Source organism: Macaca nemestrina, chromosome 17 (genome assembly GCF_043159975.1).
Source record: "Macaca nemestrina isolate mMacNem1 chromosome 17, mMacNem.hap1, whole genome shotgun sequence".
Classification (NCBI taxonomy): Eukaryota; Metazoa; Chordata; class Mammalia; order Primates; family Cercopithecidae; genus Macaca; species Macaca nemestrina.
Genome location: NC_092141.1, coordinates 47518373 through 48570318, shown reverse-complemented (window position 1 = coordinate 48570318; position 1051946 = coordinate 47518373). Strand labels below are relative to the sequence as shown.

Sequence of the window (1051946 nt, the reverse complement as noted above, 5' to 3'; positions counted from 1 at the left end):
GGGCAACAGAGCAAGACTCTGTCTCAAATAAAATAAAATAAAATAAAATAACATAACATATGATATGATACGTGATATCCTTGTCTAACTGCTTCCATACTTTATGAAGAAATGCTTATTTATATAAGTAACAATTCTTGAACTCCAATGGATCCAAGGTATTTTAGGAACATGAGTGAAACAGATTCCTTTTGAGTTGTTCACATTGGATCATCGGTAGAAAAGCAATGGAACCGAACTCCTAAGTCTCCTGTGGCCCAATTTTATCATATTCCCAGTGTTTGGAGATCAAAGCAAATTAATTTAAAACCATCCTAAAAAATTAAACACATGCAACCCATGAAAAAGTTTAGTCTATTTTTTCATAACTGATCAGACAAGTCAGCTGTTGCAAAGGTAGCCTTTGTATAATGGGGATTTTGTGGGTTTTTTAGGGGGATTCATGTTAACACATTTGATAAACTTTTATCTTAATGCGCCTTTCTGGAATACCAGTCTGACCTCAATCTGAACAAAGCCTTAGTTGATGATGTTTGCAGGAGGTAGCTTGGTCATTTTCTCAGCCTGTATGTTTATTATTGAATGTTAATCAGATTCATCATTAAAGATTTCATCTGCCACACAAATGCATAATTGGCTATGTCTGAGTGGCTACCTTTTGTCTTGAGCAGATTGCTAAAACTGCATTAAGCATCATTAGACCAAAATGATGACCTTATTAATTTGCCCTTTACTTGTTTTCCAACAGATTGGGCCTTATTATTATGCAAACACACTGTAAAAAACAGTCTTAGAAAAAGCTCATGAATTTCTCTTAATTCATAACAGGCTTTTATGCCTGAAGTAAGCGTGAAATGATTGCCAATCAGGTTTATTAAGCTGTTTTTTGGGTGTCTATTATAGAGCACCATTCAGAAGCTGTGACTTAAAACTAGTACAAAAGTGAGAAAATTATAAATTAAGAATTGCTCTTCTACCTTGATTTATTTTATCATCCACTCTTGTTAATAAAATGGTGCAGAGGAAATAAAGACTAAATACACTATTTAAACTTGCATGTTAGTTTTAAAAAAAATGAATCAATGACATAAACAGAAAATAATCGTGAAAGTATAATTTTTAAGCAATATATATATTACATCCACATTTTTACTACAACATATTTTTTCTTAAACTCACATTTGTTGAACTTCTCGGTATGTGACTCACAGAATGTTATTTGTAAAATATCCATCTACGTTTAAATATTCCAAAAGAATGATATGTAATAACATCTTTCGTGTTCTACTATTATTGTTATGATTAGGTGAACTTGATGGAAACGAAATGCATGAAATTGGCTGTCAGCTGCAATCTGACAATTTCAGCATAATTGGTTTAAGCAGGATGTGCTTCATACTGATCTCCAGAATGTCTTTGGTAATCTGTCTGCTCTTGGACCTGAGACTTGGCCACAAATGAAGTTATTGCAGCCTTAGAATGAAATCCTCACCCATTAAGGGTTCAGGTGGACTTAGCTTTGTAATCTAAGGTTGAAAAGTTTTGAGTAGATATATTTAGATGGTTACCTTTCATATTTCCTGACCAGTGAGTTTTAGAGAAGGATATTTATGATTTTACATTTTATTAGGAACTGGAGCCTCTCAAATTCATACATTACACATTAATTTAGGGATAAGTTATTGTTAAGCATTTTATAAATGCTTATAATAGATTGTAAAAACTATTTCTATAGTATCTATTTAAGTGGGAAAATATTTGCCCTTTAATGGAAATATTTACGGTATCTGAACCAAATTTTTATACAGCACTATAAAACAGACTGGCTGTTTAGGTGAGTGATATAGGTGAGTGATAGTCTAAGTGGACTTAGTTACTATAGTGCCAAAATAATTCTTATGAGTTGACAAATGGCACAATATAAATTTAATGAAATATCATTCATTTATAAAAGACAGCAAATATTAGTCAATATAGCTTAAGTAAAACACTGCTTTAATAAAGATGATCAGTTGGTCAGTTTTGTTTCGATGTTAGATTTTTTTGCAGAAGTTGTTCCTTGATCCTAAAACACTTCTTTCCATCATTTTGACTATCTTGCCTTTCCTGTTTAGGACTCATCTCCATTGTGAAGCCTTCTCTTAACCTTGTGGCCACAGGAATCCCTCACTTTTCTGATAATGCTTCCTGTCTCTTGTACACATTTAACCACTGAATCATAAATAGCTTTTGACGTCTGACTAGTGTAGATCTTCTATTCCCCTTGAGACGTGTTCTTCACAAACAGCAACTCTAACCAGGAAGCAAGGAGGGAAGGGAGGGAGGAGGAAGGGAGGGGAAAGAAAGGAAAGGAAAGGAAAAGAAAGAGAAAAGAAAGAGAAAAGGAAGAAAGGAAGGAAAAGAGAGAGAGACAGGGAAAGAAAGATGCTCAGTAAATGTTTGTCAAAGTGAACAATATTTTTCTTCAACATCTCTAAGTTAGTTACACTTCTAGTCATTCCTCTCATTCCTGGTCTTACTACTTTTTTCTGCTTTTTAAAATAATTTGTCTAATTATAAATACATATCAGGTGTAGGTGGGAATGTGTATATACTATGTATACAGTGTATTCATACAATTTGAATTGGTCCTAACAATAGTGTAATTTTGTCAAAAGGCAAAGACTCCTTATATAACATTTAGCAGACAATTGGTAGGTGTTAAGAGAGTCCGATTTTTTTTTTCTTTTTTTGGTGCAGACAGGATATCAGCCCATCATGTTATTTTCATCATTGGTGTAGTGATTATTTTTTACCTCATCATCTAAATCTTCTTAGAACTCAGTGGATCTTAACTCCTGGCCTGTATGTACTTGTACGGCTGAGTTAATACTCCGTTTGGGCATTAGAAAGAATACTGGATTAGGAATTTTAAAACCTGAGTACTAGTCTTAGCTTTACCTCTGTAATTCCCTTAAAATCCAAATAAGAACAGCATGTGAAAGATTAATTCCTTTACCCAAGATTTCTGTGGATCTGGATGGTGGGATTGGTATGTTTTCTTCTTTACCAAGAAGTTCAAGCTTATGCTTTTGTTGATTTTATTCAGATACAAATTATTTCTTCTTTCTCCATATGCTGTCCCTGTCTCACACTGTGCTAACCCAGATATGGAATTGAATAAATATTCTTTTTTAAAAAAAGAGAAGGAGAAAGAGAGAGAAAAAGGAAAAGGAAGGAAGAAGGAGAAGAAAAAGAATGAATAAAAAGATAGAAACTTACTTGAATTTATGTCTGTAAATACATAAACTACAAGGTTGACTGCACATTTGGAAAGAGGGAGATTTAAATGGGAAGAATTACACATCACAGTGTATATTACCTACTCCTATTCTTTTTTTTTTTTTTTTTTTTTTGAGGCGGAGTCTTCACTCTGTCGCCCAGGCTGGAGTGCAGTGGCACCATCTCGGCTCACTGCAAGCTCCGCCTCCCGGGTTCACGCCATTCTCCTGCCTCAGCCTCCCGAGTAGCTGGGACTACAGGCGCCCGCCACCGTGCCTGGCTAATTTTTTGTATTTTAGTAGAGACAGGTTTTCACCGTGTTAGCCAGGATGGTCTCGATCTCCTGACCTCGTGATCCGCCCGCCTCGGCCTCCCAAAGTGCAGGGATTACAGGCGTGAGCCACCGCGCCCGGCCCTCCTATTCTTTTTTTTTTTTTTTTTGAGACAGGGTCTCGCTCTGTTACCCAGGCTGGAGTGCAGTGGCATTATCTCAGTTCACTATAGCCTCAACCTCCAAGTCTCAAGCGATTCTCCCACCTTAGTGTGCTGAGTAGCTGGGACCACAGGAATGTGCTACCACGTCCAGCTTATCTTTTATTTTTGTGCAGAGATGAAATTTTGCCATGTTACATAGGCTGGTCTCAAACTCCTGGGCTCAAGGGATCCTCCCGCCTTGGCCTCTCAAAGTGCTGGGATTACAGGCATGAGCCACTACACCTAGCCAAATACTCCTCCCGTTCTTTAAAGGTACTTCGGTGACCCCAAAGATTGCTAACCATCCTTTTCCTTCCTCACTCTGTTCTATTTTTAATTCTACACTATGCTAATGCCCCAATTCCCACTCATTTCGAATGTGGAGCAGTTTACCTAGCTCTTATTTCCTGTCTCCAGGTGTCCATGTTCTCAGAATCTCACTTTTTATACCCCCGGGCCACATCAAAGTGTTTTTCTAAGCAAAATATGTTTCTGTTACCTCCCTAATAGAAAATAAATTCTTCTGATAACAGTAAAGACAATGATTTTGCTACAACAGGATGAATTTAGGCAAACTGCTGATACTCTCTAAACCTTAATTTTGTCATCTGTAATTGGAGGTGTTCTCTCTGCTCTTCCTGTGGCTCAAAGTAATAACTATCTATCTATCTATCTATCTATCTATCTATCTATCTACCTACCTATCTACCTACACACACACAGACACACACATAAAGTGTTATGTGAACTGTAAAGTTTGATGCACATTTAAGAGCAATCATGTGGGAGAAAGTATGGTGTAAGTAACACTGAATTTCAATTGGAAAGGATATATGCTTACTCTATACATTATTGAATTTATTCCTGACAATAGTGAATAATCATTACCAAAGTTATTACAAAATTAAGACATGTGAAGAAACTGAGACACAGAAATGCCAAGTAATTTGCCACTGTCAAATAGTTATTGAGTAGGAGAGCTAGGATTCAAATCCAAGTCTAATTGCTTACAAAGCCTGTGGACCTGTTTGTTTGTTTTTCATTACGTCTTACTGATGAATTTCAGTTACTACATGTACACTCTTTGAAATGGTCTATATTTTTGTTTTGCCTTTTAGGAAGCTCAAAGCTTTTCCAGATTTAGAGAAGGATGTCTCTCACTATATAGGTAACATCAACAGAAACTTAAAGGATTGGAAATCATTGATAGAGCAAATGCTTACAATCATGAATGATATACATCGTACATTCCAAACATCAATGGTATATTTTAATCAACATTCTAAATTCTAACAAGGTTTTTTAATATTAAATCAATTCTGATGATATGTTACCAATTTGTTTGAGATTTGTAGGTAAGCAGATGAGCATTAAATTTTATAAACATAAATGTATGTGCAATTTTTCTTTGGTTATATTCTGACTTAAGAAATTTACAAGAGTGTGCATATATTTTTTATTAGCTAATTGATACATAGTTGTATTTTGTGCTACTGGTGGGCTTCAGCCATCATAAATTCATTTATAAATAAATTTTCTGTAAACTGTATGAAAATAAAGATGATAAATTTTGCCATACAATAATATTTTTTAATTGTTTTTTTTTTTTTTAATTTTTGGAGGTGGGGTCTTGCTCTGCTGCCCAGGCTGGAGTGCAGTGGCATGATCATAGCTCACTGCAGCCTCAAACTCCTGGGCTCACGTGGTCCTCTTGCCTCAGCCTCCCAAGTTAGCTAGGACTACAGACATGCACCACCGTGCCTGGCTATACCTACTTTAGTTAAGGTACGATGCAATTTTTAAGGAAAAAACTCATTTAGTTTTGAAAATTTGTCACGTGAGATTTGAAGGTTGCATGCATACTGCAAGAGTGCCCTAAAAGTTTTTTCTGCATACTGTCATTTTGTAAATGAATGTGTCTCTGCCTTCCTGAATTGAAACTTTAAGGTTGTATAGTCCTAAGCAGGAAATCAGAAGACAGCAAGAACAGCTTGAACAGTAAAAATAGGAATTAAAGATTGGATGTTGCATATTGTAATAGAGTCATTAAAGTAGGATTGTATTTTATGCTGATTGTGCTGCCACTGACCCTTCTTTTAGGAGTCACCAAACATAAATCACTTCTTTGTTACTGGCATGTTATTTGACTTTATAGGAGTGAATTCAAAACATCAATCAAAAAAGAGAAAAGATTATTGTACAATAATCTTTATTGTACAATATTGTACAACTTTTATAAATGATATAATTTAGTTGTTTGATTTCTCTGTGATCAGTTTTTCAAATATCAGTGGCATTAAATAAGCTTTTAGAAATTTTTAAGTTGCAGATAGATTTGTCCCAAGAATGTTAGTTATAGAGTATATCAGATAAATGAATAGCTTTAACAATAATTTGATTTACTAAATAAAACTCAATGTGTAAACAAATAATAATATATTAAGAAAATTATAAAGTTATATGAAACTTGCTGACTTTTTAAAACTTTAAAATACTTTAATGACTTTTAAGTTCCTCCTTTAAGGTGGGCTGAGCATTTTCTAAGTAGTTGTATATGAGCACATCATCATTTTATCTCCTTTAAAGGAGAGTGTATTAGTTTGTTCTTGCATTGCTATAAAGAAATACCTGAGGCTGAGTAATTTATAAAGAAAAGAGGTCTAATTGGCTCACAGTTCTGTAGGTTGTACAGGAAGCACGATGCTGGCATCTGCTTGGCTTCTAGAAAGGCCTCAGGAAACTGACGATCATGGTAAAAGGCGAAGGGGGAGCTGAACATCACATGAACAAGAGCGAGAGGTGCAGGGAGATGCCACACGCTTTTAAACAACCACATCTCATGAGAACTCACTTACAAACTTAAGGACAGTACCAAGCAGACAGCACTAAACCACTCATGAGAAATCCACCCCCATGATCCAATCATCTCCCACCAGGCCCCACCTCCAACATTGGGGATCACAAACGAACATGAGATTTGGATGGGAACACAGATCCAAACCGTATCTGTGGATTTAGAGCTTTTATTCTTTTTTCAAACCTGTATCTTTAAAAAATGTTTTTCTGTGGGTACATAGTAGATGTATACATATGTATGTATGTGTGTGTGTGTGTGTGTGTATGGATGGATGGATGGATGGATAGATAGATAGATAGATAGATAGATAGATAGATAGATAGATAGACAGACAGACAGACAGACAGATAGATAGATAGATAAATGTTTTTGAGATGGAGTCTCACTCTTGTCGCCCAGGCTGGAGTGGAATAACATGATCTTGGCTCACTGTAACCTCTGCCTCCCGGGTTCAAGCGATTCTCCTGCCTCAGCCTCCTGAGTAGCTGGGATTACAGGTGTGCACCACTACTCCTAGCTAATTTTTGTATTTTTAGTAGAGATGGGGTTTCACCGTGTTGGCCAGGCTGATCACGAACTCCTGACCTCAGGTGATCCACCCGTCTCAGCCTCCCAAAGTACTGGGATTACAGGTGTGAGCCACCGCACCCAGCCATTAGATGCATGTATTTACAGGGTACATGAGATATTCTGCTACAGGCATACACTGCATAATAACCACATCAGGGTAAATGGGGTATCCGTCACCTTAAGCATTTATCCTTTGTGTTACAAACAATCTAATTACACTCATTTTAAATGTAAAATAAATTATTGTTGACTGCAGTCACCCTGTTGTAACGATCAAATACTACACTTTATTCATTCTATCTAATTATATTTTTGTACCCATTAGACCATCCTAACTCCCCTCTGCCCTCCCCTCCAACCCCCTCTACCCTTCCCAGCCTCTGGTAATCATCTACTCTATATCTCTAGGACTTCAATTGTTTAATTTTTTTTTTTTAGCTCTCATAAATAGAACATGAGACGTTTGTCTTTCTCTGTTTGACTTATTTTCACCTAACATAAAGACCTCCAGTTCCATCCATGTTGTCGCAAATGACAAGATCTCATCCTTTTTTATAACTGAATAGTACTCCATTGTGTATATGTACCACATTTTCTTGATCCATTAGTCTGTTGTTGGACACTTAGGTTGCTTCCAAATCTTGGCTCCAGTGAATAGTGCTGCAATAAACATGGCACTGCAGATGTCTCTTTGGTATATTAATTACCTTTCTTTTGGGCATATATTTAGCAGCAGGGTTGCTGGATCATATGGCAGTTCTATTTTTAGTTTGTTGAGGAACCTCCAAACTGTTCCTTATAGTGGTTGTACTAATTTACATTCCCACCAACAGTGTATGAGTGTTCCCTTTTCTCCACATCCTTACCAGGATTTGTTACTGCCTGTCTTTTGGATATGTCATTTTAACTGGGGTAAGATGATACCTCATTGTAGTTTTGATTTGTATTTATCTGATGATCAGTGATGTTGAGCCCCTTTTCATATACCTGTTTGCCATTTGTATGTCTTCTTTTAAAAAATGTCTATTCAGGTCTTTTGCCTATTTTTAAATTCAATTATTAGATATTTTTCCTATTGAGTTGTTTGAGCTGCTTATATATTCTGGTTTCTAATCCCATGTCAGATGGGTAGTCTGCAAATATTTTCTCCATTCTGCGGGTTGTCTCTTCACTTTGCTGACTGTTTTCTTTGCTGTGCAGAAAGTTTTTAACTCGGTATGATCCCATTAGTCCATTTTTGCTTTGGTTGCCTGTGCTTGTGCAATATTACTCAGGAAATCTTTGCCCAGTCCAATGTCCTACAGAGTTTCCCCAATGTTTTATTGTAGTAGTTTCATAGTTTGAGGTCATAGATTAAAGCCTTTGATGCCTTTTGATTTGATTTTTCTATATGGCAAGAGATAAAAGTCTAGTTTCATTCTTAAGCATATGGATATCCAGTTTTCCCAGCATCACTTATTGAAGAAACTATCCTTTCCCCAGTATATATTCTTAGCACTTTTGTCAAATATGAGTTCACTGTAGGTGTATGGATTTATTTCTGGGTTCTCTGTTCTGTTCCATTGGTCTATGTGTCCATTTTTATGTCAGTACCATGCTGTTTTGGTTACTATAGTTCTGTAGTATAATTTGAAGTCAAGTAATGTGATTCCTCCAGTTTGTTCATTTTGCTCAGGATAGCTTGGGCTATCCTGGATATTTTGTGGTTCCAAATAAATTTTAGGATTGTTTTTTCTGTTTCTGTGAAGAATGTCACTGGTATTTTTATAAAGATTGCACTGAATCTGTAGATTGCTTTGGGTAATACAAACATTTTAACAATATTGATTCTTCCAATCCATGAACCTGGAATATCTTTCCTTTTTTTTTTTTTGAGTCGGAGTCTCGCTCTGTCGCCCAGCTGGAGTGCAGTAGCGCGATCTCGGCTCACTGCAAGCTCCGCCTCCCGGGTTCCCGCCATTCTCCTGGCTCAGCCTCCTGAGTAGCTGGGACTACAGGTGCCCACAACCGCACCCGGCTTATCTTTCCATTTTTTATGTGCCCTCCTCAATTTCTTTCATCAATGTTTTACAGTTTTCATTGTAAAGATTTTTCACATTTTTGGTTAAGTTTATTCCTAGGTATTTGATTTTATTTGTAGCTATTATAAATGGTATTACTTTCCTGATTTTTTAGATTGTTTATTGTTGGCATACAGATTTTTACATTGATTTTGTATCCTGAAACTGTACTACATTTATTAGTTCTAATAGCTTTTTTGTGGAGTCTTTATGCTTTTCCAAATATAAGATCATATCATCATCTGCAAACAGGGATTTCCTTCCTTCCTTCTTTCCTTCTTCCCTTCTTCCCTTCCCTTCCCTTCCCTTTCTTTCTTCCCCCCCCCTTTTTTTTTTGAGACGGAGTCTCGCTCTGTCGCCCAGGCTGGAGTGCAGTGGCCGGATCTCAGCTCACTGCAAGCTCCGCCTCCTGGGTTCACGCCATTCTCCTGCCTCAGCCTCCCAAGTAGCTGGGACTACAGGTGCCCGCCACCTCGCCCGGCTAGTTTTTTGTATTTTTTAGTAGAGACGGGGTTTCACCATGTTAGCCAGGATGGTCTCGATCTCCTGACCTCGTGATCCACCCATCTCGGCCTCCCAAAGTGCTGGGATTGTAGGCTTGAGCCACCGTGCCCAGCCTCTTTCCCCTTTTTCTCTCTCTTGTCTGATTTCTCTGGCTAGGATTTCCAGTACTATGTTGAACAACAGTGGTAAACCTGGGTATCCTTGTCTTGTTTCAGATCTTAGAGAAAAGGCTTTCAGTTTTTCCCCATTCAGTATGATACTAGTTGTAGATCAGCCATATATGGCTTTTATTGTGTTGAAGTATCTTCCTTCTATACCCAGTTTTTTGAGGGTTTCTATTATGAAGGGATGTTGAAGTTTGTCAAGTGCTTTTTCACCATCAATTGAAATGACCATATGATTTTTGTCCTTCATTCTGTTAATATGATGTATCACACTGACTGATTTGCGTCTGTTGAACTATCTGTGCATCTTTTGAATGAATTCCCCTTGATCATGGCTAATGATCTTTTTAGTCTGTTTTTGAATTTGGTTTGCCGATATTTTGTTGAGGAGTTTTGCATCAATGTTCATCCGGGATATTGGCCTATAGTTCTCTTTTTTTAAATTTGCCTTTGTCTGGTTTTGGTATCAGAGTAATACTGGCCTCATAGAATAAGTTTGAAAGTATTCTCTCTTCCTCTGTTTTTTGGAATAGTTTCAGTAGGATTGATATTAGTTCTTCTTTAAATGTTTGGTAAAATTCAGCAGTGAAGCCATTGGGCCCTGAGCTTTTCTTTGCTGGGAGACTTTTTAATACAGCTTTGATCTCATTACTTGTTTTTCAGTTTGTTTGTTTTTGAGACAGAGTCTCACCCTGTCACTCAGGCTGGAGTGCAGTGGCGTGATCTCAGCTCACTTCAAACTCCACCTCCTGGATTCAAGCAATCCTTGTGCCTCAGCCTCCCAAGTAGCTGGGACTACAGGCATGTGCTACCACACCAGGGTGATTTTGGTATTTTTAGTAGAAGTGGGGTTTCACCATGTTGGCCAGGCTGGTCTCAGACTCGTGACCTCAAGTGATCCACCCGCTTGGCCTCTCAAAGTGCTGGGAATACAGGTGTGAGTCACCGTACCTGGCCTGATCTCATTACTTGTTATGGGTCGGTTCAGGTTTTGGATTTCTTTATGGTTGAATCTTAGTAGGCTGTACGTGTCTAGGAATTTATCCATTTCTTCTGAGTTTTCCAATTTATTAGCATATAGTTTCTCATAGTAGTCTCTAATGACCCTTTGAATTTCTGCAGTATCAGTTGTAATGTTTCCTTTTTCGTCTCTTGATTTATTTATTTGGATCTTCTCTCTTTTTTTCTTGGGCTAAAGGTCTTTCTATTTTGCTTATCTTTTTAGAAAAACAAATTTTTGTTTCATTGGTCTTTTGTATTTTTTTCATGTAGATTTTATTTATGCTCTGATTTTTATTATTTTATTCTACTAATTTTGGCTTGTTCGTTCTTGCTTTTCTGGTTCTTTAAGACGCATTGTTATGCTGTTTATTTGAAGTTTTTATACTTCTTTGATATAGGAGCTTATTGCTATAAACTTTCCTCTTATTACTACTTTTGTTGTATCCCATAGGTTTTGGTATGTTGTGTTTTCATTTCCATTTGTGCAACTTGCTAATTTTTAAATTAATTAATTCAACAAATAGTTTTTAAGTATACATTCTATAGTAAGGGCTGTACTGGGTCCTGGAAATACAAGGGAGAACAAAGCCAGATACTAAAGATCATAGTCCAATGAAAGGAGCAGACAAATTTTTAAATTATGCAAATGGTTAATTAAATAAGTAATAAATGTAATCAAGGAAATGAAATATCTGTACATTGAAAACTATTAAACATTGATGAAAGAAACTGAAGAAGCCACAAATAAATGAAAAGAAATCTTATGTTCATGGATTGGAAGAATTAATATTGTTAAAACATTCATACTAGCCAAAGAATCTACAGATTCAATGCAATCCCTATTAAAAATTCAATGACTTTTTTCACAGGACTAGAAAAAAACAATACTAAACTTTGGGACCACAGAAGACCCATAACGGCCAAAGCAATTTTGAAAAAGGAGAACAAACTGAAGACATCACATCCCCTGATTTTTAAACTATGTTACAAAGCTATAGTAATTCAAACATTATGAAATGGCATTAAAAACACATCTACTAATGGAACAGAAAAGAGAGCAAAAAAAAAAAAAAAAAATCAATGCATTTATGGTTAACAGACTTTGGGCAAAGATGCCAGTAATACAAAATGAGGAAAAGACAGTCCCTTCAATAATTGATGCTGGAAAAGTTGTATTTCGACGTGTGGAAAAACAAAATTAGAATAATGAACGTTTGTGACAGTCAAGACAACCCTGAGCTTAAGGCGCCATCTAGTGCTGAAAATGAGGCAGCAATCTAGGAGTAAAGGGATTCAACAAACTGTAAAGAACTTCTTAGGAAACATAACCTAGAAAGACCAAAACAAGAGATCCAGTGAAGATTGGTATAAGTAACTAATCCTCAAAGCATAGTAACTAATCCTATGAAGCCATAGATGTACATCCACAAGAAACAACAGCAAACAGAACTGTGACCTCCCCAAGTGAACAAAGCAAGGAGCCAGTGATCAACCCTATCATAATGGCAGTGTGTGAGCTCCCAAGTCAAGCATTAAAAATAGCAGTTTTAAAGAAACTCAGAAAACTGCAGGGTAACATGAAAAAGCAATTCAGAAATTTATCAGAAAAATATAACAGAGATTGAACTAATAAAAACAATCAAATGGAGATCCTGGAACTGATAAATACATTTGCTGAGTTGAAAAAATACAATAGAGGCTCTCAACAGCAGAATGAATTGAGCCAAAAAAAAGTGTCAGTAAGCTTAAAGATAGACTATTTGAAAATACACAGTCAGAGGAGAAAAAAGAAAAAAGAGTAAAAAAGAATGATGAATACCTACAGGATATACAGAATAACCTCAAAAGAGCAAATCTAGGAGTTGTTGGTGTTCAAGAGGGAGTTGAGAAAAAGCAAGGTGTAGAAAGCATATTCAAAGTAATAATAATAACAGAAAACTTTCCAAACCTAGATAAGGATACAAATATCCAGGTACAAGAAGTTCAGCGATCACCAAACAGATTCAATCCAAATAAGACTATCCCAAGGCATATAACAATCAAACTCTCAAAGATCAAGGACAAAGAGAAGATCCTAAAAGCAGCAAGAGAAAAGAAGCAAATAACACACAAAGGAGCTCTGATTCATCTAGCAACAGATTTCTCAGTGGAAACCATACAAGTCAGGAGGGAGTGGATGACATATTCAATGTGCTAAAGAAAAAACCCATCAACTGAGAGCACTGTACCCCACAAAGCTTTCCTTCAAACATAAAGATGAAAGTCTTTCCTAGATAAGCAAAAGCTGAGGGAATTTATCACCACTAGACCTATCTTACAAGAAGTGCTCAAAGGAGTTTTCAATATAACAGAAAGTGATGCTAATATGCAAAAAGAAAACATTTAAAGGTATAAAATTCACTGGTAAAAGTCAGTATATAGACAAATTTGGGATACTCTAATATTGTTAGAGTTGAAAGAGCTGAAAAAAAGATATGCTATGCAAATGGAAACCATAAAAGAGCAGAAGTAGCTAAGCAGAAGTAGCTATACTTATATTAGTTAAAATAGATTTCAAGTCAAAGACAGTAAAATAAACAGGGTATATATAATGGTAAAAGGATCAGTTCAGCAAGAGGATTCAGTAAAATATATGTACCCAACACAGGAGCACCCAAATATATAAAACAAACATTAATAGATCTAAAGGGAGAGATAAAACTATAATACAGTAATAGTAGGGGACTTCAACACCTCACTCTCAGGAACGAACAGATCATCCATACAGAATATCAAAAAAGAAACACTGGAGTTTCTACATTCTAGACTAAATAGACCTAACTGACATTTACAGAACATTTAATCTAACTGCTACAGAATACACATTCTTCTCATCAGCACATGGAATATTCTCTAGAATAGGCCATCTATGAGGCCACAAAACAAGTCTTAACAAATTCAAAAGAATTAAAATCATATCAAGTATTTTTTCTGATCCCAGTGGAATAAAACTAGAACTCAGTAACAAGAGAAACTGTGGAAAATATACAAACACATGGAAATTAACCAACATGATTTCATGAAGAAATTAAGAAGGAAATTTAAAAATTTCTTGAAACAAATGCAAATGGAAATGCAACATATCAAAATCTATGGGATACAACAAATGCAGTACTAAGAGGAAAGTTTACAGCAACAAACACCTGCATCAAAAGGGTAGAAAGCTTTCAAATAAACAGCTGAATGATGCACCTCAAGAAACAAGAAAAGCAAGAACAAACCAAACACAAAATTAGCAGAAGGAAGAAAATATTAAAAATCAGAGTAGAAATAAAATTGAGACTAAAAAATATTACAAAAACTCAACAAAACAAGAAGCTGTTTTTTTGAAAAAGATAAACAAAATAGACAAAGCCTTTGCTAAATAGAAAAAAGAGAAAATACAAATAAATAAAATCAGAAACAAGAAAGACATAAAAATTGATGCCACGGAAATACAAAGAATCATTAGAGACAATCATGAATGACTATGCCAACAAATTGAAAAACTCAGAAGAAATGGATAAATTACTGGACACCTACAAACAACCAAGATTGAACTATGAAGAAATAGAAAACCTAAATAGACCAATAATGAGTAACAAGATCAAAGCAGTAAGAACAATTTTCCCATCAGAGAAAAGCCTGGGCCCAGATAGCTTCACTGCTGAATTCTACCTAACATTTAAAGAAGAACCAATACTAATTCTGCTCCAACTATTCCAAAACATTAAAGAGGAGGGAGTACTTCCAAACTCATTCTATGAAGCCAGTGTTACACTGATACCAAAACTAGATAGGTAAGAGCAAAACTAAAAAAAGAAATCTGCAGGCCAATATCCCTGATAAAAATAGATGCAAAAATCCTCAACAAAATAACAGAATACAACAACAATTTAAAAAGATCATCCACCATGATCAAGTGAGGTTCATCCCAGGATTGCAAGGATGGTTCAACATATGTCAATCAATAAATGCGATACATCACATTTAGAGGATAAAGAACAAAAACCATATGATCATTTAAATAGATGCTGAAAAAACAAGCAGCAAAATTCAACATCCCTTTATGATTAAAAAAAAAAAAAAAAACTCTCAACAAACTGGATTTAGAAGGATTATACCTCAAAACAATAAAGGCCACACATGACAAAGCCACAGCTAACATTGTGCTAAATGAAGAAAAATGGAAAGTCCTTTAAGATATGGAACAAGACAAGAAAGCCCACTTTCACCACTTTTATTCAACACAGTGCTGGAAATCCTAGCCTGAGAAATTAGCAAGAGAAAGAAGAGCCGGGTGCAGTGGCTCACGCCTGTAATCCTAGCACTTTGGGAGGCCGAGGCAGGCAGATCACGAGGTCAGGAGATGGAGACCATCCTGGCTAACATGGTGAAACCCCATCTCTACTAAAAATACAAAAAATAAGCTGGGCGTGGTGGCGGGTGTCTGTAGTCCCAGCTACTCAGTAGGCTGAGGCAGGAGAATGGCGTGAACCCGGGAGGCGGAGCTTGCAGTGAGCTGAGATCATACCACTGCACTCCAGCCTGGGCTACAGAGTGAGACTCTGTCTCAAAAAAAAAAAAAAAAAAAAAAAAAATGAAAGAAGTAAAGAACATTCAGTTGGAAAGGAAGAAGTCACATTTCTTGTTTGCAGATTACATAATAGTACATTTGGAAAACCCTAAAGACTCCATACAAAAAAAAGTTTAGATTTGATAAATGAATTCAATAAAGTTACTGGATAGGAAATCAACATACAAAAATTAGTAGCATTTATGTATGCCAACAAAGAACAATATGAAAAAGAAGTCAACAAAACAATCCCATTTACAATAACTACAAAAAAAAAATCTATTATTTAACTAAAGAAATAAAAAATCTCCATAAGGAAAACTGTAAAACATTGATGAGGCCATGCATGGTGGCTCATGCCTATAATCCCAGCACTTTGGGAGGCCAAGGATTGCTTACAGCCAAGAGTTCAAGACCAGCCTGATCAACATGGTTAGATACTGTCTCTACAAATAATAATAATAACAACAAAAATAAATTAACCAAGCATGGTGGTTCATGCCTGTAGTCCCAGCAACTTGGGAGGCTTAAGAAGGAGGATCACTTGAGCCCAGGTGTTTGAGGCTGCAGTGACCTATGATCATGCCACTACATTCCAGCTTGGGTGACAGAACAGGATCCCATCTTAAAAACAAACAAATAAAAAACACTGTTGAAAGAAACTGAACAGGACACAAAAAATGGAAAGATACCCCATGCTCATGAGTTGGAAGAATCAATATTGGTAAAATGTCAATATTCCCCAAACTAATCTACAGATTCAATGTAATCTCTATCAAAATACCAACAGCATTCTTCACAGAAAGAAAAAAGAACCCTAAAATATGTATGAAACCACAAAAGACTTCAAGTAGCCAAAGCAATCTTGAGCAAAAAGAATAAAGCTGGAGGCATCACACTAACAAACTTTAAAATATACTACAAAGCCATAGTAACCAAAACAGCTTGGTACAAGTGTAAAATAAACACATGAGTCAATGGAACAGAGTAGAGAACCCAGAAATAAAATTGTGCATTTATGGCCAATCCATTTTCAATTGAGGCACTAAGAGCAGACATTGGGAAAAGGTATCTCTTCAATAAATGGTGCTGGAAAAACTGGATAATCATATGCAGAAAAATTAAACTAGATCGCTGTCTCTCAGCACATACAAAGTCAAATCAAAATGCACCAAAGACTTAAATCTAAGACCTGAAACTATGAAACTAGTAGAAGAAAAACATGGAGGAAAAGCTTCAGGACATTGGTCTGGCAAAGATTTTTTTGTTTAGGACAGCAAAAACACATGCAACAAAAGCAAAAATAGACAAACGGCATTACATCAAGCTAAAAACTTCTGCACAGCCAAGGAAACAATCAGCAAAGTGAAGAGATGACCTGCAGAATGGAGAAAATATTTGCAAACTATCCAGTTGACAAGGGACAATATATAAGGAACTCAACAGCAAGAACAAAACAAAATTGGAAAAAACTCTAAAACTCCCAAATAATCCAATTAAAAAATGGGGAAAAGATCTGGGTAGACATTTTTCAAAAGAAGGCATACAAATGGCCTATAGGTATAGAAAAAAATGCTCAACAGCACTGATCATCAGGAAAATGTGAATCAAAGCCACATTGAGATATTGTCTCACTCCAGTTAAAAAGACTTTTATCAGAAAGATTAAAAATAACAAATGCTGGTGAGCATAAAGAGAAAGCTGAACACTTGTACAATGTTGGTGGGAATGTAAATTAGTATAGCCATGCAAGACAGTATGGAGGTTCCTCAAAAACTAAAACTAGAAATACTATATGATCCAGCAATCCCACTGCTGGGTATACATGCAAAAGAAAGAGAATTAGTATGTTGAAGAGATATCTGCACTCCCATTTTTATTTCAACACTATTCACAATAGCCAAGATATATAATCAACTTAAGTGTCTATCAATGGATGAATGGATAAAGAAAATGTGATGCAAATATACAATGGAATATTATTTGGCCATAAAAATGAAATCCTGTCATCTGTAGTAACACAGATGGAACTGGAGGTCATTATATTAAGTGAAATAAACCAGGTACAGAAACACAAATAGTCCATGCTCTCACTCATATGTGGGAGCTAAAATGGCGGATCTCATGGAGGTAGAGAGATGACTGGTGGTTACCAGAAACTGGAAAATGTTGGAGGAGGTGGGATGTAAAGAGAGGGTGGTCAGTGTGTACAACAAACAGCTAGAAGCAATAAGATCTAGTGTTTGGTAGCACAGTAGGTTGACTATAGTTCACAATAATTTGTTTTATAGTTCCAAATAGCTGGAGGAGAGGAACTGGAATGTTCCCAACATAAAGAAGCGGTGAATGTTTGCGGTGATAGATATCCCAATAGCTCTGATTTGATCTTTACAATTATATGCATGAATCACAATACCACATGTATTACTAAAATACATACAACTATTATGTAGCTATTAAAAATTGTAAAAAAATAAGTAGGAAGTAGAAAAATATACCATGTTTTGCTTGAGATAAGAAAAACCCCTTTTTTAAAATCTTACCCTCATCACAATACAGAAAATTTCTGTGATCAAAATATGTGGGGATTTCTCCCCACAGCAAACAATTCTTCAGCAGACATTAACTGGGTGCCCCACAATTCAATTTACTTCTGACACCATCTACCTGCAGTTAGAGTCAGACCCAACAGGCTCATGGTTCAGTTCCACAAGCCTGCTCCTCACTTCAAATAGCAATTGCAAGTAGTCGGTTGTCATCTATACTTCTGACTGACTAGCTATAAGCTGCAGTTCCCAAAACTCCCTCCTCAGATCTGATTAATTTGCTAAAATGGCTCACAGACCTCAGAAAAACACATTTACCAGTTTATTTTATTACTAAGAGATATGATAAAGGATACAGATGAACAGCCAGATGAAGAGATATATAGGGAAAATTCTAGAAGGGTTCCTAGTGCAGGAGCTTCTGTCCCCATGGAGTTGGGGTGCCCCACCCCTCCTGGTGCATGGATGTGTTCACAAATGGGAAGCCCCTTGAACCCTGTAGTTCAGGGATTTTTATGGTGGCTTCATCATGTAGACATGACTGATTATTAACTCAATCTCCAGCCTTTCTCCTATCCTAGGGAATGGGGGCTGAAAGTTCCAAGCTTCTAATCATGGCTTGGTCTTTTAGGCATCTGCCCCCATCCAGCAGCCCACCAAGAGTCGCCTCATTAGAACAAAAGATGCTCCTGTCATCTGGGCAATGACAAGAGTTCTAGGAACTCTGTGTCAGGAACTAGGGACAAATATGAAAATATGTATTTTCTTATTATAAATCACAATATAAAACTTGCTAATAATAACCAAACAAACCTGAAATGTTATATTAATTCTAAATGAAGTAGATATCAGAGCAAAGGATATTACCATTGATAAATATGGTATTTTCATAATAATAGAGGGATCAATTCATCAAGAAGATGTAATAATGCTAAATGTTTCTACTCCTAGTAACAAAGGTTTCAAAATACATAAAGCAGAAACTGAAAGAACTTCAAGCAGAAATGGACAAGTTCACAATTATATTTGAAAATTTCAATACCTCATTTTCATTGATTTCTAGAACAACTGGACAAAAAAACAAGCAAGATTTTAGAAGACTTGACTAATACTATCAGCCAACTTGACGTAGTTTAATTTATTTTAAAAACTCTAAGCTTTAGACAAAGGCGCACAACAATTAATTGGAAAAGAACAGTATTTTCAACAAGTGGTGCCATGACAACTGAGTTTCTGAATTTTGGTTGGACCCCTACTTCATACTGTGTGGAAAACATAATTCAAAATGGTTTGTACACCTAAATATAAAAGATTAAATTATAAAACTCTTAGAATAAAGTTATGGAGTTAATTTTCATAGCTTTGGATTAGGCAACAACTTCGTAAGTACACCACCAAAAGCATAAGCAACATGAGAAAAGTAAGTTGGTCTACATCACAATGAAAAACGTTGGTGCTGGCCGGGCACGGTGACTCACGCCTGTAATTCCAGCACTTTGGGAGGCCAAGGCAGGTGGATCACATGAGGTCAGGAGTTTGAGACCAGCCTGGTCAACATGGTGAAACCCCGTCTCTACTAAAAATACAAAAATTAGCTGGGTGTGGGTGGGCGCCTATAATCTCAGCTATGTGGGAAGCTGAGGCAGGAGAATTACTTGAACAGGCTGGGTGCAGTGGCTCATGCCTGTAATCCCAGCACTTTGGGAGGCCGAGGTGGGTAGATCACAAGGTCAGGAGGTCAAGACCAGCCTGGACAAGATGGTGAAACCCCATCTCTACTAAAAATACAAAAATTAGCTGGGCGTGGTGGTGGGCGCCTGTAATCCCAGCTACTCAGGAGGTTGAGGCAGAGAATTGCTTAAACCCGGGAGGTGGAGGCTGCAGTGAGCTGAAATCGCACTACAGCACTGCAGCCTGGGCAACAAAGCGCGAATCCGTCTCGGAAAAACAAACAAACAAAAAACAAAAAAGAAAAAAGAAAAGAAAAAGAAATAAAAACACAACCCACTTTTGTGCTACAAATGGCTGGGCACAGTGGCTCACAACTGTAATCTCAGCACTTTAAGAGGCCAAGGCAGGCGGATCACTTGAGGTCAGGAGTTTGAGACCAGCCTGTCCAACATGATGAAATCTTGTCTCTACTAAAAATATAAAACTTAGCCAGGCGTGGTGGCACATGCCTATAATCCCAGCTACTTGGGAGGTCGAGGCAGAAGAATCACTTGAGCTTGGGAAGCAGAGGCTGCAGTGAGCCAAGATCACACCGCTACACTCCAGCCTGGGTGACAGAGCGAGACTCCATCTCAAAAACAAAAAACAAATCCAAACTTTTGTGCTGCATACGGTATTATCATGAAATTTTAAAAGGCAACCCACAGAATACAATCAAATATTTGCTAATATCTATCTATTAAGAAATTCATATTCTGAATGTATAAAGAATTCTTACAATGTAATAATAAAAAAACAACAACCCAATTTTAAATGGGTTACATGATCCAAATGGACAGTTCTCCAGAGGAAATGTAAAAGTAGCCAATAAGCACATGGGAAGATACTAACATTACTATTTATTAGGGAAATGCAAAACCACAATGAGATAACACTTCACACCCACTGGGATGGCTGTAACTAAAAAGACAAGCAAGTGTTGGTGAGGACGCAGAGTGATTGGAAACCTCCTACATTGTTGGTGGGAATGTAAACGGTGCAGCTGCTGTGGACACAGTTCGGCAGTTCTCAAAAAAGTTAAACACAGAGTCCCTATATGACTCAGCAATTCTATTCCTAGGTCAATACTCAGAAGACATAAAAACATGTCCACACAAAAACTTGTACATAAATGTTTGTAGCAATATTATGCATAATAGCAAAAATGGAAACAACTTAAATCTCCATCAACTAAAGAATATATAAATAAAATGTATATCAAAGTAATGGAATATTACTCAGCAATAAAAGGAAATAAAGTATTGATACGTGCTACAACACAGATGTTCCTTAAAAACATTATGCTAAGTGAAAAAGCCAGTTACAAAAGACCACACATTGTATTTCATTTATATGAAATGTCCGAAATAGGCAAATCCATAAAAACAAAAAGTAGTGATTGCCCAGGGCTGGGAGGATGAGAAGGAAATGGGAAGTGGTGGCAAGTGGCTATGGGGTTTCTTTGGGGTGATGAAAATATTCTGAAATTAGATAGTGGTGACAGTTGCACCACCTTATGAATATACTAAAAACCACCAAATTGTACACTTTCAATGGGTAAATTTTGTTTTTGCATAATATGTGAATTATATGTCAATTTTTAAACTGCAGAAACAGAAGTTAAAATAGTGGTTGCTTAGGACTGGGATAGCCAAGGGAATTGGATGATAATGGGTATGGGATGTTGTTTAGACGGGAATGAAAATATTCTAAAAATTAAATTGTTGTGATGGTTACACAACTCTGTGAATATAAACATTAGACTCTAAATGTGTGATTTCTATTGTTTATGACTATACCTTAATAAAGGTATTTTAAAAAAACACTCACCAAGCAACAGCAGGATACACTTTTTTTTTTCTTTTTCAATTTCACATGGAATATTCACCACAGTCTAGACCATATTCTGGGCCATAAACAAATCTCAATAAATTTAAGATTTCAAATAATAAGTTTGTGCTTTGACTATAATGGAATTCTATTAGAAATTATTTTAAAAGATACTTTTATAATTCCCAGATGAAACACCTTACTGAAAATGTATTCTAAAAAATAATGGCTGAAGAATTTCCAAATTTAGCAAAAGACATACACATTCATATTCAAGAAACAGTAACCCTCAAGCAGGATAAACCAAAGATGCATGAAGACATCATGGTAAAACTTCTGAAAACTAAAGAAAAAAAAAAGAATGAAATGTGTAAGAAATTATGCTTACTCCATAAGAAAAGCAATTCAAGTGAGGACAGATTTCTCATCAGAAATTACAGAGGCTAGAAGAAAGCGGAACAATATTTTTCAAGTACTGAAAGAAAAGAACTGTTGATTCAGAATTCTATATCCAGGACAATATTATTCAGAAAAGAAGGATAGCAGAAAAAATATAGCAATGTGCTATCAGACAAAGTAGACTTTAGAGTAAATGAAATTACCAGGAAAAAAGAGGGAAATTACACAATAATAAAAGGGTCAGCCCACCAAGAAGACAGAGCAATTCTAAATGTGTATGCACAAAGCTATAGAAGGGCAAAATATGTGAAGACAAAACTGATAGAACTAAAAGGAAAAACAGACTCACAGTTACTGGTGATTTCAACATTACACTCAGCAGTTGACAGAATACCTAGACAGAAAATCAGCAAGGATATAGAAAAGCTAAAAAAAACATGAACCAGCAGGATAAGCATTTGCGGCAGAGAATGCATTTTCTTTTTCTTTTTTTTTTTTTTTTTCATGAGATGATACTCTATGGTAAACTTTATGTACTTAGGAATTAATACCAACTCATTATTAGCAAAAAATAAACATCTTTACATCGAGTAGTTTTTCCTTTAATAAAAAAAGGTGCAATGTGTATAATGGACAAGGGATAATCAAAATTTGCCAAATGAGACTAGTCAGACAATCCCAACAATTCACAATCATTATTCACTGGTCCATTAATCACAGGACAATACATACAAATGAAACTTACCTGGCCAGGCGCAGTGGCTCATGCCTGTAATCCCAGCACTTTGGGAGGCCGAGGCGGGCAAATCATGAGGTCAGGAGTTCAAGACCAGCCTAGCCAACATGGCAAAACCCTGTCTCTACCAAAAACACAAAGAATCAGCTGGACGTAGTGGCGGGTGCCTGCAGTCCCAGCCACTTGGGAGGCCGAGGCAGGAGAACCGCCTAAACCCAGGAGGTGGAGGCCGCAGTGAGCCGAGACTGCACCACTGCACTCCAGCCCGGGCAACAGAGCGAGACTCCATCTCAAAAAAAAAAAAATAATGAAATAAAAATATTACCTACATATTAGAAAAACATCAAAATTCAACCATAAATCCAGCACATTATCAAATGAATAGACAAAAATTCTACCAACAAACTTAAGAAAATATCATTATCTATGAAATTCAAGTACTACTGCTTAAAGAGCATTTACAGAACTCTCACCTCAAGGTTTCCCTGCAAAACAAGGTGAAATGCATACTCAAGACTCTTTAAGAATGAGCCACTGATAAAAACAATATACTTGTAACTTGTGTAACATTTCATACATTTTTTTCAAGCACTGCAGGATAATTAATTTGCATCAGGCTTTCCAAATTAGAAAAGTTTCACTGATACAACTTCTTTCCAGTGGGAGTTTTCATGACTTTTCAAGTAAATGTTAAAACTGAAAATATCCTTGCAGTTTCTAAACCATTAGAGTTTTAATCCTGTGTACGTTCTCGTATTTACAAGGTCCAGCCAGCTACAGTGTGCATTTTCATATGTACTTGAGTGGGTACGAGAGAAATGAAACATTCCACATTCTGGACATTCATAGGGTTTTTCTCAGGAATGAGCTGATGTCTTCAAATGGAACACAACTGAAGGCCTTAACCACAAATTTAAATTCAAAAGGCTTTTCTCTACTCTGAGTCCTCCCAAATCTTCAAAAACAGGAAAATCTGAAGGCTTGACCACCTTTCCTGCATTCTTAAGGTTTCTCTGCAGTGTGAGCTCTTTCATGTTTATGAGGGAATGGGAAAGAGTAAATGTTTTACCACATTTCTCACATTCAAGGGGCTTTATTTATTTATTTATTTTTTTGAGATGGAGTCTCACTGTCGCCAGGCTGGAGTGCAGTGGCACAATCTCGGCCCACTGCAACCTCCACCTCCTGGGTTCAAGCGACCCTCCCGCCCCAGCCTCCCGAGCAGCCAGGACCACAAGCATGTGCCACCACACCCAGCTAATTTCTGTATTTTTAGCAGAGACAAGGCTTCACCATGTTGGCCAGGTTGGTCTCAATCTCCTGACCTCGTGATCCACATGCACAGGGCTTCCCCCCAACCCCCCGTGGCTTTTTATGTCCTTGAAAAAGAACTAAGACAACTGAAATGTGCCACCATGCCCAGCTAATTATTTTCTTTTTTTTTTTTTTGAGACGGAGTCTCGCTCTGTCACCCAGGCTGGAGTGCAGTGGTGCGATCTCAGCTCACTGCAAGCTCCGCCTCCTGGGTTCACACCATTCCCCTACCTCAGCCTCCTGAGCAGCTGGCGTGAGCCACCGCGCCTGGCATTATTTTATTTTTTGTAGAGACAGGGTTTCACCATGTTGCCCAGGTTGTTTCACATTGTTTTAATCCAGGCTGGCTATGAACTCCTGGGCTCAAGCAATACACACACCTTGGCCTCCCAAAGTGCTGGGACCACAGGCTGAGTCACTACACCCAGCCTCTATATCATGACTTCTTTCATGGCAAGTAAGGTGACTGGAATGAGTGTAGGCTTTACCGCATCTCTTACATTCATAGGGTTTTTCTCCAGTATGAATTCTTTCGTGGAGTTGAAGGGAACTGAGACGACTGAAGGTGTGGTCACATTGTTTACATTCATAGGGTTTCTCTCCAGTATGAGTACTTGTATGGTTACAAAGGGAACTCAAACGACTCAAGGCTTTGCCACATTGTTTACATTCATAGGGTCTCTCTCCAGTATGAATGCTTCCATGACAACGAAGGGAAGTGGAACAGCTGAAGGCTTTATCACATTTGGTACATTTATAGGGTCTTTCTCCAGTGTGAGTCCTTTCATGCATCTTAAAAGAACAAGAAAATCTGAATGTTTTCCCACATTTCTTACATTCGTAGGGTTTCTCTCCAGTGTGAGTTTGTTCGTGTATTAGACAAGAACCGGAAACAGTGAACGCTTTACCACATTGTTTACATTTATAGGGTTTTTCTCCTGTGTGAGTTCTCTGATGTCTTTCAACTGAATTGAGAAAATAAAAAGCTTTCCCACATATTGTACATTTATAAGCTGGATTTCCACTGTGCATTATCATGTGTCTTCTAACACCTGGAACAGAAATGAAGAATTTCCCACACTGTTCACATTTATATTGCTTCTCTCCATATGGTTTGTATCCTGAGTGAGCCAGGATGTGCCTATTAAGGAGGGAATGACGTACAAAGACTTTTCCACAAATACTGCATTCCCATTGTTTTAATCCAGTAGAAATGTCCTCGTTCAGATCAAGATTTAGAATTTGGCTGACAACTTGTCCATACTGACTACCTTCTTTGCTTTCACACAGTCTCTGTACCATATGATTTCTACAGAAGCCAGATTCCTGCAGGTTTCCTGCATCACTTCTCCGTAGAGATTCTTCTGAGAAGAATCTAGCAAAGCCCATTCCTCCTGGGTAAAGTTCACAGCCACATCCTCAAAAGCCACGGAGTCCGTTCCTCGGCTTCCCGGGTGTCCTGGCGTCAGCTAGGGATGTCCCAATACCCACAGGTCACAGGGTGGCAGAGGCTGCTGCAGAGCCACCTGGGCCTCCCAGAGCCAAGAAGTAGCAGTGGAGATTAACAGGAAGAGCCTACTCTTTTTTTTTTTTTTTTTAATTAAAAAAAATTTTTTTGAGATGGAGTTTCACTCTTGTTGCCCAGGCTGGAGTGCAGTGGTGTGATCTTGGCTCACTGCAACCTCTGCCTCCTGGGTTCAAGCGATTCTCCTGCCTCAGCCTCCCAACTAGCTGGGATTACAGGCACCCGCCACCAGGTCTGGCTAATTTTTTTGTATTTTTAGTAGAGTTGGGGTTTCACCATGTTGGCCAGGCTGGTCTCGAATGCCTGACCTCAGATGATCCACCTGCCTCGGCCTCCCAAAGTGCTGGGATTACAGGTGTGAGCCACCGTGCCTGGCCTATACATTCTTTTCAAGCAGCCACAGACCATATACCAAGATAGACTATATCCTGGACTATTTTTAAAAGTCAATAAATTTAAAAGAATTGAAACCACATGATGACTGACCAAAATGGAATCAAACTAGAAACCAATAGCAATAAATAGCAGAAAGAGAAAGAAAATAACAGGGTAATCTTTAAGCACTGGAAACTAAGCAACAGACTCTAAACACTATAATCTGTGGGTCAATGAGGAAGGCTCAATGGAAATACTGAATGAACATGATGAAAATTAAAATACAATATAACATAATTTATAGGACTCAACTAAAGCAGCTCTGAAAGGGAAATTTATAGCACTTAATGTTTACATCAGAAAAGAAGTCTCAAATCAGTAATCAAACTTCCCACCTCAGGAAACTATAAAAGGAGGAAAAAAATAAACCAAAAGCAAGCATAAGAAAATGTATAATAAACACAAGAAATCAATGAAATTTTAAAAAATAGCTGGGTGGATATTACCATGGCTCATGCCTATGATCCCAGCACTTCGGGAGTCCGAGATGGGAGAATTGCTTGAGCCAAGGAGTTCAAGACCAGCCTAGGCAATATAGTAAGCCTGCCTCTCTACAAAAGAATTAAAAATTAGCTGGGTGTAGTGGCATGCACCTGAAATTCCTGCTACCTGGGAGGTTGAGGAATTTCAACCTCCAAGGTTGAAATTCCTCAATTGCACTCCAGCCTGCACAACAGAGCGAGACTCTGTCTCAAAAAAAAAGAAGAAAAAAAAAAAGAAAAAAGAAAAAAAATCAATGAAGGAAAGTTTTTAAAGAAAGATCAATAAAACTGACAAAACTCTGGCACGACTGACAGAGAAAGAGAAGACACAGGTTACGAATGTCAATAATGAAACAGAGATACCACTACAGAGCCTGCAGGTGAAAATAAGAGAATACTAAAAACAACTCTACATATAAATTTGACAGATTGAAGGGACCAATTCTTTGAAAGGCACAAATTACTGCAACTCATCTAATATGGAATAAATAATTTGAATAGCTTTGTAAATATTAAGGAAATGGAATTTACAATTATAAGACTCCAGAAAAAGAAATCTTCAGGCCCAGATGGTTTCACTGGAGAGTTTTGCCAAATGTTTCAAGAACTAACATCAATTCTACATAATCTTTTCCATAAAATAAAAGAGAAATGAACACTTCTCAATTCATTTTATAGAGTTAATATACCCACTACCAAAACCACACAAAGTCCATAAAAAAAAACAGAAAATGACACATTAATATCTCTTATAAATATAGATGCAAAAATACTCAACAAAATATCAGTAAGTCAAATCTAACAATATGTAAAAAGTGTTAACACCATAACTATGCAAGCCCGGTTCAACATTTGAAAATCAGTGTAATCCACAATATCAACAATCTAAAGAAGAAAAATCATAGAGTCATGTTAACTGGTGCATAAAAAAGATTTGATAAAATTTTATGCACATTCCATGATAAAAACTCTCTATAAACTCCTCAACTTGATAAAGAACATCTAGAAAAAAACTCTTCAGCTAATATCATACCTCATAATGAGAAACTAGATACTTTTTCTCTGAAGACTGGAAGAAAGGTAAGGACATCTTCTCTTGCCATTTTATTCAAGTTCATACTGGACATTCTAGCTCTATAATAAGATAAGAAAAGGAAATAAAATCAACCTGCATACCTTTTATTAGAAAGGAAAAAACAAAACTGTCTTTATTAGCTAATGACATGAATGTATAGCTATGTAGAAAATCCCAAGAATTGAAAAACATCTGCTGGAACTGATAAGTGAATATAGCAAAGTTGAAGGATTCAAAGTTAATGTACAATAGTTGATTGCTTTCCTATATGCTAGCAATGTACAATTGGAATTTGAAATTTTAAAAACCATTTATAATTGTGTCAATATAATGAATTACACAAGGATAAGTCTAACAAAGTATGTATAAAATCTAAATGTGGAAAACAACAGAACTCTGATAAAAGAAATTAAAAATCTAAATAAATAGAGAGTTAGTCCATGTTCATGGATTGAAAGAGTCATACTGTTAAGATGTCAGATCTTCCCAGCATAATCTATAGATTAAGATGAAATCCCGGTCAATATCTCAGCAGGTATTTTGTGGTAACCAACAAACTGATTCTACAGTTTGTGTGGAAAATACAATACCATTTAAAATCACTTTAACAATGAAATACCTAGATGCAAATTTAATAAAACATGTATAGGACTTGTATGTCAAAAACTACAAAATACCGATGAAATAAATCAAAGAAGATCTACATAAATGGTGAGACACATGTTCACAAGATAGGAAGACTAACCATAGTAAAGACGTCAGTTCTCCTCAAATTGATATATAAATTTACTGTGAATCCAGCAAGAGTTGTCATAGATATAGACAAAATTCTTCAAAAAGGCAACAGACTAGTAGCTTGACAAGAGAATAAAATGGGAAGAATCACTTTACCATACATTAAGACCTATTATATTAACAATAATAAGACAAGACAATATCTCTCAGCAAGACAGAGAGATATTGCTGGAGGGATAGACACATAGATCAATAAAATGGAATGGAGAATTCAAAAATATATCCACAGAAATACATTTAACTGATTTTTGACAAAAGTGTTAGAGCAATTCAATGGAGGAAAGATAATCTCTTCAACAAACGATGCTGGAGCAATTGAACATCTTTAGGTAAAAATATAAACCTTGACCTAAATCTCATACAAAAATTGTACAAAATTAACTCAGAGTGAATCATGAACTTAAATGTAAAATAAAAAGCTACAAAACTTTAATGAAAAAACATAGGAGAAAACTTGGGATCTAGAGCTAGACAAAGAATTATTGGACACCAAAAGCAAAATCCATAATTAAAAAATCAATAAATTGTTTCTCTAAATTTGATTTCAATTAAAATAAGACTTTTGTTCTTTGAAAGCTCACATGAAGAGGATGGAAGAATTCGCTACAGCATACGGGGTTGGGGGATATTTGCAAACCATGTGTCTTTTAGAGGACAGGTATCTAGAATAAATAAAGAATTCTCAAAACTCAACAGTTAAAAAAAATTGAACAACCCAATTAAAAAATGTGAAAAAGACATGAAGAGACATGTCCCCAAAGAAGATATACAGATGGCAAATAAGCACATGAAAAGCTGTTCACCATCATGAGGAATTAGGGAAATGCAAATTAAACCACAATGAGATATCACTACACACCCATCAAAATGACTACAGTAAAAAATAATGACAATATCAAATGCTAGCAAGAATGCAGGGAAACTGAATCTATTATACATTGATGGAGAGGATGTAAAATGTTACAGCTACTTTGGCAAATATTTTGGCAATTTCTTAATAAAGCAAACATGTACTTACCATGCAGCCCAACAATTGCACTCCTGAGACTTATCTCAGAAAAATGATAACCTATGTCCACACAAAAACGTATACACGATTGTCCATAACAGCTTTGTTTGTAATAGCCAGAAACTAGAAGCAGCCAAAATGTTCTACAATAGGTAAATGGTTAAACAATGTGTGCTACCTACATACCATGGAATACTACTCAACAATAAAAAGGAATGAACTATTGATACATACCCAATTTGGATGGATCTCAATGGCATATGCTGAGTGAAGCCAATGTCAAAAGGTTACATACTTTGATGATTAATTTTGAGTGTCAACTTAACTGGATTAAGGGATACCCAGATAGCTGGTAAAGCATTATTTATTCTCAGTGCTTCAGTAGGCACTGAGCCCATCTCTCTTCTGCAGAAAGGGAAACTAGGTGGTTTCGCTTTTAATTAGAATGATTGGGCTTATCCAAGTGTGTGTGTGAGATGTTTCCAAAAGAGACTGGCATGTGAGCTGATGAACTGACTGAGAAAGATCTGCCCTTACTGTGGGCGGGCATAATTCAATCAGCTGGAGGCCGAGATGGAACAAAAAGGTGGAGGATTTCAGCAAATTTCCACTCTCTCTTCTGGAGCCAAGATTCCCTTTTTCTCCTGCACTTGGACATCAGAACTCCAGGTTGTCTGGCTGTTGGACTCTGAGATTCACACCAGTGCCTCCCCCAGGCTCTTGGGCCTTTGGCCTTGGACCGAGAGTTACACTATTGGCTTATTTTGTTCTGAGGCTTTTAGACCTGGGCTGAGCTGTACTACTAGCTTTCCTGCTTCTTCAGCTTGCAAAGAGCGTATTGTGGGATTTCTCTGCCTCCATAGTCAAGCAAGCCAATACCCTTAATAAATTTCTTTTCATCTCTCTCTCTTTATATCCTATCACTTCTCTCTCTCTGGAGAACACATACTATGTGATGCCATTATATAACACTCTTCAAATGACAAAATTATAAAGATGAAAAACAATCAGTGGTCTCCAGAGGTGAGAAATGGTGGCAGGGAGGGAAATGCATATAAAGAGGTAGCATGAGGAAGATCTTTATAGTGATGGAATTGGAATCATTCTGTATCTTTATTGCAGTGGTGGTTACATGAATCTACATATGTTATAAAATGGCATAGAACTATACATACACTTCATGTCGATGTCAGTGTTCTGGTTTGGGTATTTTACTATAATTACATAAGATGTAACTGGGAATCAGTTTGTTGGTAACCACAAAATAGCTGCTGAGATACTGACTGGTATTTCATCTTAATCTATAGATTATGCTAGGAAGATCTGACATCTTAAGAGTATGACTTGTTCAATCCATGAACATGGACTATCTCTCCATTTATTTAGAACTTTGATTTCTTTTATCAGATTTCTGTGGTTTTCCACATTTCATATTACAGATGAAACTGTAATAGAGGAATGTGGGATGTACAAGACCTCTGTGTATTATCTTTGCAACTTTCTGTGAATCTATCAGTTTTAAAAAATAATCTATGATTATTTAAAAACTAATCAATGTAATCATCCCATTAAATAGTCTAAAAAAGAAAAATCATGCATCTATCTCAATAGATGCAGAAAAAGCACTCAGGCCAGGTGCAGTGGCTCACGCCCGTAATCCCAGCACTTTGGGAGGCCGAGGCAGGCAGATCATGAGGTCAGGAGATCAAGACCAACCTGGTTAACACAGTGAAACCCCATCTCTACTAAAAATACAAAAAATTAGCCAGGCGTGGTGGCAGGTACCTGTAGTCCCAGCTACTCAGGAGGCTGAGGCAGGAGAATGGCATGAACCTGGGAGGCAGAGCTTGCAGTGATCTGAGATCACACCACTGCACTCCAGCCTGGGCAACAGAGCGAGACTCTGTCTCAAAAAAAAAGAAAAAAAGAAAGAAAAAAAAAGCACTTGGAAAATTCACCATCCATTTACTTTCAATAAACGAGCTGAAAAGGGGATTTATGAAAATCCTATAGCCACTAGCATGCTTAATTATGGTGAAAGATTAAATGCTTTCCCCTTATATCAGAAACAAAGTAAGATATCTGCCATCATCACTTCTATTTAACATTGTAGTGGAAACCATAGCCAGTGCAACAAAGGAAGGGAAAAAAAGTCATACAGATTGGAAAGCAGTAAGTAAAACTGTTTTTATTCATAGACAACATGATCACCTAGGTCAAAAATCCTAAGGAATCTGCCAAAAAGCTACTAGAACTAATCAGTGGGTTTAATAAGGGTTCATGATACACAGTCAATGTACAAAAATAAATTATGTTTTTTATATAGTATTTATTTTAGTGTTGGACTGCTGGTAATCAATTCTTCCAGTGTTTAATTGTCTGAAAATATTCTTTCACATTCATTTTTGAAATATATTTTCACTGAGGATAGAATTCTAGGTTGGAGTTATTGTTAAGCACTTTGAAAATAACAATCTATTGTCTTCTGACTTCCATTGTTTACCTTGAAATGTCATGTGTCCTTTCTTCTGACTACTTTTAGGATTTTCTCTTTGTCTTTGATTTTTAACACTTTACTATGATTTTACTAGAGTATCATTTTTTATGTTTATTGTTCCTGGGGTATGTAGCAGTTCCTGATTATGTGGCTTGATATATTTTCTGAGTTTCTAAAATTCTCAGGCATTGTTTCTTCAAACATTGTTTAGGCCCATTCTTCTTCTCCTCTCCTTCTGGGACTCCAAAATGAGTCTGCAAATCTGTGTACCTGACTTATTCTTGTTCACTGGAAGAAACTGACTCCAAATACCCTTATCTCTCTATATTAATATTTTGTAGACCTTTATGCCATAAATGTGCTATATATCATAAAGAAAATAACTCCTTTCTTGAGGTTGGGCACTAAAGTTTCTGAATAGCTTTCAAGAACAAGTATAACATTTCTTTATTTGATTTTTACCTTCTTGTGAATTAAACAAATGCTTTTGCTTTAAAAGAAAAAGCATCAATCTCAAATACTGTTTTGGTACTTAAACTGTATTTTATAAGCATTAACTTCCATTCACCCACACTTATGGAAAAAGTCTGTATCCTTCATTTATTACTAACAGCCAGAGATATATGGTTGTGGATGCATATTTCTGTTTCAACTTTTGTTTGAGCAGCTTCCAAAACATCATCCTATAGGTTTCTGGAATCTGTGCCAAGTTCAGTTCAGATTAAGTTTCTTTGTTAGAATTGCTTTTTAAAGCATCTGGATCAGAAATCATATACTTCTGCTGCATAGCAAAGAAACATTTGGAAATCATCAGGGACATTATAATAGAGGATGAATAGCATTGTATGTTTTTTCTCAGGATAGGTAAAGGCTACAAGAAAAAATAATTTTACTAAGAATTTAGAAAATGCTAGGTTGATATTGTTAAAATATTTTAAGCATCTAATAGCTTGCTTTCAAACTAATATTGTACATATTAATTTTCCTAAAGCTACTATGGCATATTTCTGAGTAAAGGTAGTAATTTCTTCCTTTTACCTATTTTCAGTGCTACAGACACACACAGAAAGAGAGAGAGAGCCAGAGAGAGAGAGAGAGAGAGATTAAGAAGGTATATGCAGGTTAAACATTTTTAGCTTAACATCATATTTGCTTTTTTGTTTTTCTCGAAATTTGAAGCAGAGACCTAAATGATTCTTTATATCATTTCAACAAACAGCAGTTGTTTGAGTAAAGAGGTTGTCTTGGGTTTGGTTTATACTTCGCTGGACAATAATCTATTTCTCTAAATAGAAAGACCTATCTTAAAAAAAATCTCCAAGAGAAATCTTCAGTTTCTAAAATAGTAGTACATTGTGTCATATTCCTAAGTGGGCCAGAATTTCAAAATGAATCTCAGAACTGCTGTACTTACGAAATAAATCTGAATATATGGTTTTTAGGCTCTCTAATAGTTTCTAAAATGATTGATAGGTTTTGGAAGGATCATTTGATTATGCCATAGATAGCCATGAGAAGATACGTTTAGGTTGTTGTCTAGAAACCCAAATGATTTAGTAAGCTCCAGACTGTAGAACTAGAAGAAAATATTTCTTTTTCTGATTGGAGGGTAACCTTTGTCATACTCCTTTCTGTGTTATTCTTAAGTTTAGAAATAACTTTCTACTCCATGTTCACCTCAAAAGGTGAGCCTATGAAATCATCATGGTACAACACAACCTAAATGTACCTTCTCTTGCCTATACGTGGGATAATAAAATGATCTTTCCAAATTTCATCAATCATAAAATCATACATTAACCATCTGGGTGCTAATTAAAATATTTGTAGCTTTCATAAACCAGATCCTTCATATTGGTAGAGCTGTTTTTCCAAAATCTCTAATATATATTTATTTCTCTTTATCTCGCTAGCAAGAAGATATTAAACGAATGGTGGACAGATTCTTTGAGGGGTAGGTAAGAAAATGCACTTTTGCTTCTTTATAGCCTATCTTATCTGCACGTTAAAGACAGAGCTAAAACGTGGTGTCTGAAATATATGTAGCAATGAAGTTTTTATTGATTGATATAAATATGTATGGCTTTGTGCAGCTGAATACTGCTGGTAGGAGTTACTGGCGTATGTAATACATTATCTTATTACACTCATTTTATGGAAGCTGATCTTGATGGGACAGTGGAAGGAGAGCTTACTCTGGCTTTCTGGAAAAGCAATTAATCCTACTGCTTATGTAGTAACCATGTCTTGGATCGCACTGGTGTGCTGGCACCCTTTCTCCTTTTATTAAAACAAAAATGCAGCTGCTGACCAGAAGTGCAGCTCTACAAGTGGGGCTTTCATCATGTTGGTAAGAGATTCATATCCAGGGTTGACATCATTTCAGTTATGGCCTTTTCATTATTAAAGTTTGGAATTTCAAGTTTGTTTATTAAAGATTTAAAGCTATAGGTTAAATCACCAAATTGAAATCCACTTATTTTCCTATACTATGATAAGTGGATAAGGTGTGCTGGAAAATATATTTTTCAGATTTTACCACCAGATGAATTATTTGAATTGTGAAATGCATTGTATCAGAAAGGAACTGACCTTTATTTTTTCCTGAATCTTCAGCATTTCTTCTTTATAAGTAACTTTCACATCCCTCAGTTTCTAGTAAGTGCATTTAGCAAATGTTTTAGAACTGCTGACTATTAAGTGTTAGTAAAAATAGTGGTGAGGACTTTTACTTAGTCCTTGTGGCAACTTTACTGTACATTTCATCTGTTTCTCATCCATCTTTAAAATTGATAATTATTTGAGACACGTGGAATTCACCAATGTTTATGATGATTTTTAACTCTCAGTACAGTCTTATGCTCAAGGGCTCTCTTAATTCATAATCCGAACTTTTTCATGCTGGCACTGCATCTTTTATTGAAAAAACAAAAATTAGCAGAAGGCTTTTTATCTAGGTGTCATGTAAATTCTATTTTAAATAGCAGAATTCACATTGTATAGTTGACAAAGACGATTTTATAAAGACATTCATGAAACAGAAAGTTCATATTCTAAAATTTCTAGTGTTTTGAGTTTTTGGCATTTTAGCTCTTGCTTTCCCATTAAATCATAGTCTGTTTGGTTTCACTTTTGACCTCTATAAAAATTATTGTAATAAAGACCTTTGAATAGGTACACGATGGCTTTTATTTTCATGCCCTGTGCATTCTGCATATGTATTATTAGTAGGTAATAATTCGGGTTTTTAAACATTTGTTTTGTTAAAATGAAAGTAACTTTAGAAAAAGCAGTTGGCATAATGGCTGTGACATCACTGACATCTTTTCTTTAAAAACTATTTAAATTATTTAGTTACACATTACAGGAAGCAGAGTAGAAATAAATCCAAAAGCTTACAATTCTTGAAATAAAAGTGTTTGTTGCTGTGTTTCCACACCCAGTTACCTGATGTCAACCAGGTGTCCTCCAGTTCAATTCAATTCTAACACCAACTACCCAGAGTCACCATCAGACACCACAGGCTAAGGACAAAGTCCTTCACCACCTCCACTTCAGGTTCCAGTCATAAGTTTTGGGTGTTACCAAACCTCCCACACTTCTGCCCAGCTGAGGCTTTCCACAGGTCCCTTGTGTTTTGTGGTTTGCCAGAATGACTCACAGAACTCAGGAGATCACTGTATTTGAAATAATTGTTTTATTATAAAGGATCTAAATGAACAGTTAGATGAAGAGATACCTAGAATAAGGTATGGAAGGATCCCAGGCACAGGAGCCTCTGTCTCTGTGAAGTCAGGGTGTGCCACTAGTATATGGATATGTTCACCAGCCAGGAAGCTCCCCTGAGCCGTGGTGTCCTTACATAGGCAAGACTGATTAAATCAGTCACCCGATTGAACTCTCCAGCCTCCTCCCCTCTCTGAAAGTTGGGCTGGTCCAATGCTCCAATCTTTTAATCATGATGTTATTCCTTCTGATGACCAGCCCTCATCTTGAAACTAGGCGCTTTGCCCAGTCATTTCATTAGCATAATAAAGACACTCCTATCACTCAGGAAATTCCATGGGTTTTTGTCTGTGCCAGGAATCCAGGACAAAGGTCAGATATACATTTTTTATTATATCACAGTTGCCTGTTATAATGGTTACAGTGACAAATACTTGTCATTGGGGAAAAAAACCAAAGAGATAGTTAGACAATTCTGATGGAATTTCACACACAGTGGTAATCAGTAGATTAATGACAGTCACTCTGGATAAATCTCATCAGGGAGTTACTTTTTTTTTTTCTTTCTGCACCTACCTTTAAGGTAAGTTTAAAGATTCATAATAACTAGTTACTTATTTGATACAGAATCATGGAAAGAATGTTCTGGGCTATTCTGGGCACACTGCCTACAGGGTAGTCCTACTCCGCAAGGAGCAGTTAATAAAAAAAAAACAAAAAACCAAAAAAACAAAAAAAACAATAAAAGATAATGTTCTGGGCCCAGCATGGTGGCTCACACCTGTATTACCACTACTTTGGGAGGCTGAGGCAGGAGGACGGCTTGACTTCAGGAGTTTGGGACCAGCCTGGGCAGCATGGTGAAACCCTGTCTCTAGAAAAAACACAAAAATTCGCCTGGTGTGATGGTGCGTGCCTGTGGTGCCAGCTACTCAGGAGGCTGAGGTGGGAGAATCTCTGGAGCCCAGGAGGTTGAGGCTGCAGTGAGCTGTGATCACACCACTGCACTTCAGCCTGGGTGACAGAGCGAGACCCTGTCTCAAAAGTAATAAATAATAATAATAATAGTAATAATATTCTGATTCCAGTTTAGATTTTTTTAAAACCTTGTATTTCACAAAGGCAATAAACACCATTCAGGGTACTTGACATAGGCAGTTTTTACCCATAGAAAACTATTACCATTAACCAACTTGTATTTAAAATACCTATGTTACTGCAATTTACTAACACAGAGATTAATTTATTTCTTCAGCCACACATTGTTAATGCCAAAATCTCAAATTTGAATATTGACTTTCCATAAGCCTTTGCTCAAAGTACCTATCCATAGTATAGTTCAAATTACAGAATAAAATTTTCTCTGAAATATTTGATGTTCAAATGGTAGTATAATAATTGCATTACATATATCATATTACTATATTTTATTTACCTTTTGTTAATATAACTCTAACTGGCACAATAAATTTCTTTATGAATAATGAATGAATGACACAGTTCAAATCTTACAGATATGGAAACTGAACCACCATTCTGTTTTTATTATGAGGGTAGGAATTGAATTTAGGTTTCCTACTAAGTTCTATACGTAGTATCAATTACTATCCTAGATGTACTTCTCTGTGTATCAATTATTATAGTAGATGTATTTCTCCCAAAATAATCAGAAATCTCAAAGCTTTATAACCTAGGAATGGCTGAGCATTGAGTGGAGATAGGATTGCTAACGCCACTATAAGAAATCAAGAATGATTTTTAAAAATCCTCTTTTGTCAGTAACAACCACTTTCTTCCAACGGAACTGGCAAATGCTGCAAAATACAGTTTTCAAGAAATTAGTAAAATTAAATATTTTAAGTAGAGAATGTGATACTTGATTGAAATTATTGCTGTATTTTGGGATAATGTAGACAAAGCATTAGAAGAAAGGATCAGTTATTTTAGGGAGAAAAATCAATTTAAGATAACCTAAAAAATCTTTATTTAGTTTTCTAGTATTCTTTTTCTTTCTTTTTTTTGAGACAGGGTCTCACCCTGTTGCCCAGGTTGGAGTACAGTTGCGCGATCTTGGCTTACTGCACCCTCGACTTCCTGGGTTCAAGCAATCCTCCCACCTCAGCCTCCTGAGTAGCTGGGATTATAGGTGTGCACCACCGCCCACAGACTAATTTTTATATTTTTAGTAGAGACAGGATTTCACCATGTTGGCCAGGCTGGTTTCTAACTCCTGACCTCAAATGATCCACCCTCCTCGGCCTCCCAAAGAGATGGGATTACAGGCGTGAGCCACTGCACCCAGCCTGTTTTCTAGCTTTCTTTTAAACCAATAAGATAGGAACAAAGTATACTTATCGTTTATATATAAAACTCTAAATTATTAATATATAAAATTATATTACATAATTTTTTAAAGTACGTTGCATATTTACGATTGTGTGTGTACATATATGTACTCATATATATGTACTTGGAAAACTACATGTACTTGGATATACATATGTGTATGTGTGCGCACGTGTGTGTGTGTGCATATGTGTGTGTGTGTATATATATGTACTTGGATATACGTATGTGTATGTGTGCGCGCGTGTGTGTGTGTGCATATGTGTGTGTGTATATATATATGTACTTGGACAGATAGTATCTCCTGGGAGTGGGAAGAGAGAAAAAGAGAAGTTCAGGGTGGTGGGGTGAGTAACAGATAAAACGAAGGAAAAATGAGACTCACAATAAGTCATAAACAGAAAAGGCAGACAGACAGCTAATAAAATTGGACAATGAGGGTAAAACAAATACAGCTAGATTTTGCTAGATTTTTTTTTTTCTTTTTGAGATGGAATATTTGCTCTTGTCCTCCAGGTTGGAGTGCAATGGCATGATCTTGACTCACTGCGACCTCTGCCTCTCGGGTTCAAGCGATTCTCCTGCCTCAGCCTTCCGAGTAGCTGGGACCACACTCTCCTGCCACCATGCCCAACTAATTTTTGTATTTTCAGTAGAGACGGGGTTTCACCATGTTGGCCAGGCTGGTCTCGAACTCCGAACCTCAGGTGATCCACCTGCCTCGGCCTCCCAAAGTGCTGGGATTATGGGCGTGAGCCACCACGACCAGCCCAATACAGCTAGATTTTTAAAAACAGATAAACATTGCTAGAATTTCACAATCAGGTATTTACTGAGTACACACTATTTGCTTAGCATTATGCTAATAAGGGAATAAAGAGGAAGTTTAAGCTATGGCCCCTGGTTTCAAGGAATATAAAATCCAGTTGGGATGACCAAATTAACATACATAAAAAACCTGGAGAAATAAGTTATATGGTTTTGGTGTGGAATGAGTTTGCTCTTCAAAGGAAGTAGAATTCACAGGTTTTAAACAAAAAGCATGTAAATTCCTTCCTAAAGTTTCATACAATCATTCCTGAAATCAGGTCTTTTGTGTTTCCACTAGGAAATTGTAACTTATTTGCTAAAAAGTATATAAGAAGCAGGTCAATGTAATGTTATAACATCACTGTTTTATTTTTTTCTAGAATGTAGCTACTAAAGATTTAAAGCCACAATTTTGCGACCCTTCCAGTTACTGCTCTAAGAGCCAGATAAAGTTAAGCTGCTGTTTTGACTCAAACCCTGATATCAGGCTGGAAGTTTTCTTTCTTCTTTTGTTCCTACCCTTTATGCACTATGTAAAGAAAAAAATATTAACAGAAATGACCTACAGAATCCCTTAACTTATCAGTGAGGATAAATTTGCAAGACATAATTTTCTCATGTTATTTCAATACTATTAAAATTATTTCATCAAAATTTGATAAAGAATTTCAACTAAAATGAACCTCCATTTGGTAAATGGTGTTGTTACTAGCATTGTGTAGAGCAAGATTTTTTTTACAATAGAGAAGTCCTTTGTGGTCAGTGGGGTATAAAATATGGCTTTAAATGCCAAAGTGTAATGAAATTAAATTTATGTCACTCTATTTTTGCTTTCTTTTCTGTGAACTAATCATGAATCTACTGTGTCACTTGAGTTTGCTTAACAGCTGGTGTTGATGAAAAGATACTGGTCTTAATATATAGTAAGGATGGCTATAATAAACCCAGTACAATATGCTGAAAATTTTTATGAGTCAATTCATAACGTACATGCGAACTTGTCAGAAAAAATCAATACCTTGGTGAACAATAAAGTCGGGGGGGGTATTGTGAGATCAGAGTTTTTAGACTATTTACCATTTAAGTTTGTAAAAGGTAGCTATTTTAAAATTATATGTGAATTGCATTTGCATATTTTAGCTAGTTATTTTGCCCCCAAAACAAATCAAAGATTTGTTTACTAATTTTTTTCCAATTTGATAGCTTCTGTTAGGAAAAACTGGATATGATGATATTAATTTGCTGTTAACTAATGTTGTACAACATTGCTAAATGACAGTCCATCTGTCAAATTAACGTCATGACATCCCACTTGTTATTTTAATATGTTATGAAGATGAAATGTGTTTTTTAGATATGTTTTACATTTGTACTAAGTAATGGAAAGTACGATATATTATGTGCCTGTGCCCTGAGGAAAGTTTTGAACAAAAATAATTGAAGGTAATAAATCTTACCCCCTTTCCCTCCTTGTTGCCCCTTTCCTGGTATACCTGCTGTATGACTGACTGTATCTCCTGTGTGTAGCAAGTCTTCTAGATAGCGGCAAAGACTGAGACCTATTGTGTGCATTATATAACAAAACCCAGCCTACTTCCCAAAAGTTTGCTTTGCCCTGGAACATAGACTTAATAAACATTCTCTATGATCAGTTTCATGACTGGATTCCCTTTCCTAAGATTGAACTGTGCTCTTGAATGATGTTGCTATTGAACGTCAGACAAGTTTTTCGAATAATTAGGAACATCTACAAGCTAATAAATCTCTCCTACAGTTTTAATTTGATTGTATACTTGGTAGATGTTTTTGCTTAAGAGGGTGTGTAGGGGGGTGCATGATTTATAATGTGTTTGGGTTTTTTGTTTAAATTGTCATAGGCAGCTGTGTGGTAAAAGTTGGTGCAGAGAAATGATGCCGTTCACATTTGATATGTAACTTATTATTATCTTTAATAATGCCTTGATCTTGCCAACATTCCCCAGTGTGAATTTTTACAATTTGAAGATGATTCACCTTGAGACACATCACTCTAACAACTAGCATTCCTAAGAGTGCTTTGTTTTCATGTGTAAACATACAGCACAATTATTATACAGTATCCTTTCAAAAATGATTACAGTTTCACAACTTTTGTGTAACATTATCCAGAGTATGTTCGGTGTATATTTAAATATGACAATATCTCATGAAAGCAAATTTTTAAACTATTTAAATGGAATACTTTTCAACAAGAAATAATGATGTGAATATAAACTAATCCAATATATATGAATGTAGCCCAGGCTTGCAATATTGGTTTATCCATTAATTTTCTTAGCCCAGGTGTTTGTTTAGTGGGAAGTCATCTCACGAAGTGATGATAGATGTATTTTACTCAGAGCTGGTTATAGAAGCTCTTGTACTTTTCATGCTCAAAACTGTTTGGTTAGGAACCATTGCCTAGAAAGCGGGGAAAAAAATCACCATTCAGGAAAATTATTCCTGACCTTTCAATAGAAGCAGCACTTTCTAAAAGCTTTAATGAACAAATTAGAACATTAAAAAACCCAGGTAGAAACGAATTTTATTACAAAATTCTTTTTTTTTTTGAGATGAAGTTTCACTCTTGTTGCCCAGTCTGGAGTGCAGTGGTGCGATCTCGGCTCACTGCCTCCTCCTTCTCCTGAGTTCAAGCGATTCTCCTGCCTTAGCCTCCCAAGTAGCTGGGAGTACAGGCATGCGCCACCACACCTGGCTAATTTTTGTATTTCTAGTAGAGACAGGGTTTCACCACGTTGGTCAGGCTATTCTCAAACTCCTCACCTCAGGTGATTGACCTGCCTCGGCCTCCCAAAGTGCTGGGATTACAGTTGTGAGCCACCACGCCTGGCCATAAAATTCTTATTGAATAATTTTAGATCAGATTTTTTTTTTCTCTAAAATGGGGATCTTTTACTATGCAGACTATTTTTTTTTTTTTTTTTTTTTGAGATGTGGTCTCCTTCTGTCACCCAGGCTGGAGTACAGTAGAGTGATCTAGGCTTTGGGCTTACTGCAACCTCCTCCTCCTGGGTTCAAGAGATTCTCCTGCCTCAGCCTCCTAAGTAGCTGGGATTACAGGTGGCTGGACCACGCTCAGCTAATTTTTAGTAAAGATGGGGTTTTGCCACGTTGGCCAGGCTGGTCTCAAACTCCTAAGCTCAAGTGATCCGCCCGCCTTGGCCTCCCAAAGTGCTGGGATTATAGGCATGAGCCACCAGACCCGGAGAAAACCATTGTTATTAATAACACTCTGTGGTACATCCTTCCAGGATATTTTTTACAAACTACTTTTTAAATTTAGTTATACTTACCCATAGTACTTTGCAAACCACCTTTTTTCACTTAATAGATATCTTTCCAGGTCAATAATACAGCTCTTCATAATTTTTAATGATGACATGGCATTCTGGTCATAGTGAAACAACACAGAAGTAAACATGACAGTTGTTTCCAATTTGGAGTGATTATAAACAAAATGTTTGGTGATTTTTTTTTTGGAGTAAATTCCTAAAAATTGAAATTATTGGATTTAAGTGTTGAGATATTTGATAATTTTATGTATCTTGCCAAATTGCTGTGAGAGTAATACGAATCAGTATGCAAATTTCCATGGCTACCAACAGTGTGCAAGAGTCCTCCACACTTTCACCTGTTCTGTGGACAATCTGTTTCCAATATTTGCCAGTTAGATAAAATACAAATTCTATTTTATTGTTGTAAGTTAAATATCTTATGCCAGGTGTGGTGGCTCATGCCCGTAATTCCAGCAGTTTGGGAAGACGAGATGGGTGGATCACCTGAGGTTAGGAGTTTGAGACTAGCCTGACCAATATGGTGAGACCCCATCTCTACTAAAAATAACAAAAATTAGCCGGGTGTGGTGGTGAGCGCCTGTAATCCCAGCTACTTGGGAGGCTGAGGCAGGAGAATTGCTTGAACCCAGGGGGTGGAGGTTGCAGTGAGTTGAGATCGTGCCACTGCACTCCAGCCTGGGTGACAGAGCGAGACTCTGTCCAAACAAACAAACAAACAAACAAACTTCTATTACTGATGGAGTAACACATCTTATACATTTAGTGACAACTGTAATTTTCTTCATTTGTGAATTACTAGGAAATGTATGCCTTTTCCCTGTTTTTCTATTTAAGTATTCATCTTTTAAAAATTAATTTGTAAGAGCCCTTTATATAGTGAAGATATTAGCCTTTTGCATATCATATGTTGAAGTTTATTCTTTTTTTTTTTTTTAAGATGGAGTCTCACTCACTCTGTCTCCCAGGTTGGAGTTCAGTGGCGCAATCTCAGCTCACTGCAACCTTCGCCTCCTGGGTTCAAGTGATTCTTCTGCCTCAGCCTCCAGAGTAGCTGGGATTACAGATGTGTGCCACCAAGCCTGGCTAATTTTTGTATTTTTAATACAGACGGGGTCTCATCATGTTGGCCAGGCTGGTCTCTATCTCCTGACCTCAAGTGATCTGCCCGCCTTGGCCTCTCAAAGTTCTGGCCTTGAAGTTTATCTTTTAACTTAGTTTATGTTATGTGGTAGATTTGTGGTCAATTATGTGGTGAATTATATTAGCCTTTTTACTGAGTTTCTAGCTTTAGTGAGTGCTAAGAAAGGTCATCTTCACCCAAGAATATGAAATAATATCTTTTCTTTTCTTTTTTTCTTTTTTTTTTTTTGAGAGGGAGTCTCGCTCTGTCACCCAGGCTGGAGTGCAGTGGCGTGATCTCAGCTCACTGCAAGCTCTGCCTCCCTAGTTCACACCATTCTCCTGCCTCAGCCTCCCTAGTAGCTGGGACTACAGGTGGCTGCCACCACACCCAGCTAATTTTTTTTTTTTTTTTTTGTATTTTTAGTAGAGACGGGGTTTCACCATGTTAGCCAGGATGGTCTCGATCTCCTGACCTCGTGATCTGCCCGCCTCGGCCTCCCAAAGTGCTGGGATTACAGGCCCGAGCCACTGCACCCAGCCATCTTTTATTTTCTTCTAGTGCTTCAATAGTTTTGTTCCATTTATTTTTTATATCATTTTAATTGATAAATAATTAAAAAATTTTTTTTGAGACAGAGTCTTGCTCTGTTGCCCAGGCTGGAGTGTAGTGGCATGATCTCGGCTCGCTGCAATCTCTACCTCCTGGGTTCAAGCGATTCTCCTGCTTCAGCCTCCTGAGTAGCTGGGACTATAGGTGCACACCACCATGCCCGGTTAAATTTTGTATTTTTAGTAGATATGGGGTTTCACCGTGTTGGCCAGGCTGGTCTTGAACTCCTGGCCTCAAGTGATCTGCCCATCTCGGCCTCCCAAAGTGCTGGGATTACAGGCATGAGCCACTGCACCCAGCCTGATATATAACTAACATACATTAAATTGTACATATTTAAACTATATAATTTGACAAGTTTTGACGTATTTGTAACCCATGAGGCCATTCATCATCTCAAAAAGTTGTCTCATGCCTCTTCATAGATCCCCCTCCCAACTCTTTTTCTGCAACCCCTTACCCCTCGGTCCCCAAACAACCACTGATCAGCTTTCTGTCACCATAGATTAGCTTGCATATTCTAGGATTTTGTATGAATGGAGTCATACAGGCATACAGTATGTATTCTTTTTTGTCTGGTTTCTTTCACTCAGCATAATTATTTTGAAATTTCATGTTGCACATAACAATAGTTTACTTTCTTTTATTGCTCAGTACCATTCCATTGTACGGATATGCAAAATTTGTTTATTTGTTCACAGGTTCATGGACATTTGGGCAATTTCCAGTTATTTGTTATAACAAATAAAGCTGCTATGAACGATCATGTACAAATCTTTGCATGGATGGATCCTTTCATTTCCCTTGGGTAAATACCTAGGAGTGAAATGGCTGAATCATATGGTAGGCGTATGTTTGACCCTTTTAGAAACTGTCAAACTGTTTTCCAAAGTGATTGTACCATTTTACATTCCTGTCAGCAAGATATAAAAGTTTAAGTTCCTCCACATTTTTGTCGACACTTGGTATGCACAGTGTTTTTGATTTTAGCCATTCTAGTGGGTATGCAGTAACATTTTATTGTGATTTTAATTTGCATTTCTCTAATGACTAATGATATCGAGCATCTTTTCATGTGTTTATAGGTCATCCATAGATCTTATTTGGTGGGTCTGTTCAAATCTTGTGCTCATTTAAAAAACTGGTTTGTTTGTTGTTGAGTTTTAAGAGTTCTTTATATATTCTGGATTCAAGTTCTTTATCAGATATATGCCTTGCACGTATTTCCTTCCAGTTTGTGACCTTTCATTCTATTAACAATGGCTTTCAAAGAACAGAAGCTTTTAAGTTTGATGAATCAAATTTGTCAATATGGATCATACTTTTGGTATCATATCTAAGACATTTTTCCTTCACTCTAGGTTACAGAGATTTTTCTCCTGTATTTTTCTCCTGTAATTTCCTTTAAATTAAATGTAATTTAAAGTCTGTGATGCACTTTGGGGTAATTTTTGCATGTGATATATGAGGTATGAGTCCAATTTTATTTTATTTTTGAATCCAATTATTCCAGCAACATTTGTTGAAATTAGTATCTTTTCTCCACTGGATTGCTTTTGTGCCTTTGTCAAGAATAAGTTGTCCAGGCTAGGCATGGTGGCTCATGCCTTTAATCCCAGCACTTTGGGAGGCTGAGGCGGGAGCATCGCTTGAGCCTAGGAGTTTGAGAACAGCCTGAGCAACATGGTGAAACTCTGTCTCTACAAAAAGTACAAAAAGTTAGCCAGGTATGGTGGTGTGTGCCTGTAGTCCTAGCTACTCGGTAAGCTGAGGTGGGACAGTTACCTGAGCTCAGGAGGTCAAGGCTGCAGAGTGAGACCCTGTCTCAAGATTAAAAAAAAGGTTGTCCATATATGTGTGGGTCTATTTCTGACTCTATATGCTGTTCCACTTACTTGTCTGCACTTACAATACCGCACTATCTTGACTATTATATCTTTTTAAGTCTTGAAATCAGATAAGTGTTAATCCTCCAACTTTGTTCTTCTTTATAAAAACTGCATTGACCATTCTAGGTCCTTGACATTTCCTTATGAATTTTAGAATTTGTTTATCTATTAATACTAAAACGCTCATGGTAATTTTGAGTAAGATAACGTTGGGAAGATTGATATCTTTAAAATATTGGGTCATCCAATGTATGAACAAAGTATATCTCTCCATTATTTGGGTCTTAATTTCTGTCAGCAACGTTTATTTTTATTTTTATTTTTTTGAGACAGGGGCTCACTCTGTTGCCCAGGCTGGAGTGCAGTGGCATGAACACGGCTCACTGCAGCCTCCATCTCCCAGGCTCAAGCAATCCTCCCACTTCAGCCTCCCAAGTAGCTGGGACTACGGGTATGCACACAACACCTGGCTAGTTTTTTTTTTTTTTTTTTTTAATTCTTAGTAGAGACGAGGTCTTGCTATGTTGTCCAAGCTGGTCTTGAGTTTCTGGGCTCAAGCAATCCTCCCAGCTTAGCCTCCCAAAGTGCTGGGATTACAGGTGTGAGCCACTGCACCCAGCCCTCTCAGTAATATTTTATACTTTTAATAGTATAGGCCTTGTACATTTTTGTATACCTTTTGTCACATTTATTCTTAAATGTTCCATATTTTTATAAATATGCTGTATTTGTGTTACAAATATGTTGTTTTTCATCACAATTTCTGATTGTTATTAGTATATAGAAATATGGATTTTTGTATATTGCTTTTGTGTCCTGTCACCTTTCTAGACTCACGTTAGTTCCAGTAAAGCTGTGTATATTGCATTGGATATTCTACATGGATGGTCATATCATCTGTGAACTTCCTTTCTAACTGGATGCTTTTTATTTCCTTTTCTTGTTTATTGCACTAGCTAAAACCACTAGTACAAATGTTAAATAGGCATGGTGAGAGGAGACAAACTTGTCTGGTTTTTAATTCTAGGGAGAAAGCATTCCATCATTCCTCATTAAGTATGATGTTAGAAGGATATTTTTTGTAAATGCCTCTTACCAAATTGAAGAAATTTTCTTCTATTCTCATTTGCTGAGAGTTTTTTTTGTTTTGTTTTGTTTTTAAAGCAGGAATGTGTGTTGGATTTTGTCAATTGCTTTTTCTGTGTCTATGAGATGATCTATGGTTCTTTTTCAGTTTGTTAATATGATGATTCACATCGATTTATTTTTTAATATTGAACCATTCTTGCATTGCTGGGATAAACCCAACTTTATTGTGATGTATTCTTCTTACATTGATGGACTTGACTTCCTAATACTTTGTTTAGAATTTTTACAACTTTGTTCATGAGGAATATTGATCTGTAGTTTTCTTGTGATTCTTTGATGGTTTTCATATCAAGGTAACACTAGCTTCATAGAATGAGTTGGGAAATATTCCCACTCTTCACTTTCCTGAAGGAGTATGTATAGAATTGATATTATTTCTTCCTTAAGTGTTAAGTAGTATTTGCACTGGAGTTTTCATTATGAAATTATTTTTAACAGCTTCAGTTTTGTGGATAGATATAGGGCTATTTAGATTATCTATTTCTTCTTGAATGAGCTTTTATAGTGTGAGTCTTTCAAGGGATTTTTTCACTTAATTTAAGCTGTAAAATTTATGGGCATAAAATTGCTCATAATAGTCTCTTATTATTCTTCCAATGTCTGTAGGATCTTTAGTAATATATTCTCTTTTATTCCTGATTTTGGCAGTTTGTATCTTTTATTTTCTTGATTAGAGTGGCTACAGGTTAATCAATCATATTGATTTTCATAAAGTACAAGCTTTTGGTTTTATGGATTTTCTTCATTACTCTCTTTCATTTTATAGATTTCTATTCTCTTATTGTTTCCTGTCTTCTTCTTCCTTTGAGTTTAATCTGATCTTACTTTTCCAGTTTCTTAAGGTATGAGCTGAAGTCAATATTTTGAGATCTTTTTCCATTCCTATCATAGGCTATTAGTCCTAAAAATTTCTCTCTAGTCAAAATAATTTCTAATTTCCTTTGTGATTTCTTCTTTGATTCACTGATTATTTAGAACAATATTGTATAATTTCCAAGTACCTAGGCATTTTAAATACCTTTTTCTATTACTGACTTCTAATTAAATTGCATTGTGGTCAGAAAACTTACCTTGTATGACTTAAATAATTTAAAATTAATTGAGACTTGTTTTATGGGTCAGAATATGGTCTCTCTTGATAAATGTTTCATGAGCACTTGAAAAGAATATTTATCCTGCTGGTGTTAGTCGGACTGTCCAAGTTGGTTGACAATGTTATTTCAGTCTTGAGTGCCTTTTCTGCTTTTCTGTCAACTTGTCATATTGGTTACTGATAGAAGGGTTTTGAAATATCTTATATAATTGTGCGTTTGTTTATTTCTCTTTTCAGTTTTATCAGGTTTTGGTTCATGTATTTTGAAGCTCTGTTACTAAAGGTATAAATTTTTAAGATTTTTATGTCTTCTTGATGAATGGAAATAATCTGGGCCTTGAAGAGTAAGAAGTCAGATAAGCAGGAGAAATCATGGGCTCACTGAGGTTAGGTTTATTCAGACACATTTGTTTTCCCCTCTACTTCATTCCAAAAAGATTTAAGATGGGTAGTTATTTAGCTCCTTCTATATTCTAGATATTAGAATAATGTTCTTCAGAAAATAAACTTTTACTAGTAATCTTATGGCAAAAATACATTGTACATAGGGACCTAGTGCATACGCTTATTTATATATATTTTATATATGTATGTGCATATAAAAAAGTTTCAGGCCAGACACAGTGGCTCACACCTATAATCCCAGCACTTTGGGAGGCTGAGGTGGGTGGATCACTTGAGTTCAGAAGTTTGAGACCAGCCTGACCAACATGGTGAAACCCTGTCTCTACTAAAAATACAAAATTAGCCAAACCTGGTGGTGCATGTCTGTAAACCCAGCTACTCGGAAGGCTGAGGCAGGAGAATAGCTTGAACCTGGGAGGCAGAGGTTGCAGTGAGCCGAGATCGTGCCATTGCACTCCAGCCTGGGAGACAAGAACGAAACTCCTTCTCGAAAAAGAAAAAAAAGTTTCACACATACACACCCACAAACACACACACACACACACACACAAAAAAAAAAAATTACCCTTACTATATGTGGTATAGTCTGAGACTTTCTCTTCTCTTCCACATAATTTTTAAAAACTAATACTAGCCATAACCCACTAATTTGATTTAATGACCAATGACTAGATTGCAACTTGCAGGTTGAAAAAGGCCCTATAAGGATAATAGAAATATGAATAACGCATAGTTCATGTCCTCAAGGAACTTTCATTGTAATGACAGAGGCAGACACATAAACAGATACAGTTCAGCACAACATAATAAACTGTGCTAGGACACGGGGCGCCGTGGGATGTTAGAGTTGGTGAGGTGAAGAACAGTGTCACTCGTGTCCTAGGCCAAGGGAACCACAAGGGAAAAGAAAAAGAGCTTCAAGTTAAAAGTAGAGAGTAGTGGGGGAAAGAAGCTACAGATATATAGAGAACTAAGTCACTTAGGGGTTTGTATGAGGAATTTGGCCTTCATTCTGCAGGTGATGAGAAGCTATCAAAGCACTGTAAGTAAAGAGGTGATACAATCAGATTCGTGATTTCAGGAGATCACTCCAGCTGCAGTGTGAAACGTAAGAGAAGGATAAGACTGGGGACAAGAGGACTAGTTAGGAAGTTATTGCAAAGGCCCAGGGGAGAAATGATAAGAGTCTGAACTAAACTGTAGCAGTGATAAGAGAGGCATATTTTAGAGACTGAATGAAAGACTTGCTGATTGAGTAACTGATTTAGTATAGGAAGTAATGGTAAGGGTAGGAGAAGAAATTACGATGTGATGACTCCCATCCATTCATTCAGTCATCTGAATTGAGATGCTTCTTAAAGAACTTTTATAAGTCAGGCACTCTACTGGGTGCTAGCAATCCACCCAGTATGGAGTGGTGAGCAAAGCAGATGTGATTCCCATTCTTTTGAAGCTAACAAGCATTAGGACATTATCTGTACCTTGTCATGTACAAGGACAGACATTATCTGAATAATTTTAAAAATAGGTATGTAAAAATTATAACTATTCTGAAGGAAAAGAGTAGTGTTTAGATTAGGAGATAAGAAAAGGCCTCTCTTTTTTTTTTCTTTTGAGATGGAGTCTCGCTCTGTCACCCAGGCTGGAGTGCAGTGGCTCAATCTTGGCTCACTGCAACTTCTGCCTTCCTGGTTCAAGTGATTCTCCTGCCACAGCCCCCCAAGTAACTGGGACTACAGTGCCTGCCAGCACACCCAGCTAATTTTTGTATTTTTAGTAGAGATGGGGTTTTGCCATGTTGGCCAGGCTGGTCTCCAACTCTTGACCTCAAGTGATTTGCCTGCCTCAGCCTCCCAACGTGCCGAGATTACAGGCATGAGCCACCATGCCAGGCCAAAAAGGCCTCCCTTAGCGACACTGTAGGTGAGACGGGAAGAGTAGACAGGCAGGCAGATAATTGACAGGGTAGAAGTAGCCTGGGTGGAGGGAGTTGCATTTTTGAGGCCCCGAGATAAGAAAAAGCTTAGTGTGTTCAAGAAATGAAAAGGGGCCAGGCACGGTGGCTCATGCCTGTAATCCCAGCACTTTGAGAGGCCGAGGTGGATGGATCACAAGGTCAGGAGTTCGAGACCAGCCTGACCAACATGGTGAAACTCTGTCTCTACTAAAAATACAAAAATTAGCCAGGCATGGTGGCACGTGCCTGTAATCCCAGCTACTCAGGAGGCTGAGGCAGGAGAATCGCTTGAACCCAGGAGGTGGAGGTTGCAGTGAGCCGAGATCGTGCAACCGCACTCCAGCCTGGGCGACAGAGCGAGACTGTCTCAAAAAAAAAAAAAAAAAAAAAAGAGAGAGAGAGAGAGAATGAAATGAAAAGGAGGCCAGAGTTGCTGGAGCTCAGTGAGCAGGCAGGGAGAATATAGTAAAACAAGGCTGGAGGGATGACAAGGGCCAGATTATGAAATTTGTTACAGGCCTTCTTAAGGATTTTTAATTTTCTTCTAAAAGCAGTGGGAAGCAAGAGTTTTAGACTGAAGAATATCATGATTAGATTTGAATTTTAAAAGATTGATGTGCTTGCAATATGGAAAATGGGTTAGATTTGAGGATGACAACAGTGGAAGCATGAACACTCTTGCAGTGGTCTAGGTAAGAAAAGATTGCATATTAAAAAAAAGCTTGGCCAGGTGCAATGGCTCATGCCTGTTGTAACCCAGCACTTTGAGAAGCTGAGGTGTGAGGATTGCTTGAGCCCAGGAGTTTAAGACCAGCTTGGACAACACAGTGAGACCCCGTATCTAAAACAAAACAAAACAAGAAACAAAAAACTAGTCGGGTTTGGTGACGCATGCCTATGGTCCCAGCTGCTTGAGAGGTTGAAGCGGGAAGATCACTTGAGCCCAGGAGCTGGAGGGTGCAGTGAGCTATAATTGTGCCACTGCACTCCAGGACCAGAACGAGACCTTGTCTCAGAAAAAAAAAAAAAAAAGCTTGGCTTAGAGGTGATGTCAAAGTAGCTGTATACAAAGTAAATAGAGTCAAGCTCTGTTCTGGATTAAAATACACAGGACTGAGTGAGGAGGAAAATGTGTGGGAAAAGGGATATTGAATTAGAGTTCTTTGGTTGCCAATAATAAAAATCAAATCTGACTGACTTAAACAAAAAGGGAATTTTAAAAATAAGGGTATTGGACAACTAAAAAAACGGGGTTAGTAGGCTTAGTAATGACAGGGGCCAAGTCAGTAGTAGCTAATTGACAGTTTCACTGGGCTACTGCCACTGGAATGAAATAGGTCCTACTGATTTTTCCTGTCTCACTGCACTTGTGACTCGAGTGGGAGGAAGGAAGAACCTTGTGTAGGAAGGAAAGAAGTTTAATATTGAGTTTGATGGGGCAGAAAACAGGAAACTACTGTCTAGACTTAGAGGTGGCTGGGAAGCTGAAGTCAATTGCTTTGATAATAGGAGAACTAAAGAGAAGTCCCAGAAAAGGCACTCCCAGCTAGCTGAGTTTAAGCCATACGGTTGGCTTTTGATAACCAAGACAGTAAGAGTTACAGATCTTATGGAAGGAGCATATAATTGCATCTGAGAGCCCCATCAGCTTTCATAGAGCAAGGACAAGGTATCTTGATTTATAGTACTCAAAATTTAGTAAAGAAAATCCTCACCCCCCAAATGTTAAGGTGATGTTAGGGAGGAAGATTGAATTTGGGATAGCCAAAGAAACATCAGATGCCCAGTATAGAGGGGGAAGTCTAGGATGACTCCCTTTTTTTTATTTTTAATTTTTATTTATTTATTTGTTTGTTTGTTTGTTTGGAGATGGAGTCTCGCTCTGTCGCCCAGACTGGAGTGCAGTGGCACGATGTTGGCTCACTGCAAGCTCCGCCCCCCGGGTTCCCGCCATCCTCCTGCCTCAGTCTCCTGAGTAGCTGGGACTACAGGCGCCCGCCGCCACACCCGGCTAATTTTTTGTATATTTAGTAGAGACGGGGTTTCATTGTGTTAGCCAGGATGGTCTCGATCTCCTGACCTCGTGATCCGCCCACCTCAGCCTCCCAAAGTGCTGTAGGATGACTCCCTTTCTCAGACAATAGAGCTCTTGGACTTTACAAACACAAATATCTGGTTAACCCTCTTTAACAGTTAAGAGTCCGAATGACAGAAACATAAAAAACATCTTTACTCAAGGACCTGAGCTCTTGGCAGACTTTCTAGCTGAAAACAATTCAGCTATTGGGGGCTGCCCTTCTACAAATGAAAAATCAATTTTGGGACAAGATAAAGTACGGTTCCAAGTGCATACTAATGGGTTGGCGGCCAAGTACGTCTAACCTTCTGCACTTAGAGCCCTATTTAACTCTCTTAAAGACTGAAATACATCTTCTTTAGTTCTATGATCAAAACTATTAAATTCAGCTTCTCAGCGACCTCTAAGTCTAGATAGCATTTCCCTGTTTGTTGTCTGCTCCACCAAACTCATTATTAAACTTCTTTCCTTTCTACACAGTGTCCTCCTTCTCTCCCTTCCTTTTCTTCCTTCTCTGATCCAAGTAAGCAGTACTGTAGAAGTTGAGGTCTGAAGCATGTGGTATTGCATAGTGGTACACCATTGAGAGGGATAACTTTTAGACTTAAGGACCTGCCATCTGCAACCAAATAACATCTAGAGAGTTGTGCATCTAATGTTCCACTTAGTGAGCATTAAGGGCGAATGCTATTGGTACCGTGGTCAAAAGCCCAACCATTAGGAGTTCCAGAGAACAAATTCAATGTGGAAAATCCTGTAGTATTTAGAAAATTGGAATTGGTTCTCTAATTAAGTGATGATTAAATCTGTGATCCTTTTTGAAGACATAGCACTACTATCTTGACACAGCTCTGGAAGTTGAAGATTTGTGAAGATGAGCCTGGATACATGGGAATTATTCTAATAAGCTGAGATCTTTAAACAAACATCTTGGGACAAAACGAACGTGGAAAGACTTATCCTTCCTAGTTAAGAGACTATGATCTTTTGATCTCCGATCCCACAGTCACCTGTCAGTGCAACACTTAGAAGCCATTTCAGATACCTTCTTAAGATTGCAGCTATCTGTGGATGGGGTCTGAACCATGCTTCAGCTTGCCCTATTCCCTTACCTTGTATTGATCTTGTCCCTAATTTTGTGCCCCAGTCTGCCTGCTGCTTTAGTGAGTTCCAATCTAAATTAATTCCATTGTTTGTACATTTTTTGATTTTGCTGTTTTGCAATTACCTTTTTTCTGGTCCCTGCCATTTGACCATGCCCCTTGCTTAATTTTATCACAACCCCAATTTATCTACACCATAGAGAAACTAATTTAATGTCTCTTAGTATTTGTAGGCAGGTCTAAGAGCGAAGCCTACACTGGTTAATAACTTCCCACCGGTTTTGAAGATCATCAGTGCAATTAAACCAATGAACACTTTTTAAAGGATGTAATGCCTGAAAGTAATATAACTGGCATTGAAGCGGAAGACAATACAAAGAAAAGCCATGGTTCTTGCCTTCAGATAGCTTACTGTCTAGTGAGGGAGACAGCAATAGAAGCAATTAAATACAATGTAAGTTTAAATTGGAAAACAAGTCCAAGAAGCACCTGGTTATACAGAGAGAGGAGTACCCAGATGAGAATAGGGAAGACTTCATAAAGCAGTTGGAATGGGAGGCCAAGGCAGGAGGATTTTTTGAAGCCAGGAGTTCAAGACCAGCCTGGGCAATACAGTGAGACCCAGTTTCTTAAAACAAACAAACTCAAAATAAGAGCAAATGTTTATATAGTATCATATACCAGGTACAGGTACTGCTCTGAATGCTTTACATATATTAACTCATTCTAAACTATTTTAATATATAACTATAGATGGAAGAGCATAAGTCAAACACAAAAGCCTAACTCATAAATTCTTTCTCATCTGTAAAAGGGGTTAGACAAATATTATTATCTCCTTCTCAGAACTGATCAGAAAACTATCTAGAGTAGACTGATTGGAGAAGTAAGCCAGGTGGCCGAACAGAGATACCCAGAAACAAGATCTTTTACTATGTTTATTCTCTGTACTACAAAAAGTTAGATTATGGAGCCACTTTACCTACCTATAATTGTGCACTTACATTATTTTACTTATAAATCTCAACAAGTAATACAGGATTTGTTTCCCATTCAAACACGATAAGTATTTGAGAGTGTGTTGCTATAGACACAAGGAAAGTATAAGAGAAAGAAAGGGCTACTTTCCCCAGCCACAAGCACAGGAAAAAGCCCTAAGCCCTTGGGTAGAGGCAACAAAAGCAGGAGTTTAGTATTTCATCACAGAATCCAAGAGAATAATCTCCAATTATACAGGTAGGGAAGACAAGACACTTAGACCATTTGTCTAATGCTATGGAAGGAGCTGGTATTGAGCAATGGATTAAATCTAATTCAGCTAATATATTTGATCAGATGCAGTTAGAATAACTTCTCAGGTTTAGACTGAGGAACTCAGGTTGCTACATAAGCAGGAGGTAGAACGCTTGGCTCTGATAATTGTGGTTAATTTTGAACTACTGTATCCTGCCTATAACCAAGCAAGCTGTCATTTTGAAACCAGGGCCAGCCCTTCATTTCCATTCACAATGCTGTGAACCCCTGAGGCATACAAATTAAAGCTGGCCACTTATGGAGATCTCTTTGGGACCACTTATATGAAATGACGAACAGGGTTAAATTCTAAAAAATTAAATCCAAAGAGATTTCCCAGAAGTTATGCATAAACCGTCATTAGGTACATTTTCCATTTTGAATACTTGTGGATAGGAGCCAATAGGATGGTGAGGCCAGCATCGCATACTGCAATATGCTCGGCACTTAAATGCTTTGTATTTGAATCTTTCATATTTTTGGCTGGGCATAAAGCAGCATCTTTCAAGCCAAGTAAGAATAATACTGAAAGAGAGAAAACTTAGGTTAAAAAAATACCTATTTTATTTTTTATTATTTATTTATTTTTAGTAAAATCTTTAATTTTAAATTAGAGAAATTTTCTAGACAACATGAAGGTTTAGCAATTTTCTAATGAAAATCAGAAATTCATTTGGGATAACTGAAACTTTAAAAAAATTCACCTAATTTGAGGATGGTGAAATACGACAATTTCAAATAAAACAATTCTCTCTCTTATGCTACATGCCAATGAGCCAGTTCTATGGAAGTCTGCTTGTTGGACTTTATTTTGTTAAAAGTTAGTTAGAACCTTCCTCTGATTGTAGTTCTAAACAATTTTTAACATAATTATCTGAAATTGAGTAAGGCAGAGAGCTTTTGAGATCTTTTTTTTTTCCCTGATGTTGCTGAATCTTAACAGATTATAAAACATTTTCAAAAAAAGTTTAAACAAAATAATCAAAGCAGAATACTCCTATCAACCAAGTCAGTAGCCTTTGCCACCAGCTTTAAGTGTGTGTCTCTTCTTCCAGGTAGACATAGCTGGCATTGAGAATGAAGAGAAACACTACTGTCTATTCATGGAACTCCTGGGATCTAGAAAAATACCAATTTTAACAAGACACTAGAATCATGTGATGCTTTGACACCTATCCCCAAGATTTTATTGCTTGAGAAGAAAACATATGTATCTTCTGCTTTGGAAGAAATATATATATTCCTATGCTTCAGACCTAAGCAGTTTTGCAAAGAGAGATGATATGAATACATACTTGCAATAGCTTAAAAGCCAGTTGAGAAAGTAATATAAATTGGAAGGGATGGAAGGGTGATGTGCCTTCTTTCTATGTTGCTTTGTTGTTGCTCACTCTGAGAAAGCGAGACCTACGTAACGTCCTTGGAAGGGTGATGAATTGAGAAAACTGTCTTCTGGTAGATTTCTGAATTTCAGTGTAATCACGCTGGGGTGGCGGGGAAGCTTTCCATCAGCAGTCACTTTACAGACCCAGTGTGTTATCAGGACACAGACTCTGGCATCTCCTTAGACAGACATCCAGGAAACAAACAAGGGATAAAGAAAAGCTCGCAAGCAAGCACTTCGGATGCCAGCCGCCCCGGTCCAGCCCTCATTCTATTCCTCCTCACTGGTTATGTTAAAGGAAAAATCGGATACCATTGAAAAACAAAATCCTCATGACCTTCATACATTCAGACTTTATAAACGGAGGTGGGGATTTCAGAGCAATGACAGGAGTTTTAATAAAGGAAAACATAATACCAAACTAGGAATTTTAAAATCGAGGAAATGCTCAGTGTTGATGAAAGGTACGGCTGTGGAGATTTAAGGAACTGGAGGGAACTGATTTCCCATGGAGGGTCCTCGAGCCTCTGGAAGCATTCTTTCCCTGGCATCGATGTTGAACACGATCCCATTCTTTTTTTCCTTTCTTGAAATTCCTGGCAGAATTTCTGATTTGGCAATTGGGACTAATTACATTCTCTTGTTCATTGCAATTCAAAAACTGCGTTTCATTTTAAAACACAAAACTTATGCCTATCCAGAATTACTGTATTCCCACTATGAATCAATTTGCTGTCATTAGGTTTAAATCAAAAGATATCTGAGTCTCATAATTTTAGTTCAAATAGAAATTAAATGACTAAAGTTTAATTTCTCAAAAGATGATGATGCCAATCAGTTCTCAGCTCCTGGAATTCAAGAGACAGAAAATTTACTCGGCCTGGCTACAGCTCACTGGAAAACGCACTGGGATTTTGATTCGTTTTGTTTTCTTTACTTTCACATTTGCCCAGGTCAAGTTAGGCAACATGGGGTAGGAAGAAGAGAAAACAGGGAGTCAGGGAAATGTGGGCTTTCTTCCAAAGTTTCCAAAGTTTGTCACTTACTTAGCCAAGTGACATTGGACAAATTATCTAACCTTACTGAGCCTCAGTTTTGAAGTTCATATAATGGAGATAATAATACCTATTCTACATTCTTCATAGGCTAATTGTGAGATCAAAACAAATCATGTGATGGAAAGTTCTATATAAAGAATAAAGAAGAGTCAGGCTGGGCGTAGTAGCTCATGCCTGTATTCCCAGCAGTTTGGAAAGCCAAGTCAGGAGGATCACTTGAGCTCGAGAGTTTGAGAACAGTCTGGGCAGCAAAGTGAGACCTCCTAGCTACTTAAAAAAAAAAAAAAAAAAAATTAGCTGTGCATGGTGGCTTGTGCCTCTAGTCCCAGCTTCTCAGGAGGCTGGGGAAGGAGGATTGCTTGAACCTAGGAGATTGAGGCTGCCATGGGCCAAAATCAGTCCACTGTACTAAGGCCTGGGTAACAGAGTGAGACTCTGTCTCAAAAAGGAAAGAAAAAAAAAAAGAGAATAACGAAGAGTCCAGGTAAAAAGTCTACTCCCAGACACAAAGGTAGAGATGGCTATTAAATAATCACTGCCAGGAAAACAATCTGTTAGTGCTGTTTCTTTACTTATTAATTTCCAATGACTTCTTTTTGACTAGAGGGTAAGTTGGAAACACTTTATCATGGCATAAAAAATCTTCAATAAATTTTATGGCTTATCTTTCACCTTTTTCACCTTCTCCTACACAGACATTCGTCAACCTTCTTAATCTTCTGCAAGCAAACCACACTCATTCATGTTGCCAACTCTTTGCTCATGCCATTCCTTCTGCCTGCCAGGTATATTTTTACTGTCTGTGAAGACTCAGATGGAAGACTGGGTAAGAAAAGATGGCATTTTAAAAAGCCTGGCCAGGCACAGTGGTTCATGCTTGTAACCCCAGCACTTTAGGAGGCCAAAGCAGGAGGATCGCTTGAGCCCAGGCACTCAAGACCAGCCTGGGCAACACAGTGGGACCCCATCGCTACAAAACCAAAATACAAAACATTAATTGGGCATGGTGGCAAGGGCTGGTAGTCCTAGCTACTTGAGAGGCTGAGGTGAGAGGATTGCTTGAGCTCGAGAAGTCAAGGCTGCAGTGGGTCATAATGGCACCGCTGCACTCCAGCCTGGGTGACAGAGTGAGAGTCTGTCTCCAAAAAGAAAAAACAAACAGACTCAAACGGAAGGCCATAGAGAGTAGTGGCTCCGCGTGGTTGGAGTAAACTAGAGGTATATCAAATTTCTGATCTGTTTGTTGTTAGATTGCACAAGTTCATTTATTTATCTGGACTTCAGTTTCTTTATCTGAAAAACTGGAAGTATAATGTCTAGCTCATAGGATTGTTGTAAAAATTATATGAAATGATGTAAGTAAAGAGCATATTATAATGTCCCATACATAGTAAGTGGTCAATAAATGGTAGCTATTTTTATTATTATATTGAAATGTCTCCTTTTCTATGAAAACTTTCCTGATGCCCCAGGCAGAGTTGTCTCTTTAGCTTCATAGCACTTTTTAAAAACATACTCTAATAACACTATGGGAACATATCATATATGGCCCTTGAAATGCCATGCCTGTTCTTTTATTGATTGATTGACAGTCTTTTTATGAATTATAATAACTTCAGAAAAATGCTGAACTGTAAATGTACATTATCACAGATAATTATGAAGTGAAACTCATGAGACCACCTGTGCTGGATCATTTTATTTCAAACTGATTAACCTGGGAACTGTGTTTCCCAGAGTCCCCTTCCAGGCATGGCCACAAGAGCAGCTTGTGTGAGATTTGGGAGGCAGAGGTGAAGCAGCAGCCCTTCTCTCTGCAAGTTGCTGTGGTGGGTGTGGACACAGACAGACGCACAGGTCTCACAGGGTCCAGGTGTCCTTGCTCTTCTCTGTGCCACACACAACTCTTCTTCCCAACAGCAGTCCCAGGCTCATGACCAGATGTTTGGCTGCAGACCCACAGAAGCAGCAGCTGCCCACAGACTCCTTCGCTAGCCAAAGGAGTCTGTGCAATCTCATTTCGGCAGCTGGATGCACTTGGTTTCTCAGTTGGATCAATTGGTGACTCCACTGGTCCTTCAACTTCCTCTTGAGGTGTTACTTCCCCCAGCTCCTCCCACAGTGGTGTAAGGTCTAATTCCTATAATAAATCCCTTATCCTATGACCCAAAGAGGTTCTGCTTCCCTGATTGAGCTGCAACTAAATACACCATTATCCAGGTCAAAAACTAGAACATCACTGGCACCCCAAAAGTCCCCTTTATGTCCCTTTCTGATCACACTCCTCTCTTTTCTCCTAGAGGTAATCATGATCTGACTTTTATGATAATCATTCTCAATTTTTCTTTCCTTCTTTCTTTCTTTTTTTTTTTTTTTAAGACAGAGTCTTGCTCTGTCACCCAGGCTGCAGTGCAGTGGTGTGATCTCAGCTCACTGCAACCTCTACCTCCCGGGTTCAAGCAATTCTCCTGCCTTAGCCTCTTGAGCAGCTGGGATTATAGGCATGCCACCACACCCAGCTGATTTTTGTTTTTTTTTTAGTAGAGGTGAGGTTTCACCATGTTGGTCAAGCTGGTCTTGAATTCCTGACCTCGTGATCCTCCTGCCCTGGCCTCTCAAAGTGCTGGGATTACAGGCGTGAGCCACCACACCTGACCAACAATAAGTTTTTTAAGATTTATTAATGTGGCTGTGTGCAACCTAGTTTACTAATTTTCACAGTATGCCACAATTTATATCTTCTATTCTTTTTAAATGGTTTGTTTATATGTCTCTGTTTCTCATTTGATGAACAGAAACTGTGTCTTACCTATCTTTGCATGTTCCTCCCATTTAACATGTTCAACCCAGCATATAGCACGGGATTTGCCTATCTCAGCTAGGACTTCAACACTGAATTACAACTCTATTGTGTTTCTTTAGTGATCATTTTCTTCCTTCTATGCAGCACCTATTCCAAATCTTTTCCATCATACATAAACCTTTAACTCTCTTGCCTTCCCCTCACTCTCAGCAGACAGCTTCTCTAACCTCTTAGAAAAAAATAAATGTCACCAGATAGGAACTCCTTTGACTTTGTGCTACCAAACCTAAAAACCTACCTGCACCCAAATCCATATTTTTCTTCTTTCCTCCTATTACAATGAAAAGGATGTCTTTCTTGCTATTCAAGATTAATCGTTCTATATGTGCCATGGATTTCATTCTTGCCTCCTTGGAACCTTCACTGATCAACTTCGCTCTTTCATTTGTATTTAACTACTCCTTCTAGAATTTAAACATGCTCAGGTCTCTTCTTAGGAAGAATATGTGTTTACCTATCTGCCGACTATAATTATGTCTTCAGCTACTGCACTGTCTCCTCCCGCACAGTTAAACTTCTTGTAAGAGTACTCTGATTTAATCCAATCTTTCCATTTCTTCAATTCCTACTTCTCAGCTCACTGCAATCTAACTGCCTTCTGAACCATCCCCTGTAACTGAAGCAAAAACTCTCTTAACGTATATTTAGCTAACATAATACAAATTGACTGATACTGTCTGTTGCCTTTATAAAACATATAGGCAGTAGCACTATAGCTAACGTGCTACTGCCTAGTACATACATGGATTTTTGTTTTTTGGTTTTCTTTTCTATGGATTTTTGTTTTCTCTATGTAGTTATAGGCTTACCAAGAATCAGTTGTGTTTATTTAACCTATTTATGCCGGGCATTCTTATTACTATAATTATGTAATTTAACTGATTATTACATATACTCATTATATAACTGTTATATGAAATGTAAATAGAAAAAATAGTTGTTTCTGTGCAAATTAAATTGAGTGGTTTGGAAAGATTTACAATTTTCCACTTAATTGGGGTGAGCAAGAAAAGATCGAGGGAACATAAATATCTAGGATTCTGCATTCAGACTGCTTCATAAGCACCTTTGAGTTCTTGGCTAAAACAGGGAATGAGAGACACTACCTTTATGGATATGATTTATGTGAGAAAACCGAGGCTGAATTCCAATAAACAGATCATACTCAAAGAAAGGTTTAGGGCTCCTATCAAAAGATTGGCAAATAAAGGTACAGTGATATGTTTTCAGTTAAAATAGCATGTTAAATAATGTAAATTTTAAAAAATGATTCCCCAATTTAGTCACTTTTTCAATGAACTGACCAATAAACAATTCCCAAGTGCCACTCACACCACACCACTCAGACCATGTAACTTACAGTTTCTAAATCCAATAGATCCTTTTCCATTCCAACTTGATTTGACCTCTTGGCAATATGTAACACCGTCGACAAATGTCTTTTTAAATGCTCTCTTTTTGCTTGCCTCTGCCACAGGCGCGCCTCACGCTCTTGCTGTCTCTCTCTCTCTCTCTGCCGCCATCTTGCTTCCGCGTTCCCTGCACAAAATGCCCGGCGAAGTCACCGAAACCGTCCCTGCTACAGAGCAGGAGTTGCCGCAGCCCCAGGCTGAGACAGGGTCTGGAACAGCATCTGACAGTGGTGAATCAGTACCAGGGCTTGAAGAACAGGATTCCACCCAGACCACCACACAAAAAGCCCAGCTGGAGGGAGCAGCTGAAATTGATGAAGAACCAGTCAGTAAAGCAAAACAGAGTCGGAGTGAAAAGAAGGCACGGAAGCTATGTCCAAACGGGTCTTCTACAGGTTACAGGAGTGACTAGAATCACTATCCGGAAATCTAAGAATATCCTCTTTGTCATCACAAAACCAGATGCCAACAAGAGCCCTGCTTCTGATACCTACATAGTTTTTGGGGAAGCCAAGATCCAAGATTTATCTCAGCAAGCACAACTAGCAGCTGCTGAGAAATTCAGAGTTCAAGGTGAAGCTGTCTCAAACATTCAAGAAAACACACAGACTCCAACTGTACAAGAGGAGAGTGAAGAGGAAGAGGTCGATGAAACAGGTGTAGAAGTTAAGGACATAGAATTGGTCATGTCACAAGCAAATGTGTCGAGAGCAAAGGCAGTCCAAGCTCTGAAGAACAACAGTAATGATATTGTAAATGCAATTATGGAATTAACAATGTAACCATCTGAAAGCAACTTTTTTTGTTGTCTCAAAGGAGTAACTGCAGCTTGGTTTGAAATTTGTGCTGTTTCTGTCATAAAGTTACGACTTCTTACTGGAAAAGAAAAGAAAAGAAAAGAAATGCTCTCTTTTTTTTGGTCTCCAAGCACCGTACTCTCCGGATCTACCTTCTTCCCTAGCTTATTCTTCAGTTTCCCTTGTGGTCATCTTTTCTCCTACCCAGTTTTTAAATATTAGTGCATCTCAGGGGTCTTTCCGAGGCCTTGTGTTCTTTTCACTCTGCACACCCAACATAGGTGATCAGATTCATTCCTCTTGCTGATGATCCTCAAATGGTTTCAGTCCCATCTTTGTCCCAAGACACAGACTTGGATATCCAGCCACCTACATACCATCTTTCCTTGGATACTCTCCCAGCACCTCAATCACAGCATAGCCAAAAGTATACTCATCATCTCTCCTCCGCTGGATAACTAGAGCTCCTTCTGCAATGTCCCCAGCTCAGTGAAAACCACCATCATACCCTTCATTCCCAAACCAGCTCCTCAATATTCCTCCTTAACTCTTCCCTAACCTTTAAAATCTCTGACATCCAATAAATCTTCAAGTCCTATTACTACTACCTCCTGAGCATTTCTCAGATTCATGCACTTCTCTGTATCTCTACTGCCATCATCCTCTCCCAGATTTTCCTAATAACCTTCTAAACCATCTCTCTACCTCCAGTCTCTCTTCTCTCTGATCCAATTTGCAGCCAGAATTGCATATCCCTTGTTTAGTGTATGAGCAACTGAAATAGTCTGAACTCTTCATGTGGCTTATTAGATCTCGTATGGTCTGGCCTCTGCCAGTCCTCTGCTATTCCCCTAAATGCTCTGGTCATACTGAACGTCTTTCAGTTTCTGCAACATCATGCTCCCTTGCCCTCAAGCGTTTACACATGTTGTTCCCTCTACCTGGAACATTCCTAGTCATCTTTCAAATCTTGGCTTCAAAATCATTTCCTCAGGAAAGTTTACCCTAATCCCTAGACTAGGTTAGGTCTCTCTGAAATATGTTCTCATTATGCCTCTCTTTGCTGCAATTACTTGTTTAGTATTTGTCTTCTTAATTGGATGAAGTCTCTACGAGAATAGTGGCCATGTCTTTCCTATTCACTGCTGGATTCCTAGCCCAGTTCCTATCGAGTAATAGGGACTCAATAATTGTTGAGCAAATGAATGAAAGAACAAATCGACAATAGCTAGCCCTCAATAATTGTTTGTTGGATAAATAGTCTTAAAAACAAATATACTATTAAATATAACCTGCTGTCCAGAGGAGAGTTGCCCTCAGCAAACTCACTGCCATGAGATATGTTATGCCAGAATCTGAAATTCTAGAGTTCTTTTTGGAATTGCCTTTATAACATGTGATATGTTCTCCTAAATACTCTAGATAGTGGCAAATATTCACACTTTGAGATTGGATTTTATTTTGGAAGCAGCAAAATCATTCAGAGCCAAAATGGGTGATCAAGCTGGGTAACTCCACCAGAGGTGAAAAATTAATTATGTGTGACTATAAATTAATGAGTCTGAGTTTTCTATATGGCTCATAAACTAGGTCATAAGGCAATTCCAATAGAGAAGTTCCCAAAGTGTTTTGATCTAATGCAGGATTGTTACAATGTTTGTACAGCTTCCTAAGGGAACTCCTTTGTAGGGGGTATTGCTCATTTGATGTATACAGTCAGACATTTTTCAAAAATCTTGTTTCTTTTAGACACACTTTTATGTACATATGAGCTTTCTCCAAGCTTCAGCAAAAGCATAATATGGTAGAGCCCATAAATTAGAAGCAAATGTTACTTATCATCCTCATTATTGTGAATACTTACAATAATACGCAAATTATTGATCATCAAAATTTGGCCACAGGTCACCACAAAACAAAGTTACTTTAGCCCACCTCCTTCAAATACCTGCAACAAAATGTTATGAAATGTAGATAGTCCTGTGCCAACTAAGATAGTTCTCCAGGGTACCAACCACTGTGAGATTGGGTTGGCACTGTTCACTGAAGTTAATGAGTGAGTCCAAGGTTCACGGCACTGATGGTGCCTTCACACTCTGGTCAGAAGCCTCGAAATATGTATTAATGGTCATAAAGGAAATCATGAGCAAGAACAGAACTAGAGAAATCTACTAAAAGCAGCAATAATAGATCTCATTTAGATCCCCCACTATGAGCGAGAAATTATGCTAAGCTAAGCACTTAATATGCAGGTGTTATTTTTCATTTTAGAACACAAAGCTAAGAGAGGTTGATGATACTCATTATCATACATCTCTCAATTAGAAGAGCTAGACTGAGAACCCATGGTCTACATGATTCCAAAGCCCATGTTCTTTCCACTTCACTCAAATTATGTAATGAACTGGAACGAGGCCACTCTCATATGCAAAAATGGTACATTTTTAGATCCCACCTCTATCACTGTAATTCTTTTTGTGCCCATTTTTTCAGCAGTGTCTCAGTCTTCTGGCAGCTTTACCGTCTTCAAAATGAGCATCAAAGTTTTCTGTTGGGTACCTTTTCCTCAACTTTTTACTATAATGTTGAGCATTTTCTGGCCATGTTCTTGACTTTCCTTGAAGAGCTATGCCAACCTTCTAACTTCATTGCCCCCAAAGTTGTTACTCCCCATCCTTCTCAGATGATCTTCCCCATGGAAACTGATTTTCCATGATCTTTACTTCTTGTAGAATGGCAGGCACATTCTTGAAGGAAGGCACCAAGCCTTCCCTATGGGGAATTTTTCTTGCCACTTAATAATTGAGTCTGTTATGGGGAAGGGTAGGGTGGGGATGAGGGTCGATGGAATATTTCTAGTTACTAAATCTGATATCTGTATCTTGTTCAAGTACAGACTCCAATGTGGATCTGGACCTTGCTACTGGACTCTGTCAGTCTCTAGGGAAGGCATCAGCTGCCATAACATTTTTATCATTTCTCTGTCTTGATTATGCCATTATGTAGATGGAACCAAATTCAGTTACCACTTTTAACTAGGTGCCCTCGATGAGGTTCTTGGAGAGAAACATGATTCGTCTTGTGTAGGTAGGCTGGCACATTATCTCTGTTTTCCGGCCTAATAGTAGCAAAAAACTATGATGCAAGAGTCTTCAGTGCCCAGTGATAGGGAAGCATCCAGCTAAAGAAATTAGTAAGACCTTGTGTCATGAAACTCTGTGAATCCATTTTTTCTACCTGTTGACAAGTTAGCATGCTTTAACCTCATCTCCTTGTGCGTTGGACTTCATAGAGTTTATTTTAAGGTCCGTAGAGTCTGTTTCTAGCTCATCATTAATTTTAATCCTTCGTCTATCCCTTGCCATTCATTGTGATTTATTTAATTATGTATTATAAGCATCTCTTGAGTCACCTCTGCTCATACAGATCTTTTTTGGGCCCAAAAAATAATATAGAATTTTACAAGCCATCCTCTATTCTCAAAGATCCTCTTATATTGTAATGAGGAGGGTAAACACATGAAAAAAAAAAAAACGTACCTAAGATAAATATTTCAAAGGATATAAGAAATAATTAGAAAGAAAACATCCAGGTGTGGTGGCTCACACCTCTAATCCCAGCTCTTTGAGAGGCTAGGTGGGAGGATCAGTTGAGCCCAGGAGTTTGAGACAAGCCTGGGCAGCATGGCAAAAACCCATCTCTACAAAAAATATGAAAGTTAGCTGGGGGTAGTGGCATGCACCTGTAGTCTCAGCTACTCGGGAGGCTGAAATGGGAGGACTCCTTGAGCCTGGGAGGTCAAGGCTGCAGTGAGCTGTGATTCAGCTGCACTCCAACCTGGGTTAAAAAAAAATAATAAAATAAAGTAAAAATAAAAATAAAGAAAACATGCAAATAAGAGAATTATTAGGAGCCTCAAATTGTTATTTTAGCAGACCTCTTTTTATCCATGTATTTATCTAACATTTTGCTCAGAGCAGCTTACACTATTGTTAGTCTACTAGTACTAATTTTCCAAGGTTTCTGCAAAGTGATTTAGTAGCAGGAATAATTATTCTCATTAAATACACAAGGGAAATAATCAGAACAGGATTTGTACAAGGTCTCATGACAATTATAGAAAAGATATTTAGATGTCTTGACTCCTAGCAATTTACTAAAAATAAATAGATTTCTAGGGAGATTTGGCCACATGTTTCTTCATTATCTGTTAGTCTACACATTTCTTCTTTACATCTGTAAAGCTTTAAGTGTGGAAAACAAATTCCAGGATGTGATAATTAGTGATAAAAGGGCTAAGGATTATCAAGAAAGAAACCCAAGAAGAGAAACATGCACAAAATGTTGAAAAAAACTAGCAATGATTTTTATACTTGTTTTACTCTAAATCATCATTTTTTGAACTTTTAACCATGACTCACATTAATAAATACATTTGATCTTAAGACTCAAAGTTGCTGTCTTCACTGTGTGAAATGTACCTTTGCCGTTATGTCTATTTCAATTTTTAAAATTCTGGTCAGGACCCAATAAATGGGTCAAAATCCATAGATTGAAAATTCTTGCTTTAAATTGTCCACAGCTAAAAAAAAAAAAAAAAATGTATGAGTTAAATGACAATATAGGTTAGTCCAAGCCAACTTTAGTAACTTGACATGATCATTTCTTTTCCTCACTGACAAATATATACTTTAAAAAACAGAGAAACCTAGTGTGCTTGAATTATTTTTTTCTTTTTTCTTTCTTTCTTTTTTTTTTTTTTTTGAAACGGAGTTTCACTCTTGTTGCCCAAGCTGGAGTGCAATGGTGTGATCTTGGCTCACCACAACCTCTGCCTCCTGGGTTCAAGTGATACTCCTGCCTCAGCCTCCCGAGTAGCTGGGATTACAGGCATGCACCACCACACCTGGCTAATTTTGTATTTTTAGTAGAGACGGGGTTGCTCCATATTGGTGAGGCTGGTCTTGAACTCCTGACCTCAGGTGATCTGCCTGCCTTGGCCTCCCAACGTGCTGGGATTACAGGCATGAGTCACCGTGCCTGGTGTAATATTTTCTTATAAGACTCATCTGGGAATGTAGAACATTTTGTTTGTCTTCTATGAATCATTACAAGAAATGCTTTTACTGAATTTTGCACCCATTTTTTAAATAAAGGAAATGATACAAATGGTATTCTAATTCCATTTTAAAAACTTTCTTTTTTTTTTTTTTTTTTTTTTTGAGACGGAGTCTCGCTCTGTCACCCAGGCTGGAGTGCAGTGGCCGGATCTCAGCTCACTGCAAGCTCCGCCTCCCGGGTTCACGCCATTCTCCTGCCTCAGCCTCCCGAGTAGCTGGGACTACAGGCGCCCGCCACCTCGCCCGGCTAGTTTTTTGTATTTTTTAGTAGAGACGGGGTTTCACCGTGTTAACCAGGATGGTCTCGATCTCCCGACCTCGTGATCCGCCCGTCTCGGCCTCCCAAAGTGCTGGGATTACAGGCTTGAGCCACCGCGCCCGGCCTAAAAACTTTCAAAAGAAGGAAGTTATTAATAAATGTGTTCAACATTACATATTTTTAGGATATTGATGAGTTTTTGCTTAGGTTGCCTGTTCTTATTTTAATGTAATAGTCCAAAAAGAATAGACGGATGTATTTGTTGTTTTTGTTTTAAATCAACTAGTGTGAACTTTCAACAGCAGATTTCTGCATTCTCAAATAAATCATTTATATCAGATTCATCTGTTCCTTTTCATATGGTTTATCACAAGTGGGTTGCAGCTGGCAGCCTCACAAACTGGAATTTGGGTTCTATTAACAGCTCCAGTGAACAATTTCTCTCTGGTATCTGGGCTTCTTCATTGCTACACACGCTGAAGATGGCTTTAGCACAATTACTTAAAGCTCTCTCAATTAGAAATTGCAAGATAGCTGTCATCAAACTCATGTAACGTGGACCAGCCAAGTGTCTGGCAGAATTCATGTGTGCAACAGATTAAATACCTACATTGTGTTCTCATCTTGAAGCAAATACATTGCTTTTATAGCTAATGGAAAAATCAGAAGTGTTTCCGTTATCTTAGTTTTAAAAATATATATACAACAAAGCAAATCTCAAAGTAAAATGCATGTTTTTAAAATATCACATTTAGGAAGTGGATAAAATAGCTTTCTTTTTCATCAGAGTGAAACTTTAGCATCAATTTTAAGATGTGAAATGTAAAAATAATGAGAGATTGGTAGCTTTTGAGTAAGTAGCATAGTTGCTAAACACAATGAATTTTACTGTCTGGAAAGTTCATTTAAAATTCACTCTACTTCTAAGCAATATTGTATCATACAGTAGAAAATGCATGAGGCTGTACAGAAGGCCTGGGATCTGGGCTTAACCATTTACTGATAGTGTAATTTTAGATCATTTGCTTAACCTTTCTAGGCCTCAATTTCCTAATTTTAAAAATGAAGGTGTTGAACCACATGATTTCTAAACTCTATAGTATCTTGGGAATAGTTAGGGTTGAGTTATGTATTTAGTATATGAACATTAACAGACAAGAATTACGACTCTTTTCTTTCCACATTAATTAGTTGGTACCTAACATCACACATGTAGGAAGTAAAACAGTGTCTTTGTTTGAATGCCGTAAAGTTTAATAAACATTAAAAAAAAAAATCTCTGACCCCTCTTGGAAACTAATAGAAAAGAGTTTTCTAAAAGTCTATTCTGGGTCATGCACAGTGGCTCAAGCCTGTGATCCTAGCACTTTGGGAGGCCGAGGTGGGAGGATCACTTGAGGCCAGGAGTTCAAGAGCAGCCTGGGCAACATAGCGAGACCCCATTGTTACAAAAAATAAAAATAAAAAAATTATCTGGGTGACGTGGTTTGGATGTTTGTCCCTGCCAAATCTCATGTTGAAATGTATTCCCCATTGTTGGAGATGGGGACTGGTAGCACGTGCCTGTAGTCCCAGCTACTTGGGAGACTTTGGCAGGAGGATCACTTGAGCCCAGGAGTTCAAGGTTGCAATGAGCTGTGAACATGTCACTGCACTCCAGCCTGGGCAACAGAGCAAGAGCCTGTCTCTCTCTAAAAAAAATTTAAAAGCCCATTCTTCTTATCTAGGCAAAGCTAGTGATTACTATCCTAAAACAATAAATTCTATAGAAAACCCATTAACGAAGGCTGAGAGAGTAATAAAACAGTGTGCTCATCCACTCATATCAGTGAAGAAAGGCAGTGTGTTTTCATACAATTGAATTCAACAAAAATTATACTTACTTATGAATACCAGGGTTACCAGAGACGGGGAATGGTGACCATCTGGAGCTAAGAAGTTTCTTCTTCATGTAATCACAGTAATGACATCATTCATACGTGGCAGAACATTGTAAAGCATTTATCTTTCATTTGACAAGGTGGTGTGTTTTCTGTTTAAACTAGTTGGGTGTAGTATTTGTATTCTGAATCTAATGATGTGCTTTTCAAACCGTTTTCTTATTTTTGCCTTGTTTGTAGTACATCATTTAGAATCTTGCCTCTGGGTCTAACAAATTGCCCGATGTCAATGCAGATATGTATAGTTGTTCCTGAATGGATAACATATGCCAATATTTTCTGCATTGCCCTCAATAAACACACTTCTGGGTATATTCTTGACCCTGATCCCAATGGGAAGTCCAAATGTATTCTCTCGCAGCAAGATCAGCTTCTCCTGTGTTTTTTTCCCCTGTGGCTGTGATTTCAAAAATTAAATACACTTTAGAGAAATAATATGATCCTTTACCTGTAAATATTATTTGCATAAATATAGACCTGAATGAAGTTTGTGAAATAATATTAGAAGTTATTCAGAACAAAAAGTTAGGGATTATTGGCAATAAAGTCCACCAACTTTAAACTCTCTAAGGATCTACTTAGGGACATCCAAAAACCTGGGATTCTGCCTTTTTCTGTCTTCCACAATAACTTCTTCAACTGAGCCTGCTCTCAAATACTTACTCTGAAATGAATTCTAAGGTTAGTTTCAAGGAATCCAGGTTAAAGATGTTTGATTTCTGATTATTTGTTTGCCTTCTAGATATTTGTTTCAAATACATCTGTAAACTGAACATCAGTGGTAAGCAAATGTTGGCCATTTAGCCATTCATTCATTTATTCTCTCGCTCATTTGTTAAATATTTATTGAGTGCCTTCATTGTTGTAGGCATTGTGTTAAGCATTGAGGATGCAAAAATGGAATGAACTCTCCCCTAAGAGTAATATTAATGATATCATTAAAGCTAATATTCAGCAAAGTAAATGAAATTTAATAACTTTTTATTTAAAAAATAATCCTTTATTTCAAGTGATTTTCTCTATTGTTTTCTATTATTGATTTGAAGTTATTATTTCACTTATTTGTTGCTTTCTTGTCTTCAAAACAGTTTAGGCTAAGAGTTATTTATGGCTTTAACACCACATCTTGCCAGAAAAAAAAAAAAAAGATCAGTAAATGCATTTAAACATGTTATGAATTTTAGCGGGCTTCTAATTATTATTTGATTCTAATTTTTGCTTTAAAACAAATTTATATTTTCATTATATGCTTGGGTCCTGGAATGTTAGAAAAATGGCGGGAAATCTCTCCCAGCAGGTCTTTGGGGAATGGATCTCGAAGGTTATGTATTTAGAGAGGATTATAATAGGTCTGAGCTCAGAGATCAGGAGCCAGTACACACCACAAAAGCAAATATAATTATTAATAGGACACATAATGGAAAGTTTAACTGTGTATAAGAGAAATCAATAGTCTCTTTCCACTCTAGGAGGGGCTGACTGTCATGTTAAAGAGTGTCCTGGTTCAAATGCAAAACAAAACTCGTGATCAAATGCCTTCCCAAAATAGAGGATAAGTTCAGGTGTTTACCTTTAATAGTCTTTCTGCTCAGGGCATTAAAAATGGTGGATTAAAATGAAAAACATTCTGTATATGGAGAGAAAAAAATACTGCTAAATGGTAAGGTAATTCTTATTCAAACTAAAAACATCTCTTTTTCTTTCACTCAAATTGAGTCATCAGAATGTGTAGTATTATGCTTAAGCCAATAAAAGGAAGAAAGAATAAAATACTCAGAAGTAAAACATGTCCATACGTACACAGTTTCAAGTTAGAAGTGGTTGGCTAATTATCTTACTAGGTTGCTCTCCAACTACAATGCTTGGGGCTTGTGAATCTCTGAAGTGCTGCGTAAATATTAATGAATTGAATTCTTACAACACTTTTTAAAATGTGTGTGTTATCATTGAGATTTCTAAGACAAAGAGAGAAATTTCAAGTCATTTCAGTGAGGGTACACTGGGCTGGAAGGACTGTGGCAAGTTTAAGATATCATTAAATAAGTTAGTCCTGTTCCAGAGGCAAGAGAGGTACTTCTGGAAAAATTAGGAAAGAATTCAAGATTGGACGTGATTACAGGCCAAAATAAACAATAATTGCTACAGATCAGAGTAGAGAGGTAAAAAGCCAGATCAATCTTAGAGCAATGGGCTATTTTGCTTCTTAAGAAACGGGAGGCCTTAAGAGACTATGATTTCATCTTACATCCATACGACTTCAGCACTGTAGCTGGTTTGAGATGAGGGGAGGAGTTGCTCTTCCTCAGCTAACTCTGAACGCATATGTAACATTAACTATCCCTACACTCAAAGGCCGTTTCGTCAGCATCTAAGATGAGTGCAATCTTGCTTGTCAAATATTCCCAAAACAAGAGACAATAAAAACCAGGCATTCTCCAGGAGCAAATCTTAGAGAATGACCAGGAATGCGGAGGGTGGGCAAACATGATGCACTTTTCTCCATGAGTTCTCTCTACCCTGCCTTTTTTTTTTTCCCCCAATAAATGAGCTAATTCATGAGATTTCCAAATGCATTCTTTTGACATATGGTAAGAGTGTAAACATACTGAATTTATTTCAGAGGAAGAAGTAACCTGATTGATTCAAACAGTACCTCGGAATGTATTCAGTAATGTCAAAAGTCACAACTTCTTTTTATCACTTTGGATTCACAAAATTGCATCAGAGGAAGATATATGCTTGAGTGTGATTGCTCCCAGACATGCATTTTTCTTCCATTGAGGATCTGAAATAATACTAAAAGACCAGCTTGCACTCATGTGGGTCTTGGTGGCACCCCTCCAGCATGACTTCCCCCGAACACTATGCCAAAACCTGTAAAACCGTGAGGTTATATCCTGACACCAGTCATTTTCTCTCTGGCATTTAAATTGGGACTCTTCTGTTGATATAACTGTACTCCAGGTTTAACTAGCTATCTTGTATTGCTTTTTTGAGGGGAGGGCAGGAGTGATGAGCGGGCCAGTATGGGAGTGAACACGTGAAACATCAAAAGGATGTGAGAAGTTGCTAAATAATAGAAGAGCTCTAAAACTAGAGATAATGATATTCTTACACTTAGAAATGAGCAATGTGAAACTCAAAGCCCATTTTAATTGAATGTAGAGAAAGCACACACTGGAATGAAGTCAAGTCTGGCGGAGGATTAAGTCTTCATTCCTTTTCAGGAGGGAGAGCCCCTCCTACGCACGCGTGTCACCACGCTAACAGGCGGCAGGAGACACTGTTGCACTGTGCTCTCTTCCTCAAGCGAGAGGCCTGGGGATGAAATCAGAGATCACTCGCTTGTGAATATGGGGGAAAGAACCCATTTTTACCGCAAGGATTTAATGTGATGTTGATGGTAAGTGACATGATCACTGAAAACAGATGCCATATGGAGTCTTATTGATTGATGTGCAGATCTCTGACAGCAGAAGCACAGGTTGTCAGTTTGCCTTCATGGTTGTCTTCCTGAAATCTAGTCAGGAAAGGCTCATCTTCGTTTCAAATGCTGGAACGTGAATCACGCTGACAGAGGAAGACAGGGTTCTTCTAGCTGGCCTTTTTATTTCCAAGTGTAAGCAACAGGCGGAAATTTCTCTAAAGGTGAGACTGGAATTTTGAAATCCCCAGGAATTTTGAAATCCCCCTTCACAAAGTCTCATCTTTAAATGAAAATTTCCTCTTAATAGTTCACTAGGACCTGTTGTTTTCTTTTTGTTTTGTTTTGTTTTGCTCAAAACAATGTTTTATTATCCTTTTAGACAGTTGCTATTATCTTTAAAGAGTTGCCATCTTTCCAGATCTATGTGTGACAACTTTGGTTAACTTGGGGTTTTGTGGAATGAGGGATTACAGCCCCTTGTGCTTTTGTGTGAGTTTAGATGATTACATAGTCCAAAGAGATAACGCAGCTTCACCATGTGTAGTAAAACAGGGACTTAAATTAGGAAACCTCGCAGGAGGCAGCTAGAAGAGCCCCTTCCCCTGAACTAAGTTGGGGAGACATATGCAGTTTGCTTTTAATGGGTGTGGTCTGATCAAGCAAACCAATTGAATGAAATATTTATAAGCTCTAGAGTGAATGATATTCTTTAGAATCTCAAAGAATGATATATATGTTGTTAGCTACTAATTGTATGTGATTCTGTAAAAAAAAAAAAAAAAGCACTTGGCAACAACATCGGAAATTATGGCATTGGATAACATGATGCAGAGTTAAGGCATCGGAAGCCAAAGCCCTTACATACTTTATTCCAATGATAGATTCTAATTATATTTTCTGGATTTGTTTTTGATCAATTAGCTCATATTATGTTTGTTTTAACAATATGTATCATTTTAAATAATATTTATTAGATATTTTTCTACTATAAAAGCATACATATTTTTCATTAAATGCATGGATAATATAACAAAAACCACCCATATTTTTACACCCCAAAGACAACCAACAAATTTTTCTGTGCATGGGTTTTTATATTTTTAAAAAACATACCACATATACAATTCTACATTCTGCTTTTTAAACTTCACACTGTCACATAAAAAATGTTTTGTGTTAAATTCTTCTCAATTTCCTTTTGTTAGCCTACAGTGGTAATTATCAAACGAATATATTGTGGTATTGTTAGCTATTCCCTCGTTGATGTTTATCACTTTATCATGAGTACTATTGCAATGACCATTTCTTGGCAAACTTATATCTCTGCATCTTGGTTTACGTTTATATAATTGGCTACCAGACGTAGAATTATTAGATTATTTTATAAGAACATTTTAAAGGCTTTTGATAGAAATTGTGCATTTTCCAGGACGATTGTTTCAGTTTACACTCTCTAACAGAGCACGATCGTGTTCATTTCATGGCTCAATCACATGGCTGATTTTTGAAACTCTCTTGAGATTTCATGAGGTACAGTGGAATTTGGAAGGAGATGTGGCTGCTGTTTGACCTTTTCCATAACTCCCCTTAACCCTTCCCTGTCCAATTTTCTTCATTATGAGATTAATTACAAAATATCTCGCAAAACTGTTGTGTAAAAAAACCCAGTAAAAATAGATGGAAGATCATTCACAATTTAAAAATACTTCTTAAGCACCTGCTGTATGTGGGATTATGAAGAATACAATTTTTTTTTGATTGGGGACACCTAACAAATTTTAATTTTCCCCAAATGATAGTTGTCTAGGGAATGAGAGGATGAAAAGTTTTGGTTAGGGAATTAGGAGACGTATTCTCAATCTGGCTCTTTCACTAACTTGCTGTGTGACCTTGGGTAAATTACTTAACTTCTTTGGGTCTCTATTACTTCATCAAGGACAGCATTGGATTTAACCAGAGTATCACTAAAGTGCTTCTGACTCTAAGATTCTTTGATACGATCGGAACCATTTTTCCAGAAAAGAATGAATCTTCTAACTACTCCTTCTTTCAAAATCCAAATGGAGAGTGCATACAATGTTTATTTCTGAAAATTTTCGGTGAGTGCAAATCTGTATTGCTGTACTGGGGTACCTTTCATGTTTCTATCCAGACTTTTTTTTAAAGAAATATCATGACCTTCGCCCAATCTTTTTGTCAGTTAAACAAAAACAGATGAACGTTATAACAAAGAATCCTTTAAAAATACAAATATACTGCCGAAAGTGCCAAATTATACCCTAAGCTATGTAGTGTAATGGTCACTGGTTTCAGTGGGAATTTCACACAAATCATTGAAATCAGAATTTGAGGCTTGTAAATACAGCACAAAAGATATCCTACTCTGAACAGATAGCATCACTTTATCTGGGCTGCAATGAACACTTTGTTTATTTCACTTTTGTGTCTACTCTAAAATACGGTGCTAGCAAGGAAAAAAATCATGTATTATTTCCTACAGAATATTTAGCTAGATGTGTTCTTTAAAATAAGTTTTGTGACTGAGTACAGTGACTCACGCCTGTAATCCCAACACTTTGGGAGACTAAGGCGGGCAGATCACGAGGTCAGGAGGTCAAGACCATCCTGGCTAACACGGTGAAACCCTGTGTCTACTAAAAATACAAAAAATTAGCCAGGCATGGTGATGGACACCTGTAGTCCCAGCTACTTGGGAGGCTGAGGCAGGAGAATTACTTGAACCCAGAAAGTGGAGATTTCAGTGAGCCCAGATCACGCCACTGCACTCCAGCCTGGGTAACAGAGCGAGACTCTGTCTCAAAAATAAATAAATAAATAAATAAATAAATAAATAAATAAATAAAATAAGTTTTATTGAGATATTATTCATATACCAAAAAAGGTATACAATTCAGTGGTTTTTAGCATGTTCAGAGATTATTACTGAATATCTCTACCACCATTACTAGAGATATGTGTTAAATACATAAAATGAAAATATCTGGACAGTTTAACTAGTGCTTGTTTCTGTTTTTGGATCTGGTATTACGTATAGGTCCCTTTTTTCTATTCAAGACCTTGTTTGATTGTAAACATTTAAACCATTCAGAGCTAATAAAACAATTGGATATATGTTATGGGCAGAGTTTTTATTTAATTTGAAATCTACCATCTACCAAATCCTACTTGGAAATATTTTGTTTACACGACAAAAATAATTTAAAAATGTGTGTTTGGTGGTTTTATAATACAGTGAAAAGATAAGTAAGATGCTTGCAAAAGTTTATATGTTTCTGAATGTATTTTAAGTATTTAGAGTTCTTTGAAATTTACGCTTCCCTCTATACACATAATTCTAATGGATGATTAAAAATATCATGCCTAGAGAAAAATACCTGAAGGTGATAGAAGGATAATAGTTGTCTATTCTTTTCAAAGCAAGGAAAAAAACCTGCTTATATCTTGAGAATGCATAGGTTTGATTCAAAGCAATAAGTAATAATCATTAAGATATTTCTGTTTTATCCTGAGTATTTCAAATGATTGATTATGAGTTAACCAGATTTTTCTACTTAACCTTTTGCTTTGCAATAAAATTGCTACCAATTTTTTCTTAACTATTTTATAAACAAGCTGAATAACTTGCTTCTGTACTGAATGACTTTCTAGTAATATGTACCACCAAAGCTACAAAAACATAAAGCTACCATTTTAAATTTAGATTTTCTCCTTAACGCTAAATAAGCTTTCCAATTTGACATCTCATTTTTCTTCTCTAGTCCATCTCTTAGGAGCTAAATGGGTTGTCACAAATTATTCTCCTACTATTCAATTTGAGAAATTGAGACCCATTTTACAGATGAAAAATTTGAAGTACACCTCTCACTAGAGAGGTAAAAAGAGGAGACTAATGTTCTTGCAAGGACCTCAGTACAGATCTGAACAATAAGAATCTCTAAGTGTCTGCACAGATTACTTGAGATGATTTCGAATAAGTCACTTAACCCTTACATACCTTATTTTTCTCATCTGCCAAATGAGAGAAAAGAGTGGTTTAGTTATATGGCTTATGATGACTGAAAGTTGTTGTATAACATCAAGTAATTGTGTATGTTTGTTGCTGGGAAGGATATCAACATACTAATAGTTTTAATATAACCTATACATTTTCTGTGGTATTTTTATTCACATTTGGGAAACTAGTCAAACTCATTGTAAAATACACTGAGATGCTATGAAGGTATAAATAAGATAATTCAGATGATGATATTTTAAGGAGATTATGAACATTGATTTTTATTATTTTGTTCTTTGATGAGCATTGAGATATAGGAGGAGCAAACTTACCTTGCAGAACATAAGACGACTCATAATGAGACAAGAAACATTTTTTTTTAAATGTGGGACAGAAGAGATTAGATACTTAGCTGAAAGAAAACACATTTGGAAACAAGTTAAAGATGGAAATGGTAGGCATGAGTTTCATTTTTGTAAAATTGGTTGGTTATTTCTGGAAGTGTTGCGTGTTTTATAAATGCAGTTTATATATTAGTTGGATGCTAATTGTCCAACTGGAAAAAAAATTGTCTTCTAGAAAAAAGATCGATGCCCTCTGGTGTTATCTTATTTCCTTCTGCCTCTGTCAGAACAGAGGGAAAGGGCAAAACCCAAGGCAAAGTGGTCAGGGGGCAATCCTGTGAGTGACATTTGGAGCCAGCACCCCCAGGGGCTGAATTACCTGCGTATGAATGACTGTGCCACAGCTTCACCCAACCGCCCTCTGAAGTGAGTGCGTAGCATCATCCAAGTACATGAACATCATTCTTCTGAAAAAGTTCCTGTAGTAATACCATGTTATGGAAATGCGTGCCATGGAACCTCGGGAAAACTCATATCAAGTGGAAGCAGCTTCTGTATGAAATTCCTCTTGAAGTGAAACGAAAATGGGTTCCTTTGGTAACTGGGAGAAATGTCTGCCAAAAATTCTTTTGGAGCTAATGAGTACGTCCATCCTCAGGGAAGCAACTTGAAAGACCATTTAAAACGTATGCTAGCCGGCCGGGCCTGGATCAGTATTTGTTCATGTTATCAAAGCATATGGAAAGTCCTGGCTGCAGATGGCAGCATCACACTAATGCATCCTTTCCAAAGCCTCCCAGGGCTGAGTCATGAGAAAGAGCTATAAAAGCTCTTTGGTGCCCGGAGGACTACAGTTCACTCACTTTAAAAAATAGCCAGAATTTTTCTTTGTTGGGAGTAAAAACTTTCCTCGACTCTGCAAGCATCCATTTCTAAAGTCACTGTGATCAGACTTATTTGTGGGGCTTGGGAGACAGACACGATGAATGTGTATTTTATTAGAGCTTCTGAAAATACCAATTGTAGGGCCCTTGAAAACACAGATTTGTCAGCGTTTCACATTAATAGGCTTTTTATTTGTTTGTTTTTCTTCCTGATTTATAGACAGCACCCCATTATAGAGGCAATATATCTTCATTTAAATAACTTTCAAGTTATTTATGACTGGCAAGGACTTTGAGGCTGGGGTGTTTTACTTTGTTTTATTTTTATTAAGAAGTTCATTCTGGTTCTAGGGATAACAGTAGAAATAAAAGCGATTTAACAGAGTTCCCTGGATGATTGGAATAGTCTGAGTTAATTGCATGACAGATCCAAATTTTTCAAGAGAATGTTTTCATTTCCAGCTATATTCTAACTTAAATTTATAATGAAAGTGATATGTAATCAATAAATTATGAAAAGTCATTATGTGACAGATACTATGTAAGATTACATTATGTCCTATTTCATTTAACTCTTGCTACAGATCCATAATTATTCTCACTTTGCATCTGAGGAAGCAAAGGTAAAGAGAATCAATGACTTGCCCAAGATCTCACATCTCGTGATGGTGGAGCCAGGCTGAAACTCAGGAGTTTTCATGATAAGATCAGTTCCTTCAGAGCCATGCCAGCTTCTTCTCTGAGGAGAAAGACAGGCTAGTAAGTAGGGCAGGAGAGCTTCAAGACGGGAAAGTGGATGTGACTTGTAAGCACTTGAAATGGGTGGTGGGTGATTTTTAAAATTTGTTTCCTTATTCAACAGATTTATCAAATGTTTTGTATGTACCAGGCCCAGGATAGGAATGGAAGAAACACCAAGATCATCTGTAATACACAGTTCTTGATCCTTTGTCATCCACAAGGGGAACCCAGCACACATACAGATCACTGAAATACGGTGCACTCTGTCACTGCATTTAGTACATTGTATTATACAACAACATGAGGACCCAGAGAAGGCAGACCTTACCTGGGGTAGAGGAGAAAAGAGGCTTCCTAAAGGAGATGAGGCTTCAGTTGAGCCTGGTGAGCTAACCTGGCCTATTGGAAGGGATGGAGTAAGAGCATTCCAAACAGAGGGGCAACAGAAACCAAAGACAGCAAGGCATGCACCTTAAATGTCAACCAGCTGCCACACTAAAGTGCACAATATAGAAAATAATTGTGTCAAGTTCAAAGGGAAGCATCAGAGTCACTATTCTCATCAACCCCTTAATTAACCTAAAAACTGTTATAATAATGCTAAATCTCAAGGTCATAATTACACGGCACCCTCAACCACCAAAAGTATAGTGAAGAATCTGGGAGGGGGAGAAAAATACAAAAACTAAAATTTATTGAATACCATTCATATTATCTCAATCACTGATTCCCATTAACCCTGTGATCTTAATATTAATGTACTTTGGCCGGGTGCTGTGGCTTGCGCCTGAAATCCCAGCACTTTGCAAGGCTGAAATGGGCGATCACTTGAGGTCAGGAGTTCGAGATCAGCCTGGCCAAAATGGTGAAAGCCCGTCTCTACTAAAAATACAAAAATTAGCTGGGGGTGGTGGCACACACCTGTAATCCCAGCTACTCAGGAGGATGTTAGGGAGGAGAACTGCATGAATCTAGGAGACGGAAGTTGCAATGTACTTGTTCTATGATAGGTCTTTACAATGCTAAGGAACTTGCTCACAGTTGAGAAACTAAGAAATGGCAGGATCAGGGTTGAGACCCTGGTGACTCTAAAGCCCATACTCTTTTAATGGTTTCTTTCCTCATAGGACCCCCCAAGATGAACATCTCAAAATCTGTGTACCATGACTTTCTTATGCACTTTACGCATCAGAAAGTGCCTCAAACTCTAACTCAGGTGCTTTACTTTTATAAATCACAAACCTATTCCCATTGCCGAGTACTCATCATCTCACATATTGATTAAAAATCAACCTCCCAGCTGGATGTAGTGGAAGTGGCTCATGCCTATAATCCCAGCACTTTGGGAGGCCCAGGCAGGCGGATCACTTGAACCCAGGAGTTCAAGACCAACATTGTAGAAACCCCGTCTCTACAAAAAACACAAAAATGAGCCAGGCGTGGTGGCGCGTGCCTGTGATCCCAGCTACTTGGGAGGCTGAGGTGGGAGGATTGGGAGCCAGTGGGAGGATTGCTGGAGCCTGGGAAATTGAGGCTGCAGTAATCTGTGATCACACCACTGCACTCCAGCCTGGGTGACAGAGTGAGACCCTGTCTCAAAACAAGAAAAAAACCATTAACCTTTCAACTCCCTCTGGCCTCAGTCTCACCACTACCAGTTCAGTTTTTTCCTAAAATAGAACTAATCACATCATTTTTCCAAATAAAAATCTTTACTGACTTCCAGTTGCCTTCATAATAAAGCTCAAACTTCTTAGCATAGTACTGTGCTCAAGGCTGTTTTCTTAACCCTGAGCTCATCTGTCTGTCTGTCTCTCTCCTTTTTATTTTTTATTTTTTTATTTGTTGAGACTGAGTCTCGCTCTGTCACTCAGGCAGTGCAGTGGTGCAATCTTGGCTAGTTGCAACCTCCGCCTCCCAGGTTCAAGTGATTCTCCTGCCTCAGCTTCCTGAGTAGCTGGGATTATAGACGTGTGCCGCCAGGCCCGGCTAATTTTTGTATTTTTAGTAGAGACGGGGTTTCACCATGTTGGCCAGGCTGGTCTGGAACTCCTGAGCTCAAGCGATCCACCCACTTCGGCCTCCCAAAGTACTGGGATGATAGGCTGAGCCGCAATGCCTGTTTATCCCACTGCCTTTTATTATGACTGTAGTGACACTAGGCTACTTACTGTTGCCTGAATTACCATGACTGTGGTGACACTGGACTACTTACTGTTGCCTGAATACGGTATGTTCGCTTTCCCTAAAATGTACTTTCCATCCTTCTTAACCTGACAGGATCCGACAAAATCCAATTAATCTTTCAAGGCCTAGTTTAAATTTCACATCCTCTATGAAACCTTCTCCTATCTCTTTGCGTTAAATGAATGCTTCCTTCTTTATACTCCCATGACATGATTCCCATCTTTATTAGTGTATTTATCATTTTGTTTTACAATGAGCTGTGTACATGTACACCTGTTGAATTGAGAGTGCTGTCATACTCACCATCCCGTATGAAAGTCACTTGCAATTCCTCATAAGCCAAAATAGTAGACACTCAAAGTGCTTATTGAATGAATAAAATTCAGTTATCTGAATTCACAGAGGCATTAAAGATAATGAATTAGGAAGGGAAAAATGAGATTGCAAGTATGACAGGCATGCTGATTGTAGGGCAACATACAACTCTCAGCAAGAGAAAGACAGCCACATAAAACATAATCAAACTCTATACCAGTTTGGTATTATTTGCTTTGAAGTTAAATAACCCATTTATTTTGGTAGACCCTGAGGTGGCATTATTACTGCACAATACAATTGATACTAACAGTAATGACCCAGTATCACTATGAAAGCATTTACAATTTGTTGTACAGGGTGTGTACATCCTTATTCATGGTGGCATGAGGATTATAGCTCAATGTAATAAAATTTAGAGTACAGAAATAAACCCATGTGTCTATAGTCAATGGACTTTTGAAAAAGGTGCCAAGAACACTCTAATGGGGAAAGAATAATCTTTTCAACAAATGGTGCTGGGACAACTGGATATCCACATGCAAGGGAGGTTGGGTCCCTACCTCACACCATATATTGAAACAAACTCAAAATTGATCAAAGGCCTAATTGTAGGATCTAAAACTATAAAACTCTTAGAAGAAAACTTAGGAGTCAATATTTATGACTTTGGATTTGGCAATGGATTCTTAGATATGACACCAAAAGCACAAGCAACAAACAAACAAAAAATAGATAAATTGGGCTTTATCAAAATTCAAAAACTTTGTACATCAAAGGACACAATTAAGAAAGTGAAAAGTCTGGGCATAGCGGCTTATGCTTGTAATCCCAACACTTTGGGAGACCACAACCTGGGCAACATAGGGAGCCCCCATTTCTACAAAAACTAAGAAATAAATTAGCTGGGTGTTGTGGTAACACATGCCTGCAGTTCTAGCTACTTGGGAGGCTGAGGCAGGAGGATCACTTGAGCCAGGTAGGTCAAGGCTGCAGTGAGCCATGATCACACCACTGCATTCCAGCCTGAGCAACAGAGCAAGACCTTGTCTCTCACACACAAAACGACAACAACAACAACAAAAGGAGAGAAAAAAGAAAGAAAAAAAGAAAAAAAGTGAAAAGGCAACCTAAAGAATGAAAGGAAATATTCGCAAATCATGTATCTGATAAGGATCTAGTATTTAGAATATATATTTTTAAAAGTCTTAACACTCAACAACAACAATAAACCCAATTTAAAAACAGGCAAAGGACTTGAATAGGCAGTAGCCAATAAGCACATGAAAAATACTCAGCATCACTTGTCACTATGGAAACGCAAAGCAAAACCACAAGGAGGTACCACTTCACAGGTATGATTTTTAAAAAACAGAGAATACAAGGGCTAGTGAGGGTGTGGAGAAGTTGGAACTCTTGTGTATTGCTGCTGGGAATATAAAACGGTGCAGCCACTGGGGAAAGCAGTTTGGCATTTCCTCAGAAAGTTATAGAACTTCCATGTGATCCAGCAATTCTGCTCCTAAGTACCTACCCAAAAGAATTGAAAATATGTAATCAAACAAAAAAATTGTACACAGAAGTTCATAGCAACATTATTCATAATAGCCAAAAGGTGAAAACAACTCAAATGTCAATCAACCAATGAGTGGATTTTACAGATGTTAACATTTGAGTATACTGGCTTCAGCAAATTTGGTGTGTATGAATCTGTCCCGTTTATTTTTATATATTTATAATATGTTTGAATTTATAAAAAATATTTAATATTGCTTTACATAATTTTAAAATTTTTGACTGAGTGCAGTGGCTCATGCCTGTAATCCCAGCACTTTGGCAGACCGAGGCAGGCTGATCACCTGAGGTCAGGAGTTTGAGACCAGACTGGGCAACATGGTGAAACTCCGTCTTTACAAAAAATACAAAAATTAGCCAGGTGTGGTGGCTTGTTCCTGTGATCCTGGTTACTCAGGAGGCTGAGGTGGGAGGATCACTGGAGCCCAGGAAGTCAAGGATGCAGTGGGCATGATTGCACCACTGCATTCCAGACTGGGTGATAGAGCAAGACCCTGTCTCAAACAAACAAACAAACAAAATTGTATGAAAGACATCATACCTATCTCACTATCTCACTGTATTTTGCTTTCTTCCCTCAATATTTTACATATATTGTAAAATTGTTATGTAATTATAAGCCATCAAAAGACTTTCACAAATGTCTCCTAACTTGGTCTCCCTCTCTTGATTGCCCTGCCATCTCCTGTTTAACTGTTTGAGCAGTTGAAAATTCTAATAATCAAGATCGTATATGGCATAGTTAAAAAACATAGTCATAATGCCTTCTACATGTTTTTCTGTTACAACTAGGATTACAGAATTTAAGCTGTAAGACACAAAGCATTAAAAAGTATGGGCAGGATCATAAACATATTTAGTATGTACACACTAAATCTGTAGATATTTAGTATCATTAGGTCAGAACTTACAACAGTTGTATTCTCAGACCGGTCCTTAGCCTTCAACAATATTTGCTTGAGAATCTAATTTTATCAAGGGTAAGAGTAGGTGTTTGACAGTTTTATATATCCTTCGGGTACCCCCATTCCCCACCCCAGTATAGCTACTTTTCATAACCTGTGGACTTCACAAAGGCAACCTCTCTTTTGATGCAGGATGGACATTTGTTCTGTCCTCGAGCATGATGCATATCCCTGATCCTCTCCCTTCCTACATTCCCACTTTTAGTGCTCGACATTGTCATTTACAAGGCCTCAAGATGGATTTGAGGTCTGGCTTCAATTAGTATTTGCTGGCACCTGAGCCATTAGGTTAGCAATTCGTTTATGCATCTTTCAGGCTAAATGCGCCTCATGACCTCACTCGTAACAGTATTTCCCTGGGTGGTATTTCTGTTGTTGATCTTTATGCTTAAATATGGATTATTATTTTTCTCTGTGAATCACTATGTCCACATAGGTGTGGTTAGTTAGGTAAACACAGAGGAGATACATGATCTGAAGCTGAACCTGTAGAAACATTCTATTTTCAGTGGTTGCAGTAATGACTTGCACATTTGTGATATCTCTTTCTGGCATCTTTTTGTGGTGGGTATTGAGTATGGAAGAAAAAAAAATGGAGATAGTTGGAGGTTGGTGAGGAACACTTCCCACCAACAGATCAAGTCATCTAAAGGCCTGGCATGGTGGGTGAACCCTGTCTTCCTAGCTCTTTGGGAGGTCCAGGCAGGAAGATTGCTTGAGCCTAGGAGTTCGAGACCAGCCTGGGCATCATAGTGAGACCCCCCATCTCTACCAAAAAATAAATAAATTAATTAACGGGGTATAGTGGCATGTGCCTGTAGTCCCAGCTACTTGAGAGGCTGGGGTAGGAGGATAGCTTGAGCCCAGGAGTTGAAGGCTGCAGTGAGCGGTGATAGTACCACTGCACTCCAGCCTGGACAACAGAACCAGACCCTGTCTTGAAAAAAAAAAAAGAAAAAAAGACATCTCAAGTATAGATTTGCTTTTGAGTAACAAAAATGCACATGAAACACTTAAAAGAAAACAAAGTTACCCTCAAAGATAGTTCTCAGGTAGATTAGCAACCGTAACTTTGTAATACCTTCCAAAATGTGTTTCTTCTTTGAACTTCTAATTGAAATGAAACCTGACTTAATTAGTGTGTGGCTTCTTGTGTCAGAGATCAACACGTTTAAAAACCAGGTAGAGGAGTCAATTTCAATGTTAATCTAGGGTGTTTGAAATTCTTTTTAGCTTTAAAATGCTTCAAAGTATCCAACCTATCAGATCTATAGAGAAACAGATGTTTGTTAAGGAACTTTTCAGCTTGTTTGCACTTCATTTTCATTTTTAGTTTGCATAGACAAAATAGTTCCTAGTAACAATTGTTTCCAGTGAAAAGAAGTTCAAGGCAAATTGAAAATATTTTTTGAATGAGCTCAAGTGATTTACAATTTATATAGAATGCAGTATTGTTCATTCTGTACTCTTACTCATAAGTGATGTTGTTTGATCATTGTTTACATGTTAGGTATTAGATCAATGATTTTTGCTTGATAATACCTTGTACTTAAAAGTGTTTTTAGTGTTTATTTATCATCTGGTTTTAATGTGGTGGAGTCACAATACATAAAAGAGAATATTCACTAGACCCATCTTTTGGGTTACACCCATTAACACAAAAGTTGTAATGTTTTCTAAAATGCCTTCATTTAATTGCCAGCTATGCTGAGCTTTTCACAAGTTGCATCAATAGTGAGTCACTTAAATAAAAATTCACCAGTGTGTACAATAGAACGAAAGAAAGACACAAAAGAAGTTTCAGCCTCTAGACAGATGTAGAATTTTCAAAAGGCACAAAGAGATAACTTTTTGTCAACTTCTCATCCTATAGAAGAGCTGTAAGAAAAATACTAAAGAGTCTAATACCGTGCAAACATGAATAGAAAACTAATATTTCAGCAGGTGTGCGTGTTGCTTTTAAAACTGAACACAGTAATCCTTTGATCATGTCTCTGAAAAGATTTTCTTTCCCAGAAATGTTGCAGCAACTTTTCTTAAAGGTATAGCTTCACTTTCTGGAAATTTCTTAATATCTTTGTTAGTTTTTGCTGTTTAAAAAATTCCATAAAAGTAATTTGGAAAGTAATTATTTGCCACTGTGAGAATAATTGTTTTGCTTTTAGAATTTCTCCTGTTTAGATACATTTACTAACATCTGTTATTAACTATATCATACACTAAGATTAAGCTTTATTATAGTCAGAATTATACTTTTTCTTATAAGATATTAATATAATAATTAAGCTTCACTAATCAACAAATATTTATAGTATGCCTATTACATACTCAAGACTGGGCCATGTACTGTGTTACATAAATATAAGAAAAGGTACTGCCTTCAAGGAGCTTACAGTTGATTTGAGTTAATATTTGCATCTATTAATATAGTATTAGGATTATATATGTGCTTGATGCCAAAATAATAGCCAGGTAAATTGTCTACAATTGAAAAAGTTAGTTTTTAAAAAAGCTATTAAATTGGTGATATATTACTGTGTATTATCATTGCAAACTGTGTGTGTGTGTGTGTGTGTGTGTGTGTATTTTTTTTTTAAATTTTACTTTAGGTTCCGGGACACACGTGCAGAATGTGCAGGTTTGTTACATAGGTATACATGTGCCATGGTGGTTTGCTGCACCTATTGACCCGTCATCTAGGTTTTAAGCCTTGCATGCATTAGGTATTTGTCCTGATGCTCTCCCTCCCCTCTCCCCCTACAGCCTGACAGGCCCTGGTGTGTGATGTTCCCCTCCCTGTATCCATATATTCTCATTGTTCAACTCCCACTTATGAGTGAGAACATGCAGTGTTTGGTTTTCTGTTCCTGTGTTAGTTTGCTGAGAATGATGGCTTCCAGCTTCATCCATGTCCCTGCAAAGGACATGCCACACATATACACCATGGAATACTATGCAAACTGTTTTTAACAGTTTCACTTTTCACCAGGTTTCAATGCCCTGTAGACATAGCCTAAGGGCCAACCTCACCATCCCTACTACTAATGCTAATTCAAACGTGCATTCTAGTCTGCCTCCCAGCTGGGCTTCCTGCTGGTCTCTAACCTTGCCTTCTCTTACCTCTGTTACCCACAGTGTCCCAGAAAACAATCTGCCTAACACTTCCTGCTAAAAAGTCTTGGTGGCTTGTCATTACTAACTGAATAAAGTCCAAGCTCCTTAATGTGCATGTAAGAGCTCTTCCCCTCCCACTCCAGCGCCTTGCTCAATCTTATCTTCTGCATCTCTCCATCTGCTATAGAATTTGATGCTCTAGCAATATTGGATTTTTTAAAAAAAGATTGTAACATACCCACAACATGCTGTTTCATACCTTTGGTGTCTTTTTTCCTCATGTGTTCCCTCTGCCAGTGTGGCCTTCCCATCTTTGCCTGGCTAATTCTTCCTCATTCTTTAAGACCAATTCAGGCATCATTTTCTCTAGAGGTTCTAGGTTGAAGTTAAAAGTCCCGGCCAGGCGCGGTGGCTCATGCCTGTAATCCCAGCCCTTTGGGAGGCCGAGGCAGGTGGATCGCTTGAGGTCAGGAGTTGGAGACCAGCCCCACCAACATGATGAAACCCTGTATCTACTAACAATACAAAAAATTAGCCGGGCGTGGTGGCGGGCGTCTGTAATCCCAGCTACTCAGGAGGATGAGGCAGGAGAATCACTTGAATCTGGGAAGGCAGAGGTTGCAGTGAGCCAAGATCATGCCATTGCACTCCAGCCTGGGCAACAAGAGTGAGACTCTGTCTCCAAAAAAACTCTCTATTGAGATTATGCATGTGTAAATAGAGGACATATCTTCATTTTTGTATCATTAGTGGAACTGAACAGAAAGCGTGCATTGGTAGGTATTTTTGAGTAAACATATATAGTTCGGTAGGTATATTTTCCTGTTTACAACTTTACTACTTTTTAGTGGAGAGCCATTGGGCAAATCTTTGAAACCGTTTCTTAAATCTTTTTTTTTTGAGACAGAGTCTTGCTCTGCTGCCCAGGCTGGAATCTGGAGTGCAGTGGTGCAATCTTGGCTCGCTGCAACTTCTGCCTCCCAGGTTCAAGGGATTCTCCTGCCTCAGCCTCTCAAGTAGCTGGGATTACAGGCACCCGCCACCATGACCGGCTAATTTTTGTATTTTAGTAGAGATTGGGTTTCACCATGTTGGCCAGGCTGGTTTTGAACTCCTGACCTCAGGTGATCTGCCCGCCTTGGCCTCCCAAAGTGCTGGGATTACAGGCGTGAGCCACTACGCCTGGTCTTTTTTCATCTTTAAAATGAAGGTAAAGGCACTTTGGGAGGTCAAGGTGGGTGGATCACCTGAGGTCAGGAGTTTGAGACCAGCCTGACCAACATGGTGAAACCCCGTCTCTACTAAAAATACAAAATTAGCCGGGCGTGGTAGCGCATGCCTCTAATCCCAGCTACACGGGAGGTTGAGGCAGGAAAATTGCTTGAACCCAGGAAGTGAAGGTTGCAGTGAGCCGAGATTGTGCCATTGCACTACAGCCTGGGTAACAAGCAAAACTCCATTTCAAAAAAATAATAATAATAAAATAAAGGTAATAATAATATCTAACATTCATTAGTTAGAATACTATAGCAGTAAAGTATTCTTCTAAGTACTTTGCACGTGCACGCAACAATGCTCTGAATGTTTATAGGAGCATTATTCATAAGTGCCAAAAATTGAAAGTAAGCAAGACTTTCAATGGGGGAATGGATAAACTGGGACATCCACAGAGAGGAATATTATTCAGCAATTACTGAAAAAGAACAAGGAGATATATGTATCTTCCACTCAATCTTACTGTGAAACTAAAACTACTGTAAAAAACAAACTCTGTTAAAAAAAAAAAAAAAGAAAGAAAGAAAAGAAAAGAGCTATCAAGCCACCAAAAGACTTGGGGGTATCTTAAATGCGTATTGCTAAGTGCAGGAAGCCAGCTGAACGTGTGATTCAGCCAGCTGTATGACTTCCCACTATATCACATCTGGGAAGGCAAAACTGTAAGATGGTAAAAAGATCATTGGCTTCAGTTGAGGGAGGAAGGGGTTCACAGATGGAACACAGAGGATGTTTAGGTTAGTGAAACTATTGTGTGTGATACTGTAATGGTAAATGCATGACACTACGTATTTGTCAAAACCCAGAGAACTGTACAACAGAAAGAGTGAGCCCTAATGCAAACTATGAATTTTGGTAATAATGGTCAATATTTATTCATCAGTTTTAACAATGTACCACACTGGGTGCAAAATGTTAATAATAGGAGAAGCTTTGTGCACCTGAGGCAAGGGGTGGGTGGTGGTGGTATACGGGACTCTGCACAGTTTTTCTATAAACCACGATGCTATGCTGCCTCTCAAATATTATTATACATATTGTGGCCGGGCACAGTGGTTCATGCCTGTAATCCCAGCACTTTGAGAGGCCGAGGTGGGCTGATCGCGAGGTCAAGAGTTCGAGACCAGCCTGGCCAACATGATGAAACCCTGTCTTTACTAAAAACACAAAAATTAGCTGGGCATGGTGGTGGGTGCCTGTAATCCCAGCTACTCAGGAGGCTGAGGCAGGAGAATCCCTTGAACTTGGCAGGCAGAAATTGCAGTGAGCCGAGAGCCTGGGTGACAGAGCAAGACTCCGTCTCAAAACAAACAAAAAAATATTGTTTCTGTGTCCTCGCTAGAGGTGAATTTTGTCACAACAACCTTCCCACTTACATCATTTGTGTCTGAAACTGTATTTGGCTTAGTCAAAGTGGGTTTGTTGGCTGGGCACTGTGGCTCACACCTGTAATCCCAGCACTTTGGGAGGCCGAGGAAGGAGGATCACTTGACACCAGAAGTTCAAGAACAGCCTGGACAACATAGGGAGACCCCATTTTTACAAAAAGTAAAAATCAGCTGGGCATGGTGATATGTGCCTGTGGTCCCAGCTACTCAGCAGTCTGAGGTAGAAAGGCTCACTTGAGGCTGGGAGAATGAGGCTGCAGTAACTTATGATTGCACCCGTGTACTTCAGCCTGGGCAACACAGCAAGACCTGGCTCAAAAAGAGAGAGAGAAGGAGAGGGCAACAACTCCTCCCACCACAAAAACAAACAAACAAACAAACAAACAAAGTGGGTTTATTCCAGTTGGAACCAAAGGAAAGTGTTACAAAGCAAAATATACCTGTCATGCAAGTGAGGATGTTCAGGATTGGCACCTATAAATAACCTGGTAGCCTCCTCAATATGCATGTGTTTAACAATAGAAGCACACACATATACTGAGGGTACATGTGTACGTACATGAATGCTGTAAGCAGTATAAGACACCAATGAAAAAATTGATTGTGATTTAGAAGTTGAAGCATCCAGTTTCTTATTAATTCATTACTTTTTAAAATAAGAAACCCCAGAATTACATCCTCTTCTGAAGAATTACGGCATGTGAATTACAGCCAGAGATATTTTTTAAAATCTTAAACTGGGAACCACAGCTTAGCGGAAATAGAGAGATATGAGTTCCAAACACCCTGACTGTGGTGAGGTTAGGTGAGAAAATAGAGTGATTTCATTTTAGTGCTGGTTTGTAACATTTCATTTCCTTTTATAAAAGTAGTTTGACCTTTGTGGAACACGGGAAACGTAAAGGGATTGAAAAAAAGACCCAGGGGTTCTTTCCCACCCTTCCAGAACCATCTTCTCCAAAGGTCCTTAGAGCAGACCACCTGTTTTAGTATTACTCAGATGGATGGGCTTATATCTTCTAACAGCAAAAATGCTAAATGAGGGAACTGCAGGATAATTGTGTCCTTAGCGGCTATGTACTTGGCATAATCTGGCATGTTTACCTAACAGCTTGCTGTGTGCTCAATATGTGAAGTTCCTTTTCATGACTGTTTGTTTCTGTTGGACTGCCTGTGTTAAAAATAATATAAGGTCAAATTCCATAGGAAAGCATGGTTCTGATTGAATTTCCAGTCCCCAAATCTGGACCTAAGCCAGTAGGATCTGGGAATGTGGCAAGGATGGTATGCCTTACATTGCAGCGCTCAAAAGTGACTACTTAGGGTGATTAACTAGCGGCGAGGATAGGTTTGGAGAGGGTATTTCAACCAGACTGATTAGAAAATGGTCAGATGGGAGAGGAGCATGGGTAAAATACCTGCCCCCTCTCTGGAAGGGAGCTAAAAGAATGCCCTGAAAAAAGATGAAAAAATAAATCAATACGTGTTCTTAAAAGTTATCTGAGTTAAAAAGTCCAAGCCTTAAATGTAAGTATTTAGTCATATAATTTGGGGGCAATTTATATAGGTAATGTTGCCTTTAAGCCCATTTTTGACTACCAACTAAGAATTAAAATCTGTTTTTTTTTATTTTTTTATTTTTTTTAAAAAAAGCCCTATGATGTCCCTAATACTACATTAGTCTAAATTTAAGCTCTGAAAAGATCAGTTTTGTATCTTTTAAATTTCCTTTGTAAAATACCCCACAAAACACATGTCTGCATGCTGACACTTTTGTAATTAGTTATTATATAAACAATCTGTCCAAGTATATCACTCTTAAAAAATACATTGTGATTGTTAATGTGATTGTGAAGACGGTGGTTTCTCAAACAATCAAGATTTCAACGATTGCTCGGTCACCCTCCTACTCAATTTTTATCTATGGGATTTTGGTTCTCACTTTTATTTCTATTCTCAAACACTTTCTTTCAGTGTTCTGCCTGGAGCTTTTCTTGCCTTTTGAGCTTAATGAAATCTTATTCATCTTTTAAGGTATAGCTTACAAAAGATCTCCCACCGAAAATCTCCATTCTCCATCCTCCATTCTTCCCAAGCAAAATTATTCCCCCTATTTCATGGTTCTATAGGACCTAGTACTGTATCTACTAACCATACTTGTCACATTATATCATGGTTAGCATGTTTTTATGATTCTTTCAAATTAATTGTAAGCTTCTTAAGTACAAGAATTGTCTTCTTTTTCCTGGAACACCTACTCCCCATGCTCAAGAAACCAGCATAAAGGCTGAGTACAGTGGCTCATGCCTGTAATCCCAGCATTTTGGGAGGCCAAGGAGGGCAAATCACTTGAGGCCAGGAGTTCAAGACCAGCCTGACCAGCATGGCAAAACCCTGTCTCTCCAAAAATATACAAAAATTAGCTGGGCGTGGTGGTGCGTGCCTGTAGTAGTCTTAGCTACTCTGGTGGCTGAGGTGGGAGGATCGCTTGAACCTGGGAGGTGGAGGTTTCAGTGAGCCAAGATCGTGCCTCTGCACTCCAGCCTCGGTGACAGAGACAGACCCTGGCTCAAAACAAACAAACAAACAAAAAAGAAAAAAAGAAAAAAGAAATTAACCTAAAGTCTTACACATGGTTGGCACTTAAATTTTTTTTTTTTTTTGAAACCAAAGAATCAAAAATAGAAATTTTTCTCTGAGGGGAAGAAGCATTTTTCCACACATTCTCTTGCTCTGTTATTGAACTGGGCTTCCTATTTGCCCATGTTCCCCAACAATGTGGATATGAGCTTCACCCCTTTATATCTGCAAATCTGTTTATCAGTTTTCTCATCGTGGAATTGGATATGTTCCTTTGAATCCATTTACTTATTTAAGAAGTATGTGTTGACCATCTACTATGGCGTGCTGAATTTTCATTAACTCTTCGTTTTCTAAAAATGTTGATAAATAATAATATCTACTACTACCATCAATTGCACAGCATTTTATAGCTTATAAAACACTTTCAGCCAGGCGTGGTGGCTCATACATGTAATCCCAGAACTTTGGGAAGCTGAGGTGGGCCGATCTCTTGAGTTCAGGAGTTCAAGACCAGCCTGGGCAACATGGCGAAACCCTGTCTTTACTAAAAATGTACAAAAATGAGCCAGGTATGGTGGCGTGTGCCTGTAGTCCCAGTTACTTGGGAGGCTGAGGTGGGAGGATCACTTAAGCCTGGGAGGCCGAGGCTGCTATGAGCTGTGATCTTTCCACTGCACTCCAGCCTGGGTGATAGAGTGAGACCCTGTCTCAAAAACACAAAACAACAAAACCACTTTCACAGCCATCATTTCATCAAATCTTTTCAATATGTGTGAAGTGGATATTATTATTATGTCAACTTTTAAGGCATTTCTTAGATTATCAGCTAACTTTACTGAAAAATGCTTTCATTTTACCATGTTGAATCATAAAATATAAGATCTCTAAGGGACCTTAAAGATCACTGAGTCCTATGCCTTCCTTTTACAGATAAATAAACAGAGACAGTCTCACCTTAACAGATGACTAAAAAGAGATCTGGACTGGCGAAGTGACTTAAGCTGTGACATATTCTTAATAAATGTCAGAGTTTAAGTTGTAATAGAATCTGCCTTCTGAGTCCTAGTTTGATATTCTAGCCACTACCTGTAGTGCCTCTAGGACAAAAAGTGTGAGTAACCATCACCCTCATTTTTGAGGAATTCTATTTATTCACTTTCCAGAAGGGTCAGTTCTGACACCATTTTGCACATCTCTTGTTCTTGTCATTGTCTTCTTCCTGATTTGTATTCTTGTTTTCTCCTTTGCCTTCACTATCTGTAGTAAAACTTACGCATACCTACACCATGCACACAACTTTTACCATGTAATTTTTTCTTTCTGGAAGATTTCATCTATCTAGCTCACTAACCTTCATTTTTTCTAATTTCTTAACCTTTACTTCTTGTTTTGAATATTCAGATAGTTATTGGATAGTTTAATAACATTTACCCAGAGGTCTAATGAGAGTCCTGAGTAACATGATCATGTGAGCTTTGTCATCCAGTACACCTCCTTTCCCAAGGATTCAGAGAATTTTAAACTGGAATGAATTCTTGAAGATACATGGTCTAATTCCATTGTCTGACAGATGAGGAAAATGATTTCCAGGGAAAAGAAACTTGCCTAAAGTGACTTGGATTCTTGATCAAAATCCAGGATTCTAACCACGGTCTTTCCACCACATTGTACTGCTTCTTGCCTGGAAATAAGATCTCTGGACAAGGGCAAGGGCATTGGCTGAGTACAGAAAAGGGAAGCCAAAGCATTTAACTTGATATCATAATAATATCCACTTCATACATATTGAGAAGATTTGATGAAATGATGGCTGTGAAAGTGGTTTTGTTGTTGTTGTTGTTGTTGTTGTTGTTTTGAGATGGAGTCTCGCTCTGTCACCCAGGTTAGAGAGCAGTGGCACACTGCAACCTTTGCCTCCCAGGTTCAAGCAATTCTGCCTCAGCCTCCCAAGTAGCTGGGATTTCAGGTGCATGCCATATCGCCCAGCTAATTTTTGTATTTTTAGTAGAGATGGGGTTTCACCATGTTGGCCAGACTGGTCTCGAACTCCTGACTTCAGGTGATGTACCCGCCTCAGCCTCCACAGTGCTGGGATTATAGGCATGGGCCACTGTGCCCTGCCTGTTTTGTTTTTATGAGACAGAGTCTCACTCTGTCACCCAGACTGGAGTGCAGTGATGAGGTCCCCAAATCAGACACTCCTAAACTGGTCAAAACTTTAAATAATTTGAAATTTCTGTTTATAAAAATTGACCTTAATTTGTAGCTAAACCTGGAGGAGTCTTCTGAGCAGCCTGGGAAACCTTATCTCCCTATTCCAATTTATCAAACTATTAGAAATACATATTATATCTGAATGAAAAGTGATCATTATGTGACCATTTTCTAGCCCTCTATGCTATTCTATCTCTAAATGTAAGCCCTATTATTCATTTCTTTGTACATTATAGGGAAATAATGATAGCGCCTCAGCTGAAACTACCTGAACTTAAAACATAGTATGTGAACCCTTTATAATTTATTAACGAGATTTGAGCATAGAGCCTGATTTTTGTAAAATTCGGTCCTGTGAAACAGAGTCTTTTGCGTTGATTTAAGATATCTAGATTCAGACTGAAACTTTCCAGACTTGAGAGTGTTCACATTTTCGTAGCTCAATTGTAAATCATCTTTCATTTAGAAGATTTAAAGACAGACTCAAGATCTAAATCTTTTCAGTCACCTTCCTAACTAGGAACAGCCTCTAGATGAGCCTTATTATGGTTTTTCCTAATGGATTAGAACAAACAGTTTGATAACGTTCAAATAGAACAAATACTATCACAAGGAAAACAACATTTTCCTCCAAGAGTTAAATGTAAAATTAGGTGTCATTATAGGGCATTTGGAAGATGTTTGAAAGCGCCCAGCCCGAGCAGGCCAAACCACTCCAATGTCGTGGGCAGCAAATCAAAACCAGAGTGGTAGGCTTGTTGTTCCTGTATTTGTTTTGCTTCATCCTGCTTGATTATTTTGGCAAAGCCAAGCTGAAACGGCAATGCTCTGAAGTTCTGTACATTTAAGCTTTTAATTAGGTAAAAGATTCTTTTGCAGCTCTTGTTGGGTGCTCATTTTGTGCTTGGAATGCTTTATTCTCCATACGTTGCTATGTTTTGCAAAGAGTTGTGGTGCTCCGAGCTGACTCGCTCCAAAAGCCATGAAAACCCTCCTCCACAGAGCGTCCCTGAGTTTCACCCGCTTGGAGGTTGCTCTTGTAGGTGCCTGATGCATTTGAACATCTCTGGAATTTTCTGTATAGTTGCGCTGTGAAAGCGAAACTCAACCCTGTTCCTTTGCTTAAAGTTAAATCTGATGAAAAGTTTTCTATTTAAAAATTATTTTAAAATGAAAAAATGTTTTAAAATTAGCATTACCTGTAAATAGTAGGTTTTTCCCAGAAGAGCGTCTTTTCTTCTTTCCTTTTTCACTAACATTTTCTCAAATGTTTAACTGATTTGCACATGTTTTTCTATCTGTGGTTGTAACTAAATAGAACAGAGGAGAAAAATAGTTATCAAATGATGGAACAAGACTGTGGCTACATTTCTTTTTCTTCTAAGCAAAGCCAATTTTATAGTCTTTAAGTTGATATTTTTCATTTAGATAAAAAAAATCTTGAAATAATATTCTCACATACTAGGATTTTTTAAAGGTTAGAATCTGCCTTACAAACTATTCATTTAAACAATGTAGGTACAGTCCAAGTAATATAGAAATTAAAAAAATTTTAAAAACCAATATACGGTTTGAGAGGGAAACCTTGATTAGAATCAAATTAGACAAGTGTGTGTAAGGAAATATATGTCATTTTTAGCATTTTGGGGTAGAGTTAAAGGAAATTCCTAAGCCAGTTTCTTTCTGAAGAGTAAATGTATTGTGTATAATTAGTAACCACAGTTAGAGGATACTCTATTTGTTTTCAATTAGAATTGGGTCTGCTTTTTATCTGGAATATAACATTCATCTACCTTATACAAAAAGCAGCCACTTTTATGAAAATGAATCCTAAAGTACGTGTGTCAATATTCAACTATTAAGGATGTCCACATGTTTTTCTATCTGTGTTTTTAACTAAAAAATGGAACAGGGAGAAAAACAGTTATCAAGTGATGGTACAGAAAAAAAAATTGCCACCCACAGATGATCTTATCGCACTGATTCTTGCGAAACAGGTGTCTGAACTGATTTGGGAGCTTTGGTTTTATTTTTGTCAGTATTTAATTTCCTGCCATGCAGCTGCAGTTGGTGTTATGAGATTTATGCGATTAAGTGTGCAAAATGACAAACAAGGCTGTCTGGTGCTCGTCTTCCCTCTTTAGTCAACTAATCACCTTTGGATTCTGGGCTCTGTCAATGAGTGAGTCCCTCACATCAGTAAGCCGCATTTATCAATCTAAACATTTGATCTGCACTGACCGCATTAGTTGGAGGAGAGGTCTAAGATAAAAGTTGCAGTTTGGATTTAGGTAGGCGTTTTACAATCCCAGGTTGGAAGTAGTTTCCTTGGTTAAAGTAAGCATCTTTCTTTCTGATTACATTGACCCCACAGTCCTGCACATGCGCTTCGGCTTTGGTGGGAATCATAGCAGTGCTGGCAAGATTTAAGGCCTCAAGAGTGGTAAACTGGTCAAGACCATCTCATCTTGCAGTAATGAGGTTACTTGGAATTCAGAATCATTTATGCTTGGAAGCAAAATGTTCACAGTGAAGGCTCAAGGCTTACACAAAATCACTCTGAGGTGGTTTGGGGGCAGTGGATCACACTTGTAATCCCAGCACTTGGAGAGAGCAAGGCAGGTGGATGGCTTGAGGTTGGGAGGAGTTCGAGACCAGTCTTGCCAACATGATGAAACTCCGTCTCTACAAAAACTACTGGGTGTGGTGGCATGCGTCTGTAATCTCAACTACTTGGGAGGCTGAGGTGGGACCTGGGAGGATTGCTTGAACCCAGGAGGCAGAGGTTGCAGTAAACTGAGATTGCACCACCACACTCCAGCCTGGGGGATAGAGTGAGACTCCGTCTCAAACACACACACACACACACACACACACACACTGGGGGATAGAGCGAGACTCCATCTCAAACACACACACACACAACACACACACACAAAACCACCATGACACCAGTACTATAGTTTGCATATCTTTCCCTTGCCCTTTACTTGACACACTTGAGGGATTTGAGGTGATTAACAGCTCTCTGTGTTCAAGGTGATGCCTGCCTTCCTGCAGGTACTATCATCTTAGTGTATTAGTGTAGTAATGACTGGGATTTAGGTAGCACTGTCTTAAGGAAGATTGCTATGCTTATTATCTCCTCCCCTTGAAGCACAAGCCAGGATTGTACTTTAGAGCATTCTGGTGGGGAAACTGAAACACTATTTCGAGGAGAGGACTTCACCTCTGTCCCACAGATACACGGCGGGAGGTATTTTGGGTCTCTGATCTCCCAATTGCTAACCTGCTATTTCTTCAACCCGATTATCATTTCCTCTTCTTTCTTCACAGTGAATAGGAGTCATTAGCTCTTACATTTCACTCCAAGATTTTGTTTTTTGCAACAACAAAATCTCTGGACAGTGGGAAAATGCATTTATGTGTACCGGCTTGCATTTGTATCATAGCATATGGGTCTCTGCATATGGTTTGACTTTATTTTATTTATTTATTTATTTTTTTGTGACAGAGTCTTGCTGTGTCACCCAGGCTGGAGTGAGGTGGCACGATCTTGGCTCACTGCAACCTCCACCTCCCAGGTTCAAGCGATTCTCCTGCATCAGCCTCTAGAGTAGCTTGGATTACAGGCGCCCAAAACCAGGCCCTACTAATTTTTATATTTTTAGTAGAGATTGGGTTTCACCATGTTGTCCAGGTTGGTCTTGAACTCCTGACCTCAAGTGATCCACTCGCCTCAGCATTCCAAAGTGCTGGGATTATAGGCGCGGGCCACTGCTCCTAGCCAGTTTGGCATATCTTTTTAACAAAACGGCGTGTGACAGGATGGCCTCACTCTGAGTCTTGGAAGGTAAGGCACAGGAGCTGCTGAATTTTCTTCGTATGGAAGCCCAAATGCACAATGCTGCTATGTTGCGAATGTGACTGGATAGTGTAGAGATGATGTGAGCCTTCTTTACAGTCAGGGCTTCGCTTTCTCTCGTTGTCAACTTTCATAGAATCCTTTCCTTCACTTGTCCCTGCACCAAACCTCACAACTCACATATGACTGTGGGAGTTGACTAAACTCTTCGTAATTCTTTAGAATTCCTTATGCAAAGCAGATTACGGCTTTGGCGCTTTGTGTACGACCAAGCCCTCTAACACCCAATTCCTTTTGTCAGCTTAAACCCTAATTTGAGAACCTTTCTTGTGGTAAAAACACAATCGGATGAAGACACCAATTTGGTCTGATTCACATTTGGCTTGGAAACATGTTGTTGATAAAGGATCCGCCTGAAGTGTATTTTTAAACGCAGATATTTCTCACTCTGAATTGATTTTTTATAAAGCGAAGGGAAAGGGAGAGAAGGGACATTAGGAACATTGAGCATTCATTTTTGTATCCGTCTCTGTCTTACATGTTTTCACAAATCTAACTTGTTCAAACATTAAAAAGAAAAAAAAGTTATTTCTCCCATTTGAACAGAGGAGAAAATTGAGTGAGAGGTCAAGTAACTTGAACAAGTTCCTTGGTAATAAACTAATAAATAGCAGGACCTAAATTCAAGTCCTAGCATGCGGGACAGTTACTGGCCAAACCACACGGGAGAGGTCCTTGGGTCAATTTAAACACTGATAATGAGTGTCATGGAAATACAGGAATTAAATCTCACTTAAGGATCAAGTGCACTACATACACAGCCATGGCCATCCAGATACTAAATATAAACAAAAAAGAAATCTCTTCCAATCCTATAGCTTGTGGCATTTCAGATTACATCTATAATCCCAGCATTTTGGGAGGCTGAGGTGGGCAGATCATGAGGTCAGGAGATTGAGACCATCCTGGCCAACACGGTGAAATCCCATCTTTACTAAAAATACAAAAATCAGCTGGGCTTGGTGGTGGGCGCCTGTAATCCCATCTACTCAGGAGGCTGAGGCAGGAGAATCGCTTGAACCCGGGAGGTAGAGGCTGCAGTGAGCCAGGATCGGGTTACTGCACTCCAGCCTGGCGAGAGAGCAAGACTCCGTCAAAAAAAAAAAAAAAAAGCCAGGCACGGTGGCTCATGCCTGTAATCCCAGTACTTTGGGAGGCCAAGGTGGGCAGATCACGAGGTCAAGAGATCAAGACCAACCTGGCCAACATGGTGAAACCCTCTCTCTACTAAAAATTAAAAAAATTAGCTGGGCATGGTGATACAAACCAGTAGTCCCAGCTACTCAGGAGGCTGGGGCAAGAGAATGGCTCGAATCCGGGAGGCAGCGGTTGCACTGAGCCGAGGTCACACCACTGCATTCCAGCCTGGTGACACAGAGAGATTCTGTCTCAAAAAAAAAAAAAAAAAAAGATGGGAGAGAGGGAGGGAAGGAGAAAGAAAGAAAAAGAAAAGAAAGAAAGAAAGAAAGAAAGAAAGAAAGAAAGAAAGAAAGAAAGAAAGGAAAGAAGGAAAGAAAGAAAGAAGGAAGGAAGGAAGGAAGGAAAGAAAGAAAGAAAGAGAAAGAAAGAAAGAAAAAGAAGGAAGAAAGACAGAAAAAAGAGAGAGGGAAAGAAAGAAAGAAGGAAGAAGGAAGGAAAAGAAAAGAAAGAAAAGAAAAAAGAACAGAACAAGAACAAGAAAAACCTGTAGTAATCAGGCCCAACACAGACTCAAGCCAGAAGACAGGGCTGGACCCTGGGCACACGGAGGTGGAAAAGTCCAGAAGGTGAGAGGAGACCTAAATTCTACCTCATAGGCATTCCTGCGTAGGTTCCAGTGACACAACTATCCATGTGCCTCTGAAAATAGTGTACTTTGGGCAGGCTATAGATTGCCTATGCCTGGTTGATGTTTATTCTGAAAATTTAATCCTAGCAGTGGAGCCATTCATATTCTCAACAGTAGAGGTCCTCAGTACCATAGTTCTTCAGCAAAGAGGCTGAAAAAAATTCTCCAACCTTGAATTATTTGGCATTTATGGTTGCTTATGGAACTTAAGTCATTTTATGGATACAATTGTCTATTTTTTATGTCATTAATAAACAAAAAATGTAGTCCTCATGGTCTGATCTTGGCTTAAAATTTCCCAGTCTTCTGTAACAACTGAAATCATGCGTCAAAAATGAGTTGACTCAACAAGTGAAATAATTGGAAAAAAAATACATAAAGCATTCTCTTAAAGTTTTGGGATAAAAAGACCATGAGAAAATGTTTGAAGAAGATGTTAAAATTTATCGTGATGAAAGAAAACAATGATTTTTGGGGAAGGATGGGGGTGTTGGTTCTGTTTTTCTAAAAACTGTCAATTTATGTCTTGTCTATTGTGTCTAGAACTATAGAGCTATAAGATACTTAGGGTGTTTTGTTTGTTTTCTTCGTTTTTTGTTTTTGTCCCAGGGATTTTTATTTGAATTTTCTACCTGTAAACACAATTCACTAAGAACAGCTCCATTTACCCTTTCTTTTCACCAAAATTTGACATTGTCTTTAATCTTCCCAATTCTTTATTCTCCATATAACAATCAGGAAATCTTACCAGTTCTACCTCCTATATATTGCGTGTCCCATTTTCCATCTCTCTGGCCCCCATTGCCCTAGTTTGGGTCCTTAACTTGGTTGTTATAATTCTCTTCTATCCAGTCTTCCTATTTCTAGTTTCATATCTTTTTAAACCATTCATTGCATATTTATAAAACTGCCTTTCTAAAATGCCATTTCCCTGCTTAACAGTTCCAGTGGTTTTCCATCACTACTGAACAAAGCACAAATTTCCTAGCATAGCCTGCCAGTTCCTTTATAACCTTGTCCCTAACTACCTCTCCAGCTTTATTGTTTCCTTCCCTTTTTACCATAGCCCTCAAATCTATGTTCCAACCACACACTGAACTACTAAGAGTTTCTCAGATGCATCAAACTGTTTCAACCTTTCTGTCTTCGCATGCTGTTTTTCTCCTGAATATTACCATTCTTTCTTCTCTCATTCCTTGTTTACCTGACCAATACCTAACTCTTCCTTTAAGATCCACGCCAAGTATCTTTTGCATTGTAAAACATTTCCTGAACCTCAGGCTGGGTTAACAGTTACCTTCTTTGTACCAACATTCTGTATACTCTTCCACTCCCATAGACCCAGTAGTATACTAGCTATTTCTCCTGCTAAACCAATGATTCTCAGTGGTGACAGAGAGTGTGTTGGGGCCAGTGCAATTTTGCCCATCAGAGGACATTTGGCAATTACTGGTTCTATTTTTTATTATAACAGCAATGGGGTGGTGGTGGTGCTACTGGCATCTATTGGGTAGAGGCCAGAGATGCTGCTAAACATCTTCTAATGGCCAGGACAACCTCCCACAACAAAGAATTATCTAGTCAAATGTGAGTAGTACCAAGGTTGAGAAACTCTGTGTCAGACTATAAATTTGCATCTTTAGAAAAAACTTTGAATCTTTAGAACCTAGAACAATGCCAAGCAAAAATTAGGCACTAAATAAATATTGGTTGAAGGAGTAAAAACTTCCATAGGGTTATCTAAAGGGAATCCATTCAAGGATTTAAAAATATATATTATTTGGAAAAATAACGAGAGCCCAAATTCAATCACATTCAAAAGTATAATTTGACATTTATCTTAAAATTTCCTTAATAATGCATAGAAACACTAGATTAAAATTTTGATCTGATTATATGCCTGCTCCTCCCAAAAATGTCATAAAATGTCAAAAAACAAGAAAAAGTCCATCAGATTAGATATTTTGAAGAACTCCTGAAAGAGACCATAGCTGATGGAAGGGAGGAAATAATCAAAGAAATAATAGAAGAAAATTTCCCAGGTCTAAAGGAAGATTAAAAGGGCCTGCATCATGTGCTTATATCAAAATACCAAGAATAAAGAGAGGAAAAACCATCTACAAAAGGATAGATATCACATTGGCATTTCATGTCTAATTACTGGGACTAGATACCAAAATTATATTGAGATGAAATAATATCTCAATATAATGAGGGAACATTATTTTAAAACTAAAATCTTATTCCTAGTTAATTAATATTTACATACTGGGACAAAAATTAAGACATGTTCAGACACAGTAAGACTTAGAAGTTTATCACCCACAAATTTTCTCTTTAGAGAATTACTAAAAGACATAACCCACCCCAAAACCTGTCAAAAAAGGAATTCAGAGGAATATAAGAGATATCAGAAACAAATGATAAGCAAAGAAGTAAAACCTAAAATAAGTATGATGATATTCATGTATAATGAAAAATAGTTAACAACAACCTGGAACTAAGGTCATAATGACAAATAGTTAACAACAACCTGGAACAAAGGTACCAGATGACTTCAATGTGTGAGGTAGAAAAAGAAAGACAAAAGTACAAGAAAGAAAATGAATGTTTGCTAAGACTCATGTTAGGGCCAAGAGGTGTCTGGATATATACACAAATGATTTTAAAAGAGAAAAATTAGAAAACTTAATGTTAAAATGTAAAAGAATCCATTAAGAAAATGGAATATATAGTTTCCAAAACAATAAATAAAGGGAAAAAGAAGAAATAAATCAATCCAACAAAAGGCAATAAAAAAAGAAATAATAGTTAATAGAAAACATAAAGTGAGATAGCAAGATTAAGTCAAAATATACCAGTATTCTTAATAAATGTAAGCCGGTTAAATTTTCCAATGAAAAGATAGAATATCCAATTAGGTTTTTAAAAAATCTTGTCTATGTTATTTGCAAGAGACATATATAATATAAAATGATGAAGAAAAGTTTAAAGTGAAGAAATTGGAAAAATCTATCCCAGATAAATGTTAAAATAAGGAAGCAGATATAGCAATATTAATTTCAGACAAAACACTAGTTTTAGTGTAAAACATTAAAAACGACAAAAGGGACAAAGATTTTTCATTTTGATAAAAATACAATCCATCAAGAAGAAATAAGAATTTTGAACTTTTATGAACTAGAACATAGCTTTAAAATATACATTATTCAGTAACAACTGATAGAAATACAAAAAGAAATTAACAAATCCACAATTAAAGTGGAAGAGTCTAACAACTCTGAGAAATCAGATGCTCATGTATACAGACAAAGTAAAGACATAATGGATTTAAACTAACAATCAAACAAACAAACAAATCTAAACGATACACATAGAATATTATACCGAAGAAAAGCACAATACGTTTATCTTCAAACATCCATGGAAGATTCTGAAAATTCAGCCACATATTAAATTATAAGGGAAATTTTAACAAATATCAGAAAAACAGAAATCTTATGTGACATGAATTTCCAATCACAATTCAATAAAATTAGTGATTAGTAATTAATAAAGGATATTTCCCCAAAAATCTCTCTATTAGAAAAAAATTAAACTTCTATCAAATTACAAGCTATTTGGAAATGAAAATCAAGAAAAGCACAATATACCAAAATCTACTGGATGCAAACAAAGTGATATTTGGAGGATACTTTTAGAGTACTAATAGAATCTAGAAAGATTCAAATGAATTAATTAAGCATTTGACTCAAATAATTAGGGGAAAAAACAATAAAATAAGCCCCCCAAGGAGTAATGAATTAATCAAGATGAAAGCAGAAACTAATGCAAAACTCAAACTATTTGAACCAATGAATAAAACAAAAAATTGCAGTTAAAACAATCAGTAAAATATACAAAGTTCTTGCAAATCTGATTAAGAACAAAGAAAGCACAAATAAATACATTTAAACTTTATCTACGTACCAATAAATTTTAAAATCTAAATAAAATGGAAGACCTTCTAGAAAAATATAACTTAACAAAATCTACAAAATCTCAAGGAATAATTGTTTCTTTTACTAGATAAAATGTTCTAGAACACAGTGAGCTAAAACTTTCTATCTCAGCCTCATAGGTAGAAACCAAATCTAGACAAGGGCAGACTACACTTAGATATAGACTAATGTCATTTATGAAAGATCAAAAATTTAAATAATATATTCACAAATCAAGTCCAGTGATATATTAAATAAATGTATTATATCAAACTAGGATATATGTCAGAAATGCAAAGATGATTTAATAGTCTATAAATTATTTAATTAACAGAGAAAAAAGATAATCTCAATAGCCTCCACGTTTTAAAAAATTTAATAAAACTCAGCACCCATTCCTTATTAAATAAACAGACAACCATTTTTAGTAAATTAGAGATAAAGGTAAACTTCCTTAACTTGACAAAGTTTATCTATTAGAAATCTATAGCAAATATATAAGCATTTCTTTAAAAATCTGGAACCAGATAGGATGTCCTTTATAACCACTGTTTAATGTTATACTGAAAGCCAATGCAATGTGGAAAGGAAAGTAAATGAGAATAATAAATATTAGAAACAGACAAAAGTATCATTGTTTGCAAACCATGTGCTAGTCTAATTAGAAAAATCAACAGCTCTAAGAACTTGTAAGAGAATGTTGCAAAGTAACTAACTAAAGATCAGTGTAGAAACATCAAGAGATTTCTTATATCCCAGCAATTACAGGAAATAAATAAATTACTAGGAATAAACTTAACAAGAAATGTGTATGAACTACATAAAATAAACTATTGAACCTCAGTGCAAGTTATAAAAGAAGAATCAATGGAGATAAATACCATGTTATTGGATTGGAAGACCCAATATTGTAAAGATGACAATTCTCCTCAAATTATTCATAAATTTAATGCAATCTCAAACAAAATCCTGATAAGTATTTTCATGGAACTTGACAAGCTGATTCTCAATTATTTACTAGAAAGAAACTGAATAAAACCGTAACAGAACTACTTAATAAAGAACAATGATGGAGCAATTACCTTACCATCTCCAAAAACTTGCTATAAAGATATAATAATTAAAGTATTGTTTAAAAGAATAGAAACCATGCAATGTCTGCTCTAAGACTTCAACAGAATTAAACAAGAAATCAGTAACAGAAAGATAGCTGGAAAATACAAAAATACTTGGAGATTAAACTATACACTTCTAAATAACATATATGTCAAAGAAGATATCTCAAGAGAAAATTTAAAATATTTTTGAATTAAATAAAAATAAAAATACAACTTATTAAAATTTGTGGAATGTGGCAAAACCAGTGCTTAGAGGAAAATCTATAACACTGTATGCATATATTGGAAAACAAAGATTTAAAATCAGTCATCTAAGTTTCCACTTTAGGAAGTCAGAAGAAGAAGAGCAACTTAAATCTGAAGTAAGTAGAAGAAAAGAAATAATAAAATCTGGAACAGAAATCAGTGAAATTGAAAATAAGTTATCAATAAAGAAAAATCAATGAAACCAAAAGCTGGTTCTTTGAAAAGATCAATAAAATTGATAAGTCCCTGGCCAAGCTAACCAAGAAAAAAGAGAAAGGACACAAATTACTAATATCAGAAATGAAAGAGGAAACATCACTACAGACCCTACGGACATTACAAAGATAATATAGGAATACTATAAACTATTTTCTGCCCACAAATTTGATAACTTAGATGGAATGGACCAACTCCTTGAAAGATGCAATCTGCCAAAAGTCACATAAGAAGAAATGCTCTTGCCTATATCTATTAAAGAAATTGAATTAGTAATGAATGACTTTACAAAATAGAAAGCACCAAGCCCAAATGGGTTCATAGGTGAATTCTACCATATTTACTTTCAGAAGATAAAAGCATTACCCTAATGTCAATGCCAGACAAAGACATTACAAAGAAAGAAAACTACAGACCAATATTGTTTATGAACACAGATATAAAAATCTTGAACAAAGTATTAGCAAATTGAATCCAAGAATGTATAAAAAATTCTACACCATTACCAAGTGAGATTTATCTCAGGCATGCAAAGTTGATTTGTAATTTAAAAATCAATTAATGTAATTCATCACATCAAAAGAAGGCTAAAGAAGAAAAATCACTTTATTGTATCAATAAATGCAGAAAACAGTATTTGACAAAAGATAATGTCCATTAATGATAAAAATTCTCAGTAAATTAGACACAGAGGGGAGCTCTGTCACCCAGGCTGGAGTGCAGGGGCTCACGCCTGTAATCCCAGCACTGGGAGGCCGAGGCGGGCGGACCATGAGGTAAAGAGATGGAGAGCATCCTGGCCAATGTCGTGAAATCCTGTCTCTATTAAAAATATAAAAATTAGCTGGGTGTGATGGTGGGTGCCTGTAGTCCCAGCTACTCGGGAGTCTGAGGCAGGAGAATTGCTTGAACCCGGGAGGCGGAGGTTGCAGTGAGCCAAGATCACGCCATTGCACTCCAGCCTGGGTGACAGAGTGAGACACTGTCTCAAAAACAAAACAAAACAACACAAAACAATGTACACACCTTAATTAAAAATATTTTATTGCTGGCTAGGTGCAGTGGCTCATGCTTGTAATCCCAGCAGTTTGGGACACTGAGGTGGGCGGATCACTTGAGGCCAGGAGTTTGAGACCAGCCTGTCCAACATGGTGAAACCCTGTCTCTACAAAAATTACTTGTGGTCCCAGCCACTTGGGAGGCTGAGACGTGAGAATCGCTTGAGCCCAGGAGGCAGAGGTTGCATGAGCTGAGATCAAGCCATCGCACTCCAGCCTGGGTGACAGAGGAAGACTCCATCTCAGAAAAAAAAAAAAAAAACCCAAAAACTTTAATGCTAAAAGTGCTAATAATCATCCAAGACTTCAGCAAGTCATCCAGTGAGGGTTGAAATTAACTTCTTCCAAACTCCTGTTAATATTGATGTTTTTATTTCCTCACATGAACCACAAATATGATTGCATCTAGAAGGGTGGGTCCTCTCCAGAAAGTTTTCAACGTGCTGTGCTCAGATCCATCACAGAAATCGCTGTCTATAGCAGCCATAGACTTACAAAATTTACTTCATAAAAAATGACTTGAAAGTTGAAATTATTCCTTGATCCATGAAGTATAGAATGGATGTTGTTTTAGCAGGCATAAAAATAACAATAATCTCCTTGTACATCTCTATCAGAGTTCTTGACACCTAGGTTAATTGTCAATGAGCAGGAACATTTTGAAAGGAACTTTTTTTAATGAGCAGTAGGTCTCAACAGTGGGCTTAAAACATTCAATAAACCATGTATAAAAGTGAGTAACATTTCTATACACCAATAACATTCAAGCTGAGAGCCAAATCAAGAATGCAATCCCATTTACAATAGGCACACACACACACAAACACCCAGGAATACATCAAAACAAAGAGATGAAAGATTTCTACAAGAAGAACCACAAAACACTGCTGAAAGAAATCAAAGATGACACAAACAAACAGAAAAACATTTTATGCTCATGGATTAGAAGAATCGATATTGTTAAAATGGCCAAACTGCCCAAAGCAATCCACAGATTCGACTCTATTCCTATTAAACTACCTATGTCATTTTTCAGAGAGTTAGAAAAAACTATTCTAAATTTCACATGGAACCAAAAAAGAAACTGAATAACCAACACAATCCTAAGCAAAAAGAACAAAGCTAAACGCATCACATTACCTGTCTTCAAACTATACTGTAAAGCTATAGTAACCAAAACAGCATGGTACTGGTGCAAAAAGAGACACATAGACGAATGGATCAGAATAGAGAACCCAGTGTATAGTCACACACCTACAACCGTCATATCTTTGATAAAGCTGTCAAAAATAACCAATGGGGAAAGGACTCCCTAGTCAATAAATGGTGCTGGGGTAACTGGCTAGCTATGTGTGGAAGAATAAAACTGAACCCCTACCTTTTATCATATACAAAAATTAACTCAAGATGGATTAAAGATATAAGTGTAAGACCTCAAACTCTAAAAATCCTAGAAGAAAACCCAGGAAGTAGCATTTTAGACATCAGCCTTGCCAAAGAATTCATGACTAAGTCCTCAAAAGCAATGACAACGAAAATCGACAAGTGGGACCTAATTAAACTAGAGAGCTCCTGCACAGCAAAATAAACTATCAACAGAGCAAACAGACAGCCTACAGAATGGGAGAAAATATTTGCAAACTATGCATTCAACAAAGGTCTAATATCCAGAATATGTAAGGAACTTAAAACAATTCAACAAGCAAAAAACCAAATAGCCCCATTAACAAGTGAACAAAGGACAGACACTTCTCAAAAGAAGACATACATGCAGCCAACAAGCGTATGAAAAAATGCTCAACATCACTAATCATCAGGGAAATGCAAATCAAAAACACAATAAGATACCTATCTCACAGCAGTCAGAATGGCTATTATTAAAAAGTCAAAAATAACAAATGCTGGCAAGGCTACAAAGAAAAGGGAACATTTATACACTATTGGTGGGAATATAAATTAGTGCAGCCACTGTGGAAAACAGTTTGGAGATTTCTCAAAGAACTTAAAACAGAACTACCATTCAACCCAGCAATCCCATTACTGGGCAAAGGAAAATATCCAAAGGAAAATAAATCATTCTACCAAAAAGACACATGCACTTGTATGTTCATCACAGCCTATTCACAATAGCAAAGATGTGGAATCAATCTAGATGCTCATCAACAGTGGACTGAATAAAGAAAATGTGTTACATAAACATCATGGAATACTATGCAGCCGTAAAAAAGAATGAAATCAGGTCCTTTGCATCAACATGGATGGAGGCTATTATCCTAAGTGAATTAATGCAAGAACAGAAAACCAAATACCACCACATGTTCTCATTTTTAAGTGGGGGCTAAATACTGGGTCCACATGGATATAAAGATGGGAACAACAGATGCTGGGGACTACTGGTCGGGGAGAGAGTTGAGAGGAAAGGGTTGAAAAACTACCTATTGGGTACTATGCTCACTACCTGGGTGATGGGATCATTCATACCCCAAACCTGTGTTATGCAACATACCCATGTAACAAACCTGCACATGTATGTACCCTCAAATCTACAATAAAAGTTGAAATTATTAAAACAAACAAAACAAAACAAAACAAAACAAAACAATTCGGCCAGGCAAAGTGGCTCACGCCTGTATTCCCAGCACTTTGGGAGGCCAAGGCGGGTGGATCACCTGAGGTCAGGAGTTTGAGGCCAGCCTGGCCAACATGGCGAAACCCTGTCTCTACTAAAAATGCAAAATTAGCCCAGTGTGGTGGCGCATGCTTGTAATCCCAGCTACTCGGGAGGCTGAAGCAGGAGAATCGCTTGAACCCGGGAGGTGGAAGTTGCAGTGAGCCGAGATCATGCCACTGCACTCCAGCCTGGGCAACAAGAGTGAAATTCTGTCTCAATAAAAAAAAAGAAATTCACTAAACAATCTAAACAATGTTGTAAATAGATGTGCGCTTAATTATTCCACCTATAGTACACAGGCAGGGTCGATTAAACACAGTTCTTAAGGGCCCCAGGATTTCCAGAATGGTAAAAGAGCATTGGCCTCAACTTAAAATCACCAGCGGGCGGGGCGCGGTGGCTCACGCCTAAAATCCCAGCACTTTGGGAGGCCGAGGTGAGTGGATCACCTGAGGTCAGGAGTTCAAGACCAGCCTGACTAACATGGTGAAACCCTGTCTCTACTAAAAATACAAAAATTAGCTGGGCATAGTGGCGGGCGCCTGTAATCCCAGCTACTCGGGAGGCTGAAGCAGGAGAATGGCTTGAACCCGGAGCGGAGGTTGCAGTGAGCCAGTCGTGCCACTGCACTCCAGCCAGGGCGACAGAGCGAGACTCCTTCTAAAAAAAAAAAAAAAAAAAAAAAAAAAGGTCAACAGTGACATTAGCCTGTAACAAGAGAGTCAGCCTGTCCTGTGAAGCTGTAGTGCAGTCATTGACTTCTTCTCTCTAGCCATGAAAGTCTCAGATGGCATCTTCTTCCAACAGAAGGCTGTTTTGTCTACAGTGAAAATCGGTTGTAGTGTAGCCACTTTCATCAATGATCTTAGCTCGACTTCCAGATAACTTGCTGTAGCCTCTACATCAGCACTTGCTGCTTCACTTGCACTTTTATGTTATAGAGACTTCTCTCTTGAAACTTCACGAACCAACCTCCTATAGCTTCAAACTTCTCTTCTGCAGCTTCCTCACCTCCTTCAGCCTTCATAAAAGAGAATTAGGGCTTTGCTCTGGATTAGGCTTTGGCTTAAAGGAATGTTGTGGCTGGTTTGATCTTCTGTCCAGACCATTAAAACTCTCCATATCAGCAATAAGGGTGCTTTGCTTTCTTCTTTTAATTTTTTTTTTTTTTTTTTTTTTTTTTTTTGAGGCAGAGTCTCACTCTGTCACCCAGGCTGGAGTGCAGTGGCGCAATCTTGGCTCACTGCAACCTCTGCCTCCCGGGTTCAAGCGATTCTCCTGCCTCAGCCTCTTGAGTAGCTGGGATTACAGGCCCCCGCCACCATGCCCAGCTAATTTTTGTATTTTTAGTAGAGAAGGGGTTTCACTATGTTGGCCAGGCTGGTCTCGAACTCCTGACCTCAGGTGATCCACTCACCTTGGCCTCCCACTTTCTTATTATTCATACATTTTCAGGAGTAGCACTTTTAATTATCTTCAAAAACTTTTCCTTTGCCTGAGGAGAAGGAGAGAGACGGGAATGACTGGTCAGTGGAGCAATCAGAACACATACAACATTTATTGATTAAATTTGCTCTATTAAATGGGTATGGTTTTGGTTCCCCAAAACAATTACAATAGTAACATCAAAGAACACTGATCACAGATCACCATAACTGATACAATAATAATGGGAAAGTTAGAAATATTGTGAGAATTACCAAAATGTGACCCAGAGACATGAAGCGAGCACAAGCTGCTGGAAAAATGGTGCCGATAGACTTATGTGATGCAGAGTTGCCACAAACCTTCCATTTCTAAAAACCGCAATCTTGGTGAAGTGTAACTAAAAGAAGTATGCCTGTATATGATTTTAATCATACGACATTCCGGAAAAGGCAAAACTATGGAGAGAGTAAATCGATAAGTTGTTGCCAGGAGTGGAGGGGGAGGGAAGAACAAATAGGTGGAGCACAGGGGAATTTGGGGGCAGGGAAACTACTCTGTATGGTACTATAATGGTGGATACATGTCCTTATGTTTGTCCAGATGCATAGAACGCACAACACCAAGAGTGAACACTAATGTAAACTATGGACTCTAGGCGTATTGATGTGTCACTGTGGGCTCATCAGTTATAATAGATGTGCCATGCAGGCAGGGGATGTTAAAAGACTTTTTGAAAGGCAATTCGAAACACCCACTCTCATCAGCCTATTACTTAAGTTTCTCGGGTTTTATCCTAGATAAATACTTACACCTGTATACACTGACATACATATGAAGATGTTTAGTCCATCATTGTTTATAATAGCAAAAAAAAAAAGAGAGATAAATAACATAAATATTCATGGAGCTAAGTAGACTATCATTCTATGGATTAAACAACATTTTAAAATCAAAATGGAAATATATTTATGTGTACATATATATACACACACAAAATATATAGAAAAATTATCAGAAAGGATAAACCAAACTATTAATAGCAGTCACATCTTGGAAAGGGTGTGGAATTGGGAATAGAGATGGGAAGGAAGTACTTTCAATATTTATGCTCCCTACTTAGATATTTTTTAAAACTTGGAGAATATATTTCTTGTATGAATAATTCAAAATTGCACAAGTATTTGACATCATACCCTTATTATGAAAGCAAAACATGTTTATTTTAGAAAATTTAGAAAATTAAGAGATGAAAATATGAAAATAAACATTAGCCTATAACCCAGAAATAGCCTCTATTAGCATTTTGATGTACAGATGGTCCCTGACTTATAACAGCTAGACTTTTGATATTTCACCTTTATGATGGTGCAAAAGCAATATCCATTCAGTAGAAACCATAGTTCGAATTTTGAATTTGGATCTTTCCCCAGGATAGGGATATGTAGTATGACACTCTCTCATGATGCTGGGCAGCGGCGGTGAAAGTGAACAACCAACACACCCACTCTAGCTTTCACTTTCAGTACAGTATTCAGTAAATTGCATGAGATATTCAGCACTTTATTAGAACATAGGCTTTGCGTTAGATTATTTTTCCCAACAATAGGCTAGTGTCAATGTTCTGAGCATGTTTAAGATAGGCTAAGGCTAAGCTATGATGTTCATAAATCTAGGAGTATCTGTATAGCCTACCAATTTTTCTCCACATCTTTGCATTTTAAAAATAAAAATAGTGGCCGGGAGCAGTGGCTCACTCCTGTACTATCCCAGCACTTTGAGAGGGGGAGGTAGGTGGATCACTTGAGGTCATGAGTTCGAGACCAGTCCGGCCAATATTGTGAAACCCCATCGCTACTAAAAATGCAAAAATTAGCCAGGCATGGTGGCGGGTGTCTGTAATCCCAGCTGCTCAGGAGGCTGAGGCAGGAGAATCGCTTGAACCAGGGAGGCAGAGGTTGCGGTGAGCTGAGATCGCGCCACTACCCTCCAACCTGGGTGACAGAGCAAGACTCCATCTCAAAAATAAATAAATAAATAAATAAATAAATAAATAAATAATTTTTTAAAAATGGTATTATATATTAAGACCATTTTCCCTAACACGTTTGATTATGAGTAAAGTTTAAATTAGGGATATTAACCCATTGACAATATGTTTCAAATATACATAACACGATATTTGTGTACACCATCCTTTTAAAAGGGATATAGATATTCCTTTATTTGTTCAATAGGTATGAGGGATACAATTGTGAGTACAAGTACAGTGTATATAACCAATCCTTTGTTGAGGTACTTTTAGTTTTTTTCCCAATATTTCACTGTTAGAATCAGTGTTGAAGTATCTCCATAACTAAATCCTTACTATGATTGTTTCCTGAGACTAGACTCCTAAATTGCTAGAACTGTTATTGCTGGATCAGAGATAACGTGCCTTTTCTAGGCTTTTGATATATCTTTCCAAAAGCCCTTCAGAGGACTAGTATTTAATACCCACCGGCAGTGCATGAGAGTACCAGTTTCCCAGTGCCCTGAACAATATTAGATATTAGAATTTTTTAAAGTTTGAATTTGATAAGTAAAACCTGGCATTTTGCTTTTATTTCTATTTATCAATTCTTAGATTCTAAATAAAGTTTAAATGAGGGATTTTAACCCTTTGACAATATGTTTCAAATATCTGTAAACTTCTTAGCCCCCAAACCATAAACTGAGATTACATTTGATTGTCTTTAGAGGTCTTGGTTACTTAGTTGCTTAGACATGATATTAAGCACATAGTTTATATGTTGTGTGTGTGTCTGAAAAGCATCACACTACATACCAAAAATAACATTACGATTTTGGCTTGTGATAGACTCTCATATTTCCTTACAGAAAAATAAATTTATTTTCAATCAATTAATGATGTTTTAAAAATTAAAATGTTTTCTGGAAATCTCCATTCTTTGAGAGAAAGCTTTCTTTATGCAAGATTAAAATCTGTTTTAGAGTTTTATGTGGATTAAGTTTTAAATTAACATAGAAGAATAACAATATGAATCAATTTGATCAAAGAAAAAGTGTCACTAATTATTTAAACAAGACACTTACAACGGGGATTTAAAGGCAAAGAAGCGGATTTCCCTTGCATGTGGATCAAATCAGAAGTATCCCATAATTGACTCTTTACAAGACCCTGCTTTAGTGTAATGGACTAGATATTAAAGCTCTAAGTATTTAAAGCTAGTTTCCGTCTTTCTCTAAATGGAGGCCCGCCACTAAGAGCTATTTTACAAGTCTGACACATTAGTTGCATCACGAGGAAAGATCCTGGTTCTGCTCCTATGGTCCGGAATTTCAAGTGCTTTCAATAGTTAAATGGTGTGAAATGGGTAACATTGAACCTGTGAGAAGCAATGAGCGTCTTAAAAAATAAATTCCAGATGGGAAGGGATATACATACTGTAATGGTTCTTTTCAATGAATTAATTCCAAAAAGAGCTCATACATCTTTTGAATTTTTAGCCAACTTATTTGTGAGTAACTTTGGGGGGAAAATGACCATTATTTAACATTCTCTGGGAACAAAGGGGGTTTTGTAAACTTCTACTGTCAGATTAAACACAGTAGTAGAAGAAGAGGAGTCAGATACTGAATGTTTTATAACTTTCTTACAGCAGTATAGTCAAAAGGGTCAGGTCAAGACCATGGATCTTCCTTAAAGTGCTATATTACACTAAATAACCTTTTCGTATTTTAGTATTCCCACTACAAAATGGAGTTCTGGTACTTACCACTATACAGTACATCATTCAGAGAGACATAATGTGTTTTAACATACTCAAATGTTTTGATTTCACAGCATCTTCAGTAGTTCACATGCAAAATAACTCTGAAAAAGCATTACAGTGTATTGAAAAGGAGTTTATTGTTTGACTAGATGTGGACTCAAGTCCCAAATCTGCCACTTAGTAAAAGTGTGACTTGAATCAGGTTACTAAATCTCTCAGGGCCTCAGTTTCCTCATTTATAAAACAAGGATAATAGTGATATCTTTAGGAATATTAAGAGGATTACCAATTCAATGTCTGAAAAGTCCTTGGCAGAAGGCTAACTTGTAATGCCTCAAAAATCATGGTTATCATTATTATTATTCATAGTGAATGCTTGTTGAATTAAATTTCTTGTAATTTTTCTTCCCCATAATCAAAATATAGTACTAGACTAACACTGGCCATTCTTTCTTTTGTATGGAATACAGACCATTGAAAAATATGTGTCTGCTCCTACCATCCAATATAACACATGGAATAGGGCCAAAGCGATACCCTCAGAGTGGGCCTCTGAAGTTCTAGCTTCATATCTTCCCACCACAACTGCACCAACCAGCCACTCCCAGGCACTACAGCGTCCCATTAGAGTGAGAGTCACATCAGCCCATATGAATGGGGACTCACTCTGCAACTTGCCAGTGCTCCGTTTGGCAGTAACTTCTTGTAAGTAGAAGGTGCTGGAAGAGACAGAATGGCAATCTGGCCCTGACTCTAGTAAAAGTTCTCCGTGTTTTCATTACCAACTCCATTTTTATGGTTTAGGTCTTGGCTATAGTAAACTCCAGATTGAATAGATGCCTCAAATATACATCTGAGACCAGCATTTTGCCTTAAATAGCAGTCGAGTTGCCTGCAGATGCATTGTTTTTTGAAATGGAGCATAGAAAGGGTTTAAAAAAAAATGTCAGGCGTCAAGCGGCCTCACAAATCATTTTTATGTGGCTTCCTGGACCTTTGTTTTTAACAAATCCCTTAACGGGGGATTGACTCATTTGTGTATTTCTTCAAAGGAAGGATTTTGCAGGTAGCTCTTCATGAGGCCTGCTGCCTTCTAGGATTTGGGAGAAAGAGTTTTAAAAGAGCAGATATGTTTATTTTTGAGAGGTCATTGTTTGGTACCTGCAGCCATTAGCTTGGTGACTAAAGCACTGGCAATCTCTGGGGTAAACGGATCTGTGTACTCCTGTAACTCAGCACCACAGGCCTGAGATCCCAGGGCCGACCTGGAGGCCAAACTGTGATGTTTCAGGATCTCATTAGCACAATGAATAAATAGACTTGATTGTATGCTAACCTAAGAACTGATTGGGTCTTATTTTATAAATAGAAATTCTATCATAGGATGTCTGTTTTTGAAGGCAAAACCACTTAAACATTATAAAATTGTTTTTTGTCCCTTTGTATTGTGCTTTTGAAATGAAAATAAATATGTAGTTTAGATGGCGTGTGCCTCTAACTAAGTTAAAACATAAGCAAATCTACTTAGCCAAAAAACCAAATTTATTCTCATTTTATTAGGCAGGTGGTGTACATATTAGATGATTTCCCTCTCGGGTTTTACATTTATTTCATGTGTTTTTCTCCAAAGAACAGGAGTTATTCTGTCAAAAGTGGGGAGGTGAAACCTCGGTTAAGGGGATACTGCAAATTCTGCCCTTTCAGCAGAAGTAATTTATAGTTTCATAATATTCCAGAGTTTCTCTTTGTCTTTTACATGACAATTTATGACCAAGGTATTTTCATGTTTCCCTTACTCCTTGCTACAAGCCTGAACAAATAAACTGCGGGCATACAGGGCCTGTTTCTCCATGCTATTTTCCAGATATGGTTATTTCTTTTTTCTTCCCTTGACCCCATGTGACATAAGCTAAATTCTGCACTGCATTATTTTAATCCAGAAGGCATATACTGTGAAACTTAACTGGCGAGAATGAGTTTTTCTGTTATTTTGTCTGAAACTCTGCCTTAAAGTAATCCAACTGATAAAAAAAACAATATTCTGATAAAAAACCAATAGAAGAAAAAGGTTTGGCTGCCCAGAGAAGATATATATCCTTGAGATGCCTAAAAAAATATTTTTTAGACATTTGCCCTTAGGTTTAAAAAACATTATGTTGTAAAAAAAAAAAAATGTAAAAAAGAGTGTGGCAAACACCTCTCTACCCACAGCCTAACTTAGGAAATTAAACATTAGCAATAAAATTGAAGCTGTCTGTGAGTACCATTCCCTAGCTACAGCTTCCTTCCAATCCACTAGATGAGGGAATCTAGCATTTTATCATTTCCAGGCACTTTTGTATATTTTACTATATATATATTATATCTTTAAACAATATATAGTATTAATATCTATTTTTAAACACTTTATAGAAATGTTATTATCTATGTGTATGCTTACGAAAATTGCTTTTTTTCTGTCAACATTTTGTGCGATCCACACTGATGCCTGGAGCTCTCACTCACTAATTTTCACTCCTCCACGTTATTGTATTGCATGGTTATACCACCATCTACTTACTGAATTTCCTGTGAATGGACATTTAGCCTACCTATTATTTTTGACTATTATTAACATTGCTAGTACGAACTTTTTTTTTTTTTTTTTTTTGAGACAGAGTCTCGCTCTGTTGTCCAGGCTGAAGTGCAGTGGCACGATCTCGACTCACTGCAACCTCCGCCTCCCGGGTTCACGTCATTCTCCTGCCGAGTAGCTGGGACTACAGGCGCCCGCCACAACACCCGGCTAATTTTTTGTGTGTTTGGTAGAGACGGGGTTTCACCGTGTTAGTCAGGATGGTCTCGATCTCCTGACCTCATGATCCGCCTGCCTCGGCCTCCCAAAGTGCTGGGATTACAGGTGTGAGCCACCGCACCTGGCCTTGTGTGAACATTCTTGTGTGTATCTTTTTGTGCACATGAATAAGAACTTCTCTAGAGCATATCCCCAAAGTGGAACTGGTGAGTCGTGGCATGAATGCATAATCGCTTCTTCTATTTATTATCAATTTATTTTCCAAAATCATTGAGTCAAATGACATTCCAACCAGCAGGTTCTGTTTCATTATCTTCCCAACACTTAGCATTAAAAGACTTTAATTTTTGTTAATCTGATGGATGGGAAATATCTCATTTCTCTGCCTACTTAGAGAGGTTTGATATCTATTTATTTACCACCCATGCATGTTTCAGCTTCTGTGAAATATAATTTTCTATCTTTTATCCCTTTTTGAGGGATTATTTGTCTTTTTCATACAGATTTGTTGAAATATTTTGTGTATCCTGGGCACTTATCCTTTGTGGGTTCTCTAGATTTCAAATATCTTTTTCTAGCCTATGTCTTGTCTTTCATTTTTTCTATGGTACACCATTTGGTAAACTTAAGTTTTAACTTCCAAAATAGTCAAATTCACCAATCTTTTTCTTTTTAGTTTATGATTTTTGTTTCTTAAGTACTATAACTTTACAGTATCAAATGTCAAAATGTTAGATTTCTTTTGCCAGGCACCGTGGCTCACACCTGTAATCCCAGTACTTGGGGAGGCCAAGGCAGGAGGATCACTTGAGCCCAGGAGTTCGAGACCAGCCTGGGAAATATAGTGAAACTCCTGTCTCTGCAAAAAAAAAAAAAAAAAAAAGAAAAAGAAAAAATTTAATCAGCACGTGTGTGTGGTGGCACGTGCCTGTAGTCCAAGCTACTTGGGAGGCTGAGGTGGGAGGTTTACCTGAGCCCAGGAGGCAGAGATTGCAGTGAGCTGAGATTGTGCCACTGCACTACACTCTGGGTGACAGAGTGAGACCCTGTCTCAAAAAACAAAACAATTAGATTTTTGGTGGGACAAAGTTCCCCACCTTGTTTTATTTTGTTTTTCAAAATTATGCCCTGTATGCTTACTCTTCTTTTCTAATAGTATGACTTTGAATATCAATTTCTAGCCATCTGATGATTTCCACAAATGGGCTGACTATCTTTTCAGAGCTTATACCATCACAGCCTCCTCACCCCTCTCTCTGCTCCTCCCCAACCCATCTCTGTCGTAGCTTCTCTTCAGCCCTCTCTGATTTGCAGAGAAGTGTAAAAAATTATGGTTATCAATCTCGATATAGATTGCTGAATAATTGGTCAGCATCTCAATAAAGAGCCAAGAATCATAAACTCTTAAAATTTTAATGTGCCAAAAGGAATCAGAGATCATTGACCTAAACCCCTTTATAAATATGAAGATAAGAGATATTGTAACTAAATCAAATTTCCCTAAGCAATAGAAAACAAACCCATGATTGAGTACAAAGAGCTTTAGATTCAAACAGTTCTTCTTACTACCTACATTTTTCACCCTCTCTAAACTATAAAATTAATTTGTGCAGTTTTTGTAAGCATTAAATGTTAAGTATCCAGCATGATGCCTGAAATACAGTAGGCACTTAATGTTATTCTCCTCTCCCTGCTCTACTAACCCCTGCCCATGAAGATAAGCACAATGCAATGGGAATTTAGTCTTAGGGGATTTGAGAATGCTTCCCAGAAGAATGCATAGAATTAGGACTAGGAGATGGCCAAGGGACATTCTAGGCCCAGGAACAACATACATTCGGGAGCAGTTCACAGAATCTAGGTTATTCTATTGTAGGCCACAGATATCTCTTCATAATTAATAAAGAAAAAGGCTTCCTTGCAGGTTTATACTGTGGTGTTGAGTTGGAATGAGAGAGTTATCCCTCTTAATGAGTTTTAGGTTGGAGTTTCTTGTTAAGCATTTCAGCTGGTTCTGAGGGTGTTAGAGCAAAGGTGCTATAGAGCAGCGGATCTTAAAGTGGGGTCCACAGACTCCTGAGAGTTCCCAAATCCTTTCAGGGGGTCCAAAGGGCAAAACTATCTTCTTAATAATCCTAAGGCATAATTTGTTTTTTGCACTATGTTGACAATTGCGCTGATGGTTGAAAAGTAATGTTGGTGAAACTGCTATCACCAAACTGTACTAGTTAGTAGTCACTGCATTCTTCATCACAATGCACTCACATTAAAAACAGAAACAAAACAACGAGTAAAAATAGCCAGTTTCAGGCCGGGTGTGGTGGGATTACAAAGTGTTTGTAATCTCAGCACTTCAGTAGGCCAAGGCAGGTGGATCACAAGGTCACTAGTTGGAGACCAGTTGGCCAACATGGTGAAACCCCCGCCTCTACTAAACATACAAAAATTAGCTGGGTGTGGTGGGCACCTGTAATCACAGCGTGAACCTGGGAGGTGGAGGTTGCAGTGAGCCGAGATCGCGCCACAGGACTCCAGCCTGGGCCACAGAGTGACACTCCGTCTTGGAAAAAAAGATAAAAAGAAAAGCCAGTTTCATTTGAAAATATCCTTGATGAAGCAACATTTATTTTTCTAAATCTCAACTCTTGGTACAGGACTTTTTAAGGGTCACTGTGGCAACATGAGAAGCATACATAGGCACTTTTGCTGCATACCGAAGGACAATGACCATTTCAAGGAAAACTATCTTGTAATCGTTTGAGTGGCAAACTGAGTTTGCTGCTTTTTTCGTGGCACCTTATTTTTACTTGAAAAATGACTGACAGACAAGTTTTGATTACTCAGATTTGGTAGACATTTTCTTGATGATGAGAAGACAAGCCTGCCACTTCAACAAAGCATATAGTATTTGTGGCCAACAATAAAATTCCAACTTCCAAACAAAAACGGAATTTTAGAAAACTTTCATTTTTGATCATGTGAATGATGACATTAACAAATATCATAAATATTAACAAATGTGATTTGTCGATAATGTATAAGGAAATGTTTCAACATTTGGAAGATCTGCATGACTTAGTGAACTAATGTTTTCCAAATTGCCAATGAATTATGTGACAAAATCATTCATGGGGAAGTAATCCACTCAAAGTACATGAGACGCCAATGATTTTAATGTAAAGGAATACAAAAATTTTATTAATGAGGTTTTGCATTCTACACTGCAACTTATCATTAAGAAACTATCAGTCTTTTTAAAGAAGTATTAATTTTTGAAAGAAATATCAACTTTTTGGTGCAACATTTAAAAATAGTCACAATGATCTCCAAAGGTTACTTGAAACACTCCTTCCTTTTTCAACCACATGTCTGTTTGAGACTACTTTTTCTTTTTCTTTTTTTCTTTTTTTTTTTTTTTGAGATGAGTCTTGCTCTGTTGCCTAGGCTGGAGTGCAATGGCACCATCTCAGCTCAGTGCATCCTCTGTCTCTCCGGTTCAAGTGATTCTCCTGCCTCAGCCTCCTGAGTAGCTGAGATTACAGACACCCACCATCACACCTGGCTGATTTTTGTATTTTTAGTAGAGCTGGGGTTTCATCATGTTGGCCCGGCTGGTCTCGATCTCCTGATCCGCCCACCTCAGCCTCCCAAAGTGCCCAGATTACAGGCGTGAACCACGGCACCTGGCTGAGGCTACTTTCTCTTCATACACTTCAACCAAAACAACATTTCACAACAGATCAAATGCAGAAGCAGATATCAGAACCCCCTGTCTTCTATTAAGCCAGGCAATAAAGAGATTTTGCAAAAATAATAGATAATATCCATTACTACTCTTCTTGATATTTTTGTTTTGGAAAATATAGTTTAAAAATTAAATTTGTTATTTTCTTAACATGTAATGGGCTTATTATTTTTTCATGAATTAATAAAAAGATATTTAAAATTTTTCTCAATTGTAGTTTCTAGTACACTAAATACTGAGAGATATAATTCACATACATAAAGAATTCTTTGGGGTCATCAATATTTTTTAAGAATAAAGGGTCCTGAGGCTAAAAAGTTTGATAACAGCCATATAGAGGGAGAATAAACTTCAGGATCTAAAGAGGAAAGTATCAGAATTAGGAGCAATGAAATTAGAATTAGAGGTGGGCAGGTGATTGTAGATACCCAAGCTGTGAATTAGCATGGGTGATGAATTGTATTGAATTAGAGCGGGACTATGATGCATTAAAAGGTAGCACAGTGTAGTAAAAAAAGTTTACTGGACTCAGAACTGATTTCTCCTTCTAATTTTACTATTAAGCACCGTTACTTCAAGTCAAGTAACTAGAAGTCACTTCCTTTTAGAGTTGCCAGACTCAGCAAATAAAAATACAGGACGCCCTGTTAAATTTGAATTTGAGATAAACAACAAATTATTAGGGAGCATAAGTATGTCCAGAATATTGCATGGGATTCAAATTTAATAGGGTGTCCTGTGTTTTATCTGGCAGCCCTACTTCCTTTTCCAGGTCTTAATTTTCTCATAAGTAAAATAAAGGTGTAGGCTAAATTCCTATACGTCTGCCCGTCTACTGAAACTGGTCTATGACGATAAAAAGAGAAAAACTAGGGAAATATAGTGTGTTTGTGTTTGTGTGTGTGTTGATATAAAGTTGCAAATGGTTCTTTATTGAGGAGGACTACCGTGTATTTTGAGGTTGTTCTTCCTACCTCTTTGGCGTTACAATATCCCTGCTTTCATGGGATGACAACTACTGTTTTTCTAATGTCCTTTTGGCCAAATGTATAGCTAATCCCTAAAATGGTTTTAAAATTTTACTTGTATATAAAACCACTGCACTAGATGGTATCTAAGTTTTCTCCCAGCTTTCACGTTCCATGGATTTTGTCTTTGCAAAGGCAAAAAGGCACACAACTCTTTCACCTAACATCTGATGTGACTCTAACATCATTTTTTTTCTAGGACACTTTTCCTCAATAAGTAATATATAGAGAATAGCTCTGCTCTTCTCTCTCACACTGTTAGTTGCAGGGAGAGTAAATGAAGTCATGTCTGGAAAGTGCCCTGAGTTCTTCAGAGAAGAACCTAGAAGGGGAGGGAAGTGCCATTGCCCTGAATTTGGAGCAATCGTTGAGTTTTAAGAATGAACTGAAAAGCTGAGAGTATGTTTAAAGTATTGTTTTTGATTTGCACATCTTCAGTTTGATCCTTAACAACATGTTTGCTATGATTCCAGGAATTTTGTAATCTTAGTTCAGTGTTGACATTTTACATCCTTCCCAGGACTCTAAGTACTCTTTAAGGAATGTGTGGTTAATGTAGTAGAGAGAAAAATCCAAAATCACACTGCATCCGAGAGCCAAGAAGTCCAGCCTTTTTATTGGCCACCAATACTGGCCTTAAATAAACATGACTCGTTTTTCTGGAAACACCTGTTAACCTAAAACATGCAAGGACAAAGCCAGAATCTTCAAGGCTCACTGAGTGGCTAAGACAGACGTCATTTCTATTCTCCAAAGATTGTGATTGTTTGCTTATTTTTTCATACAATTTCTTAGACTAGGCTTTCACCAAAAATGAAAGTTAAATATGATGCATCATGGGCAGAGAATTCTTAATCCAAAGCCCCAGAGATAACCTGACTTGATTATTCCACACACTCTGTATTCTCAACCAAAATAGACTTCTTTTTAAAGAGAATCCAATTTCCAATGGGTTTAACCTAGAAAAACAGCAAAAAGCTAATAAAAGCTCGGAGGCTCTTCCAAGGAAAGCATTGTGGCTGCTACACGTTTTGAGTCCTGGTCTAGTGGAGAGGTTTGGAAAAGCTGCCAATTCCTCTAGTGAATTTGCTGTTCTCTGGGATGTGGGATGGGGCATCTGGTAGACTCCTAGCAAATTCTTGACCAGGAATAAATTATCCTTGACTGCATTCCTGTATTGCCAAAACCTGGCCTAATGAAGATAGTAGAGTTGTTAACAGACTTAATCTTTGGAAAGAAAGAGAGAGCGTGAGTGTGGAGACAACTTCTCCAGCTTCCTCCTACTCACTCTTCACCACTCTTTGTGTTCCTATTTTGTGGCACAACTGAGAACCAACTTTCTTCAAAGAAACATAGCTTAAATGCCTGGAGTAATGCCTGCCATTTTCCCATTCATTCTCTACCATAGTATCCTATGCCAGGGGTATTATACCAAGAGGTGCTTTACCCTGCAATCACTATTCACACCTGAGTTGATTCTTCAAGCATCAGTAGCTGGATAACCTCAGGAAGCATCAGATGACCTTCCTTTCCTTTTTCCCTCCAAAAATGACCGTCCCTGTCCTCTCCCATATTTATAGATCTCTAAATTTGGTGCAGTGAGTTCTATTCTCAGATTTGGCCACTCCTATTTCCAGATATTGCATGGTCTTGATGGAGGACTGGCAAGCCCCCAAATCAAGGTTTAACCTGGGAGCGTCCTTGGCTTCACCCAGTAAAGAATTCAAGGGCAAGCTGGTGGTGTTAAACAGCAACTTTTATTGAAGATGCAGTGTACCAGTCCTTGCAGGGCAGGGCTACCCCACAGGCAATGTGCCCAGAGCAGCAGCTCAGAGGCAGGGCTGTACTATATTTATACCCACCTTTTAATTATATGCAAATTAAGGGGCAGCTTATGCAGAAATTTCTAGGATGAGGGTGGTAACTTCCAGGTTGTTGGGTGGTTGCCAGGGAAAGGGGTGGTAACTTCTGGGTGTTGCCATGGCAATGATAAACTGACATGGCACACTAGTGGGCATGTCTTATGGGAAGGTGCTTCTCTCCTGGACGTTTTAGCTAGTCCTCAATTTGGTCCAGTGTCCAAACCCCACCTCCAGAGTAGAGTTCCACCTCCTACATCAGTCTGATGGAATTTCTTCTTTCTTCTTCCCTGCTGGGTTTCAAAATCGATCTTGTTTCCCTTATGTTCAGGTGGAGTGACTGAAGACAAGGAGCTCAAATAAATTAAAATGAGAGGGTTTATGGGACTGGATTTTTAGGACATACCACGTCCTAATGCTTCCCTGAGACCCAAGTTTCTCTGGCTGCTTCTCCATACCTTAGAAAACTTGATTACACACCATGTAGGTGAGAGGTTCTACCTAGCATGGAATTATAAAGCAAATAGTTGTGAAATACCATGATCTCTGAAGAGGAAAGTAGACATCAAGTACAAGACAGAAAATGTCACTTACGTAAGAAGCCTCACTGAGGCTCAGATTGGTGCTAGGATGAAATGCCTCATTCTAGCATATTATAAACACGGGATCCTAAAAGTGGACCACAAAAGTGGGCCAGCACAAGCCACATCAGCTGGTGGCTTTGGGGAGCAAATGCCAAACAGATAAGTTTTTGTATGAGGTGAACTTAGCCTGTTGTGTTATGGTGGGCCATAGGATAAACAGACAATTTTCATCATTAAAACGACAGCAACAAAACTCATTTATTGAAGGGCTACCATATGCCAGTCATTATGCATATGTTATTCTATTCTTAAAACAACTCAGGAAATTTAGGTATTATTATCCTCATTTTAGAGATAAGGAAACTTCACTTCAGAGAAATTAAAGGATTTATTCAGACTAGTGAGGGAATTGGGAATTGGAATTTTTTTTTTTTTTTTAGATGGAGTCTTGCTCTGTCACCCAACGTGGAGTGCAGTGGTACGTCCTCAGCTCACTGCAACCTCCGCCTCCCAGGTTCAAGGGATTATCCTGCCTCAGCCTCCCAAGTAGCTGGGATTATAGGGCTCGCCACCACACCCAGCTAACTTTCATATTTTTAGTAGAAATGGGGTTTCACCATGTTGGCCAGGCTGGTCTCGAACTCCTGACCTTAAGTGATCTACCAGCCTCGGCCTCACAAAGTGCTGGGATTACAAGCGTGAGCCACTGCACCCAGCTAAGAATTGGAATTTAAAACCAGTCCTGTAGCCTTAGAAGTCTTCTAGTCTAAACTGGTCTTCTTTATACAAATAGGGACACTGAATCCCAGAGAGGGAAAATGGACATTCCAAAGCCATATTGTTGCTAAATAGAAAAGCTGGAGTTAAAACCCAGTTTGATGGTGCTTCTTTCTATCATATTCAGACTCTTCATGATCTAAGGAATCTGCAGCTATAGCTTAAGTGGACCAGCATAAACCGTATGCTAGACCAGGATAAACCATATGCTAGACCATAAAACAAGCCTCAATAAAAATAAAAGGATAAAAATAACACCAAGTTTGTTCTCTTACCACAATGAAATGAAATTAGAAATCAATAACGCAAAGAACTTTGGAAAAGTCTCAAGTATGGGGAAATTAACGCACTCCTAAATAACCAGTGGGCCAAGGAAGAAATCCAAAGGGAAATTACAAAATGCTTTGAGATGAAGAAAATGAAGACATGACATACCAAAACTTATAGGATGCAGCTAGAATAATGTTTAGAGGGAAATTTATAGCTGTAAATGCCTATATTTAAAAAAAATAGAAATCTCAAGTTCATAAGCTAAGCTTCCACTTTAAGATATTGGAAAAAGAAGAGCAAATAAGCCTTAAGCAGGCAGAAGGAAGGAAATAAAAAGATCAAAGCAAAATTCATTAAATAAAGAACAGAAAACAGAAAATTAAATAAAACAAAAAAACCTGGTTTTTGAAAAGATTAACAAAATTAGCAAACCTTTGGCTAGACTGACCAAAGAAGAAAGAGAGAAGATTCAGATTACTAGGATTAGAAATGAAAATGGGGACTATAAAGGAATACTATGAACAATTGTATGCCATTACATTAGATAGCCTAAATAAAATGGAAAAATTCCTAGAAACACAAAAATTATCAAAACGGACTCAAGAAAAAATAGACAATCCGAATAAAGTGCTAACAAGTAGAGACTGGATGAGTAATTAAAAAAAAAAAAACTACCCACAAAGAAAAGCCCAGAAAGAGACGTCCTCGTTGGTGAATTCTACCAAACATATAAAGAAAAATTATTACCCATTCTTGACCAACTCTTCCAAAAAATAGAAGATTAAAGAAGAAATAAATCTATCCATATTTGCTGATGATATGATCTATGTAGAGCGTTCTAAGAAATCCACTAATTATTAGAACTAATAAATGAGTTTAGCAGGGTTTCAGGATACACAATTAACATAAAAAAATGCATTTTTTTTTTTTTTTTTTTTTTTTTTTGAGATAGAGTCTCGCTCTGTCATCCAGGCTGGAGTGCAATGGGGAAATCTCAGCTCACTACAACCTCCGCCTCCTGGGTTCAAGCAATTCTGTCTCAGCCTCCGGAGTAGCTGGGACCAAAGGCACATGCGGGCACGCCCAGCTAATTTTTTGTATTTTAGTAGAGATGGGGTTTCACCGTGTTGCCCAGGCTGATCTTGAACTCCTGAGCTCAGACAATCTGCCCACCTGGGCCCGCTGGGATTACAGGCATGAGCCACCGCGCCTGGCCTAAAAATGTATTTCTATGAACATTTCTTGCAATGAACAATTTGACTAAAATTTGAAAAGAATTTCATTCACAATAGCATCAAAAATAATTCATATTTAGGAATGAATTAACAAAAGAATTATAAAACTATACTCTGGAAACTACAAACATTTTTTGAAAGAAAAATTTAAAGATCTCAATAAACAAAAAAAATCTTGTATTTGTGGACCAGAAGACATATAGCTTAGATGGCAAGACGCAGCACAATCCCTATCAGAATCCCAGGTGGTTTCTTGGTAGAAATTGACAAGCTGATTCTAAAATTCATATAGAAAGTTGATGGACCCTGGAATAGCCAAAACAATCTTGAAAAAGAAGAACAAAGTTGAAGGATTCATGCTTCCCAATTCCAAAACTTATTACAAGGCAACATTAATCCAGACAGCGTGGTACTGGCAACATTAATCCAGACAGTGGTACTGGCATAAAGATATACCAGGCTTCATGGGATTTCTAGATTTTCAGTTCTATTCCACTGATGTATATTCATGATGTAAATATTGATGTAAAATATTGTCTCATTTTATTCTCCCACAGAATGGGAGAATATCCTTGCAATCATATTTCTGATTAGGGATGTATCATAATAATAAAAACAGAACTCAACTTAAAAATGGGAAAAGGAGGCCAGGTGCAGTGGCTCATGCTTGTAATCCCAGCACTTTGGGAGGCCAAGGCGGGTGGATCACGAGGTCAGGAGTTCAAGATCAGACTGGCCAACATGGTGAAACCCCATCTCTACTAAAAATACAAAAATTAGCTGGGCATGGTGGCACATTCCTGTAATCCCAGCTACTCAGGGGGCTGAGAGGAGAATTGCTTGAACCGGGACCCGGGAGGCAGGGGTTGCAGTGAACCGAGATTGTGCCACTGGACTCCAGCCTGGGCTACAGAGCAACACTCCATCTCAAAAAAACAAAAAAAGGGGAAAAGATCTGAATAGACATTTCTACAAAGAAGATATACAAAAATGGCCAATAAGCCCATGAAAAGATACTCAACATCATTAGTCATCAGGGAAATGCCAATCAAAACCACAATGAGATATCACTACATCCACTAGGACGGCTAGAATAAAAAAAGACCCAGGAGTGGAACTGCTGGGCCATTTGTTAACTACGATGACTGAGGAACTTCTAGACACTTTGCCAAAGCAGCTGCACCATTTTACATTCCAAACAGCAGTGTGTGAGGGTTCTAATTTCTCCACATCTTCAACAACCCAATATTTGTTATTGAATATTTGTATCTGGTTTGTACTTGAATGTCTGCAACAATATTATTCATTATACCCCAAAAGCAGAAACAATGCAAATGTCTATTAACTGATGAATGTTTAAACAAAAGTAGTCTGTGCATACAATGGAATAGTATTTGGGTATAAAAAGGATGCAGCACTGATACATAGCACACCATGAACAAACCTGGAAAACATTACGCTAAGTGAAAAAAGCCCGTCACAAATCACATATTGTGTGATTGCATTTATATGAAATGTCCAAAATAGGCAAATTTATAGAGACAGGAAGTAGATTAGTGATTGCCTAGGGCTAGGAAGTGTGGGGGGGAAAAGCGGGTGGGAGAGAGAGCTAAAGGGTATGGGGTTTATTTTTGAGGTGATAAAAATGTTCTAAAATTGATTGTGATGATAGTTGCACAACTCTGTGAATACACTAAAAATCATTGAGTTGTACACTTTAAGTGGATGAATTGTATGGTATGTGAATTATATCTCAATAAAGCTGTTAAAAATGCATTAGTGACAGGCAGTATTATAATTAAAGCAATTAATCCTGTTGTTACAAAGTTAAACAAGGAAGCATCAAATAAAAGTTCTCCAAAGGTTTAAAAAAGAGAGAGAAAAGACAAAGCTTAATCCTAAAATAAATAAATAAGTAAAGTAAGTAAGGTGCAAATCTGAAAGCTCACTAAATCAAGGATGGCTGAAATCAAATCACCTAACATAGGTTCTCACCCCCTGTGTTGAGACCTTTGTATATATCACAAGGGCTTCCTTTGTCAGTTTCAAGTCCTGTGTTTCTTCACACTTTAAGAGTTTTTGACCAGGAGTTAAGGAGTTTAGTTAGTGAAAACAATGAGAGAAGAGGGTGAATGTCTTCTCTGTGTAGCCGCAGAAGGCAGAAAGGGCAGTTAAAATCCACAAAGGTTTACCGAAAGCCTACTATGTGTTTTTGTACTAGGCTTTGTAGGGAAAACAGGGATGTATAAAATACGATATCCTTGCTCATAAGGAGCTTACAGACTTTCTGAGAAATTCAATAGAGTAAGTGAACAAGCTATTTTGGCTGGAGAGATGGAGAGAGGAGAGAAGAATATCTACCCTGCAGGTTCCTGGCAAGTTTGCATGTTTCACAAGATTAAAAATATTGGAAAATACTAACCCAACTAGTTAGGTTCACTACACTGTGTGACAGATGACCACTCTTCACTTCTCTGGTCAGGTCAATCTATAATTTCAGTATTTAGACTAGTCTTTTAGAAGATGACTACTTACTACTTACCTTTCAACCTTTAAGGGATTTGAAGGATGATTTATAACTACTTTCCCCTCTGACAAGATCATTAGAAAGATGTCACGAAAGATACTGCTCCTGCAGCCCACAGATTATTATTCATAAAATGTGCTTTTATGAATAGTACTTCACAAATTATGTGTATGTGCAGATTCTACTAATGAATGGTGGTTCAATAAAGGCATTGTCGTGGAGGTGTGACAATGTACATTTCAATTGAAAATTGTACCATTCTCTTCTCTCTCATCTCCAACAAATGCAAAAATCTGTCTACACGATGTGGTTTCTCCTTACCCCCCTCCCTTTTATTCTGCATTTTGTGGTGATCTCCCCACATCTAAAATGGAGGGCTCAGAGCAGAGTTCCTGAGCTTGATGCTATCCAGCCCTGTCTCCCAGGACAATCACAGTCTACTCATGGAAGTATGCATTGTTGCATACAAGGTTTCTGTTGATTTTTTTTTTTTTTTTTTAATGGAGCCAGTAATGTTCTGGATGAATCTGAGCTTAAATCTGGTCTGACCCTGCACCTCAGTGGTTTTATTAGCTGTGTGTTTGGCTCTGGGAGCCTCTCTCTAGCTATTGTCATTATTGAGACTACTTGTGTCTCCAGAGAATCTCTCCTAAATCCCTGGCTGTTATCTGGACTGGGTATGTGTGTCTACGAACCGAGTGCATTCTTGTCTGCAGTATGTCCTGACTGTCTCTGATAGCAGCCATTGCTGACCTAACTTTACTAGGTACTCAGATTGATATGATTAAGATTAATGAGGCCCACTCTCAGTCATGAACCTATTCAAGGATAAACTTGTAAATCCAATGAGTTCTGAAGATGACTAGTTACTACTTACCTCTCAACCTCTAAGGGATTTGAAGGATGATTTATAACTGCTTTTCCCTCTGACAAGATCATTAGAAAGATGTCATGAAAGATACTGCTTCTGCAGCCCACAGATTATTATTCATAAAATGTGCTTTTATGAATAGTACTTTATAAATAATGTGTATGTGCAGATTCTATTAATGAATGGTGGTTCAATAAAGTCATTGCTATGAAGGTGTGATAATGCACATTCCAACTGAACATTGTATCATTCTCATGCTTACTATGTAAGTACATCTTCAAGAAAGAGACATGAAAATTACAAAATTACACTCATATAAAGGTAAACTTGGGAAAGGTGTAACTCCCCTGTTATTATGTATCTGGACTTTCCAAAGAGCTCAGTTTCCCGGGTAGCTGGGTGCTTGCCATTTAAGTACACTTTTCCACCAGTTTAAGCAATGTAATTTCCCTGGCTTCTTAAACGGTTATAAGTTAACCTTTTTTAATGACTCAGCGCCATCCCTATAAATGTGGAGGCAGCATGACAGTGGAAAGAACACAGACTCCAAAGTCAGCAGATCTGTGTTGGAATATTGGCTCCTGCTGTTAATAGTTATGTGACCTTGGGCAAATTTCTTAATGTTTTTCAGCTCCCATTTCTCATCTGTAAAATGGGAGTGCTAGAATCAAACTTCACAATGATGATTTGAGAATTATGTGATAAAAGGCAGTTGTTTTTTAAGTACTGTTCACCCCCAAATTCTTTTTACAAGTGAAATTAATGCAGAGGCCCATTGTGAACAAATGAAAGTGGAAATGCTCTGAGTTTTAAAAATCATTGCATCTAGCACAGAGCCTGACACTTAGTAGGTACTATTTAAATGATAGCAGTTTTGAGTATTAATATCACTTAGTGTGAAGCTTTTGTTAATTTTTATGCTTTTATTCTTATATATGTTTTTTGGTTTTTTTTTTTTAGAAACAGAATCTCACTTTGTCACCCAGGCTAGAGTGCAAAGGCATGATCACGGCTCACTGCAGCCTCGACTTCCCCGGGTTTAAGCGATCCTCCCACCTCAGCCTCCCTAGTAGCTGAGACTACAGGTGCATGCCACCATGCCCAGCTAATTTCTGTATTTTTTTTTTTTTGTAGAGACAGGGTTTTGCCATGTTGTCCAGGCTGGTCTCCAACTCCTGGACTCAAGCAATCTGCTCACCTTGGCCTCCCAAAGGGCTGGGATTACAGACGTGAGCCACCGTGCCCAGTCATATCTGCTTTTGAATGTGGTTTTTTCTTACTATCAAGTTGCCATCTGCCTCTTCTCACTGTAGTCAGTGCACTCGCTCACAAAATCCTCCCTCATCTTTTGATTTGCTACTTCTTTCTAATTAGCTCTAGGCTTAGGAACCAGACAACTGTGACTCACAAGTTCTATGTGAGGGTTTTAGATTACCTATATGAGTAAAATATATCATCATATACCTTGGGCTCGTACTTAGCAACACAAGTCTTGATTATTCAGAGAAAGTTTTGGAAAGCAGTGTGGTGCAGTGGAAAGAACATTAGTGTTGGAATCAGACAGACCCAAATCTGTATCTTAACTCCTCTGCTGTTAACTGTGTGACCTTGGTCAAGTTGTTTAATCTCTCTGAACCTCAGATTCATCATCTGATAGAGAAAATAAGACCGCTATCATAGAGTTACAAAGATTAAATGAGGAAATATATATAAAGTATATAACAGAGTTCTAGACACACAGCAGGTGATACATAAAGCTTCATTTTCTCTCTTTACTTAACCCTTCATTTTCCCTTTCTTCCTGGTTTATAGCTGTGTTTCTGGAGAGACTGAGCTCTAACTGGCTCAGGGGAGATATATGCCCTAAAATATGGGATGTATTAGGAAAGGAATAATGGTGAGACCATAGGAGTCTGAGATCATGAGAAGCTGAGAAATGGAGGATGGCTATAATTTCTTACCAATGAAAGAAAGCGGGGCCGGGCATGGTGGTCCACACCTGAAATCCCAGCACTTTGGGAGGCCGAGGCGGGTGGATCACCTGAGGTCAGGAGCTCGAAACCAGCCTGGCCAATATGGCAAAACCCTGTCTCTACTAAAAATGCAAAAATTAGCCAGACGCGGTGGTGGGTGCCTGTAATCCCAGCTACTTGGGAGGCTGAGGCCAGAGAATGGCTTGAACCCAAGAGGCAGAGGTTGCAGTGAGCCAAGATTGCGCCCTTGCACTCCAACTTGGGCAACAGAGCGAGACTCCATCTAAAAAAAGAAAAGAAAGAGGGAAAATTCCAAGATGAGAGAGAAATGTTGTGAATGCCACAGCATAAAGAGTCATTAACACAAACCTGACCACATATATGCCATTGCAAGTATGGTTCATCCTTCATCAGGCACGATTCTCAGCTATTCTGTCTTTCCTGCCAATTTTTGACATCAAAATCCCAACTATAGTTGCGAGCTGGAATCCACTTGGTTCGAGTATTATAAGTAGTTAAAAGGTTTTGTCTGTTTGAACTCAAGACTTCATAAAGACCTTTTTTAAAAAAAATTTATTATTATTATTATTTATTTATTTTGGAGTGCGGTGGCGCGGTATCTCACTGCAACCTCCTAGACTGGAGAGCAGTGACATGATCTCGGCTCACTGCAACCTCCGCCTCCCGGGTTCAAGCGATTCTCCTGCCTCAGCTTCCCAAGTAACTGGGACTACAGGAGTGCGCCACCATGCCCAGCAAACTTTTTTATTTTTAGTAGAGACGGGGTTTCACCATGTTGGCCAGGCTAGTCTCAAACTCCTGACCTCAGGTGATCCACCCGCCTCGGCCTTCCAAAGTGCTGGGATTACAGGTGTGAGCCACCGCGCCTGGCACATAAAGACTTTTAAAAGGATCTCATTGATCCTTTTAAAGGCTTGACTAAATGTATATTATATAATAAAATGTATGTTATAGGACAAAGTATACATTGTAGAATAGGCTATATTTTATTATTTAATTTAAACATAAATCTCTAAACTCAACTATAATCATCAGTTCTTTTATACAATAATACAGCTTCAATATTAAGCACCAATCATTTTACACTAAAGAACTGGTGGGTTGTTTCTCCCCTAGTCCTACTCTTTCGCTGTGTACATTGTCTGCCGACTTCCTGAGCTCCATGCTGTCTTATATTCCTACTGGTCTACCTTGTCCAAATGCTTTTAACTATTTGCAGAAAATTCTCAGCTTCTCTGTCTGCATTTGCTGAGAGTTTGGTCTGTAATTGCAGTCCTTCGAACTGTATTTCCATAGCACTAGCAAAATTGTTCCCCATCTGCTCCTGAACAGAACCATTTAAAGCTGTTACAAATGAAAGTTCCCCTTCTTTCACTCTGCGCCCTGCAAAATACATGCCACAGCCACTCTCTCTCGCACAGCTTTGATATCTCTTGCTCTCTTGCTTTTTTGTCTTCTCTCCATTTCTCTGTTTCTTTCTTTCTTTTTTTTTAGGAAGAGAACAGAACAACCTGAAAATGTCTTCTCCAATGTACAGAAGAAATGATAGTTCTTGGGTCACATCACACCTTCCTTTGTGACTGTAGCAAACTAGAGTTTTGTTGCTTAATTATTTCATGCCCACATTTATGTGGGGGTCAGATATCTAAGCAAATTTTACCAAATTATGAAACACTTTCTTTTTTTTTTTGAGACGGAGTCTCTCTTCTGTCGCCCAGGCTGGAGTGCAGTGGCGCGATCTGGGCTCACTGCAAGCTCCGCCTCCTGGGTTCACACCATTCTCCTGCCTCAGCCTCCCGAGTAGCTGGGGCTACAGGGGCCCACCATCACGCCCGGCTCATTTTTTTGTATTTTTAGTAGAGACGGTATTTTACCATTAGCCAGGATGGTCTCGATCTCCTGACCTCGTGATCCTCCCGTCTTGGCTTCCCAAAGTGCTGGAATTACAGGCATGAACCACTGCGCCGGCCCCATGAAACACTTTCTTAAGCAGCTTCCATTATTTTTATGCTGTTTTACTCTATTGTTTTGCAAGTAAATTCTGACCATGGATGGAAAGGTATTATAAGAGTCTCCAAGGAAAAGAAAATTACTGAAGCTAAAATTGGAGAAAGTATAAAAGAAAGAGAAGTTAAGTTAGAAAACTCAATTTAATTCCATTTTATGCTCAGCTGGCCATGGTGGATCACCTGGGGTCAGGAGTTCAAGACCAGTCTGGCCAACATGGTGAAACCTCGTCTCTACTAAAAATTCAAAAATTAGCCAAGCTTGGTGGTGGGCGTCTGTAATTCTAGCTACTCTGGAGGCTGAGGCAGAAGAATTGCTTGAACATGGGAGGGGGAGGTTGCAGTGAGCTGAGGTTGCATGATTGCACTCCAGCCTGGGCGACAAAGAGTGAAACTCTGTCGCAAAGAAAAGAAAAAAAAATGCTCATTGGAGCCTTACTTGTACTAATTCCAAGTTACATGTTCTGGAGTCCTTAGTGATAAAGAAATGGAATACACTTTCTTTAAATAATGAGTCATTTTTTGAAGGTATAAAATCAGTCTTTTTAAATTAAGAACCCATAAGGTAACAAGGACTCCACTTTTTTTTTTTTTTTTTTTTTTTTAAATATATACAGAGTCTTGCTCTGTCACTCAGGCTGGAGTGCAGTTACGTAATCTTGACTCACTGCAACCTCAGTCTCCCAGGTTCAAGCAATTATCGTGCCTCAGCCTCCCAAGTAGCTGGGATTACAGAGGTATGCCACCATGCCCAGCTAATTTTTGTACCTTTAGTAGAGACAAGGTTTCACCATATTGACCAGGCTGGTCTTGAACTCCTGGCCTCAAGTGATCTGCCTGCCTCAACTCCCAAAGTGCTGGGATTACAGGAATGCCTGGCCAAGGAATCCACTATTACTACCACTCCTTCTAGTTCTGTGAAATCTGTGAAACAGAAGAAATCTATGAAATCGTGGAAAGAGCACCAAACTTAGAATCAGGACATGGTTCAAGCCCTGGCTGTTCATTTACTGCCTGTATGACCTTGTCCAAGACACTTAACCTCTCTGAGACATAGTCTATAAATTGAGATCATCTTCCCTAGAGGGGTGCTCTGATTAAATTATGAGATTATACACTAGGAAGCACTGCACAAATACAATTTTATTTTGAAATCATCAATTTCCATTCTTTTCTCCCTTACGTTCACTCATGTGCAGGCCTCCCAGAGCCAGTCCTCTCAGTTCTGTACCCTGTCTCTTGCTTCAAGATAGAAGACTACTACCTTCACTCAATACTTGCCTAGGGCGTGTCACGTACTTTGCGTATATCACTTTTATTTATTTATTTGTTTTTTTCAAGACAGAATCTTGCTCTGTCACCCAGGCTGGAATACAGTGGCATAATCTCGGCTCACTGGCTCACTGCAAGCTCCACCTCCCAGGTTCAAGGGATTCTTGTGCCTCAGCCTCCTGAGTAGCTGGGATTACAGGCATCTGCCACCACACCTGGCTAATTTTTGTGTTTTTAGTAGAGACGGGGTTTACACCATGTTGGCCAGGCTGGTCTCGAATTCCTGATCTCAGGAGATCTGCCTGCTTTGGCCTCCCAAACTTCTGGGATTACAGGTGTGAGCCACCGCTCCCAACCAACCACATTTAATCTTCAAAACAATCCTGTGAGGTAGGTACTTGGAAGATTTGAATCCAGGCAGTCAGACTCAAAATCTATATGCTTGAAGCCAAGCTGATCTAGGGTAACTTTCAGACAGCAATCACTATTCGTCACTTTACTGCCACGAAGAAAAAAGTTTTTAATAGAGATTTTCCTTTCAGGAGGATATAAACTCAGCACTCAGCAAAAGCCACTAGTAAATCCAGTAGCAGCCCTGGATGCCTCAGGAATGGTTCCATTCTGCAGTCATAGAAGGATTCACAGGAAGCTGGTGGCTGGCCCTAGAAGGAACATAGCCCCACGCAGTGCCTGTCAGGGGCACTTGGAAGGTTTGAGGCCAGGAGGGCCTGGCCAGCAGTCCAAGGCAGCACCAGAGAGCTTGAAACCAGTAAGGCTTCCCCAGACTGGACTCCGCAGCCAGCTCAGAGCCTGACCCTGAACATCTGCAGATGGGCTTATATCTGAGCTGTGTTTTCTAGCCAGGCCAGAGGGAGGCTTGGAGAAGTCTAGAAGAGAACCAGAGGCCCCAAAGTAAAGAAAACTGGACAGGAAGTTTCCTAGCCCAGCAGGGGCCAGCAGCAGTGAGCAGAGAGTGCTACCCCCACCAGCACTTGTTCTATGAAGTGCAAAGATTGTGTCAGCATTTCCATTTTAAACCCCTAATTTCATAGGTTTACAGCGTGAGTCGTAAAAATTCACTCTGGGCTGAAGTTTGGCATCCAGTCTCTTAGCTTTTTTAAAGCTGTGTGCTCAGAAATGGAGACATGTCTCGTTTTAGACATTTTGGGGACTCCTATAAACACCCCCAAAGCCTTGTTTGGTAAAAATGGGCTTCTAAACTGTGATTCTATGATGCAGCAAAGCCCTGCCTCTGTGAATCTGTAGAAAATGTGTTATGAAAAAGTAATATTGTTCCTCCAGAAATACAGATTCCCTACTCACTGAACTAGGGCAGTGAAAATAAGTAGAATCTAATGTTGTTGCATCTTCAGAGCAACACGTCACATGACCTTTACTGTTACCACCAGGGCCTGAAGCTGTTCTTGCTTGAAAAGACATTTCAATTTCCAACTGGAGGCAGCTTCCTAGAGGACTGGAATCAGCAGCTGATTCAGGCTTTTACAGGTTCTGTGACCTTGACCAATATGTATTTAAACCTCCATTTCCTTTGTTATTAAATTAGAGATAATTATACTCTCCTTGCAGGTTTTCTGTAAACAGGAGAGATCATATATGTCAACACATGTAATAGACTGATTTTATGGGTAGTAACATATAGGTAACTCAGAGACGTGAATGTATCTACAGTGATCATTAGTGGAAAGCTCTCTAACCTCTTCATTTTAAGATTTCCACTCATTCCACATCCTCTAATACCTCTCACTGGCCACTGAGGCTGGTAAAGACATTCAAAATATGAGCTACATTAAAGAATAAATCCCCAGGGGAAAGCTCCCAAGAGTGACGTTATAAATCCCAATGTTTGCGTAATCGGATGTGGCAAGAAGCTAGTATTTAATAATTCTGCAAGTATGGCAGGGGACCCTGAAAGTTGTGAGAGCTTGAACCACATGACTTAGCTTGGGTAATTAATACTCAGGCAGCCTGGCACTCGTACCAGTCTGCTTGATCTGCAGCAAGTTCAAAGAGCCTCATCTTCCCAAGTGCTGGAGCTTTGACAATTTCAGGGAGAGAAGCAACAATAGTAGCTCAGGTGTATGTCCCCCAGAAGGAAAGGCAGAGCAGCAACAGGGCAACCACCCTATGGGACCTCCCTATTCCTGAGCAAGAGGTTGCCCCTAGATCCCAAATAGGCCGAGAGACTGGGGGAGTCGAGGCTTATCTCAGGGGAGCAAGGGAACGTCTGGCGCCGGCGCCTGGTTTGGGAGCAGGGAGAGGAATCCACGGCTCTGAGCCCAACCCCAGGCTGCCAACGTGATTTCTATCTCTGGAAACAAGAATTCTGTTAACAGAGGGATTTTCAGAAACATCTTCATTAATACTGGTACCCCTGAAATGCCCATGGAACACTTAGGGGTCAGTCAAACCTGAGGTCTAACTTTTCCTTTTTAAATGTCAACAGCAAACTGCTGATCTACCAACAGTTAACAATTTTACCTGCTGCTGTTTAATCCTTTAATCCACCACAAATCCATTCCAAAGGGAGTCAGTAAGGCAACATAAAATTGTTCGATGAATATTAACTGATTAGGAGGAGAAGTTAGTGAAGTTCCTCTTAAAGCCAGTACATTTCCAAGCTCTTAGTACTGTTTTGTTCTCCGTGTTTTAAAATTATACAAAGGAATAGATAGAGAGTACATATTAGGCAAAAGAATAATAAGATAAACACTTATGCACCCAAAACACAGGCTAGGAAAAAAGTCACTCACACCACCAAATAATCTTATGCATTCTTCCCCAACTTCAAATTCTCCTCCTATACTTTGGAGGCTGCACTGTCCTTACTGGCATGTTTATCACATGTGGCTCACCTATGTAAGTCTATTTAAGTATGTAACCCTAAACTACACTGTTCAGTTTTTTGTTTTGAGCTTCATAAAAATGGTATCATAGGCTGGGCGCGGTGGCTCACACTTGTAATCCCAGCACTTTGGGAGGCCAAGGAGGGTGGATCACCTGAGGTCAGGAGTTCAAGACCAGCCTGGCCAACACGGTGAAACCTCGTCTCTACTAAAAATACAAAAATTAGCTGGGAGTGGTGGCAGGCGCATGTAATCCCAGTGACTCAAGAGGCTGAGGCAAGAGAATCACTTGAACCCGGGAGGTAGAGGTTGCAGTGAGCCAAGATCATGCCATTGCACTCCAGCCCGGGTGACAGTGCTAGACTCCGTCTCCAAAAAAAAAGAAAATGATATCATACTGTATGTACCCTTCCTCAACTTATTTCATTCAACATGTTTGCAACATTCACTCATGTTTAATATTCTATTGCTTGACTATACTAAAATGTATTTAACAAGTCTCTTCTTGATAGATACTTGGATTGATTCCAGTGTTTTGCTATTGCAAACAATACTGCTTTGAACGTTACTGTATCTGCCCCCAGGCAACGTGGCAAGAATTTCTCCAGGGATTTCTTTCTGCTGGATTTAGAGTTTGTACATCTTCAACTTCCCAAATAATGCCAAATTGTTCTCCAAATGGTCGTATACAACCACCAACAGTGTGTATTTGTTTCAGTTGCTCTATGTTCTTTTAATTTTTGGTTTTATTTGACTTTTTAAGTTTTGACAATCTAGTAAATGTGAAATGGTAACTCTTTGTGATTTTAATTTGCATTTTCTTGATTTTCAATGAGATTGAGCATCTTTTTCATACATTTATCAGTCAGTCCTATTTGTTCTTTTGTGAAGTACATGTTTGATATGGTTTGGCTCTGTGTCCACACCCAAACCTCATCTAGAATTGTAATCCCCATGTGTTGAGGGAGGGACCTGGTGGAAGGTGATTGGATCATGGGGTGGTTTCCCCCGTGCTGTTCTTGTGACATTGAGTGAGTTCTCATGAGATCTGATGCTTTAAAAGTGACAGTTTCCCCATCCTCCCTCTGTCCTGCCACCATGTAAGACATGCCTTGCTTCATCTTCACCTTCCACCGTAATTGTAAGTTTCCTGAGGCCTCTCAGCCATGTGGAACTGTAAGTCAATTAAACCTCTTTTGTTTATAAATTACCCAGTTTCAGGTAGTGTCTTTATAGCAGTGTGAAAACAGACTAATACAATGTTCAAGCCCTTTTCCCAACTATTTTTTTTTAGAGACAGGGTCTTGTTTGGTTGCCCAGGCTGAAGTGCAGTGCTATGACAGGCACGATCACAGTACACGGCAGCCTCAAGCTCCTGGGTTCAAATGAGACTCCCACCTCAATCTCTTGAGTAGCCGGGACTACAGGTGCATGCCACAGTGCCCATCTTTTACCTGGTTTTCTATGGAATTGTTTGTCTTTTTCTTATTAATTGATAGAAATTCTTTACATGTGGTATATCTTTGTTATCTAATGTGTTGCAAATATATTACTAACTCATCTTTTCACTTACTTATGCTGACTTTTGATAAGCAGAAGTTTTAATATAGTTTGTAATTACTGTCTTCATTCTTTTCTTACATAATTGTTTCTCACAGGAGGAAAAATAAGCAGGGATTTAGTTCACCCTTAGTGAGTGCCTCCCCCGGTGCCTCTTGGGTAGTGTTGGTTGGGAGGAATCTGGAGTTGATTCAGTTTATTTCACACACATTTTTTTTCAAAGCAGGAGTCCGTCTCTAGAGGCCCCCAAAAAGCACAGGCTTTGGTTGATAACTTTCACCTGTTCTAGGGGAATTTTGCTTAGTGTCAAACAGCTATCAGAGTCGCAAAAAGATTATTTATTCCTGAGAGTCAGTACGAAATTGTGAAAAGAAACCCTTACCCTTGCTTAGGGTTCACTGTGGAGCTGAACAAAGCTGGTATCTAAACCAAGTTCCAATCCTTATCCACTATGTAAGTTCTCAGACCCTCAGTCTCCTGTCTGCTAAATGAAGATAATTGTACCTGCCTCAGTCGCTTGTGAGAATCTATAAGATGATCCAGATCAACTGCCTACAAGGCACACAGCTCTCAGCAAATGCTCCCTTTGCCTTAGGAAGCGTAGCCCTTCGCCAGCAGTCAAACTGCTCAGCCCATCTGTGATCTCTGCCACAAACCTGTCCTCCGCCAGCCTCCCCAACTCACATCCACACATTTGGCCCGTGTGAAGACTGCAGCAGAGAAATAATTGTTGGCCCGGGGTCTGATTCTTTTCTTTAAATACTCAGAAATATTAGCACCATGTGTTTAACCATTCTAACTCAACTCACCACGTTCCATGTATTTGTCAAATGAAAAGCCAATATTATTATTTACAAGCACAAAATTTTAGGCCAGGATTGTACAAAGTACAATTAGGCATTCCAATTTTTATTTTGTTAATCACAAAGTTTCATGCAAAAATGCCCCCTAGACCTTCATTCATATTATCCTTCCCCATCCCTGTTATAGCACACAGATCCAAACCCCAAACACACATGTGCGCACACACACACACACCCTCCTGCACAGGTTTTTCTCTGTTACTTTAATATACTCAGAGTAGCCAGCTATGATCAGAATGAATCAGGAGGCAGTTGCAGTGGCGTTTGGATTCAAACCCTCCAATTCTGTCTTTACTGCTCTTCAGTGCAGAATTTAAGAATCTTTCTAAGGTTTCTTCCCCTCGGTTGATCTTTTCATCAGTTGACCTTGGTCCGGCTAGCACTAGGTACACGATGTTGGTAAAGTAATTAGATGCCCTAGTGTTTATGCTGCTTATTTCTTCATTAGCCAAATTTACTTTTCAGTATACATACAAATTCAAGATCTCAAATATTCCTTGTAAGCCATTCATTCCTTTATTTCACAATCTTTTCCACTTGATCAGCAGCACTGGTTCATTTATCACCTTCCCATTCTGAATTACTTTAAACAGATTCTTCATTCATTCATTTAGTCAGCAAATGTTGAGCATTGTTTTACTTTTCAAAATGTGCTCTTAAACTTGCCAAAGCCATTGTCATAGTGTTTAGTAACTCATAGCCCATTGATCTGTGTTTGTGTTGTTGGTGTGCACGTTGCTTTTGTTATTTATATTCAGATCGTTGTTTTTATTTTATTTTATTTTTTAGAGATGGGGTCTCGCCCTGTCACTCAGGCTGGAATGCAGTGGCGTGATCATAGCTCAGTGCAGCCTTGAACTCCTGGGCTCAAACAATCCTCCTCCCTCAGCCTCCTGAGTAGGTGAGATTGCAAGTGTGAGCCACTGCACCTGGCATTATTCAGATACTTCTATCTCATTCCATTTTCATTAATATCAAAGGCCTCCCCACACCTGGTGATTTTCAGTGTTTCTGTTTTCCTCTAATGAACTCCAACTGTCTTTTGCATGTACCACTCTATGGCACCTAGCTGACACTGCTTTGTAACACAGTTACAAAGTGCACTAGAGTGAAAGTGCATTCCAAGTGTTTCTGCCTGCCCCCTTTCAAATGTCACTTTTTTTTCTAGTATCCTTGAGGAAAGGGGGTTTTGTTTCAAGGGCACAGTCCTAAACCGTCCCTCCTCACGCGGTGCTGCTACCAGCCACACTGGCCTCAGGGAGGGGTGATGTGGAGGAGGCTGTACTTCTTTTTATTGCCCTCACCCTTCGTTTCCTTCAACACCATCTACACAGGCTGTTAGGGATAGTATATTTTTATGGGAGTCACAGAAGGGCTAACAAGGTGGTAGAGCAAACAACTTGAGAGTGAACACGAGACAGCAGGGTCCTAAAATCCCCAAGCCCTCCCCACGACAGAGAGTTTTTCCTAGAAAGAAAGAAAGAAATTCTTCTATCCTTTGGTTCTGGCTTACTGCCGTCTTCCTAAGCCCTCTTTTTTCCCTAATTCTTCTCATATATCCTGACATCTCTGTCATCTCTGATGGCCACCCATCCCCTTCACACTGATTCTCTGCAGAAACTCAAGTCATCTCACTTTATTCCACAGGGAAGTTCAGCTCTCTCTCTCTGTCTACTACATCTCAGCTGTGCCTTTCTCAGCCAAGAAGTTCCATCAGGTGTTTTCCTAAACAATAATGTGATCTACCCTGAAAATCAGTTTTGTAACTTTCCTACAGGAGTGTCTGCTATCAATTTTTGTTTGAAATAGCAGTTTCATTTCTTACTACTACAAATGTGGGGACCATATCTTATTTCACATCGTTCATAGCAACTTGCACATGAAAGCTTCTAATTTGCGGTTCCACTCTTTGGACCTTGTTCAACAAAAACTCTTGCATTCCAATCATATGTGAAAAGGAGAGGGAAGAAAAAGAGGAAGACAACATTGACTCTGAGGTTTCTCGCTTAGATGACCAGGTGAATCATCAACCTCTGCTTAACACACACAAGAGAAGGACTTTTTTTTGTTTGTTTTTGGAAACGAGTTCCGTTTTGAACACGTCAAGCTTGAGTTATCTAGAGGACATCAAATAACAATACCCAGAAGGCAACAGGAATACAGAGGTTGGTACTGGAGAGACAGAGACACGTGGTTTGTCTCTTGATTTGTACATCCTTAGTGTCTAGGTTAACCTAAAAGAGAAACCACTCAGAATGCCAAGGGGAAAAAAAAATTAGGAATAAGGTGATAGATGTAGAAATCAGTAAATAAATAATGTTCTTGAAGATCAAATGGAAACAGATGCAATCATCAAACATACAATGAAAGAAAATACAATAATAAAACACTGGAAGGATTTCCAGAAAAGAGTCAAGACAAGAAGGTCAACTATCATTGCGTTTATTTATCACTAGCATTAAAGTAAGTTTCATCTGACAAAAAGATAGAAAGGAACAATGGAATGAAGAGGGGAAGAGAGGAAGGAAGGAAGCAGAGAGGTTGAAGTATCAATACAGTTGACATTTCAGTCAATGACCTACTACATATGCTACGAGGTGATCCCATGAGATTGTAATAGTTCTGCAAAATTCTACGTTAGGTAGCCACGCTAACGTCTGAGTGCAGCACATTACTCAGGTGTTTGTGGTGATGCTGGTGTAAACAAGCCCACTGTGGGGCCAGTCATATAAAAGCACAGCACATGCCGTTATTCACAGTGCATAATATTTGATAATGAGCCGCTATGTTATCGGTTTATGCATTTACTACACTTTTTATCATTATTTTACAGTGTAGTCCCTTCTACTTACTAAAAAAGTTATTATAGAATAGCCTCAGGCAGGCCCTTCAGGGTTATCCCAGAAGGCATCGTTATCATAGGAGATGACAGCACCCTGTGTGTTACTGCCCCTGAAGACCTTCCAGCGGGACAAGACGTGAAAGTGGAAGACAGTGATGCTGATGATCCTGACCCTCTGTAGGCCTAGGCTAAGGTGTGTGTTTGTGTCTTCATTTTTAACCGAAAATGTTTTAAAAGCAAAATAAATAAATAATTTTAAAAATAGAAAAAAGCTTATAAAAATAGAATGAAATAAAATATTTTTGTACGGTCGTACAGTGGGTTTGTGTTTTAAGCTAAGTATTGTTGATTACAAAAGAGTCAAAAAGTTGAAAAAATTAAAAATTAAAACATCTACAAAATAAAAAGCTACAGTAAACTAAGGTTAATTTATTATTAAAGCTGGGCATGGTGGCCCACACCTGCAATCCCAGCACTTTGGGAGGCCGAGGTGGGCAGATCACTGGAGCCCAGGAATTCAAGACCAGCCTGGGCAACATGGCGAAACCCTGTCTCTACAAAAAATACAAAAATTAGCTGGGTGTGGTGGCATGCCCCTGTAGTCCCAGCTACCCAGGAGACTAAGGTGGGAAGATCACCTGAGCCTGGGAGGTCAAGGCTGCAGTGAGCCATAATCTCGCCACTGCATTCCAGCCTGGGTGACAAAGCGAGACCGTGTCTCAAAAAACAAAATTATTATTAAAAAAATAAATTTAGCCAGGCGCGGTGGCTCAAGCCTGTAATCCCAGCACTTTGGGAGGCCGAGGCGGGCGGATCACAAGGTCAGGAGATCGAGACCACAGTGAAACCCCGTCTCTACTAAAAACACAAAAAATTAGCCGGGCGCGGTGGCGGGCGCCTGTAGTCCCAGCTACTCAGGAGGCTGAGGCAGGAGAATGGCGGGAACCTGGGAGGCGGAGCTTGCAGTGAGCCGAGATCGCGCCACTGCACTCCAGCCTGGGCAACAGCGTGAGACTCCGTCTCAAAAAAAAATAAAAAAATAAAAAAATAAATAAATAAATAAATAAATAAATAAATTTAGTGTTGCCTAAGTGTACAGCATTTATAAAGTGTACAGTAGTGTATAGTAATGTCCTAGGCCTTCGCATTCACTCACCACTCACTCACCCAGACCAATTTCCAGTCCTGCAAGATCCATTCATGGAAAGCGCCCTACACAGGTGTACCATTTTTTACATCTTTTATACTATATATTGACTACACCATTTCTATGTTCAAATATGTTTAGATCCACAAATATTTACCATTATATTCCAATTGCTTATATTATACAGTACAGTAACATGCTATACGGGTTTGTAGCGTAGGAGCAACAGGCTGTTCCACGTAGCCTGAGTGTGTAGTAGGCTATTCCATCTAGGTTTGTGTGAATACACTCTCTGATGTTTGCATAACAACACCTTTCTCAGAATGTGTCCCATTGTTAACTGACATGTGACTATAATTTGAAAATGACAAGATTAACTAGACAATCTAAAGGAAACAAATAAAAACTTCTAGACTCAAGGAAGTCATAGTAGTCCTTTACAAAATAAAAACCGTTTTCCTACTACATCTCAGAAATAACCACTGAGAAAATACAGTGGAAAAGTATTAAAATAAATACCATGCACAATAAAAACAAAGAATGAACTAAGTTTGGAGATGCAGAGGAAGGAAGTCAGGGGAATTTCTTTCATATGGCCAATGTTGTGGGTGGTAATTATACCCCTCATTGTTGCCATTACTGCTCACGTGCTACTTCTGAGTGCCCAGTTAAAGAACATGCTCCTAGACTACAGGACCATGTCCGCCGTCTGTTTCCCATATGAAATATACTAGAGAGCTCAGCACAGAGGCAGAGGCCTGAAACTACCTGATTCATCCTCTTTTTGGACATTTTTCTCAATTTGACTAAAACTTTAGAGACTCAACAGAAAGAAATAATCACTTGGTGAACTAAAGAGAAAATATCTCTATATCAATATTAATCTAACCCTCTCCCTGCCAACCTGAAGACTAACAGTTCCACAAGATTCAGTGTCCGTATGCCTATTAAATTTATTTGCTCCATCTCAGCACATTTTATCATCAGACCTTTCAAAAATGGATCTGAACCAGCATTCTCACACTATGGCCAAAAGACAGAAAGCAAACTCTTTCAAATCAGAGTTCCTTCTCTCCTACCATTACTCTCTCCCCACCTTTTCACTGACAGATAGGTTACCCGGTACAACAAGGAAGGCACTTGGCTCATCTGTGAGTCCTGGATGACGTTTAAAGAATCATTTGTGAACTGAAGACTATTCTAAATCACCAGTGTCTTTTGTCTCATGGTTGACTCAGCCTAGATCCCTGTTTCAGTTAGAACAGAGCCATTTGGGAAGTAAAAATGCTTACGGAAATTTTAAAAAGCAGGGGCATAATGGTATGCATTGTGGCTATAATTTGTATTTCCCTGATGACTACTGAAGTTGAGCACCTTTTCATAGAAAACTTCTGATTTTGGCAATATTGTGACTTAGATAACCTGAAAATACTCCTGCTCAGAACACTCTTGGAAGATGGATTAAAAATATAGCAACGTTCACTTAAATACACAACTGAACTTGCAGGAAGGTAAAAGAAACCCTCAAAGACCAAAAATGTACAAACTAAAGGTGCTGTGCCTTTAAGCTGATGCTGGGACTACCCGGGGTAAGAGAACCTGTGTTATTAATAAAAGGGCTTAAATTCTGTTTTTCTGTTAATAATTGGTTAAAGATTATGGTTATTATTATTGTTATTTTTTAGAGACAGGGTCTTGCTCTGTCACTCAAGTTGGAGTGCAGTGGTGCAACCATAGCTCACTACAGCCCTGAACTCCTGGGCTCAAATGATCCTCCCACCTCAGCCTCCCAAGTAGCTAGGACAATAGGTGTGTGCCACTCCGACTGGCTGTTTTTAAAAAATTTTTAGTAGACATGGGGTATCGCTATGTTACCCAGGCTGGGCTTAAATGATCCTCCTGCCTTGGCTTCTCAAAGTGCTGGGTTTACAGGGGTGAGCCACACCACCCAGAATATTATTTTTTAAAAATAAACTTATTTTTAGTAAAGTTTTTTTTTTTAGACAGAGTCTTGCTGTGTCACCCAGGCTGGAGTGCAGTGGTATGATATCGGCTCACTGCAAGCTCCGCCTCCCGGGTTCACGCCATTCTCCTGCCTCAGCCTCCCAAGTAGCTGGGGCTACAGGTGCCCGCCACCACGCCCGGCTAATTTTTTGTATTTTTCATAGAGACGGGGTTTCACCATGTTAGCCAGGATGGTCTCAATCTCCTGACCTCATGATCCGCCCGCCTCGGCCTTCCAAAGTGCTGGGATTACAGGCGTGAGCCACCGCGCCCGGCTTGAGTAAAGTTTTTTTAAGTGTAACAGGCATTCAAAAATTTGCTCAAGTTAAAGTTATATACCTGGATGTATTTTCACAAAGTGAACACAATCGTGTAATTAGTACCCATACCAAGAAACAGACTCTTACCACCACTCCAGAGCCCCCCACTTGTAACCTATTCAGTCACTACTCATCCCTCCAAGGAAATCTCTATTCTAACTTCTAACAACATTGAAGGAGCTCTGCCTGTTTGGACTCTGTATAATGAAAACATGAGGTGTGTACTCATTTAAGCCTGGCTTCTGTTGCATAGCATGATGTTTGTAAGATTTAGCTATGCTTTTGCATTTAGTTGTAACTGATTTCATTCCCACTGCTGTATGAATTCCACAATTTATTCTTTCTACTGCAGATAAACATTTGGGTTGTTTATACATGCCTTTTGTAAAGAACATGTATGCATTTCTTTTGGATATAACTAAGAGGGAAGTTGTTTGGCCATAGGGTATGTTCCTATTAAACATAGTTATAGGATACTAACAGTTTAGTAGATACTGACAAACAATTTTCCAAAGTGGTTGTACCGATTTACATTCCCACCAGCCGTGGATGAAAGTTCTACTAACACTCAGTATTACCTTCTTTTATTAGCTATTCTGATGGGAGTATAGCAGTATTGCAGTCATAATTTGCAATTTCCAGATGGCTATTGAAGTTGAGCACCTTTTCATATGTTTCTTGGCAAGTTGAGTATCCTCTTTTGCAAACAGCCCTTACAAGTCTTTTGCCCATTTTTCTATTGGGTTGTCTGCATTTTTCTTATTGATTTACAGAAGTTTTTAAAAATACATTCCACATTTGAGTTTTCAATATCTTCTATTCTGTGCTTTCTTGTTGTTATCATAGCGGATCTTTTGATACACACATATTTTTATTTCAATATAGACCAATCTGTCAGTTTTCCATTATGACAGTATTTTCTGTGTCCTCTTTAAGAACTCTCTGCTTAGTCTAAGGTCATGGAGATATTATTTTATGTTTTCTTTTAAGTATTCTATTGTTTTCAGTACATATATAGATCACAAACAATCTGGAAGTTATTTTTTGTGTATGGTATGAGTCAGGACTCAAACTTCATTTTGTTCCATAGGGATATTCGATTGGCCCGGCACCACCCTTTTCCACTGCAGTGCCACCCTTTTCCTAATTCAGGTATCATATGTGTATGCATCTGTTTCTGGACTTTCTGTTCTGTTCAGTGGCCCATTCATCTACCTTTGCACCAGCCTTAACTGCTATGGCTTTATGATAAGTCCTCTTGTAGTGTAAGATCCTTCCAGTTTTCTTCTTCTTCAAGACAGCCAGGAGCTTGAGTTTTAACAGACATATGGGGACAAGAAATTAAAGGAGTTGATACTAAGGCTTATGAATAACTGAAACCCCCCCAAAACTCCCATGCCAGCCAGGAGCAGTGGTTCACGCCTATAATCCCAGCACTTTGGGAGGCCAAGGCGGGCGGGTCACTTGAGGTCAGGAGTTGGAGACCAGCATGGGTGACATGTGGTGAAACCCTGTCTCTACTAAAAATACAAAAATTAGCTGGGCGTGGTGGTGCGAGCCTCTAGTACCAGCTACTTGGGAGTCTGAGGTACGAGAATCGCTTGAACTCAGGAGGCAGAGATTGCAGTGAGCCGAGATGGTGCCACTGCACTCCAACCTGGGCAACAGTGTGAGACTGTCTCAAATAAAAATAAAAAATTAAAAAAAAATTTAAAAACCCTCTCACTCAGCACAAGACAAAGAAATTTTGTCCTTTGTTGGTTTTCACGTCTGAATTTATACTTCCTGCATAGTCTAACAATCTCCAAACTAAAAATCAACATAAGAGGTTAATCTTCAAAAGCAAACAAAACTTTTCTGAAGGAATCTGACAGGAGATAAAGCCTAGCTTAGAATGAATTCTCACAAAATTATAAAACAATAAAAGATAAATATCTGTTGTGAAATATCAGTAGACCCAATAAATGGCAGTTAGATTAGTCACCTCCTCCCCACAAGAACCTCAGATAACAAAATTATCATCTAGAGATTATTTTAAAATTGTTTACGATAATTAAATGCAAAAAAGAAGAGATTGTGAACATCAGAAAAAGCAATACTTTTTAAGACTAAGCTGACTTGAAAAAGAATCAAATAGAGTTTCAAGGAATGAAATATACAATTGTCCTTGAAATTGAGAGTATTCATTGATTCCATGAAAGTCTTAGTTAAATAAATGACTGGTTCTAACCATAGAAGCATAAACATGACCCCTGGTTAATTGTCCTTTTGTATTGCAGCCATTAGACAACCCTCTATCTTTGGTTGGGATGTGCTTAACACCAGCAGACATGGAATAAGCAGGAATGTTCTGAATGGGCTGGACATCCCTACCAACTCCTTCCCAGGGTGTTTGTCTGTCTGCCTTAAATACTAAATGTGGCATTTTTAGTGAAACACCACCAAAAGGGAACGCTGAAAAATGACCCAGCAAAATAGAAATTCAGAGGCAGCTTCCTGGTGGCTACACAGTTACCATTGGAGGGGTTTTTTAATGCCAGTTACGCAAAATGAGCCCCATCTGGCTTGGTTCAGGCTTAGGCTGTGTTGCAGGCAGCTGACATAATTCCCCATGTTTAATTTCAACACTTTCTCCAATCTGCATAGTGGAACCAGCACTTGCAGATCTTGGAGTCAGATTGGAATTTAAATTCTAGTTTCACTGCCTACCGCTGTATCTGGCCCAGAGTTGACACTCAGTCTCTGAGACCTTCTTTCCCCTCCCACCTCCAGAATCCTTATCAAAGGCTCAGGACACACAGTGGCTGTGCTTCTGCCCATCTGAGTCCTAAGGACCCTCAGGAAATGGAGATAGTAGCTACTATTTACAATTACTCTTGCCAGTCATTGCCCTCGGTGCTTTATATACGTTACTTCATTTCTATTTCTTTTTCTTTTTCTTTTTTGAGACGGAGTCTTGCTGTGTTGCCCGAGCTGGAGTGCAGTGGCATGATCTTGGCTCACTGCAGCCTCTGTCTCCCAGGTTCAAGTGATTCTTCTGCCTCAGCCTCCCAAGTAGCTGGGATTACAGGCGCCTGCCACCAAGCCCAGCTAATTATTTTCATTTTTAGTAGAGATGGGTTTTTGCCATGTTGGCCAGGCTGATCTCGAACTCTTGACCTCAGGTGATCCACCTGCCTCAGCCTTTTGAAGTGCTGGGATTACAGGCGTGAGGCACCACGCCCAGCCACGTTACTTCATTTCAATTCTCATAACCACTCTGAGACATATACATATATAATTTCCCCCATTTCTTAAAATAAAGAACTTGGTACTATTTTTTATTTTTATTTTGCCCAAGATCACACCCTACAGCATGTCAGAAAGGAGATTTGAATCCATGTCTGTTCTAGGCTTTTTCCATAACACTAAGTGGCCTGACTCATGGCTTATGATAATATTTTCTAAATCCAGCTTCTTTCCAAAAAGACAATTCATTTTCATAAAGGTTTAAACACTGGCAAGGAAACAAAAGGAGCTGGCTCTGTGGTCTTCACGACAGCCATGTTCCCGCTACAGGCCTGGCTGCTCCCTCAGCTGGGAGCTGCTGCCCACTCATGGAAACCGCATCCAGGACAGGCTTTATTGATGCCGCCTTCAAAGCCAAGGCAGCCATCTGAGAGGATGGAAGAAACCAGTAAAGTATGGGACGCTGGTGAGCCATCCCAGGTACAGTCGTGTTTTTATGCACCAGCACATTCGTGGAGCAAACTTGGTGTCCTCATAACGGCAGTTAATGAGTACAAGCGAGGTTCAGTTCTTTGTGTAAACAGGGGAGAACGCCTGTGTCTGAATATAATTCCGACTGCATCAAGGTCATTTTAGAGCTGGTGGAGCTCTATTTGTCTTAGGAAATCTCGAAAACTTTTATAGGGAATTCGGAAAATATTTTCGGCCAGCAGGAAAGATAAAATCCCTGCACACAAAGTGCAGGCATGGGCCCAGAGACTGAACAGACAGACTGCTGTAAAACCCCTGTTTAATAAGGCATTAAAATGCCATCGACCTGGACACATTTAAAAAAAAAAAAAAAGAGCTATGAAAACAAATACCATTCAAATAATTAGGATCTTATGCCTGAGGCCAGCCTTGATGCCAAGCAGGGACTTCCCTGCAGGAATCGGAGCTGAGCCCGATTCCCAAAAGGAGGAATCAGCCAAGACAAAGGCAGCTCTGGGCCTGGGTTTTTCCCAGCCCCCTTCAACCGCCTGCCTCTAGATGCTGAAGGCAGGGTATCTGCAGTCGTTCCCCTCCCGACATCTTGGGTAACTCTAGTCCGGTAGTTCCAGTGGGGGTCGTGTGCCCCTGAGGCTGACTGACCTGCCTTCAGGAAGGCGCGCAGGGAAGGCCTTGAAGGCTGAGCTCTTGTACCTTTCTGCTCCATACAGGACAAGGAGGCATTTGAAGGCCTGCTCTGTTGGGAACTATGTGCCAAATGGGAGTGAAGGTTGGATAGTGAACATTTGTTTATGAACGTAGCTGTGAGGGGGAAAAAAGATGTCTTTTCATTAGCTCCTGCAAACACGGAAGCTGCCGCTGAGCTATTTCCTGCCACCGTAGCTTCTGAATAGTTGAAGGCCAGGTGCCCAGTGGCACATTGCTTTACCACCCCTAATACTGTCCCCCCCACCCCCAGGGTAGTTTCCAAAGGCTCAGCCTCAGAAATCTGAAAAATAAAGAACATGTCATTTTATTATTTCTGGAAGGGTTGTTTGTTTTTTGTTTGTTTGGGGGCACCGGTATTGCACAAGGTTGATGCTTAGCAGGTCTAATTGAAGGAGCTTTCTTTCATAAAATTGAATGTTAAGTCCAATTGTGTCTCCGGTACAATTTGAGAGGACCTCTTTATTTTTTTGCCTTTTCATTCTCTCCTTTAAAAAATTCTCATATGAACTTGTATCAGTGATGGGTAACTCTGCTTAAGGAATCCCATAGGGAAAGCTGTAACTATCTGAATATGTTTCTCATGTTTGATTTCTTCTTCCTCCTGTACATTTCCTTTTCTTCCAAGAGATTGTAACCACAGAAAAATTTCAAAATGAGAGAGCAGAGAAAGAGAGAGAGAAGAAGGGTGGGGGAAGAAAGAAATATAAAGCCTTCACATTTTCTGGGGTTAATTTGAATTGAACCAGTTGGTTTCATTTTGCAATACAAAAGAAAAATTCAGGCCTTAGGGCCTAAGACTTTCATTAAATTCAGCTTTGGCAAGTTCTAATAATATAGGGGTTTATTAAAAGCGTGAAAAATGTCATTGCCGAAGCCTTTCCTAAGCCGCGGCCTCACCTCTCGAGTGTGACTCACGCTTCCTCCATGGCCGCCTGAGCTGTAAAGTTGGGGGCAGGATATCTGAGGTCCAGGGAACCGGCTCCTTGAATCTCTCTTGCCATTTGGCCGGGATCATGTCCCAATTAGTGACCTTGCCATACAGAGCAGTAGCTGGACAGCAAGAGTGAGAGAGGGGCTGAGTGCTCAGGGCTGTTGTAAGTGATTAGTCCAAAAGAGTAGCGCAAAACTTAGAACCGCTGTCCCCGGCAGGAGGAAATGAAAGGATCAACACGAGAGGAGCACTGTGGCCAATTGTTCCCGGCCACAGCCACAGGCTTTTCTGTGTGTGCCGGAAATTGGCCTCCCCAAAAGCTGAGGATGCAGGCAGAGCAGGGAGATTGATAAGGCAGGTGATGCTAAATCATCCCCCTCTCAGAGCTAATGGGATTGGTCAGTGCCTTGCCAATCATTCCCCCTCCTCATCCTATAAAAAGCAGTGGGTCTTTTCATGAAGAAATGAGCATGGACTGGCACGGATTGGACCAACAAGAAGCTTACTCGTCACAATCCTTTTCATTTCTTACTATGTATTTTCATTCAGAAGCATCTCGTTTGGCCTGTGGACCAAGGCCAGGAGGTTGGCAACACAGCTGTTACTCATCCCTTTCTATAACAGAGGACTTTGAAGCCAAGAAAGATAGAGGGACTTGCCCAAGGCCTCCAAAAAGACAGCAACAAAGCTGGGACTTTCTTTCGACAATAGATGTATCCCCAGCATCACCGAGTGTGACAACGGACTTGGAATGAGGGAGCAAAGCTCAAGCCATCCCGTCCTGGGGGCACTGGTGAGGATGGCTGGCTGACCTGCTGGAGGCACACTCTTTTCTAAGTGTCCTTGAATGCTATCCTGCATCCTGGATGCGTCCCAAACCCCTGGCAGTGGGGGGCGCTCAGAGGGCTGGGAGGACCAGGCAGGATTCCTCCAGCGTCGCTCTCCTGCTGCTGGCCTTGTGCACCTAACCACACGTAGATCTGGACTTTGGCGTCTGGTAAAGGAGGCTTAACTGTGAGACAGGAGACGCGATAAAGTCAATAAATAGAATTTCCCAGAAAAGAAAAATCTCACTCTTTTAGACATCTAAAATGAGTCCTGTGCAGACAGGCAAATTATGTGGGGGGAAGGGGACAACTTGAACTGAGCACACGTTTCATCTCTATCATCTCATTTAATCTGTTCTATAACCTTGAAAGATAGGGAGTATTTTATTGCCCCTAATTAACGTGGGGAGACAGACTCACAGAGATTAGGCAGACATCTAATGAGGAGTGAAGCTCCAGGCCTCTTCTCTTTCTACTCCTGGGCCTGGTCTCTCCACCCAGAGCTCTGGTGATCCACCTCTGGGAGGACGGTGGAGAGCCCAGAGCATGACAGGAGTGGCAGAGGTCCCAGCCTGTGAGCAGAACCTCATGGTGACTTCCCCATCCCCCTGTGGGTCTCCACACTTTTTTTAAACCTCCTCTCCCTTCAGCAAAAAACCTTAAGGCTGGACAAAGTAGCTCACACCTGTAATCCCAGGACTTTGGGAGGCCGAGGCAGGCAGATCATGTGAGGCCAGGAGTTTAAGACCAGCCTGGCCAACATGGTGAAACCCCGTCTCTACTAAAAATTTAAAAATTCGCTGAGTGTGGTGGTGCGCACCTGTAGTCCCAGCTACCCGGGAGGCTGAGGCATGAGACTCGCTGGAACCTGGGAGGCAGAGGTTGCAGTGAGCTGAGATGGTGTCACTGCAATCCAGCCTGGGCAACAGAGGGAGACTCCATCTCAAACAAACAAACAAACAAACCTTAAAGCACGAGCTACCAATATCTTATTTACAAATTGATTTACAAATTATACATATGTACTACTATACAAATATAGACATTCGATATTTGAACAGTATGAGAATAAGTTTAAAATGTAAGATAAATAGAAAAAGAAGTTCTAGCTCCTCCGTCCCTAATTCTGCTCCAGAGAGGTCTGCTATAGATTCAGCAGAGCCCTGCCATGGCTGAGAAATTCGTGATTGTGAACGTGATTTGGGAATCATCGAACTTTAGTGCTGCAAGGGTTGTGAGGAGTTGTGTGGAGGAGGAAAAGGAGGCTCAGAGAGAGGGGAGACATGGCCAGCATGTGACAGATGCAACTAGGACTACATCTCCTCATGCTGAGTCCCAGGCTCTGTGTTCTCCTCTACACTGATAGAAAAAGAAGCCAAAGATTCTTTTTTTTGGGCCAGAAAATTACATTTGGGTCTCTCATGGGACAGGCTGGAGCTTAATGCCTGAACCTCCTATGCTGTGTCCCGAGTACATTCAGGTCCATCGCTGCCCTAAAGAGACAGCCACTGTCTTTTCAGTCTGGGCCACAGAACATGTGGGCCAGGCTACCAGCACGTGGGGGCTAGGGAGAAGGAGGACTGTGCTGTGCCATATTTGATGCTATTAAAAGCAGCTCACATAGTTTCCATCATTCCTAATGGAGCTACGTCATTTCACAGACCCAGCCCTTGCTTCAGGCACCCTGGTTAGGAATTCTGGAAGTTAAAGAAAAGTGATTCCCAAACAAGTCTCTTCTAAGTTATCCCAAGGAAGCATATTTTGACCAAGAGTTGGAAAGGCAAGGAAAGGACACCCTAGCTTTGCTACCCATGCCAAGTGGGGCTTGGGGACATCCCCAAAACACTTTATTTTCCCCCCAAACACTTTAAACAGTTGTTTTCGAGGTACCTGAACTATTTCCTGACTCTACCAGCTTGGGCCGAGCTGATTCACCCACATGGGGAGGGCGAGAGCTGGTGCAATGACAGCCCCTCCTTTGATCAGCCCCTTCTCTGTGAAGTGGAGGCCAAAAGACAACACAACTTCATGGCCCAGTGGGGATGGGTGGTTGGAGTTGGTGGAGGTGACTGTAAATTATCATCCTCTAAAAGGTAACTCTCTGCCATTTTGTACACTTCATTGCACAAGATTGATGCTTAGCAGGTCTAATTGAAGGAGCTTTCATAAAATTGAATGTTAAATCTGATTGTGTCTCCAGTACCATTTGAGAGGACCTCTTTTTTTTTTTTTTTTGTCTTTTCATTCTCTCCTTTAAAAAATTCTTGTATGAACTTGTATCAGTGACTATTTAAAAATAAGTCATAAACTTATTTTAAAACATGTTTGTTTCCTTTTTGTTAATAAGCTCAAAGTCACTAAAAATACACATCGATTGGGTCCAGTGGCCTCAGAGGAAAAGGGAAGAAGGCAAGACTGGCACAGAACACGCAGTGGTAGTGGTGGTAATGGCAGCAGTAGTGGCATCTTAGAGAATAAAGCGAATGCTTCGGGTTAGAGAGAACTGGGTTTGAAGCCAGTTCTGACCCTTAGCCCATAACCTCGAGCAAGTTTCTTCACCTCCTTGAGCCTCAGTTTCCTCCTCTGTGAGGTAGAGGTGATAATGCCTCTCCTACCAAGTTGTGGGGAGGATTAGAGATAATAATCCTAATATAGTAGTGCCAAGTCCAATGGCTGGTGGCTGATTACTAACACACTCAATGTAAATGTCTTTTTCTTTTCTCATTTTATAGATGAGAAAACTAAAACTCAGTTCAGATTCAACCCTCCTTTTCTGAATCAGAAATCTAAAGCAATGCCCTTCCATAAGAGGGGAAGGAAGGAGGGTGGGAATCAGCATTTGTTGAGTTCCTGTTTAGTTTTGGAACATCAGGGACAGAGAATGTGCCAAGCCCTCTCACATATGTTATTTTAATCTCCATGATCCCAAGAAGCAGATGTTATTTGCAATATTATCTCCATTGCATTGACAGGCGCAGAAGGAGTGGCTGTGCCTACAGGCACAAACCAGAAAGTGACAGAGCCAAGTATTGAACCCAGGATTTCCGGCTCAAGAGGCAGAGTTGGTGCCACTACCTCACGGATGCTGAGACATCTACTTCAGTGAGATAGCATTTACCCCCAGGGGAAAAGGGGAGATCAGAGTGCAAAATTCAGACCATGCCGGCCAAGTCATCAACTCTTAAGGCTGCAGGTAGCTAGCAGGCGTAAAGAATACCTGGCCCGCGGGCGCAGCGGCTCACACCTGTAATACCAGCACTTTGGGAGGCCGAGGCGGAAGGATCTCCTGAGGTCAGGAGTTCAAGACCAGCCTGGCCAACATGGTGAAACCCTGTCTCTACTAAAAATACAAAAACTAGCTGGGGGTGGTGGAGCATGCCTGTAACCCCAGCTACTCAGGAGAAGGAGAATCGTTTGAACCTGGGAAGTGGAGGTTGCAGTGAGCTGAGATGGTGCCACTGCACTCCAGCATGGGTGGCTGAGGGAGACTTTGTTTAAAAATAAATAATAAATAATACCTGACTCAGACTCTGTCAAACCTGATGCTGGAGGATCCTCTACAGAACTCACCAACCGAGCCTCCAAAGACCCTCTGGCCTTGTCCTCCTTATTTTTGATCAGCTCCCAATTCCAAAGAGCCCTACTTGGGACTGTCCTGCCTGGCCTGGAAAAGGAGGAGGCACACAAAGCTGCCTTACACCCTCAGAACCAGGGGGTCTCTGGTGGCTCTTGCTGGGATGAGCATTTCTCCTGTTGAGGGTGTTTCTAAAAGAAGAAAGCGTGACAGCTGGGAAGGGTCTGAGAGGAGCCTCAATGTGCTCAGTTATCAAATAGGAGTCCACTTTCCACCTTCCCATTAGAGCGGTGCTCTCTAAATGCCACAGATGATTCACTCAATTATATCTGGAGGAGTTTCACAATTCCTTACACCCGATGCCAAAGGTTTATATTAGCACACGCTGAGAGACTTGTCTTGTTCAAAAGCTTATCTGCAGGCAGGTTGGCGAGAGGCTGGCTCCTCCTCTGCTGTCTGATGGTCCGTGCAGGTACCTGCTAGGGTTGGACAGAGGGAGAGAGGTCAGGCTGTGAAGGGATGAAGGATGCAGGAGCACTGTTGTTTCCCAAGAGCGTGCCCTGTGCCAGGCCCTGGGCTGGAGGCTTTACACGAAGAGCCATATTTGGAGGCTTCTTGGCCTTAGTTTGGTTTGTTTCAGGTTTTTTCTCTTCTTAAAAGAGAGGGAAGGCCCGTCCCATCTTGGCATAGACTGAGTGGCCTCCCATGGAAGGGTTTGAAGGAAGAGACCATTTGGAACCTTTGAAGGAGAAAGAGGTGTTGGGTCAGATGCTGGAAACCCCTGATCCAGTACTCCCAGGCCCACCTGCCCCTAGGAAGCAACAGGCCTCTCCAGCAGCCTGTGACTCTGGCGAATGGCCTATAGCAGTGCCCCGCTTCCTCACCACGCACAAGGTGGCAGCCAGAGCGCAAGATTCAGGTCACGCAGAGCTGAAAGCAGGGTCACCAATGAAAGCAGCAGTCTTCTCGTTGAGTGGCCTCCCATCTTGGGCCGTTCCCTGGCTCCACATGTCAGAAAACCATCACTCCATGAACAACAGCTTAGGGCCCAGGAGGACCATTCACAGCAGCTCCATAGCCTCACACAGCTGACATCTTGGCCAGCCCAGACCCGGGGATTTGCCGTTATAGCAAGCACTGCCAGGCCTGCTGGAAGAGAGGAAATGTGTAGAGATGTAGAGGATCTTTGGAGGTAGAATCTGCAGTTTGGTGAGCATTTGGGGTGGGCAGGTAGGGAGAGGAGGGAGTTGGCACTGAAGCCCAGGTTTCTGACTTGAGCAACTGGATGCTGGCTGGTGGTGCCATTACCAAAATGGAGGACATGAGGGAGACCTGGAGGGAGAGTCTGGGTTCCAGTCTGAATTGGAGGACTTAACATCTCTTTCTGGCAGAAACGTCCAGAAGACAGTATCAGGAGAGAAAAATGAGATTGGAGTTGAGCTTCGTTGGCATATGTTGGTGAGAGAAGCCGTGCGAACAGATGTCATCACCCAGGGAGAGGACCTAGGGAGGAGTGGAAAATGCTAAAGCCCCAGCCTGAACAAAAGCAGCATTACAGGACTGGGCAGGATCAAGGTGTCTGAAGGGGAGAGCCAGGGAGGGGAGGAAAACAAACACGGGGAGGAGGCCCAGAAGTCAACCTTCGTCCACACAGGCAGCAATTCAGCAGATCCACCACTTCCTGAAGTTACTGCTGTTAGCACTGGGCACAGTTTCTTTTAGCCTTTCTTCTTTTTCCTTTCTTCGGGTACTTCTATAATCACAATTTTTTTTTTTTTTTTAGTTCAGTTAAATCTTTTAATTGCAGAAGTAATACATGCCCATTGTAACAAGTTAAACAAAACAGAGATATATGAGGGAATCATCATAAGCAGTTTCTTCTAAATCGCGTCTGTGTCCCTAACACACACACAAATACACGTCGTACACATACACCGTGCATGCATACATCATATACACACAAATGCACCCCATCTCCTGGACATTTCTGCTTAATCGATGTTAGGACCTCCAGAGTGGTTTTTTGTTTTGTATTGCGCACACATGGGAGACCACATGTCAGGAACTTTTTTTCACATAGTATTTCATGTATATACAGAGATAGTTCATCCCCTTGTTCCCTGCTATTTAATGATCTATAGTTTGGCTACACACCAATCTTTTTGTTTTCACTTCAAATGTTCTTGAAATTGTACTCTACATTAGGATCCTCTTTTTTCACTTAGTTTTAAATCAAGTCTCATATCATTAAGGGCCCTTTGTAAACATGATTTCAATGACAGCATCATATTCCAGAATGTGAGTATCTCATAATTTACCAATTTACTTTCAGCCAGTTTGGGGCTATTGAAAAGTAAAACCACAATGAGTATCATACAGTAGTAAACTATGCCCACATTTCTGGTTATTTTCTTTAGGATATGAACACTTTTAGAGTCTTTGTCCATGCTACCAAATTGCTCTTTCCAGAAAAACCATATCAATCTGTACTCCCACTAGCAATGACTGAGAGAGGCTCCCAACACTTTTTCTTAAATGTTTACTAATCTGGTAGATCAAAGTGGCATGTTATCACTTCAATTTGCATTTTAGATGACTAGTGAGATTAATTCTCTATTTGCAATTCTTCTAAGAATTATCTGAATATGCACCCATTGCTCTAGTTTTCCAAAGAGGAGGTGGTCAGCCTTCCTCCCTCACCACCTGCCCAGTCCCAGCCCTGAGCCTTCCTGCCTCAGAGGTTTGGATCCACCCTTGACTCCAAAATGGCCCTTTTCCTCCTGGTTCTGCATCCCTTGCCATCTGTTCTCAGGCATCTTCCATCCCCTCCACATCCCCATGGCTGGCCTCTCTCTCTTGGCTTCTATGCCTGTGGGTGCCCCTTTCTCTGCACCCTAAAACCCTTGCACAGAACAACCAAACACAAGCCTAGAATGCTCAAGCAGGCTGCCAGGGCCTGCCATCAGACTGGGACCAGTGCTGACAGGCCAGCAGACACAGCAGGGACCTCTGATGCCCCGACCTGGGCCAGGGAGAAATGGGCGGCCACCACTGGGACTTCCCCTGCAGGGACTGTGCACAATCCCCTCATCTTTTCCTTTTCCATTTTTCCTCCTCTCCCCATTATTCTGACTCAGGCTTTAACTTTCATAAATGATGCAGTGTGCTGGTTTGGGGTTTCTGCAGGAGAATTTCTGCACTCCTTGGGGCACTGGGGCCTGTTCACCCTTGTTACAGAAGAGGAACCCTCGATGCTCTGCAGACCCCGTCAGGCTGCGGTGATAAGCAGGGCTGTTTGAGCTGCATCATGTAAACCTGGCCCTTCCGAGTGAGACTTCGCAGAAATCCCACTGGAGATTCTTCTGCCCCTGTGCTGTCTACTTTCCTTCATAATGATAAATGGCTGAAAAGAAAACTATCTAATCTCCAAACTGCTTGCTTTTTTTTCTCCTCTTTCTTCAAGGAGAGGAGGAAGAACACAGTCACATAAAACAGAGTCCTTCATCGCCTGCTTCTCGGGAGACGGTTCTTTCCCTTTTCATCCCAGGCCTGTTTCTGATCTGTGATGGGCTCGCATTGAAAGCTCCAGCCCGGCGCTCCCTAATCAGCTGCGACAGCCGCTGTGGTTGCTCGGGTCGCCCATTGAAATTGAATTGATTACCCGGCCCCTTTGCCATTTTGTTCGGCGCACAATTGCTTAATAGCTGTCACCTTGGCTTTCAGTCCAGCCCGGCTTCAGGCTGACTGGTTCCCATTACTCGGGATGGCCAGTGCAAGTTCATCACCTTGACAGGATGTCCCTGATTGGTTCCGTATGCCTTGGAGACCTGTCATAGATTTGGTGGGGGGAGAGAGGGCTTGCGGGGGGGACGGCATGGAAATCTCTTGGCTGCAGGAACAGTCAGGTTTCACTGCAGGGCTCACCACGTTTGAATCATTACCAGGTCTTCTTGTCAGGAGTGTGGCCTCTGCTGACATAGCTGCTAATGAATTTGTAAATTTTTTTAAAAATACAAAACAACCCAGCCTGTTCTAACCTTTGCTGTCGCCACCTGCCGCCTGGGTGGGGGTGGCAAGCAAGCAGTCGCTCCCCTCGCCCCACCCGCTTCCCCTGCCGGCTGAGCTGGAGACCCGGGCTGGGAGTGAGGCATCTTTCAAGTGAAATCCTTTGCGCTGGGAACTACTTCAATTAGACAGCAGGGGGAATGTTAACATGCCCTCCGGCCTTTTAAGTGGGTTTTAATTTTATGTTGTAAGATAAGACACTGTGAGGCTGGGCTGCTACTCCTCCAGCAGGCTCCATTAGTGGGGCGAGGCGAGGCCTCTTGACCCCCTGAGGCCCAGCCAAGGCTGGAAGTTGGTTTGGTTTTTTAACAATTTGTCAGTCTGACCCAGCTTCTCTTTCCCTTCTCCCTTTTGTTATTCCAGGCTCTTCTGCGGTTGAGGGCCAACTGTCGGTGGCTGAGTTGCTGCTGAGAGGCCTGCCCCAGCTTCCCCCCAGGGGCCTGGCCCTGGGCTGGAGAGCACAGCCCCCAAGGCTGCCTTCCCATGGACACGCAGCTGAATGTTAATTGGCTTTTGTCCCCTTCCCAGGCAGGGCACAGCAGAAGCAGACCCTTTTCATGTGGCAGGTTTCTGGCCGATGATGTATGACCTGTTGGCGCTCCTGAATGGTGCCCTTTGTTTCAGGATATCCCATGTGCCCCCTTTTTATTGAGCTGTTGATTCAGAGGGGCAGGAAAGTTTCACAAATCCCACTGCAGGCCCGACTCTGGCCATGCCCAGGTGGGGAAGCCCAGGGACCTCACGCTTCCCAGCAAGCTGGCAGGAAGCCGTGGGCTGCCTCGAGGCAAAATACTCCTTTAAGAAGTGGCTTTCTTCATGTCAGACTCAGCCAACCATGTGTTTGGAGAGAACCTGGGAACATCCGCATTGCCCCCAGCCCTCTGCCTGGGCTCTAGAAGGTGTGGAGTGTCCCAGATGTGCTGTGTTCAGCCAGAAAGAAAAGAGCACAGCAGGTGGGAGTTAGGAAGATTCCCCCTTCCCTGTCCCCTGAGCCAAGCTCAGTTAACATCTTTCTCCATGACCAAGAAGCCCAAGGTGTGCGCCAACAGCCAAGGGAGGATGGAGCTTGGCTTCCTCTTCTGCAGGAGGAAGTCCAGCCAGAGAGCAGCCTAGAGCCACAAAAGGACTCTGGGGAAACAGGAGACAAGGTTGACTCTTTACCCAGCAGGAAATCTCATCTCAGTCCTGACAGGGCAAGGATTCAAGGGCACACCTCCCTTGACTTCTCTTTTCCTGGGTTCCCAGACCAGCCTGCAGTGGAGATGGTGGATGCAGGTAAGCAGCTTTGGGGAAGGAGCCATGAGGGGCACGGCAGGTGGCAAGGTCATAAGGAGGGAGAGCCAGCAGCACCTTCCTATGCCTGCCTCTTCGAATCTAGGGTAAACCTGGGCTGGATTTCACCTCTTTTTTCCTCTCTCCATTTTGTGGCCGAGCTTCAGAGACCTGGCCAAGGTGCGGGCGAATGGGTACTTTGCCAGGCCTTGACTCACCGTCTCTGGGGTGACGGTGGTGATGAGCTCATGCCCCTGACTGCTCCAGGAAGCCCCCGGCGCTGACTCGAGCCTGCTCTTCAGTTCCTTTTCTGAAGCAGCTGCATAAATCCCACCAGGAATTCCCTACTTATGAGACCACTTCCCTCAAATGGCCAGCTTATGTGGTCACTGCTGAAAGGAGACAGATTCTTGCTCTACTGCCTGCCCTGCCCTTCTGGGGTCTTTGTGGACCCTGGAATCCAGATTCATAACCCAGGGAGTAGCATGAGATCAAAGGTACAATTGCTCTGTTGGTCCTAAGTGACTTCACTCTGAGCTCAGGGGCTCCACGGTACAAATGTTCAGAGGCACTGAAGGCCTCACCTGACACTTGAGAAAAAAAAAATACCAGCAAAAAAGAGGCAGAGGCCATTGCAGAACCAAGAAATGACAAGTCAGTAATAAAGAGCGTCCACACACTTCACAGTTGTAAAATGGCTTTATGTTCTGATATGCAAAATAAAACGTCCATGCTATATAACAAAACACTTGAAGTTCCATATCACCTGTTAGCTAATGTGTTTTCTAAAAAAGCTTTATCTGTAGTGTGTGTGTGTTTATATATATATTTATTTATATGTTTTATCTAAACCATTCTTAGTTTTTAATATCAAACATGTAATAAAAATTTAAATAGATGTCTTTCCAAATACCTCCTCCAATGTTTATTTTTATTAAGTTCATTCATTTGTAAAAAGCAAAGCTGAATTTGACATGTGGCCTGCATTTGTGAGATATATATATATATAATATATTTATTTATTTATATAATATATAAATAGCTATTCAGCATGCAAAGTTTAGTGATTTCCCAAGTTTGATGGAGAGTTCACCCCAGCCACATTGATGGCCTGGTGGTGTTCAATGCTAAAACGCAGGGCTGAGGACTGTGTGAATGCCACACTGGAGAATTCTCTTTGCTCCTCTGAGCTCACCGGCTGAGTTTACTGGAAGAAATGAATTTTTCTCAACTATCTTTATTTCTGTTGGGCTTTCTCGCTCCAGAAGCGTAGATTTTCTGCGAGCGGAACAGGCCCTGGAGATGCCAGACATCAGCTGCAGTGTGGCTTCCTGGGGATGATGCCAGCTGAGGCGTGTTTCATAATTGCCCGTCATAGGATGCAGATGGGATGATGCCTGGGAGGCCGACTCTCCGCACACCAGAGTGAGAGACTGTATGTTGGGGACCTAGGGGGAAGGGCTCTCTACTACAAAACCTGAATGATGACAGAGATGCTACTGGTTGCATTTTCCCTTCTCTTGAAGGAAAAAAAAAAAAAAACCTTTAAAAATACCCCTCAGGTGACATTTAGCACATGACCCTTTCCGAATGTCATCCCTCAGACCTCAGAGTTCCAGTCATCAATGTCTAGGCCACTAACTGAGCAGCCAGCTGTACTATCAAAGTACATGTTGTGGCTGAGCTGAGCCCACCTCTCAGGCAGTCTTACAGACTCTCCAGAAGCCCAAGGAATGGGCCTCCTGCTACCAAAACCAGATTCTCCTCTCCCCTTGCAAATAGAAGGCCAGGAACTCTAAGGCGTGCACAGAGCCGTCACACCCCAGCAGCAAGAATCTTCCTACCCCAGCAATGAGAATCTTTCCCCATGGGACAGACCTCCCCACCTGGCCCCTGAGTAAATCAACAATTATAAAACCCTTCCAATAACTCATGAGAACCCTCCACTCCCATCCCACCCACGGGCATGTCAAGAGATGTCAGATAACAATGGACCCAGGTCCTGCAGCCAAAATCACTTCTTAGATAAATGTGGTGTTTTTTTTTCCTTGTCATGACCTCAGTTGTATGTCAGAAGATGGATGCTCTCCAAATACATACGTGCTCGCGTGCAGACACACACACACACACACACACACACACACACTCCCTCTGGAATACCTTCCTGTGTTTCTTGGTAGTGCAGGCCACCCACAGAGGTTAATACTGGAGCAACACGGTCCCGGGGCTGTGGAGGAGACGTGAGAGTCATCCATCAGTCCAGTTCTCCACAGTCCCCATTCCTGAATGGTACTGTAAGGAAGACTCTCGGGACAAGGAGAAGGTTTGAGAGTAGAGAAACTCATTGGCAGCATTTAGATGTGGTGAGGGTGGCTTCCTCTCACATCCTGGGGGAAGGCCACGCTCTCTTGCAAATGAGGCGCTGGGCCCCCGCTCTCGGACCTGAGACTGGGAGAGCTGATTGTAGACGCTGAAGTGGGCGTTTCCTGGTGGCTGGGAGCTCTGAGTGGAGAGGGTGGGCAGCCGCGGCATCATGGTGGTGGCGGTGAAGTGGGTGGGGAAGGGCTGGTATGGCACAGTCTCCATCGTCTGCACGCTATAGCTGGTGTACGGCGACACTGAAGTCCACATGTTACAGCTCAGCGGAGGTGGGGGCAGGTCATCCACCCCAGACACCCCGGCAATCTCAGGCCCTGAACCTGAGTACATACAGGCTTCTCTGGGGGTCACCTCACTGCAGTAGGAGGGGCTCAGCATCTGCTGGTCGTAGGGAGGGGGAGAACGGAAATAGTGATCCTCCCCCACCGAAGAGGGGGCTTCCAGATAGGATCGCTTGCAGGGTAAGTCCAGGTGTCGGGCACCATCTGCTGAAAGACAAAGTAACACTCAGGAAGAACCATTTCCACCAGCCCAGGCCCCAGGGCGCCCTGCTGGATGCTGGGACAGCCTGTCCTTTTCCCTCCGCGCCCGCCCTCCCCATGTTGCCATGGCACTCCCAGAGCCATTTCAATCAGCCACAGCTTTTATAGGGTGGCAGCCGCCAAGAAGTGGTCAGATTACGGACCCTACTCAGAGGCCACGGGGGACACCACATCACCGGACACTGAGGGCCGGGTTTAGCCAGGCAGCACTTGGCTTTGATCCTTCGCCAGCCTGACTCTTGAGAGAGTAAGAGGACTTGGTGTGCAGTGGCATTCTCAGGCTAGGCCTGCCCTGGCCAAGGAAAGGGGAGGCCCTTGCCAGGCCAGCCCAGGCCCAGAGGCCACATCTGTCTGAAGGAGCCAGAAAATTAAGGCTATGAGGTTCCTGCCTCCATCCTCAGCTCCCAGGAAGACCTCAGGGAGCCAAAGCCGCTTGCAGGCGTGTTTCTGTTGTTTTTAGAAGTGGAACTAACCTCACATATGTTTAAAGAAGAGCCATCGGATTTTTACTACACAGATTCCAACATAACAGTGTCTACAAAATTAAGAAATAGAACTGATAATAAGTGAAAAAGGTGACATACTTTTCAGGCTAAGCAGATACTCTGGAGGAAGACGACATCAGATGCCACAAATCATATATGTGCCTTTCGACATCCTCCACCAGGAGGGTCTAACTATCTGGAGTGGCGCGCCCTCCCCTGGGATCCAGGGCTGACCCAGGCCTGAGGGTTTGGGGAGCAGCCCACTGAGCCAATTTAAGAACACTCATCTGGGCTGGGTGCGGTGGCTCACACCTGTAATTCCAGCACTCTGGGTGGCCAAGGTGGGCGGATCACTTGAGGTCAGGAGTTCGAGACAGCCTGACCAACATGGTGAAACCCCATCTCTACTAAAAATACAAAACTTAGCTGGGCGTGGTGGCGGGCACCTGTAATCCCAGCTACTGGGGAGGCTGAGGCAGAAGAATGGCTTGAATTCGGGAGGCAGAGGTTGCAGTGAGCCCAGATTGCACCATTACACTCCAGCCTGGGAGACAGTGTGAGACTCCATCTCAAAAAAAAAAAAAACAACAAACCACAAACCCCACCCATCCATGGCTCATCTTGGCCTCCCTCCTCTTGTTTTCTCCAGGCATTCATTCTGGGAGCTCTCTGTGTGCACACACACGGCTGGAAGCAGAGGGGCTGAGTGGGTGTGAAGGCCTGTGCTCACCTCTCTCCTCTGCCCCTGCTGGTGGCATCTGCCCTTTCCAGGGAGACCTGCTCCTCTCCCTGGCCCAGCTCTCTCCTTTGCCCCTCACTCAGCCTGATTCTCTGTCATCTCTCCAAATCCCTCTCTTCTCCCTGCGCTAAGCTCTTGATCCTGGCAGGTGGCCTACTCACTCTAGGTCAGGAGTTGGCAAACTTTTTCTGCAAAGGGCCAGATAGTAAATATCTTAGGCTTTGTGGGCCATAGGGTATCTGTTGCAACTACGAAACTCTGCTGTTGTCCCATGAAAGCAGCCATAGACAACCCGTAAGTAAATGAGTATGGCTGTGTTCCAGTAAAACGTTATGGACACTAAAACTTTAATATCACATAATGCTCACATTTCATGAAATATTCTCCTTTTGAATTTTTTCAATTGTTTTGAAATGTAAAAACTATTTTGTACAGGTAGCAGGCTGGGTTAGGTCCGAAGGCCACAGTTTGACGACCCGTGGTCTAGGTCACTGAGTTCTAATGAGACTTATGCAGGGGAATCTCGGAGCTCTGCCAGGCTAGTCCCTAGGAGCAGGGCTGAGGGAACATTCTGGATGGCAAGCAAAAGTCCCCAGGCTCATTCTGAAGGGAATTTCAGCGGCCCCGTGAGGTCTTCTGGTGGAGTAACATGAATCATCGCAATTCTATCCATGGAGGAATCAAAACCTGGCACAGAGCACAGACGTGATGGTGCCTAGCTCCGGGTTCCTCCTCTTTACGAAGAGACCTGGCACAGAGGGTGCTGTGGCTTGTCTTCCCAGCTCCCATCTACATCCACAATAGCTCATCTCAACTCTCAAGCAGCCACTGCAGATCCTGGAAGGAATGATCGGACGGAAGGCCCTGCACGTGAGACACCAAGTCCTCCCTGTTCTGGAATTGAGGTTGCTTTGACAAATAACAGCTCCAATCCCAAAACCTCTGGACTGGGAAGTGTCAGCCTCTTCCTGCACTTCCAGGCAGAGCCCAGCTCACCCCATGAGGCTCTCAGAGCAGTGACTGCAAAGCAACACTTGGAAAGGCATCTGGGGACGCCAGGGCTACAAGCTGTCTGTGAGGGTTCCAAAGGCAGCATTAAAGACGAGAACCAGCATCCCTGCACTGGAAAAGATGGCCCTGCGCCCAGCTGTGATCCCTAACCCTTCAGGCCCACTCTCCCAGGCCACACAAGCACCAGATGCGTGTGTGTGTTTTGGGGGGTCAGGGGGCTGCAGAGTGGTGTCGGGGAGAACCTCACCCCTTCTCTGACCCCCTAGGGCTTCTAGACCAGGAGAGCACTACCTCGTCTTTTCAGGCAGTGATAGAAGAGGCTTGAGTCCCTCTGGGCAGGAAAGGTGCTGAGGGGCAGGTCCTGCGGCTCCGCGAGCTGCGAGTGAGCACCGTTCTCGTGCTGGTAGTGCTGGAGCGCCTGGTGGGTGCCGAGCAGGGGGCCCACATCTGGTGTGGCCGAGAGTTGGGGGGAGATTAGCCTCTGCCTCATGATGCTTTTGGAAATCACAGGGTATTCTTTGCTGAAGGGGTGGGGAGGACAGGAGGAGAGACAGGAAGAGAGTGAAGATGCACTGAGGGTCACAGAGGCCACGTGCCTGAATCCCTTCTGCCCGCCCCACCCCCCGGGCCGCGCGGCCCCACCTCTGCAGCCGGGCCACACGCAGGTCACTGTCATCACTGCCCCGGAATCCCTTGGCAAAAGGGTTGTTCTCAATTTTCAGCTGGGTGATCTGTGGGGGGAAAACACACAGGGTCGCCGGGAGGAGGGTGAGACTGGGCTGACCTCTGGCCCTCCCTCCTCCCCAACCCCAGGCAAAGTCAGAGCTAGGGCAGGTCTGGGGAAGTGGGCCTTGCCATTCCCACCTGGTTTGTTCCTGGCTCTGATCCCTTCTCCTTGCTCTCCACCCTCCGATTCTTTCTGCTGCTGCCCAGCCCTCTGCACTGCCGGGCTTCTGTCCCCATGGGTCTCTCCTGGGGACCTGTAACAGCTTCCCAGGCCTGCCGCCTGAGTCTGTGCAACTACCACATCAGGCTCTGAGTGACCGTTCTAGATGCAATTCCCACTCTGTCACTCTTCTGCCTAAAATCCACCACAGCCACGGCCCTTCCCCAGTGACCCCTGCCCACCTGCCAGTCCCCGTGTGCATACTGTGGAAAGCAGATGGGTGGCAGAGCACGGCTGTCAGTGACTGGGACACAGTGGGGGTGGCTGGGCTGGGCAGGGCAGTAACCAGGGTGGGAGGTGGCCGACCACAGCCTGGGAAGTGCCTCTGCTCAGGCTCTGCTTCCACACCCCAGCTGACAGCACCCCAGGGCTCCTCTCCCCATTCCCTGCCCCTCTCTCTGAAGGCACCAGGAGATGAACCAAGAGAAAGAAGATTGTGGAATGAAAGGGTCCAACGCTCAAACCACAAGGCAGGCTCCAAGCTCCTGGTTTTTACAGTTGCCAATTTTCTCCATTCCGCAAAACACAGAGAGCGTAATTCCTCTGCGCTGGAGATGGACGTGTCTAGGGTCCTTTTCTGTTCATCATTCGATTTGCTCACGGTTCTGAGGGACTCTAGGCTTCTGAGGGCCCTGCACTAGGCCTGCCCAAGCCCTGCTGGGACTCTGGCTTCATACTCTGCCTCTCTGCGTGGTGGAAGGAATGCGGGATGGTTTTAAGCGGGGTCTGTGGGGCAGTGGCTGTACCTTGTGATTCTGGTAGGAGGTCACAGAGATGAAGGAGGTCTCTGGGAACACGTGGGTGCAGAAAGCGGTGTTTTTGGAGCCGAAAGCGTTGTTCTCATCAGCCTTAACGATGTGGAGCCGCGGCTGGTACTTGTGCATGGAGTTGAGGATGATCTGGAAGAGAAGGATCTCATGCTGAGCTCCAGGGCCCCATCCGCAAACCCCAGGCCCTTGACCTCATTCATCTGGCCCTGGCCTGGTTTTTCTCATTCTCCTCAAAGCACAGGATCCAGGGCCTGCGGACCAGGACTGTAGCTCCCAAGTGAAGAACCAAGCCCCTGGGCCCCAAACTCTCTCCACCCCGGCCCCACTTAGCCTCTCTGCACCAGCACTAACGCCCAGCCCCAGGCCCTCCCTGATGTGACCAATTGATTCACTGTGGTAATGGAGAACTCGAGTAAGCCCTTAACAGTGTAAAAGCCCACTGTGAACTCAGCACAGTGTAGCAGGTGGAATTCTGAGCTGTCAGCAAAAGTCCAGGGTGCCACCGACTCACTGTTTGATCTCAGACAAGTCACTGGGCTTCTCTGTGCCTCAGTTTCCACATTTGTAAATGGGATCATAACATGTAACCTCCCCTCAGGGGTCCCCCTCCAGCCTCACCTCTTCTCAATACCCTTCTTACACGTGACCTGCCTCTTCTAGAAATACTTGGGTTTTGCAGGATGAGGGAGAGGGAGGAAGCTGAGGAAAGTGTCCCACTGTAACTTTTTTCTGTTACATTGCTCATTTGTTCTTTCTTTTATTTTCTTCTTTTTTTTCTTTTTTTTTTTTCTAACAGAATCTCACTCTTGTTGCCCAGGCTGGACTGCAGTACCGCAATCTCGGCTCACTGCAACCTCCACCTCCTGGGGTCAAGCGATTCTCATACCTCAGCCTCCCAAGTAGCTGAAATTACAGGCGTGCTCCACCATTCCCAGCTAATTTTTTATATTTGTAGTAGAGACAGGGTTTCACCATGTTGGCCAGGCTGGTCTCGAACTCCTGACCTCAGGTATCCGCCCACCTCGGCCTCCGAAAGTGCTGGGATTACAGGCGTGAGCCACCGTGCCTAGCCTTGTTCATGTATTTCTCAATGTTCACAGAGGCTGGCTGAGAATGTGCTGGGGAGACCCAAATGTATCCTGCCTTCAGACCTGCCCAAGGCCACTCCCAGCCCTCAGGGAAGCTCTTCAAGTGTTCAAGGTGCCAAGGTAGGAGACGGCACAGTTCCTAAAATAATGCCATAGAAGGCAAGAGGCCCCCAATCCCAAGGGCCCTTGAGGATGCCATGGGCTGGGGGAGGTGGGTTGCCGTAGCTGGACAAAGCTTAGCAAAGCGCCCTGGAGGCGCGGCCGCCAGAGCCCCTGGGGCCGCTCACAGTAGTTGCTGCTCCAAACCTGCTTCATTTGGCTGCGCCCCACGGTAGCAGCTGCATCATGTGCCATTAAAATGTATTTTTTATCGTTGACATTTGCCAGACGCCCTCCCCATTGAAGGCAGGACCAGGAATTTGGGGCATTTTATCAGCCCTGCGGCTTCTGTTAACCCTTTGGTTTCTGTCCTGGCCGGGCCAGGCGGGCCCTCGGGTCCTCTTCCCCTCTGAGCTCCCTTCTCTGTAGCTGGGAGTGCCCTTTCCTTGGGTTGGTGGTTGGGCTGCCGCCCTTCTAGGTTTCCAGGGATGGGGCCTGGTGCTGACGCTTAATGAAAGGTTTAACCCGTTAGTGATCAGAGTGCCACGAGAAAGGCCAGAGTCAGGCTCTTCCATGGCAAGTCTTGGTCAAAGTCTTAGTCTGGGAAGACTCTGCTCTCATCGTGCCCTGGGGCACCGGGATAACTTAGAGAGCCAGCTCAACTGAGGAACGGGTGGGCCAGGACCTGGCTTGTGGGTACTGGCCTTCCCTGGGCTCCTTGGTTGAGCTGGGTGACTCCATCCAGCAGGAACCGCACTTTCTGCCTTCTGCACTGGCCACTCCCCCACCAGCCCTCAGTGACAAACCTCTGGACCCTCACAAGGCGAGTACTTAACTCCCCAAACCCCAAAGCAGGTCCTGCAGCTGGGGACCTGCCGCCCAACTGGGGGCCTGCCAGGTGAGGAACGCAGAGTGAGGCTACAGGACACAGGTCCCGCTTAGAGAGGCCTTGCTATTTGTCCCTTTCCAGGACGCTGGGGATGCTCCTGTGGTGAGAGGAACTGGGCCTGGAAAACACCTCCCAGCCCCTTTAGGTGACTCCATCACCCTGCACTATTCACAGAGCTGCAGGCACCCACAAAGGACCCACGTTCCCAGAAGATCCAGCAATGGAATACTTGGGAGGTGGCCCGATGGCTCCAGGAATGCCCAGTTTCTACCTGAGCACCTTTGCACATGCAGGTCCCTCTGCTGTCTTGATCTTCCTTTCACATTTTCTTCTCACCTTCTGGGCCTAACGTCTCTTCTAGGAAGGCCCACCTCTTCCAGGAAGGCTCAGGTCCAAGGGCCTGCTCTGAACACCCAGTTCTGAAACTTGCTTCTCATGCGTTATCTACCTGGCTGTCATTCTGCATCCTAGTGGCTTCCTTTCCCTTCAGTTACACTCTAAACTCCTCAGGAGAAAGGGCCATACCTTTTATCCTTTTGTACCTCCAGGCTCCTTTGCCCCCAGACAGGATCTAGTGAGGGCAAGGTCGGGTTTGAGAGTGGGAAGATCTGGGCCACGGCCACAAACCCTCCATGGGAACGTGGGCAAGTCCCCTCCTCTCTGGTCTTTGCTTGCTCACTAAAGACGAGATCATCTCTAAGGCATTTTCCAGGTCAAAAGTGGTAATGAAACATGCACAGAGGTGATCTCCCATGAGCTCTATGTTCCAGCTCCTTGGCATGAAGGCCTCTCCCAGTCACTCTCGCCCTCCAAAGGTGGCAGCACAAAGGAAGAACAGAAACTGGACTGAGAGAACCCAGGATAGAGCCATAGGCACCAGCACCTCATGAAGGTTGTGCAGGACACTAGGACACGTGGCAGCAGCCTCCCTGCTCCTGTGACACCTGGACAGTCATGAGCAGTCATGGGCTGATCAAAGCACTGGGTATCATCATCAACTCCCTTTCTCCTCACTGTCATCCACCTCCAGGTGCACTCAGTGACTGATTCCTGTGACTCTATCTATAAAACAAAAGCCCCTCCATTCCCTTTGCATACCTCTGCTTCAGGCCCCACCATCTCTGGCTGGGCTGCGGGGACAGCCTCCCCCTACTTCCGTGTACTTTCTCTTCATTTCATCCCGCAACACATCCCATCAGTTCACTCCCCTGCTCACAATCTTCTGGGAAATTCAGGAAGATGTGCATTGCTTAAGAGCAGAGCCTTTTGTATTTCCTCCTCTTCCCCCCACATCCCCTCCTACGACTGCTGCCAGTATATAGGGCTCAATAAATGCCTTATATCCACAATCCACCTTTGATTGTTCCCGCTTGACCCTTGGAATAAAGGCCAAACTCCTTAGCCCATCAGACAAAGTCCCTGATGACTAAGGTGGAGAGACTGCCCAATACACCTTCCGAGGCAGGGAACCAACCAGGCTCACAGGGAAACCTGCAGAGGGAAGCTGCCAGTCCTACAGGGGCAGGTGGGAGCCACTAGGTGAGGGTAACCCCAGTCACAGAGAAGTCAAGAAGGGTGCAGACGCCTTCATGATCTCTGTTCACCAGCGTCAAGTCCTGAGCAAGCTCTTCTCCTTCTCCAACCATTGGGGTCCCCATCTATAAAGTGGGGACTTTGACTAAGTGGTCCCAAAAACCCCTCCTGACTCCGACAGTCTAGAACCTCGACAAGTATCTGGAAAAAAGTCCCACCCATTGAGCCAAGGCAAGTATAAACTCGAGCCTTAGTCCCATCAGCCGGGAGAATGTGAAACCAACTCAGTGACTCACACACCTGGCTTTGCTCGGAAGTTCCTCAGGCGCCACATTAAACTACTTTGCCAGAGTTTCACGTTTATATTTGCTGCAGAGGATATGGGGCCAAATGGGCCAGCCACGTCAACAACCCCACTACATGACTGGTTCCGTCATCATCATCATTTCACAGAAATGGGATTCATTATGTTCTGGCCACAATTCAGAAGCCTGTTCTATTTTAACAACTGCAACTGCGCCAAACATCCCTCTCCTCAAGAGATCGCCATAGCGTGCTTGGCCAATAAAGCCCAGATCTATCTACATTGGAATCACAGAACATTAGGGCATGGAGAGGCAGGCCATTGAGATCATTCGTGTCCAGCTCTCTAATTTTACAGATGAGGAACAGAATGCTGGTAGTGGAGACGTGACTCGCCCAGGAACACACAGCTGGTTGGAGACACAGTCTGCAGCAGGATCCAGATGGCCTGTGAGAGAGCACACACCACTCTAAACAAGCTCAGAGTTCATGAGAAGGTGCCAATTAAACACTGTAAAGGACTTGGGTCAGCAGGCCCTACTGTCCATCACAGAACACACATTATGTGGATGCTAGCCCCTCAACAGTGTGGCTAATGTCCATTTTGTCAGATACTAAAACCAGATTTACCCTGTATCATAATTTTACTTTCTATGACTACCTTCTCCATCATCCTTCTGATCCTCCCCAGCCCTATCAAGAGGTTAGGACAGTGACAGGATCTCAGCTTAAACACCAAAGAAGAAAAGAAAGAAAACTAAGACCAGAATGATAAGAGGTGCGTCCAAGGAAAATTCAAACTAGAACGAAATCAGGGAGCCCATCAGCCCACTCCAGAGGCCTTGGCCAGAGGAACCTCAGGCCTCACGCCCAGGGAGCAACACTAGGGTGGTACCATGGGGCCTCCAAACCTTCCTGCCCTCTGCCACAGCAACAGCAATCACAGCTGGCACTTACTGAGCATAGCCTGTGTGCCAGGCCTTGTGCTAAGTCATTTACATGCACCATAAACTTAGTCTTTACATTATCCATATAAAGTAGGCATTAATTATTATTGCCCTTATTTTAACGGGTGAGGGACTGAGGGTCAGGGAGGCACAGGCATTTGCCCAGCATCAGACAGCCAGTTTCAGGCACAGCCAGAATTGGTACTAGTTTCCAAGCCTGAGTTCATACCTCAACCTGGCTGGGGAGGGTGGGACCTGATCTGGAGCTCAGGGCTCGGCACATTGTCGGGGATCAGCAAATGTGGAAGGAAAGGAGGAAAGAGGGAGATAAATAGCTCTGGGTCCCCACTGGCAAATTTGCATCATAAGCTTTGTGGGGGGCATCCAGCATAAGCTTTGGCAGGGGAAGTGGCTTTGCTGTCTAACTACCACCTCCTTCAGGAGTTTCTCATGCACTTACCATCCACCAGCACCCACTGGCTTGCCAGACACGATGGTTAGGCACTAGGATGTCACAGTGATTGGAAACCTCATGGTTTGCTATCTGGTGGTGAAGTCACATAGTAACCCCAAAATTGAGCAGAAATAAGCAGTGAGAAAATGTAGTGAAAGAAAGGCTGCATTTATCATGGTAACAAATCAGGTGACACACCTAACGAGAAACGTGCAGGGTCACTTCAAGGAAACCTGAATACGCTTGAAGGACCAGAAAACCCTTCAGCAAATAGAAAAGGATTCCTATCAGTCTTCTCTAAGTAAATTTATAATTTAAAGCACATCCAATAAAAATACAAATAAAGTCCTTTTTTTTTTTTTTTTTTTTAACACTACAAGCTTATTCTAAAGTTTATGTGAAAAAATAGACAAGACTAGCCAAGAAAACTCTGAAGAAGATCAGGGAGGCCCAGTCCTGCCAAACACTAAAACCTATTATCCAGTCTCAACAGTTACAAGACTGGCGTGTGAACAGGCACACATTCATATGGGGATTTAGTGTTCAGAAATAAGGCACCTCAACCAGGGGAGGAAAGTGGATGACTCAATTAGTGATCCTGGGACAACTGGATAGCTCTCTAGAAAAAAAAAAAAATTGGATTCACACCTCAAATCAAGGCCAGGATAAATTCCAAAAGGATCAATGGTTTAAATGTAAAAATAAATCCATAAAATACTAGAAGAAAAGTCCCTTATAAGTAAAGAGGGGATTAGGGCTTTCAATAACTCAAAATCCAAAATCCAGAAGGAAAAGATTGATCAATTCAATCAAAAGCATCGGCGTGGGAATATCACTACAGGCAAAACCAAACGACAAACGATAACCTGGACATGTGTAACTCATATCACAGATAAGAGCTACATCCTCCTAATTTATAAGAGTTCTTAGAAATTGATATCAAAAACCTACAAGAAAAATGAGCAAAGGATGAGAACAGCAGTTCACAGGAGAGGAAATTTATTAAAAGAAGATGCTTAACCTTACTCATAATAAAGGAAATGCAAATTAAAGCTAAAACTGATATCCACTTTTCACCTGTCAAGCTGACAGAAATCCAGAAGTTTGTTCTCCCACCCTTATTGGTAAGGCCGTAGTCAGTGGTGGAAATATATACATCAGTACAGCTCCCATGGAGGGGAATTTGGTGATAGTTTCAAAGTTACAAATCCGCGTACCCTTTGAACAGGCCATTTATCTCACAGATACACTTGGCACAGTGTAAAATGGCATATGTACAAGCTTAATCAGAAGAGCAAAGAATTAAAAAAATCTAATTCCTTTAATAAGAGCTGGCTACATGATTTCTAAAACAATCATTCGATAAAATTCTATGCAGCTGCAGGCCAGGCGCGGTGGCACATGCCTGCAATCCCAGCACTTTGGGAGGCCGAGGCAGGCGGATCACCTGAGGTCAAGCGTTTGAGACTAGTCTGATCAACATGGTGAAACCCTTTCTCTACTAAAAAAGGAAAAATACAAAAATTAGCTGGGCGTAGTGGCAGGCACCTGTAATCCCAGCTATCCAGGAGACTGAGGCAGGAGAATTGATTGAACCCGGGAGGTGAAGGTCGCAGTGAGCCAAGAGCGCACCATTGCACTCCAGCCTGGGTAACAAGGGCGAAACTCCATCGCAAAAAAAATTTAAAATAATAATAATTCTGTGCAGCTGCAAAAGGGATGAGGAAGCTCTCTCTGAATGCACTATTCTCTAAGAGATATTAAGTTTACAGAGCAAGATGCAAAAAATGTTTCCATAGTATGCCACCTTTCGTGTGTAAAAGAGGGGATTCCAGATTACACATTCTGTCTGTGTGCAAAAACAAAACAAAAATGCTGAAAGGAAATTAGTAACTGTGGTTGCCTGTACTGGGGGTTGAAACAAACAGTGGATCAGGAACAAGTAGAAAGAGATGTCGTATTGTAGACATTTTAAGTTATTCAATGATTTATGTTTAAAGCTTGTGAAAGTACTTCCTATTCATAAATAAAATTTTAAGATGCAAATAGGTACAAAATTATAACTTTGGCAAGTACTAGCTTGAAAAGTTGCATAGTGCTCTGACAGCATAGAATGAGGACCCCAAGCTTTCTCTCTGAAGAAGGTGCATTTGAGCTTGGATCCCGCAGCTCAGGAGTAGCTACCTAGGCAAAGAGGGTGGGAAGATAGTCCCAGGGCTAAGGGTGGGGCAGTCAGGCCTATGCTGATTATGAAGCCCAGTGGCTAGAGGAGGAAGTCACATATTTATGTGGGGACTAACGAGTGCTACTTTGTGACTGAGGAACTGCAGTCCACACCTCTAGCCCAGGGGCTAATGCAGCCCCTCCCACAGTTGGACTCACTGGGTCAGAAATCATAAACCGGCCCTCCCTCCTCAGCAATCTGGGATACCCACATGCCACCATTTCCACGTGGTGCTGCAGGATACAGGTCCCACCTATGCCCCAGTGAGGCCGTCCCCAACTTCCTGAAGCCCAGGTATTTCTAGAAGCTTATTCAGAAGAGAAGAGGAAGAAAGCTGGGGGAAGCAGCTTCCCTTCCCATCTATGGTTGCCTGGCACAGGACCCTGCTGGGTGTGGGAAGTAGTGGCAGGCAGGAAGGAACAGTGGGCAGGCAGCTTCTGTGGCCAGAAGAACAGCAGAAGCAAAGCTGAATTCAGGCCACCTGGAGGCAGCGCATCCAGCCCGAGCCCCATGGTCCTTTCTGCTCCTGCCTGGCCCACCCGCGGGACTGGAGCTGACTCCCTCTGCCCTCCTGAACCTGCCCTCCAAGGTTCGGACTGGAAAATTTCTTGTGGGCTTCTGCTGTGAAGGCTTTCCTAATCCCACAACAAAAACCCACAAGGAGTGTTCTAGTCAGAGCTCAGTCCTGTCTTTTAGGAGGTTCTGGCCATGTGGTCTGAGAGGTTCCTGTTCCAGGGCCCCATCTGCCACACACGACAGGCTACCGGGCCCAAGACTTCAACCGAAGGTCCTCAGACTTCAGAGGAGAGCAGCATTCATGGAAGAAGGGCATCTTGAATTACAGGAAAACCCGGATTATCCCCAAATGACTGTTCCACACCCCCGACCCCGACAGTCAGGGCTTCCTGCTCTTTGAGGCCTTAATGCACCCACGAGCAGACACATGGGCTCTCAGCCACCCTGCTCATCTCCGGGGATGAGGAAATGGGGTGGCTTGGGCCCAGGGATCTCCAGGCTAGAAGGACACTGAGTCTACCTGTTGGACCCCAAGATGATACCGCAGCCACTCTCATGGGCTCTCAACTTGCCCTTTCGCGAGGAGAGAGCCCACCCCTTTGGGCAGGAGTTGGGGGTGAGGGCTGCCAATAGGAGGCAGCTGCTCAAGCTCCTGGGATACCATGAGGATCCCTAGGAAAAGTCCAAGCTCATGTGGCTGGAGAAAGTCCCTTGAGGCCTGGAAGCTTTCAGGGCAAGCTGAAAATGTAGAAGTGGTTGTGCAGATGGAAGGGCAATTCCCAATACAATGGGCTTTTCCCCAGCCTCTTGCACTGAGAAGCCAAGAAGGGTGACTCCTTCACCCTTCAATGAGAGCTCACCACTCCCACAGGCACGGGCCAAGGGGCAGAAGAAAGTCAATATCCAAATGGGTTGCTGTGCCCTGATATGTCCCTCCACAGCCCTTGTCTGAATGGCCAGAGGCTGCTCCCTCTTCAAGGGTGCTCTAAATTGGTGAAGATACCGCAGCAAGAGCCCTGGGTATGGAAAGGCAGTGGAGAAGCCCAGGACACTGGACCGGGAAGCAGAAGGCCTGGGTCCAAGATGGTACCTGGGCCCTGCCACACCCACAGGGCTATTGCAGCCAATAAACTGCAAGTATGGGTAAGTGTGAGGATGAAGGGAGAAGGAAGATGCTCTGCGTCCCACTCATCCAGGGAGAAAGCTGAGTTCCCGTGGGTAGTATCCCTGTGGCCAAAGCAAGGGAAGCCCCAGGCAGGCATGACAGGTGTAGCCAGGGGCACGTCCAGCATCACAAGCCCATCAAGCAGCCTCACTGGCCCTGACTCTATGCAGGTTGTCACCAACCACTCATAGACCCAGGGAGAGCCACTGAAGAGGTTAGCCAGGCTGTGAAAAGCTACTGCTAGGCTGTGAAGGCCAGTGCACTCTCTCCCACTTCCTATAGAAGGCCCAGTTTTCCATCCCTTAACCCTCTCCCCTCTCACTTTCTAGAGGTTGGAGAAAAGAGGAGTCCTCTGAGACATCCCCACAGCTGGCAGCCCTGACAACAAGCTGGCGCATCCAAGATCCTCTCCAGGCTTGGATCCCTAGGGACAAATGGCCACCCAAAGATGCAGCTCCCCCCAAGCTCTGTATTCACCCCCCATGGGGTCTGTGTGTGTGTGTGCAGTCATAGGCCAGGTTCCCTAGCCTCCCAACACAGAGACCCTCCCTATCCTTTGAGGCTGGTGCCACAGCCTGGCCAAGCACAGGAAGTTAGGTAGGAGTTGACTGGGAACAAAGTCTTGACCAGGATGGTGCCCTGGGAGACCCAGGAAGCCCCTCTGCCTCTAGGCTGAAATGCCCTGGGGCTCGGGGAGGTGGGAACTTGGCTGATCCTCCCCACTGGAAGTCTGCCCGCCCTGTATGGGAAACCCAGTATAGGGACTCACAAACCAGATAAGTTGGGAGTTGACGGCGTTAATTAAGCATTCTCCTAGCTGCTTGTTTATAGCTCACCAATGACTCAGAAGAGAACTGAACAGATTCTGAGAAATTAAAACTAGAAGTTCGTTGCCAGTTACATACCCATCACTCAGAAAAGAAACATGGCTGGAGTTTTCCATAGGAACTGTGCTTCAAAGCTGGGGGGTAAAAGTGGGACATACCTGCACACCTCGCAACCTCAGCAGCCACACCTGCATCTCGAAGCCTCCACTGCCCCTGCCCTGCACTTCCGCAGTAACCATGGGCAGTCTCGAGGGGTGGGGCCTGTGCCCTGGCGGATAGTACCAGGTCCCCAGACTTCTGTTTGCCACACACTAGAGCTAAAAATTTCCACATAAAAATCTCTTTCTTGTGGACTTGCCAGGGCCAGATGGGGAAAGAATGAGCTTGGGCAGCCTGGATGGGGCGTCAGCAGCATCCCTGGGGCTTCAGAACTCTTCTGTAAGGGCCAGGCCAAACCCAGCAGGAGCTAACACGGGAGCCAGAGCAAGGTCTTTCCTTCCAGGAGCAGGCGGCTGTCAGGCCAGGCAGATGGTACATACCAAAGAGGGGCTTCGGAATGCATCCGTGACTGTTGCTCAAAAAGGCTTACTCCTCTTGTGTTATGTTCCAGCAAGGGAAGATTTTGGGGAACTGAAGCTGAGACCTGACCGGTCACCTTTATCATCATAGCTGCCATTTATTTAGCACCTCCTATGTGCAAAGTGCTTCCTGTATACCTTCTCATTTATGTCTCACAACCATGAAAGGTACATATGGTCATCTCCATTTTCTAGACAAGGAAAGTGAGGCTCAAAAAGTCTGAAACAATTGCCCAGAGTTACCCAGCCAGTAAGTGGTGGGGAAGGAAGTCCAGCTCTCTGCACGCCTTAGAGGCTTGAGCTCCTTCCCTAAACTGGCCAGTGAGTGCCAAAGCCTGGAGCTGGATCCTGGAGTGGATTCTCCCCGTCCCCATCCTGGCCTTTCCCATCCCTAATACTGCCCCAGACTTGCCTCCCGAGGCCAGGCAGCCCCCATCCTTACATGGCCAAAGGGGTCCAGGTGGTTGTTTGTCAGCTTCAACTTCTGGAAGGAGACCAGCTGCCGCATCCAGTGGGCCCCTGTGGCAGGAGAATCCGGGTGGACATACAGCCTTCCTGGCATGGCCGGCTCAGCCTTCCCTGCCACCATCCTGCCAACAGAGCAGATAAGAGCGGGCGATTACTCCAGGGGCAGGTGAGGCCAGATTCCCTGTCCCCTCTTGGAGCAAACCCCCATTGACCAGAGAAAAAAATAGCTGCTGGTCCCACCATATTGTCAAATTAGGACTTCCAGAGTAGGAGTGAGGGACAGAGGAGAGAATGCTGAGGAGGAGACAGCAGTTCTGAATCTCCTTGATTTTACTGCAGTAGAAAAAAAAGGGAGGTTACAGGGAAATGGGATCATTTAATTGAAGGACTGGGGCTAATCACAAAAATATTGTGAGGAGCTTTAGGCACTCCTATGTATATTTACACTTATGCTTTAAAAACTTCTTTTCTTTTTAAGAGACAGGTTCCCACTCTGTCACCCATGCTAGTGGTATGAACATAGCCCCCTGCAGCCTCCAATTCCTGGGCTCAAGCAATCCTTCTGCCTCAGCCTCCCAAGTACCTGTGACTACAGGCGTGGAGCCCATGCTCAGTTAACTTTTTAAAATTTTTATGGAGACAGGGATCTTACTATATTACCCAGGCTGGTCTCAAACTCCTGACCTTCAAGTCTTCCTCCTGCCTCTGCCTCCAGAGTAGCTGGGATTACAGACATGAGCCACCACACCTCGTATGATTCTGATTGTCACATTATAAATTATATTATTTAGAGGGAGCTTCTCAGAGGACCTAGACAACTCTCAAATGGCTAGTCCCCAAAACAATGGTAAGAACTTCATTGGTAGCTCTCCCGGCAGCCAGAGCCTGCTCTGAGTTCTAGCCCAGAGAGGGAGAAGAAACAGAAGCATGGCCCTTGCCAGGACGTGGCCACCAAATCCTGCCTCCTCAGTCCAATCTCTCCAGCTCTGTGGCTCACCTGCCATGGAGCGCAGTGTCCTGGCTGGCTGCTCGCTCCTGGAGCGCTGTTCTGAGCTCCCAGGCAGTCAGGGACTAAGGAGTTGGCCTCATGAAAGGTAGCCCAGCATTTATTTACCTGGCCCCTTTTGGTTTTGTGCCTTCACCTCTCTATGTCTCCCAGCTCCTTGCCAAAGGTTTCTATCCACCAGCCCCCTGGTGGAGCCTCACTTTGTCTGGATGGCTGGAGGGGCCTGAAGCCAAGGGGAACATGAAGAAACAGGAGAGTGCCTCCACACACCAGGTAATGGCCCTGCTCTTAAAGTCCCCAAGAGAACTGCTTCCATCTTCCCCACAGTGAAGCACTGACAGAGTCTAAATCTGGCCAGTGTTAATGATTTGTCTGTCACCTGACAGCATAGTCACCAAGTCCTGACTGTCCATGGCCGTAAGGAGAGTACAGACCCTGGCAATCCACCAACTCCCAAACATGCAGCTGGTTTTCAGCCCAACCCCAGCCCCACCTGCAGCAGGCATGCAGACATTCGCTGACCACCTCAGCCTCTGCAAGGCCAGTTCCAGGCAGTGAACTCCAGCCTGCAGACCTGGGCAGTCACTCAGGTAGCTAAGAAATCCCCCAGACAAAACACTAGGTGGGGGCGGGCAGCAAGTGGGCAGTTGAGGGAAGGTGGGCCATGCGGTGAGGGGCCACTTACCATTTGTTGTCACAGAACTTGTAGCGATGGTCATCGGCGGGGACGATGTCAATCAGCAAGATGTACTTGGTTTTGGGGTTCATGCCTGTGACTTTTACCTTGTAGCTGGGGAACATCCTCCTGGGGGAGCCGAGGGGTGAGGCGGAGCATGTGGACAGAGCACCAGGAGAGGTGGAACAAAGTGAGCAAGGGGGCAGAAGGCCACTAACAGGTGCTGCCCTTTTGGCCAGCGATCCTAGCATTGGTCACAGCTGTGTGATCTGCGCAACTCACTTCCCCCTCTGCCCGCGCTGCAAAGGGAAAAGGTGGCACTGGCTGCTGTCTCTGAGCCCCTGCAGCTCTCAGTCTGTGTCTAGGAGGAGAGTTTACCCCATTTCCCAAATTCACTTATCCCCTCCCCCATGATCCCCTAAGACTTGGGGCTAATGCCTGTAAGCAGCTGAAGCACAGAGACCCCAGTCAGGATTGTGGGAGCAGATTCTGACGCCAACCTTGCTGCCTTAATTTCCCTCCTGTCCTTTGCCAGCCCAGACACAACTGAAGTTCTGGGGTGCAATTATAGGGGGCCGGAAACCCCCATCATCTACTTCCACAAATAATGGGCTGCCTCCTCTGGGTCATGCCTCTGTGGAAACCTTTAGGCCTAAAACCAGCTCGCGGGAAAACAGGAGACTGCCGTCCAAAACCCTGCTAGGTTTGGGTTCTTCCGGTGTATCTGTCAGGGGTATTTCTCCCTGTGAACACCTCACCCGGACCTGTGCACCCTGAGTATCAGGGGAAAGTCGGTCCAGGAGCCTCATGGATAAGAGAGGGCAGGGATTCTGAAACCACTTGCCATGGTCACAGCCTGGACCCCATTGACAAGCCTTAGGCAACTTACTTGAACCTCTCTGTGCCTTGGTTTCCTTATATCTAAAACAAGGATAACATTACCACCTATCTCATAGATTGCTGCGTGAATGACCACAGACCCCTGCTGCACTGCACCCTCAGCAAAGTAAATGGAGAAGTGGTATGACCTACTTCTATGAAAATGGGTTCACCAAAACCCAGAAAGTTTGCCATTTCCTGCAGCCCATGCTGAGGCTGTCCAGGGCCTTGAGGTTCAGGGCACATTCCAGAGGGGGCTTCCGCACACCCCTCAGCACATACGCACACACAACAGCACAGTGCATACACAAACGCGCTGGGCACAGCTCCCTCCCCTGGTCACTAGGTCCCCGACTTCAGCAGAGGGAAGAACGGAACTTCCTCACCATCCTCTCCAGACTCCATCCCCCACCCCCAGCTGATCTCCCACAAGGTGTTCCCCAAGAGAAACAGGATCCAAACCCAGCTGAAGACACAATGAAGACACTAAGCCCCACTGAGCTGTGCCACTGCCCGGCTGGTCCACTCTGGGACAACCAGCAGGTGGTTCTCTGCCTCTTACTAACCCAAGACAGTATGGAACCCTGGAGAAGCTATCCAAGATGCCACAAACAGATTATCAGAGGCCCCTATTTTGTCACCAGGGGCACCAGCTTACCTGGACAGGACAGGGCTTCCAGAAAGGATCAAGGACTCTATAAGCTGGCAGGCCCTAAGCCCAGGCCAGGACCCCGACTGAGGCAGAGGGTTCACTTCCTTGCCAGCCCACGCCCCGCCCAGCCCCACCCGTGCCCCTCTCTTGCTGGAGGAGAGGCCTGTGCAAGCACCGCAGGACGGGGAGGTGGGGATGTGGGGTGTGTGTGCCCAGGCACATGTGAGCGGGTGTGCGAGTGCGCATGTGTGGATGTGTGCGTGCCTGGAGGGAGGAGGGAAGTTCTAGCTGCAAGTCTAGGGACTTATAAACTGTGTGGAAGAATTTGTCTCAGATGTCAATTGAAAGCATTTTCAAATGTCCACCCCGCCCCCTCTCCAGGAATGGGGGAAGTGAGGGGCTCAGGAACCCAACCCTGCCTCCCACTTACCAGCCCCGCTATGGGGCCTGGGGGCGCAGCTGGAGCTTGCACCACCCTTTCCCGGCCCTGCCTCTCTCCTGGTGGGCCTACAGCTGAAGCAGGAAGGGCAGCAGCTGCCTCGCCTCCCCCTTCCGTGGGGTGAGGCCAAGAATCCTGCCCCCTCCAGGCCACCATTTTGTAACTGCCACAGAAACAGCCACAAAATGGGGCAGTTCTGGCCATACTTGGGCTAGCCTGGCACCGGGGCCCTGCACTCAGCTTGTCTCCTGTCATCATTCCAGGTGGCAACAGTAGAGGGCAGCCATGGCTTCCCTCCAGGGCCAGTGTCCACACAGGGGGCTGGGAGCGAAGGGCTCTCTGCCACTTTGGCAGGCATCATAGCCTAGGCTGAGAGGAGGCTAAGGGGCCCTGGCCTTCCCCTCTCCTTCTCCCTGCTGGGCTTCATCTCCACAGCTCAGGAGGCCAGGCTGACACTGACTGAGTGCTTTCGGCAAGGCCTTTGAGGAGGCTGCTCTCTGCAGCCCCAGCTGGTGTCTTAGGACCTGGCCCCTCCTGGAAGCTGATCATAGGCCAGATTCCTGACTGATAAGGAGATGTGGCATCCGTGCAGGAAGGGGGAGTACCTCCCAGCCTCGGGTCCCCTGCCCACCAGTTCCCCTCTATCTAAGGCATCAGCGCTCAAGAGCTGAAGGACTAGGATGTCTGGTCTGAATGAGGAGTTCAAAAGCCCTCTGCTGGGGGCTGAACTGCCTCAGGCAGTTCCATTGCCTTCAATGCAACAGATGTCTAGGTCTTGGCAGGGTCCAGTTGGGGGACTGCTTCTGAGCCATGCAGAACCCACTCTGGGGTGGGGTGGGGGGCCCTAAGCACTATCATTTCCCTGCCTAGGTGGCTCCAGAAGGAGGAAGGGTCCACCCAGGGTTGGGGAAGGGCTGCCTGTGAAGGTGAGGCCCTCTCTGTCCCCTCCATCGGCTTCCTGCCCAGGTCGAGGGGAGAATTCAAGGCCTCATGGGCATCTGCCCTTGGGTTCCTGAAGGGACTAAAGTTGGTGCCTAGATGCCTGACTTGGGGGTGTTCACCAGCATGTCATGCCTCAGGCGACAGAGGCCAGGCTGGGTTTGGGAGCTGTGACTTCCTATGAGCTCTGCCTCTCTAATGAAAGGTTTGAAATGATGGAGTGAGACGTAAATTGTTTCTGTGATTTATGGCATAGAATGTACCTGAAAACCAACACCCTACGGTGGAAAGCAACGCCTCCCTGTTTGTGTGTTGGGGTGGGGGAGGTGACCAAGAAGGAAAGCACTGCGGGTGCCGCCTGTCTCCACACAGGCCCTGCCACCAGCGCTGGCGGTGACGCCCGCCTGTCCCCGACACTCTGCGCTCTACCTCTGTGTCCGCCCCGGCGAGCCCTCTCCCTGCGCGTTCCTCCGCTCCCCTCCCTGCACCCTCTCTCTACGCCCCCCACCCTCTCCCTGCTCCCACCCCGTCCTCCTGTCCCTCCCTCTTCTCAGCCCCTCGGCACCCTTTCCCCTTGCCCTGCACCTTCTCTCCGCGCCCCAAGCGCCGTCTCCATGCTCCCCTAGTTCCCCGCGCCCCGTCGGGATCCCGCGCCCCCAGACAGATGGGGGCTCCCCGCGGCACACGCGGAAACGGCTCCGCCAGGGGAATAAACAAGCCGCCTGCTCGCCGGCCCGGGAGGAGATGAAAGCCCGGGGCTTCTCCTCTGATCATGAAACAGGCTCTGAAAGGGTGCGGGGCTGGAGCCTTTATCTATTCATACTCGGAAATGGCTTTAGAATGAACTGCTAAGATAAGCTTCCTCGGACATTTCTCGGTATTGGAGGCGTGCGGGGCGCGGGGCAAGGGTTTGGGGCTTTTTTTATTCTGGCAACAAACCCACAACTGCGAACTCACTGCTGAGAGGGAACACGCAAGTTCTAGCTGCGCTCCGAGAGCCCCGGGAGCTCCCCGGCCAAAGCGGTGGCCAAATTCAAGGCGCTTATTCGCAGCGCCCTTCCTGGGGAGAGGGACAGAGACTACCGGATACCCCTAGATTCTCTCCACCTGGAGGGTCCCCCAATCCCCAACCCCTCTGCAGCCCGGACTTTCTCGGAGGTCCCTGGGGACTCCAGTAACAGCTACACGGACCCTCCCTTAATGTAGGGGAACACCAGCCGGAAGGGGTCAGAAGTCTAGAGAGTGGTTTCAAGGGTGGGGATGGCGCTGACTGGGTAGGCACACAAGGATTCTGGGGCGGTGGTGGTGATGATCTATTTCTTTATCTGGATGAAGGTTACACGAGTGTGTTCATTTTGTGCAAGTCTGTAAAGCTGCATCCTTAAGACGCGTGGACTCTTCTGTAGGAATGTTCCACTTCAATACATTTAGGTTAAAAATTATATATGTGTGTACACATACACAGGCGCCTTGGAGCCCAGAGTCTGAAAAGAACCCTACAGCAGTAAAACGGCAGGGGTCCCCTGAAAACGCTTTGTTTCTCCAATCCTGATGTGAGGGTGGGGGCGGGCACTCTTCAGGAGGAATCCTAGGTGTGCAGGGAAGAGCCCAGAGCCCAGGGCCCAGCGTCCAAGGCTGGGGTTAGGAGTGGGGCTGCTGGTGCCACCTACACTGAGACCAAGCCTTTTATAGCCAAGTGAGTTGATTTTGAAGCTAATAAATCGATTTCCACATTTCACACACACATACACAGAGGCATACACACACAGTTTTCTAATTCACCCAAAGCATATTTAAGAATCTTTTCCCTGAGGGAGGGGCAAGGGTGAGAGTGTGTGGAATGGATGTTGTTTTGGAAGATCAGTTGCTTCTCTCAGATTTTTTTTTAAGGCACTTCCTTCTGATAGACTTTTGCTTTCAGAAAATACTTTAAAAAGAGATCAAAGCACTCTCTCCCCAACCCACTTTCCCAGTGTCTTCAACCCTTACTTCTCTTATCATCCACGCCACTGGGCTCTGACGCTCTGTATACAGAGTGAGGGCAATTGGCTTTGAAGCCCCGGATTAAGCCGGGCCAAATCCTTGCCTCAGAATAACAAACAATACAGGTTCAACAGGAGTTCTCATCGGTAGTTCATTTTTCAAACGCAAATTCACTGTCACTAACACAAGCAACATTGAACTCAACAGGCTATGAAGGCTGATAGTGGAGATTTATCTGGTGGCAAAACCATGACCTAGGAGTAGGGCAGTGAGATGGTTAGGCAATTTTCATTTCGGGGAGGTTTATATTTGAATTTTTTTGTGGAGCTCACTTTTATCTATGTTTGGGAGAAAATGCAGTTTCTCACATGTATCAAGCTTGGCAGGGATGTGGGGAGGCCAAGAGAGGGATCCGCTGTCTGCGGTTATCAGCATGAACCCTCTGGACACAGAGATCCAAGAGACTGAGACAGGCTGTGGAGGGCTGTGTCCCCCATTTCACACCTGACATGGAGGTTGCTGAGTATTCAGAAACTGGTGGCTCCCACCGTGGTTGGCATTTTATCCACCAGGCCAAATTGTTTGGCAGTTCAAAGTCACTATCCAGTGAGAGGGATTCTTCTCTCCGTTGACCTTCAAGACTCTCAAGGACCCAAAGGGCGAAGGTAGGAAGAAAACTTGTGACCCGAGAACTCAACCTGGCTTGAGAGCATTCTGGCTCCCCTTCTCCAGGGCCTGCTCCTGCCCAGCCAGATGGCAGTTATCATGTCCCTAATCAGCCAGGGTCTCTAGGGCAGAGCCACAATCCACACTGAATAGGACCCCGTAAAAAAGCAATCAAGGGAACTTATCAAAGTAGGGGTTGTGTTCTGGGGGTGGGGTGCCTCATCTGTTTCCCTGTGTAGACCTGGTAACTGCCTCACTTCCCTTCTCTGGAGTTTGGTGTATGTTCTCTTGGTTCTCCTCCAGCTCTAGCCATCTAGGAAGCTATGATTCCAGGTTTAGCAGCAAGGCCCAGACTGACAAATGGAAGTGTACCAAGAAGGGTTCCAGTAGAGGCACACAGAATTTGGGGAGCGGGGAGAGGCACTGGACAGGATGTTGAAGAACCACATCTCAGTAAAGTAAATCAGAGTAAATCAGAGCAATACAGTGGTTGCTGAAGGAGGGGGCAGCTATGAAGGAGGAAATGGGGTCTGTGAAGGGTGAGGGGTTGGGGGCATGAGACTAGTGATTTTCTTAAGAACCAGACCCAATGCAAGGATAAGTTTCTGCCAGAGAAGTGAAAGGCTGTGATGGATCCATAATTGGCCAACATCATCACAGCCATTTTAAAAATATTATCATAATTCCCTAAGGTCCATCTCTAAGCCTCAACTAGGATCAAGCACAAACATCTACCTGAAGCTGGCCACCTCTGGAAGTGTATGTATAAATGTATGTGTTGGGAGAGGGAGGAGGAGGACCTATGCAGATGCAGGAAACACCACTGAGGAAAACCATAAAATGCCTTTTGTTTAAAATGCCAGAGGCCAGACATGCCCGGAGAACATGCTGACCAGTTATTTTCAAGAGACAAGGTTATTTCTGCTGCCTAAAAATGGAAGTTCTGAACCTTTCTCTTTGTTACCTTCTTTCCACACCAGCAGGCACAAGGAATAGCCCCATTCCCCTTCACACTTGACCAAGTGGATTACCCATTTACCAACCATCATCCATGTGATTCCCTGGTTTGAGTCTCACGGTGATAGAAAAGGAAAGGACAGCAGATAGGTCTACGGTCACCATTTCCCTGACACCACTGAGCTACAAGGAGACTGTGACTTGCCCAAGTGCACTCAGCCAGAAAGAGGCAGGGCTTGTGACACCTGGATTCCACTGTCCTCAATGCCTACTCCATGTGGCACCTCTGCCAGCCCCTTCATGAGTCTTCCTTCCCTGTCTCCATCCCCAAAATGCAGCAAGCTCAGGCCCTACTTTCTCCCTGATAAGAGGCCTACTTTCTCTATCAGAAATAAACCTACTTTCTCCCTGATAGAGGCCCTGAGTGGTGATGCCACCTCCCTGGCTAAGACCTGAGGGTGGCCAAGTGCCCAGACCTCCACCCTCAACAAAATAAAGGAAATTTTATAAGGCCTGCCAGTGAGCAGAGTCAGGAAGGACCACAGCACCCCACACACTACACACAGCAAACCAACCAACTTTTTGTTTCCTTTGAATAGTCTATCATTCCCTAAGCGGTTCAGCAGAGCTGAGTTCTCTAAAAAGTAGAAGAAAATACTGAGTGGGATGCCAGACACTTCTCTAATTATTGCTAATGTTATTCACTAGCACTTCTTGTGTGCTTGCACGTGACAGGAACTCAGTGCTTTACATACAATGTATGAGGCAAGACCTGGTCTTCTACAGATGGAGTGGGGAGAGTACTTAAGCAGAGACCCTTAAGTACCTTGTCTGAGGTTGCACAGATGAAAGTAGCTGAGTTGGAACTGGATCCCTCACCCACTGTGTTCTGACTCCCAATTCCTGGCACTCGAGGCTTCATCATCTTATTCCTTCAAAATCTCAATTATGAGACACATCCTGGCAAAGGGACATTTTCACACCTAATCTGTCCCAAGGGACCGAAATCAAGTGTGTGTATGTGGAGGGGACAGAGTGGGTGGGGAGGGAGTTCCTGAACCTGAACTTGCCAGCGTCTCTGTCTACAGCAATCCGCCTTCACCTGATAACCGCTCTCCTCCACACTCCTGCCCCCTCCCCACCAGCCCCAGTGAATCTCTCACTCAACCCCCTGTGAGTCTTCCTCCTCTCATCCTCTCCTCCCTGTTCTCTCCCACAGACACCAGCGCATTTTAAAGATGTTTCCACTTTATAAATCATCCTTTTCTGGCAGCCACCGAGAGCCTCTCCCCCAACACACAGGGAGCCCAACATGGTGCTTTCCCGTTGGCCGGAGATGGGGATGGAAACAGAAGAGCGGTGCCCCTGGGATGAGAAACTTGGGGTTCGAGTCACTCACGAAAATGTATGAAAACCGAAGGGCATAGTCTAGTTTCCTCTCCCCATCTGCTGAGAGGCATCTCTGGGTCCGCAATCAATGCATTCCTGAGAAACTTCCTCAGGTCCTCAAAGAAAGGAGAGCAGAGTAGCCCCCCAGGGGGCCAAAAGTGCTGGAGCTGGGACTCTGGGCGTCGCGATCCCCGTTTGGATTCATTTGCATAGCGCTGCCCCTCCCCCTCGGTCTTTCCCGCAAGCCCCGGGCGGCTGCGGTGGCCCCCTGCGGGCTTTGGCGGCCCAGTCCCAAGCTGCGGCGGGAGGTGGCACTGAGGCCCGAGGAGGCAGAGAGGACTCCCACAGGCCACCAGGCTGGGGCCGAGAGGACTTCTAAGGGACCCCCCGGTCCCCATTGCTCCCCACCGCCATCCCCGGAAGTAAATCTCGCAGCGCTGACCTGCCCGCCTTGGTGATGATCATCTCGGTGCCGGCCTCGTGGAACTTCTTCCAGAGCTCCTTCTCATGCAGCCCCACCTTGATGTTCTCGATGGTCTGGGGATGGGAGGGAGAGAAACTTGTGTCTGCCTGGCCCAGGGCTCCACGCGGAGCCTGAGGAAAGATGAACCAGACCCGAAGAGTTGTGCTGAACCCTGCCTGCCCGGAGCCCACGGCTCCAGATTTCGTTTCACAGAATGATTTTGAACTATTCGTGAATTTAAAAGAATGAATCGGTGGCTAAAACTCCCTCCTTTGAAGCTGCACCTACGGAAGAACCCGCAGAGGACACACATAGTGGCCAGCGCAGGTTAGACGACACTCTTGCACACTCATGAACATTTCCGTGGCGGGCCATCACCACAGGCTCCCCGGGCAGACACAGACAGGGAGAGGTGCACGCACCCTCGGCCAGGTGCGCGCCTGCAGATAGTGCACACAGATCCCCAGGCGGCATCCCGCGCGCTGTGATCGTCCGATTATCACTGTGAAGCCCTCGACGACGTCCCAGGGGCCTTGGAGCCCCGCAGCGGCTCCCGTGCGCACCGGCGGGGTCGCCTTCTCTTGCCCGCCGTTCGGTCCCAGGCCCTCTACGGGTTGTTGGAGCTGGACACTTGGTCAAGGCTCGCTCCGATGCTCCGGGGGTCTCCTTCGTTCTTACTGCCCCTTTCCTCTATCTCTAGCTCTAACTCTTGCTTGTCCCACAGTAACCCCGAGGGCTCAAAGTGGAGAAGGACCCAGAAAGCAGATAAAGCGAGCCCTGTTCAGTGGAGAACTAACAGGCAGACCGTCCTGAACGTAGCCAGGTCCCCCTGAAAGCGAGTCCTGTCGATGATCGGACGGAATGACGGACACAGGCGACCCCGCAGACAGACCGACGCCCGACTTCTACCCGACGGCTGGCGCAGCCCTACCTGCTCCGCGGCGGCGGCGGCGACGTCGGCCCCAGGGCCAGGGGTGCTGCCTAGCGCGGCTCCGCTGAGGCCGGGCGCTGCCAGCGCGGGCTCGGGGGCGTTGGCTGCGCTGGCCTCGCCGAGCACTGGGCCCGGGGCCCGGAAGGCCTCCTCGCTCTCGGACAGGCCCTTATCCTGCAGCATCTCCTGCGGGCACAGCACACAACGAATCACTCGCCCAGGTCCACACTCGCCAGAGGCCCCGCAGCCCTCTCCAGCCGATCCCGGGACTTCGTGCGGGGCGCGGAGGCCGCCCTGGAGCACGTGGACCCCGCCCCCTCCTGAGCTGGAGGAGGGAGCCCGCAAGGAGGGCAGGTCCCTCGCCTCCTCCCTTCAGGCTGTGGACCTGGGAGGGTCTGCGGCAGTTCAATGTCTGCCTGCCCCTGGGTGTGGGGTTCTGTGATGAGTAGGTCTAGCGGAGGGACCGCCCTCTCGGCATTGCCACAGCTGCACCCCGAGTCCCTCCCTCCTACTGGGCTCCAGTGGAGCCTGAGGCCTGGGTCTTCTCGGTTGTTCCCCAATAACTGGGGTCCAGGCCTCTCTGTGGGCCCAGGACAACCAGGACACTTCCTGGCCATGCAGGAAAGGAGAGCCAGGCTGGAGGGTAGGGCCCAGGCTCCTACAGCTCCACACCTGTGTGCAGAGAGGTCCTCGGGCCCTCAGGCCCAGCTCACCCATCTGCCCTCACCCAACCCCTCAGACAGCACTGAGGTAGAGACTTCCTGAACCAAAGGCTTTCACTCCAACACAGTCCCCGTCCACACACATCCTCTTCCCATTCTGGCACAGACATGCTCACACCGAAACACAGCCCCTCACACAGCATCCCAGCCGCCTGAGCAGCCACACTCTCCTGGGTGACTGATCAGGTTCTGCCCTCCGCCCAGGCCTCCCCTGCCTGGCGCTCGGGTTCAAATTCACAGGCTCACTCAGGCACACTTTAGCGCCACAGGGCTCTGCTTTGGGCCTAAAGACCCACACCCTTCCCAGTGAAGGACCAGGCCAGTAGGCTGGGCCCATTCACAGGAACCTCTTAGCCCTGCCTGGCACAGCTACATTTCTTCGGGTGTCTTGGCTGATTCTCTCGCCTAGGCAGATGGCTGCTCCCTGCCCGAAGCATCCCTTAGGGGTGTGCCCGGCTTGCTCCGCTTCGCCTTTCTACCTCCCCGCTCTTCCCCATCCTGCTGGACCTGGGCGCTCCAGCGGGGCTTTCTGTAGGTCTGGCGGCCCCTCTTGAGGTGGAATGCTCCGCCTTTCTCTTCCTACCTTCTTCCCGTTCTCCCCGGGCCCTCCTGGAGCATCCCCGGGCTCAGGCCTCTCGCTCATCCCGGGCTCAGACTTCGACTCCCAGGGCCTCGCAAAGTAAACAAGCCAAGTGCAACCGAGGAGATAAAAAGGGGCCGGGGCCACTCCGGGTTGGGAAAAACCCATAAAGATAAGGCTGACAGGCGGGCCGGTCTTCGGCCACAACCTGCAGAGAGTGAGACTTGCTGGACATGGCCAGCGCCAGCACCCGCCTCGGGCCACGTGCGAAGGCGCGGCCGAGCCTCGGAAACCCAGGAGTCCCCACACAGGGGGACGCTGCCCCAATAGGGTAGCTGCCCACTCTGGCCAGCGCGCTGGGTCCAACTATACCTAGGACCCCGGCGGGATCGGAGCCAGCGACCGAGCGATCGGCTGGTCCCAGATGCGGCGGCCTGCGGGGTCGCAAGGAGGGGCCGTCTCGCGCTTGGCCCGCATGGCCAAGGGGTCCTCTGCTGGGCTCTCTCACACCCGGAGCCGTGCAGCGGAGCCCTGCGGCTCGCGCCCTGCGCTCTCAGTCCTAAGCGCTCAGTCCTGCTGGGTGAGGAGCTGGTTCACGGCCCGCGTCCACTGACTCGGGCCCCACAGCTCGGACTAGGGACGAGGCCTGCGCGGTGTTCTCCTTCCGAGGCTCAGGGTTTGCCTCTTCCTTTTCTCTCCGCCACGAAGCCACATCCCGACCTCGCGACAGCTTGCCCCCTTCCCACCAATTTCCTTTTTTCCCCACCCGGCTGGCCCAGGGCCGCCGTCCCCGCGGTCCTCTCGGACCTCGAGCTTGGGCGCGCTCGGCCGCCCACACCGCGGGGTCCCGCACTCAGCCACGGGTAGCGGTCCGCGCTGGTCTTTCACAGCCACTCCTCCGCGCCGCAGCCTCCGCTCCCTTTGCGATGGGGTCTGTTGCTTTCAGTAGCCTCGTTTTCCAAAGACGACAGCATTTTTCTTTTCACTTTTAGGTTACTGGGGGTATGTTTCTTGCACTAGGGGAATTGTTAATATTTCGTACTGTTTTTTAATATTTTAATTGTCCTTATTATAAGAGTAGTATTTTGGTCAGTAGTATTTTGGAACTTTGAGAATATCCTATCGCGTGGATTATTACTCCTTTGTATGTTTAATACTGTATGGTTAAAGTCCTGGTTTGATTCCTTAGCTTACTGTTACTAAATTTGTTGTTTTCCTGACACATTTCAGGGTCGCCTGGCACATTCATAATACTATTACCAATATCTAGTTGACATAGTGTACAATAGGTCACGTTAATCTATTATCATTTTTTAATTTTTGCTTCATATCCCTAATACGTTTCCGTTGCTTGCTCTTCATTTTGTTTATACTTTGCCACGCTATTTCAATAACTTCTTGCTTACCATAACTTGTCATACAACTGTTCTGAAAATTCATGTTAATTTTCTTCACATCCTTATAATACTTCTTGTTATCTAACCACAATTTGTTTTGTTAGGCTTGCTCATAACACTCCAGGTATTATTCTTCAACACACCCTGACAGTATCTTGTTACTTTGTCATTATTTGTAATGTTACAGATCTTAACTCGCTAGTTATTTTTCATCACATCATTACTTCTTGCTGTTTTGTCATACTTTGTAATATTGCTGTAGCTCTTAATACTCTGATTATTTTTCATCACATTGGTACAATACTTCTTATTACTCAACCATTATTTATAATGTTCTTGTGACTATTAATACATTGGTCATAAATTGTCATATTACTCCAGCAATTCTTGTTAATGTGTCTTTATTTACATTACTATTGCTCCTAAGATTTTAGTTAATATGTTTTAATAGTTCGCTATAGTATCAATAATACATTATATTATTATATCACTACCACTAATAATATTTCCCTTAATAGTATTTTCATTGTTCATCTTTCTCCTACAGTTCGTTTCCTAGTTTCCAACAGTTTGGTAATTTGTTACACTATTACTATACGTTATATTAGTGCAATTGGCTTTAATACAACAGTCCTTACATTGTTCCTCCATTTAGAATTACTTTGCTTTAATCTTTTTAAAAATCGTGATTACTATTTTCACTTGATTCAGCTTGACTCTGAAAGTTACTACGATTGTATTATTTGAAAGTTCACGTGTTATATCAGTTATGCCGATTAGCCCTTTCTTTGGTAATTATTCACATTCTAATAATCTTTAATCATCGATCATTATTTATATATAATGTTCCTTGTTTTAATTTTGACTAGTCTTGCATCAAAGGCTCTGAGTCCAGTGTTCTGATCGCTCACATTTCTACATGAATTTTCGCTTCAGTACAGAGCCCTCTTCCTTGGCCTTGCATATTCTGCAAACACCAATTTCCAGGCCACCGCTCCGCCTGTCACGGCCTTGTTCTTAGGGTGCTGGCGCTATCGATATTTCCATGCTCTTGGGTCCCTAGACCCAATTCGTCGCGTTACACAGAGAGGACGGCTTGTGCCCCAACAACTGGGTGTCTGGCCGAGGCGGCGGCCCGACCCAAGGCACTTCGCGCCGCCTTCCTGCAACTTTGACCGCCCCTGAAGTTCTTCTCTGGGTCGCGAGACTCGCCCCTTTCCAGCTTCTCCTCCTGTCCGATCCCGCAGCCTAACCCTGAGCCCCTGTGGCCCCAGCCCCGCACGCCCAGCTGGTCCCCACTCGGCTGGAACCAACACTCACCCTAATTGCGGTGCCGCATGCGGAGGCGCCAGCGGCCCGAGGTCCCCTGCAGGTTCGGGTCCGAGGAGCGCGGGACGGCCGGGGCTCCGACTCCGCGCCGCTGGGTCAGGGTCCAGCTGCCCGCCGTGCCCTCGGGGCTGGACACATCCCGGCTCTGGAGCGGGCCCTTGATCTCCAAGGCTGCACTTTGGGGCCTCAGCTCCCTCCCCCTCCCTCCCTCCCTCTGGGGCCGCCCCCCCTCCGCGCTGACGTCGCCGCTGTCAATCAGTTCGCGCCCGCTGTCCCCCAGGGAGGGGGGCTCCAGGGTTCCCCGGCGTCGCGGTCCCCAGGACCCCGAGCCCCACGCAAGCAGCCGGCTCCTCCACTGCGCGGCCCAGTGCCCTCCTCTTGGCCCTCGGGCCCCGAGAGCCGGGTAGGGGCTGGGAGCCCCGCATGGTTTAGATTAGAGAGGCGGGAAGCAAGGGCGAGCAGCCCGGCTCAGCCGAGGCTCGACAACCAGGAGGGCTCGCCCGGCCCCGCCGTGCCCGAAGACTAGGGCGCCCCACGACCAGGCCTGGCTACCCGCTGCCGGCGCCCGCTTCCAGGCAGCGGCCTCCACGGACCCCCGGCTGCGGGCTCCCAGCCCGCAGAGCCCCGCTCCCAGCCGTGCGCGCCGTTCATTTGGGAGCCCCGGTCCGGAGGTCGCAGGCGCACACGCGCCTCACAGGCCCACGCTCGGCTTCCCGACCATGCCCACCACGCGGCCTCGCACCTTCAGGTCCTGGGTACAGCCCCTCTGCTCATCCGCCGTCCTTGTCCTGGCCCAGGGGGCCGCGGGCGCTGGACCCGGCCTGGAGCTCCTCGAAGTCGGCCGCGGAGGTCAGGGGTGAGGACAGGGAGGAAGCCCGGTGGCCGGGTGCGGGGCGGCGGCGGCAGGGAAGTGCTGGGCCGGCCTCTGAGTTGGAGCCGAGTCCGGTTTGGGCCTTGACAGAGCCCAGGCCGGGCTGCAAGGTGCCAGGCTTGGCAGAGCCTCCTGGGGAAACTGCGGCCCAGGGCCAGGATTCCGCGGCAGCTCCTTGAGATCCTGGAGAGCTGAAGAGGAAGCCCAATGCTTGCCCTAGGCTAGGAAGTGGAGACTGGGGAGCGTCCTGCTCCGAGCCACCCAGTCCTTCCTGCCTCAGAAAGGGAGGCCTGCTCAGCGCCCAGACCTCCCTGCCCAGCCTCTGAGCTCTCTGTCTCCACTTACCTCTGTTTCTCTCTGTCTGTCTGTACCTCCCACAGGACCCAGGCTTTCCACTGGCAGACAGACCCATGTGGACCCCAGCCTGTGCCCCAGGCTCCCGGCCTGTCACACGCCCAGAATCCTGGGGCAGGAACAGGCCTGCCCACCCATCTGCAAAGGCTGCAGAATCCTCATCAATAAGGATCCCCAGAGTGGTCCCTTAGTGCTTAGCATGGGCTGCATCCCTCCCTCCACCTGTGTCCTCTCTGTCCCTTTCCAGATTCTGACCTCAAAAATCAGCTTGAAGGGAAGAGGACAGGGAAATGCTTTTCCTGGATGGGTCTGTCCCTGTTCTAATGCTAGGAAATGGAAAGCCAGCATCAACGCCTCCTTTACCACCCCGCACTCAAAGGTGGAAGCAAAACACCAACTCAGAAAAGCCAGTCGCTGCTGCTGTCAGGAGCCTGAAATCCAGCCCAACAGTGGGCCGCTGCTCAAGTCCCTGTCACCCTTGCAGTACCAGATTCCACCACCCCATCACCATTCCTCTCACGGAGTCTCAAACCAGGGAGGAGAAATAATATCTAAGAGGAGTGGAGAAGTGGAATCTTTCCCCAATCCTGTGGACTCCTGGAATGGAGAAAGGGAAGGCCCTGATTTTTCAGGAGATGCCTTGGGAGTCATGTTTCCTGTGTTAGGGAGACCTGGATGACATGCTTCAGCTTCTGCTGGCAAGCCCCCTCCCATGACCCCTCCAACAGCCTGTAGGGAAATCCCTTGCAAATAAATAGTATACAGACTAAGCAACCAACTACTGTGCGGAATGGTGAACAGGGAGGGCAGTGAATCAGCAGGTACTATGGGAAGACCAGAGTTAGGCCAGACTCTGGAAAGAATTTGTTGACAGTCATTGGAGGAAGTTCATACTTAGAGCTTATAGTATAGTTCTTTAATTAAAAAAAAAAAAATCTTAGACTGGAACCTTCCTACAAGTGCAAGGCTTTCTGGAGACTCATGGCAGACAGTCTAAATTATTAACAGGTTCATGATGACGTGGAGAAATGAGATATGAAAGGGACAGGTAAGCTTTTGGCAGTGAAAAGGAAGGGGCAAACCAGCCAGCAAGTGAGTAAACGAGAGAGGTTCTGTACGCACATTCCCCGTTATTAGAATGGAATACCTCATTTAACCGACTCTAAGGCACAAATTTTTCACATTCTGATATCTCTGAAACTGAGATGCATCTGATAGTTAGTGGTGTGTCACAGCTTAATTAGCAGCACTTTTTCTTCTTAGTCGTAAGTAAAGTAATAGAAAAGCTTATAATGGATGCTGCATAGTATTTGCTGAAAAAGAGCCTGTGTAGAAGAGGAAAAGACCAATTTTTCTTTTTCTCCAAAACTACTTTGAGGAGTTCAAAGTATGAAAACCCTCCTCAACTAGCTAAACAAATAACTGACTGTACCACGCATCTGTCACACTGATTTGAGTTGGCTTGGGGGAAAGTGCTCAGGTTTGGTAACAGGCTCACCTTGGTTTTGAAACCTGGCTCTGATTCCTGGCTCACCATTTTGCAGCTATGTGACCTTGGGCAAGTCCCTTAATGCTGATATAAAATGGGGATAATTACATCAACCTACTAGCTTATTGTGAGGACTGCCTATATTAATGCATGGTTGATAAAGGCTAGCTCCCAAGTATTTTAAAAATTTATTCTACTTTTCTCTTTTCCCCAAAAGGCTTGAGGTGGTTTATAACCAAAATTAGCTCGTAAAAACACAAGTAGAAAAACACATTAGGATCAAGGAAAAAGGGGTAAGCATATATGCTATCACTAAGTGCTAACAAGGTTGCTATAATTGAGAATAAAATCTGGCTTATGAGCAGCAGAGCAACATGGTAGTTCTTTAGATCAGAAATGTGGAAACAGTAACTCTTTGGTGAATGGTGAAGGAACAGACTTTGTCCTGGCCCTAAATTTTAAAAAGTAGTTTCTCAGCTGGGATTATAGGCACAGTGGCTCATGCCTATAATCCCAGGACTTTGGGAGGCCAAGGCAGGAGGATCACATGAGGCCTGGAGTTCGAGACCAGCCTGGCCAACACAATGAAACCCTGTCTCTACTAAAAATACAAAAATTAGCCAGACATGGTGGGGCATGCCTGTAGTCCCAGCTGCTCGGGAGGCTGAGGCAGGGGAATAGCTTGAACCTGGGAGGCAGAGGTTTCGGTGAGCCGAAATAGTGCCATTGCACTCCAACCTGGGTGACAGAGTGAGACTCTGTCTCAAAAATAATAATACATAAAATAAAAAATAAAAGTAGTTTCTCATATAAATGTTTATTGCTGTATCTGTACAGTGTTTTACCATTTACAAAGTGGTTTCACAGCTGCCATTTCATTTGATACTGTATTAACTCCATTTTTCTCTCTATTTTATGGATTCATTCATCCAAAGAAATATTAAATGCTTACTATGTGTTAGACACACAAACAGGAGGAAAGGCCAACTGACCATTCTGTTAGTTACCCAACCGCTTGACAAACCCATCACTAACTGCAAATTCATTAATGAATGACCTGCAAACTGACTAATTAATCACCTAATCAGTCTCAGAGATAGCAAGGGCTACAGGATAAGTGGGGGATGCCTGTCAGCACAGTAGGGTGGCTCCCTAGAGCCTGGGTTGGCTTTGGTTGAGGATGACCTTTTGGTGGAGGATGAGCTGGCACCATAGTGTAGTGAAAAGCAATTACAATTAAAAAAAAAATAGGTTTTTAGAGCACTTAATAAATTCTAATGCCAAGCTCCAACCCAGACCAACTGAGTCAGAATCTTTGCTAGTAGAGCCAAAGCTGGACGTGGTGGTGCCGCTTGAAGTCCTAGCTACTCAGGGAACCGAGGTAGGAGGACAGCTTGAGCCCAGGAGTTCCAGGCAAGGCTGAGAACCACTGGTCTATGAAAATCCTGTTCTCTGCTTTCCTAGTCTCTCTTGTAGCTAGAGTTGTCCATGTAATCCAGTGTTGGCCAATGAGACCTAAACGGAAGACTGGCGGGGAGAAAGGTTGTGGGAAATATTTTGCTTTCTTGATAAAGGGGAAGATGTGGTCTTCCTTTCCCCCACAGATGAGATCCTTGAAGTTCTTACCCTCTAGAGACCTTAAGGCCGGAAGGATGAAAGTCAATGTGTTAAGAATATCCGAGGAAAAAAAGAAAGGGCCTGAGTTCCTTATGGCATCATTGAGCAGGTAAATCAGTGCCAGCCTGCTTCTTATAAATAAGAAAAATAAACCTTATTTCTTTTCATCATTGTTAGTCTGGATGGATCTCTGTTACTTATAGCCAAATATGCTCCTGAAGTGTATGTAAAATTCCCAACTCAGTGGGTTTGTTTGTTTGTTTGTTTGTTTGTTTTTTAAGAAACAGCATCTCACTCTGTTGCCCAGGCTGGCATGCAATCATAGCTCACTGCAGCCTCAAAGACTCCTGGGCTCAAGGCCATCCTCTTACTTCACCAGTTCAGTGCTGAGTGCCTTCCTCCCTAATGAAAGATACTTACCTGAGAGTGCATGTGCTCGTGCCTTCCCATTCAAAACCAGGAAACAAAATCCCTCCTCAATTCTTTCCCAGCTACGTTTTTCTGTGTATGCTGTGGTCTAAGGCCTAGGGTCCTCATTAAGCTCCAAAAGGGAAAGGATGGATGAGGCAGCAGGGAATTGATCTGTCCCCTATAGCTTTATTGTCACCCAGTAGCCCCAAGTCTTGGTTCCAGATTCCTCAGCCCACATCCCATTCAGATTAGCAAGCTCAGGAAAGCTGTGGGGCAGGAGCTTGAGCTCCCTCTGGGAGGTTGGAGAAGGACCGAGCAGGGGATGGGTAGAGGTGGCAGCTGCTGCTGCTGCAGGTGCTTCCCCTCCCACCGCAGATGCAGGTCTGCTTACCTGACCTCTCACCCTGCTCTCCCAGGCCTTCTCCTATCAGGGAGAACCAGAAACTTCCAGGTAGAAGGAACTGAGGACTGGGCTGCCTTGATCTCTGAGCTGGGTAAGGCAGACTGGTCTGAGCCCCTTTGGGACTGAGGACAGAGACAGTGATTCACCAACAGCACGCAGGTGGATCCCTCCTTTAACTCTCATTTGAGACACTACAGAGGTAAGGAATGACTGATCAAGTCTGGGTTTTGCATAGCCTGAGCAATCTAGACCTCCTGATTCAGAGACCTTTTTCTTCAGTGGATTTTCTGGAGGTCAGCTTTCCCCTCCCCCGTCCATACACTACGTTCCTGAAGCCTCACTTCCTTCCATTTCCTCCAGTAAGACTTCTCTGAAATATATGCTTATTTTACTACCAGAGGAAGGTATATCTGCTAGCGTTGTGCTAGGTGAAAAAAATTCCTAAATCAGAGATATTATTTAATTGTTCAACACCTCCCTTTTTTTCCTTTCTCCTTTGTATTCTTCCTAAGCATAGATAATCCACATTTGGCTTTAAATTCAGCTTCTTGGGGATATTTCTGAATGAGGGCGCTAAAATAAATTAGAATTCAAGAATGGGAGAGTATCAGAAAACGCTTGGAATTTGAAGTTTAAAGGCCTGAACCCAGGTCTGTTTACAGAGGGACCTACAGCATGTTCTAGGTCAGAGTTTTAAGGCTAGAGCAGAGTTTTAAGGCTCTGCTTCCTCATCTATAAATGAATTTAATAATAACAGCCACCTCATAGGGTAGTAGAAAGGATGAAGTGACAGCACATAGATAAAAGTGCTTTGAGGGCTCACAATTATAGCTAACATTTATCAAACACCTACAAAGTTCCTGGCAGAATTCTAAGAACTTTATGCACATTATCTCATTTCAGCCTCACTACCTTATCAGGTGGTTACTATCATAAACCCAGTTTTACAGATGAAGAAATTGAGGTCACATAATTTGCCCAACGTCATACAACCAGGAAATGAAGACAAGATTTAAAGCCAAACTAGTTCAAATCTTCAGTGCCTATCCTTTTAAGTAAACTGCTCTCCAGTCTCTTAACCTAAGCAGGTTTTATTTGTTAAACAGGTTTTATTTGTTATTTCCTTCACGTTGTTGTTGTAAGAGTGACATGTCTAGTGCCTGGCACATGGTAACACTCAAATACACATATCATTATAAATAGGACTTGACCAAGGTCTCACAGTAAGTAAAGAGGTCATTGGACCTATAGGGCTCGAGAACCCAAGATCATAACCTATTCGTTACGATTATTGTTCATTTGCTAAAAAATAAAATACTCACCCAGGGACCAAAAACTTAATCATCTCTCTCTTCAGATTTCCAAGAGAGGGCACTTCCGGTATCCTTGATGTTCCTAAGAACATCATTCTCTGTCTCCTGAGGACTCCTACCACGTTAGCTACTGGAAGAAAGCCAGCAGGACCCCAGGAGTGGGCCGCTCATTCAACAGGACACATTGCTAATGGAATGAAGAGCGCTGTACACACAGACTCTGCTGCAAGCTTTTCATGTGCAAAGATGGTGTTGATGGCCCCTTCTAGCTGAGAACACAGCCTTGGCCAAGAAAGGCAAATTAGGCCAGGACAGTGGCTCAGGCCTGTAATCCCAGCACTTTGGGAGGCCAAGGTGGGAGAATTGCTTGAGCTCAGGAGTTCAAGACCAGCCTGAGTAATATATTTAATAGCAAGACCCTATCTCCACCGGGCGCGGTGGCTAACACCTGTAATACCAACACTTTGGGAGGCTGAGGCGGGTGGATCACTTGAGGTCAGGAGTTGGAGACCAGCCTCGCCAACATGGTGAAACCCTGTGTCTACTGAAAATATAAAAATTAGCCGGGTGTGGTGGTGCACGTCTGTAATCCCAGCTGCTTGGGAGCTAAGGCAGGAGAATCCCTTAAACCAGGGAGGCGGAGGTTGCAGTGAGCCAAGATTGCGCCACTGCACTCCAGCCTCGGTGACAGAGAGACTCTGTCTCAAAAACCGAATGAACAAATAACAACAAAAAGATCCTATCTCTACGAAATACAAATTTTTAAAAAGGGAAATTTTTGACTACATCAGAAACAAGTGACGATAAGGAAAATTGTGCTTTCATCTGGAATGAAATCCTTTAGAACAGGCCACCGGGCAAAGAACCCTCTGCTCCTACCCCACACCCCACCTACTTGGCCGCAGACCTACTGCCCCAGAGGCAGTTCAGCCCTGGGTATGGAGGGACACACCGCAGGGTTGCACGGGCGGCTCAGAACACCATTCTCTCTCCTTCCTTGAGTCTGATGTATTACTATGAAGGCACTATATAAACACAAAGCCAAATGAATCATGGCAACAAAGCTGAATGAAACTCCAACAAAAGGCATGTCCTTGGTGCCTTCCACTCCTTCCCCACATCACAGGGCCCTTCTATCAGTCTGTACCAAGCTCAAGTCTCTTTTCCAATCGCCGTCCCAAGAAGCGTGTTCTGGAGCTTCCTGAGTGCCCCTAACCCATGTCACCAAGGTCCTTTTCTCCCTGCTGCCCTCTTCCTCAAACGTCCCCCATCTGCCTCCGGCCCCACTCACCCAGGGTTGCTCTCTGTGCTTGGGTTTTTCAATCCCCAATTCTAAAGAGACAGGCACAGTAGAAAAGGGAATGGAAGGAGGCTTGATGTGGGCATCAGTGGGAAGATTTGGAAGAAATTGGAGAAGGGACTTTGCTCACTGCTCAGTCACCAAAACTGTTCTCTAGCAGATTTCATGAAGAAAAGACACTCAGCTGAAGGCCTACGGGAAATTTCCTTGCCTCCAAGGCCCAAAAGCTCTGTCCATCGATCTGTTTGGGAAGTGCCTCCTCACATCTAGCTTCAACCCTTCTTGCTGCAGTTGGTCCTTTCTCTAAGGAGTCAGAGGCACGCTGGGGCTCTGTTAACTGGTCAGGCCTCCACAGTAAGACTTTCCATTCCCTCATTCAGTCTCCAAAGCCGGGGGTATGCAGCTGTCCAAGGAGTGCTGTGCCCTGGAGCTATGCCAACGCTGGCACGGAACAGGGTGCAGATCTGAGCCTGCAGGTTCGCGAGAGGCAGGCCCGGGGCTGTGGCTCCTCTGGGAGATTCAACAGGCCCCCGACGGGAGGACAGGAAGGAGTCCCTAGGCCCGACCACCACCCCCCCGCCTCCTGCGTCCTTGGGTTTTCTGATGTTTCTCCTTTGAACACGTTCCTTTATTTATTGGGCCTCGTTTAACCTCAGCCATGTCCTCCCAAGATCATTTATTTGGTAACTGTCACTCAGCCTGCTCTGGCATTAACCTTGTAATCCTATTGATTTCCTCCAAGGTAGTTGGAGGTTTTCCCGTCTTCTTGCTGGACAGGTAGGGACTGATTCTCAGTTCTATAATCGAGGAAGACTGCCCAGGCTGGTAAGGGGCCTGCCCAGAGGCCGTCTGGAGTTACCTCTTTCTCACTGTGGCTCTCACCAGCCTGCGGGAGACCGATTCCTGAGGTCACCTCGGTTGCTTAAGTGTGAGGTAAGGTGACTGACTGCACACCACCGTCACCAGCAAGAGCTCCCTGAGTGGCTACTGAGGCTGTCCTTCAGCTCAAAGATACTGCATTCCACCAATTGAAGCTCTGATCGCCCTGGAAACCCGCCCCCCTCCACCATCTTGGATGCCGGAGGGGGAAGGGGCGCAATCAACAAGGGGGAAGCGGGTGAGGGTGGGGCCGAGGCCCAAGCCCGCGCCCACGTGGCCACCAGGCCTGCGCCTTCCCGCCACCTGTGGCTGGCAGCCTGGCCCCTGTTGAGCTGCAGCTGCAGCTCCCAGACACTAGCCCAGTCCGTCGCCAGGGGATTAGTGTCTGTCTGTCGGTTGGGACAGCCTCAGTGGGGGTTGTCCCGGCCCAGACAAGGGCCTCCACCTCGCCTTTACCCAGGACCACCCCCCCTGAGTCCAGCATGGGCAGAAGGGATTGTTTTGGGGGGTCTGAGTGCCTGGAGTGCTGATCTCTCCCAGAGCTGAGGTGTGGGGTGACCAGAGTCCCCCTCCCTGCCAAGGCTGAGCCACATGTGCTGGGAAGTTCATTTCCCCTTGTTTTCCAGAACGGGCTCCGGGATTGACCCCGGGAGTGACCCCAGTGTCAGGAGGCATTAATGATCTCCATACGGGCAATAAACAGGCAGACCGGCTGGCTGGGTGTGGAGGTGCCCTGGAATGGGGCCGTCTTATTAGCTTCCCATTCACTCGTGGGTAGAGGCTTAATTAGGAAGGGCTCCCTCCTCTGTCTCCCCCTCCCCCAAGCATCCCTGACCTCCCTGGGAACTGAAGTCTTCTCACTGGTTCCTCTGCTCCTCAAGGGCTTCCTCAAGAGGCAGCTTCTTCAGATGTCAGCTCCGTCATTTGTCCGCCTCTAACAGGACTTTTGACTCAGCCCTGATAATAAGGTCTATCTTGTTTGTTAAAGCCTCCAGAGGCAAAAAGCGCACAAACGTTCTGAGTCAGCTCGCTTTTTTGTCTACCAGACCCAGGAACAAGAAGGTCTTTCTCTTCTTTAACTTAAATCCCTCTTGACCATTTAAGTTGGAGCCTGTTGAGCCTTATTTTCTCTAAGTGCAAAGGGAGATAGCTGGTGACCACCCTTTACTTCCAGTCTTTAGCAACTGCCTAGATGATTACAAAGCCCAATCTGATCACAACTATCTCTCCAACTTTATTGCCATTAGGGAGGTTGCTCATTCTAAGCGTGCAACTTGCTCTCTTTGGGCTTCAGTTTCCTCATCTGTACAACTCACTTAAAATTCATCAAGCACCACATGCTAGGCACAATGGTAAGCACTAGGGCAATAAAGCGGAGGAAAACTCAGGGCCTACTTTAGGGGAGCTCCCAGTCCAGTGAAGGAGGCAGACTTGTAAACAAATGCCATAATAAAATGTGCTCAGGGCTATAATCTTAAGCCCTTACTGAGTGTGAAGAGAATACAAAAGAGGGATTAACTAACTCATCCTGGCTTGTTTGAGGAAGTCTCCATGAGAGGTGAGATCTGATGCTATCTATGAAAGACGAATATGAATGGGATCCCTTGAGACAGAGAATGTGGGAAAGGCATCCAGGAGAAAGGAAGAATACAGACATATGCATAGAGGCCTGTTTGAGGAGTAGTGGGGCTGGAGTGGTAAATGAAGCCTGTGGAAAGATAAGGCTTGGGAAGGACCTTGTAAACCATATTAAGAACTTTAGTGAATGGCTATGGGGAACCATAAAGGGTTCTTTTTGCGGGAAGGGGAAGGGAAGGAGAAGCTTGGACTGATCAGATTTTATTTTATTTTATTTTATCTTTTTGAGATGCAGTCTCCCTCTGTTGCCCAGGCTGGAGTACAGTGGCGCTCACTGCAATCTCCGCCTCTGAGGTTCAAGTGATTCTCCTGCCTCAGCCTCCCGAGCAGCTGGGATTACAGGCTTCCACCACTATGTCCAGCTAATTTTTGTATTTTTAGTAGAGACAGCGTTTTACCATGTTGGCCAGGCTGGTCTCAAACTCCTGACCTCAAATGATCCGCCTACGTTGGCCTCCCAAAGTGCTGGGATTACAGGCGTGAGCCACTGCGCCCAGCCCAGTTTGTATTGTAGAAGATGACTGATAGTGGGGCAGATAGACTTGCAGGTAGAGACTGGCAGCAAGGAGTTATGAAGGCAGGGAAGTTATTAGAAAGATATTTAGGAGAAGTGGAGTGTAGAAGAGGCAGGAGTTAAAGATGTTTCTGGGCCAGAGTATGATGGACAGTTGTGATTTTTTTACACACAGACTTCATACCCGCCTTTTCAGGTTCAGACTGTTGGTTGAGTTTTAGGAGAAAGAATCATTCTCTAGAGGCTTTTAAAAACAAGATTGGCAATATCAGGATTGAGTACAGTTTGGTAGGACCATCACTGAAGGGGTTGTGCTTACCCCCAGCTAAGACTATGTGATCCTAGTTAGCGCATTCAGATGCTTTCTTCCTGTAATTCTAATCTCGAGCCTAATGGCAGAAAGAATGAAAGGATAGAAGTTGAATCGTCCTCTTTGGGCCTCGGCTTCCTTAACTGTACAGTTCATTTTAGATTCAACAAACACTACACGGTAGGTAATGTTCTTCTACTACATTCTTCAGTCTTCATTCCCTAGGGAAGCCACTTACTTGTGTCCACTGTTCAGCTTCCCAGAGCTGCTCTGGACTTCATTATTTTTGAGGCTTGACCTTCAAGACTTTTCTTCATGTCAATGAATTGCCCCATGCTTCCAAAAAATCCCCTTTCTGCTAAAGCCAACCAGGTACAGTGTCACAGCTTTGACACAGAACCTTTTGTGGTTGTGATGACATTAAGTGAGAAAAGAGGCAGTGGGTATGGGCAGAGATGAGTTTCATTTTAGTCATGATAAGAAATACAGGGTCTGGAGATCATGATTTGAGACACATGAGTACACAGTGGGCATTCATACTGGTAGTTGATGAGGCCACAGAGGGGGAATTCATTGAAAAAGAAAAGGAGACCAAGAATGGAATCTCGGAGGGTGTGGAAAAGAAAGGAAATCAGCAAAGGGGCCTGAGAAGAATCAGTTAAAAAATTGACTGAGAGAGTGCAATCCTGGCAGCAAAAGAACTTTTTCGGAGCAAGGGAGAGGTCAGCAATGTAAAGTACTGGCAACTGTATTAAGGAGGATTCAAGGAGGAGGAAGTTAGAGTCACTGGGGACATTAGGAAGAGCAGATTAGTGGAGGGAAGATAAGAGTTCATCTCCATTTCAAGCTGTTGGAGGATCAAATGAGCTGGCTACTGTAAATTGGAAGGAGCCACCAAATGGGAGAGGGTCACACTCTGGTTTTCCTGGGTTTCTGGAAAGAACCATAATGCTGGCCTCCTGTGCCAACTTCCCTCCCATGGGCATTGACTAAAACTTGCCAGCAAGTCACTATACATCACTGGAGTCCTCACCTGCCCAGAGGGCCTGTCTTGGGGAGCTCCCTCTCTCAGACTCACTCAGGAGTCAGGCCTAGTGGCCCAGCAGAGTGGCTGAAGACAATCCTGCAATCATGCTGTGTTTTTGCAGTGGATGACCCTTCATAGCCCACCCTCCTTATTTCACTGTCAGTAACATCCCAATGCGTCACCTGACATTAAAGGCCTCCAAGATTTAACACCAAACCTGTTTCTACCCCAGTCCCACTGCCCCTCCTCAGGAACCAAATTCCCTTTCGCACAGCTCCCTCGCAATGGCCTTCACAGTCCTTTTAATGCACCTTTGTTCACACGGCATCCCTTTGATATCTCTCCCTTGATTTCCTGCCTACCTGCATCCTTCACAGTTTATGTAACACTTTCACATATACCTGAGCTCATAACAACCCTGAGGAGTAGGAAGGAATACAGATGGTATCACACACAATTTTACAAATAAGGAAACCAAGGCGTAGGGGAGGTAAGGGACTTTCCCAAAGTCACACAACTAAGAGGTGGCCTCTTCAGACTTTTGGAGTTTCATGGTTTCCAGATTCCAGGCTTCAGAATCATAAAGCTTAGTGCAATTGTCACCTCCTTGTCAGCCTGGGACAGACTGTAAACTACATACAGTTTGGCACAGAGGGTTTGGGGACAGCATGACATGGTGGTTGAGACTGGCCACTGGGTCCATACATCTCAGGTATTATCTTGGGTGATCTACTTAGCTTCTCTGGTCCTCAGTTTCCTCATCTGTAAAATGAGCAAAATAATACTCATTTACTTCATCAAGTTATTAAGTATTTGGGAAGCATTTACAACACTACAGAGTAAATAGATTTACTTGAAAGTGAAATGAACTTGGTTGAAAAAGATTAGACTTATTCATTGTCCATGGTATTACTACTGTTTTAGAGTAAAATGTCCTCATTGGAGAGAATCTGGTAATTATGGCAGAGTGCAAAGAAAACAAAAGAGATAACCACTTAACATTTTTACCAGAGTGATGACAGCAAGATGGTGGAATAGGAGATTCCAATCCTCATACTTCCATAGAAACATCAATTTTGACAACTATCCATGGACAAGAAGAATACCTCAAGTAGGAAGCCAGGAGTCCAGTGAAGCAATTATAAAACTCTGTTTAAGCCAAAAAAAAAAAAAAAAAAAAGAAAAGAAAAGAAAGAAAAGAAAAAACAATTAAGACTAGATGCATTGATGAATGTAAGAACGTGGTGGCTCATGCCTGTAATCCCAGCACTTTAGGAGGCCGAGGCAGGCAGATCACCTGAGGTCAGGAGTTTCAGACCAGCCTCGCCAACATGGTGAAACCCCATCTCTACTAAAAACACAAAAAATTAGCCGGGCGTGGTGGCATGTGCCTGTAATCCCAGCTACTTGAGAGGCTGAGGCAGGAGAATAGCTTGAACCCAGGAGGCGGAGGTTGCAGTGAGCCGAGATCATGCCACTGCACTCCAGCCTGGGTGACAGAGTGAGACTCTACCTCAAAAAAAAAAAAAAACAAAAAAAAACAATTAGCCTGACGTGGTGGCAGGCGCCTGTAGTCCCAGCTACTTGGGAGGCTGAGGCAGGAGAATCACTTGAACCTAGGAGGTGGAGGTTGCAGTGAGCTGAGATTGCGCCACTGCACTCCAGCCCAGGCAACAAGAGCGAGACTCCATCTAAAAAAGAAAAGAAGAAGAAGAACAGTTTCACTTAAGCCACATAACCCCACTCTCAGGCCTCATGGCTCAGTGCCCAAGTCCGCAGTTTCTTCTATGGGAGATAGTGAGAGTGAAGTGAGTGTCCAGCTTCCCCAACCTCACAGGTTGTTACCCAAGAAGCTCACTTCTGCCTCACCCCACCCACATCACTGAGGAGATCACACAGCTAACAGTCTTGGGGGAGCTAGGAGCAACCACAAAGTCTCAAAAACCAGCTATAGACCCTATTAATTGGCTTGAGACTCCACCAGGAGTCTGAAAACCTTGAAAACCCTGTGGGATACCTCATCTCCAGCACCTTCAATTGGATGACTCACACCCTCAGCACTCTGCATGTGCCCCTGAAATGGTATATGCAAAAGTCCTCAGATGGCATTTGTGCACTCCTGAGACAGAGCACCTGAGCCTACACGGACAGTGAGTGCCAGCCACCACAGAGGACACATGCAAATCCCCACAGACAGCATGTAGATATCAGCGGCTATCTCAACTTTGCAGTGTTGAGAGAAGGTGCACAACCTTGAACACTTCAAGGCACTACCCTGGAGAAAATTAAGAGGAGGCCCTCAACACCTGTCCTGACTTTATGGGATTGACAGTAGGCATACAATCCTAAGACTTACCCCCACAAGGGAGAATAAGAGAGTGGGGCAGGTGAATCCATAAAAAAGGCCTGAAAGATCTCAAACTCTTGATTGGTGAATGTCTTTCTCTTCCAAAGCCAGTTAGTAGAGACTGGAAGAGGAGACTGCTTTTTCAAAGACAGAAATGCAACAGTTCAGGGAACATGAAGAATTAAGAAAACATGACACCACCAAAGAAACAAAATAAAGCTCCTGTGGCTGATCCCAAAGAAACTGAGACCTATGAATTGCCAGATAAATAATTAAAAATAAGTGACTTAAAGAAGCTCACTGAGGTACAGGAGAATACAGACAACTAAACAAAATCAGGAGAACAATACAAGAACAAAATGAGAAATTCAACCAAAAGATAGAAATCATAAAAAAGAACTAAACAGAAATTCTGGAGCTGTAGAATATGATGAATCAACTGAAAAATTCAATAGAGAGCTTCGACAGGAGACTCAAGCAGAAGAAAGAAGCAGTGGACTCAAAGATAGATCATTTGAAATTATCCAATCAGAGCAACAATAAGAAGAAGGGATGAAAAAGTCCTGTGTGACTTATGGGACAACATGAAACAAAACAACATTTGCATTATGAGTTGATGTTCCAGCATATTCAAAGTGCTGAAACAACAAAAACAACTGCTAACCAAGAATACTCTACCCAGCAAATCTATTCCTAAAAAATGAAGGAGAGATAAAGACTTTTCCAGCTAAGGGAGTTCATTACTACTTACAAGAAATGCTAAAGAAAGTTCTTCAGGTTGAAATGAAAGGACATCAGCCAGCACTGGAAAGAAGAAGAAGAAGGGAGAAGGAAGAAGGAGAGGGAGAGGGAGAAAAGAAGAAGGAGAAGAAGAAGGAGGAGGAGGAATGAAAGGACAGTAAATATAAGAAACATATGAAAGTATAAAACTTGCTAGCAAAGGTAAATGTATAGTCAGATTCAGAATAGTCTAATTCTGTAACGGTAGTATGTAAATTACTTTTACCACCAGTGTAAAAGTTAAAAGACAAAAGTATTAAAAATGACTATGGGGCTGGGCGCAGTGGCTCACACCTGTAATCCCAGGACTTTGGGAGGCTGAGACAGGCAGATCATGAGGTCGGGAGATCGAGACCATCCTGGCTAACACGATGAAACCCCATCTCTACTAAAAATACAAAAAATTAGCCAGGTATAGTGGCTGGTGCCTGTAGTCCCTGCTACATAGGAGGCTGAGGCAGGAGAATGGTGTGAACCCGGGAGGCGGAGCGTGCAGTGAGCCAAGATCACGCCACTGCACTCCAGCCTGGGCAACAGAGTGAAACTCCAACTCAAAAAAAAGAAAAAAAAAGTATAGCTGCAATAATTTACTAATGAATGCACATTATAAAAATGTAAACAGTCATATTAATAACATTAAATGTAGGGGAAAAAAGTTAGTTTTTGTATGTCATCAAAGTTAGGTTTTTATCATGTTAAAATAGTCTATTATAACAATATAATGTTTTCTGTAATCCCAAGGTAATCACAAAAGAAAAATTCTGTAGTAGATACACAAAATACAAAGAGAAAGGAATCAAAACATAATACTATAAAAATTATTAAATCACAAAGGAAAACAGCAATAGAGAAAAGAGAAAAGGAATTGCAAAACAGAAAACAACTAAATGGCAATAGCAAGTCCTTACCTATCAATAATTACCTTAAATATAAATGACTTAATTTCACCAATCAAAAGACAGAATAGCTGAATGACTACAAAACAAGATCCTGCTATATGCTGCCTACAAGAGGCTCACTTTAGCTTTAAGACACACACAGGCTGAAAGTAAAGGGGTGGGAAAAGATATTCCACTCAAATGGAAGCCAAAAGAGAGCACAGGTAGCTATACTTGTATTAGGCACAATAGACTTTAAGTCAAAGTCTGTCATAACAGTCAAGGAAAGTCATCATGTAATGAATGATAAAAGGGTCAGTTCACCAAGAAGGTATTACAATTGTGAGTATACATACACCCAACATTGGAACACCTAAATATATGAAGCAAATAACAACAGAACTGAAAGGAGAAATAGACAGCAATATAATAGTAATGGAAGACTCCAATATGCTACATTCAACCTTGGACAGATCATCCAGACAGAAAATCAATATACAAACAGCATTCAGTGAAATACTAGCAAGCTGAATTTAATAGCACATTAAAAGGATCATACACTATGATCAAGAGGAATTTATCCCTGGAATACAAGGACAGTTTGACATATACAAAACAATAAGTGAAGTACACCACATTAACAAACAAAGGATAAAAAATGTATGATGATTTTATTATATGCAGAAAAAACATCTGACAAAATTCAATATCCTTTCATGATTAAAAACTCTCAACAAATGAGTTATAAAGGAATGTACCTCAACATAATAAAAGTCATATATGACAGCCCACATCTAACATCATATTCAACAGAGAAAATCTGAAAACTGTTCCTCTAAAAACAGGAACAACACAAGTGTGCCCACTCTCACCACTTCTATTCAAAATAGTACTGGCAGTGTTTGCCAAAGCAATTAGGCAAGAAGAATAGATAAAAGAAATTCAAATTGGAAAGAAAGAAGTTAAATTGTATGTTTGCAGATTATATGATCTTATGTAGTGAAAATCCTAAATACTGTTAGAACTAATACACATCTTCATTAAAGTTGCAGGTTGAGTGTCAACATGTCACCACAAGTGGAAAATTCTACATCTAACCTCGTATGATTGGTCATAATGAAAATGCAGGCACACGACACACAGTTTATTCAGCATCCCCAAGGGGGAAACCACCCCAGCTCCCTGCAGCTGTGATATATCTTTTCTGCACATGTCCAGATTTCCCCGTGTAAGCACATCCAGCAAGGGTTATAAAATGGCATAACCCATTTAAAAACCCATTCTTAAAATGGTGTGCAGGCCAGATGCACCAATTGCAGGCCCCACATGGAGCCAATACCTATGTGCTTTACTTACTGTGGGATTTCTTTTGGCTTATTCTCTGCTCTGTGGTGTAAAGATATTATTGAAAATGTCGAAAAGGCCTACAGATACTCCTGTGGGTAACAGTGGTGAGAAGAAGAGGATGCAGTTATCTTTATCTATAGCACCGAAAATCAAGCTGTTGGAGAAGCTGGACAGCAGTATAAGTATGAAATGTCTTACAGAAGAGTATGGTGTTGGAATGACCACCATATATGACCTGAAGAAACAGAAGGATAAACTGTTGAAGTTCTATGCTGAAAGCAATGAACAGAAGTTAATAAAAAAAAACAAAACAGAAAAACAGTCTCGGTGCAGTGGCTCATGCCTATGATCCCAGTACTTTGGGAGGCCAGGGCAGGCAGATTGCTTGAGCTCAGGAGTTCAAGACCAGCCTGGATCACAAGGCAAAATCCCATCTCTACAAAAAAATTTTAAAAATCAGCCAGGCATGGTGGCTCATTCGTGTAATCCCAGCACTTTGGGAGGCCAAGGTGGGTGGATCACTAGAGCTCAGGAGTTCAAGACCAGTCTGGCCAACATGGTGAAACCCCATCTCCACTAAAAACACAAAACTTAGCTGGGTGTGGTGGCATGTGCCTATAATCCCAGCTACTTGGGAAGCTGAGGCACGAAAATCACTTGAACCTGGGAGGGGAAGGTTGCAGTGAGCCATGATCTCACCACTGCACTCCAGCCTGGGTGACAGAGCAAGACTCTGTCTGAAAAAACAAAGAAACATGTGTGGTAACATGTGCTTATAGTGCCAGCTACTCAGGAGGCTGAAGTGGGAAGATCGCTTGGGCTGGAGAGGTGGAGGTTGCAGTGAGCCGAGATTAAGCTACTGCATTCCAGCCTGGGTGATATAGACACTGTCTCAAAACAAAACAACAACAACAGCAACAAAAAGAAAAACAGTGCATAAAGTTAATAATGAAGATCTCGGTAATGTATTGAAAGAATGGGTTCAAAAGTGTTGCAGTAAATACTGGCTACAGATCATGAAACAAGCAAAGATCTATCACAGTGAACTGAAAATTGAAGGGAACTGTGAATGTTCAACAGGCTGGTTTCAGAAATTTAAGAAAAGATAGCACTAAATTTTTAAAGATTTGTGGTGATAAAGCATCTGCTGATCATGAAGTAGCAAAGAAATTCATTGACAAGTTTGCCCGAGTCATCACTAATAAAAATCTGATGCCAAAACTCGTCTATAATGCTGATGAAACTTCACTGTTTTGGCATTTTTGCTCCAGAAAGACACTGACTACAGTTGATGAGACAGTAATTAAGGATGCCAAGGATAGACTGGGCATGGTGGCTCATGCCTGTAATCCTAGCATTTTGGGAGGCCAAGGCAGGCAGATCACTTGAGGTCGGGAGTTTGAGAACAGCCTGGCCAACATGGTGAAACTGTATCTCTACTAAAAATACAGAAAAAATAGTAGGACGTGGTGGCACACGCCTGTAGTCCCAGCTACTGGGGAGGCTGAGGCACAAGAATTGCTTGAAGCTGGGTGGTAGAGGTTGGCAGTGAGCCGGGATCACGCCATTGCACTCTAGCCTGGGCAACAGAGCAAGACTCTGTCTCAAAAAAAAAAAAAAAAAAAAAATGCCAAGGATAGAGTAACCCTACTGGGATGTGCTAATGTAGCAAGCATCTATAAGTATAAACTTGCTGTGATTGACAAAAGCTTGCATCCTCACTGTTATTAAGGAGGAGATCTCTTTTTTTTTTTTTTGAGACAGAGTATCGCTGGCCGCCCAGGCTGGAGTGCAGTGGCGTGATCTGGGTTCACTGCAAGCTCCGCTTCCCAGGTTCACACCATTCTCCTGCCTCAGCCTCCCAAGTAGCTGGGACTACAGGTGCCTGCCACCACGTCAGGCTAATTTTTTGTATTTTTAGTAGAGATGAGGTTTCACCGTGTTAGCCAGGATGGTCTCGATCTCCTGACCTTGTGATCCGCCCGCCTTGGCCTCCCAAAGTGCTGGGATTACAGGCATGAGCCACAACGCCTGGCCAAGGAGGAGATCTCTTACCAGTCTGCTACTATGCTAACAAAAATCATGGATCATCAGGGACATCTTTTATGATTGGTTTCACAAACATTTTGTACCAGTGGCTAGTGCTCACTGCAGGGAAGCTGGAATGCATGATGATGTAAGACTTTGTTATTCCTTGATTATTGTTCTGCTCATTCTCCGGCTGAAATTCTCACACACAAAAAATAATGTTTATGCCATGTACTTTCCCCCAGATGTGACTTCATTAATTCAATGTGACCAGGGTATCCTTAGGTCAATGAAAAGTAGATGTAAAAACACTTCATTGAACAGAATGCTAGCAGCAGTGAACAGAGGCATGAGTGCAGAAGGTTTTCAAAAGGAGGTGACTTGAAGGATGCCACATATACTGTTGCCAGTGCTTGGAACACAGTGACTGAAGACTGTTGTGCATGCCTGGTGTGACCTCTGGCCTTTGACTATGTTAAGTGATGATGATGAACAAGGTGGTGACTTTGAAGAATTGTGTATCAAGTGAGAAGGAATTGGTGTCAAGTGAGAACAAAATGATATCTGACCTTCTTTCATGTGCAAAAAATATACCTTCAGAGTCTGCCAATGAGTTAGAAGAACCAGATATCAAAGGGGTTTTTGACATTGATAATAGGGCTCCAGTTGTTTACTCATTGGCTGATGGTGAAATAGCCAAATGGCTCCAAATGAAAGTGATCATGATAATAGTGGCAATGAAGATGACATTGTTAACATTTTTTGCAGGAAAAACGTCTATAGATGGCCTGGTGAAAATGTATGATGGGCTTATTGAAGGACTAACGCAGCATACATTCATAACAGAACAAGAAATCATGTTCGTTTATAAAATCAAAAAGACACTTTGAAGACAAAAATCTGTTGTTGGCTGGGTGTGGCGGCTCATGCCTCTAATCCCAGCACTTTGGGAGGCCAAAGCAGGAGGATTGCTTGAGCCAAGAGTTTGAGACTGGCCTGGGTAACATGCTGAGACTCTGTTGAATAAGAAATAATTTTAAAAATTAGCAGGTCATGGTGTTGTGTGCCTGTAATCTCAGCTACTTGGGAGGCCGAGGCGGGAGGATTGCTTGAGCCCAGGAGGTCAAGGCTGCATTGAGCCATGTTCACACCACTGCCTTTCAACCTGGGCGACACAGTAGTGAGACCCTGTCCCCCCCAAAAAAAAGAAAAAAAGTATGTCATACTTTTACTGTTAAGTACTCATGTGTGAATAAATGTAAGAAAATGATTGTTTAATTAGCAGCATATAAATTCTGATTCAGGCATGATGGCAATGCCAAACAACCACAGATTGTCCACATTGGTGGCAGAGATCGTGGCACCTTTGCTTTCTGATGGTTCAGTGTACACAAACTTTGTTTCATGCATAAAATTATTTAAAACATTGTATAAAATTACCTTCAGGCTATGTGTATAAGGTATATACAAAACATAAACGAATTGTGTGTTTAGACTTGGGTTCCATTCCCAAGATACCTCATTATATATATGCAAATATTCCAAGCTTTTAAAAAAAATCCAAAATGTGCGGCCAGGCGTAGTGGCTCACATCTGTAATCCCAGCACTTTGGGAGGCCGAGGCGGGTGGATCACGAGGTCAGGAGTTCAAGATCAGCCTGGCCAACATGGTGAAACCCCGTCTCTACTAAAAATATGAAAATTAGCCAGGCATGGTGGTGGGTGCCTGTAATCCCAGCTACTCCAGAGGCTGAGGCAGAGAATTGCTTGAACCTGGGAGGTGGAGGTTGCAGTGAGCCGAGATGGCACGACTGCACTCCAGCCTGGGCAACAGAGCAAGACTCCAAATCAAAAAAAAAAAAAAAAAAAATCAAAAATACTTCTGGTCCTGAGCATTTCAGATAAGGGACACTCAACTTGTATTTAAAAAAAAAAAAAAAAGATAAGTGTTGGTGAGTGTGTGAAGAAAAGGGAACCCTATGTATACTGTTGGTGGGGATATAAATTGGTATGGCCATTATGGAAAATAGTATGAAAGTTTCTCAAAAAATTAAAGTAGAAGTACCATATAATCCAGCAATCCCACTTCTAGGTACTTGTCCAGAGGAATCGAAATCAAGGTCTTGAAAAGTTACCTGCACTCCTATTTTCAGTGCAGTATTATTCAAAATAGCAACGATATGAAAATAACCTAAATGTCCATCGGCAATAAATGAATAAGGCTGGGTGTGGTGGCTCACTCCTGTAATCCCAGCACTTTGGGAGGCCGAGGCCGGTGGATCACTTAAAGTCAGGAGTTCGAGACCAGCCTGGCCAACATGGTGAAATCCCATCTCTACTAAAAATACAAAAATTAGCTGGGCATGGTGGTGGACGCCTATAATCCTAGCTACTCGGGAGGCTGAGGCAGGAGAATCACTTGAACTCAGGAGGCAGAGGTTGCAGGGAGCCGAGATTGTACCACTGCACTCCAGCCTGGGTGGTAGAGTGAGAATCAGTCTCAAAACAAAAATAAAAAATGAAAAAAATAATGAATGAATAAAGAAAATGTGGTGCATACATATACAAGGAAATATTATCCTACCTTAAAAAAGAAAAAAAAAAAAATCTTGTCATTTGCAACAACCTGGATAGGCCTGAAGGACATTATGCTAGGTGAAATAGGACAGACACAGAAACACAAATCTGTAAGATCTCACTTGTATGTGGGATATAAAATAGTCAAACTCATAGAAACAAAGAAGAGAATGATAGTTACCAGGGGCTCGGGGAAGGGGAAGAGAAGAAGATGTTGGTCAAAGGGTGCAAAGTTTCAGTTATGCAAGATGAATGAGTTCTGGAGATTTAATATAAAGCCTGATGACTCTAGGTAACAGTACTGTACCATATGCTTGAATTTGCTAAGAAGGTAGATCCCAAGTTTTCTCACCATGCATATGAAAAGTAACTATGTGAGGTGACGGATATGTCAGTGGTCTTTATGGCAGTGATTATTTCACAATGTATGTCGAATCAAGTGGTACACCTTAAAATATACAATAAAAAGGATAAAATGATGCTCTCAAAATAGACAAATAAATACTTTTTAGAAAGAAAGCACAGGTAGGGATAAAATGCCTACACTAATCCATTGAGCAAATTTAGCTTTTTTTTAAAAAAAATTATCATCATCATAAATAAATGAAGTTTTTAAGCTCTAAAAACATATTTTGCCAGGTAATCTTTCCCTCTTTACATTAAAAAAAATACTTTTAAATTGTGAAATGAAACAGATCTAGAAAAGAAAAGTCAGCCATCGGATTTTCTGATAAGGCCATTTGATTAACTACTGAGCATCCTCTGTGCTTATTTCAGCATTAGTGTCAGGTTTTTATAATTTTTCAGGGTTTTCTTTTTTCTTTCTAATTAATGCTTAGTCCATTATGTACTCTTGCCTATTTGTGAGAGCAAAGAGTTAGAACAACCTAAATATCAAATAATTTATGGGTTACTTAAATAAATCATGACCATTTACTGAACTGTATGTATGGAGTGATCCAAGCTTTATAAAAATTAAAGACACCTCGGGAGGGATCCACAGCAAGGTGTGACCAGTGGTTGTCTCTGAGAGTGTAGGGTGTGGTTGTTCTTCTTTGGCTTATGTTTTTCTTTGGCTCATTTGTGAATTTTTCTGTAACAAGTATACATTGCTATTGTAATAAGAAAAATAGAAATAAGAACAATAATGATAAATAATAGCTAACATTAAACACCATATACCAGTGCACCAAATGCTTGATATAAATCACTTATTGAATGCAGCAACATAATGTAGACACTATTACTTACTTTTAAAAATAAACTCTTAATTTTAGAATAGATTTATAGAAAAGCTGCAAAAACAGCACATAGACTTCCCATATTCTGCCTCACACCCAGTTTCTTCTATTGTTAACATCTTACATTAATATGGTATGTTTGTGTATTAGTCCATTCTCACGCTGCTATGAAGAAATATGTGAGACTGGGTCATTTATAAAGTCAAGAAGTTTAATTGACTTACAGTTCTGCATAGTTGGGAAGGCCTCAGGAGACTTACAATCATGGTGGAAGGCACCTCTTCACAGGGCGGCAGGAGAGACAATGAGTATAAGCAGGGGAAATACCAGATCCTTATAAAACCATCAGATCTCGTGAGACTTGATCATTATCATGAGAAGAGTATGGAGAAAACTGCCCCCATGATTCAATTACCTCCACCTGTTCCCTCCCACAACACATGGGAATTCAAGATGAGATTTGGGTGGGGATACAGCCAAACCATATCAGTTTCTTACAACTAACATCCACGCTTCTTTCAGACTTGCTTAACTTTTTTTACTGAATGTCCTTTTTCTGTTCTAGGATTCCATCCAGGAGACCACATTGCATTTCATTATCATGTCTCCGTAGGCTCTTCTTGGCTGTGCCAGTTTCTCAGACATTCCTTGCGCTTGATGTCTTGAACAGTTTTAGGAAGTGCTGTCAGGCATTTGGTGGAATGTTCCTTGATTGGGGTTCGTTTGGTATTTTTCTTATGATTAGGCTGAAGTTATGGGTTTGGGGGAGGAAGGCCAGAGAAGTGGGATGTCCTTCTCATCAATCATATCGAAGACATGTTATGACTTCTCACTAATGATGCTAGCCTTGGTCACCAGAGTGAGGTAGTGTTTGCTAACTTTCCACTGTAAAGGGATTCCTTTTGCCCCTTTCCATACTGTAGTAGCTGGAAGGAAATCACTGGCACAGCCCACGCTTCAGGAGTGGGGAGTTACACTCCACATTCTTGAGCAGGGAGTATCTATATCAATATTTGGAGTTCTTCTTCACAGATTTGTCTATTCTCTCGCATTGATTAACTTATTTTACTCAATCGTTTATTTGTGTCAGTATAACTCCTGGATCTTTGTGTTATATGTTGGGTTATAATTCAGTAGTATGTTATGTATTTTGTTGCTGGAATTGTTCCAGCTTTGGCTACTGGGAGCTCTTTCAGTGGGCTCCTGCATTCCTTTGGCCCCATCATTATGATTCACCTGTAAATGAGAAAACTGAAGTAGAGAAAAGCTGAATAACAGCCCAAGGGTCACACTGCTAGTCAGTGAGTGTCTGTTTCTAAGTTATGGGCAGCAAGTATGACCTCTGTACTCCAATGCCTCCTCTAAAAAAATTACACACCTGTAGTCCCAGCTACTCAGGAGGCTGAGGCAGGAGAATCGCTTGAACCCAGGAGCTGGAGGTGGCATTGAGCCGAGATTTTGCCACTGCACTCCAGTCTGGATGACAGCGAGACTCCATCTCAAAAAACATTACAACAAAAATTTTTTTTTTTAAATTTTCAATTAAAAATTACACACACACACACACACGAACACACACACACGGGTGCTTTTGGGACTTTCAGATCTTTCTAATTTATCTTTTTTGTTTTTTTAATGGCATCTCGCTCTGTTGCCCAGGCTGGAGTGCAGTGGTGTGGCCTTGGCTCACTGCAACCTCGACCTCCTAGGCTCCAGTGATCCTTCTATCTCAGCTATTCCAGGCTGGGACTACAGGCGCATAACACCACACCCAGCTAATTAAAAAAAAAAATTTCTTTTTTAGAAATGGGGTCTTGCTATGTTGTCTAGTCTGGACTCAAACTCCTGGGCTCAAGTGATCCTCCCACCTTAGCCTCCCAAAGTGTTGGGATTACAGGTGTGAACCATGGTGCCAACCTCAACCTGCTTTTGGCCAAATACACGGAGCCCACCTGCTCCAGCACATCATTCCCTGCGCTAACCTCCAGGCATGAGGCCTGGGTGCACATCCAGACTCAGGCAGGCCTCCTGCTCCCTCTGTCTGAGAGCTACAAAGGAAAGCAGCACCGGCAAATGGGAGTCTCCACGTGCTGCCTGGCACTGTCTTGCCAGCCAGTCCATTTCTGTGCTCCAGGCACACCAGTTGTCTGCAGGTCACCGTAACTAGAGAGCACGCACTCCCAGTGTTCCACTCTACAGTCTCTCGGCCCAGCCCTACCCTCTCCCAACCTGCCAGCCCAGCTGGGGTCCTCCTAAGTCAGCATACACAGCGGGGACTCCACAAGTTGCTGCTGCCCAGCCTTAGTGCTTTCCACAACCCTGTCCCATCCTTCCTCTCCCTAACCCTCACAATAACCCTGTTTAGAACATGTGCTCAATGGACAGAGGAGAAAACTGAGGCACAGAGGCTAAATGGCCAGGTTAGAGGTGGAGTCGGACAGAGCTGACCCCACGCCTCTCCCTCTAAATCCAGTGCTCCTTCCCACCCTCTTGCTGCATCCGGTCTCTGCTCTCATCTCCCCAGTGGGAGACGCTTACTCAAGACACCCCCTGCCCCTTGCCAGGCTTGGGTTGGTACCTGAGGTACCTCTTCAAAGGTAGTCATCTGCCATCAAAAAAGGAAGTAGCAGAGAGCTGAGGGGTTCCAAGCCTCCACCCTCTGACAATAGTGTCACAGACAGGACCAAAAGTAGATATGAAGTATGAGGAAAAAATCAAGGCTGGGCTGACACCCTGGGGTGCACAGGCACAGCCCCAGAAAGCCAAGAGCAAGGTTTTCATACAAATTTGTTCATTCATAAGAGGTTTTCCCATATTCCCTCTGCCCCCCAACACATGCACAGCCTCCCCCATTTTCAATATCCCCAATCAGAGGGGTACATTTGTTACGTTCATGTCCTATTTTAATTTTAATTTTATTATCATTATTTATTTATTTTTTTATTTCACTCTGTCACCCAGGCTGGAGTACAGTGCAGCTGCTCACTGCAACCTCTGCATCCTGGGTTCAAGTGATTCTCCTGCCGCAGCCTCCCAAATAGCTGAGATTACAGGTAGCCACCACTACTCCTGGCTAGTTTTGTATTTATAGTGGAGATGGGGTTTCACCATATTGGCCAGGCTGGTCTCAAACGCCTGACCTCAGGTCATCTGTCCACCTCAGCCTCCCAAAAAGTGCTGGGATTACAGGTGTGAGCCACTGCGCCCAGCCCCTATATTTTTAAAGTTGGGACAAAATACACATATACAACATAAAATTTCCCATTTAAACCATTTTAGGTGTACAGTTTAGTGGCATTAAGTACACTCACATTGTTATGCAACTATCACCACAATCTGTTTCTGAAACTTCTTATCATTCCAAACAGAAACTCTGTACTCATTAAGCAATAACTCCTCATTCCCCTCTCCTCCCAGCCCCTGGTAACCTCTACTCTCCTTTCTGTTTCCATGACTTTTCCTACTGTAGATATTTCAGCCAAGTACAATCATACAATATTTGTCCATTTGTGTCTAGCTTATTTCACTTTAGCATCATGATTTCAAGTTTTCTCTATATTTTATAGCACGTATATACAATATAGAGCAAATAGCATGTATCAGAACTTCACTCATTTGTATGACTGAATAATATTCCATTGAATGCATGCACCACCTTATGTACCACATTCATCTGTTAATGGACATTGAGATTGTATTCAACTTTCAGCTACTGTGGATAAGGCTGCAATATACACTGGTGTACAAGTATCTGCTAGAGTGTCCGTTTTCAATTCCTTTGGGTGTATACCTAAGAGTGCAATTGCTGGACCATGTGGTAACTCTATGTTTAGCTTTGTGGAGAACCACCATACTGTTTTCCACAGAAACTTCACCATTTTACATTTTCAACAGAATGTACATGAGTTCCAATTGCTCCACATCCAGGGCTGGTGTGGTGGCTCACACCTGTAACCCTAGCATGTTGCAAGGCTGAGGCAAGAGGGTCACTTGTGTTCAGGAGTTTGAGATCAGCCTGGGCAACACAGTGAGACCTTGTCTACAAAAAATCAAAAATTAGCCAGGAGTGGTAGTGCACACCTATAAAGCCAGCTACCTGGGAGGCTGAAGCAGAGGGTCACTTGAGTCCAGGAGATTATGCCTATAGTGAGGTATAATAGTGCCACTGCCCTCCTGCCTGGGCGACAGAGTGAGACCTTGTCTCAAAAAAAAAAAAAAAAATCCTTCACATTCTTGCCAATTTGTTTGGACTTTCTTTCCTCCTTCTCTTCTCTTCCCTCCCTTTCCCTCTTCCTTCCTTCCTTCTTCCCTCCCTCCCTCTCTCTCGTCTTTCTCTTTCTTTCTTCTTTCTAGTACAGATGGTGGTCTCACTATTTTGCCCAGGCTAGATTATAAATCCTGGGCTTAAGTGATTTTCCCTCCTCAGCCTCCCAAGTAGATTGGATGACAGTTGTGTGCCTCCATTTCTGGCTTGCTCTCTCTCTTTTTAAATTCCAGCCATCCTGGTGAGTGTGGAGTGATATCTCGTGGTTTTGATTTGCAGTTCCTTGATGACTAATGATGTTGAGCATCTTTTCATATTTTTACTGGTCACTTATATATCCTCTTTGGAAAAAGTGTCTATTTAAGGTCCTTCGCCCGTTTTGTAATTGAGTTATTTGTCTTTTTGTTGTTAAGTTGTAGAAATGATATATTTTTGATATTAAATTCTTATCCAATATATTATTTACAAATCCTTTTTTTTCCCATTCTGTGAGTTGTGTTTCTACTTTCTTGATAGTGTCTTTTGGTGTACAAAAGTAATTTGATTTTGTGAAGTTCAATTTATCTATTTTTTCTTTTGTCATCTATGCTTTTAAAGTTATATTTTTTAAACTATTGCCAAATTCAAGGTCATGAAGATTTCCCCCTGTGATTTCTTCTAAGAGTTTTATAGCTTTAGCTCTTAAGTTTAGGTCTTTGATGCATTTGGGGGTTAATCTTGTATATCATGTAAGGTAAGGGTTCAACTTCATTCTTTTGCATGTGGACATCCAGTTTTTCCCACACCATTTGTTGAAAAGACTGTCCTTCCCTCACTGAATGGTCTTGGCACCCTTGCCAAAAATCAAACCTTGTTTGGATTGATGATTCAGTATGACACCTGGAGTCAATGACCAGAGACCCTTTCAACCACGGAGATCTGGTAAAAGATCTTGTCTGAGAGTGCGGCCAACCCCTCCTCCCAAGCAGTCCTCTCTGTGGCAGTTGCTGCAAGGGGTGCTGGGAATGATATGGCTATCAACAGGAATCTACTTCTTCAAGGGATGTTTTAGCTCAGCACTTTAAAAGGAGGCAGGGTGGTTTTCTGGGAAGAGATGACAGACGTGCGTTTGAATCCTGACTGTGTCTCTAGCTCTATGGTACTGGAAGTTACCTTATCTCTCCAAGCCTCATCTGTGCAATGGGAAAGTCATATAGCTGGTCACATCCAATCAGTCTGCCCTGTTCCTGCTCCGGTGGCATTAATCCTCACAGCTCTGTCTCATCCTCTTGCTGCAGGAGTAGGCACATGACCTGGCCTGGCCAAATATGGTTGTCTTTGTCCTGTGCCCTGAGTAGATATTGGACCCTCATGGGAATAAACCAGTCCCCCGAGATAGTTTGCTCTGTGCACAGAAAGCAGTCTTCCTCTTCCCCTGGGAATAATGGTTCTAAAGACCATCTGAGCCTAGGCTGCCCTAGTCATTTTTTCCTGCTGCTTGGGTAGGATGTACCTGAGAGCTGAGCCAATAGAGAGGGAAGTCCGGCTAAGAGCTGGAGCCAATAAGAGCCCAGGCTTATTTGACTCCCTGGAACAAGCTATGCCTGAAGTCTACTCCTGCTTTTATCAATTATGTAAAGTAATACATTCCCTTTTCAGCTTAAGCTAATTTGAGTTGGGCTTTTGTCAGTAGGAGCTAAAAGAGCCCTGACCAGTATATATTTCTCCAGAGCAGTTGTGTGGATTAAGAGAAATGAGGCCAGGCGCAGTGGCTTATGGCTGTAATCCCAGCACTTTGGGAGGCCCAGGCAGGAAGATTGCTTAAGCCGAAGAGTTCGAGACTAACTGGGAAACATGGCAAAAGCCCAGTCTCTACAAAAAAAAAAAAAAAAAAAAAAGCTGGGCATAGTGGCATGTGCCGGTAGTCCCAGCTATTTGGGAGGCTGAGGTGGGAGGATCACCTGAGCCCAGGAGGTTGAGGCTGTGATGAGCTGTGATCATGCCACTGCACTCCAGTCTGGATGACTGAGTGAGACCCTGTCTCAAAGTAAAAAAGAGAGAGAGAGAGATTGCGAAGTACTTGGCAGTCAGCATGCATTTTGAGAGAGAGAGAGAGACCAGCAAGCCTGGCTTTTTGGTGTAGCCACAACTGACAACAGTGGCAAAGGAGAATGAGTTGTTTGTATGGGTGGAGGAGGGAGGTGGGCATATGATCCCAGGGGGCCAATCTGAGTGTTTCCCTGTGATTGTTCTAAGTAGAAAAGCAGAGTCATTTCCTTTCCTTTTAAGCCACTAAGCTGGATTTCTGTAACCCACAGCTGCCTGCAGCCAAGCTCCCTGTGGTAGAAGAGTGAAGAAGCCCATCTGTGGTAGGAGAGAGTGATGCCAACACACAGAGAAAAGAAATGAGAGAGAAAGCAGGCAGACAGAGACAGCGAGCATTCTGAAGGCCGGCTGCCCCTCCCCTGCACCTCCCAGGTCCTGTGCTTGCCAATAAACTGCCCTTTTTCTTCAGCTTGAGTTTGGATTTCTGTCCTTATGACTGAAGGATTCCTGACTAATATGTCCAGAGGCCAGCTGAGGTGAAGCCATAAAAGACCCACTGGATCGGCTGGACAGCCAGGACTGTGACCCTCACGCCTGGCATGGGGAAAGGCCAGCATCCTTCCCTGCTGAGCAGCTCTCACATCTGGGTCTCCAAGGCAGACTGAGACCTGGATGGGGACAGACAGGGCTGACGCAGGGCACTGACACACTTGAATACCCTCTCCAGTTGCCGCCCTTCAAATCCTTTCACTCAGCGATGGCACTGTCTACAGTGTCCCAACAAATAGACAGAACTGTCATGACGACTACGCGGCTAACTAACCTGTTACCCCACCTCTTGCCTAGTTTGAGGGAGGAGGCCCAGTTCTTCTTCTCTGCTGGTCTGATGAGGGCGAGAGCATAGGTGGTCCTGAACCCCCATGGCCGACTCAATAGGTAAAGAAATGTCCAGGCAGGAGGCTTCGGTGACACACAGTTTACCTCCCTGTGGCCTCAGTAACACTTGGTCCATTTCCATGGGATCTCACCATGCTATGCCCTGTGTACCCAGCTTGGCACCCTACATTTCTTCACTCATGTTACTCAACAAACATTGATTGAACACCTATATGTGCCAGGCAATGTTCTAGGAGCAATGTTAGAACAATGAACAAAGCTCCATTCTAGTGAGGGGAAGCAATAAACAAAATAAGTAAGTAAAATAGTCTCAGCACGTCCAATATCAACAAGCAAAGAGAGGGAGGAAGGGAGTGAGAGGGTGAAAATAGGCTCTTGTTTTACATCAGATGGCCAATGATGGCCTCTCCAAGAAAGAAGTCAGGGACCAAGGACGAGTGTGTCTGGCACATTCAAGAAATGGCAAGGAATTGCTGGTGGGAGGGTACCATGGTACAGGCACTTTGATAAACAGTTTGGTGGTTCCTCAAAAAGTTAGCTTTAGCTGCTGGTGGGGAAAAAAGTGAGAGTTATCATTTGATCCAGCAATTCCACTCCTAGACATACCCAAGAGAAACGAAGACGTATGTTCACACAAAGACTTGAACATCAATGTTCAGAGCAACATTATTCACAATAGTCAAAAGTGAAAACAATCTAAATGCCCATCAACTGACGGTGAATAAATAAAACATGGTATCGCCATGTAATGGAATAGGATTCAGCCGTAAAAGGATGAAAACATCAGTATGTGCTACAGCATGGGTAAGCCTTGAAAACATTAGGCTAAGTGGAAGAAGCCAGTCACAAAAAAACACGGACTATATGATTCCATTGATACAAAATGTCCAGAGTGGGCAAATCCACAGAGACAGAGAGTGGATTGGTGGTTGTCAAGGGCTGGGGAGTGACAGTGGTGACTGTTGCATGATCTGGTAAATATAGTAAAAACCAATTAATTGTATCCTTTAATAATACATTTTATGCAAATAATATCTCAAAAAAAATTTTTTTTTGAGACGGAGTTTCACTCTTGTTGCACAGGCTGGAGTTCAATAGTGCAATCTCGGCTCACTGCAGCCTCCACCTCCCAGGTTAAAGTGATTCTCCTTCCTCAGCCTCCTGCGTAGCTGGGATTACAGGCACATACCACCATGCCAGCTAATTTTTGTATTTTTAGTAGAGACGGGGTTTCATCATGTTGGTCAGGCTGGTCTCGAATTTCTGATCTCAGGTGATCCACCTGCCTTGTCCTCCCAAAGTGCTGGGATTACAGGCATGAGCCACCGCTCCCGGCCTCCATTTTTAAAAAGAAAAAATGGCAAGGAGTCCAGAGCATGTGAGAGAAAGAGGGAGGATGCGCCGCACATGACACTGTGGCCATTGCTCAACACATACTTGTTGCAGTGATGTGAAAGCAAGAAGCGTTAACCCCTTCTAAACCTCTGTCTTTCCACCCTGGGGAAGAGACCTCTGGCTCCCAAAGGGGTGAGAGTCGGCGAGGGCAGCTCCCTGTGGGCTTGGCAGGTTCTGGTGTCTGAGCAGATGGGGACTGTCATACAAATCCCTCCTATGTCAGGGGAAAGATCAGTGACACATAGGAGAAGGGGACACCTGAACCAAGGTGACCAAGACCAAGACTGGTGACTTAGAAGAAACAACACTAACCTCCATGTTCCCTTTCCCTGGGCCAACCCTTCCTTTTTCCCCCACTGATAGAACCTGTCCTGGATTCTCTGAACCTCAGTTTTCCTGCCTGTGAATGGGAGAGAAGGGAAATTATCCCTCAGTCCTGGCCCAGAGCCTGATGGATGAAGAAGAGGCAGGGCCCTTGTGTGAAGGGCATGGGAGGTGGGGCGGGGGGGACATCTGTGCCTCTGCAATGGTGCCCCTGGGACCCAGGCCAGAATCTGGTCCCCCACCCTGGCTCAGATGGAAGCTGCAAGCACAGCACCTGGAAAGGCAGGGCATTAAGTCAGATGGGCCCCTCTCTCCCAGCAAGGTCCCCAAGGAGGAGCCCTGGGACAGGTAAGTTTCTATCAGTGAGACAGGAGCATGAGGAAGTCTTGGAACACAGGCGCTGTCTGGGTTAGCTGTCCTATGTGAGGGCTTAGAGGACACAGAACGCTGTCCATTCCTCCCACTCTGGGTGGCGATCAGGGCAGCCATATTTCCTCCTGCCCTTTGCAGAATAAGTAGACGAGTCTATTTTAGAGATGAGGAAAGTGGAGGCCCAACGAGCCAAATCCCCAGAACTAAAGGTGCAGCTGGGATTTGAAACCAGGCCTCTCTGGCTGCACAGTCCGTGTTCTCATTCATTTCCCTCAATGTTATTCCCTGGCAGCAGGACCTAGCTAGAAATGAGAGTGGAGGCACAGGGCGCGGGCCCAGCGCCCGGGAGGCGGCAGTCAGGCAGGCTGGGAAACCCTGGCTGGCGGCAAGAGGGCGAGGGGCTGCAGGCCTGAACCCAAGCAAGCCCCGGACTCCTGGTTTGAACGACTCCAGATCCCCACCTAGTGGTAGGAGGGAGCCACTGCTCGCACAGCGCAGGCAGTCCACAGATGATGACATTAATCCAGCCGGGTCACCAGCAACCATCCTGCGGCAAGAAGCGCCCCTCCCCGGGCTGCGCTTCCCTGGGAGAGGGAGGAGGTGTCACCAGCGCGCGTGCGCACGGAGGCTCATTGGCCTCAGGATTTCGTCGCCGTTCGTCTGCAGACACCCAACATGCAGGCCTGTCGAGCACCCCTCTAGTCTAAACCCCCGGGTTTAGGGCACATTCAGGCAGGGGGGTCTCCTTGGCCCGCGCCTGGCCTCCAGGGCGGGAAGGGGGCTTCTCTCTGGCAGGCCCAACCCTGGCCGCCGCACTGGGTTGAGGGGAATTTCCCCACTCGCAGAGTGCCCCCAGACCCCATCGTCAACCGCCCTTAGGGTTCCCCAAAGGAACGGGAACCATCACTCACTGGTCCAGGCTCCTGGCCGGCCCCACTGTGAACCACTGTGAGCAGGTGCTGGTATCCCCACTCTGCAGCAGTGATGGAGGAGGGGTAAAGTAGCTTGCCCAAGTCCACACATTGGTTGACTACCGACAGGAAACAGGGTGTGCATGGGCATCCAACTCAGGAGGGAGAAGGCAGAGGAGCAGCTCCCTGAAGAAGGAGCCAGTGTGCTGAGTGTTTCAGCGGAAGGCAGGAAGAGCACTCCAAGCCCAGGGAAAAGCATGTGCACATGCGCAGGAGGCCGAGGCAAGGCCAGCAAGATTAGCCTAGAGGTGGGTAGTGAGGGTGGAGTCCTGGGGAAGAGGGCGAGTAGGCAGGACTCACACAGGCCCCACTGCCAGGCTGAGGAGGCTGGGCTTGACCCCAAGAGCAAGGGAAAGCTTTGGGAGGCTTTAACCAGGGCAGTGACTTCATCTCAGCTGCATTTCAGGAAGGCCTTCTGCTCCACAGGAAAGACTGGGGGGCAAACATGCTAGGAGCTTCCCCAAGGGACTCAGATGGAGAGGTCTGCCCTGGCCATGGGGGACAAGGTTGTTGCTCCAGAGGCCAGAAGTTTCCAGAACTTAGGGAGCAGAGAATCCCTGGCACAGCTGGAGAGCAGGGTTTGAGGGCTTGGGGGTGTCTGTGGATGGCCTGGAACCTTCTCCTGCAGAGGCAAGTCCTCAGGCAAGACACACACACACTCTCTGGGCCTTAGTTCCCCAGGAGACACAGGAGGCCCAGTTGGGGAGACCTGAAGCCCTCCAGAGCTCTCTGCAGGGGACTGAAGTGTACTTGGAGGAGGGGCCTCTGGCCCAGGACCTGGGGGTGGGGGCCATCCTGGAGGGACCAGGTGCTCTTCATTCACTCATCCAGCAAGGGCTTTCTGCACGCCTGCCATGTGTTACACACATACACATGCACCTACCACACAGACACACACACACGAACACACAGAGACATGCCCATGTGAAGATGCTTGGTGCGGTAGTTTCCTTGGAGAAACCAGGCCAGTTGCCAGCTCCCCAACCTCTCTAAGGCTCTGCCGCTCCTCTCTGCCTCCAGTTTGCTGGGGCTGAGCCTTTTCCCACCCTACCCCTATACACCGCTCTGTCTTCTCTTGGGAGGGGATATATTCCTTGGATGTCTCTATCTTCTGCCAGATCATTGGCTCCCTCAATGGGGGTGCTGGTGTCTGTTTCACTCATTGCTGGGTCTCCCAGCCTAGTAGGGGTACGTCTGTGGGGATGGCAAGGTGACCTACTGGGTGACTTGCTCAGAACTGAGGGGTCTTCCAGAATTCAGGACGCCAGTACTCAAACCCAAACTGTTGTGGGCAACGGGGACAGTTATTGGCAGGCAAAGCATGGAAGTGTGTGGACAGACCCCCGAGAAGGAAATAAATAAGACCCAAAGTGGGAGCAGGATGAACTGGCTAGCCAGTCCAGGGCTAAATGAAAACCATTCCCAGGACAGTCCGCCACAGGGCTGAGCCAAATGCCAGGGGGCACTCTGCGGCCCAGGGGTGGTGGAGCAGGAACACCAGGTTCCAGGAAGGGACAGAGGCCTGGGGTCGGCCACAGTCTGGTGTGGGCCTGTGACCTGCTTCTTAGATGCTCTATGACCTTGGGCCATTTTCTCCTCTGTAAAATGGAGATAATGATACCAACCGCCCAGTGCTGAGAATTAAATCAAATGTCTGCGTGTATGTTAAGCACACAGTGGCTATTCCACAGCTGCTCCTGTTGGGCTGAGGAGCGGGCACCATGGGGCCAGAGGACATCCTGCTTGTTCTCTTTGGGAGAGAAATAAATAAAATTGAGAGGGAACATGAGCCACGCCCTAAGCTAAGCACAGGATGCACCCCCCTCCCCCGGGTAATCCTCTCAATGCCCCTGTTAGTGTTTTACCCCGAAAAGCCCCTGCCCCGACCAGGGGTCCCTGCAGGCCCAGCTGGGCTGACTGGAGCCATGAGGCCACCCTTCCCCCGGCCTGCTGGACCTGGGCTCTGAGCCAGGCTGCTTCTCCCACGGACACACCTCCTGGCCAGGACATCCGGGCACTCCTCCCCTGCCCTGTTTGCCCTTTTCCTGCTGCAAGCCTGACTCTCACCCATCATCACTTCATCAGTTTCCAAGGGCCAGGCCCAAGGGATTGCGAAAGAGCTTTGTCCTTTATTTACTGGATGGCCTCGGACACCTCACTTCATTTCTCTGAACCCCAATGTCGTGTCTGTGAAATGGGGACTCATAGTCTCCACCCCGCCAGTGAGGGCTGGGGAGAGGCCACATGTGAAAGTGCGTTGGCTGTCATGAAGGCTTCCTCACAAGAAAGAAATTAGCCTGGGGGACCCGCTTAAACATGGGTGCCTGAATGGCCTTCACTGGTATCCCTTTCTCTCTTTGGGGTCTCTCTTTGGGAAGAAGTTACACACAGTCAACAAATTGTGGTGCTGGGCAATAAAGTCACCCCCCAACCCCCGCCCACAACCCACTAGTCTGCATCTCTCCAAAAGCAGCTTGCTTGAGGTAGAAGGCCAAGCTGTGAGTGACAACCACACCCCACAGGGAATGGAGGCAACTGGAACCTAGAATGCAATTTCCTAATTGAGAATTCATCCAGGCCACCAACCCAGTCCCCCACCCCAAGAATCTTGGCGAAGGTCCTCAAGGTCTGTGACTCTGCCTATCCCTCTGGCTCAGGTTCCTTAAGCATTAAATGGGAACATGGCTCTTGTCTAAAGCAGTTGAGGCTGGGGGTGGGACAGGGGTCACTGGAACTGGACCCAGGTCAACTGGCCATTTGCAGATCAACTTGATTTTAGTCCAAACTACTTATTTTGCAGATGAGGCTTCTGCAGCCCAGAGAATAAAGTTACATTTTTGGAGGGCACTCACAGCTCTAGAGGCAGAGTTCGACCTTGTACCTATCCAGTTTTCCTACCAAGCAGCTGCTTCAGCCATAGATGAGCATGTAGATAATTATTAAATCACCAAAGATTTGGTCCTATTCTCTGCTACACTGTACTTTGAAAGAGAAAAGAGCTGAGAGCCCAGTGCTACACTGTACTTTGAAAGAGAAAAGAGCTGAGAGCCCAGTGCGGGTACGACATCTGGCCTGGGTCCCATCACCCAGCCGGTGACTGTATCGCAGCGGAAATGACCCTCGACTGGTGTTAACCGGGCTGCTTTCTAGCCGTGTGCCCTTAGGAAACCTGTGTAGGGTTCATCTCTGAGGGTGCCAGAGCTCATCTGGGGACATAAAGGGTCAGCTGGCTTCTAAGCTCCACCCCCTCCAACTCTGGCATTCCCCAGCCAACGGGTCTTACATCCCCTGCCCCCTATTCAGACCTGACCCAGAGCCTTAGTGGCTTTTAATCCAAGGGCGAGATTCTCAGGCTGACCCCTGGGCCCTCCCCAGTCCCCACCACCTCCCCAGTCCCCACCACCTCCCCAGTCCCCACCACCTCCCGCTGGAATAACGCAGCCCAAAGCCTCCCCTACGGAGGCAGGAACTTAGGTGAGCAGCTCCACAGGGCACATCCTGCCCTCAACCCTGAAGACCCCACCCTGAAGAAACGCGTAAGGGTGGTGAGGAGGGCGGGTTGGAGCCGAGGGGTCCCTCTCCGCGAGAGGAGCGCCGGATCCCCGCTGATCCTTCCCCTATCCCGCCCCCAAGTCCTCACCGTGGAGTGGGCCCCGCGCTCCCAGCGCCGTGCGGCCCGCCCCCTGCGGATCTCAGCCACAGCCCCCTACGGAGGAGCCTGGGAGGCCGGAGGCCGGCAGCTCCTTCCCGGCAGAGAGAACGCGAGGGCCCAGCCCCGCCGGCGCGCAGAAGAGGACACGCCGGGATCTGCAGCAGCCTGGAAGGTCGCCGAGCTAGCGATGCCCGGCGGTCCCGGCAGCAGGGGAGAAGGCCCCACCCCGAGCCTCAAGCCCTCCGCTCCGCGTGTCCGCAGCCCCGGAGTCCCTCGGTCCCTCGGCGGCCTGTGCCGGGCTCCGGACCCGGCTCTGCGTGCGTCGGTGGCGGCTCCTCCGTGCCCCGCTTGCCCGGGTCCCCAGTCTACCTCCCGCTCTCGCCCGAGGCGGGCTGTGAGGCCGCGGCCAGGGCCCTGGCCTGCAGCGCCATCTCGTGGACCTGTGGGGAGTTGCCGAGGCCCGAGGCCTGGTCGGGCTCTGGGTTCGCTCCCACTCGTGCTCCCGGCGGGGAGCTGCTAGAGCTGCCAAGAGGACTCGCCGGGAAACGAGGCGCGGCCGTCAGCTCTGGAAATCCGTGCTTCCGGAGTGGGTTCGGGGTCCCCGGCCCCATTCAATAGGAGGAACAGATATGCGCCTCCGGGAGCCAAAAAGAAAGTCCAAGGGCAAAACCGCCCCGAGCGTGCTCGGACACATTCAGCGCCCCGCGACCAGCCTCCACCCCGAAGGCGCTCCGGGGAGGGTGCCCAGGGGACCCGGAGCTCGGGCTCCCTCCCAAGAGCGCGGGGGCTCCCTCCGCTGCCGCCCAGTCCTGCGAGCATGGAGCGCTCGGCCTCTTGCGGGCTCCCGCCTGACCGCCGGTGCTCCGCACCTGGGAGCAAAGGACAGCGACGGAGGGGGAGGAAGCGGGACTGGATTTTGGGTCCTTCCCAGAGCGGAGGAAGGCAGGCTTGGGGTGTAAATCCAGGGCTCGTGGAGGCTGTCCCTCAAGAGGCCGTCCCATAATCGGGAAATAGGGGGTCGGGGCCTCGAGCTGGGGCGCTTGAGCTTGGGAGTCCCGGGGAGAGCGAGGCTGAGCGCGCCCCTCCCGCCCCAGGAGCATCCCGCGCGGGAGTTCGCGGTCAGCTGGGGAGGCGGGCCCGGGAGCTGCGCCCTTCGGAAGGGCAGGGCCAGGCCACACCGGTGGCTCGGGTTCTCCACAGCAGCGGCGGGGGAGTTGGGGAGGAAGGGCTTGAGGGCTCGGATTCCGATTAGCCCGAGAGGAAATGAGGTCCGCGGGGCCTTGGAATCCGTGCGGCTTCGCCGCTAGGGGGTCTCTCGGAGCCCCGCACTCACACCCTCCGTCTTCGAGTTCCTCCGGGAATCGAACGCGCCACCCCACACCGACAAGCACAATTCCCTCTTAGATCTCACACGCCCTACACGTGGGGGCCCGCGGCGACAGGCTAGGCCGCCAGTAGGTATCGCCATTGCCCCAGCACAGGCCCTCCTGCCACGCGCGTGCCGGTGGCTCTGCTGTCCAAGGACCCCGAGCCAGGCCCTGAAGGGTTAAGGAGGCCTTGTGGCACCGGAGCCGCGGGTACGCGGGGCGCCTGGGCTAATTGGCGACCCTGGGGACAATGAGGGCTGGGAGGCCGGGGAGGAGGGTGGCTTAATTGGGCATGGGAGTGGCCTAGCCTTTGTCTAGGACAAGGCCCAGCCGCCGGCCGCGGGTTCCCGCAGTCGAACTCTGGCCACCAGCTGGGGCCCCGCGGAGCGCCGGGTGGGCGACTCGGAGGGGACCTGTGAGGCGGGAGGTGGCGGCTGGAGTGGAGTGGGGGATCTCGAGGCCCTGGAGTCCCACCCCACTCGGGTTGCTGCAGCAACGACGCGGCCCAAAAACGGCCGCAACGAGGCAGCCCCGCCTGGCCTTCGCAGCCACCAGCCTCCCCCGCGCCGGTGCCTGCGCCCGCGCCCCTCCTGCGACCCTAGGTCGGTGCTGCCCCCTGGTGTCCGCAGCCCTGTACGCAGGCCGCCGCGGGCCCGCAGCCGACTCTTGTCTCCCTCCTAGTGTCCTGCTGAAAGTGAGAAGCCGCGGGAAGCAAACGCGCCCCTGCTCTAGGAGTATGAGGTGTTTCAGCCCAAAGCGACCTCCAGCAAACGCGCTGCCCACGAGCTTCTATTTAGGCTGGAAAACGGGCTTCTCTGTCCCCATTGGGTTCCCGCAGGTCTGAGGTCTCAGCCAGAACCCACCCTCTGGGGTTTGGACACGTTCTACTGCAACCTCCCACTCGTGCACTGGCTGAGTCCTCTCCCCGCTCCAGCCGCATTCGGCGTGGCCTGGGGGCAGCCCCCTCCTGAAGAGGCGGGCCTGGTTCTCTCTCTGGTTCCTTGCAAATGTATCGGCCCACGAAGGCATCTAGGCGTCTGGGGGCCCAATTGTTCATTCCATCTTCATCATCGCCCTCCCGCCATCTCAACGTCCTTGGTGTTTTGGAAGCCAGCACCCTCCCCAAACCCCACCCTGTGCAGTGCCCAAGGTGGGCAGCCTGTTGGGGCAGGGCATTCGGGGTCCCCAAGGCTTAAAGAGAACTGGGAAGGAGGTGGGGTGCTCGGTGACCGACCAGATCCAGGGCTGAAGGGGTGCCCGCCCAGTTCCCACCCCTTCCCCACCCCCACTGCTAGGAGTCGGTCTGGAGACACCTGCTAGCTGGGCGAGGAGGATGCGGCTCTGGGGAGCTCACCGGCGCGGGGCGGGAGGCAGATGTCCTCGTAGGAGTGGGTCTCGGGGAAGGACCAGCCTAATGGAGACTGACACAGCGGGACCACGGAGAGACCCCAGCCAAGCCCGTTATTATACAGGGGAAAGTGAGGCAGGAATGGAAATAGCCCACTGACCCCACTCCCCACTTTCCCAAGAGGGATTTAGATAGATGAGTTAAAGTAAGAACTTCAGTCCAGAGTTTGCCACTCTAGCCAACAGCCCTGACGCGGAGGAAATGTTTGTCTTTGAGGTTCAGGAGGCAGAGAGAGGGGAAAGAATTCTAGGCTAAGCGATATTTGGCGGGGCGGTACGGGTGGGACACAGCCAAATCCCTCCTCGGAAGGGAGAGGGCGGACAAGGAGCACCCATCCTCCCAGCCCACCCACCCAGAAGCATTGAAAGGAGATGCGTTTCCAGTGTGGTTTCCCGGAGAGGGAGTCAGAAGCCAGGAGTCCAGGCCGCTCGGCTGCTCACCTCCCCGCCCGGGTGGGTGCCCAGGCCAGTGGCGCGGAGCGGCGGGAGCGGCCGGCAGGGGGAGCCCGGCCCGGGTCTGGGACGCAGCGGGCGTCCCGCGCCGGCGCCGCCCTGCCTCGCGGCTCAGCCAGCGCCCTAGACGCCCTGCCGCTCTGCCGCCCCCGGGGTGCAGCTGTCGCCGAGCGAGGGGCGCGCAGCCTTTTGTCCCCGCCTTTCGTCCCTCCTTTCGCGCGAACAGCGCCCCAGCCCCGCGCGGCCCACAGAGCGCACAGCGCCGTTCACTTCGCTTTGTAGCGTTTTATTGTTTTCTCGCGTTTTTGTCGTTTCGTTCTCGCTCCCGAGCGAAAAGTGAAAACCTGAGGTGGAGCCCGCGGGCAGGGCGAGTCAAACCCGGGCGGTGGGGCCGAGGGGCCGGCGGGGTGGTGGCTCCTCTGGGGCTCAGGGCCTTCTCCCGCAGCCGAGGCCCCCCAAGCCCTGTACAATATAGATGCTCATGTAAAATGAAAAAAACTTTAAATGTATGAGTTAATCTCTAAATATATGTACACAGCAATGTACACCTTTGAATAAATTAATACCAATTTGCGTATTCTGGGAACCTTAAAGCTTATTTACACAAATTACCATTTATTTCATAAATATCTTTTTTTTTCCCCCTGGGGACTCAAGGCAGAAGTGCTACTCCCTCCGCTGACCCAGGGCTGGGATGAGGTGCCTGTCTCTTGGGGAAGAAGTGGGGGGACTAACAGGTTCCCTCCCAGCTCAGGTCTACACTGACTTCAGTCGTGTAACTGGCTCCAGCATCCCTCAACCCAGTTTTCTCACGCGGTCCAGGCCCAAGGCCCAGGGCTCTGGGACTCCCTCCGATGCTCCCACCCCTGGCCCCTGCACCTTCTGGCTTCTGCCGGGACCGCTGGGCCCTGGATGAGGCCTCTCCCACCGCACTGGAAGACCAGAGTCACCCTCGGATGCCACCTTGACGCTGGAGCGATCTGGACCTAGCCCAGCAGCTCCCAAGTGACTGTGTTTCCGGCAGCCTGATTCCTTGTTGAGGCCCAGGGAAGTGTCCCAGGCCCCGACTTGCCAGACGAGGCTCTATTCCGGCTGCTGCAGCCCACTTTTCTCCTTTATTTAAATAAATACCCATTCTGTGCTGTACACATCCCAAGCAGCAGGGGCAGGCAGCCCGGGTGGCCTGCGTGGCAGGGGAGCAGCTGGGCAGCCCCTCACTTGGGCGACTCCCGGCCTGGGGAGAGGGCTCGCTGGCTCTCCAGCCCACTCACCAGTCTCTGGATGCTCTGCAGTTCATTGGCCGCCTCCTTGGCCGAGCCACTGGGCGACAGGGCACCGCGGGACGGGGCCCCTACTTTTCGGAGAGCCAGCTCGGGCAGGGGGCTGGGCTCCCGGCTGTTTCCGCCAGCAGCCTTGGAGCCCTCGGAGGCCAGCCCGGTGGTGAGGAGGCTAGTGCTAGGCGGGATGGTGACCGGGATCTGATAGGGGCTGAAACGCAGTCGGGGCCGGGCACTGCCCAGGAAGGGGCTCCGAGATAGGGAGCCGGCAGCTGCGGCGGCGGCAGCTGCAGCACTAGTGGCGGGCAAAGCAGAGGCGGCTGCGGCTGCTGCTGCCATGTAGGTGTAAGGGTAGGGAAAGAGGCCTCCGAAAGTGGGCATTGGGATTCCCTGGAAGAAACAGAACAAGACAAGGGTTAGACATCTTGCCTGACGTGTGTCTGAAGGTGGGCTGGGTGCTGGGGTGGTGCTATCCCCTGGACACCTTGCCCTGCTGTTTTGGGGATGTAAAACAACAACGCACATAATTATAACCACAGGCAGCACAGGTGAGCATGAGCCAGTGTGCCTGTGGCCAAACCCACTTAGAAGGGCGAGATCGCTTCAGGCTACCATGCAAAGGCCTGCCGTCAAGTTCTGTGCCGGGTGTTACAGCAGGGGTAATGGAAAGGACATTCCAGGTGACTGCACTAGCATGGGTGAAGGCCTTGAGGGAGAAAACGGGGCAGGCATAGGGCCAGGTGGCAAACAGGCAGCTTTGGGTGTCTTGGAGGTTCTGCTCACTGAGAACAGTATCCTCACCCCCGTCCTATCTGCAGGCTCTGAAGGGCTGAGGGCACACACCCTGGGGAAGGCACATTGCAAAGTCCCCTTCTGCCTGCTCACCTGCTCAGGGTTCTCCTGCCTGGGCCAGGAGGAGGGCACAGGTGCCAACCAGTTCATAAACTGGCCTGAAAGTTCTACATGGAACGCCTGGCAGCACCTCACTGGCAGCTGAGGAAGGAATGCAGTCTTTGCCTGTGAAGGGCACAGGAGCCAGGAACTCCTGGACAAGCACCTTCCTGAGTTCATGAGGTCTGGCTGGTGAACGGCCTGACCTTTGAGATAATGGCTTACTCCCCAGAGCCAGTGGGTATGGGGAGGAGGGCAGGGGGCTGATGACCGCGCTGGGCTCCCAGGGAGCCTCAGGCCTGGCTCAAGTAGGGAGAAGAAAAGGGGCAGCTTCATCAGGCCTGAGAAAACACCCTCCTGAAAGGGTCAGGTCCTACTGGGCATTTCAAACATGGCATCTCAGGTTGGGAGAAAGGGAGGCTTCAGATGTCTTGGGATTTGGCTCTACCTGATGTCTAGAATGGGCTGCACTGGCCTGGGAATGTAACCACCAGCAGCCCTAAACACAGATGCCTCCCAGGTGCTGGTATTCTCACCCGGGTCATGCACCTGTTGGCCAGGCTGTGTCTAGAAGCCCTGACTTCCTCACGACCTCTGTGATGCTGGTGGCCATTACCAGTTTGTCTGGGGAGGAGGCATTCACATACACAAATAACCAGGGGTGCAGATTAAACCTCTGGCCCCTGAACTCCTTTCTCCAGAGGCTCCCCCTCCAGCCCAGAGCCCTAGATGAGTGATGGTGATACCTCAAACACCCCACACACCCTAACACTGAGCTGTGTGTAAAACTCATTTCAGAATCGCCTGCCCCACCCCCCACCCAACTTTTAAAATATTTGCTTCTGAACCAAAGGAGCTTTCTCAGACCTGAATTGCTATTTTCCTTCCCTTGAGATAAGATCTCAGGGGTTCAATTTGCCAGAAACCTCAGAGGGAAGAAAATGAATGAAGAGATTCCAAATCTTTCCACAGGGAATATTCCACCCAAGCAACCAAAGAGGCCACTGTCCCATCGAATCTCCTTACTGTGCCCCCAGCCACACTTTCATCAACACTCCCGTGGGAGCTGGGAATTTCAATGGGGCCTGGGGAGCTGAGTCCTCACCCCTGACATGTGGCTGGGGGTGCTGGGAACTCAAGGTAGGGGAAAGACCAGCCTTGTCCTCCGCCAGGACAGAGGACTTCATTGAAGGTCCAGGAGGGGCCAGAGACCTCTGGGAGGGCTGGCGGTCAACTGTTCAGAAAATAATGCAAATGTTCCTCCTCCCTTTGTCTGGCCACCCTAGCCTTTCAGGATGGACAGGGAGCCAAGGGTCTTTGTTCCCAAGAAAAATGTCCTGAGGCCAGGAGAGAAGACTTCACAAAAGCCAGGGGCGGCCCTGGTCTGTGAGGGTCAGAAGAGTCTAGATGGGCACCGCACTCCTCGATGGGACTATAGGGAAAGAAGCAGACCCAGAGAGGGTCAGGGACTTGCCAAAGGTCACACGGGAGTCAGAAGCGGCGCCCTGGCCAGCCCCTGGACCTACAACACAGTCCTCGTCTCTCAGAACCCAGGTGTCCTAAAGGGCGTCCCGGGGCCTCCCCTGGATGAAGTTCTTGCCTGCCAGAGGCTCCCAGGGACCCTGGCACCCCTCGGGCCCTCCGCTGGCCTCCGCCTCCAGCTCCCTGGGCCTTCTCCCTCGCTGGCGCTTCCGTGGGGTCACAGGCCTTACCTGAGATGCCAGCATGTGCTGGGAGAGGTGGAACGGGAAGGGCGCGGCGGTGCTTGCTGCGCTGGCCGCGGGACCCAGCCCGCCTGCGTCCAGCCCTGCGGCGGTCCCAGGCCCGCCGCCTCCGCCGTTGCCGCCGCCTGCCACCGAGGCCAGCAGGTGACCCATGCCCATGGCGGAGAAGGCGCCAGGGCCCATGGTGAACTGTCCAGGGTGCAGGAAGAGCGGCTGGCCGGCTCCCAGTGGCCCAAAGAACTGCTGCCCGTGCAAGTGGCTGGAAAAGGCCAGGCCGGGTAGGTGTCCCGCGCCCAGGGGGGACGCACTGTCTGTCTGCACCACCAGCGGCGCCAGGCCCGGCTCCTTCCCCTCAGCCGCCTCCTTTCGCCCCTCGTCCTTCCTCCGAGCTTCAGCACGCTCCTTCTCCAGGCTCCGTAGGCCGAACGGACCGTCCCCGCCGCTCTCGGCCGGTTCCTTGCCCCTCTCGGGACTGCGCCGCTCCCGGGCGCGCTCGGATTCGGTCAAGCGAGTGGGGCTGGCACTGTCTGGAGCCGGGCTGCGGCCTAGCGGCGCCCCCGCACGCTCGTCGCTCAACCGCTCAGGCTCCGGGTCGCTGTCCGCGGCGCACGACTTCTCCTCAGCTGCGGGGAGAGGGCGCGCGGGTTACAGGGGCCCGGGCTGAGGCCGACGAGCAGGATCAGGGACATTCGGAAACGGCTGCTCTCGGGGAGGCCGAGTCAGAGGAGCTGCTGCAGTCGGGCAAGGGGCGGCTGCAGGTCACCTAATGCAAGACCCCAGATTTACAGTGGAAGGAACCAAGCCCTGGAGAGGAAACCCTATAGCCATAGAATTACACGGCGCCCAAGGGGGCAGGCTCGGAGTCCGGCCGGATCTTCTGGCTACCGGCAACTGCCCTCGTAGGGGAGTCCCGGGACGGAAACCCCATCCCAGACACTCGCTGACGCTTCCTTCCTGGCCTTTCAGATTAGCGGGTGGCTCAGCAAAAGGTCAGCCCAGCGACCTGAGGACCACCCCCCCTCCTCCGGTCCGACCCTCACCTCGGGCCCGGTGCAGGCGCAGGGGACTGGGCGCTGCGCCCGGAGAGGTGGGTGGTTCCCGCGCTGGGGGAGGGTCGCATGACGAGGCATCCGACTCCGCGCCATCGCGCTCGGGTTTGCAGTGCTCCTCGTACAAGCGCAGAGACGGCAGCGTCAGCTGCTTCCTGGGGATGAGCGGAGGGAGCTGGTCAGCGAGGAGCCCATCCCTCCATCCCTCCTGCTCGCTGCTCCCGCAGGCACCCGCCACAGGGCTGCTGTCCTCGCCCCTCACCTTTTCTCCCGCCGGCCGTTCCCGGTGTCCCGGAAGCCCTTGGCAAACGGGTTGTTGTCGATCTTCAGCTGCGTGATCTGCGGGGACCGAGGGGGCGGCGCTAAGTCAGGCCGTGGCTCTTCCAGCCTGGTCGGGGGCACCCCGAGGTCAGCGACTGCTGGCCGCAGAGGGAAGACCCGGGGAGCGTCCACTTGGCACCCACCCACGAGCTGAGACCGGTGGGAGGGCCTCGCGGAAAGCGACGGGGTCTGTCCTCCAAAAACTTCATTCGAGGAATTATCCCTAGACAGGCCCACATAGGCCTAAAGCTGTGCCGCGGTGTCGGAACCGGCCCAAGCATGCACACCCGCCCTCGGGCTTGCGCAAGTTAAACGACTCCGCACCCAAGCAGGCGTGCACAGAGACTGCAGCTCACACGCAAGGCTGCAGGTACACACCAAGCCAAATCACACTCACGGGCCCGCGCACACGCAAGTATGCACAGACAGAACAAGCGCCCACAGAACCAAACGAATTCACACGCCTCCACAGGTATCCAACACGCCCCAAATGGAGCACGCACAGCCCGGCGTACATCTTGGTTCACAAAGCCACAACGACCGGCACGGACACTCATTCCCTCTCTTTCACTCGACAGTGGCGCACAAAGGCACAGGCCTAGAGGGGTGATGCTCTGCCCCACTAGAACAGGGTAGAGAAGCTGCAAGCAGAAAATTGGAAGGAAATTCTCTAAGCGCCTCCCAAGGGGTCTGGGGCCTGGACTGAGCTAGAGCAGTAGCCAGGGGTGCTTTGGGGGGCTATGTCACCTGTCCCACCCTCTGGCTCCCCCGAGAGAGTGAAAACTGGGCCCTGGGTTCCGAGCATCGGTAGAGCTTGGGCAGATTGCTTCGGGCGCCCTCTCTTCGTTTACATTCTCATTCTTGAGCCAAGAAATAAACGAATAGAATGTAAAAATGTCAGCGCGGGCCAGGAGTCTCAGCTAATTGCTAAGTAAACATCTCCACCCGAACTAGGGCCCAGCTGTTCGCTCGCCCCAGGGGAGCCTGTGTGTGCGAGCGGTGGGCTTGAGAGGGCGCCTTGAGGACTTCCGTGGGTGCTGCGCGTATGGATGCGAGGCTCCGTGCTCAGGGGCGGGCCGCAAGCGCGCGGATCCCGTGCAGGGGGCTTCGGGGGTGACGAACAGACGGTTGGGCCTGCATGTGTTGAGGGGCGTCAGTGCAAGGGCTGAGCCCACCGCCCGCCGCGCGCACCTTGTCATTCTGGTACGCAGTGACGGCGATGAAGTCGGTCTCCGGGAACACGTAGGTACGGAAGGTGCTGTACGGCAGCTTCAGGATGTCGTTGGCTCGCACTATGTGGAAGCGCGGCTGGTACTTGTGCATGGAGTTCAGGATGGTCTGTGGGGAGGGCGGGGGTCAGCCGGTAGTCGCCGGCCCCCGCCTGAGCTTTTCTATTCTTTGGGTACCTGACCTCTCCCTCTCCATTTCCTTCTCTCTCTCTCTCTCTCTCTCTCTCTCTCTCTCTCTCTCTCTCTCTCTCTCTCGGTTCTTCCCCTTCCCCATTTTCTCCTGTCTGCTCTTTTCTCACCCTTAATTCTTTTTCTTCTACTTTTCCTCTCACTTTTCTTTTTCACAGCTTCTCTTTCTCTTGCCATTAAAAAAATTTTCCCGGTGGGAAACAGAAATGAGACATAGCAAAAACAAAACAAAAACTACAACAAACAAAAAACAAAACCAACCAAACAACAATACCCCCCCGCAAAAAAATAAAAAAATAAAAAAACCCCAAAACCCTACAATTCCACTCTTAATACTCTCTTGCTTTCTGGCACTGCTAAGCCCCTAACCCCACAGAGATGAGAGTCCAACCTTCTGGCGCTCACCAACTGCCCTACCTCAAGAATGGGCAGTTCCTTTTGCCCTATGAAACACCCCCCCCCTCGTTCGCTGGGGCCTTGCTCAGGCATAAATGGAGAGAACCCCCAAACCCTCTCCTCCTAGTTGGGCATCTGCCTATGGGAGGAGGGAAAGGTCTTAGGGAGGCTGGGGGGTGGGTGGGGAGGGTGGTTTAACTTTTAAATCCCCTAGTCTTGGGGGAGGGCCAGGGACGCGGGTCTTGGCGGAAGGGTGATGGACAAGTTGAGGTCATGGGCAGTTCTTCCAAGAAGGGCACCTACAGGCCAAGAGCAGGGTGACTTCCCTGGCCCAGCACTGCAGACCCAGTCGGGGCAGCACTTGCCTCCCTCTTGACCTTAGGAGGGGCCCTCCACGGCCTGACGAACTGAGATTGTGAGCTGCCAGCCACCGACCCCACAATTTCCCAGGCTTGCAGAGGAGAGCCCTGGGGCCCAGGCCCAGCCCATGTAGGCCACAGGGCAGTGAGCCGGGCAGGGCACTCTGGGGGTTTGCCCAGCGCTTCCTCCTGGGAGATCCTGTCGCCCTGCTCTCCTGCTCAACTGCAGTGCTGGGTCAACAATCTCCCGCCCCGTCCCCACCCTGCCCCTACACTCACGAAGCCGTGCTTGTCAGAGATGTTGTTGGTCAGCTTCAGCTTGTGGAAGGCCACAGGCTTGGCCATCCACTGCTCCCCAGTGGCTGGGCTGTCTGGGTGGATGTACATGCGTTTGGGCATCTCAGGGTCGGCCTTGCCTGCCACCATCCAGCGCGAGTTGTGGAACTTATAGCGGCAATCGTCAGCGGCCACAATGTCCATCAGCAGGATGTACTTGGCCTTCTTGTCCAGGCCACTGACTCGCACCTTGAAGGGGGGGAACATCCGCCTGGGAGGGAGGTAAGGGAGGAGATCCCATTGGAACCAGTTGTTCTAGGTCCGAGGTTCCCTCTCCTCCTTTATTTATCCCTCCTCGCTGCGCACAGCGCTGCCGCCTGGCTGTTTCCCCTGTGGTCGGCTGCTCTGCTCTCTCATCACTGCCCGGAAGACCCCACCTGTGGCTGTTGCTCCCAGGAGATCCCATTTCTGCCTGTCAGACCCTCTCTTAAACGGCCTCCCTTAGGCCCTGTGCTCAGATCTGGGGACCCTCTTTCTCCCTGATCTGAGATGAAAGCCGATGCCCAGGAGAGAAGTCTAGGCCCTCTAGAAATATTCTCGCTTCTCCTGAATCTCCCCGAAATTCGTTCAGGGGAAATACCCACTTGGGACGGAAGCTCCCAGAAATAAACTTGGAGGGTGTTTGTATTGGGAACTGGGTTACAGAGCCTGATCAGACATCCTATTGGAAACTGGGTTACGGAGCCTGATCAGACATCCTAGCCGTGCCGTTCGGGGGAAGAGGGTGAACCCGAGGCCTGGATTCTCGATGGCTGAGTCGAAGGGTGGAGGGGCTAGGGCTGTTGCTTTCTTCGGGCTTTAAGGCCTGCGGCGGCGTATGCGTCCGGGGCTCGGATCTCCGCGGTGGGGAAAGGGCTCCCAGCCGGGTGAGGCGGAGGGCTCGGCTGACCCGGGACTCACTGCCGGGAACCGAGCGACCGGTCTGGGGCTAGCGGGGCGCAGGTCCCACTAGGGGCTTCGGGATCGGAGCAGAGTCTGGGAGAGGTTGAATTTCTCCCGAGCTCGGAGACTGACCCGGACACAGAAGAGCGAGAGCGCGGGGCGGAGGAGACCGCCAGGGCCAAGCCGCGGGGCCTCCTCCGCGCTGGGACTCAGAACTGTTGCGGCTATTCTTTAGCAGTGTGTTTTCGTTTTATTTCATTCGGAGGATTTCAGTGTTTTCGTTTAAAACAAATCGCTCCGGTGCCAAACGAGAAAAGTCAACTTGGTTGTCCGTGGGAGCGAAGCGTGGCGCCAGGGCCAGAGCCTGGAGCCGGGAGCCAGGAGTCCCCGGCTCTGCTCTGATCCGTGAGGTCCGGTGCCGCAGCCCGCCCGCCCGCCCGCGCGCCCTCCAGCCGCCCGGCAGCCCTACCTCCCGGACTTGGTGATGACCATCTCCGTGCCTAGTTTGTGGAACTGGTCCCACAGCTCTTTGGCCTCCAGCGTCACCTTGGGGTCGTCCTCCACCTCGTCCTCGGGCTCCAGGCTCTTGAGCGAGCGCAGATGCGCGGCGGGCGGGTGCGGGCCCAGTGCCGAGACGTGCAGCCCCGCCTCGGCCGCTGCCGCCGCCGCCGCCGCCGCCGCGGCCGCAGCCCCCGCCAGGCCCGGGTCGGGCAGCGGTTTGGCCAGCGCGCCGGGCGGCAGCGCGAGTGCCGGGAAGAAGGAGGGCTGCGCCGCCGCCAGAAAGGCGGACATGGGGAAGTCGGCGGGCCGTGGCGCGTGGAACGGGTGGTAAGCCATGGCGCTGGCCGCCAGCGCCGGCTCTCTCATCGGGACATCCGGCCCAGGCGCCCGGGGGCCGGGGCCGGGGGCGCGCGGCTCGGACCCCCGGCCCGGGCGGCGGCGCGCGCGGAGGACGGACGACCCGGGTGGCGGGCGCCGCAGCTGCTCCTCCGGGCTCCCAGTCCGGCGCACCGCAAGGGGCACTGGGCTCTGTGCGCGGGGGCGGCGGGGGCTCTGCGCGGGGCCGGGCTGGGCTGGGCTGGCCCGCTCCGGCGCCGGGAACCACGCGCGACTGGTTAGATCTTGTCGTGATCTCTGGAAAACTGTGACTATCTCACATGTCCTGCCCAGCTCGGATCCCCTGCGCTAACGAGCCAGGCCCCCCTTGATTGCTGATTTTACGCTTTTTGGACCAATTGTGGGTCTCCGGGGGCGGGGTTTTGACAGCTCAGGCCAAGCTCCGGCCGGGAGGGGGGGCCTGGGAGAAGGTGTCGGAAGCCTCAGCAGTAAGAAAACATGTCAACAGAATAAAATATTAACCAATGACGGGCCGCCGGGCCCCGAGACCCCTCCTCCTGCCCCGGCCCCCACCGCCCGCCCGCGCCCGTGGCTGCCTGCGCGGGGCTGGAGAGCGCGGTGGGCCGACCTGACCCGCCGAAAGGGCCTGAGGCGAGGGGCGCCCGGGTCCCGGGGCCTTGGGGAAGGACCCGCAGCCGCACGCCGGCCCCAAGTGCAAAGCATTGACACGGCCCTGTGAGGAGAGGGGGCGCCCTCCTTCTCCCGCGCCTGGAGGCCCGGCCGCTCTGGCCCGAGCCCCAGCCTGGCTTCCCACCCAGCTCCCGGTCGCGGCGCCGCCTGGGGGTCCCTGCACTCTAGAAAGAGACTGCAGGCGCTGGAAAGCGAGGCCGGTGGGCGGGCGAGTCGGGAGGCTCGGGCTGCCGAGGTCCAGGAGCGGATCCCAGGTGGCGGGAGCTGGTGAGTGGAGCCATGGCCGAGCCCTGCTGGGGCCGACGCGGGCGGGAGCTGGACGCGGCCTTGCGCTGGGGAAACGCGGGGACCCCCTACCCACGCCCGCCTTCACCGGAAGACTCGGAAGGAACCTGGAGTTCTCCGCAGACCCAGGCCCCGCCCTGAGCTTTCCAGCGGCCGGGAGGAGCCGGTCCTGGGGCTAGGAAGGTGAGCGCACCTTTCCCTGAGCACAGGGCGGCACTGCGCGGGCGAACCCCGGATTCTCCACCCGCGACCCAACGAATTTTCGCCCTATCCGGTACCGGAGACGAAAGTCTCCTTCATCCAAAATACCGGTATCTTCTCTTTGTTCTGTCAACCACTTTTTTAGAGTTTGTTCTTATCTCTCGGAAGTGCACGTCTCCTAAATTAAGGAGTGCTGAGTAACGCGTGCGGGAGTTGGGGTATCGGCGAGCACCTGTGATTGAAGCCCCCTCTTCCGTGATCAGTCTTCGTCTTCTGTTTCCGGCAGCCCCAGTATTTCCCCCCCATGAAGTGATGGTATGTGTATGTGTGTGTTTCGGGGCCCGTGTGGTGCCCTCTGTAAGCAGCGAGAGCTGTAACTCAAGGTGTGCACTGGGAGAGTGAAGCGACCACGCACCTGCTTCCAATCGGGCTCGGGCGCGAACACTCAGGCTGATTCCTGAAGGTCGTGTTCCGAAGGAAAAGACAGAGCATGCACTAGCCACGGGTGACATTCCCACCCGTACAACCGCGTGGTGGGCGCGTACATCCCACATCCAACATTGCCCCATGCAGGCGCCCGCCCGCTGCGCACACCGGTCGCAGGGCACCTCGTTGTTGAACGTTGGGAGCGGCGTTTAAAGGTCGGATCTCTCCTGGCAGTGCAGAGTCGGGACTGACGGAAGCAGTTTGGCCTCTGCAACCGTTTTCCATACTTTTCGGTGTCGACCCCAGGGGCCTCACGACTCCTCATCACCGCACGTGAGCGCCGCCCCCACAGGGTTTTCTCCACGACCTCGTTCTTGGCTGGGTCGCTCCTCTCTTAGTACCTCCTCTCTGGCCAGAACGAATCTTTGATTCCGTGCTGCGCAGTCTACGCAGTCGGGGCAGGAACCATTGCAGTTTTCCATAGGCAAATACCTGCCGGCTCCACCTTAGGCGAGATGTGGCCCCTCGGGGAGGGACCCGTTGTGGACACGTTTGCGCAGCTGGTGAAGTGACCAGATAATAACCAGGGCAGATTTCCTTAGCCGGGAACCCAGGTACCGGCCTAGGAATCCGTGAATACATTTGCAAAGTCGTGTGTGTGTGTGTGTGTGTGTGTGTGTGTGTAGACACATACTTTTGTCCTTGTAAGAGTATGTGTACATCTAAATGTGTGCGCTTTAGACATTAGTACATTTCATTAGTCCATCCATAGCTGGTCCAGGGGTCCGAGGCCTGAAGAGTTTGAAACACTCAGGCCTGGGTTATTTGACCGAGAAACCTGGCGGCGACAGTGCAGCGCTGCATCTGGGGACGGCGACCCCACCTACAGTGGCACCGACCTTCCCTCTGGCTTTCCGGGGCCAGGATCCCACCGCTCGCCCCGCCCCAGGATCCCGCAATCACTCCGAGGTCCTGCTGCAGCCGCTCTGAAGAGTCTGTAGCGACCCCCAGCCAAACTCTCCAGCTCATCGAAAACTGGCGCTGGGGAGGCCTGGGCGACCCTGGAGCGGCGCCGTGCGGCTCCCGCTGGGCCCCTCCCCCGCCTAGGCTGGCCCCCTCCCCCTTCCCAGGAACCCGCGTCCCTGGCGGAGTCCCCGGGGCCGAGTGTGCGTGTTTCTTTAAGAGGCCCCGGGGGGCGCCTCGCGGGCCGCCCGGGGCTGGAGGGGGAGGGGGAGGGCGCGGGCGGGGGCGGCTGGCGCCAGGCGGCCGAGGCTCCACAACAAAGCTCCGGCCCCTGTCACTTCGCATCGGCCGGGTCCCGCAGACGGGCGGGGGACGCGCGCTCGGCCGCCCCTCCCTCTCGCAGGCGGTCTCTGGCCGGGGCGTCGGGTGGGCTCTGGCCGGTGGCGCGCGGTCAGTGTGCCCAGCGCTTCCCGCAACAGCGAAAGGGGGCGGGGGCGGGGACTGCCTGGGCCGGGTGGGGCCGCGGTCGGGAGCCTGGCGTGGTTGCCCTTACGTCCTCCGGCCCCGTCACCTCTCGCAGGGTTAAGGGGGATTGCTGGGGCCTTCCCCGGGTTGAGCCTCCGAGGTGGCAGGGGGTCCCCGCCGCTTCCTTCTCTGTGTGCAGGGCTGGAGTTGAGTGAGCCCGGGGGCAGTGGGCAGCAGGAAGCTCGGGCTGTGCGGCCGCGTGGCAGAGCCGGCTACGGACGTGCGTCCGAGTGTCGGGGCGCGGGCTGCAGACTGGGAGCCCTAGGTGGCAGACGAATGTGCCCAGGCTAAGCTCAGGGGACGTGTGTGGCCCCGTGCTATGGGCCCGCTGGGAGGGTGCCGCCGGGCGCGTCGGTCCCTGCCTGGACGTGGGGAGTGTGGGGGTGAAGGACACTCCCTGGACAGAGTCGCTTCCCATCACGGCTTCCCCGCCGGACCGCACCTCCCGGAGCCCTGGCGCCAGCCAGCCCCGTTTAGCGGCCGGGCCGGGCTCCCCCGCGGTCCCAGGTCTGGCTGGGGTGGGGGCCGCGGCCTCAGTGACCCCAGCCCGCAGCGGCCCGTCCCGTCCCGTCCACTTAAACAAATTGCCGCTGACAGGCGCGCAGTCTCTCTGGAGCCGCAGCCCGCCCGTCGCCTCCCTCCCGTCCCAATTATCCCGTGCAGGGTCGGGCCAACTGGCTAGGATGGGGAGGGGGACGCGGGGAGAGCCGGCGGCTCGACTCCCTCATGGTCGCGGGGTGGCCCCGGAAGCGCCTCTGCAGCCACGGCCTGTGTGGCCCGGTCCCTGGTCTTCCCCGGCGCATGCGATGGCAAGGCCCAGCCTGGCAGCTGTGGGCCCGGGAAGGGCGTCGTTCTGCACCTGAGGGCGAGATCACGCGGCCGAAAAACAAGGCCGCATCCCCGATGGACTTTGGGTAACTTTCCCAGAGTTCTGGGGAATCCCGTAACCCGGGGAGCTGCAGACGACTCACTGGCCCCGGGCCGCGGTTCCGCGGGTGGCGGCTGTACGCTTGGGACACCTGGTCCGCAGAAGTGAGGTGCACGTCTGTGAACCTTCGTGCGTTGGATGTGCATGGAGGCGAGATCATGGTTATGGGTGTCTGGGATCACGGGAGCGTGAACGGGGCGATCGACTGAATGGCTTGAGAATCGGGGTAGAGCGCAGGAAGGACCCCCTAGGACAGGCCCACCTGCGACAGAGGGGCGGGGCTTGCCGGCGCGCTCACAGGCTCTGGGTTCGCGTTCGGAGACGCTTTCGCTGGGAGCGGGTCGGGATTTCCTGGAGCAGCGTGGTTAAGGCGTGCTACAATCCGGACTCCCGTTGTGCCGCCTCCGCCCTCCCCATCCCTGCTAAGGGGCACCTGGCCTGGCTGTCAACTTCTCCTGGAACCATGGGTTTGCCTTGTGGATCCGCAGCTTCCTCTCTGCCTGCTTCCGCTCTGTCGCGCCCCCGGGAAGGGCATGTTGCTCTCTCCCCTCTACTCCCTCCTTTACACATGAGGACCCTGAACCCCAGAGGTGCAGTCATGTACCCAAGGCCACGTACCTGCCGGTGGCAGAGCTGGGATGGGACCCTGGGACCTTAAAGAGAGCAAGTCCAAACCCACTCCTAAGAAGCTGGTGCTGCTGAGCTGCCTACCCCTGCTCCTACAGCAAGGTGATCCTGAGATGCCAGGGCTGCCACCCTCCCCCGGGCTCTTGCTCTGAATTCGAGACATACAGGATGCACTGTCCCTTTGCCTCTAGAGCCTCCAGTTCTAGGTCTGCAGTGAGGGGACTGCCTTCCAACTACACAGGGGCAAGGGAGCAGCTGCAAATTCAGTCAGCCCGGGCAGGAAGCCTGATGGAGTCCGCATGGGGGTCAGCAGGGTCAGCGTCCTGGATGGGACAGGGTCACAGGACAAGGAGGTCAGCTCGGATTTGGGTCCCTCTAAGGGAACTGGCCAGGGTGTTAAGCAGCCAGGTGCAGACAGGGATCCGCTCACTAGGCGTGTGACTTTGTGACCTTGGGCAAGGCCCTGCCCTTCTCTGGGGCTCAGGCTTGCTTGTCATCTGCAAAAAATGAGGATCGAACAGAACTCTCAGGTACTTTCTAGTTTCATGAGTCCTTGAATTGTGAAAATAAAAAATTATCACTGAGAAACCATATCCACTTCCAGACTGGTGGCTGCCTGGCCTGGCCTCTGCTCGTTTACAGAGGGGCTGGCCCTGGTGTTGGAGCTTGTGTGCTTGAATTGGCCTCAGGCCTCCGGGCCTTTTCTCATCCCAGACAGTACTCTCGCTCCTTCAGTTGCCACGCTGGCTCCCACCAGCCTCTTTCCAGATCATGAAGATATTTTTCCTTCATCAAATTGGAAGTCCGTAGTAAAGCTGCCTGTTGACCAGGTAGTGCTGAGAGGATCGGGAGGTCACATGGATTCCTAAAGGTCCCCTGATCCAGCCACAGTTTGATTCATGTTCTGATGCCCTCCCAGGTGATGCTACCATGAGGTCTGCTGGGGCTGGGGGAGAGTCCCAGATTGCCCTGGATGTTATCTGTAGAGGATAGGAAGCGGCTGCTCTGGGGCCAGTGGCCAGTGAGGTCCCCCACCCTGGGGCCCAGCTCTCACTTCCAGCTGATTACAGGCTATGGCAGGCTTCATAACCTCCCCAATTAGCCGGAGGCCAGGCCCAGGGCCTTTCTGATAACCTGAGCTCCAGTGGCAGCCGCTGTGGGGCCAGCTTATCTGTTCTCTCTTATCCTCACCCTTCCCCCACATACTCAAAGAGTTGCCCTGGCTTCAAGCAGATGAATAACCAGATTGTCCTGCAAGCTCAGCCGGCAAGTCCAGCCCTACACCCACCACTTTCCCTGCCTGGGGGAGGCCACAGCTGTTTTGCCCCGCTGGAGGGGAAGGGCCAGGCCAGGGAGGACTCCTGACTCTGTAAGCTGCCAGCCAGTTCCCTGAATGGCTGAGAGAGCCCCTGGCAGCAAGGTCTCTGCCACATTCATGTGTCCTGGGGTGGTTTCAGAGGGGCTCATGCTTCCTAGGGCAGCTGAAGCCATCCCTAGGAAGACAGGCCATGGGCAGCATGCACAGGTAGCCTGGTAGCACGCTCCTCCTCGTCCCCATGACTGAAACATGGCTGTAGCTGGGGGTAGGGGCAGTGCCAGGCCCATCAATAATTCAGCAAGATGGGGAAAAGCTGCAGCTCCTCCAGCACCCCCTACTGTTGGGGCCAGGCTAGTGTTCCCGGCATGCCTCAGTCTGGCATGTGACTTCTTCCCTGCAGGTGCCCAGGCAGGAGGGACTGGTTTATGCCACCCCGTGCAGGATCATCTTTTTAGCTTACGGAGCCTAGTATGATTCAACAACCCTCCACCTCTGCCCTCAACATGCCCAACTGATCTGGTGAAGGGTACTGAAGACGAAGGCCTCTCAGGCACCATGGATGGGATGGGTGTGTGTGAGGCGGGCAGAGTCCCCAGGAGCTGCCCCAGCTCTGGCTGGACAGTTGCATGGGAAGGCCTGTTTGTGAACTCAACTTTTCTATGGCTGTTCCATTAAACTTCACCCAAACCACACCTGGCTCTGTGGGTTTCCTTCCATTCTCCAAGGCCTCCCTGGGGTCTCTGGGAAGTGTGGGCCAGGGAAGGGGACAAAGGACTAGCATTCGTCTCCTTCCTGCTCAATGCACCATTTGTTCTCCCTGTTCTTGTTTCCTTGTTGCCACTGACTTTAGGTCCAGAAGTGGTGGTGGTGGGGCAGGGGGACAAAATCAGGAACTTGTCATCTGAAGGTTCCAGCCAGGTTTCATGAGATACCCACGTTCACCTGACCACCCTTCCATCTTCTGAGTTTAAAAAGAGAAGCAATTACAAGGTACCCCCCAGGTAAGGCTTTGCCAGACTCTACCCCCGACAACAACCCACCAGCACATGGCAAGCCCTGATCCCCAGGGAGGAGGGTCCAACCCTGTGGCACCCCAAGAACTTACTACCTCTGGTAATAGGCATGATGCTTAGAGAATGGACTTAAATCAAGATGCTTGGAGAATGGGCTTAAATCAGGCCCCATCCAAATTCCAGGACAAAAGTTCTTCCCATTCCAACCCTCCACTGACTCCTTCTGCCCCCAAGCTGCACCCCAAGGGGGTGTTGGGATCCTGGGCACTCAGGCCAAAGGACTCTGCTCCGCGTTTGGAGAGGACCCTGACCCCAGCAACTCAGGGATAGACACCAATTGCAGCGTGATTTATTGGACAAGACGTGCACTTTTTGACAGGGCCTCAGTAACCACGGTTTCCTTCACTGATCAGTACAGGACCAGGGTAAAGGGGCTTAAAGATAAGAAAGACAAACTCTTCCCATGAACAGATGGGGAAAGAAAGGAGGAAGAAGAGGCGTCTCCTCCCTTCCTCCTTCCCTAGTACTCTGGGCCTCCGTTCACCCTGTGCTGGAGTGGGGCTGACCAGGGGAAGCTGGGGGCAGCGTGTCACAGACAGATGTGAGCTGAGGCTGTGACTATCCACTCAGGGTCAAGATGGCCGGGTGGACCATCAACTCTGTCCCCACTCAGGCCCCCAGATCTGGTCACTGTTCCAGGCCCCCCTCCCCGCCCCACCGTGGGTATGGTTAAAAAATACAAAAGCGGATCCAATGCAGGATGTCATATGCAAACATACACAGGGACCGAGCTTCTGCAGTCTCTCCTGGCCACAGCCTCCACCGACAGGTGTGGCAGAGGGCAGGTGCGCCGAGGTGCTTGGAGAAGGGTCTCTTCTCCATCCAGGTAGGACGGGTGGCTGCTGTCACTAAGCTTGGGGAAGGTGGTTGATGAAGGAGGAGCAGAAACTGGAGGGTAGGACCAGAGCGGGGCTTCTCCCCTCCTCCGGCAGGGGAGGGGGCTGGCCAGTCAGAAGCAGATTGCTGGTACCTACGGGAAGCCAGTCGGGAAGAGGCTGAGGGGCTGGCTCTCATTGGTGGGCAGCGGAGATCGGTAGCCATCAAAGTTTCTTGGTATGCTGCCACTGGTGGAGCCTGAGCTGTTACTCAGAGTCTCGATGCTTCCCTCTCGCTGAAGTTCTGCAAGACACAGGAGAGGGCCAGGCCTGGTTAGAGTTGGGCCTGGGGAGTGGGGGCACCATCTGGGCCAGGCTGCCTGCCTTGAGGCACCATTCTGGGTTCACTTGTGTCCTTCCACAGGCGGATCCCCACTGCTCCCTGGATGGGCAGGGGGCAGCTCAGGTCACAGGAAGGCTCAGCCAGGGGAGGGAAAGCCCCCTGGCTGGCAGACTCCGGTGTGAGAGCACGGTCTCCCTATTGCGGGAAGCCCTTTAGGCCCAAAGCACGGCCACCCTGACAATGTGTGTGGACGACACAGCTCTTCACGGGGTCTGTACCCGCACCTGCACACACTCATGCTCAGCCAGCATGCCCCCAACTCCACAGTGCCTCCTGTCCTGGCTCTACAGGGGAGGCAAGTGGGGAGAAGCCAGGATACCAGAGGGCCTGCAGCGCCCCTGCCTGATCTGTCCCCACCTCTCTCCTACCCTGCCTGTGCCTGGAGCTTCTGCCTGGCTTTGCCACTCACTCGTTCACTCATGCTCACCCACACAGTCCGCCTGATGGCCAGGTCTTGGCTCATCTTTGGCACCTCCTGGCAAGTGTCCTGTTTCCCTGGGAGAGGATGCCTGGTTGAAGCGGGGCCTTCTCCAGTGAAGAGAGGGCCCCTGTTTGCCTGAGGTGCCTCCTTTCTCCTTTCCTCTTGGGCCCCAAGTCTCCTGGATGCCCCTCAGCATCAACCTGAAGGGCAGGCAGGGAGTCCTGCCCTCCTCCTCCTCTGCCTCCTTGGCCCTGCACATCCATATTGGCCCTGCACGCCATCTCAGATATGGCAGCTTGGCCCATCTCATTCAGCTATGGGCCCCTCAACTGTCCTACCATCTCTGGACCCAAGTCAGGTCCTGGGGTAGGTGGATTGGGAATGGAATTCCCTGCTTGCTGAGTGTAAGGAAGAACCAATGACTTCTTGGCTTTCTGAAGGTGGCCAGTTCCGATTCCCTTTCAGGCTCCCCCGGGGGCTCTGACATGTGGGCACAGACATACTGGGCAGTCTCTGGTGTCTGCCCCAAGCCAAGATATGTAGACCTGCAACCTTCTCCAAGGAACGCCTGCCTGTGACTGAGGGGGTCTGGCCTGTCCACCCAGGAGTGCAGGACTTCAAAGCAGTCATTTGAAAGAGGAAGATGTGCACAAACGTTGCACTCATCTGGTCTGGCTTGAGACCTTGGTCTTCAGCCTGCAACTGCTCCCAGGCCTCCTGCCACCACACGCGCAGTACAGCTGGCTCTAGTTAGGGAATGAAGGGGTCACGGCCTTCACTCCTGGGCCGGCCAGCACCAGCCAGCCAGGAACGAGCCACTGACCCCCACTCTCTGCAGGCCTGCAGCGGCCACAGAGTGGAGTGGGGAGGAGGCAGGCACCTGGGCCTTGTCGGGGGAGGGGCCCTTGGGATCCATCAGCCGCGTCTGTGGCCTGGGTCTCGGTGGGACAGTTCACTGGGACACCAGGGCCTCTTGGCAAATTGGGGAAAGTAGGGGATGGGACTGTGGACAGGGGCCGAGGGCCTGACTATGGTCCCTGACCTCCAAGGGACATTGGCTGCCTGGGAAAGTCAAGAGCTATCTGGATACGGATAGAAAACAAGGCAGGTAGGATCTTTTTTTCCTGCTCCTTCTTCAGTATCACCGTAATTTGGGGTGACAGGCCATCGTGCTATGAGATGGAGAGGGTGGTAAAGCCAAGAGTAGACCCTGGGGATTCTACGTGGAAGCTCCAGATTCCAAGAGCCCCCTCTGTTGCCTTCTTTCCCCACAAGCAAGCCGAGTTGTGGGCGATCTCTGAGGTACCACCGCCCTCATGCGCGGCCGGCCCGGCACTAGGGGGCGCTGACAGCAGGGCCAGGCGGGCGGGAGAAGAGCACCGGCAGGAGCAAGAAAAGCAGGGGCTTCCTTAGGATCGGGCCGCCAGGCCTAAGGAAGAAGGCCCCCGAGGAAGAAGCAGGCAGGGCCACCAGGATGGGGAAGACTGGCCCCTTTTTACAGCTCAGGGACAGCTTCAACAGCCTTGATGCAAAATGCCTCTATGTCCACACTGCCAAGGAAGCCAGGAAACGGGAGCCCAGGCCCAGGCATGGCACCCCCACCGTCCCCTGGCATAGGCCCCCAGCAAATACCCCAGCAGCTTCGGTGGTCCCACCAATCAGTCTTCATGGACGCACCCCAGCCCATCACACCACAGTGCAGGGAAACCCGCCCAGGGGCTTACAAGATGAATGTGCTGTTCTTGGGGGCCAGGGACTGCCCGAGTGCCTTGTTCGAACTTTCCCTTTGTCAGTTAGGCCTGGGTAAGATGGATGGGGGCAGCGTTCTTCCTCGCCCCTGCATCCCAGGGTAACCAAGGCTCTGCTGAACTTCTCCCTCCTCTGCCTCTGCCCTGGCTAAGCCTGCACTGTGCGCCTCGGTCTCCTGACTCCAGGTCACCCGCCCTGTGCCAAAGCCAGAGTGGGCTGTCTACAGCATGGCCCTCATCTTGCTTTTCCTCTGCGTAAAAGCCTTCAACCACTCCTAACAGTTCCCAGGGCAAGCTCTGAACTCCCCAGCACTATGAAATGGCCTTCCCATGACCTGCTGCCAACGCCTCACTAGTGGTACCCGTTATTATGTCTGAGACATGAAAGTGATGAAGCTGTGTGGTGTTTGGACCCATCCAGGTGGTTCTAGGCCTCTGGGCCTGTGCTCATGTAAATTGCTCTAAAAAGCCCTACACTGGCTCCCTGGGCCCCAGAACACCTACTCATCTTCCAAAGCTTAGCACCAGTATCCACTCCTCTGTGAGCCCATCCTGCCCCCCCACAGAGCCTGCCAGACCCCACCCTGCGCTATGCTGACTCCTAGCCCAGGCCGCCTCGCCCTCCCATGTGTCTCCTCATCTAGAGGAGACCCCCTCAGGGGGGTTCTGTGCCTTATCTCTGTATCCCTAGTGGCCTGGAAAATCATGGGTGCCCTAAACATTTCTAGCATGAATGAATGAATGAATGAATGAATGAATGAATAAAAGATGTGGTAAGGGGAGGTGGGGGCCCATTCTTCAACACAGACTAACAGTGAAAGAAACGGTGGCTTGCTGGCCCCAGGGCAGCTTTGTGGGCGCTTTTCTCCATGCCTCCTCTCAGACCCCTTCTGTTCCTCCCCCTGCAGGCAGGGGTGTGTGTGGGAAGTGGAGGGGAGGAAGGCTGCTCAGATTCCCCACTCCAAGTCATCCCGGCCGCCCAGCCCTAGGAGCAAGCGGCAAACGGAAATGTGTGGCCTTACCTTCCTCCATCCCGAACGCATGCTTTGTTACTGTTGGGTTGCTCACGGACGCTGGGCTGTTGGCATTGTTTTTTTTTTCCTTTTTTTTTCCCTTTTGAAAAGAAAAGCATTGAGGAATCTTTTTGGAAAAGATATGGACAACGATTGAGAAGTACACTGATCTCTGCAAGCAGGTGGAGAGGTGTCAGGAGGTGCGGGGGCACACCGTGAGGAGGGGAGCTTGCAGTCAAGGAGGACAGTGACATGCATGTGTAGGGGCTGGGAACCAGTCGGTCTTGGAGGTCGCAGAGATGGATCTGCTGTGACAGAGGGGGCCAAGACTCCGTTCAGTGTGGGGGAGGGGGAGAGGAGTCACAGGTTCAGCATGAGGAACAGTTTTAGGAAGGGGGAGGGGTGGGGACCTACGGCCCATGCAGTGCCAGATGGGGTCCCATGCAGGTGGGTTGCCGGAAGAGGACAGGGAGATAGACTGCAGTTTTTAGGGGCGCCCTTGGACCTTCTGACTCAGTGGCCCAACTCCTGGCTGCTGCCCTCCTCCCCCACTCCCAAGACCCCCAGGTCTGGGCAGCTGTCCTGTGGCTGAGGTGGACCTGTGGGGGAAGTCCATGAGGAACTTGCCAGGGCCCGGAAGGGAGTGCTGGGGGCTCTGTGGCAGGAAATAAGGAAAGTGTCCCCAGCCACCTCCCCACTTAGAGGTGTGGAGATTCTGGTCAGTGGGAAAAGCTCTAAAAGAGCTTGTTCTCCAGGCCCTGAAGTAGGGCAGGAGAGGAGGAGTGGCTCTCAGGCAAGCGGCTAGACCCAGTCACCTCATTGTGACCTTGCATTCTCCAGGGATGTGGTTTCCCTGGGCGGTGGGAGCTATATACCCACGCTGCAGAGAGCAAAACCAAGGAAGAGGAAGCAGCCACTAGCCCTGGTTCTTCACCCTCTCCCCCCATCCCCCAAGAAAGAACGGGTGCTGGTGCGGGCCACAGGGTGCTGGCAGCTCCGGCATCACTAAGACCGGCCCCCATGCCCATGCTGGAGAGCCATTCCTGTTGGCTCATATTGGAAATGGGCCTGTTACCCGCAGCTGCCCCTCTATGACTTGGGCCAGGATAGACAGGCCCCAGGGGTAGGGGGATGATGAATGAGTAGCACCTGAAGGAAAGGTGCCTCTGCTCTCGTGAAACAAGTGAAGGATGAGACAGCTCGATCCTTGGCACTACTGTTCTCAGGGTGAAAAAAAAAAAAAAAAAAAGCAAGCTGGATCCACACGCTGCCCCACTCCATATGGAGCCCGTCCAAACTCAGAGGTGTCAGAGGGGGCGGAGACAGGGGGCTGGCCTTTTTAGAGAGAAGCAACCCTGGTCACCTGGGAGCGTGTGCCCAGGGAGATGGCGTGGGGTGGGGTCGCTCTCTGTCTGTGAGGAGGCAAGGGCACAGCTGCCCACACCTCACCCTACTCCTGGCCATGCAGCATGGCCCCTGCCCCCCCGCCCACAGTGCAGTGTTGTGGTCCCTTTGCCAGGCTGTGAGTTGATGGGCAGCAGACTCCCCGGGAGGGGTGAAATGCGGAGGGCACAGGGCCTGTGTGAGACGCAGGGAAAGCTGGAGAGGCCAAACCAGGGCGCCCAGCAGCAGGTTGGAGGTGAAGTCAGGCAGGGTGCAGTGGCTCACGCCTGTAATCCCACACTTTGGGAAGCCAAGGCAAGGGGATCACTTGAAGCCAAGAGTTCAAGATCATCTTGGGCAACACAGCAAAACTGTGTCCAAAAATTAAAAGATTAGCCAGGCGTGGTAGCATGTGCCTGTAGTCCCAGCTACTCGGGAGGCAGGAAGATCCCTTGAGCCCAGGTGCTCCAGGCTGTAGCGGGCTATGGTTGTGCCACTACACTCCAGCCTGGCATCTCAAAAAACAAAACAAAACAAAAGAGTGAGGAAGTCCTGCTGCGGGCTTGGTGTCCTCTGGGTCTCTTCCAAGCTGGACGTCAAAGGCCCTGAGAAAAGCTCCTCTGGCTTCTGGAAGCAGGGGCATTGAGCCCTAGCCCAGGGACCTGAGTGGGGCCAGGGAGGGCAGTGCTCTGTATGTGTTTAGGAAGAGGCTGCCTGGGGCCCCTGGTTCAGCCTTGGGCAGCTCTGGCACTTCTGCCACCACAAAAGGAGCAGCATCCACGGCTCTGTACATGAGCATTGATGCTGCCCACTGAAGGGACTGGCAGAGCACTGTGACTGAGCCCTGGCTGCATTTCTCCACCCACGCTGCCTGGTGGGAGTAGGATGAGACCTTAGGGTCCAGTCTGACCCTGCACCCACAGCTCTGCCTGCTTCCAGCAGTGAGCGGGAGGATGAGGATGTTTCCCCCAGCCAGTCCATCCCCCCAACTTGGAGAACCCGAGAAGGCAGAGGGGCAGTGTCTGCCCAGCTTGGTGGAGGCGTTTAGGGAAGTGGTTAAGGGCACAGCCCCCGGCCACCTGCTACCTGGGAGACTTTAGGAAAGCTACTCGAATCGTTGTGCCTCAGGTTCCCGAACATGAGGTTAACAATGTCTGTGTCATGGCCTGGTTCTAAGAATGAAATTAAATAATGCATGTAGAGTGCATCACAAAGTGCTTAACGCTTCCAGTCAGCAAATGTGAGTTACTATTATTGCTGCAATCGGATTAGTCATTGTGATGATCCACAGGACTACAGGGTCCCTCTCCAGCCTCCCTCCCCAGCAGGTGTCTCTGCCATCCAGGCCCTCATCAGCTTGGCTTTCACTGGAGTTTGGGAAGGATTCTTTCTTTTTAATCAAGAAATGGCCCAGGGAGGAAGATGGCAGATATGTGTTTACAGCTTTTCATTTCCCTCCTCGTCTCTTTGCAAATACCCTCTTCCAAGATGGAAAATAAATTTCCAACCCTGTTGACATGCATCGATTTTTCCCTTCTGCATCCACCTCTCAGCTCTCCCGCATCAGCAGGGACTGTGGTTAAGACCCTTGCTGGGGCTGGGCTTGCTGGTGGCCCAGGGGAGCGGATGGCTTCGCGGCACACAGCAGCCAGCCGAGCTGCCCGGTTTGCCCAGTGCCTGGCTTTGAGGAGGTTTGCAACCAACAGCTTCAGTCCCCTTCTGCCTGGGGGTTCCTGAATGGGGAGTGAGGTACATAGTTGGGGAGGTCCTCTCATTAGGAGGTCAGGCATTTTCTGCATTTTCCCTTGATGGGACATGTGAAGAGGAGACCAGCGGGTCACGTGACTGCTCTAAGTTCAGTAAATGGACCACATGGGGTCTGCCCCAAGGGATCAACCTGGTCAGCAAGGGGCCTGCACACAGGGCCGTTATGTCCTGCAAACAGGACTGGCTATGCAAAATGGGGCTTGGAGAGAGAGAGGCTGAGTGGAGGGAAGACTTGACCAACTTGTGTGGGGCTGAGCAGGGCTGGCAGCTTCCTGGTGCTGACGCTGGCACCTGGAGAGGTGGTGGTCCAGGCAGACATGGCTCGGGGCTGTTTGTCTTACACCAGTCCTGTGCCTGAAAACAACTGCTGTCTCTTCCAGAGGGTGGCTGAGGAGGCGGGGGCCCGCTCTGTGAGACAGAGACGGAGTTGGCTGAGATTGGCTCTAAACCCCCGACAGCCTTGTCAGAGACCACACTCTGGGATGGAGCCAGCCGCAGCCCCCAGGGCACTTTTTAGGAGGTGAAAAGTGCAGCAGTTAAAGGCAGCCCTGCTTCCCACTGCACTCAGTGTACCCACCTCCCAGGCTTCCTGGCTCCCCTGCGCTTTCCCTCTTCCCCACCACCCGCCCCGCCAGGCTTCACCCAGCAGTGTGGGGCTCCCCTCCCCACCAGGTTCCTCCCTAAGGCTTCAGAGCTCACAGGCTGCCAGGCTGCCATGCCCACAGACCAGGAGTCCTCTTTGCCCACCAGCAGTGAGCGCTTGGGAGGATGGGGGGCTGGGCTAGCAGGGACTGAGAAGGGAGTCCCCTTTCTCCTCTGGCAGGGGTTTCTGTTCCCTTCCCAGGCATGCTGGAGGAAGGAAGGAGGGCAGCTTCTGGAAGCTGAGGATGAAAAGACTCCTCTGCTTCTGCTAACAGGAACCCTGGCTTGGGCTGCAGGCACCAGGGAGCAGGTGAGAGGCAGGGCTCACTCTGGCCTGCTGTTATCTCGGGGGCTTCATGCCTAAGTTTGAGCACAGACCCCTGGCCCAGGCACCTCATGCACTGGTGCCTTCCTCGCAACACAGCCTGGGCTCCTGAGAGCTCCTGCCTGAGTGCTGGGGCCTGGGGGCAGGCATGGCCTCCTTCCTGGCTGGAGTCTCTTTCCACACACAGGCTCCCAGGAACATGCTTTCTCTCCTCCTTGCCCAGCTTTTGTTTCTGACCCCTCAGGTAGTGAGATCCAGAATGCTGTCACAGAATGAAGCAGGACCGCATGGCGTATCCTGCATCCAGCCCTCACCAGCTCCAAACACTGAAGGGAAATCTCTGGTGCTTTTGACTCAGGATGCCTGGAACTGCTGCCCTTGGCCACTGGGGCCAGGCACAGGTGCTTTAAAGCCTCAGCAGGGTTTGCTGGGAGACCTGAGGATGAGAGACCTCAGATGCCGCCAGACGTCCACCGCCCCAGAAGGTGAAAGTCACAACCAACACCTAGCTAGGGTGAGGGCTGAGGACACTGCAAGTCAGGTAGGCAGCGGGCCCTCTCTGTGCCTGAGCTTCCACCCGAGCAACCAGGGAGGGCACGGGCATGTCACCTTCCCCCAGCCATTCCCCTTCCCTCTAGGACCCACAGAGGAAAGCTTCTCAGGCCCCCGGAAGCCCCGTTCATGAGAGCAAGCCATTGCGGCCTTAACGCCATGAGCGGGGCTGAGAGACAGGTTAGAGCCCCAGACACCTGCAGGTGCCAGCAGGGACAGGGGCAGAAGCTGGGAGAGATGTGTATTGCAATGCTGGGGAAGGGAGAATGAAGATGGGAAAGGTTGGGGAGGAGAGAGCCCTGAGGACTGAGGAGGACTTGGGAGGGGCCTGTCCCTTACTGCAGCCACGCCTTTCCTGTATGGCTGACGGTGCCTGTGTGTGTCGTGGGGAGGGCACTGGAGTTCCAGGCAGAGCTTCCAGCCCGGCGCGGGTTCTCCTTTGCAGCCTTTGAACGACTAAAGAGTGGTGGCATGGGCAGGTCTGAGCCACAGGGTGTGCTGGCCTGGTGGGGACTGGGGCCATTTCCCCAAGAAGGCTGCCACACCTCACTCCCAGTAAAGCCACCTTACCCATGCCTCCCCAGGTCTTGGCTTGAAAGGAGAGGATCACCCACCCAGACCACCTCGACTGCACCCCACATCCGGGGACCCTCTCAGTGCCCACTACGTTAGTGAAACCTGAAACCCTGACCAAGGCAGAGTACATTGCGGTCACCACATGCTATACTGAGGGGACAGAAAAGGCTGCGCTGACCCAGCTCCTATGTTCCCTAGTTTGGATGTGTCTGAGGACTGGCCGAGCCATGCCGAGGATCGGCCAGATGTGGGAGAAGCCCTGCCCTGCCCGCTCCTGTGGACGGCCCGGGGAGGAGGAGGACTGTGCTAAGAGGCTGACTTCGCTCTGGCCTCAGTTCTGTCACAGATGTGCCAAATGACCTGAGCGAGTCACTTCACTTCTCATTTGCATCAGCATCTGTGGCACAGGAGGGGAGGGTCTGCTCTAGTGACCTCACTGGGCGTGTATGGCTCTAATGAGAAAAGCATGTGGGGGCTTTAAGAAGCAGAACCCGCACTGGACACGCACGCGAGACCTCTGGGTAAAAAAATAAGCTTTGCTGCCTCTGCTGTCTCTAGCAGGCGGAGGGCCCCCCAGGAGGGGGGTTGAAATATCCCTCCTAGCTCCAGCTCCTCGGTGCCAACCTAGGGGCAGAGCCTTGCCGATGCCACTTAGGGTGGACTCAGTGCTGAGGGGCATGGCAGGCGGGCTTGGGATGGAGAACACCCATCCAGGTGCTGCCACACCACCGCTCTGTGTGGATGCCAATGAGGGGCCTGGAGGAGTCTCAGGCACCAGCACACAGGCCTGCTCTGCCCGGCTTGAAGAGGGGACAGGGCTTGGAGACTGGTCCTTGGCACTAGGTGCTGGCAGCTGGCCTTGACCTGTCTGTGTCCTGAAGTCCAGCCTGAAGCTTGGAAGACCCACCCTAGTTCCTGGGAAGGGGTCTCCCCGAGCTACCCTCCAGCGTGACGAGATAGCACTGAGCCCTGCAGACCACAGGACAGCGGCTGTCCTTTGAGAGCTGCTGGCCAGCAGGCCAGAGCCACATCTGCTTCTCATTCCAATGTCCAAATGTAATTAAATTCCTACGACGCAGCGGAAGAGTTTGGTAAGATGTGGCTTTTCCCCTTTTCCATCAAGGTTAAGAAATCACAGTCTCTCATTCCACAGGCAGACGGGCGTTCCTCTCCCGCCACTGGTCCATCCTAGTCTGCAAAGGTGAAGGCCTGTGCCCTTATCTGTTTTCTAGAGTTTATGGGGCTGGGGCCAGCATGGATACACAGATCTCCCCCACCCTGTGTTCCATTTACCCACCTGAGAGGATTAACAGCTGAGGTCAAAGCTTCGGGCTTGCAGCCGAGCAAGACAGTGTGCTGGGGGTTCATCGGGGGTGGGGGTGGGGAGTTAGTGCCCTGACTCCTTCTGAAAGGGTCTCCCCGACCCGAGGAGACAGCACTGTGCCCAGGCTCACCTCAGTGACAACACCAGTGTCCTTCCACTGCTGGGATGTGGTGCTGTCATAATACCCTGCTGAGGGGACCCCTGCTTGCTTCGTAGCTCCTCACAGCAGGAAGTGCTTGAGGGTTACGATTCTGGAGTCTTTGGGACAAGGAGCTCTCGGTAGCTGGGCCTGGTCCTACAGCCCAGGACAGGGTGAGGCCCTTCCCCCCCTCTTACTTCTCACCTTGAGGCCCTGGGCCTGCTGCAAGGAGGCGCCCCTCTCCCTGCCCCCTCCCTGTACACGAAGGAGGAGAGGTATGAGAGATGGTGGAAGAATCCGTCTAATAGACAAGGCCCTGAGTGGTGCCTGGCCCTCTCCAGGAATCTCCAGGACCTCCACGTCTCACAGGACTGTTTGCCACTTCCGGCCTGGAAGGGCTCTGGACAGCTGCAGGGACAGCAGGGTCCAAGGTGCAGTCCTCTGTGAGAGGGGGTGTCCTGTTTCAGGCTTCAGTGCCTCTGCCCCTCGGCCTCCTGCCCAGAACTTCCCCATATCCAAATCCAGGCAGAATGGTCCCTAGAGGGCTGCTTTTCCCCGCTTCCCTTCCCACTGGAGGATCTTCTGTTCATGGCACTTATGACTTTCATGGTAATGGTTCCATTCTCCTTCCCCTATGCCAATTTTTCTAATCATTGTGGTACAGGCTTTCTGAGAGTTCCTTCCTTCCTTCCTTCCTTTCCTTCCTTTCCTTCCTTTCCTTCCCTTCCTTCCTCCTTTTTTTTTTTTTTTTTTTTTTTTTTTTTTTTTTTTTTTTTGAGACAGGGTCTTACTCTTTCACACAGGCTGGAGTGCAGTGTTGCGATCTCAGCTTACTGCAACCTCCACCTTCTGGGTTCAAACAATTCTCCTGGCCGGGCACGGTGGCTCAGGCCTGTAATCTCAACACTTTGGGAGGCTGAGGCAGGTGTATCACCTGAGGTCAGGAGTTCGAGACCAGCCTGACCAACGTGGTAAAACCCCCGTCTCTACAAAAAATGCAAAAAATTAGCCGGGCGTGGTGGCGGGTGACTGTAATCTCAGCTACTGGGGAGGCTGAGGCAGGAGAATCCCTTGAACCTGGGAGGCAGATGTTGCGGTGAGCTGAGGTTGTGCCATTGCACTCCAACCTGGGCAATAAGAGTGAAACTCTGTCTCCGAAAAAAAAAAAAAAGCCAAATAACAAAAGCTGATTCTCCTGCCTCAGCCTCCTGAGTAGCTGGGATTACAGGCGTGTGCCACCACGTCTGGCTAATTTTTGTATTTTTAGTAGAGATGGGGTTTCACCATGTTGGCCAGGCTGGTCTCAAACTCCTGACCTAGGTGATCCACCCTCCTCAGCCTCCCAAAGTCCTGAGATTACAAGAGTGAGCCACACCGTGCCCGGCCCCAGGCTTTATGAGAGTTTCTTAATAAGTGGGAGTATATTTCACTTTGAAACAAGCTGTCCTGAAAGTTAATGACTTATTGGGGCTGTGGCTGCTACCCAGAGACCAATGGGGGTTGGGGAGAGGATGACTAGGCTGGGGGTAGGAGAGAATTTTCTAGATTAATAATACTGTGCTGAGGTTGAGGTCCCTTTAAGACTCCTGGCCAGCTCCCGTGTTGGAGTCCCACATGTTGCTCACAGCAACCCTACCAGAGAACCAGAACCATGTACAGGCACACATGGCATCTGCGTGCCGAAGAATGCTGGCCCTGGGCACAGGCACACACATACAAGTTGGTGTGAACCAACCAATCCCAATGCACTGACCTGGCTCTAAAGAGATAGAGCTTTTTAGGTTTGTTTCCAGATGGTAAACCTGAGTTTAGTAATCGATTTAACTTCTCGGTGGCATTTAGCGTCTGGTAGCCTTGACATCAGTGAACCAGGTTTGAAGTTAACTAACCCAGTTCTTGATCTAGTGTTCTAGGCAAGCCTAGCTAAAGGAATGGTGTTGGGGCATGGCCTCTGTTGCCCTCTTTGGGGTCCCAGCCTGTGTCTCAAGCCTACACGCCGTGGCTGGGAAAGGATCACGGTCTCAGCTAATTGTGGTGGTGCCGCCGCCCGTCCAGATGGAAAAGGCCGGGCTGATGCCGGTCTGCCTTTGTGCTGTGCTCGCAGACTGGCTGCTGGTGCCGGGGCTCTATTCATTATTCAATTCAGCTGGCTCAGGCGAGCCTTTCCATTTGCTCCTCCAGGAGGAATAACAAATCTAGAAATGCAATTCCACTTTGGTGTATTAAGATATTGATTTGCCTGTCGGGTGGAAGTGCATTTGTTCTGTCAGCCCTCCCGTGGGTAGGAAGGGGTTAACCAAATGTTTATCACAAGGCTGGCTTCAGAGTTGAAAGTAATGTGATCAGTAATGAATTTTGTGTTACATTAGGTTGTATAAATGGACAGACAAGCGCAGACAACAAGTGGCCAGGAGTCGGGGCTAATCTAATGATGTAAAAATAGAGACAGCACCAATTATACTAGGGGCCAGCTCCAGGCTCCTGCAGGGACTGCAAATGAATAGGTACAAATCAAATTACTCACTAATAGACGCACTACAAGAGGGGCAGTCAATGGTAAATGCATTAGAGCCTAGTGACCTCTCTGCTCTGCACAGCAGAGTCCGAAAATTTGACTTCCATCTTCAAAGTGGGGGGCAGGGAGTAGCGTTCTCAAAGAAACTCTTGTTGGGTGAAGGATGACAGCCGCTCCCCATCCCAAACCAGTCCCCTGCCAGAAGGGATCTCCCATCTGAGTTGACCCCTGCCCTCCCTAGAGTGCTCCTGGGCCTGGGCACGAGGGCTTAGGGAGAGCACCCTCTTGAGGGACAAAAGAAGCAATGGGATAACCCCTTCCACGTAGGCAAAGATAGGATGTTACATACCAAAACACTTCACAGCCACGTGTCTCTCGGGGGGGAAGGTTTTTACTGCTACATCAAGGGCTGTGTCTGTATTGAAAATAAAATATTCCTTTAAAGAGGATCACAAACTGGACCTTTAAGAGAGCAGGAAGAGCTGAGATCAAAGTGAGTCGATACCCAAATCTGGTTTGACCACTGAGAGCTTCGTGGGGGTGTTCATGGTCTGTTCCCAGGCACAGCACATCTAGGGTTTTACAGATTTCTCACTAGCCTAAACTGGTATCATCCTTCCTTCTCTCCCTCCTCCCCAGTCCAGCTGCCTGAGTTCCTACACTCCTGCCTGCTGCACAGGGCTGAGGTAGGGAAGGATGTAGAGACAAAGCCGGCATCTTGGGTAACCACTCAGATTTTCTTTCTCCTCTCAGCTTCTGTGGATTTGGAAACCAGGTCTGAACTTCAAAGCTGCATGGCAGTGTGTGATTGGGCTGCTTAGGGAAAGGTCACAAAGACCAGCTCAAGGGTGCTAACTGCATGCTCCTATTCAGCTCTCAGTGGTCGGGGATGGATAATGCATGAAACCAAGAAACTCCAGGCTTTCCAAGGACCCAGCCCAGGCTCATACTCCTCCAGCCCACCCCTTGGGTCAGCACCAAACCGTCACACACAACAGCGTGGAGATGGCATGCTGGCCCTGGCCAACGGGAGCCAGGAGATGATGGGAACATTCCAGGAAAACGAACACAGTGGGCACGGAATGGAAAAGTCATCCTGAACAAATGACACGACCGGATGGTGCTTCTCCCAAAACTCAATGAAGGGTGCAGAGGGGTGGAACTGCAAGCTAGCGGGCTATACCCCATAAAAAAATATGTGGGTAACGGGGGAGGGCTGCGAAGCCCGGTGCCGGGGGATTTTGCCAGCAAATTAAAAAATGTCTTATGCAGTGGGCTGGCAGGTCCCTGGGGGCGGGGTGGGGTAGAAGGAGGAGTGGGCAGGAAGAAATAAGTAGAAGGCCGAGGCTAGGAAGCTGTTTCCAGGATGGGTGCTCCAAAATGCCTTCTTCTGCTAGGGAACTTCACTTCTCTGTTAAGTTCAATCAGATTGGCTTGGCTTGGCTTTCTTACTACAGTGCTCAGTGGCTTCTAGGAGCCAAGGCTCTGGATTCCTAAAGGGTCAGAGGGTCATGGCCAACTTTCATTTTCTGTGAGCAAGTGTGTCTCCTTCTCTTAGCGGCCACCACATCCAGGGGGTGGCCTCCACATCTCGGGCCATGTTTCGAGAAGGCAGAGGGCAGAGGCAGGGGCCGAAGGGAAAGGTGGGAATTTAACCATCCATGACCACGTTCAACTTTGTTCAGAATCTCACACCTCACAGAAAGGTCAGTGGTTAAAAGTCAATACTGTGGCAGAGGAGGAGGAACAGGGAGAAATCCTCCCTTTTGTTAACCATTTACCTCTGTTAATGCTTCCAGAGGAGAGCCCATGATCTGGGGGTCCAACAGCCCTCCCCCAGCCCCTCAGTCCAAGCCTGTGCCTTTCCACAGTAATTCCTGCTTTCATGTTGGGGCAGCACCTGGAGAGGGGACTCTGAAGGGTCACAGAGGTCACACTGGCACTTCCTCCTTGTTGACAGGAATCACTGTGCCTTGGTGAAAGAGTTGAAAGGTGACTTTAGACGACTAAGAAATATGCAGAGGACAGTCTCAGCCCAAACTCCCATTACAGCTCTGCCCCTGGTGGGGCCTCCAGTAGCCTTAGTGACAAAGGTGGTGTGGGGAAAATGATCAACCCAGAATCAGATTTGAGACCTGGCCGGAAACTAACAAGTGTGACTTTTAATCAATAATGATTCCCATTGCTTTGACTGGCTTTCATTTACCTCTCAGGGGCCACAGAAACCCATCCAGTCACTCAACAAACATTAACTGAGCCTCAGCCTGGCTCTCCTTCCAGTGCTGGTTGCTGGGCAGGGAGAAGGCTGGTGGTTGGGGATAACAAAGATGATTCAGACTCGGTTCAAAGAACCAGTAGTGGGTCAAGACACTCGTGGGAGTATGGGTGAGGGAGGGGCTGAAGGGACCACCAGGGCTGGACCTTTTCCAGTGGCAGAACAAAGGGAACTGGTGAGCAAGTTAATGGAAAAGGCAGCATACACTCTCTGCCCAGGTCCAAGTATCCAGCGAGTAGGTGGTGCAGAAATTCAGAGACAGAGAGAGTTGCACACATTTGGCTTCACGGTCAGGGAACGCAACACAGAGGAGGTGAGATTTGAGCTTGGCCTAAGATGACGACTGGGCAGGATGGGAGGGTAGCGGTCTCCTGAGGGTTGACTAACATGCACCAGGGCCAGGGGAACAGGGTGCGTGCTGGGGATGCTGGGATCCTATGTTTGCATGAAGGTGGAGGAGGTGAAATAGGCAGAGGTTGCTGCAGAAGGGGGGGTGGGAGGTCAGGCTGGAGGGGAAGGTGGGGAAGGCCTGCAAGAGACCAGAAGCACGACGGCAAGGAGCCTGGGTGGTAATGTGCAGGCCTGGGCACTTTCTGAGCAGGGAAGTGAGACAGCAGTCAAGGCAGGGCCTGCCAGTGACAGTCCCCTTCCTCTGCTAGATCCTTGCTTATTCTGAATAAAAGGTGAGAATAACTGATAAAACTCTAACTCTTCAGACCAGGTGAGACCAGCAGGATCTTAATAACTGGAACCTCTTCCCAGACATCTTATTTTAATCCCACATCTTTTAGTTGTAATCTCACTTCAAATCTTTCATTTCTTCCTTTGTAAACTGGAGAGGGGAAGGTCTACCTGGCAGTGCTCTGACAATTAGAGGACATTTATGTGGCAGGCAGAGTCTGAGGTGTACAAGTCCCATGGGAGGTGTGGCCACTGCTACCATGGAGAGGAGTAAATGAGAGAGACCCAGTGCTCCCTACAGCAGCCAGGACATCAGAGTTATAGGAGGCCAACAATTACTACATTTACTAGCTCCTCCTCCTGACACTGTGTCACAGAGGAAGAAACTGGCCCAGAGAGGGAAAGGCACTTGCCCAGGGTCACAGGCTTCCCCCATTTCTTGATGAGGGCTTCAAATCCCAACAAAAAGGGGGAAACAAACCCCCCCCCCCCCGCCCACACACACATTCTTCCCAATAGCGGGAGCTTGGTGCTGGGAACTGAAAGGACTCTCAGATTTGGCCTCTTCTGCCAGTGGAAAATAGCTAGGAATAGGCAATCCAACACTGAATCGAGACACAAATAGCAACACCAACACCGCCACCCCTGCTGAGGCCACCGGCTATCCCACAGTCTCGCTGGTGCAGCTGCTCCCTCTTGTTCCAAGCAGGGATGCTTGTGACCTGCTGCTGGGACTGGGCCCTCTATTTGGTGGCCCTGTGCCTCTGGGGACACTTTCTCCCACCCTCAGCAATCAGGGCATTAGGTACTGGGGAGTTCTAGCTTTGCCTCTGCATCCTAGAAAGACCATGCCCTGTGGGCAGGGGAGCACTCCTGACTTCCACTTGGTCCAGCTCAGCTAGGGAGGCCCAGTGGGAAGCTGGGGGTAGAAGTCAGAGAGAAACAGACCCACCGTTCAGTATGGTGGCCTCCTCTGGGGCTTTCATCTCTTTGAGGATAGGAAACATGTCTCTGATTTTTCTCCAGCCTATTGGGGAAGAAACTGGCAGATACCCACAGAGCCTGTCTGCCCCGCCCACAGAAAGAACACATTGGGCCACTGATGAGGTCATTAAGAGAAGACACTGAGAGAACTTCTGTAGATGCTATAGAAGGAGGAAAACTCCAGGGCCCAATTAGATAAGGCAGAGGAAAGGCCCTAGGTCCCGGCTAAGTTGCTTGGGTGACAGCGTTTGCTGAGGAACTTGGTGTTGCAGAGAGAGGGGAAATTTTAGGAGCAGTGGGCAATCAGGGATATTACCCTGAGAAGCCTAGAGACTTTGGCAAGAGAGCCAGACAAAGCCAGAAGCTATGGCTTGCACCGATGAATCACCCTTGCCCGTCTTGAGAAGGGGACCCAGGAAGTTGGAGAGGTAAGGCTCGGAGGAAAAAATTAAAGACGAACACTGGGTCTCATGGGCGGCCGCACTGGGGATCCTGGAGAGGAGAGCAATTCGTACTTTCAGGAGGCCGAAAGACTGTAACCCTTTCTGGGTATCTGGGGTAAATACCAATTTGCCTGATAGAGTGGCTGTAGGAAAAGGAGAGAAGATTCTATGGAAAGATCAAAGCAGCTTGGTGGTTGTGTGTGGTAGGGAAGCAGGGAATGTGACCTATGGGGCTATGAGCCACACTAGCCCTGTGAAGGTAGCATCTTCAGCTCACACGACCTCCGGGTTTGCTTAGGACAGGAACAGGGTGGCTAACCCAGGACCCATAAAGGAGGCTCACCTTTCACTGAGAATCAGAGAATCTCAGGTTTGGGAAAGGGACTTGGGAGGCCCACACAACACATGTGTGTGTCACTTCTCCAGCTTCCTGGGGCAACACTGTCAGTTCCTATTTCCATGGCCTTGCAATGAGTTGGGTCAGTAGGGTGCATCCATCTACCCCTAGGGCTGGACTGGGTAAAGTTCTCTCTAAATTGCAGATTTTAAAAATATGTGGGATGCAGAAAATTCTAACCAACACCACGTCTTCTGAAATGTCTGCCAAGTCCAATGTGGTCAACTACTTTCTATAGTGAACACTGATAAATCAAGTATCTGCTTTTAAAATGGGACTGACCAGAGAGTAGGGACGGCTAAAAGACAAGATAATTGGCCTAGTGTGGTGGCTCACACATGTAATCCCAGAACTTTGGGAGGCAGAGGTGGGTGGATCACCTGAGGTCAGGAGTTTGAGATCAGCCTGGCCAACATGGTGAAACCCCATCTCTACTAAAAATACAAAAATTAGCTAGGCGTGGTGGCGCATGCCTGTAATCCATGCTACCCAGGAGGCTGAGGCAGGAGAATCACTGGAACATGGGAGGTGGAGGCTGCAGTGGGCCGAGATTGTGCCATTGCCCTCTAGTCTGGGTGACAGAGTGAGACTTGGTCTCAAAAAAAAAAAAAAAAAAAAAAAAGAAAAGAAAAGAAAAAAGAAAAAAGATAATTCATGGCACTGGTGCCTGCAATTACTGTCATCTGATCATGTGGCACCCTGGGATGGGATGGGTCTAATATGACACCTACTAGAAATGTAGCCTTAGAATGAAAAAGTCCCCGGCCCTCCGTACTGACGCAGGCAGAAGTTCCAAGGCCCTTTGGAAGAGCTGATTCTAGAGGCAGGAGAGGGGTCCAATACACTGAGTTATTTGGATTAGTTATTTGGTACATATCTGATCGACTCCAGTAAAAATATCTCACATTTGTTGAGAGCTTACTTTTTTATGGTCTTAAAATGAAAGACTTTATTAGTACACGTTAGTGCGCGCGCACACACACATACACACACACACGAATAGTGCTTTTAGGTCATCTTTTGCAAAACATAGCAATCAACAAATATTTGTTATTAACTTGCTGAAACCATCCCGTGATCACTTAAAAACTGCCTGATGTTCAAAGTGTGCTTTTTATGTTAACAAGAGAAAAAGAAAGGCGCAGCCCTTTCAATACATAAAAAGTAGCTTCTGACAGAAATCTTTGGAGGAGCTTTAGTTGAAAATAATCTTAAAGCCTTTTCTGCAGAGTAATTAATACATAAATGGGAAAACTCAGAGGATTTAGGTGAATAAGCTAGAGCACTGACTTTCAAAGCATAGATTGCCATTCACCAATGTATTATGAAATCACTTTAGTGGGTAATGAGTGCATTTAAAAAAATGAAATAAAATAGAAAGTACAAGATAATTCTTAGAATAATAGAAGAAAAGAAAGTACTAGAATGCACTGGCTGTAATATTGTTTTGTGAAGGGTTACAGATGTGGGTGAACTAGGTCAGGGAGTAAAATGTATACATGACAGAGGGTAAGAGGCAAAGATTGAGCCCACTATGTGACCCCCAAGAATAACTGCTTCTGGCTGAAGCAGAGACTGTTAAAGAGACGGCAGACAGGAAAAGATGAAGCCTTTTCCTCTCTTTAATGCTGTCACTGTAAAGAAGAATCAGTGAGCCCGGGGCCGCAGGAAGGAACCGTCACCGGGAACAGACAGTCTCCCGGACCCTGAGAGCTGACTCTGTGAGCACTTAAGAGTCAACGGCAGGCCGGGCGCAGTGGCTCATGCCTGTAAGCCCAACACTTTGGGAAGCCAAGGCAGGCAGATCACTTGAGGTCAGGAGTTCAAGACCAGCCTGGCCAACATGGTGAAACCCTGTCTCTACTAAAAATACAAAAATTAGCCAGATGTGGTGGCATACGCCTGTAGTCCTAGCCACTTGGGAGGCTGAGGCATAAGAATTGCTTGAACCCTGGAGGCAGAGGTTGCAGAGAGCCCAGATCATGCCACTGCACTCCAGCCTGGGTGACAGAACGAGAAAAAAAAAGAAAAAAGAAGAAGTTAATAGCAGCAAACAGATACTCAGATACTCCTACTCCTGCAACAGAGATGTATCAAGAATACTTTAAACAGGGGCCGGGCACCATGGTTCACGCCTGTAATCCCAGCACTTTGGGAGGCTGAGGCGGGTGGATCACCTGAGGCCAGGAGTTTGAGACCAGCCTGGCCAACATGGTGAAACCCCATCTCTACCAAAAATACAAAAATTAGCTGGGCGTGGTGGCACACGCCTGTAGCCCTAGCCACTCAGGAAAGGGCCCCAGGAGAGGAGGCTGAGGCATGAGAATCGCTTGAACCCATGAGGTGGAGGTTGCAGTGAGCCGAGATCGTGCCACTGCGCTCCAGTCTGGGTGACAGAGCAAAAAAAAAAAAAAAAAAAAAAAAGTTAACAGCAGCAAACAGATACTTCCTGCAACAGAGATGCATCAAGAATACTTTAAACAGGGGCCAGGCACCATGGTTCATGCCTGTAATCCCAGCACTTTGGAAGGCTGAGGTGGGCAGATCACTTGATGCCAGGAGTTCGAGACCAGCCTGGCTAACATGGTGAAACCCTGTCTCTATTAAAAAATACAAAAATTAGCCAGGCATGGTGGCGGGTACCTGAGTCCCAGTTACTCGGGCAGCTAAGGCAGAAGACTCGCTTGAACCCAGAGACGGAGGTTGCAGTGAGCCGAGATCACACCACTGTACTCCAGCCTGGGCAACAGAGCGAGACTCTGTCTCAGAAAACAAAACAAAACAAAACAAAAACTTTACACAGGGATCTGGACCCATGCATAAGGCCTGGGCTTTTTATATCAGATGTGTGACAGCACTAAAAAGAAAGACAAGGTGCAGCTACAGTTACTGAAAGAGTTAAAGTCGAAAGAGAAAATGTACTTAATATGTACACAGGTGTTTATTTAAAAAGCTTTTTTACTGGTATTAAGTTATATCTTTACCTAGACACAAAACAGTTGGAATAAGTCAATGTTTTGCTTACTTTAAAAATTCTATTTTTCTAGAAAAGGCAATATTGAAAGGAATGTCTGCTGAGCAGGAATTAGTCAAGTTATTTTGAGGGGGGTCACAGAGAGAGGAGGGGGCTTTGAGACACAGCATTCCAGGCGAAAGGAAAAGTATGCACAGAAGCCTGGCAGGCAAGAGACTGCGTGTGCTCAGGGACCCTCTGGGATTTTAGCTTGGCTGGAGCTGGCCCAGGGCAGCAAGAGATGATTCTGGAGCGAGGGCAGTGGCTGGTCTCAAAGGGCTTTGGACACTAGGATGGGGGAACTCGACAGAAGGAAAGGGCCTGAAGAGAGGAATTCAGTTTGTAGACATGTGGATATGTCAGTAGGTAGCTGAACAGATGGTTCTGGAGATCAGGAGAGAAAGCCAACTTGGAAACTATTTGGAAATCATCAGTTTATGGATGTAATTGGAGACATGGAAGCAGAGATTGCCAGGTACTAAGGGAGAAGAGACCAGGGCCAAGACAAGGCCTTGAGAAATAAACCTAAGGACAACAGAAGAAAAGGACTGAGAAGTAGCCAGAGGCTGAGTAAGAATTCATCGTCTCCACGTCTCTATCGCAGACACTGCGCTAGGCACTGGCTTCTGCTGCAAAAGATGAATGCAAACTGAGAATGGGGGCGGGGGCCATGAGGAAAATACAGAGCAGGCTCCAGTGGAGAGACCATGGATCGGTAGAGGCACCAATTGGAATAATATGTGCTCTTTCTTCAGGAACCCAGGTGTAAGGAATCCAACTCTTCAACCCAGAGTTGGATTGAGCTCGAATTGGAGTTTGCCAAATGGAAAGATGGAAGGGTGAGGGGGTCAAGGGGCAGAAGAATATTAGCAAGAATGCAATTCAGCCAGTTATCTTAGAGCTGAACTTGCAAATCACATAGGTGATTGAATTCAACTATTTGGTCAGCATCCATCACAGACCAAAGAACTGTCATCTGTCTTATAAGTTAACCATAATTTAAAATTGACCTTCTCAAACTTCAGCATGCACAGGGATCCTGCTGAAATGTAGACCTTGGCTGAGCAGGGCTGGGCGGGGCCTGAGGCTCTGCATTTCTCACCAGCGCCTGGCTACTGATGCTGTTGTGGGTCTGAAGACCATGCTTTAAAAAATTTTTTTTCTTAATTGACAAATAAAAATTATATATATTTATCATATACAACTTGGCGTTTTGAAATATGTATACATTTGGAATAGCTAAATCGAGCTAATTAACATGCATTACCTCACATACTTAATATTTTGTGTGTGGAGAACACTTCAGATCTACTCTCTGAGTGACTTTCAGGAATTCATTGTTATTAACTAGAGTCACTATGCTGGACAATACATCTCTTGAACTTATTCTTCTCATCTAACTGAAACTGTGTATCCTTTGACCAAAGCTAACCCTCAACCCCCAGACTACTCTGAATAGTGAGGTTTGAAAAGGTTTTGCTTTACTTTGGGGGGAGGTGACCTGCCCTAGGGTACAGCTTACTAGCCAGGTGCTGGAGCGCACAGACTGTTACATCTCCAGAACCTCTGTTAGCTGGCTGACACCATGTGACAGGTTGAAATTGGCCATAATAGGAGTTTTTACATTACAGAAATCCACAAATCAAGGCTGGCTACACCTATATAACAGTGAGGTGTGCTGTAGAATAGGCTTCTGCATCAGGGATCATGAGAGCAAGTTTTCAGTTGGTCTCTGTGCTTCATTCATACTTTGATAAAGAGGCCATCGGTCCCAATTGCTGTGTCACATGTGATGCTTGCTGGAAAGCATTAAGGGAACTGACTTAGCTCTGGTGCATCAGAGGACCTATCAGAGGCAAACACTTGCTGATACCTCGTTTGTCCTGTGAGCCACCTAGAGAAGTAGGGTTGTGGGAAGAAAGAGGGGGACTGAGAGGTTGCTATGGGCAAAGTGTGGCTTGCTGGAAATTCTTACCCATGCTGCACTGTATTTCCCCGGCTACCTCCGGGCAGTAGGCTGACCCGGGCACGGGTGTACCAGGGTGCCCTTTCAAAGTCCTGGGCTGCACTACCAGGCTGATGCTTTACCTCTAGTTGGAAAATATGAAAAGTGATTCTCAACCATGGAAACTGGGTAACTTCCATAATATCTGCTTCGCTTACTGGCTTTTAAAATGGGGGTAGTTTTAGGCTGGGCGTGGTGGCTCATGCCTGTAATTTCAACACTCTGGGAGGCTGAGGCAGGAGGATCATGAGGTCAGGAGTTCAAGACCAGCCTGGCCAACATGGTGAAACCCCGTCTCTATTAAACATACAAAAATTAGCCGGATGTGGTAGTGGGCGCCCAGCTATTAGGGAGGCTGAGGCAGGAGAATTGTTTGAACCCAGGAGGTGGAGGTTGTAGTGAGCCAAGATCGCGCCATAGTACTCCAGCCTGGGTGACAGAGCAAGACTCTGTCTCAAAACAAACAAACAAAAACAGAAAAGTAGTTTTTTTTCTTAAAAATAAAACATACATCCAATATGGTCAGAGAAAACCAACTGAATTCCTTTTGGTGACAGTCTGGAGAGGACAATGAAATCCCTCTGTTTAAAAAAAAAAAAAAAGGGAGTCGCCTATTTTCTGACCTGTGGGTCATGCAGTTTTAATTTCCTCTACCTTTCTTTCTTTCTCTTTTTTTATTCTTTTTAATTTCATGAACCTGCTTAAGGCCACAAAGCCTCCCCTGAATCCCTCAGCTGTCTGGCAGATGCACCGCTGCCAGTGCTGCGCAGGTTACTATGCCAGGCTGAAGTTCCACAGCTGTGACTCAGTGCACCTTCAAATCCTCTTGCCGGGTGACGGTGAGATGCCCCAAGGGGCTCCTGAGAAGCCGGTGGGAGAGAATAGCCACCCAGGAGCTCCTCCGGCCCTTGAAAGAGGGAGGCTGCCGGGGAGTGAGTCCAGTGGCACCAGGATCTGGTTTATGTGAGCCGAGGCTGGCCAGGGACCCAAGAGATGCAGGCAAAAGGCTGTGCCGTGAGCCACATTCCTCGCTTAGGCCCCCTTCCAGGGGAAGCAAAGTCAAGCCCTGGCAAATGGCAGAGCTGCTTCTTATCTTTGGGCCAGCTGTGAGAATAATGGCATGATGACATGCTACCCATGTAGCCAAGCTCCTCCTCTTCCTCCCTTGCACCCATCAGTTCCATCCTGTTCATTTGCCAGTTATTACAGGAGCACCATGGGCAGGCCACATAGCTAGTGCTGTGGAGATGACAGGTCTTAGTGAAGGAACAGAGGGACTGGCATGGGGATGGGCGAGGGAAACACCTAACTATAAACCTAAACATCTAAAGATCTGGAGGAGCCGCGCGGAAGTGGGACTGTGTGATGATGTCGGACATTTCAAGCCATGCCTCAATGCTCTGACTCTAAATCTCGCTGGTCCTGATCAGTGCCTGCCCCAGGGTTGTAAGTGTCTCCTTACTGGGGTTCTCTTTCCAGGGAGGCATGTGGAGCGGGAATGGAGCAGTGCACAGCAGAGTGACAGGGTCTTGAGAGGACTCAGGCAAGCCGGAGAGAAAAGGCCTCCAGCCAGAGTCAGCTCCACCCAATAGAAAGTTCCCTCTGAAAGCTGGGAAGAGGCCTGCTGGGGCGGAGTCTGCCAGCACAAAAGCAGGGCTGGGGCAGTCACTAACAGCACAGATATCTAGAACAAAGAACGGTTTTGGGAAAGGAGAGGCAGGCTGTATTACAGCTGTACTGGAGATGGATGACTGGGGGCTTTCCTGAGTGCATGTTGTGTGTGTGCATGTGTGTGCATGTGTGTACACATGTACACGCGCTTGCCTGGGCCAGGGCTCAGTCATCATTTCAGGATGTCTTCTGATTGCTCTGGGATGCAGGAAGCCACCCAGACCCTAGTTGCTGGACTCGCTCAGAGGCAAGAATGCAAAGCCGAAGGCGGCATGAGGAGAAGCTGGTGGGGGCTGAAGCCAGCCCAGCCTGCTTCATGCTTACTCCGCTCAGGCGGTTGGCCGGCGCTACTGAGACTCGCCAATCTCTAAGTCTCCAGCGTGCCTGAAGACAGGCAGCCTGAGGACTCAGTGCCCGAGTGCTGCTGGAAGACTTGGGGACACCCCCAAAGGAGGAAAGTGTCCTTCTGGGAGCCACTTGCACAGTGGTGTTGATCGTGGCCGTCCTGCATGTGGTATGCCACATGGGAGGGGCAGTTCCACTGGGAGCTCCCCTTTACACAGGGTTTCCCAGCACCAGAACTCCTCAAACGGAGAGCCACCGGAGTGCCCACTAAATAAATCAACAGCAAACACAAACATATGCTCACAAACGATTCCAAAGAAGCTCTGCACCAACAGGTGCTGGTCCTGACCAAGTCAAGCTACAAGTCTGATGCCACCTTTACCTGTTCCGGATCCCACGACGTCCCGGCTGGGTGACTCGGCCATGGCGTCGGCGAGTCGCTCCCGGAGGCCCTCCTCGGTGTGCTCCATGGAGGACATGTGCCGCAGCCCGAAGCCCTCAGGCCAGCTCCCGCACACCTCCAGCAGGGTCACGCTCCGGTCAAAGGTACCTGTGGCACACACGGGACATCTGACGTTGAGTCCACACCTTCAGGGAGCAGGCCGTTCTTGTCTACCTCCCACCCGCTCCTCTCCATACCCCCGGTCCATTTTAGCCTTCCTGCAGGAAGCAGGAGCAGGATGGAAGCACGCTGGGAAACCGACTGTGGAGCGCAGGAGAAACAGCTCACGCCGCCCAGAGAGTGCAGACCTCTGGAGTGACTTCTGTGACACTGAGGCCAGTGGTTTTAAGACTGTTTCTGAGGAGCTACAGAGTTCCCCTGGTCTTCAGGGACCGCCTTAAGAACTGGGACAGGGAAGGCAATCCCCTTCCCACGTTCAACCCAAACGGATCCCTACTTTCCTCTTTTTGATACAATGGGACTCCACCTAAAATTTCATTTAGGGTGGGGAGTGGTGCCTTACACCTGCAATCCCAACACTTTGAGAGGCCAACACGGGAAGATTGCTTGAGGCCAGGAGTTTGAGACCAGCCTGGGCAACAGAGTGAGACCCTGTCTCTATAGACAAATAAACAAATAAATTTTCATTTAAAGAAGGGGTTATATAGCCTAATGGTTTTAAAGCTTTCTTAACCATTACATTCTATAACCTATAACCAACCTCCTCATTTTACATTTCAGAGAATTTATGGCCCAAGATGGAACAGCAAGTCTGTGGCAGACGAGGTCCAGGAACTCACTCTCCTGATGCCTCAGTTGAGAACACGTTCTACTTCGCCACCTGGTCTCCCAGCTACCCAAGGGCATATGAACAACCAGGGAATTATTTTGGGGGATACCAGCAAAGAGGTGGGTGATAGCATCTTCGGCAAGGATCTGTCCTTAAGCCGAAGCTGCTCCCCAATTCCAAAAAGTCTGTGGTGTTCTGCTGAACGCTAAGATTAGATTTTACATGCGAGATCACTTCAAAGTCCGAATTTGAATTATTCTACTTTATTATACAGCAAGTCTTCTGTGAAAGCTTATTTCATCCACTCTTTCTTGGAAGGAGATTATAGTCATGCTCTGTTGCTTTAAGCACATACCATTTCCCCAGTGATTAGGTAACTGAATCCACCGCATTTATTGGGCTTGGTTCCTGCCAGCACCAGGAAGATGGGGAAAAAATGCAAATGCCAACGTTTCCCAAAGTTAAAAGTACACGAAACACACACTCTTTATCAGGCCTTGCTTCTCCTCTTTGATCAGCCGTCAGAAACTATCTTCCCCAGGCAGTCAGGACTGGACAGTGTCAGCACACACTCCCTGCCAATGACAGGTGGTAATAGAGAGGGTGCGAGCCCCAGCCTCGGCAGGCGGCCCTGCCTCTGATAATGGCCACAGCATTGAGGTGATAACCGTTCGTAAACACTCCGACAGCCGGTGACTCCATATATCAGCAAAGAGGACCAGATAATCCTGAACTCTCCTGGCCAGACAAAGGCCCTTGGCCAGCCTACTGCGATTTATATGTGTGGCAAGGGTCACTACTGGCTCCTGAATTTCATCAGCCAAGTTTGGCTTTGATTTATCTCGTACCTCATTGTAGGGAAGATTCCTGGCACTGCGAGAATGGGCAGCATCTATAAGGGCGTCTCCCCAAGAAGAGGCCCACCTTGGGAGTGGGTTGCTTGGGATCAGCTTGTCAGGTAGGACTTGCGAATGGGGAGCTCCCTATGCCACCTCTCTCCACCAAGTAGGGTCAGGCTGTAGATCTGGTAAGCTAGCCTCTGGAAATTGGGGGTGTGGGGCTGGGTGTCAGATGATTCTCCCAAGGCCTGAATTGTGCTAGAACTGTGCACTGGTAGTGCCAATCTCAGAGCCAACACTCGACCACCCTTGGCAACAACTCCCAGGTGCCTAGCTCCCCAGGGACACACAGGGCTGCTGACATCCACTAAGTTCCTGATTCTGCTGCCTACTCACTGCGTGATGCGTGGCCAGTCCTTGTAGCTCCTTTTCCATCTCTAAACTAGAATGAATAACCCTTTGCCTGTCTCACGAGAGTGAAGAGATTAAGCAAAGTCCCCACTTCCAGCACTTCCCCCACTAGACCTTATTTGACAAGATCTAGTGCTACAGTGCTACAGCATCATCATTTTTCTGAAGGGTCTGCATGCGACACGGGGACTTAATCATAACAAGAAAAGGTGGCCCTCCTCCTCCCTGTTCGCTCAGCTTTTTTTTTTTTTTTTTTTTTTTTTTTGAGACAGTCTTACTCTGTCGCCCAGGCTGGAGCGCAGCAGTGCGATCTCAGCTCACTGCAACCTCTGCCTCCCAGCTCCAGACAATTCTCGTGTCTCAGCCTCCCGAGTAGCTGGGACTATAAGCACGTGCCACCATGCCTGGCTAATTTTTGTGTTTTCAGTAGAGACGGGATTTCACCATGTTGGCCAGGCTGGTCTTGAACTTCTGACCTCAAACAATGCACCTGTTGTGGCCTCCCAAAGTGCTGGGATTCCAGGTGTGAGCCACTGCACCTGGCTGCTATACACTCAGCTTTCTTATGGACAGAGATGTTTCAGAGCCTGGAAAATTGGGAAGAGAATGACCATTTGTTTTCTCACTTAACAAGAGTAGAAGGTCTATCTCTAGAAAGGAGTTCAGTTAATGTTTGCATATACTGTGTTCAGAGACCAAGGCAGGGGAGCTGATAGCAGGACCAAGAGGAATATCAAAAGCCAAAGCAGGAAGAAAACAAACAAAAGAAATTGGGCTAGGCATGGTGGCTCACGCCTGTAGTCCCAGCACTTTGGGAGGCCGAGGTGAGCAGATCACTGAGGCCAAGAGCTCGAGACCAGCCTGGACAACACGGTGAAATGCTATCTTGAATAAAAATACAAAAATTGGCTGGGCATGGCGGCGTGAACCTGCAATCCCAGATACTTGGGAGGCTGAGGCAGGAGAATAATTTGAACCTGGGAGGCAGAGGTTGCAGTGAACTGAGATTGAGTCACTGCACTCCAGCCTGGGTGACAGAGTGAGACTCTGTCAGTCAGTCAATCAGTCAATCAATCAATGTTATAGCAAGAAAGGTTAGGGTAAGAGAGTGGGCCCAGTCCATAAGAGATGGTAAAGGCCAGAGGGGTATGTAATATTTTAAGGGATAAAGTAACAGTACACAGGAGAAAAGAATTATGAGCTAGTGTCATAGTGGAGGATGGAAATAGGCCTGGACTTCAGAAAGGACTAACGCATGTGAGCTGTATGATTCCAGGCATGCGTCTCTGATTCCTCATCCATAAAACCGGAAAAACAATACAACCACATAGGACTGTTGTGAGGACTGCAGTAGATGAATGTAAAAGACCTGACACACGGTGAGTGTTCTGTACGTAATAGGTGTGTTCACGTACATGTTCTTAATGACAAATATGTACGCCTTTATACCACTTGAGGCATCATGATAAATTTTGACTATCACAATGATCCTGAGAGGTCACAGAGGTACTATTCCCCATTTATGGTGGTGAAACTGGAAGCTCTGAGAAGTTAAGTGACATGTTCAAAGTCTCTGAGCAACAGATCTGGAACAAGGGTTTCTAATTCTTCACTTGGAGCTCATTCTATCAGCTCACACATTGTTTCCCTCAGCAGCACCTGCAGTGGAGAACTGTTTTTTGTTTTTTTTTTTGAGACAGGGTCTCACTCTTCAGCCCAGACTGAAGTGCAGTGGCACAATCACAGCTCACTGCAGCCACAACCTCCTGGTTGAAATGATCCTACCACCTCAGCCTCCTGAGTAGCTGGGACTACAGGTGCGCACCACCATGCCCAGCTAATTTTTTGTCAGGATGGGGTTTCGTCACGTTGCCCAGGCTGGTCTCAAACTCCTGTGCTCAAGTGATCCACCCACCTTGGCCTCCCAAAGTGCTGGGATTACAGGCATGAGCCACGGTGCCTGGTCAAGAACCGTTATATGTGTAAACCACTTCTATCTTTCCTACCATTTTGAGAACTCCTGTCACCTTCAACCAATGGTATTTAAAAATCCTTCCCACTGCTTGGAGTTTGGTGGTGATGACGATGAGTCACCCTGTATACGGGATGGCACATGGGAGGAAAAAAAACTGATAGTAGGTCTATTCTCTCTTAGCATGGGCACAGCTGGGAAGTCGAGGAGAGAAGATGGGAGATACCAGAAGTGGTCAGCAAAGAAGCACCTGATCATTTCTGCCATCCTGAGACGTCATACAGAGGATGCCATCGGTGGCCCTGCTTATCCTGCCAGAAGGAGTCCTATCAGAGGCTCTGGCAAACCCGCTGTCTCTTTCCCTTCCACCCCTCGCAGCCTCTTTGCTGAGGACGGCAAAGGTGCTCCTGGAATCTGCCTGTCCCAGGGTGACAGCAAGGCTGCAGGTGTGTTTCAGCAGGCACTGGGGTGAAGAGGCCAAGCCCTTGGAGGGTGAGGTCATCTCTGGGCTCTTAGGAAACTGCACATCTTGTCCACGTTGACAGCACAGCTATCATTCATCTGACCAGCCCAGGGATACCCCATCAGATGAGCTGGCCCTTTGAGTCCCATTACAGGGGAAAGTGTCAGTTTCAAGCGAGGAGAAGATGCTCACTTAGTGCAGGCTGTTTGCAAAGGACAAAATACACACGCTTGGCAACAGAGATCTTTTGTTGAAGCAGTGCTCTGCTATTTACAAAGCCCTCTCACATTTGTTATTTCAGTTAACTCGCACATACCTCAAATATTGGTTAGTGTCCACTATGATATGTGTCAAGCACTGTACAAGGTTCAGAGTAAGCTTAAAAAAAAAAAAAAAAAAAGAAAGAGGAGCTTATGTGACTTCACCAAACTATGGGAAGCAGCAATGATCACCATTGTATAGATTTCCATCTTACTGAGTTTCAGACACATGAGGCACCTGGTTCTAAGTGCAACTGTCTTCGCAGGCTATCTCCTGGGGATCTTTGCCTTCAGGGCTGCCTCCTGCCCTAAATACCATTTTCTAAGAATGAGTTCAAGTCTTACCTGCTCAACTACACTACTCTTGCTCAAACTCTACAGGCACAAAAGGTGCTCTATCTTTCCAGGTGAAGTTGATGAAAGCTAAGCACTTACTCAAAAAATGTGTGCTTGCAGACACAAAATTATGCAAGCAATTTTGGGGCATCTATGGATGCCTCTGAAACCCACCTGTGGACCCCAGGTTAATTAGATCATTCCTGTGGCCTTATTTCCGTACTGCCTTGCACTGTTCACATAAACTGCTTTTCTAACTAGTTTAAAAGCCCCCGAGGGCATGGATTCCTCCATAATGAAAATAGGCACAGAACTTTGTACATCATGCTTGCTCAAAACAGGTCCGTTTACTGACTGATGATGAAATTTGACAGTCACTTTAGAGTCAACACCCTTTGGGTGGGGTACCAGAGCCTGAATATCTAGGGTCAGAGTAGGCAGAAAGTGGAGTTAAAATTAAAAGAGAGGAAGGAAGAAGAAGATAAGTGAGCAGAAAACAATGTCACGATTTTACTGCCTTCTGTGCACTTATTTTAGATTTGGAGATCCTGGAAATTGGAAAAAACAAAACAATCTGTCTAGGACGGCAGAGAGAGAGCTGGTCTCATCCAGGTGAGCGTCCTGAATCCTGCTTCCCAGCTTGGCATCCTGTGTTATACTCTTTCCCCAGAGGAGAAATGGGTCAGGTTCTTGGATTTCACAAACCCATTAAAGGCATGCTGTGACAGCTGGGAAGCTGGTAGCTCCCGGGGAGGCTGGGGGAACATGTGCTTTGCCTTTGTATACCATTGTTAAAGGGGCAAGGGAAGCCTAGGGACTGCAGGTGGAGGGGGACAGGTAGGATGCTCCTCTAAGCTGATAGCGTCTAATCACACTCTAGCTATTTAAGAGGCTGTGGCACAGCCTCCGCTTTGCATTAATGAGGTTCTGCCCAGGTCTGGACTTTGCTGAGAGCCTGTTGATCAGATTTCTAACCACCAGGGAGGCCAGATACCAAAAGCAAAACCGGCATTAAGCAGTGCTTTGCAAGATGTAAGCCCTCCTGGGTGAGAGGCTGTGATGATGACGTCTACAATAACTAAGAAATGATCCCAGGCATGATAAGGGGAACCAGTGTAGGGGGAGCCTCCTTGGCAAGCTTACCAAACTGCTCACCAAACTGAGCTTAAGACTGCGGCTGCGGGGAGCACCCCTTTCTCCACACTACAAGCTGGTTCCTATAATGCACAGGCTGAGGACATTAGCTCTTCTTGGTGCAATGGTCAATTTCATATGTTAACTTGACTGGGCTAAGGGATGCCCAGATAGCCAGTAAGGCTTATTTCTGGGTGTGTCTGGGAGGGTGTTTCTGGAAGAGATTAGCATTCGAGTTGGTAGACTGAGGAAAGAAGATTGCCCTCACCATTGTGGGTAGGCATCATTCAACTGAGGGCCTAAATATATTAAAAAGGTGGAGGAAAGGCAAATTTATTCTGTCAGAGTTAAGACACTCACTCCTGCCCTTGGACGTTGGTACTCCTGGTTCTCAGGCCTCTGAACTTGGACCAGGACTTACGCCATCAGCTCCCCTGGTTATACACCACCAGCTTTCTTGGTTCTTCACCTTCAGACAGCAGACAGTGGGACTGCTTGACCTCCATTTCCAATTCCCAAAATAAATCTTCTTATATCTATGCATCTCTGTAGGTATCTCTTTTATTAGTCATTTCCTTGGAGAACCCTGACTCATATAATTAGCCATCAGATGTGTCCACAGGTATATTATATATACCACAGCTATATTATATATTATACCTGTGGACACATCTGATGGCCAATTATATGAGTCAGGGTTCTCCCACAGTGAGATAGATATAGATATATATCAGATATTATATTATATTGTATGTGTATCATATGGCATGGTCCTGAGCCAGGGAGGAGGAGTTCAACAGCAATTGGACTAAGAATTTATTTGCAATCTAACATAGTTAGTTTGACAAGGAGGCCATTTTCACAATTGCAATGTATGATTATAACACACGCTTTAAATGTTAGAACATAGATTATAAATCAAGACATTTAGGTCATAACTGGAACTCTCTCATTAATTTTTCTGGTTACTCTGGGCAAGTCACTAATCCCTCTGGGTGTAATATGTATATATATATGTGTGTGTTTGTATATGTGTATATGAATATATATATGTGTGTGTATACATGTGCATATATGTGTATATATACATATATATAAAATACACACATACATGTATGTAATATGTCATATGCATTATGTCATGACTAACAGATTAGTTCACTGTGGGAAGGCAGGTAGGGTGAGAGGATATGAGGACCCCCTCTGTCCCTTTCAATCCTTTAGATCGGTTCCCAAGATAATAGCCCTCCCATATCCATAGGTAGAGCAAAGGGGCCTGAACTCCAGCAATCTTTTATGACTCCGATTATCTAATGTTCACCAAACTTGTGACAACCAGTGAACCATGTTTGTCCCATATGCATCCACTTGGCTGTGGGGTTTGGGTTTTGGGCATTCGGTTATTCTTAAAGGATACCACTCATGTTTAGAAGTGAACTGAGCGGAGAAAGGAAAGGTACCAATACAGCAAAGAAATGCCTTCGCCAATGTTGAAAAGCCAGGAGACGCTGACGTGCCAGATGTGGTGACAGCACGCACATCTGTTCTCACAGGCCCTCAAGGACCCCAGTGAGAAGGAGCTATTCCTTAGTCAGAAGGCTATGAGCAGACTGCCAGGTGTGGCCAACATGGTCCTGAGCCAGGGAAGAGGGGTTCAACAGCAATGGAACTAAGAATTTCTTTGCAGTCTAACATAGTTATTTTGGCAAGGAGGCCATTTTCACAACTGCAATGTATGCAGTTGCATAATGCACACTTTAAAGCTTAGAACATAGATTACGTCTAGGTCATAACTGGAACGCTCCCATTAACTTTTCTGGTTACTCTGGGCAAGTCATTACTCCCTCTGGGTCTTTTAAAAAAATTTTTTATTCTTTTCCTCTCTCAGCAGAATCATCCCTCTAGGTCTTAATTTACCCATTTATGACACAGAAAATAAATAAATGATGCCCATCTAAGGGGTTCACATTGGCACTAATAGTTTCAATGTCATTAATAATAATATACTTCCAGAAAATGGTGTCTGATATTTGAGGTATCCTAGGGTAAAAGCTACCAATTTCGTTTTCTACAAACCAGATAACGATCAGCAGTTATACCATAAGAGTCTTGTTTTTACCCAATTAAAGGCATATGTTAAGCAGAAGACCTGGGTTCAAATGCCAGCTCTTGCTACTTTCTCACTGCATGACCTTGGGAGAGTCATTTCCCCTCTTTGAACCTTGCTTTCCTCATCCACTGCAATGGGTAGAATGGTGCTCCACCCCACCCGACCTCCCAAAAGATATGTCCAGCAGGAGCCTCAGAATATGGCCTTATTTGGAAATGGGTCCTTGCAGATGTAACTAAGGATCTCAAGTTGAGATCATCCTGGATTTAGGGGGGGTCCTAAATCCAATGACTGGTGTCCTTAAAAGAGAAAAGAGGGGATCAGAGACACAGAAGGAAGAAGCCCAGGCAGGTGGATAACCTGAGGTCAGTAGTTTGAGACCAGTCTGACCAATACGGTGAAACCCCATCTCTACTAAAAAATATAAAAATTAGCCGGGTGTGCTGGTGTGCATCTGTAGTCCCAGCTACTTGGGAAGCTGAGAAAGGAGATTTATTGAACCCAGGGGACAGAGGTTGCAGTGAGCTGAGGCTGTGCCATTGCACTCCAGGCTGGGTGACAAAGTTGAGACTCTGCCTCAAAAAAAAGAAAAGAAAAGAAAAGAAAAGAAAAGTTATGGGAGGCCACTGTTTTGAACTGAGCTTCTGCACTAGGCCCCACAGACCAGACCAAAATGAAATGGAATCACCCATATGCTAAATGTCACATAATCAAACGGAAACTTCAAGGAAGCAGACAGATCCCAAAACAGACCAGCTATTCCAGAAAATAGGAGATTTCAGTCTAACTGAGTCAGGGTAGACTTTAATCCTTTACAAAAAAATAACCTGGCCAGGCACGGTGGCTCACGTCTGTAATCCCAGCACTTTGGGAGGCCGAGGTGGGTGGATCACCTGAAGTCAGGAGTTTGAGACCAGCCTGGCCAACATGGTGAAACCCTGTCTCTACTAAAATACAAAAATAGCCGGGCATGGTGGCGCATGCCTGTAATTCTAGCTACTCAGGAGGCTGAGGCAGGAGAATCGCTTGAACTTGGTGGGCAGAGGTTGCAATGAGATCCGCGGCACTGCATTCCAGCCTGGGCAATAAAGAGAGAGTCTGTCTCAAAAAAAAAAAAAAAGAAAAAAGAAAACCTTGAAATAACCTGATGTTAACCAACGAGCTTTTTCTTGTTTGTTTCCTTGGTCTCACCTTATAAAACCCACTGTTGTCCCATTGCCCAGTGGGAGTTCTCATTCTATTTTGTAGAATGGAGGCTGCACAGATTCATGAATCACTAATAAAAGCCAATTCGATCTATAACGAAGTTTGTTATAATTTTGTCTTTTGACAAGTGCTTTGTAAGCTATACAGGCCCATTCAAAATTAGAGGATTACTCCAGGGCTCTGTAAGCAGCTCTTCTTAGGGGCAGTGGGATTCTTTGAAAGGCTAAGAGAGTGACTGAGGGAACACTGGGCCAGAGGCAAGCAGCCAGAGGAGCAATACTGGAGCCTGGGCAACGCCACCCATAAGGCTGACTGGTTATGCGTCAATTACATAGCAAAGGCCTTTGGTGGGGAGTGAAAGCATACGGTGAATATGTGCACCCCACTTTCTCTGAGGATGCCTGCAGGGGGCACAGAAGAGTAGGTGAAGCAACCTCTTAGCTCTGATCTCCTCACATCTGAGGGTGGGGATAGAACTTTTTAGCTCCCTAAATTCTTCAATAAACAAGCAGAATTATACTCAACATGGGTAAGAATGGAACGAGATTGACTGTTTTGGGCAGGAACATCACTAGTATAAGCTATCTGAAGGGCAATTTGGCAATATGTATTAAGAATCAAGGCCAGACGCGGTGGCTCACACCTGTAATCCCAGCACTTTGGGAAGCTGAGGCAGGCGGATCACTTGAAGCTGGAAGTTCAAAATCAGCCTGGCCAACAGAGCAGAACTCTACTAAAAATACAAAAATTAGCCGGGCGTGGTGGTGTATGCCTGTAATCCCAGCTACTCAGGAGGATGAGGCAGGAGAATCACTTGAACCCAGGAGGTGGAAGTTGCAGTCTGCCGAGATGGCGGCACTGCACTCCAGCCTGGGTGATGGAGGGAGACACTGTATCCAAAAAAAAAAAAAAAAGTTAAAAACGTGCCCAACTACTACTGACCTAGGCAGGGATGCCACTTCCAGAAATCTAGCTGAAATAAATAACCTAGGAAGCAACAACTGTCATGCATAAATACGCTCATTGCCATTTTAACACAGCCCCATAATACGGTACTTGTTAAGAAAATTAGACTTCATTCTTGCAGTAGAATATTAGGTAGTCATAAACATGATGTTTATAATTAGAAATTCTTTAAGATACAATGTTAAATTAAAAAAAGACAAAAGTATACAGTTATTATTATTGAACCATGTAAAAGAAACATGGAAAAACATTCTAAATGATTCACCACAAAATGCTAACCGCGCTGTCTCTGGGTAGTCAGGCTACAGGGGATTCTTCTGTTACTTTATACTTTTCCATATGTTTCCTACTTTTTTTTTTTTTTTTGAGATGGAGTCTCACTCTGTTGCCCAGGCTGGAGTGCAGTGGCGTTCTCTCAGCTCACTGTAACCTCTGCCCCCCGGGCTCAAGTGATTCTTGTGCCTTAGCCTCCCGAGGAGCTGGGATTACAGGCATGTGCCACCACACCCAGCTAATTTTTGTATTTTTAGTAGAGAGAGGTTTCAACATGTTGGCCAGGCTGATCTGGAACTCTTTTTTTTTGAGATGGAGTTTCGCTCTGTCGCCCAGGCTGGAGTGCAGTGGCGCGATCTCGGCTCACTGCAAGCTCCGCCTCCCGGGTTGGCACCATTCTCCTGCCTCAGCCTCCCGAGTAGCTGGGACCACAGGCCCCCGCCACCATGCCTGGCTAATTTTTTGCATTTTTAGTAGAGATGCGGTTTCACCGTGTTGGCCAGGATGGTCTCCATCTCCTGACCTCGTGATCCATCCGCCTCGGCCTTCCGAAGTGCTGGGATTACAGGCGTGAGCCACCGCGCCCGGCATGGTCTGGAACTCTTGACCTCAAGTGATCCACCCGTCTCGGCCTCCCAAAGTTCTGGGATTACAGGCTTGAGCCACTGTGCCCAGATGTTTCCTTTTTTTTTTTTGTATTTTATTTATATTTTTAATTTTATCATTATTTATTATTAAAAATTTTTTTTTTTAGAGATGGGGTCTCACTCTGTCACTCAGGCTGGAGTGCCGTGGTGCAGTCATAGCTCACTGCAGCCTTGAACTCTTGGGCTCAAGCAATCCTCCCACCTCTCCCAAGTAGCTGGAACCACAGGCACCTGTTAATTTTTTTTTTTTTTTTTGGTAGATATGGAGTCTTGTTTGTTGCCCAGGCTGGGTCTCAAACTGTTGGCTTCAAGTGATGATCCTGCCTTGGCCTCCCAAAGTGCTGGGATTACAGGCATGAGCCACTGCACTTGGCCTACAGTTTTTGTAATCAGTTTTTTAAGAAAAAAAAAAAAGAAAAGAAAAAGGTGAGAAAGAAAACAATGCCTCCTGGGAGAAGCACTCATGCTGGGACCAGGCGGTGGGCCCACAGGAAGTGTGGAAACGGTGCAGCACACCAACATGGCACAAGTATACATATGTAACAAACCTGCACGTTATGCACATGTACCCTAGAACTTAAAGTATAATAATAATAATAAAAAAAGAAGTGTGGAAGGTGCCTGACCCCTGACCTTGCCGTGAGCCTCCTCTGTCAAGTCCTGTGCTCGGTCCTTACTCAGCCGGGGGCAGGTGAGCCTGCAGCTCCATGGCCCGTGTCTGACTCTTCTCCCAGTGGCCATGGCTGGCTGCACGCAATGTTGACTCATCCCTGTGTGTACACATGGCATATTTATTTTTAATTCCTATTAGGAATGTGCACCAACTTGTGTGTGAAAAATGGCAGAAACAATTCCGCCTCTGTACAAACTTCATAATCAGATCAGAAAGGGCTAGAAGAACAACTCTGGAAGGAGTTGATTTTAAAATCAAGTCCCTTTACCTGTCCTCTTTGTCTCCCCTCCCTACAACTAACCTCTGGATAAACAGGCCCGGCTTCCTAGGAGATACCTTTTCATGACTGTCAAGAAATGGCTGAGGCCCTCACACATCATGAGGTCATTGAGCAGGGCTGTGAGCCCAAGAGATCAGTCATCAGTGTAGGTCCCAATAAGGGGAATCTTGACTGGCTGCACATTCAGAACAAACATGGAGGTGCTTCAGAGAACAAGGGAGCTTTCCACGTCAGGCCGAAACTGGCATTCCCAGACTGGACGCCAGAGACCCTTTACTCTTCTGTTTTAAACTTGGCATGCCCATGATTTCTCCCCTTCCAAGTGGGAAGAGAAGAATCATTTTGTAGCTGGGCTGCAATGACAATGTTTCCTGTCTGGTTGTAGTGGCTCACGCCTGTAATCCCAGCACTTTGGGAGGCCGAGGCGGGTGGATTACCTGAGGTCAGGAGTTCGAGACCAGCCTGGCCAATATGGTGAAACCCTGTCTCTACAAAAATACAAAAATCAACTGGGCATGATGGCAGGTGCCTGTAATCCTAGCTACTTGGGAGGCTGAGGTAGGAGAATCCCTTGAACCCGGAGGCGGAGGTTGCAGTGGTCCGAGATTGTGCCATTGCACTCCAGCCTGGGCCACAGAGTGAGACTCAGTCTCGGGAAAAAAAAAAAAGAAAGAAAGAAAGAAAGAAAGAAAATGTTTCCTGTAGGCTGCTCTGGTCTGCTTCTTCGGGTGGATAGAAAACATACACACAGCGCTGTGATAGGATTCCTATGGCAGGGCTCGGAATACACTGCAAGACAAACTATCCTCGGAAACCTAACAATTCCTTCAATGGAAAAACAAGGAACTGAATCTCTCAAGACAGCAAGCATTCAAACTGAGTTTTCTAGGACAGTCCTCATTCCAGATAATTAAGTCTGTGGTCAGGTATCAGGAAAGGTAAGATAACTAACATTTGTCGGGTGTCCATTTTGCATCAGGCATAGCTAGTTACTTTATACACACTACTGCCTTTAAATCATCCCAATAACCTTATGAGGCAGATGTTACTGTTCCCATTTTTACAGTTCAAGAAACTATGCCAGAGAGAAGTCAAACTGTTGCTCAAGGTGACGAGGTCAAGGGTACAGTCAGGATTCGGATCCTAGGTTCATCTGGCTCCAAAGCCTTTCATTTCTCCACTAAAACTACTGTGCTGAATTTTTATTCTGAAACTATGGCTGCAGTGCCAGTGAGGGGCTTTTCAGCTCAGTCTTTCTATTCCAGAATTTTTAAGTGGTTCTTGCAGTTGGGTGGTAGGGGGTGGAGGGAGCAACGCAGCTAAATCCTGTGATTTCTGTGCTCCACAAATAAGTCAAACACGAGGCTCTCAACGGAGAACTTTGAAGTCTGGAACCTGGGGCCAAGAAGTCTTCTGTTTTTATTAATCAAAGAAGATGTTTCAAAACCCAGATTTATCATGACTGGATTTCAGATGTGAAACCCAATATACACACAGACAGGCGTGGCTTGTCCTCTTGGATTATTTCTGATCTTTTACTCTCCTCTGAGGATCTGCGTTTCCTCAGAGTGTGAACTGTCTGCCTCCCCGGCTGGCGGAGGTGTCTGGAGGCGCAGCTTGCAGGCCTGGGCCCCTGCTGGCCTTGGGAGTTTCAAAGAGCAGGGAGGGATGGGTGGGCACGCTGGCTCCGATCTGGAGCCAGCGGCTATTTGTTCCTCTAAGGCCCTGGAACAGTAGCTGTGGGGAAAGGAAAGGAGGAGTCCACCTGCCCTGAAGGGGAGGGTCCTGGATGTGCCTGCTGGTACTGGAGTTGACTAGTTTGATGCCTGACCCATTTGTAGCTTTGTTATTTTGGTAGTCTCCTAACCATGTGGGCTTTAAAATGGTGTTCCCAGCTTGGGCAATAAACGTGTATTTGGAGTGTGTGGTCAACCTTCCACCTCTCTCGACCACCTAAACCCAACAGCTCACTCCAAAGGACAAACCTGTACCAGCTTTTCAGGTGCAGGGGCCTTGGGATGAAGATCTGGGCCCGGCCTGCCATTCTGACTGGGGGCAAAGTATATTACAGAATCCCGACTTTCCCTGCCCTTACACTGAAGCTGTTCAACAAAGACTCGGCCTGAGAAGAGCAGGCTAAGCAGCAGCACTGTTTTGGACAATGGAGGGGTCACTCGCTGGAGTGGCTGGGGATGGTCTCCATCAGGCCTTGAGGCTTCAGGTGGGCAGAGGACCTTGCATAAAGGGCTGATGGGCTGAGCATGGGTGTGAAGCCTGGATGTTCCCCAGTCAAGGGCGGTGGAAGAGTCCACTGGAACAGGAAGTCTCTCATGAATATCTCACATATTTTCACAGAATAAGTGCATATTTTCTCATAATTCTTTCTTTCCTTTTGCTTGTGGGATCACAGCAATTTTTACCACAGGCAGGACACATGCTGTCAACTCCATTTCATAGATAAGGAAGCCAAGGCTCAGGGTAGTTCAGTGACTTGCCTCAGTCACGTTAGTTTCTCACCGTCCAGGGTGGTTGTGCGACCCTCTGTGAAGGTCTCAGTGAACAAACTGGCACGTTGCAGAGGCATCATGGCTGCCAGAGGTGGGTGCGGAAGTGGAACCAGTGGGGTGGCCTGGTGAGTGACCTTGCTACAATCTGGCCAGTGCTTGCTCAGGGCCCTCATCTCACAGGGACTCCTCTGACTTTCAGCCTCAGGTCCTGGTCTTGCAGCCTTTGGGGGTGGGGGTAGAGCTCAGCTTGGTATCACTAGAATTTATCACACAAGGTGTGTTCAGAGCCTGTTCCACACCTGAAACGGGGCTGCCTGGGAACTGTCATTTCCTGCCTCGACATGTCAGAGTATTTGTTCAGCTTTGGCCAGCCTTGGCTGGTCCCCCTGACTCAGCAGCCCAGGCGTGGAAACCAGGGAGAAAGGAGGGAAAAGTTGAGAAGCTGCAGGAACACATAGGGTGAGCAACGAGGCGTAGTCGTCTTAACAATGATAATAATCCCTCATGCCGCACACTGCTCTACCCTTCACAAGGTGCTTTCGCAGCCATTTGCTCTCTTAATCCTCACAACACCCCTAGAGAGGAAGACAAGGCAACAATTACTATTCCCCATTTCACAGCTGAGGAAATCAGGGCAGGGAAGTGCAGCAGGGCAGAACTTAGACTGGAGAACCCAATTTTGCGCTCAATACTTTTGCTGTTCAAAGTGTGCTCCACCCACCAGCAGCAGCGGCATCACCTGGAAGCCTGTGAGAAAGGTGGCTGCTCAGGCCCCTCCCCAGACCTCCTGTGTCACCAGCTACATTTTAATAAGACCCTCAGGGGATCTGTGTGCACGGAAGCTGCAGAATCACTGCTCACACCCTACTTCCCTCCCCCTGACCTGTCCCCAAAAGCATTTTTTGACTGTTGGTCCCCTTAGAGTATATCTGGTTCTATTTCTTCTTTTAATGGAGACCCAGGGATGGGAGGGGGCAGGACGTGGCCTGTGACAGAAGCAGGAGCAGACAGAACCTTGGTCTTGCACATCGGTCTTGGGCCCATTACATCCGGCTTGTTTATCGAGCAGACATTCAACTGGTGTCTCCCTTTCCTCTCCTCCCTCTCCCCACCCCATGAGGTCAATCCTCAAATTGCCTTCAGCTGCCAGTCCCTTGGCCTCTCCCTGCAGTTCCAGTCTTGTGTTAGGCATTAACATGAGTTCCAGGGACGGGGGGTTAACACTCCATTAAAGCAAACAAGAGAAATTCATACCTCCCGCTAGCAGCCTAGGAGCCTAGCGGGAGTGCTGCGGCACCAGGCCTTCTCTGCACAGCTGCAGAGGGCAAGCAAGGCTTGGGTCTGTCTCTGCCCTTTCCTCTTACAGGCCTTACTGCCTACAGGAGCGGGGTGGGGAGTCCAGGCTTGCCTGCAGAGAAGGCTCTGCTTAGGCCTTGTCAAAAGCCCACTTCGTTAGAAAGTGTGAAAAGTGCCCAAATCGCTGTGTTAATCTGGTTATGATTTCCCCTCAACTCACAGTCTCATTGTGTGCCAAGTGTGGCGCCTACGGGTAAAGAGATTCTGAGGCTGCGGCTGGAGCCTCGAGCGAGCGTGGGGTCAGGATCACCCCTCCTTCCCTCCACTTCTACTCCACCGAGGCCAATCAGGATGTTATTCATTTCCCTAGCTGAGAAGTAAGTTCGAAAAGGCCAGTAGAGCCTCCTCTCACCCCTTCCTTGTGCAAGAAATGCCAATTCCTCCCTTGAGGGGGAAGCAACTTATTTTGTTTCTGCTATACTCAGGCAAGGAGCAGATTTATAGTCAGCCCAGGGGGTGTTTGTGTGTGCAAAGAAACCTATCTTTTTATCTTTGGGCCTAAGGTACATACTGGATTAGAAGATTCGATTCATCCATAAGGAGGGAAAAAATAAAAAAGCCAAAGCACCAAGGGGCTCCCAGGAGGGGCCCAGAGACCTCTTGTTACTGCGTCAGATGGACATGGACCTGTCATCTAACTCTGAATTAGGGCTAACAGCTGAACGAAGGAATTAATTTCTCACTGTTTCATTTTAGTTTTAGAAATGCCTTTAGGGTTGAAAAACTACTAGAATTGTTTTCTTATATCCCTCAGATTGGGGAAAAAATAGGTAAAGAAGTAAAAGCAGTGTTTGTTGTAGAAATACCTAACAAAAAGCTCAAAGAGCTGGCAAAAGTCAGTAGTCCTTTCCAGGCCTCCCTCGGAACGGAAGAGGCCTAGAGATGAGCTGTGTGTCCTCTGATGCGGGAGGTGGCTCTCCAGTTCTGAAGATCTGAAATGGGTGCTGGAGGATGAACCAGCCCTTCTCCTTCCACCCCTGCCCTCGGAGCTACCCTCGAGCAGCAGTTGCTTGTACCTTTTCACCTAGCTGCAATCTCTTCTCTTCATTTAGCACCTCCTTACATCTTCCTGGTTAAGCCATTCCGAGATGGGGAAGGGGGAGAGATGAGGTGGTTATAAGGCCATTGAGCTCTGTCAGCAGAAAGAGCACTCAATCGAGAGTGGGAAACTAGTGTTCGATCTAGCTCTAGTATGTCCTAACCACGTGACCTTGTGCAAAGCACTTAACCTCCCAGAACTTCAGCTCCCATGGTATAAGAGGAATAATACTGCTAGTTATTATTGCTAATTTTAAGTTTCAAAATTGTGCTAAGAGTCAAATGAGAGGCTATATGACAGATCATTCAAGAATCGAACGTGGAATCTGAATGTCAAGTACTGATTTTACTCCCAGAAGCCAGCTGGCCTTTGGTTGGTGCTTTCACCACTTTACACCAGGTACTTTGAGGTATAAGAATAATTCCCATGCTATTTGGCTTCTTCAGGAAGGGAAACAATAGTTCAGGATGCAGCTAAACTGGAAATGGGAAGTCACCAGCAATGCCTTTACAATAGCTTTAATATTGCATGAGATACTCAACTCCTGTCCTCCAGGATCAAACTGAGCTCGCCCTGAAGTTATTTTGATGTCTCAAAGATATCTAAGGACAAAGAAAGTGCCCAGCACAGATCTTGCCACAAAACAGGTGCCCAATAATTGTTTACTGAATGAATAGAGGAAAGAACAAGCCTTCACTATATTTAGATCTGAAGTACGTATGATGGGTCTGAAAGGGATCACCAGACAGCACCATCCTTCAATCTCTCATTCTAAAATAACTCCGAGTTGTGGCAAATGGCAGGATCTCCTTCTTTTTTAAAACTGAAGGCTGGGCATGGTGGCTCATACCTGTAGTCCTAGCACTTTGGGAGGCTGAGGCAGGAGAAGCATTTGAGCTTGGGAGTTCAAGACCAGCCTTAGCAACATAGGGAGATCTCATCTCTACTAAAAATAGAAAAAAGTAGTCGGGTGTGGTAGCACATGCTTATAGTCCCAGCTACTTAGGAGGCTGAGATGGGAGGATCGCTTGAGCCTGGGAGGTTGAGGCTGCAGTGAGCCATGATTGTACCACTACACTGCCACCATGGCAACAGAGCAAGACTCTGTCTCAAAAAATAAATAAACAAATAAATAAAATAAAAAGACTGAATAATATTCCATTGTATACCTACACCACAGTTTCTTTATCCATTCATCCACTGACAGATTGTTTCCATATATTGGCTTTGTGAATAATGCTGCAGGAACATGGACACACAGGTATCTTTATGAAGTGATGATTTAATTCCCTTTGGGCATACCTTAAATATATACAATAAAATTTATTTATTTATCTATTTATTTATTTTTGAGACAGAGTCTTGCTCTGTTGCCCAGACTGGAGTGCAGTGGCATGATCTCGGCTCACTGCAACCTCCACCTCCTGGGTTCAAGTGATTCTCCTGCCTTAGCCTCCCGAGTAGCTGGGATTATAGATGTGCGCCACCACGCCTCGCTAATTCTTGTATTTTTAGTAGAGACAGCGTTTTACCATGTTGGCCAGGCTGGTCTCAAACTCCTGACCTCAGGTGATCCGCCTGCCTCGGCCTCCCAGAGTGCTGGGGTTACAGCACTCTGTAATGCCATGACTCATGGCACCCAGCCAAAATTTATCTATTTTTTCATGAAATAAAAGAACCCAAAAAAGGAGCAGTCCCTAAGTTCCTTAGAGGCACATTCCTGAGTTTTCTACTCAGTAGATCCCTTCTCTCTACAATCTTTGAGTATAATTTATGTTTCTATTTTTCCTAGAAAGATAATGTCCCAAAGCCAATTGTTTAGGAAAGATTAAGCATGCTTCATGAATTCCACTGCTGGGGACATGAAGCAGTGTTAGGTCTTAAATATATAAAAAAGTAGAGCCAGCTCTTTCCATGGCAATTGCCCAAAAACGTCGTCTTTGTCTACATATGGTACCTCTTCCACACTTCCTTAATAGTCAGCTTTGAAACATATGCTAGCTTTAAAAAACATGTTGGATTACAGTCAGGTCCATTATTCCACAAAATGGAGTAGGCAATCAGACTGTCTACACCAGGGGGCAGTGAGGGGCTCTGGTCTAAAACCTTTCCGAGAAGCAGAGCTGGACCAATAATCTCAGTGCAGAATTTCCATTGGAGTCCCAAATACTCAGTTGTTCAGAAACTCTGTTCAGTCAGTGGGTTAGTATTTCCATCCCCACACATCTGAGGGATTCATGACAAGGTTCCATCAGTAACAGTGGCTCGTGGTCATGGCTATTCTCAAGAACTTTAGGTTGGAGGGTGTTAGTGTGTAGGGTGGCAGAGTGGGGGTGTGATTTGTGCAGTTGGAAAGAACCTGTGGTCTGGAGTCATTCCCAGACTTCCCTCATGAGAAGAATCACCTGGAATGCTTACTGAGCAAATGAATTATCAGGCCCTTCTGGATATTCCAACACAGTGGTTCTAGGGTAAGACTGGATTCTTATCCAGGGACTTTGGGAACCACTGCTCCAAAGCACAGGTCCTCAAATCCAGCCTTAAGAACCTTTGCCCGGCCGGGCGCGGTGGCTCAAGCCTGTAATCCCAGCACTTTGGGAGGCCGAGGCGGGCGGATCACGAGGTCAGGAGATCGAGACCATCCTGGCTGACACGGTGAAACCCCGTCTCTACTAAGAAATACAAAAAAAAAAAAAACTAGCCGGGCGAGGTGGCGGGCGCCTGTAGTCCCAGCTACTGGGGAGGCTGAGGCAGGAGAATGCCGTGAACCCGGGAGGCGGAGCTTGCAGTGAGCTGAGATCCGGCCACTGCACTCCAGCCTGGGTGGCAGAGCGAGACTCTGTCTCAAAAAAAAAAAAAAAAAAAAGAACCTTTGCCCAAGAGGGCCAGGCGCAGTGGCTCACGCGTGTAATCCCAGCACTTTGGGAGGCCGAGGTGGGTGGATCACGAGGTCAGGAGATCGAGACCATCCTGGCTGACATGGTGAAACCCCATCTCTACTAAAAATACAAAAAATTAGTTGACTTTGTGGTGGCGGGCACCTGTAGTCCCAGCTATTCAGGAGGCTGAGGCAGGAGAATGGCGTGAACTCGGGAGGCGGAGCTTGCAGTGAGCTGAGATCGCACCACTGCACTCCAGCCTGGGCGACAGAGCGAGACTGTCTCAAAAAAAAAAAAAAAAAAAGACTCTTTACCAAGAGGTTGCAAAAGCACATGACTGTCCTCCCATAATCATGGCAGCTTAGGTACAACAATGTGGTCCCTTGCGGGCAACCCAGATTCTATAAAGCAAGTTGACTTCATTGGGAAATTGCTGACTACTGCTATCCTTAGCTTCCTCCGTTTTCCTCTTCCCTCTCTGACCACTCCCAAGTCTCTCCCAAAGCCTTGCTTTATTCTCTCTGCAACTCAAATGCTGGTACCCTCAGTCCTCTTCTCTTCTTTCTCTGTAAACTATTCTTCGGTGAGCTCAGCTACTCTAATGATAACAAATACCCAGTATTACCTATATGCTACTGACTTCCAAAACTGCACCTCTAACTCAGGTCTCTCCTGGGCTCCAAGTCCATCTGCGTAAGACCAAACACCCTCACTTGGATGTTCCTCAGGCATCTCCAACTCAACATCTCCCAAACAAATTCATTACCTTACTTCTCCAGCCCTTGCTCTTCCTTCTCTAGCCTTACTTAGGTGGCTGGCAACACCATCTTCTGATGGGCCCAAACATTGCCCCTCCATCCAGCTGACCAGTCAGTCTTGTGGATTTTACTTCCCAAGCCCTCTTGAATTTGTCTCCTACTTTTCTTAGCCACTGGGCTTAGGCTCTTACTAGTTCTCATTGGGATTATTCCAGCAATCTTTAAACTGGTCTTTCTACCTATTAATGTGGCTTCCCTTCAATTCACTCTTCCTAGTGCCACCTGAGTGACATTTCTATAATGCGAATCTGAACATTTTACTCATCTGCCCTCAGGATTAAGCCCAATCTTCTTAGCACAACTATCTATCATCTGGCCCCTAGCAGCTTTCCAGACTCTGAACACTACACCCTACCTTGCTCCCTGCTCCCTGTGCCTGCGCATCTACTGCTCCCTCTGCAGTAGGGAGATGCCTTCCCTGGTGAAGTCCTTTTCATCTTTGAGGACTTAGGTCAGCCAGAGAAGTCTACCACTCCCCTTCTGGGTCTGACCTAGGTTTTCCAACAGGCCCCCACAACACCCTAGGCTTACCTTCACATTGCACCTAGAGTCACCAGTTCCACAACAGACAGAATAGATGTCTATTATGTGCCAGCCGCTATGCTGGATGATGGGAAATTTGGTAAAGGAGACAGACAAAAGCAATAAAATATTTTATGGCCCTATTCTTCCCACTAGACTGTAAGTTCCTGATGGGCAACATCTGGCTTTTCATTTTTTAGATCTCTGTGTCCCCAATGCACAGCACAGTGCCTCAGTTCCTGGCACCTAGCAGGAAGAAGGGAAGGAAGAAATCAAGATTGTTTAACTTGGGGAAGACAATAGGAAAGCTATAATTTCACTGTTCAAATACCTGAAGAGTGATTCTGGCTGGGTGCAGTGGCTCATGCCTGTAATCCCAGCACTCTGGGAGGCTGAGGTGAGCATATCGAGACCAGCCTGGCCAACATGGTGAAACCTCATCTCTACTAAAAATATAAAAATTAGCCGGGTGTGGTGGTGCACGCCTGTAATCCCAGCTACTCGGGAGGCTGGGGCAGGAGGCAGGAGAATCGCTTGAACCCAGGAGGTGGAAGCTGTGGTTAGCTGAGATTGCACCACTGCACTCCAGCCTGGGTGACACAGCAAGACTCTGCCTTAAAAAAAAAAAAAAAGAAAGAAAGAAAGAAATAAAAAAATTGTTAAAACAAAAATCAAATATTTAAAGAGTGATTTTAAAGAAAAGGGAATCGATTTTTCTGTGGCCCCAAGGGGCAAAACAGGACACAGGGAGATGACAGTGATCTGGCATATCTCAGACCAACATGAGAAGAGGTGCCCAGTGACCAAGTGACATGATGAGTTGACTTCTGCAGGTTTGAGACTTAGTCCAAGTGCGAGCTCCTCTGGGAAGCCTTCCTGGAGTCACCCTGGATGAGGAACCAGTCCCTCCACCACATCCCCACAGCACATGCTAACCCTCTAACACTGCGTAGATGAGACTGTGGTGAAGTGGCTTGCCTTCATGCCTTCTCCTACACTTGGCACTGATTGATTTATCTTGTTTTCAGATTCGCAGAGCCTAACAGAGGCAGTACAGGAAATGGTTAAAGGCTCAGGCTTCAAGGCCCTTGTTCTGTCATTTAATAGTTATATAGCCCTGGGTAAATTATTTACCTCTCTCGGCTCAATGTATACAGCTATAAAATGGGAATACTAAAAATAGTAAGGCTTCGATGAATGTGCTCAGCACAGCACCTGATACACAGTCAATGCTTGAATGTGCTGCTATCCCACGGAGCCTCACAACAGCCCCATGCAGCTCTTCTGTTTCAGAAAGAAGCTGAGGTATAAAGTGACTTTGTATTAGGCCACAGAGGGGGACCCGGAGGCCAGAACTTTAGACATCTCATATAACATTCCTTTCAGGCATTTAAAAAAGTTTTCTCCTGATTTTTCAATCATGCTAAAATGACCTGACAATAAAAGGAAGTACTTCTTCTCCAAAGGAATACAAATGTTCTTTGTGAATGACATCACCTCTTCCAAAGGAATGATCTTCCAGTCAGGAGAGAAGCTCAGAGCTCACAAAATCTGTCCCAAACATCCTTGTCACTGGACTCTGCAGGCCTTCTAAGTCAACTCTTCGACTTCAACAAGGATTATGGCACCTACCCCACTGTCACCTTCTCAACCACTGCTGCCAAACACTAAAAGTATGATGTCAGGTTCATGACCAAGCTAACACCCTTGGCCTTGAAATTCACTGACCTCCAGTCCGCACACAAATGACCTTCACCTTCACTCCAGCAACTCACTCAGCTGGCTCATGGCATCGTCTACAATTGGCCCTTCTAGGATTTTAAGCTTAGAAAGCCCACATATTCATCATGAAACTTCCTATTTGTCTCTCCCCCTCACTTCCTTATTCTAATCATGCTCTTTGACCTCAAGGAGCCTGCTCGCCCGCTATCATCCCAATCCACTGGCTTCCTCCTGGTGCTACTCCTTCACTGCCCATCTGCATGTTTGGAGCTCATAGGTCCTCTAATACCCTCACCAAGTCCGCCCTCAAGTCCCTACCTCTGCTCTTCCTAGACTATCTGCCACTTCTGCTTTGCCAAACCCATCAAGATGAACCATCCAGGTTGCTGAGCTGTGCTACACAAAAAGCACGTGCTGTGTCAAATGGCATCACGACAAATTTATCAGCTAGGCGCTCCCTGCTCCTCAGTCTATCCTCCTTCCTTCCCTTCCTCCCTCCCTCCTTCATTTTTCCATGGGTTCCTGGCTACTTCCCTCCTGTATTTCTTCCTCTCCTCAAGCTCCCCAAGCCTGTCACAACTCTTTCCTCATTCTCGGCAAACAACCGGCCAACTAACTGCCTCTGAGATTCCCTTGCTCATTCTTTCCTTTAAAGATTTAGCAGTCCACACATCTTAAAAGTGACCCAGGGCAGGAGTGACAAGCATAAAACACAGCCCCCAAAGAATCACCCAGCCAGCCAGTCAGGTATAGCGGAAACGGAGTCTCCTCTGATGAGAGCAGGAAGGAGTATGAGTGTTGGCTGGGAACAAGAGAACAGTTCTTCCCAGCTTTAGTTTCCCACTGAATACATTCTGGAGAGTTTTTGATTTTGCCCTTGTCACTTCTATTCTTCATCAGAGAGCTGGTGCTGTGTGAGGCTGAGTGGCATCCTGAGGCGGAGGAAGATGATGACAGCAGGCGAGCTCTGCCCCAGGCGGATGGTGTATAATCCAGATTACCCTGTGCTTCCTCTGCATGAGAAGGGACAGAGTGGCTATTTTTCTGTGAGGTGTGTGTGTGTATGTGTGTGTGTGTGTGTGTGTGTGTGTGTGTGTGTGTGTATTTCAGATCCAGGAATCATAAAACACCCGTCCATGGTGGCAAAAAAGGGGCTGGAGTGACACTGCAACTCCTCGCCGTGGTTGTCCCTTACTTAATGACCTGGGCCCTGCTGGCTTCCCATGGCTCATCTCTCCCACTCCCTTCCTATAGGTAAGCCATGATGAACCTCCCTCAGTCCCTCCAACAACCTCCTTCCTTTCACCCCAGGGCCCTTACATCTTCACCTTGCTCATTCGTCAACTGCAGCTTAAATCGAACTTCTGGGAAGTCTTTTCTGATCCTCTCCTAGGTTAGGTCAGGTGCCCTGAACCTGCCCTATCCGCATGTAACACACTACTGTCACTGCTGGCTCTTTCCTCTTCTGGAATGTAAGCCCCATGGGGGCAGAGATATCATCTGCTTTGCTCTCCATGGTACCCTCAAAACTTAGGACCCACCTTCTTTAAAGTCTCTATAGTGGTCTCAGAGAATCAAGGACTTTAAATGACAATGGGACACTAACATCAGTGCACAGATGGAAGAAAGACCCCATGAAGATGAAGCTGGGCCTAAAAGGAAATTAGTCTTGACAAGAAGACCCAGAGTCGTGGCTGAAGAGGCTCATGTCTCTGACAAAAGAGAAGCAACTGGTGAGAGGTTGGCTCTTTAAAAGCAAGGGAATTTTTGTTTAATGTCAAAGGATGATTTTGGCAGGTGAACTGAGGTTCCCCTAAGCAAAGAGGGTTTGCATATTCCGCCTCCTTATGGGTATCAGTGAGGCCTCTCTTAGACTCAGCTGCGTGCTCTCTGGGACTAGGGGCTAGCCGGCATCCTTAGCCTGTCCCACGCTCCTGGCCCTAGTCTTCTACTCTCATCTTATTACTGACTCTTGCCTGTCTCAGCCCACTCAGGACCTTCTTGACAACCACATTTCATCTGGCCAGCTCTACCCAAGCCTGCATCCAGCCAGGACCCCAGTCTTGCTGGGATGACCAGACTTCACCAACCAGGCACCTAACAAAGCACTGGACCATGTGGAAGGAAGAGAAAGGGGAGGAGGTTGTCCAAAGGGAGAGGGTGTCGCCATGGGGGCTGCAGAGCAGAACTGAGCAAAGAACGCTGACACAGATTTGCTTCTCTCTCTCCAGGCAAAATGCCCAACTGGCACTGTTTTTAGAGGAATTAAGCTGCTTTTGACTTAGACAGAGGATAATCACAAGTTCCTGGAGGATAATATTGGGAAGGGAATCTGTCAGGAGAGACATCTGATCACGCTCAGAGGTGGCAGCGGAACGGCAGGGGGATGTTTGTTGCCTTGCCATCCAGTTGTTAGGCTCAAACTGCTGCATATGCTTCCTCAACCAGTACTTCCCCAAGGGGCCTCCCATCAACAAGTGAGCTTTTCAAATGCATGGAGCTGCAAGGCCCATTCCAGACTACAGTCAGAATTTCTGGGGCAAAAGATTGAAGCCGGCCGGGCGCGGTGGCTCATGCCTGTAATCCCAGCACTTTGGGAGGTCAAGGTGTGCAGATCACGAAGTCACGGAATCGAGACCATCCTGCCTAACACAGTGAAACCCTGTCTCTACTAAAAATACAAAAAATTAGCCGGGCATGGTGGCGGGTGCCTGTAGTCCCAGCTACTCGGGAGGCTGAGGCAGGAGAATGGCATGAACCTGGGAGGCAGAGCTTGCAGTGAGCCGAGATCGTGCCACTGCACTCCAGCCTGGGCGACAGAGCAAGACTCCGTCTCAAAAAAAAAAAAAAAAAGAAAAGAAAAGAAAAAAAAAGATTGCGGCCTGGCCATCTGTATCTTTAAAAAGCTCACCAGGTGATTCTGAGGCTCTCCCTATTGCTATAAACCATGGCTGGATCACTGCTCCTGCCTGGGTCAGTGTGTCTGTCTGACCTGGTGTGTCTGCCTGACCATTGGTACTTAGATAACAGGATGCAGACCTGGGTAATTCTCTCCATTCAGAGGCTACTCTGGCACCATACACAACAGGGTGCACAATGGAAGGGCTTGTTCTGCTCCTCCACATGGCACCTTTAGAAACGTTACTGTTCCCACCCTGTGTGGCAACAGCCTTGGCCAACGTGCTTATGAAGAGCCATGGCAGAGAGGGATGATAGAGGCATTTGGTGCCACCACTCCATGAACTGACTCTCCTCAGTGGCCCAGGAGGCTGGGAAAATAGGATAAGGTGGCCAAGAACTTACTCTCTCACCTTCCTTTAAAAGAAAATCTCGGCTGGATGTGGTGGCTCACACCTGTAATCCCAGCACTTTGGGAGGCCGAGGTGGGTGGATCACCTGAGATCAGGAGTTTGAGACCAGCCTGGCCAACCTGGTGAAACCCCGTCTCTGCTAAAAATACAAAAATATTAGCTGAGTGTGGTGGCGCATGCCTGTAATCCCAGCTACTTGGGAGGCTGAGGCAGGAGAATCACTTGCACCCGGGAGGGGGGTGGCAGTGAGTTGAGATCCCACCACTGTACTGCACTCCAGCCTTGGCTACAGAGGGAGACTTCATCTCAAAAAAAAAAAAAAAAAAAAAGAAAGAAAAAAGAAAATATCTTCATATGGTACATGATAGAAACCTCTAGCCCTTTACTGTGTTTATTTCTGTAGCGTGGTGCACATTCCTGTCTGCCCAGGATTGTAACAGGGGTCAGCACGTGCCCGCTGTGTGACTGAGCAGCTGAGGCTGCCAGCCTGGGCTTGGGCTCTCTACCTGTGTAAGCATCTGCCCCAGCGAGGAAGGAGAGAGGATGTGTTCAGTGTTGGGAGGTCCTGGACTGCCACACCGCCTCACTCACTGGGCCTGAGGATCAAGAAGGGAATGGCATTCTTAAGAACCAGGTCCTAGGCTGGGTGCGGTGGCTCATGCCTATAATCACAGCACTTAGGGAGGCTGATGTGGGTGGATCACCTGAGGTCAGGAGTTCAAGACCAGCCTGGCCAACATAGTGAAACCTCGTCTCTACTAAAAATACAAAAATTAGCCAGGTGTGGTGGTGCACACCTGTAGTCCCAGCTACTCAGAAGGCTGAGGCAGGAGAACTGCTTGAACCTGGGCGGGTGGAGTTGCAGTGAGCTGAGACTGCGCCACTCTTCTCCAGCCTGGGCGAAAGAGTGAGACTCCATCTCAAAAGAACCAAGCCCTAAACCACTGTCCTAAGTTCATGATTGCCTCCGCTGCCTGTTCACATCTCATAATCACTTTTCTGTCAATCATATCTAGAAAGCTGTGGCCTCGGAATTTTCTTAAAACCATGATTACCATTCAAAAATTGTTATCCAAATCATCCCTGAAAGGGAATACCCACTTGTGTCCTAGCACTGGCTACTAAGTTTAAGACATTTTGGGTATCGCAGACAAAAGGCCGGATGATTGCCACTCCCTGAACCCACCTTTGGGGGCTGAATCTCACGTTATGGAAGCAGCGTGGTAACAACCATTGTGGCTTTGGACTGGGCATCCTTTTCAGTTGCAACTGTGAATCACGTGTGATTTTGTGGGTTCTGTGGAGGGACTGCTGGCCTCCTAAAGGCAGGCGGGATGATGCTGTGGAAAGAGCACTGGACTCGGAATCAGAAGACCAGGATCCATCAGCAGCTGGCTGAGTGCCACTGCACAAGTGTTCCGGCTCCACCAGCTTCAGGGTCTTTATGTGCATAACGGGGATAACGTACCTGCCTCTCCACTTGAAGGGTTACTGAAAGGATCAAATAGAACAGGAAGTGTCCATACGCTCGCTCTCCCTGTAAATTCTAAACTGCCGCATTTGGGGAAATACCAGGCTCTCTGAGGACACCGCCTGCCCCGGAGTCCTCTCCTGTGGTAGCTGACTTCTTTTTTCTCATCCCTTAGTCCGGGGTGGGAGCCGATGTTGTTTTTGTTCCTCGTAGACGCAGACTTTTCTTTCTTTCATAAAACCCCCTACTTCGATTGTGTCGTAAGATTATTCCACCTACTGCTCCTTCTTGTTACAGTCTGTTCCTGTGCCCACCCCATGCCCCCAGCACACTCACACTCCCTATTCCTTAACGATTCCAGCTTCTGCTTCACTGCCACTCTAACAGTGTCACAACACTAACCCGATCACAGTCACACAGATGACCCTGTCAACAACCTGGCCTCTCAGGCCCTCACCCTCCCCCTTCCAGCGCCCTTCTCCTTCCCCTCTGCATTCACTGCCATGGCCCTTCCTGTGATGGAATTAACAATAACTGCAAACCCCATCATAACCCTAATCTCAAATATCCCACCACTGACTGCTGTCTCTTCTCTTTCTGGTTCTCTGCCTCTGCTAACCCAATTCCAAGCAGCCTTCAACCTCACCAGGGTCTATAATACATTGATCCCGTCTGCTTTTCACTGTCCCCCCCACCCCATGTCCTCTCTTCCCACCACATCCAATTGTTAGACTCAGTCCCCTGCACACACTCTCAGCTTCTGCATCCCTCTTTTCCTTGGCCATACCAGCCTGGTGAAACCACAACCTTGTTAAAGCCAACTTTCCACCCATTCCCTGTCCCCCCGCAGCAACCCACAGCAGGGAGGAAAGCACACCATGCTAACAGGTCTGAGCCTGACCTGATGATCACTCACCTCAGATGAACCTTTAATGCTGCCCTCCAGCCCTATTTCCTGAGTGCATTCACTCTTTCACCCTCCTAAAGGATTACTTCCTCATTTCTCCTCTACCCTCAAACTGCCAATACCTTCTCTACCATTCTCACTTTCAGTGGAGGGCTTAGATGACGGCTTCATCAAGAAAATGGAAGCCATCAGAAAGGGATTTAAAGTCTCGTCCTGGCAACCACCCACCCCCTGCATCTGTGTGTGCACAGTCGCCCTTCCTTCCACCAAGGTCAATCCCTCCATCTATGCACCAGCCCCCACCCCCTCTTGCCATCACTATCCTAGTATTTCTTCCATTAAAAAGAAAAAAATAAAGACCGTCTTGACCCCATTTCCTCTTCTAGTTACTGCCCTATTTCTCTCCTTCCCTTAATCAAAACTGCTTGAAAGAGATGTCTGGACTTGCTGTCTACAACTGCTTTCCTCCCTTTCTCTCTTTGAACCCACTCCAATGAGGCTTTGCCCCCCTCTCTGTACTGAAACTGCTCTTCCAAAGTTAATGACATCCCCATTTCTTTTTCAACAAATCAATTAATGCAGAGACTCCCACATTATTGAATCCCACAGCCATTTCTCAGTTATCATCTGCTCTCATCTTTCAGCAGGTCAAGTGTGCTTTTGACATAGTTGATCCCTTTCTCTACTTGGTTTTCAGGACAGCACACTCACCTGGTTTTCCTCCCATCTTTCCGGTCGCTACTTTGCAGTCTCTTTTACTGACTCTTCCATTCATCTCCTTGGATTTTTTTTTTTTTTTGAGATGGGGTCTCACTGTGTTGCCCAGGCTGGAGTGCAGTGGCGTGATCTTAGCTCACTGCAACCTCCGCCTCCCAGGTTCGAGCGATTCTCCTGCCTCAGCCTCCCGAGTAGCTGGGATTACAGATGCACACCACCACGCCCGGCTAATTTTTGTATTTTTAGTAGAGACGGGGTTTCACCATGTTGGCTAGGCTGGACTTGAACTCCTGACCTCAGGTGATCCGCTCACCTTGGCCTCCCAAACTACTGGGATTACGGGCGTGAAGCACTATGTGCAGCCTCCTCAGTCTTTAGATGCTGAGATTCCCTAGTTTACCTGCAAAGCCTTGGTCTGGTCAAGAAAGGATTAGAATGCCAAGGGAAGTCCTAGTTTGAGCTCCTTTAGGCGGCTCTGTGGGTCTTCCCATTGTATCCTTATCCCCTAGATCTAAGGGAGCCAGTGCCTCAGGGCTCTCACTCACCAAACCAAAACCCTTTCTTCATTGGCTTTTGGGTGTGACCTGGGATGAAGGAGAGGTGGGCAGTAGGGGCAGGGAGTAAAACAGACCAAGGACAAGGGGCGCCTGCCACTGTCAGAATCAGGGTCGACGCTGAGAGCTGGGAAGATGATTGCCAATCATCAGTTTCTGCATCCTCCGCAGAACAGCCTTCCCAGGGGGTCACGTGTCACCGATTGAGTAATAGAGTTCAAAACAACATGAGAAAATGGGAGAAGCAGATGGGTCTTTGCAAATTTTTTTTCCCCCAAACCAAGATGTTAAACTTTGGCTCCCTGAGAAATGGGGTATGAAGAGGGATGTGACTGCCATGAAGCGGGAGAAAGAAGAGTTAATCTTATTTGCTATTTTTCCATTCTGGGTTTTTTTTTTTTTGGTAAGGGCACCAGACAGGCTTCCCATTTGAGGACTGATAAGAATTTGCCTTGGGACACTGAAAAAAATAACTTTTCAGTGTCACAGGGGAAAATGTATTCTTCCTGGGAAATGGAAAAGGCATTAGTCAGGGTGAGGACACGAGGAGCTACGACTCCCACACGGGCCTGCACTGCCAGATCCAATGGTGACGGGCAGCCTCCCACCATGGGACAGCCTTCTTCTTCCAGGCTGGCTTTGGCCTGACTCACAGCTCCAAAAGCCCCTACCTCCACTCGGCAAACAATGCCAGAACAACATCTGCTACCCCTAACCTTCTACTTCCCAAAAGAAATGATTAAAAAGTTAAAGAAACACTTCCATATGGAAGAATCCAATCCCAACAGGTCACCACAAAGATACTTCAAACACAATAAAACAGGAAGAGCTAAAAAAAGCAGAGAAGTTCACAGAACCCACACAATCTTTTATATAAGGGAAAAAAAAAAAGCGACTCTGGTAACTTTACACAGTTCAGAACACCATTTGGCAGTTAAGTATGTCCTTAATCTGCTGAATTTGCTTATTATAGTAAAGGTTTAGAAGAATTTGAGAGTGGTGGCCAAAAATACTGCAATAATCTCTACTCCTAAAGTAAACTTACAAAGTGAATTAACTTCTTCAACTGAAATATTTCAAAGTTGAAAGTGTTTGTCCCCTACCGCCTCCGCAAGAGACTGGCCACAGGGATGACACAGTCACTTAAAATCAGAACCACTTGAGTGGATTTACGGTTATTCATCCAACAAATATTTATGGGGCACCTAACATATCATAAGCTGGGCGCAGTGTTAGTCACTGAGATACAACATTGAGGTGCTCACGACACAGAAGGGACGCTGCAGTTCCTAAGTCAGAACCCAGACTAACAATGCCCCAGAGCTGTGGGGTACTGGATGAGGCGCTTTACCTCACTGAGCCTTGGTTTCCTCAACTATAAAATGGGACAGAACTGTCTTCCTTGCAGGACTGGTGGAAATATTCACAGGCACACCACAAATTCTCCATACCAAGGAGGCTTTCTCTGTCTCTAACGCCTTGTGCAACGCTGAAAGGTTTCAGCCAAGAACCTGGTGGACACTTTAAGGCTAGAGGAGAGGGAGTAGATCAAAAAACGACCTTTAAGGGGGTGAGCGCAAAAAGAAAAAGGAAAAAAAAAAAAACAGTAATAAAAACAATCCCACCAATATTCAGTTTAGGTGTACTAGAAACCGGAATTTTCTTTGGAGAGTAACAGACACAGAGGCCGTGCACATGGAGTTTGGCAAATCAAAGGCGAGGGAAGCCTGGCAGGAACTTGGCAGGATCCCTGGGAGCATTCTGTTGCTCCAAGAGGAAGACCTGGGGCCAAGGGCTGTGGGCAAAGCCAAGCGTCTCTTCCTAGAGGCTGCAAGCTGACTTCTTTGGCCACCTCCCTTGGGCCTTAAATTGCTTCCTGAGGTGAGGCCCCCAGCTAATGGTTTATTTACAACAGGAAGAAGCACTGACCTGGGAGAACACTGAATCACAGACCCCACATTAGCCAGGAACACCAGTGCTCTCCACCAATAACTACCCAAGGTACGCGAACCTGCAATCGCCTCTATTTACAGACACCGACGTGGTTCACGTTCCTGTTCCACTCAGGTGAGGCGATTTTAAATAAAGTATAAAAAAGGGAGCCTGGGCAGAAATATCAGGCTTGGAGTTCAGAAAGGATAAAGTTCTTTTTTTTTTTTTTGAGATGGAGTCTTGCTCTATCACCCAGGCTGGAGTGCAATGGTGCAATCTCGGCTCACTGCAACCTCCACCTCCCCGGTTCAAGTGATTCTCCTGCCTCAGCCTCCTGAGTAGCTGGGATTACAGGCACGCGCCACCACGCCCGGCTAATTTTTGTATTTTTAGGAGTGACGGGGTTTCACCATGTTGGCCAGGCTGGTCTTGAACTCCTGATTTCAGGTGATCTGCCCGCCTTGGCCTCCCAAAGGGCTGGGATTACACGTGTGAGCCACCACGCCTGACCAGAAAGGATAAAGTTCTGCTGCTGCCTTTTCTGTGTAACCTTGGGCAAGACTTTTCCTCTCTGGGCAAAATGACATGACACATTAATGCCCCCAAATCTAGCTTTCCCCAAAGAAAGTTGTCAGTAACATTAAGACAAACAAAAAATGGATACAGCACCCCTGTGGATGAATGAAACGGAGTCCAGTGCAAAGTACAAAGGATTGTGACTGCGGGGAAGCCAGGCTTGGCATGAACACGGTGCACCTTCCAAACTAGAAAGTCATGTTATCTGTTATGTAAAAACTGGCAAGGCTGCTGCCAGGGTAGCTGGGCTCAGGTGGGCATAGGTGGGTAAGGTTTCTAAAAAGACCCACAGAGAACAGGAAGAAAGCTTGAAGCTCGCCGTGGGAGAAGGCTGACAAAGACCAGGGGAAAGAAGCCTAAGAGAATGCAGGCTGTCTGTTCTGATATTTAATATCCAAGAACTAAAGACAGAAGAGGTGCAAAAAGCTTAATAGTATTTGTAGTCCAAATGAAAGTGTTCAAAGCCCCGTTATGGAGCAGGGTAATGTATGCAATGACATCTGGGACTGTAATCAGCAAAGCACTTTCAAGAGCTGCCAAAGCAAACAGCCAAATAACAAATCCACTTTACAGATCATCAATCCGGTCCTGGACTTGCCAAGGTAAATAGTAAAAGGCTGAAGTTTGCTTTGCAAACCAGGGAGCTGGGAGTTTAGCGAGGCCTTGATCCAGAGCAGCATCACTGGGGCAGGGCCTCTGGAGCTGGAGGCGCGAAACGAAAGTTGACATGCTCCGTATCCGAAAAGTACAGAAAGGGGGCCGGGAGCGAGGGCTCTCCGAGGTAGGGGGCTGGCAGCCCCTTGGGGTGAGGTCTAAAGATAGCTGTCAATCTGGCGGGGAGCCAAGCTGCCAGGCTGGGCAGTGCCCTCTGAGGTGCCCACTCTCCAGCTCAGACTCTGGCGCTTTGCATTTCTGGCCAGACTGGAGTTTATAGATTTCTGAGAAGAAAATATAATCAGAAGCTGCTTTTTCTCCCTTGCTTCCAGTTTCTATGAAAGACAATTAATTCTCCAAGCCAGAAAGGCATTTCTTTTTTTCTGATTTTTTTCTAGAGATAGGGTCTTGCTTTGTTGCCCAGGCTGGTCTTGAACTTCTGGTCTCTAGTGATCCTCCTGCCTCAGCCTCCCATAGTGCTAGGATGAGCTATTGCCCCTGGCCCAGAAGAGCATTTCTCAGAGAAGTCAGTCAGCACCCAGAGGAGCTGGCACAGCTCTAGGGAGTGGATGCTGTCCTGCAGAGCCCGCCTCACAGGGACCCTGACTCCCCAGTGCTGTCAGCTGAGGAAGCTGTAGAAGAGCAGTGGCTAAGAGGCATCTTGGCATCATTGCTGAAAGTCTTACAACTTGAAAAAAGGCCCAGACCCTTTGATGAGAAAATAGTAGTTGTGAGTGAGAGGGGAAGAAGAGGCGGTTCCACAACATTAGGGACCTTGACTACAGACACATTGCGAGTGTGCCCTGGAAAGGAGGATTCAGCATGTTCGAGGGGAAAGCTCCCTCCTAGCCCTGGGAAGAAATTGCTGCTGTGAACGTACAGAGCACACACAAGGCCTGCGGACTTTAGTGGAGGCACACTTGCCTAAAATGAGGCTCCCTAAGGGAGGTTTGCTGAGTCAACTTGGTGAGGAAAAGAAATGGGCTGAAAATGACACCAGGCTGAAAGCTGGGGCAGTGATGTGCCTGAGGAAGAACTCTGGTCTGTTCTGGGCGCCGACCACAGTGCCAGGTAACTGAGGTCCTGTGCTCAGGTTCAGGACCTCAGTCAGGTTCTCAGGCAGGTTCAGTCCTCAGGCAGGTTCAGGCTCCCTCCATCCAGAGACCAACTTCTGCAAGAGGCCAGGTGCAGTAAAGGTCTCAGCCTTAGCTACTGGACCAAGGTCCATCAGTGGGTCAAGCATTTACTGGGCACTAATACATACTAGATGCTGTCACAGTGAGCTGTTCCTATGACACTTAGGTTTCCCAAAAATACAATTCAATATTTGTTGTGGCTCCTTTGCCCTCTCAGGATCTATTATGTATAAGACATTGGCTCAATGACTGGATACATCATTTTGTTTTTGTTTTTGTTTTGAGATGGAGTTTTGCTGTTGTTGCCTAGGCTGAAGTGCAATGGCGCATCTTGGCTCCCCGCAACCTCCACCTCCTAGATTCAAGTGATTCTCCTGCCTCAGCCTCCTGAGTAGCTGGGATTAAGGGCAAGGCCACCACACCTGGCTAATTTTGTATTTTTAGTAGAGACCAGGTTTCTCCATGTTAGTCAGGCTGGTCTTGAACTCCCGACTCAGGTGATCTGTCCATCTTGGCCCCTCAAAGTGCTGGGATTACAGGCGTGAGCCACCGCGCCCGGCCCATCATTCTTACAGCGTAACTCTGCAATGTAGGCTTTATTATCCTATCATATAGATGACAGATTTGAAACTCAGAGAAGTTACATAACTTGCCAAGGTCATCCAGCTCACCCTTGTCTCCTACGTGCTTTTGCCATGACTTCTAAGGAAGTAACTGTTGATCCCCACATACATCTTCCCTCTCTCATCCGTGTTCAAGGGAGATGGCTTTGACATGAGCTCGGAAGCTCTTTGTTGATACTTCTACTGTATTGTGATCGTCTGTCTACATATCTGTCTCCCTTGCTAGGCTATGAAGGCCTGCGGGGCTGAGATTGTGTCTGATTACCTTTCTGAGTCTCTAGGGCTCTCTTACAGACTCATCAAATTGTATGTTGAATTAATATCTGAATGAATGAATGCATGAATGCTGACTCATCTCTCAATCAGAGAAGCAAATGACCAGAAAGGTTCAAGAACTTGGCAGGGTACCGTGGCTGACGCCTGTAATCCCAGCACTTTGGGAGGCCGAGATGGGCAGATTACTTGAGTTCGAGACCAGCCTGGCCAACACGGTGAAACCCCATCTCTACTAAAAATATGAAAATGAGCTGGACACGGTGGTGGGTGCCTGTAATCCCAGCTACTCAGGAGGCTGAGGCAGGAGAATCACTTGAACCTGGGAGACAGAGGTTGCAGTGAGCCGAGATCGCACCACTATACTCCAGCCTAGGCGACAGAGCGAGACTCTGTCTTAAAAAAAAAAAAAAAGAAAGGTTCAAGAACTTGATAAAGCTTAGTGCTAGTTTAGTGGGCAAGAAAGGGGCTGTTGGGCTCAGGATGGCAGTGAACGTTGGCAGACATTGCATGGTTTGCACAGGATTGGCAAGGGCCGGGGGCGTCAGGATGTGAGCAGACAGGAGGGTGAGCTATTGGTGATGCTGAAGCAGGGGCTTGCCTGCCTCACAGAATGTCTCCACTTTGTCCTGGGCCTGGCTTGAGGTCATAGACAGCTATTGTCTGGTAAGAACTGGTGCCCTCTGAAGACCACAGGCAGAGATCAGCTGCTGGGCACAAACCCCTCTGAAGATGGAGCTTTTCCAAGACCGACAACCACCTGTGGAGGTGACTGGCAAGGTCTGAGGGGCCAGCTGCTCCCTACGCGTAACTGCACTTGCTCCTCTCACCGGACTTCGTTTCTCTGATCACACGGGTGTCCTCTCTGACCCACCTGCCAATAAAGGTCCAGAAAGAGGTGTGAGCGGGGTCCAGGGAGACAGGCAGGGTCTCAGAAAAGCACCTTGCTAGGGTCTATGAGAAAGGGCCTGTGGAACGTCCAGGCTGCAGCAGTGCAGGTTTGGGGAGGGCAGTATTCTAGAAAGGTTACTGAACTCGGAGTCAGGAAATCAGAATATAGTTCCAGCTCTGCCCTAGACTTGCAACATGACTTCTCTGAGCCTTAGCTGCCTCCTTTTTAAGATGGGAATAGGCCGGGTGCTATGGCTTACACCTGTAATCCCAGCACTCTGGGAGGCCAAGGCGGGCAGATCACCTGAGATCAGGAGTTCGAGTCCAGCCTGGCCAACATGTTGAAACCCCATCTCTCCTAAAAATACAAAAATTAGCCAGGTGTGGTGGCAGACACCTATAATCCCAGCTGTTCGGGAGGCTGAGGCAGAAGAATGGCTTGAACCTCCGAGGTGGAGGCTGCTGTGAGCCAAGATCATGCCATTGCACTCCAGCCTGGGTGACAGAGCAAGACTCTGTCTCAAAAAAAAAAAAAAAAAAAAAAAAACCAATAAAAAGATGGGGATAGTAATTCCTATGTCACAGGGCAGTATAGAGATTAATAGAGGCAAGCAATTGGAAAGAACTCTGCAAAACTGCAACAGTCTCTTCACAGGACATTCTTTTCTTGCTGTCAAATCGTTTCCCTCCTTTCCATACGGAACCATAAGCCCTACCAACCAGTGAACTGTTTGCCCCTCACAAACATGGCAAGCAGGGGCTCCCACAGTGAAGGAAGCTGTCCTCTCGGGTGGTGGAGGGAGGGGAGGGGATGCTGCAGTCAGAGTAGGATGTTCAGGGCCGGAGGACTTGGTGTCTGAGTGCTGGGCATACCTTAAGCTTACTATCCTAGTAAGACTGTTTTAGGTGGGTCACCAGGCAGCATCTGTTCTATGAATTCCTTCGTCTCATGTCCCCTAAACACAGAAGAGAAGCCATCCGGGTGCCTCCCCGCAGAGCCTTTTCAGAGAGAGGAGCCCATGGCCCAGCTCCAGAGCCTGGCGGGCTGGGTGGCAACTCTCTGCACTTGTCTGAGGCAGCCTCACCCTGCTCATGGGAGGTCGAGACCCACATGCCAAACCAGACACACATATGGAGAAGATTAGCCCAAACATGCAAAAGAGACAGACCAGCACAGGATGATACAGGGAAAAAGGCCGGTTTGGTACAAACCCCAAAAAAGCATACCACTTGAGCCCATCATGGGCTCAGTTATGGGCAGATAAAGCTCTTGCCAGACCTGGTGACGGGCTGAGGATTCAGGCAGGTCATCGCCTCAGGCCAACAAGCACACCTGCCACGTGCTGAGTACACACTGAGAAGCCACGCTAGCCTGGAATGACACAAACTTGTTCTTTGTTCATGAGTTCTCGCCGCAAGAATTCTCCCTTCACTTTCCCTCACCGCTAGGAGTGGGATGTAGGAAGGATTATATTATTTGAACCTTTTTCTTTTTTTCCTTGCATTTAAAAAAATTTAAAAATAAAAACTTAAAAATAGAGATGGGGTCTCACTCTGCTATCCAGGGTGGGTGTTGAACTCCTAGGCTCAAGAGATCCTCCCACTTCAGCCTCCCAAAGTGCTGAGATTACAGGCATGAGCCACTACGCCTGGCCTGGACCTTTTTCTTGAGGCTAAAGTTGTTTTGAACTAGTTTTGGGCTTGAACCTGGTGACCTCCTCCTGTGCCAAGGTAGGCGGCCAGGATACTCTCCAATAAAGGGATGGGGCATCTGGCTACTTGCCAACTCTCTCCCCACTCCCAAAGAAATTTCAGAAGCTCCAGTGAGCAGACCCTGTCAGAAAGAGATCCAGAGAACAGAACGTCCTAGAATGAAACAAGGCAAAGCACTTGTCACATGCTTTATGAAAGGAAAAACTCTGAAGATCAGCAGGAACCTTTGGCAATTGTCCAGCCAAAGAGCCCCCGCCCCACTCCAGCCCCCATCTTCTCCACCCCTACCCCTGTGTGCTGAGGGTTCTAGGGCTGCTACTCTTTCATGTATATTTCTCTGACCTTTCTGGGAAAATCGGAAGCTCTCAGAATGCAGGACAGGGTCTTATATGCTTTTCTCACCTCTATAAAAAGCACCTATCGTAGTTTTCAACAAGGAGCTGCATTTGTTCAACAGCTCCCCGGGCACTGTGCTAGTGCACACTCACCACCGAGAGAGGCCCTCTGGGAGGTGGTTTCACCAGACCCGGCAGGGAGATGGCAGAACTGTCGCACAATGATTGCAGGATGTCAGCGCTGGCAGAGACCATTCACCACCATTGGCTCATTTTGCAAATGAGGAAACTGAAGCCCAGGGAAACAAAGTTACTTGTTCCCAGTCATGCTATGGAGTACAGTGATAGTGCTGGGATTAGAACTCGGGTCTCCTCATTCCCTGGCCATTGCTGCCGGAGTCCTCTGTGCACTTCAGGTGTCCCCTGTGTCCACACTGGCGGGTGTTTCTGAGGAATAGCCAGATGGGCACGGGGATCCTGGGGGCCTGTGGCTGTGGAGGTCTGAGAAACTCTGGAGTCTACAGAGTGGGAATGTGAGTCTCAGCTTCATCATGGACTTAGCCAGTTGGCCACAGAGGCACATGCCGACCTCTTTCATAAAACCTTCCACTGAGAAGAATGGCCTGCTGCCCAGGAAATGAAGGCCTGCATTTGGGGGCCCAGGCCAATTCAAAGTGAACACCTGGGAAAGTGAGAAGGTACTGGTCAGGCATGGTGGCTCATGCCTGTAATCCCAGTGCTTTGGGAGGCTGAGGCTGGAGGATCACTTAAGGCCAGGAGTTTGAGGCTGCAGTGAGCCGTGATTGCGCCACTGTACTCCAGCCTGGGTGACAGAGCAAGACCCTGTCTCAAGAAAGAAAGGAAGGGAGGGAGGGAGGAGAGAGGAGGGTTGGGGAGAAAAGGTAAGGGAAGGAAGGCAGGAAGAAATGAAGAAATAAAAAACCTACTCTTAGCCTTTCTCTCAGCTTTTGAATAGAACTAGAAATTTCAGAGACCATCTTCAGTGAATTGAAGGCTTTTCAACTCAGAAGAGGCCTCCGGGCATCTAGACTAAATTCTGTACCGCAACCATTGGTTTACTTGGCAACTTCCCCCTTCAACAATCAGTTCTGTTAGGGCAGGGACTGTGTCTTCTTCATTTTTGTATTTCCAGTGTCTAACAGTGTCTGCTAAAAGGAAATTCTCACTAAATGCTCGCTAAATGCTCTGAACTTGATCATCAGGGACAGCTGCTCGAAGAGAGAGCATCTTCATGGATAAATTCAGCAAGGCGCTGCAGGTAAGCTTGGAGGAGGCAGTGAAGGTGAGCAGCGAGGACGAATATAGGCTGGAACCCCATTTCCTCCTCCTCACCCTCACCCGGAGCTATTCCATAGTCAGTCACCATTCCTGCCCTCTCACTTCTGTTCTCTTCAAAAGTCTTTACTGTTATTTCTGATTAGAAAAATAACAACATGGCCTGGATGTTTCTGCCCTCCCAAAGTTTACATTAAACCCTAACCCCCGATGTTTTGGTATTTGGTGGTGGGGCACATTTGGTCACAAGGGTGGAGTACTCATGATAGGATCGGTGACCTTAGAAAAAGAGCCTGCTTTGGCCAGGCATGGTGGCTCACGCCTGTAATCCCAGCACTTTCGGAGGCCAAGGCAGGCGGGTCACCTGAGGTGAGGAGTTCAAGACCAGCCTGGCCAACAATGGTGAAACCCCGTCTCTACTAAAAATACAAAAAACTAGCCGGGCGTGGTGGCGGGTGCCTGTAGTCCCAGCTATTCGGGAGGCTAAGACAGGAGAATTGCTTGAACCCGGGAGGCGGAGGTTGCAGTGAGCCAAGATTGCGCCACTGCACTCCAGCCTGGGTGACAGAGCGAGACTCCGTCTCAAAAAAAAAAAAAAAAAAAAGGTGCTTCTTCATGCTCTGCCATGTGAAGACACAGAAAGACGATGGCTACCTCCAAACCAGGGAGTGGGTCCTCACCACACAACAGATGTGCTGGCATTCTGTTTTATGTTGTCTTGTCTTTTGAGACAGGATCTCACTCTGTCATCCCGGCTGGAGTGCAGTGGCACAATCAGGGCTCACTGCAGCCTTGACCACCCCCGGCGCAGGTAATTCTCCCACCTCAGCCTCCTGAGTAGCTGGGTCTACAGGCACACACCAACACGCCTGACTAATTTTATATTTTTTGTAGGGACGGGGTTTCACCATGTTGTCAGGCTGGTTTTGAAGCCCTGGGCTCAAGGGATCTGCCAGCCTCGGCCTTACAAAGTGTTGGGATTACAGGTGTGAGCCACTGTGCCCAGGTTTGCTGGCACTTTGATCTCGGACTATGGCTTCCAGAACTGTAAGAAATAAACTTCTGTTGTTTAAGCCACCTAGTCTATGGTATTCTGTTATAGCAGCCTGAATTAACTGACAATGGTAATTGTAAACTATTTGAACTATATAAAACCACAAAACAGAGCGAGAATTCCCTGTTTGTTTTTGTTGTTTACTTCCCCAGAGACAAGCACTGTTAGTGGAGCTTTATGCTTCTACTAGTTTTTTTTCCTCTATAGGATCATATCATACACATTGTTTTTCACCTGCTTTTTTAAAACTTAAAAATGTTCTTAAGGTTTTTTTTAAAAAAGCTATAGGTTATTCCATGATATATGCATACCAAAATGTATTGTTACTCTCTCTACAGACCAACAATTAAATTATTTTGCTTTTTTCCTTTGCCATTACAACAGTGCTTTTGTCTATATCTTAATACTTTTACCCATATTTTTGTAGAATAAATTCCGAGAAGATAAATTGCTGGGTGAGAGAGAATAAACTATTAATGTATAATGGTTACTACCAAACTGCCTTCCAAAAAGTGTGCACCAATTTACACTCCCACCGCCAGTGTCTCATCAACCATTCCAGACCTTAAAGTCACACCTACCACTAAGTTCCTTGAAATGGACGTCACCTTTGTGTTATTCAGTCAGACCTTGGGCGGGGTGCAGTGGCTCATGCCCATAATTCTACCACTCTGGGAGGCTGAGGCAGCCGGACCACTTGAGGCCAGGTGTTCGAGACCTGCTTGGCCAACATAGTGAAACTCCATCTCCACCAAAAATACAAAACTTAGTGGGGTGTGGTGGCGCCTGCCTGTAATCCCAGCTACTCGGGAGGCTGAGGCAGGAGAATGTCTTGAACCCAGGAGGCGGAGGTTGCAGTGAGCCGAGACTGCAATACTATACTCCAGCCTAGGTGACAGAGTGAGACTCCATCTAAAAAAAAAAAAAAAAAAAAAAAATCTGCTTCATTTTCTATTTGCTCCCTCGTTTCCACATACTTGCCTGTTATCTAACCCTCAATATAGTCTCACTACACTTCTATGACATCATAAACATTTACATTTATTATATTAACTTGTAAATGTCTCCTTGACTCTGTAGTCCAATTGCCTCTAAAATTGATTTTTTAAAATTTTGTTTATTTTTATTTTCATTTTATTTTATTTTTGAGACGGAGTTTCACTCTGTTGCCAGGCTGGAGTGCAATGGCGCGATCTCAGCTCACTGCAACCTCCGCCTCCTGAGTTCAAGTGATTCTCCTGCCTCAGCCTTTCTAGTAGCTGAGACTACAGGCACATGCCACCATGCCCGGCTAATTTTTGTATTTTTAGTAAAGACAGGGTTTCACCAGGTTGGCCAGATAGTCTCGATTTCTTGACCTCGTGATCTGCCCACCTCGGCCTCCCAAAGTGCTGGGATTACAGGCATAAGCTTCCGCGCCCGCCTGTTTTGTTTTTAATTAAAAATTTTATTGCCCTTTTATATTTCCTTTAAAAATATTTTTCCTTCTACTATTTGTCATTTCTTTTTTCTTTTTTTCCTCTAACAACAAATACAAATAGATTCTGAGTTGCCTAAAGGGAGAGATGGTGTCCAATCCATCTTTTTGTCACCTCCCATTCTTCTCTCCCCATTCTTTACTAAGGAAACACCTAGACCAAACACCTCTTCTGTGCTGAAGACCCATAGATCCGAATGTGGGTTTCACATCTTCACATCTCCACTGGAAATGCAATGTAGCCAAGCCTCCTCCTCCATGTGACTAGGAGCTCTTAGTGAATGACATCAAATGAGTGAAATAAGCCAGAAAACTGGGGAGCATCCTTAACATCTGTTCCTCTCCACCCACCCATGTCCACTCCATAACAAAGTGCTGTGGAATCTACCTCCTAAATAACACTCTTTACTGTCCACTTCTATTTGCTACTGGGCCAGCCTAATCCATTCCATCATCTTCTACTCGACTTCTCTAACAGTCTCCTGTCTTCCACAGTGAGGCCAGAGTGATCTTTTCAAAACTCACCCTCTGCTGAAAACATGCTTCTCATTTAGGATAAAACTAAAGTCCACATGAGCAGCAAGACCCCACAGTCACCCCAGGCTATTCTCCGGCTTAGGTGCTGAGCTCCAGTCACCCAGGCCCTCTTTCAGCTCCTTAAGCATTTCTTTTTCCTCTTCCCTTCTTACCCCCTTTGCTGATTTATCTCACCCATTAGAGCTAAGCTTCAATGGGACCTCCTTAGGGAAACTATCTCTGCATACCCTTTTCAGATGCTCTCATACCACATGGAATTTTTCCTTCATTATACTTCACACAATTGGTAATTATGTTAATTTGTGAGATTATTTGATTAATGTCTTTTCCCCTCCTAGACCACAAACTTCACAAGCTCCACTGTGTCCGGGCAGAGTGTATGTAATAGCACACACAGTGAGCATTTATAGAGATCTGATGGATGCCAAACAAATGAATGGTGGGCGCTTAGTAATGTATGACAACATGATTTTTCACTCTTTTTTCTGCTGAGGCTTCCCTGCGGTATATTTTAGCCAGATTTAATGTGGATACAGATACTGTGAGTCTCTAGTGAGAGAAACATTCGGCATGACTGGGTCCCAGATGACAGTCCCCAGGGACCACCCTATCCTGTTTATCTTACCACCAAGACCAGGAAAGATGGAGACACTCATTTCAAAAACACCTCCCTAAAAAAGCCCCGGCTTTGTGGAGTTGGCCCATCTCTCTCCTGCCGGCCATCATCAGGCCTGTGACTCCTGGAAACCAGCCAGTTATTCTTTGAAAACAGGGCCCTGTCACTTTAAGATTTTAGTCCCTTGCTTGGGCCATATATCAATGCTCCCTGCAGCAGTGGCTGTGCTGCCTGCTGTTCAAATTTGTCCAATTAGACACAGCCCCATGGGGTGGAATTCAGTGTGAAATGTGCCTGCCACTGACCAAGAATGAATTGGTGTGGAAAGCCCTCAGGGAGAGCCAGTGCAGGTCTTCCCAGGAAAGGCTCACCACCCTCCGGGCAGTGCCCATATCCCTGGGGCAGAGGGTCACCCTGCAAGCCCTGTGAGCCCTAATAACTGCTCAGGGCAGGGTGGCGAGAGGCCACCCCGAGTATGTGCGGGACAGGGCGGAGGTTGAGAATCAGCCCCCACAGATATGAAAAGGTCAGGGCGCTATTTGTACGGTTGTTAGTTACTTGCAATGGTCTCTATCAGCCACACAAGTGTGATTCTGTCACTCCATAATGTTAGTTAAATGCTAGCCTGTGGTCCTGTTGTGGTCCACAGAGACACAGAGTCAAACATTCAAAAAATTCCCATCAGCAACTCATTTGGCAGTGCGGGGAGGGCGCTTTAAAGCACAGGCTAAGTGTGCGTGGCGGGATGGTCTCTAGTGGAAACGGTTTTAAGAGAAGAACTTTCAGTGTCTCTAACAAAAAAAATCTCCTTTGCAAGAACTCTCTAACTTAATTTTTAAAATGTTTCCTCCTTCTCCTCTAGCAGCTCAAGCTTTTCTTCTAAAACTCTTGGAAGTCTTAGAAGGTTAGACTTTTGAACACGGAGAAATTTCAGAAATCACATAGTCTGCATCCTCTTTTTTTTTTAAATTTTTTAATTTTAATTTTAATTTTAATTTTTTTCATAGAGATGAGGTCTCACTAGGTTGCCCAGGCTGATCTTGAACTCCTGAGCTCAACGGATCCTCCTCCCTTCTGAGATTATAGGAGTGAGCTACCGCGCCTGGCTGGATACCATTTTATAAACAAGGTAAATGAGATGAGGGAGAGGAAGTGACTCAGCCAAGGTCAAACAGCCAGTGGCTGGCAGGGCTGCAAGCCAGGCTGCTGACCCAGGCCCAGCTCTTACTTTACTGTCATTCAGTGCTGCCTTCCTTTTGGAGGCGATTTCAGTTTGATTTTTTAACACACAGCCAACCCAGGGTCATGATATATATAGATATACCACAGTCAGGATATACTAGAACTGGGATTAAACACACACAAATATTACATGTACATATATTAATACTGCCACGCATACTTGGGGCAGCCTCTCCCTGCCCTGCCCTGACAGTGATCAGCCTTGCAGGGGTCAAACGGGTGAACCTCTGCCTTAGTCTAATCCTAGTTCTAGCATCCTCTGTGTGATCACCTCACATATTAGCTCTGGGCTTCAGTTTCATCAATGTGTATGATAAAGGACGTGGTGTCTCTCCCGCCTCTAATTCACTCACTGATTGAAACATTTCTCGAGTGCTTAGCGTATGTCTGGCACTGGGGATACAGAGAATCAGAAGGGTGGGGTCCCTGCCTCTGGAGAAGTTCGCAGCCTGATGGGAAGAGTCCCAGTATGTCCCATGTGCTAAGTGATCTAGCAGAGGCTTACAAGAGCACACTGAGAACACAGAGGAAGGCGGCTCCAGCCAAAGAAGTGTGAGGATTCCAGCTGGAAATCCCCAAACATCTCACAGACACTTACCTCGTCTCCCGCCCAGCCTTTGACAATGAGCTATCATTTTCCTCCAGGAAGAATGTGCAAACAAGAAGGGAAGAAGCGTCTGGGAAAAAGGAGAAACACGGGGCCAAGGAACCCACACAAGGGCCAAGGGGCCATGGATAAGCGAGGGCTGCCTGCTTCTGCTGGATCGCTTACCAGCAGCTGAGCACCGCAGCAGGCCACTGACCTCCTGGGGACTAGGCACCACGGGTGATGAATGGTCCCTGAATCCTTGGAGGGAAGTGGCCTATTAAGGAAACAGAGGCTCAGCTTTTGACAGAGATGCCATATGGAGGAAGGAACTGGAGATCTTGGTCACCAATTTCTCTCCAAATTCACCAACCCCCTCCACACCCCCAAGTTTATAATTTTGAGAACTGCTAAGATATTTCTCAAAGCCTTTTTACATTATCAACAACTTTTCTCTTCCAAATCAATCCTCCCAGGTAGGAAGAATTAGCTTCAGTTCACAGAATAAAAAACCAAATCCTAAGTCAGTTCAGGGCCACTCCCGTGATTACACAGCTTACCAGGGAGGGTCAAAGCTGAGACTAGAACCCAGGGCTGGAACTCCCTATGCTAATCGCTCACTGCACTACTTATTTCCATGTTGTAGCTGAGTGTGCCACATAAATTCATATTTAACCAGTGAGATTTAAGAGGAGAAGAATAATCAGAATGGGTTATAAATGAGTCCTTCCCCCTGGGGAAGTCTGGGCTCTAGACAAAAGTCTTCTCATTTTTAAAAGGCTCCCCTTTGTGAAATGAACAATCTGGCCCATGGTCATCAGCTGCCTAAAAGACCGCTGGGTTACAGTGAATTTCCCATGTGATGCTAAATCCATGTGACCATTCTCCTTTTTCTTTCTTTCCCTTTTTTTTTTTTTTAAAACCAGCTGCTTAGCAGCTCAATCAAATTAATTGTGGCACTTTCAAAAGCCATCAAAATAGCCACAACACTCCTTTAAAAAAAAGGAAGGCGCCTTGTTTTCAGAAAAAGATGTAAAGTCCTCACCCCAGGGTACTCAAACAGATATTTATTCCATGACAATTTGCCCCTTTCTCCCAGAGGACCACCCCCCACCCCACCTCTCTCTCTCTCTCTCTCTCTCTCTCTCTCTCTCTCTCTCTCTCAAGAAAGGCTTAAAAATATCAACACCAATGAGACTATACTTTTGGCTTACTTCTGCCAAATTTTATTTTCAGCTTTGGGTAACTGGGAGTTCTTTATGGTCAAGGACAAAAAAACAAGAGGCTGGAAAAACCTCATTAAAAAACCAACTAACACAACTCACTTGTTTGAAATGAAGTGAAGGCAGGAGAAAGGAAGGAAAAAGGAAAGAAGGGTGGGAGGGAGAGTGAGGCCATGTTCTTGGCTGTGCCTCAGATGTGAAGAAATGTCACAGCCAAATAGTGGCTGAGTTACAATCTCACTCCTTAGAGGCGGGCGGAAGGCTTGGAGGGATGGGTGTAACCCTGGCAGGCAATGCTGGTCCTCACCAAGGGTGAGGAGAGAAAACAATTCTTTCTGATCTTTAAAAACTGCTCAGTTTGACAGGTCCCCTAAAACAGTCTCCCAGAGCCTAGCCCCTTCCTTCAGAGCAGGTCCCTTGCATTTGAGCAAAGAACCTTCACACATGAGCTCACTCATGCCTCCCAATGCTAATCCGAGGAAACAAGTGGGGCCGGGTGCAGTGGCTCACACCTGTAATCTCAGCACTTTGGGAGGCCAAGGCAGGTGGATCACCTGAGGTTGGGAGTTTGAGAAACCCCGTCTCTACTAAAAATACAAAAAGTAGCTGGGCGTGGTGGTGCATGCCTGTAACCCCAACTACACAGGGAGGCTGAGGCAGGAGAATCACTTGAACTTGGGAGGCGGAGGTTGCAGTGAGCTGAGATTGTGCCACTGCACTCCAGCCTAGGCAACAAGAAGGAAACTCTGTCTCAAAAAAAAAAAAAAAAAAGTGGGGATAAGTGTTAGTATCCACAATTTACTTAAAAAGGAACTAAGCTGAAGCTCGGAGATCAATAACTTGCCCAAGTTCATACAGACTGCAAGGATTAAAATCCAGCCCTCCAGCATTCTCCCCACGATCCCCCTATTTCCCAGTAGAAGCATGGCCAGATCGGAGAGCACCAGGTCAGTTTCGTTCTCAGAGACTAGAACCATTTGCTGCTGGCCTTCTTAGGGCTTGCACTATTGTGAAGAATCCCTGATGATAAAGACCAAATGCCAATCCAACTGTCAGTCAACAAAGCAAGGTTCCCTGAGGGTGAAGGGATAAGGGCACAAGTAGCCTGGCGGCCTGCAGGGGCATCCAGATGGCCCAGGGAGGAAAGTGCTTCCTGACCACAGCCTCTTACCACCCGACACAAAACGGCCTCTTCTTGAGGTCATCAGCTACTCCCCATTGCTGCTTTTGCTCCTGCATTTCCTCATGGCCCAGGACTACAATCAAGCTCTTTGAAACAGGTCATGAGCTTCCCCAAGAAGTCACAGTATGAATGGTGAAGGGAGATGGGAGGTGGGGTAGGAGGAATGTGAGTCTCTTGGTCAAATTAAATCAGGATCTTTCTTCTTTTGCTAACGCTCTGTCCTTACTTGGGTTAAAAAGGTGCTACCATTTTATTTCATGGCACATCTATTCAGAGGATGGGATGTTACAGCAAAATGAAGAGCCTGCCTTAAACAAATGAAGAGCTAAGGGAAGCTGGAGATACATTTTTAGTTATGTTTGTGAAGCTCATTAGGAAAAAAAAAAAGGAGGCCAAAAGACACTAAATTAAGGATTCAGAAGACATGAGTTCTAGTCTCAGCTTTATTATTTCTTAGCTGGATGATATGGAAAATCTTAAATTCTCTGGGTCTTTTTAAAAAGAATCCATTAAATGAACTAATAGTAATAATCTTTGCCTGTATCACAGCATGCTTTAATGCTCATCTGAGATAATGTATTTGAAAACCCTTTGTAAAACATTACGTATGTGCTATATTATTATTATGACTGAAGAGCTGATTACATGTGTTTCAGGCAGACTGAAGAAACCCTCTATGTTACTTAAGAATATATATGAAACATACATCCAAAGCAAATATTAGAAAAGGCTTAATTATACCCTCTGGGTAAAGTAGGTAAATGTTTTGTGACTCAAGCAGAAGAGAAATAGGCTGAGAAAATTTGTAGTTGAATATATTCTTTTTTTTTTTTTTTTGAGACAGAGTCTTGCTCTGTTGCCCAGGCTGGAGTGCAGTGGTGCGATCTAGGCTCACTGCAAGCTCCACCTCCTGGGTTCACGCCATTCTCTTCCCTCAGCCTCCCAAGTAGCTGGGACTACAGGCGCCCGCCACCACGCCTGGCTAATTTTTTCGTATTTTTTGTAGAGATGGGGTTTCACCATGTTAGCCAGGATGGTCTCAATCTCCTGACCTTGTGATCCACCCACCTCGGCCTCCCAAAGTGCTGGGATTACAGGTGTGAGCCACCACACCCAGCCTACAGTTGAATATATTCTTTCGCCATATTCCTTAGCTAAGAGTCCAAGGGATGAGTGAGGAACCCCGATCTTTTGGTTCATAGTGCCACTGTCTAGGAATGGACCATCTGATGCAGAAGGAAAAACTGGGCTGTGGAGTAAAAGAGACTTGAGTTCAAATTCCACTTGAAAAGTTCTCATAATAAATGCATAGAAAAAGACTATTCTGGCCGGGCGCCATGGCTCACACCTGTAATCCCAGTACTTCGGGAGGCCAAGGTGGGCGGATCACCTGAGGGGAGGACTTTGAGACCAGCCTGGCAAACATGGCAAAACCCGGTGTCTACTAAAAATAGAAAAATTTCCTGGGTGTGGTGGCAGAAGCCTGTAATCCCAGCTACTTGAGAGGCTGAGGTAGGAGAATGCTTGAACCCAGGAGGCAGAGTTTGCAGTGAGCTGAGATTGTGCCACTACACTCCAGCCTGGGCAACAGAGCAAGACTCTATCTCAAAAAAAAAAAAAAAAAAAAAAAAAAAAAAAAAAAAAAAGAAAGAAGGAAAAAGAAAAAAGACTATTTTATGAAAAATTGTGAGTTTATGCACAAAGGAAATTTAAAATCTAACCTCAAAGATACATACTACTTCTTAGTCTAATGTCATTATAGCTACTGAGTCTGACCAAAAGCTAAAAGAGATACAGTTCTGCACTAAGGAGAAAAGAAATTACTTTAGTTGATGTCAAAATGACAAGTCATCAAAAAATTGTGGTTTATTCAGGAAAAAAAAATCTCTTAAACAGACCTAGATGTCCTGGCAAACTTTTGAATTTAATCTCGTGATATATTATAAAAAAAGAAAAGAAAAGAAAAAAGCCTCTATAGCATATCAAGCAAATTTTATAAAAATATGATCAATACATTTGACGTATTAATTATAATTTTCAGTGACAGAGACAATATGAAAATCTAGAGTCAACATTCTGACAGTGGAATAAATAAATAGATATAATTATTCCTCATACTAATCCCAACAGAATTGTAAATTATCAAGCTAGACTGTCCATCTGAGTTCTAAGGTTTCCTTAATATAATGGAGTTTAATGTAGGGGGTGTCATATCACCAAGATTATGCCCTTTTATTAGAATAGAAAGCTCTCTGAGGATTTCAAATTCAAAGGGTCAGAATGACCCTGAGCTCTCTACATATTGCTAGTATTCCCCGACCCTGGCTGCCTACTGGGATCAGCATGTGGAGAAGCACTGTAGCGAGGGGCCTAGGCCCAGGGCAGAGGGAGAAAAAGGAGTTACGAATAACTGTGCATTCTCCCAATCTTGGAATCACAGACTTAGAAGTGGAAGGGCTTCAGAAATCCTCTAGCCTGGCTGGGCCTGGTGGCTCAAGCCTGCAATCCCAGCACTTTGGGAGGCCGAAACAGGCGGATCATGAGGTCAGGAGATCGAGACCATCCTGACTAACATGGTGAAACCCCGTCTCTACTAAAAAAATACAAAAAAACTAGCCGGGCGAGGTGGCGAGTGCCTGTAGTTCCAGCTACTTGGGAGGCTGAGGCAGGAGAATGGCGTGAACCCGGGAGGCGGAGCTTGCAGTGAGCTGAGATCCGGCCGCTGCACTCCAGCCTGGGCGACAGAGCGAGACTCCATCTCAAAAAAAAACAAAAACAAAAAAACCAAAAAAAAAGAAATCCTCTAGCCCTTACCCAGATTTGTACAGAGCAGAAAAATGAGGATCAGAGAAGAGAATGAACTTGCTCAAGATCACATGGCATCCTGGCAGAACCAGGTCAAAACCCAAGTTTCACGATGCACAGTACAAAGCTCCTTCTATGTTACTCCGGGAGTGAAAGCATGTGCTGAGGTGGTCAGCTAGCACATGGCCAATATAGCTGCGGCTATTATCATACCAACGGGAAGGAAAGCACTCTCCAGCAAGGGCCAAGAGAAATTACAGTTAACATTTAACATGATGGGACCAACTTCAAAGACACTCCAGCTGGACTCTAATAATGGGAGACGAAACTGCTAACCCTAGCAGAAAGTTGCAGGGGGACAACTCTGGTTGGAAATAGCACATGTCCTGAGAGCAGGAATGCTCTTCAGAAACCCCAACACAAGGTTGCTGCCTCACTGCGGGGTGGGGAGGAACATGGGAAATAACCTTTCATCTGTTGGCAGTTCCACCCGTGATTAAGTGGTGTGTCCCTTGTTAATGCCATGAGACACTTCAAAATGCCCACATTTGTCAATTGGGGGGAGGGGAGGAGGGGCTGCTGATGTCACTGGGAGAGGGAGATGGTGCCGTCTTCAAGAAAGACTACATTTGGTTGTAACAGTAGGCAGGGAAGACAGGAGAGGAGAGGGCTGCTGCGCCATCACCACCAAGGAGTGCAGACAGGACACCGTAGATTCTGGAGCTGACAAGAAAGTTTCCAACTGAGAAAAGTCAGTTAATTCTGGAACTTCTATTCCTGCCTAGATGGACGTCACCTGTAGAACCCTCAGTAACTTCTGACCACAGTTTACATCTTAAATGAAGAGCTGATTCCACCTTGCAGAGAAACAGTCCTAGCCATCCTTTTTTGGTGTGTTCTAGTCACCTCCCAGGGCCCTGACTCCTGGTGTGATGGTGGCGGGGAGGAGCCGAGGAGCGGGCACGTAGCTCTAGCAGCAGAGGCAGCCTCTGGTCCTGCTTCCTGCACAGCCTGGACACCTGCAGCACAAACCCTGTTCTTGCTGTGCCTTCACTGTTGGTCCTACACACCAGGCCTGCCAGAACAGCCTTGCGCGTGGCCTTCGTTCAGGCTCTTCCTGGATCCCCACCCACAGACCTCACCAGGGACCTCTGTTCTAGTCTGCCCTTAGGTGGCTAACGGGGAGGAGATTCCACATCAGGCCTCCCGCGGCAGGGCCCTTGGCTGGCTCTGTGTCTCTGCTCTAGTTACTAGGCTTCTGTCCTATCCCTGAGGACAAGTTCCCCAATCTGGGTATTGGACCCCTGCCTTGATGGGCTTCAGTTCTTAGGAACAACTGTGCCCTACTTACCCTGCCAACTACTACGCTCTCATCCCACCCAAAGGGGTCTCACGGGATTCTCAAGGTGCTATTGAGGCCTCACTGCCAGTTGCCCCTAATGGTGCTACTACCTCACTGACCCAGGTCTCTATGCCGAGCCCTCTCCTAGAGTGACTTCACCCCACCGTCAATGAAGCCCTGCATGTTGCCATGAGCTGTACATTCCTGGTCCATGCCCCAAACACCAGGAATTGTCTGGTTCACCCGGCCTGACTCAGCCCAGCCCTACAAAGCAGGTGTTTGGGAAAAGCCTTTTTCCCAATAAAGGCAATACACTACCAGTAGATGAAATAATGAAAGCATATGACCTGTTACTTAGGAAGCGTGCCTTTACATTGTTTTATCCTATCATACTGTATATTGTGTGTCGCAGGTGGGCTCTGGAGGAGTCCCCTCTCTCTCCCTAGCCTTTCCACTTTGTCTCAAGCCAGTGAAGATAGCAAGAAGACACGGAGCAGGGGTCTCTTAAAAGCCTGGCAATGAAATGCTCAAATTGATCAAATACCTAGGGCATAAGAGCTAAATATAATATAATGGATATAATATATAAGTATACTAAATTTGGAGAGAAGACACTACTCTTTAGGACCCTACACTTTTAAAACAAAGCAGTGAACGGAATTTTTGTATATGCTACGCCTATCTCGGAACTGTTTAAGCCTCCTCAACTCTAATGGTACCATCAGTGTCTGAGGTGAGAGGGAATTCTGGATCATATAGTAGCCATTTTACAGAAGGGCTGGCAATGGCTGGAGTTAGCGTCTCACACAAATCGATCAAATACACGAGGAATTCCTCAGTGGGGAAACAGCTAAACATGATTTAAATTGAAACTGCTAATTTAATAAACCTCCATGGCAGGAATGATTGTACATGACCCCGAGGAATCTAGCACAGCACACACAGTCAAGCAGATGTTTGACTAAAAAGAGAAGGGGCCACATCATTCCGAGGGCGTGGATTTCTTTTCCGAAGAACATACCTCTTCTTTTCCTTTTATTTCACCCTTCTCCTTCCCTCTCTCCCTCCCTGTAGCCTTTCCTTTATTTTATCAGGTACCAGTTGCGGGCCCCTCTGAGCCTCCCTAGGAGCAAAGAGGAAAGCTGTGCAGAGGTGTGCTACTGCAGGGAGCCATGGAGGGGAAGCAGTGGTATGTGGAGGCAGATGGGAGGGCAGAGGTGCTGGGTGAGGGGCATGTCAGGGGAAATCTCAGGGACCAGTACCAACAAAGGCATGGGGCATGAAAATTATCTCTTCTGCTGCTCTAAGAATGACATCTTAGGCTTTCCTTAAAAAATACCCACATCAGGCCGGGTGTGGCGGCTCAAGCCTGTAATCCCAGCACTTTGGGAGGCCGAGATGGGCGGATCACAAGGTCAGGAGATCGAGACCATCCTGGCTAACACGGTGAAACCCCGTCTCTACCAAAAAATACAAAAAACTAGCCGGGCGTGGTGGCGGGCGCCTGTAGTCTCAGCTACTCGAGAGGCTGAGGCAGGAGAATGGTGTAAACCCCGGGGGCAGAGCTTGCAGTGACCTGAGATCCGGCCACTGCACTCCAGCCTGGGTGACAGAGCGAGACTCCGTCTCAAAAAAAAAAAAAAACAAACAAACAAACAATAAAAACAAAACCCACATTCAGCACACATTTACTAAGTACCTGCTATATTACTATTACTATTATTATTATTATTTTGAGATGGAGTCTCACTCTATCACCCATGCTGGAGTGCAGTGGTGTGATCCCGGCTCACTGCAACCTCCACCTCCTGGGCTCAGGTGATTCTCCTGCCACAGCCTCCTGAGTAGCTGGCATGACAGGCACATGCCACCATGCCTGGCTAATTTTGTAATTTTTAGTAGAGATGGAGTTTCACCATGTTGGCCGGGCTGGTCTCAAACTCCTGACCTCAGGTGATCCACCCGCCTCCACCTCCCAAAATGCTGGGATTAAAGGCGTGAGCCACCACACCTGGCCAGCACCTGCTATAGATGGTCACTATCCTAGACACTGGAGAACACAAATGAAAAGGGAAAATCCTGGTCCTAAAGAGGTTCGCTGAGATAGAGAAGTAGGTGGGTGGACAATGGAGGTGACTTTAGGGTGTCAGTTGCGGGGCCCTCTGAGCCTGGCTAGGAGTAAAGAGGAAAGCTGTGCAGAGGTGTGCTACTGCAGGGGAGCCGTGAAGGGGAAGCAGCAGCATGTGGAGGCAGATAGGAGGGCAGAGGTGCTGGGTGAGGGGCATGTCAGGGGACATCTCAGGGATCAGTACCAGCAAAGGCATGGGGCATGAAACAGGGGTCAGTCAGCCTGGTCAGATTCCAGGACCCACATGGGGAAGCATTGAGGGGTGAGGCTGAGGCTGCAGAGTCCTTGGGACACGAAGAGGCGCCCCAGCCTCACTGGGGCTCACTGGCCCATACCTGGGCTTTGCCAATTAACCATGCTGTGCAGCCTCTTCCATGGGCTTCTTTGCTCTAGGAAGCCTGAGGCAAGAGCAATGGCACCGCTGCCAGCTAGCGTCCGCTCTGAGACTGCTCTGCGTGCCCTCCAACGTCTCAGAACAGGAGCGCATTGGCTGGCTGCTGTGGCTCACACCTGTAATCTCAGCACTTTGGGAGGCTGAGGAAGGTGGATCCCCTGAGGTCAGGAGTTCAAGACCATCCGGGCCAACATGGTGAAACCCTGTCTCTACTAAAAATACAAAATTAACCAGGCGTGGTGGTGGGTGCTTGTAATCCCAGCTACCTGGAGGCTGAGGTACAAGAATCACTTAAACCTGGAGGTGGAGGTTGCAGTGGGCCGAGATCGCACCATTGCACTCTAGCCTAGGTGACAGAGCGAGACTCCATCTCAAAAAAAAAAAAAAAAAAAGAAAAGGGAGTGCATGCTGAGCAGTGTGGTGTGTGGAGGGGCCTGCCGCTGGAATGCTGGGGAGAAGATTCAAGCATTTTCCAGGCACCCTGTTCCTCAGATGGGTGAAGAGGAGTTCCAACATCAGACAAGCGCGGCAACTGCTAAGAGCATTCAAATTTGGAATTCCCTCTGGTGGCTGAAATCAACACTTCTCACAAAGGAAACCTGGACAAGTCCGATCTGTAAAGAGCATTATCCACTCCCCATGTATAGTTTATTGGCCCAGAATATCAGGTTAGCAAGCTGAAGTAATTAAACATCAAGCCAGCTGTTTTAGGCAATTAGGTAACATTTTTCATTTAGGAGACCACACAACAGAGGGGAGAGAATAGGGAGATAAGACCTGTGTTTTGATTTACTAAAGTCTCTGTTGCAGATAAAGCCCAGCTTTTTGGAACCCTTCAGGCAATTACTATTTCAGGCTTGGCAAGCACTTGAGTCTGAAAGTAACTATTGGGCTTGTCTTGGCAAGACTCAAAGTCACTGTAGCTGTAAGGTTGTCCCAGGCAGCGGTGGAGGGGAAAGTCAGTGGCAAGAGGAAGCCAGGAACTGTAGAGTCATTAGGAGGGCTGTTGCAGGCTTAGAGCTCAAAGGAGGCCAAATTCAGTCCTCCCACAACATGTTCTTAGAGAGGGAATGCGGTCAGATGGTGAAGGCCCAGGCCTGCTGGGCGGGATTCTGTGGTTCCCTTTCTGGCATCTGTACTTGTCAGCTCTGTGGGCGCTGTTTACACTCCCTGCCTCAGTATCCTTTCCTGTAAAAGAAGAGAAGGACCAAGGGCTTTTAGGTTTGTGGGAGCAAAAGGAAGAGGTGCAACCGGCAGGCTGCTAACGGTGCCAGCTTAGTACAAAGGGAGGAGAAGACAATGTGGACATTAGAAGATCAAAACGTGAACCTCCTCCCTGCCACGAACTGACAAGGTGACTCTGTTCAAGTCACTTCCCCTGTGTGTGCCTCGGTTTCTAAAGCATCAAACCAGGGAGCTGGACTAGGCTAGATGATCCCTAAGCCCCTTCCAGTTCTGGCATTCTACTATCTGAAGATGCCAAGCAAGATAAACTGTTGGGCAGAAGGGAAGTCAGATTTTCTTTGAATGGAGAAGCCTGTGTGCTGCCAGCCGGCTTCCCCTACGAGACTCTGGAGCCAGCACTAAGTATGGGGCCGGGCGAGTGGGGCTGGCGGAGGAGACAGCAGGCCCGCGTGTGGTCACTGGCTCCACGGCATTGAAACATCTCTTGCTTGAGCTCTTCCACTTAATTGGGAGCTTGCCTTTCCAGTTGTGTATTTTTATCCTGTGCCCTGGAACCCAAACCATTAGGTTTGTAGCCAAAGGCTGCTTCTTGTTTAATCGTTAACTGCCTGGGCCCTGAGGAGCTGTACCCTGGCCGGAAAGTCCTCCTCCAGATGCTGTACCTCTTCAGCGAGCCGGACCCGAGGGAGGACGCCGAGCTGGACCCGAGTCCAAGCTCTGTCCTCCAGCCTTGGAAATAAATCCCCTACGTTGTCTGGCCCACACAAATCCCAGTTCAGCCAGGCCTCTCCTGTGGGGTTATTCTGGTAACAAAATGCTTGAGATCAGCAATTCTTTTCTACTCTTACCCGCTCTCAGAGAGGAACCAACTGGGCTATTCCTTAGGCTCCACTTTGTGTGTCTGAAATGTGGTTGAAAACTAATATTCCAGATGTTTCCTCATATTTTAAGTAGAACCGCAGATTAAGCTTCCTATAGGAAGGTAGTAGAGCACGGTGGAGGGAGGGCAGTCTTTGGAGCAGAATCATGGCGTTGAAATCGTGGCCACACCCTTTACCAGTTGTATGGCACTGAGAAAGTATTGGTTCTTTGAACCTTAGTTTCCTCTCCGAGCGAAATAACAGCATTCGCTTCCTCTACCTGGCAGTAATCGCCATGAATCCAAAGACTGTTTTGGTCATCGCTATGTTGTAGTCTAAGCCTAACACGGAGTAGGTTTCTCAATCAATGCTACTGAGTCAGTGATTAAAAACCTCATGGGATTTTGAGGAGATCAACGAGGTGAAAGATGGGAAATGTCTAACTTTGTACCTGGCACTTGGAAAGTGCTTATTCACAGGCTGGCAGTGCTTGGAGACACATTTCCTCCACCTGAGTGAGGTGGATGCTCAAAGGGGAATGCAAGTGTTCGGTTATGCCCACTTAAGTTGTGAAGAGGCCATCCTGTGGGAGAAAGGGCAGGTACTTAGCAAGCTCTTTGATTGTAACCAGTCCTGACCCCAAGGCTACTGCTGAAGCTCAAGCTCTGGCAGTCAGATACAGAGCCACTGATGTCCCTGATGGTGGTAGGGGGCCCTGCAGAAATACCGATGGCTTCCTGGCCTTTAGGGTCTTCCAAGGAGATTCATAAAACTAGACCAGGGCATGGAAACCAGCATCCCGGGGGCCCCTGGTACACTAGACTATTGTTCCAGGACAGAAGCAACTCAGATCAAAATGGTGAGTAGGATTTTTCCTTGCATTGGCCACAATACATATGTTTGTTCAAGAAAAAAAAGTTGGAGCAAGAAGACATGAACGTCTGCTGCTAAAGAAAAGCCTGTTTGTGCCAGTCACAGTGGCAAGATTGTTCAGGGAGTCCATCCTGAAAGTCCAATTACTCCAACAGCATGGCCAAGGTCAGTGTCAATTTGCGGTGTGCCAAGTGCTCCAGCCACTTCAGTACCAGATGTGAGTCACACAGGGGACCTGTCTTTCGGGAGAACTGGCATCTGCTGGACTTGCTAGCCCCTCTGAGCCTATACCCCCGCGACTCCTTGCTCCCTTTCCCTTCCTTGGAGAGACCTGTCTAATAGACCCCTCTATAGACAGCAAATAACCACAATATGCAGAATCCCAGACTGGCTTATGGAGAGTTGGATCCACTGTCACCTAGCGGGTGAATGAGGGAGAACACTGGGACTCGGCAAGGGCCAGCACCTCTTCCTGACAGCCTAGGGCCCACATTTTAGGATCAAGAGATCAAATGATTCTCCCTTCCTGCTTTGTTTCTAACAGGACACCCAGAAGCCACAACAATCTGCAGAAGTACAGCCTTATGAGGTTGAGATGTGGCGTGACCTACTTACGTTACACCTGACTTAAAAACGCATCTTTTCAACGCAGGGTGCCAAGATCCCTTCTGCCATATATATATATATATATATATATATATATATATATATATATATATATATTTTTTTTTTTTTAACGGAGTCTCGCTCTGTCGCCCAGGCTGGAGTGCAGTGGTGTGATCTCAACTTACTACAACCTCCACCTCCCAGGTTCAAGCGATTCTCCTGCCTCAGCCTTCTGAGTAGCTGGGACTACAGGCGCCCACCACCACACCAAATTAATTTTTTGTATTTTTAGTAGAGACAGGGTTTTACTGTGTTAGCCAGGATGGTCTCGATCTCCTGACCTCGTGATCTGCCCGCCTTGGCCTCCCAAAGTGCTGGGATTACAGGCGTGAGCCACCGCACCCGGCCTCTGCCCTATATTTTAAGGGGACTTAAGAGCAACAATTTACCTCCCAAGTTCTTCAAGCAGCCTAGAAATTAGTACATACTAATTTCTCCAAACACTGAATAACATATCCTAATATGGATTTAAAAAACAAATATCCGAATGTTTCACAGACCAAACAGCCTGACTAGAGATCTTTAATTTGGACTGTGCTGTGAAGGATGTAACTCCATCAACCACAGCAAGATCCAATCTTGGAGAGGTGCCCTCACATAGACTCTCCAATCTCTGATGAGGGTGGAAAGTTTTTCAAAAGAAAGATGGTTTTAAATTAGTCTTAAGGAACACCTACATGTGCTGACACGGAGAGTAAGTTGGGCTCTCTGTATAGTATGATCTCAAACTTTTAAAAGGAAAAATAAATACATATCACATTTAGGCACATTCACACAAGATATGTGAAAATAATAATAATTTTAAAGTAACATCTACATAGCATTTACTGCCAAGCAGTAATTTTCGGGGCAGGCAGTATTCTAAGTGTTCCACACATATTAACTCATTGAATTCTCACAGGAACCCGAGGATGTAGGTATACTATTTTACACATGAAGAAACCGAGGCACAGAGAGGTAAGTAACTTGCTCAAAGTGACACAGCTATTAAGAGACAGGGTTGGGATTTAAAGTTGAAGTGAACTGCTCCAGCTCCAAATTCTTATCTCCTGAGCTCAGCAGCTATTCATGTCATAGAAGATCCTCACTGGCACTCTACCTGCCTCCCAGAGCCTCCCCTACACACACACGCCAAAAGAACTGGTCTTCCTTTTTCTATCATGGTTTTTATCACTATGATAATCTGTTTACACATCAGTCTCTAGCAACAGACGGTGAGCTCTAGGAGGGCGGGGCACAGAGGCCTGCCCCCTTCATGCCTCTCACGCCTCTAATTTTTGGTTCATAGCTTGGCTTAATACTGGGCTCAGGGGGACAGATTAGTTTCTGGGAGATGATTCGCATGCAGGCTAGAGAGAGATTTGAGAGTTCTTTTTTCTTTTCTTTTCTTTCTTTTTTTTTTTTGGAGACAGACAGAGTCTCACTCTGTCACCCAGGCTAGAGTGCAATGGCACAATCTCGGCTCACTGCAACCTCCACCTCTCGGGTTCAAGCAATTCTCCTGCTTCAGCCTCCCAAGTAGCTGGGATTACAGGTGTGTGCTACCACGCCTGGCTAATTTTTGTATTTTTAGTAGAGACGGGGTTTCACCATGTTGGCCAGGCTGGTCTCAAACTCCTGACCTCAGATGATCCACCTGCCGCGGCCTCCCAGAGTGCTGGGATTACAGGTGTGAGCCACTGTACCCAGCCAGAGTTCTTTAGATGGTCTCCTTCCAGATTATTCAAAGGATCCTTCAAAATAGGGGTTAGTGGGCCAGAGATGGAAGCTCATAAGCATAAAAGCATAGCAGGAGGAAAGGACTAGAAAGATGGAAGCAGGGAGAAAGAGGGGATCACCTTTGATTCATTCACCCAGCAAACCCATACCAACTCCCACTGATTCATTAGCCTCTAAATTCTTACATTTATTATTACTAACCATATGGAAGGCAATGACTAATTCTTGCCACATGGCTAGGATATGGCTTCCTATTAAGGAAACACAACCTGGTAGCCTAAATGCTGTAGTTTTTCAAAGGAAAACTGCTTTAAGCATAAGCGTTTCCCTTCATTTTACCCCTTCATCTTTAACTACATTTGCTAGTTCATGGCTTCCTTAAACAAGCTGCCATTTGACTTCATGGGCTTCTTCTCAAAAGCGTGCAGACAGATTCACGGGAGGCTCTCAGGCTCCCTCTTGTCACCCTGTCCTGCCTCCTCAGCCCATAAACAGGCCACTACTTTTCCACAGCGGCTGTTCTGCAATCCCAAAGACCCTGGGCCATCTGTCCAGTTCCAGGCTTTGCTCAGAGTGCCTTCTGGATGTGTGTGTTTTCCCTGGGAAGGAGAACACACTTCAGGAAAGGAGGCAATACCCAAGATAGACACTGTTCTTTCTCAGGGAAAACAAACAAACCAAAATATTCTTCCCAGCTATGGTGAAGCTGGGAAGCAGAAGGCAAGTGAGGCAGCGAAAGATCAGGGCCGCACTGCCACGACCCCCCTGATGTCCACTTCAGGTCCACAGTTACGCCCTTGTCGGTAGCTTCCTGCATGCTCTTCTACAGCATGGCAACATGGGGAGTGACACTGTAGTGTTCAGTACTCAGGCATGCTCTTCTGCCCATACCAGTTCTGTCAAAAAATGGACACCGCCTCTCCACTAGCCCTTATTACCCTAGAATGAATGGGGAGGACAAAAGGGGACTATGGGTCTCTTTTCCATATTGACAATTTTGAGGTGTTTGCAAATCAGTAGAGAGTTATTTAATTCCCTTATGCACAGCCTCACATGAGCTAAGGTTCTTTTTTCCCTGTCACTAAATCCAAGACTGAAAGAAGGATTGCTCCTTGAGGGGCATGGGGGTAGGGAACTAACCCTTGTTTCAGTCAAGAATCAAGGACTCCTGAAAGAAAGAGGATTACATGCCAAAGACACTCAGAGGAGGGGACAGATAGGTCCTCAGAGCCTCTGCTGGGTAGAGGAGACACATGTAATATTCTCCCAACCTACTTATACTTTGGTACATAAACTTTGTAAGTATAATGTTGGCAGATTCCAGTGCATAAAAAAGTAGCTGAAAAAACTCAAACCATAAATAATGCCAAGTAATAAAGAAGGTGAATGTTTCTGTTATGAGATTCTTTCATTGTATAAATCTGTTTAATAAGCTGGCTAGGAATCACTGATAGAAAACAGACTTAGTATGGTGTTACAGACCAATCCGTTCTAAAAGGCCAGTATGGGAACTTGTGCCAAGTTATATTTTTCTGTTCTTAACCAATGCAACTTAATATGTAATTGTTGTCTTCCTCCTGCCTTCTCTTAACCACCCTCACCCGCCCTGCCTCTGCAGACTCATCGTTTCAAGGCACTTTACCATATTTATAGATCATGCTGCCTTTTGTCTTACTCACCGAGAAGGGCTGGGGTCTGTGTATGACTCCTGCTTTTTAGAGTGCTATTTCTCAACATTTGTATGCATGTGTTTAGAAAAATTCCTCCAAATATCCTCCTTTGACCCAAGACCCGTGGCAACCACTTTGGCTACAGAAATTCACTGGACACTAGAGGGGGTGGTGAGGGGGATGGAGTGGGTGTGGGATGGGAGTTGGGGGGTGGAATGGAGGTCGCTGGGGTCACATTCATCTTCCAACACTATGGCTGCTAATGCTTGCTGATGTTTTTCTGGGGTTGGTTACTGTCATCATAATGGGCTGTAAAATGAAATGCTGTAAACTAGCTGAAGGTTTGGGTAGAAATATTTGCCAGACGCCATAAACAACAACATCAGGAGTCCCCACACACTTGGCCGCACTTCCAGGGCTTGGCCAGTTGTGCCCACGCTGTTGTTTACAGTGCTGGGATGCATGAACTCCATCGCCTGGCTGGTCTAGTTTCCGACCCGAATTCCCAGGTCCCTTTTTAGGAGGTCCACATACAGCTCTCTGATAAAGGTTTTCTACATACATAAAACAAAAGGTTATTGGATGAAATAGATTATTTCTCTGCTCAATTTAATGAGTGCTTGGAAAATCTGAGTCTCCACATTGTCAAGGTGTACTGTTTGGGGTTGCTCACATAACATTATTTGTGTTAGGTCTATAATCATATATCAGACGTTTTGCTGTGCATTTGACATAGGTCATATGGAAGTGTCTAACAGAAGGTATTACCAAAAAAATGAATTAAAAGTATGAATTAAATACACTTAACTTGATTATTTCTTGAACTGGCCATTAAGACCTTACTCAGGAATGTAACCCTTTCTAGAACACTTCGGAAAAAGTAATTTTATGTAGAGCACTTGGATATAAAATTAGTAAGAGGCCTCGCTACAGTGTCTCAGATTTATATAGCTCCTTTTATTTCTGAACACTGATTTATTTTGGTAAAATCTCATTGAGAAGATTGGGATTATTCCTATTTTACATAGAGACACCGAACACAGAAGACAGAGTTTAAAGGGGAGTAACTTACATGTTGGCTAAAAGCTAGAGAAAGTTAATTCAACATTTATTATTGTTGTAACTGTAGTAAATGCAATGGGAAAAAGAAAACATGGGTTAGATTCTTTTCTGAGATTACGCTCAAGGAACTTGAAGAAAACTCTAGTAAACTCTAGTAAAAGTAGACAGGAAAAATTACAGGTAGTTTTTTTGGTTCCCCAAAAAGTAAATTAAAATTGGCAGAAAAATATCTTTCTGGGGAACAGTACCAGAGGAACCCACAGCTGAGGTGTAACTGTGGGGTATTCTGGGGCCACAGGGCTAGAAACCAATGTTCAGCAAGTCCCAAGTTGGGCTGGCACTAGGCTAGGCTCTTCACTTCAGTCATCCTTTCCTCATTCTTTTTTTTTTTTTTTTTTTTTTGAGACGGAGTCTGGCTCTGTCGCCCAGACTGGAGTGCAGTGGCCAGATCCCGGCTCACTGCAAGCTCCGCCTCCCAGGTTTACGCCATTCTCCTGCCTCAGCCTCCCGAGTAGCTGGGACTACAGGCGCCCGCCACCTTGCCCGGCTAGTTTTTTTTTTGCATTTTTTAGTAGAGACATGGTTTCACTGTGTTAGCCAGGATGGTCTCGATCTCCTGACCTTGTGATCCGCCTGTCTCAGCCTCCCAAAGTGCTGGGATTACAGGCTTGAGCCACCGCGCCCGGCCCATCCTTTTCTCATTCTGCGGTTGGTGGGAAAGCAGTAAAAGAAACTTGAAGGACTCAGTGGGAATGACTCTCTGGTCAATACTGAAAGACCTCTGATAGAATCACAGAAGCTGGGGACAAAGGCCCGGAGCCCTGATGCCAAATGGCCCAAGAGACCCAGAGCTGTTCCTAGAAAGACCTGAAGCCAGGAAAATCACAAAGAATTAGAAATAACCAGCGTAGTTAAGCCTAGGGAAAAATCCAAAGCTCTATTAAGGAATGATTAATAATAGTGATCAAAAAGTAATAGTACCTCTGGGCTTAGTTTCAAAGAAATATTTTAAAGAAAAGAGCTTTGTTTTTTTCTTTTTTGAGACAGAGTCTCACTCTGTCACCCATGCTGGAGTGCGGTGCTGCGATCATAGCTCACTGCAGCCTTGGCTCCTGGGCTCAAGCGATCCTCCTGCCTCAGCCTCCCGAGTAGGATCTACAAGTCTGTACCACCATGCCCAGCTAATTTATTACTTTTTGTAGAGACAGGGTTTCTTCACATTGCCCAGGCTTGTCTCACTGCAAGCTCCGCCTCCCGGGTTTACACCATTCTCCTGCCTCAGCCTCCCGCGTAGCTGGGACTACGGGCGCCCGCCACCTCACCCGGCTAGTTTTTAGTATTTTTTAGTAGAGACGGGGTTTCACTGTGTTAGCCAGGATGGTCTCGAGCTCCTGACCTCCTGATCCACCCGCCTCAGTCTCCCAAAGTGCTGGGATTACAGGCTTGAGCCACCGCGCCCGGCCAGTGTGCTATTCTCTAACTGCTATACTTAAGCCTGCAGTCTAGGTAATAAATAGTAATAACCAAATCACCGTTATAATACTAAAGTACTTTAATAAGTACTTTGTAAGCAAAGTGTTGATGAGGAAATACAAATAGCTCATGGGATCTTTACAGATCAGATGCAGAGATTCAAAGGAATGTACTAAAGATCACATTGTTGCCAACAAATGACTCAGGTGTACATCATTCTTCACACCGCACTGCTTTTCCACATACACATTTTGGGGCTTTATCATGTTTTCCTCAACTGTTGGAAAACTGGAAACATACTAGGGTGTTTGAGGCTTCCTAAGTCAGAAGTGTTCCAGAACTCTGGTTAAGGGCATTCACGTAGACGTGGGGCCAAATTCAGTGAAACAAGAAGGAAGCACACAGACCCCCAGGATTATCTCTCATTTCCACTGCACAATGACCATCCACCAAGGGATCAAGACAGGGAAAGAATGACAAATGCAGCCACTATTATTATTATTCGAGATGGAGCCTCGCTCTGTCGCCCAGGCTGGAGCGCAGTGGCATGATCTCAGCTCACTGCAACCTCCGCCTCCCAGGTTCAAGTGATTCTCATGCCTCAGCCTCCTGAGTAGCTGGGATTATAGGTGTCTGCCACCACACCCAGCTAATTTTCGTACTTTTAGTAGAGATGGAGTTTCACCATGTTGGCCACGCTGGTCTCGAACTCCTGACCTCAGGTGATCTGCCCACCTCAGCCTCCCAAAGTGCTGTGATTACAGGCATGAGCCACTGTGCCTGGGTGCAGCCATCATTATTGATCACTTTTCATGAGCTAGTGGCTCTTCTGAGCACATAACGTATATTACCTCATTTAATCCTTACCACAATTCAGTGTAAGCGATTATGCACATTAAACAGATGAGCACAGAGCTTAATGAACGTGCGCAAGTTCACACAGTAAAGAGGCAAATAGTGGATTTGAACCCAGGCTGACCAATTTTTCAAAGGCCATGCTCTTTCTAGTATGCTATGCTTTTCTTCTGACTGGGCTCACCACTGCTTTGGGCTCACCGGGCAGGCTGTGAGTGGTGCTCTGCTGCCTTCCCCACTCCTCACACCATACTGGTGTAAAGGAAACTGCTAACCCAGCTAAGCAGCTGAATCAGAGGTTTGGCTGACTGACTATACACCAGGGTCATCTGGCAACCCCAAGAGATGTTGCTTCATTCATTGACTAAGGCCAGTATTCTATCTTCAGAGGGATGCAGCCCTATACAAATGGTAATCCTCCTTAAAAAGGTCACATTTACTTGTTAGTTCTATCCCAATATGAATATATACTTTAGAAAAGGACTGGGGGCCAGGCGCGGTGGCTCATGCCTGTAATCCCAGCACAGTGGGAGGCCGAGGTGGGTAGATCATCTGAGGTCAGGAATTAAAGACCAGCCTGGCCAACATGGTGAAACTCCATCTCTACTAATAATACAAAAAAATTAGCCGGGCGTGGTGGTGTACCCCTGTAATCCCAGCTATTCGGGAGGCTGGGGCAGGAGAATCACCTGAACCTGGGAGGCGGAGGTTGCAGTGAGCTGAGATCGTGCCACTGCACTCCAACCTGGGCGACAAGAGCGAAACTCTGTCTCAAAAGAAAAAAAAAAAAAGATTGGGAAGGAAAATAGAATTCAAGGGTATTAGGGAACTGCAAAGCCATGTTGGATGTTCAGTCCACTATGGAGGTGACTACCTGTCAGGGACGTTGAGGCGTGTACAGAGCTCTATGAAAGTCCAAAGGAGATGTACCTTAACCCTTCCTCCTTCCTCCCTCCCTTCCTTTCATGGGGTAAATAAGGTCAGATGAGGCTTTCCAGATTAGGTGATGTATGTGCTGAGTCTCACAGTATGAATGGGAATGGAATAAACAAGAGCAAGAAGGACACTCTAGGCATGAAATAGTATGACTCATATGGGTAACTACAAGAAATCTGGTGACACTGTAACATAAAACTCAAGGCAGCAAGTGGTCAGAGCTGTGGATACAGGGGCAGGCAGAAGCCAGACCAAGGAAAGGCTTTGCAGGCCTTGCTAAGAAGCTTGAGTTTCTTACTGTGGGCAAATGCAGCCTCTCGATGACTTTAGACAGGTAGTGACATGGCCAGAGTAGTGGCGTCACAGGACAGATGAGTGGAGGCCAAAGTGAAGGTGGGAAGACCAGATAATTATAACAGTGAGGCAATGAACTTGGGGGTGGTGATAGGGATGAAAAGGATAAAGAGCAAATCTGAGAACTATCTGGAGAGAAACAATCAGCAGGAACCGGTGACTGGTGTGTGTGACGTGAGGAAGGAGACAGTGTAAGGATGACTCCCCCATTTCTAGTTTTGTTGATAGGGTGGATGGTGGTGTTGCAGACTGGGATTCAGAAAATAATGACAAATGGCACTGCTGGGAATGGAGGATGATTGGGATGGGTTAGGCTAGGAACAGTACGCCTACTCTTCATCCATCTCTCCAACAAATGCTGTTGAACACCTACCAAGTGCCAGGCACAAGACTTGGTGCTGGGGTCACAGAGATGCATTTGCAGCCTCTGCTTTTCAGGACCTCACAGTCCAGAAGGAGGTCAGAAATGTAAACAGAAAACCACAGTACAGCATAGTAAGTGCTTGCTGTAAGGGAACAAAAGGGATCGGGAAATATCAACTCTGCCTCAAGCCATGTAGAGCCAGAAATAGGCAAAAGAAGAGAGGGTGCACACTGCCATGTACCTGTGTCCTCTTTCTGGAGGCTGGTCACTCCCCACTGTACCCACTCTTCTAGAAGGAAGTCAAGGGCAGTAATAAGAAATGACAGCAGGAGGAGAAAGTGCCAAAGTCCAGTGGACCACAGGTGGTAAGACTGTCAGTTCAAACCACTGTCCCGGAAGCTGAGTGGTAATGGAGCTGAGTCTAGATCAGTACTCAAACTCTATTAAACCTACAGCACTAATTGCTTGGTGAAGCCCATGTGTTCCTTCCCACTCATTGCATGTTTCTCTGGCAGTTCAGAAGTTCCAGGCTGCTGCTGTATCCTCAAACACAGGTGCTTGTTTACATTTTTCCCCACGCTCATAGATGAGGGACTATTTTACTCTTGTTTTAGGCAGCTCAGAAGATGCCCACAGACTGGGCCTCCTGCAGCAGCGTGCGGCTCTGGCTACACATAAATCCTCTTCCTTCTGTCTCAATAAGATGACATGCTAATATTATCTGGAAAATCAATACTATCTCTCAGCTTTGCTGTATCAGCAGAGCTGCTCAGAGCACAGGACGAGGGCTGAAGTGCTTTGGGTCCATCTCAGAGGTCCCATTGTCAGGCAGGCCTTTCCCTTCCACGGCCAGTCTGAAAGGCAGATGGGGGAGCTCATCACAAGTTGAGTTGCCTTAACTATCCTTTGCTTTGAATATCCTAGAGCCATGGATGGTCAGATGGCACTTAGAGATGGTCTTCTCTCTCAAAGCCCATATTTCATGGAAAAGAGATTTAGAAAGTGATCTAGACCCTACATCCCGTATGGCCAGAATTGTTCCGTCTCACTGCCTTTCTCTACAAAGTCTGAACTACTGTAGGGTTCTCTTAGATAAAAACACATCCAGCGGCCGTAGCTGATACTTAAATGATCAGATAAAGTGGGGTTGTCTGTTCTTTCAAAGCCGAAAAAAATACATGAATTCTAGAATTCTGTCACTCATCTATGTAACCTAAATCTTAGTTTTCTTAGCAAGAAAATGGGAGTAATAATGATATGCACCTTGTAATTATATTGTCAGGATTAAACAAGATAGCCTAGGACTCCAGATAAGGAGACTATCTAAAAATAGTGTAAGAATACTCCACATCTTAATTTTCCAGTTCTTAATTCATAATAAAGAGGGTATTTCATTCCTCAAGAATCTAAAAATGACCATAGTCAAAGGCAGGAAAATTTGCATTTCATTATTGGAATGGTGTGGTTAGCATGTTGAAGATTCTATTAGATGGTACCAATTTTCACATTAAGTGGACATGAGTTATTGCTGAATACTTGAAGTTGTCTCTGGAGAATAAGACATCACAGCCACATAAATGGCTAAGTCAGATCCCGCGGTACATTCTGATGCAACATTAAGAGACAAGATGAGGAAAGTCAAGTAGTACACCAGAGAGAACAGGAGAACCCTGGGAGTGGAGGGAGGGGGGAATTTTTGGCTCTTTCTCCTGGCATCACAAGAGTGGGATGGGGAGGTGGTAATGAGCTGACTGTATGTGTAGAGAATCTCAACTTTTTCTTAGGACTAGCTGACAGAACTAGCCTTTCCTCAGCAAAACACTGGGTCTCTGCAAGATGGGAATAAGAGTTCAAAGTGGCTGTGCTTCACCTAATTCTAGAGATGATCTGAGGTCTTTTTCACGGATATGGAAATATGCAGACATTTGTGAGGGGGTGGAAAGGGTGCAGATTCTTCACACTGTAAAGAAAGTATTTCTTTGTGCTGAAAGGCCCTTTAAACTGTAATCCCATTTGGTGATTACTAACCTGGGGTCCACAGGCCTCCATGGGGTCCATGAACAGAATTCAGGTGGTCCATGAATTTGGATTGGGAAAAAAATCATTTCTATGTTTTTGTTAACTTCTAACTGAAATTTAGCATTTATATCCATTATAATGTAGGCATAAAACAGTAGTTAGCAACCTGTGGCTGTAACCAAGAGAAATCAGTCTTTTTTTTTTTTTTTTTTGGAGACGGAGTCTCGCACTGTCATCCGGGCTGCAATGGTGTGATCTCGGCTCATTGCAACCTCCTCCTCCCGGGTTCAAGCAGTTCTCCTAACTCAGCCTCCTGAGTAGCTGGGATTCCAGGTGCCTGCCACCACGTCCAGCTAATTTTTTGTATTTTTTTTTCAGTAGCGATGGGGTTTCAGTATGTTGCCCAGGCTGGTCTCGAACCCCTGACCTCGTGATCCACCCGCCTTGGCCTCACAAAGTGCTGGGATTACAGGCGTGAGTCACTGCGCCCGGCCGAAATCAGTCTTTTCATTGCACATTACTATTGTTGCAGTTTACACCAGGGATTGGGAAACTTTTTCTGAAAGGGGCCAGATGGCAAATATCTTAGACTTTGAGGGCCATATGACATGAGGCCAGCTATTCAATTCTGCTGTAGTGTGAAAGTAGGTATGGACAATATGTACATGAATGAGCATGGCTATGTTCCAATAAAACTTCATCTACAAAAACAGTCTGCGGGCTGCAGTTTGCTGACCCCTGGTGCACACACATTATGGCTTTGAAAGTATAGCCGTGATGAATTCTGTTTAGTTAATATGTTAAAAATAAGTACATATATTACTATATCATAAATGTGTGGACGTTTAAAATATTTTGGTAATTATGTTCCTACACACTATATTTATTTAAAAATATTCTGAGAAAGGGTCTGCAGGCTTGACCAGATTGCCAGTGGTCTGTGGCACAAAGATGAAGATGTCCTGTCACAAATATTTGTGTTTGCCTACAAATGATTCCTGGGCAGAGGCTGAAAGAGACAGGGAGGGGGAAAGCTGGTGAAACAAAATCAGAGTGTAGAAACTTTGTCAATTGAAGCTAATCAGATATGAAATAAAGACTTCTCTGAACTTTCTGTGGCAGGTGATGAGGAAAAAAGGTATTCTTTTCCCTATTTTCAGCGAATGCATACAGTTCCACATTTTGTACATTTCTTCTCTCGTTGTTCGAGTGTTCACTGTTCCCAGCTTGCCCTCCCATGGCATTACTTCTTACTGCTATACATTTCCCTTTCCCTTTCCTTTCTTTTCTTTTCTGCCAGGAACACTGTGTCGAGATGCCATACATTTTTTTCTAAAGAGTCTGCAATGAAATCTGGTACTTAAGCACAATGGGTTTAAATGCCCTAAATTAAAACTTTGCCCTACTGATGATTTCCTTCCCCAAATGTCACCTGAGTAATGCCTTCTGGGAGCTTAGGGAGCAAGTTTTCTCTTTAGAAATCTGAAGTTGAAGGGGCAGGTGAGGAGTTGAAGGGGAGGAAGGTGGGCATGGGGACCAGACGCTTCTCTGTGTTTCATCAAGGTCAAAGCTCTATGAAAACATCCTTAGGGTCTCGGGACAGTGAAACCAACTGGGACTATATGTGGCAAGTGACATCTTCTCATAGAAGACTGGCTGTTTTGTTCTTTCAGTATAAGCTGTATTTACTTCTAATAACGCGACAGCAAAATGTAACGTGAGGAGAAAGCACCTTCTGCCTAGTACTGTACTAAACAGCTCTGGGTTACATTTACAATTTTAATAAACTGATTTGTCAAAACTGTCAGAATCAAGGGAGATCATCTGGATACCAGATGAACGAAAATATCTGCAATTATAAGTTGTCCATTTTTCTCTTTCATCTTCTATACATGTATCTGTGAGCAGCCACATATTTTCATGCACATACATACACATAAATTTGAAATCATTTTTAAAAACCTGTCATACTAGAATTCAGGAAAGTAGAAAATACAGTTCTCCTGGGATAACAATGGGACTCGAAGGCTCAGCTGCACTCCCTGTCCTACGACCAGCATCCTTTGGCTGAACTATGCTGTCAGAACCAAAACATTTCAGTTTCATTACCACCTGGATTGTTCCCAATCCTTGCTCATCACTTACTTGCTGTGTGACCACAGGTAAGCAACTAAACCTGCCTGACTCTCTAATAGCTGTGTGTGAAGCAAATATTTTGATACTTATTAACTGCCCCACATTAATAGCACAAATATTAATGAGATTCTTTGGGCAATGAACGCCAAACCCTCTAAAGAATGCTGTGAAATGGCCATGAGTTGGCGTGAATTTATTTAAATACCTTATCCCAAGTTTACTCAGAATCTCATCTTTTTTTTTTTTTTGAGATGGAGTCTCCCTCTGTCGCCCAGGCTGGAGTGCAGTGGTGCAATCTCGGTTCACTGCAAGCTCCGCCTCCCAAGTTCATGCCATTCTCCTGCCTCAGCCTCCCAAGTAGCTGGGACTACAGGCGCCTGCCACCATGCCCAGCTAATTTTTTGTAATTTTAGTAGAGATGGGGTTTCACCGTGTTAGCCAGGATGGTCTCGATCTCCTGACCTCGTGATCTGCCTGCCTCAGCCTCCCAAAGTGCTGGGATTACAGGCATGAGCCACTGCGCCCAGCCCTCAGAATCCCATCTTTTGCTATGTAAATTTTAAATTATAGGCCAGGCACGGTGGCTTACGCCTGTAATCCCAGCACTTTGGGAGGCTGAGGTGGGCGCATCACCTAAGTCAGGAGTTTGAGACCAGTCTGGCCACCATGGCAAAACCCCATCTTTACTAAAAATACAAAAAGTAGCCGGGTATGGTGGAGGGTGCCTGTCATCCCAGCCACTCGGGAGGCTGAGGCAGGCTAGAATTGCTTGAACCCGGGAGGCGGAGATGGCAGTGAGCCGAGATCACACTACTGTACTCTAGCCTGGGCGACAGGGCGAGACTCTGTCTCAAATAATAATAATAATAATAATAATAATAATAATAATAATAATAAAATAAATAAATTATGGCACATGACTACTTTGAACTGGAAGGCAGCCCACACTTGAGGGCACTGAACTCTCGGTTGCCAGAGAAGGGTGAGAAGGATCACTGGAAAGGTGGAGGATGCGGGGTGTGGAACATCCCCTTTGGGGGCTTGGATGCTGGCTTCCTTTCAGAAGTAGATTGGAAAGGCACCGGGCCGTCCCGAGGATCTCTCATCATTATTCTCAGGCCAGAGAACGTGAGCTAGAGGATCAACTCACACGGAGAGTGAAGATGCTCAAGACAGCCAGCCTTCGCATGGTCACAAAGACCAGGGCATTTGAAAGAGGTTTCACATGCTAGAGCCAAAGTCCTTTTCATTTTACTCCCTTTTTTATTTTAAGATCAATAAGAAATGCAGTCTCGAAACGAGGCTAGCTAGGGAGCTGACTTTGGGCAGGGCGGGGCCTGGGGGACGGCTGATTTTTAAACCTGACGTTCTAAATGACCCTAATGGGTTAAGGGCTGTAGTGAGTGTCTCTGTGGCAGTTTTCCAGCCCTGTTACACACCAGGCATAAAGTGTGCTGGGAACTATAATTTCCTGAAGTGTTTTGCTGATGTCCAGGCCTATGTCTTTGGTGAGTGAGAAGAAGCTGTGATTCTAAGCGAGACTCGTGGCTTTTTCAAATCAGGAATGAACACAGATATAGAAGGATAATGCTGAAAGTGACTCTAGCAACCTGCTAGGATAGGTTCCTTAACTTTATGGGGAAGAAAGCTAAGGTCCAGAGAGAAACCTGTGACCCGCCCAAGGCCCCACAAAAAGCTACTGATGAAGCTGAAGGGAGACCCAAGTTAGCTGCTCAGCTGCCAGTTCATTTGGCTACAACAAAATACTAATTGGTAGTCCTTTGACACTATTCTCTCTGGACAATGTGGAAATGGTCTTTTTAAGGGACGACATCCCTTAGAGAAAGAAAAACACTTGGCTATAGAGAAAAGTAGAATGTGCTATCAACAATGGATGGAATAAAAGTATCATTGAGAGCATAGCTGTTAGGTGGAAGTTATTCTCACAGTGAACACGAACACCTGTGCTTTTCCTAGATTTCTGATTTCACCCTGTCCACCAGACTCAGCTTGCTTCATTTTGACTCTGCCCATCAACCACTGAGGACCCCCATCACAATGACCTCCCTTCTAGCAAGAACACCTGGGCTTGGCTTTCTCTGCAGTTTTGCTCCTTTACTTATTTCCACAGGGGTCTAGGTCCCCGCTGACTGCTGCTTTAATCATTTGTTAATTTGCTTAAACATCTGGTCAAATTTTGGAAATAATCTCAACAGGAGGGTTTAGGTGAACTTCTCTTGGATGCTGAGAGTTTCCACGTGCCCATCTCTGCCCTCCCCCAGCATACACACACACCACTAGATCACTAGACAGTCTAAGCCAATAAAGAAAAAGTCAAGGAGCATGACTTTGGCTTCCCTTTCTCTCAGCTGTTCTTTCGGCTCCTTAACTCAGTATGTTCCAGAGTGAACACACTTTCTCTCCTCCCTCCCCAGCCTCTTCCTCTGTGGCTGGTACTGCTTTCTACTCAGTTATCAAGCCAGAATTGAGTGGCATCTTAGACTCCCACGTCTCTATTGCATTCTAGATCCCACACGCATTGACCGTCATGGAGCCCCTGAATTTCCTTTCCCATGTTGGCACCTCCTCTCCATTCCTCCTACCCCTACCGTACGGAAGGCATTCATCACTCCTCACTTCGATTAATAATTGGTACCTGACGGTTTCCTGGATCCAGTCTCACCCCACTTCAATCAATTTTCCACACTGTAGCCTAAGTGGGTTTTCCGAAACACATGTTGATCATATTACCTTGTTTAAAATTCCAAGGGGGCTCCCCAAACCCTTCAGGCTCTCTACCATGATACCTAACCTCCTCACGATCAGCCCTTTATCTCTTCTACAACTCCAAGCATTTATGTCTTATGTCCTGGCCGTCCTGAACTAAACGTAGCTCCTTGTTTGTGCTGTCCCCTCTTGTCAATGGACCTTGCAAGCGCTATTCCCTCTTCACCGCTGTCTGGATAATTCTGATTCCTTCTTCAGGGCTTGGTTTAGTCAATAATTTTTCCAGGATGCCTCCTCTGCAATGTAGTTGGTGCTTAATAAATTTCCATTGAATAAATAAACCAATAAAATGGTAGAAATATGTTCTACTAAATACATCTTTTCCTACAGGAAAACATACTCATAACTGCAAGAGGGACAGGAAAGAATTCACACTGGGGAATGAGAACTTTGGCTGGAGATGATGTCAATATTAGGGCTCTGTTTCATGCACCTTCATCAAAATCACCTTTTTCAAAAAGACGCAGAATCCTGAAGAACAGTCTCTCCACAGAGAACCTGAAGTTTGGAAAAATATTATTACTGTCTGCCTTAGAACCACTGTGTTCCCTCAAACCCATTGGATGGGCCTTTGGGACCATCAACTCATAGTGATCGTGTTAGTTGCCTTTGCTGATTTTACCAGCAACTGTTCCATCAAATTGTCATTAGGGCTAACTCAAGGTAACCACCAGGAACTTGGAGAACGCATATGACCTCTGTGTAAAGGCTGTTTAACCTGACTGGAAGAATGAGAGAGTATGGAAACAGACATCTGTCTCTTATGGTAATGATACACATTTATATTCTATGTCGCTGGGAAGACATTTTGGAAATATTTTTCTAAATATCACTGGCAAAACCAAACTCCTTTTCAGGGAAGAAAGAAACTTTTCATGTCCCTTTTGGGCTGATGCAGGAGCTGTCTAAGCAACTGTTGTGCTGAAAATTGTGATGACCTACAGAAATTTCTTTTTTTTTTGAGACGGAGTCTTGCTCTGTCACCCAACCTGGAGTGCAATGGCGCAATCTCAGCTCACTGCAACCTCTGCCTCCTGGGTTCAAGAGATTCTCCTGCCTTGGCGTCCTGAGTAGCTGGGATTACAGGCATGCACTACCACGCCCAGCTAATTTTTGTATTTTTTTTTTAGTGGAGACAGGGTTTCACCATGTTGGTCAGGCTGGTCTCGAACTCCTGACCTCGTGATCTGCCCACCTTGGCCTCCCAAAGTGCTGGGATTACAGGCATGAGCCACCGCACCCGGCCTGACCTACAGAAATTTCAAATGGCAACCACGGACATCCCGACAAGACAGTTTTTTGACTTGAGTGGTATCAGAAATAGGCTTTCCCATAACCAACTAAATACCTGAACAAAGGAACCTTCCTCAGGAAGGCAGTGCCACTCTTGGCAGCAGCAATCCCACAGCAAAGGAGCTCGCCTGGCAGAGACAGAGAGACAGCTACTCATCTGGCGAAACTCTCTCAGTCTGTCCTTTGCCTTGGGGATTACGCCGGGCATTGTTAGTGTCAGAGAGAGGGGTTCTCTGCCCATCCTCCACAGGAGCCAGGCTGCTCTCCAGCACAAGCCTCCATCACCAGCACCTCCTTGCGTATCACCTGCTCCTTATGAACCACTTCTCTTGAGAATAAAGTTTAAGGAAGGATGAAAACGTTGCTGCCCAGGCTCCCTAGTAATCCAGCACAATCATTCCAGATGTTGTGACCCACTACTTAAAGGGAATTCCTTGTCTGGACTGCCTCTCTGGGGCAGCTTATTAGGGAGCATACCTTCCAAGCGCTTAGAGAGAAGCCTCAGGACCGCACATCTCTAATCAAGACTTCAGCACTTAGCAGGGACTGTTTAGAAGGTGCAGTTCTCAGCTTGTCTCCTTCATAAAGTGACACCAAGCCCTTCCTGCCGGCCACAGTCTTGAGTAGTGATGTCATCAGAGGCTTGGAGGCTGTCTGTTTCCTGAATTACTAAGGATGTTTAACTGACCTGCCATACTGAAAGCACCATAGGGGAAGAGAGGGCTGACTTCGGGGCAAAGATCTCAGGAGTAGCAATGAACCAGAAGTCTCAAGAGAAACTGTCTTACGATCTTCGGAGAAGACCGAGCTCATCCCAAAGACTAGCTGCATCAAATACAGACCAAATCCCAGCAACTGAGACTGGACGGAGCCTGTCTTATTGTTTTTAAGTGACAATACAATGTTTTGAGAAGCCTGACAAATACAGGGACGGGAGAGATGAAACAGAAGTACTCAACGAGGTGGGGTATTTCTGCTACCTAGCCTGGGCCTGAGACTCAACTGTGTTAAGAACTCAAGGCCTTTCAAGGCCAGTTTGCCCACCAACACCTGAAGAAGTGTGTTAAAATAGCACTAGACAAAAGGTCTATTTCTTATCCCTCCTCAGGCTTCCTGAACTCATACAACCAGCGTGGAATTTTTTAATAACAAAAGGAATTCCAAATACCACGCTGTGGCTAGCATAACTCTGCTTGCTCCTTGTATGACTAAATCAAATGTTTAAAGAAACTTAGGATGGATGACTTTCTCTAGGCTGGTGGGAAGTTCCTTGTTCCTCAAATAAAGAGGGAAAGGACCCTTGAGTAGGGACGTCATAGTACTACCACCTATTTGTGGGCCTGGAATAAAAACATGTGATATTATATTGCAAGACTTTTTTCAAACATGATAAGTAACTCCATTATAAGTTTAACTACAGTAGTCGAGATCTGTTCTATACATTTACTGTATTTTAAAATAACAACTTATTTTGGAGACTGGAAAATACAAGGATGAAATACTTTATTGCTTAACTATTTAACTAGAGATACAACAACCTATTTTGCAGCGAAATGATGCCATGGCTCATGCCTGTAATCCCAGCACTTTGGGAGGCCAAGGAGGGTGGATCCCTTGAGGTCAGGAGTTCGAGACCAGCCTGGCCAACATGGTGAAATCTCACCTGTACTGAAAGAATACAAAAATCAGCCGGGTGCAGTGGCATACACCTATAGTCCCAGACACCTGGGAGGCTGAAGTGGGAGGATCGCTTGAACCCGGAAGGCAGAGGTTGCTGTGAGCTGAGATTGTGCCACTGTACTCCAGACTGGGTGACAGAGTGATACCCTGTCTAAAATATAAAAATGAGGTCCTATTTCCACTAGATCTACTGAATCCTGCACATAATGGAACTTAAGGATATGACCATATATAGTTCCTCATAGCACCAGCCCTACAGTGTTCTCGCTTTCATACTTGACAGTGTTGATCCCTGGTCATGTGGCAACAGCATGAGGGCTGTGATTTAATGTCTTAGAAATGCCTGGGTCCGGGCCGGGCGCGGTGGCTCAAGCCTGTAATCCCAGCACTTTGGGAGGCCGAGACGGGCGGATCATGAGGTCAGGAGATTGAGACCATCCTGGCTAACACGGTGAAACCCCGTCTCTACTAAAAAATACAAAAAACTAGCCGGGCGAAGTGGCGGGCGTCTGCAGTCTCAGCTACTCGGGAGGCTGAGGCAGGAGAATGGCGTAAACCCGGGAGGCGGAGCTTGCAGTGAGCTGAGATCTGGCCACAGCACTCCAGCCTGGGCGACAGAGCGAGACTCCATCTCAAAAAAAAAAAAAAAAAAAAAAAAGAAAAGAAAAAAAAGAAATGCCTGGGTTCATATAGCTGTCACTTCCAAGTGACAGAATACAAAGACCTTGTTCTGCTGTCCTCTATGGGACTTCTCTGGGCCCTAGTAGTCCTGTCTTAAAAATGAGCCAGGGGGGTTAAATATGCAGTTCTTAACTTTCTTTTCACCATCTCAACAAATCTGATGATAGGCAGCTCTCCCATTAGTAAGAGTGGGAATAATTTTCAAATTGGGGTGAGGGAGGTAAGGCAGGAGAGAAACGATCAGAATCTCTTGGAGTGGAGGGGCAGGAGGATTTTCTCAAGCTATAAGTGAGATTTCCAACCTACACGATTTCTAATATCCCTTCTAAAGATGAAACTATGACTATTTCCAAAGCTACCCTTTAATTTTCCCTCCATTTGTTCCCCAGTGAAGTTGGGGGCCACCTCCTATTTAAGATTACATCAGTAATAATTTTTACTAACACACTGGTGGTCTCTGAGCTTGCTCACAGAATATGAGTCCACAGAAGAAACACACTGGTTGCCAAATTTCAGCAGTTATTGGCATTTATACTTTGAGAAAACTTCACCAAAAATTTTATACATATGTCAAATGATACAGTTGTCAAGAATAACCCCCCATAAATAACCTTCTTCTGGCTTATTTGAACACTGGTTATTACTTACGTTTATATGATTTAATTGGAGATTTTTAAAGTTGAAGGGTTCAACTTTGCAAATATTCTGTATGTATTGATGAAAAACAGACATCCCAGGCAGATTTTTTAAAAATGAAATTCACATACTTTGTTACTTGCATGACATCATGTAAGTGATAGTTTGCAAGGTTCTGGCAATCTGTTTATCAAGTACACATATGGGCACAAGAATAGGCGACCCTCTGTATTCTCCCAACCTGGCCACACCTCCCTGACCCCCAAGCATAAAGGACCCCTCACCCCTCATTTCTTTTTTCTTGTTTTTTGAGACCGAGCTTCACTCTGTCACCCAGACTGGAGTGCAGTGATGTGATCTTGGCTCACTGCAACCTCCACCTCCTGGGTTCAAGCGATTCTCATGTCTCAGCCTCCTGAGTAGCTGGAATTACAGGCACACACCACCACGTCTGGCTAATTTTTGTATTTTTAGTAGAGATGGGGTTTTGCCACGTTGCGCAGGCTAGTCTCGAATTCCTGAGCTCAAAGTGATCTGCCCGCCTCGGCCTCCCAAAGTGCTGGGATTACAGGCGTGAACCACCATGTCTGGCCCCTCATTTCTTTTCAAATCAAACTAGGGGACTATCCTTTTCTCTTAATTCTCTGCAAAACTACCTGGAATAAAAAAGAAAAATACAAGAACTGCTGTGAGAATGTTCAGTGGCAAGGAAAGTGGGGGTGGGGTGGGGTTGGAACTCATCTAAAGAAAACATTGGGGTGATCCTAGAATCTATCCCCTGCAGGGATGGGTGGGTGCCAAGTTCTGCAATTCTCCTAAATGATCCCAGCAGCTGCTGCACGTTATATGTGGCAAGTCTTCTAGGATCTCAAAGGGTTTTCAAAGTCATGCTGGCAGCTGCCTCCTGTCGCCCCACTCTATAATGATTGAACCTCTTGTTCCTTTTATAGAGTTGTTCTCTCCTAATAAAACACTAAATGCTGGTCTGAGCAACTGTTCCAGGATCACTAGATGCAATCCTCCCTCCCTCTTCCTCCTCACCCTACATGCCTTATATTTTCTATCACAATGGACCCCTGTGTAAACTGCTCTGGACTGACTCACAGCAGCACGGGTGTGCACACGGGCTTGCAAGCATGCATACACGGACACACGCACAGCCACCATCAGCCCCCTTTCAACCAAACCTGAACTCCAAATCCGTTTCCAGCTATTTTAAGAGTTGCTACTTTAAAACTGGGCAACCATCCTAAACACATGAAAGTGTACACAAAGCACAAACTGCCATAAATGAAGAACCGCAATTCATTGTGTCAGGAGCCCGCAGAGGTGATACCTTCAAGCTGTTTGTCAGAATAAAAAGCTGTGACTTGTCAGCTCTTGGATGGGAAGCACAGCAAAACAAGCCATTTTTTTGCCGGCAAATATGAACCACATTTTAAAGGTGTGAACTCTTTCCAAACTTCAAAATGCAAATGGAAAAACACCATACCAATCTAGCAGTTGGCTTGAAAATGGTTCCTAGCTCATCTCAAATCTCACAATCCTTCTCTAAGTCATAATCCGGGAGCTACAGAAAGCAAGCTCCATTCCCTTCCCCAAGTGGCCTCTATTTTTAAGGTTTCATGCTATTTTATATGTAATCATTTTAAAAATACTTCCTTTTAAGATGTTAAGTTTCTCCAGAGTTGGAGCCTGGGTTATTTGGTTGTTTATTTGTTTAAGTCACCAATAGCTAGCAAAGTACCTGGGAGGCTGCAGTTGTTCATCAAATGTTTGCTGAATAAACAAGTGAAACCCTAAACACAAAACGGACTTGGCTCGCTGGTGCTTGGCTAAAATAGGCCGGGCACCGGTGGCTCACGCCTGTAATCGCAGCACTTTGGGAGGCTGAGGCGGGCAGATCATGAGGTCAGGAGATCGAGACCATCCTGACTGACATGGTGAAACCCCGTCTCTACTAAAAATACAAAAAATTAGCCAGGCGTGGTGGCGGGTGCTGTAGTCCCAGCTACTCAGGAGGCTGAGGTAGGAGAATGGCGTAAACCCGGGAGGCAGAGCTTGCAGTGAGCTGAGATCACGCCACTGTACTCCAGCCTGGGCGACAGAGCGAGACTCCGAACCACACACACACAAAAAAAACAACAAAAAAAGCAAACTAAAAAGTCCCTTGACCACATTTACTCCCAAGATTTTCAAGGTTTTTTTCTGGGCTTTTAATGATGGAATCCTACCTTCCTGGAACAATTCTGTTGAAGTAATGGGCATTTGACTATAAAGGAATAAACACGAAGAAGCTTCAAGCCCTAATGGGTAGTAAACAAATTAGAGGCACCCAAATTCTCTGTGTCATTTTTCTTTATCTAGAGATCTCTCTGAAAGTATAAATTAAAATGCTATAATTGGTGATTTAATATTTTGGCTCACGTTGGTTTACTTTTGGTTACTAAGTGCTAAGCATTTTATTTAAACTGATTTATTTTTCTATTATGAACATTTAAAAAAATATATAAGCAGAGAGAATGGTATAATAAACCCCACTGCCAGCATTAACAATTACCAATCCATGCCACTTTTCATCTATATAAGTTAATTTTTAACTTACGTTTTGTGACAATCAGACTTCTGCTTACTGCTCCTCAATTAGCTTATAATTACTACCAACTTCTTAGTTTGAGAAACCTCCCACCCAGAAGGTGGACGTTTTGAGCCAAAATATGACATTTGACATGGGTGCAGCTGCTTAAAATATGTCTTCATTAAAGTCAGATGAAGGAGATAAACTCAGTCTCGGCCTCCAAAGGAACACAAAGTTTGCATTTTTTCTTTTAAGTATAAGAGTAGAACTCTTGCCACCACCACACTCCCTTCCCATGCTCTCTTTACACACACGAACCCAAGTAAACACCCTAATTTCCGAACAATTTAGTGTCCCAGACCTTTCGGCTATCAGCACGCACATCAGTTTCCCAGTTGCTTTGCTCACACTTGGAAGGAAACCTGGAGGCAAGGACACGGGGCAAAATAAACACTCAAACAAATTGATTCTAAGGAACAGACCTTTATACCTCTTTTCGTTTTTATGGCTTAAGATGGTGCAAAAATGTTACTTACTCCCTAAACAGTTATTAGTCTCTGTAATGTAACATAGCAGATACTTTCTAAATCCTTTTAGCCTTCTCCCCCTTACTGGAAAGATCATCTTTTTTTTTTTTATTTCAAAGTGGATTTAATAAAGAAAAGGAGTGCTGTTAAAGTAATACGTGAGGCTTTGACATTAAGCAGTGCAACCCTGTGGAGTCGGCAAGAACAGGGTCTCTAATCTCCAGTGATTTATAGAGGCTCTTCCTTCATCTCTGTAGTTGGGGAGGGCCAAAAAGTTTAGAGACAGGCTGGCGTCCCTCTTACTCCACACCACTAACTCCTGCTGGCCAGTCTGCCTGCTCAAACTTTTAACCCTTTAGCTGTTACTTGACAGCACACCCATGAAAGCCAGTTTATTCGCTCTCAGTGGACAGAGTGGTTTCACATGGCAGTAATGTAAATGGAGGTAAACAGCCATGTCTGATGTTGAGACATTATAAGCGAAGAGCAAAAAGGAAGCTAAAAATCAAACTGAGATCATGTGAAGAATGTCTGGAAGTGGTCAGAAGAGAGACCCCTTTCCATGAGTGACTGAGACTCTGTTGGGCCAGCACCCCCACCACATTCTGCCACTCTGAGTGAGCCCGCTGAGTCATGGGGGTACACTCTCTCCCAAGTAATGCTTAGTACTTGGAGCTATAACTCAAGGTCAAAGTCAAAGTTCCAGAATATGGTTAGAAGGATTAGACAAACTTAAGAGTTTGAAACAGGTTGTTCCAACAAGTGGACTAAGGGGTGGGAAGCAGGGTGCATTTGTGTTGAGCCTTGCCCAAGAAGCAATATGTAGAGGGGCCATTAGGCCTGCGTGGCCCTTCCCGAATGGGACGGGTCATTTTAAACATTGTATTGGTTATAGATAAATACCATGAGCATGTTTTCATGCTCCACCCCTATCCTCCGAAACCAAAATCTTCTGTTCTAAGGCTTTTTTTGAATACCAACATACCTGCAAAACACCAGCCATCATCCTGGCCTAGCCAGGATTTGGTGGTTCTCAGTACAGCACTTTCGCTCATGGCTGGGTACAAGGCCTGCTCGGAGGATTGGCACGTGGGGCGGTAGCTTCTTTCTAGGCATCTCTGCATTAAAAACTGTCCAGAAAATTTCCAGTCCTCTAGTCTGCCATATCTTGTGGTTGCTGCCGACTTGGCTCCTTGTCTCTGTCAGTCAGACAAGAAAGCACTCCTCCTAAGCCACTGGGAATGAAGGAGAACTTGACCTTGGTCAAGGTCTTGGGCTGAACTTCATCTTTTAAAAGATCAAAGCACCACATTTGCCAACAAGGACTGATTGGGGATCTGAAGCAGAAAGTGCATGCCGACCTAAAGCTAGGACAATCTGTAGCAGAGATGGCTCTGGGACAAAGCCCTTGTACTTGATAACCTTGGGCCCTTGCTGCCTGGGTCCACTACTGACAAAGAAAGATACAGAGCCCTACTTTAAGAGGCTTTCTGGAATCAAGCACCCAGGTCAAGAAGTAAGACTAAGATCAGTACTACATACTTTAGGGCCAGCAGATGACAAGTCAAGGTCACAAAATTCACAACCGATAGTAGCACAGCAAGCCGTCAAAGACCTTACACTTTCCCTCCCCACAGCCCATGTAATTTCTTTGATTCAAGCTGATTGAGTGCCTCATTTAATGGAGTGGTTAAGGAAGGAACCAAGGCAGAGACAGGGAGTGACTTGCTGAAGAGCACATAGCCAGCTGGTAAGAAAGTCAGCAACAGAGCCCAGGTCTTCTGACTCACAGTCTTTTACACCTTGATGTAGAGTAACAAGCTAAAGTTGTAAAGATATCAGACCCAAGTTCGAGTCCCAATTCCTCCGCAAGTTACTTAATCCCTCCAAGCTTCTGCTTGCTCCTCTTAAAATAGAAATAATGGTACCTTTTCAATGCTGTGACGATTACATGAGAAAATGAACAAAAATATTTAGAACAATACTTGGCACATAGTATGTACTGGACAAACGTTAATATCCTATTGTTATTACTGCTTTTTCTTCAGAAAGTCAATAATACGTGTACTTTTTTGGCTTTTTTTTTTTTTTTGACACAGGGTTTCACTCTGTCACCCAGGCTGGAGTGCAGTGATGCCATTTGGCACATTGTAGCCGCCACCTCCTGGGCTCAAGTGATCCTCCCGCCTCAGCCTCGGTAGTAGCTGGGACTACAGGTGCCCATCACCATGCCTGGCTAATTTTTGGATTTTTCATAGAGACGAGGTCTCACTATGTGGCTTAGGCTGTTCTCGAACTCCTGGGCTCAAGTGATCCGCCTGCCTCAGCCTCCTAAAGTGCTGGGATTAGAGGTGTGAGCCACCACGCCCTGGAAAATGTACTTTCTTGGAACAGGATTTGGCCCTCAAGCTGACTCCAAGCTGCTCTGAACAAATGCAGTATGGCACACAATTTTCCCCAAGAGAGCCCCTACCGCAGGCTTCCTCCTCTCTGCTGCAGCATCTACCACATTTGGCTGCCATTTATCTCTATAGAGATCTGTTCCCCAACTCCATAGAGCTCTTTAGGTGTAAAGACCATGGCATCTTCCTAGTTGCATCTCTGGTGTCTGGCTCAGTAAGTGGCCCATAAAGTTTCAGAGAATGAAGAAATGAATGAATGCGGTATAAAGGGCCTAGAAAGCATTCTCTGTCTTTCCTCGCCCTGGCCAGGATCTCTGTAGTGTAATTTGTCTAAATAGGATACGTTCTCACTCTGGTAAGCCCGTGGCTGAGTTTAGAGACCACCATATTTACAGTCCAACCTTCTCTGAAGGTGACATGCTTCTCTGGCTGCCCTGGGAGCCGCCTTCACAAGGGTGTGAAGCGAGTATTTAACTTAGCCCTGCTAACAGCATGCCCACAGATCCTGGCACACTGTTAGCACTCTCTGCTGGTGTGAAAATCCCTATTCTGACATGTATTTTTCGGTCTTGCACCAAGCAGCAGCATGCTAATGTGAGAAAATCTGGAGGAACCCTTCTAGGTCCAGTCATCGGCGGCCTCCAGGGTCATAAACACCATGTCGCATTCCTATCCTGCTGGCCATTTACCAGCCTCCCAATAACCAGAGGCCTCTCCACACGCCAGACTTCACCACACGCCAGACTTCACCAGCACAGGAGTGGGCACAGACATCAGTATAAACCCAGCAACCTCCGCTTCATCTGCTCACAATAACTTTCAAATGCGGATTCAGAGAATTCAGAAGCAAGAGGAAATGCCTCGCAGACCCTCCCCACCCCACCCTGCGGGCTCCCCAAGGGACGGTTGCAAAGATCTACCCTTTGAAAGCTGCAAAGAAATCCCAGAGGAAGATGTGTGTAGAGTTTAAGCTACTTTGTAGCAGTCTGTTGACTCACACCCACACACTGGGAACTCTCTGGAAAAAACTTCCCACCAGTTGTTTCCTTTATGAACTGTTTCTAGTCCATGACTAAAAAGGTGTCATGATATTGACAGTCAAAGCCTGGGGCTGGTTTTAGGTCTGAGGTTTCACAAGACAAACTGCAATATTCATGTATTCACGTAACGTGTGTGTGTGTGTGTGTGTGTGTAAGCTAAGTCTTGAAAATAAAAAAACAATTGGTAAAACTTTAGAATTTAGAGGACTAAAGCTGATTCGCCTAAAGTAGGGACTGGAGATGGGAGGGAAGACATGAGAAACTCGAATCTCAGCTGCAGGCTCCTTTACCTTTGGGAAACTGCAGATCCCCAGCTCCTAGTCTCTTGTCTCCTGGATAAACAAGCCTTATCGGCCACCCACGGTACTTCAGTTAGTAAAAGGGCTTAGGAATGTAAATCACACTGGAGTGAAGTGTGATTCTAATTTGCACTTAATCAAAGCCAATTAGAAGTACATTATTTACACAAAGTCCATGCATCTCAATTATGCCTAGCACAGCTCAAGACAGTTTTGAGCCCAGACCTTAATTCTGCTTAATTAGAGGAGTAAACATTTTCACTGAGTCAATCCTCTAGTCTAGTCTAGATCCTATGGATAAACCAAACCAAGCATGTAGAGCTTTTCACTTTAAGGCCAAGTAAAGTGTAACTGACACCTGTTGAAAATCTGCAGAAAACCAAGTATTCAGACTTGGAAGTTATGTTGGAGAAGCAGCACTCAGTTCCCTCTTTTATATACATTTATTAGCAGGCACTCTGCCATGCACTAATTGTTATATTTGTTTCTTTCCTCTTCCTTTGCTGCATTTTAGCAAGAAAAAAAAAAAAAAAAAAAAAAAAAAAACAAAAATGCACAACCTAGGAGGATGGGAAAAGCAAAGCACCCCAATTTAGTTCTCAAGCGATACTTTTCATTTCTCTGGTTCCTGTGGTCCCTGGTCTGCCCAGGTGGAGGCTATCTCAGGATAGTTGGTTTGAATCACTATGGGACAGAAGAGACGCCAAGGTTAGCATCAGTCACTAGGTATGGTCCCAACAGAGACCAAGGACAGGAATTTAGGGCAGCAAAGCTTTCAGAAGCCTACAGACAGGAGAAGCAGGAGAGGACCTTGATGACACTTGCTTGAGAACTTCACTTATCCATTCATTCAACAACAGGCATTAGCTAGGTGCTGGGGAAGCTTCTGCTGTCCCTTCTGAGGTGGCATCAGGTCACTGTGCTATGCCGTGGCATGCCTGAGCAAATCTCCTCACTTACTGGTGAGTGGAGGCTCTCCTAAGCAGAGACCCTGACAGCTCAGCTCTTCTCTTCACCTTTGCAACAACTGGCATGGCCTTAAGGGAACAAATAAATGCCCAGATAGGCTGAAAAGCCAGTTAAAATGAAGCCTAAACAGCAGGAGGAAAAAAAAGAAAAAGAGCAGAGAAAAAAAAAATGCAGCTGTAGGCTGCACTGCTAATTGCAAGGAGCCCAGAAGCAGCAACAGAGGTGAACAAGCCTTCAGATTGTGTCCGGAATTGGCTCCTTCTGGTGGGTTCCTGGTCTCGCTGACTTCAAGAATGAAGCTGCGGACCCTTGCCCTGATAGTTGCAGTTCTTAAAGATAGTGGGTCCAGAGTTTGTTCCTTCAGATGTGTCCGGCGTTTCTTCCTTCCAGTGGGTTCGTGGTCTCGCTGACTTCAGGAATGAAGCCGCAGACCCTCATGGTGAGTGTTATAGCTCATAAAGGTAGTGTGGACCCAAAGACTGAGCAGCAGCAAGATTTATTGTGAAGAGCAAAAGAACACACCTTCCACAGCCTGCAAGGAGACCCCCAGTGGGTTGCCGCTGCTGGCTGCAGTGGCCAGTTTTTAGTCCCTTATTTGGCCCCGCCCACATCCTGCTGATTGGTCCATTTTACAGAGTGCTGATTGGTCCATTTTTACAGCGTGCTGACTGGTGCATTTACAAACCTTTAGGTAGATACAGAGCACTAATTGGTGCGTTTACAATCCTTTAGCTAGACAGAAAAGTTCTCCAAGTCCCCACCTGACCCACAAGCCTAGTCAGCTTCACATCTCAAGATCATAATACCAAAGGTACAACTAAAGCTGCCCAAAGCTGCCCGGGTGAGCCAGTTCAAGTTCTGCTTAAAAATCAGTTTACAACTGGGTATGGTGCTCTGTTGTCTCAGCTGCTTGGGAGGCTGAGGCAGGAGGATTGAGCCCAGGAGGTTGAGGCTGCAGTGAGCTATGACTACCTCACTGTATTCCAACCTGCGTGACAGAGCAAAACCGTGTCTCTAATTTTTTTTTTTTTTTTTTAATCAATTTACGGCCAGACACGGTGGCTCATGCCTGTAATCCCAGCACTTTGGGAGACTGAGGAAGGCGGATCACGAGGTCAGAAGATTGAGACCATCCTGGCAAACACAGTGAAACCCTGTCTCCACTAAAAATACAAAAAATTAGCTAGGCGTGGTGGCGGGCGCCTGTAGTCCCAGCTACTCAGGAGGCTGAGGCAGGAGAATGGCATGAATCCAGGAGGCGGAGCTTGCAGTGAGCTGAGATTGTGCCACTGCACTCCAGCCTGGATGACAGAGCAAGACTCTGTCTCAAAAAAAAAAAAAAAAAAAAAAAATCAATCACTTTACTTTTTCAACCTCATTTTGGTACAAATCCCCTCTAAATTCACTTGGTCATCCCTTCATCATCTCTGATGACCTAAAGAGGAGAGTTTACTAAATATGATAGGGATAATGAACTAAACATAATATAAAGTACCAGCGTAGAGTGGGTGCTTAATGGCTGGTGGTTGAAGCTAACTAGTTTGAATGTGTTATATAGTCCTCCAAACCAAGACTAGTTGAATTCATTGGTACTTTTCCAGTAAAAATGGTCACCTTTGTATTAAAACATAAATAAAACGGTAAAATCTCTGAGGGAACTAGGCAGCACCATTGAATGTCATGGCTGCCCAATTGTTTTCAATACATAAAGGAGCAACGTGGAGCAAAAAAACCAACACAAGTTTTAGTATTACAACATCATGACATCATAGTATTACTTAAATAAAAGATGCCGGCCGGGCGTGGTGGCTCACGCCTGTAATCCCAGCACTTTGGGAGGCCGAGGCGGGTGGATCACGACGAGGTCATGAGATCGAGACCATCCTGGCGAACATGGTGAAACCCCGTCTCTACTAAAAATACAAAAAAATTAGCCAGGCGTGGTGGCGGGCGCCTGTAGTTCCAGCCTCTGGGGAGGCTGAGGCAGGAGAATGGCATGAACCCAGGAGGCAATGGAGCTTGCAGTGAACGGAGATTGCGCCACTGCACTCCAGCCTGGGAGACAGAGCAAGACTCCGTCTCAAAAAAATAATAATAATAATAAAAGATGCCATGGGCTGATTTATTTTTAAGGGGGAAAATCACAGTGAAAAAAAATTATGTATAAAAATATAAAATATGTATTACATATAACATACAAATATATTAAAAAATATATTTTTACTGTGATTTCTCCCCTTCATTAAAACTCATTTGATTACTTACACATTTAAGCTCTGTGCATTTCACTCTGTGAAAAAATTATCTCGATAAAAAATTGTTAAAATTCACATTTTAGGTAGATAAAGGGATGATGCAATGTGACCAACTCATTAAACCAAAATAGAAATTCTCTCAAAGTGAGGTATAGAGACCATGGAAGGGTCTGGTTCATAATACTCTGTGTTGATGGGCTTCCTTCTTTTTCAAACACCCCAGATACTCTCTTTTCTTAACAAGGACCAATCCAAACATAACTTTCTATAACTCAGGCATTGAACTTGTCCTTGGAGCCTCCCTCGCTGACACAGGAAGTCACATCTATCTAAGAGTAAGCCAACGAAACCAACTTTAGTTCCCAGAAGACTTTGCCTTTGAACTCTTTCAGCCCAATAAAACTGAACTCTCTGTCCTGGAATATTATGCAAATGTCCTGCCCACTTTTTCCAACCATCCAACTCTTAAAAGTTACTAGTCTGGACACTTGGGGAGAACCTCTCACCAGAGGCCCAATTTGCCCCTTCTCATTCAGCTCCCAACCAAGGCTCAGGAAAGCGTTCTCATTGGTAAGGTATTCCCAAAGAAGCAATAAAGAAAACCCCACATTTATGAGCTTTGCTTTTTCCTAGAGACAAATTTTATTTCAAACCTGAGACCAATTAGGGAGAAAAATAATAAAAGCATATATGAATGTGTTCACTGAAAAACTGTCCCAAATAATTTCTTTATACTTTTAAAAAGGACTTTCTCATACATTAATTCACTTGATTTTATTAGATATTCACAAAAACACAGAAGGCAGGTACCTAGTAACTAACTAGTTTGAATGTGTTATAGTTAGTTGTCAATGAGGTCTTCTGAATCCAAATTCAGTCTTCCTCTCATTACATAAAACAGCCTAAATTGAAATAGCTTAGAAAAAAGTCTTAGAAAAAAGTCTTGAACATCTATTATGTGCACAACAGTCTTGTAAAAGGGAAGTAGCAGAAAAGAAAGTAAAAATGTACCATAAAACAAATAATTTTTTAAAAATAGAGAAATGAGAAAGCTATACTCAGTACGACACAAACCCCAGAAATTTTGATAAACACATAAAATTTTAAAATTTGTATGGCAAAGATACTGACAAACTTGGAAAATATTTATAATATATATGATAGAGTACTACTTTGCTTAGTATATAGAAAGCTCCTCCAAATCAATATGAATAAGATAAGAAACCCAATATAAAGATGGGTAAAGACCATGAACAATGAAAGAACTAAATACAGCATTTAAATTTGTGAAAATATGTTCAATGCCAGTCTAAGAGAAATGCACATTTAAATTACAATAAAATAACACATTGAATCTGGTTTGCAGAGACCAAAAAATCTGATAACACACTGTACTGGCAAGGTGTAAAGAAATAAGTACTCTCATACATTGGGGGTGGGAGTATAACTTAGTATGGTGACTATGATGGAAAATTTGACATTAAATAATGAAATTACAAAAAATTCCTAGGTCACTTATCCTTTGACCTGAGAATTCTACTTCTAAGAACTATTTATACAGATGAAATTACACAAATGTCCTAAGATGTAAAATATTTGCTTTAACACTGTTTATAATGACAAAAGATTTAAGACCATGTATAAGTCCAACAATAGGCGTTGTGAAATAAATTGTGGAAAACTATGTTGTCTCTAAGGAAATTCTATAAACACTAAAAAAGGAAAAATCTCCAAGATGTATTGATATGTGGAAAGAGTATTCATAGTAGGGTACCTTTTTGATGCAAAGAAAAAAGGATGCACAGAATATCTTTGGAATGATACACAGTAAACTGCTGACAGTGATTATTTCCTCTGGGCAGGGATTGGGAGATAAGAGTAGGTATCTTTTTTTTTTTTTTTTTTGTCTGAGACGGAGTCTCACTCTGTCGCCCAGGCTGGAGTGCAGTGGTGCGATCTTGGCTCACTGCAAGCTCCGTCCTCTGGGTTCACGCCATTCTCCTGCCTCAGCCTCCTGAGTAGCTGGGACTACAGGCGGCCGCCACTGCGCCCGGCTAATTTTTTGTATACTTAGTAGAGATGGGGTTTCACCGTGTTAGCCAGGATGGTCTCGATCTCCTGACCTCGTGATCTGCCCGCCTCGGCCTCCCAAAGTGCTGGGATTACAGGCGTGAGCCACCATGCCTGGCCAAGAGTAGGTATCTTTTTATACCATTTTGTGCCTGATTTTCTTCTTAAACCACATAGTATGTAATACCTTTTTAGAAGGCTGAGATACTATGGGAATACAACAGGCCAATCAGTTGGGACTTGCTGGAGAAAGCCTTCAACCTGTTAAGGGTCAAGACATGCCCAGATAGCTCCATCTTTGCTGCCCAAATGATCAGGCATGTGTGAAGAGAACTGGCAGAACCTTTGGCTCTGGCACTGCCCACTTTAAGCACTAATCTGTCATAAGATACAGTTGGAGGGGGTCACTTCTTGCTGAACACACACACAATGCCAGTCTTTTTGTGTGAATACACCTTTGGTTTCAAGTTAAAATAAGCTTTTACTTTCATTGTTTTATCAAATCTATACAACCACACTCCAAGGTAGGTATTGTTACTCCTGCTATATAGCTCTATATGTTGAAGTGCAGAAAACAAATTACTCATGCAAGATGTGAAATCTTTAAGTGGCAAAGTTGTGACTCAAACCTGGATCCTGATTCCAAATTAGACATTCTTTCAACCAGGTCAACTACCTCACATTCCCTTCCAAAGACAAATCTGATGACCTCCCCAAGCTGGACTCAGTGATAACCGATAGCCTCTTGGACTTTAAGAAACAATAACTGTCTTTGAGGTGGACTACTGTTGATCCTATGTCTGTATCTATCACAAAGATAATTGCGAGTGGTTGGAATTTGCTCAGAATCCTGCTTCTTTCTGCAATGTGTGTCCTTCATTCAAAAATGGAAAGAGTACGGAACCATGAGTGAGGAGATAATGGTACCAAATCCCAGGCCTAGCCTAACTTGGTGGGTAACTTTGGCATAATATTTCCTCTCTCTGGGCACCAGGGTCTTCGAGTGTAAAGGAAGGGGCTTAGAGTAGAAGAGTTCTGAGGTCCTTCACAACTCTACTCTTTGTTCAGCTAGAGGATTTCTTGAGTTCTGTTGACAGTAGGGAGAGAATTACCCAAGAGATAAATACTTGACTAAAGGAAAGTTCTCACAGCTCTGGAGCCAAGCTAAACAAAGAGTTAATGTAGACTCAGAAGGAGCAGGATTGAGAGAGGAAAAAAAAGAAAGATGTAGAGACATGGAGAGGGAGAAAAAGTGAGCCAAAGGAGGTTTAGCAAATCTGGTACTGCCACAGTCATCCAATCAGCCTGCAGAAGCCAAGCCCAACTTGGCTTGTGGTTACCTGCCTAGCTTTTTTTTTTTTTTTCTTCACTCAAGCAGAGGGCCCAGTGCCACCTCACCATGGAGGCCCAGTGGCTTAGCCCACTATTTTAAACATGGTTTGTGGTCTATACCAGGATGGACTGAACAACTCTGTGTCCTCCAAGGGATTAAGGCTGGATGTAATATATGCTTATCCCAAAGGCAGTGATGAGGCCTGGTGAACAGTCATTGGGCCACATCAAAATTAGACCCACAGCTGTTCTAAAAATATCCTCTGCTAAGGTCCCAAAGGAAAGTTTGCAAAATGCAAACTGGCTTGTGAATCTCTTAACCACCACGGGCTAGGCAGAAGCTGCTCTTCAAGAAGAACCCAAATAATAAGGAATGGAATGGAACCCCTGACCTGTGCCCAAACATGCCCACAAAGGTCATCACTGACCAATGAAAAGAGAAGAAAGCAGCAAGAGCTTCTGTTCTATTAGGTGTGTCGGACCTACACTGCCTTAAAAAAAAAAAAGATTTATTGGTATATAATTCACCTATCATGCAATTCACCCATTTAAAGTATGTAATTCAGGCTGGGTGCGGTGGCTCATGCCTGTAATCCCAACACTTTGGGAGGCCGAGGTGGGCGGATCACTTGAGGTCAGGAGTTCGAGACCAGCCTGTCCAACATGGTAAAATCCCATCTCTACTAAAAATACAAAAATTAGCCAGGCATGATGGCACGTGCCTGTAATCCCAGAGGCTGAGGCAGGAGAATCACTTGAATCTGGGAGGAGGAGGTTGCAGTGAGCCCAGACATGCCACTGTACTCCAGCCTGGGTGACAGAGCAAGATTCCATCTTTAAAAAAAAGAAAAGTATATAATTCAATGACTTTTAGTGTATTTACAGAATTGTGCAACCATCACCACAATCTATTTTAGAAGATTTTGATTGCTCTGAAAAGAAACCCTGTGCCCCTTAGCCATTATCTCCCAACCTCCCCATGTCCCCAGTCCCAGGCAACCACTACTAATCTACTTTCTGTCTCTATAGATTTTCCTATTCTGGATATGTCATATAAGTGGAACCATACTGGCTGGTTCTTCCAGTCACAAATAGTTTCAAGGCTGATCTGTGCTGTAGTATGTATGAAAACTTCATTCCTTTTTATGGAATATTTTGTGTTCCATTGTAGGAACACACCACATTTTGTATATCCATTAATCTGTTGAACGCTTAGGGTATCGGCATCTTTGGGCTATAGTGAATAATGCCGCAAGGAACACAGAAGCATCTGTTCCTGTTCCTGCATTCAATTCCTTCGGGTATATCCATCCAACAGTTGATAGAGGCTGGGCATGGTGGCACACACCTGTAAACCCAGCACTGTGGGAGGCCAAGGTGGGTGGATCACGTGAGCCCAGGAGTTTGAGACAAGCCTGGGAACATGGCAAAACCCTGTCTCTACAAAAACCACAAAAATTGTCCGGGCACGGTGGCTCACGCCTGTAATCCCAGCACTTTGGGAGGCCAAGGTGGGCAGATCACAAGGTCAGGAGTTCAAGACCAGACTGTCCAACATGGTGAAACCCCGTCTCTACTAAAAATACAAAAATTAGCTGGGCATAGTGGCACATGTCTGTAATCCCAGCTACTTGGGAGGCTGAGGCAGAATTGCTTGAACCAGGACCCGGGAGGCAGAGGTTGCAGTAAGCCAAGATCGCACCACCTTACTCCAGCCTGGGCTAGAGTGAGACTCTGTCTCAAATTCATTTTTTGTGTGGATATGTTTTCATTTCTTTTGGGTATACACCTGGGTGTGGAATTGCTGGATAATATGGTAACTCTGTTAACCATTTGAGAAACTGCCAGTTTGCTAAAGGAGCTGCACCATTTTATATTCCTGCCAGCAGTGTATGAGGGTTACAACTTCTCCACATCATTATCAACACTTATTATCTATCTTTTTGATCATAGTCATCCTAGTGGGTGCCAAGTAGTATCTCCTTGTGGTTTTGGGTTGAATATCCCTGATGGTTAATGATGTTGAGCATCTTTTCACATGATTATTGGCCATTGTATATCTTCTTTGGAGAACTGTCTATTCAGATCTTTGCCCATTTTTAATTGGGTTATTTGTCATTATTGTGTTGTAGTTGTTCTTACACATTCTTACGTATTCTAGATATAAGTTCCTTATCAGAGATACGATTTGCAAAAATTTTCTCCCATTTTGTGAGTCATTTTTTCACTTTCCTGATGTTATTCTTAGAAGCCTGAACATTTTCTAGTTTGAGAGTGTCCAGTTTATTGTCTATTTTTCTCTTGTGGTTTGTGTTTTTGGTGTCATATATAAGACACTATTGCCTAATCCATGGTCACAAAGATTTACTCATATGTTTTCTTCTAAGAGTTTTATAGCTTCACCTCTTACATTTAGGTCTTTGATCCATTTTGAGTTAATTTTTGTGTATGGTATGAGGTAGGGTCATGTGGATATTCAGTTGTCTCACCACCTTTTTATTTATTTTTTTCTGATACAGGGTCTTGCTCTGTCACTCAGGCTGGAGTACACTGACATGATCACAGCTCACTGTAACCTTGAACTCCTAGAAAAAGTGATCCTCCTGCCTCAGCCTTTTGAGTTACTAGGGCTATAGGCACATGCCACCATGCCTCTCTAAATTTTTTTTTTCCTATAAGAGACAAGGTCTCACTATGTTTCCCAGGCTGGTCTCAAACTCCTGGCCTCAAGTGACCCTCCTGCCTTGGCCTCCCAAAGCATTGTGATTACAGGTGTGAGCCACCATGCCCAGCCTACCACTTGTTGAAAATACTATTCTTTCCTCATAGAAAATGTCTTGACATCCATGTTTAAAATTTAATTGACTATAAATGTGAGGGTTATTTTTGGACTCTCAATTCTATTCCATTATGGTGTGTGTCTATCCTTACACCAGTACCACACTGTCTTGATTATTGTAGCTTAGAAGTATATTTTGAAATTGAAAAGTCGAGGCCTTCAGAACTTGTTCTTTTTCAAGATTATTTTGGCTTTTCTGCACTCTTGAATTTATATGTAAATTTTAGGATCAGCTTGTCAATTTCTGCAAATAAGTCAGTTTATTTGATAGAGATTTTGATAGAGATTATTTTGATAGAGATTGCACTGAATCTGTAGATCAATTTGGGGAGCACTGCCACCTTAACAATTTTGTCTTCTGATCTATGAACATGGAGTATCTTTCCATTTATTTAGTTCTTCTGTAATTTCTCCCAGTGTTTTGTAGTTTATAAAGTTTTTACTTCTGTTAAATTTATTCCTGAGTACTTTATTCTTTTTGATGCTACTGTAAATGAAATAGCTTTCCTAATTTCATTTGCAGTTTGTTCATTGCTACTGTATAGAAACACAAGTGATTTTTTGTTTTTTTTGTTTTTTTTTTTTTTGAGATGGAGTCTCGTCCTGTTGCCCAGGCTGCAGTGTAATGGTGCGATCTCAGCTCACTGCAACCTCTGCCTCCCAGGTTCAAGCGATTCTCCTGTCTCAGCCTCCCAAGTGGCTGGGATTACAGGCGCTCACCACCATGCCCAGCTAATTTTTAAATGTATCTTTAGTAGAGATGGGGTTTCACCATGTTGGCCAGCCTGGTCTCAAACTCCTGACCTCGTGATCCACCCACCTCAGCCTCCCAAAGTGCTGGGATTACAGGCGTGAGCCACCGTGCCCAGCCAACACAAGTGATTTTTATATATTGATAGCATATCCTACAACCTTGCAAAATAGGTTGCTGTTTATAAGGTTTTGTACCTAACGCTATCAAAAAACTATTAAGTATTGTAATGACTTTGTACTGTATCAATTTAGCTAATCTGGAACTTAATCATAAGAAAAATTTCCATGAGATTTGGAAGGTGGAAGATGGCAGCAATCATCGTGCTCTGAAGGTTAAATGTAGGGCACATGGTGCTGTGGCAGCTTGTGCTTACTGTCACTGACGTGCTGGCCAGCCTCCCGGGCTACATATCACCCAGCTCTCATGAGATAGTCTCCTTCAAATTCTCTGACTCCTGGGCCAAGTGCATGTGCAGCTCTGTAGTGAAGAGCTCCTTCTGCAGGTCAGTCAGCCATTTTATCAAGGCTAAAGGCACTGACAAGGCTGCAGTGAGCCACTACTCACTGTGATTGTGCCACTGCACTCCAGCCTGGGCGACAAGGTGAGATCTTGTCTGAGAAATGCACTTGGGTTTCAATTTGCCTTTTCTCTCTGCTGCTAAACATTGAGCTTTCTTCCCAGCTTCAGCCCTACTCGACATTCAGGCCCACCAAGAGACTCAATGGCAACAGACTCTTCAACAGCACCAGCAATCACATAAGACCCTGTATAGACCTCATCCCTATAGTGAATCCTTTATTCTATATATTCCATTCAAGATCTATGATATTTACTTATATACTATAAATGGTATTGCTTTAAAATTTCAATTTCAGATTATTTGTTGATAGCATATAGACAATTCAGTCCATTTTTACATATCCTTCTTATATTCTGATGCCATTAGACTCCTTACTAGTTCCCGTAGCTTTTCAAAAGCAGATTTCAGGGTTGGGTGCAGTGGCTAATGCCTGTAATCCTCGTACTTTGGGAGGTTGAGGTGAGAGGATTGCTTGAGCCCAGGAGTTCGAGACTAGCCTGGGCAGCATGGTGAGACCCCGTCTCTATAAAAAAATTTAAAAATTAGTCAAGTATGGTGGCGTTCACCTGTGGTCCCAGCTACTCAAAGGCTGATCATTACTTGAGACCAGGAGATAGAGGCTGAAGTGAGCCATGTTCGCACTACTGCACTCCATCCTGAGTGACCCTGCAAGACCCTGTCTCCAAATAAATTACTAAAATTAGATTTCATAGGTTTTTCTACACAGACAATTATGTTTCCTAGGAATAGAAACAGTTTTACTTCTTCTCTTCCAATTGAGATGCTTTTGGTTTCTTTATCTTTCCTTAGAGCACTAGCTAGAACCTCCTGTACTTGGGTGAATAGCAGTGGTAACAGTAGACATCCCTTGCTGTGTTCCTGATCTTAGGAGAAAGTTTCAATCTTCATTATGTCTGGTGTTGGCTGTAGGTTTTTAATAGAAGGAAGTTCAAACAGCTATTAAAACATGTTCAGGCTGGTGCGGTGGCTCACACCTGTAATCCCAGCACTTTGGGGGGCCGCAGCAGGTGGATCACCTGAGGTCAGGAGTTTGAGACCAGCCTGGTCAACATGGTGAAACCCCATCTCTACTAAAAATACAAAAATTAGGGGGGTGTGGTGGCACGTGCCTGTGATCCCAGCTACTCAGGAGGCTGAGGCAGGAGAATTGCTTGAACCCAGGAGGCAGAGGTTGCAGTGAGCAGAGATTGTGTCACTGCACTCCAGCCTGGGTAACAAAGTGAGACCTTGTCTCAAAAAAAAAAAAAAAAAAAAAAAAAAAATTCAAAGATTTTAAAGAAAATATGAATATAATTAAGATAGGAAATGGGAGATTAAAAAAAGATAGTTTCTAAACATAACTTCTAAACATAAACATAACTTCTAAAAATAAAAGATTCACTAAATTGACTTGACAAAAGATGAAACACTACAGAGCCTATAAACCTGAAGATACAGCAATAGAAACTAAATTGTAGCACAGAGAAAAAGAAAACTTATAAGAAAAAAAAAAAGGAACAGAGCCACAGTGACTTATGCGACAATATTAGTGGTCTGATATATGAAACCGGAGTCTCAGAGGAAGGGTTAGGCATTAAAAATTTTTGGAAAAAGTAACCAGAAAATTTTCCAATTTGATAACAATGATAAACTCATAGAACCAAGAAACTCAACAAACTATAAAATAGGATATACATAAATAAAACCAATCCAGAACACATCATCACCAAAATGATGAAAAATAGATAGACAAATCTTAAAAGTAGCCAGAGGTAAAAGACGTATGACATACAGAACAAAGAATAACTGCTAATTTCTTGTCAGAATCCACACAAGCCAGAATGACATCTGGATTTTTTTTTAAATGGTATTTTTTAAATGCAGCATTATATTCAGCAAAATATCTCTTAAAATAAAGGCAGTCAGCCTGGGAAACATGGCAAAACCCCATCTCTACAAAAAATACAAAAAATTAGCCGGGTGTGGTGGTGTGCGCTTGTTGTCCCAGCTACTTGGGGGACTGAGGCGGGAAGATCGCTTGAGCCCAGGACGTTGAGGCTGCCAGTGAGCCATGATCATGCCACTGCACTCCAACCTGGGTGACAAAGTGAGACCATGTCTCAGAAAAAATAAATAAAATAAAGGTAAAACAGACATTTTTAGACAAAAGCTAAGAGAATTCTAGCTAGCATACTGGTATTTCAAGAAACATTAATGGAAATCTGGGTGAAGGAAAATCGAAACTCAGATCTACATAGAGGAATTACCAAAGTGAGGAAGTAAGCCAACAAAGAACACAGGATGTAGGAGGGCGCAGGAGATCTAATGCAGGAGTGAGCGAAAGGGACTCCCCAGCGTGACAGTGAACACAGACCACAGATGATGCTGTTTCAGGTATGAAGGTCAACACGTTTAGACTGGGGCAGATATCAAGAGATAAAAAGGCAAAATTGATACAAAATGTGATGTATTGGAACAGGAGTAGATGTAGTTATGGATAGCCTGAAACTTACACAATACAACTTATATATGAAAGTAATTTTTACTTAGAATGAGGACAGATGATCAAAATAACTTTTTTTTTTTTTTTTTTGAGACAGGGTTTCACTCTGTCACCGGGGCTGGAGTGCAGTGGTGCACTCTCGGCTCACTGCAACCTTGACCTCCTGGGCTCAAGCAATCCTCCCACTTCAGCCTCCCGAGTAGCTGAGACCACAGGTGTGGTCTCATGAGACCATGCCTGGCTAATTTTTGTATTTTTTTTGTAGAGACAGGATTTTGCCATGTTGCTGAGGCTGGTCTCGAGTTCCTGAGCTCAACCAATCTGTCCGCCTCAGCCTCCCAAAGTGCTGGGATTACAGGCATGAGCCTCTGTGTCCAGGCAAAATTACATGTTTTTAAACACTGACAAACACCATAAATATCACCAAATCCTAAAAAACAACCTAGTATTTTTCATTAAGTACCCAAAAAGATTCTAAAATTCTTATTTTCTTATATTTTGGCTGCATACTCATTGATTGCTTCTGCATACAATATATTTGAAGCACTTTTCTATAGAAGGAATATATTTCAGTTTTTCCTTTAAAATGTAATTTGAAGATGGTCTCTTCAATTAATGGTAGCCAGGCATGATGGCTTACATCTCTAATTCCAGCATTTTTGGAGGCCCAGGTGGGAGGACGGCTTGAGGCCAGGAGTTCAAGACCAGCCTGGCAACAGAATGATACATCATTTCTACAAAAAATAAAAAAATTAGCTGGGCATGGTGGTGTGTGCCTGTACTCCCAGCAACTTGAGAAGCTGAGGCAGGAGGACTGCTTGGGCTCAGGAGTGTGAGGCTGCAGTGAGGTATGATTGCACCATTGCACTCCTGTCTGGGCAACAGAGAGAGACCCTGTTCAAACAAAACAAACAAAAACCCCAAATGGTTCTAGGAAAACTGGTTAACTACATGAGAAAGAATAAAGTTGGGGCCGAGCACGGTGGCTCACGCCCGTAATCCTAGCACTTTGGGAGGCTGAGGCAGGTGGATTACTTGAGGTCGGGAGTTTGAAACCAGCCTGGTCAACATGGTGAAACCCCATCTCTACTGAACACACACACACACACACACACACACACACACACACACATATAATTAGCTGGGCATGATGGTGGGCGCCTGTAATCCCAGCTACTTGGGAGGCTGAGGCAGGAGAATTGCTTGAACCCAGGAGGCGGAGGTTGCAGTGAGCCAAGATCACACCACTGCACTCCAGCCTGGGTAACAGAGCGAGACTCCACCTAAGAAAAAAAAAATGCCGGGCACAGTGGCTCATGCCTGTAATCCCAGCACTTTGGGAGGCTGAGGCGGGTGGATCACGAGGTCAGGAGATCGAGACCATCCTGGCTAACACAGTGAAACCCTGTCTCTACTAAAAATACAAAAAAAGTAGCCAGGCGTGGTGGTACACGCCTGTAATCCCAGCTACCTGGGAGGCTGAAGCAGGAGAATCACTTGAACCCAAGAGGCAGAGGCTGCAGTGAGCCGAGATGGTGCCATGCACTCCAGCATGGGCAACAGAGCAAGATTCTGTCTCAGAAAAAAAAAAAATAATAATAATAAAAGTTGGATCCTTCCCTTACACCATGTACAAAAAACTCAAAATGTGTTAAAGACCTAAACATAACCAGGCGTGGTGGCTCACGCCTGTAATCCCAGCACTTTGGGAGGCTGAGGCAGGCAGATCACGAGGTCAGGAGTTCGAGACGAGACTGACCAACATGGAGAAACCCTGTCTCTACTAAAAATACAAAATAAGCCTGGCATGGTGGCGCATGCCTGTAATCCCAGCTACTTGGGAGGCTGAGGCAGCAGAATCGCTTGAACCCTGTAATCCCAGCTACTCGGGAGGCAGAGGTTGTGGTGAGCCAAGATTGTGCCATTGCACTCCAGCCTGGGCAACAAGAGCGAAACTGCATCTCAAAACAAACAAAACAAAACAAAAATAAACCTGAAACTATAAAACTACCTGAAGAAAACATAGGGGAGAAGTTTCATTACATTGGATTTAGCAATGATTTGTAACACATGACAACAAACGCACAGGCAATGAAAGCAAAAGTAGACAAATAGGATGACATCAGACTTAAAAACCGTCACAAAGGAGACAACAGTGTGAAAAGGCAGCCTATAAAGTGGAAGGAAATATCTGCAAACTGTATATCTGATAGGGGGGTAGCATCCAGAATGTACAAAGAGCTCCTACTACTCAACAATGAAACAATCTGATTAAAAAATGGGCAACAGGGCCAGGTGTGGTGGCTCACGCCTGTACTCCCGGCACTTTGGGAGGCCAAGGCAGGCGGATGACATGAGGCCAGGAGTTCGAGACTAGCCTGGCCAACATGGTGAAACCCCATCTCTACTAAAAAAAATACAAAAATTAGCTGGGCGCAGAGGTGGTCACCTGTAATCCCAGCTACTCAGGAGGCTGAGGTGGGAGAATCGCTTGAACCTGGGAGGCGGAGGTTGTGGTGAGCCGGGATCGCACCATTGCACTCTAGCCTGGGCAACAGAGCCAGACTCCGTCTCAGGAAAAAAAAAAAAAAAAAGGGCAAAACGCTAGGCCTAGTGGCTCACACCTGTAATCCCAGCACTTTGGGAGGCAGAGGCGGGTGGATCACATGAGGCAAGGAGTTTGAGACCAGCCTCAAAAACATGGCAAAACGCTGTCTACCAAAAATACAAAAATTTAGCCAGGCGTGGTGGCACGTGCCTATCATCTCAGCTACCTGGGGAATGAGGCACAAAAATCGTCTGAACCTGGGAGGCAGAAGTTGCAGTGAGTCAAGGTCATGCCACTGCACTCCAGCCTGGGCAACAGAGCAAGACCTTATCTTAATTTAAAAAAAAAAAAGAAAAAAAAAAAACATAAAAAGTCCAAAGGAATTGAATAGACATTAATCCAAGAATAACTGCAAATTGCCAACAAGTTGTATGAAAAGTTGCTAGCAGAACATTACTATCATCAGAGAAATGCAAATCAAAAACACAATGGTAGATCACCTCACACCCATTAAGTTGGCCACTATCAAAACAAACAAACAAACAAACAAACAAATGTAAGAGAGTAACAAGTGCTGGTAAGGATGTGGAGAAATTGTGCAAAACCCTTGTGCATTGTTGGTGGGAATGTAAATGGTGTAGCCACTATGGAAAACAGCATGGAGACTCCTTAGAACATTAAAAATAGAATTACCGTATATAATCCAGCAATCCCACTTCTTGATATATATTCAAAAGAACTGAAAATATAATGGTCGGGCATGGTGGCTCATGCCTGTAATCCCAGCACTTTGGGAGGCCAAGGCGGGTGGATTACCTGAGGTCGGGAGTTCAAGACCAGACTGACCAACATGGAGAAACCCCATCTCTACTAAAAACACAAAATTACCCAGGCGTGGTGGTGCATGCTTGTAATCCCAGCTACTTGGGAGGCTGAGGTAGGAGAATCGCTTGAACCCAGGAGGCAGAGGTTGTGGTGAGCTGAGATCATGCCATTGCACTCCAGGCTGGGCAACAAGAGCGAAACTCCGTCTCAAAAAAAAAAAAAAAAAAAGAAGAAAAGAAAATATAATTTCTAAGAGATGCTTGTACACCTGTGTTCACTGCAGCATTAGTCACAATAGTCAAAGAGATGGAGGCAACCTAAATGTCCACTGATGGATAAATGGATAAAGAAAATGTGGTATATACATATATACAGGGGGAATATTATTCAGCCTTAAAAAAGAAGGAAATCCTGCCATATGCTACAACATGGATGACCCTTGAGGATATTATGCTAGGTGAAATAAGCAAATCATAAAAAGACAATTACTGGCTGGATGTGGTGGCTCACGCCTGTAATCCCAGCACTTTGGGAGGCTGAGGCAGGCGGATCATCTGAGGTCAGGAGTTCAAAACTGTCCTGGTCAAAATGGTGAAACCCCATCTCTACTAAAAATACAAAAATTAGCTGGGTGTGGTGGTGCATGCCTGTAATCTCAGGTACTCAAGAGGCTGAGGAATGAGAACTGCTTGAACCCAGGAGCCGAGATTGTACTCTAGCCTGGGCAATAGAATGAGGCTCTGTCTCAGAAACAAAACAAAACAAAAAACAAAACAAAAAGACAATTACTGGTGGGGATGGGAATCGTTTAATGGGTATAGAGTTTCAGTTTTGTATGATGAAAAATTCTAGTGAGCTGTTATACAATAATATGCATATGTATTACTGTAGTGGACACTTAAGATGATAATGTTATGTTTTCTTTTATACTACAATGAAAAAATAATTTGAATCTGGCAAATGGAAAGCAAAAGAAAATGAAAAACTTGTGGTAGTGGTGGGGGTCGGTGGTAGTGATTCAAAAAGAGCGGGATAGACAGGCAGAAATACTATCATTGACTGTAAAATTCTACTTTCCCAACTAGATTGAGGAATATACATTAAACATAGACTGTATGTCTTATTCATTTGCAAGTCTGAGTAGTCAATCAATCCTTAGCTAATAGAAAATAATGAATGAATAAACAACAAATGCAAAACAGACAAAGTTGGAAGTAGAGGTGCAAAGAGTCCCCAAGATCAAATATGACTAAGGATACTGTATCTTCAGTGAATGACAGTCTATCTGTGGCTTGAGTGACATCTACGAGTGAGTAACAGTTTCTCTCTGGGCACCAAATGTAGGACATTACATTAAATATTCAAGAGATATGTGACCCAGTTTTTTCGGGGAGGGGTGAGTATGGGTTTTCAGTGAGCTTTGTGCACACAAAGACCTATATAGGACAGGTTCTTGGACGTGGATGAGAATAAAACAAAGGAGGGCAGAGTCTTCCCTACGGTCATGTTGTAGATCACAGGGTCCTTTCTTACACAGCACTTCCTGGCTTTGCTCTGGAAAATTCCATGTTTCACCTTCTTGCCACCTTTTTTTTTTTTTTAGACGGAGTCTTTCTCAGTCGCCCAGGCTGGAGTGCAGTGGCACAATGTTGGCTCAGTGCAACCTCTGCCTCCTGGATTCAAGTATTCTCCTGCCTCAGCCTCCTGAGTAGCTGGAATTACAGGCACGCACTACCACATCCAGCTAATTTTTGTATTTTAGTAGAGACAGAGTTTCACCAAGTTGGCCAGGCTGGTCTCGAACTCCTGACCTCAAGCAATCCGCCCACCTTGGCTTCCCAAAGTGCTGGGATAACAGGCGTGAGCCACCGCACCCAACCTAAATTAGCTTTTTCTTTTCAAAAAATAAAAGCCTTGACATCATGACTTAATATCTTTTAATTTACCAACCACTGTGGCAATTTAAAAATTAACTTTCCAGCCGGGCGCAGTGGCTCACGCCTGCAATCCCAGTACTTTGGAAGGCCGAGGGGGGGTGGTCAGGAGATCGAGACCATCCTGGCTAACACAGTGAAACCCCATCTCTACTAAAAATACAAAAAATTAGCCGAGTGTGGTCGCGGGTGCCTGTAGTCCCAGCTACTCGGGAGGCTGAGGCAGGAGAATGGCGTGAACCTGGGAGGCGCAGCTTGCAGTGAGCCGAGACCGTACCACTGCACTCCAGCCTGGGAGACAGAGCGAGACTCCGTCTCAAACAAACAAACAAACAAACAAAAACAACCACCAACAACAAAAAATTAACTTTCCTATCATAGTAGAAAGGGGTCAAGAAGCAAAGAATCTCACTTTGGATTCCAGTGCTATAAAAAAAGTATGGAGGGTCCACTTTTGACTGTATCTCTGGCCAGAGATAGTGCATGTCTGGCAATGGATAAGTGTGCGTGTGTGAGGACACTGTTTATTCTAGCCTTTCTGAAATTTACAAATTGAAACAAATAATGGTGGAGACATTTGCAACTATGGAAAAAGGTTGTTTACAAAGTGGGAGAAAATAGACTAAATAGGCTTACATTACAGAAAATTTCTAACACGAAATGGGATGGACTCCATAACAACAGAAGGTGCAAAGGGCTGTGAGTCATACTAATTGTAGCAATTAGATATTTTTAAAGATTTCCTAAATATGTCAGTTTTGAAAAACCGTACCTACATGTAAGGTCATCTTGGTAAACCTTGAGGACAGTAGGCAGGAAAATTTTCCTAAGCCTCTTGTTTCATCTCTCCACTCTTAGATACAGCTTCTCAGATACCAAGTCTTAGTTCAGTGTTAAATCATTCAGGTCCAAGGCGCTTCTCATACATTCCTTTGGAAACTAATTCCCCTTTCCCAAGCCTTGCCTGAAATGAAATTGCTCAGGATGAATTTTCCTGTGAGAAGCATGCAAGAAAGAAGATCATCCTTTTAATTTCCACATACTGGCCGTTTTCTCTATCTACTAATGGTCATGTGTGTGTACGGTGTGTGTCTGTCTCATTCTCTTTAAGCCATTTGTCTCCTTTACCCATTGCACAGTCTCTTCTTAGCATTGCTTGTTTTACTCTAACCTCCCAAGTATTAGGTAAAAATAAGATCATATCTTAAAGCACAAGGCTATATTTGCTAATTTGGTTGTTACAGAAATATTCATAAGAAAAGTATTCAGTTGCTTGTTAATGATCAAAAGAGGTATGACCAGAAGAGATATCATTTTAATGAACATGAGGACAGGTTTCCCCCTTGGAATAACTGACCCTGACCACAAGAGCTTTCATATGGATTTCATATCTTTATAAAAACAATAACCAAACAGGAAGTCTCATTAGACATGAAGAAACGAAGTATTTTAGTATCTATGAAAGGTGACACTGGATTTTCCACAAGATAAAGACATTTGTCTTTTATGTAGAGAAAAAAAAAGAGCAACTGTTCTCCTGCTCAGTTAGCAAGAAAAGGTGTGAGTTTGCAAGTGTTTATTATAAAAATGCTATAGTCAAAGATTTTTTTTTAGAACAAAGGTAAGGTCCACAGTCATTAAATCTTTGCTATATAGAGTCCAGGACAGCATGATACACACAAACCCAGGCATATATACTACTTGATGGGGAAAAAAAAAGAATGATGGTGTTATATAGTGAAATCCTGAAATTCATTTCTTTATCAAGTGAGCTTGCTTCACTAAGTTTGGGCATGAATTGGCAATCCTTACTTAAAGTCAACATGAATTATAGCCAAACAAACAAGATTGTAGAAACCAGGCCCACAGAAGCAGAAATTTGGTCTAGAGTATTTTCCAAGGGAGATGCTGATTCGTCTTTTTTCTTCCTTGTATAAGAGTGGAAGGAATGGAACAATTATTGAATATCTACTATGTATCAGGTACTGTGCTTTTAATTTTTTCTTGAGACAGAGTTTCACTCTTGTTACCCAGGCTAGAATGCAATGGTGCAATCTTGGCTCACCGCAACCTCTGCCTCTCAGGTTCAAGTGATTCTCCTGCCTCAACCTCCCGAGTAGCTGGGATTACAGGCATGTGCCACCACGCCGGCTAATTTTGTATTTTTAGTAGAGACAGGGTTTCTCCATGTTGGTCAGGCTGGTCTTGAACTCCTGACCTTAGGTGATCTGCCCGCCTCTGGCTCCCAAAGTGCTGGGATTACAGGCGTGAGCCACTGTGCCCGGCTGGTACTGTGCTTTCTTATATATAGTACACCATGTAATTGTCAAACTAACCTGGTGAGGTAACTAATGTTAAATAATTTATATAAGATTACACAGCTAATAAAAATAAACAGTGGAATTGAATACAGGGCTGTCTGCCTCCAAAGACCACACAGGGCAATTTCTCTGTAGGGCGATTTCTCTCTATCATACTTTTTTTTTTTTTTTTGAGACAGAGTCACGCTCTGTCCCCCAGGCCGGAGTGCAGTGGCGCGATCTCGGCTCACTGCAAGCTCTGCCTCCCGGGTTCACGCCATTCTCCTGCCTCAGCCTCCTGAGGAGCTGGGACTATACAGGTGCCCGCCACCGCGCCTGGCTAATTTTTGTATTTTTAGTGGAGACGGGGTTTCACCGTGGTCTCGATCTCCTGACCTTGTGATCTGCCGCCTCGGCCTCCCAAAGTGCTGGGATTACAGGCGTGAGCCACTGCGCCCGGCCACTATCATACTTCTAATATCCCTTTTATATTTCTAAAACATGACCATAATTAACAGATCAGTTCTCTTTTTGGATCAGATTTTAGAAAATGTTTGAAAGGTATGAAATATTAGAGACAGGGCTGAAATCTCTCTGTGCCATTCCCCATTCTCATGTCTCCTGCCTTCTCAATATCAGACTATTCATATTTCTCTGCAATCTGGTTTTATTTCACTCTCAACATGTTTTTCAGGCTTATCTATGAGGCTGGGTGTGGTGGCTCACACCTGTAATCCCAGCACTTTGGGAGGACAAGGTGGGTGGATCATCTGAGGTCAGGAGTCTGAGACCAGCCTGGCCAACATGGTGAAACTCTGTCTCTACTAAAATAGAAAAATTAGCTGAATGTGGTGGCACACTCCTGTAATCCCAGCTATGTGGGAGGCTGAAACATGAGAATCACTTGCACCAGGACAGGGAGGTTGCAGTTAGCCAAGATCACGCTACTGCACACCAGCCTGGTCAACAGAGTGAGACTCTCTCAAAACAAAAACAAAACAAAACAAACAAAAAAGACTTATCTATGTTACCACATACAGTTTAATTTATTCATTCTTATTGCTATACAATGAATATATCATGATTTTTTTCAGCTACTTTTTTGTTCATTTGAAATAAACATTATTGAATTAAGTCTTCTTTTTTTTTGAGACAGAGTCTCTCACTCTATCGCCCAGGCTGGAGTACAGTGATGCGATCTCGGCTCACTGCAAGCTCTGCCTCCAGGTTCACGCCATTCTCCTGCCTCAGTCTCCCAAGTAGCTGGGACTACAGGCGCCTGCCGTCACGCCTGGCTAATTTTTTTTTGTATTTTTAGTAGAGACGGGGTTTCACCATGTTAGCCAGGATGGTCTCGATCTCCTGACCTCATGATTTGCCTGCCTCGGCCTCCCAAAGTGATGGGATTACAGGTGTGAGCCACCGCGCCTGGCCTGAATGAGTCTTCTTTTATACACAAGTCAGAATTTTCTCTGGATTACATACCTAGAAGTAGAACTGCAAGATCTAGAAATAACAACAATAATAACACATTTAAATAGAGCTTATTTTGTAGTAACCATTGTTCCAAGCATTATATCTATATAATTTTTTATAGATATGTATATATAAACTCATTTAATCTTCACAATACTCTTCTGAGGATCACTTGTTAACCCCATTTTACAGACGGGGAATAGTCTGGCTCTAGAAGCCATAAAACTTTACTAGATGTTGTAAATTACCCTCTGATAGGATTATGTCAATTAATACTTCTACCAACAGTATATGAGTATCCAACCCTTGTCAACACGTATGCTCAGAATTTTTTATTTTTGCTATCCTAATATGAAGTCCTACGTTTTTCCTATGTGGATAATCATTTGTCTCAGCACAATTTACTGAACAGTCCAATTTTCAGCACTGGTTTGTCATATATCAAGTTTCTACATATATGTAGATTGTGTTCCACTGTCTGTCTTTCTCTGAAACAATACCATTCTGCTTTAATTATTACAGCTTTGTAATACATGTTAATATGTGGCAGGAAAGAAATTGAGATTTTAAATAAAAGTTGTAATAGGTCTGTTGCTTCAAAAACTTTCCTTGCTGGTTTTAATCCTGCGATCTTCCACGTGAAGTTCAAGATCACCTTGAAAAACACTATGAAAAACACCTGCACTGGATGGTCTCTGATTGCTCCTTCAGAATCACTTTCCACTCTTCACCTTGTTCTGTGTCCCATGAGGCTGACTTCTAGATGGGCAGCATCCACTGGGTCTCTCCTTCTTATATTCAGCTAATGAGAGTCAATGGAAAGAGAATGAAGGGCAAAAGGAGGAACAGGTCAATGTATTTCTCTCCTTAGCTCCCTCGCACCTATGTCCAGGTTAGTAGCAGCTGTTCCTCTACTGAAGGCCTACCAGGTGGGCCTCTCTACAGCTAAAGCTACAGCACTGTCTGGGTTCTGGGAACGGTTCCATCCGCTTGCAGCTTCAGGCCCAGGGGTGCTAACGGTGCTTCTTTGCTTTTGCTAGCTCAGGGTGCCTCACTTCCCCCTGTTGGTTTCCTGGTTTCATTAAGCTTTGTCCACACCTTTGTAAACAGGTCCTTCATTGACTCCCCTCGGTGAACACTTCTGTGTGTGCCATTGGTTTCCTGCTAAGACTTTGAGTAATTCAAAACTTCTTAGGGTGTTCATTTGAATTTCATTTGATTTCTAGATTAACTTGGGGATAACTGACAGCCTTTAAATATTAAGTCTCCCAGGCCGGGCGCCGTGGCTCACGCCTGTAATTCCAGCACGTTGGGAGGCCAAGGCGGGTGGATCACCTGAGGTCAGGAGTTCGAGACTAGCCTGGCCAACATGGTGAAACCCCGTCTCTACTAAAAATACAAAATTAGCCGGGTGTGGTGGCACATGCCTGTAATCCCAGCTACTCGGGTGGCTGAGGCAGGAGAATTGCTTGAACCTTGGGAGGCGGAAGTTGCAGTGAGTGGAGATCACGCCATTGCACTCCAGCCTGGGCAACAAGAGCAAACTCTGTCTCAAAACAAAAACAAAACAAAACAAAACAAAACAACAATTAAGTAGCCCGGCTGGGCGAGGTGTCTCACGCCTGTAATCCCAACACTTTGGGAGGCTGAGGCAGGTGGGTCACCTGAGGTCAGGAGTTCAAGACCAGCCTGGTCAACATGGCGAAACCTCACCTCTACTAACAATACAAAAATTAGCTGGGCGCAGTGGTGCGTGCCTGTAATCCCAGCTACTCGGGAGGCTGAGGCAGGAGAATTGCTTGAATCCAAGTGGTGGAGGAGGTTGTGGTGAGCGGAGATCGTGTCACTCACTCCAGCCTGGGTGAAAGAGTAAGAATTCTATCTCAATAAATAAATAAATAAGTCTCCCTATCTATGAATATGTTATGTCCATTTATGTGGATCTTCTTTCATTCCTTCAACTTTGCTTTATACATTTCCTGTAAAGGTTTTGCATATGTTTTCTAAGAATTATTCCGAGCTTCTTTGTGCTTTTGATTATTATTGCAAATAGGATCTTTTTCTTTCTAATTGGTTATTACTATCATGAAGGAACATCATCAAATTCTGTATCCAGCAATGTTGCCGAATTATTTTATTAATTCTAACAGTTTGTTCATTCTTCTGGATTGTCTTTGAAGCAAATAATATAATCTGCAAATAAGGTCAGCTGTGTCTATTTTCTTCCATTTCTTATTCCTCGAATCTGCTGTTCTCATTTCATTGCTCTGGGTAGTAGTTCTAGTATAACATTGAATAGAAACGGTATTTGTGGACATCCTTGTCTCATCTCTTTTAGCTTTCTCTTCACTAAGTAAAACCATCCTAAATTCCAAAGCTCTGCCTCCAGCTTCCATGTGTCTTTAAATAATTATATTCAAATTAAAGTGCGCAGGAGTCATACTAGACAAAAAAATTCACGTTATCGCTATGCACCCTGGGGCGAATGATATAGCCATTCTGATACAGAAATGAGAAGTCTTGACAATCTCAGTCTACAGTGAAACAGCCTCATATGAGTTGTGAGCTTTGGCTGGGGTATAGCTAATTTAAACAATAAGGTTCAACCAATTCCTGTATATGCAACCACCAATTTGTATACTAGAATTCGTGGAGATGGTCACATCAAACACCACATGATTTACCATTTTAGCTTTTGAAACTAGGGGGAAAACATGCAGAAAAGAAATAAACAGCTCTTTTTTCTAATGAATGTAATAACAGAAGAGTAATGAGGTTGGAAAACAGATGTGGACAAAATGCTACAGTGTGGCCCACACAATCTGGAAAGGAATGATAAAAAAAACTTTACAAGCTGTTTTGAGCCTTGAATTAAAAGGAGTAATCAAGCTAGGCTGACTTATAAAGGGTCAGGGGGTAGCATCCTGCAGCAGAGAATAAGCAGAACTCTTTTTACTTAACTGTCCCTTGCCCAGCTAAGACTGGGAAGGAGGATTTCCCTGGGTCGCAGCTCCTCTAAACATGTTCTCGAATCAGTGTTTAGTAATTGCCATCAAACCTCCTTTCCCTGCCCACCCGCTCCCCAGGGAGGTACTTCCCTAATGGGTTGGCTCTTTTCAGTCTGGTTTTAGTTTCTGACTCTTTATATTCTGATGGGGGCACCTCAGTCTATTTCTATGACTACCAGGCAAAATGTGTCAAATTAGGTAAATGCGTTTGATGATAGTTTGGGAGAGCATTCACCCTCTAAATAATTTCTTCCCACACCCTTTTCACCATGTCTGCCTCCTAGAGTCAATTATAATGCATGTAATAAAATAGTTCCAACTAAATCCTCATCTAGAGTGTGGCTTTTCAACTGTAACAGTACACTAGAGTAGAGCAACATCAAGAGGTAAAGGAAGCATGTTGATAAAAGGAAGATGAAGCCTGATTCTGTTTCCAAGATTAACCACACAAAGATCATTTTCCTGTGCTCCTATAGGCGTTGTTATTAATGGCGTTTTATGGCAAAACTGCCAGACACTCATCGGTTTACTAAACTATGTTAGTCTGTACAAAGTGTCTCTCAAAGTGGTACTGTGAGAAAGCAGTCTGCTGCCGTTGTCTGACTTGGCCTCTGAAAGATTTCAAACTCAACTACTGAAGTCCAGCCAGCATCTAATTTTACCCGTGAGTTCCAGGAGAGAATAAAGCTGGTGGGAAGATTACAGAGTTCCTTGAAGCTCTGACCTACAACAGGAAGAGAGTTGTCAGCCTTCATGTCTCTCACTCTAAATCCCAAGGAAAACAACAGTGGCAGGGCATTTTATAACACGTTCCCATTGTAAAATTGCATATTTCAGAAACATCATGCCAACTCTCTCATTTTCTATAGACCTTGTGTCAGTATAAACAGATGACCTTAAAATGAATATTTTTTTACTTAAGCTTTTCAATTCCAATGTGTCTAATGTACTATGGGTTTCTCTGGGTTTTATCATAAAACTGTGGAACTCTACTGTTTTCATATTGGGTAATGCTCTACACACTCAACTCAGATCACTGAATTAATGTCCTGGGAATTTCTGGTAAGTTGGTGTGAAATATCACAGTGATTTCAGAGTTTCAGGGGCATTTTGAGCTTTCTGTAAATAAAGTGTAAACAGGGCTTTGAAGTTAAGTCTCAGCTTCGGCATTTAGTAGCTGTTTAAACCTTGGGCAAGTGATTTAACTTCTCCAGTACTTATCTGTAACATGGGCATAAGAATACCTGCCTTAATGCCTACCTTAAAGGACTGTTGTGAGGATTAATAAAAGTCTATGTTAGGCAGCCTGTACAACGCCTACCTCACACAGCAATTCAATAAATAGTGGCTATCAGTATTATTATCACTAGGTCAGTCCCAAATAATAAAAAGCATATCCTGTTCAGTAAGATGCCACAGAGTGACATGCCTTACGGCAAAAAGTGACCTCAGGTGCCCCTAAAAGCACTTGGAGGATCAGCCAACAAGAGAACAGAAATGATAGCAAGTGTCTGATGTCCAGGGAGATCTCCAATATGATTGTCCTAGGCCAGGAATGAACGACTGCCCACTCTAAGGCTGGTGCCCTGGAACCAGAACATGAGCCTCTTCTTGAAAGTAGGCTGATGGAAGGGGAGAAAAAACAAAAACAAAAACAAACAAACAAAACAAAACAAAAAAAACAAAGAGAACCAGCTCCAGTGGCTGGAAAACTTAAATGGCTTCATTAAAATTCTTCTGTTGACCAACTTGCTTTCTGGAGTAGCAGTTCACATACCAGCCAGTAACCTAAGAACAGACCACGACTTAGGCAACCTCAGCATCTCCAGTATTAAACATATCATCCAACGATGTTCTCAACCCCCATGGATAGGAACTGGCAGTTACTGTGCTATTAAAGTTGGAACTAGACTCCAAGAAGAAGGAACAAAAGCACAAACCATACTGGAACACTGACCATAACCCTGGGTCATTATCTGGCTGAATTTCAGTGTTCTCAAATTCTGTGTGCCCTCAAGAAGAAGAGAGATCAACACAGATTAGTTCTGTGAGCTCTGCTTACGCTCCCCATGCTCCTTCAAAATAAAAATGTAAATACAAGTAATGATCATACTAACTACCGTTTACTAAGCAGCTACCAACTACCAGGTACTATGCTAAACAATCCCCACTCTTCTGCCTCCTAGAAGGAAACATGTTTAGAAGGGGCTTAGACACTGAAAAGCTTCTTTAGCATCCAATAGAGAATAACAAGTTTACTTCTGGCATTTAAGCAAGCTGTTTAGGAGAGAAGGGCACTGATACTTAGACCCTTGGGTTTAAGAAGGAAACTCATCTTTTAATCAGAAACAAAACAAGAATCCCCAAGAGCTCAAAGCTCACTGCAACATCTGTCAGTTTAGAATGGATTAATAAAATTGAGAGGGACGGTAAAATCTTATCTTGGGGAATTACAAATACAAATCCATATGCTGGAATAAGATGGCATAGCCAGTTGTCAATATTTAGCTAGTGTTCTGTGGCTCTTCCACAGACTGATGCCTGGCTTCCCAAATCAACTACAGAGGGTGTATACCAGTCCCTGTTCTATCAAATGAGTCTACTGAAATTTATTATCCAGAATTCTCCACTTTAGAAAATCATGCAATAAGGAGTGAACGTCAATCTACTTACTTAATCAATGTTGTATTATGATCAAGGGGAACAGTCTAACATTTCTTAAGTGCCTGTTTTGTGCCAGGCACTCTACATGCGATTTCATTTACTCCATACAATGATACCATGAAGTAGGTATGATTATTCACATTTTATAGAGGCTCAGAGGGTGAAGCAACTTTTCTAAGGTCAACAGCTAGTGAAGAAGTGGCAGACCCACAATTCAAACCTAGATAAACCTGCCTCTAAAAACCTGTGTTCTTTTGATCATACCATGCAGCCTCCTAGGAACTACGCTACACATTACAGTGGATATCTAGACGCAAGAAGTAACAACCCCTTTCCACAATGAATTTAAACTCTGATAGGAAAGAAAATAAAGTTACATCCTTAAAGACAGTATCAGGCGAAACATGGTAAGTCCCATAAGAGGGCGGTGACTAGTAAAGACAAAGATATTCAGAGAAAAGAAGATAATTTTTGATTGGAATAATCAGAAAGGTTGCAAGGAAGAGCACTATTTTCTCTAAACTTTGAAAGATGAGTAGAAATCCTGTAGGTGGTTAACCAGGAGTGTATGAAGGACACTGAGAAAAGCAGGGCTCTTCAGAGGAAGGAACAGTGTGCACAAAAATAAGAAGCTGGGAAGAGAAAATCTATGCTCAACAGATGATAAACAATTACATTTCCCTTGAGCAAAGAATTGATCTAAGAAAGAAGTGGGAGGTAAGAAAGAAAAGCTCAGTTCGAACCAGAGTGAAAATGGGAAGGGAAACGTCTGTTTATTGGATTCCTACTAATATTAAGCACTTTGTTCGTGTTTAATTTAATACTTGCAAGACCCCTTTGAGCTGGTTTGTCATTCACATTTGTCTAGATGAAGAAACACGCTAAGTGTAAGTCACACATTTATCACAGAGAAGAATCATATTTTGAATTATTTGATTGATCTCAAATTCCATGTTCCTCCCTCTACATGTTACCTTAAACAAGACAATAATGAATTCAGATTTCTATTATTTGAAGATGCAGCACATCAAAGTCTTTGAGAAGTATTTTAACATAACCAAAATATTTGCTATTTTGATATAAAGGAAGACTCTCTTGGGACTGCTAAAGTATTCCATTCAAAGGAAGGTGGCTTGGTAAAAGTATTCTTGAAGAAATGACTGAAGACATGGGTGGAATGCCAGAGTTCTGCCTTTTTTTTGGAGATGGAGTCTTGCTCTGTCCCTCAGGCCGGAGTGCAGTGGTGCAATCTTGGCTCACTGCAACCTCTGCCTCCCAGGTTCAAGCGATTCTTCTGCCTTAGCCTCCTGTGTAGCTGGGACTATGGGCGCGTGGCCACCACATCTGACTAATTTCTGTATTATTAGTAGAGATGGAGTTTCACCATATTGGCCAGGCTGGTCTCAAACTCCTGACCTTGTGATCTGCCTGCCTTGGCCTCCCAAAGTGTTGGGATTATAGGCATGAGCCACCACGACTGGCCAGTTCTGCCCTTTATTAGCAATGCAATTTTAGAGTTTCTTTCCCTAAGCCTTATCAGCAAAATGGGCATGACAACACCAATCTCAAAGATTGAGATTTAAAAGGAAATCATGTGAGTGGAAATGCTGTATAAATATAAAGCATAATGTAAATTTTTTTTTTAAATCCCAAAATCTTGATTTTGATAGAGAAAATACCACAAAGAGAACCTAGGTTCACCCCAAGGAATTCATCAGAGACTTATTTATATGCAGTACTAAGGTTCACCTTTACTTGTAGGTGGCTCAGATACCATCTGCATGGGCTGGGGTTGAGGCCTGAGAAGATCACTTTGGGCCCTGTGCCATGGCATACCAACAACCCTGACAGCCTCAGGTTTCTTTTGAAATGATTATTTTTGTGTGACTCTGTCTCCAGTTTACCTCTGTATCCCAGGCTCTCTGGTGACACAATGCACTGGTTTCAAAGGCAGAAAGTGGGGCAATAATCCCAGACACATAGCACTCCATGGACAAAGACACCTAAACAAAACCAAACAGCCAGGCATGGTGGCTCACGCCTGTAACCTCAGCACTTTGGGAGGCCCAGGTGGGAGGATCACTTGAGGCCAGGAGTTTGAGACCGGCCTGGCCAACATGGCAAAACCCTGTCTCTACTAAAAATACAAAAATTAGCCAAGTGTGGTGGCACATGCCTGTAATCCCAGCTACTCAGGAGGCTGAGGCAGGAGAATCACTTGAACCCCAGAGGTGGAGGTTGTACTGAGCCTTGATCACGCCACTGCACTCCAGCCTGGGCGACGGAGTGAGACTGCCTCAAAAAATAAAAATAAAATAAAATAAATAAAAATAAAATAAACCAAAAAAACAAAAAAAAAACCACAAAAAACAAAAAACCCAACTACTTCTTGGCTTGAAGATGGAAGGCTTGACAACCCCAGGTAGTCTGATCTAAGTGAGGGTCGTTTTGAAGGTAAATATAGTATTTTCATGTTAAAACAGAAACCTCAGTTACATAAAGCCATTGGCCCATTTCTCCGGATTACCAGTAGAGGCTGACAGGGGCTGGGAAACATTTGTTAACTGAAAGGTTAAAAAAAAAGAATCAGAAAATAAATATGGTACAATTATGACTTAGAGTTTCAGAAAATAACTTGTCAATTTGACCAGACTCAATTTTCAGGGGAAAAAAGAGCAGCATTTCCCATCCCTAAAGTCTAGGAGCAAATCACTTCATAGTACTTGGTTAAAAAAAACCATCAAGACCCCAAACCACCTTGAAATCCAGCCCCATCCACTTCTATTAGATGTCACTCACTGAACATCTAAACAAACTGCCAGGACTTTACCACAAATAACTCAGGGAAAAGAAAGCTGTGATAAGGTTCTCCACATGAGCAGCTACATTGGGAACCCTTCAGTACTAAAACCCTGCACAGTGTGGTCAAATGAAGAAATAGTCTAGGCTTCCAAAAGAATATGAATTCTGATGGAAAAGCGTCACTCAATACAGACACAGCACTTAAGCCAACTACCCAGATAGAAGTACAAAGCCAAGTCTACTCTGATTTCAGGACTAACCCTGATTCCACAGGGTGCAAAGATGTGCCCGTTGTATTTCTGGACAAGGATGGACAGACTTAGGGGTACCAATGCACTACAAAAGCCTCTGTCCCTTTGGTAGTCATACCAGTTTCCTGTGATCTTTCCAGACATCATCTAATTAACAAAAAATGTAGGAAAGTGTGATGTGGAAACTAAAGAAGGTATATTCTGGAGATCTGGAGGCTATAAGGGAAAGAAACTTCGGCACATTCGTTTAATCTCTCTTCTTACCTTGTCGGGTGACCTGGAGATGAGGAGTTATGTTTGGTTTCTTTTCTTTGGCAACTGGGAATGAAATTAGCTGGGAGAAATACTTTTGACAAGCACCGGAGAAGGGAAAACTTTGATATTTTCATCCAACTCTCGGATAGAGATGTGGATGGAGAATTGGTTCCAATCTCTAGTAGTTCCAGAAAGAGCAACATGTGAAACTTCAATAAGTCATTGTGCTCTCACTGTGACAATTACAGCTCTTTGAAAATCTGCCTTAGTGCTTTCAGAACAGATTGAGATTAATGAAACCAAAGTCCCAAAGGGGAAAATACCAGGAAAAAGAAAGTAGGATGACACAACAGGGCTGTTTCAACGTAACCAGGCAACGTCAGAATTTTAAAAATTTTAAGGAAAAAAGCTAAAATGTTCTCACTGAATTTCTAGTTGATTTTTCTAGGTAATGGTTTTGTTGTTATAGTGTTATTGGTAAGGATGAACGACTTTTCCAGCAATCATATGCTCACTAGGTATTTAAAGCACTATAAATTTTCTAATCTTTTTTTTTTTTTTGAGATGGAGTCTCACTCTGTCACCAGGCTGGAGTGCAGTGGCGCAATCTCGGCTCACTGCAACCTCCACCTCCCAGATTCAAGTGATTCTCCTACCTCAGTCTCCTGAATAGCTGGGACTACAGGCGCCCACCACCACACCCAGCTAATTTTTGTATTTTTAGTAGAGAAGTGGTTTCACCATGTTGGCCAGGTTAGTCTCCATCTCCTGACCCTGTGATCCACTCACCACAGCCTCCCAAAGTGCTGGGATTACAGGCGTGGGCCACCACACCCTGCCATAAAGTTTCTAATCTTAAAGTTGATCAAACATTTTAGCAAAATAGGAAAACTGACTTGACACTAGGGCAAAGGAAAGATAAGAACTCAAAGGAGAAAACAATTGAGGCATCAACTAAGAAAGTAATTTTACTTTCTAAATCAGTGAGTCTTGTATTAAGCAAAGAAATGTGCATGTCAGAGTTGTTTAAGCATTCTGAAAGCAAGCCCTCTTTACAGTAGAAGTGTTATGTGAGGCCTGAAGGGACACTGCTGTGGGCAGGAGCAGCCCAGCAGGGTTAAATCTCCTGAAGGTTTTAAATAAAAAACAAACATCCACTTAACTTTTATAGGGGATTGCTCTCTAATAATACCTAAGGAAAGAGGCCGGCTCTCTTGAGTTTTTTCCTCAGGCTTGTCTCCATGCTGACTAAGGAACCAGGTCAAAATGAGGGTTTTAAGTAGGGTCCCAGCGGGCCTGATGTAGAAGAAAGGCTGAAGGATTTTTCGATCTTATGGGTATTATCCTAAGGCTCTTTCTCCTCCAGTTTTCCTTTTATATGTAAATTAGACAAGAGCTCTATTCGATTACCAAGTAAGGCTAGCAAGACATAAGGCAAGCCACTTTTTCTTTCTGAGCTTCAGTTTCCCCCCATGTAAACTGTGGAGGCTGAACTGTAATGTATACGTGATCATCTCTAAAGTCTCTTTCAACTAAAACTGTACAACAAAAATGGAAAGGCAAAACAGAGCAAAGACAACAATAACATTAAAACCCACCTCTGCACCTCAGTTCCACAGCTGGAATCTGAGCACAGGACTTTATGAAGCACTGGCCCAGAGGCATCCAAGACTCATCTTCCCCTCTACTCGGCTCCCCCACCTCCAATCCTGGGTCTGACTGTCTACTACCATAGAGCTCATACGCCATGCCTAGGCTCCAGGCCAAATTCCTGCGACTGCTAATGTAGCAACTGTAGAAATAGTAGTAGCAATAAGACAAATGATAGTATAATGCTAATGATATTATTATTACTGGGAATAGATAACATTATTGAGCCCTTATTCCATACCAGGCACCGTAAATGTTATACATGTTTCTTCTATCAATCCTTGTAACTCTGTGAAGCAGATATTGATTTTATATATACATATATCTCCAACTCCTGACCTTAGGTGATCCACACGCCTCAGCCTCCCAAAGTGTTGGGATTACAGGCGTGAGCCACTGGGCCCACCCCAGACATTGATATTATCTCCATTTTGTAGATGAGGAAACTGAGACTGAGACATAAAGCAGTTAGGCAAGTAGTAGGAACAAATGGTATAGCAACAGAATGGGCTCAGTGGCTCATGCCTGTAATCCCAGCCCTTTGGGAGGCCGAGGCAAGTGGATCACCTGAGGTCAGGAGTTCGAGACCAGCCTGGTCAACATGGTGGAACTCCATCTCTACTAAAAAATACAAAATTAGCCAGGCTTGGTGGCACATGCCTGTGATCCCAGCTACTTGGGAGGCTGAGGCAGGAGAATTGCTTGAACCCGGGAAGCGGAGGTTGCAGTGAGCTGAGATCATACCACTGCACTCCAGCCTGGGCAACAGAGTAAGACCCCATCTCAAAAAAAAAAAAAAAAAAAGGGTACAGCAACAGATTACTGGATTACTGGACAGCTTTCTAGAGCCAAAATCCAAGGAAGAAAGGGCAGCTTAGTCGCAGTGGCTTTAGCAGACTAAGAGCTGACAGATATGGATTCCACAATTGGTTCTATCACTGTGGTCGTAAGCAGGTCAATGTCCTTGTTTATAAGCAGAGGCCAGAGGATGAGATAACCTTTAAGGCCCTTTTCACCTCTGCCACTCTACATGATGAACCATGTTCCATAAGGACTCAAGGACTCAGCAACTGCTTAATTCCCAGGCTTTTTTTTTTTTTTTTTTTTTTTAAGTCCTTCACTTCTATTTTAAAAACTTGCATGTTCCCGTGGCCCTGGAATGCCTGCCTCCGGCCCCTCTGGAGCCCTGGGTTATGTGAAAGCAGCCGTGCCAAGCTGGCCCATGGGCGGGGCTGAGTCTTCCTGGCTGGCTTGTGACATGTTCCTGACGTACTGTGTGGTCAAGAAGCTGGAACTGGGGGGGCTGAACAAGGGCCAAGCCTTGCACTTCAGCTTCCTGACCTGGCAGCCATTCAGAGAGACCCTGCTAAGTGCTATTTCCTAAATACACTCTCTTTTCATAACAATCTTACCACATTGCTTTCCTTTACAAGCGCTCTTAAAAAAGGGAACTGGACTCCTTCTGGTTAATCTACACAGACTACATTTGGAAACCATCAGAAACTGAACTCTAAACAAAACGTTATTAATGTGTTGTAATCTGCCCTCTATGTTGCAGATGAAAAGAAAATGTTTTATAGTTTTGGAGCATACGTTTTAATTGCCTTTTAAGAGTGCATATACTTTTAGTACTTCGTGTTATAAAACTGTAGTATCTGTTTCTTGATAACTGTTGAGTGATCTCAGCTATTTTTATTAGTTTTTTTCTTTATCCTTTTCTCTCTTTTTCTTCTAAACTGCCACCCATGTAAAGTTCCTTTAGATCAAGCTTGATAGAAGGCTCACATATTTGGGATCTTCACTGTAAAGAGCTTCTTTACAACCTCTACCTCACTATAAAACACTTGTTCCTGAAAATGAGTTCTATAAACAAAGATGGAGTGGGTGGCTTTGTCTAATAATCCAGTATAGCTGGGAACCTAGCAGTCTAGTCTTTTCCCAGTTGCTATTGCTTTTTTATGGGGGCCAGATGACCTGCAGAGATCTGATGTTCTTGCTACTTTTCTCAACTGTACAGCCTTGTCCCAAGAGACCAACATATCAGTCATCAACCCAGAGGTTGCAAGGGCAGCATCTTGGATGGACCAGGATCCAATCTTTCTTTTTTTTTTTTTTTTGAGGTGGAATTTCGTTCTTGTTGCCCCGGCTGGAATGGAATGGCACAATCTCGGCTCACTGCAACCTCTGCCTGCTAGGTTCAAGTGATTCTCCTGCCTCAGCCTCCCAAGTAGTTGGGATTATAGGCACCCACCACCAGGCCTGGCTAATTTTTTGTATTTTTAGTAGAGACAGGGTTTCACCATATTGGCCAGGATGGTCCGAACTCCCGACCTCAGATGATCCGCCCCACCTCAGCCTCCCAAAGTGCTGGGATTACAGGCATGAGCCACCACACTCAGCCCAGTCTTTTTTTCAGCAAGGAATCCCAAATTCATTAGAATCAGGCCTTGAGTTAACAGACTCTCCACCAGCTTATCATCAGCCTGACAAATACTGTCTGGGATACTAGGCTGAGGCCTCCAGTGTCTCAACTTCCAGCTGGGCAAGCACTGCCCAATTCTTGCACCAGTGATGTAAGACTGGCTCACAGGAAATGAAATGACCTTTTTGAATTAAGGGCTTCCCGGGGGCAGGGCTGGAGGGATGAGGGTGTTTCACCATCTGAATTCTTGGTGAGGGGGAAGTAGTAGAATTAGACACTGGTCTCCCAAGGGGTCCATAGTCTCAAGACCTCCCACTCATATGAAGTACCACAAAGGCACCCAAAAGTCATAAAACCTTTCTGAGATTGTCCAATGTAGGATAATGTTCAAAAACCAGACTGATAGACTCCTTGGGCCAGAAGGGCCCCATAGAGATTACGGGGTTGATCACTCACTTTCAGGTGAGGAAGCTGAAGCCAAGGTGTGCAGTAACTCGCCCAAGGTCTCAGTCTACAAGTATGCAGAGCTCAGCTTACAAGCCTGGTTTCTAGTTCGAATACTCACAGCATGTACGTGAGTTAGCAAAGGAGAGATCACTGAAAAGAATGCCTTTTAGCTGTCCGAAAACGGAAGACTGTGCCCTTTAATTTCAGTTTCTTTTTAGAGATAATCATCTTCCTTATCTCAAACATTAACTCAAATGTTTCTTATGATGTCTCCAGTGCTTCCCTAATGCCTTCATGACTCACTGGATATTATGGCTTGATACAGCACAGAGCAGTGCTCAGTTACAACCTTGGTTTCTAAAGCAATTCTTTGCAATGAAAAACAAACCTTTCTCTTGGTCCTCTTTCCGTCTCACACAATATATTGAGGATCCTTTCAATGGCTTAGCAGGCCCTATTTTCACAACATGTCAGAACTCACAAATGTACGAAGAAGCCGTTGTTTATAAATCTTCTCATGTTTAAAATTACCAGGATTGGTAATTAGGTTTTCTTCCCTATCCTCCCTTTGGTAACCTTTTACTTCATATTTAGCACACATTGCTGAGGGGGATAAATGATCCAGGAACACTGAGGTTTTATGTTTGTCAAATCATATGCAGACAATTATGAAGGCAAAGCGCTCTACCAGGCCCAGGGTATGAACTTTCCTTAAACTTCCACCAGACAAACCCAGGGCAAGGGGCCTGCTGTCTTTGACCTTCCTTGTAGAAAAGCAGGGCCATTTTGTAACCTCTAGTTTTACAATGGCTGCTCTTATTTGGCATTTTGTTTTCTGATCCTCTTCAAGCCTGCCTCATTCAATTTCTGATTTGTAAACTCTGGGGTGGGTGATATTTTAGTACCCCAAGAAATCATCTCAAAAGGGAGTTTTAAAAGTTTTAAATGTGACTGGGTCATTACATTTTTTTTTTGTACTCCATGGGTCTATCAGGTAGATACAGAAAGTTTTTTCCCTTTTGACAGATAACAGATTTAGGTGTAGTAATTATAAAAATAATGGGCAGATAGCAGCTACTTAAACATCCTTAGAAATAACTCCTGCGACCATGATTTCACAAATATTTCTAAATAATTCTCTTCTGAATTTCCTAAAACAACACGAGAAAAAGAAGTTTCCCTCAGATGAGTTAAGGGAAAACGCTTCCATTCTGTAGCTTTTGTATTGGCATTCCTAAAACAAACTATGGCTTCAGCCAGAGACACAATTCTATGTTGGGACACTAGAGTCCATCTCTGCTGTTGAGATCTCTCTCTCCTTCAGATTTTAGCAATATAGTTTTGGGTGTGTTTCATGACCTTTTGTGCTAGCAAATAAGCCTTTGGAGGATTAAAATTAACTTTTCTCATCCTAGTTTAAGGAGTGCTTTGCTCTGGGAACATCAAAAAAAAAGGCACAGGCCTGAACTGAGCCAAATACCCACTCTAGCAGTGCTGGTATTATTTTCAAGTTTCTATTTTATTTTATTTATTTATTTTTGAGATGGAGTTTCACTCTTGTTGCCCAGACTGGAGTGCAGTGGTGTTATCTCAGCTCACTGCAGCCTCCGCCTCCCAGGTTCAAGTGATTCTTCTGCCTCAGCCTCCCGAGTAGCTGGGATTACAGGTACCCGCCCCCATTCCCAGCTAATTTTTTGTATTTTTAGTAGAGATGGGGTTTCACCATGTTGGCCAGGATAGTTTCAAACTCCTGACCTAGGCCGGGCGCGGTGGCTCAAGCCTGTAATCCCAGCACTTTGGGAGGCCGAGGCGGGCGGATCACGAGGTCAGGAGATCGAGACCATCCTGGCTAACACGGTGAAACCCCGTCTCTACTAAAAATACAAAAAACTAGCCGGGCGCGGTGGCGGGCGCCTGTAGTCCCAGCTACTCGGGAGGCTGAGGCAGGAGAATGGCGTAAACCCGGGAGGCGGAGCTTGCAGTGAGCTGAGATCCCGCCACTGCACTCCAGCCTGGGTGACAGAGCAAGACTCCGTCTCAAAAAAAAAAAAAAAAAAAAAAACAACTCCTGACCTCAGGTGATCCACTTGCCTCAGCCTCCCAAAGTGCTGGGATTACAGGCATGAGCCACCACACCCTGCCAAGTTTCTTATTTTAAAAACACATTTTTACAGGAATAGTGGAATACATAGGAAAAGAATATATATTCATCTAAACAATGTCCTATCTTTAAGAGCAAAGAAGAAGGAAGTTTTATAAGTATTTGACAGTATACTACTTCTTTAAGTTACTCCAAGTGGTTTGAAGTGTAAAGGTGAATATACTGCTTCAAACCTCTTGACCTATAGCTCTAAAATAGTCACTCATCTTGTCCTACATGTCCTAGTACAGACTAAATACAATATTCAAAAAAGTCTTGGTATCATTTGTGTTGGGGCCTTAAAAATCAGGCTATCAGGGTTGGTCATCCGCCACAAAGCTGGCTAAATTCCCACCATGATACACTTCTGAAATGACCATTCAAGACTGAAGTCACTGCTATTTCCTCCCTGCTGAGGAAGCACAAACCAGACAAATTCTCACCAGATGGACTTTGCACTCCAATCTTATATTTTACCCCTCCTCCCAAGGCCCAAGGCTCTCTGGGAATTCATGCCAGGCTGGGACTTAGACCTTCAACTGCCAGTATCTTTACGAGTTGTTTTCTTTGAAAGATGTGAAAAATGGGTTGCAATAATCATAGGAATGATTTTAATTTTTTTAAAGTAGTATCAGCCACAACTCACAAATATATTCCTTTACCCAGAACAAAAAACATAGAGACAAATTATGTTAAACCATCCAATCCAACTCAGAAAAAAAAATCAGGCCTTTATGTGCTCCAGTCTTCAGAAGGACTCAAATAGGGTACCGTCTACAAAAGAGAGAGCATCAGAAGTTCCCTTGGTGGCTTTGATGGGGAAAGGATTCAAGAAGTGCTCAGGAAAAGCAGAAAGCTCTCCAAAAGAAGCTAATTCAAAAGAGATTTCCAAGTCAACATCCAAACCAAAGAGATATGGAAAAATTCAGAAAAGCATCCTAACAAAACATCCCAACAAAGTACCCCAACTCCTTTTTGTAAACCCATAACTGGTAGGAGCAAAGTTCCAATGTGACAGCCTTTTAATGCCGCAAGTTGTAACCACAAGTGAGGCTGCTCTTCTAACATTATTTTCTTTGGGAAAATTACATGGGTGGGTAGGGAAGCAAACCCAAGAGGACTGCAGTGTTACAAGGCCCGAGGCCTGGTTGGTGAGATGCAAGGAACCTAGAGGTGGGGGCCTGATGGTAGATAGGAGAAATCTAAGCTGATTGCACAAAAGGGCTAAGATCTCCAGCCACTCGTCAGGTAGAGTATGCTGCTCTCTACTTGCAAAACTGCTTAATAAAATTTTACTGCCAAGGCAAAAGGAGAAACATCTGCTGTAGTCAAGAGCAGCTGTGGTCAGCAATAAGGGACTTGGCACATGCTCAACGCTGCTCTTGCTGGTAGGTGGTATTGTGGTCACCAGTAATTACTTTGGAGAATTTCATGGAGTCAAGGATAACTAAATGCACAAAGAACATTTTATTTTACTTTCTATCTTTAGCCCAAGAGCAGAAATCGTGACATGTTGTACAGAATTCAGAAGCCCAATGAATCCATACTTTTTTGTGGCAGAACTTTTTACCTCAAAGACTAGAAATACTTAAACATAAGGATTTTAAACAGTATGTGTTTGATAAGTGACCGCTCCACTCACTATTTCTGATTGAACAGTTCCTGAAGATTATATTAGTTTTCAAGTGTTTTCCTTCTGAAAGACGTATTATAGAATGCTATAAGGAAAATGTGAAAATTATATTTAGCAAATCAATAAGTGGTTCAGGTTTTTAAAAACTTCATCTTTATCAAATTTGCATGCTATCATCAAAGTTAAATAACTTTACATTGAGTAGGAATTGGAGTGTAAATAAAAGTCTGATGTATTCATTTGTGATAATTTTTCATGGAATGATGAATGTCAGAAAGTAGCAGTGAAATTAATATATACTGTATTTAAAAAATTAAACACTTGGGAAATAACCTTTTGAGCCACCGGAAAATGATAAAGTCTAAGACATTTCAATCAAGTTAATTTCGTTACTAAAGCAATGCATTTTTCCCACCAGAAACTATATGAAAAAACAAATTAAACAAAATGGGTCTCCGAATGATGGGATAACATCAGGCTCAAGGAAAACGTCATGATTGCTTGTCAATTAGGTTATTACACAGACACACACACACACACACTCTCTCTCACTCATTCAAAGGCAAAACTAGCCACATTCATTTTAAATCATGTCAAGGCTGAATGGTTGATATTGTATTAAAACAAAAGCATGACTTGCATTTTAATAAAGCAAAGGAAATTCTCTTGACAACCAACAGAGCTAACCTGTAGCAACTGGTCTAATTCCGGTACACAGGCTCCAATGAGGCCGTGTCAGGTGCCACCCCTAGCCTACACCTAACACCAAGGCTCCTACATTGACTTCTGGTTAGTTGTGGAAGTAAAAGGAGAGACCTGGGGGACTGGGGGGAAACAACATAAATCTTTTTTTTTTTTTTCTTTTTCTGAGACAGTCTTGCTCTATTACCTAGGCTGGAGTGCAGTAGCACCATCTCAAGTCTAGCAACCTCTGCTTCTGTGGTCCTCTTGCCTCAGCCTCCTGAATAGCTGGGACTACAGGCACACGCCACCACACCTGGCTAATTTTTTGTAGAGACGGGGTTTCATCATGTTGCCCAGGCTGGTGTTGAACTCCTGAACTCAAGCCATCTGCCTGCCTCGGCCTCCCAAAGTGCTGGGATTACAAGCGTGAGCCACTGTACCTGGCCATAGCAACCTATTTAAAAGCTATTCCTGACTTGACCATCTCCAGAAAGCCATCGTAGATCAGTTATGAGGTCATGATAGTTGTAAGACTCTCCAGGACAGAAGAGAATTCCTGTCAGTGTGTGAGGCAGGCCAAATCTGGGTGTTAGAAAGGCAGAAAGTCTTTCTAAAATCTCAGCCCTCTCAATCACTGTGGAACCCTGGGTGGATCACCTGAACCCTCACAGCTTCAGTTTTTTTCATGTTAGAGGAGGTGACCTTCCAGCTTCCGCCTCATGCTGAGTTCACCAGTAATGGACCCCTGGATTCTAAAGAGCTGCCCATCAGCTCCACAGCCTTCCTGACTTTGCACTAGGCAGTAGGTACCTCCACTCAACAATCTCTTATTTTTTCTGACAATGAGACAGAACTTCATTAACATGACAAAGAAGTACTAAATGTAGGTGTTCCCTTAGGAACTGCTTTTTCTGAGAGCCCATCTTGTTATGTTAAAGCCTACCATCTGAAACCACTTGAATGTTAGGCTGGGAGGTACTTCTACAACTTTGATTTGTACATATACAATTTTTCTACCAAAGAGAAAAACTAATTGCCACATTGTTTGGAAAGAACTTTTCACTTTTAAAAATTAACAATTGTATACAGATCAATAATATTTGCTTAAATACTTCCTAAAATTAAGCCGAGTGTGGTAGCACATGCCTGTAGTACCAGCTTCTCAGGGGGCTGAGGTGGGAGGATCACTTGAGCCCAGGAGTTGAATCCAGCCTTGGCAACATAACAAGACCCTGTCTCTAAAAAATAAATATAAATAAATAGTTACTGATATGGTTTGGCTGTGTCTCCACCCAAATCTCATCTTGAATTGTAGTTCCCATAATCCCCATGTGTCCTGGGAGGGACCAGGTGGAGATAATTGAATCATGGGGGCGGTTTCCCCCATCCAGTTCTTGTTTTAGTGACTTGGTTCTCAGGAGATCTGATGGTTTTCTAAGGGGCTTCCACCTTCACTGAGCACTCATTCTTTCTACAACCATGTGAAGAAGGACATGTTTGCTTCCCTTCCGCCATGATTGTAAGTTTCCTGAGGCCTCCCCAGCCGTGCAGAACAGTGAGTCAATTAAACCTCTTTCCTTTATAAATTATCCAGTCTCGGCTATGTCCTTATGGCAGCGTGAGAATGGACTGATACACTTGCTAAAATTATAGTCTATTACATCACATTTATAAAGATGAATAATGAAATCACAAAATACTATGCAATTGTAGTTAAATCTTTTTAAAAATTGCTCCTTCCCTATATATCCAATTTTTAAAAACATAGACTGAATAAAGTATGTGAGATTTGGATAATTTTAACACTAAATTAAAATAATACTCTGAATTTTACCTATTGTTATTCTTTCATAACACATATTTTTGTTGACTTCTAGTCACCCTGTTTCCAAACTGTCTTTGTTCATGATAGTCACAATACAGTGCTAAGTAAAAAAGCAAAGGAAAACACATTCATTACCGGACAGGTAAGACTCATTACTTACTGGTAAATAAGCTCAGTGTGATTTCATTTTACAAAAAATAGTGTGTATATATGTGTGTATACAAATGCATACAAGAATCTTAATAAATACCATAATGTTAATAGTTGTTAACTCTAGGTAAGGAAATTACAAGCGATTTTAATTTTCTTCTTTTTGCTTCTGTTTTTTCCTAAGCTTTAAAAAAAAATGTATTACTTGAGTTAAAAAAATAGGTTTAAAAATGCTTTAATTTGACATATTATTCTTGTAAAACTTAAAGTCATTAGCATGTTAAAACTCATCCCTTTGGGAGGCTGAGACAGGGAGAATCACTTGAGGCCAGGAGTTCAAGACCAGCTGGGGCAACATAGGAAGACTCTATCTCTTAAAAAACAAAAAACAAAAAACAAAAAAACTTAAAAAATTAGCAGGTTGTGGTAGTGCACACTGATATTCCCAGCTACTTGGGAGGCCCAGGTGGGAGGACTGCTTGAGCCTAGGAGTTTGAGGCTGCAGAGACCTATGGTCATCCCAGTGCACTCCAGCCTGGTTGACAGGGCTGATTCCGTCTCTTTAGGATAGAACCAAAACACTCATCCCTCAACTACATAAAATAGTTAGAAGTTATTATTTTCCCTGAAGTCTCTAGCAGTCACTTCCTCCATGATGGATATTTCTGGCAGGGAATTGCACTACATGAAGGAATGTAAGTGAATGAAAGCCCTGAAAGTCAGGATAACGGTGATTACCCTAGATTCAATCAAACTATATATACATCCAAAGCAACTGAAATCTGGATCTTGAAGAAGTATCTCCACTTCACTGTAGGGAATGTTCACTGTAGTATTATGCACAATAGTCAAGATGTGGAAGCAACCTAAATGTCCATCAATGAATGAATGGATAAAGAAAATATAGTATATAGACACAATGGAATATTACTCAGCTTTAAATAAGAAAGAGATTCTGCCAGAGCAGCAGGAAACTTTTGGAGGTGATGGATAGGTATATATGTATCTCCAAACTCATCACAGTGTAGACATTAAATGTGTACAGCGGTAGGGCGTGGTGGCTCATGCTTGTAATCCCAGCACTTTGAGAGGCCACGGCGGGCGGATCATGAAGTCAGGAGATGGAGGCCATTTTGGCCAACATGGTGAAACCCCATCTCTACTAAAAATACAAAAATTAGCTGGGTATGGTGGCGGGCACCTGTAGTCCCAGCTACTTGGGAGGCTGAGGCGGAGAAATGCCTGAACCCAAGAGATGGAGGTTGCAGTGAGCCGAGATCACACCATTGCACTCCAGCCTGGTGACAGAGCAAGACTCCGTCTCAAAACAACAACAACAACAAAAAGTATATAGCTTTTGGTATGTCAATCATATCTCAATAAAGTTTTTTTTTTTTTTTTTTTTTTAAGAATTCTGTTTGGAAGAAATTGGGGTTAATTCATGAAGGCAGTGAAGGAGGCAATAATCTTTAGAGAACTGTGATAAGCTGTGATCACTATTATTTCAATTCAACAGGGCTCAGAAAAAGAATAAATTTATCTGAGCAAAAACAAAGCTGACTGGTAGAAGATAGGCTCTGGACATATTTTCCCTTAGCTTCTTAAATTCCAGGCTCTTTGCATCCCATGAGATTTTAACCATAGGTTCTGACATAGCTTTTTGCAAATTTGCATTCAGTGATGTCCTTCTAAATAGAGGAAGGGGTCTAGGCATCACAGGTGGGTCTTGTCAGGTCTAAAGGATCTCATATGAAGGGAGGAGGGCTACATTCTCTCTATGCCTAGCAAAATTAACCAAACATGCTTTTGGTCTAAAATAGACTTCCAAGTTACTCAAACATCACTATAAATGTCTTTTTGTGTTTTAAAGTATCGTGATTTGTCAAAGCGCTAACCAGCACACATCTAAAGGTCTCCTTTAGGTCAGACCCTGATATTTATACTGTCTTCCTGATGTTTGGATTTTTTTTTTTTTTTTTTTTTGAGACGGAGTCTCACTCTGTTGCCCAGGCTGGAGTGCAGTGGTGTGATCTTGGCTCACTGCAAGCTCTGCCTCCTGGGTTCACGCCATTCTCCTGCCTCAGCCTCCTGAGTAGCTGGGACTACAGGCACCGGCCACCACACCCAGTTAAATTTTTGTTTTGTTTTGTTTTTTTAGTAGAGACGGGATTTCACTGTGTTAGCTAGGATGGTCTTGATGTCCTGACCTCGTGATCTGCCCACCTCGGCCTCCCAAAGTGCTGAGGTTACAGGCGTGAGCCACCGTGCAGGCCCAAACTATTATTTTATTAAGCTTATTTACTTTGACTTCTCTTACATCATTAGCATAAACAGTTGGCTAAGGTGTGTGTGTTTTAAGTCACAGGATGAAACAAGTAGAGAACAACAAAGCCAACGGGAGATGTGGGTACTTGGTGGTAAACAGGCTCACTCACTAGCTTCACCACTTGCTAAGCTAAATACCAACCTACAAATTCGTAGTAATAACAGAGTCCTCATTGACTTCTGCAATCACATTCAAATAGTCAAGCCTCTAATATTAAATCCAAAGATTCAGTGTGCCCACTATATGAGGGTCCCCCAAAGAAAGCCTAACTGTATTGTAATTGCTATTCAGTCTTTTGAAGGGTAAGTGACAGGGAGTGAGAACTGAGGGGGTGGAAGCAGAAGGTTTCTCATGGCAAAAATCCTGTCATGCCCAAACAAGAGAAAGCTCCCTAGTAAGAGTGGCATATTGAAATCTAATCAAAAGCCTAAACTATTTTTGTCTTTGACTTCATCAAATCATTCTAAGAATAACAGCCTTTGGTACCTTTTAAAAATGCTTCTTTTCAGGAAGAAAGTTTTAGTTAAGATATACTTCTGTGTATCTGAGATTAATTTAAAAGAAATGGACCCTTTAGTTATAGGGCTCAATGATACAAGTAAATGAATCTGTTCTAGTGAATAACATAAAATCTGTTTTAAACTTTTCAGTGTATGTGTGCTAAGGCTGATAAGTCTCAGATAAATGTCAGCTACACTTGTTCCTTTATATTATTTATTTATTTATTGAGATGGAGTCTCACTCTGTTGCCCAGGCTGGAGTGCAGTGGCACGATCTCAGCTCACTGCAACCTCTGCTTCCCGGGTTCAAGTGATTCTCCTGCCTCAGCCTCCAGAGTAGCTGGGATTACAGGCGTGTGCCACCACGCCTGGCCTTTTTTTTTTTTTGTATTTTTATAGTAGAGATGGGGTTTCACTAGGTTGGCCAGGCTGGTCTCGAACTCCTGGCCTCAAGTGATCCGCCTGCCTTAGCCTCCCAAAGTGCTGGGGTTACAGGCGTGAGCCACCGTGCTTGGCCCCATTTGTTCCTTTTTAATATCATGGTATAGTGAAAAGAATATGAACTTTGGAATCAGAGAAACCTGAGTTCATAGCCTGTCCCTACCACTTATCTTCTCTCAGGCTGTTTTTTGAATCTGTGAAATAAAAATACTATTCTACCTGCCAGGATGTTTGTAAGGAGATGAAATTATGTCTATAGAATGCCTATAGGAGTGCCTATGATAGAGCAGGCATTCAGTAAATGGTAGCTCCTGCTGCTGCTGCTGCTGTTGCTGCTGCTGCTGCTGCTGTTGCTGCTGCTGCTGCTGTTTGAGGCAGCATGGTTACAGATCCCAAACATCTACAAGATGCTTTTCTCTTCACCAAAACACCTGTCACCAGGAGAATGTAAATGCCCACACAGAAAACCCCAATCAAAATATTTTTATCACACACATATTTAACATTCAAGTGCAGAACTTTTAGGGCTGAGAATTTCCAACACAACAGTTATGGCTTCACATACCTGAGTGTTCTTTTAAAAAAATATATTCACATTTAAAAGGTCAAGTTGTAAAGCCATTTGATTAAAATAGTAATAAAAAAGTAAACATTAACTCACAATTTCTCCTTTGGTCTTTACTATTCCAACCGGTATCACCTCCATAATAAGTTGCACCTTAAGACATTTTAGGATTATCTTGATTAAAATCTTTAAGTTCTTAATTTTAAGTAGGAAAAAGCTAATCTCTGAAAGCCAACTTTAATACTTTTAGCATGATCTAGATCTTAACAGTTGCATGTTATCCTCTGCTACTCCTAAAACATTAACACATTGAAACATGATCACTCAGAGTAAATGAAGTTCCCTTTTTATATTAATCTTGGAGCCACTGATAAAATGCAAATGATTAATGTCAGAAAGAAAGAATTACTCATCACTAGACCAAATTTCCAAAAGCTTCATTACTTACAGAAAGCATTCACAAAGGTTTCAGAACTATCTGCTAGAGGCTTTGCAAATTGAATTAAAAACAAAAACAAAACAAAACAAAAAACCCCAAAACAAAACTGAAAATCTGTAGGGCTAATCATTATTTCAAACTCAGGCTTCCTCTTGGATATATAACTATCTTTGATGGTACTGCTATAAAAACTAGGATCTCCTCTTCAAATCCGATATGCACAGAATCTGTTCTAACCCAAGCTAAATAAAGACGTTGGTGCCAATCAACTCCTACTATCTATACTATGGTAACCTGCTATTTTATTCATTTTTGCTTTTGCATTTCAAAAATGAGCTCACTAAATCAGTACCTGATTGTCTCCTGACAACTGGGAACACTAACCTACCTGGCACACCTAGGAAAACCTGGCTCAAAGGTATGCTATATTGCTTCTATTGCTAAAAATATACACGAACAAATTAAAAAATCTTAAGTACCCAAGCATTTGGTCTTCTGTTTGCTTGTCTGGACTATCTGCAGTATCCATTTCGATTTTTGCTATTTCTAGCCATGAAGCCATCACAGGAGGTTGGCCTCAGGGCCCTGAGAGGAAATCTGGCTTCCACCTTTGGGACACACGTTTCAGTGCTTATGTCTGACTGACCCTGCCAATCACCCCTCCCAGAAGCCACAAGCCTGGCTTACAATAACAGAGTATATCAAAGAGGACAGGAAAGAAAACAAGACAGTGGCAGGGTCAGCAGAGGATAAGAATACGGTGAAGACACCCTATGGAAACTGGGAAATGGAGAGCCATACACCAATGGTAGCAACTGTGTCACTCAGAAAAAGCAAGGCCATAAAGACATAAGACTTGCCAAAGCCAGATCTGCACTATTATAAATCACTGTAAGAAATAGCTATGAGGGCAGATTATCTCATTATGATTGAATTGGTCAAGCAGAAATACTCTTGTGCCTGGGTGCGGTGGCTCATGCCTGTAATCCCAGCACTTTGGGAGGCCGAGGCGGGTGGATCATGAGGTCTAGAGTTCGAGACCAGCCTGGCCAATGTGGTGAAACCCCGTCTCTACTAAAAATACAAAAATTAGCCAGGCGTGGTGGCAGGCACCTGTAATCCCAGTTACTCGGGAGGCTGAGGCAGGGACTCGCTTGAAACTGGAAGGCGGAGGTTGCGGTGAGCCGAGATCACGCCACTGCACTCCAGCCTGAGCAACAAGAGCAAAACTCCGTCTCAAAACAAAACAAAACAAAAGCCAGGTGTGGTGCCGGGTGCCTGTAATCCCAGCTATTCAGGAGGCTGAGGTAGGAGAATCGCTTGAACCCAGGAGGTGCAGTTTGCAGTGAACCAAGATTGTGCCACTGTACTCCAGCCTGGGCAACAAGAGTGAAACTCTTTCTCCCCCCACCCCCCCAAAAAAAACCTCTTGTTCACACAAAGTTATAACCCATATGTTTAAACCAACACAGGATGGTGATCATGGTAACTATTATCTTCTCAAATATAAAAATCATCCCTGTAAAGCAATTCTCTTTACCATAATCATCCAATTCAGGAATATGGGTGATCCATTACAGTCAAGCTTCCTGCCTCCATATAAAAATATGGCTAATCTATTTTGCATTATCATCATAAAGTCAGCCAATTTAAAAGGAATAGAGAGTAATACAGAAAAGCAGTTAAGAGCTGGGGGTCTGTGGTCAGTCTGGATTTCAGTCGTGACTCTGCTGCTTATGGACTGAGCAGTCTTGGGAAAGTTACTTCATTTCTCTGAGTCTCTATTTTCTTCCAGAATTATTTTGAGTATTCAACGTCCTGGGTATCGTGTCCGGAGGTGGTTCCTGCCAGTGGGTTCGGGGTCTGGCTGACTTCAAGAATGAAGCTGCGGACCTTCGAGGTGAGTGTTACAGCTCTTATAGGTGGCAAGGACCCAAAGAGTGAGCAGCCACAAGATTTACTGTGAAGAGCAAATGAACTCAGCTTCCACATGGTGGAAAGGGACCTGAGAGGGTTGCTGCTGCTGGCTGGAGTGGTCAGCTTTTATTTCCTTATTTGTCCCCCACACATGTTCTGTTTCTGTCCTATCAGAATGCTCTTTTTTCAATCTTCCTTGTGATTGGCTACTTTTGGGATCCTGATTGGTGCATTTTACAGAGCGCTGATTGGTGCGTTTTACAGAGTGCTGATTGGTGTGTTTTACAGAGTGCTGATTGGTGCATTTTACAATCCTCTTGCTAGCTACAGAGCACTGATTGGTACATTTTACAATCCCCTTACTAGCTACAGAGCGCTGATTGGTGCATTTTACAATCCTAGCTATGGAGAGCTGATTGGTGTGTTTTACAATCCTCTTGTAAGACAGAAAATTTCTCCAAGTCCCCACTTGACCCAGGAAGTCCAGCTGGCTTCACCTCTCAGTATGGTAACCTTTCAATACATGTTAACTGATTATTTGACAGCTATGTAAAAAAAGATAACTTTTTAATGGCTTTCTCTTGCTTTACCAAAGGAAGTCCACTCTCAAGCCTGGCATCCTAAGTCCGCTATGCAGAGGCTATTCTACTTTTTCAGTCTTCTCTTTTATTACCTCCCTTCACATCCAGGATCCAACTTTCCTGCCTCCAATTTTTCCTTTGTGCTGTTCCTGCTGCATAAAATCACTTTTAGAGCCACATTTAAAGATTCAATCCTACTTTCCCATAAAGTCAGCTCAAATCATACTTTCTCCAAAAAGCCTTTTTTTTTTTTTTACCTTCTCCATTATCCCTCCACTAAATTACTCACAACATTTTGAAACCTATTTACAATTGACTATACTATCTTTTTATAGCCATTTGTATATAAGTAGAGTACTAACACAGGGCTTTGTCCATAGTAACATTTAATAAATGTTGTTAAAGTAATGAATGAATAAAAATTATCATCTCCAACATAAGATCTAAGAAGAAGAGCAACTTGCCTCTGTCTTCCCACTTTCCTACAGAACACAATGAAAATGCCACTGCCTCATGAACTCCGACAGGAGGGAGACAGGAGTTGCCAGGATTCTGCGGTATGATAGCTGGCACTTTTCTCTTTGTACCCAAGGAGTTAAACTGAGTCCTGGGGAGATAAAAATCTCCGGTTTTATTGTGCAGTAAGGCTGCCTGACAAACGAAGATCCAGCCGCAATTGTAACATTCCAAGCTCACAAGGCACCAAGTTTTACTAACTATAATTTAACTGGTCCGACTGCTGCAGTCCAAATTCTTGTTTGGATAATCAGCCTTTGTTTGAATATGTTCAAAAACAGCACAGGCTAGCATTCGCCTCTGGGTATGTCATGTGAGCTGATTACCCTGTGGCTCCCAGTAGCAGAAACTCCTAGACAAGAGGAGGATTATTTTCCTGGTATTACTGTTAAGCTAACATATAATCAGTCCTTTTCCCCCAGTCTCCACATCTCTTTTGCAGCCTCCCTAACCTTTTTTCCCCTTGTCTTTCTTTCTCCTCCTTCTACTTTTTTTTTTTTTTTAAACAATTCAAAAGTCTTCTTTCCAAGTTCAAACAAAGTTTAAAGGTGAAAAGGTCAAGAGCTTCATGGCTGGAGCTGTTTAGAAAGAGGTAGGACTAACGGGGGTCTCCAGCTCAGCATCCACTAAAGGCTGAGGAATCTCATATTTCATTGTACTTCTGTACTGCATAGTCACCTTTACACAGTCTGTTTGGAATGAAATTAAGCCCTTGTTAATAAATTTGAACATAAGAGAATAATAACTCTACCTGCTAAACAAGCACATTCATACATAAGCAACTTGAGCGGCTCAATGATTTGTCAAATATCTAAATTCTCAAAACCGTATGTTTAAATTGAAGGTTCCTCGTCTGAGATCTTCCCAGGCTGCCTGTCTGCAAGTCTTAGGCTATAACTAGCCAAGAAGGGTTCTGGAAACTGCACTTATCCCGTCCTTTAGCCTTCACCTGGCCACTCTTTTCAAAGAGAACAAATGGGTTGACACATTTAAAGTGCTTAGGACAGGCTGGGTGCGGACAGCCAGGCGTAGGGCTCACGCCTGTAATCTCAGCACTCTGGAAGACCGAGGTGGGTGGATCATCTGAGGTCAGGAGTTTGAGACCAGCCTGGCCAACATGGTGAAACCCTGTCTCTAGTAAAATATAAAAATTAGCCAGGCATGGTGGCGCGCACCTATAGTCCCAGCTACTTGGGAGGCTGAGGCAGGAGAATTGCTTGAACCCGGAAGGTGGAAGTTGCAGTGAGCCAAAATCATGCCACTGCACTCCTCCCTGGGTGACAGAGAGCGAGACTCTGTCTCAATAAATAAATAAAGTGCTTAGGACAAAGCCTAGCACTTTGTGAGAAAATGCGAAGCAATACTACGTTTTTGTTTTTGTTTTTGTTTTTGTGGGGAAAGCCTGAGCCAGAGGGTATAGTTCTAACAGTCAGCAGGAAGACTGCTGGCTGGGAAAGGCCCTGGCGCAGGACAGGCAGGAATGACTAGCCATAGGTCCACGGGTTGCTGAAATGCTGCACAGTGGGAAATGAAGTGAGCTCTAAGCTGGTCTGGAACTGTAGGTGTTAATCTGCTTCTAGCAGCTCCTGAATTGCTAGAGGGAAGCCCACCAAAGGAGAAGGAAACGCCTCTCCCTGGGAGGGAGGTCTGTTGATTTTGCAATCAACAATAGCAAAAAAACATATTCTGAAACTTCTAGAAGGCTCAGAATTTAATCCTATACAACGGTTTAGTATTGAATCTTCAAGGTCTTGCCTGAGATGACAGGTGGAAAACAGAGTACTTCAGACCTGACTCCAGTCAGAGAGAGGGACAGGAGTAATCAGGAGTAATCACTCTAGGCCAAAATTGCAACCTGCTCAGCAATGTAGGAATGTAGGATTTGAGGAAGGAGAGGAAGGAATAAGAGAGAGCTGTATCCTAGTACTCAGTGGGAAGCTTAGAAAGTGAGCCCTAATGGTTGCAGATTTATCATTTACTTCCCCATTCTGCATTATTGCTCCATGCATTCTGGGACAGAGGAAGGGGGTTTCTATTGTGAATTTCTATAACTTCTAATAGTGCTATGTTGAGACCAGTACCAGTCTTTAATATCAATGAATGACACCCTCTACTAGCTTAAATCATTCTGCAATTTAAAACCACTTTTTTTTTTTTTGCTCCATGATGTGGGTACTAAGTGAAAACAACAACAACAAGAAACCCAGACCTGATATTAGTAATACTCAATTCACATTAATTAGAATAATGGATGGAATGCCACAGCTGGAAGAGCTCTTAAAGAAAGCTGACTAGACAGGAAAGTGCCTCAGGGGCCAGAACTGAAGCCAGAGCGAGATTCTCCCTGTGCCCTCCATTAACCAAAGCATCTCCTTTTGTATCTGTTTTATAGACTGGGGTCCTGTATAAAATTTTATTAGAAAAAGAGTTCTGTGATTAGGAAGGTGAATTGAGAAGGGAGGTTTGACAAAGAGCTAGCCTAATCCATGCTTTCATTTTTAAGTAAAAGAAACATGAGACAGGAAGATTGTGACTTATCCAAGGTCCCTCAGTGAATAAGAGACAGGGTTAAGGCAAGAATATCTCTCCAGTCTTCGAGTTCGGTATATGCTTCATCTCCCAATCAAGTCTACTGGCTCCGCCTTTCAGGGAAGCCCTTCATTTACTGTGTTTTGATCAAAAGACTGCAACTTAAAAAGAAGCATTTCTTAGAAACATTTAGCACAATAACTCAAATTAACAATCATGTTTAGATCTGGACGATGAACCAATACAAGCTTAGTTGATGGGCATTTTTAGTTGTAGAATCACTTCTGCAAAAGCCATTAGCCACAGAGTGTTCTGGGCAGCTCACATTTGACTACAAACCTGTAAAAGCCTGGGGTCCAAACTCTTCCCTGGGGCTCAAAGGTGTGAAGCTTCCTAAATGAAACTTGGACATTCAGAACCTTCCCAATCAGTTCTAATCTTTATCACCTCCTTTCCATTATCCCTCAAAGAGTGTTGCTAGATAATATGGAGAGGGGCTTAAAAAAAAGAAGTATTTTTAGCCCCTTTTTAAGTGGTAACAAAGTTTATCACCCTCCTACTCAAATTAGTCACACAGGTTAGTCCCAAGAGACAGCAGTCTAGCTACAGATCACTGCAAAGGGATGACTTCATGGAGGCCCAAAACAAACACTTCGGCACATGGTTCCATCTGGAAATACAGTCAAATAGAAGCAAATTCCATGAAATTCCCAACTGATGCCGGCAACATAATTTTGCATCTTACAATGCTAGCTCAAGGCTAATGCAGTGGCCTGCTAATAGATAAGCAACTCTGAAAAGAAAATAGTTAACACAAAGAAAATAATTAAAATAGACAAAGAAAGTAGTTGTTTTAATACTGATAATAAGTATTATTCCTAATACACACAGTCAGAAGGGTTGAGGAGGCCAATAAAGAGCAATGAGAAGAGTGATCAATAAGACTACAATAGGATTTGCAAAGAATTTTCCACCATTGTGATTCCTTTTCCTCAGGAAAGAGAACACCGGTCCTGGATCCTCAGGATGAAACCCACAGATGGGTTTTTGAATATTTTCTTTACTCAAAAGAGGGTTCTCAAGGCAGGACTAGAACATGGACCATGGAAAAGGTTATATTCCAAGGGTCTGCCAAACTGCCATGAATACAACAAATATTCCTACCTGGGACTCTGTTTCTCTGTATGCAAAAGAAAAACAACCTCCCACCCTGCCAGATAATGATTTTGAGGAAAATTACTCCCCATCCCCCACTTTTTTTTGGCCAAAATAAAACATTACAATCAGTATCTGTCATTACATACAACACACATGTCTATTCAGAATTAATTGCTTCTAAACTATCTGGGAAACAAAGCACACTACACAAATTAACATATAACCACTGACTTCGTGGAATGCTTTTAAACTCTCCTTCTCATTTCTTTTTCTCTCTCTCTCTTTTTTTTTTTTTTTGGACGGAGTTTTTCTCTGTCACCCAGGCTGGAGTGCAGTGGTGTGATCTGGCTCACTGCAAGCTCTGCCTCCAGGTTCATTCTCCTGCCTCAGCCTCCCGAGTAGCTGGGACTACAGGTGCCCGCCACCACGCCCGGCTAATTTTTGTATTTTTAGTAGAGACGGGGTTTCACCGTATTGGCCAGGCTGGTCTTGAACTCCTGACCTTGTGATCCACCTCTCCGCCCCCGCCCCGCCTCTCAAAGTGCTGGGATTACAGGCGTGAGCCACTGTGTCAGGCCTCTTCTCTTTCTTTTCCTTTCTTTTTTTTTTTTTTTGAGACAGGGTCTCTCCCAGGCTTGAATGCAGTGGTGCAATCATGGCTCACTGTAGCTTCGATCTCCCAGGCTCAAATGATCCTCCCACCTCAGGCCCCTGAGTAGCTGGGACTACAGGTGTGTGTCACCACACCTGGCTAATGTTAAAATTATTTTGTAGAGACGGGGTCTTGCTATGTTGCCCAGGCTGATCTCAGACTCCTGGGCTCAAGCGATCTTCCTGCCTCACCCTCCTAAAGTGCTTACAGATGTGATTACAGGTATGAGCCACTGTCTCCAGCTTTCTCATTTCTTTTGAAGGTAGGATTCCTTAATGCCCAGCATGGTTTCTGCATTATGGGTTTGGAACTTAAGAAAGGCATGGGTTAAAAACAGCTTTGTACTTCATGGTATGACTTTGAGCAAATATCTGAAACTTCTAGAACCTGTTTCTTATCTGTAAAATGGAGATAAAGCGGCCGGGCGCGGTGGCTCAAGCCTGTAATCCCAGCACTTTGGGAGGCCGAGACGGGCGGATCACTAGGTCAGGAGATCGAGACCATCCTGGCTAACACGGTGAAACCCCGTCTCTACTAAAAAATACAAAAAAAAAAACTAGCCGGGCGAGGTGGCGGGCGCCTGTAGTCCCAGCTACTCAGGAGGCTGAGACAGGAGAATGGCCCGAACCCGGGAGGCGGAGCTTGCAGTGAGCTGAGATCCGGCCACTGCACTCCAGCCTGGGCGACAGAGCGAGACTCCGTCTCAAAAAAAAAAAAAAAAAAAAAAATGGAGATAAAGCAATAAAAAGACATTATCAAGAGAGTAAACAGGCAACCTAAAGAAAGAGAGAAAATAGTCTCAAACTATGCATCTGACAAAGATCTAATATCCAGAATCTATAATCAGAAACTTAACAAGCAAAAAAATTTAAGAAAAACACTAAAAAATGGGCAAAGGACATGGATAGACACTTCTCAAAACAAGACATACAAGCAACCAACAAACACATGAAAAAATGCTCATCACCACTCTCATCTGAGAAAAATGCAAATCAAAAACCACAATCAGATATAATCTCACAACAGTCAGAATACCTATTATTAAAAAGTCAGGTCAAGCACAGCAGCTCACGCCTATAATCCCAGCACTCTGGGAGGCCGAGGTGGGAGGAGGATTGCTTGAGTCCAGGAGTTTGAGACTAGCCTGGGCAACATAGTGAGACCTCATCTCTTAAAAAATAAATAAATAAATAAATAAATAAATAGTGAAAAATAGATGCTGGCAAGGCTGCAGAGAAAAGGGAATGCTTATACACTGTTGGTGGGAATATAAACTAGTTCTGCCGTTGTGGAAAGCAGTTTGGAGAATTCTCAAAGAACTCAAAACAGAGCTACCATTTGATGCAGCAATCCCATTACAGGTATATATATCCAAAGGAAAATAGATCATTACATCAAAAAGATACCTGCACTCCTATGTTCACTGCCACACTATTCACAATAGCAAAGCCATGGAATCAACCTTGCTGCCCATCTAAAGTAGATTGGATAGAGCAAATGTGCTACATATACACCATGGAATAAACGAATGAAGTCCTTTGTAGTAACATGGATGAAGCTGGAGGTCATTATCTTAAGCAAATTAGTGCAGGGACAGAAAACCAAATACCATGTGTTCTCACTTTTAAGTGGGAGTGAAACATTGAACATCCATGGGCATAAACGTGGGAACAACAGATACTGTGAACTAGTAGACGGGGAGGGGAGACAGGGCATGCACTGAAAAACTATTGGGTGCTATGCTCACTACCTGAGTGCAAGATGCCCATGTAATAAACCTGCACATGTGCCCCCTGTATGTAAAAGTTGAGAAAAAAACAAAAACAAAAACATAACCTCTATCAATGTTTTTATGTTACTGCAGTGTTTCTGGGGGGTATGTAATGGTGGACCAGGGAGAGCTGTTTTGCTTAAAATTTTATGAAAAAGTAATTTGGCAGACAAATAGCTTACATATTAAAATAAAGTATACATATATGCACGTATCAACACTATATATGTGTGTGTATATATGTACTTTTTTGGGGGGGACGGAATCTCACTCTGTCACCCAGGCTGGAGTGCAGTGGCATGATCTCAGTTCACTGCTACTTCGGCCTCCTGGGTTCAACCAATTCTCCGGGCTCAGCCTCCTGAGTAGCTGGGAATATAGGTACATGCCATCATGCCCAGCTAATTTTTGTATTTTCGGTAGAGACCGGGTTTTGCTGTATTGGCCAGGCTGGTCTTGAACTCCTGATCTCAGGTGATCCACCCGCCTTGGCCTCCCAAAGTGCTGGAATTACAGGCGTGAGCCACCGTGCCCGGCCAACACTATCTTATAATTTGAAGATAAAAGCCTAGCTTCAGGAGAATTTTCAGCTGGTAGCAGGCAAGGTTGTGGCTCCATATCTAGAGACTGGGTAAGAGGGATGCATAAAGCATCCCTCCTCTACTATTAGAGCTATGTAAATGGAGAAGCACAAGAATGTGGCTCAAGAACGTGGACTGAGGCTGCCTGGAAGGAAAACTATTGTATTTAGACAAAGAAAATTGGTCTGTGCTATAGTTTGAGCATCCCCTTCAAAACTAATGTTGAGATTTAATTGCCATTGTGTATCAGCCTATCCTTCAACTGAAGCTTTGAAGCCAGGCATTGACTCCTCCTCTCTAGCTATGAAAGTCCTCTTCTTCCAACAGAAGGCTGTTTTCGTCTACATCGAATATCTGTTGTTTAGCATAGCCACCTTCATCAATGATCTTAGCTAGATCTTCTAGATAACTTGCTGGAGCTTCTCCATCAGCACTTGTTGCTTCATCTTGCCCTTTTATATTATGCAAATAGCTTCTTTCCTTAAACCTCAGGAACCAACCTCTGTTAGCTTCAAACTTCTCTTCTGCAGCTTCCTCATCTCTCTCAGCTTCATAGAATTGAACAGAGGTAGGGCTTTGCTCTGGATTAGGGTTTGGCTTAAAGGAATGTGGTGCTGGCCAGGTGTGGTGGCTCACATCAGTAATCCCAGCACTTTGGGAGGCCGAGGCAGGAGGATTGCTTGAGGCCAACAGTTTGAGAAATGTTGTGGTTGGTTTTATCTTCCATCCAGACAACTAAAACTTTCTTCAACTCAGCAGCAAGGCTGTTTTACTTTCTTATCATTTCTGTGCTCACTGGAGTGGCACTTTTAATTCCCTTCAAGAACTTTTCCTTTACATTAACAACTCGGCTAACTGGTGCAAGAGGACTAGCTTTCAGCCTGTCTCGGCTTTTGACATGCTTTTCTCACTAAGCTTAATCATTTCTAGCTTTTGATTTAAAGTGAGAGGCGAACCTCTTTCTTACACTTGAACACTTAGAGGCCACTGTAGGGGTATTAATTGGCCCAATTTCAATATTACTGTGGCTCATGGAATCGGGAAGCCTGAGAAAAGGCAGAGAGGTGGAGGAACAACTGGTCAGCGGAGCAGTCAGAACGTAAAACATTTATTAAGTTTGCTGTTTCACATGGGCGTGGTTTGAGGGTGCCCCCAAACAATTACAATAGTAATGTCAAAGGTCACTGATCACAGATACAGTAATAATGCAAAAGTTTGAAATCTGGTGACAATTACCATAGTGTGACAGAGACACGCAGTGAGCACATATGCTGTTAGAAAAATTATGTCTACACACTTAACACAGTTGCCACAAATCTTCAATTTGTAAAAAATGCAATATCTGTGAAGCACAATAAAGCAAAGTGCAATAAAACGAGGTGTGCCTACACTTTTGGGCTTTTAAATCCTTTTAAAATACATCATACCCATGTGTCCTTCCCACCTTTAAAAAAAAAAAAAAACTACACTATAAATTACAGTTTCCTGTTAAGGCAACTGTTTTGGTAATAGATTTCAATGTGTCTATAGTCTCCTTCATAATTTCTCAACTGGGGCTTAGAAGAATCTCAAAGCAAAATAATAAATAATTTTCCCATCTTTGAAACTGTTCAAGACTTCAATTAAGAGCCAGGTACTGGTCCTTCAAATAAGGGGTCCTACTTGCTGGAAAATGAGGAAGGTCCTACTGCTGGTTTCTACTGGGCCTTGAAGGTAAAGCAGGAGTATGCAGGAATGTGTGTAAAGGAAGTGCCCTTCTTAGGAAAAGCAGATGCAAAACTCTTCTGTGCTGGAAATCAGCGAGGACAGTCTCCAGGTGGAAAGGGATTCTATGGCTACACCTGTGGCTAAGCCTTTGCACTTTATTTCCCTGAGGGTTCACTCCCAAGTAATAGGAAAAGTGCTGCCAACCCCACTGCATCACCTATTCTTCCCTTTTGACAGGCTCAGATATTTGCAAAATTCCCTTTCAATGTTTGACCTTAGTACAAGGTCTACATAAAATCAAGCAGAGAGCAAAAGACAATCATTACAGAAAATATAAATAACACAAAAAGTTATGTTTCTCAAATACAGGTTTCTGATTCTAAAAATCGCCTTCAGAGTAGCAAGAACTTTCCCGAGTGTGCTCTAACCTGATGGGCTGGTGTAAATTAACAAGACCTATGCCCAATTTCTTCTTCCTTGGCTTCCCACCTGTCTCTCGGCCATGTGGCCTTAGGGCACAGAAGGTCTCCCCAGCACACAGGCCTGGTTCTACTGTCTACCTGGTCATTTCACTTCATTCATGGGCAAACACAAATTCCTCCCGAAAGCTAAAGAAAGCCCTTTTCTGTTTCAAACTTCCTACAGTCCCTAGAGTTCCTCTGTTCTTAATTATAATTTCTGGTCTTAGGGACATGTTTAGGTTATAACAGCATTAGTGATTAACATCCACCCACAGAGGCCAAATGAATTACCTTAATCTGGGATCCCGGGATGGATTTCAGAGGGGTCCTGAATCCCCTGAAAGCACATGCGACATTGTATACGTATGAGTATCTGCATTTTTTCAGAAGAGGACTCATAATTTCACTAGCTTCTCAGAGCAGTCTGTGGCCCCTCTAGGACAGTCTGTGGAATTACTCATTCAGGTAATTCCTCCATTCCTAGACAAGAAAAGGGTCTAGCCAAAATCAGTTCATTCAGGCTAACCGCGTAACATTAGCTTAAATATGGAGTAAGCATAACCGATGGGAAAGGGGCGTTGCACCCAGTTAACCACCTCATATACCCCAACCTGGAACTCCTCTCCCGGTCTTCATCCTCTCCTCCCTCGAGGGTCCCATCAGGAAAGCCCACCAGAGCATATTTTATTTACCTGGATTTCTGGTCCTCAGGACTAGAAGCAACAAATTAAAAATGAAAGGGATATCACAGGATATAGGCAGGCAAACTGACAACAGTCAGAACAAATGTGATCTCTCTGAAGCTCAGTTCCCTAATACGTAAATGTGATACAGTAACAGCTATCTCATATGGCTGCTGTGAGGATTAAATGAGATATCCCATGTAAAGCTGTGGGTATCTGGCACATACTAGGTAGTCGATTAAAGGTTTCTAAGAGATAAGGTTCTCAGCTTTGATGGCAGAAAAGGAAAAAATACAGAAATTACATGAATACTGGAGCTATTTTGCATCTGAGCAAAAAAGATCACACTGAAAAAATTCCAACCCTTAAAATCTAAGATCTAGTAAATACTGGATGCTCATAACAGTGAGTCATTCAACACAATTCAAATAAGAACTGCATGCCTATTATGGGCTAGGCCCTGTCCTACAGCAAAGTGTATTCAATATATTTTAAGAAGCAAGCATAAAATCCACTTAATCCACTTAACAAAGATCTCCAAACAAAAGTCTGAAATGTCTTAACTCTTTCTTCAACTATACAAACAAGAAAAACTTTTAATATAATTTAAATGTTTCAAATATTGCCAATCTTTCTAGACCAGCTGGGCTTACCTGAAAATTAGGTTTCGCAAAACAATTATTTCCTGAATTTTTTAATAGAGAATTTTGGACATGACAAGAATGTGAAAATGCATTTGATAGACACTATTATGGTCAGTAGATATTTTAGGAAACATTTTTTAATTTTTAGAGATAGGGTCTTGCTATATTGCCCAGGCTGGTCTCAAACTCCTGGGCTCAAATGATCCTCCCACCTTAGACCCCCGAGCAGCTGGGACTCTAGACAGGCACCATGACAGCTTGCTCACACTGTATTTTTGAACACAAAACAGTATCAAATCGGAATTAGCAGATGATAGGGGAAAAGCAGGCAATTTACAAAAGTATAATCAAATACTGTATTCTGTAGCTGGAAATAATATTGTTTCCATAGCATATGTAAAGAAAATAGTTCTTCTGAATAATCACCAATAATGAAGCATTCCCTACCTTGGTTGTATCCTTTCAAAACAGGAATAAAGATCCCCTTTACCACTGTACTACATCACTAAGATTTTAGGTAGAAAAAGGAGCTTGGAGAGTAAACTATTACATGTACATCAAATACAAGACACCTAAGTGTTTCTGGATTGTAGGGATAATATGCCCTGGGCTTACTACTGCTTCTTGATCCAAAGAGATTTAAGGATCTGGTTTCAATTAGATGCTTTAAGCAGTAAAGCAACATCCACAGAGACACACTTATAGAAGAACTTAAAACCGAGATCATTAAGATGTTGAGGAAACTGAATTCTATTCCTTTTCCTTCTTCTTTGTCCCTCACTCGCTATGCATTTGAAAGAAGAAAAAGGTCTTATGATTTTGTGAATTAACCAACCGCGGCAAAATTAAATAAACTAATCTAGAGAGATCTTGACAAACTGGGCACTGATACTGTGAATCTTTGGAGAGGAAGTGTACAAGTTCATGACCTTTGACATAGTATCCACTGGCTAAAACCAACACAAGTGTAAAAGGTAAACTTCAGAAGCAACTGGAATTAGATCAGTGCTGGGAATGCAAAGGGCCGCGTCTTATGTGAAAAGGGGTAATTATTATATTTACCACATAATCTGTGTCCTTCCGAGGCTGTCAGGAATACAAAGGCAAGCATGGTCAGGAAAGAATAAAGGAGAGATGAGTCTTATTTCTCTTAAAAAAAAAAAAAAAAAAAAAAGGCAAAGCAATACTTGTTTGTCCAAAAGGACGGACTTGCTAGCAGTGACTGCTTTCATTCTATGTAACTGCTGACAAGTCTCCAGTGGCCAACTGAGACCAAAATGTATTTGGATTAACTTCTGGCATCTCAACATCTGTAAGTGGTAGCTATGCATATCAGCATGAAACGGCTTGCGTTCAATCCTAATGTTTCTCTCTTTGTGTACAGAAAACCAAAGACAGGAGAACAGAAGAATGGGTTCCAAATGTTCTAGATCTGTGCAGTTCAATGTGGTAGCCACTAGCAACATGTGGCTTACTGAGCACTGGAAATATGGCCAGGCTGAAGCCAAATGTGCTAAAAGTACGTCAATCTATATTTAGATTAATTAAATCTTGAAACAACGATATTTTAGATTTACTGCATTAAATGAAACATATTCTTAGAATTCATTTCACCTGTTAGTTTTCACAGACCAAGAAACTGAAGTACAGAGATGATGAGGAATATGCCCGAGGTCACAGAGGTAAGAAGTGGAGACGCAAAGATGCAAATCCTAGCGAATCACCTGACTCCAGATGTATATGATGAAACACTGCAAAGTATTCAGAGGACTACACTCTCTAGTCTTATTTCTCAGACTTGATCTCCTTTTGCTGTCCTTGCCACACTGATAGGCAAACCAAACCACCTGCTCGTCCCTATATGTACACCCTGTTTTCTGAGCACTGTTCTCCCTGTCTGGGATGACTTTCCTTTCTTATTTCCATATAACAAATCTCTGCTCAAATGATACCTCTTCCATGAAATCTCTCTTGAATTTCAAGAGGAAATTGATTTCCCTTCCCTTTGAATGTTGCCACAACTTCACCCGTACTTTTGATATCACTTTATGGTCATACATATACTCAGTCCATCTTCCTGCTAACAAGAACTTTACTTTGTATATCTTCCCATCATCCATAGTACAGAGATGCACATAACAGATGCTCAAAGATTTCTCTTATAAATCAATGGGAAAATAATAAACATACAGGATAAAAATAACTGCTTTCTATAATCAAATATAAGAGAAAAGATGGACTATCAAATTGATATAAAGCAAATGCTTTTCTACTCTCAATTCGAGGTGGTTGAAAAACATTGCAGATTAACAACTTCACTCTGACCCACCTTCTATTCAAATGTGAACACATGATATTTAGCAGACATCCTTCAGACATGATCACTACAACCGGGTTCCAGCTCTGCTGCCTGGTTGACAACTTCAGGCACAACTCTACACACCATAAGGTATCCAAGTGTAATAAATCAGCTGTTTTGAAAACACTTGAGCTGAGTGTTTCATTAAATGGCCACCTCATCAAAGGCCCTCAGAGGTGCAAATATAAGTTGTTCTCTACGATATCTAAGAAATCAAGATATTCTTCCTTTCAAATGTATCCTAATTGCTAGTTTAAAATTTTAAAAAAGCATACATCATGAAAAGAACCTTGCAACCTTTCTAATGATTCCGGGTTACAGATATCTTTTAGCTAGTGAAAGCACCTGAGCATGGAGACGGTACCCAAGGGCAGACAGGAGAATGACCAGGTCAGACAATTTACAAGCTCTCTAGGACTGCATTAGAGGTATCTCTATTAACTTTTAAAATGTTTTGAATATTTATTAAAAAACAGCTCTGTGACTGGGGGCGGTGGCTCACACCTGTAATCCCAACACTTTGGGAGGCCAAGGTGGGCAGATCACCTGAGGTAAGGAGTTCAAGACCAGCTTGACCAACATGGTGAAACCCCATCTCTACTAAATACAAAAAGATCAGCCAGGCGTGGTGGCACATGCCTGTAATCTCAGCTACTTGAGGGGCTGAGGCAGGAGAATCGCTTGAACCCAGGAGGCAGAGGCTGCAGTGAGCCAAGGTCGCGCCACTGCACTCCAGCCTGGGCAACAGAGTGAAACTCCGTCTGAAAAACAAACAAACAAACAAAAGGCTCTGCATCCTGTCACATATTGAAAGTAAAATTAATATTTGTAGGAAATGCATTCCACAATTACCAACTGCAGTTGTGATTAAGGAAAGTGAGATATTACATTGGTGTTCTTCATATACAGAGAATTAAACTAGTGATTTTGGGAACAACCTTGGTATTCTTTAAATACAGAGAATTAAAATAGTGATTTTGGGAACAACCGGACTGGAAAAGGAGAAAAGTCCAGTGTGGCAGGCAGGATGCTATCACTGAAAGGAAGCTGAAGGGCTGGCTCCTAAACAGCAAACAAATTACAACCCCCACCTTTCAGAAAGGGAACAAACATGAAAGCAAAGGAAATCACAAGCCCAGAGCAGCAGCAGATAATTTCATTCAAGGCAGCTGACTGAGGCAAAAGGAAACTTCAAAGCAAAAATAAAAAAAGCCAACAGGCAGACGAATTGACCTGGAGTCGCAGAGTGACCATGGCCCACCTTGACCGAGACCACTAGTTGCTGAATGAAAATTAACAAAAAAACCCATATACCACGTGACATAAATCACCCAATCGGCAATAAACCAGAACAAATTAACCATGTTCAGTTATTACTAAGCTGCAGAGACATGAGGCAGAGCCTGAGATTTCACAGAAAAATGTATCGGGGAGATCCACAAAACATCTGTACCTCAGGCAATACCGCTGAGCAACAGCAGAAAGAGGAATGCTATGACTCCTTTTCTTTTTAAGTAGACTTACAGAATTTTAGATCAGAGGCTACCTTGCAGACCATCTACTCCACCTCTCCCAGTTTACAGAGAAAACTGAGGCCTCCAGAAAGGAAGGACCACACCAAGACCATACTCGTTAGTCAAGCCTAAGTTTCTTGCTTTTCTTTTTTTTTTTTTTTTTTTTTTTTTTTTGAGACGGAGTCTCGCTCTGTCGCCCAGGCTGGAGTGCAGTGGCGCGATCTCGGCTCACTGCAAGCTCCGCCTCCCGGGTTCACGCCATTCTCCTGCCTCAGCCTCCCGAGTAGCTGGGACTACAGGCGCCCACAACTGCGCCCGGCTAATTTTTTGTAATTTTTAATAGAGACGGGGTTTCATCGTGGTCTCAGTTTCTTGCTTTTCGACTGTAAAAGAGAACAGAGGTTTTCAAAATTGAAGCCTATGGTTTGACAAGCCTATGGAGGCCCTTTCTTTCAAAGGTTTATGCTGAGTCCTTATTTTTATCATTTCTTTACAGTTCCCCATTATTATTTCATATCTTGGCTTATTTATTCTGCCACTATATGTTCTCTATATTTGTATCTATGTCAGTATGACTTAACAAACTCCCTAAAATTAAGCACTTTGAACACACAGAGGGATATGTACAGTTAGAGAGCAGCAGGCATGTATTCTCAATAGTACGAGTAATATCAGCCCCTGTTAAGCACGTCACCATGTGGCAGGCACTGTGCCATACTGCATTATCTTATTTAATCCCCAACCAACTATGACGTAAGTTAGAATTCTCACTGTAATTTTCATTTTACAAATGAGGAAACTGTGGCAGAGGCAGGCAAACCCATTTCCTAGTTAGTGAGGTGGTTAGCGTTCTGGGTAACTCTAGGGTTTATACTTTTCACATTGTACTCTCCTGTAGCCCACATTCTTGTGGTTTTTCCTTCATCGTATGTAGCCTTCTGCAGGTTTCTTTTCTTGGTGCCTTGCAGAGCACCCCAACCACAGGCACATCTAAGCCTTTTTTTTAGGATCTTGGTTGGGGTAACAGTCCCAATAGCACACAGCAACAGCAGCTTTAGGAGAGATGCCCAGCTCTAAGAAAGTGAAGGGGAAACAGGCTTGGGCCTTCCCAAGGATCCATGCCATAATGTGTCCCAGAGGTGTACTGGCTTTTTCTTCCAATCATGATAATCAGATTTATCCCTTAATAGCTAAAGTCATGCCTCTGCTGGTGACAAGAAGTTAAGAATCTTAAATCTCTAAAGGACAGATGATGACCCGGCGCTATCAGTGTGGTTTGGGAAGAGGAAGCTGTGAAATGGCTTTAAGTGTCTGATAGGAGATTTTTTCAGGCAGCCTGCAACACTGTGGATGGTGATAATGATAAAAACCAATTGTAAGTAGGTAGGGCTTGAAGTAAAGGAAGTCTCTCTCTCTCTCTAACATTAGAAGGAAGTATTCTGAGATCTTTTTTAGAATGAGCCAGGCAAACTACTGTTTCCATGTCCCTGAAAGGGAAAGTGACGTAGAGGAACGATTATAGCAGCCGATATCTGCACTGACACTTTGCAACACTGGGATCCTACTAGGAACTACACTTTCTAGTTGGAACACAGACATCTTTTCCCCAGCTCCCTTCCTGATTAGACCAAGTTCTTGTATCACACCAATAACTTAGTTAATCTGGCCACTTTTTTTTCCTTCCATTCTTACCACTACCCTGCTGTCACTGGGTGCAGAGATCAAGAACTGTCTTTGGCGCCACAGGGAGGAAATCAATGCAGTGTCATTGTATTACCTCACCGAACTACCTCACTGTTTCAGCAAAGAGAATTCCAGGTGGAGTGGATATCCATTCCGTTTAATCCTAAAATTTGAAGTTTTAAGTCATTAGTTGAGAATTCAGCTACTTTGTTGAATCTGAAGACCAAATAATGGAACCAAGTTGACACAGAGCATTAATTAACTGTAAACTCTAAAATGTGGGTAAGCTATTAAATAGAAAATAGAAGCTTTGGGCCTGATATTCTCCAAATAGTGTATTGTGACTCCATCAAATGAGAAAACTTTAGTTTAGTTTTGTTTTGTTTTGTTTGAGAAGGAGTCTCACTCTGTTGCCCAGGCTGGAGTGCAGTGGCACGATCTCGGCTCACTGCAACCTCCACCTCCCAAGTTCAAGCGATTCTCCTGCCTCAGCCTCCTGAGTAGCTGGGATTACAGGCACCCGCCACCACACCTGGCTAATTTTTGTATTATTAGTAGAGATGGGGTTTTACCATATTGGTCAGGCTGATCTCGAACTCCTGACCTTGTGATCTGCCCGCCTCGACCTCCCAAAGTGCTGGGATTACAGGCATAAGCAACCACGCCCGGCCGAAAACTTTAGTTTTAATAGCATACCAGAATTTTCCTCTGAAAGGTTCTGGGAATGGCAAACTTATTTCTGGTTAGACCCTCTTTCTTGCCCTACTCCTCTCCCCCCATAACCTGCCTTGTTTTTCCTACCCCAAACAGGATGGGAAGAAAACGTCCTTAAAAGACCTTTCCTTTTTTATGTTACACAATCTCATCTCTGGAATTCAAGTCCTAGTACTGCTCAGCCCAAATAAGAAGTGCTTGTCACCAGGAAGGCGGCCATCTAAACAAGCAGCAGCTGGATGAGAAAAGAGGGCATGTCAGCCCAGAGCAGCAGAGAGGGTTTCTCACGGCAGCTATTTGCAACCCTCCAAGGAGCTACAGAGGCTGCCCATTAAAACCCTGTTAAAACACTTCTGATGTTGTCAGCAGCAGAAAGCTGAAATAGCACAGTGATCGCTGAGATGCTATCTGCCTCAAGCAATTCAGTGGTACTGTCAATACTATGAGCAAGACGGTACAAGATAAGCAACAATCTAATTTCTACATCAAAATTTCATAAACTCCCTGAGCTGGCAGCACCAGTAATGTGGGCACACGGAGACCAAGTCAATGGGCCACCTATGAGAAAGGAAGACTCTTGTATGTTGAGATCTGCTCCAAAAGTCCTGAACCTGATCACTGAATGACTCCCAAAACTCCCTAGGAAATATGCCCAGAAAGCAATCACTGGAATGTTCCTCTCCAGGGTATCACTGGGTACCACTGAGACACAGGATTTCTGGACAGGGATCTTTCTCAGAGATTGTATGTTTAGAGGACAACCTATTCTACCATCATCTACTCACCTTCGTCCCCCATAAGAAGAGTGAACACTTCTTGAAAAGGCTATAGACCTATTTGCTTTTGGACTTTACTGCTTTGTTTCATATTTCCTATAAAAATATTAGTTACGAAGCTCAGAATCCTAATTCTAGAGAGCCATCCTTTATTAGCAAATAGAAAATAAGGAGGGAGATCACGTTTTTTGGATTCAAGTGACACTACTTGTGTTGAAAACAATGGGACATACAGGCTAATTCTAATTACTTTAGAAGCACAGATTCTGGTATCACTCAATTTAGTAGCTCTTTCTTTTGGTTCTCCTATGCTTAACATAGGGTGATAAATAAGGTGACTATCATCCAAACTGGTACACTTTTGGGTGACATAAGCGGCAATGATAATTAAACTGGTACAAGTAAAGCTGGGACCTAGGCAAATTTGGACCTGCAGTAACCCTAGCTAAGTCTCTGTCCTCACAGCAAATTGAGAACTGAAAAGTTATGTGACAATACAGGAAATGAGTAAGTGGCTATTTAATCACAAAGCTAAACAGCAGGATGGAATGGAGACGTTCAGTCCATCGGCTGGATGTCTTGCTTGCTTAAACAACAAATATCAGCTACTTGAACCACAAGGTTCATAGCAGGCAACTGTGCAGATCCATCCCTGTGCCTCTTGGTGAGAGGAAGGGAGTCATTACCAAAATAATTAAAATGCAGTTGTAATTACCTACTGTAGCTTTACATACAGGATTGTAGGACCTCTAGGAACATGATATTTAACTGATGCCAACAGCATGTATGTCTCAGGGTCCTTTTCCCTGGCTCTAAGGACAGACAGACTGGGGTTTGGGCATTTTCCATTTTAATAGAATAAGGTAAGCCCAATAATCTTAGGAGAATCCAGTCTTCAGTCTTCTGGCTAGGAAAAGGGGCATTACCTAACCTCTGGATGCTACTACTCACTGTGATAATGGGCTCACAGCAGCCTTGGAATGAGGCAGTAGAGAGGGGACTTCGGACTGAGAAAGTCAGTGTAGGCAGCTCCAGGAGGAACAAGTTGTAAGATGCCCAATTTAATCTCTCATGACCCAACATTTAGGAGTTTTTCCTTTAACCATCTCAGTTCTTGTTCTGGCTGGATCAAGATTGTGATATAATAACCAGATGGTAAACACAGCAATATTGAATGGAGAGCTACTTAGGGAAGATCAGATAATCCCAAGGATTCTGGTGGTAGCCCGTCCACTAAATTATCAGTGATCTATTATAACAGTACTCATTCAAAATGAGGGCCTCTCAGAGGAGCAACAAAGCCAGCCACCAAGACTGCTGTTATAGAGAAGTCCCACACTTCTCTAGTTTATTCTGTGCTTGGCACTAGGAATTTCTGTAAAAAATTACTTTTAGGAAGGGAGGGGAAAAAAGGCTTAGAGGAGTAGAAGCAAAGCAGTGTGGGATGTTACAGGATCAAGAATAATGTTTCTCAAGAAAATCAACTAGTCAGAGGAAGCTGCCTAATGATATCAGGTCTGGAAAACCTAACAGGATAAAAATGCAGACTTTTAGAGTGTCTAGGTCCTGGGAATATGCCCTTCATTTATTTGCCCACTCCTTTAATAGCTCCAAATAACCATGAGGGGAGGTTGGGGTGGGGATGGGGGGAAGCATTTCTGCTCTTAGTTCCTGTTTATCTTTTTCAAGAAAGATTTCCTATAATTTACATTACTGGGGCAAGCCAAACTAAGCCAAAATGATTTTGGGGTCACAATACGCCTACCAAATACGTCCAAACCATTGTAAGGACTGGAAATCATCCAGCTGGGAAAATAATCTATTCTTTTCAGGAATCTAAATTTTCACTATCACAAAAAATGGAGGATACTTTAAAACTAGTGCTAATTTTATTTTTATTTATTTTTTAAATTTTTTTGAGATGGAGTCTTGCTCTGTCACTCAGGCTGGAGTGCAGTGGCGCGATCTTGGCTCACTGCAACCTCTGCCTCCTGGGTTCAAGCAATTCTCCTGCCTCAGCCTCCTGAGTAGCTGGGACTGCAGGAGTGTGCCACCACACCTGGCTAATTTTTTGTATTTTTTAGTAGAGATGGGGTTTCACCGTGTTAGCCAGGATGGTCTCGATCTCCTGACCTCATGATCCACCCGCCTCAGCCTCCCAAAGTGCTGGGATTACAGGTGTCAGCCACCCCACCAAGCCAAAACTAGTGCTAACTTTAAACTATACATGGTAAGCAAACAACTTTGCAGACTGACTACCTATATGAAGGTATTTAGATTCAAGCAGATTCACATTTAAATCCTTTTAATTCCATTTAATTCCATTAAATCCATTAATTCCATTTTCATGGAATAGTCTATTTGAAAATCATCTCACATCACATAAAATCAACATATAGGCTGGGTGCGGTGGTTTACACCTGTAATCCCAGCACTTTGGGAGGCTGAGGTGGGTGGATCACGAGGTCAGGAGTTCAAGACCTGCCTGACTAACATGGTGAAACTCTGTCTCTACTAAAAATACAAAAATTAACCAGGCGTGGTGGCAGGTGCCTATAATCCCAGCTACTCAGGAGGCTGAGGCAGGAGAATCGCTTGAACCTGGGAGATGGAGGTTGCAGTGAGCCGAGATTGCCACTGCACTTCACCCTGGGCAACAGATCAAGACTCCATATCAAAAATAAATAAATAAATAAAATAAACAAATACTTATTGACCTGCCTAGTTCATAGGTACAAGGATATATACTATAATCCTACACGTTTCAATTTGATATGTCCATTTGAGCTGTTGAGTATTTTTACTTTATACTTCTGTTTTAGCTAGAGCAGACTGCTGAAAGAAAAAAGCTTCCCCTTCAATACCTTGTAGACTTAAGAAAAATCTGACAAAATGGTGATGTAATCCCACTAGGAGCAGCACCTGGTGTTATAAATAAACACACATCAACACCACCCTAAATCCTCTCATCTGTCTCAGGCCATCCTGAACTTCTGGACATCCCACGATACTCTAAGGCATCTCCCTGCTAGCTTAACATTTAATCTTAGGAAATGGGAATAGAAAATTCACATTGTGCCACCTAATCTGAAACGGTGCTATCTCTCCAAAGGAAGTGATATGACTATCAGAGAAATTAGTATGGAATAAAATATATGGTCAATAAAATATTCAGCAGAGAGTTCTGAAATATCAGCGGTCTACTACTGGGAGAACCAACCAAAATATGTATTTGAATATACTAGAAAAGTGGATTTACCTATTATATCCTGAAGAGCACAGAGATCTGACTAAGACAAAGGTTTTCAAATCTGGCTGTACACTGGAATCACTCAGGGAGTCTGAAAAATACTGATGCCTAAGCTCCAACTTCAACTGGAATTTCATTTAAAAGGTCTCCAAGGAATTCTAACATATAGTCAAGGCTGAGAACTACCGCACCAAGAGACGTTAGTGTTCACATAATGGAGCCCGGATATCAAGAACTGAGGGGTTAGCAAATTAAGGAGGTAAATGTGAAAAGAGATGGAAATTGGGAGAGGTTAATGTTTCTAACAATTTTAGTTTGAGCTTAAGTGGCTTAAAAAGTATGTTCCTCTGTATTTTACAGTCAGTGGCATAATGTATGTTGGTTCCCACTTTATGGAGATGTTGGAATGCAGGTGTTTGGAAATTTACATTTAAATGTTGCCTGTATTCTTCAAGTAATATATCAATAGAATTACTACAGATCTAGAGGGAGGTCAGGAAACATCTAGTGCAGATGCTTCACAAAATACGAAACTGAAGAACAGAGAAGTGAAGTGTCAGAAGGACAGAGAGCTAGTTACTGACAAAGATGAGTAAAAACCCAGATCTCTAGATTCTCCATCCAGAGCAAAAAGAATCAACTAAGAAAGTACTTTTCTTTCGCTAGTGACCCTAAAATATCTTCTTTAGCAAATGAGTTTCAAAAGAGATTTGTTCCTCTCTAAAAACAGTTGAAGCATAAGACATAGGTGAAATGTACCCTCGTCCTCCATTTTCAGGAAGCTCCCTGAACTGAAAAGAATTAGGTTAAGTCAAGGAGTAGATCAGGAAAAACTATAATAATAGATAATATGAAATTAATCCTGGTTAGTTATATTTCCTGCTTATCTACTCCAGTTATCAAAAGAGATCCTGATTAGTTCTATCTAGTGGGTGTAAGAGGTATATAGAGGCTGTATTTCTTTTTCTTGAGGGTAAACAAATGCAGTAAGGACATGCAAGTGGTAAATTTTCTGCAGTGAAACCAACAACAAGCTTGTTATTGGTAGCTACTGGTTACCACCTGAATAGTACACCCTTAGCTAGAACACACTCTTCTGAATAGTTAGCTTTCAGTATTTTCCAGAAAGGCCACTGGCTTATGGACCTGTTAATTCCAAAGAACAGTCCATCAAAATATTCCTATAGTTCATTAAAATTTTTTTTTTTTTGAGATGAAGTCTTGCTCTGTCACCCATGCTGGAGTGCAGTGGCATGATCTCGGCTCACTGCAAGCTCCGCCTCCCAGGTTCATGCCATTCTCCTGCCTCAGCCTCCCAAGTAGCTGGGACTACAGGTGCCCACCACCACACCCAGCTAATTTTTTTTTTTGTATGTTTAGTAGAGACGAAGTTTCACTGTGTTAGCCAGGATGATCTCGATCTCCTGACCTCATGATCCACCTGCCTCGGCCTCCCAAAGCGCTGGGATTACAGGCATGAGTCACCGCGCCCGGCCTAAAATATTTATTTATCTATTTATTTTTGAGATAGGGTCTTGCTCTGTGGCCCAGGCTGGAGTGCAATGACATGATCTCAGCTCACTGCAACCTCCACCTCCCAGGTTCAAACAATTCTCCCTGCCTTGGCCTCCCGAGTAGCTGGGATAACAGGTGCCTGCCCCCACACCTGGCTAATTTTTGTATTTTTTAGTAGAGATGGGGTTTCGCCATGTTGGACAGGCTGGTCTTAAAGTCCTGATCTCATGTGATCCTCGTGAGGTCTCCCAAAATGTTGGGATTACAGGTGTGAGCCACCGTGCCTGGCCTATTCCTATAGCTCAAATGAGCTTTGAAACCAGCCATGCTAGGAGTCCTGTGAGGTTAGGTAGAATCTCCAGCCTACTGTGCAGTGAAGCAATCACATGCAGCCACCATTCTTCTTGTCTTTCACTTTGGGAGACATTTGGCTGCCATAATTCCTCACTTGTCTTCCCTCTGCACTACATTACTATAGTCCCTTCTGTACCACCCTCAGACAAATAAAAAACGGCAGAAGGCAAAGTTTAAGATTTCATGAAATTCTTCCCTGCCTGCTCCCCTTATAATCACATGTTGGGAGCTGTCATTTGGTAATCATGATATACTAAACCACATCCAGAAAATTCTGAATGTGTGAGTTCTAATCCATCGCTGCAGTTAAATGTACATCTATCCATGTGTACATTCCTCCTCCAACCTTCTTTCACTACTTAAAAAAAACACGCAAATATAAGACCATTAAAGACAGTTAAAGGTCAGGAAGACAGAAGAGCTAAAATGAAAGGAGCGGGAAAGATTATTCTAGGAATTTGAAGTAGGATGGTTATAGCACTACTTTTGCTTTAAATTCCCTGTCAACTAAACAAATAACAAGACTCTTTCATAAAAAATATATGAATAGGCTGGGCGCGGTGGCTCACACCTGTAATCCCAGCACTTTGGGAAGCCGAGGCAGGTAGATCACGAGGTCAGGAGTTCAACACCAGTCTGGCCAAGCTGGTGAAACCCCATTTCTACTAAAAATACAAAAATTAGCCAGGCACGGTGGCAGGAGCCTGTAATCCCAGCTACTCGAGAAGTTGAGGCAGGAGAATCGCTTGAACCTGGGGGCCAGAGGTTGCAGTCAGCCAAGATCGCACCACTGCACTCCAGCCTGGGTGACAGAGTGAGACTCAATCTAAAAAGAAAAAAAACAAAAACAAACAAACAAACAAAAAACCAACCATATATATATATGTGGCATTTTTTTTTTTTTTTTGATGGAGAAATGACCTGGATGCAAACATAAGAATCTCAGTCTAATGATGCATAATTCCTACTAGACCAATTCTAATCTGCAAAACCAGCCTCAGGAGAGCCTGTCTGCCTTTCTCGGCCACCTCTGCTGTTGTAGATAGTGCTTTTTTCAGCCAACAGCTCTTAGGTGGATATATATATATAATAATTTAACAAGGAAAGGAAACTAACACTTACATGCTAAATAGTGTGCTTGGTTCTGAGGAATACAGAAAAAGTGTGACATGGGTCCTGCCCCCAAAGAACTATCCCGAACTATCTGGTTGGGATTCAAATCTAAAACATAAAAGCAATTATGTACAATATAATGAAAAAGGTATTAACTGAATAAGGGATAAAGTATAAGCAAAGGCTTTTGAAAGGAAGGACTTGGGAGTTATATAGATACAGGCAAATTTTCCAAAGGGAGCCTACAGGAACAATGCTAACCAAGCGCTATAGCCTAAGAATGGGGTATCCACAAAGGCCAATTCATTTTCTAATGAATGATTCTAATGAATTGTGATTCCAAAGAGAAGCTGAGAAATGGAAATTGGAAACTAGCATCACTGAATCTAATAAAGTTACAGTTAAGGCTAGCATAATCTCATTGCCTAAAGGCAAAAATGAAGGCATCTTGGGTAACTCTACTGACTTGAATACACAGAAATAATTATATATTTATATGTATATATCTTTATTTATACATGTATATGTTATTTTTACTATATTATAAATATACAATATAGTTTTATATATATATAAACACTTTATTCCATACCTTTTCTTTTGTTAATATAGCAGAATTTAGGTAGCTCTTTGAACATACAGACACATTTTCTATAGACAAAGAATTATGCTTTATTACATACATCATCTTGTATTTTAAACCTATTTGAGCTTCAAGACTGGGCGTGGTAGCCCACACTAGTAATCTCAGTGCTTTGGGAGGCTGAGGATGGAGGATCACTTGAGCCCAGGATTCGAGGCTGCAATGAGCTATGATTACGCTGGGTGACAGAGGAAGACCCTATTTCTGAAAATAAATATGTAAATAAAAATAAAACGATTTGAGTTTCAAAACAGGATATCCTTCCAGTAGAACAGATCTTTTCACAGGTATGCTTTTTGTATAATCTTTAAGGAGCAACAAGTTGAGGATATAAATCTGTAAAGACCAGAATATTCCTATTTAGTTTTACAAATGACAGAAAACAATCGTGTACCAGTTCTTTCTAACATTAGCTGCTTTGTTTCTCCTCATAGCCTTACAGAAAAGATTATTTGCAACTCTTCACATCCTTACAAAATATTCAGACTCTTCAATGAAACGAGTTTCCCACATTGTAGAAACACCCACACAGCAAACTGCAACAGTGAATGAAATGGATTATAGTCAGATCTTTGACGATATTAACTTTATGCTAAGGCCCTGCCCTGGTGGGCAGCTTTCTGTCCAAGTCTATGCCTGAAATATTTTACCCAGTAAACATACTCTGGACCTTCAGATGAGCTGTTAAGCGGTTATTTGAAGCATAACATTTCATGTGTGGGAACAGACTGGTGTAAGTACAATGATGGTTCCTTGGCTGAAATGTCAGTGGCATTTTTTTTTTTTTTTTTTTTTATGGAGAAATGACCTGGATGCAAACATAAGAATCTCAGACTAATGATGCATAATTCCTACTAGACCAATTCTAATCTGCAAAACCAGCCTCAGGAGAGCCTGTCTGCCTTTCTCGGCCACCTCTGCTGTTGTAGATAGTGCTTTTTTCAGCCAACAGCTCTTAGGTGGAGCAACACTCACTTTAAATCAGCTTTCAAAGAGCTACTCATCCAAGGGAGGTCAACTCAAAAGAGCTCAAACTGGGCAGCTGGGAAATCTGCACTAGAGACATGACAAAAGAAGTCAAAGGGACACAGTGGGAGAATGGCTCTCAAAGAGGCAGGAGTCTCTGGATGTTTAAACCCGTGTTTGAAAAGTCTTACAGATCACAAATACAGTCAGCAAGGAAGCACAACCCCTTGGTGGCCAACTGGATTATCATCTGAACACACCAGACAATGATTACTGATTACTGATTACAGAGTGGGGAAAGGGAAGCAGAGGTGGTTCCAACCTTTTTTGGGAGAATTTTAACGTCATTCCATTTCTTCTGAATAACTGAGAATGCCTCCAAACATTACTCTCTACAACTGCCTTTTCCCTCCCGTGCCCCAGGCCTTTTCTCCTGTCCCCCATCCAGTGCTGGTACCCTAGCTTAGGGAAGGCTATGGGAGCTAAGGCTTTGGCTCATCATCTCCGTGGGTATGGATTAAGCTGACCTCAGATAGACCGGTGATAGAATCTTTTCAGGCTCTATCTGAAAAGACTGCTGAATGAGGTTTATGCATGCCTTTATTTCCCCATGATAACCCATACGTATCTGCAAAAAAAGAAAAATGTCCGTGAAAAGTGGCTTCTCTGTGGTTTTGTCTGCAGTACAATTGGCTATGAGATGAGACAGACAGTGTGCTAGTAGTTGAAAAGGTCCCTTCCTTCTCTCCCCTCATTCATGTATGTTATTACTCAGAGTCAGGGAAACACTTTGTGATCCTATTTAATAGTTACCCCTAAAATTACTTCTGCCAAGCAGTTCACTATTACTGACAACACAAGGCCATTCTTACCACCTGGTCACAGAGCAATTTCAGTGACAGGTCCTACATGAAAACTTAGTGAATCTCAGGCTTTTATTGATGTTATCTTACTCTTATCCACTAGGAATGAGTTGGGGAAGAAATTCAGAACCCTTACTTCTCACTGCTGGCTCTTTCAAGACTTGTCTCCAATATTTACTTCTTTAGGAGTTCTGGATATCATCTAATAAACTATAAAGGTAAATTTCTAAATGGTTCCAAAGGAAGCCTGCCTTCAGAGTTAACAAGCCACTGTATTAGAAAAACTGTGAATTTCCTTTGTATACAACAGGATCAAACCCACCAGGTTACTTCACCCCTCAGGAGGTAAGTTACTCCTGTGCATGACAGGATGACATTAACATCCACCACAGTGACGATGCGAGCACACATCAGCTCAATAGGTGCTAATAATTCTGAGCTATGGATAAATTTTAATCTTCCTATTCTATATTTTTGTGAAATCTGACACAGTCCCTCTACAACTGATGGAATCAACTCCCAAATGTGGTGAACTTCGTGTCTAATTAAAGCACTCTGCAGAACTTCCCTGCATGGGCTGAAGACTGGACCACATTCAACTGGGTTTCTGTTCAGCCTCTTTAAGAAGCAGTGGCAGCAGCTCTCCTACAAAATGATCCAGGGAAGCCACCTAAAAGGGTGGGTGATCTTCATAAATGGACAGGAAACAGAAAAGACGAATATTGGGCGGATGACAGATCCCTTAACTGGCCTTCAAGATACAAGCTGTTCTATTAAACATAGGGCCATTATGCTGGCCGGCCATCCACTTTAAACCCCAGAGTGATTAAAATGCTGGCAGGAAATGAAAGCTCTCTATTGAAGGTCCTTCCCTGAGGTCCTAATTTCAAACCAAATTTTACAGCACCGCACAGGAACAAAGGAAGCCCAGTCTTCCAAGTCTTCTTTTTGTCACTTTGGACAAAGACACCCCCTCATACTCCTCAAAGAACAATGGCCTCTGTACAGCCACAGCCACGCCAAGAATGGGCACAAACCATACAGAAACACATTTTAAAAATACATTTTACACTGCCCTTGACATTTCGGATAAATAGAAACCACTGCACTGAAATTCCAAATATTTCATCCTTTCCCTCCTCCCCTTGCCTTTATAATGAGAATTTTCCTATTCTCCCAATCTACTTGATCTTTGACATTTTGGCCTCTGTGAATGGAGGACACAGTAGAGTAGTCAAATAAATTAATTATTCAGATAATTGCATTTTATTAAAATAATCACTGGAACCAAGACAGTCATGATTTTCGCCAACAGAAGACGACAGCAAGTTTGCCTACAAATCTTTTTAAATTGAAACAGCTCTAGAGTCATTCCTACTCCACAGTCCACTCTAAGCAAGCCAGGGAAAAGACGTTATCAGAACAAGATTTTTTTTTTTTTTTTTTTTTCACTAGCTGTTGTTTCGGGGTGGCCTTTTTTTTTTCTTCTTCAGCAAAAACAGCTTTTATGTTTTTACTGAACCACTTCAGATTCACTCTTCCACACAGTGGATGTTTACTTGGATTTGGCAGGCTGAGAACAGCTGGTTGTTTCCTAACAAATGGAACATGAGACCATATGTTTCAACATTTAAGCAATTTTGAACCAACCAGAGGTATAATTCTGAGTGTCTTTTGCTGAAACTGTACATTAAATACCCAAAGGATCTGAGCTATACAAGAGATACAGGCCCTCCTTTTTTTTTTTTCTTTTTTAGCACTTTTCTCTTAGCAACAAAACCACTCTACCCCACTTATATCATAGACTTGCACCGCAAGTATGCAGAGAGCACCAGCGAGCTGACAAGGGCTCTACTGCAGGGGCAGCTGTATTTTAAACAGGAAAAGACAGCTAAGCAGACCTTTTCCTTCTAATTCTGTTTGGGAACAAAATGTGTCTGAGGCTCTCTCTGGGGAGCATCAACAACATGGATACCTGCTTTCTTCATAGAAACATGGACCTAGTAGCTTTAAAAGGGAGTCTCGGATATTAGCATTTGGGCTGACCACGTGCTTTGTTTCTCCCTCTTTCTTTTTAGAATATCCTCAAATTAAGCTGGGTTAATGAGATTCGAGTTAAACTCAAGCTGAGGATAAGAAATGTCCATAACAGAAGAAAAACTCTCAGTTTTTTTAAATGACACTTACTAGCACATTTCCTTTCTTTGGTGCTTCAATATTAACCATTAATAATGTTAGAAAACGAAACTATGGATTTAAAGTCAGGCTGAGTCAGAGCTCAGCAAGGCTTTAACAGAACATCAAGAAGAAAATTCTCTGGTCCTTGGAAGGAGAAGAGTCCAGCTTTAGACAAAATGAAATACAGTGAAAAGTCAAATATATGAGTAGGCAATACAATAACAAAAAGGCCAAGCCTAGGAAAGTGGAAGAGGAAGTTACCAGCCTCTGGAAAGTTCGTGAAACCTTCCCATCCTGAATTTAGATTTGAAATCCTAAGTAGAAATCAAGACATCTTTTATAAACCACTTTCTAAAAGATTAAATAAGTTACTTAAGATATAATAAAAAAGGGTATGTGATCAACATTATCTAAGTTTCTTATTTCTATATTCAAGACTAATAGTAATTTTCCCCTCTAATTCTATTTAAGAGCAAGAATCTGACTGAGAATTTTGCAAAGCCAATGTTTTTGGCCATGCTACTAAGAAGATCTCAGCAAAAACAGAAAAATTATTCCTACTCACCACTTCTCACTAAGCAACACACAAATATATATGTACCTTATTTCTCTTAGTTTATATCTCACAACTCTAAGAAAACTGAAAAATGGGTTCTCTGTGAGCATATTTCCTTGAGCCATGTGAGAGGGTGGATTTTCTCCTCTGGATTCTAAAGCAACATAGAAATTTGGGTGGGAGGCTGAGAAGCAGATATATTCATGCTTCTAAGATGCTAACAAGGAAATATGTATAAAGATGTTCACTGCAATTTTGTTTGTAAATGCAAAAAATGTTAGACAACATCCACAGGGAAGCCATCAACTAGATCATAATACCTTCACAGAATAGAATGCCATGGGAAAAAGCTTGATGATTAAAAGCACAGCCTTAGGAGCCAGGGCATCTTGGTTTGAATCTAGTCATGCATTTACTGTCTTGGTAACCTTGGACACATTTGGGATCTTTCTTGAACTTAGTTTCCTCATCTATCAAAGAATAATAACAGTATCTGCACCCTAAAGTTATAATGAAGATTAAATGAATATATATCTCCATCTAGAAATAGTAATACACAGACAGTAAGAAGAACAAGACAGATGTATAAGTATCATAGTTATCAACAAGAAAACGATGTCAATCACTTGTACTACAGAAAGAAAAACATAGGCTGGAGAACAGGTGATATGGTAATATGAGGACAGAGAAGAAAAATTGGAATTTCTGTTCTTTTATGTGTGTAGTCAATAAACGTTTAAAAAACATCTCTGCTATCCTTGGCACACTGCAAGAGTTCATGTGAAGAAAACTTCAAAAAGGTGCTAAGAACAAATACTAATATTGCATCTTCAAATAAAGATGTGCTTGAAAAATATACTGTTGTAGCTTATGTGTCACTTGTTCCCCTGACATATCTGTTCTTTCCAAAGAAAATTATTTTGAATCCATTTAGAAATCAAATTAAAAACAAAAACAAAAACAAAAAAACAACCAAACCACACAAAACAACTTGATTGGATCAAAGTAAAAACTGGTACATTCATAGGGGATCCCCTCTCACAATTTCTTTTTTCTTTTTTCTTTTTTTTGAGAAGGAGTTTCGCTCTTGTTGCCCAGGCTGGAGTGCAATGGCGTGATCTTGGCTCACTGCAACCTCTGTTCCCAGGTTCAAGCAATTCTTCTGCCTCAGCCTCCCAAGTAGCTGAGATTACAGGTGTGAACCACCACGCCCGGTTAATTTCTGTATTTTTAGTAGAGATGGGGGTTTCACCACGTTGGTCAGGCTGGTCTTGAACTCCTGACCTCAGGTGATCCACCTGCCTTGGCCTCCCAAAGTGCTGGGATTACAGGTGTGAGCCACTGCACTTGGTCCCCCCTCACAATTTTCTAATCTAAAAATGCAGTTTAGTTAATATTATAGTCATTCATAGTGCCACAAAGGAACTACCAACATTTATAGATATATTAATACATACAAACCAAGTTAAGTATGGCCTTACTGATGATAAAATATAAAGAAAGTTACCCTCCGCACTGAAAAAGCATCTGGACATCTCTGCTTCAGAATTTGGGGACCACTGTGGACATGATGAACAGAAATTGCCTGAGGTTGCCCTGTGCATAAGGCAATGGTTCAACTGTGTTTAATTAGGGTTTTACCAGGATTATGACGTATCCCATACATCTCAATCTGTCCAGGAATCACTTATTCATTCATTCACTCAAGAAACATGTAGTAAGTGCCTATAACTTTTAGAGTGCAAGAAACAGAGGGGCCTATACAAACTTTCACTGGCTACAACTTGTGTTCTCCATACAAATGGAAAAACCTACAGACATAAAAGAAAATCAGAAGTGAGGAGTGTGCTAATTACTCATCTCAGTTGACTCTTCAGTTGGGAAAAAAGTTCAAATTCTACTGGTCTGATGGGTATAGATCACTGAAAGAGCTTTGGGGACATAAATTATCTTCCTAACTAAGCAGAAAGGCTGTCTTTTTGGTTGTGTTTGCCTTATCTTTTGCTCCTGAAACAGTTTCACACCCTAAGAACACAATGACTATTCACCTATTCAGTCCTTGCTTGGCAAAACTAGGTACACTCTGTGGCTCCTGCGAAGCTTCAGAAACTTTAAATTAGCCATTTTAAGACTAAACAGAGTGGGAAAAGCATGCTGGGCAAGGGTCTAAGGAACATAAAAGAAGCATATCCTCTGATGAGGAGCTCTTTCTCCTGCCTCGCTTCACTCCAGACCAATGGCAGGGTTAGGAGGCGCTACAGCATGTGGTAGCAATCACAAAGACCAATTTGTTCTGAGTATGTCAAGGTCAATGACATTATGGCTGAGGAGACTGTCTTCGGTCCTGGAAGTCTGCAATAGTTCCTGAATGTCACACAGGATCACCTATGGTGTTTGTTTGCCATTTCCTTCATACTAGCTCTCTCAACAGCTATCTTTCTTGTAGAATTAGAAGTATGCAGAAATGAAAATACCTCATTCTGGTGGTCTTCTGTTGGTCAACAAATAAATGGTACTGATGTTGACAATGTGGGAGGCCCACCAGGAAGTCCAGCTGGATATGCTGAAATGTAACCATTTTTCCTTCCTAAAACATATTTTATCAGGAAACTGTTCTCTGGCTGTATCCAATTTAGGATATATACTGTCTGTTCTGGCTCTAGAAGACAGAAAAGGAAGAAAGAAATAATGCCTTTTTTTTTCCTTCCTTTTAGTTTCAACCTTTTTTTGATAGGTAGAAATGAGAAAAATAATACTTCTTACTTAGTGTGGGCCAAAAGTTAGCCTTTGATTGCAGATGGAATCAGCCTTCCTAAATTTTTATCCTGACATTTAAAAATTTTTTTTGAGACAAGGTCTCCCTCTGTCACACAGGCTGAAGTGCAGTGGCACAATCACAGTTCACTGCAGCCTCAACCTCTCTGGGCTCAGGTGATCCTTCCACTTCAGCCTCCTGAGTAGCTGGGACTACAGGTATATGCTGCCACGCCAGGCTAATTTCTATATTTTTTGTAGAAAAGGGGGTTCGCCATGTTGCCCAGGCTGGTCTCGAACTCCTGGCCTCAACTGATCCGCGTGCCTCAGCCTCCTAAAGTGCTTGGATTACAGACATGAGTCACCATGCCAGGCCAACTCTTTAATTTTTCTTTGAGTTCTTCTAAATGTTTAATAAGTTCCAAGGCAGTTTTTCATTCTCAGCCAAGGTAAAGACTGAGCAATTAATGGGAATGAGATTTAAAGAAAAACAAAAACAAAAAAACCCTGGTACTGTGTTTTCAGAGGGAATTATATTCTAGAAATATTTAATAAAGGGGCTATAAATTCTGTTTTTCAGAAAGTTACAATGATGAAGCAACAACGCATTTTGTTATTTTTAACATGGGTATTTTGGCTTAAAAAATATTCCACTCAATGTTTCCCAAATTCAATTTTTCACATAATGCGCAGTCTAATATGAATGTGGGAAAAAAAGACAAATCCAAACATAGAATATTATTTTCAAAAAATAGTGAACTAAATGTAAAGGTCCCGTAAAATGTGATATCTAGAATCTTCTGAACTCGTTCACATGACCTTCATTCTATTTATAGAAATGCAGCAATTCCCATTTGAATACAGAGCAATACCTTGTAGGAGAATTTGGTTTAGCACAAATAAACTTGAGAAAAGTGTTGACTTAAAAATAAAACACAGAAAGAGGAGGGAGAGTTTCCCTCCCTCTGTGAAAATTTCCGGAAAAGTTGTAAACAAAGGCAGGTTTGGCTCAGAGACTGAGTGACTCTGGTGAGCTGAGGAGGATGAAGAATATATCAAACCTCCCAGAGTGAGGAAACGTTTGTAAAACAGTTAGTAAATCACAGGCGGCTAGGGTCACCAGGCTGAACAACCCGAGGACAGGCTGCCAAAACCCCAGCTGTGAAAGAAGGGGGCCGGGCACTGCCTCCCAGCTTGAACCCCATTTTGAATGATCTCTTGGTTCTATTCTCTGCCCTCTGCCTCTGTCACTTCAGAGCTCTGATGGCAATGCAGTTAATTAGCTCTGGGGCAGGGGCAGTGCTGACTGTCCCAAATGAGTGCCAAGGAGAGGACACTCGTACACTGAAAACATTCTTTGCAGAGTGACACTGATTGAGCCTTTGGTCTCGGGGACAAGCCTGAAAGTTCCAGCTGGGAAGAAAGAATCACACTCAACCTGAAAAAAAAAAAAGGTTACAAAGATGAACGGAAGGCAAAATATGTAGCTCAAACTTGCCACGAATTTAAAAATATCAAGTGTTTTTTGATCACTTTTCTCCCTAACTAGTCTGTAATACATCTGTTATTCTTTTCCTGATTTTGCAGAAATGGCAATGTGGAAACTGTTAAGTTCTTCATAAACTATCTTTTTGGTTCCCCTCTTATCCCCCAGAAAACAGGAAGACAAAATAAAAACTGTAATGAAGGCCAGGCGCGGTGGCTCACACCTGTGATCCCAGCACTTTGGGAGGCCGAGGCAGGCAGATCACGAGGTCAGGAGTTTGAGACCAGCCTGCCCAACATGGCGAAACCCTGTTTCTACTAATAGTACAAAAATTAGCCAGGTGTGGTGTCGGGCACCTGTAATCCCAGCAACTTGGGAGGTTGAGGCAGGAGAATTGTTTGAACCTATGAGATGGAGGCTGCAGTGAGCCAAGATTGCGCCACTGTACTCCAGCCTGAGTGACAAGAGTGAAACTTTGTCCTGAAAAAAAAGAATAAAAGAGAAGTCTGGAAATTGTGAGGGAAAAAACTATTCCCTTTTAGATCTAGGAGCTACAAATGAATAAATAAAATTTAATGTAATTTAAATAATTTTTATGAAGAGCAAGCTAGTGCACAGTAAACTTATTTAGCAACCACACAAAATTTAGTATTAGCCCTAATTCACAGCAGAGGAAGATTACTTTCATCACTATGCTGATACTACAACCTGTCTAGAGAAAATTCAGTACCTTGATTACCTACATTAAAATAGGGCAGACACATAAGGGGAATCTCTACTTAATTGACTTAATCTATGAGTTATTTAGGCTATTTATTTCTACAATTTACTCATCACCTTTTCTCTTCTGAAAACTCAGACCATCGGAGAACAACAAGACGTGCTTTTGAGTTGTTTTTCTTGGTTGGCATTGAGTCAGACATACTCAGCTCATCTCATATTCTTCTGACAATGGCAGGCTAATGGTGATGCCATATAATTCTCAGCTTTTCTTTGTAAAATATTAACTTGGCCTATTCTGAGATCAAACAAGATTTTGGGCTCAAAGGCATCATATTCTAACCAATGGAGTAGTTAGCCCAGACAGCTCCTTTAGAAGAAAAACAAGTAAAATAAGAAGAAAAGTAAACTCAACCATTAAAAATTAAATAAGTATTTTTTTAAAAAAAGAAAATGAGGGGGGAAAAAAGGAAAGTAAACTCTTTGTTGAGAGTGTTAAGGCTTCAAGGGAGTTAAGAAAAGCATGGGCATTGGAGCCAGATCTTGGGTTAAAATCCTCATCCCAACCTTATTAAGCTGTGATAGATTGTGCAAATCATTTCAGATTTCATCAGTTTCTTCACCTGCAAAATGGTGATAAAAACCACCACCTTTCTGAAAGTACCTGGAATAGTGTCTGGCACATAAAAATCACACACACACACACAAAAAAAGAGGTCGGGCACAGTGGCTTACGCCTGTAATCCCAGACTTTGGGAGGCTGAGGCGAGAGGATCATGAGGTCAGGAGTTTGAGACCAGCTTGATCAACATGGTGAAACCTGGTCTCTACTAAAAATACAAAACTAGCCGAGTGTGGTGGCACACGCCTGTAATCCCAGCTACTTGGTAGGCTGAGACAGGAGAATCACTTGAACTTGGGAGGCGGAGGTTGCAGTGAGCCGAGATCGCACCACTGCGCTCCAGCCTGGGCTGGAGCGAGACCCTGTCTCAAAAAAAAAAAAAAAAAAAAAAAAAGTTAGCTTCCTTTCCCTTACCTTTCTCACTCACTGGAAAGTAAAGAAAAGGCTTTTTTAAAAGCCCATGGATTTTTCAGATTGAACATGGAATGTACTTCCCAAAGAGGGTCACAGTATTCTCTCTTACCATTAACCACAACCTGAGCAAAGTCGCTATAGGTCTTCCAGTCTCTCACCTCCTCCAGCACCACATTTGTTATATCTAAGTCAGAAGGACTCTTTCAGCCTCAAAGAAGAGAGTGATCCCCCAAAACAAATGAACATGACTCAAACTTTGGATATTTAGCTATTTAAACATGTTGCTCACAGCTCATGTTCCCAGCTTGAGGAATTCCTCTTGGATCCTTTTTCCAGTGGCAATGGATGGTTTCCACATTACATTCTTTGCCCGCTTATGCAGCTGGCAAGCCTGATAAAATCAAAACAAATTCAGAACAAATACACATATAAACACACACACTTCAGTGCTCTTGTGAGTCAGGCAAGTGGGTGGTTTCCAGGGGATGGAAGGATGATTACTGTCTGCAGGTCTCCTCGTTCTGACTATGACACTAGCAGATACCTGTGAATGCAAGGTAGTCTGCATTTAAGGAGAAATATTCCTGTCATTGTTTGGTTTTAGGTTTGGGTTAAAATGTATTATTTAAACACTATCTGAATGTTTTAAAAGAGACCTCCTAATTTTTATGGAACGAAAAGACAACTGTATGACCTATAATCTTTTGTTGTTGGTGTTTTGTTTTTTTGTTTGTTTGTTTGGTTTTTTTACTATTTGTCCTTTTTTGCTCTGTCTGGTAAATGGGTAAACAATGCTTTGTGAGTATGAATTAAAAATAAACACCTGTCCTGATTCAGGGCTGCTAACTTGGCTTTAAAATCCTATGAGGGTTTTTATTATTTCTAATGGAGACTGGCTGAGGCAGGAAAGAGGAAAGGTAACCCATCAAAAAAGTACATTTTCCAATTCTATTTGGAATTTCAGTACAATATTTGATTATTAGGCTCAAACAGGTTAACAGTACCTGATCCTATGGGTGTGGCAAAGAAACAAAATCCAAATTTCGGCTGAAACCAAAGCAAGATAATAGTAAAAAGATACTAATATAATAAGAGAGCCAACCAAACAACTGAGGATACCTTACCACCACCCGCATTGATAATCAAAAGAAATATGCTCCAGTCCTAATGCCTCTTCAGGAGGAATGTTTGGGAGGCTGAACGGATCAGGATCCAGGAGGCTAACATTCCACACCGGCTTGGTCATTGATTTACCATATGGCCTTCGGCAAGCTGAGGGCCCTTTCTGAAGCTCAGTTTCCTTTATTATGAAATAAGGATAATAATCTCTCCTTTACCAAGCTGCTATGGCTATAAAATAATAAATAATGCTTTCTCAATAGTAAGTGCCAAATTGATGTTAGTTGTCACTATTATCAAACAGTGTACTGCCCAGTAAGGCAAGAATAATAAGCTAACCAACTAATTGTATTAATAGTAATCTCTTTCTCATTCACTCAGACCACTCTGACTCCTTCTGATGTCTCAAGCAAGCTGCCTTTGGGATCTGAATAAAAACTTTATCACTAAGTCAACAGTAAGTTATAAGTTGGTTTTGTTTTGTTTTTTATAAATTGGATAAGAAACGAAGGGGGGCAACTTCAAACTGGCTTAGACAGGATGCCGTAGTTTTGCTAAATTTTTCCCAAGCATGTTTCTATTTAAAATCATCTTTTTGGATTATTCTGGAAGAAAGGGTAACTTATCTCATCCAAAATTGGTGTTTCCAATTTCCTTATATAACAAGGCTTGAATGTTGTGGAGGAAGTAGGCAAAAACTAAAGAACCAAGAAAGATCAAAAAGCAAGAGACCTATAACCCATAAGGTTAAGAGGTTATGACCCTAGGGCCCTGAAGTAAGGTGGATGTCTAGAAAGATATTTTCAGGTAGTTTTAAGCAAACTAACTTTACCGGGCTTTTGGAAAAGGGATAGAGATAGGATCTATTGCTGAGGACAACGTTCCTGGCATGAATACGCTTACAAAGATCATAGGGATCCTATCAAAATTAAGCTGTCACTGCTGTTTGAGAAGAGAACTATGGTATTAGTAATTCATTACCCTTTGTGTTCACTGTTTAAAGTTAACATTGTCTACCTTGAAAGTATTTTTTGAATAACTTGTTCATCATAGTTATTATACCAGTTCTAACCTTTCAGAAGGTACAGTCAGGACACAAATTAGAAGGAAAAAAAATGTGATTAAATAATCAAAATGAATCACATACACCTAAACAATGGTGTCACATTCTAAATTTGGTTGTGATAGCTACTATTTGCCTTTAAATTAGGGGAGGGAATTTGTAGTCAGTATGATGTCAAGTTGTCTTTACTGTAACACCATGCACTAGGTTCCTACCTGTGTTTGTCTAATGTTTGACAGAGAAGCAGTTGTAGCGGTGGCAGTGTAGAGAGGAAACAGTAAGGCTGGCTGGCAGCATACACATTCTGTACAACAGAACAGATAAAAACATGCATTTTGTTGTTCTACATGGTATACAGATAGCTAAAAAGAGGGAGAAGAAATGGAAGAAATTTCTTCCTGGTACACCCCAGTAAGACCACAAATGTATTAAGAATTGGAAAAGGTTAAAAAACATAAAAATAAGATAGAAGAATTGCTTTAACTAAGCTCAGGAAGGACAGACTCTACTGGACACTTTTTTTTCCAGGATAGAGAAATGCTGGTTTCATTTATATATTTCTAGTAATCAGAGTATGGTAAGATATATTAAAAGTTTTGGAGCTTGTAAACATATATTAAAGGCATTCATCATCAGGGAACAATCAGTGATTTCTAAGTATCATTATCTTAAAAGCTTTAGAAACATGTACCTTTCAAACTTCCAATTACGTTAAACCAATCCGCATCAATCTAAGAAAACATTTGGACTCTCAGAGTCAGGAAATTAAACCACTAGTTCTAAAATTCTGAGGACACCTCTAAGCCTCTGTCTCATTTTTACACTTAAGGTTTGAAGATAAATGCTAAGAAAGTGTTTGAGAATAACTGAACAGTATATTCAAATCAAACGGATTAACTAAAAGTAAATGCACAGAAGCTAAAAATGGGTCAGAATCAAAGATGGCAGGAATAGCAATAACAACTTGTCAAAAACATGTCTGTCTACTTTCACCTTCTTGCAAAACGTAATTGATCTATTGTGTAAATTAAGGTAATGGCCCTTCTCCCCAAAAGTTTTAGTATAAAATGGTTGTAGTTATTATAGAGGAAAATATTTAAATTAATGAATTATTTGAAAATCAACATATCGCCCCAGGCGCAGTGGCTCAAGCCTGTAATCCCAGCACTTTGGGAGGCCGAGGCGGGCGGATCATGAGGTCAGGAAATTGAGACCATCCTGGCTAACACGGTAAAACCCTGTCTCTACTAAAAATGCAAAAAATTAGCTGGGCGTGGTGGTGGGCGCCTGTAGTCCCAGCTACTCAGGAGGCTGAGGCAGGAGAATCGCTTGAACCCAGCAGGTGGAGCTTGCAGTGAGCCAAGATCGCGCCACTGCACTTCAGCCCTGGGTGACAGAGCGAGACTCCATCTCAGGGGGAAAAAAAAAAAAAAATCAACACATCCTGCACTTTATCTTAATCGCATATCAGCAAACATCCACTAAGTACTCATAGGTGCCAGACTCAGTGGATATAAACATGAAGATGATCTAGATTTCTTGGCCCCAACAAGCTTAAAATCTAATATTCATTACTATACAGATAGATGGGATGGACTTTCAGAGCCAACACCTAACACACTCATCTTATTACTTATCTATGGAAATGACCAAAACCACATCTAGAAGTCATGAGAATTTCTAATAAAGTGTTGATGCTTGAGCAACATTTGTTTTGATACTATAGGGCCACAGAATAAAGTGAGTTTACTTTACACAATTACACAGTAAATCTGTGTGTTTGGGGATCAGCAGATAGCTTTGATAATTCAGGTCTCCTGGGGGTCTTCATCCAGTCTGACTTGGCACTGTTCTTTCTCAGTATGGGGTTCTCTGCATGTATAGAGTTGGAAGATGTATACCTGATTGAGGGGTCCACAGCATCCTCCCTCTGCACATTCTAACTTTCTGATCTCTACTACTCATTAGAGGAGGTATCTGAGATGATCACTACAGTTCCTTCTAATTTTGACATTTCATGAGTAAGGTGAAATGTTTGTTTCAGGCAGATTGTTACAAGAAGGAAAATGCATTACCTAACTTCTATGTCAAAGCAGAAGATTCTCTAAGAAAATGCCTCAATGTTGGCAAAAGAGCCTAATTTATACATCTTTATGGATTCTGATATCATGAGCTCATCCTACACCTATAAATATATTCATTATGTAAGCTTTTTCCTTAAGCAAATATAAGACTGGAGAGGAGGAAAGTGCTGCTTGCCATTCAATTTGGCTTCAGCAGCACTCTCCATTATTAGGAAGAAGCGGCCCATTTCTAGATAATGAGAACAAATTTTTTCTTCATCACTGTGGTGTCTTTTATGTCACTCTTGGAAGAGTTTGAAAGTCATATACTCTCCACCTTTGCCTCTTGAAGCGTCAACAGGTTACAAAAATAATACTTTGCCTCATGGTACGCAACCTTAAGATGAACCCAGGAAAATGGTACTCGTTATTCTGTTGGATATATTAGATGTGCAATAACGATGTATTATAAAGTAAATCAAATTACAAAAATGAACCCTATCCCTTGGATAAAATTCTGGGAGTGAGCCAACACCACAATTATTATCTTCTCTAGCATTGAATGTTCTACATAAGTGTTTGGGAGATGTAAACAGGACATAAATCTGAGACTGGTTCTTCAATCTGTCTACAAATAACCATGACATTATATATAAACTATACTTCAGAGTATATATGCTTTCTGTTTCAGCGGTTAAAAAGTGTATTAAGACACTATGATAAACAGAAAAAACGGAGCGTGAATGCCGATAAATGCAAGCCTTCCGTCTCGGAAAGTCTTCACTTATTTGATTAAGTTAGGTGAAAAACAGAGCAGTCATGCTTGTAGCCTTTCTTCCTTTTCCCTTTCCTCTCCTCTTTTCATTTCTAATTCGAATCGGAAGTCTATGTGGAGCAGTCTGGCTAGCCCCAGTCTAACCTCCCCATCTGGAAGGGGACTAACCAGCCTTGGGGCTACTTCCAACCCTTCCCAGCTGTTGGGTTGGGGTTTTTTGTTTTTGTGGGCTTGAGAAAGCATATTTATATAAATGATTGCCATATCCTTTGCCAGCTGTTGACCCTGTTCTTGTCCCGGCTGGGGCATGGTTTTCATTTTTAGCGGCCACAGACTGGAAATGACCCTGATAGAGTTAGCACGCTATGCAAACAGCTTTACGCGCTATTGCTGTGACAGTTCAGACAATGGATGCACAGTGTAATCCAAGGGACCGGTGTTTCCCTTTGGGCAAATGTCACAGAATCCAGAGCTGGAAGTATCAGTTGAAAAAATAAATTCTGAGATTCACTGTGTTATGGAGTAACTTCTCTCTAGTAGTTCAGACTACACTGATTTCAGATAGGGTCAGAGCAAGAATTTAGAGCAGCAACAAATGAGACTTGAATAAACCTCAGAAGTTGTCCAGATAGATCTGCAAAGGTGACTGTGGTCTCCAAAGTTAGATGAGAGGTAAAAATAAGATATATTTTCAGTTTTAAAACTACATATATGTGCTTCTGACATCAATGTCCATAAATAAAAATTCTAGATCCTTATACTTTAACAGCACAAAAAGATAAAAATCAGTTTGGATTTTTCATCTTTACTACAGTCTACAAACAATCATTCCCAAAGACAGCCAATCAGATCATTCTTTTTTTTTTTTTTTTTTTTTTGAGATAGAGTCTCACTCTGTCACCCAGGCTGGAGTGCAGTGGTATGATCTCGGCTCACTGCAAGCTCCGCCTCCCGGGTCCATGCCATTGTCCTGCCTCAGCCTCCCGAGTAGATGGGACTACAGGCGCCCACCACCACACCCGGCTAATTTTTTGTATTTTTACTAGAGACGGGGTTTGTTTCACCGTGTTAGCCAGTATGGTCTTGTGTTAGCCAGTATAGTCTCGATCTCCTGACCTCGTGATCCGCCCGCCTTGGCCTCCCAAAGTGCTGGGATTACAGGTGTGAGCCACCGTGCCCGGCCTCAGATCATTCTTTATGATCATTACCAACCAGAATAAATCTATGCTTAATCTGTGCATAACTGTAGTCACAATTAACTGGAAAGTTTATAAATAAGTCTCAGCTACTTGGGATGCTGAGGTGAGAGGATAGCTTTTAGTCTAGGAGTCTGAGTCCAGCCTGAGAAACAGAGAGAAATTCCATCTTTAAAAAAAAGGAGGGTGGCCAGATGCAGTGGCTCACACCTGTAATCCCAGCACTTTGGGAAGCCAAGGTGGGCAGATCACTTGAGCCCAGGAGTTTGAGACAAGCCTGGGCAACATGGCAAAAACCCCATCTCTACACACAAAAAAAGATAAAAGTTTAGCTGGGCATGGTGGCTAAAGTCCCAGCTACTTGGGAGGCTGAGGTAGGAGGATCACCTGAGCCCAGGAGGTTGAGGCTGCAGTGAGCCATGACTGCACCACTGCACACCAGCCTAGGCAACAGAATAAGACCTTGTCTGGAAAAAAAAAAAAAGGGAAATGGGGAGAGTATGGCTGGTGGAGAGACGCACAGTGTTTGGAGGAAAGAGTATAAATATCCCATTAAGGATGATTTATCCTGGACAACCAATATTTCATCTGCAGTTAAATGAGGAGAAGAGAATGAACAGCAAATTTTTACAACTTTCACGTACTGTATCAAGTCCTTCTGGGCATAAGCACAATTGGTATATGTAAAGAATAAAAAAATGTAATTAAAAATAAATTGTTAATGCTTAAAGTGACACATCTACCTGAACATTTGTAATAAGTGATCATTTACAGGACACTTCAGTCATTGCAACAGATTATTAGAGTCTTAACTGTGAAAGCTCCATGGAAGTTTGTCAGAAAGAAGGCAGTATTAGCCTCTCCTTCATTCTCTTCAAGCCTGCAGGCTGGCTGGCTATGGCAGATGGAGACTGCCATACATAACTGTAATTAAAACGTGAACCACATCTTAGGGGTCAGAATAGAAGAACTGACAAACAGGGGAGCTGGAGATGGAAAGTGAAGATACTTCCTAATATAGGCATTTTCAGTCTTTGAAAAACAATTCCAAAAGGAAATGTAGCCTATGAATCTAAGAGTCACATAGTTAGTATATCTTTTTTTTTTTTTTTTTTGAGACGAGACTCTTGCTCTTGTTGCCCAGGCCAGAGTGCAATGGTATGATCTCAGCTCACTGCAACCTCTACCTCTTGGGTTCAAGTGATTCTCCTGTCTCGGCCTTCTGAGTAGCTGGGATTACAGGTGCCCACCACCATGCCCCGCTAATTTTTGTATGTTTTAGTAGAGATAGGGTTTCACCATATTGGCCAGGCTGATCTCAAACTCCTGACCTCAGGTGATCCACCTGCCTCAGCCTCCCAAAGTGCTAGGATTACAGGCGTGAGCCACCGTGCCTGACTTAGAAAGTATATCTTTATAACTCCTCACAAGCTTGAGGGCTAGAATTGCTTTAAAGGCAGCTCAGAATTTCAGTCAGTTTTCACTTGCTGGTGGAATTAACTGATGTGATCTGGAAGCCTCTCTGAACTCGGGTTAACCGATGACAAAGTCTGTGACATTACAAGGCAATATTTTCTCTCTGTCTCGCATTTGTAATAGTGAGGAAAGAATGAAGCCACTTGTTGTTTACAGCAGAAACTGACTTAAAATTTGACACCACTAATACAAGCTAATAGCACAATCTGCAGCCTCCCCTCCACTCCCCTCCGCTCCCCTCCCCTCCCCTCCCTCCCCTCTCCTTTCCTTTCCTTTTCTTTTCTTTTTTTGAGACAGGGTCTCGCTCTGTCACCCAGGCTGGAGTGCAGTGGCACGATCTTGGCTCACCACAACCTCTGCCTCCTGGGTTCAAGTGATTCCCCTGCCTCAGCCTCCCAAATAGTTGGGATTACAGGTGACCACCATGAGGCCCGGCAAATGTTTGTGTTTTTAGTATAGATGGGGTTTCACGATGTTGGCCAGGTTGGTCTCCAACTCCTGACCTCAAGCAATCTGCCCACCTCAGCCTCCCAAAGTGCTGGAATTACAGGTGCAAGCCACCACGCCTGACCTGTACTTTTCTTATAAGCAGAATATGACTAGGTTTTCAAAAATTCAATTTTTCTTTTTTTTTTTTTTTTTTTTAAAGACAGAGTTCTCTCTTGTTGCCCAGGCTGGAGTGCAACGGCGCAATCTCGGCTCACAGCAACCTCCGCCTCCTGGGTTCAAGCCATTCTCCTGCCTCAGCCTCCCGAGTAGCTGAGATTACAGGCATGTGCCACCACGCCTGGCTAATTTTGTATTTTTAGTAGAGACGGGGTTTCTCCATGTTGGTCAGGCTGGTCTTGAACTCTGGATCTCAGGTGATCCTCCCGCCTCGGTCTTCCAAAGTGCTGGGATTACAGGCGTTAAGACACCATGCCCAGCCAAAAATTCAATCTTATATCCCCTGTCATTGAAGTTTGGTTATTGACATATTGGGGCTTATTTCTACTATCCTATTTTGTATGATCTGTTCTCTCCTGCCTCATATTGCACTGATAGTTTTCTATAGTAATTTTTTCTCTATATGTTTGGAAGCTATACATTATATTTCTATTATGGTTTGTCCTTAAATTTTTATTTATTTATTTATTGTTTTTGAGACAGAGTCTCCCTCTGTCGCCCAGGCTGGAACGCAGTGCCATGATCTCGGCTCACTGCAACCTCTACCTTCTGGGTTCAAGTGATTCTCCCACTTCAGCCTCCTGACTAGCTGGGATTACAGGCATGTGCCACCACACCCGGCTAATTTTTGCATTTTTAGTAGAGAAGGGGTTTTGCCATGCTGACCAGGGTGGTCTTGAACTCCTGAGCTCAGGTGATCCACCTGCCTCAATCTCCCAAAGTTCTGGGATTATAGGTGTGAGTCACTGTGCCTGGCAGCGTCCTTAAATTTTTATACCATACTTTTTCTGGGTTACTCGGGATCTCAATATTTGTCTTGAATATGCTTTAATGGCCAGTGAACAACTCCATATCATCCTTGTCATTCCTGAGTTTTTCATTCCATGTAAGTAAATTATAATATGAAAGGTATTGCTATTATATTATTATAAAATTCAAAGTTAACTACCATCGTAATTATGAATCTTGCATATCACTCCTACCTCTACATTTATATTTTGTTGGTGAAGCACATTTTTAAAGGATTTTCTTTTTCAACAAAAGCATGACAGTGGTAAATTCCTGCCCCTGTGTAAAAGTATTGAATTTTAGCTGGGTATAGAATTGTAAGATAAAAATAATATCTTTTTTATCAGCTCAGCACTCTGGTATAGTACTCCATTGCCTTCTGCCATCTACTGTCGCCAAATTAGAAGTCTGTCACCAACCTAATTTTCACATTTATGTAGAAAACATGTCTTTTCTCTCAGCTAGCCTTTTAAAAATCAATGGTCTTCAGTTATACAATAAAGTACTTAAATACAAATTTATTTTTATTTACTCTGCTCAACACTCAAGTTATACTTTCAATCTGAGGACTACAATTCTGGAAAATTCTTAGTAGTTATGTGAACGTCGCTTCTCCCTATCATATTATTTTGGAACTCTTATTATATAAAGATGGTTCTAAACTCTATGTTCCTTTTTTTTTTTTTTTTTTTTTTTGTGACAGAGCCTTGCCCTGTTGCTCAGGCTGGAATGCAGTGGTGCAATCTTGGCTCACTACAACTTCTGCCACCTGGGTTCAAGTGATTCTCATGTCTCAGCCTCCTGAGTAGCTGGGATTACAGGCACCCGCCACCACGCCCAGCTAATTTTTGTATGTTTTAGTAAAGACAGGGTTTTACCATGTTGGCCAGGCTGGTGTCGAACTTCTGACCTCAGGTGATCCCCCTGCCTCAGCCTCCCAAAGTGCTGGGATTACAGGTGTGAGTGTCCATGCTCAGACTCTAAACTGTATGTTTCTCAACTAACTAATCTTTCACATTTTTCTACCTCTGTGCTTCTTTCTGAGTGAACTATTGTTCAAATATACAGTCTAAAATTGTTACTGAGTTACATTTCAATGTCTATTACTTTACTGCTGATATTTTGAAGTAATTCTTTTTCTTTTTTTTTTTTTTTTTTTGAGATGGAGTCTCACTCTGTTGCCCAGGCTGGAATGCAGTGGCGCAATCTCGGCTCACTGCAAGCTCTGCCTCCCAGGTTCACGCCATTCTCCTGCCTCAGCCTCCCGAGTAGCTGGGACTACAGGCACCTGCCACCACACCTGGCTAATTTTTTGTATTTTTAGTAGACAGGTTTTCACTATGTTAGCCAGGACGGTCTAGATCTCCTGACCTCATGATCTGCCCAACTTGGCCTCCCAAAGTGCGGGGATTACAGGTGTGAGCCACCACGTCCAGCCTGAAGTGATTATTTTTCATATCCACTTGTTCTTATCTTGCTTCATTTCTGCAAACTTTTGCTATACAATTTCTTGTTTTGTAAAGTTATTACTTTGTCCTTTCCAGGATCTTAAATTTTTTAATTGTTTTATTCTTTTCCTATCACCTGAGTGAATTCATCTCCTACTTGCTCACTTTATAATTTGTCTTTACTCATATTAAAAGTATTACTTCACTTTATGGATTTTGTTTTGGAAACAGGGTCTCACTCTGACAAGCAGGCTGGAGTGCAGTGGTGCAATCAGAGCTCACTGTAGTCTCAACCTCCCGGGCTCAAGCAGTCCTCCCACATCAGCCTCCTGAGTAGATGGGTAATTGTTAAAAATTTTTTTTTGTAGAGACTGAGTCTCCCTATGTTCCCCAGGCTGATTTATTATTATTATTATTTTGACAGTATCTTGCTCTGTCACCCAGGCTGGAGTACAGTGGTGATGCAGAGCTCACTGTAACCTCAAACTCCTGGGCTCAAGCGATCATCCTGCCTCAGTCTTTTGAGTAGCTGGGACCACAGGAATGTGCCACCACACCCAGCTACTTAAAAATTTTTTTTGTAGGCCAGACACCGTCGCTCACATCTGTAACCCAAGCACTTTGGGAGGCTGAAGTGGGTGGAACACTTGAGGTCAGGAGTTCGACATCAGCCTGACCAAGATAGTGAAACCCCGTCTCTACTAAAAATACAAAATTAGCCAGGTGTGGTGGTGCATGCCTATAATCCCAGCTACTTGGGAGGCTGAGCTGAGATCGCACCATTGCACTCCAGCCTGGGCAACAAGAGCAAAATTCCATCTCAAAAAACAAAAATAAATAAATAAATTTTTTTGTAGAGATGAGGTCTCACTATGTAGCCCAGGCTAGTCTTTTTTTTTTTTTTTTTTTTTTGAGACGAAGTCTCATCCATAGCCCAGGCTGGAGTGCAGTGTTGTGATTTTAGCTCACCGCAACCTCTGCCTCCTGGGTTCAAGCGATTCTCCTGCCTCAGCCTCCAGAGTAGCTGGGATTACAGGTGCGCACCACTGCACCCAACTAATTTTTTGTATTTTTACTAGAGATGGGGTTTCACCATGTTGGCCAGGCTGGTCTTGAACTCCCGACCTCAGGTAATCCACTTGCCTCGGCCTCCCAAAGTGCTAGGATTACAGGGGTGAGCCACCGCACCCGGCTAGGCTAGTCATTTCTATTCATGCTATAATTTGTGGTAATGTGGCTTTCCTCTTTTCTGCTGTATTCAAACTGCTCTTGCCTCTGATAATTTGCTTATTGTTATAAAACAATAAATACTTCTGTCCTCATCATCGGGAACCACTGTACTGTTCTATAAGGAATGACACTGCTGATTGAAGCTCACTCCCCTATGACTCCTGTTGGCACTGCACTTTTTAGTTTCTCTTCTTGCTTCTTTGACAGTTCATTCTGTACAAATCATCCTATACAAGTCTGTAATATTTTGCTGATTTTCAGGGCGTGTCCTTAGGCCAACAATTTTTCTCACTCTGCGTATTTTCCCTTTTACATTGCTATATGTTGATAACTCCCACATTTTTACTAACGGCCAGCTGACGTGCCTTTTTTCATCTCATAGGCGCATCAAGGACAAATTCCTAAAAGGATTGAGTTCCTCTTTAAACTGCTTCTCTTATATTCTCTCTTCCATTTAATTAGCATAGACAGAAATCTGGGATTTATATTAAACTCTTCCCCCTTCTCCTCATGACTGATATCCAGTCACCATGCCTGACAATTTTTACTTGTAGCTATTTTTCTACTTTCTAATCCTCTCCATTCTTCTCCTTTCAATTCCATCTACCCTTGCCCTAGGTGTCGGGCCAACAGTTTAAGTGGTCTCCCTGACTTCATTTTAAACCTTTCTTCAAATCTGCTCTCTCTACAGCTCCCAAACTACATTTAAAATGCAAGCCTGACTCTGTCACTCCTCTTCTGCCTAAGACCATTCTCCATTCTTATAGGATGAAGTCCAAGTTCCTTAACTAAAATACACACTGCTCTGGATTAATATCTTATGACTCCCTGCAAGGCCTTTATATGATGGCAAGGTCAACCTCCTTGTGAGCCCTCTGAATACACTATGCTATCTCTTGCCGCTGTACCTTCACTTATGCTTATCTTCTCTACCTGGATTGCTATTACACTTCTCCCAGGTATACTTCTACAGAAAGCTTTCCTTAAATATTCTCCACCTTCCTCAACTCCAAGCACATAAAAGAGCGTAGCAATAAAAACCATACCCTTTGAAGTGTGCTGTTCTCTCTCTTTTTTTTTTTTTTTTAGGCAGGGTCTTGTTTTGTCACCCAGGCTGGAGTGTAGTGGCATGATAGCAGCTCACTGCAGCCTCAACCTCCTGGCCTCAAGCAATTCTCCTGCTTTAACCTCCCAAGTAGCTGGGACTATAGGCATGCACCATCAAGCCCGGCTGATTTTTTGATGTTTTGTAGAGATGAGGTCTCACTATGTTGCCCGGACTAGTCTCAACCTCCCAGGCTCCTCCCACCTCTGCCTCCCAACATGCTGGGATTATAGGCATGAGCCACCACGCCCGGCAAGTATGCCATTCTTTACTGAATAATATGATTTGAAATCCAGTTGATTTTTAATCTGTATCTTATCATAGGTTTAATATATTTAAAATTTGTATGTATACACTTTACTTTCTTCTCCTTCTTTATACCCATTAAGCTCGACACAGCACTCTGAGCAGCTGCATGCAGGACCTCTCCTTGCTTGTTGTAGTTGCATCCACAGTGGACTCTATATGCTTAGCACAAGCTAAGACCTACTGCTAAGGTTTAGAGAAAAAGAAAGAGAATCACCAATAACAATAAAGTTGTTTAAAGGTAAGCAAAATCTCCTTCTAGTAATCAAATGAGCCAAGATTTAAGATAAACGACTTTGATATAAAACACCTAAAATCCACTTGGCTCCCAGACTTGTGGTCTGTACCAGAATATAAAATAGGAATCGAGTGGGAGCTCTCTTATTGAAAAATTCCATGGAGAACACATTTCTTATTATACAAGCACTCTCTTCATATTTCAAAGATGACTGATGAAACTACAGCATAATAGGTAATACTTTTGGCTGAAGAGAAAAGAGAAATAAGAGGTTTCAGGTATCAGGGTACCAACTCAATAGATCCTTAAAGTTAAACAACAACAAAACTTGCTAGTTTAAGAGTTGGAGACTGTTCAATAGCAAGAATAGCAAGGAGAGATTGTTTTAGGGGTGAGGACATCCCTGAAATCCTACAATTCTGCCATGTATTTGTTTTTCCCTCTAAAGTTCAAGAGCAGAGAAAATATTAGCTGCATTTGTACATTGGAAGATGAATGTTAAAGACAGGAAAATTTTTAAATTTTAGAAAAAGTTAACATTGTTTTGAGGACTAGGATGGGGGCTAGAAAGAAATCTGGATAGAAAAAAAATACCTTAATGATAAATTTAAGCAAATAAAATGCAGGTCGGAAAGGAGAAATTCTTCTAAAATTGGGCAAGATTAATTTGGCATGTTATACAAATGGAGGAAATCTGTTAAAAAGAAAGAAAGAAAAAAAAATCTTAGCTGCTAATCTTAGGTTAATAGCAAATGACCCCATCCACTCTTAACCTCAAAGACTGACCTCTTGACTCACAGCCAGTGGCCCTGTTCAGACACATGTTGCCATCAGAGAAAATAAAAAGAGAACATAACGTGGTGAAATTGTTACTGCTAATGACGAGTGACATAAACTTTATACTGCCAATGAGCAAAGTCATCAATAAATAACCCTATACACAGTTGCCAACGTTTTTCTGGAATGTAGCTTTCTGTTCTGTGTTGTTAAATTCTATTTATTTATTACAAAGGTAAGGGGGTAAAACTGTCATTCTCAGCTCTAGATGTTTTAGAAGGAAAAAATTTTAAGTATAGACTATAAGGGAAAAGCAACATGGGTAACTGTGTTAGTCATCAGTGCTACTCAATAATTCATATCCATGCTCTCTTTTACTGGCTTTGTCCATGACTAAAAAACGAATGATAAGAAAGGAGTTTCACAGACATACCAGAAATCTAGTCGAGAACACATATCAGCAACGTAAAGTCCAAAGATAGGAAACTCTAAAAGCCTCATGCTGAGAGTATTTTGAGTGAGTTCTTAAAATCTCTTAGTGAAGGGTCTATCTTGATGTCCTCGATAACACTTACAGTCTCGGTTTACGTTGGTTTGTGTTGGCAAGTTGACTCAATAAAAACAACATGTAGAAACCAATGGCACTTTAATACTCTTGAAATTTTGAATAAATAAGGGTTACTTCATTTTTTCCCCTACCCAAATGTATACTGCATAAAACATTTCAGCATAAAACACTGTTGGCCAGGCGCAGTGGCTCACGCCTGTAATCCCAGCACTTTGGGAGGCCGAGGCGGGCGGATCACGAGGTCAGGGATCGAGACCATCCTGGCTAACACGGTGAAACCCCGTCTCTACTAAAAATACAAAAAAATTAGCCGGGCGTGGTAGCGGCACCTGTAGTCCCAGCTACTCGGGAGGCTGAGGCAGGAGAATGGCGTGAACCCAGGAGGCGGAGCTTGCAGTGAGCCGAGATCGCGCCACTGTACTCCAGCCTGGGCGACAGAGCGAGACTCCGTCTCAAAACAAAAAAAAAGAAACTGTTAATATTGGTGGCCTCTAAACAGAGAAACTGGGTGGCTAGGGGCAGGGAAGGGAGAAAGGATTTTTCATTATGTATCCTTTTATGTTTCGAATTTTGAACCGATTGAAAATTTAAAATAATATTAAGACAAAAATTGAAATGAACAATTAAAATAAGTTATGAGCATATTTATGACCAAATTTAGAAAGCAGGAAAAAACATATTCAAGTATGAAAAAGTAAGAAAGACAAGCTAGAAGCAGGCTCTCTGAGTTACACAGCATAAATTTACATGTGTATACTACTGAAAACAGAGCTAAGGATATAAGGATAGATAACTAACAAAATCAACACACAGGTTAAAAATGTTTTCATTAAGCAGTATACATTTACATATATACTAGTGAAAACAGAGCTAAGATATAGGGATGGATAACTAACTGTAATAAAGACAACCTTAACATACGGGTTAAAATTGTTTTATAGAATGTGTATGAATATATAAATAAGCTATCATATGTTAAATAGCAATTTAAGGCACTAGAAAGAGAAGACGCACTACATTTTTCAAAGCAATTGGCTACTCGGCGAAAAAATAAAAATTATATTTCACCCTCCATTCTAATGTTACATCTCTCCCAAGGAACTATTTAGTAAATGTACAGATGAAACTAAATTGTATGTATACAAGTGTGAATTGTGTATTTTCTTATATTTTGTATTTTCTTAGTTGGTATTTCCAACTTGAAGAGGAAAAATGAAGACTTTCTTAGCACAAAGTTATAATTTTTAGCCAAACATGAGGATATAAAATAATCCACAATTCTCAGAGATAACATTAAATTATGTTTAACTGTATAAGGCAACCGATTTCTCACTCAAATTTTTTAATAAATGTTTTCTGCATTAAAGTTGTTCAACAGTAAAAGATGCTTTGACATGCTTTTAATTGATTTGTTTTACACTCAGAGAGAGGATAACAGTGATTTGTGAAAGGATTTTTTTTTTTCTGTCTTGCACACATCTCTCATTTGTCCATCTTAATTTAATTAAAGGAAATAAGGACAGTTTGACCCATGAATGAACCATATTTTAACCGAGGACCCTTCTATTTAAACTGGAGTGTATCAACCACTGTAATTGTCAGTTGGTTACTTCCGATCTCTAACTTTTGTTTTGAGAGGTCACAGCATGGTCATGGAAGACAATATAGTAGAATATGGGTAAGCATTTAAACCATTAGACTAGTAGCCACTTGAAGAAAGAAAAATTTTAATTATTACTACTGTATATGGAGACAGCCCAACACACCAGGAGCTTTGGCTGAAGTAGAGGCTTATACATTCAAGTACATTTTTTTTTAATGTTGGAAAAATAGGTACTAATTTTATTATTTATTTTGAGTGAGTTCTTAAAATCTCTTAGTGAAGGATCTATCTTGAATGTCCCTGATAACAAAGTCTTGGTTTGTGTTGGCAAAGTTGATTCTGGCAAGTCAACCAAACAGGTTTTGGTAAAGAGTTTCTGTCACTGTTGTTTTAACCAGCTTTGTAAGGGCTTTAATTTACCCTCAATTAAACTCATCCATTTTAAGTGTTGAGATTGATAAAGGTTTTTTTTTTTTAATGCATATAGAATGTAATCAGCACCATAATCAAGATATAGAATATTTCCATCACTCCAAAAAAGTCCCCTTATCCCTCTTCAGAGTCCATCCCTTTCCCCCATCTCCTGGCCCCTGGCAATCACTGATCAGCATTCTACCTCTATAGTTCTGCTTTTTCTAGAACTTCATATAAATAGAATCACAGATGATATATTCTTTTATGTCTGTCTTTTTTCACTTAGCACAATGCTTTGAAATTCATCTATGTTGCTGTGTACTTCCTTCTTTTTATTGCTAAGTAGGGAGGTAACATGATTTGTTTGTCCCTTTGCCAGTTGATGAACATTTGGTTTGCTTTTAGTTTTTGGCTATTGCGAATGAAGCTGCAATGAACATTTACATACAATCTTTTTTTTATAAACACTGATTTTCATTCTCCTGAGTAAATTCCTATTCATAGAATGGTTAGATGAGATGGCAAGTATATATTTAACTTTATAAGAAACCACCAAACTATTTTAAAAAGTGGACATACCATTTTGCATTCCCCAAAACAATGTACAGTGTAAGAGTTCTGCAGTTTCTTTACATCCTTACCAGCTCTTGGTATTGTCAGTCTTTTAATTTCAGCCATTCTAGTTGTACACAGTATCATTTCCCCAATGACTAATGACAGAGCAACTCTTCATGTACTTTTTTTTTTTTATCATTTAAAAATCTTCTGTGGTGTTTGTCCAAATGCCCACTTTTTGAGTTTTTTTCTCATTATTGAGTTATAAGAGTTCTTTACATATTTTGCACACAATTACTTTATCAATGACAATCTATTCTCATTACTCAAGGTACTTAGGAAGTCACTATGAACACTGAATTAGTGAATACTGAAATTTCTATGGGAAAAACAGGGTTAGGTTCCTGCAAAACCCTGGTCACAACATTTTCATCAACTAAAATGTCATTTATTACACATAACATCGGTTCACTTGTCAATGTCTCCTCAATCGAAAACAAGCCAGTCTCAACAGTGTTGAAAACCGGCTTTTCCACATAACCCTTTTCCTATGTAACACTTAAGCTGGTACTTTAAAAATTCTTCTGCATTTGCAGACCATACCTTGCCTGAAAGTTTAATATTCTTCACACCATATTGCCTTTTGAAACGTTCAAACCAGCCAGCACTAGCTGAGAAGGGCATAACATCTTCCTAACTCTGGGTAATGTAAATTTCTTTGGCTTTCAGCCTATCAACAGTTCATTTTCTCATAAATCCACAAATTTAGCCACCTTTCTATCTTTTCCATAGTTTCAATCAAGCACTATAGGTACCAGCATTTTCCCAAGAAGCTTTATACAGGTTGGTGAACTCCTTCTTTCTTTTTCTGGACATACCATATTGTAGATTCACGAACATTAAACTCACAGCAAATTGCACTATAACATTTACCTAAATAAAGCTTAGGAACAACAGATACATAGCACTTTAGCACCATGCTTAGGGGACATTTTAAACTTAAGGGGACATCTTAAACTTCATGTAGAAAAATATAACAAACATATGTTTATGTTTATGAGTCCTTTGTACAATACTTAGCTTGAGGCATCATATGAATTAAAACGTATATTAACTAAAAATATATTACATTGAATATAATTAGATAAAAATATATTTTGAACTACAGAGATAAGGGAAAATTTCTAATTTGAGACAACATGGAGTTCAAAACATGTTTGTCTAAAAACCATACTTAAGATGGTGCTTTTTGTTCCTATGAGCTCTTGACAATAAATTTTCCTAGAGTGAACAATATGGCAACTGACACATGAAATGGCAAATTTTAAAGTAATGTTTTCTTTTCTAAAAGCAAGAAACTATAGATTTTTAAATGAAAGGGAGTTTCTTCAGGAAAAACTGTAATGGCAAATTTTAAAAAATGATATTCAATATTGGGAGGAAGAATAGGAGGATCCTGAAAGAAGGTTCTTCCATTAAGGAAATATTTTCTTAAACAACTTAAGAATCAGCATGGACACAGAGGAGATACTGGTTTTATTAAAACAAAGACAAAACAACACTGTCCTTTCCTCTAAAACAACACTGAAAGTAACAGGGAAGTTACTCAGCAGATAGCCCACAAATTCAAGTCAAGATAAAGGCCAAGAAAGCTCAGTGAAAAGGGGCCCAATACCACAAGAACAAAGTACTGACTTGGTCCACAACATTCTACATTCAACGACATGGATAAATCTCAAAAACATTAGGCCAGCAAGCCAGCCTCAAAAGACTACATATTGTATGTTTCCATTTACATGACATGTCCAGAATAACAAATGCATAGAGACAGAAATTAGATCAATGACTGCCTAGGGTTGGGGAGTGTGAGCTCCTATTAAGGAGCATATGGGGCCGGGCGCGGTGGCTCACGCCTGTAATCCCAGCACTTTGGGAGGCCGAGACGGGCGGATCACGAGGTCAGGAGATCGAGACCATCCTGGCTAACACGGTGAAACCCCGTCTCTACTAAAAAATACAAAAAAAAAAAAAACTAGCCGGGCGAGGTGGCGGGCGCCTGTAGTCCCAGCTACTCGGGAGGCTGAGGCAGGAGAATGGCGTGAACCCGGGAGGCGGAGCTTGCAGTGAGCTGAGATCCGGCCACCGCACTCCAGCCTGGGTGACAGAGCGAGACTCCGTCTCAAAAAAAAAAAAAAAAAGGAGCATATGGGAACATGGGGTAATAGAAATATTCTAAAACTCCATTGTGGTATTGGATGCATAACTCTGTCAATTTACTAAAAAATCATTAAATTGTACACTTAATATGGATGAATTTTATTGTATGTAAATTATACCTAAATAAAGCTGTTAAAATAAGAATAACCAGCAAAGAGCAGGGTTAGGGAGATAAGGATGAAATAAGCTTGGTTATTTATTTATTTATTTATTTTTTATTTATTTATTTATTATTATTATACTTTAAGTTCTAGGGTACATGTGCATAACGTGCAGGTTTGTTACATATGTATTGATAATTATTGAAGATGGGTTGATGGCTAGTGGGGATTTTTTAGGCTACTCTTTCTCTTTCTGCCGATGTTTAAAATTTTTCAAAATAAGAAGTTAAAAAAAAAAAAAAGTTGTCACAAACTCATAGTTCACACTCTTCCACTCCTGTTAATAAACAACTAGCTAAAAATGGTTTAGATGCCTCTCAAAAATGGTGGGATGCTTTCACAAAATTTAGAATATCTGGATACTATGAGACAGCATTTTTAATCTCAAGCATAAAGCAATGGCCACATGTGGTGGCTCATGCCTATAATCCCAACACCTTGAGAAGCCAAAGTGGGAGCATCACTTGAGGCCAGGAGTTTGAGACCATCAGGGCAAAATAGTAGGACCTCATCTAAACAAAAATTTAAAAAAATTAGCCAGGTGTAGTGGTGCACACCTGTAGTCCCAGCTACAAGGCAGGCTGAGGAGGGAAGATCCCTTGAGCCCGAGGTTGAGGCTGCAATGAGCTAGAATCATGCCACTGTACTCCAGCCTGGGTAGCAGAGTGAGACCCTGTCTCAAGATTAAAAAAAAAAGGAAAAAGCAAGACTTCTGGTATTAGAAATAAAATATTAAGCAACTAAAAAGTTTCCAACCTCTGCTGTCATATCATGTACTTCAACTCAAGAATAAAGGCAAACTTAGTTACAGCAGACAATGAAAAATATCATGGTGGAGCTTCTATTTATTTTGATTTAAGAGTTGACTCTTATCATCCAGTGTGTCTCTATATGTAGATGATAAGAGTAACAGAAGCAAAATATCTTCACTACATCAATTACTGTCTGCTTTCTCAGCATTTGGCAACTCAGAAAGAAACACCAAATAGTAGATATTTTCTTCAAAAGACAAAAGAAATGACCAGACTATCAAAGGGAAATGATTAAAATAGTTAAGCTCTTTGGCTGGGTTACTACACAAAAGACTGTTTCTGGGTGTATTGGTCCATAAATGGTCAAGCAAAGATTCAAAGATAATATCACCTACAGCAATAAATCACTTCTCAGTTCTCTGAGTGGCTATCAGAATTATTTAATGGCAACTCTATACTTTGCTCTGATCCGATTACAATCCTACGTTTAACCACTACCAGTGGGTCTTCACAGTTTCAGCCCTTAGCATATAAGCATGGGCTTAGGCAAGGAACTAATCATCTTGTCCCTCACCAGTCATACCAATTAATTAATTAAACTGTTTGTTTGCTCTTTTGCCTAGGATGGAGTGCAGTGGTGCTATTACAGCTCAATGCAGCCTTGAGTTCCTAGGGTCAAGTGATTCTCCCACCTCAGTCTCCTGAGTAGCTGGGACTATAGGCGTGTGCCACCATGCTGGGCTAATTTCTTTCTTATTTTAATTTTTTGTAGAGACAGGTTCTCACTTTGTTGCTCTGGCTGGTCTCGAACTCCTGGGCTCAAGTGATCCCCCCCACCCCAGCCTCCCAAAATGCTAGGATTACAGGTGTGAGTCATTGTGCCTGACCTTAGATTCTTTTTAAATCAAACTGCTATAATCCATCAGGGACTATTCCAACTAGGGACGCAATGACAGAAGATAAGACCCTGTCCTCATGGCGCTTATATTCTATTCTCAGGCTCTACACGGTTGCCTTATTTCCCCTTCATTTCAAGTGCTACATGGCTAGGATAACTTTATTCTGTGCCTACAGCACAAAGCCTACTGCAGACAGTGCCATATGCCATCTGCGCTGCTGCTTTATGTTCCACTGTGCAGACACAAAGCATGGGACTGATGCTCCTGAGAAAGGTAGCAAGCTTCAGCCATCACATGCTATCGAAGTGCCTCACTTACTATTGGGTGCTCTGAGTTGTTTCCTCATATTTTCTAGGGCACCTGTCCTTTAGGTGACCTGACGGTCAAGTCTGGATGTGCAGTCTAGTACTTACCCTGAGGCAAGGGAGAATTTTCATTATTTCTTTCATATCCTCTGACAACACTGGGCCAGAATTTTAGCCAAATTATTTCTACCCAGTGGCTCCCAGTTTAACAGTACATTGGCTTAGAGTTTATTTATTACAGCTTGTTGGCTGAATAGTTTAATCTCTTATCTGTGGCCATAATCATTTTCCAGTCTTGGTTTATCTTCCAAGATTTTTTAAAGTGAAATAATACATCATTATCTGAGACTTCTCATTAGAACGAGAAGAGAGAATATTAGAAAGCTCTTGGGATTAATATAAACATGTACAACAGCTTCTCTGAGCTTTTAATCGGTCCTTCACAACAAGTCCCCTACACTAATGACTTAATGATGTTTGGCAAAACGGTGCACTCAATCTGGTCTCGGACTCCAAAATATCTCAATACCAGGAATTAATTACATAGAAACTCTGTGTATGTGTCTCTAACAAAAAAATCCCAGGTCGCTACAGCTTGCAGATCTATTTTTATGAAACAGCTCAGAGAATACAAAGGACACTCCATTATAAACGACTGAATATCCTGCTGAAAATGTCTCAAGTGAGTGCTTCTACATGATGCCGCTAGGCCTATAACAAATTGGGCTGCCAAAAAAAAAAAAAAAAAAGAAAAAAAAAAGAAAAAAACAGTGACATTTTACCTGTAGTTTTCTAGTAAGGACAGACATCCCCTCCTCCCTCTGGAGTTCATAAGGTTATCCTTGTGTTAATGACCACACACAGCAGACAGATTCAGTCTTTCTGCTTTTCTTTCTTGTAGAATGATTTCCCTAAAGCCAATGTTGGGCAAAATGCCACTAATACCGCCATAAAGCCCCTGCAGTGCTTGAAGGGAGAGGCAAGAGATAGAGGGTTAGGAGGTAATCAAGCTTACAGATTAAGCCTTAGTAAAGCTACAAGATGAGCACAGCTCTTGGTGTTTATTAACTCTTCTAGTACTGAATACTACTCCTCCCCCACCTCATGGCACACAACACAAAGGTCTTTTCATCAATGGGCCTGAAAGGCAGGCCTGCAAGCTCCAAGAATAGCCTGTCTACTGGGGCTTTCTTTGGTGTCCAATACAGTCAGGCAACAGTTCCTACTTTTCCACATGATGTTAAAATTATCCATGACTGCAGACAATGAAATTTTTCTGTCCATGCACTGACATCTGTGAGGGCCAAGTATTGTAGGTACTGTATTGTAGATTAAAAAAAAAAAACAGAAAAAGAAAAAGTCTTTTTCTCTGACAATAGGAGTCTGGAATAGGAGTCTGTTATTTTAAGGAAAAACTTAAAATAAAAACAAAAACAAAAATTCAATTTTAAGGGCAAACAAAAACAAGTTTGATTAAAATTAAATAGCTGTTTCTAGCAAGACCTTCTCTACTAACCTACCTGGGTGGAAGTTTTCTAAGGATTGAGTATTTTTTTTAATAAAAAATGCTAATGTTAGGCTAACAGCCCAATTTACCTAGCAATGGCATTTCTAGTCACTTGGTGCATTAAACTAGATCCAATAACTCCTTTCCACCTCCTGAATTCCTCAACCCAAGTCCAGGAAAACATTGTATCATTTCTTAGACTGCAATAATTAATTACAGAATTTCTGTAATAAACTGAGGCTCATTACTTTGCAAAGCTCCAGTGTCTTCATATAGGGTGCATAAACTTCATTTGTTCTTTCCACATTTTGACATTCTTAAAGGCTATACCCAGGATGTTAAATTTGGGGGTACTAATTCCTGAGGAATATTTATTTGATTTTAAGACATGAAAAATTTCCCACCTCTATTTGATAAATTATATTCCTTTACCCTCACAACTTAAAAGTTATGTCAATTACCCAGCTGAACAAAAACAATTTTATATTATACATTTGTATTGTAACATTGTTAAATGAATTAGATAACAATGACTACGGCTTTCCAATCATAATTTGAGACAGATAAATCTGTACTTTATTGATAGCAGAAGCAGATAGCCCTAATCACTAAACACCAGCACGATCTGGTTTCTGTAGGATAATGACCCATCTCTATATTCATAACAACAATGTCATTCATCATAATTCACATTAAAAAAAGAAGAATAACTCTAGTCAACCTAATGGAAGAAACGTGTGAAAAGTGATTGGATGGGTAAAACTCTGTATGCAGCTGGAGAGTCCTAATTGATTATATTGTGCTGCAACTAAGCCTTCTGCTTGTACATCAGATCTTTATCTAACTACATTTCAATTGATTTTCACTGATAGTCTTCTTTTTTATGTCTAAGGTTTAAAGTACTAAACTAATAAAAGGATAAAAGACTGTAATACAGATTTCAAAATATAATGTCCAAGCAGGACTTCCATGGAATAAGAGTGCAGATTGAGTGTATACAGCCCACCAGACCAGAATCTGTGAATTTTGATTTAAAATAAAAAAAGAGATTGGGATTAAAGTCTGTATTTAGGCCGGGCGCGGTGGCTCAAGCCTGTAATCCCAGCACTTTGGGAGGCCGAGACGGGCGGATCACGAGGTCAGGAGATCGAGACCATCCCGGCTAACACGGTGAAACCCCGTCTCTAATAAAAAATACAAAAAAAAACTAGCCGGGCGAGGTGGCGGGTGCCTGTAGTCCCAGCTACTCGGGAGGCTGAGGCAGGAGAATGGCGTGAATCCGGGAGGCGGAGCTTGCAGTGAGCCGAGATCTGGCCATTGCACTCCAGCCTGGGTGACACAGCAAGACTCCGTCTCAAAAAAAAAAAAAATAAAAAAAAAAAAATAAAGTCTGTATTTGAAGAGTCTGAAGCAAAATACCAACTCAAACATTCAAAGATACAAGTGTCTAATTTTTTATGATAGAATGTAGAGATATAGGACAAAAGATTACCCATTTAGTAGCTATAATATATAGTCTTATGTTATGTACATATTCAATGTTTAGTCCAAAATCAAAATGCCATGAATTTAGCTCTTTCATTAAATAATGATGGGTTTGGAAACAAGTCAGGTGCAAAAGATAGACACTATATAACTTCCACTTAAAAGACCTACTAAATTAATTGGTATACTAAATAAAAAATCTCAAAATAGCACTGCTGAACAGAATATAGAATAAGGGTATAAACCACCATCCTTGAGAATATATTTTGATGGTTTAATTGCATACACTGAGTTAGACATATTTAAAGTGCAACATTTACAAGTTTTAACATATGTATACACTCATGAAATCATCACCACAATCAAGATAATAAACATAGTATAGTGATCACAGCCAAGGGTTAAATCATGCCCCTTTATAATCCATCTCTCTTCTTGCCTCATTTGTATATCCAGGAAACCACTTCTTGCTTTCAATTACCACAGATTAGTTAGCATCTTCTAGCATATTATAAAAATGAAACCATACAGTATGTATTCATTTGTTCTGGCTCCTTTTGCTTAATTATTTGAGATCCACCCATATTATTCCATTTATCAAGAATTCCTTCCTATTCATTGCCAAGTAGTGTTCCATTTTATAGACAAATACCAATTTGTTTCTCCGTTTACCTGTCAAAGGACATTGGGTTATTTCCAGATCTTGACTACTACAAGTATATATAGCTGATACTAACCTTTCATGTACGGTTCTTATATGGACAAATGCCTTCATTTCTCTTGGTTAAATATTTAGGAATGGAATGGCTAGATCATATGATAAGTGCATGTTTAATGTTTTAAGAAACTACCAAGGAGTTTTCCAAAACATTTGTATAATTTTCTCTTTCCAAAAGCAATGTACAAGAGGTCCAGTTGCTCTGTGTCCTTGCTCCAAGACTAGGTATGTTCAGCATTTTAAATTTTGGGATATCTAATAAGCATGTAGTGGGATCTCATTTTTGTTTTAATTTGCAGATCTCTAAGGACTAATGATACTAAACATTTTTGCATATACTTCTTTGCCATCTATATATCTTCTTTGGTGAAATCAGTTCAAATCATTTGCCCATTTTTAAAAATAAAAGATTGAGGCCAGAGTACAGTGGCTCATGCTGATAATCCTGGCACTTTGGGAGGCTGAGCCTGGAGGATCACTGGAGCCCAGGAGTTCAAGACCAGCCTGGGCACTATATACAGTGGGACCTTGTCTCTACAAAACATTTCAAAAATTGTTGGGGCATGTTGGCACATGACTGTAGTCCCAGCTACTTGGGAGACTGAGGTGGGAGGATCACTTGAGCCAAGGGGGTAGAGGCTGCAGTGAACCATGATAGCACCACTGCACTCCAGCCTGGGTGACAGAGCAAGACCCTATCTCTAAATAAATAAATAAGTAGACATTACACAATTTTCAACCTGTCAGAAAAAACACAACACTGACAATAGGGGGACAGGGCCTCGGCCTTTTGAGGGTTGGGTTCATTTTTTCTTTTACTATCAGGAAATAAGAATAAAAATATCATTGAGTAAAATGAAAACAAAAATAGGCAGAAAAAAATTTTCTGGTTAATGGCTTTTCTGGTTTTATATCTATATATAAAGCCAGAAAAATAAATATATTAGCCATATATTAAATATATATATACATAATATATTAAACAACCATATCTTACCTTATAAATAAGGTTCACAGTTTAGGGAAAATATTTCCTCTACATTTTAAATTTGTCCAAATTTTTTTTTTTTTTTTTTTTTTTTTTTTTGAGACAGGGTCTTGCTCTGTCTCCCAGGCTGGAGTGCAGTGGCACAATCATAACTCACTGCAGCCTTCCCCTCCCAGGCTTAAGCGATCCTCCCACCTCAGCCTCCTACAGTAGCTGGGACTATAGGCCATACTGCCACATCCAGCTAATTTTCTGTTTTTTGTAGAGCTGGGGTCTCACTCTGTTGCCCAGGCTGGATTCTAACTCCTAGACTCAAGCGACCCTTCTGCCTCAGTCTCCCAAAGTGCTAGGATTACAGGCGTGAGCCACCACACCTAGTCTCAAACTTACCTATTTTTTAATTCAGTTGTTAGCTTTCCCATTCCTGACTTCTGAGTTTTTTATATTTATATATTCTGGATACAAGCCCTTTATCAGTTGGGTGATCGGAAAATACTTTCTCCCAATATGTAGCTTCCATTAATATTTTCTTCCAGTGAACCACAGTGTATTGTTGGTGGGAATGTGAATTAGTACAGCCATTATGGAAAACAGTATTGAGGTTTCCCCAAAAATTAAAAATAGAGCTATCATATAATCTAGCTGGGACAGCTTTGAAATGATCCCAAACTTTCACATAATTTGCTACATTGGTGACATGTTTGGCTAAGATAAAAACATGGAGTATAATGCCCTTCCCCATGACAATGTTACGTCACCCCTTATCAGACCGCATATGTGAGTTATTGGTCTCAACCACTGGACTCCAAAACACATGTAAACCCAAGAGCTTTTTTTCCCCACTGTGTCATCCAGGCTGGAGCACAGTGACACAATCATAGCTCACTGCATCCTCAAACTCAAGTGATCCTCCTGCCTCAGTCTCCTGAGTAGCTGGGACCATGGTCATGCACCACCACACCCAGCCAATTTTTATATTTTTTACAGAGATGGGGGTCTCACTAAGTTGCTCAGGTTGGTCTCGAACTCCTGCCGACAAGTGATCTTCCTGCTTTGGCCTCCGAAAGCGCTGGGATTACAGGTGTGAACCACCCACGCCTGGCCTAACCCCAGGACTTTGACAAGACACACTGAGACCTCAGGACGCAGCAGGCCTACTCTTTGTCAGCCTTCAAGCTATTCTCCAAAGTCTCACCCGCCAATACCTGCGCCACTCACTAGTGTAGAAAGACTTGTGTGTGGTCAAACCATCTCTCCTGAGAAGCTCTCATAGAAAAGTACATATCGAACTGTGATTAGACTTTACTTCCACTGAGGCCTGATTCTATCTTAATTGAGCTACCAGAATTCAGCAATTGGACTCTAGATAAAAAGGAATTCGCTGTGTCTATCAAGTATACTCCCTACAAGATTTTTTTCTCATTTTCTCCCCCTGTTTGAGCATTGTAGGGGGGCAGGGAAGATAATCTCTTTGTATGATAATACACCATGTGATTATTGAATCACACTTTGGCCATCTCCTTATTTCAACCATACAAACCATGAGCAATCCTAAAACTGGGTATATACACAGAGGAAAGGAAATTAGTGTGTTGAAGAGATATCTGTGCGCTCATGTTCATTACAGCACTAGTCACAGCAGTCAAGTTATAGAATCAACCTAAATGTCCATCAACAGATGAACAGATGAAAGAAAATGTGGTACATATGCACAATGGAATATTATTCAGCCTTAAAAAACAAGGAAATCCTGTCATTTGTGACAACATGGATGAGCTTGGAGGACATTATGCTAAAATGAAAAGAACCAGGCATGTAAGGACAAATGACCTATGATCTCAATTATAGGCATATTTGATAAAAAATCAAGTTCACAGAAGCAGAGAGTAGAACGGTGGTTATCAGAGGCTGGGGTGAGGGAAATGGTGAGATGTAGGTCAAACGGCACAAAGTTTTAATAAGGAGTAAGTCTCTTGAGATCTGTTTGACAGAATGGTGACTACAGTTAATAATTTACTATTTATACAGTTAATATACTGTACATTTCAAAATTGCTGAGAGTAAATTTCAAGTGTTTTTACCACACACAAAAACAATCATGTTGTACATCACAAATATATAAAATTTTTATTTGTAAATTTAAAAATATTCAACTATTTTCTTCCGGTGTGTAGCAACCTATTAATAGTATCATTAGAGGAACTGACTTTCTTGATTTTGATGATGTCCAATTTCCATTTTAAAAAATGGATTATACTATTGGTGTTAAAATGAAGAACTAAGGTTTGATTTTTCTCTGTTTTTCTGTTTTTATTTAATTAATTTCCACTTTGATCTGTATTATAGTTTTTGGGTTTTTTTGTTTGTTTGTTTGAGATAGGGTCTCACTCTGTCACCTAGGCTGGAGTGCAGCGGCATGATCATAGCTCACTGTAACCTCCAACTACTGGGCTCAAGTGATCTCCCATCTCAACCTCCTGAGTAGCTAGGACTACAGACCTGCGCCACCATGCCCAGCTAATTTTCTAAAATCATTTTATAGAGGTGGGGTCTTGCTATGTTGCCCAGGCTGGTCTCAAACCTCTGGCCTCTAGTGATCCTTCAGTCTCAGTCTCCCAAAGCACTGGGCCATATTATATAGTTTTTTAAGATGAGAGGTGAGGCCACTGATTTGAGACCATTTTTCTTTTCTAATATTGGCATTTTGTGTTATAAATTTCCCTCTAACTACTGTTTTAGCATGTCTCACGAATTTTGATATGTTTTAATTTTCATTTAGTTCAAAACTTTTTTTTTTTTTTTTTTTTTTGAGACAGAATCTTGCTCTGTCACCCAGGCTGGAGTGCAGTGGTGCTATCTCAGCTCACTGTAACCTCTGCCTCTCGGGTTCAAATGATTCTCATGCCTCAGCCTCCCAAGTAGCTGGGAATACAGGTGTGTACCACCACGCCCGGCTAATTTTTTCTATTTTTAATAGAGATGGGATTTCGGTGTTGGCCAGGCTGGTGTCGAAATCTTGGCTTCAACTGATCCTTCTGCCTTGGCCTCCCAAAGTGCTGGGAATACAGGCATGAGCCACTGTGCCTGGCCTCAAAACAATTTCTAATTTTCCTTTTTATTTCTTAAATCTACGAGCTACTTAGATGTGTTAGGTTCCAAATATTTGGTGATTTTTGCAAATCCCTTGTGGCTACTGATTTCTAATTTAATTCCATTGTGCTCAGAAGACACTTTGTATAACTTAAATCCTTTAGCTTTACTGAGGCTTGCTTTAGGACTCAGAATATGAATTACTATTATTATTATTTTTTGAGACGGAGTCTTGCTCTGTCGCCCAGGCTGGAGTGCAGTGGTGCGATCTCGGCTCACTGCAAGCTCCACTTCCCGGGTTCATGCCATTCTCCTTCCTCAGCCTCCCAAGTAGCTGGGACTATAGGTGCCTGTCACCAAGTCCGGCTAATTTTTTTTTTTTTTTTTTTGTATTTTTAGTAGAGACGGGGTTTCACTGCATTAGCCAGGATGGTCTTGATCTTCTGACCTCATGATCCGCCCGCCTCGGCCTCCCAAAGTGCTGGCATTATAGGCATGAGCCACCGCGCCCAGCCAGAATATGAATTATCATAGTAAATACTTTTTGTGCACTTGTAAAGAAGGTGGTTCTGCTGCTGGTAGTGTTTTTTTGTTTTTCAATAAATGTCAACCAGATTAAGTTGGTGATTAGTGTTATTCTAAATATTCTATCTCCTTCTTGCTGATTCTTTGTCTATTCTATTGAGAACTAAGAAAGAGATGTTGAATCTCCAACTATAATTGTGTGTTTACCTAATTCTACACGCAGTTCTATCAGTTTTGTTTCATGTGTTTTGAAGCTCTGTAAAGAGGCAAACATTCAGAATTGATATGTTCTCTTCATGAACTGACCCTTTTGTAATTACAAAATGTTTCCTTATTCTGTGATAATATTCTTTGTTCTGAAGTCTACTTTGTCTATTCATATAGCCATTCCTGCTTTCTAAAGCTTAGTGTTTGCTGGGTGTAGTGGCTCACGCTGGTAATCACAACACTTTGGAAGGCAAAGGTGAGAGAATCAAAGTCCGGGAGTTCAAGAACAGCCTGAGCAACACAGTGAGATTCCATTTCTTTCTTTCTTTTTTTTTTTTTTTTTTTGATACGGAGTCTCGCTCTGTCACCCAGGCTGGAGTGCAGTGGCACAATCTCAGCTCACTGCAAGCTCCACCTCCCGGGTTCACACCATTCTCCTGCCTCAGCCTCCTGAGTAGCTGGGACTACAGGTGCCCGCCACCACACCCGGCTAATTTTTTTGTATTTTTAGTAGGGACGGGATTTCACTGTGTTAGCCAGGATGGTCTCGATCTCCTGACCTCATGATCTGCCCGCCTCAGCCTCCTAAAGTGGTAGGATTACAGGTTTGAGCCACCGCGCCTGGCCGAGACTCCATTTCTACCAAAAAAAAAAAAAAAAAATTTTTTTTTCAATTAGCAGGGCATGGTGGCACATGCCTGAAATCCCAGCTACTCAGGAGGCTGTAGCAGGAGGATGGCTTGATCCCAGGAGTTTGAGGCTGCAGTGAGCTGTAATCGTGTCACTGCATACCAGCCTTGGCAACAGAGACAGATGCTGTTTCAAAAAAATAAAAATAAAACAAAATTAGTGTTAGCATAATATATCATTATTTCTATCCTTTTACTTTTATCCTATTCATGTCTTTATATTTAGGTGAGATTTTTATGGGCAGGATATAGTTGATTCTTGCCTTTTTTATCCAATCTAACATTTCCTGTCTTTTAATTGAGTGTTTAGAGCATTTACATTCAATATGACTTTTGATATGGCCAAGTTTAAATCTACCACCTTGCTAAATGTTTTCTATTAGTTCATGTATTTATTCTTTGTTCCATTTTTTCTTTTTTGTTCCCATGCATTCTTTTGGATCTACTCAGTATTTTTAGGATGCCACTTTATCTCATTTGTTAACTGATTAGCTACACTTATGTTATTTCAGAGGCTGCTTTAGAATGTATAGCATATATTTGTAACTTATCTAAGTCTACACATTTAGGATGTATTATACCACTTCATATACAGTGTAAGAACCTTACAACATTTTTCTCTTTATCACTGATTATAAACAACTTAATTAGGAGGTGCCGTGGGTCTTGCTTTTAAGCAAGGAAGGCTAGAGGAATTTAGAGGAAATTTTGTCCCACTTTTGACACAAAAATCTTGTATCTGTTTACATGCAAATTATGAGATTTTCCAATCTGGCTAATGGAAACAGAAATTACTCCCAGCCCTGCATAAGCTCCAGTGAATGTTCCCCCTGATCTTTTTAAGTGGCTCTTTCCTGGGCCTTGGGTAGTTTCCCATGTGCTCAGCTGAAGGCTTGCAGGATGTCCTCTGTAGATCTCTAGAATGTTCTCTTTCTGTGTGCAGCTCTTTCCTCTCGGGGATTCTGCCCTGTGAAGTATAGCCACCTTGGCCTCCCCAACCTCCCACCTCTATCTCTTCCACTCAGGAAGACTGCTGCACTCCACCTGGATTTCCCCTTCCTTCAATATGTACCGGCGACAAGCTCTGACAACTGCAGGGCTCACTTCATTCGTTTCCCATCTTTCAGGGATCACTATCCTTAACTGCCTGTTACCCAAGACCTTGAAAATCATTACATTGTATTGGCTGGGCGGCTCACGCCCATAATCCCAGTACTTTGGGAAGCTGGGGCGGGCAGATCACGAGGTCAGGAGATCAAGATCATCCTGGCTAACACGGTGAAACCCCGTCTCTACTAAAAATACAAAAAATTAGCCGGGCGTGGTGGTGGGCACCCGTAGTCCCAGCCACTCGGAAGGCTGAGGCAGGAGAGTGGTGTGAACCCTTGAGGCAGAGCTTGCAGTGAGCCGAGAACACGTCGCTGCCCTCCAGCCTGGGTGACAGAGCGAGACTCCGTCTCAAAAAACAAAAACAAAAACCATTACATCATATCATTGTTCAGTTTGTTTCAAGCGGAAAGGTAAGTCTGGTGCCTGCATTTACTGAAGGCCTTGTACAATCCGATGTGTGGAATACCCAATTAATGATTAGAAAGCGAATGTTGGCCAGGCGCGGTGGTTCATACCTCTAATCCCAGCAGTTTGGGAGGCTGAGGTGGCGGATCACCTGAGGTCAGGAGCTTGAGACCAGCCTGGCCAACGTGGTAAAACCCCGTTTCTATTCAAAATATAAAAATTAGCCAGGCGTGGTGGCGCGCATCTGTAATCCCAGCTACCCGGGAGGCTGAGGCACAAGAATTGCTTGAACCCGGGAGGTGGAAGTTGCAGGGAGATAAGATCGCACCACTGCACTACAACCTGGGCGATAGTGCAAGACTCTGTCTCAAAAGAAAAGAAAAGAAAGGAAAGTTAATTATTTCATTTGCAGAAAAATCAACTCACAGAAATTGGATCAAAATCTATTTTAAATGAGATAAGTAAAAATGGTCTCATATCCATAGATATTCTTGGCTTAAAAACAACCTCAATACATTATCTTATCACCACCACCACTGTCTGAAAATCAAATGGTCTTTAAAATATGTTTAACAAATAAAAAAGTATAACAATTTTTCTGACTCTGTGTTTATTTATAAAGGTTGGTGTGGAGTGCTTCTAAAATACACTGAGGAATCCTTAAACGAAACAATTCTATCTCAGCCGGGCTCACACCTGTAATCCTAGCACTTTGGGAGGCCAAGATGGGAGGATCGCTTAAGGCCAGGAGTTTGAGACCAGCGTGGTCAACACAGTAAAACCCCATCTCAATTTTTTTTTTTTTTAATAAAAAGGAAAGAAAAGGAAAAAGAATCCTATCTCATTGCACAGATAGGTTACCCATATACAAAAATCTCAAACCAAGTTATTATACTTCTATGTAAAGGACTGGGCACATAAAATGTTACCTTCATTCTAGACTTCTTAAAAACTGTTAAGCTTAATATGATTTGCCATTTTGTTTCAAGTGGAATATGTTAAACATTATTTAAAAGTGGGTTTAAGGGTAGCAATTTACAGTTAAAAAGAGTTACAGTATTGTCTGAACATAAGAATGACATAGGTATTAGAATTGTTGAGAAAACATCTTTCTTGATGGTGAGATGTTAATAATATGAACTATATGCTAATGTTAAATAATGCATTGGCTGGAAGTACAAGAAGAATCCCTGTATATTGCTCCTCAAAATAAATAATGATTTTGGGATGATTCATTTAAAAGCAGGCCCCTGTCTGATCTCAGCACATGTGAGAGGATTTATCCACACTTATGCCTTGAGAGGTGAGACTTTTCCATTTGTGGGCTTTAGGAAACTAGGCAAAATGGTCAGAAATCAGTTTATACTACTCTAGACATTTCAGCATCCTTCTATTACTCTAGGACACAACTGAGGCGAACATAAGTCATTCCAAAACCATACTATATAATGATAACATAAGGCATGAGCAGTTATATTTACAATGACTATAAGCCTTCAGAAGAAGTTAATGAACTGAGACTGACCTTGATCGCTGACTCAGATCCTGCAGCACAGGGCAGAACCTGCTCCTTCTCCCACATTTGCCAACCTTTGCTACAACAGTAATCAATTTGCTGTCTTGATCTCTCAAGCATATCATACATTTTTTGATCTACCATTAAGCCTCAAACTTGTGGCCTAATTAAATTACTGGGGAAAAACACTCTGGAATTCTAGACTTTGGCAGGAGGGAAAATTAGAGATAAATATTTGAAAAGGTGAGAAAATTATGACCTAATCTCCAGGCATTCAAAGTCCCTGTTAAAAATAAATTAGCTTTCATTTGATTGCATGTATTTTTTACACAAAAAGGAGTCAGCCCATTTTGCAGGATGGTAATTCAATGCCAAATACAAAATATAGGAGAAGGGAGAAATAGAAAAGGCTCAAGGAACAAGAGAGGTCCACATGATAGATACAAATACAGAGTTGGATCAAAGAGTCATTAAAAAGATCTTCCAAAGAGTGGGAGTTAACAGAGGGGAAATTGTGGAAGGGTAGAAAAAACCCTAGAGTTAGAGAAATCAAAAACAGACAGAAGGAGACAGATGGGAAAAAAGAAAAGTCAAACCTGACCCAGCAAATGAAATAAGCCAATGCTTAATTTTGTCAATGGGCATAAATTTCCTTTGTTTCCAATGAGTGATAAGAGCCAATGGAGAAATAAAATGGTGTCTATCATCAGGAGGCAGGCAGTGCTGTATCATACCAAAGAGGAGAGAAGTAAACCTATAGTTACAGCAAATATCGAAATGTAGGTTTTAGCAGTGAGGCCCGTGTACAGGTGTCTAAGACGGTGAGAAGTAGGCATGGGGAACACAGATGAGACCAGAAAGCGTAGAAGAAAATAGCAATCATGAAAGCACAACAAACAAAATGCAAATCACAGCCCTTCCCTTTGTATGAAATGCCCTTCCAAATACTGCCACCTGTTCAAAGGCAATCCCTACAAGAAGCACCAGTCCTAATAAACAGGGTTTCTCCTCTGATGTCTGGGCTCTCACAGCATATGTATGTAAAGCTCTTCTGTGTCATTTCCTTAAGTTTACCTTGTAGTCCAGTTTTTTAGAGGTCTACCCTATCACACTGTAAACTACTTGAGTCAGAGGACCATCTTTTCTAGTACCTACTGCCTAATGCCCAGGGTATAGCACACAGTTTCACAGACATCTGCTGGATCATGTCAGAAGCTTAAAAGTATCTATAGTGAGATTTTATTTCCCTCTCAAAAATCTAAGTATCTATAGTTCAAGGTGAGTGTGTAGTTCAGGTGAGAGACTGGTAGTCAAAAGACCTGAATTCTAGATCTGGCAATATCTTGCTGTATAATTTTAAGCCTGTATTGCTAATCTTTCTGAGTTTTATCTTCTTTTAAGGAAGTGGGACTAGATAAGGACTTTATCAGTGTTACAATTCTAATATTATGATAAGCATTTACTCTCTGTGCCATTAATTTTGCAATTACTCATATAGTGCCTTGTGGTATTTCTTCATCTTTTATTGAAATGCACTTATACCTCATCTTTCCTAACAAAGGCTCCTTGAATTAGGAAAAGTTTTCTCACCTCCCACACTGCTAAAAACACAATAAACATTCAATAAATATTTACCTATTTCACAAAATAAATAGATTCTTTAAGGAAGTGCTCGGCTGGGGGTGGTAGCTCATGCCTGTAATCCCAGCACTTTGGAAGGCCAAGGTGGGAGGATCGCTTGAGCCCAGGAGTTGGAGACCAACCTGGCTCTCCATGTTGTTCTAGAGATGAAGTAGTGAGTAGTAAGACTCCATCTCTACAACAACAACAACAACAACAACAACAACAACAACAAAATTCACCAGTCATGGTGGCACACACCTGTAGTCCCAACTAATCAGGAGGCTGAAGTGGGAGCATGACCCTACCCCAGGAATTGAAGGTCACAGTGATCTATGATTGTGCCACTACACTTCAGCCTGTGTGACAGAGTGAGATGACGTCTCTAAAACTGAAAATTAAAAAATAATAAAAAGTTCAGGCTGGGTGCAATGGCTCATGCCTGTAATCCCAGCACTTTCAGAGGGCAAGGCAGGCGGATCACTTGAGGTCAGGAGTTCGAGACCAGCCTGGCCAGCATGGTGAAACCCCATCTCCACTAAAAACACAAAAATCAGCCAGGTATGGTGGCACATGCCTGTAATCCCAGCTACTTGGGAGGCAGAGGCAAGAGAATTGCTTGAACCCAGGAGATGCAGGTTGCAGTGACCTGAGCTCACACCATTGCATTTCAACCTGGGAAACAGAGTAAGACTCCATCCAAAAAAAAAAAAAAGAGAGAGAGAGAGAGAGAGAGAGATAGTAATAATAATAAAATGTTTAGGAAAAAAAAAAAGGAAATGCTTTATGGAGCTACTTGCTATTAGAAGGGCCTGATGCAAACTGCCTTTTAACTAGTAAGCAGTTTGGAGGGAAGACCATGATGAAGCTACAGTTAAATAAGATACTTTATAGGACAAAAAATATGCCATGAGGGAATTCAAGGATTTTGCTTGTTGATAATCCGCCAAAAGGAATCCTGGGAAAGGTGTTTGTTTTGCAAAGACTAAACTAGCAATTACAAGGAAAAACTTATGAGATTCAGTTTCCTTCATTCATCAAGAAGCTGAAGCAGCAATTACCTACTTTAGCTATATCCTTACCATCATAAGAATTATGTAGTGACACTTGGTGGAAAGACAAAATTTAGATTTACAAAACCTCAGTTTGACTTCCAGCTCTGTCACTTAGTAACTATGCTGAGATAACCTAACATCTCTAAGCCTCCATTTACTCATCTATAAAATATAAAATAGTAATTCCTGCCTCTTTGAGTTCTTTCAAGAATTAATCCAGGTAATGTAAGTGAACAGTACTCTATAAATTATGACTTTTTAAAAACAGAGAATTACTTTTTAAAAAAGAGAATAACTTTTTTAAATAGTTTTTTTTTTAATAGTTTTAAAAATAGTTTTTAAAAGTTTTTTTTTTTTTTTTTTTTGAGATGGAGTTTCACTCTTAGTGCCCAGACTGGAGTGCAATGGTGTAATTTTGGCTCACTGCAACCTCTGCCTCCCGGGTTCAAGCAATTCTCCTGCCTCAGCCTCCCAAGTAGCTGGGATTACAGGCATGTGCCACCATGCCCAGCTAATTTTGTATTTTTAGTGGAGATGGGGTTTCTCCATGTTGGTCAAGCTGGTTTCGAACTCCCGACCTCAGGTAATCCACTCGCCCTAGCCTCCCAAAGTGCTGGGATTTCAGGCGTGAGCCACTGCACCCGGCCTAAAATGTTTTTTAAAAAAACCTCTTTTTTAAAAAGTAGAATAACTTTTAAAAAATAATGTAAATGTACTCAGAGTGCATAATACTACTGAAAATATATGTGGCCAAGATAAATATTGGTGGGCACTAAGGTTAAGTGCCCTTTTAGGAGAGGATCTGGCTTCTTTGGTGAGTTCATTCTAATTTCTTTGGATCCCAAGGCTCCTTTTGGGAGAAAAGTATCTAATTACATGCTGTTGGTTCTAACAGAGCTTCCTTTGAAATACATCAGATAACTAGGGAAATTATTAGGTAAGGAAAGGGCATAAAAAAGGAGTAAGAATTGAATGGGTAGAAACTGTTACTGCTTGCCTTCTCCCAGGCAGGCATGTCAAGCACTCTGCTTCTTTAACAGCCACCTGCATGGAGAACCAACTAAGGGTCATCACTGTTCAATCCGAATGCCCATGTGGGGTTTGTTTGTTTGTTCACCTTTCCATAATGGACCCAGGAAAGTGATCCAATCAGGAAATGAATACCATATTGGGGTTCACAGAATATTCTTCTGAATGAACAGGTATCTTATCCATCATTTGTGGATACTAACTCATAAGGAACTAGAAGATTATGAAGCATGCTATCTTAGTCCATTTTCTGCTGCTATAACAATACCACAGACTGGACAATTTATAAAGAACAAAGGTTTATTTGGCTCAGTTTTGGAGGCTGGGAAGTCCAAGGGCATGACACCAGCCTCTGGTGAGGGTCATTCTATGGTGGAAGATGGAAGGCAGAAGCAAGCATGTGACAGAGCAAGCAAATTGGGCTGAACTCACCCTTTAGTCAGAATCCCACTCTGTGATAACCAGCCCACTCCTGCAATAACTAACCTACTCCTGCGATAACAGCATTAATTCATTCATGGGGGTGGAATCCTCATGACCTAATTGACTCTTTTTTGGTAGGGATGGGGTCTCACCATGTTGTCCAGGCTGGTCCCTAACTCCTGTCCTCAAATGTCCTCCTGCTTTGGCCACCCAAAGTGCTGGGATTACAGGTGTGAGCTGCTGTGCCCAGACCTAATCACCTCTTAAAGGCCCCACTTCTTAACACCTTTTCATTGGAGATTAAACTTCCAACACATGAACTTTGGGGACATATTGAAACCATAGCACATGTTTAATACGAAAACTACTCTGAACATAATTTAGTATTTCTTTACAAATTTAGAAGATAATTCAACATCTTGCCATTGATTCAGAATTACTACACACATGATTCCACAGTACTTTCATCACTTTCTATTAGGGGCTTTATAAATTTCCCAATATTGATGTTTCAAAAAATAAAAAAAAGTCATATCTTTATCATTGATTTCAGTGTCCAAAAATCTGGTAATTTCAAATAAATCTTTGATTTATTCGAGGTTTTTTTTTTTTTTTTTGAGATGGAGTTTCGTTCTTGTTGCCCAGGCTGGAGTGCAATGGCGCAATCTCGGCTCACTGCAACCTCTGCCTCCCGGGTTCAAGCGATTCTCCTGCCTCTCAGACTCCCGAGTAGCTGGGATTACAGGCATGTGCCACCACACCCGGCTAATTTTGTATTTTTAGTAGAGACAGGGTTTCTCCATGTTGGTCAGGCTGGTCTCAAACTCTCGACCTCAGGTGATCCTCCCACCTCAGCCTCCCAAAGTGCTGGGATTACAGGCGTCAGCCTGGCTATTTGAGTTTTTAAAAAATTTGTTTGTTTGACTTTTGGGTAGATGGAATATTGCTACTTCTTAATTTACATTCCATAAAGGACTCTGAAATGAAACCTTTAAACTAATAAAGACTCTGGGAAGCTTTGCCCTGGAAAAACATACTGTAATTATACTTCAAATCTAAAGTATCTTGGTCATTCAAGTGTTAAGAGAATAGAAACCATCCCATCTCCTAATAGTTGAGAATTGATCTGCTAAATTTTAGTGTAGAAAAAAACCTTTTTTTTTTTTTTTTTTTTTTGAGATGGAGTCTTGCTCTGTTGCTCAGGCTGGAGTTCAGTGGTGTGATCTCGGCTTATTGCAAGCTCCACCTCCTAGGTGCACGCCATTCTCCTGCCTCAGCCTCCTGAGTAGCTGGGACTACAGGTACCCGCCACCACGCTTGGCTAATTTTTTGTATTTTTAGTAGAGACGGTGTTTCACCATGTTAGCCAGGATGGTCTCGATCTTCTGACCTCATGATCCGCCCACCTTGGCCTCCCAAAGTACTGGGATTACAGGCGTGAGCCACCACACCCAGCCTAAAACCACTTTTTAAAAATAATATTTATCATGTGTGCTGCAGGGTTTTACTCATTTAATAGGAACATCTCCTCTGGTAAATGTATTCTAGGCACTCACTATTATGACATATAATCAGTGCTGAACAAATATTTGCTGAATGAATGTGAACAGAATGTTGCCTTGATCTTTTCCCAAAGTAAGACTAAACTTCTAGGATTATCTATAAAACTTACACAAGATATATATGTATATAATTTATTAAGTAAAAAGTTCTCACATCGTGTTGGTCCTCTTGAGTGTCCCAAATAATAACAAAAAGCAAAACATTAAGAATGTAAATAATACACTTTTCTTTCTCATATTCCATTAGAAGTGGTTCCTCGGGTTGCAGCCTCGGCTGGAGACGTTGCTCCTCCCCAAGGAGGGCATTATGACATGGAATCAGTTTCAGAAAGAGAAATATATCCCTGAACTGGTTTACTTATTATTTTTGTTTTCAACAACTAAAAGCTGAAAACTGCAAAATGTTATTGGAGAAGTCTGCTAAAATAAATGCAGAGTCCAAAAAAATCAGTGAACCATACCAATAAGGCTTATTACTGGAATCATCTTGGTCTTGCTGCTGTACAACAGACTGTAGCAGGAAAAAAGATAGGCAGATATTCTGTCAGGATATCTCCGAATAAAATACGGTGTGTATACCTATCCTTTCTCTATATCTATGGTATGAGAAAATTCATACCATATAAAATGGCAAATGATATGAAACATTCTTCTGTTGGGAATGCAAAGAAACCCAGCTGGCAGGAATACCCCTTCCATTTGCAACTCTCCTTCTCCTGTGAAATGATTCCCTACCTATTCCCATCCCACAGAGAATCGGAATCTTAACTAGGCTCCCACTTCCTATGTGAACCATACCCACTCCTGTAAGAACCATGGCTCCATACACATTGCAATCACTGTTTACTTACCCAGGATATTTTCCAATAAAAGATCTTCAATTTTTACTGAAGAAAAACATGGTGCAGGACCAGGATATGTACATTTCATTTGGGGTAGTAAAACCATCCACATACAGATCAAACTTTATATTCTCTCAACCAAATCTACAACCAGCCTATAAATATAAATCAGCTCTACATTTAGCTGGCTATTAAACACGAATTTAGGATTTCTTAGTAGAAGGAATCCAATTTAGTTATGGCATTAAATGTGTGCTTTTTGCCTCAGAGAGAGTAATATAATTGAATTCTGACCACCGCAGCAGATCCGTGCTGCTCATCTTTGTCCAGCAATCATGTGCATAAAGGCCAGAGAAGGCAGTACTACTACTTTTCCAGAACAAGTGATGAGTTAAATATAAGCTGAGGAGAATGAGTTCAACCAACCAGACAGCAACTCAGGCACCATGAAACTGCAATTGCGGGGGCTGGTATGTGTGCTGAGGGGAGGGGCGCTGGCTACTCCCCTCCACCAGCAACCACTCTACCCTCCGTTGACATCACCTTTCCAGATGGCCTCTTCAACCACCACTAGACTGTTCAAAATAAAGACTTCGTCTATCTTTTCATTCAGAAATGTGTACATTGAGGCAAAATAAAAGAAAAAAAGATACTGATATAATCACATGATTAATCAAATATTGCTTAAACCCATAGCACATTTTGTGCCACTATCTCTGTCTTTTAAAGAATAAATTTTAAAACACTGTGCTCTGTGGTAATGAAATTGGAACAACTGCTTTAAATTAAATGCAACAAGTGGACCTTGTAACATGATCAAAATCCATCCCAGGCCTTTTCTAAATTCCAAATGTAACCAGAATACCTCTTTAACAATATTTGATAAGAAATATTTAACACTTTTCATATATTTCCTGTAATTATACATTTATAACAAAATGTGGATTTACTTGGCAGCCAAACCAAAACGTCTCATATTACTCTCAGATTGCAACTCTTGCTGCTGAAATACAGTATACTAAAAATGAAATAACTTTTCCATTTTAATGTGGTTATAAGCTTCCTGCTAGGCTGCAACCTAATTGAGACTTTTATGTTAGCTTTTTTAAGACATGCTATCCTTCATCATCTGCAGAGTATTTTAACTATAGATCTCTTGTAGTCGTCCCAAAGTTGACACAGGGAAGGGGGATGGGATGGGAAGAGGAAGGCCACTTTATCAAAGTCAATGGAAATACAAGGTATTAATTATGTTAAATGAAGAAATATGGGCATTTAGTTACATTTGTGGGTCAGAAATATTTTAATCTGTCGCTGCCAGCCAGCTGCCTCTCCCTGACACCCCCTCCTTGCATTTACATCAGCTGCAGGAACACATCAAAGCTCCAAAATGTGGAGGAAAGCCACCACAAGTAGGGCCTTCCTCACCCAACCCCCGCTTCAAGGTCGCTGTTTTAATTAGAGTGACCATAGTGTGGTCCACTACAATCAGTAATAAAACCATGACCTTTTTTTATATTTTGGAGGCATAGATGGTAGAAAAGTTGGTAAACCATCAGCCCTAGGCATTTTTTCTTAAAAGGCCCTAGTAAATGGAAAATACAATTTTTGTGATATTTAGAAAAGAAAACAAATGGTGTACTCAATTGCTCCCAGTCAAAGCAAAGTTGGATCACACAGATGCAGCTGACTTTTAAGCTTTGCTAAGCTTGCCAAGCATACCATGCAGGAGCACAGTCACAGGGAGGGGAGACATACTTGTCTGCCATGATGCCCCAGCAAGTTTTATTAGATCAGTGCTCGGAAATTCCGTATATCACCCATCAAGCATGGCAATGGCAATTACCTAAATGCGACATATTCACTATATGACTAGTGGAGGGACTTTTACAAGGTTATCCAGGAAATTTAAAAAAAAATTAACTCAGACTATTTTTATAAAGTTTTTCTGATCAAGGAATCAGATAATATGTTAGGAAGTCACGTCACTATTAACAAGCAAAAATTCTGCAAAAAAAAAAAAAAAAAAACCACCCCACTTTAAATGATAAAAAGCAACTTTTTAGTGAATGGTACTTCCTTGCACTTAATTTGTATCTTTGAATTTAATAGCATATAAAGATTTTGGACAATTGTATTTATAGATTGTTCTATTTTCAATATATATTTTCATTTAAATCAAAGATACCAGCGAGACTCTGTCACTACAAAAAAAAAAAAAAATCAAAGATACCAACCACATATTTTTTTCTTTTACTTCAGTTGCAGAAAATTCTCAAAGGTATTAACTTAACTTGTGCATATAAATTTAAAGAAACTAATCTTTTGCATAGAATACACAGGCAAACACAACTTATCTGTTCCAGGATTGGATTTTGAGAGTTCTTATGGTAGATTTTTAAAAATAGGAATTAATCAGGATGAGGCACAAATAAACCAGATTTTTCTTGAATGTTACATTACAGGTAGAAAGGAACATCTTTTAGGCAAAAACAAAACAAAACACAAAAACAAAGAAAGGAGGACTCCAGTGAAAAGACAAAGGGCCTCCCTCTCCAGGCCTCTGAAAAGATGAAGGCAAGGGTGTTCTCACTACTGTGGAGTCATTCCAACCTTAATCAAATGTCTGCACTTCAACATAGCTCTCCCGCCTCCTCGAGGATGTCAGAAATGCACAAGGTTACTATCTGAAGAGATGTGTGAAGATAGCTGCCTGGAGTTTTTGTAATCTTCAGAATTCAATAAAAATCCACATATCTCGGGTCAGACTTACCAAATGGTTTTAAGTCAGGAATAAAAGGATTTAGAAAGATGTTCACCTGAAATCATCTCACAATTTTCTTCTTCATTTCACACACTACTTCTTGGGGGGAAAAAATGAACATTTTACTTTTACTGAGAGTTAATTGTTGTCAGAGGTAATATCCACCCACACAGGGAATTTAAACTAAAACCAAACAAAATCTCTGAAAGCTGATACTGGGTATACCGCCTTCGATATCAAACCACAGCAACATTCAATTTTGAAAATAAGCAGAGGTAAACATATTGATTTTCTGCTCCTATGTGTAATTCTTATTGAGTAATCAAAGGCAAAAGGAAAAAGAAAAGAAAAACCTAGCTGAGACAGTGAAGACTATAGCTCTATTCTCACACTTATTAAAGGATAAAATTTATGAATATACATAAATTCACAAGTTTGTGCTTGAAATGAGAAAAAATATGGTTATATATTTTGAGTTATTGATGTTAAATTGTGTCAAGGAAATACGCAAGCTGATATATAATTTCCTTTTACATAACAAAAAGGATCTATTTCTGACAAAACATGAACTTCTAATCAAATTTCTGATTAGAAGTTTTGTTATTAGAAGTTCACTTTTGTTATTTGCTAATTTTTGTATTTCAGTTAGTATTTTTAAAGACCTTCATTTTAAATAAATGTAGTCAGACTAGTCTGGCTTTCCAATGAAATCTAAATCAAATTCCTTTATCGGAGCTGCCTTACTGTCTCATGTACTATCCCTCTTTCCCTTTAAGCAAATATCATTATCAGTTAACCCGCTATTTGTGCAACTGGGGTTTTATTGTTAAGGCATAGATATTGAAATTATTTAAAAGCCTGGATGAAGATAGCATGATATGTGATGCAAGAGTAATGCAATCTGTCTAATCTCAGCTAAAGATTCACTACCAAAATTCCCAACAATTATAATAGCTACATGAACTCAGTAAAATACTTCTTAAAAAGGTATCAGCAAAGTTGGTCCAACTTGATTTTTAGAATGACCTACAGATTTAGTTTAGCTACATTAAAGCAGCTGATTTTGAGTTAAAGCATAAAGCAAATACCAGCCACAAGTCATGCACAATATTCTATCCCTTTTCCTAAAAAAATGACTGAAACACTTGAGAAAAACATGGCATAAAGGCACAAGTACTAACATTACAAGACATTTGATGGGTCATGTAAAGAATAAGAAATCATCTCCCAGATGTTTGAAAGACAACAAAATAAATCTTTCCATGAATGTAGAAAAAATGTCAGTATAAACAAAATATCCACGATTAAATAAAACTTGAGGTGATCCAAACTGACTAGCATTTTACAATATTAATGCTAATGGTTAAGTCTTTTTGAAGGTTTAACAGGTCTCATAAAAAAAAGAGTTGCATATAGGAAGGAGAAGCAAACAGAAAACTAGTCATACATGGTAAGGAATAAGGAAAGAAGAGATATTTCAGTCAGAAATATACAATAGCAGTTTTCAATATTGCATCAGGAAATAAGGTAGTTAGAGAAAAGTTGCAATCTAAAACAGAAAACACTTTTAGGAAATGGCAAAATTAAAACAGAAGTAGATATGTAAAATAGATGAATGAAGACAAGGTCTTCCTGCACCAAGGGAGTTGTTTAGGAGAAACAGTGTCCGTTTGTGGCCAGCGATAATACTTTCCATTCAATAGAGTTTGCAGCTTGCTGATTCATATGATTGCAGGCTGGCGCCCTGCTGGCGAGCCTCTCCACTGAAATTAAATCCACTCTCTTCAGTTATAAATTATAATGCTCTATAAACAACACTCCCATTGGGAATGGGGAGGGGGGAAGAGAGAGAGAGAAAGAAAGAGAGAAAGAGAGGAAGAGAAGGAGAGGCAAGAGTGAAAAAAAAAGAGGCAGGGAGGGAGAAAAGAGCTGGAGAGGGAGAGCGTTTCTGCATAGTCCACTCACTGTTTAATGTTCTGCTCTTCTGCAACAAACAAGGGGAGTAAGTCTTCCACAGATAGCACTCCTGCCGTAATTCCTACACTGTTTGATGTAGAGCCCAGAAAGGAAAGTGGGATAGTAATACGAGTCTAAGAGGAAAAGCACTTAGAAATCAAGGAGTCTATAAGATGAATAAAAGATAAAAGAGATTTTTATACCTGGATTTTTCAAATATATTATTGAATACATCTTTGGAGTCTCAAGGGACAGCCAAAACGAATAAAATTATTCAATTCTATTTAGATAAATTAAATCTTCACATTGTACATCTTTTGATACCCAAATCAACCAGTGTTATTTCCCCCAGATGCCCTGGGAAAGCAAAGAAACGGGAAAGAAAAGTTAAAATTAATCCATCCCAAACAGCCTCAGATGAGGAGTCCAGAGCAAAGAGAAAGTTCAATGATTTCGAGATTAACCACATTTGCTTTTTAAAACACATATGTATTTAGAAATTCAATACTAAATTTATAGGAGAGTGATGCCTCAATTGTTTAAATGTCGTAGAATTTGTTTTTAAGTGTTTCAAAGGAAAAATAATTACAAATATTAAATTGTGTCAATTACCTAAATAATTCATAAAGGAGTCCATCGTTGAGTTGGTTTGTACGTATCAGCTTCAGGGCATTAACTTATATCCACACTGCAGATTTTTTGTGTGCATGTGAATTTTTTTAGGAGTTATTTATGCTTTATAGCAGGATAGAAGCAATTATTGTTATGTGCCAATTAGTATTCCAAGGATTCACATCCATAGGTTACTCATCAACTACAAAAAGACAGTTTCATATTTAAAAATCATTCTGAAATTTCTTACCAAATGATGAAACTCAACATAAAAATAAAAGGGGAGACAGGGTAGGGAGAAGTTGGGAGAGAGAAGCAAGCCCGTTCCAACCTCAGTCTGAACCTACGAAACCAAAGAGACCATTTCAGGTAAGGAAACTCAAGGAAAACAGGATCCTCCACAAAGCACGTATTTCCATTTCTCTATCTCATTTTGGCAGACCAAATATTACTCTAAGTTTCCCCCAAAAGAAACAAGATAAAACAAAACTCTGCCTTTCTCCTGAACTCTGAGAATGAAGAGGGAAAGAGAAGGTGCCTGAGATTTCAGTTTTAGACCTAAGGAATTTTACCAGGCTCAATTCCAATCCCTGAAAAGAAGACTAAAATGAATACATTGACCCAAACTTTAACCAAAGAATTAGGCTTAGTAACAACTCAGATTTTACTTTTTTTTTTTTTTTTTTTTTTTTAAATGTGTCTGGCTGTCTTTCTCTGTCTCTCTGCGTTTGTTTGTGGTGCATACCGAGTAAATTATTTGCTGATAGGTGAATCTCAGCAAATGCTTTTCTTCCTTTGAATGCCTGGTGAGCTTGTTGGGAAAAGTCATTTAAGTCACTTAAAACAATCCCTTGAAAAGTAAAACTCAATTCTGAAATAAAAGTATAACTTAGAGCTTAAAAATAAATTAAATAAAGGAAGCATTAAAAGATAAATGGAGCAGGATGCTCTGTGGCTGAGGTAATCTGAGTGGAGAGGGAAGAAGGAGGGTTACGTTAATAAATGATTAAAAGGCCTTAACAAGGGCCTATCAGGTTGACCAGGAAAGCATTCTTCTTCTCTGCTCCTCCCTGAGACCACCTTTTTTACATTTGTTCTCAATGCTGATCAATATGGTTTTCATTTGCTGATTTCCATAATGCCATATGTGATCTGCCAGGCGGACATAATGAAGCTAGAAAGAGCTGAAGTCATTTTAACATTCTCGCTTGTATGACTGTCGCCAGTTTACCAAATGCCTGTTATCTGGGAGCCTGTATCTCTCTTGTTTATTGACAAATACCAGAGAGGTTTGCTCCTAGAGAGAGCAGCTCTGGGTGGCAAATTTAAGATTCAAACTAAATATTAGACTTTTTTTTTTTTTTTGCTACCACTCTAACCTGTAATTTAAACTTGATTAAATAAAAACAAGATTTAAGTGTGACTTATCCTTTTCTGAACACAAGTGCTCACTTCTGTTGATAAAACAATAAATCAGAAAAAATAAAGCACCAATACTTTATGATGCCACCAAAGCCTCAGGACATATTTATTGCCCCAATTCAAATTTTCCTACAAATAGAGTGTTTTCGTTGGCCCACTAGTATTTGTCTCTGATAACTTTCACCAAAATTCATATCAAACTGTGTTTTAAAATTTTTTACTCTTTACTAAAGTTTCTTTAGTCCATGCTCTGGCAGGAAGAAACTTAAAAAAAAAATCATATGTAAGCTTCGTACACTTTTTTCACTGCATAATAAAATGGGTTTGTTGAGGTCATCACATAAGTGACACAGGCAAGAGCCTTCCGTGATGCCTGAGATATCTCATTAAAAATTCTCTGTATTGTTTGTTGATCACTTTTCCATACTCAAAAGAAAATTTCAAGAAAAAGTGCAAATAGGAAAACATTTCTGAAATGATTTATCTTTTGCAAGCCGAATACTCCCCACCAAAAAAAAAAACAAAACAAACAAACCAGTTGCATTTGATCAAAAGGATACTTCAACATTGTAATTTAAGAATAAAAATATATTTAGTGCCTTCATGTATAATAAATTTAATTCCTTTTTACATTAAACACCTTAAATAATAAATATTCTGATGATTAACAGAAGTCACGTTTTGGTTCTCAAGAACAAAATCCCTCTGAGGCTGGGCGTGGTGGCTCATGCCTGTAATCCCAGTACTTCAGGAGACCCATGGCGGGAGGGTCGCTTAAGCTCAGGAGTTTGAGACCAGCCTGGGCAATGTAGGGAGACCTCATCTATAGAAAAAAATAAAAAGTAAAAATTTAGTCAGGTGTGGTGGTGCACACCTGTGGTCCCAGCTACTGGGGAGGCTGAGTTGGGAGGACTGCTTGAGCCCAGCTTGTGATCCCACCACTGCACTCCAGCCTGGACAACAAAGGGAGACCCTGTCTCAAAAAAAAAAAAAAAAAAAAAAAAAAGCTGTGCTGACAATTTAGTCCTGGAACTATGAAAACTGAAATCATAGAATTTTGCAAAGAAAATCCCTCTGAGCTGTTCTAAAAAATGGTGACAGTGTCAAGGCTGGGTCAGCACACAAAGGTTTAGAAATAGTTGCATCACCAAATACTGCATTTGCCCCAACTCTGAGTTCACAATCTTTGCTGTATTACGTGAGTTTTCTTTTCTCCTCCTTTCCTTATTCCTTCCTTCCCTCCCTCCCTTCCTTCCTCAAAGGACACACTGGTTCAAAACAAAACAAGGGAAAAGAAAACAAACTGAAGGAAGGCAGTGCGACAAATATCTAAAGGAAAGGTCCTTCAGGAGAACAAAGTGGCACTGGGGGGATGAACATCACATTTACTCCCTCAACCTTCGCTTCCCTTCACTAAACCAATGGATTGTTGTTTTCTCCATTCTCTTAATTTCTTTAGCAACAGTGAAAGGATACTAAAACAATGAGACCTTCAAGCTGGCTGGTGTCAGAACATGAATTATTCCTGTTGTGTGTGTGGTTGTTGGTTGGTTGTTAATTCGTTTGGAAAACAGTAGCAGATTCCACCCCCAAATGGGGAGATAAAAGTGCACACATCACTGTGTTACTAAAGAATCCTAATATGACTGCTGTTGAGTTCTGATATAAAAGTCGATAATGAGGTAAACAGCAACGTTTAGCAAAACAAACCAAAAAACAAGAAAAAAAATGATACATGATACAAGGATTCTAACGGCATACAATGGTAGAGAGAATTCATCTTAAGGACCTTCCTCTGGGGTTCTGAAATTTTTGGATTATGGTAAAGCAGATGATAAAGAACCTGTAGCCCATTTAAAAGTAACAAGCTAACTTCTCTTATGAATTCCAAATTAAATAGGAGATGTTACCTTACACTGGGCGTTTGGTGAGGTTGGAGAGATTATGTGGTTAGCGTCTTTTAAATGCAAAGTCATCTCTTTCCTTCTGATATTCATAGTAAAAACAATTATTAAAATGGTAAGAAAACAGAGAAAAAGAAGCAATCTTGCCTAGACATGAACCAGGAAGAAAGGCAGGAATGATATTCTCAAAGTCTAGTGCAACTGGTGGCAGAGTACCCCACTGAAGACTTAGCAACTAACACTTTACTTTACTTGGCCCATAATTACCACACCGAAGGACAAGTCAGATTAGCACTGTCCTACAACATTGTATTATGGGAACAACAGGTTAGTTACAAAAGTTGAAAACACTCTCATAAAAGGTGAGATTACCACCAGAATAGACTTCTAAAGTGAGGTAATGGGAGAGAGGCAGGAAAAGTCCACTCCTCTTATTTACAGAAGCTATGGGAAGAGAAAGGGAGTTCCAGCTTCAACTGACAGACAGGGGAGTAAATTATGAAGGTTCTTTTGAGCTGCAGTAGGCTCAGGAGGACAAGAAAAACTGTGAGTTAGTATAGGATGATAGAAAATTTCTTTCAAAAGAAGGAAGTAGAAAACGCATTATATCCAAGTTCAGGCAGTAAAAAAATAACAGTTTAACAATAAGGGATTCCCTTACAGAAAAATAAATCTCTGGGAGGCTGTTTTAGATCCTTTGCCCCAGTTGTGGTAAGCACACCTTTCGCTGCTCTGTGGAAAGAGGTACACTCACCAAACTAAAGGGTCCTTTGAGGAAGGAGAATGACCAGGAATCTGCAGTATTGGGTTATTTATTTTTTTTAGAAGATAACTTTAAGACTTTATTATCTTTATAATAATATTAATATTAATGATTGAAACTTAGAACTGGATTATTTGGCCCTTTCTTCCTTCTTACCTCCTCCACAAGCATTCTCTTAGATCTGAGGTTGGGCTCAACATATTCAAGCCTTAGCACTATTTTCTTCCTAGTTTTAACCCTTTTCTAGAAAAATAGGCTCAGTCTGCCTACTGAGAGGTGAAGTCAGCTGGACTTCCTGGGTCAAGTGGGGACTTGGAGAACTTTTCTGTCTTACAAGCGGATTGTAAAATGCACCAATCAGCGCTCTGTAAAAACGCACCAATCAGCACTCTGTAGCTAGCAAGGGGATTGCAAAATGCACCAGTCAGCGCTCTGTAAAACGTATCAATCAGCAGGATCCTAAAAGTAGCTAATTGCAGGGAGGATTGAAAAAAGGACACTCCAATAGGACAAAAACGGAACATGGGAGGGGACAAATAAGGGAACAAAAGCTGGCCACCCCAGCCAGCAGCGGCAACCTGCTCGGGTCCCCTTCCACGCTGTGAAAGCTTTGTTCTTTTGCTATTCACAATAAACCTTCCTATCGCTCACTCTTTGGGTCTGTGCCATCTTTAAGAGCTGTAACATTCACTGCAAAGGTCCACAGCTTCATTCTTGAAGTCAGCGAGACCATGAACCCACTGAAGGAACCAACTCCGGACACACTACTATAAGCCACTCTCCTTCCTATCATAAAACCACTTTCCCTGGGCACACAGAGAATCCTTGCCCTTTTGGTACCGTGTCACTATGTGGAGCTGGTGCTTGCCATACTTCTTACAGTAAGTCTGGTGCATTTTAGGAACATTCATGTTTGCAGGAGGAGTACTGGCATGAAAAGCCTGTGGTCTATCTCATCATCACTGTATCCAGAGACCTTGCCAAGAGCCCCTGGCATACAGTAGTCATTCAAAACATAGATGTTGGCCAGGTGCAGTGGCTCACGCTTGTAATCCCAGCAATTTGGGAGGCCAAGGCAGGAGGCTCACTTGAGCCCAGGAATTCAAGACCAGTCTGGGTAACATGGCAAGAACTTGTCTTTGCCAAAAATTTAAAAATTTGCTGGGCATGCTAGTCAGTCTCAGCTACTCGGGAGACTGAACTGGAAGGAATGCTTGAGCCAGGGAGGTTGAGGCTGCAGTGAGTCGAATGTGCCACTGTACTCCAGTCTGGGTGACAGAGTGAAACCCTATCTCAAAAAAAAAAAAAAAAAATTGAATGAAAGAGATGTTTAGATTAGAAGCAATACAGGAATTTGCAGAAGTCCTTAACAGTTAAAAGAAAAAAAAAAAAAAAAAAAGTAGGTAAAAACAGGAGGAGGAGGTAGTGGTATAGGTTGATTATCCCTTATCCGAAATGCTTGGGGCCAGGAGTGCTTTGAATTTTGAATTTTTCAGATTTTAGAATATTTGCATTATAGACTTACTGGTTGAGAATCCCTAATCTGAAGATCAAAAATCCTCCAATGAACATTTCCTTACAGTGTAATATTGGCACTCAAAAAAGTTTTGAATTTTGGAGTATTCCAGATTTCAGATTTTTGGATTTGGGATAGTCAACCTGTAATAGCAGTAGTAGTAGCAATAACAGTAATTGCAGTAGTTGTGGTCATTGTAGCTTTAAATGAGAAGTTGGAAGTGTAAGTGAAATTCAGTTGTCTAGATGTGGCTATACAGAAATCTGTGGCTCCAGGGCTTTATCAGCATTAAAGATTTACTCCCCTTCAACTGGACTCCCAGGGAACTACAAAAGAAGGTTTGCACAAGTGTGGAAAACCAAGATCTTGAGTAACAGGAGGATTTATAGTCACGTTCCGTAAGTGAGAAACGAAATGATGAGGTAAGTACCTTATTAGTAATGCTAAGGTCAAGACCAGGTCAGGATGGGTTAAGTTAGAAGAGCCCTGTCAGAAGTTCCAAAAGCAGTCTGGGGGTTAAAGACATTTACAACTTGGCCTCAGTTTCCTAACTCTAACATACCAGCAACCAAATCTAATTACGAGAAGTTATACGAAAGCAAATCTAAGTGTAATCAATTAGCAGGAATTAATGAGGAGAGCTGGGAAACATGTCTGTTGAAGACAGAGAAAGGAAGGGCAGTATTATTTTATTGCCTGGTCTTTTGTAAACTCTGTACTGGTAGCAGAATCTCTATTTCTAGAACAAGCAGAGCTCTGTCACACATCTTGTAGGATTGTTCCCGCTTTTCAGTGCACGTGGGTGGTGGTTATTATTTTTAATGTATTCCTACTTCAGTAAGTCATAAATAAGCTTACCTATTCAAATGACCACAAAAAATGATGAGAAAGAGCACACTGACCCACAAGCAGCAAAGACCCAGAAGGCAACACTTAAAACATAAACTGCCAACAGCAACCTGATCGGGTTTCATAAATCAGAGCAGCCATGGCCCTAAAGAGTGGGAATGAGAGCTCCAGTAATTGCAGTCTTCTGTCTGGGAGCATACTGTAAAAATAGCCACAGTAAGCAATCTTCCTGACCAATCAATAGACTCCTATTAACCTCCTGGCCAATTACAGGATGATTGGCTAAGCAAACAAAGAATTATTGGCTGTTTAGTTGGGACTTTATTCAGGTCTCTCTCTTCCCCTGTTTCTCATTCTGTTCCGCCTCTCCTCCCCACCCCCTTTCCTGTTAGGAAAAAACATCTGCAAACACCTGATATTCATCTAAGTCTCTGCAGTTGTACAGTCTTGTTAAATTGTTACCACCTTTTCCACAAGCAGTTTTGGCAATTAACCTCATGGCCAGAGACTTCAAAGAAAACAACTGTTGAGTTTAACCTCTCTGAGCTACCATAGATTCTTTTATGATTTTTCCTGAAACACTTTCATCCAGAGAGGAAAAATGCAGACTGATAAAAGTAATGTTTATTTTAATATTTGGTTAATTTATTAAGAAGACAAACGCCTCAGACATTTGCCATAACAGGGTGCACTCGCTTTTCAAAGCCTTCACAAAGTGGGGTTTTATTTTAATTTACATTCCCAACACATGTGTGCTTCTCTGCTCTTCCACAAATCCTACATTTGCTGGAATCCAAGGATTTGATACATTTGACCCTCCCTTGCCCCTGTTCACAAATCTCTCATATGTTTCTCAAAACTGTTTAAAAGTCCAGAATGAAAAATGCATTTAAAATTAATGCTAAGAACCAAAGTTGCCATTAAAAATCTATTTTCATTTTCTATTTTTACCCTCACAGATATACTTTTTACATTAAAAGCAAGGTTAATCCCCAACTCTCATGAGAAAAAAACTACTAGCAATAAAGATCAAAATATATAACCGAACAAGCAATACAATTCTTCTCGAGTAATCTTCTGGCCTAAGTATTTCGCAATTTATGCTATGGAACCAGATTTTTACAGCTGTACATAATAATAATAATGGGCCTGATCTTACCAGCTGAAAGCAGGTTTGTGGAAGTGCATTAACTCCTTCAGGCGTCTAAGTTCATTTGGAATTTTAATAAAAGTGATTAAATATTTAGTAGACCCTGAGAACTACTGATATCCCTTTCTGGCAAGGTCAGGCTTTGTAAAATTGCCACTAATACTTTTGCCACTCTTTGAGAAACCTGAAGAACTCTGTCAACGATTTAGAGTATTTGTGTGCCTTTTCTAGAAGTACCATAGGGTTGAAATAAAAAATCTGTAGCAAAGTCAACAGAGCTTTTGTTTGATATTTGCAGTTATCATTATCTTCATGTTATAATTAATTCTCCCAAAGCCATAAATAACTGTTTTCTAGAAAATGGCACTCCGTGGTACAGTAACATGCCATTTGATAATTTCGTTAGGGGCCTGGCTTTAACCAAACAGCACATTTTTTGCCAACACCACCACCTTCATGAGTTTAGGGAAGCAGAGGAGGAAGCGCAATAACAACATAGTTTTTGGAGGGAGACAGACCTGCAGTAGATTTCTACTTTTGCTCTGTATTAGCTGTGTTGAGAATAGGCAAATACGAATAATTATACCTATCTTGTAGGGATGTTATGAGGATAAAATGGAGTGGAACATACAATGCAAAAGTCACAAACTGTTTCGGTTAGCCTGTAGTGTTTAAAAAATCAGGAAATATCCATAAAAATGTGAATTTCCTGTCTCTTTTGACTAAATGGAAGGTCTGGCAACACCGAGCCCACACTTCTGTAGTTGGTAACATGGAATGAAATGGCAGCAGTAACCTTAAATGTAGGTAATTTGCTGTATAACCCCCACCACTTAAATCTGGCCAGTGTAGCCTCTGAGTTTTTGAACCTTGTACGAAGTGGTTTAAAATAGTGTTTGGAACAGTGTCCGGCACATAATGTTTGGTACATAGTAAGTACTCAATAAAAGGTAACTATTATGTGAGATACTACACCAAATAAAATGAGTTGGCTCCAAATTTGAGGGAGGTTTCACAGACATATCAGCTAAACATTTTATGGGCAGAGAATATATTAAGCTCTGGAAATAACACAAAAACGTGTGTGTGTGTGTGTGTATGCGTGAGAGATGTATTAATATCAATTACACACACATAGTTTTCTAAACCTTCTGAGTGTCTCTACTTATCTAAAATCCCTATAGCACTTACTTTTAACAATATTCCTTGTGGAATTTAGCACATACTGTATCTTGTACTGGTATTTGCATTCCCAACCAACTTACACATTTCTTTCTTTCTTTCTTTCTTTTTTTTTTTTTTTTGAGACAGAGTTTCACTCTTGTTTCCTAGGCTGGAGTGCAATGGCGCGATCTTGGCTCACTGCAACCTCCACCTCTCAGGTTCAAGGGATTCTCCTCCCTCAGCCTCCTGAGTAGCTGGGATTACACGCATGCACCACCACACCTGGCTAATTTTGTATTTTTAGTACAGATGGGGTTTAGTACAGATGAGCCACCGTGCCCCGCCCCAACTTATACATTTCTAAGGTATGTATTCCCCAAAGCTTTATTGAGACTATAAAAACACCTCTAATTCAGGCAATTAGGGAAATGGCCAGTCTGAAACAAGGAAGCAGGTGAGTTATACTTGAGAACACTTTTTGAGAAACAGAAATCTATTAGCGCCACTTTGATATAAGAAACACCTGTTGGCCCAGGTGCGATGGTGCACACCTGTAATCCCAGCACCTTGGGAGGCCAAGGTGGATAGATTGATTATGCTCAGGAGTTCAATACCAGCCTGGGCAACCTGGTGAAACCCCGTCTCTACAAAAACAAAACCAAAAATCAGCCCAGCATGGCCGGGCGGGGTGGTTCATGCCTGTAATCCCAGCACTTTGGGAGGCTGAGGCGGGTGGATCACCTGAGGTCAGGAGTTCGAGACCAGCCTGACAAATATGGAGAAACCCCATCTCTACTAAAAACACAAAAAATTAGCTGGGTGTAGTGGCACATGCCTGTAGTCCCAGGCCCTCAGAAGGCTGAGGCATGAGAATCACTTGGACCTGGGAGGTGGAGGTTGCAGTGAGCTGAGATCATGCCACTGCACTCCAGCTTGAGCAACAGAGTGAGACTCTGTCTCAAAACAAAACAAACAAAAAAAATAGCCAGGCGTGGTGGTGTGCACCTGTAATCCCAGCTACTCGGGAGGCTGAGGCGGGAGAGTTGCTTGAGCCTGGGAGGTCGAGGCTGCAGTGAGCCATGATCACGCCACTGCACTCTAGCCTGGGCAATGGAGCAAGATCCTGTCTCAAAAAAAAAAAAAAAAAAAAAAAGAAACATCTGTCATTACAACAAACCAAGTGGGTTTGAAATATTTTCATTTTCTCTGCAAATGCATGTTCCCCTCTGAAATATTATTTAAACTACCAATTTGCATAACATTTTACTCACACTTAAAGATCAATCTCAATTCAGCAAAGTCATACTTTCTGAATGGATTGTGTTATCACCTACAATCTCATCCTTTTACTCTGATTATGAGAGTCACAAGGAAAGAAAATGAACATCATCAGTGGACCAGCAAAGCCTAGAATTCCAATCTGCCACTCTAGCTCAAGATTCTCTCATTTTTACTTTAATTTTAGTTCCATTTTGAAAGGCATGAAAACAACCTTCCAATTTGATTAGGCTGTTCTAGATATTTGGGGGTTGTGGGGAGAGGGCAGAAACTCCTAAGAGCTCAGTCATTTTAAACAGTAAGTCTTTCAAAGCAATTTTCAGAGTGACCCAAACTGGTACACAAATAAACGACCTTGGCTGGATGCAGTGGCTCACATCTGTAATCTGAGCACTTTGGGAGGCTGAGGGGGATGGATCCCCGAACCCAGGAGTTCGAGACCAGCCTGGGCAACATGGCAAAACCCTGTCTCTACAAAAAAAAAATAATAATAAAAAAATCAGCTGGGTGTAGTGGCTTCCGCCTGTAATCCCAGCTACTCAGGAGACTGAGGTGGGAAGATCGCCTGAGCCCAGGAGGTAAAGGTTGCAGTGAGCCGTGATCACATCCCTACATTCCAGCCTGGGCCACAGCATGAAACTGTCTCAAAAAAAAAAAAAAAGGTAAGTAACCTCGTGCTACGGAACAGGACTGTGTCAGCTATCTGGGGGTAGATCAGGCATAGGGGGATGAGTCCTCCCCAGCAAAGCAGAAGAGCTTCAGGGAAAAGGACAAAAATAACAACATGGTCCATCAAGAGGATAAAAGGTAATCTCAGATTCCAGGAGTATCTTGGAAGCAGCTATGGAAGGTCTGGCAGTCTCTGCAAACAAGTGGCCTGGGTGGAAATTTGTGAGGGAAGAAAAAAAAAAATGAAATATGTCATGTACATGAAGTTCAAATCAAACCTAAAACTTCCTCTGTCCACGCTTGTTAAGAGGACTTTCATATTAAACAGGAACTCTCCAGAAAGGAAAATGATTTCTGGTCATTCTCACTGCAAGACTTAGATTTTCAATTTCCCTTTAATTTTTATATTCTTTTTCAGCTTAAGTAAAAAGGGGAGGGATATTTGTGCTGAACATTTAAGAATAATTTTTTAAAGTAACATTAAATGACACAAGGGTCTGGTGCTATGCTGTACAGTTCAATGAACTCCTGCACAGATCAGCAAGATGGTTGGAAATGCCTCTCTCCGTCTGTTTTTCATCTCCAAAGTCTGTGTACTCAGTAGAGTGTGAAGAGAGCCTCTCTTCTCCTCAGAACATTCTCCCAATGGTCCTCCCCCAACCCCCACTCCCTCTCCGTAGCCCCTGCAGCAGAGAACAGGAACTAGAGCAAATGCTTTTGTGAATTAAGAGATCTTGTGAGCGTAAATTTGGTCAGGCTGCTCCTTTCTGCAGGCCAGACCCCGCTGCTGCCCCAGGATGTGAACTGTCAGTTTGCATAGCTGGTGATGAGTTGCAGAACCATCAGCAAAGGTGAAGACGGCAGAAACAAGAAAGATTCAAGACTGGTGGAAATCATTTCACAAGGAAAATTTCAGCCATCAGTGGGAGGAAGCTTTGAAAAATGCTGCCATTTCCGAGTCAGAATGAAGGAAAAATTAAATTACTGCCGGTGAGGCGAGCCAAAGTTGCATCTCCCTCCAGGGAGAGTTTTGATAATGGTAAACATTTGACAGCTGGCCTGGAGTTGTTATCTTGTTCTAACAGTTGTTATGGTCTAAATGAATATTTCTGATAAGGAAACAGAAAGAAAATTTTAAGCACTTTTGTATTTTTATGTTTTAAGCCTTATGGTGGTGAGCCAAACAGGTTTAGAGCAATTTGTCACCGAGGGCCTACTCAAATGCTATAATGATCTTAATCTGGGAATCTTAGCAGTATCGTTATTTCAGTTAATCTACATGAAGTAATTCTTTGAGGTAAATCAACTGACTAAGAAAATATCTCTGACCTCTAGCTTCCTCAGCAACCCGTAAACACAATTCTAAGAGCTGACTCGAAGAAGTCCAGAAAATAAAGGGTTAATTAAAGCTAACTTAAATACACTCTGCTCAAGAACACGCAGAGAAATATTGTGCTGTTAAATGACTAGTTTTTTGACTACTGAGGATCAACAATTATAAATTTTCAAACTTTCACAGATTTTATAAAAAATATTAGGCCAAACATTTCAGAAAATAACAGAGATAAAGTAGTTAACATTTTAGACCTAAAAAGGGCTGCTTAGTTTTGCATTACCAGAAGATAGAGAAGGCTTGGAGGGACACTTCATTAGAAAACACTTGCTTAATTCTTATATACAGCATAAGAAAACATCTGTGTGTTGTCTGAAATGTTCCAGGTCTTCACAGGCACTGGATCTGTCGTAGTATCTAGACACACATGTAGAAGGCTCAGAAGAGATGGTAGGGAGTCCCTTGCCTTACACGGATTTGCTGATAGTTGTGTCTTCAGAGAAAGAAACGAAGTCCTCAGGCTACTATAACCCTCCTTAAAAAAAAAAATCTACACTCCAAAGTTTATTCTGCCTCTGGCATTCCTCTAGGCAAGAGTTTACCAGTGGCAAAAAATAGGGAAAACTGCAAAAAAAAAAAAAAAAAAAAAAAAAGAGTAGAAAGGAGTCAACTGTCCTCCTATACAATGAACAAAAACTTAAAACTTATTTTCAGAACACCTATAGAAAATTTGAGCATTACTTGCCTAAAATGTAATTTGCATAAGTTATGGGAATTTAGTATTTCCGGAAAAAAATCTGATTTCATGAATAATCACCATCTACTTGGTGCTTCACACTGGTTCGGTCTCTATCCCAAAGCGATGGTAGGACACACAGGCCAATGAAACCAGCACCCCTAATTTGTAGGTGTCCTGTGTTTCTGTGACTTATACTTTATTTTTTATTTTATTGAGACAGAGTCTTGCTCTGTCACCCAGGCTAGAGTGCAGTGGCACAATCTCGGCTCACTATAGCTTCCGCCTCCCAGGTTTCGGTGATTCCCCTGCCTCAGCCTCCCTAGTACCTGGGATTACATGCATGCACCACCGTGCCCGGCTAATTTTTATATTTTTAGTAGAGGTGGGGTTTCGCCATATTGGCCAGTTGGTCTCAAACTCCTGACCTCAGGTGATCCACCCGCTTCAGCCTTCCAAAGTGCTGGGATTACAGGCATGAGCCACCATGCCTGGCCGACTTATAACCTTAGAATGTATTTGCAAGCATTATGTCCTGACCAAAGAAAAATTTTAAAGTCTTTATACCTCTATTTTTCTTTAAAAAACAAAATCAGAATTTCTACCTTTATTCTACATTTGTGGGAAGTAAAAATTTCATTATTTTTTTCCCCAGGGACTCAGCCCTGCCTTAATATGAAAGTATATAAATTGATATTAAAGCATGGTATTTTGAGAATGTTTCAAAGTAAGGTCAAACTGGTGTTAAAAACCCTACTAGTGAAGGCTAAAATAACAGTCTGGCCGAACAGTCTTAAGTGCAGCTGACTCCAATTACTAAGTACATCCTAGCGATGTTTTTTACTAACAAGAACAATGCAAGCAAGTTGAGTTCAAAAATAAAGTCAAAGAGAACTTACTCATAAAAAAAATTAGATAAATTATCCCAATACTGTAGCTATATGGGCATTTGACAGTTAACTTCTCCTTCAGCACTGAAAAAATTAAGTTCTTTTAATAAATAATCAGAAAGAGAGGTGAGGGAGATTCTAAAAGGGAACAAATGCTAGAAGAAAAAGCTTCTTTTGAGAAAAACCAAGAGAATTTTGGATAAGAAAACATATACATAATCTAACCACTATAAAATCATGGAAACAGTACTTTCAAATAACTTTTAAAAACATTTTATTATGGAGAATTTTGAACATACATCAAAATAGAAAAATATAATAAAACCCATGCATCCATCATACAACCCGAACAACCCTCAAACCAGGCCAATCCCGCCCCATCCACATCCAAATCCACTTCCCTCCTCCTCTGTTATTTTGAAGCAAATCCCAGATGTCATCAAATCCATTTTTGTCAGATGCAGTACATGAAAAGGCAGAGATCTTCCAAGCACATCATTCTATACGACTGCCTCTTCCTGCCTTCACCTCTATATCCCCAAATCCATTTTTTCTGATGATACATTCCCCCACCCTCCCCTGCCCCAGAATGTTGTTACTAATGCTAACTAGCACTCCCAGGGCACTATACAAACCTAGTTAAACAGAGAACATTTATCAGATACACAGGACTTTTGTTTTACATGAGGGCTGATGGCTTCCATGTACCCTTTCATTCTTAAAATTCTCTGATTCCTCCATGCAAAACATCCACTTTGGATTGGATCAGTATTCCTCCATTACCAAAACCGGGGTCACATCATCTAGCATCAAGGAAGCCACTGTACTACAGTAGTTAAGACATCAGCTTCAATTGTACAGATCTGGGTTTAAATTTGGCTCTCACAATTACTAACTGGCCAAATAACCTTTCTAAGTCTTTGTCTCCTCATCTCTAAAATGGACATAATAACAACCACCTAACAGATTGTCAACAAGATTGATTGAGATAAGGTATATACAGTACATAGCCAAGTACCTTAATAATAAATTTAGCTCATTAAAAAAAATCAAATGTGAATCTTACATGTAACAAACACCAATAATGAGAAGCTGTATATATCTGGGGAAAAGAGAAAATGAGACGGGAAATAGGAGTAAAACTACTCCATTTAAATAAATCTTATCCTCAACAAACTTCTTTCAAGAACTTGAGGATCTGTGTATAATTGTTTACTTTTTTTTTTTTTTTGAGATGGGGTCTCGCTCTGTCACCAGGCTGGAGTGCAGTGGCGCGATCTCTGCTCACTGCAACCTCTGCCTCCTGGGTTCAAGCAATTCTTCTGCCTCAGCCTCCTGAGTAGTTGGGACTACAGGCGCCCACCACCACGCCTGGCTAATTTTTGTATTTTTAGTAGAGATGGGGTTTCACCATGTTGGCCAGGATGGTCTTGATCTCTTGACCTCGTGATCCGCCTGCCTCAACCTCCCAAAGTGCTGGGATTACAGGTGTGAGCCACCGCGCCCAGCCTGTTTAACTTTTAACAAGCTCATAATCTAAAACATGGGTGATTCAATTTTTATTTTATTTTTTGAGACAGAGTTTCGCTCTGTTGCCCAGGCTGGAGTGCTGTGGTGTGATCATAACTTATTGCAGTCTCAAACTCCTGGGCTCAAGGAATCCTCTCACCTCAGCCTCCCAAGTAGCTGGGACTATGGGCTCCTGCCACTATAACTGGTTACTTTTAACATTTTTTTTTTTTTGTAGACAGAGTCTTGGTATGTTGCCCAGGCTGGTCTCAAATTCCTGGCCTCAAGTGGTCCTCCCACTTTGGCCTCCCAACGTGCTGGGATTACAGGCATGAACCCCCATGCCCAGCCTAATTCAACTTCTTTATAATTGTTTCAACATTTAAGTAATCAAATGCCCTACATATGAATGTAAAGGCCCCTCACTGAAGAATGTAACATTTATGTAGTGGTGTAAGTTCTGAGGGCAATAGAGGGTAAATACTCATTACTGTGTTGAAATGAACCAGCCCAGTCCCACTGTACAGGTGAACCAGGATAAACAGACATGATAATGAAAAGTAGAAGTGGTAGCAATGATCTCCCACAGGGTTCATGCCTGCCCCATTTCACTATTATACTTTTGGGGGGGGAAACACTCAAATGGACAAAGAGCACAGGGAGGCACGCTTTTTCCTTACTTTACATTTTTCAGGATACTTGCAGATTAGTACAAGATTTCTCTTAAATCATGTACCATCAATCCACTACATTACAATCTGTAATGTGCCCAAAGTCACAGAGTCATTTCATAAGGAAAAGAACATGAAAGCTTTATGTAAGAACTATAAACTATGTAAATATATATTTATTAACTTAAAAAAATCACAATTAGCTTTTAATTGACTTTACAAAGGGAGTTTTCTCTTTTCTTTTGCATTCCAAAGTTATATAGAGGCCATACTAAGATGGCCAAACGCCAGAGTGCTGTTTCTCCCGAAAAAAAAAAAAAAAGTGGAGAGATAAGCAACTTTTATGTGACTTTACAAATTGAATTCACTTGCTGTGATTACTTGGTAAATGTTTCATTGTGATAATCACTTAACAGGGTTACTTTTTTTTAGTGTTTCAGTCCTGCTGCCAGAATACTTTTCCCCAACTCAAAACCTTCCATCTCTTGTCCCCTGTTCCACATCTCCCACCAGCACTCCACCTTCAGAGTCTGGTCCTAACCTCCCTTGATAGCTGGATCTTCCACAGCTATCCCTCACATATCCTTTGCTATATATTCAAAGCAAACTTCCGTACTTTCCCAAATTGGTCCAGTATGTGTATGCCTTGGTGACTCTGTTCCCCCTTTTTTTTTTTTTTGAGATGGAGTCTCACTCTGTCACCCAGGCTGGAGTGCATTGGTATGACCCTGACTCACTGCAACCTCTGCCTTCTGGTTTCCAGCGATTCTCCTACCTCAGCCTCCTGAGTAGCTGGGATTACAGGCATGCACCACCACGCCCGGCTAATTTTTTGTATTTTTAGTAGAGATGGGGTTTCACTCTATTGGCCAGGCTGATCTCGAACTCCTGACCTCAAGCGATCCACTCACCTCGGCCTCCCGAAGTGCTGGGATTACAGGTGTGAGCCACTGTGCCCAGTCATATGACCTTGTGTCTTGACAGTAGGTATCCCTTTCTTCAATCTTCACCTGCCAAAATTCCATGTATTCCTCAAATTCTAGCTCAAACGGCATTTTTTCTATAAAACTTTCTCTGATCACCCATTACAAAGAATTTTACCTTTCTTTGCGTTCTGAGAGAACTCCATCTGCTTTGTTCTACGGTCACTAGGGTTGTATTTTTATCAACTGAATTCCAAGTTTCTGGGGGCCAGGGAACATGCCTTCTTCATTTTTTATATTCCCTAAATCATGTAGCATGATGACTTTTAATCACACTGAACTATGCTGCATGGATGAGTTCTAGGAAACAGAAAATGATAGCATTTACACTTTTTCTGATAAGCAGTCCACACAAGGAATCCTTCAAAGGGAGTTTCTTATGTAGCTCACCCTCTCCTGAACATTATACATTATGGCTTCTGCTATAAACAAGCCCGCACTAAGCCCAGATGATGTGTGCCCAGAATGCAAAGGGTGCAGCCATGCTCTCTCGACAGAGTGAGAAACTGAAGAAGGAAGACACATGTGTAAGAGGAAACACCAAAACCACAAATATGAAAACAGCATTTGTGAACCTCGTTTGGCCAGATCACAGACATCTTTAACCTTCTCACACTTCCTTAAAGGAGCAAATCAGGAAATGAAGAAAAAAAATCTTGACACTTTTTTTTTTAAGTCCTCCAACTTTTTAGATTAGATCATCTATAACTCTAAGGGAAAAAATGTGTACGCTTTAAGCCTAAGAATGTATCCATAATTCAGAACTTCTATCACTAGCAATACAAGTACGGAGGGGAAAGAAGTAAAAATAAAAAGATAATAATTCTTGAAAATCCAATAATAAAAAATTCATATCTGTCTCTAATTGTTTTTTTCTAGCTCTAATAGATTTAATAAACAAATGTAAGCAAAAGCATACAGTGGGTTTAAAAATAACTTGTTGAAGATTACAGCTAATTTAGGATAGCATTTGAAATAAAATATTTTTCTTCATTTTAAGAATGTACTGCTGATGAAAACCTATCAACATTTTGTAATTTTCTTATCTTCACAATTCAAATCTTATGGGTATGAAAAAAATATTCCAAGACATGGAATCCTCTGAATTTCAAAGTAAATAATCAGAAAAATGCCCAAAGAAGACGAATTGTTACTTTTCTGCTGAATTCCTAAATTCAGCTGTCATTTGGATCAAGAGCCATAAAACAAATGTTCTAGTAAAAAATTATAGGACTTCAATAAAGCAAAAGTCTCTTATTCCAATAATAGTTCTTAAACACCGAAAACAATCAAATATACCACATTTATCCATTTATTCCTCAATGCTTCAACATTGCCCCCTAAATGGATACTTCATTTTGTAATTACTACAACAATCAAGGCAATAAAAAATGCAACACTGCTTACAAAAAGATGTTCAGAAATGTTGAAGTAACACTGGAGTATGAATTTACCCCCAGCAGAGTAATTTGGCCTATGTGTAAGTCACAAAGCCAAGGTACAACAGTAATCTCTGAATCTGCACTGTATAAGTAGGAATTCCCACGTAGATACTCAACATGGATAATTTATTCAATCCAAATCTGCCATCTCTGGCACCTAAGATGTTTGCTGGGGATAAACTTAAGTTTGTGGTTTTGTCCAAGCTAAGATTTCTAAAGCTGTGCTATTCAAAATGATAGCCACTAGCCACATAAGCTATTTACATTTAAATTAATCAAAATTAAATGAAATTTAAAAATGCAGTTCCTTGGTTATAATAGCCACATTCCCAGCACTCAGTAGCCACATGTGACTGTTATATTGGACAGCACAGATATGCCACATTTCCATTATCACAGAAAGTTTTGCCATACAGTGCCATTCCAAAGATTACCAGCCTCACAGGTCCTATCTGTTTTAGTGCCATTGCTCCAAGGTTCTACCTGAAAGGTGAGAACTGATGCCCTATGAATTTTCTTTTGTTTTTGCAGGCTGAAAACTCAATCTTTATGATGATTCAAAATGATTGTGCATGTCCTACCATATCAGGATCTAAAGATATGGAAGAAAACAGTGGCTCCTCAGTGCATTCAAAGAAAACACCGAATCAACCAAAACAACAACTCCCATAAAAGAAAAACCCATTACCATCAATAGAGTACATGGGCTGTTTTAATGATAACTCAGTTTTTAGCTTTTTAGGTTTTTTTTTTTTTTGAGATGGAGTCTTGCTCTGTCACCCAGGCTGGAATGCACTGGTGCGATCACGGCTCTGCAATCTCCGCCTTCTGGGTTCAAGTGATTTTCCTGCCTCAGCCTCCAGCATAGCTAAGATTACAGGCGTGCGCCACCATGCCCAGCTAATTTTTGTATTTTTAGTAGAGACAGGGTTTCATTATGTTGGCCAGGCTGGTCTCAAACTCCTGACCTCAGGTGATCCGCCCACCTTGGCCTCCCAAACTGCTGGGATTACAGGTGTGCGCCACCATGCCCGGCCCCAATTTTTAGCATTTTGAACAAAAATAATGCTGCCATTATTTAGAAATTGCTCATATTTGCTATATACACACACAATCTTTGGTAGGTACATGCATTTTCTTCTAATCAAGAAGTTCATTAGGTGGCTGGCATGTGACTTATGGAAGCAACATGGTCAGATGGAATGAGCACAGGCTTTGAAACTAGACAAGAGCTAAGTCATGTATCCCTTTATACATGCTTGCTAGTTATCTCGGTTTTAAGCAATTTGCTGAATCTCTTTGTGTCTGCATTTCCAAAAAGTCAAGAAGAGATAATCAAATCAACTTCCTAGGTTTGAAGTCATCATTAAATAAGATATATATATTTGGCATCAATGAGTACAGTGTATGACAAAATCAGTTGCACTGGTGGCCACTGTGGAAAACAAATGGAAACCACCATAATAATGCCACTAATAATAGCTAACAGTAAACCAATACTTTTTTAAAAATGTTTTATTGAAATGTAATTCACAATTCATACATTTGATGTATACAATTCAATGTGAATCAAATATCTGAATAATTCAACATTTTCTCAGCATCCACCAGAGTCTGGTTACTGCTGGTTTCCAGGGCAGTGGTTCTTAAATGGGGACAATTGGCTGAGCACATTGGCTCACACCTGTAATCACAGGACTTTGGGAGGCCGAGGTGGGTGGATCACTTGAGGCCAGGAGTTTGAGACCAGCCTGCGCCACATGGCAAAACCCCATCTCTACCAAAAATACAAAATTAGCTGAATGTGGTGGCACACACCTGTAATCCCAGCTACTCGGGAGGCCGAGGTACAAGAATCACTTGAACCTGGGAGGCAGAGGTTGCAGCGAACTGAGATCGCACCACTGCACTGCAGCCTGGGCAACAACATCGAGTCTCCATCTCTAAATAAATAAATGGGACAATTTTGTCCACAAGGGGACATTTGGCAATATTCGGAGGCAATCTGAGGGAAGGGGGCGTGCCACTATCTAATGGGTAGAGGCCAGGGATGCTGCTAAACATCCTATGATGCATAAAACAGCTGCAAACAAAGAATTGCCCAGTCCAAAATACCTTCAGTACTTAGCTGAGAAACCCTGTTCTACGGATATAAAGATGAAGAGGAGACAGTATCTGTATTGAAAAATCTTACTGTCTAGTGAGCGAATGCAAGGTGGAAACAACACTATGTCCAAGATGCTCCGGGTGCAGAGAAGAAGAGGGGATGCTTAAGTAAAAATATTGGAAGATAGGAGCTTGCCAGGGGTACTCAGGATGGAAAGAAATGATTTTATGTAGAGGGAAGAGCAGGGGACAACATTTAAATAGGTGCAAAGCATTTTGGAGTCTAAGAGGTGCTAGTAGTTGAGAATTGTTAGAGCTCAGGCTGCTGGTCACGGGGAAGGTGGGTGAGAGGGGGTGCAGGGAAGAAGGAGGGGGAGGGAGCAGTGGCGGTGGCTGTGGCAAAAGCAGAAACAGGAGCAGCAGCAGCAGCACCAGAGGCACACAGGAGCCAGATCCTAAAGGCTTTGTATGCCACATTAGGAAAGAGTTTGGAATACAGCTTCTGGTTGGAAAACATTTTCTGTAACCAACCCGACAGTAAGTATCTTTAGGCCACACAGTCTCTGTTACAGCTGCTCAACTCTGCCATCACAGGGAGAGCAGCCACAGACAATACATAAGGGAACAGACATGACTTTGTTGCATTAAGATTTATTTATGAGCCTGACATTTGAATTTCATACGATTTTCAGGTTTCATAAAATCTTCTTTTGATGTTTTTCCTCCCATTTAAAAATGTGAGAACGGTTCTTAGCCCGTGGGCTGCATATAGACGGGGGGTGGCAGTAGTCTGCTAAGCCCTGCTATGATGCATACACAGCACCGCAAGGTGACAAGTTAGCTAGTTGATCAGTTAAAAAATGAAGCAGGGCATTTTCCTACAGATCTTTGGATGTACTGACTGTCTTCTAGCTATTTCCAGCTAAATAACAAATGCACATGGGCCTAAATTTGGTCAGTAGCTTGTCTGTAATACTTACAATGAAATGGTATGCTAACGCAAAGGAATAAAAAGCTTATTTCAGGCCACTGTGGTGAAATGACATTTACCTAATGCAGATATAAATTTTGTGTTAATTAGTGAGCACTTGACACTGATGTAATTTGATTAGTGTGGCAAAGTCAGTCTTAGACTTGCTCCCTAGTACTAACAGAATATGTCCTTGAATTAAGAAAATTAGGGCTAAGTGACAAAAAGTACCAGATAATAAGAAACCAACTCTGTACCATTTATAATCATCTGTTATAATAAAGATAATACTAATGGCCTTATTGTGTCATTATGAGAAGCATGAAACAGGGTACCTCACACTTCGCAGTTTAGGTGACCTCACTGTCTCAGATAGTCCTGATTTGATCTCAAGTCGGATTCTAAAGTCTTCAAACTACTGGAAGCCTCATATGTTTAATTTGGAACTATTTTCAAGCAAGAACTCTAATAACATTCCAGTTTGAAGAACATTCCAGTTTTGTATATCACTTTTACTAACTTGTAAAAATGCTTTATTTCAAAAAAACAAAAAACAATCTAAGAGAAAAGTAGAGTATTAACCATTTGAAATCTTAAAAACTGTCTTTTGGATCTTTGATGTGTCTGACTCTTCATGAATAATTCTGGTTCTGTGATTTGGAGATGTTACTTAACCTTTCTTAGGAACAAAAAACTGGTGTCAAAAAGGATTGAAGATTAAATTAGGTGTTTGTAAATTTAATTACATAATTATTTAGTACAGGCTCCCTCAGTGCTAACTATCATTAAATTGAAATGTCATTACAATCACTATTTCAGTTTGTCTCTAAATGTCCCACCATAACACAGTTCTCTCAACTTTACAATACTTTTCTGTAATTCTAGAACCAAAAGGATCTAGAAATTGCCCAGTCCAATACTCTCATTTTATAAATGGATTAACTGACCAGAGTCACACAGGGAGGTAGTAGAGGCTGGTGTAAAAAGCAAGGGTTCTGGAGTCAGACATGCATGGTTCCGAATCCTCATTCCACCAGCTTACTGTGTCAATCCAGGCACGTTACTTTCACAACCTCAGTTTCCTAATTTATAAAACGATGAAAAATGAGATAATGCTCATAAAGTCTGAGCACAGTGCCTAACAGTTGATTTTTTAAAAATCAGTAAGTGTTCACTATTATTATTGATCCTCATCTTATTATGAAATGGTATTTCTTCCCTTTCTTTTTGGGATGTGTAAATTGCTCCAGTGTTTGTTCTGAATGTGACTTTTATCTAATCATACTGGCCAGACTATAGCAGACTATATGAAATATTTATTTTCCATATCACACCAACTCTACCTCCTCTCCCTTTTTGTATGTGACTCCTATGTTAGTATATCCCTCAATTTAAAATTACTTTGCAGTCCTCAAATGCTTTCATCTCTCCAACTCTGCTACATGGCTCCTTAGAATACATATGTGAAAATCACATGCTAAGTATGTTTGCAAAAATACTTTGTTAAAAGATTACACAGTAAGGAATCAAAGTTTTTTTTGGGTTTCCTTTTTGCTTTTTCTTTTTTTTTTTTTTTTTTGAGATTCCAGGCAGTTGCTGGCCAACGAAAGTCACAGAAAGCACCCTTCCAATTCATTTGCTTCAGGAGGCTAAGGAAATAACCTATTTCCTCTTCCCTCTTTTCTATCTGGTTTTTCTGATGTGTTCCCAGATCCTCAAAGAAAGATTCAGAGATCCATGAAATCTTAATATGCCTGTTTGAAGTCAGGAAAAATAAAGAACAGTATGCCAGTATTTCAGACCGGGAAGAGACTGCATCAATACTTGACAGGGAATTTGGTTCAGTCCTGAAAATTACTAAGTCTTTCTTCCCTACTTAACAGGGAAGTAATGTCAAATGGTTGAAATTTGCATGGAATTCTACTAGCCTGGAGGGTGCTCCTGAAGTAATCTTACAAACTTGGCAATTATAGTCCAGCAGCCTAAATCTTTGTCTCTTAGCAGATGAGTGGCAGCAATTTTTGTTTTTTGCTACAGAACTTGTACTTGACATCAGTTAGCCTAACTCAGACCCTGACCTTGCCTTTGTATTTGGGGAAGAGTTTAATCTTCAAGATGGACCCAACCTCAGTAGAAACAAAGTAAGTGTGAAAGTTGTTACCCAACCCTTTTCTCAGTGTGTTCTATTTCATCTTTAATGCAGATCTTTAATCTCAGATGTTCATCAGAAAGGGGTAACATCAAATACTCCAAATCTGAGCAACATTCAACTCATTTGTTGTTGTTCTGGGTTTTTGTTTTTGTTTTGCTTGAGACAGAGGTAAAAATCCCAGAAAAGCCATAAAGATAATTTTAAATGCTGCTCTCACACTAATGGTTCTACCTTTTTATCAGCTTCTTCATCTGATTGGATTAGATTTAAAATTTTCCTTTAGCCTTGGATATTTGACAAGATTCTTTAAGTACAGTGAGACTTTCTCCAAAAAAGGAATCCACTTGATTGGATCAGAAACCACAACCTGCCTCTGGAAGTTTGACCTTTCAGTGGGTCAGGTCATGAATCAGGGGTGGTGGCATTTTATGAACCTTCCTTGATTCTTTGATCTTGCCCCATGACCCACATAGACCTGGTAAGGAGCTTTTTCTCATTGTCGGGGATAGGGGAGTGGACTCTATTTTCCATTTCTCTTGTCTTTCCTTCTCTCCACCTTGCCTCCTCCACATTTAACGAAGTCTGCAGCACACTAACCAGGAGCATGCGCAGTGGTGTGCTCTTGCTCCCTAGAATGTTTCACGGCTTCCGAGGCACTTTATCTTTCTTTCTCCCTCCCTAAGTATTCTGAATGTGGCGTTCTGACCACTCAATATAGTTTAGAGACCCACTGTATAAGCCTGGCACAAGCAATCTATATTCTTACCATTTATTCCAATGTTAGGGAATCTTCTGAAAGAAAACAGAATTTTGGTTAAGTTTGACCAGGGCGGTAGATTATAGCTCACATGGCTACAGGTAGTGGGACCACCATTAAGATTTGGTAGATGCCCCAAGACCCACGTCAAGCAACCATAATTATCTGTCAAGTTCTCACCTATACTCAAGTAATTTTGGAATGGTGCCTTCAGTTACGGATTTAACACTAGATTTGAAACTTTTGACCCAGTTGTGTTTAAAATTACCAAGTGAACAGGATTTTTTTTTTTTTTTTTCTGCTGGCATTCTGTCTTATAAAAATAAGAAGAAGGGAAGGTGATTATAGGCACCTAACATCAAATTTAGTAAAAATCACTGGAAAAAACCAGAAGTGTGATTTAATGATCTGAGAAATTAGGCAAGTGTCAAGTCTGAAGAATTCTAAAATGGTTATAGGTCAAAGCATTAAAAACTTCTTTGGGGATAGAGTGGCTATAAGGAGAACATGGTGAGGTATCTGCCAGGGGTTAATTGCAACCCTGCATGAAAAGCAGTTAACAAGTGAGAATTAGAACACCCAAGAGGAAAAGAAAAATGTTTCCAGTGCCATGAGAAATAAACAACAAAGAAGAAATATTTCCTTTGGCTACCACCACCTCCTTTTCAAAAGCTCAGAGGAGCTACGGGGAATGCCAAGGACGGGTTTCCTCTCAACTCCCTCTGAAACATTTGTCTTCATTACCACTCTTTTTAATCAGGGCTCCTTCATGAGTGTTTCTGCTCAGCCCCTTAGGGGCAGCTCTGGTCTGCGATAAATCAGAATCCACACCGCAAGTCACTAATCAGCACTCTCAGGGAAAGAAAAACAGAGAAGTGCAGACCACTACAGGCTGCAAAGGCCTGGAGGCTCACAGGCCTCAAGGAAGAAAGGCCTTTACGCAGAAATAAATTAGTGAAGAAGGAAGGGACTACCATGTTTAGGCTTTATTTTAAAATCTCAAATGCAAATTGTTCACAATTATAAGAGTTTGGAATATAATTTCATTTTAACAGTATAAAATAGATTATGAATTTATTAATGAATTGTAACTTATACCCCTGGCTTAATACTTTTCATACCTAATTCAAAACTTAATAAGCCCAAGGCAGAGGAACAGAAGATAAATTAAGATAAGTAAAACTATCAAAGTTAGGGAACCCTCTATCATACCTGCTGTTTCAGTGATGTCATTAGGAAATGAAACTTTCCAGGTAAGGACTCTCTAACGTCCACAATACGACTGTTATTTTTGTTATTTTACTTAAATGGAATTACAATCATAAAATTACAAACACATAGTATTTTTTTTTTTTTCATTTCCAAAGTGTCTTAGAAATAACCTATGAAAAAGTTAAATAGACTTGTTACAGGTCAACCTAGCTAGGTAGTGGCAGAGTTTACTCTAGAACCTAGGTCTCCAACATCTTTTTTTTTTTTTTTTCATTTTTGAGACAGAGTCTTGCTCTGTCTCCCAGGCTGGAGTGCAGAGGCGCAATCTTGGCTCACTGCAACCTCCGCCTCCCAGGTTCAAGTTATTCTCCCACCTCAGCCTCTCAAGTAGCTGGAATTACGGGCGCGCGCCACCACGCTCAGCTAATTTTTGTATCTTTAGCAGAGACGGGGTATTGCACGTTGGCCAGGCTGGTCTCGAACTCCTGACCTCAAGTGGTCAGTCCGCCTTGGCCTCCCAAAGTGCTGGGAAAACAGGTGTGAGGCACTGCTCCTGGTCAAGACAAATATTTCTTGACACTGACTTCAGGAGCTAGAATCAGAACTGGTTGGAGTCCAGCTAAACTAACAAGGTCAATTTGATTAGAGTGGGGGTGCTCCGAGAGGGGATGTACAAGAAGCAGGGCTAGACTTTTAAAATCTCCATTCAAAACATTTGAACTTCATGTTGTAAAACGGGATACAACCAAAGGTTCTTGAGAACAGGAGTGATGGGATAAAAATTATTTGAGGAAGAAGATTCTCACCATATTATGTAAGAAAAACTGGGGGAGGTGGCAGGGTTAGAGAGTCTCATGTTTGTGGGACCGATTTGGTTACTTCTGCAGTGTCTCAGGCAAGAGGTAATTAAGAATCAGTTTTGTGGTTATTCTAATGATTGGGGTCCTTGGGTTGTACTGGTGGTTCTTTTGGATCTGAGAATTAATAAGAAAATTATACAGAAGAATTTCTCATAATTAACTGGGAAGATATTTTGCCAGTTTTTATGGTGCTCTGGGGTTTAGAATTGAGAGGAATACTTGTGGAATTATTATTAAGTATTAATAAGCATGAGACATATAAAAAAGTGTTTACAGTAAATTTAAAATTAGTCACAAAAACTCAGTTAAGGTGAAAGCGGGTCTTTCAGCTGTACACCAAATATGTGATTACAACAACTGGACAGATGTTGTTAGAGCGTCATCCATATGCTCTGTCTTGGACCTGCCAGCTGTCCTAGTCACAGAAGCAGAGTGTGTGTAATGACGCTGTGGAATACAACATTGCCTTTATAAACAAAAAGCTACAAAACAAGAATCATTGGTGGTCTACAGAAAAGTGTTGGCAGCCTTTGTTAAGTACAGATAAGGATTTTATTTTTCTTTGAAATTCTGTAATTAAGACAGAAATAATTAAATGATCTGCTGTGAGAAATCACAGATTTATAAACAAAAATGACTTCTGCAGACCTTGAAGAATAGCTCAATAGAAGGAATACTCAGATTGTAGGTTCTAAACTATGGACAAAGAAGGACAAAAAGAAGTCCATGGGGGGAACTAAAGGTGTCAAACAATGGTTCTGAGACTGAAGATCAGCACCTCCCTAAACAGGATACTCTCCTTTTCTCCAACAGCACAGCCAAGGGCAGCAAAGCCTTCTGTGTTTCCAGAGCCAAAAGGATGCCGAAGGCCCTGGAAGTTGAAAATCAAGACTGGCTGCTATAAAGCAGACCATCTCAGACATATTCTCATTCCTGACAAATACCCACCCACAAGCAGGACTGGGAGACACATGGCAACCAGAGCAAGTTGTCAAAACTTATCATTATAAAACGTCCATCTTCCAAAAGTACAACCTTTGCTCAATGCAGTGTTTTCCTTGGAAGACAGCTCTTTTGAGAGCTATAAAAAGGTGGTTAGAATGGATGAGGTTAGCTCTTGTAGTCTAAGCTAACAATCATGTGAAAAATGTAAAGGTGAATAGTAGAATGTTTTATAAACAAACAATCAACAACAACAAAGGAATTCATTAATTATGTTCCTCCACTTCAAAGAAATTCATAATTTTTAGCACTGCTCTTTTGAGAAAAGAAAATTGCCTATAAGATCTCTGGCCCTTCTTTAATTTCCTTTCTTACTCCATACCCTCAGGTGGCTAGCCTAGTGCTACATGGCCTAGGCTACATATAAAGTTCACAGCTCTTTGCCTGATCTCATGATCCTCTATCAAAACAGCACTTTCAAAAGTGTTTCCTGTCTAGCTCTGCCCTTGCGTGAGCGTTTCCGTGGCTGGATCAGCTGCCAAACTAAATCCCTTTGGTAGAAAACTGTGGAGAACTCAATATAGCCCTGTCCCCCTCTCCACCTTAGGCCTGACATCCGGAAGTGACTTAGGAAGTACTCTAATGGTTACCAAATTTTGGGGAACTGATTTAACATTTCTGTGCTAACCATGTGTTTAGGAGAGGCTGCATCACTAATCATCACTTGACCTTGTGACAGACCAAAAGTTGCCGATTTTTTTTCCTGGGGGAAAAAAATTCTACCAGCTAGCACAATGATGTAAATGCAAAATCATGCTGTAAGATGACTGCCAATATGCTGGTTTCCAGATGTTTGACAGGACAGTGCAGAAACAATACAAAGGAGGGCTAACAGTTTCTGTCACAAACTCTGCTGGGTTACTTGCGTTCTCTCTCCCCATACTTTTTTTCTTTTATTTTACAAGCGCTGGGGATTGTATACAGCTGTCAAATGATTCAAATGATTTGGGATAGAGAAGAATGGAAAGTTTGTCCATTACTTGTCAAACTCTGTCTTTGAAAACACGGAACATTCTCCAAATCTATTATTATTACTCTGTTCAGCAATAACTGCAGGGTGATTTGTCTGAATGTATACCTATCGGTGTCCCACCTTTCAATTAAATAAGCCTGTACATCAAATAAATAAGAAACGAACTTGAATGGAGCTCTGCACATTTCACTAAGTATCTCCTCTGCGTCTCAGCCGTAGATGAAATCTGATTTAAGTCAAAGCCTAACACGGCCCCCGCTGTCCTCACTGCATGGGCTTCATCTTTATGTACTCATCCTTGACTCACACTATTCCTGGCGGAAGGCTTCCTAAAAGAAAACCAGATTGAGCTGTCAGGTTTACAGTATCAAGGAATCTCTAAAATGAATGGGTTCTTTAAAAGAAAAGCCAAACTTTGGGTAATTACATTCAAACTCCTTAATCACATTTTCTGAGCTCAAGGGAAATTGTGGTGTTCTTTGCTGAATGTCTTCCCCAAAGCCACACAAATGCAATACAGAGTCTTCCTTCAAAGGAAGGCAACGAACAGAATGACTCCTGCTTGGCAGAATGTTAATTTCAAGTATGTACTCCTTAAGTTTTCTTTTCTCACACAGAAGCAGTATGTATGCATTCGTGTGTATATGTATTATTTATTTTTTTATATCACCCAACTCACTTTGTAGCCCCCTTCCTCCCTATTCCACTCCCCCAAAAAGGGAAAAACATGATATAGAGGATCTGAGGAGTAATTTTCAAGCATACAGTTTACCAATGATGACAGACATTATTGAAGTTTGGTAATATTTCCTTCTTTCCCACCTCTGGACATACAAGATAACTGTACTTCCCTATCCTCTTAAAGTTCTAGCCTAGTAGTCTGCAACAGAACTTTCTATGATGATAAAAATTTTCTAAACCTTGTACTATCTAATATGATAATGTGGCTAGTGCAACTGAGAAAATGAATTACAAATTTTATTTAATCTACATTATTTTAAATCTAAATTTAAAAAAAAAACACAGCTGGTGGCTATTGGATTGGACAGCACAGTTATAGCTCATGAGTTATAAACAGAAGTGACCACCATGAGATGTCCAGTGTCCCCTTACCCCTGCCATGGTCACCTAGAATAACTCAGTGGTGAAGCTTTCACTAACCTGGCTCCTTGAATGGAGATAACACGGAACAGAGACCCCTCAATCTGCGACGGACAACGTTTAGCAATAATTTAGCCAGAAAAGTCACTAAATGTACAAGAAAGAAAACAGAGAAGTACTGATCTTCGCAAAGACCAAATATTACCCATGAAAATGTCAAGAAGCTCCTAGTGCATGTGTGTAGCTGGCAGTGAAGAGGAAGAGATGCAGCTGCTGGAGATGTATCCTTTTTTCTCTCTCTCTCTCTTTTGTTTATGTTTTGAGATGTATCCTGATTTAAATGCAATCTAAAACTTAAGTGCCTGTGATGAAGGTTAGATAACCTTGGGTGTTCTACTACCCGCTTGGAAAAATAACCCAGAAAGAAATCTTAACACATTTTGTATTCTTGTTACCATGTAAGACATCCCTGTATTCAAAGTAGTAATGATATGGTTGTAATATTTTTCCCACAAAGAAAAATCCCCTAGTCGTGAAAGAGTTAAGAGAGACCAAAATTAGACACAGTTCATGTTAAAGGTTAGAAGAATAATCAGTCATTTGAAAAACACTACATAAACATTTTTCCGGATGTAATTTTCAGTCCAAGGATACATTTCCCAGTAGAAATCAGCAGCTAAAAAGGAAATCATTTCGTCTCCATAAGTGCCAAATTGTATCCTGATTTTTCCTGGTCTGGCTCAACTTTCAAAACTAGTGGTTCAACTTCTGCAATCTTTCACCCAATGACTATATAAACACATCTTTACAAGACAGACATAATCCTTGGGTGGGCCAATTTATGTTGGATTATGAAAATACTTAAAATACAAAATCATATAATGACTATTGTCTTTCGGTTTTTCACTAAAAGGAAAGAAAAATCTATTTAACATAGGCAGTGGTTCATGTGAGATAACATGACACATATACACTGCTGTCTTTTTTTCTAATGTCTCTGAAAATAAATATTACTGCCAATTCAGTAAAGGATTGCCTCACATTTTGGCAAGGTGATATGTAAATTCAGATTTTGCAAATATTCCTCTGATGTACCCACATGCCACAATGCACACACAATTGTAATGAATTAAACTGCTCACAATAGGCAAGGAAAAAGTCTCACCCTTGGAAGTATTTTGGATCTTCTGTATTCGGTCAAAGGTTATAGAAACATTAGTTTTAAGGATAAAGTAATCTTAAGTAAAAAGCAAAAGATTCATTCACAATTTATTACTGCTTCCAATTCATATATATTTCACATTACTCAGAATTCCCAATAACACAATTCAAGGAGAATCTCAACTGCATAGCTAGAAGAAATCATAAATTTTAAATCTTTGTGGGAAGGTAAACTCTGTTTTTTCACTTCTTCCTTGAAATTCTACAGCTTTTATAGTCAACTACAAAAGGTATCATGAAAAGCCCATCTTCAGCATTTAGCACGAAGAGGGGAAGAATTTTAACTTTTCCTCTAATGGATAAAGTTATGTAAAAGAAGACATTTTGGAAGTCTTTGGAGAATGCAGTATAAATCATAGCTGTAAGATCTGGAAAAGTCTGGTTGAACATTAAGAGATTTCCACATCTGTATCTATACATTCCCATCTTGGGAATAATGTACGTCCAAAACCATTCACAGAAAAATGTTGTAAAGTACTCTGTTGGTGAGCAAAACTTAAGAGTTGCAATCACGAACATTTCATTTTCATCATAGATTACTGATAATTATACAATCCAATATCCATAAAATTATATTGGTAAAAATGTTTTTTTGTCAATATTCTAAAAGTCATAACAAAGCAATGAATTTAAAATAGCTTATTTCTAGGAACTTTTTATAGTTTATAGTATAACTCTATGAATAATTTTCTGATGCCTAGATTAGTCCTTCATCCTTGCTCTGAGAAAGCAAATATGTCATTGAAGCAATATGATCACACTATAAGAAAAGACACAGAATAATGCACATTTTTCTTTCACATGCTGAGAGAGGCTGATGAATGTTACATTTCTCTAATTCACAAAATTTATCTGAGTACAAAGACATATTAGGAAAGCATTTTCGTGTTCAAGTGAGTAGCTCTGCCCAAACCAGTATAAGTATTTAATTAAATATTTTTGTTTAACGCTAATGGCAACATAAGACTTTTAAGTATTTGCCAAAATTAGAAAATCTCTAGTTCTTCTGAAAAATATACATATACATAGACATTCAAAACTTTTAAAAATTAAAGGTTGATTATTTAAATCTATCTTTTTAGTTCAAATATTTTACATTCCTTTCTGATTTAAAACACTCTCCTATGAAAGCCACCATTATTTATAAGTGAAGAAAGAAAAGGGAATTTGTCTTACATCTCCCCACTCCTCACTTTGCTATTGTCACCTGTATCTATTTCCAGGAAGCCAATATTCATTAGGGTTAATCTGCCTACTAAATGAATAAACAAAGGATTTCTCTGTCACTAAGAGGCCAGGTGAGCCGATAGCATCTTCTAACACAGAAAATCATCTGTACCATACAGCTCAGGAAATTACCTGCTGCAATCCCACACCTGGGATCACTTGGCAGGCAGATCCATAATGTTGAGTAATATATGGAAAATGAACTATAACCATTTTTTCAAAGGGCTGACAAATCTCTCATATTTCAAAACTGAAGAACATTTTAATATGATTAACTACATAACTCACTAGGGAAAAACAGTGAAAAAATATCAAGAAATGCTTCCACATTTTTCCCCTAAACAATAACAGGATATGTAAGAAATGATGCCAAAATACTAACATACAATGAAATATGAATAACTGGTACAAGAATGCCAATACTTCTATGGATCTCTGTGATCTTAAAAATAAGAACAGTTCTACAATAGAATGTAGTTAACAAACTAAATAAGAAGACGCACTGTTATATTATAATCCCTACTTTTACAGACTGACAAATTCAGATCAAGTAAAAGCTACACCTTGGTGGCTCAAGATACCAGGAAAAGAACCCAAGAGCAATTATTTGTTAATAGATTAATGATATTATCACTTCATGTTTCATTTTGTGAAGCAGAATCCCAGGTTATATTGCCCTGTAGAAATAATTTTTCCAGCTAAAGAAGCCAATAGGAAACCATTGGTGTTAAATAAACATAAAATGAGTAAAAGAAATGAGGTCAAAGATATCTGACTTCCCTCCAAATGTTAAATAATTTAAAAAGTATATATATATATATATTCTAGATGCAAGTTTGAAATAACATCTGATAGCTGAAAACCATGTGGTATAAGCACATAAAAGAACTGGTTTGATTAGAACTGGTTTGAAGATCTATTTGATTAGACACATGAGACTATGACAACAAAACTCACTCACAAAATATGAAAACAAATAGTGATTAGTGGTCATTCTCTTCCTAAAGTTATGTTCAGTCCTACAGAAGGTCTTGGGTGTAACAGAGAATGAAATAAAACTAAATATGTCAGCATATATGCCAATGAGAATCAACCAATATGCTATCCTTGACACATGGGCCATTAAGTTGCTGACACAGGTTCTATTTTTTTATTCAACTTTTAATAACATGTTTGCAGAGAAAAAGGAGCCAAACTATTAATACTGGGCAGATTACATATCACTTTATAGAGGGACCACAAGTAGAGAATTAAAAGACATAGGTCTTCTGGGACTGAGTCCCTCCCACCACCCCCCCGCCAATAAAAATTAAAATAGGAAAAATAAAAAAGACTTAGAAAAAGGGTTAGTCAACATTTAATGACTCCCCACTCTATGTCAGGTCCCATATCAAATAGGGCTGGGTTTGCTCAAGGGTGATAAAAAACAGATAGGGTCTTTTTCTATAGTATATATCATCATTATTACTTTGGAAAACAGTTTTTTAGCTTCACAGGGGTTCCCTGGTTGTTGTTATACTGAATATGTCAGAGTTATATCAAATACTACAAAACTATTGAGAGTTGTATCCATCTGGGGTAACAGTGATATTGGCAGGGAAGCAGTGGAGGTGTGGGGCACCAGGTCACGTATATGCTGCACCTAAGGAGATGTAGTGTAGAGAGAAATTAAAGAAGACTTACCCAGTGGCTGGGTGTGGTGGCTCATGCCTGTAATCCTAGCACTTTGGGAGGAAGGTGGGTGGGTCACCTAAGGTCAGGAGTTCGAGACCAGCCTAGCCAACACAGTGAAACCCCATCTCTACCAAAAATACAAAAAATCATTTGGACGTGGTGGCGGGCGCCTGTAGTCCCAGCTACTTGGGAGGTTGAAGCAGGAGAATCACTTAAACTGGGGAAGTGGAGGTTGCAATGAGCTGAGATCGCACGATTGCACTCCAGCCTGGGCAACAAGAGCAAAACTCCATTTCAAAAAAAAAAAAAAAAGACTTACCCATAATGTGGAATCTTTCACAGTCTTTATCTGTTGGGTCAGGTTTTCTGAGATAAGCCATTTAAACATAAATCAAAGTAAATGCAAACTGTATGTGAATTCCAATAGCCGTCAGCTTACATTGCTGTATTGACAACAGATGCTAAATATATGAACATCATATATACATATTCTTGAATTTATTTTTGCTGAGATTTTTTTTTTTTTTTTTTTTTTTTTTTTTTGGTCTATGTGGGAAAATTCAGCATGTGAGTTAAAGGAAATGTATATGATTTCCCTTTCAAGATCCTACAAAAACATATGGGAGCAAGATAATGTTTGTTCTGACCTGCCAAAATCCTGTGGAGATCATCTCGAATCCACATCACATTCCTGAGTACTAATGCTCACAAGGGGCTTTTGCATTAGCAGATGTGTGAAAATGCATGTACTCAGAGAATTCCCTCATGGCTTCCTATCTAAAGAAGCTCCTCTACAACAGCTCTTCCAGCCAAATGCTGAAATGACATCTCCAAGTTCAGTATACCTTCATTTAAGCCAGTGTCTGGACGGAAAAAATTCAAATGAAGGGTTTGTTATCTGGCTCAAAACCAAGGGGAGCCTCAGTGAATGTGAGACAGATTTTCAGAAGGCCTCCTATATTCTACTTCTAATCCTCAAGTCATATCAGAGACTCCAGTAAATTTTTACTTATTCACGTCACAATTTCTAGCAATCAGATTTCACCATTTCAAATGCATCACTGGAAGATGCATGTGTATGATTTTAGTTGTGATTAAAACTGGGGGAAGGGAGACTGTTCAATACTGTTCTTATTTCAGCTGTGGCAAAACTATGCTAAAAATATTAAGAGAATCAATCCATCTTTGCATACTTTCTCCTAAATTTTCTTTTGTAAAAATATTATGTTTTTGGCCGGGCATGGTGGCTCACACCTGTAATCCCAGCACTTTGGGAGGCTGAGGCGGGTGGTTCACAAGGTCAGGAGTTCAAGACCAGCTTGACCAAGATGTTGAAACCCCGTCTCTACTAAAAATCCAAAAATTAGCCAGGCATGGTGTCGGGTGCCTGTAATCCCACCCACCTGGGAGGCTGAGGCAGAGAACTGCTTGAACCCGGGAGGCGGAAATTGTAGTGAGCTGAGATCGTGCCATGGCACTCCAGCCTGGGTGACAAAGCAGGACTCTGTCTCACGCACACACACAAAAAATAGATGTTTTTGAGCCTTATAACACAGGCTCACCAAAGAAAACTTTGGAAAAACTTTAAAGAAGAAAATTCAAACTGTTCATAATCCTATCACTTGGAGGTTAAACACTATTTACAATTTGATCTGTTTTCTTCGTGTCATCCATGAATGAATACCATAAAGTTATATAAATCCGTAACTACATAATTTTTCATAATACTTTTTGTACAGTTTTATACTCTTCTAAGTTCATTAAAATGCAAAGCAGTGGTTACAATCTTAAATAGACAAAAGCATTAAAGAAGGGGGAAAAGAGGACATGTAGAAATGTTAAAAGGTATATTTTATTCTTTGATGATACTCTAACAATTATGACTATCTATATATCAAATAACACAACGTTGACATCATATAGCAAAACCATAGAATATAAGGAAAAATACAGAAAAATATTAGTAGCATGAGATTTTAACGTCACCATTTTTAACTCCATAACAGCTTATATGTCTATATCTACATCTATAGCTCTCTCAGAAAGCATATAACGTAACTAATGAGGTAAATCTAACTAATGAAATTGCAACTCTGTATGCTGAAAACAGAAAATAAACCCTTTTTTTCAAGTGCCCATGAAACCTTTACAAAAATCATGAAATATTTTTGCTAAAATATAAAATTTGATCAAACCAATCTCCCAGATCTAATGAACAATTTATGGGGAATTTTAGGAACAAAAGGACACCAAGAGATCAACAAAATGCAGTCTGTGGGAAACGCTACAAGGTAAATGGCCTGGTTTCCTCAATAAAAAAACTATAAAGCAGTAAAGGAGGTGGAGGATAAACCTACATATTAAAAGAGTCTTATGAGATGTATCAACCAATTGCAATATATAGGTCTTATGTGAAACATGATTTTTAAAATGAGATGAAGAAATTTAACACGAATTGAAAATCTGATATTACATTATCATTGTTAATCTCCTCAGGCATGATAATACTTTGTTTTTTAAAAAAGTCCTTATTTTTAGAGATATGTACTAAAATACTTACAAATGAAATATCATGACATCTGGATTTGCTTCAAAATAATATGGTAGAGTAGTGGGGTAGCATGTAAAACTAGTTTGGTGATGGGTTGCTAAGTGTCAAAACTACCTGATTTTCAGGGATACATCAGGCTATTCATTCAATATTTGCACATATTTGAAATGTTTCATAACAAGGAGTTAAAGAGAAAAGCAAGCATGAATGTGTGTATGCACACACACATAAAAAAACTGTTCATAGCAAGTATAGTTATTCTTTTGAGGAGGTGTTTTAAGGGAAAGGAAAGATACAGGTTTGTAGCTGATATCACATTTACAACAGAACACCATTTATTCATTTTTATTTAAATTTCTCTTTTGTGTACGGAGATGTCACATAATGTTAGCAATTGTTGAATCTAGTGAGAATGTTTATATATTCACTGTACTATATTTAGAATTTTCTGTAAGTTTGAAATTTTTCATAATAAAGGGTTCTGAAATTCCTACTTACTGTCAAGTTAAAAAGTTATCTTAGCAATTCTTGCCTGTATACTTTCAGATATACGAAATAATAATTTTATCAATATTGTAAATCTACTGGTATTTTGACTGGGATTGCGTAAAAGTTCTGAATTAATTTCAAAATATCTTCAATTGTTAAAATAATCAGTCTCCTTATCCAGAACATGATATATTGTTAATTTATGTAAATAATTCTTTAATCACTGTAGAATTTCTTTATATAGGCTCTATATCTTTCTTCTTAGGGTTATTTCTAAGTATTTTATACTTTCTGGTATTATGAGGAGTGACATATTCTAAAGAATTCACCCATCTAATTAGCTTTTATTTGTTTATAGAAATAGTATGAATGTTTTACACATTTACCAAGTCTCTGATCTGTTGATAAGTTCAGAGATAATGCTCTTAAATTTTGTAAGTGAAAAAATTACATTGTCTGTAAATGGTGATTTTGTAGTTATAGCTCTTCTTTATTTTTTACATATTACTGTCTTGTCTGGAATATCTACATCTAGAGTAATTGTATAATGGTTTTAACATGATTGCCTCTTTCATGATTTTAGGAGGAATGCCAAGAGCATTTTATATTAAATACGATGTCGGTTTTTGGTTTAAGACAGCTATTATTTATTATTTGAAGAAGACATCTTTCTATTTCTAGTTATCTCACAATAAATCTCATAAATAAATGCTAAATTTTGTCAAATGCCCTTTCAGCATCTAATGACACTCGTGTTTTCTTAGTGGACCAACAGATATTATACATTACAATAATATATATTATAATACGGGATAAATCATATTTGGTCATGGTAGGTGATTCTTTTATTGTAACATTCAGTTTGGTTGGTTGGTATTTTATTTGGTATTTCTGAATCTAAATTCATATGTAAGATTGCTACCTAGCTCTCTTTTATGTATGTTATGTTTGTTAGGTTTTAGTCATTCATTTTTAAAAGCCTCTCTGAGAGGGGATTAGAAAAACCCTGTCCTCAATAGGTGTTAAAAAGTTCCTCAATGCTAATGCTATTTATTATGAAGTAGGAAAAGGCAAGAGGCCACAGCCTGCAAGCACAAAGGTGAGATAATGGCTTCTGCATCACTTAACTGTCAGCCTTGCTTAGTGTGAAGTGTCGTGTCTAGAGACTCCCAACCAACCATCCATTTAAAAATATATAGAATATTAAAGTAATTGACAAACACAGAAACTGTCAACTTTTTGGAAGATAATTTAAAAACCATGCATTTTTGGGCTAGTGTTATTATGGAGTAAGAAACAAACAAACAAAAAAACAGATTAGGAAAAAAACAGTATCTATTTCAAATATCAGCACCAGAATCCTGCGAAGTTAGTCCCCATATCGGTAAAGGTTACTGAACATTTCTACACTTCAAGGTCTATCTATGCTTTTGTCACAACAAAAGGTTGCTCTCTCTTGCCAAAAATACAGGAATGTGCAGCCTAGCAAGACAGAAACTTTTAGACAATAATTGCTTTACTCGACCCAAACGCCATACAAAAACTTGCGGCACCCCAACCACCCACACTGGGAAAGGCCAAGGAGAGAGCCCAGACTCCACCCTTGAGAGGCTATGACAAGGTGCCCAACACCTCCATGGGGGTGGTGTTGGAGAAGGCTAAGTACAGTCAGGACTTTCATCCCTATCTGCTGTTAACAAGAACCACCTCCTAACACACACATGCAGTTTTGGTGCAGGACAAATGCGGAGCCTGGATTTTCACCCCTGCTTGGTAGTAAGGAGGCACCACTCCTTCTCTACACTGGGGTGCTTATGAAAGAGGTCTAGGAAAGAATCCCTTTTTGGACTTTGACCGTATCATCCAGCACTAATGCACTGTCACTGGAGACTACATTGGGAGCTGGGACTTCCATCTCTCCCCATTAGGAACCTGACTGAGTGGTAACAGTAGTGTGGTAAGGAACCTGGGTTTCTACCTCTACCTAGCAGAAATGAGGTAGAACATCCTACTTCCCCTGCCATTGTGATACCACAGAAAGGCCCTTAAAACAGAAGGTTTAAGTACAATTCATATCATAGGGAAATGCCCAGCTTTCAACTGAAAATGATTCAACATACTTCCAGCCAGCAAGATATCATAACAAATGAAAAAAAGACAATCAATAGATATGAACACCAAGATGACAGAGATCCCAAAATTATTTGACAAAGACTTTTAAAGCAGCCATGATAAAAATGTTTCAATGAGTAATTATGAACATGCTAGAAACATACAAAAAATGCAAATTAAAGAAATGAAAACTTTGGGTGATAATAATACATCAATTGTCAATGCAGGTTCATCAGTTATAGCAAATATACTACTCTGCTGGGGGATCTTGATAATGGGCGAGGCTATGCATGTTGGGGGTAGCAGGGAGTATATGGAAATCTCCGCACCTTCTGCTTAATTTTGCTGGGAACCTAACTAAAATTGCTCTAAAAAACCCTGAAGCCTCATCAAAGAAATAGAAAGTCTTAGCAAAGAAGTAAAAGATATAAAAAAGACTGAAGAGGAATTTTTACTTACTTATTTACTTACTCATTTTTGAGGCAGGGTCTTGCTGTGTCACTCAAGCTGGAGTGCAGTGGTGTGATCATAGCTCACTACAGCCTCAAACTCTGGGCTCAAGCAATTCTCCTTCCCTCGGCCTCCCTAGTAGTTGGGTCTACAGGTGCAGGCGATTGCACCCAGTTTACTTTTAATTTTTTCTTGTAGAGACAGGGCCTTGCTTTGTTGCCCTAGCTGGTCTCCAACTCCTGGCTTCAAGCGATTCTCCTGCCTCAGCCTTCCAGAGTGCTTGGATTACAGGTGTGAGCCATCATATCTGGCCTCAAATGAAAACTTTAGAACTGAGAAATACAATAACCAAAATAAAAAGCTAGGTTGGTGGGTTTAATAGCAGAATGAAGAGGCACAGAAAGAATTAGTAAACTATAACACAGAGCAATAACAATTACCCAGTCTGGATAACAAGGGCTCGGGGATCTGTGAGATTATAATGAAATATGTGGCAGTTCTACCACTTTAAGCCCGAAAGGAGGGGAGGAAGGGTGTGGGTTGGAAAAGTATTTGAAAAATAATGGTTGAGTCAATATCCACATTTTGTAAGAGACATAAATTGACACATTAAAGAAGCTAAATCATGAACCTCAAACAGGAGACTTCTAAAGAAACCCACTAGAAGAGACATCATAGTTAAACTTCTGAAAATGAAAGACAAAGAAAAAATCTTGAAGGCAGTGAGAGAAAAATGACACTTCACATATATAGGAAAGAAACTTCAATTAACATCACATTTGTCATCAGAAAACAGGGAGGCTCAAAGAAAGTAACACAGTATTTTTTTCTGAGTACGGAAAGAAAAGAACTATCAACCTTGAACCCTATACCCAGCCATAATATCACTCAGTATTAAAGGGGAAATCAAAACATTTTCACATGAAGAAAGACTAAGAATTTGTTGCCAGTGGACTTACTCTAAAAGAAGATCTTTTAACAAAAGGAAAACAAATGAAGAAGTAACTGTGGAACAGTAGGAAGGAAGAAAAAACATAGTAAGCAAAAATATGGTTAAATACTATAAGCTTTCCTTCTCCTCCTGAGTTTTCTAAATTATGTTTGAGAGTTGAGGCAAAAACAACACTCTTTGGTGTGGTTCTAAATGCATGTAAGAGAATGTTGAAGATAATTTTATTATAAATCGGGATGGTAAAGGAACATACGGGGAAGAAAGGTTACACTCAAATTGGTGAAGTAATGATACCAGTAGACTGTGATAAGTTAGGTATACATAATGCAATATACATATATTGGCCACTAATAAAGATACATAAAGGACCACAATTTTTAAAACTGTATACATAATAACTTTTCAACAAATGGTGCTAGGATAATTGGCAAGCCACATGTAGAAGAATGAAACTCATCTCTCACCTTATATTTAATACAAAAATCAACTCAAGATGCATTAAAGACTTAAATCTAAGACCTGAAACCATAAAGATTCTAGAAGATAACATCAGAAAAAACCCTTCTAGACATTAGCTTAGGCAAAGACTTCGTGACCAAGAACCCAAAAGTAAATGCAACAAAAACAAAGATAAATAGATGGGACTTAATTAAACTACAAAGCTTCTGCACAGCAAAAGAAATAATTAGCAGAGTTAACATACAACCCACAGAATGGGAGAAAATCTTCACAATCTATATATCCGACAAAGGACTAATTTCCAGAATATACAAAGAACTCCAACAAATCAGCAAAACAAACCCAAACAATCACATCAAAAAGTGGGTTAAGGATATGAATAGACAATTCTCAAAAGAAGATATACAAATGGCCAACAAGCGTTCGGAAAAATGCTCAATGTCACTATGGAAATGCAAATCAAATTCACAGTGCAATACCACCTCACTTCTGCAAGAATGGCCGTAATCAAAAAATAACAGATGTTGGCATGGATGCAGTGAAAAGGAAACTTTTACATTGTTGGTGGGAATGTAAACTTCTACAACCAGAATGGAAAATGGTGTGGCGATTCCTTAAAGAACTAAAAGTAGATCTACCATTTGTTCCAGCAATCCCACTACTAGGAATCTACTAAGAGGAAAAGAAGTCATTATGCAAAAAAGATACTTGCACATACGTGTTTATAGCACCACAATTTGCAAGTCAAAAATATGGAACCAACCCAAATTCCCGTTAATCAGCGAGTAAAGAAAATGTGGTGTACACACACACACACACACACACACACACACACACACACACACTAGAATACTACTCGGCCATAACAAGGAATGAAATAATGGCATTTGTAGCAAGCTAGATGGAATTGGAGACTATTATTCCTTTTCTTTCTTTTTTTTTTTTTTTGAGACGGAATCTCACTCTGTCATGAGGCTGGAGAGCAGTGGCGTGATCTCGGCTCACTGCAACCTCCGCCTCCTGGGTTCAAGTGATTCTCATGCTCAGCCTCCCGAGTAACTGAGACTACAGACATGTGCTACCACACCCAGCTCATTTTTGTATTTTTAGTAGATACAGGGTTTCACCATGTTGGCCAGGATGGTCTTGATCTCTAGACCTCATGATCCACCCGCCTGAGCCACCCAAAGTGTTGGGATTACAGGCGTGAGCCACTGTGCCCAGCCGGAGACTATTACTCTAAGTGGAGTAACTCAGGAATGGAAAACCAAACTTCATATGTTCTCACTCATAAGAGGGAGCTAAGCTAAGAGGACACCAAGGCATAAGAATGATACATTGGACTATCAGGACTTAAGGGAAAGAGTGAGAGGTGGCAAAAGATAAAAAACTACACATTGGGTACAGTGTACACTGCTTGGGTGATGGGTGCACCAAAAATCTCAGAAATCACCACTAAAGAACTTATTCTTGTAACCAAACACCACCTGTTCCCCAAAAGCCTATTGAAATTTAAAAAAAAAAACAAACCACTACAGATAAATCAAGATAGAATTTTAGAAAATGTTCTACAACCTACAGCAAGACAACCAAAAAAAACAAAAAACAAAAAACAAAAAAAAAAAAAGCCGAAACAAAACAAAACAACAGAGAAAGAAAAAGCAGAGAACAGAAAATAAAAAATAAAATGGTAGACTTAAGCCCTGACAGATAAATAATTATATTGATTACATTCAATGTAAATGGTCTACAAACACCAATTAAGACAGATATTGGCAGAATGGACTAAATTTTTTTTTTACAGGAAATTCATTTAAAACATATCAAATATAATGATACAGACACACTGAAACTAAAATGTTAGAAAAAGATATATCATGTAAACGTTACAGGAAGGAAAGCGGGGGTGGCTACCTTAATACAAGATAAAGTAGACTTTAGAGAAAAGAAAATTACCAGATAAGAGAAGGACATTATATAATGATAAAAAGTTACACAAAGAAAACACAGCAACCCTAGATGTGCATGCACTAAACAACAGAGCTACAAAGCATATGAAGCAAACCCTGAGAGAACTGAAGGAAGAAATAGACATACCTACTGTTATAGCTGGAGACTTCAATAAGTCTTTCCCAACAGGTAGATTTCTCATATATTGATGGTGGGATTATAAAATAATACAGACAGTATGGAAAATAGTTTGGAAGTTTCTTGAAAAATTAAACATATTCTTACAATGTGACCCAGCAACTGTGCTTGTGGGCCTTTAGCTCAGTGAAATGAAACTTCTTTTATCTACATGAAAACCTTTGCATGATTGTTCAAGGCAGTTTTACTTGAAATAGCCATAAACTGGAAACAGCCAAAATGTTGTATAATAGGTGAATAGTTAACTAAACTGTGTGACATCCACACCATGCAATACTACTCAGCAATTAAAGGGAACAGACTATTGATACATGCAATAACTTGGATGGACCTCAAAGGCATTATAATTCATTTTAAAAACAGGCAATATCAAAAGGTGACATACCGTAAAATTCCATTTTGTCATTCTCAAAATGACAAAATTATAGAGATGAATAGATTAGTAGCTGGCAGGGGTCAGAGATAGTGGTGGGATGGGAACTGAGTGTGGCTATAATGGAGCAGGAAAAAATGAGCGAGATATTTGTGGTGATGGAATAGTTTGTATCTTGATGATGGTAGTAGTTACATGAATCTGTGCACATGATAAAATGACACAGAAGTGGCCAGGCGCTGTGGCTCACGCCTGTAATCCCAGCACTTTGGGAGGCCGAGGCAGGCAGAAAACGAGGTCAGGAGTTCAAGACCAGCCTGGCCAAGATGGTGAAACCCCTCTACTAAAAATACAAAAATTAGCTGGGTGTGGTGGTGCACACCTGTAATCCCAGCTACTCAGGGGGCTGAGGCAGAAGAATCGCTGGAACCTAGGAGGCGGAGGTTGCAGTGAGCTGAGATCGTGCCACTGCACTCCAGCCTGGGCTACAGAGCAAGCTCCGACTCAAAAAAAAAAAAAAGACACAGAAGTATATATACACTTTAGACCAATGTCAATTTTCTTTCACCTCTGTAAAATGCAGGGAGTAATAAGTCTGCTGGGAGATGTACTCTATATAGTGGCATCATTAGGCAGGATTAGAGACTTCCTAGATGAAGTCTAGGACTACATCTAGAGACATCAGCTTGTAAGTGCAAAGAGCCACCTTCTGAAAAGCAGTGTGACATCACTAAAAGAGCTTGAACTTCATGCTGAAGGAACTGGGAATCTAAATCCCAGTTTTCCAGTTACTAAATGGGAGACCTAGTAGAGGAGGGAAGAATACACGGGGACAGGTCTTAGCTTCCTGTGTTTAAGAGTATTTTTGTCAGAAGGGAAACACCTAACTCTGTAGCCCTTCCAACTCAAGTTGGACATCACTTTGTGTTTTTTTGTTTGTTTTTGTTTTTTTTGAGACGGAGTCTTGTTCTGTGGCCAGGCTGGAGTGCAATGGCGTGATCTTGGCTCACTGCAACCTCCGCCTCCCAGGGTTCAAACTATTCTCCTGCCTCAGCCCCCCTCCCAGGTAGCTGAGACTACAGGCACGCACCACCACACCTTTTTGTATTTTTAGTAGAGACGGGGTTTCACAAAGTTGGCCAGGATGATCTCGATCCCTTGATCTCATGATCTGCCTGCCTCAGCCTTCAAAAGTGCTGGGATTGCAGGCATGAAGCACCGCGCCCAGCCAACATCACCTCTTCTGAGAACTCTAAGACTTCCCCGAAGACTGGTGAGGTACTCCCATGGTACTATTGTCTTCTGCATGAATTAAACTTTAAACAGAGAGATGATTAATTAAAATAGAAGGCTGATTACATAATTTAAGAAACAGGCACACAATGGAAAACAATAAAGTTGTGAAAAACTGACCTGGACCCAGAATAGCCAAAGCTATCCAAAGCAACAGGAACAAAACTGGAGGTATCACATTACCTGACTTCAAATTATACTACAAAGCTATAGTAACCAAAAGAGCATGGTACTGGAATAAAAGCAGATATATAGACCAACGGAACACAATAGAGAATCCAGAAATAAATCTTTTTTTTTTTTTTTTTTTTTTTTTCTGAGATGGAGTTTCCTTCTTGTCATCCAGGCTGGAGTGCAGTGGTGTAATAGCTCACTGTAACCTCTGCCTCCCAGGTTCAAGCGATTCTCCTGCCTCAGCCTCCCGAGTAGCTGGGATTACAGGCACCCACCACCATGCCCAGTTAATTTTTGTATTTTTTGTAGAGACAGGGTTTCACCATGTTGGTCAGGCTGGTCTCGAACTCCTGACCTCAGGTAATCCACCCTCCTCAGACTCCCAAAGTGCTGGGATTAAAGGCATGAGCCACTGCACCCGGCTGAGAACCCAGAAACAAATCTATCCACCTACAATGAACTCAATTTTGACAAACGTGTCAAGAACATACACTGGGGAAAAGACAATCTCTTCAATAAATGGTGCTGGGAAAACTGGAAATCCATAAGCAGAAGAATGAAACTAGACCCCTATCTCTCACTATATACAAAAATCAAATGAAAAATGGATTAAAGCAGGGGGCCCAACCCCCACATCATGGACCAGTACTGGTCATAGCCTGGGTCACACAGCAGGAGGTGAGTGGCAGGTGGCTGAGCATTAATGCCTGAGCTCCGCCTCCTGTGAGATCAGTGGTGGCATTAGATTCTCATAGGAGCACGAACCCTATTGTGAACTATGCATGTGAGGGATCTAGGTTGCATGCTCCTTATGAGAATCTAACTAACGCCTGATGATCTGGGGTAGAACAGTTTCATCCAGAAACCATCCCGTCCCCCACCCTGGTCCATGGAAAAATTGGCTTCCATGAAACTGGTCCCTGGTTCCAAAAAGGGAGACCACTTGATTAAAGCCTGAAATCTAAGACCTCAAACTATGAAACTACTACAAGAAAACATGGGGAAATGCTCCAGGACATTGGTCTGGACAAAAATTAATTGAGTAATACCCCATAAGCACAGGCAACCAAAGCAAAAATGGACAAATGGGATCACATAAAGTTTAAAAGCTTCAGCACAGCAAAGGAAACAATCAACAAAGTGAAGAAACAACCCACAGAATGGGAGGAAATATTTGCAAACTACCCATCTGACAAGGAATTAATAACCAGAATATATAAGGAGCTCAAACAACTCTATAGGAAAAGATCTAATAATACCATTTTAAAAAGGGCAAAAGATTTGAATAGACATTTCTCAGAAAAAGATATAAAAATGGCAAACAAGCATATGAAAAAGTGCTCAACATCATTGATCATCAGAGAAATGCAAATCGAAACTACAATGAGATATTAGCTCATCCTCGTTAAAATGGCTTACATCCGAAGGACAGGCAATAACAAATGCTGGCAAGGATGTGGAGGAAAAACCTCATACACTTTTGGTGGGAATGTAAATTAGTACAACCACTATGAGGAACAGTTTGGAGGTTCCTCAAAAAACTACAACTAGAGCTACCATACAATCCAGCAATCCCACTGCTAGGTATATACCCAAAAGAAAAGAAATCAGCATATTGAAGAGACACCTGCATTCCATGTTTGTTGCAGTACTACTGTTCACAACATCCAAAATTTGAAAGCAAACTAAGTGTCCCATCAATAGATGAATGGATAAAGAAAATGTGGTACTTACACAATGGAGTACTATTCAGCCATAAAAAAGAATGAGATCCTGTCATTTGCAACAACATGGATGAAACTGGAGGTCATTATGCTAAGTGAAATAATCCTGGCACAGAAAGACAAACATCACATGTTCTCACACATTTGTGGGATCTAAAAATCAAAACAACTGAATTCATGGAGATAGAGAGCAGAAGGATGATTACCCAAGGCTGGGAAGGGTGGTGGGAGGGTAGCGGGGAGGTGGAGAGGATTAATGGGTACAAAAGAATGGAATTAATAATAAGACCCAGTATTTGATAGTACAACAGGATGACTGTAGTCATAATAATTACACATTTTAAAATAACTAAAAGAGTATAATTAGATTGTTTGTAACACAAAGGATAAATACTTGAGGGAACAGATACCCCATTTTACATGACGTGACTATTATGTATTACATGTCTGTATCAAAACATCATATATATACGATGTAATACCCCAGGTGTGTGTGTGTGTGTGTGTGTGTATGTGTGTATATATATAGATATATGATGTAATACCCCAGGTATGTGTGTGTGTGTATATATATACACACACACGGCCGGGCGCGGTGGCTCAAGCCTGTAATCCCAGTACTTTAGGAGGCCGAGACAGGCGGATCACGAGGTCAGGAGATCGAGACCATCCTGGCTAACACAGTGAAACCCTGTCTCTACTAAAAAATACAAAAAACTAGCCAGGCGAGGTGGCAGGTACCTGTAGTCCCAGCTACTCGGGAGGCTGAGGCAGGAGAATGGCATAAACCTGGGAGGCGGAGCTTGCAGTGAGCTGAGATCCGGCCACTGCACTCCAGCCTGGGCGACAGAGAGATACTCCGTCTCAAAAAAAATATATATATATATATACACTCCTACTATGTACCCACAAAAATTAAATTTTTAAATTTAAAAAAAAACTGACATGGAGGCTGTGGTGCATGCTTATAGTCCTAGTTACAGGGCAGGCTGAGGTGGGAGGATCTATTGAGCCCAGGAGTTCAAGACCAGCCTGGCAACATAGCAAGAACCTGTCTCTTAAACCAACAAACAAAACTGACATGGAAGGATATTCGTGATATACACAGAGTAAAAGAATTTGGAAGTATATATACCAAAGGTTTATCTTTAGATGACTCTGAACTCCCTCTCTCCCTTCCCTCCCTGCTTACCTTCCTTCTTATGTATTCTAATGCTTTTAAAACAACCATGGTTTATCTGCAACATATGAAATGTGCAATACAAATACAAAAGATTAATCATCCTCATATATGAGATCTGAAAATCAATGAGGGCTGGGCGCTGTGGCTCACGCCTATAATCCCAGCACTTTGGGAGGCCAAGGTGGGTGGACTACTTGAGGTCAGGAGTTCGAGAGCAACCTGGCCAACAACGGTGAAACCCCATTTCTACTAAAAGTACAAAATTAGTTGGGTGTGGTGGCATGCACCTGTAATCCCAGCTACTCGGAAGGCTGAGGCAGGAGAATTGCTTGAACCTGGGAGGCAGAGATTGCGGTGAGCTGGGATCCTGCCACTGCACTCCAGCCTGAGCGACAGAGTGAGACTCCGTCTCAAAAAATCAAATCAAACCAATAAGAATAGAAAAACTTCAAGATGGTCAGTGGCCAATTAACACTTCTGTTCAATGTTCAACCTCAATAGTAATCAAATAAACATAAATTAAAACTGCTTTTCTTCAAATAAAACTTATTATTGTTCTTTTTTTTGTTTGTGGTCACAGTATATAAAACAAAATTTACCATTTTAACCATTTTTAGGAATACAATTCAGTGGCACTAATGACATTCACAGTGTGGTACAACCATCACCTCTTCCTATTCCCAAAACTTTTTTTGTTTTTATGAGATGGAGTCTCACTCTGTTGCCCAGGCTGGAGTGCAGTGGTGCAATCTCAGCTCACTGCAACCTCTGCCTCCTGGGTTCAAGCGTTTCTCCTGCCTCAGCCTCCTGAGTAGCTAGGACTACAGGCGTGTGCCACCACATTTGGCTAATTTTTTTTTTTTTTTTTGTAGTTTTAGTAGAGATGGGGTTTCAACATGTTGGCCAGGCTGGTCTCAAACTGCTGACTTCAAGTGATCCACCTGCCTCAGCCTCCCAACCCAAACTTTTTATCTTTTTAATCTTTTTAATCACTTCCCAGACCCTGTAACTAGTAAGCAATAACTCTCCATTCCCCTATTTTCCCCAGTCCCTGGTAACCTCGAGTCTACTTTCTACGTCTACAGATTTGCCTATTGTATAGTTTTCACATAAGTAGAATCATACCCTGTTTGTCCTTTTGTTTCTGGCTTAATTTAGCAGAATGTTTCCAAAGTTCATCTATGTTACAGCATGTATCATACTTCCATTCTTTTTTGTGGCTGAGTAATGTTTCTTTTTTTCTTTCCTTTTTTTTTTTGAGACAGAGTCTCGCTCTGTCACCCATGCTGGAGTGCAGTGGTGTTATCTCAGGTCACTGCAAGCTCCACCTCCCGGGTTCACGCCATTCTCCTGTCTCAGCCTCCCAAGTAGCTGGGATTACAGGCATCTGCCACCACGCCCGGCTAATTTTTGTATTTTTAGTAGAGAAGAGGTTTCACCATGTTAGCCAGGCTGGTCTTGATCTCCTGACCTCGTGATCCGCCCACCTCGGCCTCCCAAAGTGCTGGGATTACAGGCGTGAGCCACCGCGCCCAGCTCTTTTTCTTTTTTTTGAGATACAGTCTCTTTCTGCCCCCCAGGCTGGAGTGCAGTGGCGCAATCTCAGCTCACTGCAATCTCCGCCTCCCAAGTTCAAGCAATTCTCATGCTTCAGTCTCCCAAGTAGCTGGGATTACAACCACCTGCTACTACCCCCAGCTAATTTTTGTATTTTCAGTAGAAATGGGGTTTTGCCATGCTGGCTAGGCTGGTCTCAAAACTCCTGACCTCAAGTGAGTGATCCACACACCTCAGCCTCCCAAATTGCTGGGATTGCAGGTGTGAGCCACTGCGCCCGGCCTGAATAATGGTTCATTGTATGGACAGTCCACATTTGGTTTATTCCGTTCTTCTTTTGGTGGATACTTGGGTTGTTTCCACATTTTGGCTATTGTGAATAATGCTGCAATGAACATTATCATACAAGCTTACTGTTTTCATTTTGTTGTTGTTGTTGTTGTTATTTACCTAGGAGTTCAATGGCTGGATAATATGGGAATTCTAGATTTTGGTTTTTGAGGAAATGCCAAACTGTTTTCCACAGTGACTATACCATTTTACATTCCTACCAGCAATGTAAGAGAGAGAATTATTGTTTTTAGTCTACCAAATTGAAGTCCTTAAAAAAAGTAAGCCTAGTGTTAGCAAAGCAAGACTAAAGGAAGGAAATGAGGAACATCAAACTTAGCTAAATGAAGCACAAATTGATAGAACTTTACTTAGGGCAACCTGGCAATATGTAAACATAAAGTGACTTAAAAATATACATATTCTGGAGCCAGAATTTCCACTTCTGGGAATTTATCCTAAACAAATAATCACAGATAACAACAAAGATTTATATATAGGAATGTATTTATTCTAAATTATATGGGAAAAAATTCTAAGCAATCTGAAAGTTTAATGATAGAAAATCAGACAAATAAATGATCCAGCCACCATTAAAATATCTATGTCTTCAAAAATATTTAATGACTTGAAGGAAATCCGCTGACAATAAATCAAGCAAGTTTCAAAATATAATTTTTTCTACAAATGTCCTCCACTCCTTATCCATGAGGATATGTTCCAAGACCCCCAGTGGATGCCTGAAACCATGGACAGTACCAACACTATACACCCATGCGTTGCTTAACAACAAAGATGTGTTCTGAGAAAGTGTCTTATTAGGTGATTTCATCACTGTGCAAACATCATAGAGTATACTTGTATAAACCTAGATGGAATAGCTTACAACACACCTAAGCTATATGCTATAACTTCTTTTATTACTCCTAGGTGAAAAATCTATACAGTGTGTTACTGTACCGAATACTGTAGACGACTGTAACACAATGGTAAGTATTTGTGTATCTAAACATAGAAAAGGTACAGTAAAAATCTGGTATTATAATTTTACCAGAACACTGTTGCACGAGCATATAAGGTCCACTGTTGACTGAAAGGTCATTATGCCATACATGACTGAATACACCATGTTTTTTCCTATATGTGCAGACCTATGATACAGTTTAATTTATAAGCTAGGCACAAAGATTAACAACATAACTGGTAATAAAATAGAACAATTATAACAATATGCCAGCATCAACCCTTGTGCTTTGGGGTCATTAAGTAAAATAAAGGTTACCTGAATACAAGCACTGTAATACTGCAACCAAGATGGCTGCCAAGTGACTAAAGGGTAGGTAGCATAGACAGCCTGGAGATGCCAGACAAAAGGATGATTCACGGTCTGGGAGGGACGCTGTAAGATTTCACCAGGCTACTCAGAAAGGCACAAAATTGAACATGTATGAATTGTTTATTTCTGGACAATATTTTAAATAAAACATCAATATGAGACAAATGAATTTAACCAAACATCCCTAGCTGCCTTTCTTTCCCAAAGTGTACCAGTACTAAAGCTCTTTCACTTTTTTTTTCTTTCCATTTTTCCCCAACACTGAAATCAAGAGGTATAAGAATTCTGTGGGTTTAGGCCAGGCACGGTGGCTCACACCTGTAATCCCAGCACTTTGGGAGGCCGAGGCAGATGGATCACCTGAGGTCGGGAGTTCAAGATCAGTCTGACCAACATGGAGAAACCCCATCTATACTAAAAAAATACAAAATTAGCTGGGCGTGGTGGCACATGCCTGTAACCCCAGCTACTCGTGGGGCTGAGGCAGGAGAATCGCTTGAATCCAGGAGACAGAGGTTGCTTTGAGCCAAGATCATGCTATTGCACTCCAGTCTAGGCAACAAGAGCGAAACTCCGTCTCAAAAAAAAAAAAAAAAAAAAATTCTGTGGGTTTTTCCTCTAGTGTCAGCATAGTAGTCATGGCCTTTCATGGGTCTGTTTTTCTAGCCGCATTCCACTTAAGTTTTATTGAAAACCTCACAAATGAAACTAGCTCCTCCTAGGTTTTTCTGTGATCACTTAGTTTAAAGAAATTAAAGGTCTGAGGAAAGCAAAGGCCAGGTTTTGGGGTAAACCACCTGAGTGGAAAACTGGGCTGGTACAAGGCAGTTTTCCAATGTGCTGTGCCCTGCGGCAGGGTAGTTTTCAATAAATGTAAGTAGGGTATATTTAAATAGCACCCAATTCACTTTTTATTCTCATAAAAAGGGAGGGATGAAAGAGATGGAAATGCAGATATGGTTCCATAAAAAGCCACAGCTGAGCCAATAGCAGTAAGGAAACCCACGGAGGTTACCTGAAGTATGTATTACACAGCTTGTGATGAGAAAAAGCCTCATGACTTTTCCTACCCTCAGCTATTCCTAGTTTTATTAAACAACCTGGTATCCTAGCAAAAGACACTACTTACTTCCACCAGGAAATCTTTTTTTGCAGTGGTTACTTGCAGAACCATCCAACACTTAGGTTTACTGGGCTTACTTTTAAGAATGCTGTGCTCCAGGGCTGGGCAAAGTTACTCTGCTAAGTAAAATGTTGTAAAGTTGTAAGTATTTTTTTATGGAGAGGGAAAATATTTTTCATTTCTTTAAAGCTTTAAGATGACCATCTTTAAGATGACCAGTCCTTTAATGAAGCAGAATTGATGGGGGTAACGCAGAGGATCTCTCACAAGGTGACATGTGATACCCAGTTTGGAGCTCAGGGTGTTGACACAGATCCTAAGTAAATGACACTGCTATTTGATCCAATAAATGATGAAGTATGAGATGAAGTGCAGATCTGAAAGGCATATATCTCAATCCCCAAAGGCTGCCTCAAATAGTAACTACTGATGTTCCAAGGCATTTGCCCTATGTTCTACAATGAAACAAACACTTTAAAGCCATCCTGTGGTATTTCCTTACTTTAATTTCAATTGGAAAAGTTTCTTTATACAGTTATACAAGATGAAAAAGTCATAGAGATCTGCTTTTTTAAAAAAAAGTTTTTAAAAAATAAAAGCAGAAAAATATGTCTTAGTTACTCCTTGGTCAAGGTCTTTCCTCCTAAAACACTGGAATAAACCTCTCAGCATCTTTGCTGACATGAGTCTGCGGGTGGGGAGGTGGAATGGGAGAGAGGACATCAAGCCCACCCAACTCCTGGAATTTTTACAGAAAAGACAAAACTTTCCAAGTGAAATAGTCATTTTGGTAAACGAAACCATTTGTAACTTTAGAGAAGTTTTTTCTTTTATTCCAACATATCATAAGAAAAATCCACACTGTGCTTCTAATAGGCTATAAAGCTTTGGTTTAAAGATGGGTCAACAAGAGCTAAAACCACTAATGTCATACTTGGAGAAGCAAGAGTGGAGGGCAGTGACGTCCCAACACTTCCAGGATCCCAGTGAAAAGTCTCACCCAGGCGAAAGACTATCTGCCAAATTTATGCCAAGAACAAAGTTTTATAGCCAAGTTAAAATCTTTTCTGTATTTAGGGACTGTTATAAAAATGGTAGCATTTTCTGCATCCTCGAGAGAGCCTTTTCCTTATAGAGATGAAACAGGATTATCAAAATAGGAAGATAGTTGCTGTGAGGGAGAGACAGAAACAGGACAAACTGAAACAGAAAAAAGAACATGAAAGACAAAGAGTAAGACGGAGTGAAAAACACATATAAACAGTCAGTCTGACATGCTCAGGACAGTCATCTGTTCCTCTGCAAACCAAATAGCTTTTCTTTGCCTTTTTAGGCTGAGCAAAACATATTTACATGTAAAAAAATATATAACTAAAGTTAAATCCATTTGGGCAGCAGTATTTTGAGGTTCTTTTTTTAAGAAGAGGGGACTTAGGGAGTTAATTTCATTCCTTAGTCCCAGCCAAAAACCTCCATGAACTGGTTAATATCAGGTCAGTAGGAGTTCCTGGAGTTAAAGAGTAAAAATGTCAACATACTCCTTACTAAAGCCACAGTGATGAATACTTTTCCCTTAAAGGATTCTCAGAGCTGCCTCAGACTACTGCAAATGTATCCAAATGACAGAGGATCACAGATTTTAGAATAAGAAGGGTGTTTGAGCATTTAATATACAAACTTACTACAAGAGTCAACTGAGGATTAGGAGACACACTGTTACACCAGCATAACCTAAGATGGGAAAAACTGAATGGCAGGGATGCAGGTATAAGAGAATGATTTCTAGGATTTAGATTCTTCTCTGAAATATCAGAATATAATCTGTTATTGGAACATATCTTCATACCAAAGCACATTATAGCTAAAAACACAGGCTCTGGAATCAGACTGCTATGGGAATTCAACCTGGAACCTATCACATTTCAGTCTGTTTGCTCGACTGTAAAATGGGGACAATAGTATAACCTATCTTCTTAGGATGCTCATCATACATTATAATACACATGAAGAGTAAAACTAAAACTTTGGGACAGACAAAAAGGAAATATTTTATGGAAAGAAGGTAAGGTGGTGACAACTGACATTTAATGAGTCCTTGTTATGTACCTGAACTATGGCCAGAAGATTTACAAATGTTGTATCTATTAATTTTTACAACAGCAGAGACAGATGTTCCTATACTCTCTACACCTAACCACAAAGTTCATGCACTTGCATTACACACGTCTATTCAAAAAATTTCTCAAAAATGGACTTTAACAACGAGCTACGTAAAACATGTTCATGACAAAAAAAAATTCAGATGACACTGTCAAAGGTGGGAGCTACGTAGTATACAGTACTTAATTTCTCTGAATCACACCTTCTTCTGAAAAAATGGAAATTGTAACAGTGCTTTTACCTCATAATATTTTATGAATACAGGTGATAATGCATGTGAAATGCTTAGCATAGTATATTCAGCAACCAAATGTTACCTAAAACCACTAATAGTTCATTATATACAATTTAATATGCATATAGGAGAGAAACTCTATGAGCTGCATATAATTCAAGAGTTAAATACAGATGTTAAGTATTCCATTTAACTTTTAATTCCATAACTTTTCAAGAATAAACCTCTCCAAATAGGTTTCCTTCATGAAAACAGATGCATACAATTCAAAATTATATCAGCTTATGTTAATTTTCATGATCACAACCTCAGAATAGTTTTATCTCAGCTAAGGACATCTACTAATTTGCATATAGCTATTTTTGTGAATGTTAATAGTATTGCATTCAGGAGGTTCCTTAGTAATTTCTTATTTTTATTCTTGAGACCATATATGCTAAAGTAAACTACAGTGAAAATTACACCATCCATAGAAGGAACTGATAAAGGTATCATCCCACAGCCTTTCAATTTATTAGTATTTTTATCATATCAACGAACTAGAAGGCAAAACCTAGTTACCATTTTGCAGATGAATAAACAGAGGCCAAAGATGAGCCAGTTAAAGGCACTACAGTCCCCACGCATCAATGGGTACACTTTCATATCTGCACTTCCTTAAATTTCTTAAAAAGCCAAATATTATTCTGAAATCGAGGTAGGGAGGTACTTCTGAATACATCACACAAAACAAACCAGAATTTTAAAATGTGAAACCACAAGTCAGGAGGATGAGAGCTGAACAGCTCTTATAAGTTTAAAAGTGGCTAAGAGCTCTTAGATCTTTATAGTAATAAATATTGTAGTGTACAATGGTCCGTTGGGAATCCCCACTCATATGTTAATCCATGATTGAAGATCAAGGCGTCAGGTCCATTTAGAATCAGTGTATTTTGGGTATGTTTTAAGCTTTAATCCGTATTTTGAAAAAACAGTTAACAACATTTCTAAGGGAAATATAATCACCTTGATTACCTTGCAGTCCTCCACCGCTCACTATAGAGTGAATTGTGAGTTTCAAACACTGGTGTTCCTTTATTTTGAATTTTCCCGTAAGTAGATGGAAAGGGGATGTGACCTTGGCCAATCACCATTCTTAAGTGGAAAGCCTTTTTCAGCTTAAGAAACCATTACCTGATTGACAGTGGCCTTCCTAGCTGAAAATAACTGTTCACTACTTAAAGGTAGTGTCTGTGAGATGCAGGTATAGTTAGGAGAGCCTTGATTGTAACAGTCTTCCATCATCAAAATCTCATTGAAGAGGTTTTGCCAGTGTTCTCTTAAAATAGAGGTGCCATTCCAGGGTGGAGGTGATGCATTTTGTGTCCTCTATGATACAACAGTATATGATAAAAAGAATAAATATAAATAGTCCCCAGGTCACATACACGCCCTGATGATTATATGAATGAAATCAAGGTTGGCTGAGAGATGCTGTTCAAGATCCTGGAAAAAGTGAAGGTTTCACAGATTCACACCTTTGCTCTACCATCTGCTAGCTCTGTGACAGTAGACAAGTTATTTAAATCTCTTAACCTCAGCGTCGTCAATTGTTGAAAAAAAATCTAAAAAGTATGTTGTTAAAAACAGAGTTTAATTTATGCTTGCATGGATAGTGTATGGCCGTGTTGTAAAGGACTCTAGTGGAAAGATGGTCTCCTTGTCACTTCTGCTCCCTAGCCACACAGTTTCTCTTTGAAGAGGTAATTACTGTTTCCAGGCAAATGCAAGAACTTGGTTTCAATGTTCCATGATGAAATGTCGAATTCATTAACATTTGTTGAGTGTCTATTATGTGTCAGAACCATTCAGGGAGCTACGGGGAGTAAAAAGATGAGTTCATAGTCTAGAATGAAAAACAATACTCAACTAATTTTAATATGAGATGGTATACATAACAGTAAAAGTTTAAGAACAGAAGAGAACATAAATTAATTTATTCAAGGGGGTGGGTTGGAATAAAGAGTAAGATTAAGAACACGTTTCAAGAGAAATGAAAAGTTTCAGGCACCATAGTAAGTTCTCTCTGGCTTAAGTCATCTGATTCAGGAACTGGGCCCCTCTCATGGCTATAAAAACTCTAATTTGAGGTACTGACTCATGGCTATGAATTTCTAACATAGGAAAAGGAAAAGGTAGCCCAAATAGAAGGTCAAAGGGTTCGCTATTTCCTCTTTAGGTAGAGAGAAACAGAAGAGTAAATGGGTTCTGTTCCCGATCTTACAAGCATTCATTTGAGAACTACATAAACTCATCTAAAGAAGGGATAACTAACTAGAAAGTTCAACTTTCTAGTGTCAAGTACAACTTAGTGTTCTCTACAATCTTAATATTGAGCATTTATAGAACAACTGTTGCCTTTCCAAATATTATAGAACACCAAAGTAAAATAGGTTTAAGACTCAAGACGCCACTTCATACAACAGAAGTCAATTCTACCATGTTTCTTGTAGCTGTCTAGAACATAAGTACAAGTAACTAAACTGCAGTGACACAACTAAAATTTTGGGAATTCTTCAACAAAATGTTTTGGCTTAATGGAACTTAGGGTCAGTTCTCCATATGCCAATGTCCTGTGTCCAAAATGGGCTAGCTTCAAAGGGAGCCCAAAATATCCCTAAAATTATGTCTGAAAGTTAGCCTAGTAAGAGCAGAAAGCAAAAGCATGTCCATTCTTTTCAGCAGATGTTTACCAGTCTTGACCATAGATCCCAAAAAGCAAGACTTTGCTAGAGTTAATGCTTTATAAGGATAACCTTAAAACAAATATCTCCATGCTAAGCCTAATAGAATGAAAGCTTGTATCAAAAAAATATTCTGTTTAAACATAATGCTGCTTTAAAAGAATAACGTAAAAGATAATTTGAAATGCTTTGTCAAATATTTCATTTGATTACACAATTGACCATAGGCCCAAACAAACGAATAGTGACCATAACATAAGGGCAAACCTAATTGAGGACCAGGTTTAAGTCAGGTAACGAAGATAAAGATTCAGCATTACCAACTTTTTTTTTTTTTTGAGACGGAGTCTTGCTCTGTGCCCCAGGCTGGAGTACAGTGGCGCCATCTCGGCTCACTGCAAGCTCCGCCCCCCAGGTTCACGCCATTCTCCTGCCTCAGCCTCCCAAGTAGCTGGTACTACAGGCGCCCGCCACCACGCCTGGCTAGTTTTTTGTATTTTTTTAGTAGAGACGGGGTTTCACGGTGTTAGCCAGGATGGTCTCGATACCAACTTTTAATAATGTTATGATATTTAAAGCCTTATGTTTTATAAGAAATCAACAATGGTTATCATTGTTGATTATCACTATCATTATTAATCAGATATCGAGAAATATTGATTACCTGCTCTGTGGAAGGTACCAATACCAGGCAAAGGGAGATATGAAGACAGCCCTTGTTCTCAAAGAGTCCTTTATTATAAGCCATTACTTTTCCCCATCTGTTCCAAGCATGCTACATAAAGGGTAATCCAATAATAATGCCATCCAGGGTTATCTTTTTTCTTTTATTTTGAGACGGAGTCTTGCTCTGTCGTCCAGGCTGGAGTGCAGTGGCCGGATCTCAGCTCACTGCAAGCTCCGCCTCCCGGGTTTACGCCATTCTCCTGCCTCAGCCTCCCGAGTAGCTGGGACTATAGGTGCCCGCCATCATGCCTGGCTAATTTTTTGTGTTTTTAGTAGAGACGGGGTTTCACCGTGTTAGCCAGGATGGTCTCAATCTCCTGACCTGGTGATCCGCCCACCTCGGCCTCCCAAAGTGCTGGGATTACAGGCGTGAGCCACCGTCCCCGGCCCATCCAGGGGTATCTTAAGCCAAGCAGTAACAGAACAATCAGCATCCACACCTACTATTAAGGTGTTTCATGCTTCCACTTTTACCATTTTCATTTGGCAAGGAAATCCTGATCACATAGCCTAAAAACATTTAGAGACTTAAGAACTGCTATCAGTATCATCTCCTTCTACTCACTCTTGTCCATGGATCATGGATGCCATAAAATCTGCTTACCTAATTTCTTTTTGCAGCATACCACTTAATTGCAGGAAAAGCTCAAACTCAAATGTGTTATTATTTAAAGCTAAGCCTCACTTCAAATTGAGGTATTTAGGTTTTGAAAAATTCCTCCCCAAAATTCTACTCTGGTATTAGAAAAATCACAATTACAAGCCACAGAATATTAAAGTCACAACTTTGGCAAAATATCAGGATCACTTCAGGGGTGAGATTTGAACTTCAGCACGCAAAACCAAAAATACAATATTCTAATCCTATAATATCACTCTCTTCTGTGATGATTATTAAGGCCCCTCAAATACTAAGAACAGAAAGAGGGACAAAGCCTCTATTTTTCTCCTCTCCATGCACAACTCAGTTCCAATGTTATGAATATATGCATGTTCTATAACAAAAAGCTACCTTCAAAATGTCCAAGTAACTATAGGTTCAGGTCAACAACTCCAGACCCATATTGATTACATCTCTATGCAAGAAGGACCCTCCAGCACCATTTGTATCCACTATGACAGCTTTTAAGGATCTGTGACATTAAGAATTTTCAATACTATCAATGCCAGGAATGGAAAGCCAATGACCAGTCAGGCCTGTCAGTTGTTGCCTAAAGCAATAAGGACAAGCTGGGAATTCATCACACTGGAACTTCATCTGCCAGCTGCATTCACACATTTTCACCACCTGAATAGTTGATTCTCTTCAACTCCCACATGGCTCATTTCAGCATACAGTGTTTTGAAATGAATATTTGATTAGGCAGGGTAGAAAGAGGTTTGAACTTATCTGAGGTGTCACCATAATGCACTTTAAGTAATTTTAAGTATCAGGAGCTAGGTGTCCTGTTCTTTTGCTATTGCTGAAATGGACCTGTGATCCTAATTAAACAAGATTAAATGAGATGAGACATGTGGCAAGACCTAGCACAGTGTTGGGCACCTAACTGTTTATAAATTATACTGGTTTCCCATCTCTTTTACTTCTGTCTATTGAAAAATATCCTGAAGATTCCTCATAGAGCCTCCTGATTCAGAGACAGGGATCTCACACTGCCAAGGAAACTTAAAAATCACCCTGCTACTTTTCCAATTTCTCTTTTTATCAAAAGTCCAAACCATCACTTACATATAAACCTAAGAAATAACGAGGCCGGGCATGGTGGCTCATGCCTGTAATCCCAGCACTTTGGGAGGCCGAGGCGGGTGGATCACGAGGTCAGGAGATCGAGACCATCCTGGCTAACATGGTGAAACCCCGTCCCTACCAAAAACACAAAAAATTAGCCGGGCATGGTGGTGGGTGCCTATAGTCCCAGCTACTCAGGAGGTTGAGGCAGGAGAATGGCATGAACCTGGGAGGCAGAGCTTGCACTGAGCCGAGATCTCGCCACTGCATTCCAGCCTGGGCAACAGTGTGAGACTCCATCTCATAAAAGAAAAAAGAAAGAAAAAAAAAGAAATAAACAGAGTAGGCTTCTTAAAATTCCTTCCTTATGTTTAGATCTGAAGAGTTTGATTATGATATGCCTAGGTATGGTTTTCTTTGTGTTTATTAATATCTCAGCATATAATGAGTTTCTTAAAACTTTGACTTATGTCTTTCATTAATTTTGGAAAATTCTCAACCCTTCATGTATTTCTTTTGCCATATTCTCTTATTTTCTTTCATATATGTGAAATAATTACACAGATGTTAGTTTGATATTGCTATAGTTTGATATACCACTCACACTGAGTTCTGTCTTACTTCAGTATTTTTCTCTTTCTGCTTCAGTTCTGATAAATTTTTACTTATCGAACATTATACTTAATAGTGAAATAATAAACCCTTCCTCCTAGGGTTGAGAAGTGTTGCAGGAAGTCAGGGAGCCTGAACAGAGGGACCGGCTGGAGCCACGGCAGAGGAACATAAATTGTGAAGATTTCATGGACATTTATCAGTTCCCAAACAATACTTTTATAATTTCTTATGCCTGTCTTTAATCTCTTAATCCTGTTATCTTTGTAAGCTGAGGATGTACATCACCTCAGGACCACTGTGATAATTGTGTTAACTGTACAAATTGATTGTAAAACATGTGTGTTTGAACAATATGGAATCAGTGCATCTTGAAAAAGAACAGAATAACAGCAATGTTTAGGGAACAAGGGAAGACAACCATAAGGTCTGACTGCCTGCAAAAAGAGCCATATTTTTCTTCTTGCAGAGAGCCTATAAGTGGACATGCAAGTAGGGAAGATATCACTAAATTCTTTTCCTAGCAAGGAATATTAATATTAATACCTTGGAAAGGAATGCATTCCTGGGGGAGGTCCACAAACAGTGCTCTAGGAATGTCTGTCTTATGTGGTTGAGATAAGGACTGAGATACACCCTGGTCTCCTGCAGTGCCCTCAGGCTTACTAGGGTGGGAGAAAAACTCCGCCCTGGTAAATATGAGGTCAGACTCGTTCTCTGCTCTCGAACCCTGTTTTCTATTGTTTAAGATGTTTATCAAGACAATACGTGCACCGCTGAACATAGGCCCTTATCAGTGGTTCCGCTTTTGCCCTTTGCCTTGTGATCTTTGTTGGACCCTTATCAGTAGTTCTGCTTTTGCCCTTTGTCCTGTTCCCTCAGAAGCATGTGATCTTTGTTAGACCCTTATTAGTAGTTCTGCTTTTTGGCCTTTGAAGCATGTGATCTTTGTACCTACTCCCTGTTCTTACACTCCCTCCCCTTTTGAAACCCTTAATAAAAACTTGTTGGTTTTGAGGCTCAGGTGGGCATCACGGTCCTACCGATATGTGATGTCACCCCAGTGGCCCAGCTGTAAAATTCCTCTCTTTGTACTGTCTCTCTTTATTTCTCAGCCGGCCAACACTTATGGAAAATAGAAAGAACCTATGTTGAAATATGGGGGGCAGGTTCCCCCAATAGAGAAGAAAACAAGAATATTCAATATCATCATTTCTATTTAACATCGTAGTGGAGGTTTAAGCAAGTGGAGAAAGATAAATATAAAGATTAAAAAGAAATAAAACCATCTTTATTTGTAGACGACATGATTACATAGTAGAAAATCCAGGAGATTCTAGTATTAGAATGAATAAATGAATTTGGAAAAGTTGCTGGATACAAGTTCAGTTTTTGTTTCGAGACAGGGTCTCTCCTCTGTCACCCAGGCTAGAGTGCAGTGGTGCAGCCTTGGCTCACTGTAGCCTCGACCTCCTGGGCTCAAGCAATCCTCCTACCTCAGCCTCCCAGGTAGCTTGGACTACAGGTGTATGCCACCACACTCAGCTAATTTTTAAATTTTTTTGTAGAGACGAGGTCCCACTATATTGCCCAGGCTGGGATACGAGTTTATTATACAGAAAAGTATTTTATTCTATATGCCATAAAGAAAACTGACAAGTGAAATAAATATGTGCTATAGTTATTATCATCAAAATGTAATAATAGAACAAAATTTTATATAAGATGTATAAGACTCCTACATTGAAACTTACTAGGGAGAAATTAAAGAAGGCTTAAATAAGTGAATAGTTATAAAAGTTTATGTTTTGCCTGTAATCTTAGCTACTCAGGACGCTGAGGCACAAGAATCGCTTGAACCCTGGAGACGGAGGTTGCAGTGAACCTATATCACACCGCTGCATTCCAGCCTGGGCAACAGGGTAAGTCTCCACCTCAAAAAATAAAAAAAGTTTATGTTTTGAAAGATTTAGTATTTTTAAGATGTCAATACTTCCAAATTTGATATACAGATTCAATGAAATCCCAACTAAATCTCATCTGAATTTCTGTAGTAATAAACAAGCTGGTAATTTAATATATGTGTGTGTGTGTGTGTGTGTGTGTGTGTGTGTGTGTGTGTGTGTGTGTACACAAGTGATTTTCAAACATTTTCAAATTCAGGATCCCAGTGTCCCAGTGTGCTTAAAAAAATTTAGGACTCCAGCCGGGTGTGGTGGCTAATACCTGTAATTCCAGCACTTTGGGAAGCCAAGGCGGGCAGATCACTTGAGCTCAGAAGTTCAAGACCAGCCTCGCCAACATGGTGAAACCTTGTCTCTACTGAAAAAACAAAAATTAGCCGGGCATGGTGGTGCATGCCTGTAGTCCCAGCTACTCAGGAGGCTGAGGCAAGAGAATCGCTTGAACCCAGGAGGCAGAAGTTGCAATGAACCGATATTGCACCACCGCACTCCAACCTGGGTGACAGAGCGAGATTCCGTCTCAAAAAAACAAACAACAAAAAACCCAGGACTCCAAAGATCTTTGGTTTATATGTACTGTATCTATCAACATTTAATACAATTATGTATCAGCTAATTTAAAAACAAGGATAAAGCCTCTATGTAGAAACATATATTACATTCTACATAAAAATATTTTCTAAACAAAAAACAGTGAGAAAAGTAACATTTTTACGAGAAAACCCTCCAATAGACACCCTCTAATAGACAACAGCTAGATTCTCATATATCTGCTATAGAATTCTATCTGTTCTGATATGCTGTTTTGGTTGACGTACATGAAGAAAAGTTGGTTCAACTCAAATATGTAACTGCTAAAAGATAAAGTATATTAATAGCATTTTCAGGTTCTGGGGATGTTCTTCCTCAATATGACCCTTAACAAATTAGTTGCAATGTGGAATCTGAAAGCATATCAATTAACTTTCATATTCTATTACATTAAAATCCTTTGTCCTATCTTGCATTTGGAATGAGTCCTCTTGTATGATTTTGTAGCAACATGAAACTGGTCATTTGGAAAATGTTGCAGATGTTCCGAATGCTGATATATTTCATTATCTATTATGTAAAAAATCATATTAGTTAATATCACTACTTATTTCACGAGAATTTCTTTTTTTTTTTTTTTTTTGAGACGGAGTCTCGCTCTGTCGCCCAGGCTGGAGTGCAGTGGCCGGATCTCAGCTCACTGCAAGCTCCGCCTCCTGGGTTCACGCCATTCTCCGGCCTCAGCCTCCCGAGTAGCTGGGACTACAGGCGCTAGTTTTTTGTATTTCTTAATAGAGACGGGGTTTCACCGTGTTAGCCAGGATGGTTTCGATCTCCTGACCTCGTGATCCGCCCGTCTCGGCCTCCCAAAGTGCTGGATTACTGGCCGGGCGCGGTGGCTCTTTTTTTTTTTTTTTTAAGACAGAGTTTCACTCTTGTTGCCCAGGCTGGAGTGCAATGGTGCGATCTTGGCTCACTGCAACCTCTGCCTCCTGGGTTCAAGCAATTCTCCTGCCTCAGTCTCCCAAGTAGCTGGGTTTACAGGCATGCACCACCACACCCAGCTAATTTTTTGTATTTAGTAGAGACGGGGGTTTCACCATGTTGGTCAGGCTGGTCTCGAACTCCTGACCTCAGGTGATCCACCCGCCTTGGCGTCCCAAAGTGTTGGGATTATAGGTATGTGCCATCACGCCCGGCCAAGAAATGTCTTTAAATATGGGGACTCTGTTAAGCAGATAGTGGTGGATACAAGGTTTTCAAATTTCTAATTTTCAATTGAAAGCTAGAATGTTATTATTGGTAATAAATATTGTTAGTTGTTTTCTTCAAAGTGACAGGGTTTGCTTATTTTTGAGAAAATTTCTGCCAAATGCCCATGTCTGAATAAACATAGTTTGTTTTATTGAGGTAAAATGGTATTCCATGAAAACAGTTGCTAGTTCAGTTTACAAATCACAATGGCTTTCCCTCAAGACAACTATTGTGCATTCATTCCCACTTGATATATAGAATATTAAGAAGTTACACAAGCATCAAAACTTAATAAAATTAAAGTTGATGATTTTTACTGCTTCAAAGATATTCTTAGGTGAATACAGCTTAAAAAAGAACTCTAAGTAGGTAGCAGAGGCCACTAGCATAGTTAGGTGCCATTGCCTTTACTATGGTAAGAGGCCACTAGTTTTATCCATAATTGCTTCTGCACCATCTGTACTAAATTTCACCGTAGTAGAAAAAACAAAGGCAAATAATAACTTAGTACTAGTACAAAAATAATTTTGACTTAATAGACCACTTGAAAGTATCTTGGGAATTCCCAGAGTTCTGTGGACCACACTTTGAAAAACCACTGGCATGTTCATACAAATGCACATGTGTGGAAATGCAAAGGCCCTAGAATAGCCAAGATAACCAGAAAGAAAAACAAAGGTGGAGGCCTTAGAATATGAGACTTCAAAACTTACTAAACAGCTACAGTATTTAAGATAGTACAATATGGGTAAAAAGACAGTTATATAAATCAATGTAACAGAATAAAGAACCCAAGAAAAAATAAAATTTTAAAAAAGGCATCAGTGCAATTCATTAAAGGAAAGGTGTATCTTTTTGATAATCAGTGTGGGAGCAACTGGAAGAAACTAAACACCTTGATCCCTGCCCTACATAAAAATAAATTTTTAAATTTTTTTAGACAAGGTCTTGCTCTGCCACCTAGGCTGGAGTGCAGTGGCGCGATCACAGCTCACTGCAGCCTCAACATCCCAGGCTTAAGTGATCCTCCCATCTCAGCCTCCTAAGTAGCTGGGACAACAAGTGGGCACCACCATGACTGGCTAAATTTTGTATTTTTTGTACAGACAGGGTTTCACTGTGTTGCCCAGGCTGGTCTCAAACTCCTAAGCTCATGCAATCTGCCCACCTGGGCCTCTCAAAGTAGGATTATAGGCATCAGCCACCACGCCTGACCACTCACAATAAAAAATTAATTTGAAGGCCAGGCGCAGTGGCTCAAGCTGTAATCCCAGCACTTTTGGAGGCCGAGATGGGCGGATCACGAGGTCAGGAAATCAAGACCATCCTGGCTAACAGGGTGAAACCCCGTCTCTACTGAAAAAATACAAAAAACTAGCCAGGCAAGGTGGCAGGTGCCGGTAGTCCCAGCTACTCGGGAGGCTGAGGCAGGAGAATGGTGTAAACCTGGGAGGCGGAGCTTGCAGTGAGCTGAGATCCGGCCACTGCACTCCAGCCTGGGCGACAGAGCGAGACTCCGTCTCAAAAAAAAAAAAAATTAATTAATTAATTTGAAAAGGATCATAGTCCTAAATGTGAAGGCTAAAACTATACAATTTCTAGAAAAGAGTTATCTCTTCAAGACTGGAGGGGCTGGGCACAGTGTAATCCCAGCACTTTGGGAGGCCGAGGCAGGCAGATCACCTGAGGTCAGGAGTTCAAGACCAGCCTGGCCAACATGGTGAAACCTCGTCTCTACTAAAAGTACAAAAATTAGCTGAGCGTGGTAGTGAGCACCTGTAGTCCCAGCTACTCAGGAGGCTGAGGCAGGATAATCACTTTGAATCTGGGAGATGGAAGTTGCAGTGAGCCAAGATCACGCCACTGCACTCCAGCTTTGGTGACAGAGTGAGACTCTGTCTCAAAAAAAAAAAAAAAAAAAAAAAAAAAGAAGACTGGACAAAAGATAATTTTTTGTTTGTGAAAACATAAAAGGAAAAAACAATGAAAAAAATTAGACTTTTGCTTGTCAAAAGATACCATTAAGAAAGTGAAAAGGCAATTAACTGAAAGAAAATATTTGCAATGCACATATCTCATGAAAGGCATATATCCAGAATATTTAAAGAACACATATTTAATAAAGACAACATATCTAATAAAAATCAGCACGTTAACCAGGACATTACAAAAGATGATATCCAAATGGCCAATGAGTATATTAAAGATGCTCAATATCATTACTCAGCAGAGAAAAGCAAATTCAAACCATAGTTCACATCCACTGGAATGGTTAAAATAAAGATCAATAATATCAAGTGTTGATGAGAATGTGGAGCAACTGGAATGCTCATGCATTGCTGATAAGAATGCAAAATGGTACAGTCATTTTGGAAGACGTGTTGGCAATTCCTAATAGAGTTAAACATATGCCTACTTTGTGATCCAGCAATTCCAGTACTAGGGATATGCCCAAAGGAAATATATGCATATATTGATGAGAGAGAGAGAGAGAGAGAGAGAGAGAGAGAGAGAGAGAGAACTTGTAAAAAAATGTTTAGAGGAGCTTTATTCCTAATAGCCAAAAGCCTGAAATGACAGAATAATGGATATATAAACTGTGGTATATTTGCAGAATGGAACACTACACTGCAATATTAAAAATGAACTAGTGACACATGTAATACCTGGATGAATCTCAAACAAATTAAGTTGAGCAAAAGAGGTTAGATACAAAAGCATAGACACAAGATAATTCCAATCATAGGAAGTTTAATATAGGCAAAGCTAATCTGTGATGATAAAAGTGGTTACCTCTAGGTCACAGGTAGTATTAACTGGAAGGGGCATAAGAAACTTTCTGGGTTAATGGAAATATTCTATGTTTTTATGTGAGTGGTGGCTAACTGAATATAAAAATTCATCAAGCTGTATGATTAAAATATGTGCATTTTTGCTATACCCAAATTATACCTTAATTTTAAAAACATCTTCAGAGGTGCTTGAAAACACAGGTTCATGCATGTTTCAAGCTGAAAGGGACTCTGCTGAGACTAGAACTAATAAAGATCCATAAATTATTGGTGATTATTCCTTCCTTAACACCAAGCTTCCAGAACAAGACTTTTCTCTGGAACAACTATTTTCATTTTGATTATTTACTTTAGCCTTTCTGTGACAGTTCTCAACAATATCCAGAGGGAATATCAGGAGCTCTGGTTCTGACTAGCTGACCAAATGGGGTCCCAAGCTGCTCTTTAATTGCCCACTGGGCTTACTGTTCAATGGAGAGGGGCTCTTTGTTTGTTTCTAAGTTTATAGATGGCACCTATAAGCATAAGCCTCTCAGGCTTTTGCGCACAGTTTAAAATAGTGTTGCACTAACAGTTTGACACTCATGTCACTAAGACAAATGGAATTCCCGGTTCAGACTTAAACAAATTCTAATAGTGACCCCAACCTTGTCCCTCTGCCACCATAGTCTGATGCAACAGACTACATAAATAGTCCAGCCCTGTATAAGAGGCGAAGTAAACGTACAAAAGTGAAAAGTTGGGTCTTTGGTCAAAAAGTCCCATGTAAATATGTGGAACCCTAGGATATCAACAGTGAGAAGCATCAGTTCCTTCTCAAAATGCTTAGGAAAGATTTAAAGCCATGTCAAGGACCTGGTGCTTGCAATACAGAAAGCATAGGCAAGGTTTTAGTTGACACAAAGATTTATTCAAAGAAGGATGTGTCATCAGAAGACACTTTCCCAACAGCTTCTTCTACTTCTGTTTACTGTTTCTTCATCTTTCAATGGGGCTATCATTTTTTCTTAATTGTGCTGAACTAAAATTTTCCTCATTGTTAACTTGACTTTGGTCTTCTAACATCCTATAAATATTGAAAGAAGAAAGGGCCAGTCGCAGTGGCTCACGCCTGTAATCCCAGCACTTTGGGAGGCCAAGGCAGGCGGATCGCGAGGTCAAGAGTTTGAGACCAGCCTGACCAACATGGTGAAACCCCGTCTCTACTAAAATACAAAAGCTAGCCAGGCATGGTGGCATGCGCCTGTAGTCCCAGCTACTCGGGAGGCTAAGGCAGGAGAATCGCTTGAACCCGGGAGGCAGAGGTTGCAGTGAGCCAAGATCACGCCACTACACTCCAGCCTGGGCAACACAGCGAGGCTCCGTCTCAAAAAAAAAAAAAAAAAAAAAGAATAAGAGGAATGTTTAAATCAGAAGAGGAGAGATGCAGCTGAGCATTTTCCTTATGGGCAAATAAGGTCTTTTCCCTATGTTCTTAATCTCTAAAACTTACTTTTGATTTTATACAGACAGTAGATAATTGAAAGATTAGAAGTAATTTAATGTATACACTTCCTCATTTCTAATATAAAAGCCAATCTTAATATTTGAGTTTGAATATTTTTTCCCCTCTGAGGGATTGTTCACAGGTCAGGGCAGAGCCTTCTTTTACTTTCACTCTTATCCTTAATCCTCTTACTGATCCCACACAAGTTTTCAGTACCCAAGGTACATGCCTAGAGTTTTTATCACTTTATAATCATCAAGAATATCTGAAACTCTATTAATCGAAAATCACATCATTTATTCAAAGAAATTGTAATATTTCTGAAGAACTTTGTATTCAGGAGTTACTTTAGGAAATAATTTGAACACACCCCTTCCAAAAAAGGTGGTAAAAAAAGTTTTGCAAAGGGACTCTTAATCTTCTTTTACTGATGTAGAAGTGAATGGCATGGTAGGAGAATGACTTGAAGGTTTTAGCAAAAATTCAAGACCATGATTATAAAGTCATGGCTTTTTTCACTCAGTTCTAGCTTTAAGACCATTGAGCTATGTGGCCACACCATTGTAGAATGAACGATGTCTCTCACTAATCTCTTTATTTTTACCATCAGCGTCTCTGTGCCTCTGACAGCCTTTAAGATATAGTATCTAAGTCGGCCTCAGACTGGAATGGCAACTGTCAATACAGTGAAATATAATCTTAGAATACTCTTCCCCCAGGCTGGGCGCGGTGGCTCACGCCTGTAATCCCAGCACTTTGGGAGGCCAAGGTGGGGGGATCACCTGAGGTCAGAAGTTCGAGACTAGCCTAGCCAACATGGTGAAACCCTGTCTCTACTAAAAATACAAAAAATTAGCTGGGTGGGGTGGCGGCGCGTGCCTGTAATTCCAGCTGCTTGGGAGGCTGAGGCAGGAGAATTGCTTGAACCCGGGAGGCGGAGGTTGCAGTGAGCTGCGATCATGCCATTGAACTCCAGCCTGGGCAACAAGAGTGAAACTCTGTCTCAAAAAAAAAACACTCTTCCCCCAGTCCATGAACAGAATCTCTATATGATAAAAGAATGTCTCTATAAGAAGGTCCTTCCAGCACAGATTTGACTGCAAGACAAAATAAAAACTGCTCAGATAACCTCCTTGGTACCCATCTAATTGCACTTCTCTATTAATGAGTATTATTTGTTTTTTTGAAGGTGATGTACCAAATGCCAAATACATAAAGTAGGCATAAATGATCATTATAAAATCAATCAAATCAAACTAGTTTGGGATTTTAAGTGTATAATTTTCTTCAGTAAACAAGTTATTTTGATAGTGGGAAAAATTAGGTACTCAAAAGGTATATCCTAAATTAATTATTTTTATTACTTCAATTGCACAACAAAAGTAGTATTTCTCTTGAGTCAAGAACAACAAAAAACCTCCCAAGTCTGCAACTTTATCCCTATTTACTGAAATGCTTGATGTAACACTAATACCTTATGATCCAAGCCTGCTCAGAAGGATAAGAAGTCATTTTTCTTATCTGTCACATTGTCCCTTCACACTACCATCTTCCTCAGGCATGTACACAAACACCGCTTCCACCACACCTCCTAACTTTATAAAATGTTTTCTTTAATAGAGTTTGATAAAGATGTCTGCTCTGCATATGAGTCACACATACGTTTGTCCTTCGATCTCAATTATCTGAGTTCTTTGTTAGTAAACATCCATCTCCATAGTAAAACCAGAAATCAAGACAAACAAACTCAGGGTGAACCAGATCTTTCTAGGCTCTTTGATTTGATGACTCAGAAGCAAGGAAAGGTTATCTATTAGGTACAGCCTTCAAGTTTTGGATCAAGAATAGTCAGCAATCTGGAAAACAAAGTTCCAACAAGACACTGACAGCTGTCTTTCTGCTTTCTCTTTAGAGGCCCTACACCTTTATCAAAAGAAGGGCACATGTTATAAGGTACAAAGAATGGGAAGAAATTCTTAGCTATCTAGCCAAAATGAACATACAGAAAAATGAATAAATTGATGCAGTGCTTTGGCCATAAATACTATCAATGATTCATAGACATTGTTGTTCATCAGCAGGACATGGGAAAAAGTGAGCAACTGCCCCAAATCCCATTTGTTCTGGGTAGCCTGTGTCTTAGGTTAAAATCCTATAATGTGTCCATTTCCAAAATGATCTCCTCAGCCAAGAAGGGGACATCTTACAATTATTTAACTCCCACAAATTTTAGGTAGGATGGTTTTGTTTTGAGACAGAGCCTTGCTCGGTCACCCAGGCTGGAGTGCACTGGCGCAATCTCAACTCACTGCAACCTCTGCCTCCCAGTTCAAGCAATTCTTGTGCCTCAGCCTCCTAAGTAGCTGGGATTACAGGCATGCGAAACCACGCCCAGCTAATTTTTGTATTTTTAGTAGGGACGGGGTTTCGCCAGGCTGGTCTCAAACACCTGACCTCAAGTGATCCACCACTTCGGCCTCCCAAAGTGCTAGGAATAGGTGTGATCCACTGCATCCAGCTGGTATGGTGTCGCTTGAATCACCAAAGCCAAGATGAGACTGATGTTATGGGAATAACATCTACTGATGAAGCAGTTAAGGAACTGCTGAAAATCGAAAATACTCTATACTTATTTTATAGAGAGACAGTAAGAATCTAGTTCATAGGTGTCTAAAGGCATAGAATTTACCCTGTGCTTAAATCACTGAAGCTAATAATTTAAAAGTATGTATTTTAGGCAATGTGTTTCTTTGCAAAAGCGTGAACCTGAGATTACCAGATGATTAAGAAATTGTGAAAAAAATCATTACGTGGCAAAAGTGGCACACTCTGCACACCTCTTTTAGTTTCAATGGAATAATGCTGTTAGATTAATATATAGGTATCTAGAAAATAAACTGCAGACCCGAGATTTAAATAAAATATTTTCACTTTAAAAACTGTTATAATTGTCAAAGGATTTAATTCTATCACATTAAATTCTATATCTGTGAATAAAGTAATTACATGAAAAATAATTATACCGCCACAAGGTTAGACAGAGCAAGAGCTGTCACTAAAATAGAGGGTTAAGTGTAACATGTGCCATAAGAATAATTCAAAAGATAATCCATGAAGTCATATAAAATGCTTGAAGGTAATATAAGGCAATGAAGACCAACAGAAGAGGTGCCACACTGGCCGTATCTCTAAGTAACAGGCAATGAAACCTCCAGATAAGCATCTTCCTAATGTGCAGCTGACTCCAAGGCATGGATCATAATCAGAGGTGCACTTCCTGGTGCAGGAGCAATTATAAAAATTTATTAGATTCTTTTTAACAGAAGAATCTACAACAAAATTTTCCCATAAATATGTTTCCATAAAGAACTCAAATCATTTAGCCTCAATTTTGTTAGACTTGCTACCTTGACTTTTGTCAGCCTAGATGTTGTTTTCCACAGATGTAGAAAGTAATTCTGTTAACAACAGTTGGTCCTACTAAAGTAGATGGACATTCCACAACAAAACATTATTCGCTCAAAAAATGCATTAACATATATTTCTCATTCAAAAGGGATCCGAATCAACTGAGAGGTAGCTGAAGACAGAATTACTCATAAAGTCCAATTCCTTATCTATGAGGCTTCTTTAGTTCAAAGTTAAAGAAAGCAGCACACACGTTTCATTGTTTTGGTTGTCTTTCAGAAAGGTACCATGGCTTCCTGGAATGAAAACAGGCCTAGAAAAATAATAATAAAGCTTAGCCACCAAGAAGTTCTCTCCTACTCAAAAGATTGGTACTTTCAGGCAGAGAAGGTCAATGCCATAGAACAGTATTTTAGAAACTCATACAGCGTATATCTGATGCAAATTAAGTAATCTTAGGATTACTTACATATCAGATTATTTACATGTAGGATCTAATTCCTTATTCAAAAATCAACTTAAAAACTCTTCTTGCAAAAGGAAGAACTGCTAAATAACAGTTCACTGAAGCTCCTCCCTTGTTGCATGAGATGACTTTACATACAGCTAAGATTGGTACATGATAAATATGGAATGTTGGCCAGGCGTGGTGGTTAATGCCTGTAATCTCAACACTTTGGGAGGCCGAGGTGGGTGGATCACCTGAGGTCAGGAGTTCAAGACCAGCCTGACCAACAAGGTGAAACCCCGTCCCTACTAAAAATACAAAACTTAGCTGGGTGTGGTGGCAGGTGCCTGTAGTCCCAGCTACTCAGGAAGCCAAGATAGGAGAATTGCTTGGACCTGGGAGGCAGAGGTTGCAGTGAGCCAAGATGGTGCCACTGCACTCCAGCATGGGTGACGGTGCGAGACTCTGTCTCAAAAAAAAAAAATATATATATATATATATATATTTATATATTTATATATATATGGAGTGCTACTCAGAATCTAGTATTGAATATGTCTACTTTTAATAACACAAGGTAACTGCTTTGGCAGCATGTGTTCCTAGTAGCTAGTCACTCGACAATAAAACATCAGTAATCTGGTAGTTTAAGAAGGTCTAAAAAGCCCAATCAAGGACTACTCTTGTAATCTTGAATAAAATACTTCAGGTTAAAATATGTAACATTTCCAGGGTTCAAAATTGTAAATGATCATTCCAAATGGGCACAAAGTCTAGCATTCTCAGAATGTGACTATAAAAAAGATTTATTGTTTAAGTTCCCTATCTCGATATCTCATTCAATGCAGGGAAGCAATGATAGCAACTCTACACATTTCCATGCTCATTTCCAGGGGACAACCATGGTTGCCAAGTTAAAGCAATAGGAACAAGCATGAGTCCTCTAAAGTAATAGTCTACATTAAAAATGACAGCATAGCCCTAGATGGGGCAGTTCAGCAAGATGCAAGGTACAATCCACTAACCAAAAAATCAGAAAGCTAAGAATATGTATAAAACTCATTAGCTTTGACACTTAAAAATATATCCACAGACAGAAGCTTTGGTCTTTTTAAAGTGACCTTCACAAATCAGTTTCGTGTTTGTTTGCATTTTCTTTCACAGTTTAAGCCTCAATCAAATCAGCAGTCTCTAGGGATTTTGAAATTGCTATAGATTAAAATCCTCTCTGACTCAACTGTTTGACTAATGCCGAGTATTTAATAATTCTACTTGAGAGAGAAATTTTGGACAAAATCCTGCCATGCGCTGTCTTCAGATGCTCCCCAGCTGCATGACAAAGCAAGGCATCACTGTCCTTATTTTATCACTTGACTTAGAGACGAGAAAATATATCACTGCAGACACTTCTACCATTTAGTAGGCCTGGCTGAAAACAGTTTTATAATACTAATAGAGCAATCATCACATATAAAGGCAAAGATCTCCTCCGTACTAATGATATATATTCATAGCTTGTTTCCAAGGATAGGAAATTAATAACTGTGATAGGCCAGAGTTAAGTAAATGAATTTCTAAACTTGATGCTTTTCATAATAAAATCATTCAAGCTATAGCATTTAGACTCTTCTCTGCTTCCACAGATTAGGCACTTTGATACTCAACAGGTTGAGTAAATTGAATCCATATATTGTATTTACGTTCTCTGTCAAGGTTGCTTCTCCACATTTCAGTGATCAAAGGCAAAACAGTTATCAACCCTGTAGCCTTCAATACTATGTTCGTTACATTTAATCAAGTGCCAACTCCACGGCATCATTCACCAACCTTAGGAATGGGTAAAAGCATGGCATTGTTCAGCAACAAATATAGGCATAGTACTGTATTAAAACACACACACACCACAAAACAAAAAAACAAAGAAGAAAGCAAATAAATGTCATCCTCTACATTGTGCGAGAAAATTAGTTAAAAATGCACAGGACTGCCCAATAAACATTTCAGAGGTGGTTTTCTACCTGAGGCAGCATCAATCACTGTGGAAACTCCCCTTCGATCAGAGATTGGACGGGATGACCCTGGCATGCTGACTGGGTCAGAGCGGACTGGCTGGATCCTGCAATGCAATTTAATTTAATTCACATATGTTACTGGCATCAAAACTGTCACTTGCTACAACAGACCTTAAATCAGGAATGCTGGAGTAGCACAATTCATTAAAGAACCATCCATTCTAAAACAAGACAAACAGGGGAGCGGCAGTCCCTAATTGCTGCCCAAGGATAAAGCACTACAAACATTCTCTACACGCCAGACCCCTTCTAACTTATCTTCGTGTGTTATTCCATAGATTTTTAAGGAAGGGACTGAAAAGCTGACATTAATTCAAAGGGATACAATAAGTAGAATGGGAGAGGAAATGAAACACTGAAAATGTTTATACTGAAACCTTTGGCATTTCCAAGGGACACATACGAAGAGTTTTGAGAATCCTGAAATTCACTAATAGCACCATAGCTATTAATGTGTTCCATAAAAGGCATCAATATGTAATTCAAAATTTTGAGATGCTCCATTAAAATCCTTTATGAAAGTTACTTTATATCTGACAGTAAGCATAGGATAACAAAGATGTACTGTGGCTGGGGTGGGTCACTACTAACTGAGCTACCTTTATAAAATTACCAACTAGCATACAAGAATCAATTAGAACCTCAGTAAATGTGCAAATTACCACATACGATTTAAAGCTGCTTAAGAACAATAAACATCCATCCAGGATAACACAGTGAAGCCCCGTATCTACTAAAAATGCAAAAATTAGCCGGGTGTGGTAGCATGCACCTATAGTCCCAGCTACTCAGAAGGCTGAGGCAGAACTGCTTGAACCCAGAAGGCAGAGGTTTCAGTGAGCCGAGATTGTACCACTGCACTCCAGCCTGGGTGACAGAGTGAGACTCCATCTCAGGAAAAAAAAAAAAAAAAAAAAAGAATAATAAACATATAAATGCCAAATGCCGGGTGTTCTTTCTAGCTGCATTAGAATAAACACTATTAACACAAAAGTATCTAGAAGATTAAAAGATCTGAAAGTCCCAGGCAACTCAGTGAAACAAAAACTTATTACAACAATGTATGTATGCATTCTGGTAATTCATTCATACTGTAAGTATTTACTGAGTATTAATTGCATGTAGGCATTACTCTGGGAACAAGTAGGAACAAAACATAAAATACAGACCAATGTGTATATATATGACATAGCACATGAACATTCATGACAATGCAAAATAAAACTAAAGTGTAAATATGAATGACATAAATAATAGAAGCTCAGATTGAGGAGATGGGGGAAGACATGCAGGGTCCACATCAGAGAGAGAGATTGTAGAGCTGGAACAGGGATTAGGTCTGGATATAGTAATAGTATATATGCATAATGAAGAGGAGCAAGAAATGCCCTTTAAGCACAGGACTGCAACATGCAGAAACTTAGATTAGTGACTGAATACGATAGATTCAGGGCATCTTGAAGTGCATGATTTGGCTGAAGTATAGAGTTCATAAAGGTTATTGGTGGAAGATAAAAAGTTGATAAGAAACGTGGGAAAGATGACAGAAGCCTGAAATGCCAAGTGTGTACTGCAAACTAGTTATGAAATGCATGCATTTGTTGTGAGAAAGAAAAAAAAGGAGGGAGGTATAGGATGATCTAGTACTGGAAGGTGAAAATACTGATTAACAAATATTGATCACTGCTATGTAGAACTACCCAATATTCATTCCATCCCAGCTAATTTTTCTAAGCCAATCATGGTAATCTCATGTCTTGGCAGTGGTTAGTTAGGAGATAGGTAAGCCTAAGCTAATGTGGGCCAGTTAGAAAAGAGAAATTTATTTAAAGTGTCTGGAAAAGAAGTTTCCTTGTTCTTGAGAGCAACAAAAAGCTAGCCTCTTAGATATGGTCAGTTCATTCAAAGTTATGCCCCCTTCTAGTCTAAACAACTTCCTATGTGGGCTAATACATTTCCTATAGTTAGTCAATTTATATTGGGGTTTCTGAATAATCCAGAGTTGGAGGCAGGGTGTGAATGAGGCTACAGATGAAGCAAGATTGGCCATGAGTTGATAGCTGAAGCTGGACAACAGATACATGGGGGCTTATTCTAGTTTTCTTTTTATTTTAGACATGTTTGAACTTTCTTCATAAAAAAAGAGAAAAACTGATTGGGATGATGGAAACGTTCTGAAATTAGTGGGATGGATGCCAAACATAGTGAATATACTAAAACCCACTGAATTGTACACTTTAAAACCAGAGAATTTCATATTATGTGAATTATATCTCAGTTAAATGAAATAAAATAAATAGTAACCAATTTCTGAGGAGCTTCATCTTAAGTGGAAACAGGCTTTGGATACTCAACATCTTTTACATTATATGTTTCTCAGATCTGTTAGCAAATATTTCATTGCCCATTCTTTTTAAACACCTGCTCTGGGTAGGGAGCTTGCCTGATTCCCTTATGGATGAGAGTCAACACTATGCCCGCCTGTTTCCTATTTTGGTTAGGGGGCAGGGAGGAAGATTATCACTGCACTATATATTATTATTGATATCCTATGGGGTACAGGACAGTATACTAGGTGTTAAGGATCAGGTGAGCCCCCAAAAATCTAAATAAAGACTTCACAATTTAAAAGAGAAAGTAAAGCCAATGGTCGGTCATAGGCCACCATGCACAGACGAGTAGAAATTAGATGAGAGAAAAGAAGTTGGGCTAGAGTGCTCACAAACGAGAATGAGGAGAATCTCAATAGTCGGGTTTCTAATTGAATGCTGGGTGGAAAATGGTGGTACTAAAAAGGACTTAAAACTGATGTGAGTTAAATCTAAATTTCCCATAAAAACTGCTGTAGGGTCTTAGCCAAGGTCCCAACCAAGCTTACCTGCTGAAAGTTTAAAATATAAATTACAAATGCAGTTAATAGAAATTTATAAACCTGTTGCTCAGTATAAAGGTTTCTAAAGGTTATATGTGTCCAGTAAACAGGTTAATATTCTAATCAAACATAAACAATTTAAAGTCATTCAGTGTTAAACAAAATGTGGGGAGTTATTCAGTATTATTAACAAAGGGCAAGTGTCTGAGGAAGATTCTTAAGGACTTGGAAAAGTAGCTATATCTACTTTTAAAAGAAGCGAGTTAGAACTATCTTAATAGAAGGACTATACCTGAGGAAAAGAGTAACAAAGACAGCTGGAGGAGGCCACTAAACAATGGGGCAAAGACCACCTAAGAAAAAGCGCAGGGTTTTATAAATAGCAGCTGGTCAATCACCAGAAAAAAACGAGACAGTGTCTTGCGCACCGTTTAGCAAAAAAACTAAATGTGTTACATAGTTGTTTAAGAGAATAAACTGGGTTACTTATTTTAAATACTTTATTATTAACATTTAAACAACCAAATGACTGCTGTAAACACGAGTACACTGAATCACTAAGTTGAGGACTGAAAAGAATTGACTCCCTGACCATGGCTTGAGATCGTTATCTAGACCATATTTGATCATTAGCATCACTGAAAATTGGTCGTACACTCTCACTGTATTCTGTCATTATTACCTGACATCTTGGTCAAAAAATGTCACTTTTAGAAAGCTGGAGGAATCATGCTGGAACAAAAAAACAAAAATGTAGAGAAGAAAAAAACAAAATACAAAGCAGACTAAACAAACGAAAAATTCTAAACAACGTATTGAAAGGAGATACATTCTTCTTTATGAATCATTCTTTTGTTTGTTTGTTTGTTTGTTTGTTTTTTGTTTTGAGACGGAGTCTCACTCTGTTACCCAGGCTAGAGTGCAGTGGCACGATCTCGGCTCACTGCAACTTCTGCCTCCCGGGTTCAAGCAATTCTCCTGCCACAGCCTCCCGAGTAGCTGGGATCACAGGCGTGCACCACCATGCTCGGCTAATTTTTTGTACTTTTTTAACAGAGATGGGATTTCACCATGCTGGCCAGGCTGGTCTCGAACTCCTGACCTTGTGATCCCCGCTCCTCGGCCTCCCAAAGTGCTAGAATTACAGGCGTGAACCACTGTGCCCTGACCAAATCATTTTTTTAAGAAGATACATCAGTCAGGGGAAAGCAAAAACATAAAAAGAGACAGCAGTTAGGAGTCTGTGAGATGTTGCTGGGGTGCTGGCATTCGGAATGGAGAGGAGTGGAAGGTTTCTAGATGTATTCTGAATATAAATGATATAAGTTGGTGAAGAATTAGATGCGGCATGTGTGAAAGGAGAGATTTCAAGGATAACCTCTAGATTCTGTCTTGAGTAGGTAGTTTGTGGAGTCATTTAAAGAGATGGGGCCAGGCGCAGTGGCTCACGCCTGTTATCCCCACACTTTGGGAGGCAGAGGCGGGCAGATCACCTGAGGTTAGGAGTTCAAGACCAGCCTGGCCAACATAGTGAAACTCCATCTCTACTAGAAACACAAAAACCAGCCAGGCGTGGTGCCGCGTACCTGTGATACCAGTTACTCAGGAGGCTGGGGTAGGAGAATTGCTTGAATCCAGCAGGCAGACGTTGCAGTGAACTGAGATCATACCACAGCACTCCAGCCAGGGTGACAGAGTGGGACTCAGTCACACAAACACACAAATACTCACGCCTATAATCCCAGCACTTTGGGAGTCCAAGGCGGGAGGATCACTTGAGGTCACGAGTTCGAGACCAGCTTGGCCAACATGTTGAAACCTCGGCTCTACTAATAATACAAAAAGTTGCTGGGTCTGGTGGCGGGCGCCTGTCACCCCAGCTACTCAGGAGGCTGAGGCAGGAGAATTGCTTGAACCCAGGAGACAGAGGTTGCAGTGAGCCGAGATCACACCACTGCACTCCAGCCTGGGTGACACAGCGAGACTCCGTCTCAAAAAATAAAATAAAAAATAAATGAAATAAAGAGCTGAGAAAGAATAGGGGTGAGAGCAGGATCAGCGAGTGAGATGAAGAGCTGCAATTCAGACCCAAGTAGGCAGCTGGCTGTACTCTAGGTATATCTCCTGGCACCTCCTGGCAGGTACTCAGTAAATATGTGTCATATTTTCTAAACAGATACATCAGGCACAATCCAAGTTTGCAAAAGTTTTCATTTTGTTATACAATTTTTTATTGATACTGACAAAGAGAAGACAAAAACATATTTCCACTATGTAACTGGAACATATTTTCTCACTATTTTTTAAAAGGTGTGCAAGAAAAAGGTCAGAGGGTTGTTTTATATTCAAGATACACTATAGAATTTTTGGGGTTTTTTTACTTGGAATATATTGGTTTATGTTTTATTGTGTCAAAAATCACTTTTAGTTTAACCACCAATCTTACTTTAAAATGCTTTTAAATATTGAAAAGCTGTCAAGGCTACAGTAGAAGAAACAAGTTTTTTTCTTTTCTTTTCTTTCTTTCTTTTTTTTTTTTTTAAATTATACTTTAAGTTCTAGGGTACATGTGCACAACGTGCAGGTTTGTTACATATGTATACATGTGCCATGTTGGTGTGCTGCACCCATTAACTTGTCATTTACATTAGGTATATCTCCTAATGCTATCCCTCCCCCCTTCCCCCAACCCACAATAGGCCCTGGTGTGTGATATCCCCCTTCCTGTGTCCAAGTGATCTCATTGATTAATTCCCACCTATGAGTGAGAACATGCGGTGTTTGGTTTTCTGTTCTTGCGATAGTTTGTTAAGAACGATGGTTTCCACTTGTATCCATGTCCCTACAAAGGACATGAACTCATCCTTTTTTATGGCTGCATAGTATTCCATGGTGTATATGTGCCATATTTTCTTAATCCAGCCTGTCACTGATGGACATTTGGGTTGATTCCACGTCTTTGCTATTGTGAATAGGGCCGCAATAAACATATGTGTGCATGTGTCTTTGCAGCAGCCTGATTTATAATCCTTTGGGTATATCCCCAGTAATGGGATGGCTGAGTCAAATGGTATTTCTAGTTCTAGATCCTTGAGGAATCGCCACACTGTTTTTCACAATGGTTGAACTAGTTTACAGTCCCACCAACAGTGTAAAAGTGTTCCTATTTCTCCACATCCTTTCCAGCACCTGTTGTTTCCTGATTTTTTAATGATTGTCATTCTAACTGGTGTGAGATGGTATCTCACTGTGGTTTTGATTTGCATTTCTCTGATGGTGAGTGATGATGAGCATTTTTTCATGTGTCCGTTGGCTGTATGAATGTCTTCTTTTGAGAAGTGTTTGTTCATATTCTTTGCCCACTTTGTGATGGGGTTGTTTGTTTTAAAGAGAAGACAAGAAAAGGGAGATTATATTACATTACACTGAGTCCTTCATTATCTGTTGCACCCTAATGTGTCAAGTCTTGGTATAACAAACTGCTAAGCAAACTTGAGACTGCAAGTCAAAACTGTCTGAGTTGCAATAAAAAAATAAGCTAATAATAAAAAGTATAATTTGTACACCTGTACTAGGATTCCTAAAAATAAGGATGAGAGAACATGTATTATAAAAATATAAATGATAAACTATAGCTGAACGTATACCAACGTTTTTCCATCCAAAAACTTTATATAATCTAAAAGAAGAGAGATACAGGATTAGATTAAAATCACAGATGAAATTTAATTGAAAGGTGGTGCCAACTTCAGAAAGATCAGGAAAAGAATACATAATCAGATTCAAGTAGTTAGAAATATAAGCAAAGCATCAAAAGGTGGAATTGCTTGAAAAGTGCAGTGAGTATTAGGTTTAGGGAGAATATAATCTGAAAAACAAGTATTTATTGCATGTAATGTGATCCCACATGAGACCCTACATACAATCCCAAGTAATGACAGTGAATTACATGCAACAGTACATGTAGTCCCCTCAAAAGGGAAACCTAAATATTACATATGATGCTCATTCCACATGAACATATTAATCCTTTCATTCAAATCACTCCCTAGTTCTCATTTCCTACCTGAGACTGTTGAGATCAAGATCATCTGTATCAAAATCCAAAAGAGGCTGCGGCGTGTCACTCGGACCATGAGACTGCAACACAGATGAACTGGATGAGATGACTGTGGTTTGGCCTGAGGGATGGATGGTTTTGAACTGGAACTGTGGACCCATCCACAGACGTCTGTGGGGTCCAGTGTGTGTTACAATTTCAACCTGGAACAGAGTAGCAATGATGATTTAAATGGTTTGTAATCCTGATTTGAGAGACTTCACAATCCCCCATTCTTCCTCTCAACACCCGCATTCTTCAAGAAGCCCATGTTAAAGTGGGAAAGGGATAGGGCACCCATAATTAAAAGGTGATGATAGTCACAGCTGCAGACATTCAAAATATCCCTCTACTGCTTTTCATCAACAAAACCAAAAAATATACTGTGTACATATACATACACAGACACACAAGCACACCTCACACACATATACAACACAAAAATCACATGAAAGTAAAAGGATCAGTTTCTTGCCTCGTATAACTAGTGTCAGCTCCCTAGGGTCTACCTTTTCGTTCACTCTAGACAGTACTTACCATGTTGTGGGCATGCACTGAATACTACACCTATTAATCCACAGATTAAAAGTAATTCCTTCACTGAGGATCAAGCTTATGACAAATGTGAAGTTGTTCTTGAACTATGCAAGGAAAAGTAAAGGTCTGAAATAATTTTAATGCCCAAAGCCACTTTCTTTCCACAATAAAATATTATAATATTTACTATACTGCCCTAATATTACTCCAATCCACTTTTAAATGAAAAAATTATTTTATACTTTCTCTCAAACTAGATTTTTGTCTTCCAAATACCATTAATTAGTGTGTTTTCTCAACTGCCACAAATATCAACACAGGCATTTTATGTGCTACAAAACAGAAATACCAAAACAAAATGCTTTATGAATTTAATGCTCAATGGAGGGCGTAGGGAATGTTGCCAATATTTTATTAAACATTATAAAGTCAAAGAAGTGGGTAGAAAACACTTGGAAAAACCTGAAAATATATATATTACTTTTTTTTTTTTTTAACAAATAATCAACTCGAATGAGAAACTAAATATGCAAATTAGTTTAAATGTCTTGTCATTGGTACATCCACGCCTGTGCAAGTCAATGTAATTGACTTCCCACGTGCCTTATTTTTGTCCTGAGTTCTTTTATGTTTAATCACATTTCTCTGATTCTGGTGATTAATTCTTAACAAAACATAACTGAAAAGGTTCACAGAGTGTAGCCCTGTGTTTGTGAGTCCAAAAGGGCAGAAGCATCATGGTCTTTGGAACAATATTCACATTCCCACTAATCACAGGGAGAAAAATGCTCAGATTGAGGACAGTGATTTCTGATTCAAGTAGTTGTATTCAGCAATGTAAATTAGGCCACAGATAAAGCATTCTGTGTATTTTAAGCTCAAAACCATCAGTGTCACAGAGCCGAGAGGTAAACAGATGCCTGTGCAATTTCACCGAGGCGATGGCCAGATGTTCCTATTCACTCTCCTGCTGTGTGCCGGACAAACATATTGTATATACTTTCACACTGACAGCACACATTACCCCTTTTCCTAATTGAAAAGTTGAAGGACAGTGGTTTCTCTGCCAGCATTCCTTGGACAACATTTTGATTCTGGAAAAAACACACGCATTTTGGGTTTACTTTATCTTCCTATCATTAAGAAAGGATGGACCACCACATGCCAGGAACTGAAAAACTTCCTGTGAATATTTTTGGTGTGATGAAATAAATACATGTTACCTAGACACTGTTTGATTTTCCAGTTTACTTTACTTTTGATTTTCCAGACTTTAGTTTTCAGGCTACCCTCCTTGAGACTCCTTGAGAAAGAAATGAAACTACAAATGGCCTCCACATTTTCTGAGGCACCTGTCCGATGAAAAGCTGCCAGATTGGTAATCTGAGATAGGTCATTAGCTTCACAAAATGATGTCAGACTTGAGGAAGACATAACAGCATTTGTAACAAAGTCATTTGTAATCCCATCATTTTGAAATCTGCCCAAGTATCTTTTATTTCAAAGCCCTTGAGATGAAGACAGCTTCACCTGGCAAGGGGAGGGATGGTCAGTGAAGCTGTTGGAGACTGGGCATGGTGGCTCTTGCCTGTAATCCCAGCACTTTGGGAGGCCAACACAGGAGGATTGCTTGAGCCTCGGAGTTCAAGATCAGTCTAAGCAACAGAGGGAGATCCTATCTCTACATTAACAAACAAACAAACAAACAAACAAATTAGCCAGCATGGTGATGCATGCCTGCAGTCCCAGCAATGTTGTAGGGCTGGTTTAGAGACCACTAAAAGCAGCATCACATGGGCTTAGGAAAGGAAACCCAGAGGGCACCATCAGAACTTCTGTAGGGTAGACTGTTATATTTCCAATAGTGAAAGTATGAACTCAATCTTCGGAAAATGCTGGCTCCACAAAACAAATCCCAAAGATTGTTGAGTGGCTTCACTGTTTCATCAAGGTCAACTTTTATTTTAAACCTGATGAAAATGTGCTCCAAAGAGCCTATTTAAATTCCAAAGTCCTAGCTGGTCACAGTGGCTCATGCCTATAATCCCAGCACTTTCGGAGGCCAAGATGGGTGGATCACTTGAAGTCAGGAGTTCAAGACCAACCTGGCCAACATGGCGAAACCCTGTCTCTACTAAAAATACAAAAACTAGCCAGGCAGGGTGGCACATGCCTGTAATCCCAGCTACTCAAGAAGCTGAGGCACGAAAATCACTTGAAACCAGGAAGTAGAGGTTGCAGTGAGCCAAGGTCATGTCACTGTACTCCAGCCTGGGTGACAGAGCAAGACTCTGCCTCAAAAATTAATTACTTTCAAGGCCCTAAGGCTTTAAATGGATTGGATTGTGTGAAAAATACATAGATTTTATGCCATGTGTATGGAAGCTAACATATATATACACACATACACACACAAATATGTATAATGTATATATAATATGTATATGTACACCTGCAGCAGTATTTGTGGAGTAATTTGTAATATGGAAAGACAACTAATTCTTGATAATCCAACAAAGAGTTACCAATTCTCCCCATTTACCTCTAAGAAAAAGAATAAAAACAGTAAATTTGTTTTATTTTACTTTAATACTCTCAATATTTCAGAGTTTTACCTGGGAAAGCCATTCTTCATCTTCCTGTCCACTATGGTCAGAAGCTAAACTGTCATAAGACCCATGTCGAGTAATGGGCCCAGGACTTCCAGGGGGAACCACTAAAGGAGAAAGAAAATAGATTTAAACCACTTTATTCCATGCAGTGGAAAAACAGACATGGGCACAACCATTTTGGATACTATGGTAATCTATAAGATAAAATATAATACTTTAAAGCACAGAGGCAATTCAAACAATTATTGAACAAGTAAGAATGAAGTTCTTAGGAATAAGATACTTTAAAAAATATCTACAGGAATTTAGTAATGACATCTTCTTGCAATAAAAGAAATAAACAACTAATTACATGCTAATAGCAAAAGTACACTGAAGAGCAGCGACAAATCTGTTCATTGGGGGATGATATTAGGATTCTTTAAAAGAGTTTATTTAGTAGCTTCATATAAATGCTAGGCATAAAAAATGCACATTTAATTGAAAAAATGCTTTCAGTCCTGAAAAAAATCATTTATCCAGAGAAATACATCATCTTTCTTAGATACCTGGGTAGTTTTCATGATTCTTAAGTGGTATGACATAGTCAAATTATAAACAGCCTACTTTTTCACTCAAATAGGAACATTTGCTTAGTAAAACAATACAATGATTCAAAAACATTTACTGAGTTCCTAATATGAACCAGACATTATCTCCTCAAAATCTTAGTCTCTTCTTTGGAAGCTACGACTCACCCACTCTGTCTCTATATCGCTAAAGGTATTTTTTTCTTTTTTTCTTTTCTTTTCTTTTTTTTTTTTAACAGCACTTTTAGGTTCACAGCAAAGTAGAGCTAAAGATACAGATATTTCCCATATAACCCCCCAACCTCATACATGATTTTATTTAATCTCTTTTTTTTTTTTTTCTTAAGAGATAGGATCTTGCTATGTCACCCAGGCTGGAGTGCAGTGGCATGATCATAGCTCACTGTAACCTCAAACTTCTGGGCTCAAACCATCTTCTCACCTTAGTCTAATAAGTAGCTGAGACTACAGGCGTGAGCTACCATGCCTGTCCAAAATTTTCTTTTTTGTAGAGACAGGATCTCACAATGTTGACCAGGCTGGTGTCAAACTCCTGGCCTCAAGTGATCCTCTGGCTTTGGCTCTCAGAGTGCTGGGATTATAGGCATGAACTACCACGCCTGGCCTACCATTTTAATACCCAGAGAAATCAAGCAATGAAGTACTGGGAGGAATAGAGAAAAACAGGGGAGGTAAGTAGGAAGAAAAGTAAGAAAGTAAGAGATGATCATTAAAGAAGTGTAGAAGAAATAGAGAAGAATGACAAGCTGAAAACAACCTTCATAATTTCCACCACCCAGAGACATTTATATATACACATCAACACACAAAAAGTTCCTTGAGTTAGATTCCTCCATATGAAATCAGAGGATGTAAATATACAAATTTCTTAATATGTATTCCCAGAGTTATACACTTACCCAAGCAGTGACAGAGAATGCCAAACTCATTGAGTTCTTTCTAGAACAAGGTAGTATTTTGAAAAACTGTATCTTAGTGAAACAGATACAAATAAAGTAGACAAAGCATAACCTAGGGCAAGATTTTAAAAGACACAGACTCACAAAAAGCTTATCTTAACTTGCTGCAAGAGGAGAAATGCTAATTCAGTGAATTACTCAACAGAGGCATACATAGTATTAAAGTGTAAGATCTGCAGTAGTCAAAACTTTTAGCTGCTAGTTCTTCAAAATCATAGTTTTACAGCCAACAGGCATGGTGGCATTTGTACAAAACACAAATGATCACAAAAGCATACACCTACATTCTTGTGATGACAAATGATATCAAGAAGAAAAGAATACCACAATATCTATTATTTCAGCATTCTTTTGGAAATAATTGATACACATTGAAAGGCTGATAAGTAATGTTTTCAAAAGGTTATCTTCACACCACTAAATTCTATATTAATTCTTACTACAGAAGAGAACAAGAGGATCCTTGAAATTCCCACCCCTTAAATACTAGTGAAAAATGTGAATATGGACAAATATGTAGAGGCTGGAAAGCAGATGAGGGCAGAGAAGATTTTAAAGAGGTGAGGTAATATGTTATACAAATATCTGAAGGAAAGGTGTGACAAAGGGAATGTTAAGTGCAAAGATTTTGAGAAATAAAGGGAATCAGTAACAGTTAGGAAGCCACTGTGGTTGGGTGGGGTCAGCCATGCTGTGAGTGCAAGATGAGTCAGTAAGGCAAATGAGGTAGGACCAGCAGATTACTGTGGGCTTTTCCTTTCTTTTTTTTTTTCTTTTTCCTTTTTTTTTTTTTTTTTTAAGTAATAAAGCTCGAGTAATATGATGGAAAGCAATTGGAAATTTTTAAGTAGAAGTGAGCAACCACACCTTACGTAACTAGCTGGTACCTAACGTGAATTTCTCCAAAAGTTTATGTTGTGTTTTATATTTGCTGAGCCTAGACTAGTACATGTCACAGAATAAGCACTCAATAAGTATCTACTGGGTGGTTGGAGTTTGGGATTCTGTACTAAGTAAGCAATGGCACTAGAATGACTGGACACTTGTTTATCCATCAACAAAATAGGGATAATGTATTATAACGTCTGGGATTAGCTTCAAAATAACCCAGTGGCAGGGATAGAGGTGGGAAGTAGAATTACAGATGAAAACAAGATTGGTCATTAGTTGATCATTGTCATAGCTGACTCATAGGTACATGGAGGCTCATTATACTATTATTTTCTAGTTTTGTATATGTTTGGAATTTTCCACAGTGAGAAGGGAGAAAGATCCTCTCTGCCCTCATTAACTTTCCAAGGGAAGTAATAAAGATTCCAAATATACATCTAGAAATAGTATCATAAATATGCATCACAAAATCCTAAAGAGATTGTAAGAATTTCCATCCCCTCTTTTCACTAAAAATAGTTTTCTAATTAAGCATGCTTGGAAGCCATCAGAAGACGGGCAATATAAAAAAATAAATCTGGTGGGATAATATTTTTCAACATTAAATAAATATCCTTCCTTGGCCCCACCATCTTTTCCATGTTTGATACATTTTTATTACCAAATTGGGTAGAAGCACAAACATCAAAACAGGAGAAGCTTAAAACTAGAAGCTAACTATAATCCAAATAATTTTGAAAAGTCTGAAAGAAGAGTGCAATAAGGGAACATATTTTTTCACAATAAATTAATCATTACTTGGCACTGTGGTGTTAAACATACAACTAGATATATTTCTGTTCATAATTGGTAATGTAATATATTTATTAAAATCTGCTGGTCTTCCTATTATATTCAGTATTGGATTCTCTACACGGTTTTGGGAATTACAATATGTAGCATGGAATACCTTAGAACAGTCCCAACAGTATACCGAGCCAGAACCTGCTTCATCCAAATGTGGTCCTCAGACCATCAACATTGACTTCCCTGACACAGCTTGTTAGAAATAAATAATTTCAGGCTCCACCCACCCAGCCCTACTGAATGACAATCTGTATTTCAACAAGATCCCTAGGTAATTTCATTACACATTAGAATTTCAGAGCTGTGTTATACAGGAGTATACTCACTGCCATTCCTCTAAAATAGATCAGTAGTAAAAGTTTGGAGAATCTACATTATTCTTTAAAAGGAAAAATATGAAAAACTGGTTTTCATTTGAGAGCTTAGGAGGAAAATAATTAGCTACTTATTACCATTTCTAAAATCTAGACAAGAAAATTCTGAAATAAACATGGTTATTATGAGATTGTTAGCTATAAATTATTAGAAAATTTAAAATAGAAAGGTACTATCATTTTCATAGGATTTACTTTTTGTCCACTTGTTATCCTTCTAAACTCTTCACTATAACCTCGAATTTCAGTATAAATGGCCATGATAGCAGAAAAGCCAAGCTCTGTTTGCCATGGCTGATGTTGGGGGACATATCAAGCCAGTACGTGCATAAGTTAAAGTGACAGATCTAAAATGTTCAGCTTACCAGTATTTAACACTTTTCTTAGTTTTTGTTGTAGTTGTTGTTGTTTTAGTCAAAGGTGGTTGAGTGTTTGGAAATGACCTTAGGTGGCTTTTGTTTTACAGATATGACCTGCCAGCATCACAAAACTTTTGGACAAAGAAATCAGTAAGTCTCTTGATTTTAGTCAGTCTACATATAGTACTGAAAAGCTTTGTGACAAGTAATTCTTTCTAATGTTACCAGGCTGCCTGTGTAAATACAGAAGGCCAGCCTAGGAGACAGGATAAATGATCTGTGGGAAGGGCTCATAGTCAATAGCCAATATTCTAGTTTAAAATTCGTTCTCAAATGCTTTGGGCACAAAAAGATAAAAATAAACTAAGTTTTTGCTCTTTTCATATAGCATAAATTTTCTTAGTTTGTACTAACACATTCTCATACTACAAAGGTAATTTCGTGGAAGAATGTTCCTTTTGATATTGAATGATCTGAAATTACACAAATAGAACTATACATTCAAAAAAATTCTCATGTGAATAACAAAAAAGACAAATTCAACAACAAAAAAAAAAGTTTCCTTTCTTTCTTTTTTTTTTTTTGACACAGGGTCTCACTCTGTCACCCACGCTGTAGTGCAGTGGCATGATCTCGGCTCACTGCAACCTCCACCTTGTGTTCAAGTGATCCTCCCACCTCAGCCTCCCGAGTAGCTGGAATTACAGGTGTGCGCCACCATGCCCGGCTAATTTTTGTATTTTGAGTAGAGACAGGGTTTTGCCATGTTGGCCAGGCTGGTCTTGAACTCCTAACCTCAAGTGATCCACCCGCCTCAGCCTCCCAAAGTGCTGAGATTACAGGCATGAGCCACCACACCTGGCCTGAAAGTTTTGCTTTCTTGCAGGTGGACACTGAATAGTAGGTCTAATTTGGTTTTTGTTTTAAAAGTCCCAAAACAAAAGCAGCTTAAAACCTAATTAAAATGAATTTTAAAATCTGTGCACTAAACTACCAGTCTCTGGCACCATTTTCTGTTTTCTGTCCTTGTGGTGCAGGTTCTTCTCTGTTTCTTCTTTTGTTCTTTTCACTGGCTCAGCTGCACCATTCTCCATCACATTCATCATCACTACCAAATTCAGTTTACCTGCCCTGAAACTGTACTTTCCCTTTCGCAAACCCAGGCTGGGCAGCTTTATTACTCTTTCCTTTTCCTGTAAATCTGCAACCTTCGACTTCCATTTATTTGGGGATTCTTGTTGATCTTGCATGATTTTTTTCAATGCTTCTTTTTCATCTCTCCTACTATTTCCCAAGTCACTTCTTTGGTTTTTTAATTGTGGGTTACCATTATTTGTGTCTTTGGCTTTACTTAATGCTTCTTTGGCTTTTTCTTTAAATAGAATTATCCTCTCTTTTGCTCCTCTGCCAAAGTCTATCCCTTTTATTTCACCACTTGCATTTATTTATGTTAAAAATTTTCTCCCAATCCAGGTAGGAAGAACATTCTATGTTTACTGCCTTGGGAAGTAAGAAATAGAAATATAGAGTCTTTTAATTCAAAAATTCACACTCTGATCTATAAATGAAGATTAAATGCATTTGTAAGTTTAATTATAAATTTAAAATTCACATTCTGATTTATAAGTGAAAAATCAAAGATGGACCCAAAAGCTCTCATCTGGACAAGTGAGTTTACTGGGTTCTACTGGCAGCGGACTTTTATATGGACAGTGGAATTCTTCAGATTCAGGACCAGACACAGTTTCTGTTTTCTCCTACTCTTTACCATATCCCCACCCTTCCTCCGCAAACAATGAAACCCTCACCATGTTAAAGTTTTTAGTGGCGACCTGAGAGATGAATAATGTTGTGCCAGCATTTTTCAGTCATTTCGGTTATTTAGAGGAACAACATTCCTTTTTCTAGCAACAGAGAAATCTGCAGTTAAATGACATCATGCTGCCTTGAATGAAACAGCTCAGGCTCAAAGTTCACCCAAAGGCCAACAGTGATAAACTCTCTCCCAAGGACAAACCTCAATATATTTTTGGTGCTTATTAAAAACAGCATTTATATAGCAGCCACACAATAAGCAAGGGCTCTTTACCAAACTCTGTTTCTGATCAGAAAGCACTCATACGGATGAAATTCTGCTTGGGAATGTAGTCTCTTAGTACAGAAACTAAAATTTGCCATTTTAAAACAAAGGTTCAGAAGACAAATAATCCAAAAGCAAAATGAACAAAGGCAGTTCCCAATGAACAAGCAATTCACAGAGGAGGAATTATAATATCCAACAAACATATTTAAATTGTAGTAATTGGAGATTTACTGACTCAAGTTATCATTGCATACATGTCAAAGTGGGAAAAATTAAAGTGTGACTTTTTAAATGACTAAAAAAAGGGAGAACCCTCTCAGATTAAAAATAACACACACAACTACTTGAAAATGGGTAGTATTAAATTCACACTGATTTATAAGTGTGACAATTTAAATGTAGAGGAATTCACTAAATCTAATACACAGAGCAGTAAAGCAATTCCACAGAATATCACTGGTTGTTCTGTTGATTAGCCGCCGTCTATACCAATGCAACAATAATACATAAAGGGAAACAAGCTGTATCTACGTTATATATTATACGGATCAATGATCTTCCTTGCACCCTGACCCTGTAGTACCATAGATGTTCTCTCATTAATTATTAAAGTTTTCTAACAGTCAGTATTGTACATCTGTGGTTTCACTTTCTTTTTATTCCACATTCCCAGAAGAACAGTCACAGACAATATATAATTAGAAAAAGTATGTATCTTCTCTGTCTATAAGCTAATAGATTTCACTGAAAAACTGACAACTCTGGGTACATCGTTTCCCCCCATCTCCTTTTCTGTACCCCCACAGTATCATAATATTACAACAGAAGATAAACTAAGGAGCTTTCATTTATTGTTCCTGCTACCAAAAGGTCGCTTGACATTCAGCATCTGGACAAATTACACCTGGAGGTAGTCTGGCTGGGCTCACAATTTAGTTTTACTTCTTAGTGGCCCTAAATATCTCATAAAATGGAGAGAAAGAATAAAGCATAATGGGTTCATGCTATCAGCCAGATCAGCTACTCTACTAAGGAAAAATTTCAAACTGTGCAAGTATACTTTTTTTTTTTTTTTAAGAGATAGGTATCGCTATGCTGACCAAGTTGGCATGCAGTGGCTATTCACAGGCATGATAATCATACTGCGCTACAGCCTAGAATTCCTGGGCCTCAAGTGATCCTCCTCTCTCAGCCTCCTGAGGAGCTGCAACTACAGGTGTATACCATGACACCCAGCCTCTAATATACTTCTAAGAAGTGAATAGACTATAACAATTATCTCAAAACATTTGCAAGGTCAAACCATTTTAAGGACAAGGTGGAGTTTATGAGAGGTCTTCAAAAAGTTCATGGAAAACTGAAGTAAGAACAAATGTCAAACTTACAGTCAAGCTTGGGTAGAAGAATGGTGAAATTACTGATTCTTTACCAAAAGTTTATGGAGACAATGCCCCAGAGAAATCAGCAGTTTACAAATGGATAGTTCGTTTTAAGAAGGGATAAGATGGTACTGAAGATGAAGTCCTCAGTGGCCAGGCCATCCATATCAATTTGATAGGAAAAAATTCATTTTCTTTGTGCCTTCATCGAAGAGACCAATGACCAACAGCAGAAACTACAGCCAGTGCCAAAGACATCGCAATTGGTTCCACTTCCCCAATTCTGGTTGAAAAATTAAAGGTGAGCAAACTTTTCACTTAACGGGTGCCTGAAGCATTGCACCCAGATCAGCTGCAAACTACAGGAAAGCTTTCAATGGAAATTTTAATCAAGTGGGAACAAGATTCTGAAGCATTTCTTCAAAGAACTGTAACAGGAGGCCGAGTATGGTGGCTCACGCCTATAATTCCAGCACTTTGGGAGACCAAGGCGGCAGATCACGAGGTCAAGAGATCGAGACCATCCTGGCCAACATGGTGAAACTCCATTTCTACTAAAAACATAAAAAATTAGCCAGCATGGTGGCAGGCGCCTGTAGTCCCAGCTACCTGGGAGGCGGAGGCATGAGAATCGCTTGAACCCAGGAGGCGGAGGCTGCAGTGAGCAGAGATCATGCCACTGCATTCCAGCCTGGGTGACAGAGCAAGACTCTGTCTCAAAAAAAAAAAAACAAAAAAAAAAAAAAAAAAAAAAACTGTAACAGGAAATAAACCACGGCTTCACTGTTACAGTATGATCCAAGAGACGAAGCACAATCAAAGCAATGGCTACCGAAAGGCGGAAGTGGTGCAGTCAAAGCAAAAGTGGGCAAGAGCAAAGGTCATGGCAACAGTTTTTTAGGATGCTTGAGGCAGTTTGTTTGTTGACTTTCTGGAGGGCCAAAGAAAATAATAACACCTGTTAATTATGAGAATCTTTGAGAAAATCAGCCAAAGCTTTGGTGGAAAAATGCCCAGGAAAGCTTCATCAGAGAGTTCTCTCCACCACAACAATACTCTTGCTCATTCCTCCTAGCAAACAAGGGCAATTCTGTGAGAGTTTCGATGGGAAATCATTAGGCATCTACCTCACAGTCCTCATCTGGCTCCTTCAGACTTCTTTTTGCTTCTAATCTTAAAAAAAATCATTAAAGGGCATCATTTTTCTTTAGTTAATGTAAAAAAGACAGTATTGACATAATTAAATTCTCAGGACCTTCAGTTTTTTAGGATGGACTAAATGGCTAGTGTCATTGCTTACAAAAGTATCTTTAACTTGATGGGGCTTATCTTGAGAAATAAAGTTTATATTTTTAATTTTTATCTTCTAATTCCCTTTTTCCACAAACTTTTTGAAGTCCCCTCATATTTACCTGGAAAGACGCACACAATACTTCATGTGTTCTACTAGAATTCGTATCAGTGCAACTCATTGGACAGTACAGCTGCACTATGTGTACATTAAATCACCAACAGTAGGATAGCTGGAAAAGTCAGTCCACACTATTTTAAACAATTGTATCATAACTATATAATACTTTGCTTACAGCTTATGAATAACAACTGTTGTCTTATCACGGGTTATATAATCTGGCCAGACTCAGATCTAACAATAAAAGCATTCTTATTAAAGTTCACCTTTACAGGAGTAGAGAATACAATACATTACTAATAGTAAGTGCCTCCTGGGAGGCGATGAGGTTGACGGGGGTATACGGAGGATTTATTTTCCACTGGATATTTCTTGTTACCTTTTAAACTGTGTATATCATGTAGTTGTATAAAAATTCATATTTAATTAAAAGTTGTGGAATAAGAACAATACAATTGATAGTGCAGTACACCATAGTCAATATATGCAAACAAGCAAATCAGATATATATCAACAGAAATTGGAAAATGATAAACAAAATAAAAGTTGACCTTATTGCATAGTGGGCCATGTGTTTTTCTTCCTATTTTTAGGTTCAGTAACTTTTTAAAGGGGGTGTGCTACTTCTAACTTGCTTATGCATAATGTCTCCATATCCGTTTATCATTATCTCTGTATTTATACATACAAATATCAAACATAGGACCAGCTTTATCAACTGCTCAAACATGTTGTTTTTTTGTTCAGAAAACTGATTATTTGCTGAAAGCATCCTAAGCTAAATTCTGCGTAGAATTATGAGTTGTATTGCTTCAACAGTAGCAACTGTATTCTCACAGCCAAACCTGAATGTTAGATGCATTTCTTTCAGGAATAATCAATTCTCCATTCCAAATTCAAGGAACACACTAAAATATACTCTATAAGATACTAGGATGAGTACAGCATATATGGAACCTACTGTAAATTGATGTTGTAAAGGTAAATAATCACTATTTTTGGTCATTAAATTGTGTGTAGTAATCGATGTACCAATTTGTACGTATAGGCAATAGGACAGTGATTGAAAGCTTACTGTTCTTGATTCCATCTACAATGGCATAGTTGAAGAGTAGAGACTCTAATGTAGTATTTGGTCTAGCATCTACACTAAGCCCTGACAAAAAAAGCAGGTGGGGTTGGGGGGTGATGCTTGTAAATGTAAAAATGGCAAAAATAATTTTTTTGCAAAGAGTTAATGCAGTTTCTTTCATGTCTCATTTATTTATTATTTAGTTACATACTACAAAGATCCATAGCATTATGCAGCAAGAAGAATTACATACAGATTTTCTCTTGCCTAAGCAAAAGAGGCAAAGTTGTCTTGGCATGGAGAGATAAAAGCTTTTAGACCTGGAAGGCACCAGACATTTTCACCCTATAGTTAGGAACATAATCTAAAATCTTTTTAAATGATCATTAAGCATTCATGATGTTTTCCATATTTTATCTCTAAATTAATCAGAAAATTCTCAAAACCAAGAGGACAGGGGAAAGCATGAGATAGAGAACATAAGCCCACAACTACTGCAGGGTTTTCTTTTCTTTCTTTTTTTTTTTCGAGACAGAGTCTCGCTCTGTCGCCCAGGCTAGAGTGCAGTGGCACAATCTCGGCTCACTGCAAGCTCCGCCTCCTGGGTTCACGCCATTCTCCTGCCTCAGCCTCCCGAGTAGCTGGGACTACAGGCGCCCGCCACCGCTCCCGGATAATTTTTTGTATTTTTAATAGAGACGGGGTTTCACCGTGGTCTCGATCTCCTGACCTTGTGATCCGCCTGCCTGGGCCTCCCAAAGTGCTGGGATTACAGGCGTGAGCCACCGCGCCCGGCCATGCAGGGTTTTCTTTAACTTTCCAAAAGTGAGAGCATTTTCCAGGCTTGATCTTCCTCTTCTGCTCCACAACATCACACTACTAAACAGAGATCTCCACAAATCACCACCCTGCCTCACTCGTTTTATGTAATGGTGGAGAGTTGTGATCTTTAAAAAGTCTTTCTTAGGATACTTTATGGCAGAATGTTGTAAATTGTTGAAACTTGGTAATTGGTAGATTCCTTATACAACTAACTGTGTACTATATACGTCTAACGTTTCTCTAATAATTTTTTAAAAAACTATTTTATGAATGTTTCAAAAGATTGAACAACCATTTCTTGACCTGCAGACTGACAGTCATCTTGACTCTTCTTGGCTAGGGTATGGAATACATGAAGCATTCAGGATCATTCAGTGAGTGACAATTTAAAAAATCATAGTAAACTTTTTCACATAACACTATATGGGTCATCCATGTTAATACATTTAGGTCTGGTGGCCAGGTGTGGTGGTTCACGCCTGTAATCCCAGCACTTTTGGGAGGCCAAGGCAGGCGGATCACTAAGTCAAGAGATTGAGACCATCCTGGCTAACACGGTGAAACCCTGTCTCTACCAAAAACAACAACAACAAAAAATTAGCCAGGCGTGGTGGCGGGTGTCTGTAGTCCCAGCTAGTCAGGAGGCTGAGGCAGGAGAACGGCGTGAACCTGGGAGGCAGAGCTTGCAGTGAGCCGAGATAGAGCCACTGCACTCCAGCCTGGGCAACAGAGCAAGACTCTGTCTCAAAAAAAAAAAAAAATAAAAATAAAAAATAATAAAAAAAAAAATTTAGGTCTGGTTTACTTTCATTACTGTATACCATTTTATTTTCATCTTGTATAACAAAGTGAGGTAGTCCTTTTCCCCTGCATTTTCTTCCTTCCTCATTCCCTTCTTTCTTTCATTTTCACTTTCTCTCTTTCCCATTCATTTTTTCCTTCCTTCCTAAATATTTTTTTTTTTGGAAAATGGACTACTAATATTACATGAACATATGCTAATTGCAAACTTCAAAGAACATGGAATAAAAAATAAAAGTCCCTCTTATCCTCCTCAATCACTGCAATAGTGAACACTGATTGCAATGATAATCTCAGAAAATCAAATATTTTGCCAGCATTTCAGAAGTTTTAATATGAAGAGTCTAACCTTTTTAGGGAAAAGTGTCAGGGTCTTAACACAACTGTCAAAAGGAACTTCCAGAGTACAGCCTTTCAAGATATACAGGATGCCAAGAAAAATCTCACTCTCTATAAATTACTAAGGGAAGGAAGATGCTCAAACAAAACAGGTCTAATAGAAAACTTCAATTTGCATTAATAAATTAGAACTGCTGAATAAGCATTCTTTCTTTAATTTTTATTTTTTTTTTATTTTTTTTTTTGGAGATAGAGTCTTGCTCTGTCACCCAGGCGGGAGTGCAGTGGCATGATCTCAGCTCACTACAACCTCCACCTCCCAGGTTCAAGAGATTCTCCTGCCTCAGCCTTCTCAAGTAACTGGGACCACAGGTGTGCACCACTACGCCCGGCTAATTTTTGTGTTTTTAGTAGAGACGGGGTTTCATCTTGTTGGCCAGGCTGGTCTAGAAGTCCTGGACTCAAGTGATCTGCCCACCTCGGCTTCCCAAAGTGCTGGGATTACTGGCATGAGCCACCATGCCCAGCCAGTAAAATTTTTTATATAGCTTCGAAAATGCACCCAATATCAGAGCCATACTTGTCCAGCTGACCACTGAAGATCAGAGGAGATATAATACAAATGCTTTCTCTTTACAACAAAGTATGTTCACCTGTGCCACCTGGAGGTCTCTGTCATAAAGTAGGTGGAATCACGAGAAGCAAGGAAGACCTCACGGGAGAAGAAGGATATTCATTCTCACACAACTAGTTACAACCACCAGCTATTGTTAGTGAGTTTCTTTCTTCTCTCCAAGCTATTGGGTAAGGTTTTTTGGATCAATTATCTCATATTATCTAACAATGATCCTGTAAGGTAGGTATTATTAACACCCATTTTAAAGACAGGGAGAGGCTGGGCGCGGTGGCTCACACCTGTAATCCCAGCACTTTGGGAGGCTGGGACGGGCAGATCACGAGGTCAGGAGATTGAGACCATCCTGACTAACACGGTGAAACTCCATCTCTACTAAAAATACAAAAAATTAGCTGGGCGTGGTGGTGGGCGCCTGTAGTCCCAGCTACTCAGGAGGCTGAGGCAGGAGAATGGTGTGAACCCGGGAGGCGGAGCTTGCAATGAGCCGAGATCATGCCACTGCACTCTAGCCTGGGCGACAGAGCGAGACTCTGCCTCAAAAAAAAAAAAAAAAAAAAAAAAAGACGGAGAGAAAAAAGTTCGGGGAGGTTATCTGCCTAAAGTTGTCCAGAGAGCAAGCAAGTAGCAGAGATAGAGTTCAAATTCAGGACTGCAGACTCTAAAGATCACATTCTTCACCTTAAGCAAAATCACCTCACCTCAATTTATCACTTCATTACCTACTAAGTTCATTATTTTAAATTATATTTACAATATAAAACATGTAAGAGATTTTTATCCCCAAACATCAATTATATCATTGATTGAGAGTCTGTTGTCTGTCTATTCAATGTCTGCTTAACTTAACATAATCTTTTCTATAATCATAATAAACATCTATGTATCCTGATCAGAGATACCTATACTGTGATCAAACAATGAGGAAAAATTACCTTAACCAGAAGTCACAACAGAGGTTACAGACATCGAAGGAAGCTTCACATGCAGTGAGAGAAACAATCAAAGTGCTACTTTACATACACCATAATACCTCTGATTAAAATATTTCATCTTAGCAAATACTGGTTTGTTGGTTTCATATTTAAAGGTGTACATGATGCAACCACGGATGATGTGCTAGCATCTAGAAAAGAGCACAGAAGTCAGCCAAGTGACCAAGAAAAGAAAAAAACATGATCCTCAAAAAAATCCCCAAATCTCAGCTTTGACCAGATTTCACATCATATAGGGTGGTTACAGATGTTCTTCACGAAGTCATAAAATACGAAGAAAGCACAGTACAAAAGACAAGAAACTGATGGTATAAAGGCAATGAAGGCAATACAGTGTTTCTGGTCTCTCTGCCAAGTTCCACAGACTCACATGGCCAAAAGTCTCCTGTCCTATGACAACAATAGGGGGAAGAAGAGACTGAAGCTGCCGAGAGACAATCTGTGGCACTCACCCACCTCCCTTATGCCTCGGTTACTGGGTTGGTTACCTTCAATACGAAAAATCAAGAAAGAAAAATGTTTTCAAAGAAAGAGAAACTCAGTAATGATAAGAGCTTATACACTATCAAAGCAAAATTAAAACTTTTGATAAATGGAACAGTCAGAACTCCAGAAACAAAAACAATATTAAATATGTTAGCTTCATAATCAGCAGCTGAAAGAGGCTTCAATATAAAAAAAGCAGCTACGCTAAAGACACAAGACTATAATTTAAAACAAAGTATTAAAGCATATAGAAAAACTAAAATTATATATACATTAATTTGGAGAAAGAAGGGATTTCTAGGTATTCCTAGAAATAAGGAATAATTCAAAAAGATCGCTTAAAAATGTTTATGAAACACACATTTTCCATAAAGAATAGCACAGGCTGCTTTGTTTCTACTATTTTATAACCAGGAATTATTTGCAAACTATTAGAAAATCCTGTCACTACACAAAATGTGAAGAAAAAAAAAAAAAAAAGTAACAAGACAAAGACCTTGACTTCGGGTATCCTAGCTGCTTGTTTCCTTCTGTTTTAACATGTCTTGGGTCTGAATTTTCATGAGTTTCTGGACAAGTTATGAGATTCTAGGGCAGGGATCTCCCCAAATCTGAAAGTTGAAAAAGATTTTCACACCCTTAATTATAAAGATGAGAAACCTGAGGCGTAGAAGGCAATGACTCACTCAAGGTAACAATGTGAAGGAAGTCAAAACCATCAGTGTCTGGATTTCCTGTTTCCTAAGTAAAAGCCCTGTCATATATAAACTTACACTGGAGCAGTCACAAATCTGTAAGGTTATCTGGGAAATCAATGAACATAGAAGTACAAGATGGACAAACAGAGGTGCAATTGAAAACTGAGCAGAAAGGCTGAGCTACAGGGTTTCCCTGATATTTTCTGGAATATTTAAAAAATTATTATCTAGTCAGGAGAGGGTAGAACACACTTTTCAACACCACAGAAATCAATTTTTTATTATTTAAAAGATGGTAGGTAAGCACATGCCTTCTATCAATGGCAAAGAGCTGTAGATATACATATAAACAACACTACCATAAAGAAGACGTTTTTGTTTTAACAAAATCCATATTTATATGATTACATTTCCTATGGTCAAGAGCAGCTGTAATTAATGGATTTCCCTCCTTCTCCTAATGCAGTCATTTGTCAATTCAAATAAAGAAGGTCCAATCAATTTTGATGTATTTAGTAAGCAATTTGTCAAACAGTGCCATAATCCAGTTAATATATTAATTCTTGTCATGGAGAGAGTTCTAACAACTATGAGGTTTTCCATAACTGGAGAGAAAAAAATCTGTGCATGGATGCAATGGGTATTCTTATGGAGATAACACCTCTGTGTCCCAATGTCTGAGAGCACGCAGGAGTAAATCAGCTAACAGGAAAACCATTTCGTTATAATAAAACCCCTGGGTCTCCTGGACAGGGTGGCAGCTAATTCATTGTACTAAACTGAGTTTCTTCAAATATCTGTGTAGCTCATGTATTTTTAATAAAATAAACAAACCAGTATATATAACAATAAATACAACATCAGTAAGTTCTAAGGGGAATAGGGCTTTGTTAATACAAACCCTGCATCTTAAACTTTAAAAAATACTCTATAAAAGAATTTTTATACTTTACAAATTTGTTTTAAACACTTTAATTAAAATAAAGTGTAAGTTAAAATTTTAATTTGCCTCTTAACGTTTCTTCATATGACTTGCAAACTAAGTGTTTCTCAGTCTTTTATTTTTCCTGTCCCAACATATTTCAAGTAAGTTACTGACTTCTATCTGTATGTAACATGGGCACTGTGCTAAGGCCACACAGTTCGTCACTGGTGGTCAAGACTCCAACTCGTGGAAGGCTGTCCTTCAGTTGACACCATGTAAAGCTCTGGACATGACAGTTTTCTTACCTTCCATCTTTATTTCGGCCACTAATCAAATTCTATCTCCATCTCTTCCCAAGTCTGTCTATACTCTGGGAGCTGGAGATAGAACAAGTAGATACGCAGAACTTTCTGGCAGGTGGTTCACAAAAGAAATCTGGACTGCAGTGACCAAGAAGAGTCAAATCCTTTTCCAACCTGGTCACTACCAGTTTGGGCAGAACAGAGGGCTAGAAGAAGACAGGTTTTGAGCATGTCACAGATAACCTTCAGAGTCATCCTGAGCAGATTTGGCAAACACTTTCGAAAGACGATGACTCTCTCCATTCACTATATCTAAGGCTTTCTATAGTCCTCTATTAGGAAATGCAAAATCAGAGATGAAGGCAAATCATTTCTAGAAAATAAAATGGAAAAACACAGCAATATTTTTAAACTAGAATAAGAAGAAAGAAAAGAGATAAGGAATACATTTATTTTCCAGACATTAGGATCCCCTTGGCCCATTTATAAGCCATGTAAGAGCAGAGAAAAAAAAATTAGAAGAGTAATTTGGCACAAGGCTGTGTATTTATTTAAAAACCTGCAATGTATACCAGTTCTCCAGACTACCAGACGTCCCATTGTTTCATATGTCTGCTGAGAAAGGTGCCCTCTGTGTCAGAAAAGCACACTGAATATTTTTCAGTGACCCAGGGGGCAGAGGTCACTTATTATAAATGGATAATGAGACTAATGCAGTGCTCTGAGTGTGGACAAAGAAAGGGTCTATCCATAGCCCCTGGTGGATTGGTCATTCAGGCTTTTACTTCCTCTGCACACTTAATGGAGTCAAACAATTGACAGAAATTCTATAGAGAAGGCTGAAACTGAGAGAAACAACTGTATTCTAACTCTGATAGACAAATACAAATAGTGACCCTGAAACGGCATCAGAATTCCTGTTACCACTAACACAGCAGACAGTTGTAGCATTCCTCCTAAATTCCCAGTCGTTTATTAGCAATTAACCGTAGTGATGGAAGTGATGCCACATCAACCCACAAGCTCCTGCCAATATCAACCCATTACATTACCACAGGTAAGCAGAGACAGACCATTCTATTCTAGCCCCTCATTTTTTGGAGAAGAGGGCAAACATATCCAAATCCTGCATCCTCTATCCCCACTACCCAATCATCAAAACGCACATTCAGGGATATCAGTATCTGCATGTAAAGAACCTTAAACTTAGGTGAGACAGCATAAATGACATCAGGAGCAGAGTTCTGACAGCCTACAGGCTTTACGACCAATAGATGCTTTTTCTTTAATCTATCAGAATCAATGTCCCAGCCCAGCCAAATCTGTCAATCCAGGGCAAAATATGACTAGCTTCAGTGGAAAAAATGCTTACTGAAAAACAGCAAGTCATATAACAATCTGAAGGAACACTGAGATACCACTATCACATAGAATTTTGTAAAATAAAAACATTAAGAAGTAAAAAGCAGCCCTGTATAGAGACATTCCTTTTGTTTCACTTTGATATTAAGAACAATTATGACAGGGCTGGGTATGGTGGCTCATGCCTGTAGTCCCAGCACTTTGGGAGGTCGAGGTGGGTGGATTGACTCTGGCCTTCAGCCCAGGAGTTTGAGACCAGTCTAGGAAACATGGCAAAACCCCATCTCTACAAAAATACAAAAATTAGCCAGGTATGGTGGCACACACCTGTAGTCCCAGCTACTTAGGAGGCTGAAGCAGGAGAATCGCCCGAGCCTGGGAGGTTGAGGCTGCAGTGATCTGTGATCATGCCACGGCACTCCAGCCTGGGAGCAACAGAGCGAGACCCTGTCTCTCCCTGGCCAAAAAAAGAATTATCACAGGATGGTGGTATGACATGCACACTTGTTTTTCCCAACTGGTAAATACTGAAGTAAATGACAGAAAATGCCAAGATTCGCTTCAGAATAGGGTATGGATCATTAGGTTGTAACGGAAAGAACTTTTAATGTTGAAACATGTTGAGACCAGCAATGACAGAAAAACTCAATGAACCCTATTCCACAGGTCTGAAGACCTATGTGAAGACATGGAGAAGTAGGTAACCAATGAACACAAAGGCTAAAAGAGAAATCTAATACAAACTGTAAGTCCATCAATTATAAGGTTTGCAGATTGTTGCTGGTACTTTCATTTAACTATTTGACATCTTTTCACTGAACAAGAAACGTTTATTTCATAATATTACGCAAGTTATGAAACATACATGTGGCTAAATTCAGGGTCTGTCTCAAATGTTTAGTTTCTTAAAGAAAAACACCGTTTCACTGAAATCATTTCTCTATGGAAGGATATGTCAACTGAGAAGTTTAAGTATAAATAAGTGAAATTTTAACTATCCCAGATTTTCAAACCTGGATAGAGCAGTATGACACACCCTATGGACAACAATGGACTATAAACACTCTTTAAATAAGTCCTACATTACAAGTTTCCTCTACAAGAGAAAAACATTTCTTTCTTCCCCTTCCACCCCTACCCAGTCTTGGGCAAATATTTATTATGGACAATGCAAGGAAATATTGTTGAGTACCTCCACCATGAACAGTACACATACCACAACAGCAATGCAATCCAGGATGTTAGGTTAAATCTAATGTGACATTTGAAAGGGAGCAGCTCATAAGAAAACTGCTGCATATTTAATTGCTTTTCCAGGGCACTGACAATATCCATGGTAGAAAACACCAATAATTTCTTTCGCTTTTTGTATCGCTGTCCTTTTTATAGGCAGCAGGGAGTGGAGTTGATAACAGCAACATGCACAAAACATATCAGCATTGGACTCAAAACTCATGAAACAACAGGATAGTAAAATCTTTTAAAATAACTTCATTCTAAACCCAAATGCATGGCTTTATATTAGAATGAAAAATATTGGGTCTTTCTAGTCTCAATGTTGCAGTTTGTATGCCAACAGTACAGAATTTGGTTGGAAATCAAGATCCCTAGAATTTAACCTTAATCATGTTGCTGACTTCTGATTTTAGTACTCCTCTTCTAAAGCTCAATACTACTTTTAAGTCTTATCTACTTTATTGTATGTAAATGCCAAAAAAAAAAAAAAAAAGTAAGTGAAGTCCAAGAGATTAGTAAAGCAATCATATCTTTTTAAAGCCTATAAATCAATAGACAGCCCGGCTATTCAAAAGAAACTCACCACAGGCCAGGCGTGGTGGCTCGCGCCTGGAATCCCAGCACTTTAGGAGGCCAAGGCGGGCAGATCATTTGAGGTCAGGAATTCAAGACCAGCCTAGCCAACATGGTGAAACCCTGTCTCTACTAAAAATAAAAAAATTATCTAGGCATGGTGGCGCACACCTGGAGTCCCAGCTACTTGGGAGGCTGAGGCAGGAAGAACACTTGACTCGGGAGGCAGAGGTTGTAGTGAGCCAAGAGCATGCCACTGCACTCCAGCCTGGGCAATGGGAGAGAAACCCTGTCTCAAAAAAGAAAGAAACTCACAACAGACTTAATTGTCTTTAGTATAATAAAAACTAAGATTTTGTCAAAGGAACACAACTACTTCAAAGTCAGGTTCCAGTAAGACTTTTTATAGTTATTAATTCAACTCATGATCCTGTTTTCTATTTCTAAAGCATTGTTTTATGACTTCCAGGACACCAAATTCTGTACTAGTTGCTTTTACTTCTAATCACTTGCTTTTATTTCTCATCTGCTGCCTTCTAACATGTCGTGCTATCTATGGTTCCATAATATTCCATATGGTCAAACATGTAGATAAGGAAGAGGAAAATAAAAGATACAAAGAAGATCCAAATGGAACTTCAAGAGATAAAAAATATGATATCCGAAATGTAAGATACATTGAATGAAATTAACACAGAGAAAAGGAATTAATATACTTATAGATACAGAATTTAAAACTATATACAACCAAACAGAGAGGAAAATAAAAGTAAGAAAATCTTAACAAAGATTCAGTGAGCTGGGAAAGTATCAAGTGGTCAACATAAATAAAACTGGAGTCCAAAAAAGGGGAAGTGACAGAGAGAGTGAAAGAAAAAATATTTGAAGACATAAGTGTATAAAAATGTCCAAATCTGATGAAAAGTATAAACCTACAGATCCAAGAATCCCAAAAACCCCAAGCAGAAGAAAAGTACAGCACAGTTTCATAGCTTTTTCTCTATTGTTTGTATGTGTTCTGTTTCACTGATTCACACTCTGATCTTTTTCCCTTTTTCCTATATTTTCTGTTTTGCATTAATTTGCTCTACTTTGTCTAGTTTCTTAATGTGGAAGCTGAGGTCACTGACTTCAGATCTTTTCCCTTTATAATATAAACATTAGCCCTATAATTTTTCCCTTGAGTATGGATTTAGTGCCATCCCACAAAATTTCCTATTTTTCTTTAAGGTTTTTATTTTGAATTAGCCAAGCATGATGGTGAGAGCCTGTAGTCCTTGGTACTCAGAAGGCTGAGGCAGAAGGATCACTCAAATTCAGGAGTGCAGGCCACAGTGAACCATGACTGAGACACTGCACTCCACTCCAAGTGACAGAGTGAGACCCTGTCACCATTAAAAAGAAAACAAGTTTTTATTTTGAAATGATTAAAGATTCACAAAAAATTGCAAAATAGTACAGTGATGCTCTGTGTACCCTTCACTCAGTTGCAAAATCAGAAAATCACCATTGACACAATCCAGAAACTTTATTCAGATATAATGAAATTTACATACATAGTTTTATACTCATTTTATGTGTGTGAGGGTCTATTCAATTTTATCGCATGTGTAAATTGGTGTAACCTCCGCTACAATCAAGATACAGAACTGTCCTATCACCACAAAGATCAACCTTGTAATAATTCTATATAGGTATATTCACTCACTTCTCTCCCACCCCATTCCTAAGCCCTGGGCACCACTAATCTATTATCTATCTCTCTAATTTTGTCATTTTGAGAATGTTATATAGCTGAAATCATGCAGTGTGGAAACTTCAGAGATGGGCTTTTCTTCACTCAAAATGATTGTCTTGGGGATCATCAAACATGTCCCAAGTATTAATAGGTCAATCCACTTTTTCAAAAAAACTGAGTAGTTGTCAAAGATATGAATATATCTGATTTCAATGTCCCTATTCAGTTAAAAATAATTTCTTAATTCCCTTTAGATTTCTTCTGTGAACCATGGACTATTTAAAAGTGTGTTAGTTTCCAAATATTTGTGCACTTTCCAAAGATCTTTCTGTAATTCATTTCTTACTTAACTCCCTTGTGGTCAGAGAATATACGTTGTACGACTAGAAACCTTTTTTTTTTTTTAATTGAGACGGAGTCTTGCTCTATTGCCCAGGCTGGAGTGCACTGGCACAACCTTGGCTCACTGCAAGCTCCGCCTCCCAGGTTCACGCCATTCTCCTGCCTCAGTCTCCCGAGTAGCTGGGACTACAGGCGCCCGCCACCACGACCAGCTAATTTTTGTATTTTTAGTAGAGACAGGGTTTCCCCGTGTTAGCCAGGATGGTCTCGATCTCCTGACCTCGTGATCCGCCCACCTCAGGACTTGAAACCTTTTAAACTTATTAGGATTTGTTTTAGAGCTGAGAAGATTCCCTATATTGGTCAATGTTCCCTGCACACTTGAAAAGAATGTGTATTCTGCTGTTGAGTGAAGTGTCCTACTTAGTCTGATATTAATGTAGCAATTCCACGTTTAAAGTGTGTTTAAGTAGCATATAGTTAGAACTTCCTTTTTAAATCTAATTTGACAATCTCATTTTTTACTAGAATGGCCATGTATAACTAATGAGTATTGATATGGTTAGAATTACATCCTCTTGCTTGTTTCCATTTCATTTCCTCTGTTGGCATATTAGATACAACATTTTGTTTTTGTTGTTTTAGTAGTTGCTTTTGAGTTCATTATGTACATCTTTAACTTATCACAGTTTACCTTCAGGTAATAGTATACCACTCACATATGTTACAAAAATCTTACAATAGTATAGTTCCATTTCTCAACCCCCGGCCTTTATGCTACTGTGTACACACATACATATACACACATGCGTGTGTACACACACATATATATTAAGAATATGCCATTTTGTTTCTGTTAACAGTCAATATTTTAAAATAAGTAAACTATATTTTAAATTTTAATTATTTATGTTTTTACAAATTAGAAAAATATCTCATCCATTTACCTATGTTTTTCACCATTCCCAGTGCTCTTAATTCCTTTTGTGCTGATGTAGTTTTCTTCTGCTTTAAGGACTCCCTTTAACATTTCATATGAAGCTGAAAACTTCTTTGAGCTTTCACGTATCTAAAATTTTTAATATTTTGACTTCATCTTCAGATATTTAAGGGGCAAAGGCAGTATATAATTCTGGGTTGATGGTTATTTTCTTTCCATACTTAAAAGATATCTGCTGGCCGGGCGCAGTGGCTCACGTCTGTAATCCTAACATTTTGCGAGGCTGAGGCAGGTGATCACCTGAGGTTGGGAGTTTGAGACCAGCCTGACCAACATGGAGAAACCTCATCTCTACTAAAAATACAAACAATTAGCCAGGCGTGGTGGCGCATTCCTGTAGTCCCAGCTATTTGGGAGGCTGAGGCAGGAGAATCGCTTGAACCCAGGAGACGGAGGTTGCAGTGAGCGGAGATCATGCCATTGGACTCCAACCTGGGCAACAAGAGTGAAACTCCATCTCAAAAAAAAAAAAAAAAAAAAAATTCTGCTTATCTTTGCTCCTTGGTGTGTAACATATCTTTTCCTCTGGCTGCTTTTAAGATTTTTTTCTCTTTGTCAATGATGTTGAGCAAACTGATTATAATACACTTAGTTATGCCTTTCTTAAGGTGTCCTGTACTTGGGATTTACTGACCTTTTTCCATCTGCATTTTTATGGTTTACCTCAAATTTGGAAATATTTTGGCTATTATTTCTTCTGTCCCACCACCCTTCTTCAGAAACTCTGTTTACTAGTATATCTTTTCCCACAGTTCAGTGATACTCTTAAAATTATTTTCTTTGTGTTTTTTTGTGTGTTTATCTTGCTCTATCTTCGAGTTCACTAATCTTTTCTTCTGCAATTTATTTATTAATTTTATTATTATTATTATTATTTTGAGAAAAGGTCTTGCTCTGTTGTCCAGGCTGGAGTGTAGTGACAGAATCACAGTTCACTGCAGTCTTGACCTCCTGGCCTCAAGCAGTGTTCCCACCTCAGCTCCTGAGTAGCTGGGATTAAGGGCATGCACCACCACACCTGGCTAATTTTTCAAATTTTTTTCTGTAGAGACTCGGTCTCACTCTATTGCCAGGCTGGTATTGAACTCCTGGCCTCAAGTGATCCTTCCACTTTGGCATCCCAAAGTGCTGGGATTACTTTTTTGCAGTTAATAATCAATCTTCAATATTATGCAATGAAGCTTTCTCCTACTGTGGTTTTCACATCTACAAGATTTTTATATTTAGGTCTAAGTAATTTAGGGGTCTACTTAACTTTTTGAACATATGGAATACACAGTAACTGTTAGTGTCACTAGTCCTGACTCTGTGTGGCCACCATGCCCTCTAAGACACTCAGATGGTTGTTTTCTAGGCTGCAGTTTCCTCACAGGCACCAGTATTCTGTTGAATACTAGAAAAGGACCCTCTGCAGTCTTCAGCATTTTTTCTCTGTGAAGATCTCCCCTGATATCCTGTCTAACAAATTCTAGGTCAGGGTTTGAAAACAGTAAATATTTTGGGCTTTGTGGGTCATATGGTCTCAGTTACTATTACTTGGTATAGCTTAAAAGTGGCCACAGACAAGACAAAAATGAAACGGGGTGGCTGTGTTCCAATAAAACTTTATTTACAATAAGAGCACATGGTAATTTGCCGACACCCGCTCTTCTTTGGTCTGACTGGACTCTCAGCTCTGTCTCCTCAACTCAGGGAGTCCCCTGGGTTTCACCTGCTTTCTCCCTCATTGTGGCACAGCCTAGATACTCCAAAGACAATAAACTGAGGCAAGTGCAGGGCTTGTCTCATTTGTTTCCCATCTCTCGGGGATCACTGTCCTTCATTCCCTAATCTCAGATGACTTGAAAACAATTGTTTCATAGATGATTTCTGTTGTTGTTCCATGCAGGAAAGTAAGTCTGACCCCTGTTAGTCCATCTTGTTGGGAAGCTACTACTCAACTGGAACCTCAAGAAATGGTCAATGAAACTAAGAGAACACTAAATCTCCCCAAAATTTGAGGTCAAATTGAAACATATAAAATATTCTCTCCATCTTTCTCATATTCCTTTTAAAGTTAGAAGGAACCAAGTATACACCCAATAACACACAGGGAAGTACTGTGGACCCCAGTCACCTTTCTATTGTCTATCAAAGCTATATTTCTGTTGAATGAATATATATTTCTATTACAAATAAAACTCAGTAAGTTTATAGAGGAACTTTTCACACACTCACAGGCTGATTTAGAAAGAAGTCCAAACTCTGAAACCCACTCTGCCACAAAGCTAATGTCAGCAACTTAAAAGCACTGTTGCTGCCAAATTACCTGAAAGAAAGGAGGAAACATTATTTTTCCCTTAAACAAGGCTTTCCTAAGGCAACTCAGTAAGCTGTTTTTAATTTACAAATTGGAAACGCTGCAGCAGACTGAAGAAAAAGTTATTGTCTATTTTGGGATCATATTCAAAGCTGGGTGGTATTTACTGATATGTTCTGTGGTTTATCTTTGTTTTTGGCAAAGGAACACACTGAAATATAATGCCTGTGTTAGAAGGCTATATAGTATGTAATTTTTATTTTAAAGGAAGTAAATACAGTGCTAACACAGAAATCACTAATGTCCTCTGCTGTCATCCTTTTATAAACTGTTCTCAAAATTTCCTTGACCAAGGCAAAACATCTTTTGGATTATAAATTGACTTTTACCTTTACTGAGTTAAACAGAAAGATTAGATTACCATCTATATATTTAGTTGGCGTATATAAATTAATCTATGAAACTGCAGAAATATCAGCCTTTTAAAAAACTTATTAAAAATGCCAGTTTCATATGGTTCCACCTAATAACAGAGAAGTCATCTGTGCCTTTACAGTGACCTCTGTATGGAGCACTCTAGTATGATCTAGTTTACAATACATCAAAATTCCTCAATTTGGGGTTATCAATTTGTGATACAGCAAAACTCTTCAATAAAAAAAAAATTCATTAATTTTGGTCATTCCATTCAATTTATAGAGGTAGGAAATGTTACTATAATTTAAGAATACAGATTTTGGAGTTTTTACCTACTTTATATTAAGGTTACATAAGAAGTGTTTAGTGTTTGGGGCTGGTTCCCCTTTCCTTCCACCACAAGCCACCCTTTTTGCCACATATACAGAACTTTGTTTATTAACCAGCAGTGTATTTATTATGATTACCGGGCTGGAAGGGGAGTGGAGATTCCTTGCTAAACATCCTGCTCTCCTACTTTCTTCTCACTGAGACAAAGTCCCTTTCCCATTTACATCATTCTTTGTCTACTATTATTATAATTTCCGGAGTTTGTACAAGTCTGCTTCACTTGATTCACAGATCCAAACACACACACACACACAAAAAAGCTTACAACATTTGTGAAGTTTGTATTAGCGTTTACTAAAAAGTATACAGTCAGCCTTCCATATCCTTGGTTCCGCATCTATGGGTTCAACCAACCACAGGTTGAAACTATTCTGTGAAAAAAAAAAGGATGGTTGCATCTGTACTGAACATGTCTAGACTTTTTTCTTGTCATGATTCCCAAACAATACAGTGTAACAACTATTTATATAGCACTTATATTGTACTGGGTATTATAAGTAATCTAAAGATGACTTGAAGCATACAGGGGGATGTGCGCGGGTCACATGCAAATAATAATACCAGCATCAGGGACTTGAGCATCTGTGGATTTTGTTATCTGAGGGAGGTTCTGGAACCAATTTCCCATGACACCAAGGAATGACTATATTTGAAAATTCTTTGAGAACAACATTTATTAAAGTCTTCAAGTTGGGAAATAAGAGGTAATATCCAATATAGTTAAGAAAAACAAAAAACTTTCTGGCACCAGGTGTAATATACTTGTGTTTTAAAAGGTATAATATCCTTCCAAATGGCTTCAGTAAGGGAAATCTGGGAGAAAGCGAGAGTAATAAAGTCTGCTTTACTGGCTCTAACTTGCAGAAAGGGTGCAACAGATGGGTGGACATTCTCTTGAAACTGGCGCCAGTATTACTTTATATATATATATATTTTGACCCCTGTCTCACTCACTCACTCTGTTGCCCAGGCAGGAGTGCAGTAGTGTCATCTTGGCTCATTGCAACCTCCATTTCCTGGGTTCAAGTGATTCTCCTGCCTCAGCCTTCCGAGTAGCTGGAATTGCAGGTGCGTGCCATTACACCTGGCTAATTTTTGTATTTTTAGTAGAGATGGGGCTTCCTCATGTTGGCCAGGTTGGTCTCAAATTCCTGGCCTCAAGTAATCCTCCCACCTCGGCCTCCCAAAGTGCTGGGATTATAGGCGTGAGCCACTGAGCCTGGTCTTTTTTTTTCTTAAGAGACAGAATCTTGCTCTGTCACTCAGGCTAGCGTGCTGTGGTATAATCACAGCCCACTGTAACCTCAAATTCCTGGGCTCAAGCAATCCTCCTACCTCAGCCTGCTGAGCAACTGGGACTACAGGTGTGTATCACCATGCTCAGCTAATTTTTAAAATTTTTTTGTAGAGACAGGGTCTCTCTATGTTTCCCAGGATGGTCTTGAACTTCTGGTCTCAAACAATCCTCCCACCTTGGCCTCCCAAAGTACTGGGATTACAAGCATGAGCCGCCATGCCCAGGCCAGGTATTCCACTGTAAACACTGACTACAAAAAAGGCTTTTAAATTGTACCAAAAGTCCCAGAGGTCTATCATTTGAAAATATATTCTTCTGAGATAAGAAACAAAAGCTTATAATAATGCTTAAATGTATAAACTATTTTACAGTTTTAAAAAGGACTTTATGCTGGGTACAGTGGCTCACGTCTATAATCCTAGCACTTTGGGAGGCCGAGGCGGGTGGATCACAAGGTCAGGAGATCAAGACCATCTTGGCCAACATGGTGAAACCCCGTCTCTACTAAAACACAAAAAAATTAGTCGGGCATGGTGGCACGTGCCTGTAATCCCAGCCACTTGGGAGGCTGAGGCAGGGGAATCGCTTGAACCTGGCGGGGCAGAGGTTGCATTGAGCTAAGATCGTGCCACTGCACTCCGGCCTGGTGACAGAGCAAGACTCTATCTCAAAAAAAAAACAAAAAAGGACTTTAGCATCACTTCATTGATCATCATAATCCCTCTATAAGAGCAAGTATAATAATTGATATCTACATTTATCAAGTTATTGCTGGATTTAGAACTAGAACCCAGGTCTTTTCATCTTTATCCCAATATTAGTCCATCTGGAACTCAAAAGGTCTAAAATGCAATGCATTATACAATAAGTCCTCACTTAACATCATTGATAAGTTCATGGAAACTGTGACTTTAAGCAAAATGATGTATTACAAAACCAATTTTACCACTGACTAATTCATATAAACAAGAGTTAAGTTCATATATATATATATATATATATTTGAGACAGAGTCTCGCTCTGTTGCCCAGGCTGGAGCACAGTGGTGCGGCTCACTACAAGCTCCGCCTCCCGGGTTCACGCCATTCTCCTGCCTCAGCCTCCCGAGTAGCTGGGACTACAAGCGCCCGCCACCACGCCCGGCTAATTTTTTGTATTTTTAGTAGAGACGAGGTTTCACCACGTTAGCCAGGACGGTCTTGATCTCCTGACCTCGTGATCTGCTCATCTCGGCCTCCCAAAGTGCCAGGATTACAGGCGTGAGCCACCGCGCCCGGCCTCTTAAGGCATATTTTTTTTCTGGTCAAAAACATCAGTAAACTTCTGAATAAAGACCCCAAACGCTTTAATATTAAACATCAAAATAAATGTGAGCTACATATACATTTAAGAAAGATTAATGACAACAAGTAATAAAATTATTTACTCATTTTCTAGTGAATCACTGAGTAGTGAAGCTTGAAGTGCTGGTGAGTTAAATCAAGGAATAAATGTTTGCAAAGCGAAAAGTTTAACGGGCACCTTCCACTACCAAGAAGTTAAAAAACAAAAAGTAACCAATATGCTGGGCTTGCTGAGCACTTTCATATAGCATCATTTATTGTTGTGCATTTGTGTGATTTACCGTATATTTTAAGAAATTTTATTTTACAATAATTTGTATTCACTCATTCACAGTTGTGGGTGGACAGAGTCTGTATCGTGGCAGCTCAGGGTGCAAGGCAGGACCTAACCCTAGACAGGACACCATTCGATTGCAGGGCACTCTCTCACACACAGGCCCATATTTACTCAGCCTGGGACACAATTTAGCCATGCCAATTAACCTAACATGCATACCTTTAGTATCAGGGAGAACACCTGTGTACCCACTGAAAACCCATGCAGACATGGGGAGAACATGAAAACTCCACACAGGCAATGGCCCCTGTCAGGGAGCGATTTCTCATCAGTCTTATAAAGAATTGATGTTAAACAAAATGACATTATTCAAGGACCTGCTGTATTCCATATTAGAAACCACAGAATTATTAGTAACTACTTAGTTTCAAATTGTCTCTCTCTTTTTTGAGACAGAGTTTCACTTTGTCGCCCAGGCTGGAGTGCAGTGACACCATCTCGGCTCACTCCAACCTTCACCTCCCAGGTTCAAGCAATTCTCCTGCCTCAGCCTCCTGAGTAGCTGGGACTACAGGTGCATGCCACCACTCCTGGGTGACTTTTTTGTGTGTTTTAGTAGAGAGACGGGGTTTCACCATGTTGCCCAGGCTGGTCTCGAACTCCTGAGCTCAGGCGATCTGCCTGCCTTGGCCTCCCAAAGTGCTAGGATTACAGGTGTGAGCCACCGTGCCCAGCCTCTAATTCCTTTCTATGCCAATTCTTAAACATCTCACAGGTCTGTCCTGTCTTCTCTTTAATACAGCATTAATTTAAGGTCTCATCTTGCTCTAGGATCACCTAGCCTCCACTGCCTTCCTCTGAATTTCCCGCTGCAACGCTGCCAGAATGATCTTTTCTTTTTTTTTTTGAGATGGAGTCTTGCTTGGTCGCCCAGGCTGCAGCGCAATGGCATGATCTCGGCTCACTGCAACCTCTGCCTCCCAGGTTCAAGTCATTCTCCTGCCTCAGCCTCCCAGGTAGCTGGGATTACAGGCATGCACTACCATGTCTGGCTAATTTTTTGTATTTTTAGTAGAGATGGGGTTTCATCATGATGGCCAGGCTGGTCTCGAACTCCTGACCTCAAGTGATCCGCCCGCTTCAGCCTCTCAAAGTGCTGGAATTACAGACGTGAGCCACTGCACCCAGCCCAGAATGATCTTTCTAAAATACAATTTTGATGGTGTCATTCCTATGCTTGAAAACAGGTGATGGCTTACTACTGCCAACAGTGGTGGTTCTTAAATTATGCAACTGAGGATTTTTGTTGTTCTGAGAATTAGACAAAGGTGTTTAGGGCAGCTAAAATCAAGCAGAGTGTAATGTCAATAAGGTCAATCACTGGAACAAAAAACAAGAGATAGATATAGCTATATCTTTTCCCCTGTATGTTTTGTAAATATTTCAGAGTTGTTACTGCATGTCTGTTAAACAGACTTAATAGTTATCAAAATAACAACACAAAACACAATAGTAACTCTGAAAGAGACAACTATGCTTAATTCAACGATTAGTTAGTTTTGCTCCTTGAGAGGTAATGGAAAATGTACTCATGATTCTTACTTCGTATCGTATTCATGTCATGTATTTTTCCAGTTCATATGATAGTTAAATATATGCTTAAAAAATCGAGAAACTAACAACTTCTGTATGCACTGCTTCTTGAATCAATCTGAAAACCACTTAAATATCACCCCCCGTCTGTGATGCTGTAGGCAACACACGTCATTGCTCTCACAGTTCAATTTATAACCCTCCACTGATACACCTACCCCATTTTATTTTCTTTTTTATTAAACATCTGTCTCCTGAATTAGGGAATTCATTGAGGAGAGAAGCAATATACTATTCACCTTTAAATCACAACTGCCTCACACATAGTAAGCACTCAATAAAAATACACTAGAAAAAGCAGAGAGTTCAACAATTATATGAGAGAGCAAGACTGCCAAATATTGATTACAGTTATGGAGTCTCATAACTTGAGAGCAAAGTCTATAAAATATTTCTGTTTCCAGTATAATACATAACACATTATAAAGATAAAATAAAATCATTCAACAACCATTTTAATTCATGCTTTCTAATATACCAGGCAGGATAATGTGTTAAATACAACAAAGTTTCATTAAAAACATGTCAATGTTGATTTTTAAGAATTTTCTGTAAAACATGCATTACTCAGAGCCATCAAATTAAGAATTCCATCTATATCTACAAAACTGAATCATAATTGTAAATAATTTTTAATTCTATAAACACAAACTGGATAATAAATACTAAATTGCCTTTAAATGCCTCCCATATTAAAAGGCTGTATGTAGGTCAATGAACTTGGTTCAGTCTCTACAAATGCTAATGTTTAAACATAAAAGTAAACAAACAAACAAATATAGTTGAAATCTTTACCTCATTATTGCAAGTAAAATTCTACCAAAAGAAAAGCCTGCTGGCATAGCTTTCACAGTTGCACTATTAACTGTACTAGGCTTGGGTGTTTTTTTCTTTTCATGTTAGAAACAGATTCCAAGCTTTATGAAACTGTTTATTACATCCTAGTATTTTCAGGTAGTTGTTTTTGTGTTTGTTTGAATTTTTGAGCCCTCCAGATATTCCCTATCAACTTAACTTTTATTATAGGAATATATTTCACAGGTACAGAATATAAGCAGTCAGAGACATAATTATACTAAGGCTTACGGTTTATATTCGTATTAAATATCTTATTTGCCTCAGACTGATTCTTTAAGGCCTATGGCCTATGGACCAATGGTAATGTTTGCTTTAAAAGCTAGCATTTTAAGATGAAATCTGAATAGACCATACGAAAGGAAAAAAAAAAAATCTAAACTACTTACGGCCAGCAAGCAGGAACTGATAATACTGTACTGCATCTGCAGCGAGGAGCAGAGGATGGTTTGCATTAAATGGTGGCTGCAATTCATTCCATTGAGGGGTTCTAAGGAAACAGCAGAAGAATATTAATATTTAAGCTTAATAGATGGGATGTAAATCACCATGACTGTCATCACTGATGAACACTGACTTAAACTCACACTATTTTTGTGATCATTAAAATGAACTTGTAATCATTAAAATGAATGTGCTGAAACCTGAAACACAAGGCCATCTGCTTAGAAAAAACAAAAAGGTGGCAGTCTTTCATACAAATAACATGTAGTCAATATAAGCTTAACAGCAGAAGACCCCTCAACAGGATAGGCAAGACATTCAGAAGATTAAACAGGTGTAAAATTCAAATGTTACAACTAACTAGTTCTAATTTATGTAATTTCTGACCTCTCTATTCTTAAAATATGTGTATGTTTTAAAATAAAATGAAGAGGTAAAAATGGTTAATAAAACACAGCTGTGTAAATGGATGACTTATTATAGATCAAATTAGTATCTAAGTTCTGAAATAAGTTACTATTTCCACAATGATAGTGTAGTAATTTTAATTAGATCTGCCCACTCCTAAATAAGCTTGATAAATCAGATATTGATCAGATCAAGCCAGCATAGTAAAGTAGTAGTAAAGAATGCTGGAGCCTCCAAAAATCAATACAAGAATATTTTAAAATGTCAAAAGGACAGGGATCATTTTTATATCCATTTTTGTCTGTTTCCTTCCATACATGTCAGGAGCAATTTTTTCTCTCCTGGACAATGGACTATATTAAAGAGGTTTTATTCCAGGTTTTCTTCCTTTTGGTTATAGCTTATAAAGATTCTAATCATTATGCACGTTTGAGATGGACTCTGATTCTTAATAAACATTCCTACAAGGTTTAACCACTGTATCTTGGAGAATTACTTTCAGAGAAACCTTTGAATCTTATCTATATTAGTTTCTACTCCCCTTAATGGCTATCTCAATGTTACTCTCTATTTTCAGTGAGCATGAGATTGCAAATAGAGGAAGCATAAGTCCAAGAAAATTTAACACAGAAGTGCAAGGAGAAATAAATTCAAACAGAGGTATTCTCCAAGGTACATAGGGAAGACAATTAAAAAAATACATTCACACAAAAATCTGTACATAAATGTTCACAGCAACATTATTTAATAACAGTTTAAAAAGTAGAAATATCCATCAACTAATAAATGGATAAACAAAATGCAGTATAACCATATAATGGAGTATTACGTAGCCATAAAAAGGAGTGAAGTTTTGACACATGCTACTACATGGATAGATCCTGAAAATACACTAAGTGAAAGAAGTCAGACACAAAAGGTCACATATTGTATGATGCCACTTACATGAAATGATCAGAGTAGCAAAATCCATAGAGAAAGAAAGTAAACTGGCTGCTGCCTAGGTCTGAAGGGTTGGAGAAAAATAAGAAGTGACTGCTAATGAGAATGAGGTTTCTTTTTAGGGTGATGAGAATTGATTGCAGTGATAACTGCACAACTTTGTAAAAAGTCACTTTTAATGGGTTAATTTTATTGTATGTAAATTATGTCAAATGAAAAAGCAATGAAGGGCCAGGTACTCATGCCTGCAATCCCAGCACTTTGGAAGGCCAAGGCGGGTGGATCACCTGAGATCAAGAGTATGAGACCAACCTCACCAATATGGTGAAACCCTATCTCAACCAAAAATTAGCTGGATGGGATGGCGGTCACCTGTGATCCCAGCTACTCAGGAGGCTGAGGCAGGAGAATCGCTTGAACATGGGAGGTGGAGGCTGCACTGAGCTGAGATCATGCCACTGCTCTCCAGCCTGGGCAACAGAGTGAGACTCCGTCTCCAAAAAAAAAAAAAAAGTAATGAAGTATTGTTTTGCTAGATGAAAGTGAGATTTAAAAAATTACATAGTGTATGATTCCATTTATATAAAATTCTAGAAACTGGGCCAGAGCAGTTGCTCATGCCTGTAATCCCAGCACTTTGGGAGGCTGAGGCGGGCGGATCACAAGGTCAGGAGATCGAGACCATCCTGGTCAACATGATGAAACCTCATCTCTACTAAAAATACAAAAAAATTAGCTGGGCGTGGTGGCATGCCCCTGTAGTCCCAGCTACTCGAGAAGCTGAGGCAGGAGAACCGCTTGAGCTGAGATTGAGCCACTGCACTCTAGCCTGGGCGACACAGCGAGACTCTGCCTCCAAAAAAAAAAAAAAAAAATCCTAGAAACTGTAAACTAATCTATAGAGACAAAGAGGGGTGAAAGAAGGAGAGATTCCAAACGGTCATAAAGAAACATTTGGGAGTGATGAATATGTTTACCATGTTCATTGTGGTGATGATTTTGTAGCTGTATGCATGTCAAAACTTACCAAATTATACACTTTTAATCTTCTATACCTTAATGAAGCTGTTAAAAAGGAAAAAAGAAAGGAGGTACTACCTAACCAGAGTCCAGCTGGCTCGAGGCGATGTCATCATTTCCAGTGGCGTGTCGTCACTAATCTTGGGGGCAGTGCTGAGGGGCCGCGGCTCCATCATGTGCTCCACTAAGGTGCCATAGCAACTGATAATGTACAGGGACTCAACTACAACTTGTTTGGACTGATCTACAAACAGAGAAACAGAACCCGATGTGTTATGATTGCATAAAAGAAGCACAGAATAATCTTTACAGTTGATGATCTTATCAGTCTGCTACTGAGGCTGCTCAGAGAAAATGAAAAGACAGGAATTTTTCCTTTTTCTATTTTTCTTTTTTTTTTGAGATGGAGTTTTGCTCTTGGTGCTCAGGCTGTTGCCTCCCTGGTTCAAGCAGTTCTCCGGCCTCAGCCTCCCGAGTAGCTGGGATTACAGGCTCCCGTCACCACGCCCGGCTAATTTTTGTATTCCTCTTAGTAGAGACAGGGTTTCGTCGTTTTGGTCAGGCTGGTCTCGAACTCCTGACCTCAGGTGATCTGTGCACCTCAGCCTCTCAAAGTGCTGGGATTACAGGCGTGAGCCACCATGCTCGGATGACAGGATTTTTTTCATATGGTGCTTGTTCCTTGCCCAAAGGTTGCCTTGTATAAGTACATGCTAGTGAATATGAAAATGTCTATGATATCAGAGTATTTTCAATCTTAAGCAACTTATTTCAAGAATGATACGACTATGCCCCAAAACCTAATATAGTAAAATACTTTATAGACTTTTGTACTCGCCTACAATGTAATTTGTCCCACATTATGAAAAATGAATGACATCAGGGAACGGACTAACTGAAAAGGAATAACGTATGGACTGGGATTTAGTTACCCTGGATGTACCAAATGACTCGCATGAAAGGTTACTTGTATGCCTAAATCAGCTTAATGTCTCATTTATTTTTTTTCTCAGAAAACTTAAATTTAGAACTTGAATTTGTGGATCAAAACAAAAAAAAAAACATTTGATGTGTCAATGTAGGTTCATCAATTCAAACACACGTACCACTCTGGCGGGGGATACTGATAATAAGAGGCTTTGCATGTGTGGAGACAGAAGGTATATACGGAAAAATCTCTGGATCTTCTGCTCATTTGGCTGTGAACCTAAAGCTCCTTTAGAAAATAAAGTCTATTCAACACACATACACATGCATGCATGTGCATCCCCTTCCTAAAATCCTCTTCTTTCTCCCCATGGGATCACTGGCCCCATGGTAAACGGAGATTAGCCATACTTTGAGCACTTAGGTGCTGACCAAATCCTCTTCTTTCTCCCCATAGGATCACTGGCCCCATGGTAAATGGAGATTAGCCATACTTTGAGCACTTAGGTGCTGAATATGGATCTAATCAACTGACTTTATAAGGAATACACATGTACTCACTAGCAAAACAGGTTTAGTCCTCTCTCTCGGGTTTTACAGTAAACCTAGGAGCATATACAATCACTCGTGAATGCTGGGTGGGTCATCTTATCTCTGTGTCAGGCGAATCAATTACAGCTGATTTGAGAAAATGGCTAATGATCAGCCAGCGGGACATAAAAGAGTAGCAAGTTAAAAAGGTAATTAGAACAGAAGAGAGAAGCATTTGAAATTGAGCTTCTCAGAAGGTTTTTACTAGTAACAAAAAGTCCTTTCGATAGCATCATTACACCTAAGGAGGTAACAAAAAAAATAAAGATGGGATAAGGAAATGGAAGGCTTGCATACTTAACAGTATCCTCTCCCACTTAGGTAAGGAACCTGCTGCGCCTGAGATCCTATTACCAAGGAAAGGGTCACTGAAAGGCGATAACAGAGAAAGGGCTCATGTCTGACTGCCAGCGTTAGCATAAAGGAGAGCCATTTTGCCAAGAACAATACAGCCTGTGGAACTCACCAGAGAAGTGCCCCAGTAACAACCCACTTTGTGACCTACTTTAATACTACTAAAATATTAAGGGGAAAATCATAACATTCAAAATTATATACTTTGTTTATGAATGTAGGCATTCTCTTCTAAACAGAAGCAATAAGGATTCACATGCTATAAAGCATTAATCCTATAAACATTTTAGGTATAGACTCTAGTGACCAAAGCAGGGATTAAAAAGATAATAACTACAGTAGTCCCTCCTTAGGTGCGAGTTCAGTTACCCATGGTCAACTGTGGTCCAAAAATATTAAATGGAAAATTCCAGAAATAAACAATTCATAAGCTTCAAATGGCAGACTGAGTAGCGTGGTGAAATCTCTTGTTGTCCCGTCTGTCCTGCCTGGGACATGAATCATCCTTTGTCCGGCATATCCACGCTGTATATGCTACCAGCCCGTTAGTCCCATAGTACCTGTCTCAGTTATTAGACTGAAAAGCATTGTACCATATAGGGCTTCGTACCATCCAAGGTTTCAGCCATCCACTGGGGGGTCTTGGATATACCCTCCACAGATAAGGAGGGACTACTGTATATTAATTCAAAGGAGCAATGGTAACCACAAAAACTGAGCCTTATTTCTCAGTAGCAGGCTGTTTCCTTTTTTGGTTTGTTTGTTTGTTTTTGAGATGGAGTCTTGTTCTATCGCCAGGCTGGAGTACAGTGGTGCAATCTTGGCTCACTGCAACCTCCGCCTCCCGAGTTCAAGCCATTCTCCTGCCTCAGCCTCCCGAGTAGCTCGGATTACAAGCGTGCACCACCACATCCAGCTAATTTTTGTATTTTTAATAGAGACGGGGTTTCACCATGTTGGCCATGCTGGTCTCGATCTCCTGATCTTGTGATCCGCCCACCTCAGCCTCCCAAAGTGCTGGGATTACAGGCATGAGCCACTGCAGTTGGCCTTAGTTGTGTTTCTAAAACATGGCAGAGTTGTTGCTTTTTTTAATGTGAAGATTTTTAACATGAGAAAACCTGATTTCAAACTCTGATTCCACTGCCTAACTAACCAGTGCTTTTAGCTAAGATATTTAAACTTGCTGGTCTCAAGTTCTTCATCTCTAAAACAGGGACAACGAGGCTCTTCCTCTCCATCCTTCATAGACAAGGGGTGAAACTAGCTTGTAAAAATGTAAAAGGTATAAAATGGGTATAGAATTGACAGCACTGAGATCACCTGTAGACTGTCACCAACAAAACAAAACAAAATCACTCAGTGGGCAATTCATTTAACGTTCATTCTGAGAGGATAGTTTTTCTTCTTGACTAGGCTTTAGCAGTTGAGGAGTGACATGCTAATTACATTAAAAAAAAACTGGTTTCCAGACTACTGGGTACAAGATTATTCTAGGGGAACTGCTAACAATTTTCCTTAAGAAGCAAAAATTACAAACACAACATTCATTTTTCAGTCAAAATACATACCTTTTTCTCTTTTCAGACCTGCATTATTTGCAAACCATGACCTGGATGTTCCGAAGACAGCAGCCACACAAAATTCTCCGCCCATCGATTTGCTGGGTGAAATTTGTGGAGGAGGTTTAACTTTGCTTAAAAAATAAAATAACAGTAAAAAACAATTATCATGATGAAATGACACTCCTTTAGGTAATGACAGTTTTTCCTTTAAATTCCACCCCTATTCAAATCCTCCAATATGAACATGCATTTTGCCTTAAGTAATAAATGATGATGTGAGACTATGTTCTGGAGTAAAAGCAGAATTATTTCAAAGTTCCAGAGTTTTGTAAAGAGAGCAACATTTATAAAACCAATAAAAATCAACTCCTTTTTGAAGTATGTGCTGGCAAAATCCAAGTCACTTCTTTTCAGATGAATAACACTTCCCTAGAAATTTCAAAGTGAAGCAATAGTACCAGCATGAACATCTCACAATAATAAAATGGTTTATCACTTCATTTTTATATATATGTTAGGTTGATGCAAAAGTAAGTGCGGTTTTTGCCACTGCCTTTAGTGGCAAAAAGTGCAATTACTTTTGCACCAATCTATAAGATGCAGGATTAACAGTACAAATGAATGCAGACAGCATGGATGAAAATGAGGTGATATAGAACGAAGCCTTGAAAATGCTCTCTCAGCCACAATGCTATGGAGAGTTAGACAGTGTAAGGGGAGAATATCTAATCATCTAATGCAATTAGATTCACTGATCTTCCTGTTGTCTCTTTTTCTTCTTGGATTTGTGAAAATGATGTGTCTATTTTTGTTCAGTGAAAAAGACCAAGGTGGAGTTATATATCAATAGCCTCTCAAACCTCAATCTTTTCTGTTGCTCATATGTCTGAGGACACATTTAGTAACTGCCATTACTTCCTGTCACTGCCATTAAAAAGAAGTTGCTCTCCTCTGCTTCCACAAATAAGTTTTCATACTCAGCTTCTACTATTGACCTCACATCTTTTCAGTCCCTTATTTCTGTTCTCTTTTAGTTTATGAAGGGCTTCCCAAAGCAATTTTGCCAACCACCTTTGATAAATTATTTTCTCTAATTCATAAACCAGTAGCCTCATTGTGCACTGCTCAAGATGACAGCCCAGGTAGGAGACAATAATAACTAGAACTCTGATGTTCCCCTCTGCTAGTCAGCCTCCAACAGCAAACATTGGTTCCACTTTATTTTGCTCAATTTTTGATTCCCCTTCATCCTTTACTAAAGTATGGTGGGATGGGAAAGAGATAGTTTTGGAGTCAGGAAGAAACATGTAGTTGAATCCCAGTGCTGTCACCTCTGAGCTGTGTGACTTTTGGTTATTTAACCTCTCAGAGCTCAGACTACTAATATGTAAAATAGAAAGAGTAATACCTACTTCACAGGATTATTTTAATGATTATATTGTCTCAAAGCACTGTCCCCAGCTCATAGTAGCACCTGAGGACTTCTTAGGAGTGCAAGCAAATACTCATAGACCCCATCCCAGACCTACTAAATCAGAAACTCTGGGAATGGAGCCCAACAATCTGTGTTTTGAAACAAATCCTCCAGATGATTCTGATGCATGCTCAACTCTGAGAACCACTATATTAGACAAAGCAGGTAAAGTTCCCAGGGCAGTACTTTCCTATATCACAGTACTCAGCAAATACTAACTCTTCTATACGGCCCTCAGTCCTAACCTAATCTTCAAAAAAAATCAGACTTTGCTTTGGTAATCTCAGTTTCCCAGTTCCTATGACATTTTAAATAGTCTCTCAGACATCTTATTTCCTGAGAGTTGTTTTAACATCTTCCTCTAAGGAAGGCTAAGTCTGGATCAGAGGCAAATATGATTGGTCCCTTTGTCTCCCCACTTTGAACCAAATCCATAGAAATGCGTATTACTATATATGAAAGAAACCTCTTCTACCATTAATATTTCTTAAAACACTTCTCATTATTCCTGCAACAAAAAACATCCACGCCTAAAATGTCAACCAGTCACAGTGAGACTTCCCGTGACAGGGAATAAAGACATCGTTTTTAAATAAAAAGTTTCTGTGGGGAAATGAATCTGGCTCTATAAACTGTTTCACCTCTTCATACTTGCATCTGTCACAACTGCAATAAGCTGCCTCCAGAAAGGAAGACTCTCCTCTGCCCTATACCTGAACAAATATGCACCTTCCCGTGATATCTTGGTCATGGACATCAGAATTGTTCTTTCTGGTTATGATGTTCTCTGTTGCATTACCTGAGAATACAAGGTTTCTTTCAAAGTTTTTATTTCCATCACTAAACTACTATCATTGAACTGACAAATTCCTCTAACTGGTATCTTAGAGGTACCACTGGTTATTTTTTAACTCAGGAGTTTTGGGAGAATGGGGCTAGGGGAATGGGAGACAGAAGAGTATTGTAGAATTTTTTTGAAAGCAGTCTGCAATTGTGCGACTATGTGCTTTTACTAGAATCACCATCAGAGAACAAAGCTACTACAATGTACCAACAAGCTTCAATGGGACAAACTCAAAGCTCTTTGAAAATTACTGGATGTCATTGTTGTTGTTTTTAAATCATGTGGTAACAAGTGAGCATGCCTCTTCTTAAGAGAAAATATGGTCCCTCTGAAGTATGCATCCTAAACAGACTTAAAAATAGTTGCTTCCAGGCCAGATGGCAAACTTTCTAACATGATAATAAAAAGTAGAAAAATAGGCTGGGCACGGTGGCTCATGCCTGTAATCCCAGCACTTTGGGAGGCCGAGGAAGGCAGATCACAAGGTCAGGAGATCGAGAACATCCTGGCTAACACGGTGAAACCCCGTCTTTACTAAAAATACAAAAAAAAAAAAAAAAAAAATTAGCCGGGCATGGTGGCGGGCACCTGTAGTCCCAGCTACTCGGGAGGCTGAGGCAGGAGAATGGCGTGAACCCAGGAGGCGGAGCTTGCAGTGAGCCGAGATCGCGCCACTGCACTCCAGCCAGGGCGACAGAGCGAGACTCCGTCTCAAAAAAAAAAAAAAAAAAAGAGAGGACATCAATTTAGTTTCTTGACATACAAACAATATTCTTTGTATGTTTACTAGCTTACAGTCTAATCAGCTCATGTCAAAAGCTAAAATCTCTTATACATCTATAAGTTACATATAATTCTGTTTTGGAACACACAAGTAAAAAGCATCAACACAGTGTTATTTTTACATAAGCTCAGTATCTCCTAAAGAGAATAAGTATTTTATAGTAAAACTATGCTTAATTTCAGTAAAGAATTATCATTTTTATTCTTATATTTCATCATTTCTTTTTTCCTCTCATAGGGCCTTAAATTCCATTAGTAAAAGTCTGTGTTTATTAAGGCGTCAAAGGAGTTTTCACCCTGAAAATAACTTGCTATCTGCTACATAACATAGTGTTGTGTGTTGGGTATGAAGCATATTGGGTAAACACATTCATATCAAGTTATTTCTATCATCAATCTATAATCTGGAATGATTGTGGTATTTCAGCAAAATAAAAGCATAAAAATATGTGCGTGTCTTTAAGATTTGCAGAGGAATAAAAAGGAGAAATAATCTAATAAAAAGAGCGTTATGAATAAAATATCTTCTATGGGATACATTCAAAGTTAGAAATTTTAACTTGGGTTCAATCTGCCCTTCATCCTAAGTTTTTAAAAGTCCAAGAAAGCTTGGCAGAAGTAGAAGGGCTTTTCTAGCAATATGCCAGTGACATACCACGTATGAACTTTTCCACAAAGACCTAGAATATTTCTATCACAAAATAACCTTTTGTTGATGGAAAGATAAAACATTGAAAAATGATACATATGTGAATGTATTAGAAAAGTGCTAGCTTTGTATATTATGTAAATTTACAGATAGGTGACCCAATCCTCATAGGAAAGAACTCCAATGCTAACCTTTTTTTCTGTCTTATTCTCAACATCTCCCTTTTTCCTCCAAAAGGGGTCTTTAAAAAATCTCATTACAGAACATCTGCAAGTTTAGAAAGAATTTCTCTGGGTGTCTGGATGCCTTCTCTCATTTATTTAATTATTTATTAAGTTAATAATACAATTATATAAAAATATTTAAATTTATATTGGTGCCCAAAAGTTTAACTGTATTGATTATGTGGACTCATCCATTTTTTAAAAATGGTTATACATGACAACAAGACATACTCCTGATGGACTCCTTTCTACTGATAATTCCTGCTCCTTTAACTACCCTTAGCTTTTCATACATAACCCCATGTTCAATAATTTTTAAAAATTTGACTTAACTTCTGAGCAAAAAATAAAAGAAAAACGGAATGAATCCAACTTTCCGTATCTCAGAAAAAATGACAATCATAAAACATCATATTTACTAAGCCTGATACAAATCAATGTAATCAAAAGAAAAACACACAAGCAAACAAAAAAAACCAAATAACCAAATTAACAAATAAGATGCTAAATTAAAAATCAGGGGTGTAACTCTTTGTCATTTCTTGTGAGGAAACGCTTAACTGTCTAACCATAGAACGAGAATCATTTTCACTGCAATCAGAAGAAGTTGTAGGGATATTAACATTACTAGGACTTCAAAAATATTTGCAAAGGCTACTGAAGTTCCCCATTTTTCTTCCCTTGGGCTTTATACGTAATCCAGCCAGGTCAACATATTGAATTTCTCTGGCCTATTTTTTCTCCACATTCAACTGCAAAGAGAAAAAAAAAAGAGTACAAAATTCTAACGATATCTGCTTAAAAACTACAGGACAATGATCTCCATCTGAATAGGACAGATGTGAAGTATCTGTGGACAGCATGATAAGCAGCAATGTGCTCCAGTGCCTTGTGTAGAAGGACACAAGCATGGAAGGAGCTAACATGAGACAGAAGCACCGTTTCTTTTCATTTTTAAAACATAAAAGAATAGCCAATGTTTCAGTTTAAATGTAAGACCCAATATTGATCTAAGTATTACAAGTGGTATAACAGCTTTCTATAAAAGAAGAAAAAATATTCTTTATATTCTTTTAGAAGTTTTCTCTCATTCTCAATCTTAGTTTCTAAAATAAGACCTAAATGGGAAAACTGGAAGCATTTTATTTCAAAGAACTAAAGATATTAATAATCTGTCTAAAATTATTCTATTCTTTCATAAATTTTTCTTAAAGGTCTAACAGATTTGTGTAAATGTGGCAGGTAAGAATAAATTCTCCTCTCCATACAAATTGTACCTTTCAAAAAATAAAATCATAAAATTTTAAAATAATTAAGAGAACAAGATTAGTTTTACATGAACTGTTTATATCTTGATCAAAACTCTTAGAAAATGCTAGTTAAAACTTTATAAAATAATATGAAAATTGTAATTCTTTAAAATTTACCCCTATAAAATATGAAGACATTTTAGGAGGAAGAAATATACTCATATAGACTACCCATTGTCTACCTGTCATGTATATTTTTTGATAAGCAATTCAAAAATAACAGTAGCTTAAATACTGCATGCAGATTCGGAGCTTGATACATTCCTATTTATTTGTAATATTGAAAGCAAAATTCAGATTCAAAAATTCACACTGGAATTATTTATCTTAAATTCCTACGTTAAAAAAACGTATGTTACATGTATAATTCTTTTGTATTATTTTATATAGTCATCCAAACTCAAATATCCTAGTTAAACTAACCTAGACGACACATAATACCAGGGAAGTCCAAAGTGACTAAAATGTTGAAGACGCATAGTTTACTTTTGAACAAGCTTATGTTGTTACCAAAGGGAACGACTTTATTTTATAACTGACTCATCTGAAAGTACATGAATGTAAAGGACTAAACCTGTTTAATGGAGAATAAAGAACTGGCAGAAATTGGGATATACCAAAAGCAAATTCTTAGCTAAGTGTTAACATTGCAACTTGAAACTAATAAAAAGTTTGTAGAAAATTTACATTTCATTTTAAAATCTCATTTTTCATCCAAAATACCTATACTACCCTATAACTGGATATACTAAAAACATATTTATTTAGCATAATGTTTTATTTCAGAACAGTAAATAAAAACATTCTCAGATTGAATGCTAAATAACATGGAAAAATAGCAAAAACTATTAAAACAAAGGAGCTCTTATAAACAACATGGAAGAAGTTGTCAAATTTATATTCATTTGCTGCCTTAATTTGAGGTTTCATTAAGATCTTAATGGAAAAAACATGCACCACTGAGAAAGTAACATTTTAAAGAAGGACCTTTTAGTCTAGTATAAGTGACTAAAAATGAGTTTCTTGTGAGCTAACGATGGCATCAAACAAACCACAAAGCAGTCTTCTAAAAGACAGGCAATGATTTAAAAGTCTACTATATTTCATATATCCCTTTCTTTAATCTGGCTCTTTTAATCTTGTTTCAACCTCAAATCATTTCTGGTTGACAAGTGCTTTTGCTTAAATGTGAGGAGCACACAAGCTGTTGGAGGAATGAGCTTTACTTACTTAACATACAACAGTTGTTATTCCATCTTTTACTTCTATGCAAAACTTCAATCTTTATTAACATACTAAAACTCCTTGCTTTGTACTTAGAAGAATTTATCCCAAAATGGAATTTAATTCTAAGTTTACTCTACAAAGAAATTCTGTCATATGTTGAATGTGGCATTTAAAATTCACTGATCACTGGAAGGCTCATAAGTAAGATCTGTGTATCTTATTTGTTTTTAGAAGACATCTGGTTAACAAAATGAATAAAGATTGACCTTCATGAGATTTATATTCATATATATCCTGAATTTGTTTAGAATAGTTTTGAAAACTGTGCCTAATTATAGTTTTCAAGGAGGAAAATTTTATGTTGATTTGTTTTATGTCACCTATTCTTAAGTGATAACAAAATTTTCCGATCTTCCTATGGCATATAAACATTGAAATAAGTTTGTGTCAAATAATAATTAACCTTAAAGAACTATTTAAGCTATTTTCTGTCCAAGAGAAAAAAAATATTGGATAGTTGAGTTTGGATGACTATATAAAATAATATAAAAGAATACTTTTTTTAACATAGGAATTTAGGATAAATAATTCCAGTGTGAATTTTTGAATCTGAATTTTGCTTTCAATATTACAAATAAATAGGAATATATCAACAATGAATGTTTTTTCTAGTGTAATAGAACAGTATGAACAATCCCCAGTCAACAGTTATGAGAACTACACATATTATGTGCAGAACTCTTTTCAGTATTCTGACTAAATTGATAAAATTAATATAGCTTACATTTCTCAAAACTTCACACTGGTTAACATATCCTTAAAAGTGAAAAACATAATCTAATTTAAAGAAGCTTCTTTTGAAACATGGTATTTTTCCCTGAAACTGGAAAAGAAACAGTGGTAGCAGCTAATATTTACTGCACATTTACTATGTGCCAGGCACTGTTATATACTAACACATACTGAGATATGTATCAGTTTATTTAATACTCATAGTGAGTCCATTACGTAGGTACATTTAATACATAAGGAAATAAAAAATAGAAAGGTTTTAGAAAATTCCCCCTAAATCATATAGCTAGTAAGTGTGTGAATTGGGATCTAAGACCCACGCGGTCTGACTCTTAACCATTAAATCATTTATACCATTCTTAACAAATTCTACTTCCCATCTTTACATGAAAGTATTAAACATATTCTAATTCTTTTCTATGACCTTCCTGTCTAAGACTGACAAAGCTGTATTCTATGCATTGGTATGAAATAATTTATTAAATAATTAAGCTATGATGAGTATGGGCTAATAATTCAAAATAATAAATTATTTAGGAGGTTTTATGTAAAATATATATTTTGTCATTACGTAGCTTCTTAAATACCTAAACTATTCAAAAACACAAAACAAAAGGCAACAAAAACTTTATAAGGCGCTTTTGGTATACCTTAAATATATTTATATTTCAAAATAAGTCATGTCCTCAAATGCTATGCATGATATGTAGGGAACTTCTAATGCCATAATACTCAAAGCTTTAAACTTGGGTATTAGCCTTGTCTTGTAATATTTATGAGCATTAGGAGAGAATTCTTCTATTTAAAAACAATTCAACTGTTGTTGTTTTTTTTTTACTTTTTAAAGAATGAAGTGAAACCAAGAAAACCACTTTTCTAAAGCTTAAATATCAACATTCATGTTCCGTCTACAAATTATTCAGTAACTTGGTGCATCTATCTGTGATCACGCCATGCAATTGGAAATAAAACTACAAAACAAATTACTTTTTGAGAGTACAGCAAATGAATGAGGCATGCGGGACTGAACTGGAACTCACCATGGAGCTTTTATGGAAAAACACCCCGCTCCAAAGAGATAAGGCCTTCATGGAAAAGGGGGAAAAATGCAAAAAAATTAGAGAAAAACTCATTTAACATTAGCAAATACATGTATATCATACTGTTATAGAGTATGGATAAAAATAACTAAAAAATTAGTAATCATTTACAATTCTGCTGTACATACTGTCTGATATAACCAATGAACAAAATGATGTGTAGTAACAAGGCCCTTAATTTTCAGAGTTAGGGATTCAAAATTTTCTATTTCTCCCCCTTTTCTGGAGCACCCCTGTAGTATTTCTAAGTCAAAATAAAATAAAATTCACTGCTGAAGCCCTTTAAAACAAAGCATAAGTTAAATAGGATAACCAGATGGAAAAGAGTGAGATCAATAGCAACCAATGTGTGGCTGTGTGACACAAAATGGTTAAAATTAGCTAAAAAAGACTGGATAAAAAATTTGACATGACATTGTCCACTTTTCACTGGTTCCAGTCCCAGAACCACAGAAAGAGGCACATATTTTTCAAGTTGCTTATTTATTATATGTTGAATTGTATATTGTTGGTCAAAGGAAAAAACACTAAGTACAACTAGTATAATTTTTCTCTATTTTTGATCATAATCCAGGAAATTAGGATGTCTCTTAATAGTGGTATAAGAGGTTAGCTTCCTTTACCGGGTCTGCACTAGGTTAGGTTAGCACACAGTAAACTAAAGCTACCATCACGTGTTTTAAATACAACTGGGATATAAAGTAAGACTTCAATGTTATACATATTTATTCTCAAAATTCTGTTCCCAGCATTTAAGATATGCCATGCATATCTGCACAGAAAGAAAACTGAGTGATTTAATGACATCCAAACCAAATGGCACTGTAACATTTGACATTTGGAAGCCATAACAAACGGAGGAGAAAAGCGCATTGGTAAAATGTGGGTATTTCCTTCTTCAAAATTGGTTCTAGAATTAAAAAAAAAAAAAAAATCCTGCTGATTAGCCTTAACTTTTTCCTAGTAAACTGAGTATATTTGACCAGAAAGCAAAACTTGAGAAAAATGTTTTCACAACAGTGAGTACAATTTTGAGGCCTGAAGCGCATTGTATACAAAGAAAGGAATACAGACAGAAGAAACTGAGGTAGAAGGAAAAACGGGACAGATAAAACATAAAACAAAATTTTAGAGATGATGCTAGTGCCAAGCAAGGATAGCTCTCTCTCAGTTAGTAATAAGAACATACCCAGCAATACGATGGCAGCATCCACATTTAAAATACTAGATTTTAAACTTTTTTGACTGTGAACCCACAGAAATACATTTTAAGATATAAGCTGGTATGTGCATGAGTACACATAAACAAGACTGAAGCAATAATTTAATGAGTGTGTTATTTGTAATAAACACTATTACTTAATAATTTAATGAATGCATTATTTGTAATAAACATTACTATTTTTTATTTCAGTGTTTTATAAACATTAATGTTGGGATTATGTTACAATGCAGATAAAGGCATATTCTAACACAGTGCATCTGGCTGGGATCTGAGATTCTGTATTTCCAATAAGCTCCTAGGTAACAGTAATGCTGCTGGTCCGCAGAACCAGTGGCAGAATTGCATTTTATTCTATTCTACTTCATTAAAGAAAAAAAAAAATGTTGGCCATAATCTTCTTATATGATTTCATGACTAATTACCTCCAAACCAAAATGTTACTAGAGCTCAGCTTGCAGTTTGACAAACACAGATTTAAATAACTAAAACTACTTGAAGAGTACAATCTCTCAACTGAACAGTGAGCCTCTTCTGAAACGACAGGAAAAGGAATGGTTCAAGCTATTCCTATATGCCTACAAATACCTCTAAAACGAAGAGGTTTTTGTTGTCACACAGTATACAACTTCTCTTAATTTTACCTAATTAGGAAAGACACCTGAAATAACCAAATTGTCCAAACGATTCTGACAAAAGTGACTGTAAGCTGGAACATCCAGGCTTACATTGCTCTTTAGTGTATATTGTACCTACTCAGGGTAGTCTCCCATCTCATCCAGAACAGCAGCATACTGATTTATCATAAAGAATTTAGAAGTTTACCTTAGTCCTTATTACTTAAAAGGTTTCTCCATTGATTGCAAAAACCAAACAAGCAAAAATGAAACAAAAACTTCAAGTGTTGAAATACTCAAAAGACCACCTGATATTCCCTACCTGTAGCGTCAGTAAATACCTTTCTTCCAGGTTTAGGTTTCCTTTTATGTAAAAAGGAAATATATGTTAGCCAAAGAAAAATACAGAAACTTAAAAAAAAAGAAAAAAGAAAAAAAAACCTCTAGATTTTCCTTTCCAGGCAGTAACATGTTGCCAACAAGATTTCTCCAGTGACTTCCTTGTCCCATGACCCTAAAATGCACCATAAAACTCCAGACACTGTAGTTTGCAGGCCTGTACTAAATAAATAACATCATTGTTAAGTTTGAAGACAATAAGGTTCACTATTCACAATTTGACCCACTTGTATTAGTTTAAAGTTATCCTACTTCAATCAAACTAGGATTCACTGGCTAACAGAACTCAAGGAGAAAGGGGGCTGGAGAGACAAGGTGAGAACCTGGTTTAGCATGTACACTTGGCATGTATAAAATCTATACTCACCCACCTCTGGCCTAGTCCTACAAGCTAGACCTCTCCCATATACACGTAAAAGAAGATCCACAAACTCCAAAGAATTATAGTGACTGATGTAATTACTATCTTTGTAAGGGTAGTGTCAGCTGTTCTTTTGAAATGTGCCTGCTTCATCTTTCCTCAGCAGCAAAGGAATGAAAATATAAAGTCACGAACTACAAATCCATGACCCAGCTGTCTTCACCTATGACTTCCCTCTCCCCTCCCAAAAGTTCACAGCTGTAGTATTGTATTAAAGCGAGATGAGGGTGGAAAGAAAAAAGATAATATGAGTGGGAGTGTATACTGAATGAAATATTCTCTGTATTAACACAGGCAACCCAAATTACTATATTCAAATCTGAATAATTGGTGTTTTCCAATCACCACTAAATTTTAGCAGGCGTAACAATCCTGCCATATAAAAGCTACTCAATTTGTCATAATTACACCCCTTCTGAGCTGAATTCTGATTTTTAAATCTCAGGAAAATGTGGTAAAGAGACTAAAAATCCAGAAATATTATAGACTTATGTATAGGCCACCGTGAAATGACCTAGCCATTAGTTCTCAAAGGGTTTCTTCAGGAGACTCCCAGAAGATAGGAAAGAATTATGTTTTATAATATACCATAACACCATGTAAGTCATTCAACTGACTCATTTTGTTGAATGCCACATGGTACCACAAAGTCTTCAATCTTACTAGCTGAAAACAAGGCAAATATGAATAATTTTTTTAATATGAGAAAAAAGTAAAACTAGATTTGATTTGAAATCCTCCAATCCTCTATAATCTGTTCAATTTCAATTAATCATGTCCTAAGACAATTCAGGCACTGCCACAGAACAGACATCAGAATGAGCCTATATAAATATTAAAATAAACAGAGATGAAGCAGAGAAAAAGCTATACAACATTGTCAAATATTGAAACAGAGCCATATTTCTCTAAAAATAAATTCTAGGGACGCTAATGACTTCTAAATTCTGTGTGCCCTTTGTTAAAACAACAACTGAAGTAAACTCGCATTTCCCACGTGCATCTCAGTAAATTATTCCTAATATCATTTTTAAGTTCTACTTTGAATTTTTCATTAATTTTAATTGCTCCCTACCAAAGAGACCTATGGTATTATTGGTAGTCAACTATTGATCTGCAGGGGAAACCGAAGCTAAAACAGACAAGTGTCTAATTTGAGATACACATGATACCCAATTTTAAATGACAAACTCAAGATTTAGAAGATTTTCATTAGCAGTCTGGGCATGGTAGCTCATGCCTATAATTCCAGCACTTTGGGAGGCTAAGGCAGGACTGATTGAGGGTAGGAGTTCAAGACTAGCCTGGGCAATATAGCAAGACCTCATCTCTACAAAACATTTAAAAAAATTAGCCGGGTGCGGTGACATTTGCCTGTAGTGCCAGCTACTCAGGAGGTTGAAGCAGGATGATCACTTGAGCCCAGGAGTTTGAAGATACAGCAAACTACAATCACACTACTACACTTGAGCCTGGGTGACTTTTCATTAGGAAAAAAAACATTGATAATGTTAAAACATTGATAATGTTAAAATATGTGGCAAAAAAAGAGATTAACATAACATAAATGTCAAACTTCTGTAGAAATTTATGCCTGCTGACTTTTAAAACTATGGTATAGGCCAGGTATGGTGGCTCACGCCTGTAATCCCAACACTTTGGGAGGCTGAGGCAGGTGTATCACGAGGTCAAGAGATCAAGACCATCCTGGCTAACATGGTGAAACCCCATCTCTACTAAAAATACAAAAAAATTAGTCGGGCATGGTGGCGGGTGCCTGTAGTCCCAGCTACTTGGGAGGCTGTGGCAGGAGAATGGCGTGAACCTGGGAGGTGGAGCTTGCAGTGAGCTGAGATCATGCTACTGCTCTCCAGCCTGGGCTACAGAGCAAGGAAACTCCATATCAAAAAAAAAAAAAAAAAAGAGAGAGAGAGAGAGAGATACACATACACACATATATAGTATATAGTAGACATCATCCAAAAAACATTCCCAGATTTATGATAACATGCAATGAACTATGGTGTGGTTTAAGTACTCCACTGATTTAGCAGAAAAATTGGAACTCAAACTATGTTAAATATACTGCATATGTAGTCACATTCATATATATTCCAATGAAAATACGTTGTCCATTATTTAATATCTGGAACCGAACATACATTGCTTAGTTATGAAGAACTGGTAGTTACATAAGGCAGAGACATGAGGTGGGGAATTACCCAAGCTATTATATCTCTATCTGGTGGGTCTTTCTCCAAATATTTCCAATTTAATTCTCCAAACTTTGCCTATAAAGTTTAGGGCTCAGGCCAAACTGTGTAAATAAGCCAAGGTGTACCTAACTGAATTAAAATAAGGAATAGAACTTCTGCAAGGCCTAGCATATGCCAAAATCATTTACTTGCATAGCCAAGTCTGATGGTAGATTTGGTCTACAAATATCAACTGGATGTGTCTGATTAAATGCTATTTAATGCTTCCATTTAATATCATTTAAAAGCATCTATGCTTTCTAAGTGGGGCCTGTGCTCATCAGCACTGGCTTACAGCTGCTCAACAGTCCTGAGACTCAGAAATGGGATCGAAGAACTGGTAGAAACTCATACATGATACGAATAAAAGATTATAATCCATATATATAAACTTTTTTTTCAGGTGAAGAAATTTACCTAGGACACACTAGCAAATAGGTGGTAGAACCCAGATGAGAAGAAGCCAGGGCCTCAGACTCCTAATTCAATATTTTTTCCACTAAATTACTTAACCTACCTCTACAGGGTGCATCTCAAAGGTCCTAATAACCACCTAAATGGTCACAAAGAAATGAATATACATGGCCGGGCGTGGTGGTTCATGCCTATAATCCCAGCACTTTGGAAGGGTGAGGCAGTTGGATCACTTAAGACCAGGAGTTCAAGACCAGCTTGGGAAACATAGAGAAACCCAATCTCTACAAAAAATACAAAAATTAGCCAGGCATGGTGGTGCACACCCACCTGTAGTCCCAGCTACTTGGGAGGCTGAGGCAAGAGAATCACTTGAGCCCAGGAGGCAGAGGTTGCAGTGGGCGGAGATCACACACCACTGCACTCCAGCCTGGCTGACAGAGCAAGACTCTGTCTCAAAAAAAAAAAAAAAAAAAGAAAGAAAAGAAATGAGTAAATATAAAGATGGGGAGGGGAAAGAAATTAGGAGCTACTTCCATTTAAGGAAAAGGAAACCTACGAGAGAGCAAATCATCCCATGTTTACTTCACAAAAAGTGGTCTACCTAGTACGAGCAAGGAAGTAACTTCATTTTCAATTTTAGTATTTTTTATTCCCATGGAACTACCTATCATGACTTCCTTTCGAAATTTACTGTTCTTTGCCTGTGTCCATGAAATAATTTGTATATATAAATAATTTTAGATCTAAGCAGATAAAAGTAAGCTCATTGATGAACTTTTTTTGTGAATCGTTACATAGAAAATATTTTTTAAAACTTGATCACTCACTTGATAATGCCAAACATCTATGAAATGCTGCTAATAAATCCCTACTACAAAAACCTAACATCCAAGATATGGAGCAACCTCTTAGCACCTAATTTCACTTGTAAAAGATTAGGAGAACTATTCTTACTTATATATGATAAGAACATGATGGATGTGATAACCTGGTCTTTTTAAACCTCCAGTCTTAAACTGAAAGAAAACAGAGCCTGGTTGAATGGGTGATTATTGGAGCCAAATAATTTCCAACACTTCTTTTACCTCCATCAATGTATACTGTCATAGAGTTAAGCAGCAGCTGTTGCCAAAACAGGCCTTACTACCTCCAAGTGCTGCTTCAAGGTACTGAACAAGAAGGTGTAAATACATCTGTCTTCTGCTATTTGTAGCTCTACTGGCCTCATGTACGTCTTGCAGTGAGACAGATGGTCCCTGACACTGCACAGGCTTTCAGGCATATGTATTTGCAAACATAAGAAGGCAGATGTTGAATATGGTAAACACACGATTTGTCCCCTTAAGGTTTAAGTTGAGGCTTCTATCTCAATTTGGATATTTAATTACTGGATCCTAGAAATCTTTAGAAATCTCTACTTTAGAAATATAACACTTTATGGTTATTTTATGACTATGTGCAAAATACTTCGGACATAGACCAAGTGGAAACTTATCTAACCTAAGTACATAATTTTACCAACTACATTATCAGGTATATTGAAAACAGAATATAATTTACCTGTCTATAAGTGGGTCACTCTGGGTTCTCTTTCTACATAAGCCATGTCACATACTTCTTGTTGATTTTATTTTAAAAATACTGGGAAAAGAATTTTATAAAATCAAAGCTTGAGGAAATGAGAATTTACAGAATAAAAAGAGACACGGAAAATGAAAACTCTCATGTGCTCATCACCCTGGTGACGTTAATGGAGCCATCAGATTTCTCAGCAAATACAGTAAAATTTAATGTCAATAATTAATGGAAATTAGCTAACTCCAGTCTTAAGAATTTGTCATAGTAAAAAAAAATTTAATAAAATAAATATAGGCTTTAAAATCTAATACGATAAAAGCTAATGGGATGAAATATTGTCTGAGATCTGCTTCAAAACTCAGCATATGGCAAAAATGAAAATTCACAGAATATATTTGGTTCTCACAAATCAAATATTACTTTTAACAAGGCAAAATACATGTATTTTAGTGAAAATGTTAAATTTTAAGATAATAAAATCATATATTATATTCTGAAAACTTTATGATTAAATGTTTGGATAACTTATAGTAAAAGAATGATCAGAAAAGTCAATAGTAGTTTCCAAGTATAATCAACAAACTCTTCAGAGAGTGGCTAAAGGAGCGTTCCCCAACCTTTGTGACACCAGGAACAGGTTTCATGGAAGTGTCACCTCAGATCATGAGGCATTAGATTCTCATAAGGAGCGTGCAACCTAGGTCCCTCGCATGTGTAGTTCACAACAATAGGGTTTGCACTCTTACGAGAATCTAAAGCTGCCACTGATCTGACAGGAGGCAGAGCTCAGGCGGTGATGCTCACTCACCTGTTGTTCACCCCCTGCTGTGCGGCTCAGTTCCTAACAGGCCAGGGACTGGTACCAGTCTGTGGCCCAGGGGTTGGGGACCTCTGGCTTAAGGATATTGAATCTTGTCATCTAGCAACAGTCAAGTATAAGTTATGATTGACCACTATCATCAAAGTCTTATCAGTTACTGGACTCTATATTAATAGGAAGGGATAAAAAATAGTAGATGGCAAGACAAAAAAGGAATAGTAGGTTGGGTAATTTGTAGTACACTAAAGCTATGCTACAAGTAGAAAATTCATTGTAGACAACAATTATGTGGAATTAAAAAAACTAATCAAATACGTTCAAGATCACTTCTTCTGATAAATGTACTACAGTTATATAAGAGAATGTCCATGCCTTTAGAAATTACACATTGAAGTATGTAGGAATAAGGGTATACTAAGTCTGCAACTTATTGTAAGACAATTAGGAAAAACGTAACATGTTAGTGTATACACAGGCAGAGGGAGAGAACGTGAATGGCGTGTTAGTGTATATTCAGGCAGAGGGAGAGAATATGAATGATAAAGCAAATAAGTTGATCTATTAACATTTGGGGCCGGGCGTGGTGGCTCATGCCTATAAAACTAGCACTTTGGGAGGCCAAGGCAGGTGGATCACTTGAGGTCAGGAATTCGAGACCAGCCTGGCCAACATGGCAAAATGAGCTGGGTGTGGTGGTGCACACCTGTAATCCCAGCTACTAGGGAGGCTGAAGCAGGAGAATTGCTTGAACCAGGGAAGCAGAGGAGGTTGCAGTGAGCCGAGATCACACTACTGCACTCCAGCCTGGGAGACAGAGCAAGACTATGTCAAAAAAAAAAAAAAAAAAAAAAAAAAATTGGGGAATTGGGGTATACAAGAATTCCTTTGGATAGTCTTGGAACATTTCTGTAAGTCTGAAACTATGTCACAAATAAATTAAAACCTAGTACTCATTGTGTGACAAGTATCTATTATTCTCTCTGAACACTTCAATACAAGGCATGCTAAAAAGAATTTGAAACCATGGCAGAAATGGAATGGTATGAATTGAGATACAAAGCCTAGTAAATAATATGATACAAGTATCTTTTTTTTTTTTTTTTTTGAGATGGAGTCTTGCTCTGTAGCCCGGGCTGGAGTGCAGTGGCTGGATCTCAGCTCACTGCAAGCTCCGCCTCCCGGGTTTACGCCATTCTCCTGCCTCAGCCTCCGGAGTAGCTGGGACTACAGGCGCCCGCCACCTCGCCCGGCTAGTTTTTTGTATTTTTAGTAGAGACGGGGTTTCACGGTGTTAGCCAGGATGGTCTCGATCTCCTGACCTCGTGATCCGCCCGTCTCGGCCTCCCAAAGTGCTGGGATTACAGGCTTGAGCCACCGCGCCCGGCCGATACAAGTATCTTAACTAACATTTGTTTCAAAGCATATAAAATAACTCAAATTGATAACACTTCCCTTATTAATAATTAAATTGTTCATAATACAACAGAATGCTCCAAAAATCTGAGAACAGAGAGCAAATTTTTATAAGAAAAGGAAACATAAGAATTTTATCTAAATTCATAATGTGTGGTAACACAGGAGGACACCAAATGACTAACAGTTTCTATTCATCTTAGTGTAGAGAGAAATGCAGTAGTAAGAGGGAGACAGAGAGAAAGAGAGCAAGAGATTTTATCTCCTTATGGAAAATTTCAAGTACTACATAAAAAAGTAGACTCAATTCCTATCCCTCTCCATAAATATTATGAATTAAATTCTAACATCATATCATTTTATGCACTAAACTTCAGTTACTATTTCAGAGATATATTTGGAGAAGCTCATTAGAAAAAGAGAGCTAATTCTTTGCATTATAAAACAGGACAGCTCTTATGTTAAAATTAAATAAACACACACCAGAAACAAAGCACTAGAATATGCTTTTATGATTCCAGGAGCCTTTTGAACCTTCTTAAATTTCCCTCACTCTGAATATAAAATTAAAATACAGAGAAACAATTTTGAGGATGGTTTCACTTAGATTCAGGAAAGACAGGCTAAAATCTGTAAGTACTTTGGAGAACTGTACAATGCTGGAGTGAATCAAGATGATACAGTTATGTACTGACTAACTTCAGTAAGTAAAAAAGAAACTTTAAAGTTATGATTCCAGATTTAGTCCCATTTTTTATTCTACATCACAGGAATGCAATATACAATGAAAAAATAACCTAATTGTCAATATAAAGGACATAACCTCTTTACTATTCACAGCTATTATTCTTAACTTATTTTAAAATAAACTAACAGAGGAAGAGAAAGTTGAAATCCAACTTAAGATTATACTTTTGTTGGACCCAAGGAGTTAAAAAGTTGAAAAAAATTAAAAAGATATACAGGCCAAATTATTGGTGCCTTAACATGTCTGATTTGGGATGAAGTTTTGCTAAAAAATACAGCAAATGCCACAGACTCAATTTTATGTCTGCATGCAGCAACAGGATCTCCCTATATACAAACACCACTCCACCTAGCTACAAGGTCAGTTTCTATGTTATGGTGATACCTGGAGGTCAAAGGCCTTATCCCTGAGACTACTGAGTATTTCTTCTCACAAAAGTGACCTCTGTAAACACATTAATACTGAACACAACAAAATTAAGATATATTGACATAGCAGCCAAATAATTTAATATATTCCTTTCATTGGAAAGAACTTGAGGACTGTTTGAGGCCAGACAGGGTTTTTGCCTGACTACTTTAATACAGAAATGTAAAAACATTGTTCCATTTCAAATTAGGTTAAACTTCAGCATTGCTCACTATGGAAAACAAGTAATTTGCCTATAAACATACACATTTTCTGATATAAAATGGATTTCCAGTGTTAACATACAATTGAATATCTAATAATATCTTAGACCTAGCAGTTTATTTTCAGGAACCTAATGAAGTGATAATCTTATATTCCTAAGGGGTAGCAAATTGCTAAAATAAGCAAAAATAAATCAAGTGAGTCATCGAAAGTCTTTAAGGAAGTTAATGACCAATCTTAATAAAGCCAAAATCTTAGTGCACTGGCTTTGAAAACTACCAATAACATCACATTGTCCTAACACTAACGACAGATTATTATATGTAAATTATATCTCAATAGAGATGATTTTTTTCAAAGTATTAAAAAGACGGTTGTCATCTAAGGTTCTCTCCGTATTTGTATCTGTCAAAATTTGGGAGTCATTTCAAATCCCGAAAGATCCAGGAAAATGAAACTGTACTTGCAGGCAAAGCCACAAGGCAGTAAGGGTAAGACGAAGTAGATGGATCTGTTTTTGATTAGCCAATACTAGTTTTCACAGCTTGTCACTGCTTTGTTTTCTCGATGGATGTGTGTATACATGGTTGTGTGCAAGTATGTTTGTGCAAGTTTTATGCTTTGTACTTAATCTGATGCCATTAAGTCTCATTTGAGCTGGAAATGAAGAACATAACAAAAACCACACAAAGAAAAAGTATGTTTTATTTTTATTCATTCAACCCTATAAAACAGCTGTTAAGAAAGCACCAAGCCTGAAGCCTTACCCTGTTCGTTTGGTGATGGTCCCCAATGTCATTGGCTGCTTGATTTGTGCAAGAGGCATCACTACCATCAAGCTGGGGAGAGGAGAGAGTCGAGGGTTGCCAGGGTTGTTGTTGGTAAAATTGTTATAGGAGTCTTGGCTGTTCAGTTTTCCTACAAAGAGAAAAATAAAGAAAAGCATCACTGAGGGAAGTTTCCTATCTCTGATAGGGTTTTCACTGACTCCAGTAATCATTTAAGAAAGGCATCAAAGGGGCCGCGTGCAGTGGCTCACGTCTGTAATCCCAGCACTTTGGGAGGCCGAGACAGGCAGATCACGAGGTCAGGAGATCAAGACCATCCTGGTTAACATGGTGAAACCCCGTCTCTACTAAAAATACAAAACTTAGCCAGGCACGGTGGCGGGCGCCTGTAGTCCCAGCTACTCGGGAGGCTGAGGCAGGAGAATGGTGTGAACCCGGGAGGCGGAGCTTGCAGTGAGTGAAGATCGCGCCACTGTACTCCAGCCTGGTCGACACAGCGAGACTCCATCTCAAAAGAAAAAAAAAAAAAAAAAAAGGCATCAAAGGTAGAATTGATGCCAAGAGAATTACAATTATGTGGATGAGAAGAAACTAAACTATTCTTGGAGAGCTGGATGGCTCATGCCTGCAATCCCAGCACTTTGGGAGGCCAAGGCAGGAGGCCACGAGTTTGAGGCCAGCCTGGGCAACATAGTGAGACCCCATCTCTACAAAAAATATCAAAAATTAGCTGAGTATTGTAGTACACGCCTGTCATCCTAGCTGCTCAAGGCTGAGGCAAGAGGATTACTTGAGTCCAGAAATTCAAGGTTACAGTGAAATATGACAGCACCCCTGCGCTCCAAGCCCGGGTGGCATACAGAGACCCTGTCTCTAAACAAACAAACAAAAAAGAAGTATTCTGGTAATACCAAGTGTGACTTAATTATTAACATATTTCAGTCTTTGGGAATTAGGGCTGAATTCCTTATCTTTCTAAAGACAGTTCAGGTGGTTTGTTGCCCTACTTAGGTCCTCACATCCAACACAATCTGCTAGTTCCCCCATACCTTGTCAATTTCTAAACAAAAGCCAGCTGGGCTTTTCATAGGGATTACATTTAATCTGGAGATAATTTGGGGAATACTGCCATTTTAACAATAATATGTCTTTTAATCCAATAACTTAGGATGCCTTTCCATTTACCTAGGTATTCTCAAATTTCTTTCAATGTTGCTCTGTAGTTTTCAGGGTACAAGTTTGTTTTTTTTTGTTTGTTTTGTTTTTTTATTTTTTTTGAGACGGAGTCTCACTCTGTCGCCCAGGCTGGAGTGCAGTGGCTGGATCTCAGCTCACTGCAAGCTCCGCCTCCCGGGTTCACGCCATTCTCCTGCCTCAGCCTCCCAAGTAGCTGGGACTAGAGGCGTCCGCCACATCGCCCGGCTAGTTTTTTGTATTTTTTAGTAGAGACGGGGTTTCACCGTGTTAGCCAGGATGGTCTCGATCTCCTGACCTCGTGATCCACCCGTCTCGGCCTCCCAAAGTGCTGGGATTACAGGCTTGAGCCACCGCGCCCGGCCAGGGTACAAGTTTTATACTTCTTTGGTTAACTTACTACTAATTATTTCATTCTTTTTCATGCAATTTGAAAATGGAATTGTTTTCTTAATTTCATGTTTCAGATTATTCATTGCTAATGTATAGAAATATAGGTAACTTTTGTATACTGATCTTGCATCCTACAACTTTGCTGAACTCATTTCTTAGTTCTAGTAATTTCTTCTGGATTCCTGAGGATTTTCTACACACATAATTACGTCATCCTCAAAAAAGAGATAGTTTTACTTCTTCCTTTCCAGTCTAGATGACTTTTTTTTTTTTTTTTTTTTTTTTTTGCCTCACTGACCTACCTAGAACTTTCAGTGCAATGTTGATTTGACAGGGGAAAAGCAAACTTTGATTTATTTTTCGCTCATTTTTGTGTATGTAGTGAGAGTTGAGGTTCATTGTGTTCTTTTTTTTAAAACATAGATGTGTAATTGTTCCATCACCATTTGCTAAAAAGATTATCCTTTTTCCTTTAATTGCCTTTCCATGTTTGTCAAAAACCAACTGACCATATACCTGTGGGTCTATTTCTGGATTGATCTATGTGTTCCATTGATCTATGTAGCCTTTCAGTAATACCACATTTTCTCAATTACTGTAGTTTTCTAGTGAGTCTTATTAATTGATGGGTTTATAGAGAAAGTATAAAAATTACCTCATTTTCTGTGTTACGGAGTAAGCCAGTGCCTGTAAACCAACAACTCTTTCATGCAAAAAACTTCTTATTGATCTAATGTTCATTTTATATCACTGTTCTTGACTGTTGATAAAAATTATCAACTCCATTTATGTGGTTAGCAATAGATAAGGCATTTAAAAAATGATAACCACAGTAAATACACATATAATTGTTTTTACTAATTCGAATTAAGCTGACAAATTTATGCACACAACAAAAGAATCCCCCCCAAAAGCCCTAATTAATATCTTATTTCTGAAACACATCCTAAAAGACATCTGCTTTAAAAATAGCATGGATTCAGGATAGAGGGAGAACTACCACACAGAAGCTAATGGTAGCCTGAGAGGTAGTAAAAAGTCAAAAGTGCCTTTCTAAAAAATCATAACAAGATGACGGTGGCTTCAGAATTAGGATAATGGTTTAACCATATGTTACTTCTTCCTTGGACACAAATCTATCTTTTTATATTACTCTATAGAATTATCAAGTTAAACTCTGATAAATGTCTCTTTTGTAAAACACAGGGAAAGATAAGAAATTCATGCAAATAAAATAAATCGTTCTCTATCTCCTCAATTTCCAATTCAGAATACACATTAAAGTTAACAGAAGCCATCTATACCTGTTGCAGGAATAACAAAAGACAGAATTCACAATACATACAAGATGATTTAGGCTACAACATAGAATCTTGTAGAAAATATGAAGAGGGAAATCACATTAAAATACCATATTTGTGGAAGAATATGAGAATAACTGCTTTATAGTCAAGCCATTCAAAGTAATTTATTATCACACTCTCAAGGCCAAAATTGATGTAGATAATTATAAAATTGCTATTAGACAACTATGCTAATATTAATTTGAATTTGAAATCAGACTGCAACTTTATGTCACAAGCTGGTGAAAATTAAGGTATATCATATATATTTCACAACTAGTAAACAAATATTTGTTGAGTGCCTTAGCCTAAGATAACACTGTAAGGGACTGTTTTCCTTGTTACCGTGAAGCTTACAGTCTAACAGGCACCAACAGGAATCATTAAGTGCTAACTGCCTAGAACTAAAGATAAGGAGACGTGCGAACACCTTTATTTGGAAAAGGGCTAAAGGAAAAGGGCAAATGGGATATGATCTAGACTTTGAAAATCGGACAAAATATAGATAAGGGTAGGAGAGAAGGAATATTCTGGGCATCAAGGATAGTATGAGGGAAGCGTGGTCTAAACGGATGCCATTATGGGAGGAGTAGTGAGGAATCTCTAACCATCGCAGATAAAATACTTCAGTTTTAGGAGGACCTCTCAACTGAGCCAGAGGAGTAGGAACTTAGGTTAAGTTCTTCAGAAAGGGAACAGTATAGATGTTGAAGTCATTGAATTTGACAGATAAAAGGAGTGGTCTAGGAAAATGAAGTGATTCATTAAGAAGTTCCAAATCTGTGGTTTAGCTAGGCACGACTTAAAATGTTTCACTCTCTCACCAGGATAAAGGACAACCTCAGGATAGCAAACAAAGAACTTCAGATCTATCCTTCTCAACCTGTGTTTATGCTGCAGAGTCCATTTGAAACCAGCACATCTGAGAGGGTAAAATAAGTTGTATAGGTTTTACATTCATGTTCATGTTCACAGGGGTGGTGTCTGTCTTACATATTAATGGATATGGCTAGCAACTTATAAACACAGCTTTAATGAAACAATGGGTATATTAATAAAATGGTCAGTAAGGCCAAGATCTAAGAAGACAAAACTCAGAGAAAAAGCTACTAACTCTAATAGTCTTCAATAGCGTAGCTTCAGTAGTGAGGTGGAAAAGTCAGAGTTTAAGGAATAAGCAAAGGGACTGCTGATAGGATAAAAATCAAGGTAACAGACAGAAAACAAAGATTTAAAGACTGACACTGAAAAGAAGACATTAACAAAGATGACATACTGTGCCAAGCAAAAGTTTCATTCAACCTTCGCTCTGTCACTTCACACTTTTGGAGGCTTATTGGTATCAGGCCTTGTTCTAGATTCTGAAGAAGTAAGTCCAAGGGACTTTCAAAGAGTTCATAATATAATGGTACAGAAAGACATATTAACAAAAAATGAAAAATGGGAGAAAACCATGCTAATAAATACATCTGAAAAATGACTCAGGAACAAAAAGGAAGGAGTCACTTTTATTACTGTTTTAAAGGACAACTTAAAAAGGGAGAAAAGGTATACAAATTTTGAGCATAAAGGAGAGAATATCTTCTTATTTTGCTTTTCTAGTAGAAAATAAGGGAGGAGAGATGTATAAATAACATCAGAAGTTAGTAAAATCAAAGAGCTAGCTTAGACAAGAAATCTCAATAGCTGACACAGACATATAAATAATACACATTAAAGAAACAAATGAAATAACTACACAAAACAGCCTAACAATCCTTTATTCCAGGACCTATTGTTAAAATCTTTGGTTATAAATGATTTTACACTATTTATTCTGTCTTGGATTTTCTTTGAAAATGCAGCTAGAATCTAACAAACCTCCAGATTTATCCTTCACAATACTGAAGACTCCACCAAAATGCCTGGACTCCTGAGGATAGTGTCTTACAAGTTATCAACAGCAAATAGCTCAATAAATGTTTGCCGAATGAAGGAAATGTATTTATTTCCATATCCAGGACATAGAGAAAAATATGGCCCTATGATCTATAGAAAAAATAATTCTGGAGGGGACTCAGTACTTCAGAAGGTTGCCAGATGACTGGAGTCTGCAGCTTTCACTATTCTGCTCAGTCTCATGTTCACTGGACTAGGAGGTTAGACTTGATAACTTTAAAAATAGATCTTTAGACATTTCCATGTGGTTATATCAAGCCTAAATTTTCAAGCCAGAATTCTTCATTAAATCTCAAGCCTCTTAGTATGAAGAAGTTCAGCAGGAAGAACCCTGCAGTGTCGGCCTTGGACCTGGATGAAGTCTATCGCTATTCTTTTTCTTTGCTCCACCTCTCAGAAATACATAAGATACAAATAATATTTCTGAGATCTATGAAGAGAGTTACAAGGTATCACCTTCACTAACCCTTCTTTACTATACTCTTCTATTTTTTCATTTATTGCATGAGTACAATGAAAAAGAACAGAGGTTATTTAAGTGCAGTTTTGGTAGTGGACTGCATGAAGTCTTGAGATACATAAAATATTTCACACACCATTATACTTTCAAATTCCAGCTAAGAGGAGACCTGTAAGTGACAAATGCCATGAGAATGAATATTCTCACAGTATTTCTGGCACAAGCAGACAGAGGAAGTCCCAAAAATCTCATGAGAAAATAAGCTCATCTAAGACTCTCATCCCAGTTTTTTGGGCTTACTCTATATAGATAAACTTGCATAAGCCTCAGGCTTTTGGGTCTTTATCCAAATCCACTAGAGCTTTGATCCTTTAGAGGTTTACCAGTCCCCATGATAGATAGAGTTCTCTTGGGGGGAAGAAATTCCAAGTTCCAATAAAATGGTTTCTCAATAAGTTAAAGCAGGAATTCTATTTGGGGACATAAAATTATTTAAAAATCAGAATTTTTAAAACATCCCTTGATGTTTAAAGCTATGATGTCTTGTTTTGTTCTGTTTTCAGTTTTTTGTTTACTGCTATTATTGTTTTTAATGTTATAATACAAAGCCATTAAACCAGAACCATTCACTTTGGGATTCAACCACTGACTTTCTGTGTTTATCTTCTAAAAGTTTGCAATTAAAAAAAAAAAAAAGGAATTATGAAAACAACTTCTTGTGCTCTTTTTTTTTCTGTTATCTTTTGGATAAAGGATATCTATAGGCACGTTGTACTTTGGGGAACACAAACTCTCCATCTCCATACTAACACATAGTTCCACTGTCTGCATATATGAGAATGACGTGGTGTGATCTGTTTACTAAAAGTTTTGCTAACTTCAAAATGCCACCTTACTCATGCTTTGTCCTATATTATGTTTTCCCAGACATTTTACACTATAAAAACACAGAGGAAAACTGGATTAAGTTGAGGATAAAAGTGAACAGAGAAAATAACAATGGGCTTTGTTGCCGCGCTGGAGGAACAGCTTGTCAGGTCAGCTTTGCAGAGAGGCATATTCCCAAACCAGTCATCATTAACAGACTCACTTCCACAGGAAAAAAAAAAAAAGACAGAGTCTGAAAACTCCGGACAAAAGAAATCCCTGCAGACAAAGTAAAAACAAATTAAAAGACCCATTATAAAACACAGATGCTACAAGGAAAATAAACTTTCTAAGATTTACTGGGCTTTGACAAACTTGGACATTTGTGGAAAAGACATCAGCAGCAACTCCCAGGTAATGTAGCTGCAAAGTTAGACTCCTTTCTGTTTTATCTTTACCCTCTGTGCAGAAGCTGCCAGCTTGGTATTCTTAGCTTCTGAATGCAGTGATGTGAGAACATGTGAATGTGGCAAACTGCCAACTCCAAGAACTCTCTAAAGCTAGCAAAACTGAAATTGTTGAACATTTCAGATTATGTTAAATATTAAAGTTACTATCAGTGTATCTGTGTGTACATATGTATAGTTGTCTTTCCTCTGAAATGCAAACAAGAAGAGGGGAAATAAAGAATGAATGTATATGCATCCCTTCTACCTTTAAAAAATTTCCATATCTTACCATACTGTGAACAAAAGGACATAAAATCGGTTAAAAAATCATTAAGGAATCAAATGATAATAGTTGTAGATCAGAAAGTACCTTAAAGGAGTGTCATGCCAGGGAGATAGAGAAATTTTTGTTACAGGTTTCTAAAAGTTATTGTTAATGGAGGACAAAGAAAGATTCTTCAGGAATAGAAGGTACGAGAAACTAAGACCTACAATGGAATAAAGTGGGTCAAGTGAAACATTTGGAGGATAAAAAGAGCACTGTGCTTTTGTTGTCATTAGAGATATGAGGTAAACAAGTATAGAAATGGCAAAACTTCATTTGCAAAAAGAGCTAAAGGACACTAAGCAATGGTGCCCTATGAAAGAGCAGTGTTATTAGGAGATCCACATATCATTTCACTTATTCTTATCACAGACACAGACCTTATTCACTTTAGGCACTCCACTTTTCTGAAGGTTTACAATAGACATCTTCCTACAACTCAGTTCTCTAGACTCCTACGACTATATTAAATTCTGTTCTCATCACCTCTCCATACACTTATCTACAAGACCCACTATGGTTCTAGGATATAAGCTCCTCACCTAGTGTCTTTGGTCTCCTATTTTGAACTCTCACATTTTGAAATCAGATTACTGAGCCACACTGAAGGCCAAGGTCAATGTGACTCTCTGGCACTCCTCAGAAGACAATTCTACGAAACAACCCTAGTCCCAAATATCTCCTTTATTTTTGCCCTCTTTGCAACACTTTACCTATTCTAAGACATCATGTAGATGTTCTATTCCCTATATCATATGTTTCAAAAATAGAAACTAGAAGATGAGTTCTACTGGGCATTTTTTTTTTTTTTTTTTTTTGGGGTAAACTTTTGTCTTCTACAGAAGAGCAAAGCTTTTGGTCTGTTTTTAATATCCTGCTGTGGAATTGACAGGGATAAAAATCTAAAATATACCAAGGAGTTTAACTAAGTTAATTCTGTAGTTGAAAAGCTCTGACTTTTTGACTCTGTCAAAGAATACAATGGTAGCTTGTTTTGAAATAGTCACTGGAAATCTGGGCTCTGAAAAGTTAAAAACACTGCTTAGTTCTTGCTTGCCATCCAATCTAACATTAAAGCTTTTTCAACCAAACTCTCAATTATTTAATAAAAAAATACCCTGTGTAAACGAGAATTTCCTGCAGGTAGGTTAATTTTGGTTGGGATGGGAGTGTGTGTGTCTCTCTCTCCATCTCTCTCTTCTCTCCTCTCCTAGATGAGAATGTCAAGCTTCCCAGCTGCAGTTCCAGGACTTTCACCCTCCTTTATGACCTTTTCTCAGGCATGTTCCAGTATAATCTGTAATCTACTCAAGTCGGAAAAGGAAACAGCAGCACCCTGGTGAGAAACAGTGCCTTCTGACCCACATACCAAACTGGGCGGAAGCAATGCTTGTTCACAGGAGCCAAGGAGAGTAGAACGCACAACTAAAAGAAAATGAATTTTGTGTGTGTGTGTGTGAACATAAACACAACAGTTTAGGTGACAATTAAAGACAGAAAATGCTGAAAGACAATCCTGTCTGGGCACTGATTTATTTTGCCTATAACTTTTTTTTTTGGAGGCAATCGATGGTGAAGTAAAAACACTGCAATTTTTGATGCATTTCAAGCAAAAACACTTGTTGCTTTCTTTGAGTAAAAAGTTCATGTCACCATAGACATTACTGTAGGTACTTTGAGAAAGGGTGGGAAGGTAGGAAGATGAGAGAAATCTCCCACAAAATGGACTTGGAAACAAGAATCCAATCTTTTTTTATTTTTTAACAGGATGGGGATTGAGATTATTAATGATATTGTCATCACTTCTCCCCACTACATACAAAGTAGCCTGCATGGAGCTTTGCCTAGGGCTTATTAAATGTCACTAGAATTAAAAGTGTACTTTCAGGAGAACTGAAACTGTATATATTTATGTATGAATACTCCAATAAATAATTTGCTAGGTAGTTTTCCTTTTCTATTGTGAATCCATTATCACCTGTTAATTATTATCTGAATGTGCTGGTTACTATAACATACAAATTTAAGTATTTTTCTTCTCTTAAAGCTAAACTAAACCCAATAAATTTAGAAATTTGATGCCTAAAAATTAAAAGTCATAAAGAAATAATTACTGTTGCTAAAATTCTAAGTAGAGCAAGTATAGTCGACACTACTCCAAAAGGTAACAAGGTGGGCCTAGAACAAGGAATATGGAAAACTTAGGAGGCAAAAAATTACCCTAGAAAAGGAGATGAAATCAACAGTTAGAAACAATGCTTATAAAATGCAAGAACACAGAAGGAAAAATAATAGAACTAGCTGTGAGGAAATCTACTGAAATATAAAAAATCTGTCTGAAAAGTTTCATGCAATTAAGTCTCAATCACAGAGTCAACCCAAACTTGTAAGTTAAATGAACAAAATATCCTCCCTCAAAGTGGTAAGTTCATTACTTATTATTCTTAGACCACTCCAAGATTTTAGAATGAAGAAAATTTATTAAGAGTTGGTGCTCTTAATATTTAAGAAGGGTTAGCAATTTTTAATTCATTTTAAGTATTAGGATTGTAATTTGACACTCTTTCAACAATGAAAAATCAAACAAAACAGTAAAAAGACTATATTTAACATGAGAGGGAGGAAAGTAAATTCTTCATATGTATAAATAAAAATTTAAAAAAACAGATCTTTGACCTTAAGCCTCAACCTATTTCTAAATGTATCATATTAAAGCACCCTCAAAATTTCCCACTCCTCTGAATCAAGTTCGAATATAGTACTGAAACTAAGTACTCCTCAAAAGTGAGGAGTTTTAGCCTAATGAAAAAATCCCCAGAATTAAAACTCCATAATCTAACATCCCTTAGAACAAGTCTGAGGTGAAATGTGCTCCCCAAAGTATAAGACCTCATTAAATTATTTCTTGAAAATACTCTATACTCAACTCTCCCATCTTTATCTCACAATGAATTTTCAGTATCAACAGAGTAAATAGATATTCTTTACTGTAGATGGAAAAAATATGGAATCCTATCTTCTTGTTTCAACAAATGTGACTTTATTACTTAAACTGCTAAACATACAAGATGTAGAAGTATCAGAAGTTGGTTCTGAGATAAACACTTTGTAATAAGATGAAATATAGAATTAGTTGCAAGATTTAAAGTGTATTTTCTTAGATCTGGAGAACTCAAAACTAATTTTACATTTGCAGAACTTATCTTTATATACTTTGTATACCTATACATTAAAGAATGTACACTTAAGGAACAATTTAATATAAAATCAAAGTATTTCCTCTTGAATAAAAAGTACAGCCACAAAATGTAAGTAACTTTCCTAACAATTAAAACGATGTAAACTGAAAGAGCAAAGACTCTCTTCTCTCCACAGTCCCCTATTCTCCCGCCCCATCCTACAGACGCCTTCCTTCTTTTTACCCATGACTGTTAAGGATATTTTCTGGCTCTATTTCAGCATCATGACTCAGGTCATGAGAAGTGTCAAAGATGCATTTCCTTCAGATGGGAAAGAGCAACAGATTATAACAACCATACAAAGATGGGAGTACAGTACGAAAGGGCCAAATCAGCAGTTTTGACAACAGGGCAGATAAAACCTTTTCTATTCACATATACTTTATTTCCAGTTTTAAAACATTTAAATATCTAACAAAATATGCTTACATATTTTACTCAAGATGAAAACAGGAAACCAATACTCCATTTAGCTGCCTAAATTATCAACAACTTGTGGAACAGTTTGCCAAAAAAAAAGAAAAAGAAAGAAAAAAAATCAAACTAAGCACACCACACGAATACTACTAGTTCAAGCCCTCCTCTTCTAAATTTACTTTTCCAAAAGTATGCCTATGACTTTACCTATGTACATAAAACCTACTTTTACAAAAGATCCTTGACAGTAAGAATCACAAAGAGGAGTGATACCACCATGATCCTCAGTTGAGAAATAATGACTCTTCTTTCCCTGTAATTCCCTGTGAAGCCGAAACACTTTCTTAATCAGCTGGAGCACTGCCGGAAAACTATATTCATTTATCAGTACTGTCATGCTATTTTTTCCCTCATCTATGGTTTTATCAAATATAGACACATTTCAATCTGCTCCAAAACTAGACCAGAGTGAAACACTATTGAACATTAATTAAGCATTCTTTACTAGAGATGGCTCTTAATACAGAAAATGGAACGCTCTATTTCTTCTGAAGCCAACAACAACAGTGCCCACGTTAATTCCACCTTGGTCCATTCTGAAATAGTAATTTCCCTCTTGTGCCTCATTCTAGCTTCAATATTCTCACCTGCAAAAACACATCATCCAATGTTAATAACTCTTTCAATGAACCTTAAATCCTTTTCCTTTTCTCATCCTCCTCCAAATTCAAAATGTCATTTACCTTATCATGGTAAGAACCATCATAATTTCTATTTCTATGCATAATCCTGGTATAGCCCTGATCCCAGTCTTGTTGTCCTTTTGTAGTTTACAACTATCAACTAGCAGATTTCTAGTTCCTGCTCAGATTTCAACCTCAGGACTATTCATGTCTGTTACTCTCAAGTCTGATAATTTCTAAATCTGTTCATATGGGTCAATCATTCAAACTCTGGCTATTACAAATCCTAAGAAGCCTACTCATTCTCTTCTCCCTCTCCAATTTTTCTCCAAATTAAAACACACACACACACACACACACACACACACACACACACACACACACATTTCAGGTCTTCCTTTTGATAAGTACCTAAGGAAATGAACATTCACTTCTTTTCCCAAAATTTGTTGTTCTACCCATTTGCACTTCTTTATCTGAATAAGTAGTTTTTACATTTATTCACTTCAGCAACTAAAAATTCCATCTCCAGATTTCCATAGAAATATTTTTATTTCAGTGGAAACAGACCAGAATTTCTGACTTAACTGTCCTCCTAACTAGGGAAGTAAGACAATAATCAAATGCAAACAGGTTCTCCAAATCCTCTTTTTGTTATTCTAATCACTAGATAAAAATAATGTTAACTCCTTCAACTCCTTGAAAGCTAACTTCTAAGTTTATTGCCAGAAACTCTTCATTACCCGAACCCCACCCTGAGCAGAGGATAGAAGAATTTCTCTGTGGGAGAACTGACCAGTGTACGTGAAAAGACCTATGGATAGTGACTATTTGAGGTATGATAATAAAATGGCATTCCTATCTGATAGACCACTGATACCTGTAAGGTGGTATGCCCTTCCCACATTCAAAAAGCTTCCAATCAGTTCCTGTATTGATTTGTTGATTAGCTGAATAAAAATTAAATAATTAATTAAAAATGAATTATTAAAAAATAAAATTTAAAAATAAAAATAATCAGTTAATGATCCATCAAGGATTCCCCATCACTGAGGTCAGTGTTTTGGTTCAATCAGTCTGATGGAGTCTAGGCCTCAGTATTTCTCAAATCTATCCAGCTGAAGTATAATGGACAGTTAAGGGTTGAAAACCACTACTGCAGATGGGCTTGGTGGCTCACACCTGTAATGCCCAGCACTTTGGGAGGCTGAGGCAGGCAGATTGCTTGAGCCCAGGAGATCAAGACCAGACTGTGCAAAATGGCAAAACCTTGTCTCTATTTAAAAACAGACAGAAAAGAAGACAAGAAAGAAAAGAAAGGAAAGAAGAAAAAGGAAGGAAAAGAAAGGAAAGGAAAGGAAAGAAGAAAAAGGAAGGAAAAGAAAGGAAAGGAAAGGAAAAAAGAAAGTAGGAAAAGAAAGAAAATTACTGCTTCGACATTAAAGATAAAGAAAACAAAAAAAATTGAAAAAGGAACTCAGAGGAAATGGAGATAATAAAAGGAGCACAAAAAAAGCTTCAAAATTTATAACTATCTCTTAAAGAGGTAAAAATATTACACATCTAAAATGAGAAAAGGCTATGATAATAAAAGAAATGTTCAAAGAAAATCATATTAAAAAGATTGCAGAAATAAAAACGCAACAAGAAGCTGGAAGATACGTTGGGGAAATTCTCATAAAGTTAAAAAAAAAAAAACATAGAAAATAGACAAGACAGTTAGGGGCTCAATGTAGGAGATACATTATTCAAGTAATAGGATTTCCAGGAAAGGGCCAAAAAAAACCAACTGAGAAAAAAACTGAAGAGTTGAAAGAAGAGGCCTCTGGGGAATGACACGCAAGAGTGGGGAGGATAGGACAAAAAGTGCCTTCTTTCATTATAAAATTATATTTTTGACTTTTATAATAAATGCATGTATTTCTTTGATAAAAAATAAAAATTATATTTAAAGAGTAAACAACAACAGTAAGTGTCCAATCAATGTTAATAGAAAAGAGTAGATAACTATTAGGCCTTATAATGCCTCGATGCCTCAAAAATGAAGTTTAATCACTCTGATATTATAAAGTATACAGATAACAAGTCCCTGAATAGCAACACATAGAGAATTAAAAAATTTAGCATAATGACCCCACATACTCAAATGATATAACTAAAAATTTTGCCTCTACTCAATCAATGGTATTCACTTAGAGGAACTGGGTATCTACATGTAGTACTCAGAAAAGACATTAATTGATAGTAATATATTTCCAAAGTCGAATTTTCTAAGAAGACGTTGAAGAATAAATCACAGAAAACATAATAAAAAGGAAGAGAGACTATTTAAGATCTGATAAGACATTAACATCCCTAGTACCTTAGGGTTCGTGCCAGGGTTGCCTTGATTACAATTAGAAAAGTTGAGAAAATATTGCCCTCTAGAGGCATGTCTCATTAACCATTTAAAAATAAAACTATTTTGAAATCTGGAGTTATGATTTGCCCATGTAAAAAATACATAGAAAAGTAAAAATATTTCCACAAGCAGTAAAAAGCAAAGAAGAAATTCTGGATTAATTTCAAGGGATAACTACATTATCTGGCATTTATTAAAGGCAAACTTACAGAGAAAAGAAATGTGTTATATCCAAAATGAAATACACAAAAAGATAAAATGTCTAAATAGAGTTTATTTGGTTTTAAACTATTTTTAAATTAATTTTCATAGCACTAAATTTTAAAGTATAATTTAGAGGCAATATAATATCGGGTTTCCTTTAAAAGATATCCCACTGGCAATTTTATTTCCCTCAAAAACTAAGCTCTCTATACCTTTCTCTCAATTTTACTGAGAACCTAAAACTTCTCTTTAAAACCCTATTTAAAAACAACAACTGTACAATCTTCATTTCATAGCTTCTCCCATTAATGATTCTGAAATGAAAGCATCTTGTTTTCAGGAAGGTATTACGAGGTCACTCTTTTCTATCCACTTTCCCTAACAAACTCATCTGCTCTGTCTTGAGAAAATAGTAAATGTCAAAACTAGCATAGCGTTATGGCAACATTTTTTTTAAAAAGATGATAAAAGAACTTGAGAAAACAAATTCACCAGGATTACTTTAAATTTGAAAACAACAAATGAAAAACAAAACTGCATTTGAGTTAAAACAATAAAGTACACGTAATCAGTAAAAACCCAGGTACTAAACTAAGATATACCCCCACAAGATTTTTCTCCATTTAACGTGTTTATACTATTTATATACTCTATGTCATATGAGGCATAAAATTTAAAGCAGAGCTACAGTGCACTTGATTGATTTTTCTTGGCAAAAATTAAAACATGCACATGGAAACTTCAATCCACAAGTAAACAGTGATGTGGAAAGAAAAGTCAAGAAACATCACATTATCATTGATTCTCTTAAGTAGGTGAAACTATATAAGGCTGACATGTGCGGTTGCTTTGCATTTACAATTGTGATGTGGTCTGTATCAAGAAAACTACTGATCAACAAAAGTTAAAATTACAATAAACCATCAAATGAAAGCTATAAACAGAGTCTCTGAGTGGTAAAAGGAATGCCTCATACAGATGCTAAAAAGAAAAGTGATACTTCCAGTTTTGTAAAAGCACTTTACTGAAATATGGAGGCTCCAAGTCCAAGAAATGAGAGGCTTTGTACAAAGGTCTCCGAGTCTCATCAACCACTTCCATTTAGAAAAAGCAGAATCTAGAATTCAGATGCCAAAATCTATGACTCAAAGATGACTACCCCTCTGAGGATGAACAAGTTAATAGGAAAGGAGACACTTCCAGGAACTCTAGAGAACTGCAGAAGTGAATCCAAGATCTGTTTGTTAACTCAATGGAAATTGCAGGAAGAAAACAAATTCCTTAAAAGTCCCATGACACAGTGAGCTCTATATTTCTGAACCTAAAATGGAAAACTAATTTGCAAAATAAAGAAATGGCAAAGGCTCAAGAATAGGTGTATTAATTTATAAAACCATATTTCCTGATGTATACAATTAAAATGAGCAAAAACCAATTAAAATGATAATACTGCCATCACTTTTGGTTTTTTATTGGTGTAGCAATGTAGCAACTCAACTTATCAATATTGAGCCCCATATTGTTCTAAAAGCCTTTAAAGAATAAGTCCAAAATTATTATATTTAATTTACTCATTATTTAGTGAATTACTTATTTATTCTGTTTTCTGGATTACAGGTACTGTACCAAAAATATGAAAAATGAATCAGTGCTATAGACTCTCACATTAATAGCAGTATCAATAATGATACTAATGATAGCAACTACAGTAATCCTCCACTGAATATTTGATATGTGCCAAACACTATTTAAAGGGCTCTGATTCTCATAGTTACTCTATAAGATTGGTAATATTATTATTCCAATTTTACAGAAAGAAAAGTAAGGTGCAGATAGAATCAATAATTTGTCTATGGTTACAGAGTTAGGAAACCATGGAACATAGATTCTACCACCAGGGAGTCTGATTCCAGGTCCTCTAATTTCCTGACCAAGGAAGTTTTAACTTAGTCATCAACAGCATCAAAAATAAAAGTAGACTCAAAATAGTAAGAGCCATCTATAACAAACCCATAGCCAACATCATACTGAATGGGCAGAAGCTGGAAGTATTCCTCCTTAAGAACTGGAACAAGACAAAGATGTCTACTCTCACCACTCCTATTCAACACAGTACTGGAAGTCATAGCTAAAGTGATTAGGTAAGAGAAAGAAACAGAAGGCAACAAAATGGGAAAAGAGAAAATCAAATTATCTCTCTTCACCAACAATATGATTCTATACCTAGAAAACTCTAAAGATTCTGCCAAAGACTCCTTAACCTGATAAATTACTTCAGTAAAGTTTCAGCATACAAAAATCAGAAGCATTTCTATACAACAATAATATTCAAGCTGAAAACCAAATAAAGAATGCAATCCCTTTAAGAAAGGCCACAAAAAAAATCCCATAAAATACCTAGAAATACATCTAAGCAAGAAGGTGAAAGACCTCTACAAGGACAACTACAAAACACTGCTGAAAGAAATCACACATGACACAAACAAATGGAAAAGTATTCCATGCCCATGGATTGGAAGAATCAATAGTGTTAAAATGTTCATTATCACCCAAAGTAGTCTAAATATTCAATACTATTCCTATCAAATTACAGAATTTCACAGAATTAGAAAAAACTATTCTAAAATTCATGTGGAACCAAAAAAGAGCCCAAATAGCCAAAGCAATCCTAAGCCAAAAGAACAAAGCCTGAGACATCGCATTTCTTTTTTTTTTCTTTTTTCTGAGACAGAGTCTTGCCCTGTCACCCAGGCTGGAGTACAATGGTGTGATCTCGGCTCACTGCAACCTTCAGCTCTGGGTTCAAGTGATTCTCCTGCCTTAGCCTCCCAAGTAGCTGAGATTACAGGTGCACGCCACCATGCCCAGCTAATTTTTTTTGTATCTTTAGTAGAGACGGGGTTTCACCATGTTGGCCAGGATGGTCTCGAACTTCTGACCTCATGATCCATCCGTCTTGGCCTCCCAAAGTGCTCGGATTACAGGTGTGAGCCATTGCGCCTGACCTGAGACATCACATTTCAAACTGTACTACAAGGCTATGGTAATGAAAACAGGACAGTACTGGTGCAAAAATAAGACACATAGACCAATGAAAAAGAACACAGAACTCTGAAATAAAGCTGCACTCCTAAAATCACCTGATAATCTTCAACAAAGTTGACAAAAATAAACAACGGGGAAAAGATATAACTATTCAATAAATTATGTGGAGAAACCGGCTAACTACATACATACAGAAGAATTAAGCTGGGCTCCTACCTCTCACTACATACAAAAATTAATGCAAGATGGATTAGAGACCTAAATGTAAGACCTGAAACTATAAAAATTCTAGAAGAAAACCCAGGAAAAACTCTTCTGGACACTGGCTTGGGGAAAGAATTTATGACTAAGCCCTCAAAAGCAAATGCAACAAAAAAATTGACAATTGGGAACTAATTAAACTAAAGAGCTTCTGACTATCAACAGAGTAAACAGACAACCTACAGAATGGGAAAAAATACTACAAACTATGTATGTGAACAAAGGACTAATATCCAGAATCTATAAGAAACTTAAATCAACAAGCAAAAAACAAATGACCCCATTGAAAGGGGCATTTAGACATGAACAGACACTTCTCAAAAGAAGACATACAATGGCCAAGAAACATATAAAAATGCTTATCATTAATCATCAGAGAGATGCCACAATGAGGTACCATCTCACACCAGTCAGAATGGCTATTAGTAAAAAGTCAAAACAACAGATGTTGGTGAGGCTGCAGAGAAAATAGAACACTTACACACTGTTGGTGGGAATGTAAACTAGTTCAGTCCCTGTGGAAAGCAATTTGGAGATTCCACAAAGAACTAAAAATAGAATTACCATTTGACCCAGAAATCCCACTACTGGGTATACACCCAAAAGAAAATAAATCATTCTTAAAAAAAAAAAAATGCACTTATATGTTCATCACAGTTCTATTCACAATAGCAAAGACATGCAATCAACCAAAGTGCCCATCAATGGTGGATTAGATTTTTTAAATGTGCTACATATGTACCACGGAATACTATGCAGCCATAAAAAAAAAAAAAAAGAATAAAATCGTCTCCTTTGCAGCAACATAGGTGCTGCTGGAGGTCATTATCCTAAGTGAATTAACATAGAAACAGAAAACCAAATATGTCATGTTTTCACTGATAAGGGAGAGCTAAACATTGGGTGCATACAGACACAAAGATTGGAACAATAGACACTAGGGATTCAAAAACAGAGAGGAAAAGGGTGGGGAGGTTGAAAAACTACCTATTGGGTACTATGTTCACTATTTGGGTGATGGAATCAATAGAAGTCCAAACCTCAGCATCAAGCAATATACCCATGTAACAAATCTGCACATGTACACCCTTAATCTAAAAATTTAAAAATAGACAAACAGAGAGCCAAATCAGGAATGAACTTCCATTCACAATTGCTTCAAAGAGAATAAAATACCTAGGAATCCAACTTACAAGGGATGTAAAGGACCTCTTCAAGGAGAACTACAAACCACTGCTCAGTGAAATCAAAGAGGACACAAACAAATGGAAGAACATACCATGCTCATGGATAGGAAGAATCAATATCGTGAAAATGGCCATACTGCCCAAGGTTATTTATAGATTCAATGCCATCCCCATCAAGCTACCAACGAGTTTCTTCACAGAATTGGAAAAAACTGCTTTAAAGTTCATATGGAACCAAAAAAGAGCCCGCATCTCCAAGACAATCCTAAGTCAAAAGAACAAAGCTGGAGGCATCACGCTACCTGACTTCAAACTATACTACAAAGCTACAGTAACCAAAACAGCATGGTACTGGTACCAAAACAGAGATATAGACCAATGGAACAGAACAGAGTCCTCAGAAATAATACCACACGTCTACAGCCATCTGATCTTTGACAAACCTGAGAGAAACAAGAAATGGGGAAAGGATTCCCTATTTAATAAATGGTGCTGGGAAAATTGGCTAGCCGTAAGTAGAAAGCTGAAACTGGATCCTTTCCTTACTCCTTATACGAAAATTAATTCAAGATGGATTAGAGACTTAAATGTTAGACCTAATACCATAAAAATCCTAGAGGAAAACCTAGGTAGTACCATTCAGGACATAGGCATGGGCAAAGACTTCATGTCTAAAACACCAAAAGCAACGGCAGCAAAAGCCAAAATTGACAAATGGGATCTCATTAAACTAAAGAGCTTCTGCACAGCAAAAGAAACTACCATCAGAGTGAACAGGCAACCTACAGAATGGGAGAAAATTTTTGCAATCTACTCATCTGACAAAGGGCTAATATCCAGAACCTACAAAGAACTCAAACAAATTTACAAGAAAAAAACAAACAACCCCATCAAAAAGTGGGCAAAGGATATGAACAGACATTTCTCAAAAGAAGACATTCATACAGCCAACAGACACATGAAAAAATGCTCATCATCACTGGCCATCAGAGAAATGCAAATCAAAACCACAATGAGATACCATCTCACACCAGTTAGAATGGCAATCATTAAAAAGTCAGGAAACAACAGGTGCTGGAGAGGATGTGGAGAAATAGGAACACTCTTACACTGTTGGTGGGATTGTAAACTAGTTCAACCATTATGGAAAACAGTATGGCGATTCCTCAAGGATCTAGAACTAGATGTACCATATGACCCAGCCATCCCATTACTGGGTATATACCCAAAGGATTATAAATTATGCTGCTATAAAGACACATGCACACGTATGTTTATTGCGGCACTATTCACAATAGCAAAGACTTGGAATCAACCCAAATGTCCATCAGTGACAGATTGGATTAAGAAAATGTGGCACATATACACCATGGAATACTATGCAGCCATCAAAAAGGATGAGTTTGTGTCCTTTGTAGGGACATGAATGCAGCTGGAAACCATCATTCTTAGCAAACTATCACAAGAACAGAAAACCAAACACCGCATGTTCTCACTCATAGGTGGGAACTGAGCAATGAGATCACTCGGACTCAGGAAGGGGAACATCACACACCGGGGCCTATCATGGGGAGGAGGGAGGGGGGAGGGGGGAGGGGGGAGGGATTGCATTGGGAGTTATACCTGATGTAAATGACGAGTTGATGGGTGCAGCACACCAACAAGGCACAAGTATACATATGTAACAAACCTGCACGTTATGCACATGTACCCTACAACTTAAAGTATAATAATAATAATTAAAAATAAATAAATAAATAAAACAGACATCTTTTTATGAAAGTCATTTTAAAATAAAAAAACTTTCAAAAATTTCATCATTAAGTTCATGTTTGCTGTAGGATTTTTAAGACATACTTTACAAATAAATGTTTTACTTTAATAAATACTTTTATAGAAATCATTGAAAAAAAAATTTAAAAATAATAATAATAGGTAGAAAGTGGAAAACAATCAGTACAGATAAAGGGTTTACAGAAGGAGTAAATATATGAAATTCAACACTACTTTTAGAGGGAGAAAGTACATCACAAGCTGGCCTTGAAAGATGGGGTTGAATGTGTACCTGAAGAAGTAGGGAGAAAGTAATTCAGGTGTAGAAACACGGTATTGAAGCTGGAAAGCAAAGACATGTAATTAAATTTACTTAGGGCACAAATAATGATGGAAGATATGCTTTACTCATTCAAAAAAAAAAATTTACTAACAGGTGAAAGGAATGCCTATTCTCCCAGAGGACTATTTCTTACCTTTGCCTTTCTCCTCAAAGCTCCGATACCTGTACCCATAGTGAGGATGGGTGCAGGTATCAGAGCTTTGAGGAGAAAGGCAAAGGTAAGAAATAGTCACTTCCATTTCCCTATGAAAAAGGAAGCAACATCCTCTGTCCCCTCTACATTTTCCTCATTTTCCTGCTTCCCCTTACATCAATGCTCTCTGAAACACTTGTCAACACTGTCTTTTCCTATTCTTACTAAAATCCACTGGGACCAGGCACCTACCATCCCACCAAAAGTGTTCTTATCAAAGATACATGTCTTTTACACAAGGGGTTCCCAACTCCTAGGCGGTGGACTGGTACCGGTCTGTGGCCTGTAAGGAACCGGGCTGCAGAGCAGGAGGTAAGTGGCTAGCAAGTGGGCATTACCACCTGAGCTCACCTCCTATCAGATCAGCAGCAGCATTAGATTCTCATCGGAGCACAAACCCTATTGTGAACTGCACATGCAAGGATCTAGGTTGCACACTCCTTATGAGAATCTAACTAATGCCTGTTGATCTCAGATGCAACCATTTCATCCCCAAACCTCCCACCCCTCCCTGCACTGGCCCATGGGAAAAACTGTCTTCCACGAAACGAGTCCTTGGTGCCAAAAAGGTTGGGAGCCACACTTCTACATTACTAATTTTAATGGCCTTCTGTCTTTTTCTCAGTTCTTGTCTTCATTGATCTATCAGTAGAATTTAACACATTAATCATTTCCTTCTTTCTAAAAAAATTAATTCACTTGGCCTCTAGGATTTCTCATATATAGTTTTCCTTTGTATGTCACTGGCTACTTAATGTCGGAGGGCCCCAGGGCTCAGTCCTGGGACATCTCTTTTTTATACTCACTTACCTACAAGGTAATTTCATCTCATTTTTGTTTCAGCTATCATCTATGTGTTGCAAACATTTATCCCTATATAAATGACTGCTTTCCACTGAACTCCAGACTCATATAACCAACTACCTACTTAACATCAGTAGGAGGTCAAAGAGACATCATATTAAACTTAACATGTCCAAAATTCCTGATCCTGTCCCCATCCCAAAACCTGCTTTATCCACAGCATTCTCCATTTCAACTGACACCAACCCTATCCTTCTCGACATTTAGGTTAAAAGTCTTACTCGTTATCTTGACTCATCTCTTCTTTCATACTTGACATAAAATGTACCAGAAATTCTGATGGCCATACCATAAAAAATATATCAATAATCCAATGACTTCTCACAATCTTCACTATAAACAACTTACTCCAAACCTCATCTTTTCTTGCCAGAATTTTTGCAATACTCTCCTAACTGCTCTCAACTAAGTGTCCACCCATGTCCACGTACAGACTGTGTGTTCTCAACACAGATCTCCAATCTAGTCTTGCCAAAACACAGTATTATCATGTCACTCTTATTCTCAATGCCCTCCAGAGCCCCCCTCCGCCCCGCCCCACATCTCATGCTGTGTGAAAGGCTGACAATGATCTGCCCTCGTTACCTCTCTGATCTCATCACCTATTATACACCTTACACCATGTGCTTCAGCCACACTGGTCTCTTTATCATTCCTTGAACATTCCAGGCACACTCCCACCTCAGGATTTTACACAGGCTGTTTTACATGAATTTCTCTCTTACTTCCATCAGATCTTTGCTCAGATGTCATCATCTCAGTAAGGCCTATGGGAAGCATACTAATTTCAAATTGCAATCCTCCCTAGGCATTCCCTATTCTTCTTCCCTCACTTTTCTCTGTAGCTCCATGGGAACACGGACATGTTTCTCTCTTGTTCAATGCTAAATTCCTGTAACTCAGAACAGTGCCTGGACACAATAAACACTAATTAATGCTGTTGATCAAATGACTACATCTTAGAGATGTTGATTTTTTTAAGTTGTTACTATGAAAAAAAAGCTCTTCATTCTAGCAAGTAATTATTTAAATCTAAATTGTTCTTCTTAGAACAACTTCTAAAGATGTTTTAAAACTCTGGTTTAAAGCCTTAGAATCTGGTCAGGCGCGGTGGCTCAGGCTTGTAATCCCAGCACATTGGGAGGCCAAGGCAGGTGGATCACTTGAGGTCAGGAGTTTGAGACTAGCCTAGTCAACATGGCAAAACGCAGTCTCTACTAAAAATACAAAAATTCGGCTGGGCGTGGTGGCTCATGTCTCATCCCAGCACTTCAGGAGGCCAAAGTGGGCAGATCACTTGAGGTCAGGAGTCCGAGACCAGCCTGGCCAACATAGTGATACCCTGTCTCTACTAAATGTACAAAAATCAGCCAGGCGTGGTGGCGGGCGCCTATAATCCCAGCTACTCAGGAGACTGAAGCAGAAGAATCGCTTGAACCCGGGAGGTGGAGGTTGCAGTGAGCCAAGATCGTGCCACTGCACTCCAGCCTGGGAGACAGAGCAAGACTCTGTCTCAAAGCAAAGAAAAAAGAAAAGAAAAGAAAAAAATTAGCTGGGCATGGTGGCATGCACCTATAATCCCAGCTACTCAGGAGGCTGAGCAGGGGAATTGCTTGAACCCAGGAGGCGGAGAATGTAGTGAGCTAAGATGGCACCACTGCACTCCAGCCTGGGTGACAGAGCAAGACCCCATCTCAAAAAAATAAATAAAGCCTTAGAATCTATATCAATTGCCAAGATACAAATAGAAACACCAAAAAGACTTTGTGCTCATGGAGGTCAATCTAATAGGAAGCCTAGACATGTCAATGAATAACCTGCATATTATAATATGATAGAAGTATGCACAACATACCAATATCAAGGTTGACAAAGACTACAAAAAGCAAAAGAAGGCTTAAGAGAGGCAGTAATATTTTAGCTTGCTTAGTAGGCATTCAAAGAGGTAATAATAGTGTCAAATAAAGAAAAGCTGCAAACAGGAAAGGTATCAAAAAATAAATACATGTGGCATATTCAAGGAAGGGTACAGAAATCTAGGTATGGTTAGACAAGAAGCTGGAAATAAGATAGGACATTTTCTAACCTAGGAATATGGTGAGACACAAAGATCTTAAGCAGAAAATTGGCAGATCATATTTATGATTAAAAAAGGAAGTGCTTATGATAGTAAAAATTTGTTAGAGATTACTGATATAGATGAGGGAAAAAATGATGATCAAGGATTCTTAACCATTTTTGTGCCACAAACTCTTTGGACCATCTGGGGAAGCCTGAGGAATATTTCCCAGAATAATACTTACAAGGCATGGGGAAAAGACATATAATTACAAAGAAAATGAACTATATTAAAGTATAGTATCAATATACTAAAAATAAAGTGTTATAGTAATGTATATAATCAATTACTACTAAAATATTATATAATCATAATAATTTCACAGTAGTGATGAGTAAAAACAATATTTTAAAATATATTCAATAATGCAAGACACTTCAAGATATATATTTCATATATAAAGTGATATGAGTATCTCTGCATTTTCTATTGGTAACAGTCTCACAAGCATGGTTAGTATTTTTGTCATGTATTTTCCATGTTCATAATAAAAAGGAAATGCTTACTTTTGGTTAAAGGATAGTGAATATAAAGATGTAAATTTTCTTCCTATCCTGTTCATGGATCACAAGAACTCCTCAACTAGACAAAGTGGATGTTCGGGCAACAAGACAGGAAATGGAAGAGATATTTATAAAGAATATATTTCAAATAAATAAACATCCTCTGGAAAGTTAAAAAAAATTGGCAAATAGATAAAATAATCCTAACCTAAACTGGATTGGGTCCAAAGAGTAAAAAGGAAATACCCCTATATCAACTGTTATTTAACAGTTTCCTTTACTTGGCTAAAAAGAGCACAGACAAACAACGGTAATACCGCCAAAACATGATTCATTTTCAAGATGAATCCCTCCCTGTTCAATGGTTTACATTGTTTTTGACCAGCATCAGACTGTTTACCCACACAAACTGTAAATACATCATTTTTAGAACTAACCAACAACAATGCCCATTTTGTTATGACATGTAAGATACAAAAAAACATGAAGAAAAATGACCATCACTGTAAGGTCCATGCTTCAAAAATGAGAAAAACTACACAGAGAAATAGAGGGAAATAAAATTTTAACACGTGTTATCTATCAGGAGGAATAGGTTGTCTGAAATTCCTTGCTTTCCAAAGGAAATCTTAAGTACAGCAGCATAGTCAAACAGTGTAGACTCTCCTCTCTGAGATTTCTGCAAAAAACATGAGGAGAGACACGAAAGCAATAAAGCTCAGCGAAAACAGTATATTTTGACTTGGAAATCTAGTATTGCTCTTTAACTACTGTCCTTTTACAAATGACAAAATCTTTCATTGGAACTTTGCAACCTTCAGCAAAAGTATATTGAAAGATATTTGTTCGCAGTCATTTAATATCTGTCTTTTCCCATGGAATAGAAGATCCATGAGGGTAGGAATGACCATAATCTTTTGTGCATATTATGCTCGAAGCCTAACACAGAAACCTCTTATGTGGTTTGCCAAATAAAGAAGCAAGAATAAGAACAAAAAAGAAGCTCAAGGGAATATTTTCTGAAGACATATAAATGTAGGGATCACAAATTCTTCTTAATTTACTAATACATCTGTGGTTTCTCTTACTGACCTAGCTGCCCCATGTGTACAGTGAATCGCTTTGCCAAAAGATTTTGGTAAAATTTTATGTTAAGAAAAACATTTAACACAAAAAGAAAAGCCCCCAAAGAACCTATACTACACATCTACATAGAGAACACAATTTTAACACTAACACCAAAACATGTAACTAGTTAAGTCTGAAACAAAACGTCTTACAAATAGCTGAAAATATCAATATCTCATAGCTTTCTAAATTTTATTTTATAAAAATTCTATTTTTTTTAAATATAAGCATTGTTTTTTCAATTTTTATTTTATGTTTAGGGGGCACATGTGCAAGTTTGTTACATGGGTAAAATGGCATGTCGCTGAGGTTTGGTGTACAAATGATCTTGTCACACAGGTAGTGAGCATAGTACCCAACAGGTAGTTTTTCAACCTTCACCCCCTCCCACTCTCCTCCTCCAGGAGTCCCCAGCGTCTACTATTCCCATCTTTATGTCCATGTATACTCAATGTTTAGTTCCCAATGACCTTTTGCATCTAGGACTGATTCTAAAAACTTTCAACCTTAAATATCATGGGTCACTAGTTAAGTTAAATACACATGAATAACAATCATTCTCATTAAAAATAATAGAACAAAAGCATAAAGTATGATCTCAGGAGTAGAGAGGTCCCATTTTTTTGAGTTACAAAAGTCCCGAGGATAACATTTACCTATATTTTTTCAGTCTATCTTAAAGCTTCCTACAGTATGTATGTGTGTGTATATACACACACACACATCTGGAATTCATCAGATACTACAAAAGAATGTGTAATGTGGTCAGTATAGAAGCTGAAACAAATTAAGAAAGGTACATACTCAAAAGAATTACAAAGAAGTACTCAAATACGTGAACACACATATTCATAACAGCACTATTCACAATAACCAAAAGGTAGAAACAACCCAAATGTACATCAGTGGATGAATGGATCAATTGTGTTATATTCCTACAATGGAATATAATTTACCCACAAAAAGGAATGAGGTGTTAATATATACTACAATGTGGATGAACTTCAAAAACATTATACTAAATGAAAGAAGGCAGAAACAAAAGGTCATATATTCTATAATTAAATTTATATAAAATACACAGAACAAGTAAATTTAACAATTTACAAAGCAGAGAGTGGTGTTTGCTAGGGGTTTAGGGGAAAGAAGAATGAAGAGTAAGTGCTTAAAGAATATGTGGTTTCCTCTTGGAGTGAGGAAAATGCTTTGTAAACAGAGGTTGTGGTGGCACAACATTATGAATGTACCATCACGTTTACATGGCGAACATTATGTTATGTAAATTTCAGGTCAATTAATAAAATAACAATGACTTTCTGTGGTAACCATAACCTCTCTATATAAGATTCCCCAATCTTGAAAACCTAATATGGTCACCCATCAAGGGGAATCTGCAATGCTCCAAAAAAGCCAACGTTTTCTATCGTTCTAGTGAGAATGAAATGGTACAACCACTCCAGTGTTATTTATCAAGGTTAAGATTCATCTACGTTATGATCAAGAATTTCCACTCAAAAATTAGTATGCATATTATCCCCAAACCTGAAACCATGCAATGTACATCAGCAGTAGTAGAAAGGATAAATAAATAGAAGTACAATGGAATAAATGAGAGCTGTAAATAAATGAACTAAACCTACCTGCAACAACAAAACTTAATCTCACAAATATGTTAAAGAAGCCAAAGATATCAAAATATACATACTCTATAATTTCATTTACATAAAATGGGAACAACAGTGTTTAAGGACACTTGCTTAGGAGTAGAACTATTTTAAAAAGTAAAGAAGTGGTTACCATAAAAATGAGAATTGTGGTTTAATGTTATGCAGAAGGTATGCAAAAGAGAGATTCCAATAATGTTCCATTTATTGATTGGGATGATGGTTACACAGCTACTTGCTCTAAGAAAAATTACTGAGATACACTATTTTTTGTTTGTTTTTCCTGTGACACATTAGCAGAAATCCCGCCAATCCCATTTTAAAATAAAATGCAGCTGGGCTCACACCTGTAACCCCAGAACTTTGGGAGGCCGAGGTGGGCGGATCACAAGGTCAGGAGTTCAAGACCAGCCTCGCCAACATAGTGAAACCCCATCTCTACTAAAAATACAGAAAATCAGCCAGTCGTGGTGGCAGGCACCTGTAATCCCAGCTACTCAGGAGGCTGAGGCAGGAGAATCACTTGAATCTGGGAGGCAGAGGTTGCAGTTAGCCGAGATTGCGCCATTGCATTCCAGCCCAGGCTACAGTGCAAGACACCATTTCAAAAAAAAAAAAAAGCAAATGGTGCTCTATCTAAAATACACATTACCCATGACTATTTCTTTCCAACAATAAATACTTCTTAATAAACTACAGTGTCCCATTGAACACAATGTTCTGAAAGAGATAAGTAAAAAGGAGGTTCAGTTCCCTGGAGTTATAAAAATAGTTCCAAGTTTTATATTCCATAAATATGATACCAAATATCCCTTATATATTGAAACAGGGAGTTAAAATAGCATGGTAAAGATCATCATTACTATATTGGCTCCAATTTATTAAATGATTTAATAATTAAGAATTTCATATAAGCCTAAGATCTTCTTTTTACATGAACAGACTATAACAAGTTTAGTTTTACCCCAGATCTGTAAAAAGAAGGACAAAGGGAAGGAAGATTCAAGACAACAGTGGAGACAGAAAATTACCATGCAAGGGTGACCCAGAAGGGCTGCTTGATAGACCTGGAACAGGGCTACAGCGACCTCCTTGCTTAGACGTCAGTTCTTGTTCAATCTCTTCCAGTCCAGCACTTTTCTGGAAACGGCTCATGCGATTCACTACTCGTGGTGACATATGTGTACGAACACAAGGCTGGCCACCATAAGGGTTGATGGGGAAAACGTGGGAAGTACCCCGGAGAGTACTGACCACAACCCAGCGACAGTCATGGCTGAAGCAGATGTCTTGTACCTAGAAATGAGATAAGAAAAGATACAAAAATGTCTCAAACTACTTGGATTTATCTAAGAGTATCGCACATCACCAAATATGAATATAAATGATTGCCTCATTATCAAATGTACCTAAGATCAGGTAATAAATAAAAATTTATTCTACAGATGAGTTTCACAATGACGGCTGACCAAAACTCCATTAGGTAGAATGTTATTTCAATAGTCAGGGATACAGGATCTTGAAGAGAGGTGAAATGCAAAGAAATTAGGATCTTAAAACACTCAGTGCCCTTTGCCCCCCAACACACACACATAACTGATAACAATAATAACTCATGTATCTGCAGTGGCTCATGTATTTGCAAGCTTTTTCTATAAGAGGCCATATGGCCTTATAGGATGTAAAAGCTCTACTGTCTGTTGCAATTACTCAACTCTACTCTTGGACTGTCAAAGCAGTCATAGAACATATGTAAATGAATGAGTGCAGTTATGTTAAAAAAACACACACAAAACTTTATTTACAAAAACAAGTGGTGAGCCACAGACCTAAGCCAGGGAAAGTTAATTGGTAAGACACATCATACAGTGAATAAAGAATCTCCAGTATTTTTGAATTAGCAAATTGAATTTACTACCTTTATCTCAATATCAGTCAACTGGTGACAACTTGAGCAAAAATATCTCCATTTACTTATTTGAGAAAAAATTAAAGAACGCTAAGGAAAATTTGATACTGTTATAAGCATTTTAAAGCATAGCCTCTAACAGGAAAGCAGGTCACAGATACTTAAGTTTTCTACACTGACTAAATTAATTTTCCACCACCTAAAACAATTGTCAAATAGTGTTTTTAAAAATCCAGACAAGAGAAAAAGCACAGTAGAATAAATATATTTGTGAATGAAACTTAACATGAAAAAATATATGGATACAGTGAAAGCAGTACCAAGAGGGAAGTTTATAGTTATAAGCACCTAAATTAAAAAAAAGGAAAACTTCAAATAAACAATCTAACAATGCATCTTAAAGAACTAGAAAAGCAAGAGGAACCCAAACCCAAAATTAGTAGAAGATAAATAATAAAGATCAAAGCAGAAATAAATAAAATTGAAATGAAGAATACAAAAGATTAACAAAATGATAAGTTGGTTTTTTGGAAAAATAAACAAAATTGACAAATCTTTAGCTGAACTAAGAAAAAAAGAGAGAAGATTCAAATAAAATCAGAGATGAAAAAGGAGACATTATGACTGATACTACAGAAATTCAAAGGATCATTAGAGGCTACTATGAGCAATTATATGCCAATATGTTGGAAAATCTTGAAGAAATGGATAAATTCCCAGACACATACAACCTAACAAGATTGAACGATGAAAAAATCCAAAACCTGAACAAACCAGTACCAAGCAATGAGACTGAAGATGTCATAAGTCTCCCAGCAAAGAAAAACCCAGGACCAATGGCTTCACTGCTGAATTTTAGATGTTTTACCAAACATCTAAAGAAGAACTAATATCAATCCTACTCCAACTATTGAGAAGAATAGAGGAGGAAGGAATACTTTCAACCTCATTCTACAAAGCTAGTACTACTCTGATACCAAAACCAAACACATACATCAAAAAGAAAGAAAGAAAGAAAGAAAGAAAGAAAGAAAGAAAGAAAGAAAGAAAGAAAGAAAGAAAGAAAGAAAGAAAGAAAGAAAGAAAGAAAGAAAGAAAGAAAGAAAGAAAGAAAGAAAGAAAGAAAGAAAGAAAGAAAGAAAAGAAAAGAAAAGAAAAGAAAAGAAAAGAAAAGAAAAGAAAGGAAAAAAACATTTAAGTCTCTAATCCATCTTGAATTAATTTTCGTATAAGGAGTAAGGAAAGGATCCAGTTTCAGCTTTCTACTTATGGCTAGCCAATTTTCCCAGCACCATTTATTAAATAGGGAATCCTTTCCCCATTTCTTGTTTCTCTCAGGTTTGTCAAAGATCAGATGGCTGTAGATGTGTGGTATTATTTCTGAGGACTCTGTTCTGTTCCATTGGTCTATATCTCTGTTTTGGTACCAGTACCATGCTGTTTTGGTTACTGTAGCCTTGTAGTATAGTTTGAAGTCAGGTAGCGTGATGCCTCCAGCTTTGTTCTTTTGACTTAGGATTGTCTTGGAGATGCGGGCTCTAATACCATAAAAATCCTAGAGGAAAACCTAGGTAGTACCATTCAGGACATAGGCATGGGCAAAGACTTCATGTCTAAAACACCAAAAGCAACGGCAGCAAAAGCCAAAATTGACAAATGGGATCTCATTAAACTAAAGAGCTTCTGCACAGCAAAAGAAACTACCATCAGAGTGAACAGGCAACCTACAGAATGGGAGAAAATTTTTGCAATCTACTCATCTGACAAAGGGCTAATATCCAGAACCTACAAAGAACTCAAACAAATTTACAAGAAAAAAACAAACAACCCCATCAAAAAGTGGGCAAAGGATATGAACAGACATTTCTCAAAAGAAGACATTCATACAGCCAACAGACACATGAAAAAATGCTCATCATCACTGGCCATCAGAGAAATGCAAATCAAAACCACAATGAGATACCATCTCACACCAGTTAGAATGGCGATCATTAAAAAGTCAGGAAACAACAGGTGCTGGAGAGGATGTGGAGAAATAGGAACACTTTTACACTGTTGGTGGGATTGTAAACTAGTTCAACCATTATGGAAAACAGCATGGCGATTCCTCAAGGATCTAGAACTAGATGTACCATATGACCCAGCCATCCCATTACTGGGTATATACCCAAAGGATTATAAATTATGCTGCTATAAAGACACATGCACACGTATGTTTATTGCAGCACTATTCACAATAGCAAAGACTTGGAATCAACCCAAATGTCCATCAGTGACAGATTGGATTAAGAAAATGTGGCACATATACACCATGGAATACTATGCAGCCATCAAAAAGGATGAGTTTGCGTCCTTTGTAGGGACATGGATGCAGCTGGAAACCATCATTCTTAGCAAACTATCACAAGAACAGAAAACCAAACACCGCATGTTCTCACTCATAGGTGGGAACTGATCAATGAGATCACTTGGACTCAGGAAGGGGAACATCACACACAGGGGCCTATCATGGGGAAGGGGGAGGGGGGAGGGATTGCATTGGGAGTTATACCTGATGTAAATGATGAGTTGATGGGTGCAGCACACCAACATGGCACAAGTATACATATGTAACAAACCTGCACGTTATGCACATGTACCCTACAACTTAAAGTACAATAATAATAAATAAATTTAAAAAAAAAAAAAAAGGAAAAAAACAAGAAAGAGGAAAGGGAGGGGAGGGGAGGGAAGGGAAGAGGAGAGGAGGGGAGGGAAGGGAAGAGGAGAGGAGGGGAGGGAAGGGAAGAGGAGAGGAGGGGAGGGAAGGGGAGGGGAGGGAAGGGGAGAGAAGGGGAGGGAAGGGAAGGGAAAGAAACCTACAGGCCAATTTCCCAGGTGAACACTAATGTAAAAATCCTCAACAAAATACTAGTAAACCAAATTCAACAACACATTTAAAAAAATCATTTATCATGACCAAGTGGAATTTATCCCAGGTATGCAAGGACAGCTCAACATACACAAATCAATGTGACATGCTACATCAAGAGAATAATGGATGAAAACCATATAATCATTTCAATTGATGCTGGAAATACATTTGATAAAAATTCAACATTACTTCATAATAAAAACTCTCAAAAAACTGAGTATAGAAGGAAAATACCTCCACACAAGAAAAGCCATGTACAATAGACCCACAGCTAGCATCTTACAGAACAGGGAAAAACAGAAAGCCTTTCTGCCAAGATTTGGAACAAGACAAGGATGCCTACTTTTATCACTCTTATTCAACAAAGTACTGGAAGTCCTAGCCAGAGCAATCAGACAGGAAATAAAAGGTATCCACACTGGAAAAAAAGTCAAATGAGCCTTGTTTGCAGAACATATGATCTTATATTCAGAAAAACCTAAAGACTCCACCAAGAAAACTATCAGAACTGATAAACAAATTCAGCCAGGTTGCAGGATACAAAATCAACATACAACAATCAGTAGCATTTCTACAGGCCAAATGTGAACAATCTGAAAAAGAAATTTACAAAGTAATCCCACTTACAATAGCTACAAATAAATAACTAGCAATTGGCCGGGCGCGGTGGCTCAAGCCTGTAATCCCAGCACTTTGGGAGGCCGAGATGGGCAGATCACGAGGTCAGGAGATCGAGACCATACTGGCTAACACGGTGAAACCCCGTCTCTACTAAGAAATACAAAAAATAGCCAGGCGAGGTGGCAGCGCCTGTAGTCCCAGCTACTCGGGAGGCTGAGGCCGGAGAATGGCGTGAACCCGGGAGGCGGAGCTTGCAGTGAGCTGAGATCCGGCCACTGCACTCCAGCCTGGGCTACAGAGCGAGACTCCGTCTCAAAAAAAAAAAAAAAAAAAAAAAAAAAAAAACTAGCAATTAACCAAAGAAGTGAAAGTTCTCTACAATGCAAACTGCAAAACACTGATAAAAAGTTAACTGAAGAGGACACAAGAAAATGGAAAGATATTCCATGTTTATGGATTGGTAGAATCAATATTGTTAAAATGTCCATACTACCCTAAGCAATCTATAGATTGAATGCAATCCCTATCAAAATGCCAATGACATTCTTTACAGAAACAGAAAAAACAATCCTAAAATGTATACAGAGCCACAAAGGACTCGGAATAACCAAAGTGATCCTGAGCAAAAAGAAAACAAAACAAAACAAAACAAAACAAAACTGGAGGAATCACATTACCTGACTTTAAATTATACTACAGAGCTATCGTAACTGAAACAGCATGGTACTGGCATAAAAGCAGACACATAGACCAATGGAACAAAACAGAGAACCAAAAAACAAATCTACATACTACAGTGAACTTACTTTCAACAAAGATGTCAAGAACATATATTGGGGAAAACACAGTCTCTTCAATAATTAGTGCTGGGCAAACTGGATATACATATGAAGAAGAATAAAAATAGATCCCTATCTCTCGCCATACACATAAATAAAAATGGATTAAAAATTTAAATAAATCTAAGACCTCAAACTATGAAACTACTACAGGAAAACATTTTAGGAAACTCCTGAACATTGAACTGGGCTAAGATTTCTTGAGTATTACCCTACAAGCACAGACAGCCAAAGCAAAAATAGACAAATGGGATCACATCAAGTTAAAAAAGATTTTGAACAGCAAAGGAAACAATCAACAAAGTGATAACCCACAGATTAGGAGAAAATATTTGTAAACTGTCCATCTGACAAGAGATTAATAACTAGAAAATATAAAGAGCTCAAACAACTCAAAAGAAAAAACATCTAACAATCCTATTTTAAAATGGGCAAAAGATATGAATAGATTTTCTCAAAAGACATACAAATGGCAAACAAGTATATGAGAAGGTGCTCAACATCAATAATCATTACAGAAATGAATATCAAAACTACAATGAGATATCATCTCCCTCAAGTTTTAAAAAAGGGCTTTTATCCAAAAAACAGGTAATAGCAAATGATGGCAAGGATGTGGAGAAAAGGGAACCCTCATACGCTATTGGTGGGAATGTAAATTAATACAACCCACATGGAGAACAATTTGGAGGTTCCTGAAAAAACTACAACTAGAGCTACTGTATGATCCAGCAATCCCCCTGCTAGGTATATACCTCAAAGAAAGGAAATCAGTATATCAAAGAGATATCTGCACTCTCATGTTTATTGCAGCATTATTCACAATAGCCAAGATGTGGAAGCAACCCAAGGACCCATGAACAGATGAACAGATAAAGAAAATGTGGTATATATACACAATGGAGTACTATTTGCCATAAAAAGAAAGAATAATATCCTGTCACTTGCAACAACATGGACAGAACTGGAGGTTATTATGTTAAGTGAAATAAGCCACTTGCAGAAAGACAAACTTTGCATGTTCTCACTTATTTGTGGGATTTAAAACTTAAAACAATAAACTCAGCCAGGCACGGTGGCTCATGCCTGTAATCCCAACACTTTGGGAGGCCAAGGTAGGCAGATCACTTGAGGTCAGGAGTTTAAGACCAGCCTGGTCAACATGGTGAAACCTCGTTTCTACTAAAAATACAAAAATTAGCCTGGTATGGTGGCATGCGCCTGTAATTCCAGCTACTCCAGAGACTGAGGTGGGAGAAACTGTTGAACCCAGGAGGTGGAGGTTGCAGTGAGCTGAGATCGCACCATTGCACTCCAGGCTAGGTAACAGAGCGAAACTCCCTCTCAATCAATCAATCAATAAAACAAAATAATGAACTCATGGAGATAGAGAGTAGAAGGATGTTTACCAGAGGCTGGAAAGGGTAGTGGAGGGAGGAGGAGGGAGTGGGGATGGCTAATGGGTACAAAAAATAGAAAAAAAATGGATAATATCTGGTATTTGATAGTACAACAGGGTGACTGGAGTCAATAATTTAATTTTACATTTTTAAATAAATAGAATGAATAAGACCTACTATTTGATAGCACAATAGGGTGACTACAGTCAATAATAACTTAATCATATATTTTTAAATAACTTAAAGAATATAATTGGGGCCAGGTGTGGTAGCTCACACCTATAATCCCAGAACTTTGGGAGGCCAAGATCAGGAGTTTGAGACCAGCCTGGCCAATGTGGTGAAACCCCGTCTCTACTAAAAATACAAAAAATTAGCCCGGCATGGTGGCGCATGCCTGTACTTCCAGCTACTGGGGAGGCTGAGGCAGGAGAATCACTTGAACTCTGGAGGCGGAGGTTGCAGTGAACTGAGATTATGCCACTACACCCCCGCCTGGGTGGCAAGAGTGAAACTCTGTCTCAAAAAGAAAAAAATATATATATGTATTGAATTGTTTATAACTCAAAGGATAAATGCTTGAGGGGATGAGTACCCCATTCTTCACTATGCACTTATTCGACTTTGTATGCCTGTATTAAAACAAAACCTTTTTTTTTTTTTTTTTTGAGATGGAGTCTCACTCTGTCACCCAGGCTGGAGTGCAGTGGTGCAATCTCGGCTCACTGCAACTTCTGTCTCCTGGGTTCAAGTGATTCTCCTGCCTCAGCCTCCCAAATAGCTGGGATTACAGGCATGGACCACCACGCCCATCTAATTTTTGTATTCTTAGTAGAGAAAGGGTTTCACCATGTTGGCCAGGCTGGTCTCGAACTCCTGACCTCAGGTAATCCGCCCACTCTGGACTCCCAAAATGCTGGGATTACAGGCGTGAGTCACAGCACCTGGATAAAACAAAACATTTCATGTACTCTATAAATATATACACCTACCTACTATGTACTCACAAAAATTTTTTTAAATAATTAAAAAATATTTTTAAAATAACTAAGAGAGTATAATTGGATTGTTTGTAACACAGAGGACACATGCTTGAGGTGATGGATACCCCAATTACCCTGATGTGATTACCATGTACTATATGCCTGTATCAAAATATCTCAAGTACCCCATAAATATACATATCTACTATGTACCCACAAAAATTAAAAATTAAAAAATAGCTGTATATATACATATCTATGTATATGAGGCATATTCGCTTCATTGTAATAACAAGAATTAGGTAAAAGTCCCCAAGTGGTCAGAGAAGCACTTTTCAATGTACTAGATCTTCAAATAAGACTACATATTTCAGAAATGCACCATGAACAAAAGCTATAGGTAGCCATTAAAGTACAAGTTTCTAATAGAGCCTGGAATCTTATAAATAAAAAAGAAATTTTAGTCTTACGTATCAAGACAAGATACTTCATTGCTAGAAAGCTGCTAGACAAACATTATCAATACATGAACAAACTCAAAATTCAACCACATGCCTACTAATCTCGACTACTGTGACACATCCAAATGACACCTTAATGATATAATTAAAGACTGTCCTGAAAGCTGAGAAATTTAACTGCCAATAATTCCAGTATTTCGGATAAATAATTGTTTCAGAAGTGTTTAACCTCTGTAGCTTGCCTACGATTATGTTCAGCTTAACTGACTTTTCTGAATAGATCAGGGATCCTATTAAAAGAAAGAATGAAAGTAGTAGAAAAGCAAGAGAAAGGAAAAAGCAGGACAAAGTAAGGTGTAAACAGAAGAAGCAAGAGAAGAGAAATACAGTACCCGAATAAATTAATATCATAATATGAAATGCATTTTCACATCACAGAGTCAACTATATAAAGAAAGGCATCTTGAGATTTATCACTGAGCAATTTATGTTCCAGCCACAGTGAACTGAACTACGTTATCTAACATCTTTTTCCAAAACACTTATAATCAAGACCACTTCCTGGTCTATCAATAAAAAGGAGTTTCTTTCTTTCATTTTAAGAATACTCAGGATATAGAGGTGGTGTTAACAATCAGTATCAAGGCAGGAAGACAGAATTCCATCTAATGCTTTTTTAGAAAACTGGTATTAGAGAAGTGATTCTGCTCTATGACCTTGAAGACATATCAGCATATATAAATGAGCAGAGAAGGACTGCTAAAGATAATAGCTGTCAAAATAAGTAGGGAAAGTGTAATCCTTTCAATAACATTACAGAGGATAACAAGTTGCCTATCCACGAAATGTAAAATAATGTAACTGTTGCTATTAGTTAACTAGCTGGATGGTTTTTCAGACATTATTAAAAATGGAAAAATCCTGTAAAAATGGAAAACTAGTAATAAGATGATGACATTATCTGCATGATTTTTGGACCTCAATTACGGAACGTTATTTCTAATTAACATTTTCTCGTTATAAAAAGAAGAGCTAGATAGGAGTCGAGTCACATTACTGATTGAATTCTATAGCACTAAATATCATGAATATCATGACAAATAATATTTACTATGTAGAGATTAGGCAACTGTGGTAACAAATATTAAACAAGTCCAGGTACCACTCACTATCTAAACCCCTGCTCTGAAATTTAGGACACAAACATATTTATATGATTATTTCTTTAAGACACTCACTAGTCAGTATTTTGAACTCAGGTACTAAGCAGCTGTGAAGAGCAAGAGATAAACTATTTGTACTCCTGGTTGGCCACATTTTAAAATCCTATAAAACCAACACAGAAAATGTTTGTGGACATAAGAGAAGTGGAGGTTTCTTTTAGAACTGGGGTCAGTAAACTTTTTCTGTAAAGGACCAGATAATAAATTTTAGGCCTTGAAGACAAGAAAGCAAAATCAAGAGTACTATGTAGTTGTTTATAACAAGAGAAAAACCAAATTTTGACAAAAATTTTGGTTGATGCAATTCAAAATATAATATTTCAATATAGTTTTTTTGTAATATAGATCTACAATGAGAAGAATGGCATTCTTTTTATTGGAATAATCTTTTGCTCAGTTGAAATTCAAAGTTAGTGTTATTAGATTCTCCACAATACAGAGAGGAAAAACTAAAGAAAGTCTTCCCTTAAGAAAAATCCATACAAGACATGAGTTAAGAACATGAGACCAATGAAATTAAGGTACTTTATTTTTAAGGTACTTTAAAACATTCAATAGCAAGCCAGGTGCAGTGGTGTACTTGTAGCCCCAGCTACTCAGGCTAAGGTAGAAGGATCGCTTAAGCCCAGGAGTTATGTGGCTGCAGTGAGCTATGATTGTGCCACTGCACTCTAGCTTGGGCAATAGAGTGAGACCCCAATTTGTAAAATAAATTAATTAATTTTAAAAAATACGGATTATCTGCTTGAAGAAAAATGACATTCAATAGTAAGCAGACATTTTGTTTGTTTTCAAGGTAGAATATAGCTATATATAATAAAATAATAAAACATGAACACAGAAAATCACTTTAGTATTTAAAAAAAAAAATCACACACACATAAATCCCACAACTATTTTTCATTATCTTGGAACACATTCTTCTTTCAGGCAACTGTTAATGCAAAAATACAGTATATCTATCCATTTATATATATCACATAACTACATATACACGTTTGTGCATACACATACAATTTCTTTTCAGATTAGATTTAAAATACCAATTTGAAATGAAAAATAATCTACAAAGTTTGATATTTAGAAGATTACGAAAACACATGGAAACAGTACTATAAATATAAAGCCATATATATATTTTAAGCTTTACCTAGAGGCAATATATCATAGTAAATATATTTACCACTTACAAGCTATATGGCCATATGAAAGTTAATTACCAGCTCTGTGCCTTGAGATTCTTCATTTGCAAAATAGGAATAATTATGCCAGTTTCATAGGGTTGTTGGGTATGAGTTATTACATACAGCACTTAGAAGAGTGTCTAGCACTTAATAAGCACTATACAAAGATGTTTGCTATTGTCATCATAAAAATATATTCCAACTCTGTCCAAATGTCTGTTTTCACTGCTATCAACATACTACTATCACTCTTGTGGCCAGGCATAGTGGCTCACACCTGTAATCCTAGCACTTTGGAAAGCCAAGGCAGGCAGATCACTTGAGGTAAGGGGTTCCAGACCAGCCTGGCCAACATGGTGAAACCCTGTCTCTACTAAAAATACAAAAATTAGCTGGGTGTGGTGGCACACACCTGTAATCCCAGCTACTTGGGAGGCTGAGGCAGGAGAATTGCTTGAACCTGAGAGGCAGAGGCTGCAGTGAGCTGAGATCATGCCACTGCACTCCAGCCTGGGTGACAGACCGAGACTCCATCTCAAGAAAAAAAAAAAAACAACCAAAAAAAACACTTAAAACACTATCATCTACCAGGTTACTGTATTAGTCTCTTACTTGGACTCTTAATCGAGATCACCTATAAGCAACCCAAGTCAAAGTAAACAAATCATACCTCTTCAACATTAAAAACTTTTTGTGTACAAAGAATACATTGGCTGGGCATGGTAGCTCATGCCTATAATCCCAGCTCCTTGGGAGGTGGAAGTGGGAGGACTGCTGGAGGCCAGGAGTTCAAGGCTAGCCTGTGCAACATAGCAAGGACCTGTCTCTACAAAAAATAAAAACAAATTAGCCTGGCATGGTGGCACATGCCTGTAGTTCCAGCTACTCAAGAGGCTGGGGTGGGAGAATCACTTCAGCCCAGGAGCGTGAAGCTGCAGTGGGCCATACTGGTGTCATTGCATGCCAGCAGTGTGAAAACCCGTCTCAAAAGAACAACAACAACAACAAAAGTCAGGTACGGTTGCTCCTGTCTATAGTCCCAACATTTTGGGAGGCTGAGGTGGGCAGATCACTTGACCCCACAAGTTCAAGACTAGACGGGGCAACATAGTAAAACCCCGCCTCTACAAAAAAAAAAGAAAAATTAGCTGAGCATAGTGGTGTGCGCCTGTCGTCCCAGCTATCTGTAGTCCCAGCTACTCAGGAGGTTGAGGTGGGAGTATTGCTTGAGCCCAGGGAGGTCAAGGCTGGTGTGGGCTGTGATCACACCACTATATTTTACCCTGGGTAACAGAGTAAGACCCTGTTTTTAAAAAAAAAAAAAAGAATACCATTAAGAAAGTAAAAAAAGCCATAAAATGAATGGGAGAAAGTATCTGCAAATAATACTTCTGATAAAGATCTAGTATCTAGAATACATAAATAACTTAATTCAACAGCATAAAGACAACCCAATTAAAAGTAAGCAAAAGACTGGGACAAATATTTCTCCAAAGAAGATAAACAAATGGCCAATAGCATATGAAAAGACTCTCAACATTATTAGTCATTAAGGAAATGCAAATAAAAACCACAACGAGATACCACTTCATATCCAAAAGAATGGCTAAAATAAAAAAGATGAAAACAAGTTTTGGTGAGGATGTGTAGAAACTGAAACCCTCAAATTTCCATAGGGGAAATATAAATGGTGTAGCCACTTAGAAAGTGCTTCCGCCAAGTGCAATGGCTCACACCTGTAATCCCAGTACTTTGGCAGCCTGAAGTGGAAAGCACCTGAAGCCAGAGAGATAAGCCTGGGCAATACAGTGGAACTTTGTGTCTACAAAAAGAAAAAAGAAAAATAGCCAGGTGTGGTGGCATGTGCTTGTAGTCCCAATCACTTGGGAGGCTGAGACGGGAGGATCACTGGTGCCCAGGAATTCGAGGCTGCAGTGAGCTATGATTGAGCCACTGCACTCCAGCCTGTGCAACAGAGGACTCCATCTCTAAAAAATAAAAGCTTAAAAAAAATTGTTTCCAAAACTTTAACATAAAGTTACCATATGACCCAGCATTTTCACTCCTAGATATCGAAACATATGTTCATACAAAAACCTACATACAGGCTGGGCGTGGTGGCTCATGCCTGTAATCCCAGCACTTTGGGAGGCCAAGTCCAGCGGATCATGAGGTCACGAGATCGAGACCATCCTGGCTAACACGGTGAAACCCCATATCTACTAAAAATACAAAAAATTAGCTGGGCATGGTGGCGGGCGCCTGTAGTCCCAGTTACTTGGGAGGTTGAGGCAGGAGAATGGCATGAACCCGGGAGGTGGAGCTTGCAGTGAGCCGAGATTGCGCCACTGCACTCCAGCCTGGGTGACAGAGCAAGACTCTGTCTCAAAAAAAAGAAAAAAAAAAAAAAAACTACATACAAATGTTCACAGCTGGATTCCTAAGCCCAAACATGCAAATAACTTAAATGTCTATCAATTGATAAATGAATAAACAAAATGTGATATATCCATATATTGAAATAGTATTCATTCATGAATAGGAATGAAGTTTCTGATGCATATTTAAAAATGGATGAACTTTGAAGCATTATGCAAAGTGAAAGAAACCAAACATAAAAGTCCACATATTGTATGATTCCATTTTATATGAAAAGTATAAAATAAGCAAATCCACAGACACAGAAAATAGATCAGTAATTGCCAAGGATCAGGGAGAAGTGGATGGAGAGTGACTTGATAGATACTAGGTTCATTTTGGGGTGATGAAAAATGTTCTTGAATTGAATGATAGTGATCAACGTATAACTCTACGAATATACTAAAAAGACACTGAATTGTATGTTATAAAATGGTGAACTTTATGTATGTGAATTATACCTCAATAAATCTGTCACAAAAAAATGAAAGGAACACTAACTAACTAGTTTGCTGAAAGTGAAGTTCTATAGCCTCTTTTTATAGTTTGTGGTTTCACTTAATCGGCCTCTTAGTTCTTAGAGATGCCATTGCTGTCCTATGCTCAAAGGAAGATAAGCAGCTGCCGAGAAGCCTAAACTAGCATTTTTATCTGAGCATTTCACATCTGGGGTTGGGTTAAACAAGCGGCTTGAATATAATATGGGTAAAAGGTATAACCAGATGTTCTTGTTAAGTTTCCTTCCATTCAGCATAAAAGTATGCCATGAGAAGAAAAACTCAAGCAAACAGCACCTAACTTAATCTGGGAATCCTCATTAGGGCACTCATTATTACCAATTTGGAGTTTTTAAGTATACAAATATCAGTTCTTAACTAATGAGATACAAATACAGTATTACAGTGTTTAATTAAATGTTTTGCAAATTTATGTTAGGTTATGTAATTTACCATTCATTAAATGTTTCCTGTATTATTTAGCATAAGATCTCACATTTATTTCTCATTATAATGATATAAAATTTGGCTAATCAGAAACCAATTAGGCCTCTAAAAAGCTAATATATTTGCTCTTTAAAATGTACTATAGTCATAGTCCAGTAATTCTGATTTATACAAATACTTTGAGTAATGTGAGTTATTCATTTAAAAATATTTCATTGATTTGAGAATTCAAAACTGTAGTATTTGGGGCAACCAATATCTAATACAGTAGATGTACTCACATGGAACATAAAATTTCTCAAGGGGGTTTTTCAATTATGTTCAACATTTTATCAAAACTTAAAAAAATTAATTCACAAAATGGGTTGAAGTCAAAGCACATATGAAACAAGAGGACTGGGTACTAGAACTAAATGTTACTACATTTCAGCATCTAAGACGTAGAAATCAGCATTTTATAAGGCTGTGAATTCACCACCAAAAACTCAATAACAACCTCAATTTATAAGAGTGATAACATTTTGGGATTATTTAACATCCTAAAATCTAAAGCAGAGATTGTTATACTTTAGTGTGATAAGAAACACTTAGATTATCTGTACAAAATGCAGATCCTGTGGTCCCACCTTCGGAATTATGATTCAGTAGGTATTTGGGTAGGAGGGGGGATGACCAAGAAATATGCATTTTCAGAATACTTAAATAATAACTCTGGTATTGATCAGCAATACCAGGCTAGAAAATAAAGTGACCAACAATAGCATTCCCTCCAACCCCATATCAAACCTTGGAAATTATAGAAAAAATATTTTTAGGCTGGGTGCAGTAGCTCACGCCTGTAATCCTAGCACTATGGGAGGCCAAGGCAGGCGGATCACTTGAGGTCAGGAGTTCGAGACCAGCCTGGTCAACATGGTGAAACCCTGACCCTACTAGAAACACAAAAGTTAGCCAGGCATGGTGGCATGCACCTGTAATCCCAGCCACTCGGGAGGCTGAGGCAGGAGAATAGCTTGAACCCAGGAGGTGGAGGTTGCAGGGAGCTGAAATTATACCACTGCCTTCCAGCCTGGGGGAACACAGCAAAACTCCTTCTAAAAAAAAAATACATATATATATACATATATATATATATATATACGCGCGCTCACACACACACACACATTCTTTTTTAATAATGAGGGAATAGCAATGGTTGTCTAGGGCAGCAGCAGGGCAGAGAGCACTGACCAAAAAGGGCAGGAGTCTGAGACAAGAAAAATATTCTATATCTTAATTGTGGTGATGATTATACAGATTTAACTGCTGAGAGGCAAATCCAACATCCATCTCCAACATTCACTCCTTCACTGGATGCCACCACAGACACTTAATATGTGATTACCTAGCCTCTTTTATAACAAGTGGTGACACAGTTATGATCACGCAAAGGCAGGTGGCTATTGCAGGATTCTGAAACAGTATCCACTTTCCTGATAGAGGAAATTAACATGACTGATGCTGCCCCTTCTCCCCATCTTATTGCCTTGAAGTCTGAAATGGTGCCCAGGGAAGTGATATTTATAACGGAATCACGAGGGAAAGAGCAAAAAAAGTCACAAAGACATCATTGAGCCACGACCAGCAGCAAACTTTTTATAATGTGATAAAAATAAACTCTGGTTTTAAAATACCATTGTTAAATGTGGTTTTCTTTCTATGGCCAAAAGTATGCCTAATGATTCAAATAACAACGCCTTTTCTAACCCTATTAGAAAAGAAAGAAAACCCAAGAGCAGAGAGTGCTTGGATAAAAAGTCTCAAGACCAAGAGTACTAAACTTTCAGTTGCCTACGAAAATGGCATTCAAATCATAAAGATAACTGCATATAGCAACAACCACCTTGCCAAAGTCCAAGCCATTTGATGAGGTTATGTTTAATGAAAACACATACAAATATAAAAAATGGAATTAAAATACAAGTTCTAGAGACATTCCCAGCCATGCACTTCACCATTTTTTATCCGTCGGAACTGATAAAAACACTTGCACTTTCAGGCTGGGCACAGTGGCTCATGCCTGGAATCTCAGAGCTTTGGGAGGCCAAAGTGGGAGGATCTCTTGAGGCCAGGGATTCAAGACCAGCCTGGGCAACACAGCAACACCCTCTCTAAAACACTTTTATAAAAATTAGCTGGGCATGGTGGTATGCACCTGTATGTAGTCCCAGCTACTCGGGAGGCTGAGGTGGAGGATCGCTTGAGCCCAGGAGTTCAAGGCTGCAGTGAGCAATGATGGCACCACTACAGTAGAACAATCTGGATCACATTCTAGCCTGTGTGACAGAGCAAGCAACAAGCAACACCCTGTCTCAAAAAAAAAAAAAAAAAGAAGGGAAAAAAAAAAAAAGGCCAAGTGAGATAAAAGCCCAACATCCTAGCGGTCCCACCTTATCCAAAGGGCAGCTTCCCCTGCCATGCACACAGGGGATACATTACCAAAGGGCAATTGTCACTGGAGCAACTGGCACGTGCACATTAAACACACTAGTCCATGCTTTTCATTGGGGAAAGATACACTGGAATGGGATGCAAAATGGTGGGACCCTTTAGTCCGATTCAATGTACTATCATTGTGACTTGTGTTGATGAATATATAACTGGTATTAATGGCTTACATGACTGTACTTAAATGCTTGTGCCAGAGGATACCATCGAACATGTACACTGAGGTGATGGTGGGACAACTGCACAACAGACCACCTACTAGACTTCCAGTTCCTTCCCATATTATACACCAGAAACAACATAGGATTCCAAGAGTAAAATGTTTAGGTAAAGACTTAATGGCTGCTGAAGTACTCAGAGGTGTTATCTCAGTACAACATCGCCACCTGCCTGATGCAGCCACCAAGTACACTCCCTTTTTTAGAAGGCAGCTATTAACCAGCTACAAAGTTCCAACTGTAATTGACAATTGACCCACGGAGGCCTCCTGACTTTCTAGACCCATTGCGGATGGGTCAACTCAAACTTGAAAATGAACAAGGTGGGAAGAGCCCAACCAACAGGGACCGCTATTCAAATAGAAATGGTATATTCCAGAGTACAGCCAGCCTGGTTGAGCAGAACCTTGGGTATTACAGCCACTTTATCTTTTACTCCACTGTCTGAAGCATGCCACTGGCTCAAGAGGCACTGGACTCACAGAGCTTCCTTTAAATACCTGGGGCCTGATTCACTGATGGCTCAGCTAAGATGAAATCTGATGATGCCCACTGGGCCTTGACAGCTGGATAACCCCAAAAACGCTGGAAGACTTATTGAAATAAGGAGCAAATAGCATGGCAGAATAATGCAAAGCCATCACCCCAGCTTTAATTCAGGGGTAGGCAAAAACTATGATGGTGGGCCAACCATGCCCATTCATTTATGTACTGTCTATGGATGCTTTTGTATGACAGCAGGAGAGCTGAGTATAGAGACTGCATGGAATGCAGAGTCAAAGATACTTATTATCTGGTCCTTTAAAGAAAAAGTTTGCTGACTCCTAATTCTGAAAACCCTCTAGAAGTTTTATTTTTACTGACTTTTCCTCAGTTGGCAATGGCCTGGCCAGTGGTCTCATCTGCCGGAAGGAAGACTAAACACTCGCAGATTACAGATGCACCTCTTTGGGGACATGAGTTCTGCAAACAAATCATGGCTGCTAATTGAACAATCTGGATCACTCATGGCCAAGGTAAGGTTCTATTCACTGATGGAAATGACTAGAATCAAGCTGCTTATCAAGCCTACGGTACCCTGCACTACACTGTGATTGCCATCCAAATCCATCAATAATAAATGTTTTGCCTCTGGCTTAAGTACCATCTATTATCCACTGTTTCATATCCATTCAAACTATGCATGATGTCATAACTGAAAATAATATGTATTCTGCAGTTGTTGCGTTTGGTTATCTATTAGGCCAATGTAGCTAACAGTGTTATTCTAATAATTTATGTCTTTTTTCTCTATTCTATCAAACATCAATAAAGTGGTATTAAAATCAACAATGCTGATTGTAGAATTATTCATCCTATTAATTCTGATTTTATTTAATGTATTTTAAAACTCAGTTTTGGATGCATATATTTATTTTCTTTTTTATCACCCAGCCCAAAATGTCAAGGTGCATTTAAATTACGTGCATTTAAAACTGAGTTTAGGTGCATACACTTAAATGTTCCTGATAATTTGACTTTTGAACAGTACAAAATATCTCTGGTAATAGGCTTTGTCTTAAATTCTATTTTACTTGATACTAATATAGTTGAATTTTCAGTATTCTTATGTTTCTTATTTGCATGATGTATCTTTTAACATACATTTACTATCATATTAATGTCTCTATATTCAACATTATCTTATAGGCAATTTCTTCCTTTATATTGGAGTACATTAATATTTAATTTCTATATGGTTGAATTTTGATATACCACTGAATATTTGTTTTCTGTTTATCCCTCTTTTTCTTGTGCTTCTGCATTTCCTTTCCTGTCTTTTGCATTAACTGAACAATTTTTAGTATGCCATTTTCATTGAAGTACTGATTTTTTATGTATAGCAACGTTGAATCTTGCAATAGTACAGCTCTATATACCTGCCTCCACCCTAGCATCCTCCATCTTTGTGCTATAGTTGTCATATGCATTACATGTATATATAATACAATACCCCCACACTAATTCAATCATACCCATATATTAGACAAAAATTTTTAAAAGGGAAAAATTATCCTTTCTATTCAACAATAAATGACCACATTTTTCATTATTTCTTAAATATGTTAGTTTGCTTCTGGTATTATGTGCCATTAGCATAATTTCTAGTGTGGATGTCCTGGCTTTACTGCTCCTTCATCCTTGAGAGATATTGTTGTTTGATGGAAAACTTCAGGTGGCCAATATTTTATTCTTGGAGTCCTTCAGACATGTTATTCCACTGTCTTCTGACTTCCATGGTTTCCAATGAGAAGTCAACAGTGTGTTAAAATGTACTTTCTCTGTGTGCAATGCATTACTTTCATCTGCCTACTTTCAAGATTTCCTCCTTACTTTGGTTTTCAGAAAAATGACTATGATGTCCTTTGACATGGTTTTTGTTGTATTTAATCTGATGCGTTGTTTGCTTATCTTTTTGAAGTTGTAAATGTATGTCTTTTGACAAAAGTGGAAAGTTTTCCACTTTTAGACTTTTTTTTTCTTCCCTTACTCTCCTCACCTTCTGCAATAACTACAGATATGATGCCTCTGATATTGTACCACATGTTGCTAAGGCTCTACTTATTTTCTATTTTTTCACTCATTCAGTTTGGAAATTTCTAGTGATCTATCTTCAAATTCATTTACTCAATCAAATTCTGCTGTTAACACACCCATTTCATTTTTATTTTTCATACTGTATTTTTAAGTTATAGACTTTTCACTAGGTAATTTCCTGTATTTTCTCTTTCTCTGCTGACATTTCCTACCCTTTTATTTAAAAGAAGCATATTTTTCTTCATATCACTGAGCATAGTAATAATAGATGCTTTAAAATAATTTCTACTAGAAGATGGCGACTTCCAGTTCCAAAATGGTGGTATAGAAGCTACCTGGATTCACTACCCCTGCAAAAAACCAAAAACAAATATATAGTATCCAGATTTTAACAGCAACACTCAGAACTCAAATATGAGGATGAGACAATTCCTGAGGCCACAGAGAAGAGGAAAAAAAACCTCAGAGTGAATGGTGAGAGATTCAGACTTCCAGATCTGTGATGCCCCTCCCCTGATTCTGCCTGGCATCAAGAGCACAGAAAATCTCCCCCCAGCTCATGGTCACTATACTGGAAAAAGTGAGATTGAGGTGGTAAACCAGGTTCCCCACCATCTTGGATGCTCTGGCAGGAAAACTGTCCTTGCCTTAACTGGGAAGTACCGTGGCTGCCTGATGGGAGAAACAACCCTGAGGACAGGCAAAGACAAAGTGGGGAGGCTAGACTACCATCCCTAGCCCTGGAAACTCTATTCCGTTATTTGGCCAAAGGAGACACCAAATTAGAGTGACTGTTCAGCAGCACCATGCAGTAGGAGCTACATTACAAAGGTCCCTGGGCATAAACTCCCAGCCAGACTTTACACACTATGGGGATAACCACTTTGGGATGCTCCCAAAACAGAATAGGCAGCACTGCAATAATTTAGCAGAACCAAGGTGAACCTGGGCTTTAGGTACCACCTACATCCCAAAAAAAGGGCAACAACTTAGCTGTAAAGATTCACTAACAGGCCAGACATGCTGCCTCATGCTTGTAATTCCAGTGCTTTGAAAGGCCAAGGCAGGTGAGAGGATCACTTGAGGCCAGGAGTTTGTGACAGGCCAGGGCAACACAATGAGAGTCTGTCTCTTAAAAAAAAAAAAAAAAAAAATTCTTTTTAAAGTAGCCAGGTATGGTGTCATGTGCCTGTAATCCTAGCTACTCAGGAGGCTGAGGTTAGAGGATTGCTCCAGCTGGAGTTCAAGATTACAGTGAGCAATGACTGCACCACTGTACTCCAGCCTGGGCAACAAAATGTGCCCTGACTCTAAAAGGATTTAAAAAAATGCACTAAGCAAAATGTACCCAATAAAAACAAAATAAGGTAGACAGATATAACTGAAATAAAGTATCAATGCAAAGATACAGACATACACATAAAAAAAAACAACAGCAAGTAGGGAATTATGACCTCCCCAATGGACAAAGCAAAACTCCAGTGACAGACCCTAATGAGAGAGTGATCTGTGAGCCCTCTGACCAAGAATTCAAAATATCAGTTTTAAGGAAACTGAGTGATCTCCAAAGAAAACACAGAAAATCATTCAGAAATTTATAAGAGAAATTTAACAAAGAGATTGGGGAAAAAATGTGGAAATTTTAGAACTGAGAAACATACTTGCTGAACTGAAGAAGTCATTAGAGACTCTCAACAGTGGAATGGACCAAGTGAAGGAAAGAATCAGTGACCTAAAATACTGGCTATTTGAACATACAATTGGTGGGGGGGGGCCGGGGGCGGTGGGGTGGGGCCGGGGTGGGGGCGGGGAGAACAAAAAGGAATGAATACCACCAACAGGATGCAGACAATTACCTCAAAGGACCAAATCTAAGAATTATTGGTGTTCAAGAGGGAGGTAAGAGTAAAGGGTAGAAAATGCAGCCAAAGAAATAATAATGGAAAACTTTCCAAAACTTAAGAACGATATAAATATCCAGTTATGGGAAGGACTGAGAACAACAGTCAACCCAAAAAAAAAATACTCTAACACATACAATAATAAAACACTCAAAGGTCAAGGACAAAGAGAAGATCCTAAAAGCAGCATGAGAAGAGAAGCAAATACTGTATCTCCAATTTGTCTGGCAACAGACTTCCCAATGTAAATCATATAAGCCAGGAGGGAGCATAACAACATTTTCAAAGTGCTCAAGGAGAAAACACTGCCATTCAAGAATACTGTATTCAGCAAAATTATATTGAAATGTGAAGGGGAAATAAAATATTTCTGAGACAAACAAAAACAGATAACTTGCCACCACCAGACCCACCTAACAAGAAATGCTAACAAGAATAATTCAATCTGAACCAAGAAAACTCTGATGTGCAAAAAGAAAGCTTTTCAAGGTATAAAACTCACTGGTAAAAAGTACGTGGTGAAACACAAACTACTCTATAACTGAAATGGTGGTGTGCAATCTGCTCATAACTCTAGTATGAAACCCAAAAGACAAATCTATCAAAAAAAAAATCGCTATTAGCAACCTGTTAAGACATAGATGATACAAAAAATATAAACTGATACAACCAAAGTCAAGATGCTGGGGGTACCAGGCATGGTATCTCACACCTGTAATCCCAGCACTTTTGGAGGGCAGATCATTTGAGGTCAGGAGATCAAGACCAGCGTGGCCAACGTGGTAAAACCCTGTCTCTAGGCATGGTGGCACATGTCTGTAATCCCAGCTACTCAGGAGGCTGAGGCAGGAGAATCATTTGAACCCAGGAGATGGAGGTTGCAATGAGCTGAGATCGTGCCACTGGGTAACAGAGTAAGACTTTTCTCAAAAACAAAACAAAAAAAAAGACGCTGGGTGATCGAGTAAAAGTATAAATTCTTTTTACATGTTCTTTTGCCTGCCTTTGTTTCTACTCTTCTATTTGTGATCTAAGATAAGTTGTAGTCTCTTTAAAATAACTTTTTATATCTATTATAAGATGTTTCTGTAAGCCTCCTGGTAACCACAACACAAAAACTTGTAACACAAAATCCTGTAACAGACTCACTAAAAAGAAATAGCAAGAAATTAACAGCATACTACCAGAGAAAATAACTGATCCACAAAGGAAGGCACTAAGAAAGAAACAACCAGAAAACAAGCAAAAGAATGGCAGTAGTAACTTCTTACTTATTAATAATAACACTGAATGTAAATGGTCTCAATTATCCAACTAAAAGGTACAGACTAGGCTGAATGGATAAAGAAACAAGACCAAATTTTATGTTGCCTTCAAGAAATCCACTTCACCCATAAAGACACACATAGACTGAAAGTGAAGGGGTGAGAAAAGATACTCCACGTATCTGGAAACCAAAACAGAGCAGGAATAGCTATACTTTTATGAGAAAATAGACAATCTAAGATTATAAAAAGAGCAGAGAAGGGCACTATACAATGATAAAGGGGCCAATTAAGCAAGCATATGTAACAATTATAAATATTCAACCAATACTGGATATCTCAAGTCTATAAAGAAAATATTAATAGAACTAAAACAGAGATGGACTGTAATACAATAAAAGAAGGAGACCCTATTCCAGTAACGCACAGATCATTCAAACATAAAATCAACAATGAAACAGCAGAGTTAAACTACATACTAGATCCAACAAGGCTAACTGATGTTTAGAGAACATTTTATCCAACTGCTGCAGCACACATTTTCTTTACCAGCACATGGGACATTCTCTAGAAGAGACCATATCTGAGGTCATAAAACAAATCTGAACAAAACTTTTAAAATAAAAATCATATCAAGTATCTTTTCTGGCCACAATGGACTAAAACTAGAACTTAACAAGAAGAACTGGGGAAAATATATAAACACATAGAAATTTAAAAACATGCTCCTGAGTGACCAATGGGTCAATGAAGAAATAAAGAAAGAAATTTTAAAATGTCTTGAAACAAATGAAAATGGAAAAATGGAAATGCAATATACAGGCCAGGCATGGTGGCTCATGCCTGTAATCCCAGCACTTTGGGAGGCTGAGGGGGCAGATCACTTGCGGTCAGAAGTTCGAGACCAGCCTGGCCAACATGGTGAAATTCCGTCTCTACTAAAAATACAAAAATTAGCCAGGAGTGGTGGCGGGTACCTGTACTCCCAGTTACTCTGGAGGCTGAGGCAGGAGAATCACTTGAACTCAGGAGATAGAGCCTGCAGTGACTCAAGATTGTGCCATTGCACTCCAGTCTGGGCAAGAGAGCGAGACTCGATTTAAAAAAAAAAAAAAATCCAATATACCAAAACCTATGGAATACAGCAAAAGCAGTACTAAGAGGCAAGTTTATAGCAATAAATGCCTACATGAGAAAAATGAAAAGCTTCAAATAAACAACCTAACGAATATACCTCAAGGAACTAGAAGCAAGAACAAACCAAAGCCAAAAATAGTAGAAGGACAGAAATAATAAAGATCAGAGGAGAAACTAATGAAATTGAAGCTAAAAAGAAATACAGATCAATAGAACAAAACATTGGTTTCCAAAATGTAAACAAAATCAACAAGCCTTGAGCTAGACTAAGAAAAAAGAGAGAAGACCTAAATAAATAAAATCAGAAACAAAGAAAGGACACATAACAACTGAGACCTCAGAAACACAAAAAAATCATTAGAGACTACTGTGAACAATTATACTCCAACAAATTGGAAAACCTAGATGAAACGGATAAATTTCTGGAAACATACAACCTCCAAGATTGAATCATGAAGAAATAGAAAACCTCAACAAACCAATAAAAAGTAACAAAACTGAAGCTATAATAAAAAACCTCCATAAAAAGCAAAAAAAGCCCAGGACTTGACAACTTCACTGCCGAATTCTACCAAACATGTAAAGAAGAATTAATACCAATTGTACTTAAACTCTTCAAAAAAATTGAAGAGGAGGACATACTTCCAAACTCATCCTACAAGGCCAGCATTACCTTGATACTAAAATCAGATAAGGACACGACAACAAGAAAAGAAAACTACAGGCCAATATCCCTGATGAACATCCATGTGAAAAATCCTCAACAAAATACTAGTGAACAGAATTCAACAACACACTAAAAAGATCATTTATAATGATCAAATGGGATTCATTCCAGGGATGCAAGGATGGTTCAGCATAAGCAAATGAATAAATATGATATAGCATATTAACAGAATCAAGAACAAAAACCACATATTTCAATAGATACTGAAAAAGTATTTTACAAAATTCAACATCCTTTATGATAGGAAAAAACCCCTCATCAAAACGGGTATAGAAGCAACATACTTCAAAATAATAAAACCATTTATGACAAATCCACAGCTACCATCATACTGAACAGGGAAAAAAATGAAGGTTTTTCCTCTGAAGACTAGAACAAGACAAGGATGCCCAGTCTCACTACTGTTACTCAGTGTAATACTGCCAGTCCTGGCCAGAGTAATTAGGCAAGAGAAAGAAATAAAGGGCAACCAAATTGGAAAGGAAGAATTCAAATTAGCCTTGTTTGCATACAACATGATCTTAACCCAGAAAAGGTTACAGAACTCACCAAAAAATTGTTAGAGCTGATCAGTGAATTCAGTCAAGTTGCAAGTTACAAAATGAACATATAAAAATCATTAGCATTTATATACATCAACAGAGAACAATCTGAAAAATCCAGAAAGCAATCAATCCCATTTGTAACAGCTACAAAAATATAAAACTCCTAGGTCTCAATCTAACTAAAGAAGTGAAAGATCTATAAAAACTATGAAATATGAAAGAAATTGAAGAAGGCACAAAAAATGGAAAGATATTCCATGCTTATGGATCAGAAGAATACTGTTAAAACCACAATACTATCCAAAGTAGTTTACAGATTCAATGCAATCCCTATCAAAATTCCAATGACATTCTTTACAGAAATAGGAAAAAAAAACTTAACATTTATATGGAACCACAAAAGACCACAAATAGCCAAAGCAATCCTGAGCCAAAGGAACTGAAGGCATCACACTTCCTGACTTCAAAATTTACTACACGTCTATAATAATCAAAACAGCATGGTGCTGGCATAAAAATAGATACATAGACCAATGGAATGGTCTAGAGAAACTAAACATAAATCCATACATTTACAGCCAATTCATCTTTGACAAAGATGCCAAGAACATAAAAAGGTGAAAGAACAGTCTTTTCAATAAGTGGTGCTGTAATAACTGGATAGTTATGCAGAATAATGAAACTAGACCTCTATCTCTCACCACAACAAAAATCCAACAAAAATGGATTAAAAACATAAATCTAAAACCTCAAACTATGAAACTACTAAAAGAAAATTTTGGGGAAACAGTCCAGGACACTGGTCTGGGCAAAGCCTTTTTGTGTAAAACCTCAAAACACAGACAACCAAAGCAAAATAGACAAATGAGATTACCTGAAGCGAACAAGCTTCTACACAGCAAAAGAAATAATCAACAAAGTGAAGAAACAACCCACAAAATGGGAGGAAATATTTGCAAACTATTCATCTGACAAAGAATTTGTAACTACAATATATAAAGAGCTCAAGTAACTCAACAGCAAAAACCCCCAAATAATCTGATTTTAAAATGGGCAAAATCCAACCCAATTAGAAACAAAAGAAAAAATAAGAAAATTTAAAATAGGCAAAGGTCTGAACACATATTTCTCAAAAGAAGACATACAAATAGCCAATAGGTATATGAAAAAAAATGCTCAACATCACTAGTCATCAGAGAAACACAAATCAAAACCACAATGAGATACCATCTCACCCTAGTAAAAACGGCTTGTGTCAAAAGGACAATCAATAAAAGATGCTGGTGAGAATGTGGAGAAAAGAGACCCTTGCACACTGCTGGTGGAAACGTAAATTAGTGCAGCCACTTATGGAGCACAGTATGGAGGTTCCTCAGAAAACTAAAAATAGAATTACCATATGATCCAGCAATTCTACTACCATGTATATAGCCAAAAAAAAGAAAATCAATGCATCTAAGGGATATCTGTACTTCTATGTTTGCTGCAGCACTGTTCACAACAGCCAAAATATGGAATCACTCTAAGTGTTCATCAACAGATGAAAGTATAAAGCATATATGGTATATACAGCAATGAAATATTCAGCTATTAAAAAAAGAATGAAATCCTGTCATTTGCAGCAACATAGCTGAAACTGGAGGCCACTATGTTAAGAGAAATAAGCCAGGCACAGTGAAATGTTGCATGATCTCACTCCTAGGTGGGAACTACAAAAGTGGATCTTTGATCCTTTTGCAGTTCATAAGCATGACGATTGGGTTTTCACACTGCTGTGTGAGATGTGCCTCCCTTAAGTCTCGTTACAACGTCAGCACATTACCCATCTGATGTGAAAAAAAAAAAAAACACAAAAAACAGTGGGTCTCATGAAGATAGAAAGTAGAATGGCCCAGCACTTTGGGAGGCCAAGACGGGTGGATCACGAGGTCAGGAGATCGAGACCATCCTGGCTAACATGGTGAAACCCCGTCTCTACTAAAAAATACAAAAAATTAGCTGAGCGCGGTAGTGGGTAACTGTAGTCCCAGCTACTCGGGAGGCTGAGGCAGGAGAATGGCGTAAACCTGGGAGGCGGAGCTTGCAGTGAGCTGAGATCCGGCCACTGCACTCCAGCCTGGGCGACAGAGCGAGACTCCATCTCAAAAAAAAAAAAAAAAAAAAAAGTAGAATGGCAGTTATCAGAGGCCAGGAAGTGTGGGGCAGGGGGCAATGAAGGGGAAGAAAATGAATATAAATGTATTTATTACCACTGAACTGTACACTTAAAAATGGTAAAGATGGTAAATTTTATATGTATATTTTAATCTCAATTTTTTGAAGTATAAAAAAGGAGAAAATTGATATGGAATCTATAGAAACTTTCTATATTATCTTCCCAACTTTTCTGTAACCCTAAAATGATTCCAAAATTGAAAATTTATTTTATAAATAAAATAATTTTTATAATTTACTACCTCTGGGTAATCTTGGGGTTCATTCTGCTAATGTGACTATTCCGATCCTATAGATTGAAGCAAGAGCTCCTGCCTGAGAGTTTCCTCCTGGACATTCCTTCTGGCCAGCCCTACTGATTTCAGAGTAGCCTAGCCAGCCCCCAGAATCATGTATGCCAATGTAATCATGTAAACCTCTTTAATGCCCTACTGATCCTGTTTCTCTGGTCGAATCTTAACTGACACAGAGGTTTAATTCAATTCCTATCATTCCATCATGGCTAAATGGTGGAAATGATTTCAAATGATTTCAAAATTTATGATATGAAGTTTTTCAAAATTTCTCCCTGACCTCAAATATCTCCCTTACTGCCATTCAGAGTGCTTCTAATTTTACCATTAAATAATACTTCCTTTGGATCTTCTGGTATTTGAATATCCTACCAAGGAGAAAAAGATGCTACTATGAGGAGTTTCATGGCTAGGAAAATGTGCTCTGAAAGCCAAGAGTATAGCTTGACAACATTCTGCTGAAGACATTAGGCATGTGTTTCATGAATCCACTCAATCAGCAGAAGCCAGGAATAGACAGGGAAATCCAAGAAAGATCTGTGGAGTGTCCTCTTGTTTGATGGCATGGATTCCCATGACACACACAGGAGATACACAAGGTTTTGGAGAATGTAGTATCTGCAGAAACACTGCCATCTTGGACTGAAAGGCACAAAGGCATGATTTAAAAGAGGAGAAGGAGGAGGAGGAAGAAGTAGGAGGAGGAGGAGGAGAAGGAGGAGAAGGAGAAGGAGAGGAAGAGGAAGAAAGGAAGAAGAAGGAGGAGGAGGAGGGGGGGAGGAGGGGGGGAGGAGGAGGAGGAGAAGGCGGTGGCAGTGGGTGCTGCACTTACAAAACTCTACAAGCAGGAAACAGGCTGATAGAGCTACCTAGGTGCAAACCTGGGCTACCCAATAAAATGTATGAATGACTCCAAGGGCAGAGATGTGCGCTTAGAAGGCCTAAGCTGTGTGTACAAAGGCAGGAATGGGCAGAGCCATAGGCCCAGAAAATGAAGCCACAGTCCAGGAGGGCAGCGCCTCAAGCCAGATGGGAAACTCTGGCCTTGAAACACAATGGAATTTGCCCTGCTAGATTTTAAACATGTTTGAAACCAGTGACTCCTTTATTCTTTTCCACTTCTCCCTTTTGAAATGTCTATCCTATGCACATCCTACTACTGTATTTTGGCAGAAGGTAAGTTTTATTGTAGTTTCATAGCTCCACAGAGGCACAGGAATTTCGCCCCAGGATGAATTCCAGAGTCTCAGCCATACCAGAGTCAGATGACTGAGATGATAAGATTGGACCTTTGAGCTGATAATAATTTAGACTTAGAGTTCATGCTGTAATGGGTTGTGACTTTGGGGGATGTTGGTAGGCAAAAGAGGTAATACTTAGCATATGGCATGAACATGAATACTGGGGGGCAGAGGATGGAATACAGAGAAGTGAATTATAGCCCCCAAAAGACATGTCCACATCCCTCAAAAGATCAAAGAGTTACTCTTTGGCAAAGTAAATGATTAGGTTATAGATCCTAAAAGAAGGGGCTTATCCTGGGTTATCCAGGTTGGTACTTAAAACAATCACATGTATGTTTACAAGAAATACAGAAGAGGAGCAGACTCAGAAATGAGGAGGATGTAATACAATCAGAGAGACAGAGACTGAGTGATGTGGCTATAACTCAAAAGAATGCTAAAGGCCACCAGAGGCTAGAAAAAGGCAAAGAACAAATTCTTCCTCAGAATTTCCAACGGAAGTGCAGCCTTGCTTACATTTTGATTTTATATTTTTGCCCTCCAAAACTGTAAGAGAATAAAATTTCGATATTTTAGGCTCCCAAGTTCATGGCAATTTGTTATGGTAACCACAGGAAAAAAACCATTGAGTAATTCTGGACATCATCCTGAACAACATGAATTTTATAATATGAACAATCTGCCCAGGACTGAAATTGCTGGGTTCTATGGTAAGTACATATTAATATTTTAAGTAAATGCAAAATTATTTCCCAGAGAAGTTGTACCAACAGCAATGTATGAAATATGAGAAATTTAATTCCTCTATTCACTGACTGCAGGGAGTTAGTTCTTTAAAGGTATCGTGGACATAAGACATACAACTTGTGTCTTTTCATTCTCTTAATGGTTTTGTTCAAAGAGCAGATGTGTTTCATTTTGATGAAATCTACTTTATCAATTTTTCTTTAATGGACTTTGGAATAGAAAATTTTGCAAAGCAAAAACGAAAAAACTTTTTTTTCTTTTTGAGACGGGGTTTGCTCTGTTTCCCAGGTTGGAGTGCAGTGGCGTGATCATGACTCACTGCAACCTTGACCTCCCAGGCTCAAGCAATCCTCCCACCTCAGCCTCCCAAGGAGCTGGGACTACAGACATGCACCACCAGGCCTGGCTAATTATTTTTTGCTTAGTCTCCCTATGTTTCCCGGTCTGGTCTTGAACTCCTGGACTCAATCGATCCTCCCACCTTAGCCTCCCAAAGTACTGGAATTACAACTGTGTCCAACCTTGGTGTCACATTTTGAATGTCTGTCCCTAACCCGAGTCACAAAGGTTCCTTTTGGTGCTCTTATAACTTTATAGTTGTAGGTTCTACATTTAAGTCTACGATCTAATTTGAGTTAATTTGTTGAAAAGACTAACCTTTCTCCACTTCACATCTTTGCACCTTTGTCAAAAATAAGTTGTCTCCACATGTGTGGGAATGGTCACAAGATCCCTACTGATTATTGTAGTTTTAGTAAGTCTTGATATAGGTAGTAACATTCCTCCAACTTTTTCTTTTTCAAAATTATTTTGCTCATAAGTGCTATGCATTTTCATGTGAATTTATCTTGTTAATGTCTACCAAAAGAAAACCCTGCTGGGATACTGATGCAGATTACATCGAGTCTATGGACAAATCTGGAGAGAACTGACATTTTAAATGATGGTAAGTATTCTAGCACAAGAAAATGGTTTAATTCTCCATTTATTTAGGTCTTTACTCTCAGCAATATTTTCTACTTTTCAGAGTACAAGTCTTGCTTATTGAATGTCAGTAGTATATACTTTTGGATTTTTTTAAGTGATCGATTCATTGTTGTTAGTATATAGAAGTGCAACTGACTTTTGTATATTGGTCTAATATCCTGTAACCTTGTTAAAATCATTTATTAGTTCTTTTTAAAAAAATAAAATAAAACCCTTTAGTTTTTCAACATAGACAATCATGTCACTTTTGAATAAAAGATAGTTTTACTCTTGCCTTTCTGATCTGATGATAGTTCTTTCTTTGTTCTCATGTCTCCTCTACAGATCTCCAGGATTCTCTCTCTCTGCAGCTCCCAAGTCTCTGGTGCACTATATTGAGAATCTATGATCTTGGCCTCCCGGGACTCTTAGCAATATCTCACCAATAAACTACCAGGCTCCATTAGGGTTCCCCCTTCCTGCACCATGACTGGAAACTCTTTCAAAGCAATAAATTGGGGCAACCATAGGCATCCTCTTGTGTGTTCTTCATCTCTCAGGGATCACCATCTTTCAATGACTGATGTACAGTAACTAGAAAACCACTGTTCGTTGTTTAGTTGTTTCAGGTAGGAGGGTTAATTCAGTTCTTAACTCTATATTGGCCAAAAGTAGAGGTCCTAATAATGACTCTTTATTTGGCATTTACTGTGCAAGGTGCTTTGCTAAGCATTTTACATATAGTATTTCTGATATTCCTGCAATAAACTCTGAAGTCGGTATTGGCCCCATTTTACAGAAGAGTAACTTGAAGATTAGAGGAAGTATTCTGCCTGTCCTTAGTTATATAATTACTAATCAGCATCCAAGTATATAGGGGAGCTGGGAAAATAGGAATGAGGAGTGACTGCTAATGGATAAGAGGTTTAAGGATTATAAAAATGTCCTGAAATTAGATACTAGTGATGACATGCAAACTCTAAAAACATAACAAAAACCACTGAATTACACTTTTAAAAATGAATTTTATAGTATATAAACTATATCTCAGTAAAAATGATGTTTTTGGGGAAAAACTGAAGAGTTATATGACCATATATAGGGTCATGGACAGGGTTGCTAGATTCACAAAAAAAAATACATGAAGTCCAGTTAAATTTGAGTATTAGTATAAGCATAACTAGGAAATACTTGGAACATGTTCACACTAAAAACAAATATTTGCATTTATCTAAAATGACCATCAAATAGTTACCAATTAATAATACTGAATAACTAGATGATTTTCCCCTTGACAATTGAAGATACTAACCATATTATTAGGCAGTATTATTCTAGTATGGTAAAATTAACACTTTTCTGATTTACAGATGTTTCAAAAGCAAGTTTGTCATTCGCCAAAATTAGCATGTTAAGTTCAAAAATGACTTGAGTCTGTTTGAGAAAGTATGTTAACAAAATATGTGTAAGGTTAATACTTACTGTTGAAAACAAGGACTATTTTTCTTACTACATATTTGCTTTATGAGGAAAATTACTGTCAGATGCAAAGGATATCCCAAGTCATAGACCACAAAACAACTTAATTCAGTATAATTAGATTCACACACTGAATTCTTTTCCTTGCCTGATTAAAGTACTGTCAGAGTTCTTGGAAGAATCCAGAAAAAACATGCTTTTGTAGTACTCAAAGAGGGCCAAATCATGTGAAATACAGATTTCACGACTGGTGTTAAATTTTATATATCAGTTCAAAATAATTTTCTGTAGAACCTTATAAAATTAATTTTATGGTCACTGAGGTCCTGGTATTTGGGGTTTAGAAATTCCCAGTCTCCCATACAGAGTGTGTTCTAGAGCATAATCATTTAAATAATTTCTATTTGATTTTCCTACCTGTTAAGTAGGAACATCACTGGCATTAGCAAACATTTGCACTACAATATGCTAGGCTCCATTCTATGCATGAGAGATGCCAAAAAGCTTAAGCAAAATTTCTATTTCCATATTGGACTTATAGATAAATTAAATGGCAAATAACTTTAATACAAAGAGGTATCAAAAATAGATGTTAAGTGCTTAAAATATCCAAATTCTAAAAGCTCAGAGATGAGATAGAGCATCTCCAGTGACTAGAACAGACGGGACGGGGTTTGAAAAAGAGGTAAGAAATAAAATGTGCCCAGCAGCACACTGAAATATTAACTCTAGGTAAAATGCTCATCAAATTTAAAACTTCCATATGAAAGAGACAAAAACGAATGATAACTAAACTTAAGGGTAAGCAAGTTAGTTGTGCCAGAAAGTAAGGACAAGCTCAAAGAGTGATGAAGATATGTCAAAAGGACACAGACACCAACTTATTGGGCTCCCACTGGCCAAATGTGGGACATTTTGTGCACTCTAATAAGTAATTATTGAGCAAATATAATCCATTGAATAAAATAGGAATCTATGAGACCAAAATGATAGGTAAATAAAGGAATGAATTGAAAGTTCAATGCAGAATGGCATATTTACATAGCTTTAAATTACTGCCCCAAAAACCTATAAATTTTTGTAAGTGCAAAAGAGTAACTGCATAGTGAGGAAGACCAGCCGACACCATCTCAGTCATGTGATTAAACTGATCATCATCAATAACAACTCAAAATCATGTACCTCCTGATAGGATGCAAATAGAACCAGCACCTGCTCTGTGACATTCTTGTCAAAGATGAGTAAGCTAAATCTAATCATAACGAAACATCAGATAAAAAATTGAGGCATTTTTGACAAAAAATAAATGACTTGTAATATTTAAATGTGCTGAGAGCATAAATGGCAAAGAAATAATAATGACCTGTTCCAGAATGAAGATTAAAGAGATATAAAAATTCAGTTTCCAGCCAGGCGCAGTGGCTCATGCCTATAATCCTGGCACTTTGGGAGGCCGAGGAGGGTGGATCACGAGGTCAGGAGATCCAGACCATCCTGGCCAACATGGTGAAACCCCGTCTCTACTAAAATTACAAAACAAAATTAGCTGGGCGTGGTGTCATCTGCCTGTAATCCCAGCTACTTGGGAGGCTGAGGCAGGAGAATCGCTTGAACCAGGCAGTTGGGAGGTTGCAGTGAGCCGAGATCTCACCACTGCACTGCAGCCTGGTGACAGAGCAAGACTCCATCTCAAAAAACAAACAAAAAAAAAGTATAGTTTCCCCTAACTAGATCCTTCTGCTAGTTACTGGGACAATCAGTGAAACTGAAATGGAGTTGCAAAATTAGATGGTGAAAATTTATTGATTTGACTTTTTTATGGTTATATAGAAGAATGTTCTCATTTGTAGAAAATACACATTCAAGCATTGAGGGTAATAGGGCATCATGTCATGTTGGCAATCTACTTTCAAATGATCCAAGGAAAAAATGTATCTGCCTTGGTGGAAGGCCTGTGCATATAAAAATAAATCAGGTACAATTTATTTTTAAAAGAAACCCCAGTATTAGTGGAGACAGACAAGTAGACAACCAGTCAAAATACAAAATAACAAGTACTATAATGGGGCGTAAAATGAGTAACACAAGGAAGAAAAGAATTGACTCCACCTAGAAAAGTAGGAGAAGAAATAAGGTAATTTTTAACATGAATATTGCATGAATGAAAAATACAAATCATGATCCAATGAATATACTTCTAAAATGAAATCTTAAAAAGAATCAATTTCATTAAACTCAGTAGGAACTTCAAAAGTATGCATTGTAGGAATTTTCGGTGAAGAATAAAGCAGATATAATAATCCTTACCCTCAAGAAGGTAAAAATATTTTAAGTATTTAATCTAGGAGAAAGAAATTGGGCATTATATGTATGAGATGTTAACTATTCCCATATTTATTCATGAATGAATTAAAATTTCATAAATAATAATTTATTTGCCTGAAATAAATTTGCCTGATGGGAACATTAGATAAATAATGTTTTATTATATAAATAATAATAATTTGCCTGATGGGAACATTAGAAGAAATGAAAAGATACTGTGTTAATGACTAAAATTCCATTTGCTAGTTTTTCTCTAATCAAGGAACTAACTGGTATGGGTAAAATGTTAAACGGTGATAGCTTAGAAAAGTCATTCAATGCTAAAGGCTAAGATTACCTAGATGATGGTGATGGATGCATAACAGTGTGAATTAGTACCATTGAACTGTATGCTTTAAAATGGTAATGATGGAATTTTTTTTTTTTTTTTTGCATTTCACCACAATTTTCTAAAATGGTAAGATTTCCAAACTATTCTAAAATTCATATAAAACCAAAAAAGAGCCCAAATAGCCAAGGTAATCCTAAGCAAAAAGAACAAGCTGGAGGCATCATGTTACCCGACTTCAAACTATACTACAGGACTGTGATAAGCAAAACAGCATGGTACTGATACAAAAACAGACACACAGACCAATGGAACAAACTAGAGAGCCCAGAAATAAGGCCACATACCTACAACCATCTAATCTTCAACAAAATTGACAAAAACAAGCAATGGGGAAAGGACTCCCTATTCAATAAATGGTTCTGGGATAACTGGCTAGCCATATGCAGAAGGTTGAAACTAAACCCCCTTCCTTACATCATATAAAAAATCAACTCTGGTGGCTCATGCCTATAATCCCAGCACTTTGGGAGGCCGAGGCAGGTGGATTGCCTAAGGTCAGGAATTCGAGACGAGCCTAGCCAACATAGTGAAACCCCATCTCTACTAAAAATACAAAAATTAGCTGGACGTGGTGGCAGGTACCCCTAAGCCCAGCTACTCAGGAGGCTGAGGCAGGAGAATCACCCGAACTGGGGAGGTGGAGGTTGCAGTGAGCCAAGATGGCGTCATTGCACTCCAGCCTGGGTGACAAGAGCGAGACTTTGTCTCAAAAAAAAAAAAAAAAAAAATCTACTCAAGATGAATTAAAGACTCAAATATAAAACTCAAAACTATAAAAATTCCAGAAGACAACCTAGGCAATACCATTCTGGACACAGGAACTGGCAAAGATTTCATGACAAAGACACCAAAAGCAATCACAACAAAAGCAAAAATTGACAAATCGGCTCCAATTAAACTAAAGAGCTTCTGCACAGCAAAAAAAACCATCAACATAGTAAACAGACAATTTATAGAATGGGAGAAAATATCTGCAAACTATGCATCTGACAAAAGTCTAATATCCAGCATCTATAAGAACCTTAAACAAATTTACAAGGAAAAAAAAAAAAACCATTATATAGTGGGCAAAGGACATGAACAGACACTTTTCAAAAGACTGTTACTAGAGAAATGTAAATCAAAACCAGGATAAACCATCTCACACCAGCCAGAATGGCTATTTTTAAAAAGTCAAAAAATAACAGATGCTGGTGAGGTTGTGGAGAAAAGGGAACACTTCTCACACTTGTAATCCCAGCACTTTGGGAGGCCGGGGCGGGCGGATCACGAGGTCAGGAGATGGAGACTATCCTGGCTAACACGGTGAAACCCCATCTCTACTAAAAATACAAAAAAATTAGCTGGACATGGTGGCAGGCACCTGTAGCCCCAGCTACTTGGGAGGCTGAGGCAGGAGAATGGCGTGAACCCAGGAGGCAGAGTTTGCAGTGAGCCAAGGTTGCGCCACCGCACTCCAGCCTGGGCGACAGAGCGAGACTCCATTTCAAAAAAAAAAGAAAGAAAAGGGAACGCTTATACACTGTTAGAGTGTAAGTTAGTTCCATCACTGGGGAATACAGTGTGTGTATTCCTCAAAGAGCTAAAAACAGTACCGCCATTCAACCCAGCACAATCCCATTCCTGGGTATATACACAAGGGGATATCAATCATTCTACCATAAAGATACATGCATGCGTATGTTCACTGCAGTACTATTCCTAATAGCAAAGACATGGAATCTACCTAAATGCCTATCAATGCCAGACTGGATAAAGAAAATGTGGTACATAGACACCATGGAATAATATGCAGTCACAAAAACGAATGAGATCATGTCTTTTGCAAGAACATGGATGGAGCTGGAGACCATTATCCTTAGCAAACTAATACAGGAACAGAAAACCAAATACTGCATGTTCTCACTTATAAGTGGAAGCTAAACGATGAGAACACATGGATACACAGAGGGAACAACAGACACTGGGGCCTGCTTGAGGGTGGAGGATGGGAGGAGGGAGAGGATCAGAAAAAAATAACTATTGGGTACTAGGACTAATACCTGAATGGCAAAATAATCTGTACAACAAACCCCCATGACACGAATATACCTACATAAACCTGCAAATGTACCCTTGAATTTAAAATAAAAGTTTAGGCCAGGCACGGTGGCTCATGCCTGTAATCCCAGCACTTTGGGAGGCCAAGGCAGGTGGATCACCCGAGATCAGGAGTTTGAGACCAGCTCACCAACATAGTGGAACCCCATCTCTACTAAAAACACAAAAAATTAACTGGGCATGCTATTGGGCACCTGTAATCCCAGCTACTCGGGAGGCTACGACAGGAGAATCGCCTGAACCCAGGAGGCAGAGGTTTCAGTGAGTTGAGATCTAGACACTGCACTCCAGCCTGGACAACAGAGCAAGACTCTCTCAAAAGAAAAAACAAAAAGTTTAAAAATAATTTTTAAAAAATTAAAAAGATAAGACTTCCCAGTTTAGCCTGAGAGTAAAATAACAGAGATAAAGAAAAATGTGCAAACCCATTTCCTGTCTTTAGTTTTTTCTAAACTGTAGTAACAAGAACACAAAAAGCAGGAAAAATATAAATAAGGGATACAAATTCAAGATTTTAACATTTTAATTAAAGCTGATGGATTAATTCAAATAGAACTTGGACTATGAAAATGCCAAGACCCGGCCAGGTGCGGTGGCTCACGTCTATAATGCCAGCACTTTGGGAGGCCGAGGCGGGTGAACCACCTGAGGTCAGGAGTTCAAGACCAGCCTGGCCAACATGGTGAAACCTTGTCTCTACTAAAAATACAAAAATTAGCCAGGTGTGGTGGCGGGTGCCTATAGTCCCAGCTACTCGGGGGTGCTGAGACAGGAGAATTGCTTGAACCCGGGGGACAGAAGCTGCAGTGAGCCAAGATCGCGCCACTACACTCCAGCCTGGGTGACAGAGTGAGACTCCATCTCAAAAAAAAGAAAAGAAAATGCCAAGACCCTATCAATCAGTAAGTTGGATTTTCCTCTAGATATTAATTAGAAATAAACATACATAGCTTTTAAGAACTATTGATCTTTAAATGCTAGAACTCAACTTAGAAAAGTTAAGTAAAATCATTTTTTTAAATCCGCAGATCTCTAGTGCTAGGGTAATAACTGAAAAAGATATAATACCACTGCACTGTTAAGAACAATTTCATCTACATAAATATTATGGGGATCTTAAGAAGGCACAACAGACCGACAAGCAAAGCAGCTCTGGGCGCCGAGGTTAATGGGTCAGGTAACTTTGATGCTTTTGTTCCATGTATTTCAAGATTGTCTAAAATTTACCTCCAAAATGTTATTATGTATTACTTATATCATGAAAAAAATGCAAGAAATAAAGCAAAACAATAAAGTCAAACAAAATAAAAGTTATTATTCAAAAAGCAAAGAATATAGCTATCACTAATATAGTTGCATATTTTAGAATTCTTAGCCAATATAAGAGAAAAATTTTAAAAAGATGTTAATTTTCAGAAAATGTATTCCACTTAGAAATTCCAAGAAAATTTACTGGAAAACTACTTGATCTTACAAGAGAATCTAGCAAAGCAGGCAGACACAAATTCAATACAAAATTATCAATAGGTTTGCAATACCACAGGAATGACAGGAATGACAAACTTTAAAATGTTACAATTCCTAGCTGCAAAACTTCCACAACATAAAGATGTCAGTTCTAATTGTATTAAAATGTAATTTCAATGCAGTTTAAATAAAAATCTCCACAGGATTCACTATGTAACGCAGTAAGGTCACTCTAAAACACAACAGCTGGGAAAGCTTTTGAAAATGAACAATAAATCAAGTCATAAAGCTAAAGTAAGTAAAAAAGTTGGTGAAGGGTGTTGTTTTTGCTTCCTATTAGAGAAATTTCCAAACATACACAAAAGTATAGAGAATGTTAACATGACCCACCTACGTGGACATCATTCAACTTCAATAATTAACACTGCAAATCTGTTGACTCTATCTCTTTGTTTGTTTTGCTAGAATATTTTAAAGCACATTAGAGATATCACATCTGTTCACCTGTAAATAATTCAGAATATATGCCTAATAAATAGTGACTTTAAAAAAATCAGTTACAAGGCAATATGCAGTGGCTTATGCCAACACTTTGGAAGACCGAGATGGGAACCCAAGAGTTCAAGACCAGCCTGGGCAACACGGTGAGACTCTGTCTCTACAAAACAGATACACAATTACATACACAGCAAACTAGTTATACTTGATAAATGTCATATAATACCTCATTTGGGCCGGGTGCGGTGGCTCACACCTGTAATCCCAGCACTCTGGGAGGCTGAGGTGGGTGGATCAAGAGGTCAGGAGTTCAGGACCTGCCTGACCAACATGGTGAAACCCCGTCTCTACTAAAAATACAAAAATTAGCCGGGCCTGTTGGCACATGCCTGTAATCCCAGCTACTTGGGAGGCTGAGGCAGGAGAATTGCTTGAACCCGGGAGGTGGAGGTTGCAGTGAACCGAGATCACACCATTGCATTCCAGTCTGGGCAACAGAGTGAGGCTCTGTCTCAAAAAAAAAAAAAAAAAACCTCGTTCATGGTCAATTTTCTGAACTGTCTCAAAAAATGTCTCTTTATACTTTATTTAGATCAGGGTCCAAACAAAATTTTCACAATGCATTTACTCAATGTGTATTTTAAGTCTCTTATAATCAACATAACCATCCCTCTATTTTCTACTGTCACTTATTTGTCCTATTATCTAACCAACCCTCCCCTCCCCTACTGCTAGATCATTTCAAAGCAAATTCCAGATATCTGTAAATACTTTTGCATCACTAAAAAATAAAGACTTTAAATTCTTGAATATCTAATATTATTATCTACATAATATCTAATAATAAACAATATCTAGTAAGTCAAATGTAAAAAGCTCACCACTTCTCTGAAAAATATCTTTCTATATTTGGTTTGTGTGAAAGAAGATTTAAATAAGGTCCACGCTTTGTGCTTAGATGATACTCTCCAAAGTCTCCTTTAAATTTTAACAGTTCACCTTTCCCCCACCACACATCACTTTTATTTTCCCGTTAAATTATTTGTTAAAGAAATCAAATCACATTTGTAACATAGAACTTCCCATATTTTAGAGTTGGCTAGTTGCATTTTCATGGTGTTGTTTACCTTATCCCTCTATTTCTGTATTTTGTCCAAAGTGCTAACTATATCTAGAAGCTGATTTGTTAGTTTGGTACAAAAGTAACTATAGTTTACAATAATTTATTGTATATTTCAAAATAATTAGAAGAGTGGATTTACAATGTTCCCAACACAAAGAAACAATAAATGTTTGAGGTGATGGATATCCCAATTAGTCAGACGAGATCATTACATATTGTATGCCTGTATCAAAATATCACAAGTACCCCATAAATTTGTACAACTATTATGTACCCACAAAAATTAAGAATAGGCCAGGGTGGTGACTCACACCTGCAATTCCAGTATTTTGGGAGGTTAAGCCAGGAGGATCACTTGAGCTTAGGAGGTTGAGACTGGCCTGGACAACACAGTGAGACAACACAGTGTCATCTCTACAAAAAAAGAGAACAAACTGAAAAAATTGCCAGATGTGATGGCATGTACCTGTAGTCTCAGCTACTTGGGAGGCTGAGACAGGAGGATCACTTGAGCCCAGGAGGTAAAGGCTGTACTCAGCTATGATCCTGCCACTGGACTCCAGCCTGGACAACAGAGCAAGACCCTGTCCTCAAAATAATATAATAATCATAATAATAATTGTATAAGAAACTTTAAAAATAATTTTTAAAATTTTACTTAAGCTCGTTTTACATTAGAATATTTCAGTGAGGCTGGGCACAGTGGCTCACACCTGTAATCCCAGCACTTTGGGAGGCCAAGGCGGGTGGATCACGAGGTCAGGAGTTCAAGACCAGTCTGGCCAACATGGTGAAACCCCTTCTCTGCTAGAAATACAAAAATTAGCTGGGCATGGTGACACATGCCTGTAATCCCAGCTACTTGGGATGCTGAGGTAGGAGAACTGCTTGAACCCAGGAGGTGAAGGTTGCAGTGAGCCGAGACCGTGCCACTGCACTCCAGTCTGGGCAACAGAGCAAGACTCCATCTTGAGGAAAAAAAAGGAAAAAGAATATTTCAATGGAAAACCTTTCCCTCATCAACTACTTGTCTTATTAAATTGATACAAGAAAAGTGGGGTAAACACTGTATATTTTTGGTTTATCAGTTTTCAGAGTGAGTTAGTAAACAAGCAACCTAGAGTAATGCCTAATGCTTTTTCAAACATATTCTTATAAACTATTAGTGTTTAAGTTCTCTAAATTTAAGACGTTTCAATCCATTATAGTCATTTATTTTGGTGGGAATTCAAGAGAAATATCACTTTAGACAGCTGGAAAATGATAGGCTAGTCAATAAATAGAGTAGGGTCAAATGGCTATCCTGTAGAATAACATATACACAGTGTTATACTGGCAAGTGCATATAAGGTATGAAGCAAAAGGTATTTGAGATTTTAAGCTATTAAGACAACATACAGTATCTACCATGTGATATTAAGAATATTACATATATGTGGGCCGGGCACAGTGGCTCATGCCTATAATCCTAGCACTTTGGGAGGCCGAGGCGGGCAGATCACGAGGTCAGGAGTTTGAGACCAGCCTGGTCAAGAGATCATCCTGGCCAATACGGTGAAACACCGTCTCTACTAAAAACACAGAAATTAGCCAGGGGTAGTGGCAGCTGCCTGTAATCCTAGCTAGTCGGGAAGCTGAGGTAGGAAAATTTCTTGAACCTGGGAGGCAGAGGTTGAAGGGAGGCGAAGATCGCGGCATCACTGCAATGCACCCTGAGCAACAGAGCAAGACTCCGACTCAAATAAAAATAAAAATAAATAAAAATTGAAAATTAAAAAAGAATATTGACTATATGTGAAGCACTTAGCATGGTGCCTGATACAAGTGCTCAGCAAATGATGCATATGAACATATGCGTACCCATGCACGTGCACATGATTATCGGCTGGTAAATGTTTAAAATCTAGCTCTCGGGCCAGGCGCGGTGGCTCAAGCCTGTAATCCCAGCACTTTGGGAGGCCGAGACGGGCGGATCACGAGGTCAGGAGATCGAGACCATCCTGGCTAACACGGTGAAATCCCGTCTCTACCAAAAAAATACAAAAAATTAGCCGGGCGAGGTGGCAGGCGCCTGTAGTCCCAGCTACTCAGCTACTCGGGAGGCTGAGGCAGGAGAATGGCCTAAACCCGGGAGGCGGAGCTTGCGATGAGCTGAGATCCGGCCACTGCACTCCAGCCTGGGCAACAGAGCGAGACGCCGTCTCAAAAAAAAAAAAAAAAAAATTCTAGCTCTCTGAGGAAAAAAATAGCCCTGATTTGTAGTGTTTGCAAATTTTCATGATCAAATAGTCCCAACATGGGTGATTTCACGCAATCAATATAATATTACTAAACACCGTGCCAAGGAGGGATGTGCATCACCGGTTCTCACTAGCCTCCACTGTATCCATACATCCATATTCATCATTAAACTATTTTTGTATAGATGAGTATGTCCATGTTTACATGTATGTGTGTGTATGTATGCAAATATTTATGTACACAGAATCCAAATGCCTGGTAAAAGGTCTGGAGAGACAGTAAAGGAATGACAGGAGTTTTCTATGGGGCAAGAAATGGTCTCAGGTTGGGAAGAGCAGGATAAACAGCACTACTGTTTTATCAAAATTCGTTGAATTTTTAAACAAAAAAATATTCATCTAGTGCTTATGTATTTACTGGGTCGAAATGGAATTTTTCCCTAATTATCAAACCCATGCTATCATAGACAGCAATATTTTCTCACAAACATCAACATTAAGCTGCAATGTGATATAAATGACCAGCTAGAGTAGATGTCATATCACACCAAGAAATCGCCTTCTGAAAAATTATACAGCTTACTTTGGCTTCAGTTTCTCCCCTGTGAAGAGTATACAGATGGTGGACAGCACATTGTGATGAGGACCAAGGATGAGTCAGAATTTGGAAGACATGAAAGTCATGGCCAAGGGTGTCTGTTGTGACTAGAAGCATTCCTGGAAGACAAAAAACAAAGGGTAAAAATAAAAATGATTATGTATGTGGATGAAATATTCTAAAAAGCTACTCATAATATTTAAAATATTACCAAAGGGAAAAAAATTACCAAGGCTATAAGACACTTTACAAAAGAAAAAATTAAAACAAAATATCTTTTCCATGAGAATACCAAGCTTAATGCCACATCAGTATATCAGCAAGGTACAAACACTACATGTGCAAGTATTACGGTATTCCTGTAAAACTAGCAGAGAGAAGTTTGATATTCCTGGATTTACAGAATTCATAACTGTATTTTATTTTTTTCCTGAGGCAGAATCTCACTCTGTTGCCCAGGCTGGGGTGCAGCTTCCTGATCACAGCTCACTGCAGCTGCAAATTCCTGGGCTCAAGTGATCCTCCTGCCTCAGCCTCCCAAGTAGCGGGGACTACAAGCACATGCCACCATGCCTGGCTAATTTTCTTTTATTTTTGTAGAGACAGGGTCTCACCATGTTGCCCAGGCTGGTCTCGAACTCTGGGCCTCAAGCAATCCTTCTGTCGTGGCCTCCCAAAGCTCTGAGATTACAGGCATGAGCCACCATGCCCAGCCACAATTATTTTTTAAAACAAAGAATGTGAAAATGGCATACCCCCATGGAACTCCCTCTTTTGCAATTTCTTCAAACTTTAATTCTACGCTCCAATTTATCTACTGATCCAACTACTACTTCCTGTACTTAATTCACCATGATATTTATTGAAAATGCCAATAGAGCCTATTACAGGGAAAGTTCTTAATTTTGATGAGATGTCATAGCTAAGAATTCTTTGCCTAACCCAAGGTCACAAAGATCTTCTGTTTCCTCGTAAAAGTTTCATAACTTTATGTTTGACATTTAGGCCTGTCATCATTTTAATATTTGTATAAGGTGTGAGGACCTTATACAACAAGTTACATGGCGAGGATCCTATACAAAACATGGACAAGGTTAACTTTTTTGCAGAAGATGTTCAATTGTTCCAGAAAGACTTCTTGAAGACACTGTCCCTTCTCCATTGAAGTAACACTGTCAACTTGCCAAGGATCAATTGGCTATATTTGTGTAGGCCTATTTTTTTTTTGAGACGGAGTCTCGCTCTGTCGCCCAGGCTGGAGTGCAGTGGCGTGATCTCGGCTCACTGCAAGCTCCGCCTCCCAGGTTCATGCCACTCTCCTGCCTCAGTCTCCCAAGTAGCTGGGACTTCAGGCACCCGCCACCACGCCCAGCTAATTTTTTGTATTTTTGGTAGAGACGGGGTTTCACCGTGTTAGCCAGGATGGTCTTGATCTCCTGACCTCGTGATCCACTGGACTCAGCCTCCCAAAGTGCTGGGATTACAGGCATGAGCCACCATACCTGACATTTTTTATTTTTATTTTATTTTTTTTTTTGAGACAGTCTCACTCTGTCACTCAGCCCGGAGTGCAGTAATGCATTCTCAGCATACTGCAACTTCCACTTCCTGGGTTCAACTGATTCTCCTGCCTCAGCCTCCCAAGTAGCTGGGGCTACAGGTGTGCGCCACCATGCCTGGCTATTTTTGTATTTTTAGTAGAGATGGAGTTTTGCCATGTTGGCCAGGCTGGTCTCAAATTCCTGGTCTCAAGAGATCCACCCACCTCAGCCTCCCAAAGTGCTGGGAATACAGGTGTGAACTACTATGCCAGGCCAAGGCCTATTTTTTGAAGTTCTATTAATTCAATTTTTGTGTCTATACATTCACTAATACCACACTCTTGGTTACTGAAACTTCACAGAAAATCTTGAAATCAGGTAAAATGAGCCTTTTCCTGCCTTTTTCAACATTATTTTAGTCATTCTTGTTTAGGATTTTGAGGGAATTGTATTGAGTGTAATAATTTGGGGACAACTGATATTCTAATATTGTGTCTTCTCATCTATTAACACAGCATATTTCTTGATTTAGATCTACTTTGACTTCTTTTTCTTTTTGTTTTTGATTTAGATTTGACTTATTTTTCTTTTTGTTTGACACTCAGATTCTGAAAATATTATCTTTTAGAGTTATTATAAATGGTATTATTTTTAAAATTTCAATGATCAATTTTTGCTTGCTAGTACACAGAGATAAAACTGATGATTTTTTATCTTGACAACATATGTTTCCTGCAAGTTCTAGGGGTTTATACGGTATGTGAATTTTCTTTGATGACAATTATGTAGTTTAGGAACAGGCACAGTTTCATTTCTTCCTTTCTGATCTACATGCCTTTTCTTCAATTTTCTTGACTTACTGCATTTGCGGAGGCAAGCAGAAATAGTGAGGAGAGATTTCTGTGTTATAGGAGGAAAGCATTCAATCTTTAAGTATGACATTAAGTATAGGTTTTTTGTAAAAGCCCTTTGTGAAATATGCTGTGAGTTTTCATAATGAAAGAAAATCGAATTTTTCAAGTGCCTTCCTGCATCTATTGAAATGGTTATGTGGCTTCTCTTTTTAAATCTATTAATATAGTGAATTCTAACAATAATTGATTATCAAATGTTGAACATGTCTTACATTCTTGGGATAAGTCTCATTTGGTCACAATGCTTTATTATAAGCAGCTAGATTCAATTTTCTAGTATTTTCTTGAATATTTTCATATCTGTGTCCCTGAGAAATACTGGTTTGTAGTTTTCTTTTCTAACAGTGTGTTTGGCTGATTTTGCTATTTAGGACAATCGAGGCCTCAAAGAATCATATGGGAATGCTCCCTACTCTGTTGTTTTCTAGAAAAAAAAAATGCAAGATTGCTATTATTTCTTCATTAAATGTTCAATGGAATTTTCAAGTAAAAATATTTGGGCCTATTTTCGAAGATTTTTAACTACCATTAAATATTTTGTTAATTTTTTTAATTTAAAATTTCTTCTTTGACGAATTACTTTCTGTAATTCAAGGAATGCATCCTTTTTAATATCTGTAGAGACATTAATGATATTCACTTTTTCATTTACGATATTGGTAATTTGTGTCTTCTCTGTTTTTTTCTTCACCAGTCTGGGCAGGCCTTTTTAAGGTTAACCTATTTGGTTTCATAACTTTCTGTTTTTCTCTTTTCAATTTCACTGATTTCTGTTACTATATTTATTATTTCCTTTATTCTCCTTGTTTTGGGTTCATTTGCTCTTCCTTTTTTTGAGTTTCTTACGGGAGCAGCTTAGATTATTGTTTCAGGAACTTTCTTCTTTTCTGGAGTAAGCACATATAGGTATAAATGTCCCTCTAAGCCTGCTTAGCTAAATGTAACAGATTTTGATATGCTGCAATTTCATTTACATTCAGTTTTAAATGTTTCCTAGTTGCCTCCTCTTTTGCTCGTGGGTTATTTAAAGGTATATTGTTTTGTTACCAAATATTTGGATATTTTCCAGATATCTTTCAGATATTATTGCCAGTATAATTTCATTATGACAAGAAGTTACTTCTTTTACATTTGTTAAAGTTTGTTTTATGGTTCAAAATGTGATCCTTGTTCCATATACACTTGAACACCTAGAATATATTCTAGAAAGGTATAGAATTGGTAGTGATGTTTGCATCTTCAATTTCCTTACTGACTTACTGCTTTCTGTTCCATTACTGAGTAGGAGTTATAGTCTCCAAGTATAATTGTGGACATAAGTAGTTTTCCTAAGTTTTATCAGCTTCCTAAATTTTAGAGCAAGGTTCATGCACATTTAGGATTGTATGACGTCTTGGTCAATTAACCCTTTTAACATGATTTAACCCTGGTTATTTTCCTTGCTATGAAGTCTACTTTTTTCCAATATTAATTTCACCACTCCAACTTTGTTTTGATTGGTACTTGCACGGTATATATTTTCCATTCTTCTACTCTATATCTATCAATCTAGGCTTCTTTTAGATAACAGTTGGGTGCTCTCAGACTTGCTCACTCTCTTTCAATCAAATCACTGCCTTTTAATTGGTGTTTGTAGTTTATTCATATTTAGTACTTACTGGTAGGGCTGGATTTAGGTCTACCAATTTATTATTATTTCTGCTTGTCTTGTTTCTGTTTTTTATTTCTTTTTTCATGTTTTCTTGCTGTTTTGGGACTACTGTAATATTCAATTTTCATGACATGCTAATTTCAACATTTTATTCAGTTTTGTTTATTTCTCTTCTCATGTTTTCTTGCTGTTTTGAGACTACTTATTTTTAACAATATTTAGTGTTGAATGTTAAAAATAAATAATTTATCTATGGGCTTTTGAGCTATATCTCTTTATATTAAAATTTTACTGGTTGTTCCAGAGATTATAATACACATATCTAACTTTATGTGCCTGTTCGGTTGTATTTTGTCCAGGTTTCATAATTATTTTCTATGGAAAGGATGGTTTGTACATTTACCTTGCTATTCCGAGAAGTAGAATCACATTAGTATAAGCATTTAAACTAATGTTTTGTTGAACCAAAAGGCATGAAAGAATATTAAGCATCTGTAGGAAGACAAGGTAGTCATTTCAGTGAAAAGATGAAGTATATTTGAGTTTGCTATTTCTTTGGCAAATATAAGGTACAGCTCTCGTCACTATATTAAAATATCCTACTAGATGCCACTGTCCTGCCTATTTCCAAGAGAATATATTTTAGAAAATGAAAGGTGCCATTTATTATAAATAATTTAATAAATTATTAAACCTATAACTATATATATAACCTTACCTCTCGTTATATATCTAGCTATGATCATGAGGTTATTTACATAGCTTATATTCTTTACCTATTGTTATTCAAACAATAAATTTGTTTTGTTTCGTTTGGTTTGGTTTGGAGATGGAGTCTTGTTCTGTTACCCAGGCTGGAGTGCAGTGGCACAATCTCGGCTCACGGCAACCTCCGCCTCCCGGGTTCAAGCAATTCTGCCGCAGCCTCCCAAGTAGCTGGGACTACAGGCCACCGTTACTACGCCTGGCTAGTTTTTTGTATTTTAGTAGAGAGGGGGTTTCAATCATGTTGCCCAGACTGGTCTCAAACTCCTGAGTTCAGGCAATCCACCCACCTCGGCCTCCCAAAGTGTTGGCATGAGCCACCGCACCCAGCCTCAAACAATGAATTTCTAAGTTTAGGCAGGAATGCTTTGTTGTCCATTGGTAGACAGTGTTTTGCCACTCCTCCTACTTTTTTGCTGAGTTATAGTAAGTTTAAATGATCATAAATCCACTACTATCTTCTGATTCCACCTCTCTGTAACAAATTTTCTGCACTTGACAAACAATTCAACAGAAACATCATTCTAACAGGAAATAAGATGCGTTTGCATTTGTAACATATATTCCTCACCTACTATATAAACTTCATTAAATTTCATTTTAAATCACACCGCTTTATGTAGAATGAGCATTCAAATAAAGGTCCTCATTTGCCAAATCAAGACTATTATTGTTTTACATGTGAATGAAAATCACAAATGAACACTTTCCCATATGTTCCTAGCTTTTCAAACTGGCATTCGTCTCCGTTTAGCTATGATTATGTAAAACAAATTCAAATTTTCAGGAAAATGTCCACTAAAAACTTATGCCTGTTATCTTCTGTGTATCCTATCTCAAACACTTTTATTCCACTCCTCCATGTAAATGTGGCTTCTACAGTCCACCAATAAGTTTATTTTCACAAAATTTTAAAAATAATATAAAAAATGTAAAGAGCAGAAAGGAGAAAAAGAAATAGCTAGTATAAGACTACATAATCACATGCTTTCTTTCCATTTACAATTTCCTCTTTTGCACACATTCTGCCAGGGAAATAGCAAGCTTTTTTTTTTCCTCTAGAAAACAAGTTAAAATGCACATATACATAAAAGGAAAAACTTGTACAGAGTAGACTGTGGCTTGAGAACTATTTATGCTGCATCAGAAGACTAAACCAGACTCTGTCCTGGCCATAAACTAAACCCACGCCCCAAATGAGGTGCCAAGCCACAAAAAGCATTTGCGTCATCTGGGAATACAAGGAAAAAGAAGGACTTCTAATTATAGGGCCTGGAAGCGGAAGCCTAGAGTGATTAGCTGTTTAGGCACTTCTGTATGTTTATCTGGAAGCTTCCTCTCCCTCACTCTTAGCCTCAAGTTTGATAGATGAGCATTAGCGTTAGAGGGTGGGGATTGAAGATGCTGATGGTACACAGCGTTCTCCAAAATCCGAGGTAGCTGGAGACTGAACATTAAGGCTTTTGTGGCCTCACACGAACATAAGTCTTTTCAACTGGGCGTCAGCTGGTTAACCCAAAAAGCAAAATTAAAGAGTAGCAAAATTTCACCAGGCATATGCTATAAAATCTTGGAAACATGAGTAGGTTTGCCTTTTTTGCCATATCCTATTTATAACACCTACCTAATTGTATGGTTCTTTATCATATACACACATGTGAACTAGAAGACAAACTACCAGCTAGTCACACTCTTTTCCAAAAAGACACATAAACATGATTATGCTGAATCAAATAGAAATCTTTACAGGAATTCAGATTATATCACTCATAAAAGAATTTTATACTTTGGCATTAATGCTTGTACATGTAATACCTTTCAATTAACACCTGTATAGATACAAAATTACAAATTACCTAATTATTTAGAAAAGTTAACAGCCAAATTTGTAAACACAAAAGCAAAGAAACAGAATCCCAGCACTGAGAGAAAGCTTTAACCTCCTCAGCTTACACAAATCCAAAATATCATAGCTCATTAAAGTCGGATTAATAAAACTTTCAAGCTGGACATGAATACGAGAAAACAATGGTCCCAAAGTCTCCATATGGGCAGCATACATTTCTTAAGCAGCTTATAGCAGCATATTTTTAAAGCTACTTACAGATACTAATAATCAAACTCATCAATGTATTATTCTACTTTAGTAGCCTAAAATATAGTATATCTTTATCAAATCTGCTACATAACACTCTGTTAAAGGCACTGAAGTAAACACTACCAAACAAAGCAGATGATTTAGCTGATCCCTTAAAAAAGTTGCATATATCCATAACCAACATAAATTAGAAGAAATCAGTGATATTGCCCTTATTTGTTTCATGTGGAAAAGCCTATATAAAGTGAACAACTGATTTTCTAGCTCATTTTATTATATAACTTGTTATATTCGTCCTCCTGCATTTTTAGCAGTTCAAAGTGTCTTATCATTAGTCAAATATTTAATTATTTTCTTTCGCTTTGAATTGTAAAATGTTCAGGCTTATGAAGACATCTCTGGTCATTTCCAGTGAGTTTTCATATTAAGCATTCTAATGTTCATTATTTTTAACAGGTTTCTTTACCAAATAGATATTTAGGAAAGTGGTATATGCCTATGTACATATGTTCTCATTTTTTGGGGTAGTTGAGAATATTTGTCCATTACCAGAATATTTTTTAAAACTTTAACCTTTATTAATATACAATTTATATATAATAGATTCATTTTAGATGTACAGTATGATGAATCTGACAAATACATATACCTATGTAACTACTACCATAGTCAAGAGAGAGAGCATTCAAAAAAAGTTCCCTTGTGTTCACTTGCAAACCATCCTCTCCCCAACCACCTGGCCCCAAGCAGCCACTCATCAGCTTTCTATGATGCAGGATTAATACTGCCTGTTTTAGAATTTAATGAAATGTAATCACACGATATTTTCTGTCTATTTGCTGCAAGTAACAGCACATCATTCATTGATTTATATTGCTGACTAGTGTTCCATTTTAAGCACATACCACAATTTATACATCCATTCCGTAGCTGTTTCTAGTTTTTTTGTTTTTTGTGGGTTTTTTTTTTTTTTTTTTTTTTTTGAGATGGAGTCTTGCTCTGTCACCCAGGCTAGAGTGCAGTGGCACCATCTTGGCTCACTGCAACCTCTGCCTCCAGGTTCAAGTGATTCTCCTGCCTCAGCCTCCTGAGTAGCTGGGATTACAGGGGTTTGTCACCACACCTGGCTAATTTGTTTTTCATTTTTAGTAGAGACAGAGTTTCACCATGTTAGCAAGGCTGCTCTCAAACTCCTGGCCTCAAGTGATCTACCCACCTCGGCCTCCCAAAGTGATGGAATTATAGGCATGAGCCACAGCACCCGACCTGCTTCAAGACATGTAATATTGTGACTCAAACTGCTATGAACATTCAAATACTAGTCTCCATGTGGACATGTTTTTCTTTTTCATGGGTGAATATTTAGGAGTGGAATTGCAGGGTCACATATTAAATATTCATAAGAAACTGCCAAACTATTTTCCAACGTGGCTGTATAATTTTACATTCCCACAAGCTCCATAACCTCACCAACATTTGATACTGTCAGTCTTTTTAATAACTTCAATTGGTATTCTCACAGTTTTAATTTGCCAATATTCCTTGATGATCAGTGATGTTGATCAGTTTTTCATGTGCTTACTGGCTTTTAAATATTTCCTTTTGTGACATGATTGTTTAAAATATTTTCCTCATTTTAAATTGTATGTTTTCAATACCTACCTATCTATCTATCTGTCTGTCTGTCTGTCTATCATCTATCAGAAATGTTCTCCTAGTCTGTGGCATGGCTTTTTACTAACATTTTCCCAAGAGATATCCGATTTTGATGAAAATTTTGTGGTTTGGGTATTTAAGAAATCTTTTTCTATCTCAAGATTAAAGGATATAACCTTATTTTTTTTTTTAAGTTTCATAGTTTTAGTGTTTATGTTAAGCCTATTATCCATATAGAGTTAATTTTATGCATGAGGTTAGTAAAGATTTATTTTTCCACCAAAAAATATCTCAGTTGTTCTAGCACCATTTGTTAAAAAAACTATATTTCACCTATTTAATTACCTGCCACTTTTGTCAAAAATCAAATAACTGTTTCTGGACATTATTCCATTCACTCATCTATGTCTATACTTATTCCCTAAAAATCCTTTCTTGGTGAGCTTAGATTAATTTAGAAATTTAGGTAGTTTAAGTCTCTAAAATTTACTCATCTTTTTCAAGATTGATTTGGCTATTTTAGGTCCTTTGAAATTCCATATAAATTTTGGCCAGGCGCAGTGGCTCACACCTGTAATCCCAGCACTTTGGGAGGCTGAGGCGGACGGATCATGAGGTCAGGAGATCGAGACAATCCTGGCTAACAGGGTGCTCAAAGAACCATGTATCACAGTACTGAAATTAAAATATAACAGACATGAATCAGAGTTCTGGCTCAAATGTTCAGAAACTAAGTAACTAAGTAACAAATGATAATGATTAGATGAAAGATAAAGTTTCAAAGATAGTCATCAAGTGTGCTGTATCAAATTGTACATCAGTTAACACATTTTGGGTATATAAGCATATGTTGAAAATATTACCAAATGACCAAGTGTCTCTGGAAATTAGGTTTGATTACCTACAGGAACAGTATCAAAGCATGACTCTGTGACTATGTCACAGAACAAGTATATATAAGAACAATGGCTGATCCACAAAAAAGATGACTGGGTAGGCAGGTATTGTGTGCACAACCACATTACATACTTATTCAATGTCTTCTTAGAAACAATCAAAGAAACAAAGGGAAAATTATAAAATCAGTTCATTTTTAATTATTATATCAATAATTATAGTATAAATTATTTAAATAACTATAATTGTATTTAATATTATTTTACATTGTTGTACTCTTAAAACTATATTAACACTACATATATTAATTCTCAATTCTAATTGATAAACACTACCTCCACTTTCTTAGCCTTCTAGAAATCCTTTTTAGACTTCATATGCATGGAAGAATTAATCAGATTTTTCATTTCGTCTATGTTAATAAGTCCATACATAAACCTTCTCTTGCTATTTGTTTTGCATTGCATTGCATTGCATTGCATTCCTCCACCTCCTGGGTTCAAACGACTCTCATGCCTCAGCCTCCCAAGTGGCTGGGATTACAGGTACGGGCACAAGCCACCACACCCGGCTGATTTTTGTATTTTTAGTAGAGACAGGGTTTCACCATGTTGGACAGGCTGGTCTCAAACTCCTGACCTCAAGTGATCCGCTGGCCTCGGCCTCCCAAAGTGCTGAGATTACAGACATGAGTCACTGCACTCAGCCTCTTACTATTTTTACATTTTCTCTTTGCTCCTCCATTCCTGCACCCACTCTTCATTTCTCACTGCCCCCGACCACAGGTACCCACCTTACTATATATAATAAATCTCTCTGAAATGAATATGTATCTGAGAAATATTTAGGCTGTTTTCACAGCAATGTTCAAAATATGTAATGTATGGCAAGATACAGGCCAATCTGAATAAGAATAGTGAAACAAAGTGCCCACCACCCCCCACCACGGAGGGAGGCCCAGAGGCAAGTGGGAGGGGCAAGAAGTATTCAAGTACTTCAGTGTTTAACAACTAGTAAGGGTGTACTGATAAATGAAAAGTTGAAATCAATAGCTGCTTTGCATGTATGTATCTGACTATATAGATCCTTCTTTACCGTTTGCAAATTAAATATTATGTTTATATTACTGTAAGTATTTATATCTGTTGTAGACAGGTCTATTTTTACAGGTATATATGTCGACTTCACATTTTTTATATAGTATCCCAATGTATGCATTCACATCTCCCATGAGTTCATTCACTATTAACTGAGCACCTTTACTGAATTAAGCGGTAGTGCTGTGGCAGTGGTGATGAAGAACGGGCAAGGCTCTTCACTTACTGGTGGAACCCAGGGCTACATTAGGACTTTAGGTCTCCATGGGCATTTTTGTCTTCATGGGCCCTCTCCTCCATGAAAAAATATTTAAAGTTATATTTTTTTACTCTATTCTATTAACTGAAAACCATGTGTTTTTTTGTGCTTTTAAAATAAATCAGAAGATTATAGTGAGGTTCTATAGGTATTGTGGTCCCTAGACACTGTACCTACTATACCTAGTGGTAAGTCACCCCTGCAAAGATCCCTCTCTTACACAACTACAGTGCCACAATGAACAGAGAGCAAACAGAACTAATTCTTCAGGGAGTAAATCCATTACATGAGTAAAGGACACCACTTTACAAGATGATGAAACAAGAGAGTAAGTACAAACCTACTATGGAAATATCCTCTTCTAATGAAAAAAGGAAATAAATTCTTCAAGTTGCCTTTGCATTGTGAATGAAATAATATAGGTGTCTGACAGTGATAAACCAGAAGCTGTCAGATTAAAAATCTCAAGCTATGTTATGCTGTAGATCTGTGACGCATCATAGATGTTAAAAACAAATCAAGATATAGTATTTCTCTAACCGCTTGCTAGAATGAATGGGACAACTTTTATGTCCAAAAAGAAAAATCTAAACTGCTTTAATGATTTACCCAAGACCACAATCACCTTTTAATATATATCATTTAAGTAACCAGAAGAATTTCACGTCTGTTAAAGATGCAGCCAAGCATCTAAAGGGGTACATGTTTACTCTATTTCGCTAGAGATTCAACACTCATTTTCCTCTTATTAATGGATAGAAAAGCATTTTCCCTGCCAAGGAGGGATAATTATTTAAAATGTAGATGTGTTGTACTTTACAGTTCTCAGTTGCTCAGCTGGCAGAAGTAATGCCTCTGGAAAGCAAATCAATTATTTACTGAATTCAAGGTGGCAAGTCTGTTTATGTCAGGCTTATTGCACAGAATTGAGGATTTCTTCCTTATGCTTCTAATAGACAGTTTGATAAATAAGAATATTCCTTTTTTGTTGTCCAAAAATATAATAGTATACTAATCTATTGTTCTGATTACATAAAAATGTCATTTCCATGTGGTCCTTTTTTTATTTTCCAAGCTGGAGTACAGTGGCACCATCTCGGCAACCTCTGCCTCCTGGCTCAAGCGATTCTCCTGCCTTAGCCTCCCCAGTAGCTGGGATTACAGGCATGTGCCACTACACCCAGCTAATTTTTTTATTTTTAGTAGAGATGAGGTTTCGCCATGCTGGTCAGGCTGGTCTCGAACTCCTGACCTCAAGTAATCGGCCCACCTTGGCCTCCCAAAGTGCTGGGATTATTGGGATGAGCCACCGCTTCCAGGTAAAAATACCTCCAGGTATTTTTAATTAGTATCTATTACATATTTCAGTTTTAGTTACCTGTGATATGTATCTGCAGATATTATAATTTGCAATCATGGATCACTCCCACAATACAGAGATGGAGACAATTCTTATTCAAACCACAATTTAGACATAAGTTGATTTTATTCGACAAATGAATAACAACATTGAATAGATGTTTTAATTTTGCCCTGCTATATTTTTTCCATGATTACAATTATGAAACAATCCAATGGAATTATTATAATTATTCAATGTACATTTACTCAGTATCAAGTATGTGAAAGCTACTGGGCTAATACTTGGGGACAAAGTATCAACAAAAGCTTACCTCTAACAGAGAACACATTGAAAAGATACTCTGATGGATGTAAATAATTTTAAAACTAGGATGAAGGTGATTGATAATAATGAAAACAGAAACAACTAATATTTATTGAGGTTACTCTATTTGTTAGATATTATTTTATTTTATTTTATTTTATTTTATTTTTTTTGAGACGGAGTCTCGCTCTGTCGCCCAGGCTGGAGTGCAGTGGCCGGATCTCAGCTCACTGCAAGCTCCGCCTCCCAGGTTCACGCCATTCTCCTGCCTCAGCCTCCCGAGTAGCTGGGACTACAGGCGCCCGCCACCTCGTCCGGCTAGTTTTTTGTATTTTTTTTTTTTAGTAGAGATGGGGTTTCACCGTGTTAGCCAGGATGGTCTCGATCTCCTGACCTCGTGATCCACCCGTCTCGGCCTCCCAAAGTGCTGGGATTACAGGCTTGAGCCGCCGCGCCCGGCCTTTATTTTCTATTTTTTTTAGACAGGGTCTTGCTCTGTCACCCAGGCTGGAGCGCAGTGGCGCGATCTCAGCTCAATGCAAACTTCTGCCTCCCAGGCTTAAGCAATCCTCCTGCCTCAGCCTCCCAAGTAGCTAGACCTACAGGCATGCACCACTACACCCAGCTAATTTTTGTATTTTTTGTAGAGACAGAGTTTCACCATGTTACCTAGGCTGGTCTCTAACTCCTGAGCTCAAGCTATCCACCTGCCTTGGCCTCCCAAAGTATTGGGATTAAAGGTGTGAGCCAGTGCAGCTGGCCAGATTTATTTTAGATACCATTACTAGCCCCCATTTTATTGATTAGGAAACTGAGGCATTGAGTGTGACAAGCAGATTAACTACCTTGCCCAATTAGGTGACAAGGTGAAGGAGGAAGGGGAACATGACATTTTATGTAGACTCAGGGAAGACTTCTTAGATGACATTTAAGATAGGAATCAGTGTAAGAGTTAGCCAGGCCAAAGAAGATTCCAGCCGGGCGTGGTGGCTCACGCCTGTAATCCTAGTACTTTGGGAAGCCGAGGTGGGCAGATTGCCTGAGCTCAGGAGTTTGAGACCAGCCTGTGCAACATGGTGAAATGCCATCTCTACCAAAAATACAAAAAATTAGCAGGATGTGGTGGCATGTGCCTGTAATCCCAGATACTCAGGAGCTTGAGGCAGGAAAATCACTTGAACCCGGGAGGTGGAGGTTGCAGTGAGCTGAGATTGTACCACTGCACTCCAGCCTAGGCAACAGAGCAAGGCTCCATCTCAACAAAATAAAAATAAAAAACAAACAAAGTTTGTTAAATTTTTTTTAAAGTTCCTTGGAAAATGTTATTCACTTTGTCCCTGACAGCAACAAATTTACACTGTCCATATTGAATCTGCCCAGATCTAAGCATGGGGATCAATCTAGTACTTCTAAACAAATCATAAATGCTGCCACTAAAATATTTGTTTTAATTCTGGCCTCAAAGTCACAGCTAATAAATAAGAATGGGAATTTAAAAATTGAAAAATAAACTGAATGCAGCTGCTGAACTAGAAGTTTCACAGATCTATTTAATAGCATCACTTCATGTCTTTTCTGAATAGGTCCCATACAAGACAGAAATGTATGCCACCCAGTCCACCAACCTACATGGTCTCCTAAATTCATTTTGCAGTGTTATTCCATCATGTACATTTTATAGTATTTTTAATGTTTCTCAGGAAGTGGCTGTGGGCCTGGTTTGTTCTTGGATTTTGTTGTCCAGGACATGTTTATAGTACTGTCATCTAAAAATATGTCTCTCTTTTAAAAAAACTAAAAGGGCTGGGCGCAGTGGCTCAGGTCTGTAATCCCAACACTTGGGGAGGCCGAGGCAGGCGGATTACCTGAGGTCAGGAGTTCAAGGCCAGCCTAGCCAACATGGCAAAACCCCATCTCTCCTAAAAATAATGCAAAAATTAGCTGGGTGCAGTGGCACACACCTGTAATCCCAGCTACTCGGGAGGCTGGGGCAGGAGAATCGCTTGAACCTGGGAGGCAGATTGTGGTGAGCCAGGATCACACCACTGCACTCCAGCCTGGGCGACAGAGCAAGACTCTGTCTCAAAAAATGAATGAATGAATGAATGAATGAATGAACGAACGAACGAACGGAGGGAGACTAAAAGGAATTTATTTATATTCTTAAGTGTAACAGTGACAAACACAGGTAAACTGGTTTGAGTAAGATCAGCTTTAAAAACAAAAATCACGCAATCAACTTTTTGGCATGTTTTGTTTGTTGTACATAAACTTCCCTAAACTAGTAAGAAGTATTCTAACAAGCAATACTGTTATTATTAGCCATATTACATGCCCCATGAAAATGCCTTTAACCAAATTAGAGAATTATTAGATGGTTAAAACTTCCTAATATAAATTTAAAAACATATATGCTTACATGTACGGGTAAAGAAGGACTGGAGTATGTCATTGGAGGATCTATTAGTTATATTTTCGAAAAAGCCAATTTAAATTAAAAACGTTACTACTGCATTAAGGCCTATTGAAATTACGTGTCTTTGTACAAAATGCCAATTAATAAAAGTTCAGAACCTAACAAACATAATTCAGCCAGTGTGCAGAGAACCACCTCAATTTACTTAATTTTTTATTTTTTATTTTTCCAGGCAGGCTCTTACTCTGTAACCCGGGCTAGAGTGCAATGGTGGGATCAGAGCTCACTGCAGCCTTAACTTCTTGGTTCAAGCAAGTCTTCCATCTCAGCCTCCCAATTAAGTAGCTGGGACTACAGGCATGCGCCACTGTGCCCAGCTAATTTAAAATAATTTTTTTTTAGAGACAGGATCTTGGTATGTTGCCCAGGCTGGTCTCAAACTCCTGGCCTCGAGTGTTGGTCCCCGCATCTTAGCCTCCTGGGTCACTGGGATTACGGACAATGTGCCCAGCTCCTACCTCATTTTATAATGCTGCATTTCTGAATCACATTAGTAAATTTATGATTTACTAGTGGGGAGGACTTAAATGAAGAGTGCTAGAAAACACATCATTTTATCTCACAAAAACATTTTTTAAACTATAAGACAAATAATAATTTAAGGGAAAAAACCCAGCTACTGAGGTATCTATGCATTTACAAATAGCAGTGCAGTTTCCTCACTAAAACATGTCCTCTATGAGTGTGTGTGTATATGTATGTATACCAATCAAAAGGGTTAGAAGAGTAAATATGAACCAGAAACTAGCAAAGCAAAATAAAATGTCACCTAATGATACAAGCTGATTAATGGTTAGAAGCCATGGCTAACCCCAATGACTTTTTGTACGAAGCTGGGTAGCTACTGACTAGCACTTGCTAATTAAAAAAAGAAAGAAAAAAATCCAGACTTCCAAATCATTGAGAATTGAGCATTTTCTGCATCCTTGCTCATAATCAAGTAATCAGTCAATATTCAGAACAGCAAAAATACTCAAAGCTGAAAGTAAATAATTAAGATGAATTGTAAGTAATTGCTTACCAGCTACTATAAAGCATTGTGCAAACCAATTGTATGAGTGGCTGCTGAGTTATAAACCCTCCACTGAATAGAGATATCTAAACAGGTATGAAAGATTTATAAAATGTTGCAGAAATGAGGACACATTGAAAAACGTATCTGTGCACAACAAACTAATGAGTCCACTATACAGACTATGGTTCACAACCTATTTCAAATGTGCCATATTTTTCTTTCCTGTTTTACTCAAATAATATTTATGGTGCCAGGCACTGAATCATTATTTTCTAATTGAATATCTTTTAGGTCCCAGCTTGGAACTGATTTCTTTTTGAAGAACTATCTCCAGTACCTCAAAACCAGGCTAATACTTATCTGCTAGCATGCTGTCCTTACTCCACAAAGGGTTTTCCTTCCTTAAGACCCTATTTGTGCATTTGCAACTAACCAGCAAACAGACTCTATGCATAGGGACTATCTCTTATTGAGTGAATCACCAAGACTTAGCCAGACAAAGTGAATAGAGTTACTAGTGAAAGAGGCATCTTCCAATGCGTTAGGTGAAATCACAGGTGAAATCACACCAGCAAGCTTCAACCTTTTTAATAAAAGGTTCTAAAACATTTTTGTAGTGTGGATCCTTTTAGCAATATGATGAAGCCTAAGAACCACTTTCTCAGAATGAAATTAAAACACAAAATAAAATACTTAAGATTTTAAAAAATTAAAATATAAGTAGTATAAGTGCTTTCTTGTTAATGTATTAAATTATAGGCTCTATCATAATTTTGAAGCATAAGCAATATTTAGAGAATTATATATAAATGTGAAATGATATAAAAATAACCATTATTTTCATCACTCACAAGTTTACAGGTACAGTTAACTAATTAGCATCTCCATATGGGAATATTTCCAATGATACTAACAGGCTTCATAGATTGCTATATGAAACAATTATGTAATACCAGAACAAGGAAACTATACACCATGAACCATTTCAAAGTGAATAAATTCCAGAAGAACTTTAGTCGACTCTCATCAAAATTTCTATAGAAAAATAAGGAAAGGATCGGACGCAGTGGCTCATGCCTGTAATCCCAGCACTTTGGGAGACTAAGGCAGGTGGATCATGAGGTCAAGAGATCGAGACCATACTAGCCAACATCGTGAAACCCTGTCTCTACAAAGAACACACACACACACACACACACACACACACACACACACACACACACACACAAAATAGCTGGGTGTGGTACACGCCTGTAGTCCCAGCTACTCAGGAGGCTGAGGCAGAAGGATCGCTTGAACCTGGAAGACGGAGGTTGCAGTGAGCTGAGATCGTGCCACTGCACTCCAGCCTGGCAACAGAGTGAGACCCCATCTCAAAAACAAGAAAGAAAGAAAGAAAGGAAGGAAGGAAGGAAGGAAGGAAGGAAGGAAGGAAGGAAGGAAGGAAGGAAGGAAGGAAGGAAGGAAGGAAGGAAGGAAGGAAGGAAGGAAGGAAGGAAGGAAGGAAGGAAGGAAGGAAGGAAGGAAGGAAGGAAGGAAGGAAGGAAGGAAGGAAGGAAGGAAGGAAGGAAGGAAGGAAAGAAAAGAAAGAAAAGAAAGAAAAGAAAGAAAAGAAGGAAAGAAGGAAAGAAGGAAAGAAGGAAAGAAGGAAAGAAGGAAAGAAAGGAAGAAAGGAAGAAAGGAAGAAAGGAAGAAAGGAAGGAAGAAAGGAAGGAAGAAAGGAAGGAAGAAAGGAAGGAAGAAAGGAAGGAAGAAAGGAAGAAAGGAAGGAAGGAAGAAAGGAAGAAAGGAAGAAAGAAAGAAAGGAAGGAAGGAAGGAAGGAAGGAAGGAAGGAAGGAAGGAAGGAAGGAAGGAAGGAAAGAAGGAAAGAAAGAAAGAAAGAAAGAAAGAAAGAAAGAAAGAAAGAAAGAAAGAAAGAAGGAAAGAAAGAAAGAAAGAAAGAAGAAAGAAAGAAAGAAAGAAAGAAAGAAAGAAAGAAAGGAAGGAAGGAAGGAAGGAAGGAAGGAAGGAAGGAAGGAAGGAAAGAAGGAAAGAAGGAAAGAAGGAAGGAAGGAAGGAAGGAAGGAAAGAAGGAAAGAAGGAAAGAAAGAAAGGAGAGGAGGGAGGGAGGGAGGGAGAGGAAGGGAGGAAGGAAGAAGGAAGGAAGGAAGGAAGGAAGGAAGGAAGGAAGGAAGGAAGGAAAGAAAGAAAGAAAGAAAGAAAGAGAAAGAAAGAAAGAAAGAAAGAAGAAAGAAAGAAAAAGGAAGGAAGGAAGGAAGGAAGGAAGGAAGGAAGGAAGGAAGGAAGGAAGGAGGAAGGAAGGAAGGAAGAAGGAAGGAAGGGAAGGAAAGAAGGAAAGAAGGAAAGAAGGAAGAAGGAAGGAAGGAAGGAAAGAAGGAAAAGAAGGAAAGAAAGAAAGGAGGGAGGGAGGGAGGGAGGGAGGGAGGGAGGGAGGGAGGAAGGAAGGAAGGAAGGAAGGAAGGAAGGAAGGAAGGAAGGAAGGAAGGAAGGAAGGAAGGAAGGAAGGAAGGAAGGAAGGAAAAAGTATTAAAAGTACTGAACTGAACTATCACTTTCATTGTCAAAATAGAGACTACCATGCCTAATACAATGCCATATATACACAGTGGGGAACAGTTCAAAATAATTCACTAAGTTTCCTATTACTCTGAGACACCATGCAAGCACTAGAGACACAAAGATTAATGACATCTGATCTCTTTGTAGGAGGAACAGAGAAGTTAGCAAGGGAAACAAATGTTTAAACAAATGATTGTCACAAAATAAATTACATCATAGAGTTATAAACCTAGTGTCCCAGCAACACAGAAGAACAGGTATAAATATTGCTATTTTTAACCTTATTGTATAAACACAAATATGAGAGGTCACAGAAATCAAATGGCAAATGTAGATCAAAATTATGAAACCATTTTATGATAGCAAATTAATTGTGGATGACGATAAGAGACGACTGCAAACACTCTTTATATTATATGTTCTTCTTAGAATGCAAAGTCATAGGAAGAAAATATAGCTGCCAGTGTCAGAAGCACTATAGGGTTATATGAAATATACAGTAACACAAAGGAGATTTGACATAACAGATGGAATATCAATATGAGTCATACTGGTTATTCCAAGTGGACTGCTACAAGTGACATAACTTCCAGGCTGTTTTTTCACATTTAACTTAATTCCTGCAACACTCAGAGAATTTCAATAAATCTTGCCTTTATTAATTAAATCAATCCTACTGATTACCAATCACTATAAAAATCCTGTTCCCTTAATCAAAGATGACTTATTAAGAGATTAGAGGGTAGATTATTCAAAGTGCTTTATAAAATAGTATCTCTATATAATGATAATCTCTTACTATCATTCTTTATTTGAAAAGATGAAAAGAAGGGGAAAAGGATGGGCTTTTCCCATCAATTTTCAGTGATATAATCATTTCTGAAAACTCAGATTAAAAATAGCATGCTCCTTAGATACATCAACCAAATGGATAAGATCTGAAAAGACTGCAAGTTTATAATGACTATACCAGCTCTGAAAACGAGAGCAGTTTTATTTACGAAGTATTTTTAAAATACAGATTGAGCATTCCTAATCTGAAAAACCAAAATCCTCACAAAAATTTATATTCTTCTTATAACGCAAACCAAAATGCTCTAAATGCTCCAAAACTGGAGCACTGACATGATGCCACAACTGGAGAATCCACACCTGACCTCATGTACAAAGTCTCAGTTAAAATGCAGTCAAAACTATGTTTCATGCACAAATCACTTAAAATATTGTATAAAATCACCTTCAGGCTGTATGTATAGGGTATACACGAAACAAATAAAATTTTGTGTTTAGACTTGGGTTCCACTGAAGATAACTCATTATACATGCAAATATTCAAAAAAAAAAATCTAAAGTCAGAAAGACTTCTTGCCCAAGCATTTCAGATATAAAGTATTCAACCTGTAACTTGTTTCCTACCACTGGAAGTATTACACCAACTCCTTACTGTGAAAATTGGTCATTTAAAACAAAAAGAGAGAGAGCGAATTAGGCATTTATACCACTTTTGATATACAGGAGAAATGGTGTTTACTCCTGGCTGATGACAGAAAACATTTTCTATAGAAGAGTAACAGCCAACAAATGCAGAGACCAGGACAGAATTAACAAAACCCACCATTCTACAACCTTCAATGTAACAAAATTATTAATTTAAAAGTTGCATCAGAAATAATGTCAAAATGACATACTGTAGAGTACTTGCTAATATCCATAAGAAAAACCTATTTCCAATTATGTAGATACTTGATAGTCATTACCTTACCCCTGTGATCAAATATAGCACCACAAACAGGGAGACAACCTAAAATAATGTGTCTCCTATTGGGATGAAATGATGTAGACAGCAATACTTACAACGTTTAGAAACAAACACACACACACAAACTCCTTAGCCTGAATGGGTTTATACCTCTAGACTTAACTTCCAGTTAAACAGATAGATATCCAGGGAACAGAGAAATACAAAAACATTATCATAATGAAAAAAATCTGGCCAAGCATGGTGGCAATACTTTGGGAGGCTAAGGCAGGAGAATTGCTTGAGGCCAGGAGTTCAGGATCAGCCTGGGCAGCATAGTGAGACTTTGTCTTTATCTTCTTTTAAAAAATAGTAAAATTAAATAAAAATTTAAAAATCTTTCAAATGCAGAATTTAAATAAGACAATTACTCTGGATATTGTGAAAAGAAAATTAAGAGTACAAATCCTATGCTATATTAAAAGGAACTAAAAAGATGTAACAAAATGTAAGGAGTAAACCTTAAGAAGAAACAGAAAAAGAGCACCACTAAAAAAATAAACGAGAAAATTAAATTAGCTTACAAAGTGTTGTAAGTTACACAGAAACTTCAAGTTGCAAAAAAGACACTGCTCGTATGTATTAATATTCTAGTTTGGAATACTGAAGTTCTTGGAGTAATTATAAACAGAAATCAATGTAACTCAACAGCATTGCCTACATGGCTGCTGTTTAATAGCTACTTTATTGAGAACAAAACTAATTTTAGCGGGATTTTAGAGGGGTAGTAAATTTTTATTATAAATTCACTTATTCAATATAATGACTTAATAACTTTTCTGATATACACTGATACATGAAGAAAAGTCACATTCCATATTCCATATTTGGCTGGAAAACTCATTGTATAAATGGTCTACAAAAAAAAAAAAGACAGAGCGAGAACTTACCACTTGTATTAAAAGCCATGCAGCACACTGGCTTCTCATGGGCAGGGAAGTGGGCCACAATGCCATCACTGTCAGAATCCTCACTCACAAGCACCTCCACAAAAGAAATAAAGACAAATGGAGGTAAATATTTTCTCACCAATAATCAAGCTTGAAGACTGTAAGAAGGTACATCACAATACCACTGACCAAATAACATGTTTCCACTCTAGTAGATTATTCTTGCCAATATAAGGAGAGAATTCCACTTTAGAATTGAGGAAGAGATATAACATGCCCCCAAGCACATCAGTCATATAAACTCTGAAAAGAGTCAGCTGACTTGACTGTAGATGAAACAATTACTTCTTCAAGTATAGGTTCAGAGGAAGGAAAAAAAGAGATACAATCAACTATTTTCAATTCTTTACAAAATGTAATCACTTAGAGCTTTATCCAAGGACAGGAAATACAGGTCTTACTGTGTTATGGGATCTGCTGGAAAATCACAATTTTTTGCCCATTATTGAAATATAAGAACAGGGGGAAAACAACATAATTTGTTAACCATAAACAAACAGGTGTATAGAGAAATCATCCAGTAACATTTTCATACTATAGAATGAAAGTTGTGTTCTTCAACTCCTAGTTTATAGAAAGAAATAGAACATATTTGAAACGACTATCAAATCATAAAAGCAGAGGTACATTAGAATAGGTACCTCTGTATCTCAAATGGAGTTTCTTTACTCCTCTTTTTAAGGCTATACTGAAATATAATTTACATTCCATATAATTTCCCATTGTAAGTTCAAAAACTTTTTAAAAATTATTTTACTTATCTAATATTTCAGAAAGCAAACCTATTACACCAATTTTGGATCATAGTATTTAGACACAGAGAAATTTGATTTTAAGTAACCTTGGACGTTGTCCTACAATGGCGATGCTATTTTTTTTCTTTCAAAAATACATGTTAGACTAAAGTCCTACTATGTGTAAAATACTCTGCTAAGAGCTCAGACTATAAACCAAAAGTTATTCCTGCCCTGAAAGATACACAGTAAATGACTAGAACAGTTATTTTATCAGTTACAACATATTTGCAAATATAGCCCAAAAAAAAATCTACTTAAGCACCAAGATTTGTGTGTGTGAAATTTGTGTGTGTGAAGGCTTTACAAAGATACAACTCGCATACCATAAAAGCTACCCATTTTAACTTTACAGTTCCATCATGCTATACAGTATCAAAACCATCAAAACAAGCCACCATAAAAATGTCTGGAACATTATCCTCGCCGATCTTTATGCCTTATTGCTCTAGCTAGAACCTCCAATTCAATCTAGCTACAAATACATTGATTATATTGATCTTTTCAAATAACCAATTTTAGACTTTTCCAATATTTCACTGTTTGCTGTTCTATCAACTTCTATCCAGATCTTTATTATCTGCTTCATTTGTCTTACATTGGTTATAATTTGCTCTTCTTTTTATCATCTTTTAAGGGAAACACTTAGATTATTAATTTCAGGCCATTTTCTTTTCCTAATATAAGCATTTAAGGCTATAAATTTTCTTCCATATAATACCATAGTTTAGGTATACTCCATAAATTTTTATATGTTGTTTTCATTTTCATTCAATTCAAAATATTTTCTAATGTCCCTAAGCGTCTTTCTTTGACCCATGAGTTATTTACAAGTGCGTTTTATTTCCAAATATTTGGGATTCCCCAAATTGAATTTTGTTATTGATTTCCATTGTCCTTAGAGAAATACTCTGCATGAGTTTAATCCTTTTAAAGTTATTGAGATTTGTTTCATGGCCAAGCATCTGTTCTATCATGTACAATGAATGTCCCAGATGTTTTTGAAAATAATGTGCATTCTGCAGTTTGGGGTGGTCAAGTTAGCAAATAGTGTTAAACATGTCTTCTAAGTCTTTTCTAATTTTCTATCTAATTGTTCTATCAATTATTTTTTAATAGAGAAATAGTCGTACATGTTTACTCACATGCATGGGGAAAATTACAGAGTGCTTACTCCTATCAACTAATGAGGAATAAATTATTGAAATCTTGAGCTGTAATATAGAGCTAAAATTGGGCCAGACACGGTGGCTCACGCCTGTAATCTCAGCATTTTGGGAGGCTGAGGCGGGAAGATCACGAGGTCAGGAGTTTGAGACCAGCCTGGCCAACATGGTGAAACCCTGTCTCTACTAAAAATACAAAAATCAGTCAGGCCTGGTGGCGCATGCCTGTAATCCCACTTACTCAGGAGGCTGAGGCAGGAGAATCGCTTGAACCTAGGAGGCGGAGGTTGCAGTGAGCCGAGATCGTACCATTGTACTCCAGCCTGGGAAACAGAGTGAGACTGTCTCAAAAAAAAAAAACAAAAAACAAACAAACAAAAAAAAAACAGAGCTACAATTTCTTCTTTCAATTTTGTTAGATTTTGTTCAATGTTTTTAGGGGCTGTGTTGTTATATGCTAATAATTGTTTTATTAATTGTACATATTAATAGTGTTTTTCCAGAACAAGTATCACTAAGAAAAAAAAAAGAAAAAAGAATTTTTATCTGTGCTGTGTATTAACAATTGTTTTATTATATTGACCCTTTATTGTGAATGAAATGTCTCTCTTTTACTCTAGTAGTACTTCTTGATGTAAAGTCTTTAATATTACCATGGCCACTCTAATTCTATTATGGTTATTGTTTACATGACATATTTTTAAAATTTCAACTTTCAGATACAAGGGGTGCATGTGCAGGTTTGTTACATGGGTATATTGCACCCAGGTAGTGAGCATAGTACCCAGTAGGAACCCATACTCCTACTTCTTCTCTCCCCATTCAAGTAGTCCGCAGTGTCTGTTAATAGTTTCCATGTTTATGTCCATGTGTGGTCAATGTTTAGCTCCCACTTGTAAGTGAGAACATGGGGTATTTGGTTTTTCACTTCTCCATTAATTTGCTTAAGATTTTGGCTTCCAGCTCCATACACATTGCTGTAAAGGACGTGATTTCATTCTTTTTATGACTGTGTAGTATTCATGGTGTATGTATAACACATTTCCTTTATTCAATCCACTGCTGGTGGGGAGTTAGGCTGATTCCATATCTTTGCTATTATTGTTAACAGCATGGTGATTAATATACAAGTACATGTCTCTTTTCGGTAGAGCCATTTATTTTCCTGTGGGTATATACCCATTAGTGGGATTGCTGGGTCAAATGGTAGCTCTGTTTAAGTTCTTTGAGAAGTCTCCAAACTGCTTTCCACGGTGGCTGAACTAATTCAGACACCCACCAGCAGTGTATACGTGTTCCCTTTTCTCCACAGCCCCACCAGCATCTGTTGTTGTTGTTGTTGTTGTTGTTGTTGTTGTTGTTGTTGCTGCTGCTGTTGTTTGAGATGGAGTCTTGCTCTGTCACCCAGGCTGGAGTACAGTGGCATGATCTCGGCTCACTGCAACCTCTGCCTCCCGGGTTCAAACGATTCTCCTGCCTCAGCCTCCCGAGTAGCTGGGACTATGGGCACCTACCACCATGCCCAGCTAATTTTTTGTGTTTTTAGTAGAGATGGGATTTCACTGTGTTAGCCAGGATGGTCTCGATCTCCTGACCTCGTGATCTGCCTGCCTTGGCCTCCCAAAGTGCTGGGATTACAGGCATGAACCACCAGGCCCAGCTGGTTTTTGACTTTTTAATAACAGCCATTCTGACTGGTGTTAAGATGGCATCTCATGTGGTTTTGATTAGCACTTCCCTGATGGTGAGAGATGATGAGCATTTTTCCATATGTTTGTTGGCCCACACGTATGTCTTCTTTTAACAAGTGTCTGTCTGTGTCCTTTGCCCATTTTTAATGGGGTTATTTGTTCTTTACTTGTTGATTTAAGTTCCTTATAGATGCTGGATATTAGACCTTTATCAGATAAATCATTTGCAAATATTTTCTCCCATTCAGTAGTTGTCTGTCTGCTCTGTTGATAGTTTCTTTTACTGTGCAGAATCTCTTTAGTTTAATCAGGTGTCACTTGTCAATATTTGTTTTTTGTTGCAATTGCTTTTGGGGACTCAGCCAAAAATTCTTTACCAAAGCAGATGTCAAAAAGGGTATTTCCTAGGTTTTCTACTATGATTTTTACAGTTTGAGGTCTTACATTAAAATTTTTAAAGCACGTGACATATTTTTTACCATCCTTTTATTTTCAAACAAGTGGTCTTTGAATCTGAAGCAATTTGGATCTGACACATTTATCATTAACATATTGTTGCTATAATTGGATTTTAAGTTTGCCATTTTGCTATGTATGTTTATATGTCTTAGGTGTTTGTTGTTCCTCCAGTCTTCTTCTTCTGTGTTTAGAAAATATTTTTAGCATTAATATTTTAAGTCCTCTGTTACTTTTTCTGAGTAATTTCTTAGTGGTAGTTGGAGGGACTACAATATGCATATTAACTTATCATCTATTTCAGGTTAATATTGATTAAATTCCAGTAAAATACAGCTCATTGATTGACTATACCTGCATCTGCTACCTACTCCTTTGATTTATCATCTTCCTATTGTATTACCAATTTAAAAATAACATCTCATTATTTCCTCAAAAAAAAAAAAAAGGAAAAAGCCTTCCCCTGTGAAAGCCAATTTTAAAAATTAGAAGTGAGCAATCCCAGCAATTTGGGAGACCGAGGTGAGTGGATCAGGAGCTCAAGAGATCGAGACCATCCTGGCCAACACGGTGAAATCTCGTCTCCACTAAAAATACAAAAATTAGCTGGGCATGGTGGCGCACACCTGTAGTCCCAGATACTTGCGAGGCTGAGGCCGGAGAATCGCTTGAACCCAGGAGGCGGAGGTTGCAGTGAACTGAGATTGCACCACTGCACCACTCCAACCTGGCAACAGAGTGAGACTTCGTTTCAAGAAAGAAAAAATTAGAAGTGTTACACCTGATGCACGGATATCAATGAAAGGATACAAGAAACATGAAAAAGCAAGGAAATACGACACCTCCAAAGAAATACAATTCTCCAACAATAGGTTTTAACCTCCCTAAAAAATGTATAAAATGCCTGAAAAAGAATTCAAAAATACTGATATTAAAGAAACCCAGTGAGATACAAGCAGACACAGACAACATTTACAAAGAAATAAGAAAAATGATTCAGGATATGAAAAAGAAATTCACCAAAGAGATAGATTTCATAAGAAAGAACCAAACAGAAATCCTGAAACTGAATAACTCAATGAATGACATAAAAATACAAGTGAGGCTGGGCACGGTGGCTCACGCCTGTAATCCCAGCACTTTGGGAGGCCGGGGTGAGTGAATCACGAGGTCAGGAGATCAAGACCATCCTGGCTAACACAGTGAAACCCCGTCTCTACTAAAAAATACACAAAATTAGCTGGGCATGGTGGCGGGCACCTGTAGTCCCAGCTACTCAGGAGGCTGAGGCAGGAGAATAGCATGAATCTGGAAGGCAGAGCTTGCAGTGAGCTGAGATCATGCCACTGCACTGCAGCCTGGGTGACAGAGCAGGACTCCATCTCAAAAAAAAAAAAGAAACAAATTGAGAAGCTTCAATCATAGACTAGACAAAACAGAAGAAAGAGATTTCAGTTGACAGACAGGCCTTTCAAACTAATCCAGTCAGATAAAAGAAAAAGAAAAAAGAATGAAGACAGACAGGTTGGGTACAAATGTACACTTAGATAAAAGGAATAAGTTCTAACATTCCATAGTAGAGTGACAATAGTTAACAACAACACATGGTACATTTAAAAACAGTTAGTAGTGAGGACTTGAAACGTTCTGTACACATAGAAATGCTAAGTGCTTATGGTGATATATATCCTAATACCCTGATTTGATGATTACACATTCTATGCGAATAACAAAATATCACATGTACCCCAAAAATATGTACAAATATTATGCATCAATTTTTAAAAAATAACCAAATGGCCAATAAGCAAATGAAAAGAGGCTTAACATCACTATTCCTTAGGTAAATGCAAACTAAAACCATGATGAGATACTACTTTACACTCATTAGGATGGTCATTATTTTAAAAAAGAAAAATAAGTAGTGTTGGGGTAAGGATACACAAGAAATTGAGACCCTTATCCATCATTGGACATTCGCTGGTGGGAATGTAAAATGGTCCAGCCACTGTGAAAAATAGTTTGGTAATTCCTCAAAAAATTAAATATAGAATTATCATATGATCCAGCAATTTGATTTTTAGGTACATAACCAAAAGTACTACAAGTAGAGACTCAATTAGAAACATGTATACCAATGTTCACATAAGCATTATTCAAGGTGGCGGGGCACGAGTGCTCATGCTTGTAATCCCAGCACTTTGGGAGACCAAGGCAGGCAGATCACTTGAGGTCAGGAGTTCGAGACCAGTCTAGTCAACATGGCGAAACTGTGTCGCTACAAAAAAATACAAGAATTAGCCGGACATGGTGATAGGTGCCTATAATCCAGCTACTTGGGAGGCTGGGGCAAGAGAATCGCCTGAACCTAGGAGGCAGCAGTTGCAGTGGGCCAATATCGCGCCACTGCACTCCAGCCTTGGTAGCAGAGTGAGAATCCATCTCAAAAAAAAAAAAAAAAATTGGCAAAAGGTAGAAGTAAGCCAAATGTCTATCAATTAATAGATAAACAAAATGCAGTATACACATTCAATGGAATATTATGGAGCCTTTAAAAAGTATGAAATTCTGATATATGTTACGACAGGTATTAACCTTGAAAATATTTATGCCAAGTGAAATAAACCAGACACAAAAGGACGAATATTTTAGGACTGCACTATGTGATGCACCTAGAAACAGGCAAATTCAAACACAGAAAGTAGAATGCTGGTTACCAGGGCCTGGGAAACAGAGTACTGGGAAGTTATTGTTTAATGGGCAGAGACTTTCAGTTTCAGATGGTGAAAAAGTTTTGGAAAGGGACAGTACCTGTACTGATAATTACATAACATTACAAATGTACTTAATGCCACTAAAATGTATATTTTATATTGCTAAATAATAATATATTGTTTGCATATGCCACATTTTATTTATCCACCCATTCATCAGTTCAGGAATATTTAGATTGTTTCTACTTTTTGGCTATTGCAAACAATGCTGCAAATATTCAGAGTTTTATCGTGGATATATATTAGTCATATAACTCTGTTTAACATTTTGGGAAGAACTTTGAAACTCTTTTACAAAGCGAATGCACAATTCTGACCAGCAGGTTAGAAGGGTCCCAATTTCTGCTTATCAGCTGCAGGTATATCTTTTTCAAAGAAATGTTTATTCAAATCCATTGCTCATTGAAAATTAGGTAGTCTTTTTATTTTTGAGTTATAAGAGTTCTTTATATATTGTGAATACTGGTACCTTATCAAAAATATGATTTACAAACATTTTCTCCCCTTCTGTGAGTTGTCTTTTCATTTTCTTGATCATGTCCACTGTAGCACAAATTTTGATTTTTAAAGGGTTCAATTTATGTCCCCATTTTTAAAAATATAAAAATATTAAGTATTTCTTACACATACATCGATCACTACACATCAGATGATGTTACAATTTCTAATGCAATCATCAAATATAATCTTATAAATTCATTAAGGATATCTTACATATACCTTTATTTTTACCCACCCCATTGTTGTTCTTTCATTTTTCAAGTTCTAAGCCTTCTTTTATTGTCATTTCCTTGGAAAACGTCTTTTTGCCATTTTTAAGAGTTGATCTGTGAGTGATAGGTTCTCTTAATTTTCCTTTTTTCTAAGAATGCCTTTATTTCCCTTTCATTTCTGAAGTATACTTTCACTACAAATGGAATTTGGGGCTGCCAGTTCATTTATTTCAGTACTTTAAAGATATTGTACCACTTTCTTCAGCTTCCACGGATTCAGCTGGGTAATCTGCTATCTATCATACAGTGCTGGTGGGAATATAAAACAGCACAGGCACTTTGGAAAATAGTTGCACATTTCCTTTCTAAAAGTGCACTTATACAACTCAGTAATACTCTTGGGCATTTACAGAGAAATGAAAACATATCCGCATTAAAAACCTTTACACAAATGATCATGACAGCTTTATTCATAATAGAAAAATGCCAGAAACAATGCAAATGTCCTTCAAGGGGTGAATAATTGAACAAATTGACATATTCGTACAATGGAATACAACAGAGTGATTGAAAAGTACAAACTACGGCCAGGCGCAGTGGCTCACACCTGTAATCCCAGCACTTTGGGAGGCCGAGGTGGGCAGATCACAAGATCATGAGATTGAGACCATCCTGGCTAACATGGTGAAACCCCGTCTCTACTAAAAAATACACAAAATTAGCCAGGTGTGGTGGCGGGCACCTGTAGTCCCAGCTACTCAGGAGGCTGAGGCAGGAGAATGGCATGAACCCAGGAGGCGGAGCTTGCAGTGAGCCAAGATCGTGCCACTGCACTCCAGCCTGGGTGACAGAGTGAGACTCCATCTCAAAAAAAAGAAAAGAAAAGAAAAGAAAAAAAGAACGAATTACATGCTGCAACCTGAATGGACTTCAAAGACAATACATTTAGTGTAAAAAGTCCATCTTAAAATATTACATAATATATGATTCAATTTGCATAACATTGTCAGAATCATAAAACCATACAGATGGAAAACAGATTAGTGGTTATCAGGAAAAAGGGATGGGGTGGGATGAGGGATGGTCATGAAATACAAAGAAGTTATGTGTTGATGAAACAGTTTAGAACAGTCCTGTATCTTAACTGTGGTGGGGGTTACGTGAACGTACACATGGGATAAAATTTCGGACACCTATACATGCCCACATAAACACACCAATGAATGCAGGTTAAACAAATAGAGAAAACTGAATAAGACTTGTAGCCTAGTTATCAGAGTGTATCATTGTCCATTTTCTGAGTTGTTTTTTTTTTTTTCCTTAACCCATATCACTCAGAAAATTTTCTTGTTTTGGTACTATACTATAGCTACAAAATACATCATCATTCAGGTTAAGCTGAAGGAAGTAAGATGAAAGGCATGTGTAACTCACTGTGAGTCTATAATTACTTCTAAATTAAAAGTTAAAAATATAGAATATATTGCAAGCTTTTGAGTGGCTCAGTTTCTGATAAGTAAAAAACGGTATCTCAGTTTTAATTTGCAGCTCTCTTATATTAATCACAAGTGAAGTTATGGGCATATTTTACAACATTTATATGTATAGTTGACCTTTGAACAACTCATGTTTACAAGTGCTGACCCCCTGAATAGCTGAAAATCTGCATATGACTTTTGCTCCTCCAATACTTAACTATTAATAGCCTACTACTGACTGGAAGCCTAACTGATGATCAAAATTGTCAATTAACACATATTTCATATATGTATTATAGATTATATTCTTAAAGTAAGAGAAAATATATTTACTGTTCATTAAGTGGAAGTGAATCAATTATAAAGGTCTTCATCTTCATTGTCTTCACCATGAGTAGGCTGAGGAGGAGGAGGAGGAAAGGGAGGAAGAGAAGGAGTTGGTCTTGCTGTCTAAGGGCTGGTAGTGACAGAGAAAATCCACATATAAGTAGACCTGCGCAGTTCAAACCCATGTTGTTCAATGGTCAACTGTATTTTAATTTTTCTATGAAATATTTATTTCTATCTTTTGCCCATTTTTCTACTTTAAACTTTATCTACAAGATTCCCTTTCCTTTCATATATTATAACCCTACACCCTGTATGTTTCTTTCCAACACAATTAGCATTGAGTATTCCGTTTGATGGCAATAATAAAGACAGAAGCCATCCAGCAAAAAGACACATTAATCTTACCACTACATAAGATTCTTTGAATGTTCTCTTTAGGGACTTCATAAATATAAACAACCAGATACTTTTGGAAGAATCTTCTCCATTACATCATCACCTAGCCTAAAACATTAAACCATTAATGTCAGAGATATTCCAGTATAATTTTCCTAAAACATATAATCTTTACTCACCACTTATCAAAGTAGGATGAACTCTTAAGTCTGTATTAACAACCTGACTACATTAAACAAAGCAGAGTACAAGAATTGATACAAGGTGGATAAGCCTTCATCACATGAACAAAACATCTCAGAAGCTATTACATTATTATTATTAACACTTGTTCCCCAGGCAAGAAATAGCTCAGATTTATGTCATCATTCTGAAGCATTTTATTTCCATTAGAGATTTTGCCACATTGCTAACTTCAATTATATAAATGTGTAAAAAGCAAATTATACCACTTAACTTATTCTGGTCAAGAAATGCTTTTAAATAAAACATGAAAGTAACACAGATAAAAATGGATGCAAAGTCAACCAAATCCATTCCTCCTTAATGCAGTTAACACACAATGATCCCATCACCATAAAATCAAACTAATCAATATGGCAACAGAAGGATGGTGAATCTGATTTTATATACTAACACTGTAAATACAAAAAATGTATCATTATTAAAGGCTCAAGGGATTTAAACAGTAAAAATCAATGTATTGTCAGCTTTTCATATAAAATCTGAGTTGTATTTGGAAAAGGAAAAACATTACAGTTTAGGCTAAACATCAGTGGAAGGGGCTAAAAGCGATAAATCTAAGACATTAACCACTGCAGTTTTAATACAATCCAGCATAATCTAAAAACAGCCTGTACTCAAACTGAACTATATATCAGAGACAAAAACATTTTATTGACAAAAAACAGATTCATGTTAATTAAAAGAAAGACAGTATTATACTGCACACATCTTGTTGCTTTAAAAATTGTAATTTTTTAAAAAAAAATGTACATACTAATTTACCTTTTATTGAAAATCAATTTCTTTCCTGTCCTCTAACAGAATTTTTTAATCAAGTTAAAATTTCAGAATATGTCATTAGTGGAAGATTGGGGCTACCAACCATTAACAGAAAAGGTAGAATGTTCCATGTTGAACAATATTTAAGATTCTTAACTTTTAAAAGTTAACATTTCTATGATTCTTCTTAATAAACATATTTGTTTCAAGTGTTATCAATGCATTTATCATAGACAAATGAACTTTTGCAACTCTCCAACCTACAGTACATTTCCACACTACAAAACTAAGACTTCCTTTTTAAAGGTCATAAAAAGTTAATGAACTTGAAGAAAAAATTAAACCACATTTTAAAACATAAGGCCTAAATGTTATGTTTTTATATAATTATATGTCCCCATACTTCCATTTAACAAAATAAATATACGAATTACACCTCTATTTTATCAAAAATACCGAGATAACAGTTTCTATTTTGAAATAACCCCAAATCTCTCCATCAACAAATGCTAGATCTTTAACAGATGTATGGTCCTAGACAATGTTGAGGAGACTTGTTACTACCCAATAAATGTGGGTGGCCTTGTAGGTGAATTAATTAAAAATCAAAAAATCAAAGAACAAAAGGAATTTTTTTACTCTAACACAACACTAAAGGTTTATACTTTTCATTTCAATTAAAAAAGAGAACATTTGTGTGTATCCACATCAACTAATTAACACAAGGTCATTACAGTCAACTGAAAAGTTTTCTAGCACTTCATTAAAAAAATATAACTCTGTAACATATTTGGCTAACCACAAAGTTAAGACAGGGGAGGCAGAGAATTCGTATTCAGATTTCAAGTAAAATACAAGAGCCAAATTTAATAATCCAGAATTTCAAAGTTTTTTTGTTTCAATTGCAGAAAAATGTTCTTGAAATGCTGTTAATCTTACTATAGGAACTAGCACATAAGCAGCTGCCAAGTGTAATTTTTCATCAAGACATCAACCCATATATACTGGAAACAGATTTTCTCAAAACATATGCAATATTTAAGGCTAATAACAGCTCACACAGTTTCTAAGCATTGTGTTCTGAATACAGAATTAAATATATATTCTATATAAAAACTAAAAGAAATTTTATTTCACCAATACTGTCCTACTCCTATCTCATTCTAGGAATTGATTCTAGATTATATTTTTATATCAGTGATCACACACTATCAGAATAAAAAAAATTACCTTCCTTTAAGAAACATATATTTAAAGTGAAGACTATGACACAAAAGAAAATAGAGTTCCTGAGTGCATGGGGGAAAAACGACCCAAATTCTATCTTACCAGCAAGATTTATATGCAAATGTAACATGTATTTCCATGCTTATAATCACTCATTGTAAATGTTTCTAAAGCTAGATTGTTAACATTACAGTACATTGTATCTGAAGATACAAGATTTTATAATAAGCTATTGCCACATATGTATTCTGATATGCCACTTTAAGATTTCACATATTTTATATTGATAAGAAAACATCTGTTATAAATTCTCATACTACTCAGTAAATTATGTAAGTTGCAATTATTGATTAATTTTTTTTTATAAATTCCTCCCAATAGGTATGGTCCTGCCTTTAAAAAGAAATTTATATGGCTGGGAGCAGTGGCTCATGCCTGTAATCCCAGCATTTTGGGAGGCCAAGGCGGGCATATCACCTGAGGCAGGAGATCAAGACCAGCCAGGCCAACACAGTGAAACCGCGTCGCGTCTCTACTAAAAATACAAAAATTAAGGCTGGGCATGGTGGCTCACACCTGTAATCCCAGCACTTTGGGAGGCTAAGACGGGCCGATCACTTGAGGTCAGGAGTTCGAGACCAGCCTGGCCAACATGGAGAAACCCGACTCTACTAAAAAAATACAAAAATTAGCTGGGCATGGTGGCGCACACCTATATCCCAGCTACTCAGAAGTCTGAGGTAGGAGAATTGCTTGAACCCAGGAGGTGGAAGTTGCAGTGAGCCAAGATCGTGCCACTGCACTCTAGCCTGGGCGACAGAGCCAGACTCTGTCTCAATAAATAAATAATAAAAATACAAAAATTAGCTGGGCGTGGTGGCACATGCCTATAATCCCAGCTACTCGGGAGGCTGAAGCAGGAGAATCGGTTGAACCCAAGAGGCAGAGGTTGCAGCGAGCTGAGATCGCACCATCACACTCCAGCCTGGGTGACATCTCAGAAAAAAAAAAAAAAAAAGAAAAAAGAAAGAAAAAGTAATTTATTAATCTTATAATTTGGGTTATGACAAATGTTATTACATACACAAAAAAGAAACAATAATTGAGTCTCTGGGATGGCAAGTAAAGAAAAAGAATATTATGAACAGAACACTATTAAATGTTACATAATTATTTATTTATGAAACAAATGTCCTCACAGATGAGAGAATCTCTTAGAACCTGGACTTTACCTTCAGATTTGATACATTAATAATGTTCAAAATAGCAGGTTCTAACATGTTACTAATCATTTTTAAAGAAAAACTTCATTTGAAATAATCTCAATTCCTCAAATTCCAAATTGATAATCTCCTAGACCAAACACATTTTGACTAATCTTGATCTCAGCCCCATCTTTGCAAGTAACACACATTGTGCGCACCAAAAGTTCTTCTTACCTGGCCCTCTCCAACAGTTTCGGTGTCAATAACTGTGATGATGCCTGGGACCAAAGGACTCCGCCGCGAATTACTGTGGATGGCAACGTCATCTTCTGTCACACCTGAAGGTAGCGTGCCTGTCAGCTGAGTCACCACTTTCCCCACCATTGTCAGGCCACTTTTCAGTGTCTGTACAATGAAAGGTAAAATGTATGACTTCACATCAGTATTTGGATTCTACATAGAAATATGCATTTTATTAATTTTCCTAATCATTATGTTAAATTCTTTCATATAGCAGTAAACTGTCACAGACATTCAGTTTGACTTTTAATGATCTTGAATTTTAATTAGAATATCAGTATTAGTTTGAGGGAATGGCATCAGTAAAGTCTCTAAAGTCATCATGGCAGGGATAAAGCCATAGTTAAAAAAATTAAAGAGCTCTGTTTTACATAAGGGTGCAATTACATTTTTATAAAAGATATTTCTTTCATTCTCTCCTCTTAATGTATACATCTTAAAATCAATGACATAGAAAGAAGCAGAAACTATGAAATGATCAATTTTTTGAAATATTATAAATCTAATTGTATATCTGTTTTCTAGTATGAAAAAGACTGAGACATTGGTAGAATACCTATGTGGAAAAGAATGTGCTTCCAAAGCAAATATATAAGTATGCTGGTATATAATACTGTATACCAAGATTTGGTATATGGGAAACACAGTCTCTGTCTAAGATATTAATTACTGGATGAATGAAGTATCATACTAAATTAGTTGAGAGTTATTTTCTATCTGGTAACAGAAAACAATTAAATGTGGTGCTCCTACTATATTATTTCAATTAAAGATAACTTAAGATGTTTATAATTATATTTTAGCTCCATTTCATTCAAAACATGTAAGTAAAACTAACTCATGAAATATTTTTTCTTCTATGTAAATATCCTCTGATTATCCTCATATGCATTAACAGAAACATTTTTCTAAATAACAAGTTTTTTCATCTGAAAGGAAGAAAGCTTCAAGTTTGAGTCTATAGAAAAAAAATGAAAGGAAGAAAACTAAAATAAAGACAAATATATGGGAGTCACACATTGCTGAAGAAGGGTATCATCAGTAGAACCAAAACAGGCACCCTAGAATACTTAAATATATCAAAAACTACATTTTAAATAATATAGGTACATTTTTCCAATTCTCATGTTGTTAGAAAAAAAGTTTCATTAAAATACTTCAAATTAATCTTCAATGAGGTGACTATCTTTTCTAAAACAATTATGAAAAAATAATTCTCACCTAATTCTGGCACATGCTATGGCTAAATTTGAAAATATAAACTATTATATACATGGTATTTCAAATTTTAATTCATAAATAGTACACAAAGACAGTTGTGTATAGAGGTCTAAACGTGATTTAAGCAATAATTAGATTAAAATTGAAAAGGGGAGAAGTATTTTCCAAAGAAATGTTCTATTAAAATACCATAAAACTAGCACTAATAATAGATGCATTATTTTATTTTGCTATGTTTCACGGTGGTTTTTCTATGGACTAGGGACTGGTGAAGGCACTTAACATAAACTACGTTGATAGATTTCCTCAGATACTTCAATTTTATGAAAGAGAAAATCAAGGCTAGGGAAGTTAAGTAAAATGGAAGCTCAAACAGTTACCCAACGACAAAGTCAGAATTCAAAACTGGGACCATCTGTCTCCAGGGCCTGATTTTTACACTATCCTGTACTGCCTTGTAATCTATTTCTGTTACTACTTGTGATCTCAGAGTTAATGAATACAAAACACAGATGTCTGATGGGTGGAAAAGAGGAAAAATTAAAATCCATAATAATGTACTAATAAATACTTAAATAAAAATGACCAGCAAAGCCATCTGCTGAATTCAAACAAAAAGATATAACTTAACAGCAGACTAAAACCAAGAGAAAGCCACAAATCAATTGTAACTGTTTTGTTTAGTGCTAAAAACTCAAACTCCAGTGATTATAAAACACATTAGCGTTCCTCAATTAGCAGCCAAACGTTTCTTTCAATAATTCACAAGAAACGACTTACACAAATTCTGTTAGACTGTTGTCAAGTAAGCCTCTGAAGGACCAACAGAATGAGGCGCCACAGTGTATTGATGTCAAGAGCAGGCCAGGAAGCCTGATTAACCTCTGAGATGCCTCAGTTGATGTACTCACTCCATTAATGCTAATGGAGATGCTCCCACTTAAACGCAGCTATCCCTTTATCAAAGGAATGCCTTTTAGTTTTAAAGTCTTTGGTTGTATATCCTCCCCATTTGCTCCTGAGCCTATTATTTCATGCTCTTATACCAATGAAAAGGAATAAAACTAAAAGAACTGGAGCACATAAAAAGTGGAAAGTAATGTGTACCAAAGCAAACCACAACAGTAAAAGTTAACATAAGACAACCAGGAAAAGAATCCACAAAGAGAAGACGGCAGTATATTTCATAGTCAATGGCTCATATTACACGAAGAGTGTGTGATATTTCCCTGGGGGAAAAAAAAAAAAAAACCATGACTATTGATGGAGGTGTCTTAGTAGTGGACAAAAATCTAAACTCAAAATTTAAGTCATCACATCTGCAATCTGTATAGCAAGTTACAAGATACTACTATTTATCATAATCCATTAACCATGCAGGGAGTCGGGGGGTTAGAGAAAAGTGCTGAAAGTTTTCTGCATTTGTAAAGACCCTTGCTTTTAGGGTAAATTTGTTTCCATGTTAGCATCAAGCACATCTATGGGCATTAGTGTCCAGAAGTTACCTGATAATGTTATTGAACAGAAATCTAAATCACCTCACAGTAATTTGTCTCTCCAATTAATTTTAGTAGACAGAGTATGTATATATCTGTTTTCTCAAATATATATGAAAAATTATAAAGCCTCAGCAAAAATTAGGAATAGAGAAGTATAACCTGGCCAAAAGGAGATGAAAAATTAGACTGAGTGTCCTCACAATCTGAGTTATCTACATAAAAATGTTCATTAAATCACTGATGAATCTTCACACAAGTACTCACATAACTAAACTGGAGCTGGAAGACAGCTGAACATCAGAGACTATAACGAAAGTGTGAGAAAATCCGTTATGACCTATAATTCAAATGAGCACGGTACTTAACTCTGTTCTGCTGCAAGCAGATTTGCCGAGGGGTCACTAGTCATCTTTAACCTTTCCCATGCCATATCAGGTGGCCTCCCTATCCATTAGTGCTAATGGTGCTGCTCTCACAAAAGCTGTTAGTTGTCATTAAGAAGTTATCAGATAACAAGAGAAAACAGGGGCATTTTTATTAAATCAATTGACCACACTGGGGTTAACACACATGAAAATAAGACCGTAATGAGGGAACTAGAAAATATGGACCAAGATTTTATAAATGTGTCAAATAATCTCATTTGAACAATTTCAATATTAATTTTTTTCCTTTTTCACTACCATAAAAAATTAATGGTTCTGATATTCTTTATGAGGAAAGTCAAATTACTTGGAAAATCAAAGGAAAAAACGTTAATATTATGCAAGTTGTATTTGGAAATGCAGAAAATGTAAAAAAGATTATTTCCTCTAAGGAGCTCCATCCAAGTGCATATGCAATGAATATATTTATCCTCACAATTGCAGTGAGACAAAAAATTTAAGACAAAAAAATTAATAATTAATCATTCTATATAACAAAGTGGTTAATAACCTCTATGAAGCCACAAGGGAAGTTGTCATCAGAAAGAGTAAAAGAGTAATGATTACACTTTTAGAGAAAGTGACTTAATGAAATAACTATAAAATTACTTTAAGATAAGTATTTTTCTTAAGGAGCACATACTACATGGCTTTTTAACATACTCTCCGTGTTATATCTCAAAAAATGTATCACCTAGAAATGGTTTAAAAAGAAATAAGGAAACGTATTTTCTAGTTTCAATAATGGCAGGCTGGGGAAATCAGATCAATCTGATTTCCACTAATGAAAACAACTAGGAAAATCGAAGAGAATATTTTTGTAAAATGCTGCTTGAAGGTACTGAGTTACAAAGTCAGAATCCGAAAGAATAAGGAAATTCAGACATTTCAGCTGGGCATTTAGGCCGAGAGGTATCTGGTGATTCTAGGAAGCAGGAGGTAGGGTGCTAAGAAACTAAGTGGTGTTTTTGATAGATGGAACTAGAAAATCATCTATGAAAGTCAAAGTCCTGCCAAATGGGTCTACTTGGTGACATTCCCTCCAAGTTTGGTTCTGAACATGAAGAAATATACAATAGAAGAGTCCACCGACAGCAATAAGACGAGCACAGCTATTGCAGGTGAACTTCATTTAAATAATCTTAATCCCTGAAATTGGATTATTACTCAAGACTGATACTGTCCCAGAACTCCACTGTCATCCCAAACTCAAAACTATTTCTAAAAAGTTTTGAAATAAATTCTGGCAAACAAGTGATAATAGGAGTTAAAAAGAAATTAAGCAGGCAGTTAGTGAGAGTAAGGGAGTCCTCAGCAAGGTTTTCCTTTAAATAAAAATCAGCCCCGAAATTATTTCTTTTCTAACAAAAAGCAGCCTGAAAGATCAAGCTGCAAGCATAGGTGAATGCCAGCAGCTATGCCAATAGAAAAGGGATATCTGGAAGTCAGGTATATTCAACATAGAGGTTCCCTCTTCCCTTTTCGTTGTCACCACATGTGCAGGCAATATGGCACCAGCCAGATAGAGACTCCATTTGCATAATAAAAGATTGTGGTGGGATAGCCAGCCTCTACATGTTATGTAAATGGCACACCTGGTCCAACCAATCCACTACACCCTATGTAAATCAAACACCACCTCCTCAAGCTCATATATAAAACCAATCACATCTCACCCCAATCCCAGAAACCTGCTTGGGCCCCCTCCCTCTACAGGAGGAAGCTCTCTTCTTTCTTTCACCTGTTAAACTTCTGCTCTTAAACCCACTCCTTGTGTGTCCGCATCTTCAATTTCCTTGGCATGAGACAACAAACCTCAGGTATTACCCTAGACAAACGACGCCGCTTCACAAGGACTCAAGTCATCATAAATGAGAACCAGCAGAAACAACACACAACAAAAACGGACCCAAAAGGGAACCAGACATTAGAGTTATCAGAAACAGACTTCAATATGACCAGGTTTACTGTGTTTAAACAAGTTTGATAATTTGAGAAAAATTTAAAAATCCAAAGAACCAGAAACTATTTATTAAGATATTATCAATGAATATATGTTCAATTTTATCAAATACTTTTTGTTCATCAATTGTGATAAGTATATAATTTTCTCCTGTTAAATGTGCAAATTATGTTCATTGATCTTGAGTGATAAACCAGCCTTATATTGTGGATTATCTCAAATGGATTGTGATACAATACATAGCGTCCTATATATTGAAGAATTGTGTTCTATATATTCTTATCCCAAGTGGGTTGTGACACAGCAAATATTGTGTCCTATATATTATACTATAATTATGTCCATATATTCTTATCCCAAATGGACTGTGATACAATATATATGGTATCTTATATAATGTTGTTTTTCTGCAAATATTTTATTTAGGATTTTTCACATCTATGTAGTGTTCTTGTATTATAATGTTCTTCTAAAGTTTTAGTATTAAGGTGATCTGGCTTCATCAAACCAGATTAGGCATAATCTGACTTTGCTTATTCTCTGGAAGAGTCTTTGTAATATCGCCATTGTTTATTCTTAAATATTAAAAAGAATTCTCTTGAGAAGGTTTCTAGGTCTGGAGACGTCCTTGTGAGTTTTTTTAAAGTAATCCTTATATTCTCCCAAACAGAAAAGTAAACAGATTGCAGTGGCGCAATCATGGCTCACTGTAGCCTCGGCCTCCAATGCTCAAGCAATCCTCCCACCTTAGCCTCTGGAGTAGCTGCGACAACAGGCATGCACCACCAATTTTTAAATCTTTTTGTAGAGACAGGGTCTCACTATGTTGCCTAAACTGGTTTTAAATTTCTGAGCTCATGCGATCCTCCCACCTCAGCCTCCCAAAATGCTGGGATTATAGGCATGAGGCACAGTATCCAGCCCTAAGGTGTTATATCAAACATAATTTCTTAGTCTTAAATGTGGAAGATATGAGTATAAGCCTCACAGTTCCCAATATTGAGGTATGAGAAAATGGGGAGTTTGCACTGTTTTTTTTCGCTTGTTTGTTTTGTTTCGTTTTTTGAGACAGAGTTTCGCTGCGTCGCCCAGGCTGGAGTACAGTAGCACAATCTCGGCTCCCTGAAACCTCTGCCTTCTGGGTTCAAGCAATTCTCCTGCTTCAGCCTCCCAAGTAGCTGAGACTACAGGCACCGCCACCATGCCCCGCTAGGATTCATATTTTTAGTAGAGATGGGGTTTCACTATGTTGGCCAGGCTGATCTTGAACTCCTGACCTCGTGATCCACCCACCTCAGCCTCCCAAAGTGCTGGGATTACAGGCATTAGCCACCGCACCCAGCCCTGCACTTATTTTTTAAAACATCTTAAGTCCAGCCTCACTTACTCCAGCATGTCCATAGCAAAACATGGAATGAAGATCACTTTATTTTTATATAAGCACATAAACACATAAGAATAGCAAACAGGAGCTGAAAAGTTATCCTCCATTCCATAACTAAAAATTACTGAAAATGATCATAAGCTAAACTATCGTGATCCACGTGTATAAGACAGACAAGACTAAAAGGAGTCTAATACTTGAGAAAAAGATCTCATTGTTGTATTTTGTGGATAAATTAGTAGACTAATACTGAAGATGTTTTCTAAACACTCTCTCTCAGCTCTTCATTGAAATAACCATCATAATTTTTGTATACACAGTGGAGAAAAGTGAGCAATCTTTATTAAGATTTCTGCAATTGCTGGGGTGCAGTGATGCACACCTGTAACCCCAGCACTTTGGGAGGCTGAGGTGGGTGGATTGTTTGAGCTCAGAAGTTCAAGACTAGCCTGGGTAACATGGCAAAACCCTGTCTCTACAAACTATATGAAAATTTTGCCAGGCGTGGTGGCATGCGCCTGTAGTCCCAGCTAATTGGGAGCTGAGGTGGGTGTTCACTCCAGCCTGAGCAACAGAGCAAGACCCTGTCTTAAGGGAAAAAAAAAAAAAAAGATTTCTGAAATCTAAAATTCACAGTGCTATAGGCATAAAGACCTAATGGTTAATTCTCTTTTGGGTGCAAAATACGTAATGCTTCTCTCGTCAAACCAAGGACCACATTCTGAAGCACATCATGTAAGCGTCTGTGATCAAATATGAAGTATTTTTGTTTTGTTTTACATAAAACAGTGTGACCTTTGATTCCCACTCTGTGGTTTGCTTTAAACTGTTGTTCTTTTCTGAATGGTTGTGCTTTCTATTATATGCTGTCATTTAGATTCACTCTGTCATTCCTATTATTAGAATTGTTTTGTTGTATACTTCACAATTCAAAAGGATAGTGGTTACAAGAATACCTTATAATCAGCATAAAGTTTACCAAACATCATCAAAATTAACCCTCACACACATGAAAAAAAGAGCTCACTTGACAAACATGAAGGGGCAGCCCCTTGATATGAAAGAATCTTTGAATGTGACGAGGGACTGACTCAAGTTTTCAGAGGGAATAATATTCTTTTCATGAGAAGAAGACTCTGAAATGCTCAAAGATGCAAAGGGATGTCAGTGTAGGTAGAACAATGAAAATCACAGAGAATCCAGAAGTCACTGTTTAAACATGGAAAGCTTCTTCCAAATGTGGTATTAATGAGATAATAGTCTTGAAGCTAGCTAACAGGCTTAAAATCTTTAAAACTGGATAAGTACAAACACTACAATCATTACAATAGAAAATATAATTCAGGAGAGAAATCTGAACAATTACTACACATAATCACAACTCTCCAAGATTTCGGAGGTACTCACTTTAGCAGCACTAATGACTGTGGCAGTATAAGACTGAATGTTGTCTCCACAGGCTCCACCACGGGACTGATGACATCGAATCAACTGAGAAAAAGAGAGAGAGAGGGGCAGAAAGTCATTTCTATTAATCTGTTTAACTCTACAGGCTATTAGGATAGAGCTTATTTACCGTGCACAGTGATGGTGATGGGTGGGAATGTTTGCATGAGTGTATTTCAGACAAACAGCTAAAAGCTCTGCGGAGACACTTTTACCCCTTTTTATAATCTACTGGTGCCACTCAAGCAGTTTCATGCTCAACTATGGTTTTCATTACAAGACGAATAGTCTTTAAGAATCCATAAACTCTGAAATGGTAGGAGGTCTGGTGGCCTTTCCACAAATAAATTTTAAAAACATAATCAAAGGACTTACACATGACTTCCTAACTTAAATATCTGACATGCTAACAAGTTAGATGTTTTATCCTGTTAATTCCTCCATAAAGATTATAAAAGAAAACATAAAAAGTAGACAAAAGATTTTGTCATATTTGCATTTTCAATTGTGTCAGTGGAAAAGTGTTACAAATTATGCATAAATCAACTATGACACATATACTAGCTGTCCATATCAGAGAGCTTAAACTTTTACCATTAGGAATGAAAAAGATATATCCTTATTTGTGACTGACGTAAATAAAGCAAACTACCAATTTTCAAAGTGAATCACTACTTTGATATGCATGATTATTTCACATGCTAAGAAATAAACCAGGATAAAACTCTCCACTGGTCGTCTACTTCCTATATTTAGCAAAAAATGTCATTAGCCAGATTTCTATGTTTAACATTTTTAAAAAACAAAATGACAAGGGTAGAGTATTAGAACCGTACACATTATGAATTTTTTAAAACCTCTGGAATTCACAAAGAATCTATATCTCACAAAACGTAAAAATTAAAAATGCTTTACATCGTTTAAAACCAGGTCCTCTGATGAAGACTGATATGTAAACCTTTTATTCTTAATTCAAAATTTTCTTCATCACTGACACTGTTATTTTAAACATCCCTGAAAGCAATAGTAATATATTATAATAGAATGGAACACCCTTAAAAGTATGATATGCAAAGTCAAGATTTTTTTTAGGCAATCTCTGTTATGTCACACTGAATGACTGCTTAAGTAGATTTCAAAGAGAAGTAAGGAACTTGCCAAATGATAGCTGTTCATCAAATGTGGTTTCACATAGAGTAAGATAAAGAATTTGAAAAGTGATCATTTTAGCAAATAAAAAGAATCTCTCTCTTGCTCACTCATTCATCCACAAATACACATTCAAAGAATTATGAAAATTATTCCTCTGCTGCCTCCTGCTGCATGAGCAAGGAAAGAAAGGCTATTACTTATTCCCTACTTCTGGTAATTAAAATACTCAAGGACAAATATGTAAAACTAAACAACACTCTTATCTTTTTTTTTTTTTTTTTTTTTTAAGAGACAGAGTCTCACTCCGTCACCCAGGCTGGAGTACAATGGTATGATTTCAGCTCACTGCAAACTCTGCCTGTTGGGTTCAGGCAATTCTCCTGCCTCGGCCTCCCAAGCAGCTGGGATTACAGGCACGTGCCACCATGCCTGGATTTTTTTGTGTATATTTTTAGTAGAGACAAGGTTTCCCCATGTTGGCCAGGCTGGTCTCAAACTCCTGGCCTCAAGTGATCCACCAGTCTTAGCCTCCCAAAGTGCTAGGATTACAGGTGTAAGCCACCACGCCTAGCCCTACTCTTACCTTTCAAATTCAGCTACAACTGAGTCAGCAGTTCTACATAAAAGTAACTAAGTCAGAAATTTTGGTCTACAATTTAGAATCATCAGAAAATTATGTTTGTATCTTGGTTCAACAAAATGAAAGATGAGTCAGAGTTTTCTACAGTGCAAAATCCTATCAAATGAACTAATTTCCAGGAAATATTATTAAGCACAAGAAAAAAAGGCAGTGTGCCAAAAAGCATATATACTATGTTATCTTTTGTGAACGAAAGGGATAGAGACTTTGGTCAAAAGCCATTTGATGCTCATCCCCTCCACTTGGAAGAACCAAAATAGTGCATAAAGAATCACACTTCAAATACACTGTCCCAGGTAAAACACTAGAACTCAACAGAGAACTAACAGGAAACACCAAACGTGGGTAGGAGAAGGAAGGCACCAAACGTGGGTAGGAGAAGGAAGCTTGGCTAGGATAGGCTGGGAGCTGGGAGTGGCTTCCCAACACAAGGCAAGAGTAAGTAAGAGAATTCCAGCGGCCCACATCCCCCACCATGGAGCCATGCAATCTCAGCCAGGAGAGAGACCCTCAACCCTCCCAAGCCCTGAAACTTAACACAGGGAGCTGCTGGGAGACTCTCAAACAGAACCGCTCCAGGGAGGTAACCTGTACTGGGTCCCATACACTTTCTGATACCTAAGTGGCTATAGCAAGACAACATTTTCTTTTTCTTTTCTTTTCTTTTTAAGAGACAGGTCTCACTATTTTGCACAGGCTGCAATGCAGTGGCTATTCATAGGTGTGATGCCACTACTGATCAGCATGGGAATTTTGACCTGCTGTATTTCCAACCTGCACTGGTTCACCTCTCCGTAGGCAACCTGGTGGTCCCCTACTCCTGCGAGGCCACCATATTGATGCTGAACTTAGCGCAGACACCCGATTGGCATAGTGCACTACAGCCCAGAACTCCTGAACTCAAGCAATCTTCCTACCTCTGTCTCCCAAGTAGCTGGAACTACAGGCACAAGCCACCATGCCCAGCAAGACATCATTTTCAAACCTGGTTTTGGCAGATGGCATGCTGCTCTGGGGCCTAGAAACACTGGGACTGAGGTGTTTAAAAAAAAAAAAAAAAAAAAAAAAAACTCAGGAGTCTGGAGTGGTGGCTCACACCTGTAATCCCAACACTTTGGGAGGCTGAGGTGGGCGGATCACCAGGTCAGGAGTTCAAGACCAGCCTGGCCAACATGGTGAAACCCTGTCTCTACTAAAAATAGAAAAATTAGCCGGGCATGGTGGCACACGCCTGTAATCCTAGCTACTCAGGAGGCTGAAGCAGGAGAATTGCTTGAATCCAGGAAATGGAGGTTTCAGTGAGCCAAGATCACGCCACTACACTCCAGCCTGGGCAACAGAGTGAGACTCTGTCTCAGGGGAAAAAAAAAAAAACTCAGGCTGTCACTGCTAGGACTAGGGTGTGATCTGGGCACATTCCCGCAGTAGGGGCTGAGAATCGAGTAAAGCATTGGCTGTAGCAGCTACCAATGCAGGGAAGCAAGTGCTGCCAGGACAGAGACTGAGACACGAGCAGGCATGAGTTGCCACTAAGACTTGGTTGCAAGCTGGGCAGAGGCTCCTGCAGCCAGGGATGGGGGTGAGACAGGTATATGCCATTGCCACCAGGACTGGAAGGTGAGCCCCACTAGAATTGGGGTGTGAAAGAGACACATTTTCCCCACCTACCAGCCTAGCTGTGGCCACTGAGGCCAGACCTACCCTCTCCAAAGGCAGCTTCAGGGCCCCTCACCCAAGAACTGATTCTAGGACTAACCTGTCCCCACCTACCATGGCTGGTATCTGCTCTCACCATTGGGGAGCCTGAGAACAAGCCCATCCAGCCTAGTTCTGCCCTCAACCCCCCAAAAAAGAACATATAACCCAGGGTCCTTGGGACTGCCCAACCCAATCCACTTCTTTGGGTACATAAGCATTCCTCCAGGGGGTCTAAGGTTGGGTCTTATCTCTCTGCCACTGCCTCAACAGCTGGCATCTACCTGCAAACTCCAACTACAGGCCTGGAGACTACCTCCCGAACCCCCAGACCACTGCAGCCACCACCAACATCAACACACACCACTAGGAACAAAAAGAATTATCTTGCCACTGCTACTGTCATCACCCATGTCATACTGGCTGCCCAGAGACCCAGGAACCAGCCCACCCACATCATTCACCACTGCCACTACCAGTATCCAAGCTAGCTACCTGGAAGACCAAGAATCAGCCCACTTGTAACCACCAATATAGGTGCCAGTGTACACTACTCTGGGGCACAAGGATAGGCACACTCAGCCCAATGCTGCCACCACTGCATACTGATGACCAGCCAACCTGGTATCCCAGTCTCCAGCAAAACTTCACCATAGCCACCACGAATAATCACACCCTAATTCATTAAGTAAATAATAAATACCCCTAATGATGTATACAGAAAAAAAAATCAGACTACATCACTGCACATACCCAGAATCAAGACCAAAGTGTCCTATCCAACCAGTACTATAGTTACATCTTCATTCACTAAAAAAAGTCCTCTACAAAAGTAAATGTAAAAATATGAAGTAACTGTTACACCAGATGTGTAAATATCAATGTAAAGACAGAGGAAACATGAAAAATAAAATATGATGCCTCCAAAGAAACACAATAACTCTCCAGCCAGATTCCAATCAAACCAAAATTTATGAGAGCCCATATATAGGACTCAAAATAATAATTTAAAACAACCTTGAGAGATACAAGAGAACTCTGAAAAAAATACAGAAAAATCAGAAAAACAATTCAGAATATAAATGAGACATTTACCAAAGAGATAGATAATTTTTAAAAGAGTCAAATAGAAATTCTGGCTAGGTACAGTGGCTCATGCCTGTAATCCCAGCACTTAGGGAGGTCGAGGCAGGAAGATTGTTTGAGCCCCAGAAGTTCAAGACCAGTTTGGGCAACATGGCAAGACCCTATCTCTACCAAAAAAAAAAAAAAAAAAAAAATTAGCCTGGTGTGGCGGCACACACCTGTAGACCCAGCTACTCAGGAAGCTTAGGCAAAAGGATCACCTGAGCCCTGGGGGTCTAGGCTGCAGTGAGCTGTGATTGCACCAGTGAACTTTAGCCTGGATGACAGAGTAAGATCAGTGAGATCCTGTCTCTAAATAAATAAATAAATAAATAAATAAATCTGACTACATCAGGGAAAAGGGAGAATCTCAGAACTTCAAGACAGCTCTTTTGAAACAATCCAATCAGATAAAAATAAAGAAAAAATAATTTTTAAAATGAGCAAAGACATTATGACATCTGGGGAAACATAAAGTGTCAAAACATTACAATTATCAGTATTCCTGACATTGAAGAGAGAAAGAAAAAATTTGAAAGTACATTTAATGAAATAACAGATGAAAACTTGCCAAGTCTAACAAAAGTTTGGACATTCAGATACGACAGGCTTAGGAATCCCCAGGCAGATACAATAGAAAAAGATCTTCTCTAAGGCACATTACAGTCATTGTCTAAAATCAAAGATAAAGAGTGAATCCTAAAGGCAGCAAGAAAAAACAGTGTCTACTCACATATAAAGGAAACTTCACCACACTAACCGTAGATTTCTTAGCAGAAACCTTACGAGCCAGAAAAGAATGGAATTATATACTAAAGTGTTGAAAGAAAAAAGCATGTCAGCCAAGAATACTGTATCCAGCAAAATTACCCTTCATAAATGAAGGAGAAATAAGGTTTTTTTCCAACAAGTAAATTCTGAGAATATTCATTATCACTATATTGGCCCTACAAGACACGCTCAAAGTAGTCCTAAACCTGGAAGTGAAAGGACAACGTTTAGTATCACAAAAACACACCAAACTATGAAACTCACTGGTAAAGCAAAGACACAAAGGAGAAAGAGAAAGAACTCAAAGAGTACCACTGCAGGAATCCACCAAACCATAACACCAAACAATAAGAGAAAAAGAATGAAACCAAAAATACATAAAACAACCAGAAAACAATCAACAATACAATAAGAACAAAGCCCCAAGTATTAATAATGACTTTGAATGTAAATAAAATAAATAATCCACTTAAAAGATACAGAATAGCTAAATGGTTTTTAAAATGACCCAACTATATGCTCCTTACAAGAAACTCACCTTACCATAAAGACATATGTAGACTAAAAGTAAAGGGGAAAAAAAAAAGAGAGATACTCCACACAAATGGAAACCAAAAGTGAACAGGAGTAGTTATACTTGTATTAGATAAAACAGACTCTAAAGTCAAAAACAGTTGGGAAAAAAAAAAGACAAAGAAGGTCATCGTATAATGATAAAGGGATCAATTCAGCAAAAGGATATAATAGTTCTAAATATATATGCACTCAACACTGGAGTACACAGATTCGTAAAGCAAATTATTACTATATACTATATCTAAAGAGAGAGATAAACTGAAACACAGTAATAGTGGGAGACTTCAAAACTCCTCTCAGCATTAAACAGATCATCTAGCCAGAAAATCAACAAAGAAACACTGGATTTAAAATGGTCTTTATTTATTTATTTACTTACTTACTTATTGAGACAGAGTCTCGCTCTGTCACCCAGGCTGGAGTGCAGCGATCTCAGCTCAACACAACTTCCACCTCCTGGGTTCAAGTGGTTCTCTTGCCTTAGCCTCCCAAGTGGCTGGGATTACAGGCGCACACCACCATGCCTGGCTATTTCTGTATTTTTAGTAGAGATGGGGTTTTGTCACGTTGGCCACACTGGCCTTGAACTCCTGACCTCAAGTAATTCACCCGCCTTGGCCTCCCAAAGTGCTGGGATTACAGGCATGTGCCACTGTGCCTGGCCTAAAACTGGACTTTAGACCCAATGGACTTAACGGACACTTATAGAGCATTCTATCCAACAACTGCAGAATATGCATTCTTAGCCAATAGAACATTCTCCATGATAGACCATATGTTAGGGCACAAGTCTCAATACATTTTTAAAAACTGAATCATATCAAGTATCTTCTCAGACCACAATGGACTAAAACGAGAAATAAATACCAAAAGGGACTCTGGAAACTTGACAAACACATGGAAATCAAATAACATGCCCCTGAACACTACTGAGTCAATTCTTTAAAATCTTGAAACAAATGATGATCTTGAAACACAACACACCAAAACTGGGGAATCCAGCAAAAGCTGTACTGACAGAAGTTTACAACAATAAATGCCTACATCAGAAAAGCACGAAGATTACAAATTAACAATCTAACAATGCACCCAAAGGAGCTAAAAAAGAATAAACCAAATCCATAATTAGCAGAAGAAATAAAGTAATAAACAGCAGAACTAAGCAAAATAGACTAAAGAAACAATACAAAAGATCAATGAATAAAAAATTGGTTCTTCAAAAAGATAAACAATATTGATAAACACTAGCCAGATTAACCAAGAAAGGAAAGACCCAGATAAACAAAATGAGAAATGAAAAAGAGAACATTACAAGTGATACCACAGAAATACAATAGATCAGCAAACTATTATAAAAAGCTATACACTGAAAATCTGAAAAATCTAGAGGAAATGGATAAATTCCTGGAAACATACAACCTAACCTAACAAGACTGAATCAGGAAAAAACAGAAATCTGAGCAGACCAATAATGAATAAGGAGAGTGAGTAGGTAATAAAGTCTCCCAAAAAGCAAGCCCAGGACTGGACAGATTCACAGTTGGATCCTACCAAATGTACAAAAGAGAACACCAATTTTCCTGAAACTATTCCAAAAAAATAAAAGAGGAAGAAACTCTCCCTAACTCATTCTATGAGGCCAACATCATCTGACACCAAAACCAGACAAGGACACCACAAAAAAGAAAACTATAGGCCAAGATCCCTGATGAACACAGACACAAAAATCTTCAAAAAAATGCTAGAAAATAGAAAACAACAGCACATCAAAAGTATAATACACCACAATCAAAGGGGATTTATTCCAGAGACACGGGAATGGTTCAACATATGTAAATCAATAAGTGACAATCACATCAACAGAATGAAGGACAAAAACCATACGATCATCTCAATAGATACAAGAAAAAGCATTTGATAAAATTCAACATCCCTTCATGATAAAAACTCTTAACAAACTAGGCACAGAAGGAAATTACCTCAAAATAATAAAGACCATATATGACAAAACCACAACTAGTATCAGGCTGACTGGGGAAAAGTTAAAGGCCTTTCCTCTAAGATTTAGTAGAAGACAAGGATGCCCACTTCACCACTCCTATTCGACACAGTACTGGAAGTCCTAGCCAAAGCAATCAGGCAATAGAAAGAAAGAAAAGGCATGCAAATTGGGAAAGTAGAAGTCACATTGCCCCTCTTTGCTGATGACATGATCTTGTATCTAGAAAAACCTAATGATTTCACACACACAAACACACACAAACAAATCTTAGATTTCCTAAATGAATTCAGTAAAGTTGCAGGATATAAAATTAACACACAAAATTTAATAGCATGTCTATACACCAATAATGATCTAGCAGAGAGGCAATCACATTTACAATAGCTACAGAAAAAATACATAAGAAGAAGGAGAACTACAAACCACTGCTCAGTGAAATAAAAGAGGACATAAACAAATGGAAGAACATACCATGCTCATGGATAGGAAGAATCAATATCATGAAAATGCCCATACTGCCCAAGGTAATTTATAGACTCAATGCCATCCCCATCAAGCTACCAATGAGTTTCTTCACAGAATTGGAAAAAACTGCTTTAAAGTTCATATGGAACCAAAAAAGAGCCCGCATCTCCAAGACAATCCTAAGTCAAAAGAACAAGGCTGGAGGCATCACGCTACCTGACTTCAAACTATACTACAAGGCTACAGTAACCAAAACAGCATGATATTGGTACCAAAACAGAGATATAGACCAATGGAACAGAACAGAGTCCTCAGAAATAATACCACACATCTACAGCCATCTGATCTTTGATAAACCTGAGAAAAACAAGAAATGGGGAAAGGATTCCCTATTTAATAAATGGTGCTGGGAAAATTGGCCAGCCATAAGTAGAAAGCTGAAACTGGATCCTTTCCTTACTCCTTATACGAAAATTAATTCAAGATGGATTAGAGACTTAAATGTTAGACCTAAAACCATAAAAACCCTAGAAGAAAACCTAGGTAATACCATTCAGGACATAGGCATGGGCAAGGACTTCATGTCTAAAACACCAAAAGCAACGGCAACAAAAGCCAAAATTGACAAATGGGATCTAATTAAACTAAAGAGCTTCTGCACAGCAAAAGAAACTACCATCAGAGTGAACAGGCAACCTACAGAATGGGAGAAAATTTTTGCAATCTACTCATCAGACAAAGGGCTAATATCCAGAACCTACAAAGAACTCAAACAAATTTACAAGAAAAAAACAAACAACCCCATCAAAAAGTGGGCAAAGGATATGAACAGACATTTCTCAAAAGAAGACATTCATACAGCCAACAGACACATGAAAAAATGCTCATCATCACTGGCCATCAGAGAAATGCAAATCAAATCCACAATGAGATACCATCTCACACCAGTTAGAATGGCAATCATTAAAAAGTCAGGAAACAACAGGTGCTGGAGAGGATGTGGAGAAATAGGAACACTTTTACACTGTTGGTGGGATTGTAAACTAGTTCAACCATTATGGAAAACAGTATGGCGATTCCTCAAGGATCTAGAACTAGAAGTACCATATGACCCAGCCATCCCATTACTGGGTATATACCCAAAGGATTATAAATCATGCTGCTATAAAGACACATGCACATGTATGTTTATTGCGGCACTATTCACAATAGCAAAGACTTGGAATCAACCCAAATGTCCATCAGTGACAGACTGGATTAAGAAAATGTGGCACATACACACCACGGAATACTATGCAGCCATAAAAAAGGATGAGTTTGTGTCCTCTGTAGGGACATGGATGCAGATGGAAACCATCATTCTCAGCAAACTATCGCAAGAACAGAAAACCAAACACTGCATGTTCTCACTCATAGGTGGGAACTGAACAATGAGATCACTTGGACTCGGGAAGGGGAACATCACACACTGGGGCCTATCACAGGGAGGGGGGAGGGGGGAGGGACTGCATTGGGAGTTATACCTGATGTAAATGACGAGTTGACGGGTGCTGACAAGTTGATGGGTGCAGCACACCAACATGGCACAAGTATACATATGTAACAAACCTGCACGTTATGCACATGTACCCTAGAACTTAAAGTATAATTGAAAAAAAGAAAAAGAAAAAGAAATTTAACTAAGGAGGTGAAAGAGCTCTACAAGAAAAACTACAAAACACTGATGAAAAAAATTGCAAACACCAATAAATGGAAAAACATCCCAAGTTCATGAATTGAAAGAATCAATATGATTTAAATGACCATACTGCCCAGAGAAATCTACAGATTCAGCACAATTCTTATCAAATTATTAATGTTTTTTCCACAGAATTGGAAAAAAACAATCCTAAAGTTCATAAGGAAGCAAAAAAAAAAAAAAAAATAGCCAAAGCAGTCCTAAGCAAAAATAAAAACTCAGGAAGCATCACACTGCCTAATTTCAAACTATACTACAAGTCTGCAGTAACTAAAACAGCATGGTACTGGTACAAAAATAGACACATAGGCTGGGCATGGTGGCTCATGCCTATAATCCCAGCACTTTGGGAGGCCAAGGTGAGTGGATCACTTGAGGTCAGGAGTTCGAGACCAGCCTGGCCAACATGATAAAACTCCATTTCTACTAAAAATACAAAAATTAGCCAGGTGTGGTAGCATATGCCTATAGTACCAGCTACTCAGGAGTCTGAGGTGAGAGAATCACTTGAACCCAGCAGGTGGGGGTTGCAAACAAGCAAAGATTACGCCAGCCTGGGCAACAGAGCTAGACTCTGTCGGAAAAAAAAAAAGATACATAGGTCAACAGAACTGAACAGAGAACTAAATAACATCAGATACTTACAACCAACTGATCTTTTTTGTTAACAAAGTTGACAAAAATACACAATGGAGAATGGACACCCTATTCAATAAATAGCGCTGGGAAAATTGGCTAGCCATATGCAGAAGAATGAAACCAGACCCCTATCTCTTACCATATACAAAAATTAACTGAAGATGGATTAAAGACCTACATGTAAGACCTGAAACTATAGAAATCCTAGAAGAAAACCTAGGGAAAAACTCTTCTAGACATTGTCCTAGGCAAGGAATTTATGACAAAGACATCAAAAACAAAGGCAACAAAAATAGACAAATGAGACTTAATTAAACTAAAAAGTTCCTGCACAGCAAGAGAAATAATCGACAGAGTAAACAGATAAACTACACAATGGGAGAAAATATTTGTAAATTATGCATTCAACTAAGAATCTACAAGAAACTCAAACAATTGAACCAGAAAAAAACAAACTCCATTAAAAACCCCAAAGAACAGAAACAGACATTTCTCAAAAGGAATGTAAATGGCCAACAAACAAATGAAAAAAAATGTTCAACATCACTAATATTCAGGGAAAAGTAACTTAAAACCACACCAAGATATCATCTTACAGCAGTGAAAACGGCTATTCTTTTTTTATTTTTATTTTTATTTTTATTTTTGAGACAGTTTCATTCTTGTTGGCCAGACTGGAGTGCGACGGCACAATCTTGGCTCACCGCAACCTCCACCTCCCAGGTTCAAGTGATTCTCCTGCCTCACCCTCCCGAGTAGCTGAGACTACAAGTGCACGCCATCACGTCCGGCTAATTTTTTGTATTTTTAGTAGAGACAGGGTTTCACTATGTTGGCCAGGTTGGTCTCAAACCCCTGGCCTCACGTGATCCGCCTACCTTGTCCTCCCAAAGTGCTGGGATTATAAGCATGAGCCACCATGCCGGGCCAAAAATGGCTATTCTTAAAAAGTCAAAAACGGCCGGACACTGGGGCTCACGCCTATACTCCCAGCACTCTGGGAAGCCGAGGTGGGTGGATCCCCTGAGATTGGAAGTTCAGGACCAGCCTGACCAACACGGAGAAACCCCGTCTCTACTAAAAATACAAAATTAGCCAGGCATGGTGGCGCATGTCTGTACTCCCAGCTACTTGGGAGGCTGAGACAGGAGAATCACTTGAACCCAGGAGGCAGAGGTTGCGGTGAGCCGAGAGCATGCCATTGCACTCCAGCCTGGGCAACAAAAGCGAAACTCCGTCTCAAAAAAACTCAGTCAAAAACAACAGATGTTGACATGAATATGGAGAAAAGGGGATGCTTATACACTGTTGGTGGGAATGTAAATTAGTTCAATCTCTATGGAAAACAGTATAGAGATTTCTCAAAGAACTAAAAATAGAACTACCATTCGACCCAGCAATCCCACCACTGGGTATCTATCCAAAGGAAAAGAAATCATTAATTTAAAAAGGACATGCACTTGTATGTTCATCACAGTACTAGTCACAATAGCGAAGTCATGGAACCAAACTAAGTGTCTATCAGCAGTTGATTATTTGAATAAAGAAAATATGGTTATACACACCATGGAACACTATGCAGCCACAGAAAGAATGAAATCATGTCCTTTGTGGCAACACACATGGAGCTGAAGGCCATTACCCTAAGTGAACTAACTCAGAAACAGAAAATCAAAAATAGCATGTTCTCACTTACAAATGGGAGCTAAACAATGGGTACACATGATGATGAAAATGAAAATACACAGTGGGGACTCCAAAAGGGGGAGGGAGGAGGCAGCAGAGGGTTGAAAAGTCACTTATTGGGTACAATGTTCAATATCTGGATGATGGATACATTAGAAGCCCAATCCCCACCCTCACACAATATACCTGTGTAACAAACATGCACGTGTACCCTGTGAATCTTAAAACAAAACAAAGATATACGGCTTCTTAAGATTTTATAGTCAAAGAGCATTTTCACTGAAAGAGACTGGTACCCCAAAATTTAATTCAATTTTACAATTCCATACTCAGCCCCAAAGCTAAAACAATTAGAAACTAATAAATGCTAGCTCTTATGAAAATACTATGTAAGGACATTTGTCTAGAAATATTTCGAGATGAAAGCACAACATCTGATTCACAAACTCCTTGTGAAGGCCACTATGCTGTCTGGTCTCTGTACATAACACCAGATATTAGCATATATTCCTGAAGAGGGAAAACTTGTGCATATTCAGGCTATGCATCTATGAAGGGAGTTATTTCCCCTCAAAGGCAATATGTAACTATTTACATATTACCTCCACTTCCAAATGGGCAGTCCACCACATGAGAATACATCCACAAGACCCAAGGGACAATTTATACATCTTTATCTTGAATGTTTCCAGCACTCAAGGGAAATGCTTTACAGATAGAAACATTAGAAGATACCATTGTGTCACTACACTTACTTGTATGCCTCTTGTTTTGTTTGAAAAGAATTAATTTGAAAGTTATTTTTATCAGATATACTGGAAAATCAAGAGAAAGAACAAAAGGGAATATAAATACAGAATTCAGTAAGATGTAACATATCTAGTAGTTACAGACAGACTTAAGGATAAGATCTCAAAGAATTTATCCAAAAAAATAATTTTCTTCAGTAGTTTCTTGATTTTTGTACATTCCAGAGGCTAGAGATTTAGTAGATTTAGCTTTACCAAATAGCTACTTTAGTTACCACATCCTAATTTTGTCAAGAACTATTTCATATTAATTCGTATTAATCTCAAGATACAATAACTATGCAACCAGCAAAAACAAAACCAAAAATAGCAATCTTCTTTTAGAAGATTTCTTTCTATATTCACATGCAGGGTACTAAATGGAATTAAAAGAATTTTACCTTTCTTTTTGAAGATTGAAATTTACCTTTCTCCTTAAGACATAAATAAAATTCCTAGTGCATACAGTATCTTCACTTACTATGATGACCTTAATAAATAAATTGATAAATAACTGAAAAAGTCAACAAAATGTGAACATGTGTGATTTAATTATTAAAACAAATGGCTGAACCCTTGTTTAGATATAATTGTTAGCATATAGTTAATGTCAATTAAATTATTCTTTTTTTTTTTTTTTCTTTTTTTGAGACAGGGTCTCACTCTATTGCCCAGACTGGAGTGCAGTGGTGCGATCTCAGCTCACTACAACCTCTGCCTCCCAGGCTCAAGTGATTCTCCTGCCTCAGCCTCCTGAGTAGCTGGGATTACAGGCGCGTGCCACCAGGCCTGACTAATTTTTGTATTTTTAGTAGAGACGGGGTTTCACCATGTTAGTCAGGCTGGTCTCGAACTCCTGACCTTAAATGATCCACCTGCCTCAGCCTCCCAAAGTGCTGGGATTACAGGTGTGAGCCATCACACCCAGCCCTGTCAATTAAATTATTCTATGCCCAGGTTTCTAATCTACCAATGAAGACAGAAGTTACTCCTGCCTCCTGATTTCTAAAAAGTCAGAAACTACTTTCCTTAATACCACTACTGTGGTCATCTCAATGCTATACTTTAATAGGATGAAGTTCTTTATATAAAACCAAGCTTAAACAATTAAGGTTCTACAGAGTCTGGACTTAATGACAACTGCCAAACATTTATAAATCCTTAAGAGTTCAATTATTAGTTGCACAATTAAAACCAAACCAAAGCAAATGAACTAGTAAGTTAAACATTTATTACTGGTAATCACCTATGGAGCATAGGTATTTATTACGGAAAATCCTTCAACACTTGCTCCATTACAAATAATCCAAACACAGGCCACGTCTTACCTTGTTTTCTGCATAAGCAAGCCAGCGGCTCCCAAGAGCAATAGGATTCATGTTTGGCCCTGGACATGGATAGCAGCCTGAAAAATTTCAAATGGCACTATTGAGAAATTTCTTAATAACTTTTCTGTTGGTGCATCATGTCGATGCCAGAAAAACAGAAAAATCAAATGCTTATATTTTTTCAAGTCTCACATAAAATTCCCGTAACACTAGTAATTATTTTGTTAGCTAAGCATTTTTCGCCCTCTATTTAGTTTCCTTTTGGCTTAATTCTTTCCCAATAAGAAACAAATCTGGAAAGAACTGGTCATCACTTTCAGCAAACACTGGGCATTTTATACAGTTATTCCTAAACAATAGAATGAAGTTAAGAGGGGTCATTTTAAGTCTAACACTCATAAATCAAGGAAGAATTTTGGGAGAGGAGAGAGAAATTGTATGATGGGTTCAGGAATTTAAAGGCAAAAGAAAATGAGACTATCAGACATGATACTACAATGGGGAGAGAAAAAGAACGAGTATTTGACCTCATTGAGGCCAATGAGGACAAGTAACTCTGAAAGGCTGCCTCCACAGAAAGATGTTGGGGAACTGCATAATCCTTTGTATTTACATTTCACTCAATATCATTCTTCTTGTTTGCAGTTCTAGCCAATAACAACAGTTAATTGTTCTATGACATATATTTACTGTTTATTTTCTATCTTCCTCCAACTTGATTAGAGGGATATGTAAATTGAAGAATCTGTTTTCTTCACCACTGGCTCTCCCCTGCCACCACTCCCTGCTCATTCTGACTATGTTCCTATTGCTATGCTCAAAAGCACTAAAGAAGCACACCTTACTGTCACTTCCAGTACACAGCCATTTTTAGCCCAGCTCCCTAAACTGCCACCTATCTTGAATTTTTGTCTTGAAAAGAAAATAATAAACTTATAGAGAAGAGACAGACCCTAAAACAAAGTCCACATAAATAAAAGCTTTCTCATTTTATTGCTCACTTTTTAAAAAACTGTTCATTTATGCTACTGTTTGAAGGAATATATTCGCAATACTTTGGGTTTCTGGAAAACTGACCTCAGGTTAACTATAATATTACTATTATCTATTAAATGCATATTATGGAAACATATATAGGACAAAAACGCACTAAAATTGTACAAAGACAACATACTCTAATATAAATTATGTAGTATTTACACAATAGATTAGATTCTTATTGAATAAATTAATCTTATTCATTAAAATATAATTTTATATGAGTATATATACATGTATTCCATTGACAATTTCAGAGCTGAAGAAATGAGGATAAATATGATCTATAAGAAAGTTTTCCCCCTTTTAAAATTTGTCATGAAAAACAGAACCAAGTACCTGTGAACTGTGGTGTCACATTAGACATAGCTAATCTCCTGAATTAGCTTTAAAACTAAATAATCTAACTCTCGGTCAATTCTGATAACCACTTTAACCTTACAAATACAAAAGGATCCTAAGGAAAAACAGTTTACAATTCTTCATTTCATCTTTTGAGTCCATATTTTTAGAGTTCAGTGGACCTCAAGAATTACAGTATATTGTAATGAAAACAACCATTTTCCTGCTTGCCAAAAGAATGCTTTATAGCTGGAATCAGAGAACATAAGCCACTTAGCACCATCCCAACCTTATAAGGATGACTCCTTTAAAGATTAACCTTTGCCTCTAGGTAAACTCTGAAAACAAGTGAAGGGGTTGGGGGAACATGAAAGTCTATAATACTAGGCCTAACTCTAACATATTTACAATGTTTTTGGACAAAGAAAGAGAACTGGATGTTAAAAGAACTCATTTCCCAATTTAAATGAACGTAAAAAATTTTTAGAAGCACATTGTATTTTTCCATTACTAAAAAAGTAATTAAGAAGGGTACACAAGCATGATGCAATTTTAGATGGCATCCTCCCAGAAAGTGGTCCCAATGGAGAGGTGACCCGAACTCATTTCAAAAAACAAAAAACTGAACTGTGATACTTTGCCTTATTTTTCGTGGCAAGGACAAATAAAAAGTCTGAGCTCTTTTTTTTAAGAAAACAGGTATTTACATTTATAAGTCAGCTGATTTTCAACAAGAATACCAAGACAAGTCAATGGTAAAAGAAGTCTTTTCAACAAATGGTGCTGGGACTACTGGATATCCAAATGCAAAAGCATTTAGACTGGAATGAAGGTGGACCCCCAGCTCACACCACATACAAAAATGGATCAAAGGCTTAAATATAAAAGTTAAACAATCAAATTCTTAGAACAAAATACTGCAAATTTTCATGACCTTGGATTAGGCAATGGTTTCTTACATAGGACAAAAGAAAAATACATAAATTGGACTTCATCAAAACAAATGCAAATTTAACATGCTTTAAAGGACACCATCAGGAAAGTGAAAACACCAGGCCAGGTGCGGTGGCTCACGTCTGTAATCCCAGCACCTTGGGAGGCCGAGGCAGGCAGATCATGAGGTTAGGAGATCGAGACCATCCTGGCTAACACGGTGAAATCCCATCTCTACTAAAAATACAAAAAATTAGCTGGGTGTGGTGGCGGGCGCCTGTAGTCCCAGCTACCTGGGAGGCTGAGGCAGGAGAATGGCATGAACCCAGGAGGCAAAGCTTGCAGTGAGCCAAGATTGTGCCACTGCACTCCAGCCTGGGAGACAGCGAGACTCTGTTTCAAAAACAAACAAACAAAAACAAAAAACAAAATAAAGAAAAAAGAAGTGAAAAGACAATCTAAAGAATGAGGGAATATTTTTTGCAAAAAATATATCTGATAAGTGACTTATATCTATAATATAAAAACCACTCAGTATTGAAAAGACAAATAATTTTAAAATGGACAAAGATATACAAATGGCAAATAAGCACACTAAAAATGGTCAGTGTCATTAGCCATCAGGGAAATTCAAATTTCAAAATTACAAAAACTTGTAGCTAAATGTTCATACCCAAGAGAACATATGTCCACTGAAAAACTTGTGCACTGGTGTTCATACAAGCATTATCGACAACAGCCCAAAAGTAGAAACAAATCAAATATCTGTTAACTAATGATCAGATAAAATGTGGCATATGGCTGGGCGCAGTGGCTCACGCCTGTAATCCCAGCACTTTCAGAGGCCGAGGCAGGTGGATCACAAGGTCAAGAGATCAAGACCATCCTGGCCAATATGATGAAACCCCATCGCTACTAAAAATACAAAAATTAGGTGGGTGTGGTGGTGGGCGCCTGTAATCCCAGCTACTTGAGAGGCTGAGGCAGGAGAATCATCTGAACCCAGGAGGCAGAGGTTGCAGTGAGCTGAGATTGCACCACAGCACTCCAGCCTGGCGACAGAGAGAGACTCCATCTCAAAAAAAAACAAAAAACAACAACAACAAAAATGTGAACATCCTCCCCAGAAAAACACATAAGCATATAAAACATTAAATACCATTTCACAGATTTGTTTAACCATCATACAGCTGATTAACAACTCTCATAAGTTTTTATGAGTTTTGAGTTTAAAACTCCTGTTTTATTTTCGGTTTACTTTTCATGTATATGAAGCATACCATGAATTTCAGAGTACTGCCATTCTAAGACTCAATGGATGAGAACTGTGTGCAGAGAATGAAAAAGTCACAAGTTAGTTCATTGCATACATATTCACTGAGTGTCCACTATGTATCCGGCACCAGCACATGCCCTAAAAACATCATAGTGACCTTGTCCATCTTATGGAGAACCCAGAAAAACAAACATAGGTTTAACTTTTAATGTAAGCTGAACTTAGAACTCACACTAACCTATCGATGAATTATCATAAATATTACAAACTTGTTTCTTCATATAAAAGCAAAGCTCCTCTTTCAAAACTTAAAGATAATTTTGCATTTTAAAGTAAAATTTCCATTCCCATTTGTTCTATTTGTTATCAATCATTAACATAAATGAAGAACACATTAAAACCAAGAAATAACACTAAGATTATAAGCAAAGTTTTCTCCTCCAAGTAAAAATAGAGGCCAATGGAACAAGATTGCTTACTGAACATTCCTTTGATCTCTCTGGAGACTTCATATCTACCTTTCAATTTAAGAACACTGAAAATGACTGCTAATGACATCTATTGATCTTTGTCTTTTGTTTTCCTAATCATACATGGGTTTTGGATTTCCACATCAGACAGCTGCCCAAGGCGACTTTTTCTTTATATCCAAATACAAAGGTGTCTCCTTTCTCATCATATTGGATGCGTTCCATTAACAGTCCTCTATCAGCTCTCTTTACCTGTTCCTTCCACCCTTTGGCAAAAATTCCCATGATGCTTGCTCTGATGGACACAGCTGTCTCTACTTATTTTACAGTCCCTTCATTGTATTCGTATATAACCAATGCACTAAAAAGGTATTATACAAAACCTTTTCAAACTATTTTAGAAGATAACTGCTTGCATGATCAAAACAACATCTTCATTAAGTGGAGATCTTGTCATTTGACAGGGGCTATGTAGTCCTACTTTAAGAACTAGGTACCAATAAATGGAGAAAAACTATGTGCTACAGGCAAATGAACTACTACAAATGCTATTTCAGTGTACCCTGTCCCACCCGCTCCCTACATCCCAGTATCCTGTCCTCCGATCTCTATAACCTATACCTTTCAGTCTAACAGGCAAAACCAGCTTACAGGCATGGGATTCACCTGACAAAAGTTTCAGTCTGTAGAAAGGAATAGGGAGAAGATGCAGAAACTGGAGGAAAATAAGATTCTTTCAACTTATGAAGTGGCACCCTTTGTTCTTTAATTTTAAAAATCTGGTCATGGTAAATTTTGCTCTAAATATTGATATAAACCACTTTAAAGGAAGCTGTAATTTCAAAGAAAATTGGCCAAATTCCTTCATTCAAATATTTGCAGAATATCATCAATCTTACCAACCTAAAATCATATGTCATATGCATAAATTTGACCCCACTAAGAATGACATACTTCCTAAGATAAATATGAAATAAAATACATTACTAGTATTGGTAAGGGTATTTGTAGATGAACAGGTAAGGGGGACCTATAGTGAAAGGCTACATCAAATTGTATCCAGAGTACAAAGAAAGAAATCACAAACATATGTTACTGTTGCTTTCTGAACTTTTTCATATTAAGTGTGTATTGAAATATAATATACATGCAGCATTACCCAAATCAACAAAGTGAACACATATTGAACACATAAATAACAACCAGACCAAAAAAAAGGACATTATAGATTCCCCGAAGCACCCTCTTATACTCCCTTTCAGTCACTACTCTTCCCAAGGAGATGCACTATCCTACCTTCTGACAACTATATTAAAATTAAAAACATCTTTCCTCACGGAGGCTCATGCCTGTAATTCTAGCACTTTGGAAGGCCAAGGAGGGCAGATCACCTGAGCTCAGGAGTTCGAGACCAGCCTGGACAACATGGTAAAACTCCATCTCTACTAAAAATACAAAAATTAGCCAGGCATGGTGGTGCAAGCCTGTAGTCCCAGCTACTCGGGAAGCTGAGGCACGAGAATTGCTTGAGCCCAGAAGGTGGAGGCTGCAGAGAGCCGAGAACATGCCACTGCATTCCAGCCTGGGCAAAAGAGTGAGACTCCATCTCAAAAAAAAAAAAAAAAAAAGACATTACTGGGCTTATATACATAGTTAATTACACTTATTTCCAACATTTATTCCCAGAAATGACAGAATGTACTTTTATTTACTACTCTTTTTTCAACATTTTAACCATTTAAGTAACATACATTTCAGATTTTATGAAATCCACACTAAATAGATTTTAAGGAATGCCCAACCCATGGGAACCATTATGCAAACATTACTCTGAAAGAATAAGTGATAATCTTTATGGGTCAGGAATTACTAAAAATTCATCACTGTGGACCTCCAGCCACTTGACCAGGACTTAACTAAAAGCTGTATTTCACTTTTAAAGTACCTTTCTACGGTACCACAAACACTGTTGACCCCTCTAGATTTCTTCTTCCTGTAGTGAAGAATTCACAGAATACAAGAGAGACTAATGCTTTAACAAAACTTGTTTTATCTATTCAGTGGTCCAGCAATTCAGGGGGAAGTATTCAGGAATACATGGCAAAGATGTCCCAAAAAGACATTAAGGAAAAAGGAAAGCATGAAAGGCATTAAGAAAGACTGCTAACAACTCAGTCAGTCTCCTGTTCGCTTTTATCAAATTTGACTTATGTTTCGTGCTTACTAAAAGTTTGCAGAACAGATCCCATTTTCAAAGAGGAAATCCTTTAGAGATAGACAGGAGAGGTACTGCAGATACGACACAGATACTTAAGAGCTGACGCCTATGAAGACATAATTTTCTAACAAACTTATCCTTTCCAAAATTTCTGGATTTACCCCAATGTGACTTGTAAGAGAGAAATTTCATTTATCTCTATATATAGTGTGTGTGTGTATTCATTTCTTAAAATATTCACCACTTACTTTTAATTTCCAACTCAGACCTATAAAGATCTGTACTGATCCTATATAAATAACTTTATTCCTCATCTGATAACTATTGGCAGAGAAACACTACATTTTCAGACATACTATTATCACAAACATTTTCGTTAACTAAACATCCTGAAAAAAAAAAAACTTGTGCTTTGAAACCAGAACATAATTTTGATAAATGTATTCATCTTTAGTGAACTGGGTTTTATCATTAAAAGAACAAAAAAATCATTAATATTTTTACGTTGGCAAGGACATAATAGACACACTATGCCTTCCATGGTAAAACTTTATTTCCTCAATCCAAAACAAACTGAGTAACTCTCCTCTCAGTGAGATTACTGTCTAGCGGGAAACCGACAGAAAATGTATACAAGATAGAATGTAAGTGCCTTAAGAGAGGCAGAGATGACATACTACAAAAGCATTCCCAAAGGGTGTTGGGTAACAAATGAGGTCTGTTATCAAATAAATATGGGAAATAAAGAAATGTATTAAATAAATTTAAACAGACAAAATACTAATCACCATTGCCAGTTTCAACAGAAGGTAGCATTTTCTAAGCATATTTCATCAGGGCATCCTGATTTGCAAAGTATGTTGAAAATCGAATGCTCTGCCAACAGACAGCGGGAAATGTTATCTTTAGGGGATTTAGAAGGAGAAGTTGCTGTAAGCTAAAGGGGTCAACAAAGACTTCATATAAGAATTACTATCTACACTGGGCCCAGAAAGATATATAGGATTAAAACATCATAAGGAGAAGAGGTATTAGTGAAAAGGCCATTCCAGTCACGAAGACAAAGGAGAAATATACCTCTAACAAAATGAGAATAATGAGTGATTCAAATTAAATGGGACATAAGAAGCATGAAAATTGAGTTGCAGAAAAGATTTAGCAAGGATGCTAAACTTTCATAAAGTAGGTTTTGGTGTACCAAAAACCTTGGGAGTTTCATTGGTAGTAAATGGACAAGATAACCATATATCTGTGTTCACTCAGGACTTTACAAGTTTACATATGTTGATCAGAGTTAAATCCAGTATGGCAACTGTGCAAATCAAAAGACTGCAGTTTGGATAATTATATACTCACTTGGTAATTTTTCAAGTTCTTATCTTTCAGACGTAGATAATAAATATGTACAAATTAAATTCTATAATGCCTGCAATATGCTTCAAAATAATTGGGGAAGGGGTATAAATGAAAAAGACTATCCATTATTTGATAGTTGTTGAAACTAGATAATAAATGCATGGGTGTTTATCATACTACTACTCTAATTATATACATGTATATATTTCCCAAAATAAAAAGTTATTGCTTGTGGCCTTTACAGGAAAAGAAATGGCATATCTGTGGCACTAGAAATTTAATTAAGATACAGTATTTTTGCCATAGCAAAAATGTATATTATTACATGTTTACATAATAAGCCAAATTATTGAAAATTGAAGACATTTATATATTTAAGATACATTTAACCATTTCAAATAGCAATAAAAACTAAGAAGAATACATACTCTATTCTCCCTTCTGAGTAAAAGGTTTTTCCACTCTTATCTCTGTCATATATGGTTTAAATTGAGAAATTATAGTAAAATTGGTAATATGAAATTGCTAAATTGCTTTCTTTGAAAATGTGCCAACTTCTATACGGATTCTGCCAATATATTTTCCAAGGCTTTACATGTTTACATTTTTTTCCATCATACAGAAAATCTGTAAGTTGACCCAAATGAGGACTCACCACAAATTCTCCTATTACAAAATCTCAAGCTGCCAAATACTCCCACAGAAAAGCTGCAAATATTATCAATTTACAAATACAAACAAAACTTTTAAAGGAAATTGTGCTTACAGCCTTATAAGTACCTAACTTTATTTAACAGTATGGAAGGTTTTTAAACACTCTTTTAAAACATAAGTAATTATTTGAAAAATATGGTTTTTTAACCTTTTGGTTAAATGACAGATACTAATGTTAGTAGAAACAAATTTTGCTCATATGTAAAGGTATAATGTATAAAAATATGGTATGTTAAGCAATTTGACAATTGCTTTGAAAGTATGAAACAGCTACATGAAACTAAATCACAATTACTCAAGGAGAGTATGTAGGGAGAAAGTGAGGTAACCTACAACAAAGCTTGCTTAGTAGCCTGTAATCCCAGCACTTTGGGAGGCCGAGACGGGCAGATCACGAGGTCAGGAGATCGAGACCATCCTGGCTAACACGGTGAAACCCCGTCTCTACTAAAAAAATACAAAAAGCTAGCCGGGCGAAGTGGCGGGCGCCTGTAGTCCCAGCTACTCGGGAGGCTGAGGCAGGAGAATGGCGCAAACCCGGGAGGCGGAGCTTGCAGTGAGCTGAGATCCGGCCACTGCACTCCAGCCTGGGCGACAGAGCGAGACTCCGTCTCAAAAAAAAAAAAAAAAGAAAGAAAGAAAGAAAGAAAGAAAGAAAATGTGTTGGAAAGTTGAAAATATATATCATACAATTATATTACTCAATGAGAACAACCACAGAATCACAAGAAAATCATCAAAACTGAAAACATTAAATACTGTTGAGAAAATTACAGTTAGTTTTCTGATTGTGTCAAGTAATTAGTATAAACCCAAAGGCATAAGGGAAAAAAAATTGGTACATACTTGTAACAAAGAATTTCTTCGTGAAAGTACAGCTATCAAAGGCAGCAATTTTCTCCTGCAAGACTACAACAAGGATTCTAAAATTAGAGGGGGGAAGAAAAAGAAAGAAAAAAGTGAATGTGAAATTCTGTAAGTGGAATCAGAAATGCATTATATCATCTAGATGAAAACAAGTGCCTACTAATACAATTTTAAAATTAAACATTTCCTATAATATTTAGGCTAGAAACTTCTGCCTCTTAAAATGTGTAAAAATATAAACCACGAAATCGTATATACAAGTAAGATAGAGATGACTAGAAGAAAAGTGATGGAAGGAAAAACTACCACCTCAAAAAATATTTGTCTTTTAATAAAGTTTTGTTTTGGCCAGGCATGGTGGCTCATGCCTACAATCCCAACATTCCTGGAGGCCAAGGCAGAAGGATCACTTGGGCCCAGGAGGTCGAGACCAGCCTGGGCAACACAGGAAGACCCTGTCTCTATAAGAAATAATAAAAATAAATTAGCCAGGTGTGGTGGTGTGAGCCTGTAGTCCTAGCTACTCAGGAGGCTGAGGCAGGAGGATCACTTGAGCCCAGGAGGTCGAGGCTGCAGGGAGTTATGATCGCGCCACTGCACTCCAGCCTAGGCAACAGCAAGATCTCATCTCTAAAAATAAAAATGCATAAAATAAAGTTTTGTTTTCATTTATTTTTGAATCCAATAAGTCTACATTAAAGATGGATAAGATCAAGCCCAGCACAGTGTTGCACATCTGTGATCCCAGCTACTCAAGAGGCTGAGGCAGGAGAAACACTTGAGCCCCGGAGATTGAGACCAGCCTAGGCAACATAGTGAGATGCTGTCTCAAAAGGAAACGAAAAAGAAGAAAAAAAAGAATGGAGAAGATAATACATTGTTGGCTATCTACTAAAAGTGTTTTTCCAGTGATGTTTTAGTCATGGTATTAAAGATAAAATGGATTTATGTAACCTATCACTTTAAGTTGAAATGGCAGATGAATTTCCCAACACATACAAATCTAAGACAACTGCTACTCATAAATAAGTTATTTCTGATTGACTCAATATAGTAAAATTCACTAAGAATCTGTAAAAGCAATATTTTTCTCAACGCCCAAGATTTAGAAATAATTAGAAAATAATTTAGTTATAAACAATTTTTTAAAGCAAAATTCCTAAAATACATCCAAAGCCACTATTTTATGTTGTGCTATTCCTTCCAGGATATTAATATAAATGGCCAAGCTTAATATTTACCTCAAAAAATCAAATAAAGATTATAATTGTTACTAAATATCTAACAAACTAATAGCTTATTTTTCAAAACTGGAGGCTGGTAAATCTGAGCAACAGATGCTAATATGAGTAGAAAAAAGGAAAATGTATTATTTCATATGCATGCTTTATTAATTTTATTCATCTTTAAAAACAACAATTTCATTTACTGATGCAGAATAATTCTAACGAGTGACTACTGTTAGATCCTTGTGATTTTTTTTTCTAGCTGGGCCTGTTAAAAACTTTTCTATATATATTTTACTGGGTTGTTTGCTATTAATAAATGACAATTTGCTATACATGCGTATGTGTAGTCTGAATATACAAAAAGATAGAGACAATATCCTTATAAAGGAGATAATATGAAATTTTAGAATTGTAAATTCCATTTCTGCTCTGTTACTATACTAAAGCCTCAAATCACCTCATCTACATATTATATCAACTTAATACCCTTTTAATGCCCTGACAGAAGAAAAGGCATTTCCATGTTTAAATATTAATTACCAACATATGTACTATACCTTTACACACAGTGTTTGACAGAAAATATCAAATAATGGAACACACACAAAAAAACATGCACCACTATGAAGAGTCAATGGAACCAAAGAGAAAGTATTTATGGGGGGGGGGTGTGTGTGTGTGTATACATAAAGATATATACATACAGATATATATGGGGTAGGTGTATATACATACAGATGTATACATACAGATATATATGAGGTGTGTATGTGTGTATATACATACACATACATACATACAGATATATATAGTGTGTGTGTGTATGTGTGTATATACATAAAGATAAATACATACAGACATATATGGGGTGTGTGTATATACATACAGGTATATACATACAGACATATGTGGTGGGTATGTGTTAATATACATACAGGTATATACATACAGATATATATGGGGTGTGTGTATATATACATACAGATATACACATACAGATATATATGGGGTATGTGTGTGTTGTGTGTATATACATACAGATATATACATACAGATATATATGGGGTGTGTGTGTATGTGTGTATATACATACAGATATATATGGGTGTGTGTGTATATACATACAGATATATATGGGGTGTGTGTGTATGTGTGTATATACATACAGACATATGTGGGGTGTGTGTATATACATACAGGTATATACATACAGACATATATGTGGTGGGTGTGTATGTGTTTATATACATACAGGCATATACATACAGATATATATGGGGTGTGTGTATGTGTGTATATACATACAGATATATACATACAGATATATATGGGGTGTGTGTGTATGTGTGTATATACATATAGATATATATGGGGTGTGTGTATATACATACAGATATATATGGGGTATGTGTGTATGGGTGTATATACATACAGATATATACATACAGATAGATATGGGGTGTGTGTATGTATATATATACAGATATATACATACAGATATATATGGGGTGTGTGTATGTATATACATACAGATATATACATACAGATATATATGGGTGTGTGTGTACGTGTGTATATACATACAGATATACCATACTATATTTAAGTGTATATACACACGTACACACACATGCACATATTATATTAACACATATATATACACATATACACATACAAGCACATAATCTCATTCCTTCTCATAATTTATAAACATAGAATATTTAAAACTAGAAACTGTCAGACTGGATAATGATACTATATTATGTCTACACCAACGAATTCAAACACACAACTAACTTAAAACTGAAAAATGGAAAATACGTACCATACGTATAGTAACAAAAGAGCTGAAATGGATATATTATTATCAGATAAACATTAAGAACAAGAATATCACTATTAATGAAGGATGGTTCATAAAGGGTCATAATAACCATAAATGTATATGAATCCAATAACAGAAACTTGAAAGATTTAAGAAAAATATAATTACAATCCTATACAAATTATCATAGAAAATTCCAAAAAAAGAAATACCTTCCTAAGTGTCTAATGAATGAAACAAAACAACAGACAAGGCATAACAAGAAAAAGAAAATATACATGAATCTCCCTCATGAACATAGATGCAAAAATTAAATCCAGGAATATATAAAAAGGATTATAGATAATTACCCCTAGGGTGAAACCCAGGGTTAAGAACAGTTTAACACTGGGAAATCATCCAATATAATTTATTCTTTTAACAAATTGAAAAGGAAATACATAATCATCTTCATATTGACTTCACTAAATACAATGCCCGGTTATGAAAAAAAAAAAAAAAAAACAACCATTGGCAAACTGGAAAATAAACTGCTGAACTTGCTAATCAACACATACCTCACACTACTTCCCTATAAATAAACCTACAGCTAGAAATAAAACCAAATATCTAGGTAGACTGATCAAGAAAATAGAGAGACTGGGCACAGTGGCTCATGCCTCTAATCCCAGCCCTTTGGGAGGCCAAGACAGGAGGACCACCTGAACTCAGGAGTTCTAGATCAGCCTGGACAACATAGTGGGGCCTTGTCTCTACAAAAAAAATGTTAAAAAAAATTAGCCAGGCACAGTGGCACATGCCTGCAGTTCCAGATACAGGAAGGCTGAGGCAAGAGGACTGCTTGAGCTTGGGAGTTTAAGGATGCAGTTAGCCGTGATGGTGCCACTGCACTTCAGCCTGGGTGACAGAGTGAGATCCGGTCCTCCCAACCCCCCAAAAAGAAAAGAAAATAGAATTCACAAATTACCGACATCACTAGATATCCTACAGCCATTAAATTAACAATGTAGGAATTTACAAACAACTTAATTTGTTACAATGTTACAAACAACTTAATTCCAATAAATTAGAAAACTTAATGGACAAATGACTGGAAAGACCGTTGTCAAAACTATTGATAAATTATCAAGACAAATTATCAAAACTTGTGCTAGACAGAACTTTAAAATCTTAACAGACTTGTAAATATAAAATAAATTGAATTTGTAATTGAAAATGTTCCTACAAATAAATGGTATTCTCTTTCATGGTTAGAGTTAGAATTCACATGGCATTGTTTTTTGTTTAGGAGTCAAGACTTGAGCTTTTTCTGTATCAATATCTGAGTGCTGGAGCAATAATTATTGAAAAAACTTACCTGCAGCGGAAACTTTGTAAGTCACATGTCCAAAGAGGGTTGTGTGTGTCTAATCTGAGATTCTATTCTGTTACACTGGTACACTTATCTATCTTTTCATTAGCATCAGACCTTATAAATTACTGTTTTATTGGGGGGTTATAATGGGGGAGCGGTAAATGTTCTGAGTCAGTGTTGCTACCTTGTTTCAGTAAGGCTTACATCATATCTTCTCCCTATTACATTTATTTATTTGAAGACTTACTACCCTTAAAATTGCCTGCCATACTGCCAGAAGGAATTTTCAAGGATACATCTGTTCCTGCACGCTTCCCCAGACCCTTTTGATCCCTTAGTGCTTTAAACTACCAGGTCTCCAACACAGCCTATGCTTCTGGGAGTGAACCATAGTTTACTTATGTCCCTTCTGCATCAATAAATTCCCAACATAGTCTCCTTTCTGCCACATCATACACTCTGTCATATCACCTCTTGCAAGGACTCCTGAATAAGCTCTACCATCCTCAAATTTAAAATTTCTAGTTGTAGTATTCACTCTTGTGTAGTTATATGAATTAAGCATGGGCTACAGGTGATTTTATATGTATATGCAGCCTCACCTCTATTTGATTCCATTTATTGATACATATGCTTTTTGGAGAATGAGGAACAATTCAGATATAGGTGACTACATTTATCTGTGGGGGACCTGAAACTTTTAAATAAAGTACCTAAGCAACTGAGCAACTATATCTTGCTATTAATTCTCAGATGATATACAATTATAGTTTTTATTTCCTCTTTAAAATGGAGCAAACATTTTAAATTAAGGAGGAAAGCAAATAAGAGAAAGAGTTTTGTGTTGTTGTTTTTTGATTTCTAGTATATTTATGTAATTGAAATACAGGGAAGCTGTGGTCTAAGAATCTTCTCTGTACTTTTTGTATGTGTTCACATTATTTTTTGACCAAATAATATGTAATCAAGTTCGTGACAGCACAAAGGACAGTTCAGGGTTAAATATGTCTGCAGGATCTACCCATTCAATAATGTTGTTTAACACTTCTATACCCTTCTGACCAACCTGGTATGTCATGGGACAATCATATCCTTCTAGCAATAATATATTGGGTATTTTTCCTACATCCTATAATTTTCATCTTTCTATACTTGAATTCAAATATTTCTCTTATTAGTATGAAAACCCACCTGCCTTTTATTTGTATTTGTTAAATATGTCTTTGCCCTCCCTTCTACATTCAACCTAAGTCAATTTTCAAAACATCTCTTTAAAATCTAACCTGTGAGTCTTTTGCTTCACTTAAATTTACTGAAATGGCAGAAAACAATTTATTTTCTATATTTCATGTGTTTAGCTTTTTGATGGCATGGAAGATTTATACAAGGCACGTAAGAGCTAATGATCAAGATATTCACCATCCCAGGGCTTCAGTTTGCTTAAATGGAAAAGGAAAGTGCTGGGTGATAGAAGATTCCTAAGGTTCCTTTCTCCTCTAATGTTCTGTGATTAATTTGTCATTAGCAATAGAGGTCACATAGAAGTTCAAGATAGATCTGAATATTTTCCCAGCAATTAAATGAAATAAATTTTAAAGGATACAAATTAGTCTAGTCCCTATTTTAGCTCCACTGTGAAGTGTGAAGGAATAAAAATATTTTTAAACTTTTTTTATAGTTCAGGAACATGCTTTTTAAAAATTTTGGTGGGTTCTCACAACAAAACTACATTTCACCATCATAAATCAGCATACATAAAATACATATAAAAAGCTACATTAAAAGATTTCTCAAAATAATACTTAACATTTTTAAGTTTGCTCAGATACTTTCTATTCGTTTCTATTTTGTTTTACAAATGCTCACTATACCCCACTAAACTGAATTTACAATTCTCTAATGGATCAAGACTAGAAGTCTCAATATATTCATCAAGAAATCTTAGAGCTATTCCACTGAACTGAATTCAGAAAGTGTTTCCTTGAGATTTTTAAAAATAAACCTAAGTTAGTCACTGAAATTGGTAGAGTTCTCCATGCCCAGGAGAGCATGTTTCTTATTTTACACAAGAAACATATGAAAATATCCTTACCGTTTATTGCAATGGAGATCATAAATAGGGGTCTTAAATTGAATGGACTTGACCATCTCCCCAGTACGAAGTGAATACAGATCCACACAACAGTACGGTGGGCTTGTGCTAAAAAAGAAAAAAGAAAGAAAAATGTCATTTTTTTTAAAAGAAGAAACACCAATAATCTCTATAGTTTGTCACTAACATAATATTCAAATCTCTGATTAATAAGATACTAGTAAATTGATTCAAAACTTATCCCAAAAATGATCATAATACATCCCTTATTCTATGTCAACTTAGGAATGCAAAATTTGGTGAAGAAAAAAGTATCACTCACCAAATTAGTACTACACAGAAGAAAAGTGATATTGATTAGGCCAGCGCAGTTGCTCATGCCTGTAATCCCAGCACTTTGGGAGGCCGAGGCGGGTGGATCACGAGGTCAGGAGTTTGAGACCAGCCTGACCAATATGGTGAAACCCTGTTCCCACTAAAAAAACACAAAAATTAGGCACGCATGGTGGCATGTGCCTGTAGTCCCAGCTACTCGGGAGGCTGAGGCAGGACAATCACTTGAACCTAGGAGGCGGAGGTTGCAGTGAGCCAAGATTGCACCACTACACTCCAGCCTGGGCAACAGACCAAGAATCCATCTCAAAAAAAAAAAAAAAAAAGAAAGAAAGAAAGAAAGAAAAATGACATGATTACACCAACAGATACAGAAAATAATCTAATAAACTTCAAAGCCTATTCATGATAAGAAACATTTCCTTAATATGATAAAGGGTACCAACCTTAAAACTAATGAACAAAAACTAGCCAACACCCATAAAATATGAAAAGGTTTGACCCTAAAATCAGGATGTAGGAAAAAAATGCTCATTATCATAACTTCTATTCAACACAGTATAGAAGGTCTTATGTATAAGCCAAGAAAAGTAATTATTACAAGGAAGAAATAAAGCTGTCAGTGTTTGCTAAAAACTTGATTGTATAAAAGCAAAAAATACCAATCTGTACATAGAAATATATATCATCTGTGCACACACACACAGAGGCAAATTCACAATAAAGTCCAACTGTAGGTCACTAGATAAAAGTATAATATACAAACATCAGGTATATTTTCATAAATTGAGAACAATTAGTAAAAATTTTTTTAAAATCATATAAAATGACATTAAATATCAAAACCATTGACTATCTTGGAACAAATCTAAGGAAAGATTCATAATATCTTTACACAAGAAAGAATAAAATGGTTTTTAAAAAACCTATGTAGGCCGGGCATGATGGCTCACGCCTGTAACCCCAGCACTTTAGGAGGCCAAGGCGGGTAGATCACTTGAGGTCAGGAGTTTCAGACCAGCCTGGCCAACACAGTGACATCCCATCTCTACTAGAAATACAAAAATTATCCGGGCATGGTGGCAAGCACCTGTAATCCCAGCTACTTGGGAGGCTGAAGCAGGAGAATTGCTTGAACCTGGGAGGCGGAGTTGCAGTGAGCCAAGAATGTGCCACTGCACTCCAGCCTCGGCGACAGAGTGAAATAGTCTCAAAAACAAAAACAAAAACAAAAATACCTATGTAAAAGAAAATAACATGGCCTAAAAGCCTCTCTAAATTGATAGTTTAAAACCTCATCAAAAATATACCAGAAATTAGATCTCATTCTAGAATGTATACGGAAATGCATTCCACATAATAAGACTTATTGTAAAGGTACAATAAAGAAAAAGCTGTGTTTTAGACAGAGGGACAGATAAAGAAATCAATGTTTCAACTAAAGAAAGTTTTTAAAAAGGAGCTAGTTAAATTCAATAAAAGGAAATAAAGGAATAAGGAAAAAGGAAATAAAAATGCAACAAGAATTCGATAAAATAAGATGAGTAAGCAGGTGGGGAATCAATAAAACAAAAACTTTGTTATTTTTAAAGATAATAGAATCAATAACTCTAGTCAAAGTGTTCAAAAAAGTAACAAGGAACAAACAAATAATATAATGAAGGAAATAGGAAATATTCTGATGACACAGACAAATGCCTTAAAATGTAGAGTGCCAAAACCAATCTACACATAAAGATAATTTGAATAGCCCACGATCTAAAAAGAAATTGAATTTGTAACTTCTTGCAAAGAAAATCCTTAAAAATGCCTTCATCTGTAATCTCTATCAATTATTCAAACAAAAAATTATACCTATCATACACAAACTCTTTCATAAGGTAGAAGAGTCATTTTCCAACCTATTTTACAATGTCAGTAGCACATATCCAAAAACTAAATAAATATATTGCAAGAAAATAAAACATATGCTTGTATATCTATATGTCTCATAAATATATGCCCAAAACTCATTAAGAAAATATTAGCAAATAGCTGGGCACAGTGGCTCATGCCTGTAATCTCAGCACTTTGGAAGGCCAAGGTGGGTGGATCACCTGAGGTCAGGAGTTCAAGACCAGCCTGACCAACATGGAAAAACCCTGTTTCTACTAAAAATACAAAAATTAGCCAGGGGTGGTGGTGCGTGCCTGTAATCCCAGCCACTCGGGAGGCTGAGACAGGAGAATCACTTGAAACTGGGAGGCAGAGGTTGTGGTGAGCCAAGATTGCATCATTGCACTCCAGCCTGGGTAACAAGAGCGAAACCCCGTCTCAAAAAAATAAATAAATAAATAAATAAATACCAAATAAAATCCAACAATACAATACCAGTTGCACTTTATTGCAGGAATGAAAGGCTGGTATACTACAGAATATCTATTAATGTAATTCACCATATTCATAGAAAAAAGGGGGGAACCACTATGATTATTACATTAGAAAGATGCAGTATGGCATTTTTAGGAATAAAAATGCAACACCCTTTTCAAGATAAAAACACTCAACAAACCATAATTAGAATTTCTTCTACCTTATAAAGTGCATCTATAAAAAAATCTACAGATATAAGAATAAACACCTTCCCCATAAGGTCAAGAATGAGGCAAAATTGTCTGCTTTTATCACTCCTACTCAACATTGTATAAGAAATCTTACCCAGTGCAGTAAGTGCAGAAAAATAAATCTAAAGCATCCAGATTGTCAAGGTAGAAATAAAACCATCACAGATAACATAATCTATTTACAGATAACATTATCTACATAAAAAATCCCAAAGAATCTCTTTAAAAAGCTACTAGAACTTTACCAAGGTTGCAGAATTCAAGGTCTACATATACAATCATGTTTCTATAGAAATGAACAATTTGAAACTGAAAGTATTTGCAATCACATGAAAATATGAAATAATTCTATGTAAGTCTAACAAAATACACGCAAGATTTGTATACTAAGAACTATAGCATGCAGATAAAATAAATCAAAGACCTAAATAAATAATAGTAAATACCATGTTCTTGGATTGGGAGTTATAATATTCTTAAGAATGGCAAGTCTCCCCAAACTGATCTATATATTTAATAATCACAATCAAAATCCTACCAGGCCTTTTTAAAGACAATGACAAGCTAACTTTAAAATCTTTATGTAAATTAACATGATTCTTACATACGAGCATACCTAATTTACTGCACTTCACTTTACTGTCCTTTACAGATGTTGCTTTTTTTTTTTTTTTTTTTTACAAATTGAAGGTTTGCGGGAACCCTGTGTCAAGCAAGTCTACTGAAGCTGTTTTTACAATACCACGTGCTCAACTGGTATCTCTCCACCACATTTTGGTAATTCTCATAGTACTCCAAACTCTTTCATTTATTACTGTATCTGTTAGAATGATCTGTGATCAGTGATCTTTGATGTTACTATTGTAATTGTTTTGGGGCACCACAAACTGGACCCATAGAAGATGGTAAATTTAATCAATAAATGAGTGTGTTCTGAAGGCTCCACCTACCAGCTGTTCTCCTGTACTCTCTCCCTCTCCTCAGGCCTCCTTCATCACTGAGACACAGCAATATTGAAAGTAGATCAATTAATAATCCTACAATAGCCTCTAAGTGTTCATTTGAAATAAAGAGTTGCACATCTCTCATTTCAAATCAAAGGCTACAAATGATTAAGCTTAGCAAGGAAGACGTACTGAAAGCTGATACAGGCAGAAAACCAGACCTCTTACACCACATAACCAAGTCATGAACACAAAGAAAAAGTTCTTGAAAAAATTTAAAGTGCTACTCCAGTGAACACATGAATGAGAAGAAAGTGAAAGGCTTATTGCCGATATGGAGAAAATTTTAGTGGTTTAGACAGAAGATTAAACTAAACACAACATTCCCTTAAGCCAAAGCCTAATCCAGAGCAAGGCCCTAATAATACCCATTGCAGTGCTTAAATGACTTAGCTGGATCCCTACCCCATTTTTGTTGGCCAATGCAATGCCTATGTGATATGGGTAAATTCCTAGTCAGCTTTAACTCCATTTATTTTTAGGAAACAGGATGTCAGTGGTCAGAAGTTTCTTCTTAGGTCTAAACCAGCTAAAGCTGATGAAAATCCACAATGGCAGCTTACTCGACCTCTGAAGAACCTCTAGCTTCATTATAATCCAATTTCCATGCTAAGTGACACTCCCATCAGCACCATGACAGTTGACAATCACCGTGACAATGACCAGAAGAGACCAGAAAAGCATAGGAAAGAGGTGGCTCCTTGATTCCAGGAAAATCTCCATCCCTTTCCAAGAAAAACATATTCCTCTCCTGGCTCTTAATGCCCAAACCCTTCATTAAAGATGCCCTATATCTGTAACTTTCAGGTTTCTCAGGAGCTGAGAAGTTAAGCTAAGTTCCCACTTCTCCAATTCCAAGACCACTGAATAAAGCCTGCACTGCCTGACACTCAGTTTCAGTTTGGTGTGTTGGTTTCATGACACTGAACAGGAAAGAGCCCCGTATGGGGTAACCAGGACTCTCCATCAGCAAAAAGATTATGATTCACTGAAGTGTCAGATCATCAGCATTTTTTAGCAATGAAGTATTTTTTAATTAAGGTATGTACTTTTTTTTTTTTTTTTAGACATAACGTCATTACACACTTAAGAGACTACAGTATAGTGTAAACATATCTTTTTTGGTTTCCTTTTTGTTTCAGATACAGGACCTCACTCTGTCACCTGAAATGGAATTCACTGTAGCCTCTGATTCCTGATCTCAAGCAATCCTCTAGTCTCTGCATCCTGAGGAGCTGGGGCTACAGGCACGCACCACCACATTCAGCTAATTTTTTTTATTTTGTTTTATTTTTTTAGACAGTGTCTTGCTTTGTTGCCCAGGCTGGTCTTAAACTCCTGGCTTCAAGCAAGCCTCCCACCTTACCTCCCCAAAGTGCTGGGATTACAGGAATGTGCCACTGAGTCTAACCAAACATAACTTTTATATGCACTAGGAAACCAAAAAATTCACGTGACTTGCTTTATTAAGGAATCTGCTTTATCGCAGTCATCTTGAACTGAACCTACATTATATAATATCTCTGAGGTATGGATGTATACAAATGATATACATGTATAAGACGTATAAAGCTACAATAATCAGGATAGTATGGTACTGGTATAGGCGTACACAAATATTTCAAGGAAACAGAATAGTGAGTCGAGAAATAAACTCACATTTGTATGGCCAACTGATTTTCATCAAAGGTACAATATAACTAAATGATAAAAAGATCGTTTTTGGAACAAATGGTGTCAAAAGAACCAGATTTCTATATTAAAAAAATCAAACTGCTCCAAAAACAAACTCAAAACGGATCGTAAGTCTAAAAATATAATAGCAAAAAGTATGCGTCAAGGACAAACTACAGGAGAAAAATCTTTGTAACCCATTTCTTAAACAGAAAAAAGAATGCATGAAAATAGATATAATTGACAAAACACAATTTATCAAAATGTGAAACTTTTACTCTGGCAGAAATTAAAAAGGAAAAAGCAAGTGCCATATTATGAGAAAATATATGCAAAACATATATCTGAGAAAGGTTTTGTATCCAAAATATTTTTTAAATTCTGCATGCACCTGTAGTCTCAGCTACTAGGAAGGCTGAGGCAGGAGCAATCTGAGGATGCAGTGAGCTCTGATCATACCGCTACACTCCAGCGTGGGCAACAGAGTAAGACCCTGTCTCAAAAAAAAAAAAGAAAAGAAAAGAAAATCTTATGATTCAACAGTGATGATGCATGCAACACATTTTTTTTTACCACCTCTATGCACAGAAACTAGAAAACATAGGAAAAATGGATAAATTTCTAGAAACATAACAACCTCCCAAAATTGAATCAGGAAAAAATTAAAACCCTGAACGCACCAATAATGAATTCTGAAATTTAATCGGTAATTTTTTAAAACCTACTAATGAGAAAAAGCCCTGGATCAAATGAATTCACAGTCAAGTTTTACCAGATGTATAAAGAAAAGCTGGTACCAATCCTACTGAAATTATTATAAAAAGTCAAGCATGAGGGACTCCCCCTAACTCATTCTATGAAGCCAGTCTCATTCTGCTTTTTTGTTTGTTTGTTTGTTTGTTTGTTTTTTGAGACAGAGTCTCGCTGTCTCCCAGGCTGGAGTGCGGTGGCACAATCTTGGCTCACTGCAAGCTCCGCCTCCCGGGTTCACACCACTCTCCTGCCTCAGCCTCCCGAGTAGCTGGGACTACAGGCGCTCGCCACCACACCCAGCTAATTTTTTGTATTTTTAGTAGAGACGGGGTTTCACCATGTTAGCCAGGATGGTCTCAATCTCCTGACCTCGTGATCTGCCTGCCTTGGCCTCCCAAAGTGCTGGGATTACAGGCGTGAGCCACCATGCCCGGCCGAAGCCAGCCTCATTCTGATACCAAAACCTGGCAGAGACATTAACAAATAAAGAAAACTTCAGGCAAATATCCCTAATGAACACAGATGCAAGCTCCTCAACAAAATACTAGCAAACAGCAGCACATAGAAAAGCTAATCCACCATGATCAAGTAAGCTTTATTCCTAGGATGCAAGTTTGATTCAACATATGCAAAACAATAAATGTGATTCATCACATAAGCAGAACTAAAAACACACAAAAAAATGATCATCTCAATGGATGCAGAAAATACTTTCAATAAAATTCAATATTCCTTCATGTTAAAAACCTTCAACAAACTAGATATTGAAGGAACATACCTCAAAATAATAAGAACCATCTATGACAAACCCACAGCCAACATGATACCGAACAGGCAAAAACTGGAAACATTCCCCTTGAGAACCGAAACAAGACAAAGACGCCTACTTTCACCAATCCTGTTCAACACAGTTCTGGAAGTCCCAGCCAGAGCAATCAGGCAAGAGAAAGAAATAAAAGGCATCCAAATAGTAAGACAGGAAGTTAAACTATCTCTAGTCGCAGATGATATGATTCAATACCTAGAAAACTCTTGGTCTCTGTCCAAAGGCTCTTAGATTTGTTAAACAACTCCAGCAAGGTTTCAGGATATAAAATCAATGTATAAAAATCAATAGCATGTCTATACACTGATAATATCCCAGTTGAGAGCCAAATCAAGAAAGTAATCTCATTCACAATAGCCATAAATACAATACCTAGGAATACTGCTAACCAGAAAGGTAAAAGACCTCTAAAATGAGAATTATAAAATGCTGCTGAAAAAAGTCAGAGATGACACAAGCAAATAGAAAAACATTCCATGCTCATGGATAGGAAGACTCAATATCATTAAAATGTCCATACTACCCAAAGCAACTTACAGTTTCAATGCTATTCCTATCAAACTACCAATGGCATTTTTCACAGAATTAGAAAAAAAAAAGTATTCTAAAATTCATATGAGACCAAAAAAGAGCCTGAATAGTAAAAGCAATCCTAGGCAAAAAGAACAAAGCTAGAGGCATTACACTACTTGACTTCAACTATACTACAAGACTACAGTAACCAAAATAGCATGGTACTGATACAAAAACAGACACATAGGCGAATGGAATAGGTTGGAGAACCTAGAAATAAAGCCACACACCTACAACCATCTAATATTTGACAAAGTTGACGATAACAAGCAATAGGGGAAAAACTCCCTATTCAATAAATGGTGGTGGGATTACTGGCAAACCATATGCAGAAGATTGAAACTGGGCTCTGTATACGAAAATCTTTCCACCATATACAAAAATCAACTCAAGGTGGATTAAAGACTGAAATGTAAAACATAATGCTATAAAAACTCTAGGAAAAAAAAAAAACCTAGGAAATACTATTCTGGACACATGCCCTGGCAAAGATTTTATGAGGAAGACTCCAAAAGCAATCCCAACAATTGCAACTAAAACTGACAAGTGGTACTTAATTAAAGAGCTTTGGCACAGCAGAAGAAACTATCAACAGCAAACAGACAACCTACAGAAGGACAGAAAAATATCTGTGAACTATGCATCTGACAAAGGTCTAATATACAGAATGTATAAGTCAACAAGCAAAAAACAACCCAATTTAAAAAATGGGCAAAGGACATGAACAGATACTTCTCAACAGAAGACATACACATAGCCAACAAGCATATGAAAAATATGCTCAACATCACTAATCATTAGAGAGGTGCAAATCAAAACCACAATCAGATGCCTTCTCACACCAGTCAGAATGGCTATTAAAAAGCCAAAAAATAATAGATGCTGGCGAGGTTGTGGAGAAACGGGAATGCTTATACACCGCCGGTGGGAATGTAAATTAGTTCAGCCACTGTGGAAAGCAGTTTGGAGGTTTCTTAAGAACTTAGAATTACCATTTGACACAGGACAATCCCATTATTGGATATATATCCAAAAGAATATCAATCATTCTACCATAAAGACACATGCATTCATATGTTCTTCGCAGCACTAGTCACAGTATCAAATTCATGGAATCAACCTATATGCCCATCAACAGAGGACTGAATTTTTAAAATGTGGTACATAGGCCGGACATGGTGGCTCATGCTTGCAATCCCAGCACTTCGGGAGGCCAAGGCAGGTGGATCACCTGAGGTCAGGAGTTTGAGACCAGCCTGGCCAACATGGTGAAATCCCGTCTCTACTAAAAATACAAAAATTAGCTGGGTGTGGTCGTGCACACCTGTAATCCCAGCTACTCAGGAAGCTGAGGAAGGAGAATTGCTTGAACCTGGGAGGTGGAGGGTGCAGTGAGCTGAGATCGCACCACTGCATTCCAGTCTGTGTGACGGGAGCAAGACTCTATCTCAAAAAAAAAAAAAAAAAAAAATGTTGTACATATACACCACAGAATACTCTGCAGCATAAAAAAAGAACAAAATCATGTTCTTTGCAGCAACATGAATGCAACTGGAGGCCATTATCCTAAGTGAATTAATGCAGGAACAGAAAACCAAACAGAATGTTCTCACTTATAAGTGGGAGCTAAACAATGAATACACATGGACACAAGGAAGGGGACAACAGACACGGGGGCCTACTTGAGGGAGGAGGGTGGAAGTAGGGTGAGGATCAAAAAACTACCCATCGGGTACTATGCTCAGTACCTGGGTGACAAAATAATCTGTACACCGAACTCCAGTGACACGCAATTTACTCATGTAACAAACCTGAACACGTACCCCCAGAACCTAAAAGTTGGAAAAAAATTCTTTATCAAGTTTTTCCTAACTCTTTTGTACATATTAAGTCATATTTTCATTTTCTGTATCAATGCTGTTTTAATGTTTAATTTCAATGTTAGCATTAAAATTAATGTTATAACATTATAATGTGGGCTAAGCTTACATTAGCTCTAAAATAAATTTCATGCATGAAAAACAAAAAATAAAGGTGTTCATAATAAATAAAATGGCCATAATTCTATAACTGTTGTAGAAGCAAAAAGCATACAATTTTTAATGGCCATAATATGTTTAAAGATACGTGATTAAAGAAGATATGCAGATAGCAAGTAAGCACATGAAAAGATGTTCAACATATTTAATTATCAGGGAAATGCAAGTTGAAACCACTAACAGATACCACTACACCCATAGAATAACTAAAATTTTAAAAACTAGTAGTACGAAGTTATGGCAAGAATGCAAACTTAATGAAGCCCTCACACATTACTGCTGGAGATGCAAAATGGTACAGTCACTCTGAAAAATAGTTCACCAGCTTGTAAAAAAAATTAAACATACATTTTCCATATGTCACAACTAGGTATTTTATTATCTACAATAAAAAGCCTAGAAACAATTAAATGTCCATCAATAGGTGAATGGACAGTTATATATTAATGCAATGAAAAGTATTCAGCATTTAAAAAGAACAAATTATCTATAAAACAACAAAAATGAATCTCAATACCATGATTGTGGGGGTAGGGAGGCTAGATATAGAAGTCTACATGCTATATGAGTCCCTTCTATGAAAAGTTAAAAAAAAAAAAAAAAAACCAACCACAACTATAATAATAGGAAGCAAATCAGTGTTGCGAGAGAAAGGGAAAGAAGGAAGGTATAGAGCACAAAGGGGCATGAGAAAGTTTTGGGGTGACAGAAATGTTAGTGTATCATTATTATGATGGTAGTTACACAAATGCATACAATTGGAACAGCTGCAGGTGGGAGAGAATCTTGTATAAGCCTGAACTTCAATCTCTAAAATTGACACAAAGCAAAAATTATTTACGTTCCCTACAAATTAATCCAGTTCTCTGCTGATAAGGAATGAGTTAATAATGAATGTAATCTAACATTTTGCCTGACCAACTAGGAGGGGGAGAAAAGCAGCCTGTCGCCTTCAATTAGAAGCTCATTATGGCTACAACACACTAGATACTGGAATTCTGATCACTTCACTGGCATCATCCAATGTCACAACTGAGATTCTTCCTGCAACAAGTCTTCATTAGAAACAGACAAAACAAATGTTATGAAAGCTCACTTTATAGATAACTGAACAAAATTTGTCAGAACTAGAAACTATTTATATATGAGAAAAACCCTTCATTCAACAACTAATAGGAAAAGATAATTCTTTGAAATAAGGGTCTTCACGAATTCACACATTCACAAAGGAGTCAGCACGTTTCCTGCCAATAACACAGTTGTGTGCACGCCCGACATATTCTTTTGTTCTCTGTTTTCTCTTTTGAAAAGCCTTGGCCATTTCCATGGAACACAGCAAGACAATCCTAATTTTCCTCATGGGCAGGCTGATGAGAGTGCTTTCCATAAAATAATCAGTATGCATGCCCCATAAGGTGTTATACTAAAATAGACAGACATGAAACAAGCTTTTATTTTCTATCGTACAAGCCAAAAATGGTGTAGAAAACAGTGCCACAAGAAAGTTTTGCACAGAATACAGTCTTCATGTGACTTCTACAGAGCTCTAATGGATTATTTTCAAAGGTTTGTGTTTGACATTTAAACATGGAGCTATGACTTTAAAGATAAACCTAATAGCATAAAGGGGGGGAAGTTCCTAGAAGAAATTTTTAGAGCCAAGTTTAGAATGTAACTGAATCTACTGTAAGCAAATATCAGAGGCTGTAGGAAAGGCAGGAAGGATGCAATTTTTATTACTAAATGTTTCTTTAAAAATCTGTAATTTGTGCCCAGGATCCCATATATACATATAAAAATGAATAGTAAAGGCATTTTACACTATTCATGATAAATGTAAAATAGAAATGAGTGCAAATTCTCTTTAACTGATCTTTTCTTTATCTAAGTAACTTGTTTTATAGTGAGTTACTAAGCATGTGTATTGAAATTTTTTATCAGAACAATCTGTTACATTTGACCCATACCCATAAAGGAAGTTATTAAGATTTTATTAGGGAGGAAAAAGTCCCCATTTTTATATATTACAACAGCCAAACATATGGAATTTACACAGTGAATTCATTGCAGTGAAGAGGGTTAATTAAAACTTTTTAAAGAACAAATTTCAAAAAATGCTTGTTTTATTGAAAATTAAAAGGTTAATTAAGTAATTACAAACTATAAAACAAAATATTTAAACTAGATTTCTTAAACGGAAAAATATTATAAACATGGAAGACAAAAATCAACAAGAAATCACTAAATATTTTCTCTAAATGAATCTATAATTTTTCTAAAATTTTTTTGGAGACAGTCTCGCTCTATCGCCCAGGCTGGATGCAGTGGCTCGATCTTGGCTCACTGCTACCTCTGCCTCCCAGGTTCAAGTGATTCTTATGCCTCAGCCTCCCGTGTAGCTGGAACCACAGATGCATGCCACCACACCTGAAAATAATTTTTTCTATTTTCAGTAGAGACAAGGTTTCACAATGTTGGCCAGGCTAGTCTCGAACTACTGGCCTCACGTAATCCACCTGCCTAGGTCCCCAAAAGTGCTGGGAATACAGGTATGAGCCACTGCACCCAGCCTCTATCTATAATTTTGGAATGCACAGGACAAACCAAAATAATTATACTTAGCTACAACTTTTTTGGATTTTCATATCATATGTCTTAAATTCAGGCCCTAATTCTGAAAACCTATAAACCTATTCTACACACAATTTCTTACTCCTTCTCCCATTAATAAAAAACCAGGAGGTGAGTCTTCATTATAATTTATATAATCAAATACTGAGTCATAGGCATTTGCTTTAAAAGGCAATGGAAAAGATGGTAGTTGTTGCAAACAGCATCATTAAGTAATTATCCCAGGAGAACCAGAAGTATTTTCAGCTGACCTCGGGCATGGCCTTCTTGATGGCCTTCTTTTAACAAAGTAAATAAGCAGAAATACTTCATGAAAGAGATTCTATAAATGCATGATTAGCCACAAAGAAAATACAAAACAGCCCAGGCCACGGCGGCTCACACCTGTAATCCCAGCGCTGTAGGAGGCCAAGGCAGGCGGGATCACTTGAGCTGAGGAGTTCAAGACCAGCCTTGGCAACATGGTGAAACCCTGTTTACAAAAAAAATACAAAAAGTAGCTAGGCATAGTGGTATGCACCTGCGGTCCCAGCTACTTTGGGGGCTGAAGTGGGAGGATCACTTGAGGCCAGGGGGTTGAGGCTGCAGTGAGCAGTGACTGTGCCACTGCACTCCAGGCTGGGTGACAAAGTGAGACCCTGTCTCAAAGGAAAAAAAGAAAGAAAATACAAAACCACTAATAGATACCACTACCCATCTATCAAAACTGAAAAAAATTTTAAAATAGTGACAACAAATGCTGGAAAAGATAAAGACAAATGAGATCACTCACATTGCTGGTGGGAATATAAAATGGAACAGTCGCCTGGACAACAGTTTAGCAGTTTCTTATAAAACCACATGTGCAACTAGCACACGAACCACCAGAGTAAAAAGGTAGGAAGATTAAAAAAAAAAAAAAAACGCTCTGAGCACAGTGGTTCACGCCTGTAATCCCAGCATTTTGGGAGGCCAAGGTGGGTGGATCACGAGATCAGGAGTTCGAGACCAACCTGACCAACATGGTGAAACCCTGTCTCTACTAAAAGTACAAAAATTAGCCAGGCATGGTGGCACGCATCTGTAATCCCAGCTACTCAGCAGGCTGAGGCAGAACAATCACTTGAACCTGGGAGGCGGAGATTGCAGTGAGCCGAGATCGCACCACTGCACTCCAGCCTGGGCAACAGAGTGAGACTCCTCACACACACACACACACACACACACACACACACACACACACAAACTCACTGAAAATAAATAAGAATAATAAGAATAATATTCCATCATATGAATATACCACAGTTCGTTAATCCATTCATTTACAGGGCAACTTGCTGCCAGGTTTTGGCAATTATAAATAAAGCTGCTATACACATTCATGTGCAGGCTGTGTGGACATAAATTTTCAACTTAATGTCTCCACAGTTTCATCATATAGTTAGAATCATACAGTATGACTATCAGATTGACTTCTTTTACAGAGGAATATGCATTCAAGGTTCCTCCATGTCTTTTCATGGCTTGATACTTCATTTCTTTTTAGCACTGAATGACACTCCACTCACAGGATGTACCAATGTTTACCCATTTGCATGGTGAAGGACATCTTGGTTGTATTCAAGTTCTGGCCATTATGAATAAAGTTGCTATACGCATCTTTGTGCAGGTTTTTGTGAGGACATAAGTTTCAACTCATTGGAGTAAATACCAAGGAGAGCAACTGGTTAATCTTACAGTATGAGGATGTTTAGTTTTGTAAGAAACTGCCAAATTGTATTTGAAAGTAGCTGTACAATTTTGCGGTCCCACTAGCAATAAATGAGCATTCCTGTTATTTCACATCTTCTCAGCATTTGGTATCGTCAATGTTAGAGCTTTTAGCCCTTTAAAACTGTGGTATCCAACTGTTATTTTTATGCAATTCCCCAATCACATACATTATTGAGCATCTTTCATATGCTTATTTGCCATATGTATCTTCTTTGGTCAGGTTTTTGCTCTATTTTTCTTTCATAATTGAGATTTTATTGGTTGAGGATCAGTACAGACATTTTAATTTGTACACAATTCTTAACATACATAACAAATATCTAAAAAGCCATGTATTGTAATTCTTTTTTAAAGTTATTCCAGTGACTTTCCAGCTTAAATTTGGAAGCAAATTTTCCTTAAGAGGCTATCTTCACAATTTGATAAGCTGTTACATACATCCCACCAATTCACAACTGAATAGCATGTACACTACATATTCAAATTTTTAATCTTTCACAGGACAGCAACAAAGTTATTAGGAAAAAAGGACACCCACAACCAAAGGTGTTACAGAATGGACACAATTTTGACAGGGAGAGCCATAATCAAAGAGTGGTTTTCTTTAGGAAACAATTCTACTAAAAAACAACATGGGAATAGAAGTAATTTCAAATGTTCAAGACATTAAATGCAGGACTGACTCCATATTGCCATTTAATATGCTTTGTATTATAGGATATGAAAACTAACCCGTCTATGGAATGTTAAGCTGACACCTGAGACAGTCAAAGTGTCCCAGAATTCAATATCCCACACTATTTTCTGGTTGTACCAAAAAATAAACAACCAGCAAATGATTTCACCTCTCAAAAAAAAGCATTTACACTTAAAAAAATGGGATGAGGTGAGATTCCCTCCTTCTTAAAAATGTTTCTAGAGCTACTAAGAAAACTTGCATTTACAAAAGAGTTGATAAGAATATTCCTCTGGATTGTACAAGAAGGGAGACAGGGACCACTGATGAGACATGGTACATGGTATTAATCAGACTTGGCTTCTTTCTCTCCTGCTTCATCAGAGGCTGGACTCCCCTTAGTTTTCATTTCCCCCTTTTCTTCAGGTAAACCTTCTTTAGTGTCTTTCAGCCTGTTTTCCTTTTGCTCCCCTTTTCCCTTTTGTTTGCACTTTTTTGTTTGAAGCTTTAACCTAAGTTTTCGGTAGAAATTAATCACCCCGTGAAGAACATGCAGAGCTTTATAGATGGTGGTTTCAATGCTTTGCTGCTGCCTTTTTCGGCTTCGCTTCCACTTTTGCAGGAGCAAGTTTAGCTGACAACCATGCCTATCTCCTCTTGGCCTCTTCCTTGGCAGCCCCTTCGGCGGAGCTGACCTTCCTTTTGGGCATCCTGGTGGCGGGGAGGGCATGTGCCAAGTACCTGTGGACTGCAGCCTGCCGAGAGCCTTCGCGAAGCTGGGCTGCCTGGCCGCTGCCACTCCTCCTGCAGCCCGAGCTGCTGAGATCCTTTCGCTCATTTTTTAATACAATTGCTCATTTTCTTACTGTTCAGTTTTAAGAGTTCTTTAGTTCTTTAGTCAGACTTGTCTTTCACCAATATTTCCTAACCATCTGCAGCCCATCTTCTCACTCTCTTAAAATAATCTTTCACAGAGCAAAAGTTTTTAATTTTAATAAAGCCCAACTTACTGATTTTTTCATTTATAATTGTGCTTTCAGGGTTGTACTTAAGAGGTCATCGCCAAAACTCAAGATCACCTAGATTTTCTACGTTATCTTCTAGGAGCATTGCCTTTCCATACAACCTTTAGAATTACTTAGTACATATCCACAAAACAACTTGCTTGTATTTTTATAGGAATTGCACTGAATGCGTAGATCAACTTAGGAAAAGATGACATTTACATTTTTTTATTGCACGTATCAGTATTTTGTTGTTTTACTCATATAGATCTTTTGCTTGTTTTATACTTAAGTATTCCATTCTTTGTTGCTAGTAAAAATATTATTCAGCAATAAAAAGAAATGAGCCATCAAGTCAGAAAAAGAAATGAGGGGACCCTGAATGCATATCGCTAAGTAAAAGAAGCCTGTCAGAAAAGGTCTAAAATTGGCCAGGCGCAGTGGCTCACGATTCTAAACCCAGCACTTTGGGAGGCCGAGGCAGGCAAATCACTTGAGGTCAGGAGTTCGAGACCAGCCTGACCAATACAATGAAACCCCGTCTCTACTAAAAATACAAAAATTAGCTGGGTGTGGTGGCAGGTGCCTGTAATCCCAGCTTCTCAGGAGGCTAGGACAGACGAATCACTTTAATCGGGGAGGCGGAGGTTGCAGCGAGCCAAGATGGTGCCATTGCACTCCAGCCTGGGCAACAAGAGCAAAAACTCAATCTCAAAAAAAAAAAAAAATCAGTGGTGCCAGGAGTTAGGGGGAGGGAAAAAAGGATGAACAAGCAGAGTACAGGGGATTCTCAGGACAGGGGAACTATCTTTATGATACTGTAATAGTTGGTACATAGCACCATATATTTCTCAAATGCCACACAATGTACAATTCAACGGGTGAAACTTAATATAAACTATGGATATTAGTTGTATCAATATCAGCACATCAACTGAAACAAATGTACTAGACACACTAATTTAATGTGTTAATGATGGGAGAAAGTGGATGTATCAAAGAATAAGGGAGTCCACGCACCAAGTGCAGTGGGTTCCGTCTCTAATTCCAGCACTCTTGGAGGCCAAGGTGAGATGACTGCTTCAGCCCAGAAGTTCAAGACCATCCTGGGCAATGTAGCAAGACCCCATCTCTACAAAAGTAAAAAATCAGCATGGCATGGGAGAACGCCTGTAGTCCCAGCTACTTGGGAGGTTGAGGCAGAAGGATCACTTCAATCCAGGAGTTCAAGACTGCAATTAGCTACGATTGTGCCACTGTACTCCAGTGACAGAGTGAGAGCTGGTCAAGAAGAAAGAAGAAAGGAGGAATAGGAGAAGGAAGAAGAAGAAGAAAGAACACTGTACTTTTCACTCAAATTCTTCTATACACCTAAAACTGCCCAATAAAAGTCTACTAATTTTAAAAATAATAAAAAACAAAATTTCATAAACATTTCCTTTCTTCCTTCCCAATCTATGTGGCTTTTATTTCCCTTTCTTGTCTTAATGCACTAGCTAGGACTTCCACTAGGAAGTGAGAGTGGACATCCTCGCCTTGTTCTTGATCTTAGCAGGAAAGCATAGCTTGTAACCCTAAGTATGATGTTAGCTACATATTTTCTGTAGATATTCTTTACCAAATTGAGGAAGTTCCCTACTATTCTTTGTTTGCCGAGAGTTTGCATCATGAAAGGGTGTTGAATTTTGTCAAAATCCAGCAAGTTATTTTTTGAGTGCTGACAAACTGATTCTAAAGCTTACATGGAAAGGCCAAAGACTCAAAATAGCCAACACAATATTGAAGGAGAAGAGATGAATTGAAAACTGATGCTACCTGACATCCAAGACTTACTATAAAGATACAATAATCAAGATAGTGTGGTATCGGTGGAAGAATAGAGAAATATAAAGGAACAGAACAGAGAAGCCAGAAATAGACCCACACAAATATAGGCAATGGATCACTGACAAAGAAGCAAAGGCAATCCAATGGAAACAGGATAGTCTTTTCAACTGAAACAATTGGATTTTCACAAACAAAAACAAAACAAAAGGCATTAGGCCTTTGGCCACATGACTACCAAACTGAGCAACTGCTGCAGGCAGTGTGATTATCCAACCCAAGGAGCACACTGGCCAGTTTGTCTTTGCCCAGCATGTGAGGCAGCAATAGCTAGTCATGTGACAAATAAATTAGTTACAAATAAATTTAATGTATGGAATAACATTTGTTTGAAAGAACTGCAAAAAGAAAATCAGTTCTTGCAAATGACTCACTGAATCCATACAACTACAACTTGAATCTTTGTTTGTTTGTTTGTTTGTTTCCTGAGACAGAGTTTCACTCTTGTTGCCCAGGCTGGAGTACAGTGGCGCGATCTTGGCTCACTGCAACCTCCGCCTCCCAGGTTCAAGTGATTCTCCTGCCTCAGCCTCACGAGTAGCTGGGATTACAAATGTGTGCCACCACACCCAGCTAATTTTTGTATTTTTAGTAGTGACAGGGTTTCGCCATGTTGGCCAGGCTGGTCTCAAACTCCTGACCTCAGGTGATCCACCTGCCTTGGCCTCCCAAAGTGCTGGGATTACAAGCATGAGCCACTGCGCCCGGCCTGATATTTGTTAAAAACCAGTACTATGCACCACTCGCTGTTGAACCTGAGCTACGAGTTAGAATAATAGCTTCCCTTGAGAGAAAATCTCTTTATAAACTTTTTTTAATTTGGGGAGAAAAAACAAACCTTATTTTCTTCATAAGAATACAGAAAACATACCATCCTCAAGCAAATAATAAACACCCAACCAAGTCCATTACTCTCCTCTGCACACTAACCCTCCACAAAAAAAGTAGTAAAAACAGAAAGTGTACATTGAGCTATAAATAGACTAGTTCATGCAGCAAACTGAATTTGTGTAGTACACACATTTTCCAGAATGAAAAGGAAATGAATAAAGACATTTAAAAGGAAGATAGCAGATTTAAAAAAAAAAAAAAAAAAAAAAAAGAACTGAACACAGAGATTCAATTTGTGAAATTACATGTTATTTCAAAAAAATTCTGTCTCAAGACTGCAGCATCAGTTCTTCTCTGACAGTTTCTAGCCTCCCACCTTGCTAGCCTGGCCTAGTTATTACTTGCTGTACATCAAAATCACACAAACCAATTCCTTAAAATGAATATTTTATGTGTATCTATGTGTCTATCTTTGCTGATATATGCTGGCTAAAATATTGAGGAATAAAAACTAAAACACTCATACACAGGGCCAAACATTTGCTCGAAGAAAAACAGCAAGGACTCTCGTTTTGCATCTCTGGCTGAGCCTCTGGCTCATCTCAAGCGGGAAGTGAAGACTAAGGCAGAATTGTAGATGGCGTTACAACACATCCAAGGACTGTCCCGGTTTAAAGCCAACCTGCAAATACCAGAGTAATTTTTTTTTTTCTTTTTGTAGTCCCAGCTACTCGGGGGGCTGAAGCTAGAAGTCTGCTTGATCCCGGGAGGTCAAGGCTGCAATGAGCTATGATCATGCCACTGCACTCCAACCTGGGTGACAGAGCGAGACGCTGACTTAAAAAAAAAATAAAGAAGGAAACTTGAAAACATAATAAAGGGCTCATGAAAAACCCACAGCTAACACCATATTCAATAAAGAAAAACTGAAAGTTTTCCCCTAACATCAGGAACAAGACAAGGATACCCACTATTATTCAACACTGTACTGAAAGATCTATGCAAAGCAATTAGGTAATACAAAGAAATAAAAGGTATCTATTCATAGACAACATATTCTTATATAGAGAGAAAATTCCCGATAATCTATAAAAGTACTAGAACTGATAAATTCAACAAAGTTGCAGGATCAACATGCAAAATCTAGCAATGAACAATCCAAAAGACAAATGAAGAAAACAGTTCCATTTATAACACAATACATTATCTATAGAAATTCCAATGGCCTTTTATGCAGAAATGAGAAATCCAATCCTAAACGCAAATGTAAGTACAAGTGGCACCAAACAGCAAAACAAAGTTGGAAAAGAACAAATTTGGAGGACTCACATTTTGAAACTTACAACAGAACTACAGTTATTAAAACACTGTGAAACTGGCCTAGTATTAGACATACAAATGTCTAATGTCTAGCATTAGACATTCCAAAAATGAAATAGAATTCAGAGTCCAGAAACAAATTAATGATGAATTAACTTTTGAAAAAGCTGCCAAATCTATTCAATGGGGAAAGGACAGGCTCTTCAGTAAATTATGTTGAGACAAGTAGAAATTTCTCTGCAAAAGAATGAAGTGAAACCCTAGCTCCCAATTCAAAATAGTTCTAATGACCCAAATATAAAACTATAAAACTCTTAGGAGCAAACAAATAGGTAAATCTTCCTGACCTTGAATTTGGCAATTGATTCTTAGATATGATACCAAAAGTATAAGCAACAAATGAATGAACCGATAAATCAGATTACATCAATATTTTAAAACATCTGTGGAACAAAGTACATTATTAAGAAAGTAAAAAGAAAACCACAAAATGTGAGAAAACATTTGTGAATAATATATCAGACAAGGATCTAATATCCCGAATATATTGTTAATTTTTATAATTCAACAAGAAGACAAACATTCCAATGGGAAAAAAAAAACATGGGTAAAGGAATTGAATAGACATTTTTCCAAAGAAGATACACAAATGGTCAACACATGTATAAAGGATGCTCAACATCATTAGTCATTACAATAATGCAAATCAAATTCACAATGAAATATAACTTTACAGCCACTAGCTTGGTCATAATTTAAAAATTAAAATCAGAAAATAAATGTGAAGAAATTGGAACTCTGGTCCACTGCTGGTAGGAATATAAAATGGTACATCTCCTGCAGAAAAGAGCTTGGCAGTTCCTCAAAAAGTTAAACACAGAATCATCATATGACCCAGCAATTCTACTCCTGTACCCAACAGGAAGCAGCATACGTTCACACAAAAACTTGCACATGAATGTTCATAGCAGCATTTTCATCATAACCACAAAGTAGAAACACCTGTATGTCTCTCAACAGATGAATGGATAAACAAATTGTAGTGTATGCATACAATGTAATATTATTCGCCCATAAAAAGGGATGAAGTACTGACACATGCTACAGCATGGATGAACCTCCCAAACATTATGCTAAGTGAAAGAAGTCAGAAACAAATGGTCACATATTGTGTGAATCCAGTTATATGAAATGACCAGAACAAGTCAATCCACAGAGACAGAAGGCAGATTGTTGGTTGCCAGTGGCTGGAGGAAGGGGGAAACAGGGAGGGGCTGCTTAGTGGATATGGGGTTTTCTTTCGATGTCAATAAAACGTTCTGAACTAGTGGCTGTGGTGATACAACACTGTAAATGTACTAAATGCTGCTGAACTGTATACTCTAAAATGTTAACTTTTATATAATGTAAAGTCACCTCAACAAAAAGAAAGAGAAAGGGAGGGAGGGAGGGAAGAAGGAAAGAAGGAAAGAAGGAATGAAGGAAGGGAGGGAGGGAGGGAGGCTGTCAAGATTAGTATCAGATAAAGTAGACTTTGGAGCTAAGAAAATAAGCAGAGACAGAGAGGAAAATAAAGATAGAAGGGTCAATACATCAAGAAGACACAGCAACCCTAAATATATATATATTGAACGACAGAGCTGGAAGTTATCTGAAGTAAAAATGGGTAGAGTTGAAAGGAAAAATAGAGAAATCCACAATTATAATAGGAGAGACTTCAACATACTTCTCTCAACAACTGATAGGAAGACTAGACAAAAAACCATATAGAACAACTCACAAACACCATCAGCTAACAGGAACTTGACATTTATATAATACCCAATAACAGCGGAGTACAGATTATTTCAACATTGAGGTTTTGAACCACTCTGAATGAGAACTTGGTGATGCTTTTAAACAAGACAGGAAGTAAGTGGGGATGCCCGTGTATACATATTCAACCATAATAAAAAAGGACTTTTGACATAAGAAATATACCTGATCCAGACTGAAAAAAATAAAGAAGCAGAACGGGGCTAGGTGTGGTGGCTCATGCCTGTAATCCCAACACTTTAGGAGATCAAGGCAGGAGGATCACTTGAGCCCAGGAGTTCAAGACCAGTCTGTGCAACAAAGCAAGACACCCTTTCTACAAAAAAATTTAAAAATTAGTTGGGCATGGTGGTGCACGTCTGTGGTCCCAGCTACTCAGGGGACTGAGGAGGGAGGATTGCTTGAGCATGGAAGTTTGGGGCTGCAGTGAGCCGACATGTCACCACTGCACTCCAGCCTGGGTGACAGAGTGAGACTATGTCTCAAAAAAAAAAAAAAAAAAAATTAGCCAGGTGCAGTGGTACGTACCTGTGGGCCCAGTTTCTCAGAAGGCTGAGGTGGGAGAATCACTTGAGCCCAGGAGTTCAAGGTTGCAGTGAGCTACGACAAAGTGAGACTTTGTGAAAGAGAGAGAGAGGAAAAAAAAAGGAAAAAGAAAAGAGAAAGAAAGAAGTAGAAAGGGAGTGTGTAACCAAGAGAATAGAACACAAGGAGGAACCTTCAGGAAAAATAATATTTTTCAAAATTTTTTTATACTTTGTGTTTAAGTCTCCATCAGATTGTGATCTTGTTTAAGCCAATAATAGTATATTATTAATTCTGCATGCCCAGGCATGTGCTTAGACATAGTTTACCATCAATAAATGTTTTAGAATGAAGCAGAAACCAGCAGAACTGAAGGGAAAACAAGACGTTCGGAAATAGAGTGTAATGAGCAGTGGCCACTGTTAAGGATCATAAGCAAGGGGAATTTATCCCTTGTGATCTGTTTTATTATATCACACTCAAACATTACAAACTTAAAAATCCACCTGGTCACAGTAATCTCCCTAAACAATTCTCTCTAATAATTTAATTCCTGTTTCTAAAGCTTTCAATGACACACCACTGCCATAAAGTTCAAACTTTTATCTATGCAAATAAAGACCTTCACCAGATGGACTCAGGTTTTTGTTTGTTTGTTGGGGTTATTTATTTATTTATTTAGAGACGGAGTCTCCCTCTTGCTGCCCAGGCTGGAGTGCAATGGCGCAATCTTGGCTCACTGCAACCTCTGCCTCCTGGGTTCAAGTTATTCTCCTGCCTCAGCCTCCTGAGAAGCTGAGATTACAGTCATGCGCCACCTCGCCCGGCTAATTTTTGTATTTTTAGTAGAGATGGGGTTTCAACATGTTGGTCAGTCTGGTCTGGAACTCCTGACCTCAGGTGTTCCACCCGCCTCGGCCTATCATAGTGCTGGGATTATAGGCATGAGCTACCGTGCCAACTCTTGTTGGAGCACTTTTAAACCATTAGTTTAAATTCTCTCCCCTTTCAGAAAACTTGTACTGCAGCCTTTAAACCTTTATTAACTTTTTTACTCATGGTATTCTATCTGCTTGGCTCTATTCCATCCTCACATCTACTCACTGACTACAATGATACCCTCCCAGCTCGAGATGCTTGCTTCTTCCTTTGCAAACTTATGATACTTGTATCCATGAGGTCAATTAAAAGATCTGCCAGCCACAATTGACATAAAGAGAACTGTCCTACTCAGCATCCCATGATAAGCCAGTAGTCTTAGATGGTCATGCTTGATACTACAAGGGCCCTCCCCCTTAGTTAGACCAACGAATGTATCTGAACCAAGGGCAAGCAAAATTTACAAGTTGGCATGAAGTGAAAAACTATACTTCTATAGATACAGACCACAGCACCTTTAAAAAAAAGAAAACAGAAAACTGAAGTTTTCCATACAACTATACTGGGAAGATAGGGAATTATATGTGATATTGGTATACCCTAATACCTCATCTAAAATGGGTTAGTAAATACCAGTGAAGTTATTTTGAGCAATATGGAAGTAACAATGAATCTAAAGTCAAAATTAGGCCTTAATCTCAGAATGGTAGAGGGAATTATTGCCTTTTATATTCTCATTAATTTATCCATTCAATAAATTTATATTAGTTGTGGCTGGGCGTGGTGGCTCATGCCTGTAATCCCAGCACTTTGGGAGGCCGAGGTGGGCAGATCAGCTGAAGTCAGGAGTTTGAGACCAGCCTGAGCAACATGAAGAAATCCCATCTCTACTAAAAAAACAAAATTAGCCGGGTGTGGTGATGCATGCCTGTAATCCCAGCTACTCGGGAGGCTGAGGCAGGAGAATCCCTTGAACCCAGGAGGCAGAGGTTGCGGTGAGCCAAGATCACATCATTGCACTGCAGCCTGGGCAACAAGAGAGAAACTCCGTCTCAAAAAAAAAAAAAAATTATATACTTTGTGCCAGGCATTATGACTGCAAAACAAGGCAAAATCCTTCCCACTGTTGAACATATTCCAGTAGGTAAAGACACCTACTGAACACAACATAAACACATAAATGAGTAAAATCAAACGTTAGAGATTAATAAGTAATATGCATAAAGAAAAACATAGAGTAGGGAGAAGGGATCAGTGCAGATGATAAAAGGATATGCAGCACTGTCCATACAGCCATGTGAAGATTAGAAAGTAAGAATTTGAAATGACCTGGGAGTCCTCGTTTCTTTAAATAGCTGATAATAAGCCTGTATGTAAAAAGAATGCAATCTGTCATACTGGTCACAAGGTAGATAAATGGCAGTATGACTGAATGTAGGGAGAGGAACAAGAGGGCACATCTTGCCAAAAATATGGAGATGGGATATTTTCTTAACTTCAACAAATAGTATGGCCAGGTGCAGTGGCTCACGCCTGTAATCCCAGCACTGTGGGAGGCCAAGGCAGGTGGATCACCTGAGATCACCAGTTCGAGACCAGCCTGACCAATATGGTGAAACCCCATCTCTACTAAAAATTGCAAAAATTAGCCCAGATGTGGTGGTGTGTGCCTGTAATCTCCAGCTACTCAGTGGGGTGAGGTAGGAGAATCGCTTGAACACGGGAAGTGGAGGTTGTAGTGAGCCAAGATTGCACCACTGCACTCCAGCCTGGACAACAGAGTAAGACTCTGTCTCAAAAAAAAAATTAACAAACAACAACAAAATATTAACAGAGACACTAGGAAAAGGGCACATATAAATTTTTTAGCCAATTTTTAAAAATATATACCAATACTATGTAAAATAAGATAACAAAAAAAAATTAAAAAACAAAAATCAACCTTAGTAGCATATCCAAACCCTGTCCCTACAAAAAAAAGTTAAAAATTAGCTGGGTGTGATGTTGTACACCTACATTCCTAGCTGCTCAGGAGGCTGAGAGAAGATACGTTGAGCCCAGGAGTTCAAGACTGCGGTGAGCTATAATTGGGCCACTGCACCGCAGTCTGGGCAACAGACTGTCTTTAAAAAAAAAAAAAAAAAGCTAAGAGAATGCAAAACCCAAACAAAGTGAGTTACCATTAGGAAATAATTGTCTTTCGAATGAAAGCCAGCCTGTAGATACGGAGGAATTTATTTTCAATACAATGGTGGAATCCAAGGATACAAAAGAAAGAGCTTAGAAACTGAACATTAGAAAAAGGAGAGAGAGCACACTCAGCAGTAAGCAAATGTGAACATTGCTTACTTAGATGAGAATATAAATAAATGGAGAAAGGAACTATAACCCGCAATGCGGAATCACAGAAGATCATGTCCCGTAGAGTATGCAGAATATTGGCAGAGGAAAAGGACATGGAACTAGCTACAGTCAGGGTTCTAAATAGAAAATTGAAAAAAAAAAAATTGTTCTAGTATACTTCCTTTTTTTTAATCACCATATAGGCAGGTGGTATCTTGGTGCCAGAAGTTAACCTGAGTATAAGGAGTTCATGCCACTATTTTTTGATATGTTATGTAGTAGTAACCTTACATTTTCAATGATTGTAAGTTTTCTAATTAATTCACCAAATGTATAAGGTTGTCCACTACCAAAACATAAAGCTGAAATTCCATTGCAATCAAAGATCTCCTATTTTAAAAGGTTATTATCCAATGATCTGGTTAAAGCAGTGACAGGATATACCTATCATTTACTTTTGTTGAGTCATATTAATTAAAAAATTGGTTCCAAAGTAGAAAGGGATATCAAAAAATCTAAAAGCAATGCAGTTATTTATTAAAGTATGTTTTACAATTACTTTTAAATAAAGATATATAGAAGTATAACATACCTAAAAATGAGTGTGAAAATCTAAAGTGTACACCTTGGTAAATTTTCCAAGTCCATATATCCCTTATAACTCCACACAAAGAGAAAAATACATTTCCAGCACCTTGAAAGGCTGCCTCATGCCATCTTCCATTTCTTGGTCCCCAGTCTCCCCAAAGGCCATCACTAGAGACTCTTTTTGGGAGCCTGATTATGTAAGCAGCCATGTGGGGAAGCCCTATGCCAAGGAACTGCAGACAGCCTTTAAGAATTGCCCCTAGGAAGGCTAGAAGTGGAATCTCCCCCAGTCAAGCCCTCAGAGGAGACCTTTACTCCAGCCTGTAAGACCTAAGTTAATGAACCAGTTAAATTGTGCCTGGACTCCTAACCCACATAAACTATGAGAAGATAAATGTTGTTCTAATATGCTAAATATGTTCTAATATGTTATATACCAATAGATAACCCATCCAGTCTCTCTCTTTTGCAACAAAATGATCTTTAGATTTAGTGTGACCTCAAAGATGCAGAAGGGTTTTTTAATAGACATATAATAAAGTTTCAGTCCTTCTGCCATTATACTACTTCAAAATGACATTGATGGGCCAGGCGCAGTGGCTCATGCCTGTAATCCCAGCACTTTGGGAGGCCAAGGCAGGCGGATCACAAGGTCAGGAGATCGAGACCATCCTGGCTAACTTGGTGAAACCCCGTCTCTACTAAAAATACAAAAAATTAGCCAGGCGTGGTGGCAGGCGCCTGTAGTCTCAGCTACTGGGGAGGCTGAGGCAGGAGAATGGCGTGAACCCAGGAGGCGGAGCTTGTAGTGAGCCGAGATCACACCACTGCACTCCAGTCTGGGCGACAGAGCAAGACTCCATCTCAAAAAAAAAATGACATTGATTAAATTTCAGCAGTATAAGTAAAATTATGACTTTATATGTGCTACATTTAAATCTACTAACTTAAGTTCCTTACTTAAAGTAGTATATGAAAAATTATTATACACATTTTATTTATTTAAATATTTTTTTAAATTGTAGCAATATAATCTATTCTGAAACAAATTTAACCAAATGAGCCTCCATTGTTCAAGTTCTATAACACACTAACATTTCTGGAATTCTAGCTCACTTTTATTGAGACAATAGGGAGAGTTTTTGAAATGATAAAACAGAGAAGCCTACTAAGCATCAAGCAATTTTAATCAAGTTACTTTAATTTTCACAAGTTATATCAGTAATTTGTTCTTAATTAATTGAGGTTAACCTGTTAAAAGATTTGACCAAATGTACATAACCACATCACATGGTTAAGTAATCATTAGAATTCTCAACCCATAACTTAGGAATCTTTTTATATATAAATACTACCATACATGTTGTAAATACGGGGAAACCTTCTGACAATCTGTTTCAGATCCAAGTTTCTACATAAGACAAAAGTCAAGAATGCAGCGAGGACTAGTCAAATGAACCACTAAAGGAGCCAAAACATGAAGAGGTCAAAAAACAGGAATTAAATAAGATTTTTAGCTATGCACAACTAAGTATTCCTGTGTAATTAAATCTTTATATAATAGGATCAACAATTCATTTTCTGTGTCACAAACTAGGTTTTTTGCATCTATAGAATGAGAAATGAGCTAAGTGCCTTGAGCTTTTTGTGAAGACTAAGTTTGATGCTGAATACTTGAGCTTTTTAAAAATTATAATGCACAATAGATGGTAGCCTCACACTGTACCTTCTGCATCTTTAAAATTTAAATACCTCCCGAAAATGGTACAGTAGACAGATGCAAAGGGATCTTTTATGCTTGATAAAAAACAAGAATTATAAATAATACAATATTGAATTCAATTCCAAAACTCAAGTTTCATAAATCCCTAACAAAAATATTGAAATTTTGTCTCTCATCTATTTTTAATTATTTGTAACAGTATGTTTTTTCTTTACATTTGTGCATTTTATTAGAATCATAGCCATTCTTAACCTGGACAATGTTTTCAAAATAGAGGGGTTTTTTTAATGCAATACAATGAACATCACTTTAAAGCAATGTGAAATATGGCTTTTATGATTTCAAAATTCTAAACATTAATATCATTTTCCTTTACAAAGACCTTTATTATTTTCATTCATGATATTTAACAGATTGAAACAAAATTAGGAAAAGCGGAACAAAGTATTTGAGAAAGTGACATTTTCCAAGAATGTGCATGTATAAGTGAAACACAAAATAGCAAAGACATTTAAAATCTACCACAAATTGCAAGAAGCATGGAAACACTTATTTTTAAATGGGAAAAAGCTGCACAACTTTCAACATGTGTTATTGAATCTAATGCTTTAAATTTAAGAGGAAATTTTTTGATAGTATTACATTATTTGTATTCTTATTCGGCTCCTAAAGAACAAAAGCCAGTTGGTCTTGTTTTTAATAATTAAAAAGAAAAAGCAAAGAAAATGGAAACTTAACCATATTAAAAGGTAAACCTGTGATAAGCCTAGTTAATAATAACTTTATTCTGCATTTTTCTTCTGCAGAGTTCTCAATAAACACTGGGTTATGAAACCTTCCAACACTAGCACAGCTTACGGAGAGGTAACCAGGCACAAAGGGGTAAGCAACATCTCCACACAAAAACAGGAGGTAATATTACAATTGGGATTGGAATCAGACATTCTTCTTCAACAGAGATCTAACAGACAACATAAGACGCAAAGACATAATACATTATATTGAAAAAAGAAAGTTAGTTTTCTTTATTTGTGATTAAACACAAAGATGTGTTAGAAAGACTCTCTGTCTTCAAGGAGTTTTCAAAATAATTAGCTGAGTTTTCTTGTAAGGATTGGAAATTAAGTTATAATACAAAGAAATATGTTTAATATTCCACAATGAAAAACAAATACAATGATAATTCAAATTATGAAAGAAATGTTACAAGAAACAGATATGGGCTGCCAGTTTATTTACACATATATGTAATATACATATAATATAAATACACACATTATCTATTTATACAATACTATTTTCTACTATGCCCACACAATCTTCCTCCACTAAAAACCACGCATAAGACAGGCACAGTGGCATACTTCTGTAGTCCCAGCTACTCCGGAGGCAGGAGGATCACTTGAGCCCATTTGAAGCCAGGAGTTTGAGGCTGCAGGGTGCCATGAATCATGCCTCTGAATAGTCACTGCACTTCAGCCTGAGCAACATAATGAAACCCTGTCTCTAATAAAAACAACAAAAACCATGCGTAAGTACAGCATGATTAATATTTTTTTAGATTTTTGTCCAGAAAAAAATATCCAGAATGGTGGTGTAGAGAAGTCAGCAAACTACGCCCAAAATCCTGCCCTACTGCTATTTTTGTAAATAATGTTTTATTGAAACACAGCCACACCTATTCATTTCTTTATTGTCTATAGTTTAGTTGCCACAGAGAACATATCATCCACTGAACCTAAAATATTTCTTGCAGGAGAAAATTTGCCAACCTCTGACCTATACCTTTTTATTTCAAGTGAATTTGGGCTGCTTTTCACTCTTTCTCGGGGGTCTTATAGTATTTGCTGTAGTTCTTGTGGGGAAATATGAGATCAGCCTAATCCCCACCACTCCCTCTTCGCTCCCTACAGCCCCCTCACCACCTCCCAGTTATTAAAGCTCCTGAAATTCAGAAACTTTACAATGATATATATTGGAATTGACCATTCTGAGTCAATTATCCTTGGTACACACTGTGCTATTTCATTACATCAAATGAAGTCGTTTCATTTCCATTAAGGTTTCTTAACTTTTACCTTAAATATTTCCTCAATCATAATGTTTTGCTGTTCTTATTTGGAAACTATGCACATGTTGTGATTTTCTTCCCATTTTGTTCAGTCTCTCATTTAATTCCATTTTCTATCTATTCTCCCTTCCATGCCTTACAATTTGTCAATTCTGTGATCAATTTGTGGGGTTTATCTCACCATGTCTTCCTTGAGTTCTTGTATCACTGTTTTATGGCCTTCCTTCATGGAAAAAAAAATAAGCTTTAAAATTTTTTAATTTAAAGGTTAAATTTTATTTAAAATTGAATTTTTAAAAAGTATTGTGTGGCCAGGCGTGGTGGTGCACACCTGTAATCCCAGCACATTGGGAGGCCAAGGGGGGTGGATCACCTGAGGTCAGAAGTTTGAGACCAGCCTGGCCAACATGGTAAAACCCCTCCTCTACTAAAAATACAAAAATTAGCCAAGCATGGTGGCATGCGCCTGTTCCCAGCTACTTGGGAGGCTGACACAGGAGAATCATTTGAAGCCAGGAGTTGGAGGTTGCAGTGAGCTGAGATTGCACCACTGCACTCCAGCTTGGGCAACAAGAGCAAAACTCCATCTCAAAAAAAAACAAGTATTGTGAAATATTTGCTTACAATTTTAAACTGCTCCCCAGGAACATTATTCTACTGATTGTTCTTCCCTTGTCAAAAACTTTCCAATGACTTAGGTTTTTTATTTCATGAAAGTTGACACATTTATTGGCATAAAAGTTGTATACTACCTTATTATCTTTTATTGATCATAAGATCTGTAGTGATGCCCCTTCTTTCATTCCTGATATCAGTACTTTGTGTCTCCTGTTTCTCTTAATTAGTCTCATTAAAGGGTTATCGATTTTACTGATGCTACCAAATAATCAGTTTTTGGCTTAACTGAAAGAATCAGGAAATTCCAAATAAAGTTCTAGTGAATCAGGAGGTATGATAGATAATCTGCTGAATATAAAAGAGCTTAAACAAGGTCGTGGATGTTTACGACAGCTAGTTTGCCATCTTTTGTTACACCTATTTACTGAATATACACCTATGAGTTTTGCCATACAAATCTACAGTTCAACTACTCTGATCTCACAAAAGGAAAGTAAAATTTCTACTAGATATAAGGTTAAAGTGCAATCATTTGACAATACAGCAAAATCTTCCAAGCCTCCAAGAAATAATCAGGTCCCATTTCCTGATAACACAGTGTACAAGTTTGTCAGTCTTTTAAGTGTCATCTTCCCTAAACTGAAATCCAGGATCTGCCTTCACCAAACAGATAAATCAACTGAATATGCTAAAAAGAATTAGCATATTTTAAAACTTATAAACTGGTTTTAATCTACTGAGGTGCAAGTGAAACACTTTCTAATTACTTTTCTACATAACTTGATCTAACACGAAGTAGTATAAAACTATGTTTAGGTTATTATAACTAAAACACTAACACACAGGAAACATTTTACTTTTTCTGCTAGCCTCAAAGGAGATGACTCCATCTAAAAGTACTATATGACAACTCATAATTCAATATACATGTGAGATATCTGTAAATAATATTAATAATCCATATTAATGAAAAATTCCAACATTTCCAAGGCCAATGACAACAGAGTTCAAACCAAACAACAGTTTGTTCTAATAAAGAAAATAACTGCCTACTAAACCTTCCAGGATATTTTCCATGTTTTTTTTTTTTTTTTTACTATGTGGAGATATTAAAACATTATTAACGAAGGAACGAAAACAACAGAACTAAACACTCTAGTTAATGCCATCTGTACATTTTTCAGACTTATAAGCTCTTTCACTAAAAAGAAGTACTATATAAGCTTCTGGAGGGCAGAGATTAAGTCTCGCTCACTGTTGTATGTTGAGCATTAGTACTACTTGTTAAAAGAATTAATTAAAAATTAAGAAAAGAATTAAGAGAATTCATGTTAACTATCTGTTAAAAGATTTAATCACTCTGTCTGATACAATTATCCAACCCCACAGAATGTATAACACCAAGAGTGAGCCTTAATGTGAACGATGGACTCTGGGTGATAATGATGTGTCAACGTGTCAACACAGGTTCATCAACTATAACAAATGTACCACTCTAGAGGGGACTGTTGATAATGGCAGAGGCTATAAATGTATGCGGGCAGGAGATATGTGGGAACTTTCTGTATCTTCCACTCAATTTTGCTGTGACCCTAAAACTCCTCTAAAAATCTCCCAAGAAAGCTGAGTGGATAAAATTTAGAGAATCCATTTTTTGGAATCCATTTAAAAGTCTAAACAATTAATCACTAAATGAAAAATTAAGGAGACATACTTGGGAAAATTCCATTTCTGAAACAAATATCCTAAAATGTTTGACATTCTATCTTTTGTGAATCTTACTTTTCTAATAAGGCTCATATCTGTTACTGTTGTAAAATATCTATAATTTCATGAGAATATGAATATTGTACATTTGATAAATACCACACATTGTTATAAAGGCTTTACAAGTATTATTTCATTTAACCTTTGCAATAACCCTATGATGTAGGTAAAACTTTATACAGGAAAGCTTCTCTTTCTTTCTTTTATTGCAGCAACCATGGCCTGATAAGAAAAGTTTTTCTTTAAATATTTGATTTAATCTTCAAATTTAAAAAAAGGAACACTTTAATCTTTAATATTTAGCAATAAACTACCAGTGGAAATGTTTCTAACAATAGCAAAGATTTTGGTTGCTAAATATGTAATATTTAAGTTGTTGATATTCATTTACTGGTTGATTAGGAAATCCATTTATAGACGAAGAAGAGAAGTAAAAGAAGACTGAAGTTTCAACCTTGAGTTCAGTAACATCAGGTTTCCAAATAACCAAAGAAAAAACTAACAAATCTGCCTTTGGTATTCGTGTAGTAGACAGTATAAGCAGCCATAATAATAGTATAACTGTTACAGTATACTGTTCAAAAGTAGTAATTCAAGATACTACAAATCTCATATTGTAAATCCCCATGTAAAAGAAAAATGTATTTATAACTTTAATAGCAAAAATATTAATAAACTGTTCATTATTTTTTAATTTTGGAAGATATATGAATTTAATGAGTCTATTAGAAGGTTCTATTGTACTTTCCTATTTTATCACTTTCTTCTGATAGATAACAAAATCACAGAAACTAGTGGCAGAGGAATACAGAAGAAGGGAAAGGCAAAACAGAGCAGTTAAAAATTAAACATTAAAATGTTAGTTAATGATAAAGAAATACATCATAAAGTTCCCTAAAAATCATGTACAGTTAGTTTTGAGTCATACTATTATAAGGAACTTTTGAAAACTAAAAGAATATACTAGGGAAAATTTATAAGTTGGTTATGGTAGAAGCACTAACACCAACAAAAAGCAATATGTTGCTGGGATTTACTTCCCTAAAAGCAATATAACTGCTTATCAGGTATGATAAATAAAAAAAAATACAGAGCCATTTTTCATATCAACAGATATACATAACCATACTAACCAAAAAACATAGGGTACTTGAAATGAGGACACTAAAGACTGGCTCAACTTATAAAAAGATGTTAATGATACCATCTTCTGCCAAGCAAGCACAGTGAGGCCAAATATACTACTATACTGTGAAAGAGTATGCCCAGTTTTATTACTCTAGTATCATCTTAAAACTTGATAATCTACCATTGTGTATTAGTTTGAGTACACATATGAAATCAATAGAAACCACTTTATTAAACATTTCAAAGAAACCAAAGTTCATCATAGCATTTGAGACACGCTGAGAAATGAAGTAAAGCCAAAATTAACAGATTATGCTTAAAGTCTAATTCTCAAAATCAAGGAATAATCTGTTATATCAAAACAGAACAAGAAACATTTCAGAGAAGGATATGTGTAAAAAATTATAGTCAATTATTTTCCTTGTCAACTCTTAAAATGAGAGCAGAAAATCTAAGCTTTTGTTTATCTTTATTAAGAAGACAATAAAATATCCTGTTCTAAATTAATACTTCTAAGAAATTTGACATATTATTGAAATACAACAAAATTATTCTTCTTATACCATAAAATAAGGTTTTTTGTTTGAAAACTAGTAAGACTATTTACATTCATTTTACATAAATGTTATTATATTATATAATTTGTGATAAAGCTACATCAGTGTAATTTATCTTTCCTGTGTTATTAGAAACAGAAAAAATTACATGATTGTTTAAATCCTTCTAATGATAATATGCAAAGTTATTTCATAGTGAAATATAACTTAAATTGCACCAGATACCTACAGATATAAATATGGCTTTTAAAAGTAGTTTCACGTTTTGACAAATTATTTTTCATAGTAGACAGAGAAGTAAAATGTTTCCTTATTTGGCTTTTCTTGTAAAGACGGTTGGAATTGAGGGGAAAATGAAGGGGAGTCAAATGACAAAGCCAAATGTTGTGAAATACATCTATTATATCAAATGTGGATAATTACAATTTTGAAAGAGTATGTGAAGCGAAAATATATAAGTGCCTTACCACTGATTAAAGGTTTTGCAAACATTTGTACTGAACAAAATAAAAATAAATTATTTGTAACATAATTTCGAAACTTGGTAGTTCAAACAAATAGCCCTCATTCACAATTCACAAAACTACTACATGAATGAATGGTCACAGATGCAATGCAAAAGTATAAGTGTGCAAAAGGCAAAATACTAAGGTTATACTGAAGCAATTTGTAACCACAGCAAGCTGTGAGTTTCTGACACAATCTTGAAAGAAATTTGGGATTTCATTAAAATTCTTATTGCCCAGGATCAAGAAAACCCACAGCATTCTGCTTTTAAAAATTAAAACTATTTATTCAGGATATCCAACTAAAAGACTGCCAAAATAAATTTTTACCAACATAAAAACATGATTTTATTTGCATTACAAAAAACAGTGCTATTAGTGCTTTTCAAGAATTATATAAAAGGTATTTCAAGAAGATTAGATAAGGGCTGGAGCTGGAGACACAAGACAGCACAGGCACACAAGGGCAGACTGTTTGAAAATTTGATTCTTTTAGAATATATAAAATGGGCCAGGCACGGTGGCTCGCACCTGTAATCCCAGCACTTTGGCAGTCTGAGGTGGGAGGATCACTTAAGCTCAGGAGTTTGAGACCAGCCTGGGCAGTACAGTGAGACCCCTATCTCTATTTTTTTAAAATAGAGCATATAAAATGACTTGTCATGGTACTTGTATTTTATATTGTATAGAAACACTAGAAGTCGAAAAACAGGTGCTTTTAGGGAAATAATTCTTTTTATTTCAAAATGCATACATGGCCAAACCTTTTGTGACACATAAATGGAATGACATAAACTTTCACAAAGATTAGAGAAATGTCTTTTAGGTTCTAGTCTCAGATGGAGAACTAATAATAGAAACCGGAAATTCCCACTTTTTCCAGGATTAAGCCATTTAATAGTTATCAGTTTGATACTACAAAAGTTATCAGAATTCATTTTGAAAAGCACACTTTAAGATCCAAATTCTCCTTAAAATGCATAGAATGTTTCTTCTCAATTATGAAAAATAACCTCTTTACATTTGGAATCTAAATTTTCATTTAAAGGAGAAACTTAAAAAAAAAAAAAAAATTCCTACCTCGGGCAAGCCTCAGTTCACTGGATCTATGTCACATTGATTTATAACAGTTATTTCTTGGGGGGGGGGGTAAAAAAGCACACACAGATGCAAACAATTACTCTATTTTTGTAGGCAACAAGTGAGGTGGGTGGTAACTGAGAAATTTTTTTTAAATCCTGTCACAATATTCTGCTTTTTCTTAAGAAACCCTCCTCACACAACAAACGTTTGCCACATCAGAGAATTTCCAGGGCCTGAAGCACCACTTTGATTCCAGCCCGCTGCAGGCATTAGCAGGAGGTAATTAGGGTAAAAAGTTCAGCCACAGTTCCATGTCTAGAGTCCTGCCAGAAATAAATTTCCTCTCTATTCACTGGTTTCTACTGTACCCTCCCCTAACAATCATATTGAAAACACATTTATCTTTGTAGAGTTTGTTCCTCTTTTAATTAACTTTATGGCATTTACAGTGTTTAATAATTTAAAACGGCACCAATTGCAGCAGTTTTATACTTAATAGTGGAGCAGTGTATTATCATCTTTCCTCTAGTCCTGCTTCGTTTGACAAATGACTCTGAGAAGTATGCACTGCAGCTGTTTTCATCATCGTAAATGTACATTTTATTTCCTTCTCTGAGAAAGGTGCACAGACAAAACTGACAAACAGATGCAATCAGAATGTTTTCTTCTGAATTTTTCAAGAAAATGAAAAAGACTAATCAAAAAATTAAAAATGACACTACTTTACAGTATACAAATTATTATATTTTATATTTTCCACAGAGAGAAATGTGACTACATCTAAATAACTGATAAGATTTAAACATACCACATATTTGAGGGCTTGTAATTAAAAAAAAAAAAAACCCACCACCAAAGGGGCACTCAGAATACTGTCCCTTATTCTGCATTTGTCTCTCCAAAAGCACATTCACCCACACCCACACCCACATAGGGAGACTCTAATTAACATGCCAGTCATCTCACAATAACTGTTTTAACCTTCTTTGTACGTTGTGTTTGGAAAACAAGATGTTAATAAAATTATATAAATGAAAAGAAAACCACTTGTCACAACAATTGTTTTCTAACAAAGGATAAAATCAGTTAACTTTTATAAAAAAGACATAACATAGGTCGGCGCAGTGAATCATGCCTGTAACCCTAGCACTTTGGGAGGCTAAGGCGGGTGGATCACCTGAGGTCAGGAGTTTGAGACCAGCCTGGCCAACATGGTGAAACCCTGTCTCAACTAAAAATACAAAAATTAGCCGGGTGTGGTGGCACACGCCTGTAGTCCCAGCTACTCGGGAGGCTGAGGCAGGAGAATCGTTTGAGCCTGGGAGGCAGAGGTTGCAGTGAGCCAAGATCGCAGCACTACATTCCAGCCTGGTTGACAGAGTGAGACTCGGTCTTAAAACAAACAAACAAACAAACAAAAAAGACAAAACATATAACTCAATCAAAAGACATTTATTGGCCAGATGCAGTGGCTCATGCCTGTAATTGCAGCACTTAGGGAGGCCGAGGCAGGAGGATCACTTGAGCTCAGGAGTTCAAGACCAGCCTAGGCAATACCACAAAACCCCGTCTAGCCGAGTGTGGTGGCACACACCCGTAGTCCCAGCTACTAGGGAGGCTGAAGTGGGAAAACTGTTTGAGCCTGAGGGTCGAATGTTGCAGTGAGCCAAGATTGTACCACTGTACTACAGCATGGGTCACAGAGTAAGATCTTGTCTCAAAAAAACAAAAAGATATTTATATTAAAAAAAATTAAATCTTGGCTTGGCTCTAGGATATTATAGTAGTTTTGACAAATACTTTATTGAGCCAGAAAATTTATTTTTTAAATAATAATAATCTGTTCATGGACATAAAACACTATTTCAAAGTTTGCAACTTTTTCAAGTTTTTCAGGCAGGTTTATAATTTAAACTCCTTTTGTGTAAAAGGAGTTTATCTAAATCTTTCCAAATTCTCTTCAAATATTTGGTCCTCAGTATCCTAAAAGTATGGCCAACAGCTTTACACAAAGAAATAAAGAAAAAAGGCATGGCCCTTGTACCATCCTGAACAAAACACAACTGAGGATCATACAGCATTTTTAAAAATGTCCTGTAACATATCAGTCAGCATGACCTTTCCTATGAAGTTAACTATTCAGGACTTATGTTTGTCCCATTTTTCCCTTTTATGATCTAGATGACATCAAGGATTTCTGTCATTTTCCAGGTAAGTTTTCCCACTATACTTGTGCGACCGTCATGTTTTGTATTGTAACAGTTAGTTTTACATTTCTCAAACATAAAGAAACACTATTTAAAAGTGTTCAGGCTGGGCGCAGTGGCTCACACCTATAATCCCAGGACTTCGGGAGGCTGAGGAGGGTGGATCATGAGGTCAGGAGTTCAAGACCAGCCTGGCCAACATGGTGAAACCCCATCTCTACTAAAAATACAAATTAGCTGGGTGCGGTGGTGTTCACCTGTAATCGCAGTTATTCAGGAGGCTGAGGCAGGATAACCGCTTGAACCCGGGAAGTGGAGGTTGCAGTGAGCTAAGATCGCACAATTGCACTCCAGCCTGGGCAACAGAGTGAGACTCCATCTCAAAATAAATAAATAAATAAAAATTTTTTAAAAGCATTCAATATTTGAATACTAGGAAGAGAAATTAAGAGACAAAAGTATATTTACAATAGCTACCAGTGGAGAAAAAGCACATCCAGAATTTCAAATCCCAATTATTTAAGGCAATCTCATAAGACTCCTGACATCATCAACACGGGAAATGACACACATTTACTACATTGTTCTAATTATATCATTTCATATACTGGCAATAAATAAAGGTTCATGGAATAATAAAAACTGCTTGGAAATATCTAACAAGATATAAGAAGATAATAAGATAGAAGAAGATAGTAAGAAACTTATGACCCAGGAAGTCCACTCCTAGTTATATATAACAAACAGAAATGTACAACAAAAGCAATATAGAAATGTTTGCATCTACACTATTCATCAAACCACCAATGGCAAACAATCCAAATATCCATCAACAACAAACACCACTGTCCTATCCAACTTTATCTAACTACCTTCTCTACTATTTTTTTTTCTTTTTGAGACATAGTCTCGCTCTATTGCCCAGGCTGGTGTGCAGTGGCGTGATCTCGGCTCACTGCAACCTCTGCCTCCCAAGTTCAAGTGATTCTCCTGCCTCAGCCTCCAGAATAGCTGGGATTACAGGCACGTACCACCACGCCCAGCTAATTTTTTGTATTTTTAGTAGAGGCAGGGTTTCACCATGTTGGCCAGGCTAATCTCGAACTGCTGACCTCATGATCCACCCCCACTCCTCCAGCTTCCCAAAGTGCTGGGATTACAGGTCCCTCTACTGTTTTTATACATTATATCACCATACTATCTATTTTACTTATTTTTTTTACTGTTTCTCTCTTCTTGTTAGAATGTCAACTCTAGCAATAAATGTCTAGCAATGTCAGCTCTAGACATACAGATTTTTGTCTTCTTGAATCAGGGTTTCTCAAACTTGACCCTATCGATATTATGGGCTAGATAATTCTTTGCTGTCAAGGGCTGATCTGCAAATAACAGGATGTACAGTATAGCAGGTTCTTTGACTCTACACACAAGATACCAACAGCACCTTCCACTCCATGATGTGGCAACCAAAAAATGTCCCCCAGACACTGCCAAATGTCCCCTGGGGATCAAAATCATCTCTACCTTTTTCCCCTCAGTTAAGAAATGATGTCCTGGATTATTTAACAGTAGCTGACACATAATAGATACCCATAAACATGTCTTGAAAGAACATAAGGAAGCCCCTTCTCAGAATAAAAGGGAAAAAAATCAAATAAAGCAGTTCTTAAGATTCCTATCTAAATGGCAGGAGAGGTGTTTAGAAAACATCTTAAAATCATATACACAATGTATGATTAGCCCAGTAGCAGACAAGGATTCCTTACATCTCACTAAGACTGTGTTGTCATTTACAGAATAAATTATATCCATATAGCCTCTGATTATAAACAATTTAAAAACCTTAGTTATAGCAAATTACCTTTTTCAAATCCCAATACTTTGATACCAGAAAATCAAGTAACACACTTGGTGAGATTTAGCAAGGTTTTATTCTGGCAAAATAACATATCATTGTATCAACAAAAGATTTTCCCCAAAAAAACATGGTTAAAAATACTTGACTTAGAAACTGTCATGGTTCTCCATAATAAACTGCCTAATTATCTCCTTCAACTTTTATCTTTAACATAATCACAACACAACAGTGATCTCTTTTCAGGCTTATTCACTATGCACATGGCCTGTTCCACCAGAAGCAGAGTAAGCATGCCTGTATGGAATTCCACAAAGGCAGAATCTATGCAGATGTTCTTTCCCTTTTGGTTTTCCTCTAATTTGCAAATCTTGTAATCTAAGCCTGAAGTTGACTGGACCAACATTTAAACCAGTGTAGCAATATCAGCCAAAAACTCAATCTGTTTTCTATTTATATGTCAAGACTGCATCCTTCTTGGTGGCTGAAAAAAACTATTGTTTTGAAATGATTACACAGAGAAACTGCAAGCCTTTTAGTTGTTTTATGAACTGGTTCTAGATGGAAACCTTTACTTTTTGGTTAAGTTGTAGAGCAGAAGAAAAACAACTTTGAACTTCAATACTTTTACCTTTATATTTTTAACTGTATACTAAAGTCACTTTGAACTATGTGACAGTGAAGTATTTCCCAAAAAACGTCATCACAAAGTGAAGATGGCACTGTACTCAAGAAGACTTATTACATAGAAACACGCTTCTTCTACGGAGGGAGGGACAGGAAGGGTGCGTTACAAAGAAACATGAGAAAACTATTGTGGGTGATGGATATGCTCATTACCTTGATTAGAGTGTGATGGTTTCATGGACATATACAGATGTCAACATTTATCAAACTGTACACTTTAAATATATGCAGTTCATAATATTTCCGTATACCTCAATAAAGACACACACATGTAGCTTTATACTATATGAGCTTCTGTAGGGAATATGAACACATTACCATTTTCCAATGAAAGTAAAGACCTCTAGATGCAGTACACAGTTAGGCCACGAAGACTGAGAAATCTGTAGCACAAGCACCAGATAAGCTAGGTACAGCCCTATGTCTCGAACAGCCACAGAGGCAAAACTCCCACTCAAAGAGAGTACATAAATATATATGAAAAGAAATCCCTGGTGAAGAGTGATACCTAACTATCCTTAATACCTTCCTGACCCAAATAGTATGAGGCACACCCAATATGTATCAGGATGTAAACAATACTTGAAAACAGTGCCTCATTGAATTCACACAAGAACCAATCACAGCAGTTACATATAAGCACTACTTTACAAATAAGGAAAGTGAGTCTAAGAACTGTTGAGTAATTTAGTTTAAATGGCTAGTAACTCACAGCTAGGTCTGTGTGACTCCAAAACCCTTGTTAGTTCCATTATTCTATATTTTAATCCATGGATTCAGGAATATCAAAAAATACTATGGACTACAAACCTTAGGTTAAAACTACATATGAAAAAAATTATCAAATACAAAATCAAATTTGGATCCATTAAACAGAAATCTCACTGCAAGTAGAATTCCTGTTAAATTGCAAAAGCTGCTACTGAAGGCCTAATATCATCCACAATATCATTATGCCAGTATTTGTTTTGTGGGCTTCTTTCTTCAGATATACATTATAGACTACTATCTTCTGGTGATCTTTCTTTATGTCACATTTCTAAGGACACCTGTCAAATTTCCAGACAAATAGCTCAGGAGAGATGAGAAGAAAGACAAGAATTAGATGTAGATCATAGAAAACATACCTCTTTGCAACACTGCTACATGAAATATATGGTAGTAAAATGGTTAGGGAGATAATCCTATTTTAATAAATATGTGGCCAATTTTTATTCTTAAGTTTAGAATCAGACAGTATAGAAGCAAACCTTTCACAAATACTTTCTTCTTTTTTACCTTACCAGCTGCAGTGGTCTGTGTCCCCCAAAATTCATATGCTAAATTTTTGAATCGGACCGGGCATGGTGCCTCATGCCTGTAATCCAAGCACTTTCAGAGGCCGACAGGGGAGAATCACTTGAGCCCAGGAGTTTGAGGCAACATTGCAAAACCCCATCCCTACTAAAAATACAAAAAATTAGCTGGGTGTGGTGGTGTACTCATGTAATCCAAGCTACTCAGGAGGCTGAGGCTCAAGAATTGTTTGAAACCAGGAGGCGAAGGCTGCAGTAAGCCGAGATCACACTGCTGCACTCCAGCCTGGGCAACAGAGCAACACTCTGTCTCAAAATTAATTAATTAATCAAAAATAAAACTAGCCAGACACGGTGGCTCACGCCTATAATCTCAACACTTTGGGAGGCCGAGGAAGGAGGATCATGAGGTCAGGAGTTCGAGACCAACCTGGCCAACATAGTGAAACCCCATCTCTACTAAAAATTCGAAAAAAATTAGCCGGGCGTGGTGGTGGGCTCCTGTAATCCCAGCTGCTTGGGAGGCTGAGGCAGGATAATCGCTTGAACCCGGGAGACGGAGGTTGCAGTGAGCCAAGGTCACGCCACTGCACTCCAGCCCAGGTGACAGTGTGAGACTCCATCTCAAAAAAAAAAAAAAAAAAAAAAAAAAAAAAAAACTGAAATCCCCAGAGATAGTATTAAGAAGTGGGGACTTTAGGAGGTGATTAAGTCATCAGGGCAGAGCTTTCCCAATCTGGTGAACTGGATCTTATAAAATAGGTTGCAGAAAGTACCCTAGGCCCTTTTTTGCCCTTCCACCATGTGAGGACATGGAGTTCAAGGTGCAACCTTGGAAGCAAAGACAGCCTTCTTCACCAGACACCAAATCTGCCACTGCCTGGATCACAGATTTTCCAGCACCCAGAACTCTTATTTATAAATTATTATAGTTAATATTTATAAATTACCCAGTTTGTGGTATTTTGTTATAGTATAAGGAAGAGACTAGGACACCAGCATACTCTGACACAAAATCTTATAAAGCCACACATGAGATTCGGAGATGTGGGGAAAGCACAAGATGGCCTATGTTAAACTTTAAGTTCTTTTAAACTATGATCTATATTTTCAAAATGTATATTACTAAGATATGTATATAATGAAATAATGTGCAAAGGTAGGATCAATATTCATCGTTAAATAAAACCACACTGTAATACATTAAACACAACCCAATTTTTTTTTTTTTTCTTTTTTTTTGACACAGGGTCTCAGTCTGTCATCCAGGCTGCAGTCCAGTGGTGTGATCTCAACTCACTGCAACCTCCACCTCCTGGGCTCCAGCAATCCTCCCACCTCAGCCTCCCAGGTAGCTAGGACTATTGACACACTCCACCACACCCAGCTCATTTTTGTATTTTTTGTAGAGACAAGGTTTCACCATGTTGCCTAGGATGGTCTCGAATTCCTGGGCTCAAGTGATCCTCCTGCCTTGGTCTCCCAAAGTGTTGGGGTTATGGGCAAGAGCCACTGCGCCTGGCCCAACCCACGTATTTTTACAAATATGTTTGTGCATGTGTATATGACCACCTAACTCCAAATATCTTCCAAAAAACAACACATCAACAAGGGAAACAAATGAAATCGCCCCTAAATCACAATACAGCATAACTAGAAAACAGAAACACCACCAACTTTAAATAACAATTATGTAGGGGGATTATAAATATTCAAAATTGGCTAAGATGACTCCTGAGCTGGCATCAGAGTTGAGCAAGAATTACTTGCAAAACAGAAGAATGGAATGGACCTACTGGTGACAGAATATAGAAAAATGTAATGTAGGATTCACTCTGAGAAGCAAGCAGTCAACCTGAGCAGGGAAATGCTGAAAACAGGATTAAGACCTGTTGCATCAAAGCCTGGGCTATTAGGGAATCACAAGGAAGGAGACGAGAACATGTGCTGGACAAGAGATACCAGTCAAAGGGAAAGAATCAGAGAAGGAAAGCATCAGAAACGAGACGTGTCCCTTGGGAATTTTGTGATAAATGCAAGAAAGAAGAAAGGAGCTGAAGGTAAGGGTTTCATCAAAAAATCCACTGATTTTTTAACTAAAGCCTAAACTAAAGGCCGTTACCCCACGGTACCATTTATTAAAAAAATCCTATGTTTCAATATGCCTACAGAGAAAAAAATACATACTCCCACGAGGAAACCAGTTAAAACACCCACAACCCATCCAACCAGAACCCCAACCTCTCTAAAATTAAATGCTAAGGCCATCACCAAAATATCATGCTGAATTTATCATGACCAGAAATGGAATAACAACATTTCACATAAAGCTACCAGAAGAAAAGCAGAATTTCATCTTAATAAAAATATCTTCCCCAAATCCCACAAAACAGAAACCTAAAACAAAACAGCACAACATAAATTATACATACATGTATGCCTACTTAGTGACTGGAATTTCTTCCTGAAAACTCTGCCACTAAAAGAAAAGGCATTAAATGGAAAATCATTTCCATTACTTTTAATGGGAAAAACTGTAATGAATTATATACATACTTACTCAAGAGAAAGAAATATGAATTGAATACTAACACATAATTAAGTTTATTATACTAGTCAATATGAGAAGTGACTTGATTGTAAGGGGCTGTTGATAAGAAAGATTGCCAGGGAGTCATATTTTGGAAGGTAGTAGTCAGGTGATCCACTTTCAGGGGGACATTCAGTATCAGAATCAGACATGTTTTAATAAGAATTTTCTTTTCCTCAACACTATGGTACTAAAATTAAAACAAACAAAAAGTTAGTATAGTCATAAAAGAAGAATCTCTGTGTGAAAAAAAAGCACAAGATGGAAGACTGCCTTCTCTCACAGTTTGACAATATTAACCCGCCATTGGCTTTCATTCTCCATGTAGTATATTACATACAATTTACGTTTCTCAAACACCATGACTATTTTTGGAGATGATGAAACTTCCTAGAACATACAACCAGTTCAGTGACTGACCTAACTCTAAAGAGAATTAAGCCGGGCACGGTGGCTCACGCCTGTAATCCCAGCACTTTGGGAGGCCGAGGTGGGCGGATCATGAGGTCAGGAGATTGAGACCATCCTGGTTAACATGGTGAAACCCTGTCTCTACTAAAAATACAAAAAATTAGCCAGGTGTGGTGGTGGGTGCCTGTAGTCCCAGCTACTCGGGAGGCTGAGGCAGGAGAATGGCGTGAACCCGGGAGGCGGAGTTCACAGTGAGCCAAGATTGTGCCACCGCACTCCAGCCTGGGCAACAGAGCGAGACTCTGTCTCAAAAAAAAAAAAAAAAGAGAGAGAATTAACTTCTTTTATTGTACATCCATTTTCAATTCTCTCCCTTTCTGTCTTTGTTTTGTTTTGTTTGTAAGAGACAGAGTCTCACTTTGTTACTCAGGCTAGAGTGCAGTGGTACAATCACAACTCACCACAGCCTTGAACTCCTGGGCTCAAGTGATATTCCCCCACCTCAGCCTCCCAGAGTCTTCGGATTACAGGCATGAGACACTTTGCCAGGCCTCAATCCTCTCCATAAAGCCATCTTTTGAAAAATGATTAAAGTTTTTCCCCTTTGCTTCCCCTGTATCTGCACCATTCCCCTCACCCTTTTTTCAACCTTTCTGGGACTCATTATTCCCTTGCTCTAAAATCAAACGACAACTTAGGACAAAATAAAAACTAAAATCAAGGGTGCTCCAAAACACAGGGAAACATGGCAAACTACAAATTAAAGAGTTGTGACAGTACTACCACATCTACCCTCTAACTAGGCATATATAAACAAAGTAAAACTTTTTGTTTTAATACAAATATGGCTACTATGGTTCATGTATCTATCGCTGTATGACAAACCACTAGAAACCATACTGGCTCAGGTGAATAATCACTTTATTTCTCAGATTTTGTGAATTAGATGGGTTGTTCTTCTGATATTCTCTCCTGGGCTCATTCGTATAGCTATTTTCTACTTCTGAGTTGGCTGCAAGTTGAGAGAGTGAGGATCGTTGAATCTCTTTTTCCATGTGGCATTTCACCCTCATATGATAATGACAATGGTGGTTTAACAGAGCAAATTCCAATATAAAAACATTTATCAAGCTTGCATTTCTGGTATGTCTACTGACATGTTATTGGTTAAAGCAAGTCTCACAAAGAAGCTCAGATTCAAGTGAGAGGGGACACCGCAAGAACACTGATAGGTCTGACCTGGAAGTGTAATTCCTTGAAAGGCATTTCTGCAATAATTGGAAACTACATTTCAAAGTAGTCTGATACAATATTCTTTGACTAGAGACTGTTGTTTTGACTAAACTGGCAATAGTGTCTCTGCCTGAAATCACACAAAGAAATATTACTTCTTAACACATACTTATTTAAAACTGTGTTTTGTGCAAAAACCATTATGCCAAAAAAAAAGTGTATGTAAAGTAGTATAGGTATAGCTTTTCAAGAGCTTACGTGAGGTAAGTCTGTAGCCAAATAAGCAATTTACTGGTAAACAATATTATAAATGAGAAATTCACAAACTCAAAACGGCCAAATAACAGGGAGATATGAATGAAGAGGTAACTGAATTAAGGATTGAAAATGAAGAACAACTTGTAAAAATCCAAATTTGTGCCATAATGACACACCACTGCATATTTATTAAAACGGCTAAAATCAAAAAGACTTAATAAAATAGACAATGTCAAGTGTTTCTCAAGTGGCAGAAAAACTGGAAATTTCATTCACTACTTGTAGATGTAAAATTGTACAATCACTTTGAAAAGCATGCATCTAACATGTGATCTAACCATTCTACTTGTAGGTATCTGCTCAAGAGAAAAGGAAGTATGTATGTCTATACAAAGACTTGAGTACAATGTTCATAGCAGCATTATTTGTGAAGGCCAAATTCTAAAAACAACCAAAATATCCACCAACAGGTGAGAGCATAATCATACTCTACTAAACTAAATCAATATAGTAATATTTCACAATAAAAATGAATGCACTACTTGGGCAGACCAAAGGAGGTGGACCACATGAGCTCAGGAGTTCAAGACCAGCCTGGGCAATGTGGTGAAACCCTGTTTCTACAAAAAACACAAAAATTAGCCAGGCATGGTAGGGCGCACCTATAGTCCCAGCTCCTCAGTGGGAGGATCATTTGGGCCCAGGAGGCAGAGGTTTCAGTAAGCCGAGATCACACCACAGTACTCCAGCCTAGGAGACAGAGGGAGACTCTGTCACACACACACACACACACACACACACACACACACACACACACAATGATTGATACATGTAATATCATGGCTGAATCTCAAAATATGCTGAGTAACCAAAGCTAGACAAAAAAAGAGTACACACTATATGATTCCACTTATATAAAATTTTAGAAAACACAAACTAATCTATAGTAACAAAAAATAGAACATTGGCTATCTTGAAGAAAAGAGCTGGGAGGAACAGAAGAAAGAATTACAAAGAGACATGAGGAAACTCTGGGGAATAAGATGTTCCTTGTCTTGTTTGCAGAAACAGTTTCAAAGTTATATACACATCAAACACATAAAATTGTACACTTTATCTATAGTTCATTGAATTTCAATTATACCTCAATAATTAGATGTTAAAAGTATGTATGACCACACACACTGCAGTCTTTCCTGCTACAATTATGATTCTCAATGGGGAATAATGTCAGTACATCAAAGAAGTTGTATTATGGCCAGGTGCGGTGGCACACGCCTGTAATCCCAGCAGCGCTTTGGAAGGCTGAGGCAGGTGGATCCCCTGAGGTCAGGAGTTCAAGACCAGTGTGGCCAACATAGTGAAATCCCATCTCTACTAAAAATACAAATATTAGCCAGGCATGGTGGCGAGCACCTGTAATCCCAGCTACTTGGAGGTTGAGGCAGGAGAATCATTGAACCCGGGAGGCAGAGGTTGCAGTGAGCTGAGATCGCACCACTGCACTCCAGCCTGGGTGACAAGAGCAAAACTCCGTCTCAAAAAAAAAAAAAAAGGAAGTTTTATTAATAAATAAAATTCATACCACTTTACTTTTTTGTACTATAATTTAACAGCAACTGAATACAAAGTACATTAGATCAACTGAATGCAGAAAACCAGGAGAAATCATGTTTTTCATGGCTCAGTTTAACTATGTCCTCTGTTTTGAAAGTGCTTAAAGAGTGTTACTCCCTGGCCTTTGTCCATTTTGTTCTTTTCTCCATAACTTAACAGTCTCATCTCTTTCTTATACCCCCATTCCATCAGGGCATCTTTGTCCTTTTTAGGTGAAATCTTTTACTTATTTAATTTTTTTATTAGCATTAAAACAACTTTTAAATGTTCTAATTTTGTACTCAAATTATTGTTCAGAAAACAATGTTGCATACATTTTCACCAAGCCTATTTCTATCCATTTTAGTGTGCAATTTTGTAGAATTAAGTGTACTGCCCCTCCAAATACACAGTGCATTCTCTATATCTTGTTCCTTGCCTTGGGAGACTGACCCATATCCTATGAATTGCATCAGTGGGCTCTCTGGACCTTCAGAATCCAGCCCCTAGTTTCTGATTGGGTTGACCCTGTAGGAAGCCTCTGGAGAAACAAGATGCCCCACTGTCGGCAGGGCACAGTGGCACACACCTGTAATCCCAGCACTTTGGGAGGCGGAGGCGGGCAGCTCACAAGGTCAGGAGATTGAGACCATCCTGGCTACTAAAAATATAAAAAATTAGCCGGGCATGGTGGCGGGCGCCTGTAGTCCCAGCCACTTGGGAGACTGAGGCAGGAGAATGGCGTGAACCCGGGAGGCAGAGCTTGCAGCGAGCCAAGATCATGCCACTGCACTCCAGCCTGGGCGACAGAGCGAAACTCTGACTCAAAAAAAAAAAAAAAGAAAGAAAGAAAGAAAAAAAGATGTCTCACTGTCAAGTTACTGAAGATAGGCTAAATCCATTCACCAGAGGCCACAGTTCCTGCTGCTAACCCTCTTCATGTCGCTTTCTCTGCAGGCTTTATTAAGGGTTATCTCCTCTTGCTTAGAAATGATAATAAACTAGGCATGGTGGCTCATGCCTGTAGTCCTAGCTATTCAGGAAGTTAAGGTGTGAGGCTTGTTTGAGTCCAGGAATTTGAGGCTGCAGTGAGCTAGGATCAAGCCATTGCACTTCAGGCTGGGTACAGAGTGAGATCCTGTCTCAGAAAGAGAGGAGGGAGAAAAGAAGGGAAAGGAAGGGGAGGGAAGGCAGGGAAGGGGAGGGAAAGTGAAGGGAGGGGGACAATAGGAGGGAAGAGAAGGGGAGGGGAAGGGAGGACGGATAATGAGTCTCAGCTCCCACATGTGTTATTTTATTTAAACTCTCTTTGAATTACCCAGTTTGAGTATGCTATCTGTTTCCAGCAAGGGCCCTAACAGCACAGATTTTCAGGAATACATATATCAAACAGCAAGTAAGACAATTCTGTAAGAAATTAAACCAGTATTCCTTTGGTTTGGTCACCTGCAAATAACCATTTTGGTAAAACCATTTGAGATCTGTACCAATTTCAATTATCACAAGAAAATAAACAAAGTCTGCAAATATAATCTCACACAGTCTTTAGATGCGTCCATAGTTTAAATATTATAGTTTAAAATAAATAAACAACTAGCCCATGGTTACAATTTTACAATATAATATGTGTATTCGTTGACACTGACAGACTACTCTTAACCTCCCACTAAGATCTGTTCAGCATGTGTTTTAAAACTGTATTAAGTGTGAGTCAGGTGTATAATGTTCTGGGCCCTTTGCCTTACCACCACACAAAAACTAAAAACTTGCTTTAAGTAATTAAGTGGACTGGGGTCATGAAAAATGTACACAATTAGCATTTAAACTAGTGACTCCTGTTTATCAAAGACAAAGTTAACATTTTAAGACATATTACAAAAAAATCCCTAAACCACATGAGAAAGAGTAATTAAATCGAAGTAACAGTAAAGTCATCTTATTTCCCTAAGATTTCCTACATCCATAATCAGATAAACAGAGATCATATCTAGCAGGCACTGAGGTCTTAGTTGTTCTAAGCTAATACTAAAACCCAGAGCACCACAAATCATCTCTGTTATTGGATCGCCTAGTATGCTAACTCATCCCATTAAAAAGGTCTCTATGCCAGTGTGGCAGCTGTCAGCATAAATGGTATACCAAAGATGTAAAGCCCTTTCTTTGAGCAGTAAAGAGAGCCACAGAGCCATGGCAGAGAGCTAGAAGAAAATCCAGATACCCACAGAAAGCCTGAAAAATGCCAGAGAGATGGGCAAATGAAAGACTTGGTGTCTGGATTTGGTGCCAAGGAACTGTTGGAAGAGCCCATGTCTACAAGCAGCAAAGACTGGAAAAATGGCATAAATCTTCTTTGCTGCCTATGCAAATAATATCGGTCAGACCTCGCAAACACAACTGACAAAAATCAGTCAAATTGAAAACATCAGGTATCGTATATAAGGGCTCTGGGATTTTTCACGACAAAAAGAAGAGTCACATACCTATTATCCCAAGCAATATGCCTCTACTTCTAATTATTTAATAACATAACCCTTATTTACATTAGACAAATGTTGAAATAAAGCCACTGCAGTACCACTTCAGGATGGTGACACTGCGCTTAACCTCCACCTAACAACCACAGCTTTAGGAAACTGGTTTCTACATACCACTCCATGGACCTCTGCCAATCCAAGATGACGCTTTTGCCAGTTTGTAATAATGAGAGAAAAATATTAACATTGTGAATTAACTGTATTCTATTTAATGAACAATTAATTTTGAAATTAAGTCATTCCTCCTATTTAGCTATTAAGATTATGTTGTTTTTCTCAGCCGTGTGCAATGGCTCACGTCTGTAATCCCAGCACTTTGGGAGGCCAAGGCGGGCGGATCACTTGAGTCCAGGAGTTTGAAACCAGCCTGGTCAACATGGGGAAACCCCATCTCTACTAAAAATACAAAAATTAGCAGGGCACAGTGGTGCACACCTGTAGTCCTAGCTACTTGGGAAGCTGTGGCAGGAGAATTTCTTGAACCCAGGAGGTGGAGGTTGCAGTGAGCCAAGATCACACCACTGCATTCCAGCCTGGGCGACAAAATGAGACTCCGTCTCAAAAAAAAAAAAAAGAAAAAGAAAAATTGTTTTGCTTTTCTCAAAGTAAATTCAAAGTAATAACTGATAGTCAACTGTAACTTTTTCACATGTCCTTGCTTGGCAAAAGACTTTAATTTTTCTGATTATTGAAATCCTGTCTTGGAAACAATGGCCATAGAATGCCTATATAACAAGAGATAAGGGATTCCTAACCAATTGAGATGAAGAAATTTTTGCTTACTGTTAGAAGAATTTTTTCCCATCACAGTGATGCGTGATGGGAGCCTCTGGACAAACCCTTAACCTCTTTTCTTCATTTACAATACAAGGCAGTTAAATGACATGATCTCCAAGGTTCTTTCCACTTCCAATAGTCTATGATTCTCCCTACATAAACATCATATTTTCACATAATGTGTGCAATGTGATCATAATATATTGGATTAAACATTCTTCAAGGTCTGCAGTCAGCTCTTGAATAATGTTACTCATTTGCTATTACTCATAGTAGCCAACAAGATTCTAACCATAAACAGCTACATTCTGGGAACTGTTTAGCATATCACACACAATAAACTTTGGTTTCCTCCCTGTCTCACATTATTACACAAGACACTGCCTTAGTTTCTGGATCAGTGGCACAATAAATATTATCCCTTTCCAAGAGCTTAAACGACTTATCTGGAATTATTATGGTATGATTTCTCAAAACACAACAAAACAAAACACTAGAATACCTAAATAAATGGCACTTTAATGACTGTCATCAATGCAATAAGAGACAGTATGTTAAATTTTGGGCTAGGTGCAATGTATTTATTAATAAAGGATAAAATATGCACAACTGGGATTATCTGGTGAGAGCTAATCATACAAATTAGGTCATTTTTGTCTTACCCAACTAAATCAGAGTTGAGGGGCCAGTGGGGGAAAGCACTTGGGGCACATAGCACCTGCTCCAAAAATTAGCCATAAAGCCCAGCTGCTGAAACTGCCTGCTGTAACCCTAAGATCAATTATAACTGGTAACTGCTGAAACGAACTGGCATGACTCCACCGCTGTCACTCTAGCACCAATGAGCTTTCTTCTAAAACAATACATTGCATTTCTCTAATTTCCCAAGCTTTTCTTTGTTCTTCAGACATACCAAAACCACCCCAATCTGTGTATGTGCCCCAAATTGCAATTCTGTTTTACGTACATTCTCAAATAAAATGTTTTGCATAGAGATTCATCTCTGTATTTTTATTTTGACTTTGAATGACACTTTCCATAGCAATTCCCCCTTTTTTAAAAAAGGCACTATGAATTTATAAAAATGAAAAGCTGGCCAGCCCGGTCGCACCCGCCTGTAATCTCAGCACTTTAGGGGGCCGAGGCAGGTGGATCACAAGGTCAGGAGATCGGGACCATCCTGGCCAAAATGGTGAAACCCCATCTCTACTAAAAATACAAAAATTAGCTGGGCGTGGTGGCACATGCCTGTGGTCCCAGCTACTCAGGAAGCTGAGGCAGGAGAATCGCTTGAACCTGGGGGGTGGAGGTTGCAGTGAGCCAAGATCACGCCACTGCACTCCAGTCTGGTGACAAAGCCAAGACTCTGTCTCAAAAAATAAAAAAATAAATAAAAGTTATACATCAAAAGAAAATCTTCGTGAATTTTCCCAAGAATAATTTAGTAGGCAGTATTAATTGTGAATATAAGCAACTTGACAAAGTCTAAACTACATGGGTGCTCAATAAAGCATGTGCCAGGGAGATGGAGAGCAACCTGCACATCCCATTCCTCTCCAAATGGAGGGATGTCCTTAGGTTTTGTACCCAACTGGGTATGAAAATGTAAACACCTAGGCACAGTACATATGATTCCTTAGATTAAGAGATATTCTCAATCATAAAAAAGTGATACTAAAAAATAAAGGACAACTGTAACTACTTGTATAGCAAGCTTCCTAAAATTCACTTAGGCAAAAAATATATATATATGAGGGTCTACTAGATACAGGGCACTGTGCTAATACCAAGAAAGAAATAAAGATGGGCAAGATAAAGAAAACATTCTCAAGGTATATGTGAAATTGGAGAATGTCTCTAAGCAGACACTTCATGATTATGTGTGGCTTTCTCCATCAGACTTCATTGGTTCCCTGAATGGTTCCTCGTATCACCTATATTTATGCCTATAAACGGAGTCTCATTAACTTAAATTATTTTGGAAGCACTTACATCTGTTCTACATCATCAGTTGCCTGCTGTTTTTTGTTACTTTATTTAAAAAACTGGAAGCAGGTGAAGGAATCTATCCATTCTTGAAATTACTTTGTATTGGACATAAGTTGGCACTGGACTTTTAAATAATAGTGTTCCTGAAATTAGCGGCCACAATTTTCTAATAGCCATGTTCTTCTTATATGATTGCTATCATGTAAAGGAGACTTCCTTTGAGTTCATTAAACGATGTGTTTACATGAAGAAAAAATAATAATAAAATAAAATTGGGGAAGTCCTTTTCCACACTGAAAAATTCTAAGTAACTAAATGGTATACGTCAAACATACTAAAATAACAAAAGTATCTTTTGCTTATGCAGAGACACTGTATCAAAATATACGCCTAACACAAAAACTCTCTTAAGAAGCTACTGTTTGCCAGAGCAATCAGGCAAGAGAAAGAAATAAAAGGCATTCAAACAGGAAAAAAGAAAAAAGTCAAACTATCTCTCTTCACTGGCAATATGACTGTATACCTAGAAGAGCCGAAAGATTCCACCCAAAAGCTTCTAGATCTAATAAACAACTTCAGTAAGTTTCAGGATAAAAAAATCAATGTAGAAAAATCAGTAACATTTCTATATATGAATAACATCCAAACTGAGAGCTAAATCAAGAATGCAATCCCATTTGCAATGGGCGCGCGTGCACACACACACACACACACACACACACACACACACAAAATACCTAGAAATACATCTAACCAATGAGGTTAAAGATATAAGGAGAACTACAAGACACTGCTGAAAGAAAGCAGAGATGATACAAACAAATGGAAAAACATTCTATGCTCATGGATTGGAAGAATAAATATTGTTAAAATGGTCAAACTATCCAAAGCAATCTATAGATTTAATACCGTTCCTATTAAACTACCAATGTCACTTTTCACAAAATTGGAAAAACTACTCTAAAACTCATATAGAACAAAAAAGAGCCTGAATAACCGAAGCAATCCCAGGCAAAAAGAACAAAGCTAAGGCATCATATTACCTGACTTCAAACTATACTATAAGGCTACAGTAACCAAAACAACATGATGCCAGCACAAAAACAGACACAGAGACCAATGGAACAGAAAAGAGAACCCAGAAATAAAACTGCATATATCTACAACCATCTGATCTTCAACAAAGTCGACAATGACAAGCAATGGGGAAAGGACTCCCTAAACTATAAAAATCCTAGAAGAAAACCTAGGAAATACCATTCTGGACACCGGCCTTGGCAAAGTCCTCAAAAGCAACTGCAACAAAAACAAAATTGACAATTGGGAACTAATTAAAGACCTTCTGCACAGCAAAAGAGACTATCAACAGAGCAAACAATCTATAGACCTTTGTTGGATGTACAGTTTGTGAATATTTGTAGTGAATATTTTTGTGAATATTTATAGATTCACAAATATGCATAAATTATGCATCCAACAAATATCTAATAAGGAATTTAAACAGTTCAACAAGCAAAAAAACACCACCATTAAAAAGTGGGCAAAAGACATTAACAGACACTTCTCAAAAGAAGACATACAAAGATTAGCCCAGCAAAGGGGCACACACCTGTAGTCCTAGGTACTCTGGAAGAGATAAACAAATTGCTTAATTGCTCCTAACATAACCTCCTACCTTTTTTTTTTTTTTTTTTAAAGAAATCTTTGTTACCTCTGAAAATAATTGGTCAGAAAGGTGTAAATACATAAATCTGAGGTTAGGGCACCCTTAATAGAGTTCATAGACAGAATATGCCTGTGTATGTATGGAGGAATGCCCTCATAATGACAAATAATATGGTTCCTGGAAAGAACATAGCTTGAGGATCAAGCAGAAGCCTGGGTCCATGACTCACTGTGTGACTGAACCTCTATTAGCTTCTTCATGCATAAAATGAGAATAATACGATTGGGCCAGATGTGGTGGTTCATACTTGTAATTCCAACATTTTGGGAGGCTGGGATAGGACGATTGCTTGAAGCCAGGAGTTCAAGACCAGCCTGGGTAACATAGTGAGATCTTTTCTCTTCAAAAAAAAATTTTTGTTTTAATTAGCCAAACATAGTGGCATGACTTATAGTCCCAGCTACTCAGGAGGCTGAGATGGGAGGATCTCTTGAGCCCAGGAGTTCAAGATTATAGTGAGCTATGATTGGACCACTGCACCTGGGCCTGGGTGAAGAGGGAGACTCTGTCTCTAAAATAAATAAATGAACACACAAACTCAATTGTCATAAACTCAACTGTATGTATGTATGTATATATGCATGTATGTATCGACTCATGGATTGTTGATGGCACTCATGTTCCTAGTATCCTTTATCTACCTAAAAGCAGAGCAGAGCCCTCCAAAAAAACCTCATTTGTCATAAATCTCCTCCCCTGGGGCAACTTAATCTCTTCTAGGATCACACCCAAACAGATATTGTTATAAAACTATCGCATCTCCTGTCTTTTCTCCTAAGGACCACCTTAATTTTCTAAAAAGTCACAAGTGCCCTTTCTTCTGCCCCCATTCTAAGAAGTCATTTGACCTACAAAATGTGCCCTTGTGTCCCTCTCCATCCCCATCTCCTATTGAGATGATATATAAACCACCCACCTTAAGTCACATTTTTTTTTTGCAAACTCCTATATGTACATATGTAATTAAATCTGATTTTTTGTCCTCTTGCTAATCTGCCTTTCATCAGTTTAAATTGCAGCCCTCTCCCCAAAGAATTTGAGAGGAGAGAAAATTATTCCTCCCCAAAGGTAGTTACTAAAGAGTCTACTCTATTCAACATCACCATATGCTTACCCACTACAAACATTTAGACAAAAACTTAACAAGACATATTAGATCTACATCCATAAAACCACTTACAAACTTTTTTTTTTTTTTTTTTGAGACTGGGTCTCACTCTGTCAGTCAGGTTGGAGTGCAGTGGTGAGATCTGGGCTCACTGCAACCTCTGCCTCCCAGGCTCAAGCAATCCTCCCACCTCAGCCTCCCAAGTAGCTGGGACCACAGGCGTGTGCCACCAGGCCCAGCTAATTTTTTTGTATTTTTTTGGTAGAGACATGGTTTCACCATGTTGCCCAGGCTGTTCTTGAACTTCTGAGCTCAAGTGATCCACCCACCTTGGCCTCCCAAAGTGCTGGGATTATAGGTGTGAGCCACTGCATCCAGACCTATTTCACTTTCTGTATCTTTTATATCCTTTCAACAGCAGAAATTCCACTTGAGTTTTACATAAATTCTAACTCCCTGTTGAGATTCTCTATTTGTTGAGTTATTACTATAACCCTTTCCTTTAACTCTTTATACACAGTTCATTTAGTTCTTAGAACATATTTATAATAGCTGCTTTAAAATCCTTATCTGTAAAAATTTAACATCTGGAGATAATCAGGTATGATTTCTTTCTTTTTTTTTCTTTTTTTTTTTTTGACCTCTGAACTTTTTATTGGCCTCCTGCTCCCCAAAGGGTACCCTGCTTCTGCTGGCTTAATATCTCAGAACTTTGATGTTGTTGGTCTCAGACACCACTCTGCCATCCACTATCCTGCGGGAGGTGGTCTTCTGGATGGTTTGCCTGGAGTTGCTGCTGTCCAGGGCATCACCAAGACTGAAGTCCTCGTCATCTTCCAGCAGGTGACTGTAGGTGACGATCTCTGTCGCCAGCCTGACCTTGATGTTCAGCAGGGCCTCCTACTCCTGTCCCTCTGCCGGGTCTATTGCAGCTCTGACTCTAGGTGCAGCAGGATCCGGTTGAGCTGCTCCATCTGCAGGGTATAGCGGGCCTCCACCCCACTCAGGCTGTTCTCCAAGCTGGCCTTCAGATTTCTCATGGAGTCCAGGTCAATATCCAAGGACTGGACTGTACATCTCAGCTCCATGAGCATCAGCTCAGCAGCTCCAACCTCGGCAGACTGCATGGGGACCACTGTGGTGCTCTCCTCAATCTGCTGAGACCAGTACTTGTCCAGCTCCTCTTGGTTCTTCTGAGCCAGCTTGTCATACTGGGCCCAGATGTCTGCCATGATCTTGGTGAGATCCTGAGATTTGAGGGCATCTACCTCCACAATCAACCCAGAGCTGGCAATCTGTGCTTGTAGGCCTTTTACTTTCTCTTCGTGGTTTTTCTTCACGAAGAGCAGCCCCTCCTTGAGAGCCTCGATCTTTGTCTCCAGCTGCAGCCATTGACACTGGTGTCATCAGTGACCTTGCAGAGCCCATGGATGTCACTCTCCACAGACTAGGGCATGGCCAGCTCTGTCTCATACTTGACTCTGAAGTTATCAGCAGCAAGATGGGCATTGTTGCTCTGCAGAATGATGCAGGCATTGTCCACAGTATTTGGGAAGATCTGAACCCTCAGGTCCTCAATGGTCTTGAAGTAAATGGCTCCAGTCTCTGACCTGGGGTCCCTTCTTCTCCAGGTGCTCCCGGATTTTGCTCTCCAGCTTCTGGTTTCCAGTCTCCATACTCCTCACTCTGTCCAGTAGGAGGCCAGGCAGTCATCCAGGCTTTGCATGGTCTCTTTCTCGTTCTGGATGCCTCCCAGTCCTGCCAGGCCCCCAGCCATCCACACAGCCAGGCCCCTGGACCCCATGCTGCCCCGGAAGCTGGTGGAGTGGGACCTGGAGATCCGGGAACCGGAGCCCCCGGTGCCTGCATAGATGCTGGCCACGCGGCTGACTGGCTGGGTGCCATAGCTGGGCACTTGGACAAAGCCCAGAGACCAGTAGTTGGTGGAGAACGTGGAGCTAGTGGTGAAGCTCATGCTGTCCAGAAGGGAGAGCAAGAGGACAGGACTCAGGCTTTGCCGAAGACCAATCAGGTATGATTTCTATTGTCTGCCTTTTTCTCACTGCTACAATTTCCTGTTTCTTGGCATGTGTCATAATTTTATATTTAAAGATAGACATTTTATATAATACAGTATAACATTACTCCGGATTCTATGAAATCTGTCTTCTTCCACAATCTGCAATTGCTGATTTCTCTGTTCAGTTTTATTATTTCTTTTATTCTTGCATTACTTTAAAGCCTGACTTTCAGGGTCTGGCCATGTTATCTATGTATCTTAGTGGGCAGCCAACTATTCAACAGAGGATTCACTCAAATACCCCAGGTCAACAAAAGTTGTTTTCCTTTGCCAAAGGATCTGCACATCTACCCAGATTTTTCTTCCCCCTCGACCCTTTTTCATGGCTCCTCTGCATATGCATGAAGCCTCAGCTAGCCATTATCTTAGGCTGAAAGAGCCGCTGGCTCTCAAAGCACACATGCCATCAAGACAGTAATTTCCGCAGACAGTGCTGGCAGGCATATGCAATAACTGCCACTCAGAGATGAGTGAAAATTTTCCAAGCACAGCAGGTAAGGTACTAGTCCTCAAAACCCTTCTCACCCTGGAATACCCTTTATAACCAACCAAACTTGGAAGAGAGAAAGTGTGGAGTGGGATGGGAGCAGCTGCAGGCATGAATGCCACAGATTCCCACTGCTGTTGTGCGAGATGAGCAGTTTCTCAAGCTTAAACACTTTTCAGATTATTATATGTTTTTGGTTGAGTTTCAGAGCACTGCAATAGTTGTTTTCACTTGTTTTGCAGATGGCATTAAATCTAAGTCACAAACTCTTTTTTTTTTTTTTTTTTTTTTTGAGACAGAGTCTCACTGTCACCCAGGCTGGAGTACAGTGATGCACCACAACCTCTGCCTCCCGGGTGGTTCAAGCAATTCTCGTGCCTCAGCCTTCCGAGTAGTTAGGATTACAGGCACATGCCACCACACTGGGCTAATTTTTGTACTTTTAGTAGAGACAGGGTTTCGCCTTGTTGGCAAGGCTGGTCTCGATCTCCTGACCTCAAGTGATCTGCCTGCCTCAGCCTCCCAAAGTGCTGGGATTATAGGCGTGAGCCACCATGCCCAGCCCACAAACTCTTAGCATTCTTAAATGTATTTATTTCAGTTTCTCTTTCACTACTATATTATAACCTACTCTGGCAGTCCTTCTCATCTGCTGCAATATTTCTCATTCCTTAAGATCTAACCTATGCTGCTCCTTCTCCATAAGGCTTTTTCTCATTAATTCATGCACACTGATCTCTCCCTTCTCTGAATTCCTGTCATACATCATTATTTCATAATTATTTTGCATGTGTTGTACTTTTTCTTTTCAGCCACATTCCTAAGTCTCTGGGGAAAGAAATTAGGCTTTCATGATTTTGTATCCTTATCTTATACCTGGCAAAGTGCTGAGTATACAGTAAATTCTCAAAGGCTGTATGTCTTCTTCAATCCAAAAATTTACACTTGAAGAAATTTATCTTATAGCCTATGAGGTCAAACTCTACCATTAGGAAACAATAATCAAGACTCCAAGACCTAACCATGTTATATTATTAACACGTTCTTCCCTTCTCCAATGCCACATGATCTGAAGTGCACACTATTTACTGAAAGCATGGGGCAGAGACTGCTAGTAGCCAACCTAATATCCATTTTGATCATTTTCCTTACTAACAAAACCATAATCATTCCTAGCTTTCCTTGCAGCCAGAAGTTCAATTAGAGGGAATGCACTAACTGGAAAGATATTTGTATCTGTTCACAGTATTGTGGTAAGAAACAAAAAAGAAAATTCATGCAACACCTTTAGAACAGTATCAGGCACATGCTATAGCATCAATAAATGTCATATACTGTTAGAAACCTTAACTATGTTTTACTTCCTTCTTCTTCTCTCCTATGAGAGCTTAGTCTTATGGTTACAAAGGTTTTATAACATCAAAGTTCTCCGTCTGGAATAATACAAATTTGTAATAGGTGATGCAAAGAATTTTTAAAATTTCCTTACCCAGAAGATCCAATGCTCTTACAAACACCAAGGAGGGGTCTTTTTTCAGCAAAGTTATCACATTTTTGAGCACCTGACAGGGAGGATAAAATAAATTGTAAGCTTTGAGGAATATTATTGTATAATTCCCACTATTTTCATGCTTTCAAAATACTTGAGAAGGAGAAGTATTCATTAAAAGTTGATGTAATTTATACAATTGAATAAAAAGAAGAAAAGTTACTATATAAAATCATTATATATTATATATATGTACTCATTTTAAAAATTGAACCAGCAAATTTTTTTTTTTTTTGAGACAGAGTCTCACTCTGTCACCCAGGCTGGAGTGCAATGGCATGATCTCAGCTCACTGCAACCTCTGCCTCCTGGGTTCAAATGATTCTCCTGCCTCAGCCTTCTGAGCAGTTGGGACTACAGTCACGTACCACCATGCCTGGCTAATTTTTGTATTTTTAGTAGAGACACGGTTTCACCATGTTGGCCAGCCTGGTCTCATACTCCTGACCTCAGGTGATCCACCCGCCTCAACCTCCCAAAGTGCTACAATTACAGGCATAAGCCACCATAGCCGGCCTGAATCAGCAATTTTTTAATGTTTTATTGGCACCAATTTCAATCTTATACACCTTCCCCATGAGATCAGAAAACCATCCCATACCCCACCAACTATTTACATAAAACTAGTATAATATTGATGTTCAAACTAAATAAAGGTAGTTCAAGACAAGAAAATTATAAAATTATAGGTCATTCCCATTGATACACATAGTTGCAAAAATCCTAAACAAAATATCAGCAAACTAAATAGCAACATATATGAAAAAAATAAATTCTCATAACCGAATTAGATTTACCCAAGCAACAGTAATAGTTTGGCATTATAAAATATATTAACGTAATTAATCATGTTAATATTTCAGCAGACGCAGAAAAAGCATTCAATTAGACTCTATACCTAATCATAAGAATAAAAAATATAACAAAAATACCTTTTTTAACCTAATAATGATCATCTACAAAAGATCTACAGCAAATGTCACAGGTAATGGTTCAGAGTTTTCCTAGTAACAGCAGTAACAACACAAGAATATCCATAGTTGCAGCTCCCATCAAGTCCTAAGTCCACATAATAATAATAATAAGTGAACCCAACAATATTACAGGATACAAGACCAATATAATACGAACAAGAAGCAAAAAAAGTAAAGTCAGGAAATATAAATGGTTCTGAATCATATGAAAAGGTGCTCTGTGTCTGCTCACGCCTGTACTCCCAACACTTTGGGAGGCTGAGGCAGAAGGATCACTTGAGACAGGGCAAAACTCTGTATCTACAAAAAATAAAAACAAAAAATTAGTTGGGTTTGGTGGCACACACCTGTAGCCCTAGCTACTCAGGAGGCTGAAGTAAGAGGACCTTACTACGATTGTGCCACTGCATTCCAGCCTGGATGACAGAGCAAGAATCTGTCTCATAAAAAAAAAAAAAAAAGGCTGGGCGTGGTGGCTCAAGCCTGTAATCCCAGCACTTTGGGAGGCCGAGGCGGGCGGATCACGAGGTCAGGAGATCGAGACCATCCTGGCTAACACGGTGAAACCCCGTCTCTACTAAAAATACAAAAAACTAGCCGGGCGCGGTGGCGGGCGCCTGTAGTCCCAGCTACTTGGGAGGCTGAGGCAGGAGAATGGCCTAAACCCGGGAGGCGGAGCTTGCAGTGAGCTGAGATCCGGCCACTGCACTCCAGTCTGGGTGACAGAGCAAGACTCCGTCTCAAAAAAAAAAAAAAAAAAAAAAAGATAAAGAAGTTTAATGTTCAACCTCACACATGACAGAGGTTCCTTAAAACTATATTGATAATGAAAACTATAATGATGATATTGATAATGATAATGATATAATGATAACTATATTGATAATGATAAGGAGTTCAGGACAAATCACCCCAAAATATGCCTCTTTGGCATATTGATTATTTTGAGCTAAAGGCATTTGAAAAACAGTAGATGGGGGGCGGAGCAAGATGGCCGAATAGGAGCAGCTCCAGTCTCCAACTCCCAGCAAGAGCGACACAGAAGACCGGTGATTTCTGCATTTTCAACTGAGGTACTGGGTTCATCTCACTGGGGAGTGCCGGACGATCGGTGCTGGTCAGCTGCTGCAGCCCGACCAGCAAGAGCTGAAGCAGGGCGAGGCATTGCCTCACCTGGGAAGCTCAAGGGGGAAGGGAGTCCCTTTTCCTAGCCAGGGGAACTGAGACACACAACACCTGGAAAATCGGGTAACTCCCACCCCAATACTGCGCTTTAAGCAAACAGGCACACCAGGAGATCATATCCCACACCTGGCCGGGAGGGTCCCACACCCACGGAGCCTCCCTCATTGCTAGCGCAGCAGTCTGTGATCTACCGGCAAGGCAGCAGCGAGGCTGGGGGAGGGGCGCCCGCCATTGCTGAGGCTTAAGTAGGTAAACAAAGCTGCTGGGAAGCTCGAACTGGGTGGAGCTCACAGCAGCTCAAGGAAACCTGCCTGTCTCTGTAGACTCCACCTCTGGGGACAGGGCAGCAGACACCTCTGCAGACGCAAACGACTCTGTTTGACAGCTTTGAAGAGAGCAGTGGATCTCCCAACACGGAGGTTGAGATCTGAGAAGGGACAGACTCCCTGCTCAAGTGGGTCCCTGACCCCTGAGTAGCCTAACTGGGAGACATCCCCCACTAGGGGCAGTCTGACACCCCACACCTCACAGGGAGGAGTACACCCCTGAGAGGAAGCTTCCAAAGCAAGAATCAGACAGGTACACTCGCTGTTCAGAAATATTCTATCTTCTGCAGCCTCTGCTGCTGATACCCAGGCAAACAGGGTCTGGAGTGGACCTCAAGCAATCTCCAACAGACCTACAGCTGAGGGTCCTGACTGTTAGAAGGAAAACTATCAAACAGGAAGGACACCTACACCAAAACCCCATCAGTACATCACCATCATCAGAGACCAGAGGCAGATAAAACCACAAAGATGGGGAAAAAGCAGGGCAGAAAAGCTGGAAATTCAAAAAATAAGAGCGCATCTCCCCCGGCAAAGGAGCGCAGCTCATCGCCAGCAACGGATCAGGGCTGGACGGAGAATGACTTTGACGAGATGAGAGAAGAAGGCTTCAGTCCATCAAATTTCTCAGAGCTAAAGGAGGAATTACGTACCCAGCGCAAAGAAACTAAAAATCTTGAAAAAAAAGTGGAAGAATTGATGGCTAGAGTAATTAATGCAGAGAAGGTCCTAAACGAAATGAAAGAGATGAAAACCATGACACGAGAAATACGTGACAAATGCACAAGCTTCAGTAACCGACTCGATCAACTGGAAGAAAGAGTATCAGCGATTGAGGATCAAATGAATGAAATGAAGCGAGAAGAGAAACCAAAAGAAAAAAGAAGAAAAAGAAATGAACAAAGCCTGCAAGAAGTATGGGATTATGTAAAAAGACCAAATCTACGTCTGATTGGGGTGCCTGAAAGTGAGGGGGAAAATGGAACCAAGTTGGAAAACACTCTTCAGGATATCATCCAGGAGAACTTCCCCAACCTAGTAGGGCAGGCCAACATTCAAATCCAGGAAATACAGAGAACGCCACAAAGATACTCCTCGAGAAGAGCAACTCCAAGACACATAATTGCCAGATTCACCAAAGTTGAAATGAAGGAAAAAATCTTAAGGGCAGCCAGAGAGAAAGGTCGGGTTACCCACAAAGGGAAGCCCATCAGACTAACAGCAGATCTCTCAGCAGAAACTCTACAAGCCAGAAGAGAGTGGGGGCCAATATTCAACATTCTTAAAGAAAAGAATTTTAAACCCAGAATTTCATATCCAGCCAAACTAAGTTTCATAAGTGAAGGAGAAATAAAATCCTTTACAGATAAGCAAATGCTTAGAGATTTTGTCACCACTAGGCCTGCCTTACAAGAGACCCTGAAGGAAACACTAAACATGGAAAGGAACAACCGGTACCAGCCATTGCAAAAACATGCCAAAATGTAAAGACCATCGAGGCTAGGAAGAAACTGCATCAACTAACGAGCAAAATAACCAGTTAATATCATAATGGCAGGATCAAGTTCACACATAACAATATTAACCTTAAATGTAAATGGACTAAATGCTCCAATTAAGAGACACAGACTGGCAAACTGGATAAAGAGTCAAGACCCATCAGTCTGCTGTATTCAGGAGACCCATCTCACACGCAGAGACATACATAGGCTCAAAATAAAGGGATGGAGGAAGATTTACCAAGCAAATGGAGAACAAAAAAAAGCAGGGGTTGCAATACTAGTCTCTGATAAAACAGACTTTAAACCATCAAAGATCAAAAGAGACAAAGAAGGCCATTACATAATGGTAAAGGGATCAATTCAACAGGAAGAGCTAACTATCCTAAATATATATGCACCCAATACAGGAGCACCCAGATTCATAAAGCAAGTCCTTAGAGACTTACAAAGAGACTTAGACTCCCATACAATAATAATGGGAGACTTCAACACTCCACTGTCAACATTAGACAGATCAACGAGACAGAAAGTTAACAAGGATATCCAGGAATTGAACTCATCTCTGCAGCAAGCAGACCTAATAGACATCTATAGAACTCTCCACCCCAAATCAACAGAATATACATTCTTCTCAGCACCACATCATACTTACGCCAAAATTGACCACATAATTGGAAGTAAAGCACTCCTCAGCAAATGTACAAGAACAGAATTATAACAAAACTGTCTCTTAGACCACAGTGCAATCAAACTAGAACTCAGGACTAAGAAACTCAATCAAAACCGCTCAACTACATGGAAACTGAACAACCTGCTCCTGAATGACTACTGGGTACATAACGAAATGAAGGCAGAAATAAAGATGTTCTTTGAAACCAATGAGAACAAAGATACAACATACCAGAATCTCTGGGACACATTTAAAGCAGTGTGTAGAGGGAAATTTATAGCACTAAATGCCCACAAGAGAAAGCAGGAAAGATCTAAAATTGACACTCTAACATCGCAATTAAAAGAACTAGAGAAGCAAGAGCAAACACATTCGAAAGCTAGCAGAAGGCTAGAAATAACTAAGATCAGAGCAGAACTGAAGGAGATAGAGACACAAAAAACCCTCCAAAAAATCAATGAATCCAGGAGTTGGTTTTTTGAAAAGATCAACAAAATTGACAGACCACTAGCCAGACTAATAAAGAAGAAAAGAGAGAAGAATCAAATCGACGCAATTAAAAATGATAAAGGGGATATCACCACCGACCCCACAGAAATACAAACTACCATCAGAGAATACTATAAACACCTCTACGCAAATAAACTGGAAAATCTTAGAAGAAATGGATAATTTCCTGGACACTTACACTCTTCCAAGACTAAACCAGGAAGAAGTTGAATCCCTGAATAGACCAATAGCAGGCTCTGAAATTGAGGCAACAATTAATAGCCTACCAACCAAAAAAAGTCCAGGACCAGATGGATTCACAGGTGAATTCTACCAGAGGTACAAGGAGGAGTTGGTACCATTCCTTCTGAAACTATTCCAATCAATAGAAAAAGAGGGAATCCTCCCTAACTCATTTTATGAGGCCAACATCATCCTGATACCAAAGCCTGGCAGAGACACAACAAAAAAAGAGAATTTTAGACCAATATCCCTGATGAACATCGATGCAAAAATCCTCAATAAAATACTGGCAAACCGGATTCAGCAACACATCAAAAAGCTTATCCACCATGATCAAGTGGGCTTCATCCCTGGGATGCAAGGCTGGTTCAACATTCGCAAATCAATAAACATAATCCAGCATATAAACAGAACCAAAGACAAGAACCACATGATTATCTCAATTGATGCAGAAAAGGCTTTTGACAAAATTCAACAGCCCTTCATGCTAAAAACGCTCAATAAATTCGGTATTGATGGAACGTACCTCAAAATAATAAGAGATATTTATGACAAACCCACAGCCAATATCATACTGAATGGGCAAAAACTGGAAAAATTCCCTTTGAAAACTGGCACAAGACAGGGATGCCCTCTCTCACCACTCCTATTCAACATAGTGTTGGAAGTTCTGGCTAGGGCAATCAGGCAAGAGAAAGAAATCAAGGGTATTCAGTTAGGAAAAGAAGAAGTCAAATTGTCCCTGTTTGCAGATGACATGATTGTATATTTAGAAAACCCCATTGTCTCAGCCCAAAATCTCCTTAAGCTGATAAGCAACTTCAGCAAAGTCTCAGGATACAAAATTAATGTGCAAAAATCACAAGCATTCTTATACACCAGTAACAGACAAACAGAGAGCCAAATCAGGAATGAACTTCTGTTCACAATTGCTTCAAAGAGAATCAAATACCTAGGAATCCAACTTACAAGGGATGTAAAGGACCTCTTCAAGGAGAACTACAAACCACTGCTCAGTGAAATAAAAGAGGACACAAACAAATGGAAGAACGTACCATGCTCATGGATAGGAAGAATCAATATCGTGAAAATGGCCATACTGCCCAAGGTAATTTATAGATTCAATGCCATCCCCATCAAGCTACCAATGAGTTTCTTCACAGAAATGGAAAAAACTGCTTTAAAGTTCATATGGAACCAAAAAAGAGCCCGCATCTCCAAGACAATCCTAAGTCAAAAGAACAAAGCTGGAGGCATCACGCTACCTGACTTCAAACTATACTACAAGGCTACAGTAACCAAAACAGCATGGTACTGGTACCAAAACAGAGATATAGACCAATGGAACAGAACAGAGTCCTCAGAAATAATACCACACATCTACAGCCATCTGATCTTTGACAAACCTGAGAGAAACAAGAAATGGGGAAAGGATTCCCTATTTAATAAATGGTGCTGGGAAAATTGGCTAGCCATAAGTAGAAAGCTGAAACTGGATCCTTTCCTTACTCCTTATACGAAAATTAATTCAAGATGGATTAGAGACTTAAATGTTAGACCTAATACCATAAAAACCCTAGAAGAAAACCTAGGTAGTACCATTCAGGACATAGGCATGGGCAAAGACTTCATGTCTAAAACACCAAAAGCAACGGCAGCAAAAGCCAAAATTGACAAATGGGATCTCATTAAACTAAAGAGCTTCTGCACAGCAAAAGAAACTACCATCAGAGTGAACAGGCAACCTACAGAATGGGAGAAAATTTTTGCAATCTACTCATCTGACAAAGGGCTAATATCCAGAACCTACAAAGAACTCAAACAAATTTACAAGAAAAAAACAAACAACCCCATCAAAAAGTGGGCATAGGATATGAACAGACATTTCTCAAAAGAAGACATTCATACAGCCAACAGACACATGAAAAAATGCTCATCATCACTGGCCATCAGAGAAATGCAAATCAAAACCACAATGAGATACCATCTCACACCAGTTAGAATGGCAATCATTAAAAAGTCAGGAAACAACAGGTGCTGGAGAGGATGTGGAGAAATAGGAACACTTTTACACTGTTGGTGGGATTGTAAACTAGTTCAACCATTATGGAAAACAGTATGGCTATTCCTCAAGGATCTAGAACTAGAAGTACCATATGACCCAGCCATCCCATTACTGGGTATATACCCAAAGGATTATAAATTATGCTGCTATAAAGACACATGCACACGTATGTTTATTGCGGCACTATTCACAATAGCAAAGACTTGGAATCAACCCAAATGTCCATCAGTGACAGATTGGATTAAGAAAATGTGGCACATATACACCATGGAATACTATGCAGCCATAAAAAAGGATGAGTTTGAGTCCTTTGTAGGGACTTGGATGCAGCTGGAATCCATCATTCTTAGCAAACTATCACAAGAACAGAAAACCAAACACCGCATGTTCTCACTCATAGGTGGGAACTGAACAATGAGATCACTCGGACTCAGGAAGGGGAACATCACACACCGGGGCCAATCATGGGGGGGGGGGGGAGGGATTGCATTGGGAGTTATACCTGATGTAAATGACGAGTTGATGGGTGCAGCACACCAACATGGCACAAGTATACATATGTAACAAACCTGCACGTTATGCACATGTACCCTACAACTTAAAGTATAATAATAATAAATAAATTAAAAAAAAAAAAGAAAACAAAAGTAAGGGGAAATAATTTTCTTCTGGTTTCAGCTTAAAAAAAAAAAAAAAAAAAAAAAAAGAAAAACAGTAGATGTAAGAAAGACACTCTGACTGGCTCTTTGATTCCTGAAAGGAAGCCCCCAAGTGAAAGATGACCCTCCTACACACCAGGAAGGAACATTTTAACCACCGGAGATGTGAAGGCCAGGATGAAAGAAATCTGTATAAATGAACATTGTTAAACTAGCCCTTATCGTCCCAGATACTTTTCCACAAATGTCATTCTTTGTTCAACCTAGCATGTAAGAACTTAGGCCGAAGCTGGGCACGATGGCTCATGCCTGTAATCCCAGCACTTTGGGAGGCCGAGGCGGGTGGATCACTTTGGGAGGCCAAGGTCAGGAGTGCGAGATCAGTCTGGCCAACATGGTGAAACCCCATCTCTAGTTTAAATATATATATATATATGCCAGGCGTGGTGGCGGGCGCTGTAATCCCAGCCCCGCGGGAGGCTGAGGCAGGAGAATAGCTTGAATCCGGGAGGCAGAGGTTACAGTGAGCCAAGATCATGCCAACGCTTGCATGCTGTAATCCCAGCCTCTCAGGAGGCTGAGGCAGGAGAATAGTTTGAACCTGGAAGGCAGAGGTTACAGTGAGCCAAGATCATGCCAACGCTTGCACTCCGTCCTGGGGGACAGAGCAAGAGCAAGGCTCCATCTCAAAAAACAAAAACAAAAAAAAGAGCTTAGGCTGAGCCACTTCTCTTTTTTTTTTTTTTTTTTTTTGAGATGGAGTCTTGCTCTGTCACCCAGGCTGGAGTGCCATGGCAGATCTGGGCTCTCTGCAACCTCTACCTCCCAGGTTCGAACTATTCTCCTGCCTCAGCCTCCTGAGTAGCTGGGATTACAAGCGCATGCCGCCACGCCCAGCTAATTTTTTGTATTTTAGTAGAGCCGGGGTTTCACCATATTGCCCAGGCTGGTCTCGAACTCCTGAGTTCAGGCAATCCGCCCGCCTCGGGCTCCCAAAGTGCTGGGATTACAGGTGTGAGCCACGGTGCCTGGCCGCCACTTCCTTAAGTCTTCATTTCTCTGTTCGGACACATATGTACATGTAAATTTTATGAAATAAAAATTTGTATGCTTTTCTCCTGTTAATTTCTCTTATGTCAGTTTAATTTTTTGGCCCAGCCAGAAACCCTGAGAGGTTAGAGAAGTTTTCCTCCCCTACAATACTATGGTTACATTTTTAAGATACCTAATCTTTTAGAAATAAGTAAGGAAATGTTAACCAATAAACTGATATGACATCTGGGAAGGGTTCAAAATAATCTGGAGGGAAGGAAATAAATGCTAATGAAACAAGAATAGTCATAAAATGATGACTGGTGGGTTCCTTAGGGATCATCACACTATTCACACTGTCTTTAAATAAGTCAGAAATTTTCTACTTAAAAATTTATAACTACATATATTTATATACATATATTTATATATTATAACTATATATCTTTAAAACTGTGTGTGTATGTGTGTGTGTGTATTCACTTAAGCCTGCTAAGTCAGACTGATGACTGATTTAGCAGTCCTAAGTAAAAGTGCAAGGTAGTGCTTAGGGGAAAAAAAAAACTGACACTCAAATTAGTTTACATCACAGGATCTTTAAAAGCCACAATAATTGATAATACCAGGTACTAAATGTGACAGGAGATGAAGCTAAAATAAAAAGGACTATATAACTAAATTTAACTATGTACACTGACACTTATTTAAGAGCTCCTCAAAAAAATCCAAAAATTTGATAAAATTTTCTCACCATAGTAATCAAAATTGAAATACAAATACCCCTTAATCCGATAAGTCACTGCTAGAAGTTCATCCTACACATATACTCAGACATGAGAGAAATAACTTGTATATAAGATTATTCACAACGGCATTGTTTATAATAGCAAGAATGGAAAACTTCAAGTTATAATGGAATATTTCCTACCACTGCAAAACAAGAGAATGAATTACTCTGTGAAAACATGGAATGGAAAAGAAGATATAAAGTGGAAAAAAGGAATACATACAACAATAGGACGATACAGAATAATAAACTACCTTTTGTGTGTGTGTGTGTGTGTGTGTGTGTGTGTGTGTGTGTGTGTGTGTGTGTGTTTGAGATAGAGTCTCCCCAAGGCTGGAGTGGAATGGCATGATCTCAGCTCACTGCAACCTCCGCCTTCCAGATTCAAATGATTCTCCTGCCTCAGCCTCCAGAGTAGCTGGGATTACAGGCACCTGCCACCATGCCCAACTATTTTTTGTATTTTCAGTAGAGATGGGGTTTCACCATGTTGGCCAGGCTGGTCTCGAACTCCTGGCCTCATGATCCACCCGCCTTGGCCTCCCAAAGTGCTGGGATTACAGGCATGAGCCACCAGGCCCAGCCGATATACTACCTTTTTTTTATAAAGAAGAGAAAAAAAGACTTGCATATATGTACACACACATATACAAACTCTAGTAGGATACATAAAAATCCTACTAGTGGTCGGGCACGGTGGTTCATGCCTGTAATCCCAACACTCTGGGAGGCCGTGGTGGGTGGATCAGGAGTTCGAGACCAGCTTGACCAACATGGAGAAATCCTGTCTCTACTAAAAATACAAAAAATTAGCCAGTGGTGGTGCATGCCTGTAATCCCAGCTACTCGGGAGGCTGAGGCAGCAGAATTGCTTAAACCCAGGAGGCAGAGGTTGTGGTGAGCCGAGATCATGCCATTGCACTCCAGCCTGGGCAACAAGAGTGAAACTCCGTCTCAAAAAAAAAAAATCTTAATAGCCACTTATGAGAGGAAAAATGAAAAAAAATGAAAGATAGAAAAAACTTTTCATTATATACTTTATGCTTTTTCATTTTCAAACCATGTGAATATACAAATTTCCCCAAAAATTTTTCCCTTGTTTTTAAATAAGAAGGCAAATGCCAGAAGAAACAACTAAATGGTTGTTTCAACTTCTGAGTTAAGATGGTAGACTGCAGCACTTTGGGAGGCTGAGACAGGTGGATCACGAGGTCAGGAGATCAAGACCATCCTGGCTAAGACGGTGAAACCCCGTCTCTACTAAAAAATACAAAACATCTAGCCAGGCAAGGTGGCGGGTGCCTATAGTCCCAGCTACTTGGGAGGCTGAGGCAGGAGAATGGCGCAAACCCGGGAGGCAGAGCTTGCAGTGAGCTGAGATCCGGCCACTGCACTCCAGCCTGGGCAACAGAGCGAGACTCCATCTCAAAAAAAAAAAAAAAAAAAAGATGGTAGACTGAAGACATGAATTTCATTTTATACCTTCAGAAAATGCTAGGAAAAAAAATTAAATTAAATGTACTTTAAAAACATATAATCCCAACAAGTTTTGGAAACAGATGACTGATGACTGACTTAGCAATCTTAAGTAAAAGTTCAAGGTAGTGCATGGGGGGAAAACCTGACACCCGAAGTACTTTACATCGAAGAATCTTTAAAAGGCACAATAACTGATAATACCAGGTACTGGATTTGATGGGAGACGAAGCTAAAATAAAGAAGACTAGATTTGATATTGGCTATCTGAAAAACACATTGATGTAAGACTTTTACCCTGTCAGGCAACTCACCTTCCCCATTCCCAGCACAAGGCTGAAAGGTTACTCTCTAGAGACAGACAGAAGGACACTGGGTAAAGGTGAATGCCAAACAAAAAAGTGAAGAAGATTAAATGACAACATTAATACGTAATATTGAAATAGCCCTTCATCATCCTTCATGTCACCTTTCCCATGGTGCTTCCAGGACGCTAGCACCAGAACCTTATCCTTTAGGTGGGCACTTGTAAGTCTTCTCTGGGACATGTTAACAAGTCTAAGAGGAAAGACGAAACTATACTATCCATCAGAGGGTTCCAACAAACAAACAACACAACCAAAGCACCTCACAACAAAGTTAAAAGTCAACAAATAGACCAGGCACAGTGGCTCACACCTCTAATCTCAGCACTTTAAGAGGCCGAGACGGAGGTCAGGAGTTCAAGACCAGCCTGGCCAACATGCTGAAACTCCATCTCTACTAAAAATACAAAATTAGCCAGGTGTCTGTAATCCCAGCCACTCAGGAGGCTGAGGCAGGAGAATCGCTTGAACCTAGAAGGCAGAGTTTGCAGTGAGCCCAGACGGCACCACTGCACTCCAGCCTGGGCAACAAGAATAAAACTCCATCTCAAAAAAACAAAAAGTCGACAAACAGATATGCAGTGTTTTCAATTAGCTTTTCAGTTTGCCACTGACAATTATGTGCAAACAACCAAGGATTAACAGTCATCTGGAAAGTATCTAATACTACACAGGAAGAACACAATAAAAATTAAAAATTGTCATTAATCATTTCCATGATGTAAGAGAAGATACTGCAGACATAGAACAAAATAAGAACTTAAAAAAAGATGCTTTGAGAATAAAAGAGAGCTCTTGAAGAATGACAAAAACAAGGATGTGTGTGTGTGTGTGTGTCTTTATATTTACATAAATATATAAATATATATATAGATTTTTTGTTTTTTGAGACAGAGTCTCACTCTGTTGCACAGGCTGGAGTGCGGTGGCGCAATTTTGGCTCACTGCAACTTCCGCCTCCCAGATTCAAGCGATTCTCCTGCCTCAGCCTCCCAAGTACCTGGGACTACAGGCACATGCCACCATGCCAGGCTAATTTTTGTATTTTTAGTAGAGGCTGGTCTCAAACTCCTGACCTCAGGTGATCTGCTTGCTTTGGCCTCCCAAAGTGCTAGGATTACAGGCAGGAAAATATTGTTTTTATTTTTTATTATTATCATTATAACTTTAAGTTCTATGGTACAAGTACACAACATATGTATACTTGTGCCATGTTGGTGCGCTGCACCCATTAACTCGTCATTTACATTAGGTATATCTCCTAATGCTATCCCTACCCCCTTCTCCCCACCCCACAATAGGCCCCGCTGTGTGATGTTCCCCTTCCTGTGTCCACGTGTTCTCATTGTTCAATTTCCACCTGTAAGTGAAAACATGCAGTGTTTGGTTTTCTGTCCTTGTGATAGTTTGCTCGGAATGATGGTTTCCAGCTTCATCTACGTCCCTACAAAGGACATGAACTCATCCTTCTTTACGGCTGCATAGTATTCCGTGGTATATAAGTGCCACATTTTCTTAATCCAGTCTATCATTGATGGACATTTGGGTTGGTTCCAAATCTTTGCTATTGTGAATAATGCCACAACAAACATACATGTGCATGTGTCTTTATAAAGCAGCATGATTTATAATCCTTGGGGTAAGGCACATACTGTTTTTAAACTCAACACAAGAATCAGAGGCAAATTTAAGAAAATTTCCCAGAGAGAAGAGCAAAAACACAAGAGAAGAAAAGAGCATGTTTACACACACACAAGAAATCGAAAGGGATGGACTCAAACAGCCAATATAGAGATGACAGACGTTCCAAAGAGAGAACAGAGAAAACAGGAGAAAATCACCCGTGAAATAATTCAAAAACTTTCCCCAAAACAAAAAACTATGACTTTATCAGCTTCTTCAGGTTCTAGCACAGTACATGAAATAGACCAGTATCAGAGTACATTGCTTCAAGACAGTGATAACAAACAAATGCTTCTACAAGCTACCAGAGAAGAAACAGATTGTTATAGGATCAGGAATTCGAGTGGTTGCTCCAGGTATTAAATGATATAACTTAACACAAAAACTTTTAGCTAACATCATACAAACTGAACGCTTTTCCTCTGAGGTCAGATATAAAGCAAGCGTGTCCACTCTCACCACTGTTGTTCAGTAGAGTACTGGAAGTTCTATCCAGTACAATAAGGCAGCAAACAAAGTAAAAGTCATACAGATCAGAAAGGAAGAAATAAAACTCCCCCATTTACAGATAACATGATTGGTTACATAAAAATTACAGAGGAATCAACAAAAAAAATTTTTTTTTAAACTAGAATAAGTTAGTTCAGCAAGTCACAAGCTATAAGATCAGCATACAAAAATATATACTATCATGAACAAATGAAAATTGAAATTTAAAGTACAGTAGCACTTATACTTGTTCAAAAGAAATGTAAATACTGAAGTATAAATCGATGAAACATGTACAGGACTTCTGTACTGAAAACTACTAAATGCTGATAAAAGAAACAAAAGACAACCTAAATACATGGAGATACATAACTGATATGAAGTTTAATGTAATTCCTACCAAAAATCCAGCAGAATTTTTTGCAATTAGAAACACGAGTATTCTAAAATTTTGTGGAAAGGTAAGGGAGTTAGAATAGCTAAAACAAGTTTAACAAAAGAAGAAAATGGAGGAAATCTGTTATTATGGAATTACAGACTAAAACAATGAGGTACCACTGCACAGTTACTAGAACGACCAAATTCCAGAACACTGACAACACCAAATGCTGAAGAGGATGCAAGTAGCACCTTTCCCAGACTGCTAATGGGAATGCCGAATAGCACAGCCACATTGGAGGAGTTTGGCAGTTTCTTACAGAACTAAACATACTCTTACCACACAATGCTGAAATCACACTCCTTGGTAATTACCAAAACGAACTGAAGACGTTTGTCCACACAAAAACCTACACACGATGTTTATGACAGCTTTATTTATAATTGCCAAAACTTGGATGCCACCAACATGTTCTTCAGCAGATGAATGGATAAATAAACTGTAATATATCCAAACAACAGACTAAAAGGAAATGAGCTATCAAGCCATAAAATGAAGTGAAGGAATGTTAGATGCATATTGCTCATTGAAAGAAGTCAATATAAAAAGGCTACATACTGTATGTTACCAATTACATGACATTTTGGGAAAGACAAAACTATGGGGACAGTAAAAAGATCAATGGTTGCAGGAATTAGGAGGAAAACATGAATAGAGCACCGAGGAATTTTAAGGACTTCTAAGTTTTAAGTTTTAACTGAAACTTTTCTGTATGATGCTAAAATGGTGGATTATTATTTCATTATACATTTGTGAAATATATCATTATACATTTGTGAAAATTTCTAGAATGTAGACCAAGAGAATCCTAATGTCGATTAGGGACTCTGGGGAATAATAATGTGTCAGTGTAGGATCATCACTTGTAACAAATGTACCACTATGACGCAAAAAGTGGGAAGTGGGTAGTGCCTGGGTAGGGTCGGGGTATACAGAAACTCTATGTGTTCTTGTTTGTTTGAGACAGGCTCTCCCACTATCGCCCAAGCAGGAGAGCAGTGGTGCAATCTCAGCTCACTGAAACTTCCACCTCCCGGCTCAAGTGATTCTCCCACTTCAGCCTCCTGAGTAGCTGGGACAACAGGCACACACCACCATGCCTGGCTACTTTTTGTATTTTTGCAGAAATGGCGTTTCGCCGTGTTGCCCAGGCTGGAAAACTCTATTTTCTGCTTAATTTTTCTGTGAACCTAAAACTGCTCTAAGAAATAAAGCTTATTAATTAAAACACCACATGTTCTCACTCGTAAGTGTGAGGTGAACAATAAGGACACACAGACACAGAGAGGGGAACATCACACGCCAGGGTCTGTCGGAGGTGGGGGGCTAGGAGAGGGATAGCATTAGGAGAAATACTTAATGTAGATGACGGGTTGACCGGCACAGCAAACCACCATGGCATGTGTATACCTATGTAACAAACGTGCACATTCTGCACATGAATCCCAGAACTTAAAGTATAATAAATTAAAAGTAAATAAATAAATATATGTAGTCAGGTGTAGTGCTACACACCTGCAGTCCCAGTTAGTCAGGAGGCTGGGCAGGAGAATTGCTTGGGCCCAGGAGCTCAAGGCCAGCCTGGATAACATGGCAAGATCTTGTTTCCCACCCCACAAAAAAAAAAAAAAAAAAAAAAAAAATTTAAAAGTAAAAACAAATGTAGCAAACTCTTGCACAACTATGTTCACTGCAGCATTATTCATAATAGCCAACAGATGGAAGCAACCCTAAAGTCTACTGATAGATGAATGGATAAAGAAAAGGTGGTACATTGAAATGGATTATGCAGCCTTAAAAAAGAAGGAAAATGGTCAGGCATAGTGGCTTACGCCTGTAATCCCAGCACTTTGGGAGGTCAAGGTGGGTGGATCAGTTGAGGCCAGAAGTTCAAGACCAGCCTGGCCAAGGTGGCAAAACCTCATCTCTACTAAAAATACAAAAAATTAGCTGGGCATGGTGGCACACACCTTTAATCCTAGCCACTCAGGAGGCTAAAGCAGGAGAATCACTTGAACCTGGTATGTGGAAGCTGCAGTGAGCAGAGATCATGCCTCAGCACTGCAGCCTGGTAAACAGAGTGTGACTCTGTCTCAAAAAAATAAAATAAAAACAAAAACAAAATGTCTGGGATAGCAAAGGTGGTGCTAAGAGGAAAGTTTATAGCCCTAAATGCCTACATCAAAAAGCCTGAAAGACCACAAACTGACATTCTAAGGTCACACCTGAAGGAACTAGAGAAACAGGAACAAACCAAACCGAAACCCAGCAGAAGAAAGGAAATAACCAAGATCAGAGCAGAACTAAATGAAATTGAAAAAAAAAAAAATACAAAAGATAAAAGAAACAAAAAGCTGGTTCTTAGAAAAGATAAATAAAATTGATAGAGCATTAGCAAGATTAACCAAGAAAAGAGGAGAGAAAATCCAAATAACCTCTCTAAGAAATGAAACAGGAGGTATTACAACTGACACGAAATACAAATGATCATCCAAGACTACTATGAACACCTTTATGCAAGTAAACTAGAAAACCTAGAAGAGAAGGATAAATTCCTGGAAAAATAGAACCTAGCTGAAACCAGGAAGACTTAGATACCCTGAACAGACCAATAACAAGCCGTGAGATTGAAATGGTAATTTTATAAATTACCAACAAAAAAAAGTCCAGGACCAGACAGATTTACAGCAGAATTCCAGTAGACATTCAAAGAAGAACTGGTACCAATCGTTCTGACACTATTCCACAAGAGAAAGAAAGGAGGAACCCTCCCTAATTCATTCTACGAAGCCAGCATTACCCTAATACCAAAACCAGGAAAGGACATAACCAAACAAGAAAATTACAGACCCATATTCTTGATGAACACAGATGCTAAAATCCTTAACAAAATATTAGCTAACCGAATCCAACAACATATCAAAAAGATAATTCACCATGATCAAGTGGGTTTCATATCAGGGATGCAGGGATGGTTTAACATACGCAAGTCAACAAATGTGATACACCACATAGACCAAATTAAAAACAAAAATCACGGCAGGGAGTGGTGGCTCACACCTATAATCCCAACACTTTGGGAGGCCGAGGTGAGTGGATCACTTGAGGTCAGGAGTTCAAGAGCCGCCTGGCCAACATGGTGAAACTCTGTCTCTATTAAAAATACAAAAATTAGCCAGGTGTGGTGGCACGTGCCTGTAATCCCAGCTACTCAGAAGGCTGAGGCACAAGAATTGCTTGAACCCGGGAGGCAGAGGCTACAGGGAGCCAAGATCACAGCACTGCACTCCAACCTGGGCAACAGAGCAAGACTCCGCCAAACAAACAAACAAACAAACGAAATCACATGATCATCTCAACAGATGCAGAAAAAGCATGACAAAATCCAGCACCCCTTTATGATTAAAACTCTCAGCAAAATCATCATACAAGGGACATACCTTAATCTAATTCAAGCCAACTATAACAAACCCACGGTCAACACAATACTGAATGGGGAAAAGTTGAAAGGATTCCCTCTGAGAATTGGAACAAGACAAGGATACCCACTCTCACCACTCCTCTTCAACACAGTACTGGAAGTCCCAGCCAGAGCAATCAGACAAGAGAAAAAAATAAAGAGCATTCAAATCGGTGAAGAGGAAGTCAAACTGTCACTGATTGCTGACAATATGATCGTTTACCTTGAAAACCCTAAGGACTCCTCCAGAAAGCTCCTAGAACTGATAAAAGGATTCAGCAATGTTTCTGGATATAAAATTCATGTACACAAATCAGTAGTTCTTCTATACACCAACAGCGACCAAGAGGAGAAAGAAATCAAGAACTCAAGCCCCTTTACAATAGATGCAAAAAAATAAAATAAAATACTTAGGAATATACATAACCAAGGAGTCAAAAGACCTCTACAAGGAAAACTACAAAACGCTGCTGAAGGAAATCACAGATGACAAAAACAAATGGAAACATATCCCATGCTCACGTTCATAGATGGGTAGAATCAAATTGTGAAAACAACCATACTGCCAAAAGCAATCTACAAATTCAAAGCAATCCCCATCAAAATACCACCACCATTCTTCACAGAATTAGAAAAAACAATTCTAAAATTCATATGGAATGAAAAAAGAGTTCATATAGCCAAAGCAAGACTAAGCAAAAAGGACAAATCTGGAGGCCTCATACTACCTAATTTCAAACCATACTGTAAGGCCACAGTCACCAAAACAGCATGGTACTGGTATAAAAATAGGCAGACAGACCAATGGAACAGAGTAGAGAATCCAGAAATAAACCCAAATACTTACAGTCAACTGATTTTCAATGAAGCAAACAAAAACTTACAGAGGGGAAAGGACACCCTTTTCAACAAATGGTACTGGGATAATTGGATAGCCACCTATAGGAGAATGAAACTGCATCCTCATCTCTCACCTTACACAAAAATCAACTCAAGATGGATTAAGGACTTAAACCTAAGACCTGAAACTATAAAAATTCTAGAACATAACATTGGAAAAACCCTTCTAGACATTGGCTTAGGCAAGATTTCATGACCAAGAACCCAAAAGCAAATGCAATAAAAACACAGGTAAGTAGCTAGGACATAATTAAACTAAAGAGTTTTTGCACAGCAAAAGGAACAGTCAGCAGAGCAAACAGGCAATCCACATAGTGGGAGAAAATCTTCACAATCTACACATCTGACAAAGGACTAATATCCAGAATCTTCAATGAACTCAAATCAATCATTAAGAATAAAACAATCCCATCAAAAAGTGGGCTAAGGACATGAATAGACAATTCTCAAAAGAAGACAGACAAATGGCCAACAAACATATGAAAAAATGCTCAACATCACTAATGATCAGGGAAATGCAAATCAAAACCACAATGCAATACCACCTTACTCCAGCAAGAATGGCCATAATCAAAGAATCAAAAAACAGTAGATGTTGGCGTGGATGCAGCGATCAGGGAACACTTCTACACTGCTAGTGGGAATGTAAACTAGTACAGCCACCGTGGAAAACAGTGTGGAGATTCCCTAAGAACTAAAAGTAGAACTACCATTTGATCCAGCAATCTCACTACTGGGTATCTAACCAGAAGAAAAGAAATAATTATTCAAAAAACATACTTGCACACGCATGTTTATAGCAGCACAATTCACAACTGCAAAATCATGGAGCCAACCCAAATGCCCATCAATGAGTGGATAAAGAAACTCTCATGTGTGTGTGTATATATATATATATGTACGATGGAATACTACTCAGCCATAAAAAGGAATGAATTAACAGTATTTGCAGTGACCTGGATGAGACTGGAAACTTTTATTCTAAGTGAAGTAACTTAGGAATGGAAACCCAACCATCATATGTTCTCACTAATATCTGGGAGCTAGGCTATGAGGATATGAAGGCATACAAATGATGCAGTGAACTTTGGGGACTTGGAGGGGAAGTGAGATGGGGGTGAGGGATAAGAGACTGCAAATGTGGTACAATGTATACTGCTTAGGTGACAGATGCATCAAAATCTCACAAATCACCACTAAAGAACTTACTCATGTAACCAAATACCACCTGTACCCCCAATAACTTATGGAAAAATAAAAAATAAAAATAAAGGTCAAGTACAGTAGCTCAAGTCTGTAATCCCAGCACTTTGGGAGGCATGAGGTCAGGAGTTCAACACCAGCCTGGCCAAGATGGTGAAACCGCATCTCTACTAAAAACACAAAAATTAGCCGGGCATGGTGGCAGGCGCCTGTAATCCCAGCTAGTCGGGAAGCTGAGGCAGAGAACTGCTTGAACCTGGGAGGCGGAGGCTGCAGTGAGCCAAGATCGTGCCACTGCACTCCAGCCTGGGTGACAGAATAAGACTCCATCTTAAAAAAGTAAATTAATTAATTAAAAATTAAAAATAAAAATAAAGAAGGAAATTGTCACATGCTACCACATGGATGAACCTTGAGAACATTATAAGTGAAATATGCCAATCACAAAAAGATAAATATTACATGATTCCACTGAGATGAGATATCTAACACAGTCACACTAGGGTAGCAGATGGGAAAAAATAAAAATAAAAAAATAAAGCAGTCACACACATTGTTTCAGTCCAGTTAGTGTTGTCATAACAGTATACCTGAGACTGGGTAGTCTAAAGAAAAGGGGTTTACTTGGCTCACACTTCTGGTGGCTGGAAAGTTCAATACTGAGCATCTGATGAAGGCCTCAGGCTGCTTCAACTCATAACACAAAGCAGAAGTGAGCCAGCATTTGCAGAGATCACATCCCAAATGGCTGGGCAGGGTCTTTTTAACAGCCAGCTCTTCTGGAAACTAACAGAGAACTCACTCACTCCCTAGGGAGAGCATTAATCTATTCATAAGGGATCATGAGGGATCGCGTCGGCCTCCCAGAGTGCTGGGATTACAGGCGTGAGCCACCGCACCCAGCCTTTTTTTTTTTTGAGATGGAATCTAGCTCTGTCGCCCAGGATGGAGTGCAGTGGCAAGATCTCGGCTCACTGCAACCTCCACTTCCCAGGTTCAAGCAATTCTCCTGCCTCAGCCTCCTGAGTAGCTGTGATAACAGGCACCTGTCACCACACCCAGCTAATTTTTGTATTTTTAGTAGAGACCGGGTTTCACTGTGTTGGCCAGGCTGGTCTCGAACTCCTAACCTCATGATTCGCCCACCTCATTCCCCCAAAGTGCTGGGATTAAAAGCGTGAGCCACTGCGCCCAGCCAGGGATGGTATTTCAACATGACAAATATCCATGGAGACATGGATACATAAATACATAAGAAAGATAAACACTAATTTCAGGATAGGGATTTAACTCTTACGGGTTTAGAAAGAAAAAAATATTTGGAAGATGTAGCCAAAGGACTTCAAAACTCTTTGTTTTATTTCTTAGGCTGGGTGATAAAAAGCATTTTTTGTGTCTGTTTTTTAGAGATGGGGTCTTGCTCTGTCACCTAGGCTGCAGTACAGTGGTGACATCACAGCTCACTCCAGTCACTAACTCTTGGGCTCAAATGATCCTTCCTCATCAGCCTCCCTGGTAGCTAGTACTACAGGCATGCGCCACCATGCCCAGCTAATTCTTTAATATTTTGTAGAGATGGAGGTCTCTCTCTCTCTGTGCCCAGGCTAGTCTTAAACTCCTGGCCTCAAGTGAGTCTCCCATTTCAGCCTCCCAGAGAGCTAGGATACAGACATGAGTCACCACACCTGGTTAGTAAAAAGCATTTGTAACATTAACAATCCATGTTGGGCCGGGCGCGGTGGCTCAAGCCTGTAATCCCAGCACTTTGGGAGGCCGAGACGGGCGGATCACGAGGTCAGGAGATCGAGACCATCCTGGCTAACACAGTGAAACCCCATCTCTACTAAAAAATACAAAAAACTAGCCGGGCGAGGTGGCGGGCGCCTGTAGTCCCAGCTACTCGGGGGGGGGGGGGGGGGGGGGGGGGGCTGAGGCAGGAGAATGGCGTAGACCCGGGAGGCGGAGCTTGCAGTGAGCTGAGATCCGGCCATAGCATTCCAGCCTGGGCGACAGAGCGAGACTCGTCTCCCAAAAAAAAAAAAAAAACAATCCATGTTAATTGATTCCTCCAAAAATAATGAGGTTTAATCCAAAGAAGGAAAGGTTAATGGTAATACACTGAGATTGTGACTTGACATAATATAATACTTTTTAATTGTGATTATAAGACTGAAAATTAAGTTAAGACAAGTTCTATCATTTCTTAGACACCAGACTACAGTATCTACAATGGATGTTTGAGCCCAGCAGTTTGAGGCTATAGTGCTCTATGATTATACCTGTGAATAGCCACTGCACTCCAACCTGGGCAATACAGCAAGATCTTCACCTCTAAAAGAAAAACAAAACTAAGGCCGAGTGCGGTGGCTCATGCCTGTAATCCCAGCACTTTGGGAGGCCAAGGTAGGTGGATCACCCGAGGTCAGGAGTTCAAGATCAGCCTGGCCAACATAGTGAAACCCTGTCTCTAGTAAAAATACAAAAATTAGCCAGGCGTGGTGGTGCGTGCCTGTAATCCCAGCTACTCGGGAGTCTGAGGTAGAATTGCTTGAACCAGGAAGCCAGAGGCTGCAATGAGCCAAGATCACGCCACTGCACTCCAACCTGGACGACAGAGCAAGACTCCATCTCAAAAAACAAACAAAAAACTACAAACACAACTAATGTTTATGAATAAAACTATAGTTATTGAAATATTTTATAATTATATAATAATCAGTGCCTACATCTTTTAAACAAATCTGTGATTATGTATTGAGAAAGCATCAAGAATAGATTTGTTCAAACATAATTTACTGTACATTGTGTACCATTACTCCTGCTAAACAAATCAGATTTCACAGTTAACAATATTACCTTTGATCCAAGCATAAGTTAAAAATTAACAGGCCCACAGTCCATAATATTTATGTTCCAAATTAATTATAACTGAACTTCATCTATACAGAGCCAATTTTTCACTCCTACATATTTTGCCTTCACCTTTAACAATACCTATTTTCCTTCTACTTACTGGTCCTTCCAAGGTCTTTACAGTTTGTACCTGTATTATACATACCAATTTGATATTTTGATGAATGAAACATCAAGTTTTTAAAATGCAAATAATACTGGCAAGAATGTTGTGATTGTTTTTCTCAAACCTGAACTGAAGAACTCCAGTAGTTTTCACTCACCTATTGAAGTATATCAGTTCAGCAAACTTTGCTCTCTAGATTAGGCCCGTAATACTTACTAAAAATTTATAAAGTTTATGGATAATCAAAGAAGCTAAAATTTTAAACTACAAAATAAAAGCCCTATACTGAGAATGGCAATAACCCCCAACACAGTTACTAGAAAGTCCATGCAAGTAGAAAAGACCAGAATCTACAAGAAACAGATACTAACTAAACTTCCAACTTTATATAAGGCAGACCATCCAGTAAAAAAAATTCTCATTTCAGAGTTAGAAAACAATGTAACAAAATCTTAATTTTCATTTAAATAATTTTATTGTGGATATCTTGAATAAAAGTGTCCACATAAAAATTCTACATCTCATGAACACTGTAGCTATTAACTTGTTTTTTCATGCAGTATAAATAGCATGTACTCTTCATTCTTCATGATGCCTAATGGAGTCATCACCCTCCCATAACATAATCCTCCAAATTGCAACGGATTAACTTTTTATATATAAAATTGTGTGTTTATTTGCATGTACAGTAGAGAGAATGACGTTACACACACCTGTTCTACAGCATTTAACAGAATGTACCATGATGATTGAAATGAAAAGCGGCTAGCCAAATCCATCAAATATAAAAACTATTGCAATCCTGTTGCAAAGTCCTTTTGTTAAACTCCTTTTATTCTAAATCCTTTTAATTCTGTCCCATAACACAAAAACATTTATAAAAAGCTTAAAATCCTAATAAATCGCACAATTAAAGTAATGAAAATGGGCTTGACTACCAAGTCACCAACTCCTCTCCCACGCAACAAAAGTCAAAAGCGTTTGCTTGTCAGAAAATGTTAAATAATATCCCCCACCACACACACCATTGTAAACTCATTTAAACCATAGGATTTAAGCTCAGAAATCAGCCTTAAGGATTTTTCAAGACATAAAACAGAAACAGCTTCTGCCTGGGTCCAAAAATAGACCCAGAGGCAAATAAAAATCCAACTGATAAAGAAATTACTCTTTTGATGTTAAGGATTATGTCTTGAACGTGAAGATTTTATGCAAAAGTATACTAAAACTGATCATTTTCCCTGAGAAAAATATTTTCTAGCAGGATTCCATTGAACAACTAAATTTATCCTTTAAACTATTTCCAAGTCTTCTGCTTCATTTTTTATTTTACTGAAACCATTTTAAGATAGATTTGATTCAATCAGTTTGTCCTTGTTGAGTTTAACTTACATATTCACTCAACGTGAGCTTTCAAGGTATAGTCAAATTTTGCAAATCTAAATTTTATCCATAAAGTTTGATTCTATTGCCAATACATATTATATGTAAATTTTTAGATTCTGTCAAGGTTGTTGTGTGCTACAAAATTCTATTTTCTTAGCAAATTTTCTATAATCTGCATTATGAATTGAGTAATACTCTCATTTATCTAAACAGGAAATTGTGAGCAATTTTTTGAGACAGAGAAGAGAGACGAAGTGGAAGATGAGATAAAGAAGGAGAAATAGGAAAACAGATGGAGAGGCTCCAGGCACCATCAACAAACCCACAAAAAAGGAGAAACAAGACATAAATTGTATTACCTTGAATTGTTTCAACTAAATACGATCACCAAAGACATTTTTGCCATTTGCCTCAAATATCTAAAATATGTGTGCACATTTTAGCCTCCACAGTGACTTCAAAAAGTTCACTAAACCATATTAAAGACAGTATTTTTTTAATGTTAAATATATGAGGTATCCCTTAACCTTTAATGGTAACTTCTATTTCACTTTGATAATCAGCTCCCTGTGCTCTTTCACAGATTAGACTCATCAGACCTTAAAAAGCACCAAATGCAAATCTTCTATTTTATAGAGGAGTAAAGTGATCTTAAGAGAGGTTAAATAACTTGTCCAAATTCTTGTAGTACTAAATGCCATGTATGAACCTCAAAGTTAGACAAGAATTATTTTGTTAGTTACCCTTACTCACTGAAAAAGCTACTGTCAAAAAAAATACATGGTCGACTCATCTGCTGAAAATTGTACACAAAATTATTGATAAAGGCTACTGCATTTAATCCCTTAGTGTTTTAATCCTTTCATCTGTAAAATGGGGATAAGTGCCAATACGCCACATAGTACTGTTGTAAAAAGATAACATATGCAAAGCACTAAGCATGGTGCTGCAACATATGAGAACTCACACTTTATATAATTTTTGTTGTTTTGGGCAACTCTACTATGGTGAAACCATTCATCTACTTTTCTAGTTTAAAAAAAAAAAAGATACTATTCATGTCCTTGACTCCTGTCTTGCTCTTCTTACCACGGTGCCAATATCTCCTTAACATTTCCCCACATTGCTCATTCTGCACCCATACTGGCGTATGTCAAACACACCCCTGCCTCAGTAATGCTGCACTTTCTCCTCTCTGGTTGGAAATACACAGTTTCTCCTAGTGATCTGCATAGTCCACTTGTATACTTTTCTGGGTCTTTGCTAAAGTATCTCTTAATCAGGAAGTTGTTTCTGGAGACCATCCTCCATCCTACTATATCTCCTTACCCTGATTTGTTTCTTCACAGCACTTAACAGAACCTCATATTGTGCACATTACATACTGTTGATTTACTTATTTGCTCAGCATACTCAAATGTTAACTCTATGATGCAAAAAGACTTGTATGAGAATGTTCATAATAGCTTTACTCATAATAATTCAAAGCAATATCCAACCCAAATTCAATCAGCAGAAAAACTGATAACTTGTTATATTCATATTCAATGAAATATACTCAGCAATAAAAAGGAAAGATATATTGATGTATGCAACAACATCAAAAGCAGGGAAAACTCTCTAAAACAAAAGAAAACAGAATAGTAGAAGCTACTGGTAGAGATGAGGGTGACTGGGAAATCACATGTGAGAACTTCCTGGGGTGACAGAAATGCTATCTTTACAGGGGTATAGATTACAACTGTACATACATTTGTCAAAACTCAAACTATAACACATAATTCTGTGTATTCATCTACCATAAATTGTGCTTTCATTTAAAAATTTTAAGCAAATAAGAAATATGTTTAGTGGCAAAGAATATAAACTGCATGACATTAACAGTGGCTGATTAGAGTAGTGAGAAAAAAGGTGAGCTTTTGCTCCTTTTTTATCCAAAATAAAACAAAATATTAATAACCAGTTTAGGTGAAGGATATGTAGGGTTTATTATCCTACGCTTTCTACCTTTATGAAAGTTTGAACTATTTGAAAATAAAAAGTTGGAAAACACACAAATTAGAATAAAAAGTAATCCAATTCACTCCAAATGTTAACTACTTCAACTTTAAAAGGGATTGTCAATAATAAAACATAAAGCTTTTATAATTTGTAGTCTGGTCTTTTCGGAGAAATGTTAACTGAAAAACAAGTAACCTCAGAATAAGCACTTGGAACAACTGGTCTCTTTTTCACTTCAGTTGCTGAACTGCAAACATGGGCACAATCATGCAGGCTCCCATACCGAAGTCAATTAATGTTCATGAGTCTTGCCAATGAGCCTACTAAAATGTTTACATATTTATAGTAATACACATAAGATTTTATACTTCAGATTGCCACTGACACACAGTGTGTGTGTGTGTGTGTGTATATATATATACACACACATATATATATACACACACACACACACACACACTTGCAAGGGGTGGGGAAAGTTGATACAGAGTCTTGCACTGTAGCTTAGGCTGGAGTGCAGAGGCACAATCTTGGCTCATTGTAGCCTCAATCTCCCAGGCTCAAGCGATCCTCCTACCTTAGCCTCCTGAGTATCTGGGATGACAGATGTGCACCACCATGCCCAGCTAAAACAATACTTTTTTTCTTTCTTTCGTTTTCAAAGGCGGAATCAGAATTAGGTGCCAAAAGCTGCAGGACACACCCAAACAGGGACTTGAACCCTGGACCCGCTGATTAAGTCTGATGCTCTACCAACTGAACTATCCAGGCTCCCTCATACTATATATATTTTCACATTCTGCCAGTATGTCCAAGTAAACAATATTAATACCCTGAAATTACTTGCATAATTTTATCCGTGGTAACTCAATCCTGAATAAAACATAAACAGTTGTCTCTTGGTATCTGTGGGGGATTGGTTCCAGGACCTCCCTCAGATACCAAAATCTGCAGATGCTCAAGTGTCTGGCATAAAATTGCATCATACTTGTATACAACCTATGCGAATCCTCCTGTGTACTTTAAATCATCTCTAGGTTATTTATAATATCTAATATAAGGTGAATGCTATGTAAATGGTTATTATACTGTATCGTATAGGCAATAATGAAAAGGGGGAAAGTCTGTACATGTTTAGTTCAGACATAACTTTTTTTCTAAGTGTTTTTGATCCATAGTTGGTTGAATCCACAGATGTGGAAACTACAGATACTGAGAGCTGACTGTTGTTAAATACAGCAGAGATTTTTTACTTTTTAGATAACTGTTTTACAAAATGAGATCAGAGTACACACATTGCTCTGTATCTTATTGTTCTCACTCAATACCTCATGTAAATCCCTTCAGGTCAACAAATATACACCTAACTCAGTATTTAATCGCTTCATAATATTGCATAATATGGCTGTAACAATTTATTTGACCATTCCTACTGATGTACATTCAGGCTGTCTGACTATAAACATCCTGGTAAAAACAGTCTGCTCTGGTAATATACGAGTACTTTTGTTCATATGAAACAGACTTTCAAAAGTGAAACTACTGGCTGGGCGCAGTGGCTCTCATGCCTGTAATCCCAGCACTTTGGGAGGCCAAGGTGGACGGACTGCTTAAGGCCAGGAGTTAGAGACCAGCCTGGCCAACATGGTGAAACCCCATTTCTACTAAAATTACAAAAATTAGCCGGTGGCACACACCTGTAATCTCAGCTACTCAGGAGGCTGAGACACAAGAATCACTTGACCCTGGGAGGCAGAGGCTTCAGTGAGCCGAGATCGCACCGCTGCACTCCAGCCTGGGTGACAGTGAGACTCTGTCTCAAAAAATTAAAAACTAAGAAAAAAAGTAAAAACTCCTAAGTTAAAGGGCATGTTTGGGATTGCCAGATACCCTTTTTTTTTTTTTTTTTTTTTGAGACGGATCTCGCTCTGTTGCCCAGGCTGGAGTGCAATGGCGCGATCTCAGCTCATTGAAACCTCTGCCTCCCCAGGTTCAAGTGATTGTCTCTGCCTCAGACTCCCAAGCGGCTGGGATTACAGGCACCTGCCACCATGCCTAGCTAATTTTTTTGTAGACCGGGTTTTGCCATGTTGGCCAGGCTAGTGTCAAACTTCTGACCTCAGGTGCTCCGCCCACCTCAGCCTCCCAAAGTACTGAGATTACAGGCATGAGCCACTGCGCCCAGCCTAGCTACATTTAATTTAGTAAATATTGCTTGCTGAGTTACTTTCCAGAAATGCTTTTAAAATTCACATTCCTCTCATAACCAGGCACAGTAGCATGTATCTGTAATCCCAGTTACTTGAAGGAATGAGGTGGGAGGATTGCAAGCCCAGGAGTTCAAGACCAGCCTGAGCAACACAGTGAGACTCCACCTCATTTAAAAAATTTTTTTGTTTCATTTTTTAGAAAGAATACATGCCATCATCACTAAGTACTTTCACCTTTTTTTTTTTTTTTCAATTTGGTAATTTTACATATAGACCCTTTCTTTCCTCTGTATTCCCAAATTATAAATGCTGCACTCCTTTAGGTAAGATGCCTAACATCTTCAATACAAGAGTTTTTTAACTTGGACATACTACATGTTTGCACTGCATTATTTAATATAGAATTCTGACCATATTCCAGATGTTTAGATACTTTCCTGGCAGCAGTTCTACAATGGAGTGCTGCTTTATATTATACTTCATTTCTATGTTTGCCCAGCCACATCTCATTTACCTTCCCATATTTAAGAAAACTTTATGTGGCCAATTCTCATTGTTCACTACATCTGCCCATAAAGAACTCTAGAGAAGTCAAAGAGTATATTATAACATGAGAAACAAACAAAAAGAGTCTTAAATCATACCTGTAGCATTATCTCACAGTTTGTACTAATGTGGAAACTCTATATATAACTGGGAGGTGGAGTACATTTAGTTTAGAACAAATATGCCCAGGAAAAAAATGCAAATAAGAAGTTAATGATGGGAAAACTGTTATGTAGCTATAATGAGGAATACTGTATTATGAAAAATGTTAAGATGCTTTAAATAGATGTTTTTGTTTGTTTTTAAGGACTTTATTTTCATCAGGGCAGTTTTAAGTTCACAGCAAAATAAAGAGCAAAGTACAGACATCTCTCATATATCCCCTGCCACACATAGACATAGTCTACCACATTATCAGTATTTGTTGATTGCCAAGCACAGTGGCTCATGCCTATAATCCCAGCAGTTTGGGAGCCCAAGGTAGGCAGACTGCCTGAGCCCAGGAATTTGAGACCAGCCTGGGCAACATGACGAAACTCCATCTCTACAAAAAACACAAAAATTAACCTGGCATGGTGGTGTATGCCTGTAGTCCCAGCTACTCAGGAGACTGAGGTGGGAGGATCGCTTGAGCCTGGGAGTTCAAGGCTGCAGTGAGCTATGACTGCACCACTGTACTCCAACCTGGGCAAAAGAGCAAGACTGTCTCAAAAATAAATAAATAAATAAACAAACAAACTGTTGACTGAAAAATTGATGAACCTATATTAACACATCATTATCACCCAAAGTCCATAGTTTAGGGTTCATTCTTGGGGTTGCATACATTCCATGGGTTTGAAAAAATATATAATGACATGTATCAGCATATCAAATATTTTCACTGCCCAAAAAATCCTGTGTGCTCTGGCACTCCCTAGAAAGACCTATATTTATGTACACAAATATGTAAATACACATGTGCATGCATTTGAGGTCCCAAATTTAATTATCATGACAGACTAAGCCTTAATTTAGAATGTCTAAAGACCGGCCGGGTGCAGTGGCTCACACCTGTACTCCCAGTACTTTGGGAGGCCGAGCCAGGCGGATTAGCTGAGGTCAAGAAATTGAGACCATCCTGGCCAACATGGTGAAACCCCGTCTCTACTAAAAATAAAAAAATTAGCTGGGCACGGTGGTGCGCATGTGTAGTCCCAGCTACTCTGGAGGCTGAGACAGGCGAATTGCTTGAACCCAGGAGGCGGAGGTTGCGGTGAGCCGAGATCACACCACTGCACTCCAGTCTGGCAACAGAGCACGACTCCGTCTCAAAATAATAACAATAATAATAATAATAATTTCTAAAGACCAACTAACATGGTTTCTGGTCACAACATTTGATCTGAACAGAAGTAACACAGAAAATAGAAAGGGCATGGAATTTTAAATCAGATAGGCATGAATTTCCAAACTGGCTTTCATAATTAATTGGTTTGTAATCTACATTCTGAAGGTCAACTGCCACATCTGTAAACTGGAGATGCTACCTACTCAAGCATACTAAGTCCTCAAAAAATAGTGGCTGTTATCATAAACTAAGATAAAATGAAGGAATTCTTAAAACGATGTTTAAAAGTTGGTAAAATAACATAAAATCTTTATAAACTCAATACAGCAGGCAATTATTAAGCAACCATTTTTAGGTATCACACTGTGCTGCAAGCTATTGGAAAGAATGCAACAGATAAACAAAAGTAATTTTTAAAGTCGTATCTCCTCAGTAATAACGGGACTCCTCATATGTGGTCATCCTTAATTTTCAGTCTTTAAGGTAAAATGGCTATGTAGCAGATATAGGTTTCTTTTGCTTTTGTGAAAGTTAATCTGATTTCTAGCTCGGTTGTTCATCTGGTGTGCTGAATTTCTGACAGAAATTCTAGGTGGAGGATGGTGAGGACAATGACATAAGGAAGACAGAAAGAACTTAAAACATGATATTCAAAGAGATAAATGACAGAGAATTTTCCAGAATTATAAAAGAAAGAACCAGAAAGCTTGGTAAGTCTCCAGAGAATAAAAAGAAATTCACACCTAGAAATAGGTCTAGAAGCATATAGTAACTGTTATTAACTAATGTAGGAAAAAATGGAATTATGTAAATAAGTAAAGAAATACACATAATTGTATAATTCATTTTTATAAAAATTTCTTTTTAAATTTGTTTTAAGGGGTAGAGGGAAAAACATGGAAATAAGACAAAAACAATAAGAGGAAATGTGATCCAAATAAGTATAAGGTAGTCTAGTTTGAAGAAGAAAAACAAGGAGAAAGAAGAAAAGGTCTCACTCTGTCATCCACATCCAGGCTGGAGTACAGTGGCACAATCATAGCTCACTGAAACCTCTGCCTCCTGAGTTCAAGAGATTCTTGTGCCTCAGCCTCCCAAGTAATAGAGACTACAGGCATGCACCAACATGCCTGGCTAATTTTTGTATTTTTAGTAGAGATGGGGTTTCACCGCATTGTCCAGGCTGGTCTCAAACTCCTAATCTCAAGTGATCCTTCTACCTTGGCCTCTGTAAGGGCTGGGATTACAGATGTGAACCACCATGGCCAACTGGAAAATTCTTTATTTGAGAAAGATGGCAAAAGAAAAAAAAAAAAGCTGAGCGCAGTGGCTCACACCTGTAAACCCAGCACTTTGGGAGGCCGAGGCGGGTGGATCACTTGAGGTCAGGAGTTCGAGACCAGTGTAGCCAACATGGTGAGACTCCCATCTCTACTAAAAATACAAAAATCAGCCAGGCATGGTGGCACACACCTGTAACCCCAACCTACTCCAGAGGTTGGGGCACGAGAATTGCTTGAACCCAGGAGTTGGAGGCTGCAGTGAGCCGAGATCGTGCCACTGTACTTCAGCCTGGGTGACAGAGTGAGACTCCATCTCAAAAAAAAAAAGATGGCAAAAAAGACAAAAAATAAAACAGAACCATGGTGGCAAATTACCTTAAAGGGTCAAAATTTAAACATCTGTATGTACATCTAACAAAATATCTACAGATATTCTATAATTAACTTAGGAAAGTATCTCAAAAAACATAAGGCACCAGATGATTCTAATTTCTGAAAATAATTTAGGCAAGTAAAATACCGAATAGGAGAGAGATCTAAGAAGTCTAAAGGAAGTGAGTGATAAATGTAACTGAACTGAAAGCTAGCTTATTAAACAGTAATAATTTAAAAAAAAAAAAAAACATAAGGCTATGTTAGCCATAACTCAATGAAAGATATAAAGGACCTCAGCCTGGAAATTAGAAGGAAGAAAGCTATAATATAATTTATAATAGGAAGCTCTGCAACACAGCTTAGATAGAACTATTTTCCAAACAAGTTATCAAAAATTCATATCAAGAGGTCTATCTTTTACACCAATAAATCTCTGTGTGTGACAAGTTACCTAAAGTACTAATATGACAAAAAAGTTTTTTAGGGCTGGACATGGTGGCTCATGCCTGTAATCCCAGCACTTTGGGAGGCTAAGGCAGATGGATCACTTGAGATCAGGAGTTCAAGATCAGCCTGGCCAACATAGTGAAACCCCATCTCTACTAAAAATAGACAAATTAGCCAGGCATGGTGGCGGGTGCCTGTAATCCCAGCTACTCAGGAGGTTGAAGCGGGAGGATTGCTTAAAGCCAGGAGTTGGAGTTTGCAGTAAGACAAGATCACGAGATCGCTCCACTGCACTCCAGCCTGGGCAACAGAGTGACACTGTCTCAAAAAATTATAAAAAATAAAAATAAAAAATAGGCCAGGCACGGTGGCTCACACCTGTAATCCCAGCACTTTGGGAGGCTGAGGCGGGCGGATCACGAGGTCAGGAGTTTGAGACCAACTTTGCCAATATGGTGAAACCCATCTCTACTAAAAATACAAAAATTAGCTGGGTGTGGTACCACATGCCTGAAGTTCCAGCTACTCAGGGGGCTGAGGCAGAAGAATCGCTTGAACCCGAGAGGTGGAGCTTGCAGTGAGCCAAGATCACGCCACTGCACTCCAGCCTGGGTGACAGAGCAAGACTGTCTCAAAAAAAAAATTTTTTTTTAATTTAAAATAGTAAAGTTTTTTAGAGATTTGAATATTTTCCCAAAAATACTGTAATAGACACCAAGCTCCAGTGATCATATCAGAACCTTATCTCCTGTTTTTCAAAGCTCTATATATTAAATAGCACCAATAATATTTTGAATATATCTATATATTTTCAAATATATATAGATATATCTATATATCTATATCTATATATCTATAGCTATATCTATACATCTATATATAGAATATATCTATATATTTTCAAAGCTCTCTATATATTAAATAGCACCAATAATATTTCTCAAACAGAATCATACCATTCTTGCACGATTTAGAAAAACTCAGAGAGTGGTGTAGGTCGAGTACCCCTTATCTGAAATGCTTGGGAACAGGAGCATTTCAGATTTCAGACTTCTTTGGTTATTTGAATATTTGCACATACATAATAAGCTATCTTGATAGGAACCAAGTCTAAACATGAAATTCTGCCAGGCGCGATAGCTCACGCCTGTAATCCCGCACTTTGGCAGGCCGAGACTGGTGGATCACCTGAGGTCAGGAGTTCGAGACCAGCCTGACCAACATGGAGAAACCCCGTCTCTACTACAAATACAAAATTAGCTGGGCATGGTGGCACATGCCTGTAATCCCAGCTACTTGGGAGGCTGACACAGGAGAATTGCTTGAACTCGGGAGGCGGAGGCTGCAGTGAACTGAGATTGCACCACTGCACTCCAGCCTGGGCAATAAGAGTGAAGCTCTGTCTCAAAAAAAAAAAAAAAGAAAAACATGAAATTAACTTATGTTTCATATGCACCTTACACATCTAGCCTGAAGGTAATTTGATACAGTATTTTTTTTAATTTTGTGCATGAAACAGTTTGTGTTATTTATGTGTGGAATTTTCCACTTGTGGCATCATTACTCGAAAAGTTCTGAATTTTGTTTTGGGGGTTTTATTTGGGGGTGGGGAGAGCAGGCAACCTCCAGAGCTCGAGTAAGGTCAAACAGCCTCCAAGTTTTAGATTTTTGAGCATTTTGGATTTTGGATTTTCGGATTAGGAATGCTCAACCTATCATATAATGTGGTTAGAAACAAGGCTGCATTAAGACAAATTAAGAACGCTAATGCCATATTCACCCAAAGTGTACTGCAAAAAAAAGACTGTTTAGATGTTTATTCAAATATCTGCCTAGAAAAAAAATTACTTCAGACACAAGGAAATTTTACTATAAAAATGTGTTAATATGTACACAAACTATACCTTTATCATCCCACAAAATCATATGCTACTTATAGCATATGCCCAACACACATGAATAAAACACTCAACCAAAAGAATACTACTACAGGGTCAAAGGCTAGGGCTGATCTTTTTACATAGTAGATATATAATCTTATAAAGAGATTTAAAGCCACTTATGCCACTCAGATATCAAATACATCCACTTCTAAATTTTGGGAATCTGTGTAGTTCCTTTAAAGTTTTATAGACTGTAGGAAAATAAGTCTTGCTGAGTAACACAAACTGCTTGCTGAGTAAGCACCAATTTCCCAAGAACGACAATACCTGACAAATGAGAACTAAAAGAGACCATCAAAGTTAATAATGTGTGCACGGATCTCCACTACTTTGTGGCAAATTATTCCTGGGGGAATAATCTTATCTCTATTCTCATTTGAAAATAAGGATTTATTCCATTACAGAAGACAATTTTATTAATTTGAAATTTTGCTCCACCACAAAATGAAACAAGCATATGAATGAATTCCATAAAATAGAACCTATCTTAATAATCTCTCATAAAGTTAACTAAAAATATATTCTGTTCAGAGGAGATGAAACGAGTTTGAGAAGGGGAGAGAGATAAACAGGAAAATCACAACTTCTAGACAAGAGACGCTAAAGACCATAGTGTTACAGACTTAGTAAGTTCTCAGATATGACATGAAAGGCACAACTGATAAAATTTTAAAAAATGATAATTGGACTTCATCCAAACTGAGAGGATTAAAGGATAAGCCATGGACGAAATGAAAATACTTGAAAATCATATATCCAACAAATGACTTGCATCCAGAGCATGTAAAGAACTATCTTAACTCAACAGTAATTAGCAAAAGACATAAGGGACATTTCACCAAAGAAGACATAGAGATTTCAAACGAACACATAAGAATATGTTCATTTTTAGGAATTGTGAAAGGAATGGTACTAAAGAAAACTATGACATAAAAATCTAATGTCCAAAAACTGAAAGGTAGTAACTAAGAAAGAAAGGTAGCAACAAAGAGAAAGGAAGTAACATTCCAAAAAGAGGATGAGGACATAGGGGATTTAGCAGATGATGGATAGTGACTTCCGAGGGGGCCCTGTCAAAAAGTTTCTGGAGTTGGAGTAGGTATTTGAGAGAGTGGGGGAAGGAAGAGAGAGATAGAGTTTGAAAAGTGAACGCTATACGGAGAGAGGGTGAGAATGAGAAATAACCTGTGAGTTTTTAAGTTTCTTTTTTTTTTTTTTTTTGGAGACAAGAGTCTTGCTCTGTCACCCAGGCTGCAGTGCAGTGGCATGATCTCAGCTCACTGCAAACCACCTCCTGGATTCAAGCTATTTTTGTGCCTCAGCTTCCCGAGTAGCCGGGATACAGGTGCCCACCACCACGCCCGGCTCATTTTTTGCAATTTTAGTAGAGATGGGGTTTTGCCACGTGGGCCAGGCTGGTCTCCAACTCCTGGCCTCAAGTGATTTGTCTGCCTTGTCCTCCCAGAGTGCTGGGATTACAGGCTTGAGGCATCACGCCTGGCCAAGTTTTTGAGTTTGTTGTGGTGACTGAGGAAAACAAGAGTAAAGAACATAAGGAACTCAGTGGCCATAGTCTCCTAACAGTAGTGGCAATGCTTTTTTGAGTATAGTAGGAGAGGAAGAGAATACGGTGGTGATGGGAAAGACACCAAGAGTTCTGGAGCCATTTTTTCCCCACTGTCAGTGGTAGTGTGGAAGTCACGGAGCACCCTCCTGATACTTGATGATCTTAGCCATTTCATCAGAGAAATATACATATACATATATATACACGCACACACACATATATATGTATATACTTTACTTCATTTGTTCTTTTTTTTTTTTTTTTTTTTTGAGATGGAGTTTCACTCTTGTTGCCCAGGCTAGAGTGCAGTGGCACAATCTCAGCTCACCGCAACCTCCGCCTCCTGGGTTCAAGCAATTCTCCTGCCTCAGCCTCCCGAGTAGCTGCGATTACAGTCATGCAACATCACACCCATCTAATTTTGTATTTTTAGTAGAGATGGGTTTTCACCATGTTCATCAGGCTGGTCTCAAACTCCTGACCTTGTGATCCGCCAGCCTTAGTCTCCCAAAGCGCTGGGATTACAGGCGTGAGCCACTGCGCCCAGCCATTTGTTCTTATATTGTTATAAGATAGGTTAAAGAAGGACATTAGTTACATGTGGAAAACTAATATTAATGTATAAAGGTTAAACAACTAATGTGAGACATTATAGCATTTTCAAAACTATGAATAAAAATACCGAGAGCAGATATTGGCTCTATATATAGAGTCATTCTGATTTGAGAGTATACATATACATCTATACACACACACACAGATTACTTTAAAAGTGCAAAACTGAGTCAATACTGTTATGATGAATTTAAAACATTAAGAAACTGTGGAGCACAACTTCATACAAAGAAAATTGCTCAGAGCAAAATACTGTATATATTTCCCATACAGAGGGAAATAAGTCTCTCTTTAAATTCTTCACTCAAAACTTTGCTTTTAATCTCTAATTCACAATTCTAGTTTTTTATTTCCAATCCAATAAAGACTGCATATTCCATTTCTCTCATTTGCATCTTTCTCCTCTCCACCTTGAGCACTGAGTACAACGAATTAGACCATTCATAATTCTTGGTTCATTTCTTCTCAATGAAAGCATGGACCTCTTCTTTATATTTTAATAATAAACACCTACAACTCCCCCTCATCCATAAGAAGTAAAACACTGCCAAACACTTTCATTTACTTATGTAGACTCATACATCCCAAACCCTATTACCCACTGCCAGGTACTCAGTATCCTATAACTTGTGCGGATCATTCCTTTGCATACACACACAGTTTTGCTTTTCCTTCTTTTAAAATAAGAAGGTTTTTATTAGCGTGTCTGGCTGTTACTAACTACAAAATTACATAAATTAACTTGGCCTCAAATTAGATTATTTCCATGTTCTACAAGTGAAAAAAAAATAGAAATTCTGAAATATTCCCAAAGTAAACCTATACATACATAAAAACTGCAAAGTACAGTAACAACAACAAGAGAAAAAAATTCAGTGAAAACTAGGTTAAACAGTAGGTGCCAAAGAGATAGTTTAAATGATAACATGGAGGCCCACACTTCTTGTTGTTAAGACTAAAAGCATCATGGGGAAAGAAAAAAATGATGCCAGTCTCTGAAAGGCAAGAATCATAGTAGTCCCTTGTTGATAGTTAAGAGGAGAAGGAAAGTTTAAGACTCCTTTACCTATTCATGAGATCAAAAGAAATAAAGGAATCCCTTGGTGTTTTTATCACTTTCTTTTGCTACTGCATCTAGCACCCGAGAGAAAAAAAAAAAAACACACACACACACACAATTAATGCTATGATACCTCCAGAAATTTCTCTATAACGCCTGCATCTTTCAAAGTGTTTGAAACTTAACTTCTCCAAAGATACACTAAAATTTTTTAACTGTCTTAAACTGTCTTATAAATGAAATTCAATTCCAAATTTATATTTTTCTTTATTTATAAAAACTCACAGAGAACTTTTACTACATGCCAAGCACTATCCTAAGCACTCTTAAGTCATCCAAAACAAGGAACTAAGGCAAAATGCTGAACCTCTGCAGCAGATCAGATTTGCCCTCCTGCCAGGAAAACTTAAGAAACAGATAAAATGTATAAAAAACAGTTTCAGACATCCAACAACAGGCAGCCCAGGACAGTGATCCTCCAGACAAGGAAAACAATTGATGTGAGCCCTATGAATGCCCCAACTTACCACTCATTCATTTAAGTATTGTCAATGGCTGCTTTCGCCCAAGACGGCAGAGATGAATAGTGGAATAGTCAGGACAGATGGCCCACAAGCCTAAAATACTATCTAGCCCTCTTAAGAAAATGTCTATAGACTCCTGCTCTAGACTAATGGCTACTCTAGGAATACCTAACAAAGAGTAAGAGAAAGTATTGAAAGAATAAAATTATTGCCAAGTAGTTTAACTGTGTCCCAAGACAAAGCCAAAAATATTTAAAGGAATACAAAATAGTATTGAGCAACATAAAATTCAAAATGTGTGGCATCCAAACAAAAATTTTAAGTCATTCAAAGAAGTAGGAATCCATACAACCCATAATAAGGAGAAAAATCAATCAATAGAATCAAATTAGATAACCACATTAAAATTCCTATGATAAACACACTCCATTTATTCAAGGAGAGGAAAGTGAGCATGTTAGAGACGCATGGAAGATCTATGTCTCTACACACACACGCATGTGTACACGCAAATTATAAGTGAAAAATGCAATGTCTAAGAGAAAAAAAATACACTGGATAGGTTAACAACATTAGATACTGCAGAAAAAAAAAAACATGAAGAAACATGAAGAAACATGAAGAGGCAGCAATAGAAACTACTGGAACAAGAGGGGAGGGAAAGACTTCAAAAGTGAACAGAGCATCAGTGAGTTGTGAAATGACATTAAGTGAGCTAAAATCCATGCAGAGGAAGGAAAGAAAATATTTTAATATGGTTTGTAAAAGGCACTGTAAAGAAAATAAGAAGACAAGCCATAGGTAGAAGAGATTTCCAAAAGCCTTATTTGATAAAGTACTATTAACTAAAACACACAAACAACACAACAGTAAGGCCAGGCAAAGTGGTTCACACACCTGTAATCCCAGCATTTTCGGAGACCAAGGCAGGCTGATCACTTAAGTGCAGGTGTTCAAGACCAGCCTGGGAAATATGGTGAGACCCTGTCTCCACAAAAAATACAAAAATTAGCCAGGCATGGTGGCATGTGCCTATGGTCCCAACTACTCGGGACACTGAGGTAGGAGGATCACATGAACCTGGGAGGCAGAGGCAACTGTAAGCCATGATCATGCCACTGCTCTCCAGCCTAGGCGACAGGATAAGACTCTGTCTCAAAAATAAATAAAACAAAACTCAACAATAAGAAAAAAACCTGATGGAAAAATAGGCAAAAGACCTGAACAGTCGGCTGGGTATGGTGGCTCATGCCTGTAATCCCAGTACTTGTGAGACTGAGATAAGTAGATGGTTTGAGTCCGGGAGTTAAAGAACAGCCTGAGTGACATGACAAAACCCCATCTCTACAAAAAACACAAAAATTAGCCAGATGTGGCAGTGCTTGCCTATAGTCTCAGCTACTTGGGAGGCTGAGTTGGGAAGATTGCCTGAGCCTAGGAGATCAAGGCCCAAGGACAAGTCTACTGATCCAGCCAGTCCAGTCCCCACAGTAACCGAGCATGTCATCCACAGGCCTGGAAATTGCCCAGATCAGTATATCACCATTGCCTGACCACTCCTCCTGTGGTCTCCAGTTGGGCCAACACAACCTGCCAATACCACCAGAGCTGGCACCCACCACTATGCACCACCATCAAGCCAAAGGACAGGCCTACCTAACCTGTCACAGCCAACACCAGCATAAACCACTTGGGTTCCAGTGCATTGCTCCACCCCTGCTGGGGCCTGAGAAGCTGCCCACATGCCTGGCTCACCATAGCTAAACAAGCCATCTGGAGGCCCAAGAATCAGACCACCTACGCCTGCTGACACTGGTGCTAGTGCAAGCTGCCCTGAGGCAGAAAGACAGGCACAATCAGCCTATCACGGCCACCACTGGAACACAAAGAATGACCCACCTGGTGTCCTATTGCCCAGCAAAACTTCACCACAGCCTCCACTAATAACTGTACTCAAAGCTACTATATTAGTCAGGGTTCTCCAGAGGGACAGAACTTATAAGAGATAGATATATATATTAAAAGGGGAGTTTACTAAGTGTTAACTCACAGGATCACAAGGTCCCACAATAGGCCGTCTGCAAGGTGAGGAGCAAGGAGAGCCAGTCTGAGTGCCAAAACTGAAGTCCGATGTTCAACAGCAGGAAGCATCCAGCATGGACCAGCATGGGAGGATGATGTAGGCTGGGAGGCTAGGCCTGTCTAGCCTTTTCAGGTATTTCTGCCTGCTTTATATTCTAGCTATGCTGGCAGCTAATTAGATGGTGCCCATCCAGATTAAGGGTGGGTCTGCCTTTCCCAGCCCACTGACTCAAATGTTAATCTCCTTTGGCAACACCCTCCCAGATACACCCCTGATCAGTATTTCACATCCTTCAATCCAATCAAGTTGACACTCAGTATTAACCATCACAGCTACCAAGGAAATCACAGATACCACTCACATTGTTTATAACCAAAGAAATCATACAGTGCTCTCACTAATATGTGCACCTAAAATCAAAGCAAAAGTGCCCTACCCACAGAAGATGGCACACTGTCTCACACCTCTCATCTCAGCACTATGGAAGGCCGAGGCAGGATTGCTCGAGGCCAGTAATTTGAGACCAGGCTGGGCAACATAGTAAGATCCTGTCCCTGCAAAAAATTCAAAACTAGCCAGGCACTGTGGCACATGCCTGTAGTTCCAGCTACTCAGAAGGCTGAGGTAGGAGGATCCCTTGAGCCCAGAAGGCCAAAGCTGCAGTGAGCCATGATCATGCCACTGAACTCCAGCCCAGGCAACAGAGTGAGACCCCATCTCTAAAAAATGTAAATAAATAAATAAATAATTGGAAGAAGCAACTCGACCATTCAACCAGATGAGCAGATACCAATGCAAAGACACTGGACACATGGAAAAGCAAGCAAATAAGAAACCTCCAAAGGAAAATAATAATGTTCCAACAACAGAGTCCAATAAAAAAAGATTCATGGCTGGGCACGGTGGCTCAGCTGTAATCCCAGCACTTTGGGAGGCTGAGGCGGGTGGATCACTTGAGGTAAGGAGTTCGAGACCTGCCTGGCCAGCATGATGAAACCCCATCTCTAATAAAAATAGAAAAAAAATTAGCTGGTGTTGGTGGCGCATGCCTGTAGTCCCTGCTACCTAGGAGGCTAAGGCAGGACAATGGCTTGAACACAGGAGGCAGAGGTTGCAGTGAGCCGAGATCACGCCACTGCACTCTAGCCTGGGCAACAGAGCAAGACTCCAATTAAAAAAAAAAAAAAAAAAGGACTTCCAGGTTCCAAGATGGTCGAAAAGGAACAGCTCTGGTCTGCAGCTCCCAGCATGATCAACGCAGAACATGGGTGATTTCTGCATTTCCAACTGAGGTACCTGGTTCATCTCGCTGGGACTGGTCGGACAGTAGGTGCAGCTCACAGAGGGCAAGCCGAAGCAGGGCGGGACATTGTTTCATCCAGGAAGCACAAGGGATCAGGGGATTTTTCCTGGCCAAGTGAAGCCATGACAGACTGTACTGGGAAAATCAGGATACTGCCACCTAAATACTGTGCTTTTCCAACAGTCTCAGCAAACGGCACACCAGAAGATTATATCCCGTGCATGGCTCAGCAGGTCCCATGCCCATGGAGCCTTGCTCACTGCTAGCGCAGCAGTTCGAGATCAAACTGCAAGGCGGAAAGCCTGACTGGGGAAAGGGCGTCCACCGTTGCTGAGGCTAGAGTAGGTAAACAAAGCAGACAGGAAGCTCCACCTGGGTGGAGCCCATGGCAGCTCAACAAGGACTGCCTGCCTCTGTAGACTCCACCTCTGGGGGCAGGGTATAGCTGAACAAAAGGCAGAAGAAACTTCTCCAAAGAGAGCAGTGGTTCTCACAGCACGGTGTTTGAGCTCTGAGAACGGACAGACTGCCTCCTCAAGTGGGTCCCTGACCCCCGTGTAGCTTAACTTTGAGACATCTCCCAGTAGGGGCCAACTGACACCTCATACAGCCAGGAGCCCCTCTGAGATGAAGCTTCCAGAGGAAGGATCAGGCAGCAATATTTGCTGTTCTGCAATATTTGCTGTTCTGCAGCCTCTGCTGGTGATATCCAGGCAAACAGGATCTGGAGTGGACCTCCAGCAAACTCCAACAGACCTGCAGCTAAGGAACCTGACTGTTAGAAGGAAAACTAGCCAACAGAAAGGAATAGTATCAACATCAACAAAAAGGACATCCACACCAAAACCCCATCTGTAGGTCACCATCATCAAAGACCATCAAAGGTAGATAAAACCACAAAGATGGGGAGAAACCAGAGCAGACAAACTGAAAATTCAACCAGACTCTTCTCCGCCAAAGGATCGCAGCTACTCGCCAGCAACGGAACAAAGCAGGACGGAGAATGACTTTGATGAGTTGACATAAGTAGGCTTCAGAAAGTCAGTAATAACAAATCTATCTGAGCTAAAGGAGGATGTTCGAACCCATCACAAGGAAGCTAAAAACCTTGAAAAAAGATTAGACGAATGGCTAACTAGAATAAACAGTGTAGAGAAGACCTTAAATGACCTGAGGGAGCTGAAAACCATGGCACAAGAACTACGTGACGCATGCACAAGCTTCCTTAGCCGATTCGATCCAATGGAAGAAAGGGTATCAGTGACTGAAGATCAAATTAATGAAATGAAGTGAGAAGTTTCGAGAAAAAAGAGTAAAAAGAAACTAACAAAGCCTCCAAGAAATATGGGACTATGTGAAAAGACAAAATCTACGTTTGACTGGTGTACCTGAAAGTGACAGGCAGAATAGAACCAAGCTGGAAAACACTCTTCAGGATATTATCCAGGAGAACTCCCCCAACATAGCAAGGCAGGCCAACATTCAAATTCAGGAAATACAGAGAACACCAGAAAGATACTCCTCGAGAAGAACAATACCAAGACACATAATTGTCAGATTCACCAAGGCTGAAATGAAGGAAGAAATCTAAAGGGCAGCCAGAGAGAAAGGTGAGATTACCCACAAAGGGAAGCCCATCAGACTAACAGGAGATCTCTCGGCAGAAACTCTACAATACAAAAAAGAGTGGGGGCCAATATTCAACATTCTTAAAGAAAAGAATTTTCAACCCAGAATTTCATATCCAGCAAAACTAAGCTTCATAAGTGAAGGACAAATAAAATCCTTTACAGACAAACAAATGCTGAGATTTTGTCACCACCAGGCCTGCCTGACAAGAGCTCCTTAAGGAAGCACTAAACATGGAAAGGAACAACCGATACCAGCCACTGCAAAAACATGCCAAATTGTAAAGACCATTGGTGCTAGGAAGAAACAGCATCAACTAATGGGCAAAATAACCAGCTAACATCATAATGACAGGATCAGATTCACACATAACAATATTAACCTTAAATGTAAATGGGCTAAATGCCCCAATTAAAAGACACAGACTAACAAACTGGATAAAGAGTCAAGACCCTTTATCATACTGAATGGGCCATCAGTGTGCTGTATTCAGGAGACCCAGCTCACATGCAGAGACACACATAGGCTCAAAATAAAGGGATGGAGGAAGATCTACCAAGCAAATGGAAAGCAAAAAAAAACACGGGTTGCAATCCTAGTCTCTGATAAAACAGACTTTAAACCAACAAAATCAAAAAACACAAGGCCATTACATAATGGTAAAGGGATCAATTCAACAAGAAGAGCTAACTATCCTAAATATATACGCACCCAATACAGGAGTGCCCAGATTCATAAAGCAAGTCCTTAGAGACCTACAAAGAGACTTAGACTCCCACACAATAATAATGGGAGATTTTAACACCCACTGTCAATATTAGACAGATCAATGAGACAGAAGGTTAAGAAGGATATCCAGGACTTGAACTCAGCTCTGCACCAAGCAGACCTAATAGACATCTACAGAACTCTCCACCCTGAATCAACAGAATATACATTCTTCTCAGCACCACATCGCACTTATTCCAAAACTGACCACATAATTGGAAGTAAAGCACTCCTCAGCAAATGTAAAAGAACAGAAATCACAACAAACTGTCTCAAAGACCACAGTGCAATCAAATTAGAACTCAGGATTAAAAAACTCACTCAAAACCACACAACTACATGGAAACTGAACAACCTGCTCCTGAATGACTAATGGGTACATAATTAAATGAAGGCAGAAATAAAGATGTTCTTTGAAACCAATGAGAACAAAGACACAACATACCAGAATCTATGGGACACATTTAAAGCAGTGTGTAGAAGCAAATTTATTGCACTAAATGCCCACAAGAGAAAGCAGGAAAGATCTAAAATTGACACCCTAACATCACAATTAAAAGAACTAGAGAAGCAAGAGCAAACAAATTCAAAAGCTAGCAGAAGGCAAGAAATAACTGACATCAGAGCAGAACTGAAGGAGATAGAGACACAAAAAAAAGTTCAAAAAAGTCAATGAATCCAGAATCTGGTTTTTTGAAAAGATCAACAAAATTGATAGACCGCTAGCAAGACTAATAAAGAGGAAAAGAGACAAGAATCAAATAGACACAATACAAAATGATAAAGGGGATATCACCACTGATCCCACAGAAATACAAACTACCATCAGAGAATACTATAAATACCTTTACACAAATAAACTAGAAAATCTAGAAGAAATGGATAAATTCCTAAGGACACATACACCCTCCCAAGACTAAACCAGGAAGAAGCTGAATCTCTAAATAGACCAATAACAGGCTCTGAAATTGAGGCAATAATTAATAGTCTACCAACCAAAAAAAGTCCAGGACCAGGCGGCTTCACAGTCAAATTCTACCAAAGGTACAAAGAGGAGCTGGTACCATTCCTTCTGAAACTATTCCAATCAAGAGAAAAAGAGAGAACCCTCCCTAACTCATTTTATGAGGCCAGCATCATCCTGATACCAAAGCCTGGCAGAGACACAACAAAAAAAGAGAATTTTAGACCAATATCCCTGATGGACATCGAGGAGAAAATCCTCAATAAAATACTGGCAAACTGAATCCAACAGCACATCCAAAAGCTTATCCACCAAGATCAACCTGGCTTCATCCCTGGGATGCAAGGCTGGTTCAACATACGCAAATCAATAAACATAATCCATCAAATAAACAGAACCAAAGACAAAAACCACACGATTATCTCAATAGATGCAGAAAAGGCCTTTGACAAAATTCAACAGCCCTTCATGCTAAAAACTCTCAATAAACTAGGTACTGATGGAACGTATCTCAAAACAATAAGAATTATTTAAGATAAACCCACAGCCAGTATCATACTGAATGGGCAAAAACTGGAAGCATTCCCTTTGAAAACCGGAACGAGAGAGGGATGCCCTTTCTCATCACTCCTATTCAACATAGCTTTGGAAGTTCTGGCCAGGGCAATTAGGCAAGAGAAAGAAATAAAGGGTATTCAATTAGGAAAACAGGAAGTCAAATTGTCCCTGTTTGCAGAGGACATGGTTGTATATTTAGAAAACCCCATCGTCTCAGCCCAAAATCTCCTTAAGCTGATAAGCAACTTCAGCAAAGTCTCGGGATACAAAATTGGTGTGCAAAAATCACAAGCATTCTTATACACCAATAACAAACAAACAGAAAGCCAAATCAAGTGAACTCCCATTCACAATTGCTACAAAGAGAATAAAATAACTAGCAATCCAACTTACAAGGGATGTAAAGGACCTCTTCAAGGAGAACTACAAACCACTGTTCAACAAACTAAAAGAGGACATAAACAAATGGAAGAACATTCCATGCTCATGGATAGGAAGAATCAATATCGTGAAAATGGCCATACTGCCCAAGGTAATTTATAGATTCAATGCCATCCCCACCAAGCTACCAATGACTTTCTTCACAGAATTGAAAAAAACTACTTTAAAGTTCATATGGAACCAAAAAAGAGTCCGCATTGCCAAGACAATCCTAAGCAAAAAGAACAAAACTGGAGGCATCACACTACCTGACTTCAAACTATACTACGAGGCTACAGTAACCAAAACAGCATAGTACTGGTACCAAAACAGAGATATAGACCAATGGAACAGAACAGAGCCCTCAGAAATAATACCACACATCTACAACCACCTGATCTTTGACAAATCTGACAAAAACAAGAAATGGGGAAAGGATTCCCTATTCAATAAATGGTGCTGGGAAAACTGGCTGGTCATATGTAGAAAGCTGAAACTGGATCCCTTCCTTACATCTTATACAAAAATTAATTCAAAATGGACTAAAGACTTAAATGTTAGGCCTAAAACCATAAAAACCATAGAAGAAAACCGAAGAAAACCTATGCAACACCATTCAAGACATACTCATGGGGAAGGACTTCATGACTAAAACACGAAAAGCAATGGCAACAAAAGCCAAAATTCACAAATGGGATCTCATTAAACTAAAGAGCTTCTGCACAGCAAAAGAAACTACCATCAGAGTGAACAGGCAAACTACAGAATGGGAGAAAGTTTTTGCAATCTACCCATCTGACAAAGGGTTAATATCCAGAATCTACAAAGAACTTAAACAAGTTTACAAAAAAAAATCAAACAACCCCATCAAAAAGTGGGCAAAGGATATGAACAGACACTTTTCAAAAGAAGACATTTATGCAGCCAACAGACACATGAAAAAATACTCATCATCACTGGTGATCAGAGAAATGCAAATCAAAACCACAATGAGATACCATCTCACACCAGTTAGAACGGCAATCACTAAAAAGTCAGGAAACAACAGGTGCTGGAGAGGATGTGGAGAAATAGGAATGCTTTTACACTGTTGGTGGGATTGTAAACTGGTTCAACCATTGTGAAGACAGTGTGGCAATTCCTCAAGGATCTAGAAGTAGAGATATCATTTGACCCTGCCATCCCATTACTGGGTACATACCCCAAGGATTATAAATCATGCTGCCATAAAGACACACGTACATGTATGTTTATTGCGGCACTATTCACAATAGCAAATACGTGGAACCAACCCAAATGTCCATCAATGATAGGCTGGATTAAGAAAATGTGGCACATATACACCATGGAATAGTATGCAGCCATAAAAAGGATGAGTTCATGTCCTTTCTAGGGACACGGATGAAGCTGGAAACCATCATTCTGAGCAAACTATTGCAAGGACAGAAAACCAAACACCGCCACATTCTCACTCACAGGTGGGAACTGAATACTGAGAACACTTGGACACAGGGTGAGGAATATCACACACCAGGGCCTGTCATGGGGTGGGGAATGGGGGAGGGATAGCATTAGGAGAAATATCTAATGTAAATGATAAGTTAATGGGTGCAGCAAACCAACATGGCACATGTACACATATGCAACAAACCTGCACTTTGTGCATGTGTACCCTAGAACTTAAAGTATAATAATAAAAAAAAATTCATAAAATCCCAGAGAAACAATTCAAAATACTGATTTTAAAGAAGCTCAATGAGATACAACAGAGTTCTGAAAAATAATACAGAAAAATAGGAAAAACAATTCAGGAATGACTGAGACATTCACAAAAGAGACAGGTATTTTTAAAAAGAACAAAACAGAAATTCTAGAACATAAGAATTCTATGAATAAAATGCAAAATATATCCAAAAGCAACAATAGATAAGATCAAGCAGAAGGAAGAATCTCAGAACTTGAAGACAGTTCTTTTGAAATAATCCAATCAGGCAAAAATAAAGAAAAAAGGATGAAAAAGAATGAGCAAAGCCTTTGTGACATTTGGGACAACATAAAGTGACCAAATATTTGAAATGCTGGTATCCACAAGGATGACGATAGAATGAAAGGGTTAGAAAACCTATTTAACAAAATGTTAGATGAAAATTTCCCAAGTCTAGCAAGAGAAAGACCTAGACTTTCACAAATAAGAGGTCCAAAAATCCGCAGACACAATGTAAAAAGGTCTTCTTCCATGGCACTTTATAGTCAAACTATAGCCAAGCAAAAGAGAAGATATTAAGGGTAGCAAGCGAAAGCATTTAGTCATCTATAAAGGAGCTCCCATCAAACCAACAGTGGATTTCTCAGCAGAAAGCTACAGGCCTGGAGAGAATTGAATGACATATTGCAAGTGCTAAAATTTAAAAACAAAAAACAAAAAAAACCTGTCACCCAAGGATACTATATTCAGCAAAATTATCCTTCATGAATGAAGGAGAAATAAAGTCTTTCCAAGATAAGCAAAAGCTGGGGGAATTCATCACCACTAGACTAGGCCGACAAGAGATGCTCAAAGGAGTCCTAAACATGAAAGTGAAAGAATAACATATACTCCCATCATGAAAACGCACAAAAGTATAAAACTCACTGGTAAACCAAACACACAAATAAGGAAGAGAAAGGAACAAAGAATATACAAACCAAACAGAAAACAAATTATATGACAGTAACAAAATCTCACATATCAGTAATAACCTTAAATGTAAATTGATTAAAGTATCTGCTTAAAAGACAGGGACTGGCTGAATGTATAAAAGAAACATGATCCAATTTTGATGGCTACGAGAAATGCACTTCACCTACAGACATATATAGGCTCAAAGTAAAGGGATGGAAAAAAGGTACCCCATCCAAATAGAAACTAAAAGTGAGCAAGACTAGCTATACTGATATCAGATAAAACAGAATTTGGCTGGGCATGCTGGCCACACCTGTAATCCCAGTGTTTTGGGAGGCCAAGGTGGGAGAACCACTTTAAGCCAGAAGTTCAAGACCAGCCTGGGCAACACAGAGAAACCCTCATCTCTACAATATTTTTTAAAAATTAGCCAGGCATGATGGTGCCCACCTGTACTCCCAGCTACTCAGGAGGCTGTGGTGGAAGGACTGCTTCAGCTTAGGAGCTCAAGGTGGCAGTGAGCTACAATCACTCCTCTGCACTTTAGCCCAGGTAAGACAGTGAGACCTTATCTTTAAAAATAAACAAAATGAAACAAAACAAAAACAGTATAAAAAAAAAAGGCACTATGTAATGATAAAGGAGTCAATCCAACAATATAACAATTCTAAATATATATGCACCCAATACTGAAGCATCCAGATTCATAAAGCAAATATTAGTAGATCTAAAGGGAGTGATAAACTGAAATATAGTAATAGTAGGGGGCTTCAACTCCCCACTCTCAGCATTAAACAGATCATTCAGACAGAAAATCAACAATGAAACATTGGATTTAAACTGGACTTCAGATCCAACAGACCTAACAGGCATGTATAAAACATTCTACCCAACAACTACAGAATATATATTCTGCGAATTTTTTTTTTATAGAGATGGGGACTTGCTATGTCGCCAGGCTGGTTATACATTCTTATCAACACACAGAACATTCTCCATGACAGACTATACGTTAGGCCACAAAATAAGTTTGAACAAATTTTTAGAAACTGAAATCTTCCAGCCTGGCCAACATGACAAAATCCCATCTCTAATAAAAACACAAAAATTAGCCGGGTGTGGTGGCATGTGCTTATAATCCCAGCTACTCAGGAGGCTAAGGCAGAAGAATTGATTGAACCCAGGAGGCAGAGGTTGCAGTGAGCCGAGATTGTGCCTCTGCACTCCAGTCTGGGCAAAAGAGGGAGACTCTGTGTCAAAAATAAATAAATAAATAAAAATTTAAAAAATTTAAAAAAATCTTCTCAGACTACAGTGGAATAAAACTAAGTATCAACATGAAGATGAATTTTGTAAACTACACAAATACATTGAAATTACATAGGATACTCCTGAACAACCATTGTGTCAATGAAGAAATTATGAGAGCAATCAAAATATTTCTTGAAACAAATTTAAATGGAAACACATCATACTAAAACCATTTGGGATACAACTAAAGCCATGCTAAAAGAGAAGTTTATAGCAATAAACACATCAAAAAAGTAAAAAACTTTCAAATAAGCAACCTAATGACGCACCTCAAGAAACTAGAAAAGCAGCCAGGCACGGTGGCTCACGCCTGTAACCCCAGCACTTTGGGAAGCCGAGGCAGGTGAATTACCTGAGGTCAGGAGTTTGAGACCAGCCTGGCCAACATGGCAAAACTCCGTCTCTACCAAAAAATACAAAAATTAGCCGGGTGTGGTGGTGGGCGCCTGTAATCCCAGCTACTCGGGAGGCTGAGGCAGAAAAATCGTTTGAACCAGTAGGCGGAGGTTGCAGTGAGCCAAGAACAAACCAAACTCAAAATTAGCAGAATAAAAGAAAGAATAAAGATCAGGGCAAACTAAATAAAATAGAAGGGAACTCCTTTTTTTTTTTCCTTGAGACAGAGTCTCACTCTGTCACCAGGCTGGAGTGCAGTAGTGCGATCTTGGCTCATTGCAAAATCTACCTCCCGGGTTCAAGGGATTCCACTGCCTCAGCCTCACGAGTAGCTGGAACTACAGGCGTGCACCAATGCGCCCAGCTAATTTTTGTATTTTTAGTAGAAATGGGGTTACACCATGTTGGCCAGGATTGTCTTGATCTCTTGACCTCGTGATCCGCCCGCCTCAGCCTCCCAAAGTGCCGGGATTACAGGCATAAGCCGCCACGCCTGGCCAAGAAGGGAACTCTTATATGCTGTTGGTGGGAATGTAAACTGATATAACCACTGTGGAAAACAATATGGAGGTTCCTCAAAAATTTAAAAATAGAACTATCATATGATCCAGCAATCCCCATTACCTGGTATTTATCCAAAGGAAAATAAATCTGTATAACCTGCACTCACATGTTTATCGCAGCACTATTCACAGCAGCAAAGATATGGAATCAACCTAAGTGTCCATGCATGGATGAATAAATAAAGAAAATGTGGTATATATACAGAGTGAAATACTATGTGGCCATAAAAAAAAATAAAATCATGCCATTGCAGCACAGGGATGGAACTGGAGGTAATCACATTAAGTGAAATAAGCCAGGCACAGAAATTCAGATGTCACATGTTCTCACTCACATGTGGAAGCTAAAGAAACTGATTTCATGGAGATAGAGAATAGGATGATACATACCAGAGCCTGGGAAGAATGTGTGGATGGAAGCGGGGTGGATAAAGAGAGGTGGGTTAATGGGTACAAACACACAGTTAGAACAGAGGTCCCCAACTCCTGGGCCGCAGACTGGTACCAGTTCATGGCATGTGGGTGAGCATTAGGAGAGCAAGCATTATGGTCTGTGCTCCACCTCCTGTCAGATCAGTGGTGGCATTAGATTCTCACAGGAGCACCAACCCCATTACGAACTGTGCGTGTAGGGGATCTAGGTTGTGCGCTCCTTATGAGAATCTAACTAACGTCTGATGATCTGAGGTGGAAGTTTCATCCTGAAATAATCCCCCTACCAAGCCCCCCATCCACGGAAAAACTGGCTTCCACAAAACCAGTTCCTGGTGTCAAAAAGGTTGGGGCCGCTGAGTTAGAACAAGTAAGCCTCAATATTCAATAGCAGAGTAGGATGACTACAGTTAGCAACAATGTATTATCTATTTCAAAGTAGCTACAAGAAAGAACTTGAAATGTTACCAGCACATAGAAATGATAAATACTTCAGGTGATGGATACCTAAAATACCCTAACTTGATCATTACACATTCTGTGCACCTAAGAAATACAAGTACCGCATAACATGCAAAATATTTGTATCAATTTTTAAAATTGAAAAAATAGGAGAAAAATGAAAACAAATGTTAAGGTTGCTTAAATAAGTAATCACAAATCCACATGATGAAAAGTCATGCAGTTATTGAAAAGCGTATTAAAGGAGAATATCTACTATCAAGAAAATGCTCAACTAATAATGTTAAATTAATAAAAGGCTACAAAATATATTACATAGTAATCCCAAGTTTTAAAACACATCATGTACATGGAGTGTGTGTATAAAGAGGCTTAAATGATATAAAACAAGAGATTAACAGAGGGTATCTTCAGAGAACAGGGTTTTGAAATACTTTTTCTTTTTTATACTTTGTGCTATATTACCAAATAATAATTGATATTACAAGTTTCAGTTTCACCATTTACCAACTGTCAATTTCTTTGAGCATTAAATCTCCTCACCTGTGAATTAGGATAATGGTACTCACCCTGAGGAATAGTGGAAAAGTGGTAACAATGTATACAATCAACCTAAAATGTTATCTGAAAAGCATCAAGCATTATATAGTTCGCTTAATTCACCTGTCTTCTCTGTTCAATACATTTCCCTCTATAGCTTTTATAGAAAAATGCCCTAATTACAGGGTTCAGCTAGGTATTAACTGAGAATCCTCTGAAATCAATTTCTTATACCTAAAACCATGAAATCACCAAACTAAAAAAGCAGCACCTCTAAAGCAGACATTCTCCCCTAGAAACACTGTTCTCTAACCAAAATCATCAAAGAAACTTAAGATGAACACAACATATGTTCTCAAGTTACAATTTACCTGAATCACATCAGGCTTAGCAAAATATTACAAAAACCTAAAAGATCACAAGCAGTAAGACCTCAATAATAACGACGAAGTATTATTTTTAAAAATACACAATACACAAGGCAAACTGAGCAGTAATTAGAGCAGAAAACATTAGAGAAGCCCTAAATCTCATAGTTTAGCCATTTAAAATGTCAATAAGCCTGTTTCCTCATCTTTGCAATAGACTGGTGAGGAATATAAACAAATGTCAGTTGGCCTACTTTTGGAGGCTTGCTAGTGTTTTGGCTGAACAGACTCTGTGTGTGTGTGTGTGTGTGTGTGTGTGTGTGTGTGTGTGTGTGTGTGTGTGTGTGTGTGTGTGTGTATTTTAAAATTTACATCTGCATTTCTAAGAAATTATTCAAGGCTAAGGCTAAAATGATTGTCTTTCTCCAAGAGCAGGAAGGAAACAGAATATGCACAAGACTACTATAATTCTTATGAGTTATAAACTCTATTAATGTAAAAAACAGCATCAGGCCAGGCACGGAGGCTTACACCCGTAGTCCTTGTACTTTGGGAGGCCAAAGCAGGAGGATCACCTGAAGCCAGTGGTTCAAGACCAGCCGGTGCATCACAGTGGGACCCCATCTACGACCACGCCATTCCACTACAGCCTGGGCGACAGAGAGGACTCCGTAATTAGCCAGGATCACTTGAGCCCAGGAGGTCAAGACTGAAGTGAGCCATGACTGTGCCATTGTTCTCCAGCTTGGGCAACAAAGCAAAATTCTATCCCAGAAAAATAAAAAAAAAAAAGGTCAGGTGTGGCAGCTCACACTGTAATCCCAGTGCTTTGGGAGGCTAAGGCAGGAGGATCACTTGAGCCCAGGAGGTCAAGGGCTGCAGTAAGAAATGATTGTGCCACTGCACTCCAGCTTGGGCAAGAGACAGACCCTGTCTCAAAATAAAATAAAATAAAATAAAATACATCATTTGATCATAAATTGATAATTTAGGAACAACACTATAAAAAGTAGCATTCTAGATTATTCTCTATAAAATATTGAATAAATTCATTATGTGGTACCCCTTCTATGGCACATATTATTATTATGCAAGTCATTGCATGGAATGCAAATATTAGAAAAACACAGCTCCTGTCATTCCCAAAAGATAACATTGTAGTAAGCGAAACTCCATAATAAAACAGAAATTTTGTGCAAAATCTACGAAAATCAGAGACTGGCAAAGAAGAACTACTTCCTGACCATGAACAATATGGAAAATGTAATAAAATAAGAAGACGAGGCTGGGCGCGATGGCTCACGTCTCTAATCCCAGAGCTTTGGGAGGCCAAGGCAGGCATACCACAAGGTCAGGAGATCGAGACCATCCTGACTAACAAGGTGAAACCCTGTCTCTACTGAAAATACAAAAAATTAGCTCAGCGTGGTGGCGGGCGCCTGTAGTCCCAGCTACTCAGGAGGCTGAGGCAGAAGAATGGCGTGAACCCAGAAGGCAGAGCCTGCAGTGAGTGGAGATCGCGCCACTGAACCCCAGCCTGGGTGACAGAGCGAGACTCCATCTCTAAATAAATAAATAAATAAATAAATAAATAAATAAAATAAGAAGACAAATAACAATAACAAAATAAAATTTTAATTAAACTTTCAAGAAAAGTCATGATTTAAAGTTAGGCATAGTAAAATACAGAAGGATTTTCTTAGTATGAAACTAAAGATTAATAATAACCTAGTAAAGGGCTCAAATCAATGAGAAAGAATATAAACAAGTATGATATTAATGAATATAAATAGCAAAAATATGAGGATTTTCTATCCTCCCTAGTAATCAAGGATCAAAAAATTACATATGGGTACAGTGGGTCACATCTATAATCCCAGCACTGGGAGGCTGAGATGGGAGAATTGTTTGAGGCCAGGGGTTCAAGACTAGCCTGGGCAACATGGCAAGACCTCATCTCTACAAAAAATTTAAAAATTAGCCAGGCATGTTGACATGTGCCTGTAGTCCTAGCTATTCAGGAGGCTGTGGTGGGAGGATTGCTTGCGCCTAGGAGTTTCAGGCTTCAGTGAGCTAGGATCACACCACTGCATTCCAGCCCGGGCCACAAAGTGAGACTGTCTCCAAAAATAAAAATTTTTAAGTTACATATGAATAGGATTTTCTGCCATCCAGACAGGCAACGATTGAAAAGATTCATAATAGCCAGTATAGGAGAGAATAAGGAGAAATGGGATTCTCATGTATAAATGTTGGTAGACTGTCTCTAAGAGGAAATTATGCATCAAAATTGAAATACACAAGGCCAAGATGGGTGGATCACACAGTCAGGAGATCAAGACCATCCTGGCTAACATGGTGAAACCCTGTCTCTACTAAAAATACAAAAAATTAGCCGGGTGTCATGGCAGGCGCCTTTAGTCCCAGCTACTCGGGAGGCTGAGGCAGGAGAATGGCGTGAACCCGGGAGGTGGAGCTTGCAGTGAGCCAAGATCGCGCCACTGCACTCCAGCCTGGGCAACAGAGTGAGACTCTGTTTCAAAAAAAAAAAAAAAAAAAGGAAAGAAATATACACATCCTTTGAGCAATTCCCCATTAGGAGTTATCCTTAAAAAAAATTCCTTGTATTTTTTTTAAATGTACATATATGGAAGTAATAATATAACCAATAGGAAAAAAACAATTAAAATGTCCATACAATATCAATGTTAATTTTTAGCAATAATAAAAAAATACCTAAGTTCTGAAATAAAACAATGTTCACTATATATCGTTATGAAAAATATTATACACACACACACACACACCCCCTTCAGCCAATACATGTAATACATATAAAGAACCTGAACCAGTCCTGGGACATAATTATATAAGTTAGTGTTATGCATGTGTGAATAGTTAAGGGGAAAAAAACTAGAAATATATACTGTTAATATGGGCCTTCAGTACACGCTCAATATCTGAGGAAGGATGAAAAGAAAGAAGCAGTCAGGTTTATCTTTGCTAACATAGACTCACATAAATTTTCACTTCCCACATTTCAGTATTACTTCATTTTTTTAAATAATCAGTATTGTCAGTGGTTAGAATTACATGGTCCTTACTTTAAGAAATTAAAAACAGGCTGGGCACAGTGGCTCATGTCTGTAATCCCAGCACTTTGGGAGGCCGAGGCGAGTGGATCACCTGAGGTCAGGAGTTCGAGACCAGCCCAACAAATATAGAGAAACCCTGTCTCTACTAAAATTACAAAAACTAGCCGGGCGTGGTGGTGCATGCCTGTTATCCCAGCTAATCGGGAGGCTGAAGCAGGGGAATCACTTGAACCCAGAAGATGGAGGTTGTGGTGAGTCAAGATTGCGCCATTGCACTCCAGCCTGGGCAACAAAAGTGAAACTCCATCCCCAAAAAAAAAAGAAAGAAATTAAAAACATATTAAAGGAAGTGAAAGTCTCTTTTTTACTTGTATATTAAAATATACATACTGATATATTTTATTACAAAAGTGAGGTACTAAAAGCCAAAATGGCTACTTAAAGTAATGAATAAGAAAAATTTATTACTTGGAATTAATTCTAGAAGGACAGATTTGAAAGATAATTAGTAACAGTTTTTATCTGAGATAATACCAATTAATTATTCATAGCTTTCTGGAATATTGTATTGAAAAAAATCCTAAGGCAGATCTAGGTTCATTAAGAAAATAATCAATTATTATTGATAGTGGCCATGAAGAAGCAGGGATGCATAAGCTATGTTGACATGAGTAAATGCCCATTAAATACAAAGATGGTCTTCTGAGGGATACGAAAACATCCAAATCCTTCAGTTTCTCACTTTTAGTTAGGGGACAGACTTTCTACAGAAATATCTTTAGAAAGAGAACTCACTTTTTCTTCCAGGTGTTCACTTGCAAAGTATTATACAATCCAGCAACATTCAACAAGTATTTATTAATACCTTGTATAAAGCACTCTGTGAGACACTGAATACATAAAAACAGTCTGCAAATGTAGCAAACAAGAGGCAAATGAACAATTGAAGAACATTAAGTCCTATGGGAGCACGCACTACTGTCAGTGAAGAAGGAGCAAGAAGGGTTAGAAGGACATGAGTATTCTAGAAGAGGAAATAACAAATGCAGACCGGAAAGCAGGAGGATGGATCTTTTGAGGAAATAAAAGAAATTCAGTACAACTACCACAAGGGAATGTTGTTGTAATGACTAGTGAGGGGGACAGGGTAAAGATGACAGAACATGATGCTGGAAAAATGCACAGAAAGGGATTCAGTTCACAAAAGATTTATAGAACCTTGTATGCAGCAGCTCTGCTAAATTCACTGATTAATTCTAACCATTTGTTGGTTCTATTGCATTTTCTATGTACACAATCATGTTATCGATGAATAAAGACACTTTCATATCCTTCTTTCTAATCTTTATGCCTTTTTTGTTTTTCTTGCCTTATTGTAATGGCTAGGAACTACAATAAATAGAAGTGGTGACAGAAGTCATCCTGAACTCAGCAAGAAAGCATTCAATATACCAACATTGAGTATGACGCTTGGTATACATTTTTAAAATAGATAACTTTTATCATATTCAGAACTTTTTTCTATTCCTAGGTTGCTAATTTTTTTTTTTTTTAATCATAAATGGCTACTGAGATTTGGCAAAGTTTTTTTCCTACTTCTATTGAGATGATCATACAGGTTTTCTTCTTCACTCTAATACAGTAAATTACATGGATTTTCTTTTTTTTTTTTTTTTTTGAGATGGAGTCTCATACTGTCACCCTGACTGGAATGCAATGGCGCTATCTCAGCTCACTACAACCTCCACCTCCTGAGTTCAAACAGTTCTCCTGCTTCACCCTCCCGAGTAGCGGGGATTACAGGCGCCAGCCACCATGTTCGGCTAATTTTCTGTATTTTCAGTAGAGACGAGGTTTCACTATGTTGGCCATGCTGGTCTTGAACTCCTGACTTCATGATCCACCTGCCTCAGCCTCCCAAAGTGCTGGGATTACAGGCGTGAGCCACCAAGCCCAGCCCATTAATTTTCAAATGTTAGCCAACATTGTATTCCTGGAATAAATCTTACTTTGTCCTGATGTTTAATTATTTTTATGTCATTGGATTCTATTTGCCACCTATTCATACGTAAAGTATACCAAGAAAGAAGAAAGGGAGGCAAAGAAGAAAGAAGGGAGGAAGGTATTAGATATGAGAGGTATAGGGTAGAAAAACATAACAGCAGAAAATAATTTTTCAAGAGAAGTATTAGGAAGCCACACTGGAACTATCTCAAAAAAAGAATAAGAAATTAATTTTTAAAAGTTAACCAGTACAAGGGATTTAACATCCAGATAATACAAGTTATAGAAAGAGTGAACAATGAAAACTTAATGGAAGAAATCAACAACAAAAACTGAAGCCATTTCGTCAAAATACCAGACTTGCATTTTCAAATTAAAAGGGTCCAAGAAAATGTGTGAATCAAGACACAAGGCTGCAAAGTTTCAGAACATCGGGAGCAAAGCCAACATTGTATAAATTTCCGGAAAGTAAAAGAAGCCACAAAGAAAAAGGTATCAAAATGGCCTTAGACTCTTCAACATAATGTTACACCAATGCCTTTGAAATTCTGAAGTAACTTTCTTATAAACATGTATTTGTTTTCCAGCCAAATAATCAATCAAGAGTGAAGGAAGAATAAAGACAGACAATACCTCCCACACATCCTTTTTCAGAAAGCTACATATTCCACCACAACAAATTAAAGCAAAATGGGTAAAAGAGAAAAGTGGGTATTACTCTTTTCCATTACAAGTTTTATGTGATCATTTGCACGTATGACTTTGGGGGAAAAAATCTAAAAGGCTGCTCTGAAGGTAGTGAGTTCTCGATTGTTTACAGTCAGTTACGGATGGAACTCCTTGTTCTACTTTTTCCCCCCTTCTCACTACTGCACTTGACTAGTCTTTTTCAAAAATCTAAAAAATTAATCAAGTACAATAAAAGCTACACAAGTAATTTGCTTAACTCCTAACAGAAAACTTACCCATGTAAAATTATATTTTAAATCTAACAATATATTTTTAAATAAGTACATTATAGTAAAGGAAGAAATCTTTTTTAAAAAAGGAAAGTAAATTAAATCTACTTCTAAAGAAAATATTAGCAATATTAATTAGATATTTTCATGACATATTTCTGCCTTAAAAGTTCAGAAAAGATGAACATTGATAATACTCATAAACAAAATAACTTCACAAATAACAAGAAGAGGGAAAAGTCTGCATCTGTGAATTACCCACAAAGAAACAGAGCAGAGTCCTTTAGTAATAAAGTCCTCCTTGATTCCAACCATCCAAAGAGAAAGCTGGCTATTCCAAAAACCTTCTAGAAAAGGATGGTCTAGAATCTTCATTGTCAAAATATTTCACCAAATTACAAATGCAACAAAAAACAGAACAAAAGAGAGTGACATGGCATGAGAGAGCGAGAGAGAGCACGATCAACTGTGTGAGAAAGAAACAGACAGCGAAAGAGCTGAAATCAGAATATGCCATAGAGTTGAATAGCAAGGGACTGCAAGACACTGTTGCCTTGTTTCCTCCACCCTCCTCATTTCATTTAGGCAGATTTAGTTGCTAAATTAATCCCTATATTATTTACGCACAATCACAATGTCGTAAGTTTTTGAAAACATCAATCTCACAAATTTAGAGAATTAGCTGCTACAAGAAGTCTTATAAGACTTTTTTCACTTCAGGTAACTTTTTAAAATATAATAGAATTAAAATATCTTAATATCCTATTTTTAAAAAGATTTTAAAGTATCCAAACATGATTATTATGATTATGTTTTCAGTGCACATGCAAAAATAGTCTTGAGTGAACACAGGAAATGTAATGAGAGAATAATACCTTTGGAAAACTCAAAGTATTAAGGAGTCAGGAGTTATTTAGCCATCTAAAAGCAGGTTTAATACAAAGACATATTTGAATTTTTTTAATAAATACAAAACATATATACTATTTAAACACAACATTAAGAAGTATTCTCTATTACAGCAGAATTGCAAGCTTAAAAGCCCAAAACTCCACTTCTGACATAGCTGTAGATGCAGACAGCAGAGTCATCTACAACCCAGATAAAAGTGAAAACCAAGCTCTCCACGGCATAAGTATAACTGAGAAGGAGGGCAAAGGCAGGAGAACAACAGAGACTTGAGGAATACCCACAGAAGAAAGCTAAGCCAGAAACATAACAAAGGCGGCACAGTCAGCCAGGAAGGGATATGGGAAGAAGGATGCCATGAAAACCAAGAGAGAAAAGGACTTCAAGAAAGAGCCAGCAAAGGCAGAGGCTAAATCGAGATCAAAGAGGATGAAGATAAATCAAAACCACAGCAGAAAGTGAATGGCCATATTGAATTGGTTAAGATTACCTATTTCCATCTCAACTGACAGAACTAAGTTTATCTTTGGGGGAGGTGGGGAAGGGGAATGGACACTTGGAGGAAAACAGACTTTAGTTATCATTCTTGCTGTCTGTAGTCCAAGACCAACAAAAGAGAAACTCTTTTCTGAATGATTTTCTTCTTAAGGACTACACTCACCAAACTGTGGAGCAGGCAAGATTCTAGCCGCTCGAATTGGGCCATGTCGAACAGAGAAGAGCTCTTGTGCTTCCCCACTGATCTGCATGAGAGAAGAAAGAAAATATTTCAGTGGGAAAATGAAGGTCACAACAGTATTATATAAAAACAAGATCTTTCAAATTTTATAACAATATTTTGTCTGAAATATATATTACATCCACACACATTTATTGTTGCTCATACACAATTGTTGGTCACATTACTGCAAGTAATTTTAGAAAACTCTAAGAGCACACACTTGATATGAACAGAAAAAAAGGGTCTGTTCTGGAAGTCTATATTTTTTATCTTATTAAAACATTAGAAATCTGTACAGTTCCTGCACAACTGCCTTCTCTTTTGAGAACAAAACCGTAATACTACTCTGAAAATCTCACCTTAAATATTGTAGCAACTTTAACAAATATGTTGTAAATGAGAAAAAGCAATACATATTCACTTAAGTGAAAATGTGAATAATTTAGGTATACTTACGGTTAGGCAACTAATTGTCTGTTAACATTGAGTAAATCATGTAACCTCAATAAGCCTATATTCTTTCACAATCATAAAATGAAAAAGGAAAAGCTGCTAAAAAAGCCCCCAGGATACTTCTAATTTCAATATTCTGTGAACAAAAAATTCTATATATACACAACTTTTAAAAGTCATCATTTTTATTATACACTTAAATATAAACATAGCTCAAACACTATGAATATCCAAGCAATTTGAGTCATTCATTCTATTAATTCAAAAGATAAAGGGGATGTTCAGGACATTTTGTGGGGGATAAAAATTTTTTAAAAAGAAGAACAAAAGGTAAAGGGGTATGGTAATATGTGTCAAGTGTGAAAAAGGGGCCTATCATGGGGAGGGGGGAGGGGGGAGGGATTGCATTGGGAGTTATACCTGATGTAAATGATGAGTTGATGGGTGCAGCACACCAACATGGCACAAGTATACATATGTAACAAACCTGCACGTTATGCACATGTACCCTACAACTTAAAGTATAATAATAATAAATAAATTAAAAAAAGAAAAAAAAAAAACTGCTGATTGAAGCACTGAGCAGATTAAATTATAGTTAAGAATAGCTTTCCTATTTCCATCTCAACTGACAGAACTCTGAGTTTATCTTTGGGGGAGATGCGGAAGGGAGAGAGATTAAATTACTCTACATGGTACTGTAGTTCTCAAACCATTTTCATAATTGCCTAGTGTTTGATGAAATATGCAATATCAGAGAAAATGGCAACGATTATAAAACTAGTTCAAGATACAAAAGAACTTACAACCAATGTAATAAAGATATAAATTCAACAGAGGAAACATACTGATGGTATTTTTTTAAAAACAGGCCTGCCATACAAGCAGTTTAAAATATCAAAGATGTATACATTATAAAATTAGAAGTGTATAAATCTTACAATATTACTATAAATCTACAGAGCTCTCTTTTAGAGTAACTACTTTTTTAGATTTTTCAGCTTCTATCTGAATTTAAGAGCTGCAAACTATAAATATTTTTGTTTCTTATAAATGTTAAGTTGTAATAATGCCTAAATAACCATCATATTCATTTTGCTTATGATAATTACTACAAATTATTTATTAGCAAGAAATCCTTCTGTAGCACTTGGGATGCAGATGTGAAGAATGCGAGGACTAACTGTGCAACAATAGCACCACCTATCACCAACGAAACACATGAAAGCTATAAACGCATTATACCAAACTATAAGAACTTATTTACTCTACAAATTCCTTTGTAACTTTTAATTTTCAGAATAAAAACCACGGCCATTATAGTCCACATTTTATTATTATAGAACAAAGTTTAAAATTTAGAAAAAGTCTTAAAAGGTTATTTGTTCAACTTGCCTGCAATGTAGTATCACACATTCTCTGAAATCTAAAAATTACAGTCTTTTTTATTTTAAGTATATGTATGCTAAAAAGTGTAACACTAATGTAATCTAATTATATTACAGATTTGTTATTGGCTATTTCCACCTACCTTTTAAATTTTTAACAATAGCCAAAAGAATAAAAACACTGCCAAGCCATTTACATTTTAAAAATAAATTATTGTAACAGATAAGTGTTACCCAATATACGTGTGATTTCTATTAATAAAATAAACAATATATTTTAAAATAATACCACAGAACTTACATTGAAATTATATTTCAAGTAATGAAAAATACTTCTCATTTTACACTTACAATAAATGATAGTATTCTAAAACAAAATCCACCACTCTATACTATTATTTCCATATGCCAGAGTTCTAGTATTTAGCTTTTGGTCCTATCAAATAAAATCTTTATGTTAAAGAAGTGTAACCATATTTAAAGAAGCTGCTATACTCAATTATTCAAAAAAAAGAATAAAACAAATCTGTCTTAGCATACTCACAATATGATAAAAGTTTGCTATCACTGTATTTAATACACATTTTGACATATACATAATACATATTTTGACATCAAAAAACATTTTGAAACCTGAATACACAATACTTTTCAGCAAAACAGCTTTGAAAACAAACCTAAATGCCCCATTCTAAGCTTCTATCTTAAATCCCTCCTTACACATAAGGCAACAGGTGAGGGGGAGAAAAAACATTTGGACTGATTATAAAATGCATCCCCACATTCACTGTCCATTCTTCATTACCTCTAAGGTCCCAGGATCTGTGTTTAATTATAACTCAGGGGTGGGGGTTGGGGGGAGCAGAGGAAACATTGTGTCACATTTATAGATATTTCTGAATATATTAAAATCAGGATTGTACAACCTACTGAAATTAGAAACATAATTCTAAACTATCCTATGTGAATCACAAAATGTCAAACTTCCTCGAGGAGAGAACTCTCCAAATAGTCTGTGGGAATTCTACATTAGAGTACCATTTCAGAACAGAAACAGTGTCAACAAAGTTTTTACAGATATGATGCATACATTTCAGAAAGAACACACAGAGGATGGTTAGTCTTCACAGATTCTGCTTTAGCTATCTTTCTGAATAATAATTTTATACATTATGTTCACTGATAATTTTCCCTTCAAATAAGTGCCAAAACTGATTTTTTTTATAGGCTGTCAAGAGTGATTTTTTAGGTTTTAAGAAGAGACCTCATTAAAAATGGCAAGGAATCTCAAAGATAAGGATTTTCTAGATCCTGAAAAGACGTATACTAAACTGTAAGTTCACTTTTAAACCAACGATAGCAATAAATACAAGAGTAGAACTAGGAGGAAGGCGAGTACCAAGCAGTATTCCAGCTTCCTGGCAACTGTGGTAACTTGGGGAGAGGAGCGAACAGGGAGAAAGCCTCTCCAAGAGCTCCTCATGGTCTCTGCCTTTGTTCTTACTGGCATTTTAATTTCTGATGACAGACTTTTGTTGTTTGGGGCATAAACCGGACGTACCAGTTTGGAGGCACAATAAGGAGAACAAAGAATGATTTGTTCACACTGTAGGAAAAAAAATCTTTTCCAACCATAGAAAATAGCTTTCGCATGGTGAAAATATGCAAATTACATACCAAACCAAAAAAGGGGTGGGGGTAGTACAAGTTTAGAATCTCACAACTCAATCTAAGGCAAAAGGAAATTACAACAGCTAAGACAATAATATATACACAGAAAAGGCTATACAAGTTCTGGGTGAGCTGTAGAAGTGCTTTTAGAGAATTCTAAAAGCAAATGAAGGTTTTCTTGCCCTCAGAATCAAACTTACTTCTAAACTTCTGATGACTTTTCATAGACTATCTAACTATAATATAGAAAATTCAAATACCAAAGACAATAAAAATACTGCTTTATAATGCTGCATTATTAGGACAAGAGTAAACATTCACATCCCCACTTTTCCCTATAGATACTGGTTAAATGGATGTTCGTGATCTGCAAATGATATTTTTTTTAGCAAACTTTATCAAAAGGTAACAAACATAGAAAAAATACACACATCCTAAGTATATGTAAAATATGAATTTGAAATGTTAATACACCTCTGAACCAAGAGACATCAAGAAACAGAATATTACGGATACTCAGAAGGTCCTGCTACATCTCTTTTCAGTCATAATCCCAACTCACAACTGATTTCTATTACTTTAAGTTCTACTTGTTCATCTTAATGTAAATGGGTTCCCACAATATGTACCCTTGGGAATGGCTTCTTTCACACATTACTATGCTTATGAAATTAATTCATGTTGTTGCATGGAATCGTAGTTTTATTCCTATTGCTATATAGATTTCCATTGTATGAAAATATTATAAATTTTTTTTTTTGAGACAGAGTCTTGCTGTCGCCCAGGCTGGAGTGCAGAGGTGTGATCTCAGCTCACTGCAAGCTCTGCTCCTGGGTTCACACCATTCTCACGCCTCAGCCTCCCGAGTAGCTGGGACTACAGGCGCCCACCACCATGCCCAGATAATTTTTTGCATTTTCAGTAGAGATGAGGTTTCACCGTGTTAGCCAGGATGGTCTCGATCTCCTGACCTTGTGATCCGCCCGCCTTGGCCTCCCAAAGTGCTGGGATTACAGGCATGAGCCAGTGTGCCTGGCCGAAAATATTACAATTTTATCTATTGTGCTGTTCATGGACCTCTGAGTTGTTTTTACTTTTTTACTTCTAGTTTTTAGCTCGTAAGATGTCAAGGAAGTCAGGCACAGTAGCTCATGCCTATAATCCCAGCACTTCGGGAGGCCAAGGTGGGTGGATCACCTGAGGTCATGAGTTCAAGACCAGCCTGGCCAACATGGTGAAAAGCCGTCTCTACTAAAAATACAAAAATTAGCCAGGCAAGGTGGCACACACCTGTAGTCCAGCTACTCGGGAGGCTGAGGTAGGAGGATTGCTTGAACCCAGGAGGCGGAGGTTGCAGTGAGCTGAGATTGTACCATTGCACTCCAGCCTAGGCAACAGAGCAAGACTCAGTCTCAAAAAAAAAAAAAAGATGTCAAGGAAAATTGTGAAAGATTTTGAAATGCTGAACAGATTATTTTGTGTTCTGTGTGTTTTTACTATGGATTACCAAGAGCTCTCTAGCAGACCCTTTGGGGTTATCTGATTCCATAGGGGATCCACACTTTGTTTTTGACTGGGCTACTGTACAATACTCTGAGCTGTCGAAAACTGATAGTAATGCAATTGATTCTTGTGCACAGAAATGCAAATGAATTTTGTCTGGTAGAGACACAAGTGAATTCCACTCTGTAGAAAAGATTCCAAACAGTACATTTTAGTGCCAACAGAATATTAATCAAGCTTGTAGCTATTAGAAAATTTATTTCAATATTCCTAATTGCTTCTCTGCGATATTCACCTTCTCCTTTGAACCAGCTATAATAACATCCCAAATCCCTAATCAATGAGTTAAAAAATGCAGGATATCTGTCCCTTATACAGTTGTATGAGAATCACTGTTTTACCATTTTGAAAACAACATAATAAAGAATACTAATATAAACATTCTCACAAATGTATTTTAGTAAACATGTATATGTATTTCTCTTGGACATACATCTAGTAGAGTAACTACTTCTGTATATTAGGGTAGGCACATGTGCATCTTTTGTAGATTTTAACAAAATTGTTTTCCAATGTGATTGTACCAATTTACACTTCCACCAGCAATGTACAAGAGTTCTATCTGCTCCACATCCTAGCCAATATTTAGTGTCAGCCATTCTGGTAGGTGTCCAAAAATTATGGATTTAAATCAACAGACGTATGGTAACTGAAACAAATAAATCTGTCTCCAATGGATATGTAATGCTGCCTCAAAGTAACTATATAAATAGTCTATTATAATGGCCCTCCATGAGGGCAGATGATGTAAGACTTTTGTCCTGAAGGACCACAGATAGGTATGATAGTACAGAATATTAATGAGATTCAAGGACTCAATTAAGCAGCTCTTGGAATAAATAGAGTTTTTTTGTAATAATGAAATTCATATCTTAATTCCAAATACAATAATGACCAATCCTTCCCTCAAACTAAGGTGCAATGATTAGGTTCTAGCAACACAATGTCCTTCAAAGCTGAAATGCACTGATTTGTAAAAATTCAGACTTCCAGTTTCCAGGCCAAAACATGGAGCTCAGAAGACTTCACTTAGATCTGACCACAAGTAAAAAGCTGAACAGCTCTTCTCACATCCGTCAGAAAGATGACATCATAGAGCAAACGGCTACCCCAAAAATTGGAGAGACAGACAGGCAGATACAGAGAATCACAATTTATCAGGGCAGAAATCCACAAGCAAGAACCTTCTCAGGAATCAGTACTAAGGTAGGAACACATAAACTGTGATTCACAAATTTCTAGAGGCTCAATGTAGACAAGACATTGTAAAATGTAAAAATTAAAAATTGTAAAAAGTAAAAATTCCAGGGGACCCAGACCTGGGGGCCCTCACACTGATGTGTTTTACCTCCAGGAGCTCCACCAGGCCCTAACAGCCAATACTGAATAAAAATCCCCTAGAACCTCTGGTAGTGGGTGTGAAAATGGAACCATCTTGAAATATGCCAGACCAGATCTTTCTGTTCTTAACAAAGCCTGCCCTCAACAGAAACTACTTTATGAGAGCCTAACTTGCTGGGGTTATATCAGAGTTTAACCTACCTGGGGAAAAATACCCAACTCCAATCTCCTCTTACCCTTCTGTCTCACCCGAGGGTGTTAAAAAACACACCACACACACACTCAAAAAAATAATGAGAAACAAAGGACTAAAACTTACCCACAGGACTGTAGAATGCTTTCCCTCCCCACACACTGCCACTCAGTTACTAACATTCCATTTACCATAGTTCCTTTTACCCAATATATCATATCTTTTTTTTTTTTTTTTTTTTTTTTTTTTTGAGACAGGGTCTCACTCTGTCACCCAGGCTGGAGTGTAGTAGCATGATCTCAGCTCACTGCTACCTCGGCCCCCCTGGGCTCAAGTGATTTTCCCACCTCAGCTTCTCAAGTAGCTGGGACTACCAGTGCCCACCACCATGCCCAGCTGAATTTTTTTGTATGTTTTTGTAGAGATGAGGTTTTACCATATTGCCCAGGCTAGTCTTGAACTCCTGGCCTCAGTGATCCACCCGCCTCACCCTCCCAAATTGCTGGAATTACAGGTGTGAGCCACCACACATGGACCATATCTTCCTTTTAACAAAAAATTAGAAAGCATACTAAAAAGCAAACAATACAATCTGAAGAGACTAAATAAGCATCAGAACCAGAATCAGAACTGGTAAGCTCAGAGAATAGCAGGCGGGATAAATGCCCCAAAAAACCCTACACCAAGGCATACCATTTTCAAATTTCAAACAAATCAAAGATAAAGAAAAAATCTTGAAAGACACCAGAGGAAAAAATCCCTACTTATAGAAGAGCAAGGATAAGAATTACATTGCCTTCTCCTCATAAACGATGCAAGCAAGAAGAGAATGAAGCACTTAGAGTGTTGTGTGAAAAAAAAAAAAAAAAAAAAAAACAGTAACCTCTAATTCTGCATCCTGAAAAATCACCCTTCAAAAACAAAAGACAAAAACTTTCTCAGACAAACAGGAACCGAGGGAATTTGTTGCTGGCAGACCTGCCTTGCAAGAAATGTTAAAAGATGTTCCGCAGAGAAAAAGGAAACAATATAGGTCAGAAACTCACATTTACATAAGGAAAGAAAAACATCAGAGAAGAGTAAGTGAAGGTAAAATAAAACTTATTTTTCTTTCCTATTTTTTTTCAGACAGAGTTTTGCTCTTGCCGCCCAGGCTAGAGTACAATGGCGCAATCTCAGCTCACTGCAACCTCTGCCTCCCGAGTTCAAGTGATTCTCCTGCCACAGCCTCCTAAGTAGCAGGTATTACAGGCACCTGCCACTATGCCTGGCTGATTTTTGTAGTTTTGGTAGAGACAGGGTTTCACCACATTGACCAGGCTGGTCTCGAACTCCTGACCTCAGGTGATCCACCCGCCTCGGCCTCCCAAAGTGCTGGGATTATAGGCGTGAGCCACCATGCCCGGCTGAAAACTTATTTTTCTTATTAATTTATTTATAAATAACAGTTTGTTCAAATTAATAGCAACAATGTACTCAATTATGCATGTGTATGTATATATGTTTGGTATTGTGTGTGTATATATATGCGCTTATACATATGTGAAATAAATGACAGCAATGATACAAGAAACAAGAGAGGATTAGGAATAGTTTGTGAATATTAGGTATCGCACTACCCATGAAGCAGTATAGTGTTATATGAAAGCAGACTTGCATTGGTTGTAAATGTATTGCAAACTCCAGGACAATCACTAAAAGAAGTTTAAAATGTAGTAAAAATGATATGCTAAGAAAGGTAAGAAACAACATCATATAAAATGCTCAATTAAACTAAAAAGACAGCAAAAGTGTGGAAGATAAAAAAAAAAAGCTACAATAAAAAAATAAAATTTGCCAACCATGATGGCTTGCTACATGGAAGGCTGAGGCAGGAGGATCAATTAAGCCCAGGAGTTCGAGGCTACAGTGAGCTACATTCATGCCACTGCACTCCAGCCTGGGCAGAAAATCAAGACCCTTTCACTAGAAAAAATTTTTAAAAATACAAAAATAAAAATAAAAACAAGGGCCAACAAATAGGAACAAATATGGTAGTTATTTATCCATCTATATCAATAATCACGTTAAACATCAATGGTCTAAATATGTCAATTAAACAACAGAGATTGTGAAAATGGGTTAAAACACAAGACCCAACTGTATGTTGTATAGAAGAAATCCACTTTAAATATAAAAACAGGGATTAAAAGTAACAGGGTGTAGGAAGAAATACCATGCTAACACTAATTGAAAGAAAGCAACCACAGTTACATTAACTTCAGAAAGCAGATTTCAGGGCAAAGAAAGTTGTCAGGGAAAAAGAGGGATATTACATAATGATAAAGGGGTCAATACTCCAAGAAGACTTAATTGGTGCTTACTACATATGTGCCTAACAACACAGCACCAAAATACATGAAGCAAAAATTGATAGAATTGTAAAGAGAAAGAGATGAATCCACTATTAAAGACTCTAACACCCCTCTATCTGAAATGAACAGATCCAGCAGCCAGAAAAGCACAAAAGGACATAGCTGAACTCAACAGCACCATCGGTAAACTGGATATAATTGACATCTATAAACTACTTCTGAACAGTAATACAATAAACATTCTTCAGGCAGACATGGAACATTCACTAAGACAGGGCATCTTCTGGACCACAAAACACACCTTAACAAATTTAAAAGAACAGGCTGGGCACAGTGGCTGACGCCTGTAATCCCAGCACTTTGGGAGGCCAAGGCAGGTGGATTACCTGAGGTCAGGAGTTTGAGACCACCCTGGCCAACACGGTGAAACCCCATCTCTATTAAAAATGCAAAAAGTAGCCAGGTGTGGTGATGCACGCTTGTAATCCCAGCTACTCGGGAGGCTGAGGCAGGAGAATCGCTTGAACCCAAGAGGCAGGGGTTGTAGTGAGCCAAGGTTGCACCATTGCACTCCAGCCTGGGCAACAAGAGTGAGATTCCATCTCAAAAAAAATAAAATATAATAAAATAAATAAAAAATAAAAGAACAGGCCGGGCGCAGTGGCTCAAGCCTGTAATCCCAGCACTTTGGGAGGCCGAGACAGGCAGATCACGACGTCAGGAGATCGAGATCATCCTGGCTAACACAGTGAAACCCCATCTCTATTAAAAATACAAAAAACCAGCCAGGCGAGGTGACGGGCGCCTGTAGTCCCAGCTACTCGGGAGGCTGAGGCAGGAGAATGGCGTAAACCCGGGAGGCGGAGCTTGCAGTAAGCTGAGATCCGGCCACTGCACTCCAGCCTGGGCAACAGAGCGAGACTCTGTCTCAAAAATAAATAAATAAATAAATAAAAGAACAGAAATCATTCAATGACCACAATAGAATTATCAAAGTAGAAATTAAAAATAGAAAGATAGCTGAAAAATAACCAAGTATTTGAAGATTAAACAACATAATTCTAAATAGCACACAGGTAAAAGAAGAAAGCTCCAGAGAAATGTTTAAATATGTTTAACTAATGAAAATGAAAATACAATTTATCAAAATTTGTGAAATGCAGTGAAAGCAGTGCATAGAGGGAAATCTGTAACACTGACTGAATATATTAGAAAACAAGAAAGATCTAAAATTAAAAATCTAATCTTCCACCTTACAAAGCTAGAAAAAGAAGAGCAAATTGAATCCAAAGTAAGTGGAAGAAAATAAATAATATAAAATAGAACAGAAATCAATGAAATTGAAAACAGAAAATCAACAGAGAAAACCAATGAAACCAAAAACTGGTTCTTTGAAATGATGAATAAAATTAAGACTCTAGCCAAGCTAATTGAAAAAGAAACAGAGAAGGCACAAACTACTACTATTAGAAATGAAAGATGGGAGGCTGAGCGCAGTGCCTCATGCCTGTAATCCCAGCACTTTGGGACGCCGAGGCAGGTGAATCATGTGAGGTCAGGAGTTCAAGACCAGCCTGGCCAACATGGCGAAACCCTGTCTTTACCAAAAATACAAAAATCAGCCAGGCGTGGTGGTGTGTGCCTGTAATTCCAGCTACTCAGGAGTCTGAAGCAAGAGAATCGCTTGAACCTGGGAGGCAGCGGTTGCAATGAGACAAGATCGCACCATTGCACTCCAGCCTCAGCAACAGAGGGAGACTTGGTGTCACAAATGCGGAGGGGAGATGAGGGGAGGGGAGGGGAAGGGAGACGAGGGAAGGGGAGGGGAGGGGAGGGGAGGGGAGGGGAGGGGAGGGAGGGGAGGGGAGGGAAGGGAAGGGAAGGGAAGGAAGGAAAGAGGGGAGATCACTAAAGATCCCATGGACATTAAAAGGATAATAAAGGAACATTACAAATAACTCTATGCCATGAGTTTGATAACCTAGATGAAATGGACCAAACCCTTGAAAGACACAATCTGCCAAAATGCACACAACAATAAACAGACAACCTGAATAGGTCTACACCTATTAAAGAAATTGACCCAGTAATTAATAATCTTCCAAAATAGAAAGCACCCAGGACCAGATGAATTCACTGGTGAATTCTACCATACATTTAAGAAAGAAATAATACCAATTCTTTATCATCTCTTTGGAAGACAGAAGCATAGAGAATGCTTCCTAAATCAGTTTAGGAGACCTCTATTACTCTAACACCAGAACCACAAAAAAGACGTTAGGTTATGTGTGGCGGCTCACGCCTGTAATCCCAGCACTTTGGGAGGCTTCGGTGGGTGGATTACTTGAAGCCAGAAGTGCGAGACCAGCCTGGCCAATGTGGAGAAACCCTGTCTCTGCTAAAAACACAAAAAAATTAGCTGGGCATGGTGGCACATGCCTGTAAGAAAAAAAAAAAAAAATTACAAGAAACCTATAGATCAATATCTCTCATGAACATAGATGTGAAAATCCTCAACAAAATACTAGCAAATCAAACCCAACAATGTATAGTAAGAATTATAGGCTGGGCACGGTGGCTCACTACTGTAATCCAAGCACTTTGGGAGGCCAAGGCAGGAGGATCGCTTGAGTCCAGGAGTTTGAGGTTAACAGTGAGCTATGATTGCAACACTGCACTCCAGCCTGGGTGATGAAGTGAGACCCTATCTCTGAAAATAAAATAAAATAAAGAACCAAGTGGAATTCATACCAGGTATGCAAAGCTGGTTCAACATTCAAAAAATGTTGAATGGCTCACTTAATGTAGTAGCTCACTTACCCTCACTTAATGGCTTATTAAGCCATTCAATGTAGTCCCAATGTACATTCAATGTAGTCCCAATCAAAATCAAAGCAAGTTATTCTGTAGCTACTAACAAATCAATTCTAAAGTTTCTACGGAGAGGTAAAAAATTCAGAATAGCCAACTAAATACTGAAGGAGAAAACAAAGTCAGAACACTGATGCTGTCTGATTTCAAGACTTACTTTAAAGCTACAGTAACCAAAACAGTGTAGTATTGGTGAAAGACTAGATCATTAGATCAGTGGGACAGAACAAAGAGTTCACAAATAGACCTACGTAAACAGAGTCAATTGATCTTTGACATAATAGCACAGATAATACAACGGAGCCAAGACAGTCTTTTCAACAAATAGTGCTGAAAAAACTGGACATCCACATGCAATAAAATGAATGTAGATACAGACCTTATACCCTTCACAAAAATTAACTCCAAATGGATTACAGACCTAAATGTAAAACATGAAACTCTAAAACTCAAAAAATAATATAGGAGTCTGGGCACAGTGGTTCACACTTGTAATCCCAGCACTTTGGGAGGCTGAAGTGGGAGGACTGCTTGAGGCCAAGAGTTCAACACCAGTCTGGGCAACATAGCAAGACTCTATCTCTACTAAAAATTTAAAAATTAACTGGGTGTGGTAGTGTGCACCTGTCGCCCTAGCTACTCAGGAAGCTAAAACAGGAGGACCACTTGAGCGCCCGGAGTTTAAAGCTGTAGTGAGCTAGGATCGCATTACTGGGTAATAAAAGCCTAAGTAGTAGAGCAAAACTCTAGCCTGGGGATTAGAGCAAGACTTTGTCTCTAAAACTAAATAAGTAACAAAGGAGAAAACCTAGATGATACTGGGTATAGTGATGACTTTTTTGATACACCAAAAACACCATCTATGTAAGAAAAAAATAAGCTAGACTTGGTTAAAATTTAAAACTTCTACACTCCAAAAGACATTGTCAAGAGAATAAGCCAAGCCATAAACTGAGAAAACATTTGCAAAAGACACATCTGATAAAGTACTGTTATATAATATATACAAAGAACTTTTAAAACTCAACAATAAGAAAACAATCTGATTTTTTTTTTTTTTTTTTTTTTGGGGGGGGGACAGGGTCTGGTTCTGTCACCCAGGCTAGACTGCAGTAGAATGACCAATGCTTACTACAGCCTCAACTTCCTGGGCTCAAGCATTTCTCCTACCTTAGCCTCCCAAATAGCTGGGACCACGGGTACATGCCACCATGCCCAGCTAACTTTTCTAAAATTTTTTTGTAGAGGCGGGGGTCTCACAAAGTTGCCCAGGCTGGTCTCAAACTCCTGGGCTCAAGCAATCATCTCACCTCAGCCTCTTAAAGTGCTAGGAATATAGACATGAGCTACCACACTCAACTAAACATACAGTATTTAAAATTGGCCACTAGACATAGAAGATGATAGGAAAAGAATGCCTCATGTTTATCTTGAGTGCATTTTGCCTTTCTGTCAAAAATACCTTTCATGTCAAGAGTCTTCTGAATTAGTAACTGCTCTAATTTCACCTGGGAAGACAGCCAGCAAGAGCAGCCAATACCTGAGACCCTGGACATTTTAGTCTTATTCCAAAAATCATGTCCTAGCACAATGCAAAATATGAAAAATACACCAGATCATCTGTTATAAATTTTACCAATCAACAAAATCAATGATTCTAACAGTCCAGTAGAAAAGAAAATGGACTATGTTTATTAGCTATATAAATATGCTATATCTGTGTTTGGTTTTAAAGTAATGTTAATAACATATTTATCTAACCAGGCAACAATAAATAACTTGTATATTTGTATATATATAAATGTATAGTTGTATATTTCATAGTATGTAATAATTGGCACTCAATAAATGATAGTTAATCCAAAGAGATGCTTGTTGAATGAACTGATGAATGAATGATTCAGTCTATATTGGTCTCACTATTCTACCTCAATGTTATTCGGCATAATATACCTTTACTCTCTTGTTCTCAAAGCATGCTATTAATATTTAACACATAGAAATGTGTTAAAATACCATATTGAAGAATACATTTTGGTACAGCTCAGTGCTCAGGTCTTATTTATTTATTTGTTTGTTTATTTATTTATTTATTTTTGAGATGATGCCTCCCTCTGTCGCCAGGCTGGAGTGCAGTGGCGCGATCTTGGCTCACTGCAACTTCCGCCTCCTGGATTCAAGCAATTCTCCTGCCTCAGCCTCCTGAGTAGCTGAGATTACAGGCATGCACCACCATGCCCAGCTAATTTTTGTATTTTCAGTAGACACGGGGTTTCACCATGTTGGCCAGGATGGTCTTGATCTCTTGACCTCGTGATCCGCCTGCCTCGGCCTCCCATAGTGCTGGGATTACAGGTGTGAGCCACTGACTGTACCAGCCCAGTTCTTGAACTCACTAATACTTTATATCTTCCTATGATTTTCAGCCTTGGAGAAAAGAACTACTACCAAGGTGGTAAGCAGCATCTCATCTATGCAACAGGTTTTATCACACTAGTCTTCATAATCCCATTCAAGATCAAGCCAGTCTCCACCCACTCTAACTTTTATGTATTTATATGTTTTTACTTGCAACTTGTTTTCTTTGCTACCAGCGATCTAAAAATAGCCCATTTAAACATACAAATGTAGAGCTATCAATCTTTTCTAATTGTTTCACATGTACTAACCATATGGACACAACTGAAGATCTGTAGTTAAAAAGATCCGTAGTTTTAAAAGCTAAAAAGTAACACCAATAAAATTCTATTGGGGAGAAAAAGTTAATCTAAGGACTACAGTTATTAATAATGTGTCAATATAAGCTCATCAATTGTACTAAATGTACTACACTAATGCAAATGTTAATAGTTGAAAATAGGAGGGCTGGCCGGGCGTGGTGGTTCACGCCTATAATCCCAGCACTTTGGGAGGCCGAGGTGGGTGGATCACCTGAGGTTAGGAGTTTGAGACCAGCCTGGCTAACATGGTGAAACCCCATCTCTACTAAAAATATAAAAATTAGCGGGGCGTGGTGGCAAGCACCTGTAATCCCAGCTACTTGGGAGGCTGAGGTGGGAGAATCGCTTGAACCTGGAAGGTAGTGGTTGCAGTGAGCCGAGATTGTACCACTGCACTCCAGCCTGGGCGAGAGAGACTGCCTCAAAAAAGAAAAAAAAAAAAAAAAAAAAAAAAAAAGAAGGAAGGTGATAAGCGGATACATGAGAGGTGTCTGTATTTTCACCTCAATTTTTTTGTAAACCTAAAGCTACTCAAAAAAATAAAGCCTATTAGTTTAAACACATATAGAAAATGTAAAAATCCCACAAATAAATGTTAATTTCCCTAATAGGAAGAAAAAAGAAAACAAGGATAAAAGGTAAAAATATAGAGATTAGAGAAAGGAAGTCTTCTACTAAGGAATTCAGTTCCTAAAGCAACAAAAACACCTCACATAATCCATTTAAATATACACATGAAGGCCAGGAGTGGTGGCTCATGCCTGCAATCCCAGCACTTTGGAAGGGCGAGGTGGGCAGATCACCTGAAGTCTGGAGTTTGAGACCAGCCTGGCCAACATGGCGAAACCCCATCTCTACTAAAAATACAAAACTTAGCTGGGCATGATGGCACATGCCTGTAATCCCAGCTACTCGGGAGGCTGAGGCACAAGAATTGTTTGAACTGGGAGGCAGAGGTTGCAGTAAGCCAAGATTATGCCACTGCAGTCAAGCCTGGGCGACAGAGCAAGACTTTGTCTCAATAAATATATAAATAAATAAATAAATAAGCAAGCAAACACATGTATAGTTATCAGTTTGCTAATTATTTCACATGTGCTAAGCATACAGATACAACTGGAAGGAATTAAGTTCTTTAAAAACTTCTTTTTATAGTTTTTGTAACTTAAAAATTAATAACAATAATTTACTTTTAATTAGGGAGAAATTGTAAAAACGTAAAGGAGAATGTCAGAGGCATGGTAGGTATCATCTTATACTAAGGAATTCAGTTAAGAAACAACAAAAAGAACTCACCAAGTTACATGAGTGGCCACAGTAACTACAGAGCCAGCTCTACTGAAAGCTGAGAGTCTCTCTCTCAAATCACCCTGTAAGCCAATTTGATAATATATTTTCAATTTATAGATAAGGAAACAAAGAAAATGCTGCCAAAAATAACCAGCCCAAAGAGGCATCAGAATCTCCTATAAATACACTACATGCAAAATAGTTCTTAAACTCGGGTCTTTTTTTCTCTAACAAGTCATTGTCAGTGTTATTTTATTGTATAAAATTGCCTCCACAATTTTAAAAACTTAAGATAGTACAGTTTTCCTAATAGTAAAGAGTAGTCCTTTTGAAAGCTCCTAAATTTAGGAGGAAGAGGGGAACAAGTTTTTGTTTCGTTTTGTTTTTTGCCTGCCTAACCATAAAAGATTCAGTTAATACCAGAGTGTCAGTATTTCTGCAACCTACTGTATATACCATCAAGAAAAAAAAAATGCAAGCCACAAAAATCACCTAAAACGCATATTTGTGAGGACTAACAACTTATAGAACAGATATTTGCTGACCACATAAAGAAAAGAGCAACCTGGTCTGTATTTTGGTCTTGACACTAAATTCATAATACAAAACTTCAGGCAGGCAGGAAGTGAATTTCAAGAACAATATGAAAACCACAGAACACAAATAATGAATGGAACTTGTAATCATATTTTCATACTTCCAGATTTTTGCACACATAGAAAGAGGTGTTTTAAGGCAACTTTAACCTTTCCCCTTCAGCCTGATTTTCTAAAGGAAGATCAAAGAAAAGCGGTTTGAACTCACACGCTCCTTCAGTTATGCAACACTGATTTAGACATTACACTTCAAAACTCTAGCCATTACTTCAGCATGCACCAATCCAAATATCATTCCAGTCCTTTGAAGCCGCCTTAATGGTATCTTCCATTTGCAACTAACACTTTGGTAGTCAAAAGATCTTACTCAGGGTAGATGTTAATGTAAAACCACTCAGACTACACTGACACACACGCCTGGAGGCAGACGAGAAGGTGTTCAGAAGTCAATGTAACACCATTATAGAGAGTGTCGGCCTAGTGGCTGTCATAAACACTTCCTAATCACTCAGACATAAAAACTGGATTTTCTTTATTATTTTATTACAAGCTGGTAGGTGTTCAATTGAAAAGTGAAGAGAGAAAACAGTGTAATAGATAAACCAATTTTGGCTCACCGCCTCTTTCCACTTTTAAAAGACTGAATTTGTTACATTTTAATGGTATTGTAAACCTATCTTGATTTAATCCATTGATTAAAGAAGATAGATTTGCAATAGATAGTTAACCAAGGAGAAACTGTTTATATTAAATAGAAGCCTAAAAGATTTTTCCATAAAATAGGTATTATATTAACTTGTAAGATTAACAAGATGATTTTTTTTTAATGACTGACAACCTCAACGGCAGCAGTAAGTGGAACAACTGTAACTCCCAGATACTGCAAATGGAAATATACAATAATACAGCCTATTTGGAAAACCCTTGGGCAATTTCTTTTTTTTTGGGGGGGGGGGGACGCGCAATTTCTAATAAAGTTAAATATATGCCACCTACCCTGTGACTAAGCAATTCCGCTAGATATCTTAACAAAAAAAAAAAAAAGAGTCCATATATCTATAAGAATGTTTATAGACACTTTATTCATTATAGGCAAAGGCCAGAAACACAAAGCCCATCAAAAAGAAAATAACTAAACAGATTATGGTATATTTAAATAGTAAAATAAAACACAATAATAAAAACAAACAAAAAATGCAAACTACTATGATATAGCAAAAACACAGATGAATCTAAAAAATATATTTAGCAGAAGAGGGCCGGGCGCGGTGGCTCAAGCCTGTAATCCCAGCACTTTGGGAGGCCGAGACGTGCGGATCACGAGGTCAGGAGATCGAGACCATCCTGGCGAACATGGTGAAACCCCGTCTCTACTAAAAAATACAAAAAACTAGCCGGGCAAGGTGGCGGTCGCCTGTAGTCCCAGCTACTCGGGAGGCTGAGGCAGGAGAATGGCGTGAACCCGGGAGGCGGAGCTTGCCGTGAGCCGAGATCGCGCCACTGCACTCCAGCCTGGGTGACAGAGCGAGACTCTGTCTCAAAAAAAAAAAAAAAAAAAAAATATATATATATATATATATATATATATATTTAGCAGAAGAGGACAGATGCAAAAGAGCACATACTGTGTGCCTCTATTTATATGAAGTTCAATGCATGTAAAACTAATATGAGGTCAGAATAGTGGTTATCTTATCCTGGAAGGAGGAGAAATATTGACTGCAAAATTTTATGAGTACAAAATGTTTTACATTTTCTCCCCAATGGTGGTTTCATGCACTTGTATATGTATACACACAAGCATGCATACAGACGTATATAAACACACATATATACAAACACACACAGGTAAAAATCATCAAACTATAGACCTGAGATTTGTGCATTTCATAGTATGTACATTATCTTTATTTTTTAAAAGATATTATCATGTGTGGTGGCTCATGCCTGTAATCCCAGCACTTTGGGAAGCTGAGGCGATAGACTGCTTGAGGTCAGGAGTCTGAGACCAGCCTGACCAACATGGTGAAACCTCATCTCTACTAAAAGTACAAAAGTTAGCTGGGCGTGGTGGTGGGCACCTGTAATTCCAGCTACTTGGGAGGCTGAAGCAGGAGAATCACTTGAACCCAGGAGGTGGAAGTTGCAGTGAGCCAAGATCGCCCCACTGTACTCCAGCCTAGGTGACAAAGTGAGACTCCACCTCAAAAATAAAATAAAATAAAAAGATAACTGTTATAAACAAATTGTGGTATTCCATACAATGAAATATTATTCAGCATTTGAATAAGCTATCAAGTCATGAAAAGACATGAAAGAACCTTAAATGCATACTACTAAGTGAAAGAAACCAATCTGAAATGGCTATCTACTGTGTGATTCCAACTATATGGAAAAGGCAAAAGAATAGACACAGTACAAAGATCAGTGGTGCCCAGGGCTTATCAGGGAGGGAGGGATGAATACATAGAGAACAGAGGATGTGTAGGGCAGTGAGACTATTCTGTGTGATATTACAATGGTGGATACCTGTCAAAACACATAGAAAGTATACCACCAAAAACCAGGCCAGGTATGGCGGCTTACCCCTGTAACCCCAGCACTTTGGGAGGCTGAGGTGGGCAGATCACTTGAGGTCAGGAGTTCCAGATCAGCCTGGGTAACATGGCAAAACCCCATTTCTACAAAAAAATAGAAAAATTAGCCAGGCATGGTGGCATGCACCTGTAGTCCCAGCTACCCAGGAGGCTGACGTGGGAGGATCACTTGAGCCCAGAAGGCAAAGGCTACAGTGAGCCGAGATCGCACCACTGTACTCCAGCATGGCCAACAGAGCAAGACCCTGTGTCAAAAAAAAAAAAGGAAGAAAGTATACCACCAAAAATGAATCCTACTGTAAGCTATGGACTGTGGGTGACAATAATGTATCAATGCATGTTCATGGATTGTAACAATTTTACCACTCTGGTGCTGGGGGTGCTGACAGTGGGAGAGACTGGGCACAATGTGGAGGCAGGAGTTTTATGGGACCTCCCTATACTTTCTACTCAGTTTTGCTGTGAACCTAAAACTGCCCTTAAAAATAAAGTCTGTCGTTTTTTTTCTTTTCCTGTTAGGCGAGAGATGCACGAGGTGAGGGTCTCAGACACCGTTTCTCGTTTTCATCACAAAGACAGAACAGCCCCGCTGCAGAGATGGTCAACATACCTAAAACCCGAAGAACCTCCTGTAAGGAGTGTGGCAAGCATCAGCCTCACAAAGTACCACAGTATAAGATGGGCAAGGATTCTTTGTATGCCCAGGGAAAGAGGTGCTATGATCGGAAGCAGAGTGGCTATGGTGGGCAGACAAAGCCAATTTTCTGAAGAAGGCTAAGACCACAGAGGATGTGTAGGGCAGTAAGACTATTCTGTGTGATATTAGATTGTGCTAAGGCTGGAATGTGTTGAGCCTAACTGCAGATCCAAGAGGATGCTGGCCATTAAGAGATGCAAGCATTTTGAACTGGGAGGAGATAAGAAGAGAAAGGGCCAAGTGATCCAGTTCTAAACTTTGGGATATTTTTCTTTTAATTTTGAAGAGACAATGTTGAAGCCATAGAAAAATTACCTGAGGGAAAAGAAACACAGTGATATGCTTTAAAAATAAATAAATAACATTTTTTTTAAAAAGTCTGTTTTTTAAAAGGTATCTATTAAAGAACTTGACCTAGTTAAATATGACCCTTAATTTTTTCAAGTGTAAAATAAGACTAACACTAACTAGTAAAATTGACAGGATAATACATAATATATGCAATATGCCTAAAATAATGTATGGTGCATTCTGAATATTTCAGTTATAACTATTTTATTTTCATATTCTACAAAATTTTACTAGGCAGCACAAGTGTTAAAACTCCTCCCTCCTGGCCAGTAGCAGTGGCTCACGCCTGTAATCCCAGTGCTCTAGGAGGCTGAGGCGGGCAGATCACGAGTTCAGGAGATGGAGACCATCCTGGCTAACATGGTGAAACCCCATGTCTACTAAAAATACAAAAAATTAGTCGGGCATGGTGGCGGGCCCCTGTAGTCCCAACTACTCGGGAGGCTGAGGCAGGAGAATGGTGTGAACCCGGCAGGCGGAGCTTACAGTGAGCTGAGATCGCGCCACTGCACTCCACCCTGGGCTAACAAGAGCTAAACTCCGTCTCAAAAACAACAGCAGCAGCAACAAAACTCCCTCAGGTCTGATCCTGGGTTAAAAAAAAGAAAAGAAAGAAAGAAAAAAACCCTCCCCCAGGCATCCCGTCATTCTTTGGGGGCTCTACAGCCATTCATTTATACCTCTATCCTAATACTGATCAAACAGATCAAGATTTTTCAACCTCAGCACTACCAATGTTTTGGACTCAACAATTCTTAGTTCGGGGAGGCTGTCCTGTACATTATAGGATGTGTAGCAGTATCTCTGGCTTCTATCTACCACATGCCAGCTGCAATCCCCAGTCATGACAATGAAAAAAAATAGCCAAATGGCCCCTTGGAGAACAAAATTACTCCTGGTTGGGAACCACTGACACAGACTGCAAATATTCAGTGACATTTCCCCCAAGTAAGAAATTATCTCCTCAAGACAGTGCTCAGGTCTTAGTTTATCTGTATCTCATAATACTTGACAAAGACCCGAACATTTCAATGTGGCTGAATGGAAAAACTATGGTACTATTCTAATAAAAATATAGATGTTAGCAGGAAGGGCTAGAGGGGAAATAAATAGATTTAAAGCAAAGAGCAAGAAATTGTTAAGTTTATTTTGGGACTTTCTCAGATTTGAGTTTCTAGCATACTTAGAATTCAAAAGCAGACAATGAAACCAATGAAAAAATAGAGTATAAGAATTACCCACACATCTATGGTATTATTCCAATTAATAGGGTAAAGAATGGTCTTTTCAGGAAATGGTGCTGAATCAATTGGGTATCATTATTCTAAAAATAGAGATAAATAAGAAATAAGGCTTAGGCAGATGGACTGCTTTGGGCCAGGAGTTCAAGGCCAGCCTGCACAACATAATGAGAGTCCCTCTCTACAAAAAAAAAAAAAAATTTTAAGTAGCCGGGCACGGTGGCACAGGCTTACAGTACTAGCTGCTTAGGAGTCTGAAGCAGGAAGATCACCTGAGTCCAGGACTTGGAGGCTGCAGTGAGCTATAAGGGCACCACTGCACTCCAGCCTTGGCAACAGAATTAGACTCTGTCTCTAAAAAATAAGGAAACGAAATGAAAAAGAAATAACCCTGACTCCATCTCATACCATACACATACAAAGTTTTGGTTTTTTTGTTTGTTTTTTGTTTTTTTAATGATTCTTAAACCTAAAGGTAAATACAACCCTCTAAAAGAATAGGAATTTTTTTTTGAGACAAAGTCTCACTCTGTCGCCAGGCTGGAGTGCAGTAGTTATCTTGGCTCACTGCAACCTCCGACTCCCGGGTTCAAGTGATTCTCCTGCCTCAGCCTCCCAAGTAGCTGGGCTTACAGGTGTGTGCCATCACGCCCGGCTAATTTTTGTATTTTTAGTAGAGATGGGGTTTCACTGTGTTGGCCAAGATGGTCTCGATCTCCTGACCTCAGGTGATAAGCCCACCTCGGTCTCCCAAAGTGCTGAGATTACAGGCATGAGCCACCATACCCAGCCTTTTTTTTTTTTTTTTTTGAGACAGAGTCTCACTCTGTCACCCAGGCTGGAGTACAGTGGCGCGATCTCGGCTGACTGCAATCTGTGCCTCCCGGGTTCAAGCAATTCTCATGCCTCAGCTACCCAAGTAGCTGGGATTATAGGCACATACCATCATGCCCAGCTAATTTTTATATTTTAGTAGCAATGGGTTTCACCATGTTGGCCAGGCTAGTCTTGAACTCCTGACCTGAAGTGGTCCGCCTGCCTTGGCCTCTGAAAGTGCTGGGATTACAGGCATGAGCCACCACACCCAGCCTAAAAGAATATTTTCATGTCCTTGGAGTAAACAAAGATACAAAAAGAAATAATAATAGAGTAAAAGATAAAAAATCTGAACCACAATACTACTGCATCAAATTTAAATGACCTGGGTTTGATGACAGTGCTATGGCTATATATTTATTCTTAGGAAATTATACTAAATAATTTATGAAAACAGGCCAGGCACGATGGCTCACGCCTGTAATCCCAGTACTTTGGGAGGCTGAGGTGACTGGATCACTTGAGGCCAGGAGTTCGAGAAGAGGCTGGCTAACATGCCAAAATCCCGTCTCTACTAAAAATACAAAAAACTACCTGGGCATGGCGGCACATGCCTGTTGTCCCAGCTATTCAGGAGGCTGAGGCAGGAGAATTGCTTGAACCCAGGAGGCGGAGGTTGCGATGGGTGAGATCGCGCCACTGCACTCCAGCCTGGGCGACAGAGCGAGACTCCATCTCAAAAACAATAATAATAATTTATAGAAATTATGGTTCAGAAAATATATGCATAGATACACAGACTGAGAGAATGACAAACAAATAAGGCAAAATCCATGATTGGTGAATCTCCATGATGGGCAACAGGAATACCTTGTATATATTATAAAGTTTTCTGGAAGTTTGAAATTTATTGCAAAATAAAAAGCATTTTTTGAAATAGGGTCTTACTGTGTATTGTGATGCCCAGGCTGGAGGGCAGTAACATGATCATAGCTCACTGTAGCCTTGATCTCCTGGATTCAAGTGATCCTCTCCCCTCAACCTCCTGAGTTGCTCGAACCACAGGCACATGCCACGAGGCCCAGCTAATGTTTTATTTTTGGTCGAGACAGGGTCTCACTATGGTGCCCAGGCTGGTCTCAAACTTCTAATCTCAAAGGCTCCTCCCACCTCAGCCTCCCAAAGTGCTAGGATTACAGGCATGAGCCACTGTGCCCAGCCTAAAAAGCATTTTTTTTTTTTTTTTGGAGACGGAGTCTTGCTCTGTCACCAGGCTGGAATGCACTGGTACAATCTCGGCTCACTGCAACCTCCACCTCCCAGGCTCAAGTGATTCTCCTGCCTCAGCCTCCCGAGTAGCTGGGACTACAGGCGCCCGCCACCACACCTGGCTAATTTTTGTAATTTTAATAGAGACGGGGTTTCACCATGTTGGCCAGGATGGTCTCAATCTCTTGACCTTGTGATCCACCCACCTCGGCCTCCCAAAGTGCTGGGATTACAGGCATGAGCCACCATGCCAAGCCCCCTAAAAAGCATTTTTAAAACCTCACAGCCTCACAGAAGATATCAACACATCCACAACAGAATGGCCAAAACTGAAAAGACTGACAATACCAAGTGCTACTGAGAATGCAGGACAGACAGAAATTCCAAATACTTCCAGTGAGAGTACAAAGTTGGCAAAACCACTTTTGAAAACTATGTGGGAGTATCTACTAAAGGTAAACATGTACTTATCCTGTGACACAATAAATCTACTCCTAGATCAATACCCAAGACAAATGAGTGTCTACATACAGCAAAAATTACCATTTTTTGTTTATGTCCATGAAAAATTGCCATATACAAGAATTTTCAGAGCAACTTTATTAATACTCAAAAACTGGAAACAACAAAAATGTCTATCAGTCATATAATGGATTTTTAAAAAAATTATTGTATTCACATGATAGATACTACACAGCAAAATTAATGTTACACACAATAGCATAAAAACAAATCTTGGTCATAATGTTAAGAGACAAGCCAGAACATAAAAGTATACTTTTTAAATCTATGACCGTATTTTTTAGACATTCAAGAATAGAAAAAAACAAATCTATGGTGATAGAAGTCAGAATAGCAGAATAATGGTTACTTGGAGGTGGAAAGAGGGTAGTATTGCCAAGGAAGTGGCACGAGGGATTCTTTTGAGGTACTGGAAATGTTCTAGACCTTAATCCAGGATGATGGTTAGAATGTTTTATATATATATAATGTATATATATTCAATCCATGCACTTAAGATTTGTGCATTTTACTGTATGTATATTCAATAACATTTATCAGAAAAAAAATGCATTCCACAGACTTATAAATCAGCTTACGTCCAAATAATATACTGTTTTAGAGTAGAAAATCATCAAAAAGATCTCAAATAAGAAAGAGTCAAACTTAACTATGATAAATTTCAAACTCACAGTAATGTCTACTGCCTACGTCAAATCAACAAGAGTCACGCCACTATTCGCACACAGGGAAAAATTAAGTTTCAGATGCAAGACTTCTCTGAAGTGATACTTTAAGAAACATACTACAGGAAAAGATATTTTAATCCACCAATATGGGTAAATTCCAGAAGTTTCTTCAGTATTACTCTTCATTTCTGCTTTTATTCATCCATAACAACCAATTCCCTCCCACTGCAGATGTCTAAGGATCCACCTATTACTTCTCTTTCCAGGAAGAAGATAACGCACCAAAGAAAATAAGGTCCTATTCTCAACGAAGGCAATTTTTTTCACTGGACTCCATCCATATTCAACCTCTCTCTGCTTGCCAGTGTACCCAAATCACTAACTTTATATTACTCCCAAATGAAAGCCATAAAAACTATTTCCTGGCTAACAATCTTAACATGGCAAGGTCTATTGGCACCTAACCTCTAATAAATAGTAGACTAATTGGTATTTACCTCAAGAATGCCCTTGCATGTTTGCTCTAAAGCTTTTAGTGTATAAAAACTACACAAAAGCTTTAGGGCAAAAATTTCCTTTCAAGGAGCAGATGCACTTTTCTTAGATCAATGTGGTAGTGACACCTAGTGTTAGGTCACTGAAGTACCGCATATACACAGCTCCAAGAAAACACTACAAATACTAACTTTTGAAACGAAAATACGGTCATCCCTCTGTATCTGCATGGGATCGGTTCCAGAATCCCTGTGGACACCAAAACCTCCAATGCTCAAGTCCCTTTTATAAAATGGCATGGTATCTGCACATAAACTATGAATATATAACCTATGCACATCCTCCTATATACTTTAAATCATCTCTAAATTACTTATAATACCTAATACAATGTAAGTGCTATGTAAATAGCTATATTGTCATTTTTATTTGTGTTATTTTTTATTGTTGAATTATTTTTTACTTTTTTCCCAAATATTTTCTATCCATATTGACTGAATCCACGTATTCAGAATCCATGGATACCCAGGGCCAACTGTATACTGTTTCACACAATACAACTGCCATATTTTAGGTGCTGTAATAAATATACTCTCCATTTTTTAAGAAAAAATTAAGCATTTCAAAAGAAGACGCTGGGTGCAGTGGCTCATTCCTGTAATCACAGCACTGTGGGAAGCCAAGGCAGGAGGATCGCTTGAGCTCAAGAGTTCAAGATCAGCCTGGGCAACATGGCAAAACCCCACCTCTACAAAAAAAAAAAAAAAAAAAAAACACAAAAATTAGTTGGGCATGGTGGTGCATGCCTGTGGTCCCAGCTACTCGGGAGGCTGAGGTGAGGGAATCACTTGAGCCCAGGAGGTTGAAGCCATGATTGCACCACTGCACTCCAGCCTGGGTGACAGAGCAAGACTATGTCTCAAAAAGAAAAGAAAAGAAGAGAAAACTAAGTAGGCATTTAAACAGATAGCAAAAATTATAGGAAAATATCAGAAGACTTTTACCACTGAAACTTTAAGTGAGAACCCTTTATTACTTGTAAGACAAGAGCTATACAATTTTCGCTTTACGTGATTTTTAACAGAGTCTAAGTCTAATAATCAAATTCTATTTCTGCTAAAATGATGCCATCTTTCATACTAAGCAGCAGCAGTCCCCAGGTCAAGACTCTGGAAACATCTTTGACTTTCTTCTCTTCTAAATGTCTAATCACTTACCAAGGTTTTTGGTAATCCTCTCACAGCAACAAACTTACTTCAGGCTCTGAACATCTAACATTTAGACAGTGTTGAAATTCACTCCTAACTAGCCTTATAACCTTTTCTCCTGCTATTCATCCCACTGCAACCACAAAATCAATATTACAGACAGCTTTTGGAATGTATGTTACCAAAAGCTTCTCAATGAGTCCAAATTATCATGGCTGAAAGAGTAAGTCCAACTCCTCATTCTGCAATTCAAATCTCCTCCTTGAAAATTCTGTATCTTATTCTCATGACTACAAAGAATGTATAATGCTAAAATGAACGCTAATAATCACAGAAATGTTATTTGTGTGAAATAAAATAATACATGATTGCATGTCTAAACATACTTATCAAAAACAACTCCTTCTCCAACTGGATGCGTTGATGATAGTGTTTTTCAATCCATTTGTCATAAAAGACCAATTTCCTTTTATTTTTCTAAAAGTTGGCATAAATGATACTTCTGTAAACTATATACATATGTTTGGAGAGTATGCACTGGCAAATACTATAGGTTTCTAAAAGCTTACTCTCATTTTCTGCCCTTTACCTTTCTGCTGCCAATAACAAATAATTCACTATCACCAGTTCATGGACCAAAAACAATCTACGGTTCACACATTTAAAACCAAATTCACTACCTTTCCACCCAAATCTGCTCTTCACATACCTTTCTTATTTTTAAAAGTGATATTACCTCTATTCAAAATCCTCCAATGGCTTCTACAACTAAGTGGTGTTGTTGTTGTTGTTGTTGTTGTTGTTTTTGAGACGGAGTCTTGCTCGGTAGACCAGGCTGGAGTGAAATGGTGCGATCTCGGCTCACTGAAAGCTCCACCTCCTGGGTTCACGCCATTCTCGTGCCTCAGCCTCCCAAGTAGCTGGGACTACAGGCGCCCGCCACCACGCTGGGCTAATTTTTTTTTTGTTTTGTATTTTTAGTACAGATGGCATTTCACCATGTTAGCCAGGATGGTCTCGATCTCCTGACCTTGTGATCTGCCCACCTCAGCCTCCCAAAGTGCTGGGATTACAGGTTTAGTCACCACACCCGGCAACTAAAATTTTTAATGGGCAACAAAATTATACAAATAATTGCTAAAATATATACAAATGGCCAAGAAACATGAAAAAGCACTCCACATTATTAGTCATCAGGGAAATGCTAATGCTAAGTAAATCCTCAAGGTATAACCTACCAAAATAGCTAAAATTTAAAAGATCACAAAAATTAGCCAGGCATGGTGGCATGTGCCTGTAATTCCAGCTACTCTGGAGGCTGAGACATGAGAATCGATTGAACCCATCTCTGCTGCAGTGAGCAGAGATCGCACCACTGCCCTCCAGCCTGGGAAATAGAGCGAGGCTCTGGCTAAAAAAATGAAAAAACTAACCAAATATTGAACTCTAGTTAATTATATGCATGCAAAAGTAGTTAGGGGAAAGCATATTGATGTTTGCATTCCTCTGAAATGCACCGAATAAGATGGACATGAGACAAAGTACAGTAGGCAGCTCTATGAACCCGTTCCGGTTCTGAGGGTTGCCTGAAGAAAAAAAAAAAAAAAAAATGGGAAAAAAAGAAAGTGTAGGTAAATTTTAAGGGTATACTCTAGTTGAGGGGTCCGCAATCCCTGGGCCAGGCACTGGTTAGGAACCGGGCCTCACAGCAGGAGGTGAGAAGCAGGCAAGCAAAAGCGAAGCTTCATCTGCATTTACAGCTGCTCTCCATCATGCACGTTACTGCCTAAGCTCTGCCTCTCGTCAGGTCAGCAGCATTAGATTCTCATAGGCATGTGAACCCTATTGTGGACTGCACATGCCAGGGATCTAGACTGCGTGCTCCTTATGAGAATCTAATGCCTGATGACCTGTCACTGTCTCCCATCACCCCCAGATGGGACCATCTAGTTGTGGGAAAACAAGCTCAGAGCTCCCACTGGTTCTACATTATGGTGAGTTGTATAACTATTTCATTATATATTACAATGTAATTATAATAGAAATAAACTGAACAATACATTTACTGTGCTTGAATCATACTGAAACTATTCCCACCCTGTGGAAAAACTATCTTCCACAAAACCAGTCCCTGGTGCCAAAAACGTTGGGGACTGCTGCTCTAGATGGTGGGTATAAGTATTTTCACTGTAAAATTCCAACTTTGCTCTATATTTGAAATTTCAGATGTCCTTACAAGGGCTAAAACAAAGCCCTAGCCAACTGCCACCTCTTGGACATAATCTCTTACTCTTTGCTTTGCTCCCCTAACTCCAGCTAAACTGCCTCCCTACTGTTCTTAAATATAAGAAACATATTCTGCACCACAGAATGTTTGTACTGGCTTGGAGTGTTCCTCCCTCAAATACCCATATGGATAACTTCACACCACTCCACTATATCACTGGATATTTGAGAGGCTTTCCCAGACCATCCTATATAGAAGAGCAACCCACAACAACACCAACCCCCCTACATACATAACATCTATCACCATCTAACATGGTACACATTTATTAAATCTATCTTCCCCACCTACCAGAATGAAAATTCCACAAGCAGAATGACTTTGTTTTGTTCAGTGTTGTCTCAGCACCTTCAACACAGTCTGGCATGTAATAGACAATTAATAAATCTTTGCTGAGTGAATGAATTAATAAATGTATGGGATAAGTACAAATGACATGGCTGTAAAAAAATATAATTTGGAAAATCTATCAGGAGCCTTACTTTTATTGATCTCTCCAAATTATATGACCATAAAGATATTTATCTCAATATTCTTCTTTCTTCTTTTTTTTTTTTGAGAGGGTCTTGCTGTGTCACCCAGGCTGGTGAGCAGTGGCGCAATCACAGCTCACTGCAGCCTCGGCCTCCTAGGTTCAAGTGATCCTCCTGTTTCAGCCTGAATTTTTGTGGTTTATGGTTAGATGGGATCTCATCATGTTGCCCAAGCTGCTCTTAAACTGCTGGCCTCAAGCAATACACCACCCTCAGCCTCCCAAAGTGTTGGGATTATAGGCGTGAGCCACCATGCCCGGCCTCAATACTCTTTAAAGAGAAAAAATTTGAGAAATCTAAATCAATCTCTAACTATAGAGAAAAGAACGCTTTCATCTCAGAACCTCTGTTTACTGTTTATTGTTCCAGTCTTACCCTAAGTATTTTTTAGCTTATATGCCACTTCCTTGTCATAATATGTCATCTTTTTTCTCATATTACAACTTAAGTTGTATATGCATTTATTTTTATTTAAATCTCTCTCTCCTACTAGCTCTATGACAGCAAAGACCACATCTATTGTGCTCACCACTGTATATCCCAGACATGTGCTGAATAAATGAACACCATTTAAATCTTCATAGTTCGTGGCCGCGCACGTTGGCTCAAGCCTGTGATCCCAGCACTTTGGGAGGCTGAGGCAGGCAGTTCACGAGGTCAGGAGCTCGAGACCTGCCTCACCAACACGGTGAAACCCAGTCTCTACTAAAAATACAAAAATGAGCACGACGTGATGGCGCATACCCAGAATCCCAGCTACTCAGTAGGGTGAGGCAGGAGAATCGCTTGAACCCAGGAGGCAGAGCCTGCAGTGAGCCGAGATCATGCTACTGCACTCCAGCCTGGTTGACAGAACGAGACTCCATATCAAAAATAAAAAATAAAATAAAAAAATAACTTTGTAGTTCATGGCACCAATCTATCTAAAACTGGGAGAAGAAAACTTCAAAAAGTATGATTATTTTGAGGTCAGGTGTGGTGGCTCACGCCTGTAATCCCAGCACTTTGGGAGGCTGAGGCAGGTGGATCACGTGAGGTCAGGAGTTTGAGACCAGCCTGGCCAACGTGGTGAAACCCCATCTCTACTAAAAACACAAAAATTACCTGGGTGTGGTGATGCATGCCTGTAATCTCAGCTACTCAGGAGGCTGAGGCAGGAGAACTGCTTGAACCCCGGAGGTGGAGGTTGCAGTGAGCCAAGATTGCATCACCGCACTCCAGCCTGGGTGACAGAGCAAGAGTCTCCAAAACAAAAAAAAAAGAAAGGCAGCGTATAGAACTTCATTTTTTTCATATTTGAATCTCACACCACTATTTGGTTTTTAAAATATATACAAAGATAATTCTGATTTTTTTAATTAAGAATTTTAAGCAAGAAAGCTTACACTTACCTCACCAAAAAAGAGTCAGTAACATTAAAGGGATGGTTGGAAAAAGGGGTTGTTTATCTGGAACGCCAACATAACAATCTTTCTCTGTCAAATCTGGTGTGTTTAAAGAAGGGATCTGACAGCTCAGGAAAGCTAGGAAAGCTGGTGTCATATACAAAGCAGTAGAGATTGGGGAATAAACTACTGCACAGTTCTGCTTTTGAGCTGACTCTAATTAACGATATTCCTAGACATCATCTAAGTTCCATTCACATCTATGCACTTCAATAGACAATTTTTTTAAATGTTTAACCAGGATATGCTTATTTTCTTAACCTGAGACTCCCAGGTGGGACAGTTTTGTCTTTCTTTTTGAGACACAGTCTCACTCTGTTACCCAGGCAAGAGCGCAGTGGCGCAATCTCGGCTCACTGCAACTTCCGCCTCCTGGGCTCAAGCCATTTTCCTGCCTCAGCCTCCCGAGTAGCTGGGATTACAGGTGCCCACTACCATCCCCAGCTAATTTTTGTACTTTTAGTAAAGATGGAGTTTCACCATGTTGGCCAGGATGGTCTCAAACTCTTGACCTCAAGTAACCTGCTTGCCTTGGCCTCCAAAGTGCTGGGATTACAGACATGAGCCACCGTGGGACAGTTGTATTATACTCAACAAGAGGGAGTCCTGAGCATATACTAGAAGCAAAAACTAAGCTAAGGTTTGCACAGGGGTTGATTTTCTGCCCACCTATACTTACTCAAAAGCAAAGACGTAGCCAGGCATAATGGCTCACATCTGTAATCCCAGTGGTTTGGTAAGCCACAGCAGGAGGATGGCCTGAGGCCAGGAGTTCAAGACCAATCTGGGCAACCTAGTGAGATATCATCTCTATTTTTAAAAAGCAGGCCAGGCACGGTTGCTCACACCTGTAATCCCAGCACTCTGGGAGGCCAAGGCAGGTCGATCACTTGAGGTCAGACGTTCAAAACCAACATGGCCAACATGGCGAAACCCCGTCTCTACTAAAAAAAAATATATAAAAATTAGCCTGGCATGGTGGCTCACACCTGTAGTCCCAGCTACTCAGGGGGCTAAGACATGAAAATCACTTGAACCCAGGAGGCAGAGGTTGCAGTACGCTGAGATCACCCCCACTGCACTCCAAAAAAAAGAAAAGCAAATGCAAATACAATTGTCCCTCAGCATCTGTGGGGGATTGGTTCCACAAACCACCCATGGATAGCAAAGTCCATGATGCTCAAGTACTTTACATAAAATGGCACAGTATTTGCATACAACCTTTACACATCCTCTCATATACTTTAAATCATCTCTTAATTACTTATAATACCTAGTACAATGTAAATGCTATGTAAATAATTGTTACACTGCATTGTTTAGGAAATAATGACAAGAAAGAAAACTCTATATGTCTTCAGTACAGACACAACCATCCTTTTTTTTAATTCCAAATATTTTCAATCCATAGTTGGTCGAATCTGCAGATGTGTAAAACACATACATAGAGGGCCAACTGTATGAATTACAGACTATAAAGATCCATGAAAGTCACTTTTTTTTTCAGGTTGGCAAACAGGCTCCCCACTGTCTAGCATATGCTCATTGAATGAATAATGGTTATAAGTTTCAGAAGGGTTCCAACACAATAATGGCTAACAGAGTGAAACATAAAACATAATTATAAGTATTTGAAGGTATATCCTAATCTTTTACAAATGAAAACACTGGGGCTCAAAAAACGATATTCCAAATTCTGGCATTTTAGCATGCGGAGCATTTTGAGCTAAAGGAAATTAAGAGGCCCCAGAAGCCCTCAGAACCAAGGACTTTCTGATGTTCTTCTCCTGCTTCTCCTCACAAGCACAAGGTGGAACTCTCTAAAGTTCCCTTTCCTGAAGCTCTTCTACAAGGAACACAATTGCCTCCCTCTCCCCTCTCTGAAATTTCTTCAACCAGAGAAGATTAATCTCAAATTGCAGGAAGGAAAACTGAGAAATGACATCACACCTAGACAGACTTTGTCACAGGCTATCATCTCTGCGCAGGTCCCATTTCCAAGAGAATCACTTAGAAACGATTTTCTGCTCTTTGGGCCCCTTCAACTTTCTTGAGAATGACTTACTAACTCTCAAAATTGACTACATTCCTCCTTCTCCTTCTCCCCTGTGAAGACAGCACTATGTAAGCTTCTGCCATCTGGCCCTTCTTTGAGTCTCATTTTATGTGGCTCTCGTGCATGTGTATATGCTTTTTCTTCCTGTTAATCTACTGTCAATTTATTTCAGAGGGAGAAGGGAAAATTCCCTTCACCTCCACAAAAACTGAACCTAAACTACAAAACTACTCACATGTCATATCTTTAGCAATCACATTTGAAAAGTGATGAAGTATAGCTCTTAGACCATGGGCTTTGAATTTGAATTCAGACATAACTAGGTTAAAATTCTAGTTCCACCTCTTAAAAGCAGTGTGACCTTACCACCTGTAAAACAAGGTAACTTCTACATTAGATGAGATAATATGTATATAAACCTCTTTGACCATAATTAGAGCTCAATCAATGAAACATAAGAAGCTTATTTTCGGCCGGGCGCGGTGGCTCAAGCCTGTAATCCTAGCACTTTGGGAGGCCGAGATGGGCGGATCACAAGGTCAGCAGATCGAGACCATCCTGGTTAACACGGTGAAACCCTGTCTCTACTAAAAAATACAAAAAACTAGCCGGGCGAGGTGGCAGGCGCCTGTAGTCCCAGCTACTCGGGAGGCTGAGCCAGGAGAATGGCGTAAACCCGGGAGGCGGAGCTTGCAGTGAGCTGAGATCTGGCCACTGCACTCCAGCCTGGGCGACAGAGCTAGACTCCATCTCAAAAAAAAAAAAAAAAAAAGAAGCTTATTTTCTCATATTGTCTTTTTTTTTTTTTTTTTTTTTTTCCTGAGACAAGGTTTCACTTTGTCACCCAGGCTGGAGTGCAGTGGCATAATCATGGCTCACTGCAGCTTCAACCTCCCAGACTCAGGCAATCCTCCTGCCTCATCCTCCCAAGGAGCTGGAACCACAGGTGCATGCCACTACACCTGGCTAATTTTCAAAATTTTTTGTAGAGACAAGGTCTCACTACATGTTTTTGTTTGTTTGTTTTGTTCTATTTTGTTTTGAGACAGAGTCTCGCTCTGTCGCCCAAGCTGGAGTGCAGTGGTGCAATCTTGGCTCACTGTAACCACCGCCTCCCGGGTTCAAGCAATTCTCCTGCCTCAGCCTCCTGAGTAGCTGGGAGTACAGACATACGCCATCACGCCAAACTAATTTTTTTTGTATTTTTAGTAGAGATGAGGTTTCACCATGTTAGTCAGGCTGGTCTCAAACTCCTGAACTCAAATGATCTGCCTGCCTTGGCCTCCCAAAGTACTGGGATTACAGGTATGAGCCACCGTGCCCACCCGGTCTCACTATGTTGCCCAGGTTAGTCTCGAACTGCTGGCCTCAAGTGATCTTCCTGCCTCAGCCTCCCAAAGTGCTGGGATTACAAGCGTGAGCCTCTACACCAGGCCCTAATTCATGAAGTAGCAGTACTACAACAATATACAAATGGCCAAAGAAAATTCCATTAAAAAATTTATGCCGGGCGCGGTGGCTCACACCCATAATCCCAGCACTCTGGGAGGCCGAGGCAGGCAGACCACAAGGTCAGGAGATGGAGACCATCCTGGCTAACACAGTGAAACCCCATCTCTACTAAAAATACAAAAAATTAGCCGAGCATGGTGGCAGGCGCGTGTAGTCCCAGCTACTCAGGAGGCTGAGGCAGGAAAATGGCGCGAACCTGGGAGGCAGAGCTTGCAGTGAGCCAAGATCGCACCACTGCACTCCAGCCTGGGCGACAGAGCAAGATTCCGTCTCAAAAAAAAAATATTCAAGCCTCTCAAAATACAATCTAGGCATAAAGAGGAATAAAGACTAAAGACCTTAAGCACTCAAAGATAAACAGAAATTAACTTTAAACTATTAAAAGTAATACCTCTAATTATAACCAAAACAAGTGAGCAGTTAAAGCAACCTGAGTACCACGAAAGGAATGTGTTCAATCCAGTCAACACCCCTAATCACACAGGCTCAACCCTCTTGTTAAACGTATAGCTTCCTCTTTGTCTTCAATTCTGTCAACAAACAGCATAATGAAGCAAAATGTAGTCTCTATTAATAAGAAAAATTTACATTTACAAAACCCTTTTGTTTTATTACAACCTAGAAATATTCCTCTCAGTAAGAAAAAAAAAAACTACCAAATTTTAAGTACTTTCTCCATGCCTTTGGAACAATACCAAAATTGCAAAGAACACTGCAAGACCTTGAAACATGTCAACTACACTTCCCAAAAGGCAAAAGAAAAAGAACACTTCTAATTTCGTGACATACCAGCATGATTCTTCTACCTCTGCAAAGTAAAGCCAAGTTAAAAAAAAAATCCCACATCTTAGATACTTAGTAATACGATAATTATAAAAACAGAATTGGCCAGGCACAGTGGCTCATGCCTGTAACGCCCACACTTTAGGAGGCCAAGTAGGAGGATTACTTGAGCCCAGGAGTTCAAGACCAGCCTGGGCAACACAACAGGCCCCTGTGTCCACTTAAAAGTATTAAAAATTAGCTGGGCGTGGTAGCACGTGCCTGTAGTCCCAACTACTCCAGAGACTGAGGCGGGAGGATCACTAGAGGACAGAGTGAGTTACAATCATGCCACTGCCCTCGAGCCTGGGTGACAGAGACCCTGTCTCAAAAAAAAAAAAGAACAGAATGGAAGACCAAACTTCATCAGAAGTGACTTATCAAAAAATAAACATTTTTTTAACTTAAAAAATGTTGGCCAGGCACAGTGGCTCACGCCTGTAATCCCAGCACTTTGGGAGGCAGGGGCAAGCGGATGACAAGGTCAGGAGATCGAGACCATCCTGGCTAACAAGGTGAAACCCCATCTCTACTAAAAATACAAAAAATTAGCCAGGCATGGTGGTGGGTGCCTATAATCCCAGCTACATGGGAGGCTGAGGCAGAAGAATGGCGCGAACCCGGGAGGCAGAGCTTACAGTGAGCCGAGATCGCGCCACGGCACTCCAGCCTGGGCAACAGAATGAGACTCTGTCTCCCAAAAAAAAAAGTATCTACAGATTTCACATAAGCTAACATGCTGGGAAGTATAATGTTTTAGGTATTCAACCACATGTGTACTTACAGGGACACTCCAGACCTGCATTCCATCGCTGTAGCCAATCATAATCAGCAAAGGCGGTTCATTCCCAGTGCTATGTATTTCATGAAATTCCAGATTTCTTGATGTATCTGCAATACAATTAAGTAACAAAGAAGCTAACTTAAAAGACATAATGTCAGTCAAGAAAACAACGGTATTTCTTTAATGCCTGATTCAATCTTTACACCTCTCCAGTAACTATCCTCTCTTCTCTTAATAGACAGAATTCTCAAAGTTGTCCATCCTGGCTATCTATTTCCTTATATATCTGTCATTCATTGGCCCATTTCAACATAGCTTCTAGCCACACAATTTAAATAATATCAAACATTTAAGGGGAAAAAAAAAAAGACAGGGCTGGGTATGGTAGCTTACACCTATAATCCCAGTATTTTGAGAGGCCAAAGTAGAAGGATAACCTGAGACCAGGAGTTCAAGATTAGCCTAGGCAACACAGCAAGATCCTGTCTCTATTTAAAAAAAAAAAAAAAAAGCCCAGGCCTGGTGGCTCACGCCTGTGATCCCAACACTTTGGGAGTCTGAGGCGGGCGGATCATGAGATCAGGAGTTCGAGACCAGCCTGGCCAACATGGTGAAACCTCGTCTCCACTAAAAAATACAAAAATTAGCCGGGTGTGGTGCCGCGCCTGTAATCCCAGCTACTGGGGAGGCTGAGGCACAAGAATCACTTGAACCCAGAAGGCGGTGGTTGCAGTGAGCCGAGATCACGCCACTGCACTCCAGCCTGGGCAACAGAGCAAGACTCCATCTCAAAAATAATGATATTATTATTATTATTAGCTGGGCTTGGTGGCACACACTTATAGTCCTAGATACTCTGGAGACTGAAGTGGAAGGAGCCTTTAAACAAAATAATTCAAGACTGCGGTGAGCTATGATGGCACCACTGCATTCTAGCTTGGGTGACAGAGCGAGGCCCTGGCTCTAAAAATAATAATAACATCAATTCTACACAAACTTTTTTCTTTTGAGACAGAATCTCACTCTTTCATGCAAGCTGGAGTAGAGTGGAGCCATCATAGCTCACTGCAGCCTTGACCTTCTATGCTCAGGTGATCCTCCCACCTCAGCCTCCCAAGCAGCTGGGACTACAGGCATATGCCATAATGCCCAGCTAATTTTTTGTATTTTTTGTGGAGACAGGGTTTCGTCATGTTGCCCAGGCTGGTCTCAAACTCCTGAGTTCAAGCAGTCCACCTGCCTCAGCTTCCCGAAGTGCTAGGATTACAGGTATGAGCTATCACGTCCAGCCTTATACGCTTTTCTAAAAAACAAAAGAGAAGGCAGTAAGTACCAACTCATTCTGAGGCAATCAAAACTAGACTAAGAAATTACAAGAAAACTGGCCGGGCGCGGTGGCTCAAGCCTGTAATCCCAGCACTTTGGGAGGCCGAGGCGGGCGGATCACAAGGTCAGGAGATCGAGACCACGGTGAAACCCCGTCTCTACTAAAAATACAAAAAATTAGCCGGGCGCGGTGGCGGGCGCCTGTAGTCCCAGCTACTCAGGAGGCTGAGGCAGGAGAATGGCGGGAACCCGGGAGGCGGAGCTTGCAGTGAGCCGAGATCGCACCACTGCACTCCAGCCTGGGCAACAGCGTGAGACTCCGTCTCAAAAAAAAAAAAAAAAAAAAAGAAATTACAAGAAAACTATAAATTAATCCTCCTCAGGAATGTACATATAAAAATACTTTACAAAGAAAAAAAAATACAAAGACTAGCAAATTGGAGTCCACAATATAGAAAGGATAATCGACCACTAAAATACAGGGTTTATCCCACAAATGTAAGATGGTTTAACATTGGAAAAATCAATTATAACTTGCCAACATTAACAGAATAAAGGCAAAAAATCATATGATCATTTCAACATATGTTTAAAAAGCATTTGCTAAAATGCAATAGCTATTTTATTTTTAAAACTCAGCAAATCAAGAATAAAGGATGCCTATGAAAATACTGTAGCTAATTATGGTAAAAGACTGAATGCTTCCTCCCTATGAAGCAGAACAAGGCAAAAATGCCCAAACTTAAAACTTATATTCGACACTGTACTAGAGGCCCTAGACACTGCAATTAGGAAAGAAAAATAAACGACATAAAAATTGAAAGGAGAAAAGTACAGTTGACCCTTGAACAATGTGGAGGGTAGGGGTGCTGAGTCCCCTGTCCCCCAATGAAGTCAAAATCCACATATAGACTGAGTAATCCCAGCACTTTGGGAGGTCAAGGTGGGCATACCACTTGAGCCCAGGAGTTTGAGACCAGCCTGGGCAACATGGCAAAACCCTGTCTCTACAAAAAATACCAAAATTGGTCAGGCGCAGTGGCTCACGCCTGTAATCTCAGTACTTTGGGAGGCCGAGGCAGGCGGATCACCTGAGGTCGGGCATTCGAGACCAGCCTAACCCAACACGGAGAAATCCTGTCTCTACTGAAAATACAAAATTAGCTGGGTGTGGTGGTGCATGCCTGTAATCCCAGCTACTTGGGAGGCTGCAGCAGAATTGCTTGAACCTGGGAGGCAGAGGTTGCAGTGAGCCAAGATCAAGCCATTGCACTCAAGCAACAAGAGCAAAATTCTGTCTCAAAAATAATAATAATAATAATACAAAAATTAACTGAGCTTGGTGAAAAGCACCTGTAGTCCCAGTTGCTGGGGAGACTGAAATGGGAAGATAGCTTGAGCCCAGGAGGTCAAGGATGCTGTCAGTTGTGACCACACCACTGCACTCCACTCCAGCCTGGGTGACAAAGTGAGACCCTATCTCCACCAAAACAAAAAAACAAAAACAAAAAAATGTATAGTATGAGTTTTGGGGGTTGTTTTGTTTTTGACAGAGTCTCGCTCTGTTGTCCAGGCTGGAGTACAGTGGCACAATCTCAGCTCACTGCAGTCTCCACCACACCTGGTTAATTTTTGTATATTTAGTAGAGATGGGGTTTTGCCATGTTGCCCAGGCTGGTCTTGCGTGCCTGCCCTCAAGAGATCTGTCTGCCTCGGCCTCTCAAACTGCTGGGAGGGAATACAGGCATGAGCCACCATTTACAACTTTTGACTCACCCAAAAACTTTACTGCTAATAGCTTACTGCTGGCCAGAAGGCTTACTGTTAAAATAAACAGTCAGTTAACACATATTTTGTATGTTATATGTTTTATATACTATATTCTTAGAATACACAGAAGAGAAAATATATTTACTATCCATTAATGGAAGTGGATCATCAAAAAAGTCTTCATCCTGCTGGGCGGGGTAGCTCAGGCCTGTAATCCCAGCACTTCGGGAGGCTGAGGCGGGTGGATCACCTGAGGTCAGGAGTTCTAGACCAGCCTGGCCAACATGGTGAAAGCCCATCTCTACTAAAAATACAAAAAATTAGCCGGGAGTGGTGGTGGGCACCTGTAATCCCAGCTACTGGGGAGGCTGAGGCAGAAGAATTGCTTAAACCCGGGAGGTGGAGGTTGTAGTGAGCCAAGATCACACCACCGCACTCCAGCCTGGGCAACAACAGTGAAATTCTGTCTCCAAAACAAAAAAAGTTTTCATCCTTGTCTTCACAGTGAGTAGGCTAAGGAAGAGGAAGAATAGGAGGGGTTGGTCATCTCCCTCAGGGTTAACAGAGACAGAGGAAGTGGAGGAGAGTAGAAGGGAAGGCAATAGAGGCAGGCATGCTCAGTATAACTTTATGGAAATATACTGTACTTTCTCTCTGACATTTTTGCAAATTTCTCTAAAAATGTTTCTATACAGTACCAATCCTTCTTCCACCATTTGCTTTCATTTCAGTGCCAGTATTATAGGAAGATCTATGTTTAAAAGAAGTTAAAAGCAGTCTTAAACAATTGGAAGCTTTCTGGCAGACTGTCTAACATCAATCTTCTGGCACTGTTTCTTCTATATCTTCTTCCTCATCATCTGGCACTGGTTTGGAAGCACTGAGCTCCATCAATCTGTCTTCTCTTAACTTCTCTGCTGTGGTATCTATTAATTCTTGAATTTCTCCAAAATCGGTATCTTGAAATGCTTCACTTCTCATCTTTTTTGCCATATCTACAACTTCTTTATTTATTTATTTATTTTTTTTTTTTTTTTGAGACAAGTCTCACTCTGTTGCCCAAGCTGGAATGCAGTGGCATGATCTCGGCTCACTGAAACTCTGCCTTCCAGGCTCAAGCGATTCTCATGCCTCAGCCTCCCAAGTAGCTGGGATTACAGGCATCACCACTTCTGGATAATTTTTGTATTTTTAGTAGAGACAGGGTTTCGCCATGTTGGCCAGGCTGCTCTCGAACTCCTGACCTAAGGTGATCTGCCAGCCTGGGTCTCCCAAAGTGCTGGGATTACAGGGATGAGCCACCATGCCCAGCCCTCTTTCATGACTTTCTTGATGGTACCTATCATAAATCCTGTAAGTCATGCAAAACATCTGGACAGTTTTCCCCAGCAGGAATTTATTGTTTCAAGCTTGCTGACTTTCATGGTTATTTCTGTAACACTGACGGCACCTTCAAGGGTGTGATCCTTCCAGACTTTCCTGATTTCTATCAGCGTTCTCTTTCACAGAGTTGACAATCCTTTCCATAGAGTACCATGTGTGGTGAGCCTTAAAAGTTCTGTGTGACCCTTTGATCTAGAGGCCTATGTCAAGATAGAGACACTGTGTCTGGGGGCAAGTAGACCACTTCCATACCTTTGGTGTTGAATTCATGAGATTTCACGTGGCCACGGGCACTGTGGTTTGTTTTTGTTTTTTTTTTTTTTTTTTTGGCTCAATCTCAGCTAACTGTAACCTCTCCCTCCCAGGTTCAAGCGATTCTCCTGCCTCAGCCTCCTGAGTAGCCAGGATTATAGGCATGCACCACCATGCCTGGCTAATTTTTGTACTAGTAGAGATGGGGCATCACCATGTCAGCCAGGCTGGTCTTGAACTCCTGACCTCAAGTGATCTACCCGTCTCGGCCCCCCAAAGTGCTGGGATTACAGGCGTGAAGCACTGCACCTAGCTTCAAAAAAAAACTTTAAAAGGCAGTCTCTTACTGGTCAGGTACTTCCTGACTTTGGGAACAAGCATCAATGGAGCCAATCCAGAAAAAGGGTTCCCACTATCTAGTCTTCTTGTTATACAAGGAAAAGACTAGCAGTTGCTATTTATCTTTTCCCTCCAAGGCTAGGGGATTAGCAGCATTATAGATAAGGACAGTCCTGATTATAAACTTGACTGCATTTGCACAAAACAATAGAGGTAGTCTATCCCTTCCTAGCCTTAATTCCGGGTGCACACTTCTCTTCCTTACTAATAAATGTCTTCTGTGGCTTTTTTTTCCCAGAATAGGGCACTTCTGTCAGCATTAAAAACTCGTTCAGGCAGATAACCTTTCTCCTCAATGATTTTCTTAATGGCATCTGGGAACTCCCCTGCTGCCTCTTGGTTGGCAGAAGCTGCTTCTTTTTATCTTGACATTTTTTAAACCAAACTTCTTTCTACAATTATCAAACCACCCTTTTCTGGCATTAAATTCTCCAGTTTTAGATTTTTCACCACCTTCCTTTTGCTTTAAGTTGTCATATAATGACTTCACTTTTTCTCAAATCATATTAGAGTCTATAGGTAACTCTTTCTTACAGCATCCTGCACTCCTGTAAAAGCTGCATTTATCTTAATTAATTTTTTTTTTTTTTTTTTTTTTGAGACAAGGTTTCACTCCCATTGCCTAGGCTGAAGTGTAATGTGCTATCTCAGCTCACTGCAACCTCTGCCTCCCAAGCTCAAGCAGTCTCCTACCTGGGACTATAAGCACACGCCACCACATTCAGCTAATTTTTATAGAGACAGGGTTTTGCCATGTTGCCCAGGCTGGTCTCTACAAAAAAATACAAAAGTTAGCCAGGCGCTGTGGTGCACATCTAGAGTCCCAGTTACTTGGGAGGCTGAGTTGGGAGGACTGCTTGAGCCCCAGAGGTGGAGGCTGCAGTGAGCTGAGACTGTACCACTGCACTCCAGCTTGGGTGACAGAGGAAGACGCTGTCTCGAAGAAAAAAAAAAAAAAATCCTTTTCTTTTTTTACAATAGTCCTTAGGCCAGATTCCTTTATCTTGAAATGGTGGGCAATCACAGCTGCAGACTTCAATCTACAGTACATATCAATCAATTCAACTTTTTATCATGATGTCATGACTTCTCTGTTTCTTCGGAGAATCTCCAGCATCACTAGTGGGCACTTCATATGGGACCCATCGTGCTATTCAAGGTTTATAGTGTTACAATTAACGTGATGCAAAATAGGTGAGAATCCAAAGAGATCACTTTCTACTGTGACACAGCAATTTACTGGAAACATCAACTGCTCACCAGAGATGATTTTAAGTGAATACTTGTAATTCTTGAGCTCCCTGCGACAGCAGCAGGAGGTCACTACAAAATTATTACAGTAGTACAGTATGTACTACAGTTAATTTTATGCAGTTAAAATTCAATACTGCATCTATACGTTTACATGATTATAGATGGCACCACGTACTGTTAAGTGTGTGTGCACATTTCAATACATCTTAACTTTTTATAATAGATTTGTGTGTGTATATCTATACATACATATATACATAGAGAGAAAGAGAGACAGAGATACATCCTTTTTTTTTTTTTTTTTTTTTTTTGGGGACAGAGTCTTGCTCTGTCACCCAGGCTGGAGTGCACTGGCGCAATCTTGGCACACTGCAACCTCCACCTCCTGGGCTCTAGCACATCTCCTGCCTCAGCCTCCCAAGAAGCTGGGATTACAGGCATGTGCCACCACGCCCAGCTAATGGTTTTTTGTGGGTTTTTTTGTTTTTTGGGCGTTTTTTTTGTATTTTTAGTAGAGATGGAGTGTCACTATGTTGGCCAGGCTGAACTCCCGACCTCAAATAATCCACCCGCGTTGGCCTCCCAAAGTGCTGGGATTACAGACGTGAGCCACCGTGCCCGGCCTAGATTTGTGTGTATTTTATAGTAAATGATAAAATAGGTTAGTATCTATACATCTTATGCATTCATATCTTTTTCTTAATTTTTTTGATGTTTCTAGGCTACGTGGTTCATCTGCAAGTTTTTTCTTTTTTTTTTTTTTTCTGAGACAGAGTCTCGCTCTGTCGCCCAGGCTGGAGTGCAGTGGCCGGATCTCAGCTCACTGCAAGCTCCGCCTCCCGGGTTCACGCCATTCTCCTGCCTCAGCCTCCCGAGTAGCTGGGACTACAGGCGCCCGCCACCACGCCTGGCTAATTTTTTTGTATTTTTATTAGAGACGGGGTTTCACCGTGTTAGCCAGGATGGTCTCGATCTCCTGACCTCGTGATCCGCCCGTCTCGGCCTCCCAAAGTGCTGGGATTACAGGCTTGAGCCACCGCGCCCGGCCTGCAAGTTTTTTCAAAGTGTCACACAAATCTCCAAAAAATTTTTCAACGTATTTATTCCAAAAAGTCTGGGTATAACTAAAGTGGACCTGCATGGTTCAAATCTATGTTATTAAAGGGTCAACTGTGTTCTATTTTTTAGGTGTTGTTTACATAAGCAATGGATTTGTAAAAACTCATTCACTAATCTATACTTTTGCGTTATTTGCCATATTTTGTACAATAAATGTTTTTTAAAATCATAAAGCAATAAACATTCCTCTTCCTTGACTTGATTTCATCAATCTTCTCTCTGACTTTTTTTTTTTTTTTGGAGACAGACTCTGACTCCATCACCCAGGCTGGAGTGCAGTTGTATGATTTCAGCTCACTGCAACCTCCATCTGTAGTGCCTCAGCCTCCTGAGTAGCTGGAATTACAGATGTGCATCACCACGCCTAGCTAATTTTTGTATTTTTAGTAGAGGCAGGGTCTTGCCATGTTAGCCAGGCTGGTCTCAAACTCCTGACGTCAAGTGATCTGCCGACCTAGGCCTCCCAAAGTGCTGGGATTACAGGCGTGAGCCACTGCACCCGGCCTCCCCTCTCCTAGAAGCTAAATTCCTTAATTGGGTTATTCACAACTGTCATCATTTTTCATCTAACATTTACCCCAAACCCACTTCAGAATGTCCCTAACACTCCTCCCAAGTGATTTTTGGTCACCACTAATGGTGACCAATAATGTCTAAGTTGTTCAATCCAATAGATAATTTTCAAGCACATCTTTTTTTTTTTTTTTTTTTTTTTTTTGAGACGGACTCTTGCTCTGTCTCCCAGGCTGTAGTGCAGTGGCGAGATCTCGGCTCACTGCAAGCTCCGCCCCGCCAGGTTCATGCCATTCTCCTGCCTCAACCTCCCGAGTAGCTGGGATTACAGGCGCCCACCACCACGCCCGGAATTTTTTGTATTTTTTAGTAGAGACGGGGTTTCACTGTGTTAGCCAGGATGGTCTCGATCTCCTGACCTCGTGATCCACCCGCCTTGGCCTCCAAAAGTGCTGGGATTACAGGCATGAGCCACCATGCCTGGCCCAAGCACATCTTTTTAGACTGCTCAGCAACTATAACCAATGGTCACCATGTATTCCTTAAAATATTCTCCCTTGGTCTTTCAGGGATAATCCTCTAACTTTTCTCCACTTTCTCTAGTCACTCCTTCACCATTCTCTCTGCTGTGGCATTCTTTTCTACCTAGTCTCTAAATACTGGAGTTACTCAAAACCAATTTCTAAATTTCCATTTCTTACCATATATCCTCTCCTAGGTTAACTCATTCCACCCATTGCTTCAATTAGTATCTGCTAGTGACTTCCTCAATATGGAGTTTGGATGTCTCAATAGAAGTGCGAATTCCACTCAAAGATCATGATTTCCTCACCAAGCCTGATTTTCCTCCAGGGTTCCTTATTTTGGTGAAAAGCATCACTATCCCATTGGCAAAGCCAGGAACCACTTTCTCCCTCACCTATAACAGTAAATCTATCCCAAGTCCCTGTGTCTTCCTAAACTGTTCTCTTCATTCCTCTTACACCACCACCACCCTGTCCCAGCTACAACAGCTACTCCAAAAGCATACATGGCTTCCTACATCCACCACTGCTCACCAAACTTCACATTAGAGTTGAACTGCTTTTTTTTGTTTTTGTTTTTGAGACAGTGTCTCACTCTGTTGTGCAAACTGGAGTACAATGATACAAACAAGACTCATTACAGCCTTAACCTCCTCAGCTCAAGCAATCCTCTTGCCTCAGCCTCCCATGTAGCTGGGACCACAGGTATGCGCCACCATGCCTGGCTAATTTTTTTATTTTTTTGTAGAGATGGGATTTCACTCTGTTGCCCAAGCTGGTCTCAAACTTCTGACCTCAAGCAGTCCTCCACCTTGGCCTCCCAAAGTGCTGAGATTACTGGTGTGAACCACCATGCCCAGCCAAAACTGCTCTTTTTTTTTTTGAGATGGAGTCTTTCTCTGTCACCCAGGCTGGAGTGCAGTGGCTCGATCTTGGCTCACTGCAACCCCCACCTCCCAGCAGCAAACTGCTCTTTTAAAAACACAAATAATGGCATACCTCTTTACCTCCATCTCCCGCATTAGTGACTTCCTACTCTTAAATATAAAAATCAAAACCGGCCGGGCGCGGTGGCTCACGCCTGTAATCCCAGCACTTTGGGAGGCCAAGGCGGGTGGATCACGAGGTCAGGAGATCAAGACCATCCTGGCGAACACGGTGAAACCCCATCTCTATTAAAAATACAAAAAAATTAGCTGGGTGTGGTGGCGGGCGCCTGTAGTCCCAGCTTCTAGGGAGGCTGAGGCAAGAGAATGCCGTGAACCCGGGAGGCAGCAGAGTTTGCAGTGAGTGGAGATCACACCACTGCACTCCAGCCTAGGCGACAGAGCGAGACTCCATTTCAAAAAACAAAAATCAAAACCATGGCCGGGCGCGGTGGCTCAAGCCTGTAATCCCAGCACTTTGGGAGGCCGAGGCGGGCGGATCACGAGGTCAGGAGATCGAGACCATCCTGGCTGACACGGTGAAACCCCGTCTCTACTAAAAAATACAAAAAACTAGCCGGGCGAGGTGGCGGGCGCCTGTAGTCCCAGCTACTGGGGAGGCTGAGGCAGGAGAATTGCGTGAACCCGGGAGGCGGAGCCTGCAGTGAGCTGAGATCCGGCCACTGCACTCCAGCCTGGGCGGCAGAGCGAGACTCCGTCTCAAAAAAAAAAAAAAAAAAAAAAATCAAAACCATTAAATGGCTAATACATCAGTAATTCTTTAATGCCCATTTTCTTTCAACAGGAATTCACTGTTGCAATGTTAATAGCACATGATTCCACACCCAGCAAAATTCAGCATTATAAAATTATGTACCTAGGGCATAATTATTTTTATACCTGACATTTAAATGGTGTTTTTGGCCAGGCGTGGTGGTTCACGCCTGTAATCCCAACACCTTGGGAGGCCGAGGCGGGCAGATCACTTGAGGTCAGGAGTTCAAGACCAGCCAGGCCAACATGCTCAAACTAAAATACAAAAATTACTAAAAATACAAAAATTAGCTGGGCATGATGGTGCATGCTTGTAATCCTAGCTACTTGGGAAGCTGAGGCAGGAGGACTGCTTGAACCCAGGAGGCAGAGGTTGCAGTGAGTCAAGTTTGTGCCACTATACCCCAGCCTAAGGGACAGAATGAGACTCCATCTCATAAACAAATAAATAAATGTTGTTTATAAGTTTCTATGTGCTTTTGTGTACATCATCAAATCTGACATATCAATTGTGTTTTATTTATTTATTTTTGAGACGGAATCCTGTTTTGTTGTTGTTGTTGTTTGTTTTTTGTTTTTTTTTGAGACGGAGTCTTGCTCTGTCCCCAAGGCTGGAGTGCAGTTATGCAATCTCGGCTCACTGCAACCTCTGCCTCCCAGGTTCAAGCAATTCTCTCTGCCTCAGCCTCCCAAGCAACTGGGATTACAGGTGCCCACCACCATACCCAGCTAATTTTTGTATTATTTAGTAGAGATGGGGTTTCACCATGTTGGCCAGGCTGGTCTTGAACTCCTGACCTCAGGTGATCCACTTGCCTCAGCCTTCCAAAGTGCTAGGATTACAGGTGTGAGCCACCGCACCCCGCCTATTTTCTTTACTGGTTTCTTTTTTCCTATTCTACCTCTAAATCTGAACTTTACGGTCTTTCCTATAGAGACATCTAGCATTTTTGCATGGTTTCAGCCAACTACAATGTCCTCCCTTCCGTTGATTCACCCATCCTTCAAAAACTTGTCCAGTCTTAACTTACCTGTGAATCTTCCATGACTGCACTCAGTATACGCTCTCTCCTTAGAAAACTGTTTGCAACTGGTGGGAGGATAGGGATACTGGATTTCTACTCACACCTCAAAAGTCAAGGTGTAAAGTGAAACCGAATCTTTTTTTTTTTTTTTTTTTTTGAGACAGAGTCTCACTCCGTCACCCAGGCTGGAGTGCAGTGGTGCGATCTCGGCTCACTGCAACCTCCACCTCCTGGGTTCAAGCAATTCTCCTGCCTCAGCCTCCCAAGTAGCTGGGATTACGGGCACCCGCCACCATGCCCAGCTTTTTTTTTTTTTTTTTTTTTTTTTTTTTTTTAGTGGAGACGGGGTTTTACCATGTTGGCCAGGCTGGTCTCGAACTCTTGACCTCAGGAGATCCACCTGCTAAAATGCTGGGATTACAGGCATGAGCCACCAAGCCCGGCCAAAACTGAATCTTTCTTCTCAAATCTGCTTCTTTCTTTTCCTTCTTCCCTTCCCTCTTTCCCTCCCTCATTTATTCATTCATTCATTCAGAGATAGGATCTTGCCCTGTCACCCAGTCTGAAGTGCACTGGCACAAACACAGCTCACTGAAGCCTCGACCTCCTGGACTGAAGCAATCCTCCCACCTCAGCCTCTCGAGTAGCTAGGACTACAGAGACATACCACCACACCCAGCTAATTTTTTTTGTATTTTTTTTGGTAGAGATGGGGTTTTGCCATGTTGCCCAGGCTGGTCTTGAACTCCTGGGTTCAAGTGATCTACCCGTCTTGGCCTCCCAAAGTTCTGGGATTATAGGCATGAGCCACTGCGCCCAGCCTGTCCAGTCATTTTTGTACACTCTAAAAGGTAAATGATGATAGAAGCAGAAAACAACACTTCACCTAGAGGATCCCCTATGCAAAGATCCTGAGGCATGAAAAGTTCTGTGGCTTTAATGACCTGAAAGGTAAGTAGGGTCAGTGCACAGCTGCTAAGGAGAGACAATTAGATGGGAAAAGAAATCAGAGTTTGAGGCATCTGTGGGATACCTACTTGAGGATGTCTAGAAGGCATCTTCATGTAGCTGTCCCACAGATCTAAGGGACCCAAGCTTCTAGAGCAATAGAAGCTTATAAGCATTTTCTTTTAGAGATGGGGTCTCACTATGTTGCCCAGGTTGGACTGCAGTGGCTATTCACAGATGCAATCTCACTACTGATCAGCATGGGAGTTTTAACTATTTCTGAACTGGGCTGGTTCACCTCTCCTTAGGCAACCTGGTGGTTCCCCACTCCTGGGAAGTCACCATACTGATGCGGAATTTAGTGCAGACACCCAATCAGCATAGCACATTATAGCCCAGAACTCCTGGACTCAAGCGATTCTCCTACCTCAATCTCCTGAGCTGCTGGGACTACAGGTGTGTGCCACTGCACTCCAGCCTGGGTGAAAAAGTGAGACTCTTGTCAAAAAAAAAAAAAAAACTGGCCAAGTATGAAGTATGGGATTAGGGGATGGTAAGAATTTCACTGCACAGGTTAGAAAGCAATTCCCATTATACTAGAGTAAACCAGCATCAATTTGATTTGATGTAGTCTGGGATTCAAACTATATTCTCACGTTTAGAGAATTTGACAGAAAAATGTCAGAATGTTAATGTGGGCAAGCTGTAGCAGCTATTACCTTTGCATACCTCACACACTTCCTACTCTGTAACTCCCTCTTTTCTGGTAACTAATCTTATCCTCCATCAAGCTCAGGGATAGGCACATGACCAGCTGAGCAATTCTAGTACTACATCCTTGGCCCCAGCAACTATTCCAATAATGGGAGAGTGACTCAGACTGAGCCATCTGGATCTCCTAATGAATACTTTTTCCTCTTTGATTGTATCATATAATCATAAAGGTATGAATAAAGAGCTTTGAGTAACCACTGCACCAACTCTCTCTTTGTTAAAGAAGTCAAAGAAGAGATGCAAACATTCAGAAAGAAGTAGTGACAAGAAGTGGACAAAGATTAAAAGTGTGAAGCCCCTATCCTTCCCAGATCCATGAGTAGATTATTTTTAAATCCCCTATGAGCCTAAGTATAGTGGCTCATGCCTGTATCCCAGCACTTTAGGAGACTGAGGCAGGAGGATTCCTTGAGGCCAGTAGTTCAAGATCAGCCTGGGCAGCATAGCAAGACCTCATCTTTACAAAAAAATTTTAAAATAAGCTGGGCATGGAGGCATGTGCCTATAGTGCTAGCTACTTGGGAGGCTGTGGCAGGAGGATCACATGAGCCCAACAGTTCAAAGTTGCAGTGAGCTGTGATCATTTCACTGCATTCTAGCCTGAATGACACAGGGAGACCCTGTCTCTAAAAATAAAATTTAAAATCCCCTAAGGAACACAGTATAGTGGTTCCTCAAAAAATTTTAAAAAGAATTGCCATATGATACAATTCCACTAGAAGAGATATTTGTACACCCATGTTCATTACAGCATTGTTCACAAAGCCAAAAGGTAGAAGCAATGCAAATGTCTTTCTTTTTTTTTTTTTTTTTTTTTTGAGACGGAGTCTCACTCTGTCGCCCGGGCTGGAGTACAGTGGCCGGATCTCAGCTCACTGCAAGCTCCGCCTCCCGGGTTTACGTCATTCTCCTGCCTCAGCCTCCCGAGTAGCTGGGACTATAGGCGCCCGCCACCTCGCCCGGCTAGTTTTTTGTATTTTTTTAGTAGAGACGGGGTTTCACTGTGTTAGCCAGGATGGTCTCGATCTCCTGGCCTCGTGATCCACCCGTCTCGGCCTCCCAAAGTGCTGGGATTACAGGCTTGAGCCACCGCGCCCGGCCGCAAATGTCTTTCAATAAATGAATGAATAAAATAAAATGCGGTATAGGCTGGGCATGGTGGCTCACACCTGTAACCCCAACACTTTGGGAGGCCGAGGCGGGCAGACCACAAGGTCAAGAGACCATCCTGGCTAACATAGTGAAACCCCGTCTCTACTAAAAATACAAAAGTCAGCTGGGTGTGCTGGCAAATCCCTATAGTCCCAGATGCTAATGAGGACAAGGCAGAAGAATCGCTTAAACCCGGGAGGTGGAGGCTGCAATGAGCTGAGATTGTGCCACTGCACTCCAGGTTGGGTGGCAGAGCGAGACTCCATCTCAAAAAAAAAAAAAGTCGTATATACATATAATGAAGCATGATTCAGCCTTAAAAAGGAACAAAATTCTGACACATGCTACAACATGAATGAACCTTGAGAAAATTATGTTAAGTGAAATAAGGCAATCACAAAAAGGCAAATAATCTATTACTCTACCTAGGTGAGGTCCCTAAAGTAGTTAAAAATCATAGAAATGGAAAGTAGAGGCCGGGCGCGGTGGCTCAAGCCTGTAATCCCAGCACTTTGGGAGGCCGAGACGGGCGGATCACGAGGCCAGGAGATCGAGACCATCCTGGCTAACACGGTGAAACCCCGTCTCTACTAAAAATACAAAAAAATTAGCCAGGCGTGGTGGCGGGCGCCTGCAGTCCCAGCTACTAGGGAGGCTGAGGCAGGAGAATGGCGTAAACCCGGGAGGCGGAGCTTGCAGTGAGCCGAGATCCCGCCACTGCACTCCAGCCTGGGCGACAGAGCGAGACTCCGTCTCAAAAAAAAAAAAAAAGAAATTAATGTTTTACTCTCCATAAAGAGGGCACAACAAATTGTTATTATTTGAAAGAATAAGCTAACAGAGAGTCCCAAATTCATATGAAACCAATCTGTAAAAGTGACACTCAGACTTTCTCATCCTGGATGGTGGCTCTAAAAAGAAAAAAAGGCTTCATATTTGAAAAGTCTTTGAGGAAAAGGCAACTCACAGAATAGGAGAAAATGTTTTCAAATCTTATATCTAATAAGGAATTAATACCCAGAATATTTAGAAAACTCCTAAAACTAAATAAACAAACAAAACCACACAATTCAAAAATGGGCAATGGACTTGAAGAGGCATTTCTCCAAAGAAGCTAAACGAATTCCAATAAGCACATAAAAAGATGCTCAACATTACTAATCATTAGGGAAATCCAAATCAAAACCACAACCCAGTCCCAGTAGGATGGCTACTATCAAAAAAAAAGAGAGAGAGGAAACTTCGGGACCCTTGTACATTGTTGGTGGTAATGAAAAATGGTACATTCACTGAGGAAAACCATGGTGGTTCCTCAAAACATTAAAAACAAAATTACTATATAAGCCAGCAATTCTCAAAAGTACAGTCTCAAAGAGATAGGAGGCTGGGCGCAGTGGCTCACACCTGTAATCCCAACACTTTGGGAGGCCGAGGCGGGTGAATCATCTGAGGTCAGGAGTACGAGACCAGCCTGGCCAACATGGTGAAACCTCGTCTCTACTAAAAATACAAAAAGTAGCTGGGCGTGATGGCGAGCGCCTTTAATCCCATCTACTCAGGGGGCTGAGACAGGAGAATCACTTGAACCCATGAGGCTCAGGTTGCAGTAAGCCAAGATCATGCCACTGCACTCCAGCCTGGGCGACAGAGTGAGACTCCGGTGTTTTTTTTTTTTTTTGCTTTTTGTTTCGTTTTGTTTTGTTTTTTGTTTTTTTGAGACAAAGTCTCGCTCTGTCACACAGGCTGGAGTGCAGTGGCATGATTTTGGCTCACTGCAACCTCCACCTCCTGGGTTCAAGTGATTCTCCTGCCTCAGCTTCCCAAGTAGCTGGGACTGTAGGAGCGCGCCACTACGCCCGGCTAATTTTGTATTTTTAGTAGAGATGAGGTTTCACCATGTTGGCCGGGCTGGTCTTGAACTCCTGACCTCATGTGATCCTCCCACCTCAGCCTCCCAAAGTGCTGGGACGGCAAGCATGAGCCACAGTGCTCAGCCCATCCAGCCTTTTATAAATGATTGTTTTTATTTACTTATTTAAGTTTATTTATTTATTTATTTTTAGACAGGGTTGCATTCCATCACCCAGGCTAGAGTGCAGTGGCACAATCTCGGCTCACTGCAGCCTAGACCTCCCAGGCTCAAGCAATCCTCCCATCTCAGCCTCTTAAGTAGCTGAAACTACAGGCACACACCACCAAGCCTAGTTAATTTTTTAATTTTTTGTAGAGACAGGGTTGGGCTATGTTGCCCAGGCTGGTCTTGAACTCCTAAGATCAAGCGACCCTCCTGCCTCAACCTCCCAAAGTGCTGGGATTACTGGTATGAGCCACTGCGCCCTGCCTCATTCAGCCTTTAAAAGGAAGGAAATTCTGACCCACGCTACAACATAGATGAAAGTTGAGGACATTACGCTAAGTGAAATATGCCAGTTACAAAAAGGCAAATACTGTATGATTCCACTTATATGAAGTACTTGGACTAGCATAAAATTCTGTTCAGAGAAAAACAATTTTCAAGCCTAGAAAGTTCAACACTAATGATAATTTTGCAGTTATAAATCCTATACAACTGACCAAACTTGAAAAACTCCTTTTTTTTTTTTTTTTTTTATTATTATACTTTAAGTTCTAGGGTACATGTGCATAATGTGCAGGTTTGTTACATATGTATACTTGTGCCATGTTGCTGTGCTGCACCCATCAACTCGTCAGCACCCATCAACTCATCATTTACATCAGGTATAACTCCCAATGCAATCCCTCCCCTCTCCCCCCTCCCCATGATAGGCCCCGGTGTGTGATGTTCCCCTTCCCGAGTCCAAGTGATCTCATTGTTCAGTTCCCACTATGAGTGAGAACATGCGGTGTTTGGTTTTCTGTTCTTGTGATAGTTTGCTAAGAATGATGGTTTCCAGCTGCATCCATGTCCCTACATATACACCATGGAATACTATGCAGCTATGAAAAACTCCTTTTTTAAGAAAACCATTTTTCTGCCTAAGAAAATTTTAACTCACTTTAACTTCATCAAAGTTTAACACTTACACACTGTGTTACAGTTACTTTAAGACTTATTACACAATATTAGTTCTAAAGTTTCTGTACTGTAGTCATGCTACCTTTTATTTTGAAAACTGAAAAATTACTATAAGAGAAAGTAATCTGACTAAAGTAGAGGCTCTCTTTTTGGAATCAGGTTCTCCAAACAAACAATTCATATGTCCCAAAAAAGTTAAAACCATACCATTTAAATCTGCATTTTCGAATCTGACCCAGACTATTTTCTCCTTTTCTTCTGTTAGAGGTGTTCCACTGTAAGCCTGCATAGTAAACAGAAACATTTGAATAAACATATTTTACAGCTTTAGTATTAATGATATTCAAAACAAAGAGTGACTTAAAGCCAACACTATACCTCTCCAACTTCACCAACCTTACATCTTGGTAACTAGAACATTTTAGAACATTATTACCCCCAGAGAATATTATCCATGTGTCTGATAACCTTGGTCAAAAGAGTTTTTAACTTATTAAAAGAACTGCAGGCTAGGCACCTGTAATCTCAGCACTTTGGGAGGCCAAGGCAGGCAGATCACTTGAGGCCAGGAGTTCAAGACCAGTCTGGCCAACATGGCGAAACTCTATCTCTACTAAAAACACAAAAATAAGCTGGGTAGGGTGTGGTGCATGCCTGTAATTCCAGCTACTGGGGAGGCTGAGACACGAGAATCACTTAAACCTGGAAGGCAGAGATTACAGTGAACAGAGATCGCACCACTGCACTCCAGCCTAGATGACTGAGCAAGACTCTGTCCCCTCCACACAAAAAAGAACTGCAGAAACCTAAAATACAATGATGACAATCTATTATGAAGCATTACTATAATTCAAAGGCAAACGAGAAACTAACCATCCCCTATACTGGTCAACAAATAAGACTTAGAAAACAAACAAAACTACTACCTTTTATCTATTAAGTTGCTAGGTGTTTGTGGCTATTATACTGTACCTATACTTTTTTTTAAGAGTATTACTGTACTTTTTTAGTCTCTTATCAAGCTTCTAGACCCAACCTATCATCTGCTTCCTGGAAGCCTGCAAGGGTCAAAAGATAAGCATTAACAGCATGATGTATCAACAGTATTCAACAGTATTCAAAAGGAGGCATCTCCCATAAAGCATGTTTTTTCTTTTACTTTTTTTTTTTTTTTTTGAGACAGAGTCTCACTCTATCATCCAAGCTGGAGTGCAGTGGCATGATCTCAGCTCACTGCACCCTCTGCCTCCCGGGTTCAAGTGATTCTCCTGCCTCAGCGTCCCAAGTAGCTGGGACTACAGGCATGTGCCACCATGCCCAGCTAATTTTTTGTATTTTTAGTAGATACGGGGTTTCACCATGTTGGCCAGGCTGGTCTTGAACTCCTGACCTCAGGTGATCTGCCCCACCTCGGCCTCCCAAAGTGCTGGGATTACATGGGTGAGCCACCATGTCCTGCCTAACATACCTTTTTTAAAAAACACCAGCTTGAGCAACATGGAGAAACCTCATCTCTACAAAAAAAAAATCTGGGCATGGTGGCATGCACCTGTAGTCCCAGCTACCCAGGAGGCTGAGATGAGAGGATCACCTGAATCTAGGAAATTGAGGCTGCAGTGAGCCATGATAGTGCCACTGCACTCCAGCCTGGGTGAGAGCAAGACTCTGTCTCAAAAAAAAAAAATTTATTCCCTAATATTATTTAATCTAATCAAATCTTACATTTGCATTTCTCAAAACTACAAAACTAACACTGGTGCATTACTATTAAACCCCAGACATTATTTGGATTTCACAAGCTTTCCCACTAATGCCCTTTCTCTGCTCCAGGATCCAATCCAGGACGCCACACTGCATTTAGCACAACTTCCTTTTTTCCCTGCATCAGGCTTTCCTTTCCTTTAACATGGTGAAGCACTAACACTTTCAAATTCTTCTTCAGCTTAGCAGACTTACTCCTTTGCAACGTTTGATTTTTGAGTGATATGCAGAACAAAACAAGGCTGAAGAAGGTCTTTCAGTGTATTGGGATTCTTGAACCTCTTTTTGCTTTACCTGTGAGGGGCAAATAAGTCTTGCAAAATGAGGCTTATACGCTTTTACTATGTCTTCAAGTTTTCCTCTCTCCTTAGTAGACATGGTGTTTTTTATTCAGCATTTTTGAAAAAATTCTGGGAAGCTAACTGAAGCACCTGAGCTCTGCTTTGTGTGTTCCTTACTACAGCTTTGCACAAAGGTGTATCCCGTCCTTTTTTGCCTCTTATGATCTCCTTTTCCCATGCTTAGATATTTTATTCTCAGTAAGTCACAGACTCACCCATTGCCCTTCTAGCTTTCACCTGATGTCTTTATTAAAAAAAAAAAAAAAAAAAAAGTTTGTTTTGGAGTTTGTTTGTTTGTTTGTTTTTTGAGACACCCTGTCACCCTGGCTGCAGTGCAGTGGTATGATCTCAGCTCACTGCAACCTCCGCCTCCTGGGCTCAAGCAATCCTCCCATGTCAGCTTCCCAAATAGCTGGGACTACAGGTGTGTACCACTACACCTAGCTAATTTTTGTATTTTTTGTAGAGATGGGGTTTTACCATGTTGCTCAGGCTGGTCTGGTACTCCTGGGCACAGGCCATCTGCCCGCCTAGGCCTCCCAAAGTGCTGGGATTACAGGTGTGAGCCACCGCACCCAGCACCACCTGATGTCTTTATAGAGGTCAATGTACTGCCATACTTTTTTTCCTTTTCCCCCAGCACTGATTAAAAGCCCTTCTTCAAACAAGAGCAACTGATTTAGCCCTCTTATTTAGAGTCAAAACTTTCACCTCACTACTGAAAAGATTTATTTACTTCTTTTATACTTCAGCACTGGTTTCTAACACACGTAAACACACTCATAAGTACAAAGTTATTTTTGAATGTTATATAACATAGCTATAATCATTGTGTCAGTCTGTATGCTGTCTTATTTGTTCACTGTAGAAAAAATAATTTTCATAGTGTACTATTGCCATAAGTATAATTTTTATTTACAGCAAATTATTCTATAGGGACCATGATATGTCATTTGCTTAACTGACATTTAAGCTGGTTACAAGTTTTTACACTGAAAATGTAAAAATTTCATATATACTGAAAAGTTCTAAGCTTTAACTTTTTCTTTGTTGAATTATTTTTTTAAAATAAATTTTTGGCCAGGTGCAGTGGCTTACGCCTGTAATCCTAGCACTTTGGGAAGCCAAGGCTGGAGGATCACCTGAGGTCAGGAATTCGAGACCAGCCTGGCTAACATGGTGAAACCTCATTTCTACTAAAAATACAAAAATTAGCCAGGCATGGTGGCACATGCCTGTAATCCCAGCTACTCAGGAGGCTGAGGCAGGAGAATCCCTTGAACCTGGTAGGCAGAGGTTGCAGTGAGCTCAGATCACGCCTTTGCACTCCAGCCTGAGCGACAAGAGTGAAACTTCATCTCAAAAACAAAAAAAAAAATCAAATTTTCATAAGTGAAATTATTAGATCAAGACACAACCAAGGGCAACTTCCGGCCATCAATGCTATCATAACTAGAATTCAATGGGTGATAATTAAAGAAGCTGCTACCAGTCCAACAACACATGTTCTCTCTTTAGGAGGATATTTGCAGACCCAGAGAATACCTAGGCTCCGTGAATTTGATGATACCCAGAATAGAGCAGGAGGCAGAACACAATATTGGCAGAAGACATTATTTTTTAATGTCTGACCACAAAGTACCAACACAGGACTCTGAATTAAATGTGGGGAAAAAAATGTTAGAAAGCACTGTTCTCATGTCAACCAAACAGTAGAAAAAATGTCTAATACGGGACGGGCACGGTGGCTCATGCCTGTAATCCCAGCACTTTGGGAGGCCAAGGCAGGCAGATCACAAGGTCAGGAGATCAAGACCATCGGCGAAACCCCGTCTCTACTAAAAATACAAAAATTAGCCAGACATGGCGGCAGGCGCCTGTAAGTCCCAGCTACTCGAGAGGCTGAGGTAGGAGAATGGTGTGAAGCCGGGAGGCAGACCTTGCAGTGAGCCAAGATCACGCCACTACACTCCAGCCTGGGTGACAGAGTGAGACTATCTCAAAACAAAAAAAAAAAGAAAAAAAAAAGTCTAATATAACAAAAAGTTACTCCTATTATTGCTTTCCTAAGCAAACTGTCATCAGTAGGTGCTAAAATGATGACGTCTCACCATTACAATTAGAAACTGTAATGTCTCTGGCTCATCTGATTATTTTGACTACTGATTGCATGCCAGAAATCTACATCTCTACCCTGGATCTCCAGTCTCAAGCTCCCTCCAGGAAAGACTACTTACTATTTGCTTTGCTTTATTTTATGCTTTATATAGATGACACCCTTTAAGCCTCAAAACAAACCTACGATGAATAAGATGATTAACCTGAGTTTACACATAAGGATACTGATGTTTAGAAAGGTTCAATAACTTGTCTAGAACTAGTAAGATATAGAGCTGAAATATAAAGTCAGATCTAATATCAAAGTCTATGTTCTTTTTTTTTTTTTTTTTTTGAGACGGAGTTTCACTCCTGTTGCCCAGGCTGGAGTGCAATCGTGTGATCTCGGCTCACCGCAACCTCTGCCTCCTCGGTTCAAGCAATTCTCCTGCCTCAGGCTTCCTGAGTAGCTGGGATTACAGGCGTGCACCACCACGCCCAGCAAATTTTTGTATTTTTAGTACAGACGGGGTTTCTCCATGTTGGTCAGGCTGGTCTGGAACTCCTGACCTCAGGTGATCCACCCACCTCAGCCTCCCAAAGTGCTGGAATTACAGGTATGAGCCACCATACCCCGCCCAAAGTCTATGTTCTTAATCACTAAGCTACTCTAAGCCTAATGTGCAAAATGTTAAGTTATAACTTCTCTGCCAAATAAAGCAAACAGCTACTAGGATCCTATTGTCCCCACTACATTCTTACTCCATTTATTACTGTTGGATTTTATTCCACTCTATTCCTCGATTCAAATGGCATCGCATTCATTAAGCCTTCTTTGATGTCATTCAAGTGAATTTAATTGTCCTTCTACTATATTACCATAACACTCTGTTTATTTTCTCCTTTTTTTCCCACTCAGCTTTTCAGGTTGAAGGCACTTTGTTTCCTAGGATCCTCTCATAAAGCTGGGACGCTGGATCTATGAATATCCTTTTTGAACACTCCAGTTACAGATACCCATGGTAGTCAAGGAAGACTACAAAACCATAAGGAGAAAGTATGGAAACCTCTCCCTTCAGTTGTCCCACTAGAACAGTGCTTCCCAAAGGTACCATTTCACAAGAATCACCTGAGAGTCTCACTATCCCTACAAGTTACCAGTTACCATCCCAAATCAATTGTGTTAAGACTCTGCGACAGGAAATTATTACTTTTAATAAGTATGCCAAGTGATAACTAAGTTTGGCAATAGTATAAATAGCATACTAGATAATCCCAGTAAGGCAATTCTCATTCTTTATTCTCATATTTATATAAAAGGAACAGTAAAAGACTTATCAGTTAGAGTAACAGGATACCCTAGTTGGCACAAAAGTGCTTCTCAAGATAAAAGAGATGTAGATTTGTGTTCACGTATAATATTTAGCTGTTATCTAGTTAAGGAGTGCAGAGTGTATATTGCTTTTCTCCCTTCTGACAGGCAACACTTAAATAGGACAAGAAAATATAAACCTGCGAGAGTCCCAAATCTCTACTAACAATTCACCTTGATTCTTCTTAGGAGGGCAAAGTCCTGAGGAATAACATTTACGCCACGGTCATCACAACACTGCAGCACATCTAAACAATAATGTAGTCCCACCCTACCAATGCTCAGGATGCTAAAACACCAAAAACCTTTCTGAAGTTGCTGGTACTAGTGTCAAGTTTAGGAAACCAAACATTTCAGAGCTCTCCTGACCAAAGGGAAGCTGAAAGCACATATAGACACTTACCTGTGGCACAACATCCTGCAGAAAAGTCACAACACTTTCCATGTAGGACTGCTCTCTGGAAAAGGGTGAAATAGACAACACTGGTCAGGAGAGCTTAACATAGACCATGAAAAAAAGCTCTATTTACAAGCCTTAATAAAGTCACTCGTTTTCTGTTGTTGTTGTTTGTGGTTTTGATTTTTTTTTGTTTTTTTTTTTTTGTTTTTTTTTGAGACATGGTCTCATTCTGTCACCCAGGCTGGAGTGCAGTGGTGTGATCTCGGCTCACTGCTGCCTCGACCTCTGGGGCTTAAGCAATCCTCCCACCTCAGGATCTCAAGTAGCTGGGACTACAGACATGCGCCACCACGCCCAGCTAATTTTTGTATTTTTTGTAGAGATGGGGTTTCACCATGTTGCCCAGGCTGGTCTCAAACTTCTGAGCTCAAGCGGATCCTCCTGCCTCAGTCTTCCAAAGTGCTGGGATTACAGGCATCACTCATAATATTCAAATAAGGCAAAAAAAAAAAAAAAAAAAAAGGCTAACTCTTATCACCTGATATTTCTGCTAAACTACTTTCTGGTTTCAAGGGTCTTTATATATGTTATTAAATGTAAATGAGCTTTTAAACATTTTTAAACATTATCTCTTTTAAAAGTCATGCTCTCCTAATTTGATAGAGATAGTTTCTAAGTCATATTTGAAGGAGTGATGACAGAGACCTAAGGTAGGACCTTGCTCTTGAGTCAGAGCAGAAGAATGCCCTAATTAGAGCAAGTAAAACGACTGCTGATGACTCACTATCTAGTGACCTTCTCTTTAAATTGGTTATGAACCTAGTCCCTTACTTGTATATAGCAGGTGAGTCTACATTTTCTGGAGATACAGGCATTAGAAGAAGCTATTAAGCCTTCACAGAACTTTTGGTATAGAAAAGACATACAAAAAAATTAAAATGCATAAAAATGAGGGAAAGCTGGGTGCAATAGCATGTGCCTGTAGTCCCAGCTATTTACGCAGCTGAGGTGGCAGCATCATTTGAACCCAGGAGTTGGCAGCCAGGCTAGGCAACATAGCAAGACCCCATCTCTAAAAAACAAACAAAAAAAAAAAAGGGAAAAACAACATTGTTAATTAAGTAAGGACACTAAATTAATGCATTTTAAATATAAAGTACATAAACTTCAGCAAGGGGAAAAAAATAATTTCTTCAAGATACTATTTTAGGCCAGGCATGGTGGCTCATGCCTATAATCCCAGCACTTTGGGAAGCCGAGGTGGGTGGATCACTTGAGGTCAGGAGTTCAAGACAAGCCTGGCCAAAATGCTGAAACCCCATCTCCACTAAATATACAAAAATTCGCTGGGTCTAGTGGTGCACCCTGTAATTCCAGCTGCTCAGGAGGCTGAAGCAGTAGAATCACTTGAACCCAGGAGGTGGAGGTTGCAGTGAGTCAAGATTGCGCCACTGCACTCCAGCTTGGGCAAAAAGGAAAGACTCTGTCTCAAAAAAACAACAACAAAAAAATAAAAATACTAATTCAAATCCATTTCAAGAGAGATGTGAAAAATCACACTTGAAAATAATATGATTTATCATAAATCCTATTAAAAAAAGCAATATGCCCTAGAGACCTACAAAAATTGATTAGGCCTAAAAAAAAAAATTAGGCTACCTCTCCAACTTCATTTTTTGCCACTCTCCTTATTCTGATTCAGCCATATGCAACTTCAATTCCTAGCACACACCAAGTTCTTCTTTGAATCAAGACCTTTACACCACCTTTCTCTCTATCTGGATTCCTTCCCATCCCCTTTCCTTCCTTTTAGATAAGTGTTGCCTCCTCTGAGAGAGCTTCCGTGACACCCTTATATATATTTTCCTTTGTCATTCTCCATTGTAGTACACTGTGCACAATCACAGCCTATAAGTGTTTTACTTATTTACTTGTTTGCTTCAGCCTAGACAATTTGACAAAACCCCATCTCTACCAAAAATTAGGCCTGGAGCAGTAGCTCACACCCGTAATCCCAGAATTTTGGGAGGCCGAGGCAGGCAGATCACCTGAGGTCAGGAGTTTGAGACCAGCCTGGCCAACATGGAGAAACGCTGTCTCTACTAAAAAATACAAAATTAGCCAGGCATGGTGGCACATGCCTATAATCCCAGCTACTCGGGAGGCTGAGGCAGAAGAATCGCTTGAACCCAGGATGCAGAGGTTGTGGTGAGCCAAGATCACGCCACTGCACTCCAGCCTGAGCAAAGTAAGCAAAACTCCGTCTAAAAAAAAAACAAAAAAACAATTAGCCAGGCATGGTGATCCACGTTTGTAATCCCAGCTACTTGGGAGGCTGAGGCAAAAGAATCATTTGAACCCAGAAGGCAGAGGTTGCAGTGAGCCAAGATCATCCCACTGCACTCCAGCCTGGGCATCGGAGCAAGACTCCATCTCAAAAAAAGGAAAAAAAAAAAAGAATTTTATATATATATATATATATATACACACACACACACACATAACATATATATTGATTGATTGATTTTATTTTTTTGGAGACAAAGTCTTGCTCTTGTCCCCCAGGCTGGAGTGCGATGGCACGATCTCAGTTCACTGCAACCTCTGCCTCCCAGGTTCAAGCAATTCTCCTGCCCCAGACTCCCAAGTAGCTAGGATTACAGGCTCCTGCCACCATGCCTGGCTAATTTTTGTAGTTTTAGTACAGACAGGGTTTCTCCATGTTGGTTGGGCTGGTCTCAAACTCCCGACCTCAGGTGATCCGCCCACTGCCTCAGCTTCCCAAAGTGCTGGAATTACAGGTGTGAGCCACCGCGCCCAGCCATATATATATATATATTTTTTTTTTTTTTGAGACGGAGTCTCATGCTGTTGCCCAGGCTGGAGTGCAGTGGTGCGATCTCGGCTCACTGCAAGCTCCGCCTCCCGGGTTCCCGCCATTCTCCTGCCTCAGCCTCCTGAGTAGCTGGGACTACAGGCGCCCGCCACCGCGCCCCGCTAATTTTTTGTATTTTTAGTAGACACAGTCTCACTCTGTCACCCAGGCTGGAGCGTAATGGCACAATCACAGCTTACCACAGCCTCAAGCTCCTGGGCCCAAGTGATCCTACCATCTCAGCCTCGTGAGTAGCTAAGGCTCCAGGCGCCTGCCACAACGCCTGGCTAATTTTTGTATTTTTTTAACACATGAGGGTCTCGGGATGTTGTTCAGGCTGGTGTCAAACTCCTGGGTTCAAGCAATCCTCCCACCTCAGCCTTCAAGTATACATATCTTTGGTGGGGCACGGTGGCTCACACATGTAATTCTAGCACTTTGGGAGGCCAAGGCAGGCAGATCACCTGAGGTCAGGAGTTTAAGACCAGCCTGGCCAACATGGCAAAACCCCATCTCTGCTAAAAATACAAAAATTGGCCAGGCGTGGTGGCACTCGCCTGTAATCCCAGCTACTTGGGAGGCTGAGGCAGGAGAATTGCTTGAATCTGGGAGGCAGGGGAGGAAGTGGAGGCTGCAGTGAGCCGAGATGGCGCCACTGCACTCCAGCCTGGGCGACAGAGTGAGACTCCATCTTAAAAAAACAAAAAAGTATACATATCTTCAAACCATATTAGATTATAAGCTCCTAGTAAGTATAGACATTCTTTGTCAAAGAATGCCAAAAACACAGACACGTACTATGACACTTACTTTGAAACTTTCTGACATAGACCTAGACTAAGAGATACTTTTTTACAGATAACACATGGATACATAGACAGGAACAACACACACTGGGGCCTATCAGAGTTGGGTGGGAACAGGGAGAGGATCAGCAAAAATAACTAATGGGGACTATGCTTAATACCTGGGTGATGAAACAATCTGTACAACAAACCCCTGCGACATGAGTTTCCCTATATAACGAACCTGCACATGTACCCTTGAACTTAAAAGTTAAAAGAGATACATTTTTACATCACTGTCTGGTAAATACATACATACACATCTATGTGCATGTCATGAAATAATACAAACTCCCAGCTATATTTTCTATTATATTCTATTTCATTTTTTTTTTTCTTTGAAACGGAGTCTCGCTCTGTCGCCCAGGCTGGAGTGCAGTGGCATGATCTCGGCTCACTGCAAGCTCCGCCTCCCGGGTTCACACCATTCTCCTGCCTCAGCCTCCCAAGTAGCTGGGATACAGGCGCCCGCCACCACGCCCGGCTAACTTTTTGTATTTTTAGTAGAGACGGGGTTTCACCATGTTAGCCAGGATGGTCTCGATCTCCTGACCTCGTGATCCGCCCGCCCCGGCCTCCCAAAGTGCTGGGATTACAGGCATAAAAAAGTGCCTGGCCTCTATTTCATTTTCTACTACAACTCCTGACCCACTAAACTGATTTGACAATCCACTAACTTGTTAAACTTGGAGTTTGAAAACACTGCTCTTCGGGATTTGGCAGTGTTCTTCATGTACTCTGTAAATGTGCTGAATACATCAACTTAACTCTCCAAATTCTGCATTTGGCCTTGGCAATTATTATTATTCACCCCATAAAGCCAACATTTAAAAGATTTTTACAAAAGTAACCGCTGTTCATAAAGAAAACCTAAATGTTAGCTACTATTCTGAGTAATATTTTCTTCAGCTATTGGGTTTATCTGAAATGTGCTTACGTGACAGCCTGGGGACGAACCACAACTCCACCAGTACAACGACTGGGTCTTCTTGGGGAATCTGTAGCCATAGCTTCATTCATAAAACCTGTTTCCAGAACAAAAAAATAGAAAAACATGGATCATTGTTGGGGGTAGGGAGGAAGATTTATGATTACTCACTAGAGATCCCTTGTCAAAAATGCCTCAAATGTAGGAAACTTTCCCAGAAATTCCTGTTACACCAGAAAGGGAAAAAAAGATGAAGTAGGTTTTTAATTTTTTTCAAATTATAATGAGGGGTTTGGGGGGTTATTATTATTTTTGAGATAAGAGTCTCGCTCTGTCGCCCAGGCTGAAGTTCAGTGGCACGATCTCTGCTCACCGCAATCTCTGCCTCCCAGGATCAAACAATTCTCCTGTCTAAGCCTCCAGAGTAGCTGAGATTACAGGCAAGCGCCACCATGCCGAGCTAAATTTTATATTTTTTTTTGTAGAGACGGGGTTTCACCATGTATCCCAGGCTGGTCTCAAACTCCTGAGCTCAAGCGATCCATCAGCCTTAGCCTCCCAAAGTGCTGAGATTACAGGCTTGAGCCACCGCGCCCATCCTGTTTTTTTTGTTTTGTTTTGTTTTTTTTGAGACGGAGTCTCGCTCTGTCGCCCAGGCTGGAGTGCAGTGGCCGGATCTCAGCTCACTGCAAGCTCCGCCTCCCGGGTTTACGCCATTCTCCTGCCTCAGCCTCCCGAGTAGCTGGGACTACAGGCGCCCGCCACCTCGCCCGGCTAGTTTTTTTTTTTTGTATTTTTAGTAGAGACGAGGTTTCACCATGTTAGCCAGGATGGTCTCGATCTCCTGACCTTGTGATCCGCCCGTCTAGGCCTCCCAAAGTGCTGGGATTACAGGCTTGAGCCACCGCGCCCGGCCTGTTTTGTTTTTTAATAGGACCAGGTCTCAGAACCACAAAACAATTTAAGGAAGACTCTTGCTGTACCCCCTTGGTCTGTCGTTAACATAAATTACAAGGGTAAGAGAACCAGATCATGGGATGGGAATTTACTTAAATTTTATGTTGAGATAGTGAAAATACACACGGTACAATATTTCAAGACCAAACGGAACAAGTGACATGATACCACTCTACCTTCCAATTAAACCTGTTGGGAATCTATGAGTAAAGACTGCATGGCCACAATTTCAATCACATTGGTAACACCTTGCTACAGTAACCTAATCACCAGAGTTTAATAAGTAACAAACAAGTCAAGCAATTATTTATTTGACTAGTAGAAAGTAGTCAAATAAGTAACATAAACTTATATGCTGTTACAGTCCTTTACCCTTTCCCGTCACATCAGTAAATGCTTATCCTAGAATTTTTCATGACCCTCTGAATCAGAGATTTTAAGAGCATGGAGTCGGCTTGGTTAAGGTTAAAAGAGGACTGACAGCAGTATCAAAGATCTCTTACAGGGCTCAGGGAAGCCCACAGCCTGGAACTCATCTTGAAGGCACCTAAAACCATCATTTGTAAGTAGGGAGCATTCACACCTGATGTGAAAACTCCAAACCTGTGCGCCCCACCTCCTACAACCAAAACACCCTCTGCCCCAACGAGCAGAGCCACCACCTCCTCAGAGGGTACCTGCACCTCCAGCCCCTCATCCCTCTCATTCTCATCCCATTCTTGCTTTCTCGAACCACAGTCTCCCAAGCCCTGTCCTTTAAGGGCCCTGTCTCCTGAGGACGACCCTCGCCAGCCCCTCAGGCCCCAGTCTCCTGAAAGACACTCGCACGGCACTGCCCACTTAACCTCCAACACGGAGCCACCGCTGCCCCCGGCCGCCCTCCGGCCCCTTGCACTGCTCCCCTCCCCCTCCAGTATCGACACCTCTCTCTTGTCGAATTCCTGCCAGCCCGACCCAGTCCCCTCACGCCGCCAGTCCCTCGTCCTCCCCAAGCCTCCCCAAAGCCAAAGCCCCGCCAGCCCTCTCACCGGCCGCCCCGCCGGTTAACGCTGTTCTCCAGCTCTAGGCTCACTGTTTGGAGTCTCCCCGCTTGATTGACGGCAGCCACTTCCTACCACGCCTCAGCGGAACCACCCCTCTAGCCAATCCCAGAAGCAAACCGGCTATGGCCGGGCACCGCCCTTGGAGGTCAGCTTCGCCAACCAGCAAGTAGGAAAGAGGCGGACCCGCCTCCTGAATGTGTCCAATCCGCTGGGGCTGGAGGGAAAACACAACAGCATGTAAGTTCGGGTGAAGCCGACGTGTCAGGTTCGGTTGCGAACGCAGGCAGCTGGGGAGTAATTACGAACATGTACATTTTTTTTGGAAGACAGAACCTTCGTGGCTTTGAAAAGAAAATCAATATGTTCCAGACTCCTGTCCCGCTCACGTGAGCGTCTCAAGTTGGAGCCGGAGGACAGGGAGACTGGTCTGTTTACATCGAATTCTCGCGACAGCTGGTTCGAAGCTCAGAGCACGTGGACATGGCAGCTGCCAATCACTTTTAGCTGGCCACTCACTCGTCCCACACTCGCCTTCTGCCCAGCCCTTGGCGATGTGTTTACCTTCCGGGAGCCTAGGCTGGCTCGCGCCGGTTATCAGCAGAGAAGGGGTTGATCTGAATAAGGGGCGCGGCCGGTAATCTCAACCATTTGAGCTAGGTTTGTAGACCACGCCTGACCCCTTCCTTGCCTCAGTTTCCATCTCCCTTATTGTTGAGTATCGAGATCTCGCCATTGTGATTTCATCAGTTACATTTATTAATATAAGTAGAGTAATACTGACTGATTTCTTGAACACTCAGCACAGGCCTTCGTATATTTCATATACAGTACTCTATATGTATTATCAAATTTAATGTCAACGACAGGTCCGTGAGGGTATAGCTTAGGCATGGTGAGCTGGGGGCGGTGGATCACGCCTGTAATCCCAACATTTTGGGAGGCCAAGGCGGGAAGATCGCTTGAGGCTAGGGGTTCTAGAACAGCCTAGACAAAATGAAGAAACCCCTTCTCTACTAAAAATAGCCAGGTGTGGTGGCGGTTGCCTGTAATCCCAGCTACTCAGGAGGCAGAAGAATTGCTTGAACCGGAGAGGCGGAGGTTGCAGTGAGCCTAAATCGCGCCATTGCACTCCAGCACTTTAGCCTGGGTGATAGAGTGGAGTCCCTCTCTTAATTAATTAATTAATTAATTAATTAAAATTTTCAAAAATTAAAAAAAATTAAAAGGCCGGGCGCGGTGGCTCACGCCTGTAATCCCAGCCTTTTGGGAGGCTGAAACGGGCAGATCACTTGAGGTCAGGAGGTCAAGACCAGCCTGGCCAACACTGTGAAACTCTGTCTCTACTAAAAATACAAAAATTAGCCGAGTGTGGTGGTGCACGCCTGTAATCCCAAGTACTGAAGAGGCTGAGGCAGAATCGCTTGAATCCGAGACATGGAGGTTGCAGTGAGCCGAGATCGCGCAATTGCACTCCGGCCTCTGGGCGACGGAGCGAGACCCTCACTCAAAAAAAACAGAAGAATATATTTGGATATATTGAAATAACTTGAAAATGTCGGATTGAAATGATTTGATAATGTGGGATTGTAACATTGAAAAGGAGGCCTAGCATGACTAATTCCATTTTGCTCCTAAACTCCCCACTCCCACCCCTGGGTGATATCTAAGTTAACCGCTTTTGCTTATCTCTGCACGTAGACCAAGCTAACTATGGGAGGAATTTATAGTTTAGCTTTAAAGCAAGGATGATAACAGTCCCTTCCCAAAACTAACCCCCAAGGAGATAAGAAGGGTGTACACACAAGTAACAATGTTGAGAGTTTGAGAAAGTGTTGTGACCTGACCAGTAACAGAGAGGCTTCCGTCCTCGAGGAACCCTCGCTGGTGCCCAGATGTCTACAGTCATCAGTCACCCCTTGATTTCAACCCCCTCTTCTTCCCCCTGCCCTTAACACAAAAAGAGCCTGAAATGTGTATTAACTTAAGATGGTTCTTTAGGCTGGGCGTGGTGGCTCACACCTGTGATCCCAGCACTTTGGGAGGCCAAGATGGGTGGATCACCTGAGGTCAGGAGTTCAAGACGAGTCTGACCAACATGAAGAAACCCCTTCTCTACTAAAAATACAAAAATTAGCTGGGTGTGGAGGTGTGCGCCTGTAGTCCCAGCTACTCGGGAGGCTGAGACAGGAGAATTACGTAAACCCGGGAGGTGGAGGTTGCAGTGAGCCGAGATCAAGACACTGCACTCCAGCCTGGGCAACACAGCAGGACTCTGTCTCTCTTTTTTTTTTTTTTTTTGAGACGGAGTCTCACTCTGTCACCAGGCTGGAGTACAGTGTCTCGATTTCAGCTCAGTGCAACCTCTGCCTCCCTGGTTTAAGTGATTCTCCTGTCCCAGCCTCCCGAGTAGCTGGGATTACAGGCATCTGCCACCATGCCCAGCTAATTCTTTGTATTTTTAGTAGAGACAGGGTTGCACCATTTTGGCCAGGAAGGTCTTGAACTCCTGACCTCATGATCCAGCCACTCTGGCCTCCCAAAGTGCTGGGATTACAGTCGTGAGCCACCATGCCCAGCCAAAAAGATAGTTCTTTAATATATTATTCTGTAATTTTCTGGGTTTGCTAGCTCTCAGAAATAAAGTTACTACCCTTGCTCTAACTCCTTGACTCTTCACCCATTGGCTGTCATGCAGTGAGCAGAACAAGTTTGGACTTGGTTACAGGATGAGAGTGAGAGGTGAAGCCAGCTGGACTTCCTGGGTGAAGTGGGAACTTGGAGAACTTTTCTGTCTTACAAGAGGATTGTAAAACACACCAATCAGCACTCTGTAGCTAGGACTGGAAAACGCACCAATCAGCACTCTGTAGCTAGCAAGGGGATTGTAAAGTGCCCCAATCAGCACTCAGTAAAAACGCACCAATCAGCGCTCTGTAGCTAGCAAGGGGATTGTAAAATGTACCAATCAGCGCTCTGTAAAAACGCACCAATCAGTGCTCTGTGGCTAGCAGGAGGATTGTAAAACGCACCAATCAGTGCTCTGTAAAATGCACCAATCAGCGCTCTGTAAAACTTACCAATCAGCAGGAGTCTAAAAGCCAATCACGGGGAAGATTGAAAAAAGGACACTCTGATAGGACAGAAACGGAACATGGGAGGGGACAATAAGGGAATAAAAGCTGACCACCCCCAACCCCCAACCTTGTGGCAGAGGCAACCTGCTCCATGCCTTTGTGCTCTGTGGTACACTAAAAGATTTGCTCTTTCGCTCTTCAAAATAAATCTTGCTGCTGCTCACTCTTTGGGTCCGTGCCACCTTTAAAAGCTGTAACACTCACCGGGAAGGTCCTCAGCTTCATTCTTGGAAGTCAGAGAGACCACAAACCCACTGGAAGCAACCAACTCCGGACACAAAGGGAAAGAATCAAAGATGTTCAAATCCAACAAACCTTAAAGGTGTTAGAAAAAAAAAAAAAAAAAAAAAAACGGATGTTTTCTGTGTTTTGGGCTTGATCGGCTGAGTAGTCCCATTTACAAATAGGATGAACACTAGCTGAGTTATACACTTCTTAGTAAATTTCTGTGCCTTCATTGTTTCATCCTTTGCAAATTGTAGAAGGAATATTATGGGCTGGGTGTGGTGGCTCAGGCCTGTAATCTCAACACTTTAGGAGGCCAAGGCGGGAGGATCATGAGGTCAGGAGATTGAAACCATCCTGACTAACATGGTGAAATCCCATCTCTACTAGAAATACAAAAAATTAGCCGATCATGGTGGTGGGCGCCTGTAGTCCCAGCTACTCTGGAGGCTGAGGCAGGAGAATGGAGAGAACTCGGGAGGTGGAGCTTGCAGTGAGCCGAGATCGCACCACTGCACCACTGCACTCCAGCCTGGGCGACAGAGCGAGACTCCATCTCAAAAAAAAAAAAAAAAAAATTATTATGAGCCTCATAGGCTTTCTTTTTAGCAGGGGCATGGGAGGGAGTCAGTTTTGCTGTCACCCAGGCTGGAGTGCAATGGTGCAATCATAGCTTACTGCAACCTCCAACTCCTGGGCTCATGTGATCCTCCCACCTCAGCCTCCTAAGTAGCTGGATTTACAAGCACACACCAACATGCCTGGCTAATTAAAAAAATTTTGTTTGTAGAGACAGGGCCTCCCTATGTTGCCCAGGCTGATCTTGAACTCCGGGGCTCAAGTGATTCTCCCATCTCAGCCTCCCAAAGTGCTAGGATTACAGGTGTGAACCACTGCACCCGACCCATAGGCTTTTTATGAGTAAATAAAGTTTTTTTTTCTTTTTATTTTTTTTTTGTTTGTTCTTTTGAGACAGAGTCTCACTCTGTCGTCTAAGCTGGAGTGCAGTGGCGTGGTCTTGGCTCACTGCAACATCCACCTCCTGAGTTCAAGCAATTCTTCTGCCTCAGCCTCCCAAATAGCTGGGACTACAGGCACGTGCCACCATGCCTGGCAAATTTTTGTATTTTTGGTAGAGACGGGGTTTCACCATCTTGGCCAAGCTGGTCTGGAACTCCTGACCTCATGATCTGCCTGCCTCAGCCTCCCAAAGTGCTGAGATTACAGGCGTGAGCCACCACTGCGCCTGGCCATTTTTTCTTTTTTCTTTTTTTTTCTTTTTTATTTTTTTTGAGACAGTGTCACTCTGTCTCCCAGGCTGGAGTGCAGTGATGCAATCATAGCTCACTGCTACCTTGACCTCCCAGACTCGAGTGATCCTCCCACCTCAGCCTCCTGACTAGCTGGGATGGCAGACCTGCACCACCACTCGTGGCTAATTTTTGCATTTTTTATTTTCTTGTTTTCTTTTTCTTTCTTTCTTTCTTTCTTTCTTTCTTTCTTTCTTTCTTTCTTTCTTTCTTTCTTTCTTTTTTCTTTTCTTTTTTTTTTTTTTTAATGGAGACAGAGTCTTTGCACTGTCACCCAGGCTAGAGTGCAGTGGCACTATCTCAGTTCACTGCAACCTCCGTGTCCTGAGTTCAAGCAATTCTTCTGCTTCAGCCTCCCGAGTAGCTGGGATTACAGGCGCCCACCACCACCCGGCCATTTTTATATTTTTTCTAGAGATGGAGTTTCGCCATGTTGCCCAGGCTGGTCTTGAACTCTTGAGCTCCAGTGATGTGCCCGCCTCAGCCTCCCAAAGTTCTGGGATTACAGGCGTGAGTCATCTGCCCGGCCCAAACTTAAAGTTCTTAGATCAAAGTAGAAATTTCTCCAAATGCACCAGGCGCAGTGGTTTATGCCTGTAATCCCAGCACTTTGGGAGGCGGAGGCAGGCGGATCACCTGAAGTCGGGAGTTTGAGACCAGCCTGACCAACATGGAAAAACCCCATCTCTAAGGGCCGGGCGCAGTGGCTCATACCTCTAATCCCAGCACTTTTTTTTTTTTTTTTTTTTTTTTGTGAGACGGAGTCTCGCTCTGTAGCCCAGGCTGGAGTGCAGTGGCCCGATCTCAGCTCACTGCAAGCTCCGCCTCCCGGGTTCACGCCATTCTCCGGCCTCAGCCTCCCGAGTAGCTGGGACTACAGGAGCCCGCCACCTCGCCCGGCTATTTTTTTGTATTTCTTAGTAGAGACGGGGTTTCACCGTGTTAGCCAGGATGGTCTCGATCTCCTGACCTCGTGATCCGCCCATCTCGGCCTCCCAAAGTGCTGGGATTACAGGCTTGAGCCACCGCGCCCGGCCAAATCCCAGCACTTTGAGAGGCCAAGGCGGGCGGATGATGAGGTCAGGAGATCGAGACCATCCTGACCAGCACCGTGAAACCCCGTCTCTACTAAAAATACAAAACATTAGCCGGGTGTGGTGGCAGGCGCCTGTAGTCCCAGCTACTCAGGAGGCTGAGGCGGGAGAATGGCGTGAACCCGGGAGTTGGAGCTTGCAGTGAGCCTAGATGGCGCCACTGCACTCCAGCCTGGGCAACAGAGTGAGACTCCATCTCAGAAACAAAAAAAAGAAATTTCTCCAAATGAACTACCAACCAGTTCTAATTACCCCGTTTTATTATCCACAAAGATGGTTTGAGATTCTCTTACGAGCCTTCACTGGAGATAAAACGTGTGGTGATCATATTTTTTAATGGAAGTAACTAGTGGGTGCTTTGTACATATTGCCAGCTCATGAGTCACATCAAAGTACAGAGACATGGAGAAACTTGTCAGTGAACTATTTGTTCTTGATACCTAGCAATCCCAGCTACGAAACTCATTTTTAGTGGAAAAAAGTAACTTTAAGCAAGAGTTCTTTGTTCTTCCAATTGGTACCTTGGCCCAGTGTAATAAATTACTAATGACCAAGATTGCCTCTCCTATGGCCCTACAGAACAAAAAAACAAAATCCCTAGAGAATAATCAGAGCTGTCCTTATGCAAACCAAATTTCAAGATCAGTGTGTACTTTCTGGTGTGTTTTTGTTTTGGTTAGGATTCTTCTTTTGGTTTGTTTGTTTTTGAAGACTTAAGCTATTGCCTCACTGACCCAGGCCACCAAAAACACTTGAATAATGATCCTATGATTTCAGCAGCAGGGAAATAACCTGTTTGCACATAAAACTGTGGTGGACATTAGTATTTTAATTTTCAGCTAAGTAAAATTTTAAAACGTTTAAAAAATAAAACCCCATCACTTTTCTCTAAAATCCTCTAGCTACAAGATAAAAACACATTGATTACTCATGATATTGACTTTTTCTGATGCATTCCTTAGGTTACAATTTTTAAACACTACCTTTTGTATTAATCTGCTAAAAAGTAGAATCCCAAAATTCATAGAATAGCAAAACCAACATAATCCAAAATCCTATCACCTCACCTCTATTAATTACAATTAGTGCCTGCCATTTGTCCATCCTGAATACTAGGTACTAGGTAATTATGCTTTCTAACACAGCATTTCCTCGTAATTTCTATTCAAAATTTTAAGTCTTTGCAGTTGTTTATTATGCTGGATCCCTCTGCTCATTCCCAAGTCCAGCAAATAACCTGAAGATGGCCAGGAGTGGTGGCTCATGCCTATAATCCCAGCACTTTGGGAGGCCAAGCCAGGTGGATCGCCTGAGGTCAGGAGTTCCAGACCAGCCTGGCCAACATGGTGAAATCCCTTCTCTATTAAAAATACAAAAATTAGCTGGGCGCGGTGCACGCCTGTAATGTTAGCTACTCGAGAGACTGAGGCAGGAGAATTGCTTGAACCCAGGACGGGGAAGTTGCAGTGAGCCGAGGCTGCGTCACTGCACTCTAGTCTGGGCAACAGAGCAAGACTCCATCTCAAAAAAACAAACAAATCCTGAAGACATGGTGATTATTTTCCTTTAGTTTTTCATTCTTTTGAAAGCAACTAGTATCTATAAAGTAGTCATAGAATTTATCATCTTGTCAGGACACTTTTGTGAAATGAGGCTCTTCTAATAATTACACACACACACACACACAAAAGTAAACTAGGACTGTCCCAGGCAAACTATTAAGTATGGTCATCCTTCATCTCTTTTTCTTTTTTTTTTTAGAGACAGGGTCTTGCTCTGTCACTCAGGCTAGAGTACAGTGGTGCAATCAGAATTCACTGCACCCTCAACCTTCTCGGTTCAAGGGATCCTCCTGCCTCAGCCCAGGTGCGTACCACCACACCCAGCTAATTTTTTAATTTTTTGTAGAGACAGGGTCTCACTTTGTTACCCAGGCTGGTCTCAAACTCCTGGGTTCAACCAATCCGCCTGCCTTTGCCTCCCAAAGTGTTGGGATTACATGAGTGAGTCACAGCCAGGCCAAGTATGGTCATTCTTTATCTTTGACACATCAGTGCTGCTTTGTAACTGCTTATAATTCTATTGCCTGTAACTAAAATGTAACAAAATCTCTTTACCAGAAACCATTATTTGTTTCATTTATTCTCTATGATGCTCTATTCATTAACAGGAACAATTAAATGTCAGAGCTCCTACTATTGGCCAGGCACGATGGTGTCAGAGGCCTTTGAACCGGAGCAACTCCATCTTGAATAGGGGTGTGTAAAATGAGGCTGAGACCTACTGGGTTGCAGTCCCAGGAGGTTAGGCCTTCTAAGTCACAGGATCAGAGAGGACGTCAGCACAAGATACACGTTATAAAGACCTTAACTAATAAAACACGATGCAGGAAAGAAGCCTGCCAAAATCCACCAAAACCAAGATGGCAACAAGAGTGACTTCCTCACTGCTCATTATATATGAATTATAATACATTAGCATGCTAAAAGATACTCCTACCAGGGCCAGGAGAGTTTACAAATACCATGGCAATGTCAGGGGGTTACCACATATTGTCTAAAAAGGGGAGGAACCCTCAGTTTCGAGAATTGCCCACCCCTTTCCCAGAAAAGTCATGAATAATCCACCCCTTGTTCAGCATATAATCAAGAAATAACCATAAAAATGGCCAACTAGCAGCTCATCCTGCTGTTCTGTCTATGGAATAGGCATTCTTTTTTTGAGACGGAGTCTCGCTGTCTCCCAGGCTGGAGTGCACTGGCTGAATTCCAGCTCACTGCAAGCTCCGCCTCCCGGGTTCACACCATTTTCCTGCCTCAGCCTCCCGAGTAGCTGGGACTACAGGCACCTGCCACCACACCCAGCTAATTTTTTGTGTTTTTAGTAGAGATGGGGTTTCACCGTGTTAGCCAGGATGGTCTCAATCTCCTGACCTCGTGATCCGCCCACCTCAGCCTCCCAAAGTGCTGGGATTACAGGCTTGAGCCACCATGCCTGGCCTGGAATAGGCATTCTTTATTCCTTTACTTTACTGATGAACTTGCTTTCACTTTATGGACTCACCCCGAATCTTTTCTTGTGCAAGAGCCAAGAACCGTATCTTGGGATCTGGATCAGGACCCCTTTCCAGTAACAGTAGCTCAGGTCTGGAATCCCAACACTTTGGGTGGCTGAGGTGGGAGGATTGCTTGAGCCTAGGAGTTTGAGACCAGCCTGGTCAACATAGTGAAACCCCATCTCTACTAAAAATACAAAAATTAGCTGGGCGTGGTGGCCCATGCCTGTAGTCCTAGCTGCTGGGGAGGCTGAGGCAGCGGGATCACAGGAGTCCAAGAGTTCGAAGCTGCAGTGAGTTGTGATTGCGCCACTGCACTCCACACTGGGCAACCAAATGAGACCCTGTCTCTCCAAAAAAAAAAAAAAAAAAAAAAAACCATAGACAGTTATGAAGATACAGCAAAGTGAAACTGCTGACAAGGACCAAATCTTGTTTTTGTTGTTGTTTCGTTTTGTTTTGAAACAGAGTCTTGCTTGGTCACCCAGGCTGGAGTGCAGTGACTCAATCTCAGCTCACTGCAACCTCTGTCCCCTGGGTTCAAGTGATTCTCTTGCCTCAGCCTCCTGAGTAGCTGGAATTACAGGGGTGCACCACCATGTGTGTGCCACCATGCCGAGCTAATTTTTGTATTTTTAGTGGAAATGTGTTTTCATCATGTTGGCCGAGCTAGTCTCATACTCCTGAGCTCAGGTGATCCGTTTCTACTAAAAGTAGAAAAAGGCCGGGCGCGGTGGCTCATGCCTGTAATCCCAGCACTTTGGGAGGCCGAGGTGGGCAGAACACAAGGTCAGGAGATCGAGACCACGGTGAAACTCCGTCTCTACTAAAAATACAAAAAATTAGCCAGGCGCGGTGGCGGGCGCCTGTAGTCCCAGCTACTCAGGAGGCTGAGGCAGGAGAATGGAGGGAACCCAGGAGACAGAGCTTGCAGTGAGCCGAGATCGCGCCACGGCACTCCAGCCTGGGCGACAGAGCGAGACTCTGTCCCAAAAAAAAAAAAAAAAAAAGTAGAAAAATTAGCCAGGCGTGGTGGTGCACAGCTGTAGTCCCAGCTACTCAGGAGGCTGAGGCAGTAGAATCACTTGAACCCATGAGCCAGAGGTTGCAGTGAGCCGACATTGAGCCACTGTACTCTAGCTTGGGCATGACAGAGCAAAACTCTGTCTCAAAAAAATTAAAAAGCCACTTCCTCTGGTCTTCATGTTTTCTTTTTTCTCTTTCTTCTTCTTCTTTTTTTTTTTTTATTTTGTTGTTGTTGTTGAGACGGAGTCTTGCTTTGTCTTGACTCACTGCAACCTCCACCTCCTGGGTTCATGCAATTCTCCTGCCTCAGCCTCCCGAGTAGCTGGGATTACAGGCATGTGCCACCACGCCTGGCTAATTTTTTTATTTTTAGTAGAGACAAGGTTTCACCACGTTGGCCAGGCTGGTCTCAAACTCCTGACCTCAAGTGATCCACCCACCTCAGCCTCCCAAAGTACTGGGATTACAGGCGTGAGCTACCATGCCTGGCCCTATCATGGTTTCTGAAAAGAAATATGCAGTCATTTAAATTAGTCCTGTGTAGGTCAGTATGCATTATATTTTTCCTCTGGTGGCTTTCAAGATTGTTTTCTCTTTACTTTTTAGCAATTTGCTTATGTCAGGATTTCTTAATGTTTTCTGTTTGGGGATTTGCTGAGTTTGAATTTGTAGGTTTATGACTTTCACTAGACTTAGGATGTTTTAAAGCCATATTTATTATTATTATTATTATTATTATTATTATTATTTTGAGTCAGGGCCTCACTCTGTTGCGAAGGCTCGAGTGTAGTGGCCCGATCTCAGCTCAATGTAACCTCTGCCTCCCAGGTTCAGGTGGTTCTCCTGCCTCAGCCTCCTGAGTAGCTGGAACTACAAGTGTCCACCACCATGCCTGGGTAATTTTTGTATTTTTAGTACAGACAGGGTTTCACCATGTTGGCCAGAATGGTCTCAAACTCCTAACCTCAAGTGATCAACCCACCTTGGCCTCACAAAGTGCTGGGAATACAGGCGTATTCCATGCCCAGCGTAGTTTTTTTTTTTTTTTTTTTAGTACCACATTCTTTTCTGTTTCCATTTGTTTTTTTGTTTTGTTTTGTTTTGTTTTTGTTTTCGCAACAAAGTCTCACTTTGTCACCCAGGCTAGAGTGCAATGGTACATTCTTGGCTTGCTGCAAACTCTGCCTCCCCGGTTCAAGCGATTCTCCTGCCTCAGCCTCCCGAGGAGCTGGGATTACAGGCACCTGACACCACGCCCAGCTGATTTTTGTATTTTTAGTATAGATGGGGTTTCACCATGTTGCCCAGGCTGGTCTTGAACTCCTGACCTCAGGTGATCCCCCCCGCCTCAGCCTCCCAAACTGCTGAGATTACAGGCACGAGCCACTGCACCCGACCAGTTTTCATTTTGTTACTTTGTGTTTTGTGTAAGAGACAGGGCCTAGCTATGTCATCATGGAACACTATAGTCCAGATGTCATCATGGAACACTATAGTCCAGAACTCTTGGGCTCAGGCAATCCTCCCACCTCAGCTTCCTGAGTAGCTCGGATTACAGGAATGCACCACCATACCCAGCTTGCTTTAACTCTCTTTTTCCTTTTGCTAAAACTTTTGTTACTTTTATTATTTATTTTTGAGACAGAGTCTCACTCTGTTGCCCAGGCTGGTGTGCAGTGGTGTGATCACGGCTCACTGAAGCCTCAACCCCCTGGGGCCAAGTGATCCTCCTACCTTAGACTCCAGAGTAGCTGGGACTACAGGCACATGCCACCACACCTGGCTAGTAACGTTTCTACATTCCACTTTTGGTCATAGAACATTGATTCTAAGTAGACTGTAAGTGTATGCACATTGTAATCCCTAATGCAACCACTAATATTCCCTAAATATTTTGTCTCAAAGATTAAAATTTGCCTAGCACTTTGGGAGGCTGAGGCAGGAGGATCACTTGAGGCCAGGAATTTAAGACCAGCCTGTGCAACACAGTGTGAGACCTCGTCTCTAAGGAAATTTTAAAAATCCACCAGGTGTGGTGATATGCACCTGCAGTCCCAGCTACTTGGGAAGCTGACATGGGAGGATCACTTGAAGCAGGAGTTAAACATTACAGTGAGCTATGATTGTGCCACTGCACTCCACATCAGCCTGGGGACAGAGCGAGACCCTGTCAAAAAAAAAAAAAAAATTATTCTCAACTTTGTTAGTGAGACGGTTTATTTAGTGGCAAAATACATTAAGATGCTTTACTCCACTAGAGCAATCTTCCAGACGTCTGGAAGATGAAAATAACATTGCTCGTTAATGCTATTACCAAAACATAGCGCACATCTTACTAACACAATATTATACATGCTATATTTCAAAATATCAATGCTTTTAACTTCTAGATTGTGATAGCCTCCTTCCAGATGACACTCCCTAGAATGACACTTCCTAGAAAATGCCCACCTCCTAGAATTCATGCCTTGTGTAGGAGTCTCCCACGTTGTAGCTGACTCGGTCTGTGTGACCAACAAAATACAGAATTGATATGACACTTTCAGAGGCTAGGTTACAAAAAGCATCGTGGTTTCTGCCTTGCCCTCTGGTGTGGCTTGTTCTGGGGGCAAATAACTGCCATGTTGTGAGAAGCCCTCTGGAGTGGAACATGTGGCAACAAACTGAGGTCCCCTGCCAACAGCTGTGAGTCTCGCGGGAAGCAGATCTTCTAGCCCCAGTGACACCTTTGAAAGATTGTAGCGCTGGTTGGTAGCTTGACCAAAACCACGAGACTATCACCCAGCTAAACCACTCTCAGATTTCTGAGGCTCAGAAACTAGAGATAATATTTGTTGTTTGTTTTGTTTTTTTGAGACGGAGTCTTGCTCTGTTGCCCAGGCTGGAGTACAGTGGCGGGATCTCGGCTTACTGCAAGCTCCACCTCCCGGGTTCACACCATTCTCCTGCCTCAGCCTCCCGAGTAGCTGGGACTACAGGCACCCGCCACCACACCCAGCTAATTTTTTGTATTTTTAGTAGAGACGGGGTTTCACCGTGTCAGCCAGGATGGTCTTGATCTCCTGGCCTCAGGTGATCCGCCTGCCTCGGTCTCCCAAAGTGCTGGAATTACAGGCGTGAGCCATCGCACCCGGCCAGTATTTATTGTTTTAAACTGCTAAATTTTGAGATAGTTTTGTAGCAATGAATACACATTTTAATCCTTGTGGCATAAGACACACAGATCAAGAATTATCTTCTGCAAAATATTTAAAATAACCAGAATGTGTGGACATGGTTAAATAATGGCATAGTTGGCTGGGCGCAGTGGCTCACACCTGTAATCCCAGCACTTTGGGAGGCCTAGGTTGGTGGATCACGAGGTCAAGAGATCAAGACCATCCTGGCTAACATGGTGAAACCCTGTCTCTACTAAAAATACAAAACTTAGCCGGGCATGGGTGGCATGCGCCTGTAGTCCCAGCTACTCAGGAGGCTGAGGCAGGAGAATCGCTTGAACCCGGGAGGCGGAGGTTGCAGTGAGCTGAGATTGCACCACTGCACTCCAGCCTGGGCAACAAGAGCGAAACTCCATCTCAAAAAAAAAAAAGGAAAAAAAAAATAATGGCATAGTTAACTTATATCTGTAGACTGAAATACTAAATAATGAAGCTCTTTGATGTACTGATATAGAAAAATCTTTAAGAAATAAGGTTGAGATAAACACATAATCCTTGCATGTCTATGCATAGACTATTGCTGAAAGAATACACACAAAAAATAGGTGGAAATGTTGACTGTCTTGGGGACTGAGGTAGGGGACTTTTCATTATGTATCATTTCATACATCATGAACTTTCCATTACTACTGATCTATGTGTTACATAGACAAATAAAATTTAAGAAACACAAACATTAAAGCATTATTTGTGATGGCAAAACATCATTGACTCCCTTAAAGAGTAGGCCTAACCACAGCCCTAGGAACACATACAAAAAAATAAGTAATTTTAACATGTACAGTTGTGTCTCAAAAAGGTTTTCGATATTAGACAGCTACTAATATGGTATGGAATTAGATCCATTGCACTAAAAAATAATGTGATGTAGGAAATAATGCTGTGACACTTTTTACATTAAACAATTGATTTGAAAAATACAGATTACATAATCTATTTTACAACCACTGGCAGAAAAGAAAAAACAAGTAAAAAGTAGCTACTTTTTTTTTTTAAATTTTGAGTCAGGGTCTCACTTTGTTGCCCAGGCTGGAGTGCAGTGGCATGATCATGGCTCACTGCAGCCTCCACCTGACAGGCTCAAGCGATCCTCCCATCTCAGCTTCCTGGGTAGCTGGGACCACAGGCACACACCACCACATCCAGTTAATTTTTTTTTTTTTGTAGAGATGGGGTATCCCTATGTTGTCCAGGCTGGTCTCAAACTCCTGGGCTCAAGCAATTCTCCCACCTTGGCCTCCCAAAGTGTTAGGAATACAGGCAGGAGAGATCGCACCTGTCCTAAATGGATTTTCCTTTTTTTTTGAGATGGAGTTGCACTTTGTCACCCAGGCTGGAGTGCACTGGCTCAATCTTTTTTTTTTTTTTTTTTTTTTTTTGAGACAGAGTCTCGCTCTGTCGCCCAGGCTGGAGTGCAGTGCCGCGATCTCGGCTCACTGCAAGCTCCGCCTCCCAGGTTCACACCATTCTCCTGCCTCAGCCTCCTGTGTAGCTGGGACTACAGGCGCCCACCACCATGCCCAGCTAATTTTTTGTATTTATAGTAGAGACAGGGTTTCACAGTGTTAGCCAGGATGGTCTCGATCTCCTGACCTCGTGATCCGCCCCCGCCAGCCTCCCAAAGTGCTGGGATTACAGGCGTGAGCCACCGCGCCCAGCCTGGCTCAATCTTGGCTCACTGCAACCTCCGCCTCCCAGGTTCAAGCGATTGTCCTGCCTCAGTCTCCCAAGTAGCTGGGATTACAGGCACACGCCACCACGCCAAGTTAATTTTTGTATTTTTAGTACAGATGGGGTTTCACCATGTTGGCCAGGCTGGTCTCAATCTCACCTCATGATCCACCCACCTCGGTCTCCCAAAGTGCTGGGATTACAGGTGTAAGCCACCATGCCCAGTCTGGATTTCAGTATGTATTTAGATTTGCTGGTGTTTTTCTTGTTATTTTGTTTAGACAGGGTCTTACTCTGTCACCCAAGCTGGAGTGCAGTGGCATGAGCCTATCTCATTGCAGCCTAAATCTCCCAGGCTCAGGTGATCATCCCACCTCAGCCTCCCAGTGGCTGGGACTACAGGCATGTGACACCACACCTGGCTTGCTGGATTTTCACGTGGTACAGCCAGGATGGTATTACATGTGTACCAGATGGAAAAGACCTTCACAATGAACAGACTCCAGAAGTGTCTGCTAGTTGCTATCTCTCTCTTGGAAAGATCTGAAAAAACTCTTAGATTTCCTATGGAAAATTGGTATGTTTCCAACAACACAGTTTGTAGCATATTGTAGGTGCATGACATTGAATTCATGAATTAACTCTTGAATCTCTCAATGACAGATCTTGTTCCAAATAAACTAAAAAATTATCTCACTGTACAAGTCACATCAAAATTACATACTGTTAGTGTTTAATATTAATTCCCTTCAGATTTTTTCCTGTATTACTGAAGTTGGCAATTTTTTATTCATCTTAAATCGCTACATATTTTACATAATGCTTATAAGCCATAACTGACTTAATCATATTCTTATTATTTCATTGTTTTTTTTTTGTTTTTTTGAGATGGAGTCTCACTCTGTTGCCAGCCTGGAGTGTAGTGGCACGATCTCAGCTCACTGCAACCTCCACCTCCTGGGCTCAAGCGATTCCCCTGCCTCAGCCTCATGAGTAGCTGAGACTACAGGTGTGCACCACCACGCCTGGCTAATTTTTTGTATTTTAGTAGAGACGGGGTTTCACCATGTTGGCCAGGATGGTCTCGATCTCCTGACCTCGTGATCTGCCCTCCTCAGCCTCCCAAAGTGCTGGGATTATAGGCATGAGCCACCGTGCCTGACCTATTTCAATATATTTGATATTAAAATAAAAAATTCAGTGTGCAAAAACGAAGACTTTAAGTTGTATTTTAAACTCACTCTAAGCCGGGCACAGTGGCTCACATCTATAATCCCAGCACTTTGGGAGACCAAGGCAGGCAGATCACAAGGTCAGGAGTTCGAGACCAGACTGGCCAATATGGTGAAACCCCATCTCTACTAAAAACACAAAAATTGGCTGAGCATGGTGGCTCACATCTGTAATCCCAGCATTGTGGGAGGCCGAGGCGGGTGGATCATGAGGTCAGGAGATCGAGACCAGCCTGACCGACATGTGAAACCCTACCTCTACTAAAAATACAAAAATTAGCTGGGCATGGTGGCACGTGCCTGTAATCTAAACTATTCAGGAGGCTGAGGCAGGAGAATTGCATGAACCCAGGAGGCAGAGGTTGCAGGGAGCCGAGATTGCACTACTGCACTCCAGCCTGGGCGACAGAGCAAGACACCGTCTCAAAAAAAAAAAAAAAATTAGCCGGGCATGGTGGCGCGCGCCTGTAATCCCAGTTTCTGGGGAGAGAGACTGAGGCAGGAGAATCACTTGAACCCAGGAGGCAGAGGTTGCAGTGAGCTGAGATCGCGCCACTGCACTCTAGCCTGGATGACAGAGTGAGACTCCATCTCAGACAAACAAACAAAATAATAAATAAATAAAATAAACTCACTCTAAAGCATGAAGCATGATCACGGCACAACAGAATGTTAATCCAGGTTAAGCATCCTTAATCTGAAAATCCAAAACCCAAAATACTCCAGAATCAGAAACTTTTTCAGAGCAGGCATTGATGCTCACAGGAAATGCTCAATAGAGCATTCTGAATTTCAGATTAGGAACACTCAAAAGCTAAGTGTAAAGCAAATATTCCAAAATTTAAAAAAATCTGAAACACTTCTGGTCCCAAGCATTTTGGATAAGCAATACTCAAATTGTACATACCATTAAAATAAATCAACAACTACAAATCCAGCAACATGAGGAACAGTTCACTGATTTATTAGATGAATATATACCCATATAATCAATGAAAACTGTATGATATAAAATAATTTAAGAAATGTTGGGAATTAGCAGCACCATCTGTTATTGAAATAGCAAGGAAAACTTCACATATTTTAAGCAAACACGAGAAGGGCGTAACTACTTTAAGACCTAATAATGCCATTGGTCTGGGATGAAATTGAAGGGAATTGTTTTAGGCAAACACACTTCCTTCTATGCCGAAGATTTAGTAAGCATATCTGATGACTAAGGTTTTAGAATGCTACTGATGTAAGAGATACTGCATAGTATTTTAATTGGGACCAGACTAACTGTAGCATGGCTCAACACTTCTATGAAAAATTTAGTTCTGAATTATGAAATCAGAAATAAAAAATAATGTTTAAAAGACACCTGTCTCTAAGAAACATTAAGTGAAACACAGGTCACTATGAAAATACATCACTTTTCCAGTCTGCTTAATAATTTACTTTAAAAAGTTGAGCAGTTTTCAAGACAAGTGGCTTATACAAATTTTTAAATAAGTATTTTAAAAAGCTTAAATGTTTTTCTAAAATCTAATAGATTCTTTTGATTTCTTTAAACATTTAGCCCTGTTGTCACAATTACTGTGTATCAGAGTAAGAGACTGAATTTGTGTGGATACAAATTTACACAAATTTTACAGCAACTTATACCCTAACATCTATAAAATCCACATTTATAATACAAGCAAGTACAAGGCCAGGATAAAACTGCTGAATTCCAAAAAGTCAAACTGTATATTCTTTTAATTTTGTCTCCTTAAAAAAAAGTCCAACTTCGGCACCAAATTTAAAAAGCTCTCTCCTAAGTTTGGAAAAACCTCATTTCCCAGATGCATTTCAGCAAACACAAACAGTTTTCCTGTGTTGATGAAGTAAAGGATTTCCAATTTTCTTCTGGCCCCTAAGTCTGCGTCGCATGGTGAGTTTAACAGAGTTCTTTCGCTGTGAGGTTGTGGGGAGACTTGCAGGCTGAGCACCACTACTTCGACTTAAGCCATTTCGTCTATGTTTCTTCATCAGGGGGCCAGAATTGGACTCTTCTAGTGTCCTTTTAAAGTTTGTTGGAGGGGTTCTTTCAATTTCTTGGGCTTTCATTTGGCCAGGAGTTGACATCTTCAAATTTTTTTGGTCCATGACAGTGTTTGTTGAGTTAGTAGGCACAAGGCCAACTGGAAGGCTATTATTCAAAGAATCATGTATCCTTAAAGTCAGGGCTTTAGCGCAATTTTCTTCAAGTGGTTCTGGATCTTTTGAGGGTATGACTACACCCTGGACATTCCCTCGAGCTATCTCAGCTGAAACCTCTAAAAAATTCTCTGAGAAGGCATTGCTACGAACCAGGGCAGGTATATGGTCCTTAGAGTTCAGCCTTGGCCATGGATCCTCCTCCAGGGACTGAAAAATAAGAAGGTAAAACAAAATAAGAAAAAATTTATCCTAGAACTCAACAAACCTATGTATGTGATGTTAGGCTTGTTATGAAGCTAGTAGGATGGCAAAAACATGTTATATGCATTCACTAATTCATTCACCATATATTTACTGAACTATGTGTAAGGTTTAATGGGAGGAACCAGAGTGAGAAGACAATATAAAGGTAAGAATGACATTGAATTCTGTCTTCAGGGTAATAGATGAAATTATAAAATAACCTACTCAAGTGGGTGAAAATTCACATGGTCACATGTATTTTCTATCCACTGGCAGGTAACCAAAAATAAGATACATTAAGGAACAAAATTTCAAAACAAACCCTCAAAATTAACCATAGGCACACATTCACTCTTCCGCTATTCTGTACCCAAACATGGAGAAGATTAAAAGTATCGCATTCTCTGTGTGCGTTTTAATTTTACTTTTGACAATAACATAATGTTGATGAAATCGCTCTATTTTTCATAAAAGTCTTTTTCCATAAGAACCATCAAAAAATTGCTTTAAGATGCCATTAAGTGCTTACTACAGCAGCACATATACTAAAATTGGAATAACACAAAGAAGATTAGCATGGCCCCTGTGCAAAGATGACACAAATTCACGAAGTGTTCCCTATTTCAAAAAAGAAAAAAAAGCTTTTAAAAATCTCAATTTTTGGCTGGGCACAGTGGCTAACCCTGTAATCTCAGCACTTTGGGAGGCTGAGGCAGGTGGATCATTTGAGGTCAGGAGTTCAAAACCAGCCTAGCCAACATGGTGAAACAGCATCTCTACTAAAAATATAAAAATTAGCCAGGCATGGTGGTGCGCACCTGTAATCCCAGCTACTCTGGAGGCTGAGATGGGAGAACTGCTTGAGCCCAGGAGGTGGAGGCTGCAGAGAGCAGAGATCGCACCACTACACTCCAGCCTGGGTGACAGAGTGAGACCCCCGTCTCACAATAAATAAATAAATAAATAAAAATAAAAACCTCAATTTTATAGTAATGAAAACTAGTGTAACCACTGGGGGGGATGGTAGCATCTCCGTAGGATAAGCAACAAATTTGTGGTTTTTTGGTTTATTTCCTATCTCCTAAATTCTAATTTCTGAGTACGTAGCGTGGAAAGCATTACAACATTAAAACACATTATTGAAGCAAAGTACGACATTAAAGCAACTATGCCATAATGGTCATAATGAAAACTCAGATGAATGCTGCTTTGCACCCATCCTGCAAACACTAGATACTATTCTGTGATTTGAGAAAAGTAGTACACATGGGACCCTACTGAGAATGGTTAGGGAAATTCCCAATTGATGAAACAAATCAGAATTATCCAAGGCACTTTATTGTTTTTAAAAATGCTGTTTTTAAAACGCTTCATGTCAATCTAGATATGCACCACTACTTTGAGTGTAGTGCTCTAAATCTACATATACTCAGAATATCCGCTCACCTCCAGATAAGAACATTCTTACTGTCAAACCCAGCTCTTCCAAAGCAATAACATTTCATAAAATCATTGTTTTAATACTTTATCAAGGTCCAGAGTTAAAGCATAAACACTCTCTCCCCCAAACATGTAAAATTTCCTCAAGTGGACTCTCAATCAAAATTTATTAAAATACTAATAGATTCTGAAAAGTCCACGCAAATCCTTTTGTAGAGCAGTAAATGAAGACATATTTATCTGATCTTTCTCTGAAATAAAATCTCCTATAAAATAAACACCTTTCCTTTTTTTTTTTTCCCCCAAAGACGGAGTCTTGCTCTGTCGCCCAGGCTGGAGTGCAGTGGCGCAATCTCGGCTCACAGCAAACTCTGCCTCCCGGGTTCACGCCATTCTCCCACCTCAGCCTCCTGAGTAGCTGGGACTACAGGCAACCGCCACCACGCCCGGCTAATTTTTTGTATTTTTAGTAGAGATGGGGTTTCACCATGTTAGCCAGGATGGTCTTGATCTCCTGACATCAGCTGATCTGCCCACCTTGGCCTCCCAAAGTGCTGGGATTACAGGTGTGAGCCACCGCGCCCAGCCACCTTTCCTTTTTTTTTTTTTTTGAGATGGAGTTTCATTCTTGTTGCCCAGGCTGGAGTGCAACCTCCACCTCCCGTGTTCAAGCAATTCTCCTGCCTCAGCCTTCCGAGTAGTTAGGACTATAGGTATGCACCACCCACACCTGGCTAAATTCTTTTTTTTGTATTTTTAGTAGAGACGGGGTTTCTCCATATTGGTCAGGCTGGTCTCAAACTTGCGACCTCAGGTGATCCGCCCACCTCGGCCTCTCAAAGTGCTGTGATAACAGGCGTGAGCCACTGCACCCAGCCTGAATATACAACTTTCTTAAAAGTGCTATATAAAAGTATACTTATAATAGGAATGTTTCCTTTAATTTGTCTAGAGTTAAAAGGGAAATAAGGGAGGCAGGGAGGTTCAAAAAATAAAATGAAAGGGAAATTGAAGGCATCCAGAAGCTTCTTTTTTAGTTTGAGACTGAGTCTTGCTCTGTCATCCAGGCTGGAGTGCAGTGGCGTGATCTCTGCTCACTGTAACCTCTGCCTCCCAGGTTCAAGCGATTCTCCCACCTCACCCTCACGAGTAGCTGGGGTTAGAGGCACCTGCCACCATGCCTGGCTAATTTTTGTATTTTCAGTAGAGATGGGCTTTCACCACACTGGCCAGGCTGGTCTCAAATTCCTGACCTTAAGTGGTCCACCCTCCTTGTCCTCCCAAAGTGCTAGGATTACAGGGGTGAGCCACCACACTCAGCTCAGAAACCTGTTTCTAAAATGACCTCAATCTAATCATAGATAAGAATATGCTTTACTGAAAAACATACAGACTTTAGGACCAATGGACATTGAAGAAAAGGACAAAGAATTTCTAGTTACTAATCTGTTACTGCCCCAAAAACATCACTTCTCTGTTCTTTTTTTTTGAGACAGAGTTTCGCTCTTGTTGCCCAGGCTGGAGTGCAATGGCACAGTCTTGGCTCACTGCAACCTCCACCTCCTGGGCTCAAGTGATTCTCCTGCTTCAGCCTCCCAAGTAGCTGGGATCACAGGCACCCACCACTACACCCAGTTAATTTTTCTATTTTTAGTAAAGACAGGATTTCACCATGTTGGCCAGGCTGGTCTCAAATTCCTGACCTCAGGTGATCTGCCTGCCTCGGCTTCCCAAAGTGCTGGGATTACAGGCATGAGACACCGTGCCCGGCCCACTTCTCTTTTTTATTAAAAATATACTGTTTCTGGAGCCATTGCTCCATTTATTTTTTATTTATTTTTTGAGACAGAGTCTCACTGTTGCCCAGGCTGGAGTTCAGTAGCACGATCTCAGCTCACTGCATCCTCTACCTCCTGGGTTCAAGCAATTCTCCTGTCTCAGCCTCCTGAGCAGCTGGGACTACAAGGCACCCTCCACCATGCCCAACTAATTTTTGTATTTTAGTAGAGACGGGGGTTCACCATATTGGTCAGGCTGGTCTCAAACTCCTGACCTCAGGTGATGTGCCTGCCTTGGCTTCCCAAAGTGCTGGGATAACAAGCGTAAGCCACCACACCTGGCAGCTCCATTGATTTACTATAAACTGCATGGTTCATTGAAAGTTTGATTATTCTTGCCTGTTTTAGTACTGACTATATGTTGGGCAGCAACAGTCTCTGTTCTAGAACGTCTTACATATAGGTTTCTCATTTCAACAATGAGTTGCGTGTAAGTTTATCCCTCCGTATTAGGTTGATTCAAATGTTTAACCTGGTCACAAGCACGTTCTGGCTGATCACAGAAAAAATACGTTAAGTAATAAGCAATCACTGACCAAGAGCTCATGCTGCTTTAATATAGAAAAATAATGTGCCACAAGACCAAGCAGCAAATAAGTTCTGTAGCAGAAGGCTTCCTAATGCCAAATAATCACATCACTACTGCAGGCACAAGAAAAATGGTACTAGTCAAGCTATCTAATGGAATAAAACATATTGCTATAGCATGCATAATAAGGTTAGATATTAGGTGGAATTTCTTTATAAAAGAAAAACAATGGAATGATTTCAGAGTTAACACAATATACTGTAATTTCTGTTTAGCTGTGTATTTATTTATTTATTTATTTATGAGACAGAGTCTTGCTCTGTCGCCCAGGCTGGAGTACAGTGGTGCGATCTTGGGCTCACTGCAAGCTCCGCCTCCCGGGTTCACGCCATTCTCCTGCCTCAGCCTCCTGAGTGGCTGGGACTACAGGCGCCCGCCACCACGCCCGGCTAATTTTTTTGTATTTTTTGTAGAGACGGGGTTTCACCGTGTTAGTCAGGATGGTCTCGATCTCCTGACCTCATGATCTGCCCGCCTCGGCCTCCCAAAGTGCTGGGATTACAGGCATGAGCCACTGCGCCCGGTCTATTTATTTTTTATTTTATTTATTTATGTTTTTGAGATGGAATCTCACTCTGTCACAAGACTGGAGTGCAGTGGTGTGATCTTGGCTCACTGCAACCTCTGCCTCTCAGGTTCAAGTGATTCTCCTGCCTCAGCCTCCCAAGAAGCTGGGACTACAGGTGCACACCACCACACCCAGCTAATTTTTGTATCTGTGGTAGAGACGGGGTATCACCATGTTGGCCACGATGGTCTCAATCTCTTGACCTTGTGATCCACCCACCTTGGGCTCCCAAAGTGCTGGGTTTACAGAAATGAGCCACCGCACCCGGCCAGCTGTGTCTTTTTAAATGCACAGATTGGCCGGGCGCGGTGGCTCAAGCCTGTAATCCCAGCACTTTGGGAGGCCGAGACGGGTGGATCACGAGGTCAGGAGATCGAGACCATCCTGGCTAACACGGTGAAACCCCATCTCTACTAAAAAATACAAAAAACTAGCCGGGCGAGGTGGCGGGCGCCTGTAGTCCCAGCTACTCAGGAGGCTGAGGCAGGAGAATGGCGTAAACCCGGGAGGTGGAGCTTGCAGTGAGCTGAGATCCGGCCACTGCACCCCAGCCTGGGCGACAGAGCAAGACTCCGTCTCAATAAATAAATAAATAAATAAGTAAATAAATAAATAAATGCACAGATTATTATTCTGACCCTACAGGAGTGCTGGCTTCCCTTCCCCCACTTTCTCCTTGAACGTTTCCTTTTCCTTCTCTTTTTATTGGCATTCTGTGGGAATACATTGCATCTGTTATCACAGGCAACTATTCAGACTTCTCAGATGTACCCCAGATTAATTTGTATTGCTAAGGCCTGCACGTTCGTAAAACAGTGATGTGATGTTGAGGTTACCCCCTAAAAATACATAGTTTAAAAAAGTTCACTGCTTCAGAGATCAACTTTCTCCTCCCACCTATCCTGTAATCCAATATTAAACAATTACAAACTGTGCCTAAAACATAACTAAGTTTTAATTTTCTGAAACTCTGCTCTCTTCCCCATTCCTTTCTTATAGATCTTAGCTTGTAAAACATAGCTAAATTTAGTTTTGCCCTAAACAAAGGACAGAAAAAGAAATGTGTGTCATAGTAAACTACCTTAAACAAAGGCTTTCCACTATCTCCATCCCAAAACAAAGACTAATTTATGTGAGAATTCAAATAGAAGTTGACATGTTTATAGACAAATCTAGTCTCAAATGCCTTGTCTAAATGTAAGTCTCTGAAACTATTCAATATTAATCAAATTCTCATTAAATTTATCTCTATGTTACTAAACATGAGATAACTTTAATAATGATGTAAATCAAACATAGTCGGGAGTACTCACCTTTATGTCAATTAAGGTAAATAAACCAAAAACAATTTCTTGGGCAGAAATTTGTCTTTGTTAGTTGTTAGATCAGAGCCAACAATACTAATTATTCTGAATTAATCTAAATATTTTCCCGTATTTGGGCAGGGCCAATGGGTTAACAAATAACTATACCTGCATATGGCATGCATACGTCTTATCTTTAGTAGTAGTATTAGGTCATTATCAGAATTATTATTACTATGTTTTTTGAGACAGAGTCTTGCTCCGTCACCAGGCTGGAGTGCAGTGGCACAATCTCAGTTCACTGCAACCTCCACCTCCCGGGTTCAAGCGATTCCCCTGCCTCTGCCTCCCAAGTAGCTGGGATTACAGGCATGAGCCACCATGCCCAGCTAATTTTTTGCATTTTAGTACAGATGGGGTTTCACCATGTTGGCTAAGATGGTCTCAATCTCCTGACCTCCTGATCCACGTGCCTCGGCCTCCCAAAGTGCTGGGATTACAGGCGTAAGCCACCATGCCCAGTCCAGAATTTAATTTTTTTCTTTTCTTTTTTTTTTTTTTTTTGAGATGGAGTTTCGCTGTTGTTGTGCAGGCTGGAGTGCAATGGCGTGATCTTGGCTCACTGCAACCTCCACTCCTGGGTTCAAGTGATTCTCCTGCCTCAGCCTCCCAAGTAGCTGGGATTACAGGCATGCACCACCACACCTGGCTAATTTTGTATTTTTAGTAGAAATGGGGTTTCTCCATGTTGGTCAGGCTGGTTTCTAACTCCTGACCTCAGGTGATCTGCCCAATTCGGCCTCCCAAAGTGCTGGAATTACAGGCATGAGCCACCGTGCCTGGCTTAAGTAATTTTTTAAACATATTTTATGTATGGGTTTACTAATGCCAGTCAGCAGACTGCAATAATTTTTATTTGAGGTCAATATGAAGAATGCCCCTTTGTCCCTCACACTATTCCCCACTCTAATGTCTCCTCCTTCTCTATACTGCCTAAAGGTCAGTTATCGGGGAACATGAAAGTAATAATTATATACAAATATTCAGACATACGCAAATATACAAACACAAGCTCCTTTGCAGCTTCGAAGAGAGAATAAAGAGGCTTTAAAGGGTTTCTTTTTTTTTTTTTTTTTTTTTTTTGAGACGGAGTCTCACGCTGTTGCCCAGGCTGGAGTGCAGTGGCGCGATCTCGGCTCACTGCAAGCTCCGCCTCCCGGGTTCCCGCCATTCTCCTGCCTCAGCCTCCTGAGTAGCTGGGACTACAGGCGCCCGCCACCGCGCCCGGCTAATTTTTTGTATTTTTAGTAGAGACGGGGTTTCACTGTGGTCTCGATCTCCTGACCTCGTGATCCGCCTGCCTCGGCCTCCCAAAGTGCTGGGATTACAGGCTTGAGCCACCGCGCCCGGCCTAAAGGGTTTCAACCTACATTACCATTCATGGTTTTCAAAGAAAAGAAAACTTTTGTAAATGAAAATACTTCATTTTGGCTGGACCTATAATCCCAGCACTTTGGGAGGCCAACGTGGGTGGATCACCTGAGGTCAGGAGTTCAAGACCAGCCTGGCTAACATGATGAAACCCTATCTCCACTAAAAATACAAAAAATTAGCAGGGCATAGTGGCAGGCACCTGTAATCCCAACTACTCGGGAGGCTGAGGCAGGAGAATCACCTGAACTTGGGAGGTGGAGGTTGCAGTGAGCCAAGATCGTGCCATTGCACTCTAGCCTGGGCAACAAGAGTGTCTCAAAAACAAAAAAAGAAAATGAAATGAAAAGATTTCATTTTATCTGGCCATATGTGGTTTTTGCCATATGTATGTAAAGTGAAAGAAAGCAAAGCAGTAATAACCCATTTCCAAGTACGGACTATAGGATTACAACGCCCAAAATTAAAGCCCTTGACACTTTAAAAAACTGCCTGAATAGATAACGTTAGATTTCGCTATATTTCCCATTTTAATGGCCAGTCTACTGAAAACACATTCTCAGAAAGCCAGGTTAGCCATACTATGTATTAAAGCATTTATCAATCAATATTGCTAATTTTTGGTGGGAAAAATTAGTATGAAAACACAACCAAGTATTTGAGTTCTTAGTAAATCAAAAAAGGAAAGTATGATATCTACTTAAAATTTGCTTATTTCAAAGCATATCTTAAACTCACTCAATATTAATGTGGCTAAGAAACAGGAATAAAGTTTCTTAGACGAGTTAACAGACAACCAGTTGTAATGTCTGCTGTCCTCAGGTCCAGCTCAATTTTGATTCTCTACGACCTCGTTTAGACAGTTTAATCTCTCAGGCTTATTACTGATAAAATGAAATAATAACATTAGCTCTACTTCTGGGCTATGAGATTCAAATAAAATATATTTAAGTGCTTCACAAACTTCTAAATGCTTTAAAAATAATATTCATAGCATTAGATGGCAAACGATAATATTCTTAAGAGCCCACAATCACCTTTTTATTAGTGCTGTACACATGGCTGGCATTGAGATTAGTATTGATATAAAGATGGCTCTCTGATAATAAGTTATACCACTTTCTTGAACCGAGTTCAAATCCAAAATCCTGTAAGAATTTAAAAATTGTTTCCAGGTGACGGTAACCAAAGAACTGGTGACTATTAAAACATAACTTAAAAACTATGGAACTATATACCTTGACTGGTGGTGTAGAACATGGGGAAGGAGTCATCACACAGGTTTCTTGACTATTATAGGAAGGGCTATCAGTCAGGTTCAGGTACAACTCATCTTCATTGGTAAAGTTTCCCTGATTGTCCACTTCTGGAGAGATGCAGATTACTATGGCACTAGTGTTATCTGCTCGGAGCATACGCTGCCTCCAGCGGCCCAATGCTCGATTCACAAGCATTTTGGCACAAGATTGTCCGTGCTCACCCTGTATTCAAAAGAACAAGGAGAAGGAAAGTAACTCAGATTTAGCTGCCACAACATCTATATCAAATTAAATATCTGGTGTTCACTGTGGCCCAAATAAACCTCCCAAATTGTCTTTTTTTTGAGATGGAGTCTTGTTCTGTCGCCCAGGCTGGAGAGCAGTGGCACGATCTCAGCTCACTGCAAGCTCCGCCTCCCAGGTTCACGCCATTCTTCTGCCTCAGCCTCCCCAGTAGCTGGGACTACAGGCACCCGCCACCACATCTGGCTTATTTTTTGTATTTTTAGTACAGACGGGGTTTCACCACGTTAGCCAGGATGGTCTCGATCTCCTGACTTCATAATCCGCCTGCCTCTGCCTCCCAAAGTGCTGGGATTATAGGCGTGAGCCACTGCGCCCAGCCAAAGCTCCCAAATTTTCAAACATTATCCCCAGTCTCCTTAGCTATGTTAAAATAGTACTTCTCTAAATTAAAAAAATACTAATAAAACAAGGTTTTATCCTGTCATTAAATTTCACTATTTTTATTTTTATCAAGAAACTCAGCCTTCACTGTAACTTTAATTAGAAAATGTTGGGGAGGCTGAGGCAGGCGGATCACGAGGTCAGGAGATCCAGACCATCCTGGCAAACACTATGAAACTCTGTCTCTACTAAAAACACAAAAAAATTAGCCAGGCGTGGTGGTGGGTGCCTGTAGTACCAGCTACTTGGGAGGCTGAGGCAGGAGAATGGCATGAACCCGGGGGCGGAGCCTGAAGTGAGTGGAGATCACGCCAACACACACCAGCCTGAGCAACACAGCGAGACTCTGTCAGAAAAGAAAAGGAAAAGGAAAAGAAAATAGAAAAGAAAAAATAAAAGAAAAAGTTGGCCAGGCGCAATGGCTCATGCCTGTAATTCCAGCACTTTGAGAGGCTGAGGCGGGTGGATCATGAGGTCAGGAGATCGAGACCATCCTGGCTAACATGGTGAAATTCCGTCTGTACCTAAAAAACAAAAAATTAACCGGGCGTGATGGCACATGCCTGTGGTCCCAGCTACTGGGGAGGCTGAGGCAGGAGAATCGCTTGAACCCAGGAGGCGGAAGTTGCAGTGAGCCGAGATCACGCCACCGCATTCCAGCCTAGGCAACACAGCAAGACTCCGTCTCCAAAAAAGAAAAAGAGAAAAAAATTAAAAAAAAATAAGAAAAGAAAAGAAAAGAAAAGAAAAAGTTATAAAGAAGTTACTTAAAAAGAAAAGTAGCCAGGCACGGTGGCTCATGCCTGTAATCCCAGAACTTTGGGAGGTGGAGGCAGGTGGATTGCAAGGTCAGGAGTTCAAGATCAGCCTGACCAATACGGTGAAACCCTGTCTCTACTAAAAATACAAAAATTAGCCAGGCATGGTGGCACGCGCCTGTAATACCAGCTACTTGGGAGGTTGAGGCAGGAGAATGGCATGAACCTGGGAGGCGGAGGTTGCAGTGAGCAGAGATCATGCCACGCGCTCCCGCCTGGGTGACAGAGTGAGACTCCATCTCAAAAAAACAACAACAACAAAAAGTAAACATGAAGTTATTTAGAAAACATAATTCACAAACAAGACAATCAGGCATGGTAAAAAAAAAAAAAATCATTGCAAAGGGTCAAATTCCTCCCAACATAAGAGATTCTGCAAATTGAAGACAATGACTCAACATAAAAATTGTCAAAGAATATAAACAAAATCCAGAGAAAAGGAAATATAAACAGCTCATACACACACACACACACACACACACACACACACACACACAGTCAATGTCACTCATATGAGGAAAAAATAATACGGTAACTGCTTATAGAATAAAGAACAAATATATACCAATTGAACGAGTAAAGAATACAAAACCAAAAGGATCTCATTTTATGCAAATAAATGTGGCTTAGAATAAAACTTCCAGTGTCATATATGAATTTGTAATCTGCTAAGTTTCACAGAATAGAAGTGAAAATGATGTACTCTAGGAAAGAAGCCTACATTTTTTTTTTTTTTTTTTTTGAGACAGAGTTTTGCTCTTGTCACCCAGGCTGGAGTGCAATGGCACGACCTCTCACTGCAACCTCCACCTCCCAGGTTCAAGTGATTCTTCCACTTCAGCTTCCCGAGTAGCTGGGATTACAGGCACCTGCCGCCATGCCCAGCTAATTTTTTTTTTTTTTTTGTACTTTTAGTAGAGACAGAGTTTCACCACATTGGCCAGGCTGGTCTCGAACTCCTAACCTCAGGTGATCTGCCCGCCTCGGCCTCCCAAAGTTCTGGGATTACAGGCACGAGTTGCCGCACCCGGCTGCCTACATGTATTAAAAGTACCCGTAGAAATAAATGAATGATGAAAATGAGTGGAAAACTTTTTTGTTTGTTTGTTGTTTTTTGAGACAGGGTCTCACTCTGTCAGCCAGGTTGGAGTGCGGCGGTATGACCTCAGCTTACTGCAGTCTCAACCTCCTGGGCTCAAGTGATCCTCCCACCTCAGTTACTCGGGAAGCTGAGGCAGAAGAATCAGTTGAACCCAGAAGGCGGAGGCTGCAGTGAGCCAGGATGGCACCACTGTACTCCCAGCCTGGGTGACAGAGTAAGACTCTCTCAAAAAAAAAAAAGAATATTATTTCAATAGACGCTGAAAAAGCATTTCATAAAACTGAACATCACTTTATGATTTAAAAAAAACCCTCATCAAAAATGGGTATAGTAGAAATATACCTCAAAATGACAAACTCACAGCTAACATCATACTGAATGGGGAAAAAATTAAAGGTCTTTCCTCTAAGGACTGAAATAGACAAGGATGCCCCACTCTCAGTACTGTTATTCAATACAATACTGGAAGTCCTGGCCAGAGCAATTAGGCAAGAGAAAGAAAGAAAGGGCATCCAAACTGGAAACGAATAAGTCAAATGAGCCTTATTTGCAGATAACATGATCTCATACCTACAAAAACCTAAAGACGCCACCAAAAAAACTGTTAGAGCTGATAAATTCAGTGAAACTGCAGGATACAAGATGAACATACAAAAATCAGCAGCATTTACATATACCAACAGCAAACAATCTGAAAAAGAACTCAAGTGGCCGGACGTGGTGGCTCATGCCTGTAATCCCAGCACTTTGGGAGGCCGAGGCGGGTGAATCACGAGGTCAGGAGATCGAGACCATCCTGGCTAACACAGTGAAACCCGGTCTCTATTAAAAATAGAAAAAATTAGCTGGGCGTGGTGGCGGGCGCCTGCAGTCCCAGCTACTCGGGAGGCTGAGGCAGGAGAATGGCGTGAACCCGGGAGGGAGAGCTTGCAGTGAGCCGAGACTGCGCCACTGCACTTCAGCCTGGGCAACAGAGCAAGACTCCGTATCAAAAAAAAAAAAAAAGAAATCAAGAAAGCAATCCCATTTCCAATAGGTATACAAATTATAAAATGCCTAGTAATCAATGTAACCAAAGATGTGAAAGATCTATAAAGGAAAACTAGAAAATACTGATGAAAGAAACTGAAGAGGACACAAAAAAATACAAAGATAGTCCATGCTTATGGATTGGATGGATTAATATTGTTAATATGACAATACTACCCAAAGCAATTTAAAGATTCAATCCCTATCAAAATTGAAATAACATTATTCACATAATTTTTTCTTTAAGCTCAGAATTTTTATGAAACCACAAAAGATCCTGAATAGCCAAAGCAATTCTAAGCCAAAAGAACAAAGCTGGAGGCATCACACTACCTGACTTCAAACTATGCTAGAGGCCTACAGTAACCAAAATAGCACAGTACTGCTACAAAAACACACACACAGACCAATAGAACAGAATAGAAAACCTATATATAAATCCATGCAATTTGCAGCCAGCTCATCTTGAACAAAGGTGCCAAAAGCAACAATAAATGGTAGTGGGAAAACTGGATAACTATATGCTGAAGAATGAAACTATACCCCTCTCTCTCATCATACACAAAAATCAAATCAAAATGGATTAATGACTTAAATCTAAGATCTCAATTGGTAAAATTGGTAACCACAATTCTATTCTCTCTTTGTGAGATCTACTTTGATCTCACAAACTATGAAACTATTAGAAGAAAACATTGGAAAAATGCTCCAGGACATGGCTCTGGGCAAAAAATTTTTTTTTTTTTTTTTTTTTTTGAGACGGAGTCTGGCTCTGTCGCCCAGGCTGGAGTGCAGTGGCGCGATCTCGGCTCACTGCAAGCTCTGCCTCCCGGGTTCACGCCATTCTCCTGCCTCAGCCTCCCGAGTAGCTGGGACTACAGGCGCCCACAACCGCGCCCGGCTAATTTTTTGTATTTTTAGTAGAGACGGGGTTTCACCGTGGTCTCGATCTCCTGACCTTGTGATCCGCCCGCCTCGGCCTCCCAAAGTGCTGGGATTACAGGCGTGAGCCACCGCGCCCGGCCTGGGCAAATAATTTTTGCATGAGACCTCAAAAGAACTGGCAACCAAAGCAAAAATAGACAAATGAAATACAAGCTAAAATGCAAAGGAAACAATCAACAAAGTGAATAGACAATCCACAGAATGGGATAAAACATCTGCAAACTATCCATCTGACAAGGAATTAACAACCACAATATTTAAGGAGCTCAAATCAGTAGCAACGGAACAAAACAAACCCGAAATAATCCAATTTTAAAATGGGCAAAAGATCTAAAACACGTATTTCTCAAAAGACATACAAATGATTAATAGATAATGAAAAACATGCTCAACATCACTAATCATCAGAGAAATGCAAATCAAAACCACAGTGAGTTATCATCTCACCCCAGTTAAAATGGCTTGTATCAAAAAGATAGGCAACTACAGATGCTGGTGAGGATGTGCAGAACGGGGAACCCTCAGTGTTAGTGGGAATGTAAATTAGTGCAGCCACTATGAAGAAGAGTATGAAGGTTCCTCAAAAAAAAAAAAAAAAAAGACAGAAGCAAACTACCATATGATCCAACAATTCCACTACTATACATATATCCAACAGAAAGAAAATCAACACACTGAAGGTGTATCTGCACTCCCATGTTTATTGCAGCACTATTCACAATAGTCCAAATACAGAATCATCCTACGTCAATTCCATTTAACACATGAATGGATAAAGAAAATGTGGTGTATACATATATACACACATAATGAAACAGTATTTGGCCATAGAAAAGAATGAAATCCTGTCATTTGCAGCAATATGGATGGAACTGGAGATCATTATGCTAAATAAAATAATCCAGGCACAGAAAGACATGATCTCACTCATATGTGGCAGCTAAAAGAGAAGATCTCACAAAGACAGAGAGTAGAATTGTGGTTATGAGAAGTCAGGAAGGTAGTAGGGAGGAAGGGATGAAGGATGAGAAAAAAAAATACAAATGTATTTATTACTATTGAATTGTACACTTTCAAGTAGTACAAATGGTAAATTTTATATGTATAGTATACTCTGAATTTTTTAAAGTGTGTTTTAAAAATCTCTATTTTTAAGTGTAGTTATGTCCACTCAAACTTTTTTGTGTTTTCTTGAACTAGAAACAATCAATCATGCCTTATTTGTCTTCTTAAAGGACTGCCCTTCTGGGTTTTGTGAATCTCCCTAAATAATTTCTGCTCTATTATTTTCATCCTCCTATTTTGAAGGGTTTTACTCTGATGTTCTTTTTTCTAACTCTCTGACTGGATCACTTAGACTGTTTTCTTCATGTAGAATACCATAAGACTGGTGTTATGGATGCATCATTTTATGTGCCACAAAAGAAATAAAATACATTGTCGGCTGGGCGTGGTGGCCCAACGCCTGTAATGCCAGCACTTTGGGAGGCCAAGGTGGGTGGATCATGAGGTCAGGAGATGGAGATCATCCTGGCCAACGTGGTGAAACCCCGTCTCCACTAAAATAAAAAAAATTAGCTGGGCCGGGCACGGTGGCTCACGTCTGTAATCCCAGCACTTTGGGAGGCCGAGGCAGGCGGATCACGAGGTCAGGAGATCGAGACCATCCTGGCTAACACAGTGAAACCCCGTCTCTACTAAAAATACAAAAAAAAAATTAGCCGGGCATGGTGGCGGACGCCTGTAGACCCAGCTACTCGGGAGGCTGAGGCAGGAGAATGGCGTGAATCCGGGAGGCGGAGCTTGCAGTGAGCCGAGATAGCGCCACTGCACTCCAGCCTGGGGGACGGAGCGAGACTCCATCTCAAAAAAAAAAAAAAAAAAAATTAGCCAGGCATGGTGGCACGTGCCTGTAGTCCCCGCTACTTGGGAGGCTTGAGGCAGGGGAATCGCTTGAACCCGAGAGGCAGAGGTTGCAGCAAGCTGAGACTGCACCACCGCACTCCAGCCTGGCGACAGAGCAAGACTCCGTCTCAAACAAAACAAAACAAAACAAAACACTGTTAATTGAACTATGATATACTATTTGTAAAAAGTGTTCCAATTTCAGAGATATTAAAAGAAAATATGCACCTCAGAATTGCTTAAAGGCAGCATTACTCTCTAATTCATGAATCTATCACATTCCCCACGGCACGTGGTTCATCACTCTCCAAACACCAGTTGACTGAGCCCTTACCTCTCACTTTTTCAGTGTGCCCGTTTCCCTTCCCATCAATGCTCCATGAAAACAATTATATAAACCATTTTCCACTACCTTACCTGTATTTTTTTCCCTCAGCTCACTAGAATTCTGCTGACTTGAGTCCCCCTAATATTGTGTGCTCTGAAACCACACAGTCTAAGTGCATATATTGCCACAATTTACACAACTCTTGTTAACTGTCAAATTAGTATTTCCAGGCTTCCTTCCCAAGTTTTTATTTTTAAAGAGATGAGGGTCTCACTGTGTTGTCCAGGCTAGAGTGCAGTGGTTATTCACAAGCACAATCATAGCGCCCTACAGCCCTGAACTCCTGGGGTCAAGCAATCCTCCCACATCAGCCTCCTGAGTAGCTGGGACCACAGGAGCATGCCACCCCTCTGTCTCAAATATTTATAACTGCCTATTGAAGATATCTATCTAGATGAACCACAGGTACCTCCAACTCAACATGCCTATGTCTGAAATAATTACCTTCCCCATCTCTCCCTAAATGATGTTTCTTCTTTATAACATCTTACTAGTCACCAGAGTTAGAAATTTAGGTGTCATCATATTCTTATTCCTTAAAAACATACGAGCTGTCAATTCTACTACTCATGTATTTCTTTGTGGGTTTTTTGTTGTTGTTGTTGTTTGTTCTGAGATGGAGTCTCGCTCTGATACCAGGCTGGAGTGCAGTGGCACGATCTCAGCTCACTGCAACCTCTGCCTCCGGGGTTCAAGCAATTCTCCTGCCTCAACCTCCTGAGTAACTGGGATTACAGGTGTGAGTCACCATGCCTTGCTAATTTTTGTATTTTTAGTAGAGATGGGGTTTTACCATGTGGGCCAGGCTGGTCTCAAACTCCTGACCTCAAGTGATCCACCTGCCTTGGCCTCCCAAAGTGCTGGGATTACAGGGTTGAGCCACCGCGCCTGGCATACATGTATTTCTTTGTGTTTTTTTCCAAAAACCACTGCTGCTTAGATCAAGCCTGCAAAATTTCTTGCTCAAATATCACTCCCTTCCATGAAGCTTCCTATGCAATCTTGTGATATTTTCTATTGTCTCACTCTCCCAGGTCTCATAAGACTTGTTCTAATTATGTATTATACGGATGCTTCCTTCAATACTCATCTTAAAACACTTTAGGGTTCATAAATAGGTTCTTCCAACCCACTACAAACTGGCTTTTGTCTTTATGCCATTGAAATGATCTCTCTCAGATCATTAAAGAATTCTAAATCCATTAAACAGAACAGTCTTTATGTTACTCTTTGATACCTGATAATCTCCGACTAAATGCAACACACCAGGCCCTGAAATTGTAAAACTGAATCAAGATGACTCTCACCTTAAAAGAACTCATGATTTAATGGGATTGTTAGTTTTTTATATATTCTATTTATAATAATATGGTAAGTGCTGAGGAAGGACCATATTCTATTTACCTTTGCAATCCCTGTACCTAATACCTCGTGTTAGTTGAGTGAATGAATGGAGGCAATTTTTTTTTTTTTTTTTTTTTTTTTGAGACACAATTTCATTGTTATTGCTCAGGCTGGAGTGCAACAGCATGATCTTGGCTTACTGAAACCTCTGTCTCCCAGGTTTAAGCGATTCTCCAGCCTCAGCCTCCTAGGTAGCTGGGACTATAGGTGAGTGCCACCACACCCAGCTAATTCTGTATTTTTAATACAGGTGGGGTTTCACCATGTTGGCCAGGCTGGTCTCTTAACTCCTGACCTTGGGTGATCCACCCCTCTCAGCCTCCCAAAGTGCTGGGATTACAGGTGTGAGCTACTGCGCCTGTACTAAATGGAGGCAATTTAACAAAAATTCAATCAATTTGCCCCTCCTTCCACCTCAAAATACAGCTTTACTATTCCTCCCATCTGAGAGAAAGATCATCTCTTCTAAGGATAACCCATCTTTGGGTCTTTGATTCCAGATACTTCCATGTGCTCTGTTAGGGGATGATGATGAAAATGTTTTGAGATTAGGAGCTGGGCACGGCACCACAGTAGTCTCAGCTGCTCAGGAAGCTGAGGTGAGAGGACTGCTTAAGCCTAGGAGTTCTAAACCAGCCTGGGCAACGTAGTGAGACCTCATCTCTTGGGAGGAAAAAAAAAAAAAAAGTAGTACAAGTAGTGGTGATGGAGGCCAGGCACAGTGGCTCATGCCTTAAATCCCAGCACTTTGTGGGGCCGAGGCAGGTGGATCACCTGAGGTCAGGAGTTCAAGACCTGCCTGGCCAACATGATGAAACCCCATCTACTAAAAATACAAAAAAATTAGCTGGGTGGGGGTGGCGCACGCCTGTAATCCCAGCTACTCGGGAGGCTGAGGTGGGAGGGGAATCGCTTGACGCCGGGAGGCAGAGGTTAGAGTGAGCTGAGATCATGCCACTGCACTCCAGCCTGGGTGACAGAGCAAGACTCTGTCTCAAAAAAAAAAAGAAGTAGTGGTGATGGTTGTACAACTTTGTGAACTACACTAAGAATCACTGGATTATATACTTTAAAAGGATAAATTTTATGGTATGCGAATTATATGTCATTTAAAAAAATAAGGAATTAGCAGTGTTCCATAGGCCAATTTATACTGAAGTCAGTGGTTGTGTGTTTTGTTATTAGGTTTCATTTATATATTTCTTGTCTCATTCCTCTAATGATTAGGAGCTACAAAGCCTATGTTTTACCCACCAGCAGATCCAGGCAAATGCAAAAATCTACCCAAGGTCAATGTCCTTAGTTCATATTCAAGATTCTGACAGAAGTACCAAAACAATGTTTAGACAACAATATCAAGTTATTGAATCACTTCTCACCATCAGGTATTTTTTCTCCTCTTGGTCCTGGCACATTGAGATGGCATCTTGTGGTGGAATCATATTCCAAAGCCCATCACTCCCCAATATAATATACTTGTGCTTCTGAGGGTCAAGAGTGTGGACACTTGTGTCTGGTTCAGGTGACACCACAAACTCACCACTAAAGAAATCATAGCTCCACAAATCACCTGGGGGAAGGGAGCAGAAAAAGCAAGAAGTATTACTTGAAAGCTAGTAGTACAACAGCAACAGATTAAAAGAGAAAATCGACACAGTTCATCTCAACAGATACAGAAAAGCATTTGATAACATTCAAACTCCTTTCACGGTAAGATTTCCTAGCAAACTAAGAATAAAAGAGAACTCCCTTAACCTGATAAAGTATATCCACCAGAATTCTGTAATCAGCTTACTTAAAGGTAAAATGTTAAAAGTATTCCCTTTAAAACGTAGAAATAAGAAAACTATGCCTTGTACCATTGTTTCTCTTCTGATACTATACTGAGTCCTTCCCAGCACAGAAAGATAATAAAAATAAAGGATATACAAAATGGAAAGGAGAAAATAATACTATTATTATTTGCAGATAATTTCATTTCTACATGGAGAGCCAAAAAGAAATTATTACAATAGGAAAGTTTGGCAAAGTTGTTAAATACAAACTCAATATATAAGTCAACAGTATTTCTATATAATAGCAATACATAGAAAATATAAATTTTTAAATAATCGAATTTTAACAATGAACCAAATGTAAGGTACTTAGGAACAACTTTAACAAACGGTATACATACCTGTTATGAAGATTATAGATTCTATTTTGAAACATTAAAAAGATAATCTAAATAAATGAAGAAACCAATCAGATTCATAGATAGGAATACTTATCATAATAAAGATGTCAATTCTTCCCAAAATAATCTACAAGGTCAATATAATTCTAACCAAAATCCCAAAAAGATTGTTGTAGAATTTGACAGGCTAAGCGCAAAGGGCCAGGAATAATCAAGTTAATTTTGAAGAAAAAGGACAAGATGAGAACTTATCTTACAAACAGAAGTACCAATGGCTGTTTGCAAACTTCCTGTTAATCTCTAGAGCAGTGAAGTACCTACATCAAAACTTACAGAACAAGTACCAGTCACTTGGAAGAAAATTCAAAATATAAAAACCAGCATTTTAATGCTGTTTACCAACCATATGACCAACTTTGGAGAGCAACAGTTCTCTCTTTCACTGAGCTGGAAAAAGAAAGTTCTTACACATTTCTCCTTCTCCTTGATTAGCTCCACATAAAAACAATGCCTAAACTTCTGCCTTTAAACCTATTAGATACAAACATCAAAATGCTCAAGAGAAAAGAACTTTCAGTCGACCTAAGCCATCAAAAAGATAAAAAAAACTAAAACAGAAGAAAATAAAAGTGATTTATAGAAACCATCTACTTTTCTGTAATACATAAGACAACATAAATGAAACAATATAAATTTTTCTTCTGTTTCCAATAAATGTGGAAGAGGAGACAGAAAGAAGAAAACATTAATTTCTGCCTCTTTTGTTTATTGTGAACTACTTAAGGGAAAGGCCTAAATTAAAAGTAAAAGATTTTCAGACAAGAGGTTAAACGATTTTTGTCCCCTTTCAGTAGGTCTGTTTTTTTTGTTGTTGTTAAATAAGAGGAAGAGCTTTGTCCTTTTCCTTATTTAAACTTCCTCACTAGCTCCCATCAGAAATACTGGCAATTCAAACATACTGGGAGTCCAAGGAAAGAATAATTCAAATCAATTACTCCCACTCGAAAGTAGCAAAATCACTGCTACCCAGACTCTTCAAAGAGCAATTCAGCCCTCTCAGCAGCAAAACAGAATACACGCAACCACTAAAAGCTAATTATAATCCAGATAAGCTCACAAAGACACACTTACCTCATTATACCAGCAAAACAAAGCTGCCTGGTTGACGAAATAATAAAAATGAACATGGAGACAGTGGCACAATCATGGCTCACTGCAGGATCGATCTCCTGGGCTCAAGTGATCCTCCTACGTCAACCTCTCAAGTAGCTGGGACTATAGGTGTATACCAACAGGCCCAGCTAATTTATTTTTTGTAGAGATGGGGTTCCCACTATGTTGTCCAGGCTGGTCTCCAAGTCCTGGACTCAAGCAATCCTCCCACCTCAGTCTCCCAAAGTGGTGGGATTACAGGTATGAGCCACGGTACTGGGTCTGCCTTTTTATTTTATATTATGTAATACACCCACATGGTATGAAAACCAAAAGATACAAAAGGGTATATATACAGTGAAAATTCTCCTTTCTCATCACTGCCCTTCCAGTTTTCCCTGAAAGGACTATTATTATTATGTTCTTATCTTTCTGGAGATACCTATCTATCTACCTACCTACATATATATATTTGTGTGTATACACACACACACACACCCCCCCCACACACACATATATTTACATTGCTTTGGTGAAACTGTCCTTTCTTTTTCTTTTTCTTTTTTTTTTTTGAGACAGAGTCTCGCTCTGTCGCCCAGGCTGGAGTGCAGTGGCCGCATCTCAGCTCACTGCAAGCTCCGCCTCCCGGGTTCACGCCATTCTCCTGCCTCAGCCTCCCGAGTAGCTGGGACTACAGGCGCCCGCCACCTCACCCGGCTAGTTTTTTGTACTTTTTAGTAGAGACGGGGTTTCACCGTATTAGCGAGGCTGGTCTCGATCTCCTGACCTTGTGATCCGCCCGTCTCGGCCTCCCAAAGTGCTGGGATTACAGGCTTGAGCCACCGCGCCCGGCCCGAAACTATCCTTTCAAGTTTCCAACTCTTTTACTGACAACTTCCAAATCACTAGTCTCCAATATCTTGCCCATATCTACTTCTTTTTTTTTGAGATGGAGTTTCGCTCTTGTTGCCCAGGCTGGAGTGCAATGGCGTGATCTTGGCTCACTGCAACCTCCGCCTCCTGGTTTCAAGTGATTCTCCTGCCTCAGCCTCCTGAGTAGCTGGGATTACAGGTGCCCACGACCACACCTGGCTAATTTTTGTATTTTTAGTAGAGACACGTTTCACCATGTTGGCTAGGCTGGTCTGGAACTCCTGACCTCAGGTGATCTGTACTCCTAGACTTCCCAAAGTGCTGGGATTACAGGCATTAGCCACCACGCCCGACCTCAATCTCTCTTTCTCGATAAACCACAATACGTTTTCAGAAGAACAGATTGTTTCTTCTAACTTAAATTTTTAAACTGTGGGTTTTGACTAAGATACATGGTCTATTTCTATTTCTTTGATTTCTTTCATCATTTTGTAGTTTCCCGCATATAAATCTTAAACATAGTATGTTACAATTATACCTAATTGTATTTCATGGGTTTTTTTTGGGTGCAATTATAGATGATACTTATTTAAATTTCATTATGAACTGTTCATTTTTAGTACATAAAAATATGATAGACTGTGTAGGCTGAATCTGGGTCCTGTGAACTTGCTGAATCCACTTATTAATTCCAGTAGTTCTTCTGAAGATTATTTGGGATTTTTTATGCAGACAATGTTGGAATCTGTGGATAGAACTGGTTTTAGTTATTTGCTGAACCATCTGAGATTAGATTACAGACTCAAAACACTTCACCTCCAAATAGTAATACTTCAACATTTATCTCCTAAGCATGAGGATGCTATTCTACCACACTCAGGCAATTTTCTTTTTGTAACTGGTGAGTAGTCTGTAGGGTGAAAGTTTGAGGCTCTGTGAAATATCCTGTTCTGTACCAAAATATGCCATATTTTAGCCTCTACTGATGATTCCTGAATGAATCAATTATCATAATGGTTATAAACTGATGATAGAATTGGGATATTCTAACTACATTTATTAGCTGACAGTTTATTTTACTTTACTTTGGTTCTTTTCTTATTTCCCAACCCCAGAAAGTTTTTGTTTTGTTTTGTTTGAGACATGGTCTTACTCTGTTGCCCAGGATGGAGTGCAGTGGTGCGATCATGGCTCCTTGCAGCCTGCGCCTCCCAGGCTCAAGCAGTTCTCTCATCTGTCTTCCAAGTAGCTGGGACTACAGGGGTGTGCCACCGCACCCAGCTAATTTTTTTGTATTTTTTTCTACAGATGGGGTTTTGCCATGTCGGCCAGGCTGATCTCGAACTCCTGAGCTCAAGCGATCCACCAGCCTCGGCCTCTCAAAGTGCTAGGATTACAGGCTGCTGGGATTACAGGTATAAGCCACTGTGCCCAGGCCTGAAAGTTTCTGTTTTGTTTTGTTTGAGATGGAGTCTCGCTCTGTCGCCCAGGCTGGAGTGCAGTGGTGTGACCTCGGCTCACTGCAAGCTCCGCCTCCTGGGTTCACACCATTCTTCTGCCTCAGCCTCCCGAGTAGCTGGGAATACAGGTGCCCGCCACCACACTGGGCTAATTTTTTTGCATTTTTAGTAGAGATGGGGGTTTCACCATGTTAGCCAGGATGGTCTCGATCTCCTGACCTCGTGATCCACCTGCCTCGGCCTCCCAAAGTACTGGGATTACAGGCGTGAGCCATCACGCCCGGCTGAAAGTCTTTTTTTTTTTTTTTTTTTTTTTTTTGAGACAGAGTCTCGCTCTGTCGCCGGGGCTGGAGCGCAGTGGCCGGATCTCAGCTCACTGCAAGCTCCGCCTCCTGGGTTTACGCCATTCTCCTGCCTCAGCCTCCTGTGTAGCTGGGACTACAGGCGCCCACCACCTCGCCCGGCTAGTTTTTTGTATTTTTTTAGTAGAGACGGGGTTTCACCGTGTTCGCCAGGATGGTCTCGATCTCCTGACCTCGTGATCCGCCCGTCTCGGCCTCCCAAAGTGCTGGGATTACAGGCGTGAGCCACCGCGCCCGGCCTGAAAGTCTTTTTTAAAGAATTTTCTGGCCGGACACAGTGGCTCACGCCTGTAATCCCAACACTTTGGGAGGCTGAGGCTGGTAGATCACGAGGTCAAGAGATCGAGACCATCCTGGCCAAAATGGTGAAACCCTGTCTCTACTAGAAATACAAAAGTTAGCTGGGGGGCTGGGCGTGGTGGCTCACGCCTGTAATCCCAGCACTTTGGGAGGCCGAGACGGGCGGATCACGAGGTCAGGAAATCGAGACCAACCTGGCTAACGTTGAAACCCCGTCTCTACTAAAAAAATACAAAAAACTAGCCAGGCGAGGTGGCGGGCTCCTGTAGTCCCAGCTACTCGGGAGGCTGAGGCAGGAGAATGGCGTAGACCCGGGAGGCGGAGCTTGCAGTGAGCTGAGATCTGGCCACTGCACTCCAGCCTGGGCGGCAGAGCGAGACTCCGTCTCAAAAAAAAAAAAAAAAATTAGCTGGGGGGGGTGCTGCACACCTATAGTCCCAGCTACTTGAGAGGCTGAAGCAGGAGAATTGCTTGAACCCAGGAGACAGAGGTTGCAGTGAGCCGAGATCGCACCACTGCATTCCAGCCTGATGACAGAGCGAGACACCGTCTCAAAAAAAAAAAAAAAAGGAGTTTTCTTTGGAGTCTCTCTGAATCTACTATGGGAGGGTGGCTACCCAATTCACAAATTGGCTACCCAAATCACAAAAATATAGTCCATCTCTGTGTAGACTTACAGATTCTTTTTTATTCAATATTTTTAAACTTATTCCTGTTATAATTTGTTTTGATGCTCAAGTTGCTTCAAATTTGCTAGTAAAAGTCTCTAGAATCTGACCTTTTAACAAACTCACCAGATGATTCATACTCAGAGCCACTTTCCTTTGTTTTATCAGTTCAAAGAGTCTGTGTGATTCTATATAATACCAAATAAATGGTAAGGATCAGAATTGGGCCTTTAACTAAGGATTTTTATTACTGATCTAGTGTTTGTACACCAAAGTAGGATCACAGAACATTTCTGCAGGTCCTGAAAGGAGGTGCCTTGGACATTGGCAGACAGCCAATTCCCTTTTTTCCTCAGTAGAGGGTGCTGAAGGGACACCAGAAGAGAGGAGGCCTGCTTTCTGGTTCCAGTATATTTTCTGCTTGCTCTTGTGGCACATGGCAGCCAGCAGTACACAAGACACTCAGTGGTCCTTACACCAAGCAAATTTCAGCACCCCTTTGAATGGTTTCCCATGGAGAATTTCCAACAACGTTTACACCTCTAATCCATTCTCAAAATTGCAATTAAAATTCTCTCTTTAAAACACAAACCTAGTAGATTAAAGATTTAAATGTAAGACCTCAAACTGTAAGACTCCTGGATGGACATCAGCCTTGGGAAAGAATCTGTGACTAAATCCTCAAAAGCAACTGCAACAAAAACAAAAATTGACAAGTGGGACCTAATGAAAGAGCTTCTGCACAGCAAAAGAAACTATCAACAGAGTAAACAACCTACAGAAAGGGAGAAAATATTCGCAAACATGTATCTGACAAAGAACTAATTATCTAGAATCTGTAAGGAACTTAAACAATTCAACAAGTTTAAAAACAAATAACCCCATTAAAAAGTAGGCAGAAGGCATCAACAGTTTTCAAAAGAAGACATGCAAATGGCCAAGAATCATAAAAAGCTCCACATTAGTAATCATTAGAGAATGCATATGAAAACCACAATGAGATACCATCTCATACCTGTCAGAATGACTATTATTAAAAAGTCAAAAAATGACAGATGCTGGCAAAGCTGCAGAGAAAAGGGAATGCTTATACACTGTTGGTGGGAATATAAATTAATTCAGCCACTGTGGAAAGCAGTATGGAGATACCTCAAAGAACTTAAAACAGAACTACCATTCGATCTAGCAATCCTGTTACTGGGTATACATCCAAAGGAAAATAAATTGCTCTACCAAAAAGACATATGCACTCAAATGTTCATCAGAGCACTATTCACAATAGCAAAGACAAGGAATCTACTTAGGTGCCCATCAAAAGTGAAATGGATAAAGAAAATATGGTACATGCACACTACGGAATAATACATAGCCACGAAAAAAATGAAATTATGTCCTTTGCAGCAATACAGATGCAGCTGGAGGCCACTTTCCTAAGCAAATTAATGCAGGAAAAGAAAGCCAAATACCACATGTTTTCATTTATAAATGGGAGCTAAACATTGGGTACACATGAACATAGAGATGGCAACAACAGACACTGAGGACCACTAGAGGGAGAAGGGAGAGAAGGAGGAAGACGTGAAAAACTAACAATTGGGTACTATGCTCCCTACCTGGATGACGGAATCAACCGTACCCCAAACCTTAGCACCATGCAATATACCCATGTAACAAACCTGTACATGTACTTCCTGAATCTAAAAGTTGAAATTACAAAAACAAAAAAGCCCCCACAAATCTAGGATAAATGGTGGATGATGGTTGCAAAACAGTATAACTGTACTTAACATCAATGAACCATGTACTTACAACAGTAAGTTGTGTGTATGCTAAGTATATATTACCACAATTAAAAACACACAAATCTGGTTGTTTCCCATTCCAACTCTGTTATAGTTCACAATTGTTTTTAAGATAAAGACACAATTCTTTTGTTTTTTTTTCTGAAACGGGGTCTTGCTCTGTCGCCCAAGCCGGAGTGCAGTGACACAATCTTGGCTCACTGCAGCCTCCTGGGCTCAAGCAATCCTCCCGACCAAAGCCTCCTGAGTAACTGGGACTACAAGCACGTGCAACCACACCCAGCCAATTATTTGTAGAGGGGAGATTTCGCCATGTTGTCCAACTGGTCTTGAACTGAAGCAATCCACCTGCCTTGACCTCCCAAAGTGTTGGAATTATGGGCATGAGCCACCACATCCAGCCAAACACAATTCTTTACCACTGCCTATAAAATGCAGTATTTTCTCATTTTAACCAAATCTCTTATTTCCTTATCCCTGTTCCAGCTACAATGGCCTTCACCAGAGTTCCTATGTCACTATGCTTCTTCCTGTCACCGAACTTTTCGAAAACGCTGTTTTCTATGCCTAAAACACACTTTCTTCCTCCTTAACCTCCAGTAATTCTTCAAAACTCAGTTCAAATACCACTTTTCCGGCCTCTCTGGTTAAGTGAAATATCCTTATTTTAGGTTTTCATTAGTACATACAAGAAGAATAGGCTGGGTGCGGTGGCTCACGCCTATAACCCCAACACTTTGGGAAGCTGAGGCGGGCAGATCACCTGAGGTCAGGAGTTCAAGACCAGCCTGGCCAACATGGTGAAATCCCATCTCTACTAAAAATACGAAAAGTAGCTGGGTGCAGTGGCGCTCGCCTGTAGTCCCAGCTACTTAGGAGGTGGAGGCAGAAGAATCACTTGAACCTGGGAGGCAGAGGCTGCAGTGAGCCGAGATCGTGTCACTACACTCCAGCCTGAGCAACAGAGTGAGACTCCCTCTCAAAAAAAAAAAGAGAAAAATTAAAAATTCTCAGTTTTAGCTGGACGCCATGGCTCACATTTGTAATCCCAGCACTTTAGGCGGCTGAGGCAGGTAGATCACCTGAGGTCAGGAGTTAGAGACCAAACTAGCCAACATGGCGAAACTGCTGTATTTTTGTATTTTGTAAAAATACAAAAATTAGCTGAGTGTGGTGGCGGGTGCCTGTAATTCCAGCTGCGTGGGAGGCTGAGGCAGGAGAATTGCTTGAACCTGGGAAGTAAAGGTTACAGTGAGCTGAGATCGTCCCACTGCACTCCAGCCTGGGTGACAAGAATGAAACTCAGTTTCCAAAAAAAAAAAAAAAAAAGTTTTTTTTTTTTGTTTTTGTTTTTCAGTTTTTGTTATCATCTGATGAATGCCTTTCAATCCTCTCCTAGACTGCAAGCTCCATGAGGGCAAAGATGATGTGTTTGTACATACAGCAGAGTGCTTCATACACACTGTACTCAAAAATTGATCTCCCCAGTGAATAAAATGATTTGCAAGACTCAAATGCAATTCCAGCAGGCAGCCACTAGAAGGCACCTTTGTCACATTTGTACTTGGGTAATTATCATCAGTGTCTATAGGGCACCAATGTTGACAAGGAGACATCTATTCCCACTCCTTCCCCCGCCAAAAAAAAGAAAACCGTAAGAAAAATGGCTGTAAACCATAACGGTGTGTGTGTGCAAAATACCAGCATTTAATTTACTTTTGGCCAATAAGTATTTCCATGCAACAAGCTAAACTCAGAAAATCAGTAACACAGCTCTTTTAAAAATATTATTTCCGGGTCGGTCACAGTGGCTCATGCTTGTAATCCCAGTGCTTTGGGAAGCAGAGGTGGGCAGATCAACTGAGGTCAGGAGTTCGAGACCAGCCTGGCCAACATGGTAAGACCCCATCTCTACTAAAAATACAAACATCAGCCAGGTGTGGTGGCATGTGCCTGTAATCCCAGCTACTTGGAAGACTGAGGCAGAAGAATCGTCTGAACCTGAGAGGCAGAGGTTGCAGTGAGCTGAGATCGTGCCACTGCATTTCAGCCTGGGCAACAGAATAAGATTCCATCTCCAAAAAAAAAAAAAAAAAATTCTTTTCCAAGTGTCAGAATAATGGTTTGAAAAGTAATATAGCAGGCCGGGCGTGGTGGCTCATGCCTGTAATCCCAGCAATTTGGGAGGCCGAGGAGGGCAGATCATGAGGTCAGGAGATCGACACCATCCTGGCTAACATGGTGAAATCTGGTCTCCACTAAAAAATATATACAAAAAATTAGCCAGGCGTGGTGGCGGGCGCCTGTAGTCGCAACTATTTGGGAGGCTGAGGCAGGAGAATGGCGTGAACCCGGCAGGCGAAGCTGACAGTGAGCCAAGATCGCGCCACTGCACTCTAGCCTGGGCAACAGAGTGAGACTCCATCTCAAAAAACAAACAAACAAACAAACAAAAAGTAATACAGCAAAGCCTTTTTAGCTTAAATATTAAAATCTAAAAGGTACCATTATTTTTGAAAAGAAAATATTTCTGTGACAAGAGAAATCAAGAGGAAAAAAGTTTTTTTATCACTAAAACGATTTTGTCTCTTATAAGAAAGCCCTTTTACCAAAATATTAATTCATTTCTGTATGTGTTTACAAAATTATGTTGAAGTAAAGCAACTTCTACAAAAAACTGTCTAAACTTGCTGTATCAAATTTTATTCCTCCCACTCAAGAAGATGGTTCTTTCTTCAATAACCCCAATTATGGTTGTGGTCTCACTATTCCACTAAAAGCTACTTTCTTTTTCAAGGTCACCAATGACCTCCACATTCCTAAATCCCATGGTCATTTTTCAATCCTCCCTCCACCTAATGACAACAGCATTTGAAACTCTTTCTTTCTGGAAACACTTTCTTCACTTAGCTTCCAGGGTACTCTCTCCCAAATTTCCTATTTGACTTACAGCTCTTAGTTGTTCTAACCTTGTTCTTCCATTCATATCCCCCAACTCTTTTTTTTTTTTTTTTTTTTTAAATTTTAATCCAACCCTCATATGGGAACCAGAGCACATCCCCCGAGTCTTAACAGTGAGAGTATCTCAGGGCTCAGCCACTAGACCTTCCCCACTTTTCTATCTGCACTCAATCCCTACATGACCTCAAGACTTTGTATACTATCTATATGCTACTGGCTCCCCCAAATTGAAATCTCCACCCTAAACATCACCTGAAATCAATTCTTACAATGGGAAGCCAAATAGGTGTCACCATCTTAATGTCTAAAACGTGCTGAAAGGGTAGTGTGTCCAAAACTGAACTTCCGACCTCTCCTTCTCATTGATGTTCCAGTCATTTCTTTATCAGTTAGTGGCAACTCCATTTTTCCAGCTTCTCTGTTAAAAATAACGAGTAGGAGCAGGGCACGGTGGCTCATGCCTGTAATCCCAGTACTCTGGGAGGCCGAGGTGGGTAGATCACTTGAGGTTAGAGCTCGAGACCAGCCTGACCAACATGGTGAAATCCCTGTGGCACAGAGTGAGACCTCATCTCAAAAAAAAAACAAAAAAAGGAAGAAAAAAGAGAAAAATTCATGAGCAATGAGAACCCTTACATTTGTTACTTCTGCCCAAATTCTGTGGCCCCAGACACTCACAGGTCTTTACTAAAAATATAAAATTAGCTGGGCGTGGTGGCACACGCCTATAATCCCAGCTACTTGGGAGGCTGAGGCAGCAGAATCGCTTGAATCCAGGAGGTAGAGGTTGAAGTGAGCTGAGATCACGCCATTGCACCCCAACCTGGGCAATAGGAGCGAAATTCTGTCTCAAAAAAAAAAAAAAATCATGAGTAGGCTGAGCGCTGTGACACACCTATAGTCCAAGTACTTTGCGAGGCTGAGGTGGGCAGATCGCTTGAAGTCAGGAATTTGAGACCAACCTAGGCAAAGACATCTCTACAAAAAATTTTTAAAAATTAGTTGGGTGTGGTGGCGTGCACCTGTAACCCCAGCTACCTGGCAGGCTGAGGCTGTGGGGAACACTTGAGCCCAGGACCTTAGGGTCTTCAATGAGCTCTAGCCTAGGGCCTAGGGCACAGAGTGAGACCTCATCTCAAAAAAAAAAAAAAAAGAAAAGAAAAAAAGAAAAATTTGTGAGTAATAAGAACCCTTACATTTGTTACTTCTGCCTAAATTCTGTGGCCCCAGACACTCACAGGTCTCACTGCCTCATCTCTTTACTTACACTTTACTTACATATCATCTTAGCGAGACCCCCCTCTGACCATCCCATTTATAATTATTATACAGGCCCCACCCCCATAGCATTCCCTGCTTTATTTTTCTTGGTCGCATTTCTAACACAATATATGTCCTACTTAGTTATTTTAGTTTATCATGTTTTCCTCTAACCTAGAAAGTAAGCTCCATGGGTGCAGGAATTTTTGTTTCATTCACAGCTGAATCCTCAGCACCTGGAACAGTACCTAGCACATAGCAGGTATTTAATAAATATTTGGTGGATAAAGAACAATCATGAAGAAGTAGGAACTGTATGCTTTTAAAATACATCCACAAATTATTTGATATACTTGAGGGTGGGCTGGACTTAGTGATTCAAGGCTAACAAAATACAAAGCTGGATTCCCTACAGCAAGTGATCAAGAAAGCAAGATAGAAGTCAAAATGTCTTTTTATGATCACTTGCTCTAAGGAAGCCAGCTGCCATGTGATGAAGGCACATTCAAGCAACCCTATGTAGAGGCCGGCAAAGCAAGAAACTGAAGCCTACTGCCAAGCCAGCTTACTCAGTGAGCTGTCTTACAAGTAGATGCTCCAACCCCACTGAAGGCTTCAGATGATTAATGACATCTTGATTACAGCTACACAAGAGACCCTGAGCCAGAACTACCCAATTAAGTCACCCCTGGGTTACTAAGCCAGAGAAGCTGTGTACATAAAAAATGTTTTAAACTCCTAAGTGTGGGAGTATTTGATTACACAGCAATAGATAACTAATACAGCAGGACTGTAATAACCTGGGATAATCACTTTGGGAAGAAATTTAGCAATACCTAATAAAACTAAACATGTAGATATCTCTGAACTGAGTCTCCCAACTGGTATTCCTTGGATGAGTATGGCCTAGGGGCAGCAGGGTGGGTCCTCAGTGGCTAGAGCATCCAAGTTAGTTACCTCAGTCTCAAGTGGCCTCCTCTGCTTACTGTAGAAATATTATCATCTTGTGTGAGTGTCGATGACACAGAAACAGTTGGTAAGTAACAAACTATGACCCAGAAATTCCATTTCTAGTTATGTATCTTAAAGAAATCTTGCCAGGTACAGTGGCTCACACCTGTAATCCCAGTACTTTGGGAGGCCGAGGTGGGCAGATCACCTGAGGTCAGGAGTTCAAGACCAGTCTGACCAACATAGAGAAACCCCGTCTCTACTGAAAATACAAAATTAGCCGGGCATGGTGCCGCATGTCTGTAATCCCAGCTACTCAGGAGGCTGAGGCAGAAGAATCGCTTGAACTCAGGAGGCAAAGGTTACAGTGAGCCAAGATCGTACCAGTGCACTCTAGCCTGGGTAACAAGAATAAAACTCTGTCTCAAAAAAAAAAAAAAAAAAAAAAGAAATCTCATATGTGTATATAAGGAAATATTTATTGCAGTATTTTTCATAATAGCAAATGCTTGATTATAACATAAAAGTCCACCAGTCAGGGTGTAGAAGAAGAAAATTAGTTTCACATTGGAAACAAATTATTAATACATATAGTAGTTGTGCTGGGTGTGGTGGCTCATGCCTATAATCCCAGCACTTTGGGAGGCCGAGGTAGGAGGATGGCTTAAGCCCAGGACCAGCTCGGGCAACATAGTGAGACTCCGTCTCCTCAAAAAAGAAGAAATTAGCCAGGCGTAGTGGCTCACGCCTGCAGTCCCAGTTACTTGGGAGGCTGAGGTGGGAGGATTGCTTGAGCCTTGGAGGTAGAGGTTGTAGTGAGCCGTCATCATGCCACTGCAACCCAGCCTGAATAACAGAACAAGATCCTGTCTCATAAAATAAAAATAAACAAATGTGCGTTTTCTCCGAGACATTTTCTTTGGAAAAACTACCCCCATCTAGCATAGCCAAGGTAAGACACCTTACTAGGTATAATTCTTTAGCCTTCTTTCCAAAGCCAAGTAGACCAGAAATATAACTATTTTTTTTCATACTTATTTTACTTTGCTAACTAAAGAAAAAAGACGTTTTGAAGGCCCTCAGGAGGACTTAAAGGGCTAAAGTAGAATGCGATATTTAAAAATAGTTTCAAGGGTAACATTAAGCCTAGACATGGATATACTTCCCTAAACACAGATAGAAATTAGCAAAACACTGAACATGACTCATGAACAAAGGGCAACTGTCAGTGAAATATATACCTAAACCTTCCTTTCAATTAGGCTTTTTTTTTTTTTTTGAGTCTTGCTCTGTCACCCGGGCTGGAGTGCAGTGGTGTGATCACTGCAACCTCTGCCTCCTGGGTTCAAGCAATTCTCCTGCCTCAGCCTCCTGAGTAGCTGGGACTACAAGTACACGTCACTATGCCCAGCTAATTTTTGTATTTTTAGTGAGGATGCAGTTTCACCATGTTGACTAGGCTGGTCTCAAACTCCTGACCTCAAGTGGTCTGCCCATCTGAGCTTCCCAAGGTGCTGGGATTATAAGCGTGAGCCACCATGCATGGCTTCTACTAGGTTCTAAAGCATTTAATAGAATATCATGATATCTCTACCCTCACTATATGCCATGTAAGGGTTCTCAGTTTCCTTTTTTATTTTGCCACCATACATTGTACAAAATTCAATATAATTTCACCAAATTAAGTCCTACTTACCAAGTGCTCTTGCTACTGCCAGAAAAGGAATCTGGTCAATAACTGTGCTTCTTCTAACAGGTCCATTGTGAGTGAGCCGAGGTCGTTTCCAAACTACACGATTCACCCCAGACTTGTTCATCACACTAAAAATAAATAGAGTTCACATAAATAATCTAAATGATTAAAATACAACCATAAGGTAGCTCAGTATATTAAATCACTAATAAAAGAAGACTACATTATTACGAAATAATGTCTTATGTGTTTCAAATACAAAGATAACATAAGCCAAAATTCCTGTTCAGAGAGGAATTAGGGTGGATTCAAAGCAGAAAATGTTGAGATTACTGGAACAGGCAGTATAACCAAATGAATGTAATGTGAAGAAAAGTGAGTATAAATACCACGTCAAAAAAAAAGCAAAATTACCTAATTAGTAAACAATTGGGGGATGACAGAAGACCTTATCTAAGTGGAGAGAGAATTGCTTGAACATGGGAGGCAGAGGCTGCAGTGAGCCAAGGTCGCACCACTGCACTCCAGCCTGGATGACAGAGCGAGACTCTGTCTCAATAAATAAATAAATAAATAAATAAATAAGGATTAAATCGTGATATAAGCAATTAAAAAGGAAAGGTTATAGAGTTCTGAGTGTTTATGCTGAGGATGGGGGAAACATAGCAGAACTTCAGTTTTAATTTTTGTTATTGTTGGTTGGTTGCTTTTTTTTCTTTTTTTTTTTTTTTTTTTTGAGACGGAGTCTCACTCTGTTGCCCAGGCTGGAGTGCAATGGCGTGATCTCAGCTCACCGCAACCTCTGCCTCCTGGGTTTAAGCGATTCTCCTGCCTCAGTCTCCCGAGTAGCTTGGATTACAGGCATACACTACCATGCCTGGCTAATTTTTGTATTTTTAGCAGAGATGGGGTTTCAACATGTTGGCCAGGCTGGTCTGGAACTCCCGACCTCAGGTGATCTGCCCACATCAGCCTCCCAAAATGATGGGACTACAGGCATGAGCCACCATGCCTGGCCAGTTTTTTTGTTTATTTTTACTTATTTATTTATTTAATTTATTTTGAGATGGAGTTTTGCTCTTGTTGTCCAGGCTGGAGTACAGTGGCACGACCTAAGCTCACTGTGACCTCTGCCTCCTGGGTTCAAGCGATTCTTCTGCCTCAGCCTCCTGAGTAGCTGGAACTACAGGCACGTGCTACCACGCCTGCTAATTTTTGTATTTTCAGTAGAGATGGGGTTTCACCATGTTGGCCAGGCTGGTCTCGAACTCCTGACCTCAGCCTCCCAAAGTGCTGGGAGCCACCACGAGCCACCATGCCTGGCTAATTTTTTCTTTTTTGAGGAGATGGGGTCTCACTATGTTGCCCAGGCTGGTCCTGGGCTTAAGCCATCCTCCCACCTCAGCCTTCAAAGTGCTGGGATTATAGGCATGAGCAACGGCGCCCCGCCTGTTTTTTGTTTTTTGATACAGAGTCTCACTCTTGTCGCCCAGGGTGGAGTGCAGTGGTGCACTCATGGTTTACTGCAGCCTTGACCTCCTCTTGTGCTATACTGATCCTCCCACTTCAGTCTCCTAAGTAGCTGAGACTACAGGCATGTGCCTGCCACCAGGCCCAACTAATTGTTGTGGGTTTTGTGGGGGGGGGGGGGTTGTTTTTGTTTGTAGACACGGATTTTCACCTTGTTGCCCAGGCTGGCAGTTTTAATATGACTTCAGCAATATACAGAAAATACTATATATTTAGGTATTTCTGTAATTCAAAGTGTGAGACTAGACTTTGGGAAATAGATCAACTGTAGACATATAGATTTGGGAGTTACAAGAGTAAGAAAATCCTCCTAAAAATGTGTCATAGGAGCAACAGAAATGCCTAAAACTTGGAAATACGATTAGTTCTTTAGGAAAAAACACTGATAATCAAAACATTAGAGATGGTCTCTCAAACTCTGCCCAGCATGACCGAAATGAGCTTTACTTCAAATGGGAATTGATTTTTTAAATTTAATTTTTATTAATTTAAACAGCCATTTGTGGCTAGTGTTGAGTATACTGAACAGTCCAGAGGAGAACTGAAACAAGTAGAGAATGACCAGAAAACACTGTGGGTATTAACAAAGAATACAAATTCCAGAAAGTGGCTCATTTACCATCCCCTCCTCCTTTTTTTTTTTTTGGAGACAGTCTCGCTCTGTTACCCAGGCTGAAGTGCAGTGGCGTGATCTTGACTCACTGCAGCCTCAGCCTCCTGAGTAGCTAGGATTACAGGCACCCAACACCATGCCTGGCTAATTTTTTTATTTTTAGTAGAGATGGGGTTTAACCATGTTGGCCAGGGTGGTCTTGAACTTCTGGCCTCAAGTGATGTGCCTGCCTCAGCCTCCCAAAGCGCTGGTCTTACAGGCATGAGCCACCATGCCCAGCCTACCATCTCTTTTGAGAACTAGTTTTCATTTTGTTTTGAGACAGGGTGTCTGTCATTCTGTCGCCCAGGCTTCAGTGCAGTGGTATGATCGTGGTTCCCCACAGCTTTGACTTCTCGGGCTCAAGTGATCCTCCCACCTCAGCTTCCCAAACAGCAGGGACCACAGGCATGTAATTTTTTTGTAAAGAATGGATCTCACTATGTTTGCCAGGCTGGTCTCAAGCCATCCTCCCATCCGGGCCTCCCAACGTGCTGGGATTACAAGCATGAGCCACCATGCCCAGCCAATAACTAGTTTAAATAAGTTCTGATATCAACAGGTTGATCATAACAAGAGTTAAAATATCAAAGGCATTCATTTTGTTACATTAAGCTTTCTTCAATGATGATCCTCAAAAGTCAACAGCAGAGTAAAGACTAAATTTGCCATTCACAAGAATCCATGAAACACAAGAGTTATAAGATGCCAACATTCTTTTTTTTTTTTTTTTTTTTTTTTTTTTTTTTTGAGACGGAGTCTCGCTCTGCCGCCCAGGCTGGAGTGCAGTGGCCCGATCTCAGCTCACTGCAAGCTCCGCCTCCCGGGTTTATGCCATTCTCCTGCCTCAGCCTCCTGTGTAGCTGGGACTACAGGCGCCCGCCACCTCGCCCGGCTAGTTTTTTGTATTTTTTAGTAGAGACAGGGTTTCACCGTGTTAGCCAGGATGGTCTCGATCTCCTGACCTCGTGATCCGCCCGTCTCGGCCTCCCAAAGTGCTGGGATTACAAGCTTGAGCCACCGCGCCCGGCCAAGATGCCAACATTCTGTCTTAATACCATCTTAAAGCTCTATTATTCTTTGCTAAACCTTCTCCCTACCAGGTAAGGTTTAGTACCTAAGTAATTTACAGTAGCTACTTCCAACATAACTAGACGAGCAGCTCTCTTAACACTAAATATTCAAAGATACTATGATCTGTGTTTCTGAGAAACAAAAAGACAAATAATGACACTGGTTAAAACACAGAAGTTTTAAGATCTAGTAACAAAAAACCAAAGCAACGTTATAAAAGATGCTTTTACTGCACTCCCTGTTGTTGTCCTATATGATTAAAAGGCATGTAAAAAGGAACAGCCTGACATGCAGAGAACTGACTGAGCAGCAACAGAAGGCTGGAAAAACAAAATGCTGGCCTGTTGCCCAGGCCGGGACAGAGGGAAGCAATGAAATAACTTATAATAAAATAGCTCAATTTTTGCAAAAAGTTACCTGCTCCAAAATAGCAGAGTATCTGCCCAACTGTCCAGATGGTGTTTTTGGTAATAAAGCCAAAAAACTCTTTCTAAAAATGTTATTAAAATCAAATAAAATATAATTTTAAAATTCAAGTAAAAAAACAAAGAATAGTCAAGAAAGATATTTTTAAAACACAAAAGGGTAATTTCTTCTGTAGAAAATAATTATTTCCTTTTTTGTTCATTTATTTATAGTTATAAAAAAATTTTTTTACATAGAGATGGAGGTCCCGCTATGTTGAACAGACTGGTCTCAAACTTCTAACCTCAAGTGATCCTCCCATCTTGGCCTCCAAAGCGCTAGGATTACAGGTGCCACAGCCAGCTGCTTTATTTCTTTTTTTTTGAGACAGAGTTTTCACTCTTGTTGGGCAGGCTGGAGTGCAGTGGCATGATCTTGGCTCACTGCAACCTCCGCCTCCCAGGTTCAAGAGATTCTGCTGCCTCAGCCTCCCAAGTAGCTGGGATTACAGGCACGTGCCACTATGCCTGGATAATTTTTTTGTATTTTTAGTAGAGATGGGATATTGCCATGATGGCCAGGCTGCTCTCAAGCTTCTGACCTCCAGTGATCCGCCCACCTCAGGCTCCCACAGTGCTGGGATTACAGGTGTAAGTCACTGTGCCCAGCCCCAAGAAAAGTATTTTTTTTTTTTTTTTTTTTGAGACAGAGTCTTGCTCTGTCGCCCAGGCTGGGGTGCAGTGGCCGGATCTCAGCTCACTGCAAGCTCCGCCTCCCGGGTTTAGACCATTCTCCTGCCTCAGCCTCCCGAGTAGCTGGGACTACAGGCGCCCGCCACCTCGCCCGGCTAGTTTTTTGTATTTTTAGTAGAGACGGGGTTTCACCGTGTTAGCCAGGATGGTCTCGATCTCCTGACCTCGTGATCCGCCCGTCTCGGCCTCCCAAAGTGCTGGGATTACAGGCTTGAGCCACCACACCCGGCCGAAAAGTATTTTTTAAAAGGAAGATTAATGAGAAGGAATCAGGCCTACCAATATTTAAAATTATAATAAAGTCTCAGTTTTAAAAATTATAATACTGGTAAATAAGCAGGAAAAAAATTATAGCCCAGAAAAGACCCAAATATGTGGACGAATTCTGTTTATAATCTGCAAAGCCCACTTAGCATGACAACGAGCAGAGGTGTCAGATATATTCTGACCTTCGCAGTAACAGGATCAAATAGAATATAGCTTGAAAGGCAGTTCATCTAACTTTGCAGGATACTGGGCAGGAAATACAGTATGCCACCATAGCGACTTCAAGGATGTTGTCTTCAGCAGTGATTCAGACAGCCAGAAGCCATTTTTCCATCTCCCACGTGATGGCTCAGTTGTAAGCAAGGCGACAGGGTCTACTTTAGGTAAGCTTCATGTGCCACAGAAACCAATGTAATAAATAGCACATGACTATAGTTTCTTTGTTCCTACACAAGACAAACTGCATGCATACAAGGAAGCCAAGGTCTGTGCTTCCGAATAGAAATGTATACTCCATTCAACGACTTCCCTACCAAGATGCAATTCCATTCAGGGATCATTCTACAATAAGCAATGCTGTCTAATAACAGAGGTGATATTTCACATTTATCTTAACTAGAGAAATACAAGGAGAGGGTAAATTCAAGGTCATCTTCCCACTGAAGAAGGGTCTTAAGCCTGGTGACCCTGCTACTCAGTAATGAAAAGATGTGTAATTATTCAAGTGGCTACCAGTAGTCATCTAGAAAAAAAGTTAACTTGTCTATTTACTACATAGCTTAGATCTCAAAATTCCAGAAGGATTAAAGATTAAAATATAAAAGATGATGAAACCATATGAGAACTGGCAAAGTGGTTCTCAAAATGTGGTTTAGGGGACCCTGGCAGGTTGCTAAAGACTTTTTCAGGGTGTCTCCAAGGTCTAAATATATATTTTTTTCATAATACTACTAAGACTGCATGTATACAGTGGAGTTTTCTGAGAGGCTGCATGACTGGATATGATATAGTATAATAAAAAGTGTCAATATTTGCAAGATCTGTATAACTCAGTGTACCAGTATATTACAAACAATAAATGCATATATTAAAAAGTCATGCGTAGGGGCTACATACTATATGGTTCCAACTATATGACATTCTGGAAAAAGCAAAATTATGAAGGCAGTAAAAAGAGCGTGGTTACCAGGAGTAAGTGGGGGAGGGATGAATAGGCATAATACAGAGGACTCTTAGGGTGATGAAACTAATCTGCATGATACTATAATGGTGGATACATGTGATGACATATTTGTCAAAACCCATAAAATGTGTAACACCCAGAGTGAACCCTAATGTAAACTATGGACACTGGGTGATAATGGTATGTCAATGTAGTTATGTCAATGTAGGTCAATGTAGGTATGTCATTGACAATGTATGTCAATGTAGCCATGTCAATGTAGGTATGTCAATGTAGGTATGTCAATGGTATGTCAATTGATTGATTATAACAAACACTCTGGAGAAGGATGTTGATAGTCGGGAAGCCTGGGAGGTGGGGGATAGGGCAGAGCATATATGAGAATTCTGTGCTTCCCACTCAATTTTGAAGTGAATCTAAAAGTACTCTTAAAATTAAAGTCTATTAATTTTTTTAAATTATGCAGGGATTTTTAAAAAGTATTCAATTCAGGGCCCGGCATGGTGGCTCACGCCTGTAATCCCACCACTTTGGGAGGCCACGGCAGGCGGACTGCCTGAGGTCGGGAGTTCGTGAAACCCTGCGTCTACTAAAAATACAAAATGAGCTGGGTGTGGTGGTACATGCCTGTAATCCAGCTACTCGGGAGGCTGAGGCAGGAGAATCATTTGAACCCGGGAGGCAGAGGTTGCAGTGAGTCAAGATCACACCACTGCATTCCAGCCTGGGCAACAAGAGCAAAACTCAGTCTCAAAAAACAAAAATCAATCCAACCAATGTCTTCATTAACTGACTAATGGATGTTAATGTAAGAATATGCAAAGTTCATTAATAAAGTTTCAGATATCATACTACAATCCTTAAAGAAACTATCATTTCTTGTGTTTCAAACAGCATCAAAGACAAACATTTACATATTTATTTTATTTATTTATGTTTTTTAGACAGAGTCTTGCTCAGTTGCCCAGGCTGGAGTACAGTGGTATGATCTCAGCTCACTGCAACCTCCACCTCCTGGGCTCACACCATTCTCCTGCCTCAGCCTCCCAAGTAGCTGGGACTACAGACGCCCGCCACCATGCGCGGCTAATTTTTTTTGTATTTCAGTAGAGACAGGGTTTCACCATGTTAGCCAGGATGGTCTCGATCTCCTAACCTTATGACCAACCTGCCTCGGCCTCCCAAAGTGCTGGGATTACAGGCATGAGCCACTGCACCCGGCATAAAGACAAACATTTATAGAGAAGTGAGCAAAGTACTCCTCCCTGGCGCCTTGGCTCACACCTGTAATCCTAGCACTTTGGGAGGCACAGGCAGGCAGATCACGAGGTCAGGAGTTCAAGACCAGCCTGACCAAAATGGTGAAACCCCGTTTCTACTAAAAATACATAAATTAGCTGGGCATGGTGGAGTGCACCTGTAATCCCAGCTACTCAGGAGGCTGAGGCAGAATTGCTTGAACCCGGGAGGTGGAGGTTGCAGTGAGCCCAGATCCCACCACTGCACTCCAGCCTGGGCGACAAAGCGAGACTCTGTCTCAAAATAATAAATAAATAAATAAATAAATCCTCCATTTTCCAACTATATATAAGACCAGATTTACTTCATCTACTGCAACCAAAATAACATATTACAACAGACTGAATGTAGAAGATGAGACTCTGTCACCTATTAAGTCAGACATTAAAGACACTTGCAAAACTAAAACAATGACACTCCTCTCACTAAATGTTTTGGCAAATAGCTTTTTTTTTCATTTAAAATATTCTTTAGTTAATACATAATGGGTTTATCATTGCTATTTTTAGATGAATTAACAAGGCAAGAGGAGTGTTTGAGACCAGCCTAGGCAACATAGTGAGACCTTGTCTCTCCAAAAAAGACTTTTTTTCTTTTTTTGAGACGGAGTCTCACCGTGTTGCCCAGGTTGGAGTGCAATGGTGTGATCTCGGCTCATTGCAACCTCTGCCTCCCGGGTTCAAGAGATTCTACTGCCCAAACCTCCCAAGTAGCTGGGATTACAGGCACATGCCACTACGCCTGGCTAATTTTTTGTATCTTTAGTAGAGACTAGGTTTCACAATGTTGGCCAGGCTGGTGTCGAATTCCTGACCTCATGATCCACCCACCTCAGCCTCCCAAAGTGCTGGGATGACATGCGGGAGCCACTACGCCCGGCCGTTTTTTTTTTTTTTTTTTTTTTTTTTTAAGAAAAAGAGGCCGGGTGCAGAGGCTTGTGCCTGTAATCCCAGCACTTTGGGAGGCCGAGGCAGGCAGATCACTTGAGGTCAGGTGTTCGAGACCAGCTTGGCCGACATGATGAAATCCTATCTTTATACTAAAGCTAAGCCGTGGTGGCAGGCGCCTATAATTCCAGCTACTCAGGAGGCTGGGGCAGGAGAATCGCTTGAACCTGGGAGGCAGAGGTTACAGTGAGTGGAGATCGCACCATTGCACTCCAGCCTGGGCAACAGGGCAAGACTCTGTCTCAAAAAAAAGAAAAAGAAAATTAGCTGGCATGGTGGCACACATGCACCTGTAGTCCCAGCTCTCAAGAGACTGACATGGGAAGATCACTTGAGGTTGCAGTGAGCCATGATTGTGCTACTGCACTGCAGCCTGGGCAACAGAGTGAGATCATGTTTCAAAAATGAAAAACAAACAGAATGAACAAACAGGATTTCTAAGACCAAAAATATTCCTGCTGTACTAAAAGAAAATATATATAGCAGACTTTATTAAAAAGCTTCACTGTGTGTATAGCATAAAACCCAAAAAGTTGTAACAGAAGAGACTAATAAATTTAACTGCATTAAAAGAAACTTCCATGTGGAAAAAGTTCCAGGAGCATAATCAAAGACAAACTGTGGAAACAATATCTAAAATTCACATCACATACATTAGACTAATTTCTTTAATGTACAGCTAGCCCCTACACATTAATGTGGGGGAAAAAATGGCTAACAACAATCCCCCAAAATGAATAAAAAGAAATACAGAGGGGCCGGGCGCGGTGGCTCAAGCCTGTAATCCCAGCACTTTGGGAGGCCGAGACGGGCGGATCACGAGGTCAGAAGATCGAGACCATCCTGGCTAACACCGTGAAACCCCGTCTCTACTAAAAATACAAAAAACTAGCTGGGCGAGGTGGCGGGCGCCTGTAGTCCCAGCTACTCCGGAGGCTGAGGCAGGAGAATGGCGTAAACCCGGGAGGCGGAGCTTGCAGTGAGCTGAGATCCGGCCACTGCACTCCAGCCCGGGCTACAGAGCAAGACTCCGTCTCAAAAAAAAAAAAAAGAAATACAGAGGAAAAATATAAATGGCTTTTAAATATATAAAAAGATTCAACGTTTCTCATAAGATAAATTCAAATTAAAACATGACTGAAGCCAGACGATCCTATCTAACACGGTGAAGACCCGTCTCTACTAAAAATACAAAAAAATTAGCCGGGCGCCATGGCGGGCGCCTGTAGTCCCAGCTACTCGGCAGGCTAAGGTAGGAGAATGGCGTGAACCCGGGAGGCGGAGCTTGCAGTGAGCCAAGATCGCGCCACTGCGCTCCAGCTGGGCGACAGAGTGAGACTCTGTCTCAAAAAAATAAATAAATAAAATAAAATAAAATAAAATAATAAAAATGACCGGGTGCGGTAGCTCACGTCTGTAATCCCAGCACTCTGGGAGGCCGAGGCAGGCGGATCACCTCAGGTCAGCAGTTTGAGACCAGCCTGACCAACATGGAGAATCCCCGTCTCTAGTAAAACTACAAAATTAGACGGGCATGGAAGCGCATGAGGCAGGATAATTGTGTGAACCCGGGAGGCAGAGGTTGCAGGGAGCCGAGATGACGCCATTGCACTCCAGCCTGGGCAGCAAGAGCAAAACTCTCCGTTTCTAAATATATAAATAAATAAATAAATAAATAAATAAATAAGACCCGGCGCAGTGGCTCACACCTGTAATCCCAGCGCTTTGGGAGGCCGAGGCGGGCAGATCACGAGGTAAGGAGATCGAGACCATCCTGGCTAACACGGTGAAACCCCGTCTCTACTAAAAACACAAAAAATTAGCCGGGCGTGGTGGCGGGAGCCTGTAGTCCCAGCTACTCGAGAGGCTGAGGCAGGAGAATGGCGTGAAACGGCGGGCGGAGCTTGCAGTCAGCCGAGATTGCGCCACTGCACTGCAGCCTGGGCGACAGTGTGAGACTCCGTCTCAAAAAAAAAATAAATAAAAATAAATAAATAAAAATAAAAATAAACGTGTGGTATAAAATCTCATCACTCATTTATAAAAATTTAGAATATTTATCTTATTCCCATGTCTCTGCATTGCTGAGGTAACACTAGAAATGTAATTTTATATCCTGCTTTTTTGTGACCATAAACATTTTCCCGTATCATTAAACCTTCCCCATATACATGGGAGTTCATATTACTCTCTCTACCTTTACTTGGAAAAATTTCAAAACATCATGAGTTTTATAAACTTATCTATAAATGTTATTTTTAATTATGAATTAATTTATTAAAAATTTAATTAATAATATTTTAATATTATGAATATGTTGCTAAATATACTTAACTATTCTCTAGCTGTTGGGCCTTCAAGTTACTTCCGGACTCTAACAGTCATTAAAAATGCTGCAATCAATAACTCTATTCAGATATTTTTGTCCACAGTTCAGATTTCTTCTTTAGAATAGATTCCCGAAACATTTAAAGCTACTGGTATGTATTATTTTCTATATAGGTAGTACCAATTTATTTTTTTTAAGACGAAGTCTGGCTCTGTCGCCCAGGCTGGAGTGCGGTGGCGCGATCTCGGCTCACTGCAAGCTCCGCCTCCCGGGTTCACGCCATTCTCCTGCCTCAGCCTCCCGAGTAGCTGGGACTACAGGCGCCACCACCACGCCCGGCTAATTTTTTGTATTTTTTAGTAGAGACGGGTTTCACCATGTTAGTCAGGATGGTCTCGAACTCCTGACCTCGTGATCCGCCCACCTCGGCCTCCCAAAGTGCTGGGATTACAGGCATGAGCCACCGCGCCCGGGCGGTAGTACCAATTTATAATCTTATCAAGAGGGTAACCATTTCAACAAAAATATTGAGAGGAATCTCTTTTTTTTTTTTTTTTTTTTTTTTTTTGAGACAGAGTCTCGCTCTGCCGCCCAGGCTGGAGTGCAGTGGCGTGATCTTGGCTCACTGCAAGCTCCGCCTCCCGGGTTCACGCCATTCTCCTGCCTCAGCCTCCCGAGTAGCTGGGACTACAGGCGCCCGCCACCTCGCCCGGCTAGTTTTTTTGTATTTTTTAGTAGAGACGGGGTTTCACTGTGTCAGCCAGGATGGTCTCGTTCTCCTGACCTCGTGATCCGCCCATCTCGGCCTCCCAAAGTGCTGGGATTACAGGCTTGAGCCACCGCGCCCGGCCTTTTTTTTTTTTTAATCTTTGCTAATCTAACAACAGGAAATGGAGTTTCATTTTAATATTTAACTTTTATTTCCCCAAATGTTTACTACTGTTTTGCATTTTTTTGTTGTTCAAACTTTCTCTCCTTTATCCACCTATCCAGGGTGCCATGCACTTTAGTACTTTATTTTATTTATTATTATTATTTTTTTAAGAGACGGAGTCTCACTCTGTAGCCCAGGCTGGAGTGCAGTGGCGTGATCTCAGCTCACTGCAACCTCCATCTCCTGGGTTCAAGCAATTCTCTTGCCTCAGCCTCCCAAGTAGTTGGGACTACAGGCGCACGCTGCCACGCCTGGCTAATTTCTTTTGTACTTTACCAGAGATGGAGTTTCACCATGTTCCCCAGGCTGGTTTCGAACTCCTGAGCTCAGGCAATCTACCTGCCTCGGTCTCCCAAAGTGCTAGGATTATAGGTGTGAGCCACCGCGCCCGGCCTCGTACTTTAGTACTGTATTAATTTGTTGAACTCCTTATAGTTTAAGGATGCTAATTCTTTTCTTTTCTTTTGTGAGATGGCGTTCTGCTCTTGTTGCCCAGGCTGGAGTGCAATGGTGCAATCTCAGCTCACCACAACCTCCACCTCCTGGGTTCAAGTGATTCTCCTGCCTCAGTCTCTGGGATTACAGGCATGCGCCACCACACTCAGCTAATTTTGTATTTTTAGTAGAGATGGGGTTTCTCCATGTTGGTCAGGCTGGTCTTGAACTCCTGACCTCAGGTGATCCACCCGCCTCAGCCTCCCAAAGTGCTGGGATTACGGGCGTGAGCCACAGTGCCTGGCCAGATGCTAATTATTTTCTTTAGCTTGTCATTTCTCTGCAAAAGACCAATTTTGATTTAATAAAAGCAAAAAAGAGGAGGCAAGTAATGATATCATGGGAAGGCTTCAGTTACAACGATTATTTAGAAAACACTGGATTCTACTCAACTTGCCTCATACCCTCAATTTTTAAAAATTAGTATTGAGATAATTTTTAAATTTTCTCATGTTATTCACTCTCTTTTTAGAATAACCTTTCATTTAAGTTTGAATTATAAAAATATAATACTGAAATCAATTTCAGTTCCTAGTTTACAAATTACCTACACATTGAAACACTAAGTTCAAACAAACAAACAAAAAATAATTGGGCCGGGCGTGGTGGCTCACGCCTGTAATCCCAGCACTTTGGGAGGCCGAGGCGGGCGGATCATGAGGTCAGGAGATCGAGACCATCGTGGCTAACACGGTGAAACCCTGTCTCTACTAAAAATGCAAAAAATTAGCTGGGCGTGACGGCGGGCGCCTGTAGTCCCAGCTACTTGGGAGGCTGAGGCAGGAGAATGGCGTGAACCCGGGAGGCGGAGCTTGCAGTGAGCCGAGATTGCACCACTGCACTCCAGCCTGGGCGACTGAGCGAGACTCCGTCTCAAAAAAATGAATAAATAAATAATTGGAAAGGTTTGCAGTAAATCTGAAATCAATGAAAAAAGCTGAAGGTTAATTCTAACTTAATCTTTTTCCCTCAGCCAGATTCAAAGTGTTCTACTCTGGAACTCCAAGAGCTGTTCTGTCTAGAATCTGAAAGTCATGTGAAAGGTTTTCAGTAAAACCTTGTATTGTGTTGTTTCCTTGAGGCCCACTGAGATATTATTTCCTATTAGAGTCATTATCAGAAATAAAACAGTCAATTCATAATAATGAGAAAAACATGAATGCACATACATGGGTACTACATCAGACAAACTAAAAAACCTGTAATACTAAGAAAGTAACTTCAATAAAAGGGAGAGTAGTAGGTCAATTTCATTAGTAAAGTATAAAAGGACTAAATTAGAACCAAGACAGGAAAGAGAAAACAACAGAATGTTACCTCCCGCCAAGTCCTTCGATTCGTTCTCTTTCCTTGGGAAGTTCTGGCTTATGGTCCTGTGTCACCTCCACAGCTCTGACAAAGTCATCCTTTGGGTCATCCTGAATTCCAAGAACCACCCCTGAGTCACCTACGTGAGCTACATACATCTTCATGCCCCGTATGATGACCACACTGGCAGTTGTTCCTGATGTGCTGGGAAGACCTGTCATAGTCTTTGGCCATTCCGCTGTAATAAGAAATAAAATATTTTACTCTTAAAAGTATAAACAGTAATACACTGTCAGGATACAAATGGCAACAAACCCTGAATTAGCATGTTAACACTCGAATTGACATAAGAAAAAATTTGAGAAAAATATTCTGAAAACTACTAAAGGACTTAGGTTAATTAATGAATACACTAATAAATCAATTTTATAAATAATACAATTATAATACAACTATCAAACCAATCCTAAGAGAAATCTATTACAGGATAGGTTTATTACTGCTACATAACTCTTAGTCCTAACTAAACTGAGAGGAAAGAATGTGTTAAGAGGTTTTTTTAATCAGAATCAGTTTTTTTTGTTTTTGTTTTTGTTTTTGTTTTGAGACGGAGTCTCGCTCTGTCGTCCAGGCTGGAATGCAGTGGTGCGATCTTGGCTCACTGAGAGCTCTGCCTCCCGGGTTCACACCATTCTCCTGCCTCAGCCTCCTGAGTAGCTGGGACTACAGGCGCCCGCCACCATGCCCGGCTAATTTTTTTGTATTTTTAGTAGAGACGGGGTTTCACCGTGTTAGCCAGGATGGTCTCGATCTGACCTCGTATCCGCCCGTCTCGGCCTCCCAAAGTGCTAGGGTTATAGGCGTGAGCCACTGCGCCCGGCCCAGAATCAGTCTTGATTCAAGAGTTTTGATATCGTTTAGCCAGCCACTTAGCATCTGTTTACTAATATCTCTTCTAAAAGGCTTTCTGAAAAAGTTCCTTATTTTTTTTGTTTTGTTTTTTAGACTGAGTCTTACTCTGTCATCCAGGCTGGAGGGCAACCTCTGCCTCCTGGGTTCAAGCGATTCTTCTGACTCAGCCTCCCGAGTAGCTGTTATTACAGGCGCCTGACACCAAGCCCAGCTACTTTTTGTATTTTTAGTAGAGATGGGGTTTCACCATGTTGGTCAGGTTGGTCTCAAACTCCTGACCTTGGGTGATCCACCCACCTCGGCCTCCCAAAGTGCTGGGATCATGGGCATGAGACACCGCACCTGGCTTGATTTGTTTTTTAGATAACTATTTTGAATAGTCACTACTTAACAAATAACATTTACTGAGTATACTCACTGTATACCAGGTTCTATACTAAGAGCTTTACATGTATCATCTCAAATAATGCTTGTGACCAATTTATGAGACAGATATGATTATTCCCTTTATTTATTTTATTTACTTATTCCTCATCTTGCAGATAAGGATATCAATACTTTGAGTAATTAAGAAACCTGCTTGTGATAACTCAAATATTTAGTGGCAGAATCCCTGTATATTACAAACTCTATATTGTTTAATTAAATTCACTGTCATTCAACAATTCTGAAGCATTCTCTAACTCTAAACAAACTGCAACTTATAGTTCATGATGGCAAAATGAGTCCAAACAATGACATTCTCCCCACCAAAATCCCACTGAAAGGACAGAATATAAATACTAGAAAAAGTCCACAGGAGTCATAAAACACATAGAAAGGTCATAAGGAAAGACAAAGAATTCCTGGAAGTTTAAACAAATAAAATCACGTTAAGAAAAAAAATAAAAATGCGGTCTTGTAATCCAACATAAGCAAAAAGAACAATCAGTAATAAAGACAGTAAATGAGTGTTCCCTTTTTTTTTTTTTTTTTTGAGACGGAGTCTTGTTCTGTTGCCCAGGCTGGAGTGCAGTGGCACAATCTCAGCTCACTGCAAGCTCCGCCTCCCAGGTTCACACCATTCTCCTGCCTCAGCCTCCCAAGTAGCTGGGAATACAGGTGCCTGCCACCACGCCCGGCTAATTTTTTTGTTTTTTTTTTTAGTAGAGATGGGATTTCACTGTGTTAGCCAGGATGGTCTCGATCTCCTGACCTCGTGATCCACCTGACTCGGCCTCCCAAAGTGCTGGCATTACAGGCGTGAGCCACTGCGCCTGGCCAGGCAGACAAATTTTTACACTGCAGAAGCTAGGGCAGTGCCTAAACTCTCTACACAGTAAGGTGAAATGTTAAGTCCTCAAGGTACCACTAACTGTAACACCTCTCTTTTAAGGAAAGTGGTAGATTTGTTAATGGGTGTAATAGATTCTCAAAAACAGGTAGAAGAACAAATAGGGCCTAATAAAACAAGGAAGGGTGGGCCGGGCACGGTGGCTCATGCCTATAATCCCACTACTTTGGGAGGCCGAGGTGAGCAGATTACTTGAGGTCAGGAATTTGAGACCAGTCTGGCCAACGTGGTGAAACCCTGTCTCTACTAAAAATTAGCCAGGCGTGGTAGCTCACGCTTGTAATCCCAGCTACTTGGGAGGCTGAGGTGGGCAGATCACGAGGTCAGGAGATCGAGACCATCCTGACTGGTGAAACCCCGTCTCTACTAAAAATACAAAAAAATTAGCCGGGCATGGTGGCGGGTGCCTATAGTCCCAGCTACTCAGGAGGCTGAGGCAGGAGAATGGCGCGAACCCAGGAGGCGGAGCTTGCAGTGAGCCGCAATCACGCCACTGCACTCTAGCCTAGGCGACAGTGTGAGACTGCGAGACTCTGTTTCAAAAAAAAAAAAAAAAGAAAAGAGAGAAAATACCCTAACTCAACCAAACAACTGTTAGAATAAGCAAATATAATAAAGTTGTAGAATACAACATCAACATGCTAAAATCAGTTGCATTTCTATTCACTAACTATCCAAAAAAAAGTTAAGAAAACAATCCTATTTACAATAGCATCAAAAAGAATAAAATACTTAGGAATAAATTTAACAAAGGAGGTGAAAGATCTGTACATTTAAACTGTAAGACACTGATGAAAACAACTAGAGAAGACAGAAATAAACATTAAAAATCTGTGTCCATGGATAGTAAGAATATTGTTAAAATGTCCATACTACCTAAAGAAATCTACAGATTTAATGCAATCTCCATCAAAATTCCAATGACATTTTCCACAAAAATAGAAAAAAAAATCCTAAAATTCACACAGAACCACAAAAGACCCCAAATAGGTAAAGCAATCTTGAGAAAGAAGAACAAAGCTTAAAAGGCATCACATTTCCTGATTTGAAAGTATAGTACAAAGCTATAGTAATCAAAACAGTATGGTATAGACATAAAAATACATCAAGGGAATAGAAAAGAGAGCCTAGAAATAAACCCATGCATATATGGTCAACTAATCTTTTGACAAGAGTTCCAAAAATACACCCTGAAGCAGCCTGGCCAAAATGGTGAAACCCCATCTCTATCAAAAAATACAAAAAATAGCCAGGCACATGTGCCTGTAGTCCCAGTTACTCAGGAGGCTGAAGTGGGAGAACTGCTTGAACCCAGGAGGTGGAGGTTGCAGTGAGTGGAGATGGCGCCACTGCACTCCAGCCTGGCCAGCAGAGCAAGACCCTGCCTCAAAAAACAAAAACAAAAACACTGAGGTAAGGATAGTCTTCAATAAATGGCATTGGAAAACCTGGACATCCACATGCAAAAGAATGAAATTGTACCCTTGTCTTATACTATACACAAAAATTAACTGGAAAGTTACTAAAAATCGAAATGTAAGAAATACACTGAAAGCATAAAACTCAGGCCGGGTGCGGTGGCTCACACCTGTAATCCCAGCACTTTGGGAGGCTGAGGTGGGCAGATTACCTGAAGTCAGGAGTTCGAGACCAACCTGGCCAACATGGTGAAACCCCATCTCTACTGAAAATATAAAAATTAGCCAGGTGTGGTGGTGTGCACCTGTAATCCCAGCTACTCAGGCAGCTGAGGCAGGAGAATCGCTTGAACCTTAGAGGCAGAAGTCGCAGAGAGCCAAGATCGCGCCACTGCACTCCAGTCTGGGCAACACAGCGAGAATCCGCAAAAAAAAAAAAAAAAGAAAGGGCAAGGGCAAGGGGAAGGGGAAGGGGAAGGGGAAGGGGAAGGGGAAGGGAAGGGAAGGGAAGGAAAGGAAAGGAAAGGGAAGGAAGGAAAAAGAAAAGAAAAGAAAGAAAAAGAAAGCACAAAACTCCTAGAAGAAAACACAGGGAAAAATCTTGACATTGGTCTTGGCAATCACATTTTGAATATGACACCAAAAGAAAAGGCAACAGGCTGGGTGCGGTGGCTCATGCCTGTAATCCCAGCACTTTGGGAGGCCAAGGTGGGTGGATCATGAGGTCAGGAGTTCTAGATCAGCCTGACCAACATGGTGAAAGCCTGTCCCTATTACAAATACAAAAATTAGCCAGGCGTGGTGGCGCACGCCTGCATTCCCAGCTCAGGAGGGATCCCAACCTCAGAAGGTGGAGTCTGCAGTGAGCTGAGATCGCACCACTGCACTCCAGCCTGTGTTAACAGAGCGAGACTCTGTATCCAAAAAAAAAAAAGCAACAAAAGCAGAAATAAACAGGTGGGCTACATCAAACTAAAAGGCTTCTGCACAGGAAAGGAAACCATCAACAAAATGAAGTGGCAACCTTCAGGAGAAAATGCTTACAAACTTTACACTATGTGGTAAGAGATTAATATCCAAAATATATAAGGAACTCATACAACTCAATAGCAAAACAAACAAACAAACAAAAACACAGTTAAAAACTGGGCAGGCCAGGCGTGGTGGCTCATGCCTGTATTCCCAGCACTTTGGGAGGCCGAGGTGGGCGGATCATGAGGTCAGGAGTTTGAGACCAGCCTGGCCAACATGATGAAACCCCGTCTCTAGGAAAAATACAAAAATTAGCCAGGCATCGTGGCAGGCGCCTGTAATCCTAGCTACTTGGGAGGCTGAGAGAGGAGAATCGTTTGAACCCAGGAGGTGGAGGTTGCAGTGGGCCGACATCGTGCCATTGCACTCCAGCTTGGGAGACATGGCGAGACTCTGTCTCAAAAAAAAAAAAAAAAAAGCTGGGCAAATGGCCTGAATAGACATTTGTCAAAGAAGTCAGACAAATGGACAACAAGTATATGAACAGAAGCTCAACATCACTCATGATGAGGGAAATTCAAATCAAAACCACAATGAGGCAGGAAGATCGCTTGAGGCCAGGAATTTATCACCAGCCTAGACAACATAGCGAGACCCATCCCCACTAAAAATTTAAAAATTAGCCGGGGCCGGGCGCAGTGGCTCACGCCAGCACTTTGGGAGGCGGATACAGGCGGATCACGAGGTCTGAAAATCAAGACCATCCTGGCTAACACGGTGAAACCCTGTCTCTACTAAAAGTACAAAAAAAAAAAAAAAAAATTAGCCGGGCATGGTGGCGGGCGCCTGTACTCCCAGCTACACGGGAGGCTGAGGCAGGAGAATGGCGTGAACCCCGGGGGCGGAGCTTGCAGTAAGCCGAGATCACTTGCCACTGCACTCCAGCCTGGGTGACAGAGCGAGACTCCGTCTCAAAAAAAAAAAAAAAAAAAATTAGCCGGGCATGGTAGCACACACCTGTAGTACTAGCTACTCAGGACGCTGAGACAGGTGGATCCATTGAGCCCAGGAGTCTGGGGTTACAGTGAGCTAGGATCACACCACTGTACTCCAGCCTGAGTAACAGAACAAGAAGACCCATCTCAAAAAAAAAAAAAAAAAAAAAAAAAAAGATATAATCTCACACATATTAGGATGGCTACTATCAAAAAGATAACAGTAAACAGTAAACAAGTGCTGGCCAGGATGTGAAGAAGGGAGAACACCTGTACACTGCTGATGGAAATGTAAACTGGCATAGCTATTATGGACAATATTATAGAATTAAAAATATAACTAAAAATAGAAGTACCATATGACTCAGGAATTGCACCTCTGAATTTATATCCAAAGAAAATGAAATCAGTCTCTCAGAGAGATACGTGCACCTCAACGCTCCCTGCGGAATTATTCAAAATATCCAAGATATGTAGACAATCTAATATCCAGCAAGAGATAAATCCTGCCATGTGCAACACAAGGATGCTAAGTGAAATATGCCAAACACAGAAAAAATAAATACTGTATGATCTTACTTATACGTGGAATCTAAAGAAAAAGTCACAGAAGGAAAGAGCAGAAGGATGGTTGCCAGGGATTAGGAGTTGCGAGAAGTGGGGAGATGTTGGTCAAACGGCACAAACTTTCCATTATGAGTAAAGTTGTTAGTATCTAATGTACAACACAGAGACTATAGTTAATAATACTATTTTGTATACTTGAAATTTGCTGAAAACAAATCTTGAGTGTTCTCACCACCAAAAAAAGGCAACTATGTGAGGTGACAGATGTGTTAATTAACTTGATTGTCACAATCATTTCACAATGTATACATATATAAAATCATCAATCACATTGTACATCTTTTTTAAAAGCCACTAAAAAAATCTGTTCTTCAGAAGATACCATTATTAGAATGAAAACACAACTCACAGAAGGGAAGAGGATACACACACATATGCGCCAAAGGAAAAGCATCCAGAATATATACAATTTTCCTACAAATCAAATCAATGAGACAGACTACCCAAATGGGAGAATGGACAAAAAGCTTAAACAAGCCTTTTACAAAACAGGAAATCCAAACAGCCACAAAATATGCAAAGGTATTCAGCTTCTTTAATCATTAGGGAAATACTAATTTAAAACCACAATGAGATAGCACTGCATAACTACAAGACTAGTCTGACAATAGCAACCGAACTGTGGTCAAGAAAATGAAGCAACATGTACTATCATCAACTACTGTGAAACTGTGTATTTCAGGTAACATTTAGGCTCTACTTATTAAAGGTAAAGATACGTATACTCTTGGACTACCTCCTAGGTATATACCACAAATTAACATACATATACAACAAATACATGAGTCAACCATGGTAGTACGTGCCTGTAGTCCCAGCTGCTCAGGAGGGTGAGGCAGGAGGATCGCTTGAGACCAGGAGTTTATAGCCTGGGAAATACAGCCAGACCCTGTCTCTAAAACAATAATTAAAAATTACATATGAATGTTCAAAGCAGCATCGTTAATAAGGGCTAAAAATGAGCAACAGCCCAAGTTGTTCAACATGAAAATGGACAATACTACATAAAACACGTAAGAATCTCACAAGAAGCACATGATAAAAGAATACATACAGCATGATTTTCTTCAAAAACAACCATCATGTTTAGAGAAAAGTGGTAAAACTATTAAGAAAAACAAGTACACCATTACAGAACTCTAATCATGAAAGTCAGGAAGGTCTTTTTAAGGGGAGATAGAAATATGAGATTAGAAAAGACATACAGATATCTGCAGTGCAGACAATGTTATCTTTCCTAACTGGATGGTGTTCAGTTTACAATTATTCATTAAAGTGTACATTTATGTTTTATGACCTTTTCTATACATATGCTATATTTTACAATATTTAAAATAAAAAAAAAAAGCAGAGAGAAGGTATCAATTTTGCCAGCAGAAATCACAGCAAGGACAGCTCCATCCCCCATCCAGTTTGCAATCTGGTTACAGACGTTATTCCTAGAAGCTCAGCCTAGAGTATATTGTATGTTTCTTCAACCCTTTCAAGTATTTTGGGTGTTTACTAGCTTTTGATAAAACCCTTTCTTCTATTTTTTTTTTTTTTTAATGACAGGGTCTCAATATGTTGCCCAGGCTGGAGTGCAGGCTATTGACAGGTGTGATCATCGCATATACAGCCTTGACCTCCTGGGCTCAAGCAATCCTCCTGCCTCAGCCTCCCAAGCAGCTGGAACTATAAGCATGTGCTACTGTGCCTGGCTATACCCTTTCTTTTTAAACAAACTGAAGTAAATTTAAAAGAAAAAAAGTCTACTACAATAAATGTGAATGAATAAATGAGGTGAACTCTCAGAAAGAGATCTAAAGCACATTCAAAAACCAAAATTTGGCAGGGTACAGTGGCTCATGCCTGCATTCACAGTGCTTTGGGAGGCCAAGGTGGGAGGACCACTTGAGGCCAGGAGCTCGAGACCAGCTTGGGAAACATAGACACATTCTGTCTCTACAAAAAAAAAGAAAAACAAACAAACAAACAAACAAACAACTTTTTAGGTTAACCAAGTGTGGTGGCATGCATCTGTTAGTTTTAACTTCTTCAGAGGAGGAAGCAGGAGGATCACTTGAGCTCAGGAGTTCAAGGCTGCCGTGAGCTATAATCATGCCACTGCACTCCAGCCTGGGCAACAGAGCAAGACTCAGTCTCTTAAAGAAAAAAAAGAGTAAAAGAAAGAAAATAAAACAAAATTTACCTACAGTATACAAATAATTTTGCAATGACCTAAAAATGACTAATTCCTACTTTCCCTATTCATTTCAAATGTCACCTTTATTATATGCTACATTTTGCCTTAGATCTATTTCTGAACTCATCCTACTAATCTATTTATAGTACTTTTTAATAATTGGTAGTTTAAGTATCCCTCAATTCTTTCTCTTTTTTTTTTTTTTTTTTTTGAGACGGAGTCTAACTCTGTCACCCAGGCTGGAGTGCAGTGGCATGATCCTGGCACACTGCAACCTCTGTCTCCTGGGTTTAAGTGATTTTCCTGTCTCAGCCTCCTGAGTAGCTGGGATTATAGGCATGTGCCACCACACCGGGCTAATGTTTTTGTATTTTTAGTAGAGACAGGGTTTCACTATGTTGGCCAGGCTGGTCTCCAACTCCTGACCTCCAGAAATCTGCTCGCCTTGGCCTCACAAAGTGCTGGGATTACAGGCATGAGCCACTGCACCTGGCCTTCTTTTTCTTTTTAGTTGCTTTGTTTGTTTTTTTAAGACAGAGCCTTGTTCTATCACCCAGGCTAGAGTACAGTGGCTCAGTCTCAGCTCACTGCAACCTCAGCCACCCAGGTTAAAGCAATTCTCATGCCTCAGCCTCTGGAGTAGCTGGGATTACAGCTGTGTGCCACCACACCCATAATCCCAGTTACAGGAGCTGAGGCTGGAGAATCACTTGAGCCTGGGAGGCAGAAGCTGCAGTGAGCCGAGATCATGACATTGTACTCCAGCCTGGGTGACAGAGCAAGACTCTGCCTCCAAAAAAAAACAAAAACAAAAAAATTAATCTTTACAAAGCTGGGTGCAGTCGCTCATGCCTGCAGTCCCAGCTAGTTGGGAGGCTGAGGCAGGAGGATGCTTGAACCCAGGAGTTAGAAGCTATACTGCACTGTGATTGAACCTGTGAATAGCTACTATACGCCAGCCTGGACAACATAGAGAGATCTTATCTCTTAAAAAAGAGGGAGTGAGATGCAGGTACGGTGGCTCACACCTGTAATCCCAGCACTTTGGGAGCCAAGGCAGGAGGGGATAGCTTGAGCCCAACCCTGTCTCCACAAAAAATAGTAATAATAATAATACTAAGTAAAAAGAAAATTCTCCCACATACTTTTCCAAAGGAACTTTAGTAGCAACTTGCAAAATTAAAAAACAAACCTTCTTGAGATTCTGATTGAAACTGCACTAAATTTATATATTAAGGAACTGATATTTTTATGTTGTCTTCCTTAACTATGGTATTTGTTTTCTATTTTCTATTTTAATTTTTTTAATAACATAAAACTAGGAGTGCATTAAAAGACAGCATCATCTAGTATATTAACTCTCACTTAAGTATTCTTTTCTTTTTTTCCTGAGACAGAGTCTCATTCTGTCACCCAGACTGCAGTGCAGTGGCGCAATCTTGGCTCACTGCAACCTCTGCCTCCTGGGCTCAAGCAATCCTCCCACCTCAGCCTCCCAAGTAGCTGGGTTTGCTGGGGCTGGCTACAGGTTCATGCCACCACGCCCAGCTAATTTTTGTATTTTTTGTAGAGACGGGGTTCCACTATGTTGCCTAGGCTGGTCTTGAGTTCCTGGGCTCAAGCAATCTGCCCACCTCAGCCTCCCAAAGTGTTGGGATTAGAGGTGTGAGCCACCATACCCCATACGCAGCCTAAGGAAACTTTTCTTAAGAAAATACACGTCAAAAAGGCAAAAACCAATACATTGTTATAACATCTCTATTTTATAGGTAAGGATACCGTGGTGCAAATAGTTTTACTCAAGGTCACAAAGGTAGTAAGTGGAGAAGCTGGAATTCGAACATAGGCGGTACAACTATAGGGCACATACTCTCAATCACTTAAGAGTTCTTACAGAATTCATATTCCAAAGTAGTATGGAGATGTAAAGCCTTCGGGGAAGCAATTTGAAAATACTTATTGGCAACCATCAAAAGGTGTACATTGTTTAAGCAAATAATTCAGTTTTGAGAATTTTTTTTCTAAAGAAATAGTCCAAATGAAAAAAAAGGCTACACTGCTTTCACTTTAGCCCTTATTTAAAGGGCTTATTTAAACAGTAATACTATTTAGTATTAAATAGTACACACTTCCCCCATATCCACAGACCGTATGGAATATCAACTAGCTGGACAAAAACTAATAGCTTCTCCTCAAAGCTCTTAACGGATAGGTTAGGAAGCCTATTATGGTAGAAAAGGCCAAGTGCAAGACTTTGGAGCACCCCAACAATGAGACTCTACTCCAAAATAGTAATTTAAAAGCATTATTGCATCCTTCAAAGAATAACAAAGATTCCTGCCACCAGTAAAACATGAAAGAAGAAGGGGTGGTAAATCCTATCTATTCCTATTATATAGTCTGACCACTGCAAAAGTCTGATAGCTGTTGGAAAATGACAGTGAATTATCATAACCAAATGGTGACTCCAAATGCTGCTATTTCTGATTTATTCTCTTCACTGAAAAAAACAGACTGTTATCTGGTACACATGGAGCAGCAGGACCCTGATGAAACTGCTACCTAGATTCCTAAAAGTACCCAGGTTTCTGATCTTCTTATATCTTCAGCTTTACCTTTCCTTTTTTGCAAGAATAATTCTATTTTCTTTTTCTTTAAGCAATAGTGTGTAAACCACTAAATCACATCAATTTTAAATATTTTAGTATTTAATTCCTACACACAAGGAGATTCTCCTACATAACTACAATCCCATCAAAATCAGAAAGTTAACAATGATACCATACCGCCTGCATACAGGTTTGCAGCCTAGGAGCAATCTAGGTGTGCAGTAGACTATACGATATCTAGGTTTGTGTCAGTACACTCTGATATTCACACACCAACACGAAATCACCTAAGATACATTTCTCAGAACATATCCCTGTTGTTAAGCAACATATGACTGTATATAAAATTACAGAAAAAATAATGTACAGGACAGAAAGTGGCTCAGTGGTTACCTAGAAATGGAGATTGGAGAATATGGGATAATTACAAATGGTCACAAGGAAACTTTTGGGCATGATAGATGTTTATTGCTTTGACTGTGATCATGGTTTGACATGCACATATGTCAAAAATTATCAAAGAGTATACTTTAAATGTGTACCATTTATTGTATGTCAATTATACCTCTATAAATCTGTTTTTTTGTTGTTTTGTTTTGTTTTTTTTTGAGACAGAGTCTTGCTCAGTCGCCGGGCTGGAGTGCAGTGGCACGATCTCGGCTCACTGCAAGCTCTGCCTCCCCAGTTCATGCCATTCTCCTGCCTCAGCCTCCCAAGTAGCCGGGACTAAAGGTGCCCGCCACTATGCCCGGCTAATTTTTTTTTGTATTTTTAGTAGAGACGGGGTTTCACCATGTTGGCCAGGATGGTCTCGATCTCCTGACCTCGTGATCTACCCGTCTCGGCCTCCCAAAGTGCTGGGATTACAGGCATGAGCCACTGCGTCTGACCTGTTTTTTTTTTAAATAGCCACATGTAACCACTGACTACATGTGTACTGCAGTCAATTGGACAGCACATATGTAAAGGACAAAAACAAAAATGATAGGAGGACTTAATTGTGAAAGCAGAGCTGTATACCTCTTAGAAGAGAACACAATAGCATCTTTAAAAACATGAGATATTAAGAAAATGATTAATAAAATTACATAAGTTTAAGATCTTCTGTTCATTAATAAACATCACGAAGTGAAGAGACACACTAAAAACTGGAAGATACCTGCTACGTCTGTAACGAAGAATTAGTATCCAAAATACATAAACAATTAAGGGCCAGGCGCGGTAGCTCACGCCTATAATCCCAGCATTTTGGGAGGCCGAGGCAGTTGGATCACTTGAGGCCAGGAGTTCGAGACCAGCCTGGCCAACATGGTGAAACCTCATTTCTACAAAAAACACAAAAATTAGTCAGGCATTGTAGCACATGCCTGTAATCCCAACTACTCAAGTGGCTGAGGCAGGAGGATCACTTGAAACTGGGAGGCAGAGCCAAGATCGCCACTGCACTCCAGCCTGGGTGACAGAGCAAGATCCTGTCTAAAAAAAAAAAAACTCAAAAAACAAAACAAAAAACCCTCACAAAATACATAAAGAAATTTTCTACAAATCAGCAAGAAAACAATTCAATGTTAACATTGGCAAAATGTTAACATGGGCAAAAAAATTAAAAAGTATTTCATAAAAAGAAAACATGGCCAGGCATGGTGGCTTACACCTGTAATGTCAGCACTTTAGGAGGCCGAGGTGTGCAGATCACTTGAGGTCAGGAGTTCGAGACTAGCCTGGCCAACATGGTGAAACCCTGACTCTACTAAAAATAGAAAAATTAGCTGGGGTGGCAGTGCATGCCTGTAATCCCAGCTACTTGGGAGGCTGAGGCAGGAGGATCACATGAACCTGGGAGGCAGAGGTTGCAGTGAGCTGAGATCGAGGCACTGCACTCCAGCCTGGGCAACAGGGAAACAGAGTGAGACTCTTTCTCAAAAAATAAAAAGGTGCTCAATCTTATGAATAATCAAAGAAATGATAATCAAAACCACAATAAGATACAATTTCACCACCATAAAATGCAGACCACTTCAAGTATCGGCAAGAAGGTGAAAGAATGATACTCTCCTACACTTCTTCAGGGGAATAAACAGGTATAAACACTTTGGAAGGCAATTTGGCAATATCTAGTGAGGTCCAAGATATACATACCCCATGACCCAGCAATTGTTCCCCTAGTACACTAGAGCAGGGTCAGCAAACCTTTTCTATAAAAGACCAGAGAAATATTTTTGGCTTTGCAAAACATATGGTATCTGTCACAACTATTCAACTCTGCTGTTGAAGTGTGAAAGCAGTTAGACATTGTCTAAACAAATGATCTTGGCAGTGCTCCAATAAAAAAAAATTTATCTACCAAAATTGGTGGTAGCGTCGTGGCCTGTAGGCTTTAGTTTGCCAAACTTGGACTCTCAGAGAACCCCTCAGATATTTGAACAACAACCAAAGACATGTACAGAAATATTCCAAACATCATTGTTTTTAACTATAAATAGTTGTAAAACTAAATATCCTTCAAGGATACAATGGATGAGCACAATATTGGTATATTTATACTATCCATAAGTGAAAATGAACGAACTAGAGCTACGTGTGTCAACATGAAGAAATCACATACAATACTGAACCAAAAAAGAAAGACCCAGAAGAATAGAGTTGTACCTCCTTATCCCAGGGGCATATGTTCCAAAACCCACAAAGGATACCTGAAACTTTGGATAGTACCAAACCCTATATATACTATGTTTTTTCCTATACATACATACATATATATCTTTTTTTTTTTTTTTTTTTTTTTTGAGACGGAGTCTCACCCTGTTGCCAGGCTGGAGTGCAGTGGTGCAATCTTAGCTCACTGCAATATCTACCTCCTGGGTTCAAGCAATTCCCCTGCCTCAGCCTCCAGAGTAGCTGGGACTACAGGCGCGCACCACCATGCCCAGCTAGTTTTTTGTATTTTAGTACAGACAGTATTTTACCATGTTGGCCAGAATGGTCTTGATCTCCTGACCTCATGATCCACCCACCTCTGCCTCCCAAAGTGCTGGGATTACAGGCGTGAGCTACTGTGCCCGGCTCCTATACATACATATCTATGATAAAATGCAATTTATAAATTAGGCAAAGTAAGAGGTTAACAACATTAATAAAATAAAACAAGTATAACAATGTGCCAGCATTACTACTCTTGCTCTTTGGGTCCATTATTAAGTAAAATAAGGGTCACTTGAACATAAACACTGCAATACCATAAGAGTTGATCTGATAACCAACACCCAAGATGGCTACTAAGTGACTAACAAGCTACTAACAGGTAGGCAGCATATACAGCGTAGATATGCTGGACGAAGAAATGATTAACATCCAGGGTTGACACAGTGGGATGGCACAAGATTTCATCATGCTACTCCCAACAGCACACAAGTTAAACTTATGAATTGTTTATTTCTAGAATTTTATATTTAATATTTCAACACCGAACAAGGATAACAAACTGCAGAAAGTGAAACCACATAAGGGGTGATGATACTGTACATATAGTAAGATGTCATATATAAGTTATAAAAACCATGCAGGCTGGGCACGGTGGCTCACGCCTGTATCCTGTAATCCCAGAACTCTGGGAGGCCAAGGCGGGTGGATCACAAGGTCAGGGGTTCGAGACCAGCCTGGCCAATACAGTAAAACCCCGTCTCTATTAAATATACAAAAAATTAGCTGGGCGTGGTGGTGCGCGCCTGTAATCCAGCTACTGGGGAGGCTGAGGTAGGAGAATCACTTGAATCCAGGAGGCAGAGGTTGCGGTGAGCTGAGATCACGCCATTGCACTCCAGCCTGGGAGACAGAGCAAGACTCTGTCTTAAAAAACAAACAAACAAAATACAAAATGTACTGTATATTGGTTAAAGATATACATAATAAAATTATAAAGAAAATAGTGAGGATGATAAACACTGAATATAGAAGCAGTTGCCCCTCATGGAGACTGAAAAAGATGTAATACAAAACAGAGAGAAGGGGCTTTAACTATATTGGTAATGTTTTATTATTTTATTTATTTATTTATTTAAGACAGAATCTCGCTCTGTTGGCAGGCTGGAGTGCAGTGGCGCGATCTCAGCTCACTGCAACCTCTGCCTTCCAGGTTTAAGCAATTCTCCTGCTTCAGCCTCCCAAGTAGCTGGGACTACAGGCGTGTGCCACCACATCCAGCTAATTTTTTGTATTTTTAGTAGAGACTGGGTTTCATCATGTTCTTGACCTCATGATCCGCCTGCCTCAGCCTCCCAAAGTGTTGGGATTACAGCAGTGAGCCACCATGCCCGGCCTGGTAATGTTTTATTTTTTAAGCTGAGTTATGGATGGGTGTTTATTATATCATTTTACACCTTTTTGAATATTTCATAATATAAAGATTCAAAGAAATCTAGTTTTACCTGCATAATATAGAAACTAATTAGAATTTAAATTGCTTCTTTTTTCTCTAAGTGATATCAATTCTGGAGACTACCTAATACGGATCAAAAGTAATGACTGATGAAAAAATAAATTTGAACTTGAAAGTTAATATGGCACACAACTCTTTCAGAACGTGTAATTTATGAGAAGGCGAAGATCCTTAACAGTGAAAAAATGGGAACAACCAACCTAAAACAAGATAAACGTTTAAAATTCTATGGTTTAAGAGGTTTCTCCAAATTCAATTATTTCTCTCTCCCCACTTTGGTTTCTTTCCATTTTAAATTAAAGTAATGCCAAATCTAGAACCAACAATTTAGGTTAAGACTAACTTCTTCATGATTCCCTGGGTCATACTCTTTTAAAATGAATGCTCTAAATCTTCAGTCCAAGTTAACAAATGAAACTTTTGTATTTCATCTTCCTTTACAAATACTGTGGCTAATTCCCTGTAATCACACCAGAGATCACACTTCTCTTATTTCAACAGAATGTCATCTTTCTATTGACTCTCTGGGTAAGACTACGATACACAGCTAAAAACTGCACTTCGTTCACCATCTTCATTAAACTATCAAAAGAAGGGACAAGGAAAACATTATTTCCAATAAGTAAACCTAAAAAAGCCTATACAAACTTTAAAACTTATTTCTGCCAGGCACGGTGGCTCACACCTGGAATCCCAGCCTCTTGGGAGGCTGAGGGGAGTGGATCACCTGAGGTCGGGAGTTCAAGACCAGCCTGACCAACATGGAGAAACCCCGTCTCTACTAAAAATACAAAATTAGCCGAGTGTGATGGCGCATGCATGTAATCCCAGTTACTCGGGAGGCTGAAACAGAAGAATCACTTGAACCTGGGAGGCGGAGGTTACAGTGAGCCGAGATCGCACCATTGCACTCCGGCCTGGGCAACAAGAGCGAAACTCCATCTCAAAAACAAAACAAAACAAAAAAACTTATTTCTACTTTTTTCTTGAGACAGAGTCTCGCTCTGTCACCCAGGCTAGAGTGCAGTGGTGCGATCTCACCTCACTGCCAACTCCACCTCCCAGGTTCACACCATTCTCCTGCCTCGGCCTCCCGAGTAGCTGGGACTACAGGCACCCACCACCATGCCTGGCTAATTTTTTGTATTTTCAGTAGAGACGGGATTTCACCGGGTTAGCCAGGATGGTCTCGATCTCCTGACCTCGTGATCCGCCCACCTCGGCCTCCCAAGGGGCTTGGGATTACAGGCGTGAGCCACCGTGACCGGCCAAAAAAACTTATTTCTTAGAAGGCAAGCATAATAAAAGGGCAGTAAACATACATATGTGAATAAACATAAATTAGGCATAACCTAAAACTTATGATCATGAATAAAGATAAAAGAAAAATAATGACTTTTTAATAAAGAATATTTTCAGGCCTGGATGTGGTGGCTTATGCCTGTAATAACAGCATTTTGGGGCCGGGCGCGGTGGCTCAAGCCTATAATCCCAGCACTTTGGGAGGCCGAGACGGGTGGATCACGAGGTCAGGAGATCGAGACCATCCTGGCTAACACGGTGAAACCCCGTCTCTACTAAAAAATACAAAACACTAGCCGGGCGAGGTGGCGGGCGCCTGTAGTCCTAGCTACTCGGGAGGCTGAGGCAGGAGAATGGCATGAACCCGGGAGGCGGAGCTTGCAGTGAGCTGAGATCCGGCCACTGCACTCCAGCCTGGGCGACAGAGCAAGACTCCATCTCAAAACATAAATAAATAAATAAAAATAACAGCATTTTGGGAGGCCAAGCTGGGAAGACTTCTTGAACCCAGGGTAAGGAACCAGCCTGGGCAATACGGCAAGACCCTGTCTCTATTTAAAAAAAAAAAAAATTAGCTGGGCACACGCCTGTAGTCTCAGCTACTTCAGAGGCAGGAGGATTCCTCAAGTCAAGGAAGTCAAGGCTACAGGGACCTTTGATCATGCCATTACACTCCAGCCTGGGCAACAGAGCAAGACCCTATCACCAAAAAAAATAATAATTATTATATATATATTCATATTCTTTCATTCCATACTGTATTTACCAAATCGCTACCTTAAGACAAAAATAAGCCATTTTTAAAATTTGAAAGACAGAGAGGTCAAGCTTAACACTAATCAAATAATTCAAGAAGGGCTCAGTAACATAGAAAAGGTATAATTTTAAAATGTAAGATAGTCTACATTCATTAGAATGCTTTTTTTTTTTAATGGAAAAGTTAACAAGTATTAGAATATGGGGAAATCGGAACCTTTATACATTGCTGGTAGGAATGTAAAATGGTACAGCTGCTATGTAAACAGTTTGGCAAGTCCTTAAAATGTTAAACATAGGGGCTGGGCAGGGTGGCTCACGCCTGTAATCCCAGCACTTTGGGAGGCTGAGGTGGGTGAACCATGAGGTCAGTAGATCGAGACCATCCTGACTAACATGGGGAAACCCCGTATCTACTAAAAAAAAATACAAAAAATTAGCCGGGTGTGGTGGCAGGTGCCTGAGGTCCCAGCTACTCGGGAGGCTGAGGCAGGAGAATGGCGTGAACCTGGGAGGCAGAGCTTGCAGTGAGCTGAGATTGTGCCATTGCACTTCAGCCTGGGCAACAAAGCGAGACTCCGTCTCAAAAAAAAAAAAAAAAAAAAAATTTAAACATAGAATTACCATATGATCCAGCAATTCCACTTATAGGTTCATAAACAAAAGAACTGAAAAACTGGGATGCAAACAAATGCTTATACACCAATGTTCACAGCAGCACTAGTCACAATAGCCAAAAAGTGGAAACAACCCAAATGTCCATCAACAGAAAACTGGATAAACAAAATGTGGCATGCACACATCTATATGATGGCATATTATTCAGCCCTAAAAAGGAAAGAAATTGACTCATGGTACAACATGGCTGAGCTCTAAAGATACTCTAAGTAAAATAAGTCAGACACAAAAGAACACTTTTCTACTTAAATAGAGTATTGGAATAGTCAAATTCATAGCAGTACAAAGTAGAATGGGGAGTTTACCAGAGCTGGGAAAGGGTTCACAATGAGGTATTATTTAATGGGCACAGAGTTTCTATTTGGGCTGATGAAGAAGTTTGAAAATTAATAGTGGTGATGGTAGTACAACATTATGAATACACTTAATGCCACTAAATTATATATCTAAAAATGGCTAAAATGGTATAAATTTTATTTATGTATTTATTTTTGAGACAGAGTCTCGCTTCTTCTCCCAGGCTGGAGTGCAATGGCATGATTTCACCTCACTGCAACCTCTGCCTTCCGGGTTCAAATGATTCTCCCACCTCAGCCTCCCCGGTAGCTGGGATTACAGGCACACGCCACCACGTGCGGCTAATTTTTTTGTATTTTTAATAGAGACGGGGTTTCACCATGTTGGCCAGGCTGGTCTCAAACTTCTGACCTCGGGTGATCAGCCCACCTTGGCCTCCCAAAGTGCTGGGATTACAGGCGTGAGCCACCACGCCCAACTTGGTATAAATTTTATGTTATCTGTATTTTAGCACAATTTTTTAAAGGGAGAAATTTTAATTTAAAAAAAGAAGAAAGTCCATTTGTTTGTTTACACTCAACAGAAATTCAACTAAACTCAACTAGTTGTTGAGCAGTTACTTTGGGCAAGGTATTATGTGGTCAATCCTAAAACGATTAAAGATGAGTAAGGCAGTATCTCTGGCCCCAAAGACCTCAAGATTTAGCTGATAGGCAGATACTATAGCAGACTAGAATCTCCCAGTGGTCTGTGTAATCTTTATAGGGATTGTATAAGGCCAAAACTATTTTCACAATAATTATAAGAGTTTATTTGCCCTTTTCACTGTGCTGACACTTGTACTGATGGTAGAAAGCAATGGCTGGTAAACTGCTGGTACCTTGGCAGGAGTCAAGGCAGTGGCACCAAACTGAGCTATTAGTCACTGCATTCTTCACAGCTACCTATTTACAGTCCAAAAAAAGCAAGCTAATTTCACTTAAGAATATTCCTGGCCAGGGGTGGTGGCTCGCGCCTGTGGAAGGCTGAGGCAGATGGATGACTTGAGGTCAAGAGTTTGAGACCAGCCTAGCCAACATGGTGAAACCCCGTCTTTACTTAAAAAAAAAAAAAAAAAAAAAAAACACAAAAATTAGCCGGGTATGATGGCACACGCCTGTAAGTCCCAGCTACTTGGAGGCTGAGGCACGAGAATCGCTTGAACCTGAGAGGCAGGGGTTGCAGTGAGCTGAAATTGTGCCACAGCACTCCTGCCTGGGTGACATAGTGAGACTGTCTCAAAAAAACAAAAATTAAAATTAAAAAAAGAATATCCTTGATGACACAACAAAAATTAATTTTATTAATTCTCAACCCATGAATATCTACTTTTTTTTCTGTTGCCCAGGCTGAGTGCACAGGCTCCATCATGGTTCACTGTAACCCAACTTCCCAGGCTCAGGCGATCCTTCCATCTCTGCCTCCTGAGTAGCAGAGACTACAGGCACATGCTACCATGCTAGGCTCATTTTTTATTTTTATAGCAACAGTATCTTGCCATGTACATCTTTTTAATATTCTACATGACCAAAAGGAGACTATATAAAAACAGGCTTTTGTTACATACTACAGGAAAAGCACCTGTGATTGATTGTCTGAGTCATGTAATGAACAAGCCATGTTCATGTCTGAGTCATGTAATGAACACTATTCATCAACCATCATCTTTACTTGAGAGACTGTGTTAATAAGACTTGGGCATTTGGTGTACATCTTCAACATGAACAAAGTGAGTTTTTCACTTCAAGAAAAACTGACAGTATTTGTTGTCAAAGATACATTTCTAATTGTTGCTTGAAAAATACATTTTGGAAAATGTGTATCCACAACAGTGAACTAGATAGCTTCCCAATATTTAAAGACTTTTCTGATGAGATCAGTGATATTAACAAACATGATTTTCTTTGATATTGTATAATGAAATGTGTTACTATTCAGAGGATGTTCTTAACTGAGTGAACCATTACTTTCCAAATAGCTAATGCACTATGTCACAAAAATCACACATGGATGAGATTTATTCAAAGTACAAAACAGACCAATGAATCTTAATGTATTAAGTATGAAATTCATTACTAAGGTTTCAAATTCCAATTCAACTAACTTTAAGAAACTACTTTTCTTCCACCTTTCTCTGGGGGAAAAAAAAAGCTACCATTTTAGTGCAGAATATCCACAATTATCTGAAAAGACTAATACAGTATTACTCCTTTTTCCTACTACATATGTGTGTGGGGCTGCTTTTTCTTTAGACACTTCAACCAAACAGCACAAGAGATTGAGTGCAGAAGTGGATATAATTCAGCTTTTTTTTTTTTTTTGAGACAGTGTCTCACTCCGTTACCCAGGCTGGAGTGCAGTGGCGCGATCCCAGCTCAAAGTAACCTCCATCTCCCGGGTTCAAGCAATTCTCTCTGCCTCAGGGTTCCGAGTAACTAAGATCACAGGGATGCACCACCACACCTGGCTAATTTCTGTATTTTTAGTAGAGACAGGGTTTCACCATGTTGGCCAGGCTGGTCTCAAACTTCTGACCTCAGGTGACTTGCCTGCCTTGGTGTCCCAAAGTGCTGGGATTACAAGCGTGAGCCACCTCGCCCAGACATTCAGCTGTCTTCTATTAAGCTAGACATTAAAAGAGGTTTGCAAAAATGTAAAACAATCCCACTCCTCCCACCACTATTTCCTATTTGGGGAAAAAAAAGTGGTATTTCTTTAAAACATATAAAAATATGTTTTTTTTTTTTTTTTTTTTTTTTTTTTTTTTTTTTTTTTTTTTTTTTTTTTTGAGACGGAGTCTCGCTCTGCCGCCCAGGCTGGAGTGCAGTGGCCGGATCTCAGCTCACTGCAGGCTCCGCCTCCCGGGTTCACGCAATTCTCCTGCTTCAGCCTCCCCAGTAGCTGGGACTACAGGCACCCGCCACCTCGCCCGGCTAGTTTTTTGTATTTTTTAGTAGAGACGGGGTTTCACCGTGTCAGCCAGGATGGTCTCGATCTCCTGACCTCGTGATCCGCCCGCCTTGGCCTCCCAAAGTGCTGGGATTACAGGCTTGAGCCACCGCGCCCGGCCAAAAATATGTTTGTTTTTAAAGAAATATTTTTAAATTGTCTAAGTTTAAATTTCTCATGTAGTAAATACTGGAAGATGTAGCCCACATAAACAAAAACTCTTTAGAGTACTCAATAAGAGTATAAAGGGTTCTGAGAGCAAAAAGTTTGAGAACTACTACTACAATCCAATGAGCACTACAAAGTAGAAAAAATGGTGCTCGATTCCAAAAGAAAGAAGTCTTCACAGAAGAAAACATACTGACTGGGAATTTACATGATGGATATATTTTTGTTCGAGTTTCCCTTGTTGGGGGATCGGGGTGAGAGAGGCACAATCCAAGAAAATGGAAATAGAATATTTTGATGTGCCCTGAAAAAGGATGAGTAGAGACTAATGTAATGGAAATTCGTGTAACAGATATAATTTACTAGAGAGGCTGAATCTGCACAGGAAAGGGGTTGGCCTGCAGATTACAAACTACAGTTTATTTTCTAGAAAATGTGGAGCCATCCAAGAATTTGTACTGAAAAAAAAAATTTAAACCTTCATTTCCTTTGTCAAGACTCCCAAAATAATTAGCATACTTTTTTTTTTCTTCAAGTTTTGAGGACGAAGTCTGAGGTCTAGCTGTGTTACAAAACAAACTTTAACATTTTTCTGGAGTATAAGGCTCTAAACTTTACGCATCCTAAGAGTGAAAGCTTAATTCGAAAAGTCTGTGTATGTAAAACTAAACCCTACATATTTACATTTAACAGCATGGTCCCTGCTTTATTAAAAAATGCTGCTGAAGGTCCGGCAGGGTGGCTCACGCCTGTAATTCCAGCACTTTCGGAGACCGAGGAGTGAGGATCGCTTGAGCCCAGGATCGCTTGTTGCCCAGCCTGGGCAACAAAGTGAGACCGCCCACACCAATTCCCCGCCCCCGCCCGTCTCTTAAAAAAAAAAAATTAAATACTAATGTAACGGAGTTTATATCTTAAAGACTTTTTATCCTTAAAGTTCAAACATGGCAAATTCATGTTACTCCAAGTACACTGCAAAAAAAACAGAACTCTAAATAGTTCTTTGTGTCTAGTCTTCCTCTCTTGTGCTGCTGTCGACTTCTCGTTGCCCTGCTGTCAATGATACGACATATTCCTACAATACCTACAGCGCTTTCAGTTCTACGGTGCCTACACAAAAACAAAATACATTCATAAAGTGGGGCCCCTGGGATGGATGGGAAACGCCTCCAACAAGCCTAGTGGTTGGTCTTTGAGTCAATCAACTAATTCTTGGCAGAAAGCCAAGCAAATGGAAAACAGACTTTGTAACCGGCTAAATCTACAACTCTATGACAATACCTTTCTAAAAATGTTCTGTATTTGCTAAATCTAACTCTTTTCTCTATGTCTCTATCCCTCTGCTGAAAATAAAGCAACTTTATTATGCTGCCATAAACAAGGTTTTTTCCCCTACCACTGGAGAGTATTGTCTTCTTTGCTCTAACAAAGATGCATGCCATTTATTCACTGCAACAGATAAGCAATTATAATCCTGTAAGATTATTCTGTATATGTCGGGCACAGAAATCCTGCCTGCTTTACAAACATTTAAAACTTAGATGAAACTACAGCTCCACCGAAATTTTTAGACATTTAAGACCTTTATTTCCTTCTAGCACACAGTAATTCCTTGCCTTTTCCTATTTTGATGGGCATTTACAATTTGTAAGTACTATTTAAACTAGGCACTGTTGAAAACTACCTGAAAGCAATCAGCTAAGGCAATCTGCAAAAAGAAAGCCCAAGCACAATTTAAGGCACACCCTTAACACGGGGCCAGTTTAAGAGGTAACAACACGTTCCGCGTTTTTATTTTTCATAAGCAGTACACGTTTATAATCCTAAAAACATCTCACCATCATTACAACGGAATTCCTTCCAAAACTTTAAGATGCCGGATGGTTACATTTCAGCCCTTCTAAACTAGCTTACGCTTTACTCCAGCAACCAACCCCAGCAATCCCGGGTCAATCTGGAGAACTGACACCACCGGTAGGCGGCAACCGAGAGGGACAAGACTTTCAGGAGCAAAATTATGACAGATTCTCTAAGGAAACACTACAATTTTTCCTTCGCCTGGCCCAGGTGCAACACCGATTTATCTTTTGGCCAAAATCTGGCGCCAGGTTTCAAACACGTTTTCATTGGTTGCCACCACAGTGAAGCAGGGAAGGGAGAGGGCTGCTTCCCATTGATCCTTGGAGGATGGAAATAAAGCAAGAAGAGGTTGCAGGGAGACAGCAATCCTATCTTCCCCAAGGCCACTTGGTTTGCCCGGACCTCCACCCAGCAAAGCGCTATTCCACCGTTTGGTAACTTCCATCAATGTACACTTTGGTTGCGCTCTGGGCGCCGGGGGCCCACGCGGGGCTAGTGCCATAAAAGCCCTGAACTGCCTGAAAAAGGGGCTGGCGCCAAACAAGCCAGGGAACGTACCCAGTTTCTTCCACATGGCGAGGTGACAAGCGAGAAAGCCTTTGCGGATGGCAGCGCAAACCTTAGCCGGCTCGGATGAGGTGAAACCCTTCTGCTTCTTGATAAAACCCCACAAGTGCTCCCGGGCAAACTGTGCCGCCTCCCGCCCGCCGTGCCCGTCGCACACGGCGAAAAAGGCCACGGAGGAACGGCGGCGGCAGCAGCGGCTGGGTGCAGGCGAGGCCCCGGCGTCCGGGGGAGGGTCGCGAGCCTCTCGGGCTGCCACCGCTGGGCCTTTCCCCGAGACTTCGCCGCCGGCAGGGGCGGGCGGCGACGGCCGCAGAGACAACGGCTGAGACAGCGACCGCTGCGGCGAGGGCTTTTCTTCAGCCGTCGGTTCAGGCTCCACAACGATCTGAGTAACGTCCTCCATGTACTTCCTCCCGCCCTGGTCGGAGAAGACGCTCACTCCCAGCGAGTACAGCCCCGCCATGGCCGGCTGGCCGGGATCCCGCCGGTCCCACGCAGCCCGCCGAATCCGGCGGCGGGAGACACACTAGGCGCTCGCCGGCCAACTATTGTTTATCTTCGACGACGCCGAGAGGGGGGAGGGGGCGGTCCCGGAGAGGGGGGGCGCGCGATGTCTGGACTTGTCCGCGAGAGCTGGGCCGGAGCGCCGGAGAGAGCGAAGCCAAGCAGTTGCGCCTGCGCACTGTGCTTCCCCCGCCCGCCCGCGCCCACCACACAAATCAGGCGTTCTCCCCCGCTGACGTCACCCGGCTCTCTGAGCCCGACCAATCCGGAGTCGAGTGGAGCGAGCCCGCCCTCCGTCCCCGCCTTCGCTCCCGCCCGCGACAGCCGCGCTCCCTCCTACCGCTGCTGGCGCTGGGCCCGCGCACCTACCAATTTGCTTCACCCACGCCGCGGGCTTTTTCGCCCTCCGGGTTGTCGGCGGTTGCTGATCCTTTTCCGAGCGACTTGGTCTGTGTAGGCTTTTGGCTTAGTCCAGGGTTCTTAATGCGGCCTGCTGGCTTTGGCGTCCCGCTGCTCCCTTTGCCGGGAAGGTGGTGTGGACTCGGG

The 1051946-nt window shown here is 41.2% G+C and overlaps 7 protein-coding genes, 4 long non-coding RNA genes, 2 other non-coding genes and 2 pseudogenes across 33 annotated transcripts; 5 read left to right on the top strand and 10 right to left on the bottom strand.

Annotated features, from left to right (window-relative positions):
- Window positions 1-24364: 24364 nt before the first annotated feature.
- LOC105476918 (zinc finger protein 669 pseudogene) lies at window positions 24365-25545 on the bottom strand (annotated as a pseudogene).
- Window positions 25546-61557: 36012 nt separating this feature from the next.
- On the top strand, window positions 61558-62362 carry LOC105476848 (nascent polypeptide associated complex subunit alpha 2). Its single transcript, XM_011733114.3, is given in 2 exon segments — window positions 61558-61846; window positions 61848-62362. Coding segments are annotated over 2 exon segments (645 nt in total). The 5' UTR covers window positions 61558-61607; the 3' UTR covers window positions 62254-62362.
- A 100831-nt stretch (window positions 62363-163193) lies between these two features.
- On the bottom strand, window positions 163194-195632 carry LOC105476852 (T-box transcription factor 4). 2 transcript variants are annotated; one of them, XM_011733121.2, is made up of 9 exons: window positions 195476-195632; window positions 191457-191642; window positions 190505-190599; window positions 182168-182287; window positions 180451-180598; window positions 169362-169514; window positions 168312-168400; window positions 167961-168190; window positions 163194-165380 (listed from the first exon to the last, which is right to left on the bottom strand). In XM_011733121.2, exons 2-9 carry the CDS (start codon window positions 191637-191639, stop codon window positions 164761-164763), a joined length of 1638 nt encoding a protein of 545 aa, XP_011731423.2. In that variant the 5' UTR covers window positions 191640-191642; window positions 195476-195632; the 3' UTR covers window positions 163194-164760. The 2 variants fall into 2 exon arrangements, with proteins under 2 accessions (XP_011731423.2, XP_011731425.2); XM_011733123.3 differs by lacking the exon at window positions 195476-195632 and having other exon boundaries at window positions 163194-165377; window positions 191457-192994.
- A 10546-nt stretch (window positions 195633-206178) lies between these two features.
- LOC105476853 (uncharacterized) lies at window positions 206179-224872 on the bottom strand. Its single transcript, XR_984305.3, has 3 exons — window positions 223922-224872; window positions 208619-208759; window positions 206179-208372 (listed from the first exon to the last, which is right to left on the bottom strand). It is a non-coding gene; the product is annotated as an uncharacterized lncRNA (long non-coding RNA).
- A 7613-nt stretch (window positions 224873-232485) lies between these two features.
- Window positions 232486-234633, bottom strand: LINC02875 (long intergenic non-protein coding RNA 2875). The gene is given in 2 exon segments (XM_024791262.2): window positions 232486-233349; window positions 233352-234633. Coding segments are annotated over 2 exon segments (1044 nt in total). The 5' UTR covers window positions 233809-234633; the 3' UTR covers window positions 232486-232762.
- A 1496-nt stretch (window positions 234634-236129) lies between these two features.
- Window positions 236130-245968, bottom strand: LOC105476854 (T-box transcription factor 2). Its single transcript, XM_011733124.3, has 7 exons — window positions 245058-245968; window positions 243650-243917; window positions 242389-242535; window positions 241139-241215; window positions 240868-241031; window positions 239816-240450; window positions 236130-237602 (listed from the first exon to the last, which is right to left on the bottom strand). Exons 1-7 carry the CDS (start codon window positions 245453-245455, stop codon window positions 237150-237152), a joined length of 2142 nt encoding a protein of 713 aa, XP_011731426.2. The 5' UTR covers window positions 245456-245968; the 3' UTR covers window positions 236130-237149.
- A 47-nt stretch (window positions 245969-246015) lies between these two features.
- LOC105476858 (uncharacterized) lies at window positions 246016-285172 on the top strand. 6 transcript variants are annotated; one of them, XR_011615679.1, is made up of 5 exons: window positions 268861-270452; window positions 279082-281759; window positions 282536-282798; window positions 283949-284023; window positions 284941-285172. XR_011615679.1 is itself a non-coding variant. In XM_071082827.1 (5 exons), the coding sequence occupies exons 4-5, from the start codon at window positions 282537-282539 to the stop codon at window positions 284134-284136; spliced, it is 450 nt and encodes a 149-aa protein (XP_070938928.1). In that variant the 5' UTR covers window positions 268869-270452; window positions 279082-279249; window positions 281657-281759; window position 282536; the 3' UTR covers window positions 284137-285172. The 6 variants fall into 6 exon arrangements, 5 of the variants coding, with proteins under 5 accessions (XP_070938925.1, XP_070938929.1, XP_070938928.1 ...); XM_071082827.1 differs by having other exon boundaries at window positions 268869-270452; window positions 279082-279249; window positions 281657-281759; window positions 283949-285172; XM_071082825.1 differs by having other exon boundaries at window positions 268869-270452; window positions 279082-279249; window positions 279989-281759; window positions 283949-285172.
- Window positions 252735-962978, bottom strand: LOC105476856 (BCAS3 microtubule associated cell migration factor). Of its 15 annotated transcripts, XM_071082810.1 has the most exons (27): window positions 962848-962978; window positions 960872-960959; window positions 956218-956272; window positions 950451-950526; window positions 933068-933174; window positions 897265-897346; window positions 836865-836937; window positions 777037-777144; window positions 770516-770592; window positions 761323-761399; window positions 746679-746762; window positions 738714-738884; window positions 725185-725278; window positions 703887-704020; window positions 661495-661759; window positions 633450-633600; window positions 622100-622144; window positions 613763-613887; window positions 610398-610563; window positions 607895-607995; window positions 576761-576861; window positions 573576-573772; window positions 566584-566681; window positions 278281-278448; window positions 266434-266499; window positions 256871-256961; window positions 252735-253580 (listed from the first exon to the last, which is right to left on the bottom strand). In XM_071082810.1, the coding sequence occupies exons 2-27, from the start codon at window positions 960952-960954 to the stop codon at window positions 253544-253546; spliced, it is 2832 nt and encodes a 943-aa protein (XP_070938911.1). In that variant the 5' UTR covers window positions 960955-960959; window positions 962848-962978; the 3' UTR covers window positions 252735-253543. The 15 variants fall into 15 exon arrangements, with proteins under 15 accessions (XP_070938911.1, XP_070938910.1, XP_070938915.1 ...); XM_071082809.1 differs by lacking the exon at window positions 256871-256961; XM_071082814.1 differs by lacking the exon at window positions 266434-266499.
- LOC139359592 (uncharacterized) lies at window positions 257676-263765 on the bottom strand. The gene is made up of 2 exons (XR_011615680.1): window positions 263404-263765; window positions 257676-261414 (listed from the first exon to the last, which is right to left on the bottom strand). It is a non-coding gene; the product is annotated as an uncharacterized lncRNA (long non-coding RNA).
- Window positions 314028-319765, top strand: LOC139359593 (uncharacterized). The gene is made up of 3 exons (XR_011615681.1): window positions 314028-314595; window positions 317790-318743; window positions 318827-319765. It is a non-coding gene; the product is annotated as an uncharacterized lncRNA (long non-coding RNA).
- LOC139359591 (uncharacterized) lies at window positions 459775-534835 on the bottom strand. The gene is made up of 2 exons (XR_011615678.1): window positions 509665-534835; window positions 459775-509573 (listed from the first exon to the last, which is right to left on the bottom strand). It is a non-coding gene; the product is annotated as an uncharacterized lncRNA (long non-coding RNA).
- On the top strand, window positions 687945-688048 carry LOC112425764 (small nucleolar RNA U13). Its single transcript, XR_003016908.1, has one exon. It is a non-coding gene; the product is annotated as a small nucleolar RNA U13 (small nucleolar RNA).
- Window positions 778900-798345, bottom strand: LOC139359590 (uncharacterized; annotated as a pseudogene).
- A 16797-nt stretch (window positions 962979-979775) lies between the features above and the next one.
- LOC105476860 (protein phosphatase, Mg2+/Mn2+ dependent 1D) lies at window positions 979776-1051563 on the bottom strand. The gene is made up of 6 exons (XM_071082808.1): window positions 1050888-1051563; window positions 1026804-1027032; window positions 1013623-1013747; window positions 999341-999531; window positions 989663-989905; window positions 979776-981218 (listed from the first exon to the last, which is right to left on the bottom strand). The coding sequence occupies exons 1-6, from the start codon at window positions 1051357-1051359 to the stop codon at window positions 980661-980663; spliced, it is 1818 nt and encodes a 605-aa protein (XP_070938909.1). The 5' UTR covers window positions 1051360-1051563; the 3' UTR covers window positions 979776-980660.
- On the top strand, window positions 981776-981880 carry LOC112425757 (U6 spliceosomal RNA). The gene has a single exon (XR_003016902.2). It is a non-coding gene; the product is annotated as a U6 spliceosomal RNA (small nuclear RNA).
- Window positions 1051564-1051946: the final 383 nt, after the last annotated feature.

Bases quoted from the DNA above. Each gene is read 5' to 3' on its own strand.
- LOC105476852 (XM_011733121.2), bottom strand. From the start codon at position 191,639: ATGCTGCAGGATAAGGGCCTGTCCGAGAGCGAGGAGGCCTTCCGGGCC. The intron at 190,600-191,456 runs GTAGGGCTGCGC...TCCCATCCCCAG, and splicing joins CCGCCGCCGCCGCGGAGCAG to ACCATCGAGAACATCAAGGT. The intron at 168,191-168,311 runs GTGGGGCCGCGC...CCACCCCTTCAG, and splicing joins CGTGTGGCCCGGCTGCAGAG to CAAAGAATACCCTGTGATTT.
- LOC105476854 (XM_011733124.3), bottom strand. From the start codon at position 245,455: ATGAGAGAGCCGGCGCTGGCGGCCAGCGCCATGGCTTACCACCCGTTC. The intron at 242,536-243,649 runs GTGAGTGTAGGG...CCCTCCCCACAG, and splicing joins TCTCTGACAAGCACGGCTTC to ACCATCCTGAACTCCATGCA. The intron at 241,032-241,138 runs GTGAGGGGCGAG...GCTCATCCCCAG, and splicing joins AACGGCCGGCGGGAGAAAAG to GAAGCAGCTGACGCTGCCGT.
- LOC105476858 (XM_071082824.1), top strand. From the start codon at position 282,537: ATGGGCACAGCTGGGAAGTCGAGGAGAGAAGATGGGAGATACCAGAAG. The intron at 282,799-283,948 runs GTGTGTTTCAGC...CACTTATTTTAG, and splicing joins GGGTGACAGCAAGGCTGCAG to ATTTGGAGATCCTGGAAATT.
- LOC105476856 (XM_071082809.1), bottom strand. From the start codon at position 960,954: ATGAATGAAGCTATGGCTACAGATTCCCCAAGAAGACCCAGTCGTTGT. The intron at 950,527-956,217 runs GTAAGTGTCTAT...TTTACTATGCAG, and splicing joins TGCAGGATGTTGTGCCACAG to GCTTACAGTGGAACACCTCT. The intron at 738,885-746,678 runs GTGAGTACCTCC...TTCATTGTACAG, and splicing joins CAGTCATTAGTGCTGCTAAA to ACACTGAAAAGTGGCCTGAC.
- LOC105476860 (XM_071082808.1), bottom strand. From the start codon at position 1,051,359: ATGGCGGGGCTGTACTCGCTGGGAGTGAGCGTCTTCTCCGACCAGGGC. The intron at 1,027,033-1,050,887 runs GTACGTTCCCTG...TTCTTATTACAG, and splicing joins CGCCATGTGGAAGAAACTGG to CGGAATGGCCAAAGACTATG. The intron at 989,906-999,340 runs GTGAGAAGTGAT...TTTTGAATACAG, and splicing joins AGGAGAAAAAATACCTGATG to GGTGAGCACGGACAATCTTG.